The sequence below is a fragment of the Strix aluco genome, chromosome 15 (genome assembly GCF_031877795.1).
Source record: "Strix aluco isolate bStrAlu1 chromosome 15, bStrAlu1.hap1, whole genome shotgun sequence".
Classification (NCBI taxonomy): domain Eukaryota; kingdom Metazoa; phylum Chordata; class Aves; order Strigiformes; family Strigidae; genus Strix; species Strix aluco.
In genome coordinates, this window is record NC_133945.1 from 16,310,866 (window position 1) to 17,464,298 (window position 1,153,433).

Below are 1,153,433 nucleotides of genomic sequence, written 5' to 3' on the forward strand. Positions count from 1 at the left end.
ATGACACGGAGCACACAGGCTATGCCCAAAACAACATACAAACCTAAGGAAGGGAAGTATACACCGTATATTTAGTATTTTCTCATCCGTATGATATTTTGTGCCAGGTAATATAAAGAATTTTATATTTTATGATTTTATGGAATATTTACATGCGTGCTTGTCTACTTCAACTATCGCATGTTTCTAAGAGGTGAACTGTAAACCCTGAGCGAGTAAAATGGGGGCTAAAGGAAAAGATGTGCTTAATCTTTCAGAGGACCTAGGGACACATCTGTCAGTACGCATCCTTGGGGCAGGGGGAGCATGTATCTACCAAGGAATAGAAGACAAATAATCCGGACTGGAAACTGAAACCTGCTTCCAACTCTGATCAAACAAAGCTTAAAGGTATATGGGCTTAGAGAGCTGAAATGGAAACAAACCAGTCCAGTCCATTTCCAGCTGATGGGACATTATCAAGCCTGTGACAAGCCTGTGTTTCTTCTCACTATCACATGAGTTGAAAACTGCAGGTCAGTTGTCCAATTTTCACCTTTAATAAAAGTTAACATAGTTAATGATGATTTTAGGAAACACTCCATGCAGTCATACTTCCAAATGGCTCTTCACTACCTGAGTGCTGTTCATTAAATAACTTTAATAAAATTTGAGTTGCTATTTGTTTATGTTGCTATTCTTCCTATGTTCTTAGCCAAATACTAGAGGAAGATTTCCTGCCTGAGACAAGTAATTGTTCCTAATGAAAATGCATATTCTTCAATATATTGTAAAATTACACCCAAGCTACTAAACTGGAATTTTGAAACATTTGTAGATATACTAAAAATAAGACAAAAATAAGGACAACATTCAGAGCTGTTTTCTTAACCTGATATGTAACTAATTCTGTCCTTGACTTCTTTACTCAAGAATCATTTGACTGCAACTTTTCAGGATAATCATTTGCATTTTTAATATTTTCAACCCCTCTTCATCATTATGTATTTCTAATGTGTTCTTAGGACAAAAGTATGAGGATGCATTGTCACTGTCATCTTATTTTCTGGGTGGAGAACCACAAGCAGAAACTTTGGAAATCACACATTAGCACAATGTTCAAGTGAAACGGTGTCCAAATAGCTTTGACTGCCATGCACTTCAAAGCACTGGCAAGCCATCCCGCAGTATCCTTCCAAGCTTTGCTTGATTTCCATAGTGGTGAATCATGACCATAAAAGAAGCTGTGTGAATGTTGGTTGGTTTGTTTTTTTTTTTTCTCCACACAGGAAACAATAAAACATTAATAAAAAATAAGGTTAAGAGAGAACTATAGATCTCACTGAAGAACAGTTCTAAGTGGTATTTTTTCCATCTGGGACACCCAGTCAAAACATTTGTTCTTAGAGACCTCGCTGTGACTCACATGCTAAAATTCCAGGTACAGATTTAACTCACTACTAACTCTGACAAATTCTGACAAACAAGAGAAACCTTTTATTTCCCCAAATCTCATGAAATGCTCATTCCAGAGCATTTTATCTTCTGTTGGACTTATTACTTAGAAAACAGTATGGCAAAATCCTTGTCACTTAGTTCATAGAAAATTCAACATTTTGTAAAATTAGACATCAAAGCTAATGAAGGAAGTATTAGCATGTATAATGAATTTGCATGACCGCAAATTCTGATACAGAGATTATGAAATCTTTGTCTTTTCTTTTGAAAGGCATTTCAAGAACTGTCATCAGATTCATACTAAATGAGAAGATCTACATGTCCTCAAAAAAACTTACTCATCTGTCCAAACTTTTAAAAGCAAACCATTCTTTAAACTGTATGAAAAAAAAAGAAAACTGCTTGCAAAATCTTGTTCTGTACAACACTTCTCCAGAAATATTTCCTCTACAGCATTTCACTTCTTTGCTTACAGATATAAAACTGATTCTTTTTCAACTATATAAAGGAATGTACTTATTTCAGTGTAGGATAGGAGATGCTCTATCAAATCCCAACACCATATCCCTTTCTTAAATGAAAAAAAAGAATTATGTAAAGCATGTATCCATTTAGTTATAGTAAAATAGCCTTGTCCCGCTACTAGTGCTCAGAATAGTACAGGATGCATTTTAATTTTTTTTTCTTTATGAATATCTGAGAATACATTTGAATTGCAGACTTGACTCTCAAGGGAGAAAAATGAAGAAAAACAAAGCTGAGTAACATTCGGATATCTTTTGGAACTCCACATTCATTTAGAAAAAAGCCCTTCACTTCAGGATGGCAAAGTCATCTGAGATCTTTCACTGAATTAGCACTTTTGTATACCAGAAGTATATAGCAACAGCAGTTGCTGTGCACTAACTTTCAAAAAAATCTGTCTTAAAGGACAAATAGTCAAAGTCAGGTATGAAAATATTAGGAAATTTGAGATTTATGTGCAACATCAGATATCGCTTTCTTTGTCCAGCCTATTCAGTAATCCAACAAAAGGATGATTCATCTCAAGGCTGAATTGAAGTTTGTAACAAAAACCCCAAACCTTCCCTTTGGAATATTTCTATCTGTTTCTTAATATTTTAATTAGTACGAATTTGTGAAGGACATTACAGCTTCCCCATTCCAGCCACAAGCTCTATAATATCAAGTCTCACAATGCAATGGTAAAAATAACACCAGCAATTTAATGATATGCATAAAATCTGTTGGTATTTTGTCAGATAGCATAAAAGAACACCTGTAATTCCATACTGTGAAATGTCTGAAACCAACCAGAAAGCCCTGTAAGGTGAGTTTTTTCAATTAGTTATGAAAACTATTAAAAGCAAATCAAAACTAACAACTGCAAACAATTACTATGTAGGATCAAACAGCAATGAATTGCATGAAGTTTCATTTCACAGAGAGATGGCATACTGTCTAAAATGTTCACTTCAAAGTAGAGGTAAACACTGATTTTAACTGTTACAGACGTAAATAATGTTAGTGTATTGTGCTAATATTAAAAAGAAAAGTGATTTGCCCTATACTCACATGTGAAATGTTGTGAACAACTAATGACAAACTGGTTATCACAAAAGGCATTAAAATAAAAAAAACTAAATAATCCCCAAAATGAAAAAAAAATATAGGTTTTACTCCAGTTATAGTAATGATGAAAATGAATGCTGGTAGTCAACCTACCACAGACTGATCTTTTACGTATTTATGTTAAAAACATTGTAACATAAGGATGTAACTTGCAGAATTTCTACCACCTATAATCTTCTTGTGGACATAACAAACCGTATTTGTGATAGATTAAAAACTTCCACTTCTCTTTCAATTACTTCAGAAAGCAGCTCCCTGTTACAATACAAATCATAATAAAAATTATTTAAATTAATTGGATATAACAGATTATTTCATAAGATTGTATACTGCCGTATGTCCTGCATGTCACCTTTTAGCAGTAATAGTGTGTCCTTATTAAATTTTAGACAGTGCATTACAAAAAGAGGGTAAGATTAAAGTGTTGATCCTTCTTAGCAATGGAATCCTATAAAGATATGATTATGTTAAGTAGCCTGGTAACTAAACAAAATGCTGTATAACACACATTTGTTCTGGATAAATGTTTCTGAAAAAGAAACAAATTTATCTCTGTTCCAAAACAATTTACACAAATTACAGCAATGAATGAGTTGGTTTAAAAAAGTTATATAACCTAAGGTTGATTTGCAGGAATTAAATTTCTTAGATCAGTTTCTTTCTAATCTATTGACATAATTGTAAATTATCACTTATCTAAACTTAATGGTGAGACACAAGAATTATAATTCTTTCGAAATACTATTTAATAATCAGAAATAAGAATGCTAGGTAGATGAAAGCTGAACTGAGCTTACAACGGTAACAGTTTTCACATCTGGGGAAATGTCTGTTATAAACTGGCCTGGCAAAAGTAACAGTAGTGGTAGGAATACAAATGCAGGTACATTTAACTTTCTTTAGTCTCACTGCCCACATACCAGTAATTCCTTCTGAGAAACCTGTCTGCTTTCAGGCAGCCAATGCTGCGATCTGCAGTTGTGAGCCCACTACTGAGCAGACCACCATCTTTTCTACTCTTTCTGCACACTGGGACAAGGCTTAACTCAGTCATCCTTCCTGAACTGCTGTGGGCAGACTCACGCCACATCTGCAGTTAACTCAGCGTTTCAGAACCTCACATTTATTCTGAAATAACTGGGCAGCAATCTAGACTGTTCAATTATGTCTTCCAGTCACTCATGAACCACTGGTTTTGCATCTTGACTCATGAGAGTACATTGAATTCTGTCAGAACTGAAGAGTTTTGTTTATTTTTTAAGGATCAATATCATCGCTGACAAGCTCTGAAATAATTAAGGAAATTTAGCTAATGGAGGCATAAAAGAATGAGACAAGTTGTGAAAATGAAGTGAAAGAATAAACAAGAAGCTTTTCTGTTTGGAAAAGAATCCATTACGAAAATAATTAAACAGCAAAAAAGTAATGAGAGAGCATGTGTGTTGATGTGTTTCATAAACATGCTGCTGTCTCATTCTCCTGTGTTGCAAATCAAGTGTTGACTCACAATCATTTCAGAGATTGCTTTGTTTTGTTTTGTTTTAAAGTGAAAGCAATGGTTATGGCATTGCTTTTGCTTCTGAAGCATGTCTGTGCTGTTCTTTTAACCAACAGATGTTTTTCTATTCCAAGCCCAGAATTATTTCATTTAAATCAGTCCATCCATTTTAATATACATTAGGACTTGGACATCCTGTGGATGCCAGATCACCCACCCTCCTTATCTGAAATTATTTCAAATTTTTCCCCTTTAGTTATATCTTATTTTTTCAGAAATAGTTCTGGTTCTGATATCTGTAAACCATGAGTCAGTTATCAAATTTATCCAAAAGATAATACAGCAATAATGTGGGGTTAGACAAAATTGAAAAGCTTATTGTTTTTCAATTTCTTCAATTATAGAAAGTACTTCAGAACTGTACGTTACAGATAGGACAAGTGTCTGCTTTCAGTGGACAAAGCAAATAGGAATTTCTCTTTCATGCAGATCCACTAATCCCATTCTAATTTCTAGAAGAGCATTAAGTAAACCTTCAATTAGAACAGTCAATTTTGATAATTGTACAAATACAGATATTGAAGATTTTAGCATCTATATTACTTTATTTTCTTGTTATTCTTAATAGCTAATATGCTAAGCATCACTCATTAGCTGGTAAGACGTTTAGGCATCAAAAACTAGTTATAAGCCCCAGTAAAATAGCAAAGATACACTATTATTCACTCTCTTCTTGGGAAGGAATCTAAGTGACACAGTTCAAGAGACACTAGATTGTCCCAAATACTGCGTCTGAAAAGAAAGATCTGAAAAACATTAAGACATCCACAGCAGGCTATCAATTCCTGTTCCACCCAGCCAGCATGTACCATTTCACCGACAAGTGCTGCTGTACACCATCTACCTGTAACAACTCATGCTGCAGATGAACATGCATTTGGTTCCTTGGAGCTAATAATAATCTGATGACTTTTAAGTTATTATTCTGTAAAAATAGCTGGAAATACATTTTCTGAAATGCCAGTTACATGCATAAAAATACTGTAATTTGGTTTTAAGTACAGTCTTACAGCTTGTGCAAAAAGAATAAGGCCTGGACGGACAAAAAGATTTAGTGTAGGTGGAAGTCCAAAACTATGCTGATCCTTTTAATCACCTGACATCTGTAGGAACCTGAAGTTATCACCAGGACAAAGTTCCCTGTGCATCTAAACATTTTTCAAAAGAACTCAAGCTGAACACCTATGGATCAAAGGCAAACAAATAAATAAATATAATCCCAAGCTTTATTAAGCATACTCTTCCTAGGAGGGACAGAATGGTGTCTCCGAGACATAAGGTCAGCAACATGGATTAATTCTGGATTGATCTTTCCCCGCTCCTTCCCAATGTTCAACGTTTAGGTAGAGTCTGAGTCACAGAGAGATGAAAACAACCATGCTGATCAACCCTGACCAGTGCAGAAAGACTGCTGTCAGGGGTCTTATTTCATCTGGGAAATACTAAGCTTTAATTCTGAATTAGCTATAGCTAATGACAGTTTTCAAGATAGTTTTCATAGTGACTAATGTAATGACAATCTTTGCTTGATCTCTGTGGAACCATGAGTGATTACAAAATCACAATTTTTTTTGAGAAAGGCAGCAAGAAAAAGAAAGAAAAACAAATAACCTATATATATAATCTACCCATTCAACTGTCAGTTCTATTCAAAAACCTGTTTTTATTTAATAATATTCAAAGTAAGTATTAACCTAATAAACAACTTTCAGCAGACTGGAGTTTCAGAGCTTCAGCTCTTGCCTACATTAAGAATACTGAAATTTAAAGATCATAAAAATGTAAAAGTAAAGCTGTAACATTTCAAATAAAAGATTTCCTATTTCCAGTGGACATATATCTGTATGAAATGTGTTTGCTGTTGACAGGAGCTGATGAGAGCCAAATGGATTCAGCACTAATTTACAATTGTTTCAAACATACATAATACAGAATATTATGCCAAAACCAGATGAGAACAGAAAAGCTCCTTAGAAAATACAGCTATGCTCAACAATTTCCATTAAGTTGTTTTTTGGCACCAGAAAGATTCCTATGACCCAATTTCCACCTGCTTATTGGCTTTATATACCATCCAAAGTAAAGCCAAATGGGAAACTGCTAAGCAAAAGGTAACAAAACATGAGTTTTTTAACACTTTGCCATGTGTATGACATTATTTCTCCACTTAACTTAAAAGAAATAATTATGGGTTAGGAAAGTGATGGAGACTGTGTACATTACAGTTCTTTAGGGAACTGTGAGTTAGGAGACTGACTGATTCTTGTTTTGAAAATTTATAGCAGCAAACAAATAATCACAAAAATTTATTATAGTTAGTAAATAATTCCCAAGATTTATATATCCCTGCTTGTGGATTTCAAATAATTAGGAATACAAGAGTCAAAAATTCAGTAACAGGTAATATAGGACACAAATACTAAATTCAAAGTCCTAGATCATTTTCAAAAAGATGGCTTTCTAATGGTTTGGTTTACTGAAATAAAATTTTGCTTAAGATCGTTGGGGAAGATTGTTTAACTGAAACCCTATTTAATAATTTTTAATTATGTTATATTCTTCCCCTGCTACTAGTATAGAAGAGCATATACCATCCGGCTTCTCCCATACTTTACCAAGAATCAGTTGTTATTCAGGTTTTTAACAGTATTTCACAAGGTACCAAGCTTTCCAGACACCCATATTTCTCACTGACATACAATAAATGCAGAACTACTTCTGAGTCAAAAATTAATTAACTCTGAGACAGAATTAAAATCTTTGAATATGACATGTCACAGACTTGAGCTTTTTACCACACCTACCATTTCTGGTTTATTCCTGTTTGGACACTTTGGGTAAGATTCCTCTCAAATAAACTGTCATTTAAAGGTAAGAACAGTTTGCTCTGACCATTGCTTTTGCTCTGCAGCTGATGGGAAAAGAGCTGGGCAGCTCCAGAAGACTATTCATTCTCATTAGACAAAACCTGCTTTAGCATGAGATGAACCATCCTCCAGAAGGGCATGTTCCTACTGAAACTGATGTGTACCTTCAACGAGATAAAGCTTTGATTAGATGTTTCAGCAAAATTAATCCTATCTGGAATATGAATGATTCAGTCTTTTATTTAGGAGTGGATGTTTAAGTGTTTCTCATCCTTAGAAACAGCAGACAAATTAATGCAGAAAGAAAATGTTTGGCAACAACAAATGTTTCGCCAATTTAAAATTTTGAGAGAAATATAAACTTTGCCCATCACAAAACTTATCTGTGCCTAACACCTACTACAATGGCTCCTGGGAATCTGAGGGATGGATCACAAAATTTTTAACCTCTCTCTCACTTACATAAATAATTGATGTTACTTCTGCCTTCAGGACAAAGGAAATAATGTGAAAACTAACAATTGTCCACCTTTTGCATTGAGATCACAATGCACACAAAGATTCTACAAGCTTTCAAACAGAAGCTTTTATTATGTTATTTCTGTTTATAAAGGTGATATTCTGTTGCAGCAATTTAAGAGTGCAATTTGGAAAAAAAAGTCAGTTGAAAGTCAGGAAACTATAACTGCTAAAGTTAGTCTGCACAAAAATCCCTCTCTTACCATACACATGCAACATTTATATCACAGCAAAATATTTTTAAAGTTTAAACTGTAAATTTAAAAAAAAATATAAGTCACTTATGTATGTTCAATTTGGCTAAATTAATTATTTTGGACCAAATTAACTTTAAGTACTGACTTGCTCGAGGTGTTTCTATTATAGAGTTGAATACTGCACTTCGCAGGCAATGCATATAATACATGAAGAATTATATTCTGCACAAATTAAACATATTTTTTAGTTCGCTACCTTTCTTTCTGAGCCACAGAGACTTTTTCTCTAGACTCAAAGAACCAACTCTCTCTGCATAAATCATGATTTTATGAGTTTCTATACTGTGTGGTTTCTAAACCCCGGGCACTTTCAAGTCACCTTTATAAGCCTTCTCCTGGAGATATCTGGCTCACCAACAACATTCGTAGTTGGCACATGTGACCTTTAAAAAAAAAAATTGTTACTTTTTACTTAGAAGTCCTAGTAAGTCCAAAAAAAAGCACAAGAGAAAACATTGTATTGGAATAAAATAGAACAAAGACTTTGTTGAAACTTTAAAAAAAGAATAATCTTGAAAGTGAAATTAATGGTGCAATTTTCATTCAAAAAATAAAACTATACGAATACAAAGAGAGCCTAAATGGAAGCTAATAGAAAAAAAAAAAAGGAAAACTGAAGCATTGTTTCTTCTTTGTTATGCTCTCTGTTCCACACATAAAGTCAAAAGTGATAAAAGGAGGGCAAATTAGATCATGGCAAGGAGACAATTCTACTCAGGAGAGTTCAAAGAACAAACAAACAACCCCCCAAAAATCCCCAAACAAACAAAAACACCACCACAAATTCAAGTTACCCTTACTTTTCATGTAATCAGAGCAATACAAATAAGTGGACTGGACCTTAGAGCCTTGGTCTATCTGTTATGGAAGACTGAATGTACTAGATATGAACGGAAAGAAATTAGTATGTCCAGCGTCACTGACCACGTGAAACAGGATGAAGCCTTCTCTGTATGCTTACATGATGCTTTAAACTATATCAGGAAAGTATCTGAAGAGAACTGTAGCAGATACTAAATGTCACTGGAAAGTATTTTTGCGTATTTGTTCAAAGAATAAAAAAAGTAATGCCTTTTCCTACAAATACCAAGGTGAAAAGGGTATTGTCCCACAGAGCTCCATTCCTACACAAATACACACTTTGTATTAACCAAGAAAACCTCAACTAGGATTTTGAAGAATGGCTGTTCTAATTGTTCTTTTACTTCATTTACTGTCTCCTCCCAGCTGGATTATTCCTGTGTAGTATTCAGGCAGCACAGAAAAACAGCTTCTGTGTAGCAGCGTAACTACACGGGTTACGTTTACAGTGAATATGTATCTGCTTGAACTTAGACATGTTTTCATTGCTTACTGTAGTGAAGACATTTCAAAAAGTAAGAATTTGTCTTTTTTGCCTAAGGCAACTTCCCAGAATGAATTCCTATATCAAATCTCTTACACAATAATTAACTTCCACATGCACAAGGACTTAACACACATTGTTCAAACTAACATTCTCACTGAATGAACATACGTTTCTAACTTCATGCTCTCTGTTGGGAGTTTACAAAACCAGGAAAAGCTGCATTATAGGTCATTTCAGGACAAGAAAACGGGAGGAAGGAGAAATAATTCCATAAACTAAGACTCTACAACCTACCACCATCCCAATACATCTAATTAGAACTCAGAAGAATAGAGTTTAGTTATAACACTGGGGAGACAGAGGGGAGGGAAAGAACCAAGATGGTAAAGCATGGTATTTCACAGTGAAGACAGATCCTGGAATGACAAATGGAGCAGAATATCTTTAAGTGTGTATGGTTATGTCTGTCAAAATGAAATTGAAGAAAACTGTCATACCTGATTTTGTCAAACACTTATTAATAGATCAAAACCAGCTAATTCCCTTTGTATTGCTTTTATGGACAAAGTTCACAACATCCTGAGTAAATACTCATTAAATTCATATAACTAATTATTCTTTTCATATGTCATAATGCCTCACAAAAATACAATATACTCCTGGATTTTAACTGAATTCAGTCTCAGAGTACTAATATCAGACACATAACTATTACTTCAGTATTACGGATGGAAAAACGAGACACACAGATGGGTTAAAGTGAGTTGCCCAATGTTACACTAAACACTGGTGGCTAAGCTGACGGTGACAAAAATCAGATTATCCAGTGCTGTCCTACCAGGAAAAAAAAAATAAATGATCTTTCTCATAAATAACAGAGCAGCTTAGAAGTGTTTCTCCACTTTGCCAACATTGTGGATAAATGTTGGCAGTGTAAATGTGTGGAATTTGGCATAGAGCCTCTTTCCTTACAATGTGTCATTCATTCTCATTTTTAGCATTTCAGTGGCTGTTCCTTTTAGGTGGCTATTAAAGGGAAGGAAAACAGAACAAAACAAAACAATAGAATACACTTATATTACACTAATGAAACATAAAAGTTAAGCAGAGATCTTCTAGCTTTGCAGCAATAAAACGGCTCTTACAATAACAATCAGATGAAGTGCTGGAGTCGGTCCACCCCCAGGATCTATCAAAGTCTTAACATTTTTGTTTTTATTTTGTTGGGAAAATGTGAAGTTCTCTGTGATATGATTCTATGGTAAACTGAAAGAAAAGAAGTGCCAGTAAAACTGCCAGAGCAATTATTCTATATAAAACTAGCAAAAATAGGAAATACTGTACCGTTTCCCCTCATAATGCTGTAAATCTTCACAGGTTCACTAAAGAACTATCCTCAACGAGAAAATTTAGTTAAACATGATATTAAATTCACATCTGCAAAACACTTTAAACCTATGTAGGTTTGAGTGGCTGAGCTTTACTCCATGCACTGTCCAACCCTGCATAAATCAATGTCCTGAGATATACCCCTGAAGCTGTATAAAGAGTAAGTTAAAATCAGAAGAATTCTCTCTGTCAGGAAGAAAGAATGTCAGGACTCTGTCTGAAATTCACAAAAATTAAGTATAGACTAACAAAAATATTAGCTTAACTTAAATGAGGTTTGCTACAGCAGCATGAGCATAAAAATGCAAACTTTTCAGAAGGGAGGTTTTATCCAGCTCATGGATAAACACAGGTACCCCAGAAAAAATATTATTGAATCTCTGAGATTGACTGATTTTTTTAAAATGCAAAATAAATCTTCACAACATTTTGTCACCATTACAAAAAAAAAAAATAATCTGTGTTTAAAGCCACTGTTATCTGTACTGATTACACAATTTAGGTCTTAATAAATATTCTCTACAAGCTGTGTGCATTTTCAGAAGACAGTTAATTTATTAAAGTCTCCCAGACAGAGTTATTTACATATAGTTCCAGTAATCAAAGATTTCCATCTTTTGAGAATGAGATTGTGTTGCAAGAATTAAAAGCACTGTGAAGGCAAGTAGGGAATCTCTTAAATTGCACTTTATTCCACACTAAGTTTGAAAATACCTTTGTGAACTGTTCAGTGTAAGTTGTATGTTGCTGTATAATTCTCCACAGAACAGTGGAAATATGAATGAACTAAAGGAGAAGAAGTCATTATTTGTATTTGTTACAAAATCTGACGTAAGTGCATATAACAACACAGATCAAAACGTTTGCAGATTCCCAACAACCATGCATTTCAGTGTTAAAATTCAGATAAATATCCCAGGGTGGAATACAGACAACTCACTCTGTGAAGAATTACTATAGTTTCAAGCAATTTCTAGCTGCTTTTCAGTTTCCAATTTAGGATTCTGTAGAATATAATATTCAACAGCACGTATTGCACGAGAATTGGGCATTGAACAAGGGAACTTATGCAGCTGCTTAAACTCCAAGGCTTGCATTTGTAGCTCCCCGACAACTCAGCGCTAAAAAAAAAAAGTCTTTCAGAGCATGAAAGGTGCGAGACAGTTGCAGACACGTGAGAGTGAGCTGGATCCCAGAGAAGTGCATGAACTGGCATGTCTGAATATGATTAAGTGCCAAGCAGTTTTACAATGATTTAAACAGGGCTCAAACTTCAGGAAATGAAGGGGGAGGTGGGAGACTCTGCTTTTGAGTGTGGCATAATATTATTTAATCACTAAGTCATTACCTTCTTCTAATGAAATATAAGTAAAGCACTCAAGATTTTCAACTCAGCTATGTAAATTCTCCAGTTATTCTTCTGTTTGGATATTTGGAATTTTATAAGGGTTGTTAAATTCCTGCTTTGGTTTTATTATTAAGCAGATACTGTGTATCTACAATTATGGATGCTTTAACTTATTTATATTACCCATTTTTTCCATTCCAGTTTCCAGTACTAATTTCAGTTACCTAAAAGCCAGCCAGAGCATGCTAAAATGGATCCACCCGCCCAGAGGGATCAGTGGCATAGCTCAGATTTTCTCTTAGGATCATTCACTCCAATTTCTATTCCACAGAAATAAGTGTGAACATGGCAGTGCTCTGTCAGTCTGTTATCGACAATAGTAACTCTGTGCTGCTTGCACTATAAGCTTTGAAAATTCAGTGTGACCATTTTTTAAGTTTTGAATGTGGATAGATCTTAATAAGGCTCTTCTAATCTACGGAGTAAATATCTATGTCTGTTAAGTTCAGAATATACAGAGCAAGAGCAGCAATGGAAAAAATGTAAAAGCTAATGCAAGAGTCCTGCAAATCTTTTTCATCTACTAAAAGTCCCTGTATTTACATCTCACTACAGTAAACATTTTTACTTTTTGTTTTTCTAGGTTAGACCATATTAAACTTGGAAAGCGATTCACTTATCCTTAGATGAAACTTGAAAATCATCTGACCATTTTGCCAGACACAACTCTAAATCTATCTGAAATGCAAATACATTTTAGCATTAAAAAAAAAGAGACAAAACCCAAGTTTCCTGAACATGAGTTAGCTAGCACTTAAGTTACTGAGAATACTAGATGAGTGTCAGCTTTTTTTCCCCAGAAGTTTCTACAGTTGGACTGCTAGCAAATATAACTTCAGTCAGATTTATAGGCCAAAAAGATCATTTACTCTGTTCTGTTTCCCACAGTGTTGAGATGCCAATGCTTGGCCTTATTCTTCCTGTTCATATCATATACCCATTTGACTGCAGTCATCAAATACTTACATTTAGAGCTAGAAAACACAGTTTCATATTTTATTTTTAGAATGTGCCTTGAAATACAATCAAGCCCTCCCCCCAAACCCTAAAACCAGAATAGAAATAGGATATTCTCTTGCTAAGACAAACACGTCTTGTTGTAGTGATGCCTCTCTCCAAAATCTAGTAACACCCTCAGCAATTGTCTTTAAACTGAAAAATTAAGCAGAAAACCGAAAAACTTAAAGTATATATAAATCTTTCATCCGTCTCAAAGAAACATACAGATAGTAAACCTACCAGGAATGCTTGATAGGAAAATATTGCTCACTTTTACAAACTGAAATTAATTGAGGTGCCCAAGTTCTTATTAATAATGTACAAAGAAGCAAAGAAAGGAATTTGTTTAATGCAAACCATTTGGTTCTTTCATCTTCCAATGCCTATTTGACTAAACGTTTGCATATTGCTTGATAGCATAAAAAAAATGTAGATACTTTGTAAAGATTTGTAATATAAATACAGCACTACTGGCATTTAACAGAAGAGCTATGGGAAATAAACAGTAACCATAGAGCTTCTTAGACTTTTACATGCATATAAACAGTTACAGAACAAGTGAGTGGCTATGTATTAACTGGCCCAACAAGGACAAGACACCTAAACAGAGATCTATATCCTGTGGTCCAGCTGAGTACTCAACACTTACCAGAAGTCTCAATATAGTTACATGTTATACAACAAAATAATGAAAACACTTTTGTCCTTTCTCAATCTAGTGTCACATTTAAATCTCCACTAGTCATTTCCTTGTCAAAGGGCATCATTGAATACTGCCTACATGAGGTCTTATTTGCACAAGCCTTTCCAGTTCTATTTAAGAAATATTAAATGTGCAGACATCCTCAAAATTCTAAGTAATTAACTTCTTATCTTTACTGATACCCTTTGTCCATTTTCTTTTAGTCCGTTTCAGGATTTTTTAGTTTTGGGGTTAGCTCTTCAGCCTCCAAGGAAAAAACTCCAGCTTTTATAATGTTTGACAATGTACTGTTTCCAGGCTGTTATATGAGGTTTGCCAGTGCCTTCAGCTTTGGCTTGCAGGAATTCCTTTGCATGGGTGGTAGCATGGCTGAACACATTGGTTCCACAATCCTTTGCAGTATGTTAAATAGTCACCATGCCAGATTATTAATTTTATGTTCCATTTCATGTAAATATTCTGCAGGTGGAAATGGAGTGCTCTATCCGTTAATACACTGAGATTACACAGATTGCCTGAGTCATAAAACAGCCTGTGAGAGGTAAAGAGACTACAATTTCCAAACACAGCAATAATTTCAGTTCTTGTAGAGGGAAACAAGCTGAAATCTATTTGCCAAAATGAATAATGGAGATCTAAATACTGATTACAGTTCACAAATCTACCTTAGATTGTATGCCTACATTTGAAATTGCACTCTATGTTCAATTCACAGGATTATTTTTATCTCAATAATTTATTCCTAAATATACAGGAAATATACACACAAGTAAAACTACACATAGTGTAAACATTAAACATTTTTCAAAGCATTCTGAATGCAATAGTACAGCCATGTTTATGTGTGTGTTTCTCAGGAAAATATTCAAGGAACACGAAGGTGTTTGATTTATTTAACATGAGTGAGCATTTTAGTAAATAGAAATAGATGAGAACATGGTAGCCATAGTTAAATTTGATGTGCATTAACTTAAACTGAAGTATGCATGGGAAGGAAAGCAGGGAACTACCTTTATTTAAGAAACTGGAATTCAGAACGTATCACAACTCCTGTAGAAGCAAAACACAGAACTTTCCAAATTCCTTATTTAAACTGAGAAACACTAGATTGAAAATCTTCTGTTTCACTAAAATACATTGGCCTGAGCGCATGTTTTGCCAAGAGAGAGTAAGAAAGCCTGCTTTTTAAGATACTGGAACACGTGTATAAAAGCTTCTGGCTCTTGCTCATAACACACGTACCCTGAGATTATGTATCATATACACAAAAAGAAACCAGGCAAGTTCTCTTCTAAAAACACAGACCTGAAATTGTGTATTCATCAAGTCTTTGAAAACTGTCAGACTATAACTGAGAATCCTCTCGTAACACTGTATCCTTTTTTTGCCATGAAAAATAGGGCACTTTCCTCAGAAAAGTGCTACTTTCTACTGTTACTTATTAGACATTTTGTACGTTGGAGTAGTAATTTAAGAAGCATCTCTTTTACAGATTCCTTCCAAGGTGAAAAAAATAGCTCCACCTTGCTAACTTTAGAGTGGTACTAGTATGGAAATATATTAAATCAAGCATCATTCTATTCTTTAGTCTTCTCATAAACACAGTTTCTTAAAGCTTGTATAGCTGTTATTGTAAGGCTTTAAGATAAGCTACATTAAATTTAGATTTTAGTATGAGCTAGTACTCACATTCAATCAGCATATTCCTACTGTCATCACAAGTGTTTAAAAGTGTCTTTTGGAGTAGTTGTAAGGAAAATAAGTATTTGTTAAAACTGTCAGTTTAAAATAATGTTTCATATTTAGTTTACATTTAGTCCAATTCTTAGAGCTCTTTCCTCAAAAAAAAAGCAAGGCATAAAAAGACTAAAGGGTACTAAACAAGCGATTCTCCCACTGAATCTCCATTTTACTTTAGGCACATCCTTTACCAGACTAATTCAACTAACAATCTGTAAAGGCAGTGTTCCTTTCTCTACACTTAGCTTTGGTTTTGAACAACTGCACTGTGTACATGTACATATAGTTTATGGACTAACAGATTTCTAAGCTGAAGGCCTTTGAACGGGAGCATGATAATAACGTTTGGTGTTTTGTATCTAATGTACCACACATACACCATATTAACACAGGCTGCTGCTTAGTTGGGGAGGGGGCTGGGGGGGGGGGTGCTATTGCCCGCAGACAAGGGTCAGAAAACTCCAGGACAGGACTGTTTTGCTGACATGTGAGGAGATGATGCACAGAAAGAAAAGATTATTCTGTTCAAACCTACTGAGGATTTACCCCACATTTCATGTTAGACATGTATTAGATGATCAATGAGATGTTAAATCACTGTTCTGTGGCATTAACTCAAACCAAAGGTGTGAGTCTCAAACATTCTGCTGTGCATAATTGCAAATATATGTTACAAATTATTCATAAGTTATAAGCACTTTAGAACACCTTAGATTTGCACCATCTAAGAGACCAAAGAATTTACTTCAATTAAGAAACCTGATTGAAGTACTGAAAATACAGTGATCTGTTTTAGGAGAATGGATTATTAAACATTTCAAGCAACACTTCATTCACTTCCTAAAATTTACCAGTACAAACACTTCCCATTAACTTCTCCACAGACTAATCATTTAGTACCACCATAACCATTCCTCAATCTGTTTTAGTGACGATTACCTAAAACACCCAGGCTAGTATGGTACAATCCAGCAGAAAGGGTTATTAGTCTACATGCGAGGGACTCCAGCAAGATTGAAGTGAAATTCTCTGGTAAATCATCTCTTTGTAAAACTGCATTATTAGTTGAAAACAATATGGTCATCATAGAACCAGACAATCAATCAGCAGTTCTACACTACTGCAGTAAAAAGTTTCTATTGGTAACTGGCAGTTTCTCAACAGCACATAAAGAATACGGTAACTGAAATTAAAGCACATGAGAGCACATGAGAGAATTAAAAAGGAAGGTTGAAGTGCAGACTTTTTCCAAACAAAATGGAATTGTTTAAATTATTGTGGAATTGTTAACAAATATGTATCAGTTATTTATTACGAATGCAGCAAGCAACTTCCCCTAACACAAAAATATTAAATGGCAGACTTACAGCCATGCATACTGTATATGCTTGGAGCAGATTTATTTTTGAAGAGTAAAACCAGCCCACAATGAAGTCATCTAACTTCTAATTAAAAAAAAAAAAAAGATAACTGAGTATATACATGAACTAAGCATGTTCAGTCTTCCTTAAACATTCTAAGTTTAAAATCACATTTGAAAAAGACAAAGATATTCAAGGCAAAAATTAAAATATATAGATATGTACATATGTATGAACACTTACACTCATTACTGAGAGAAAATTATTCACAAAGTCTTTAGAATCAAACAAAATAGCCGTTCTTAGCACAGTAACAGTGCAAAGTTTTTTTGAGGCTTATATAAGGAATTGTTAAATTCACAGGCTGAATTTGAAGTAATCAGCTTCAACACAACTGTATTTTCAGTCATTTGATGGGTTGTAAACAGATCATAGATCAGGGTGCAACTGGCTTGGCACAACCACAACCTCCAGATTTTCACATTCAGCTGCACACCAATACCAATTGCATCGTATAGGCTCACCCTGGTCATAAACCAGAAAATTGTTTGCAAGAACTTGCAGACTATAGACTGCTCATGTACAAATACAACTATCAGCCATTTTTAAGAGATTCATATAAGGGCAGGGAAATCTAACTTTTCACGGTTTATGTGAATGTTTTCTATATTGCATTTATGTATAGATGTGTTTCATATGAGTTCGTCTTGAGCTGGGACTGACCCGTGATCTGTGCTCATGGAAGCACATGGCTGCCAATAATTATTCTGCTGGAAAAAAATATATTTTAAAGGAGCTTCAGGCATACCTATTAAAGCAAAAAGAACATCTTAATTATGAGTATATTGACCCTATAAATCCCAGCCTTACCAACCATCTATTGTTCCTCATCCAATGAAAGTGTGGCAGTATTTCTGTAAAGCACACGGGGATCGTTGGTTTAGAGTAAGTTTAAAGCTACAGCAGTACAATACAGACAAGTAAGTGTTTATTCATTTACTAAATGTACTGTGGAGTAACTTGAGGAATCTTCTTCAAGGTACACATTTGGTCAGCTGGCAATAGTCTAAACACCTCAGAAGCCAAGAACTTTTGATTATCAGGAGTCTTCTTGTATATGCTCTGAAGCTCATTGCAGAGGACACTTTTGTCTGCATTACGTTTACCATGATTTAAAGTAACACATCCAGGGTACTAGATATTTTCCGGGCACCATGACAGAACGCAAAAGTTTAAAGGAAGTAAGAGTTATAACTTTTTTTTTGTTTTTTCCCCAGAATCATCGAAAGTTTTAGCTTTCTACATCTCTCTTGATTTCTCCACTGGATGGATAGTTTAGTTTAATTTTGTCCTCCACCTAAATTATCTGAAGCATTTAGCTTTTTGTTCCAAACCATTAGCTCAAAACTGAGACCAAGAATAGACTGTTGCACTCCCAGCAATCTTAATTTTACATGGGATAATTAATTCTCCTTTAGTCTTCATTCTCTCTTACCTGTTGCCGTTCAAATCCACACTACAGGGATACTCATGCTCTTCCCTTTTACTCTATGCTACACAATTACCTTTTTCTCCATATTTCTTGTCTACCAACAACTTCCTATATCCTTTGCTGTCAATCCTGTGCATCCTGACACAAGTTGATACTTCTCACCCATAAATACTTGAGATGGATTTGAAAATTAGTACTTCAAATACAGTTTTAATTTGCTTTCTGATGCAAACAATGAAGTGCTCAATCACCGTTGATAAATGGTCATTGTCGAGTTTAAGTTTCAGGGAAATAAAGGCATTCCTCTGAAGAGGCAGGATTTCAATCCACCTACCTCATCTGCCTGCTGATACAGACTTCCCCCATGTTCTCCACACTGTTTCTTCAGATCATCTTATGTTCAGGTCTACGCTCCCAAGTTCTCATCTTCTCAACACTACTCACAAAATTCCCTCGTTTTCTCAAGGAAATTACTAATTTTTTTCAACCCCTACTTCCAGCACTTGTTTATTGTTGCCTGTTGCTTCTAACATCCTCCGCTCAACCCCGACCCTCACGCAGCTCCCAACTCCCCCCCCCCTCACAGCCAAAGGTGAGGAACAGGCCACTTCTAACTCACCACAAGGAAGGGAAGAGGTCACCTGGAAGGTCACTGTAAAGCCCCTGCCATTTGCTGAAGATCTTTCACAAAGTACTACTAACAGCAAGGTAATGTGGGCTGGTTTACACAGTTGGAAAGCAGAAACAACCCTGAGGCGGCTGCAAGGCGCTGCCCCACACGGCTCACCCTGCCCCGGCTCCTCGCGGCCTCCGCCTCAGCCCGGCCCTGCCCGGCCCGCCACCCCGCGGCGCGGAGGGCAGCTGCGCCGCCCCTTCCCGCCGGGCCCTGAGGGGAGCGGGGAGCCCGCGCCGCCCCGACCGCCCGCCAAACCCGAAGGGACAGAGGAGGGTCCTCCTGCCCGGGGCGGCTTTGGCCCTCAACAGGCGCAACTCTGCAGGACACCGCACTAGGTGTAGCCGTCGCTACTCCGCCAACTAGAAAGTAAAACACTCGCTCCAAAAGTGAACGGATCCGTGGATTCCTCCCCCACCCCGGGGAGAAAGAGGGGATGAAAGAAAAAAAGTAATTCAAAAAAGCAATCAAAGTATTACACAGATTACACTGACTTTTTACTGGGCCAAAACATAGCCTCTCAGCAACTCACCAGCTATCCCAGCTCCGTAATGAAACAGCCAGACCCACGCCAGACCCATGCCTCGCCACACCTCTGGAGCGAAGTACTCGTACATAAAACCCCCAGAGGTCAAGACCCAGGAAATTCTGTAGCCATGAAGACTAGTGATGACAGCTTTTGCAGAAACAAATGCTGTAAAGATCTAAATTCTACACACATATTTTAAACATACATTAGGAAACAAATGTGGATCTAAATGGAAGAAGCTACATTCTTTCTCTTCTAGAATTAATGATTCCATTTAAAAGGATGGGAAGTGTACCAAACCCCACAGAATAATGAGGTTTGATGTGGTAAGAATGAGGCCAGCTCCTTCTTCGGACACCACCTGTCACTGACCCCTACATTCTCCACCCAAACTTAGTATTAGAAATATTACAGTCCTGCATCCAGTCATATTTCAGAAGCTTACCTAGGTGTTAACTGGTAAAATCAAACACGTATAAGGACTAGAAAATTAAGAGCACTATTTTCTTAAGAGGTATTAATTACAGGTAGAGATAAATAACATCCTGCTTCTCAAAATGACCTTTTGGAAGGGGAGGAGGGTCGAAATATTGGGAAAGTGGAAATATCTATTAACCTTTGTAGTTTAGAGAAGGATATACATGTCCTACTCTGAAGAAACAAGTTTTTAAGGGATTGTATTGTAATGCAATTAAGACTTCTGTTTTCCCTGCAGGTATGTAAATGTTGCCCTTCAGGAGGAAGTCAGTACCATGGAGATCCTAATGGCCTTAGGGTAAAGACTCCACGTGGATTCTCTGTGACAGCACAGGCCTCTATAGCTCTTGAGCAGAGATTTCCTTGCCTCTTAACCTATAAACGCTTCTGTAGCCTTTTGACATGACTCTAAGCTCCCTTCCAAATCATGTATGCCAGTTCTTTAGGATATATAGTTAATAACACCCCCTCAACATTTGGAGAGAACACTGTATAAATTACCTGGATCACCTCCATAAGACATGAAAATTTTATATAACTTCTCTTTAAGTGTTACATATATTCTGAGAACTAAATTTGCAGTTTCTTTGTAGGTTTGGATACTCAAAAGTGATTTAAGTATTTACTCCTAAGGTCATGAGTCTCAGAGAAGAAAAGTCTTTGGATCCTTGAGAGCAGAAGAGTTCAGTTACTAATTTCCCTTTGCATCACTAACAACACTATCTTCTTTCCCACATTTTAGTGTGAGAATGTGATGATTTGGCTGCTATTAAAAAACCAACAACTTAATTATACTACTTCTGGTACTATTCCAAGGTTAGAAATAAAACATCTCACATTTAACATCTTTAAATTATTTTTCCCTTTGCAATGCAAGTTCAAGATAGTGCTCTCAATCATTAAAAACCCACAAATTTTGACATACCTTGAAACAGGTTATTGCATTGTTTAAATGACCGTGGTTCCCATTCTAACGTAAATAAAATCTGATGAAGCGTTCTTAATACTGCACTCCTCCACAGCAATGGTTTTGAACTTGCTGATTTGTAGAACTCTTTTCTTATTTGTCCCCCCTCCAAGGGAAATGCATAGCGATTTAAATCTTATGACAACAGCCTTGTTTTCTTGGTTACATATCACAGACATCTTGAAAGTAGTCCATGGAGCAAAAGGGTATGCTAATCACAGGCTGACAAAAAATTGTTTTATTTTTGAAGGGAAAAAAGAAAGTTCACTAAAAAATTTCAGAAGCTAATAAATAATAAAACCAACCAGTTCCTAAGAAAATGTCTTTAATTTTCATTTTATGGAAATACATATTTTGTTTTTATTTCCATGATACAAAAATGTTAAATATCAAACATTTTCTGAAGTCTACCAATGCAGATCCTTTTTTAAACAAATAAAGGGCTGGTGCAGTTAGCAGGTTTGTCACAGGTACCAAAAAACATTTTTACAAAACCCCCACAAGCTGGGGAAGAAGGGGGGAAGAAACAGATCAAGACTTAAGAGTAAAAACAGCAATAGATTGGAAAACAAAGAAAAACTACCTCCCACCAGGAAATTAATGTTTGAGAAACTTGTAAATTACAGTTTTTTGAAAGGGTAAGGTATGTATAAACTTGGTATTTAGATGAATACTGGCTGCACAGGGGGTGGGGGTAGAGAATGGAAAACTGAAAAAGATTTCCAGATAAATTAACTGGTAGAAACCAATATGTGAAACTGCAGTTCTACCTGTTTCAAGAATGCTGACAGCATACTGATATTGCGTGAAAAAATAGCTTAAGATTAGGAGATTTGTGGTAACTCCCTTCAAGCACAGGAAACAGCCTAGCACGAAATCATAGAGTGCCAGTTCTTTTTGTACATTTCATAGCTAGCATGCCAAAGTAGGTTACCAAAATACATTTAGTCTTGCTTCTTAAGTCTAACATCATTTACGACAGCAAGGATTTCACATGATCAACAACAAATCATATACTAGTTAATATACACACAAGTAAAATTGACAATGATTGTTCAGTAAACAGTTTAAAATAATTAAACTGATTTTCAGGACACATACTGCTTTGTTAACACCACTTTATTTAAATAAAGTATGGCTTCCAAGAGGTGTATTCTCGCAACTGCTTTCAATCAATTCCACTTGTTAAGGCAGTTGTTTCCTACCATGTTTCAGGGACTTCAAAAATTCCAGTGGAACTAGTTGTGAGGCTTCCTAAAAGACAGAGTCATGGAACAATATATTGAAGACTTCAATATACAAACGCTGAAAGGAATAAAAATTAAATCAAGAATCATTTTATTCTTTCAGAGCATACAAAGACGTATTTTCTCCTCTAGAGAGAGGCTCTAGATACATTACTGGCAAGTCAATATTTACAAAGGGAAACCAAGAAACCATTTATGAGTAGGCACTTAAAAAAAGGTTAATGTCAAATTTCTTACCCAAATGGTAAATATTATATTTTGCAATCAATTAATATTTTTGATCCAAGTAATTTGTTTTTGCAATAAGTGGCATGATAAAGTCACATAATACTATTTTTCCAAGCGTACTTGCAGCTAGTCTTGTTTAAGTCTTGCAGTTAAGACAGTGAAGAATATTTGCAGCCCAAATTCATTGGAGAAGAAAGGTGAATCACACTAATGCCAATAATGTATACTTCCATAATGCCAAATACAGAGCATGAATTTTATAGTTGGAATTACAGTAGACAGTCTTGTCATTTTGCAACTGTCCTACTGAACTACAAGAAGAAAGCCATTTCCAAGCACAGCTTCAGCTAAGAAAGATCTTCCTCTATCAAATGAGGAGAAAGGATGTTTGGTATACAATACCACTTTCCGGATAACAGTGACTAAATCAGATACCGAAGTGTTAACTATTAATATTAATATTTGAATATACTTCAATATAGGCAGTGCTCCAGATGACCAATAGTTATATGACTTAATTTTTTAATATAGTGTAATAAATATCTGTCAGAAATTACTAAGACAAGTTGAAATAGAATCAACAATAAATAGATCAATAAAAATCAAATCTCTTCAGGTTTAAATGTATGTGACCTATTTATTTAATCTTTTTTTATTTTTTGTACAGGCTGCAGTAATTCACACAACCTAGCAAAAATATCAGGTGAAAGAGGTGATTCTCACCTGCCTGTGTTTAGTCAGACATACAGTTCAAAGTACTTCGGCTAAAAATTATGTAAGTATTGAAGTCTGCAAAAAAACCCTTACATCAACCCTAGCTGAAAAGTCTTCAACCAGATAAAGAACAATAAAGGCTATGGTTACAAACACTACACAGAACATTGCATATACTAATGTATACTTCAAAACAGTTTTTAGAAGAAAAAGATTATTTGGATTTGTAATTTGTATTAGAAACACTATTGATTTTTCAAGCATTACATTGTGAGTTCTAAAGCAGATTAAAAAAAAAGAAAATATATAAAATACATAACAGAAGAAAGAAAAAAAATTTAGCACCTGAGCAAATCCACAATTCAATACTTTTACAACAAAAAACCTAGTATTTCTTTTACTGAAAGTGAGATTCCTCAGGCTTCACCAACTAGCAGTCCATGGAATGTGAATGATCTGCTCACAGTTCAGTAAGCCTTTCAAATAAGCAAAGGCTTACTCGGAGCGTGTGCTAGACTACAAGAACTGTTAAGGGTGAGTATGTTTGGAAGGGATTTTAAATACACTCACTTTTCATCACCATCTTGCCAAATGTTATCAGAAAAAAAACCCACAGCTAAGTGAATCATAAATACAAAGCACCCAGAAAGTTAAAGGGCCTGCATAAGTTTAAGGGCCCAGTCGATCAGCACCTGTCTGGCAGCTTACTCGTTTCATTGTCTCAGGAAGTCAACACATTCTCAGGAAATGTTCTAGAGAGGAACATTTTCAGTAGAGTTGCAGCCTAGTTATTCATACTGGGGGATATAAAACAGCAGTCTGACTGGGTCAAACTGCACTCAACCTAAAAGAGCATTATGGCAAGCAGTGTGCCAGAGGAGTGGTGAGGGGCACACAGGTAGACTGTCAAAGTTCTGGCTTAACTGTAGAGGTAAATAATATTCTGACCAGACTGAGAAATTCCATTGTTTTTTCAACTTACAGAAAAATCTTATCTCACAAATAACTGTAAATAAGGGATGTTACTGCAACATTATCAGGATATGCAGTCTTAAAGTGCTAATAATTAAAAGGGCACATATATTAGCTTTCAGGGCAACAGGTAGGTTTATTAAAACTGGATTCATTTGCAAGCAACAGAGGTTGTCTAATGACACGCATCTGGCAGGTCAAACTATGTGCATTCAAGTACGCTGTGACTCCATCCAATCAAGCTTAAGAGAAAACATCCACGTTAAGTTAACCTTACATTTCGTGATAAATTTTTGGATTAACAGGGAAATCTATTTAACATCCTACTTCCAGAATTCCTTCAACTTTGCTTACAATATGCAAAAGATATTGGGTAACCTTAACTAGAAAGTCACATTAAAAAAAAAGATTAAGAATAGCTAAAAATATTCAAAGATCTTTATTTTAAGGAAGAAAGCAAGTAAAAAATCTATTACATCTACATATGTCAGAGTAAGTCACTGTCATAAGTTATTTTGCAATAAGTTAAGACATTCAAGAAAACAACTTCAATCCTGTTCAGGCCTAGGGCAGTTCCAAACAGAACAGAAAACCCTGCGCATGAACATTGTGCTTACCTGCTGGAACTTGTTCTGTCTTGATCTTTTTGAACTTTTTGGCTCTCTTCTTACCATCTGGAAGTGGCTCTGCACAGGACTCAGTCTGATCATATTCTGGATCTTGGCCTTCTTCCTCTTCCATATCATCAGAACCAGTTTCTTCCTGAATAGGACTCATGCTTCTCTTTCCAACCATACTGGTACCTGTAAAACTGAAATGTAGAAGAAATATGACTATGAACAAGTCAAGAAGGTACTAGTCGTTGTACATCTATTAAATGCTTAGGAAGGTAGTAGAATAAACTGTATTAAGTGGTGTACCACAAAATTACATTATCTGGAAGACCTGAATTAACTATAAAGTTCATAAATTTGCTATCTAATCCAATCTTATGTAGATGAAGGTATTAATTCTTTGTGCTATAGGTGTCTCAGGCTTAGTTCTTATTCTGATGAGATCACTCAACTCAATGTAATTAAAGCCGTTCTCTACCCCTGCTTAATTTTAATTTTTATTCTCTTCTAGTTATGAAAGCTCTCATACAGAATTCTCAATAGACACTAAGTTATACACAACTGTTAAGCCTCAAACACACATCTTGACATTGAAGGATTCTGCATGCTAACTCTCCTGGGACTATATGCAGTTTTAAAAGCATTTGTTATATAAAGGTAGAGAAAACTATCAAGATCCATACAATAAACTTTATATCAGGCCTTAAACTGAAGAGTCCTACCATCCAACAGGCCAGTAAAATAAAAAGCACAAAAAATTGCACACTCATTTCATAGGTAGTATTTGAATGAAGCCTGACTAATACAGTATGAGGATGAACTTAGAGCTCCATTTCATTCAGCATACATCAAAACAACACTGCATAGATTTTTGTTCAACTGGCATGCTATTAAGTTTCCTTGAAAGACAAATGACAATATTAAAATCAAATTAGCATGAGTATAAGAAAGAATGCAGTAGCAAAGGGGCTAATTACAGAAAGAGTTCCCATAAACTTCTAGATATGTGAATGTCAGCTACTCAAATATTTATTTTAGCGCTCTTTTAGAACAACCAACTTTTAAAAAAAGGGTAGTTTTAGACTTACAAACCTTTAGTTTTGCATTAAGAACTACACAAAATAGCTGTATGCATCTAAGTCATGTTGTATTCTTTTATTTAAATACAAATTAATACTGAGTTATAGAACAAAACTTTACAAGCTACTTTATTTTTTCCTTTCTGATCAGTAATAGCAGGGAATTATGGTGTTTCAATAAGGTTTCAGCTAAAGGACTGTTAAATTTGGCTATATAGTTTTGGCTTTGAAGTAGAATTTTTTCAGCTGAACATTTTGCAATTTAAAACAGACTCTTTCTGGGATATCCAAAGGCAATAAACAAACATGAAACATATGATTACGCCTCATGCTCTTACTTCCACTTTAGAAGCACAAACACCATTTACTTTGATGAATAGATGGCTTTTCCTCCAAACATTCACACACAGAAGGCCTTCTTGCATGACTTCTTACAAATCATCATTTCGAGTCATACTGCACCTACCGATGTAAAAGATGCAAGCCAAAAAGCTGGATAGGACTGTTTATCCTACACACACATTTCAATATTGTAAGGCAAAAACTAGGTTTGGAAAGAGAAAAAGTCTAGCAAAAAAAAAAAGCATTTAGAAAATAAAAAACCACTATATATTTTTTTAAAACATTGTTTAGAAAAGTTTGTAAGAATTCTACTTTTGGAAAAGATATTCTGAAAAATACGTAAGGAATCAAAACTCACGAGCCCAGGATTTCTTAGACATATTATGAGCACTTGGCTCTTGGAAGGGAACTTACATTCACTGCAGGAAGAAGCTCCCTTTTTGAAAGATCTTATGGCTGCATGTAATTTTTTTCAACTCAAGACTCTTTAGAAGTTACTGCAAATAAGAAGCAACAAGTTCTTGACCTTCAGTGCACATCTAGCTGTGTACCAAAGTACAAAGTAAAAATTAATTTTAGGCCTTATGTTCCTCCTGCAGATACATTAAGGGGGAAAAAAACCCCAAAAAACAGCAGCACAAAATCAAAAATCTATATATTTTATAATCAAGAACTGTTGATGTCTTACTTTCTCACAAAATACTAATTTCATTCTACATTCGTTCATTGATGGCATGGATTCTAGATGGCTAACAGTTGATTTTTTTGTGTCTTCCTTCTTTGACCTAAAATAAGATTCAAGGACTACAGCAACATTATTTCTTCACTTGGTAATAGTAGCAAATCAGTATGGTTGTATATACCAGTCAGAGCACTACTCAGAGGAAAGTTCAGTTTTCTAATTATACCAGCTATTTTGGAATATTTCCTGTCTTAATTTCCTTACTCTGAGAAACAACTAAACCAAGTGGAAGAACCAAACAAACTAATAGCTATCAGTAATTATGTAATTCAGACATACCTGTTTAGCGTCCTCAACTGATTCAGGCAGTAATTATTTTTTTTTTTAAAGAATATATTTTAAAAGGTTCTGAAATTTCTTCTGTATATTGAAATTGAGATTGTTCTCATTTTTTAAATAAAATTACTAGCCAAGTTGTTTGGGTTTTTTTGTTTGCTTATTTTTGGGGGGGGGGGGGGGGGGGGGGGGGGGGCAGACCATGGGGGAAGGGGGACAGGGGGGACACCAAAACACCCCACCATAAGAAAAGCCTATCATACACTGCCAGTTGGCAAATCCACTCAGTGAACACAATATAACTTTCCCATCAGTCAGTGATGATGGTAGGTGGGGTTTCAAGCCTCTTCAATGACAGCAGTTTCCACTAGTCCTCCTTCCCCAACCTCTCCCTTCTGTTGACTTATTTTAATGCCAGTCCACTGGCAAATCCAATGAGGATGAATGCCACTGGAAGAAGGTGGTAGAAACAGAAAATCTGGATTTTATTCCTGATTTCTATTGCCATTAAGTACAATCCTAAGATTAACAACAAAAAATACAGTATTTTTGTTAAATTCCAGCAGTATGACCAGCAACATTAGTACTAAACAGAATTTGATGAATCAACAGGATGTGGAGGACTTACATATCACTCTACAGCCAGAAAGACCACGGACTCCATCTGATTAAACCGCCCATGAATTTTGTAATATCATTTCAGCTACTAAATAGCAGCAATCCAACTAGTACACCATGGTAATTATTTTGAAAGAATCAGCAAGTGGAAGGGGGGCAAAAGGTGGGAAAACAATTATGATGATGTAACATTATTTTCTGTTTTGGAAATGCATGTCCTGCTTTTAAAAGGACCACTGTCATCACAACAGAGCATCTTGAATCAGCCTGGATATATTCAGACCTCCAACTTCAAGCAAATTTCATTCAAAGAAAACATAAACCCTGTGTTCTCTTGCCACTTTGAACAACACTGGGGTGTATGGGGGAGTAGTTACTGACCCATCGTAAAAATCAGTCATGTCAGCTTAAGAGCAGGTGAAATCACCTGAAATAACACTAGAATACTGGAATACTATAATAATTTGCTTGCAATACTTATTACCCATTTCTGATGCTCAGCTTTTCCCAATTCTCATCCTTTAGTTAGTAATAAACCACTATAAACACACATTTCTATTAAAACCCCCCCCAAAAATCATCAGCAGAAATACATGGACATTTCAAAAATGAGATAAACTATTCTTAGCAAAATAAAGGCATTCAAGGAAGGGGTGCTACAAACAGCACCCCAACTTGACAGAAGATGCAGAACTCCTGGGTTTAGCTAGAAAATTTGTAAGGCAAAATGACATTATTGCTTTTCTGTACTTCATACTAGTGTAAGTCTTTTGCATTAGCCTTATTCTATTTTACTCATTCCTAGATGATGATCAGGAAAATTAGAGTAAGTCAAAACAAGTAGAGCACGATATCTAGTTTTACACAGAACGTACCCTATCTGATTTTTCATGCTATGGTTTAACACTATTTAGCTAAGGAAAAGATCTTAAATCCATGCAGGATTTAGCAGTCATGGCAGAGCTGGCAGGCAGTTATTTGCTAAGCACAGCGTAGTTGGTACTGTATAATACACAAGAGGCCATGACACATCCGTTACAAAAGTGTGTTCTGAATAGTGAACAGCCCTAGAGAAGGTGATCTTACTAACTACCTGAAGTTTTGTCAAATGCATCAGTTTTTCCTCTACTTCTCCACCTGACAATAATCAGGCATGTTTCTATTAAAATTAGCTTCGATATCTAGCAGTAGTAATAAGTTATATGCAAGCAGTATATATTAATTATAAGTGATTTTACCCTGTGACTGCTATTAACACTATTATACTATATTTTCTGAAGAGTAAATATGGGACTATAGGGGTTTTTTTTAGTGAGAAGGCATTAAAGAACTTCTCTTGCAAACTTCACAATCTGTCAATTTAAGACAAAAGTTCCTTTCAAGAAATACCCAATAACTTCACTACTGAATGAAAAAGTAGCCAGGATATACTGTCATCATGGAGAAGAACAGCTATTCTGCAGCTGTGCTCCCTGGCAGAAACTGATGCAGCAAGCTTATTAAATAATAAATAAATAAAGGATGTAGTAACATGAAGCTATTATAAGAGATCAGCTGCTAGATACATCACAGTATTGAGTGCTCAACTATATATGATTCAAATCAATCTGGACAAATAGACACACAAATACATGCACACATATATATTTGTCCCAATTGCTTTATATAAATATTTATGTTATATTTATTGTATCTTATATAAAAATGGTTATAGATAATATATAAAAATATAATAGCTTTGAGGTATCTTTGGAAACAAAAGAAAAATGTTCATCTTGACTGAACTGAAAGACCACTAGGTTTGCAGTTCCACATTATACCTAACCAGATTACACCTGAGAGGATACATTTACAAAAGACTAGTTGACAAGAGAACACAATCTAAGTAGTTACAAATAAAAATAAGAAAAACATGTCAAAAGATCTGCGTGAAAGGGAACTTAGGACAGAACCAAACCTCTTTATTAATGAAATAATAAGAGAACAAAAATTTAGGTAACATCAATGACAAAGAAGTTCTAGCAACAAAATAAAGGCTGCTCTCCAAGGCTATCAAAGTGTTGATCATCTAAAACCAAGGCTGCTCTTGTGGAATTTTAAAACACTAGAATATAGATTAAAAATTTTCAAGGAGATGAAGTGCTTACTGCGGTATATCTTAAGGAAAGAAGTCACAGAAAATTTTTTTCAGCATTTTTCCAAATTATACATTTGTAAGTAGTCCTCAAACTTCTCTGCAAGATAACAACAAATCAGCTTTTGCATTTACTGTTTTCTAAAGTATATGTTAAAAGATTAAGTTGTCTATGGTTCAAACCATAAGCTGCCACTCTTACCGTCTGTCTAGAATCTGTGAGATACCCAAAACGCAATGTTCATTGAGAAGAGATACTTCCCTCTAGTAGAAATAAAACTAGGACTTAGTATTTCTTTGCAGTAGATTCAAGATATGTTAAGTATTTTCAGACTATTTAATACAGACTTATAGACCTAAACCTTAGCCACATGTAAACCAGTGCCTGGACAATCTTTAGAGCTCCTCAACTCTTCACAGGATGCACCCCCAAGTTTTCCTAAGTACAACAGTTCAATTAAACTTCATTTGATACAGATTTTATCACCAGGTTCCTCCATATGGTTTTTAGGGATCAAACATGTCTCTAACACATTTAGAATTCCCACCATGACAAAAGCCATGAACATTTGACAGCTAGCCAAAATACACACCTGCATTTAATTTTGCAAAGTAGGCAAATCATAAGCTCATGTAAGTGAGAAGAACAGAACAAGTTTAGTATATTTGTTACATGACAGATAACATTTACAGGAAGATATAATGAGAGCTAGAACTTATCACAGCATTCCGAACAAAGATAAAGCAGAAAGAGCTCAGTGTTAGTTTTATGACCATCTCATTCGGTCTGTCTAACCAGGAGAAAAAAAACCCAACCCACCCACCCCCCAATAAAACCCACCAAACAACAAAAAAAAACGAAACACCACCTTACAGAAATGTAACTTATGCAGTCCACTGAAACTTCTTTTTGTATAGAATCAATAGAATGGCAGAGGGGAAGAGAAAGAATGGCAGTAACTTGATAGGTTACTTACACAATTACATTAACACTAAAAGACCCTCTCCATTCACAACTACACAGATGACTGAGAAAGAAGCCTCCTGTTACCATCATATCCAAAACCTGTCATTAATATGAGAGGGTAAAAATGGAACAAGAAATAGACACAGCAACATACTGTACTAGAATCAAAACCGGCATCTCCTGACTTAAATTGTCCTTAAATAATGAACAAAAACCCTTTTCAAGTTTTACTCCGAAATCTTAAAGCCATGCAAGAAGCATCATTTGCCTTCCTTTTTCTGAAGCATAAGGACAACTTCATCATGTCTGCTCAAGATGGCAATTTACACCCTTCTCTGTGGCAGTATTATCACCATGGAAAGTCATCCAAAAACCAAGATAGCCTTTACAAGGTTGTAAGATGACAGCTAAGTTTCCAGACGACACAAGCCATTCAGAGGTGTCAAATGAATAAAGAAAATACTTGTTTTATTTTGCTTATAAGAAATGGTACTGCTACATCAAGCTCAGAAGCTGTGATTCAACCTGCCCTCAAGATGACAATATTTTAAAAATTTGCTTAATCACATTTGTGACAAAACTCCCTCTGCTCCTTTACCTATATTCTTGTGACAGCTGATGTACCAGTGATTTATATGCAAAGAAATATGTAGAGAAAATGAGTCACCTATTGGTTAAGAACTACCTGAAAATTGCTAGACTTCTAATAAAAATGCAATAAAAATACAAGAGCTGGCAACGCAGGAAAAGTCTCACCTGTTAACACAGTAGTATCGACTCTGGGAAACGTAAGGCGTGCATTGAGTTTTTAACCGCTTTCTCTCCATCTCCTTCCAACTATCTTCCGTACATTTTCTCTTTGCCTGTTTTTCTTCATGTTTTTTCTCAACATATTCTGCGTATGTCTGGATCCTATAACTTTCAGCATACCTGCTGGTGTTTACAGCTATGGGGAAGAAGAGTGATGTTATATAAAAAACACTGTTAAATGACAGCATGCCCTCTCCTGAAATTTTATTTTGAAAAGCAGAAGGCAGTGAGCTATTTGTTCTGTTCATATAAACAACTTCTAGTTCCGTTGTTAGTGATTTTTTAAAAAAATGCCGTACTCTAAATTCACATGGTAGGTTTGAATTCAATATTTAAAACTACTCTCAGAGCCAGACTTCATACAAAAAGGGTTAAATCTGCTTAAGACTTTTCTTTTAAATTAGAAACCATCAATTCTTCAGTCACAACCCTCTTCCAGATTGCTTGTTGGCAAGAAAAGATTTCCTGGATTTTTTCCCTTTTAGTCTCATTACTTAACCCAGCAGGTTTATTTTGCAAGTCTGCCAGGAAAAGACGACATTTGCAAAGCCTTTGCCAAAACTCTGTTTGATTGCTGTGAAACATAAGCTTATTTGAGCTGCGTTTTTGGTTGCACAAGATATTCGTGGAAGCAGCACTTAACTAATATCCAGCTGTTCCATCCTTGTATCTTTCTAATGTTTGGTCTCCATTTGACTAAAAAAGACTGCAAGTTCAAGGCTGAAGGATTTCTGTCAATGCAAAATTAGAATCACTTCAAAAATAAAGAACAAACTTTCACTGCCTTCACTCAGCAACAATTTACCAACATTCCTTCAAGTCCCAGCATCTTCACAGCTCTCAGCCTTTAGTCTGCAAGCCAAGCTCTGGCCTGAAGCCATCACTATAATAGATGAATCAGCAAATTAAACTGTCAACTGATGTCCTCTGCTGTTTTCAGCCTAACTCACTGAAAGTATTGTAAACCAACAAGTAAACCAGTTTAAACATAAAACAAACAAACAAACGATTGTTTTTCATATACCTGGGCCGCACATTTTAAAATACCGTAATAGTGGAGACAAAAATCCTGATTTTATTATGTAATTCCAATCTTTTTGTAGAAATTTCAGATGTGTATTCAACTTTCTGATTCTAGTTGAAGTGTTGTCATCTTGAACACAGCTATTCCATATTACCTCTAGCCCAAGCACTAGAAATAGCAAGCTCCAACATCCCAATTCAGAAAAGGTGAGGAAGATAGGTGGATTTGGGTTTTTTTCCTCTTTCAGAATAGATGATCTATCCTGCATATTGGCCGGGCTACTGTGAAATGAATTACATATAATACCAGTCACAGTATATAGATGTTGCAAAGTCTTTCCAACGCACATAAAACTGGGCAACATTGTTGTATATTTAATCCCAAAAATAGATACCAGCAATTACGATTAATAGCCTCATGAGACTGTTGCACTAACCAAAGAGATGTTATGCATACCTCCTTTCACACTCCTTGTATTTGTTTTGAATTGTGAAGTTATAGGATCTGTTTGTAAGAATTAGGAGTATATTTATTGCCCATGAAGTTATGGTGCAGGCATCATGAATGAATTAATAATGCTCACTGGAGTTACTGCATGCCAGCTGACATTCCTCAGGGTAAAATTTGTTTAGTTAAACTCAAGCATGTTTTTACTTGCTAAAATCAAGCACACAGTTACCATGGATCATCTGATAAATAGTGATTTCTTAAAACACAATAACCATTTCACATTATTTGTTTTGCTATAAACCAAGAGCCAAAGTTATGGCTCTTCCATTTAATTCCCTGACAAACCCACCCTTTATGTAAGGGGGGAGGGGGGGGGAATACATCCTTATGCAGCCTAAAGACAATTTTAAAATAAACCTGTGTAAGAGTCAATATTTTTCAAAGACAACTCTGCTTTCTTGAAATAAGGCCTGTGTTTTATAGCAACCCATTCCTATTACACAGACACACAAATATATGCATGTACATATATATGTAACATAAAAAGTTATATACTGAATATATTTCTTCATGCATTGAACAAGTGAAATGAAAGCATATGGAGAAGTCTAAGGAGTCACGCAGATAAATCAGTCTTGCAGGGTCCTGAACTGAAGAGCAGCTCCCTATAAAAGTTTAAAATACATTTTCTCTGATGCTTTTTGATGAATGCTGTCCATATTGCCAAACAAAGCAAAAACAGTTACATCGCTCTGCATTGCCAATAGAAGAAATGCATTGCTAGAATGCTTTGTGAATTCTAACAAACTAAAGAGAACTTAGGGGGGTTATTCACTTATTTAAATCATAAGAGAGAAGACAAATCTTTCTGTGAGAAACCTGACCTAGTAACCAACACCACATAGCTGCATTTCATTACATTAGTTGCAGCTGTAAAGTTAAGTTTCTGCCTCATAATAGAATAACAGTAATTGCACATTATTTTAGGAAAAGCATTTCTAGAGGATGGCATCTTCCCTAGTTATTAGGCAAGCTATTAAAAAGGCTGTCGTTGAGTGATCCAAGAGGAATGTGGTACAAAGCTACTCTTTCACCAAGTCCTCACTCTTATGCAGAGCAAAATCCTGACAGATGGCCACTGACAATATTAAGCTTCTTAATAAACAGACAAATATGTAAGTGAACTATGTAGGTAAAAAACCCACAATATATAAACAAAATAAATACACAGAACTACACAGATTAAGGCTGCAATACTAAACACTCAATTTTATGAAATACTAAAGTAAAAATTCACCTGTGAAGCCTTAAAGTGACCTCTGTATAGATGCCACGTTAATCTTATCTGATCATGTTCTATTTAAAACATGGGACTGCTGCCTCAGTCGGATCAACAGTGTTCAATTAGTGAGTAGCTAATTCAGTATTTTGTTTTATTCTCATTACTCACTGTATGGTTCCACAAGCCTTATTCATTGACTTCCAGGCCTGTTCACACTGCATTTAAAAAACCAGAAGTTTGCATGTGTACTTTTTTCATGATGACATTGTCCAGTGTTTCAAAGTAAAGTTCATGAGCTGGAGCAGTGCTATGTGTGTGTTTTATAAACAGAAAGCAGAAGACTCAACATCCCAAATTAGAGGGTATCTTTTAAATTAATGGAAATGGAATTGTCTTCTACACAGAGCATTCCATCAGGGTTGGGTTCCTAGACAGCAAAATGTATTAATGTATTCCCAGAGAAGCCATAAATCCAAAAGAAACAGTATGTGATCACGCGACCATGGACTTTATCAATGCATAAGCATAATTCACCTATATTATGTTAAATATTAGTGAAATTGTCATAGCAATATTAATGTTCCTTTTTTTTTTTAGCCTATATGCAGTTTTCAGACCGTTAAGCATACCTGGACAGTTTCTGCTGCCAGGCATCACAGTTACACACACAACTAATTAGTTAGACCAGAAATTTTAAAGGCACTTCTCCAGCCACTTTCACTAGAATTACAAAGGTTACTGAGAGTTGCTAGTGTTGACTCTATATAAAAAGCACTGGGCACACGCTCTGTTGGTTTCTCTCAGAAAGAGATGCACAAACCTGTCAGAATTCTCACTAATTAGCCAACATTTCTGCTGATTTCTGCTCTTATCCTACCCCTCTCTAATTTGTCTTTTTCCCAGTTCAATCTTCTCAGGGTATGCCTTTATCTCATACTGGTCTTGCAATCTATCATAACCCTAAACGTTCTTCAATATTAAACTCACTGTTTCCTATTTTCTCTGGCAAGGCAGTACTTCTATCTTCCTTTTTAAATTGTTTGTCTCCACTACCATTAGGCACCAGTTTTCCCCATCTTAACCATTTCTGGTACTTTATCCCAGTGGTTTTTTTCCATGCAGGGTAGGCCTTGTCAAATGCATTTTTCTTTAGTGTCAAACCAGTTCATTTTCAAACCTGGTCCCTTCACAGCCTCTTTGCTCCATCTAAACATGTAAACTAGCCTGTTCCCAATCTCACCCCCATCCACTAGTTCCTTGGCTATCCCTTGCCTAAAACAAGGAAGCAAAGCTGGCAAGGGGGCTGGAACCACGTGCTATGTAGTACTACAAAAAACCTTGGTAGAAATGAAACCTTTGGTACACCTCCAAAAGGACCAGCACATGCCAAACAAGCAAATAAAAACGTATGATACAAATCACTCCATTACCATTAATTTTTTTTCTTAAAATGGTCTGATTTGCAAGCCAAAATAAAGAACACTGTAAAGAGCAAGGACAGCACTGGGACAGCTTTCCCTTCCTCACCAGACTAAATGAACAGTTCTTTAAGCAATTTTTAGGATTAGGAAGGAGGCAGGTTATACTGATTCCTACCAATAAATTACTGTATTTAGTTTTCTTTCTTAATGTTTCTTCAATTGAAGTAAGTCCATGTAGTACCCCAGAGCTAATTATGAATTATGGCACTTGTTCTAATACAGAAATGTAGTGCAGATTCAATCTTACAATCTTTGTGCTTTCTTCTCTCCCAGTACACAGAGAATGAAGTTCTAAACTAGCTGGGTACTTTACTGTATTATTCAGTGATTTTCAAAATTTCTGCAAAAGGCATGCAGAAGAATCGAGAAGACTACAAAACAAGTATGTTTCTTCAGCAGGAAAGAAGTGATCCTGGGAATAACTGCCTTATATAGTATGTTACTCTTAGCCCTAACAAAAGAATAATTTTAAAAAAACAACTATATGTAGTGGATTAGACCATTTTCTCAAATCTGGTTACAAATGTTTAGCTAAACTGTGTTACTTTTGACAGTTAGCAGGTCAGAAGGATTCAAATTCATTTGTATTTCAACAGAAAAACCTGAATAGTTCCTTAAATCCTGCAGTTTTGTTTGTGGTTTTGGTTTTTTGTGTTTTCTTTTGTGGTTTTGTTTTGGGGCTTGGTTTTTTGTTTGTTTTTAATTCTTTTCATGTGGAATGCTCACACCAATGCATCACCAATCAGCTCAACAGCACAGTGAAGTTTTAGGAAAGTACATCCATCTAACACTGTTACTGTCAAAACAGATCTAAGGCCTCATTAACTTACCAGTTTAAGACACCTACATATGACTGACAGGTTTCTTTAAATCCTTGGTCATCAACCCACACTAGCAAGGCAGCTATTTTGTTGAGTTGGATGTATTCAGCATACCCTTTGCTAAAGCTTTTATTGAGATGAAACCTTGTTCTGAAAATAGTTTTCTCCACTTTCAGCAGAAGTATCCTGCACAGTTCTACTTCAAATAGTCAAACAACTATTTCAGTTGTAACTGAAAGGAGTCAAAAATAACTGCTAATTCAGCTACAAAAAGCCTGACTGCCTGCTTTCCATTTTCCATAATAGCTGCGCTGCTGCATCAAAACCTTTCTGCACATGCCAAGGTAACTACAGCAGACTTGCCCAGCACTGCTGAATGAAGTGACACTTCATCAGTGTGCTTCTCAAGATCCTTGTCCTCAAGTAAGGTTAAAGAGAAGAAAAAAACCTCACTGCAAACAGTTTATTTAAAAAAATATATATTTCTGAGAATTAAATGAAATGAGGTATCAAGATCTCATGAAAGATCCTCTAGGATCATCCTGCACTGAAGCATCATGACAGGAAAGTCTTGGTTTGTTCTGAGGTCAGGAGATCATTAAAATTCACTTACTGGTAAAAACATTTTACTGGTAAAAACATTTAACCATGTGGAAGTCAGAGCCTAATTGTTTGAAACCTATAATGCGGTGTAATTTTGGATCCCAGCATCACTTAAAAAAAATTCAAAAGCCCTGAAGAAGTTAAAAAGTATTTACTTAGTCAATGTACTTCCAGAAATATAATTACAGTTGACTGTCTCAGAGGTCAGCAGAATGATTTATTCCATCTTTAATTCAGTGATAAGGAAAGTAGCCTCAATGTAACTATTAGGAAGTCTCAAGTCTCTTAGTACCAGTTGTAGCATTCAATCATAAAATGTGTGCTTCAACCAGTTTTCAATCACTTAACATGACTGTTTCCCCCCCCTTTCCTAAGGGAATTTAATTGAACTTTTGCTTATGCATTGCTCCTCAGTTGCCCAAACATTAAACAGGCTGGAAGGTACTGTATTTAAAAAATGCCAAGTCTCAACATTTTGTCAGAGAACTTAAGTTTTTATCTATTTCATCAACACAGAACACCTGTTCAAACTACTCTAAGAAAACATAGCTCTTTGAAATCATCTGTATTGCATTTACTAAAATAAAACAAACACTATTTAACTGATCATTTTCACATGCTTTGAAATTTAGATGACTAAAAATTTTTTTTTTAGGAAAAAAATCCCAAATCAACTAAGGTAAAATACTACATCAATCTTTGGCACCCATGAAGAAAATCTTAATTTTGTAAAAACCACTTTTATTCAGATACACAGATACAGAATTAAGTACAAAATGTTCAAGGACAAATCACTATGCTAGGACAACGTTTTTCCAAGTCACAAAATATATCCACTTTGTTAGTTAACTCTGTACCCAATTTCACAAGCTGCACGCTGATGGCACAGAAACAACAAATGAAGGTTGGTGAAGATGTATTTTCTTGCTCCAAGGAATCTGCATACTAGAGACCGATGGAGAAAAGTAATTTAACAATTTGAAGGATCCACAGTCTCTGAATTATATTTGATAATAGCAACTATCTGCAGGTTGTATCAAAACTCCAATTTGTACATGGTGCTGACCATCCCTTTCTGTTTTCTTCTCCTGTATTAGCCTAAGATTGCAGAAGGTGCCTATACAGATTCTAAAATACTTTAAAAAACCTGTTTTACAAAGACTGTAATCTCTTTCGACATCTGAATCCAGAGCAGGGACCAGTATCAATGTGGTGACAAAGCAGTTCTTCACTTTGCAAATGAGGATGGCAAGTTAGAGAGCAAACCAAGTATGTATTTCACTCTCCATTTTAGAGAAAATGGGAAGTGAACAGGTGATCTGAAAGAAAATGGTTTTACAGAAGAAAAAAAATGCCAAGTATGAAGCATGGCAGAGAAAGAGGACAGCATTTTAAACTCAAAATATTTCTCTTGACAAAGAACACAGATGATAGTACAGTCCACTGAGACATTTCACACTATGTACATGTATGCAGATTGTTACAAAGGATTTTAACTTTCTTAAAGATGAAGTTATTTAATTACTGAAAGAATTCAAGCTACTTAACCTTTGCACCCTGTTTAAATACCTCAGTAATTGAAACAAAAGCTGTGAAATATATTAACTCATTTCAAAAAATCCAAATCAAATGAAAAGGTAGTCAAAAGAGTTCCAACATTGTATTAAGAAAAAATCTACTCTATTCAAACTTAGAGGGTACAGAGTGTTGGGTTTTGTTGTTGTTTTGTTTTTTCCAACTGATGAGAAAAAAATAAGGCTGCAGGAACCAGAAGGCAAGTCTATAATCAGTCCTCTTAATTCTGCATCAGTAATGCTGAAAGTTGTAAAATAGCTATAGTACGATTTATACCACAGGTTCCACTGTAAAACCATGACTAGAATATAATCAGCCAGCAATTCATTTTCTTGCTATAGTCAAGATTCCTGAACAACACAAGTAGAAATTTGCCACATCTCATTCCTGCATTTACTAGTATAGAAATGTTTTTATATCAACACTGGAGAATTTTAATTTCCAGGAGTACTAGTAAAGTGGTCAGATCTGTTAATCTACAAATGAAAAGTGTAAAGTGTACAGAACGTTTCTTTCCTAGTCAGATAGAAGGTCTCAATGTCTGTTACTACTCAAAGCACAGAGAACTCAGATCTGAAATACTTTTCAGAAAGAAACGGAACCCACGCTCTGCCTAGACAGCTGATTTCATCTAACAGCTTTGTTAGATGAAATCCCATGCCTTGCTCCTCAGCCCCTGCTCCAAGCCACCTGGTCCTGGGCCCTCTTTTAGTGTTTTTGGTGTTTACTGACCTGCTGATGAGCCAGTTCCCCTCACTGAACCAGCAGGAATTTTCCTTTATTATTTTTTTCTGGACACAGAAGCAGCAAAAGAAAACCAGTGAGAGCTCACTGTTGGAGTGAGGAAAGAGTCATCCCCTTTATGTAACCATAAAGGATTAAGACTGGCACAAACCATTAGCTGTATTTTAATACCAGCAAATTAAACATTTCAGCTAAGGCTGAGCAGTTGCAGGAAGCACACTCCTGCAAAATTTGATTACACTTCTGACACTTGTTTAGACGTTCAGAACAAGAATTAGTGAACTGAGCTTAGAGACATCCTCATGGCAGTGCTGTCCAGAAAACTGTTCAAGTTTAACACAGGTATTTTCAGCAGAAGCGCCTATTAATGCTCCACATGTTGGGTGCTTCAAAAAGAACTATCCAGGTGATGAGTTCACCCATCAGATACAGTTTGCTACAGGGATGATTGCATCCAATTGCCAGTATTAACATATTCACCACTGCATCAAACAAGTGTGTTGATACTGTCCCATCTAAAAAGACATGCCAAATAAAACTAGATCTATTACCCATGATAAACCTACAGACTAACTGCTTAGGTCTTCCTAGTGAAACCATTTCATTCAAGTTCTTACACAGCATACAGGCACATATAACAAATCATTACAACCTTTTGAAAAACTATATGCAGTTTACAGGTAACGTATGTTTTTAAAAAATCCAACTTGCATGAAAATAATGTAAAAGCACACATCTACAAGGTGATTATATCTTACTACAATTATTACACAACTACTAGTTTCTCATCTTAAATGCCATTTTGATGCAGCACAAGAATTCAAGCCACTCAAAATTAACATGAGAAATACCAAAATTTTTTTATATATTTCTGCACACGTGTATACATACACATGTATTTATATGTAGCACATAAGACTCAACACTGCAAACTTAGCATCATAAGCAAAGTCAGTGATGCAAAATATAAACCAGACTTTCCTAAAACATCAAAACCTTGTGGATCTTAAGAATCCAAAATTTGATGCGGGGGAAGAGAGGGGAAATCACAAAAAGCTAGAGAAACTGTTTGAAACTACACATAATTTGAATAAAAAGTAAAATAACGGTAATGGCTGGGATTTGGCATACTGCAGTATGACTCCAGCTTCCTTGGTCTACATTAAGGAAGTTTCCTGTCCAGAGCATGTATCTGACATGAATTTCACATCATCTTATTAGTAAGAACACAGCCACGCAAAACAATTTTTTGAAGGATCTGGGTAATATATTAGATACTACCTGCCATTTCCCCAAATTCAGTGAGAAGAGACTGATGCACACAATCTCAAAATACCTGTGTATGTTTTTAAATCGAGGTGGTAAGCATTCATGCTAAATAGAAGGGTTCTATAGTAAATCTTATAAAACACTAACAAACCATGAAGTTCAGCCCTGTCCGAGAAACTCACAAGTTCAGAAAGATTAATGATTTAAACAAGAATCATTGAAAGACCATCACAATTTCAGCTGCTGCAGCTGCTTTAGTCCATTGCTCCCCCGCTGACTAAATACATTGGTCTACTCAATGCCTAGAGGAAGAAGATATCTTGCACACAGTAAATTCTATATGGGCTCATATATCAAGGCACTAACACATGGAACAACTTAACATTATTTCAATGCTTGCCATTTATGACAAGCTGTTGCTTTTCACATGTATTTAAAATTTCAGGTTAAGTGTATTTATTGCATTTTAAAACAGCAAGAAAAACACTCTCGGGAAGATCCTCAAGTTAAAATAACTCTTAAATTGAACCAGTGGTCTTAAAATATTGTAGAACTTGCTCATAATCAGAACATAGATGTTCTTAAACTGCACCTAAGCCTTAGGTAAAGAGAATTAAGAGTAAGCGTTAGCTGCTAAGGAAAAAAAAAAAAAAAAAATCAAACAGGTATATTCTGAAGTGCCACTGATAAACTTGTCCATTATTTCCATTAACATATAACTACATCAAATGTCTCAGAAGAGAAATCCAATTTTACTTTCAAGCACTTTACAAATCTAACATATTTATAAGACTTTTCCCATGTTTTAGAAATTAATCCACACTCAAGTAACATCATTTATTTTAAGAGTATATTTTAGATGGACTATAAAGACTCCACAAGTGCAAAAACATCTAAAGAAACCTCCCTTTAAGGGTGCATCTAAGTTCTTTTTAGACCAGCTACCTAAATAGTCACTGAGACTTAGCTGGCAACAAAATTCAAGGAAACCATGAATAACGAGTGCTTACAAATGATATAAAGCATTAACTGAGGACTCACAAACTGATTAACTGCCCAGAATGGTTGAACACTCAAATACTTAAGGTTACATCAATTTATTAACTAAAATAAAATACTGAGTTTAAATTTAAGGCAAGCTGAAGTCTCTCCCATCTTCCCCACCATTTCCAGACTAGAAGTCTACATCCCTGTAAGTCAAGAAGCATTGAAATAATACTTATTTCATACCAACCTTTCCAGATGAAAAGACAACTTTATAAATATACAAAGCTGAACAGCATCCAAAAGCACACTTATCTAGCAAGCTTAACGTCATAAGAGCCAGAAGTTTTACACCAAAAGTTAGTTCTGACTGTAAGAACACACACTGCTTTATCTTTCACCACACGCTTTAGAAGCATGTGCTCCATGTTTGACAGAAAGGCTGAGACCACCTGAAGTACAATATGGCAACACTAAGTTCTATCTCCCAGATGTCCAACTAAAGGGTTATGAAATTTTTATTAATTACCTACCTTGAACAGCAAACCGCAACAGAAAATAGACTGTTTATTGTGCATTATTGTTTTCAGGTGCTTGTAACTTGGAAATCCCTTTACAGCAAAGTGTATTGCAAAAAGTGACACATTAGAGCCATCTAAACCACCACTTACACAAACTCGTTACTGACTTTAACATGACAACGCAGCAGTTCAACAGTGATAACTGACACAGAGAACACAGCCCACTAGAACTCAAGAACAATCCTCCCTCACTAAATACACAGGTACAAGTTGCATATATAGACACAGCAGGCACCGAACTCTGCGGTGATTATGAAACAGTTAACTAACAATCTGTCTTCATGCAGCTTCCACTTCAAGCTGAAATTTATGTTCCAACTGTAAAGAGTAGTAAGATTTTATATAAGAGCAAGCCTTTTCTACTCATACTAAATTAGAGAGTCTGCCCATATTTGAGTCACATGAATAACCAAATAAAGTGAAGATTCTTGGACATTATTATAAGCAGCAAAATGAGAAGGTTAAGGGATTTGCTTCTTGTTTCCCAAGGTTTCTGTTTTATGTGTTTTAAGCATGCTATATTCAGTTTGAAACTTAGAAGCAGTTCCAAAATTGTCTATAAAAATACTGCCCTTTCCTCTACTTATTTTTTCAGAAAGAAATAAGTGGAAGATGGAACAAGTCTTTCTGTACTATGCAAAGTTGTTTTTAACACCAACAAAGCTGAAAAAAGTAAAAAAGGCTTTGGAGAAAAGTTTAAGAAACAAGCCAGATTCATCAACTGGTTATCCTGAGTATGTACTCAGTATGAGTATGTATGAAAGATCATCTAAGGGATGACTGCAGATCAGCCTTTAAATGATCTGCTGTTCAATTCTGTAACTTCACATTAGTTCAGCCAAATATTCAGATTTGAATCACTGCTGCAACTGAAAAATAAAGACACCTCCCAGATCTGAACTGAGTTTAAAAAAAAATCAGGTAGACTTAGAATCAGTTAACATTCCATGCAGATTATTACAAAACTGATTCTATTTTCATAGCTTTTCCCACACAGTTCCCCTATTAAAAGGATGCAAAATAAGTCTGGATATTTTTACAGTGTTTAGACTCACATATAATGCAAATCTGACCACTTTATCAATACAGGGAAGCTTCCACACACCCTTCCTGTTCAACCCATTTATTTTCCATAAATGTTTTTGTTGCACATGTGCTTTCTTAACTACACATATTAATACCAGCTCAAAGCCAGAAACATATTTAAGAGGTAAGAATAAACATATGTCTGCAGCAATATCTTGCATTGTATCATGTTGTTCGACAGTTCTCCAAGGCTTTTTATACAGTCCAGAAAACACAGACATATTTATCTAAACAGGTTAAAAAACAGGCCAAATGATTAGTTTTTCCTAGTTTCTTCACTTAAACACAGCTCACTAAATCACAAGTATAAATAGTGACTTTCATTGCCAAAGCAGTTTATTAAAGAATTAAGATCAGGAAACAGAATAACAGATTTGATTTTATGATGTATTTATTACAGGAAAAAAACCTCAAGATGTTTAAGTGATTTCACGTAAGGATCGCACAGCTTTTTGATAATTGAGGCTGCTATAGTTTATCAGCTTGGCTGGCTTTCAGTATATGAGATTTTACTAACCTGGTTTCATAAAAATCTATGAAAGACTATAATCACCTGAGCTTTCAAACAAATAACTTGTTTCCTAGCACACAGAACAAGCCTCCCTGCTTGTCAAAGTATAAAAAAAGACACACACACACACACAGAGCAGTGCTGGAAAGATTCAGTTTAAATATTCTGCAGACATTCAGTTCTTTCCACAATATGTAGTTGCCATAACAAAAAATAAAAATTTTTAAAAAAAAAAGAAATAGCAGTGGTGAACGTGTATGCCAAGCGTTCAGACATTAGGTAAGTAACTGAGGTGATAGCAGTGGGGAAGTTATCATAGCAGCACCTAGGAAGGCTTTCTGCTTATGAAGTGGCATAAAACACATGGTTTTTATTGAAAACAAATAGTTTTGCAAGTCCCACTCAGAGAAACAAACAATCAGCTTGAGAAGAGGAAGGAAAAAAGGCACAGATATATAAACTTACAATGACCTATATTCTGTACATCAGGGTATCTGAACAAAAAAGCAGTAAACACAACTTTGCTGTATTTCACCACAAAGATGTATCCTCTTGGAAAGACAAGAAGGTGTAACAACTCCAACCCTTTATTCAATTTTTTCTCAGCCTATACCTCATTGAGACCAAACTCCGAGTAAGAGTGATCAGGTCTGAAGTAAAAAGCTTCAGACACTTCAGATGAGTTGCTACTTCACAAACATATCATTTGTGATTGCACAACCCAGAGTACATTTTTACTTAAGATAGTTTAGATTAAGGTTTATTCTCTCCAATCCTGTAATGTACTTGCTGCTGCATGAACAGCATTTCCCTCAAGCCTTTGATGGTGTGCTGGTATCACCACTAACTGTAATACATAGTTTACAAACCATGAATGCTTCGGAGGTAAGAAGCTAAGATGACACATGCAAGAAGTGCTAGCAATGCTTTCCTGAGTTACAGAGCTAGTTAAAATAGAGCCACATTGATTTTGACATAATTCTTTATCTGGAACGTCTCACTAGAAGTTATATGGTCCTTATATCTATACATAGATGAAGAAACAATGGCTCTTGCTGCTATGGAGCATTTGCTGTAAGAAGGCTGCTGGTAAGCACTCAAAATCTTCCACAGAGATATGTATGTATAAGGAAGTATGATAAATGCTCAGAGGATATTAATAAGGAATTAGAGAGGTGCACTGATTATGCATACAGAACCTGAAAGCTGCTTCTTTTGAGCTTTGTAAGATAGATGATGGTAAACTCGGTGGGGTTTTCCAATTTGTTTTTTTCCTTTTAGAACTTAATCATGGGAATTGTGGCAGGATAGCTCTTAAGTGCCACAGAATTTCAGCCACTTAATCAAAAGTGCTATGTATACTGCTGTACTTACTGGCTCCACAGCATTTGATGCAAGCATTTTAGTAAATAGGGATGATACTACTGTATTTCAAATAATCATGTATAATGGTCCACTCCCAGTCATTGCTCCCAGCAGTAAATTTATGGGTCAGTCCTCAAATATACGCCCAAAAAACCTACAAAAAACACTAAAAGCTTGTGGATCCAACTACAATCAACTAAAAATCTTTAAAAATCCAATCCCCAAACAAACAAAACACCATCCCCCCAAAACACAAAACATCAACAAGAAAAAAAACTTAACCCAAAACCAGCCAAAAAAACCCACACCCCAAAAAGATTGCTTTTCCTCATAACTGGAAGCAGTATTTTCAGTAAATTCAGAGGTGTTGGTCTCTTCCTTTATTCTTTACTTAATTCTTGTTGGTTTTTCAAGAGTGTTACTTATTCTGTATTTTTCTTATGATATCTAAATGTTTTGCTCTATGCTATCAGCCAGCTTCTTATACTGGAAATGGTTCTTTCTAGAGTACTTTGCACAACTGTACATAGTAAAATATTGCTATCTGTCCTAATTATGTGAATTAGGGATGTGGGTTCACTAAGAGTATTTATGCAGTCATGCACAAATTTTTTTCTTTAAGTTAATCCCTCTCCTAAAATCCAAACTAAGAAGCAATATATAAACCCCCCCCCAAACTCAAAACCAATGAACTTTCAGGAAAAAAGTTAAACATGTATACTTCCTGTAGAAGTTATGTCCATGAACTTTTTTCAAAACTAAGCTCAAAAGTTCAAATAAAAATTAAAAAATTAAGGTCTGGAGAGATTGCAAATTATTAATACAGAAACTGTAGACACATTGGCAGTCCAAACTGTTAGGAGCATGTGTTCTACAATACACCAAAAGGCTTTCCACTGCATTTGTTACTTCCAAATGTAAACCAAACCAAAGAGGAGTATCAGTCCAAAGGATATTTGAAGGCAAAGACCATAGAAGTCTTTGATAGCTCTACTCTGTGCAAAGTAACAGCAAGTAACCTCAATAAATACCGCATGAAGTGAACAAACTAGCATTACTCTACCTACAGGTTCAGGTACTTAGAGGCTCATGGAATGAAACACAAAACTCTCAACCAAGCCCAGTTTAGGCTTCTCTTTGCTGCAACGCATGTGCTGGTACTATAAAAGTTTAGTTCCTCCTATGGCAAAACTACTGACTTGGTTCAAATACTATTAGAGTCATGGACCCTGCTGGCTGAGAGCATTTTGCAGGAGCCAGTTGAAGTCAAATCTTACTACTGAAGTAAATTCAGAAACACTTACCTATTTGTACTTGTTCTGGCTGGCTCAATGATACAAATGCTGATGTATCATCAATCCACGAAACCTGAATGTTACCTAGAAAAGGCAAAAGAAATTATTATGACTATATTTATCTTAGGCTTAGTCACAGATTTTATCTGATGTGCCATGACATAAAAGAAGATAGTCAACTAAGAGTAACTTCACCTGAGAATGCTTTTGTCCACTGTAAAGGTGCGTAGTGCATACACAGTTGTACATGAGCCTGGAACTGTTCAGAAAGCAGTGACTGTTAGGGCTGCATATGCATCCTGTATACCCTCAGACCCACTAGAGTAAGGACCAAAAGGAAAGGGGCACGTGTAATACCTTTTTCACTCCCAGAGTATTCTTCTGCTTCTTCATAGAGTTTGTCTGTTTTTTAATAAATCTTGTAACAGTTTAAGTAATCTTAGAGGTTTTTTTAGTCTTCCCGTCATGTATTCTATATAATTCTACAACAGAAATGGAAGCATTTTTTTTTCCGGGAAATTTTATCTCTGTGCTAAAATAAAGAACAGCTCTTTGTGTTTTAAAACCTACCCATCCTTCAGAACTGCATCATTTCCTACAGACACAGCATGGACAAGCTCCAGTTACCACTCACTGTTTCTCTACCAGTACAAGACACCCAAGATATGTAATGCCAGTGGAGCTGTGGTGGAGGGATTGATTGCAAAAGTGGAGAACTCCAGTTATTGCGACCCTCTAAATCTTCAAATTCTGGTTTGTTTGGATCCCACTATACACCATTTCCTGGATGCGCAATGACAACTTGAGTAAACATGAGGACAAATGTGTAAAATCGTGGACCTCATTTAGAAGCTGTTACAATGGAACAGTGACTGGAAGTAAGTCCCTCCATTCATCAGCAGTTAGTGCGTTTTCTATGTGAATGGCTTAAAATGTCACATTAGCACTAAAAGAGCTCATAATCAAGCAAAAGCAGATTCCCATTCCAGACACAAGGTCTTACTGTAGTCTGAAATCCATTTACATCTCCTGTCCTCATCTAAGTACTCTACTGTTAGTACAATTCAGATACTGAAAATTGGTGCAATTTTTTTCAGGTAGACTAGGAAATCAAGTTATACATAACGTTACACCACCATTTAACCTTCAGACATTACAAGGTTAAAAACATGATTCAAAATGCCTTAAAATGCATTTTATTTTCAGATGTTTATTCTATTTAAATCTAATTTAGCCTACAGGTTACAAGGTTATAAAAGTCTCTTCTGAAATTCAGCCAGATAATAAACAGATTTTCTAATTATAAAAAAATGAAAGCCTAGTTAGATTTAGTTTGCATGCTATACATTTGAGTAGCCACCTATTTAGGACTAAGCTATAATCATTTTGATCATTGCCAAAACCATAATTAATTCAGTATGGTTTCTGACATTTCCCTATACTAAAGGGCTAAGGCTGCTATTAAGAAGAGACTACACTGAGAAATCAAATGTTAGAATTTCTTTAAACACTTTGTAGGGCAAATAAATTCAATTTCTAGTAATTCAGTCTTTGAAGAACATAGATCTTTGCTGCGTATGGGTAAGGGTCTTTACCATAGGGACCACGTGCTTTTGGCAGGACACTTAAGATTTCACAACACAGGAAAAGCCCAAGCTGATTTATGATTGCAACTCAAAATTGTAGTGCATTTGGTAGGACCCTGACACTGAGCTCCCTTTAAATATTAGAAACCACTGCACGATTTAACATTGTTCCAAGTGCATTGACAAACTAATGCTCTGAATTTCTTTGTGTATCAAGTCCTCTTTTTTTGCATTACTAATTGCAAAATTTTCTAAGCAATCATTTGAAACACCTGAGAAAATACTCTTCTGTAATTCTTTAACACGGAAGTGCTATCCAGATTCTGTCCCTTTCCTATATATGTAGATAATTAATTCCATAATTACCCTGAACAGACCAAAAGAAAGATCAGAAAGAAAAATTCTCCTGAACATCTTGCAAGCGTGCCCTTAGCACAAAATATCAAAGAGGATTAGTGATGGGCTAAAATCTCCTGAAGGAGTTCAGCTACTAGTCAAATGGACTTTGGTGCCCATATTTTCACTAAGTCCCAATTAAAACAAACAAATAAAAGTCCATCCTACTGATAATACATCATTTCAGTATCAGATACTTATTCATTGCTGCAGAAAGGCTGCTGCACTCTAAAGGACTTTGATATTTTAGATAATTAAGGATTTTGATACCTGCCAACACATGCTGCCTTTATGCTCAGACTCATACGTTTTAAATATATAATTTTAAGAACAAGTCAAACATTAAATAGTGGACACTGAGCTGCAATCTGAAGAGAACTGCAGCAAATGCTCTTATGCAATTCTCCATGCTTAAAAGATACTTTTTAGACTATGTCACATTTCATTTTTATTAAGAAATGAGAATTTAAGAGAGGCAAGATTAATAAATTAGATTATTCAGCAATATTGCTAAGCATTCAGTAAATATTGTGCATTTCAAAAGTATGGTGAAAGGGCAATAAAGATATGAAAAGCAAATGCATCTGCTTTTGAAGTACAATATTTAGCAGTCAACACAGCCGCATGCCAGCTTACTGCAAGGCTAATGCAAATAAACCATATACAGCAGTGTAACAGAATACCAGCTCTAGAGAAATAAAACAGAAGATTTCTCTCTCTACACTTCTAGAGTAGATCAAATGTCTTCAGTACTTTGAAGAACACCGTTGTTAGCCTATATGACCCCTTGTCTATTTGCTACTACATGCAATGTCAATGTCCCTTGTTAAAAAAGTAAAAATTTATCAAGTGAAATAAAACATCTTCACCCAAAGAGGAGTGGATGAAAATTTGATCTGTTGCTTCTGAAATGAAGGCACAAAGTAACATTTTTTTTCTACAAATAAATTTGAAAATTCTCTCTATATAAAACACAAACATTCAAACAACATTAAAATCTACATAATAAAAATATACTAATGGATTATGTCATTCAAACAGATTTTCCTTCAAGTTTTTGTACCACAACGACCAAAGGTATGGAGAGGCTTCCATATAAAAGACTAAGTAAACTAGGATTCAGCATTCAAGAGAAAATTCTAAGATGCCTACACACGTCTGTGGAGAAGATATGAGAACAGAAAGACATACAGAGGGGATTCACTATTTCGCTATAAAACAACTAAGGGACATATAATATACACAGAAGTTTTAAAACCAAAACAATTCTTCACATAATGCTTAATTGCAGTTAGGGAAATGCTGCCAAGTGCTGTGGATGACAAGAATATATATGGGATGAAGGATGTTTTAGACTGACTTACAGAAAGCTGTGAAAGGCTTGAAATAAAAGATCCAAGTGTGACCTCTAGCTCATGAGTCCCTAAGTTATAGATTGCTAGAAGGCAGGGAAACTGTTTTACTTTGGCTCTGTTCTTATACATTTCCTACACAACTGTTAGTGACAATTAAACACTTAGGATGGGTATTAGGACTATATGGACTTCCATTTAACTGAAAAAGCTTATTAATATATTCCATTTTCTTAAAAAAAAAAAATTGACCACATTGACACCATGATAGAATTACTAACGCTTTCTGGACACTGACTGCATCAGACAATAGAAACAGTCGAAACTTTCATTCTATGAGCAAGGTTTGAAGCACATATTAAAGACAAACAACATTTTCCTGGTGAATAATTAATTGAGAAGGGTTAACAGAGCTTCCACCTTTCTCGCAGGAAGACAGGGTACAAAGAAAGCAAGAACAGCTGAAGGAAACATTGACACGAGAAGGAAGAAAGGTCAGAAACGCATAGAGAAAATTAGGATTAAAATTTTTAATACCCTACAAAACCAGAACCAGCAAAACGAAACAAAAGAAACACACACCACAAAATGCACCCACACTCAAAAAAACCCCCACAAACCAAAAACACAGTCAAAGCTCACGTCTATATGAACATGGAGAATATATGAACTCAGAAGAATACTTTATACATATATATAGTGTACTAGAAGTTTTCCTTAAACTAGATTGTTCACTTTCAAAAAGGATGTTTTTCAAGGTCCACTTTTTTTTTAAAAAAAAGTTAAACAGTGAGTTTGCAGTACAGTGGTTAACAGGAACAGATGTCATAGTTTGTAAAGGAGTCTCAAAAATGTATTTAAGAGTCACTTAAAACTCACCTATATAGTAGCTTAGACTACTAGAACAAGATTTAAACACACAAAGGACATTTTAAAAGTAACTTATGCATCTTCAAGATGACTGACTCCCATCAAATACGTCAGCATTCACCTCCCTCTTAAAGATGACTCTCATGTTCTCACAAAATACAACGCATAGGTTTGACTCCACTCACTTATAAAATTTTTAAGAGGCAGTTTTTATAATACTTTGATAGTATGTGTTTTAATTAAAGCCCAAATAGAAGTGAAGGCTATATACAAAAGCTGTATTCCAACAAATACTATTTCAATACCTTCGTATTTCACATCAGCATGACCAAATAAACTACACAAATTTAAGAATTTAAAGAAAGCAAGTGTTCTAAGAGACTGCATAGTACAGCAAGTACTTGTACAGTGAAACTACATTCACCCATGAGACTATAAAAACATCTTGCAGGAACAGGTGTCCACTTGGTATGCACGCAGCACTGAAAGACTTCAGAATCACGAACACCCCTTCTAGAGTAGCAAACGTAAAACAGTTCCAAGTCTGACGCTGCAGTCCCTTCAGCTGTTTCACTGCTTTCATTAGAAGCTTCATGGAAGATTACAACTCTGCTTCTACTCATACTAGGCTAAAACAACTTCAAAATAATTTTTCTATAAAAGATTAATGCTGCTGTTCAATTTAAGAACTGATTTTTAATCCAATTAAAAATTTTACTTAAACCCACTTTCATTTAACTGGTCTAATAGATTCATGTCTGTTACTGCCATATTTTTTTGGCTTTTGGCAAATCACTTAAACTCACATTGTGCCACTCTGTGTCCAGCTACAACTGAAAAAGCATGAGTGCTCCTAGAATTTTGGAAGGAATAATCTGCAGTTCGTTTTGAGATACTATGCCAACAAGACCTAAAACAAAATATAGATTAAGTACTACCCAAATACCAGGAGTTTGTAAATCCAGGTATGAAAACATTCAGGTCTGAAATCTGGAGAAGTGAGAGAAATGGGAATTTCAAAATTGAATAGTATTTTGTGATGTGTAAGTATGACCCCTGGTGGTAGTGACCTGTGCTTGCGTTTCACACCAAGACCAGAAGGGAGGAGTTGATAAAATATGAAAAATTATACGGCTGAATCTTTAAAAGCCTATAGAAACAGTGTCCAAACTGTGTTGTTTCTTACCCCTCTAATAGCAGCTCTAGAAGAATCTCAGTAACTTTCTAGATTCTCACATTCTAGAGTTCCCAATCAGGAATATTAAATCATAACCAGCATTATATTGGCATCATGCTGCAACACAGATCAAAAAGTCAGAAGGAATTAAGTGAATTTTAATACAGGTCCAGAGACTCTGCACAGACTAGCAAGTCAAAATTCCAGGTGAAGAAAAGAACGGTAACATTCTGGAAACTAGCACGGTGACCCACAGCAAGCACGGGAGTGCCAAGACTGAGTACACTGAGGGACTTCCATCTTTTTACTGGTGATTAAACGTCCTTATGGACACCACAGCAATTATTTCAATGAAGGTTAGGGTGAAGTTTGCCTTGAATCTGTTTGCCACACTACAAACCCTGACTTAAGTCATTGAGCATGGTACGTTACTTTGAAACAACTGCAGTACACTGATCAAGTACTAGCTAAACAGACACCTCTTCATTTGCTTGTCTCCAAAAGGAGAAAGGTCCGTTTAACAGAAAGCCAACTAGTCACTTATCTGCTTAAAACCATGTGGAAAAATATGCCTAGTTTCTACAGCAATTATACTCCAATGAAAAAAAAGGTACTGGGGCTTTAAGTAAGACTGGGGGCAGGAAAATGGGAAATTATAGTGCCAAGCAGAAAATTTTTAGGAATAGGGAAATTACAAATTCAGTCATACATGCTCTGCTTAGAGCTGCCAAGACTAACGTAACTAAAGCAAAGATTTTTTTTTTCTAAATGAGAAAGTGAACTCCCTCAATAAACACTTTCATAAATAGCTTCCTTTTTTTAAAAAAAAAAAAAGCAATTTCCCATTAAAATCCTTATTGTAAAATTTGAGGAAGACAAGATGCATAAATGTCTATTATATGTAACATTTAATAAGCTACTTTCAATAACATACTATAAATATTGCAAGCAAGTATTTCTGGAAAATCCTGCAAAAAAATATTTTAGTAAGAATGTAATTTTTGTTTTACATTAAATGTTTCAAGAAATGAAAAGAGTTACGTCTTCAGAAAAAAAATAAAAATTAAAGCCCCAGAAAAATAAGTTGAAATTATTTGCAATCCCAAAAGATCTCTTTTGAAGTATTACCTTACCAGGCAATAAAAAATTATAAACCAATTTGCAATAAAAATCTTAGAAACAACATCTAACACAGGGCTGTATGGAAGATCATTCTTGTTCTGATTTAGGGACGCAAAGCATAACCACTGCTTTCTGCTGCAAGAGTCAGGTATCAGGAGATCACTGTCAGTTAATTAGGATCTCCATATGCTTACATTATATACTAATACTTACTAAAGGAACAACAGGACTACTCCCCAGTTATTAAATAGTTTTTTTGTTGTTTCTTCTGACTTGGATGGTGTTCACAATCTTGAAATCAAATTGGTTATTTTCTAGCTTGGTGCTCACCTAGACTCACATAAATTAGCGTCTGGCTTTAGGCAGACTGCAGGATGAACCTTATTCCTAAAACCTTGATCTGCCTTTCACACTAATCCCCATTCCTTTTACCCACCTTATATATAAACTCTTACCTCCTACCAGGAGGGGCTGTAAATAAAAGGACCAAAGGTCCATGATATTCATGAAGCACCACATAAAAAGATTTCTAAAGAGCAGTTCATCAGGGCAGACATTTTCAACACATCATTACAAAGAAAGTCCACAGGACACCATTCAAAAATTACAAAAAGCGATTCATCATTACTTATACAAGGAGTAAATCTGCATCCACAGATAAAAATAACAAACAAAACCAGAGGTACTTGCTAATGACAAAGAGGGGGGGAAAAAAAAGTATAAGGAAGGGATACACTGTATCACTCACCAAAGGCACTGAAAAGCTGGTAAAGGTCACTAGTCTTCCACTCTTTAGGAAAAGTAACATGAAGAACATGATCTCGTTTTGGCTGCACTGCAAAACAAAAAAGCATCTGTTAAAATAAGAGTCACTAATAGTATCTTTAGAATATCCTAAAAATGTTATCCAATATGGTCATTTGGCATTTTGTGTTTGGGGGTTTTTTTGTGTTTGTTTTGGGGTTTGTTTTGTTTTGTTTTTTTAAATAAGACAGCAGGACAACATCTATGAAGCTACACCAGGCACCAACGAAAACGTGCCTGTAATTATGCATGAAATCACATGCTAAATGAAATAGCAATACTAAATCCTACTAGCTCATCTGTGTAAGAAACTGAAACAGCATTACATGCAGTGGGAAATGCCCACAAATCCAGTCTTTCATATCCTTTGCGCCAAGTTCAGGAACAAAAGAAAAAAAACAAAACAACTGCCTCTTCATGCTCCAGCTTTAAAAAATTCTTAGCAGTAATACAATGTTGCCATTTTTCTGTCAATAAAAAACTGTGAAACAACATTCAATTCAGTTTTCATATAACATTAGGTACAAGTTAGAATATAAACACTGACAGACTTTTTTATTTATTAAAAACTACACCAAGAAAAAAATAGCATATGAAAACCAACATCTAAAGAAGCAGCGCAAAAGAAGTCTTCGGTGTGTGCTGAAAGTTATTTGGAGCTTTGTGAATTTGAGAGAGAGAATCCAAGTCAAACTGCTAAACGGGGTAAGAGTACAGCACAAATTAACACTATATATTCGCCTTACTTTTACACACTTCCCCCTACACATCTGATTTTGGTCATAATCAGAGGCAGGCTACTGAACAAGATGGACCTTTGACATCACCCAGTAAAGATCATTTCATAAGAAATCACCACGATGTACATCCAACTGAAGTTCCTTTCACTAGACACTTGAGCTTTTAGAACCTGTGCACTCCTATCATATTTTAAGAAGCAGCAAGTGGAATACTATATTTTAAGGTGCAAAGATATTTCAGTATTTTCCATTTCCATATAAAACTATTTACAAATCATTAACTGAGCCTCTCCACAGGTATCTGCAGAGATCTACGTTTTTACGCATGACACATTGCTAGATCTTCCCTTGTCATTTTACACTTGATGTTAGACAGAGGCTGAACCACTGGAGTGTTCCACTTTATAATTTACTGCTCCAGTTTGTTAAAGGTAACTCAAGGATTAACTACACACAGCTTTCTATGATCAGATTTTAACTTGACCACATGGAAACACTCCCAGGGAGAGCATCTTTTTTGGGTATAGAGATATAAGGACTGACTTTCATCTTAGTGAATCACCCTCCTAAATTCTTTTGTGATACAAACTTTTCTAGTTTCTGATCTCCCTAGCTTTCAGCATTAAAATAGGAGGCTTTCAAGGCAGATCTCATTCATGGAGCACATGTGGCCAAATTCAGACCATCAACCACCGGTTATTGCTACCTCAGACTTTCATGTGCACTTGACCCCATTATACAAGGACAAACCTGCAAGGTTTTTTTGCCGCATTTCCTTAAGGGTGCAATTTCACACTGTTTTCTGATTAAAGCCTTGTGCATTGTTAATTTCATAAATACAGATAAGCATTGGCAATTACTACAGCTTAGTTATGACTAGTAATTACAGGAAGTGGTAGTGTCCTCAGCCTGGTATGTGCTCTATAGTAGAAAGCATGTACATTTCTAGGTATAACTCCATTCCACAAGTAAGGCTTTATTTTTGCATGAACTTGAGAACTGTAGCTTTCAACAGCTACAGTGTTTCCTTAATAGATAGAAGAGATTTTTTTATCAGCTTTGGTTTTAAAGCCTTCCCACCCAAAGGCTTAATGGAATTTTTATTCCCAAATAATTTTTTAACATCTTGCATAAACTCAAGAAAACACAACAGTTAGAGGCCTCTAAAACTCAAGTTCCTAACCAAAACACGTCATGAAATTAGGACAGAGATTTCCAAATGCATCTACCTTTGAAGGAAAAGCTTGCAGCATGAACTCAATTATAGTACTAAAATACAAAAAAAAAAAAATCATGAAAGCGCTGTTATGCATGTACCAACAGTAAAAATAATACAGTGGTAACTCAGCATCTTATAGCTGAAATGCTTCATGAAGTCAGTGGAAAATAAGTTTCGTAAGTTTTGTTTTGAGTAACTACTTGTTTTGCTCCATGTAAGTAAAGAGCCTAGTTTTTCAGTTGCAAAAAAATGGAAAACCAGAACACGACCCTGTCAAAGTTGTAACATGGTGTCTAAATAGTTGGTCATCAGAACCCAGGCAGTTTAGAAAAGGGTAAATTTTTCACCCATCTGATCATATCAGCTGAAATTAAATTGATACTAGACACAGGTATGCAGGAATATAGCCTTTTCCAGATGAAACAGTATTAAGTGAAGAAGCTGCCAGCCTCCAGCCACTTGTGATTTACTTCTAAGTGCTTTAATCTGTTTCACTCAAAACAAGCCAGGTTTGCATGAGTTTATCAGAAACTCCGTGCTAACAAATTACAGGTTTGCGTGAGTACTTGAGCATCAGATTGGATGGAGACACAAGTAGCTAAGAAAGCAATCCCTTTATGAGCACAGGTGAAGTCTTGTTCCTTAAATCTGCTACTTCAAAAAACCAGAAAGGACACAACATTTTTTAAGCACCAGAACTCGATTTTTTTGGCACTATACAAGCCAAACACCAAAACCCCACAAGCTGTCTTAACAAGCCAACGAAGATCAATTCATTGCAGTATAGCCTATGCAACAGCTAGCAATTCAAAGGTTTAAGTATACTCAACCCAGTAGTCAAGAAGTGTAACTGTAACAACTGCAGGTTCAGATGTTACAACACCCTTTTTCTATTGATTAGAGACCAGAAACTACTTCTAACCCACACTCCTGTATCTGTTTATTCTTAAATTCATTTTGAACCCTCTGTTAAACATCTGTACCTTCTACCTACTCAGGTGAGAAATATTTGATTCATATTCTGCTTTGAAGTCATTTTGTGCAACTTCATTATTTTCAAAGGAGTTTTTAATACACAGTAAGAAAAGATAATGATGAAAGTCACTTTCAACACTATTCAATACTATTTACCTAGCATATGTTACCAAACTGCATTATTTCTGGAAAAATTGCACAAAGTAGCTATAATACTACAGGACAAATAAACTGACAAACACAACAAAACTTACAACAGTCACCAGGTTTGCTGCACCTTACTTTTTTTTTCTCCAGAGTCTCCAAGTATATCTGCCACAGAAGTGTGGCCTTATTCTTTGCTCGGCTTTACTTCTCTGCAAAAAATGCCCCCTACAGACAACAGACATCCAGACAGCTTCCTCAACCTATAGTAGTGTTTGAAACTCCAAATAGAAATAAGTGTTCCTAAAGCAGCCTGCCAAACATGCCACCCTACATGTACTTTCTGTTTTGAAGCTTAGAAAGTCATCCTGGTTCAGATTTTGCTGTAACATCTGCATCAGTTTGTTCCACAGGAGTGGCTTTCAGATAAAAGAGACAGACTTTCAGAGGCAGACTCTTTTTTGGCAACTCTTCTTGGCAAAGTATCAAAACAATCCCGTAAGTTGGCTAGCAAGTGGAAGTAGCATCTTTACAGCTTAGTAGCTTTGGCATTCTCTCAATGACCCAAAGTATTTATCCATTCTTCCACTCAATATCAAACATTTGGGGAAAAGAGTATGCAACATAATTAGATAACCATTCCAACAGATCTGCAGAGCCAAAGCTCAGTTATCTGATTACCTAACTGCATTTAAAAATTAAATATATGCCCTTACAGCATATATTTTCCTCTCCAGGAGTTACTTCCATCTTTCTAGAACTGCATTCTGCTACTAGTAAACCAGCATCTAATAAAGGGTCATCCTGCAGTCTAAGCTTTCTGATACATGGAGTGGAAAATGTCTTCACATCAATATTGCTTCCAGATGGGTATCATTTTTAAGACATTCATGTACCTGACTTCACAGTATAAAATTAAGCTTTCATCTAGTTGAGGACTAGACTGACCTCCAGGGCTTCATATTTTCATAAATCAAGACATCAGTGGTAACATACAAAGTTTTCTTCCTCATAGTATAACATCCCATAACAGTAACGACCTTTAGATTAGTAAAATCTGTTTTCATTTAAATGTATTAACAACTTATTACAGCCTCAGGTCTGTAACCTGAAATAACTTGAAATGTAAAAATATTTCAAGTAATATTTTTCCATTTCTATAATCATAATCTCATGTGACAAAAGAATTCTGATGTTTTGATTGGAGTAAAGGTACTGCTGCATGCAAATTGTGAAGGAAAGCAGCCAGAAGATTTTCAGAACCATCTCCTATTCACTAGTTTGCATCCTGTATTTACTGCTAGAGTGAGGGAGGAGGGCAAAGTGTTAAGACCCCACTTTATATGTTGTATGGCATATAAGCATAGTGACCCAAAATAACCATAAAGCTGTTAGCTTCAAACTGTTAACATGTAGTTATGATAGTTTAATCTGATCTAGCCAATCCCCTTTATAATGCAGATTCTCTAGTCAAAGTTGAAAAACTTAAGATTTTACTATTTCGTTCAAAAAAAAAAGGGAACATTTAGATCATTTGATAAGCAGCTAATAACCTAAACACAGCTGATGTCCCATGTTTTAGATATACAATAATTAATCTTTACACTTCCTCCTCCAGAAAATTTGTCAGAATGGTAGTAAGCTTGCAATGAAATAAGCTACTTACAGTCTGGTCCTTCCAAATTGAGATATGGTATGTCCATTACTCTCATAAGAAATAGCCTGAAGCAAAACGGAAAAGCACCATTAGCAAATTTCTGCCTAAAGACCTTTTAATAAGCTTTCCTTTTCATAGTTTTTTAGATGTTGCTTCTGAAGAAGCAGAATTAATCATCCCAACCATATCTTAAGTGATATTAAAACAAACAGACCCTCTAGGTAAGTCCAATCCATTATCTAACAACCCAGATTCAAAAAGTTACTTGGCATCATGCTAGTGATTTTACTTATTGAACAAAACAAGAACAAAGAAGCCCCAAACTGTTACTGCTGAAAACAATTAAAACAAGTAGGGAAATGAACATTTAGAAAGCAGCGGCTCTGCACAGCAAGAGCCAGTTACACAGTGGATAGTGCAAAAGCTGTCATTCTAAATACACACGTATGTTCCAATTTTCTGAGCACTGTATCATGCTTTACACAGAATGCATCTTAAAACCCTAAAACTGCAAAAGCCATCATGACACTTCCGTGGAGATAACCAGGACGAGTCATTTGCCCTTTAACATGTAACTGAAGAGTTTCTCAAAACATTCAAGAAATGCCTTCAATAAAAGCTCATATTCATCTGTGAAAACTATTTCTCTCCAAAATAAGAAGCCTAAAATCCTGTCATAGGTATAGATGCCACATTGCTGTTACAAAACATTTGCTGTCTATTTGTTCACTGGAGAGCTAAAATAAGTAACTTTTCTATCTAACTTCAAAAAGCTTCTAAAATACTTATTAGACAACAGTTACAGTATTCAACTAAGTAATAACTGATATAAACAGCTGATAAAAACATTTTAAGGGTGCAAAGGGATCTATAATTCCCTAGAGATTCTTTGTATCATACCACACCCACCATTAGTTTTTAAGAGTTTGAATGTTATGTCCTCATGGTTACTTGTATCACTGAAAAGTCTACAGGAATGAGGTTGATAACTTGTCTTTACTATAAATACTCAGAAGAAAGAAAATAAAACTACTGGGAAGAAAATATACTATATGACAGGTTCACATGTGAGCCAGAGGGTCTTCAGAGAACTGGCACTACTTAGAATACACACCGTCCCATCTAATTTCTCTTCCTGAATCTCAGGGAAGATACGGTATAGTGTGCACTGTGTTCCCCTAAGCACTGCAGAACCTAAATGGAATTTTATCAATAAAAATTAGAAACATCAGTATCAATTAACTTTAGAAACTTTAACAATTCCAGCATAGCACTGAACATCGAAGATATTTTACTAAGGAGCCAGAGTTTCTTCTTATGTTTAGCCTTTTTAATATCAATGTCACTGTTAGTAGGAGTCACAGCTTTCTTCAGACTAAATACACAGTATTTCAGCTAGTCAGTAAAAGCAGTTTAGTCTTCACTGGATGAAGGATGTCCATCATCCATACAGGATAGCAAAAATTTGGAAAAAAAAAGATTTGGTTTAAGTTGAGCCATCTAAAGAAATAAGCTTTCACAGAATTCTTGGAACTAGTACTCAAATAACTAGTTTATTTTCCTAGCTAGCAGTTCTCATGAAAATAAAGATGAAGTTTACTAAAAATACAACAAAAACTTCTGGGGAGAATACTAGTTAAGCTGCCCTCCCTCAGGTTTTATCATGTTGAGGAAAGCAATACAGTGGCCAATAGCAAGAACAGACTTATGCCAAAAACACGCATATACCTGAGATTAATTAAGATGAGTTTTTTATCCTCTGAGACAAATCCTACATTTATTGTTTGGTCAAAGAACTGTGTCTCTAAAGAGCACATACATGCCCAAACACACATACTCCCTAAAGAGACAGTATAAATACTGATTTTAATATTAAGTGCACTTAAAGTACACTACAACAGCAACTGCATCTTGTAGCACTAACGTATCACATGGATTATAAACACTGAACTGCAGCGTAATCCATAATTAAGTATCCATAGTTATGGTTATAAGATTCCTCACCTATTTGTGGAAAATTCAAATAAGGTTGTTCTGTACGACAACATGAAGCCTACTCTATATGAAATTAGTTAGATCCGTGAAGTTGTAGCTATGACACTGCTTTTCAATATATTACTTCACAATTATTTAAAAGCTATACTGACCAAGCTAAAAAAATGTTATTTCCTTCACTGTTTAAAGAATACAGCCTGTCAGAGGACAGAGGTCTATTTCTCCATATACAACAACATCCTAGGAACTCAGGTATTTTGAGGCAGCCACTCGGAAGACAACTGTTTCTGTGGCAAGTCAAGTAAACAAGGAGAGCAAACTATGATCATGCCACTTCACAGCAAGTGAAGTAGTCTCAAGCAGTCAACAGTCTTCCTCTGCACTGAGCTAGGATGAAAGCTTTCAGAGCTGTGTAGAGAAACTGATCCAGCTGAAAAAAGAAAAGGCATCTTTTTAAACCCAGATCAGTTCACCGATCAAGCTCAGTCACTAGTACAGCCACATGTGGCTGAAAGCACAAGGACAGCAATTGTTTACTCCTACACTGTGATTGAAAAGTTACTGGTCAAACTGCAGAAGAGCACACCGATGTTCTTTTGAAAAAATTTTGCAAAGAAAATTAAATTAATATAGAAAAGCAGAGGGAGAAATTAACTGATTTGCAATACATGCCAGAGAACCTAGCTCCCTGGTGAGACATTTTCCACAAATACAGCACAAAACCAAGCTATTTGCACAAATTTTGGTTTCTGATAACCTTTTGTATGAAAAAAATATTTCGACGATAATTTGTATTTCTACAGACCATCATGTTATTCAGCTCAATAAACATGGTGTTTTCATTTCTCTACACCTCTTTCACCCCCTGCCTCCAGCTACATTAAAAAAACCAAACCCCAACATTCAAACAACCCAAAGAGATCCAAAATAAAGTCGACATTAAAAGTATGGGAGGGGCTTGTGGGTGGGGGCAGAAATGCATGGAAGATGTTGCTCTAAACAAAACAGGTCAAAAAGTTTCCAATCAACTCCAAAGTATATAACACAATATAGCATCCAAATTATACACATAAGAGTTTAGATATTATAATATAAAAAGTCCCATCATCTCAACTCGTAAGTGTTCATCAGGGATTACTCACAGCAGGTTGTTCACATGAACACGACTTTTCAAAGATGTTGTATATACAGTGAAGCATAAAGATTACAGAAATACATCTCTGGAATTCTTGGCTTATTGAGTTGTTTATCATATAACTTACTGCATTATGCCTAAAAGAGCCAAACAACCCTAAGGCAAAGTCTGTTTTTAATCAGTTCCACTCTTTCAAGAAGTTGAAAGTAAAGATTTTACCTATGTCCATCATGAGCCTATATGAACATTAACCTACGTGCTGGCCACCATCCTTGAATGGCAAGCCAAGAAGTTCTGTAACTTTGCTGACATAATGAAAGAGGTCAAAATAACTACTGAAAAAAGTATTACCTTCCTTTGAAGGCTAATTTTGTAAATTTCAAAGCTTGATTTTTCAATTTTAAATTTACTCCCACTGTTCACATTAGTGACAAGTCTATTCAAACAGAAAACATTTCCAAAAACCTATCAGGCACGTTAATCATGAAAAGTTCAATCTCAAAACTGTATTTAAATATTAACACCTAGTATTCAGATATCTTGAAATTAAGACTTTATAAGCAACCCAAAGAATGATAAAGTGTTCTGCTTTAAAGAACACTTTCAAGGCTATGTTGATAATAGTTCAAACTGAGAACATTGCTTCTAAATAATTGACTTATAATAAACTACTCTGTTCCGCTTCTTTCAGGAAAAACTTTTGTGACAGATAGTATAACTTTCATTTGTTTAGCTTACTGTTTGCATGTTGTAGTTTGTGTTTTGCTTGAAGAACATGACTACAGCACAAAGGAAAAGGTTTCCTTGTTCTGACTGCTGCCCACAGGATCAGGTAGAACTTCTGGAGGAAGGAGGAAGATAGTTTTTTTTCTCCCCAAGAGGAAGAGAGGATGCTCAGCTAGGGAAAGCTTCTAGACCACAAACTAGAGAAAACTAGTGTAGCAGGAAGCTAGCTGGCAGCCCAGAGCATACCTGAAAAAAAGCCCCAGAAGCAACGTACTCACTAGGGACCTTAAGATAACTATGTGAATTGCACAAGCCCTGGATGCTATTTACAGGTGCTAAACAGACCAAGTGCTGGAAATAGAGATCTGGTCTGCAATGACATACCAGAGTGAGAGACTTGTTCATTTAAATATCTAACAGCTCTGACTTCTGACATGTACTTAAATCTTTTTTCTTTTCTAAAAAAATAATAAATGGAGTTGTCTTACTCTGGTTTGTTGTTTTGCATTATAGTACAAAACCCAGCTTTAAAAATACAAGCCTTGACCTGCTCACTACAAGGAAAAGGTGAGACAGTCTCATCTCCAAGCTCTGACTGAGCTGAGGTCACGGATGTTATTTAGAATATGGCAAAGCTTCTAAGATCACGTGAAAGACACGGCATGTCTTCCAAGTTTCCATGATTTAAAAATAATACACAGCTTTTCTGAAACAAGAAGCTACAAGTTGTGAATAATGACAGAATGGATAAACTTTTTCTCTTGTAAACAGCAATTTTTAGTTCTTGCTTAAAAAAAGCCATTCTTCTCCCTACAATTTTTTGTTAACTTTCCCTTTTGTTACAGTTAGGCAGCGTTATCTCCGAAGCCAGAACAGACACAGCAGGCTTCTTCTCAAAACTTTGATATGTCACTGTTAGAGGAATATCACATTTGAAGTACACAACTTAACTTGAAAAGCTAATTTAATGTATTATTGTGACAGTTTCAGAAGTTTCAGTTTGTACTTGATGCAGATATGCATCTCTAGAAAGAACTGAAAGCATTTTGGTTGATGATTGAAAAAATAGCCCCCACAATTGGCATCTACTAGTTGGCATGTGTGTGTGCTGGTGTTTCTGAAAACAACCCTGTGATAAATCCTGTCTTAAAATGAAATTATGCTGATCAATTGTATCATCAACTTCACATGCAAATCAAGTGGTCACTGCGGGTCCATGTTCAATCTAAGAAACATACATACGAAATACAACATCTGCTAGAATATATGAAGTTACTGCCTCACATGTCTGAGCGTCAAGAGAATCAGCTAACTGCTGTCACTATAGTATTTTGGTTTCCAGATCACTGAAAGCTGAAAGCCATTGATCACAATTATTTCCTCATTTGTGTGGGCCATCTGAAGCTAAAAGAATGAATTTTGCCAACTCCTATATGATAGGGTTTGAAAGGATGGAATTTCTCCTGAATTTAAACAAACAGACTAAAGCACTAGCAGCTTTTTCATTTCAACTCCTTTCCCTTTATGTGACAGGTTATACTATCTTTAGAAGCTTCATAAGGTAAAATCTACAGATTAATTATGCAAAGAATCAAATATATGCATAAAGACTTCTAGATTTCTCAAGTCTTTCTTCAATTTGTTCAAGTAATTTGTACGAAGATCCAATTCAAAGCAAAACACTGATCATAGCATCATCCCATAAACGACTAATCACACGTTTATTATGCCTTCTTAAAAATGGGTTACCTGATAATGTTAATACAATAGCTTTGTGTAATTTGGATTAGTCTTACAGTAGGGATATTCTGTTTTTTCTAGACTGTTTAGCGTACTCAGTTTTAACTATCACCATTTTCTGACAGTGTCCTACAGCATAAAGAACACCTGACCAGTTTTCCTTCAGTTCCACTACTCCCAAAGCTTACTCCAGAAATAATTTTCTAAATTGTAAACATATTCTCAACACTGACAAGGACAAGGCCATCAAGGCAGTCCAGGTACTCTTTGAAGTGTCCTTTTACAGGTTACAGAAAGTAAGCCATTCTCTTTAGAAGGAAAGGTATTCACTTTAAGAATTATGGCCTCTCTGCAGCATTACTAGCATGAACCAGAAAGCCAGTCAAAACTGAAGTGTAAAGAAAAATGTAGTTAGCCATTGATTCTGAGGCTAGAAATATATATTCGAAGGCTAGTGTTTTATTTCCATGGTTTAGCAGGTAGTTTAATACAGCAGCTACTTACTTGTTAAAAAAAGGTTCAATGAGTTTGGATCTAGCAGACACGTGATTTTTCGGAGGACTGAGGAATGAACCTGATGAATGAAGAAGAAATTCAGTATGTAAAAAGCAGCTACAGACAGCACTAAGGATAAGATTTGACAAAACACTTAGTTACCTAGGAAATTAGCCATGGAGATGAAGCACAGTCCAGTAATGTAAGCATCATATCCTGCTTCATGAAGTTGTTCAGAAGCTGTATCATAACTTGGAAACCCTTCTGCACTTTCTGAGGAGAAAAAATAATTTGCAAACACGTTGTCATAGACATTAAAGGCAGCCTTGTATGCTTACCCACACACTTATTTTGTTGGAGTATAACGTCAGTTGGGTAAGTTCTTCAGAATTTTCAGAATTTCTCCTAGAACAGAAATTCCTTTCTCTTAAAAAGCTATTAATCCACAGACCTACTTAGCCAAAATGGAGTGTTAATTCTAACACAACGACAGCAAGATTCCCCACACAGCATATTTTTTCCCTCTCTTGCATTTAAAAGAACAGACACTCAGGCTAATTGAAAACTCTACTATTAACCTGTTTGCTAACCATCCAATTGACCTATGGTCAGATTTTTCAAGGTATTTAAATGGTGAAGATGGAACTAAGTGATTAAAGGATGTCTTTATTGACAACATTATTTACAATCATGCTTGGTGTTCACATGAAGACCTTGAGAAGTATCTGAAAGTGGAAATCTTAATAGGCACTTCTCTGAAGAAAAGTGTCCGAAAGTGCCCAAGTCTCAGAAACAGAGAAATATGTGCATTTCACACTTTTTTCTTTATCATTTAAATTTTCCCCACTTCCAGCATCAAAGTTATTTCACCTCTGTAGCTAGCTTCTCAACCTCTAGAAAACTGGCTCATTTTCCTCTAGAAGTCATACTGAGAATAGGACTGGAAGAACAAAATTAACTGTTTAAAAAGCCAGAATCATGACTCTTACATTAAGGTACAGACTGAAAAGTGAACTCTATAATTCCATTTAATTTATTGCATTCAACTTAGCAAAAGAAGCTAAAACAATAATGAAATATAGCCAGGATTTAAAACAGTGATACAGAAATACTAGCATAACTTATACAATGGAAATATGTAAGCATACATGTTATATTTTGTAAAAAGAAATTTTGTATTTTGTAAAAGGAAACCTGAATCCAAATTTTTATATCTGAAACTAGAGTAGCAAAACATCAGACCTTTTTTCAGATAAGCCCTTGTTATATTTATTTTAAAAATAAAGCTGAGATTCAGACAACGTTAAGCTATACTGGCTGAGTTGAAAAGGACATTTCTTAGCACTTAACGTTATTTTTTTTAACAGATACATATCCAAAAGAAAACAAATGAACAATTAACAAAAGGCTTCTAGTATTTTTAAACATGCTTTGCTTTGGATGTTCTCAACCACATTAATCATCTCTGATTGAATATTAACACTTCTGATTCTGTTAACCATTATGATCCTATTTTGCTCCAAAAAAAATACTGGTAAAATTATTATTTTATATTACATCAGCAAAAAATAGTACCTGACAGCTGCCAAATTACGTTACATCCCGAGAAGCTACAGAGGATACAACACTAAAAGGTCTGCATGCAATTACTGTGCACTTCATAAGTATAGTACTACTTAGATCTAGGCACCAACAGCTCCTGCGCATTGTCCAAGATGGTAGATTATCCATCTTATTATCTCTCTTGTTACTACAGCTTAAGTGCATCTGCTCTGCACAGTCAGCAATATAAAAAAGTATCACTTATCTTGTTTTTGATTAAGCATTGAGACTTTCCCTTCCAGCATACTCTACTGATCAGTATTGCCCTCCCTTTTCTACATCAGCAGCTTAAGAAAAATTCCAGAACCTTGAGATAAGCTTGCCCTTTGCTTAGATAGCCTTTCGTTCACCTCAAAGCAAAGAGAGCTCTAAAGGAACTTTAATTTCTAGAACACGCATGACTAATCACTACTGTGTAAGTTTTCTTGATTATGTTTGTCCAAGTGCTTGTTAGAGTGCCCCAGCTTTGATCCAAAGGACAACAATAACCAAACAAAACAGTTCTAAAACAATTTCAAGTTACTCACCAAAAATCAACCTAAAAAACAAAGAAGGTGATGAAACTGCTGTTCACTGAATACATCCATTCTTCTCTTATCTGGAATAAAGTGGAAGGATTTTTGCTCACTTCCACTAATAGTTCTAAATACAACTGCACTATATGTATACTATATGCACTATTTGTTTAAAGTCCCTTTCATCAAAACACTAAGTATTAATAGGGGAATTCACATTTCAGACCAAGAAAAAAAATAATCTAAACACTCTCCTTTCTCTGAAAGGGGAAAACATTTCAGAAATAAGACCATTTTGATATATATTTACCAACTTTAGGAGGGCTGAATGGAACCTCTTTTAAACGCTTTTCCAGTTCTGCAAGGGATGTATTATTAATGATCTCCTGCAAGAAAAGACACCATTAACTGACAAAGCAAAGCACATTTTCCCTGGAAACTAAAATCAAATACAATAAAATAAGTATTTACTGCTGCCATCTTCTGTTCTCTAAGGATATATACATAGCCTCATTTCACACTAATACACCAGAGAAGTCTGTCGAGACAAGTTTTAAAAACCAAACTTGCCTCACCTGCAACATGAGTCACAAGCATTTATTAATACTTTTCAGAATTCTTGATGATGAATTACGCCAAACTAATATTCCTATTTGAATCTGGTTCCATGCATGGTACACGTGGCATGGGAAAAGGCAGCACAAAGAGCAAGGCAAAAATATCCTAAATACTGATGCTAATGGTTGAAGGTATTCAACATGAGTATTGAAGTGTGCTTGCTGACTGGACATTCTTGTGAAGTTTTGTAAGTGTAAATACCGCTGATTTAAAGTAATAAAAGGACAGTGAAAGAAGCCTGACAATCAGAAAGCTGCTTCTACATTTCAGCTTAGCTGAGTTGCATTACTGAATCTATATATGCGTATGTAAAACGTATATACTCACAATACATAAAACTCAAAGATACACAGATTATTAATTTCTTCAAACCAAACTTCTTGAAATTCTTATCAAATATACCTTGACAATCAGTACAATAGAAAAAACATGCAGAATCAATAGTGAGGAAGTGAAAAGCCTTGCACAAAAGTTTCTTGAAGTTGTCTGAAATCTGAGGAACAAGTTTCCTTTGGTTCTAAATCAAGACATTTATCAAGTCTGTTACCTGAAAAGTTATCAAAAACTCGGTACAATGAGCAAGCTCAAATGATGCATTATATTGGTATACCAAGGCACTCTTGGTAATAATAGCCTAAAACCCAAGCATCTACTGTAAAAGTTACAAGTATCAACAGAACTGTACCAAACATAAAACTTCTTCAGGATGTTCAGCATTATTAGTTTTCAGAGTACAATACAGCAGTATGCAAGACAAACCTGAAAATATCTACTAAGTACATTTTAATGAGATTTTCTGTTATGCAATGCTCTAAAGTCAGAGGTATGCAGAAAGATAGATGCTGCTTCATCAGCATGGGTTTTTTAATTAATTCATTCCAAAGGCACACAAGAGAGTATGATCACTCATCTCATTACTGCTTGGAAGAATTAAAAAACCTCATGTTGCAAGAGGTTTTAAGAGACACCTGTAATTTCTTCCTCCTGCTGACTACACACTGAACAGCAGGTCACAACAGAACCTAATGATGATGTTCAAGCATCTTTTTCTAAACAAAACTAAGTCAGCATTCACAATATTCTAAAGCTTTGAGTATACAAGCAGCTTCCAGGTCCTATTTGTTCATGAATAACACTTTTTTTACTCCTGAGGAAAGATGCAGTCTTGTGCTAATTTACAAGACAAAAAATCTGCTATTCACATTTTAAGTCACATAAATGGTACCTATTTTGGAATTCAAAGCTAAGTTACCTCAAAACTGCAAACACAGAAGTCACTTGTACAAAAGTAAAAATTTATACTGTAAAAGTTAAAGTTTATCTAAAGAGTGAAGAAAAATCATTCTTTTACAAAGAAGGAACATCACAGAAAACAGACATTTTTCTCTAAGAAAAAAAATATTTGTTTCAACATACACTTAATACAAACTTGTATCTTCAAATCGTTCTATAATTATATTAACTTACCTTAAAAGGTTGTGTACTTGCCATCAGTTTAGTATCCAATAGCCTAGAAACAAAGTAAGAACTAAATAAGTTGAAATGGAAGAATGTCCATTTTGCCAAATCCTCAAAAATGTTTTGGTGTATTAGCCAAGAAACAACAGTTTCACCCTACTGAAAAATTACTCTCAGATCCTAGAGCAGCCAAAATACTCCTTGGCTTTGTTCAGCATGAAAAAAAGACAGCAACTAAGCAATAGCAAGAGATGCAAACAATAAGTAGCAAATAAATCTTGTTCCAAATGTAGTGCAGATTTGAAACACCAAACATCACGCCAAAAAAAAGGGTGTGGCAAAGCTGCGTCTTTTGCCAAGAAGTAGAACAACAGCAGTGTTGTTCTGAAAAAGAGATGCTACAGAATACCTTTAAAAGTTGTATTTATCTAACTTGTTCCCAATTTCATTTCCAGTAACTGCTAGGTTATGAGGCTAAGACAAACAGTATCAACTTGCTAAAGCAATACTAAAACAGTTGAAAGTTTGAACTAAGAACTTACCGGGGAAAGACACATGATGTTACTTCCTTGAACTCACTCAGGTCCTAATTTAACATTAAACCAGAAGATAAAATCCAAATAAGTTAAGTGTTCATCAGTCTCGGATGATAGATAGCAATAGCTACAATTATTCAATCACCTTCTAAAACTGAGATGCAGTGACTGAATTCTCACCCCCTAAGAGATGTATTTGTAGCATTACCATAAATACCACCTGCAATTACACAGAACTACAGACTAATTATTTCATTCGTAAGAGCAATGTTATATCACCTCCAATATCCTATCCTATTATATTATTATTATTATATTATAACCTAGACGACCTCTAATTCCAGCTGTGTTAACATTTCTACTTAAATGTTCCCAGCATTTATTGTGTCAATGGAATATAAGCAGTCACTCCAGGCGGATACTTGACTCCCTACAGGTTTAGATCTTCCAAGTGTCAAAAGTACAGGAACAACTGACAACTGCTTATGTTCCAACACCCTTCAAACAGGTCCCAAACTTCTTTCTTCCATTTCATAATCAAGTCTTTCCCGTAACACCCACAAGCCCTTGAGGATTGCAAGTAACATAACCATCATGCGGGCCATCCTTCCAATGAGACCTCTGACTTCTTCAGCCAATATCCTCAGTGTCAATACACTGCTTGGTTTAACCTAATAGTTAAGACTATTGCAGTCCTGATCTGCTAGACTGCCCTACTGCAGTCATGAAAGTATGCTCCCTCCAATTATTCAGATATTCCACCTCTTCACCCCAATGAACATCATCCTGCTACAAGATTTCTTATCATTCTATTAATTGTACTAGATTACATGGAAACATGTATTTCCACTTTGTACACTCGGGGAAAAAATGCCACTCAATAACGCTGAAGCTCCAAACCAGTATCTTCACAAGTCAGTTAAATTTACCTGCTGTTATCCAAGCAGTTTCTGAAGGACTAACATATATGAGCCGAAAACACAATTCAATTCCTATAATAATTGTGAAAATTTTAAAAATGTAAAGAATTCAATTGAACTAAGCTTTCTACATGAAGATTTAACAAAATAAGGCAGTAGCCCAGAAGTAACAAGCATTCTTTTTAAAATACATTTCTGTTCTTCTTAATAGACTGTCATATGCTTTAATTCACAAGAAAATTTGGAGATAAGACTAAAGGCAAATACATTAAGGCATTTATTTCATCATCTGAACACTCAGAAGATTACTTACATCAGGTAGGGGACAATAGAACTGGTGTATAGTATGCATAACATCCAGTAGCATATTGTGCCCAATAACAAGCTTGCCCTGGGAAAAGAACATTAAATGTCAGTTACATTTCCAATCATGGCCATGGCAAGGGCACTATGTGAAAAGCACCTATCCCAGATGCTAGCCAAGGGCAGCTGGGAGTAACTACAAAGCAAACCTCCCCATTTGCTCCCTGCCTGCCCCACAGACTCCTCCATTCTCTCAGAGCAGCCACTTCTTTTTCCTCTACTCTCAACCACTTAGCACAGCCTTCCGCAGCAGCTTCAAATGTTGAGAAGCTTGTTGTTCAGCTACTTACAACTTGGTTTCCAAATGTAATCTATTTAAGATTGGAGTCAAGTGATTTCTCAGTCCACTACCTTTTAATTTACAGCTTGTGCAACAACTCACAAGATATTCTTTACGGTTGTAATATACAATAGTTATTAGGGGCATGATCTGGCTTCTCGGAGCGCAGAACCTTTCATGCCAGATGTACAAGCAAGTTCCTTCCTGAAAAAAGTACAAGAAATTTTTTAAATGTTAACTTTGATTGACTTGATATGACAACCTTTCTGCTTCCCTGAATCCTCCATTTGCTAAAGAAAACAATATGCATACGTGTTTTCTTTCTACAAAGCAGGCTGTAACAACTGCGTGAAAATAATTGGGCTGAAGGGGACGATGTAAAACTATAGCCTATTTTAATTATGAAGAAGTATAGAAGAGAACCAGATGACCTTCTCTGATTAAGTCTTTAACTGCCAGGAAAAAAAAAAACAACAATCTTTTCGGGACAGAGAAAAAAAAGCCCTTGAAGCTTAGTTACTTAAGAGAATCTTGTTTAGAACCCTAAGAAATTGGTATTGTTGACTCTCATGGATAATGAGGTTGTTTGTGTCATTAGTTTAAGAGCTTACTTAAGCTACCACATTCAACCATTGTAAAACATGAAGCAACATCAACTTAAAACAAAAGGAGAAGCCACTTTAACTTCTATTTCATCTTATTCTCAAAAAATGTAACAGCAAAAGAATTCTTTCTTTGAATTAATTTTTTTTCTTACTACCAAAGGTGCATTAAAAAAATCACGTTAACTTACAGAATTAGCAATGGCATGAACAACTCTGGAAAATCCTACCGCATCATTCAATTCTTCCTGCAAGCAAAGATTCTGACATTAGTAAAACATAAATACAAATATTGTCAAAACTGTACCTGCGAACTGGCAGACACACCAGTTTGGCTCAAACATTTCTCAGACATAACCAAGAACAGACCACAGAGGAAATAGCAATATTTGGAAGATATACGAGGTCAAAGCAGGATGCTGCTGACAGAATTCCAGTTTTATATGTAGCTGTAGTCCACTGTAAAGTAAGAAAAGTCACAAGCTATCGTGGTGGGTTGACCCTGACCAGAAGTCAAACACCTACTCTGCCTTTTGCTCACTCCCCTTTCCCTGGCGATAGAGAGGACCAAAAACCAAAAAAAAAGAAAATAAAAGCTGCATGCACAAGCAAAACAAAAAGGGGAATTCATTCATCACTTCCCATCAGCAGGGACTCAGCATGCTTAAAGGTTTCTTGGGAATATAAACACCATAACCCAACCTCTTGCTCACCCGCCTCAGTCTACTTGGTTTTGGGGGAGGTTGGAAAAGAGAGAGAAAGCCTTGACACTGTGCAAACGCTGTTCAGCAGTAGCCAAAACACTTGTATGCTATCAACACTGTTCTAGCCACAAATGCAAAGCACAGCAACCCATGGGCTGCTACAAAGAAAGTTAACTTCATCCTGACCAGACCAATACAGCTGTAGTCAGTTCATTTTCAATACACTATCTTCAACAGTGCTCAACAGCTATCAGACTGCAAACAGCTCAAGAAGATATTAAAATTAAGCTACATATCTTCAACCCCTTTTTTTACCTACATTGTCATACAATGCAACAGGTTGAATTCTGATTGTTATTTCTATTAAATCAGATTGCATTTTTATGCTAACATTGACACTGGGGAAGAAACATTCTTCACTACTTATATAAACAAAAATAAGAAGTATTATATAAATTGTATTTGTGTAATATTGTAGTTGTATAATGTGAGTTACACATTTTAAACGGACTCAGATTGGTTTGGGGGGGATCTGACTAGAGCATCTATTTTAGTTTCACTGAATTTTTTGTAACATTTTTCTTTTTCAGGTCTAGGGAAGTAATTTCTGCCTTGCATTATCTGTCTTTGTTCAAACAGAAGTGAAATTCAATAAAAACATTCACTGTTGTTTTAATTCAGCTCAGAATGCCACAGTCAGAGTAACACACCTATAAAGACTGCTTCAGAAAAGTCTACTGTAGCAGCAAATTGTGCCTAACTTGCCTTTTGGAAAAAAGAGATGTCACGTTAGTCGAGTTCTCTGTTAGATAGTCCTTTCCCTCTTAATAGGCATTCTACATGCAAGTATTATTTACCCCACCCAAATTGACTTTATCTTGAAACACATAAGCACAAATCACAAGCGTGATCAAGAATTCCCCCAATTCAAGTCTCTGACTTCTTGAAACTTGTGTCAGACTCACTAAGCAAAAATATCAAGTCCCATAAACAATGATGAGGGTGCCTGAATATACCAGACACAACGTTCCAGTCAACTTGTTACTACAGAAGTCATATGCAGCATGTTTCCATCCAGAAAAGTCAGATGACATATTAATTGTACAGGACACTAACTCTGACAATCAAGAGCAAGCAAGTTCTGTAACAGAGTACTACTCCAAGGACAGATTGTGAATCCAGACAACGTGAAAACTTGCTTGAGAATTGCTGCAAGACTTTTTGCAATGACTATTGTTATACAGCACTAACAAATACAATCACTGATGTTTCCTATTACTAGACCATGCCTCTCTGATAAGAGCAGGTTCATATAAGGAGGAATTCACTGCTCCAGAATATTGGTTCAGTATGCTACAATTACTCCTTCTTTAAAATTTCGTAGGGTGTCTTGCAATTCTTCTTGTTCTACTTCAAAGCCTAAGTTACCTGATAGAATTTGGAGGATGAATTTCAGACAACAGCCACAGCCAAACAAAAGGGAAATGCTACCCAACCCTATCACACAATTCTGCGCAGCTGACTGAAACCATAGATTCTCCCCCTCCCTCTTTCACGTAAACTAATGAAATGGAACTTATTTACCTGTTCTTTTGCCTGTTTCTGCTGTTCTCTTCTTTTTCGTTCCTCTTCATTTACCTTACTAATAGCAATATATCTCTCCTTCTAAAATCAAAAATGAATAGTTTGAGGAATGACTCTGAGAAGTTCATATTTAAGACCACTACAAGTTTCTGTAAATTTACATTGAAAAGAAAATTAAGTCATACCTCAGCTGCAGTTACGTGGCAACATGACTGTCCCTACTGTAAGCACCACTATCACCCTACTACCAAAAGCCTACTTTAGAAAGCTGTATTGAAAACCTAACTTTTACTAAATCCACTTTCTACTTCTGAGGAAAGGTTATCAGCGTTTCCTTCTAAGTAGTGGATTTCAAATATCTTTCGAAGCAGAGATTTGTGCTGGGAATTGAGGATACAGCATGTGATGTCACTATTTTTCCTCTAAGATCAAGATCTACTTTTCACCAATAGACTTACTTTTCACCAATACTGAACGTCAGATCCACTACATCTTAAAATACCTTTTGTATCCTTTTAAAAAAATAATAATATGAAGGCACACAAATACATGCTTACACTTCATATGTTGGTCAGATTTAGTGTTTAGAAACTAGTTCACTGTATTCCATTTAAAATGTTTCACATTTTGCATAACAAAACTCAAGTTAGATGTAAAAGTTTGGGGATTTGGAAAGATTAAGTACAATTTCCTTTAAACAGAGCAAATTTTACAGGCAGTAACATGCCTAGTTACCTTATCTGACTCCAGAGTTTCAACATGGATACCTTTTGGATACCTACATCAAAACAAATGAAAAGTAAATATAATTAGTTATTAATTTGGCATTTAGCGTATTGAAACCACAACAGTGATTCAGTAATTTAATGTTTCATTATTACTATGTCTTAAGTGCAAAAGAACTATTAAAAGTTCCTTTTTAATTTAAACTAATGGAAAATTTGAAGCAATAGTCTAGTTAAATTGGCCTCCTTACTTACCTAACAGTAACTATCATTAAAATGTATTTTCTTATGCAATTCCCATCCTATTGCCGTGGAACTTATAACTTCTTATTTTAGCAATATCAAGCAAACATCATCTAGATGTTTCATCACAATCTAGCATCTCTTTCAAGAAATCCAAAACCAAAACACTGTTGAGGAAGTTCTCATTTACTTGCAGCCACAAGACAGCTTCTTTGGTGACTGCATGACTTTAATAGGTCACTCATTCTAGGATTTATAAACAACCCTGAACTTCCTGCTAACAGTAAGCTCTAATAGGAAATATTAATACAAATGTCATTACCTCTGCTACAGGGTTGCATCACACCACCACAATCACATTCAATTACCAAAGTACTACCATGCACAGAGCATCCAACCGATAGCGAGGTCAGAGAATATTGTCTTCCACTGCTTAACAAGTAGAGATTACTCTGATCTTCCCATTCTAATAAACTCACCACAATTATATAACCACCACAGAAGCAGTATGTTTCCTTCATCCTCTGGCTACTACTAAATCTAGTATGAGAGAACACATATAAGAGTACTATTGTGTCCTCTCCACCCTGATTTCTCACACAATTTTGAACTTAGACCTCACTTTCAAGCTGCTTCATGTCACAGACCTTGGATGCATCAAAACACTGTTGCACAACAGAACACCACTTCACTAGAGAAAATGACCTGTGAAGAGTTCAGGACACAAGGGCAATCAATATCCTTACTGTTTGCTGCTTTAATTATCTCCATGCTAACTTCACAACTTTGCGTTCTCTCGCCAATATACACACAGAGTGCACACAGCTGCACACACATAAAGCAACACAGCTGAATGTTAAAAAAAAATACAACTCATGAACACACTCTTCCATCCACTGAGAGAAAATGCACAAATAAGTGTCAAACATAATACTATGTGCTACTGTAATCTATAGATATTCTATCAATATATTAAAAAAATTCACACAGAAAAATTCTTGAAAACATCTTTTTTCAGATTAGTTCTCAAGCTCGCTTCTTGTGATTCCATTTTACAGAGAGCAGCTTTATTTTATCCACTTCCAGTCTGAGTGCCATACTATTGCAACACTGAATTAACTAAATGTGCATGAAAAAAAAATAAATGTATTTCCACTGTATTTTCCACATTTTACTAGTGCTGTCAGAACAATGAAAAAATCTCATCTCTACAGCCTTACAGTTTCTTCTAAGGCCTTAAGGGTTATATTTCAGCAAAGATAAGGGATAAAGTAATCCAAGAAAGGAGAGAATTAATACTAGAACTAGGATTTTTAAGTCATCAGAAATGCTTATACTTGGCATCTAACAGAAAACTATAAACATACCAGTACCTACTATAGAGCTAGTAATTTTCCAAGCCAAACCCACAATCTGTATGAGCACATGCACTTTCTATTCACTAAAAACCTGTCAAGTCGCATTTGTTAGTTAAATCTAGGCTATGATCTTCTATTCACAGATTTTAGATTAAGAATGATAGAATAAATACTAAGCTTTAAAATATTCAGATGAATCACCACAAACCATTTTAATGCAATTTATCTCCAGAACATTATGAAAGTCTTCTGTCAAAAGAGAAAAAAGAAGTCTAAATTCACCTCTGAGGTTAAGTAGATCAGATCTTACCCAGATTCCTTACCAGAAATACTAAAATTATGCAGTAAGGCAGTATTACCAGTAACTTACTTCCAACTCAAGGTCTGATAAATTAATTTCCTCTGAAATCTAAAAATCAAAAAGACAACTGTGTTACTAATACTCCTCTTACAAAAGCATTTCAAATTAATAATGTTCAGTTAAAGCTGGCTCCATGTTCATTTGGAGAAAGATTTTTAAAGCCTAAGTCACAGCTACCAGAACCTATAGGCTTGGAAGGGTTTTACTGAATTTTGATGTTCAGTTGCCAAGCTGTAAAGGCATTTACACCATTCTGTACATTTATCCACATATCTTGTCATAAGCAAATAATCTGTAGTCATGATTAATGAACATATATACAGTGATGTTACCTCACCCCCAGCAATACAATGTTCTAGAATTTCTAAATTCAATTTTTTAATTATTTTTAAAATAACTGTACTCTCCAAACATCTGGACTCCAAAGCTAAATAGACTTTGGGAAGGAGACCCACTAAAACCAGTTTCAATACACAGTGTCAACTATGGATAACTTATAGCTCAATAGATTTGAGAAATTTGTTTATAAAATGCGTATCCAATGCTTATGAAGCACTTCAGCAATAGTAAAAGGACATTCATATATGCAAGACACTTCTTGGCTACGCTGAAGTATGTTGTCACTACATCCAGAAGTTATGGCTCATAAAACAAAGCATGACATCAATATAAATTACCACGTTTTCTCAACCTTCGGAGATTAGTCAAATGTAGATTCTGCTACACTTATCCCAAGTAAAGATATTATTCTTCCTTGTCACTCCCCTAATTCTATATGGCCAAAAGAAATCATTTTTTTAGAAGATATGTAACTTCAGAAACTGACCCTGTACATGGCTCCAGTTCCAAACTTTCATTTTCTTCATTCTTTAATAAGTCTTCTATCTGCTCCCTGGAAGAAATAGATTATTTGCTTCTATAGTTACTGGTTTTTGTTTTGGGTTTTTTTTTTTTTTAAAACAATGTTTACAGCTGTCCCCAAAAGACAAGAAAACACTTCATAACAAAATGAGAATTATTTCACAACTAGTGAACTAATAAAAATAGCTTCAACATATGAACATGTCACTATCGCTTTATGTTTTAGTTTCAACAACATCAGAGGATATTGAACAATTTTACTTACACTACTTTCTCAATGAATTTTTTCTGATCTTCAGGAATTGTTACAGGACACTTTGTGGCATTAGGAGAAATGTATGACAGAGATCCCACACCATTGGCCTGAGAACGTTTTTCATCATACTGTTCCCTTAGCTGTCTTTCTTCTTCCTGATTTAAATACGGAATCCCTCGAAAATAAAATTAAAAAAAAAAATTTAAATTACATTTAAAAGCTTATCATAATTAGAGACAAATTAGGGATGTATGATTTACCAAAGTGTTATTACTAACCAAGCATCTGCCAGTGTTACACCCCTAAAGGCTCAAAAGATATCCTTCCCTTTCAGTCATCTGTTCTAGACCCCATTGTTCATCTGTGTCTATACAGGCTTCCTTCTAGCACATGCCAGATTAGCTGGTACCACTGGACTCTTAAGAGCTGTATGTCTTATCTGCACAAGGCAGGAGCCTAAGGACTGCAGAGCTGTAAATCACGATCACACAAATATTTAGCACTCCCCTTCCTTGCTATCTGCATCACTTTAATAATAGACTGCAGCAGCACCTATTACAATGCACTGATACCTTTTCTAAAATATTGCTATGATCCATTACACTGCTACATAACATGTTACTCTACCTATTTATGTTTAGCCACCAAACAAAAATAAACAAACAAGCACTTATCTAAATAGGAATTCTATTCTGTTGAATCTATACAATGAATTTTTGGAAAGGGAGAAACTATCAGCACAATTATAGATGGGATAAGAATAATACGAAGAACTTAATTATGTGTTAAAAGAGTATTATGAATGGCTGCCTTCTTTTTTCAGAAATTAAGAAAGATGTCATGATAAATTTTGCAGACATCGAAAGAAAAAACACACCAAAATAACTCACCATTGCGAAAAACTTTATTAAAATCAAATCCTTGGTTTGCTAAAAAATCTATACTTGAACTCTGTAACAAAAGAAAATAGCTTACAATTGGCAAGAGCATCTGTGGCATAAAAAGATCAATTCAGTTATTTTTCACTTCTAAAGAAATTATACTAAGTCCAAAGTCAAGAGCAACCAAGCTTGTGACCCTAAAGAAGCCACACAGAGTTTAGGCTATGCTACTTTAGTTATTTATTTTCAGCTTCCATAAAGTACAAGAACAATAAATACACTAAAGGTATAAAGATGAAAGAACAAGCTATGTGGAGAGAGGAAACTAAAGAAAGCAAAATGTGGTTCAGGAGAACAAATCTGAGACCAGAAAAATGCTGGCAATAGCCTGGGAAGCAGTGAAAGCAAGATAAGCAGATGGAAATAAAGGATCAAACAGAAAAAGCAAGGGAGCAGGAAGTCAGACAAGAAAGAAAAAGAAAAAAAAATAGAATCACCTTGCCAGGTTTGAAACATTATCTCCAATTCCAGAAACCACACAATGTAGTGTATAACAAGATTTAAAAACTGAAGTCAAAGATATTCCCTTAAAGCTCATTTTTAGGGATTGCTCTCAACTGATGCTTATTTCTTTTATAAGGGAAAAAAAAACCCCAAACCCCAGAAACTTATGTTCTTCTGCCTTTTAAGCTGTTAAAAGAACCAACCACCTCTCCCTCTACAATGATGTAGTTTCCTGGAAATATTTTTTAGAAGTTTGCTGCATGTATACCTTAACCAAACAAAATCAAACTTGTTTTTCTACTAACCTGACAGACAAACTTGACATCTGGTGAACTTCTGTTAAAGGGTTTTGGAAAAATATAGAAATTAAATGACTTCATTATATACCTGTGGAAAAGATGAATTGCCTGTCAATACAGCTTATCAATACTACTTCATAAATTCCTCAATTAAGAAAACAAGAAATAAGAGAGTAACATACTTTTCTTCTGTGTGATCATATTTAAAAGTGCAAAGGCCAAACTGAAAGAGCAAAAAATCCATGGAATGCTGGAAAGGAAAGGAAAACTTGGCATGAGAATAAAAATCGTACACATTTAAAGATAACCAGGATGTATCCACAATAAATATGATTTCTCTCCATTTCCAAATTAAGCAAATCTGAATCTTCTTTACCAATGTTTTCTCTGTTGGTAATTTTTAAAGAAATACACCAGAGTTTTTCAACTAGTTTTCATCCCCATTTAATCATCTTACTACTGCCCAAAGATGATTTGTAGGATGCACTTCCGTAAACAGACAAGAACTGAGGGAAGTCCCATCTCTCCACCTGTTGCTCACACACACGAGATGCTGCATCTAAAGCAGCTGTCAGTCTCCTTCTCAACATTCATTTACATTCCCCGTAGGCTGGGAGCAGGCTGTGATGGACACTAGCTGTATCTAGTTTTCAAATACAAGTAATAATACATTTAATATTCTTCTAAACCACGTAGCTAACAGTGGAAAATGTGACAGATGTACTAGCATAGTCACTAGGTGCTGTATCATCACGTCCTCTAGTATTTCACAATTGTTGGATCAATATTGGAAAGGTTTTTAACACCACTGCAAGTGTAGAAGAAAATAAACAAGCATTGTAGTCTCACTGAAAGACTCATTGCTCCTGAGGGCCAAACACCCATTTTAAACACAAAGAACACATAGGATTATTCATTTCTATCACAGGGAAAAAATAATAGGTGGCAAGAAGACATATAAAATTAGTCCTCTTATCTTTGACTACAAAGATCAAAAATATCAATAATCAAGTTAATTTATTAGCTGGTAAGAGTTAAGTTTTAAGAAGGTGACAACCAAGAATTTGGGGCTGGCTTCTGATACACCAGACCTCTTACAACGAGCAAGAGACTGACCGTGCCTGCAGAGCCTGAAGTGCCAGCTACCCTGAAGCACTCAAAGGCTCATATTCAGCCAGATGAACAGAATACAGCATCCTTTGGCTTCCTGGATGCTCTTCAAGAAACTGGTCTCTACTCCCATTGTCTCCTTTAGTGTTTGGGGTTTGGTTTTTCTGTTTTTTTGGGGGGTTTTATTTTTAGCTACAGCCTCCTCTCAAGTTTTTGCCATTTGTTGTCCTCGTTTCTCAGTAGGAGCACTAACCAGTACTTCCCTCATCCTACAGCATCTCTTAACAGAACACTAGTAAACAGCATTTATTGACTCCTCAGACATTTCAGAAAACAGCATGTGCTGAGATGCTTAGCATTTGTCTTTTCTGATTCCTTTCTCTTACGGAAAAAAAAAAACCCAACACAAAACCCACAATCCAAAACACCACAGTTTTGACCTTTTGACCCTCACACACCACATGTTGTTTCCTGTGGTCATCTGGCCAGTTTTCAAAATTCTTTCCACGCCCTCCAGGACTTTTTCTTTGTGTGTGTGCTACAGAGAGGCAGAGGTGGAGGTGGCAGCTGGCATTTAAGTTTTGTTTAGGGACAGTACATGCTGGCAGGGGGAGGTAGTTTGGGAAGGACCCTAGTCCCGACGCAGTTTCTCTATCACTGAATTTCTCTTGCCCAGTCCCCCTCTGAACTAATAAATTTTAACACTCTCAACAGCCTTTAACAAGTTCTACACATCTACTAACTCTTGTATGAGGAATAATGTCTGTCTGCTCTGATCATGACTTCTGCAAGTTTAAGGCAACACTCCTCAACTCTTGTGTTAGTAGAGACAATGAGAAAAGCAATCCCCATCTGCTCTACATAACTCAATTTTACAAATGTCTCTCATATTTCCCTACATTGTCTCTATTTTGAACTAAGGAGTTCTAACCTTTTTCCAGCATCTTTACCTTTTTAAGCTTCTGGTACCTTTCTTCTGGAGTGTCAAAGCCATTGGTTAATGCACTAACAGAAGGCCCATCGCTGATCCCTGAAAAAGTAGAACATATTTTGCACTGGGTAAGTTTTCAAAATTAGCCACAGCAATGAAATGCAACAACTGGTAATTTAAGAAAAATGTTTTCACTTAAAGTACATGTTAAGTTGAGAAAGATTTTCTACTGCATAAAAGTATGCATGTTATCGTAAAAGCCACCCGTTTTAATGGTAGCGTTCTATCAGTAAAGCTCTGCTGCTCTGGTTCCTGTTCTATGCGATAGTAACATGAAAAGATCTAGCAGTAACAACGTTGGTGGGTCTTTACAACACAATGCAGGACCAAAGTCAAACTAAAAGTGGGAAGAGTGCTGTCCACAGATTTATTGAATTAGTCACCTTAAGCAATACATAACACCACCATATTTCTATAAGCACCACATCTAACAAAACCTAACCTTGAGCACATTTATGTTTCATGGCTGACTGAACTCTGTATCCCAAAGCTAACGCACTTAAGGCATCTCTCCGATGCACAGACCCTCTGGGTTTTACAAATGCAGTTCTTACTGCTGTCTTTCCCTTTCCAAACACTTGCAGGGCCTCCCTTATTTATTCCAATCTCTTGCTTTGATGACACATAAAATCATCTCTTTTTTTTCCTAGGCTGCAGCTGAAAATCAATTAACATGTTAAAAGATTACTGTGGGCAGGGAGAAGCAGCATGAGTAAGATGTATCTTTATTTGATCAAAACCTTGCTTTCGCACATATAATAAGCGGTTTAATCATTCTGTGGTGGCCTTAGCTATAGCTTTTTCAAGCCAACACTGATACACATTACATGAGCAAACTCTGGGAGCCTGCACAGACATTGCTAACAGTCCACAATCACAAAACAGGTGCGACTGTACCTGAAAACTCCCCATCAATGGCCAGGAAGTCCGACTCCTCAATAGCTTCATATACTTTGTTTAGGTTATCCTTAAAATCTGCGGGTAAAGGGGTAAAACACGCCTGAGACTACTAACGACTCCCTAGAGCAGCTCGCCACCCCTCAGGCGGGCGGAGGCGGCCCGCACCTGCCAGCGAGCGCAGGGCCGGGGCCGGACCGGCGGGGCCTGCCGCCCCGGGGCCCGCCCGCCGCGCCCTCAGCCTCGGGGCGCGGGCGGAGGCCCGCCCGCCGCACCTCCCCCCTCAGCGCTGTCCCTCCCGGCGAGGGGAGGAGCGGGGACCCCCTTCGCCCCTGCAGGAGAGGCCGAGGCCGGACCCCGCCGCGCCCCAGGGAAGGGAAGCCGGGCCGTCCTCTGCGCCGCCGGCTCGGAGCCTCCCGCCGCAGCCGCGAGGTGCGACCCGAGCAGGGCGCGAAGGGGCGGCTGGTCACTCACTGCTTCTGATCACCTCCATCCCCGCCCGCACCAGCCCGGCCGGAGCTCGGCCCGGCCCGGCGCCACCCGCAGCCTCCGCCGAGCGCTTCCGGAAACCGCCCCGCCGCACGTGAGCGCCCACGTGAGCGCCGGAGGCGGCGGGCAGGGCGGCCGCCATTTTCTGCCGGGGCGGCGCCCGGCGGCCCCGCGTCTCTCCGCCTACCGGCTGCGTGTTCCCACGCTCGGCCCCGGGCCCGCCCGGGCGTGGCGGCTGGGGAAGCGCGCCCGGAGGGAAGGGCTGTCCGCCAGCGGGTGAACGGGCACAGCCCCGCCACTGCTGCAGCGGGCCGTTAGGCCTGACAGGTGCCCCTCAGCCGCCTGCCGCGCCCTGTGGCGGCGGCGGGGGAGGAGGAGGAGGAAGAAGAAGAAGAGGAGGAAGAGGAGGAGGAGGAGGGCCCTGCCAGCCGCTGCGGAGCGGAGAGCTGTAATAGGGCTGCCAGCAGGGAGTCCCAAAACAGGTGCTCTTCTGTGGGGTGTTTTGAAATGTCACGGATGTTGGAAAACGCGGCCTTTGCCTTTCGGACCAGAAAGGCAGAACTAGCACAAGCAAGAAAAAAGGGATGGGGATTTGCTGAGGAGATGCCGGGAGGATAGTGGGGAACTACTGGTGATCATGTCTTAACAATGAAAAGTCTGGAGGAACTGGTGGGCTTGAAGTATTATGGAAGCGTTTGTCCTCCTGTTAAAATGATACAACCAGCATTTTCACACATCATCGGAGAATAACTGTAAACAAAGCTCAGTGCCCAGCGGGATGTCCCCACCCCGGTGTGGTGGAAGGAAACAACTGCCCAGGACACAAGGTGTTCCACAAGCGCAGAAACTGAGCAAGGACAGTATGCAGAGTTTAGTGTATGTGCTGCAGGTTTAGAGTTCACACAGAAGATGAATATTGTACAGAATTCCAGCCGAATTAAATGAAAAATTCTCCATAAATTGGAAGGTAATTTCTGCATAGAGTAGAAGATCCAGAATTATGCAGGACTTTAAAGAGCTTTTAAAGATTCTTCAAGATGACGTTTTGCCTTTTCAGTATAAGCAATTTATTCTACATGCACTCCTTGCAAATTATCTGTAAGATTAAATGGTGCTCAGTAAGAGGTTTGTTAAAATAGTAGACATTTTTCAATTTTTCAGTAAGTTGGCTGAAGCCTACAATTTTCATCTTACTCTAATTTTTAAGAAATGCTCCTGCAGCTTCTAGTTAAAGCGCTTATGGCACTTTAAAGTGATTGATGGCTGTTTCAAAAACCTGACATTTTTCCCCAAGTAGCTGACAAAGCCAGAAACTCTTTGCTGCATTCACCTACAAAATAAAGCTAAACTCAAGTAGAAACGTAAGATGCTGTAATAAAGTGCCGTTACTTAATAGGAATTGAACTATTATGTGTTACAGATTAGACATTTTTACTTCAACATGTTACATATTTCGAAGGAAAATTTGAAACACTTAAGGGGGGTTTTGTTTTAGTTTTTAAAGTTATTTCGTTGTTTTTAAAAAAAAGTTATTTTTAACTTGGAGAAAAAATATAAAGAACTTAAATAGCAGGACTAAACCAGCTCAATTATAGTTAGCATTGACTCTGGGGATAGTAGCTTCAAAAATATTTATGTGGTGCAATAATCTACACTATGAGTTAATATAGTTTTATCTTGGATATAGTATTGTATGCTCCGTCTTTTTCTGGTGCCATCATCTTGGAAATGTGCCCTGCATGTAGGATACAAAGTAATTTTTTACAGTAACAGCAAAGTACTCTGCTGAATTAGGACAATTGTCTATCTCAACCAATTTCTGCCTAGTTAATAGTAGTCAGAACCACTATTTGATACTAGTCATCTTTTCTCTTTGAAGGTCTAACGTCCAGTTAATCCCCTCAGGTTTACTTTTGTGTTGGTTTATTTGGTTGGGGTTTTTTAACTGCTGGATTACTTCTGTTTGCATTGCTAGTGTCCCAAACTGCACAACTGGAGCTTGAATAGATGAGAGGGCTTTCCCTTCCTTTTCCTTGCTGAGAAGGTCTGGTTTGGAGAAAAATCTAATTTTTGATGGTGCAGCTGACAGCCCAGGTGCCTCATTCTCTGGCTTTGTTCCTCTTTAGGAATAGTCTGATATTTACTGTCTTCCTGTATATAATATATTGCAATTAAAATGAATTGCTATTATGTGTTAAGAATAATTTAGAACTCTCATGATACTTACTCAAGTTTTAATCCCCATTATTGCGTAGTTTTCCTTAATTAGTTTTCTGCTTGCAATCGTGTATGTCAAGAAATGTTTCATAGGGCATACATCTTCACTTTTGTATAGTTTCAGAAGATAGCATATTTGCCTAATTAAGTACCTGCTTAGTTCTTTGCCATGTATATATTAAAGCAACTGCAGTTATGAATATGTAGTTTGTAATCAGAGTTCTTCAAATCTCTGTTTTTAGATGACATCAGAAGAGGTTGGCTGCTTTACAAATTACTGGGTACTCTTGGGAGAGCGCAGTTCAAACAGCCAGTTACAGGACTACATTGCTTTTGTACACATCAAAGTTCTATAAACCAGGGCAAAAAGGCTACATTTCCACAACATGGTGTAAGTCTGCAGCAGACTGTATCAAACGCTTTTTGTATGTTCTGTTACTTTACTGAACATCAAATGTGAAGTTAAGTTAAAACACACCAAAAAGTAGTAAAAAACTAGTTTCTAGAACAAGGCCTAAATATTCTGGGCCAGGTTTTCACCTCACATGTACTAAGGTAGATCTAAATGAACTTTCTCTGATCTAAAAGAGGTTTAATACTTTTATGCTAGCGTAGTTTCAGAATTTGCTGATTGAGACTTCAAATATTTAGTTAAAACTACAAATAAACATCAGTTTGAGCTGGTTGGTAGATGTCATAAAATAAGCCTTGGAAGCTGGTTGGTATGGACTTACCTGCATGTCCGTGATTCTGTGCTGCTAGTGGAGTTTTAACTTGTATCTGACTAAAGCTGAAAACCGCTGTGGAATCCATAGTCATTCCTATGATCCCTGAACATAGCTAGAATTTTGTCTTAAAAAAACGTCTTGAAATGGCATGTATGCTTAAGCATAAATGCCTCTTTATTCCATGTCGACAGAAAATTTGTCTGGTGCCTTTAATATATTACTTTAAAGGTGGCCAGAATTGGATTGCGATTGTTTTGGCACAAATGGATCCGAGCAGTAATGCTGCAGTCTTGCTAAGGGAACTCCATGTGAGAATAAAGAAGCAGTAACTGTTAAGTAAAACAACTGAATATGAAAGTGTGATATACAAATACTGGATCATTGCTTAAACAGTTGACAGGCTTTTCAGCTACATGTTTTTCTGTCCCATAAGAAATCTGATCAGGATAGCTCTAAAGCAAACAAAACGAGACCTATGTATGTGTCAACATGGTAATAATTGTCCTCTGGAGTAATCTGGATAATATGAGAGAGGAAACAATGAGAGACTATTATTTTCTTTATTGAGATAGGCCAGAATAATTAAAAAGTTAATTATTTGGTTTTGGTAACTGAGATGTCATTTGAACTGGACTTGTGGCTTGTATCAAACTGGAACAAGATCTTTAAGAAAACGTCAGTGTTGCACAGTGAAAAAATACATCTCAACAGTACTTTAAAAAGTCACTCAATTTTCTTTGGACTCTAGTCAAAAAGAAATGCAGTAAGGGAACAGAGGCTGATATAAACAATTGTGAATGTGTGTATATATAGATACACCCTGACGTGATAAAAATAGTCCCTGTGTGACCCGACCTGGTGCAGTATGTGTTAGCACTGCAGTCAGACTGCCATCGAAGAGTCAAACTTACTTTCGAGATTAGACCTTTAGATCTTGTAAAATAAACCTTGACAAAGTCTCTGTGAAGGAAGATGAGCTGGGTTTGTAGACATACCTTCAGCAGACGTAGCTCAATTCTCATGAATACGGTGTATTAAACAAACCGTGAGCGCAGTAGTGCTCCTGCCCGGTGATTTTAGCAGTTTTCAAGTACAACGCTTGAAGATAAAAAGGCAACGGGCTGCGCTAACACAGACTGTACCGGTAGGCTGGCGGCTGCTGCGCGGCCGGAGGCTGCGGCGGCCCCCCCCTCGCCGCCCGCCCCTCTCGCTCTGGAGCCCGTCGCGGGGCCGCGGCGGGGAGGCCGCTGGCAGCCAGACCCCCCGGGCCGAGGCGCTGCTCACCGCGCTTCCCGGGAGGCGGCGGGACGAGCCGCGGGAGCTGCGCGACCCTGCCGGCCCCCGGCGGAGAGCGGCGCGGCGCCAGGGCCGGGCTGAGCCGGGCGGAAGCGGCGGGGGAGGCCGCTGAGCGCCGCGGGAGCGGGCGGGTGAGTCGGGCGCGGCCCGGGCCGGCTGCCTGCCCTCGGCCGGCGGGGCTGCCGCGGGGCCTTGGCCTGCGCTTGCTGCCCGGGGGCGGCCGAGCGGGGCCGTTCCGCCGGGCTGCCCGCCGCTGCGGGGAGCGGGGCCGGTAACGCCGCCGAGATGGGCCCTGCCTTGCCCGGGGGAGGAAGCGGCCGGCACGGCGCTGCAGGCCCGGACCGTGGGTGCCGCCGTTGCGGTAGCAGCGCTGGGGGGGAGGAGGCAGGGGGGATTCTGACCCTTCTCTTCTTTGGTGCAGAGCCCGAGTGGTGAAATATTTTTGCACCCACACAAACCGTTGTTCAAGGAAAACTAGAAGAATGTTCTGAGGTGCACAACCTTGTTTTTATTTCTCCTGTTGTAAGTGAAGTTTCGGGTTTGTCTTTTAGAAAACCAACAGTCTTTGCTTTGCTGGGAAAAGACATGTTCGTAAGTGGTCTGCGGATCCCAGTTGCACTGTTGGTTTGTATTTCTGTACTGCTTGTAATTTTTAAATTTTTATTCTTTACCAACTTGCGTGATCACCTCTTTGTGCTTGATCTGGATGGAAAGATGGTAACTTAGTAGTAAGCGGGAGCCACATGGTGGAGAGCATAAGCATATTTTGGTTTTGTAGTGCCTGAGGAGAAAATTGTGTAGTTTTTGATAGCTTCTAACATATCATGACTGGTAGGTAGGTGATTCTGTGTCAGTGTTTTTCTTAAGAAACTAGATACAGACATCCGAGAGAGTATAGTAGGAACATTGAGCAAATAGGTTTATAGTTTTGGGAAGCTTGGAACAATCTTAAACTCTTCTCATTTGTGCATTTTCTGAAATACTAGCAAAGAGTAATTACCAGTAAAGTTAATACGGAGTGCAGTCCTTCACTGAGATGGCAAGCAGATCAGTCCAGTCCTTTATAATTCTTAAACATATGATTTTGTGAATCTAATTTTTACTTCTTTTCTTTTAAATATTGGCCAGCAATGTCTATCATTGACCTTTTTTAGTAATGCTTTATTCCATATGCTTGGAAAGAATAGTAATACAGTAAATTAGATCATTACGTTATACTGGTGTTTTCTTTTTGTGTTCTCTGATGGTATTTTCTAATGATACTTCTTTTGGTTGGTGTGTTTTACTAAAATCTTGATTAAAGATACTGTCAAAATCATCTGAATTATAGTGAGGTTTTTTGTTTCACTTTCATGTGTTACGTAACATAGGAAAAGAAAATACAGGGAGATTGAGCTCACCGTTTACATACAGAATCTGGTTTTGATTGTAGTTTGCAATTAATGTGTTTTTGAAAAAGTAGAAGATCATGTTTCATTCTGCGAGAGCTGTTAGTTTAAAAGTTTAAAACCATAAGACCAACAAAAGAATTACAATGATAAATTATACTGCTTGCAATTCTAAAGTTCTGTAGTAACTTTTTTCTTAATGAGGTTTAACTTCTTGCTTTGCAGAAGTAATGCCTTACCTGGTTTGAAGATCTGAGAGAGCTTTCTGTTTGCATAAGGCATAAAAGAAAATGGAAGAAGATGAGACTCTACAAGGTGAAACGGAGAGGGCAAAAGTTGAAACACACGCTACTCCAGAGATCGGTCGGCAGATATCAGTTAGCGAGTTCCTTTGCCACTGCTGTTATGACATTCTGGTCAATCCCACCACCCTGAACTGTGGGCACAGTTTCTGTAGACATTGCCTAGCCTTGTGGTGGGTATCATCCAAGAAGAATGAATGCCCTGAATGCAGAGAAAAATGGGAAGGATTCCCCAAAGTCAACATCCTCCTCAGGTGAATATACTACACCATTTTTTGATTTTTAAAACCACCGAAATTAGTTGTCTGGTTTTTTGAGTTTGCTGTAGATTTTCGTAGTTTATTGGTAATCTGAACTGTTGCAAGGACGTTTAAATCCTGAAATCTTTCACGTTCTGCACTCGTACCGAACTTTCAAGCACACTTTTCTGCATGGAACTGAGGGGTGGGTAGGTTGGCTTTGGTTTTGGTTTTGGGTTTTTTTTCCCCTCTTCTGAATTTTTTGGGGGATGGAGAGGAGGAATTCTTTTTTAGTATTGAGACACTTGCATCTTTTATTACAGCTGGTTGTTTCCTAATACTTCTAAGTTAGAATGATCTTTGATAATTGTGTAATTACTCCTGTAATAGGAATTATTTGTAGGAAGAAATGTGATCTTATTGCAGAACAAAGCCAGAAATATCAATTTGCTGTCTTGAATTACCCACAAGTTCTTGTGTTAATCTTAGGCTAATAATATTTTAATAAATATTTAATAAATGGTAGGATTGATGGTAGGCTTTTGTTGTCTTTTGTTTAGCATTTTTGAATAATCAGGGCTTGCCAGTAGTGCACACAATTGTAGTTTTATATAAACCCAAGGATTTTTATGTTTTTGAATGTGATATTTTAACTTCCTATCTTTAAAAGCAAAGGAAAATGTTAGGAAGTAATTGATTTAAATTTAACTTTACTAAGTATTAATAACTAATGTTTTCTTGCTTTCAAAGATGACAGTCTTTACTAGAGGGTGGAAAACAAAAACCCCAAAATTAGTCCTTTTTCTGAATGTTAAGCCTCAATGGTTATAGTACAATGACAAATATTTTTCCCAATAGGGATGTTATTGAAAAGCTATTTTCTGATGCCATTGAACAAAGAAAAGAAGATATTCAACAAAACAGTGATGTAGCACGCAGCTTAGCAACCTTCCAAAAATATGGGAATGACCAGATCCCTACAGTTCCGAACACAGGAAGAATTAATCCTCGAGGAGGAGGGTTTTTCTCAGGCGTTCTGACAGCTTTAACTTGTGTAGCAGTAAGTTTCGTCTGGTTGGTTTTCCATATTTACTTCATTAAGTATGCAATCAAATATACTTAACTTACACATAAAAAAGATCGTCAGCACAGAAGAAACTTCAGCTGAGCAGAGTAAATAAGGTAGCATTCAGAGTTGTCTGTCGGGAACTACAATTGCAATATACAGCAAATGGAAGTTAGACAAATTGGGTAAAAACCTCAAGATCCTTTCTTATAACCTGAATATTCTAGGGCTTATAAAACAGAGGATTCTACATGTTAAGCCCTTTAATGTGTGTTTACTTGTATCATTAATGTATTTGCTTTGCAGGTAAAGGATCTCTTTTCTTTCCTTTCTTTTTTTTTCATCTACCTATAGGTAGTTCTACTTGGATATCACTGGAGTAGCAGAGAATTTGAAGAAGATCTTCTTGTCCACAAGCCTGTTGCTAAATGGACTGCTGAGGAAGTGATACTTTGGCTAGAGCAGCTGGGCCCATGGGCTTCACATTATAAAGAAAGATTTTTACTGGAGAAGGTGAATGGAAGGTGAGAGGCCTAATTGTCAAGAACAGCTGTCATTTGATTGGACTACTGGATAGCTTTCATTAGGAACGGGGTATTGTGAAATGACCGTATTTCTTTCCATAGATTGTGGGAATATTCTGTTGATGTATCAGAATAAAATTCAGGAGAAGTTTTAATACTTGTAGTTGAAAACTTTAGTACTAGATACTAAGCAAGCTAACGGAAAATTTTCTAAGAACTTTTTTAAATGCTGACAATGCAGACTGAAATGATACTGAAAGTAAAATTCTACTGTATATTATCCACCCCTCCCACCTTTTCTTTCTTGTGAAAATAATCATATGCTATATGCATTGTTGCATTCCACCCAAGAGCTCTAGGTTTGATTTCAGGAGACCAGACTAGATCTGTGAAGTACTGAAGAACTGTGTCCAGTAATAGCCAACAAGCTGATAAATTTGCATGCTGAAAGCAGGCAAGAGAAAACTTGAAAAGAAGGATATTTAAAACCCAGGCTCTGAGATGCAGTTGATTCAGAACACTTGATATGGAATGTAATCCAAAAGGTGATACCTTCTATCAGTAGCTTATTGTTTCAGTATGTAATTGCTAATTTGTTAGTCGTACCTTTTTGGTGAAGAGGCACTGTTTACCTTCTGCATTCTTCTGCTTTTGTAGACTCCTTCTAACACTGACAGAGGAGGATTTCACAAAAGAGCCTTACAGTATAGAGAACAGTAACCATAGAAAAGCTATTGTGGCAGAACTGGAATGTGTGAAAACTTTAGGTGTTAAACCACCACAGAACCTTTGGGAATATAAGGTAAATTTTATATAAAATCTGTCATGTATATTAAGTATTTTTAAAATAATATCTTTAAAAGAAAATTCTCTTAAAGCCAGGAGGAGCATTAAGGTAGTAGAATTACCTTTGTAAAAACTGCTCAGTTCAATGAACTGTTGTGTTTGAAAAATGATCCTTTGAAAAATGATTGTCAGAAAAATCTAAGAATTGGCATGTCCCTTTCATTTTATTTTTTCATTGTTTGAAACTTGATAATTTGATACCTTTCAGGCAGTAAATCCAGGAAAAGCACTCTTTCTTCTCTATGCACTGAAGAGTTCTCCAAGACTCAGTATGTTATACCTTTACTTGTTTGATTATGCAGAAGCTTTCCTACCTTTCATCCACACAATTTGCCCTACACAAGAAGATAAGTATGAAGATACTGTCACAAAACTACTAGTAAGTGTTCAAAACATTAAATGTGCTACTTGCTTTAGTTATAAGCATTTTAAGACTGGCAGCATAAGAATATGATGTAATTATTCACCATTTCATATTTTTACAACTTTTTTTTAAAAAAAATAGAAGTCCTACAAAATGAGTGATTCCTTGATTTTATTGTATGTGATCCCCAGAGCTGGACCATTACCTTATAATAAGATTGATTTAAGGCTTTTAATACGTTAAATCTCTGAAACTGACTTTTTTTGAAGTTCACATGACTACAGAAAGGCTGTTCACTCAAAACACCTGTATTTTAACAAATGGCATTATAAGGTCTGGCTGTCTGTGATGTTTTATTCTAATCTAATGGAAATTACTGGGTATAATGGAAATTATACTGGTATATGGAAATTACTGGTATTATCTACCAGAAAGTATAGTAAAGATAGATTGCTGCTTTCAATGTATGAAAAAACAGTTTTTCAATAAAAGAGTAGGGGAAATAAGCCAGTATTGTGTCTGATTAATAGGAAATTGATTCACAGGCTTTTTATCCTCATTTGCAGGACCTTAAAGATCCTTCTTGGAAACAGTGGAGAGAATTCATTGTGAAGTATTTATTTTTGCCATACCAGTTGATAGCTGAGTTTGCTTGGGATTGGCTGGATGTGCACTACTGGACATCAAGATTTATAATTGTAAATGCCATGTTGCTCTCTGTTCTGGAATTGTTCTCCTTTTGGAGGCTCTGGTCAAGAAGAGAATTGAAGTAAGTCTTACGGAGCTTCTTGAGGATAGGAAGTACGTGGCCTTATAAATAGAAAGTAACAGTCTTGCTATTTCACAGTAGATGACTGAAATGACAGTGTCTAACCACAACTCTGAGGTTAACAAGAATGTGTGAATCTGAACCTGCACATATACTGTACCCACTCTTTAATATCTTTATTTCTGATAGTACTTGAAAGGGTTTCTTACAGCTGGTTTTACTGATCAGATGTACCAAATGTAGTAACGGAAATAAGCATGTTCTTAACCATCGGATAAATGTTAACTTTTACCTTGAGAATTGCCTTTTATGATAACTGGTATTAGCTGTCAGCTGAGAACTCAATACATAAGAACTTTGTCATTATATGCTTACAATATAGTTATTAAAGGAGAGACCTCAGGATCATAAATAAGTTTAGTTACACTAATATTATTTCTGATAGGTGATCAGAATTGCTGTTTTCAGTTACTGTTTTAGCCTTAATTCAAGCATATTGATATTACTTCATAATTGCTGTGATCTTTTATTTATAGTTTTTAAAACTTGCATAGGAGAAATTCTTGTGTTGGTGTGTACTGGGTTTTCTCTGCCTCTGCAGCAGCTAGGGGGCAGAACCTCTTCAAGGGAGAGCAGGGGACCTGGAAATAATCTGTGACAAATCGGGAGTTTGACCACTTTAACTTGCTGTGCTTTGTGGTCTGAATAAATTGACTTAATGCCTCTTCATCTAAAATCTAGTATTACTGTATTTTAAGAAAGTTTTTCTGGAGTGCGAAATGACGTTTTACAGGTACCTGAGTAACTACTAAATAATTTGAGGCTGCAGCACGTACTAGCTTTTCGTAGAATGGGTAAAAACAAAATGGAAATTTCCTCTAAGCCTCTCCCTTTCCTTTTTCACAGGACTATTCCTCACAGAATGTGGAGACATTTCTGGAAAGTCTCAACCCAGGGTCTTTTTGTTGCCATTTTTTGGCCTTTTATTCCTCAGTTTGTTTGCAATTGTTTGTTTTACTGGGCCTTGTACTTTAACCCAATTATAAACATTGATCTTGTCGTTAAAGAAGTAAGACGTCTGGAAACACAAGTGCAGTGACTGGCATTGGAACTTTTGAGCTGTTTACCTTCTAAAAATGGACATTTTGAAATAAGCTTTGCTTCTTCATATATGTGGCAGTAAAAGTGGTGGATTACGTTAACTTAAACATACAAAAAAGCCTTAAGGTAAGTTACTCTTGAACCAGCTGATTCCAAATCTGAGGATGGGCTTTATTATATGAAAGGAATTTTCTATTAAAAAAAAAAAACAGTAAAAACATTCCTGATTTAGCGATGTAAAACTCAGACAGTCATATCACCCTATTTTTGAACAAATCAAACTTACTTATTCTGTCTTGAGCATTCTGGTTGTTTTCAAGCCTGCCTTAAAATCAGTGTCTTCTGAACATCTACAGTGATTTTTTTTTTTTTTAAATTTTTTTTTTTTTTAAAACTTAGTGGTGTGTTCCTCAACTGAAGTTTGCCAAAGGAAAGCTCTTCCTGGATAGGCTTGATACTGAAAGTACTTCAGTGTTTCCAGTCTACTTTACATGTAAAGATGTGATTGTCAAATACACAGTCTCACAGGAGAGTTTGTTCTAAAATTCCCACTGTTGAAGGCGCAAAGACTGCTTGAGTTTTCTTGTCTTTTGGAAAATGTGGTGATTGCCATTCAAATTTTTTTTATTCAGATCAGTTAGACTTCATCAATAGCTGCTTTAACATGCTCCTCTTGAAGTCTGTTGCTAATTCTTAAATTCAGGATTATCTCTTAAAAAGGATTATTTTGGAAAAGTGACCTGACACTGTAATTACATCTTGCTGCAATATAATGTGTGTATCTAGATCTGTAAGTGAATATTGACTGGAAAATTATTTTGTGTAAATGGGATTGCCAGTTGTTAATGTATGTTTTTTGACTGAAGCAAAAGTTAGATTTTTCAAGAGCTTTGTCCCCTTGCATTCGACATTGGTTTGTTTGGGTTTTTTTCATTTGTATCATTAATACAAACTTTACATTTGCCTAGGAATATTTTTAAAGATTAAAGATCTCTTTTGAAATCTTCATCCTTCTTAAAGAAGTGCTTTTTTTTTTTTATATATATATATTGAAGTACTTGTCATTAGCTTTGACTTGTGCAAACTTGTTCAGTAGCCCTGCATCTTTAAGTAAGTTGAGGTGGGTGAAAGTAGACATAAAATACTTCTGGATCTTAAACTGTTAAAAATGGAAGTTATGAAGAAGTGTATTATTCAGCAATTCATGTTACTGATTTCTCTTCCTAAAAGGTTTCAAGAAACTATGAAGTGACTCTAACTAAAACCATCTTTACATCCTTATGAGGTATATACACTTCTGGACTTTGCAAACTCATGGTGTCCAAGATCCAATGCTTATGGGAAGGGCAGTTGGTCCCAGTGACTGATACTTTTTTCATGTATCTATCTGTCTTGGTGATGGTTTGCATTTGCACTTTTAAATCTGGCTGTGAAGTTTTAAGGGTAGAACTTCTCCCTGTGCCCACAGGAAACACAAGGTGTACATACAGTAGGGAGCCTGAATCATATCAAATCAACAACTTTTTAGAAAACTGTATTTAAAAAGTAAATACTAGAAAAAAAGAATTATATTAGGCATTTTTTAATACAGGTAGGACTACTTAAGCTGAAAGATGCAAAAGTTAAATTAGGCTGCATAGTAAGTGTTTAATACAGATGAGAGGGCTCTTTGTGCTGACACTGTCACTTGCATTTCTTCCAGTCAGTTCAAAGTTAACAAATGTTAAGGTAAGCAGTGTAAAAGATTGATTTGTATCTTGGAGACAGTGGAGGGGGGATGAAAAGTTTAGTGAATGATACTGCAAATCTGAATATAAACCAAATTAATTTTAAGTCAGTTACTCCTTAAACTGATGAATTCCTGTTCAGTCAATAAAAGCTTACACAGAAATAATGAACTTGCTTTTAGTCTGTGCACTGCAGAAGTATTTAAGGGGATAAATGTTTACTTTGGCCATTCTGGGGTGGAGAGGCTGAGGCGGCAGGAAGGAGGATCAAGAAAGGGGAAAATAATTTGTTGTCACTACTGTGACAAAAAAAAAAGAGTCATTTTAGATTTAAATACATACGGAGTTTTCATAAAGACTGCTGCTGTATATCTAATACCTGCACAAAGGCTGAATCTCGCCACACATAAAGTCTGGCCACAAAAGGTATTTTGTATGATAGGGAGCTTTAGAAAAACATTTGGCAGCTTCACGGTCACATTCACATGCCATTTTTTGACACTTGTCCTCTAGTGATTCTGAAAGAAAACACAGTAAGTTTGATGTTAGTCTGAAGTAATTAAAAATACCAAATGGAATACCAAAAATTGCTACCTCATGTTCCATATTTGGCATATAAATGGCTCTTATATTTCAAGTGCAGTAGGAACTATACTGAGCTTTAGTTAAGACATTTCTTCCAAGTTTTTTAGACAGAGCTCCATGCTAGGACATCTTAGCAACAGAGAATATACAAGCATGGTCTGGTTTAGTGACCATTGATAATCAGTGGAACTATCTTGGCAGATGAAAGTATAATAATTGGATAAAGACTTAAATACTCCTCTTCATGTTCTTTAATAAAGGAACTCTGATAACTGATTCCCCTTTAGAAGACCCTTCCTGCCTCCCCTGTTGCTCTAGTGAAACTTGAGTTTGGGAAGATATTTTCCATTTCACATATGCTTTAATCTACTAAAGGATGTAGCATTAAATCATGTATGTGAAATAAGGGATGCAGAGATATTCCATGTTCATCTTAAATCACCCACTTTTATTTATTAAGGCATTCAGTAAGAAGTAAACTGTGTTTAAATAAAATAAAATCCATGTCTGGCTATATTTGTTTTAGAATCATAGAATGGTTTGGGTGGGAAGGGACCTTAAAGATCATCCAGTCCCAACCCCCTGCCATGGGCAGGGACACCTTCCACTAGCCCAGGTTGCTCAAAGCCCCATCCAACCTGGCCTTGAACACTGCCAGGGAGGAGGCAGCCACAGCTTCTCTGGGCAACCTGTGCCAGTGTCTCACCACCCTCACAGGGAAGAATTTCTTCCTTATATCTAATCTGAATCTATCCTCTTTCAGTTTAAACCCATTACCCCTGGTCCTATCCCTACACTCCCTGATCAAGAGTCCCTCCCCATCTTTCCTGTACACCCTTTAAGTACTGGGAGGCTGCTCTAAGGTCTCCCCGGAGCCTTCTCTTCTCCAGGCTGAACACCCCCAACTCTCTCAGCCTGTCCTCACAGGGAGGTGCTCCAGCCCCCTGATCATCTTTGTGGCCTCCTCTGGACTCACTTGAGCAGGTCCATGTCCTTCTTATACTGGGGGCCCCAGAGCTGGACACAGCACTGCAGGGGGGGTCTCACGAGAGCAGAGTAGTTTTATGATTGTAGTGTTGTAACTTAACAGGTTTCTTGGCGTGAATGTTTCTTCTTGGCATGAACATTTTTTTCTACAGCAATATATTTTGGTTTTATTGTGCCAACCCAGAAATGTATGTTTTTTCTCTCTGCAACTCTCTGTAAACTGAAGAATCCTTGATTATATTTTGTCTGAGTATTTAACATTTTGAAAGCTCAGCTGACTCTCTGCTTGAGATTTGTCTACAAGCAGAACAAGTGTTCAGTTTTGTGAATGAACCCAAATTCTGCTATGAAATGGAAGTGTTCTCAATGTATATATGTTGACACTGCAACTAGCTACCCTAAGAACTACTCAATAGCATAAGTAGCATAAAAAATATGATAGAATAAAAACCCTCAAACATTAACTGAGAATATTCCTTCTCTGTTTATTGCTCCAAGCTTAATCTTCTCCATGGTACACTGGGGACTTTGTTTCAACTTTGTTTGTTGATGACATGCCTACTATCTTGGCCAATATTTTAAAATATTGTCAGCTTCTGGATGGAACAGGAGCAGAACCTTTACAGCCAAATATAGGTGGACTGCAACTTGACAATTAATTAAATAGTTTGAGAGAGAAGACACTTAGTACTTCTGGACCCAAGAGGAAATTAGCAAGTAGAGATTCTGCATAAAGTAGACACTTGGGCAAAGTAAAGGCTGAATGGAAAGGAGGAAAGGAAATAGTGTCATTCATTTGATTTCGGGTCAGGCAAATTCTAAACTGAGTTATGAAATAAGAAGTTTTTGTGTTTTCTCTGAATGGCCTACTGTGTTGCCTTTATAAACTATGGTAGTCAGAAACTCAGACTCGTAAATAAGTTAATGTAAGGGTCTGCATTTTTGTGGTGCAGATAATAACCAATTCTCAAGCTGCTTTGCATGCTAGGTTGTAGCATAAAATTACATGCAACGTAACTGACCTAGCACCCAATTTAAAACAAATAAACAACACCCCCCCGCAAAAAACCCCAAACAAAAAAAGTCTAAAACCTGACAACAACAAGAAAAAACACTGCAAGTTTTAGGGGCTTGTGAGAAGTTAGAGTTTCGAAAAGTCTTTGAAGTATATCGGAAAATATTTGCTAAAACTTTGGGAGTTGTGAAGAAATCATGTAAAAGAAGTGCTGCTTTTTCCTGTTAAACATATTTTGTTTGTTTGTTTGAGATCTCTTTGTCTTTCTCTTTTATACTGCAACATGGCACATATATTACATTCATATTTTGGAGCAATCGAACAAAATTTAGCAGGATGTGGTCAGCCACCTATTGCAACGTGTAAATATTTTCAAATTAACGTTTTATGGCTGGTATACATGTTACTTCCATACATAAACATACTCATCAAATATTTTATTACCTCAGTGTTTGAAATCGTGAGTTGTAATTGTGAATTCATTCATAAATTGCAGCCACTAGTAGTGGGCTGTGCAACTGATCAGTGGTAAGTATGCCAGAAACTTGTCCATCATAAACTTATAAATGGTGTGAAATACTTCTGCTAAGTATAATATTTTTAAAAGTTGCAGTTTTCTTGCCTCCTGTTAGTTGTTATTTTCCAGTTGGAGACCTGCAGGGAGTAGCATAACATAGGTTCCTCAACATATGCAAATGCCGAGTAAAAAGAGGGGGGTTTTTGGCAGTGTTTTCTGCAAGGGTAATAGAAACATGTAGATCAGAATTTTGTTTGCTTATGTATGTCAGTAGGTGGGGATTAAAAGGAAACTGCATTCATTGGGTTGGCATGTGCTTCCTGGAAGCACAGCTTATCCTGGCAAAAAAAGTCACAAAAGGAAGGATGGTAAAGGAAGAATTTTACAGTTAATTAAGAAAATATCTTTCTATTAAGTCAATGAGACAGTCTGTAGAAGTTTTAAAATCAGAACAAAAACAAAACCTCACCAAAAAAACCCAACTAGAACTGTTGACTCACCACACACAGCAGCATTGTCGTCACATTCCCAGTAATAATTTTCTGTCTTTGGGTGACAACCTGCTTGTTCTGCCTTACCATAGCAGCAGTCATGGTTAAAGCAGCACCTGGGAGTAACAGAAAGGGGCTTGCCTTAATTCGTGCTGTGGTGATTTATGATCACATAATGTGGATGGGTTTTATCAGCATGTTTGTACAGGCTGTGAAATAATAAAACAGTCAACATACGTGAATGTAGAAACAGTTACCTGCTCAGGAATCAAAACAGGGTAATTGTTTAAGAGATCACCTGGAAAAAATTATTACTCTTTTCATGTAATCAATGATGAGGAAAATGTCCGGTACACATTGATCTAGTTGAACTTCCTATAGATGAAAATACAAGGAAACTTTAAAGCATTCTCTGTTTTAAATACAATAAAATTTTATGTGGATATGCTTCTCTCCTACCCCTTCCAAGAAAAAGATTAAATGCCAGAATAGTCTGTCAGATAATAAATGATGTGTTTTCCTGCCAGTTACTGATGCTGTTGTAACAGTTACTAACAGGGAAGAGACAAGAAGATTTGTTAGGCCATAGCGTACTATCAGAAATGTCATCTTTTAGCAAAGTCCTTAGATGGTGGCAGAAAGGCTGAGAGCAGGTGAAACGTTCAGTAATGAATAGGCATGGGTGCTGATTAATGCCATAATATAAGTAAAACAGTTTGCTCACTATCATGAGAAAAATTTGAAAATTGCCCAAAATGATGATTTCAGAATTGTTCTTGTCATAATTGGGGCAATGAATTCATAGAGTTTCTATTACATTGTGTAACTGAACTGTACAGGTAAGCATTCTTCCTGGTGTAGAGTCGTTGCAAGCCCAGAACAGCAAGTAGAGGAGGTAATAATGACCTGAAATTAGATAGCTTGTAAATTTTTGCATTTTTACTTCGGGGAAGAACAGGGTGTATCCGTGAGCTCTTTGCATTCAGACATTCAGTTTCCTCCTGGTAGCCTAAAACCATCATGTTACAGTAGGCACATGATGTTTAGATGGTGTTTAGATTGCCTGAGGAATTTGTATCTGCAATAGAAAAAGTTAATGCTGTGAGCTCTCACTTGCAATTACTTTTTTTTCCCCTATGCTTATTAAATAATTACTTGGTAATTCCACATGAATCGCCATTTAAAGATCATGTGGTACGTAATAGTTAAACAGCACATGCTCCTGAAGTAGCTTACTACATCCATTTCATGCATAGAAATAAAAAAAAGTAAAATTCTAATGTGTCTTTGTAGCAGTACTAAGGTAAATAAACAAGGAAATACAGCTTCTTTTGCCATAGTGCCATCTATCTTCACGTGTTTACAAAAATTTTTAGAATTACTTTAGTCCTCTCTTAAGCATTTTAAATAAAAATAGATGCTTAAGGATTTTGTTTTATCTTATGAAAGCAATATATGATTGTCTCCATGTGAAAGTTTATTTTTGTAAGTGGCAGGCAAAAATCTAAATTGCAATAACTATTATTTGAATAATTCCATTACAGATGATCTTACTTCAGATTAAGTATTTCTGTGTTTTCACTTAACTTGTTTGCGGCATAATTCTGAACGTAAACAGCTCACAATGTAGCTCAAAACTTTTAAGAAATCAAACTTGGTAAGAATGTTTGTGGCTATCAATTGGTGCAATTCTTGATTCTGTTCAAATGTGGTAGAGTAAGTGCACTCACTCTGGCTTGTTCTTAACGTTCTGTAGCTATTAAAACCCAGACCACAAATACTTAAGTGTGTTTTGTGAAGAAACAGCTTCTTGCTACTGTGCGACTTTTACAAATGAAGAAGTGGCCTCCAGTGAAAGACTGGCAAACTGCAGATTCTCCATCATTATCTTTTAAGTATACAGATGACCAGAACTAATCATAGTCCCTTCTTTTTGCCTGTGTTCCCAGTCATTAAAGTAGCAATTACATTCTACAAAGTTGTCTTTAAAATAACAGATTACACATCCAAAAACTTGAAATATGTAGTCAAAGATTCTACAAGTTTTAGGTCTAATCACGACTAGAATCTTTATACACAAAAAAAAAAAAAATCAGAGTTGAGATTTCCATGTATTCTACCCTAGATATGAGTATCAGACATTTGTTTTCCTTTTAATTTACAATATATCTGATAAGTCAGAATTTGAGATGTCCCATATGGTGGGGAAATGTATCATTATAATGATAAACTTGAAAATATAAAACCTTTATTTAACTACTGTGACCAGCAAATCATCTTTCTGTCAGCTAATGTTCAATTATAAATTAAATTGATGGTAGTCAATATGCTGAGATTTAGTACTAAATACAAAGGTCCGTTTTTAGAATTATTTTGGTAACAATTCATAATTACGTTTATTCAAGTTATTTTTCAACAGGTTGAATTTTGCATAATTTTCTATGTATTATTTTGAATACTAATGGGTTGGATGGTAGTAGAATCAAAAGATTTTTCAACTGTGATTATTTTTATTAAAAAAAAAATTACTTTTATGGATAGCTTGAATGTTTGAGCTTTAAAGCTTCTCCAGGAAGACTTTAGTTCTTCAGCTGTTGGCCAAACAGCAACAGCAAAGAAACTCAACTGTACTGTGAATCCAGTATTAATGCGATGAGAGTTTGAGCTAAAGGCAAGTAGGACTCGTATAGATCTATAGTAACACAATTTTAATGCTTCAGAGTTTCTTAGCAGTCTGAGGTGTGTTTAAATTCAGTTCCCTCACGGATGTTAAATAAGCCTAATTAATATTTTAGTCCTTTTACTCTGTCATCTGCGTACATTCAGCACTTAATTACTCAGATAAATAGTTACTCTTACCAGTCTACTCTGTCCTTGGGCCATCCTCTTCCTCCCAGACCACAGTAGCATCCGTAACGTAGGTAGGCAAAAGGAGATCGTCCTGTAGTACATCTAATGGCTCCGGCTAATTCAATAACTCCTCTTCGATTTCTGAAGTGGGCTTCCCCTTTATAAACTGTGGAAGAAAAACTCTTTATTTTTTATTGAATCAAACATGAAGATATACAATAGTTTGGGTTTTTTTAAAACTTTGACAATGAATGTCAGTACTTGAGAATAATACAGTTTTTCTTTTGACACTTGGAGGCCACGCTGCTTGGCCCAGTCCCTTTTCACCCTGATCTGCGGTGAGCAGAATACTGAACAACGTTCTGAATAGCTGCAGTGGTTTCCTCCCATCAAGGCAGCATACAGGGGCAGACTTGAGTCATTTCCAGTCTTAAAACTGGCAAGGGCTAGCATGTGTTCTGTGGGCTAGGTCCACTAATCTGCTAAAATGAGATGCCCTAAGCATTGCAGTATTTTCTCCTAACACACAATTTTGCCCATGTTGTTATTTTGTAGAATGAAATGCTTTACATTTGAACAAGTATGTCCTCTATGATGGGGTTCTGGTTTTCCTAATTTTTAGACAAAGAAGCTGAATAATTGGTGGGGGTGGTGGGGTGGGTGTAGAGCAGGGAAATGGGTGGGTGCTTGGAGTCATTTCCAGGGAAATTAGAAGAATTAATTTTTTTCTGTTTCATTTTGTTTGGGTTTTGTTGTTGTTTAAGGGATTGTCACCATTATTTCTCCAGAACAAGACTATATTTAGGAACTTTAACTGTCCTGTGTCAGTACTAGAGCAGTAGGTCCAGGGCAGCAGGCAAATGTTGAGACACCAAATGACTCTTTTTAGGGCTTCATGTCACCCTTCAGATTGAGCTAACGGATCGAAGACCCTTAATGCTAATGGGCAGCATTTCCTTACAGTGCAGGCTCCAAGCTATTTGCAGCAATTTTTAAGAAGCTGGATGAGTAGAAAACGAAATAGTGGAAGGCTGCTGATAAGAGCTGTCTTACTAATTAAGCTAATGATTTGTTTTAGTATGAGGAGAACAGTTTATAAACCTTAACTCCGAGTACTGGATACAGATTGGGAAAGACGTTAAGATTTAATAACTGGTAACAGTTGTGAGAGACAGAGCAGAAAAAATATTTAGACTTTGTCATTGAAGGTTTTGGTATGTATTTTCCTACAGAATAAGTATATGATTATACAGTTTGTATATAATCTTTATAATCATATAATCTATTATAATAGACTAACTAATAGACTAATCTATTATAATAGATCATATGATTAACTATAATCAGTTAATGGAAGATCTGCTAGAAAAATATTGTTCCCAGCACATTTGAGTAACTTGAAATGTGGGGATGCTGGTGACCTCCAGCACTTGTAATTTCATGAAACAAAGGGATTTAAACATCTTGTGAAATCACCTCATTAAGAAATAGATTTGATTTGTATGTGAGAATGGTAAAAAAAAGCTTTAGAAAGAATGTTTGTAGCTAATCCTTACTTATGAAAATAGCTAGGCTGCCTAAGAGAATATTTAGTTCTTTTTTGACTGGTGACTACTCCCAGATCTTGTTCCCTCCTGCTTTGTGGGCACGTGATCCCGGGAGAGGAGAGAATGTTGAAACAAGAGTGCTGAAACTTGCACATGCATCTTTGGCCATTGATTAAAAGCAGTCACATCTTGAGGAGTTAAAAAAGCTTCCTGGGCTATGTAGTCACTTGCAGTTTCATTTTAAAACTGTTCCATTGGCACTAAAACTTCCTTGCTAAGATAGTGAATAGTATCTATTGTGGCATGGCTCCTGTTCCAGGATATTATCTCCTGTTTAGTTATATAGGTTTTCTGGTAAAAAGATCCTCTCACATTTTCCCAAGGGGTCTGTAAGGTGCACTGAGTGGACTCCCTGGAACCTGTAGTTCTAGGTGTCAAAATAACCATCATGCTGTGGAACTGACACATGATCAACTCCCATTCAGTTGCAGCTCTGAATATATGTTTCAGCTCTGGGTAGCAGAAGCATCCGTTTGAGTATAACCAGATTCTTTTCTTTACGATAGCATCGAAAGTGTTATCTTCACTGTCAGTACAGGCTCAGTAAATTCCCAGCTGAAAAAATAAATGCAGCAAGGCTGCAGCATTACAAATGACAACTGTTTATACTCTTAAATGTCTAGTAAGATTTGGCTAGACTCTTGTAGCTAGCCAGTAATGTCTGAAGGAACCACGTTAGTGGTTAATGGCAAACCTGGGTTTGCTCTGCATGACGTTAGGATTCTGAAGAAATCCCTTAAGAAAGTGAAGAATTTTTACATTGTGTCTCAGCTTCTGGCAACTGGGGAAGGATGGTGTAGGGGAGCTACAAGACAGGAAGTGGAAACTAAGGATTTCCAAGTCATATTCCTGGTTTCATGGAAGAAATGTTTGCTAGCTTTGGACAAATCCCAGTCCCTTGATTTAAATCCATGTAAAGTGGAAGTGATGAACTGTCTGCTCCCTTGAGGAGCTCAAGTATAAATCTTCAAAACGTGCCATATAATTTAAAGAAAAGGACATGAACTTTTTATCCTTGCAATTTATTTGTGTTACAGCATCTGGACATCCAGGTGTAAACCAATACTGTACTGTAGATACTCTGAATATGACTGAAGGAAAAGTCTGTCCCCAACAGCTTTTTAACCTGACTTTAATAAAAGTGATGAAAGACCATCCTAGAATGCATAGAACTATGCAAACAATAAGAGTATCAGTATGCTGATGTAGTGTATTAGCAACGTAATAACATTTCCAAAGTATTATTTTATCAGAACTTCTGTGGAATACAGTCAGAGAGTGAAGTGACATTCTGCATATTTCCGAATGTTTCAAGCTTAAGGTATGTTTTTAAAATCTTCTGTGTGATTTTTTTTGGTTTTATGCAGACTTCACATTTATCTTTATGGACACGTGTATTCCTATAGGTTTGATTATGCATTCCTGAAAGAGTAGGGTCGTTGCTCTATGTCTAGTCTGTGTTTTGTTTTTGTCATGCAGACTGTGTGCAGCTCTATCAAACACAGTATCGTGGGTGGGGAAAAGGGAGGGAACAGACTGTGTTTATTTTAATTTCACTGCTTTATAATGTGTACGAAAAAATCAAAACCACATTGTTTTGATATCTAGAGGTCACAGGAAATAAGTGCAACTAAGTGTTCAAAAAAAATTTACAGTTAGACAATTGAGTCTAGTCTTATGGCTTTTAATATTTGTGTACTATTTAATTCCAGTGATTATTGCACAATAGGAGTTGGAACTTTGTTACAGTTTCAACTGTGCTCATTCTTGAAAGAAAACTTTAAAGACATATTTGGGAGAAGAAAAAAAAATAAAAGAGATTAGTCCCTCAGCAAACTCAGATTTAAAAAAAACATTTTAAAAAAACATTTTAGAAACGTGACGTTTTTGTGAAAGGTCCTATTTCCCATAACATTGTGCTCTTTGCAATGGGCATAACACAAACATAATAATTATTTTTGCAGGTATATAATTATATTTTTATTGAGATGCACAGCTTTGCATAATTATAATATATAACTACATTAATCATTAGCAACTAATACAGTCTATGATGTTTTGTGGGGTTTAAAAGAAATCTTAAGCCATTCTTTCAAAGACTGAGGCTACAGAAACATTTTTTGGTGTTAAGCATGTGTAAGATTTCCTGCAGTGATATTTGCTTTGTACAGTCATAGTGCTCCAGTAATTTAGAACTTGAAACTTGGGAATGCATCTCCAGGATCTTGCCAGAAGTGGAAATGTTTGAACTGTATGCATTATAGAACCTTTTTTAAAATTTTTGCTTGGATTTTTTCCTCTGGTTTCATAAGCCACCAGGAATAGCCTTTTTTGCCTCATCTTGTTGCCCTGACTACTGATATGCTATCACCTCACACTGTGGTCATGTGTAAATTTTTTTAAAGAATAAATTTGCCTGTTTTGATACTGTGGACCAAGCATTGAGAAACAGGTGAATTGCATTTCCCTTCCTCCTCACTGCGTAGGGAACGGGTGACTGTGATGCCTGACTCGGAGCTATCGGACCGGAGCCAGGCTCTCTGTAATGATCACTCTAGGCTGGCAGAAGCAGTGAAACAGTCTTTCATTGCTTTCCTTAATGTTCTTGCTGAGGTTTGTGCCGTGCAAAGGATGAAGTCTGGAGGAGGATCAAAATGCAGAAGGAATAATAGGGGCATGCTGAGGTCAGGAAGTAGAACTGGGGCAGTGAGCTTGGTGGGACCTTAACTCGGCCCCATTATGCAAGCACCCTACCTTATGGTCTTTTAACCCTGCCCCCGCCCCTGCTTCATTCTGTGCACAGAACAAAAGAATCAATTGAGGCTCCTGTCCTTAGGATCCCTCTATTTGCAGCATTTGATTTGACGAATTTGCAAGCTGTGTAGGAATGTATAAAAAAATGCAAGAACTACACAGAGAATCTCTTAAGGCAGCTGAATGCTACTCTGCAAAACTGGATTTTATCCTTGCAGCTGTCAGAAGGGTTCAGCATGAGGTTAATCATGTTAAAACAATACCTATTGATGTTTACTAATAGCACGCTCCCAGCCTGCTGACTATCCTTGGGTTGGAGTACCAAACTACTGCAATACTCTGTGGGAGCCAAGCTTTGAGTAGTTGGAAGTTCCACATAATTTTAAGTAGTTGTAGGTAAAATCGGGTATTAATGTGTCACCAGGGATAGTGGATGCTTTTCTGTGTCAGCCACCTACCTATCTGAAAAAGCGGGATGATAATGTAGTTTCACAGAAGTAAGTACATTCAGTACTATACTGATGAATACCTCAGAAAACCTACGAGGAAATGGACTGTGAATTATTACAACTGGTCTTTAGTACTGCTTAATGAATAGGACATAGGAGACCAAAAAAAATAATTAAATATTTGCCAAGTGAGTAGTTGGCTCTGCTCAGGTGCGAGGCAGGGGTCCTTTAATTACATTCTCGCATCATAACTTGTTCATAAAGACTGATTCATTCTTTCAGAACAACCCAGTTCGGGGTTTGTAGGCGATCTCAGTTCTGGCAGTTCCTGGCTTTTGAACTGCTTTGTAACTGAAGAGCTCCGAGACAGCGCTCTCACACCCACGGGAAGAGTGTGGGTAAACGGCCTGGCTTTGTAGAAAGATTATTATTACACATGCAATCTGCAGTCTGAGTTTAAATATCGAACTTTTAAACACACTGACACGTTGCCCCTGAACTTTAAACGTGAGAGCCCAGCGCGGCTCCGCCGTTGCGCGGGGAGGCGGCACCGGGAGGGGCTGCGGGCGCAGCTGCCGCCTGCACCCGCCAGCGGCGGCTCGGGGCGTTCGCGGGGTGCGGCAGTTCCGCCCGAGCGCGGTGGCCGGCCTTCGGCAGCGCCCGTTCCGCGGGGTGAAGGCAGCCCCCGGCGGGGATCACCTCTCCCGGCGCTCCCTCCTCTCCCCGCTCCTCCCGCCTCCCCCCAGACGCCCCCAGCAGCCTCAGCCCGGGGAGGCGCGGCGGGACGGGGCCGCTTCCCCGCCGGCGAGGAGCGGTGCCGCCGGCCGAGCCCCGGAGGGCCCGCGGCGGCTCTACTCACCGGCCGCCAGCAGCAGCAGCAGCAGCGGCGGCAGCAGCGGGGGCAGCGCCGGGCGGCGGGGTCCCATGGGCGGCTCTGCGCGGCTCCCGGCGGCGGGCGGGCGGCGGCGGGCTCCCTGCTGGAGCGCCTGGCTGCGGGAGCGGGGCGGGCGGGTGTGCGCGCGGGCAGCTGCGGGCCGGCTATAAACGGCTGCTCCGGGCCCCGCGCCGGGCCCCCCCAGCTGGGGCTCAGCCCGCGCCCCGCGGTTGCCCGGCCGGCCGAAGGGAGGAGCCGCCACCGGCTGGGGGAGCGCCGCCGCCTGTCACTCGGGCGCTGCGGGCGCGGGGCTCAGGCCGCCGGCCGCTCCCTGAGGAGGGGGCTCCGCTCGCGCCCCCAGGACCTTCCCGCGCCGGGAGCTGCCACTTCTCGTGGCGCCACAGCGCTTCCCGGATAGTTTAAGCTCGATCTGAAGAGCTGAGCCGGCAGCGAGCTGTGTGCTTCGAGCGGGTAATGCCAGCCGGAGCCCAACCCCGCGGTACCTCTGCTCGCCATCTGCCCAACTCCATCTCCCGAGCGCTGCTCTTCTTGGAGGACTGAAGACCAACCAGCCCCTCTGCTGGTTATGGATAGTTGTAGCTTGATCAAAAGAACTTTTTAACCTTCAGTCAACCAAAATAGAGTCTTATACTAAGTATTTTTTGTACATTGTGTAATCTTTGCATATTTTTTTCCATTCCCTTTCCAGCCCTTGTGTTTTGTAAAACCTACAACTAGACGCCATACTGCAACGGCAGTTTCACTGCCCCTCTCCACGCACAGACCGTACCGCTTGCTTTTATGGGATCTTTCTCCTTGTTCATACATTCTAAGTATTTCATCAGACCTTTTATTATTGCACTGAAACCAGTGCATCTCCTGTCAGTTGTTCAAGCAATCAGGACCCCTGAAATTTTGGGTATTGATTTTTTTGTGCATCTGTTTTGGTTTCTTCTTTTTTCTTTTTGGCATTATCATATTCCAGGATGTGACCCCCATTGGATCCCATTGCTACACTGCTAGGTTAAGGAAGGATAGATAAAACCAAAGATTTTTTACAGAATTTACCAAGAACTTGTTCTTGGTGATGTCATCTTACTATTGGAGAGCAGCTGGTAGGGTTTTTTTTGTAGCAAATGGTATCTTCATCAAAGAAATAAAATTTTTTAATATTCATACTGAAGAACAATTCTACTTCTGCATTAAACAGGTCCAATTTCTGTGTTACATCATTCCTCTTCAGTCAGAAGTGGAAAATCACATGTGGTCTTCCAAAATTAAAAAGCATGCACAGACAGATCAGATTTGTTTTTGTTATGCTCTCATTAATCCATGCTTTGTGAAATGTTTGTGTTGGCACTGGCGATAGGTAGCGTGGGGGAAGCACATCGGTTTAAGGTAGGATATTGATGTGCCTTTGTACACCTGGTGCGCCTTTGTGCAACGACACGCAGACCACCAGAATGGTACGTTAGCCCGGTCAAAACCGTGCCCAGTGCTTGTACAAGCAGAAGGGCTCATGGTATGAACTCAACAAACCAGAAGCAATCAGGGTTTCCAGCTCGAGAGCGTGTATTCTGCGAAGGGGTGAAAGCTGCTGAGGTTTGCTGTGTGACCGGGGCTTCCTGCTGATGGATGCCAAGGACCTTCTGATACACCGTGCTCAGAGACGCTGCCAGCGTCTTTCCATCCTGTCTTTTGGGGCTTACGAACATAGTGGACCACAGCTATCACCGTGTTTCCCAACAGAAATGGTCTAGAATACTAGTGAAATAGGACCTGTGGCAACCAGGAATGTTGTCAAGTGATCCTGAGAAGTCTTGATAATGTACAAGTCATAACAGAAAACCCATCTCTTTGGGATAGATTTTGAAATTTATTTTTTTTTAAAGATTTTGTTGCTACTGCCATCAACTGGGTCAAAGCAATTTTCCTATTACTCATGGAGTCACATTGCTAATTACTGTTACTCTATTTTCATACTGTCACTTATACTGCATTTGTTTACCGACTCTTCCGGTCAATAAGTCACACCTATTAGAGCGTTTTAATAGTGTTCAACAGCTGTTTGGTGAAACTTCCAGTTGAACAGTATCCCATCCAGCATACCATTGGATATGACAACGAAAACAGTATCCAGGGGAGCAACGTGAATTATATTTCATGTTTGTTCTTCAGGAGACCTGACTGATGCAACGTGTTAGCGCACTTGATGCTGGATTAGTGTGCTTGATATGTTTTTCTCTGAAGGAAGGAAAGTAATCTCAAAACCACTGAAAAAACAAATGAGACTTAAATGTTCAGACTACAGAAAGTAGACAAAGATGTGAAGTGACCAAAACTGTATGAAGTAAGGAATGCAAGTCAGGAGTTCTATTTCCTACGAGTTGTAGCAAAAGTTCAAAGGAGAACATCTAGTGAAATTGGGGCAGAGGGATATGTTAGATCTGATAGAAGATAATACTTTTATTGCGGGGAGTTAGGCTGTCCAGTTAATTGCCATGGCATATGGCTTAGAAAATATAACAGATTGGAAGTTAATAGAGATTACAATGATATTTATCTCTTTTTAAAATGAGATTTAAAATTCCCTTTACATTTTTAAAGAAAAACTTATGTGGCAGTGCAGACCTGTTGTATTTGCTTTTTGTACTGTTCCTTTTCTTTCACCTGAATCATTTGGTAACTGGTGTAAGTCATATGTGACCAATAGCATCTTCCTTCTTACTGATGAATTCTTTCTTTTTGTCAACTGGAGCTGTGCAGGGGCAGGAAGAAGCATTTGCTTTTCAAATATACTTTTTCAAACAAGGTTGCACGTGCTCAATTGTTGCTTTAATTGTTTTTACATCTGAGGAATAGATTAATAAAATTGAGACACATAGTTGTACTGAGGAGCATTCTCACAGCATAGCAATATTATGGGCAAACTTGCTAAGTTAGTTGTAGAAGCCGGGTTTCTCAGTGTCCGTCATTCTGTACATGCAAGAAATTGATAGAGTATGCTAATCCAAAATGTTAAAATATTGATGGAAAGTGCTAAAATGGCCTACAATATGGTTAATGTAAGTGCAAGTTATCCACTTCCTGTGAGCAGTTGAAGGTAGTGATTTTGAGAACAGTATATTTACTGCTGGCTAAACAGCTGCAAAGCTGTATTTGTGTAGTAATAGAAGCTGGTTCCATTAACACTTTTTATTTAGTAACAGCAGTTATTTTCACTGAGAAATGAAAAAGCATTGACCACCTACCTTGGTCAAATTTATATATACTCTGCATTCAGCTGTTCTGAAGATCTGTAGTAATGATGATGAGTATAGAAGTACTAGGGTCTGTAGGTGTCTAAGCGAAGTCCTACAAAATTAGGATCCTACTACATTAAGCTACATGACATATTTCCTGCCCCACTGAATTAATGAACTAATAAAGAATGGTGAAAGAAATTGTTTTCCCCTTGTTACAGATGTTTACGGGGGCCAGGTGATTTGCTCAAGGTGTTGTATGATGGCTGTAGCAGAGCTGGGAAACTGCACCTTGGTGTTTGGCATCCCAGCTTAAGTTCCAGATTGGGTTTTTCTGTGGCACTGACTCCTGGAGGAAGATAAGGAAAGAAAACACACGCCTCACTGTGGAGGTACCAGAATAGTTAGAACTGCAGAGCTGCTTCTCTGGAGTAAGTCAGCTGGCTGTATTTACTCGATTGCTATACTTGGTGAATGTCCCTAAGTTACCCCACATTTTCTTAAAACACTGGATTGGGACACAGGTGTATGTTCCTTCAGATACTGAATGTCCAAGTAGTAAACTACCAACTTTATCATCACTGCCTTCATAAAAAACCACCAGCCTTACTTATTCAAGTATTTGTTTGGAAACATTCAGTGTCTTTGTTCCCATTCTTAGAGGTTTGGCTGGCTTTCTTCTCTTTCAGGTCCTTCCATCTTCTCTTAGTTCCTTTTCACAAGTGATGCTTCCTGTTTACCAATGTTTTCTTCAGCTCATGTTGTTTGGGAAGTTGAGAGTTATAAAGCATAGTTTGGAGAGGCAAGCTCCATGTGGAAGATGAGAAAACATTCTGCTAAACTGTTTTATAGTACTTTCCAATGTACGTGGTATTATCTCACATCTATGTCCAGCATACAGAAGAAAATCCAACTTTATATCAGCCTATAGTGTAACTTGTAATGTCTTTGGTAATAGTAAGCCTATGAGTAGCATAATATGTTCTGAGAGACTTTTGGGGACCATGTTTGTAGCACTGTCCTTTATATGTCCTTTGGCAGCAGTGTTATTCTGTCCATTCTGCAAAAATACTGTGCTACTGTGTCATTGCCTGTAAGAGACAGTTGTGTGCTGGAAAGGTTGTTATTACATAAATGTTCTTGAAACTGGTTTACAGTTATAATGTATGCAGAGGAGCTAAATTACTCCTACAGTTTTCTTTTTTCATCTGTCTTTTTTTGGTTTTGTTCTGTTCCAGATTCTACCCTCTGCTCCTTAAGTATAACGGCTACTAGCACAGAGTCCATCCTGTGCGTACAATCACCCAGGCAAATAACAAGATTGCAAGTACATTCTTGGAGTACCATGTATATACTGATGCAATTCTGCCCATTTTTATGATATAGAAATATATCATCTGTCTCTGAGCAAAGCCACAGACTAGAAGACTCTGGGGAAGGACTCTATAAATAATTCCTGGCTTGCTTAGCTCTTAAATTTTGACAGTCATCTCTGCCTTCCAGAAGATCTCTTACACACTGTAAGTCAAGCTCTACATTTCAGCATTTGCACCCAAAAAAAAAAGCCAGGGCCTGCTTCTGGAACCTATGGCTACTCTTTATTTTTATATCTAGAGAAGAAGATACTTAGCAATGTAACTCCTGCATTTTTGTAAAACAAAATCTGAAATCTCTAGCATATCTCTGGAAGGATGTCTGACTTGCTTTCTTTTCTATAGGTTACATCAACGTGGATTCTTGAAATGGCTGATGTAATGACCAGGATGATGGGATAGAGTGACCTCTCAGCAAATTTGTGGGTGATACCAAATTGGGGGGAGTGGTTGATACATTGAAGGGCAGGGCTGCTACTCAGATGGACCTAGTCAGACTGGAAAAATGAGCTGTTGGGGATCTCATGAAGTTCAGCAAAGGCAAATGCAAAGCCCTGCATCTGGTTTGGCACAACCCCATGCACTAGGACAGGCTGGGAACTGACTGAATGGTGTACAAAAGGAGCTGGGGGTCGTGGTGCACAAGTTGAATGTAAGTCAACAGTGTGCTCTTGCAGCAAATGTGTCCAGTTGCATACTGGGCTGAGTATAACTGGTAGGTTTGGAGGGAAGTGATTGTTCCCCTCTATTTGACATTTGTGAGACTACATCTGGAGTTCTGTGTGTTGTTTGAAGAAAGGCATTGACATACTAAAGCAAGGCTAGTGAAGGCCACCAAACTGTTCAGGGTCTGCAGCTCATGACATACAAGAAGAAGGTGAGAGAGCTGGATTTGCTCAGGTTTAAAGATGATGATGAGGTGAGGTCAAACTGCTGTCTACCGCTTCCTAATGGAAGGGTGTAGAAAAGATGGAGCCAGATTCTTCCCAGAGGTGAGCAAGAGGCAACGAGCACAAGTGACAACATAGGAAATTCAATACAGAAAACTTATTTTTTTTTACAAAGGATTGTCAAATACTGAAAGAGCTTGCCCAGAGAGGCTATGGAAACTCCATCCTCAGAGACATTTGTAACTCAACTGCACATGGCTCAAAGCAAGCTGCTTTAATGGGACCTGCCTTGAAGGTCCTGCCTTGAAGAAGTCCTTTACCACCTATGTGATTCTATGATTTTGTGATGTGATAGCAGATAGCTTCAAACTAGCAGTTCCACCCTGCCAGGGAAAGAGACTCCACTACTACTTTTCCCTTTGCCTAAAGGTTTTCATGAAACTATGCCCTGCAGACAGGGAAGGCAATAGGCCTGTTCTGTAATAACAAATTCATTGATAAATATTTTTTCCATGTATCACCAACTAAGCTATGTATATGAACAGGGAAAATCATCTGTACTGAATTCAAAGACAGGTGAGACTTTGTTTGACTACTTTTATTATCTGGACAGCTTTGTCATAAACAGAGCAGTGCCCTTTTCATAAAGAACTACCTTCCTACCATTTTAACTCACTGTTCTGAAATTCCATTTCTATGCCTTTGTCTTTGTTGACCATTTCTTACAGTGGTATTTTTACTGAGATGGGGGAGAAGCTGCAGAACTGTAGGCAGTATTCAAGGTGAAGATAGAACATGGATTTACAGAGACTGTGCAGACTACATTCCACTAAAGAGGGAAGACACAGAAATGCACTTCTTATAACTTCGTGTAACATTTCCTTTTAGTATGTCTACTTGCTCTTTGTTGTCTCTAATTGTTTTAAATTGCTTTAAAATAAAATGCAGGTTTTTCTTACCTGTTTGTTTGTTCACCTCTTGTTGTTTTGTTCTTCACCCTGTCAATGGTGCAACACCCTACTGGTCTGGTCTGCTTGTACTACAGCTTGCTTTCGGGACCCTTCTGTTCATGATGTCTGCTTCCACAGCTGAGAAGAGTTTTATGGTGATTGGACACTTGGCAAAGGATAAAACCCCTAAGTTATGTGTCCTTCAAAGGAAAGGTGAGTAGAATGTAGCCCTTGGCTGTTCCAGGCTAATCAGCACAAGAGCTATCTATATTTAAACAGCTTAAATGCCATTCAGGCTGCTTTGGGAACTGGGAAGTTACTGAATGTATTGTTGTGAGACAAAAAAACCCTGGAAGTACTGAGGGATGGGGAACGTTGGGATTTGCTAGAGAACTTACGAGTAGGAAAGAAGTGAATACCAGAAATCCGGTATCTTAAGACATATGGGATCAAAAAGGGGTTCAATAGTGCTGAAGAACTGAGTATCACTTGTCAAGCAGGCTCTGGATATCTTTCTTTGCTGTTGGATTGTCTCCTATCTTTACTCTTTGCTTTTGGTTAGGATGAGGAGTAATTGAACCAGAGAACTGTCAGCACTAACATCATGACTTGCCCTACCTGAAATAAATCAGATACTTCCAAATTAGCCAAAAGATGTAATAGCCATTTGCTGAGGAGTATGCATAGAATGTAAGTGCACAACATGCAGGTCGATGTTCAGTAAAATGTCTGCTTAGCTGCTACTGCTTAGCCACTAGCTGCTGTTTTGATTTCCAGTGAGAAGTGAGGACTCTCATCTCAAGAGAAGGTGAGAGTTTAAATGCATTCTCAAATCTGGGCTGTCGTGACAAACATATTATTAAGTTTTCTATGTAGGCCTGTTTTCCACTGCATTTGGAAGGCAGCAAATGCATGGGTACTATATAATATAAACAATTTAGAACAATTTATATATCCTGTAATTATAAAGACTTAAGCTTATGCTTCTTTGCAGTATCAATTACTGGCTTAAGAATACTTTTTCCTAAAACTAAGAAAGAGTTTATGATTCTATGGGCTTTATATTTCCTTAGAAGTGATCAGTCATGGACATGGGAAGACATGTTCAGGATACTTATGAGCAGAAGACTTGTAGACTCATTGTCAGAAAAAACTAAGAAAACGGTTGAGTTTGAAGGTAGCTGCTGAAGTGAAGTCCCAGTACCTTGTAAATATGACAGTGCTCAGGGAAGATGATGATACTTAACTCTTACAGAGTTCACTGAATCTTCAAAGACATAGAGAAATGTTGCATAATTTCCATTGTACAAATTGAAAACTGGGACATCAATGGGCTTGGCAGTCTTAACCCTTGGTTGTTTTTTTGTTTGTTTTAATACAAGATGACCTGATCCAAATACATAAATTGCTTCCTTGCTTTAAAATAAAACAAATTCCTAATGGTGATACTGTATTTACTGAATTCCATAGAGAGCCATCAAGAAAAACTCTTCTCTACAGGTCCTGTAACTACTAAAGTTCATACCATCCTAACACATAGATGGGCTGCATGCTTTAAAATCAGATGTATGAAGAATCTTGTTCCTATGTATAAAGGAGAAAAAGTTTTAACTGCATATGATATGCCATCTTAAAATCAATATATCAAATGCCATGAACTACCTCTTTTGTACTAGTAGTGATGGAACCATCATTCTTTTTGCATTTAATATACAGAATAAGGGAGTTTGCCACCCTGTGTATAATCAGCCTTGCTAATTGGCATCAGGATGCACAAGATAGCAAGAAAAAAACAGGAGTAAGGAATCAGTCATAGTAAAGCTTTAAAAAGAATAGTTTTCTCTTCAACTGTTAGAGGTGTGAATCTTGCTCAATGGATTTAAATTCTTTAAAGCACTTATCCTAAAATATATATAGCATCAAGTCATAGATGATCTCAAGAACCAGCAGTCAAACGGTGCCTAGTAACAAAGTAGTTCATTCCTCTGAGGCCTTCTTTGGTAACTTCCTAGTTTCAAATTTAGGTTGTAGCTTTCACTGATTAGCCTTTTAAAGTTTGCAGAAATAACAGACATATTCCCAAATAGCCATTTTACAGTGATCATGAAAATCTTTCAGATGGCAAGTACTAAATATATTTTTACCTTCTTATGGTGTAAAACTTAGCGCATTCTAATTGTCTCAGTTACTTTACCATATTTTAATTTAAATTATGCTGAATGGTAGAAAATTTGCCTAGCTTTGTTTTGTGACTATGGCATCCCAAAAAATAGGAATAGTATGGTGCTGCATACAAAATTTTATGCTGATCATATTCAGATTATCTTTAAAAATAAACAGCTTATGCATTTTTACTTCACAGAGCAAAACAGTACTGCATAGATGGAGTATTCTGAATTTTATGTGTGGTCTGCACATAAGATCTTAAAGTTAATGAGATTTGATATTGCTGTGAGAATCCTAACCTTTTAACTTCTTATTTCTGTTTGGAATTCTTTCATGCCACATTAATGTTTTAATATTGCTCTAGTTATTTCCTTTCTCAGACAGAAGAAAAGATAAACCCTTATAAGTTTATGCGCCACGTAATCCCTAGGAAGGATTTGCCAGGAACAGATAATCTTTGCTTGTGTCCAAGTCTTATTTAGAATGGAGGGTCAACGGGAGGCATACCCAAACTTAATTACATAAGCAATTCTAATTAATCTTTATTCTGTAAAATACTATACTGAATTTTTGTTTAGATTTTGTTCTTTCTGATACCCATCAAAGTAAATATCTGTATAGTATTTATCTAAAAAAACAAAAGTCACTAACATCACTTTTTCAAATGCATGGATGTTCAAGGATAACTGTGTATTGAGATGCTGCTGAAGGTTCATCTTCTTCACCTCAAATCAAATAGTACTTTTCATTTATTATTTTTTGTTGGAGTAACAAATGGTTTGCCTATGGATGTGTGCAAATGTGTTTTGCATATGCATGCAACGAAGTAGAATTAAAATGTAAAGCAAAGTAGTTAATTCTCTGTAATGACTTCATCCCTGATCCTAGGAAAGGGAATGCATCTTCCTTTGCACAGAAAGCAAACACTAAATAATATAAGCACCAAACAATCACTTTTTTTCACATAAAGAAAGAAATATTTTGTACCGTAATACATATATTGCATCCCCCTTCAGTTTTTTGTAATCTGCATAATTAGCTGATTACCCCACAACTGGAAGGACTGGAATTAGGTGGCTCCTTTTATGACCATTGTGACTGCAAGTTGAAGGAAGAGGAGGAGCTGCAGCAGTCCTAATTTTACTTGAAATACTGGACTTAGGAACCTATGTGAGAACACTGAGCAGCACAATCCTTTAGAGAGGGTTCGCCATTGAAACAGGTGTAACTGCTTACTGGTAGGCTGCTTCTTTCAATTTTTTTTGGTCTTTGAATTTTGTTTTTCATCACTTTGTTTTCGCCTCTGCACATCATCTTTTCTTCTTCGGCTTCTTAAGACACTTGTCATTTATTCAAAGAGTTGAAGGTCACATCATCTCATCTGACTTGTATGGCGTAGGCCCTGAAATTTCTTGTACCAGCCCAAGTAATTTCTCTTTGAGCAAGGCATATTTTCTATCCACTTAAAGCATATAATTAAATTTGGAGTCACACAATTTTAGAAGATAAGGAACTTCCTGTTCTGTTAACAGAAGAACGTCTTGTAAGGGGCCTGTGGCTGGAAAAAAGTTGAATCAAGAGTAGGCACCAGAAGTAAACATCAGACAGCCTAGTTAGGGGAGGGTTTATTTAAAACTGATTGGCTTACAATAAGATGGGACTATACATATTTCAAGTGGGTCATATTTTTATAGTAAAAATAAAATTTAATAAAGACAACCTTTTTTTCTCAGCAAGAAAGAAGTGGGTTATTGATTAAAATATTTGTTAGAGGTAATAATTTGGGAGAGCCTTTGAGAAAAGGAAGAAATGGCAGTAAGTTCAATACTGAAATGTTTCAACTGACAGCCAGAGAAACTTCAGTCTTGAGAAAATATAAATAAAATGTAATCAATATTCACTACAGGTTAGGTTCTGTCCTCAGTTAAACCAGTACATTCCTAGAGTCTCTAAAAGGTAACAAAGAAAAATGTGTAAAACTATCTAATACCTGAGATTCAGCAGTTTACCGAAGAAAGTACATTTTTATGTAAACAAATAATCACTGCAATAGCTGCATAGGTTTAAAAACTGAAAGCTCAATTTTACAGATTTAAATAATGAGACCCAGGATAACTGAAGCTCTGTACAATGTCAGTGGTAAGGTGGAAATATAAACTTGGAAGAGCCTAGCTGCTTGTCTTATTTTCTGTACTTTGAAGTGTGCTAGTGCTGCTTATTCTACCAAGAATAATAACGCTGTAGTTTTAAAGAAAGGCTGACATGCCCAAGTGTACGTACGTAGAAAAACCTCAGAAGGCAGGCAACATTTCCTTTTAAAATAGCTTCTAACAATGACTTAGAATAATTATACATGCTCCAGACTGAGGTTTGGAAGAATGTTAACTCTCCTGTTAATTTAAAACCTTCTTTTGTATACAGCCAATGGGTGGGGTGCCACATTTTAGAGTACAGCATTCAAGTTAAAAACCCAACCATCTGAGGTTTGAGTCTTACAGCATACAAGCTCAAAACTCAAATTTTGTAGAAGCACAAGAGGCTAGAAATACAAAAATGGATTTATAAAACGGATTAAATGAGCATGAAAGAAATGAAAAGTTGATTAGCGCAAAGGTACAAGAAACTGGAGGACTCTGCCTGTTGTAGCAACTTCTATGTTAATGGCAGTGCAATGCTATTGCCAACTGTTTCCTAAAAACATTCCTCCATTACTTCATGTATCCTCTATCCTGCCTTGTAATACCCATATGGGCTAAGATTGTTGTGAAAGGTCTTGCTGCTCCATTAGTGCCATTATTTGTAATGGCCACTGTAAACTGCCTGCTCATCTGGATTCTCTTCCATACTTCAGAATTAGAACTCTGTGAAATTAAGTGTATTGTGTTAGTCCACTGTCATGGAACTCTTACCACTTCCGAAATTGCATCCGTTTAGAGGAGTAATTTGTATATACCTAGATGCTTACAATACAGCTCACAGCTGCAGTCATGTCAGCACTAAATGAGGCAGCAGTAGCACAAAGCAGTTTACACTTGCTTCCCAGAATTCTTGAGCAATATGTGTACTGGGGAATACCCGTTCTTTCAGATAAGAAGAAAATGTGTTAACCTTATTTTTCCAGATATTAATTTCTTAAGAATAATTCCCTGTGGAATCACTAACTTCCAATGACTGTGTTGCTTACATAGCAACTTTAGTGGTAAATCAATTAAATCCCTGAGATTTTATAATATTAGAGTCATACTGGCTTGAATACCAAGATGCTGGAGAGAGGGATGCAATGTATGATTCTTTAAAGGAAATACTTTCTGGGGGTGTCTATGGCAGCATTCATAGGATCATAGAATGGGTTGGGTTGGAAGGGACGTTAAAGATCATCTAGTTCCAACCCCCCTGCCACAGGCAGGGACCCTTTCCACTAGACCAGGCTGCTCAAAGCCCCGTCCAAAGTATTCTCATGCTTTTCTGTTCTACTTCTATGATTTCCTTAAAATGTTGATTCTTCTAGTCTGACAAACAACAGATAAAATACTGTTTAAAAATATTTCGCTTTTGGTAGAATCTCAGTTATGAAGTACTCTGTATTTTTTTTCTAATTTGAAGCAAACAACCTGCTTCTCCATAGAAGAGAAAAGTGAAGGGAAAATGTACAAGTTTCTAATATATAGTTTTCACACATTTTTAAAGTTTCAGTTGCTTAGTGAAATGACTGTTGATGATCACTGATCTATACATTGCCAAAATATTCCTATACCCATTTATAATTCTTAATACACAGCAGCATTACTTATCAGTAATTTCTGCATTAAAAAGAAATTGCTATATTTATTTATCCTTTTTGTATTTTAAAACAGTTTGTTGCTCAAGAAAAGTCAAGAATTGAAATGAAGATTGCCTGGAAGGAATAAAAGGTGAATTCCACAAGCAAATTTTATCTGGAAAAGTGTGCGTTTGTGTGTTTTGGGAAGGTGGGAAGACTCTTCTCTCCCCTGTCCTCTGAAAAAGTTGTATTTTGAATCCTGTATTTCAGTAATGATTGTAAAGAAAACAGAAAAACCTCTCATCGGTTTGATAGTCAGCAATATAAAACCAGAAATAAGCTAGATTGAATGCCAACTTCATTCTCCTCTGTTTTTCTGTCAAAAGCATTATCTGTGAAAGAACCTAGTCAAGTCTGGCCACTCCTTATTTAAACTTTTGTTTAAATTCAGTCAGTTTTTCAATGTATATGTAAAATTGTTAGTTTTGTAACGTGGCTTTTGTTTCACTATGTTTTAGTGAACAGATTATTAAAATGATTTTGTTTTTCAGTATGTTCTCCAACACGAAGTAGAATGATACAAAGCAAAAATTAAACGCTACTGTTAAGGACTTGAAACTCCAATTTCTTGGAATATGTCAGAGATAAACCTGAAGAATTTCTTATACTCAGTCTGCTTGAAAATACTTTGCCATTTTTACTAGTGCTTATAAACCTGAGTTTTGTGTGACTGCTTGACCTTTTGGAATAAGGATGACAGTTGAGATCAGCTGATGAATAACTGCTTGCAGGAAATACTGTTTGCAGGAAATAAGGTATTGGTCTGTGACTGAGCGCTCTGGTGGCTGGTTCTCTACATGAAGGGCCTGAGCTTCCTCCATAATATATGGAAAGAGTTAAGAATTCCTAAGAGCCAATATGATGACTGGGGACTTTATATTTTAGCCAAATGGATATGATTAAGCAAGGCAGAGAAGCATAACATTTAGCCATTTTGACCTAAGACTGCAGGGGAGCAGACACAGCGCCAATATGTTAATAGCTTTCAGCATATGAGAGATACAGTTTAGAGGCTTTGAAGATATTTAACCTACTTAGCTCAGCTATGAAAAGGAAAATCTGATTGTCAGCTTAAAGAGGCTTGTAAGCAACTACTGCCTCCACTCTTTCTGTTGAAATTGTGAAAAGAATCGAGAGTGTCTCTTATTTAGTGACAGAAAAAGAAACATACACCAGTGACACTCTAGCTTGTGATTAAGATACCTGACTGCAAAAAAGAGAAAATCTGGCTTGATCCCTGCTTGTTTATGCAAAGGTCTCCTGCAAAATTTTCTTTGGGGAGATCATTCCTGCTAAGAGTAATCTAACTGGCAAAGTGTGTGTCTGTGTTAGCATTTGGCTCAGAAGTGAGCCAAATTGATTGTCCCCATGTACTGTGTGCTTTGGTTCATTTTACAGAATCATCTCAGAGCATGTGACCTGGATTCCTCTGGGGTAAAATGAGACAGGAAGGGGTGCTCCAACCACTACATTCAATCCATGTGTTCAGACCAAAGCTATTCCAAAGTGAAACCCCTGAAATGTGCATTGGTGCTGGGCATTTGACATTCACACAACTTCTGCTCTGCAACTGGGCTTCTTTTGGACTAATCTACTTTCTAAAGCAGACACGAGTATGTGCAAAGACAGCTGAGTCAGCATACACCTTGCTCCTGGGCCTCTCTTGGACAACTCTTATTAACTGTACGCCCTAAAAGTCACACTAATTTGGCTTTTATGTTACTAACAGATTGAAACGTTCTAGATCTTGAGAAAGCTAATAAAAAAAAGTTGGATTTTTGCTATTCTGGTAAGGAACTCTCGCTGTGTAGAGAGGTATTCTCCAGTTCCAGCTGTGTTATTTGCTAAAGCACTGTTCTTTAACTGAGTTGGATTATAAACCACTGTTTTCCCCTCCCCCATCTTTATGGGCAGATTTAAATCTCATACATAACCTGTGATGGAAAAGACATCAATTCATCTTTTCAGTTACACTAGAATGCTCTAGCCCTGCATATCTGTAGTAGTTAACCTCTAAATATAAAGCCAAGCAAATAAGGACAGGACTACTGAGGGGAAAAATCAAGATATTGAATATAACAAGAGCACATAGCTCTAAAGTACAGCTACAACAAGCATTATACATTGATTAATACACTTCCTGAGATTCATGCTTACAGTGGATGCAGTGACATTCTCTGTCTTCCAAAGGAAGTAATCAGACACACCTTGCATTGTTAAATTAATCAGTGCAGCCATAGTTACAGACAAGAAAATGATAAAATTAAGACCTGATGTAAACAGCTGAAGCTCACGATAATGGGTTAGCTAGTAACAAGTGATGTAAATATTATATTAGCAAATAGGTCAGAAAATAGATGTAATTTTCCTCAGTTTAATCTCCAATGCCTGTTTATAACATACAAATGAGTTAAACAACAGTATAGAGAAAATGGAATAGAATAAAATAATCCAACACATTAAGTGGGTATAGATTGCTACATTTAAACCTTCTTAACCACGATAAATAATAAGAAAAATATTATTTCTAAAGGGTATTCTTTTGTTCAGGGAAACTGTAAAGACTAACATAATGTTAACAAAACTAAAATTAAAAGCTTCTCAGAAAAAAGGGAGTTGACAAATTAATACCTTCATGATGTGCTTTCCTTGAATCCCTAAAGTATCTTGGTATCTATAAGTCAGTATCTCATTTTTCAAGATATATTCTGCACTTTCAGAAAGTGTTCTTAGCTCACTGGACAGGAAGTGAGGTGCTGTGAGAACTGCCCACAGAACCATCTGAACAACTGACTGCTCATTACCCTGGCCAAAATTACCTATAATCAGCTGGAATAGATCATATATCATTAAATCAAGAATTGAGGCAATGTATGTATGATTCCTATTGAAATACAGCCTTTATGTCCAGGCAGATACATTTGTCCAATCATAAGAAATTCTGAAAATGTGTGACTCCCTTAAAAAATGGTAAAGCACCTTAAAAGATTTACAGATCTTAAGGGTATGCAGTGTCAAGGCTCAGTAAGCTGGAAAACTGAACTTAATCTACTGAGAGCTTACAGAGCAGAACTTTTATTTCCGTCAGCCTCTCAAATTTATTTACTCTTTAGTATTTCTAGTCTGATTAATATAAAATGCCCTACATCTTCCATTTCATTTTCCAGTCACATTTTCAAAGCTCTGTGTGGCTCTGCAAACAAATCTTGAATTTTCTAGTACAGCGACAAGTTTTATTTGCATATTTTTACATACTTTGGACAACTAACACTTAGGAAGGATATCTTAGCTAGGCACCTTGATTGTAATGATTAAAAAATTAGCTGCTGCATTTTTGGGGCAGTGTGATTGAAGAGTGGGTTTGGGTAGTTGCTCTAGAGGCACTGTCAGGTATAGCTTCATGTGGTTCCAGCTTTACCACTCTTCCCGTTTAAACGTGTGAGACATCAGGAGACAGTCTAAACTGTAATACCACTGACAGCCTAACAAGCATGTCTCTATTTTTTCCCTTTTTCTTCCCCCTGCCAAAGCAAGGTGGTGCATTTTGATTTGTTTCCAAACATACTGAGAGGTCTGAGTAACTCAGATACCTTACAGAGTAAAGCTAGCTGGAGAAAAAACCCCTAGATCCATCTCCCAACTGCCAATTACAACTCTTACTACTCTTAAGAGAAGGTTAAAAGCAGAGTCTGGCATTCACCCCCCGCCCTTTTTTTTTTTTTTTCTGGCTAACAGAAGATCTCTTAACAGGTCATCCATTTGAAAAATGGTTACTTTTCTGCTCACATCCCCATTAAATCAGTTATCCATAACTTCATCATACTGCAACGTATTTTACTCATGATTATCCTCTGAGGCTATTCAGAGGCCTGAAGCTAATGCTCATGATGGTGGCTGGCATGAATAAATTTCAACTAGCCTCGCTTAACACATGGCTAAAACATTGCACTGAAATTGCTTGACTTTTTCTAATTCAAGAAGTCCTGTCTAATTTTGAACCTTTCAACCTAAAAGAATTGTTATCTTCCTACTTTTTGTGGATTCAGGTCAGACAAACTTGTAGCTTCCCGCCAGGATTCAGCTCCTACAAAGGGTGGGCCTGGCCAGCACCCCAGGAAGCGCAGGAGGGGGACTTATGCCCTCTGCTGGTCTACTGGGTCGGGACTCCACTACTGCGGAAGGCAAAATTCATCTCAGATTTAGTAAAATAATCTAGAAGTTACGGTGAAGCATTACGGAATGACTGTTTACTAGCTTTCAACTTTTGCTACAGATTACAATTGAAACACTGAAACAAACCCAAGATGCTCTCTATTGTAAACTAATAATTTTTATGCAAAGTATCTGACTGATAGATTCCTACACTAACTCTGATGCAAAACCCCATAGGTGTCTATTTGGCTTAAATAATCTTCAACAATGTTTTAACAAGCAAGAAATCTTAAATTAATTTTAAAAATGCTGAGTAGTTTCCTAAGAGAAAAAAAAAACCTTCATAGCTAACATCAGGCTCCTATCTCAAAAGTTAGTTTAACTTGCCTTGTAGCTGTTCTCCAAATACTCTGCTGCCCCTCCATCACCATCAATTTCTTAGTGATAGCAGAAATCACTTCTCTGCTAGGGCATTACCACTGTATGCAAAAAGTAAATGAACTATAGCTGAGACATGGTTGTTAAGAGTACCAAGTCACAAACACAGCTTTGCAACATGCCATTTGTGTAGGAAGATACTGTTACACTGTTTAGCTCAAGTCTAAGGGTAACTGAATAATAATAATATATAGATGTTTAACAAAGAATAAACAAAAAAGTCAAAAAAACAACAACAAAAATTTTATTTCTACAGAGGTAAGTGTTGTCTAGTACAGGATATTCTGTTCTTGCATGGCTTTCAAAAAAAAGTATAGACTGATGTAGTTGCTGTTAAAAAAAAAAGTTAATCTTCTTTTCAAGGGTCAAGCCCATAATTTGACCAGTAACTACTGGAAATGACAATGTACCATTTAATCATCATTTAAAAAGGAAAAGCTTTTTCTGTTTCAGAAAGGTCTTCAGTTAAGGTTTTCAACAGCATGGTATCCACATGACAGAACAGACAAAATACCACAGAGACTATAACTTGCATACAATACTCAATGTTTTATCATGGAGATATTAAGAAACCATCACTACCAACAAAAAAGCTGAAACAAAACTTAATGTTGGCAATACCTTTCGTGGGAGTCCTCCTTCATACACTGGCCGGCTACAAAAATGTGCAATAGGTCTTCCTATTTTGGTCAGAGCACTGCTCACTCATCTCTGGGTATCCTAAGTGAAAGAGTGGTGTCAAGCAGTAGCAGAAAATAGAACAACAACAGTGTGGACACCCCGGAAAAACCCACCAACTGCAAACTGACTTTTAGAATGGATTACATTAAACTGTATTTAATCTATACATGATTATTTAGAGGGCATTATTTTGGTTAAGGGAATTGTTCATAACCTAATTTAGTTCACTTTAATTCTGCAGGTTTCTCAAAGATATAATATGGTTTAACTGTTTCAATTTGGTTAATTCAGGTCAATACTCCTGAGTGTGCCTTCAACAGAGTTCTAACAATTGTAATTTGGAATGGGATAAGGCTTCTTGCCATTTTTCAGGTCTATTTCATAGTTCATGATTCATGGGTATAACTGTTGTTCTATGCATGATTTTTTTTACTCTTTTTGTTTCTCTCACCTCCCTTTAGTTCCTGAAATAAGCAAAATCCCAATTTCACATTGAGTCCTATGGGACTTTTAAATTTCATTCTACACACTTAAGCATTAATGATTTAATATCTGACTACTTCCATTAAATTGTCACACTTAGTCTCAAGAATCAACACGACTGAGATCAACTGGAGGTAATGCGTCCCTTGGAGCTGGGAAAACCCTCAAGGCAGAGCTTCAACAATTTATTCTTACAGTGCCTCCACAGTAATTAGAGTGGAACAGTTTAATACAGGTGTGCTTCACCAGGTCAGGGAGCCTTCCATCAGCATAACTTCACCTGAGAAACTACTAATTGGCTCTATTCCTTTCAGTCTCAATTAATGGCAGTATAATTTGTATACTGTATTTGTTAAAACCTGTAAAGCTTTTCTTTATACAGTTCTACCATACAGGCCACATCAGTGTCTCAAATTATTTTTTATCACATTCTTTGGGGGGACATCTGTACAAGACTGGTCAGCTGCACTACTGACATTGCCATCACTAATGCTACTGGAAAAAAGGAAAGAGTATTATTAGAACACCAATTATGTCCACTGCAAGAGGGGAAAACCCCCAACCCCTGACGCTCGAGAGCATTCCAGGTCTGTAATTCAGCGATTCCCTGGCAGGGTATGTGCGCCAGCAGAAGTGGTACCTGTCCCCTGGCACAAAGGCCCGTGCTCCTGCCCTCACCTGCCACTGGTGCCATCAGCCCCTGAGAAAGTAATGACAAAACAGCGTTCCTTACACCTCCCGCTTACTCATGTTTTATTATTTGGCAAAAGAGCTTTCAAAAACGCATTTTATGAGTTCCAATATAAAGAGTCAAAAGATACAACAAGTTCCCGGCCTCATGAATACTCATCCCAGGCGAGTGACAAAGAATACCTCGGGTCGTGCCGGTGCACGGGAAGGGAAGAAGCGGCGCGCCGCAGGGCAGCGTCCAGGCTGCCGCTCCCGGAACCGAGCCCCGGCCCCGCCGGGCTCTCGCACCCGCCGCCTCGCTCCCCATCTAACACGGCAGACGGCGCAGCGCCCGACACCGATCCTCGGTGTAACGCCCGCTTGCTGCCGCCTCCCACGCCCAGACAAAGGCCGTTAGCGGATCCCAGAGGACACGACACCGCCTCGCCCGCACACCGGCGCCGCCGCCTCACACCCCCCGGCGGGCGGCGGCCGCTCAGGGCGCATGCGCACAGGAGCACGCGCAAGGCGGGAAGCGCGGCAGCGCGCCAGCCCGGAGCATGCGCAGTGGCCCCTGCGCCGGAGCGGAAGAGGCAGGGTGACGTCACTAAGCGCTAGGGCTCCCATGGGGCACGGCGTGCAGCTGCTCACGTCAGGCTGCTTCCGGGGGAGCCAAGGGAAGGGGGGCGCGACCTGAGCGGCGTCTCCCGGCGATGGCAGCGGACGGGCTCGCCCGTGGCGCGGGCGCTGTCTGCCCGGGCAGTCCCACGGCGCAGCCCGCACAGGGCGATGGAGAGGCCTAAGGGCGAGCGCTACGGCCCGCTGAAAGGAAAAAGGAGCGGGGGTGGAGCGCTAGGCAGCCAGCCAATCAGCAGCAAAGACTTTCCCACTCGCCACCAATCAGAAGTGCCGGTTTCCAAAACAAGGGTGGCGAGCCAATGGCAGCGCCCGCCCTGCTAGAGCTCCGGCCAATGGAGTCAGGCTGCCCCTAGGTTGTGCCCGCGGCCTCCTCCCAGCAGGGGGCGCCCTCGGGAGCGAGCGGCAGCGGCGGCGCTGTCGAGGGCGGAGCGGGGGAGGCGCCGCCGTTGTCGTCGTCGTTGTCGCCGCCGCTGTCGCGCGCCCGGCTCGCTGGCTCCGCCTTCCGCGGCGCTGCGCTCCCGCGGGCCTGAGCGGCAGGTAGGGGCTGCGCGGCGGGGGAGGGGAGGAATCGCGCTTCGCTTCCCCCGCCCGCGGCAGGGCCCCTCGGCCTGAGGAAGGGGCCCCTAGGCGCGGGCGGCGCCGCCTGCCCGGCCCGCTCTCTTTCCGCTCCGTTCGGCGGGGCGAGCGGGGGGAGCCGTTCCCGCCCTTCCCCGCGGGTGCCGGCCGCTCCCCGGTCGAGGGTGGGGCCGCGGGGGCCGCCGTCTCGCCTCTCCCGGGGGAGGGGAGCGGCCCTCCCCCCGCGTGTGCCTGCCCGGCGGAGGGGGCGGCGGGCGCGGTCGGCCGCGGCCGGTGTCGGTTTCGCTGGAGAAGTTGGGCGGGCCGGGCGGGGGGCGCCCCTGGAAAAGACTTTCCCTCGGCGTTCGGGAGCCGGTTGGAGCGAACAAAGGCGGCGGCGGGCGGGCCCTGCCCGGCGGGGTGCGGGCGGGGGCGCCGAGGGGCTCGGGTCCGCTCAGCCCCGGCCTGACCCGCGCCCGGCGCTCCCCGGGTGCGCTCCGCGGGGCCGGCGGGCTTGTTGCGGCCGCTCTCCGGGAAAAGGTGCTCTAAGAGCTCTCCTGTTGCGTCGTGGCTGGAACAAAACCGCGGCGCTTGACAGGGAAAGCGGAGGGCGAAGCGGTGACAGCGGCCGGGAGCGGGCCGGGCTCCGTCCTGTGCCCCGCGTCCTCCTGTGCCGCCGGGTTTCGCGTGTGACGAGTTTTTCGGGCGTTCTGTGGGCTGTAACTTGTGCTGGCGTTCATCCAACTAGAGGAGAACACAGTACCCGTTTTCCGTTTCTTTAATGTGTTGAGTCCGTATTCCCGGTTAGGCAGCACTGTTGCTATTTCGTTACAGAAAGTCATAACTGTATTACAGGAAGTAAAAACAAAAAAACCCACAAACCCCAAAGCCTGTCGATTGCAATCATAAAAATCGATTACTAAAGCTTTTCTTGGTGTCAATTCTGTTGATAACTCTGGATTTATTGATAAGATACTACTTCTTCAGCTTGAATTTTGGATCTGTTCTTTACTAAAATGTCTAAGGGAACTATAAACCAAAGCTATCCAGCCCCACTCCTTAATTTCCTAGGGAAATGAAGCGACTTTACAAAGAGTCTTTGTTCTCTCCTATTTCTTTCATGGATTTAAAAAAAAATGTAGAAAAGCTATGAAAGTAGCTAACAAGCCTTGAACAGTATCTTCTTATTTTGTGGGTAGGGAATGAGTGGGAGGAGATGCAACTAAATACTTAAGGCAAATAAAGAATGTGGAATGAATAGGTGTTAAACTGTTGATGTATAGTCTGTTTTATTTAGATACTTCATTTTGGCGTCAAGTTTGTTTCCCTTTACAGAAATAAAAGCTGAAACTGAGTTATGTCTATGTTAAGTGGCATTTTCAGCTGACATAACAGAATTGTGTGATTGTGACCAGAAGTATTAGATTAAGCAGAGGAATTAACTGAAAACTATTGAAATGTGTGTTGTGTACTGTTTTCTCTGTTCCCCCCCAGCATGTTACATGTTTGAAACGTCTTATGCAACGGCCCAGTGATGCATGAGCATGAATATTAAATCTTTTGTGCCTTTGCTGAAAGGAAGGTATTTCTAAAAAGGTTTTATATTAAGATTTCTATTTTCCCTTTCTCGTTTTGATGCCAGTACCAAGTCTGAGCAGATTACAATCTCTGTAAGGCATGCTTTAATTTGCACTGTAGTTTATTATCTGTAATTATTCATTTAAACTGTCAGACGGTTAGGATGGGCAATAAAATTGCTTTGAGAAGTCTGCTTTGAGTCAGGCTTATTCTGTGTTGGGCAGGTGCTTGATGTTGCGTTAGAATCTTGGCTGGGTTGGAACTGTGGGTAGTGGAGATGTGTTTGTCAGTGACATCTCTTTAGGAGGCAGTTAGGTATAGCTGCATGTGTGCCACTTCCTTTTCTCACTTGTCTCTGTTGAGGTAGGGGCCTGCTCTCTCGTGCCCCTGGGGTGGGAGTTACGTGTGTATCGCTTTTTGGATCCAGATGCTTGAACATGTTATGCTTGTTGCTGCTGTTAATGGTGCAGGAGGTAGCAGTAGAGATGGGCTTTCTCTTCTTATAGGTGAAAGGTATTTATATTGCCTGCTTTTTAGTCATACATTCACTCCTACTGTTCTCTTTCAGTCTTTCCCATCCTTTTTGCAGTATTCTCTTTATTCTAGCACCCAGGGTGTAACTTCTCTTTTCTGGAGTATGGTTTTCCTATATGGAAACACTGATGAACTGTTCATGTTTTCCTTTTATATACAGACTTCTGATTGCTGATCAAAGTTTTGACATATGATTGTGCAGTTGATAGATTAATTTTTGACTGAGTTGATATTTTGAGTTTGTTACCTTCTCTCCTGCCTGTGTCATAAAGAGGGGGAGAAGGCTGGTGCTACAATATGAAAGGGGGTCTCTTTGCTCAGTGTGATTTTTTTCACTAGACTTGCACCCCAGTCAAGGTTCGTAACTCAGCTGAGCCACTGAGGCTGGTAGAGATCTATCAGCAGCAATCATGATAAAATTTTCAGTGTGCTTTGTACTGTACAAAGATCTAATTTGAGATTCCTGTAACCCAGTAATTGCATTAATAGTGAAGTCAGTGATCCGTGGCAAGATGATATGCTGTATCTTAAAAGAACACATCTATACACTGCACTTAGTTTTTCTGTGGAGAAGGAAGTGTAGCAAGCACCACTGACTTCCAGTTGTTTTCAGCATTTAGGCCTGAAGGTGCAGAGAATGCTTATTTGAAGTATTTATAATAGCTGGAACCATTAATGTCAATAACGAACAATAACAGAATTATTTGGTCAGCTGAAGGTCATTAATTCCCAGTGGTGGTAGTTCTACTCCCCAAATAATGTTATGCATTTTTCCCCTATTCTCCATCTCTAAATAAGCTGTCTGCACAACTGTATGCAGCAGGAGAAAGGGTTAGTCCTGCCCAAAGTTCCTTATCCTTTGGGACTGAATTTTTAACTGGGGGAACTTGTGTATATGGCAAACGGTGGATATTTGCTCCCTGGATTTGCAATTTAGAAATGGAAAGGCTAGACTGTCCAAAGTTTTAAGCAGTGTGGCCTTCCTTTCCAGAATAACCAAGGCCTGTATTCCTTCTACAGAAAAGCTCAATTCTCTGCATTCTGTGTGACTTTACTGACTTGCATTCCAAAGATCAGTTTGTTTTGCAAGATAGTCTAGCAATTGTTGTGCCTGAAGAATTATCCCAGGCATCCTAAATATTGTGAATGCCCTTTAAAACTTATCTTGAATACCTTAGAAGTGCCAAAATCTAGAAAACAAGAAAACTGTCTTGCCCTGTTGCTGGAAGGAAAGCAGTAAGAGGCGTAAGTGGCTTTGTATAAGAGAAAAGTATAGGTATGCCTATCTGCCAGACCTGGCACAAATCTGTTTTCCTCCGTATCTCCTATTTGTATAACTGGATCAGCATCTGTCAGAAAAGGTGACATTGGCTACTGGCAGTGTAATTTCTGTCACTTGGCTTCTGCTTTTGTGAAACAAGATGAGTTGAAGCCTGTGATAAAGATAAAACAGTATAAATTGTTCTTTAACTTACTTGGGTTTAGGCAGCTTTTTTTTTGCTTTACTCAATAAATTAGACTTGTATTGGTCATGTAGCAGCAGTTGTAGAAATATTACATTTAATGTAACAATCGGTTCTGCCTATGACCTTAATTACCAATACATTAGTTTGCCTTTTTTTTTGATCACATACTATTTTTTTTTCCTTTCCATTAGCTTGTCTCTTTTCAGTGAATTGCACAGAGTAAAGCAATGGTGTAGGCTTTGCTTTTCTAGTAATAGTCACAAGAAACAAAGCAACATTTTAACTTTTTAAATGTATGTACATGTCTATCTGTTTTACATTCTGTCCCTGCAGATGGAGGAGAAAAGCTGTTGCTTAAATAGGTGGGGTTTTTTTCAACTTTGAAAGTAGATGAATGACGTTAAAAGTCAAGATATGGTTGTTATTTGCCTTGTATATAACTGAGTCTAACGTGTTTCTGGTTGCTCAAGAGGATCTAAGGGTAATTTGGATGTGAGAGATGCTGTTAGAAATGCTATCTGAAACAGTTTAAAATCCTCTGCAAAATCATCAAATATTGGGACAATGCAATGGTCAAATTATTTTAAGAAAAGATAATTTTTGCCTGAACATCTTATGGATGCAAATGAGTAAGTGGGAAAAACAGAAAACCGCTTTGAATAATCAATTACATCACTCACATATGTTCATCACTTGCTAGCTATTATTTTATCTGTGATGCCAGTTTGTAACATTTCCATTAACTTTATTATGGAGAAAATGGATCTGCACATCTTCAAGTTTCAATATATTATTTATTCTTTAGTATTTGTGCTAGAGGTGATAAATGAATGCAATTGTTACTGTGTTGTACTTTTTTCATCTCTTTGTAAGTTGTTTGTGTGGAGTATTGGGGTTGCTTAAAATTAGTAGAGTAAAGCGGATCTTCATACTTGCCCAGATCTTGACATATGCAAGACTCTTGTGATAGCAAGGTATTACTTTGTCAGCTGTTATTTCAGGACTAAAATATGTTTTAAATAGCTTATTTTTGTGGGAAAGCATATGCTGATATTGCTGCTGTCTTTGGTTAGTATGAGCGTTTCTTATTGTTACTAGCCCTCGTTTGAATTCTAAAACCTAAACCATGAGTGAGTCAATAAAAAACATTAAGATGCCCAATAAATTTCCTTTTGGCGTTTATATTTAGATTTCTTCATAGATATGCTGTTCCTATGCATTAAAATCTTATAATAAAAGTCTTTCATATATACGCCAGAAGCACAGTATGTATTACTAACTTGTGGAAGAAAAGATGATCCAGAAAATAACATGAAAAACAGTTACAAATGTGTTCATGGTTATTTCCTCTCTGAAGAGTAGATTACTGAGTGCTATTTATATACCTGAACAAGCAATATCTGAACAGTTCATGTCAGTGAACTATTGTAGGTGTCCATGATATTTATCTACAAACTGATTTTTATTTTTATTTTTTTTAAAGCTTGGTGATAGTAGAGGTCACAGTGGGAAGTGAGGTGAAATAGGGACCTTGGAGTGCTTCCATTAATTTACTTAGTGACCTTAAGAAAATTAGTCACTTTCTTATGCTCTTTTGAGGAATGTGTTACAATAGGACTAACTTAATGACTTGAAATGGTGTAGACTTAATACGTTTAACATGCTTTGGAAAGGTTTGTAAACATTATTAGAGCTGAAAGCTCTTCAGATTGTTTCATTATTCAAAATAATCTGGAGAAAGTAGGGTAGCTTCTCCAGCCGGTTTATGTTCTCAGTTGGGATTTTGTTGAGTTTGCTGGGGGTTGTTTTGGTTTTTGTATTACTTTGTTTGCATCCGTTGTTGATGTGAAGGAGTAACCTGGCACAAAATACTGGCTTTTTAGCTTAACTTCAAGACAAACAGAAATGTACTGTATGCAGTTCAATTATTTTTAACTATAAATTCCTACAAAAAGTAATTTTCTTCACCAAGAAAAAGTACTTCCTCAAGCTAGAAGCCTTTTTCTGAATTTCAGTATTTTCAGAATAAAACTGGCCTACTGATCTTTTGTGTGAAAAGAAATTGTGTTCTTATCTTGCAGTTAGTCACAGCTGTATGCAGCTGTGAAACCAAATAGCCTTCTCTTGAAGGTTATACAGATTGTTTTAGCCTGCCCAACCTGATTTGTAAATCGAGTAAATGAAAGACGTGAAAAAAAAATAATCGCTGAATCAGACTACTTAAATTGCATGGAAACGTCAGGCTGACAATGTGGAATTTACATTAAAGTAATTCAGTTTTTCAAATGAAGGAGGTAGTTTTGCTACTGGTAAAGTTTCCAAGGTTTTTGCCTAGGTCAGCTGGCAGATACTATTAAAGCAGTAGCATTTTGCTTCTAATTACACCTTAGTGCTTGGGCGATGATGCGCTACTCTAGAATTAGACCTAATGGTAGCTTTCTAATCAGTTTGGGTTTTATTAATAAGTATACCAGGGTCTTGAGTTTATTTCTACTTCAAACAAATAAAATAAGTATAAAGCTATTAAAAGGGGACAGTGTGGAAGCTTGGTTTAGCAGTAATGCATGCAAGCTGTGCTTGTAGTTGGGTTTAGTTTCACTAACGTGACTGCATCATCTAGAGTAAATAAGTGGAAAACCAAAGATAAAGTAGAAATTGGAAGAAAGGTTCTCTGTAGAAGTGTTGTGTACGTGGGTGTTGGTTCTGACCTGGGGCTTCTACCTATACTGCTGTGGGCACTTCAGTGTTTTTCTGAAGTTTTTTCAGAGCGTGTTCTCTGAAGCTATGGTGCAGTATTGTCTTTGTGTGATGGACTTAGTATTGATGTGAGACTGGATCCTTCTGGTCCAAATGCAAACTGCTAATTTATTAACAGCCATTTATCTTTCTTCCTTTTTGAGGAGTGGCATATCCGAAAAGTGAATGTTCAGGATAACATGTCCAATGTGTCGGAAGAGAGAAGCACTAGACAACAGGACATTAAGAAAGGACTCCAGTTTATAGAGTATGATTTTGTGGTTTTATTCTTGTATGCTTATACATGTATATATATGAAATGGCTAGCTCTGGGAAAGTCCTTTTGATATAGCACCAGCAGAGGAAGGAAGAAGACCTGTGTTTCTCCTCAGAATATTTGCTGACACTAACATGGAAATGGGGAGCAGTCTTAAGGAAAAGACAGTACCCATCTTTGTGCCCCAACAGAGCAGATTGAAGGTGGGAGGGTATTCCGTTTCTGCCTTTGAGAAAAATCAGCGTTGAATTTTTTTGGTGGGTGGAAAATGTTGATAGCCTGCAAATCCACCTTATCAATAGCTACACCTAAGGCTAGGCTAGGTTGCTACTGAAAAGGGGTGAGTTTGCTTGCCACTACCTAAATGTTTCAAATATCTGGAGGTAAAATTTAACCTATTGAAAAATAATCTTAGTAGTTAATTTTCATTTGGATCAGTGCCAAATTCTTCTCTAGAAGATCCTGGCTAGCTTAAAATCATTGTGAAATTTCACAATAGTTACTGCTCACATAAGGCATTCTTTTTTTAAAAACAAACGAACAAAAAAAACCTGCCCTTTAAAAAATTATTTAGAAACAGATTCTCAGGTAAGCTATGTAGGAAGGGAAAGGGGTTCTTATTTTTCTTCCTGGAAAGTTAGAAGCACATACCTCTGTTCTGTGCTAGAGAAGTGTTGTGTGTCATGCAAAAGGATTCTTAAAATTCCTGTAGTGTCACTGGTATGACTTAATTAAAATTGATGTGTTCTTTTGACAGATAATTTGTCATTTTATAATACTTACAAGAAGAAAGATTACAGTTCTCCTTATGTATAATCTGGTTTTGCACAGTGGAGGAGAGGAAGGAAATTGTTTTTAAACAAACAACATTGAGGTTTTAAACTCAAAGTATTCAGAACCTTAATACATTTTGAATAGCAGAGTTAAGACTGGCTGTGTAACTTTAAATGAAAATGAGTCATTAGTAATAAGAAAACACAGTTGTTGAATCAAAACTATTCTACAGCACTCCTGCCTTGTTCAGTGTGGGCAATAGACCATATTATAGAGATTTGCCTGTTGCAGCAAGTGAGACTGCTTTTAGTAAAAACCAGTGTTCTCCAATGTGATTGTCTTTTAAGCAGTATGTATAGTAAGTACATTTTGTAATTTCTTTTTCTAGATCTACTTTGCCCTATCCAGGGACGCAGGAACAATATGAGGTAATGAAATTACTTTTGCATTTCCAGAAGGGTTTTTAACATGGACCTATCGTATTATATTTATTCTTGGTTTTAATCATCATTTAAGTGATACAGTACGAATGGTAATTTACAATGTCTGAGTATTGGAACTGGAGGACTACTTACATTGTGATACTCAGATAATTGGATGCCTGGAATTCACTCATATATCAGTTCAGATTAACTCTTTCTCTACTGGTGTTAGGGATGAATTTGGGGCATTCATTGGATAAAACAGTGTGCTATTCTGAATAAAGTTTAGAGTAGCACAGTAAAATTGAGATAAAAGGATCTCAGTCACATAAGTCTTCATAACATATTTTGTTTCTGTACATGTTATTTTGCGTAATTTTTAACTTATCTTTTCAGACTCATCTTTTTTAGCATTTTTATCCAATAGTAGGTGTTTTCATTGGATTTGAGAACATACTAGACAAAAATGCAATCATTCACATTTTAGATTTAAAAAAAATCTTTTGTTCTGCAAAAGCAGCCTTCGTGAACTACTGGCTGGCCAGTTGCTATGACTGCTGCTTGCTAAAAGAATGTATGGAATACTTTTTTTTTTTTTTTTTAAGTTACTTTTTAAAGTCTTTTTAAAGTTACTTATACAAAGTAATTTGTTTATTGGTAGTTCATCCTCTTTTTTATTTACATGTATTGTGGTGTTGGATATTAGAGATTGTCTTGGAAAAATGTTGGAAGAAAAATACTAATATAGACAACAGTTTTGCATTTAATTTTGATTCTGTGAAGTTACAAGTATAAATTTTCTATTTGGAAATATGGAAGATAACAATTGCTATTGATGAGTTTCTTTTCTTTGTTTCAGTTATTTATACGAGAGCTTGTTAGAAATCTTTTTAATGAAGGGAATGATGTGTATCGAGAAGGCGATTGGAGAGGATCACTGAGTCACTATACAGAAGCTATAAACATAGCTGATTATGCTAATTCTGAAGAAATCCATGTTTCTGATGATATTTTAGAGAAGCTGCATGTGAACAGGATAGCATGTTTTTCAAATATGGTAAGTTTCTGTTTAAACTGTATGATTTCTCAAGAACAATGTGCTAACAGTACGAGACATGGAAAGTTTCCTAGTGAGTGAAAAGCTCTTGGTGTTGGTTTGAGAATTGTCATGTTTCAGATCATCATTTTGGTATATTCTTTAACAGCTTCTTTTTAAAAGTATAATCATCAAGATATTTTTAGTTACTAGAATATTAACATAAAAGTCATACAGCTTGGAAATTGATGGAACAGTATTTTTATTCATTTATACTGCTGATTGCACCTGAGTCTTCTGCTTTCTCTGTGGAATAAGATGGCTGTTGTGAAAGAGCTAAATTGTCTTTATAACTATTATTGGATTTTGCATGAATGATGACCCTGCTTGTTTTAAGTTGTGTAAGTTGGTGACTTGGCAAAACTCGTACATGCAGTGTGCAGTGGCCTTGGTGAATGTTTTCAATACCTTCATCTAATACAGTTTAAATTCACTATTTTGATGATAATAGTTCTGATTTTTTCTTTTTTCTTCTTGTAGGGATTGCATGAAAAAGTTCTAGAAGACTGTGAGATAGCATTAAGATTGAATGAAAACAATTTCAGAGCTCTCTATCGGAAAGCAAAAGCTTTGAATGAGCTAGGAAGGTATAAGAAGGCTTATGATGCTGTAGCAAAATGTTCTCTTGCTGTGCCGCAGGTAGGTAAATTATATTGATTATTTTAAAAGATTTAGTACAGAAAACATATACTTACATCAACATTGAAGGTTTTTTGGTTGGTTTTGTTTTTTTAATGCAGTAAAATATTTTTTTATTCCTCTAAGAGTTATTTTTTGTTGTGGAAGTGAAGACTGATAGCAGAGATTATAGTCCCCAAGCTTGGTTTGTTGTGTTAACTTTCAGCAAAAGAAATCGTCACTTTGCAGTGAAGGTCAAGTGCCATAAATGTTTGCAGTGAACACTAGAACCACTGAATTAGTTGTTTAAAATTCTCTACAGACAGAAGTATACTCATAATATAAAGAGAAAACCCACCTGTAATTATAATGTACAATATTGATTCTTTTGATAACTGTATTTTAGCTTTCCAAGCATTTAGTAACATTCTTATCTGTGCATTGTCCTTCATGTGAATCACTTACTGTGCACCTCTAATCTTAGGCTACACCTATACTAGTGAGCAGTGTGTGGTATAATGGGAGAGGACCTGTAGCCTGAAATGCTTGTCCTGAGGATCTGATTTCCATGGTTGTTTATGGCATTTTGGGTTGTTGGGGTTTTTTTTAAAGAGTCGGGACGCATCAAGTGCACTCCTGCAGAACTGTCGATTTACTTCATCCAACATGAATCTAATTTAGCTCTCTTGAGACCCTTCATAATGCAAACTACAATGCAGTGAGAGAGGGTGGTTAAGATTTCATTTCAGAAGTGCATTCCTGATTTGAACTAAAATGCTGCTGCTGAAACTTTACATGCTTTGCTCAAAATAGACTGATCACAGGGCAGAATACTGTCTTGCATTTTTTCCACCTTTCTACATCAAAGTTACAGTGAAATGGCTAGACAACTGTTGAGCATAGGTTTATTTATTGATATAGAGAAGGTTTTGGTTCTGTTTCCAAAGATACAAGCGGTTTGTCTGAATGTGTAACTTGTACTTTGGATCCTCACTTTGCACCTCCAGATCTCAGTGTTTTCGCTTAAGGTTTATATGCCTTTATATAAGTTTTATAAATAGCTTTTTCTAGCTGTAGGACACATTCTGAAAACTAAGTCTTTAATTTAAATGGATAGTTGTTAGAACTATAGGACAGAGTGAAATATGACCAGGTTTTTAACTCAACTTTTCTAGCTGCGTGATGCAATTATTGCCAAAATATGGAGTTCTCATTAAATATTCAGCAGCGTTATGTGGTAACTGACATTAAGGTAATCAGAAATGTGGCCCTCAATTTGTGTAAAAACAAAACGTCAGAAAAAACCCCATCCCCTCAAAGAACAAACACCCTCCTCAAAATAAACAAAAGTTACCCACCCACAAAACCCACTTCTCTGAACTTCTCTGGTTTTGGAAAAATCTGTACATTATTTAAAATTCAAATAAATAGAAGAATACTGTCTATTTTCTGGCTTTTTTTAAATTCAAAAAATTGGAGTAATTTTGCTTGAGGGTAGATGTATTTTTCAGCATTAGCTTGCAGTCCCATATGTTTGTGAAAGAATAAAAATGCATTATGAGACATCCTGCATATAGGGATCTTGCAGAATATAGACTGAGATGTAAACAGATGTCTTGACTAGATGACAGTACATGTAAATGATGAAATTTTATTTATGTCTTTTAGGATGAAAGTGTGATTAAGCTTACCCAAGAACTAGCTCAAAAACTAGGGTTAAAAATAAGGAAAGCATATGTAAGAGCAAAGGTAAGATTTTATTTTAACATTTTACATTGAGGTTTCCCTCTCTTTATATCAATTTTGTATTTAATGAAGGTATTCTTTCCATTGCAGCCACCCTCCTCCAATTCAGTTTGTAGTGATGTATCAACTCAGGTAAGGTTTTACATGTTCCAAGTGCAAGCTGATTTTAAACTGAGGGGAATAATTGTTTCATAATTTTGTGATGATGAAGTGAAAATGGTGTAATTGACATTTTATATAAGATGTTATTTTGGACTTTAGGGTTCTGTCGATCTTCAGATTTGCTCTATATTTATGGCAGACTAGTACATAAGATCATCATCCAAGTTACCTTTGTAGAATAAATGTTAGCTACAATATTAACTGCAGTGCAATGAATATATTTACTTTTACCATTTTGAGGCAAGGGCATAGTTAATGTGCTTTATTTATTTATTTTGTTGACAGTTATCAAAGTGAAGGGTGCTGGGATAAAATCCCTTTCAGTTTATGCATTTGTCCAAATTTGTCCTTCACTAGCAGCTGAACTTGTGTTTATCTTGCTATTTGTGATGTGTCTGATTAGCAGTAATGAAGAGGAGTTCATCTTTATCTTACAGACTTTTTTCATGGGGATGTAGACAATTTAGCTGTAAATGAATGAGGAAACGTAGGAACAGCTCATTTAAGATACTGTTTAGACTCTTTCATTCCCTGAAGTATCACTCTCACTTTTGTTGGTTGGTTGCAGATTTTTAGTGATACCGTGAGTGAATTTCAGTCTGCAAATGGATGCTTTATCTAAAAAATGATTTGACCTTTAAATTCCTTAAGATTTCATAAATTTCAAATTTTATAAAACCTAAATTTGAGAACTTACATTCTTGGTCTGTAGATATGTATTTGAAAATTTTTAATGGCTCTTGTGCAAAGTGCTGAGAGGTATTTTTTTCTCACTTACAGAATTCTTCTTCTGTAGAAGATATTGAGTTAGGTGAGTCTTGTTATGTTACAATATTAATGGTAGGAAGTAGATATGCCATGCATATCTTTTTATATTTGTTACAAAATTTTGTGAGACAATTCGTGTCCTTTGAAAGATCTGTAGTGTAAAGTCTGATCTGTTTACCTCTAAAACTACGTATTTAAGTGGCTGAGCAAATTTCCTTTTGGTCTCCTTAACCTCATGTGATTGTGATTGCTCCTATAGTGATAGTCTCATACTGTTCTCCTTACCTTGGAAAAATAGAAACGGGAGAATATAGCAAAGATTTAGTAAAGTATCAGGTCTGTAACTTTTCCTGTCTTGTATAGTTTGAGTAATACATAAACACTGATATATAGGGACACATGAATTGAAGGTTAGTGGAAGCTGAAAACATTTAATGTGGTTTTGCTTAAACATTCTCTGTGTTTCTCCACTCCCTCCCCACCCCCCATTGTCAGGGTAAAGGTTATGCAAGATACTTTTACATCTTTGAACAAAAGCTCCAGTCATTCCCATCTTACTTGTTTCAGATTTATCTGACCAGAAGCAAGAGAAGGTTTCTGCTGCTTCTTCATCAAACTTTGCTTCTGAAGTGTCTAAAGTGTCATCAGTACCTGTACCATCTCTATCTTCTGTTATGCCTCTGCAAGTGGAAAAGGTTTCTTTGCCTTCTGCAGTGTTGGCAAATGGAGGGAATGTTTCTTTCTCTATGCCAGAAGCATGTTTAGATTGTGGAGATGGAGATATAATTATTGGGGAAGAACTTGATGAATTACTTGATTCTGTGCCTGATCCAGATGAAAATGTAATGGTAAGACTTTTTTGTTTGTTTTCTTTCTCAAAAGACTGTCCTTACGAGTGAGATCTTGTATTTTTATCAAGTGGGCTGGTAGTGAAATGTGTTACCTTTCCTAGTTACACTGAGCTGTATTTGTGCTTAGTTGGGTTGATTTTCCCAGGTGCAGATTCTTGTAAATGTGACTGTAAAGCTACCAGGACCCAGGAGGGCTACAAGGACAATGACATTGGTTTTACATGTTGGAAAACCTGAGTGAGGTTGCTGGGGGAGAGATACTACTTCAGAAATACTGCTATGTTACTACCAATGCTGCCACAGTGGGAGGGATACTACTTCCAGGAAGTACTGTGAAAAGTGAAGTAGGCATTTGAAGTCTAGGCTAGTGTGTATTTGTTATTATTTTTTTGGTTCAAATAAACCCTCTCACAGCCTGAGAGCATGTTGGAGGGGCCCCCCTGTAGCTGTATAAACTATAGTTAAACATACACTAGTAGCTTTGCAGGACAGTAGTACTTGCACCATGGTCATTCAGTGCATTCACTAATATGTGTGTGATCAGAGCTTTGTCCAGATCCACCTCCTGGATAACTGGAAATAGTTAGACCGTCATGAATTTAACTTTTTACATTTTTAGAAGAGATTATTAGAGAAATTTAGACACGTGAAAAGTTGTTCTTAATTACACCATTATTCCAGAGCTAGAACAGACTGTGAAGCGTACACAGTTCCTCACCTCTTACTCAGAATGAGAGCTCTGATTGATGAGCAGAGATGTCTGAACTCATCAGCAAGGTTACTGACTCTCTGCTGTGGCCCTGCCAGTCATTTGAAGCCCTTAGTATTGCAGTTTTAAATGAGGCTGTGGCATATTTAATTCTTCAATTAGTTGTGATTTTAATTCATTCAGCTGTGGATGCAGTTGTAAATTTTTAAATTAAAAATGCTTGGGCATCTAACTTTCTGTTTTATGCACTTTGTTTTGTAGAAAGTATTTCAGAAATGTAGAAAATAATTATTTTTAAGAACTTCCTAGGAAGTCTGCCATAGTGAAAACAGGAGGAAATACCATCTTCCAAGATAGACTGCAGTTTCGTGTAGTGTAGAATCTTGAATGAGTTGTAGGCTAACAACTTGGGGAACAGAGGGAGTTTCATGTTGGCCAAACTCTGTGCAGACCTATTTGGTCACCCTCCAGACAAGGGGGGAGCTTCCTGGGATTACAGGGAGAATGGAGGGAAACTGCCCCACTTGGAATGTCCTTAGCAAAGGTGTGCAGAAGAATATGTTATTTTCCATGGAGGGGAAAAAAAATGTGATCTGGTCTTTGCAGAACATGGTATTATTTGATTATATCCGAAGATCTATTTCAAAGCTAACTCTTAATTCAAATTGCGGTACAGTAAAGAGTTATATTCTCCTTATTTAGAAAAAAAAAAAATGTCAATTTCTGACTCTTCCTACTCTTCCCTGTTGTCTTATGTTTTTAACATAATTTGGAAATTCAGCTCTGATCTGATTCATAAAAATATCCAAATCTGTTAATAAGTTAATGAACTTCAGCTAACTGAAATTTGAAGTGGTTGATTCCTGGATAACTTCTGGCAGTAGGGCATTGCATAGGGTTTGATTGCTGTAGTTCTGTGTGTACTGTAGCTCTGTAACAGTGCTGTAGTGTACCTTTTATTATTGTTTTTCAGTAGGTTTACACAAATGTTGCAGAAACTTTACTAAAAGAAACACTATTGCAGATTGTGTTCTTAAGAGTTTTTTTGCCCTGTGTGGACATTCTTTTTAAATTTTTTCCAGCAAACTACAGGTGCCAGAGGACCTATTCCTGCAGGAAGCGTAGCTCCTAGTGTACCTTTCTCTGCATCTTTGTTGGGGACACTGCCAGTTAGTGCAGGATTTGTTCCTTCACCTTCTCTTTCAGAAATCTTTTCACAGCCTTTGGCTTCTTCACTGGAAAATTTTTGTTCACCATTAAGCACCTTTTCAATCAGTGACCCAAAAAGAGGTAAGAAATGAGTCTTAATATTTAACCTTTTATGATGAGAGAGAGCTTTTTTTTTTAACAAATGAGTTTTCACAACTGTTCAGTAATATTTAACGCATAACATCTGATCTGTGCTCACAGTTTTTGAGAGTATTGATAATCAGTGTTGGTTGTACATAAGAATTTATAAATACAGCTTTTTTTGCTTGGATTCTGCATAAGCATGCTCCAAGCTCCTACTGGTCAGTTTTTCTGCATTTATTGTGTAAGTTATTTGTTTCAGGTGAATAAGAATAAAGAAGGAACTGTGTTCCTTCAAACTTTTTTTTTTCCCAAACAAAGCTGTTCTTACAGCTTAAACCATTTCTGATGATTTGGCAATGGAATTTTAAAAGGCTACTATAACTGTGTACTCTGAAAAGATACCAGTATTACATGTTTGGGTTCAGACTCTATGGACTATAATTATGTAGTGAAATCAGGTATGTGAAATAACAAGATATAAATAGTCAATGAACTAGAAAAGATGAAATAAAATTTTTATCTTTAATTACTAGTGTTACAGGAGCATGCTCTCTTTAGAATGAAGCCAAATTTACAAAATAAAATTAAAAATAGAAGAATTCTCTTAACCATCTTTCATTTTTGATAGCCAGGAATTGCTTATCTAGCTACCCTTTTTGTACTGCGCAAGTATCTTCATGTTGCCTCAGCATATATCTGTGAAGCTACTGCTGATGTTAATCAGATGGTTATATTGAAGATGATTACCTAGTAATTTTTCAGCCCAGATGTTTACACGGGGCTTTTGCATTACTGAAAAAAATAATCGGCAATAAAAAAACCTTTGGTGTTTGTCAAAAAAAGAAACCTTTGATAATTGTAGTTCTCAGGAATGATAAATGATTTTTTGCATAGGATGTTCTGGGGAACTGAAATAATTAAAACTTCTTTTTATTCCTTTAGACCTCTCAAGTTCAGCTTCTAGAGATGGAACACCAACACTCAGCAGCAATAATTCCCCGTTGTTTGTAAGTATTTTTCATGTTTTCTTTCACATCAGTTCAAATGTTGAAGGCTTAACATGGATCTCAATTTTTACAGTAGAAGTTTCTATTTTTTAAAAATGGCACTTTTACTGTTAAAATATGAATCTGGCTTGAAAAACAGTTGTACAGTAGTTCACAGCAACAGCAATTCAACACAAGAAAAGATTTACAAAGGTTGTTTTCTGTATGCAAACTTTGACTGCTGTCTTTCCCATTCTGAGGAACTTGCTGTAAAATACTGTGGAGGTGTAAAATAACCAACCTAAGAAACAGAAAATCTCTTACGGTCTAAGTGCCAAATATTAGGAATCTTGGAGAACTGTCCTAGCACAGGAGCAGAGCAGAGATCGTCTTTTGTCTGCGAATCTGTCTGGTCTCTGTATTCTAGTCACGCTGTATATTTTCAGTCATGCTGCTGGCCATTGATTATGTGGGCAAGTGTGGCATGAAGGGTTGCATCCTTGTGAACCAGGATGGAGTAATAATTAGCCTGGCAAGTGCTGCTGTTCTCACTGTACCTGATTGGGTCTTGTTACATGCTTAGTCTGTGCTGGGTATACAGCTTTTGTAAGATCTCGGTGTCCCCTTCTTAAGACATGTGATTAAGTTTGTATTATGATTTTTTTTGTGTGTAGTCTTTCTTATGCTTTGAAGAATAATATCAGTAGGTTAAATTTGAATTGTAGATAAATTATATGGATCAAGAAAAATACGCTTTCTTCCAACAGATAAATGGCCCCAGTAGTTTGTTTGGGTCCGAAAATTACATGGGAATTGCAGGCCAAACTAGAAATGACTTTTCAAATGTTTTTAGCAGTGTAACTGCTAATATACCTGTATCTTCAGCACTTGCGGGAAGAAACCCATTAGAAGGCACACATGACCTGAGACAGGCCTGCCAGTTATGTTTTGTCAAAAAAGGTAAGGGGCTTTTGGACTCACTTGGGTTGACCTTTTAAAAAAAATAAAAAGCATCATTTAAAATTTTAGTGTTCATAAGTTAAAATACTGTTGACTTCTAAACTGTTAATCCTGACTTGTTCTTTGCAGATGTAGTACAATCTTACAATTAAGGAACTGGTAAAATGTTTCAACAGCTATTTTATCTTCTTTCTTCTTATTTCTTGTCCTAATAGATTCTTGATTCCTAAAACCACCACAAATCACCACACGCTTTCCCCAACCTGTAGGTTTACTATGTAAGGTCGTTCACATTCTGTATTCGCTTTCCTCCCAACCCCCAGGGTACTGTGAAGAATGACACCTTTGCTCAAGACTAAAAAAAACTTGCAATACTCTCTCTGATTGGCCATGGGGAATTGAACCGCAGTTCAAAGTACCTGGTAACCTTCACATCCCATCTGTTTTATTGTTCTTTCAAACTAATTCTAAATCATAATCTTGAGGCTTCCAAACCTTAGTAATAATTAACTCCACTGTATTGACTCAAAGGATCTTAACCAGTATTAGGCTTTAATATAACTAATCTTTTAGGCCTGAGCTGTTGCTGTTAAACAGAGCCATATTCTAGAGGCAATAGCTTTTATTAAGACTAATCTTAAAAGTTTCAAGTTATAGGTGTCACTGATATTGATATACTAATAAAGAACTGTATTGGGATATTTAGGGGCTGACTATTGTAGTTTTGAGAACTTTTACATTAGTTTAAAATTATTTTTACAAGAACAATCCATGAAGTGATGTTTGAAAAACTATAGAACACGTTCTGTTAAAAGCAGGAGCTATAAAATATTGGTGGAAGTACTTAGGATATTCCTAGCTTCACTTTTTGTATCAAAGCATCTATTTCTTCTGTTTCTTTGCATCTCTATCAAAGCCTTTAAGTGCCCCCTGCTTTTATTACCTACTTTTGAAATTGTACTGTTTCATCAGCTTCTTATCCAGGGAAACTGGGTCACGCTCTTGTTTTTGTAGTCCCTTAAATAGCAAAATTCACTGAGCATTGCTTGTCTTCGGACTCTCTCCCTGATTTCTTCATCTTGGTGGTAATGTAATCTTAACTTGAGTATCATCCTAAAGACAGAGTTTAAAGCTAGGCATATTTTTGTTTCCAAAATCACAAAGGTCTGGGATTGGCATTTAGATTTTTGGCACGTGTGTACTCCTTACCTAGCGTGTTTTGTCTCTGAACATCGTAACTGATCTAATACAATAAAAGTTGAAGTTTAAGAGATCCATTTACTGGTCCTTGGAATTCATCTGCATTGACTTATTATAAATAAGCAATTTAAGTTTTAAATTAGTTATGGAAATGTATGCTTTGGAATTTGAAAAAAAGACAGCAATTTGTTGCTGTGCCAAAGTAATCTTAAGGTTTGTAACACAGCATCCCTCCCCAAATAACTTGTGGGTTTTTTTCTTGCTGAGACTGGTCCTTTTGTAAGTATTCAGTTTTTTTCTGTTCTGCTCAACATGACTGTTAATGACTTTCGGTTCTTCAGAGTTGCTGGTGCAAGTAGGAATTCTATACAGTGTGTTCGTATACTCTGTTTTTGGTCTTATGTGCCAGTCTGTGTATGGAAATGTTAAAAGTATGCTGCAATTTATGCAAATATAAGCAATTTTCTGTTGTTGTTTCAGGTCCTAAATTACTGGATTATGCTTACCATCCCAGTTTAGAACATAAATGTAAGAAGGATATTCTAATTGGCAGAATAAAAAACTCTGAAGATAAATCATGGAAGAAAATACGTCCAAGACCAACAAAGACACAGTATGTGGGACCATATTATATATGTAAAGGTATGTGTTACAGATAGTGAGATGTTCATGCCTACACTTGAAGTAATATAGTTTAGCTTTTCCACAGTGAAGTATAGAATGAGTTTTTATTCTTGCTCCTGGGAGGAGAAGGAAGTTCACTGCCTTGTTTATATTTTCAAAGGCTGTAAGCAGAGCCATATTTTGACCATTAATGTGATTATTTAGAGAACGTGCACTGTACTTTGTACTGTTCATCATGAATAACTTTTCTGCCAAGTGCTGGGCTACTATTCAAAACAACAACAAAAAAGCATTCTTGTTAGACTTTTGCAGTATGAACCTCTGCTTACAAAGTAAGCAAGATGACTTGTGGATTAATTAACAGCTGTATTTAAGCAAAGGGTATTCTGGTTCTCAGCATTGTTGCCTTAGACTAGAAAGGAGTAGTTGATGGAGGTGTGCATCAGCCTTTCTGAGAAGTCTTACATTTTTGGCAAGTCATTCAGCATAACGTTTTGCCTCTGAATGCTAGACTTAAGTGAGATGTTTACAACAAGAAGTAGCTTCTTTATTAAAAGTATTTGAAGTTGAGATAGTGAAAGTTTTAAGATGAATTTCCAGTGAAAATTGTGTAAACACAATGTCATACTCAATGTTATCATTTTAGATGTTGCTGCTGAAGAGGAATGCAGATACCCAGGTCATTGCACGTTTGCGTATTGCCAAGAGGAGATTGATGTGTGGACACTGGAGCGCAAAGGAGCCTTTAGTCGAGAAGCTCTTTTTGGAGGAAATGGAAGGATCAACTTGACTGTGTCCCGACTTCTTCAAGAACATCATGGATTATTTATGTTTCTTTGTGAGGTGCTGCTTTATTTCTAATGACACAATAAAAATGATAATAGATAATAAAAGTACCTGTAAAAAAAATGCTTTGGTTCATACATGACTATTTTGTAAATTTTGAAATGCATAATCAATAATAATGTGGCTAGTTTTGGATTAGAGACTAGTTGAAGTCTTTGTTAAAAGCTGTAAGGTAAGGTATATTTTTAAATTTATAAAATACATACTCTATAATTACTTGTTTTTGTATTCCAGAAATGTTTTGATCATAAACCCAGAATAATAAGCAAAAGGAACAAGGATAACTCATCTTCTTGTTCTCACCCTGCTATGCATGACTTTGAAGATAACAAGTATGTCTGAAGTACTATCTCTAAGTTTCAAATTAAAAGCAAAGGTTTCAGGGCATTTTTTTAATATTGACTTTCATTTCTCACCTGTTGATTAACTTCTCTTCCTTGCTAACTGACTGTTATGCTTTGGCAGTGTTGATAAGACAAACTTACTGAACAAGGATTGTCTCATGTAACTAAATTGAAAGTGAACTATTTTGTTATCAATGCATTCAGAATTAGTGGTATGCACCCTCGTGTTTGAATCTTACTGGTTTCAGTGTCAGTTTGTTAATAGTTTATCTATGTGGTGAGCTGCATTGATGTAAATAGAAGTGTGATGAGAAATTAATATAGGAATTCCTAAGTTTGCTCTTTCTTCAGTCTGTTTTACTTATTTTGCTGTAGTTTTCACTCAGTTAAGAACAGGTTTATTTTAATTACAGTGTCTGAAATAGATCATAGTCCTCATTAATTCAGTTGATAAAAAATAGTGTGAGGAAAGTGTCTTTAATTATCCTTTGAAAATTAACAAAGGCTTCATAGTGGTAATAGTGTTAAATAAGTTTTGGAGAATTAATAGACTTACATTTTTATATGATGGAAACATAAGTGGGAGCATTTTAATTGCTTTGTTTGTGCTCCACTTCCCTATACTGAGGAAATACTACAGCTGTAAGAGCTAGGCTGTTACTGTGATGCGTCAGCTCTTTAATGGTGCTGTACAGAAGAGTAAGTACTTGTGTTTGTAATTAGATCAGGATATATACTTGAAAGTGGACATGATATGTTTTTCCTCTTGGAAGCCAGTGATCCAGTTGGATTGAATTCAGTAATGCTTTGCAGAAGAGGAACCTGTGGATTTCACAAGAGTACTGTTTCGTGACGTTGGTTTACTCAGCCTAGAAATGATAATTAGATACTTGTTCCTTCTGGAAACTTTTTTGGCTTTCTAATTTCAACTAAAAAGTATTAAAAAGACATTTGAATAAGATACGATGAAGGGTGTTTATTTTCTGTGATTTTCCACAGATGAACAAAGTAATTCTAAGGAATATTTAAAATAGACTGTTTTCAAAACAGGTGCCTTGTCCACATTTTGCGAGAAACAATGGTGAAATATTCCAAAATCCGCCCTTTTCAAGTTCGATGTCAGCTTGACCTGTGCAGACATGAGGTGCATTATGGCTGCTTACGAGAGGATAAATGCTTTTATGCTCACAGTCTGGTAGAGCTTAAAGTCTGGATAATGCAAAAGGAAACAGGTATGTTTGCTAAAATGCTTGCTTTACTCTTCATTGTAATGCCACTTCTTCCTTGTTTTAGCTCCCTTCTGAAATTAGCAACTTGGGATCAGTGCATTAACTTAGAGTTTGGTGGAATCTTTCATACAGCATATTCAATAAACAGGAATGTAAATACGATGTAAAGTATTGAGTAGGCTACTAGCTGTTCAAAATCAGCAAGGTTTTGATGATAAAACCTGTCAAAACTGTTCATTATGATCATTTTTTTTTTCTTGAAATAAAACTAGAAGTCTTAAGCAGATACTAAATCCAAGTCAAACTAGATTTGTTTTTATTTTTAAACCTTCAAAGTTTGGAAGATCTTGATCAAATTTCTTTTTCACAGAGCACTGAAAGAAAAGTTTGAAATATTTTATGCCATCATTTCCCTCCATCCCCCAGAACAGGAATGAAATTTTTCCACGGTTAAACCTCTCATTTAGCTTAGTGCCATTCTATATATTCTTACATAATGAGTCAGAAAACAAATCTTTCCAGTTTGCTCCTCTGTGTCTCATTAGTGTATGCGTTGATAAAACTTAACTGTTTTTCTGTTCTTGCTTACACAGGACATTTAGGCTGCCTTTTGTTCATCTTGCTTGTTTTTGTTGACTTCTTTGAGGATAACAAATTTTACTGCTTCATTTCTAGCTGATAGCTTTTGAACAACATGTCTCTGTACTTACAGTCCATTCCTTGGTCATGAGCTCCAAACTCCATGATTTATTTTTTTTTAAAAAGCAATCAAACTGTTAGCAGTAAATAATTTGTACCACATAACAGTTGCTCATTCTTCCTACCTTGCTCTGTGTGACAGCAGTACTTTACATATTATAATCCCGTTGGATCATTGCGATGCATAGTGGAAAAAGAAAAATGTGGCAATCCCAATGTGTTACAGTGCTGCTGGCATTTTTGCCCTGTTATGTCTGTGATTTCTCCTCACCTGTCCCTTCTTTGAAGAGGCGGCTCCTTGTTGCTTCAGTTTTCTATCTAGATTTTTGTACAGGCATACTGACACAAGATGTCATACCGACCTGAAAATTTTGGGGTAAGAAAGTTAAATAGAGATAAGAGATGACTGTTTCTTTGCTGATTTTCCTGTTCTGTCTCTCCTGGGATGAGCCTTTAGAAGTTTTTATGTGAAAGTAAAACAGTTATTTTCTTAGCAGCTGTCCCTACAAAGTCAAGGATAGCAAATGCTTACACTGTAATTTCTATTTTGAAGTAAGGGTTGCGTTCTCCAAGAAACTTGATTCGCCACAGCAGGCATATTTTTTACTTTATGATGTGTTCATGCTGCCCTCATGCTTTGCCAAAGTCAGTTAAAGCTCAGTCTCCGCTCTTTGAATGAGGTTCCTCTTCTCAATGTAAGGTGTGGGAAGTAAAGGAATGCCGCCTCAGGAAAGAAACATTTTGCCAACCCTCAAATCCAAACACAGATGACAGTCTGTATTTGTGTGGAATTAGAGTAGTAAATGTTACAGTATGTGCGTTACAATATGGCTCCAATAGGAACCTTAGCCAGAGTATTTATAAGAATGGTTTTTTTTTCTGAAACCGAATTAACAGTGCTTGTTTAAAACCTTTGTAAAGAAGGCAGGGGCAATCTGGTGTCTGTCAGCTTGCATTTTGGGTAACACAGTGTAGCTTTTCTGATTAGATTTTCAGTAGATGTTTAGTACATTATGTTTAAATGAATACTCAAAGATGCACCTTAACTTACTTGAGCAATATGTAATTAAAAAACCCTATGTTTGCTTTTCAATGTGACATTTCTGGTTTGGAGGCCCTCATGAGATTCTTAAATGTGTGTGTGTGAGTGTATGGATGTAAATGTATATTCACATCTACACGAGTGTGTGTATATGTATGTATATGATACATAAAAAGAAAAATAGATAAAAGCTTTGGGGCTTCAGTAGCATTGCAGTTTGAGCATGTCTGTAATTCTGTAACAGTCATAGTGCTCAAGAACTTTTTCCCTTCTTTTACAGGTATTTCACATGATACTATTGTTCAAGAATCAAAGAAATACTGGCAGAACATGGAAGCTAGTGCACATGGATCACAGGTATTTTCATTTTTCCATTAAACTAATTCTACAGTGACTTTGATAATTCTTCTTCTATATCTGTGTATAATGTAGCTTATTTCAGAAACTAGTTTTTTTCAATGCTCTCTTCAAATAATCTGTTTCGCTGTAGGCTTTCTTCAGCTTGCTCCATGTACATTAAAATGCCTCCTTTGCTTCTATGCAATTCCTTTTTTGCTTTGCTTATTCTGTCATAGGCAGAACATAAAACCTAAATATAATTTCAAAGTCAGCTGCCATAGGGCAATTAATTATCTTTTCAATACGTAGGACGTTTATGTGTTTAGTTTGTATATATTATCACAACTTCTGGGTACGTACACCTAAATCAGAAATAAGTTAAATAACAATGCACTTGTTAAGAAATGTCTAGTTTGAAATTACAAGCTAAACTCTCACAAGGTATGCAGTGTAACATCTGCTTCCGGACATGTGTTGTAAACTTTTATTGTGGGGGTAATTCATAATTATGTATGGATTTCTTTACAGATACAAAATACCTTTTATTATTATTGTTATTTTTTTGGCTTAAGATCCTTGGGAACCAAATGAAATATGGATCACTTAATTTGAAGATGAAGTTTGTTTGTGGTCAGTGCTGGAGAAATGGTCAAGTTAATGAGCCAGACAGAAACAAAAAATACTGTAGTGCAAAGGCAAGACACCCGTAAGTAAGACCAAACAGTGAAAATTTTACTGTTTTGTTAGCCATTTAAAACCTCTTTCGGGAAACTTTGTTACTGCTTGGGAAAGAGTCATACAAGGAATTAAAAAAAAAAAACATTGAAGCAGAACACAGTCATCTCTTTGTCGTATGTTAATAATTGGTAATGAGAAACACTTCAGTGGCTGTTTTTGGAGGTTTTTTAAATTATTAGTTATGGTAAAGTTTCAGTAGAATTTAGTTAAATCTCAAATGTATGGTGAAAGCTTTATAAAGAACCTTTCTGAGCTTTCCTGGTTCTGCTTCTGTGTACACAGTGTGTCTTTATTTAATAGTATTTCCTTTCATTGAATGCATCTTTTAGATGGACCAAAGATCGCCGTGTGGTGCTAGTAATGTCTAATGAACGTAAGAAGTGGATGACCATTCGTCCTCTTCCCACGAAGAAACAAGTGCCTCTGCAATTTGATGTATGTTAACTTGAAAACTAACGTTTTAGTTAAGAAAATAGGGTACCTGGAAAGTACTAGTAACTGGGCTGGTTTTGTCAGTTCTGCAGAAATTCCTATGGGATTTGGTGAGATATGTTTATAGTGGTTTTTTTACAGAGTTCAGCCATAGAGAAGCACTGGTCTCGCATGTTATTACTGAAGCCCTTTCTCATCAGTGGAAGTTAGTGATTTAAATAACTTCTTACTGTTTCCAGTAAATATTTCAGAAACAGTTTAAACATATCTGTGGTCTGGTAATCTGGTAGGGGGCAAAAAGCAGTCATAGAACTTGCTTCCAGAAGTTTGCTTTTTCTAACTACAGTATATGAGTTTTTTATAAAATAAACATGATTCTATTTTTTCAAATGATGTAAGTGTCTGATTGGGAGGGGAAACACCAGCCAAGACTGGAAGAAAACCCTGTTTTCTACTATCATCTATTTTACTTTATATTCATAAGGATTTTTTTTTAATTCACATTCTAGTTGTGTAATCATATTGCTTCAGGCAAGAAATGTCAGTATGATGGAAACTGCTCATTTGCTCACAGTCCTGAGGAAAGAGAGATGTGGACCTATATGAAGGAGAACAGCAGTAAGTAGAAGAGTAAATCTAACATGTTATAAATCTAACTGTTCTGCTTTTCATTCTTCTTCCTCAATTACTTTTTAATCCACTTTCTTTCACTGTCTTTTGTAGTAAACCTTGCAGCTGCCTTTTTTAAAAAAATTTGAATAAGCCCAGACTGGGTATTCAAAACCAGTACTAAATAAAAATAACTGTATTATATATTTGTTGCCTGATGTGTTTTTTAACAGTAGTTTGTATCAATTTTTTTAGATGTCTTACAAATAGTATGATACATGCAGCAATATTGTTTGGTGTTTATACTTTGTATTGCCATGTGCACACACACTAGGATTCTGTTGATAACATGTGGAGGAAAGCTATTTGTGGAAGAGTTTCCCCCCCAGTGTATTTACTGGGAATTACTATTTATTTTCTGTTTGACTTGTTATCCCATTAGAGTGTTACTGGGGAGAAATAATCAAAAATTGGAAGTAATAAATGACATAACGATAATACCATGGTCTGCAAGAAAGCAGACTAAATTTACCAAAAACTGTAGCACACTTTATGTTAGTACTTCAAAATTTAGATACTGATACACAGTGGCACAGTTTTCATCTGTACTTTGGGTGCCTGTTCAGAAATGTGTAACACCTTACTTTCCCCTAGATAGGCAGAAATGGGTCTTGGTAAGTAGCCAGAGATTCATGTTGCCCTTGGCTTTTATCTCTAAACTGTGTAATTGTCTACATTGTGTCCTTCCTTTTTTCTTCTTACAATAGGTGGGGACTGAATTATGCTTGCTAACTCAGTCATTTATCTAGTATTCTCAAACTCTTGCCTTAATTGCTAATTACTTATTTTAGCTTCTGCTCTCATTAGTTCAAGACTTGGAGCAGTTGTATGACATATGGCTAAAAAGTCAAAAACCAGAAAAAGGAGATGATACAGCTGCTCAAGCAAACAAAGAAAATGGGAAGCAAATTCACATGCCAACTGACTATGCTGAAGTTACAGTAAGTAATCGTAGCTATAATTCTGAATACAAATGTGGTTTTTTAGGTTTGGGGTTTTTTTCCCCAGTCAGCAACATATATTGGTGTCCTTAGTTTCTTGGTGCTTCCTTAGATCTTAGCTGGCTACACTAAATGCAAACTTTGACTGATGCTGTAAAGCAGTAGTTCTGAATTCTCTAAAGCCAGTGGTGATCATAAACTTCAGTAACTGTGTCTGTTTAGGTAAACAACAGTTTACAGGTGAACATAAACATTCAAAATGTATTAGGAGCAGTTCTGTGCTTATAGTATTGCATTTTTAATGTTTTGTTTCAAATTCTCTGTAAAACAGGTGGATTTTCACTGTTGGATGTGTGGGAAGAACTGTAATAGTGAGAAGCAATGGCAGGGTCACATTTCTTCTGAAAAGCATAAAGAGAAGGTTTTCCACACTGAGGACGATCAAAACTGCTGGCAGTATCGCTTTCCAACTGGATATTTTAGCATTTGTGATAGGTATGTGGTTTTTAAGATGTCAAAAATGCTTAAAAATAACAGTTCATAGTGTAAATAATTAAGGCAGTTATTAGTTTTGACAATGTTTCTAGTATTTCTTGGTTTGCATAGATCTTTCATCAAGAAAGTAAGTAATTAACAGTATTTTAACACTGTTAATATACACTGTATTTTAACACTGTTAATAACTAATACTGTTAGAACTCCGGGAGTGACAAGGTACCTAATTGTGGAACCAAATTAATTGCTTCTGTGATGTTAATAAAGGGTTGCGAGTTTATTGCAGATGCATGAAATATTGTTGGTATGATTAGAAGTTTAGGCACCTGCATATTAATTGCTGGTGGAACACAAGAACAGCACCTAGCTGGACAGTGACATTGGAGCTTTAAGGCAAGTAGAAATGTTGTTAGCATCAAAACAAATTTGTTAGAATCGAGTATTTGTTATTGGAAATGTTAATGAATGTGTGGAAGAGAACTTCCAAGACCTGTTGGTATTCCTCAGCACCGGTTGTATGTTTTGCTGCACCCTTTAATTCTTAAATTCAGCCTGTTTATCTGACTGCAGTAGATTCTTTGTAAATCAGTTGAAAGTTCTTTCCACTGTTGGAATCTTTTTGGAAGGCTAAAAACTTTGGAATATGCATTCTGGAATTAAAGATTCAATTTGCTGGTAGGGATACCTTTGTTGCTTCATTTCAAGTTAAAGATTTTGAATCCTTAGAGATCTTGAGAAATAGCCCAGCATATATAAAGCAAGATCTTTTTTTTTTTTGCAGTCTTTGAATAGAAGCTTACATGCCCCTTTTACATGTTTTGAACACTAACAGACTTTGGAGATGCAGTATAAAGTGAATATAAACTGGCATGCTTATAACTTAATACAAAAATACTAGGATAAAACAGATTTTCAAGTCATACTGAGTACTTAATTACCCTTAGTTACTTAAATTTGGTTTTTAATTAGTTGGATTTTTTTAACAATAGTAGTTCTTTAGCTTAATGAGTTAAATGATAAGGTATTCATTTACCTGATAATTTGACCTGATGAAATTAGAAGTTTCAGGCATTAAATGACTTAGTAAAGTATGAGTAGAAGAACAGAAAGAAAAGAGCCATCTCCTGTCCTCTATAAATACTTGACAGCCGGGAAAGAAAAATAGAATCAAATGCTAAACAGAGTTAGTATCATCTTAAAAAGTAAATACTCTTACAATTCTTTTTTGTCCTTAATATTTTAGTGTATTTGAAACACATGTCTGGAAAAAGGAAAAAATACCTAGGTACAATAGTGATCATGATAATTCTATGAAAACACTATTTGAAATCTGTCTTAACAGATATATGGCTGGTACTTGCACTGAAGGAAACAACTGTAAATTTGCCCATGGAAATGCTGAACTCCATGAGTGGGAAGAGCGAAGACAAGTTTTAAGAATGAAGCTCAGCAAAGCAAGAAAAGACCACTTGATTGCTCCCAGCGATAATGACTTTGGAAAATATAGTTTTTTGTTTAAAGATTTAAACTAATACTGAGATGACACATACATGTTATCAGCTGGAAGCATAAACCAGAAAATTTGACAATAATCAAAAGCATGTGACAGAAAAGCTGCAGGTTTTCTGCTTTTATTGGCATATATTGTTCCTCCTGAACAGCAAAATATAGTAGATTTAGGGGGATTGAGCAGACCTGTCTATGCTCTCATGAAACAGAGTGGTGATTAAAAAAATCTGAAGTATTATGTGCTTACTCACCTTCTGTTGGACAGAAAGTTAGGAAATAGAAGGGGGGGAAGAGAGGTTATAATATCTAGGAAGCCCCCTAGTATCAGTCCTTCAGTTGAAAAACTTTAAGGTATCAAGGTATTACAAAACTGAGTGTTATGGGCTAAGAAGAAAATGATGGATGAAAATTCTTCAGATCTTTTAATGGAGAGGATTTGTTTAAAACAAAGTTTGCTACTTATCTATATGTAGGTTGCTAAAAAGGATTTTCTTATTAAAGATTTTAAACAAAATAACCATTTAACTGCAATATATGTTGAATGGGTATTTTTTCTCTATTTCTATGTTTCAATATAATTTACTGAAAAAGGATCTTGGGAGGAAAAAAAGTTAATTTTTGAAAATGAAGTAGTTAAAATTCTGTTTCTTGGTCTTTGCTGTTTAAATGATGATTTTGAAAGATTACACTTGTATGTCAGTATTGTGTATTACTGTATGGACTAATGTTGCCTGTAATAAAGAGAACTTTACACAAAGCTGTTTTCTGCATGTAGCCTCTCAGGATTGAGATTTTGTAAAAACAAACAAACAATGATTTGCTTATTAGCAAAAGCTTGAGCACCTGTAGCTAAAAACTTAGTAAGTTGGTATTTGTGTCTCCAGCTGCTTGTTTGTAGTTTTCTGTATTGTCATTAGCTCATCACATCACTAAAATAACAAAAATAGCCAACTAACTTGCAAAGTAGACAAGCATTTTGGAGCTACGTGGTGCTGGGATGTTTTCAGCCTTTTGATTTAGGCATGAACAGCCACCTCAGCTGCAAGGTCAATGGTACTTCCAACTGCATTTCCTGCAGACCCCAGGAAATGGAAAACCAGTCAGGGCCTGAGGTGACTTCTGACTGATGAGCCTTTTGGTTTTGCAGTCGCTGGAGCTTGTGTTGTGTTTTGGCTTCTCTGCAGATCATGTTTTCACCTTTCTCTGTGTGTTCATTTAATTATTTTTTTCCTTTTTTTTTAATAAAAAAACCTAAGCTTCTTTCACTCAAAATTGCTAAAGCTACGTTTTTTTTTTTCCCTGTGATTTCTCCATCCTTTCAAGAGTATCTTTCTCTCTTACTGGCTGACCTTATATAATTAGAAGAGCTTTAAGAATGACTTCTGTAGTTTGAATGTAGTCATTGGCCATATATTGTGTATGTAAAATGTGTTGAACCAAAGTTCAGTGATACCCATACACATGACAAGCCTGGATGATGTGTTCCTTTCACTTCACAAAATAAAAGCACAACGACTATTAAAACAACACCTTATGCTTCAGCCAGAGCTAGGGGAACTCGCAGAGCAACTGTTCCTCACATGCTAGGCAGAAGTACATTTGAGTATGATGTACAGTATGCATACAAAATTAGCTTGGTGCTTGAAATACCACCTGCTGCAATGCTAATTTTTTACATTGTTTGTAATAAACTGAGCTTAAAATCGAGTACTATGAACACTGTTATTTCTGTGACAAAACCTGATTGTATCGTGTGCCTTTCTGAATTGTTTTCTGAATTTTATGCTGTCATTGTTTAATGTAAGTGCTCTGTAAATTATTGGAAGTAATTCTAGACAAAACTAAACATGAAATTCTGTAAGGACGGTGTGAGAGCTTTAATGATGCAGTGTGCGGGCTGGTGGGGAAGAGCTGCCGGAGGGGGCTCGCTCCTCGCAGAAACGGGAGGAGTTCCTGGGCAATTATTTACTCACGGATCCCGGTGACGGAAATTTTGACGCTGTCCTGCACAGGTAGCAGGAGCCGAGCGAAATAATTCTCACCACGTTTTTCCTGAGGCCGCGGGTGGGACGGGGAGCGAGCGAGGGCCGCCCGCCGCTGCCCTCACGGCGCTGCCAGCCCTGCTACGGCCTCTCCCGCCGCCGGGCCCGCTCCCCGCGCCCTTCCCCGGCGGGCCCGGCTCTGCCCGCCCCTTCCCCGGGGGTCCCGTCTGCCGCCGCCGGGCCGCGCCCCGGCCCCCCTCCCCCTGCCCAGGCCGGGCCCGGCCGCCTCTGCGCCTGCTCGGTGCGGCGCGACGTGGCGGCGGCGGGTTCGCCGGCGGAGGGGCCGCCCCGCCCGGCCCGGCGCGGCTGGCAGGCGGGCGGTAGGGAGACGTGTGCGAGCGGGAGCGGCCCGGGGGCCCGAACCCCTCCCCGCTTCGGCCGGGGCGATGTCGTTATGCGACGGCTCCGGCCCCGTGGCTGCCCCTCGGCTGCGGCCCCGCGCCGCCCAGATGGCGCGACGGCCCGAGCTGCTGTGCGGCGCTGCCATCGTGCTGGGCTGCGCCTTCCTCGTCGCCCTCAAAGTCACCTGCAGGTAATGGAGGGGGGGGCGGCTGCGGGGCAGCGGGCCGGGCCGGGCCGGGCGGACCCGGGGCTCGCGGGGCCCGGCCGGGGGAAGCGCTCGCCCGCCCGCCCTCCCGCCGCTCTTCCTGGCGGCGGTGCGTGCCCTGGGGGCCTGGGGCAGAGCGGCCGGCGGGGGTCCCGCCCCGGGGCCTGCGGGCGGGGCGGGGCTGGCCGGGCCGGGCCGGGGCTCCTCCCGGGGCGCGACCCCTTGTGCCCGCTCTGGCCGCGCGTCGCCCTGCGCGCCATGGTCGGGCTCCGTGAGGCGCCGCGCGGGGCCGGGCCGGGCCGTGTCCGGAGCGGCCGTTCCCGGGGCGGGTGACAGGCGCCTTCCGCCGGCACGCGATCCCCATGGCAACGGCGGCCGTTCCCGCGTCGCGGGGGAGCGCGGCCGCCGGCTCGGCGGTGTGGCGGCGGGGGGACGCGGGGCCCAGGGACCCGCGCCGGGCAGCGGCTGGCGGGGCGGGGGGAGGCCCCCGCTCCCCGCGTTAATCCAGGGGTGGGGAAGAAGCGAGGGTGTTTCTAAGACAGACGTGCTTCGTCGGGGGACATCGGGGTGCGGCGGTAGCTGCACGGGTGCAGGGAAAGCTGTGTTTGCTCATCTCCAGAGAACGACTCGTACCTGGCGTCGCCACAGAAGGACTGAGGCGGCACCGGGCTGAAACCCTTTCCTCAGCACGCTCAGCCGGCCACGTTGGCATGGCGGGTACAGAGTGGGGGGAAGCAGGTTCTTTTCTGGCTCACGCGTTAGTGTCGACACCCCCATTACCTGCCCCTGGTTCAGACAGAAGGATGCTTCGTGGGTTTATTTCCCCCAGTCTAGTGGTGCTGCTTTTGGGAGCTGGAACTTTCTCCATTGCAAAAGTCTCTTTGGTTCCGTTTTGCTGAGGCCTGGTGTATTCGTGGGTACATGGAGCCAGAAGATGTTTGTCGCTGGAGGTGTGGGGGGAGCTGAGTGACGCGCCGTGGGCACGTAAACGCGCTGCAGATCGTGGCTGGAGCCTAAACTGGGATCTCGGTGATCTGTATGGGTTTTAGGTCAAGGTGACTGCTACGTCTTCAAGTTGTACTATATTAATTTAAGAACATCTTCTGCATTTGGAGCGTAATTTTGGGAGTGGGAGAAGGCTGCAAGGATCTGATTACTTCCCTATTCTCCAGAATCTGTCAAATTTTTATTCTAAGAAAACTTGATTCTGAGAAGTACTAAGACCTTCTTTTCTCACCTGTCCACAGAGGATGTATTATTTGGAGTGAATTTTAAGTCTATGAATGAGTTGTGCTGTGAGCAGCAGTGCCTCTGTTCCAGTAGTCTCACAGACCAGATAATTTAGATGAAAGTGTAAAGCTCTTGCGATGTTACAGAACATATGGTGAAGGATTGCAGAACTTAACTTCCTGTTTTACTGTCCATTACTAAAAAAATAACTATTTTTTTTACACTTACAATGATGCTTCTGTTTTCTACCTGCTTTCCTTTATTTAAAACTTGCATGTACCTCTCATTTTACTGCTAGCTGTGTTTTTGAAGACCCAGAAATGGAATGTGCTTCTCACCACCCTGTACTCTGTACGGGAAGTTTGGTTAAAGGGGTTTGGCTCTTCAGGTTGTAGTTAAATAGACAAACTAATATCAGAAAAGTATTCCCTATTCTGTTGCTGTCAGAAACATAGAAAATTCAAGTGTAAAAATTCCACATGTTATTTGGAGGATGTTAACTGCACATCTTAGCTATGACTACAGTACATAGTTTCTCACCACACATCAGCATCGGTTTGCAAGTAAGTCTCAGCACCAGAGTATAGTTGCTACCACTATGCTTGCAAGACATAACTTTTGAGGCCAATGGATAAAAAGTGTGGAAAGAGAAAATTCCTTTACTACAAGAGAGTCCATTTGTGGGGTTTGAGGTATTGCAGCAGGAGCCTCAAGGAGTAGCCAAATGAAGTCTGACCTAACATGTATTATTATGGAAAGTCTGTGGTTTAGAACCTGAATTATTTCTGGCACTATGCAAATGTCTTTGGGGACAACCCCACTCTAAGGACCTGTCAGTCAGAGGGACTGATCCTGCAGGCATGTGCTTTCCTTTATTACTGGGTTGTTCTCTTGAAATGAGTTTAAGTTTTATACGTTCTGTGTGGTAGGTAAATAATGCAGTGTTTTAGTAAGCGGTATGTGATTATTATGCTTGTATAATTATTTATTATGTAATCCTCAGTTTACACTTGTATAATTTTTCAGGGTTCAGAGCACTATTCTCTTTGTAAACCTGGGAATTACGTCGCAGTACTTTGTTATGCATTTGGTATTGCAGAGGATGACACTACTGAGCAAATCAGCTTAAGAAGCTGGTAGCTGTTGATGTATTGTGTTTGGTTTTTTAATAATTACTGGAGGTTTTTGTCATAGTTGAAGGTAGCCATGTAGTTCCCATCTCATTCATGTCATGGGACTTCTGTTGATCTGTTTTACACTTCCTTGCAATTTGGAGCCAATTTTTAAGGCTTACACTGTAACTCTTGAACCAATTGTCCACTTTCACTTTAATTCAGTAGAGGAAGCAGAGGTTTTAAACATATTTAGGTTGTCCATTTTCATTAAACTAGTTAGAGCAGAAATTCTAGTTAACGTCTCTGCAGAAGTACGTGGTAGTGTGATTGCAACGCTTAGCGGGTGTTGCTTTCAGCAGCTCATCAGCGTGCGTGTGCTGCTCTGTGAGTTAGAGCTGTAGCGCATCAGTGTTGCGTCCTGCCCAGCCGGCAGTTAGAAATCACGGGAAGAAGTTAGCGGTTTGGATAAGTGTAGGGTGCAGGAATGGGAGGGAACCAGAGGTGTTGGTTGTGAGGTGACATAAGAACCTAAGAGTTGGGGAAGGAGTTACTGGGTTACTGACTGGGGGAGAAGGAAAGGAACAAAGGTAGAAGTCCATAGAAGAAACTAGGCCAGCGTAATTTTGTGAGTAGTGGAATTAATGAATTGTAAACGTGAGGAACCAGTTAATAGTCTCAAAATTCTGTTTTTTGAAGCAAATATTGGCTCTTAACATATGATTTAAGAATTTCCATAACTTTTAGAAAATATACTGGAAATGATTCTTAAATGTTGAGCTTTAAGTGTATGCTCAGTCACCTGGAAATGAGAGAAGAGCTGTGACTTTTGTGGGCCTGTATTGTAAAAACAAAGGTGCTTCTTTACAGACCAGAATGATTGTAAAGTTTGAAAATGTGGCAGCATTATTAGGAGGTTGCTTAACGTGACTTTGATAGTGTTCAGGGCTCAATAATTTTATCACAATTACTAAAATTGTAACCTGAAAAGGATCAAATATCAGGTAAAAAGACTTTTGCATTAGCTTTTTATTGAGATACAAGGTAAAGGAATGCATAGTCTTTCCTAAAACTTCCTGTCACATAAGGAACAACAGCAAAATTGAGCATTACAGTGCTGCAGTCCCGTTTTTAATTCGACTTGCTGTAGTGTGTAGCTAGTGGAAAATTTTGGAATGAAGAGAATATAAAAAAGAAAATATGATCATTCAGTTACATTTAAGGCAGTTTATACCATAACAACTTCTGCACACCTTGGAAATGCCAAGTTGTGGATTGTTTGATTGCTGGTTTGATAGAAAATGGTTTCCTGAGTGTTTGGTTTATGTTCTTGGTACTATTGGTCAAACTAATTTCTCTCAAAAAACATAATCTGTCATAATCTCTTTAAATTGAGACTATTTGTTGATACTGTCCTTACATGGAAGAGGAAATGTGAACTGAACAGTTTGCAGTCCCTTGTCTGATTGATAAAATAAACTAACACATGTTCACATATTTTTTCCTAATACAGTATAAAAGAATAGAAGTGTAGAATACTTTAAAGCAAAGCGTAAGGCAGGGCAATAGTCTCTGTTTATATAAACATTACATCACAAAACTTTATGACCAGTGTCTCTTCTCTTATCAGGGTGCTGTTACCTAAAGTACAAGTGTTAAAAGAGGATGAGGCCAGGGAAGAAATCCAAAGAAATCACTCTTCCTGGTAATTTTATGCTCTGTAGCAACCAGCAATAAGAGTGTGAGCTAACATACCCATAAACATGGTGCATGGTATCACAGTGTAACTTTCTAAAGCTTGTTAAGGGTGATCTTCAGATTTTTATGGTACTTCATGAAACTAACTCAGATAATGTCAGTTGTAGTCATTTGTATCAATTTCTAGTTTTGTCATTGCATGACCTTTGCTAAGATTAAAAATTAGGGCTTTGGGCACACTTTTTAACTGCTGCTGTACTGTCTCAATAACCACTCTTAATTTCCTTTCTGCAGCCGAGCAAAAGATGTAACAATGCCAGCAAAGCTTCCAGTGAATTTTTTCTCCACAAGATCTCCAGTCATTGATCTTTTTCGGGGACAATTAGACTATGCAGATCACCTTCGTCAGGATTCTGAAATTGTGCTGTATTTCTTCTATGCGCCGTGGTGTGGCCAGTCCATTGCAGCAAGAGAAGAAATAGAACATGTGGCCAGCAGATTGTCAGACCAGGTAATTCCAGAGAAGATACGGATCTTAAACATGACCTGACAGCTTTTTAGTCTCCAAGCTGATGCTAATTTCTGTCATCTCATGGGAACCAGTAGGACTTGAATGCCCACATTCTAGGGTAACTCAGCCAGTTGTCTTGATTTTAATTTAACATGCAGAGTGTTAGACTAAATGGAGAAAACCTGGAATTCCTGCTCAGTTGTCTGTTATTTCTGTTCCTGAATGGGGAACTCTCCAAGTTTCTTGTTGTGAAGTGTTCTCAGATATACTCACCTGCCTTCAAACAGGAATTACAGGGAGCTTGCTTCCAGTTCCAGGATCCTTGGAGACACTGGTAATCATATAAGATTGCATCCGTAGCACTGCTTTCTTACAGTTGGTTACCTGTGAACACTTCACAGGTACAGCTGTCCTAAACCTCCACTCATTGAGCTCCACTCTGCAGAAAAAGTAATTAATATGGATTATGACTACGTTAGCAAATTTGAAGGATTTAGATTAAGAAGCTTAAAAACTAGAGAGAAAAGTGACTGAAAGGATTGCTGTTGCAAAATGACCAAAAAAATATTTTAAAACAATAATTATTTTTTTAAAAAGTGATAGAATTAAGAGGAGCAGAGATGGAATACTGAGTTGAAAAGGCACTGAAAATAGCAGATGGAATGGAATGGAAAAAATATATGTTAGATAAAGAAGGTTACGGTAAGGTACTCTGTTGGCTGTGAATTTTTACCTGCTTTGCAGGTGCTGTTTGTGGCTGTAAATTGCTGGTGGAACCAGGGGAAATGCAGGAAGCAGAAGCATTTTTTTTATTTTCCTGTGATACACTTATACCATCGGAGGTAAGATTTCATACATACAGTCTGGATTTTTTTATTGTTGTTTTGGGAACAGAGATACTGTATGAAATGTCCATTTTGAAAATGTTATATTTATGGCTATAGCACGTAGTTGTAGAGGAGGAGATTCTGGGTGAAGCTCATCCTGTATGCTACTTAGATGTCAAGAAGGGCTGTAAATGTCAGTTACATGACATGCTGCACAGTTCTTCATCCTTAAGGAAATTTTCTTTTGCCTGTGCATCTCCTGGAAGTTCTGCCTCCAATGAAAAGTAAAGAATTCAGATTTATATATTAATTTCAGTTGTCTGCTTGCTCTGTAGATGGATTATATCAACTGGCCCGAATTTGTGACAGCAATGAAGTATGTATTTAAGGGCTGTTGAAGTTAGTGGAATTTAAGTGCATACTGAAGTGACACTAGGTACTGAAGACCTTCTTCTAAATTGGAACTTTACACTCACATTTTTATGCTCCAAATGTTAAGATATCATTGTATAAAATTTTATATAATCTCAGTTCTATTTTTTACTATTTGTATGTATTATCCTTTCTTCTTGTTTTTTTTTCCTCTGTGTGTGGAGCAGAAGGTAAGGAAGTTTTCTAATGCTAGGTACAATGGAGCTGGATGTTGTGTAGTTTATCACTTGCATTTTACTTGTGTACTCTAGTCTTGAACTGCAGCTCTCTCTCATTACAGAGGCTGATTTTGTTTTTTGGGGGGATTTATGTATTGAGGAGGAAAAATCCTGATCTTTGTCAGCTGAACTTGGGAAAGACACATATGGTACTGACGTAATTCAAACTGTAATAAAAAACCCCAACAATCCCACTTGTATGTATATTGACTTAAATTTACTTAATCTTGAAATTAGAACACAATAGATGGGTACACTTAGGTATTGTCGGTAACCCTAAATAGAGTTCAACAAGATGAGAAGTACGTTCATACTGATATGTCATAAAAACCCCGAAGGGCAATGCACCCCTCATGCCTGAGATACTAAACCTCAAATGTTGTGTACTGGGCATGTGACATGTTGAAGCAGTGCGTGTTGCTGTTAAGGCAGAGGCTTGTAATGAACCAGTGTAGGATGTAGAATAGTCTAGTGGGCTCTAGAAAATCATTTCAAAGCATCTGAATATAAGTATCTCAGTGAGTGTCTGTATGTATAAACTATATTAAAAAATGCATCACGTTAAATTCTTCAGTGGGAATGGACTAATTACTCATGCTTTTTGTGTTTGATTTCATTTTGGACTGTGATGCTTTGTCCAACCTAATAATAATAAATCAGATGCAGGATTTCAAGGGGATGAAGGAGAAGCTCTGGAAATCGTAGCCACAAGGCCCAGCCCACCTTGTGTTTTAGCACTACCTACTGTGGTGTGGGCTGTTTTATCAGATGGCTGGGGGAGAAACTGTAGACTCGCTGAATCTGTTGTCCCTGCTTTACTGAGTGCTACTTGTAGAAGCCTATGTAAAAATATTGCACCTTTTCAGATTGATACTGTTTGAACTTTCTAAAGATTTTTAAAAAGCTACTGAAAATAGTGACAGTTTTCAGATCTGTATTTTTAAGTCACGTATTTACTTCGGACAAAGCAGGAAGATATGTATGTGATCATATAATTCATACCTGCATTTTACCAACTTCTTTAACGGGACTCAGAGGTGGTCTCCATCCCTTTGTCCCCACCAACACACTGCACCTGCTCATAGACACTGCATTAGAGTCACTGCAGTTTCTGTGCTGTACTTCAAGTCTGGTAACACAACTCCTCTATCAGTTACAGAAGCCACTGGTAATTAAGGCAGAGAGCAATTCCCTAGAGGCTGAGCATGCTGTCTATGTAACTCCTATCTCTGCCACCCCCAGGAGGGACTCTCTCTATTGTTAATTTAAGTCTTAATGTTTTATTATTTTTTTTGGTACTAGTTTTGGACCAATTGAATACAAAGGCCCTATGAGTGCTGTTTATATTGAAAAGTTTGTTCGACGGGTGATGACACCACTACTCTACATCTCGTCTCGATCAAAATTACTAGATTTCCTCTCAAATTATGAGGTACTTGTCTCTCTTCTCTAGCTTTACCACTGTGGTTCAGAAAGAGTTTGACTTGTTTCACGATTAAATTTGATCTGCTCCAAAATACTAGTTTATTTCCAGGATCCTGAAATCAGTGCCCTGTAAATTTGTTAAAATCATAAAAATATGATACGACAAATTCATAATGTTGGTTCCCTGTATAGTGACTCTTATGATTTAGTGATGCTTTAATTTACAGTACTTTAGTATGTAGAGACAGCAGTCAAAGTTGTTACCTCATCAAAAGGTTACATATGAACAAGAAAGAAGGGAGAAATCTTTTTGCAAAAATCTTGCACTCTAAGTTGGGAAAGCATTTGAGAAATACATATTTGTTGCTTTAATTTTTAAAGGAATATTAAACCTTTCTAATAAGATAAGTCTGTTAAGTAAAAACAAATGTGAAATCAGTTGAAATAACGGCTCCTAACTGCTTTGTATGATGTAACTTCATGATTTTAATCCACTGGTACATTGTGTTTTATTAATTTTTGGTCTGTTGTGTTCGGAGGTGCCAAGATTGGTAGCAATAGTAGTGGATTAATAACTTCCAATTAGACAAAATGCACTTACAACAGAACCATTTATAATCCCTTTATAACTGTTCATTTCTGTAGTGCACAATGGAGAATACCATAATCTTGCTAAACACCAAGCTGTTAGAGCAGAATGGGAAACCTGATTGACAAATTGATGCTGTAGTAGTGGCCAAAACATGCGAGGGGCTTTGCAGTCTCTCAGAGTGAAGCAGAGTTCCTCTTTGAATTAGCACATGTTCTAATGACTGGTTCTGCTGCAGGATGGAGCAGGACCCGTGCTGTTAAATGAAAGCTGCCGTAGTGTAAGGGGATGCACACTGGTAGTTACCATAGGTAGGTGCTGTGCTGTTCACACTTCAGTTGATCCCTCAGGAGCTATTCATGGGTTTAGTTTTCCAGTGTTTTAAGTGGGCACTGAGTCAGGAGTAGTGGGCTGTGTGTCTGTCTGTGCTGCTGATACTTTCTGTGATCACAAGCAATTGTCCTTTCACTGCTTCGGTTTTGCCGTTCTAAAACTCTGTTATTTTTTTACCTTCTATAGAGATTTGAAAACAGGCATGCTTGGGTTTTGGTCTGTGTTACATGAATTACTTCTTGGTAGTCTGCAAAAGGTAATTAGTAAGTATAGTGTCATTAAGCTTAACTTTGCTTTACAGTAGGAGTAAATTCCATTGGAAGAAGACTAAGATAAAAGAAAATTTATGGGGGAACCAGAAAATATTTTTTTTAAATACTGCTTAGTAATTGAACAGATATTTTTATTTCTATGTTCAAACTTTCCCCCTTCCGGTGCTTCAGAATCTGTGGCTCCAAATGTCCAGTCTCTGTTTATGTTCAGCATTCGTTGTTTTTTTTTTTCTGAAATGGCCCAAGAGTAGAGTCTGATCTGTCATGCTGCCCCACAGTCATCTAAGGCTGAGGTTATTTCCCAGACTGTGACACTAAGTGCTCAGTGTCTTGCCTCTGTAAAGTTAAGCAAGGGGGAGAAGGGGATACAAAAATAACAGCCAACTCATGCAGTAAGATCCATTCAGGGAGCAGGGCACCAGCTAGTTGAAGTGCAGGTGACTGCAACAGGAAAAGCAAATGCCAAGTGATGGGATAAAGAAAAGACCTAAGAAATAGAGAATCGTATATGAAGATGGATGGAGAGGGAAACATAGGCACAAAGGAAAAGTTAGTTATAAACCAGAAATAAACATGTTGTTTCATCATTTTAAACAGTTAGAAATGTGAACGTTTTCTGATGTTTTTCATGCAGGTCAAGGCACTTCATACTTTTTATAGAAGATACAATCCAGGACGTGACTCCTGTCTTTTAAGAAGGTTTGAGGAGTAGAGTAGGTTACAGGAAGTGCATATATGGCACAAACTAATTGCTGTTTTGGGAACCTTGGCTAGTGTCTTCCTTTGATTTTTGATCTTTTATATATAAAAAAATGTTAATTTTTAGCAGAAGGGAAAGGAGAGAAGATTGTAAGGGATAGATCATTGGGCATTTTGACCGCTGTCTGATGCTTGATCAGATTTTTGTGATTTCTTCATTGTAAAGCTAATTAATTTGAAGCTCAGAATATTTTCTGAAAGATTTTTCATCATCAGTATCTAGTTTTCAGTCCTGTGTTCTGCTAAGGAATGGGTTCTGCAAACTTATGTTAGGGGTATTTACTTTTGACTTGAAAATTTCAGTTGAAAAGAACCTTTTCATAGCTGATCCCCAGACTGCACTTAGACAGTGCCCATTCTGTTCCCTGGGTGTTTCATTCTACTTTTGTATTAAGGATTCCCATATTAAGGAGGCAGTAGGTCACAGCACAGTTGCCTGTTGCTCACTTTCAGTCCTCATTGTTTTGTTTCTCTGTCCAAGGGTAGCACTGGTAGTATAATCTGGAATATGCAATGGGTTGGTAAGTTATTGGTAGATGACTGATTCATTTGCAGGGCATAATGTTGAGCTGAAGTTCTGCTCAACATGTGTCCTCACACTTAAAAGAGCTACTGCACACTTCTTTTCAAGGACATTTTGTTGTTGCCTGTCAGTTTACTGATAGCCAGGACTTCAAGCCTGTAGATGTCCTTTTCCATCTAATCTGTGAAGCTTTTGGTGCTTTAATCTTGTGTTCAAATTCCAGTACCCAGTTTTGACAGAAAAAGCATCTAGCAAAGAACACCAGGAGCTTTACCCACACTCAATTGAATACTGAAATCCATTAAACACGTTAGCATGTAAAGGCAACAAGATAAGCATTTTTTCCGAAGTTGAACCACACCAAGAGATACTGAAACATAGCATTATTTCATCTTGTATTCAAATGTTAGTTAGCATGTTTTTATTTCTAAGAAATACCGATGAGCAGAATCCAACTAATTGTAAGAGCAAGTGGTGCTACGGTATTGTCCATTTCTCAACCAAATTATGAATATCGTGAGGTGCTGCATTGCTCTCACAAGAGGGCGCTCAAACACCGTGAAAATTTCAGTTGTAGACTCGAACGTTAAGATTCTGCATTTTCTGATACTATTTAAGGGGTTTTTTGTGATTGTGGAATGATACTAGTGCAAAACTATTTAGTTTTTTGAGAACAAGGAAAAAAATCCCATGTGGAAAGCAGTTAAAATCATGGATTGTATAGGAAGACCTAAATTACATTAGGAGAAGGGTACGGAGTTCCTACCATAACTCCAAGTACCTGTAAGTACCTATAATCAGACTTCTTTTGTTTTCTGAACTGCAGAGATGTAACAGTTTCATTTTAATCCAAACTGGCGTGTCTCATTCCTGATCTGACTCACCCAGCTGTTAGAAATGGCCTCATCCTTTTGAGACACAGAGGAGGAAAACATGCAGCTTCTGTAGTTAGACAGAAAGCTTCATTCACTTATGAAAATCAAATGTGCCCAGGGAGCTCATAATTTTCTGGCTTTGGGAGAGGTGGGGGAGGAGTTAGTCTCTCTGGGAGGTAGCTGGCATGGTGTCTTAACACGGTGTCAGCTTTCTTCTTTGTTCTTTTTGTGTAGAAATGCTTCTTAAACATTAACCAGCTGTGTAGGGTCTGACCCAGAAGTGGATTTGACTTAATAGCTTGCTCTTGTGTGGGGTACTGTGGTGCCTATGTTAAATGATGATGTGTGAATTTACTTTCAGTTCTGGATACATGATGTTTTTAACATTGTTAGAAAATGAACAGGCTTTTACTTGTAAATTTAATCTAATATCAGTCAACAGTTGCTTCTTTGCATTTCTACAGTGTAGAATTAGTGGTATGCCGTAATTGGTTCTTCTGTTCCCCGGAGATAATACATTTCTTTCCTCTTGCTGTTGTCTTTCCTGTGTTCACAGATAAAACGAGGCAGGAATTGCCTGCCTGCATAAGTCTTGAGATTCTGAAAAAAAAAAAAAATCATCTCCCTTACCTCTATACAATGTAAAAATAAACAAATGCAAATTGGGATAGAAATAACTTACTTGAGTAGTAAAAGCAGTTATCTAATTGTAAAAGCTAATCAGTAGCTGTGAGGTTTTTTTCTGTTCTCTGTTGCTTCGCATTTATTGGCCTTTGAATTTCAGAGCTCTTTCATCACAGTCATTTAATACTGTCTTTCTGCAACTCTTCTGAGTCAGCTGTAGTTTTGATGATTCCCATAACCTTTGCAAATTTTATTCCTTACCCTTCTCTCCCTTTTCTAAAGCGTTTCTAGAAACGTTGAACTGTATGAGCATCAGTACACATCCTGACTGGCTGGCTTTGACTGTGGAAAACCAGTAACTTCTATGTTCATGCTTGCTCAATCTTTCAAAGAATTGCAGTAGACTTGAGGCACGGTTCAGTAATAAAACCATGCTGGCTGTTCTCCAATAATAATTACTCACCTGAAGATCTCTGTTAATTCTTAAAGTGTCTATGAACTTGCTGTTCTGTAATTGTTGATATTCTTGTCAAGTCTGTTATTTGATTTAATTGGCATCACACATCACTTCCCATTCCTCTGGTGTAGAGACTAAGCAAGAAATAGGCTACACTACAATTAATGACTTTGTATTTCCATATATGAGTTTCATTAGGAGATGGTACTAAGGACTCTTCACTACTGACATCTTCAGATTTGTTCTAAAACCTTTTCTACAGACACTGGGTTCGAGACGGGTGCTGAAGATTGTTTTGTGGAACGAAAAGCTCCAGTAAGCTCCACTCTGGCAATGCCAACACTCTCAGTGCGGTATCTTTAAACTATCCCTACGTCACATTCCAATACTCTATCCTCCAACTTTATATAGCAGCAAGTCATATCCTGTTCAACTGATTGTTCCTAACTGCCTGCCTGAAGGTAGTTAACCATAACTCCACAGAGGTTGTTGCCTGGAACCAGCTGATCATCAATAACAGCTTGTGTGTAGATGCCCGCATAAACTGTATGCAGGTAGCTGTTTCTACACCAGTTTTGGATGTTCTTCCCTGAAAGGAAGTGGGAGCTGCTGCCATCAAGCTTCTCTTTGCATACTTGTATTCAAAACTGGGAACCTCTTATTTACACTATCTCTTCTGTAAGACTTGAATCTCGCTTGCATGGAGGAAGATTCCTTGTTAGTTGCTAGCACCTGCAAGTGTTCAGTTTTGTTAAAATGAACAAAGTAGTTGGTATTGGCAAGTGATTCTCTTTGTTCTGACAGAAGAACAGGGAAATGTGTGTGGTACTTGAAATATAGGATGTTAGACATTTTGCTCGTATTTATAATTGCAGCCTGTAACAGGGAGGAAATTTTAACTATTCTGGGATGATCATTAAAAGGACATTAATTAACCAGATTACTGATTAGACATAGAGCATTAGTATATATTCTCCAACTACAATTTTTTCATGTTGAAAAGGCACTTTCCATAAATGTCTCATAGAAACATCGTATTCTTCACAATCGGGAAGTCTTGAGCTGTTATTAGTGTACAACAGGACTGGCAGTCAGAATCAGAACATCACTTTTTTGAATAACTTTATAAACATTTCTAGATTTGACTTTTGGCTTCTTGTCACATTTTACTTTCACTTTTGACACTTCCTTCATTCACTATTTGGTGCCGTAAGTTCACTTGGTACAGTAATGGTATTCAAAAAAAAGTCCTAGGAAATGGGAAACTAAAGATTTGGTTATCTTATCTGTCCCCTTGTTTTGGTTCACTTGAATGCTTTAAAAGTTTTTTATAATGGATTGTTTCTTTTTACTGTCTTAATTTGCTACTAGGAGAAAAAGATGAACACTAATTACTAACTTACTGTTTAAAAAGAAGAATGAGTGCTATTATTTTGCTGTTGTTTTTCACTGCTATTTTGTTTATATTTTTATTTCCTTCTTGGCAATTGTTACTGCAGAAATTTAATAATTTCTTGTCTCTCATTTTGATTATTGATAATTTTCTTGGGGTACCTCATAAGGAATCTTTATGAACAAGGGTCTTGTGTTTAGCATTCATTCGTGAAAGATAATTCCTGCCTAAAAAGAGCAGGTCATTATTTGGAATGGCCAATGTTGTTATTGGTGAACATCCTGAGATCGCTAATTCATACTGAATTAGCTCAATTCTGTGGCTGGTATGAATAACTGAATTCATATCACTGATGATAGTAACAGGTAAAATATATGTTCATGTTTTAAAAATAAATTAAACATGTTGAGTAAAACTCAACAAAATAAAGCAGCCTCTGAAATACCAAATGAAAATACTTCTGTGGGAATATATTTGCCACACAAATGAGTGATCAGTGAGTCTGGAATGTTTTGTTCCACAGCAATCCCTAGAGTGCTCTTGCTTTGTATATCAAATGCTCTTTCTGTATGCACTAGTGGAACTGGGAAACAAATAACACAAAATAACGAAATTCCATCACGTATTCTGTCCTTAAAGTTTATTAAGCCAATTTGAGTGATGCATTAAACATAATTAATAATAATTTTTAATGGATTATATCTTGCAAAATTTAAAACAAAAACTTAATTGAAAGTTTGGAACAAGAGAAGTCTAAAGACTATGCACCTCTCCATTCCATGTCAGCTTCTCCCAGATTCTCTTCCTGAATTTAATATGAAACCATTCAGGCTTCATACCTGGCAAAGTCAATAGGCCTATTTAGGGATGTGTCTAAATTTTGAATTGTCTGTTTGGCAGTTTGAAGAACTTTATGGATATGCAGGTGGGATATGGGGCTCTTTCATTATTTTTGTGCAGCTGGTCTCTCACTGACTCTTGCAGGATATACTGCAACAATTTACAATGACTGGTAGCTTAATGATGGGAGATAAGTTGTCTTAGCAGTTCAAGTATTCACGCACAAAATGCGTGAATTCATATGTATTTGCTAATTTTGTGCAACATAGCAAAAAAGTGTTACTGTTTAAGTTGTTTATACTCTGAAAAATCACATTTGATATTCTAATTCTAAAGGAAGTCTTTATGATGTTTATAGTTCTTATGTTGATGGAACTGACTCATAAAATAGTTGCAAAGCAAATATTGTTTTTAGTGAGCTTTAATAGCTAACAGGGGAAATACACAGTTTGAAACTTATGCATCTATAGTCATAAAAACTGTGTCTCATACATAGCTCTGAATGACAACTTTAGGACTGATTACCATTCAGTCTTTTAATACTAAAATTTTTCTTGCAGCATAGAGTGACTGTTCTTCAGTAAACGTTGTTTTTTTAAAATCTGTTGTGTTTTACTGTAGGCAAATAATTGCTGTGCCCCATCTATTTATACTTGAAAATAGCTTAACTAATTCTAATTCTTACTATTTCAGCCTGGAGTTCTAGGATATTTTGAGTTCAATGCTTCACCTCAACCACCTGGTTATTTAACATTCTTCACGTCAGCATTACATTCATTAAAGAAAGGTAAAAGCTTCATTTTCATAATTTAAGGCATCTGTGAATGAGTTATGTATATGGGCTTCAGTGGTGTTTTGCAACATTTTGTAGCTTGGGAATTAATCCCCTTTGAGCGTTTCTTGATATTGATCAAGATATGAGACTGTCTTTTATTACAGTGCAAGGATTGCTTACATTAAAGGCTTACTATGTGATCAGTCATCATGCAATAAAGTATATGACAGGCTGCTATTCAAAGACACATTAAGATAGTTTCCTCAAAAACCTAAATGTGTAGCTGCAACCCTTATAGAGCCATAATCAGACTAGCACTTACTTAAATTGAATCCAAGAATGTTTGTCTTGTGTAACGTCTCAAATGTCAGGTTCAGAGGCATTAGGATGAACTTGACTTTGTCAATACTTAGTAACTGAATTCAACAAAGTTCTTTCCTGGATGGAGTTCCAGAGCTGGTATAGGGTAGCATGATGAGAAGGGCTTTCTGCCTCTGTTGTTTTGCATTAATAATCTAAAATACAAAAAATCTTGTGTTTGAATATGCAGACTTTATGATTAATACCTTTTTTGGGGGGTCATAAATTCTGGATAGAACTTTCTTAAACTTAAGACTAGCACATTTTATGGATATTTCTTCCTGTCAGCAAAGGAAGGAAATTGATACCATTATTTTGATTTTTACAGTGCCACTGACTTGGTATATGATATAGAGCCTGTTCTCCTATGTTTTGTTCTTTAATTTCCCCATTTATATGTTAGAATAGTTCTTTGCAACATAAAGATGAGGAGCATTCTATTCTTGTGTGTAAATATTTATAAATTTAGAAATACTCTAATACATATTTAAATAATATATATTTACTGTAAATGTACATAATCTAAACAGTCAATGTTCATACCTCTTCCTTATATGTCTATCTCACCTTGACTTTTGAGATGCTATAACACGTAGCAAGGTGGTACCAGATTCTATATTTAATAAGCATATTAAGAAATGGATGGTTCAGGTTAACATTCTCTATACCTTGGGTGCAGAAGAGGAACACATTTGTTCTTGTTGCCAGCTCTGGTCATCTTTCTTCTACCTCACTTAATCACCAGTATTGGCAGTTGCTATTCAGTAAGATTTCTGTGCTTTTACACAGCAAACTGCTGTGTTTTTGTTTGAAGGTGGTGTTCTAAGGCTTTCAGGAGAGAAATTTGGTGTGTATAGTTGTATTTAAAAATTGAAAATTTGCCCTTTCAGATTACCTTGGAACAATACGCTTTGGAGTGATCACGGATAAACATGTTGCAGAGGAGATCTCCTTGGTGCATTCAGGCAGCGTGTATTTGCACAGACATGTCAACACGTCTCTTGTGAGTAGTGTATTTATATCGTAGTGACTCTGAGACAGTATATGGAGATTGAAGCTCTGTCATAGTAGACCATGAATAAGTGTTTCTTGGAACTTTAGGATACAGGATGTTTAAGAATGATATTTTTGTAAAGTAATACACATTTTCATTCTACCAGTCAGCAGCAGTTCTAAACAGTAGCTAAGACCCAAGCTGATCATCTCTGTCAGAACAAAACCCAAACAACCCAAGCATCTCAGAAATGACTACACAAAGACTTTTTCCTAAAGTTTCTACCTCTTTCAATGGGTCAGAATTAGAAGGCTGCTTGAATGAGGATATGGACAAAGAATTTGTGGAGAGATAGCAGGAATAGTGAAAACTTGCATTTCAGTTTAAAGGAATGACATTACACTGATCAGAAAAATCATGCAAATTAATTTAATTGAAAATTTATAGTATCTCTTAATCCATGTGCCTGTTTTTGGAAGACAAAGACTGAAAATACTAACTTTCGTATTTGCTATTTGGCATAGAGACCTTCTCTATCCACACTGCTACCATGAGTGGAAACTGTGAAGATAAGTATTGTAACCTGTATTTTATTCACTTGAGACAAGGGAAAATGTGGCCTTTTCAGGTTAAATTACTGGTAAACATGTAAAACTACTTCTGTCTGTGCAAATGATTTAAGATAAACTTGCCTTAACTTATTAAAATGACCCTAGAAGCTGTGAGCGCTTTTTATTATGCATTTCTTTTCCCTGCATTCAGAAATAAGTTTTAAACGCAGTCTTGGTGTTGAGGTCTTAAAAGACTAATTTAAAATGAGTGAATATGGTGAATGAGTAATGGAAAAAAGTGTTCTAATATGCTGTAAATCAAGATATGTGATGATACCAACTTAGAGACTGAGCTCTTTCACTTAGAAAGAAAATCTATAGTAGTAAGAAAAGATTATAAGTATGTAGTAAAAGAAAGAGGAGCTTCTCTGGTAGAATACTTTTTTCCTGAAAGATTGTGTGTGTTACTGTGATCTGGTGAGCAGTTGGAAAGATTTCCCAAGAGGGAAGGGTATATGAAATGCTGAAGCTCACTGAATAGTGTCATTAAATTTAGAAAGAGAGTTTTAGGCATTACAATAACAAAGCATGTCATATTTGAGAACTGCGTTCATTACTAAACCAAGTGAGGAGAAATAATTTTTTTCCCCCCCCTTTAAGATCTATCCAAATGACATCATGAACTATACTGCTGAAAACATTTGCAAGTGGGCTCTAGAAAATCGAGAGATGCTCATACGCTGGCTGAGACCACATGGTGGAAAAAGCCTTCTTCTAAACAATGAGCTGAAGAAAGGACCAGCACTTCTCGTATTTATACCTTACAATCCCTTAGCAGAAATTCATCCTCTTTTAGATGAAGTAAGTAAAAAAAATTATTTTTTTACTTCATAAATACTAGAACTTGAGAACTATAGTCAGGGTTCTGAGCTTAATTATGACATACCTTATTTTATTTCACTGTTCCAAGTATTCAGTTTTGTTTAAAAACACTTTCTCAAGCCATATTGTCACAACTCCCTTATGCTGGTTTGTATCCCACACAACATGCCTTTGTCTCATGTCAACAGTTGTTTAGAACAAGCACCTGACTCTTTTCCTTGACTCCTCCTTGTGGTGGGTGCTGTGTGAGAAATGCAGATTGCGATGAGTCTTCTGTTCCAGCTGACACAGCTCAAACCTATGAGTGAGAATGTATTGAGTATTGCAGGACTTGTGTTTTGTCCACCCCATTCTATTTCTCCTCTCCTTCTGTCTTTCCAGAGGTGGTTACATACATAAGAATGGACCTTTTATTAAACCAGACAGTGTAGTTTGAAATATAGCCTAAGTGAAAAACTACTCGGAACTAATCTGATTTTTATATCCTGTGCGTTCCTTAGTTGCTTTCCAATTTTCTCTTTCTCTGCCATTATTTCCATTTCTGAACTGCCTAGGACAGGAGTTTGTGTAGCTGTGCAATAAATGAGATAGGGAAACTAGCTTGACTGAAATTTTTTTTTCCCCTGGGCTATTTTTCAGCTGGAACCCATTGTCCCATTTAGTATATCACGCAGCTGCACAACACAGTGGTGATCACAGAGTGCTAAGGCCAGTGTGGAACAAGGAACAAGCATCTGTGGAAGATGAAAAGCAGGGCTAAGTTTTGGTGGGAATGCTGACTTAACATACACGGCATCTATGTCCTGGAATGTGTGGTTTCCACAAGGAGGCCTAATTAATATTGCCATGTCTGAAGCGATGAGGAAAAAAATGAAAAGAACTTATGATACAATATTTAGCCAAACTAGAAATAGACACAATAAAAGCTAGACTGCTACAAGATAGGGTTGGGGAAATCTTTGCGGAAAGACCAGCAGAGAACTGTGATTACTCTTGTACTAACCTGTCTTATTTTTGGCAGACTTAATTCAGTGATGCTTGTCACAGATTAAGCATTGTAGCAACAGGTACCACTTATTTAGATCAAATCAGTGCAACATAAGATGTTCCGTTTCAGATTTCATTCTGCTAAATAACAGTATTTATATCAAAATGTAAAATGAGATACAAAATATTCCGGTTGATCTTGTATAGCTTCAGTTTGATACAGAGATATTATGCAACTTGTTTACCATAGGAAGAGATGCTTATTGAAGCTGTCCTGTGGGTTTCATCAAGCAATGAAACCACTTCACTGTAGGCAGTCGCAAAGAACAAGGCTGTCAAGTTGTATGCTCTCAGAGCAAACATTTTTTTCTGATAATAGCTCACTGAAATGAGATTTATCACAAATCTGGTTTTCTGTTCATGATTTCTTCTCATGTTTCTCTGTGTAGGTAGTCAAAATCTTCAGGCTAGATTATAGTATGAGGGGTCAAGTTTCTTTCAGGTCTTTAATTGAGCCTTTCCGGGATGAAAATATCCCACAATGAATTCTTGAAGGCTGTAACAAACTGTTGCTATAGACCACATCTTAATACTGATGGTCCTGTGACACAGCACCCCTCCTAAATGTGACGTTTCGACATCCCTTTGATGATTATAATGATTCCTATCAAAGTGTTCTTGTGTAAGCAATGTGGGAATGTTCTGTATTTTGATTACGTTTCATGTCATAGATGAGGATGAAGGGAAACTTCCTCTGTCATTTTCCTTTCTTGTGTGTTCTGTTATTTATCTCCTAGAAAGAGAATTACTGCTATGGTTCATACACGTGCCTTTTTCCCTGCTTGTTTCCCCTTGGTTATGAAAAACAAAATGGTGATGCAGCACAGGAATGTTTGCACTGAGAGGCAGGCTTGCTTTTTTTTTTTTAAGCGCTGTTAGTGATTGTTACAACATTTGTGCACCACCTGTAACAGGAAAAGTATTCCCTTTTCATATGGAAATGCTTTTATTTATTTTCTCCTTGTATTGGAAAATAAGGGAAATTCAGGAACCTGTACTGATTAACGCTTCACGTAGTGGGATTTAACCTTAAAATGTAGTGTTATTGCACTGTGATAAATGTGATGCAAAGAGGACCTTGAGATCAGTGTAGTGGGCTGAAAAAAATCTGAAGTGGCTTTTTGTTGTTCTGTATGTTTAATTCTCACATGCCAAAATATCTGAAAATTTAACTTTGTTATCAAGTCAGAGCCTCCTGTAATTTTTTTGTAAGAACAAAGGAGAAGAGCAGTCAACTTCATGTTTCTGAAATTCCATCTCTAATTGCACATATGTCGTTAAACCTGCAACAGATAACTGCGTTTGAGTGAACTACGTACAGTTAATCTTGCTTTTTGTATTTGTTTTTTTTTCCCCCCCTGTAGATTACCAAAGTGGCCTTGGAATACCACAACTGTAATAAAAGCCAGGCAGCTGAGCCAGATCTTCAACACTTAGGAGACACTGATTCACCAGCTTTTGATTCCTCTGTACCAGATGCACATATGAAATTATCAGAAACATTTTCTATAACCAAGTACCCATGCTGTAACACAGTGGTGCTTCCGCAGTGGCATTCAATATCTAGAACTCACAATGTCTGTGAGCTTTGCATTAACCAGACACTTGGTGTCAAACCAAATAAAGTCCATGTGCCACACTGCAACTTTTTAGAGATAGAAGCAGCTTTGGACTCTTTCTACCTCCAGGAACATACCTTTTTTCAAGTTATATCAAATACCATAGAATGCAGCAATTTCTTAAGTTTCTATAGTCCCTTTAGCTATTACACTGCATGTTGCAGGACAGTAAACAGGCATTTTTTAAGTTTCATCAGTTCTGAGAAGACCATCTTTCAGACCCCCAAAGTAGCATTTTCTTCCCATGGGAAGAAAGGTAACACCCAACATTCTATTCCTCACATTGAGGATAGGAATTGTTTTATTCCTGACCTTCATATTACTGGCACTAACATTACTGGTCTGAGCTGCAGGACCAACAAAACCTTGAATCTTTATCTACTGGATTCAAATCTTTTTTGGATATACGCAGAGAGACTAGGAGCATCAAGATCTACTCATCTTAAGGAATTTGCTGCCATTGTTGACCTGAAAGAAGAAGTGCACTATGTCCTGGATCAAAATCGGTCACTTGTTGGATCTGCCCTGGGTATGGTATCCACTATGCAATTGCTTGAAATAAGAAAATTAAGTTTGCAAGTAAGCTTATGAATGGAAAACTTAATGCTATTTTGAAAAGTGAGTCAACATTGTGAATCATAATTTATTCTATTCTAATTTTAGTAGTTAACTAAGTTAACTAAGAAGTGAACCTCAAAATTTTTGACTGCCTGATGCTTTGAAGGAATTGCTAAAATCTAAATTAATTTGCATTTAACACATTTGATATTACAGAAGACATTAGTATATTAGTGGTGGTGGTGTTGTTTGCTCAGCTGTTCTGTGTACTAAAATATCCCAGAAATTCATGAGATACTGCCCACTTATCAGCAGAGATTAGCACTTCCCCTTATTCTCTGAAACCAACTTAAAAATTTTTTTAAATTTTTTTTGAAAAGCATGTGTGTTTCAAGATAGAGCTCTGAAGTGGTCTTGGCCAAATCTGTCAATACTCTTTATTTCCTGGCTGAATTGGAGGAGGGAAAAAAAAAACCCAAACCAAAAAACCAACCAACCCAACGATAGCAGTTCTGATTTATTTGCAAGTTATTCAGTAAGACACCACATGCTCTCATGACAACCTGTCGTGATGATGTGCAAAACTTGAGTCCACCTACAGAAAATGCAGGGTTTTTTATGTTAGCAGTGTAAATAAGCATGGAAGTAAATTCAGGTGAACTTAGTATTAAAATAAATTGTTCAAGAAGGTATATCAATATAGCATTAATTACATTTCCATTTTGCCATAAATCTGTAAGTACAAAAGTATGCACAACACAGAACAAATAGCCATGTTCTTATTAAGGATCCCATCCAGCCCTGTATCCTGTGTCCATCCCAAACCCCAGAAAAACTCTGGAAAAACAAACAAAAAGTCCAGTGACCATAAAAGGATGCTTAGGAAGAATTAAGACCAGAGTGAGGAGATATAAATTTCCTTCCCCTTTCTGCTCCAAGTACTTTCTGTTTCAAACTTTTTTCAGGTCACAGGATTTCCTGAGCATGATGACGGTTTCTTTGCTGAGTAACACTCAGTATGTTTCTATTCCAAGTCATTTGAACTTCCGGAAAATTTTTGCTTCTACATTTTTTTGTCAAGGAGTCACTGTGATTTTTTTGTTTGGTTTTTTGTGGGTTTTTTTAAATTTTATTTTACTTCCTAAAGCCTCTTTAACTTTTGATATTTTAAAATAATGAAACAGATCTGTGTTTAATACCTGTAATAGATTTCAGTTTTTACAGATGGTTTCTAAAAATTCAGGAGTGTGTCTTTTAATTAGCCCCCTCCTTTCAGTTATTACTTAATCAGGCATAGATATTCCCAATCTGGAGATCTAGAAAGAAAAAAACTGGTTTGGTCTGGTGTGAGAATTGAATGAAATGCTGAATAGTAAATAAAAATTTCAATGTACTGCTGTTTGCTTTTCAGAGATAAACTTGATCTGGTATTTTGAATGTATGCACAAGAGCACCTGTTTTACTTGGGCCTAGTTTTTGGACTGGAAATACCAGCACAAGATGTTTCTGTTTGATCGGATAATTATTTTTAGTGTGTTTGATGTTATATCTTTTGTCTTGATTATGGAATACTGTTACTTTCTAATGCATAGAATAATATTTCTCTACCTAAATTGAAAAGAAGGATACAGTCAGTATCTTGCAGCAATTTAGAGAACATGGTCCAGGCTCAAAGTGGTGTAGCTGAAGGTAGTTGAGGGCTTTGGAGCTTGTTTTACATTTTTACCACTGGCCACCTACTTGTTAAATATCTTAAAACTAAGGAGAAAGTTGAATGAAGAGGAAGATAGTCACTGGTAAACAAAAGGTGGCTGGTCATACTGGCATGGGAATAGCAGAGTCTTTAAAGGTCTAAAGCAAAAGGAGAATTACAGAGAAAGTAATAAAAAATAATGAATGTAAATAGATGTGAAATTAAGTGGACCCTTCAAAATAAGAGCCAAATACTTCAATGCTATGTAGAAAGTGAAAAATGGTGAGAGGATACTAATTATGATCTACCAGGAGTATGGTTAGATTAGGAGGGTAGAGAAATTATTATAGTACGTTGAATAGGAGTAGAAGCAAGATTAGAGAGTAGTGTGGCAAGTGAAGACTGTAATGAGCAAAACAAAAAAACAGTGGAATTTTATCTTGTTTTCATATCAGTGGTGGTTACTCAAGAGTTGATACCAAACTGTCAAAATTTAATGACATGAAACCAGGTTTGAATTTGTATTTTCTCTTGTAAGTTCTTCTGAATTCCAAAGTAAAAACTGCCACAATCACATATTTGTGAAACTGAAATAACTTTGTTCTGTGTCAATTTCATTTCAGAGAACTTCATAAAAAATTTCAGTATTCTCTACAGTCCCTTGAAAAGGCATCTTGTTGATGACCCTTCAGTCCATTTTCATGAACAGCGTGTAATCACTGAAGTGACTACTAATACCTTTCATGATACTGTGTTTTTGAGTGAAAAGGTACACCTTGTTACTGAAAAGGTTTCTTGCAAATCATTGCTCAGGCTTTTGAGGAGGGGGTCTCATTCTTTTTTTACATTGATGTACTTTGCTTATTTGTACGATAAAATACGTTATTTTTTAACACTTCAGAAGTTGTGGAGTTTTTTTTTTAAAAAGGCAATTTGGAATAGTGTGATCTGAAAAGATCTTTTTCTGGCGTTAAAATAATCAAAAAGTCAGTGCAACTGATTCCCTGACAGGTTTGTGCCACAGTTCAAGGTTTGCTGGGTTTTTAGGGTTGGGTTTTTTTGGGGTGGGGGGGGGGTGGTGGTGTATGTTTTTTCCTGTGTACTTGAAAGATAGATTTTAATTTTAAAAAAAAAAAGTGCCCGTGACTTGATTTTTCCCTTTTCCTTTCTTCCACTGTAGCAGGAGCACATGCTAAATACATAGGGTTTGAGGTAACATTGAAGAATATTCTGATTTCTGTGTTTCATACCTTAAAGGAAATAAATATACCACAACATTTTTTCTATATATTACATTTTTTAAAGAGCTTACTTTAAAAAAAAGTTTAAAAATGTTGCAATGTAGACATAATGGGGGGAAAAAAAAAAGTTTTTAAACCCAAGGCATTATTTGAAACCACACAGCAAAACCCCCAAAACTCTCACAGGTAAAAGCTTTCCAACTGCATGCCATGAAATTGCTTTACATAAGATGCCATCCTGAAAAGAAGTTAAACTACTTTGATTTCTTAAGGATGTGATAGTAAGGATCAATACCCATTGTCTCTCAGGCCTGCAGTGAATGTATGCATCTCCAGTATTTGGTTTCCAGCAGCCCTAACTCCTGCTTTGCTAGTTAGAGGCAAAGCTCTAGACATCATCTCTTCCCCCCACCCCCCCAAAGTATACAGTCTCTGTTAGATACATAGGAATTTGAGATTGCAAAAGAATCTTGGGAAGTGTGGTAAAATTTGATGCATTTTTACTTAAAGGGAATGATCCTAAACTAAATAATCAAAATAATCCTCTTCATTTTGTCATCTTCTTTATGGGAGGAGAATTCCCCAAGAGTCTTTGTGTGTTAACTCAGTAGACAGAGGGCATCAGTAAATAGCTTATAATGAAGTTTATTAACATCTGGATATAGTTTCCTTTCACACTTTAAGGGTTCCAAGTTTTAGATGTTGTGAAGACTAGTTCTCCTTTACTACAGATTAACTACAATAGATAATCAAACTCTTCTCCATTTCATTTTTCAGAATGTCTTGCTGCTCTATTACGCACAGTGGTGTGGATTCTGTGCTTCTCTTAATCACATCTTTATTCAACTTGCTCGTCTTTTGCCTCCAGATAATTTCACTGTGGCAAGGTAAAAAAGAGTCTAATTTCATCTCTCTAGAATTATGTAAATTCATTGAGGTCATCAGCCTAGAAAATAATTACATTTTTTCTCTCTACAGTCTTGCAATAGTAGATGTGAATGTCATCGGCTTCATTTCTCTTTGAATAGATTATTTTGTTTACCTCTATAAATTTGGTGGTTTTCAATCTCACTGCAGTAGTTACACAGTTTAATGAAAATGATTTTTTTATACAGTGCAACTAACCTTCAAGCTTCCTAATTTCAGGAGGTGAATCAATAAAACAGCATCAGAAAATAATTTTTACCCCTTGGATAATTTCTGGCAAATAATTATATCCTGTAGTACTGTATTTGAGAAATTGTTTGAGATAGGCAAAACACACGTTGTTGTGGGTTAACCCAGGTGGGCAGCTAAGCACCACACAGCTCCTCGCCCACTTCCCCTCTCCATCCCCAGAGGGATGGGGGAAGAGGAAAGGAAGAATAAACCCAAGAAAACATGGAGGTCAAGATGAAACAAACCAAAATGGTTTAATAATTGAAGTGTAAGTGGAAGGAGAGAGAAGAAAGCAAAACAAGTGATGCAAAGGCAGTCCCTCAGCACCTCTTGTGGGTAGACTGATGCCCAGATGGTTCCCAAGTAAAAGATGGCTAAAACCCCCTCTTTTCCCTTTTATTGCCGAGCACGACATTATATAGTATGGAATAGCTCTTTGGTTAGTGCAGGTCATCTGCCTGGTTGTGTCTGCACTCCCCAATGTGGGGGCAGAGTGAGAATCAGAGCAGGCCTTGATGCTGTGGAAGTCCTGTGCAGCAATGACCAAAGCATTCCTAGGTTATCAACATTATTTTCGTCACAAATATAAAACAGCACCATACACACTACTGTGAAGAAAATTAACTCCATCCTAGCCAAAACCAGTTTATAGACATATATATCCATGTGTATAATATATATTTTTATTTATATAATATATATGTATAAAAGACATGTTTTTGTGTGGCGTTTCCAGGGTTTTTAATGTTTCAATGCAAACCAAACATTCTTGTTCAATACAGCATTACTTACAATTTCTGCTCTGATTGCATCCTTGTTTCATTCTGATTGAACTTACTCCAGGAGGCAGCATGAGAGGTATAGGAAAAAAAATTCAGTTAAAAATCTGGAGTTAGCACCCATTTATAACTGCGGCTTTATCTCCACGGTTGTAATGCTACTCTCAAATCTACACCCCTTCTCTTTCGTGACCTTGAAGTTCTCTCATTTGCTCCTTTACCTTTATTGCAGTATTACTGATGTGATGTTTTTTCTATAATAAAATTGTTGTAATTGAAGAAAACCTAAAAATGCAGAGAAAAACATAACAAGCAACTGAACAAGTGTTTCATTCACAAAATCTTGTATTCCTTTCTACCTAGAGCTTTAGAAAAAATTGTGCCTTTAAGAATGTGCTTGTTCTTGGAAGAAGCAAAGTAATTTACTGCCAAAACTACTCAAGGGGAAAATATTCAGAGTTGTACTTGAGGAACAAATTAATTAATAGAAAAAAGTTTCACATTGAAACTGTTAGGCAGGTCTGTTTGCTTCAGAGAAGGAAGGTGTGTACATAATGAAGATGTGTACATAATGAGCGATTTAATTGCTGAGTGAGAGAAGCTGGAATACTGTACCTATTTTTCTAGGAAAAAAAACCCAGATTTGTTAAACTGAGATTCATTGTCTTGAATATTGGTAATTAATTCTGCTGACTCATATGCACAACATATTTTTGACATAACACATTTAGACTTACTTTCATGGATACTTGCATTTCCTTCTTCCCAATCCTTAAAATGGCCTTTTACAAGAAAATACAGATTGTTCATCTGCCTGTTCTCTTCATCAGTGTGTCTTTTCTTAACAGAATTGATACCACTCGAAATGACCTTCCATGGGAATTTATGACAGACCGTCTCCCAACCATTTTATTTTTTCCTCATCAGAGGTAATGTAGTTCTTTTCCCTGTGTTTAACTTTCATTTTACTAAGTTATAATAATCATCTGGTTACATGTCTTAGTAGAGAAAAAAAGCCAAACAGTAATTAATTTCCATATATGCATTATTACTTTATGCATATTCTAATTTAAAAAAACCACCATCAACAAAAAAACCCCTTTTGGTGGTTAGTATTCTTGAAGAAATTTGGTACTTAGTGATCTTCAAGCAGCTTGGATTCTTGTCAGGTTAACAGTTTGTGCTGTTGCAGAAAGCAGTGGGCCTACCTCTTCATATCCTGGGCAGAGTATTCACAGCCATATAATGAACTTCAGAAAAAAACAAACTTGATCACCTCAGTGGCATAAAGACAAAGAAGTAAGAGGAATAAGTAAAAAGATTTGGATTTTTGACAGCAAAAAGGCCTTGCTTCTGCCTAAAGTGACTGCTGTTTAAAAGCAAACTGTACTTTTCTGCTTCTTGCAATACCCTTCTGATTTTGGAACACATGAAACTACATCTTTCAGGATAACATATAGGCTCAAAATAGTAATTTCTCATCAGATAGAAGTTAAGTCCAGATGTACACAGCTAACAGTGTATATAGAATTAAGAACACTTAAATGCTCTCCTTCCAGTTACTAACAAATGTTAGTATCAGTACACTGATCATACCTGCCCAACAGTGATGCTACTGTATGTACTTCAAGCTCATAACCCATAATTGGGATAAATTTTACTCTTAAAAAGTGTTTCCTGAAATTTGACAGAAATTTTGCTCTCAGACATATACCAATCCAGTGTAAGATGCTTACAGCACCCAGACTGGAACAGAGGTAAAAGGATTCATCAAAAGGAAATACTGTGTACTCTGTCTTTATTACATGAGTTCAGGTTTCTCTTAGTTGCTATATTAACCATTCTAATAAAAACCAAGATATCAAATTAGAGGTGAACAGCAGATGCTTACATAAAGTTATCATTGCTTACCTCTCTGAATGTTTTAATATTAACTTGTTATGTCTTTCTAGGAAGGAACAAAGTGTGAAGTTCCCTGAAGACTTTTCGGTTAACCTTCCTAATCTCCTTAAATTTATTTTACATCACTCAAGTCTTTCTTCATCAGAGCCCTGTACCAAAGAATGCCTACATAAAGAGACAGTTCTGCAGCAAGGCCACATCTCCCACTTAGAGAGAGAAATTCAGAAGTTAAGATCAGAAATCAGTGCCCTCCATCAGGCCCATGACCAGCTTGAAGCACAGCTTTCTGAAGCTAGGAGAGAGGAACACAGGCTACAGCAGCAAAAGCACGCCCTGGAAAAGCAGCACAAGACTCTGCAGCTCCACAGTGAGCAGTTACAGGCCACATATGACCAGAAGAATCAAGAATTATTAGAAATGGCTGAAAAGCTTCAAGAATTAGCAGATGCATCAGAAAACCTCCTCAAAGAAAATACTTTACTGAGAATCCTGGTGGCATCGAGGGAAGGAAGGCTGCAGAGCAAAGATGAAATTAAAGAATCCCTTCAGTCAGAGCAAACACTTTCTGAAGATAATGATATATCAGTTTCAACAGCTACTGCCACATTAGAGGAAAAAAGGATTGATAATATTGATACCATAGAGACAGAGCACAGTAGTGGAAACAGGACAGAATGATTGCTTACAAAGTCAAATGATGCAGTATTGGGTAGGTATTTATGCAAATTTTATTGAAATTCATTGTAAATAAAGACTTCTTCCCCCACATGATCTAGAAAAAGAAAATCAAATGGAATATTTTTGTATACTTGAACAACTTATTAGATACCCACATCTAAAGAGAAGAGGAGAATGGAAAACACTTTCTGCACTTTACTATTGCACTAACTTGCCAACACCTATCCATTTAAATTAAAGATGCTGATTTTTAGGGGCAGCAGTGTGAAGCACCTCTAAGGACCAGTTATTTTTCACTGGCTTTCTCTTACAGCTGCTAGAAGAGAAGTTAGACTTTTGATTTATACTTTTCCATAATTTCTGAAGTTTACCCTTCACACTGCATTCTTGCTGAATTAAAATAGAGATACTTCATCTGTGTAATCAGTAAACTTGAATGGACAAAAGTCATCTTGCTACAACTATTCTGTTCTAGAACTTCAGCACTTTGTATCACTTTTGTATACCAGTTATCTGACTGTCTTGAAACCTGCAAGAGCCATGTGTGAACTGTTCTCTACTGAAAACTAAAAGTCTTACTGAATTAATCCTTTTCTCCTTGATTTGTAAAAGGTTTAGAATACAGCAGTATAAGTGTATGGGTCTGGCTATACATGCAAGTCTCATGAGACTAGTATCTTAGAAAAAAGCCAGGGCAAGAACAGCCCTCTAATCAGCTGTATCCCATATTGTACTCAAGAGGCAACAGCAGGAGCCTTTTGTTACTGCCAGTGTTAATTTTGATTCAAATTATAGCCTTTAATTGAAAAAAAGCAAATGTAGCACTAAAAATGCAAGTCAACATCTTACTGTAGAAGAAAGGGACAAGACTTTTTCTCTAGGCCATTATTGTCTTGCATACAGTCACAGTTCTCAAGCAAGCTTGCTAGGCCTGTGTTACTTAGTTATTCCATATGTACAGGTACAAGAAGCAAGTCTAATGCTTCCTATAGAGCTGAAGAACTTGGACTTCATTATTTGTAATTTATCTCAGGGAGCAGATTTACAGTAGCTTTTTTTCTTCTAGGCAATTTGTTTAAAAATTTCAGTAGGCAAAGGAAGCTATGTACAAAGTCATAGAAAACAGGTCAGTGGCCTCAAACCATGTGTGCCTATCCTAAGAGAATAGGTAAGCTGCCACTGGTGGCTCAGTGTTGTTCCTTCTCCTCCCCTTTCTGCCCCCTCACCTCCCCCCAAACCTTTGAGGTCCAAAACTCCCAATTTAACACATTGTTTTACAGTTTCTATAGCTGAACTGTAGCACAGAGCAGGAAATGGAAGGGGTGTCCTTATCTGGAAGCTACAAACCTTTACAAACTGACCAGCAATCTCTTGCCCACATCAGCATTTGTTTTTGTAGGAAAGACTGAAACTTATCTTGTAGTAGTACAGTTAAATCAAGAGAGTTATCTACAAGATACATTAACTGAACTCTATAGTTGACTGTCTGTAGACTAAAATGCCTTTTTACAACAGGCTGTTAACATATACCCTAACTGCTATGGGGTTCTAGGAAAAATTCATACTAGCTGTACTTATGCCAGTTTTAATAAGTAACCACTTCTGCAGTATCAGCATGCAGACCTACAGAAGAGAAAAGCCTGCTCTGCTGCCATTTCAAACTCCCAGAAACCTTCTGGACCAACCCTGAGGGTTCAGTATCCATCATTAGTTCCCAGGTTGGAATCCATCAAAATGGCAGTTTCCTTGCAGTAGCTACATAGTTAGAGAACTCAGTTCTAGCAGCCAAAAGCTTAACCCACCAAGCTGCAACTAAAGGCAATCACTTCCTTTCTTGTAGCTCCTGTATTTTCTCCCTCAACATATTACTGAAGGCTTATACTTGGTTTTCAAAGAAAGTATTCTGCATCAGTCCAATAAACTGTTAAGAGCAGGAGTTGACTTTATGACTGTGCACTCAAGTTAGTAGCAGGAGCAAGCTTTAACTGCAGATTTGGTTTTGAAGGTCTGGAATCCCATCTACAGTTGTGGTTCAGGAGTCCCCTTGTGTGTTATGGATAGTTGCATCATATTCCCATATGATGTGGAACACAAAGCAAAGAGCTTCTGGCAGCCTATTTACAGTTCACAGTTGTAAAGTAGTTCACATTACAGTAGTAGATCCATCAAAATAGGCTCAGCTAAACATTCAAGTAACAAAACAGTAGTCTCTTCACACCTATATATCCTTGTGTCCATCGCCGGCAATGGACATTACACCAGGTGAGTCAGCTCCTGTCAGAGGAATTAGGATACACAGTTGATGCAAAGTGCAACTTCTCAGTGCATGCAGTTGCAAACAAAGCTTATTTAATCCTCATCAGGGTGTTTGCTGACAAGTAGCATGCATGTGACCAGGTTCTTCACAGTATAGAGATTCTGCTGCTGGTACACACATCGTAAGCATAGTCCATATACATGTGTTGCTCCAAGTTAGCTATGTACTTCTGTGCCATTTGGAGTTAGCTTAGCTTTCCTCTCTACACAAGGTCCTTTAGCAGAGTACTGCACCAGAAGAAAGGGCTCTTTGGTTTCTCCTTCTCCCACAATGCTTTCCTCATCTTCAGACTGGCTGATCCTCTGCAGACGCAGGTAACACCAGCAGCCCAGTATCAAGGCACCAAGAGCTGCAATAGCAATCAAAATAACAATAACGGTCACCACTCCAGTGGTGGGGCTATGATCCATAATAGACATGGTCAGTATTTCAGATTGTCTGATGTCAAGGAGATTCTTCTGTCCTCGCTATCAGGCTTGCTGCATCTTCAAACTCCTACAGTGGAAAAAAAATAAACGCACAATGAAGTTATGCAGTTTTACCATAGTCAGCAACATTATATCCATGGTTGGTGTCCTTCGCAATGGCACTCTTGCATTCAGTGCTTTGAGCTTCTCGCACTCCCACAGTTTGTACTCATTTTAAGCCATTTCTTCAACAAAGTGCCTTTGAAGGTGCAGGTTTCCACATCAAACTAAAGCAAATGAAAGCTAAACTTATTTCAACTCTTGATGTGCTTGCCAAAATAACACATGGTCAGCCTGCTAAGAGGTAGCAATTTTTACTAGGAGACAGAAGATGAGACAAGACAGACACGTAGTAGACTGTACAGAAGCTATTCAATTCAGTATAGAGATTTAAGACTATTTAATACAAATGCTAAATCATGGGTGGCCTCTTAAATCCATGACAAGGTAGCAGTTCAGCAACCTTTAGTTTTCCTGACAGAATCCTACAGAAACGGTACATTTGCAAGTCAGAAGTCTGGCCCATTTTTTAAATTTAATTTATAAACATCCTTCTGACATACTAACAGTTCTAGGATTGGTAAGCTAATTGCAAATGCAATTGCAATGCTAATGCATTACTATAAGCCTGTCTGTAACACTGGTTTGTTTAGAAGGGTTGACTACATGATAATTGGTTGTTCATTGAGCTGATAAAAACAGATGTTGCTTTATATGCATTTTTCCAAAGCAGGTAGAGCTAGATTTATTGAAGACTAACAAAACAAGGGGAAGATCATTATTTTAATCTTCTGCTCCTCTTAGTGGCTTTCAAACCACAAGAGCAAGGTAATGTGTTAGGACTGCAGCTGAAATTGGAACAGAGGCAGCAGGCAGGAAAATGGGAGAGAGGAGGAGCTCCAAGACTTCCTTAGTCTGCTGCAGAGTTTTGGCAGGACAAAAGTGTATAGGGAATGTCTTCTGCTACTTCCAAAGTCACAACATTATTTAAGGGGTCATGTGAGCCTTGCCTTAAATTTCAAAGTTAATTGTTTACAACATTGGTAGCTTTACATTCCTCCAGACAGGACATAAGACAGTCAGTCATTAATTACCTTTTCTTTCCTACTACCCTAGCTCTTTAACAAGAGAAACTCATGGAAGACTTTAGAAGACACCACCAGTCCTACCCAGGAACATATTTCTGGACTGCTGTAGGAATCAGGTTAGGACTCAGTATTACACTTTCAGGTACAATAGATATAGTCCCTAGTGGTTCTAACATCAGCTGCAAGAGCAGAACAACATCTGCATTCAGCTGACACATAGCCACTAGCTGGCAATGGAGTAACAGGAGTATCTTCTGGCTGCTCTAAGTGCCAGTCTATTAAGGGCCACATACCTTTCCAGGAAAGGCTCCTCATAGACTGGTTTGGGTTGGAAGGGACCTTGAAGATCATCCAGTTCCAAACCCCCTGCCATGGGCAGTGACACCTTCCACTAGACCAGGTTGCTCAAAGCCCCATCCAGCCTGGCCTTGAACACTGCCAGGGAGGGGACAGCCACAGCTTCTCTGGGCAACCTGTGCCAGTGTCTCACCACCCTCACAGGGAAGAATTTCTTCCTTATACATAATCTGAATCTACCCTCTTTCAGTTTAAAACTGCTACTCCTCATCCTATCCCTACACTTCCTGATCAAGAGTCCCTCCCCCCCCCCCCCCCCCCCCCCCCCCCTTTAAGTACTGGGAGGCTGCTCTAAGGTCTCCCTGGAGCCTTCTCTTCTCCAGGCTGAACACCCCCAACTCTCTCAGCCTGTCCTCACAGGGCAGGTGCTCCAGCCCCTGATCATCTTTGTGGCCTCCTCAACCCACTTGAGCAGGTCCACGTTCTTCTACCAGGGGCCCCAGAGCTGGACACAGCACTGCAGGGGCAGGGGGGGTCTCACGAGAGCAGAGCAGAGGGGGAGAATCCCCTCCCTCGCCCTGCTGGCCACAATTTCTCTTGATGCAGCCCAGGACATGGTTGGCATTCTGGGCTGCGAGCGCACGTTGCTGGCTCACAGTTTTCCATCCACTAACACTCACAAGTCCTTCTCCTTGGGGCTGCTCTCAATCCACTCCTCGCCCAGCCTGTGTCTGTGCTTGGGATTGTCCCAACCCATGGGCAGGACCTTGCACTTGGCCTTGTTGAACTCCATGAGGTTTGCACAGGCCACCTCTCCAGCCTGTCCAGGTCCCTCTGGATGGCACATCCCTTCCCTCCAGCGTGTCGGCCGCACCACACAGCTTGGTGTCATTGGTGAACTTGCTGAGGGTGCCTCGATCCCACTGTCCGTGTCACCGACAAAGATGTTAAACAGCGCCGGTGCCAACACTGACCCCTGAGGAATGGCACTTGTCATTGCTCTCCACTTGGACATGGAGCCATCCTTATTGCAGTCTCTCAGCTGCAACAGCAGCTTCTTCATACAAACCCCTCAGAAGTCAGTCTTAACCAACCTTGAGCCAGAAGGATTAGGTGATTGTGAGTGTCATCTACTGCACTTGAATTCTCACTGGCATTTCAACATGAAAGAGTCAAGGCAATTACAGTGCAGTATCTTTACCAACAGAACTCAAGCTAGAGACTAAGTTTATTCCCTACCATGTCATGGAACAGCAGACCCATGCACACTGCCACGTAGCCATTTCAGCAAGGACACATCCACTGAAGTTCAAGTTCCGCATGAGTGTCATTAGGGTCCAGTGTCACATACTAACCTGCACACACTCTGGCTACATTTCCAGCCCTGTAAAATACAGCAACCAATAGCCTGTAGCATACCTGATAGAACCAACCAAGCCTGCAGACCTGATTTTGCCCAAATAAGAAAACCAAAACAAAAACTAACCATACCACACATCCTCAGCAGAATGGTGTGCCCACCACAGCCAGAGAGGCTTATGACTTTTGTCATGATCATCTTGGTTCTGCAATGCTTATTCAACACAGGGTGATCAGCTGAGGGTGATTAAGAGTGACTTTCATGTAGTTCATTTTCCTCAGGGCATGTTTGAACTGCAGCACTGTTTGATCTAGCCACAACAGTACAGCATCAGCATGAAAGATGGTTTACCTTGCTTCTCATGCAGACACTGCATGTCCACATTAAGCCCTCTTCTGCAACTTGCACAACTGCTAGCAGCAATGACAACCTACTAGCACTGGTTCCCTACAGCAGTTTAGTGCAGCACATAACCTTACATTAGAACTAAACAGTTACTGTCACCTAGAAAATAGCTTTTAATACTGGAGACTAACATTGCAAGTGCTACCCCTCTGCCACACATCAAGTGAGTAGACAGCATCAGAGGTCTATCATCAAAGGTATGAAACTTCGCACATCACCGTCCTCCATATTGCCAGGATCTTTTGGCAAGCTGTTTTTAGACTTCAGCATAATAGCTAGCAAGGCACAGACCTTTGCAAGCAGTCTTGAGAAAGAAATTTGAAAGCAAGAGCTAGATGTTAGATTCAGGTAACAAAGGACCTACATCGATCTGGACTCTTAAGAGAATATATTTCTCCCTCCGCCTTTTTAACAGCCACAGACTGCAATGGTCTCAGTCTGACCTGGAAAACAGGTAGGTCTGCGAGTTCCTATGTGAGGGAAAAACAGGGCTCTTTAAGGGTGCAGACCTCCATCTTGAGACAAGGCTTTCTCTTATCAGGTTACACCCTGGGTTCTTATCATTCCCATTTCTTTTGGGATCCTGAGTACCGCTGGACCCAGAAGCCCACTGTTTGGAAAGGTGCTTTTTCTGAACAAAGCACGCACAGGAGCAGTTCAGAGGAGTTAGAGGTAGGAGTTTATTGCTGTCCTTGTGTGAACAGCTCCACAGTACTTTCTTAATTCTTATTTACTGTTCTTGGACACTTCTGTTTAATGCCACAATTACTGCTTAATAACACTGCTACAACTTGCTTGAAGTTGTGAGGCAATTTAACCCCTACTTCCACCTTTTGGAAAAATCTGGTGTTAAACTATACAAAGATTAGACCCAAGTCTCCATCAGTCTTATTTCTCAGCAGGCACTGGGAAGAACTTTCCAGGCCCACATGCTCTCCATGAGTGGGTGACTTCCCACACAGCTGATGCTTCTAGAATCTGTGAAGTTCTACAGCAGATGCCAGTCAGGAGCATAAGCAGAGAGTTTCAAGGTGCAGAGCTGGCCAGGAAGAACATGCTGATTATACTTTGGATATGACAGCTTTGTTTCTTCATCCTCTGCTCTAGCAAGTCAACTCAGCTTAGTCATAACAGCTCGTTCTAGAATAAATTCACATGAATCCTTTACAAAAGGACAGATTTAACAACTGGGAGATCATCTCGTAGAAGTCTTGCTCCTAACTTTACACACAATGAAGAATATTATCAGACTCATCCTTCCAGTCTAAGGAGTCATTTGTATTTATTATCACTAACTAGAAGAGCTCTTTAAGACAACTGAGATGTTAACAGTAGTAAATATAAACAGAACAGAAAGTTGCCAGACCTGTCCTTGAGGCAGGATGTGTAAACAGAGTGAGTGTTTATGTAAAACTAAAGTTACATCTAGCTGGGTTTGGCTCTCCTGTGTTTCAAATGATTTTGCTTCAATATGGCAAGGTAGAAGGTGTTGAGATGGAGAACTAAGACCTCCAGGATGCATGAGACTGATTCACCCTTTCTAAACATTTTCCAGTCCAGATTTGAATGCAACACAGCAACCTGCAGATTCCTCTTAAAGATCTCTCTCAGCCAAACCCATAGGTTTTTACCTTTAAAATTCTGAATGCTTTTAAAAAATTCAAAGGATTAAAAATTCAAAGGATCTGCATCAGTTGGGACTCTGGGACAGAAAAGAGCACAACTTCCTCTGTAGGTACTGTCCAGTAAATTCCCTTTCTCTAGGCACAGAAACAACTGTGATCTCACGTTAATATTGTCATGATAATCAGGTTGTACCAAGAAGCCCTTCCCAGCTTCTATTTGGAAAGCTCCTCACATCTTTGCACCATACCATAGTTAATGCTAAGAGATGTAGGAGAAAACAAGCCTACATATCTTTGGAAAGATTATTCCATGGACATTCACCTTCTAGGAAAAGGACACCGTGATGAAATTCAAGGTCGCTTCTCAAAGCACTTCAACTCCACTTCTCAATGAGATAAAGTGTAGGAGTCATTCCTTCTGCAGGCATGTCTTCTTATCCTTCCCACTCAAGGAGGCTGGAGTCAGCACCCTATATAAAGTCATGTATTAAGCATCCGTACAGATTTACAATGGCACAAACAGCTAGTTAATAGTGTATGATAGTAACTGGGATGGTAGCACTGGTTTTTTTATTAGTTTGGATAGTTTTGTTTCAAACACCTGCAGTGTTCTGGCGCTAAAAGCTACAGTGTAGTTGCTAGCTCTTGCTGTGATTTTTCTGGCTTTAGGTCACTGTATACCTAGAGCTAAAGCTCTCCTGCAGCCTTAATTCTATCCTTAGCACAGTACATTTGCATGTTGAAACTATACTAATAAGAACTACCAGAGAGGCCTTTGGTTTCTGTGTTGTTTTCTAGACACAGAACTCCAACCTCACTACTTTTTCCACCAGCAACTAACTGAAATCAAGATTAAGCTGTCTTCACAGTCCAATTCTTGATGGGAGAAATACTGCATTCTGTAGGGAGATTACAAGTAGCTTTCAGACTCACTTCTTCCTTAAAGCATACCTGAGCTAAAAAAGCCCACATGCATACCAGGAGCAGCACTGACTTAATTTATCACTTTTACTGTAAGATATTAAAAGCTGTAAATTCCTAATCTTCAGAGGGATTGCTAACACCAGCCATATATACTTGGTGGCACTTCTTAGTGCTACATGCCTTCCCACCACACTTGCTATCAAAGCAAGCATCTAAGCATATTTACTCATTAGCAAGATTAGTCAGATTCACTGGTGGGAACTGCAAATAACCTATCTCAGTTCTTAAAGCAATCAAGCAATGAAAACATCAGCTATTAACCATTTTTCCATAAATAATAGCTTCTTTTCTTTTTTGCCTAATACAAGCTTCTACTCAGAACTTCAATTGTGAAGGGTTTTTTATCCAATTCAGAAGCTTTAAGTAAAGGACAAACAGAAAGGCAGTTTAAATTGCAGAAGGCTGCTAGGGGACAAATTCAGTGCAAGGTTGGCATTAGTTTCTAAACTGTTTTTCATGATTCTAGGCATTCTGCTGCTAAGTTCACTATCATTAATGCCTGCAGGCACATTTCTGAAAAAATAACTGCCACCATAGAAGCCAAAGCTATAGGAAGAGGCTTCAATAGCAAATCTACTGTAGTTCACCCAAATATACCAAAGTCCTCAAGCAGTTGTGTTTAAAGTGCAAGTATTAATTCTTTGGGCTTTCATTTTTTGAGTTTGGGGCAGAAGGTGGTAGGTCTACTTTCTATTACAGTACTTCACCTAAAGTAGGTTGAACGGGGCAGGACAAAGGAAATGAGAATAAAACTACTAGAATGACCTTCAGCTTAAAAAATTTTAAAAATATTTAGTAATGACTGTTTAGTCAAAAAGCCTCCATGTTAAGACCTTTAAGAGACAAAGTAACAGCAGCTTGCATACATGGTACTAATTGTGAAAAATGCTTTTTCCTCTATGTGCCTCTAATTACTTTTGAGGAATGATGCATACTCATTGCCAATGGAAGATCAGGGGAAAACCCTCTGGGGAAATCAGAGCTGTAATCTACCAGGGGCACACAAGTGTGTGCAGCACCCACACTACCCAGCCACAGAGAGTTAGGGCCTTTACAAAACAGGAATGCTCAGGCTTCACCACTTCCAAAAAACAGAGGGATCACCATTAGTCTTAATTAACTCTAGTTAATGCCACCTCTTTCTGATAAAGCCAAATACCTTGCACAAACTGGGGCTTGGCCAGAGGCTATTTTAGAAGCAGAAAGCTGTTTAATAGAAGTCTTCAAAGCAAATCTTCTCCCAGCCTTTATTATACTTGTGATGAAGAATAAGAGATCAGGGAAAGCAGCTAAAAAAGGCTTTCCTGTGGCTTAGTTATGGACTGTCTTCCAGCAACTCAGCATTCAAGAGACTGTTAGAAACACTAGAATGAAAACCAATACCTAACAGTGTTGACTAGAATAGCAGTTAGTTTCCACATGAGGTGTAGTAGCACCTTACACTTAATCAAGAATCACTTTTAAAGCTTTACACCAAGCTAAACCACACAGAAGTTAATATTTTACAGAAGACAGTAAAATGAAGAGAGGGGAGAGCAGCAGGCTAGGAAGTTTCCCAGACACAGCAACAGTTTCACAAGTAGGCAGACCTTTGCAATAGCACAGCAAATGGAATAGGTTTATGCTGTAACTGCCTGTCAGGCAAGTCAGCCAGTTTATGCAGAACTAGAAGCAGATTCCTAGTCTTAAGACTATGTTTGTTTCAGAGGCAATTCCATGGCTGGTAGAGCATCTGTCACACTCTATATTTGTCAGTGTCACATCCACATGGAACTCTAATGCAAGGTCTGTCCTGATAAGATAACAGGGTCACTTCTGACACTCAGTTATCAGAAGTAACATGCTGTCTAAATCCTGTGGCATAGCTTAATTCTGAATACATTAAAAAACTGCTGAGATGGCAAATTTAAATTTGCTGATTAAAAAAATTCTATTTACACATTCAAGGTAGTTCTCCAAATGTTTGGGGTTTTTTAGTGGCTTTGTCTAACAGCAGCTAGATAGCACCCATACATTCCTGATATTCAAGCAGTTTTTATCAACAGCTCAAACCTTCAGACTGCAAACACCTCAAAAGTCTATCACATACCTGTACCAAGTAGCTCTAGAGCTCAGGCTAGGAGTCCTCTACTCAGAGTTTCAGAATCACCTTATTAGAAAAGTGAAGGTCACAGTGGTTTTGGATCTCATCTGGCAAGTGGCAAGTCTTCCTCCTCACACCTCCCCTGTGGAGAGGGATCACATTGGTCTCTAGATGCTCTGTGTCCTGAGTCCCTTTTACTCTTGGCTTTCCAGAGTTACATAACAACGCCTAACCATTAGCTTCTGGTACAGGCCATCGGAGAAGAAGATCCGGTACTGTTTCACCTATGTGCTAATCAAGGCAGGAGCCTTACAAGTTGTTCCAAGTTCTTTAGGTCTACTCAAAAGCAACATCTACTGACAGATGTCTACACCTGCAGTCACATCAGGAAAAGGAAGAGCGCAAGACAGCACGGTACACTGCGGATGCTCAGAGGAAGGAACAAGATTCGTTCTGAACAACTCACGTTACCGTGAGCTCCCAGGACTGTCACCATAACGGCCGGTGTGGACTCACTCCGGAGCACGTACCGAACTCCTCGCACTGAGCTCTGCGGCGCCGAACGAGCGGGGACGAGCCTCTCGGGCCGAGCGGAGCCCGGCTGGCGGCGGGCACGGCCCGCGCCCCCCCGACACCGCCGCCGCCGAGCCGTGAGGCACCACCGTGTGACCGCAGCGCGGCAGCGACAGCTGCGACCGCGCCGGGAGAAGGGGACCGGGACCGAGCCCGCGGGCGGGCGGGACAGAGCCGCCGCCCGGGAAGCCTCGAGCCACCCCCGGGGGCCTGCGCGAGGCCTGTGGGGCGCCCCGGCACCGCTCGGGAGCGCGGCAGAGCCGGCGCGGAACGCCCCCCCCCCCCGCCTCGCCGGGCCGCCGCAGACACAAAGAGCGGCTCCGCCGCGGCGGCGGCGGCCCGGGAAGGGGCGGTCCCGGCACGGCGGAGCCTGCGGGGGGAGCACGGGCGGCCCCTCCAGCTGCTCCCCAGGCTCCGGCCCTGCCCCAGCGCGGGACCCTCCCCGAGACACGGCCCGCGCCCGCCCCGCCGACCCCCGCCCCGGCTCACAGCATGGCGGGCCCGCCCCCACCCGAGCGCTCGGGCCCACACGGTGCCCGGCCGAGCCTGCCCCGCCCCTCGACCGGGAACGGGACCGCCGCACCCCCCCCAGGCTCTCACCGTCTGCCGCGGCCCCGCCGCGCACCGTCCCGCGGCGCACCCACCGACGCCACCGCGGGCGCGACGGCTCCTTCCCCGCCCGCGCCGCCTTATATCGGGGGCCGGGCGGCGCCGCGCGGCGGCCAATCGGCGCCCGGCGCGCAGGGCCCGGCCAGCAACAGCTGACGGGCGGGGCGGCGGCGGCTCGGCCCCCCCTTCCCTCTCCCCTCCCTTTTTTTTTTTTTCCTGACAGCGGCGGCCGCGCTGCCCTGCTGCGCACCGTGAGGGGTTGGCGGGTCTCGGGGAGGGGGGCTGGGGCCCCGAAGGAGGCGAAGCTGAGGTAAAGTGCTCCCCTGAGGGGGCGCGCCCCTTCCCGCCGCAGCGCTCGGCCGCCTCAGCCCTGCCCGGCGGTGCGACGGGGCCGTGAGGGAGCTGCGGCCGGGCGGGAAGACGCCGCCTGTGCTGGGCAGCCCCGCAGCCACCCCCGCCAAGAGACTGAGGGTGCCAGACGCCTCCGCCCCGGGCCCAGCGCTCCCCTCGCCAGCCTCCGCGGGGGTCAAACCCCTCAGCTACCGCCTTGACCCCGCAAGACGCCCTTTCTCGACTCTCCGCGCAGCAGTGTGGCGAGGGCGCCGGTACAGCCATGGCCAGCCCAGAGCTGCCGTGGTGCTTGGTGAGCGCTGGCAGCCGCCGGCCGGCCCAGGCCAGGCCTTCCCGCCGGGGGCTCGGCGCAGGCGGCGCGACAGGCCTCCCTGACTCTCAGTAAGGTCGTCTAACGGCTAGTATGATCTCATCCCCAGCATCTCCGTTGTATTTAGTAACTCCCACCGTGGTGGTGCAGTAACTATGCAAATGCATTAGGAAATTGGCCAACACAGGGTTTTGTCACCCTTCTGCTGAAGTTGGTCCTTACTGATGCCAGAGAGCACAAAGGTGATGGCGCATTGCAATTCCTCTGACGTGGTAGAGTTGCTGGCAAAACGGATCCCAACTTGTTTGAGGTTCACCTAAAGTCTTAAGAGGTTTCTGCAAAAGGAGTTCTGGAAATAGCCTCTGACAGAAGATCAAGTTCAGAAGTTACCATGACTCATACCCACACCTGTTTTACAACATAGATGCTGGTTTGTATCTTCGTCGTGGCTTAACCCCACCTGGCAACTGAGCCCCACACAGCCCACTCATCCCCAGTGGGATGGGGGAGTGAATTGGAAGAGTAAAAGTGAGAAAACTCTTGAGCTGAGATAAAGACAGTTTAACAGGTAAAGCAAAAGCAAAACAAGGAATTCATTCCCCACTTCCCATGGGCAGGCAGGGGCTCAGCCATCCCCAGGACAGCCGGGATCCGTCACACGTAACGGTGACTTGGGAAGACAAACGCCATCACTCCGAACATCCCCCCCTCCCTCCTTCTCCCCCAGCTTTATCTGCTGAGCATGACGCCACGTGGGCTGGGATGTCCCTTGGGTCAGTCAGGGTCAGCTGTCCCGGCTGTGTCCCCTCCCAGCTTCTTGTGCACCCCCAGCCTGCTCACTGGTGGGGTGGGGTGAGAGGCAGAAAAGGCCTTGGCTCTGTGTAAGTGCTGCTCAGCAGCAACAAAACATCCCTGTGTTATCAACACTGTTCCCAGCACAAATCCAAAACTATCTACTATGAAGAAAAATAACTCAATCCCAGCCAAAACCAGCACAATTGTGCCCCATTTTCTAGGGAGTAAAAGTAATTTTTCCTTGCATTAATGCAGCGTCCACCATGAGCATGTGACAATCCTAGGTGCACTGTCCCTTTCTGTTCTCGTTCAGTGGAAAGCTACAGCCCAGTACCCAGAGGGATGCCTCACCTCCCCTGCTCACTCTCAAAGCCATTCAGACATGAACCATCTTTTGCCTGGAAGCTGTACAGCGCCGCTCACGCAGTTTGGTGTCTCAGGAGGCCTTCCTAAGATGACAGGTAACTCTGGACTGCTCCTGCATCCTATCTAGCCAGTTTGCAGCATTAGCAGAGAAGCTGTCTGTAGTACAGACTGCCCTAAGCACACCATCTTGTAGTTTTGTTTAATCAAAAATGCATGGTGGCATGGAATACCTGACATACCATAGCCAATTAACAACATTTTAGAAAAGTCATTTTTTAATGTAAAATTGTTTTATTTAAGCTTTGGATCTAATGAGTATAACACAGCATCAGTTTCTATTGTCTTTATGCATCAGCCACCATAGAAGAGATGACAAAGTACTACTAAACACATCCTTAATTGTTCAGAACTTTTTTGAAAGGAAGGGGAAGACCAAGCACTGACACTGGGTTACTTTCACTGTTAGTAACTAATGGGCTGGCAAAGCAACATTGGCCAATGGCAGTAACTTACCTTTCTGTCAAGTGAGCAGATGCAGAGGTAGCCTTTGGGCCAGTATTTTAATAAGATGTCTAAATCCCATTTAGATATTTGAATCTCTATGGAGATGCCTGTTTTACTTACATAACTGTGGATGTAGACTCCACTGTATATGAGTGTCCTAACCCACTTCAGTGGGAAGGGTCATGCCCTTTTGTACAAAAAGCATGAATGCAATTACGACAGAGCTAACTGGTAAAAGCCATCCAGTAATAGCACAGCCTTAAGAGAAGACCAGCAATCTCTTTAGGCATAATTTGAAAACTTTTTGCCTTTGAGAAACTTTTAATAGTGGTTTTGTAACTCATATTTAGTAAATTGCACAGAGAACAAAGCCAGTTTGTTCACACCAGTTTCTTATCTTTGCAAATGGGCTGATTGATCTGTGCAGGCTTACAGCATGGGAAATTTCCAGTCTGCTGTGGAGAGAGTACAGGGCTGTTAATCCTTCAGAGTTACTTGAAAGCTTCTCCTACTTTGCCACCTTCACCTGTCCCCAATTAATGCTTAAGGCTTATAGCAGGGGCAAGGCTCTAGTGACCTCTGATCCCCACAATTGGGGAGCAGAAAGAACCCACTTTATATTTTACCAGGAGCTTGTGAAGCATAGTGGCAGATTCAGTTAGAGCAATCAAGTAACATTCTCTTCAGCTGGGCTAGGGATGAAAAATTGAGTTTCCTCTCATTGATTTGCTATTGCTCCTTAGCTGTGCATAAGTAATGTACAATAGTGAACATGCAACATGCTAGTATAGGAGATAGTTTTCTCTTCCTAGAAAAAAATTGCAAGTTTTTGATAAGATTTTTCCCCCCAGTGTTCATAACTTATATAAACAGATTTAACAATTTTCTGAATTTTATACCATCATTTAAAGCATACCCTCTTGCTTTGAAGTTTCATATCGCAGCACTCCACATTTTAAACCATTACATATGCTTATTGACTTCACTGGGAATTATCTGCTGAAGAATTCTGGGGTCAGTTGTAATCATTGTCACAGTCATCTGGATCTCTGCTGGAGCTACTCTGACCCCTAGCATAGTTTCCAGCAATGTTGATTTTAAGTGTTACTAATTATAGAGATTCTTTGGTTTCTCTTCAGGGACTATACCACTGTCAGAGAAATTCATGATCAGATTAATAATAGCCTGTATTTTATTTTGTTAGAGAGAAATTGTTTCCATTGTTGCAAATCGCAGAATCATCTATGTGGGAAAAGACCTTGCAGATCATCTAGTCCAACCATTAACCTAACAGTGACTGTTCTCAGCTACACCATATCCCTAATGTACCTCTTTTTGGAGTTTCCCTCTGTGAGTTGCACCCTGTGTCCTCTAAATATATCCATTAACTTTAAATTTTGAATGGTTGCTGTCAATATTTGTTCTTTAATTAGGGACATACATTGTGTTACTTCTGAAATGGTAACTAGGAGAACAAAACACTTGCTTCCTTCATTCCCACTTGGAAAGACAACAAATATGCAACAGATATATATTACATGTATAATACCTGTTCAGTCTTCTGTTGTTTTGTAGCACCCCTTGCTGCAAAATGTGTTTAGTAATCATCTTTGCACCCCAGAAAGTATATTGGGGAAACAGACTGGTCCACACAGAACACACAGAACATTTTCGTATGTGTGTTCCTTAGAAACAGCTGTTTTGCCAGTCTATAGAGGGATTCTTAAGAGGACAAAATGCCACTATCTCTATTCAAGGAGGTGTAAGTGACAACTTGCACCTTTATTTACCAGTCCACTGGAGAGCACATATCGCAAAGAAAATGGGACCAAGCTGAATCTCTCCAGCAGCTTGGACAGGTAAGCTTTATCTTTTCTTATTTCATGTGAAAGAAGGGAATGAGAAATTATTAATCCATCTCTGTGCATGAAGAGGAATGAAAGTATATGAAGAGTCTGTCCAGGTCAAAGTTTAGTTTTTAAAAGTTTTATAAAACCCACAGGATAATACTAAAGCAAGACTTGCTTCCTCTGCCAGGGTGTGCTGTACATGCCCCAGAAGCTTTTCTTGCATTCTTCCACTGTGGAACCCTACCAGTTTCCCATAGCCTCACACTTAAGAAAGCTTCTGTTGCTTTTTGTACTCAGTCATGGATGAAGCTGAGATCTCCACAGCCCCAACTGTTGGCTGAAAGTCTGAGGTTGTTTTTTACCTTTCAGCTGTTTGACACATCACATATTGGTTGACCTGACCTCTTTAGTATGTTAGAAAGTTGTCTGCTTATCATGTCCACTAAACTTGGGGCATTTTTTTCATGCCTGCAAAGCTATAGCTACGGAGTGACGTAATGTCATTGCAGCTTTAGTGTGTTAGATAGAAGTGGATAAACTCTGAGGCCCAAGGCTAGGTATTTGTCCATAGTGAAGGAAACGAATTTCCAGTTTTCTAGGAAAGAAGGAAGGATAATGAAAGTATCAGACAGCTTCCACTAATACCACTATTTTCATTTTCCATTGCATTCAGAAAATGTGATGTGTTTGCTCTACAGTGATGAGAGAATGAAGGCGATTGATACTCCTGAGAGTAGGGGAATGAGCATGTTTTATTTTAAAGTGTTCAGCAGTCATTACAAAGTAACATCACTGGTTATCCTGTGCAGGTCTGAATACCCATTTGTAATTATACATATATATTCCTGTGTCCATGCTGCACCATACTCTCATTTTGCTATGACTCACAAAGTGTAAAAGCACTTTTAAGATTAGCATGAGAATAGACTCACTGTATATCTGAGTAGTAGAACCAATTCATTTCAGCATTAATGCCACCTTCAGGAATACCCACCTTATCTATTTAAAAGAAAACCCTCAAAAGATAGTCCTTATGTGAAAGCATTAATAGCAATGGTGAATTCTCTTATTCTGATTAGTGCTGCAAGTGGTACTTCATGATGACAGACTGTGAATCCAGGCCAGGAAAAAAGGATTGTTTAAAACCCATTTGAGCATAAGCTTAGCTTCAGGCTTCCGAAGGCTGAAACCGTTTTTGGCATAGAACCTAACTTGGGACAAGAGGTGTTTCTGCTTGCATGCCTTGCCTTCTGTCTTGAAAGAGCAGATTTTGTACATAATTACCAAGATGATAATTAGAAAGGTGAAAACAGTGCTATATGTCATATTGACGTAGAAAAGCCTCATCTTTATTTTGCTTCAACACAGCTATCTCCTATTCACTTCTACTGCTTCAAAATATGCAAGAAGATAAATTTCTTGTCTTTTGCTCTGTTGAAACATCTTTGTCCCATGTTTTGAAGGCTGTTTTTTTATCTGAAGGCTGATGAGCAAGGTACAAGGCATTTCCTTTCTGCAGCAGTTATTTATAAAGCTTTATGCCAGAGTTATGAAGCCTACTAAGACAAAGAATCTGACAGTGCCACCATCTCAGGCTCACTCAGTGTATCTGGGTGTTTGCAGACAGTTTCCCATCCTTCCAGGTTACTACTTTGAATCCAACAGTTATTTTGAAACACGTTATTTTAAAGATACAGGTTTTAGTGAAGTCAAACGTTGCTTTGTAATTAGGTTGCAGGAGCTGTCTGTAGCAGACATGAGAGGTGACAGTTACTAGTAGAAAGATCTGGCAGTGTAATAAACTTCACTTTACAGGAACAGTGTATAGGTGACTGTGTTATGCTGAAAAATAGATTCCTTGATATACATTTGGAAATCACATTTGGTAGAGTTGTTAAGCATTTCCTTCAATTTAACTTTACCACAAAGACATATGCAACAAAGCTATTCCCTGTTCCAAGACTGGAGGCAGAGCCAAAAAGTTTTTTAGTTCTGTCTCTCATCCATGGGAAAAGGCTGCATATTTTATGTTCCTGTATGTAGCAGCCTTTTCCCCTTCTTGACAAACCTAGCACACTCCTATTTCCTTCTGTCATCAGTAGTGTGGCCCAGAATATGCTTTTACTTTGGCAAAGCGATCTCTTTTTTGTAGGACAAACAGTCTGCAATCAGCTCCTGACTAGTTTCTTAGTATGAAACTGAAGGACTGCAAAAATGGGTATGATTGGATCAGTAAGAGCTTAGCCTCCAGAGCCTGCAGAGACTCCAGAGGAACAGGGACCAAAATGAAAAAGCTGGCTTAAAAGATGACATTGTTAACTGTAAAGTGTGTGGTTGGGTTTCTTTTTTCCATTTTTATGAAGAAACATTTCCTGATAAACGGGGTAATTGAACTACTTTCTGGAAGAGATGACCACATGAACTACTATAGAATAGTATGGAAATATGTAAAGAGAAAGGACATTACCCTTCTTTTACTAGATAATATTAGCAACATGGTGGATTTATTAGGACTGTAAAATCAGTAAATGTGACACCCCACCCCCAAGAAATCAAAATACATTTTTTTCTGATTTTGCTTCTTAGTCGTTCGGGCCTAACCTTAGTCTATTAATTCCTTCCTCTTTGAAGCCTGCAGAGGCTTATAGTACTTCTGAACTGCAGGCTTTCTGATCTGCCTGTTCCCTATAGAGATTTTCACAGGAATCTTCTTGAAGGACTTCCTTGTTGTGTTCTTCCTATCCCCACCCTTTGCGGAAAAGAAGCAGGTGTATAGGTTTGAGAAAGTATTAATCTGTTCAGATCAAATAATTACAGTATTAACACAACCAAAATGGTTTGGCTGTAAATCTCTTCTATTTTCATTCTCTCTGCTTCATGTTCATTTATTGATTTATTTCTGATGTTACACCTCTTCCAGTTGTCCAGACCACCACAGACTCCCCTAGGAAAATTTTATAATACCAGGATGTCTTATACAAAAAAACCTAAAGAAAATTACCTGTATTTAAAAAAAAACCAATAACAAACCCAAGCTGCAGTCACATTTTTCCACATTTTCAATTACACATTGTAAAGAAGACTCCAAGTTTTCTTTTATTTTTATGAGTGAAAGGGAACAACAGATTCACATTCATAAGTGAATCCAGATGAAGGGGGCAGCACAGGGAGAGTAGTGCTGAGGAGATTTGTCCCTAAGAATCCAAGACCTTGAGACTATGGACCCCTAAATTTTACTGAGTACCTTCAAATCCAATTTTAAAGAAGTCCTAGTGTGTATGTATGGCTCTTGTTAATAATAAGTCCTCAAGCAGTTTTGGAGGTACAGACAAGTAAATAACCCATCCTGTATGCTGAAACTGAAGCTTTTCTCTCTCAAGTTTACCACTATAAGTGTATTTCATCAAATAAACAAAAGGTGTTTTTGAACATCTACCAGGTTTTTATCCCTTTCCTTGTTTACTGCTTCCCCTACTTGGGCTGTATTTCTTGTCTGGTCTTCAAGTCACATATTGAATGTGTTAGCCGGGGAAACCCGAAGAAAATCTGGTTAGATTGCTAATTTGCATGTTTAAAACTCATTTTTTACCTTTTCAGCATACAGAGAGAATAGCTATTTGATCCATATGCTTCACAGTGTACTTGAGCTCCATTCACATACGGCTAGAAATTCAGATTGGAGTGATAAAATTTTTTGAGACTGGGTAGTCAAATGTTTAGTAACTTCTTGACAGTCTTACTAGATTTTATCACCATAGTTCTGCTTTTTACTGCAAGCACTTCCTGAACCAGTATAAATGCACTAATGCAAATCATAGTATACACCGGTGTATTGCATTTATTGTGACAGATTGTCTTGCAGTGAAACTTCTCTCCAAATGAAGCCTAGTTTGAACCTTCCCTACTGAAGCCAAGAGAAAAAGAAATCTCTTGTTATCTCAACATTTGTGCCAACTTGCCTTATTTTGCTTTGAATTTTAGGAGCACTCCTGAAACCAAATCACAGTAAACACTTCAAACGGAAGTGTCAGCCATTAAAGAAAACCAGAAAACATTGTAAGGCTGATACCTACAAAGAAAAGGAATCTAATGAAAACATTTGCTACTGCACTTAATGATTACAACTGCCTGATGTTAGTAGAGAAGCTAGAGGTGATTTAGAGACAAAATGGGTTTTGAGTGATGTAAACAGGAAAGGTGGAAATAATCTGGAAACCTAAACACAAATTGACAAATCAATTCAGACGGCTCCACCTAGACACTTGATAACTCTGGTCACCAATTTTTTCTACAAGTTTCCTGGTAAATTTGTCTGGACGTTGTTGTTTACTCCTCTGGGATCCTGGAAGGCAACCCACAACCTATGAAACCCAGGACAAAATATTGCATCAGAACAATCAGAACGTTTAACATAGGCAATATTTAATACATGAAGTAGCTATTTTATCTATTAGTAGGAAAGACTATTACATATAGTAGTCTGATTATGAATAATTGTTTTAGTTGCAATTAAGATCTTCAGATTAATTTCCTGAATACCAGCAATTACTCACTATACTAGAAGCTGAGCCATAAGCTGTTCTGATGCTGTTTGTGCAAAGGCCTTCATTCTCCTTCGCATTCTTGCAACTTAATCTGTCTGTAACTCCCCTCTTCCTTTTACTTCCATTGTTTAAAGTCTCAGGTAAAGACATTTTTATTTCTTTTTTAGGATTAAGTGTACTCTCCCTCTGAAAATCTGCAGGTGGGCATAATTTGAACTGATTCTGCTCTGCAGTAACTGCATTATGCTATGTTAAATCCTAAATGTCAGAGTACGTGATTTTTGCTACATTATAATCATTGGTAGTATTCTGTGACCAGTTTAGACAGGAGTAGCAGGGCCTTAGAGGGTGTTAAATGGAAGTTAGCTGTGGCAGATGGTGCACTGGTCACTGTGTGGAGGACCACATCTCCTGAAGAAGGCCAGAAAGCTGCAAGGGTGCCGGAGTTCAACCTGATGAATCTAGGGAGAAAGAGGTGCTGTATTGTGGTTACCAACATATGCAAATCCTTAGGGGAGAGGGGGTTTGAAGATAAAGGAATTCAAGGTGTTAACCCTGCATGGTGAGCAGTGCACAAGAAGTGTACATTTGTTCTTGACTGTTTTGCAAGTAAAATTTTACATCCTTGTTTAATCAGTTAAGATGCTTATTTGAACAGTGCCAACTCCCTCCAAAGTTCAAGGAGGGCGGAGTTGTGAGTGCCTGTGATCCAGGCCTATAACCTCTGGGTAAGGAACAGAACAGCCTTTTCTCTAGTGACCTAGCTGTGTTGGTGACTCAGCTTTTAGATAATTCTGTTTTTATAAGTCTTTCTTTTGGGAAATTCGAGTTAAGTTGTATATGTCAAATGTTCAGTGTAAATTTGATTTTTATGATGTTTCTGTTTGGAATAGATCCAGTTTAGAAAATCCTTTATTGCAACAGAATTAATGCACTGGTAAAGCTGTTCCCTACAAAACAGTTTACAGTAGCTGTCAGCATCAAATGTTTTCTAGGCACTACATTCGCCGCCTAGCAACCATGCTAGGGTAATCTTGCTGCAAATCATCCATGTGTGCAGTCCTGTCAGATAAAGGGACTGTGCTGCAGGATTACCCACCAGTCATTAGTCATTAACGACAAGATATCTTTCTTACAGTGCAAAGTGCCCTACAGATTCCCCAGGGTGAATGCACAAGACTTCAAAACAGCATTGCACTTTTCTGTAAAAGAAAACCTATACAGTATTCTTCATGGTGAGGTCTCCAGTCAGCAGTTATTCCCTGGAAGGCAACTTTTGTAGGAAATATTTGAACCTCTTTGTATTTCAGAATTCCAAAACAGGAGGTGCATATTCTTTGAAGCTGATATTAACTGCTGTAAGAAATCACATCACTTTGCTACACTGAAAAGTCTGTTATCCTTTAAATACAATGAAGACATATCTCTTATTGCTGTCTATTCGCTAGGTGCTCTTATACCCTGACTGAATACCTGCTCTCCATTTTCTGTGTCTCTTGAAGAGTCTCATCTCTACTAGACTTTCCTGTGAAGTTTCTCTGCTATTATTCGTTATTGCAGCTATACTAATAACAGATAGTCTGGATAGCCTAGGCCTTTCCAGAGTTAGTTGTTCCCATGCTAGCAGCTGGCCTATGGCACTGGCTGAGTGCTAGCCAAGACAGCATGCTGTACTGGGGCTTGTAGGATATTGCAAACTGAATAACAGAACACACAGTGAATGGTGGTGCTGGAGAGAGCAGTTATTTATGAATACAGGACCATTCCCTTAATCCCTTGAGGCTTGTGAAGAGTCAAGAACTCTATGGTAAGATTGACTGGAAGAACAGCAAAGAGGCTATCTCAAGGACAAGAAAAATGCTTAAAAAACTAGAGGAGAATATAGAGCACTGGGAGACAGTGGCAGTACCACCCCAGCAACTTGTGCAGATTACCCCAAACATGATAGCCCCTTTCCATTTTACTTGTTGTTGGAGCATCATAACTATGGAAAGACTCTGAACGTAGCTTCAGGTGGGATATAGGATATCAGATATGAAGTGATTCTGGAATTAGGTACACATTTTTTAACAGAAAAATGAACAACATTTTTAAGTATTTAAACATGAAAGGTACTAAGGTGCAATTTACATCTGTGACCAGTTATAACTGCAAACAGCTTTGCTTTATATAGTGTATGGTTTCCCTTGGAGCTTATTTCTTACAGGGCTGTGACCAGTGTGATTATTTCTCTCTCATATTTCCATGTTAAGTAGTAACAGGTTACTTCTGTTTGCTGGACTGTCAATGGGTAGCCAGATAAGCTGCATGTCTACATAGATGGCTTAGATTGTAGTAATAGCCTAAATTGCTTTTCACTGTTTTATTCAGATTACTAGTTGTTACTCAAGTCTGGCTAGTATAGGCCTGTATAGCCTATATATAGCACAGAGCACCTTCAGCCCATTGGTGTTATGTATATGTTTCAAGGATGCATTTAACCCGCCTATGAATCCAGAATAATATAGAGGAAAAAATTAAATTAGCAGCTTCCATGGAGTTGGTATTCCAGCCTCTTACGATGCAGACAGGCCTGAAATGCTCTTTCTGTGGTTTCTCTGGTATATGACCAGGTCATGTATTTTCTGATTGTTTAAGGGGACTTTATTTACTAAATACAGATCAACAGCTGTAGCTGAGAGATCTACAATGTGTTCAGATGGCTGATAGGAATGAAATGTAGATAGTGGGTCAAAACACTAGAGAATATGAGTGTGATCTCCAGACTAGCAGATGGTACAGTTCAGAGGGTAGAAAAGCTTAAAAGAAACTGCTGGGGAAATCTATTATACAGCTCTTAAGCCATTCAAATGCTATTTAGGTTTATTAGAAACAAACAAAACCAAGAACTGTTTGGAATAGAAATCAATGTATTACCTAGAGAGACAAGGGAATCCAATGGTTTTACCATTAGCTTGTGGCAGTTTAGACTCCAACAGCCAGTTCTAAAAAGAATCAAATTGGAAGTGACATGAAAGATTATCACAGACCCAACACAGTATTTAGACCAGGTTTCCAGCTAATTTCAAGACACCTGGAAATCCTTCTAGACACAACTGATATCCTTCTTTTTGTGCTGGGCAGAAATGTAAATAGTTCATTCTAGAGAGACCTAGAGGTAAAGATTTGTGGTATCCCATTAAGAGTTTAAAAAAACAATGATGGCTTAGTTTATGAAAAGCTATAAACACCTTGGCAGCAATTTTTTTCTTCTCTTTTTGTTAAGTACCTTCTACAACAGCTTTATCTACCCACTTTCTCATTGAGGAAATGAGGGCCGAAATGCTCCCAATGAGGCTGTTCTCAATGGCTTTCAGTTCTTCCCATCATTTTGGAAACATTTTGAAACTTAGTCTCACACTTTGAATTAGTAAGCAATTTAGGTCTTGTAATAATGCAACCAGTCTTAGAAACTCTGGTACCTCTAGTATGAATAGTACTAAGCAGAACAAAGGTTACAGAATAAACTGCAGAGAGAACTATTTGAGTCTTAATTTTCTTGGTGGTGTCTGTCTGTCCTTTACATTTACTGTCTATCAGATTTTCTTGGCACCTGTGTTTGATAGACTGGAACCCATGGATAAAACAAAAACAAGCAACCAAACAAGAATGCCTTGCGGCTCGGTTGTTGTAAGACACAGCCTTCCTGCACTGCAGGCTCTGCTGAGAGGCCCGCAGTGACATTTGCAGGTTGGAAGAAGCTGGAATCACAGTCTAGATGAGTCAAGATTCTGTAAACTATTCTTTGATTCAAAGATGACAAAAAAGCCTGTATATAACTGTTTTGGCTGGTAACTTGCAGCCTATAACAGTTTAAGTAGTTTGTTCAGAACCTCTGACTTTTCCTCCCATTACAATTATGTGTGTCTAGGCCCTTCACTCTGATTTTTTCCTCTAGTTTCTTTTGTAGAAAGCTCATGATTTGCTTGACCAGTACTGTTCCAAATAACTTCAAAGGTTTCCAGGAACTAGACAATCCATCTGCAGCTTTCTTGTATGTATTCCCATAGGAGTGTATTTCAGTCCATACTGCTAGGCTCAGAAACCCACGAGTGTCCCAATTTTGGCTGGGATGGAGTTAATCTTCTTCCTAGTAGCTGGTACAGTGCTGTGTTTGGGATTCAGTGTGAGGATAATGTTGATAACACACTGATGTTTTAGTTGTTGCTAAGTAGTGCTTATCCTAAGTTAAGGATTTTTCAGTTCCCATGCTCTGCCAGCAGGCAGGGGCACAGGAAGCTGGGAGGGAGCATGGCCAGGAGAGCTGACCCGAACTAGCCAAAGGGCTATTCCATACCATAGGGCGTCGTGCTCAGTACAGAAACTGGTTGGGAGGCGGATCGCTGCTGGGGCGTCGGTCAGTGGGTGGTGAGCAATTGCATCGTGCATCACTTGTCTTTCTCAGGTTTTATTTCACTCTCCTTATGTTATATTACTTTTCGTTACTATTATTATTATATTTTTTATTTTTATTGTTATTATTATATTTTACTTTTAATTATTAAATTGTTCTTATATCAACCCACAAATTTTACTTTTTTTCTGATTCTCCTCCCCATCCCACTGCGCTTGGGAAGGAGTGAGCAAGTGGCTGCATGTTGCTGGCTGGGATTAAATCATGACAAAGAGTCAATATGTTCTTGCCAAATGCCCCTAGAGAGGGGATTAAAATGCCAGAAAAAAATAATATTGGGTTATTTCCTTCCATTTAAAGAGTTAGCTTGAATACATTTTCAAAATTTCCTTTGTAACCAGGAAGATTGGAAGAGTACATTGAAAATAATGAAAACTGAGATTCTTGTCTTTCCAAGGGCTTGGACTTAAAGAAATGACTATATATCAGAAAGCTTGAGACAGTAGCAAGAGACCACAATTCTAAATTGAGCTGCTAAATTAAATTTTCCCAAAGATCCTAGTCTTCAATCAAATGTGACTAAGTTCTTCTCAATTTCAGTATCAGGCATTGGTATCTAACTACTACAACGAATTTCAAGGCTCAGTGAATTTCTCTTCAGGATAATATTTTATTAAGTATACTCTTGCACAGGGAATTTGGAAAACCTTTTCTAGCAGTGTCTAAAAACCTTTGAGTTAAGCCTCAGTCAACTTTAAGATTTTTCTCCTTAGGGAACAAGCCTGTATTAGGAGTTATTGTACAAACTGTCAAAAACAGAGTTGAGGAAACAGCAGAACAGCAAATCGGACTCATACTTAAGCCTTCCTCTGAACTGGATCTGGCAGCGGTATTTACAGGCTGCACATTCTGTGAAATAAGGTTAATAGTTAACTTCAGGCAGATTTGGGCCTAGACCATAGTTGGAAGATAACCTTTCTGAAGAAAGAAAAGAATTGCAACAAATCAATAGATAGTGCTTCACCCTTTTTGTTGATAGGGACTCAATAGACTAGTCTGGTGATAGAGGCCTTGGTCTTTGAAGGTGTTTGACCCAAGAGTAGAGTGAATGACTGCAGATGAGGTAGCAGCTCTGTATCACTACTAGGCTAATAAGTGACAAAATTGGTTCCATTGCTGATTTGTTTCAGTAAAATTTCCATAGATTGTGACCAAAAATCTCACCCAAATCTATGTAGGCATCTCCTGGCATGGCCTGGTAACTTCTAGAAAAGGCAATTCATTTGTTCCTTAGCTGTTCCTTTTCTTTGCATCAGTCCCCATCTCTGCAGACCTGTATGTTCCTGGCAGAAACTCTTTTCTTCCGGTGCAGGCTGGTTGTGTTCCCTAGAATAAGCTGACCTTTTTCCTTGCAAACAATTTTGTGTGTGTCAGAAGGGTGAGAAAAGTGAAATCCTTGCCTGCACTGTTTTTAAATAAAACAGTGATTGTCACACTTTCAGAAGATTAACAGCAAGACGATGAAAGCTCTTCACATGTTTTGGTAGCTGTCAAGATTAAATTTGCGGGTCTTTTTTAAAATGTGTGAATACAGATGGATTTATAGTGGAAATAGCACCTCTTGCTTGACACTAGCTGTGTACAGCAGGGCTTGGTGCAGTTCCTGCATTTGTGCCTAGCAGCCATGCAGCGTTACGGTGCTGCCACAAAACATTAACAGTTCACACTCATGCTCAGTCTGTGTTAAAACCAAACACTTCAACTCACTTCTAAGCTAGTGGTGCAGTGGACTGTGTTGAGCCAGGCACATCCTGTGTTCACACTAAAAACTGTCAGAGCAGTGAGTTTTGGCACCAGCTAGACAATACTTGGACTTTGCATTCAAGGTCCCTTTTCCATGTGCCTCAGCATGCAGTTCTACCATAATTAGTCAACCCTAAAATTAGACAGAATCCTGGTTTTGCAGCCAAATTGATGACTTCAAACCCATGGATGGGATTCTTTTTAGAATCCCCTTTCCTATTGTAGCAGATGACTATTGATTATGTATGTAGTTTTAAGGACTCGAATTTTTTCTTCTCCTTGCCTCCAAACCTATCCTTTTGCTTCATCAAAACTGAATTTACATTTGTATTCTGATTACGTAATACATAGCCTAGTAAAAATAACCACCACCACCTGTCTCTGTCTACAGAGCAGCAGCCAGTGGCAGAGACTGTGGCCCACACTCTTATATTAGCTAATTTACTGTACTAAAAAGGCAAATCAGTAAGTGAAAGTCATGTGAGGGTCTTCCAGTGAAGACCACATTTATAGTTAGCTAGTATAAACCTGTTGGCTTGTTTGGGTTTTTTTTCCTTTTCCTTAGCCAGAACTTTTGCTATGACTTCATGAAGCTAAGGTGATGGTACCCATGCAAACAGTAGAAAAGATTCAAAGCTTGCTTAGGGGAAGAGTAGTGGGTTTTCTACTCACTCAGTTTTGCACCTTTCACTCTGGTGTACCTAGAAACTTTTGAACAATTCACCTGTTTAAGACTTTCATGACATGAGAAGTAAAGATGGCAGAAGACATATTTATGGTGTGAAGCAGAGAGAGTCATGTATTAGATTTACCTAGGTTCTGAGCTTGTGAAGTGTGACGGACTTCTGGTCCGGAAGCCACTTATGCACACTGGCTGTCAGGCCAGCACAGTCAGAACTGGCTGGGAGCCCTGGAGCCTGAGAAGAGCTGGTGTACCATTGACTGCTCACGTACTAAACTATTCAGAAGGAACATATCAACTGTTTCAGTGCAATTCATGTTGAGTGTGATCTTCTGAAGAAGAGAAATTTGTCAACTGAGACTAGTTTCACCTGCAGTTTCTGACAGGACAAACTGCACAGAGAATTTTTGTAGCAGACCAAATTACTCAATAAAACACACACACAAAAGTGTAAGCTTCCCAGAGCCTGTCCTTTTAGTGGTGTTTTCAAGGCAGACCAGAGAACGTGGGTCTGGAAATGGGACATATTTAGGAGGCTTTCTGAAAGTTAAATTACTAGTGATATTACTGAGGCTTCTAAATGGGATCTACTCCCTGCAGTAAGAAATAGCTGTGAGGAAGGTTAATATGACCAGAGAGACATTTTTGGACTGAACAGACACTGCAATAAACAGCAAGAAAACTTTTTTGGCAAAATAATGGAACTTTTTACACAGCGCTATTTTTTTAACTTGTCACTTTTATGCAAGCTAACGAGGCAATATTGCCTATATAGCTATAAATTTTTCTTCTGTTTCCTATGCTTAGTGTTCAGTGTTTGCAAACTGTCTGATCTGTACTGAAAAGACACAGGTGTTGCTTCATGCCTAATTATAGGGGTTTATTCTTCCGTATTCCTTCACTCCTCTCCATAGCACAACCCTTTACAGGACAAATAAATTTGCAATTATGGTAAACATCTCTTCATCTTGTTTGGATATTGTGTAAATGAAGATAAGTGAAACATTTTTCAATCTATGAAATTGAATAGTTATCTGTCCTTTATTAATTCTCTTCAGATTTTGTTCAGGGATGGGTTTTGTGCCATTGTTAGGAAAATTCTCATTTATATTAATTAACCTTTTTTCTATGAAGCATTCATAACGTTTAACAGATTAGATAACATGCTGTCTCTCTAATACACTGAAAAAATCCCTTCTTGAAGATACCTGTAGCTAAACAATACTTGACCAGATGTGTCTTCTGACTGTGGATATTTTTCCAGCCTTTGAGTTAGAATGAGATGTCTTTCTCTGCTACTGCATTTCTTTTTGTGTATAAAGTCATACTAAAATATACAGTTCTTCTGGGAGAGCTTAGATTTTAATGCCAGATGAATTATTTATGCATCAGCACTTACAGAAATGGAATTGCCATATGTTAATATACTGAAGAGGAATGAATATGGCTTTTAAACATACACACAGAAGGATGCAGAAAAACAACAAATAGTGCATTAGAAGCCTGTAAATGTTGTCTGAGGTTAGGCATTGAATGTATTTTTGTAGCTTCTGTTAAAACAGTTCTGCTGCTGTGTGATACACTTGAGTTCTTGAAGCAGAACCACAGAATTTACTATAAAATATAAGTTCATTAAATGTTTTAATTTGCCCAGCTGAAAGATTGATACAATTAATCAACTATATCTGTGTATCTGTAAAGATGCTTTTCCTTTAAGTGTGACCAGAGGCAAAACTTTGAGAAGGATTTTTGAAGAAAATGTTCCATTATGTCTGTAGAAATAAAATTAAATGCATACACAAGCCTTTGAAGTAGGCAGAGAACTGGTCATTGTATAATACAGTTATGTAATGTCACTGAAGTTGGAGTAAGAGTCCTGAAAAATATGAGCATGGCATAAGCAAGTATTAAGACAGATTGTGTTTAGGTACAGATATGGACAGAGTCTGCAGTTTCCTTATTGCAGTAAGGTCACAGTCCTTACTTGGATTTACTGAGTTAGAGCTTTTCATATATGAAAGTCCCATTTTATAAGTGGTTCCATTTGTAATTTGGAAAGGTTGAGGGGGGATAAATTATGGATATAAACAGAAGATCTGTATAAGTTATATGACAAAAGACATGTCCTGAAGTACCATTTCAAATGGTTGTAGTAATCTTTACTATCAATGAGTCTTTTGCAAAGAGGACTTCACCGGAACATGAACCTGTGGAAACACAGAGTGTGCCATTAACTTCAGTAACTGGGGTCAGGTCACAGACACTTATTTCCCCATTCTGCCTCAGTGTGGTCTTGCACGTAGTCGCTGAAATATTTCATTACCCCAAAGAGATTGAGGTGCCTAACTGCCACTAAGTCCCATGGGGACTTAGTTTCCGTGCCTTAATCTGAAAAATGAAACTAATAGTTTCTCCTCACAGCATGAAAGACTGTGTACGATGTGACCCATGCAAATATAGATGATGACTGGGTTTTTCACATAATACAGTTTGACACTAGATTCCCAACTACCACCTCCCACAACAGTGACCTTGCCTCTACTTTGTGCCAAGTGTTAGAGGTGTCCAGGCTTCTCTGTGGGAAACTTTAGCTCTGTGCTGCTACATGAACTTGAAACAGCTATTTCCAAATACCTTTGTGTTTCACCAGTGTTTGGAGTGGTGGCACATCCAGGAATGAAGAGGTTTGAGAGGAGAACCTATCATGCACAGGACTAAGTGTAGTGGAGTTCCCTTTGGGATCCACCAGTACCATGGTCTGGGAACTGTAAGAGTTACATCGCTTATCAGATGTGTGATACATCTGCTGGTTTTGTAAATCTGTTTTCAAAACAAACCAAGTCATGTCTGCAACAGTGACAAGCTCTTGGTCACAATCATTGTGTCGAATTAAGCTATGGGATATATGAGCACACTTTACGACCCTTCACGTACACTAGGCAACTAGCAATTTGTTGCTGTTCTTATCTATGGTTTAAATTCTTTTCTTACTTCCTTTCTAGCCCTCCACTCTGACTATTGCCCATACTTGCTTGGAGGTGGCCATTTGCTTGCATCCCTTTTCAGAAAACATGGGAAAAAGATGAGAATGTGAACGGCTTATAGGTAGCAGGAGATTTGAACTCCGGTGAAAAGGACAATTAAGTAAAGCCAGATTCACTCCACAGTTCATTTTGTTACTCATTTGACATGGCTGGATCTAGAGGGGAACCTTGCTTCCTTTTTTGCTATTTGGGTGCATTTAACAGTTGATTTTTGTGCATGTCACCAGAAAAATATCTGGATTTGTATGTATTGCATACATGGTTTAGGAATGTATTTGGATTTATAGCAAAATTAGTTAGACCCCATTTGAATGTGAAAAGAGACAGCCGTACCAATTCCATGCTGATTGTCGTCACTCTTACAACATTTAGCAGTGGGGAAGGAGGGGGAGGAGGTGCTCCAGGTGCCGGAGTAGAGATTACCCCACAGGCCATGGTGCAGCCCGTGGTGAGGCAGGGTGTCCCCTGCACCCATGGAGGGGAACGGTGGGGCAGATTTCACCTGCAGCCCGGGGAGGACCCCACGCTGGAGCAGGTGGGTGCCCGAAGGAGGCTGTGGGAAGCCTGTGCTGGAGCAGTCTCCTGGCAGGACCTGTGGCCCTGTGGAGAGAGGAGCCCATGCCAGAGCAGGTTTGCTGGCAGAACTTGTGAGCCCATGGGGGACCCACGCTGGAGCAGTCTGTTCCTGAGGGACTGCACCCTGTGAGGAAGGATCCATGCTGGAGCAGGGTAAGAGTGTGAGGAGACTTCCCCCTGAGGAGGAAGGAGCAGCAGAAACAGCGGGTGATGAACTGACCACAACCCCCACTCCCCATCCTGCTGTGCTGCTGGGGGGGAGGAGGTAGAGAAATTGGGAGCAAAGCTGAGCCCAGGAGGAAGGGAGGGGTGAGAAGAAGGTGTTTTAAGATTTGTTTTATTTCTCATTATCCTACTCTGATTTGATTGGCAATAAATTAAATTAATTTTCCCAAGATGAGTCTGTTTTGCCCATGACAGTAATTGGTGAATGATCTCTCCCTGCCCTTATCTTGATCCATGAGCCTTTCGTTATATTTTCTCTCCCTTGTCCAGCTGAGGAGCAGAGTGACAGAATGGCTTCAGTGGGCACCTGGTGTCCAGCCAGGGTCAAGCCACCACATACACATAGATTAATAAAAAAGTTAAATGGATTATAACTTTTTAAATTACATAATTTTGCATTTAAAAACTAATGATTTTTGAACTCTTGTGGTCAGTCAGCAATCCTGAGTCTCCTTCTATAATCTGGCTATAGTGACTGTAACAGCATTCACTTTGTTTTGACTTTAACGGGAGAAGTCTGCAGTTTCCATGTTGAAGGTTCTGGATTGATTCCCGCTGACCTCTTTATAGGCAGGCAAGGTTCATTATATGTGGAAATGATTCACAGTTTTTCTGCTTTATTGAGTGTTCTAGGTCTTAAATTTCTACCTAAAAATAGGCTGCAGCAACACAATCTGTGGGGGTACTTTTAATCACTTGTAGACAAGATTACCATAACGCTTTCCTTTTTTTTTTTAGTGCGCTAAACTTTAAGTAGTTTTAGCTAATTGGCAATTTGGCTTTTTAGCAAGAGTTTAAGAAAATTTTAATCAAACTGTCTTGTTCTAATGAATTGTTAATCTCTCTAGCCTGCACAGAAGAGATAATTACTACAGGATGTCTAAACTGATTTTTCTGGAAAATGGGGCTGTAATTCCATGACATTCTTTGCTATAGAAAGTATTTAAATGCATAATGAATATCTCTTTATATTTATATACCATGTGCTATTTTGTCCAGACTTTCATTTTGATAAATTAAGCAAATAAGCTAATGACTGCTATATGTGACTAAACATGGAGAGTTTCAAAAGCAGTAGCTTAAATCATGAGAAATATGTGCTTTTTTGGGTTTGGAATAAGAATGAATCTGATGCATCGTTGTCTGATGTATGAAGAGTGGATATATGTATGTGGGAAGGAAGTCAGACTTTTCTACAGTTATAAATTAGACTTGCCAAACATATAAATAATTCTTTGTATGCATGTTATTAATGAATAGAGAAACACTACTTTTTAGTGCTTCTATTAGATATGTCACATGCCAGCTAGGTTTCTGTTTACTGACTCCTTAAAAAAAATACCGTTCTAACAGAGACTTCAAACACAGATTTACTAACTCAAGACTCAGATTCAGGTGATAGTGTACAACACTCAGAGTTGTCATACAGGGTATTATCACACAGATTCATATGAATGAAATGGCTTGCTGATATGATCCTACAGAACCCAACCCTCTTGATTTTTGGAGTTGCTGAGCTCTCGCAGCTCCTCAGGGAGCCGCTGAGACCTCCAGGTGCTCAGATCCTCTACAAATCCACCCCACTGCAATATAACTCTAAACCACAACACATCCCTGTTCTGCATTACATCAGACACAGATTCCAGTTACTTGACCTCAATTAGAAGAATACATCCCAGCCATTGCAATTTTTTACCTCTTGAAAGCAAGTTATTTTTCTTCTCTGTTTCTAACACAGAGCATAAAAATAGCACTGAGCCCTCTTGCATGCTACTAAAAAGACTGAAAGATAACAATTAAATTTATGGAAAGTAATTGGCTCCATAGGAAATGTATGTCTTGATTTCTGCAACATGACAGGCCCGAATACTGCAGAATTAGGAAAGCAAATGCTAACATGAACAGGAATGAAATTCAAAATTAAGATCAGTATTTTGTGGAGGGGAGGGAAATACAACTTCTTATTTTATTTTTACCACAGTTGTTCAAACAAAATAGAAACACAAGCTGTGAAATGTATGTATTTCTAAAATGTGCGATAGGATACAAAATTAATAGTGTCAGATTACTATCATGGGGAATGAACTTCTGTGCTGCTGTGCCTAACAGATTTGGTAGACTGCTGACATCAAAAGAAGAAACACAGTAAAAACGTAGCACTTATGTGCTGGATGAAAAATGTTTAATTTACAACTCCACAGCTTTGAACTTCCTGACTCTCTTTGAACTGTCAGTTTTCAAAATGCTTTCCAGAGGGCTGCTTTTATTTAGGCTATCCTCTCTGCACTGAACACTGAGTGTAGAAGTGCTTTGACTTTTCCCTGAAGCATGCCTCTGATGGGAGGTGTGTGGGGGACAAAAGAGAAATAGAACTGTTCTAAAGGGTCAGTACCAGCTAGGGAAATGCCAAAAGGCCACTTCAGACAGTTCTGCAACCTCTTCATCCTGACAAACCCAAGAAGAAAAGCCAATTCAGGAACGATAAACACAAACTTTTCTGTCTCTCCTTCTCTTCATGTAAATAATTGTTTCTTTTCACTGCTACCCACTAGTCTGCAGTTGCCTGCACAGCCAGTCCAAATTAAGAGTTTATTTCTTAAGCACCTTCTTTTCTCTGATTTAGCCATTTCGTAGTATATAAATTCTTTGGAGCAGGGACTATATTTACAGCATAATTCATACAATGCTTAGCATGCCAGAGTACTGATCTGTTCAATGTCACTTCACATTAACTTTTTACACACACTATACCTAATATTTGAGATACCAGATTCAACTCCCTTATAATCCCAAATTTTGTGGTTTTTGGTTTTTTTTACTTAAATTGCTAAAATTACTTGTCGAAGTTGAAACTTCTAAAACATTTCACTTAAAACCTGAATATAACTTCTAAAAAAAAATAGGATTTTTCTGTATTTTGCATTTTCCTCCAGGTGTTTTTGTAAAATAAATGTTTATAGCTTACAAACCATTCATTTGTGATTGCCTTTACCACTTTTAATTTATATTATTTTTAATGGAGACCTGGGACTGTCTAAGTTTGGACTAATACTCTGTTTGGCTTCAGATACATATTCTGTATTACATACAATTAATTTCACTAGCTGTAACTCCCCTGGGTAGTTGTGATGAATTTCATAGTTAATATGACAAATCAAGGACATTCATATTCTTTAAATGTTATTTATGATGCATGGTGAAAGTAATCAGATTTTTTTTTTTTTTTTTAAATCAGTGCTTATATTTTTTTCGTCTACAACTTGTTTGGAAATTTCACAGAAAAGGTATAAAGTTCTCAGAATTTATGCTTCCTATAAGAAAGGTATCGTGTGATTTCTTCTTTGGATGCCTGATATGATATAAATGTTTAAAATATAAGTTACCAGGTCCCAGAATTTACATGCAGTTCCCCTGGAAAAGTCTTACTAAGACCATTGTATGTTTTGCATATGCAGTGAATTTGCTTTTCCTCACTGTTGAAGCACACTGAAAAGACTGCAGAGAGTCACATACTGATACCTCACATTTATTTACCAGACAGTATCATAAACAAATGGGGATCCGCTTTCAGTATGAAACCAACCACTTTGCCAATAAAATGCTGAATGTCTCACACTGTTCCTCTCTCTCTTCTACCTCAGGGAATAATGATCTGTTGCATGGGGATACTGGGAGACTGGTTAATGGTTGGAAAAAAGTGCTTTTGAAGATGTAGAGAACAACATTTCATTTACTAGCTTTTTCCTTTCCTCTTATTTTTTATATCTGTTCCATCCTAATTTGATATTACTTTCCTTTTCATTCCTCTTTTCCATGGCTTGTTTTTCCCTCTCTATACAACTGATGCTGTTTCAATGCCATCTTAAAGACTTCTGCTTTTGTAACTCGCCTGTGAACTAATGTGGAATTGGGTTAAAATAAAGTTTGTGCTACATTCATAAGTAATACCAAGAAAAGGATACTGTACTTCCTGAGTCTGAAGTACATTTTTATAGGTAGGTGAGTTATAAAACCTCTAAAATAGGAGGCTATTAGAATAGAAATGCTGACATAAATGTTACTGGAATGACCTGACTGGAAGGAACTGAAAGTTCTCTGAAAATAATGAGGCATTGAAGTATTGCTACAATAACACAATACTGGTATTTTGATCTTAAATGTTAGAAATTGAGCAGCTGGATTTACTTAATTTTCTCTAGACTGTTCTGTAATTAGCTCTGCTAAGTCTCTTGACCCTAGACTGCCTGCAGCGACCCATGGCTGCCCTGGATAACTGCGTACCTAAATGGGCACTGGGAAGACACTACATAGAGTTAAATTCAGCACACAAGCTGCTGCTTCCTAAATTAAAGGAAGCAGTTTTATTATCTATCAAGTGAAGAAATTCACATGCAAGTACAGAAAATTGCTATCTGCCAGCTTCTCTAAAGAGAGGAGGCACCCACCAACCTATCCCTGCATATTTCTGCAGCTGGTACCTTTTGAGGATGGCATAGCAGTCCTAAACGTTCATCTCTGTATTCTGACGCTAATCAAACTAACTGGTATCACTTTTTATCCCAAGGCTGTGCAGAAGCTGGTTGTATAGTTCCATAAATCCAAATTATACTTACATTTAAATGGGCTATTTATTTTAAGGAAATACCAAGGCCCTCATTTTATACTCTTATTACCTGCATTGGTAACTACGTAGAGTAGCGGATGTAGGTCAAAAATAGTAGTTGTCTTATGATGTTTCCAGAAACGTTTAAGGTTTCTGATCTGTGTTGGATCAACAGTGTGCAGTGAGCAAGACAATCTCGTGCCCCTGTGATTGTAGTCCAATGTCTGAGTCTGTGCTTGCAAGAAACTGCTCAAACAGGCATTCAGTTAATGTCAAAGAAATTGATAATAGCGTGAGGATTTTCATACTCAGAGCACCCTTTAGAAGAAGTACCTAAAATATTGCCACTGGCAGAGAGGGAGATAAACCGATAATTCTTAAGGAAGGATTAGCATTCCCTTTCCTGTATCCTTGGGTCAGCTTTAGCTTACTTGCCCTTTTATTCTTTAGTATTTGCTTTTGCATTTTGACTGATGTTGAGCCCTCAATGGGCAGAGACAGCGATTAAATTCTTCCCAAGGCTCTGAAGTGGGATATGGTAGTTGAAAGCTGATAATTCAGTGAATGGCTGAGCAATTCAACCAGACAAGGGGCTATGCAGATGTACTGTGGCAGCATTGTATGTTACCCTAGAATATCGGAGCCCTCCACAATGAACAGAGCTGTTTTTTTCAGTCCTTTATTGGTGATGCAGATATCCTGGTGGTTTTGATGGCTGTCAGATCTTATTTCTTATTCACAGAAAAATTAACTATGCCAAAATGATGAAGCTCATGAAGGTAATGTGAGCTGCAAGAGTTTCAAGTGACTAGGCTGACAATCAATGGAAGAGACTGTTCGAGGAGAGGCATTTTCATCCTTTATATGTTGCAATAAGTTGTCAAGGCTGAAACCTTTTTTCCTTTCTTTTAAAAAAAGCTAGATGTTATGAAAAATTAGTACTTCCTAGCACAGGATGTGAAAGCTAACCATTTTAAAAAGTGAAAAACAAACCTCTTCATTGTTAAATTCAACAGACAGACAGTGACTCTGCTTATTAGCTAGGATGATGACATGCATTTTTCACTGCAGGCTGCTACAAGCAATCCTGCTGACTCCCGTGGTCAGGTTATACTTGCTTTGCAGGATGCTAGCAGCAACCATTTCTCACCACACTGCTGCCTTCCTTTATGACCAATATGAGCTTTGGAGTCTCACCACTATTTCTAGCTATGGTTAAACGTCCTGTCTCACATGGAGCCGATTTCTAGTGCCCTCTGCCCTGCAGGAGCTTTCCACAGGCAGCAGTGTGCTGGGGTGCCAGCCTAAGGAGAGCTTTGTGAGAGGAAATCTTGGTGGTTTTGTGTTTTGTGATGGAATTCTGAATAGTGTGACAGCACTTTGTACAGATGGGCAGGAATGGGGCATTTCAGCTCTTGCTTCTTCAGTGCAAAGGTAACAGTTGAAAAATGTAACATATGTCTGAAAGGAAATAGTTGGGATAAAGCTGTGTAGTGTTCACTATTTTCAGGTAAATGGGGGCTAACAATGTCATCTCTGTAGATCAAGAAGGCGCTTTTCTCATTCTTTCTTCTCACTCCTGCTCTCCTTTGCCCAAACCCTTCTGACAGGCCAGCCTTCCACATCTTCCTGCTTTAATCTCTAATACCCCTCTAGTAACCTATTCATGAGAAGAATTCTTTTCATTCTTGTTTCCCTGCCCCATAAACATCTGCAGTTGCCACCTTCTAATCATTTTGTGGTACTAGAGCATTCTGTGTATAAAAGGCAAGAAAGATTTTCTTGAAAATCACTGGCTGATCTATATGATTGAGACATTCCTATGGTTACTGTGCTATGGCCCTACTTTAGCTACCATCTTCCACTGCCCAGGTGTAGCTGGTCACCCAGACCCATGCAATGCCAAGTGTTTAGTCTTGCAGAACAAAATGAAAAATAATGTAATAAAAAACTTGAGAAGGGAGAGAAACTTATTAGCAATAACTGCCTCCACTCTAAGCCAAGCAAGGGGAAAGTGGTGTCATTCATTTGTAGCACTGTGCGCATAGTGACATTTTCAGAACGATTATTGAGGGCACAAGGTGTGAGGAGTCTTCAGGCAGCTACATTCATAGTCCTACAGATAGTTTATTTTGAGCTGGTATGAAGGAAAATGCTGCAGGATTGGGTTCAAGATGAAACAATATGAGCAATGCAAATTAGTGCCTTCTAGCCAGGGATCTCAGCAGCTACAAAACTGGCTGCCCATACAGCATCCTGTTACTGTGAAGGATGCGATTCCTTCATTTAGGAGGATATTGAAATTACAGTCAGAAAAGAAGCACTGCATTATGGTGGGCATTAATTCCCAGACTTGTCAATGATGTCAGTGAAGAATATAGAGACTAAAGAGACAAAGAGACTAAATTATACTCCTGAAGCTGGTCTCACTGGAGACAGTTGAGACAGTCCTTGTGCAAATGCAACGTTGGAAATACTTGTGTCCTTGTTCAGTGTGTGGATAGCTCCTAGGACTGTCAATATATATTCACCTTTCTTGGGACAACCTTATCTCTGTTATTCCAGTAAAATGAATTCATGTTAGGTTCACTTGTGTAAATAGTAGAAATCAAGACATCTGTCACAGTAGTTTAAAAACTTTACTTATAAACAAATGCAAATGGGAAGCATATAAGAGGCAACAGAACTGCAGAAAAGGAAGATGGGTCTATAGTCTACCACTGACAGTTTGTCACTGGCTGAGTGAATAAGGCAGTAAGAAATCATTATAAAGACAAGTTTAATTCTAGAGCATATAAAAGAGTATCATAAATCAAACAGAGGAGGTGGTTCCTTTACTCAATAACAGGCATAAAATCAGAATCATTCAGGTTGTAAGGCAGCTTGGAAGGTTTCTAGTCCAACCCCCCTCTGAAAGCAGGGCTTAATTTCAAGATTAGAGCAGATTGCTCAAGGCCTTGTCCAGTTGAGTTTTGAATATCTTCCAGGCTGGAGATTGTACAGCCTCAATTAGCAATATGTTCCAGTGTTCCACCCTCACTGTGTAGAATTCTTTTTAATGATTTAACAGAAATTTTCCTTGCTGCAACTTGCAACTGTTTATTCTTTTGCATCTGTTGTTTTCAGCCACTCTCACAGCTGCATGAAGTGTTTTACCTCAGTGGCATCAGAGCTCCATACCTAGCTCTATACAAGCAAGAGGCCTATCTCCAGTTAGTATATCTTCTGCAAACTCTTAACCTTTGCTTAATCTTACTTACTATGATCCTTTAGAAGAATGCAGAACACCAAGGAGTAATAGACTCAAGAGGTTTCCAGAATTCATTTCAAAGACGTGGATATTGCAGTTATTATTTTGACAGATGTTTCCATGTTTTGTCCTAGACTAACCATTTGATTTCTGATTTTAAAAGATTCTGAAGTTAATAGTGTGCTGACAACCTCAGGGGAGGAAGCAAGAATCGTGCTTTCTTTTCCTTTGTACAGGAAATAAGTCAAGGTTGAAATACTGGCAGTTCAATGTGGCACATGTTCTGTCTTTAAATATTGCTGCTTGTTACTCTGCCTCCTTTGCATCCACATGTAAAAGGCCCCAGCAAGCCACATGTATACAAACACTAATGTTGTCAATAACTCTGCATTTATTACTAAGCATTTAACTGATTTGGCTCCCTCTTTGGAACTGATATATATATTTATGTGCATAATCTGCAGGTTTGAACAAGAGTTCAAACGTGATCAACTGTTTCTAGACTTAGCTGTAAAGGCAGGAGAATCTGTTTTGAGATTCTGTTCAAAATCAGGTCTGGTTTAATCTAATATTAATTTCTTCTGTACCAAGAGGTAATAACAGGGTTTATCTGTCCCACTAAATAGTATATCAAAAGTTGCACACACAGCTTTTTTCATTATACTCTTTCCCAATAGTCTGAGGTTCACTAATTTTCTTAGCTTAGAGAAAGATCTTATGAATGGGAAAAATAATGACAAAACAGTCATAGTGTTATGAAGGCTGCAAAAGCTTTAAGTGGCATGAAATGGATTTTATGCTTTTGTTTGCACTTGACAAGTACTTCAGCTGGTCTTATTACAACACAATCTTTTGTTTCATAATTATCTCTATATTATGTACTTAAGGCTTTAATTACATGCAGAATTACTGGAGCTGGTTGAATTGTTTCTGCAAAGATGTTGAGCAAAAATATGGGTTTTGAATTAAAAAGGCAGGTTTTGTTTAGATGGGAAAAAAAGATTATTTTTAAAAACAGATAATGTGCATCAGGAAACTGTTTCTGAAAATGAGCAAGTCTTTGTTTTGGCGAGAAAGAGAATATGACTGTCCCCAGCTGGTGCACACTCACCAACCAATAGTATCAGTGCTTGTGATTTACTGGTTTTCAGGTGGCTTCAGAAGGTTCCACCATGAACCCTGGGTGCTGTACAGACAAACTCATGGCTGCCCCTGACTTGAAGGCAGGAGACAGCAGAGGATGACCAGGAAAGAAACATCAACATAATAGACAGTGATCTGAATGCAATTATATAAATCAATTGACTGGTTTTTAAAGAGACACAGTAGAACTTTAAGTAAATGTTTGATGATATTCCACTGCAGAATTTTGTATGAGTCCTTCCTGTTCAAACAAAAGAAAGGAAAACATCAGGCTGCAGAGGTGAACAGTGAAGCTTACTGGACAACTGAATATGAACAATCAGTCAGAAATAGGAGCATATGAGTTGAAAATAAGGTAGGGGTAGATTAGGAAAGGTTTTGGAGAATGAAGATCCAATGCAGGTAGGAGAACCAGAAAAGGATATCTCAAGCAGTTTTTGACTGAATAGATTAAAAACTACCAGAGCAGAAGCGTTGTTGAAGGAAGTCAGTAGTATGAAGAGGCTGAAGTAGCAGTTTTAGTTATACCCCTAATGTATCAACAGAAAAACAGAAGTAAAGAAAGACTCAGTAAATAAACCAGGAAAAGTACAGAATGTAATAAGACCACTGTGCATGGGAGGTTTTTGTAGTGTTTGTGTGCAAGGGGCCCGGCAAAGAAAGTAGGAGAAATTAAAACATTTGGAATGAGGTGATTTCAATGTCATGGGCTTAACAGGAGAAGCTGAATAAATAATTAGATGAACTGCACATCAGTGTAGTTTGGAGAAACTGTGGAAGCTCCTATAGCAACCAACCAACTGCTAGAAGCAATTTAAAAATTAAATTGATTGCACAGAAAAAAAAATCAATGTGCATAAGTCAGTTCAGAGAAGGGGTGAGTTGTTAGGGGGAAAAATCTACACATTCCTCTAGACCTCTTTAATCAATTTCATTCTTTTGTGGATACACATAAAATATTATGCAGTTTCCTCTGGGGCTTCCTTCAGTGCTTGCTGAAGTGAATAAAGGCAGCAGTGGTGGTGTATAGGGAGTATTGAGGAAAACTTGTTTACCAGCATTTCATCTCCCTTTCCATTACCTTTTTTTCCCCAGGAGATAAGTCAATTTAAGCTTGACCTTTCTTCTCAGTAGTTAGTGCCAGCCAGTCCACCACAGGCGTGGGAGTGCCTTGATAATTTTCTGCTGAATAATAGCCAGCGATCTGATTGATTTAACATGTATCCAAATTAGTTATTTCTAACAAAAAAGAAATAATGACCAATACAAAAGCATACATTGCCAACAACTATAATATTCTCTTTAAAGCCAGGAGAATTTCCTCTGGATTATTCATTAAGGCCTTATTTCTTTTTGCTGAGCCAACTGAATTCAGTTTGTCATGATCAAAGCTCTCTGGTGTAAAAGAGAATGAAAAATGAATATAGAAAAGCAAATAAACACTTTTTCTTTCCACAAAACTGGTCTATGTATCTCTTTTGTTTAATGTATTCTTCAAAAATGCTTATATGCTTTTTTCATTCACCTATGTAGACATTTTATAGTGAAGGATTTTTCTGGCCTTATTAAAATAACAGCAAAAGTTATTAAAAAAAAAAAAAAGAAAAGTCTTCAGGTGGAGCTGACTCGCCCTAGGAAACACAGCTGCTTTGGAATGTGTACACCATCATCAGAGAGGCAGAAATTTATAGAAGTATGAAATTATGAGCAAAAAAATCTTGGCTAGAAAAATATACTAGATCTCAGAGTATCTGGGTGTTATTTCTGGTCTGAGTCTTCTAAGAACTTAGGATTTCTCTGGACACTTTTTCTACACCAAAGAGGTTTAATGCTGTATTACCTTAATTCTGATCACAAAATTCCACAAAGGCAAAATATTATCAAGATGTGAGGCTGGATTAACTAGATTAGATATTATTTAAATCCACTTGAAAAACTGTTGTTAAACACAAGTACTCTGGAAGTTCAAGTTTTAGTTAACACTAGGTAACTTTACTCCTCTATTTTTACAGTGCCATGTGTGTGACAGTTAAGTAAAAATAAAAGTGGCAAGACAGGTAATTTCCATGTTTATTTGGTGAAGAAAATACTATGACTCTTTAAAGTGTCTGTTTTTACAAAAGCAAACAGGAGATACAGAATTTCCTCATAATGAGAACCTTCATACCACATGTGTGTGAGTCGGTATTAATTACAGTTTTCTTCAACACTTGTTAGTAATATGCTTTTCAATTCAGATAAACTGTAACCCATGTTGTGGCTTTAGCAAAGCCAGTGAAATGATGCCAAGGATGAATCTGGCTTCGCATAAGAAGCCATCAAAGAAAAATGTGTCTCGGATCTGTCAAGGCAACCAGTCTTGAATCAGTTGATGGCTGAGTCTTTATGTCATACTTTAACTGACATAATCTATAGTAGGTATGAGTAAATAGGGGGAGACAGGACAGGAGATAAAAGAAGTAACGTTATTTATGTACAAGGAGCTGATGATTAGGCATTGCTCTTCTGAACTGCACAGGGAGTCTAAGTCTTAGCAGTACAGTAATGGCCAGTCAGTCCTCTAATATGCAGTTAGGACAAATAGTTAAGTATGCTGGTGAGAGAGAAGGGAGATGATTTGAAGAGTTGTAGATTTCCTCAGGAATTAAAAAGAGGCAACAAAGTTTGCTTCTGGGATCTAAGCCATGACCTTTAAAAGCCTTCAATTCAACTAAAAGATGCAGGACTGTATTAGCACGGGGGAAGGCTAGTTGTTCATAGCATATTGTTGCCAGAACATTGTAATCCTTCCTTGGGGCCTGAAATAAAAGTGAAAGTAGGTCACTTCTCTTCATTTGGATGGGTACTACTTTGCACGTTATCCAATCAAATTATTCTCTTATTAAATATTTCCAGAAAGTATGACCTAAATGGGGCTTGTTCACAAATAACTGTCAAAACAATTACTTTTGATACATCCATAAGATGTTTTAACTTGACTCTCTTATAGGTGTGGCAAATGGCAAAGAAACCCAGTTCTCTTCTGTCGGATGCATGGCTCTTGGCTAGCACTTAGGCAGAACAGATTTTCTGATTCTATTCCTAACACAATCTGTATGTGACCGTCCATGGGTTTAGTTTAAATCAGGCTGTCCATCAGTGTTCCTCCTTCCTGGTTGTTGTGAGGTGTTAATAAAACAGTATGTTTATTTACATAGCAATTAGAAATGTGCCAAGTGCTCTATTAAAAATATACTAGCATGTTTATTTTCAAACTTTCAGATGAAAAGTACAAAGTATAGGTTTACTGGTTTTGTCTTGTCAATCCACCAACATAACAGAAGCATGAAATATGAAAAGTGTATTCATACTGCTTTATCAGTAATTTCAATAAACATGTGCCTGATCTTCCTTCTGTATGTTAATTTCTTGAAACTGAAATGCTGACCTCATAGACATCGTAAGGAGACATGCTTTTATGACCACATAATGTAAGATGTGAACAATCTAAATTATTCTGAGCTCCAAAACACTCCTATTCCTTAATGACCAGCAGATCTGAATAAATGTATTTTATTGATCGGCTCTTTGTTATTATAATCCTGCCTGCAGGAATTAAAAGCCAGGGTGAATAGAAGAAAAATATAAGCCAAATAGTTGCGAAGATAGTAGTTTGGTCCTCAGTGGAGTGGATTTACATTTGTAAAATATTCTCCTTTAGAATGCATAATTTTATTTGCTTTTAAGCCAATCAAATTTCAGTTTTGTTAGACTACTTGGTTAAAGAAGAGAACTGGATTGGACTTGGAATCCAATATTTATTGAGCTGTGTTGTTCTAATGTGCTTTTTGGTTGTATTCCATCTGCCCTATACAGAGATGGCAGGTCAAACTATATTGGCTCTACTAATATAGATACTGTGTTACATAGAGCTTCATGCACTCAGTCAATGGAGAGGTTTTTAATTAAAACACTTTGTAATGATTCGCTGACTTCTGGAAGTTAGTACATAATCAGAGATAGATAAACTAGTAAAATTAAGTGCAAATTTCAAACATAGTTCTACAGTTCTGCTAGTTTTTTGTCAAGAATGTCTTTTCGTTCCATCTTTTAGATAATATAATGACTTTGCCTTTTTGAACAACAAAGCTCAATGACTAGCTATTTTTCCCTTTCCTCTCTTTTCCATATAATGTCTAATTCCAAATGTAGATATTGTATTGAGAAGTCCAGACCAATAAGAACTTGTATGAGATCTAAAATTCTGTACTTTCCAGAAAAGGAACTGTTTGGTTCCTAATGCATAGCTTTACCTCTGCTGTCATATTACCCTTCAGTTGTAAAGATTTATTTTGCCTGGTCCACTTCCAAACTAGACCTTAATTTTGCAGTCTCAACAGATGCTGATATTTTCAAATAAAAATGATTAATTTGATTTTTAGGGAGCATCTATACCTAGGTTTAATATCTAAGTTTATACATTTGGAGGGAAGACTCTTTCTCAATGATAAATAACTAAAATACTGTACTAGAGCTGACAAATTATGTGCAAATTATAGATCTCAATCATTCAGGTCAGATCAGAGCTGTAAATACAATCTGCTTTAATATGGGGAAAGAGCAGATCTGAAATGTTATTAATCAGTCTGTGACTGAAGAGAGTCATCACTACCTTTATTTTGATGGAGGGGAGAGGAAGGTGAGAGGAAGGAGGGGGAAGGAACAACATGAAGTCTACTGAAATGTTGTCTATGTGACACATGAAAAAGTCTGCCTTTTCCATGGGATTCCTGGAAAGGCCCCTGGACTGATGTGAATTTGGACTCTACCAGTGTAAAAGAATTAGCTTTCTTGTGAAATGCATTGCTTGCCAGACTAACCTTAAAATATGCAGTAAAAACCAAAAAAACCAAACCCACACCTAAAGTATAGGTGTGGAAGAGTAAAAGATTTAATTTTCTTAATTTATCTACAGAACATTTCTAAGCTTGCTGTATGTCACTTTAGCCTTTCAAGGGCTATAATAATAAAGCTATTTTTATTCTCTTCCCTCTCCTCATCTGCTGCTTAAAATATCCCAGCCAGCAGAATGGATTTGCATTTTCTGCTTCATAGATCTTGATAAGAAAGTGTTCAGTCTGCAGAAGGTGCCCAGAACTTGCCTGGCCCTGCTTTGTACAGGAATCAGAAGTTTAGTACCAGAGGGGATTAGGCAGTAGAATCAATATATTTGTTCTATTTTTGCCATGCTACAGAGAAGTCTAGAGTCTTTTAAACCAAGGAGAAAGTTTGAAATAGATTTTTGGTACTATCGCTGTGTAGTTTCCTTTTTGTGGAAAATAACATCAGGCCTGCCTGCACTTTGCTTTCCAGTCAGTGCCTAAAGGGACAATGTCTTCATCTGTTCCTTTCTATTTATGGCCTGACTGAGGATAATTAACGCTTTTAAACAACTTGCCAACTTGTTTCTAAAGGTCATGAAAGATCTGCTCAGCTTGTTGAAGCTTCATTTATGAGGTCTATTTTTTCCAGATGTGGAAGGAAAATTAAAAATTGAGTCCACTGTATTAAATCTACAGCAAAAGCACTTTTCTTGTAGATTTTCAACATTTTTCCATTAACAAAATTTTTAAAGTACACTTTCATTTAAACGAGGCCCTCAATTTTTAAATGGTGCACATAGATCCATCATACATATTGCTTTTAAAAAGTTAACTTTACAGAGCATGACACCTGTGATGGTGCTTCTAGTGCAAATGCTCCCCAAATGGACTTTGGGACTTGCCAAGGGAGATGCAGAATGGGCCCCCACTTTGAATGCCTGCGGAAAACTGTCTGAAATATCTGGAGGCTGTTTTGGGATATCAGTATGCCTGGAGCACAGATAAATGCACACTGGGTTTGAAGAGCCTTCATCTCTGACCTAACCGTCCAAGATCTGCATGAAGCCATGCTGAACTTCAGATTTCAGACAAAACTTTTATAAATGATTAGTAGATATCAAAATTTCTAGTATACTATGGTATCAACTTGTTTGACATTAGCAAGATTTTTGCATCCAAATCATCATAGCCAGGTTATTGTTCATAAGGTATAAATATGAACCATCTTGAAACATATACATTGATATAAACTTACTCCTCAGCTAATATGAAGAGCCATAGCTCATTTAACACAAAAGAGAAAAAGTAATTGATAGCTCTTTATGGCTCCCAAGTGGCAGCTAATTTCAGCTGATGCAAAGAAGATAGTGATACCTCACAAGGGTGGGCAAAGGATATGAAAGTATGCTTCCCGTTTTGAACAGGGTAACATTCACACTCACAGCTGAAAATAACCAACTTTTTGGCATTGCTTTACTTCAGTGAATAAACCTTTGTAGGAATGCAGCAGATCAAATCATGTTGAAAGACTCTATATTAGACATTTTCTACTACAACAGTGAATATGTAATTACTAGTAGTAGCTCTGCTGCTGAATGTTTGAATCTTCTTCATATAAAGTACATGTGCACACATTCTTGTGGGATAATTACATATACCATTGTAAATGCCCAGTTGCTCAAAGGATATTCTTCAGTTTTCCGGGTCTGTCCTTTTTCTCTACCAAAAGCTAAGCTAAACTTTGGTACAACCATGTTATGCAGCATCTGTATATAGCCAATGCCACTTTGGCCATCTTGTACAGTGGAGGAGAACATATTTCACTATTCCGTGTCAGTCCTCAGGCAAAACCAAATCTGATGTTGTGCCAGTGTTTGATTACTGAGAGATTTCTGTTACCAAATTAATGCCACCAGGATACTAATCAGATTTTCTCTCTGGTTTGAATTTACCCCAGCCCTCACTTATAACATGATTGCTGATGATCTGTGATTCCTGTGCACTTTGTATGCAACTGATATCATATGTTCCAGCAGCAGAAAAAAGTGGTTTGATTCAATTTCCAGTTGTGCCAATTAACACTAAATCCATGTGCAGATGCAGACTTCATAAGAATAAGTGGAGATACCAGTCACTCTCACATCCACAGTAATGAACAATAGGTGCTGCACAGACTGGTTGTGCTTCCACAGTGGATGTGCTGGGGAAGTCATTCTTTGTCCCCAACCAGAAGCTTTGGGAAACTTTTGGAGTAGAAAATACTCGTGTTCAAAAATTTCTAGTTGCTTGGGCACAAATTTCCAGAGTCTCATGTTAAAAGAAAGCCTCTTCTTTGAAACTTTGGCAGTAACTTTGAGATAATCTCTAAAAATATTACTCTCACTTCCAGCACTGCTGTGCTGTTTGCAGTTACTGATCCTCATTAAATCCTGATGGACCCTCATCTTCCCAAAGAATTATTGCTAGTACTTTGCCTAATGGCAGGATATTAGCAGTGAATAGAGTATGCAAACATGTCTTCATTTCTGCTGTTGCTTAATCTTTTGCAGTCTAAAGGCAGTCAGGATTCCTACAAATATCATTGTTCATTCTCTCACATGAAAGCAAACATCTCAGGCTGCCACCTAAGCAAAGTTAGTGCTTGCTGTGTTAGAATTATGTGCGAGGTAAATCTTACTGCAAGTTTAACAACGCATGTGCCTTACTCTAACATAGTAACATACCTGGAAATAAGTCCTGAACTATTATTATCCCCCAACTGGCAAGAAGCATCAAAAGGAAAACCAATTTCTGACCCAATAGCAGATAATAAAGGATTCATAAACCTATTTCCTTTGCGATATTTCAGGCAGCAATCATTTGCTATTATAACACCCACCCCCCCACACTTTATCAGAAAGAACAGTTGCGCAGCATGGTCATCTCACATGCAGAGATCAAAGATGTGATTTCCCTGAATAAAGCTATGACTAATACTTCAAGTCACAAGAATTCCTGTGATCTGTTTTGGCTTGGATGTCTTGACAGAATAAAAATGAAGTAACAGTAGTAATATTTAGTGCTGGAGCTCCACATTGTTTAAGGGACTTCTTGACTTGATATTGTACTGTTGACTACTAGATTCTGTATTTATCTTTAAAATGTGATACAAACACATTACATATTTACATATTTTAGCACTTGGGGTTTTTATATACAAATTTTAGTGTTGCCAATGTATTTGGAGATAGTGGAACCAGGGAGTCCAAACTAATATTTGCAATATGAGCAGACCAAGCCTCAATCAAATGTCATTTCTCTATTAAGTAGATAGTGGAAACTAAGCAGCTGTAGTGGAAGCTGTGAGTCCTTAATACTTATGCATTAACAAAGCCTATTTGCTGCTTTAACTACAGACCTAATCCCATTGGTGGGCCCATAATATTAGAACTTCTGTGGGATTTTTTATTTGTTTGTTTGTTTTTTTAACAAAGCAACTTCTTATGCTTGTGTCTATGGAGTTGACAGAGATTTTGCATTGTAGAGTGAACTACGGAATGTTTGGCCTGAGCTGTAGTTTGTACTGTGATATTGTGCTTTGAGGTCCATGTCCCGAGTAAGCCCTGACTGTTAGCCACTCAATGTCCTTGTATCTTTAGTGTCCACACATCAGAGCCAAGTAAAGAGAGAAATGTCTTTTATTCCACATCTGGTTTCTTATAGAGAGACCTAGGACTAGAAACAGGAGTGAACTAACATGTAACTGGGATATCTGCGCTCTGACAGTGTAACTACCCCATGGCTTTGATAGGTTAGCATATGTACATGCTATGTTAGCGTAACAAAACTGAGGGGCAGTCACAATGTCTATATGTATATACATATAAACATATACATATATAGAAACATGATAGGTTAGTGACTGGTGCTTCCTAGAATACTAGTGTCGATTATGTTTTGTTCATTTTTCCCTGGAAGAGGGCCTAATGAAGAATTTCTGGGATTGTCATGTACAGAGAGAATCCGTCCATTTTTGCTTTCCTTCCACCTGAGTTTTGATGGTTTTATGGTTTGACGGGAGGAGAGAGTTTAGACTGAGAGATATTTTCACATTCCACAGTGCATCTAAGCTTCTTAATTTGGACTCGATGATCTTAAGGGTCTTTTTCAACCTAAATGATTCTGTGATTCATGAATGTCTCTGGCATGTGTTCAGTAGTGTCTATGTGCATCTATGATGGCAAAGGGAGTGGTTAATAGTTGTTGTCATGTGGAATATTAGTGTAGAGAAACGTTTCGTTACAGTGATTTTGGGTCCATTTCAAAGGATTTTGTGACAATATAGCAATATCATATAAGCCATAGGGCCATACACAGAAAACGCCCACAAGATACTATTCACCTCCCAGGAAAGAAGTATTTGCTACAGACAGAGCAAGTATATGCCATTTATGTACAGTTATAGCTCATTTCTAAAGCACAGAATCCAAGTGGGAGACAGCGCGACAAACCTCCTTGGTCATGTTCCGGATTTTGAGTTCAGCCTCTTGGCTGCAGCCTTTGTGAAGGAAATGCACACAGCTCTTCTTCAGACTAGAGTGCATTAAACTTGCACTGGAAATGAGGCTTTTGTTATCCCAGAGGAAAGAAGCTTTTCTGAATACTCAGTGAATTTATCCATCTTTCATCCTCCAGCATTTTCCTGTCTGATATCAGTTTCTCTACACCACACATTAAAATGGAGTTCTTAAGCCTATGACTTGAGAGTTTTTCACAGTATACTTCTAATGAACCTAAAAAAGAATTAGTTTTGTTTCCTCTTCCTTTAGCTTTTTTAAAATAAATGGTGGTCATTCAAAAACGCAGTAAACTGTACCTCAGGAACAGCAGTAGCCCCCCACTTGGCTCCAGGCTATAATTTGCAGCCACTGTGGTGAAACCTGGGGAACACAATCAGGTGGCACTGTCACCTTGGCCCCATCTTGATGCACTACAAAGGTCTTCATTATTTCAGGGATGCAGAAGGAAGGACAGTGTGTTTAGCTGCATCTCTCTGTTGGTAGGTCTGATACTGGCTGTAACTGCAGATTTGGCTTGTTTCTCAAGAGAAGGAGTCCTGAGTAGTTCTGTGACAATGAAGTAACTTCTAAAGCATGAGAAGTTAGCAACTAGTGTAGTGAAATAATGTTTGTGCTCACAAGATTTTGTTTATTTAAGATTGCATTAGCATTCTGTTCTACATATTTTGGTGGCTTTCAGTGTGTGAGGACTTTTCTCCTGACAGGTACTGAAAGTACTTTGTCAGAATAAAACAGAATTAAAGGAGAGAGAGGAAGCTCTGTCAACTTCACTTATACTTAGTAAGAGGCTTCCAAAGCTTCTTGCATGGCAAGAAATTAAATAACCAAAAACCTCCACAAACGTAAGGGTAGGATGATATCTAAGTATGTCAAACAGCAAAGTGCAGAGAATATGAGCTCTTCAGTAATTATTTCAAAGCATTTTGAAGAAGTTCTGAGGCAGGCTGACTCTAATACCATCTGTTTGCTAGTACTCTTGACATTATAGCATCAAGCTGAAGACCTGAGCAGTCATGCAGGAGCTCATACAGGGATAGTTAGCTGGGAGCTGCAAGACCCCATTTCCTAGCCTCTCTCTTCAATAGGTAGCAAAGATTTTAGTGCACATTGTCACTGAGCTAAATTGCTGCTTTAGTATTGACTTCAGTGGAGCAAAACAAGGCCCTTGCAGTTCTAACTGCAGCAGGTATAGTACGTGGAAGCTGAATAGATACAGCTGAGGGCAAAATTAATTCCAGTATTTGGAAAGAGGGAGGGTGTGGTACATTTGCAATTATGAGGAACGAAAAATATTTTTAATTATTCACAGGACATTCAGTGTCTTAATAGCAAAATTTATGGCTCTAGCATAAATAAACTCTAATTTGTTCAGAAATTTGTATGCAAGACAGAAGTAAATAGGCTGAGCTAACAATCCTGTAGAAATCTTAGCATTGTCACTGATTCCAAAGGATTGGTCATGTACAATTACGTGTTTGTGATAAACCACTATTGAAGGCTGAACTGGAAAAATAAGTTAGAAGATTACATCATTGCTGACAGGGCTAATTTTATATCCAAAGTCTGAACATAGATTTTCTGTAAGCGCAGAACCAGGTTTACTAAGGAAGGCATAGATAAGTTTGGTATTTTGAGCAAAGCCTTAGCAGCATTCCATGACTAATTTCTGCTTTGGTCATACATTTTCAAGCACAAGGTGTAAGAAATACTTCTGAATTCAAATGTACCCTTATCAGAAGAGATTTTTTTTTTTAGATATTCATCATGCAATTCTTGTGTAAGGGGAAAACTCATGCCACAGTTTTGCAGTTACAAACACAAAGATTTGAGAAAACTATTACCAATTTAGTGACCTTTTGGACAGAATTAATGTTTATTTATTTACTTTTATGAATTTGTATATACTCAAAATTTCTGCAACCCTGAAGTAGCTCCAAGCTATTTCTCCAATTTTTCAATCACAATCTCTACATTTAGACACTAGTCCTAAATTGGGAATCGTGTGGTTGCACTTTAAATGATCACACACAGATTGTCAGCATGCTGCAATTGCTTTGAAATTCACTTTCCATGACTATTTTTGCTAGTAGAGATCTTGGTCTTGCATCAGTATTCAAAGGGCATCCAATCTCCCTATAGCCTATGATGTAGAACTGCAGCTGAATAGTCACAGAATGATTTAAAAATAATTATTTAAGTAGTCCATTGTATGATGTAGCACAAACTAGGATCAGATCAAGAACTGAATGTGCGGTTCCCCAGTGTCCTGAAAGCCCTTACTGCCAGCAATTAGAAACACTGTCAGCAGCAAACTGCAAATGTGATTAACACTAAATGGAAACAATTTTATTAAACTGAAGATCTGATTAGCAACTGAACTGCACAATGGAGATTTTCCAGCAGAGTTACAATACTACTACAGCCTATAATTTAATGCTGATATAAGTTAATTAATTTCTCTGTGTAAATGATGTGATATAGAAAGGTTTCTTTAAATGAGAGATGTCCATCTTCAGAATAATTCCTACAGGATTTGTTGTTGCTGGCCTGTAGTGTCTGTTGGAAATGACTCACAGAACATTAGGAAAGAAGGAAGATGGCATCTCATTCACACTGATGGGCATCTCCTGTTTTAGGATCTTCTAGGGTAGGTATAGCAATAAGTATTGCTGCCTGCCTTCCATTCTCTGTAGTGATATTACAAAACATCAACAGTTTGTTTCCAGTATATTTCCTTCCAAATTGCCTAGTAGAGTTAAAGAAGACACTCTGTGTTTGAAAGCTGTAAGAAATTGTGAGAACATGTGCAAAACTATTCCATAAATTCCTTGCTTGTTTGTTTTTAAGCTGTTTGTACATTCAGAACTATCCAGCTAAGGTGTGATAAACTGAGGGAGAAAGACTGTTTTAGCCGATGCCTAGTACAGTCATTACTTTTATCTGTTCAGTCTGTACATCAGGCTTCTCCAAAGAACATGACATACATACAACTCATGACACACCTGGAGTCAAGCTCTTATGTGAGAATCCCTGTGGTTCTAAAACCACCGTGCTTAGTTTTATGGAAGTAGTGAATGTAGGCATGGCTCATGGACATGGGAGGATCATGGTCTAGCTTATTGAAGAGTCCATGTATAAAAAACATAAGACAAGAGACCTCCTTCATTTGTAATTTCAAGGGATGTTACTCCTCAACTCTTCTTTCTAGGACTGTATGTTATACAATTGAAGGAGAGCTCTACAAAGAAGAGATTTAACCATAAATGTGACAGAACCTAATTTTCCTGTAGCATTTGGCCAGTTTTCTGTGGAGTTTAGGTATCACAGCATACCAGTCTCTACATATGTATGTGTGTGGAAACAAAGTCCTGTTTACCATTTTATATAGGAAGCAAAATGTTTCTGCAATCCATCAACAAAATAAAAGGTATGTCCCTTTTGATACTTCAAGGCTTGTTATCAGTGGTGCAGTGATGTAGGCTTTTACATTCACTAAACTTTTCATAGAGGGAATCCAGTTTTTCTTTTGTGTTTGGGTGAAAGTAATTCATTTCTTCAAGAGGAATGAACTGAGTATTGTGTATTTGGTGCAGGGATGTCTAATCCTCACTTGTGAGTCTCCTGTCATTATAACTGACTCTTTTGTGGGGAAAACAATGTTCCTTTCCCACTGCCTTCTGAATTCCCTGGCCAGTGCTGCAGTTCATGCAGTCCTTCTGCCACTGCTGTGTCATCTCTGCTGCCCCTCCACTCCCCAGCATTTCCTATGGGAAAGGAATCTCGTTCCTCATTCAGAAACCTGGGAACACAGCTCATTAGGATCTTGGCAGCATGAACGAAGCTTGTCATTTCACTTCAGATTTCATTACAGCCCAACAGAAGATGTAATTTGTCAGATAGGGAACAAAATTAGTACACTATATATTTAGACACCTTTTTTTTCCAATTTTAGTATGCTTTTTGGATATAAAGTAAAAGAGTTTAAAGCTCTCACTGACATGTTTTTGAAAATGAACCCATTTCTCCTAGGTCTCCAACTTTACTGTGCTGCCCTCTTTCTCCATGCCATCTTTCTGCCAGAGAATCTAAAGGCTCTTAAGAAAATTAAGTGCAACGGATATGATGCAAAAGTTGATGAATGGCAACTCCCTTAACAGGGAAAATAACTTGCATTTATGTATTTCCCTTCAATTCCTAAAGTATCTCCAGGTGCTTTGGAGACCACATAAAGGATTTCACCCTTCCTGCCAATTCTGGGATGAAGTTCTTTGAGGCTTAAGGAATGTGCACAATCCTGTCTAATACTGGCAAAAGACACAATTTGCACACTTCCCAATTTATGATCCTGTCTAGTATGTTACTGTTGAATTCCTTTGATCTTGAATTATTCCATGTTACAGTTTTAGGCCTGTTTCACACTCTGTGTGAGGTCAGACCTACTCTGTTATGCCTACTCCCTTAATCAGACCCGCTACTGTGCTGCTTCTCTCTTGCCATCTTTTGTAAAGCACAAATCCTCTGTATATATACTGCAGCTGGGGGAAATGCTCTTTTGGCTCCTATGTAGTACTTTTATGATGAATGCTGTCTAAGCAGACCGCAATTGGGTAAGTTATTTAACCCTTTGCTAGTGGCAGAAGATGCTTATGATACAAGCATGCATTTCCTCCCTTAATCAGTGCTGAGCTCCAGGATGCTCTGGCCCTCACTCTCTAACAATTCCTGTCCGTGGTGCAGGGCAGGCAGCTGCTGTCCTGCATGAGCCCTACAAGGCCAACTATACAAGGAAGGGAAACAGAGGAAGGTCTTTTTCAGTATTACTTTTGTCTTGGGCGCAACTTGGGTAGCCTCAAACATGGCTTTCTACTTCCAGAGAGAGACTCCCCTTTGTAAACAATTCAGTTGAACGCATGTATGAGCCCTACATAAGCATCAAAAGTAGATTCAGGCTGCACTTCTATAAAGCAAACATGCAGACAGAAACAATTTAAAAGACTAAGGCATTCTAAGTTTCTTACAATAGGCAATATACTATGTACCTAAAACTTTTTTATCTTATTAAAGTCTAGGTATGCCTTGTAATACTCTTGAGGGAAGATTGTGAATGATGCAGTTGCTGCCAATAAAAAAGAGGAGTTTGGGAAGTATATGAAAGAGTCTAAAGCCAAGTTCTTTGATGCTGATGTAAATCTGCAGTAATACCATTAGCACTAGCAGAGTGTGGTTTACACTGACGTGATCAGGCAGAATTTGTCTCTTCATTCCCAGAAGGAAGCAATGAGGAGAGAAAAGAATCCCAACCCAATATGCTATGACCAATGCAAAGGCACTGGTATAAGGAAGGAGATACCTGCTACTCCTTGTAGCCTCTGTTGGATCCAGTACATTGAGTCTGAAAATAATAAAAAGGAAAAAAATCAGAACCAAATAAGAACCAAGAAACATGGTGAAAACTAACAAGATGAAGTGATATTACTGAGAAAGGGGCAAGTGGTTGAGGAGAAAATTGCAGAAAAGGGAATCTACAGGATTGAAAAGGGGAGGTGGCTGGCTGGACAACACTGCTATTGCAGAGACTGGAGCCTGGGGGCGTTTGTAAGGTTTTCACACAGAAGCCTTTGGGGCATTTGCTTCTTCAGAAGAAAGAATTTGTGTGGGTTGGAGGTCTAATGCTTTGCATTCCTATGTGGCAGAAGCAGGATGCATACAAAGCTTTATCCCTACTCTTCAAGCTGCAGATACCTCTTTGTGATCTCTATGTAGATTTGAATTTCACATTAACTGTGTCCATTTCTGTGATACTTTTTATCACATTCTCCTATTTTAACAGGGATTCTTCTGTCAATTATGTTGTACATAGGTCTCTGTACTCATGTCATCCATACTTACAGGTGCGAAGTTCCACTTTCACAGTAAATGGAAATAATGAATGTCTGTAAATCAAGTGTATGTGTAAGTCAAGTAGATGTGTACAATCCAGTGTTGTCAGAAAGTCTGGAAGATCTTTTAATGAAAAAGCACCAGTAACAATTTTAGTTATTACCAGGAACAAGGTGTTTACACTTGTTCAGCTTGTAATTTTTTAGCATTAGAGTACAAGAAGGTATATGGATATCTATAGCTTAGAATAAATAGAATTTTCAAACAGCCCAAATCACACTGAAATTCATTTTTTAAAAGAGCCTGAAGCAGCTTTTAATGTTTAACCATGAGTATCAGTAATAGCTGAGCTGCAATAACACAATCTGTAGTAATGAAATTAGTACCCTTGAAGTGATTTGCACTAGATTAGATGACTCATTTTATTTTTATTTAAACTGTAGTTTAAACTCTGTAACTTTCTTGTGTGAGCAAGGCCTCAGAATTAAGTGTACACCAGAATGCAACCTAACTCAGCCCAGCACATTCAACTTCCCTTGTTTTCAAATTGCATCTTTTTCTAACAGGATGAGGAGGTGCTAGATAAGTGCCAAGTCACAACACAAGACCTGTGGTTAAGTCATCTCTACAGTCTGGCAGCAAGGAAACTGGTAGTATGATTCTAGTGGGTGAATCAATGCAACGTTCTTCTTCTGTTTCTTTGCAGACATACTTGGATTTTTCCCAGAAGTTTCTTAGAAGTGAGGAAGATTGTGGTCTAAGCTTAAGGTATGGGTGTGCTCTCTTTAGGGCACTTTGTGCCTGTATTTTGTTGGAGTACAAGACTTCAAGTACTTTCCAAACATGCCAGTTTCAGTGATGCAGTAAATTCTAACTGCAAATGATAGAACTGCTGTAGAAAAGAATAGCTCCCATCCTTTATTAAACAAACCATTTAAGTACAGAGAGAGTGTGTTAAATCATAAATTACAAAGCTTAGCACTTGCTAAAGAATGCTTGGGTTAAGCTTGTCTTTGGGCATCTATTTTGTGCAATGTGGGTGACTGTATTAACACTTCAGATGCCTTAGATGCCTGAAACTGGGTGGGATGAATAGAGGTCTAAAACAGTTTAAGCTAATTACATGATTTGCTATGGTTTCTGCAGCTAATAGTGCTTTAAAATGACTGTAGCAAAGATAAAGTCTGCAACCAAGTAAACACACAAATATACCAATGTTTAAGGTTTATGCCAGACAAAGAGTCACTACTATTTTCAGTGCATGCTGGATCATTGCCTGAGGTGCCAGTGCTGTGTGAGCACTGCAGCAAGTTCTGAACTGTCAGCGCTAATTTCTGTGGAAGGCGAATTGAATAGTTAGTTCTGACTGAACAGGTACTTGAACTGACTGAGAAGGGGAAGAAAAGACATGCTTGTTACCATTAGATTTTTGTTAGCAGATAAATAAGTACTAATGCTTGATACAAGTGCCTGTACTTATACCAGAACTTTATACAGTGCTTTTTGTTGTAATTTAACAATGGGGAACAACACCAGGAAGGCTTCAGTCTGGTTTATGAAAAACTTGAGCAATTTCCCTAATCTAAAAAATGCACTCAGCCCATGATGCGACTTTGTGATTTTATTGTATGCCATACTGCTTAGCTATTTTGGGTGGAACAAAAACCAGTTTCAGGCCATAACTAAGAAGTGTACTTATACAAATAACCTCTTTTTATATATATATATAATTCCTGTGAGGCTTAAATTGATTTCTCTCATCTATGGTCCAGGCTGTAGTGGTATCTTCAGTTTTTATTAGGGGCATCACTGAAAAATTCATGCTATTAATTTTGTACAGTCACCAGGCATTTAGAGTAGATAATAGGGAGTGGTTAATTTAGGTCTTTAGGCTTGTATATTGGCTTTGGAAGTGTAGCTCTTCCTTTTTTTGTCTTTTTTTGTCTTCAAATGTTTTTGTTGGACTGTTTCATGGAGTAGTATTATTCACTAACTCTTATATTCAGAAACTGCATATGAAAGCTTTCATTTTATAGTTAAAAATCTGGAAAGGGTAAAGTGTTTACCTATATACAGTCAGTCTAGTTGTATGGAACATAACAGAGAGGTTGATGAGGTTTATCTGTAGTGTTATCAGTGTCAGCTGAATGCTATGGATATGAGAAGAGACAATTCTTCAGGGCTTTGAATCTCTTTTAAATAATTTTGTCAAGTTTTCCAATACCAAGCAAACCTATGTACCAGATGTTGCTTTTCTAGTCTAATTTTTAGCCAGTGTATGTTTTTACTACTACTGATGACAACAGAGATTCCTCATGCTGTGTTGCTGTCAGTGAGGTAGGCAAAAAGGACAGGGTAGAATAGCTCTGCTGCAGGGTTGACTCAGCTGTGCACCTTCAGATCCTGAAGAGTTGCTGCCCTGGGACTTGCTAGCACAGCTCATTCAATCCAAATGTTTTCTCCTGTGGGAGGAAAGCAATGGAGGGCCAGAAATTTAATGTACCTACTATAAGGTATTCAGAGGAAGGATCTTTGCAATTGCTTTGTTGAATTTAAAAGAGACTGGGTCTCTGTAAGTTCTAAGTCTAAACAGGCTTTTAATACATAAAGCCTAGTTTTCACTTTATTGAAGGTTTTAAAATGTTATTTAAAACATTGCTAAGCAATTATGTCCTAGACACAAACTACCCTGTTCTCTGCCTATATGCACTACAAAGCACAGTATGTGTCTTGGTGCTACTGGCTTGCAAGGCATTATCTAAGCATGTTTGATGGGGAATTATATGCCCTAGAAAGAAAATCAATAAAGACATCTGCTTTCAACTCCCAAATTTTCTCGCTAGTTCTTCCTGTGATTAAAAATAAAATATTTTAATATATGCAATCCTAGCACCTAAAATTATGCAGTCCTTTTTTTTTTTTTTTCATGTCCAGGACTATAACTCAAGCAATTCATGGGAGAGTAGTGGGAACTTCTGCATTATCTCTTCTTTTCCAGATGAGCTGGACCAGAGTAAATAGGCTGTATACAGCTCTGAAAAAAACAGCTTGTTTCAAACGGATCCTTTCAGCTGCAAATCCTTACGTCATCCACTCTAAAGAGTTGCCCAGCCCAACAGCTCTGTGAGAGCTCAGGGTGTTTGTCCTGGTGGGTGGCTGAGCAGATGCCAGTATTCTGCTACAGCTTGGGATACAGGATGAGTGTTACATGCAACAGTAACTAGATGAGAACCTGAGGACGTGTATTGTATTTACAAAAGAATTATGATTGAGAAGACTTCTCAGTAACACTGGAAAGGTGACTGGGTGCTATGAAAAAAGTATTTCTATCCCATCCTTTAAGAACTTAAAAAGGTGTTTTTATGCTGCCATTCTTTGTGGAAGCACAATCAGATTCTCACAGAATGCTGTGTTCTCTTTTCATGACTTGAAATATGTCTCCTGCAGTCATTTGTTTGAGGACATATCACCGGAGTGTAAAGCTTGCCTATATTAAGATCTGTGATGAAATACTACTTCCATTACTTTTGATACATGGGCTTCATCCACTTTGTTTACTGTGGTGTGACTTTAGTAAACATCCATCTGTGCATGATAAGCAAATTCTTTCCTAAATTACAAAATAATCTGCGTTCTCTAGGGGCAAAGTTAAGTATTTTTGACCCTGAAGTTTTTTACCCCTTTCTTGTATCTCCTTGGATAAAACTTGCCTTTTTGATGCACATCTTTTATCACACTCTTAATTGGTTATCATCCACCTTAATTGGTGAATTCTCTTTCATCTACTATTGTTGCTTAGTATATCCTTAATAACTTTAAAGTTCAAAATAATAACAAACTGGATCTCTTTTCTTTTGGAAAAAAGAACTTAGTTTATGAGAACATACACTTGTAATATCCCTTTACTATAAAAGTAAAGAAAAGATTCTCCAAATTGCTGTATCTATGGATGCGTTGTCTAGATAACCCTGTGGATTTCTAAAGGGAAAAAAAGGAGGAAGATTTTTGTATGCAGTTTAGGGTGAATCTAAGTCAAAGCTTAATAAACTGAAATTGAACCTCATTGGTAAATGGCTGCATGCTACCATGCTTAAGCCCACTTCTGACTATGTTACATCTCCCTTCAAACTATTTTACTTTATTTCTACTTGAGATTTATCACTGAATTAATCTATGTTCAGTTATTCGTAACTCAGGAGGAAAGCAAGAGTACAAATTAACGCTGAGCTTAGATGTGGTCAAACAGCATTCTGAATTATTTAGAGGCAGCTGATGAGTTTCAGACACTTTCGTTGCCTAGGAGGGTAACATTCTGTATTATTGCTCTAGAATGCCTTCATGTGTTTACATTTTTGTTGCTGTCGTTACATATACTCTCTCATGGTCTTAAAACAGGTATTGAGCTTTGATTCATTTAGTGTCACTTTGAGAGAGATCATTGAGGAGCTGTCAGAGTAATTACTGTGCAGGAGCTGCACAGTAATTTTCTGCAAATAGGTTCTTTAGCTCTCAACCTGTGAAAGTCCTGATGTCAGCAGGGATCCTTGAAAGTATAAATTCACCTCTGAACATGCATTTAATGGTTTGAAGAAACAACAATACCTTGTGGAGTTTCAGGCAGGCCCCGCATAATGGGAATATGAGAGTGGTGCTGTGAGGCGAAGCAAGACAAGGGCCAGAGTCTGTCCCACTCTTGGCTCCCACATCTCTCCTGCTGCAGACCCCACGGCCAGCAGGCCCTGTGTGCTGCGGAACGCAGGTCAGGGAAGAGCTGCTGTGGTTCCAGAAGTGGGGTGGCATGGAAGCGCGAGGTGGAGGAGGAAGGATGACTGAAGGATCAGGAGTTGATGAAAGGCCTTGTCAGGAGTGGGAATAATATCTCATGAATGGTGGAAGCAAAGGATGAAGTGGAATTAAGTTCACTTTTTATTGTCATACTCTAATTACTAGTAGCTGTCATACACTTGTGTCTAGTTAATAAAGGAGCTAAAGGGAGAAAGGGTGATGGTAGTTCTGCCATCCTGATGGAGATAGAAGGAAGAAAAAGATAAGGAAGGAAGAAAAAGATAACTGAGCTCACATATAGGAAATAGCTTGTATCATCTGAAAAGAATCTATTTTTAAAAGTTTAAAAATTAAAAAAAAATTAAAAGGAGCATAGGTGATATGGAATACTGTTTTCTAGCAAGCCAGTAGATGTGAGTAGCTATAAAGAGCTCTTGCAGCTGGAGAAAAAATAGATGACATACAACTTGGAAAGGATGTAGAAATCCATTTAAAAATAATATATGCAGGAAGGAAATAGTTGTAGGAATCCATTGAACTGTGTCTGACCTAATAAATCTTTGCTGTCTATAGTTAGCATTTTGCTATATGTCTTTTCTTTGGGAAGTTACATTTCAGATGCAAAGATAACTCTGCAAGTTGATGTTATAAGATGGAGTTTTGCCTTGATGCTTTTTTTGTGAGCCTGAAAAACCTGTATCTTGGGTAAAGGAATTTCATTTTCCACCTAAGCGGAAGCATCTTTGCTAGAAAGCGGAGCTGAGTTTAAAACAGGGCAATAAGCTGTCAAGGAGCTCTGTGTACTGTGTGCAGCACTGCAGTTTTTTGGCAATTCATACAAAATAAAATAGGCAAGAGATTCTACAGCTGTGCATGTGCCCTTGGTCCTTAATCATTAATAGTGACTTCTCGTCAACAGAGGCAAGAAATCTGTTTTAAATTATATCACCTAATAAATACATTGAATTTAACAGATTGAAGGTGTTGGGGTTTGGGTTTTTTTCTTTTGGGGAAGAAGGTAAAAACGTTCAGTTAGCTCTCCAACTCAGGCTGCAGGTGCATCTGTCTGGTTTGCAATCTTGCACAGAGTTAAAAATATTTATTGCTGCGTGCACAAGGACCAGGCACACTGGCTCCTTTGTGCTGCATGACCTTGCAGCCACAGTAGCAAAACCTTACAGATCCTGTTTAACTGGTAGTTACGGACACAATAGGCTTGCTTAGGGCACACAGGTTATGATCTAATGAGAGGACAGGGGAGCAAGCAATCCAGCCTCTGGTGTTGAGCAGAGTTCACTTTTCATTGTGAAACAAGCAACCAGGCAACTTCGCAATTGTTGTGCTTTCTGGCAGTGATGCGGTCACTTGGCTTTTTTACAGACGCAGCTCCGTCTGTTACTTATCCCATAGTCTGGCACCACAGTAACTAAACCTTCAACAACAGCATGTTGCAGCAGAAACGTGCTCTGACATATGCTATAGAAGATAACAAATGGTGCACAGTCTGTATAATAGCAAAGAAGAAACGACCAGAAAGACAGCAGGCGTCTAGAAAGCTATTACTGGATCTCTCCTTAATAGACAGAGGCAGTCCTGTTTCATGAGAACTCAGAGGGAATATGCAGGGATAGGAAAGTAGCAGGGCGCTATTTTACTTGGTATAACCTTCAACCAGAATGTCTTAACATATATCTTAACTTCCTTTGTACAGCCTCTCTTTGGGATAGAAGCAAGTGACTTACTACCGCTCTATTTCCCTTATATAAAAAGTAGACATGTATTGTGAGAAAGGAGACCACAGGTATCTTGCTGATTTGAGTAATCAGAATTTTCAGAGGAGAAAAGTATGCCTTTACCATTTCTATTGCTGTCTCGGGCTTGTCAAATGCTACTACAGCACAAGTGTTTAAGCACCTCTTGTCTGCTTCTCCAACTGGGTGCAAGTTGCCTGTGGGCAATTCCTCTAAACTCAGAGGAAGCTCCTGCTGTGGATTGTGCTGCCACATTCTTGTGAAGTCTGCATCTACGTGGAGTACTCCCAAGAGGTATTCATACAGGGCATCGGCCTGAGTGAGGCACCAGGGAGATCTTGCCATGGGGAGCCTTGTGCACTTGCCAATTTTAGCAGCATACTGAGGGTCAGGAGGTATGTTGGTGCTCACAGAGACACACCTCTGAAGGATGAGAAAAGCAGAGAGATTCCCCCCTTCTGTCCTAAGCACTATTTTTTCTCAAGAATCTTTCACCCACTTCTTTTAGTGCTGATCTCTTACTTTTGTGTGAGCTTTAGTAATCGTCTGGGGGTTTAGTTGCTAGCAGCACTCTGGCCTTTCACTTAAAAGAACATCTAATGCTGTGTTGCAAATAAATGCCTGAAAGAAGACCTGAAAGCTGATGTTTGAGTCCTTTTGGTAGGATTCTGATACTCAGTGTCCTGATGAAGTGCTCTATCTTTTTGCAGTATCATATTTCTCAGATGCTAATTTTATCTAATTCAAGTGAAAAAAGATGGTGTGATAATTTCTAATTGTTACCTGTGAAGCCTATCTGCATTATCCTGGAAACCCGAATAGGGCAGCTTTAACTAACATATCCTGCAGTTTTCAATGAATCATCTGTATTTCCAAGTTTGCTTTCACATAGTTGCTGAAAGAGCAGAATTGCAACTAAAGTGTTGGCAGTTACAGTCCTGGCAGGGTTGTTATCACTCATCCAGCTTTTGCTGTATAATTGAGAATTCAGTGCAGCTCTTGCTGAAGAAAGAGAGAGTTTTTTGAGTTGCACTGAGATTTTGTAAATGCTTCAGATAACCACAGCTAAAAGCGTCTAGTGTGCTTGTACTGAGGGAAAGACAAGCGGTTTTTTTTCTTTCTTTTCAGGTCAGTGGCTCCCAGAATAATAATATATGGTTGAACACACAGGCTCATTTCCAGAAGGATGATATTGCAGCTTAAATTCTAGCCTCAGTGTAGGTCTGTTACTACCAAACTAAAATAGTCCAGCAGCAGCTTGTTAACACTGCATTGTGTTTATTAATAAGTAGATTTAGGTCCTCCTGCTCTAACACAACACTGGTTAATGCTTCTTAAAAAAAGCAAAAATCTTTGAATTGATGTAATATTTCATATCTGCATCCATTTTCTACCTATAGCATGGGGGGGAGTAAATAATGCCAGGTAAGTAGATTCTTCCTGATCCATGCCAGCTGTCTCCTACTCTACAACATCGTTCCCTTCTGACAGACTAATCTTGTAAAACCCTGTATGTGGTGGAACTCGGCTTGGTGGGTATCTCAAAATCTGCCTCAATCTCATTAGTCTGAATTTGGGAAATTAGTAAGAGTCTTTGGAGCAAATTCATGTCTGTTATTAAATCAGTGAAAGTGTATGCTTTTTCCCCTGTGATTTTTAAACTGAGATTTGCAGCATTGAAAGCTGACTGCTTCCTTTGAAAGTTTCAATATGCTGTTAGGACTACTAAGTTTAAATTCTGGTATGCAGAGGAAAGTAGTAATTTCATAATATCTATCCTGAATTTTCCTTTTTGTCCTCTATTCTTGACCCATAATGTAATAGCTGGCCATCACTACCAGCTGCAGTTGCAGGTTGTTTCCTGGTACACCGTAATCAGCCTGTCTCTTTGAGCATTTCTATAGAGTTGAGTCTGAAACCTCTGTAACTTTACCACTTTCAAAGATGTCTGTAATTGAGCTGTATGTGTTCAAAGTGTTTGGAGATTCTTGATAATAATCCCCAAAGAGTATATCTTGTACAATTTCTGAAATAATAATTCCAAATATATGGAGTTCTTTCATTCAGGCAATCGAATTGGAAACAAACCAAAAGCCTGAATCTTTCCGTGTTGTAGCAACAATAAGACCTGGCAGAAGCTGCAGGTAGAAACAAATTTCTGATCCCAATCTGCTGTACAGAGCCCTGTCTTCAGGGAAGGTACAAGGCATAGTGGTAAGAAAACACAATTCCCACTAATTTAGTTTAAAAGATGCTTCAATTTTTTTCATTTTTCTCCACCATAACTAACTCATTCACATTGAATGGGACCCATTCCATTACCCCCAAGAACAACTAACAATTGAATCTGTAATAAAGTCTGACCTAAGACCACACTTTATTATACAGTACTGCAAAAGATGTTTGTGGGAGTAGGCTTGAGAGAACTGGAATAAATACATCAATCTGCTCTATGATTTGCGTGCAGAATCTGTAAGTTGATTCATTACTGTAATAAAAAGATATGCTGTAGTTTCTTAGAAGGCTCATGGTAGGACACTGAGAATAGAAATTAAATGTATCTGCAGGAGTTTCACCAATTTGTCCATTTTAATTCCATTTTCTTAGGAATTTTTCATATTTTTAACTAATCTGAAAAATATCGACAGGCTGACACTTAATGGCAATGCTACATACTTTTAATTATTCCTTTATAGGGGGAAATTAGATGCTGATTTCACACTGATTTAACACTGCTCTTCCAGTCTGCTCTTGTAACTGACATTTCTGCCTTTCCTCTGGGTATCCAAATGCAGTGTCTGAACTAATCAAGAAAGGCTGAACATTGAGCGGTGTGGGCATTCTGGAATAAAGTAGGCATATTCCAACTCAGAAATATGTGAATACAGAATGTGTTAATATTATCATATACAGTTATAGGTCCATGCATACTGATTGTTAGAAGAGAGAATAAAATGCCTGGTTTCTTAGAGCAAATTTTAATCTAATTTTTCAAGTTCTCAGGATAGGCAGCATACTGATATTGTTGCCAAGTCACTAGTAACCTTATGGAGCGGTATAACTTCAAATAAGATGGAATACTGAAGAGAATTTTGTGTGCTTGAGTAAAAGATTTTTCTGATGGGTGTTTTCCATTGCACACTGTAAATCTGCCTACGTTTGAAACAGAGAGGAGACATTATTCAGACATGTAGCTCCCACTTTAGAGCTGGAATAATTCATCCAGATTATATTTTATATATATGTATATATGCATGATATAAGGTTGTTGGGAGGCTTGGGGGCATGGTGGGCTTGGGTTTTTTTATTTTTAAGGAACAATTAGTGTAACTTCCACCTCTATACCTGGGTTATTTTTAAATTGATCTTTTTCCCTTCTTCTTTGTCATGAAACACACTAATTAATAATGGACTGTCCATTACATTTGCTTGAAACACAGTTCCATAATAATCATCTGCAACAGAAGAACTTCCATGCTCTTACCTTATTGATTCACCTCATCTCGCAACTGTGGACTTGGCTTTCCCATGTAATGAGCTGGAGGTCAGCTTTGTGGGCTCTCTGAGTAAAGGCAATTAATCTTGTTTTGTCAGTGGTAGTACTGTGCAGTGGGATTACCTGCTCTGTTACAGACCGCTTCAGAAAAGGAAGTAGGAAGCTAAACTTGGATATTCTGACTCCCAATATTTTATTCTACCTATCAGCTGTCCCCTCACATAGCTTTCTTATTTCAAGTACTTCTTGTTGGGGGTTTTCAGTTGTTCCTGTTTCCCCAAGCCTGTAAGCAGACCTGATGTATGCTTAAGTGAACTTACTAGCTGGAATAAAGCACAGGGGTGCAAAGTAGGAGTTGGAGGAGTGAGTGATAGTTGTAAGCAATAATATTGCTTCAATCTCAGAGTCCTAACCTTGTGTAAGATGAAATTTAGCCCCAGGTTTCCACAGTCTCTTTAGCTTAAAGCAGTTGGGTAGGAGAACCTGTCCAATGGTCTTGGTTTAGGCTAATGACAACAATGTCAGTCTAGTGGGAAAAAAAATTGACATTGTATGACTTTTACTGAATTGGAATCACCAGGGTTAGAAGTCACATCTGCCATTTTGCTGAAAAAGCAGGACTGTACAGTGCTGTGCTTCACTGAAGGACTTGGATAGCTGCATTGGTTGTGGGTGGTGGAATCAGTTGTGGGAGGCAGAGTAAAGGATAGGCGCATGTTATTTTCACATAATATACGAGAGTTTTTCATATTGAATGTGTGGCTAGAAGGGTCATTATTTCTACCTTTAAAAATATCTTCAACAAAATTAGGGTTTGGATGAACTTGGACGTCAGCACTTTATCATCAAAAAATTAATCCCACTCTTTCGATTAGCATTTCATGTGTGTTAGGGTTTTATGGGCCTTAAGCTTAAGTGTGTTGCAGTGAAAACTGGTGCAGAAAATGCTAAATGAAGAGTTTATTCATAAACATATTCAAATAATGCCAGGTCATTTGGGATAGAACCAATATTCTAATCTGAATTCTTTTTTCAGAATAGCCCTGTGCTCCTGTTTTCAGGCTGTACTTTGGGTACAATTGCCTTTAGTTTAAAAGTACTTTACAAATATGCATGTAATTGAATGGGATATGTTCCTTACTTGTATGAAAACAAAAGGACTTTTAGCTGCTTTGCAGAAATAGAAGAATTGCATTACTAATTTCAGAATCCTGGATCTTTGGTTGCTTTTAATTTTGTTAAAGATGTGTATAAATATCAACAAACTGAGGAAGGCTGGAGGGTGGATGATAAGGGAGGTTTGATTATTATTTGATCACTGTAATAAAAAAGTGGAAAGTACTTACATTGTAACAGCAAAGCCCCAAGCCTTTGGCAACTTGTATCTGTCGGAATATTTATGCTTCAGCTGCTCAGTTCGTGTTTCTGAGCTTAGCTGGGAAACACTTGTACTAGAGTCCAGATAGCTCCGTGTCCTTTGGGTCTTCAGTCTGGTGTCAAAAGGACATGGTCATATGCCTGTGATCATTTCAGTCTTAGTTGTGGCTTGGAAACCATCCTAAACTGTAGTGGTTTCATTTAAAGAAGGAGGGAAAAAAAAAGTGGAATGCTGTCTCTACGGTAATGGTAATGCTAAAGTTATGACAGATGGAAATGAGGTCAAGTCTGCAGAGTAGTAAGTCCTTTTATTAGGGTAACTGATGTAAACAAAGGGACTTTAAGACACATAGGACCTCATCTGTAGTCGAGCATGTAGACTTTAAAATGAGCTTCATAGGTAAGTCTTAAAGAGGCGTATTACCTCTCTGTGCAAACTTTATCTCAAACAGTATAGTCCAATATAACTAAAAGATCCAAAGGGGACAGATGGGTCAGTTTGTATTCATTTAATATTTCTATTTCTGCCAGCATCTGTGGCAGGATGCAGAGTGGGGTGGGGGGCTGTGTTTTTTGTTTTATTTTTAGTCTGAACAGACCTACTGAGAGCTCTGAGAATTTGATGCCTTTTTGGTATGTAGGGATAAATTCTTCTAGACTGTTCTTAGTTTCATCTTCCTATGAAGCACTGTTCTCTTCATTCTGATTTTTTGGGGGTTTGGTCAATCCTTTCAGAACCCTAAGCTCTTTCTTTTCCAACTCTTGCCTGCTTATCCTGGGCAGTGAGATAGATGCTGGTAAAAACAGACATTTGGTAAGGTTATAATTCTTCTCTCTACAGTACCTTTGCCTCCTGTGTATGACTTAACTTGGTTACAGCCACCTGAAATCTCAAAGAGAAAAACTGGTTCCCCTGGATGACATTTTCTGTTTTCTGTGTGAAGTCTCTGCTTACCTCTGAGGCAATCAGATTTTTAGATTATATAAGCAAATCATGAAAATAATTACAGACAGATATTCTTCTGTGGTTGTCTAAAAGGATAACGAAATGAAGAAGGATAATTACATTGAAGATTTTTTTTTGTTCCATAGATGTTGCAAAGCATTTTGCTGTGTCAGTTCCTTCTGGACACAGGGTATGCCATCTTGTGGACAAGTCATATTATGTCTGAATCCTTGAGACTAATACTTGTCTCTGTGTGGTAAAATTGCTTAGTTGTGGAATATGTAAAATAGTACATATTTGTAGCTTAATGCAAACAATCCCTCTTCTGGGACACTGATTTTGTAATTGAAGTTACTTGAGTTTTCTTGGTTCCCTTTTGAGGAAGCTGAATTTCTTTTGCTAGGATATGAATCACTTGTTACCACTTGTAAAACTGTCAAACATAAAATTCTTTGCAGTTTTCTTCTTAATTAAGTTTAAATCAATGACCTAGAATTATGTTCTTCTGGGAACAAATCAGAAATAATTCTGAGAAACTCTGTCAAAGTAGCATAATTACTATGTGCCAATAATAATAAAAAGAAAATAATTTTAGACATTTTCTTGCTTCAATAATGAGAGCAAAAATATTCCTCTTATTAGAGACATAAGCAACTTGTACAAGTATTTTCTATTTGAAATTAAGATATCTATACTCTTTATTGACCCATACTAGTTTGATTCTTTCTCAGTAGAAAGCAAGTGACAACTCTTAAGACATTCTTTAGTGATCCTTTCCAAAAGCAATAAGGATTTGTTTTACAGGGAAAGCTCCAAAACCCTCAACATTTGTCAAAATGTTATGTTTGCTGAATGAGATCATTTCCCTTTTCATGCAGAGATCAGAGATCAACAGATTTTGTCTTGTAAAAGTCCTTTAGAGACAGCCCACTGCCTGTTTCTTCCAAATTTTAAAATAAGACAAGTTTATGGTAAATGGTTCCAAAAACAAGTATGTGAAAAGTGAAACAGATGGTTACAGAAGTGAAGTTTTTGCTGTTTGCTTGAAAATACGATTCTAATAGGAAAAAGCCTCAAATAAATTGATCTAACTTAAAATCTAACTTGAACTCAGTTAGAAGCAATTTTATGTTTAAAAAAAGACTGTAATTTAAATTTGATTTAATTAATAAAAATTGTTGGACAAATAGAGTAGTGTCAATCACATGCTGGTTAAAGAAACTTTAACATTCATTGTGCTGATAGCTCTGTCTGTCCTGCAGGTAGGCAGAGCCATTTCTTTATGGTAGATGTTAATTGGTCATGCAGAGGTATGGTAAAGGTGGCTGATTAATAACCTTTCCCACCATTCATGTGTAAGAGAATTAGTGCTACAGAGGTGTAAGCAGCTTCTGGTAATAGATTTGTCACCCAATATTGCCAGGTACCTCTGAAGTACTGCAAGCTCTCAAGCAAGTGGCAAAGCAGCTGGGGCAGATTGTTCTGCTGTTGAGATGCACAAATAAGGCTAATGTAAGCTGATAAGAGAACTCATGACTTACTAAACAAACATCTGGGACCAAAGCCAAGTAGATACTAAATTCGCCCACCCATATGACAATCAATGAGGTCATGCACATTGTGATAATCATAAGGATCTGTGTATGCTGACCAACACTGAAAAGTTATTTATGAACTGGAGTAAACTGAGCCATGAATTTGCGAGGAAGCAGTTTAGTTACTGTAGATTCTGTTCTGGTTTTGGCACAGATCACATGATTTTGCTGCAGGGCAACTTCGGGAGGAACTGCGTATACAATCAAGCAGAATCTATGCATACACCAGATCAGCCAGCTCTCAAAATCCCCAAGCGCTTTCAACCATCACATGAGGGTTTCTAGTTCACTTATTTTTATTGCTAGTGTTTGCCTGTAAGGATATTCAGTTGTTTTCTGATTGCCTTGCTTGTCACAAAGGATTAGTCTGAAAAGACAGAGGATTCAACTGAGGAGTGTCCCGAACATTTGGCATCCATATGTAACAAAGCTACTCAAGGCTGCCAGCAAATTTGGTGAAATGCTTTCTTAATGTGTAGTACTAGATGTTGAGATTGCATTTCACTATAATTAGTCATCGTTTTGGTAAATGGGTATTAATCCTCACACTGTTGTTGCTGTTTTAGCTCTGTAGCTATGACAGTTGTGCTGATTTTTGTCCCCAGATGGTAAGCTTCCTGGTTTGCTGCTTCCTGCAGATAAGCAATATCAAGTGACAAGATATGATATGTAATATCTGAATTTCTGGAACAGGAACTGACACCTTCCCAGCTGAGACTGTTGTCCATTTAATTTATATGTGCACTTGAGAGATCACTAAAGTACCTTTAATGAAGGCAGTCCTCCCAGAGGTGGGGAACTAAAATATTAAACATTGTCAAAGCTATTCTTAAATCATATAACATAAGTTATAACAACCAGAGATTATAAACCAAGACAGAATTCAATAGCAATAATTTCATAATTGCCAGAACTGCAGCAAGTATTACTACTGCTAAGTTCAAATGTTTGTAGCATGAAGTGAGAGGAGCATCAGAAAACAAATCCTTACTGGCATCTGGCTTTACATGTAATGTGTGTGAGTGATGCTGGGAACAGAGTTTAAGAAGTGAATATTTGAGGCCTTAAGGAGAGCCTCACTGGATAACTACGAATTTTTAGCAATAAGGTCTTAATCTCTCTACATATTTCTGTATTTCTTGCCTATATCCCAACTAGATTGTGATAATTCTGGTGTCCAGATGACAGCTGTGTGAAAGATTATTATGTCAGAACTAGGCACAAGAGACTACTGTATCATTCCTTACTTGCTCCAGATTCACAGAGTTGGATCAAAGCAGTTCATTAAGATAAGTCTGGTTGCTGCCTTAAGTAAAACAACAGAAAGCTTAAATGTAAGATTTAGATCAGTGGTTTCAGTGGTCAGATACAACATGAGCCAGCAAAACTGACTTACAGCCAAGACTATACCACAGCTTGGCCAATCAGTAGGTCAGGCATTATTCTGGAGGAAGGGTGAGAAGATGGGAGTTTTGCACCACTGTGTTCAGCAATGGCATCACAGCAGTTGAAATCATGCTTCAGTTCTGTCTATAGGAAAAATAATCAGGCAGCTTTATTTTTAAAATCACATCCTTCCTGTTCCCTGTCAAGTGAGTAGGAAGATGGATTTGAAGGGTAAATGGTTTGGGAATCATAATTTTCCTCTCTGTTTTCTGATGGCATTATTAGAGAATCCATCAAATAATGGATGACTTAATCAGGACAGATCTGCCATTTTTAAATGTGAAGCTTTTCTATCACAATAATTTCTTTTTGGTTTTTTTTTACACTAGGAGAACCATTACTGGCAGTGAATTGTTATTCTCCTTGTAATTCTTTGCATGAAGTGCCAAGTGTTCTGGGAAAAACAAATCCATCATTACCTGTTTTGACACTACACTGCTGTGTCGCTCTCTAGGGGAGATGATATGATTTACATACTTAAATGTTTTGCTGTAGTGTGAAATAGTGTTTTCCAATTTGGTGGCTGTTATTAACTGTTATGATGATCCAATAACACTATGGGAGTTGGTAATTAAGAAGGAAGCAATACTAAGAGAAGGACAGTAAAGCATTAATATTTAGGTTTGGATTAATTTAGCAGTTTTGTCAACCAATTGCCATCCTGGGGGATCATTTGCAGTTTCAGACTTGATATGCAACTTCTGTTTCATGTAATAAATCCATTAATATTCCAATCTTCCACAAGCATATTACCCCTCATATTACCAACTTGCAAATGAAAGAAATAGGTCTTTTTTTCCTTAATGGTCATGCTAAACAAGGTACGTACAGTGATGAGGGTGCATGCTTGGGAAAGAGGATGGCAAGAAGATGCCAGATGTTTAGTATTGGAAGGAGTTGTTGTGATACCTTAAATGAAGAGTCGGCCTCCCTGGGAAGGGGGACAGCCTCTGCCCTCGCTCTGTGCAGGCAAGGAAGCCCACCCCCATGCATCTGCCTGGCACACAGACAGGGTAAGGAGTTCTCTACATGCCAAGATGGGAGTAAATGGGCAGCTGCAGCCTCAGAAGAGAGAACAGCAGCAGCCAGGAAAAGCTCAGCCTCAAACTTGCCTCACTGGAGAGCACCAGGCAGAAGTGTCCAAGTGGCTGCTGTGAAGGGAGTGTGTGGGCTGAAGAGACCTGAGAGCAGTTTAAAAGCTCAAATTTTGGGAGAGTTCACCCTTTTTATCCCATCGGTTTCCAGTACCCAGGGTGAGGTGAAGGGGGTGGGATCACGAAGGAAAGTGTAGAAGACACTGAAAGAAAATGGGAACTGAGAAAGAAGATGGTTTTATGTAAGATAACATGTGTCTGAGAGATGACTTGAAGTCATTATTTATCATGAGGGTTTCCTTTGTTTTTTTCCCTCCCAGTTCCATACTGGTGTGGAGCAATAGTTTTCTTTTGATACATGAACCTAAGCAATGATGCTGTCAGTCACAGGGTATTTAACTTCACAAAGTAGTTTCTGAAAGGGAGGGTGTATTTGTGGGCTCTCTGTTCCCTTCCCCCCCCCCCCCCCCCCCCCCCTTCTGTCACACACAGAATATATTCAGGGGTAATTTAAGTTGAAGTTATTAACTCCCAAATCAACATTGCATTTCCCCTGCCCCCTGTCACAGCTTTTTTAAAAGCCAAGTGTTTGGAAACCAGCATTTAAGGTAACCCACTTCCTGGCCGCTTTGAAACCCAGGCTCTGCTCATGTTCACACAAGCAAACTGCACCATACTTTCAAATGAATTCGGCACCTATAATGCCAGACTCTTTGATAACTGCACGTGTCAGTATAGTTGTATATTGAACAGGACTAGTGCTCACTCAAGCAGAAACAATACAACAGTGTTATCTAGGCCTGTCTCTGCAAGCTGTTAATTATTGCATTGTTATCTCTGAAGTATTTTGTGATTAGTACTTCTGTAGTAGTAGAGGAGAGGAAGGATATTATGGCAGTACTTATTTTTAATTATTGCAGACATTTTTATGTGCGTTCAGGTTAAAATTAGCTTAGAGAATAAAACTGAAGCTGTCTTCACAGTACAGTCAGAAAGTGCTGAAGTTACTAGAGCGTGGGTCTGGAAGCTGATGAAACCCTGAGCTCAAAAGCTTGAGGCTCCAGTGGTTCCTTTAGCTATTGCTCTGCTGCCCAACAGGCTTGGAGAGGACCATGTAGAAGTCAAAATTATTTTCTCTTGCACTGAAGTTAATTGAGTTAACTTAGAGTAGACAGAATTATTACATGGCAACATTATTCTTTCAAAATGTAGCTCTTGTCTATCCTTCATTACCTTGACTCATGAAGCATTTGGCAGACTTTTAAATTTTTTTAATATTTGCCAAATCAACTAATACGCTGTCCCAGTCTTTGTTTTATCAGAGCTCGAAGCCCTATGTCCAGCCTACATGAGAACGTATTTAAAAACAAAAGTCAATGACACGATCTTTTTCCTTTCTGATCAAAAAACACCCAGAGTGCCAACCATTGAAAACATTGTATAAAACCCCATAGAATTAGTTAAGGGGACTCTATATTCTACCATGAGTGTTTTGCATTTGGAACCTCAGCCAGGATAGCTGTAATGACTCTACAGGGTGCTAATAGGGGTCCTGTTGGTACTTTAGTAGGGATATGCAAATCGAGTTTTGTGGCTACCAAATATATGTATGTATGCAAATACCACCTTTATAAAGCCATAGTGCCTCACAAAGCGTGAGTTTGCTGCTGGGGCTAATAGGTGGTTTTCCTGTTTGTCAGCAGGAGGTCTCAGAGAGGCTCATACCTTCCGTCCCCTTAGCGCTCCAGTCTCCAAGCGCAGCTAATACAACAGGGAGGCTTTTCTCAGACAGCCCAAATTCCTGTTTTCATGCTCCCATCTACTATGAAGGAGCTGCTTAGGTAACTGAATCTCATCTGGGCAAACTGTGTGCCCAGCTCATGACAGCTAAGTATTACCAGTGCTTCGAGGACATCTCAGCAATGTGAATGCGCACTTTACACTGAAATGTGGGATGTATATCTTGTTTTCAGCTTTGAGGTTTGAAGTGTGAACCTCAAAACTCATGTCACACGGTCGCTTGGCTAGTCAGAGAGAGAAAATCTCCCTTGAAGATTAGCTGCTGTTAGCTGGAGAGGCAGCGCAACGTCTTCGTTTGTACCTTGGACCTGTATTCATTTACATCCATGGCACTGATAGTATGTGTATTTTATTATTGGTTAAAATGCAGGTCAATTTTAAAGAAGCAAAAGTCACTAGAAATCAAATGACGTAATAGCAAGTTGTACTACTGTTTTGTGGTGTTGTGTATGGTTTTTGTTTTTTAACTGATGCATTATTTCTTAAACCAGATGGGATTATTAGCTCACCAGTTGGGTGCGTTATACCATGTGGGTGATACGTGATTTGTTATGATCTAGGCTTGTCTTAAATGTATTTTCCAGAAAGTCAGCCGAGTTTGTCTGGAAGTAATCAAAAGATGTAGAATTTCTTACTTCTTTAGTCAGTTTGTTCCACTTGCTTATCACCTAACTATTGAAATGGAAAAATAAGACATTAATCTTCATTTTCCCAGCTTTGTTCTGTGAACATAGGTTTTTACTATACTTTTCTCTCTTTGATTAAAATGCTCTTTACCATCTGATACTTTCCCCCTATAATCCAGTGAGTGATTTAGGACAATAATTTTCTGAACTTGAAGAAATTCTATTATTCCATAATTGAAGAGATTCAATACTCAGACTAAATATACTGATCTTCATATCAGTATTATTAATTAAGGAGAAACATAAGAAAAACCTGTGCATTCTATATACTGATTGTTTTGACAAATATGTACAAGTAAATTTGTTTAACTTATTTTACTTCCTAGAAAACTCTTTTTACAAATTCTTTATCACTAACAACCTAGCAGAACAGTATCTGATAATGGAGAGTAAAAGGAGTAGAGGGGAAGAGATTGACTCAAATAACTGCATATAAATCCTCTCCAGTTTTGTTAACTTTTTGTCAGTGTTATACACAAAATTACATGAGAAAAAATTTAGCTCATAGGTGAGCTAAATTTGCTATGAAGCTCAGAGAAGATTTAGAATTAGCAAAATTGGTACTAAGCTCTACCACTTTAACCAAAATTCAAGCTCTGCTTTCTCAGGCAGTCAACACTGCCATGATCAGAAGCTGAATTTTCATTGAGTACCCCCTGACATTGTAAGTGTAAATAATTCGTTCTTCATCAGTGTTGTTCCCATCTGGAAGTTCATGCCCTTGGGACTTTGAAGTAGGTTTTCTTCAACCAATTGATGCTTGCAGCAGCGAATTATGTAAATGATAATTCTGGGGTTTTGGTCTGGTTTGGCTTTGTTCATGACTTTCAAATGTTTTGGAAGATTTATATTTAAAGTGTTAATCTTCTAGATGACACTGCTGTTTGTGTCTTTTTTTAAAACCCATCAAGTTTAGCTTTTTCTCTTTTAAAAAATATTTATATTGTGAAAAGCAAACGTATGAGTGGCTTAAATTTTAACTGTTATTGTAGGTCAGGATATTGACTGGCAATTGCAATACCAAAATGACTGGCTGCATTTTGCTTGTACTAACTGTTCGAATTGTGTTGGAGTTCTTGTTCTGTTTGCTTTGCAACCTGAATCAGCCATCGCAACAGTGAGGAAAAAAACCATCATTCTTTCAGATTATTTGGTTTAATGTATCTACCTTGCTGTCTCTGTAAACCTATGCGTGTACATTGATTACTGGTCTGAAACTGCGTTCTGGCACAACTCTACATTAGTGTCTAGTATTATTGAAATTATCAAAACTCATAGAAATTCAACAAATTGGTATATGCAAAATTACATACACACACGCAAAGATTGGTTTGTATGTGTGCAAGTCCTATGATTTCCAGGCAGCAGAAAAGGTGACATTTACTTATTTTACACATTGAGGGCACATTATGGCTAACAGGCTTTTAAATGTACATTAACTTCTAAACTTTGTTCAGTTTCTTTGGTGGAAACTTACTGTTGTAAAAGCAAAAGCTAATAAATTTAGCATGCATTCATTTTTTGGACTAAACTGACATCTACTGGTGTTCTGTAATACAATACATGCAATTAGCACAATGACAAAATATACGCAATATTCTGTGTACATTTCCATTTCCCTGACGCTGTTAGCAGCCCTGTTGATGACAGTAGGGTGGAGAAAAGTGTAACAGCCAAACTAGCGGGTGGGGCTGCCTAGCACATTGTGTGCCCCTGGCGAGGTGGTGGAGTAGAGCTCTCGTAGTACAGCATGCTGCATTCGGACTTGCTTCAAGCTTCTGAAACTGCCATGTGGCCTTTTTTCTTATGATTTTTTTGAAATAAATTATGTTTATAGTCTTCAGAACAAAAATATTCTAATAGGTACACCGCTCATGGGGAGGGTGGGAGAGGTAATAATAAAGATTTATCTTAATTTCTAGCCATGTTTCCTCAAGCTGCCTGTGTCCCCACCCAGTCACTGGGTCTGTTGCAGGAAGATAGCTTCTGTGGGTCCCATGGCACAGGCGGCTGTGCCCAGGAAGCTGTGCTGGGTTGCCCTACAGGGCAGGCAAGCTCCCTGCCTGACCCGGGACTCCTGCCTGACCCAGGTGGGCCAGCGGGCCGCGTCTCACAGATGCTGCAGTGGCCTGGCCAGCTGCAGACCAACTAAAGCTGATGCTTCCAGTGCCAGCCAGCAAAGGACTGGAAAAGGAGGAACTGGTGAATGGTGAGATAGGTGGGAAGGAGGAGGGGTAGTGAGAGGAAATATGCTCATGCACTGGTAAATGGATGCTGACCACCTGCTGTATTTGGACGTTTGGTGGAAACAGTAGTAGGGCAAAAGGGACAATGTTACTGAGGTCCCCAAGGAGGAGTAAAAGCTGTAGCATGAGCCAGCCTCTGACTAGATGTAAGCAAAAAACATGGGAGAGCATGGCAGTCACAGTAAGAAGGCTTTCAGTTGAAGGCCGTGCCTTATTTCACCCTGGGAGATGTGTTCAGTCATGGTTTCTCTCTCATATGGCTTATAAGCTGCTCAGAGCCACCTGGGGAAGGGGATTTAGTTACAAAGAGAACAATTATTCCAATTTTAGTTAACCCAAAAGCAAAAATTACTTGTATTCTGCTCCTGAGAAAAATATAATATGTAATGTGGTTTCTTGATAATGATGAAAATATATTCAGCTCTAAGTCTCGTTCTACTCTCGGGTTCAAATGCTAACTCATAGGAAGGACTGAATGCTGCTGAATCACAGCCCCCACTTCCCCCCAAATCAGGGGACTGGGGGTATTCACACTGCCAGAGCTCTCATACTCCAACATCTGATGAAACCCCCAAGTACCCGTACCTGCAGGCGACTCAGTAGACTACTGTGACTGCAGAGCTCACTGTCGGGTTTATTCTTGCTCAGGGTGAGAGCCCCTTTTGTCCTTCGAAATCTGAATCCTGGCTCTGGGATGGGTTTGAATAGCAGCTTTAGACATGTTACTTAGGATGAGATCCAAGGAAGGATTTAAACACAAAAATAGGACTTTAACGGATTTTAGATGCTTCCAGCCAAAAAGCCTAATGCACAATCCCTGCTGAGCCCTCAGGGGTTACTGACTCCCTTCAGTCTAAAGTAGATTAAAGTACTTAAATACTAGGTCTTGCCAACGGTTCACCTCAACTGTAGCCGGTGAAGCACTCCTTACTGAATCCCTTTCAGGGATCTGGCCAGTAATTAATTTCTGTTTTACCTTTGAGTTGGTGGGTTGGATAGAGGAAGGGGGTGACACACCCCGTGTTTTCCAAAGACTGAATCAGATTTAATTGCCTGTGAAGGCACTAGTTAAAATTACTAAATCTGTTGAAGGTTTCGATAATTTTATGTTTTCTTGCACGTCGGGTTGTCAGAAATAACTAAACTTGGTAAGACAAGGGGTGTTGTAGAGTTAGGGGAGGTTTTTTTTCCTCCTGTGCTACAAAACGCGGAGCCTGGCTACGCCGGTTACGGGAAAGCTGAAGATCCCTTGTTTTAATTTGTCAGTCTCTGAGAGGGCTTCTCGGCGAGAGCTGCGAAGTTTCCCGGTACTCGGGTCTGGCCGTTCGCCTAGCAAAGCGGGGAAGTTACGGCCGTGTGCGTCAGTCATGTTTGTACTTCCACAGACTTTTTTTTCCCCTTTCCTTTTCCTCCGCCCGTGCTCAGACGCGCCGCTCCCAGGTGCGGGGACGCGCCGGCTCCGCTGGCGGCCCGGGCACGGCCAGGCGCGGCTCGGCGGGGAGCGGCCGCGGCGCTGCCGGTAGGTCCGGGGGAGCGGGGGGCTCCGGACAGGGCCCGGGGGGGGGCGGGGGGGGGGCTGTCCTCCCGTGGCAGTCCCCCACGGGCGCCCGCTCGCGGCCCTCGGGGGAAGGGGCGGGGGAAGACGAGGCTGGGGACGGGACCAGCGCTGCGGGACGGTGGCTTCACCCCAGCTGAGAGGAGGACGGGCGGGCAGCGGGTACGGAGCGGTAAGGGCTGCGGGGCCGCTGCGGGCGACGCTGGGCGCGCCGGGCTGTCGCCGGGCGGGCCGGGGCCGGGGCCGGGGCCGGGGCTGGGGCGGGGGGGGGCTCTGCTCCACTGCCGGGGCCGCTGTCGAGAGGGTGCAGCGCCGGCCGCCGCTCCCGGGCCCCAGCTCTGCCCTTCCCGGGGCCGCTCCCAGCCCTCCCGCAGCGCCCAGGCAGGGCCGGACCCCCCAGGCAGGGCCGGAACCCCCGGCCTGGCCGCGGAGCGGGGGAGCCGCCTCGGCTCGGCGGGCCGGTGCCGGGGCGCTGGGGGAAGCCTGGGCTTCGCGGGTGTCAGCCGTGCCCCGAGCGGCGCGGCCCCGGCCCCGGCCCAGCCCCGGCGGGAGGGTCCGGAGACGGCCCGGGACAGGCCGTGGGCGGCGGCTGCTGCCCGCGGGGCCGGCGAGGCCGGAGCCGCCGCCGGCAGCCGAGAGAGAAGGCGAAACCCAACTGTTGCGGGCGGCGAGTGTCCCGCTCCTCGGGACACGGGCTGGAGCGCGGCGTAGCGGCGGCTCGTTTCCAAACGGCCCTGTCCTGGGAGGGGGTTTACCGGCCCCACCAGGACCCGAGTTGAAGCCCCTCACAGGATTAGTCTGAGATTGTTGATCGCTTGGTAAAAGTAACGTGCTAACCGTCTGCAACCTCTGCTGCTGGGGAGAACACGCTGTGTGGTCCTATTTCTATTTTACCAGTATAAAATTCAGTGTGACCTGAATAGTTGTGTTACTAAAATAATAATATATCGAATTCTTTTTTTGTAATTATTACTGAATTTTATTCACTCATGAATGCCTGAGAAATTTACACAACTTTAAAATAACATTTCTCGGCAGGTTGGTAAACTGTTACGTTACCATCTGGAGTTCAGGTAACCAAGATGGTGCCCAAGCAAGTGCTGCATTACAGCTTGCTGCTGCGCATTGCAGAAATCCCGAGTGCTCTGATAAACCTGTATATCCTGCCTGATTGTTTAAAAAAAAGATTAGCCTTCAACCTGTGTTTCATTCCAGGTGGTGCTGATCAGCAGCTGTCTTAAACTCTGCTGTGCAGGGAGCCCCTGTAATTACCTGTGGTGTTGGAGAGCAACTTGGGGGTTTCTAATGAAGAGGACCAAGTAGGAATTGTTTAATTTAAGGGATTAAACTCTGTCAAATTTTAGCAAGAGATGAAGAATAAGGGAAGGGCAACAACATATTTGCCTGGCCAAGCTAGGTTAGGAAAGCTGTGTTTGTAAGGAATTCTTTTCTGTGGTGTGCTTTTATGTTTTGGGGTTTTTTTATACCAACCAGAGAGGTGGGTTATTACCTTCTTTTTTTCTTGTCCCCAGGCTAATCTTCAAGTAGTTCCCAGGACTGAGAGACACATGTTTGCACTGGCTGTATGAAGTAATAGTTCAAATATCTCTTCAAAGTTGACATTTAAAGCAGAAGGGACTTTAGCAAAATTAAGTTGAAAAGCTGAAGTTGTGGTTACCTCCACAATACTCAGTAATTTGAAGAGACTGTTTTGTAGTCCTGATGCTATCATGTTCTTTATTAGGAATGTCTGCTTTGGTAGATAACTTAGTGGGACTGATACTTGGTTTTAGTTTTATACCATTCACTGTAGTACTTGGTAAATGTTTTCTGTGCTGCAGATTTGAATCTTTAACTTTGAATAAAAGGCAGGCACAGGAGAGGTGGTTGCTATGACAGGGATGCTGCCAAGTGCGGCAAAGACCTGAGACCTGTTTGCATCTGTTGTCAGGAAGGGAAAGCGAAAAAGCATAGTAGTCATTTTTAAATTGAACCAGCTGTCCAAAACTAGTCAGTGGTAAGAAATGAAAAATGCAACATCATTTAAAAATAAGTATTGAATGTTAAATATCAAGACTAGAAGTGTCCATGCTGGAAGTTATGATCATGACCATTTTGAAATCCATGAAAGGGTGTTGACTTAGAATTCACTCTTCGTAAAGCAGAGGTGAGGATGGTCTTTGGTCAGGTGGTGTCTGCACAGCAGAAGGAGCTGTGTGTCATGGTTTAACCCCAGCCAGCAACTAAGCTCCACACAGCCACTCCCTAACTTCCCCCCCACCCCAACCCCCCACCCCGAGAGGTGAAGAGAATTGGAAGGGTAGAAGTGAGAAAACTCTTGGGTTGAGATAAGATCAGTTTAATAATTGAAATAACATAATAAACAGTGTCATAAAAAGGAAAGTAACAGAGAAATCTCAAGAAAGACATGTGATGCAAATAAAAACAATTGCTCACCACAAGCCAACCAATGTCCAGCCAGTCCCTGAGCAGCAGCCCCCCTGCCAACCTTCCCCTTATTTTTATTGCTAAACGTGATGTCATATGGTCTGGAATATTGCTTTGCTCAGTTGGGGTCAGATGTCCTGGCTGTGTGCACCCCCAGCCAAAACCAGCACGCTGTGACTGGGGGCAGTTTATCAGCATGCAGCTCTGCAGTTTAGTCACAAGGGGAAACTTCTCTTTTTCTAAAGAAAACAGGAGGTCAGTGGTTTTTAAATATATACCTGTGGAATATTTGATACTACAGATATTGTCACAAAAACTTACTGAGTTTAGTAATTTTTGACTGTTGTCTTGTTCCCTCAGTCTGCCAAAGCTGCAGTGTGAAAATGAGAATGGTGTGAAAGAGCAATGCCTGTCCTCAAGGAAGTGATAGGTTACCACAATTACTGTTCCTGTGTAGACACTGCGTCTGTAGCCACGTCTGTCCTTTTGTGCTAACTCTTGTGTTTGTCCTGGCTACGTGGCTACTGTAAAACCCACACTGGACTGAGTACACAATTTCCTTTCTAATAAACCCTTCCGCATTTCTGCTTAGTCTGCTGGGAAGACAGTGGAACTATGAAATGCGTAGACATTTGTGGTGTTTACCGATCTATTACCATGCCTCCAGTGCAGCATATTAGTGCTGTGTAACCTGGAAGAGCGAACAAACTTGTGACAAGTTCTTTACAGAAATGTTTATAGACTTCACTGAAATCCTGATGAAAGCTGTGTAGTGTGAGGAAGGCAATCAGCAGTATTCCAGAGACTTTTCTGTGCTACAGGGAAGCAAAGAGGCTCATGTCATTGTTGGGAAGCTTGTGCACTGGGTCTTGGCTGTACTTTGTGTGGATGGAGTGACTCCAGCCCTAATCAGATATTTAAGCCTAAAATTCTTTTTTCTCTGTGTGTTGTCTCTTCTACCTGCAAAGGTCTCTGTAGGCGTCTTGCAGGTGTTGAAAGGGTTTTTGACTTGAGAGATGTGATCAGAAAAAGTGTAAAATCAAGAGATGATACCTGAAGCCTATTTTAAAACTTTGAAGAACGACCATGGAAACATGTACAGGAATTGGGTTGGTTGGAGAAGAGCAGTCATGATTATAAATGAACTTGTTGCTTAGAAATAACGCTTACTTTGAGTTTTGCAGCCTGGAGATGTGTGTCCACAGAGCCTTATCCTTGTAGTTGAAGGTTTAAGGGAGAGATTTTTGGATGGTGAGCGAAAGGCTGAATAAATAGCATACCAGACCAGGAACCAACAACAGTTTCAGATTCCTTTTTTCCTTTTTGGTATGTGGACAGGTGTGTAGGTGGTATATATGAAGAGGAAAGGGAGTTCTGGCTATTGACTCAGCTGAGGAATTGGCCTGCACGGCTCCAGGGGCACTGAGGGTGACTGGCGGCGTGACTGAGCTCCGCACTCAGCTGGTGCATGGCGGTAGTTGGTTATGCCTACGTACAGTGTGGAAAGGAAAGGATGGGTGATCCTGGAGGGCAGCGATGTTGACAGGGACAGATACAGGCATGAGTGGTGAGGAGGCAACATGGACGTTGCAAGAACAGCAGAGGTTTACCAGACAGGAGGCAGTGGTTGACAACTCTAGTTGAGAAGTTACGGTAGTGGAAGTATGAGATGAACGTTAGGATATAGAACTGCTCAAAGAATGATGTAGGCACAAGAGAAGCTGGTTATGTTTAAGGCTAAAACTTATTAGAAAGTTTGGAACCATGATAGATTGGAGTTTCTAGAGCATCTCACAAAAAAAGCAGGAAAATCAAGTTTGTCTTAAACTGGTCTGAAATTCCTGTGTTATCAAATAGATATATTTATATTATGTCTTGTGAGGGGGAAAAAAATAGGTCTACTAGTAAAACCCACCTTCCTTTTGATATCAAGATACTGATCCAGAATCTGCATTCCACTAGGTGTACAACAGTACTTGGGGCAGAAGGAGTATTTAATAGCCATACAGTTCCTACTGTTGCTGCCAGTCTCTGTACTTGGGATGAATTAGTGCTTCTCTGGCCTGAACCAAGCTGACAGCAATGGAGACAGCCCAGCAACTAAGGCAGTTTTCTGGAGAATTGTCCTCAGTGAAGAAGTGATTAAAGCAAATGAGTTTGTTTTGTTTACGTCAGGACTGGTATCTTTTGCATGAGTTTTGTCATAACTTAGTATTTAGTCTTTAGTGTATGGATGAAACCAGAACTGGACCTTTGTAACCTTTTTCTAGTATAGTAACCTAACTTCTGTTTTCTGGGTTATTATAGAGTAATTTAGGATGGACAAGGGATTTCCAGAGGTCATTTGGATCAGCCACCTGCTTACGACCTACTTAGCTGAAGTTGTTCAAGGCCAAGGCCCTTGGACTTTGGAATAGAAAGCTGTAACAGAATACAAAGTGTGTTTCCTACTTCTGTTCTTGTTATGGAGTTATTTACAGCCAGCTACAGTCCCGATGGGGAAATTCTGCATTATTATCTGGCTCGTTTACTGTATGTTTTGTTCATTTCTAATAAAAACTGCCCAGTCGTAGCTTCTGTTTCCTTCCAACTAAACTGTTCTCTGCCCTTGTGTGTGTTGCCTACAGATTCTGCTGGTATTCCCAGTGGGTGTTTTCCTGGACTTAAAAGATCAGATACCACGGTTGTCTATAGCCACCAACTTTCTGCTGTGTCTTAACAAACGTACAACGACCCAAGTAAGTCAAACATTTTTTTATTTTTTTTTTAATTTTCTTAGGGCCTGAGACTTTTTTCTCCATGTTTCTCTCCCCGCCCAATGCAGGCTGTGCTGTACACCGTGAGGCCTGCTTAGGTAATGTCTTTCAAATTGAGGTGCATAGCTTCTTGGAATAAGGTGGGGCAGTGGGGATATGTGCAGGATGTTTATCCAGGAGAAGGTGGTTGGGCTGACAGTAGAGCAGCAGGAGTTCTGCGACAAGTTGCACACTTTCAGGGTTGGATGGCAATGGCAGGGAGACAGTGCCTTGGCTCTTGCACTCCTGGCAGCCATGTGCGTCTTCTGGTTTTGTTTTCAGTGGTGTCTGCTCCCTTGCTCAGCTGCAGCCCTTTACACACCCTGCTATTTGGCAGCTTCCCCCAGCCCCATTTCTGCTGCCAGCTCCTCTGCAGTGCTGCCAACAGGTGGTGCCCAGCGCTGTGCCCTCACCCTGGGTAGAAGTTACGATGTCCCTGCTTCAGATCTGCTGTCTTGCACCCAGATGTGAATGACTGAATTTACATATGTCGTTTCTTTTCATCCAAAATATATACCATTCAATAAAAGTCCCTGAAAAAAATTAAAACTGCTAAGAAATCTAAGAAAATAATCACTTCTTACACTCTTATAAAAAGTATGCTTTCTTGATGATATTGCCACCTTGTTCATCACTCGGATAGCCAGATACAGGCTTACTTTATTTTCTTGTCCTTGCCTTGTCTTGCATGGGATCTTTGCTAGTGTGTTATACCTCTTAGTAAAAATTCTCTAGAAAGCAATTTGATGTAATGTGTTCAGATAAGTTCACATTCAGCAACATTCCTTCCAGTGGAAGATAAACTATGTACTTCTCTTCAAAATCATCCCCAAAAATGTGTGTAACGGAAATGTCCCTCCTCTTGCTGAGCGTGTGTATGTATTAATTCTGAGTTTTGGAATGATGCTCTACGAAAGTAAAAACAGATGGTCTGAGATGTTGGGTCTGATTTCATGAGCTGCTTACGATCTCTTGCATGAATGTTGTTGCCATCTCCCCTTGTAACACTAGCATTTATGCTGTTGTGTGGCCAGTGAGACTAAGGAACTCATGCAGCTGAAAACACTCCATAGTGGTAGGCAGCTGAAGTGGCAAGTTGGATCTTTCTTTTGTAGAAATAGTCTTGGATTGATGTACAACATTTGGTATTGCACTGTTTTAAGGATATAGATTTCTTTTTATAAAAATGGGGAAGTTGTAAATCCATACCAAACAAAGAAAATGTTCTTAGTTGAAGCTTTCATAGAGCTAACTGTGCTTATCTTCTATAAAAATTTCTTATGATGGACATATACTCTGATTTAAGCTAAAAATTATATTTTCTTTATACTAAGCTTTGTTTTGGAATGGCTTCAAGCAAATACAGACGCAATTATTTAGCTTCAGGGGAGCCAATTTAAAAGCAGGCAGAGCATTTTTGGTCCATACCTGAGTGGCTAAGGAAGATTTCTGATAAGGAAAATTGTTCTGTAAGGTAGTAAGTGTATTTGCTCTTCTATTCTTAGAAGAGCGGTACTAGCTATTGCATTAAAAGCAGGTGCCAAGCTCAGGTTTGGCTGGACAGGGATAGAGGGATGACTCTACAGTTTCTGCCATCTTCTCCAGCCTCTCAGGAGCAACACTTCTGTGCATAAGTTTCTCCTTGCATGCTGTGTTAGTGTGGGGACTGTGCAGATCTTTTTTTCTCCCATCCTGATAAAGGGCAGAAAGATGATCTACTTACTACTGCTGCTGCTGTTATCCGTGTGCTGCTGTGGAATCCATTTCTGTTAGGCTCTTGTGTGGGTCAGGAAACCATCTAGGATTAAAAAAATTGTTGCCTAATGATTCATCTGTAATTGTTGGGTAAGGCATGCATGACTTGACTTACCTTTCCACTTTTGACTTGTTCCCCCTTCCATTTTTTTTTCCATTTGTCCCTGGGCAAAAAGTATTTTTCTGCATCCTTAGAATACGCATTTGCATCCTGTCTTCAGACAAAGGCCGCAGTTTTAAGCTATGTAACGTTAACATACCAATCTGGGCAACATAAAAAATTTTCATAAGATGAGGGATGCACCCCCATTTATGGTAATAAATATGTGTTCAGTTCTGGGTGTGGAGAGGACAATTTGTTGTTACAGTGATTATCTCTAGGTGAAGATGCACGAAAGGCACATGAGTCAGACTCTGACCCTGACTGGTCTGCATCAAGAATGGAGTGTGAGGGAGAGAAGAAGATGGCTATAGCCCTGTAGCGCTCTCTGTCTCTGTATTTGGGAGCATGACACAGATAATGGCACCCTAACATCCTTACAGTAAATCTGCCCCTTGGGAGGAAGGGAATCTTGAATACATTTCCCTTCCTAGAACAGACAATGGTGTAAGTTAATGTGTGAATATCTGGCAGATGTAGCAGGTGTAGGTTATCACAGGGCAACCTGTTGTTTTGGGCACGTTGAGTAAGACCTGTGTAACTTCTGGACTGTGATAAATGTACATTCTTTCTTGCTTTCCCTGTAATGCCTGTATGCATCTTGAAGAAGGTCAGAGTAAGAGTCTTCCTCATCTACACTAGGTTTTACAGTTTAATATTTCAATTAGCATTCTGAAGAAACTGCCCAACTTCTTACAAACCCATGTTGTGGGAGGGTATACTGAGGAACTCTATGCAGATATTTTAAAAAATTGTATAGGTCATAGCTTATATTTTAATTAATTACATAAACACTATTGGAAAGTTGTCTCGTCTAATGAGATAGAACCCTGCTGAATCCTTCTGCAATCTGTATCTGCCTCTGAGCATACTGCTAGTTTCAGGTCAGAGTTTTATCTTGAATTATTTTAGTCAGATACAAACCCAGAAGCCAATGATAGAAGGCTGTAAGAATCCTGGCTTTATAATGAATGCTTGGGTAATGAGTTCTTCAGATAAGTTACCTTAGAAGTTCTGATTCCCTTAATTCACTTTTTCCAATGGCAAGATAAAAGGAAAGTCTAGCCAGGTGTTGTGCTTTTTTTTCAGGTACAGCCTGCAAATCCTCTTGCTGTGTTACAAGAGCAGATGCAAACTCTGCTTCTGGTTTCAGATTGCTGCGTGGAGTTAGAGTTTAGGAATTAAAATGGGGAGGGGAGTGTTTGAATTAGCTGACATATGATTTTGCAAAATACAAAACCCTGCAAAAACTTCTGCACACCACTGAGTTTTACTAAATTTTCATCAGTTTCAAAAGGCTTCCATTCCCCCAAATTCATGTGGCTTTAGTGCAGTTGTAAAATTGACAGAGCTGTGCCGCACTCTCCATTGGAGAGAAGGGTATCCATGCATTGTTCTGTCAGTAGAATTTAACTTTCTTCCTGGTCTCTCCAGCTAGTTTAAGTAACTAATCTGATTTCATTAGAATAGAGTGGTTTGTGAATGCTGTGGCTTTTACCAGCCTTTTCCTTCCCTTTATGCTAACTTTCTTCTGTATGTAGAGCAATAGACCTCTGCAGAAAGGAATGAACTGGAAGGGTGCTTTGTCCCATGCCAGTGTTGTTCCAGTGTGTGCTTATGAAGGAAATTATTTGGGCTGAGAAAAGTGCTCACAGCTCTGTGTACTTGTGATTCTTTCTCTTGAGCAAATGAGCAAAAAAGAAAAATCTGGAGGAGGGAGCTGGTGCTTTTGCTGCTTTATTAATTCTCTGGAGTCTAGTGACTCATCTGCCCAAAGTTAGAGTGCAGCTGGGCCCAGTGAGTCAATGTCCACCTTAACCATTGTGTACCTGAAATGTGAGAGGTTTTTTATGAAGAGCAGAAGAATGATGTGGGATGGGTAGCTGAAACCATTGGTCTTTGTCTTACCACATGCATTTCTAAAGACTCAAAGCAAAAGAGTAGTGAGAGTCTGGGAACAGAAGCTCGAACTGCTCAGTTCTTCTCTGTGCTTAATGGCGTTTGGATCCGAAACTTCCAGATGTAAACGGAAACTTCTTGTGTATCAGTGTAAAAGGCCCACTCTTGCATTTAGTGCGCTTGTTGGTCTTTTGGTGTTTGCATATCCTGGCTTGAGATAGCTTTAATGTTGCCTAATGGTTTGCATATATGCTACCTGCAGATAACTTTTAGGTGTATTTGGCATCTCTGTTACTTGTCTTATCCTTTGTCTTTTATTGCAGTCGGGTGCCTGTCACCAAACAGTCTTCCTTTCTTGAATTATTTGGGAGCAGCATTTGAGAGTCTGCTTTGAGAAGACAAAGCTTGTGGGTTCAGTTTCTGATTCTGCCATCAGCTTGCTTTTGTGCCTGTTTATCTTTCAAGTAGCAAATTGCTGCTGTTCGGTAAGTAGCTGGGTACAGTTTGTTAGGGTGTTAGAAATTCAAGTCTTCCCTATCCTGTATGGATGCTTAAGATTCTGTATCACTTGGTTTGACATATTAATCTTTTGTCCTCTTTGTAACCAGGCATTATGTATTAGTTGCTCTTCCCAGACGTGTCTGTATCAGTGGTATTTTATATAAGAATGTATCTGTGAAACATATGAAAGTGATAAGCTGCTCTGTACCTGTTTGCAGGGAGCAAAGTGCAAATGGAAACTATGGGAAATCTATTAGTGCCTTAAGAGATTGCATAGGGAAGTATAATCTGCAGTTTACTTACTAACCCAGGATGTAAGTCTTGCCTAAGCTAAAATAAAATGTTGAAAATCCTTTTTAGAATGTCCCTCTCACCTTTGTTTTTATTACTGTCTAATCCTTGGGTTAATACTTATTGCCATATCAATTCACTGCAGTTACTGTCTTACCTGAAGCTTGAATAAGTTTGATACTCAGAAACTATAATCATGGTCAGTTTGGTTTTTTTGTTGGTTGGGGTTGTGTTTTGTTTTTTTGGGGGGTTTTTTTGGTTGTTTTTTGTTTGGTTGGGTTTTTTTAAGTAGAAGCTGCTGATTTTCAGGTAGTTCTAGACCCTGTCTTGCAATGAGCTCTAGGGGCAGGGGGTTTGCAAGCAGTTTTTTCAGGATTGGGCCTTGCTTTCTTCAGAAGACGTAGTATCTCACTTCTGAAAGTGTACGTAAAAGTAGGTGTTTAAAAGGTGTGGCATTTGTTTTCAAAAGCAAGTGTTGAAATAATGGAAAATGCAGTTGGAAGGAATGTGAAGAGGTTGTCTAATCTACTTAATGCTGAATGACATACAATTTCTGACGTGTAATCCTTCTTAAAACTTTCAGGAGGGAAGGCTCCACAACTCTCTTGCCAATTTATCTAGTGCTTAAATAGCCTTATTAATAGACATAGGGAAAAGCTTATTATTTAAAAGTTTTTCTGACAGTTTTTCTTAAAGTTTACTCTCAGAGTAAAAGTTTAAACTTCCTAAAGTTTACTCACAGAGAAGTTTTAGTTCCTCTTCTGCCTGTCTTCATTATTCTCTCTGGTCTTTTGAAACTAAGAAAACTCAGTTTCTTTGGCTTTTTCTCAGAAGTCCTCTTTTCTAGCCTTTATGACTGTTCTTGGTGCTTTTCTTTGGAATCTGTTCACTTATTTGTTTCTTAGATACTGTACTCCCATGGGGGTTTTCCCAGAGCAGCAGAACTTTTTCAGCTGTTGTACAGATACTGGTTTTGCTTACGCATCCCAGCATGGTGTTTGCCGTTTTCATGATACTGACGGCTTTTATTCAGCTTCTGGTCTAGTAGATCTGCTGGATCCTTCTCTGCAGTCTAGCTGCTGAAGTGATCAGCTGTACTGATGAGGAATGTGATATATTTATTGGGTGATAGGTGGAAAGAGGTGCATTTTAAACTGTACAAAAAGCCAGATTTTTAGGAGACCAAAGGAAAAAGGGGCTTCATTAGGCAGTTCTTCCATAGCTCACTAATAGTAGGACTCCATGGTCCAGGATGCTTTGATCCCAGGATGGCTGTTACACGGATGTCTTGAAATGGTGACGAGAAGACCCTTTTTCAGAATACACACTGGAAAAGTTCCAGATCTGTGCACAAAATAGCTACATTATTTCCTGGGATGAATCTTGTTGAGGCGATTGTTTGTTCAAGTGGTGCTTTTAAGCATTACAATATACTGAAAACAGCAAACATATTCTGGACTTCAGCTGCGCACGTAAACGGAATGGAATGAGGTAATCTGGGAGAAGGTGGTTGTAGATGCATAGTTTCACAACAGTTCTCTACTTTGGAGTAATAAATCCTCTGATAAAGTAATCATTCTATCTTAAAAGGATTATTCAGGCCACTGTGGGCAACTGTTGCGTACTAGGTCATTGCACAACAGTTCTAGGTTGGTTCTCCACTGACTTTTGTTCCTCCACTGCCTGCTGTGACTATGTATTGATTTCAGTGTAAAAGAAATTGTGATCTTCCATTTTCTCAGGAACTAAATTCCCCAAAGGCAGTTTAACAGTTTAAAGAGTAGACAGGTTTTATGCTGATAATTATTTTTTTCCCCCTGCTCTTGTCTTCTGGGCCAGAAAGCCAACGAGGTCTTCATGGACAGTGTTACTCTCTTTGATTCTTCCCTCTTCTTTTCCTTGTCCTTCTGTGTAGTGACTCTGCATATTGGAAAGCCAAGTTACAGCATACTTCCTGGATTGTAAAAATCCCCAGCGTAGCTTGTGAGGAAAGGATTGTTCACTGGTTGGCCTTGAGAGTTTAACCAGGTCTGAACTTTGATCTTTAATGCTCAGCTTTGAATCAGCTTGTGTCTGCACTTAGCCACGTTCCTGTTCAGTTTAGTTTTGGGAGGAGGTGTCACTTTTGTTTAAGCTAGAAAAAGAAAGTTGGACTGTGAACCTTGCAGATAGTTTTCTGAATTATGTGACTACATAGTTAGGTAAGTTGTGTATGTTTAGGTCCTGTTACTACCATGCAATGCAGTGGTGTCCCAAGATATGATATGAACAATGGGGAGAATGGTTGAGCTTATAATGCCTGATGTCTTGCACCACAAGACACTGCATATATCCAGCAAGCTGCCATTTTCAGTGCAACATGCTTTGGAAGTAATGCTATGTTGTTGTGGGTATTTTTATTTCTTAACATACTTTTTGTCTTTTTTTGCTCCCTCATCAGTGCAATTTCTCTTCTTTTATTCATACTAGTGCTATGGTTAGTTATAGCTTCTGCATTACTATAAGAGTATAGAATTAATATGCCAAATATGGATTGCCCTTCCTAGCTAGAACTGAGTGAAAAGACTTGCATGTATACAGAGGGATCGAATGTGCGACAACAAAGAATGGAGTGTGGTTCTCAGAGAGCTGTCTGATGGTCCTTACGAGGAAGAGAAAAAGGGAGATACTTAATCAGCATTGATGCCATGAGAGATTGTTCAACAAATGGGTGGGCAGAGTATAGGAATTGGGTAGGCAGGAAGAAAGAGAGGAAGTCTGTGTTGAAATCACAATAATTTCTTTCCTCTTTGGGGAAAGGCAATGGTTAACGTTCTTGTAATCTGTAATGAAATAACAGTTGGTGGAGGAAAATCACATTAACAAACTCATTGGAACTTTGGTAAGCAGCAAAAATGGCAATATTTGAGAGTTGTAAAAGCATTGAGTTGGATGCACTTAACTGTTCGGGGTTTCTTTTTTTCTTTCAATATATATTTTTTTTAAAGTCTGAAATCACATTAGAGATAAATAGTATTTTTTGAAATATTTGAGTTTATAAAAAATAAACCAGGCTCATGTTAGTTAGCAGCGACCATGTGACTTACACTGTTTGATTTTTCAGGAGAACAAGAGGGGTCTGAAGTACTGTTCTTGGAGAACTGGCAGAAACTGTCAGATAGCTTAGTATACTAATAAAGATGCCCCATGTCCCTGTTTTAGCATTTTTAATTTATAAAGGAAGAATTGGTGGTGTGAAATTGTGAAAAGGAAGAGGGAAGGAAGCAACAACAGCAATGAAATTAAGATTAACGTTTAATACTACCAGAAACAAATAGCAGTCAATAAATTTTATACTGGTAAAGGTGCATTTTAATCTAGTTATCTTCTTGCTTTCTGTCTGAATAGACCCTAACTAGTTGTTACTTGCTCTCAATAAATAATGTATTTTGTTATAATTTTCTCTCTATGTTTTAGATACAATGTCTGCTCCGAGTGGTGTCCCTGTACCATCTGCACCACCTTCTTATGAAGAAACAATAGGAATAAATGTGAGCTATCCTCACCCCTATCCTGTTCCAGAACCTGGCCAGAAACTGGATGGACCTGGCCAGAAACTGGATGGGAAGGGAATGAACCCTCCCCCATACATGGGGCAGCCCACACCAGTGAATAACCCGGGTAAGCCTCAAAAACTCCTCTGTACCTCATGTTAAGGAGGTGTCAAGTGGCTGTGTAACAGGTTCTGTCCAGAAGATGAAAGATCATGGATCACAGGTGTTCCCCACCTTCCAAACAATATTTTTGAAGGGAATAAGGTGAATCAATTCTTGTGAATCCTTCAGTGTGCACTATTGTCAATAACACCATTTGGCTTTCTGCAGTTTTTAATGCAGCCTTAAGACAGTGTGTTTCTGCATTAGGAAATGCCATGGTGATTTCTCTTTGTCATTGTGCATTTCATTGCTCTGAGGCTCAAATATTTCGGAGTAATAGCTGGTTCTAGCTCAGAGGAAGTTGATTAACTACCCTTTTTTTCTTATTTACCCATTGAGTAAACAGCGTATTTCTCCACTCAGTTACAGTTCAGACAGTGTATGTGCAGCAACCAGTAGTATTTTATGACCGCCCAGTTCAGATGTGCTGCCCTTCCTGTAACCAGATGATAGTGACACGTCTCTCGTATGACTCAGGAGCTTTGACTTGGCTGTCATGTGGTGGCCTTTGCCTGCTGGGGTAGGTTGATACCAATTTGCACTTTATTTTCTCTTCTTACATGACCTTTTATAGCTCTAAGGAGTAACAAAGCTCTCAGGTTTGTGCTTTCTCATTCTGTGTGGGACCTGACCCTTTGTGGTTTGAATAGCCTACATCTGTGTTTAAGTCCTATAGGACCTTAAAGCAGCTGTGGAACACTAAAGTGATGGACTCCATAGCCATGTGTGTTGTTCCTAAAGCTTCATGGCACCAGTTTTACTGATGGCTTTTGCAGGAAATATATTTTACTTTCTTGTGTATGTAACAAGAGATAAAACAGATTTTTTTTTTTTTTTTCCTTTGCAGGTGTATAGCTGGCTGCTGCTTAATTCCCTTCTGCATTGATGCCCTAAAGGATGTGGATCACACCTGCCCAAACTGCAGTGCTCTTGTTGGTTCTTACAAACGTCTATAGGCAGTGTTTAAACATTCATAATTGATGAAGTTGGTTAGCACCTCTACAAGCCCTTTCTGAAGCTTCATGGAGACTTCTGGTTGTTTCTGTGCATCCTGTCACTGGAAACCAATCAAAAGTAATGTTTATGCTAGATTGTTTGAATAAGACTTTGCTTGAGGGCAATCTGACTTAGGTCTGTAAAAAGTATACTTAATTTTTATGGGCCACTCAGTCCAGCACCAGTTGATACAACTAAATGTTTTCCCTTTCTGCTTTATGCAAAACATGTTGGTGATGTTCTTCAGTTAATCTTGTCTGAATCGTGTTGCACTCTGGTGTGCTTGCTTACAGGCTCAGCGCAGACCAAGAGGAGAACGTCTATGGAGATCTGTATAGTCTCATGCCTGGTGTTGATGCTTTTGCAACAGCACTGTTCACAAACTGGCAGGGAGTTGCTTGCCTCTGAGACAGGTGCCCCTCTTTGACAAAAGAAGTGATTTGTTGGCATCTTTTCATGAGCACTAAAACTCACTTTAAAACTTTCTTAGCTGAAAGAGAACCAAACCTAAAGGCTTCTTCCTTCTTGGAGGCTGCTTTACCAAATGGACAACTCAGGTTATTGTGCATCAGTGGTGATTCAATCTGGTATCTGAATTTCCTTGCCAGTTTCAAGTCTAGTCATATCTCTGCTCTGCAGTAAAGATGTTCATACAGGAATTTTTAACGGATACTTGTTCAGTGTTTTTTGATTGGTTGGGGTTTTTTACTGCTGATTTATAAGCCTATGAAGTGTTCTCTTCTCTCCACCCTAGTGGAAATGCCCATAGAGCTTTGGTTATAGCATTGGAAAACTTCCTTGTACATTTACGTAAATCAACTGATAGATCATAAACCTCAGCCTTATCTTAAGGCTTGAATTCCACCTGCAAAACACAGATACAGCACCTGAGCTTTTAATTGTTGATCTGTTTGTTAATTACTGTTTCTTCATTAAGAAGGTAATGCGTTTGTTAAGAAGTTTCTCTGATTATTTAGACTTGTACTCTGATTTTTCTAAATGAAAGAGAAGTTCTGTTTTCAGAAACTTAAGCTAGTTATGCTTATTGAAGATGATGATCACAAAAAAATGAGGGAATGAGGCTCTGAAATCTGAAGTATTTTACCATGTCATAAACAGCAGCCTTGGTCCAAATAACAGCTTGATGCATTTGAATGATACCTGTCTAGAAAAGGCAAGCGTTAAAACAAGGCTATGATGTTAACACTGTATTAATCTCTGTAAAAGTAAAAGGCTAAAATAAATACAAATAAAAAAATACTGCATTTACTGTTGTTGCCAAATGTGCCTTCTATAAATATTTGGTATAAGTTAACTTTTCAAGTCTTTCAACACTTCATGTTTGAAATCCAGCAGTTTTATGGATCACAAATACAACCTCTAGGCCTTGTGTTAATTAGTTTTTGTAAACTGCTGCTGCTTGTCAGTCTGCAAGTGGTTTAAGAGCTTCCTGGTGCATTTGGAAGAGGCTTCTGATCGTATGTCTCCCTGTACTATAAGAATTTACATCAGTAGCTACTAACTGGCAAGAGAATGATGGAGATAAAAAGCTGGTAGTTCTGTAGCTTTCCGCTTTGATGATGTGGTACTAGCTTGTGGTTTTTGCTGCTGCTGCACCACCCTAATGCTTTCCATGTTCTTTAAGGGCCTGGGTGATGATCCATTGAGTTTTCTGTTCTGATGACACAGGCACCGATTCTAACTTACGCAAGTCACGTGCGTTTCCTGATCCCTGGATTTCACAGAAAATGTACTTCTTGTCAGTTTATCACCAGAGCAAGACAGGAAGAAGCAATGAAGCATGCAGTGTTTCCAAACTTGATGTTTGCTTGTGTGGTGGAGAGGATTTTTAGTTCTTTTAGTTAGTACCCATGTCAGTCTGGTCTGGATAGTCCTGTCGTAGATTCATTTGGTGAGTACGTCTTCAAATTGTTATTCCCTTACCTCCCCTTTTCTCTACAAAATGATGGTTGGAAAATCTGAGGTGGTGGCACCAGAATGCAGAGGAACATTCACCAAAAAAAAAAAAAAAAAAAAAGTGGGGTTTTCTTTATTTTGTTTTATGGGCACAGTCCATTGCATCTCTTTAAATTCCTCATATGGATTGAGAATAGGACACATAATGTTGGCAGCTATTCTATCTAATTAAGCATTCTGCAAAACTTTCTGCTGCTCTTTCTATACTTAAATTTCCTTAAATACAAAGCCTGTGTTTGTTCTCTTGTGTATGGAATTGTCTACAGAATGTGCCAAAGTAACTTGCTTTGTTAAACTTATTTTAGACAAACAAATGCAGGATATAACTTGCTTTGTGTGAAAGTGCTTTGTGTTTGATTACGTTGAAGTTACTGTTTGTTTTTAAAACTGACTATATTTAAAATAAAAACTTTGTCTTTTGTATCTAGTGCTTGTAATGGGAAAATTATGACATTTGGAATGTTTCCAAATACATGAATAGCTGAAATGTTAAAATTGAGTCAAATGTAATTACAGGGTGACATTTTTCAGTCTCACTTGGGCCAAGTCTCTGGTAAATGGCATTCTCTGGCCTGCAGATCAACTGTTTACACACAGAGCCACATTTGAAAAATGTGGGTTTTTTCCTGCAACTCAGGCCCTTTAAATATATATATATATTTTTTTTAAGTTAAAACTCTTTTGGGTTAAACTTTCACTTGCAATACAACTAAACAAACACATACGGATATGGCTACACGTTTACATATCAGTGACTGGTAGGGAGAAAATAGATAGCAAATATCATTATGTTCAGGCAGAAAGAATCCCTATTAATCATGTGAGAATACCCTGCTTTTTTTAATGTCTGAAGCACTTAATTTTTATGGTTTTTTTCTTCTGAGGTGCAGAGAATACAGGAAGGCAAGATTGAGACTTCAATTTTGTTCTAATGCATTGATATTTTATTAAGCAACTTTTTGGTTAATTTGTTAATAAGTAAGTTGAGTTGTGAAGAAAGCTTTTCCACTGGTAGATACAGAAGTGACATGTTGTCTTTACATGCTCATGCTATTTCCTCAAATAAGTAAGGAAGGGGCACACACCACCTGAAATCCTCCAGCCTCACATGACAAATTTGGGTGAAGCCTTCCCCTACCCTCACTATCATTAGCTTTCCAGGATGACATTGTTTTCTGCTACACTTTGACAGTGTTATTTCCATTCAACTTCTATTTTTAATTGATGGAACTAGCACAATGTTCAAACGGAGTTCATTCTGATGAGGCTTGAGCCAGAAGGAAATAACATGTGTTTTGGCATGCAAAGAGGCTCTAAAATAAAAGGTGTTAAAACAAGTAAAAAGCAGCTGATAGCCTTACAAGAGGGAGTTGTTAAGCAAGAGCAGAGTGGTTTCAAAAAGGTGCTATTTATTGCAGTGTTTGTGAAAGCACTTCTGACAGTATAACCACAAGTTATTTTTTGAAGAAATGAGTTGATTTGTGTACTTAAACGCAGTTAATTGTTCTTCATAACTGAGCAGCACAAGGTGAGTAATACACTGTCATCCTAGGAATAAAAACTGAGAAGTGCAAGTACTGTGACAAAGGTGTGAAGTGTTTATAGTCCAAGTGAATTGTATTTTACAGCAAACTAACCTTTGTGTTCCTATTTTCTTTATAAGATCCTGCAATGTGATACAAATTCATTATCTTTAGGATGACTTTTAATGTATTTTTGTGAGGTGAATACCCTCATATATGATGTGCTGGACATGAATACAGTATAGAAGTAAATTCTCTGATGAGTGTCTTAATAGTTTTTCAAAACAGGACTCCAAAAAGTACATGGTGAAACCTGCTGATTTCAAAGGAAGTGCTTATTACCACATGTAATTGATTGTTAGGAATATTTTTTGTTTGTTTAAGAATCTGAAAATCTAGTGTCTGTTTGAACAGGTGCCTCTGTGGTCTGGAGATGCTAAACATAATTGTGCTCAACTGTAGAATAAACCCCAAGTGAGTGGGAGGCTTTTTGAAAGTCCTTTTGTGGTTGGCTGTTTTGCTTCATACAACATCTTGGTCTTTGTAACAAAACAAAACGAAAAAAAAACAGTTTCAGTGAGCTCCTGAGGATTATTGCATTAACAGGGTGTCTGACAGCTGCTGCTCTGGGACCTAAAGCTATGGCGCCTTTGAATGTGACATCAGGGCTTTCGCAAGAGCAGTGCGGGGCAGGGAAGAAGACGACAAACCCAAAGTAGTTTCCATCTCTTGCTCCAGGAAGGCTCTGAAGCCCTTTCTCCTGGCGTGCTACCCTGAGCTGGCCCCGCTCGCTCTGTGTCTTGGCAACTAGTGCTTCAGAAGGTGCCCTCGCTCTTCACAAAAGAGCGCTGAAGACTCTTTCACTCCGGGATAATAAACGTATATATGTATTTGATGGTGAAGAGCCAAACCCGGGCCCTGACGCGCAGCAGGCTCCGCGCCGGGGCCGACACCCCGCTCCGGGGCGCCGAGGCCGCCATTTACCCTGCTCGGCCCTTGCCGGGCCCGGCCGGCCCTCGCTGCGGCTCCGGGCGGCGCCAGGGGGCGCTCCCGCGCGGAGGGCGGCGGGGCCGCCGGGGGCTGCTGCCCCTCGCCCCGGGCCGGGCCGCGGCCGCCTCGCCTCACATTTCCCCCCTTCTCCAGGGCGCGTTCTCGCCTCCGCCGTGCGGCGGGTTCCTCGGCGTCGCCTCTGCCGGCGCCGGGTGAGGGGCGCGTCTGGGGTCGGTCTGTGGAGAGGGCGCGTGGGGGCAGCGACCGCCGCCGCGCGCTGCCACTGCTCTGGGGAAGGCGCTTGGCCCCTTCGTCGCTTGATCTCCTCTTAGTAAACGGCCTGAGAAACGCGCGTGTTTCAGAGTGTGTCTCGGTTTTGCGGCTTTTTCTTCCCAGGGAAATAATGTGCGTGCAACCCCTTCCCCTCAGCTCTGCCCGCGGAGGCGGCCCGCTGTGTGAGGGTCTGCCCGGCCGCGGCCCGCGGCGGCGGGCGTCTTTTCAGGTCTCGTTATGGGCTCCGGGACGAGTACAACCCGTCAGGACACCGCACGATTGTAAGGACGGGCCGGTGGGACCGGGCGCTCCTCGGCCCCGGCGCGGGGCGGGCGCTGAGGGCGCTGCCGCCATCACGGGAGGGCGACGGGCCCGCGGGCGTTGGCGCTTGGAGGCGCGAGGCGGGAGCCGGGGCCGACGGCACCTTCTTCCCGCTTTTGGCTGTTGGGGTTAAACGTGAGTTTTATGGTAATATTAGTGTAAAAGAACTTCTGGGGCCTTTATAGAACAGACTTTACCCTTTTTTTAAAGCTCAGATGTTCTTGCCAATACTGTGTAGCGTTTTCAGGTGTCCATGGATATCCTTACCCTGTTGTCTGTTAGATGGCATTTTTGATTAAATTTGCAAACTTGAGTACAATATCTATCAAAGTGGATTAATATTTTCTCAGACTTACTGCCATTGTTCGTCTCCTGTGTGTCATTAAAGTGTGTTTGCAGCACATGTGCCTGATATTCTTCCATATTTTATCTAGGACAGCATCATGGTGGAATTTTCTCTTTGGGAGATTGTCTGCCTGCTTTGGGGGTGGTGTTTTGATTTTTTTAGAAAAATCTCCTTTTGGGGGAGGTAGGAAAAAAATGCTTAAAAGGTGTTGAGGTTGTTTTTCAGTCTTGGACTGCATTCTGTGCTTACCAACCTACTCAAATGAGTGGAGATAGTCAGGTACCCAGGACACTAATGTTATGCTTTGTTTTATCTTAAAGATTTGGCTTCAGCATGCATTTAAGAATCTACTGCAAATCAGGCATTTAATTCCTAGATTAGAAGTTTCAACACAAAGGGCCCAAAATCTGTGATATACTGAAAAAAACTATTTGAAATATTTTTGACAAAAAAGCCCTGGAGTTTTGTTTGTGACTTTCTTTGTTCTGTAGTCTATGAAATTGTTAAGATTCAAGCAAGCTCAGATTTATAAATTCTTGAATGTGCTCATACACCTACAGTAAGATATTTTTCTTCTTTTTTATTAATATCGTTTCTTCTCTAAGAAATGGGAAGCTGCAAAGCTAAAGCTTGAAATTAAAATGCAAATTTGATTATTTTGGAAAGTGTGATTTACAGCTGTAACTGAAAAAGCAGAGCAAGACAATTTGAACAAAATAGAAAATTAGATGTAGTTACCAAGTAACACTGAATTCTGTTTTCTTTTTCCAAGCTAAAGCCCAGATCCTTGAGCCTCTTTGTTTCAGTAGTCCTTTCCATGTGTAACATACCTTGGGATTACAGCCTGAATCTGAGTTTGAGTGTGGGCCTGATTTGTGAATCTTTTAATGTATTGTCATGTAGCCCATTCTGTAATTAATGTTTTTACATAGAAATTCACCATATCTGTTTTTTTTGCGTGGATCTTCTATGTCAGTATTCAGTCTGTGTCTCACAGTGTTATTACCAGTTGTTGATCCTCAGTTTGGTATCAGAAAGGGAGAGACTCGGCCACGCTCACGTTGTGCTGATGTCTGAAGCTGGGCCTGTCCAGTTCTCAGACACCGGGATCACTGGTGAGTTCTGATGGAAACTTCTGAATAGCTGCTGCTCTGTTTTACAGACATTTGAATGTCTGTTAACTCTGCTCAAGCATGTGTTGTGTGTCTGTATTTGATCCTTTACATTTAACAAGATTGATTGTGCTTGAAATTAAGTGTGTATATAACTGCATTGATGTCCAGTGTTTACAAGTGAAAACTTGCTCCCTCTTGAATCTTTTGAGAAAGTTTGTTTGCTAATCCTTAAAGAGAACCCTTCTTCTATGACACATGACTATTTTTGCGTGAAAATGTTGTTACTCTAGAAATTGTGATTGAAATACTAATATCTGTAGCTAAGTATTTGTCTTAAAGCTATAAAATATGTCCTTACTAAACACTATGGCACCCTGTCAAAAATCTCATCAGAAGAGTCCAGTTTTCTTAGTGTGATGCCTGTTGTGTAACCTCTTAGATGCTCTCTTGGCACATGGTAAGACATACAAGCAGTGTTGGTGGTCTGCACATGTGCAGCAGTTCTGAGGCATCCCCAAATCTAGTGTGCCACAGCCTTGTGAAAAGGACTGACATTTTTGGTCCATCTGATTAGACCCTGTTCTGTTTCAGGGACTTTGGGCACAGACTGTCTCCCAGCATAGTTCATACAACCTTTCCTGGCCACCCTCTTTCCTAAGGCTGCTTGCTTGTGGGAAGAGTTGCCTGTGACCTGCATGAATTATTCTCGGTAAAAATTAAAAATGTAACTGAAAGAGAAAATTTGAGTAATTTTTTTTTTTTAAAATGAGAAATCCGCCCACAGTGGTATAAGGAAAGTATCTATTTAGAGACAAAAAGGTTTCTGAAAGAGCTTCTGGTGTTTGAGTAGGGGATAAAATGACTAATAGAACGGCCTTGTTCCAAGAAAGCATTTAGATTTGAGCACATGCTTAATTTTTGGGGTGTGCTTATGCTTAAAATTAAGCACCTATTTATGTACTCTGCTGACTCCAGAATTGGTGCCATACATGAGGCTGACATAAACTAAGTGGAAAACTTACTATAAAGTGTCAAATGCATTAGTATGAAGGTAGGGCTACAAATGCTCAGCACACAAACACTGCTTGTAACTTGTTGCTGTTGGGCTGTGTGGTTCTTAGGAGAGTCATGATAAGGCAGAAATTCCCTCTAATTCTGATTTTGATATTTCCCCTGACTTCAGTATAAGCTTTATGCTTTTAAGTTATTTTGCAATAGCTATGTGAAATATGTTGAAAAATCTTGCTATATAAAGAGTTAAAAGTCAGACTACTTGGAGAACTGGCAGCAGTAATGATTCAAGAAAAGAATTGTTGCAATATAGTAATTTTCCAGTAAATTCATCATGTTTTTATATTCATGCCCGGCTATTAACATACCTGTTTCTATCCATATTGCTGATAGTAGACCAAGAGCTGAATGACTGCAGGCTAATGTACTATTCCTGGATGAGCTGTAATCTTAAAATGAAAAATTAGAATGAATACAAGACTGAGTAATTCAGCAGTGTAAAAATGGCAAACCCAGCAAGTCGCAAGATTTTCACAATGAAATCTCTGAAGCAGTTTCAAAATGAGAATATTCTGAAAAATCACAGTGGAGACAGAAGAAGGCTTTCTCAGTTACCACTTTGGGTTGATCACAGGAAATCTGGGCTGCTGTATGAAATCTGTAAGATTTTTTAAATTCAGTTTCAGACCTGAGCTGTCCCAGAGTTTGGCATTTGGTAGAGCTGGGATTTTGATAAGAGTGGCCCAGCTTTCATCATGGAATATTTTATTAACTCTTTAGACTTGCTTTCTCTCATCTTTGGTCAATAATCTATGCAAAGCACATGTCAAAAGTTGCTTTCCCTTTAAGTAAAATTCGTAAGCATATTGAACTGAGCAAATGTTACTTGATGGAGAAAGTAAGTTCAGGCAAGAGGCTGTGACAACATGAACAGTGGGGGAGAGTAGTATCAGTGACTGGGATTGTTGTCTATGATTTCTACTTGTGAATCTGGTTTGAAGTAAACAGTAGCTCAGGGTAAACCAGAGCAGCAGGTTAAGACATGGCAGTAGGAGAAGATAAACCTTTGATGAGAACCCCAGTTCTAGAAGAATGAGTCAGTACAACAGGAGGTAGGTGGTGAATCTCCTTCAAGCAGGAGTGGAAGGTCTTTATCACAAGTTCAGTGAATCCTGGAAGCCCTATGTAAAAGCCTGATTGCGACCAGAAGGACTGTAGTTTAGTGGTTTTGTGTATTTACACACAATTTCATCCATCTTAGGTTTGGGTCTTTGGTTGAAGGCATGAGCTGCCTCCCATGAACTTGCTTGCACCCAACGGAAACACCTTGCCTTCAGCCCCAGAGCTTTTGCTTTCATCCTGTGCATTTTTTGAATCACAGAATGATTGCTAGGGTGATTTTAAAATTTATTTATCTATTTTAAACTTACTGTGTGGGATTGCTCAGAGCATTTGCTATATTGTGATGCCATATACTTGATTTCTTTTCCTTGCAGTTTTGTGGAATTTCTAATAGGTTAACTTCTCTCTCTTTTTTTGCAAAAAGGCTGAAATGCTGTTAGAGATTGGATAAATGTGTGTGTCTATCTCTCTCTCCCCCTTGCTACACGCGCGCCCCCTCCCCTCTGCCTGCTGCCTTGCCAAAGCCCCTCCTCTGTTTGGAAGAGGGGAGTTGAAATAGTGAGCTCCTGCTTTGTGAAGGAAATTTTCTTTCATTGCCTTGCTCAGAGGTGCCTTTGAGAGGAGAACTGATGTGGTTTTGTTAACTTCTGGGCTGAGGAGGTGATTTCGATGGCCATGGGACTGCATGCCATCATTTTACTCTGTGCTGTTGTGGCAGGAGCTTCAGGGAGTAAGTAGAAGAAACTTTTTCCTCTGCAAAGATTGATCTCTCTCAATGTGAAATACTTCTGCTAGGGAATGATCTCACTAGCAAAACTTCTGAGATGCTGTAAATTATGTTACAACTTGTAGGTTTGCAGTAATTCTTGTAGCAGTTTTGTCTTGATTTTCAGTGTAGTGTAGCAATACACTTTACTGAGCTCTCTGGGTGGTACTGGGCAGGTGGGAGGGCACCCTGCCCGAAGGAGTGCAGTTAAATAGTGCATCTTCCTTCAGCATTACTGGGGAAAGCAACAGGAACAGTGAGGTTGTGCCAGTCAATTCATTATGTCACCTGGAAATAACATGTTAGTGTCATGTTCTAAAATTGTGCTCGCTTTGGTATTTGGCAGATGAAGGACTCTGAAAAGTGTGAATAGATCATGAAATGTCAATGATGTGGTCCTTTGTCAGTCTTGGCTACTGAAAAGGGATAAGTGCATGCTGTTTCTAGATGAAAATAAACTATGGAAGAAAATGTAAATGGAAGAAAATTTAAGAACAAAGCAATAAGCAAAAATTCTAAATTTGGGCACCTTTGCAAAGTTAACAAAGTGTCTTGATTGTCCAGGGTGCTCAGCCTACCACGCTGTCTCTGGTAAGCATGTTTAAAAATTCTGCGCACAGCATTCAGGTATCCCCAGGGGAGCTGAGAGAGCTCTTACATCTGGTCCTGGAGAGATGTGCTCAACATCTTAAAAATCTGATGCTACAGGACAGAGATGACTTTTCCAAGTTTGTCTTACCATATATATTTTAAGGTTCTTGAGTAAGTTGTGCTGGTTTCTTTGTTAAAAGTCATTAACTTAACACTGCCTTTTTCCACTGTTAGAGGCTGAGCTAGATAGCACTTTTTTTACCTGATCCACTAGATACTCAGGGGTGATTTTTTTCCCCAGTGAAATTGAGAAGTGTATTTCTTTCTCTCCAAGTGCACTGTGTTTGAAATGTTAAAGTCAGTGCATATGTTTTATGTATAGATAGATATATTTATAAAAATTAATAGTCGAGTGATAATTCTCATATGTTACATGACCTGGTCTCTCTGTGCTAGAAAGTTTTCTAGTTTTGCAGATATCTGTAGCACTAGACCACGTTTGCTTGAAAATAATGTGTTATTCATACTTTTTAAAGGTAAAATCTGAAGTTCCATACAGAGAATTAGTTCTGCAAAATAAAAAGGAGCATTTGTTGGGAGGAAAATATAAATGTGGGGGTAAGACCTTTCCAAGAAAAATGTAATTCTACTCTGCAGAAACTTAAATTTTAACTTGGGAATAAAAATACATATAAGCTTGAGTGGGTGCTAAAGAAACAAACACTTTCTTATTTTTGTTCCAAAGCCAGTGAATTCCCTTCTTACCTCCTGCCAATAATTTTGACATTTCAAAAAAAGGGATTAAGAGAATGGAAAATACAGTTCCAATAAATAATATAAACATGGATTTTTAAATGTTGTAATTTGACAAGAGCATTTCCTTCAGGCGTGTGGCATATATAAAACATCCAAAAGCACAGAACTGGAATAAAGAGGCTTTTTAAACTTCTGTCTCCAGTGGGAGACAAAGCTGAGCAACACAGGGATGTTAGTTACCACTTAACAGGGAGGTTCATTAGCATATAGTGAAGCATAGAGGTTGGGGGCCATTATACTTACTATGGAACGTCTTGTGGGAGTTATTTTTAAGAAAGATTTATCAGTTATGGCCAGTTAGGGCTGAATGCTTTTAATACATGTATTACATGATATATTAATAAAGTAGCATTTTCTTTCACTATGCTACATACAAGTGCTCTGTGTTTAAGTGCATCTCACATGTGTCCATCATGGGGCTCCTCTCTCAGCATTCCTGTAATTCAGCTTAGGTTTATCACAGAAGTTCTCAAGAGATGGGGACCAGCAGGCCAGTCTTCAGCATAATATCTGTGTATTTGCTAGGGGTGAAAGCAATCTGCAATGATTTTGTTTCATGTGCTGAAGCATGATTTATATCAGTCTAGCCCTTGGAGTGCCCAGCCATCATGCTTGTAGAGGCAATCACAGCGATGCAAAGGAAATAGATACCCTAAAAATGTCACTGTTGCTTAACTTCTTTGTGAAAACAGACTTTTAACTCCAGTTCATCATGGACTTTCATGTTGTCTAGCAGTGCTTGCGGTAACTGGTGACTCTAATTCTGCCAGACTTATTTAAGGTTGTTCAGTGTCAGAGCAGTAGGGTGAGAGTCTTACTTGTTTACTGTGCAGATGTGTGTGCACAGAGTGAAGAGAAGGAATGGAGGAGGCTCTGTACGTGGCAGCCCCAACTGTTTCCCCTGTTGATGCCAATGTGAATCTGAAGCAATTCCATTTGTATGGAGTAGGTGTGTTCTGCATCCCCTTGAATTCGCTGCCCTCCCAGTCAAAGTCTGAATGAAAGTCATGTTGGAGAACAGGCTCTCCAGTGTTAAAGGATGTCTTAACCAACTGCCACCCTTGAGTTGTGATGTGTAAGTGTTCCTTAGTGTGCTGGTGCTGGAAAAGTTTTTCTTGGGCAGTAAAGCTTGCTCTTGTTCTGCTTTAAATGGTACTTATGATTTCTTGAATGCTGTGTGCAATAAAAATCTTAGCTAAGTATAAATTCTCCCTAACTGCAATAACATTAAAAACCTATGGATGTGAAGAAGTGTGGTGTATAAAATGTGTATTTGTTTCTTGGATTAAGAACCCCTTTTCTTTAATTTACTTGGTAATCCATAGTATTGTTGCATTTCCATACCTACCTCAATAAATACACTAAGGCATGTCATTCCTTTATGTATGTGCTTGTGTGGTATAGGTTTGTGGAAAGGGGCAAGAGCAATACTTGTCCCTGTACACTTGGTAGCAAAACTCATAGATTTTTTTTTTTTCTTTTTTTTAAGGGTCATGCTTTGGTTTCAGTTATTTCAAAATCAGCAGGTCTGTCCTGAGCTGTACACAAATTTTCAGTGCTCTTCTATTATCTTACTTGTCATTGCAGGATCCTTGGAGAGTTTACGTTATGGAGCTTCCTGTTTTGCTGAGTGTGTAGGTGAGTAAAACAAGACTGTTATATAGGCCTCATATGTGATAAGGAAGGAGGGATTTGAAAACTTTCTTCTCTGCAGCAGGGATGTTGTGTTAGAAGAATGATACTTATGTCAGAGTAATCAGCATACATGGAAGTAGCGGAGAAGTTCCACTAAGCTTTACCAGGCCCAGACCTGCCTAAAGTTTGCATTCTGTGAACTCAGAAAACTCATGGACGTTAGAGCTAAGCAAACTACTAAACCAGTGCAGGACAAAACCCAGCCATGTATGAGTGTCTTTTTTTCCAGTAACCAGTTTTAGCTCCTTTCATACTGAAACAGGCGTGATGAAGGACTTCTTCTTCTGTATAAGCAGGCACAAAACTTACATTCTGTAAAGGAGGGACAGATGGGAAGACAGGATATTGAACTGACCTGAAAAGGTTTGATTTAAAGGCTTGAGGTATAGTTTGTAACGTATGCGTCTCATTTACATTGCCAGCAGGTACTTGAATGTGCAAGTGTTTTTCATTGTAACAACAAGGGAGAGCACATGGATATTCTACTCCCGAGGAGATCTTGCCCTGGGCTCTTAGCTACCTACTCAGACAGTATGGCTCAGAGACCCTTCATTTATTCAACATTACTTCATCTCTGTGTGACTTTGTCATTGAAAGTGCTTGAGTGTTGCAGTGCCGCTGTGAGACAGAGAAAAAGAAGCTTGGTATTATGAGAGCCACAGTGTTGTCTTCTTCATCTAAAGGAAGGGAGAGTATTTTCATTGATTTTTCCCTCTTGTGCACTTCAGTGGTCCCAGTTAAGGTTGTACCATGATGTCTTATCTTTTAGGGACACCTTATTTGTTATAATCTCACACACCACAGCCACCAAAATGTGAGGTATTGAAGGTACTATGACTCTGATCTCATCCTGTCAGGGTTAATTCTTATCATCTGGTTTAGAAGAGAATCTCCTTTGATTAGAGGAGTACAGAGACCATGTAGCACGCATGAGGGTGTCTGACATTATGTTTACTAGAAGGCAGTGCTATCCATGGATGCTTGCCAGGTCCTTACAATGTCTTCATACAAATACAAATAATCCTTGTCTTCCCTTGTTTTCTTTTCCTCAGCCTGAATCTTTTTGGGCAGGCTTTCAGAACCAAAGTTCTTAAAAAACATGTAATTTAATTTGTCTGAATATGTGTAGCTCACAGCATGGCCATGAAGAGCACTGAATGCATCAGCAGATCTTTTTCATCTAGCTTTTCCAAAGGTCCTGCTTTGCTGCTCTCTGAAAGGGGTCAGAAAAGCATCATGCTGTAAATGCATTGCATTCCTTTTCTGCTCTTGGAAATTAGATTCCTGCCTCAATGGAAATTGTGAGGTTATGTGCGTAGGAGAGAGGGGAAATTCTTTTTACCTTCCATACAGGAGCTTGCAGGGTGTTTTCAGAAACCCCGTTCTTCCAATTGTAAGTCCAAGTGGGAAGGGAACATTCTGAATATCCATCCCTTTGTTTAGGTGATTTCAGTGGCCAAAATATTAAAAAGTAGAAAAAAAATAGGGGTAGGGGAAGCCTAACAGACTAAAAACCATATTTTTGTTTGTTTCCTAGGACACAGTGCATCGTACTTTCCCAAAAGCGCTAGATACAGCTACAGGTATTCAGCAGTCACCAACACATTCCTGCAGGGAAGTATTTACAAAAGCAGTGGCATCTCTCTGGAGAGCACAGTGATCATTGAGGTATTGGGGAACTGCCAGATGGTTTTGAAAGTGAGTATTGTCAAAATCATCTGAGTGATGGGGATGAGCTGACGTGGAACTGTATCTTTCTTAGGGATTACTGCTACATTTAAACCACTTGTTTTTCTTGTAATTAAAAGTGAGTTTATTTCTGGATCTCATAATGAGAGTTACAGAATTGCTTTGATGCGACGCAGCTTCAAATTCAGTATTTGCCAGTTTTACAGGGCAAATTAAACAAATCATTGTTTTCTTTCCTAAGTGACACGACTGTTGCACTGTTTTGTCACATGAATTGCAGAACTGGAAATGAAGCTAGTCCCTTTGAAAGGAGCTTGTCTTATTTTTAATCACTTTCATATCTGTGGCAGTAATTTAAAAATAGCAAGTGTTTTAAAGAGAACTTGACAAACTTGTGTGATATGCTGGATTGGTGCCATTCCTAACCCAGTGTAAAATTCAGTCTTGTAACAAACACTCCATTGATTTCGACAGGAGATCTCTCTCTCAGTGACAAGAGCAACAGAGCAGTTTCAAATTACAGACCTTTCCCTGGGGTGAGCCCTGCTGTAGGCCAGTTTGTGAACTACAGTGCTTTAGCAGGGGGAGCATGGAAAATAAACTCTCATCTGCCTTGGTTTTCCTTCAGGTTAACAGAGGGGATAATTCATGGGTTCTGCGGGGGGTTGACATGTGTGTACTATATACACATATACATGAGGCCAGTGAAGAATAGGATAGTTATCCCTGTCCTAACATGGCCATATGGATAAAATTAGCTGGTCAGTGGTCCCCTGACTTTAGGTGAAAAATGAGAATTTGAGTACTGTCTTCAGATTGAATCACTCTCTTCTGCCTTGTGATATCAGTGGCTAGATTCCACAACTTCTAGCTCTTTATCTTAATTTGAAGCCTCCTAAGATAGGCAAAACAATATGTAGTTGAATGCTTGTCTTTATAAAAAATAAATAGAAAATATTAAGAAAAAGTTGCACTCTATGCTGTACTTAAAATGGGATGGAGAGCCACTGTTTTTGATCTACCATTTGAGAACAGTTCTTCCTTACCATAACCAGCCAAATTGTAAGTACTTTAGGAAATTCCAAAATGAACTTAAGTATGCATTTTCTTCTCTGAATTCAGTAAGAGTAAGCTGTGAAATGGCTACTGAACACTGAGAACTTTACCTGGTATAGTCTCAAGAGTCAACTGAGATGGATAGTCATTTTGCTTCTCAACTGGAGTAGAAAAAACTTAGGTTTATCCAGGCTCCTACTTTACCCCAGAGTAGGTAATTGCTTCTGGCTTGAAAATGAAAGGGATATAATAGTGCCATATAAAATGTATTTAATAGTGACTGAAACTTTGTAGAAGAAATTTCTGGAAACCATCTCAGTTATGCAACCTGAAGATGTGACTATGCAGTTGTGTTGCTTGCAACACTGAGTCTTTTTTGAGCCTTTTTTCGTAGTCTGTGACATTCTGTGTAGATATTCTTATGTGACAAAGTCCACAAGTTCCTATTGACAATGATATTTGTTGCTCTATAACCTTTGCTCCTAGGTGCAAGATGTACAGATTAAGAAAAATCTTGCATCCAGAGAGGAACCTCTGAAGGAAATGGACAGTCTAAGGTAGAAAAACTTCTAATCTGGTCTAGTTCTTGTTTTTTTGAAGCTGTATGGCTTTGCAGCGGCTTGACTGGACGTTGTTCACTCTGTTTCATACTCCGTTTAGTTTTAGTTGGGTTTGGTTTTTGGTGTTTTTTTTTTAAAAAAAGCAAGGATGGAGATATGAGCACCATCAGCAAAATGAGAGGCATTTTGTTCAAAAAGGTTTCTTTGAACCTAATTTTCATCCCTTTGTACGTAAAAACACTTGGAGAGTAGACAATTAAAACTGTTCTGGGTACAAATTATCAGGCCTGTAGCTGTCTAGCAGCATGTAAGAATTGCTCACTAGTTTTGTGAGTTGCAGTTGTTACTTGTACAGACTCTTAAATTTTGAAATACATTTCAGAAGTTCTTGGTTTGGAGGATCCTCCTGATGCAAAATGTTGTTTTTTTTCTTCCAGGATATTTAAACTGTATTTATTCATCTAATGTCATTTTCTTCCTTTTATATTTTTGTTTTTAGTAGCTCATTCATAACATATGTTGGTGTGTTTCCCTCTGACTTGCAAAGGTATAGATCCTAGTGAAGATGCCTATACAAAAAGGTCTCTTCAAACTGTGGAGGTCTGGTGTTTTCCCAGAGAGCTGATGCTTCTTCAGAAAAAAAGCAGTTCTGTTGTCTGATTAAGCTCAGCCTTGTAATCTTCCTCTTTGTCCTGCCACTTGGATTCTCAGCCTTTAAACAACACTGAGAACTGAGGTAACTGACTCAATTCAAAGGGTCAAAAAGTTTACTCCAAGTTTGGAGTAAATGTGTTGCTTTAATCAGGAAGAGCTTTGTGTTTCACAGCACAGGTAGTGGTATCAGTTCAAATCAGAGGACAGGCACATCTGTGAAATTATTTGTAGGATTTTCATAGAGGTAAGAGCAGCTCTGTCTTGTTCTTGGCGGAGAAGACAAAAAATAGAGGTAGGAAAGAAAGCATTCAGTGAAGCTTGGCTGTTGAAAATAATTATTCAGATGAGTGAACCTTATTAGCATTTGCCTCAGCCTATTGTGAATATACAGTGGTCTAGCTTGTCCTCTGAACATGCATGTAATTTCCACAGATAGCAGCAAAAGCAGCCACTGTTGCCTAGGAGTTCAGAAACCCTTATCCCATGTGCACAGTCTTTTCTCCTGGAAACACTTTATCCAGGTGTTGGTGCATTAAAAATTTTTCTCCTACATTGTCTCTATGACCTGGTTGATTAGATGAACAGTTAGTTCCACAGTTAATGTGCAGATGAACTGTGCATCTCCCTGTATGGGACCTGACCATTGGGCTACTGTAGAATTTTTCATTTGGATGATTTATATTTCCCCATCTAGAGGGGAAACATATGATTAAAGTACATTATATTAGCAGTGAAAATCAATGTTGAAAAGGGATCTCTCTTAAACACTGTACTCCCAATCTGGGATACCAAAAGCAATCAGGGAGTTGACTGACAACAGAGACTGGGGGATGACTTTGAGATAGAGCCCAAGTATGTACACCTAGCAGAGCAGGAAGAGAGGGGTTGATTGGAAAGCAGTTGTTCTTGTGTGTATCACAGCTGAAGAGGAATGATAAAGAGTACATGCAGTTACTTTGCAACTGAGACATGCTTACCAATGCTGAAGGAACCCTGAATCATAAAATGGAATTTCTCTCTTACATTAAACAAGAATCGTTGCCCTTAAGTGTAATTACTTGTAAACAATTTACCAGACGTTGGCTTTTAAGTGTTACAGTTATGTCAAAGATGCTGTGATTATCTTGATAGGGTTGGTTTGGGGGGAGTGGTGTGTGTTTGAGGGTTCTTAGGGTCAGGGTGAATTCATGAAGAATAGAGGCTTGCTATAAAGAATAGTGATACAGAATAAGATAGATCCATTGTGGAGGTACAGCTCTGTTCAGAAAATCTGAGTTTAATGCCATAAACTGACTTGCAGCCGCTGTTTGAAGCAAGAAACTATAAACTATTTTATTGCAGGAAAATACTAGAACAGCATCCTCTTCATTTTTCTTTCCATGATGGGAAAGTTCTGAAGCTCTGTCCTGTGAGGAGTGAACAGACCTGGGCACTGAACATAAAGCGAGGCATTCTCAGTGTCCTGCAGACGTCACAAGCATCCATTGCTAGTGCAGTTGTTGAAGAGGTGAGCTGTTGGTAGAGTCATGCGCTAGGGAGGCTGTTAGCCCTTGTACACATTAAGTCTATTCCCTTTGTAAGTAACTAAAGATTTTTGCCGCTTGGTGACTGGTCAGCAGCCAGTGGTGGTTGTCTGATTACTTTTTGTAGTGAATGTTGTGAAATTATCTATAATTTGCATTCTTGTTGAGGGTTGGAATTCACTACTTAGTTACCTGAGGAAAAGCTGTGTATTGCAGAATTTTCTCTGAAGAGTTGTAACACCAGGACTTGTGCTTTACCTGTTTTCTGGGGAAAGTACAGTATTCATTATTTATGATTATTCATCATGACTTTTTTCATTAATTTCAGGAGGCCTTAAGATGAAGCTTCTCAGGGCTCTTTGCATTATTTTTTTTTTTGGATACTTAAACTCAAGTTCTGCTGTTACACTGAAATAATAGTCCAGGGTACCCCAGTGTTGCCCATGTGTTTGCATGAGTGCAACTGATATACCTCAATGGCTGCACTTCTGTTGTGTGGAGCAATCTCTAGGCTGACCTTCAGCATGGTGTACACTAACTCATTCTCATGCCATTGCTACATATCAGTGCTCAAGTAGATGTTCTGCAATAAGGCTTGGGACACCCATATGTAATACATTTCTTCTGAGTAGAAATGCTCTTCTGAGTTAATGCTTCCCTGCAAACCCACAAAATCTTATATGAAAAAGCATACATCTGTAAATGATCTGATTCAGAATAACACTGAAATTAAACAAATCAACAAACCCTGGCTATTATGAAGTGTGACCAAGGTTTTTAAAATTTGCCTGTCCGTGGCTTTTGTGGCAAAACCAGTGTCCTGCAAGGGAGAGTTTAGATCTCTGTTGTGTTGTTATTACAACAAAACAATTATTAAAATTAATTGTAACAGCCCATAATAGCTGCTCGTATTGTATGTGTGCATGTGTGATTCAACCGTGTATGTTTGTTATTAGGTGGATGTTCTGGGAATATGTCCAACCAGGTATCAGCGAAAAGGTCCTATTCTTATCAAGACAAGGGACTTAAACCTCTGTTCTCATCGGTATTCTGGTTTTACTTCTGTGCAGTCTGTTGTTCTTCCTCATATGTCGGTAGGTGTTGGGGAATGACACTGATCCTTCCACTCTGAAGAGTCATAATGCAAATGAAAACATTTTTGAATAGTTGTTTATGCTCAGTTATATTCGTGTGTGTCTGCCCAATCCTTAGCAAATTCTTAGCAAAGAAATGATGAATCCTTAGCAAAGAAATGATGATTATTGTCCCTGCAATGCCTGTCATTCACAGAATTTGTTTTCAGTGCAGGTTTGCATTGTAGTTGATGAACATTATCGTATAAATGCAAGAGGTTATTAGGCGCCTGGATTAAACTCTGTCATTAAAACATGGTGTAGTGGTAAACTGAAAGTAGAGCATGAAAGAGAGGAATAGAAAGATGTGGATAAGAGAAGTACATTATACAAAGAAGGATGTTATTTGCAGAAAACTTTGGAAAGATAGAAGCTTTTCTAAAATCTAAGCTTACAGCTTTCCACTGTTCACAGCAAATATAGTCAATGTTGGTATTTTGTGCTGTTTTTATTAGGAGAATATTACTTGTTTCTTGTATTGTACTAGCTAGTCATAATTTACCAGCCTTTTGCTTTTTTTTCAACTCTGCTGACCAAAAAGATGAGCTTAACACTGATGCTTTGTGAACTGAAATGAATTGAGACCATTTGGTGTTGAAAGTTAGTAGCAGTTGCATTTCAGTGATGGAAAAATTAGACTGCAAATAAAGAGTATTAACCTCCACAGGCTGGGCGCTGTCAAATGTCTAGACAAGAGACTCACCCTGTATCACAGAACTGGAATCCTCTGTGAAATTGGGAGTAAAAGGATTGGGTAGGCTGACATTGATCATCAAGACTTTACCTGAAGTGTGTGTTCTTCTCAGTCTGAGCAGCAGATCCTGTCCTCCAAACTGGAATGTGTTCAGAGCATTAAGGATGGAGTCCTGGCAGAGGCCAAATGTGCTGAGTCCAACCTTCTTGCACTGTTCTCTCGGAAGGGCAGCGGGGCAAAGACGCAGACACAGTCTTCGCTGAAACTCTTTCAGGTGGAAACAGAGACACTGTACAAAAAAGGTAACATGATGTTTCTGCTAAAATAAAGTAAATTTATTTGCTAGAAAAGTCTTGGGACTGCGTCTTGCCTGTGAGAACTCTGCACCTGATATTTCCTTTAATGTATTAAACTATGTGAAAGTGGATGTTTTTACAGGCTGGACTACTGAGAGCTGTCCCTTCTTTGGGAGTTGGGGCCTGCTATAATGAAGCTGAGCGGGTCTCCAGAAGTGATAGATTCCGTAATGGCCAACTTCTTTTTACCTACTTTACATACCTAGCCCCCTTGTATGCAGAGCATCAGCCTTTCTGTGTCTGTGGACAGTTCCTAGTTTGTGTACAAATGGAGTACAAGTGCAGTTATTTAAATGCAAGTCCTAATGGAACTAAGAACTGTTTTAATTTTTGCTCCTTCTTTGTTCTTGTGTGCTTCTCCTTAGGAGAATGATTTTACCGAAGTTAGTGGGAGGCTTGCCTGAGGAAAGATTTTAAAGTTGAGCTCTAAATGTTGAGAAACAATTTGTACTATTTTTTGTCTGCTTCTAGTTTTGTTTTTTTAAAAGGAAAATCCAAATTTCCAGGACCCTTTTTGTTTATAGTTATGCTGACATAAGATGACAAGGTTCTTCCTCAGGAAGAGGTTAAGAGCCGAGCCATTTATTTTTCTTGGCACCTAGATCTCCTGTTGAGTTTTTAGGAGACTGAAGTGTGGAACGGATCAAGTGATTAGATAAAATTGGAAAGGGCAATGAATGTAAAGTAGCAGGGCCATTGTAAGAGGCATATTGACTTTTTTCATGCGTATCTTCTTCGTCTTGTTTCTCTGGCTCTTTCTTTCAGGTCACACTTGTCTTTAGGCCTTTATTCTGTTGTGTTCTTAATTTCAACATGGCTGCAGGCATTCATATTCATCCATGGCTTTACTGAGACTAGAGAGATTCTAACATGTAGAAATAAAGGCTCAGAGAGAAACTTTCCCCTAGCATTCAGGGTTAAACATAGCAAATGGCCAGCAACCACCAGATACCTGATTTTTCCTTACGTCTTTCCAGTGGACTATGAGGATCTGTATGTGACCAGCATGCTCTATGAAAGGGAAGAAACTGAGAGGGAGGTCACTGGAGGGGAAGTAACTGAACTAGTGTGGAAGCTTTGCTTGGCACATAGTACAAGTTTTGAGGTAAGTTTTTACATATAATGTTCGTTTCCTTGTAAGACCATTTGTGGTCTGAGAGTTCTCCCACACAGATAGGAGGTGACTAGGAGAGCAGCAATTTTGAAATACTGAAGCCTACATTGTTTGGGGCATTTTTTAATGTGGAATTATAGAAAGATAAAATGCTTTGAAGTGTCATTTTCCTCTATAAGCAATAAATCAAACTGAGAAGAAGAGTCAAAACATCATATGGTCCCTGAATATTGGGCAAAACCAATTTTGAATCGTATTCTAAATTAACCTGGAAGAAAATGTTCTGAATTTTCATTTTGCTGTGGGGGGGGGGAAAAAAAAAAAAAGTGTCTGGTTTGGATTATCACTGATGGTTTTGATGCTTAATTGCAAAAACCCTTTTCTACAGCTTTAGTGTGGGATACTAGCTCTGGTAGTGCTGTTGTTTCCTTCTTTATTGGAGTTCTGTGGTCCTTCTCCTGGTGCCTCATCCCCTCAAAACAGTCTGCACGTGAAACCCTCGCCTCTAGATCTTGGCTGGTCAGTTCCACGTGCTTTTGATTAATTCTTGTAATAACCATCATGTTTTGTCGAGATGCTGCTTGGGTCCAGGGGGAATCTCTTCTCACCTAAACCATTTTCATTGCTGAATATTGCTAAGATAGAGTGTAATATTCTGGTCATATGGAACATACAGTGGCTTAATTTTTTTCTATAATGACCATCATTCTAGCTGAGGGTCTGCCTGTCTCCTTAGCTCACACAGGTCTTGTAATTTTTGTTGATACTGGCAACAGCTGGATCAGTTAGTATTTGTCACTGTCTTTGAAGTGAAGATCCCTATTTTCTGTGAAATTCAGAGATTATCAAGAACACCTGTTACATGCAATACAGAATGATCAACAGATGATGGTGCTTAATCACTGCTGACCTGAGATGAACTGAGGGCAATGGCCTAAAAGACAGGGCACTTCATATCCCATTATCCTTCAGATAGAGTCGTTCTTGCTAGTAATGATGTTCCTATATAGAACAACATGAAAAAAACATAAATTTGAAAATAGAAGAACACACTTCTTGTTTAAGTCATTCATGGTCAGGATATTACTAGAAAACAAGTATGGTCTAATGGGGAAAGCGCTGAACTGAGCCTTGGTGCCTCCATGAATTTGCCACTGATGGGTTTAGTCAGCTCATTCCTGATATATTCCCTATCCTCTGATGTTAATGTCTTGTTAGATTGCTTGTGCTTTGGAGAAAGGTTATTTCTTGTGCAGTGGGGCTGTGATCTCTCCTGTAAATGCACGTGGATACAAGTGATGTTAACACTGCTTCAGACCTAGCCTAGGAGAAAGCACTTCTTTGTCTAGGTTAAGTCCCATGTCAAAGAACAAAAACTCTGCCTGTCTATTCCCTGGGGGACACACAGATACTGGGAGATGGAGTACAGGCTTTATGGGGACTGGAAGAGTGCACTGCCAGATTACAACTCTGCAGGCCAGTGGTGCTTGTTTAGAAATTAATATACTATGTATATTCACCTTTCTTTTAGCTTTGCTGAGATTAATGAGCACAAGGAAGTGTTTGTTTAGTGTGGTGTGAGACTTAAGGCGAAGGCACAGGGTAGAGAAAGATCACAGTCACAACAACTTCAGTCAGCTAGGATAAATTACAACCCTAGCAGTTACTCCCAACTTATTAAATGGTGATCATACTCTGACCTGGTATCACAGCCTGACAAAGACCTCAGCGAGGGCTGAGGAGAAAGCAGCAGGTGGCCTTTCTGGGTGGTGGTATCTGGGATAGGTTTCTCTCTCTGAGTTATAAGCAAGTCTGCCATCTATTTTAGCTGCATGCTAGGGAGATTGGGACTACAGAGAGCTAAAAGAGCCCTAAACATAACGGTTCTTGCTAATGTAGATTAAAAGCAACCTCTTTGGGTATGATAATAACCTAATTCTATGTGACTGTCATTGTAACAGCAGTATGTAATGGCATTTAGGAACAGACTAGAGGGCTACTTACCACTTGGAAATTGTTGAAAAAAGAAACTACTGCAGTGGACCTGAGAAACTTTTTGCAAATCCTACCTTCTTTTGAACACCCATAATTGAGTGTCTTTGAAAGAATGGTAGACGATTTTTCCCAGTAACAGTGGGATGTCACTTCTGTCTCCAAAGAGGCCCACTGACTTCATGTGTGGGAAATTTGTTTTGTAAATTACTAAGATTAGCACAAGTGGCTGCTGTCTGTGCCGCTGCCTAAAAAAAGAGGTGAATTATTCATCATATGCCTGTCCCAGCACAGGGTTCGATTCGTTGTCAGCCATTTTCACTGTTTCAGGGTGTTCCTTCTGTGTGACAAGACATTTCAAAGGGGATCTTTATTATCCCTCATTCCAACCAATAAAATGTCCTTTGGGCCAGGAAAGAAGTTGTGGGAATGCCCACAGCGTTGCTTGGGAGACAGCTCCGCTGTTACGCATGTATAGCTTGTTTGTCCCTTTATTGTTTGACTCTGAATGAGGCAAGATTATGCATTTCTTTCAGGACACAAAACCAAGAATAAATGGAAGAAAAAATCCCTAACTCTAGGGAAAACAGTGAAGGGATGAGAAAATGGGGGTGGAAACTGTCATTTCCAAGGAAGCAAAGTTGTTTAATTTTTTAATGCTATTATGAAACAAGATTGAATTTCTATGTGAATGTAGAATGGCTAATGGACCATTAAGTGAACAAGCTGCATACTGACAAAGAATGGTCAAAGGGATGGGGAGAAGGGACCCTCACTTGAGAGAAGGAAGCCTGTCACACAGCTTCTGCTGGGGTCTGCATTTACATTTCGCCGTCTGGGTTTTGATGCTGGATTGGTAGCTCTGGTGAATGTGGCCGTGTATGCATTAAGCAGTGTGGGCAAGAGTATGTCAGAGTATGTCAGATTCACTCTGCCCAACTCCTGTACCCCAGTCAGACCCAAATGAGTTTACCTTTAGGGCATGGTCTCACCATTTGCTTTTCTCATAAGGCATTTCTAATTGCTAGTTACTACCTAGTTGGGTGTTCTCCTTGTAAGTTTGCAGCCTGAAGAGAAAAGCAAGGGAGGGAAGGAAGATAGGGGCACAGAGAAGGAGGAGGTTTTACACTCAGGTTACACTGTAAATCAGTGGCAATGCTGCTATAACCCAAAGTCTTTTGTTGTGCTCTGTTCTCTAAAGCTGGTTTCTGCACAGCTGTAATATTAACATTTGCTGTTGCGCTCTCTTACAGACTGCAGACCTTTTCATGACTCTCGTCTTTGAGCTTCGACATCTTTCACTTGAGGCCTTAAAAGTTCTATGGCAAAGATCTTCGTTTAAATGCAGAGACAACTGGTAAGGTCCTTTTAGTAATTGTGTTAAAAGTATATATATAGGAAAGAAATGTTTTGTAAATATTTAAAATATATTCATGTTCTAAATCCATGCCCAAATGTTGGATTTAAAATTGGAGCACTTTAAAGGAAGAATGTGTATTGCAGATCTTGTTTATGTGACAGAAGGATGATATTCTCTCCTTACTGAATGAACGTTGCATACAAAATAGACTTTCCTGTCCCGTGCCTATTCCCACAGACAGACTTCCTGTTTGAGGAACAATGTGAACAGGAAACTCGAAGTCATGGCTTAGATGGAAATCAATGCTGCTGGTTTTAAGCATCTACTGCCATTTGTTATGAAAAAGCTTACCTGGATCTGTACCTTCAGTGCTCTTAGTACTCATGGGGGAGAGGAGACAAATGTTAGGCTGGGAGTATGGACATGGTGGAGCTACATCTTTCAGTAGCAGCCTAATCTCAGGATGATTTATACCAACCACAGAATTGCAGCTTTAAAGATCAAGGCCCCCACACCTCTGCAGTCAGGAATAGTTCTGAGCCAGTGGTTTGAAACTTTCAGAACTACTAATCCAGTATTATTAAAATCAATATCATTTTTTCCTCCCTCCAAAATCAGTATTCTGAAAAGTATAGACAAAGATTTTTTTACTTGGTTTCAGTACAAAATGTCATCAGCCTGTTTGAAATTAATCTAATGCCAGGTTTTATGTTTATAACAGTATCTTAAACTTTACTTCATGCAAAAGGGGCAAACTTTGTTTCGGTTTAGGATTATTCTCACCTTTTGACAAATATTCATGCTAATATTTTCAATATTAGAAAGTAATTTAAACTACTTTGCCTCTTTCTATATTAACTTTAGACTCATTTTACTCAGGATGAGGTTATTAACTTTAGGAGCTAAAAAGAATCCCATGGAGACTACTCTTTTACTCTGATTCAAGTGCTTTTACCCAGTTTAGTTTAACTACTTCCTAGTTAATGCAAAAGTGTCCATCCACCAGTATAGGAGGTTGGTACAGAATATTTACAGAGGGACTCTTAAGAGCTGAAATGTGTGTTGTCTGTCATGCTGGTGAAACCTTTCCACTTAGATAAGACCTAAAAAAGCACATGAAGTAAAAGATAGTCAATTCCGTTTTATCATTTTCATTTTTTATTGGTGAAATGAAAAAAACCCACCTTAAATACAAATCAGTGCTTTAAGGTACCTCAGTCTTTAGAAGTCAAACTTGGGATATGTTTTGGCTTCATTTTCAGAGAAAGCAACAGAATATTTTCATAAAGGCTTTTACATACAGTTTTTGAAACACCAGTACACTTCATCACATCTTGGCTGAGGCATGTTTCTGTAAGGTCACTAAACCAAAGGATAGTCTTGATTTCTATGGAATCTGGCATTTGCTAAGCTGGTGGACTTTTAGTTATCTTGAAAGAAGCCCAACCTCAATGTGTTTGTTATTTGATTCTGGAGTATTCTGGTCATTTTAGATTTGCTGTACTTTGTTGTTGTGTTACAGGCAGCCACTAATAGATGCTCTCCCATCTTGTGCTACAGAGGCATGTGTTGTCCTAATGAAAGAAATTATAGCTTCTGGAGAAGTTGAGGAAGACAAAGTGGAGTATTTCTTCTGGTCATTTTCATTCATTCCTAAACCCACCTCAGGCATGATTGAATCTCTTGCTGTGAGTGGATATTGTTTTTTCTTTTTATCATCAATCTAGCTGCCTCATAATTTTTGTATTTTACAGTAATAGTCTTTTTCACAGATTTATACAAGACTCTGCATGTCCAGGTAATTTTGTTGATGAAACTAGTGGCTATTTTAATCTAGATTCCAAAAGAGAATGCAATCATGTTTGGTCAGCAGAGCTTGATTTGCATTTGTAGCCTAGAGACTTTAAAAAAAAAAAAAAAAGAAAAAAAAAAAAAGAAGTGTAAAGTACCCTGTGGATTCCAGAGACTGGTTTGGGCTAATTAGTTTTGAGGTTCAAGGTCAGGTCAGTGTGAGGAGAATTATGCTGTTGCAGCTACTCCCTGTGGTGTATAGAGAGTTTATTCTCCATTTTAGTCCCTTACAAGCTTTGTACTTAGCACCTGGAGACATTTCAGTCCTTTGTATATGCAGCGCTATTGCAGCTTCTGCCATTTTTCTTAACTAAATTAATTGTATGCAGATTAATACTGGCTCCATTTTATAGTATATTTTTCCTTTAAAGATCTGTTGTTCTGTTGAGTTTATACAGTGTAATCTGTCATGCTCTTGAAATGTGAAGTTGGACTTGCTACTTTTTTTGTGAAGCTGCAGTGTTTTGGGTGGTAAAATCATAGATAGTCTTGTAGCTTAAATAAGCCATTAAGAATATTTCACTAATTAAGTAAAATATGCCTGCTTAGCTCATGAGCCATTGATCAGCCATGGAGAATCTTGTGGAGTATATCACAACCTGCTGTTCCAAATCATACAGGTTCCAACCAGGACTACAAAAGACAGCTCTCAGTGTTAGCAGGCTTTCCACAGTATCTGCATGAAATAGTTCATCTTGAGTCCATTTGGGCTTCGCAAACATTGGTTGCAGTGGTGGGATTTTCAACAGTAACAGGCTTGCTTCAGAGGATACAGAAATTTGGAATTTGCAGGTTTATGGGACAGAAAAACTAATTTTCATTCTAAAAATGAGTAAACTGTCCGTGACTTACTGAGCTGTCAGTGCTTTTTGCTAAGTATTGAGGTGGGACTTAAAGAAACTGTGTAATGGTGAGGGTTTTACTATTTTGAGGGTCCTGGAAAGTAGTTTAGATTTGTTTTCACACTCCTTCCTAAGCAGGCAGGGCATGATTTCTTGTGAAAAGAACTGAGGTCTGTATCACGTTGACACTAATTTTAGCTTGTGTGTTTACATGTGAACATAGAAGAATTTTCCACTATATCCCTGCAGGGGTGTCCTTGTTTGTTTCTTTAAATCCTTTAAGGTCTGTTTGAAAATATGCATTGTTGAGGTTGAGTTTTCGTATGTAAATGTTTTGATACATTTATTTTCTATGGTGTGTTACAGTAATCATGAGAATGACTTTTCTGAAACACCCTGTTCTTTTTGTGCTTGTTTACAGCCTTTGCTGGAGTCACCGGGAGCAAGCCAGAGCTGCTTCTTAGGAGTAACTGCTCTCTTACATAGATTTTGTTCAGCTTACAATTCCTGTGGTGGTGTACCTGCTGTGCAGAGTGTGATGAGGACTCTTGGGAAATTTCTGGGAGGAAACTGTACTGTGCAAGATTCAGAACGACTCAGCAAAGTATCAGTCATACGGGAGCATATGATACAATGCTTTACTTTTCTATCCCCTTTATGATCTAGAACTTGTTTAATGAAAATGGCATTCAGTGGATTTCCAGAAAGCATCTGTTGACAAATTATTATTTTAAATTGGTTATTGTGTTCAGAACTCTGTGTTGAATCACTAAAAGGTCAAAAGATCAAAAGGGACAAAGTATCAAAGTACTTGAGAAACCTTTACTGTACATCAAATCCATGACTACTGCTTTTCCATTGCAGTGCAATTTTCTTTAAATGATTTTGTACTCCACCAGGTCTAAGCCAGATTTTACTTACAAGTGTTACATGGCGTAAGAACAGCCATGCATACTCATATGAGTCTTGTCCTCAGACTAAAGCCAGAATATAGATGGTACAATAGGGGCTGCAGTAAACCCCCCAATGATCAGTGATCATTTTAAACAGAGAATTTTGCACAAAAAATGTTAATGCAATAAAATTTCATGTACAGCTGACAACATGCGAAGAAGTTTTTATTCTACGTTGCTTTGTATTTACAGATGCAACTGGTGTTAAAAGCCATTGGAAATGCGGGAATGGCAGCAGCTTCACTAGCTCCTGTTTTGAGTTTGTGTGCTTCCCTGAAAAGTAATCCGATTGAAATTCGTCTAGCTGCTATCCAGGCCTTCAGGCGCATTCCCTGTTCTGTCAGGGTAAGTGATTTATTGCCAGCAGGTGACTGATGGCTTCCTGGCACTGTCCTAGAGTTTTGACTTTCTGCAATAGTTATGAAACATGCAAGAAATAAGGAACAAGTGGAAACGTGTCTTCCAGCAGAGCTCCTCTGCTAGTGGATACGTTGGTAGGACCACCCCGATGAACAGACCTATAATGTGCTTTGCTATAGTTGAGGTAACATATCCAGTGACTGAGGTAATGTTTATGACGACTTAAAAAGTTACTTCAGTTGGGTGGTTTATGTCTGTGTGGGTTATGGCTGAAAACCTGCAGTACTTGATTTTTCCTATAGTCTGTTCCTCTGTGTCATTCTCTGAAATGCAAAGTATTAATGTGAGAAGCTTGTTGTGATTGGCAATACACTGTCATAGAACGTTTTGTTGATGTTTTAACAGAAGAAAAGACAAAATTTATTTATCTCAAATAACTCGATACTAAAAAGAATGGCAAAGCCAGAAGTGCTAGTGTGGGCAAAGCTGGCACTCCTGCTCCAGAAGAATGAGAGGTTCCACGTGGACTTGCACTTGGAGAAGCATTTTCTATGGATTTTTAAAATTTAATCACAGCATGGATTGATGTAATCTGCTTGTTCTGTAGTTATGAAGCTTGGTGTTGCTCCTTAGACCTGTCGAAAGTATGAAGCCGGTATGTCGTCATACGCCCCATCGTTGTCTAGAAAATGAACTGCTAAACTGACACCCTGTGGGTGGACTGGGGGTATTAAATGCTACAGAAATGTTACTGGTATCAGTCACCAATGTCTTAATTCCTCACAGTTCACCAGACAACTCATATTTGGTGATACCAGGGAAGTATTGAACAGAATAAATTTGTTACAGGCCTACCCTTTGATTGAGACCAGAAGTAATGTTCAGTTTGTTCTGGAAAGTTGTGGGTAAGGTAGTATAGAGAATATATACATACATTTGTATACGTGTTGCGTGAAGTGACTTTGTCAGGTATAAAGCAGTCGTTATCCCTTTCAGAAAAGAAAACCCACCTGCAGCTGAAAGTGCATTTATGAGGTGTTTTAGGGGAGTAACTCATAATTATCTTTTTTGGTTATCTTGTTCTCTTAGAATGCTGTATTAGTTCAGCTGTATCAAGCAACCAGCGAAGATGTGGAAATAAGGATTGCTGCTTATTATATAGCAATGAAATGTCCACACGAAGAGTTATTTAAACAAGTACAAAAGACTTTGCTGAAAGAAACATCCAGTCAAGGTTAGCCAAGCAACTACTGAAGTCTTACACATTCCGAAAGGATACTTCAATGTAACATTTACTTTGCAGGTGTAATGGTATCAATCTATATCAATTTTTATTTAATCTTAATACTCTATAGGTTGTTTTTAAAGATTGTATGGTTGCCACATTTTGTAGTGGAATTGTGATACTGTTGCTTCAGTAATAGTCACTAAGGTGTGACTTCACAAAATTAGTTCCCTCTACTGGCAACATTTCATTAGTTGAGTGCTAATGAAATGCTAAGTAAGAAAGAGAAATATGGAACCATTTTGATGTTTAGTCTATTAGAAATACAAATGGATAACTGCAAATTACGTTTTGTTAAGTTGAGAAAGAAGCAAGTGGCAGAAAAAAATATTGCAAGCTGCAGGTGTAAACTATTTCTTAATTGCCTTTTTAATGCTTCTAAATTCCACATTTACTGTTCATTTACTTGATGTAATACAAATATTTGTTATAAGGATTTTCTACCATGTTCTGGCTTTAGTACTGTCCTCTTTTACGGTTATTTTACATTGGTTTTGATATGTTTTTAATATTCATCACAGTATTTTAAAGACAGTGTTAGACAGAAACTAAGCAGATCCGAAGACTGCAAAGAAAGGGCTGTTGATTTTCGTTTAGATGATTTAAGATACCTAGGAACTTTAAGGCTTCCTGCAGTTAGCATCAAGGCTAGGTGAAAAGCAAAATGTGGGAACTGGGATGTGTTGTGTTAGGAATGTTGTGAAAAGGACTTTGTGAAGGGTGTTAATCATATATCCAAATGTGTAATAGCTGGCTAACAGTGTAGCAGTCATTTGGGGAAAAGGTCAGCGTAGGTATAATGTCGTAATTATTGATAGTTTGTTCTGATTTATGCTTCCTGCTTCTGTGGTTCCATGATCAGTTGTCTGATCTGAGACAGATTACTGACATGAGAGACTGAATTGAGAATTGATGCCGAGTAGAAAATCTTCTATACTGTTTTTGAAAATAATCATTTTACTTAAGTAGCCTATCTGAAGGGAAGCTGTTTGGGCTAGTATGAAGTGAAACTGTAGGTTCTATAAAAGCACAGAATCCTATCAGCTTTTTATTAGCAAAGCACATGGATCTTTAAGCTGATCCCATATTTTGGGTGAAGGAGGGATTTTTTTCTAAATGATTTCACTACATTCAACAAAGAATACCTCTAGACTAATCCTTTGCTTTTAAATCTGTCAGGAAGGAGCAAAAATGAAAGGGGTATCTGTAAGATTGTTTGCAGGCAAATGAAAGCAGGCTCTGTCTGCACTCTGATGTGTCTGGATCCCAGCCAGCTCTGCACTTGAAGCTGTGTATCCATTTTATCAGGATGTTATGTCCAGACAAGTATATCCTGCAGTGATGATGAGTTCAAGCTCAGCATTGTGTTCACCTGGTGATGTGGCTTATGGTGGGGAAGGGACTTGTTCCCCTCTGTTTAGAGTTCAGAGAGAAATTGCATCAGCCTGCAAAATACTGTCAAGGTGTACCCTCAGTGAATCTCCTCCCTGTGGCTCCATGCAGAAAAAATAATTTGTCTGATTTATGAAGGAGCTCTACAAGTCCATCCAAAATGTTGTGTGTTTTAAACAATTTAATGCAGTACTCATGAATTTTGGTAATTTCCTTCCTTTGTCTTTGGTTGATGTAACACCTAAATACTTGATATAATAAGACTTTTGAGTAACAGGGGCTCTTGAAGGCATAGAGCACATACTAGTCTTTAGCTGCCACATTCAGAAAAAACAATATGAGAAAAAGAAGTTGTATTATGAAAACTGCAGTTATATCAGTATTCATTGGACTAGCACTGGAGCCTAATACTGTTTATCTTCAGGAGAAAAAAAAGCCTCTATTTAAGAACCAGACTTCAGGACACACAGAATATGTTTGACCCCCACAACGCAGTGCATACATGGCCAAACCGTGAATCAACACAATGTCATGCACAAATATTAATTCTGAATCACAACCGTTTAACTGTATGTGCTTTTTTTTGGGGAGTGGAAGTGCTTTTGGAAATGTACATTGCACAGTATAGAAAGATACTTTATATTGGGATGATTTGTTTGCTGTATGTAGAGAAAGTTTATTGCCAATTTTACAAGTCCACCAATGTTGTTGCCAGTGTTCATGTAGGGTATCTGACTACTGGACCTCCTTACATTTAAAGTTGCTTAATGCTTGCCTTTAAAAGACTTTGTTTATTCCTGCTTAAAAACTTTTTAACTGCTATTTTAAGACTTTTATGTCCTTGCTGTCTATCCCAGACTTTTTTATGTTTCAATACACTGGATCAGTGATATTTCAAGAACAAAATGAGTGATGCTGCCAAAGTTAAAAGTTTAAAACCTTCTTTTAAATAATTGTTGCATCTGTTCTTTGAAGAAGGAACAGAAACAGTCCAATATTATTTGAGCTGCACAGCCTGCCTCTGATGTCTGTGTTAGAGTTGTATCTTTTTTTTGCAGCATTCCTTTGAATTTAGTATAGAAGATCCTTTACAAACAGTAAATACGTAGGTTAACCTTACCTCCTTGCCTGCCCAGGTCAGCTGAGAGGCATAAATGAAACTAGGGAGTGAATGGCCCCTCACATGCCATATTCAAAAGAATAAGGCAGTATTAAATAAGTTGACCATGGTAAAGATAGGTGTATCAGACTGAGTTTAATAGCACTGAAAATGAATTAATTCTGTTATGGTCAGGGGAATGGTTTAGGATTAATTCTGGTATAAATAAATAAAAAGGTTCCCTGTATCAGTTTTTAAAACTGTTTTAATTTTTCTCTAACTTCCAAATGCTATCATTTAATTTAAGTGGGCTCCTTTGTTTGGAGTCATCTCTCTCAGCTCCTGGAGACGGATGATCCATTGAAGGAGCACCTTCGAAACTCTATTCCTGATGAAATCCTTAGCAGAGATTTTGACCGGGAGACATGGAAATATTCCTCATATTCTGATGTCACGTTCCACTCAGGTATGTGGAGTTTTAGAACTTAATGCTTTGTAGCATATGGGTTATTAAAATCCCATGTTTTTTCTGGTCCTTTACATCTTGCTTCAGAGAATTTTAGTTTTTATGACTTAATAGCACCCAGATATGCATATGTAGGCTTGATTCTGCTCTGACCTTATTTGGAGTATATCAGATGTAATTCCAGCAAGCCAGGTACCATGCAACTTTGCCTTTTTGTGAGAGAGGAGAATAAGAAGCAATGAACTTTTTAGATTATTTTTGTGAACATCAAGTTTTGATTCCTTCCTTAGGGAGCTTTCTTTGCAACAACAGGGAATTGGGATGTATTTTTTATTCTGATTCATGTGCTTTCCTTGGTATAAGAAAAGATTCCGACTGATTCCTTCCTGTTTTACTGTCTGTTCATCATTTGTTTTTAACAAAAATGCTAGATAATATTTTTCAGAGTAACATTGTGATTTTCTGTCCATCTCTTCCAATGCAATTGTGTATGATATGTATTGTAAATGCTTTTTTAGTGTTAGTCAGATAATAGGCTTTCAGTAATGTCCATTAAAGTCTTTGCTATAGTAAAAAGTTACATAATTTCACCTGTTGGCTTAATGTTTTATTCACCATCTTAATGAGCAGGGCTGCAGTTTTCCAAAGAATTATGAGACTTGCAAAATACCTGAGAATAGCTGATCTCCAAATGACAGACATCTGACGTTTTCTATTGCAGCTGGTGCAGGTGCAAATATGGAAGCATCGGTGGTCTTTTCTCCTGCATCTTTTCTACCACGATCAGTCATGACAAATGTGACTGTTCACCTTATGGGGCAGGCTGTAAATCTACTGGAGGCAAGTTTATGGATTTTTTTTTTTATACCCCTCCTCAAGGGACACTTGGTATATTGACGTAAAAAGAAATCATTTTTGTTTTTCCGTTACATTTCCTTTAGCAAGGTATGCTTTTCACTGCTACAGCAAAGTTGCCTCAGACTGATGACTCCTGTGTGTAATGGACTTATAACAAAACCACTTTCACTCTGATAGTACCATACACTAGCCAAGTGAGTTATATTCAGCTCTTGTTGTTGAATCAAATGAAAGATAGAAGTCAGTGCTTTCCGAGACACTGGTCTAGCTCCTGTTTAGGATAGTAAGATTCCTTCAGCTCATTACAGTGGAAAATGAGTTGGCTTGGGTACACCATTCCTTTAATGCAGGAGATAGAGTCATATATACCTAACTGAAGTCACTGTTTTAGTCCCACTGAGCATCCAATGCTTGGGATATTTAAATGGCCTGCCTGCAACCTTATCATCTTTAATTGTACCTCTACTGTGCCTCCAAGAGAAAGCAATTTTTGGCATATGGACTCTTTATCGCAGGTAAAAATGTGTCTGTGACAATTTAATGTGGCCTTCAGATCTCAAGTTTAAGCTTGCAAGGGAACAATTTTTTTTTTTTTCAGTATCATATAGCCTGGATTTATGTGTTAGTAATATTATTTTAATCAGACTTCCAAACAGAATCTTATTTCAGGAGTATTAAAAGGGTGAGTTACTGTTTTCTAACCAAAATACTGTTTGTAACTGCTAAAATAGCAGTAGCTCAAACTGTCCCATCATGGTGTAAATGAACCAATACCTGAATAAAAAAGGATTTTTATTTTGTACTGAGCTTCACATAGTCAACAAACTAAAGAGTTTTTACTGGTAAGATTTAATATTGAAATATCCAGTATTGGATGCTGCCTGAGGTAGGATACTAAACTTTGTAGACCACTGTGATCTTGTATGGCAAGTCTTTCTTTGTACAAATCCTAAAGGTTGAATCTGGATGTATGTTTTTAATTTCTGCCTATAGGACTGGATGTGGCTTATGCATCTCATTGTCAGGCTTTTTAGTGTGTATGCTTTCCTCTAGGTTGGTGTACGATTAGAGAATGCAGAAGCTCTTGTGCAGAAGATTTTTGGGCAGAAGTCTGCTACTTTCAGTGACTATTTTTTTGCAAACACTAACGAAAGAAACCACAAGTCAGAAAACCCAGTGGAAACAACAGAAAAAATCAAGCAGAGGAAGCTGACTTCAAAGCGATACAACCCCACTGATCATCTTGTGACCAAGTCTGGCAAGCCAAAGTTGCGAAAAGCTAACCAGAATTGTCCTGGTAGAAAGTACAGTAAGATGAGTGAGTTAGTCAAAAAGGTAACTGACTGTAGATCTTGGAAAAATTAATGACTTTCCCCAGTTAAACTTAGGGCCCCATCTAGCACTGGACAACTGCTCTGTATTCCTGTGACTCCTTTACGTAAGGAGTATGTAACTTGTTCCACTTACTTGCAGAGAACTTAATAGCTACATAAAATACAAAGCAACAGAAGAGCCAGATCTCCAGTTTTTCAGATTGTTTTATTGTCTTAAGACAATGACTCTCAGCCAGGGGAGTATGTTGCCTATGTTTTGGGCTTCCTCTCATTATTTTGAGCTCTGATCCTCTTTATACTGATGTCTTTTTGTCTGTTGACTTCTGCTGCACTATAAACAGCTGCTTGATGTTAGATTCCTGAGTCACGCTGTTTGTGATCTGACTTCCCAGTTTGATGTCAGATGTTACCCTGAGCCTTTGTGAATTTACCCATGTTTGGAGAGAGCTATGTTCTATGTATATAACAGGAAAGATTTGGGAATTGGCTTCAATTGTTGATGTATTATCTGGAAAACTTGGGGACTATGATTTATTTAGTGTCTTAGACCATCTCTCTTCTTGGGACTCAGAGTTTCTTCTTACAGTGTAAGCTCAAGTTTGTGTTGTGTTGCTGAAGTTTAGCTGAAAAGAACAGGTACTAATCCAGGGTCTTAAGTGGTCTTGAAATATTTATAAAATGGAGCCTAATGTCTGTTTACTAATATCATAGCCTGCACTGAGGAATTGTTTATTATGAGTTTGAAAGGAAATTAATATAAACACCATTCTCTTCCTGATTTATTTCTTTATTACATCTCAGTTCACTGAGACAACGGTGAGAAAGGAGGCGCTGAAATGTGAGCTAAGCATGAAAATCTTTGGAAATGAACTTAGTTTCTTGGATTGTGAAGATTTAAGAAAACAAATGAAACATTATTCTTTAAATCTGGCCGAATTGGCTGTCAAACTTCTGAAGGTAAAAGGAACCTTTTTACGTGTTTGAAAGTAAATGCCTTGAGAAATTCTGACAGATATGTAAAAGCTAAAAAAATACTACTTTTTATTTCTCTAAATTGAACTCTAAAAGACACCAGTATATGTTGGATTTAAATGGCATTCAGTACATTAGGCAAGGACTTGTTCTGTTGTCTGATGGTTCTTATCACTTGATTTTCTCATTCAAATCCATCCATGCTTAAATGAGAAATAATTCTTACTTTAACTGGGGTGGGACTAGTGCCTAACTCATGCCCTGGCCAGATGCAGGCTTTGGGCTCCTTTCTATCTTATTTCCCAAATCAGCTCAGTTGGAAACACTTTCACAGCAGACAAATGCAGTGAATAGCTATATCTGGGAAAAAATCTTGAATGCTGACTTTATTATGCAAAATAAAATTCTGGTTTTTGTTTGTTTGGGTTTTTTCACCATAGGGGCAGGAGGTCCAGTTTAATAAAAGACTGAGTTTGGCCACCGAAGAATTGCAATTTCCAGCAATTTCAGGCTTTCCTGTTCAGCTGGCAGTCAATGCCTCAGCAGCCATTAACATAAAAATCAAAGGGAATGCAGATTTCAAACAACAGTCAAATTTCTTTCTAAATGGTTATATCAAGCCAAGGTAATAAGCGCTGCAAATATGTCACTTTCACATATTCCTGATGTCAAGTAGCAATTCCTGATGTGAAAGTTTTGGTGTGAATGTCTGTTGTAATCAGTTAGGAGATTCCTGAAGAACTCAAGCAGTCATCAACCTTGTATTGCTGAATGGTTGCTAGGCTGTAAGGACACCAGCGGTTTCCTATCCTGCCTATTTGATTTTGAACTCTATTGCTGTGCTTTTCCCGTACTGTTTTAAGCTGACCATTCCTCCCTATCTCTAAATCAAATTCCTAAATGCTTACTTGCATTTTTGAATGCTTTACCTGTTACAGGGATGGCATTTGGGATTTTTCTCAGGATCAGACATGTAGTTACAGGTTATGAATCTACAAACCAATGGATGATTTAACCCTGTGTTTCCTTACCTGGCTATTGTAGCTTTTTATACATACTGAATACATTTACTAAAATTCATTAAGTGCTGTATAGACAGAGATAAACTTACACCCTGATACTCAGTCCTAATTGCTTTCTCTTTCCTGATACTTCATGCTGAAGTTGGGGTTCAAATCCCTTACTTAGGATATATAGAAAACTTTAAGTGCTTTAAAAAGAAAGTGCTTTTTATAGAAGAATATGTATCCGAATCTTTCAACAGTGCATTTGTCCAGCTTTCTGCCCGAATGGGAACTGTGGGGACTCTGGGACAAGCTGGCCTAAGCTGGTTAACAGGAATGAGGACATCTACTAGTCTTGATGGGGGAATCCAGGTTAAAAAAGGGCAAGAGCTCAAAGTTTTTTTGAACACTCCAGAAGAATCTATGGAGATAATTAATTTCAGGTAAGATTAAGCAAGGACATCTTTCTAAAATAGTAACTGTGACAACTTTCTTGAATCAGAACTTAACTGCCAGGCTCATTAATAGACCAGAAATGTATTTTGTCAGAAAACAAGTCTGACATACTCCAAATCTGCCATTCAGAAGAAAAGGAAGGGGAAATTATTCTGTGCTTCTTACATGTTTTACTGTAAAAACATACAGTGAAATCAAAGCCTTATGATAAAAGATGTAAGTGAACTTTTCATACTCCCCAGTTTTTTCCCACTGAATGTCAGTGCTGTTTCTGGAACTTTAGTGCCCAAAGAATCTAGTTCAGAGTATTGAAGTGGTGGAGGAAGAGCTTAGCATTACTTCTACAGATGGCATTTAGCAAAATCGGGTACAGAACAGTATTTAGCAAAACACTTGAGTAATTTGGAATATAGTACTAACAATGTGTGCTCATACTCTTCTTGTGAGTTTTTAGTCAGGTTGTTTAATGTTAGGTAAAGCTTACATTGTAAAATACCATCTCAACAACTGTCAGATGTTAAGGAAATTAATTAATTGTGTTAATGCAAGCTAGGCTTTTTAGCTCTTTTTTTTTCTGCTGACTTTCTCTTTTCTTTGGACTTTTACATTTGATAGAAATCCAGGTAGAAGGCACGTATTGTAAATGACATGTCAACTACATGCCTCTTAGACATGACAACAGATGAATGAAGTGTTTACAGTATGTGGATTGTCGTTCCTTTGTGTTTCTCTTTACTTGGGACATTGTGGTACTATAGGATATGCAGTTCAGAAAAGAGCTAAAAGTCTCTGGACTTTGCATTTAAACCATCCATTCCCTTAGGACTCTGGGAAACTTACTGATGTAATTTTATTTCTGTCAGCTAGGATGGATGACAGACCAGAGTGAAAGTCAAAATAATTACACACCTGTATTGTGCATTATTTGAACGAAAGACTTAACTATAGAGTCTATTAGATATTGAATTAACTCGCTTGCTCCCATCAAGTGCAGAGACCATGATTCTTGTACAAGCAGTTTAGTGAAGTTCTTGAAGAACTTCAAGACTGGAATGAAACTGATGTCACTACATACCCTAAGGGAAAAAAAATAAATGTCTAGAATCCAGAGAGTGGAGTTGCAATACACTGACCATACCAAATTGCTCAGAACAGAGAAATTTAATACTCACTATGAAGAACTTCAGAAGAATGTCAAGACAGTGACAGAATAAACATGGGAACTGTGGATAAAAATCAGTGCTAATTAGTAGAAATGTAGACTGATCTTAGCAGAACTTCATCTTTCTTGTTTTTCCCATCTGAGAGAAGATGTCATATAACTGAGCGTTTTGTTTAAATATTGCTGTAACTTTAGCATAATTGTTTTTAAGTGACTGTTTGAAATTCTTGGTTGTAGTTCTAAACTGTACTTCATAATGGTGGATGAGACAGAAGGTACAGATGTTTTCCAAGACCACAGAGAAACCAGATCTTGCACTAGGGAGGAAGGTGAGTCTAGCTATTATATTTTAGAAAGCTTGGTCATTCTGAAATATCCATGACAGATCATTTTATTCAGTAGAATTTATTTTTTACGTATTAGCTCTAAAAGGTCTTCAGTGCAATGTTCATTTACATGTTTTCTTTGTTTGTTCTAACTGAATGTTCAATTGTTGTCTTCCACCAGTGTCTGAGATTATTGGCTGGCAGCTGTGTTCTGAAATGTCGTATCCTGACCCAGCTAGCGGTTTGGTTTTCCCCCTTACTGGACCTTTGAGAGTGATTGTGACATTAACTAAGCAAGACAGAGGCCTGCAGCAGTACATTGTGGAAGCTGCATATAACTATATTCCTCAGGTACCATTATGGCATGCTTTACTTTGGCTTTAGTTTTAGATTATTATGCTAATGAAAGTATGGTATATCTCAGTACTGTATATTCAACTTAACTGGCTTTCAAGGTCTACATTATTATTATTTCCATTCCCATTATAGTGGGAAAATACGTTGAAAGCAAATCACTGATGCTGATAGTGGGTATACACCATTTCCAAATACAAAACAGCACATACAAATGTTAAGTTATTTGATTAGATAAGACTGATAGAGCTGGAAGTAGAGACCAGGATTTTTGAATTGGTGCCCAGGACTAGACAACCTACCTCACTTGGATGACTTGTTTTCCTTTGTGACACAAAACCTCAAAACCCGAATGGTTAATTTGCATTAAACACCTTGTTTGAAAGCAGAAGTTAGGCTCCAGTGAATCCACTCCAGAAGTTGGTCAGTTGTTTTAATATGTTTGTTTGGGCAAGCTGCAGGAAGGAATGGTTTTCAGCTTCTGCAGGGGACAGGAAGAATTTATGGCTTTTTCTAAAATTATAGTTATAGGTGTTTAACACAGGCAGTGGCTGGAGTCTTATCTTCTATCACAGCCGAAGTATGCTGCTGGGCTTGAGCTAATTCTTTTTATTGGGAGACAGTTTGGGCTTTGGCTGTATTCAAACACTGCTCAGTATCTCTAAGACAGTGAGATAAGTGCAATAAGCAGAGTAACTTCCCCTTCATGATTTTGTTTTTCTGACTTTCTTTAATAAAAGCAGGAAAGGGAACAGGCATTTTCCTCTGTCAGAGAATCTGATGTCTGTTGGCCGGCCAAAACTGTCAACTAAGGCACCCACTACTGGATTATGGTGCTGTGTACTGCATCCCATTGCTGACACCAGAGTGTAAGGGCCTAAGGCAGCCCTGCCAAATTCAAGTTACGTAGGCCTGAGCTGTAGAGCTTAAATTTATAACTGGAAGTGTGGTCTGATTTTGCATAAAGTTTGGCAGGATTCAGCATAATTTCAAGACACCAGGTGCACATCAAAGCCACTTTATCACTCCCCCCTCCTTTGCTGGACAGGGGAGAGAAAACATAGCAAAAAATTCGTGGGTTGAGATAAAGGGCAGGGAGAGATCATTCAGCAATTACTGTCATGGGCAAAACAGACTCAACTTGGGGAAATTAATTTATTACCAATCAATTCAGAGTAAGATAATGAGAAATAAAACAAAGAAATAAAACACCTTCCCCCCACCCCTCCCTTCTTTCCGGGCTCAGCTTTGCTCCCAATTTTTCTACCTCCTCCCCCCCAGCAGCACAGTGGGATGGGGAGTGGGGGTTGTGGTCAGTTCATCACCCGCTGTTTCTGCTGCTCCTTCCTCCTCAGGGCGAGGACTCCTCTCACTCTCCCCCTGCTCCAGCATGGGTTCCCCATGGGAGACAGTTCTCCACAAACTTCTCCGAAGTGAGTCCTTTCCACAGGCTGCAGCTCTTCCCAAACTGCTCCAGCGTGTGTCCCCTGCAGGGTCACAAGTCCTGCCAGCAAACCTGCTCCAGCGTGGGCTCCTCTCTCCATGGGGCCACAGGTCCTGCCAGGAGCCTGCTCCAGTGTGGGCTTCCCACAGGGTCACAGCCTCCTTCGGGCACCCACCTGCTCTGGCGTGGGGTCCCCCCCGGGCTGCAGGTGGAATCTGCCCACGTTCCCCTCCATGGGTGCAGGGGACACCCTGCTTCACCGTGGGCTGCACCACGGGCTGCGGGGGAATCTCTGCTCCAGCGCCTGGAGCACCTCCTCCCCCTCCTTCCTCACTGACCTGGGTGTCTGCAGAGCTGTTTCTGTCACAAATTCTCACTCCTCTCTTCAGATACTGTTGCCCATGCACAGTTTTTTTCCCCTTTCTTAAATATGTTATCCCAGAGGTGCTACCACTGTCACTGATGGGCTCGGCCTTGGCCAGTGGTGAGTCCATCTTGGAGCCGCTGGCATTGGCTCTGTCGGACATGGGGGAAGCTTCTATCAGCTTCTCACAGAAGCCACCCCTGTCGCCCCCCACTACCAAAGTCTTGCCCCACAAACCCAATGCTTAAGGTCAGTATGGTGTGAAATTCAAGGTGTTCAGACAGTGTTTCCCAAGACAGGCACTGCACAGGGAATGGAAAACAGAGCCTGGGAAAAGTAGAAATTTCTTACTGAAAATCTTGAAAAGCAGATAGGTGAAAAATTATTGTGGCAGTGAAGATGACTATGATCATGTGATGTAACTCAGTGTGATAGATTGTTTTGTAAATGCCAATTGCAAATATGGTTATCCTTTCTTTCTTTCTTTCAGGACAATTCATGGATCCCAAATGAAGCTGTCCTTCACTTCTTCATTGGGACTCCAAAGTCAGACTTGAAAAGGGATGTTGGTGTTGACCTAAATTTTAGTGTCCCACAGAAGAAATTCAGAATCCAGTTTATACAACCTAAAAAAAAAATCGAGATTGATGGTAGGCTTTTTGACTATGAACCAGATCATCAGTTAATGTCAGTTAGGAGAACTTCATTAGCATTGAGTAATATCATTATATTTCAGTGAATAATCTAATGCTAAAACTGTGTTATTGTGTGATAGCCATTCAGTTTACTGCTTTAGGTAATACCCATTCCTAGTGGTTTTTGCATCTTGATTAAGACTGTTTTGCAGTCAGAGGTTCAGTACCTGATTCACAAACTCATGTTAAAGAGGAAGGCTGTTACCAGTATAGATGAAGTTAAGGCTAAGGACCGCAGTGGATTGTTCTGTAATCTTTTACATATGGTGAACTGTTCCTGAATTTTCATTTACTGTATTCTGTTAGTTCTGATACAAAATTGCTTGTTGCCAAATCAATTAAGTATGATATTACTGTGCATTATAATAAAAAGTAATATTTCAATCACAGTGTAACATAGAAAACAAAAGCAACAAACACATTGATGAAATATAATCTGATAAATATATGGCAATAATATAAACATATTTCAGCTTCTTTGACACGCTGGTCAAGTTATGTTTGTTTTTGTTTTGATGTGTTCTACCATATCACAGATTTAGAATTTGTCCCTCCAGATTTTTAATTTTTTTTTAATGCTAGTTATTTTCAAATGGATTGCATGGAAGATTTACCTACACTGTACAAAGTTTTGCATGCAGAGTGTTCTGAGCTCATGAAATGTCTTCACAGCACAACACAGCTTACAAGTTTTAGCAGAGGCCTGAAGGAAGTGTATAAATCATTTCCAGAACTAAGCTGATTTGTTGGAGACAGCTTCGTTATCTCTTCTCAATTAGTGTTCTCAGAATGTCCTTTCAAAATGAGATGTGTATTCTGGGGACACTTCAGTGTCTTTGCAAACTCTGTTCCTAACTTTTCCTAACTGTTCCTTTACTCTGATATTTATTATGTTTTTACTCTCTAAACACAGTGTTCACAACAATAGCAATTATCATTTTGGTACAGTTTTATGAAGCATCACTGAACAGTATATGTCCAGAAAAAGTAAACAGGTTTTTTTTTTTCTCCAAGGGAGAATTGAGTTTTCTAAAAATTCACGAATTGGCCACCTGGAGCTGATAGTAGATGACCAAGATGTATATTACATTAAGGTATGTTTTCAGGTCATGAGTTCTCATACTAGGACGAATACTTAAATAAAAGCACAGAAAAGAAAGGCAATGAAAAACACGCATATTGAAAAATAGTTTTGTGAGCAATCCATCAGAGAAATTACCAGTTCTCTTTATTACATATTTTTGAGATAGACTCAGTACTAGATTGCTATGTTTTAAAAGCTTTTAAGCCATGGCTTCTGCAAGTAATCTAAAGCAATTTTTCCCCATTCAGATGTACTCAAAATCTTTGGGTTGCTTCCAGTGTTAAGTCAGTAAAAAAGATCACATTGACTCCTGTGAACTTTGGCTCATTATGTGCACGTGTAGTCACACAGTTTTTCAGACCTGTATTCTGACCATGCATAAAGACCCTTGAGTAAGCCCAGGCTAATTTCTTCACTTCTGTGGACTCTATAGATGTAAAAATGTCTAAGATACTGTTCTTTACATCACAGAAATTGTGGGTTTTTTAGAGCACTGGGGAAGAAGCAGGAGAATGCTAGTGTTTGAACCCTGAAATGAAAAAGCAAACAAAGATGCAGGTGGGAGTTTATCACTGAAACTCTACTGACATTTTTGTTTATATTCCAGGACTTGAACAATTTTTTCATTATGCAATTGATACCCATAGTAGGATGCCATGTCTTATGTGGGCCTCCAAAGCCAGTTGGTTTCAAACATTGCATTTTCCTACAGTGAGCACATTATTTAACAGATTACTTTTTTTCTACAGTAATATTTCAACAGACTTTTTGGATGTTTCTCATGAACCCAAACACTATTTAGTGTTGCAGATTGTTTCATTTGCATCTAGTCCAACCTAGATCTAGTTACCTCTGTGAGACTGCCAATATTTTCAGCAACATCGTATTATTTTTTGGCCCAGTACTGTAACATTATTAAAGAATTCAGTTACTACTGAAGCCAGCAGGAGGTGAAGGAAATAGCATCTCATGCCGCTGTGATTTTTGTATAAGTGGAAAAACAAATCCATCCTTCCTCCCCCTTATTTACTAACAGCGAGTTTTATGGTTTGGGGAGGTGGAAGGGGGGTTGTTGGGTGTATAGAAAAAAATCCCTTTTCTTTCTCCTCTCATCTAATTTCAGAAATGGCCAAGTCTATACTATTGCTTTCTCAAAACTTAATAAGTTTGTACTGTTGAGCAGCTTGGGTTTGATTTTTTGGGTTTTAATTTCTTTGTTTATTCTAGGGAATGACAGATTTGCAGACACTGAGTGGAGAGCAGAGATACATGACCCAACTGGAGGTGAAGCTGGTAAAGCAAAGCAGTCCTATCATTCTGTCAGGAAACATCACTAAACAACTTGGCAAGAAGATAGCTTTTTCAGTATCCCTGAATAATTTATTGAAGGATGCTGTGTTTCTTTCAGGTTAGAGGACAATAAGTATTTGCCATACAAATGTAAGTTCTTGAGCCCTTATACATTAGGGTTGCCTGGATTTGGAGACATATTTCTAAAGTTCCTTTCAAATCAGTAAGACTGCTTTATAAAATGATTATCCTTGGTAAATTAGTAATTCAGAATAATAGGAATTATATTATTTTTTTTTTAAAGTCTGCTTTTAATTACTGTTGAAGAGTGTGGAGGAAATAAGATGTAAGGAGTCACTTAACAAAAAAAATTGCCAAAACAATAACAGCTCTTAGAATATTCTGTTTCACTTTTCTTAGTACAAAACAGTGCAGAGACACATATGTGTAGCTAAATGTCTCTTAAGACCTGTTGTTCTAAAAATTGTTTTTTTCTTATTCATATAGCATCAATTCATTAAAAGGTAGATTAATACAGTGGAATAAACCAGTAATTTAAGTCTAAGGCTCTCATTTTTTCCTTAGTATTTCTTACTGTAGTCTCCATGTGGCAAAGACATTGAAATGTCATAGGATTGCACAGTATTTTCAAATAAAACTAACTTTTAAGGAATGGAGAATGCCAGTTAAGTTTGTGGGAGATCATCTTTTGGTGAAATCTTCATTCTTAGCTTTCACATGGATTGCATCTGAAAACGATTGTGGTCCAATTTCAAACTGTTATACCCTGAGAACTAGGCTGCACCAATTCTGTTGCAAAGCCACAACCTTGCTGTGACAATGTAGAAGTAAAACACATGTTCGCATGTTAGGTCTTAGTTAATTAAGAGATCAGTCTCTGTTGGAATTTATTTCCTTTTAGAAGCAGCTTTGACTGGATTAATTTCCCTAAACTTTAAGCAGTATCTGAGAAATATGATCTACAGGCTGTATATGTAGTTGGAGAAAGACAACTGAGCATCCAGCTCTGTCTTTTTGTTTACTACACAAGGAGTACATCATGAGATTCCTCGGTTAGATGGGATGAGACTGAACAGATTTGTGTTTTTCCCACTGTAGTATTCCTTTTACTAGCTGAAGTAACTTCATGTTCTACCACTGCATAATCACTTCTACTCTTTTTGTAGCATTTCTGGAGAAAAAGGTTGATGATAAGCTGAGACAATATTCATTGGAAGGGGAGACTTACCTTCCAGGTGTTCTTGGAGTTCACATCAGTGGTCTTCTCCAGCAACGTGAGGGATTGTGGTCTCATGGTTTGAGGATAAAATATGGACTCCTAGGTACAGTGAAGAAGAGTGAAAGTAAAAGCATTCTGTTTGTCATATTTTTCTGCAAGTTATTTCCCTGTATTATTAGGACACTCTTAACAAGAAGGATTTCAGCTGATTTTTAAACTATGATCTGAAACCTAGGACAGGTTTCTCTTTTCACTTGGATAAACTTTACTCTTCGAGTCTGCATATAAAAAACAATTTTTTAAATGTGCTTTCTACAAGCATGTCCAACATTTGATTAAAAAATCACGTTTTCAGTGGGAATGCTTCGAGTTAATTTGTGTTCTCAGATATTTATACAAAATGAATGGTTGCAAACTTAAAAATATGAGGGACTTTTCTAGGAAACAGTTAGCTGTGTTCTGGCTGCAGTGTGTGAACTGTGTGTTAATTTTATTGGACAAAGCAGGTGAACATTGGTACAACTATATCAAGGTATTGAATAACTAGTAACTATTGAGTAACTAGTCATGATAAGCATTATAGGATGATTGTTTATATAAAGTATGTTGTACATTCAGAAAGAGTATGTAGGAATATGAGTAGAAAAGTTTTCTTAAACCAACGCAGGTACGACCCCATAATTTTGCTAAAAATGGCATGCTGATCAGAGTATTTTATATGCACAAACAGAAACATACCTGAACACTTGTAACAGTATTAGATGATGTGTAGCTATAGCTATGTAACTATGAAGTTATATACTTACAGCTTAAGTCATATTTTGATATAAACCCAGTTTGGCAACTGTTCTACCTGAAGTGGTAGGGAAGTGAGTCCTTGTAGAAGTACTGGATTTCTTTTTTTAAAAAGGCAAAAAATTAATCCTACTTATTGTTTGAAACTTCAGATTCATTATTTTAAGCTTTATCTCATGACCACAAGGGCTAGAAGTTCATTATTTTTTTCTGTTTAAGATGCGATGTCATGTAATATCATGATGTCAGGAGCTGAGTGGTAACAGAAAATCATCAAATATTGTGAGACTCCCAAGAAGGCTGCAAAGAGTGATCATGATTAGTTTGTAGTGCTTTTACTTCACCCAAGTAAAATTCCATTTAAGTAATAAACTTAGTGCCTGCTTTTATTTATTTATTTACTTATTTCTCTATTGTTTCTGAAGAAAAAGTGAGTGAAAGAACATGGAAACATGGTAAACATCTAAGGAGAGCCTTTGCTTTTCTTAAAAAAAATTGGCCTAAGTCATGGGATCATTTTCATTCCATTCTTAGTACAAACCAGCTGTTTCCAATTGTCTGAACTTAGAAACATCTTAGATTTTAATAGAGTAAACAAAGGCCCAAACTCATATGTAAAGCCTGTAACATGGCTGTTCCTAGGTTTTTCCTTTGTAGTACAGCTTGTGGAAAAAAATAAAAATGTGCAATGCCTAACACATTTTTTTGAAAGTTTTACTAATTGTTTGCATATACAGCATGTCTGGAGTCAGAAAGTGCAAAGTTATTGATTGCTGTTAGGATGGCCATACGTGTAGCAGGAAAATAAGTTTAGGTGTCAGAAACAGTGCTTTGACAACAACGCTGTAGTCAGTAAAATGTGTCTAGATCTTGAGCAGATAGTGAAGATAATTCTTGAGCTGAACTTCATGGTAATGGAGTTATACCAGTATTGGTACCAATCTTCACAGACTTTGGTCATACCTTTAGACTGGAGAACATACTGCCAGGCCTTTTACATGAATAAAATATCTACTTGTCTTTTACTTTTTACTGTGGTAGTGTTTTCATTTTCATAGATGTAAATCACTTACCTAGCAAATGCAAACTCACTGTTCTTAAATGCAAGTTCTTTAAATGTGTGCTTTTCTTTGGATTCAAATATATATCTGTAAAAATTGACAAATCTCACTTTAATGTTTTTGAAAACTAGAAACCTTGAAAGCACAAGATTTATACTATTAATATTTTGAAAGTTTACTTTTGATTTCTTTGAGTAGGTAACTTTGTGATTTAACTTGAACAGGAGAGGCAAAAAATCTTCATCATGAATGCAGTATGCGACAAAAGATTAAAGTGGAGACAGGTGCACATGGCGTGTACAAACTTGATATTGGGCATGAATTTCACTGTGTGCAGACTCCGACCTATAATCACAAGGTAGAGATACTGACCAAAGCACTTACGTACTTGTGTGCTGAGTACCCTTGTGTAACTCAGGTACTGAGAGGCTTAAACTGAGCGGTGCCCAAGAGGTCATTTTTGGATCAGTCTTTTTCTTCTCATCTTGTTTCTCTTCACTTTCTGTGTAGACAAAGATATCTAGTCAACTTGCTAATTTGTGCAGTCCATTACAGCTGTAAGTGATGGAACTCTCCAGTGATGTAATTTTTAAGGTATTAATTCACACAACTTCTGCAGAATGTTTGTTGTTAAAATTTTTGTTAGATATAAAACAATAGTATTAGTAAGTTTATGATTTATCTTGTTCTATCTTTGTAACTAAAAGTCAGGAACTCTGCTTATTCATCAGAAGTTGTATGTCTGGAAAATAAGGCATTTTAAAATGTTTTATATTCTGGTTTAGATTTATATACTTTCTTAGAAATTTCAGTGTGTATGATCCTTTCATGCAGAAAAGCAGATCTGTTTTAAATTTCTTCCTTTACAGATGGCACAAAGACAAAGGTCTTCTTAAAGGCAAATCACCTTTAATACTAGGTATTTGCTGCAGAACAGAGAGCTGGCTGAAAAATAAGCTTCTGAATTAAAGGGAATTTTTGTATCCTTTCAGATTTGCTTTTAGTCCAAGTTGGATTGAAGCCAAGAAGTGTTAGTATTTCCCATGGAGCAAGATCTTTCCAGGCTCTGCAGCTGCACAGTGAATCCATGTGAAGCAGTCCATCAGGAGTACCTGAGTCCTATTACCTTAGCTTTTAAGCAAAGCAATTTGACTGGCAGTGCATAGACTAAAAGTTTTGGGCTTTGTACACTGAATTTATATCTTCTGACGGAATGTGATTTTTCTTTGGAAAATTTGCAGCCCTTTCTGCTTTAGTCTTGCTTGCTGCTTGGGAATATTTCTGCAGACTGTTAACAGCAATGAATAAAAGGGAAGGCATGGTTTACAGGAAAAAGGTGAATTTCTGTTCTTCAGGTTCACCTGAAACATGAAGCAAGTGCATCTTGGCTTTCCTCGCAGATGGAAGTGAACTATGGGAAACACTGGGATGAAATAAACAACAAGAAGAAACTGTTGATCAGCCAAGCATTTAAGAACAGTTCCAGTTCATCTCTAGTCAACTATTTCATGGAGGTAGTCATGATTGTTGAACAGTAAGACCTTCACTTCAAATATTTAACAGACAAACTAAGAAAAAATTTGAGATTAATTTATTTATTAAGACTTTTTTTTTCTGTGTTATGTATTAAAAATATAAGTCAGATATTGAGACCTAATAAGTTTGAGTTAGGTAAGGTCTTAACCCAGTCTCATAGAGATCACTGACATTTAAAATGAACAAGGGATAGCCAGTAGATGGATTTTTCAAATACTGAAAACATTTGGGTGTAATGTGGTATGAGTTTTTTGCAGAGTTTGCACATATAAAATGATCTCAGAGTTTTATGAAGGTTGCTTTGCTCACACAATGTGGAAGGAGAGTGCAGGTTATAACAACTCAGAATATTACAGCATTTAGGTGGAAGTTGGTATGGAATACAGTAGCTCAGCTAAGATCAGACATGTTCATTTTTTTGTTTGTTTGTTTGGTGTTTTCTGTTATAAATTGCTTTCTACCCTGAATCAGCAGAAAGTTTTTCCATATAGTAAAGTATAATTAAAAGCCTCAGAGGGGGGCTATGCCTTCTTTTGAAGCACCTTCTATGGGCTACAAAAAGAAATAAAATAATTATTTGTATTGGCATACCCTGTTATCTTTTGTAGAAAGTTCTTAGAGAAGCTACAGAAACTATTCCTATAAATTTTTGTGTTATTTCTTAGAAGTTGCAGGTCTTCTCTGTTACTGTCTTAGACTAAGTAATAGTTTTCTGAGATGGGCTGTCATTCCATTTCCATAAGGAGCACCTGTAAGCATAGAATTTATCTGTGATCCCAGCATAGACTGACCTAGAATTATGGTTGGTTTTTTTCCCCAGAAAGTAAATGGTCTAAAAAATAGTGGAAGTTTTCCTTTTTGAATCCCCAGTAGATGTAACAAATGCATATTAAAGAAATCCCATTCTGTAATTGGTCACCATGTGTGAAAAGCTATAAAGTGAATGGCAAATGTGCAGAGCAGAGGCACTAGCTTTGACCTTCTTGCTACTATGTGTGGGTGTGTGTGTTAGCTTAGACAGCCTGGAAGATGGGATCCTGTTTTTATTTAAATTTGCTTCATTTGTTTTCCAGTTTACCATGCAAGTCCCGGAAAAACAGGTGAATTATAGAACCCAGCTGCAGCACTCACACAACTCTCAGGTTTATTTGCAGAGCAACACCAACTTTGAGGTGCAGTATAATGACCACGTGCCGTTTGTGGTTGGGCTGCAGTGGAAAGACACATCCAGAAATGGCCTGAAGAACTGGGAAGGTGAAGAACCACAAAGTATTTCCAGTTTGGGATTAGAAAAGCAGGCACTGAAAGTTGCTGCTGAGATTTTGTGAGGTAGTTTTGTGGGGGTGTAACAGAATCATAGAAATGTTGGTTGGAAGAGACAGACCCTGGAGATTATTTAGACCAGCTTCCTGCTCAAATCAGGACTGTTCCTAACAGTAGATCACATCTGCTGTGTTTTGTCTAGCTGAGTTTTCAAAATCTCCAACTTTCCACAGCCTAGCTGGCTAGCCTCTTCCAGCAATTCCTTAGTCTCTCAAAGTGCAATTTGTGGCCATTGTCCCTTGTCTGCCTCTTTTGAAGGGTTTTTGTTCCTCATCTTTGCCATTTACTTTCAAGTTAGCTGTAGGCAGCTATTAGATTCCCCTGTTCCTTTGCCAGACTAAATAAGCCCAGCTCCTGCTCTTGTCACAGGTCTTGTTGTCTCGGCCCTTTATCATCATGGCAGCCCTCTGCTGTAGCCTTTCTGGTTTCTCACCATCCGTCTTGATCTGGGTGCTCCAAAACCAGATCCAGTGTTACAGATATAACCTGTCCTGTGCTGTGCAGAGGGGGATAACTTTGTCTGATAGCCATGCTCCTAATGTAGACTAGTATTGTCCTGTTAGCTTTTGACTGAGATAACTGGCCAAGAAGTGAAGCATGTTTTAAAAAAAAAAATCTTTAGAAAGTTTGTTTTAAGAACATTAGAAAATGGGACACTGAGCAGAATTCTAATGGTGTATTTTAAGCTATAAATTAAACACCTGTGTATATATATGGATATTTTTTAAAAATCACATTTATCTTAGACCTTTTGCTTCATAAAGTACAGCAGGGAGTAGGCATTTATAATAATAAGCTGTATTTTACATTTTTAGAATTCTTTCTCAAATAGGGGTTAAGTTACCAGTGGTGTGCCAAAAATCAGTTTTCTGACATTTAGTTCTTAAGATGGATTGAATGCCACTTACATTTATGCTTTAGTGGATGAAGCTGTATAAATCAGTGCAATGATTGGTTCAGTGTGTAGATTTGCTGTTGAGATACATTTTTTTCAAGTCTAGTATGCACCGTATGTGCAAAAACTTGGATCCTTATTAATGCAAAACAGCTGGCTTGATACAGTGGACTGAATTAACAGATGTTTTTCTGCTTGTTAAGGTGCAACAAACTAAGGTTAAATTAATTCTGAAGTTTTAAAAATTTGGAGACTACTTTGTGGGTGTCTGTCATAAAATAATCGTGAGTTACTGAACTGTATCACAATGAGTGAATGGTGTAATTTGATAAATAACCAGCAAAATTTCAGCAGTCCACTAGTGAAATTTCAGCAGCTTGTCAGATATAAACATTCTGAGCTGTCTATAAACTAGTTTCCAAAATAACCTACAAATCTTGTTCAAAATGTATTTATTGCAGTGTTGAATTTCTGTGTTGGCATATGTCAGAACAGCATTGATTAAGGTCATTATTGTAATTATGTGAATAATGGTTACAGACTTACAGTTCAGGTAAAGATTTCACATTTTGTTGCAGATCAGGCAGTAGAACCCTTTCCTGGTGTCATTTAGTACTGGACTTCTTAAATTTCCATTTATTAGCAAACCTCCGTATGTGTTACACTATGCAGTATGTTATGCTAGTGAAGGACATTCATTTCATTATGTACCATCCAGAGATTTTGGCAATTGGAAGAGAGTAGGTAGATAGTACCATTTTAGCTTCATTCCAGAACCCTGACATCTTATCAGCTTTGTTATGGAGTTAGAATCCAGGTAGCTTGAAATCTCACTTTTCTGCCAGCTTTAATATGTGTTTCTTCCAGGTGGATTAAATATAGACACCCCATGGCTATATCTACATGCAGCCCACAAACTACATCAGCCTCAGCATTTTACTTATTTATTGACTATGAAGCTGACAACTGGAAAAGCTCTCTCCATTAAGAATCTCGTAGCGGAACTGTTCTATAAAGATCAAGGCAATGAAAAGGAAGGGAAAGTTCACATTTACACGCCAGCTACTACATACCTGCAGGTTAGTAACATGATGTTCCTATAGCGTACAGCTTTGATGAGAGAGCTTAGTGGTAGATACCCAACAGAACTGTCATCATACTGAAATAACACTTGTTCAGCGTGCTATGTGAAGTAGCTTGTTCGAGCACTGTGTGGCTCATGAGATAAGATCTTGAAATGCCGATGTTCATCTGTTTTCTGTGCTTGAACGATGAGCTATTCTTCCTCTGGGGCAGCCAAATCATCACAGCAAGGGTCTCTTTATTAGCTTTAGAAAAATGTTAGGGTCACCACCGCTGCCCCTCTTGGGAATAGGAGTCTGTCGCTCCCTACACAAAGCCCAAATACGTGATGGCAGAGTTCTGCCTGGGAGTGTACAAATAGTAATTACTATTTTGAAGTTCTCTCCCCTGCCTGCCACCCCCCCACCCAACCCCATGAGCTAACAGTTTCAGGAAGTAGGAAAATTGGATCATCATGTAAGAAATGTTTAAAACTTGTCCCTTAGTTTTATGAAACAGCTGAGAGTGTCTTTCATTCTAAAAGTAGGAAGAACAATAGCCAAACTTCTAAACTAAGAGCCCAGTGATTACAGCATTCACCTAAATTTGAGGCACTAGATTTAAAGGCATCCTCTGCCTGAGAAGAACGTAACCTGCCTCTTCCTGGAGAGTATCCTGCTCAGTAGGCTGTCATGTAGTTCATAGCACTTGCTGCCTCTTGATATGGTTTGTAAAAATTCTCCATGAGTATTTGGACCTCCATTAATGTTAGAGTTCTGATCTTGCAAAACAACACCTTTTCCACTGAGGTGTTTTTGCTGCTACTCTTTATCCCACTGTATCTCTACAAAGTGGATAAGTGTTTGTACAGGTAACTCTGCAATAGGAACAGATTCAGTAGCAGAATGGTAATCCTGTGGCAGGCTAGAGTACTGGATAGCTCAGTGGTTCAGAGCAATCCTGAGAAATGAAAGGTGATTTCTTTTGTTGTGACTTAGAGAATGACTTCAGCCTCTCAGAAACCTGTGAAAGACCCTTCAATAGCAGGTTCTCAATGTGTAGTCTTCTGTCTTTTATACTGGAATTCTTTTACTTTCTGTAAAATTATTAAATATCCACTGGGTGGAATCAGTGTGCCCTGAGTCTATGGATTCTAAGCTTCCTCCTAATTTATTTTAGACTCTGCTATGCGATAGAGGTTTAAAACTGATTTCATCACAGTTGCTGGGTATTTAGCAATATGATAAACCTCTGCCACTATGCAAAGTGTGGAGTTGTCTTGAAAAAGCTTAACTTCTTACCTGCCTCTGTATAAATGAGATGAGAGCTTGGAATTTTTGCTTTTCTTTTAGAATCCACTGCGGATGTCTATATCTTTAACTTAGGTTTATGTTTAAGGTGTTCCTTTATTCTGAACTGCAGCTTTCCCTCGTTAGATCACTGCTGGTTCAGGCACAGTGTGGAGGATTGTGAGAAACGTTCTTGAATGAGAAAAAATGTTCATCGACTATTTTCTTTTCAACTATTTAGTTTTTTCTCTCTTTCTTGCTTAAAGGGGATAAAATAAACTTTGAGATCTTTATGGCAATTCAAAATATTTTGATAATGGAAAAGCTGGCACACTATTTCTAATAGTTCTTGTAACGATTGTCTCCAAGAAAATGTGTTCTTTTCCCCACTGTGTTGTGCTGCTGGCACAATAGGATCCTGTCTGTCCTAACTCAGCCAGACTAACGTGTTCATCTTTGGTTTTCAGGCATCCACATTTAATCATCTTGGGAGGAATGTTCTGCATAGCTACAGTGAAATGATATCTCTGTGGAATCACCTTGTGAAGAATGAGATTCTTTTGGAGAATAATGAACAAGCCAAGTTTCTCTGCTTTAAGATAAAGTGTACAAAACATGAATTTAACTTCACAGCCAGCTATCAGAATCTGCCAATGGTAAGAAAGAAATACAAATGCAATTTCTTTGACTCAGCACTGTGTTTTTCAGGTCTGCCACCTTTCTGAGAGATGTTATTGCTAGTGTTGAAACTTAAACACTTCTAGTTGCTGCTTCTATTTCTGTCCAAAGAGAAAACAAACAAAAACTTGTGTGGTGTAGTTTTGAGTACTTCTCACCTATTTGGGAGGCCAACTACAGACAGAAAGTCAGGGAGGAGAGGACAAAGAGAAACTACTTGGCTAGAAAGAGGGGGCTGTAGGTGTGATTACTTATGTTTTGATGCAGATGTAAGGCAGGTGTGGAAGATTCTGCTGTCTTGGAGAATCAAAATATCTTGCCTGCTAGTGAGCAGAGTAACAGCCTGGGTTTATATGCTATTTTAGCCTCTACATCATTTTCAAGCTTAAAATGATTTTTGCTTTGCTTGATGTCTGCAGCACAGGAAGGGTAAACAGCAGTTTGTCCTTCAAAGAGATACTTTGATCAGTTTCTTTGGTCAGTTCCTTGCAAGATGTCCTAAAACAAAAAGTGCTTTTCTAGTCATAGAATTCCATGCTTTGAAAATCCAATCCATTTTTGTATGTAGATGTACTGGTACCAGTGTTAAAAGTTTGCTCATATTGCAAATAGATTACACTCAGGTGATTCATTATAGGGCATTTGTCTTCTGCTGAAGTCAGTTATCTACTAATGACACTTTTAATCCTATATAAATGGAGATGGGGATTTAAACTGAAGCAGAATGGGGTTGATCTGTTCAATGACAGCCTTGCTGCAGCCTGTTGAACAATGTGGTTTCTATACTGACATTCCTGAATATGAATGCAGTAAATCTGATGCAGTTGTCTTTTCCCCTTCTGGTCTCATGGTTTGAGTACAGCCTAAGAAGACAAACTTTTCTGTGAAGACTGTATGGAGAGATTATAGAAGTCCACCTGTCATGCTGCAGTTTGAAGGTCAGATAGAAGAGCTGAAGAAGGAGAAGATGCTCTATCAAAAACGTGGAACCCTCCATTTCAGGTTCAGTAGTCATTTCTATCTCTGAAGAGTGTTTTGGCCTAAATTAAATGTACATCTTCATGCTCTCGGAAAACATTCTGGGCTTTACAAAGTGGAAGTGCTGCATGCACAAAGCCTGTGCTTCTTCCCATCTGGCTCTCCAAACCTGCTAAAGCACACCAGCTTTATGGGCTGGTTATTTGCATCTATTAGCTTTTGCCTTCTTTATTGAAATGGTAGTGAGCAAAGCTGTCAAAGGCAACAGGCCATGCGTACTGTGGCAACATGTTTGTTGGCAACTCTATTGGGCATATAGCCTCCTTTCATGAAAACAGCAGGATTGATGGTGTGTCCAAACGTTGAAATGCTGAGAAGTTCCAAAATCCAGATCTGATCCTCTGTGCCATCCAGATGCCTTTTTTCTAGTCCTCAGGAATAATATAGCCATCCTAAAGCCAAAAGCATCCCTCTTAAAACACATAACAAATGGTCTTGTTTAGATTTTGGAACATGTTTCCATTTCCTGATGAGAATGAGTGCACTGCTGCTAGATGTTGGCTGTCTGAAATTTCTTTCTTCATTACCCATTATTGAAGCACAGCTTGAAGGCCTTGGTAAAAATGTGTGCTCAGACTTGAGACATCTGTATCATCTCTGGGGACATCTCAGCTTTCTTAAGGCATAGTAGGTTCAAGAGGAGTGCACAGGCTTCCTTAGGAGCCACTCTGCAACCTGGAGATAGCTAAAAAACTACAGGATGCCTTTTCAGTAATGGAAAAAATATGTAAATGAAGAATGAAGAGCTGTACCAGATATCCTAACATGCATAAAGGGAGTCCAATGTCTGCTTATAAAAGTTAATGCGTTTTTCCAAGACATCCAACTAAGTAAATGTGCAGAAATATTTAATAAAGTCCATAAAACATTACTCTGAAGTAGTAAAGTGATCCAAACTATGTAGTGGCTGAACATCTGTTGCATAGGATTCTTGGCACGTAGATACCGTTTCTACAGAAAACATAAAATTTGGTTGATAGGTGAGATATTCAAAGCTGCCATAAGCTTTTGGACAGTGTCCCTATTTGAAATGAAGTCTTGGCTATGCAGATATATAAAGTGTATGTACTGGTTATGCATGTCAGAATTTTAGAGTATCACCCTGTCCCATGCTCTTTCAAGCCTTTCCTGAACCCAGGATGGAAAGGCTGTATCAGAAATTCTGGTAAATGTGTAGTTTGTATGAAGTTGTAATTATGCTCTAGTATTTTCTTAGAGGTCCTGGTCCTATGTGTCCCTTCTGTACCTGACACCCTGATGATATCTGCAACTGAACATTTTGGAGTTCAAGTTGAACCATGCATGATTTCTTTTTGTAGTTGTCTATTAAGATCTTTTACACTTTGCTTAATGCTTGTTTTGTTCCAGGCATCCTTTTAATGTGCCCATTCTGCAGAGCATCCTTCTGCAGGAGACATTTACTGTTGACAAAAAGCAAAAGCACTATTTCTTGGAAACAAAGGTTTTGATAAATGAGGTGAAGGAAACAGTTCAAACTCTTACACTTGGTTACCAACCTGAAAACCCGTATGTGAGTTGTACAAGAATTTTCTTAATCTGGCACTCCAAAAAAGCCAGCAAATGAGTGATTTACTGTATATATCTTATGTTCTTTGCATTTCCTCTCAACCTTTTTTTTAGATTTGTGCTGGGTTAACTCATCCTTATAACTACAGCCTCTTCCCCAGAGATGTTGAAATATGCATTTTAACTCAAAGTCACCAAAATGTGAGTAAATTTCCTGTTAAATTCAATTAGAAGGAGAGATGAATTACCTGTTTATTTAGAGTTTATTGTCTTTTCAGACCTGACTTGCTATAGGTCTTTAGTTCCTCACCTGTAAATGCTACAACCAGAAAGTTCAGAGAGCAATGATGTGGTTGGTGCCTCCCTAATACAGTGTTTTATATAATAATATGTTGTGTAGTAATATATGATAATAATACCTAATATATTATTTTAAAAATATTATTATGCATGAATATTATTAATAATAACAAGTACTGAGAAGGAATGGATTCAAGATTCTCATTCTTACCTAGGTGTATCTTACCAAATGCAGTTATTCTTCTGTGCTTTGCTCATTTTTCATTCTAAGCCACAATGTAACAGCTCACAACTCTTTTCATTTTTTGTAACATGTAGGGATGACTTCTCTCATCTTTCATAATATATGGGGTTAATGCTCAATGCAATTCACTTATTCATGTTCTTAACACATAGGCAGAGCATGAGCTTGAGACTACCTTGAAGGTCAGTAAGGAAGATGTTCTCAGCTTTCTAGGGAGATATCAGAACAAATCCAGTGAGGCAGATTTTAGACATCTTTTACACATGGATATGACACATTCATTCCAGGTATTGGTGGTTTTCATTTATGGTGTTTTATTTTTTATGTCTTGGTGGCTGTTTTAGTGCATTGTCTTTAGAATTATAATTGTTTCATGGTTGTAAACTTCCTAGTTCAATAAAGTCCTGGCCCTGACAAAGACCCTAGGTCCCTCAGCAGTTCAAATCATAGTCTGTATCAATAATGTCTTGTGAGAAACACACTGACCTTTCATTTTTATACTTTTTTTTACTGCGTTTAGTTTAATTTTCAGTGTCGTTGCATAAAATTGGTTAAATTTTATACACACATTTGCTTATACACATCCTCTACTTCATGCTAAAAGTTCAGGCATCAAAACACATGAGGCAATTGATGGGAATGCAGTGATTGTGTTTACATTTTACTTTGTCAAATAGCTTGAGTTTCCGCAAGCAGTGGGCCTAAGTGGGGAGCTGTTTTCCAGGCAGACTAAATTGGACCACTTTGACTATGGTGTGAGCGTAAAAGCCATCATCAACAAGAACATGTCTTCACAGGTCAGTTCCATGATTATTGCAATCTTGTTGCTTGAACTGCTGGCTTTTGCAGTTCATACACTCAGACCTGTGCTGAGTCTTTTGCTTGTCGCATGCATTAGGAATACATGTTAACCTGGGACCTGTTTAACTTTGTGCTGTAAATTGCTTTGCAACTACTTTCAAGCATGGGAACACAAATGTGTGCATATACTACAAAGTTGGTCAACTTAACACAGAATTCAGTGAGTGTAGTAGAGAGGTGTAAATTGTTAGGGAAACAGTTAACTTTTTATGATTAAAGTTTGTTCTGGCTAGATGGCTACATGCACTTGAATAGGTGGCTTATGTTTTGGCTGAAATTCAGAAAACTCTGAAAGTCAAGTTAAATTGTACTTAAAATTCAACGTAGTTAATTTTTTGTTGAAAGCTCTAGCATGGTGACAGTCCTATATGCAAAATGAGGTGTCATCTGTAGCTTTTATTACCAATTCAAAAGGTTCTTTCTCTTGGATTAATTTTATCCTGTGTGGTGGGTTGAGATAAAGATAGGGCAGTCACTTTCTCATTAATTTCGTGGACAAAATGGAGTCAACGTGGGCAAAATTAATTTAATTATTGCCAAATAAAAGTAGAGTTAGATGGTGAGAGACAAAGATGTAAACTAGAAACACCTTTCCCCCTCTGCTTCCCCCTTCTGCTTTTTCCCAAGCCCAACTTGTAGTCTGCAGTCTTACTCCTTAAACTGATGTTTCGGTATTCTGTTTTATGATTTAAGATCCTTAATGTCCTGTTCTTCATTTTCTCTATGTGTAGGCCCGGGCAGCCCTAAAGAGTTATGGTGAGAGCAATTTGAATGGCTCTCTTTACCTTCATTCCAATGGAAGGGACATGTTCCTGCTGGAGGTTGATATGAACAATGAAAACAGGAAGAATGCCAGAGCTGTTGAATTGAGGGCTTTCCTCCATCAGACAATCCTGACAAACCCAGAATCAATACAGTTACAGCTCATGGGCAAAGTATTTCCATCAAGGTAGAGAAATCAGAATCTTGGTCAATAGAGGAGCTGAAGAGTGTTCTGTGATACGTATTTAAATGTAACTGCATATAGATGCAGCAGAAGCCACTGTAGCAAATGCCATTTCATGTGTTATCCCCTGAAATACTTTTGCTCTTTATGTTTCATAAGTCGGTATAATAAGTTACGTTAATGTGTTCTAGTTGCTTTCCTAGGACTTTGTATGGAGATAACTTGAATGAACAGGTGGTAGTGTTCTATTGGGTTTTCGATCAGCAGTTGTTGTTTCCCCCCCCCCCCCCCGCCCCTTGTTTGTTCTCTCAGAAGTAAAGAACTAATATTTATAAGCTATGCCAGTGGAAGAGGGCACCTCCGAGTGTTTATTATAAAGTTTTATTAAGTATTGTGGAAAGCTCTGAGGTGGTAGGGATGGGAAATAGAAATTTGGCCCTCCTAAGTTTCAGCTGTCTTCCAGCTGATTTTTCAAATTTCACAAATACAGAAGTATGCAGTGAAGGAGTTGATGTTTTTGTAGAGGTCCTAGTGTTTAGCAGTTCAGGAGTTGGATAGGTTCAGGAGAATGAGGAGACAGAGTTAAATCAGAAGTTACTACAGTTTAGTTGAAGGTCATTAGATTCACTAGTAGAAGAAGAAATAATATAAAAGATTCAAGAAAGATATTTCATGTGTTTCTGCAGCTTACTTGCAGCTCTGGGCTTCCAATAGTACATTCGTTTATTTAAATACTGGGGTAGGCTGTAACAGAGCAATTTATTGCAGCTCACTTCACAGGAGATAAAATAGAACATTTAAAATTTCTGGAATGACAATTTATTTATTTCAGATTTATTTTACCAGGAGAAAGGAGAGAAAAATAAAAGATTGAATATTTCTGGGGAATTGCTAAAAAGATACAGTCTGTGCAGACTTCAGTGGCTGACTGATGAAAGGAATCTTACTTCCCTGAATTATGTAGTTCAGTTCTTCACATCAAGTGGATTTTCACTGAGGTTTTACTCATCATCAGTCTTTCAAGAGGGTTCCAATTTGTAGGAGAGATGCCTAACAATATGAAAAGATGATTGCCTCACTTTTAAGTATTTTGTGTAGTATACCTGGGTCTAGAAATTCAGACATTCCAATGGACAGTTTGTTGAAGACAATGTGAAAATTCTATCTCAGTCTTATACCTGAAACACTAAAAATTGAGTTTTTTGTTGCTCCAGCAGGTTTCTCAAAAAGCTGTGCTGTGTTTCTCCCACACTGTTCAACTCAGGGCCAAGATACAAAGAAATAATTGTTGGTTCATTTACTGAACTCAAATGGCGGTGGCATTTAAAATTATTGTTTAAACTGAATTCTCAATGCTGCTTTTAAATCAGCACTGAAGAGAGATTTCGTATTGTGACAGAGAAGAGTTAATTTCCAACTCGAACTCTGTCCAACTCTTTTTCTTTTATTAGGGATCATAACAAAAGCATCCAGTCAATTTGAAGAAAAATTAGTCTGCCAATCTGTGAAGCTTTACTGAGTAGTTTTACTGAGTAGTTTTATAAACATCTGGTGAATAGCATGTACTTAGTGCAAGGCATCAGATTCACTGAATCACAACACTGGAACAAGCGCCCACAAAGTCTGTGAAGTCTCCATACTTGGAGATACTCAGAAACTGACCACACGTGCTCCTGAGCACCCTGCTCTCATTGATCCTGCTTTTAGTGAGAGGGGGGTTGTCTTGACAGTCATGAGTTAAGCATAATAATAAGATCTTACTAGCAATTTTTATCTTTTTTTAGACTTTTGATATCTTCTGAGATGAAGCTTAATGAAAATAGTCTTCGCATGGATTTCATGGGAGCCAGGGAGCGGAAAGTTGGTTTTATTTTGTCCCTAAGTGGAAGAGTCCAACACACATTTGCTGGATTAAAGGCCATACCTCATCTTCTTTCTCTGAATGGATTACTGAAGTGCAAAAACAACATTCATGATGGTACTTTTCATTTTGTGTTTTACTGCTAAGTCTGCAGCTATCTAATATTAATGTATTCCTTACTGATCTGTGTATAATGCAGAAGAGAGTGTTTAGCATGCAAAATGAACTGTTGGTCATTGGGTTGAAACAACTTTTTAGCGAAATAACGGTGTTTTGTAATTTTCATATTTTCATTGGTTGAAGGAAATAGTCGGTGGCATCTTTCCTATGCAGGTCTTCTGAAATGAGGTGGGGCTGGCTTGAGGCCCTTACTCTTCTGAATGGCTCCATGGGTGGAGTAGGTCACTGCACAGCTCCAGAGGGATTGTTTAGCCTGGAGTTACACAAGTAATAGGTCATAGTCCCTCTGTAAATTTTCCTTCAGAAGGCAGTGCAGTGTAGTCCATGGCTTAAAGGCACAAGCAGCTTGGTGAATAAAAAGAAACAACTGCCAGAAATAGTATTATGTAGTTTGTTTTAAACACAGACTCTTCTACTAGTAGAGAAACTCTCTCAACAATACTGGATTTGCTCTCTAGATTAGGCTACATTATCTATAATAATAAACGGAAATTCTTTTATTTCCTCCTGGTATTAAATTAATGGTTAATTTATATGTTGCTTATAAAATTCTGGTTATTTCTGTCCCAAAGGACTCTCTCCACAGTAATCATTTCTGCCTGTTACAGGTAACATCAGTGTGATGGTGAACAAAACACTGTATGGACTCCATCTCAGGAACAGAAATGTGTTTGGGAATACCACCGTACGCAATATCACTTTTGCTGTGTTTCAGAATGGCAGTCAGGCAATCCCAATGGAGGCAAAACTGAAAGGACACCTGGAGCTGAGTAAAGAGATGAAAAGGGGGCTAGCTATCTTCCAGGTGGATGAGAAAGCCCTTTCTGTAGATTTTTCCAATATCATGAGTCATGGGCACAGCAGAGTCAGTGGGACTTTCACACATAATATCAGCTTTTTAAAAAATGCAGGTATGAAGAAAACTTCTACTTGATGGTGTGGTGTAACACAGTGTCAAGCTGAATTTATCTAAATGAGTGCAGACCAGTGAAAATAGATGAGTTGCTTTTGCTTAGACCAGAACAAAATGTGATCCAGTCTTAGCAACATTCTTTTTAATACTGTTGAGAAAATACAATAAAATGGATACAAAATTTTTTAAAAGCTCTTTGAACTACTTCAGAGTAAATTATTTCTCTTGTACATCTGTATTCCTGCATGCTGATCAGTTCCTCTGAACATAATTTTTATGCCTCTTTTGATTTGGGCCAGAATTGAAACATTGAAAGTCATTGAATAAATCATACTGAAGACTAAAATATGCCAAGTGTTGTTTCCTAAGCAAAACCAAGTGTTTTCATGAACTGAAGTTATCAATAATTTTGAATGGGTAAATTGCCTTTGTCCCTTTGGACTGAAGAAGTCTAGTTTGAAACTTTCTAACAGCTGACTACTGGGGTTGAACACAGTACCCACTGACAGATATCCTTTATTAAGAAAAGAAAAATCCTTGACTTTCAAAGCATCTGCCACAGTTTAATTTAACAATCCCTTTTCAATATGATTTTCATATGGTAGGTAATATCCTTTCTTACTATAAATATCAGTAAGTGCAGCTAACTGAATGATCACACTTTAAAAAAAGTCTGTCCTATGAAAAGCTATGGAAGGCTTCTCTTAATCTGTAATACATCTTTTCTGTATTTTACAGTGACAACCCAGAAGTATTGTGTTGATTTTGCTCTCTTCCCTGTCAGTAGGATTGCCCTTGGATGGCATTCTCACTGCCGTGTGTGACCATGGCACAAGAAATCACACCATCACTATAGTCCTGCAGAGTGGCAGTGAAAGGATTACTGCTGTGTTTGGAGGTCACAGACTGTCCACAGAGCCTCCTAAATCCCAGCTGTCTGTGAGTTTAAAGCACAACATCTCAAAGATAAAGAAACATGGGATCCCTTTTATTGTGGAAGCTGCTGGCTATTATGAGGTAAGAAGAGTGTGCCTGTGATTATTTAATTTCTGACAGAACCATTTCTAATAACTGTAGGTTATTCCTGTGCACTTTATTGCAAAAGCATCTGCATTTTTGGGATGTACTAAATTACTGTGTGAAAGAAAGGTGTTTTCTGGCTTCTTGTCATGCTGTGTACCTGTCATCTGAAGTCCTGGAGCTGAATCTAGACTAAATGAGATGCTAATTCAGTTCTCATTTAAGTGAGGTGTTTTGCTGCATAGGAACAGGAGTCTTGTCCAATTTTGGTTTTCCCCTATAAATGGGAAGTGGACAGGCTGGCCTAATATATGTAGCCATCAGGTAAGTGTGAGTGAGCCTAGGTACTGCATTGCATCTGGTACTGGGTTTAACTAGTTCTGATGTGATCCTTTGGATGTCTGCTAAAGAGCAAGAAGAGTGTTTAGCATGGTTTTCCATTTGGAAATTTCTACCCACAGAAGCATCACGGATCATGTTTCCTGGTACTGTGTTGCTTGGCCACTCTTCTCTCTATCTGCATTTCTGCTGTAGATCTCTGAATAACATATAGCGCTTTTGCATCTCAACTTACCCTTCCATAAAAGAAGTATTCAAATATTTTGCTTGTTCAAACACATGCGAGAAGGCTCAAGTTGCTAACATAGTAACATTTGTGGTGGGTTCAGCCACTGTGGTACAGTGAGACACAGAGGTGAGGGGAGGAAGAACTCTATGCAGTTTCCCTTGCCCTGCTTACTAGAAGTTTCAGTGCTTTAATCATGTATGCCTTAGGACCCAAATCCTCTAGGGTACTGAATGGTCTCAACATGTTTTGGAGCCAGAAGGAATTATTGGTACACAGCATTCAGAAGGTCTAGCATAATTGGAAAATCTCTTTTTGAAATGAAGCCTCTTTGATGAATTTGCACTTTTATTTCCAGTGCTGCTGCCCTCACACAGTCTGTGCTGTTTAAGCATGGTGAAACAGACTCTGCCTTTGTCAGTTGTTGATGAGAGGTTGTTGTTTGTTTCTTTCCATGATTTGGTTTCTTTTGTGCATAGAATTTCACTAAAAAGATTGCTGCAGGGATAACAACCACAGTGGAGATGGAACAGCTCAAAATTGAAATAGAGAAGAAAACCACTGGCAGTGCTATGGAAATTTCTCTTTCACTTCACCACGATGTGGGAGGACTGATGGACATTGTTCCACGTGTACTAGAGGTTAGCAGAAATCCTGCTATATAGTGTACTTGATAGCTTTCTGCCATTCTCAACTGTTCAGATTTACTACCTGAGAGCAAGCTAGCAGATCAGAATGGAGAGGGGTTTTTGTCAAACAAGGCCGGTACAGAAAGCCTAAAAATTGTTTGCTTAACAATAAAGAGCAGGTTTTCAAGATGTGGTGGATAACAAAACATTTATGTCATGAAACTGGAGTGGGTGTTGGCCCAGGCACAATAACATGCAGTCCTGAGTTTTTCATCTTGCTAAAGCAGAGTTTGCAGGTGGATCGCATAGCTGTTTGTGGGTGCAGTGGTATTGACAGCAGAGTGAAGAATAATGGCAGTAGCCTTCAGACAGCCAACAGCACTCCCCAAGGACTTCACTTTCTGCAGCAGGGGACACAGCTGATGGCATTTGAAACACTGAATGTCTGCTTGTGACAGTGGTATTTTCTGTTCCAAACATAAGAAATGCCCCTATCTCCTGTCAAAATCAAAAGCCAGAGTATCAAAAATAGTTCTGTCTAGCAAGTAATGGTTTCCTACTGTTTGAAGATATTCTTCTGTCTTTATGCTGATAATATTTTGGTATGATAATGCAAGACGAGACATGATTTAGCCTCAGATCACTAAACTGTTTATCTTTTTAAAACTGATCTCTAACCTTTAATCTTAAAGCTATGTTTTAGTGTCTTCATGCTTTTTATCCTGAAAGCAGCCTTTTAGCTTGCTCCTTTCTATTTTAGTCCTCTCTGCTTTTCTTCATGCTCTGAATGTGCTTTGTTGATAATGCCAACAGGTTGCTTGCAGTGGAGAATCTGCTAACAAACAACTTTCTGGCCTTTGCAATGGAGCAATTGCATTTCAACATTTTGAGGTACTGGCTTCATGACTCTGCAGTCAACAACATATTGTCTTCACTACCACTAAGGGAATCTTAAGTACTGAAAGGTGTCAGAGATGTAGAAATGGATTTGAGTTAGCTGGAAGTTTTGCACACACTTTCAGATATTTTCACTCCCTTAATATTCACAGATTCAAACAGGTCAGATTACTTCTCCATCAAAAACTGTACAAGGCTGTGGGGGAGGTTGCACTCAGTTTCACCATTATGCAGTGGATTGTTTATTCTGAATCAGAATTGTCAACAAACTTGCATTCAAGTGATACAGATTTACATCTTTAGTGCACAGCTGTGCACCAAGTGCAGAATACAAAGTAGACGTAAGGGATATTTATGGGCCCAACAGGTCCAATTTTAAAGGCGATATTCCTGTGTCCTACAGCAAACAATCAAGTTGTGCTGCTTTAGAGCTCAGTGCAAGAGCTTGCACCTAGCAGAAAACTAATATCAGGTGGTGAGAGGTGTGCACCAGGCAAAAGGCAAGAGTCACATTAATGTTTCTAACTGAAGTCTCCAAACTCTATCTTCTGCCAGTTAGAACTGAACTCAGTATAAATGGTCTTGTTCTGTTATTGAACAACCAACCTGATGTGAACTGGACAAGGGAGCATAGGAGGCACAAGCTGAGAATTTTGCAGTTTACTTTTTACTCTATTTTCTGCTCTTTCTGTCTAACCATTTGTTTGTGAAAGTCCCTGTGGCTCTTGAACTGTTTGAGAAAGAAACCTTATAATCTGACATATTCTTAAGAAAGTGTTAAAAATGTCTCCTGTGAGTGACAGTACAGAAGATTACGTTTGTCTCTGGAAAGACAGTAATCACGGAGACTCTGATTCCCATGTATGTTCTAATGACAAAAAAAGACAAATGCATTTCAGTGCTTCCCTCACGTAAGATGGGTACAATATGCATAACACTTGTCACTCCTGCTGAGGTCTGAGAGTGATTGAACACATTCTCACAGTGCTAGAGCTCTATTTACTTATAGTAAAAACAGAAGTGATGATAGTAAAAGCAATAACAGTTGATTTTTCTGGTATTAGTAATTGTTTTAACAGAGTTGTGGAGTTGGTTTTTTTCTGTTACTTTTATTATGAAACTGTAAAATAAAGATTTTAGGCCATCTCTCCATTTGTTTAGGCATTTCTAAATATGTAAGATGAATACAAAATGGTGTCAGGGTAATAGGGAAATAGTTCTCTTTCAGTAACGTGAGCATGTTTCCTGACAGAAAAACAAACCTGACAACAGTTCTTCCTGTAACTTTTCAGACTCCAGCAAGAGTTTCTCTGAATGGGTCAATGCTTACCAGCAACTTTACTGTCATCTTCTTTGGACATGTTTCTTTTCATGACATGTTTGCCTGCCTGCAACTCAATGCCACCACTAACATCCAGCCTCATTTAGAAATTGACTTCCAGCATTCTTTGCCTTTGCTTCAGTCTCTGGGAATTGCCAGAGAGAACCAAGTGAAGGTGTCAGCCATGAGAAGTGACAAGTATAAGGGCATGCTTGGTGTTGTCCTTGGGCCTTGCAGTTTAAACGCTGATGGAGAAGTGAGCCTGGCAAGCAATGAAACAGATACACAATGGGTACTTACTTTTAGAAACAAGTGCGTCAGTCTAGAGGTAAGCCTAGATTGTTTTCTGTATGGCATTATATCTGTGTATTTCAGATCATCTCCTGACACAATTATTTATGGAGAGGACAGTTTTGGTCATGAAAATTGTTCTGGCAGAGCAGTGAGTCAGAGCACTTGCAGAGGGAGTGTATTTGAAGATGAGAATTTTGAGTAATAAAATAGTAGATGTTACTGCTGTTGCCATGAAATAGTTGCTTAATAATAGCTTTTAAATGAAAATAAACTTCTGTCCTAGAGTCTAATGAAAAGCATGTCCTTTCTGTTTGAAATTTTGGAGGTTTTCTTTGGGGTTACAAACTTTTTCTTCTACAGTAATTAGAAAAAGGTTGTAGGATTTTTATTTTCTTCCCTTACCATTTTTTTTTGGTTTCTTTTTCTCTTGTTTCACAGATAAATTTCTGATTTCTCTGTGAAACAAGCTGTCTGGTATGGTCCTTTCCAAAAGCATATTGGTTCAGAAAGAAATGCTTTCTCATTAATTAGAAACAAATTAGGCAGACAGTTGCTTTACCTTGCGTGCTTTAAATAGTGTAATCTTTTTCTGTTGCAGAGGATGGGATTGCCTCATGCTGTAGCCTTTGGGGGCTCATTTCAACAGAACATCTGCAATGTTGGCTTCTTAATGAACCTCCAGTGTGATGGCAGAATGGTTGATGTGCAGATAGACACTTCCTGCGAACACGAATATACGCTCCAAGGGATGCTCAGGCATTCAGTTCACTGGCTGAGTCAGCTTGGGCTGCCTTTTGAAAACTCTGTCCAGTTATCTGCAGCCACAGACTCCACCACTGAGGGAATTTTGTTGCTGCAGGCTGGCAAATGCAAACTTAAGGCTAGAGGAGATCTCTGTATTCAGAAAAAAGCTGAATGGACATTGGAAACAGAAACAGAATGTCAGCTTCTGCAGGTAGCTCTTGGAGGCTTTTAAAGGGAGATTTGGCATAAATGCAGGCAATATAGGGTTTTAGCTAAAATAACAATGTTTGAATGTTGGAAAACCACTTTAAAGACATATACCCGTCTTACAGCATTAGGCAAAGAAAGTGTCTAATGTATCCTGTTCATAGGTGTTCTCTGTAGACTGAGATTAGTTCAGTGTTTGCTGCTTGTTGCCTTTGCAGACCAAGACTGCCCTCTAAGGCTGAACAGCAGTTTTAGTTTGAACTATTTGTCAAAAAATATATTCTCTGGTCTGTCTTTTTTATCAAAGTAGAAGTTGTGTAATTTCCTTGGTTTTTCCATCCAGCCTCATTTTCATTAGAAAGAATGACTATTGTGAATTTAGGGGTTATTTATAGATGTTCATAGTCATTTATGTTTTGCTTTTAACTCCTCGGTTTTAATTTCTTCAACTACAAAGTAGCAATATAAAACCAAAAATGACAGGAAAGTGTGTGTCATCCATAATGAAAAGGGAATGAAAACCACTTAAAATATTAAACATTTATAAAAATTTTCAGTGTTTTTACAAATACTTTGAAAGCATGAGAGGAAACATTTAATTTGGGATGTTGCACAAGACAAGCTTGAAGTTTTAGTGTTAAAAAACCTCCTTGTAACACCAGATGCAAGAATGTCTTGTTAGGCCTGTTATTTTTTGTGGCTTAGTTTGTTTGAAAATGGGGATTGGTCTTGTATGAATGAAGCGGAGGATGTTCACTCTGAAAAAAAAAGGCATTCTGTATTTTTGTAAATGTAAAACTTCAAATAGATACAGAAGTTGTAAATTGTGCAGAGCAGTCCTAAAATCTTCCCTCAGACCTTATTCAGACAGAATTGCCATCTTAGTGTTGGGAGAGAGAAAAATGTCAGTGCAGAGGCTATAGATTTTGTCTCTGATATTGTAACATAAAATCTCCTTTCTTGTATGCTAAAAGGAGAAGAAAAAAGACTCAATACTGACTTGTCTTAAAGTTTATGTATAATCCGAAGGATTTTTATTTTTCTTTTAATCTTGATAGGAGCTCAGAATTCCAACTCAGTCACGGCTCACAGGATCTATTCAGAAAGACGAGTGCCAGGCAGAACTTCTCTGTGTCCTTGAAACAGAAGGCAGGACTGCCCATCTTGAAGTGAGAGCAGAGTGCAAGCCAAAGATTACACTGGCAATTCAATTCAGGCATGATCTCCCTCAACTGAAGGAAATCTCAAGGGAAAATAAGCTGTCCATCACTGCACAAAACCACTTAAAATACCATATTGGAATAGGAATGAAATCAGGTGCTTGTGAGCTTCAAATGAATGGGGACTTCAATCCTGAAAAGAACCTTCAGTGGAAAATATTTATAGAAAACAAATGCCAAACAATTCAGGTATTGGAAGGAGTTTTTTTACTTTACTCTTGAATTTATACATCTAAACCAGGATCTTTGCACCTAGTAAAGTCACAAGAACATAGTCTAATGATTTCAATGGTAGAAGAGAAACAAGAAAAACATTCTCTTCTTTTAATGTTACATCTTACATTTGGAGCCAGTCATTCACTCTATGTTTGTATGGTATAAGCCAGATTTTCTGTGAATCAGTACCTACAGCTAATGGACTCGCTTGTACTAGCTCTGATGTATTTTTTCAAAAGCGTGGTTGAGAAAAACCTGCAGGGTTTTAATCTTCAGAAATAATGAGTATTCAAAGCTGTCTTTGGTTTTAACAGCAGTTACAGTTTCTCTGCATTTTGACAACCAAACTCTGAATAGTTTAAAAATATATAAAATAAATAGATAATCTTCAAGTCATAAAATTTCCACTCAGCTGTACAAAAAATTGAAATTGCTAACCAGCCAATACGTAATGTATGAAGACTGTTGCAGAGAACACACAGAGTGAAAAACCCAGCATTAAACAATAGTTACGATTTCCTGTAAGACCTCAGTTGAGAAATATTTCAGGGAATTTAGCTGAAAAACAAAGTGACATTTTGAACAAGCTGGTTTCGTCTGCCCTGGTGAGCCATTTCTCTATACTAATTCTTGCAAATGCTGGTCATAAAATTGTCCCTGAGCTGAATCTTACCATGTACAGTGCCTGACAGACCACCACCAAATCACACCTCCTGTTTCGTTAATGAGATTTAACTTCTGGGTTTGGTGCAAGTCTTGCTATAGACATTGAGTCTGAACAGCAACTAGCAGGACAAGAAAAACAGTAGTTTCTTTGTTGAAAAGATTCAGCCAGTAGAAAAATACAGTGAAAACTGGAGTTCTGTGGAAGAAGATCACTCCATATCACACAAATGCGCCATCGTTTGCAGTACAGTCTCATTTCTACACAGAGCAAAGGAAGTGAAGCCCTGTCTCTGGGAGACCTATCGAGAGCACTTATCTGTTGTCACCAGACATCCCCATCTCTGAAGGAGCCCACAGTGTTGCTGCCTGGGAGGAGCTGTGTGAGCTGGGGATCAAGGCAGCTTTCAGAGCTTCCCAAGTAAAGAAAGGCAGCGCACCGTGACCTCTCTCAGCTAGTTAGCATGACACGCTGAGCTCCTTTGGCCTTTTGATGGAGGAGTGAAAAATGGCACTTCTTCCCTCAATTCTTGCCTAGTAGTTTGTTTTCTCAGGGCAGAGTGTTGTAGGTAGGTAGAGGGGGAGAAATTCTGTAGCAGGATTTCCTGAAGTAGCAGTTCTGAATTTAGCTGGATTGTGCACTGACTTATTGTACTGAAAATTTGTGTTGCTATTGGAAATCCTGATATCATGATGCTTGGCCTCTCACAGATCCCACCAGTCAGTGCTATATAGGCAGGAGTGGAAAGGACAGGAGAAGTATATGGGAAGTTTAAGAGAGATGTTACCACAGAATGATCTGTGGATTCAGTATGCAAGTCAGGGTAAATCTGAATATACAAAGATGAGATTCACCTGCCCTCTTCCAAAAAAAGAGCTGCCATAATAAAAGAAACATATGTATACTGTCTGGTTTCACTGGATTTATGAATGCTTTGGGCCACTGGAGCAATGCCAAGCATAGAAAATTAATTGACTTTTCACTTAGGCAGGAAGAGCTGCCACGTTGTCCTGTGTTCTGTTTGTGTTGGCTCACTTATCAAAAATATGTCAGACATATTCAGAATAAAAAAGACAAAATGTATAAAATGTAATAAAAAGCTGTCAAGATTTCTGAAAAATCCTATGGATACGCTGCCTGATATACTAGATTTATAGCTGGGTGCTATTAGAGCTACTTATTAGGAATAAAAAATTTCAGGTGTATAGTGTATCTGTGGGTAAGTGTAAAAGTGGTAAATTTTTTAATTTACTTTTTTTGCTTTGACAGGATCTTGGAGCACCACTAAAAATTGATGGTTCAGGCTATGTTTTGATGGATAAGATGAACCTAGATTCACAGACTCTGATCACTGTTGATGAAAGTAAATTACAAGGACTCGTTATACTAAAAGTCACTGAGGTAAGTATCCTGCAGACTGTTAGACTGCATGTATGAAGTACTGAGTGACATACTTTAAACTATTTTATTGGGAACAAATAGTCTAGCTTTAGTAATAAATGTTGGAATAAAAATGAAGTCTTTGAAAATCTGGCACCTGTAATGTGCAGTAAAACAGATGTATAGGATAGTAGGATGCAGGCTGTGACACTTCCTGAATCATTTCCTTGTTATGCTCTTTGTGTGTATATGTATGTCTGTTTTTGTATCATACTGTTTGATGTTCATTATGATAAGACATGCAAACCCACAAATGCTCATCTCACTCTACATATACAACAGGTACTCCAATATAACCCTCTTCATTCATTATGAAAGTATACAGCAACGTACAAGAAGAAAAAAGATTGCAGTTTATGGAGTGATCACTGTGATTTACGTTGCAAAGTAATAGGCAGCAATTCATTGAGACACTGCTGTTTTGTTTCTTCAGTAAGACAACAGCACAAGAAAGGCTCTGAATCTCTTGCTTTCTTGTTGACAATTATAAGTTTGGCTTCTCTTGTCATCAGTGCAGGGGAGTAGAATACAGAGAGAAGTATCTTCTTCCTTGTGATCATTCACTTTCTTGCCATAACTGGTAATTTCTCCGTATTCCAGTGCTGTAGATAAACAGATACCTAGTGGAGTTTTTTGCCATCAGAGAGAAACATTTGTACTTTTTCCCCTCTTAGCTGGAATATATATTTTTTTATCCTATGTTAGGCTTGATTTTTTTTTTTTTCTCTTTCCCAGTGTAACTTCCATAAGTTCAACACAATTGGTTTTAATTAGTATTAAATGTAGGACAGAGAGATTTGCTAAATTTCTGGTTTGAGCTGTGTGTTGTGGCAGGCTTTAGTTTATACACATGCTTTGCTGTATATGCTGTGAAATATTAACAGGAAAGACAAGAGTTGGATGCAGTGCTGACTCATAACATTCAAGGAGCTGCTGACATTGGCATTCCTACGAGGATGTTAGTTGATGTGATATCAGAAAAAACCAGCAACTTCTATAGAAGACTTATTCACTTCTGTGTGAACAACAAGCAAGTAAGTGTCTCCTCCATATTAGTAAGATGTGAAATAGAGGTTGAAGTGAGCTAACTGATTTGATAAATACTGTTTCTCCATTTGAAATAGCTGTGCATGAGACTGTTATAGGAATACTCTGCAGAGGCTGGTTTGGTTTTAAAGACCTTAATTAAATGAAGGCAGTGTCTTTCAGCTACTCCTGTGCAATCACTTTCAGCAACAAATTTGACATCAGCAATGATCCACGACTCCCATTTGCAAACTGTATCAGACCTTTCTTACCAAGTATCTTCACTGGTGAAGCATATTCCCTATTACAGTACAAAGTTGTGACATAAAAAAATCAGACAGTTCTTCACCATAAATTTTTCATGGTTTTCATAATTTTACTCTAATGTGTAATTAGTACAATAATTACAATAATCAGAGCAGTCTCAATATCAGAGATGTGTCACAGTTAACTTCTGTCATGTTTTATTTGGACTAAACAGATTACAGAAGAACTGAGCTTTGTCCAGAAGTTGGATGTTGTGTCTCTTAACTACAAGCTTACTCATAACATAGAGGCACTGAAGACTTTGCAAATAAAAGACAGGATTGAGTTGCAGGTAAGTTAGCAGACAATGACAAGGGGGGACATGAATCCAGCCTGGAATCATGCCATGACAGAAACAGTAGCTGTAGAAGTCAGATGGCAAAGAACAGACGGTGTAGATGTGATTTTGTGCATTTGCTATTTAGGTAAAATTTTTGTCTCTCTGTCAAGGAGGGTAGAATTTTACTAATTCAGTTGTTAATTTTATCATCTGTTCTGTTATGCCATCTTGTGTAAGAACATAACACAGATTTCAAAGTTGCTTCATAATACTTCAGTTAAAAGCCAAGATTTATACAGGAGAAAAAGCTTATTGCTACAGAATATAGCCCTAGTGGAGCAAACCAGAACCATAAACAATCTACCTCATGTCACAGGTGCAAGTGGGAAAGATTGTTCTCAACATTTTAAAATACAATCTAACCTTCAGTAAAGTATCCTTCTGAATCAAGGTGTCTGTACTGTCACACCACCTCAGCTTTCATTCTCATTTATCATTACTTTTAGACCCAGTGCTCTTCTTTACCTATACTCTACTGAAGTTGGGCCTTCCTTACCTTTAATTCAGTTGCCAGAGAAAGCAGCAGTCTTCTGTCCTTCATGATGTAATTTGAAGTATGATGGTATTCCTCATGAAGGTGCATTGCAGGATGTGCGAACTGTAATTTTTTTTGTGCAGAATGAATGGTCTGGGACATTGGAAGTCTGTACCTGTGCATACAAGGACTATCTTGGAAAGAACTGCGATAAGATGAGGCAGAGAACTGTGGTGGTGGTAAAATGAAATGTCACTCTGCAATGGACAGATAACAGATCAGTCACTTCTTTGCTGTGCAGATTGTACTCCTGAGTTCTGTAACCCATCAGAAGTGAGAGGAAGTTGGGGAAGGTGCTGTCTGTCTAGGTGGAGCGTGGAGACAGAAAAGCACATTTCTCCTTATGCTCCTGATGGAATAAGATTTTTCTGAATATGCATCTTGTCTTATTATACATGGGTCGTACTGCCTCCTTCTGTTTTAAAAACGTTTATATTTTCTTTTTCTCCCTCCTCCCTCTCCTTCCTGCTCTATTTCTCTCTGTCTTGTTTTTCCCTAAAGTTCAGGGTGGAGGGGAGTCCAGATGCTTACTTTATTCTTGAGGGGAGTCCAGAAGCTCAGTTTGTTCTTGAAGGGTTGGGAGAATAGCTTGCTGGACCAGAACTTTCCATAGGAATAAGAGGTTGGAGATTGGTTCCCAGTGTGTGAACAGCCCAAGTCACAGCTGAGGTTGCAGCGTGTGCTGCATGAGGAGGACAATGCATTTTAGCTCATATGCCTAGTCTGATAGATCTGCAGTGTACCTTGTATAGACTAGGCAGAGGTGAGTATTGATACTGGCATATTTTTTATCTGAGATACAGAAGCCTGCAGAGCAACACTTACTCTTTGTTAGCCATGTAACTGCTTGAATAGGGTTAAGGCATGGCCATACTGGAGAATACATGTTAAAATATCAATTTAAAAATAAAAGGGACATCTGTAACTGTGTTGTGTTATGAAATTACATGAGATTAATTTTTTTGACACATCTTTGAGATGATACTGCCTGAATCAAAGATAGAACCCTGACTAACAGGAGCTTTACCTTTTACAAAGCTGTCTTTTCACAGTTTACCTTTGTTGCACGCAGGCTATCTTAAACCTGAAAGTGATCAAGAGCTTTAGTATGAAAGCGCATTATGGTGCTCACCTAACAGTTCTTGAAGGACAAATCCAGGAGTTTGAAACAAGTACCAACATAACTGGAAATTTCCATCATACTTGGCCATGGCTGTTACAAGCCAGAGTCCCATCATCTTTACAGGTAGCTTCTTTTTTTTTTTTTTTTTTTTCCCCTTTTCATTAAAATTACTGTCCTTTCTTATAATGTAATAGGCCATGGCTTGAGTGAAAACTACTGTTTTGTAAGGTACGGGATGAAAGCTGAGATTTTCTGATATTTAAAAACTATGGATGGCTGAAACCTGAACTACTGAAGTAGAAAATTTCTTTTTGACTGCTTTCTGGACCAGGTTATTCCATTCTGATCAGTGTTAGTACACTGTGTATTGTTGATACCGTAACTCTACAGGAGAATAGTTTCAGCATGTCGCATCAGGAATTGGAATATTGCTTCTATGTTCTTTAAAGGGAATTTTATACTTAAAGTACTTCTTTAAGTGCTATTTTCAGGAAAGTATTGGAGTACCTACTATCTGGTAAATATTGGCAGTGTGCATGGATCAAGGATCCTTTCTATAAAGGGAGTCATGTTTTTGTGGGATAAAAGAGAACCTAATGAGAATTGGACATAAATCAACGAGGCTGGCATGGTTTGAAGTTCATTCTGTTGAATGGATTTCATACTGGAAAGACGCAGGTGAATAATGAAAGGCTAGGATTTTTTTTGTTAATGGGTAGATTTTTGACATAAGTATAGACTAGAAAGAACTTTCACTTCCACTTGTCTTCTGTTTTAAAATTAAATAGTACTTAAATGTTTCAAGAACATATCTACATGTATTTTTTTAGGTAGATGTGGTTTTTCAAGGGAGAGACAACACTACTCAAGAAAGATATATACACATTGCAGCTGGAGAAACATCGATCACATACATAATAAACTCCTATTATGTTGGTCACCAAGTGGATATCTTTTGCCAAAGTGTACATAGTAGTGAGGCACTACAGGTGTTTGGCTACCCTAAGGCAATCAACTTGATTCTCAGTTTACAGAAATCAGGTAGGTACCTGCCATTCAGGTTTCTTGTTACATAATAGCTCTTTGAGGATGTTTCAGCTATTCCTTCAACAGCTACAGACTGACTAAAATTTGCAGGAAATACCTAAAAAGACGCTTTTTCTTGTATGTAAGTATAATTGTCATTCTTAAACTGTTACATTACATCTGGTAAGGGATCGTCCAGGGAAGATCTCGTGTGGTGCAACACCTGGTAAAACAGGTGATCTCCAAGATACTTAGCTGCATAAAATAAGATTCCTTGTTACAAAATAAAAACCTTGTTACAAAGTACAAAAAAATGTGAATTCCATTGTAGTTTAAAGTGGGCTTTGAAAATAATTCTAAATGGCTTTTGTTGTATGAACTGTGGAGAGGAGGCAGACCCATCCTGAACAAGCCAGTCTGTCCTCGAAACTTGCCCTGACGTAAATCCTATCTGCATGTCCCTCAACTGCTGAGGTACACTGTGGTCAAGTACCTTCAATGCCCACGTGGGAGTATATTCAAGTTGAAGAGAACCCCAACAGCTGTGAGAGCACCAAAGAGTAGGAATTATTCAGGTTAGCAGGCACTGAATCAATACTAATGTTAGTGGCACCATGTACTTTCACCCATTCTCAAGAAAGCAACAGGACAACAGGTGACTTTCAGGACAGCTGCCAGAGTGGTCACTGTATGGTTCCAGACATGTCTTCTCTGTAAAGAGTTTTGGGGTTTCACATCTCTCATCTTGTTTTTATGTCTTAGCAGTCTATATTTTCTTTTTCAAATACGAAAAGCTGGTAGGAAAGTGGGGGAAAGGTCTTCAAGTCATGTCTGAGCAGTGTTGGTCTGTTGTAGCTGGAACTGAAGGAGTCATCAGAGGTAAAACAGCTCAGAGCTCTTCTCTAGAAGAAGTGGCCAAGTCTGCCAAGTGCTACTGTTGGCTGTGTAAGCTAGTCAGCTCTAGCTGCAAAAACATGTTACTGTTGGGAACCGACTTGTCACTTAACACTTCTACATGGACACACAAGCTCTGTTAGCTCAAGACTTTGTATGTTCAAGGACATGCAAAACACTTTGCAGTCCTCCAAGCACAGGCCAAAGCCCTTGTCATCCTGAATGGATGACTGTCATAATGAATGTCTTAACCCAAAAGCTAGCTGGATTGATGTTATGCAGAGTGAAAATGATCCCCTCAAAATGGCATTACTTTGTTCTTGCTATCTAGAAGACAAAGCCAAGACTATCTGTGAAATCCAATACGATGACAAAGATATAACTGTGACTATGGATGTTGACACAGACTTTCAACTCTGTGGTATATTTGAATTCATGGCAGAGGTGAAGCATTCAATATCACTTCTCCATCATCTGGGACTTCCCTTCTTTCTTAAGGTAATAAACTATAGATCTTTTATTATGGTTTGATTAGAGCTGTCATCTGAATTACACTAGCATGAACCCAGAGCACTTCCAGTGGCCTCAGTGAAATTACTCCAGGTTTATACAAATACAGATGAGAGGTGATTTAGCCCAGATTATCTGAATCCTTGTTTAATTGAAGTTCAGAGCTAATGCTCTAATGGTCTGCTTCCAAGGAAACTCAGCAGGTACCTGAAATCCCAGATTTCAGGATTAATCGTTTCAGGAAGACACTCATTTATTGTCACTTCCTAGCTGATCTGGTTTACTAAAGTAGAAAGGACTTTTGGTAGAAAACAGCTGTCATTTGTACTCAGAGAATTCCTTGGCTTGGTTAAAGCATTTGTACCATTGATACCTAAAATGTTTCAGTGTTGAATAAACAAATAGATTTGTATTCCAGACTACTTGATAGGATCAACAAAGGCTGTACCTGTTCATCCCTTGAGAGAAAGAAGTAGTAGTTGAAATGTCTCCTTCCCTTTTGGAGGGTAGAACAGCACATCCAAGTAATCCATGACCTTCTCTTCAGACAAGAGGATATGTAGTTAGGATGCAAAATCAAAGGTAGACTTTGCTGAAAATAAACATTAAATCAATTTAAATCAATATTAAACCTGCATATTAAGTGTCAGTGTTTCAAGAGACTATTTAATGCCAACATTTTATTAAAACGTATTATATATATATATCCCCTGTTTCTTCCCTCCCTAATCTTTAGTGAAATGTCTTTTATCCTCTAAATGTTTGAGTGAAAAAAAGAAAAAACAGAGATGGTAATCTTTAGGTGCCTTATTCATGTATAAGGTTTGAGTATAATTATGGGACTTCAGAAATTACTGTTCCTACAGACTTTGGCAAACACAACATGTGTTGATGTTTCAGCGTGGAAGGTGGTGCTCATCTTCCCCACAGGGATTCTTTAGCAGTTTCAGGATAAAGCTGTAGATGAGCTAGCAGCTGTGGGAGGAAGAAAATACCCTGGAGTAAAAGATTTGTGGAGCTCCATCTGTTTCATCAAAAAAAGAAGGAAAGACAGTTTCTTTACAGTATATGAGTGGAGGAGACATAAACAAGAACTAATGGCTCTAGACTTAAACCAGATAAGGGTACATTGAAAGTAAGGCTAATATTTGTCAATAATGCATATGAGCAGCTATGGAAACATACAGGAAAAAAGGAAGACATCTCTTGATGCTTTTGATTTAGGTCTAGTAAGCATCTGTAAGGCCTGTCTAGAAGATAAACTTCAGTCAAGATGATGGTTTTAAGTCAGTCAAGAGATTGTGCTCAGTTTAGGTGAAATGCTGGGTAGAAGCTATGGTGTGTGATTTGTTTATTTTCCCCCCTGCACAGATGACAATTCAAGAAGTCCTGACTGAAAATGAAGTGGAAGGAGCTCTGAGGCTGACCTATGAACAAAACACGACCTTCTCCTTTACCGTCAGTAGGAAAAAAGACCAGCAAGGGTAAAAGGGTCATTCTGAGCACTGTAAAAATGTCATTAGGCCACTGTGATTCCATGGAAAATGTTACTGTTTTAGTCACCAAAGCACTGGTGAAATGGATAACAAATCTTTGATGAATAGTCACACCAAACAGTCTGTGTACCTCAGGAAGTTTATGAAGGGCTGCAGAGCGATTCCCTTCCTCACAGCTTGGGGTTTGCTTGTCTTTTTGCCTGCCTCCACAGCATCGAAGTAGCAGACAGTGAAATAATCCAGAAAACTCTAGGTCTGAGCCAGACAAGTACTTAAAAATATACCCTAACTTGACATAACTGTTTAAATGTTATTAAATCATTTTGGCACAGTTGAACCTTGTAAAAATATGGAGACTCACTCAGTTTTCTAAGTTGGTATCAGTATGACTGTACCTGCTGTGCTAATTTATTCTTTCTGTCTTCTAAAAATTTTCTAAGTTCTTTAAAGAAATGAAGAATGAATAGAATAATTTTTTACTTCAAAAGTGTCTGATAATCAGCGTCTAAACAAAAATATTTGGTATAGCATATAAACAAAACTGTGAGCTTTTGAGGGTGTTTAAGAGGTGTAGTATTTTCAGCCTTGGAGTATTTCAGGTATTTCTTAAGTTTCTAGCAAAGGACCTTTGCACTGAAAGGTCTTATAAGTTCTGTTAAACTCTAATAATTGTGAATTATGAGTCTGAAAACCATGACAGTGCCTGCAAAGTCAGATTCAAAAATACCCCTCATTTTAAAAAAGCTGATGCATTTACTGTGGCTAGCAAATTGCTAGCCAAAGTAATTTCTGATCCAGTGGGCCACATTCTGTCCTTGAGATCCATATGCAGATTTTTCACTGACATCAGAGATGACAGTGCTGTTCGGTCTCCTTTACCTCTGTATGAATACATCAAAAAATGTGGGCTGGGTAAGCATTCAGTGGACGGTACTGCAATTTGTAACTCTAAAAGCTGTGACAGACTCAGAGATTACTCAGATGAAATTGTGCTGTCAGTGAGAGTGGACTTACTGAAATACTGTTGAACAAAAGTACATTTCTTCCCTTTAGTGAAGAGTTGAATATAAAAGCACTCCAGACTCATCCCTTCTTTCTACAGTACTTCCCCAGTGCAGCAGAAGTGTCTTCTAAGGTAACTATCTGCAAGTTATCTGTCACATACATCACTACAAATTAGACTTGTCTAATATTTTAGGAGTCAAGTTGCATTATTTCCAGTACTAGTACTCTGTATTCTGGTACTCTGACCTTTCTGTTGTTGCTGAGGATGTTCGATTTCAAAGATGCTAACAATCCCAACCTACTAGAAAGGATTTATTCCATTTGATTCTGCTTCTGTGCTTCAACACTAATTATGACTTCTGATAGACTCCTCTCGGGAATGTCTTTAATTATTCCGGCTACTAAGAAAAGAGAGACAGGACAGAAAGCAGTTCTGGATGTTGGCTGTTTGCAGTGCAGAAATACACAACAGCAAGGATAAGCAAGGAAGATGAATGGGGTTATTTGTCAGTCAAATGCAGCACAGCTACTCCTACTCACATAAAAACTAATTTCTTATGCATGTTACTCAGTTTATGCTATTTTGTAGCTGTGCCTTCTGTAATATGAACATAGGGGAAAATCAGATCTCTCTTAGGTCCTGAGGACCATAATGTAACGTACTGTGCAAAGAATGCAAGCACAATATTTAAGTTTATTTTCTCTTTCTCTCTCTCTTTTTTTATTTTTTTTTTTAATTTAATGGGAACTTGAAAAGGTAAATTATGATATGAGTGAAGCAAAAGGCAAACTCTACCTCAGGATGGAAAAAAGGGATTTCAATGTTACAGCTAAGCTAACTTTCATTGGAACCAGCTACACTAATGTCATTGAAGTAATACAGACAATGTCCCAGGTTGGTATCATCAACTCAGATGGCAAAAGGCAAACTGTGACTACCCTATTTCTAGAGTATGGCTTTTGGGATGGCAAACAGTGAAGGTCAAATACAGCTCCAGCTGCTATGAGGTGTTTTGCCCTTGATTTCTCCAGTAGCATGAGCAAACAGTCAACTGCAGGTTGGGTGTCCAATGGTAAAAACTGTTGTTTCATTTTATATTTGCTTGCTCCTATAGATGAAGCACATATATAGGATATATAAGAAATAAGAAAAATAATATATTACAAACTGACCAATTGCAATTTTTATTGTGCAGGTACCACGCATATTTCTTTTTCTAAATAAGGAAGAAGAGATGTCACAAATAGATATTATTGTTTGTGCTATCTGCTGGATTTATTCTGTAATAGTGGGGCTCTTGATGTTGTAAGAATTATTCAGTGAGATAAAAAAGAGAAAATGAAAATATGTAATAAGCAAAGACTGTTGTAAAGGGGATAGTCAGCTGTTTATGTATGTTCTGTTATGTGAGAAGATGACTTACTATAGAAATGAAGTCAAGTAGAAATTAATAGCTGCTTATACGAAAGCAATGGGCTTTAGGATATCAATGTACTAGACCTTTTATAACAACATTTCTAAAGCTAGATTTCACAGAACTTTACAGTATCAAAATTACACACTTAGCTTTTTAATTTTTTGGAGAATTTAGGATTTAATATGTTTCCCCTCTTTTATTTTTAGTTAATTCTTCCAAGGCAGCTTGTGTTTATGACGGTTTACCAAAAAGGCAACAGAACACGTATGCTGAGGCACATTGCTCTGTGGGATGGCAAAGAGGTAAAGGTAACAGGCACTTACACTGGACTCTTTCCAAAGTTGCCTGGAGGTCATGATGTTCAGGGTAGGTTTCTCAAGTCTTTTGCTAGTGTTGATAGTAGAGTATAAAATAAACCAGACCACATAAATCTGATTTAAAAATGCATATTCAAATGGTTTCAATCCAGGCCTTCTAAGATCTTACTTGCTTTAAATTCATTGTAAGTCTGGCTGTTACAAATGTCCACTTCGGAACACTATTTCTACTTTGTGGATATGGAATGTAAAGCTTAAATAAACCTTAGTAGTGCCAGGGAAAAGTTTGGCCAGAGTGAGAAGTCATCAGCAAATTAAAATGTCCATTTCTATTTTACAACAAATTTCAGAAATGTTCTGGATTAAATGAAACATTTGGTTTTATTTTTATATTTGCTTTTGAATATTTTAAATATTTAACGAAAAGCACAGGAAACCTAGGAACTAGTTTTAGAGTAGACACCATTTGTAAACAGAGAAGAGAGCTAAAGTATTGCAGCTACTTTCATTCTAGCCAAGGTGCTAGGATACTTAGCTGGGAGGTGGCAGACTGGGGTTCACATATGCATTTGGTTTCATTCGGGGTGGTGATTTGAATGAGAAATCTCAATGTGTGGGGTTTTGCTTCTCTTCTTCCTGGTAGTTCCATTCTGAATAAACCAGTTCCATAGTTCTGTGCCAGTGAATGGTTCATTTTTTTTCACAAACACAAACAACTTTGATGGGAGAGGGGGGAGAATGTAGTATGAACAGTGGTACACTCTGCAGTGCAGATCAGGGTCCTGGTTCTGTGATTTTATGATTTAAGGATCCAGTTGGAAAGTACTGGAAAAGAAAGGTATATATTTCCTTCCAGAAGGACTCAAGGTGCTGAGGATGAGCTTTATAGGATCTGTAGTCTTACTATGCTGTGAGGTTGCCACATGTGTGAGGCGTACACCTGGACTTGCTAGCCAGAAATGTTCCCAGCTCCACAAGTGCATGTGTACCTTGAGGAAGATTCAGCCTTGAATAGCCAGTAATCCAGGGTCAGGGTCGTTCACTATGAAGTGGGTACCTAAGTGCAAATCTGTCTCAGTTGAGAGAAGGAAAGGGTTTTGAGCCGACCCTTTCAGTCACTGCACTAGAGGTACAGAGACACATCCCACAGATAACATTTTTTCTGAATGTTGCCCAAGTATCCCTTTGAATTTGGAGAGTAAAAATATTTCCTTTTAAGTTCATTTTTGTTTATTTTTCTGTTTTCTTCTTCCTTTTTATGTTTTTATCCCTCCTGGATATAATTTTATTTTTTATTTTATTGTCACCATTTCTGAGGCTTTTTTCAGAAACTGTAGTGAATTCTGTTGCTCTGCTGCACTGGATACTGCGGGGAGCGTTGGTCATGCAGGCCACTACCCTGAGTGGTAAAGGCTAAACCCTTATGTTGAGGCTATGTTGTCTGAAAATGGAGAAAATAACTGCACGCACTTGTTTGAGAGTTGTAAGCTGTTCCTCTTCCAGTGGAAGGTGATCTCAGCTTCTTGAAGATTACTTTCCTGGCTGTTCTTGCTTGGGTATAGGTATCAATCTTTCGATTACTGCAGGTAATTACTATTTTGCTGGTAAATAGAAGACTCCTGTTTTCCCTTACATTTGTTCATATTCAGCAGAAGTCAGCAGACTAAAGTCCTTGTGGCTGTTGGGTAGGTGCACGTGTGTGTGTGAGCAAAGACGATGTTTTCTCTGGGAACCAACTGTAGCCCTGCTACCTGTGGGACAGTATGTCCTATCCCTTTTTCTTTATCAGAAAGTGAACAGTCGTGATTTGTGGTGGGGGAAACTTACTTGCTTTTTTATCTTGTAGTGGAACTTTTCCATCCTCTCTCCATCCCTTTCCCATGGCATGCCAGAGTCAACCTATATGTGAAACATTCGGCACGCAATCACCGGGATGATCTTACTGTCATTTGGAATGAGAAGGACCAGGTACAGCATCCCCGAGCAAATAAATGTCAGGAGAATTAGAAGAATATCAAGTGGTTCTTTTTTTAAAAAAAAAAGGCATTAAGCAAGCCAGGGAATTCAAGTAGGAGACAAACTATCCTCCTTTTTGGATGTATAAAAGGCTATGACTATGAAAGATGAGCAACCAATATTCTTGTTGGAGGCATTTTCAAGCCATACTTTTTTTTTTTTTTCCTGCATAACCAAAGGCAATGAAATGCTGTTGTGGTTTAACCCCAGTCAGCAGCTCAGCACCACACAGCTGCTCACTCACTCCTCCCTGCTCCCAGTGGGATGGGGAGGAAAATAAAAAAAAAAAAAAAATCTGAAATGCAGCACCTTGGCTGAGTATTACATTATTTTTTGAATAAAGGAAAGATGAAAGGCAATGTTACCATACAGAAATAAATGTGCCTGCAGAAAGAATTAGAATTGAAAAATTGAAAAATCTACTTCAGAAGTTGTATAGAATGTATTTTTGTACTACTACTTAAATTACCAGAACTATTTAAATACCACCACTACTTAAATTGCCAGATAAATATTTTGTTCCCAGCAACTTACAGAATTTAATTCCTGATTCTGCAAATGTTTTTTCTTGTGCTTCAACTTTGCAAGCTGTGTCTAAGCACTCTGCAGCAGTGGAGCCTACAGTACCTAAACATGAGACCAAACTTAAGCTTCATCAAACTTAAGCATGGTTCATGATTTTACTAAAAAATACGGAGAATAGTTTTGCATTCAGCTGTGCCACGTAGGAAATTCAAGTAGCAAGAATGTCATCATTTGAACTTTAATTTGCCTCACTACTTCAAAAAAGACTTTATTATGCACATGATTCATCTGAGGAAAAGGTGTAGGGAAATCTTACTGGGTGTATGTTTGAGGTCAGTGTGTGAGAGGTGTTTTATTTCACAAGTTCCTTTTGCATCTGTTGATACGGATCAGATATCAGTGTCATCTTCTCTGAAGTTTGGAAGAGACCATACGAACTACAGAGCCACTGTTGCCCACCCATTTAATTACACTCTGAAGCAACTGGAGATCCATTGCCTGTCAGAAAGAAGAGGCAGAAAGTACAACCAGCAGGTGAGATCGTGAGAAAGGCCTGCAAAATACAGATCTCTAATACTATATTTACTGTTAGTGTACCTTTCATCTCAGAGTTGCAGAACCAGATATCATTCTGCAAAATGTAAATAGCACCAAGTGCTGTTATCTCCTTGTATCCAAACCACCAGCACTTACTCCTTTTCCAAGCATAACTGTTGCTAGCAGACGGTATCTGTCTTGCAATTTTAGCATTGACCCATGTTGGGTGGTAAGAAGCCAGAAGTGCACAGAAGCCAGCCTGACAATGAAAATGAGGCAAATTTTGTCCAAAATCTGATGACCAAACTCCTATTCCACAAAAAGAAAGTCAGAAACCCTTTGGTACCCATTTAGAGCAAACCTACGTTTTTGCACTGTATAGGAAATTGCAACACAAGTGTGAAAATATGCGAGACTAAAAAGGCTTTAAAATACGGTTGTGAGGTTCACTTGCAAATCATATATGGGGAAGAAGAACTCCATAAATCATCCTTCAAGATCAAAGACTAAATATTTTCTGCCTGAAAATGCACTGCATGGGCTAGGGACTCCAGTTGCTGAGGCTGAAGACTTTCTGCTCAGTAATAAGCTGTGCAAACTGTACAGTGTTCTGTTTGGTCACCTGGAGTCTTTCTGGTACTTGCAGTGGTGCCACAGAGTGCTCTCTGGTTGTTTTCACAAAGTAGTCAATACGTCTCAAACATATTCAGAGGAATAAATTCTCTTGTAGTGTCGTTATTCCATTGGTGTCATTAATTGTTATGTGTGATAGACCCAATGCAGCTTCCAGAGAAGATAACAGAAAGACTAATGTTACCTCAGCTGTAAAAGTGCAGTTTCCCTGTGGGTTTGTCTAAGGCCCTGAGCTTCCAGGCCTTGTGGAGTTCAGTGGAGTTTTAACGTTGTTCTGTCGCAGTTTTAATTGTGTTTCTTTTTTTCTCCACTGGGTGGAGATCGTTCTGCTAGATCACCTGCAGGGCCTTCTGCTAGTTCTAGTTTTTCTTCACTGGACAAATCCTTCTCTTCTGGTTTCAGCTGCAGCTCACAGGGAATGGTGGGCAGCCTGCTGACATCCGACTGACCCTGGAGGATAAATCAAAGATGAACATCACTGCCTGGAATGGCTGTATGACACTCTCCTCAGGTCAGGTATGAGTCTTTGAGTCTAAGAAGGGATGGGTTTTGCTAAATTTCTGGTTTTGTTTCTCACAGATTGAATTTTTTCTGCACTTGTTACCATATGTTACCTTTTACTTGAAGTCACCCTTTCCATATCTCAGAGGAAGAAAAATAAAACTTCTGAAGAATTCTGTTTCATGTTGTCAGATATGTTTGTATTTGGGATGCAGCTTCCCCTCAGGACAGAATCATCAACCCAGTAGGCTTCTTGGTAGAAGTCTTTTCTTGAAGCAGTCTTTTATGGATATAGACCATTCAGGGGTTCTCACAGGGGTGGTTTTTTGCCCAGAAAGTATACTCCTCTAGTACATACTGAACACGTTTTTTCAGAAAATTACTAATATGTATGTCATAATTTTTTTCCTCTTCCAGCTTCAGAGAGTATTAAGTATGGAACACCTGCATGCATGTGGGTCTCTAGAGCAAAGATCAGCTTTGTTTAATGAATATCTGGATCTGAACTGGGATGACAAAAAAATCAAACACAATTTAACGTATGAGGTAAGAGAAGGCAGTTGTATCTGTTAACTCACCATTTTTATGGAAGCTGTTCTTAATAGATGGGAATTTATTTATTTTTTATATGTAATTTTGAGTGGATTTTAAGAAAGGTTCTGTAGAGTACCACTTTCTGTGAAATACCATTATTTCATTTTACCTTTACATATTTCTCTGCATAGGAAGACAGCTACATGTGGCATAAATAAGAAAAACTGAGTTCTTACAAACTAGAGGCCTCACTTGTGCCCTAAATTTCAAAACTGTTGAGCTAATTCTGTAGGATGGGGATCAGTAACTGTGCTGATAAGCCAAAACATTGTCAGGTGGAAATGTTATGTTTTGGAAATGTTATGTTAAAACTGAAGCTACTAGAATAAAAAAAAGCCAGTACAGGGACAGGATGAAGTTGAGAGCTGGGATGAGTGGGCACAGAGAAGTGTCTAAGATTCTGCTATCATGTTTTAACTTTGTTTTCTTGGTGCATTGCAGAGAAATCAATTCTTGTATGCTGATAAATTTCAGTTAGAAGCTGTTCTGGAAAATATTTTCCTGACCTCATGCACCAAACAGAAGATTCTGGGTAAAATAGAAACAAACTACTCCTCTTGCCTGGACTATTATATGAGCTTTGAGTCCTGTGACCTTCCAAATGTAAGTCTCACATAAATGTATTGAACCTAGGTCACTTCAAATGTAATTACTGGTTTGGAAACTCAGTTTTCCTCAGCAGCAACTTTTCACAAGAATTGCCATACCTCTCTAACTTAACAAACCATAAAGTGTCTTTTGATGGGTTGAGGCAGAAAGGTTGTATTTGCCACTGTAGTATATTCTGTAGGTGCAGTACGGTTGCAAACATTCCCACTTCATCCATGTTCTTTCTTCCCTACCCCTCTCTCAAAGGTCTTTTAATTTCATGTTTCTGGAGAATATCAAAACAGGCCCATAAGTGATCAAAAAGGAAACTAGAGAGGAATAAAGTGCTTTCCTTCCACTGTAGGTAAAAGTTTACTGTTTTTTATGGCTGCTCTTCTCACGTCCCACTCAAACGAGGGAGGTGAGTGACTTAGATTTGTAAATCCCCAGCGGAGTGGACAATGGTGAGACAAGTCTCAACGTCCAGACATTTATTAATTTCCCACAATGTACCAATTGGATACACGATAATTGGCTAAGTGTATAACAAATTATGGCAAGCAATATAGTATGCCTTGCGTTACCTAATGATAATAAGGAAAAAGGGAAAAAAAAAAAAAAAAAGAGAGTGCGAGAGAGGTAGAAATAGAGATCACCGGCCTGGGTTCCTGTGTCAGTCCCACCAATGAGGGTTCACTTCACTTCTTCTCCTTCACTCCTTGCCCCCCCTCAATTTATACACTTTTCTTGGGTCCCTCCTTAGGTTGACCTACCTATCTACGTATCCCATGTATAGGGAGGGGTAAGGTGCTTCATGGGATGATGTAATTAGCAAGATCTTGTTAATCTTCATTAGCATCTGCAGGGATGTTAACTTTAATATGCATTTCATGGATAATGAAGCAAAGGTCATTCACCGGACAGACGGCCCCTCAAACTTGACAAGATGCACCAGAGTAGAACTGTCCTGCCTGCACAGGGCTCGCTCCTCCAGCTGCATCCTGTGCTATCCAGGCAGCCTGATCAGCTCTAAACTCCTCACTATCCACCCCATGACTGTAGTTTTGTTACTTTCGAGTGTTTGAGACATTCCTCAGCTCAGAGGGCCTCCGCTCCACCCCCATCCCTTATATCTTTCTCAGGCCCTGTTTCTGGGAGTTACAAGTCATCTCTCACAGCCCTGCTGGTAGTGATAGATTTTTGAACCTTAGTGTAACCTTATTGTTGTCATTTATTTTTATATTACACACATAGACCGAAGACCCATCCATGCTCTTCCTTAGGTGCCCATTGGACCCCAGAGTTGCCTGTAGGTATTCACAACAAGCACAAAACTTCAAACTCATAATAAATGTGGTCTGTTTCCAGTGGCTAAAATGCATCTCAGTTGGTTTCCTCATTTACTTCAGAGCAGGTCACCCTCTGTTAGCAATGGGAAATAGCAGGCAAATTTTGATGCCAGTGAAAACTTTTTCCAAGACTAAAGTGTGGTAGAGCCTGTTTATAATGCAAAAAATGTATATGCGTGTCACTTTGAAGTCAGGTGCCTCTGTATTCTTTTGGATCGTTTTCTTCAAAGGCATGCATCAAAATGCCTAGCTAGAGTAGTTGAGAAGCATAAAGAAACCAAAAAAGAAATGGACTTGTTTTAATACAATACAGTTATTCCAGCTGTTCATCTTGTCTTAGGCTGTAACCACTGAACATGGTTTGTTATACCACAGAAACTGAAGATGTAATGAAGTAAAACAGTGCTGTGAGACAGAGGATGTGCTGGTTTCTGACGCTTTGATGTGTAATTTCATGAGAATGCTAACATTGTACAACCTCGTACTACTCTATGCAGAGCCCATTTCTTTGGAAGAATTAAGCTTTAACACCTTTTTTGTTCATGCTTAGGTAATTGTTTTCTCTGGAAAACACCAGCTCAACAAAGACGACATCATTTTGCACTCAGAGGGCAGATTCCAGCTTGCTGATGGGAGAGATGAGGGATTGATTGGAGTAGCCTTAAAAAATAGGAGTACAGCTGATGTGAAGAACTATTCTTTGGAAATTGAAGTGAGTTTTTGTTCTATTTTAGTGGTTTTGGTTTTCGGTTTTTAAAGGCCTACTGCCATCTATCTTCCAAACTGATCAGGTGCAGCCAGTGACTAAAACAGCAGGCAAGTACAGGCAACATAAAATACTCCTGGTTTCTTTAGTTCTGTTTTTAAAGGAGCAGTTATGCCGTGTACATACAGTATGATAAGAGAGAAGGGAAAGCACCAAGATCAGTTATCTGCAGAGCTCAGTGACAAATATAGTAAGTGTATATCAACTGGAGTATATAAAAGTTTTAAGAGGCTGTGTGTTATTGTAGCTCACCTTCTTCAGCATGACTGGTCTGTTTGGTGAGGCATGATTTTTTGCACCATAGCAAAAAAAAAAAAAAGAGGGAAACAAAATGTGAGACTCAACTCATCAGTTGCCAGAAGAAAGAACTGGCCTTAAGAAAGGCACAGAACAGCTAATATGATGCTCATTCTGAGGCAAATCTCTTCTTTTCTCTCCCCCTCTATTTCACATTTGCTCTTGATTTTCTGTGAAATTAATAAGGTGGAGAAAGCTGATGGTGGCAACAGTGAGGCAGAACAGTAATGTGGGCAGCACCATCCACACTCTTTATTAGAAGGAATGTGGGTAGTGAGTTGTAATTAACTGAGACTATAGGCAACCCCTTAACAAAATGATGATGATTTAATCAGTAACAGGCTAAGACAAATACTAAATTATTTTTCCCTCTCTCTTTGGAAAGAAGTATCAGCTGCTCTACTTGGTCTTTCTCTATTCTGTTTTTAAATAAATGGCACAAATTAGCAGCCTCACAGGGAACTGACTGTTAGAGAATGTTTCTTTCATTGCTACCATTAAAATTTTGTCCACAAGCCTTGTGCTATCCAGTCCTTGAGCTCTCGAACCAATCATCCTAATGCTTGTGCCTCTCTTAAGAGTGTAACTCCTGTGTAGTGCACAAGCATTGGGAAACATTTCCCTCACCATTTACCCTTCTGTGGGAAGCACTGATATATGAGCATCGTCTCTGAATGTTCATTAATTCTGGGTGGTGACTTTGAATAAATGTTTTTTTTTTTATGGCTGCAGTTAAGAGCCTTTGAAGATATTTGGCTAGGCCTGACAGGAACTGCTACTTCCTCATCTGTTCAGAGCCAAATCCTGGTGGAGGGGATTATTGATCAGAAAGAAAAAGTAAAAGTAGCTGCTTCTAAAGGAAAGGAATGTTTTCAGTACTACATGGGGTATTTGAAAGGTACGTACCTTCACGAATGACACTCTTAATCATATGATTTAGTTTTAGGTAGTCCTGCAAGGAGCAGGGAGTTGGACTTTGTGATTCTTACAGGTCCCTTCCAACTAGAGATATTCCATGATTCTGTGATTCACAGCTGTCACTGGCGTGAAGGGGCAGGAATAAAGGCTATGTCTCTCTAGTGCCAAGCTAGCTGAAGCTTAAAACTTGTTCTACAAGGGTCAGTTTGGGAGGCATTTGTATGATTACTAGCCAGGGAAGGATTGTAATAGGTGGTGATCAAGATAGGATTCATTTCATCTTGATCTAGCCATCTTAAAGTTGTGTGCCTCGTTTAAGATACTCATTACATTCCAGTTTCAATGAAGGGACAGAGAAAAGCACCTCCAGAGCCTGACTCCACCCCATGCTGAAACAGGTGTATGAAAGAGGAGGCATGAAATGACCCTCCGCAGGTGATCCTCTCAGCAACAGTCAGTTCTGCCTGACAACAGAGAGGAAACAGGGCTGTTGGCTCAGACTGTGCCTAACTTTTAGATGACTAGAGTTAGGTGGAATGAGACTTGCTGCAAGTGCTTTCTGTTGTGACTCATCCACCTTTCAAGTACCTCAGATTTGTATGAAAACCAGGTGGATTTGGTGGTATGACAGTTGTCTCAAAGTCATGTTGCTGACAATACCAGTCCTAGTTTCAGTTAGGGATTTGCCATTCCACACTTCTGCAGTGGAATTTCTCTCAGGTTCATGGCCTCACTTGTAAGTGCTGTGATGTATTTGAGATTAGGACCATTAGTTTGTGAATTACTGAAGTCAGAAGTTTGTAGAAATTATGCAACTCAACTCTTTCAACCCAAATGCTATGTGCACTTTGCCAACCGTTTCTGCTTATGCTCATCAGTACTTGGGCAGAAACAACTTAACGTGTGTGATAGGTGGATGAGTGACTGGCACACTTTCGTTTGTGGTCTAAGCAGTTTTGAAACATCAGCGACAGGGGACAGTGGAAGACTAAAATACAAAAAAGCCTGTAAATCACTGTGACTGAGAGAATTATTTAGATTGTTATTAATCCAGTACTTGCTTTGCAGTAGCGAATCTGTATTTGTAAATCATTCACAAGTCACACAAAAGAGAACAATCAAACACTGACACTGATGTAATTTTCCCCTGTTTATCTCTCTTGGTTTTATTCCACAAACACCATTCAGACACTGATTGATCACCTAAGTAATTAAAAAGCTGGGTTTCAAACAATGCCTGTCAGTGTTGTTCCTGTAAATGAAGCGCTCTCTATTCATTCTCTAAGGGGCTGTGGAAGAAGGAATGGAAGTCGGTGCTTGTACTGATGGGCAGCAGATGGCTACCATTAATACCTATCTCAACATTAATGGTGAAAGGCAAGAAACCATGGGACAAGTGACTCTAGCAGCTGTTAATGGAAGCTTGAGCTTTCTGGCTCATGGATGCAGGGATCCAGTTCTTAAGGCTGAGGTGAGACCCTTCAGTGGCAGTTAATTGCAGAATATTGTTTAATCTTGTCAGTTTGATGGAACGTCTTCCAGTAGGCTTCAGGTGTGAGTTTTGGTGAGTAATGAGGCAAAAAAAGGGAATTATGCAATTTTTAAACTCATAATAACATTATTTTTCACTTTGGTGTGAAAAGATACTACAGTGAGAATTAAAAAGTTCAGCCATACCTAGAAAGCATAGAACATACGGGACCCTCTCCTAAAGGATGTATGCTCTGAAGATGAGAAGTAACTAAAGCAAGAGCAGCAGTGATGTGCCAGGGCTGCTCAGCATGTTGGTTACAAAACCAATATTAGAATTCCTGAACATGCTTTTACTTCTAATGGGGTTTCACATACACTTTGCTTGGAGGAGGCTTTTTGGGTTTTCATCCTTAGACTCTTCTGTTCCCATTTCTAACCACTGAATAACACAGAAGTCATTTCCCCTGAGAAATGGGATGCCACGGTGGATCTTTGCTGGCATTTAAACTAGTACAAACTTTGAGTCATTTGGACCCAGCACAAGCAATCCTAAATCATAAATTCAGGGGTTTTATTCATCTTCTCACAGTACAAACTTAATGAAATTGGGAGCCTTTTGAAAACCAAACTGCTGGAGAAGATAAAGAAGTTTGACGAATATATGTGGAGATTCAGGAGATCAGTAAGTATCTGTACATCATCTATGAAAGCACCATGAAATATTCATGCAGTGTTAATTAAAAATCATTATATTAAATGCAGTTGTTTTCCTCAAACATTCAAATGGTTAATCCTGTGCTAAGCTGCAGTTCATACATAGGCAAAACAGTGTTTCATGGTAGTATCCCTGCACCAACACTGAGGAGTTCACAATTGCTTTGGAAGGGAGTCAAAGCTCTGCTTGTGATCACTGCGTATTTTGATATTTTTTCTTTTTTGGGAACCCCTGTAGGTGCAGCAAATTGATTTTCTGTCTGAAGCAGCTGGCTGGCCTTCGATAGCCTTGCAAAAAATAGCAGGATTCCTCCACAGTGTGGGTAGAGCTGTTGCCCAGGTGTGGAAGCAAAGTGGAATCAGGCAGATACTGAGAAGCAAGCTCCCACTTTACCTGAATAAAATTCAAGACATTGTCCAGCAAATGCAGAATGAATTGCAAAGTAAGTAAAACCATGCAAAGCAAGGAGAATAAGGACAATGTCAGTGCAGCGCAAACCAAACAAGTATAAAAGTACTGAACAGCACAAATGTTTCTGTTTGATCTAGCAAAAAGTGCTGACCTTGGCTGTTAATTTACAGAGTGGGAGCCCTGATGCAGTAAGCTCTAAGTAAGCTCAGTGTCGCCGCCTTTCTGATGAAATCATTGAAGAGGCATTGTCTCGGACACAGGAGTCTGGGTTCCATTGGATGAGAAGGGCCCTAATTCCTAAACTGAAGCATTTCTGCTTACAGTCCCCTGGAAGGTGTTTCCTCCTGGAGGGCTGTTGGTATCCATCCCTGAGTTTTGAATGCTCCTGCTGATGGGAGTTGCTTGATTGTTTTTTCCCAAGTCTGTTCAGTAGCCGCTAATGACCTGTTCAGCAGGACTATGGCCCATATTGAAACCACTGAGAAGTGTGATCAGTGTAATTAACTGAGGGAACCTTCAGTTCTCACAAGACTGAAACCTGCTTTGGGCCACTTACCTCTAGACTCTTCCCACTCAAAAGTGGGATTTAGTTGATATACTGTGTTTGAAATTAGTTGTGACCAAACCATCCTGTTACTCCTTGAGCAGATGCAGGTTGAGCTATATACAGCTCTGATGGTGGCAAATTACAAAGCATTCCGTACATTCATTTTGGAAAGCAGCAATGTATTTATAATACAAGACATATGAGTGGATCAGGGTTATACAGCTAAATGCTTCTTTCAGTTTTTCATAACACTGTGTCCATGCAACAGCTGTGAAATGTGCCCATGTGCCATGAGAGCAAAGCTGCCTTTCCCCGTTTTGTGTGTCCCTCCTTCACCTAGGCTGAAGCTGCAGGTGAACAGACAAACAAACAGCCACTTTGTAACATACTAGCTGAGGTTTGTTTCCTGTAATGTGTTTACTTCAGGGCCATTAGCAACTTTGAAGGATGCCTACTATGATGTAACCTTGAAGCCACTGGATGAAGTTTGGCAAGAGAAGACAGAAGAGTACATGAAGAAAATCCAGGCTTTTTTACCAAAGATTGTAAAAGATGTGTGGCTAATGGAACCAATCCAGGTGGCATTAAAGGTTGTGAAAGCAGGCTTGGATATGGTTGGTATAACTCAGTTCTCCATTTTTAATGGTTTGAAAGGCAAGGTCTACAAATTCAAGTCTCAGCTTTGAACTATGGATACAAAAAATAGTTAAATATTTTTGTTTATGGAGATAGCGTGGTTATTTTTCCACATAACAAGCTTGTGCGCAGCTATTTCCTGTTCTTGAAATATTTGTCCTGCTTTGAAGGCAGTACTTTTCCAGCTAGAGGAGAGGTTGCTTTACTAGTTTTGGTTGAAATCACAGGAGCAGTAATCTGTCATTCATGTAGCTTTTGCTCTTCTTCCAGAGAGAGGGAGGGATTGTGATTCCAACAAATAATGTACAGAGGGGTTTGGGCTCTTCTAGTTGAAATGAAGAGCATAAAGGATATATCATGACACCAATATATATTGAAGATATCAGTCCTTTTCAAACTACTGAAGCACATTAGCTCAGTGAAGTATTGGTATACTTTAAGTAATGTCATTCCCGTCCATTATTTATTGCTGTAATGACTAGTGTCTGTCCTCTGGATATTAACCTCCAAATGACAAGATGCTGTCAGGCAAGTGACAAATGCAAGAGACTAAAGTGCTGTTTCACTGACTATGGATTAAAAACTTATTATCAAGTACTGACCCTGCCCTGAAGGCATACTCCAGTCAGGTGTGTAATCTCCTTTTCTGGCTCTCCAATAGAGTACACAGCAGATGCTCAGGTGGGCAGAGGCCATGTTTTCTAAAGCTGTGAGCAAGATCCGGAAGCCTTTACTCAACCTTTACAGTTTCTCAGCCAGGTAAGTGGTGTTTTTTGCAGGATCCCTGCTGCCAGTAGTGTTCTAAATGGGTCTGTGCATAGTTAGTGTTCCTATCAGCTGGTATGCTGAGGGGTGTGGACAACCGTCCTCTGCTTTGGGCACATGGCATCACACCCTAACGGTTGTGTTTGTTGGCTGCCAGGACAGGCTGCATTTCAAAGGAAGCTACTCAGTAGCAAAGAGACTAGCAATAACTGTGATAACTGGCCTTATATGGCACGGTGTATTGCAGGGCTTAGCCATCGTGTGTCTTTGTTTTGCCATTCTCACCAGGCTACAGTTCTTATGAATATTTCACTTCCACATTTCTAATAATAAAGCAACTGCATTTCATCAGTTTAGCAGATAAGGGCACATGCTGTTTTGTTTGTATTCTACAGGAACTGTTCGGTGGCAATAAAACTGCCAGTACTTCCTAAAGCAGACCGCTCCCTGGATCTGGCAAATATTACTAATTATCTCATTGAAGAAAAGCTAATGAGGCCTCTCCAAGACTTCTATAGTATCAACATAGTTGCAGAGTATTATAGATTCAAACGAAGGATGATGGAGAGTCCCTTTGAATGTAAGCCCTTTCAAAGTGATGCTTTGTTTTGTAACTGGATCCATTTTAAGAAATTATTAAATTGTTTCCTTTCTGGAGAAACTTTTCTTGCAGAGCAACTTGTAGCTAAAATGTAATAATAGCTTGAGAAGTTATTTTAAGAGTATGCCAGCCAGAAGCTGTTTGTGTTGCAGTATGCAAGTAGTAGCACAGCACTTACTGCTCTGTGGAAAACTCACTGATGTTTCTTCTGAAATATCGTTCTCTAGATCATGCTATGTTAATGGGCACCAAGCATATTATGACTTTTGATGGAAAATTTTATGATTTGGCATCAAAGTGCAGTGTACTTCTTGCCAAGGATTTTGTTCGCAATACTTTCACTGTAATACTAAACGAGGAAACTCGTAACTTAAGATCACTGTATGTGGAGATGAACCAGACCGTGATCAGTATCTACCCAAGACTGAAGGTAGGAGGAGAAAGTCAAACGTTCTTCCTTTCTAGGCCAGAAATTATCTTCAACCAACCAACCAACCAACCAACCAAAAAAAAAAAAAAGAGTCTTCAAAATATTAATGCTCAAAACAGGTCTCAGATCTAAGTGCTAGAAAATAACCACTTTTTGATTAGGAAGTAAGTCCCCAAAACAAAACCAGTTTTAACTCAGGGGCTGCCTCTTTGCTCTCTGGGTACTTAAAATAAGAGAGGCTCGATGAACTTTCCAGCTTTCCTCTTACATGGTCTAAGAGAATGGCAGTCAGGGAGGTCTGGAGAATAAGGCCCATAGCCTCAGTGCACCTGGGAGGCTTTGTGCTTTCCTGCTCTTGCAGAAGTTTAATACAACCCTGTTCTTACTTCGTAACTCTGGGCTCAGCAAAGTTGACCCCATCCCACCTGCAAACCCAGCCTGAGCTTGCCTGTCATTGAATTTTCATTGTGACATGTTTGAAATTGCATTTTCATTTTAAAACAGATAGCCAAGATGTATAACTTTTCCTTTATGGAAGAGAACTGCCAAGTACTGAATCAACACCTTGAAAAGAATACCACTAATTCAAGGAGAGAAACCAACAAAATAGAAGTGTCTAATCAGAAAGGAGTTTCTGTCTCTTGTGACTTTCAGTATGATCTCTGTACTGTCACTCTGGCTGGATGGCACCATGGTGAGTATCCATTATACAGCTTTTGTCAGCTGTTAGTCATTTTTTCTGTATCTTTAGCATGTGGGTTGTCTTTCACTTGCTCTTCCCCACTTGATTATACACACCCTGGAAATGGCCCTCGGCATCCCCAGTTATTGCCAAATAAAGCGCAGTATGCATCATTCCAGGAAGAACAGCAAGTGTCTGCCTGGGTTACTATTGTTTCGATGCAATAAAGCAGATAGAAATAGGGGGTGGATGCAATGCAGTCAGCCCAACCCCAAACCCCGTTTGAGAACGGCTGCTCTATAGCAGGCTTAGCTTGTCCAACCTGCAAGAGCATGGAAGAGGGAGGCCTAACAGCTTCCAGGGTTTTTAGTATACTAGGAATACATTCCTATCCATGTGCCCCACACTATTCTAAAACTCAGACCCCTGAGATTAGCAGAGAACAGATATGATGCCTTGATCTGGTCAGGAGAAGCAAATGAACCACTAACAAATGAGATGGCAATGCAGTCTGAGAAAAATCCATAAGGGATGCCTGGGCAGACTTTCCCTCTTGTGCATTACAGCTGAGCTCTGCTGTACAGAATAATCAGAGCCCAGAGACAGCTTTTAAAATCTTCCCATGTCAACTCCTGACAACTACTGTTTTACTCCATTTCAATTTAATTCCAGGTATTTCAGCTGGGCTTTTTGGTACCAATGATAATGAAGCTGGAAATGAATGGGTACTTCCTAATCGTTCCTTCACTGACAACGTGCAGGAGTTCACCCAGAGCTGGCAGGTAAGGAGCTGAAGGGCTGCTGCCCGTGCAGATACCAGTGGTCTGGAGCACAAAGGACAACTTCCAACACACTGTTCTGGCTTCAGTGAACTAGAGCTAGATAGTGAAAACAGCAACATACTGTATGTGATTTGTTTTCCTGTGTTTAACCAGGGAGAAGGTTGCACATATTTGCTAACAACCATACAAGAATTCCCTGTAGATAGGCATTGAGCATTTTTGGCCTAAGTGGTAAGATGAAGCATAGGGGCTGCTTCTGCTAGTAGAAGGAACTGATGTTGGAACCAAGTCTCTTTGATGTTTTCCTACTTAAAGCACCTCTCTGTGGAATGCAGAGCCAGGTGGTAGTTGGTCAGGGAGAAATCCACATGTCCATCAGTTGAGCCACAGCTTGTACCAGGAAGTTTTCCCTCTTGAAGTTTTCTTTAGAGCTGTTTTATTGTAGCTGGGTGTGTTGAAACTTTTTTTCTCCAACAAAAAGATCTAGTAAAAGCACAACTCTGATCTGTCATAGATAATAAAAGTTAAGACAACTAGCCAACTACCTACTGTGTCAGCAGCCACACACCAAAAATCCTTCAGTGAATAATAAAATCAACAGAAAAGGGAAACAATGTCTGTAATGTGTAATATTTATGAGACATACATTTTTAAGAAGAGTGCAAGCTAGTCTCAATATTAATAAATGCTAATCAGAGCTGTGTACTGAGCTGTCCATATCTTCCTTCAAACCATCTCATACTGGAAATCAAGAATTCGTGCTACACTGATGTTTAAAAAAAAGAAACAAAAAACCCCAACTTTGGTAATTCTGTTTTCCCAGGTGAACAAGTGCAGTCTGGTACAGAAGAAAGTGAAGCCATGTCCAATTACAGCTAGCCAAGGAGTCTGCAGAGTGTTTTTTAAAGAATCACATTCACTTCTTCGGAACTGCTTCAAAGTTGTAAGTATAACTTCAGCCACCAAAGGACTATCTGAATACCCAGATGTCATACTTCAAAGGAGTACATGTAATTGTTGCAAGGGTATAGAAGTTTAGTTGCAGGTAACTTTAGAAGTCATCAGAACAACCCAGACAGAAAAAATGGTGTTCTGTCACCATAAATATAAATCAAGGTCCTTGACATCCACAGAGTAGTGGCATGACTTTGCACCACTCTTCAGCATACAGGTCTAGAATTTGGAAATATAAAACAATCCCCTCAGTAACAGGAAGAGAACAGAGGTTTGTGAATGGTCCTAACAGGGGTGGGCAGGGGGAGACACAAATCCAACTTCCTTTTCAGTTTACGGGCAGGGGCCTCGCCAGATTGCTGTCTCCAGAAGAGCTGTGTGCTGGCAGGCTGCACACCACTCCTCTGAGCAATCCCCTTTGTGTTAAAGGTGGACCCTGCACCATTCTACAGCATGTGTGCCTACGACACCTGTCACTCACAGGACTTGAAGGCTGCCTGCAGTTTAGCAGCAGCTTTTGTCCATTTGTGCAACCGAAATTTTGTCCCTGTGGAAATTCCTCCTCAGTGGTAAGTTTTGTGTCTTTTCATCCTGAGTATTCTGTAAAGAAAAAAACCTGTATAAAAGTCCACAGCCCCAAAATACTTCTTAGTAATAAAGTTAGTCCCCTCTTGTTTATTTTCTTCAGAGTTACTATATTATTACTAGCGCAGAGTTACTGCACAGTTCAGCCGTGCAGTTGCCATTTCCAGTATGTGTTACCTTACTCCAGCCCAACTGAGCTATTGTGCAACAGAAGCACCTGAAGGGAAGCAGCTGGCTGGGCTGGAGCACTGCAGCAATCGGAAACTTTACCATTTAAGGATGATAGTGCCTGTATATTTCAGCATTTTCTACGTTATGTACATTCACTCATTTGCACTATATATCTTTTCTACAGGTTTTTTTTTAAACTGTCTCCACTGGATATTCTGTATACAGTACCTTCTTTGAACTGTGATATTTATTGGCTACAAATTATTAGCTAAATGATGATACATAAACAATGATAACTTGTACCACTTGAGTAATACTGGCTGTTCACATATCGTTGTCTTGAGAGATGACCAAGAACATCCCCAGAACTTAACTCTTCCATTCATCTGCATGATGTTATTCCTTAGACCAAAAAAAAGGACAAAACCTTCTCTGATATTTGCTACATTTGTATGTTTTCATTGAATGAGAACATTAAAGGAAACACACGTACAAGTTACTGTCATACTAATTACTGATACACTTGCCCAAGTAATAACTTAAGATGTAATTATATTTTTACAAGACTGCAATGGAAACATTTACTCTAAGTAAATGACAGGATCACACAGAAAAGCCAGTTCTGCTTTTGGTTAAAATTAAGCACTTGGGTTTACATTCCTAATTTAGGCTCCATGCTTTGCTAAGGCTTAGTAAGGAGAAAACGGGGGGGGTTTAATATATGCAATGAAATGTTACTCATTTGATTTGTAAACTCACTATGACCTCAAAAGAGTGATTTGGTGACTACAAACATATTTGTGGTATGCTTTAAAAAAGTCTTTACAATTATTTGCTGAATTCTCACCCACTAAGGAAGGGAATAGCTATCAGGAGTTTGTATACGATTATGTTAGCCATAAAATAAAAACCTAGAACACTTAGTATATATGTAAGTGCATGCATCACACTCCCATATGCAGTAATAATGGCATGTGTCATTATCTTCCTTACAGACTCAGTTCACCCAGTGTGTAAGCAGTAAGTGGCCCCGAAATTTCTGGGCAGTATCTCATAGGCAGTAAGTGGTTTTAGCTCCGATGGTTTATATAAACTCTTCAACAGAGGAGTATGAAACATAGAGACAAATTTTGTTAAATCTGAGCCTGAATATTCAGTTGAAAACAGAGTTTTAGAATGGCTCAGTAGCCAGAAGGTTGAAGTCAGCTAGTGCTGCTAGTTTACAGTGTCCCATTTCTGTGGAAAGGGATTGGAATTACAGTGGATCACAAGCTCAGTTAACAATAATAACATGCTATTAAGGTATCTGTTAAACAAGCAAAGTATACTGGGGATGTACACATGAATAAACATTTAAGACAAGAAATATTCGTCTCTATTCAACTTACTTTATATATCCAGTTTTGGGCACCATGTTTTACTTAAGTTGTGGATCAGTTGAGAAAAGTCTGGAGGTCTCTCTGTGGGGAAAAAACTGAAGGGTTGAGGAAAGATGCAAGTTAAATCTTTAAATATGTAAACACACTAAAGAGAAGGAAGTGTAACAGACTACACTGCAGTAAGGGAGGTTTGATATTGTGAAAGAGTTTGTAATGGCCAGGCTTGTCATGCATGGTGACCAATAGCCATCTAAGGTCATGAGAACAAAAGAGAAAACTGCAGTCAGTAATAGCTGACTCCACACTACTTTCTAGAAATTCATCTTGTCAAGGATCTTTCATTGGATAACTGAACTAGCCAGAGCCCATAAACTTTAGTAATAATGCTGTTCTTTTTCTCCTAAATGTGAATTTATCATCAAACATGAAGAACGAACCTTACATCTTTATTTCCTTTTAGTGTAGCTAAGATAGAACTGTATCTAAAATGCTAGAATACTTTTTCCCACAGCTTTTTGATGTCATAAATATATTTGATGTTATTTTTCCCTTCATAGATTTCTTGTAATTCAGCATAAGAACAGCTTGTATTACATGTCGCTTGTTACTTTCTGTCCCTTAAGTACTTACCACTTAACTGGATTTCATCTCTTCGTCATTTCAGCTTGAGCCAGTTCTGAATGGCAGACACCAGCCCTGAAGATGGAAGAACCCTTTCAGCACCCAGAACAGGCTGTTGTAGGTAGACAAGCTAGAAGCAATAGTAGGGACAGCAGTGAAAGTGTGAATGAATTAGTGTTAGGACTCCGAATATAATGAAGCATATATAGTATAAAAGGAAAGCTTTTCACACAGAAACACCTGAGGGTAAGAGGAATGATTTCAGTACAGTGCCAAGACACTATAATCAACCAGAAGAAATTGGACATAAGAGTATCAGTTACTTTAAAAAAATTCTCCCATTCAGTGGCAAAATTGCCTCTTCACAAGCCTTGAACCATAGCATGAATACATCTAAAAGATGACAAAAGGTCTTTTCCAGGTCAGATTAGTACAAGTGGGCTACTCGTGGCTTTGAACCTGTGCAGAGATGCTGACTTCTTTTTTCCTCTAGAACTGAAACTCAGCTGTTCAGTAAATTCTGGAGAAAGCGACTTTTTTTCCAGGGAAGTGCCCCAGCACACAAGAGGGCTAAGACGTAAGACGGTTAAATAATTGAAAGCATTTAATAATTTTCTCATTTTTATGCTGGTTGATTTCTCCCTTATTGATGTGTACCTTGTTAAATGAGAGACAGCCTTCTTGGCATCTGTTCATGTTTCACATTCTCCTTCTGTGTCTTTAGATGCCCCTTCTCAGATACCAGTTTACGTGTTGGGAAAAGGAGACTCAATACCTATCCTACAAGTAGTCTTAAAGTGTTATATTGTTGTGTGAAAGTGTCTCATCTGTTAAATTACTAAGTTGTATGTCTATTGATTAAAAAAATGCATTTCTCCATACAGTACCAGCAATGCAATTATTCCTTAGTAAAAAGTAACATTGCAAAATCTGCAGATGCCTTTGCATAATATGCAAAGATTGAAATAATGCTGTTCTGAATGATGAAATAACGTTAATAAACATTGGACTTCCTCATTTTTATGCTGGAGTACATTTTTTACTGCACGCGGTGGGGGGGGGGGGCGCCCGGACAGCGCCAGGGGGCGACAGCGCCCGGCTCCGGAGAACGCGCAGCCCCTCCCGCCCCCGCGGAGGGGGGGGGTGTGTGTCTGTCTGTGTCCGTCCGTCCGTCCCCTGCGCCCCCCGGTCTCGCGCTCCCAGCTGTCGTCCAGCTCCGCCTGACGACGCTCCCCAGTACAGACCCACCGCCGGCCTGTCAGAGGCCAAGCGGTTCCTCATTACCTCTGCAAAGCCTTTACCGAACCAAGGGCACCGGCCATCCCAATGATTTTTAAGGATGTCTTAATCGCTGCATGGTGCTGCCTCGTCTTGGGAACTAAGAAACAGGGCCACCACCCCCCCGCCCCGGCCATGCAGGGTGGCAGCCGCAGGCCGAGGGGAAGGCGGCAGAGGGGTGCGGGGGAGCACACCCAGCTCCCCGCAGGGAGCGTGCCGAGAGGCGGCGATGACCAGCACCAAAAGCATCCCTTAACCCAGCTAAAACCTGCCCCTGCTTCCTCACGGACGCGATCCTCCAGGAAGATCCCCTCGGCAGGATCTGACAGCATCATTTCTCAGCTCGATGCTTCAGCTTCGGTATTTCAAAACTGGCCTTTTCCTCTGCGCCACCCCCGGCTTTATCAGCACTAAACTTCTAGTATAACACGACTGGTAATACCGCCCGTTCCGGGACACCTTGACTGAAGTCATCTGAAATGGTTATGCCTCAGGTGAAGGTAACGCAGTACAACCTATGTTGTTCTATGGAAAATGTCTAAAACCCCCCAAACAGCAGATGGACCTACAGACCACACAACACAAACAGCTCTGAGCCCACGTCCCAGCCTGCTGTTGACCACAACGCCTGCACCTGTAACTCCTGCTGAGCAGAGCACCTTGAAGACACCCGCCCACACCCAGCTGTCCTTGCAGGAGCGCAGGGAGGGTAAGTCATTCTTCCAAGAGTATTTTTAAGTGCCTACAACTCACCTTCAACATGGCCTTTATATAGGCCCTATACAGACTCCAGCTCTACAAAGGTCACAGACATTTACATGTACCACACAAGCTCGTATGTCCCAGAACTCAGCAGCGAAGTTGACGTTTTGAGGCACTACCACAGACTAAGTGTGACATACAGAGAGCCTCACGCTTCCACCAGCTGGGTTCCCCAGGCCTGGCATGCACCCTGGGATAAATCCAGGTTGGTTCCAGTCAGAACAGAGCTAGCACCGAGTGCACAGAGGCCTTCCTGCCTCCTTCAAGGCCCAAACACCAAGCACTCTAGGTCCCAGCTGTGACCTCCCCCTCCCCAGGACCAGGCTAGAGCAGGCGCTCACCCTGTAACCTCTCAGTGTGGCTCTGCTGTACAACAGCTGCCAGTCACAAACCCACATGCTACTGTAGGACTTGAGACATGAGTTAAGATGTGGAAAAGGGAGAATTCCCACCACCCTGTAGAGCCCGAGGGTGCCAAACTGTGGAAACCCCGAGGCAAGGCACTTCAGCCTGACCCTTAAACCTAGGCAGTACAGAAGCCACCAGCAGCCATAAGCATCATCAGCTACTCATTAGGCAAAGCACAGCTAAACTCAAGTCAAAGCAATCACTAGACACCTTTTGTTTAGAAGCTCAACATTCAACTTTGCCAAGAGCATCTTTTGCTTTGAATTCCTAGGAAAGCACTTTTTAATGTAAACTGTCATAAAAGCATCCAGTCCTGGCTTTAAAACCCTTGAAAGTTACTGTTTTACTAATGTAATTGCCAGCCTTTCTGAAACACTACTTCAGTTCAGGAGCAGATCTCCTTCCACTCAACTGCCAAGCAACACTGATAGCTTTGTACTGATAAGCATGTGAAACCTGCTGGGGGCTGGAACCAGAGCCCATGCCTGGGTTTTTAGTGAGGTCGAGGGTACAGTATAGAGCCACCCAGACACGGAAGAGATCTACATCTTATTATGCTTGGAATTGCCTGTTAGCAAGGGAGCAAAGAAACGCCAGATGCTCTTTGACTCATGAGCCTCTGGATAGGAGAGGATGGTGAAAGATGCAAAGAAAGCCTCCACAAATCCAATGCAGCCCTATGTAAATCCAATCCAATCTGATATAAATACAACTTTTCAGATGCACTCAGTGACTGTGCATCACTGCCAGATGGATGAACAGCAGTTCCACCCCTGACAGCCACTACACTGTGCGCCCACCAGCTGTACAACAGGGGCTACAAGCCATACTCAGTTCTGCTGTAAACTGACTGACACTGGCCAGGATGCAGCAGACTTTTAGCTCTTTATTTCCAGGGTTTTGCTACCTAGTTAGAAGGCAAAGCGAACTTACTTGGAACAAGCTTCTCGTTCCTTACATAAGCATTCAGATGGAAAAGTATCCCATCACCAACAAAACCAGTTGCCAGCCAGTATGTCAACCACGTGGATCATTTCTGAAAGGCCACAGCATTCCACAAGTGGATTTTTTTCCCAACATTAAAAACAATAAATAAACCCAGACTGCCAAAATTTTATCTGTACATGTGTTTTGGCATTTCATCAGCAGGGTTTCAGAGCACAGTACTTCCATTATACAACAGCCTCTGGTGTGGTCTGGATTGGAATACTAAACTCAAGGCTGGAACTGCACTCCGAAATCCAGTCCTTAAACTGTAAAGATCTCATTTAAAGATCTACTTAAAAAGACAGTATTTAATTTCCATACACTTCGAAAACATAATCCCACAGTTTTCAAATTTAGCCACCACTTGATTCTTGTCTTAAATTGTACAATCAGAGAGGATCTTCCCTTCCTATATGCATTCCTCATTAACATAACTGGACAATATAGTCCCAAACTACAAAGCCATACCACATGGATAATACAAGGCTTTCTTCAGGACTCAAAACTCTTGTTAGACAATAGGAGAAATAAAAAGTAGTAATAGTTCTGCTTTTTAAAGGTTTTTTGATTTGATTTCATAGTCGTCAGGTTTTTTTTCCCCACAGGAAGAGGAAAGAAATATAAAAATAAAATATATTTAAGAATTATTTAAACAATTAAAAATAGCATACATTGGAACAAGAAAGGAAACCTTCAAAGAGAAAAATGCACTTTGGCACAGCAAGTTTGTTTCATGAGGTGGTAAAGGTATTTGCATCTTGAACGTGGATAACCTATTCCAAGGAATCCTGCATTGCAGCTTTTCAGTTCACTTCACTGGAACACAGGGGTTATTACTGTACCACTTTCAGTATTTCAGAAACACAGAAAACAGGGAGGTGTTTAAGTACAAGACTGCTTACAGTTAGACAGACACACCTATCTTACAAGTAGAGTTTACTGACATGGTTATTACTGAAACAGAAAACAAAGGCAAAGAGGTTCTTTCCAACCACAGTCTAAATGGACACGTTTTGCCTCCATTCCACGTATCGAGTTCACCCTGGTAACACGAGTTCTGTGCAGCCCTCGCTGCCAACAATGCGCCACTACAGGGATGACTAAACACGTGTTCCTAGAAACAGCAACTAACGTGTGTAGGAACATGTAGTATTCTGAACAGCACAGACATGTTACTCAAAGCATCAAGTAAGTGTTTCTCAAATCTGTTGGTATAAAAAGACTGTGAAAGAGATGAACATTGTGATTATTATCAGATATGCACTTAACTCTGAGCCTGACTTCTCACTTCAGTTTACTCCAAGAGTACCTGGTGGTTGTTTGAAAACACAAATACAGAGAATGCCCCAATGTTCTGCACCAAAAAAAACAAAGGGAAAAAAAAAGTACATTTCCAGTTATTTTAGGCAGAAGAAAAAGTATCTAGGGGATGACTCTGTGCAAATCCTCCACTTCAAGGCTCCACATATTCTTATGCACAGGGTTTTCAGAAAGATCTGTCATCTTTATCGCTCGAAGAACAGGCTCGGGACTGCAGGACCGCACCACACCCATCACCATTACATACTTCCCTAAAAAACCAAGCAAACATGAAATTTAATTAACCTTTGTTTTTTCATTTTAATTCAGAAAGCAAAATATTTAAAACCAAGTAGTTAATTTGAACTAAAGCTGCCAATACCTGCAAGAAAACTGAAGGAACTAAGATTGCTTAGAACGAAATATCAGAAAAAGGCTTCATTATCTTTACAGCCATTTTTATAGATTCTACTAGATATATACAGTAAGAGTTAAAACCAGCACAACTCCTCCTTCTGCTGTGCAAGTGGAGGGAGGACAATTCTGAAGACTGCAAATTAAGCAATGTGACTATTTTATACCACAGTTCCTGCAATGCTGGAGTCCAGCACCTCTCCAGCTGAATTAACAGTACTGGTGAAGGGAAGAAAAAAGAAAAATAAAAAAAAAATAAAAATCCTTATCCTTATTCCCAGACACACAGCTCTTCTCTGCAACACCCCAGTTTGATCAAACATTTCCTTTAACTGTGGAGAACTGAAAACAGGGCTGGACCCTTACTGGAACTCCTAGGGGAATACAGCATAAGCCTTCGTACTGACAGCCACAGAGACACTCCCGCGCCGCAGCACACGCTGCTCCCTCTGACTGCTACAGCAGCACAGCACGTTCCGGACGCCTTTTCCGTGAATGACGGTGTGTGTGAAAGCATGGCCTCAGTGCAGCTGCGCAGCTCAGCCTGCCCATCCAGAAACAGGCACGCAAGAACCAGTCTTAACAATTCATGTAGGCCCCGGGCACGAAGGCCGGCAAGTCTCCCGCCTTCAGCCAGCGGGAGCGCCCCCAGCCCCGTGCGGGAGGCTCCGTTCCGTCAGCGGGTGAGACCAATCTCGGCAGCCCGGCCCCGCCCGGCCCTCCGCGGGAGGCGGCCAGCGCCGCCACAGCGGCCCCGGGCACCGCACGCCCGTGTACCTGCCCCGCCCGGGGAGCGACACCGCCCACAGGCTCCTGCGGCGGGAGGGGAGGTACCCGGCGGCACCGGGAGGGGCTCTGCTGAATTACTTTAAAATAAAAACGGAGAGGGGAAGCGCTCCGCACCACCCGGGGGAGCCCCCACCCGCCGGGGGCCACTCAGCGCCCGCCCGCCCGCCCCGCCGTCGGCGGCCGGTACCTGCGCTGAGGCAGGGCCGCCCTTTGGGCACGTTCTCCACCCCCAGCACGGTGAAGGGGCCGCTGCCGTCCTGCAGCCGGGCCGAGCCGCCGTGGCCGCCGCCGCGCTCCACCTCCAGCACGGTCCCCTGCATCCACACGGCCCGCAGGCGCAGCGGCGCCCGGCCCGCCTCCGCCCGCCCCAGCTGCCACGTCCCGCCGGCGCCCCGCACCGCCCCCCGCAGCTGGGCGGCCAGCACCTTCACCGGCGGCCCCGGCGCGGGCCCGGCCATGCTGTCACGCCGGGAGGCCGCCGCCGCGGGCGGCCTGTGGCGGGTGAGGGGCGGCCGGTGCCCGCGGCGCGCAGCCGCTGAGGGGGGCGAAGGGCGGGAAGCGGCGCGCGGCGCGCTCCGCCTGCTGAGGGCAGCGCCAGCACCCGCCTCTCCAGAGCGGGACGCGCCGCCCCACGCAGCCCGCCCAGCCCAGCCGCTGCCGCCTCTTCTGCGCTGCCACAAGAATGGCTTACACGGACAGTCAAGGACTTGGCACAGGTGTGCTGTTTTCGATGCAAATTGCAAACAAGTTCCTCCCAGGCGGTTCACCTGATCCCAGCGCGCCGCGGCTGTAACCGGGCCCTGCTGAACCCCCGCCTCCACCCTCCATCCCTTAGTAAGAGCCTCACCAGAGTTCCAGACCCGCTGGTTCTCGTTTCACCTGAACTCAATCCAGGATCGACGTGCAAAAACCAGTGTAAAATCTGATTCAATCGTTAGGTTTGATCAGCAAATACTTTTCTGCTAACCGCCCTGCAGAGCGGTTTCTGCTCCTCGCCCCCCCGCCAGGGTTGCGCTGGGGTAAGGCTTCCCCACGCCTCCCCGGCTCTTGGAGCCACCCCAGATTTTCCCACAGTATTTCTTCACTAGTTAGCAAGAAATGATCGCTTAATGTTTATTGTTTAGCTGATGAAGATCCTCCCGTTTCGTGAGAAAAAAAGAAAATGCACATGCTAATTTTCTCAGGGATGCTGAGATATACTCCTGTGGAAATCTGGAGCATAATGCACTGAAAGTATAGGCAGCTTTAAACTGGGAGGCTTTAATCTCGAGGCCTGTAAGAGTTTGTTTTCTGTCTGTCTATATTACAGACGGGCTAATTCGTTTTGCCACAATCTGAAATCCTTGAAATGTTATGGTTTCCTCTAGGTGGGTGGGTTGACATTTCATTTAGAAAATAAGCCGAGAAATAAGCTAATGAAAAAACAAGAGGATGAACAAAGAAAAAGAAAAGAATCAGGAAAACCAAGGGGATGGAGTCCTCAATTTCACAAGTTCTGTTACCTACAAAAGTGCAAAATGGGTAAAAATACACAGAGAACTGACACCACTGCAATCATTCTTTAAAGCAGATTTTGTTCTCTATTAAAATAGCCAGTTACTTTGTTTAAAAAATCCAGTTTTGTTCTGAGTAGCAAAATACATCAAAAGACCTTTTTTCTACTCACGCGTCATGTTATGAATTATTTATTCAGCATATCTTTTTCCAGAGATATTTTCTGTTTAGAGACATTCTGTAAATGGGACTTTATTCCTTTTATAGTGTGAGGAAGCAGTTAACTTTTTGTTACCATTTACAGTAAGAATAAAAGATAATATTGGTCATAACAATAAAAACACTGACATCTAAGCACAATACCAAATCATGTAATCTGGCAATCAGATCATATGGCTTACAGGAATAGAAAGACATTAGATGGTTACTGTATATGAATGCAAAATCTGAGCGAGACTCACAGAAGAATATTTGTAATTTATGCCCCTAAGCTGCAGACACTTGACAGCATCAATATTTAGTTTCACATAAAAAAACCTAATTGTGCCAAATATTGATAGAAGTATTGTATTCCTATTTGTTACTGTATAATAGGAGGGTCTAATGCTTATTAAGCCATTAAATCTACAGATGAAGGCAAGACCCCTACAAGAGTGTAATCTCCAGGAGAGACTAAAAGGTCCCTTTTAAAAGATTTTCCTTGAAGAAACTGTGTTATGAGAAGAAGGGCATAAGTACTGGCGATAAGCACCAAGAAATTGATTTGTTTTCCTAAAGCAGAAAATCCTTATCTTTCAGTAAAATGCAAAATTATAGTGAATTATCTGCAAAGGCCTTATCAAAGAACTGGCTCAGCATGGAGACACATTCTGCAGCTGCAGGAAAAATGTCTGATGCCTCGACAGACTGTTTTGTGGAGCTGATCCCACAGCAATCATACTCTGATTTATGGGTAGCAGAGGAAGCCCAGCACACAGTTGGAAAAGGCAATGAGTTGGTGTCTGACAGGCTGTTAATTAGACTGGATTAAACTTGAGCACATTTTCTGAGAGCATGCTGGATGAGACAGTTTTGGTTTGCACGGATTAAAAAGAAGGAATCAAATCTTCTTCTACCTGCTACTGCAATATGCACCTTTTCTCAAGGCAGTCTTCAAGGACGTTATTCCTCACATTAACATGCATGTGAGATGCTATCACAGTATGGGTAAAAAAAAAGGTCAGACTACACATAGATAAGATAGTCCAGAGCGTATCAGGAGCCAGGTCTCCCTCAATTACTCTGGCACTGTTTTGTTGGTATGGTGTCAAAAGAACTTAGACTAAGAATTTGACCCTAGATCTCCATGAAAAGAGATTTCCCAAGAAGCAGCAACTTGAAATTTTCCATCCAGCTCAGACCTTTTCACACTCCCACCGACCGTACTACTTAAAATGGAAGCGATTCTCTGCTCCCCTCCCCTTTTGGTAAAAGGCTGATATTATGCAATCAGAAAAATCCTTCTTTCCCTTGGCCAGAGATTCTGATATTTTGCAGTCTTTAATCCTACCCAAAAGTTTTAAAAAAGGTCTCTGTCCCGGTCCCTTGGTTAGTATGTACAGAAAAGGTTCTTCAGTTTCATTTCTCAGTTTTTCTTTCATAGTACTGAGAAGACACTAACTAGACTTCAAAAGAAGTTTTGTTTTGTTTTAATTTTCTTTTTTTTTCTAAGATTTGCAATCCAAGCAATCAATTTTTGAAAAAATTTTATTTTTAGTATTTTCTAAATACTTGCTTTAGAAACAGGGCTACCTGGAAGCTCCACAGGTGAATGGAAGAAGTCATGAAGTGTGGAGCTAATAAATACATGGATCATAATGGTAATGTCTGAATGGCCCACAAACGTCCATGAAACAGATACTATAGAAAAACTTGTCCGTGGCAGCCCAAAAACACTGCGGATTCAAGTGTGATGGGGACAGGCCAGGCAGCTCTCCCCCTGCTCTGTTCTGCAGCCGGCTGGCGGGCGCTGCTCTGTGTCAGCATCTCTTGCAGACACTGGCTGCCCACAATCACAGAGTAAACTGCAAAGTGATATGACTGTATCTTTTATATCCTCCTCCAGTAAAAGGAAGCAGCGTACAGGAGCTAAGCATGACAGAAGCAAGATAAGAAAAGAGTACTTTGTAAAAATGCATTACTCCATAAGTGAGAAGAGGGATCTGAGACAAACTGTCTTCCTTTCCCTGGTATTCGTATGAAACTTCACTGAAGGACAACTTTTAGCACAGACAACTGTCAAGTTTCACCTTAAAGAGATTCACCCTAGTTTATGCTTATTTTCTTATACTGCATGCAGAACTATATGAAACCATCACAAGAATATAAAATTTAGTTGTTTCTTGGTGTTTGTTTTGTACTGCTTAAAAGATGCAACGTGGACATGCTGACATGCTAGATGAAGACTGGAAAACCATCCTCACCCTTCAGGGTTTTTTTTTTAGGCTATCTCATCATCACTGAATTTAATTAATGATTTGAAATTAATGGATCAATGGGTTGGAATTAATGGGTTGGAAGTCAGTCGTATTTGCATCTCTAACCTGAACTTCAGCTGCTTGTAATTTATGCCTTGGGACTGATCAGTCTGGAGTACGGATGCTAAATTATGTTTGACCAGCAATTTCAAAAGACCTGGAGCCAGGCAAGTCATCTGCTGGAACAGGAAAACTCTAGGTGCAACCTGCATTTAGTTAGCAGGTAGCTCTGAATAAGTGACTTTTTAGAAGTGACTTGGACAAGACAGGTAAACGTGAGCGACATACATCATAATACTACTACTAACAAGAAGAATCTGGCCTCTCCTATAGTGTTGTCCTGCCAAAACTGCATGGGAGTCACTCTAAGATAAGATGAACTAACTTTTGTGGCAAATGCTATCAAGTAAAGCATTAGCAAGGCACCCTCTCGTGCTCTTTTTTTCTTGAGAACCCAATACAGATGCTATACATTCCATATTAGCTTATGCTTAATGGGATCAGTAGAGGATTACGGCAAGAGTTTTCCTGCAGCTGCCAGGAGCTGTCAGCTGCACCCAGTGTGTGGCAGAGGGAAAACAGCATCTGGCTCAGACACCTCAGAGAGGGTGGAAACCTTAGCTTGTACAGCCAGCCTTAACATGAGAAATTCATTGCTCTCACCATCACGCAAACTTAACCAGTTCCTGTCACTACTCACCACACATTCCTACTGATGGTAGCCTACAGGCTATGAAAACAGTGCGATGCTCACCAGCTTAGCTGACTCATTTCATTTACAAAGAATACTTAGAGGAAATGCTTAGAGAGCTCCAGTCACATTCTGCAGAAGTGGGTGTCACCTGTTTATTTCTTTCCGTACTATAAATATGCTGGTATGTAACTGAAATACATCAGTGTTCTATGGAATAGGACTATGACATGATGAAAGCAAAAAAAAGGAATTATTCATAGTCTTTACTTTATCAGTATTGCTTGCTGCTCTGGAAATAGTCTGTAAAGCTGGCTTCCAGATGAGCTTAGTCAAACTCCTGCACTAAGAAAAAAAGACCTCTTTTTAAACAGGAAATATGAATAGTATCCAAAGCGTTAGATCTTTGTCCTGACTGAAGTGAAGCCAGTAGCTAGGAGACTTCAGTCATTCAGCTTTTCTGACTTCGTTTCACTTCATAAAAGAATTGGATGTTTAGGAGAAGTTTAACAGGACCAGAGAGCCCCTATAATCAGTGTAGGGAAATAAAGACCAGGGTGTCCTCCCTTGACAGCTGCTGGCTTTGCATAAATATACTCTGATTAGCATTGTCAGCATCCAGTTCATCCAGTGAAGTGAGAGCAGAATAATTTTCCCAAAGAAAAGTAGCCAGAAGAGTAGCATTTTATTTTTGAAAACTTAAAATATGAGATGTCAAACATTAGAAATATGCATAGAGGCCAGTAAGGCTGAGAAGTTACAGCTGTTCCAGAGCATACATTGGCAGGGTTCTGCAATATTCAGGGCCTGTTCAAAGATTCATTAAATAAATTTCTGGTGCTTAGTAGGGAGAGGCTTTTACTAAGAGTCAAATTTTCAAGCAGGCAAGATCTTTCTCGAGTCCAATCAAAGAGACCATTTCTCCCTATGAGCCTTATCTTGTTTGAACTGAGAACATCACAGCAACATTACCACCAGTCAAGGTAATTTGAAATTAATAAACTGTTAGAACAAGATTAAAAGGAGTTCAGAGTTTTAATATAATGCCTCAGGAATATTATACCAATCTCAAACTCAGCACACACCTGCACTCATTCAGGAAAAGACTTTAAGATGTTTAAGATTAACATCAAGCTACTTGAAGAGGAAAGTTTGGGGAGAGCCTCCAAGAGTTCATAGGGAGCCAGAGAGGAGAAAGGCCACATCTCTGTTGCTGTGTGAGGGAGCACTCTGCAGAGTCTTCAGGAGACAGACATTCGATAGCAGGTTTGGTGGCAGCTTCAGGTCACACAACCAAGAAGACCTGTCAGGTGTTTTCTAGTCACTGAAAATTTGTGTGGAAAGTGGATACTCCTCACTATTCCTTATGCTTTAGTCAGCGTTTTTTACTTGTATTCCCATGGAGTATCACCTAAGACACAGATGTGGTGACTGTCCTTAAACTAACCAAATTTTGCTCTGAGATCAGAGAATCTCCATGTAAAATGGCTGCATTTATTTTCTATGAAGCTGTGACTAAACCTTTGCCCATGTGAATGCCCGGGGATTCCAGACAACAAGGATCCTGCAGTGGACACGCAGGGCACTAGCAGCACTGGCATCCTCTTTAGAACCTGCTTGTGAGCAACTAGTGTCCTGACTCACCGGGTGCTGGTGGTAATACTGGGATGAAGAGCAGAGATGGCCCTGAATGGGAAGAACGCTGCTAACTGCTGAGCAGGAAGGCACTAGTATTGGTACTTCAGAAAGCAAAAGCTAAAATCATAGCTGAAGGAAGCCTTGTGCTTCTCTGCAGCAGGGAAGCAGAGCATGAATTTAGAACAAACAGCTGAATGACTGAAAAGGCAAAAATAATGTAAAGAGGAAATCAGCAGCAGTGAAACTTTTGTTTAAAGCTGCTCAATGATAGCACTTATATTTTTTTAGGTACTTAGATCGACTGGGGCCTAAATAAGCTTGATTTTTCAATTTCTCACATTATGGCATGCATTTTGTAAAGCAAGGTTCAAAAATGGAAGTAGTTACAAGCCTAGAATGTATTTACTGCCATACCGCCTACAAATAGCAGCTTGCTCCCCCAACTACTGGCATGAAGGAATGAGTGCTGGCATGTACAATAGCCTTAATTTTGGATGAAAGTCACATTAATGTATGGGCTATACAAGGTCTATTTATCTATTAAGAGATCTAAGAGAAGATATAAAATGGTAAGTAAAATCACAGAATTCCTTCTAAATCAGGACATTCAATGTATAATTGCTGAAATATATTGTTACATTACAGAATCACAGAATCATCTAGGTTGGAAAAGACCTTAAAGATCCTCTAGTCCAACCACTAATCTCACACTGACAGTTCCCAACTCCACCAGATCCCTCAGCGCTGGGTCAATCCTACTCTTAAACACCTCCAAGGATGGGGACTCCACCACTTCCCTGGGCAGCCCATTCCAATGCCTGACAACCCATTCTGGAAAGAAATGCTTCCTAATAGCCAGTCTAAACCTTCCCTGGCACAACTTGAGCCCATTACCTCCTGTCCTATCACTTGTTACTTGGTTCAAGAGACTCATCCCCAGCTCTCTGCACCCTTCTTTCAGGTAGTTGTAGAGGGCGATGAGGTCTCCCCTCAGCCTCCTCTTCTCCAGACTAAACAACCCCAGTTCCCTCACCCGCTCCTCATACAACATGTGCTCCAGACCCTTCACCAGCTTCGTTGCCCTTCTCTGGACACGCTCGAGTAATTCAATGTCCTTTTTGTAGTGAGGGGCCCAAAACTGAACACAGTAATCGAGGTGCGGCCTCACCAGTGCCGAGTACAGGGGTAAGATCCCTTCCCTGTCCCTGCTGGCCACACTATTTCTGATGCAGGCCAGGATACCATTGGCCTTCTTGGCCACCTGGGCACACTGCTGGCTCATGTTCAGCCGGCTGTCAATCAACACCCCCAGGTCCCTCTCTGACTGACAGCTCTCCAGCCACTCCTCCCCAAGCCTGTAGCGCTGCTGGGGGTTGTTGTGGCCCAAGTGCAGCACCCGGCATTTGGCCTTATTGAAACTCCTACAGTTGGCCTCAGCCCATTGCTCCAGCCTGTCCAGGTCTCTCTGCAGAGCCTCCCTACCCTCGAGCCGATCAACACTCCCACCCAACTTGGTGGCTTCTTTAATTTATTAAAAAATCAAAAGACAAAAGATTGCATGAGCCAACTGGGAGACATCTTATCAGTTCAGTCTAGAAAGACATCTATGACTCGTATGGAAATGTCACATTTTAAAATATAATTTGACATTAAAATGTCACAAACTGCCTCCACCTCTTGATTTAAGTGATTTTAATCACACGTTCTAGTTTGTAGTTTATACAGCACCTTATATTAAACACTATACTGAAACTCTCTAATTAAGACCCGTCTCTTTCCCCTAAGTCCAGAATGTGTGGGGTTAAATATGAATTTGATGGAAAGGTCAGACTTTTATTGCTGGTATTCAAAGTCTTGAATAACCATTAATGACAACTTATCCATGAGTACCTGTTAAGGTAAATATATGTACTGGTTCTAAAAGGTTTTCATCAGCTCATTCCAGTGAGACTCTAGACCTCACGTTATGAACTAAACAGGAAAACAAAATGAACCAGAGGAACATACAAAGAAATTGTGAAAAGAACCCACTTCAAGGGAAAATATTAAAATCACATCTTATGTACAGTAACCTGACCTTTCTACTGAACTAATGGTTGTGATGAAGACTGCAGTGAGGCAACTATACAAACATTTGTTTATCCGAATAAATTTAAACAATTATTGAGATATATTAAAAATATATATTTGACTTTTTGAGGATGGCCAAAACGTACATAGTTGTGCGTACATGATTGTTTCTAACTGTAGCTCTATATAGGACAGCCCTCCAAACTAAACAACAAAACTTGGACTTGAAATTCAAATACAACCAAAAAGCAACTCTTCAGGGATTAAAAAATATTGAACCCAGAAACTCAGCAAGCTTTCAGCTTGTCATGAAAAGCAGCAATAAATGATAAATGCAAAACCAGTACACCTTATTTTCAAAACCTGACGAGCCCACAAAACCAGGCTTGCAATAGTGCACTCTGTTGCAAAAGCCAACAGTGCTTTTTTATTCAAAATAGAAACTGTCAATACTTTAAGAGTCAACTAGGAGACATCAGTTCAGTGTAGATGGTGTCTAAGATTCATGCAAATGTCACGTAGCATAAAGTGGCTGTGCAGAGCAGGCATGACAATGTGTGCATGTTTTTGCTTGCACCTTTGGAGTTTTGACGTTCCAAACATCAAGCAGTTATATTCAAATAATTTCAAATTTTGTACAGGAGAGTTTGTAGAAGATCTGTAGCTCTGCTACAATTTGAACAGATATTAATTTCAGGCAATAGATACTTTAGAACGGAAAAGGACAGCACACAACCTCGGATTTGCAAGGCAAAGCTCTGTTGCCGGTTACAGCTTCATTTACGAGAAACTGTGCAGGCTGAAAGTGAAAGGCACAAAGCAGTTTCTTTTTCTTATCTACAGATCTCTCTAGTCTGACTATACACTATCTAGACTCTTTCAATAGATAATACTGTGATTACTAACAAAATCCTAACAGATGTGGGTTAGGTATTTTCATTTTCATTGTTTTCACAGATTTTAAGGCAGAGGGAGAACTGAATACTTGAACCTACTGTTTGACAGAGACCACCGATTTATTTGATTTCTGGTACCTTCGGCTCTTCCTTTGCTGGGAACTCAGTGGTGTTTTGGTCCACTCCAGACCCAGCCTGGAGCACTCCAGCACTCACTAGTGGAGCTAAGGAGGCTGAAGCACAGTCAGTATTGCACTCACACTGTTATTTGATGCAATCCCTTTTACGCTTATTTCTGCCAAATCAAATATTTGGGTGAACATCTGGGCAATGGCAAAAATATTCTCCAGGCCCCTTTTTTTTCCCTCCATCCAGATTGGTTAACAATGGTTAACCGTATTGATGAAGGAACTCGTAGCTTAGGGCAGACATTTTTCAAATACAATTGGTCAGGCCCCAATTACTCCCCCATTCCAGTGCTCCACCCTACCTGGTAAAATTAAGCATTCAGGTATATAGGGTAGATTCAGCATATATAATGTGGATAGAATTCATAAAATACTTTGGCTGGCCCAGTTAAATTACAGTGTATGTTACCTATAAACCCAGCACCGTTCAAGTATCAGTCTACTGATTCTTCTGACTTGGGCCCTGTCTGAAAGGTACACAGTGCCTTCTGAGACATGCTACATACTTTAAGACTGTTTTGGTATCAGCCTGAGTAATGGTCATAAGCGACTTGAAAAATCAAGGCTGGGAGGAACAGTCCTTATTAAAAAAACCTCTGAAGTTCACAGTCACAGGAGTGTTCATTTAAACAGTGCACATTTTACTCAAAGCTGGCAATATTCAGTGAATGTCCCTTTTGCTTGTGGCTACTTTCCCTTCTGTTTCTTATAAATGTCATTGTACTACCCTGGATTCTGGCTGGACACATGATTGGCTGCTGAAAACAGAAATTCCAGCCAAAGGAAACAGAACTGAAAGTAATTACAGAACCTTTTCATTCATCCTCTGATCTGTAAAATAGATAGATACGTTTCCTTCTAAAGGCTGCATTTCCCAGCTGTAAAACATTAGAGCTCCCTTCATCAGTACTTCTGCAATCTTCGTCACACAGCTGTGGAGTGTTGCAAACTGATAACATTTGTAAAGAGTACTTGCAGAGTCATAAAAGAAGCAGTGCATGAAGTTCTTATTCCTAAACTGTGGGGAAAGTTTCTGTTCTTGAGTTCAAAGCAGTTTGCATGTTTTGCAATGATCTCAAACTATGGTTTATGGTCTGCAATCTTGCATGAATCCCCATTAAATTCCTGGTATGTGAGCAGGAAAGGGTGTACTGTTAGTTTGTTGTTTCATAAGTAAAGTTACAGACAGATGCTTTAGGAGCAATGCTTTTATCTTTCCTGGTAGCCACTTCTCCTGCAGGCACATACTGAAGAACAAGTTTCCATTATGGCTTTCACTTCACACTTTTATATTATCTGTAAATGTCTGAATATACAGCCCCTCAACAGCTCTAAAGTGAAAAGGCCTCTGGAAAGTGGCAAGTCATATCCTGGGTCAGCCCTGGTCCTCCATCCCACTCAGGTAGGAGGGAGCTTCTGCCTCCTGTTCCCACCTTTTACCAAGTGCTACAGCTTGGCTGACCATTTGGCCTCTGTGGAAGCAGGTTAGCTCTGATCATAAAAGCACAAGATTCCTGTGAAGGTGGGATGAGACATCTAGATTGCAGACCTAGAAAACTCTGAGGTTTATCTAAGCTTGGCCAAATGCCTCAGGAGGAAGGAGTGCTCCCCGGGTTGCAAAGCTGTCTCTGATTACCCACTGCTTGGGACTGAAGTACTTCCTGCTTCCTTTTTTTTTTTTTTTCCTTCCTCTCTTCTTCCCTCAGCGTGCACTGACCCTGCAATAAAACCTTCTAATTCAGAAGGAAAGGGAACTCTTTGCTGAGCTGCAGTTATAAAGCAACAGATGACTTAAACCTGGGAGGCAATGCAGCTGCATTTCAGCAGACAGGAAATGTTGCATAGTTACAAAATGCTGCATGCACAAAAACTAAGACTACGTGTATTTAACCCTCTGCCTTGTGAGTGAAGAGGCTGGACATAAATTCCAAACACAGGCTCAGTTTTCTATCTTCCCTAGAAGTCAGGGCTATTTAGACTTCTTTCTGGTCCAAACCTGTTGTTAATTTCAGCATTTATTGGCTACTACAGCTAAGACTGAATACTCATTTAACCTCAGCAGGAAACGTGCTGTACTTAGGACATATTCTAGGAAACTTTAATTAATGCACACTTTCATCTGAAATACAATCACATAATTTTATTTTTAACATAAAACACCAATTCAGAATGTTTTTCCTTCCCTCAGTTTTGCTACAGTTTGATTTTTACAGGACAATTCTTGCTATTTTTTCCAACTGAATGAAATAATAGAGCTTTGAAATAGTTCTCATCTCTTCAGAGACTTCATTACACGCATTTTTTTCAAAGGCGTACCATCAGCTTTTCAACCTCATCAGTTTTATCTAACAGTTTACCAGTGAGATCATTTGTGGGAATGTAGGCGTTTCAGGCTTAAATGTGGGAAATTCAGGCTCAAATCCCTTCCTGACATAGAGGGACTCAAGGACATGCTTGTCAAGCTCATTTTGAAATGAAGACCTCACCACAAGCCTATAGAAGGCAACATTCTCTGGTCTTCCTGTGAACTTGCTTTAGTTCACAGAAAGGCATTCAAGAGCCATTGACCTGCAGGAAGAATGGTACTTGCCTTTAAGCCTTGCAGAATGGGGCATTGATTTGAGAGGTGAGCCACTGAATTCTGGTTCAGCTTCAAATACCACTTATGTAGCTTATCTAATAACTGCTTAATGTGCCATACCTAACAGCACTCAGAGGAGGCACCAGAATCCAGTGTTTCCCACTCATAGGTGAGTGCTCTAGCTGTTAAGCTCCAAGTCCCTCTTGGCTAACAAATACTCCTCCTTCCCTTTCAACGAAAAGAGACCTCTACTTAGTAGTTAGGACACCTTCCAAAAAAGGGAGGAACCAAAGTTTGACTGTCCTCTTGCCAAGCACGGACACAAATGTCACTTTTCCACATACTGAAGAGGTCTTCTAAGTATTAATCAGCTGCCCAAACAATGCTCTCTTGGCTTGCTCCATTTTTAAAAGACTGCCATTCTTCAAACACCAATTTTTGAACAAGCTCAAGAGGGGTAAAAGCTTCAGACACACCTCTGTAGGCAATAGCTCCTTACTGGCTCCTTGCATGGCATACTGGCTGCCTTGGATTTCCTTTCAAAGAAACTCAGCTCTCAGTGTGCACCACAGGGGACCATAAATGGGTCCAACACTTTATCTCAGAAACTTCAAAATTCTGTTGGGCAATGCTTGATGTTGTGGCACACTTCTTTTTGCTTTTAGCCTTATTAATTAGTGCAAGGTCACGAGGCAGTCTGTTCCAGAGCGGGGCTTATATCCATGTCCTAACTTAGTGCTGAAGCTCATGGACTGTCTTTCCTTGCTGGGCCTGTTTCCCGATCTATACATATAAAGCTGGTCCCTGCAAAACAGGCTCTGTCATACATAAATGACAAGCGTGATTTAAACAATACTTAGTATTGTCTTTCACCTAACGAACTTCCCTTATCACACTTTAAAGACAAGCAAAGCAGGTCTTTGCAGTGTGAATTGCCCTGGAAAAGCATGTGTACTTCTTGGATTCAGATTTTTATTCTTTTCTGTATAGACATATTATGCAAGTACACTGACTGTGTGCAATGAGATCACTGCCACAAGATGTAAATCATACATATGAGATATAGTGGGGGGGTGAAGAGGGTTGACACTACTGCAAATAACTTGGATGGTAAAATAATCAGACGACAAGATGAATTTTCAACAGACTGACTGAAAACTCATTCAAATGGAAGGATTTGAACACATTTGCAGCGATCATCCTGGCATCATTTGCAGCATGTCATCCTAAAGCTCATGACAGATAATGATAGATAATAACAGAAAGATAGTCATGATCTTGTGAACTCTGAGCCTGTGATTACTTGAACAGTAATAAACTGGAATGGTTTTACTAGATGTCTTCAGCATGGAGGGATGAAAACATGATTTTTCTGTCCAGCAGAGGGGGCTTGGCAGTAAGTTTTCTAAACACAAACCCAAGTTATTTCTTTGGAAATTGAGTAATACTAAAATTAAACTGACTTTCATAGGAACTTGCATAGTATTATAGATAAAAACAGAACTTCCTACAAACAAGAGATTTAAATATAAACAGACACAATTCAAGCTGAGTGTTGTTCTGGCTATCTTTGCTTCCCTTGCTTCTCAGTAAGACTTCTATTTCAGCAGAAAGCCCTTGCAGTTAATACCTGACAGGCACAGTGTGCAAGTAAAGAAGTTTTTGCTCCTAATTCCTTCGGAAAGCTAAGTCCAAGTTTCTGTTAAACCTGACCCTGTAAACTACTTCAATAAATGTACAAGAAAAAAACAGGAAAGATATTGAGGTAAGCTCCTAGTGGTAAATTTTCCAAGCCACCACAAAGCTGTGTATTTGAAAGCAGGACATGTAATCCAAGTGGTCCGGGAGTTTACAGCACAGTTATCTAATTATTTGAGGCCACTTTGTAGTTTTAAACAGAAAAAATAAATCTGGATGGCCACAAGAGCCACTGGCAACCTCACAATATGGGTGAGACCAAAACCATGAATGTAATCCAAGGTGGTCGTGTACAGAAGCACATTTAAAGCTAATGGTTAGTGTTAAGTTGCACAAAGCATTAAGACAAAAGAATTACACAGATTTCTCTTGAAATTAAAACAGGCTGGCCAGTCTTCTGATAGATTCCCCTTTTTCATAGTTAATTGGATTTGTCCCCGAAAATACTGTTTCCTTGCTCGATTTCCACTTGCATAGAAGAAAAGTGCAGGCAGGTACATTTGAATACCTGGGAAATACATTCACTTTATTACTTCTGATGAAGAGTTTTACCCCACGTGTGAGTACTTGAATGGCACTGTTCCGTCTGTTCAAAATCTGATTCTTTCATTTCTAGTGAGAAGTAGCTGCCAATTTTAATGACAGATTCTGGTAAATGTAATTATTCTCACCTCTGTGCGCTCCAGCTTCTGGTGAAGGAAATAGTGAAAATAACAATGCACTAGAGTAACTTAAAATGAAATTCATGCCAGATGTAGCAGAAGGTGCAAATGACTCACCATGACCAGTGAGGGTGCAACACTTTCCCTCGCCGACGTGGGCAGGGGCTGCCCTATTACATGCGCAGCAGCAGTCCCCTTGCAGGGACGCTGATAGGTGCAGCGCTCTGCAGCAGCCTGGGGCGCTGCCTACTCACTGGCCTCGACGGTCATTCTGGTGAGCTCTTCTCAGAAGGCAGGATCTCAGCAGCCGCTGTGTTTGTGGGGTACAAGAGTCGCCACCCACATAGCCCAGTAACTTTCCTTAAGTACACTTTAAAAAAGAGTATGCGGGGGAGGAGGAGGAGGAGGAGAAGGAGGAGAAGGAGAATTCTGGTCACCTGATTATCATTTAGTGTGGATATCAGATTGTCTGTTAAACCTTCTATTTGGAAGTGCATGTACTATGTACTGACATACTATATACCACCATATTTCTGATATACAAAAATGATGGGCTGTGAGGGTTACAGCAGTCCACTGGGAGGAAGGGGGATGCAGCAGGTCACTGTGTGTCCTCAGTCCCCAAACCAGGACCTTGGTTAATGGCACCAGCTCTGCTAGATGGTGATCCATGGCCCCTCCTGCCTTTGAGTCCCCTCATCTGCAACACTTCCACCCATTGCTTTCAGTTCCCCCAGACTTTGGATCTGGCATCCTCCATATCTTTTACCCCACTTCTCCAAACCCATTTCAAAACCTCTCCCTCCTCTAGAGAGCTGCCTTTCTTGTCACAAAATAAAAATATCCAGCCTTCCACACCAGAGCATCCCCTCCCTGACTCAACAACCCTGGGCTACATATCCTTCCTGGACCTTCCCTTTCTGCCTGCCTGGAATCACCCCAGAGCTGCTTTCTCGTGACCCTCAGGCACTGCCAGCGCTGCCCTCGCCTTTCAGCCCACTCCCCAGTGTCAGGTCCCCCCGTGCCAGCTACCCTGCAGTTGCCTTTGGCCTCTGCAACAATCTGAGCTCCTTCCTAGCACCAGTTCCTTGGGTATCTCCTCCTCAGGTGCACTTTGTGAAAACCATGACTCCTGTTTTTCAGATGGGAGGTTTCCAAAACATACCAAATCTGCCACCATTCACAGGTGTAAGAGCAGCAAAAGAGGACTTGTCTGAGGGAAAGCAACCCGGTGTCTGCCTTCATAAAGCAATGCACCGCATAGCACTGCTGTGTGTGGTACTGGAGAGGACTGAGGAAAAGAAAAGAGAAGAAAGGTGGGCAGTTATGGGAATTTGCAAGAAAAAAAGAATCTACTGTGATGTTAATGACCTGAGTCAAAATACAAGGAGGCTGAACTTCCCAGAAAGGAAGTTCACTAATAAGGAACCACAGATAACTTTCAGATGCTAAACTGAAAACTCTGGAGGAGAAGGTACACTTAATTCTCAGAAAAAAACCTGTACAAAGTATACTTAATATCAGAGAGAGAGAAAGAAAGCAAAAGACAGAGAGCATTTTGAAACTAAAAGAGGTATTAAACAGAAATTACAGGAAGCAATTAGAAAACAGGTTGGAAAGCAGCAAAAAAGCAGAGTGGAGTAAATTTTAAACCTGGAACACTGGGATTTGTTCACAGAGAGAAAGGTCAGATGGGGACAAACTTCCAGCAGTATTATGGAAGAAGCCAATAAGGAGTTAGCTGGGACTAGCACAGAGGGAGTACAATACATTTTTAAAAAAAAAAAAAAAAAAGGAAAAGGACTGTGAACTGGAGGAGAAGAGGCAGGCTAAAAATCAAAGAGGAAAGAAAGAAGCAACGATTGCATGGAATAAAGAGGGGAAAAAGAACAGAACAGCCCATTCTAGCTCAGCTCATGGGAACCTGCAGATCTCCCAAATCTGCTTTATTAATTGCCAATGCCAAGTTTAAAGCCATGTGGGTACAGAACTTTTCACCTGGAGAGGCAACTATCAGTGCAGGTTCAAAATGGACCGGGGAAAGCATCATCTTAATGACAAAGGATGTACCAAAACTATGAGCCTAGAGGAGTAAGGTGACATCTGACAGTTTCAAACATAAAATATTCTAGGGCAAGTGAGACTCTAGATGCTGCTGACCTAAAAGTTACTCGACATTGCTACTGCTGTTATTTTAACAAGGGCATAGCTTCTCCCAGCTCAGTTCATCTTTCCAAAGATGCTAATTCTTTGAAGGAACAGTAGATACATTAGAAAATGTATTATAAGCAAATACGTAATTGTCTCCCTTCCATTCAGTATATTTACACACATACTCTTAAAAAAAAAAATCCAGTCATTCCTGAGTCTCCTTGCACATGAAATGAAAGCAACAAAAAATTGATTTTTAGGCTGTTGAGAGATGCAAATAAGAGCCTAGTTAAAGTATGCTAGTGTAAGTCCCAAGAACTTTCACGTGCAGGTCTAACAAAGGTCCAAGCAGAGAGACTGTTTTGCAGGCATGGGTCATTGATAAATGACAAGCTTAACAAGAAGTCCAAACAGTCTCATTGGTCTACTGTAAGATCATTACCTTAAGACAACAAAAAATAATGGGTCATATTGTCAATTTGATTCCTCCAGGGATGAATGGAGCCCCTGTTGATATGGTGCAAAAAGAGAAGTAAGAATGCCCACTAGAAAAGGGTGTCTGCACTGAGTTCCCAGTGACTGCAATGGCTGAGTCACAGTGCATTCTTGGACATGCAGGGGAGTTTTAGCAGGAAACCGCCTACCACTTTATTTACAGCTCCACTTCAACTACGCCATTCGACTCAGCTCAGTAGATGATTTTTATCACTCTAGATGTTGTGGATGCATTTGCAGAGAGACACTTTCCAAAAGGCCACACATGTTTAGCGTTGGTTTTTCATGAGGTTTCTATATATTCACTTCAGATGGAAGAAATACTGCCCGTTCTACCCCCAGTAGAAGGGGCACTCCATCTCCATCCACTCTGATTTGTCTGAGCCGTACCTGGCCTGCATGCATGCTTTGCATTGCTGAACTGTATCTGTTTAGAAACTAGCATATGCTGTCATGCACAAAAGCACTTATCTTCAAAATTTGAACAATTCTGGTGTCTCATCATTAGTCTTAAGTAAGGCAGGAGCTCAAAGATCCAGAATCGGTTGGGGGAACCATAGTTCTGCCAGCCTATCCTGCCTCAATTCAGTGATCTCTACATTCAGCACCTGGAGATGGAGTTCTGCTCGCCCACATACAGCGCATTATCTTTCTGGCAATTAACATAACTAAAACAACAATAAGTTTGTATCAAAAAAACATTCTGGAATGCTAGCAAAGTTTCTTTCTATACCCTTCTTCTTTGTAAAATACAGAATTATCTATAGAAAACTGTGTTAAAAAAATGTAAGTGCACATTCCAGCCCTTAAAATTTAGACAGGGCCTTCCTTGTCTTTTCCTGCAAATTCTGTCCTAGTTTTGTGAAAGAGTTAAGATCACACATTTCACCAGCACCCCTGCATCGCTCAGTGTACAAATGTATGAGTGGGCAGATTTCAGGTTGCGTATGCAAATGTAAATCTGATATTGCCCAATTTTTCAGTTCTTGGCTTTGTAAACCACATAACATCAGTGCAGCGTGCGCGCCAGCGTGCAAGACGGGAGGAAGGCTGTGGTATGTGCTGTACTGAAGTGCAAGCTGCTAATTAGGAGAACAGAAGAGGAAATGGGGTAATGATTCTCTGGAACAGTGATGGGGTCTCTATAGAGCCTCATGATTGCACCAAAATCCCATTTTCAGAGGGAATGGCTGCTGAATCCCTGGTGATGAGGCCTTGTCTCCATTCATGGAGTGCTCCCTGTCATAGTAAACCCAGCAGAGTACAACACCACGACACAGACCCTCCCAAATCTGCTTCTTCCTGCACAAGCATGCCATCGTATTTCCCCAGCCCTGAAAAAGGAAGCTGGGAGGAGATAAGGGAAGAGACATAAAGACAAGAAAATACTTCAGTTGGACCCATTTCTCTCTGCGTATACCAGTACACAGAAAAGTTTATGCAAATCAGAATCAGCCACAGGACTTCTGGGAAGTTGCCAGTGACACTCTCAGTGTCTCAAAGTTAAGGTATGAGTGAAATTAAGAGAGGGAAGTCTCTTAAAGCTGTTTCTAAATAGCCAGTAGAAACATCCAGTTCCATCCAGCAGCAACTGCTTTGGCAACCTACATTGGAAGCTTTGGACACCACTTTTTCTTTTATATGCTGCACAAAACTCTGCTTGTGGCTCATCTTTTAAAACCGGATTCAGCTCTAGCCCTGCCCTTCAAGCACACATTTGAGAGATCATCATACGCAGAGCACAGAAAGAATGTTGAATGAATCACAGGAGATGATCTATTTGCCAAAGATGTGCAGGTGGTACCATTCTTGGTATTTTATGCAGTGGGTCTGTCACATGAAGAGGATTCATGTGTGATCTGAAACAACTCAATGAGCACAACACTGTAAAAACCAATAGGTTTACCTCCCCAGTCTCAAGTCTAGTGTTTCCCTCTCCCCCCCCAAATCACACCACTTCTACCCTTCTACCACCATTGCAACCACATGTTGGCACAAAATGAACAGAAAATAACCACACTCAGATCTGCCTGCCACCCGCTAGTGGAAACTGGGAATTCACTGGAATTCAGGGAACTGGAGACAGGTCACATGCATTACACCCTTGATACCACAATTTATCTGCACAGTTGATATTTCAGAGTTTCATGTATGTTGTTCAGTTTCCCTGAAATTAACCTTTAAAAAAAAAGAAAACCCCAGAGTCTTTCAGGGGGATCAGAAACCAATTTCAGGAAATACTACCAACTTTGATGGTAAATGCAGCCACTGAGAGTAAATGCATTCTTGTGTGTGTGTGTGTTTGTGTGTGCATATCAGACTAAGTTTTTTATTGAGTTTCGTACAGAAACAGAGAAAGAAAAGTGTAGAATGCTACGCAACTTACTGCTGGAATGCCACATTGCTATATATTTCAGACTTATCAATGGTGAACTATTTTTAGTATGGCCCATGAGCAACCAAGAAGTGAGGACTTTTTTTTTTTCCAATGCTTGATCCAGGCAAGCTGCTTTTTCCAGCCCTGACACCTGGAGCCCTCCAGTGCAGGGATCCCTTGGCATTGCTCCACCGGCACAGCACACAGCCTTGCCCTGGGCTTCCTCAGTCTGCGGCCCAACAGGACTGCGCGAGGGAAAACGGGACACTAAGAAAGTGAGAGTAAAATATGCGAGGAATATAAAGCGAGAATGAAGGGAGGAAAATGGATGGAGTTAGGTGGTATCCTTTCAGATAATTCAAAATTTGTAACACAAATGTATCTAGAAGTGAGCTTCGAATGTCTTTGGTTTTCATCTCTTCAAAAATAAGCTATTTTTAGCAGTAAAGCTAAGGTCTGGACCCCACTGCTCTATTCTGAGTGCAGATCTGCTTCTCCATTTTACTGAAAACATCTACTTGGAGATCTTTGCCCAACTGCCACTCACAGCATTTTGGATGCAGAAGTCAAGTCTAATGTAAAGTCACGTTTGCATCCTTCCATAGCCACAGCATATCCATCACATTCCTGTTAAAGAACCAGCACATACTACAGAACAGAATGTTTACCTTGCTCAACAAAGAAAAAAAATCCTGAGAAACATCCTGAGATCACAGACATTGTACCACTGTTACTGTGTTTATATACTACTATAACTGGAAATCTTCTGAAGGGCTCTGATGAAGCTCCTGCCAAGCCTTTAGCAAAGAAATCTAAACTCACAAAAGATTTCCTCCTGACCAAAGCATATACTGTAAGTATGGACTTGGGAAGATACCGGAGCATATTTAATGTACCCAGAAATTCTGGGTCTCTAGCAGGCCTCTGAAGCTAGGCAAAGCTCTCAGGATGTGCAGGACCTTGCCTGTAAGTGTGTGCTCCACCTTTGCCATGTGGAAGTCACAGCACTCCATGAGCATGAGAAAGGGACTGACTAACGGGAAAATCTATACTCCTTGTTAGCAATTTAACCTTTCCTTATAGACTCAGGGAGAGAGGATGTAAACCTATTTATATGGGAAATCATGGGAGAGAGCACAGTATTTAAATTCACATTCATAAGTTTATTGGTATTTCCTGGTAGTATTGTAGTAGCTGCTTAATTGCATCTGTTTGCCTATAAAAGTTCTTGAGGGAAAATGCCCCAACACGTGACATTTGAAGAAAAATATCTGCTTTCTCTTGACAAGTTATCACCCAGCTAATCTGAGTTTTTATACTGGTGATTAGAGAAATCTAATTACGGAACTTCAGCTTAGAGATATAGTAAAACAGCAATCCCCTGAGGGCTGCATTAATTTATGTTGGATGGGGCTGTAATATCAGGAATATACAGATCATTCTGTTTAGAAGTAAACCCAGAAAGTCATGGATGTAGTTTTGGTACTGCTGCAGTACCAGGTTACTCAGGCCATACTCCAAGTCATGGTATGAGACAGAGACAGAACAGGACAGCTGGAGCAAAGAACTAAAGAGAAGTACCAATTTAAAATGTTGTCATACAAGAATAGCTCCAGCCACCTTACCAAAAGGTTTTTTTGTGAGTAAAGTTGTATTAGAATGACTTGTGGTTTGAGGTCATCATATGTCACTACTCATACATTCAATAAGTTTTTGAAGGTCACCTTGGCAGGCTTAATTAAATTTGTGTATGTGACTAAGTCTAATGCTTCCTCTAGACTCATTATCAGACATTTTACCAGTATTTTGACGTTATTATGAACTGAAATAGATCTGCAATTGAAATACAGCATAGCATTTCTTTCCAGTTTAAGATTGCTGATAATAGAACTTCTCACAGTGTCAGAGGACAAAGCTGCCCTTAAAAAGTGAGTTACCACAGATGTCAAACCTCCCGACGAGCAATTCAGTGAGATGTCTCCAGAACTCCAGCAGGAAATCCTCCAGGCTGGGCACTCTTCCCACATTCATATTCTCAATTACCTGATTTACTGACAGGGGACATCAAGGCCTGCATGCTAAACTACACTAATTTTACATAATGTAGTATGTCTTCTTAATTAATCCAAAAGCATGTGTGGTGAGGTCTGTATCTAACTAATATAGATACTTCTAAAATTAGAGAATGCTTCATTAATATAGTTGGATGATGTTTCTAATTTACCACTTTAATGACAGATGCCAAAAATTCTACATTTAAAGGACTTTTATTTTGTGTCACAAACTGCCAGCTTATCCTCCTGATTCCTAGAAATTCTGCTGGAGTTGGCATATGGTGAAGGTAATCTATTCTGAACACAACTTGTTGACTTCACATGTAAAATTGGCTGAGGTTTGCAATAAATCTGGAGAGGGAGAATATCTGAGAAAAAAATCCTGTTCTTTTTCCACAAAAGCAATTATGGTGGGTTTTTTTTTTTTTTCCTCTCCTTTTCTTGGCAAATGAGGAATTAATATTTGTATTCTGAAGTAGGCTGTTGAGCCACCTGTCAGGACCTATCCTTTCTCCAGGGACAGAGGAGGAACAGAAATCTGGCTAATTTCGCAATACTTTGGAAACTGAGAAATTAAAATTCATATTAGCTATTTCTTGCCTAGATCTTTGCAGACATATGTTACATAACTAGCCAAGGCCATAAGACAATATTAAAATCTATATAGGATCTATCCATACAGTAGAATAAAAGATGCACATTCACCAGTTTCTATTTGTTGGGTATAGGAGTTCTTAGATACTGCAGGACCCTAATATATTCTATCATCATAAGAGTTTGGGTGGTTTATGATTTTGAGATTTAACTGCAAAAAAGATCTGACAATTAAGATAGATTACAATCACAGTAGGAATACGGAGGTCAGCATGCCATGCAGTAGGCAAGCCCACAAAAGATGTTTCTGAAGGCTGAGTATTAATGGTGATTTATTCAGATCCAGGCTCAATGACTTCAAGTATTAAAAATCCAACCAAGTATGACTGTCTACCTGGATCTGGATGAGAAGCTGTAACGTACTGCTATGCCATCACCTGATTTCTCAGCTTCCTATGGGCTACTTCTGTCTCCTATAATAGCACTCTATTGGTCTTTGTTCACTTTAAGAACAAGAGCACTTTTTTCCTTTTAATTTGGACTACTGAGTCTCTCTGTATTCAAGGAAATAGAATGGAGATTTGGGTCCATTTGACAGTATTAAGAATACATTTTAACCAGTTTCTGTGGACTGAAAACCAAAGGTGAGGGAACATTTGTCATGTGCTCCACCCCACCCCAACCATAAAAATCTCCTCATGTGGTGATTATGCCCATGAATGAAATGCATCAGAAACTGATTCCGCAACCTTTGAATTATTTCAGCAGAAGCTCAGCATTTGCATGTGGTTTGAATAGATGGAATCATGGGAGTACCAGAAAGGGCATCAACACCATTCACCTGCAGCAGCAAATGCAAATTTGTAGTCACATAAATCATGCAGAACACAATCTAAACAGGCATTGAAAACAAGGGGAAGTGGTAGAAAATGCCTGTAAGAATGGGAAACTGTAAGAGCAGAGGGTAAAGAGACCATTAAAATAGTAATAAAGAGACACTGGAGGCCTTTTTGGATTATGAATTGATGTTTTGCTTGATGTCATCAAGGTTCCCACTCAAAAATAATTTTTCCCCAAAGCTTATGACCTCTCCTGTGGTCTCTTTTACAGTCAGCTGCCCCTTCCCATATTACCTGGATATATAACCGCCTGAGGACTCTAACTGCATGTACACACAGTAACCTTGGCTCCAAAACCCACAGCACAGTTCAGTGCCATGGCTGATTTTCCTGTGCCATGTTACCAGTCTCAGGGGCTTGGGATCTGAAAAGACATGAGAACAGGGAACTGGAGAAACAGAGAATGTGGCTTCAACAGCAAGGGAGAGAGTTGCCAGGGCAGCGAGGGAGGCAGTAGAAAGGGAGCAGAGGTCTGTACTGGCTTACTTTGGAAAGGATCACTCAGGTATTGCAGTAGCCAGACTGAAGTATAATTAGCAACTGGCTCTGAAAATCAAGGTCTACGATGCTCCAGCCAGCACTGAAACCTCTGTAGTCTAGTAAGTGTATCTGGAAGCCAAACTACCTTCATATGGTTCTGCTTTAAAATATCCAGTTCAGTATTTATAGCAGCAGTTCCCCTGTCTGCATGGCAGCCTGCTACCTCTGCAATTAGCACCGACTTTCTTTTTAGGGATGCAGAGTTCCTCCATCAGTTGTGGAGTATTCCCATACATACACACACATACAACCAAGCCACACAAATCTCTCATTCATATGAAAAAAACACCAGAAAGCAGGCTGCCCTTTCACAACACTTTTACCAACAATTTGAGGCTTTCCTTTTTTTTTTTTCTTCACTCAACTAATTACCAAGAAGGATGTCTAAACTACTGAAATGTGGAAAACCCAAACCACATTTTTGTATGCTTAACTGTTCAGCATTTGAATTCATGAGACTAATGCGAATCTTGATTTGACTTAGTTAATAAAAGAACTTCCACTGAACATCAGAGAGGGTCCATTTAGTCTGGCCTCAAGGGAACAAGGAACCAACGTAATTTAAAATAAACAATTCCAGAATAGCCAGCTTAGAAAGAAACTTTCCTCATAGCCTCAGACAGTTAATTTATTATTTATATAACAGTTTATATCTCTTAGAGAAATACATTTCAGACAATTTGAACTATTCAAAGGAACTTATAGGAGGGAAAGGCTCAACTCTTACTCAGTTAAGTACACAGTTAAGCTTAATTTGCTCAACTTTCAAAAACCACAGGTTTTCATCCTAGCCAGTAGATGTGCACTTTCTCACAACTAATACCCACAGCAATCCTTTTTAGAAAACAAACCCAGCTAATTTCTGTCATCTATCCTAGCTGGATGGGATCTGGTTTGTATATTATCCGCAGAACAGCACAAATTCCTGTTCAGACAGAAAGTACTAATTCTGTACCGGATGGCTAGCCCTTTTTCTAGGTATTAGGCATGATGCTTATCAATGCTTCATAACAAATTGGTGACATCTCAAAATATATTTTGTTCTTGGCATAATGACTGGTGTATGCTGTGACAACTGTGCCATACATATGTTGTTCTTCAGTGATATCTAGCATGATAATTAACATCAGTGTAAAGCGAGTCATTTTTATAGCCATTTTACCTGGAAGTAAATGACTTAAAAGGGTAAGAGGATGAGCTGTATTCATTAGGCCCACTTTATTATCTCTTAACTTAGAAAATGATAGTATGGATAGTAGGGAAATAGAGATGTCTAGTCACAACAGTTAGATCTTTAGTGTATGTCCCATTTAAATACGTCAAACTCTGACCTTAATACCTAGTTAAAGTTGGTGACGGAGGTTCACACTTCTCTCAGTGATGGTGGTTTCAGTGCATCTGAAAGCAGACTCAGAAACAATGTGGTGTCTAATTTACTTGCAAAATCAAAGAATTCCGATTTCAGGGGTTTCATTTAAATGAAAATTCAGATTCTGGAGAAGAAAACAAAACCCACTAAAACAGGAAGGATGGTATTGTGGTTAAGTTTCTAGTATGGGGCTCTGAAGACCTGAATTATGTTCCATTCCTAGCCCTTCTGCAGACTATCTTGCTCTGTGACTTTAAGCAAATCACTGAATCTCTTGGTGCTTCAGTTCCCCTTTTCTAAAGATGATGTTGCTGATTTGGTCAGTTTAGAGCTACCATTTACAATAGGGGCACAAGAGAGGCTCTAATCTCAAAACACTAATAGTAAAATATGTAACCCTATTTACTTGAACCGCTCTTACAAGAAAATAGTAATTTATTAGACTTGGAAAACTATTTTGATTGCTCATTGACAAGTGTCTTCATAACAATAACACAATTGAGCTGATTTAATATTCCTATATTAATTCCCACACTGATCACCTACTTACTATACCAAATCCTAAACAACATGCTATTCCACAGACAACTGGCCTGCCAATTAATCCAGCTTCTATTCTCAAAATGCTTCTATTCTCAAAAATTAGGAGCAAGGCTGAAATTGGGAGTGTCTGCTGATTTTCTAAGCCTTTCAATTTTTTTGATTTTTTTTTTTCCCCTCAGAGGACTGTCCCTGCAGGGGCGATGAATTCAGCAGGGTGTGGAGTGCCCCATAAGGGAATTTGTATTGGGAAATACCATACACGGTATCACAACCTCCTCCCTCTTGGTGGTTTCACAGGGTGAGGAAAGGCTTGAAGCATAAATAAAGGAAGCTCTGCCTGCATTACACTGCTGCTAGTAGGGTGAAGAGTGTGGTTTTTGAAAATCAAACAGGCAAATGTCTCCTGTATCACCAACAGATACAGTACTCCCCTACCTTCAAAACCATCTCCAGAAGAATGTTTTTTTCCCTTGCTGCCTCCTGGCAGACCTCTCCTGGCATCCATATTCCCAGTGCTTTCTGAACAGATTCCCTCTAGCTTTTGCCCTGTTTCTAGCCAGTAAGCTGTGCTCCTGCTGCACAAATGCCTAGCGATTCCTCTGAATGTTCTGTCATTTTCCAAGCCAATGTTCACAAAACAGGGGTAAGGACTTTTTAACAAAAGCCGAGTTTGTTCTTTATCCGAGCCTTCAGAGATTTATTGATACAACCCTTCAGATCAAAAGCATTTACTTTCCTGCCCCAAGAAACAAGGGAGAAGGGGGTATGGGATAATGTCTCCCAATCATTTTCTTTCTCCCCAGACTTTGCCTTTCTTTTCTGAGACCATCAGCAGGGAAGAAAGGGAACACAGTTTGTTTCTCCACTTGAAATGGTACTTTGTGAAGAGGAGAAAAAAAGGCATTTCACAAGGAAGGCTTTACTTTACCAAACAGACTCTAATTCACCTTGCAATAAGCAATAAGTGCTCATTAAGCTGTGACAGAGCACATGTCAGAATCATCTGAACTGGCAGCAGCGCTTTCAACTTCAGTTGTTTCTAGAGACCTTCTTTCGATGTGTGCTCTGCCCAGCAGCTCTGCCCTGGCTCCAGATTTACACCTTGCCCTCTGCTGGGTAGTGTAACTCTGTTTTACCCACCCCTGCTGGGATGGAGCTCTGTTCAAGGCCTGGATTACGGGGGTTTTAAGTAGAGGGAGAGAAGGTGAGAAAGGAAACAGAAGGATGAGAAGGGAGGGTTGCAAAAGGAAACATGAGTGGATAAAACTGAAGATATCCCAAGAAAGCTCATCTTGTGGGACCCTCAAGTCTAAAACCCCAGGTCTTCTATCACAAAATCTTCACTCGCTGTACAAATCTCCTTCACACATTACGACTGATGCCCACCTCTCCTGGGCAAGTCTTTTTAAGGCACCTTATGGAGCACCCCAGACCACACTCATGGTGATCCACATACAGATGGTATTAAACTCCATAAGCAGCAGCCTGACGCACTTGACTTTTGATGTCCAAGCTGGCAAACTCACTCCATCACTCTCCTCAGCGTCTGGGAGCTCACCTACCCATTCGAGCCCTGCCAAGCTCTGAAGTTTTGCAACTATTATTACCACATTCCTGCTCAATGAAGAAGACTTTTTGGACAGACGCTTTGTCAGCTGCGCTACATGGCAGACAGACTGCACGTGCACCTGGAGGATCTTTCCTTCCCCTGTGATCTTACAAAATTAAAAATTACATGAGAGTGGAACAGCTTTCCTGGCACGCCTACAGCAACCTGCAGCCAACCTCCATCTCATCTGAAAAACACTTGTATCACTGTGCTGCATTACAGCCCTGCCGTGCTCCACTCCTTAAAGCCACAGTGATGGATGGCAGGAGCCAGTGGTGCAGTAGCAGGAAGGGAGCTTGCTGGGCGCCTCAGGGGCTAGGTGAGGACTTAAGAGGATCTGAGCTGTACTTTTGGCTGATTTACTTTATTGTGACACATTAAGCACTTCAAACCTCTTTTCTCTGGAGAGGTGTCAGGGAGGAAGAGGACTTTGTCTTGCCTAAGTAGACTTTAAGCTACTAAGGGGCAAAGCATGCTTGTACTACCTGTCTGAACATGCACAGTGCCTTACACAAAACAGCCACTGAATCTACTTGCTGCCTGGAGCGCGCTGCACCAGAGCAGACAGTGACAAAACATTTCTCGCTATTGCATGTTCAAATTCTAAAGTAAGTTTCAGTTCCACCATTCCTTCATGCTTTTGTTTTACACAGAAAAGCAGCTGAGCTTCCCTCCCCCAGCTGCTTATGCCAAATGTTAGCTTAAGCTCAGTTACTCAAAAAGATTTTGAAAGAGGATTCTGAGTGAATCTCTGTGCCAGGTCTTAAAATTAATGACGAGCTCTGTTTCTCCAAATTCACAACAACTATACTATCACATGACAGAACATATGCAGTAAATTTTGGTGTCTAAAGCATCATCAGAAATTTCTAGGTTCACCTACTGTAGACTGGCTGCAGATCACTGTAAGGCACTGTATGGCCATCAGGATAGTTCAGTCTATGATCACACTGGATTTTGAAAAGAATATTCAGTCTCAAAGCAGGAAATACGTTCCCTCAACTTCATCCCAAAGGACAACTCATAAGTCCTTCCCAAACCCCTGTCCCCTTAATAATTTGACAGAAACACTTCCCTTCCATTGTCACAAAGCATCGTGTTGACTGCAAGGGGAAAAACATCCTCTCTCTGCTCCTGATGTAAAGAAGCATTCTGGCTGCAAAACCCATATGTCATACTGCATGCCTCCAAATGCACGTGCTGTGGAAGCAATGCATTCAGGTCTTGATTCCAGATTCAAGTCAGTGGAATTCTTCACAAAGTTTCTGCATTTTTGCACTTGCCTACATAGATGAAGTACTGCACAAGGCATGTATTAGGGCACTTGGCTTCCAAAAAAGACAAGGAATAATCAGAAGAAAGGCTTCTTGGTCTTTTAAACAGATGTTGGTTACTACTTTAAGAAACATCCTCTTTGGAAGAAAGCACACTTTACTGGAGCCTGCTTAAGGAAGCACATAGACACTGGTTTGGTACTTGAGGTTTCAAATCTCCCTCTGGGAGAGCAGAACAGCATCCCAAGCCTCCTGCACTGGCTGCTGGTGAGGTTAAAAATACAGCTGGGGATTTGAACAGTTACTTTTAAAACTGATTACCCTGTAGAAAACCCCAGGGAAATTCTGTTTTGAGAACTCAAAACTCTGTGTAGCATCTGCACAGCCCTGTCAAAGGAAGGACCATAGAATCTCTGAATGTTTCTCTCACTTTAACGTTAATATTGGTCTAAATTTGCTCCCCTTCTTGGACATTTAAGTTATACATTAGGTCCTCTCACCTGTTCTGTCCATGCTGACCTGTTAGCTTTGAGGACAGCAGCTATCTTCACGTTAAAACTTCCCGCGTTGGTTGCTCGCTCACTTTCCTTGTCATTTTTTCCCCACGTTTTGAGCTAGCTGTCAGGTCAGAGCCTTGTTCATCACCTGCCTCTAGCGTCCCCTCGCCTGCCTTGGGGCTCAGAGCAGTCTTGTGCCCGGGCAGCACCTCCTGCCGGGCCGGGCCCCCTCTGCACCCGCGCCCGGCCGCTCCCCACGGGCGCTTCCTGCGCCGCCGCTCCGCTGGGGCTGCCCGGGGGAAAAAACAAAACCAAAACCAACCAAACAACAAAAAACCCAAGGAAAAAAGAGTAAAACCAGATTTAGTCAGTCAGAAGAAACGGGGCACCCGAGGCCAAAGACCAGCACCAGAGCGGGGCGGGGAGCCCGGGGGGGCACACGCCGCAGCCCCCCCGCCCGGGCCCCGCACCGGGGCAGCGCCTGCCCGCGCCCGGCGGCACCAGGGGCTGCCGCGCCGGCTCCGGGCGCGCTCCGCGGGATGCCCGGGCACTTAGGCTCGGCTTGACTCGGCTGGGCTCGGCTTGGCTGGGCCGTGACTCATTTGGAAAGTGAAAGTGAAGCGGCGGCCACGTGTTTTCGGAGAAGGCGGGGGAGGAGCCGGCAGAAAAGCGCCGCGGCGTTAAATAGAAAGCAGAGGCGATGCGGGGACCCAGAGCGCTGGAGGTGCCGCCCGCCCGCCCGCCCCGCGGGAGCCGCGGCTCGCTGCGGCGCCAGGCAGGGCCCCCGCGCGGAGGATGCTCAGCCGCCCGCCGGAGCCACCACTAGCACCGGCACCGGACCCGGCCGCCGGACCCGGCGCGCCCCTGTCCGCAGCCCGCGCGTATGCTGCGCGCCCCGGGGACGGTCCCCGTCCGCGGCGCCCCGCGCGAAGGTAAGGGGGGGTCCCGCCAGCCGCGCCGGAGCGCTGCCGCGCCGCGGGGAGGAGAGGTCAGCCTTGGGAGGCACGGCCGGGGAGCCCTGCCTGTTGTGCAAGAGCCTGGTGGCTTGGGGGGGTTTGCCTGGTTTTGTGTGTTTTGGTTTTTGGTTTTTTCTTTCCCCTCCCTTTTTGGCTCAGTGTCCGTGCTCAAGACGGAGCTCTCGCGTCTGGCATAAACCAGGGGGAACGCCAGTGAAGCGAACCCGCGGTGGGTTTTGCACGGCACCGCCTTCCTCCGAGGACCCCGCGCCCTCGCTCCGCGGGGGGAACCGGAGCAGCCCCGGGCCGGAGCGCGGCGGGCGGGCGCCGGGGCCGGGCCGGGCCGGCGGAGCCGAGGCACCTTGTACCGGCCGCCAGCTCTGGCTTTCGGGCTCTAAGACTGGCGTGCCCCGCGCTGTGCCCTTTGGAAACGCACCGCAAACTCTTTCTTGGCTATGGACGGCTCCTGCTAGGGAGCCCTGCGATTTTTACATCTCGGGCTTAGAGGTTATTTCTCACCAGCGTGCCCTGAAATTTAATTTTTTGTTAACTTTAAATACTGCGCGATAATCCTGGCTCAGTAATTGGAAAAACTGACATCAGTTTCCTTTTGGTTGTAAAGAAAGCCCAATGCTACTTTCAGCCTGTTATTTGCCAGCATAAGGATTTTACAACCCTCTGCTGTTTCAGGAGGTAATATGACCGAAATGAAACCAAACATCAAGTTGTTAAATTAGCACAGACAGGAATCCAGCTGCATACTTTCTTTGAAGTCCTCATTAGCATGTTACCCTGAACCGTAAGAGGGCTGAGGGATTCATTTCTGAGAACACTTCAAGGTTTCTCAACAAGCTGCTGCTGCAGATCTATATCTGACTATAGGGATAAATCCTAAAATCTATGCTTGCCAGTAAGGTCAAGGCAGCCAGCGGAGATGTATCGAACCACACTGTCAGAGGTAGACATTTCAGGCCAAACTCATTCCTGGTGCAGTACTGCTAATTCCTTTGAAGTAACACGAGGGATGAATTTAGTCCCTCATGCTGAAAGATATATCAATAGGAAGCAATTTAGATTGGGCCACTTAAAGTGCATGTAATACAAAAAAGAGAGAGAGACTGAGGAGTAATGCTTTAAGGGTTCACAGAGGTTGATTTGTGTATGCTAGTGAGGTTGTAGTGTTGTTGTCCCAAGGGAAAGGTGGGGGAATGGGAAATTGCCTATTATGGCTGAGCCTCAGGTTAACAGGAGAGAGAAAAGTAGTTTTAGGATTACCGTGTAAATTGGCAGTTACAGGCTGCCCTTCCAAGTTACACTTTAGTCACACAATGGCACCTATTCACCTCACCCTCTTCCCCAATTATCCTGAGACATACCCAGCTGCAGAGTTTACATTTCCTTCACCCACTTTCTGGTTTTCACACAATGTACCAAATAATAATGATGTCTGAGTTCTGACGTCTCAGTTGGGATTGGGGAAGGGAAGGAGGGATGTGCAGAGAAACTAGTAAGCCAGCTGTAAAACCTTGTTGCTTTGTTCTCTGAAAACTTGAGCATCTGATGGAGTGTATACAAGATAAGCTCTCACTGAGAGGGTCCTGTCAGCTGACTCACTCTCGGTCCTGATATGCCTCTGTGGGTTCATAGCAGGGAAGCTGCATTATCCTCTGTAGCCACTGATGTCCTTGCTAAATATTTTTGGAGCTTTGGACTTTGTCATAGTGACAGACTGCTAATCTTGTCAGAAAGGGAGCAGTTGTTTGCCCAGTGTAAATTGGCAAATAAATATTTTATTATTTTATAATGGGTGGGAGGCATGTGAATGGAAGACTTGGTCATTCAGAGACTGCAGCCGCTTTTCTCTGGGGATCTCACACTGTGTCTCTTTGGCATTTCAGAATAGCTGCTGGAAAGCTGCCCTGCCGTAGCCGCTGACGCTATGGAAGACCGCATCCGCTGGTCTAGGCTGTAGGATGGTAGCGCACAGCAAGGTGTCAGCAGATAATGCAGTTGCAGCAGACCCAAGATGTCTACTTGACCCTCCAGCACGGGATCGTTCACAGGCTCGAGGCTACCACGGCCCAGGCCGGCCCAGCACTGTGCAGGCACAGAGCAACACACACTTCCGAACCTTTCGCTCGCAAGCGGATTTTAGTAGCATCACTCGAGCAAGCAGCCTGCTGGATGCCTGTGGCTTCTACTGGGGACCTCTGACTGTCAATGCTGCCCACGAGAAGCTGAAATCTGAGCCTGAGGGCACCTTCCTCATCAGGGACAGCACACAAAAGAATTGCTTCTTTGCCATCAGTGTTAAGACTGCCACTGGGCCCACCAGCATCCGGATAAACTTTCAGACTGGGCGATTCAGCCTCGATGGCAGCAAAGAGACTTTTGACTGTCTTTTTAAGCTGCTGGAACATTACCTAAGCTCGCCGAGGAAGGTACTGGTTACCCCCCTGCGCAAAGTCCGTGTGCAGCCCTTGCAGGAGCTCTGCCGGAAGAGCATTGTGAAGACTTTTGGAAGAGAGAACTTAAACCAGATTCCTCTCAATCCTGTTTTAAAGGACTATCTGAAATCCTTCCCATTTCAGATATAAGTACAGCATTAACTGTATAGGGACACACGAGAGATGTGTAAAGAAATCCAGCTTCCTGGGTTTTTAAACATGTTTGACAGCGAGCAAACTTATTTTTGTAGCAATTTACTGTATTTTGGGATGGAACCTGAACACTTGACTTCTTATGTTTACAAAAACTGTTTGCACAAACCTGGGGTTTTAAAACCCTGGCATAATTTTTCTGCCAAGCAGAATATTTTATTATTTTATAATATTTTTAATGATATTAACATAATAAACTTTATTGTGAAAGTTTTTAAAAACAGCATCTCTGTTTTTAGTTTTAATGGCTCTGGTACCTATCTTGCTGACAAACTTCAATTGCTAATCGAGAGTGTAAGTGCAGGCAGGTCGTTATGTGGTCCTGCTCTTTATCCTATCAAACTAGTCTGTTTTAGTGCTAGGCCAGCAGACAGAGGATTCCTGCCCCAAAAAGCCTAAAGCAGAAAGATGCAAGTGAGCAGAAAATGTCCTCAGGGTGAATCTGCCCAGGAATCTAGCTCTCTTCTAAATCCATGAGAGCAGGAACAGTGTGTTAAAGACTACAGTGGTACATAGTTTTTGAAAGAGTGAATTGAACCCTTGGCTGGGCTAATTGCACCAACTCTGACTTGCCTTATTTCTATTAAAAGCTACAAGGCTCTAAGCAAGAAGAGGTTGCTGTCTGACATAACCAAACCACATGAACATCGGTGGGAAAAAGTAAAACTGTTCAGAAAAGCCATCCACACCCTTTAAAAGGCTGTGAGCACTGTATCATTATGATGCATAGGGGAAAGGATAGCTTAGTTCTCTCTTTAAATTGGCATACACAAAATGGTGAAGGTGCAGGCATCTTTAGACTTCAAAAAGGTGCTTCTGGTCTTAAATTCCTGGTGCTCTACAGAGCACAGACTTGGTGTTTTAAAAGACTCTATGACTTAGCTCCATGACAGGATCCAGAGAACATAACCCTATAGATTCCCAGTTGTAATTTCTAATGGCTAAGCTGCATTCAGAAAAAAAATTAAAACACATTAGACTGTTTTGTAATACCATTTGTAGGAAATGGGTGAAGGTACCACTGGGTTTCTATCTGCTTGTAAAATACAAAATCAGTGCCCCAGAGAGCTGTAACTATGAATGACTTGAGATGCCTAATTTGGCAAAATGTCACCTGCATTATGATAGAGTGATTCTCTCCTCCCCCAAGCATTTCCTGAGATCCATGAAAAGCTGACTTGGAAAACCAGCTGAACCGAATCACTGAATCACTTCAAAGAAGGCACCGAGTCTTTCACAGAAATGTAGTCTATCAGCACAGATCTATGGTGATTACAGTAACTGTAAGCAGTAAATGAAGTCATCTGTAGAGTTTGGAAGATAAAAGGTCTCTCCCTCTACTGTAATTGACATTCCTTTTAAAGCTAAAGCCACTTTTAGGAAACATTTGAGTATGTGTTATATACTGTTCCTTACTGAGTAATTTGTTTAATATCATTTACTCTACAAAATCAACTCTTACATCATTGATGTTTCTTTGGAATAAATAGGTTTTCTCCTCAAACATGACTAAGGATCACTCTCAGTGCACTGGACATTGTGAAAAAGGGAAAAAGAAAGAAAGAACATACAGGCAGTATCATGTGACCCTTTACTGTGCTGCTTCCCTAGAAATGTTCTTTGGATGGGTTCTGGATAAGAGTCTCCCAGTTTCCTTGTCAGCCATCCCTGGCTGAGATTAGCAGACAACATTTCTGCTTAATTCTAAAGCTGGAATTAGTTGACAAATGATGCACTTTTCCACAGCAGCTACAAGGATATAAACTGGGGAAGTAGTGAATGCTGTGCTATGCAGCACATACCAGAACCAGAGCAGAGCAAAGGGACTGCCTGAATATGAATAGCTTTAAGGAGTTAAATTGGGAAAAAAAAAGTCTTTGTAGGGTGAAGGCTGCCAAACTGGTTTGCTGTCAGCAGAGATTGTTATCCCTTTCCCTGTCCTCTTTTCCCAGCCCCACACAGTAGTATCTTTTAACCCTTCAGGCCCCAAACTAATGACTCTTGCCTTGCTATATAAATGAGTGTCCATCTGACAGCCTTAGTGGTAGAACAAGCACTATGTACCTTAGAAGGCTCTCCACTATCCCTGATAGAAATAAACAAAACTAGATATATGGTAAGGGGCTTCCCACTGAGAGGCATGGAATGAAAAGCATAAGGATTGAGTCCATTTAATTTTCTTCCTGGCAGAAACAAACCTACTCTCTCTTTCTCTCTTTTATTGCTTTAGAGTAAATTTTGCAGAAATGATCCATATCCTCCCACATGAAGTGTCTAAATCCCTTCATTTTGTCTTTAATATGAAATGCAAATGTAGGATAGCTCAGGAAAAAATAGAATCAAAACTATGAATAAGAACAAGAAGGTCAGAATTGTATAAAAGGTCTCTTAAGGATAGAGGAGACAAAGCTGGCTTGTATTTTAAAACTACATATCTTTTTACCTGCCTTATTATTCTTCCCCTTTCTTCCTCTCCTCTCTTTCTCTCTCTCTCCCCAGCAGTGGCCAGACAGATCCTCTTTCTAGCAGGTATATGTAGGTTGCTCCAAAGCAACTAAGAAATCCTAACCACAGTATGTGCGTTCACAATGCCGCTCGGACTTGCCCTCTGTAAGAGCTAATGAAGGGCACTCTAAAACGTATGCTTACCTGTGTGCACTGACTGAAGGACTCTGTCACATCTAAGGGGCATAGTAGGAGTCTCCTGAAGATTTCTGTAGTAATTCCAGCTGTCAAATCTCTCATCCTCCATTTAATAAAGTACCAGCAAGATCAAACAGGGAATTTTCTGTATTCTGCACCTAAAGCAATGGAAACACATAACAGTGAAGTGATTTTAATCCTCCCTGTTAAATAGTACATGAAGAGTAGTGTTTCCAGTCCCTCCCCCTGTTGCCCAGCTCTTTCCTCTGACCTTTTCACTCCTGGCTGTGGCTGGAAAGTGAAGCAAACAGTCCATCTGGTAAAGGGCTATGGAAGAATTTGAGCCATGCTCAGGAGTAGAGCAAAGCCACATTTTCTGAAGACACTACAATATTTACAGTTAGTGGGGAAGGGACAGCTTTAAAATAACACCATTTGCAGCACCCGCAAGGACCCTGGGGGTCTCTGTCCCACAGAGAGCAGCAGGGTGGGAACTGTTCAGCGGGGTCCTACTGGGACACGACCCAGCCCTGCTCCAGTGCAGTGCACCACTGCAATGCTCCTGTGAATGTACAGGCAGCAAGACTGAGGCTTCCTTACTTTTTAAAAGACTGAAACACACGTTCGCTTTCAGAGTAGGTTAATTTACATACCATGCTGCAGCTGTAAAACACTTGCTAGACCCAATTAATAGAACTGCAGGTGTTCAGAGAACCTTGTTAATTTAGCCATGAAGAGTTATTGAATGCTCTGTAGGAGCATCTTGAATGACAAGCACAACCTTACCCACTGTGAATGTGTGGTCAAACTAATTCTGTTATGATTGAAGTCATTTACAAGAAGTGAAGCTTCAGCTGCAGTCAGCACTGATGCTATTTTCAACAGTCAAGAAAAAAAGTGTCCCCTAGGGCAACACACTGACCGTATCTACCCATCAATACTCTGCACCCTGCGTGTACTTAATCCTCTATTGAACAATGTATCCACCTCCTGAGCCTTCTCCTTCAGAGCCAGTGTCAGCCCTTTCTGCTGTGCTGGGTTGTCATTCAGTCCCTGCCTCTCCTTCCACCCCTCCATTCACAGTGCTGACAGCTGTGTGAGCAATGCATTTATTCATTAATTCCAGCTTTGAGACAAAGGCCATGTAACAACAACTTAATTTGGACTCTGCATTGCTTTCTGTGCAAAGTGTAATCTAACAACTGCACGTGCAGTGTATTTCCAGGATATTTCTCCCAATTGCAAGGAAGTGCCGTTCAAGACTTTTCATTGCCACTGACTTGTCTGTTGTCATATTTCTGCACAGTACTCAGATCCTGTCACTGTATCTGACTTTCTCCTCCTGTGGTGGTTTTGGCTGGGATAAATTTTCTTCATAGTAGGTAGTATGGGGCCATGTTTTGGATTTGTGCTGGGAACAGTGTTGATAACACAGGGATGTTTTGTTGCTGCTGAGCAGCACTTACACAGAGCCAAGGCCTTTTCTGCCTCTCACCCCACCCCACCAGTGAGCAGGCTGGGGGTGCACAAGAAGCTGGGAGGGGACACAGCCGGGACAGCTGACCCTGACTGACCCAAGGGACATCCCAGCCCATGTGGCATCATGCTCAGCAGATAAAGCTGGGGGAGAAGGAGGAAGGGGGGGATGTTCGGAGTGATGGCGTTTGTCTTCCCAAGTCACCGTTACGTGTGATGGAGCCCGGCTGTCCTGGAAAACCAGGAAGAAGGAAAAAGCAGGAAGAATTATGGTTTTGTAGGAAGAGGAGAAATACTTGGCTGCCAGTTTTACACAGACACTCTGACAACAGAAGCTTTTCTCAGACAAGACAGTATAACAGTGCAGTAGTCTAGAGCACAAGCTACACTCTTGTAGTTCACAGATCTGCAACGTATCATGTAACTATCACCTATATGTATTTGGCATGTACCATATTTGTATAATTGTATGCAAAGTAGATGGTACCTTTCTTAAAGGTGATAATTTCAGTTCCAGTATTTTCAGTCCAGCACATTTGGTAATGTAATTTCCATTTTCATACAAGAGTTTCTGGCTGCTGTAAATTTTCTCATTACTGTTGCTGCACAGAAAAAGCCAGTGACTGGCTGAGCTGTGTTAACAGAGCATACAATCAACCTGCTCTTCCGCATATGCATGCTATAGTTTCCCTCTCTATTTACATTAATTACAAAGGTCCAGGTGTACAATGGCATTTACAGCCAATATTATTCTTATAATTTGTCAGTTATGCCAAATGATTACTCTAAGTTTCCATTCAGTAAAGAAAAAAAAAAAGAGGGCTGCAATGAGAGAAATCTTAGACCTTTCAGGGGCTTAATTACTGGCCCAGAGAGCAGAGCTGTCTAAACCATCTCAAGTCTTATGCACAAACAGGTTTATAGCATTCAGTATGCTGTTGTACGCTGGGCTTATATACACTTCCAACAACTAATATGTGTACATCTGCTGCTGCAATTCATCAGTTCACTGTAAAAAGCAGTTAACTTCTTTCTGGAGTGGATAGCTGAAGCAGCAGGAGTGTAGAAGGCGGCTCAGAGATGACAGGAGTGTTTGCACACAGGGAGAGTGATTCTTGGGTTTCTCTGTCTTTCGCTAAAGCCTGAGAAGCCAGACACTAAGCATCTCACTGGGTGGTGTGGATGACCTTCTCAGCTAGTATGTTTGTCTTTAGGGCCAGACTGACTGTCATGATGGGAGTCCAGGTCAGATGGGCAAATAAGGGATATTTTAATGGATGGCATTTTCAGCGGGCTGCAGTGTCATTTGTCCTTGGGAATTAAATAAGAATATCTCACTTAATTTGTGTGTTGCAGTTGTAAAGGTCTCACGCACTGGTGAGACTAAATGTCTTCAACTTTCTGCCAGGGACACACAGTTTTGAGGACTTTAAGCTTAGTACAGAACACACTGCAAACACCTCATATCTTCTAATACTTAAAGTCGTATAGTCCCTGGTCAGAGGGATTTTCTCTGGAGCCTAAACACAAATAAAGGAGGACAGCTTTTGTTTTAGAAGCAGAGAGTGAGAAGGAATGTGAAATCGCATGTTCTACTGAAGCTATAAGGCACAAAGGATGCTCCATTTAGCCACAGAAGTACTTGGGATAGGAAAAGGAAATAGCAAAGAATGGAAATTCAGCCTTTGGGTGAAGTACTGCTGAAATGAGACCTAGGACTGAACTCCAGACAAGGAAACTATCTCCTGCCCTATGATTCTGGAATCTTGCATTATATAGTTTGTACAAAACATCTATTCATAAATAGTTTGAGTGAAGCATTATAGCTCAGACTCATGGACAGAGCTCTTTCCAAGGCAGTAGGAACCCTTAATTTCATTCCGGACTTTGCCAACAAAGTATTCTATATGTCATACTACTTTACCTTGTAAACTCCTCCAGCTTTTAACTGTATGGATAATTTAGACTGATTTTCCACAGCACATAAACAGAATGTGTATCATCTTTTTTTTTGACCATTAGGTTACAATAACAGAGGACTCAGTAAAGAGAGGTTTGGCATTTTTTAGTTCATTATGGCCTATTCTCTTTCTAGTCCTTTTACAGCTGCTCTGCTGAAACCATGACAAATTTCACATCTTTCTGACAGTAGGATAAAAGTCTCTTGATTCTAACTCTGAGTCTATAAATCTCTTTATGTCTTCATTCCCTTATCTGTGCAATGGGTATCATGCTCTAGTCCTGGAAAGTTTACTGTAATACACATATGTATTTAGGGAGAGCCTTTAACTCTAGGGAATAAAAGTACAAAGGCTTAGGTATCAAGAAGTATTTGCTGACCATTTTCTCATATGTCTAAGTATTATTTTATATCTACTTTTAAAGCAAATATACCCAACAAGGAAGAAGTTATTCATATGAACTGTGCAACCTGTACTGTGTATCTTTTTATTATGCTTTGGAACTAATAAAACCTATGCAATCTCTCTTCCTGATAAGTGTAATTTATGCGCGGTATGCAAAACCATACACAAGCTCATTGCCAAGGTGAATACAACAACAGTTTCAATCACAGATACTGAAATAGCTTAGGACTTCCAAATCTGCATTAAAAGACACCAGTGAAGGGTACAGGTAAGGCTATATCTGTATACTAAGTATAAAATGAGGACTACACAGTCCAAGGCTGCCTTTCGCAGCCATCCATACTATTTTCTCCTTGCTCTGCTACATATCTCATTTCCTTTGTAATTTCAATACAGTTTAAGAAAAACACAGCACATTTCACATCAGTCCAAACTATGTTTTGGGACTGGAAGCCCAGATAGATAGGTTTCAGCAGTGACACTTCTACTGGGGAAGAATAATCTCTTCTGACTCCTTAAAAGTTTAAAATACTACAGTTCATCTGCCAGACCTGAACTTCTGATCCAGGTGAAAGGAAAGGCTGACTGCTGCATACAGTCTGCTGTAGCTGCACTGTATACAAACCATTATCTGTTAATATCGTATACAAGCCCAGCTGAAGCCCAAAGGCAATGCTAAACACAACCATAGGCATAGTCCAGGCTGGCATAAATAGGCTTTGAGTAAATTTACAAGTGCATGGGTAATTCCACTAGCTTGAATGCTGACTATTGGTGGAACAAAAAAATTACTGCAGGGCCATACTCAAGCAAATGACAGGTTTAACTAATGGCCAGCAGTCTTCAGGATTTCTTACAGAGCCTAATTCAATCTTTAGTGAAGTCAACAGAACTGAGCTCAAAACTAACCTTGAGAGAAAATGTTTTCTCTCTAAAGGAAAATCTGTGAAGACTGTAACATGTCAGAGGAAGGCATCCTGGAAGGCTGGGAAATTTCTGAAGGAGGTAATGCATTTGAGAGAGCCAGAGAAAACATGAGCTGGGTTTTGAAAGAATTGCACAGAGGGAATAACAGCTGCAAGGGCATACAGGTGGTTCTCCAAAGTTCTCTTGCCAGCTGTAATCTTTGTTATAAAAAAGGTGTTCCAAGTCCAGAACAGTTGTACAGCTAGTCTAGAGCTTTTTACTCCAAGATTCAGGCATGTTACATAATCCAGCATAGTCCTAAAACTGCTCAGTTTCCACTGACAATGGTGAAGGCCTGAGCCCTTATTGAGGACTTGGAGAAGCCATTTAATTAATCATTAGTTATGCTACTGTTGGTCCAAATTTTTAAAGCTTGAGCTTATTGCAGGTCAGTTTTAACAGCCTATAGTGCTTAAGCTGAAATGAATGCAATCATAGAATAGAATCATAGAATGATTTAGGTTAGAAGGGACCTTAAAGATCATCTAGTTCCAACCCCCCTGCCATGGGCAGGGACACCTTCCACTAGCCCAGGTTGCTCAAAGCCCCGTCCAACCTGGCCTTGAACACTGCCAGGGAGGGGGCAGCCACAGCTTCTCTGGGCAACCTGTGCCAGTGTCTCACCACCCTCACAGGGAGGAATTTCTTCCTTAGATCTAATCTAAATCTGCTCTCCTTCAGTTTAAAACTGCTACTCCTCACCCTATCCCTACACTCCCTGATCAAGAGTCCGTCCCCAGCTTTCCTGTAGCCCACTTTCAGTACTAGGAGGCTGCTCTAAGGTCTCCCTGGAGCCTTCTCTTCTCCAGGCTGAACACCCCCAACTCTCTCAGCCTGTTCTCACAGGGGAGGTGCTCCAGCCCTCCTGAACATCTTCATGGCCTTCTCTGGACCGGCTCAAGCAGGTCTGTGTCCTTCTTATGTTGATGCCCCCAGAGCTGGACACAGCACTGCAGGGGGGGTCTCACGAGAGCAGAGCAGAGGGGGAGAATCCCCTCCCTCGCCCTGCTGGCCACACTTCTCTTGATGCAGCTCAGGACACAGTTGGCTTTCTGAGCTGTAAGCGCACGTTGCTGGCTCGTAGTCAGTTTTCCATCCACTAACACCCCCAAGTCCTCCTTCTTGGGGCTGCTCTCAATCCACTCCTCGCCCAGCCTGTGTTTGTGCTTGGGATTGCCCTGACCCATGGGCAGGACCTTGCACTTGGCCTTGTTGAACTCCATGAGGTTTGCACAGGCCACCTCTCCAGCCTGTCCAGGTCCCTCTGGATGGCACATCCCTTCCCTCCAGCGTGTTGGCTGTACCACACAGCTTGGTGTCGTTGGTGAACTTGCTGAGGGTGCCTCGATCCCACTGTCTGTGTCACCGACAAAGATGTTAAACAGCGCCGGTCCCAACACTGACCCCTGAGGAATGGCACTTGTCACTGCTCTCCTCTTGGACATCGAGCCATTGACTGCAACTCTTTGAGTGCGACCATCCAGCCAATTCCTTACCCACTGAGTGGTCCATCCATCAAATCCGTGTCTCTCCAATTTAGAGACAATGATGACATGCGGGACAGTGTCAAAAGCTTTGCACAAGTCCAGGCAGATGATATCAGTTGCTCTTCCCTTACCCACTAGCACTGCAACCCTGTTGTAGAAGGCCACCAGATTTGTCAGTCACAATTTACCCCTAGTGAAGTCATGTTGGCTGTCACCAATCACCTCCTTATTTTCCACATGCCCTAGCATAGTTTCCCAGAGGATCTTTTTCATGATCACAGAGGTGAGACTGACCGGCCTGTAGTTCCCCAGGTCCTCTTTATTTCCCTTTTTAAAAATGAGGGTTATGTTTCCCCTTTTCCAGTCAGTGGGAACTTCACTGGACTGCCACGACTTCTCAAATATGACAGATACTCGCTTAGCCACTTCAGCCCCCAGTTCCCTCAGGACCCATGGATGCATCTCATCAGGTCCCATGGACTTGTGCACCTTCAGGTTCCTTAGATGTTCTTAAACCGGCTCTTCTCATGCAGTGGGTGGTTCTTCCTTCGCCCAGTCCCTGCCTTTACCTTCTGTGTCTTGGATGGTGTGGCTGGAGCCCTTACCCTTGCCTTGAATTCTCCTTTATTCAGGCTTAATCTACATAAAGGGCAGAATTAAGATAATGTGCTGTTTGTAGAGAAAAAAAGGAGGGGAAGAGACACTTATTAAACACCTTCATCAGACAGTGTCTTTTTTAATAACCATGAGCAAAGTATTTATGAAACTTCTCCAGTCTGAGTCATAAAGTCTTTATGTAGCAGGCAGATTATGAAAGTAGCTTGGCCTCACTAGTTCTAAAACATACAGAAGTGTCTGAATTTTAATACTGTCCATTGGGTTAGGTGGTCATATATAGGTTTAGATGAAGACAGCTTTGGCCAAATGCAGCTCAGGAAGTTCTGTAAAACAGCACCTTGCAAAATTGTTCCAGAATCTAGAGGTTTAACCTGTGAAGACCACGTGTCACCCCGTCAAAACAGATTAAGGAAAAAGAAACTAAACTCAAAATAAGAACAACTATAGTCTAACTCACTTTTACTTTAATCTCTTGCAGCTCTTCCTTTTGCTTAGTTGCATAATGAGAAGCACAGATTTTACAGTATGTCACTCTAGCTCAACAGGCATCCAAACACAAGAAAAACAAATCCCTTCCTTTTAATTCGAGTCCATCCTGCTTCCCATGATTTCCTGTACTCCAGCGCAGTTCAGTTCCTAGGAAGAGTTGCACAATACAAATATACTGTTGCCTGTGCTAACAAAATAATTGACCTGCCATGAAAAAGCTGGCATAAATATGATCTCCTCTTGGTAACTACTAAACAGCTAAATAGCATGTGGTAATGCTGTTTGCTATTAATGTCATTTTAAATGCTTACAAATCCAAACAGAACAGCCAGTGGCCTATTTCATGCACAGTGTAAAACAAACGGCACATTTTACTGTAAAACAACCACACCAGAAGCACTGCAGTTAAAGAACATATCTCACAGTCACAGTCCTCTAAATTTGCTGGTCAGATATGATCATCCAGGAAATTAAAGGCTGAGAAGGGGAAAAGAGCATCATCAAGCAGTATTTACTAACACTATTGATGGTAGAGGAGGGGAACAGCCAGATTTTCACTGAACTCAGTATTCAGAGGTTTGAGGGGGATGAGCTAGTCATATTCCAAATCTGGTCCAGTTTTAATAATCTTACTGTAAACTAAAATGAAATAAATATCCTCATATGATCAAGTTGGAGCTCAGACTTGCGAACACTAGTCCTGCTTTGCAAATACTCCAGTCTGTGACCTCTGCTTCAGCCACTTCAGGAAATGGAGCTGATAACCCAGGAGCAAGTCCAGGAGACTTAAGTGTCCATAGGAGAAGGAATAAGGATTTAACAGTGAATAACTGAAATCCAGAAATAATTCTGGAGCAATGGCTAAATCACAGGATTTCTCAGGTACAGGGAGCAAATGAAGCAGCAGGTTGCAGACCTCCCCTGCTCTCTTCTCCTCAGCCCAGAGAGATGCACTACTGTTTGTACAGCCTCCACAGACCAAAGTGCCTTCCCCTCCTCCACAGAAGCCTGTGTAGTGCAGGACCTTTGCCTCTGAGGGAGACAATAAGGACTTAAATCAAATCCTCTCCCAGCACTGAATCTGTTCAGAAGCAAGTGCTCTGGCTACTAGAGGGGGGGGGGGGGGGGGGGGGGGCGCGGAGGGGCAGCAGGGTGGTGGGAAGCATTTCTTGGCAAATACAACTACCACCTCAGGACTTTAATGTTTGATTGTGGAACACCATGACAGGGCAAGACCATCTATATACTCAAGACAACCATCTCCCAAGAGCAAAAGTATGAAAAGGAAAACTTTTCAAGAACTAAATACTTCCACAAATCTCTACTGACGTTGGGGGGATTTTGCTATTGATCATAGAGGCAGCAAAAGCAGGACTAGACTGTGTACATACAAGGCTGGCACAACAGGTATTCTCCCTCCTAGGACTAGTCAAGAGCCTTGATTTCAGTAGAAAGGCTTACTCACTGTATAATGACCCATCAAATAATGCCACCTGGCCTGCACTAATCAGATCTGACTGTAAAGTGGCTGCATAGCTCTGACAGTAACAGAAACAGGATGTTGGTAGTTGACAGGAAGTTCAGGTGTTAAGAGTACAAGAAAGTCAGAAGTGCTTCCTTGCCAACTCTTGGGTTTGCACACAGACAAAATGTATGACCTAATTTAGGAGAATCAGACTGCAGATCAGGATATTAGTCTTCTATCTGCCACTTCATCAATGATAAACTTGAATTTGGTTGCTCTTATACTTCAGCAGTTTGCCAGCGCTCAGACATTTAGAGGCTCTGTTCTGCTTTTTAGCACGTGATATGAGTAATAGTGAGATTTCATGTCAGGATTTTGCTCTTTCCTTTGTTTTATTTTGAAAATCCCAAAGGACATGGCTAAAAGCCATATATATCTGGTTCAGGATTTTCACATCTGATTATTAATTCTCTTGAAAATATGATTTGCCTGGGAATATTATTGTTTGAACATACTTTTTTTAGTCTTATGAAGGGTTTATCCTTCTCTTCTTCTGTTCCTCTGTTTCACAGAATGCTCTTACTCACATAATTGCAGTCCTTTAATTCTTCAATTCAAATATGCCTTCCCTAAAGCACAAGGAACTTCAGGCTTAGGTATGGTCATGTGGATGACTGCTTTGCTATATGACTTAAGAAACACCTGTTAAGCTTCCCATGCTGAGGATAAGGCCCCTTCTTTGAAGTTCTTCTTAGGCCCCTACAGAAATTCATCATACATTTTTGCTGTTCCATGTAGACTTATTTCTGCTCTGTGGCCCCATACTTTGCAACTGATGACCATGCAGTCAAATGACCTGATCTGCTGTGGGCTGTGGATCATGGAGACATACTCCCAACAGTGAAACAGCTTCTTCTCTCCAGCTAGCAGACAACAGCCTTATGTCGAGACCCTTCCTCAATGCCAGAATTTGGTATACGGGGAGGACACCTTGTCCCATGAAGGCCACTGCTCTCTCTCTTGATGCAGGAAGAGGAAATCAGAGAGAAATTTGTGTATTATATTCTATTAATGCCCTATAATTCTAACAGCTGGATTTTTGACCAATACCTAGCTATTAGTTCCTATGGAAAGGGGCTCAGTTGCTCTATGTGAACAGATAAGGCTTTGCAGAGAACTACACAGGGCAACACAGGGAAAGCATTACAAACCCATTCTCTCCTCTTCTCCACCCTTCACCTTCTCCCCATCCCAATGATAGCTCAAGAGTTTACCTGCACTCACACACAACCTGTGAGATGGGAATCCCATTTCAAAAAAACTCTGCTGGCTTCAGAAGTCTTGTAAAACTACTGCATTCCAACCAGGCTGGAAGTAAGCAAGGCAGACAAAGAACAGAGTGACAAGCGTAGCTGTCCTGGCTCCCTCACCCTTAAAAAGCTGGAAAATCTGGAGGTGAAGGGGGCCATGACCTCACCTGTAAGGAGTCGGGGATTCCCCCCCTCTTCCTGAGGAGAAACTATAAGGAAACTATCATGACATTTCCCTATCTGTGTGTCTCCCTCCTGTGGGATTTCCAGAATTGTTTTTAATAAGTTGTGAAATCTGCCCTGCCATTTCAGTGGGAGAGGGGGCAAGTACAGACTTGCTGGAGCTGGATGGCAGCAAAGGGCAGAGGTAGGTAGACTCCCTTGCCCTGTGTCTATACTGGCACCTGTAAGAAGTTATGTAGTCCAGGGGGAGCTGGCTCTGAGCCAGCCTACTCTGGCTTTCAGAAGGCATTAATCATTTTGACTTGATAATGGTCTAAATACAGCCACCCAGCTACTGATTGGCAAGCTTGAATCTATCTGCCATGGACATAACTTCTGATAGCAGGAGTCCCAGGCACCTGTATCAGCTGAAACATATGCTGCCAGCGACTGGGAAAAAGCAAAAGAGCAGAGGTGTGTGTGGTGTAGATAAGCACACATAGCCATGTGATGGGCTGATGACTCTTCCTATATCTGGTGAGGCAATAGGAATATACTCAGGTAAGCGAGAGCCAAAGCAGAGATTGCTGAAGCTGTTTGAAAGGAATGATGGAAACATTTAACACTGGGAAAGTGGTGCCCATTCACTCATTACGATGTTGCTATATGAAATTTCCACAATTTCCCTCAAAATGGTGATTTGATACACTTTGAAGTCCTTACTTGATAGGACAAATGCATTTACTCATGGGAAGTAAAAATAGGTCTCATTTCATCGAAGGAGCTATAAGGTAATTCCTTTAACCATTTGTATATGGCAGATCCTGCTCCTCTTTCTACCTATACAATTCTTCCCACTTCCCTCCTAGAGTTACATAAACACTACAGTGCCTTCAGTACATTCCTGTAACACATACATTGTGCTGAGTGGTTGACCCTCCAGACCGAAACTGATAAGCAGGTAGAAGACACCCTGAAAAAGCAGGCTTATCCATACTGTTTACGTAGCCCCCATGCTGAAGTGTTAAAGGTAACCTGAAGGACTTAGTCCAACTAGCTAGACCCTCAACAGCATGGCAAGTATAACCTTCCTTTGAATTGCTCTAAATCAAAATGTGTCCTCTCAGCACATTGGTCAAGCCTAGTAAGTAAAACCAGTCCCTATCTATATTTTGCATTTCTGAAAGTGAAATTTTTCTCAGTAATTTTAGCTCTTTCCTGTGAGACAGTAACTAGAAGGCTGCCGGCTGTGTATTTTCTGTGATAGAAACAATGTAGGCAGGGTGGTTTTTAAAAAACTCAAGAGTGTGATGTCACAGACAGCTGAGACAGTCCAGCAACTTCCCCCACAACTTGGCCTTTCTCTTCCATCATCCCTGCTCCTGGGCCATGGAATCCCACCTCATCCTTTATGGTGGGTCTTGAACCCTTCCAGAGCCAAGACAACTTGCTGTCTTATGGAAAAAAAAATAATCCAGTCACGTCACATTAAAGAGCTAAAATGGCTAAAAAGCATCCAAGAAATGTCAGAACTGGTGCAAAACAGCAGGAGGAGTACACAAACATGTAAAGTGATTCACTTTGCTGCTTCTGTCACAAAAAGGGAATAGCCTTACTGATATGAAAAGCCTGCTGAAGAAAGGGGTGAGTGCAAAACTTTCTCTCCATTAATTCTCCAGTGAGGATAAGATAAAAATTTAAATGCTAAATTTAGATTTCATTGGGGAAAAAAAAACCAACCCAAACCAAAACAAGTATAATTAATGCTGAGTATTTATGGGGTAAAATAAAAGACTGACCAAGAGAAAAACATGCCACTGACTAATCCAAGAACATTTCAGGTTTATGGTGAACTGCATTAGCAAGCAATACAGAATTAAGGCCTCAGTTTTCCTCAGAGTTTTTTTTAGGCAAAATTCCTGTTGAAGTTGCCGCAAAAAGTTGACAGTGATTGCAAAACTGAATTCAAAAGAGATCTCAAAAGGATTTGAGAAATCCCCTTTGCACAAAAAGTAATTCAGGGGTTGGAGGAAAACAGCTTATTTCATTTGCTTAGTTACATCTTCTGCATCAAGTCAGATTTAATTTGTGATTTCATGGATAGGGCCATCAGATGTTAGCTTTCCAGAATCTAAGTTCTCCTCAGGGGAAGGGCCGCAGCTGAATAAGAGCCTAAGCATCTGATCCAAAGGCCACTTGCAATGGAGAGAAAGTTTCCAATGATCTGTGGAGATTTAGACCTCAGAACAGGAAGAAATAGCAGTCTTTTCTGAGTGCATGAAGAATCAAAGCCAACAGCAGGCACATGCAGGGACTACCACAAGGCTTCGTCTGGATGTCTTGTACATACAGACCATCACTAGTTCAAATCAGACATACAAGACAATACTGAGTTCTTGGAAAAATGGGAAGGAGGAGGAAAAGAGGAGGGGGAAAAAGCAACAGTAACTTTTTTTACTTACTGGAATCCAAGATCATCTTCACAGAAAATGTGGTTGGTTACTATAATTGGGAAAATGATTGTTGTAATCTGCCTGTTGGTAATTCCCTGAAAAGAAAGAGTAGGCTTTAGGCCAGTATGCTCTTACTTTCTTGCACAGGAGCTGTTAAGTCCTTTCAACTTGCCGCAGGATACTTTTTAAAAACTTTAGCTTTCTCAGTGTTTGGAACATACCTGAGGTAAGAGAGTAGCATCTGTGAGAGAAACCCCTCAAGGTAGTTAGTATCTCATTGGAGGATGTTCTTTCCCACGTAGGGAAGCAGTGAGGAGGTGTGGGCTGATGCTGGGTGCCTGAGTCTGCTGTGCTTCGGTTATTCCTTCTGGCTGAAGAAGATAGCATAGATTTAATGAGGGCCAGAGGGGGAACAAAAGGAGCTATAACCCATTCCCCCTGTTAGAACTAACTTAGCAAAGCAACTGCTCTGTCACAATATGGTCCTACCTCATCTCAATGCAACTGAAACAGCCCTTGTAGGGCTGGGGCAGGGCAAATTAACTTTTTCGCTGACTAGTAGTGCACTTCCGTGACACAAAGATCCCTGCTAGGATCATAGATGTGTCTGTTTCTGCTTGTAGCAGAACTTGGTATATACCAGTGCTTTCTAAAGGTGCTCCAGGTGTAGCACACACAGTACCAAACAGCTCAGTCCTCCTAAGAAACACCAAAGGGATACAAGACAGGGATTTACTTGTGCCCATACATTTGCAAAAAATGACAGCTCAATCTGTACTAGAAGCAAGTGGTGACCTACAAATCTGAAATGAAATAGGATACTATGGTACAACATCAAAATGTTCCTAGCCACGGTTCTGGAGAAATGACTACTCAGCTAGTGAAAATATTTTAAATTATTTTGCACAGCTATTGTAAATATGCTCAAAAATGTTTGAAGAGAAACATGCAACACGGCACATGCATGTTGGTATCAGTTCCAGTGACATGCCCTCTGCATGCTTGAATTGTCCTGACAATAATGTAACAGCAAAGGCTGCTAAAATAGTTGTTTTTAAAAGAGGTACAGGAGGTCAGCTCAACATGAGAGATGACTGTAACTTTCAGTAAAGCACCTGTTTAGTGAACTGAGCCTGGGATATGTTGTGCTTTTGTAGTTCAAAGGGAGCACCTCTCTGTGCCGTTTGGCTTTTAACACCATCCCTCCATGTGATTAAAGAAAGCCACAAGAAAGAGGTTTCTACATTATTATCTCTTCCTGGAAAACAAACCTGACTGTTTCCCCGAAGTTTGCTGGTACAAAATTATGCAGCTTTAAAGACAGCCAGACGTTTTGGCTGCACATCCACTTGCCTTCCTTGCAGTTGTCATTATCTCTGTTTTACTTTACCTGGAACTTAACAATCCCTCACTCCCTTTCCTCCTAGGTTTCAGTAAGTCTTCAAAACGAAAATCAATAGTGTTCCTTTTACTCCAAGGTGCAGCCTTTCAGATAATCACGTAATATTGCACAGCAGCTGCTTGGAGCCTATGCAGCAGAAATAGCCCTTGGATGAAGTTTCCAGTAAAGTAGCTGCCTTTTTCTAGCATTTCACTGTTTACTTGTAATATTGGTTTAGATCAACATTGGGTTTCTATCAAGTGATTCAAGTGACATGTTAGTGGCATGGCTAAGAAAACTCAGAAAAGTGGGTTGTTTTGTTTTTTTAATTACTTCACCTTAGAGAATCTAAACAAACAAAGATCTTAGGAGTCAGTGGATTTCACTCCTGTCAAATGGCCATTGAATTAAAACAAAATAACCTCAAACCTCTCATAAGCATAACTGCATATGTAATTTCAGTTTCTGTTTTGTTATTAACAGGCTTGTAAATGGGTTATAGTAATCCTACTTCTTTTTTAAGAAGCTTGTCATCACGACAGATATATGAGAGGCCTCAGGAAACCCCCCTCCCTCTTCCCCCAGAAGTGTCAGGTTTGAGAGGAAGAGCTGGCATTGCAAAAGTCTGGACATAATTTAAGAAATTTTCTCAGTAGATAGGGCCAGAGCCTCACCCGCTGAAGATTCAGGGTAGTCACCCTGATGCAACTGGAGCTGTGCAGACGGGTGGCTTGATTCTTCCCTGGAAATACACAGCATGAACTCAAAGAACTGAGCACTGAAAGTGAATGTACTGCTGATAGTTCTCATAATCCAAATTAACTGAAACATCAACTGACTTCAGAGACAAGCCAGGTTTCTGTTAGTACTGTGGAGAAGATGATTTATGCATAAAACTTCTAAAGAGTTCACAGTATAAGTGACACATGGAAAAGCTGAGAGTGGCATATTCTTAGAAATATGGTGACAGGGTTGGGGGGAGTAAGTTGTGGGCAAAGAACTGCAGCAAGGCAAATTGTTGCATTTGGTTTGTCTTGCATCTTTTTTTAAAAGAAAATTTAACTCATCTGCTTTGTGAAATGTTACATATATATTTAGGCTACAAATAAGGTGATGGCTTTGTGGTGTATTGTGGTACCATAATATAAATGCCACTAGTTGCCCCTCTGCTCTGTCCAGGTAAGACATACATGGGCATAACTGCCCCTTGCCCTGTCCATAACACAAAATTCACCCAGCTAAATATTTCTTTTTCCTCACCACCAGCAAATGTGGACTGCTTCCTTAAGTTTTACTTGCCTCATCTGTCATAATCACAGAGTGAACTGTCAAGAGCAGAAATAGCAGCTGAAGATGGGAGTTTTAATCTGAAAAAGATCCAACCAAAGCTTTCCTTTAAGAGACTCATCTCTTTTAGTAAGAATAATTGAATTTTAACACTTCCACAACACAGTTTATGATTAAGCTATTTTGGTTAATCTCAAAAGATTTCTAACACGAAATTGTTGTAACTTTCCTTTTCTTTTCCCTCAGAGGCTTTTGCTGTTGTGTAGAGGAAATCTGGTTTATAAGCAGAGAGCTAAAAATATGAAGAGCAAAACCAGTCAAAATTTACAGTGATACAGTTTGGCCAAGAGGCCACCTTCCAATACTGACAGACACCCCAAAATCTTCACCATCATTCCCTGGCTAAAGAATGTTCTCATTCAAGAACCTGTACTGTAAAGAGTCATCCAGTTGTCCCGAAAACAACTTTGTGTACAATGAGGGTCCCAAACCCCAGTGAAACTTGTCCTTACTGGGACACTTCAGGACTGCACAGACGGATTCACATGTTGTCAACAAAACTGAGGCCTGGTGAGAGCTTGGTTGCAGATTTTAGACACAGCTCTCTGTCAGGCCTGTAGGGTTGATAAGTAAGGGAAAAATACATATTGATCTTGGTCAGAGAAGTGGTGCATTGGCTTTCTTTTTCCTTTAGAGCACAGCCATGTTCTACAGGAATGGTCCAACTGAAGATGAATGAAAGCTTTGCTGCAGCTGTGTTATGACCTCTTTATTGCCTCCATAAAGGATCAGACAGCAGCTGTGTCAGTCAGCTTGGATTTTAAGATTTCTTCCTCCACACACACCCAGGCTGGTCTTCCTCCATTCCAGAGACCTACAGCTGGCTTTGTCTCAACCCCCTCCTGCTCACAGTTCCTTCCTGTGCAAGCAGATACCCTCATCACGTTGGCACTGCTGCTGGGAGATACCAGCACTCTCAAACAACAGCAGCTATGACTACATTACCTGGACTACATTTTCTTCCTTCCCTCCCTCCATCCTTCCCTTTGGCAGCCACAAGCATCCTGGATCTCTGTTTATCTCCTATTATGGTGCTGCTTGGCTGCCTAGGTAATACCTGCTATTTATTGTGCTTTCAATGTCTTCTATGGGAAGAAATGACAGACCAGAAGCAAGTGTCCTGCAGGTTAAATCTGACTCACAAGTGCCTTTACTATTGTAGTAATATTTCTGTAAGTCTAGAGGAACAAGACTATCCCAGATATGGTGTCCAGGGAGAGTATAACCACTTCAAATCATCTTTGCCAAGCAGATGGGAGAGGGTTCAGGCAATAGCCTTGAGACAAGAGAAACAAACAGCAAACTTCTCTTTAGCCTACGTATAGGCTCACTGTATGATCCGATATCAGAAATACATAAAGCTAGAGATATATGTAGGAACAAGTCAGTTAGGTGTCTGTTCATTCAAAGCAGATTTACTCTACAATGCCCACAACCCATTAGACACAGAATAGCTTAATTGAAACAAATATGGTGAGAGAATGATTTAGCACAGAAGCATGTGGCTGATGAGCAGGAGTTCCAGGTCCTAAAATAGCTCCATTAAAACTCAGTAAACTAAGCAAGCATCTCTCTGTGTCGATTTCTGCAAAACACAGGACTCTAAAGCCACCTCAGCTGGCAGCTTTCAAGAACTCTCATGATCACTGAGAGCACTGATTGACACAAATACTGTTTTTCCTCAAAATCCAGGGGGATTTTGAAGCACATTGAGTCATATGGCACTTTCCTTTAAGCAGTAACCTCACTGCAAATTACTGACATGCCGAGAATCTCCCCCTCCAGGAAATAAGTGCAACACAGAAAGTAACAAAATGCATCCCAGTATTCTGCAGCCTAGTCTGACTGGGGCAGAGCTGAAAGGCTTTTTGATGGAAGCTTTTAACATACAGATTCTAAGCTGAAGTCTTTAACCAGGACTTGAGTTCAGCTTTCTCCAGACTCAGCTATTTTCAGCCCACAACCAAAATTCATACCTCACTGAATGATTCTATCCAGCGCACTTCAAAGTCTGAACATTTTGAATAAGTACCACCTTCACTAACGTTCAAAAGTAGTTTACATTTGACTTACATTTCACTTCCTTCCTATATTCAAATTCCCTGTTCTCATCATCATTTCTCGTTAACCCTTAGCCATTTCTGGAGATCTATATATTCACTAGTTGGAGAGAGGAAACTCTGGACTTAAACACCAGAACTAGTCAGTAATGGAACAAGGGTTTGTTTTATGACCAGAAAAAGCTAGACTGGAAAAAACATATCCTCTGTGGTACTGACTCAGTGTGATGAAAAGCGTCAGAAGATAGTATTGTTCTTCTCAGGTCATTGCCTGACAGGCTACTTCAATGCTTCAATAGAAATTACAGGAATTAGCAACAGTTGGAAACACGATCCACATCTTAGCAACAGATAACAAGGTTCAAAGGCGAATTACACGCTTAGATGTTGACTGAGTATAGGAAGAAGGAAATAATTTATTAATTTTTAGGGACAAAGCATTTCATTCAAGCCCTGTTACCAGGAATATTGAAAAATGTATTGCTGCAATGCCTTAGTGCTGAGCCCTTCAGAACTCATGCCACTCAACCTATTTTGGAACAGGAAGTTACCTAGTCAGATTATACCTCATGCACACACATCCTGTCTCCTATGCAAATTCTTCAACCAGGTGGATACCTAAACCACCCAGCAGCCATTTAGCCAAACCAGCTGGTTGATGAGATGCAGAGGGTATGCTAAGTGGTGCTAATTCTGGTTGTCTGCTCATTCAGATGTGCATCTACCAGCTGTGGGTTGAAACTCCTCTGGACTACAGAGGCCCTTTTCCAGAACAAATCCTCCTGATGTAGTAAATACTAACCAACAATTAGGACAAATAGTCTGGTGGAGAGATTAATGAGAAATAGAAGAGTAAGCAAAGAAAAATTCAACATCACCAAAGGAAAAAATAATTCAATACCACTGAGCTTAACTAGCTTGGGAAAATGTCCCAGAGGAATAACCCTTATCTGGTAGTTAAAATTATTAGAAAAAGCAGCAGGAAGCATACTAGAGAGAAGGGGAAATCCTGCTGCTATGCCAGAGTCAAGCTGAACATCATTTCTATTTTCACTCTAGGTTGCACACTGTGTCACTCTCTCCTACTGACACATACACCTTCAGTTAGTAACAAGATCACATTAAACAGAAAACGTGCACAAAGTCTAGCTCTAGTAAATCACAAACTGAAATAACTCACATGGTAAATACTCCTATTCACAGCTTCCTGAATATGTTTAATATAGCTGGATATTTATACTTATATCTGACAGATCTGAATTTCTTAGTTTGCTTATACTTCCTTTGGAAAAAGCTATATTTATAACAGCTTTTTATAGAACATAGTCAATGAAACTAATATACAGTACTTTTAGCTAACTTATATCTAAAAGGACACTGCTTTAATATTTTAAGAGCAGGGGAAATGCACATAGGTCCAGAGAAGTGAAAAATAAATGTTTGAAGAGACTGATAATACGAAAAAGGGAAGATCAGAGTTTGGAGTGTCTGCAGTGAACCCCAGAGCAAAAAGTTAGAGAGGACTGAAAGAGAGTATCATCCAGATATGATCAAAAATAGGGGTGAGAAGGAAATAAGAAAGAAGGTGCAGAGAAAACTGAACTACACAGGTAAGGAAGAAGCGGCTTCCAGGAACACAGCCATTGTAAAGCTATTATCCCTAGTTTACTCTGGCATTTTTACAAGATACAGTTTGGTCTGAGATGAGAAGGAATCTGATATTAATTTGAAAATAGTAAGATGTCCTATCTATGAAGCCTACAAGGACTACCATTCTTCTGCATTTCTTTTAGTACAAACAGTTTCTTATTATTCTAAAAATGGTCTTTATTTGTTTTAGTATAAAAGAAGAATGTATGCTGCAGAGTCCTGGAAGAAGGTTAACATAACAGAACTTTTCTGTCACTGGAGCTCAAACTTAAAAGGGCACAGGCACTCCAACAGCCCTAAACTTGGGCTGGGTATTAGCTAAGTGACATTTTAAAGATTCTGGTGGAGAAAATCGTATTGAATATCAGAGTGCAATTAAATGGATTTCTGGAATGCTATGTTGGGTTGCTCTGAACTGTATCAGCAGCCAATGTGTATGCATCTAGCAGGACTTTAAAGCACAATTTCACACAGTCACCTGCTGAGGTTAACTCAGTGACATCTGCTGAACATGCTCTGCAATTAAACAAGCAAGAGGTTGCCAAGAGTCGTATAGGTAGCAAAACATTTTCTTCTCCTTTTAGACATTTCCTTTTTCATCACAGTAGCCACTACTTAGGGTAGTCACCTGCCTGATCTGCATTTGTCTGGAACAGATTGACTCAGACCTGTTTGCTGTTTCTGATGTCAGCTTCAATTAACACACAGGCAGCAGCCATTTGTTTCAGGCACACATAACTCTGTGTGTTGATGAAGAGAAACCTATGCATGGCAGCAGCACCAGATCTTCAGAAGTACAGTGCTAAGGGGTAAGTACAGTTCTAGGCTAAAGCTAAAGACACTAGCAAACAATCCACTGTTTATAAAGCTTATACTCTTTCCCTGGTATTAAGTGTGGAGAGCAGGTATTAGCCCTCCCACAGCGAGATCAAACTTGTTATGAAAGGCTTAATCTATCCTAGGATCTTAAGTCTTATCCTCAAGCCAAACTGCTCCTTTAATCACAAGACAGCCAACTAGCAAAGGGCAAGTCAGAGATTTGGTTGTGGGTGAAAAGAGAAAGACTTCAGCACAAACACAAATTTGTCATTCAGCTGGGCTATTCCTTTTTCTTCAGCTTGCTGCTCTCAGCCTTGTCTCTTAACAGCTTCATACCTTGTTCCTTTCCTATGGCTTTAACCTGGGCCTAACACAGCAACAAACCAAAATCCACCCCGTGCCTTGAGGGGAAAAATAGCAAGCAAACTTTTAAACCATTTGAGTTGTCTCAAAGATAAGATTATATCAAAAGTCTGCCTACATTAAAAATACATTAAGTTCTTCCTGTCTTCTTAGTCTTTGATTCTCAGCCTTATGAACCTTACCAGGTGACAATTCAAAGACAACTGTGCAGGAACTGGGAGTTGAAGAACAAACTGTTCTACAAGCTCAGCCACTACTAATGAATTTCCATACTAATTTTTGGCCTAAGCAAGCCTGGTTTTATACTGCTACAATTACTTGGTCAAAATAATTACACCAGTATAAGCCCCAATATGGAGTCCACTCTCCACTCCAGTTGGAATTAACTGTTCTAGCCTGAGGCACCTCTAGCTCAGTGCATTTCTAACCATCCAATGCTGCTGGTCTCCCTTCATGATAACCCTATAATCATGAACAAGGATTTGTGCCTTTCGATGGACACTGGTCTCTATTCTAGAACAAGATGTAGAAACTAAAAGGGGTAACAGCTTCGTACTTATGAATACCTCCTCTTATGCAAGTATGCTTCTGCTTAAGAACAGCTTTTTCCTTCAAACTTTTGGTACCAATTTGTTTAAACTATAAAGAAAGGGCTTTATACATGAAAATTAAAGATGAGATATGATCTTTGGAAAAAAACCACATTTATTTTCCCACATCCTGGGCAGCTGCAAGATCCTTGTTATTAATATTATTAATGACCTTTCTATGTACTTCACTTTCAGACTCAACCACTCCTGGAGAACACCTTGTTTTAACCAGCTAGCATCAACCTGAACCCAACATTTTTCTCAATGCTTCTCACTCCTGTGTCCCACTCCTAACTGTGGCAGAGACTGTCATTCAAAGAACATTTTCTTCACTGCCTGCAGGGCTGCATATCTGCATCAGCGTGGAACTGATCTTCGTCTTAAAGGCTTATGGTACCAATTCAAAGCTGTTTGCACATCTGTTTACAACAGCTTTCCATATGTCCTCTTTCAAGGTGATCCAGAAAATCCCAGAAACTAAAAAGTATCGGGGAGCCACCAGCTGTCCTAGTGATCTTCCAGGAAACACAGATCGTTCCCAGGTACTAACAAGAACTTCAGCCAGAAGAGTATGCTCTGTGCAGGCAACAGCAGCTTACTAGATGTTACAGCACTCTCGAGAGGTAAGTTTACAGATATCATATGCACTGTGTGCTAAAGGATTTAGTCAAATGTCTTGCAGGGAACTGTTGATGTATTTTCTTACAGTAATGTTTCCTGGGAAAAACAGCTGGCAATTCAGAACAGAACACTCCAAGGCTGTCTCCATATGTCAGCTGAAGCTTTGCTAGTAGCATAGGGAGTAGGAGTTAACTTATATTCATATTTAGAGTGTGTTTCCACGTAATTAAAGAACTCTATAAAGGAAAGGCATCTGTGAGTATTAGCAGAGTAAATTCTGCAAGCAGGGCTAACTATTAGGAGTTAAAACTGAACCCACAAGCTCAAATGTAACTTAAGAAAGCACTCTAACAGTCCTGGTGCCCACTCCCAAATGATATAAGGAAAACTCAGTCACTTTGCAACCTCAAATTTAGGCAGTCCTTGCTGGTTTCAGACTATGTCCTCTTTGCTCATATGCATTTTTAGTGTGTGCAACTGCCAGAAATCTGAGGATATGGAAAATATATCTTCTGCATCATCTTCTCCTTTAGCTTGAAAGCACTTGAACTAGCCAGCTGAGCTAGAACTATAAACAGCTTCTCTGCACTACAATTGCTTTTGTGGTCCTTGCTGTTCTGTGTTTGCTTTTTGCTCAGGTGATGGGAAGGAAGTGAAAGGAGAGAGGATGTAACCAAAGGGGTTTGCACTAAGAAGCTGTTCTTTCTCATGCATTTTTTTTTCACACCATCACAGCATGAGATTTTTTCCAGCACCATACTTTGAAAGTTGTAAATCTTTGGACTAACAAGGATCAAAGTTCCTTAAGACCTAACTGACAAGGTTAGAAACACTATCCCACAGTACACTGCACAACATCAGAACCATCACACCTTATTTAAATGCTGATGCTCTGACAGGTACCATTTTCATACCTGTGGTCTAACATACATGAGCTAGACTGCAGATTGCTAGAACAGCAGAGCACCTGCTAACTATGGGCACTTTGAACTGTGCAGTATCTTGCCTTTCAGGGAAAGGTGAAAGAGCAGGGAATCCCTGCAAATGCCTCTACAGTAAGCAGATGTATGAAGTTGTCACCATAATAATGACTGAGCAAGATCTTTCCCTTGGGTACATCCTGTACCAAAAGCCAGAAGTGTATAGAAAACTAATAACTAGATATCCTGTTATTTCATCTGTCACGCATGGAACTGAACATGTGGTTGTTTTTTTTTTTTTTTTTTTTCCCCAAGGACATTACCAGCATCTCAATTTACAGAGGCTGTAAACCCAGCCAATCACTCAAACTGAGGATGAAGAGTCCTTCCCTTTATAAGTGAGGATGTTCCTGTGGGGAAATCACGTATGGTAGAATCCAACCTAGCAGAGAACTGCATGGAAAAAGAAGAGTTTGGTAAAGCTGTGGGATGAAAAAATGAAGAATATAAATGTTGTTGGGTAAAAGTCACCATGGATAAAAATAGCAGAATGGTTTCAATTGTGCTAATCTGCACTTCATTAATCGTGCAAAAGCAAGCACAGCTGCATCTGGTGACCTCAGATCTGAGATGCAATTAAAAAATGGGATAAAGCAAACAGCAAGAGAGAAAATAGCATGGGGTGACCTTGATGTGTCTTAACATTCAACAAAACAGAGGAGGCTCAGGAATGCTCAAAATCTCTGAATTGGACCCCACAAATTGATAGGACTGTGTAAAAATGTGAAACTTCACAGTTAACTTTGCATCCTGCTGGCAAACAATTTTTTTGGTCTGGAGTCTCAGACTTTATGGTTTGTATTTGCCAGCTTTTTCTCCTTGACAAAACCTTGTTTTTGTTTGGGGGATTTGTATGTTTGGTTTTGAGAACATACTGAGAATTTTATATGACTAAATATTATTAATCCATAATGAAACCGAGAGATCTGGTAAATTGCCAAAGCCACAGCATCAGGCAGGTCTTCTGCTGAGCATTCTGCTCAGTCCTTCACCCATGCTTGTGCTTTGTCTGAGTTCAGGTACTCTTGCCCAGCTGCAGTGCTCTGGACACTATGTGATCTGTTGATGCTTCCAGCTGACCTAAACCCTCACCTTTCCTCAAGGAGAGAAGAACCAAGGGACAAACCCTGGCCAATTTGCTGCCAGTTTGCTGCCACCTCTCCTACCTGCCACAGCTTGGAGGGCTGTTTTGATGCAGTGAACCTTTCTAACATTCTCCTGTAGTGAGGACAGAAAAGTGCTGCTAAGCGAAGAGAAAAGCACTCGACATCCTCTGTTGATCTCTTCCCCAGAACGGCAGCAGCCCTCTGGGAAGAAAGGGGTTAGCTGCTCTCTGGATGAAGGAAGCTATGGCCTGTAAAGAGAGGGGTCTTAAACTCCAGCTCTGATCCCTGTGGCTGCAGATGTTGGACCAGCCCTTGCCAATTAAAGAAATGACACAACTTCCTATTGCAAAAGAGTCCAAAGGTTAAAAAAGAAGGCAAAAGTAACATAGGATAACAGCACTACACAAAGCCAAATCCTGCTGTAGCCAAAGTAAAACTTAACCAAGTCATAGTCTTTAGTAAAATCACAACATTATTCCACTTTACAGATTAATAAGTGACTTGCTCAAGTCATCTATTAGGTCAATAGTAGAATAAAAGTGAGGTATTGATTAAATATAGTCACAAATCTGGACACTAAAGCATCTAGGTGTGTTTCATCTCAACCTAAAGCATAATCTAGGATAATCTAACACACTTTGGGGCATTTGTGTCCTCAAAATGCTTATTTCTCTCCACTAAGGAGATCTTAGGGTACAAACATCCATGCTGTAAGTAGCTACTGGCTGGGAAGAGGAATCCCACCTCTGCTCTCCTGCATCCCAGTGTCCAGTGGTCTCTCCTACCCCAGAAGCAGGCACTGTGTGCCAGCTCTTTCAGCTGCATGTTTTGAGAAGGAAAGGAGAAAGGGGGTAAAAAAAAAAAAATATGGGGGTAGGAAGAGGGAAGCCATTTCCAAGAAGAAAACAAAGAATCAATTTAACTGAAGGAAAAAGTAAAGAAAAAGTAGCCTGAGGAAAACTTGGCCTCTGGAAAACAATGGACCAAGATGAAGAAGAAAAACATGGGTAGGAGAGGCATATGGTTTACTTCAGTTTTTGTGTTAGAACATGTGATTTATAGGAATTTGAATTTCCTTTCAAGAGGAATTGCTATTCCTAACACTGCCCTCTCTTTTGAGAAGTTTTCTGAGCTCATGGCAAAGGTGTGCCAGCATCCTGATCCTTAGGTGGCCCCTCCAGATATTGAAGATCCCTTGTTTTCCTTGGAAAGCCATTAACAGGTATACACAGAGCCACCTGCTCTCTGCTGCAGCTGGTACACACAAACATCCCTTCAGGTGATCTGATCAGCTCCTGGCATGACATATTACCTGGCAGATCCTCAGCAGCTAGTCTTTGTATTTTGGGGAGGAGAGAAGAATATTTTGTTTCTACAGGGATTAAAACTGAAGTCTGGAATGAGAAATTCAGTTCCCTTTTTCTTAAACCTTGAGGTCTCAGTTGTGCATCAGTTATGACAACACTGGGCCCCAAGAAGAGGCCTAGAATAAGCCACAAATGAGCGGGGAGCACCACAACTAATACACCAGCACAGCTGTTAGTGCTCTGCAAGGAAGTCTTCCCTGAACACTGCTGGAACACAGTCAGCAAAACACGGCACGAGTGATTCAGGGGCCTTCCACTACTGGCACTCTGTCAGAGGACACCATTTTGATAATTAGCTGAAAGCAATTTTATTATTGCCCTGTAGCATACTGCTGTGGGTGTCTGCTTAGAGTCACAAGGTACCTTCACCGATCACATGTACAGGCAGGCTTAAGCAAGGCTAAGAGAGGATGTTGTAAACCTCCTGTTCCTTGACTCCTTCTCAAGCTTGTTTGCTCTGTTGTATCCTGCTCTCTACTCTGCTTCCCCAGCACTCCTGCTTTCACCATTATTGCTAATTTAGTTTGTAATGTCAGTTCTCTCTTAACTGCTGCTTTTAAAAAAAAAATATTTAATTGGAAAAGAAAATAAGTTTTTTAAAAAAAAAAAAAAGTGCTGCACAGACAGCCCTTGGAACTGCTATGCATGAACTCAGCTTATGCAGATTTGTAACTGTTCCAGCTCAGGTGACTGGGATGCAAAAAATGTACTGCAAATCAACACCCTTATGTATCACACCTCCCTGGTGTGACACAACACACACACTCAAACCCTGTCTCAGCCTCTTCCTCTCAAGAAAAGGGTAATATCTTAGCAACCTCCAACACATTCATATGACACATGTAAATACTTTTATGAATGTTATTTATAAAAAGGCTCATCAGAGTCTCTGTGTCCTTAAATTATGATTTAAGGGTGGGGATGTTATTTCATTAGAAGATAAATCACATGTTATAACTTGATGGCAGTTTTTAAAAAGAAACCACCCTACAGCAGTTGGACCAGCTGACTATTTTCCTCCTGAGCTTACAGGCTGGCCCCAGAAATGAAGCTGCTGAGCAGAAAACTGAGCCCATGCCAAGTCATTGTTATGCCAGGACAAACACCGACTTCTTCTCCCTGCTCTTGATATAATACATCCCTGCACAAACACGACTGCTTTGCAAGTCCCTTCCCACCCAACAGAAAGTCCTGAAACAGCTGGGATCTCTATCACCAGGGCATCAAGCCTATTTCATTCACGTGACAGGAGATCTGTGCTTGTGTTGGGGGGCAGGGAGTGTTGAACCCCCGCTTTCCCCTGCAAGAAAGGTTTATTTAGCTGACTGGTAAAGCATACTTAGAAATCTAAGCAAATTTTGTTTTTTCAGACAGTCATTCATGCTCACACCACCTGAATTTAAGATGATGCTGTTATCATTCCTGTGGATGAGGTTCTGAGCACATAAATATGCTTGTTAAAAATAAGGAAGAGGCCAGTCTTTTGGGACTGAGTATCACAGAGGACCACTAGTGTATTGTTCCTACTGTTATTTGTGGTCAGTGTGTAAAATCAGCATCCTGGCCAGAATTCTTCATTTGCTGGGCTTGGATTCAGAAAAAAAAACAAAAACAAAAACACAGAGCTGGATTTTTAATTTGAAATAGGAGGAGGGAGTTTTTAGCCTTTTCTGCATCTGCCACAAATGAACTGTTCCCTGCAGATTGCAGCCAATACACAGTGAAATCAGGACCATCCTCTGTGCCCTACTCCAGACACTGTACTTCGGCAGGAATTGCGACTGCTGTGTGCCTGGCAGTCAAGGTCAGTGCCTTCCTTGCTCAGAAGAGATGCCAACAGGGGTCAAAGCTTCGAGCCAGTGAGAAGAGTACATTGTCAGTATGGTAGATTCAGAAGTGCATAATAGTAATATGAGGAAAAATGACTCATAGTGTTATGTGTACTCCCTTCAAAATGAAAGCTTTAACTTGTGAAGCGTAGAGGAAGAAAAGCCTCATTAATCCTAGCAGTCCTTGATCCACTGTGTCTGAGGATGGGGTTGCTATCTGCCTGATAATATGGAGGAAAAAGGCTCCTTCCCAACTTTCCCTCCTTCTTCCCACACCTCTGTATTCCCCCATCCTCAAATTTGATGTTCTGCCAGGTATACTGCTGTCACACTTGTCCTTGAATAACTCCAGTAAACTCAAGCAGATCAGAGCAGGCATAAATCTAACTCACTGGCCTGGAAGACCCAGTAGAGCTCCAGCATTCATGCTCGGATGAGGTTCCCAGATGGGAGCAACCAGGCTAGGCGCTGGCTTGACACACTTCTTGCAAACAATCCCAGCTCCCAGGAGAGGGGCTGAGTCAGTGCCGGCCCCCTGTCACGCAACGGGAGGGGGCCCACAGCCCTCACACAGCTGATTCCTTCAGGAGCAAGTTGTCTTTTGCTCTGACCTCCATTTCCAGCTAGATTTTGAGAGAAGCAGCTCAAAAATCAAAGGACTTGCCATCTAATCTTTGTTTAACCCGTCACTCATGCTCTGCAGCTTCTCTTAACAAAACTGACACTGTTGGCTTTTTACTGCTGAAGGGAGGGCAGTAGGGAGGGGATTAATACAGTTTCTCACTACATCCCAAGTTACTGTTACATTGCAAGCCAAAGACACTCCAGGCAGCCAGTAATTTGATGAATCATCAGACTTTTGTTCCTCAAGACCCTTCACTCTACCAATCACAGAGGGAACTCGCAATTAAAGCCCCAGCTTTGTCCTTGATTCAGCCTTTTTATTCAGAGCCTCTGCTTGCGATTCCCAGGATTTCATCTCTACTAGAATGTTTAATTTCTCAATTAAGCTGTCACATATCCTTTGTTTCTGGGGGTGGAAGGCTCAGTCATAGGCCATCAGTAACTTTTGATACTGACATACAGACATCATGGCTCATCCTACACATACCACAATAAACCACTAGTCACTGCAGATTATCTAAATGTCTTGGAAAAGTGCTGTGTAAATACCAATAAAATCCAAATAATGTTTTGAACTAATATATCTCTTTTCAGCATTGGAGCTAAACTCCTTCGCACCTGCTAATCAAATCCTCTAATAAACCTATGAAACACTACACCTGATCATAGGCAAGGATCTGGCAGCACTTCAGAAAAACTCTCAGAGGCTCAGCCTTTCCCTGGAACCTGAGGGCACCATCGCAGAGCCAGTTTCCTGTCCCTGGAAAGGTCCCCCCTGCCTGTGTGCCCAGCCTCACCTGCATCTGCCCTTCCTCTTTCCAGTATCAACCATGTGCTTAGTGTAGCATTGTCAGACAGCTTGAGAGAAAGTGAGGCAAATGTCCTTCCTCTGACTCTCACCATTCTCCTCACTGCTGGGTCTGCCCACTGCCAGCATTGCTTCTCCCTCCAGAAGCCAGGGAAGGCCCCACTCTCTCTTGCACACAAAGACACAGTCTTGTTCATACATAATTTTGCTGTCCCATCAGTGCATTGCTTCAGGTATCTGTTGGTTTGCAACCAAAGAGGCCCCTGTGAAGGTCAACACTTCTGGCCAGGTATATAAAACACCAAGAAACAAAGTGATCCTTCCAAAAGCCAGTGTGGGTGCTTAGGGCTGTAACAGGAACCTAAAGGGCCCTTATATTCAGTTGTCTTTAACACTGCCTTTCTTCTGTTGTCAATAGCATTTGCTTGGCCCTCAGACTTCTCTTAAGCTGATCTCCCTCTGGTTACCCCCCCGTGTCTCTTTGAAACCATACGGCTTTAATTTTCCAGCTGCAAGGCAAGTTCTTTACAGGTGAAGCCCTTGCACAGAAGCATGGCATTGTAGAACAGTTTTCACTGCATAATCTACTGCTGTACTGAAAAACTTGCTTCTGAAGTTGCTTTCAAGCAAAATTGTCTAGCTTTGGAGAGCACTGTATCCCCATGCCTCATGTTTCTCTGTACATCTCTACACCTTGCTGTATAACCTAAGTTTAGATGCAGAGAACTTACTAGCTTTTGGGAGTAGGATGTTTAAAAAGTTCTCCGGTGAATTCTTGTCCTGTCCTTCAGAAAGTTTAATTCAGAAAATAAATGTTTCAAGTTACACATTTGAACTGCTATAAACTGCAGCAAGAACCCTTGTAAAACGCAACTGCTTGTTTTGTGTGGCACAACTCAATAAAACACGGTGTTCCCACCGCTATGCAATGCTCTGTCCTTACATCCCCTGCACAGCCAGAGTGGCTGCACTGATGCTGCTGTACACCAGGAAAAGATTCCACTGAAGGCATTTCTGCGATTCAGTCTCATTTCTGAGAAGTGATCAGAATTTTCTATGGTTCCTTCAAGCACTTCTTAAAAACCAACAATGGTTTTAATAGAAACGTGGTGGTCTTATTAATATTCAACTGAGGCAGAAGCTCTCTGACATGATGCAAAAAGCAATGGGGAAAGGGGAAGTGGAAGACGAAGACACCAGGGCACTGGAGTGTGCTGTGGCTGTGCAGGTGACACTGTGGCAGGCATTGAAGGGCAGCACTGATTGCTAATGCAGAAAAGCTATGGACACAAAATATCTCTCCTTTTGCTGCCTCCTGCAGGAAACCCAGTCAAGGGCACTCTGATTCCCATCAGTTTCTAAACAATTTGAGTCTTTGTTTCCTCAATTCAAGGGTACAACCATAAAAGCCCTTTTTTCTTGAGAACACAACCCTTTTTGGCACCAGTGATACCAGTATGGGAAGCTGCAGAAGTAATGGTTTTAGAGACCGGCTTGTAATTAGGACAGAAAATGGTGACAAAGGCATGGCATAAACTGAAACCATAATCTATTTTACTAATGTATATAGTGCATACCTCACACAGACACCTGAACTATCCCCTTTTAAAAAACCCGGCCTAGCAAAAATGTCTGGTTCCCTCATGGTAATGCCAGTCAGGATCAGAGGCTGGAAGCAATCTCTGTTCCTGCTGTCCTTCTCTCAACAGTAATATCACAATATATCTTATCAAGTTTTAACACTTGTTCGGAGAACTGCGGTTAAGAATGGCTACACCCTTGGATTCACTGAGGGGAAGACATGCTTGGCCAACTCTATAACCTTCTCTGATGAAACAACCGCCTTAGTAGATGAGAGGAAAGCAGTAGATATTGTCTACCTAGACTTCAGTAAGGCTTTCAACACCATCTCCAATAAGATCCTCCTAGAGAAGCTGTTGACGTATGGGCTGGATGAGCAGACCTTGAGGTGGATTGAAAACTGGCATGAAGCCTAGTTGGAGACCAGCAACTAGTGGTGCACTCCTAGCATCAATGCTGGGCCTAGTCCTGTTTAACAACTTCGTTAATGATCTGGATGATGGGGCAGAGTGCACCCTCAGCAAGTGTGCAGATGACACAAACTGAGAAGAGTGGCTGGTACGCCAGAGGGTTGTGCCACCAATCAGAGGGACCTTGACAGGCTGGAGAGCTAGGCTGACAGGAACCTCATGCAGTTCAACAGGGAGAGAAGTGCAAAGTCCTGCATCTGTGGAGGAACAACCCCACGCACCAATATATGCTGGGGACACCCAGCTGGAAAGCAGCTTTGCAGAAAAGGTCCTGGGGGTCTTGGTGGACACCAAGTTGAACATGAGCCAGCAATGTGCCCTTGTGGCAAAGGCAGTGCCTGGTATCCCAGGCTGCATTAGAGAAGGCATTGCCAGCAGGTCAAGGGAGGTGACCCTTCCCTTCTGCTCAGTACTGGTGAGGCCACAGCTGGAGTACTCTGTCCATTTCTGACCTCCCCAGTACAAGACAGACATGGACATACTGGAGAGAGACCAACAAAGGGCCACAAAGATGAATGAGGAAACAAAGCATCTCTCCTATGAGTAAAGACTGAGAGAGCTGAGACTGTTCAGCCTGGAGAAGAGAAGGCTCAGGGCCATCTTATTAATGTATATAAATACCTGAAGGAAGGGTGCAAAGATGAGAGAGCCAGGCTTTTTTCAGTGGTGCCCAGTGACAGAACCACAGGCAATGGGCACCAACCAAAACACAGGAGGTTCCCTCTGAACATTAGGAAACACTTTTTTTTTTTTTTTTACCAGAAGGGTGACTAAGTACTAGCACAGGTTGCCCAGAGAGGTTGTGGAGATATTTAATGTCTGGATGTGGTCTTGGGCAACTGGCTCTAAGTGGCCCTACCTGAGAAGGTGGCTTGGACCAGATGACCTTCAAAGATCCCTTCCAACCTCAACCAGTCCAATTCTGTGGTAACAATATCACCCAGCCAATAACACTAGCACAAATATTCCTATGCCTACTCTGCTATCAGCAGTTGTAAGCCTAAGAGCTACCTTTGAGCATATTCTAAGTAAAGAATTCCTTCAAATTCCATCAAGTCTGAACAAATTTCTGTCTTAGCTGGAATCAAGTAGATGAACTATATCTCCTTGAACTTAAAAATATAATTTTCAGGTACAAGTAGAAATCCATAAACAAGAGAATAGCAATTTGAGTTCTGTTTTCAACTCAGTATTTAAACACTTCATTCCTGGCAAGGACAGAATCCAAAAGCACAAAGTAGTAGCAACCAAAACTAATTTCCTATTTACCTGTAAACATCTTATTTATATGTGTATTTACTTTGTCAACAGTAACAACCACCTTTCTATATAGCATAGCATCAAACCATCCTAAAGACAAAGAAGAACAGAGAGTCTGTGACTAGTGGATTTTTTAATTCTCATTGCAGCAGACTGTTTTACAACCAGAAACTCTTATGTTGTGTGACTTCCATTAGAAGTACATGAAGGCAGAATTCAAAAAGGCTACTGATTTAACAAGATGGGAGCATCCAGCAGGCACTTACAGTGCAATATGTAACAAGAAACTCACTTACTGGTTGAGGTCTCTTGGGTTGATAGGACATGACACCTCTTAATCTGCTATACATTGTTATGTTATGAAGATGTCTGAATTGCAATGAAATTTCTTCTTCCAAGGGAAAGAGGACTCATTTCAGTGATATGATTAACTGTAAAAAAAAATAAGATGGATGTTAAGAATGAAAAAGGCTTGCCTAAGACAAAGTTTATTTGAGAAAGTCAGTAAAGGTGGATCTAATAGAAAGTACTGACAGTGCTATACACCTCCAGACTTGCTACAGGTAGAGTTCTCTCTTACTAGAGACAGAGATACTGTGAGGAACCAATTCATTGTGGACTGCTTTAATTTCCCAGGTAACTGCTACATAACAAATGTTTCCAGCAATGATAGAGCCGAAATATTTTTGTATGGTACAGTTAATATTTCTTTCAACTATTAGTCAATGAAGCTTTGGACTTGTTTTGGTAACTATGAATCTTCTGCCATTTTCAATCTGATATTGCTGGGCAACCTGCATCCTGGAGGTGGTTCCACATAGTCATTTTTTCAGCAACAGCTTATTGTCTGTCTTATTATGATTTCTTTTTTTTTAGCCCTCCAGCTTTCACATGCCTTTTCCTCTCCCTGATCTTGCTTGATGCAGAATTTTAGCTTTGGATCCTAAGAGCTGTATCACACCCACTCTGCTTCTCTATTCTATTCTATAGCGTTCATGACAGGCTGGCCGTTAGCATACCCTGATCTGTAACGTACCAAGATGAATATGACATAATACTGCTAATTCCAAGAAAAAGCACCTGTAAATAGCCTGATTTGGGCAGTATTTAAACAGCATGGTAATGCAATACAACACAATCCCAGCAGAGCAGATGCATGTAAGTGTTGACACACACCGTAATTAGACCACATACAAAGTGGTTTATATTCTGATTGTATATAAGTTGGTGCCAAACTTTCTACCAAGCTTCTCAGAAAACTATTCTACCTCAAAAAAAAGCTTAGAGAGCCAAAAAAAATGTAATCGCCTTTGGAATGAACTTAATTTAAAATACATATGGGTGCTGCCCAGGCTGAGAAGCCAAAAATATGTAAATAGATATATCTGAAAAATATCTAGAAATATTTGGATGACAAGCTTCTACTAGTTCAAGGGAATTTAATCCAGCTGTTAATATCTTTAACATGGAAACATCTCTACAACAAAAATAGGTCCTTGGGAATGGAGATACCTTACAGCATGCTGTGTGGCAGCAGGAAGATATGAGGCAGCAGCTGGCTACGGATGTAACATCTACTTGTCTCCTTGGGACACTTTCTGATCGAAGTGCTGCATGATCAGCACTTTATTAACAAAGGCTTTTTGCAATTGTCTGGACAGTCTTCTAGTTTTTTAATCAATGATTTAATAAAGGACTAATGCAGAAGGATGGCCACAGACTGACTGGTTTTGAGGCAAGTTAATAGACTAGCCATAGTATAAGAGACAGCAGTCAGAGGAGCATCAAGCTACTGTACGGTGAAGAAACAGCCTCATGAGCCTTAGCCCGCGCTAGTTTACTGTGCAGTGTGCTGAACGCAAACATCAGTGCAGGTCTACAGCGTTCAGCTGTGTGGTGATGCACTATGGTCAGCACAGATAATTTCAAACCACATAAACCTTAGCTTAGCATGAACTACACAGTTTGCACTGATTTCTCTAACAAGATACTGTAGCTCCCACTAAGTCAGGAGGAAGTAACTCCTGTTGATTTCACAGGACTTTGCTCAGATACCATAACAATGTTTAACATAATTGAAATTGAAGCTAGATGGGAAATTTTCTGTGGACTTTAACAGAAGCAGCTAGACCTCTGCTGCCACACTTGAAAGGCTCCTACCTGATAAACAATTCAATACAATATAGAATACCAAGTTTACAACAAGATACAGTCTGCAACAAGCTGCTCACTGACTTTGCTTCGTAGTTCATATCCACCAGTTTCTACTCAAAAAGTTATCGGAAGTAGGTTAATTTTTTTCAGTGAATCAACTAAGGAAAGAAAGTTGAGGAGAGTAAAACTGTCCTAGATGAGAATCAAATAATTTTTTAACAGTTTTGACTGATAACTTTCTACTCTGTGCTTGCCTGAACCAAAGCTAACCAGCTCTTAAGACACTATATAAACCTTACATGTTATATGAATGAGAAAAATTAGCTTACATAACAGACTGCACACATACAAAGAGTTTTATATGAACTTCTCTAAGGGATGTTGTCACGCCTCCCACAGACTCAAGCCTTATGCTTTATTTATCCCCAAAATACCTGTCTGGTTATGTACTTCAAATTTAAATTCACTGAGATAGTATTTGGTCACTGTTTCCTCATTGCTATTTCACTGCACAGTACAGAGCTCAGCTAGACTGCTGGTATGCTGGATGAGGCAGGTAAGCCTTCTTTGAGAAGTTATGGGAAATCCTCTCAAAGCCTCAGTAGCTTTCTGAGCTTCTTGGTCTCCTGATCATTCTGACCCATTCTACTGCCCTCTGACTTCTCTCTACCTTCTGTGTTCTTGTAGAAGTTTCCCTCTAGTCAGCTTTTGCTAAAATGTTTTGTTGAAAAGAGAGAGATGTGCACATACACATATCTCATATTTATATAGGCTGAACTGGCTCATCTGCTCTACTCTCCAGCAGTCTTTCTGGCACAGTTTCTCTCCCTCCTAAAAAGCAATTTGAGAAACATCCTTTGCATTACTCTATGATTTCTGTTGGCTTATTTTCAATATCCAAAATAAACAGAAAAAATAGAATAAAATTGGCCCATGCCTCAAAAGATCATCTCCCCTTTTCTCCCCACCTCCCAATTACATCTGGAGGTGCAATTACAGCTTCTGAGCACCTGTGTGGCCTCTAAAGGGCAGCCAGAGCCCAGGGAATGCTCACACACTGGGAGGAAGATTCACCCCCCAACAGACACAGAAGCGTATCAGAACCAGGAGGATCCTGAGGGACACTGTAACATACACAGAGCACTTTATTTTATTTTGTGAAGAACAGGAACATTTTTTCTCCCCCAGTCATAATGCTTACACTGAGCTCAGCCTCTAAAGTGAGCAGGTAAAGTCCCTCTCTGGACAGGGATTGTGGTGGCTTTGAATGGAATGCTCTTATCTTGGCATTGCTTTACACAAGGAAAATCTCTCTGTTACGGGCTTCATTCTACTCACTTACTGGGAAGTTGCAGAAAACGTGGCTTATTTTTGTTCCTTTCCTTATTATAATCAAGTGTTTGTCCTAGCTTACAATTTCCATTTAACAGCCAGGGCTTTGTATTCCTAAAATGTAACTGCATGTCTCAGCATTGTCTTTGCAGTGTCATGCACCATTACAAAACCCTAAGCTGTACCAGCTTTAACAAAGAAATCTATTTCCTTCTCATTCCAGAAGAAGATTGTCTAAAACGCCAACTTTTCCCTGGCCTTGCCATGTTTGCTTATCATGGACTGGGAATTTGGTTACAAAGCCTATACAGTCACATTTTATTACCTAACAGCAATTAAGAACAGCAAGTTTCACCTTCTGATGAATCAGATGCTACTTGTGCTTCCAAATGCTTCAGTTGAGCTAGCAGTTATCAGTTAATTTCATAGAATGAAAACAATTAGCAGAAACAGAAAGCAGAGAGTCCCTCTTCAGAAAATATTTCCTAGGGAATTTTGGTGACATTAACCAGAAAAGAGGAAACAGCAGCAATGATTTAATTTCAAAAATCACAAAAAACTCTGTATTTTTATGTTAACAAAGTCTCTGCTGAATATATCCCTTACTGTTAAGGCCAATCCACACATTCATCCACACCAGATATCCATCAACACTGTAAGTCTCCTTCAGTCATACTAGCACTGTAAAACTCGAGCTCAAACTCCAAGTGGCAGCCCAAACCATCCCCTCAAAATTTTTTACCTTCTGGATACGAGGATGAGTTTACCTTTCTCTAGACGCTTTTCACCCCAGTCTATTATTTCCTTCTTCCAGCGCACCTAAGTTCTGATTCTCCTCTCCCCATCCTGGTGCAAACCAGAAGCACCTTGGGAAAACACGGTATAAAAGAACCTGGGGTACATCTTACTGCTGTGTTCAGGATGTAGGTATCAGTGTATGAATGGCTTTGGTTGAGAGAATGGCTTGGATGAGAGAAAAGAGGTGGCAGCTCATATAGCTCTGTCTAGCCATGATCACCCTCTAGACAAGTCTAAATATCTAGGCCCTTTCAGGCCTCTAACTCATCTAGGCCCTTCTGTTGTATGGGTTATATGGCCTCCTTGTTTCCCAGTAGCAGCTTTTGTGTGTTGATTTTAGTTAGATGTAATCAGAAATCTATTGTAATCAGAAAACTTCCAACGGCACTTGGGTCCTTGACTGCACGGAAACACTGGCAGTTGGTGTAAGGCTGCCTTCATATTAAGGGCAAGATGTATGGGAGGGGGAACTGGAGATGAGCCTTACAGAACTCATTAAGGGTTTGAAGGTACTGGGCCAGAAATCATCATATGGATATACTGATTTAATTTTAATGCAAATACTTAATATTACCTTATTTGTGCTTCAGAGTTCTGAATTTTAATATGGGGCAGTGAACAAGGAGTTCATGTTCAAACAAGGATTACTATTTGACTATGACCAAATCTGATTACAGCCTAATGATCAATTTAATGTTTAGTGTTTGATTCCAACTTTGTTTCTTTTTTCAATTTTCTTTCCTGATATCTAAGTTTACAATGAGCTCTTGGCTATGTCCAAACTACAAAAATGAAGTTATTTTAAGGCTGGGATCCTGTCTAAATCTGAGAGTAGGTTTGTGCTATTTGGTCCCTCCATATTTTTCAAAATAATTTAAAAAAATAATCTTAGTATATCTATGGTAATATCTAATTGGAAATCCAAGGTAAGCGTCTATGTAATAAAGAAAGGTCAGAGAAGGTGTCAAACTCATTAACTTATATATAAACTATGGCTGTTTGAGTGCTAATACCATTGCATTACATCTAGGCAGAGAAGAGGAAAAAAAAGTAAAATGTAGCTGACTAAGTAATTAACTTTGGTACTTCATCTTTTCACATTTTAAGGTGGAAGGAGGCCATTTTCAAAGTCATTGTGACCATTTCACTCTAATTGGGAGTTTCTGAATTCAAGAATCTTTAAAAACGCTATTGTTACAATCCTAATATGCGATGAAATAATACTAACCAGAGGAGGCTGTTTTAGAAAAAATAGCATGAATACAGCTAAGAAAACAACAGGACAAGAGGTAGGAAAACTAGTTAGTGTTTTCTGGATTCCTGGTTGACCAGAACAGATTATTGCACAACTTCAGTTCCTAGGCATGGGCAAGTAAAAACACCTAGCAGCAGTAAGCTGACCTGCTGTGTTTTCAACCATTAAATCAGCACTCATTTACATTCTGTGGTCTGTACGTAGGCACACAAGTTTTCTGCTGTATTGGTTTTGAGCACAGAGGCAGTTACAATAGCATGGAAGACATAGCCTATTAGCTAAACATCACAAAGCTCTCTGGCCTACTGGGTTTCTCATTTTAACTGCAGTGTGGCAGCTGAAGCACAGAGTCAAGTGAGATGCAGGCTTAGACTCAAGCAGATGCACAGAGTACTGAGGAGTTTCTACTCCCAGCACTTGGAACTCACTGCACAAGCAAAAACCTAGAACTGCTCTTTGTGCTTGGCTCTCATCTATCTGCAATTAAGTACCATCCACAGATCTACATAATCTCCAGTGATAAAAGGGATTCAGAAGTGCTTTCAGCTGCAGCATTAAAGTCTGTCCATGCCCGCTTACACAGGAAGATAAAACATTCTCTGTTCCTTTCCCTTTAAACAGCAAACACAAGATCGAGGTTTTGGGTTTGTTTCTTGTTTGGTTTTGGTTTTTTTTGTTTTTTGGGGTTTTTTTTTGTAACCTAACATTAGACTTTCTCTTTTCTCAGGGGAGCTCAGCACCAACTTACAGCACATAAGGCCTTACTGGGTAGCTGCCAGATGACAATATTACCTCCCAAAAAAGGTTTCCTTTTCTAGCTATCTGTGTTATTTATAGGCAAAAAGCAGTGAATACAAAAAACTCAGGGAAAAAGGGAGGGACAGCACTAAACAACTTGGGACTTTATTCAATTACTGCCTGACAGAGAAATATTTGCCAAGGTCTCTTTGAATAGCTTTAAAAAAGTTTCTAGTACAGGGAAAAAAAGTCCATTATACACAGATCTGGCAGACTGGAGATAAGGAAGAGGCTTTAGTTTCTAAACAAAAGGACACAGTATTAAAACCACCTGCAACATACTCAGTTCTAGAAAATGATGAGGGAGGGTTTGTTTGTCTTTTTTTTTTTTTTGGGGGGGGGGGGGGGAAGTGGGGAAGGGGGAAGTGTTGGCTTACTTTAGAAAGAGTGCCTAGGATAGAAAAACAGCTGGAGGAGAAATATAGTGTAGGCAGAATTGCGGTCCCATGGGACAGCCAGGAAATTTCAGTGGAACTGCTCCCTTGCTTTAAATTAGGCAGCTGCTTATGCACATAGCAGAATTTTGCCAAAGTGCATTGTTTGTCATCTTGATTTTCTGTGAAAATGAAGTTCATGTTATTGTGCTGCCTCTTCTGCCTCCTATTCCTGCCATGAAGGCTTCAAATGGGTTGGTCAATCCCAATCCAGTTTGCTACAAAGCTTGAAATACCAGAGTTATTAGCTGACTCCAGCCCTTTGAAGACCTGCAGTTGTAAAGAGAAGGGAAACTATTCTTTTCTATACCCACCCAATCTCAGAGAAAAAAGTACAAACAGCTCAACTTAAATTTGTTTGGGATGGCTCATCTCATATTTGGAAGGCAACAGCCAGCATCTCCGTAGCTCTTAACCAGCCTGAGGACGTGCTGCTTCCTGCCCTGTGAGCAAGCTAATAGAGGTAGGTGAAGATGGTGGAGGGTTTGGGTGTCTTTTTTGGCAAATGTGTGTCTGTGCATGCACATGTGCATGACAACAGTAGTGGTCTTGCCTCCTACATACTGAGACAGGGAGGGAGCTAAAAGTATATCTATGTAGGAGTTTACACAAGACTTGAGGTGGAGCTCAGAAATGCAGGACAAATTCATAGGATGATACAGTTCTGTGAGGCCTGCTGTTAACGGCCTAGCTGCTCTCCCACCACATTCATCACCCAAGAGGCAGAAAGCCATGTCTCTTTCTTAATTAGCCCTGGAAAATGAATAATCTATCACTTTGCTGTATTACAACTTCTGCTGCTAAACAACAGATTAACCACTCAGGGAGAAGCACTAATAGCAACAGACTTACCTCAGCAATCATAAAAAGCCCCCACCAAAACTCAACAAGCTAGCACTCAAAGGAGGTTCAGTAAGCAACACCTGAACATGCATACCCATTTAAGGAGCCTGTGCGCTCCTAGTTTGCCATCACAGGCAATTAGTCTCAGAATCAGTAGAAACATTAAACTAACTACACTTGATGGAAAGCCTAGGATCTACTGACTTTCCCTATACTGCTAGATTTAAATTCCAATGCTTTTACAACATTATAAGATAATTTAAAAGCAAACGTCAGAAACAAGGCTAGGAGCAATCAATGAAATTTCTGATAAAGGCACTGAAGTCCAAGAGAAGAAAAATTTCAACATTTTGCCATTTGAATGTACTCAAGTCTTGATTTAGCCAGTTATCCAGAAAACAATTAAATATATTGTCATTGTATATGGCCTTTTCATAACAACCTGTAGCTCAGTTATCTTGCTCTGCAAATGCAGAGGAAAAGTGGCAAGGCAGATCTAAAATGGGGCAATTAACATTGGATTTGCAGGTTAAAAATTCCCAACCTCAGTAAACAAGGCCTGTTATAATTTATAATTTGAACACTAAAGCTATTGGCCCATTATACTTCTTTTAGTGTTAATTAAACCACTACATCATCAACTCTTGAATTAAAATAGGCAAATTCTGTATTTATACAAGTCTGGCATTCTTTCAGTTGAAAGCCTACCACCTGACTCTTTTGCTTAATCTCCTGGAGTAAGTAGGTAGAAGCAACTCTCTGCCCTCCCCAAATGTCCTACTGCAGCGATTTACTGATTGTTCAGCTATCCAGAGAGAGAAACTGTCCTCTCTCCAGAGCCTGTGATGGACAGTAAGGGTGATCAGGTCCACCCAGATTTTGCCAACAATTGAACTGAATAAAGCCTTTCCCCCGCCAGCTTTGGCCAGTCAGGCCTAGAACCCTGGTGATATCTTAAGTGTATTGAATTTAGATCTTGCTGAGAATTTTCTATATTATTTATGAGAATGGATTGATTTTTCTTTTCTGTAAGGGAATAATATAGCATGTATCCCTCCCTCCCCCATCTGTACTTCTGGTAAAATAATTCCTACATAAATACCAATACATCACAGCCAGAAGCACTGTACAGTTTTAAAAGACTGCCTCATTTTGTAGTTCCTCTCTTTACCAGGGGTTCACAAGGAATTTATGGAGAGGAAAAAAAACTGAATACAAAGGAAATTCACAATTGCCTTTCCTGCTTGCTGTTGCATTACAGTATAATGTTAAGCTCTCTAGATACTTGCCTGCTGTCCTTCAGTCACAACTACATGTTATTCAGATATTTCATTCTGTTCTAAAGCACATTAAAATTGAGAAGACCTGAAGCATGAAGATGGGTAGTAATAGTATCTTTCTTACTCTTACCATATATTATGCATATTTGCTCTTTCCTAGCTTACACTTGATAAATCAGACACACAATTTATGTTCATGTTTTTCTTTCACAGACTGACACTTCCATTTTCATAAGATGTTTTTAACAAACAGCATGCAGGGCAAGAAATATAGGTTTATGAAGTGAGATTATGGCAGAATTTGTGTTCCTAAATTCAAAACTATGATCATGAATGTGCACTTCTGCAGAACAATTGTTGGGCCCTGAAGATGCTCTTAACTCCAGAGATTACTTTTGGTTTTACTTCTACAGATTTTAAATACTGTGTGTTGAGTTGAGCACCTCTCCAGACAGTATGCTGGGTTTGAATCTGATTCTAAGTATGGGATTATAAAAGAGTTCCAAACTACAGCTAATGCTGTCAGTATAGCAGAGGTAGAATGTTTATAGTTAGGCATCTGTGGATTTATTTCTCTGGAGTTTGGTCTCCTATAATCCATTATTCATCAACCATTTTCCAGAACAAGGTTGTCTCTGTTCAAATAAGCCTTTGCCCCTTATCCTACCTGATAATTTTTGCTTAATTATTTACCCCAAAGCTTATCTATTGTTTTCTCTTAATGAAGTTGTGTCTGCTTCTACCCCTGTTTTATCTGCCTGCTTTCTCCCACAACTATGGAGACATTTGTATCTCCATTCACTCCCTCAAGGAGAATGAATCAGGCTATACCTATAAGCAGTGAGGAGGAAGACAATGAGATAGACCTTGTTCAGAAATTTCCTGTTGGGAAATAAAAGGCTACAAACGTTAACTTAAATTGTGAGCCAATTACAAAATGTCACAGCAGTAGATATTTCTAAACATTTTTTTTTTTTTAAACAAGAGACGTGCATGTTGAAATCAGAAGAGGTACCTCTATTTCATGAAGATAAGTTTTTATTTATTAAAACTGAATAGAAAGATTTAAGATTACTACTTCTGTTTCAAAACTTGAGAAGAAAAGTTATATTTAAAGAAGCGCCCTACCATTTACTGCATCAGGGAAATGCAGTAAATCCAAGAACCTGAAAGTGAAACTTACAGTCTTGCGAAAAAATTAACTGACTCCACTGAGCTGCAGCATCTCAAGAACTGATGAAAAGAAACTGAGGCATTTACTAGAACACTCATGCCTGTTTTCAACAGCCAAACACATACAAAACAGCTGCAAAAGAATTCACGTGGCTTCCTACCCCAAAGCTGCTGTAAGACAGTTCAGTGGCAATGCAACAGACATCTTAAATCAATCAGTGGGTAAGCAAGAAAACACTCAGAGGAAAAATAACTCTCAGTTTGGGGAAAAGCTTCTGTATAGAATCAGCCTTGCTTGGTGCTGAGGGAGAAGGGGACAAAAGTTTGGAGGAACAAGTCTCAACGTTGAGATCAGTTCAGCTGCACCAAAGTCACAGTCTTGCAAGTATACATTGGTATGGTTAATGCCCAGACTGCACAAAAGGAGGTTTATCACTAGAGCTGCAGTGCCACCCCCATGACGTGGCTGTTGGTTATATCAAAGTTAAAGTGATATAGCTACAAGCTTGGCAAGGAAAATGAGTAAGTCTAGTTTACTGCTGGCTTAATCAGATCCAGGCTACATTACTAGCCAGTACTGAAATTACCCTGCTAAAAACCCCCTGCAATTCTTTCTTGTCCAACACTGCCTTCCCACTGAGAGTGCTAATGCCAATCTTCCACAAGTCCTGAAAATAAAACATCACTACAACTCACAACTGGGCTTGCTCTGCAGGAAGTTACTCTAACATCTAGGACTGGGCCAAATACTCACCAGGGAGATAGAGCTTCACCCCATTTGTAACAAAAAAAGCACAAAGTGCTGTTTATGGGCACAATGGTAAGAGTCTGGCCTGTAATCATAGCACCTGCATTACTCTGATACAGTTGTACTTAGCCCATACTGCCACTCCTGCATTTAAAGTTTTGCAAAATATTCATATGACCTGCCAGACATCTCCTCCAGCACTCACTCCAACTTATTTGCTGTTGCTGTGGCAGCATAGCTTAGGGGTGCTCTGTACCTCACCATGCTCCAAAAGCACTGGGCCTGGATTCTGTGGGCAACACACAGATGGAGACACTGTCCAGACTTCAGAGGGAAAAGTCTAAAGGTAACCGCACAGCCCAGTCATGCCTCTTGTGTTAGTGCAGAAATGAACATTTGAGAAATTATAATTTTTGCACTCGGAACTGAGCCCCTGGACCACATACTCTGCATCTGCTCAGCCCATATCTTCCCTCACTAGACCATCCCTCATGCTCCAAAGAACAAACCAAACCAAAACAAAAGGCGTGAGTATAGACTTTGCTGGCTCTGATGCTGGATACAGCAGCTCAAAAATAAGGCATTCTACTTCTCTCCTTCTCCCCTCCCTTCCCATTCCCCCCTTCTAGCCATTTAGAAGAAATGAGTTTCATATGATCTGAGTCCTTGTTTTAAGTGGGAAGGATACTGTTGTCATGCCATTAAGGAGTACTTGCAAGTACAGTTTTCATCCCTAGACATGTAAATCCCACAGATCTGCTCAACACCTTTCACTCAATACTTCAGACTAAGAACAGAAGTAATCTTGTCCCTTTGTATGCAGATATCTGTACGATAGATAAAAACAAAAGGAGGCTACAGCCTACAGTACTGGTGCACATACCAAGTCCTGAGAAGGACTAAATCATAGCTCTCAAGGGCTTCCTTTAGACTACATACTGATGCAGTAGTCACAAAATGAATGATAGGTTTTATTATAGAGGTAAGGGGCAGCAGAAAGCAGCAGCAGTAGTAGTAAAAACTGTAGCTTAGGGAAAGCACATGCCTGGCACCCAGGGCCTCGGACATGCTGACAGTTTTGAGTAAGATCTCACAGAAGTTTAAGTGAACCTCAGTCAACATGCTGCCATCCTGTGCCTGTCCCTCCCTCCCCATCTCTCTCTCGTGCCAGCAGTAAAGTTCATGTGGCTCTATAACAAAAAGGTCTGGCAAAGTAAGAAGAAATAAGTTATTTTGGATTTTTTTTTCCCCTTCAGTTAGACTTCAGACAGATTAGCTCCCTCACCCCAGTCACAGGAGCAATATTATAAATGCAAAGGAGAGGACAGGCAGGGCTGTACAGTGGACACCAGGGAGAAAGAGCTGCCAGGACCCAAAGCAGACCAGCTGAAGCTGATGTGGAACCATGCTGCTGTCACTTGATTCTTTATTCACAGAATGCAGATATTGAACCTCTCTGCTAGTAAAGAAGTTCACAGACAAAGTCCTTTCCTCAGTTCTTTTCACTCTTCTAGAAAAAATATAAAATAAACCAAATCTCAAACACTGACAACCCACTTGGTTCAACAGGCGTAGCATTGCCTTAATGGACTGAACCACTGGAGTACTCTGTCTTTGGACTCTTCAAGTTGAGCGCAGAAGAGCTTTTCATCTGAGCCGTACAGGCTAGCTCTCAATACCAAATGAACAGTGATGTGAGGGGAGAGGAATTTCTGCTATGGGAAGATGACATCTAGCCAGAGAATGTCAAAAGCTTGGAAGCCAGTTCTTAGGAAACAGGCTGCGAGACATGGAAGATGCCAAAGCAAGCTTGTCAAAATGCATGCCAAAAGAGTGAAAAACAAAAACATGGTTGACAGAAAGCGGCCATGTCTTGTTATCTCATGCCTGAGAGCAGAAAGTGGCTGATGGCTGGCCAGAAAGGTCCTATATCATCAGCCAAAACAAATGAAGGAGATTCTCACTTTATAAACAGTGAGACCAAGTGGAAAACTGCACAGCCACACCTAGACAAAGCATACTTCAAGTCTCTGTCTGCCTCCCCTCCTGACAATGTGATCATGTCCTCAATATCAAACTATTTCAAGATTATGAAAATGTGCTCTCCAAGTGCACCTCTTGTCAAAACACAAAAAGCTTTTTGAACAGGACAGAAACAAATGGTACAGGCAAGATGGCACAGCAATGCCTGTAAAACACAGGCAAGGTAGTGGGGGAAATATCCTTCTCTGCAAGGTCTTCAGACACTGAGTATCAAACTCTGGAAAGAGTCTGGATTGCTGCAAAGTACTCTGCAGTAAATCCAAACACCGCATACTGCCCCCTTCAATTTGGTATTCTTCACTTTCCATTTTGTTGTCTCCCTGGGATTATCAGCTGGAAAAGGGCACACTTGATGGCTTCTGAGACCTCAGATTCCATTATTCTGCCACAACACTTAGTAATTATAAATGCTTTGCCAAATATCTGATGTTTTCACTGGCTGAAAGCCCATGCTTAATGGGCTGATAAAGAACAAGTGCTGTCAAAGAATGGCATGTGATTGGTTCCATGGGTCAGCTGAAACTGTGCCCTCAGGAGGTGCCTGCCTGACAGCATAAATGAACATTTCCTGGGTGAGAAGCTGAATGAATTCTACACCTAGAAGAGAATTTCATATGTTTAACTACTCCCAGTGCTACTGATGCTTCCCCTTCCATGCTGAAAGTTGAACATCCAATGCACATTACTCTCCCAAGAATGTCGCGACTTATCTTCAGTGACTAGAAGACAAGATATCAAACAATATGAGTGATCTGGGCTCAAAGATGTGTGGCATAAATACCTGATTCTCCCTATTCTGGGCACACTGAACATATAGGAGGATGCTTCCACCACTGATCTGCATATTCTGGCTGCTGTATCTAAATAAGACATTGTGCTTTTTCTCCTAGTGTTCTGTTTCCTCTCTTGTTTGCTCTGAAGTCCATAGTTCTCTTGCTGTGTCCTCTCCCTTTCCTGCATTACTGCTCCACACCATCAAACCTGCAACAAAACAGAGAAATGAAAGTTTCAATCTGCTCCTCCACTCCATCCTACCCCCTCCCACTTGATCAGTCGGAGCACTGTTTCCTAGAGAAGGTCCAAGAAAAACCAACACGGATCACTGCTAGGTGCTGTACAAGCAGTGTCCCATCTAAGCAGGCAGAACAGACACACGCTGGGGAAGGGACAAAAGACAAGCAGATCTATATCAATGTGATAGTGCCCATCTGCTTCAAGTACTTTTTGTTTCTAGGATTAAATTCTTTCTGGGAAACCATGTCAAAATACATTAGCTAAACAAAGGGCTGGAGTGAGAGAGCAGAAGACCAACCAGCTCAAGTAAGATTGTGATCAGCAAGAAAGCTTCTGAAAGCAACTCAAGGATGTCAGCAGTATCAAAGGGTTGTTTTCCGAAAAGCTTCAACAGCTCTTCTTCTGGCTTTAGACTTTAGTTGGTTCCCTTTGCTTTGCTGTTTCATTTTTCAAAAAGCCTTGTGCTGGTGAAAATGGGAAGACACTGAACGAATCTTAGTGTATCTGGCTCCCAGATTCCTCAGACCTTTGTCATCTAAGTGCTCTCAACAGCTAAAAATGCCCTTCTCAGCCTCCAGAGGTTACACACGATGACGTGTCTTTAATTTGACTTATCAGCTGAGTGGATGCCTATTCAGTAATCTGATGGCAGGCATCTGTAGGAAAATTTCCAGAAAAAAAAAGTGATCATTTTCCTTGAAATCAAACAGTCTAGCTCCTAATAAAAAAAAAAAAAAAAAAAAAAAAAATATCACTCATTTCTTAAACTTTCCTCCATGAAGTGTTTGCTTCCATTGCACCAAATTCAGGAAGTTAACACCGTGGAGATAGTGTGGGGGGAAAATGAAGCAAAAAGCTCCATACCCTGTCCTGTCACTCAAACTTGTCAGAGGCTTTGAGGAACTGTGTGAGGGAACAGCAGGGAACTACAGGAGCAGCAGTGGCACAGGAGCTCAGAATGCTCTGGAAATGAATAAACCCCAGGCTTTCTAGACACAGCCAATTCCTGACTTTTGCTTTATTGATTATGTCCCTTACACCTTTCCAGTTATTTATCATTCATTTTACTTGCCATCTCACTCATATTCTTTTGGTAGTGGTGTCTTCTTAGAACTATATGCAGTGGTTTATTCAGTTCTGCCAGGGGAGAGAAGGGGAACAGAAGCCACCACCACCTGGAGGCTGAGTGATTAATCTCTCTAAGACATTTGTAAGATTATAGAACTGGGGTTTTTACAGACACCTTTGTGGGGCTGTCTTTCTATTAGATGGAACATTATCAACTCAATTCTGTTTATGATGCTTAGGCTTAATTCCATAACCTGTATCAGGTGAACATTTTGGCATCACCACATCAGCATGCAGTGTCATATAAAGGTGAAAGTAACTTCTGTGAAGGCTGAAAGACAGGGGAAACCACATTAAAAAGGAATAAATATATATTTTAATAAATTTTCACAGGGAGTTAATAAAAAACCCAAATTTGAACTGAAATAACTTTGAAATGACATACCTAGTTCAGTGGTGGGCATGCGACAGCACAGTCTGCAGACAGGCTTTTCACCACCTGTTGACTCCTGTGTTTTGAGCCATTAGCTGCTGTAGCTGCATCAGCAGAAAGCAAGCAGGTGGATGAGCAGAGTAACAATTTGTAGGAGCTGCGCCAGCTCTGAGTTCAAACTCAGGTAAAACTTCAAATTGCTGTTTATCACCAACTTTGTTGAAATCCTTGAAGTGACAATGATAGTTTCGCTTTTCATTCTCCTGGTTCAGCTGTTGTGCCCATCACCGAGGGAGGAGCTCAGTTTCTGTTTCTCAGTAACAGCCTCTTCACCCTTAGGTTTCCTGCACTCAGATGAGGAATGTTTCCAAACTGAAGGATTCTTAAACATTTCCACAAACATTCCTAGGCTCCTCAGGAGAAGCAAGAACATTGACCACCTGCATCTATTCTTGTTTGCAATGGAGCAGCAGGTGCAAGGCCATTCCTTCACAGCAATTGTTCAGTGCAGTGGGTCAGTTTTAAATGTCTTTATACACATTCTGCACTTCGCTGAAACAGCCCAAAACATACTTTGTGATGGGAACCAGCAAACTTCCATGACATACGCACTGTGTTCAAAGGTCACTGGCAGGGAATGCATAAAACAGACTTCTCCCCCTGCCCCAGCTACTTCAAAATACAGAAGTTTTGATATTTTAGTTCTGGACACAGTTCCATTTATTTAAGCTAAATCTGTGTCTGGTGTTACATTTGTTTTCACTGATGGACAAGCATGACAAAAATACTCCTACCAATAATTTCACATGAGCTACTTCCACATTTTTTTCTCCCATCTAGTATATTTTATGTTCTTGTCCTTTCAAATCCATCCCATTTAATCAAAACTGGTTGCAACAAACACAACCCAAGAAGAGTTGCATCAATATATACAAGGACACAGAAAGTTGTAAGGAAAAAGGCAGGAACATATGACTTCTTAAATCATTTTATGCAAGAAAAAACATATTGAAACAACACACTCTTGAGTGTAATTTAAATTTAAGCTTCTTCATGACTAACTTGAAATTGAAAGTCCATCTCCGGAAAACAAATAGTGAAATAGTCCCCTGCAGGATGAACTTGCAGACATGGCTTGTTTCACCAATGGACAAAAAAGGATGATTAGATACTTTTTCCATTCAAAAAATGGTTTGGGGTTTCTTACCTAATTTATTTTGGCAGGACAAGGAGTCTGTAGTGGGTATTACTGTCTTGATACTTTGGAGAACACTTTTTTTTTTTTCATATTCCCACAGAAAAATCATTTGAAGGACAAAAAAACCCTTTTCCTTTTTATGTAACAAATGGCTATGGCCTAAACCAATAAGAGAGCTTAAAATTAGTGCTTCTAATGTGACCACTGAGACATTTCAGACTTAATTACATCTGAAGCAGACTTAACCACCCATTTCGCTCCAGTTTCACACAAACAATAATTGCCCCTGTAGCCGCACTGCAACATTGTAGAATTAACCACATCCTAGAGGAGCTGGAAAAGAAAAAATGGAAACAAAACAGACACAGAGTATCTGTTCAGTCAGGACAGGCTCACTGATCCAACTGGCTGGTCTCCCTTCTGCAGTGAGAATTAGAACCATTCCACTGAAGTCAGTCTTCTGTACCAAACGCCTTAAGCAGGTAACACTCTACTTCCTCACTGGGCTTTCTACTTTAGCTCTTGTTGACTTACATGAAGTCAAAGATACAAAGAGAACATTCCTGAGTGTGTATGCACTTATGTATGTACACATGTACTTATCATCATCCTTATTAATCTACTTCTTAAAAAAACCCCAGTATTGTTACTTTAAGAAGCTGCAGATTTTACTGCAAGCTGTAATCTTGTGTACCAAATGATACACTACCCCAAGGCACAAAAGTGTTATTAAAGTTAGTGCACTAATAGAAACACAAATAAATAGCCTCTATTAATAAAAATTTTGAAATTAATGTCCCCACATAAATCTTACACCTGAATCTTACATTAGAGGCCAGTGACCATACTGTGGAAGGTGGAATGTGGTTCTGCAGTTTCAGTATGGCTGGACTACTCCAGACATGCTCCTCTGTGACAGGCAACAAATCCTCAGAGAATGAAAGAGATAGAAAAATACTTCTTACACACCTAGGTCCTGTAATCAGCAAGGCTATAAACAAGCTTACCTGTTAGCCACAGAGCTAGGACACTCTGCAGATTCAAAGCCTAGGAGGTAGCAGAAAAGTTTAGGAGTTTCCTGGCATGGTAGGTAGTAATATTGCGGATGCCTCTGCCTTGCTGCAGTGCTGTTCAGCACTATGATACTCTTGCACAGGGAGATAATCCCCTCATTTTACAAGCCATCTCCACTGCATACTGTTCAGAGTGTACAGCTCCCAACCACCTTCCCACTACTACATGTTCCAGACTGACTCTGGAAGCAGCATGGAGCAACACACTGCTTTGTTTGCTCCAACACTGCAATATTCATTGAGGGCCACATACTTATTTTATGCCTTGTACATACAGGTTTTGTTTTTCTGTTTTGACTCAAGTTGAATTACAGATTTCCACTTTACTCTGCTTCTTCACTGCCTGCTTTAATATAAAGAACAGGATTTCACATTGCACATTGAGCTGAGGATCCATCTTCCCAAGTCGCTTGGAATGGAAGAGGAAAGCTAACAAAACAAGGTGCAGCTGCTCCTTGCCTGTCAGGTTAGAGTTGCTAGAGATCTGCTTGGTTCACTATACGGAAGTGATTATTTGATCTACCACCTAAAAATAAAACAAAACATCTTACAGAAACATGTTATTGTGCAGATAGATTTGGAATTGCTCCATAATGAACCCTCCATACTGTGAGCCAAACACACCTGGAAGGCTGGCTCGCTCTCACAGTCAAAGAAGCATCTGAGTGAAGACATACAAGTTTACTTCTCTGGGTGGAACTGCAGATCTAAATCTCAGTGCAAACACACAACTGTATCTTTACAGAGGCCCAGAGCAGAGCTTGTGGAAGTATGTCCCAGCTTTCTGGTTTCAGATGGGGTGCATTATGTTTATTTTGCTTTCTTACACTGAAACAAACAACAAAACCCCCAAACAAAGCAAAATTAAAATCACAACAATAAACTAATAACTGGCCTAGAACTCAAGCCTGAGCTGTATCTCAAACACTGACAAAACCAGTGCATTTTGTTCTTTGTACTGCAATGTCTGAAAATTGCCCATTTGTGGAACTAACTATACTTTAATTCTCAGAGTTGAGAAATATTGTGGTTTTCTTTCCTATTGTTTCCCTAATCTAGAAGCAATTCAGACATGAAAGCTCCATGTGTAAAACAGAATAACAAGAGCTAACACTGACATGTTCCCAGCCAGAACTAAATCTGTCTGTATGTCTGCCTGCCTTTCCCTGCTGACATGGCTCTCTTCAGAGGAAAAGTGCATCCTACTGAACTCTGAAAGACACCTTGTGTCTCCGGTCTGCTTGGACAGAAGAACTAACTTGCAAGATTTCCAGCAGAGTAATTCTGGCTAAGGAAGGCTTGCATGAAAGTTGCTTAATACACTTTCAATGAAATACTGTCTCATTAAAAAACATGAAATATCCATTTCTCCATTTCTGTTTTCTCCATCAAAAAGCTTGAAATTATAGATTTTGTTCATTTAGTGTTACCTAAAATTTGTTGGTTTAGATACTTCATATGTAACCAAGCCATGAGTCATGTTTGAAACTTACCTGTAGCCCCCTTTAGGCACAGCACTGTTCCCTGCATGTAAGACACCGCATGACATGAAATACATTATCTGCACAGGAAAGAAGAGACATAAATGATCATAAAGGTATGAAGACTTCTCAGCTACTATTCCCATGAGGCTCTGCAGAAGTGTAGTTGGACTGATTAGGGATCATCGCTGTGTCAACGTTAATATTTTTCTGAACTTTTCAGATTACAGAAGAGATGCAAACCTGCTCTTCAATCAGCTTGTTGGCAGCTGAGGCAATATTCCAGATGATCCTCATACAGACTGGATGAACAATCATTCTGGGTTTGTCCTATTACTTTTCTTAAAACATCTATTTACTCATCCTAACACACTATTCTAAGGGATAGCATTACATGGAAAAGTTTCCTCATACATACTAGAAAAAAATCCTGTCTAGAAGATTTATTTTAACACCAGATATTACATAGAATCTCTTACCACTGGAAATGCAAAGCAGTCATGAGTAAAGGCAGTTGTTTTGGGTTCAGTTCTTGAGTCATCCACAGACTTCATGTACAATTTTGAGTAATCAGCCTGTGCTATGCTTTTCTCATCTTTAATACAGAAATGATGCCACTACCTCACATACAAGTCACACAGCCTACCTTACACACAAGTCATCACTGCAGACTGTGAACTCTTTGTAACAGGGTTTGACTCTTAATTCACATCTGTACAGCACCTAGTACAACACAATTTCAGTTTCAGTGTGATCAGGGACATCTGTGCAATACAAGGGTGGAGAATGAGGTGTTCCTGAATCAACTTCTGGTCATCCAGCTCAGAGTCAGTAAGGAATTAAGAAAGAATACAGCATTAAGTGTTTCACATTAATAAGGTTAGTCATTGGCCTATCCAGAAATTTCAGCTTCCAGAATGAATGGTACATTATCAGCCAGGGAGCTAAGGAAATCCTGCCAACAGACAAGGGTACATTCTAACATCAGGCTACGGCAAATTCTGCGTTTGTTTTTGTGAAAATACTGAAAATCAAGAGACCAATTTCCCTCAGATGGATTCACTTCCTTCACTCAGGATAATGTTTAAATTATTGTTCTAGAAAATACATAATGAATGAGTCTTGGTTAAGTCTCACTGCTAATAGTACCTTATAGGATCTGGACTGCAGACCACTTCTGGTTCTTCATTCTGGAATATTTAAAAAAGCTTTACAAGGAAGTCTCTAGCCTTTCTGTATACAGACTTTCTATTCCCAATCCAGTTCTCAGCTGCTTCCTGAGAAATCTTTTTCTAAATGACAAGACTCCACATGAAAAACTACAGAAACGAAGCATTCCATGGTCTTTGACAGATACTCTGTGCAAGACTGATCAAGTGGGATTGTTCAGAGCCATTCTGATGAACAGTTATATATTGTATTTGACCTTTGTTGTGGGTTTCTATGCTCATGGATGCTTATTTTCAGTACTGGTACTGATCAAGCTCAAGCAGTTAAAGATTTCTTCATGCTTACCAACACTTAACACTTTCATCCTTGGCACTATTAGAGGGAAGTTTGTCACAGTTCCAACTCAGAGACAGCAAAAAGGAATATCTGAGAGCTACTCACCTACACCAACACTTCCACATTATTTCAAAATACATTTCTATCGGTTGCAGCTAAGGCATCTGACTGCCACTGAAGCAGATGAAAAGCATTCACATGTTCCCTTCTAGTGACTGTTTCTGTACTGTAATGTCTTAAACTGTGCCATTTTGCATTTTATTTTTCCCAAAATAATTGTACAACTAGTACCTGAGGCTTTTGCAGAGGTGGCCTGTACATCATACTGCTATGGCCAAATTTAAGGCATTTCACAGTACCTTGCTGTTCTTATGAAATTCTTTTTCTTTCTCAGGTTTCATGCTTCTTTTAGCCTATATTCAAACAGACTCTTAAAACAGTTTCAACATTCTAAGACTGACTCACACATTCAGTTTGACTTCTTAGAGGAGAAATCATTTCCTTATTACCATTAGTATGAAGCAGAAAGGATTGAAAAGATTCTAGAAATACTGATTTTTTTTTTCTTCCTTTTTTAAATTAAAAAGAAACCAGGCTTCTTTTCAAACATCAAAACTCTTGCCATGAACTAATCAGACTGGACAACAGCGAACCATTGCAAATTATGACCAGAACGTAAATCAATCAATCCTAGAAGCTAGGAGGAAGATCCTGAACATTTTTAAGTTGTTCAGGTGACTCAGAGCTATGGTGCAAATGAAAAAACAGAAGTTTTTTTGTGACGACTTTCAAAGTTACAGGTACTCACCAAGAACTACATTACCCGCTGCAAGCAGTAAGACTGGAATAGTAATTTTACAACATTCCTTTATGACAAGGAGTTATAAAGATTAATCACTTTACAAACATGAACTAAGCTTCACAAGCGCACCATTAATTGTCTGATATAAATATATTTGAAAATGAACTAAGGAACAGACAGGCTGATGACCTGTCCAAAGTCCTATTAAGCTAAAGCAAAGGTGAAGCCTGCTGATGCCAGGATAACACACACACTGTGCACTCAGTATGAACTAATCTAAATGCAGCTATAGAAAAGTCAGGTCTGATTTCCCATAACAGGTCTGATTTTCTTTTCAGATTCAAAGAAAAAACAGAGGAAGCTTAGCTCCAAAGACTGTGGTTCAAAGAGATCTGTGGTTTTGAAGAATTTGATAAGTTTCCCTCCCCCACAAAACATCTAATATGAAGATCCGTTCAGAAACTCGCAAGGAAGCTTGCAAGACCTATTTTAACAAAAATTCAGCCGAGCCAAGCAAGACTATTTCCCTCCAAAGCATTTTGGCAGCTATGTAAGAATTACAAGTTATCTAGCAGACAGTGGTTGCAAACAACACTTTCGCAGGAAAGCCTTGAAGCTGATAAACTGTGATAAGCAAATTCAAGTGAACTGCACGATGGAGAAGCAGTAAAGAAAAGCTGCTCACATCTTGTTCCCAAGAACTCTGGAGTTAAGTTACACCCTTCTCACATCAGCAACAGGGTTTGCATAGGGTAATATGCAAGTGGTGTAGAAAGAGCATGACTTAAAGGCAAGTGTGGCTGTGGAGAATTAAATCTGATATTCTTACAGATGACATGTTTTTTACAGTATCGGTTAAGTAACCCATATCCTGAATAGAGGTCAGAATTACATATAAAATGCTATATACTGATGTTTCTTTTCTCTTGGACTGTCCTGTCAAATGAGCTATTATTTTCATTCTTTGTATGACTTAGAAGTCTTCCCTCCAAAAGCTTCAAAACTTTAATAACTGAAACAAGATCTAGTTACACAAAAGTTAAAAAAGGGTTTCAAGTTTCTTATCAGAGACAAGTCAAAATGGAACACCAAAGTCTGTGACCAGTCAGACAAAGCAAAGGGACTTCATTTTGACCTTAAGGTATGACCTACTATGAAAAATGCACACCTACGCATACTGCAGAAAACAGCTCTGGTTTGAGAGATGCGGGCAGTCCTAAACATTCAAAAGGTTTTAAGCACATAAGCAACATTATATGTCTGTGTTGTTAAAGATTCTGGAAACTACTGTATTATTTTAAGACACTTGGAACTTTTCTTTTTAAATATAAGAAATCTTTTGAAATGTCATCCACTAGAAATGGATGTAAACCTCCCGAGTTGGTTATACAGAAAACAAGACTCCAAAATGTTAACTTCAAATTTTGTATCAGGCTTTCATTTTACCAAAATTATACACCAAATAGCCAAGATTTTTGGTCTAAATTCTTGAAATCACTCCAAAACATTTAAATAGCTCTTAACAGGTGTCACTAGCAACAGTGAATCAGTAGTCACAGAGCAGAACAAGAACCATTTAGGCCTTAGGTAAAGGTATCTCCACTCTGCCATCTTTAGGGAGGGTGCAGAAAGGAGATTGCCAGTACTACCAGGAGTCAGGAACAGAATAACCACACAGGGTGAACTTCAGAAATGTGCTCCTTTTGGTCCTTGTTTTGCAAGCACCAAGCAAGATGTGCTCATTTCTCAGGTTACTGTCTCTCCCATCTAACAATTCTCACTTTGCTTGTTGGGACCTTTTCAAGAAACAGGAATAATTTACAGAAAAAGGCAGAGTTAATTCCACTATTCGATTTCATATTTTCCATACAGCCTCTACCAAAAGAGGTAGAAGCAAGCCAGTTTTTCTGCCTTTAGCCAACTGTCTATCCTAAGGTGTTGTAATCCTTACCAACAGTTACTACTTCCAATGCCATTGGGAGGGATGTGTTAGCTAACAAGCAGCAGGTAAATCTCACATTCAGACAACCCCTCTGTAACACACTGATTTCATTTAACTTTAGAATATCAGACAGAAATCACAATACGTGCATAGGAAGTATTCCTAAACTGTAACATATCCCAACCTGTGTTCATATAGATTAAGAGACGTATCAAGTAAGGTAAAATATACTAGAAATACAAGGTTAGATGATTACTGGCCAGCTAGATTTTTTTTTTATGGTGCTTTGCTTTCAGTTATTTTTATTTAATTTGTTCCATCTGCACATGGATGTCAATAGACAAAAATAAATTAAATTCAAAGTAAAATCTAATTAATGTCTTACTTGAAAATCCTCCCCTGAATAGGGCATGAGAGTTTATTGTAAACTATGCATGATTGCTTTGATGCTTTGTAAACTCTTACAAGAACAAGATCAAGCTGCAGACAGCTTTGGCAGTGGGTCCTATTAGACCACTTATCACAGCAGAGCTGTACAGTAACCTAAAACTTTTCAAACTCAATTCAACCCGAGTGGCGAACACTGCTGACAGAAATGTCTAGTTTCTTTTTAGGAGAATAACTCCATTAGTTTTTTGAAGTAATTTACATCAAAAAATACTTCAAGGCTCTCCAGCATTGTTCTTTGTAAACACCCAGGCAGGTTTGAGAATGAACTGCTTCTTTATCTGATCCTAAGCCTCCCCTTAGGGCTAGAAAGCCAGCAGTCCCACCAAATTTGAAACATTCGGGTTGTAGACCAATTCTGAATCTACTTTGTAGTCTTTTTATTGATGTTTTTGTTCTTACTCACTGGCAACCTCCCCTCACCAGATGTGCTACAACAACCACTTATGCAACTTCTCCTGTCTCACAATGGATGCAGACCTAAAAGGCAATTAACCTGCTTCACTGAACACCAGCCAGTTAAGGTGCACCTGAACAATATAGTTACCCACATTTATGATGCTGCACTCATTCCCCAGAAAAAGAGGATAAAGATCTTAAGTAGACACCAATAACAACAGAAAAATGCCAAATCATTTCACACACTGAATCAACAGTGAGTCACAACACTCCTAGACTCTGACTAAGAGACCAGAGAATGAAGCAACATTGCAAAGAAAAAAAAAATCCTCTATTTTGTGTGGCCAATAAAAGATACACTAAGAAATAATAATGGGAAACAGTGGCTTTTTTGTTCAAAGATCAACTGCATTGGTGATTTCTCTATTCTTTTTTCTGTTCCCCAGAAAAAACCCTCTTGTACTTCATAGAAAGAGGGTAAATTTAACTCATCATCAGATATTTCCAAAAACTGTTGAAGTTCTCACCTTAACCATTATTTCCCAATTAGTACTTGTTAATAAGGGGCATCTACTATTAAGAGGTGCTTTCTTCCAAATGAGGATATTTTTCTTCCTACCTCCAGTTCGTGGTAGAACTATTAGTGTCTTCGTTCACTTTTAGTCACCCAAAACTGAATTTCCACCATCAGAATATTATCTTAAAACAAAACTATAAAAACCCAATGCATTTACTAGGGCCTGGAATTGGTAGGCAAATTCTGCAAAGCCATTTTCAGGTATGTAAAAAACCTCACTATCTCTTGCAGATGAGTGTTTATTAGCTTCTTATCATATTTTGTCCCTTTTTAGAATGTCCACTGTAGTTTAAACAAGCTGAGAAACTCCTAAAGTTTTCATCAAAATGAACTCACAGAATTAAGTGTTTTGGTAGAAAAAGAAAACGAAAAACCAGCTCTTCCTGAACGGCACGGTTTAAAATCATAACAGAAAGTCCCTAGTATAGTTTACATGAGAAAGATTTTAAGTATCAGAGGATCAAGATTCTGCTCTTCTCAATTTTACCAGCCTTTTTTCCACCTTGTGAATTTTCTAAAGCCTTAAACCAGAAAAAAAAAAAAAAAAAAAAATCAAGCTTCCTTTCCACTCCTAAAAAATTACATAAAAGCAGAGAGAATAAGGGCAATTACAAATTTAAGTAACCCCCTTTAAGAAACTAGAAGATTAAATAAGAGAGGCTGACAGAACTTTCTATTATTTCCACTTTGACCATTCTGATTGTAAAAAGTTTCTCTATTCTCCAGTAAAAAAAACCTATTGTACTTCATAAAAACAGAGGCTAAATTTACTCATCATCAGATATTTCCAAAAAACGTTCCACCTTCTGATTGTAAGAAATTTTAGGATGGACAGTTGCTGAAACCAAAACACTGAATGCTGGCCACCAAAAAAACCCCAGTGAAGATACTCATTGTCACATACTCAAAAAAGCAAGCCTTATCTCCATAATTCACCAGTCCTTCCTGCTACTCAAATAGCTTGTCCTAAGCATGCCATCTCCCTACTGAGGAATCCACCTCCAAAGCTCATTGTTTGGTACATCTTACTGAGTAGAATTTTCTGTGCATGCTATTACTCATCTCACCCCAATCTGTGACAAAAATTGCAAGAGGAACTCTGCTTTACCAAGTGCGTAAAATCTGTTGCAATGAAAAGTAATACACAGCTGCATCCTTCCTACACCTAACCTAAGACAAGATGCAAAACAGAGTCAAAGAAGCACTAACACAATATGTGGTCCTGCCAACTCTTGTAATTTTATTATGAGTCTTTTAATTATAGAAGGGTTCTCAGAATCCTAATATTGGAACATAATTACCTGAGAACCTCATCTCTTACTGAATAAAAACATTTCTAGCCTTTGTGACAGGTCAGAAAAACAAGGATCTGGAAATCTGCTCAAAAATGAAAATTGAAATCTTCACACAAAAGAGCATCAATACAAAGGACTCTAGAATCTCTGAGGGAATTCGTGCTGCTGTGAGGGATCTCCTCACTGATCAGACACTGTAGAATCATCCTTGACCTCCTGTCTCTCCACCTCCCTCAGCCTGAACTGAGACATCAAGAGGACTGGGCAGGAGGGGGCAGAAAAATGCTCCATTTGGTGGTAAGACATACTCACCTGCAAGCAACTTCTGCCTCTAAACTATCAAAATTTGAAAGAAGTACCTGTTATCATCCACTGAGATTACTTTGTTTTTTTTTTTCTTCCTCTTCTCAGCAGTATGTAATTTCAAAGACCTTATCTACTAGCCTTAATAGTATATTAACAATATTATAGTATTAATTAGTATTGGGATGCGTCAAGAGGAGTAAAGCACATGGGATAAATAAGAGTGCAGTTAGTTCACAAGTGACAGCCAGGAGTTAGTCTGATTGTTATTGCATAGTCTACTGGCTTCTTTACTGCTTTTGTGCAAGAGAGGACAGACGCAACTTCCCCTCAATGTCAGAAGTTGGACAGAGCGTGTACACATTATCACCATTCAGGGCAGAAGTGTGTGCACATGCCTATTATCATTACAACCAGGTTCTCTGAGGAAAGAGAGAGACTACTTTTGTCCTTTGTAGGCCCTGTCTCCCTCTACTGACTTGAAATTCTTTTCTGTAAGACATGATGGCAGTTCTGCCTCTCTCCTCCTTCAGAAACGTTGAGGGAGAGAACAAGCTCTGACTACTTCTGTAGTGGTGATATAGTCTGACTAGCTGCCTCCTTGACTCACTTGTCCATCAACATGCAATTTCAAACAGCAGCTGGAAATAAAGAGCAAGTTAGCATAACTGTGTAATCAACTTTTCCATAACTCCCAGTTTGGCAACTACCACCAGATCAACATGACAATTCCCAGCCCTTTAGAAATAGGGTGAAGTTGATATATTTCAAATATTACTGCAACATCTACAGCTTTCCAAAAAGAGCTTGTGGGGATGCTGATACTGGTACGTACACTGAGGTAGCTCAGATTTCAGTTAAATTCTTAGTTTTGTGCAGACTTTTATTTTATTCGTTCAACTTCATATAGAAGTCTCACAAAGTCTGTCATGTTTACAGCCCATTTAAATCACTGACAAGAGCAATGTTGAAGTAAAGAGCCAAATGTTTCCTGGGAATAAATGACCCATTTTGGAAGACTGGCAGAGGTAGGAAGCCTCAGGAAACACTCTACTATTAACAGTTGTACTAAAATAAACCTCATTTCCAAATTTTGTAACAATCGTTTTAATAAATTTTCTGGCAAGAGGCTAGAAAAAATTATCATTCTTTGCTCCTGCGCCAATCACGTTAACTCCTGCAATCAGCTTAGCTCAGACAATTGGGTCATCACAACTATTCACAGTACTCATTTAATCTATATAAGTTTTAAGTGTACCTTGTAGTTTCAGACATTTTTCTAAGCCTCTCAGCAACCTAAATCTGCTTCAAACAAATGATCCAAAAATGAGGACAAATTTACACAAAAATGCCTTGAGCCAATTAACTTAAAAGTCAAAATTTATTTCTGCAGTAAAACAGTTTGTTTTCTCATCCTGTGTCACAATGTTTATTGCATACTAAAGCCAAGAAAAATGATGTGTAACTAGGAAACAAGAGCCTGAGTATTCATCTGTCCTTACTGGTTATCCAAACAGGCCAAAACCAAAATGAAACTGTGGCCAATGTGAAATATAAACCTTTATTTGGGGGTAAGATAGTGAGGATGGAATGATAAGATCAGCAGTTTCCATTCAACAAGCACAACATTTCCCAACTTTGTAGAATGAGTCTCTGAGGACAGGCAAAAGCTTTCAATGTATTTCAAAAGATCTCATAATCTAAGCCTGAATAAGGCAATTGATAATCTAAAAATTTCACCTCCTAAAATCCATTTTAGAGAACTGGCATCCAAAAGTAATAATAATTTCAAGACCTAGACATATTTGCAGATAAGCTGTGGGTAGAATCCTAGAGCTAAAACCAGACACACAACTGAACACCATCCAACCAGACTGAGTTACTCCCCATCAGCTCAACTGCTTAACTGTGTGTGAGCACTTGCCTGAAACCCTCCTTCTAATTTTGCCAGTGGAGAGTTACAACTCCAGGTGTTGCAACTCTCATGACTTCCCCTTATTTGAGAAGATACAAGGTATCAGCTTAAATTCAACAGAATTTTCAGGGAATGTGCTCACAGCCAGCTTGCATTCCCAGTTTTATGCATCACACTCAAAAAGATCACCAGAAAGTGCCAATACACCTTTTGTCTTCACACAAGCTCTAACATGGCAGCATAAAAAAGCAGTTAGGGATGCAATTTATTCCTCCCTACCAAACAGCTGCATCCATGCAATCCCAGTGAACTCTTGCCTTGATATAGAAACAAACCAAGCAGTTTAGGTGTCAATGAATAAAGATGTCAATCTCCAAATGTTGCATCTTTACTTAGACAAGTTACTTTGATAAAGACATATACTGACACAATTTCACTTTCTTATTTATATAACTATGCTGGAATGAATTACCTTAAAGATGTGACTTCCATGTTTAATGGACTGTTCAAGTGGCTGCACTTAGCTATTCATGGGAACTAAGAAAAGAGTGGACTAATACACACTGTATTTCTGTCAAGTTCATTTTCATCCCAGTCAGAATGGGAAGAGGGCTTGAGGCTGTGCTTTCATTCCATCTCTGACCATTAGTAACACAGGGCAAGATGCCGAACCTGACTCAATGTCCAAGTCAAAAAAAAAAAAAAAAAAAATCTTGTACAGAAACAGGAAAAGTGACAAGACAAAAGGCTGCAAAAGTTCTGAGGTATCAGAAGAATAGGAACTGCAGAACAGTTTCAAACAGAAAGGAACTTCCTGGCCATGAATTATAGAAATTGTATCCTTAAACAGTATTATTGGCATGATGTAGAAAGTCCGACTGCCAGAAGCAGATTTAAGCTCATTTTCCCCAATATACTGTATTTTAATACTTGCATCTTATAGTAAATCACAGTGTTGTCTCCTACCTATGATACCTAGCTTGCTTATTTCACAGTACAATGTGATTTAGTTTCTTCCTAAGAAAGCTTCTGGAGCAATGCCTAATTTGAGAAATAACTTTTCACAAGAATGTACATTGACTAAAATTAATTCCTATAGATGGAGAGGCTAATTAACAAGAATCCAACTAATAACTCGGTTGGATTTAATCCATATACTGAACAGGCAATATGCACCAGAGAATGAGACAGAGGGTGCAAGGATATATTTGGGGAAGAAATCACACATGACAGGCGCTTTCAAAGTGTTCACAGACATTTTAAATGTTGCCCAGTCACTCTTAACCCTTGGTCTCATCTACTTTCCATCACCTCAACAGGATTCTTTTCTCCTCCCTCTCTCATACTATGTCTTTCCTGCATACACAATGCAAAAATCCCTTGCCTAAGTTTTCAGCTTAAATATTAAAATGCCTGACACTCACATGTGCACACTATTCTTCTTAAAAGCAAGCTTCTTGCAAATTTTGCATTTCACTGTTATTGAATGTCCTTGTGCATCAAATCCAGCAACAGAACATGAAAGGGAAGGAAGTTTTCTTAGTAACACCATTTTATTGCCAAGTTCCATTTACAAAGAAAGGTCTATTGTTCATGCTTGTCCAGGTTTTCCATAGCCATGACACATGATTAATGCCAGCAAATACAGAGTCAGCTATAGAAATCTGGATTTTGGAAACATATACCAATATATTCTAATTTGACTCCCTTCCCAGACACTTATTTACATTTTTCTTTAAATTAACATGAGACATTGTCATATTTACTCCAAATGTCTAACATAACTTACATTAAATAATTAATACTTATTGTCTGTAGAAAGCCATTTCAGAATTCAATTCACCCCATGTTTGGGCTTTTTTCCATGCAAATGTAAGTGCATGTTTAGGACTTCCCCCTGCCACATTTCAGACAAACTTTATGGAAATATATTTCACAGGAGGACAGTCCTTCATATTCCTTAAATGTTTTATGTAGAGTTTAAATCCCGGATACATCCATTCTTCTAGAAAAATACATTTCCCCCTCCTTGCAATTAAAACAATCAAATTTACAAACCAGCTCAAAATGAAGTAAGAAGTTTGCAACAAAAATATCCACACACCTATTCACAAGTGGAGATGTCTAGTTATCCCCTAAAGTTTAAAATGCTTCCAACAAGTCCCCTAGAGTTGTAACAATGTATATTATTCAGTGCTACCACTGGGTGAAACAAAGCTCCTAGAAATTGTAATAGTCTATAAATTCACACACTTGAATCTATTCTCAATCCTTTGCAAAATTATCATGTTCATTGTAAATATTTCTGCCACAATTAGTCCTTAAATACACTCAAACACAAAACCTCAGACCATCTCATCTCCTCAAATATACTTATCAGATTGCAATTACTGTTTTAAACTCACTTTAGTGTGACCCATAACCAAAAGTAATGGAGAAAAAGATGAAAAAAAAAATCTCACATATCTTAAGATTGTGATCTTAAAAGAATCCTGGGAACACTATATACTAATCTGAACCTTATTTAACTAACTTTTGTCATCAACAAGTATTTAGTCATGACCTGCTTCTTAAGCCCTTATAGTTATTTTTTAAATAAATGCGCTCCACACATTTTTTTTTATGCTAACAAGACAGTCACAACATTGACTCAAGTTTTTCCTTTTCATATTAAGAACCAATTAATTCAATTTATCAAAACAATAAAACAGATATGGCCATAGTGCACATTTATTAGACAAGCAAAATTTAGCTTTACACTTATAATACAATAATAAACATAAAATACATATTTTATAACACCTTGCAAAAGAAATAAAATCTGAGCAATGCACAAATCTAAAAATTTTGGGAGATCAAAATAGGGAAAATTCTGTACAAATGTAATATAAAAATATGTTTTCGTAAGAAAGAACCTTCTATTTGAGACTCAGTCTAGAACAGTATCTCCCATATCTTTGTTGCTGCTCAAAAAATCCTGAGCAGCAGGAAAATAGCCCAAGCACTTCCCCCCTCCCATTCCCTAAAAACATCTCACCCTAGCAAGCCCTGCTTTTCAGAAGCCAACAGGAGACAGTAAGAGTTATTATCAGGAGACAGTAAGAGTTATTATATTTGTTTCAAATTCATGCTGCAAACGTTGGGAAAGGTCAGAGCAACAGAGCAGGCAAGCACAGGAGAACCACTCCAAAGACTTCTAAATAACAAAAGTGCAATGCCCAGTTTAGTGATATCCTAAGGTAGGCCAGTGATGGTTAAACAGTGACATACCAAAAATTCTTTCAAGAAGAGTGACAGTAAGAGTTAGGAAGAGAATTTTCAACATATATTTAGATGCCTAACATTAGGTTGCCTGAAAAATAAGTAGGAGAGTCATCAAGGAGACTCATTATCTTTGAGGCAAAATGCCTACATCTCACTGATGCCCCCATCTGATGTCTCTTCACAAATCTTTGATTCAGCTGTAGGGCTAACACACTTAGCTCCCTAGATGACTGCTGCCTGTGCAATGTTCTTTTAGAAGCAACTCCTTATTTAACTTTAGCTGGTCAGTGAAGACAACATCAGAATGTTTAGCATGGTGGTTTTGTTCTCCCCCCCGCCCCCCCCCCCCCCCCCCAGAGTACTACATACAGGTTAGTGAAACTATTCATTAGGCTATTCTGCAGTTACTTACCTATAACGTGCAGCAAAAAGAGTGACTGATTACACTAGAGCACTGACAGCACTATGTGATTAAAGTGTTTACTTTTATGTGAAGTGGCTTCATATTTATATATACAGTTTGACTTGCTTGTCTGATAGCTTACCTATGTCTTCAAGCATACAGTTTTAAGTTTAATTTACTACAAGTAAAATGACACTCAATTGCCAGGCAATTATTGAATTCCTAGACTGCTTAATCATCTCAGGCCACTTGCAGTAAATGTGGAAATTATAGTCACCCATGTCTTGCTGCTTAATTAGGAAAAAAAAAAACCCAACACACAGTAATTTCAATCCTAAAGACTGCTGATTTTGCTATAAACAAACTATTTTAACCATCAGTTTTAAAATTCTACATACAAGAATACTTCAACTCCACAAAGGAACATTATTGTCCCCTGTATTCTGTCTCTATTGGGCAAAGGGTTCATATGAATCACTGGACATTGACTTACAACTCTGAATACTGATCTAGATTTGCGTCTTAAATTCTCAGTATGGAAGAACAGTTTTCAAATGTCACATACCTGTCATAGAGCAACAACACTGCAAAAGAATAAGTGAATTCTGGAAGGTACTCCCAATTTTTCCTCACCAAGTGACTTCAAGGAAAATTCCAACTGTATCTTAAGCGAAGAACGTTGAGGAGCTTCTTTAACAGGTGTAATTTTATATCTTTTATTTTTAAACTCAGCTTAATTTAAAGAAGAAAAGTCAGAATTTTAGTTTATCGTGAATTAGCAGTAGAGAATACAAATGAGTTCAGTCCTTATATTGTATATAATTCATGAATTCACATACAAAATACAGCTCTTAGTATTAATATATGTGACCACATTTCTAATTAATTTGGTTTAATCTGCACAGCTTGTAAAATAAAGTGCAGGAAGCTTAACCTTTGGTTTCTTTCTATATCAAAGAACTTCTGCAAAACAATTGATTTTTGCACACAAGTTTTACACTGCAAGCATTGCTTCCATGGTGAAGCAGACATTAGAATTGGGCATTAATGTTTTCTCCCTCCCCCTCTTTACCAAGTTACCAAGTGTATGCTGCCATTACTTTCTGCACAAATGGAAAGCTCGAGTCTTGTTCATTGTTGTACACTGGATGACAAAACCAAAAGGGGACTAGCCAGAGGCAGTGAGACCTAACAGTGAAGGCAACACATAATTCTTTTGTTAAGCAAGTAGTATCTTGGTAAAATGAGATGCATAGACCATAAAATAGCAAAGTAACATTCAGTATGCCTTGTCTTCTTTGGCTTCACTTTACAAAAGGACGAGAAAAATTTACCTGCTTATCTTATCAAAGTATGGTTGAAGATAGGCCTAGCCCCTACAAACAAACACCGAGAATTTAGCATCTCTCCAAAATTTTGACATTTTGCTCTGGAACATGCTATATTTATTTTAGAGTGATTCTACCTCCCTTTGCAGTATTACACTGAAATAGTGAGCCTTTTGAACGGTCAGTTGTTTAGCTGCTGCTCTCATTTGCAACTTAGTATTTGAATTTCATTAAAAAGAGCGATGTTATGCTGACTCATATAAACTTTTGTTTAGAAAAAAATTACATTTGTGGCTGATGTGCTAATACTTTCTTGGTGGCGTTTCCTTTTTACAGTGAAAGGGGGATAAGGAACAAGCCCTTGAGTTTTTCTGATAAGGGAGAGATAGATACGATACTCTTCAAGGAATTGTAGATGCATAACACCATACTTGCAGAGATAAGTTTGCTGATGACAGATTATTTCAGCATCTCCAGAGCTTTTACATTCTGAAGTGTCCTAATGCAGCATGAAGCATAGTCAAATTGTATGCACATATACCTTAATATTAGAAGCAAACAAGGCAAAAATCAATTGCTTCTGTGGCATAACCGTTCAGAGATTTGGGTTGATCTGTACCAGTTGTAGCATTTATATAACAGCACAACATTGGTAGAGCTGGTGTAGTCAGAGCTTTCCTAGTATAATTCCATCTTTGCAGAGATCTTTTGATAGAACTGCTAAAAAATATCCCACCTTACCACCACTTGACCATCAAGGCTCTGCCAGCAGTGGACTAGACAGTAGACCTAGTCTTCTGTTTTCCTAATAATAGTATCTATCTCAGTCATTTCCTGTGAAGCTCTCAGTAGGCAACTGGTCATGAGACTTAAAAGCCACTCAAAGGCAATGAAAAACACAAAGTCAGCTTTCTTTCCCTTTGTCCTATTTTTTGTGCAGTATGGCTCAAGGGTGAGATTATGCATACCCATTAAAAAGACTCCTTGTGCATGGTCCTAATCTTGCTAGAACTGAATTTGAAATTAGATAATAAAGATCAAGGTTTTCCTGTCTAAAATGAATTCTGTTTATGGGAACTCAGCCTGCACAGTGACATTTTGTGTAATCTAGGTCAAGAGTTAAGGTTAACAGCTAACATAAAATGCTTTCTAATTAAGTAAGGCATCAGGTTTTAGGTAGGCTCTTACTTCAGCAATGCCAAATTCTCACACCATATCCGCAACAGTGCTGAGGACATCTAATCTCAGAATTCATTTAGAGTTTGGGCCACTCTGAAATGGTCAGAATATTGGTTAATTCAATTTGAGAATGCAGAAGTCATAGAAAACTAGAAATCAACAAAACTTCATGCAAAAGCTAATAAGGGAAGAAAAAAATTGCTGGTGTTCAATAGCAGACACCTTTTATACATGTTTTACAAAGATTAAGTTATTACATGATGGAAAAGATGGAAAAAGTGAGCAAAGTTATACTTGTGGATTAGTCAATCTCATATATAACATTTAACATCACTTCAAGTATTCCACCTGACATCCAGGAAGAGGTACAATAAGAGACTGGGATGTAGGTAAAAACTTTTCAGATTCACCTACTTGATATGAAATCAACATTAGTAGAGACAGAATGAGGAAACAGATTGCACTGATGACTGAAATCACAATACCAACTAAAGTAAATAGCAGTCTTCAACCTTTGAGAGCCAGAAAGCACTCAATGTTATGAGCAGACCAATAATGACAATCTGCTCATTTTATTATTAATTTAACACACATGGAAATTGATGAGAAATCTTAAATTATATTCATGTTAAATTACATATCAAATCACCAAAGAACATTCCAAACTTTAATCAACACTTTTCCACTACTTTCTGTCAACTTGGTATCAGGATCTAGGAAGCAAAGTAAGGCAAGCATAAACTCAGAATTACTTTTATGTAGCAATGTTGTTTAACTGTGATACTATCCCAGATAGGAAGAAAACTACACAATACCTTTCCTTTTGAGTTTCAGACTTGCAAAGGAATTATCAGTTAGATGTGGTGACCTTCTTCCTACGTGAAAAATTTAAAAAAAACTCTTGAGAGTAAAACTGCTTCTGTCTGCTTCAAGAAGTTGTCCTTCAGTAGAAAGGATATCATCATTCCTCAGAGGTGTAGCAATTTGACTGCCAGAAGCAAACAAGCTATAGCAATCTTAAAATATTTCACATTCCTCTGTAGCTGGTTAAGCAAAGACTAGTCTCAAAAATCCCTTATGTTAATTTCAATAAGCATTTGTTATTAAATTTCAGGCTTTTAGCTTTTAAAAAATTTTTTGATATGTATTTTGCTTTGAATCAAACCTTGAAATAAATATTACACATGGAAAACACAATATTGAAGTCTGGAGTCCTATGAAGACAACACTGAAAGTGTGCAAGCCTGCTGTTATCATGCAGACCTCCAAAAGATGAATGACATCAGGATTTAAAAAAAACAAAACAAAAACCAAACCAAACCCCAAACCCAAACTGAAAACCACACCGTGTCTCAAATGGAAATGTTATCTCTGTACTACAATATATAATTTTTTCTAGTTAATAGTATGTCTCCAGTTTCAGAGAAGTAATGACACAATATCCTGAAGCCAGGTATCCAAAAATCTCTTCACTTTGCTATAATACTGTAGACCTTTTACAATTAATTTAATTCCTGCAGCTGGAACTCTATGATAGAAAGTAGGTGCTCCGAAATACTTTCGTGTTCTTGTATAACAGAAATTGGTAGGAAAACACCAGTCCAGATTCAAAAGTTTTGTTGGTTTTTTTCTTCTCCAGTTCAAATATGCTGAGCATCTGATGTTTACTCTAAAAGCTGCCCACATTCTCTTTCATCAGTGGGCCTCTACTTGTGGACCAGATGGCCTCTCCGGCTTCAGGAAGTATCTGCATTCCCAAAGGAAAAACAACGAAGAATCTGGTTGTATTTGCTTCATGGTTTATCACAGTCTTCAGGTTGGCTTTAGTCAGAACATTCTTCCTCTACCTCTTTTACCTTGCAAACTTCAGATTGCAAAGAGGACTGAGGAATGCAGCTGAATGTTCGAATGCTGTGTGGATCAACCGGTGGCACCAGTGTAAGCGACTCTACGCTTAGTGCATCTGTATTGTCATCTGTTATTAATGATATTGTGGGCTGCTGTGCAGGAATCAGGCTAGGAGACAGGTTTGCTGTTTCTATGTCACTGTTTTTTAGAGCATTCTTGCTAGACTTGGAAACAGCTGAAAGAGTTTCATCAGTCAACATCGTCTGACCAGAAATGATCATCTGACCAGAAATGGTCATCTGAGGCTGCTCTGGAGCTGAAGTGTCATCTAATAAAAGAAAACACCAAGAAACAATCAATATTCAACTTAGTATGTACGTTAAGCCTAACAGCATACTATCATTTATGCATTTTAAGAATAATTGGGTGGAAAATGCAGTTTTGTGAAGCACTGTGCTTACACATTCACTTTTTAGTAATTAGAAATAAAGCAAAATATGATGAAGGCATGACAAAATGCCAGTGGGAATCTGTTCAAATTACAAACCAGAAAATTTTACACATTTAGTATTAGAATATGCAGCAATATCTGAAACATTCCTAGAGAGAGGAAATTGAAGGGAAGAATAAGAAAGCCTCTCCAGTGTTTAGTATAGACTAAAACGAATAGTCACCCCGTACCAGGAAGCACTTTAGAAATAAAAAAAAAAGAACCCCTGTGTAACTAGTTTTGCCAAGAGGTAGCTTGCTTCTTACAAAAATTTGGAATTCATTCTCTCATTTCATTCTCCAGATTCACATTTTGGTGACACCTCAACCACAGAACGCAGAAATATGGAAGAACAGGAAGGAGAATAATGTGCTTACTGTAACTGAAATGTGCTGCAAAATAGGCCTGTTTTTATACAGGCTTGTGTTATACCCTCCTAAGCATGGAGCATGGAACTCATAAAACAGCATCACATACTGCAGGAAACTGATACGCTACTACACCTTTCCACACAATGGAGAAAACCCAACCATTAACAGCTATTTGTACTGTCCTCTTCCCCCTTAAAATCCTAGCTAGCTATCAAGTAAATTGCTCATTTGGCTCAGATGGACAGTGAATGGAGGGGATGAGGCAATACAGCCTTATATGAGCAAGTACCCAGAAAAATCAGGGTTTTTTTTCTTTTTCTTTTCAGACTAGAGGAATAGATGCCATTAAAGTAACAGGTATCCAGCTTCAAGACAGACCATTTTTAGAGCTGTTGTAAGAAACAGCATGTGTTCAAGTGTACAGGCATCTGCAGAAAAGTCTACAAGGCAATGTAGTGAATACAGAAGCTAAGAATTAGGTTCTGTTTTTAATAGACAGTGACCTTAAAAATGTCAGTTTCAGTATGATTCCAATTAATCCTGTAAAAGAACAGAAAGCATGAACATAAGGCAAAAAAAAAAAAAAAAAAGAAAAAGAAAGCTGAGAATGGAATGGATATCAGTAAGGTATCAGTGGGGTAACAGTAAGATCATTGGCTTTTACCTTTCTGGTAAATTAACCCCAAACAGCAGTGCATTCTCACTTCAGAAAACCACTCAATTTCACTTTTTGCTGAATTGGTGGCTAAAGCTTCTCGCTTCAATCAAAACAAAATTTATAGATTGTAAAAAAGTCTCCTTTTAAATAAAAGGGACATCACTGGTTATTTTTGAAAAATAAAGATTCAAAGTAACTGCAGATTCTTCTTTTTAGCTGTCAAGAAGCTTTAGCGAGAATGTAGCCATTGATAACAGAGGAAGTGATGCAAGACTTGCATGGAAAATGAACTGCCAAAACCACTGAAATAAAGTCTCATTTCTCTGAATTCCAAGATAGCTACTAACATCTAAGTACACACAAAATAGTGAGTCTTCGCAGTGATTTTACTTTTTGAATTTATAAAATCTTAAAAGAATATCAAACATTCTTTGCCAAGATTATTTATCTTAATTATAGTATGAATATTCACCAAAATTCAGGATTCAGAAACCTGGGACATTCTGGTAAATGAAGTATTATCAACGGCACTCTGCTCAGGAATGTTTTATACAGGACATTTCTATTGCAGTTCTGCTATTTCACTTCTGATTCTGCAGTTCATTTCTTGAATCACTCCTCCCTTTCTCCCAACAAAATACTAATAGATTTTCTCAATACTTTCGTTTACTGAAATCATGACAGACATATCCTTTTGTTATGCTGTATTGTTCCCAAATCCTTCCACATAGGAGCTAAATTAATGCTAAAGTGACTCCCTTCTTAATGCCACAAAGAAAAAGAAACTATTTGAAAAAAGTGTCCATAAAAAATCCAAAGTATCTGGAGTCAACAAGTTCCAATTTTCTATCCAAAAGTCTGAAAAAACATTCAGAAAAAAGATAAAAATATCAAAAAAAGTAAGCAGAACATACTTTGTCCAGTATTTTTGCTGCAGTATTTATAGAGAATACAAAACAAGAGCTCTTCTGTGCTTCCCTCCCAGTTTTATTTACTATTGATAGAAGTAAGTCTCTCTACTTTCAGTATTTAATTAGTTACTGTCAAGAGCTTCACTTCTGTTACTCTGTTACTGTATTTAAGGGTAGCAGTGACAGATTTATGTAACCCAGACTGCAACTATAAGCTTGTGCTAGGTAAGTTTTTAAGCATGATCATCTCCCGTATCTTTTGCATACAAGGACAGTGAAAACAATCCTAGACCACAGAAGAAGGAAACTAAGTAGAATACAGAATACAGAGATCCAGCATCTTGGAATGAAAATTTCGTATATAAGAGGCATTACAATGAAAAATCAGGCAACCCTCTTGATGTAAAAAGTTTTCACATGTAACATCTCCCAGCCAACTGAATACATGGCTTCAGACAGGAATTACTAATGAGAAAATCTTTGAGGCTCAAAGTTTCAAAGCCTTTTGAAGCCATACTCAATTCAGAGAAGGATCCAAGTAGATAAATATGTATTTATGTATGATCTGAATTCTTATAGTCTGGAATAAATAATTGGCAAAAAGATGCAACTTAGCTCAAAAAAAAAAGCTCAAGAAGAGATTATTATAAGAAAGTCTGTCTCTAAAATCCAGATAGGTACCAAGCTCTTAATTCAAAAAAGTTTCCAGGCACCCAGTATGTTTAGAGAGTATGTCCTCTACCCATTATCTGGAAATTCTGTCTATATTGCACATAAAAATACTAGCTGGCTTTCAAAAAAACCCCAAACTCCTAACACTTGTTTCCAGTTTGACTTTTGGATAGAAAGAGCAAAAAATAATTGTCATTTTTACCTGAATAAAATCACCAGTCACTATGATATGCTCTACTGTTAAATATCAAAAAGTTATCATCTAATATGGGAAAAGAGCATTTCTATTTACCACCTCCCCAACCTACCTGTATTTAAATAAAGAGTGTTCTGGCAAAAAATATAAACCCAATCTGCAACCAGGGAAACTGAAGTCAGTTTCTTAAAACAGTTTTAATGTTAACTTTTAGTTCTAACAAACACCCCTCACCTACCCCCAAATTTACATACCAAACAGGGTTATTAAACAGGGTGTCATTTTGCAAGTGTTTGAGTATTAGTAGCTCTCTCTGGTTGCAGTGGCTTCAGCAAATTTAAGATGTTTTTCAGCACTTCTACAGTGCTACCATGATTATTATTATAGCAAAAAAATTCAAACCAGATGACTCAACTTCTCTTATATTAACTTACATGAGGGATGATTATTAGTGAAAGACGACAGAAAAGAACAGGAAAAGGAAAGAATGAATATCACCTACAGAGAAATGTCCTAAGCTGTACAGCAACATACTATGAAAGAATAACAAAAATATAAGTAACAGGACATTAAGTGAAAAGATGCAAAGTATATCTATAAAGATGAAAAAGGGCATTTATATAATATTAACAGAGTAAAATATCTTCATGCCATGATAGTAAAAAAAAAAATTAATTAGATACAAGTTAAAACAGGTTATATAAATAAGGTAGCCTGAAGCATACTTCCATCTTTTTTGCTTCTGCTTCCCCTCCTCAGGCAGTTAACAGTCCATAAAGCCAGCTGCCTGAGTTCGATGATCACAGAAATACTACGTTTGTGCCATCACAGTCCAAGGACAGTCTTGTGCTGAGTGCTTGTCCATTTTACCCGAGTTATAAATAGGTTTCTTGCTGCTAGCCAAGTACCTGCACTACTGTCCATTCAGAAGCCTGTGCTTACTAAATTCCACTACAGCCATGGCTGCCCCTGTGCAAATGAAGACATAGCTGCTTTGAAGCTGGAGGCTTGATAGCAGAATTTTCATCTTTGGCAAGAGGACCAAGAAATATGGGAGAAACTGTAGATAAGGCTTTCAGAAACAGCTAATTATTGCTTTACGATTCTCCCCCAAAAAACAGTAGAGACAAATATTTATGATGCTTTCTTCAGTTTCCTACCTCACTGTCATTGATGTCAGCATGGAAACAACATATGTTCTATTAACTGTTACGGGCTTTTCAAAGCTTATGGAGGAACCTGCCTGAATTGATATTGCGCGAGTTTCTCTTGCAGCTGCTGCTCGAAGACCTAAACCCAGTGTCCACCGTGACTGTCAGCCTCCGACAGACTAAACACCCGCCGACGTCCTTTCCTGCCAGACCTTACTAGAGGAAAACACAGCGATATATCATACGGAGGCTTTAACAATGAAACAAGGAAGGGAAACTGGAATGAAGACAAAGGATAAATGTTAGAGTAGCAACAAGAATAAGTGACAAGGACACATCCATAACTGCTGGTATCTTGAATACAATTTTACACCACACCAAGAGTCTTTTAAGTTTGGAAATACTTCTGAAGCTGGAAGTATTCATTCTTTAGAAATAAACACGTTTAACTGAATTAAGTTTTTTGCTTACTTATCTGGAAATGGACTATGTCTGGCAATACCAACAGCACTTACACTGAGGAGGGACTGGCACACATTTATTTGCATTATAATCTACTCGCATGCTTTAGAAATCTTGAGAGAAGTTATTTATCACAAATTCTGGTGAGACAGAATTATTCTGATTTCCACTGGCCATAAATTATAAGAAGTGCACTGCTGTGCAGGTGACAATACTTCAGACCATTCAGCCCTACTATTCTATGATATGAAACTGAAGTATTAGATTTGGTTTATAACAAAGTCAGATAGACTGTCTTAAAAGATAGCAGCAGTTCAGATGATGATGCTTAGTGCACAGAAAGTTTCTTTTCTTGAAACTTTCTAGAAACAAAAGTACTTCCTCACCTAGTTCGAAAATTACTAGCATCATAGCACAGAAGAGATCAAACCACAATTACATTACTGGTTATAGAGGGAAGAGACAGGGATGGTTTCAGTAAGATGGCAGGCACTGCTCTTACAGGCTCTCCATGTTCAATTAATCACCTTCCCCTTGGAATACATAAATTTTATTTTACAGATTGGAATCCAATATATTCTCTGCAACAAGGGACAGCTCTTTGTACTTATTTTAGACCTTTACCATCAATACCTGCCAGAAGTGTGAAATACAGCATAAGTGGCATAGAAGATCAATGCCTTCTGAAGTCCTCAATATCCATTGCTCAGATGTAAACATTTTCTTAAGTATTGAAGCCAACTGCATTATAAAGCTTAAGACAACTTAAAAAGTGATAAAATACAGCATAGATTACATTACACATACATAATTCTGGAAGATTGCTAACTTACAGTAAGAGAGCTTCTTTATCTTAATCATTGGCCTATATAAAAATAAGCACTTTGTAGTAGTGCACGGTTCCAACAAATGTAGCCAAGAAGAGACTGTATTCTAAGCTCAGAAGCTTGGTGATTAAAATCTGCCTAGCAAGAGAACATTTTTATCTTATGCATAGCAACACTTTAGACAGACGTGTTAATTAAAAAAAACCCCAACATGTAAATACAAAGGAAAAAACTCAACCTGATAGCAGCATTTGCAGAACCTTTTTTTGTCTTGTTAGGGATTCTGCTTTCTCTAAGGGATGACTACTTTTTCAGTTTTAAGGAATGGAGATCTTGTAAAGGGCTAAACTTAATCCCCAAATACTGCAATTGGGGGAGCTGCTAGGCTTTAAATTATCTGTGCCATTAAGTATTGTGGCAGTTATTAGGTAGGATAGTTGTCAAACTCAGGAATAAGAGTTTATTTTACTCATGACAAAGCAGCTAATGCAACTATTGTTCTCCTACAATGACTGAAACATGCACAGCAGTCATGTGATTACATGTAAGTTCAGTTAACTTCTCACATTAAGATACTGTATGATTGTTTGATGCAGGCAGGAGTGATAGCAAGTAAAGTATTTTTACAAAACACCAAATTAATTTTTTTTCCTGTGATACATTTTTGAAAGCTCTTCTACCGTTTAACCATTATTGTAACATTGTTTTCTCTCAACTAACAATTATGCAATTTGTCTTTATTTTATTCTCATCTATCACTGTTTCATGTAAAAATCAGCATGAATGTTCCAAATCTTATTTCCTGACACAACTCTGGGACAATTACAAGTACCATCTCAAATACATCAAACTCTAAACAGTTTAAATCTGTCAACAGACAGTAGCTTAGGACACTATAATCACAAGTTTACAGTAGAAACTGCTGTCACAGTTTAAGATGTTGCACTTAAGGAAGGTAGTTTCCTTTAAGTCCACATACACCGTTTCCCCTTTATCTTGTCTGGCCTTCCTGACTGAAGTTCCTGAGCAACCTACTACATTCTTCATGGCCAACAACCTGAGCAGTTGCCAGAACAAACAAGGGAATGGGGGAGGGAGGGACAGAGAGCACATATGTGTGCTCACATGAGTGTGTTTAAAATGGAATGGGAAATGAGAAGGGAGATTCAAATGTGACAGATGGTGGCAGCATTCAAGTGCTACCTTGGGGCATAAAACAGATCTTGGTAACTTCTTGCTGTTCATCAGCTACTTGTTACTTCCTCCTTGAAGGAGCTACTTCACATCATGCAAGCCTCCCCTTCTGCTTCACAGCAGAGTAAGGCAGTTGAGTTTCAATTGTTCTCAATGGGTTAAGGGAAAAATCACATTGTTTTACACTGAAGTGGGTGAATACCAACACCTGTTTCTGTAACTCAGCTGAGTGGTCAGTAAGACCTGATATAACACAGACAGCGGTCAAGACACTATTGCTTATTTCAGCATTGTACTTCTGTTCATGCAGAAGCCTACAGAACAGCTATCTGGACATACCAAACAGATAATCTCTTTCACAGTCATATTCCTGGCAACGGTTTCCAGTACAGATCACAATTATGTACAAATACTATAAAAGGGAGAACATTCATGAGAACACTCCTTACAAACTTGCAGTAAACTGGTCAAATCAGTTAATGCAGAAACATTGTTCCCAGGAACAGACAATAGTATTGATCTGACACTGAAGATTAGCAAAAAGAGTCAAAGCAGGTCCCTGGGTTGGAGAAAATGCTCTCCACAACCCCACCCACCAAAGACCCAGCTCCAGGGATTTCGGAATCTTCTCTAGTCTATAATAAGGACCTTCAGACACACTCAGCTATAACTATTTAAAACATTACTTGTTCATTATTGTCTCCAACTACATTAGCAGTTTGGTTCAGACCAATAGAGCAGCTTCGAAGAATTATGCACACTTACTGCTTTAGTCTGATTTTAGGAACACTTTCTGTGCATTAATGAGATTCTTTCACAAGGAAGCCAAACTATAAGATATGCTGCAACTATGCACCAAATACACATCAAATATTAATAGCAACATATACCTGAACTAATAATTGGTCCTTCAAACAATCACATACATGGCAGGGATGCTTGGTCCTAAAAGTCAAACTAAATATGGTCCACAACAAAACCCCTAGGCCACATGCAGATTATATATAACCACCTCAGTACCAACTCATTGTCATTGTCCTGTTGCACTGAAGTACCTGCTCATGCACATACAGTCAGTGTCTTCCTCTTTGTTACAGCTTTCCAAGTAAAGAAAATCCAGGAGTTGAGCTCAAAAGTCATCCCTGCTGCAGGTTAATGCAAGCTGCTGACTTGGGACTGAAGTAGCTGATGCAGATTCTCACATTCATTTCCATGACTTTGCTGAAGGTTACTATGCTCATAGCAGTAGGGCACAGAATTGTATCCTCACAAATAGACTAGCTAAAGCATCTGCATCAGTGTGCCTAGATCCCATGACAAAACCAAAACCCACCCAAAGACTGTTTTCCTGCATGATACGTGGCATTTTGAACATACTTTATGATTAAACCACAGTAAAGGTCATACACTAAGCGTGGACAGTTCACACAACCTAACTGGTAAAGTCCAGACTGCAGACTGAAACCAGGCATCTAAAAAAAAAAAAAACAACCAAACTTTCTTCTGTTTTTTGTTTGTTTGAGGTTTTGTTTATTTGTTTTTGTGGGGTTTTTTGGGGGGGTGGGGGAGTTTGGGGTTTTTTTGGTTGTATTTCTTTTTTTTTTTAAATAATCAATGAGCAGCTTGTAATCAGGTTTTTTAAATTGCAGGAGAAATAAACAGAATTTTATATTATAAAAATGCCAACATACTGTGTAAGTACATTTTAATTTTGTTAACTACAGTCTATGATTATTCTTCAACAAAGCACTATTTCTGTCTGCTAGATGAGTAACTATGTGCTCTGGATCTACCCAGCTTTTCATAGAAGTCAGATTATATGTGCTTGAAGGACCTCATTTTGAAATATGTAGGACAGTCTTGCTTGATATTTCTGTGAATTAGCATGTTGCTTACAGCAACAAAAATAATTTAGATTTTTTTATTTTCATTACCAGTTTTCTCTTAGCCACTGTTGCCAAGAACTTGTAGTTGCATTTCACTTCCTGATCACAGAAGATTTAGATGCAGCAAAGGACATCACAGATAAGCTGTTTTACACTGCTCAGGAGAAACATGTAAACAAATAAATGTTTTCTTGTAGTGGCAATCCATATTGAGACTTATGACAAATGATACCACTTCTCTATGTAATCACCATATATTGTCTAGGCCATCAAGAGACTGGACAAGAGCAATCACTTACCAACAGAGAAAGTAAAATGAGGTCCTTCCAAAGTTTGCAACAGATTGCATATAGAAAAACATTCCAAATTTTATTCTGGAATTACACATATCGCAGGAATATTTTGACTATGTATTAGTCTCTCACAGTAACAGTTGCTTTTTAATCCAGTCTGGGTGCCAGAATGTGTTACATATAATTCATAAACTTACACTTTGCAGCATATTTCTTGCAAGGATAGTCACTTTGGACATATAATGTTCATTGATGTTCTGACACTGTTCAGTGAAACCTACAAAACACTGAATGCCTAACAAAGACTGCATCAATTCCTGTGGGACTGCAAAAAAGTTTAGATTTACATGAGGCTTCCAAATAAAGGCAAAATGATGTCTTCGAAGTGGGAACCATGACAACCATTTCAAGGAGTGATTGACATTTGAAGTGACTGTTAAAATGAGAGGGCTGTTTGAAAAGGTCTTGAGAATCAAGTTACTTCTATTGTTTTATAACCAAAATGAGATAGAGTAGGTCAGTTCTAGCATGAAAGCATTTAAGTATGCAGCCTTCAGGATTTACTTCTTGTTTAGTCTCCAGTTTGAGGCTTTACCTCACACATAATTTGCACTCAGAACAAAACACTATTACAGGATTCTCTACAAATCCTTACACAAAAGAAGGAGGAATAAAGGCATTCTAACAAGAAGTCCCAGTATAAACATACCCACTAAATAAACTGACCAAACACATGGTAGCTACATTTGTGAAAGTTATACTGTCAGTATAACTTCCAGTGGTGGTGTTCAGCTAGAAGAGTGTTATTGAAAAAAGTTTTACAATACTAGCATCCTGAATAACTATTTTCAAATATTTGGTATTTGGCCCATTGTTACAAATTAACATGAGTATCAGATAAACATACAAAAGCAAGTATCATCCAGTTCAAAAGAGATGCTTCATGTGGAGACAACTTATCCACTACGGTGAAATGCTAACAGTTTACATTACAAATTTATGCAAAGCAATACCTCAGTTTAAAAAACAAAACCCAAAACGAAAACAACAACATTTAAAATTGTATCTGCTAGGAAACAAGTCAGACAAATAGGACATTATTTCACCAGTACTTAATATTACTGCTGAAAGATGCCAAGTATTTATTAGAGTTTCAGAAAGCTGAATAGATTAAAATTTGCACCACAACTTTAACTGGTGTAGTTGAATGATCAAGTGATCTAAAAACATAAAGCCCTACTGTTTTAATCCAATAACATAGTAACTTAATTTTACAGTAAGCTACTCTACATCCCTCAGTGCCTAGGCTGAAAATCGTTATTTAATACCTGATGGGCTCTGTGCAGCAGAAGGAGTGGATGTTGAGCTTGCAGTCACTGAATCACAGCGCCCTGTACTCCCACTGCCACTGGAAGGTGATGGTGATGAGAGTGGTGATGGATTGTGCTGATTTATACACTGGGCTACAGCAAAGCCTGCAAAACAGGACAATGAAGTTTTATGAGTTCATAATAAGCTTGAAAGAGTTAACCTACATGAACAAATTGAGAAAGGGTAAGAGCAAATATTGCATCAAAGTGTCACTAATTTCATGTTGTGACCCAGATGATGCACTCTCTTCCACCTTCATCTCAGAAGCCTGAAAATCTGAATGCATCTTATTGAAAACATAATGCAAATGCTGATCAATGAACAAGAAAGTAGAGGTTAAGGGATTCAAAACCTTTTAAAACTTAAGAGCTTGTACCAACAATCAAAACATGTCAAAACCCTTCAATTTTTGATATATTCAATAAATTCATGGGTCACAGACCTTAACATGATAAAGAAAATGGTTAAGTCAAAAGTGAACAAAAAACTTCTTGGATAAGAGGGCTGCATTTTTATTGCAGAGATAACTTCAGAATATTTTAATCAATCAAATCTAATGTTGGCACTGGATTTCATCCACCTTCTCACAAGTCAAACTTTTTCCAGTCTGAAGACTGGAAAGGTCTATACAGTGTCTGACAGCACTTTTTAAGTAAGTCTTCTTCTGGCTTTCAGTCTAATATTTCCTCAAATTCTTTACATTCCAGCATCCTCCTCTTTCCTAAAAAGATTTTGCATTCATTCCTTTCTCATTCCCCTGCATCCCCCTGCTTCAGTCTTTGACATGCCTTAAAAAAAAAAAAAATAATTAAAAAAAAAATCTTCATTTTAGTTCCTTCCCTTCTCACATACAATCTCTCATGTGCTTTCTCTTTCAAGATACAATTTCAGAAAGTATTGAGGATCTGCAGCACAGGGAAATCCATTTGAAGTATGCAACTGGGGGAAGAAAGTGCAAGGAAGATATTAAAATCCCTGGTTTCTCAAACTCAACATCTCACAACCTGATAATGACGTACTTGGCAATATTTAATTTCACTGATTTAGTTGAGATGAGAAGCCATGAGTCCACAGAATCTGTATCATGCATTCACTGCATAAAACTACATGGAATCAGAAAGTAAACAATACTTATTCCATGTATGTTGTGCAAAATATTTTGTGCAGAAGTATGCTATGAGCCATAAGACAACTGAAATTTATTCTTCAGATTATTGTTGAATGTGATATCTTGTCCATCAAGTCATATCCTACTAAAATAAGTGTCCACAAAGGTCTCTCCAGTAAGGCCAGCAGCAATGCAAACATATGCTGAACATTTAGTAAAACAATTAATAAATTCTTCTTTTATGGGTGAGAATGATTATGTGGTAACTTTGTACAAAACAAATACTACATTAAAAATTTATTTGACATAACTAGCTTGGATTTATGAACACCCTTAATTTTTGTATTGCCTTAAGGCAATGTGTCTGGTTGACACGAGTCGCTTGTGGTAATTTCAAATTAAATACTAAATTTCAGACATTCACAGATTATAAATGCCGAAGGCATACACTTGACCATTACTTCACCTCAGCATAAACAAATACAAGAGTATCTTTGGAAGAGTCAGAACACTTTACAACATCAGTCTTGTAAGAACGTAGTTTGTATTTGAGAAGGAAAGCTGCAATATGGAGCAAAAGAAAGAAAACAAGAAAAGCCACTTGGGTGTTTCAAAAGCATGTTACTTTAACAAACATTTTAAAATTTTTCTTAAGTACTCAAATTCCATTATATGTGAAAAATACATTTTTGTTTGTTTGTTGTTTAAAACATCCTGTGTTTTCCAGTGATTGTTAAGACTTTCTTAAAGGTTGTATTTTCATTTAACAACAAAATGAGTTTATCACTGCTGGGACAAAAGCAAGTAAGCACTGCTCTGGCTTTCAGCAGGCTCTGGATCAAGAAAGTCAGAGCACTTACCTCTTGCATTAATCCTCTGCCAGATTATCAGAAAAAAGTTAAAGGGACACCAGGCTTGATAACAAGTTTGCTTCTGCACAAAACCCCTAGTGCGGAATACCAAGACTTACAGTGAAAATACTCCAGTTCTGAAAAACTTCAGAAATTATTTTCACGTTCACTGTTGTTCCCCATACGTTGAAGATCCCTGCTTTGGGATGACCTGCTAACTCACTTGTGATTAGACTGTTTGAACGAGTCAGGATATCACTCATGAGATTAAAACCAGTAACTTGCCCTTTACTGTATCTTTCAATTAGCAGTTGTTTCCCCCCTTTGCTCTGATTTTTCAGCTGAATTTCTAACATAGTTTTCCCAGTTTTGTTGTTAAAGTCAATGGTTCGATCTTGAACCACACTGGTATTACAAAAATGCAGATGAATCAAAACATTAAAACTCTAGCATCTACTAGCATAGTAGCACTCTACCATTAGAATGCTATGGAATTACCTGCTAGAATTCACAACATGCTCTGAAAGAAGAGTTCATGAACTGTCTTTCCCACACAAGTCCAGTGAAGACAACTACCACTGCACTGTTTATACTTCCTTGATCTCTTACTTTCTTTGGAAGATTACAACCCGGACGTTGTCCTCGGCAACTTTCCTCACAACAACATGCCTGTGACGATGTCTCGATTTCACTAGCAAGGCTTTCTTTTGGCAAACGTTCCTCCTAGCACTTAGAAGCTTTTAGTCATCTCTACAGCTTTTGATAGCAAGCAGCTTCTCAGAAGTTGAAGCACTTCTTAGAGCAAAACAAGTATCTTCGGTATGGGCTGTATGTCAGATGCCACACACAACTCAGCTGCTTTTGCAGCCCTCCTCACTCTCCCATGGTAAAGTATTAATGCAAAAAGTTTACTTTTTATTGGCAGTCCCCTGAATTATTGGAAGTAGCCATGATGTGCACTGTGAAACACCTAACAATATACTACTTGTTGCCTTCACTGCATAGCGGACACTGAAAAGCATCTGACAATTAGGTATGAGAGAAAGCAGACGCATCACACAATTCTTTATTCTTTTATATGGGGAATTTCCCATGGCGCTAGATGGATGATTCACTCATTACAGAGAATCTCCTATATGGGGAATTTGCTGGTGCCATGCAGCAGGCAGCCAGTCAAAACTCAATTTAAATGGGCTTGTTACAAGAAGCATATTAAGGCTTTAAACCACAGACATGACAAGTCAGGAAAATGCTGTTAGCAGCAACACATACTGACAGGTTGTGTTACAAGGAAAAAAAACCAGAATGGATGAATAAAGGAAGGCACAGAAAAAAGCTAAAAAACATCAGTCCTGTTAATAATCTGACTTAATCCGCAGTCGCACCTCTTACCCTCTACCTCCCATGCTTATACTTATACTAGACTCAAAACCACTTGCAGAAAACAATGCTACCTGAATTGCTGTAGTACTTGCATCATAGTTTTAGATGGGTGAATGCCACTTTTACCAAGCTTTTATCTTATTTTAAGTTACAATTCATTGTGTCCAAGATGAACACCACTTGAAAGAATTAAATGACCACCATGGCAGGAGACATCTATTTTAGTTAAAAACAAAAGTTTGGTAAGCAGCTAATTTTTCCATAAACGTAAATAAATCCATATATTTCATTTCAGAAACCAAACTGATTGATCTTCTACAATCATTTAAACTGAGGTTACACACAGTGACGCCTGATTGTCTGCAAAAAGTTAACCACAAACTAAACTACCTCAAATGTGAAAGATTTCTATAGCACTCAGGGCCACTGATATAGTTTTTAATACAGCAAATATGCATTAGGTTTCTCATACATACTTCATATTTTGAAATACCAGTTAGGATGGAAAACAAGGAATAATCAATGGACTTGTGACCACAGAAGTGAGGCAAAGCCATCTGTTAAAGTGAATGAAACTTAGTTTTGGAACAGTTACTAAAGACATTGGTATAGAAGTACTAACATCAATATATTGTTTCCCTTACAGTGCTGGAAAAAGTTGTACCCATCCAAGGCATTCTATATCCACAAAAGATTTGCACTTCAAGGGAGGAGATCTTCCACCCTTACCAAAATACTAGAAATAGTAGAAAAAGTAAACAAGGTCTACTGTGACCACCATAGGAATAGTTGGCCTGATTCAGCAAGATTGCCTGCCTAAATGTTCTGCAGAACAGCACTCATGGATTCATGTCCTTACACTGAAGGATGTACTTGCAAATGATCTTAACATATTTTCTCTCCCAATACAACTGCAGAGGAAGGATTTTGAGTGTGCTACAGGAAGGTAATTTAGATAGCAGGGAAAGCTGCCTAAATCATTCAAAATACTGAACTGGGGAACTACTGACCAAGAACAAATATTCTAACCAGGAAACTCCTTCAGGAAATATCTGCAAAGAAAAGGTGAGCGAAATTAATCACGGCTATGGGAAGTAAAATACACTCCAAAGGTTCTAGAGGTGCTACTACTTTATGACTCTCAAGTTGCAATGGAGGTTAGTTCCAAATATTTCCTTTCCAATAGTCATAATCCTGCTTCAACATAACTTTCCATTTAAGATGCAGTAAAGGTGTTACTATAAAAATGTACCTTCCCAGTTCCTTGGAGAATATCTTATTTCCATAATCACAACATTTCATAAGGCCGTGTTTCTTTCATAAAATATGTATTATTTATGCTTTTGCCATGTTTTACATAACAGCAGCAAAATTTCACACCAAAACCTGAAATAACTTCTTAGGTTTTCTTTAAAGGAACTTCCTTCTTAAGCAATTAATACAAATCTTTCTCCTAAATTGGAGAAAACCCTCCTACTGTCTTAGAAATGATTTCATGTGAAAGACAGACTGAACTGTAAGATCTCCTAAGAATAAAATTTGAAGGTGAGAAGAAAGGGAAGGGGGGCGGTGGTTGCAGAGAACAGGACAAGCAAGATAAAAAAAAAAGGCCTGAGAAGTAGAAATAAAACCTTGGTCAAGAAAGCAGAAACTGTTTTCTCATTGTAAACCATATCTTCATTACCCCAATGTCTTTTTTTGTTGTTAAAGTCAATGGTTTGATCTTGAACCACATTGGTATTACAAAAATGCAGATGAATCAAAACCTTAAAACTAGCATCTACTAGCATAGTAGCATTCTACCATTAGAATGCTATAGAATTACCTGCTAGAATTCACAACACGCTCTGAAAGAAGAGTTCATGAACTGTCTTTCCCAATTTCTTTCTATTCTGATCTTTTAAGTATAGTTATCTCATAAAAAAATTCCCATGTCTTTCCATGTGTTGGTCCCCAATCAAATCAAGGCAATGCTGAACTCAAGCTTTTTTCCAAGTATGAATGAAAAAATCCCTTACATGTCTTAAAATTATTTCTTTCACTACTTTGCATCTTTGCAAAGTGCTATTCTGCCTCAGAAAACCTGATGCACTTTTTAAAAATTTAAACTTGTAGAGACTATTTACATTTAAGAAACTCCATTACAACCTCATAAAACTGAAAAATAACTTTTAATGCAAAAAATGGTTTTGCTGCCAAGCAAAAATTTTTACAAAACAAATTGGTCACTTGCAGCAGCTACTGGCAGCAGAGCTTCAACTTCAACCAGCACTAAAAAATGGATTAAGTGACATTTTTAGTCTCCACAATTGCTGTGCAATGCCAATACATGATGGCCTTAGCTTTATTCACAGTTCTCACCAATTTAATATACTCAGCAGAGTAGTTTCAAGTCCAGTGACCAGAGGACTTAATCCTTTGCCATGGCTGATACTCTTTATGCCTTGCCAGCACATCCTCATTATGAGTGATACTTTGTTGAGACTGCATTTAATTTGACTGTCCTTTAATATTAGAGTCTTTGTGCATTAAAGTATGACACAATTTCTTCCATTAGCTAGAGAAGTCTTTTCTCCAAGTTGAAAGAAATTAGAATAGTTATTGTGGTTCAACTGGCACGGAGAGAGCTAAATTATATCAGCATTAAGACACAAGACTTGAGAATTCTCAGTCTTAGAATGTGCTAGTTTGAAGTGCTATTTTTTTTTTTTTTACCAAAAATAATCCTTGTAAATAGTAAACTCTGCAAATGGTAACAGTCAAAGATTGTTTTCAAATCTGTTTATCACTACATAAGAGTCTAACTAGCAGACCTGCATATTTAACTCAGTTTCAATGGTATCTTTCATTTCTGGCACACAAGCAGTAATTCATACTGCATAAGTCAAGTTAGTTGTATCTTGTGAATCTTAGTACTGTCAAGCTACCTTAATAGGGCACTTTTGCTTGAATACCTCTGCACAGAAATTATTTAGTTCTACATCACTCCAATGATGACAGGAAGATTAGTATCTAGTTCATAACCCAGAATTCTGATGATCAGGCAATATAAACATGTATAAAAAAAGGCAGCAGAGTTAGGTCTTTAAAAGCAGCAGTCATAACTAAACACCAAACTTGGAATGGATCAAAGGATATTAATTAGAAAAGACAAACTGAGGTGATAAGCTGAGTTCACAGTTATCCTCCAATATTCTTGCACAGAACAAAAGAATCAAAAAAACCTTTAAATATGCTTATAGGCTATAAAAGCAACTGTATCCTAGAATTACTGAGCATGGGACACTTCAACCATCTCACACTGGAAGTAATTTAGTACTACTTAAGTAAAGTATCCCAATCTGATGTTCCAACAGTAGCTATGTTTGATGATGAACATGAAAGGGTTGATCAGAGTCCCACAGTACAGTTCCAAAATAACATGTATATGACATTCAGATCTGCTGAGCAATCTAACATCATAGAATCAGTAACAAGTGCAGATGCCCATCAGCTGTGAATGTCAAGATCAGTTCTTTGATCAAAAGGGTCTGTTCTCTTACTGTGGATGGAGAAGGCAAATAACAAAAGGTTATACACATTTCAATAATGCAGTCTATTACTCATTTAAAAAATAATCTATGATTTTATGTCCTAAGAAGAGCACATCATTTTTTACAGTGTATAATATTCTTTTAGAGTGAATATTTGACAAAACTAAAATAAATTTTCTTCACATAAATCTGAACAATCTTAAACACTGCTTAAACAATTCTTAGGCTTTGTTTAATTTTCCTATCCCCAAGAAGTGATGCAAACTTTATACAGAAATCTCACCTACATTTTCATTTTCATTTAAAGGGTTACAAAGCTATAAAAGACCATTTTTTTTCCTTTGGATTTTAAAATTAAGATAGCTATGCAATGGCTAATATTAATAAAAAGTTTTTTTCCAACTTTCCCCCCCAAAATCTTATCATCATCATCATCATATACTAAGATACTAACAATGGAGAAAACAGTAAGAGAGATCTATTGATTAATTTTGCTTTCCAAAATACATTTTCTCAGTAGGAAAGCGACCACACTTGTTAAAATATTTAGATGTACGTTTTGCAGGAAACCGTTAAGATTTCCCTTAAGACACACTGAGCATATAAATCTCAGTATACAGCTGGGATTTGAAACTAATATTTGAGTTTGCTTGGGGAGGAAGTGATTATTTATTTACTTTCAATATAAGACCTATGTTCACAGGACACCTACCAAATCTGCTTGTTTCTTTGAAAACAATGTAATTATTTACATAAAGATGCTTCAAAAGCATCATACAAATACATAGCTAATATATACGATGGTGAACAGTACAGCCAACTAAACTATCCCTAAATGCTCTAACATGCTGGCAAAGGCCATTTACCTAAAATAGACCCTGAAGTATGTTGATGGTCATGACTTCATGATGATAAAATTGATCAAGTGAAGGACTTTGCTTCTGTTCTTTTCTGATAAGAATTGCCCTTTTTCCGGCCACCGGGGATGATTACCTCATCTGATTGCATTTGCATAACCTGTACTTTTTATAAAGAGTATTAACAGGGATGTTCTGAAGCATGGTCTGTACGTTCTTGTCAGCTTTCACCAGTCTTGCACAAAATTTGGTTTTAAGCTATAACAACCCTCATCCTCTTCCCCCCCAGATATCAAGCGGCGCTTTCAAAACAGATTTTAATGTTGGACCATGAAACAATAAAGCAAAGTGAAGCACAGTTTGAGTACCATAAGGTAACTGCATGCTCTCTTAGTGAAATATGTAGAGCTTTAGGTATGCACTACAATAGAAACTGAACCAGACCAGACTGAAGTAAGTGTTCGTGAAAATTCTAAATTCATTGAGAAGAGAAATTAGGGAACTGACTCAATAGTTGTACTAAAATTCTCCACAGAGTGAAATTTGCAGGATGGCAAAAAACATTTGTATCATTGTGAATTTCTTGAAAACCATGCTGGATGTACAGCACTGACAGCTAACATGGTCCTAATAAAAAAGTGATTAATCTTCTAAAATTATTGCCAGAAACATAGCTCTCCTTTAAATCAACAAAACACACCATCATCAAGGGAAAGCATAACTTGTTTCTTACAAGTACAATCAAATTAACAGACTTTGAGCTTTGCAGAACTCTTAACCACTTAAAAGTTGTAGCATTAAGAAATGAATACATGAAGCTAGTAATTTAACTGTACCTTGTTCAATAATTTTTTTTAAAAGGCACAAAATCTCCCTCTCAAAGTAAAATTCACTCCAAGCCTGATTAAGGGATAAACACAAATAGCTTCCCATGAAAACCACTCAGAACTAGGAAACCTCACTCATTCATTAGTGAAGATAAGGGGAGAAGCAAGAGGCATTTGATATTTATTTTGTAATCACATGTAAAACATTTATCCATTTTTGTTGTGTTACTGGCTACCATAAAATGTATTTTAAAAATGCAGCATTTGCAATACTTCATGTTCTGTGCCTGGTTTCTCATACTTGGTATCAAATAAAAGCTTCAGAATACTTTTCCTCTCGATTTGCATGTGCATACAATGGAAGTGTCCATTTCCTGGAATTCTAAGTAAGATGTGGTTGTCTGAACAAACTAACATGTTGTACCAGCCCCAGTATCTCCCCCCCTCAAAAAAAAAAAATAGAACCCTGGCATCTTTTCAAGCACACCTTTTCCATGGAACTCATGTCAAATAATGAAATATATTCTCATCATACAACATACTCTTGAAAAACCTGACCAGCAATATAAATGCTTTTATGATTCTTGTTCCCCAGGCTCAGGACTCAGGCAAGCTGAGCTCCAATTTAGTCCCTAAGGCAGTATACGATCTGCTTTCTAAGTGGGGCATTTGAAGTTTGAATCACATTTAAAGAGAAATGCTGAGTTTTGTGAAATGATTGGCAGCTAATGGTAACAAGATTGCATCCTTTTGTGTAATACAGCAAAATTAAGTACTTGCAAGCAGTATGAGATTCAACTTTAAAATGACTCAATCCAAAAGGAGAAAAGTTCACCATCTGGAAAAAAACTCTGCAGAGAAGTCAATTTGTGAAATAGATAATAAGGAGACAAAACAGCAAAAAGCTCATTGATTTAGAATCATTCCTTTGATTCCAATTCCAAGCTAATGTTTTAAGAGTAGCTGTGGCCCTTTTCTGTCTTGCTAGGTAAACGAAGCAGTGCACAGTATCCCAGCTATTTTTACAAACTGGCAAGAAAATTATCATAACCAAATTAAAGGAAGAACTATGCACAACTGACAGATGTGTTGCATAAATAGAGTATGCAAAACTTTAACTCAATTTCTAAAGCAAGTCAAAATATTAAGACATTTCCAGTGTATTTGGAGAAACTGCCACAGATGTATTGCTCACAGTGTACCTGGAATACACCCCCAGGTTTCTCTAGGAGTAAATTTTTCCATAAGCCTCATCCTGGAGTTGTGTGTTCAGAAACAGATCACAGTAAGATTTTTATTGCTTGTACAAGTTACAGTTCAGCTTTTGCAGATAAAAATCACAAAGCAAAAATGGCTTGATAAGGAATGCTAATCTTACCTGGAACTTTGTCAACAGATGCAAAAACAGAACGTTGTACTGTAGGATCACTGCTACCACGTCGTGACTGATCATAAAATCTAAATGGAAGGTGTTGGGCTGTAGCTGAAGAGCTGTGTCCAAAACCCATAACAACTTCAGTTGAAGGCTGAACAGGAAGATCCAGGAGTGCTATGTTTAATCACAATTGATAGTTTTTGTTACTCAAAAATACATAAAAGGAAGAGTAGGTGAAAATAAAATCGATAGTTTTCTCAGAATCTTAAGACTAAACCAGATTGTTTAACACAGCATGCCCACATTTACCTCTTAATGATGGTTACAATTGCATTGGAAAAGAAGAGAGACAACATTTCTGGCAACCTTTTCTACCACTGCTGTCCACACCACATTCACACTAAGGAAGCCTCAGAATACAGCGGAGTAGAAAAAGGGATCGCAGTAAGCTCCTTGTATTAAACAAGCCATAGGAGTCATTTAAAAAAAAAAAACCCCAAACCTTCTGTTTTTTCCTGTACAAATAAAGTCATTCATTAGTTACAACCGAACACTGCTGAAAGCCATTTAAAGAGACAATCTGCTTTAAACTGGCAAAAAAAATGCCTTTGCATTACCATTCAACCTAAAATTTTAATATCAAAATAGACCTGTATTAACCTCAAACTTGCTTTGAATTTTTTTAACATGAAGCAAGCCAATTTTGTCCTAAGGCAGTAGAACATCTGCTTTTTAAGTAGGGCATTTGAATTTTGAATCACTGAATCACATTTAAAGAGAAGTGCTGAGTTTGTGAAATGGTTGGCAACTAGGGGTAACATACAGAATTCCTTCCTTTTCATCCTTTCTTTGATGTGTCTATCATTAAATATGAGAACACATATTTTACTCCAATAAAATCTATTGCTTGGAAACTAAACGCTGGTTTACAGTTTTCTATGGCACACTACTACTCAGATTTTTCTAACACAACTTTATGTTACAGAGTGATTTGCTATGACATACAAGTCTTGTTTCTCAGAATCATTTCAAAATAACCATTCACCTGCTATTCTCTGCATTTTCATACGCCGAGCTTGGATACGGCCTTTTGCAAGACGTTGTTTTGCAATAATGCAGCGAATGTGATCAGAAAAAATAAATGTAGCTTGAAGGATAGGAAAGGGCTTAGAATGAGGACTTGAGGCAGGCTTATGAATTATTATGTTCAGAGCTCTGCTGTCATCCTCTACTCCCGTCACCTGCATATCCTAAAGAGAAACAGAAGGCAAGTAACGAGCGAAAAAGTTGACATTTTTAAACTACAGATTAAATATCAACATTAGAAGAACACATGCTTCACTAAAAGAAGTTTCCATGTTTAAAAAAAGGACTATGCAAGTTGTACAACGCTGGATTTAGTTGTTCAGAAATTGGTACTCATAGAGATTAAGTCAGTTTAGAAGTCAATTAAGTTGTCCTGAGCATAGCAAATTTTCAGGAAATAAACAGTGTTGGCTAAGGCAAGAAAGAAACATAAATGAGAGAAACTCCTTAAAGGTTTTGAAATCAATGGGATAAACACGGATCTTTTTAAAGTTACAGCCTGCCACCTTCCCTACCCGTGTAGGAATAGGAAAACTGTAGGTGAGTTCATTACTGTGTCACTTAAGGAAAGTGCTTGGGACTCAATCCTAATTGTATACAATTTCAGTGTTCAGATGAACAATATATATTGGGGAAGTTACCTCATTTTCAAGTGGGCCTCTAGTTAGCTATGAAATTTCTTCAGAAAACCAGGAATAGTTTAAAAGGCAGGAACTAGGAAAAACACTAGTAACAGAAGAAACAAGTAAGCATGGTACAGAGCTTAAATATGTAAGCTAATATTGGTATTACTATTTATCCAACGTAAATGTAGATGTTCAGCTGAGAAAAAGTAATCACCCAGATTAAAATTTCTCTTACCTGCAAAAGGCCTGCAAACTTGACTACTCCCCATCCAAGTCTGGCAACATCTGGCTCAACCAAACTCATCTGGTAAATATCCACAGCCAGGAATCTTTGAACTTGACCCCCATCCTTTGTTATGACCGTACAAGCAATGAGATCACTATTATCTGAGGGAAGAAAAAAGTTACATAGCTACTGAAGTTACAGATTGTGGGTTTTGGTTGTTTTATGTAACATAAAATGTTAACAGTGTAATCATCTTTACAACACATGTTTAAAGTTATTCAAGGTGGTTTGTTTGGTTTTTGGTTTTTGTTTTTGTTTTTTTTTTTAACATATGTATTTTTCATTTCCCCACCATATTTATATTTGCATAGAAAGGGCAGGAAATATTTTAACAACAGCGGTTCAGATATCTTACAAGTTACATGTAAGATGTATATTAAATGCACTCTGCTTTCTCTAACCACCTTCATTACCTTTTAGTATAAAAGGTCACTTCATTTCAGGGGTGAGATTGCAGCAGTGTTGATTTCTCTCACTAAGTGGAAGTCTCAAAAAGTCTTGTTGAAAGACCAGAGATACAGTCCTATGCCACTGCAGGCAACGACATCTACCTCGTGATAAACTTAGGCTCCATTCTGATATGAGCTACATTTCTACAGGTCTGAAACCTGACTATTCTGACTGTTGGAAGCCTTTCAACTTCAAGACTATATGGACTCTCCAGGTAAATTGTACCAGGTTTTTGGCAATATTTGTTAAGTTAGGTGACATTTTTCCCTTTATCCACCCATTTTATTAATTTATATTGAATAAACCTATCCTCTCTTAACCATTACTCTAGGACCCCCTCAAACAAGCCTGAAAAACACAGATCTCAAGAAGTAAATACACCATTGCCTTGATCCTCCTGCATCTCCTCACTGCACCTGTTCCAGTTCAAACCCATCATTTTTGAAAAGTGACTAAATCACCTTCTTTACACCAGCTGAAGTCTACTCAGCACCCCATAAACTGGCACTGACACCTCCTAGCAAACCTTTGCTAATCTTACTAGAGTTGTTTTTACCTTTGCTTCAAATTCATTCTTTCATTCACATACTTAATACACACAGGTCTCTCCTCTCTCTCATCTAGTACAATTTATTGCAAGTAAAAGATTCTGTGACCATGCATGCTGTCCTACCAAGTTCATGATTTTTGTAATTCTAGATGATACTCCACATAATTTGATGGATGTAGCCAGCTAAGTTGCAGCATTTTAACTATTTTCTGCAATAGTTTTGGCTGGGTTTTGGTTTTTTTGGGTTTTGGGTTGTTTTGTTTGTTTTGGTTTGGGGTTTTTTTAGAATAGAAACTATCCAACTTGAAAGCAATGAATTCCATATTTTGCTTCTTCTACCTTATCCATGGTTCTTCAACACATTCTCCTTAGCACTCTCATTCCTTAGTATCACTAAGGTATTGATAGACTCAGCAGTTTGGAGTTATTCATTCAAATAGCCTTTCCAAAAAATGAGGGTTCAATGTAGGCATCAGTTGCTATTAAGATGTACGAGGCTTTTTTCCCTCCTATTCCACATAGACATACTATTTTAAGGATGCCGTATTTTTAGACATGTGTCTATCAGTTTGATAAATGGTGTCATTTACAGTATGGGAAATATCTTTCAAAAAGGCTGCCTTCTTATTCAGATTTTTTATATTTATCTGAAGGGAGTTATTCTGACACACAGAATTCAATATATCTCTAATACTTATAGCTATATCTCCATACTGAACACTGATGTTAGGTGCTCTTGCACCTGAAACCCAGCTGTAGTATTTTTCACAGTATTTACACAATGCATTAAAAATAATCCTGCTAAAGTTCAACTCTATGTCCAGTATCCAAATTAAAACAATGGAAAAATATCTGACTACTACTTTTCTCCTCTTTACTTTCCCATGGAAGAAACTAACTCTAAAAATAAAAACTAGAAGAATTAGCTAAATGGATAGGAATGAGGCTGCAGGTTATGTAAAACAGTAAAACTTACTACTTATCCAAACACCTAAACAAGTAGTTAACACTATATTTCATACTAGAGACACCTGTGGGATAGATATAAGCTACAAGTGGAAGCATACACAGCTCTTTGGAGTGGTAGGTCATACAGCTAGGGACAACAGCCACAAATTATCATTTGGGAGGTGGAGGAAATTTTTTCGTGTGTAATACAGCACAGCGGGTTACCCAGAAAGGTTGCGGAATTTCTATCACCAAAGGTTTTCAAGTTTCAAAAAACCAAAACAAATAGTCCTTCTAAAACCAACCTCCTATCCCCCCACTCCAATGAAGAGGTCCCTTCCAACTAACATTTCTGTGATTCTGTCAATTACCCTTTACCAGCAGAATCCATTCAAAATTGATTGAGTGGTAGGAGAGAAAGGGAAGAAAAATGGAACCCTAATACAATTAAAAGAGGATAATTAATAATAATCCAGTGTGAATTTAGAGTAAGCTTTTGAAATTTGAGAAAACAAGTTTAATCAATAAATACAACACTGCTACTTTTCTGCAATACATACAGGACGTGATTCAGTTACATGAGGTTTGATTGCTATTACCTTCTCATATGCCCTAGAAGGCTCAAGAAATCCATACAGGATTGGCAAGTATTACTATAGGAGCCTATGGGAGATTTATTTCTTTTTAGAGAAACTGAGACACCAGGCAGAAAACCACAGGAGACCTAAAATGGCAATGTAGGTTATGTTTAGCCAAAAGAATCCTAGTCCAATATTATTGTATCAATGACATGCTAATAATATTCTAAAACAATAAAAGATTATATATACATATTAAATGCATCAAAAGCTCTATCTAAATTTTGGATCCAAAAGTGTATCTGTATTCATATATATTTTACACATACACATCTAGAAGTGGTAACAGAGGTACAGATGTAATACATCCCTCCAGAATTTACTTTCTAATACCTAAATTATTCCCCCTTTTTGTTTATAACTGGAAAGCTTGAAGTTATTATCAGTGTTTCTAAGTCACGGGAAAACAAGAATAATGCAAGTGTCCTTTATTCTGAACTGGCCTGTGAATTTAAGCATTAAACACGTGAACATATTTGATTGTTTTGAAATGTGCAATGTTATATACATCAGGGAATGAAAAACAGAGGCCTTCTAGTAGGAAAAACTGTAGCCAGGATTTAAATTCTTTCAAAGACGTGGAATTACAGTTGATAACAAAGTGAACGTATTTCTACAATAAAACGGCAGATATGATCTCTGAATGTAAACAATGGGGTAATACCTCTGCTTTACACTGGTGTATTACTGCAACACTGTGCCGGCTGAGGTACACACAGTTTTAAGGAAGCAGGCTGAAAGAAACTGCAAAGACCACCACAACAAAACCTGTCATGAAAATTAGAAATACGGGTTTTTTTAAAGCAAAAAGCATAATAATTCAACTAATTTAGCTTAAAGAATACCTGGGAGGCAGGAAGACTAATTCATACATAAATAGTACAAACAGCTAAGAAATTTAACATCAGGCCAAGGCTAATAGACAAAAGCTACAAATGGCAGCAGTACCATGGTGAAAATAATTGACTGATGAAACTACACAATTGGTAGTCTGTTCCTTCACAGGACAAAGTTTCTAATCAAGAATTAATGTTTTTCTAGGAATGCACTTTGGTTCAAACAGAAGTAGCTTCAGGAAAGTTGTACATAATGCACAGGATATATGCAATGTTTTTTTCCAAGCCATAGAAAAAGAATAAAACAAGAAAATCCCCATGAATATAGCTATTAACTGAGAAGGAATTAATTCTCAAAGAGTGGTTATGACTAAACAAGGATGGGCTTACTATATGGCCTATCCTCTATACTGCATAAGCTCTTATGGCTGATACCTTTTTGAAGCCGTTTCAATAAAAAGCATAAAGTGTTATCAGTGTTAATGAGCCCTTAAGGCTTTCAGCATTTACAGATATGTTCCAAAACAGGACTCTGGAACATGTCTAGTTACTTCTTAACTTGGGAGCCTTTATTTATTATTGCCTCTTTCATTCTTTAATCCAATTAGTCCATCAACATATTTATTTCAGTCGACCTGAATTCCTGGAATAGCCCTATTCTTCTCAGGACCTGAAGAAACAAGATTTGGACCCCTCCAAATACGCAAGGTGAGATTGTTGAATTTTGTGGATAATCTGTTGTGAGATTCTCAGCATATAGGCCACAGCACCAAATTGAGTTGTGAAATTCTTAAATACTTGGTTTTGTTCAGTATTTATACAGCTTTTAGTGCAACAGCAAGCAGATTAAAATACTTGGAATTACTGCTGTACAAATGCAACTGAATACAAAAATGCAGTACTTAAGCTAAAGAACTCAAAGGGCAGAAGCTGTTTCCCAGATCAGAAAGTTTTCATTTTAGATCTGACAAAAACTTGAAGTATTACTGTAAAAGTTTATCAAAGAACAGAAGGAAAAATTACTCATTTATTAGGCAACTGTTACAGGAATCTTTTGAGTTTATACAACTGAATGTACCCCATTTACATGACTGTTTCTAGTTCACAGCTGCTGAAGGGTCACAAGCTATAGTCACACTTTATGACAAAAACAGAAGAGAAAGTGTGGTTAAACACATTTCCAGTGAACTGATCTGAGAATACTTACAGCTATGCTATGAAAACAGTTACAGATACCCAACCACATTTAGATGAAAGAATTTCAAGCCCAGTAAACTTCAGTACTATTGAAATTTGATCTGGGGATTAAAGTGAACCACAGACTGATTGGCTCACTGATGTGACACTGCTGCAAAAAATGTCATTTTTGCGATTAAACAGGAATGCTTAATTTTTCCTCATGCAAAATGAAGCTTGTAACCAGTTTGGAGACTACACCTCCAAGACGTGGATTCAAGACTTCTCTGGACTTTCTCCAAGAAAAATACAACTTTTAAGAAACACAGCCTAGGAAGGAGAGTTCAAAGACTTCAGCTGCTTGAAGTGAAGAGGATTTAAATTAGGTGAAAATATTGCATGAACACAGGCAACTATTTGCCTGTAAAGACTGCATTATATGAAGTCTTTACAAAGATAACGGCTACTTTAGGAGATGGTCTAAATGTACCTGACCTGCCTCAGGACTTGATCTTTAGTGATTTTATAGTTTACAGTCATCACAATTCTAGAAATCATCTGCAGACATTAAAAGCTCTTAGAGAAAACTTTAAGAACTTTCTGTGCATAGCTGGCAGTCCAAGACAAACATTAGGCTGCAGATAGTTAATGCACCACCTCCCACTTTACATAAAGAACTTTTCCCAGCACCATGTAGCCCATTTGGTACGATATTCTGCTTTACTACTTACTATGACAGTCTTTAATTGCAAAGAACTTTAATTAAAGTTTTGCACTTTGATGAAACGAGTTTATAGGGGAATATACAATCCTTGACAGAACTACAACATATTCCCCTGATATACTCAGAGTTTACAAAGCCATTTCAAATTTTATGTAAATCCTGTGAAACAATTATCTGCACCATATTCTCTACCCAAAATGTTTTTGACAACTTATGTTTTGACCATGTTGTTGAATAGTTTAAAATTAATTACTCGGGTTACACCTCACAATAAAGAGCCCTCTTTCAGAGAGGCTCAGAATTACTTTCTCACTATGTCTTCCACCTCCCTTTAGTCCAACAGAAAGCTAGAATCTCAGTTCACATATTAGTCCCTCCTCTTGGTCAGGACAGGATGCCACCACCCTTCTTGTGCAGGGGAGCGCTGTTCCCATCAGGAACAGCAGAAAAGAGGGGAAATAACTGCTAAGAATGACTTGAAAGCTCTGTTCTTGTAAGAAATACTCAACAGTTTAAAAGAAAAAAAGAAATCAGTGAAATTCTCATTACCTGTTTCAGATAAATAGGTCTCAAGACAGTTTTAATGCTAAAGACTTTTTATAAAAGAAAAAGACTACGTCAAGATACACCGAACAAAAAGATTCAGGAAAAAGGCAAATAGGTATAAGATGATCTTAGAAAGAGGGGAAAAAATACAGAACCACATACACATGAATTGAAAAGGCAAAATAAATTGAGGAGAAACCCAGGGCACACATTTCAGAATGTAAACCGAAAGATAAGTCATGGTAAAGATGATATGGGTTTGGGGGTTTTTTCCCCCCCTCTTCTCCACCTCCCCCCCCATGCGAGATGAAAAATATGAAAAATCTGCCTTTTGAAAATGGCTTTAAAAACTCTTGTTGACAAAGTATGTACAACCACCACTAAGTATGTGGGGGTAAAAAAAAAATTAGACTGGGTCTACTCAAAAATCTAGTGGAAGAAAGTAGCTAACAAATACATTTACAAAAATAACATCTACTCTAGTAGCCATCACAGAATTTTGAGAGCACATTTTTTCCCCATTACTGTTTTTGGTGGTTTTTTTCCTCTGAATATGAAATTTATTTCTGTACACCTCCAAATAACTGAAAAAAAGGGGCAACATATTATAAGTGTTAATCACACACAGAGTACTGCAACCAAGCAGAAGCACACTTGCTCCTAAAACTTATTTTCCTGTAAACAAGACTACTCTGCCAGGCAGAGGGACTGTATTGTCTGTATTACCGCTGTATTACACCATCATTTGCTTGAATTGTCTCAAGATTGTCACAGGTACCAAGTTGTTAAATACAAATCTAGCATTTGCTCCTACCAGGCATGTGTATTTTAAAAATATTTCAAGCTAGTACTTAAGTCTAACAGAGACAAGATCACTATCACAAGTAAAACATTAAATAATTAACTATTAGAGACAAGCAAAACAGTCCAATTAAGCTCTTTCACATTACCACCAATACATATATGATTTGAGCACCACACACACTACAGATAAGTTATGCCACTAAGTCCAGAAAAAGTATTGCCTCCTGATGCTGTTCAGGAGCAAGTGGATGTTGGCATTTAGGAGGAATATCTGCTGGAATTTCTTATAAAAGATGGGATTTCCTCTGAGACGCTTATCAAGTTTCAAGCATACTGAACATACTCCACTTTCTTGTACCATGTGTGCTAGTACTCACCAACTTAACTAGTGTAGGCTAGTGAAAAAACTTAGTTGTATCAAGAAACCTTCACACTCATCTCAGTTTTGTGACCATCTGGAAAATCCTCAAGACTAGTGTTTACTAGCACCTACAGTGATGCAGGAAGACAAAACCAGATACGATATTCTCTTCTACAAATCATAAACCTAAAATGACTAGCTATTTCTGCTCAAATTGCATTTTTTTTTAACATAAGTGTATACGTAATTCTTCCATATATATGTGTGTGTGTATAAAAACCAGATGCCTTTAAAAAGGTATTTTTTTCTCTTAAATGCATTATAAAAATAGTAGAGAAGTATACAGGGAAATAAGCTGTCATTTCAATTTATCTAAACCCCACATGATTCTGCAGACAATGAGAACTGATAAAAGCTTCGTTTTCAGCTTGTAATGAGTATCTGGATTTTAACACTGGCATAAAGTTCAGAGGGATCAGTTTTCAAATCAATAAATCCAGTTCACTGATGTTTGCTTTGCCATTATGAAAACAATGTCAAAAGCTAAACATCTAGTTGTGACATTAGGGACAGAAAAAAATTCCACTGTGTTGTTTATTAAGCTGCATATGCTGTGAAATCTCTGTCCCTGACAATATGCAAAACCTCACTAGGGAGGGCTCTGGGCAACTTGCTCTAGCTGATCCTGTTTTGAGCAGGGGGTCAGACTAGATGATCTCCTGAGGTTCCTTCCAACCTTAATTATTTTATGACAAATTTTCCGCATATCTTATTAAAAAAAATGTTGACTGTGATGGCCTTTATAAAGCATGAGTATTTGGTAGAGACAAGAGTGAACAAGGAGACAGCTATAATGTTATTTTTTTCAGTTTTAGCAAAGAAATAACGGCTTTAAATGAATCATCACTTACATCTTGGCCACAGCATTTAAAACATAGTCACTAACAGATCAGCAGCCTGAAATCAAGCACCGAGGCTGTTAATTTGAGCTGCCAGTGAATTTCACACAAACAGTGAGCTGCTGAATAAGATTAAAGAAGCCACCTACATGAGACACAAACTCACGTGCAGTCTAAGGCAGGCAGTTACCACATAATACGTGAGTGCTTCAAAACTACTTACAGTAAAAGTAACAGTAGATATTATTCTGGTGGCAGCATACCCAGCAATATGGAATGAACCTTCTGTGGCATACCTGACTCATTTCTAAATGTACAGTCATATATAGTGCTGACAACCTTGCAACTACACTTAAAGGTTTACAATGAACATACGTGCATCAAAATATTAAAATGCTTCCTTACAAGAAACTTTAGCATTTCTCATCAAGCTCCCATAAAACACCAGCATTGCATTCAGGCAAAAAAAGCTCTTTTGATCAGGTGAGTTTTGCAGGATTTTTCAAAATCAAAACAGTAGTTGAAATAATTACTGGATCTTGTTAACCTCTACATCTTGACACTCTACGTATATGAATGAGCATAACCACTGGAGGCATCTCAATGTTCAGAAAAATGTATAAAGCATTGTAGTAACACAGATTGATGAAAATTTGTTAGATTGAAAATATCTCCAAAGTCATAATTAAAAAAAACGCACACAATTATAGTTTTTTGGGTCACATTTTGCCAACTGCTAAGTCTCTTCCCAAGATATGGCACCTATGCAATGGCATGTATCCCATATGCTTTATGTCAAAATGCTGATAATCTCTTGTCTCTCTTTCTTGGGCAAAAGACTTGAACTGGAAACTGTCTTTATGCTACCACACACACTAGAACTTCATCACTGTACTACCTCAATTCAGGTAGTTTAAGTAACAATAGGTGCAATAAGCAGTTTAGAAAGCGTTACCACTGAAATACGTAAACTGATGCACATGTAAATGGGGACCTTCACTCAAAAGCCAATGAATGCACAGTATTTGCTAGTAGCCTTAAAAATATTAAAATTAAAAGAAAAAAAAAAATCACAAAACAGTTTTGATGACTTTGAACAAAAAGTGTGGTGATAGATGGGAAGAAGTGATGGAGGAAAAAAGTAAATGTCCCAAGGAAAAGGTTAAAAAAAACCCCAAAACAACAGAGCAAAACAGGGAAAAAACAGCTAACACCAAACCTGTAATCATGGATACTCAGCAAGTGACTTGTTAAAACCAAATAGTATCTATTTGCTGTGAGGATCAGAACCAAATATCTGTGCTACACAGTATTATTTTAGTAATTTACTGACAAGAAAAGCTCCTCCCAAGGAAACACTTGAAACATGATCATATTTGTGTACACAGTGACACTTCTTTGGAACAAGTCTTACACCTGTCAACTTGATCTGAAGATGAAATAACTCTATGCCTTTCTAGCTAAACAGGAAAGAAAAGTCTTTTGAAGCCAACATATGAAACTCCACACCAGGCACTGATTGTTCAATAGAGATTCTGGCTCAAAGACAGGATATGAGAAAACTCAACAGGAAGGGGTTTTTTTACAGCCTTTTTCCAATTTATTTTAGTTTTTGGAAATAGGCTAGAACTCTATTCAAAATTTTTAGATCCCAGACTGACTCACTCCCTCTTCAGATACCCTACTATTGGTGAAAACTGTCTGTAAGCAATGTGTTGAACTCAACTTCTGTAACTCTGCCAGCTGTAGAGATCTTTGTTTCCTAATAAATGCTGGACTATATGGAAAGAGTCATAGAAAAAAAAATAATCTACGGCTGTAATTACATACTGTGGTCCCAAAATAAAGTCTAAAACTTTCTGTAAAAAGATCAAAAAGCAGTGACTACACTAAAGCACAGAACTACCATCATTATGTGGATACTCTGTATTTAACTTAAATAGGTAACAGCAGCACACAAGGAACAGATACAACTGTAATACTCTTCAATTCTGTAACAGTTCTTACTACAATTCATGCTGTTCATAAAGCCTGTTATTATCTGCACTAGACATTTACTAAACAGTATCTCAGGAGTGTACCTGGAGCTACCAAAACATCTCTGCAAAAGGTTCAGGTTTAACTCTGATGTAATCTAGAACAGCTTTCCGTCTGTCCACAGAATACAAACACATACATTTGTGCATTCAGCCACTTTGAAAGTCCTGTATCAATCCGTCTTCTGATTTATGTCACACTGAAAACTGATGTCCTAGTTAACACCTACTTGGTAAAGAAAAGCTGTGATCTTAATTCTTAATTAAAGTTTTTAATTTTTTAAAAAGAAATCAGCTTAAGTTAACCACTAGATTTCTTCTTATATAAGGGTCTCTAGAGCACCAGCACGTAGGTTCCATGTGTAGGGCAATGGAACCTATTTTTCTTCTCTACTTATATACACACGTGTGCAAACACATATGAATATATACACATATTAACAAATAATAGCTTCATGCACATGCGTACGAGTACCACATGACCAGCCATTCAGTACCACTGTTGCCTTAGTTCATACTGGTCAGTATAAATTCATATTTTAAGTTAATGACTATACAGTTAAGGACTATAATATTCTGTAAAGCAGCAAATGAGTTTAAATCTAAAAGGGTGATGTTCTAAATCAACAGTACAATTTTAATTTAAGTTCTTAAAAAAATTTTTCAGAAAATTTTAGAACATTTTATTCAAATTGAAGCAGATAATTTTCAGGCTAATAGGTTTTTGGGGTTTTTTTACATCCTTTCTATATATAGACTCTTTTAACCATTTATATCCAGCATCCCATGCTGGAAAAAGGAAACAACCTTGGACACCATTAAATATACAGAACATGGACCGCTACTTTAGCAATTACTCTGGCATTATGGACGTGTAATAAAAATTACAAACGATTATACATAACAGAGTGAAGTATTAATAATCTATGGTCTAAACTACATGTTCCAACAAAAGTATACCTTTTATGCTGTGTATGAAGAAAAAGACACCTGCAACGAACTGCACAACACCTGCGGTGCAGTTACCTACATTTTATAATGAGAGCGATCAGCATATCTCTGGACTAACAGATAAGCAAGGACAAAAAGTATTCATTTTTGGGGGGGGGTAGGGAGGAGGAATAAATAACATTTGGAAACAGTATTTCAATCATATCTACCTTTTGTTCAGTATGCTCTTAAAAACTAACAACTCCAGTTAATTTAAGAAAAATACTTTTTTTTTCAGTAGAAGCTGATTCATTATTTCATTTCACCCTCTGGAAAAAGAGACAACGTTACAATAAATACCAAATTCATTTGAAACAGGAAACTGAGTCAGTTCTATATTACTAATCCTTTAGCAAGGATTAGCAAGTAACTAAATTCTGGACATAATTTTTTACCTCATAACTAGTAATTGTGTATAACAACATCTTGTGCTGTTCATTCTCTTTGGGAAAGTTTTTTGGGAATGACCAGAAGTGATGAGTTTGCATTAAGCTCATTCATACATTTTCAGTATTGCAGACAAATATATTTTCTAAAAATTAAATGTAATGAATTTTTAATAATTTTGAAATAATTTAAGGTTTAATCTGGATTTCATCCATTAAGCTACTGCACAGCAGCTCTGATATCACTAAACTTTTGCTCAACTCACTTGTTTTCAGTGTTTTCCCTTCACTCAGACAATTAATATTCTTGACGGACTTGATGCACAAGGTCTCAGAGATAGCGGACATAATCCCATAACATCTAAGGCAACTTGGGCAACTGGTTTTTTCAGTTGGAGTAAGATCAACAAGTACATAAACACAGAGAATAAAAAAAATGAACATCTGAGGCATAAAGCTTTTTTTTTTCCTCCTTTTGTAAGAAAAAGAACCTTCAAAAATTAAAACCCTAGCAAATACATACTCTAAATCAGCAACCGCATGCCCTCTAAAGTTTATGAATGGTACCTGCAAGCTCTTAACAAGAACTGCCTGAAAAGTTAACTACGTATCAGCTAACACCAATATGTCAAATTCTCCTTGATTACAAGAAATGGAATTGATACAATTATCATGCACTTCCTTTTCAATTCTAGCCTTCTCTACATATTTTAAACCTTTAAACAAAAAGCAAGTGTCTTACACTATTATAAAATTAAGTTAAAACATGACAAGTTACTTTTTCTTAAACAATATCACTGCTGGAGACAGTAAAATTACAGCTTTATGATTTAGGCCAGAGTTACTCTAGCAGCTGTACTGTTTAGTAACACATAAGGTCATCTAGAGATGTATATTTTGATGTTAAATGAACATAGGTATATTGAATTTGCAGACAAATAGCATACTTCATGATTCTATTCCTTCCAATTTTTTGTTTCTTCATTATGGAGAGTGCAGTAGTTTTCTATGATATGGCAGAAAGAAGGCATTGTGCCTTTACTTCATAAGAAGTAGTACTGAATATCACAAGGTCATTCTGGACGTTACAGACTGATTCCCCTTGGGAACAGCTCAGGATCCTGTTCAGCTATGGGAGTAAAAGCTTCCATATGCCAACTTTAAAATGACAGAAGAGATGTGAAGAAAAATAACTCCAGGACAGGATGGGGACATAATGACAAGCAAACCGCAGTATCAGTAAAAGAGCACAGAGTAACAGTTGCAAGTAATTACCTCCAGTCTCTTAAAGTTCATGAATGGTTTAAGTACATTTTGAATAGATAAAAGTAGAACAGAAGAAAATCCTCCTGGGATCAGTTCATTTACAAAACTAACATACCAGGAAACCTGATGAAGGACTCTAAATCCTTTATGTGTTCATATTTAAGCCCTGGAATATTTACTAACAGTCTTTAAAAAAAATAAACCCACAAGAAGCGTTCCAAATCCAGTAGAAGACAAACTTAATACATTTTTGGTAGTCAATTACACAAACAAGATAACTATTTGGGGTTTTTACTTTAAAAGAATAAAGCTAGCGATTTTTCCATATCATAGACTATTTGGGAAATTGAGGGACTACTTACTCAAGTCAAGAACATCATCTGTCTTTATCAGACCTTCCTCTCTTGTGAGTGGTAACTGAGTTTCTGGCTCATCTCGCAAGTGCAGTGATAGTGAACGGAGCATAAAGAAAACTCTGATTGCCTTGAGAAATTAAAAAAAGAATATTAAAATATTGCTGCACTCAATACTACATATTTTAACAGAATCTTACAAATGTATACTCACTTTTACAACCCCTGAGTTTATTGTCATGCAATAAATCTACTTTTTAAATTGAGAAAGTAGAATGCAATTTCAGAGCTAGTTAAAGAAGGCTATGAAGGAAGTTGAAACATGCTATTTATTTTCAATGAAGTAGAAGCAGCAGAGCTTTTATCCCACTGGCACACTTACACAGCTTGTGACTGACAGGCAAATGATTACAGGAGCTGTTTAAGTAAAAACAACAATCTTGGATTTTCTTTCTTTTAATCATTACTTTAAGACTGATTGCATTTACAATACCCATACGTCACAGACAACTATACAACCAACCCTCAGAGACCCTCACATTCTGAACTTAGAGTAATAACTTTTCTGGCTGAGTCTAGCTAAGTTGTCTACAAGTTCAAGAGAAAACAGTGGGGATTTCTGAGTTTTAATTTGCTGTGTTCATCAAAACTAACCACGTGCCATACAGCATTCTTGAAGAACTTCATCTATATTCTCAAAAGGTCTACATCAGGGCAAAGCACTCTGAAAGCTGCACCAGGCCCAAGGAACTTTCAACAGCTGCTCTGTGAAATTAATATTCTTGTTTTGATTTAGAAATTAATGACATATGGTATGCAAAGACTAGATATAGGGCCAAAGAACAATCATAATTTTATTAGCCACATTTTGAAAGGCACCATTTATAAACCTCTTCCACTACAAGTACTGTATTTTCAGTACAGCAAATGAAAAATCATTTTTTATTACTTCCAGTGTTTTGTTTTTCAGAATAGTTTCCTACATAGTAATTCTGTGGCATACCGTAAGGCAGCAGTTAATTTACAGTAAAAGCACTGAATACATGGAACAGCTGCAGTGCCCAGGAACTCCCAGATTGCAGGAAGTTATTAGGAAAAACAAATCTACACTGCTTTAGGGCAAACCCCTTCACCCCTCTATTTTTAACATCAACAGAACTGTGGCTCCCATGAACCAGAAATGTGAGTGCTTGGCCAGCTATCATACTGGTGGTGCTTTCAGAAACTTCTGGCAGAACAGGGATGAAGAGAGGAAAGTCATGTATCTGACTCTTCCACGAACTGATGCCAGAGCAGATGAATTCAGTATGCTGTTGAAATTTAAGAGGGCAATATGATTACTCAGAGCAAAGAATGTCAAAAGTATCTACCAAAATAAGATACTAAAACTACCTTATGAATAAGAAGAGTGTCACTTTATAATGGGAGATGATCTCTCTCATTTAGGCAGATTGCATTCTAATGTATTGTGGATTTACTGAAATTAAACAGGATTACCACAAAGCAGTTCTAATACCATATGCTTCAAGAAGAATTCATGGTATTGGGTTTAAAAGTTTCCAAATTCAATCAAGAACAGCAATATCCTTGCATTTTTGGTAATCCAAAAGTCAAACCCAATAGTTGGGTGGTTTGCTGGTTTGTTTTTTTTTAAATTCAGAGGACAGCCATCACTCAGCCTACTTTCACTTATTTTCCCCTCAATCCTCTTTGCCTCTGAGACAGCATTAATTTTCCTCACATACATTCCCTATAAAACTAATGTCATTCATTCCAAACACGTAATCACATTTACTGCAGAATAATCTACAGGAGTAGGATAGAAAATTAGAACTTTAGCCTTTGCAAGAAAATAAAAAAAAACAATCAAGAACATCAGATGAAAAGGGAACTACACTCTGATTCCTTCAATACTGATAGCCCTCAGTTTGCTATATCAATATAATCCCAAAAGCATGTGATTTGTGACTTCCTGTAACATTTTATTAGATCTCAATAAAACAGCAGAGCGGTTCAGTGGCCTACAATTTTTTTCAGCTGACTTCTGTTTTCTTGGTTAAAGTAGGAACAAATATGAATTGCTATCTACACTGAAGAAACTACGCATTACAATGAGGTATACTTTACACCAATTCCTTCATTCACATACACACATACCATGTACAAAAAAAGCGCAACTTGCAGGGAAGCCTACCAGTACCTTATTACTTTCCCATGAAATAGCATTCTCACAGGTAGTTCAAAAACTTCTCTCAGTCTTTGTTGCTGTGTACTCCAAGGTGCAGAGTTCAAGACCCATACTGTTCACTACTTCCCAAATAAGCAGTAAATGAGTTTGCATTATTCTGGGTGACTGATAAGCGGTACCATCTTTAGGATTATAGAAATCAGAAGGAAGAGATGCAACCAACAAGCAGTAACTGGACTATCAACAATTCAAAAGAGCATCTGATTCTGGGCAGGCAGTAGTAGCTGATTTCAGAAAGCAGTTGAACAAATTCTGGTCATTTTAATGTTTTAACTTAGAGGGGTTGGATATCTGGATTTTGGAGATACTCCTTTGATAACTCGAGAGATACCCGATTTCTGAGAGTTCCTCCTTTCTTAAGATGAAAAGAATTACCACTTAGAGGGACTGCCTACAGCAAAAGCAGTGACAGCCTAAAAACATCTGATCTCTACCAGCTAAGAACTCATGATAATCAAAGTATGAAACTTCTTCACTTGTTAGTGAAATAAAATTTGAGTACTTTTTAAAAATCATGCCATGGGATGCTCATAATTGAATCACCATCCATTTGAAACCGTCAGCAAAAAGGAACTCCAGCAGGTTAAGTGACAGCAGCAATATCACAAGATACACCTGAAGTTCAGCATATTGTTCAGGCAAATCAGCCTAACAGAGGTAGCCTAGCTGAAAAAAAGTAGCTTAGTAATTCTAAGAAATTCTAAAACTTCTAGAGCAATGAGATCAGGGGACGGAGGACCAACAAGGAATCATTCTGGGAGTATTTGCTGATAAGAAAGACCCCTCCACCCCGAAGAATTTACAGGAATATCTGTATTGATTTTTGCATTTCCACCAATAGAAGTTAAACTATTCCTTATTTTGCAGATGAAAAACCATGGAGCGCTCAGTTTCCATTAATGTGCATTTCTAAGTATCATTCTGCTAAATGCCTCAGAGAGAATTCTAGGAAGCATTTTTGCTTTCTAAGAACAATACTTTTCAAGATAATACACTGTACTTTATCAAACAGCTTGCTGTGATAACAAAAGTTATGTGGCTTATAATAAGTAATGAAAACAAAAGTTTTCAGAAGATTCCTGGAAATACGTTTTTTCTTCAAGAGTACTTGAATATACTTACATACACACTTACATAAATGCAAAGCTACCCAAAGAACAGCACGTTCCAAATAATAATGTCGTGCAACAGCATATCTTTAAGACTTACTGGCACTGCAAGGCTCATAGGACACTGCTAGATAAAGGCCAAGAACGCTGACAATGATGTTATTCAGGTCAGTATCACCTTTACAGATTGTGTCAGTCACAGAAATAGATATTTTGCTATTTTTCTCCTCACTCTCAAGATATCTATCATGAATTACCTTTGGCTATGTCTAGAAACACAAGCAATATGAAGCCAGCCAGCCTTCCAGTGGCGACTCCCTCTACAGGAATATAATGAAAGGCAGACTGAGATATCACATCATGAAAGGAAACTGACAATATATTAATGAATGTCAGCAAAATGCCTTTTTATGTAGATGTCTCCATGGTCTAAAAAATGAAAACTTCAGTGCAAGAACATACTGAATTGACTAGACACAAGAAATCAAAGTTTCTCCATTGGGAGAGGTAAATATTAATATACTCTACACACAGGTCTGTCTTCATCAAGTCTTTATGATTTTGTGGATGAAACTTCCAATCAAGCAGCTTTCAAGGAAAAATGTTTGTACTTCTAGAATTGCTCAAAGCCTTTGAAATCATTCGGTCATGAACAAACGTAAGAAAAATAGTCTTACTCACTCTTCGAGTTCTTTCCACATCTCCACAGGGCAATCTTTTCACAAAATCAATACCAGTCAGTGGTGTCCCCGTTGGAGGCAACAAGATTGAGGCATCCATCATCAAGTACTCTACATTCATAGGTTTAATCTATAAAAATATTTTAACTTTGATTACAGAACAATAAGTATTTGCATCTTTACTTTCAAATACAACTCATGGTTGCATATTTTAAGAGGAAGGAATTCTTACAGAGGTCTGAGAATTTTTAATACCATCCATCTTATTTTAAGCTCCTGACATGCAGTCTCTATTTTATATTTGCTCATCGTTCCCTAACACACTGTTGAAGTTTCCATACTGAAAAAACACAGGAAAAAATTCTGAAAGATTACAGAAACGCTATTTTACAAGTACTAAAAAACAAAGTCTGTCAAGTTTGATTGTTTTGACTCAAATTTGTAATTAGTTCAGTCACAAGAAAAAAGTTTCTCATACCTTTTTCTCCCCCAAAAGAAATCTCTAGTCTCTAATACTGCAGTAACTTTCACACTAGACAATTCCCTTCAATCTTGCTGCTAAAAGAGTTTCTCCCTTACATGGTTGCTTTTTTTCATGAATAAATGATGTCTGAAATATCTATCCTTCTGTACCTTTGGGCAATTTCATCCAAGTTCTATTATACACACACACACACGAGACATATGCTTCTTTTTGCCACAAAGCCAGCTGGAATGTCTAAAATATAGAAAGCCCTTCCCATAGCTTGTACAATAATTCTGCACAGAACAAAAATGCAGTCACATGGCCATTCTAAAATAGCCAACTGTAACTGGAAGCATTCCTGGCTACTTTGCCATAGTCAGATACCATAAAAGCAGCAGACTGAAACAAGGTCAAGAATTTTCACAGTGCAGTCTTGAACTGCTGCCTTGCACATGTACAAACTCAAAAATAGTGTTTAGCCATTTTTTCTGATCTTGGAACAATTCATTTTCAGTGTCTAAAACACTGGATTAACGAATTTAATTACTGTATAGAAAGATACAGAAATCTACACAGCCAATAAGAAAAAATGAGAACACAGAACTAAGATTTCTAACAAGGAAATAACCACTTCAGATGTAATTCACATGAGTGTACACTGGTTTAAACAGCATTTTACATCATACAGGTGAAGAATGTTAAAAAAGGAAACTCGTTGCTGAAAGCTAAAATACTAAGGACTACAGTGTTCAATTTACTTGCTCCTCTGAACTTGTTCTCATCTATCATTAATGAAAATACAACTTTTCCCCTTCTTTTTCATTCAGAGCAAGTACACTTCTGTGATTGTAGCTGCTCTATACCATGTTATTTACAGAGCTCATCTAACAAGAAAACATCGGTGTTACTTAGCTCTTAAATCAGCCCACCCAGCAAGTCATTTGCTAGCTAGGCAAATAAATATGCTTTAAAGAAAACAAAGTTCAAGTTCCAGGGTGTAGCTCTGTCTCTTACAGTAAATAAAAAAGTAGTCTCAGAAATGGATATACAACAGAAAAACCTACACATATACTGAACCTGCAACATAAAAGTGACACTAGTATCAGCGTCACTTCTCAAACTATAAGTATAGCAATATTTAACTACTAAAAAAGTAAATGTTTCACTAAATACTTCTATTATTTAAGCTGGTAAGATACATGCAAGATGCTTCCTGTATTAAAAGACTTATTGCAACATGCCAATTGTAGATTGTGCTTTTTCAGAAAAGACAACCAGTGCCTGCTCATTAAATCCCTGTACCACTGGTGAGGCAAAAACCTATACTGACTACACAAAGTATTTTTGTCTGAAATATAACCTAATATGTGAAACAGATAATTGTTTTTAAAACATGTTTACGGGTTAAATATGAACTGTCTGAATTTAAGTTCAGTAATCTGTTAGAACTTTCACAGCCAGTACTGTGGCACAGGCAGTAACTCTCCCAGATTAGACAAATGCCCTGATAATTGCTTGCTAGAACCCAGTTCTCTTACTGGTAAGTAAAGAGGCACTACTCAAAACTGAAACCTTGCTGGGCTTCAGAAAGATATAGTAAGATTTTCACATTGTTTAATAACTAGAAAAACCTAATTAATCCAATGTCCCATTTTCCAGGATGAAGTAATTTTTGTGTACTAGCATTCATAAAATAATGGGCTTTTATTTAATAAAGGCTGTGAAATTCCACATAAACGATTTATTTAAGTGTAGACACAACTCCTCAGAGACAAAAAACCCACCCACATTTTGTTATTCTGCTCCCGGAAATAAAGATACCAGCACACTCTGTAGTCATCAGTAAATACTTGTTCTTGCTCCCGTGTTGTATCTGGGTTTGAGGATTTGGCAGGGTGGAAGGGGTGTCACTTACTGTCATACTCCGGTATTCATCTTCAAACATATCCAGAAAAATTTCTTCTCCCTTTCAAAAAAGGGATATGGACATATCATGAATCCTTACAGCTATGAAGCCATGATTGTTTGTTTTTGTTTAATTATGTACTGAGTGTTCCTGTCCAGGTGCTGGCAGTGGGGGCTGCAGGGCCTCTGAATAGAGGCCGGGGCTGCCCCATGCTGGACACAGACAGCTCCAGCTGGCTCAAACAGCCCCACTGCAGGACACAGCTGAGCCCTTCAGTGACACTGATGGCACCACTGGGAAAACACGTTTACAACAAGGAGAGAGGTTCCTCTGCAGCCCGCAGAGAGGACCATGGTGGAGCATATCCACACTGCAGCATCAGAGCAGGTGGTTATGCCCTGAAGGAACTGCAGCCTGTGGTGGACCCGCTAGGAAGCGATTTTTTTCCTGAAGGACTGCAGCCCATGGAGAAGAGGACCCACACTGGGGCAGGGGAAAAGTCTGAGGAGGAAGCAGCAGCAGAAATGAACTATTATGGACTGACCCCAAACCCCCATTTCCCAACCCCCCTGCACTACTCAGCAGGGGGAGAAGGTGGAAATGAAGCAGCAAAGTTAAACCTGGGTAAAAGGAGGTGTGGGGGAAAGGTGGTGTTTTAATTTGTCTTTGTTTCTCACTATCTAAATTTATTTTAATTGACAATAAATTAATTTTTGCAAAGTTCGGTCTGTTTTGCCCATTATAGTAACTGTAAGTGATCTCCCTGTCTTTATCTCAACCACAAGATTTTTTCATCTTCTGTTCTCCCTCCATCCTGTTGAGGAGGTGGAGTGAGAGAGCACCTGGGTGGATGTCTGGCAGCCAGCCAAGGTCAACCCACCACAAGTTACTTATTTTTTGTAAGCCACATTGAGAAAACATTCTTCAAGAGAATTCTAACACAAAATAGATTTTAGACACTTGAAGTCTTACTGGTCCTTATATAGAAGTTAACACCTAGGGCTAAAAATTTTATTTCTCTAGCTGTTTACAATACAAAAAAAAGCAGCTAAGCACTGCAGAGGTATCCAGTAAGAAAAAAAGATTAAAGTAAAATTTTAGATCATTTCAGATAAGACACAAATTAAAAGTAATGCCAAAAAGAAACACATTCTGTATTAGTGTCAATCATAAAATCCCAGAAATGTTCCAATAGTGTGGCTCCAGTCCATGAAATACATAGCAGTTGCAACAAAAGCACATGACTGCTAACTTGACCTCCAGTACAAACCACGTGAGAATTCTAACAGCCTTTTTTGACGTATGTCAGTGTGGTACAGTAAGGGCAGGAAAGGAGAGGAAACCTCCAACGAAACACTTCCTTCTCTATCACAAATACGGAGTTCCCATCTTAAAAAGAAAAGTACTGCTTTGGCCAGTGCATAGAGACTGGGCTGCAGACTTGCTTCTAATTCCACGTTATGTAAAGGATGTTTTCTTACATCATTTTGCATATATACCTTATAGAAACGACGAAGGAGATGAACACTTTCTTCCCTTGCACCCTAGAAAAGATAAAATAAATGTGTTTCAGGGAGTAAATACACCATTTACTCAAGTTACATTTAAAAAAACCACCCAAAAACTCATACAGAAGAGACTGTCTATTAATATCCCCATACTCATAGCCTTCAGCCCAGAATATGATAGAACATAGTTCTTGCACTTATGAAAATACTGCTTATGTGAGCTTGTTAGTCTCAAAAACACTTTCTTTACATTTTTGAGATGGATGACATACAAATTTCAGAGAGAAAAATCAAACATAACCTTGCTTGATATGTTAAGAGTTTAAATAGCAAGGTAACAGCAAAGCTGAGAACAGAACATGGGGTATTGATTCTCTGCATTCACTGCACAGAGCCACCAATAGAAGAAATATGTTCTAGAAGCTCAAATTTTGCATTTATGCTTATAATCAGAAACGAAACAAATTTATTCAACAAGACTCAAAGAAAAGTAGTGCTGTGACTGGTAATTTGAAAGAAAATATTTACCTCAAGGCAAGCAAGGTGAACATCTTTTATGATGCTGCCATTCTTAGAAAACACAAGCTGCTTCAGCAACAGGCAGCCAAGTTCTAAAGTTGCCAAACGGATTTTTCCATCTATGAAAAGAAAATTTCAATATACAAAACAGTAGCAGTTTAAGTATTGCTCTTCTCATTATTCAGTGTCCTTAAATGTTTCTACTCTTCTCTGCAATTGTCATACAACCCCTATCTGACAAGGATGAGTGCTGATGCTGGTTTACAATGCTGATGGCTATAAAAAAAAAAGCTGGAAGAATAATTTAAAGCAGAAGAAAATTTAAAGCAGAACCATGCAATAAGAAGGCAATAAAGATTAATACTATCAGAAAAGAAGCCAAGTACATGCCTAGATCAACCTGAAGCACAGGTTGAATTACACTAAAATTACAAAAGAATCACAGAATTTGGCATGGATAAAGTTACAAGATGAAAGGAAGTTTTGTATATAGCATACTAATAAGACACAGCTTTTCCTTAAAAAATGTCCAAAGGATTCAGACACAGCCTGGATGGGAGAACCCAGAGAAGTAAGAGTGAAAGAATGCATTTAAATTTTAAGCTTTTAAGGATTTAAAAAAACAGATATTAGAAATGTACAGCCTGAGCTCAGTGATCAATACTAAGACAATACACCCAAGGAGACAGACGTCTTAGTTTTTGACCCCAGCTCCCACCTACAATTTTCGAGTTAGCACTATGCTGCCAGAAACTAAAAGTACAGACTGAGGCTAGTACCCCCAGAAAAGGAGATGTTCTACACTACATTTAGCAAGATTAATAAAAACCCACTATTTCCACCCCTCCCAAGAAGTGCTTTTGTTTAAATAAATGCATTTCCTCATCTTGCACTCTTTCCTTCTGCAGTATGTACAAACTCTTTATACATAAACATGCTTTTAATCTGTGACTGGCACATCAGCATAACAAGTTAATATTCTGTAGATCAATCCTGCAAACAAACATTAGATTTTTATTCTGCAGACAATCCGGAATTTGATAGTGTGACAGTTTCAGGGGAAAACCAGTTCTACTTATTTGAAGCTTTAAGAGGGGAAGTGCAGGGAGAAGAGCTGTGGCTTGAACAAAAATCATGTTTCTGTGGAACAAGTCACTAAGCCTTGTATCTCTCATTTCACAAAAAAGTTGCAGTCAGGAAAAAACCCCACATTTTCTGCAAAACAGTTCAGAACTAAAAATACAATCTGCAATTAAAAAAAAATTTGGGAAAATTTGCTATCACCTCTAGAGACGAAGGACTGCTATAAGCAAAGGGTACCATCTAGTTTTCAAGACTACTTCTCCACTGGAATTACTTTTACAAGCAAAGGTGCCACAGATCATATTTTCAGGATTAAATTCTACTTTAAGCTGAAATCACTATATATCTCATCATTTTTGTTCATTCAAAAACACAGAAAGTAGGAATGAAAACAATAAATCCCTGTATAGTTCTGAGTATAAAAACAACTATTCAGCAGAAATACAGAGTTTCTGATTCTTCATCAACCAAGGAAAACCTGATAGTTGTCTTTCACAGACCATACCTTATTGTTCGCTGTTGGATTGAACTTATTGTTCATTGAAGAGCATGCTAAACAGATGCTTTCCCCTCAAAGACAAAAGGCTAGGTAGCATTCTTTTTTTCATCTTCAAAAATTCCACCTTGGCAAAAAATCAAATATTGGAAAAGTGATACCTGGTTGTGCAGCATAATTCATTATCCTGATAAGCCCTTCTGCAAGTACATGATTATATGAATTTCTCTCTTCAGCATGTTGAGCTGGAAGTTGAATTCTCTCCAGCTTGACTGGGTCAATTCCTTTTGTGGGGGATGAATGAAGAAAGGTGAATTAGAACACAGGAGTATGCTTCGAGGTAAGTATTCAATAGATCGTAGCGGTTTTCTCAGAAGAGTGTAATTAGAAATACAAAACTGGACAAGTTAGTTTTGAATTTCTGTTACAAGAGGAGGAACAACAGAAAGACTAAACACATTTATGTATCACTTAAAAATCTTGGCCTTAAATGGTGCCTACTGGGTGAAGACACTCAAATCCCAAAGTTTGGTGACATCCAAACCATTTTGCTGCATCTGGAATTCTGAGACTTTAGATTCTATCAATGACAATTTAGATTGTATCTAAATTAAAAAGTCAAGCCACACATCTGAAAAGCATAAAGCCTAAAGGGGAAAAGATGAAAGTCTGACTTTAAATTCCGCTTTGGTAGTAAGTGATCAGTTCATATATGTTTTAGAAAGATATTAATTTTATTTTGTACCTGGTAGCCTATTATTTAGAACCCACCCTCCCCAATGCAAATCACAGATTCTCACTGATGTGTTATATAAGGAAATTAAACCCATCTTTCTTCAACATAATCCTCCAAAATAGCAAAGTTATTTCTCAGAATAGACTGGTTACTGTAAAACCTGTTAGAACAAAACATAGTTATGGATTGCTGAGGATCTCCCTGTCCTTGTTCTAAAGCATGGTAATAAACAACCCCATAAACCAGAAGATGACTATACTGCAGTTTATAACTACAAGCTCAGGGTGGGAAGAAGTTAACTACATAACAACATCATTTGTGATATCAAATTTATTTCTTCACTAAGCATATGTATTTAGAACAATTAACAAAGGGTCTGTTCGAAGATTAATAACAGTGATACAAATGTTCTCTGTCATGAGGCTGAAGAAAAGGGGGGGGGGAAGGAAGCTTTTAAGGAACCAGGGCAATCGGAGTATTAGCGTTCACAACAATCTAACAGTTTACTAAACAGCTACAGTTTTACTTCTCAAAAGGAATGCTGCTTATCAGTAACATTTCTCAGAGAATATCTGTATGCAGATTAAGCTCTCAGAAGGTCATGGTCATTAAACAGCAGAAAACCATTCAGGAGACTAAGAAAACATGGAGGAGGAAATGAGGCAGGACCATGCAGGTGTCCAACAAAGTGGTCAAATTGAAATCACAGTGAAAGAATTCATATTCAGCCATCTTTCATTTGGTTGTCTGCTTGTCAACGATGCAGAGTTCTGCATTCTTCAGATACAGTATAGGCTCTAGCAACATATATGAAGGGCTTCTAGTATTAAATATATCTCGGATACAATTTGCAATAAATCTGTTTAGCTGCATATGTGTACCTCTTGGGATTCTTTCTTCCTATTCACAGAGATATTTCTTGCTGGTGAAAAACAAGCACATTGTCTTTAAACTCGTTCAAGAACATGGAGCAAAATGCAGACTCAGTATCCAAATGGAAGGAGTCACAATCAAAAGCCTCAACAGGGTGTCTATTTAGTGACAGAGACTGAGAAGGCTGCTACCTTAGAAGCAAGGCCTGAAACCAAAGTTCTTGGTTAAGCTAAGGCAATTCAGATTTTTATGAATGTGTTCTGTTCTAGCCTTCTCCATAGTGCCAGAATGAGTAAGGGGGGCGGGGAAGGTGAAATTCAAACTAACCAGCTAGAGAATCAGAAACATACCTTAAACAGCCAATATACCGAAATAGAAAACTGCAACTCATTTTCCTGTAGCGTAAAGAGGACAAGCTTGTGTTGCATCCAATCACAAGAAATCATCCCAAATTTTCAATTCATTAGCTGTTTGTTTGAACTGATTCAAGTGCTCACTACAGTATCTACCATCTATCAGATAGACAGTAAATAGATCCTAGACACACAACTCCTAGAGATTTATTACTTCCTGAAACTGGGAAAACAACCCGGCCTCTCCAACATGTTTGGAGAGAGACTTTCATGCCCTTTTGTAAAAGAAAAGGATCATTGACCCATACCTTGAGAAAGCCTGTAAGCATACCAATCTCTTGCATTATACTGAATTCAGATTTAAACATTGACTCCAGTTCTATCCTGACTGATACTGAATTTGGTGTAGAAACGAGCAGTTGTATAGCTCCTGAGCTTTTAAAGAACATTCTGCTTTTGCATCAAGCCGGGGCACTAAATCACCAGCTTGTAAAGCAACTCTCCTTCAAGACACAGAGGCAGTGATTCTGTGGCCCTCAAGGCTAAAAGCAGTCTATTACAGGGAACAAGAAGAGTGAGTTGGTGAAAGACAGTGAAGATCAAAACCGGATGTCATTATCCATCTAGCATCTAAGGTCAAGGATAGGGGTAGAAAGGAAAATAACTTCCAAAGAGAAACAGGCTAATGTAAATTGTTGACAAGGAAAGCCTATGAGTATAGCCTAAAGAGTTTTTCATTTAGAGAGGGCTGATGTGACCACCAAGGAATGAAGTGTAGATCTTGACCCCTTAAATGCATAAAAGGTATCACCAGTTTTAGGGCCAGGATACTTTTAGTCTTTTAAAAGGTAGATATTTCACTGCCCATTCTATTTCTCTTGGCAACCCTGGATATTGGGTGAAAAATAAACAGAACAGAAATAGATGAAACTAAGCAGCAAAAGGCTGCATTCCTCACTGTTTACAGCAATACTATAGATGTAAGCAAATCATCTTTGACACAAGAGAGGATATCAGACTTCTTTTCTGAGAACAGGATATTGAAGAATAACTAATTACACTGAAAGCAAATACAGTGTGATACAGCAAATACATGCAGGACTATGGTCTTAAATAGAAGAATTCTTAAGAAATACAACCCTAGGGTGCAGGCTTACTCCTTTACAATGACCACTGAAAGACTTCCAGGGACTCTCTGAAGCTGCAACAGTTACAACTAATGATTCTGGCTATTAACAGATTCAACTAATGAATTTTAAGAGAAGAGAATCTATCGCTGACATCACTGTTTTCTAGCACAGTGATGCTCTAAAGTCCCTTGGGGAAAGATGTTTTCTGGGAGAACTATAGTGGTTGCAGGGGGGCAGCAGGAAATCAGAGATGCAAGTCAGCGAGGGCTAGAGCATGGCAAGGCTGCGGTGCTATCTTTGGTGATATGAGTTGCACTATTATCTCTTGTCATAAGAGACTGTGAAAGCCCTGAAATTGTCAGCAAATTATAATCTGAGAAGCATTCCTTCAGTCCTGAAAAAAAGGTAAAGCCATCAAGAGGATTCAGAAGGACAAGAGGTGTTCAGCTTACCTAGTTCCCTCAAGACTCTCATTTCCACTCTACTTGCCCATTAGAGGTACCTTGAAGCTAGAACAGAATCCTTACTTTTAAGCATACCACCACACACCTGACACTCTTTGCTCAGTTTACTGCAGTAGTTGATCCATTTAAATTCTGGTACATTACAGAAACTATCCTCATAAGCAGAAAATAACTTAAATTCAGCTCTCAATTCCTGAAACACATGATTATTCACATGTATGAGATATTTACATTATTGCTCCATAAGGAATCTATTTAAAATGCACACAAAGATAAACAGCAACAAAACTAACCGTAGTTTTTCCCTTAGGAAAGGTTACATATTCTCATACTGTCTGAATTATAATGAATTACACCTTTAACATAGTTTTGATAGTTTATAAAAGAGTTCAGGCTTCTTGGGAGACTTGCAAGATGTATTATGACATAGAACGCTGACAGTTTAAATAAGTTTTCAAACAATTATGGCACAATGGATGAGAAGGCTGTTGAGTAATTGTATAGTATAAAAAGAATTACTGAAGGACTGTCAAAGGCGGAGAGAAATAGGCAATACATGATTTTCATAATCACATCTGATTCTCAGGTCTTGTGCATTATCTATATGTTTAAAGTATACAAAGATTTAGTTTTAACATAGGGGAACAAGTTTTACAACATTTTACACTTGGCTTACATGTAGCAATCACAGTATGGGTGAAGTGGGAAAGAACTGGATCCCATATATATGTAGATTAAATATAGTGGGCTTCAACTGATATTAAGAGATTAAAAATGAAACACAATAATCCTACTCCAATTCCAAGAAATCTATGGAAGAAAAGTTATCTGATGTTCACAAAACTTTCTACCAAATCATTCTTAAAAAGGTGATCTGTAGCAACCATTTTTACTTAGAGTATACTTATTTCTGTCTCCCCCATGTCAAGAATTTCTCACTGTTCAAGGCATACATACAGTTACAAACAGATCGTGCCTGTCTAAAACCATACGTGCCTCAGTTTTCTCTGGAAAAAGCAAAAATTGGTTACCTTTGTTATGTGACATTGCATATAGAAGACAGAGCACAAAGAGGGCATAATAATCATCTTCAGCACAGTCCAGTGCATTATAGACCATATCAAGAAAAGGCCTGTGGAAAGGAGCAATTTTTAAATGGATAAGAAGAAAAAGACAACATCTACAGAAAAAATGAGTAAACATTTTGTCCTACATGTAGCTAATGGAAGAGGCAAGTTTATAGTAATGTACATTTTCAGGCATTAAACAAAAATTAACCTGTTAAGATTAGCCAGATTATAGCCATGCTTTGTATTTACATTCTGACATTAATTCTCATGTTTTAATGGCATTTGTTACATAATACTTCCCAAGAATGGATTGTTCACACATTTATTGGGTTGTTTGTAGCACATTTAGTATGTATGCAGAAGCATTGTGCCGCTTGTTTTAAGTATATATGTAAGGAACTTCAAGGAGCTGATATCACAGTTGCATACAAAAAGACTACCTTAAAACTGTACTAAACAGAGTTGAAAAATTTTTACTAATACAAAAAAGCAGTTTGCACCAAAAGTTTGGAGGCAGCTAGGTTATTCTAAAACAATCAGTCAAAAATTTTACCGCAAGTTACAGGAAAGAAAAATAAACAAGGAGGGAACATTTGAATGGAAAAAAAGCAAGCTTTGCACTGCAGATGAGCTTTGTTTTCCTCTGTTTAAGCATGTGTGACCAACACCACCTATAGAGGAAGCTACAAACAGTGCCAAGTCCACCTTCACCTCTACCCTGAACAGATCAGAAAAGTCCATTTAATCCAGAAGCTGTTTGGACAGATCAGATATGGCTGAGATTCAGCTGATATTAGCACAAGCTTGATGGCAAGGCAACTTGGCCTCTTGTCTTAAACTGGCTTGAATCCAATCAGTTCAGAGCACAAGTAGAAATTAAATCCATTTTCACAGGTGACCCAAAAAAATAGTATCAGGGAAATGTCAGAGTCACCAGAAGAGAGTTTAGAATCTTGATTGAAAAGAGATAATTCCTACCTCTTAAGGATTGCTTTTTCCTTTTACTGTTTAAAAAAAAAATTACGATACCTAAGCTACATTCAAATACATACATCAAAGTAACACCTGAAGTCATAAAAACAAATACACTTTCCTATCTTCAGGCCTAGCAGACAGGCAGCATCCGCTACAGACTCATCATTGTGGTTAGCTAAGGGTCAGAAGACAACATATTTCTGTACCTATCCCAGACCCATGGCACCCTCGTGGTCACACTTATATATAATGGTCATAACAATATATTTACACTTTCCATCAGCTCCACACACATGTCAACAACATGCTCTTTTTTAAAACAAGGCTATGACAAGAATAACAGAACACACTGTTCCTCTGCTCATTTCATGACATTGCAGTCATACGTTTGTGCACTTCTGAAGATGGATTACAAGCATCCTCTATGACACACTTAAATGCCACTGAGTTATGATCCCTCTTTGCCCAAGTTCAGCACTGTTCTATGTACCTAAGCCAAATTTCCCATGATGTTCCTATTGTAGATCTCAGAAGAACATTTAACTATTCAAGCAAAACCAGCCTAAACAATTAGCAATGTTGAAAACAAGCTAAGAGTGCCTTCAGTCTTCCTAAGCATTGAACAAGCCCTACAAGCCTCATGACATCCTGAAACGGGGTGCTTTACACAGAGTGAAGGGAATTCAGCTTCAAGGCCTAAAGAAGAAAGACGACCAAAATACCCAGGTTCAAGTATTAAAATGCTTAAATGCTAGATAACACTAGGTCTGTTGTCAGACCACCACAGATGGTCATTACCCTAAAAACTGACCTACAACACAGAAGTAATATTCTTTTATTAAAACCAATGTTTTTAGGATCTAAGCTGCAGAAATATTGCTGTTAATGGAATAGCTACTGATATTACATGGTATTAAACAACTTCTGTAATCTCTAATGCATTTTTCATTGGTTTTCCCCCACATATTACTTAGATTTGTGAAATTACAGAACTTCAGGAAAAGATTACAGCAGTGAGATAGATAATTTTCATTTCAGGTGCTTCTTCACAGCATCTATCTATCTGCATTATCAAAGTCTCCATTGCAATAGTCTAAAACTGAAACAATTTCTAGGAATCCCACTCATCAACAGGTCCTCATATAGACTAAACATAGGATAGACCCAGAAAAACTTCAGCTGTTAAGAAAGTAGCAACAGAAGGCACAACGTAGCATGAAAGGTTTCTCATTCTGGAAAAAACTGCTGCGTAGCATATCATAGAAAGAAGTTAATTTAAAACAAGCTTTTAGGCTTAAACTTTCCAGCAGTAAAGCACATCAAAATAAAATAACACCAAAAATACTTAAACTTTCTCTTACGTCCTTCACAGCAGTAAAAGGACTAAGGGAAATTGAAAACTTGACTTACTTTTTACAGCTAAGTTTTTAACTGCAAACTGGGCTGTTTTCCATTTATTTTTCAACAATGATTGGACAATTTTTAAAAACCACTTAATATTAAAGGCTATATGACAAGTATTTTCAAATTTATTTCTTAACTCTGTAAGCATTTTCTTCCTTTATTAGCCTTTTACTAGTGACTTGATAGAAGAAACAGATCAAATGTCATACAAGTATTCTTCAAATCATTTATTCTTGTGGAGTGCGTCTGCAACTGAAGACTGCAACACATTAGGAATCACTATTATCACAGTCATTAACGATTATTCCAGTTATGGAAGTTTCTCCCACTTCAAGCATGGAATAAAAGAACACTGCATTTTGCACTACCACATGGTACCTTATCCACAAGGCTCAGTGATTCCAATCAGTGTAAGAAAGAAACTATACACACTTGATTAAATTTCTTGAGATTTAGCTACTGTTTCAAATATTAAATTTGGCATAGAGAATAACACAAAATCTTAAAATGTAGCAGATTATCCACCTATATTTCCAAAAATTCGTGTACAAAACTAAGGCCAGAAATGCCCTACACAAGGTCTATCCTTATTCTAAAAATATCTTTAGCTCTGCACATTCTTTGATGCTTGTTATTTTCATTAAAAGATGCAGGATGCTGCCAGATCATATCTACAGATCAAAAGAGTCCTGAAATGCAGACATTTGCCAAGAGCACTGGCATCTCACATGTAAGTATTTTGCACTCTTCAAGACCTGAGCATCCTAGTTGCTTTAGTATTCACTGCAGTCATTGCCAATTTCTAAAAGCCATTTAGCACATATTTTAGTCAAAATATCAATAATCTAGAACAATGTATTTTAAAACCAGTTCAAGTCAAGGTTTAATTTCACTTTTACAATGAAATTAAATGTTATCTTTATTAATGAATATAATCTAAACTACATCAAAGCTATAATAGAGACAGAATGAAATTCTGGGAATACCAGGCAGCATTTCCCAAGTTTAAAAATAAATCTGAAATCCTATTAAACATGTGCATTTCCCCAAGGGACACATTTGCAATTACTTTTGTGTCAGAGATGGCACTTTTGGTTTCTTTTCTTTAGCATTCTAATTACAAGAACACAAAATTCTTACTGATAAAGTGTCTTATGGGTATTTAATATATTCAAGTTTAAATTTTGAAGTCAGGGCAATTTCTGCTCCCTGAAACCCTTAAAAACTACATTTCCAAGAGAAGTTTTCAATAACCCTAATATATATACTAATGAACCTTGGCAACCGTACATAGGTTAGTAGGGTTTACTTGTAACTACTACTACAATTCTATAAAATTCAGCCCTGAACAGAGGAATTTTCCTTGGTTTTCCCCTATAGGTATATATAAAATGGACAGATGTGACCATAAATATCACTAAGAAAATGTCTTCTGCCTTGATTTAAGAGGTTTACAAAAATACTGGAATGAAAACATTTATATTCTGGTTTTATTGTGTTAATATTCTGTAATTTAACTTTACCAACTTAAGGCATCACGGTTACCATACAGGAAAGCACAAGCTTTACAAAAGAACAGGACCATTTCTGGAAGTGATCAGTAGAGGGGCCATATCCTGTTTTTCTGTTGCCCCACTTATTTGTGATCTGCAAGAACCCCTGTAATTTTAATTGGAGGCAGATTTGAAACATCCCTTATGAGAAGTGAGAGAGTTATCAGGAGGGCACGTAACGAAGCAATCCAGCAAAATATATTACAGTTCCTTTATACCTGTTCCAGTTTGTTATCTCACTCCCAGAGGCAGCTGCAGTCTTTTCTTCATCTGTTGTATTCTGTTCTGTCACAGTAGAGATAGACAATTCTGACAGTTTACACCTCTCCATGATTACCATCTCTATTTCTGAAAAAAAAACAAAACCAAAAAGTCCCCAGATTTTATATTTTTAACAAAGTTATTGGAAGCTCTTTTGTATTTTCTGTTTTGTATTAAAAGTGACTTATGCAACTATATATAAGAGCTATAACCATAACCTCAGAAAGGTTAGTGAATGGATATAGGCCAATTTTCCCCCTAATAAAATAATTTGCTTGTATTTAACGAATTTAACTGCTATAAGAAAATGATACATATGCATAGTATGTGTAAAGAAAATACACAGATTATTTTGGCAAATAGCAACAGTAATCCCCTCCCCTCCAAACCACAGGAAGAAAAAAACGTAGAACCTCTTTCTGGAAGAGAAATCTGTGACAATGCTGGTGACATTGGGGCATGGGTGGACATCAAGTTTCATAGAGGGTGTAATAGGTGTCTACAGTTATAGCAAACAGGATACCTGGTCCCGAGTGTTTCACATCTATTGGCTTTAAGTAGAAATATTAGGACTAAATCTAGCTTTTGCTTAAGAATTTGGACAAAGATGACTAGTAAATGCACCAGTTTAAACAGCAGATCGTGTCGTATTTTCTTCAAATCATGGTAGACAACACATCAGTTATTTGACACCATTTAAGAAAAGTCTTCTCAGACTGTTTAAATCAAAATGCAACTATGTTTGGAGAGGGCTGTCAAAGCATAAAGACCTTGTTTTCAACCTCTTGCATGCAATTCTGCCACATTTTTCTCAATTAATGTCTAAAGCAAAGACTATTTTCTGATGTACATCTTTCTAATAGTTACTAACTAGTAATAGTTACTAACTAGTAAAATAAACAGTTACGATATGCTGTAAGACCACTCATCCTATAAAACCAATTCTTCTTAAGGTTAGCATTACATCAAAAATCCTGAAAACGTGCAAATAAAAAAAATCTTAAAAGTTAGAGGTTTTTCTTCAGTTTTGAATTACTTAATATCATCTTCTACCATGTACTGTCACTTTTAGCACACTTGTTTAATTTTATCATTGAAACACGCACAAAATACTCTAGACCATCTTACAAAGACAAAGTGGCTACACCATTTCCCTTACCACAGGAGTTACAAAGTTGTGAAGTCTACTTATAAAGTGCCCATAATCATGTACACCTGGGTGCAAGGCATTTGTCATAAGGGCCAAAGGCCACAGGAAGATATGAAAACACTTTTATAGTTTTTAATCAGATTAGATGTACATGTTCTGACAGAATGATTTAACATGAGAAAAAAATACAGCCAAAGACTGGAACAAATTTAATAGTCCCAGGCTCACCTAATACAACAAGAGAATAAATCATGTAACACAACACAACTAGGTCCATACAGTAAATAACAGTATGCAAAGTGTAAGCATAATTTTTATTTGCTAGTATACTCACCTTCATTTTCACTGCTTGTTCTGATTCCCTTTGAACTTGCTTCTGTACCTTTAGTTTTATCTGCATCATCTTGATTATCTTCAGATCCTTTCTCCTCTTCATCTTCTTCACCAACATTTTTATAGTTGGGTCTTTTCTGCACCCTCTTCTTCCCCTTCTGTTTGTTAATTTCAAGAGACCTCTCAAGTGTTTCTGTTGGTTTTATGAAACATCTGATACTGGACTTTGCCTGTAAATTTGAAGAGTTTACACTGAATTAAGCAGGCCATTTTTAACTCTAATGAAAAAAAGAAATTTCAGTTCATATAAAAGATGGTAAATTAGCATACCACTTACAAATCTCAAATCCATTTTAAACTACAAGGAAGCAGAGCTCAAGCTGTATCAAATCATCAGTACAACAATTATCTCCAAAGTAACATATCCTAAAGATCTACAGTTAAAAACTATGCCATCTTGAGTCAAGAAGATATAGAACCACCTACTTCATCAATAGAAGTTTCTTAAATTTTTTTTCCCTTCTTTGAACTTTCTTAACGGGTGACACAGCTAGTACATACGAAATTAAGACACCTTTTGCAAAAAGGATAAAGGCAGCAAAATCCAAAGTGTGTGTTGACAACAATGTATTAATACGAAATACACTCTTTAAATGTCTTTGGCAGTAGCAAGGACAACAAACAACAACGCTCTATGTCACGAGCTTGTTTTGAATCTTAAGCTTCCCTCAACAGCCTACTAGTCCTTGTATCAACAAGGAACAAATGGCACTGACATCAACCTTTTTTGGGCCTCCAGACATTGACTTACCAAGTCCAGAAAACCAATACCACTTCATTTGTTAGACTTTAATATACTTGTGTTCTACCCAAAGATATCAGAAGTTTATCTTTCAAGTCAAAACACTGTTTCTGGACAAGGCAGCAAACAGTATTCAATTAATACCTGATTTTCCTGATTATTAATTTACAGAGCAAGAAAATAAATTTAGATGACAAATTTCTCCCAGAGGAAATAACTATTTCCAAAAGTCCATGACATCCTAACAGAGAAAAATGTGTTCATACAGAAAGACACAAGACAGTACAAGTTCTGCAACTAGCAGGACTAACAAAACTGTTTCCTACAAACTTGCAGATTGTTTCTGTGCTGTGATGCTTTGCGCTCCCTTCCCACTTGTCAGGCCTGCCAGGTGGATGACCAGAGTACATACTCTCCCTCATCCAGAGCTATAAACATTGATCAGCCAAACCTCTCTGATACTGAGAAGTTAAACACATGGTTTAGGGGCTTCCTGCCAGCACAGGTTTATGCTGATCAAGACTGCTACAGAAATGTCATTACCTTTCAGACCTCAATACTTTCAATCACATTTATCTAGCTAAAGGGTTAAAAATTTAAGGGCAAGCAAGAGAAAAGAAGTAAGATCAGAGTAAATATACAAAACTGATTCCATTCCTTGCCTTAGGTGACTCAAGTACAATAAGCATTGAAAATGAGTTCAGAGACCTCAGAAAAAGTTTGGAAAAATCCCTCCCTTTACCTATACATAAAAATTAAGAGATTAGGAGAATATCTGGGAAGACACCTTCTATAAGTCAAAAGGCCAAAAAGTTTCTCTGAATCTTCTGACTTTTTAGAAAGGTTTTATACAAATCTTGCATCAGTCACTTTAACTTGGCACTGAAACAAACCATATAGTAGGAGGAATCTTTCACAATACGGAAAAAACCCACAATGTGAAATTTACCACACTTATGTCCCCCAGTAACCTCTCTGATATATTTTTAGTCTGATCAAAATGCAACATAGGAAGGTTATAAAACAGAGTTACAACCAGATTACCTTTTATTGATGGCTTCTGGTCAGAAAAGTCATAAGAAAAGGGAAGAACACATTAAGTCTCATTCTTTAGGGAAAAAAAAGTAGCATGCAAGATGCATAATGCATTATCCCCTTTCTGCATTCACTTCTGACAACTGCTTCCTAGAATCCTGTAGCTACTTTCTTTATGAAGAATGCATGTACTTAACATTCTTGAAATTTCTAATATGCTGTTAACCATATGAGCAAAATAACAGAAGAGACCAGTACGCAGTGATGTGCTCATAAGCAGTGAATCATGGTCTGGTCCATCTCAAGAAAGAATGCTGAGGAAAAGTCAACATATATATTCTGTTCTGCCAAATATAACAAGGCTATATACTTAAAACATTCTAAAATCAGACTTAAAATTAATTTACATAGTATATGGTTTATCTAATATACAGTTTGAGATACTGCTATTTTATACTTTTAAAACGTCTTTCAACTGTATTTTCAATTATGGTTTGTCTTGTGCAATGTGTGCTGGTAAAATAAGGCAGTGCCAGTAACAAATTCTACAGGAAGGAGAAAGTAGGTTAAACAAGAAACCAAGAAACATGAAATAGGTAGAACTAGCCCACATCCGAATTACGCAGGAAAAATATCTCACAGGAAGTAAGGTAAACCTTAGTGTGATGACAGCTAACAAGTTTAAATACATTCTGTTGGCTACACATGTTCAACTCTCATCACGAGACAAGAGTTAGTATTTCTTCTGATGCCACCTAAAAACAGAAATACAGAGAAAAAATATGAAAAGAAAAGTGTATCTTAATTTGCTATACTTTGAGGTGGAGAACCTGTGCAATGGAGGTTGGGCAATCATTAATGCCCTGTGATGTTCAGCACATCTCTGTTGGTAGGTTATTGCCAATTCAAACACTATCAGTAGTTAAATCTGCTGATTTTTTCCAAAAATTGATTTCCAGTAAAGAGTACCATTTGTTCCTGTCATGACAACTACCATTGCACTTTTGTCCTAAATATCTCTGGATATGTTGCATTTATACACAGCAACTGCAACCCTTCTCAGCTTTTAATTAAGTATTCTTTACTCATTTAGTCTCCTAATGAGGACACGTGACCCTGCTTCTGGTAATCTCAGTCTGTAGTCTTCATACTTCATTCCACTTTAATTAAGATTAATTAATCATCAGGAAGATGAATATAGACATGAGGTTCTGCTTCAGGTTTTAGAAACTACATGTTAGTTAGAAACTGACAGTTACACTTCAATTTAAATATATCAAGACATCTCAGTTACAAGAGATGAGCAGTGTTAGCTACAGAGCAGGGGTTTAGAGATAACTGGGGCTCACCATAACATACAGAAATATCCCCAAAACAACAAGCTTAGGAGAGCATCGGAATAGGAAATTATTACAGAAAGGAAATAGTAAAAGATCAATTTGGGTCTGACTTGAGAACAAACACAATTCTAAACTCAGTCAAAAATTAAAAAACTTGCTCATCACTTGTCTCTACTAACCCCAGAACAAGCAATTCTAAAGTAGCTTCTGAAATAGCTTCCATTATTCAATAGAAGTTTGTCATTTCTTTGCAACATAATACACCACAGTAATAACTTTGCAATGATCCTCATACACCTTAATAGTCTAAAGAACAGCCCCTGAAATGGCTAAGAATGCTCAAAACCCTCCATATCTACAGCTGACTTTAGCCCCACTGCATTGAGCTGCATATTAGTAGAAAACAACATGCAATATATGCAGTAGTTGTTCATACTCAGTTGAGAGCAGTAGGCTTTCTGACAGTACATGTTCTTCCCTCCAAGACTTCACCGAGGAATATGGTTGAATTTACTAAAAACTAAGGTTGTTCCCATGGAAGTTTCTTCCTCATCCAGCAAAAGTGCCACCATTCTGCTGTTTCACTGTCTACCCTAGAAAGCCATTACCCCTCCTATTTACTACGTGTTCAGGTATGACAGAACTCCCAGTTTACGGGACCCATCTTTAAGACCAGTAAGAAGAAGCAACGTAAGTAGTATTACAAACATAAGAGAATAGATGAACAGAAGTTTATACAACACCCCTAATATTCCTAACATTAGTGCAAGCACACAGACATATGCTACAGGTATTTTGCAACTCTGTACAGCAACTACGAGAGAAAAAGAAAAATCTCAGTTCTGCAACAACTGGTGCCCCACCCTCCCACCACAAACTTCCTAATAACAAAGCCGCTTCTGCGCAAGTAACACACATGACATTCAGTATACAGCTAGCAGAAGGTCAGACATTTGCTAACACAAGTAAGAAATTGCTTTATCTTAAAGCATTTGGTCAGCTCTAACATTCCACTGTAGTTTTTTCTAAAAAAGATTAGATTCTAAATATCAAGGTCAACAGTACAAAATACAAGAACCCAAGAGCTACTGGCTAAGAACAGCCCACACAGCTTCCACTGCACAGCAGGAAAAAATTTGGAAAAGTTGACTTGTATTATGGAAGAGTTGAATTGTATCTCTCCCTTGAAACTCTAAGAGCTATAAGTCACTGCTAGGAAAGAATGTGCATAAGAACCAACCTACTGCTCATTATAAATTAAACATTCAGTCAGTAACTCTTTGCTGACCAGTCAGACATTAGGGGGACATGTTCAATCTTTAGACAGAACTACAGTCAGAAGCATCTTAAGCAAAGTAAGGTCATACCCCCTTCGTATTACCATCCCCAAACAGGACTTTAAAAAGTAACAAGCAAGCATTTCACAAACTGTGAAACCCACAACAAAAAGGAAAAAAAAAAAAATCATACACATGACACTTAGAAAAACACTTAACAACAGCATCTAGCAACACCTACACAGGATTAAATCTGAAGGTACAAGGACAATAACAAAGTGATAGCACTCCCATCTATTTGTGGCTGGTCTATATTCTCTTGTGCACACTGACGCACACTTTCAGAGAGGATCAGTTTTACTGCTAAACAGTGGGAATACTCAGACAAAAATATTTATTTCCTTCTGTATCCAAAGAATTTACCCCTCCAAGGGTTTTTTTTGCTATAATTTGATGTAGAGAACCAAGGCGAGGTTTTTTTTTTTTTTTTAAATCTCTCATTTCTACTAAAAGTTGCATAAGGAAATAACTGCACAGAAAAGTTGTGATGACTTATTTCTACTTCACCAAAGAGCTGATAACAAAAACTGAACACAAAAGACTGGATTACAAAAGCGTCCCATCAAAAAGATGGAAGCCTTTGCAGTGTCTGATCCCCACAGAAGCAACTAAGTATTCTACTTTGTGTCCTACATATTCTTATACCACTACCTGAAACATACATGCATGCACAAAAATATTGCAACTTTGACAAGAACATAATACTGTAACTTGCACAGAGCATTTTTTTGGAATCATATCCAACAACAAAAGCTGAAATCTCCTATTGCTGCTCTTCTCTCCTAAACACAATCACCTTACCTTACCAGTTTCCAGATACCTGATTTTGTTTTTCAAATATTTGCTTTGCCTCTAAAAAAAGTGTATTAAAGATTAGTTGGCCACTTACTGAGTTTTTCTGTATATCTTGCTCAACTTTAGAAGAAAACACCGAGAGGTCACCATTAAGTATAACCTCAGCCAATGAGTTCACCAAAGGGGCGTAATGTATAATTAGAAAAACCTATTAAAAGAAGGGTGGAAAGAAATATCAGACATATATTACAGAACACATTCAGCTTCACAGTTTCGGTCACTGAACATACTTCTATGACCTTGTTAAACTGGTATCTTAAGTTTACATATACAGTAAAGTACGATTGGTAACACTGATAGTTCATGAAACCTACTTCAAAACACAGGATACTATAATCCCCTCTATAAGTATTTGACCTTTCTCTACATTTTAAGCTACCTAGGTTTGATAATTCTTCATACTCTTCCTTTCTTCTGAGACATGTAAATTCTCTCTCCTCATCAGCTTTGAGATGAAAGTTGTGTGATTTTTCTAGCAAGGAACTCAAAACTGCTCTAGAATTTTTTTTGAGAAACTACACAAACTGATTATGGTACACAGCATCCACTGACCTTCTTGTATGCCAACGACCAGCAGGACTCCAGTAAGTTCTGTGTTGTGCACACAATTACTTCATAGTGATTCATGAGTGAATCATGCAACAGGCTGAATTGCATCAGAAGCAGTTTTTCTGGCTATGAAATTGCAATGAATTCTGGTCTAGTTACAGAGCAGCTACATAACACAAGCAATAAGGGCCATACTGCCTATGCCATTACAGCACTTTTCCAGAAGTGCTTTGGTGCTTTAACAGAGTTCTCTGTTTGTACTAACCAGTCTATTTGGAGGGAAAGCTTACAAGGTTGGGCCAGCAATTAGCTTCTGGATAGAACCAGCTCATGCCCAGCTGCAATAGCCTCATATCAGCTTATATCCATTCTCTTCACAGGAATACCAAACCTGGATCCCTAAACAATGGTTCTAGTTGAAAAATTCCCAAGCAATTTCTAACTCAGTAAACCTAATCATTGTTTTGACAATATTTAGCTAAATATGATCTCCACAGGTTTTCTGATTAGTCAGAACCATATCAGACCTTCAAATGTGAAGTGATTATTAGTATGCAGTGATGACTTATGTAAAACCTCTGAAGGTCACAACACAATTCAGAAATGCTTTAGACAACCTCTGAAACTACCCAAGCTTATTGTAATTCAGAAAGCACAGCTCAACTATACACAGGCATGTTTTGGCATAAGTACGTCACATGTTCACTTTGTGAACAGTAGCTAACACTGCTGTGTGTGCTGCTACTATGAGTCTCTCAAGACTTGTCTCCAATGTATGAGTAATGCCTAAAGTATATGCCTGGTGTCAATAACAGAAACAGCTAAGAAGGTTTTTCAGATACTCAGTGTACACTTTTTTAGATCCCACTTCACAGACAGACTTTAGGTTAAAAAGAGGTGGAACAACATGCATTTCTGCCAGTTACAGAAAAAGTAGCTTGACTTTCTACATCAAATCCCATTCTGATACACAAAAAATTTGTTCCCAATTTTTTATGGTTAGGAAAAAAGTTCCATTTTCTTTATTAAAAACAATAAAGAACATAGATGCAAATCTTGAAGTGATACCTAGCCATACTTCCACTAAAATCAAAGAGGTTTAATGGCTTTGCCAAAATAGATGAAAATACAGTAATTTATAAATCATAACACTACTGCAAAACATGTTCTGGAATAGGACAAAATACTTAATACTTACTTGAGAAAGAAGATAGAGAGAAACTTGGAGACTTATTTTTGGACGCTCTCCACCCTACGGAAAAAACATGAAAAATGCTGATTTATTTATACAAAGTTGAAGCATTTACACTGTTTAATATTTTATTTAAAGCAAAAATTCTAATATTGTATTGTTTCACATTTTGCTACAAAATTTTCAGAAAGTATCATGCTCTTTAACATAACACTTCTTGTAAACTATTTTAAATAACGATTCTCCGAATAAGCATATCCCTTACTATGCATGCTTAAAAAACAAATCGCTGTTGATTACTGTCTTTCATAGTCACTTCAACAATTTAAATTTAACAGATGAGTATCTGAGAAGTACGTTGGTTTTCGCTATGCTACTATTCCTTCAAAAAGTACTTCTCAGTTAACATTCATTAAAGTCTGCTCTAAAAATTAGCTGTTCAGAAACAATGAAATATTGCCCACATAATAAAAAACATACTCTTGACAGACACTTCTCTAAATCAGGTAAATAACACTGGACAAAAATATTCGAAGTATAACTTGAGCACAACAGTGCTAAATTTACATACCAGTAGCAATAAAAGTGTTTCTAAAAATAAACTACTGATACTTTAAAAACCATCACCAAATAAATTAATCAAGTATCTCAAGAGGTAAGAACAGCCCAATTTTATGTTCGCAAATATCTCTGACCTCATAATAGACATATCTGCCTGAAAACAGGACAAGCAGGTTTTTGTACATGCATGTATGGAAAGAGAATAGCTGAAATGAAAGTAAAAGTCAGGAAGTCTGCTTCACCCTATTTCAATGGCCTTATCAATGGCAAGACAAGAAGCTGATTGTTATTCAATCTTCAGTGCACACGCAATATACTGAATTCATGAACTTGCAAGAAACCTGACCTCTGGTTAATGAAAGCATGCTGAAATTCACACAGCACTGTGTACTTAAGAACAAACACCACTACAGAAGATTAAGAAGAGGGAACCAAGCCAAAAAAAAACCCAGAAATAAACTAAACCGTGAATGTATTTATTTTTTTTAAAAAACAAGTGAATACAGGAACCTGTACAGGTTTTAAAAGAACAGTTTCTATTTCATTAAAAATTAGCTTTCCACTAAATTTAAACGCTATGCTTTAAAAATACATTCAACTACATCACATTCAAACACAGCTTATCTGCAAATACAAGAGTCAAGTATCAAAACCAAAAGTTTATGTTTTCTACCTGGAGTGGACTTTTACACCATGAAAATTTGTGCGTATACTGGGAAAAGTTATTATAATATGCTTTTGCCAGGAGACAAGTTACCACATCAGAAAAGGAAATCACACATCTCCCAGCATCAGAGAAATTTAAATCCTGTTACAAATCTGCAGCTCTTCTTGCCTCCGCTATTGTTAGCATTTAACAATCATGTCATCCAAAATGGTATTTGTTCAGTGAATAAAATTTCATCTATTCTGCCCTTAAATTCAGTCTCAGGGTATCTCTCCCTACAGTTACCTTACTTAAACTGTTTCATGTAAAACACATAAACATAGATATCAATAGTGTTAACCCTACTACAGAATACATCTGCTGAACAAATCATTATGCATACTGAAAGCAAGTAATACTTTTAAGACTTAATTGTTTGCAGCTATTAGCTTACCTGATCTTGATTTACTAATGAATACACATAGAGAGGAAGAAAGAGCCTATTAAGTAGGTGGTCTGTGAGCACATCATTTAAAAATTCACAATTAATGATAAGGATATCATTAAGGTAATGTAAATGATCAAGATGTTCTGCTACCAGGTCACTCAGTTTGCCTCTATTTCTGTGCCTAAAGAAGAGAGCAGAAAGAAAGTCTCAGATATATTCAATTATCAAAGACTTAAAAACTTAAGGAAATAATTAATGTTCATCCCTCCCACACCGCACAGATCGACTGCCTAAAGAAGACATTTTCAGTAAAGTTAACTAATCCAGCTAGCAAACAGTATTCAGGTTTGTATGTGCTTTAGAACGCACCTATCAAGTTCCTCCCCAAGTATTCAGAAGCAATGGTTTTACAAAACTTCGCTTTCCACTGCCAGAGCCTTTTCACAAGCCAACCATAAAAAATTGTAAGATTTGTTTCCAAAAATAAAAGAAGAAATCTATGTTGTATTTAACATCTACCTCTTCACTTTGGGTGGCTGTTTCTTGCCTTCCTGTGCTAAGTTGGGGGCGGGAAGGCAAACCAAGAACAACCTGAATCAATGAAATATTTATGTAATTGATAGCGGAATATTACACAGGAATTTCAGGTCTGACAGTTCATATATTAAATAAAGTTTACCCTTACAGTTTAAATTTTTTTCCTAGAATCTTTTCAGAAAGCTGTTCTATTGAGACGATACACAGAAAAGGAACATTAAAAAGACAAAGTTAGTAAGACTGAGAAGGACAAAATACCTTTTGTGTCTGATGAATTTAGAAGCATTAAAACAAAGATGAAGAAAAAGCACGTTGCCAAACATTAATTTACTTGTACGGATATTAGCACAGATAGGGAACACAGCACTAACCACTATGAATTCAAAGAATCACTAAAAAAAAAAACTTTGCAAGAATGAAAAGCTTGAACTGTCTAAAAGGGAACATATTGAGAAAAGAACTTTACAGGACTACTACAGACAAAATAAGGAGTATCAACATCTGGGAAAAGCATTTCCACTAAATACTCAGCATTTGTAAAAGCTTACTCTTCATCAGTCTGCACACAGTTATCCAGTTCTATCACGTGGCTTCCAATAAACCAAACGAGGTTGGAGAAATACGGGACAGCAGTTTTATCTCTAATGTAATGCAGCATAGGTTGGTTGTCCACTGAAGAGAAATTGTTAAAAAGAAAAATCAGTTGACAGGTTGGGGTTTTTTTACTTAATTTGTTGTATTTCTTAAAAATTATCTTCTGAATTTTTATTACATGCTAGCTTTTCATACAAGTTTATACCTAACATGATCTTATGCATGAAATGGACATCTACAGAAGTGTCATATCACTTCTTAATTGGCTTGAATGAGCCTAATATTGATATATTTACATAGGCCTGAAGATAAACGAATCTAGTGGAATTCAGAAAGGTTTTTTTAGCACATTCTTTATTAAAAAAGAAGAGAAAAAAGCGTAAGAATAAAGCAGTAATGCTGAAAGTCAAGCTAATTAGACTTACATGACACTGCATTAAGGAACACAGGAATCATCAGTGAAGGAAGGGCAAAAGAAACAGACAACAGTTAACAGGATTAGGAACTGGGATAGTGACATCCTCCAAAAGGGTTTAAAAAGCTAAAGCACAAAGCATCTAAACTAAAACATACAGCGCAGGTGTTAGATCAGAATATATGCAAATGGATAGTCAGAAAATTGTGAAACCTGCACATCTGAGCTGTGTTTTTTCAACTCTAACCTTTATAGCACTGCAACATTCAATGAAAATTCTAGACAAGTATATTTTTTTACCGTAAAAATATTTAGTTACATAAATAACAAATAGGATATGAAGCCTGCACTCTACTCTTTTTGTGAGCTCATATTTGGGTTTACAGCTCCCTTGAAGTAAAAAACAAGTACCAAGTGCCTATTTCTCAACATACAAAAGACATTTGTCCCTTGTAGTGAGCATGATAAAGAACCTATCTGCTATGCAGACTATTCAGTTATTTGCAAAGCCAATTTTTCATTGTTTTAAAAAGGATCTTATGTTCTTCTATGATGAAGATTATCATCAAATCACTGCTTCTCTTAATTCATAAAGTTGTGTAAATACCAAATGTAATTTAATTTAAAATGGATTAAAGAATAAGCAGTCTTGCATGAACATATTCCCTAATACATACTACCTTACGGCATGCTGATTTCAGAGGTCGAAGTTCTGAATACATACCAATTCTTCTACAGAGACCACTGTGATATTTTCCATCTATTACAGACTTTATAGACCCCAAGAAAAATTTAGGGGGAAGTGAGTGACTTTTGGACATTGTCTAGCCCAAACCCATTCTCAAAGCAGCGTTAACTTCAAAGTTCAACCAGGTTGCTAAGGGCCTTGTTGAGTTTTGAAGATCTCACATTCCTCAGTTTCTCTGGAAAACCTGTTGCAGTGATTAACAATTCTCACAGTGAAGTTTGGGTTTTTTTCCCTTATATCCTACTGGAATGTCCAGTACAGGAATTTGCAAATGCAGCCTCCTGGCCTTCACTGGGCATCTCTGGAAATGATCTAGCTCTTCATTAGACAAGAGTGACTGCTGCACCTAGAAGCTCTACAATCATATTCTAAGGCACTTCAAATCCAAAAGGAAGTGATGTAGCCAGCAAGGTTATTGCTTCATACATTATAAAGCTCAAGTTCACAAGTAAAAGATATCTGATATTCTTAAAGCACTTTGGTTTTGGGATTGGGGTTTTTTTGGTTCATTGCTTTTTAAATAAAGTCACATTCTGATCTCTGTTGGAAGGGAAAGTAAAGTTCCTTATGTATTCTTGATACTGTTTTGGGTTTTTTTTAAACCAGGTTTCATCTGTGAGGAAACAATACTATTTACAAGTACAATTGGGGTTCTGTTTCATAAAAATCAAAACAGGTATCTGAAGCATGTCAACATGCTAATCTTTTCAATCTCATAAAACAGACAGAAAGCCCTTAAATGTAAATAACTGAAGATTAAACTTCAATGAAACAAGCGTTTTGTACACATGCCTTTTTTAATATGTAAAAAGCATACCTTTGTAGACATTTAAAGTTATAGTCCTAACAGCAATCCTGACCATGCTTTCTGGGTGGTTAAAAAATTTAATAGCTTCAGTGTACAAGGCGAAGTCATTAGTGTGCTGTAACAAGAGGAAAGTAATTATGAATTAATCAAAATATGTACAGAATATTTGTTGGGATTCTGTATGAAAAATTTTTTCCATGTATTACCCTGATTTTTTACCTTCTACTTAAATAATCGAAATGATTTTACAATGCACAGTCAGCTGCATTTGCAGCTCTACATTAAAATAAAATGTTTTAGGCGTCAAAGCTTTCCATGTTTACTCTGGACATACTCAGTGCTTTAACGCCCTCTTCTGGCAAAAAGTGGAATGGAGCGAGGAAAAATCCAATTGGCCTTTGATTACTCAGGCTTTTTTTAGACTTTGACTAAGTCTCTTAGAAACAAGTGGTGCAACAGAAAAGATCCTGTTTACAAAAGCACGAGAAAACAAGGCATAAACAAGTTGAATTCTCAGGGAAGAAAACTTCAGAACTACTGAAACAGTCCAATATTAACACTAACTTCCAGATTTTGATTTTATTATAGCTGTATGAGGACAAAGACCTTTTTTATCATGCTTTGCAGAGATCCCCACAAATGAATTCTCAATCACTGATATTACCATTATAAAACTAAATGCAGGACATACTGAGACAAGAGATTAAATAGAATATGTGCCAAATTGCTATCAATTTCTAATTAAAGTCCTCTTATTGTTATACTGCAACTCTTTCTTCACTTACCTCATTATAAAAGAAATGTACAGTATGATTGTTGAGTTTCAGGGAAAGAGTTTTCAAAAATGATATGTAATATGCCATGATCTCCTCATCAGAAAAGTCAAATTTGTGGACAATAATAGAATTTACATAGTTATTAGAGAGCAGGTAGTCTGAAAAATAAGAGACATAACATAGGTTAACAGAAAGCTAAATAGCTGTATTTTAAGTACCAGCTAGCAACAAATTACCCGATGCTTGAAGATTCTAATTTTTAAACCAAACAACTCAGGTGATGGCTTCAAGTGGTAACATAAGGAAATTGTTTCCTACAAAGGTCTTTGCTCCCAAGAACAAGAAAACTGAGGATATACTTCACCTTCCTTAATTTATGTAGGCTTTGCAGCTAACAACACTTGAAACAACTCTTTGCCTCCCCTCTTCATGATAGTTGTGGAGTACTTTAAACTATTAATTCTCTGTCCTCTTTGTATGTTTCTAAAAACACTGAGATAAGTGCAAGTGGCCGAATGCCAGCCCAAATGATGTCAGAACAGTTCCAGTACAAATTATGAGTGCCACATAATATGCAAGGCAAACATTTCAGACCACAACTAATTTGCTGACCTAAAGAATGACTTGAAACATGCCAAATAAGTGTTTCAGAAGCACCAAACAACTACTTTTGTACTACTGAAAATTTACATTAAAAGGTATTTTGGAGTCAAATTACACTGTATCTTCAGTAGTGTTCAATTAAAAAGATTGTTAGGAATTCATATAGTGCTTCTGTGAAGGGGTACTAAGAATTTCATTAAATGAAGGGGAATTCAATCAAATCCTGATCACTTAATCCTAAACAGTTTAAAAGCATGCCCTTACACAGTGAAGTTTCATGACTGATATTCTCAAAAAGGATGTTCAGAGTCTGCAGAAGCTGTACACACACGTAACGACCAGATTTCTGGCGCAAGATGTTCAAGAAGAAAACAAACATATTCTTCTCCAAGAAAAAGCTGAAATAAAATAGAGGTGTCATTAAGTCACTTGCTGTATTTAACAGGAACATAATTTTACTAGGATCAGGGATGATTCTAGGCAAGTTTGATGAACAGCATGTTTTACACTTATTTTGCAAAGTTTTATCTCTATAACAGAATATCTTCTAAAACCCTTAAATACTAACAAGGGCACTTAAACATTCAAATTATGCAGAAAAGGGATGTCAAGAAATCAGGGCCTTTTCTATTCTATTTTTAGTATATTAAATTTGTCAGGCAGCTTCCCTACCTTGTAATCATAATTTTGAAGGGGAGAGCCTCTAAATGAAGGTTGTGTTTTGTTCACTTGCCCCTTTTAAGCTGATACACTTTGTCTTCAACACTGTAGACCTTATTTTTGATCCACTTTATTTTTTTTTCCACACCAGAAGCAAGGATTTAATGGTTTATTGTATGATTCAAACAGAAGTGAATGCTTGCACTGTATTTAAACCAGAAATGCATGCTATTTGAAGGGAATAGTGTGAACTCTTTCCTACCAGGCCATCAAAAATACATATCCATGAAAATTTTCTTACATTAACTGTAGAAAAAAAAAATCATCATTCTTAAAATTGTCCCAAGCAGAGAAGACAGTGAAGAATGTGATGGAGTTACAGTATAGATATAAATAATCAAAATAAATTAATTTTCTTAGTTCACATCACAGCCCAATCATGTTGAAATAATCTTGTAAAATAAAACCAACCACTCCCTAAATAAGTAATTAAAAACACCAAACACCTTAGCTTTACTTATCTCAAGCACAAATTGCCTTTATAAGAAGTGTCTTAAAGCAAACAGTCAAGAAACAGGCATTAATAGTTAGATTTGCAGCTGTGATTATTTGCTTTGAAGTTTGTTTTTCTCTCATGCTATTTTATGAGGATTAAAATAACATCTGAACAAAAACTCTAAATATCATAGCTAGAATGAAGATATCTATTAATATCTTATATACATTGAAATGAACAAATTAAAGTCATATGATATTAATAGATGTACTGAGTAAATCTGGGCCCTAAAATAGGTTAGATTTTGTATTTATATTAAAGATTCAAGAGTCAAACAAAAGCACTACATGAAAGGGGCTCTGGACTTGGAACACTTTTTTGTTAACAGAAGCAAATTCTGTTTCTTTGTATGACAAGAACACGATCCTGCTTACCCATCTACTACAGAACATAGCTTTCTACCTACATTCATGAAATATAGTCTTGGTAGTGTTAACTTTTGAACTAGATCTCTATGCAACTCTAATCATTCTTCAAAACCAGAGTCAAAATTGCATACAAGTACTTACTCAAATACCGAGCTGTCATTCTGATCCCCCCATATCAGGATCTCTGTTATAGAACGAATAGTCTCTACCAGCAGGTTGCGGTTGTGATCTGTTACTGTTGTATTTTTAGTCAAAACATGATACATGTACCTAAAAGAAAAAATAATTACAAGTAATATTGCTATCCTGCCACTTTCACATGCACCATGTTTGCCTTTAGTCACTGTAACTTGGTGTAGACACACACGTATACACACACACTATGTCTAATCACTGTACTATTGTAAAATCCTAACATTTCCTTTTAATATTGATGCAGAGAGAAAAGTAATTGCTAAACAGAGTGTGTGACAAGTGAAACAAATCCATAACTAGCCAGGTGAGTTATGAATGCTTATTCATATGTCGGCATAAGACTACAAATTATGTAACACCTGTCCCATGGTGCTTCCTATGGCAACATAGTGAATTTCTCTGGAAGTATGTTAAAGTCAAAGGACTGATCAGCAAGAAAAAGGAGAAACAGAAGAAACAGGTAAGTATGCAGTAACTAACATGGGAAAGTAATTCTGGAAAGAAGCACAGACAGATTTAACTAGAAAAGTTAGATGCCTTCTCTTATCTGCAGAGACACTTTACAAGCTCACATCAATTTGATGGATAATAATCAGGACTGTCAAAGACTATTCATTCATCTTGGTAAAGCTTAATCATCAGGTCTCTGGCCCTTCAAGCATAGAACTACTGATCGGAAAAGTGTCAAATTCCATCCTTATCATCTCAAAGGGCAAGAGTTCAAGGCTGTCTAGTGAAGTTCAAAAAAACACAGGTGTTCAAAAAATTACACAGGTGACAGGAAGCTAAATGACATCTGAAAGGCTTATATTGTAAGTCTCAGAATTTTGCTCAGCCAAGCAAGCACTTTTTTTTTTTTCCCCCAAAATAATATGTTACATCAAAGATTACCTCCCTTTGTCCTAAAAATTAAAAGGGGGAGCGAAGAGGCAAATTCTAATAAAAGCACAAGGATCACCACTGCTTTTCTCTGGGTTTTTTTGCTTTTATATAGTAATAAAGAAAAAGGATGGATGTAAGAAAGGTGCACAACAATGGACATAATTAAATAAAAAATATAATCACAGAAATTTCCTGTCATTTTAAAACTGTAAGAGTTTAGATTACTAAACACATCATATATTGTTATACTGCAATCTGTTGAAAACTGGAAGCAACACCCAAGCATTCAGGATTATCTGGGCAATATACTCACAAGTGTTTGGGAAGGAAGACAGATTTTCCATACTGTCAACCTTCCTATGAAAAATGGAGTTAATCAAAACTCCCAGGAACTATTTTTGGGAAAACAGTCTGCGTGTCCTGACTCTGGGGCAGCCTATCCTTATTGTTTCAGATTCCTTGAAAGTTTGTTCAGTGATTCAGGTTGAAATTTTAGGAATCTTATTAGTATGATGAAGGAGTTTAAAACTTCAAGAAGCCAATTTTTAATCAACAGACCCAAAGACCTCAAGCAACTGTTATGTAAAAGATAAAAATACCAATTTTGCCAAGCTACTGTAGGGTTCCAGGAAATGCTGTGCATTTCTAAAATAAAATTTGGGGATATCTGGTTTAAAGTAAGTTTCAAAAGTTTAGGTCAAAAATAGACTCGAAATCACATTTCAAAAGAACCAGTATTCCCATCAGTTTCATCCACACTAAGAAACTGAATCACTGCACAGGGCAAACATGCACCTGGAGACTAAAATGCCACACACATATCAGGCTGTTCCAACTAGCTATTAGACTTACAAAGACAAAATAAGATATTACCTAGTTTCAGTTCTAAAAAGTTTGATCATATTTGCAGTTTATTTCAAATTTGCAAAATTTGGTTTGGGGAATCTTCTTCAACCACTGAGCTGCCACTCAATTGACCAGAGCTTCACAGGACTTGTTGCAAGACATAGTCCATCCTCGTAAGCCATGCAGGAAGCAGAAGCTATTTCAGAGAAGTTTATTATGCTGTTATAGTAAAATACTATATGCTTGCTAATCTTGATGTTGCTTAATCATCATACCATGTTGAGTACTGCTGCACTGAGGACACTGAGAAGTAAACAACTCTCAGATGTTCACAGTTTTAACAAACTTGATATACCACATGGTCCCTTCCCTCCCCCTGCCAAAATCAGCGATGTGATAAAGTCTACATCATATTAAGGTTAACCTACCAGAGAGCAGAGGAAAAGGGAAGAAAAAGGGAAGAGATGGCAGGAGGGGGTCAAAAGATTGGCTTTTCATACTCTTTTCTCTGCAGTAAAAAATTTTCTCTCCCTCTTCACCCCATTCTTTCCCCTCACCAATCAATACTCATTTTCCAAATCCAGAGCAGAAACTGCTCAGACTGAAACCATTCTAGGAAAAGGTGATTCATAGCTATCTCCTACAGCCATAACTGCCTGGTCACATGCCATACCATAACAGAAGTTGCTAAGTAGTAAGGTTAAAAGCACCTGCAAATCCTCTTCAACTAATCCGAGGATCATGGTTCACGATTACTTCCATGGACACTGACAGCACCATGGCTCACAGTGAAGATGCAAGAGTTTAGGTCTGACCACCTATGAGAATTCCTGAGGCTTTCTAAAGGAGTACATGGCACACAAGCCCTGCAAAAACTTCTCATTATAGCACTATATGTATTATCAGGACAGTGAAAAGACAGAGCAAAAACTAAGTCACCGCTCTGAGCATGCATCAGTTAATGGAACAGTGAACAGCTGAAGACAGAAGGCAATTAAATCAGAACAGTTCATTCCACAGCAATCTGTATGGTAAGTATTTTCCCTGAGAGAGCTAGTTTAAAGAGAGTAATTAATACTACACTACTTCACATATTTTAGCCTGTTTATTCAAAGTCATATATAAATTATTGTATCTGTGAAAATATATTTCTCATTAATAAGTTACATTATGCAAACGTGGGAATAAAGTTTACTCCAACAGCAGAACTCTGGGAATGGGAAGCAGTGGGAAGAATTACATGCTGTTACCTCTCCTGAGGAGTCTATGGGACATAGAGCATTACAGATGCAAAAAGTAAGAAACATTTAGTAGTCAGGACTACATTAACTTCAAATTAATTTACTTAATATCAACATTACTGCAAAGCTCCTTGATTTGCTAACACACTGATGCACTTAGAGAAAACCTGGGCTTCACTTTCAAGCTATTCCTTTATACACTGGAAAATGAACGAAAAAGCACACACATACTTGTTTCTCCTACCAGACACACAACATACCATATCATGAGAATATAAAGTATCACACAAACCCACTATTTTTATATTTACATATATCTTTAAAGCCTATATTTAAAAGCTGACTACAAAGGGGTCATTTGTGCTCCAAAATGCTAAACCCTCAAAGAGGACGTTTTTGTCATCTCTCTCTCTCTCTAGCTGATGATTGGGTTCAAACAAACACCTAACAAAACCCCACCGTGACAAAGCACCTGATACCATCAAAATCAGTGAGAGATTTTGCCAGCAACTTAAGACAAACAAAGTTCTGAACATTTTTCTGGTAAGAAACCATGCTCAACAGGATAACATAACTCAGGAATATAGAAAGTGTGTATTAATGACTTTCCTATTTATTAAAAAAAAACCCTAAAACAGGTCAGAGTTTAGAAAGTCAAGCACTCAAATTTAAAACCCCCAGACTTAATCATAACATGCTTGCTTCTTCATGCTGCCTGTAACTGTGTAATTACATATTGTTCTCATAGAGGAAATTTGATGTATAGGATGGACAGTACTTCAGGAAATGAATCAGCTGTGAAACAAGTCTTCAATCATACATGTTTATGGACACTGCATCTGACCAAGTCATGAGAAATGTTCAGCACCCAACTCTAATGGTATAAAATCTTTTGTGGAATCAGTATGCAATTAAAATACCAAGTGTAGAAGCAACAGTAGGAAACATACTTGAAGATAACAAGAGGGCAATGTAAAATACCTCTGAGAAAAGTAGGAAAAAATTTTGCATCTAGAAACAAAGATACTAAGCTTAAGTTCCAAAGCCTTTCACTTCAGCAAGAACACCAGAGATATTACCAGATGAACTCTTCAGAAATGGTTATGATATCACCAGTTAAATACTGGGAAAAATTACATAAATCCTCTTCCTCCATTCCAATGCAAAGTCAAAGTTTGTGGACAGATGGCGAAATAAGATACAGTTACACTCTCAAGGAGTTCTGCTAAGGTTAGACTACCCTCAACTGGGCAATATGAAAGACTTTTTGGTACTTTAACCAATAGGTCACAGCTCCTAAGGTGAGGAGCTGCAGAAGCAGAGTACAGTGACTATCACAGTCAGTGGCTGGAGAGAACGGCAAGAAACCCTGACCTACAACGGGAACACCTGGCGTACGTGCAAAAGCAGGCCATGAGAAAGAGAAGAACATGCAGCTCGTGAGAAAGCACTAACTTCAAGTTTGTGTAGCAGGAAAAACTGTTGCCTAAACCAGACGTGACGTATTTGCTTTTAGAACTGGAAGCATATAATAAACAGAGCAGAGGACTATATAAAGGGAGGGAAAAAAGGTCTCATTTTAAACGCCTGGATGCCACCTTTAAGAACTGGATTCTGGCCTTGTTTCAGACAATCTCCTGTAAAGATAAGTCCTTTGAGACCATTTTCACAAGCAGTCACTAACATTATTCCTGTTTCCAGAATATTTAGGCTTTCTCCACTTATTAAGTTATGGACATTCCCTCAATCACTAACCAAAATTAACAAAAATATCAAGTTCTCCAAAAAATAATAGTCAGATGCACTCAGGCAGTGCATTGTCCGTGCAGGCAGCACACAGAGGCTATTTCATAGCCTCTCTAGATCGCAATTCAGCAAGATATGAGAAAGCTGGATTAAATTTTAACTGTTTTCCTAGACCAAGAGACTGTATCAAAACACTTAATACAACCAGCCTCACAATTTTCCTTTAGCCAATCCATTTTACTGCATGTTTGCAAAAGACTGAATAGTAAAATTTCAAAACCAAGCCTCAAACAAACTGCATTAAAGCTGATGAGAAAGGAAGTCCTAGATCCAACATTTACTGACAAAAAGCAGTAAGTCTCTCGGTATTACTAAACAGGTGTATTAGTTACAATTTAGACTAAATTCTACATTATGCATGTTAAAAAATAAAACTATTCCCATAAGGATAGCCCAGGCTAATTTCACTCTTGCAGCATAGCATAATACATCTTTTATGAGCTAAGCTAACCTGTAATAGCAAGGACAGTGCATTCTACTCCACTCATTCACACGGAGCACAACATGGGGTTTCAATGAGTTGAAAAGATGAGAACGCAGGCAGCTCACACAATGGTGACCTTACCAAGACTGACTTTTGTGGGAGTGTCAGTCCTGCGCAGCTGTGGGAGATTCAATAATTTAAGAGCCAAGTCAACATGGGCCAGAGAGCTCTGCTCAGGTCAGCTCTGTCCTGAGCTGGCTCAGAGAAGTGCCAGCTCTGCTCTGTGCAGGCCCAGAGAAAGAGAAAGGCTTTGAGGAGAAACAGGCCTTGGAAGAGAGATAAGAAACTGTCAGGCTGTGCTAAGGTGGATAGAACTGTCTGATGGGAGAGAGGTTTGATAACTGTCTACTTGTTGATTTGCTTTTTATGAAGTAAGAGCTTGGATGAGAGCATAAGTATGTATTATTGTAAGAAGAAAAAGAGAGTTTAAAGAAAATAAATGACCCCTGCCCTGCAGAAAGAAAGAAGAACACTGTGACTCGTTTATTTTGGCCGCTACAACTTAGTACAACTTATTACAACTTACTATAACTGAAGACCCCAACATGTGAATCCCAACTTCATTTGGGACAGAGCAAGGACCGTGGAAGCTGAGCAGTGGTAGCAGAGCCCAGCTGAACTTTACAATCAGCAGAGGTGAGCCGACTAGTCCAGACAAGTAACTGAAGGCACCTGGATAGAAGGTGAGCAGCTGGGGACTAAAGATAGGGGCAAAAGTTTCTGCAGAGAAAAAGTATTTTATATATTTTGATAAGATGAGGAAAAGGTGATATATACTTTGCTTATTTGGTGCAAAAGGAATGGGGTCCCTGCTGCATCATCTTTAACTACATGGCAACTGGTAAATGATTCCCTGGAACAGTTAAAAAGTGATTGGACTGCTGCGGCAGCTGCAGCCAAGGCCAGGTCACCTAGCGGATCCAAATCTCGGACGGATCCTATAGTTGTGGTTGAGACACCCCCAGAAGTTGCTGCTGTAATGTATGAACTAGGATGTCAGCCACATTGGGAAGGACTTTATTTTTCTGTTAGAGAAGAACTACAGAGGAGCATTGATGAGGACGGACTTGGGGATTCATTCCCCCCTACCTGCAAGCATGGAGGCAGCGGCAGCCCCGGGCCTCCCTGAGCCACCCCGCCGCTGTGGAGTGACTGCCTGAAGCCAAGGCACGCGCTCATCCGTCCCGGCTTCCCCTGAACACCAAAAGCTACAGTTTTTACAGAAGGTGCTGACACTGTGATGTGGCGTCCCTTGTCTATTCTAAAATGACTAACTTGTATACTGAAGGTCTTGATTTAAAAACAAAGAAGATGGAATTCTCTGGATACACCACATGATCAACAAGCAATGGCTTTATATATTCTTAATGGTGTTTTGATGTTTAAAAGTCTTGAAGCTTAAGGAAGTTTGTCTCTAATGCAGTTTGTAGTATTTGTCATTTTATGTTGTGTGGGTAATAAGTGTAAGGGGTCTCTTTGTGTGGTTGTGTGATTGTTTTGCATGTGTGAGACAGCCCAGCTGCGGAGTGTGGAGTTGTGGATCTGTGGTAAATGAGACTGCCCGTGTGGTGAAGAAAATGGCGGCGCCCAATGAGAGACTGCCCGTGTGGTGAAGAAAATGGCGGCGCCCAATGAGAGACTGCCCGTGTGGTGAAGAAAATGGCGGCGCCCAATGAGAGACTGCCCGTGTGGTGAAGAAAATGGCGGCGCCCAATGAGAGACTGCCCGTGTGGTGAAGAAAATGGCGGCGCCCAATGAGAGACTGCCCGTGTGGTGAAGAAAATGGCGGCGCCCAATGAGAGACTGCCCGTGTGGTGAAGAAAATGGCGGCGCCCAATGAGAGACTGCCCGTGTGGTGAAGAAAATGGCGGCGCCCAATGAGAGACTGCCCGTGTGGTGAAGAAAATGGCGGCGCCCAATGAGAGACTGCCCGTGTGGTGAAGAAAATGGCGGCGCCCAATGAGAGACTGCCCGTGTGGTGAAGAAAATGGCGGCGCCCAATGAGAGACTGCCCGTGTGGTGAAGAAAATGGCGGCGCCCAATGAGAGACTGCCCGTGTGGTGAATACGTGCGCTGAATCTGATAGATGGCAGTGTGATGAAGGTGTAATGCAGCTCAGGTGAATGTAGCCACTAAAAGTGGTGCTGGCAGTGATGGTGGTGTGAGAGACTGTCCGGATGGCTCTGATGAAGCAAGTCGTAACAGCGTTATTCAGTGCTTTGGACCTGGCAAATTCAAGTGCAGAAGTGGAGAACCCATAGATGTTAATAAAGTGTGTAACCAGCAGAGAGACTGCTTGTGTGACTGGAGTGATAAGCCCCTCAAGGAGTTATCTTCCTTATTTTGTAATTATTTTATGTTTATTGTGTTTTCTGAACATTGTCTAAACCTTAATTGCTAAAGCCTTTGCAGGTGCAGTTGTAAAACAAAGAAGGGGGAGATGTGGGAGTGTCAGTCCTGCGCAGCTGTGGGAGATTCAATAATTTAAGAGCCAAGTCAACATGGGCCAGAGAGCTCTGCTCAGGTCAGCTCTGTCCTGAGCTGGCTCAGAGAAGTGCCAGCTCTGCTCTGTGCAGGCCTGGAGAAGGAGAAAGGCTTTGAGGAGAAACAGGCCTTGGAAGAGAGATAAGAGACTGTGAGGCTGCGCTAAGGTGGATGGAACTGTCTGATGGGACAGAGGTTTAATAACTGTCTAGTTGATGATTTGCTTATTATAAAGAGCTTGGATGAGAGCATAAGTATGTATTATTGTATAAGTATGTATTATTGTAAGAAGAAAAAGAGAGTTTAAAGAAAATAAATGACCCCTGCCCTGCAGAAAGAAAGAAGAACACTGTGACTCGTTTATTTTGGCTGCTACAACTTATTACAACTTACTATAGACTTTCTTTCAGGACCCTGAAAATGAAGGTTCTTCACCCTTTTCCCTTCTGTTGCTTTTCCTACTTCAACTGCTACCTTAGAAAAGCCCTAAATCTCACTCTACCACTAGGTAGCTACCTTTGCTGTTGACATCTAGCTAGAAACTGAAATTCATACAGCCTAGCTAAACAAACACTTAAAATGTACATAGTCTAAACAGGACAAAGGTCTTGGCTGTTCCTTACATACTACCATTTTAGATTTCATAATTAAAGAAATCACATTAAAAAAAGCAAACAAACCAAAGCTAGTACTGTGGCAGACAACTATATAATTCAATTCTCAGATAAGAAGTCAAGCCCAAGCCACAACACTTAGAACCAAATTTCCTTTTCCTGCAGATCAAACAGGGTTATCACTTTTTCTACCGTCTGTGGCCCCAAGAAAACATTTTTCTTGCCTGAAAGATTCCAACATCCTAAAGTCTCTCTCTCACCAGCCTACTTTTTCTAAACTTAAACTGAATTTCCTCAAATTTCACCATGCATCAGCATTCTTGCTCTATCTTCCAATGTAATATCAAAAGCAGACAGATCTAAAGCTCCACTAGTGCTGAGTAGTACCCAATGACAACCCCTTGTACGTTAAATAGAACAGTCCTCTGTTTGTATCTGAGCATGACTTCTCTTTCCTGCGATGCTAGATCATGTTGATTTACTTGTCTGACCTACCATGCTTTCAAAATTACTTTCTGCAGTGCTACTGCCTCATCAGTTTTGTATTTATGGACTGGATTTCCCTGTCTTGGGTAAAAAGTAATGTATTTCAATTAGTCTTGCTGGTTTTGAACATTTTTCCAGTTTAGAGACAAGGACCAGAATCCATAAATCATCTTGACAAAGTAATTGCAAGAACCAAATCTTGTATAAGTGCATCTTGCTCATTAATGTCAGACGCCATTTGTGTCCTCCTTGTAATTTGACTAATTGTTAAAAACTACCAACCACTTATTTCTCAATAAACTATGTATTCACAGTGATTTCATTTAGAAAATGCTTCTCCTCTTAATGACCTCCTTTTCTCATTCAGTAGAAAAAGAAGTTATAACAGTGGATCTTTCTTGCAATAGCAGAACCCCTAAAATGGAACAGAGAATTTTAAATTGCTTTATCCCTTGCCATCATTCCAACTCTCCAGTGGCAGAGCTTGAAAAAACTATTCCACCTTCTGCAGTCAGCAGTAATGCAAGGATATCAGATTCTGAAGACTAAGATTCTCAAGCTCAGCGGCTTTACACTTGGGCCTGCTGCTGAGCCCTCTAAATAGGGTACATCCCTTGGACCTGCAAAACCACGATCCTGACTGCCATGAGTCACTGCTGACTGATCCACACACACACACCTCAAAAGGTCTATATTGTTTACAGGCTGGGACCAGACTCCTCACTTCCACATCTTAGCCACTACCAGGAAACAAAGTTCTCCCTCAAGAGGAATATATTTCTTGTATTTATCACCTCTTACACTCCACTCAATGAGTCTGTGGCATTATTAAAAAATCAAACAAACACGTACCGCAGCCATGAGTGTGACATGACACCGCGGAACTGCGTCTGCCCTAAAGCCGTTTTGGGACAAGAGGCAGATTACCGTGAGAAAGACACCAACCCACACCGCCCGGAGAGCCTCCTTCGACGCTGGCGAATTGCTCCGGGAACTTTCGGCTCGGGAGAGCTGCGCCAAAACGCACAGGCGAGGAGAGAGCGAGCGACTGGGGAGCGGCACCTGCCGAGCCGCCTCCCTCCTCGCCCGCTCTCCTCCGGGACGCCTCCGAGTCGCCCCGGCCCCGCTCGGCAGCCCTCTCCGCGGGAAAACCCTGCCCCAAGCAGCTCCGCAGACGGAGCCCGCCCGCCTGCCGTCCCCCGCGCCGGCTCGTACCCTCGAGTCCCCTCACGACCCGGCAGAGTCGACCGCAGCGCGGCTCCCCGCGGCAGCCCCCAGCCCCACCGCCCCCCGCTCTCCTTCCCCTCACAGCTGCCCCCGGTTCTCCTTCCCCTCACAGCTGCCCCGCGCCCGCGGCCGGCCCCGCGCTTACTTGAGGTGGTCCAAGGAGTGGATGCTGCGGGCGGCCTTCCCATGCCCGCCGCCCACCCAGCTGCGGGAGCGGCCGAACATGCTGGCGGCGGACGGCTGCGACGGCCCACGGGGCTCTAGGACTCCATAGCCCCGCGGGGAAGAGCGGGCGAGGGGCGCCCGGACGGGCACGGATCAGGAAAGAGCCCCAACGGCGGCGGCACCGGCGCACAGAAGCGCCAAGGCGCATGCGCGGGCGGGGCACGCTGGGAAGCGCCGTCCTGCGCCCCGCCCCGGCGGCGCCGCGCGGACTGCAAGTCCCAGCAGGCAGCAGGCAGCGGGGCGGGGCGGGGCCGCTGCCCGTCACGTGGGCGGGCGGGGCCCCGCCAGGCTCCCGCCTTCGCGCGTCAGGCTGGAGCCGGGCGCGTGCTGCGCGCGCCCGAGAGGGGAAGGCGGCCGCCGCGAGAGGCCCGGGGCAGCCCGGGGTTTCCTCCTTTCCTGTCAGGATCTCTGCAGAACCGTGGGAATGCGCGCCCTGGGCTGAGCTCTCCCGAGTTTGCCTCAGACTAAACCGAGTGGCGCTGCCGGGCAGGTGCTCAGCCCTCGGTGAGGCCATGGCTGAGCGGGAGCGCAGCGCTGGGCCTCGAGGGCTGAGGGCTGCCCGCACCTCCTCGAGCCGCAGGAATTGGCTCAGTTTTTTATTTAATTGATTCCTTCCCTCTCTGGCAGTTATGAGTTAGATCTTGTCATGAGAGGAGTGTTAATATAAAAGATTAAATTCAGCCTAAACCAAACACAGCCTTTTAACGTGGGGATCTGCCTCTCCAATACACTGTAATTTGAGATTCCGAGGGGCATTCCTTTCACCTCCCATAACTCAAAATCAAGCAGTTCTGGTGGGGTCAGCTCTGAGCAGAGAACAGGATCCTGCAGGACGCAGCAATGGGAGTTCCACTGCTGACATTCCTCTGGCTAAGGTTTTGCCAATCAGGGCTGCATATTTAGTTTTGAATCGGCTTAAAAACTAAATTAAAGCAGAACAAAGAGAATAGGACCATTAATGACTGTCTTGCCCTGGTTTTAGATTTTTTTTCTTTAACCGGATAAGCTAAATCTAAGCAAAAGCTGAAGAGTTTATCAGCCAGTGCCAACGCCTCCCCCTCAAGTTTAAAATCTTGCCTTTGATTGTATTCTGATATAAGTAAAACCTTGGTCAGCAAAGAAATGTCTCCACCGAAGCCAAAGGGCCCAGGCCCCCACAGCTGCCCCAGGAGGGTCTCGTTCAACAACAGGGGGACAGAAAACAGCTTCCAGGGGCAAAGAATAGGACAAAACCTGCCCCCGCTGCCCCCCCGCCCCGGGCTGCTGCGGGTGCTGAAGTGCCCGGGGGAGGCGCGGGCCGGGCACCGCAAGGCGCCTCCTGCCCCCGCCAGCCCGCCGCGGCCGGCCCTCGGGCAGGCGGAGCGGGACGCGGCTGCCGCTGAACGCGGCGGAGGCGCCGGCGCCCCTCACGGCCGCTCGGTCCAGGCCAGCCCACGGGCAGGCGGCGCGGCGAGGGGACGCGGCGTGCGGCGGGGGCAGGCGGCGGGGCGGGGAGGCGAGGGGGCGGGCGGGGGAGGGGGGTGTCCTGCCGCGCAGGCCGGGGCTGGCGGGCTCGGTGACGGCGGCAGGTGCTCCGCGCCGACCGCCACAACGCGCCTGCGGGCTCCTTCCGCGAAGTTTGCGGGCGGGAGGAGGAGGGGAGCCGCGGCGGGACTGCAGCAGCCGGGCTGGAAATGCCCCTGAGGAGCCTCCTGCGAACCGCGGGGCTGCGGCAGCGCCGCTGAAGCCCGCGCTGGCCGCCCGCCGGGGCGCCGCTTCCTCCGGGGAAGGAAGGGACCGAGCCGGCCGCTCTGCGGCTGTGCCGCCCCCGCGGGGCTCGCCTCTTCCAGGGGTCCCGCTCCGGCTCCGGGCGTTTGCCCTTTCCTGCCACCGGCGCCGCGGAGTGCGGTCCTGCGTGCCCCGCTCCCGGCCACGCCGCCCCCCCGCGCCGGCCGGGCAGGTCGGTGCCCGCTGCCGCCGCCGGAGCCCGCCGCAGCCCCGCACGGCTGCATGCCCGCCGCGGTCTCGGCACGTCTGGATTCGCTGGAGTCCTGGGCCTTCCATGCGCTGCTGGTGCTGCCCTATATGTTTTACGTGGGCTTGTTCTTTGTCAACGTGCTGATCCTGTACTATGCCTTCCTGATGGAGTACATCGTTCTCAATGTAGGCATCGTCTTCCTGCCGGAGGATATGGACCAGGCTCTGGTGGATCTGGGGGTGCTCTCCGACCCTGGCTCCGTGCTCTACGAGACGGACAGCGAGCTGGATGTCTTTGATGGCTACTTGGAGTGACGCCCCGGGGCGCTCCGAAGCGGCTGCGGGGTGACGCCGCCCGGCCCGGGGCTGGGGCCGGGTGTCCCGGCATGGCCGTGGCCCGGGGACCGCCGCGGCCCCGGGATGCCCTCGCTGCGGCTCGGCTCCTTCTGCGCAGCATCTTCCCTCCCGAGTGCCCCCGCCCCCGGTGCAGCGGCGAGGCGGGGGGCCGGCACCCGCCGCCGCCGCCGGGCAGGGCCGCGGACACGCACTGGGCTCGCAAGGGAAGTAAGTCACCTCCTCGGGCTCCTCCCGGGCAGCGGCTCCCGGCGCCGCTCCGCCCGCCCTTCCCCGCGCGGGCCCGCCGTGCCCCGGCGCGGCCGCCCGCCCGTCCCGCCACCCGTCCCGCGGGGGTGGCGGCAGGGCGGGGCACGGCCCTCCCGGGGCAGCGCGGCGGCAGGGGCAGGCAGCGGGGACACACACACCGCCCCAGCTCCCAGCACGGGCGAGCTCTGCGGGCAGAGGGCGGGGGCGCTGCTCCCCGCCGGGCAGAGCCCGGGGCCGGGGGGGCCGCGCCGTGACCTCCGCTGCGCAGCGAGGAGCGTGGCTTTCCCCGAGGACTAATGTCACCGCTCGGAGCCCCTGCCGCGGTTGCGCTAGGTGTTACGCTTACGGCTGGGCAACAACTTTGCAAATCCGGTCTTGAAAGCAGCTCCGATTCTGAATGAACACCCAGGCTAATACTTACTAAAATTCAGAGACCATACTCGAGCCGGAAACACATCTCGATCAGGTGCCCTTTAAAACCTCTGTCTTGGATAATAAGAAACCGACCCAGCTCACCGTTCTTCTCATGTTATTCGCAGCACGAGGGTTTGCTTGATCAATTTATTATTGTAGTTTTGAGTGATACTAAAACTCTGGAAATATTGTAGGGATTTAGCATTTTAAAACACTGAAATGCAACTGGGAAGAAAATCACTATTTCTAGCTAGGACTTTCTGTGCCAAATGTATGTTAATGAAAACATTCACAGTTTAAATTAAAATGTGTTAGCAAATCTGCCAGTAGAATTTTTAGCAAAATATTGTCTGTAAATTTGAAAATCAGTTCAGGATACCTTTTTATTTTCTATTTGAAATTATGGAAATAGCAAATTCTGTTGTAAGGTTACAAACATAACCTTGGTGAACATACTATACAAATAGCATTTAATATCAAGCTATTTTAGTCAGTCTTCCAGTTTAAAAAAAACCCCAAGCCTTTCCTGTAGTGCTGTCTTTCATACAGGTTGAAACTATCTCCTAAATATTTCTATTCAGTTTCCATATAAAGCAATAGTAGGTGATTTTGGTCAATAGTTTAGAAGGAAAAATTAGAAATTTTTGCTGTTGGAGTAACACTGATGGCACAAACACAGTTGAACAAGGCTTGGTCAAAGGCAGATGGGAGCATAACAAGCGGTGGGAAACGTTGTTGCTACTGAAGAAATCCCACTGCATATAGTTACTGCAAATGAAAGTGTCCATGCCAACATTTGGTGGTCCATCCCAAGCAGCTGGATTAGAATCACTTCTGCTAGAACAGAAGGTCTGGAGCAGAACTAAGCATCCCACAAAGCACTATTGGCTGCTTTTGTGGCTGTCTCCTCCTCTCCCTTTTCAGCTGGGCAGATAACACACATGCTCTGTATCCCAGGAAAGAAATTCATAAAAACTAATGGAAATTTAAGCAAAGTCTTTGGTGAAAGAGACTTTGGCAAAATCTCATCTCTCACAAAGCCCTAGCCATTTTTTGCCCCCAAATACCTTTCCCCAAACCCCAAATCTTATTACTCCAACACCATCTAATACCGGGATTAAAAAGATTTTTTTAATCGCTTTTTTGCTGACTAGGATTTGTCACGATGGGTCACATCTAGTTTTCAGGAAGACCTAGGAGAACAACAGACGTAATTTTCCTCAGTGGATTTTCCCTACTACACAAACACATAGTTTGATAGGGCACAATTCTGTTCAGTGTAGATAAATGGGCTTCTTAAAATTTTCCTTTATATTAATAGGATAAGCAGCTCTGCAAACTTTTTGATATTCTAACTGTAAAACCATGTCACCTCCATATGTAGAAATTAAAATGCAGAGGTCTCCACAAAGCTCAGAAGTAAGTCTTAGTCTATATCCACCTTGAGCTAATGGAGCTCTGCACAGGTACCAGCTCGCCTTGACCCTTTAATTTGGAAGTTGTCATGTTAGGTGGTGGACTCCACTGAGAGTCAAATCACAAATCCCTGAAATTAGATTATTAGAGAGAAAAAAATATACTATTACTGTGCTTCATCTATTTATATATTTAATTATATGTATATATGCAGCAACAAGGCCACAAATTGCATAATTATTTAGCTATCAGGCAAAGACTCAGCATGTCACCATGAAAAGGAGTTTGTTAATATCCTGGTTACAGGTTTCTTCACTGTTCTGTGCCATTCCTCCTCACCAGTTCCCTAGCAAGGCAGGCAGAGGAGGGCCCTAATTTGGAGCTGTGTTTTCTGCTTCAGGAGCAGAAGTAAGGCACTGAATGGGAAGATTCAAATCCCTTCGGTGCCTAGCCTGCAGTGACCTGAGTTCTGTGCGAGCGTTACCTGTGCTCTCCAGAGGCCTAGGAAGGCTACTCACCTGCCCTGTTCCCTTAGACCTAGAAGTGCTCAGGATTCACAAGGCACTGCAGGAAGAATGGGGCTCAGTTTTACCAGCAGAGATGAAAAATACATAGGCATGCTCTTTGCATTAAATATAAGTGTTCTTCATGTGACTCACCAATGATTACTGAGAACAACTAAAAAGCTATGATTAGCCTTAGCTGAAACCTTGCATGTGCTCCTTGCATTTAGAAAGCGATGCCTTGCACCCAAGAGGTGAGTGGCATGCATGACAGGAAAACAAAGGGGGGAAATCCCAAGAGGCGATTCTGCAAAATGTGGAAAGGCTAATTTAGATGTAAAAATAAAAGGGCGTGTGAATCAGAAAAGCTCTGTTCTCTTTTGCAGCAAAACTCTCACTTGAATAAACTCAATAGGAACAAAATTATGTCCAGGTTTCTGAGCATAGTTGGTGGCAGAGATTGAAGGTAGACAGCTAAGCAGCTCAAAGCTTCCCCTCCCATTCAAATGGAGAAATCCATCTGTGTAAACTGAGCAGAATTGAGCTCGCTCATGTTATCTACTGTTTTAGTGTGAGTGTGCCAGGTTCTTTATCATATTTGAAGTCCCCTGGAATAAGGTGATATGACTGTTCTCCTTGTACTTTCTTAAAATCAGATGTGACTCATCATGAAGTACTCTAATCAGAAAGAAAATGAGCAGAAGTAATAAATAATGAAAACTGAATAGGAAATGCTGGATTTGTTTAATCTTACAGTACAAGCATTACCTGTATTTTTTCATCAGGGTGAATTATGATGAACGTCTTCAGTGAGCAGAATCCAGCACTCAAAAACTTGTGACTCAGCACTTCTACTGAACGCCAGCATCTAAACCTGAATCAAAGAAATAGCTTCACTCACTAACTCATCAATATAGTGCCAATTAGAAATTCAGGCTCAGTGTCTGTGAGAGACAGCATGGCCCAGTGGAGAGGGAAATAAGCATGCTGGACTCCTTCCTCTGTCTGCCACTGATGTCTTCTGTGAGCTTAACTCACTCATGCCTCCGTTCCATAAAGGAACACATCAGAAGAATGTTATCACTAGCAGAGTCAGGATAAATGCATCAGAATCCGCCTCCTGACTTCTTCCTTTTCAGACTCTGAATCTTGAAAATAATGAGTACAGTGATCTGTTACTTATTTTACCCTGCCATTTTTCACTATGCTCTTCCCTTATTTGTAGAAATCTCCCTGTAAAAAAAAAAAAAGGTGGCTTGTTGACTCCATGATACAGATGAGTCAGCTATTTTATATGAGTTATAGTAACAACAGGATTAAGGGCAATAGCTGTGATTTTTAGAACTGTGTTTTGAATTCTTAGATGTTATTAAAATTAATAGAAGTTGAGTTCTCAAGCTCACCTGATAGCTCTGCTTTAAAGATATTTCTGTACTCTGACTTTTAAGAGGATTTCCATCCTAGATGGAATGAAGACAAAATCGTGGTTAACTGATGAACGGTCCATACAGGCTCATAAACCACAGCCACAGACTGTCCAGTCCTAAGTGATTTTCTACCAAATGCATTCATTTATATAATGCAAAGAGAGGAGGCAAATTTTAAAAAAAAAGTTTTCCAAAAGCTGCTGTTAATAACGTGAATTAAAATGAGGCATAGAAAATAAAGAGGTGTTCAATTTAGGATAGAAAAAGTTCAGGCCTGAGTATTTCATATGTTAAAAGCACCAGCCACAAGTGATTTAAAAGAATAATTTAAAAACATTAAATTTTGTGGTTCTTCCCTACAAAAATGAAGCTTACTGAAATCAACTTGCTTCAGTAGGTGGCAATAGCAAATTAAACTGTCAAAGGAATTAAGAAATTAATCCAATTTAATTCTTCATGTTTGTTTCCTCTGGAGAAGGGGCAAAGTGACACTATAGTTCATCCAGCAACTAGCAATCCTAAAATAGAAGAAAAGAATAATTTAGAGACATTGAGTTTGTATGTCTGTCCAGTCCAACTCTGCATTTGTCCCTTTGTAATGATTCTAGTTTATAGGGAGTACGACCATCTCAAAGAATTAAATAGTGCACAGAAGTGGCTAAATCTTTCCATTTCTTCAGGGAAATTGTCAAGCTGTCTTTCTTTTCCCAGCTGAGTTTTAGTACTTTGGCCACAAACTTGGGACAAAAATAGCTGAATAGTTTGAATGACACTCTCTGAGGACACAAACATGTTTCTAATATATGTGATAAGAAGGGTAAAGCAGCCATATATGGAAAATAACAGTATAATGGAAAATGATGACGTGCACTAAATGATCTATTACTGGGTAAAGCTCTAGTTCAGTTAATAGACTTAAGGCTATATGCTCTTTGAAGGCTTTCTCTTTATCCAGAAAAAAAGACCCGAGGCTTGCTCAGACAGTAGAGCCCAAATAGGCCATGAGATCTGAAACACACTCTTGCAGAAAGTCAGGAAACAGAAAGCAGGCAATGTCAGGATACGAAACAGAGTCACCGTGTTTCCTTTGGTCCAGCCTGAATTGTGAAGAACAATAACTTCACAGACAGAATTAACAGAAATACCATGACTGAGTTTCTTCTTCTAATGCTAGAGTTACGCTATAATAGCCATACTCTTAAATGCTTACAGGTGTCTTTTAGGCTATTAGAAGACTATAGTTCTGATTTTAAAAATATTTGCCACCTTTTCATTTTCCATTTTTTTTAAATTTTTAAGTTTTCTGTTAATAATTAGGTTCACATGAAATTTGAAGGACAGACTTTTAATCAGCTGAATAAAAAGGCAAGATTGAATATCCTGGTCAATTGTATCATTCACACCCCATTTAATATCTGCCACTACAAATTACAGTCTTGGACTAGCAGCCCTACAGCAGTATTTGAAACTTCCATTAGACAGCTTTATACTTTGCTTTGGAGGCCCAATACATTTTGCTGTGCTATTTATAAGTCAGCCTAGAATTTGATCTACAGTGCAGAACACTAACAATCTCCCTGAGCTGTCTGCTGTAGATCAAAGTTTTTAGTTCAACTTGGAAAGCAAACAGATAAACGTCACACGAATAACCTGTTAGAGCTGCTGTTTCCCCTTTTCTTATTCTCAGTTTAAGAGACAGGGTTTTGAGCATATGATTATTGTTAGCAGGACATTGTAGCTGATAGACATTTGACAGAAATACCTCACTGGACACAAAAATGCTTCTTGTTTCTGACCTAGCATCTACAGTAAATGGCACACAAGAACATATGAAATGTCAGGATGAGTCGGACCATGATCACCCAGCCAAAGGCAGAAGTTCTGCCTCTGACAGGGGCAGGGGATGCTTTCTGGGAGAGCACATGACCCTGACCAAAATCTACAGTCTGGTCTCTTTGTACTTTCCAGAATCCACAATGGTAGAATAAGGGATGTTGGAGGGTGCATTGCTGCCCAGCCCTTTAGCAAATGTCTTTCAAACCCACCACCTTTTGCCCACTCAGTGTTATGAAATCCTTCTGGAGTTCCTTGCAATCAGTACGGCATCTGAATACCTGAAAGAGCTTATTTTCTGTAGTCTTGAAGATTTCTCTATTCACTCTCTTCTCTGGGTCACTAATGGTGACGTTGAATAAAAATTGGTCCCTGGTATACCCTGCTACTGACTTGTTTCCTACCAAGTCTTATTCTTTGCTTCCAACCTTTTAATTTGCTTTCAATCCATAGAAGAACCTTCCCCCCAGTACTGTGTCATTCAGGTTCCCGTAACACCTTTGCTAATACCATATTCCTCCATCTGTCCATGCTCATGCAGAACATGTGACCATCGCATTTCATTCTTCATTCAGACTCCTCAGAGATTCTGTTACACCTTCTGCACCTGAAATGGTGGCAGCCCTCTTGCCTCAGGACCCCTTGTGCCAGACAACCTGACATACGATCTGCTGAGCATCTGCTCCAGGCATGGAAAGCAAAGAACAGGGAGAGGCTGTGTTTTGCCCTGCAGTGCAGCAAGTGCCTTTTCGTAGAGCTCCGTGCTTAAAGCAGATCTGTTAGCAGGGCTGTTGTGGCTTTGTACCACAAACTCCCTTCCCGTTATACAACAGGATTAGCACTTTTACTGTAGGGTCCCCTGCCTCTCCACGCTGCGCTGGAGGGCTGTGACACCTATAAAGGGGAAGGAGGGAAGAGCTGTCTGTCCTTCCAGATACTTGCTCCACACAGCACAGATGATCTCCTGAGCTGTGGCAGCCAGGGGACCTGCTCTTGGTCTTCTGTACCTCAACTCTTCTTCAACACAGATTCATCCCCTCTCAGAGCTGCACTATTCTACACTATATTAATTAGTCATCTGTAAGATCACAAGACCAAATGGTCACTAGTGACTAAATAGTCACTAGTGCCCGGTAACTTCATAATCCACAGCTCTGGTTCTGCTTAAAGAAGGCTTCTCAGCCTTGTGTTTACTTCTGATGATAGTAAAAAATCACCTTTTAACAGCTGTTAGATATTTTGACCCAGTGAAGGCAAATTAGATAAACTGGGATAAAGCAATATAACAGTAATTTAGTCTGCTCAGTAAGACCAAGAAGTTACCCCAACATGTTATTTAATTCCATAACTACTTACCAGTGGATCCAAAATGCTTTGAACAAAGTGACTCTAAAGAAGAAAAAGTGACAAAAATCAGAGGCTATGTCAAACATAGGCAATACATAATTAACACAGTTATACTAAAAATAGCAACAGTCTAATGAATGGTATCTGGTTAAGAAAATATAGCCAGTTCAAAAACCAGTTTTAATAGGTAGGTCTAATGATATCAAACTTCACATGAAATAGGCTATCCTGCTGTATTTCACAGCTGGTTGTACTCAATCTTAAGAGCAACCCTTACTAATTGATGTGATAGACTGTGGTTGACAGCTTATTCTCATACCCCTCACACTAATATCCTCCATGCCTCTGTTAAAATTACACTAAGGACTAATGTGCTCTGACAATTACAGGAACTGTTACGTTGATTTCTCTGAAAAGTTGTTCAGGCCTTTACTTCTCAAATTATTATCCATAGTCACAAAACATTCTGATTTTTTTTTGTTTTTTATTTTTAAAAGACGTCAATGGCATGGTGCTATATTTAATATACACAGTGACTTCTCTGTTCGTTTTAAGTATAGAGGATTACTCTGTGTTTATGTTTTTTCTTTTAAACAGATTCATTAAATACCTGAAATGGACTATGACCACAGTAATGGATCAAGTCATGCAAAGAAACTATACTCTGAAATATAGAGATGAAAAGGAGGACAAGGGGACAACAAGAAGAATTGTCATCAGACCTTCTCAGTTGTGACTTTTCTCCACGGTCATTGCCTCTTGAGTGTGCACTAACTGCAGTGATTCATGCACCATACTGGGCTTCCATAGGTAATTCTGAGATGGACTGTATGAACAAATAATATAAGCTATGTTCTATTATAACAGAAAATCAAGATGTTACTCAGATTTGGTAAACTTTTGAATAAATATCATGTCACCCGAATGGACATGCTCTACATACTGCTTAAGCAAGTTTTACAATCATACATTGAAAACTCTACCAGCCAGTAGTTCAAAGACAGTGCTCTCTCAGGGGAAAACATGCAGGAGTGACTGCAAGGGTGTTCTGTTCAGGGCAGTATTACGGCAAGAACTGTGCTAGTAAGATATTTTATTTAAATTGTGAGTTTTGAAATAGATCAGAGAGTGAATTTTATATGTCAGGTGGATTCATTATCTAACACAAGATACTTTGCAGATTGTTTAAGCTTATGTTCCTATGTACAAATGTGAAAGCAATACAATAAAGACTGACCTTTTCCATGAAAAAGTTAAGCAGTCATGTGTTGGACTTGTTCTTTTTCAGTTTGAATGGAAAATAATTTAAATATGCTTTCCAGGAAATTCCAGTTTTCCTACAGGTACCTACAAGTAGTTCCAGATTGTTGAGATGGCCAGCACGTAGGAAATTCTTCTCAGGAACAGCTGCTTAAAAAATCAGACCTGAACTGAAACACCAGGAACTGTGCACTGTGGCGGGGGGGGCAGGGAGCCCACCTGTTATTCAGGGCAGGTAGTGTACTGGTTTTGTCTTATTATATTTTTTAGAAAAGTCTAATTTTTGTAACTGTGCGGTTGTTAAGCCGAGGTGGCGTATCAAGAACATTTCATATAAAGCAGAACTGGAAACACTTCTCCTGAACACTCTCTGTGCATTATGTCTGTCCTCTGCAATGTGTGTCTCTACCATTTGCTCCCAGCTCGGGCAAAAGAGTCACAGCAGACAGTGTCGGGAGTCTTCTGACAGCTGGTATGAGGGAACAAGAGGGTGACGGTTTAGGTCCCCCTTGAAACAATGACAAAGAAACTTGCATGTCAAAATCTCTTTTCATGGTGCTCTCAATGGGTTGCACTTAAACGGCATTTTGTAACTCCTGGTGCAGTAGAAATTAGCTCCCCGTCCCCAAAATTCTGTGCCCCAAATGCAATTTTCAGCTGCTCCTGCAAGACCTGAAGCACTGTCATTGAACTAAGTAGCTTTTCTTCAAGAGAGGTTCCATCAGATACAGTTTGGGACCTTAAAACACTGACAAGTGCTCTGTTCCATACATTCCCTGGCCTGCCATTCAGGGATGGAGTCACTTAGGGCGTAATATTCTAACATGTAAAGATACATTTAGGGAACTAAATCCCCATGTAGGCACCTATATAAAGACTAGCCAATTTGAAAAACTTGTTAAGTTTGTGTTCACATGCCCAACACAAGAAAGGCTGATTTTTAGGCTGATTTTTGCTACTGAAGGCAGCATTCCTGCTGCCTGTATAATTAGAAATTCATACTGTTCACAGAGACTGCTTACACTAATTTTTCAGGGTCACATGTAAGCCATTTTAAGAACATGGTTCAGATTGTCATTATAGGTACTTACTGCAGTATCTACCAGTTTGTAATCATTTCCCTGCAGTGGGTTTATGCCACACGATGCACAGATCAAGCAATACAAATTCCACCAAGTAATTCACCTTGGAGATTTTGAATCTTAGATCAAGATTTCTGACTTCTCAGAACAGCTCAGCTTCATACATTTAAACCATGGGGAGAGCACTCAGATTACAAGATCTGACTACCATCATAACACAAACTTTAGCCTTTTAACAAGGCTTCTTTGACAACAAAAAGAGCATGGGCATAAAGAGAGTAGCATTTTTCTCATCCTGAAAGATGTTTCAAACACAGATTTGATCAGAACAGCTTTTTTAGGGTAGCCAGTGAATTCAGTCCTCCCTACATAAGGCACTCATTTGACAAAAGCATTTTGGATGAGCTTTGTGCCACAGAATATCCAGACTTTGAACCCTGATTAATTTTAGAACTTTTTAACTGCAAAAAGTCTGAAAGGATGAAAAAAACCCTTTTTGTTGTTATTAGAAGGTGTCTTCAGTCAGCACTTTCATATTTTCTAATTCTGGATTTACAGTCTGTAGTTGGCATTTCAAGATCCCATTGCCTGTTAAGAAAGAATTATTTCTCCATTTCCAGACCAGTGAACTGGTAAGTGCCAGCAGGACCAACCTGTCTCGCTCACATACAGTGCTTTCTGTTACCCTACAGTGCGAAGCCCTGAGCACATCATTATGTTCAGAAGACAGCAGTGGTTTCATAGTGCTTCTGAGAGAAAAATCAAAATAATTTTCAACAGGTACTACAAGCTTCTGTAAAAAGGAATACTCACTTTTATTAATACTTTAAAAAAGATGCATAAACACAACCAGAACACTGTATAACAATTTACAATCTGTACATTATAAACATACATCTCCCACTAACTCATAGAAAGAGAACAGCAGTATACCAAACATGATTTTATCAGTCCAGACAGGGTCCTGTAACATTCAGCTGCCTGTGTAATATTCAGCACATTCTCAGATTTAGTCACAGGGAAGTGTAGCTGCAGAATATGTCCCTAAAGGGCATTTGTCATCCAAAGCTTAGTTAAAGGAAGCCAAAACAAGGGCTCACCATGGATCTGCGTGGCTGGAGTGCCGCAGGCTGATGGGAATATCACACAAGATTTGGCTCAAACTACCTCCCATTCAAGCAGCTGGAAGAGGGGACTGTAAATGAGATTTTTTTTTCCATGACTCTGGCTAGAGTTTGGCTGGAGAGAAGAACCATGCAGATAGTTAAGAAAAATATCACCTTCTAGTTATATTCTCCGTAGAGTTTTTCCACCTTGCTCTCTTGTACCATTTCGTTCACATACTATGTCCAGTTCCCTGCTTTCCTTTGATTAACAGAAACAACAAACCAGACCTTCCTTCCATCCTTCCTTCCTTCTTTAACTTGTCTACTCTCCATTCCTGCTGTCAAGATTCAGCAGGCACTGAAGTTTTAGCAGAGAAGTATAATTTGCTGGAAAGAACATAAAGATTGTCGTTTTGAAATGTTTGAATTGGGGACTTTTTTAAAACCAAGTAACAGAGTATTTGAGAGGTTAGTTAGATTCTAGTTTGCATAGATCCTTGGGTCAGTATTGTCAGTGCTTCCTAGCAGAAGAGATTTCAAAGAGGTTGTTGAGCTGACCCTGAGCTAACCGTGAAGTAGAGATCTCCCTTCCCAATTTGTGGCATATCGAATATTCCTAACTTTGTCCATCCCTTCTTCTGTCTACAGACTGTATCTGGACAGGGAGCCAGAATGATAGTCCTGACAGCTGTCTCTGTAGGATTATAAGTTCTCTCCATATTCACAGAGCTGAAATAAAAGAAAAAAGAAGACAATTGTTTTGCTCTATCAGTCAGCAGGATCAGTATTTGGCCCACATATCACTGAGACCAGCAGCACAGACCCATGATAATGCTTTGAAATATGTTATAGTCTGCCATTGCCTAGTTATTCATAACTCTGTAAAAGAAGGCCACATAAACCACACACTGTGATTTCACTGTGAAGTAGAAAATCGATGCTTGTACATTTATGCTGCCACGTGCAAGTGAAAACTAAATCCCAATCCAGGTATATGAATTTAAAGTTCTCATCTGAGACAGTAAAAACCTTTGAAGACTGTCACTTCAAAGATTTTTGTGCAATAAACTGAAGCTATTTGTATGCATTTGAATTTCTGTGATAATGTCACAAAAATTCTTAATAGTTTTCCAGTTTTAGTTCCTTTCTTCTTTCTTCTTTTTTTTTCCAATCTTTTTGAAGGATAAGAGAGTGATAGAAAGTATCTTTCTACCCCTTAAGACAGCATTGGTGATTAGCATCAAGAGCCACTTCTAGATTATCACAGATAATCTTACAGAATCAGACTGTTTTCTAAGACTGGTAATTCTTACTTATGCTCCCGACCCTAATGCTTCAGATCAGTCCAGACAGACAGGTGAAATCTGTAACACTGAGCTTTAGAAGTCCAGAAATAATCAAACCAAATTTGATCGCAGTTACCACTTGCACCATGAAACAATTAGATTTGATCTGCCACTACTTCAGATGTTGCAGGTCCAGCAGCTTGCAGTCTACTCTTTGATGAACTGATGACGGAATTTTGTACTATCAATATCCTGGTGATTCCTGGTCACCTTTAGTGGTGATCACAATATCCAGATGCTCTTTTCATCTTTGAAACTTGATGTTGCTTAACTCTTTATCACTTCAGTAGAAACACAACTGGGTCTTTGAATAGCATTTTAAATGACCCTTAAAAAATTTGAACTCCATCATCCACCCACTTCAAGCATCACTCAGAAGCTTAAATGTGGCTTTTTTTTTTCATTTTGCCACTATCATGAAAATCAGCCACCAATTCATAAAGCAGTAAGAAGATAAGAAAATACAGAGGACACCTTCCTCTCTTCTTTATGTTACCTGTGAAATGATGAAAACAGAATATTAGATGTAGGCCCATCAGCTTAATCACCATTAACATCACCAAAACTATATATTTGATGTGCTCTGAAAACAGACAACAGTGACTGGTAGATGCTGGATATTTCAAGTCTGAGAGACAGGATCCAGACTTCCTGCTGCTACTTATCCTCAGTGCTAATGAAGAAGAAGGTTTCCTCACATACTCAGATACTACACTGCTGTGGTAGCCGGTGCCAAAGGCACGTGCCTCAGACGTGAGAGAACAGCAGTGGAGGGAGATGCAAAGGGTTGTTTATGCAGAGCTACATTAAACACATCTTTTGCTTGGTGTGAAAGCTGGCCAGTCTCCAAGAATCACTGACTTTGACAGAGCAGAGCTCTCTACCACTGCCTGCCATTACTCTGTGTCCAGAGGAAAACCAAGGTCATCTGGGAGCTGACCTATATGTTCAGAGACTCTTACAGGTGCTCCCCTTGGATGACAGATACAGGAGGTTAGAGAAAGCTTTGCTTTTCTAAGGTTTCCTGGCAGTGTTCATACCCCTAATGTCTTCTTTCAAAGAGTTAGTTGTACTGTAGGCTAATAAGAATCACTACAATTTTTCACTGCCGCTATATAAAGCTAGTCTGTGAAGCTGGAACAGCACCTGAGTCTTCCACAACCTGTAGCCTGATTAGTGCCATATATATATAGCTCTGTCTACATCGGGTGATTAGTGCACTGACAGCAAGAGTCATGCAAAAGCTTGGCTCACTGCATGGTTTAGGGAGCCACTGGCAACTGCAGCCATTGCCAGGATGATTCAAACCGCAGCTCAAGCAGCTGGCGATCACTGCGATGTGTTTTTGCTATCCGAAAGAAAACTGGAGGGCATCTGGTGTCTGGCTTGACTCTGGCTTCTCATTCTTCACTGGGATCATTTCACTGATGCATCCTGCGTAATTTTTTTTAAGAGCAAGAGGAAGCACATGGCAGAAAATTGGGAGCAGAAATCCTACACAAACCCCTAACTTCCCATGTCTGCTGCAGCTCCTTCAGTCCAAGAGCACGAGGGCAGTCAGATCCCAGTGACCATCAGCAAACTGTTAGCAAATTGCTAACAATGCAATTATTTCAAGGATCCTTGAAACTCTGCATGCAGAATCAATGAAGTAAAAGTGGCTGCCAGTGGCTAAACTGTGCAAACCAGACTGAGAACAAGGACTGTAGGAACCAATGGTTTGCTCTGAGTACAGTATAGGCACAGCTTCACAGTGAGACAAGCAGCTGCTAAGGATTTGTATGAAACAAAGGGAAAATGAAAGGACTTACTAAATATGAACACAATGCAATCTCTAAGGGGTACAGAACTCATCTTTAAACACGAGAAGTACATAGAGCTATTTAGCTTTCTGCAACAAAAAAGAGAAGGTAAGCAGGCCAGCTGCCAGTCACTGCACTGGGCTGAGCTAGGAGTCCTGGAAGTCCATTCTTGTTGATGCAGCTCTTGCAGTCTGCTAGCACTGGTGCCAGGGAGATGGGGATTGCAAGGTGAGTGGGGGGAAAGGGGCCCCGATGTGATATTATCTGTGCCACTCCAGGGAAACATCTCTTTACTTAGCCATGTACACATTGATGCTGTTACTGTGCCTGCTGCCAGTGAGACCAGAATCAACAGCCGCTACAGAAACAAATCTTGCTGTCTCAGGGAGCCAGGGTTTATGTTACCTTCATGGGAACATCTGAATCTACACACTGATCCTAGAGTCCAGCTGCTGAAGGTGTTCAAGAACTCCATAGGGAATGGTGGGATTCCACATCCTGTAAGGGCAAATTCAGAAAGGAACGAGATTTTAAGAAGCGTAATTTGCTTCACAGGTTTTTTTGGGTGTGTTTGGTATGTTTGTGTTTTGGGGGATTTTTTCTGGTTTTGTTTTGTTTTTTAAAAAAGTTGTCTTTCCCTTTTGAATATCATCCTATAAAAGTATTTAAGCTATGGAACAAATGAAAATGCATTTTCATTTAGAAGAAAGCAGTTCACTCCTCCACAACCTGGCTGACTCTGGTTGCAGGACACACTACAGTCCCGTCTCTATAACTGTTCTTTAGTTTTCTATCAAACTCCTTTCCCCTGAATGTGTACTGGCAGCTTCAGTCTATTTAACTTCTAATGATGGCTGCTCATTGTTTATCCTTCAGATGCAAGTCCTGCATCACAGAGTAGGTCAGGTACTCTGGGAGGGTAAAAGATTAACAAAGGGGGGGCTCAGTGTAAACTATGCTTAAGGCAGGACAAGCTGGCTCACCTGGGATGATTGGGAATTAATGCAGCTGAAAACAGAGTCAACATTTTTAACATTTTTTTACTTTTTTTACTACCTTTGTATTTTGGTGATGTCCTTTTTTGTGCCTCTTATAAATCTGGCAAATACAGAAGACAGTTTTAGCATGAATTCTAACCCAATTTACAGAATGAAGATACAGTGAACATCATATCAAGAGACTTACACCAAGTTCTTTATATGGGGACATTTTCGTAGGCTGTCAGTCAGCTGCTGGGCTCCCACACCAGTGATTTTGTTATACTGAACACTGAGGAAAAAAACCTTTGTTAATTCAGATCACATCACCTAGCTGTGTAATCAAACATTTCATGCAAAATCAAAAATATTATACAGGCTTATTTCCAGATCGGGCAAGAACGAAAAAGAAACAGAACAAAATAAATCCTTGATTCAAAACACCTGTAATAAAATACTCAAAAGGTCAAATGTGAACTTTATTAAGTTAGTTCATATGAGGGATTCCTTATTCTATGTACCTGAGGTCCTTCTCCAACTCCCCATGACCCTTTTCTCCCATCTTAAAAATGATTTTTCATTTTTTTATGGTGAACTGCTCCTTAATCCTTTCTAGCCACTGACTATCTGGACTCTGCATAAGCACATTTTCCCTGTGAAATTTTCCTGAAATTTTCTTCCTCCATTTCTCTCTCCTCTACCCCAAGCACAGAAGATTTGAATTTTCAGTATCTGAGGAAGTAAGCTTTCCTGGGCCATCTCAAAAGTTCGCATACTCACTCCAGCACTCTTAAAGATGCCATCGCAGGAAGAACTTTCGCAAGATTTTCTGCTCCAAAATCACAAATGCTATTATTGTATAAGCTGCGGAAAACCAAACCGGTATAGTCACAACTAAATAATGGATAATGTAAGCAGACTATATATTAGATCAAGGAATTTCTGATACGGTTGATGTATCTTAACTTTCAATTTATCCTTATCTATTTGCAGTTAATATTTAAAACAGTTTCTTATTTTCTGTATCAAGTAAGGCAAATGGCCACGTCCCTTCTTTAGCTAGCACAGCTACAGCAAAAATAGGTCTAGATTCTTAATGAATAATGAGAACATTTCTGTCTACATTAGATCAAATTAAAAATCTGCAAGAAAATAAAGTTCTAAGATTTGGGGCACAGCATTCAAAAGATTTCCACATGAGCAAATTATTCCAGAATTGCACACCACGGTTTCTTGCATTCCCTACTGAGACATGTCACTCAGGCCTATGCCAGACATTTTAATAAAGTGGGATGGACCACTGGTCCCATATCAGCAAACACACACCACCTCATTGCTGGCTGAGGACTTAGCACTGCGCTTAGCAAGCTCCGCATAAGCTTGCAGTAGATCATGCCCCTGGGTGCATGTTTGTACAGGGTATTATTCATAAGTGAGTATTATGGATTAGATTTAAAAATCAGTACAGTCCTCATTATATTCTGAGATATTGTTATGTATGTCTACACTGGGTCATACATTTCTCTCCTCTCTAAAGGCTTTATGCAAGAATGAAGTCAAAAGTTTGGCTGCTGCACATTGTACGTATTTGTTCGATGTTCAGTAATTTCTGACAGAGATAGCAAAGTATGTTGTATGAAACAACTGAACAGGATACAACTACTTACCTTAGTGTCTTTAATGAAGACAAGAAAGGAAGAGCTGTAGCTAGTTTCTCTGCACCCACATCTGTTATCTTATTCTGTGATAAGCTACAGTGAGATTGCTTTGTTAGTTGAGCACATATATTCTAATTTATTACAATGTGAGGAAAATTAATTTTTGATGTCTTTTATTATATAATTTGGACAGTCTGTTTGGACCAAATGCAATGAAAAAGACAAGTTATGGGCCCTGAAGGAAAATGAGGAAATGCCATAGGATTAACCTATTTCTCTAATGAATGTACAGATTAAGTATGTCCACAGACTCATAGGTCTTCCATGCCCATAGGTTAGTTGTGCCCATAATTGTTCACACACAGTCCCTGAAGGCTCTAGGTTTAATCTATTTCTTTTCAAAATTTCCCAGAACTGTTAACCTTGCACTTACTTTAATGTTTCCAGTGATGTCAGGGTTGGAAAGACTTCAGATAGACTCTCTGCTCCTTCATCTCCTATGCCATTTTCACTCAGAGCATCAAGGCTGGGTGACGACAAAAAGAGAATTAACTTCCTTTTAATCTAAATTTTTGTGGTTTATTCACCTCAGAGACCACTCTATCTTGAGAAGCTCCTTCTCTGCAGTAGCCTCAATCAGCAAGAAGCATCACACAAATTACAGCTTGTCTAATAAGCAGTTTTCTGCTTCCCAAATTTATAGCCTAAGAATTTTTTTACTAGTTGGATGGCTTGACCCATTTCCTTTGATATGCAAGATTATTAAAATAGTTATGAAATAGCTGTGTTCCAGCTATGCTGAAATGAGATTTCCTGTGCACACAGAAATACAGAACTGACAAAATCCAGCAGATGTTCTAAATTCCTGCCTAAGCAGCTCCTTCTCCAGATAGGGAGTACTAGAAATGAAGTTTTTCCTCATTCAGGCATCCAGATGGAAGGCGTTTTAGATAGTCATAATTTTAGATACTGGATCCCCTTCTAATCTGACAGACAACACTGGGATTCGTTGGACTCATTCCAATTTTGGAGCATTATTGTTTTCTCCAAATATCATGAAAAGGCCAGATACAATACAGACAAACAGGCAGTGGGCTGAGCCAGTAATGCCAATGGCCCTCTCAAACCCTAGTAATCTTTCCACAGAGATGACAGCAAAATATTGACTATTGTTACTACAATTGTTTCTAGCTTAAAGAAAATTAAAATTCAGAAACAGCTGGTTTGTCATGGATACAAGAGAACAAACAGTAACTGGAGTTCTAATAACCCTATTTCTAATACTGTTCCTGGTAAAGGAAGGGACAAAGACTTTGTCAAAATACATGGGCAGAACAAAACCAGGTACTAGCTGAGTATGGCTTTTTTATATCTTTTATATGAATCAAATCCACAAAACTCAATCTCTTACAAGTTCTACCGGAAGTTCAGGATGTTTGTTGACATCAGAAGGTGCACAACACCGGCACAAAGACTGAAGCTAAAGCTCAAATTTAGCACTGCTTCTGGTTCAGGAGGGAGACTGTTCTCTCCTGGGGCAGACATGACTGTAAGTCCCTCAAAAACCTCATCATGAGGGAGCCTGGTGTTTGGGCACGTTATGGAGCTTGAATGAAGGAATAAGTAATCCACAGGCAGTCTTGATCAGTGTCGTGGCAAGAAGGGGCACCCAGTGGGGCTCTGTAGTAAACCCTTCCCACAAGCTTTTAACCACTGTGGAACATACAGGAAAGTGGCTGAAGGGGTATTGAACAAACCACTATCAAGTGTCTTAAGGGAGGATGAAGAGCGCTAGCTTTTAGTCTGCTGTTATTTTCTCTGAATGTTTTTGTTGTTCAGTCTGTTCAAAGCAAGTAGTCTTGTTGGAAAATAAAATGTTTCTTGGATACATGAGCTCCCCTATCATCAAGGGCTGCTGAGGAGCAGCATTAGCAAAGTTAATCTTTGCACTACTCACTCTAAATGCTGAAGTGATGGAAATGCTGCAAGAATTTCCACGAGTTTTAGGAATCCCTGAAGGCCACACACTGGACCCAGTCTGGAAGAAAATAAATATAGACATGCAGCAGTTTTTTCACATGCTCAGAAACAGCAAAAGTTAGGAATTTTTAAGTTGTCCCCCTGCAACCCTAAAGGCAGGCTAGTTTACACTCCTCAGAAGCAGACATCCCCAACAATCTGCAGCAAGGATTTCTGCTTTGAAGCTTCCAGATGAGGACCCCACAGGGCTAAGGTAAGACAGAGCAGAGCTGCTTGCACAGAGCAGCTGTACAGGCATTTGCCCCTTTTTTTTGCTCTTTGCAAGACTCATCTCATTTGTTTTAGATTCCTGTATTTCTCTTATTTTTCTATTTTTTCAGATTTTTCATTCTAAGTATTATAATCTTGATAACTGAGATGAAAAAAATATTATCTTCCCCCCCCCCCAACTATTAGCAATTCAGAATAACTTAAGATCAATATGTTACTGCAGCTTAAAGCATAAATTGAACTTTAATATTCCAGCTCCAAGCATTTGTCCCTCAGATGCTAACCTCTTATTTGGAGTTTTCTTGGTACCAGAACAAGTTCAGCCTAATTAAAAGAATCAGAATTTTAACCAAAAATGTAAAATAAAGGGAAAGTTGGAGTGGAAACAAGAAGAGAAAGTGGCATAAAATCAGAAGTGATGTCAAGCATAGCAGTTCCAGACCGGGTCAGATGTGAAGAGCAGGAAAGAGATGAAGACCTGATGAAAGTTCTCCACTGCACTGGTGCAATTTCTGACCAAATTCATTCACACACTATGGCAGGATATTTTAAGCAATACAATATCCTTGGAGGCTGCTTACAGTTTTTGGGAAAAAAGAAACATTATTACACCTCATTTTTTAAAGTCAGTGTTTCCAGGTTGATCTTCCTTCCCACAGCCTCCTCCTCGAGAAGCTGATGTGTTATGGTCTAGACAAGTGGTCTGTGGGTGGGTGGGGAACTGGCTGCCAGGCCCCACCTGGAGGGTGGAGGTAAATAGCTCCTTTTCAAACTGGCAACCTGTCACAAGTGGGGTCCCCCAGGGATCCATATTGGGCCCAATGCTGTTAAATATCTTCATAAGTGATCTGGGTGATGGGATCAGGTGTACCCTGATGAAGTTTGCTGACAATACCAAACTGGGTGGGGAAGGGGACACTTCAGAAGAGAGACCCACCCTGCAGGAAGACCTGGCTGGTCTGAAAGAGGGGGCTAATAAGAACCTTATGAAGTTCAACAAGGACAAGTGTGATCTGGTAATAGGAGCTAAGCTGTAGTAAAATCAAGCAAAATTTATAAAACCCTGTTGATGTGTGTCACTGCAGTAGCCAGAAATGATGTTTTTTAAGTTTTGGCCATGACTTATTAAATCTAGTTGAGAAAAGCAAAATAGCAATAAATGCAATTTACTTTCTAGTTTACCATATACATCAGTTCAATGACTGTAGCTAATATCACTGACTCTTCCTAGTCTTAAATGTAATCATATATCAATCAACAGAGAGATACATCACTTACGCAAATTCTAGTTTTCTGAGGTTTTTGATGGCTGGAATTTCATAGCTTCTGCAACCAGATGAATCTTGCACGCTGAATAAATCACAGTAGAACCAGAGTATGATAAATATTTTAGCAACCAAAACAGTGATTTAAAAATAATTTCTTAGTAAACTTTTACAGGAGATAAACCACTGCTGCATTAACTGAGGAACCAGGAAACTTCAGAATAACTTCTGCTCCAACCCTTCTTCATCTGATTAATCTCAATCTGATAACTGCCTTTCATAGTGCAGACGTTTGCTCTTTTTCCAATAAAACTCAAAAATATATTATTCTAAATTAAGTATTTTCTGACAAATACAAAACTTATTTTGTGTATATTTTAATCAAAATACCCTGCTCGTGTTAAAATGGAAGTCACTATTTTTATTTAAAAAAACCCCAACCAAAATACTTTATTTATGCATGCTTTGAATTGCAACCCATCCCCTAGCCACATCACGAGCAGGGATGAGACACAGGGTTTATAGATCACATAACACAAGCTTTTACCTCCTGAGCTAAAGGACTGACTCAGGTCATTTGTGACCAGTGCAAAACAAGCCTTCATTTATGGCCCAGGTGCTACAGGGGGGAAAAATCGGTTAGCCCAAGTTATGTAAATGAAAGCAATTTGAAGATAGTATACTCAGAGATTAAAAAGAAATCTGAAGAAAAAAATGACAGCTAGCTTTTCTATTGGCAGTTTTGATAAACAATCCACATGGTGCTATCATTGCTCCTCCCTGCCATGACAACCACCACACATCGGGGTAGGAGAACACTCTGAGATAATAAAACAGCTTGCACTGCCTTAGTTACTTCTCCTTTGGACAAGCAGGACTCCATTCTCCAGCAGTGCCAGCGAGCCCCCATTTTCTTAAATTGCTAGTATAATAAAAGGACTTTTGATCATAAAGGAGCCTACCAATTAACCATCTTCTCCTGCATCTCTACAATGTCTGAAAGGTCACTGATGTCTTTCATTGTCTTTGCCTTAAAGGGATCAAGAACAAATTTCTCTGTTGATGCTCTCAGCAGTTCGTAGTCTTTTGTCTGTTCTAAAGATTTCCAGAGCCTGACTGTATCACTGAGAGAGGCCCTGTGAAGTGACAAAACACATGAAACCAACAGATATGACTGCTGTTGTTGCATAGAAGTGTCATCTACATACAGTCCTATGAATGACACTACTATCTACAAAGAATGACCAACCTGAATGATGCCACATTCTTTAGGCCAACCAAGTCTTTTAGCCCTTGCATGTCAATGCTGCTGTTTCGCAAATCCAAGGAAAACTCTTTTCTTGACCTTTTTAAAATAGAGTGCAGTACATGGACATCAGGTGGTGCAAGAGCTACGCCCAGAAAAGACAGGTCTGGCTTGAGCCTTAAGGCCACATGCTGCAAAAGAGAATCGCTTTGTGTTTCATAAATACAATGCAAAATCTCGAGCAACCTCTCCGGACAGAGCTCATCTATTTGCAGCTTTCTAATATATTTCAAGAGTGTTTTCTGCTTCTTGGTTGATTGTTTCACATCCTTATTTGAAAGGGAGTAGAAGCAGGGGTCATCCTGGAGGAACAACAATCCAGCCAAAAATCGAGGCACTAAATCTAACCAGTTATAACGTTTCTTCTTCTTGAATGGAAAAGACAGGTACTTTGTTAGACTTTTATCCTTGATGTCTTCTGCTAACGTAAGGTGAAGCGCACCCAAGAAATTCTGAATGACAAAATCAGAGAACGTGCTCCCAAACTCCTCTTTGCCACTATCTGAATGTCTGGGGAATGCAAATGGCAGGAAAAATCCGTATTTCAGAGCAAACTCTTTAATGTCCTTAGAAGGAAGAAGATCACTTTTCATGGCACTTTGGTGTTTTTCTCCAAGATACCAGGCTATATGGGCTAGCGTAGCAAGACTCTCTTGATTTTGCATGGCTGTAACATCTGTTTGCATAGGTATTATCTTTTGCTGAACAAATTTCAGGAAGATTGTAGTAAGAGTTGAAGGAAGGCTTTTGTCTCCCATTTCAAGTACTGTCTCACAGAGAAAACAAACAAGTCTACACATAACAGGGCTGTAACAATGACTGAACAAGTACTCACACTCTTTGATTAATTTCAGTGCATTATCACAGTAGGGTAATCCTTCGAAGTATTTGGTTATGTACAAGTCTCTCTGCTGAGGGGAAAATCCTACTATTTCAATAGTCTTATCCACTTTGGACACATACTGGTACACCTTGTCTTTTGGTCTTGCTGTAAATAATAAAGTACAACCATTAAGTATCTTTTTTTGGATGAGTCCTGAAAGCAGCTCCTTTATACTGCACAAGTCGTTCTCAGGCTGACTGGCTGAGCAACGAGGAAAAGTCTCATGATCATGCAACCCTTCAAAACCATCAAAAATCAGAAGGACTTTAGCAGGATTTTGCAATATATACTCAAAGATCTCTTTGCTTCCCTCTTGAGGTTTTACAAAAAATTCAAGAAGCAGATCCTTCAGGCTATATCGCTTCTCAGGCAAGCTTAATTGTTTGCAGTCAAACCAAAATACAAATTCAAATTGAGAAAACTCTCCATTGGACCAGTCCTGGCAGATCTTCTGAACAAGAATGCTTTTGCCCATTCCTGCTTTTCCCAGCAGCACAATCACTTTAGTCTCTAAGTCTTTACCTCCTGGGATTTGAAATATTTGGCTTCTTTTAAGAGCTGCCTTTTCTTTCCCTTGCAGACTGCAAGTTATCAACTCCTTTTCCATTGCTTTTATGCTATTCTTCCCAGGCTTAGTTTCAGTTTGGCTTTGAACAAGTGTCCCATCAATAAACAGGTGATCAAGAGTTACTTCACGCTCCATGGCCACAGATTTGCACACATCTCGGAAATAATCCATAAGTGATATACAGAAAGCTTCCACTGGCTCTAGAGAAATAAAAAGCACACACAAACTGAAGAAACCAATCCACAAACTACAACATTGCTTCATGGTGGTTTAGGTACATAATTGTAATACGGTCAAAATGCATCAGTTCCCATAAAGCATGTAGGTCTGGATTTATCCCATGTGACTGCATGTACTTAAATTAGGAGTACAGGTACAATAGACACTTTCAGAATGAACTGAATAATTTTGGAGGTATCTACACATATGATAAAACCAGCTAAGTACACTGACCTTCTAAGTAGGTACTACAGCTAGATATCTAAAGGTAAACAAGTCTAACATCTTAAAAACAGGAATTGTGCTCAGACACTTGGAACAGCTTCAAAAATTCTTGAATGACAATTCCTACAAGTAGCTTTTCTGTACGGAAAGAAACACAGAAAAATTAGCAAAAAAATACTGGAAGTTTTAAGTTCAAGAGATCTAAACTCACTTGGTCTTTTGAAAGGTTCTTCAGAAGGAAATATGGGAACTCGGACTTCTTTGAACATTTCTAAACCTGGAGAAACAAAACAATATACTTGAGGAAGACACCTAGATAGTCATCAATTCAGCTTTACTAATTTAAACAATAAGAGTAATGCAAATTTGCAAGTTCATTGTAACATATATTATAGATCATCCAGAGAAAGAGATATTTCATTTTACAAAGGAAAGAAAAAAAAAATCCTCACACAAGTACAATTCAGCTGACATGAACTGCTGCAGGCATTATGACATCAAGCAAGATGACAGCTGTCCTTACAGTTGTATGAAGCAGAAGACCTATCATAACAAGGTGACATCCACTGTTCTTTTCTTTGCATAAATTCACATTCACACATAGGACTTCTTTATGTCATCAAAAGCAATAGCTTCCTTTTATTATTCTAAAAGCATTAGGGATGAAAGACAGAGTAGTGGCTATTGGTAACAGAATTTATCCATTACTCTTCCTGACAAAGTACTGTCACTGTCCTGTTTTCGTTCTTTTTGCCTTTTTTCAAACTACTGCAGACTTTTGCACTTGGTCAGATGAGCAGTGTCTGCCATACACAAAGAGTATCAGTTTTGACAAAACTTTTGGTAGGAAAAGCTTTGCAGACACAGGACAGAATTTAAATTGACAGAGACTGTAACAAACCCAACCTCATCAATAGTCTTGTGGTAACCACACTTAGCAGAGATGTGGAAAAAACCCCAAACCAAAACAGGTTAACCTCCCTAGTTTTCTACAAATGTATTTATTACCATAATATTTGGTTCATCTTGATGTAGAATGTGGTATATAAAAAAAAAAAATCTTAAAGTTCAGAGATCTGGGAATCAATTCCTACCCTGCATGCCAGCAACAGATGGAATGGTTAGAGTTCAGAGCTGCTTCTAGCAGGGAAGCACCCACAGACTTCTAATAAGTAAGTCCTTTTTCCAGTGAAAGAATACCTTTGATATAGAAATAGTTCTCCTCCTTGTAGAAGAAAAAATGACTTAAGATATTAAAATAAAGAGGGAACATGCCTGCTTTCAGGGAAGTGTCTGGTTTTGGTTTAGTATTTGTTATATTAAATAAAAACAAAGAATGGAAAACCAAGAAAAGCTGTAATAAGACATTTAGATGGGAAGCAGCACTGGTCAAATCAATCATGTGTTAATAGTTTTTTAAAAAGGAAAAGAGACTGGCTTGGTAGCTTATGCGCTAATTTTTCTGCTGCATTTGGAATTCTGAGATTTGCAACATACTCACATATGTTGTGCTGCTGTAAATCAGTTAGAATTATTAGTATTGTGTATTCACATAAACAGGATGTATAATTTACAAATACTTCCCCAAATTTAGGTGTATTTGCTTATTAATCCCCACCTCAAAATTTTGCTATTTTGGGTGGTGGCAGCCACCAGAGGGCAACAAACCACTTGTGCTAAGCTGCAGGCAGCTGGAATCAGCAGGGCACACAGAGATCAAACTGAATAACCACTGAAATCAAGCTCCCTGTTCTAACAGCTCTCTGAGGGCTGGAAGAAAAGTGTCTGAGGAAAGTTTGCTACCACAGGTGGGACTGTTATACCCTGACCAAAGGTCTGATTTCTTTATAAGCCTTTTTGTATATTAGGCTTCTGTATTGTTTAGTTAAATAAGTCATCATTTTGGTTTTGGGACTTCCATGTGAGCTGACTGCAGTCTGGCTTCCAGCACCAAGCATTTAAGATGTTTAAGCCGTGCCAGTACCAGCAAAACTTGGACTTCTGATGGTGCTCAAGCACACAGGACTTTTTTACTGTTTTAACTAGACAAGAAGAGTTCTTCCAGAAACTGGACTTCATAGCAAACACAGTGGACTGGCTGCTAATACATAGCTGAACCTGTAGCTCTACAACCCCTTATCTGCTCTGTATTTTGAACTAGACTAAGCAGCCAGTGATCAATACAAAGAAGGAAATGCCATTAATTTTTATTTTCCTCTGTAAGTTCAGTATAAATAAAGCCTGGAGGGGAGAATTGGCTTTGGGTAGAAGAAAAATGCTCCCTCCCCCAATCCAAAGTACTGTATATTTAAAAATTCATTTTCTACTTACCACATAAACTAACTGGAAAACTTGGGGATATCAATGTTGCCGTGGAAGAACTCAGCACTGGCAAGAAACAAACGATAGTTTTCAGTCTATCATAGCTCTCAGTAACTGAAATGAGGGAACTTAGTACTTTGTTGACAGCATTGATTTTCCAGTAATTTCTGCCTATTTATGTGCATAAAAGGTTATTGCTCTTACCCGGATATATTATAACATCAGATGCGCCATTTCCAAGAACAAAGTTAAATATCTGCTGAGGAGGATCTGCAAAGCCTGTGTTCTCTTGGTTCCCTTTCATGCTGACAGGTAGACACTCTGGAATCAAAGGTGATGAAGATCCTGAAATGAGTGCAGAATAACTACTCTTCTGTTTTTAAAGGCTCCTGGTTTCTAAAGTTTTCTAAGAAAGAAAAAGCTTTCTAAAAGCTACTTATCCTTTCTGGCAGCTTCTGGACAAATATTCCCACAGTGGAGAGTTTATGAACCTGAATTCATAGGATCAGGAGGTCCATAGAATCCATTAAACAAAAACTCTTAAAAGGTACAATGAATGTCAAATACAAGGGATTACCCAGCTTTTAGGGACCACTGGTTTTTGGCAGTCTAAAGAGAAATCCTGTTAACATAAGGAAAAGTGCTTAAGGCAAAGTCTGTAAATGTGTGGATCAGAGATCCAGAATAGAGAAAATGTGTAAATATTATGTATCTGAATTAATTTTACCATCCTTTGCACTACATCTTTCCCACATAATTGCACATCATGCAGCTTGTACAAGCAGCTAGCAAGCATCCTCCCTCTGAACCCACACTGGGAAGTTTTTTGATGATGCAGTGCTTGCAATTTGATCTGCCATAGCTCTGAGTTTCTGCAGGTGTGACAGAATTTCTTCTGCTACTTTGTGCTGTTTCAGCTAGCATCAGATACTTCAAGACTTCTAACTTACCCACTGCTTTTTGGTTCCTTTCCAGCATAAATTTAACAGTGAAAGGTGCTGAACTGTGTCTTTATTATTAGCACTTACCAGTGTACCATGAGAACCCTCTGCTACACAACATGATGAAGGCAAGATGGCTACACAGCCCATCACTTGGGTTAGTACTCAGTTTTTGTGAACAAAATTTCAACCTAGATTTTACTCTGCTATTGCAAATAGTGGATGTGGCTGATGTGGGGTGAGCAATGGATGGACACCGTCTACCCGGATTTCTCCAAGGCTTTCAATACAGTTCCCCACAGCCTCCTCCTAGAGAAGCTGATGTGTTATGGTCTAGACAAATGGTCTGTGGGTGGGTGGGGAACTGGCTGCCAGGCCCCACCTGGAGGGTGGAGGTAAATAGCTCCTTTTCAAACTGGCAACCTGTCACAAGTGGGGTCCCCCAGGGATCCATATTGGGCCCAATGCTGTTAAATATCTTCATAAGTGATCTGGGTGATGGGATCAGGTGTACCCTGATGAAGTTTGCTGACAATACCAAACTGGGTGGGGAAGCGGACACCTCCAAAGGAAGAGCCACCCTGCAGGAAGACCGGGCTGACAAGAACTTTATAAAGTTCAACAAGGACAAGTGTAAGGTATTGCACCTGGGAAAACATCATCCAGGAGTGCAGCACAGGCTGGGATCTGTGGAAAGGGACCTGGGGTCCTGGTGGACAACAAGCCTCACATGAGCAAAGAAAGCCAACAGGATGCTGGGTTGCATCAACAAGGGCATCACCAGCAGAGATAAAGAAGTCATCATCCCACTCTGCTCAGCACTTGTCAGGCCACACCTGGAACACTGTGTTCAGTTTTGGTCCCTGCTATGCAAAAAAGCTGTGGCCAGGCTGGAGAGGGTCCAGAGGAGGGCCACAAAGATGATCAAGGGACTGGGAAGCCTGCCATGTGAGGAAAGGCTGAGAGAACTGGGTCTGTTCAGCCTTGAGAAGAGAAGGCTTAGGGGAGACCTTGTCACCATGTTCCAGTATTTATGGGTGACTACAAAGAAGATGGAGACTCCCTTTTTACTAGGAGTCACATGGAAAAGATGAGGGGTAATGGGTACGAGTTACTCCTGGGGAGATTCCAGATGGACACAAGAGGAAAATTTTTCACAATGCGAACAATCAGCCACTGCAATAATCTCCCCAGAGAAGTGTTGGATTCCCCAGTGTTGGACACTGTTAAAGATTCAGCTGGACAGGGTGCTGGGCCATCTTGTCTAGACCGTGTTTTTGCCAAGAAAGGTTGGACCAGATGACCGTTGAGCTCCCTTCCAACCTGGGATTCTATGATGCTTTATAATTATCCTGCAGCTCTTTACAAACCTCTGGATGAAAAAGAAATTGAAACTAAACCAAAGTTCACTGATGAAAATTTTGTGATTTCCTATTTTTAAGACAAGTAATTATTTAGATTAGCATATAGTAAATAACTCTGTCCTGTTATTTACTAACATATACTTCACCAATTAAATGAAAAAATAATTCATTTTCAGTAGGGGCAATGCACTTTTAATTTCCTCTGATTATTTTCATTCTTTTAGTGAGTGCCACACTTTTAAGTGCTTGATTGAAACAGCTGCCATACTTGTTTTCCCTGCCACTGTTCATGGTCAATGACCAGATTTATATAGGAGTTTTCCCCTTGTATAAATCAACCTGTGTAGTGGTGCACACCTGTAGCTGTACTGTACATACCAGGAATTATGAAACTTCTTTCCAACACATTGGTAGCAGGAACAGAAAAGGACACGTGCTGGGTAGTTAGTGAAGTGCAGCTACCTGGATGGCTGTTGAGAGGCATAGCTAAAAAACTGCCATTCTCTGAAGACACTGCAGGGACTCCCACTTGAAAAAAAAGAAAAAAGCAAAATGAAAGGAGAAAGTTATTTCATTGCTAGAAGTTAAGGGGGCCAAAGAAGAGGTCTCAATAGGTATCATAAACTTGATTCTGATCGGTTGTATTTTGATTTCAAAAGCAAGAACAATTCACAGTAGTTTTCTGACATTTACTCAGGTCTCAAAATCCAAAATGTATTTATGAAATTCTGTAGTAGATCACTTTTTTTCTTCTGCAGTTCACTCTTTTCATTTTGTTTCTCTTCATCTTTCTTGGCCTGTCTTCTTTCTAGACACCTTCAGGCGTGTTTAGATATAAATGATCTTACAGATGGATGATTGACACATAAGACATAACAAGGTCTTACACTGCTGTAGTGTTTCCCAGGCATGGTGTGTTACCTTAATATCGCACAATATTAGGGAGGCCCAAGTACAATACACTGAGGACCTTGACTCTACTTAGACACTACAGTGCTTGTAAGGATAACTAATCTGTGTTAAGAGGGTTTCCCAAAGAACAGTCACAAACACCTGAGTTTTAAAAGACACAACTTGCCTGCAGCACTTGTTTTTTCAAGAAGAGGACAAATGGGGAGGGAGACTCATGTGCATTATATGATTATGGAAAGTTTTTTACAAATCAAGTAAGATACACTTACTTACTTTGATTTAGTCTGCTAGTTTTCTCAGTTTTACCACACCCTTACTCTCAGAGTTGGTTTTGCTTTTCTTTCCCTCTCCTCTATAGCAGCAACAATTAAGTCTCTATTTCACCACTTTCTGCAGTCTAATGTTTTATCAGGAGCTACAAACCTGTGTGGGTTTTGTGCCACTATAGTGTACACCATCGTCTGGAATGCAGGCTCTTTAGGTTGGGATGTATTTACATTGTTTATCAGGAACGGATGGATTATTTTGTTATAGGAATCTTTCATTTTTACTGTGGTATAAAAACAGACTTTAAAGAGTGTTTTTCAGCTTGTGTGTAAAACATTCCTAAATTTCCTGTTAATTTCCTATCCAAGGATTGTTGCGTTGCAATGGTCAGATAAGATTAGGTACTGTTACAGCTAGCCACAAGCAGTTGGGCAAATATAAAGTTTAATTTCATTCAATTCCTTTGAAAGATTCTCATCTTTGGCTTACCACTCTGAACTTTAGTACACATTATCCTCTTTACTGTAGATAGTCTTACACTTTTGAAGAGTTAATGCATTTGCCTTTGCAGGATCATACTGTGACACTCGTTTTATGACAGGGTAAATAAATTCCTGATTTTGTCATGTAGCTAATCTTTCTGTTAATTAGATTTTTGTACCCAGTACTTATACTGCCTTATGTGTGTATATATATATCTCTTCCCTCAGTACCTTCATTGGGTGAAGTAAGGTAGAGAGAATGATAATATTCTGAGCACTTCCTGGAAAAGGGTAGGTGCAGCTTTACAAAGCACTTGTTAGCTCTGTGATGATACTGCAGACTGGAATGCAAGTTCTGTAGGGTGAGAAATTTTTACGGTTTTGTTTTGGGTGTTTTTTTTTTTTAATCAGGAATTGATGTGCCATTTTCCTTATTGAAAACTCTCACTGTTAGTGTGGCATAAACATAAGCTTTAGAAGTGCCAAATCTATAAAGGCATTTAAACAGGTAGAAGATAATCCACCTTTAATGGTTACTAACTGCCAGGAACTTTACCTGTGTATGAATAACTATAACCAGCAGGTATCAGTTCAGTAGGAATTCTGATTATCTTTCCAGATCCAGCAAATGTATTTTTTTCACAGCTAATTCTGCTCAAGCACCCCCCAGAAGTCCGCATGAACATTGGAAAACCATCTCGGGTCACAGTCACAGTGCACGTGTGTGCTCTCTCTGACTTTCATCAAATTCATGCCAGTTCCTTAGCAATTGCTGACCTGAATTTTGCTGAGGTGCAGTGCCATGATCCAAGCACTCTGGATGGCTCCCTATGTTACACCCTGGTTTTGGCTGCCCGCCCTGACCTGTACACAGCCCATAGGGTTTGGTACAGTTTCCCTTAGGAGGCTTGGGAAGTGTGCTAGCATACAGTAATGCATGTATCACTTCAAAACACAGTATAATATATTAATCCAAAGGTGATTGTTCTCACATGGATTTTGGAAGAGTATTCTGCTGGTTTAGCTATGCCTGAGACACCCATTTATGCTACAGCTGGGTAAGAACTTTAGCACCAGTTTACACCTAGGGAACAAGTTACAGCCTGCCTGCTGGCCACAGGTGCTGTGTTGTAGATGGTTACAGCATACAACACCTAGAAATTTCCCTTTCTCCCATTCTTACTTTGATTTAAAGGACTGTATGGCATGGGCTGGGCCAAGAAGCTGTCTCTTCACTGTTACTATTTTCATTAGGATGTTTCAGGTGTCACACTTGAAACAAAGATGATCAAACCCAGGAAATGCCAAACTATGGCCTGAGTCATGTTACCCATCATAAACAAAAGGTGTACATGATAAAAATTTCAAAATTTGGCACTGACTCAATTCTTCAGTTTTGTTTTCTTCTCTCAGATGGATTTAGAAAAGCCCAACTGTGCCTCTGCTGATACTAGGTAAGTAATTTTCTATCACCTGGCAGGAACATGTGCTTTTGAAGCAGAAGGATCCAACTGTTCCCAGGCTACCATGTAGTTGGTCCTAAGATGTACAGTTTAATAGCTACTGATACGAGGACATGGATTTGTTGCATCATGAATTAGTCAGAGGTGTATAAGAATGTGATTCTACAGTGATTTCTGCTCTGCTGGAAGTAGAAACATGAAAATGCATGATGATGCTGTATCACCAAATCTATGAAAGCAAACTTTCCTTAAAAGGTAAAGTTACAATACCTAACAGAGGATGAGACTTTGGAACATGACACAATATATGTTGAATACTCTTTTCCTATTCAGCCAATAACTCACCAATTTTCTTGTATTTGGGTTCTGAAGCACCAGAGCAACTCTCTGCAGAGCTTAATAAGGCTAAAAGAAAGAAAGGTGATTGTAAGTGACAAAAATTGAACCAGTTTGGTAATTTTAAGTTTCCATCATGGAGATTTATTTTAACTTTTTGAAGTAGAAGGGGGTATTATCCATTTCAATTCAGCTGTTTCAGAACTGTACAGGTCCAATGTATAAAACATGAATGTGAAAAGCCTCATATTATTTCACCTTGACTGTGAAATTTTTTTTCCAGTAACCAAAGATTTTTGCTGTTGTTCTTGCTATTAAAGAGGGGATCATTCAGCTAATGCTTGCTAAGCTATAGATACACTGAAAACAAAGTTAACACTGTCAGACAGATGATAAAAAGAGGGAAGAAATGTAACATGCTTAACGTCATGTTACAGAACAACAAATTCTGTGAATTGTAAACAATGTGTTTGGGGAAGCTGTTTTCAATTCCAGCCCACACAGAATGAGCCAAGTCAGAGGAAGCATGTCAGGCTGTATCAGTGAAGAACTACATGAGAGATGCATTGAGGCTGTGTTAAAACCAAAGTACCGTAATAGAAACTTAGAATTCATAGAATCATAGAATGGTTTGGGTTGGAAGGGACCTTAAAGATCATCTGGTTCCATCCCCCCTGCCATGTGCCTCGAACACTTCCAGGGAGGGGGCAGCCACAACTTCTCTGGGCAACCTGTTCCAGTGCCTCACCACCCTCACTGTAAAGAATGTCTTCCTTACTAAATCTAACCTAAATCTACCCTCTTTCCGTTTAAAACCGTTACCCTTCATCCTATCACTACACTCCCTGATAAAGAGTCCCTCCCCAGCTTTCCTGTAGCCCCCTTCAATTCAAACACTACAGCCTTTCAGATTCTCACTGTTTTTCACTTACTTCGTTTGTGACATTTCTGCATCTTTATGTCAGTAAATTTCTCAGTGTTTTCAGCAGCTATTTCATCCAAAATAAGGCTCCCTGCTAAAAACATGAAATATTGCCAAATGTCAACCTTTGTTCACCTAGAAAAATTATAGAAAGAGGTAAAAGCAAGAGAAACACACCAACAGGCAGCAAAGATGAAATATACTCCAAAGAAAAGAGAAAAAACAAATCACACAATAAAACACATATCCAGATTGATATGATTTAGAAAGTCCACAGAGCTCTGAGTGCAGATTCTGTCACCCAGTACTAATATTGTATCTTGTTTCCTCTAAAACCAATATAAGTTTTCCCATTAGATGCAAAAAACCCCAAATTCTAAACACACCAGGAAGCAGTAAAAAGCATTTAAAAAGTCATGTGAGCTTCCTGTAGCCAGAATTGTCCTAGGAAAGGAGTGACCTTTGGTAAGCTATTTCAAATTACTTTGCTCAAACATAAAACAGGATATACAGATATTCTGTGAATCTTTCTGATTCTATGGATTTCCCAACAGCCACATATTGAGATATATATATTCTGAAATAGTAAACAGCTATGTTTGTGCCACTACCAAAACAATTATTTAGTACCAAAAGCCAAGCAATTATCTCTGGTCAAGCACTGAAAGAAGGAAATGAAATAATAATTTATTACATGTATATTATGCCGTTGCTGCATTGAGCAGGGTGAGAAGTAAAATTTGACATGCTTCCTCAGGCAGTTCTGTGTATCCTTGACAGAAATAAACGTGAGTGAACTGTGTTTATACGCATGCTAAGTCCTCTGGGTGGGTCAGCTTTAATAAACTTATCATCCATGCTGTGCTCAGAAGTCTGATGCTAATTGAGGGCATATACTGCACTGGACAGTTAAGCTGTGCATACACTATGGCCATGGTGATGTGATCAGCAACTGGGTCAGAAATAAAACTGCCATCTTTGAGAAAGGCCTGCAAAAATACAGAAAATCCTCAAAGTTCGCCAAGAAAATCCTGGGACACAGTTCCCAGGGGAGAAGAGGATACCAGATGTATAGAAACCTTACTAGTGTTCAAATTGTGGGGATGAAGTACAGTGCAGATGTTAGCCAGAACACTGTCATGGAGAAAATTAATCTTTGCCCCATAAATCTTACCAAAAGTGTCTTCCACCTGCTTCTCCTGCTGATCTTTGAGCACATATTCTGCTAATTCAGCTAGCAAGAAGGAAAAAAAAAAAAAAAAAAAAAGGGACACAGTAACAATGCAGTAAATTTCACAGTAAAACTTGTAAGCTTACCCTCATTAACAGAATTCTGCAGTACAAGTGAAATTGAAGAGTTAAATTAAGTTTTTCTTGTAAATTGTTGTTCAGGAAATAAAGAACATGAGAAAGGAGAAGCTGAGGCAGGAAGTATTAAGCAGAAGGAGCCATTAATAGAGAGATTTTCCCCCAACAACCACAAGCTACTGTTCATCTGTTTCCCCACAATGCACAGGTTTAGGTACCCTGGCTAGATCTACCATCTATGATGGACAGGCCACTTGAGTATATGCCACTGCTTTAGACTGAAAATAGAATTTGAAAGAAATAGCTATAGCAAGTGATTGGAAAATAATGATTTAAAAAACAAAAATTGCTTTCATACCTATTCTAGCATAAGCTTCTATCGTGTTGGAACAGAGATACAATTCATCCCCATTTTCACCATTTTCCATTGTACACAGGAAATCCATATTATTGAGCTGATCATAGTTACTGGCATCAACTTCGGGATCTAGAATTAAAAAGGAGTAGGCATTAGCTAAATGAATACCATAACCAAGGAGTAAAAAAAACCAGATAGCAGGACATGCAGAAAAGGCAGATTTGTTATTTCAGCAGAAGGCTTTGGGTCTTCATTGTATGTTGTCTAAGTAGGAACAGAACTGAACTCTCAGTAATTTATAGTTAGCCAGAAATCAACACTTTTCTCTTGCTAAACTCGGAGAATTCATCTCTCCTAGAAAACAAAACAGTTCCAGAATCCGTTCTATGACACTAAGGCCTACATGCATGGCCTGGACTCATCCATACTATTAAACCTTCTTGTTCTTCATGATATGGTGGTACCATCCAAATTCCCTGTTCAGAATGATGCTCGGTCCAAGCTAACCCCTGAGCTGCAACTAAAATTGTCTGTGAAACTGCTAGTTGGCCAAGGACAAAAGCATGCCAGGGACCATACTAACATCTTCCCAGCAGAGATGTCCAGCTTCCAATAACTGGCACCGTGTCCTGACAATATTCAGTTTATCTACATCATCTCAGACATTGCTAAGCCCCAAAAGTATTCAAATCAGTGAAACATCTCTGATATAACAAGAGTCAGTCCTTGATCCCTAATTCATCCTACTTTCAGTCACGGAGCAAGTGAGGCCATGGAAGTGAAGAAAGAGTCCTGCAGGTGTTATTAGCTGTCAGAAGTTGAGAGAGCAATGCTCAACCTGGGAAATAATTCATCACAAAGATGATTCCAGATTCTGGTGCTCCGTTCTCCACTGATTTGCCCACGTACGTGCTGACACTGGTCACTCATAAAAGCAACAAGGATGTGAAGTGGTATCCTCCAATCCGGTAATGTGTTATACCTATCGGGCACAGAGCTATAGGACTTCGTATGTGGCATACATTCATTCTTCTTTCATTGCCACTCTCTACCCACAATCCAGATCATTTGTTTAAAATAAGCTCAGCTATTGTTCCACAACACAGTCGTCAGCACAGATACGCTTTTGTACTTTCATGCCAGGAAACTCAGGGAGAGCAGACTGTTTCACAACCTCCACACAAATTCAGGAGCAGAAAGTTTGAGAGACAGGGCAACCTCCTAATCTGATTACCTGTAGGAATTTATGTGCAAGAAATTATCATCTTTATGCCCTGGCCCTTCTGCATTCTCCTCTATCACAGAATCTAAAATCATTGGTCTGTACCCCCAAAAGCTGTAAGATGGCATCTGGTAATGAAAGTCCATTGTGTCAGTGCCTTAGGATCTCAGAAGGAAACAAAATGCCAGTTTGTTTGCAGACTGGCTTCGTCACAAGTCTCTGTTTTGCAAAGCTTTTGGCTTGAAACTACAAAAAGTGTTGACAATTACACATGGCCAGCTTACAATAGGAACATTTGCAAATGAACTACTTACAGGAATGATATCCAAAGCACAGACATTAGCCTCACACCTTGATGAGTGACATGTACAGTATGTTTTGTTAGACTCACTGAGCAGGAAGCTGTAAACATGTATGGTTTTAAAAATGTTTCTGGAAGCAGTCACTATTTTATATACAGATACAGACAAAGTTATCATATTGTAAAACTAATTGTCTGTTGAATTTAGTCCAGCCACCATGATAAACTGCCATTAGATGGCTACGTAGTTGAGAGGAGATGGTAATAACTTATAGCATGGTGACTAAACTAATCAAGCATCTTTTAGTGTTTTACTAACCTACAGAGAAGGCACCTTCTTCATTTCCAGATGACTTAGGATCAAGGAGAGTATACAGATGCAATGGATCAATATCACTGTGCAGCAAATCGAGATAGCCATTTTCAGACACAAATGCTGAATCCATGATTTGCCTCTTGCTGTCTGAAATCAAATTACAAAACAGTTAGCTATGACAAAACCACAGCTTTTGTCAACCAAAACTACAAGTCCTGCACTGTGGCCTTCTGTTGACAAGACATTGAGATCTTAAGGCTGTGGAACTGGCATTGATTACCATGCCTTGCGTTGAGTCATAACCCAGAGTTACTTAAACTTACAGATCCTGACACAGCTTGCAATGAGACTTGTCTATTTTTTACTCCAGTCAGGGGAGTGGAATACTGCAGTCTGACCACCTGGACCAAAAGTGCTAAGTATTGAGTAAGTCACAACTCAACTGCTGTATCTTTATCAGGATATAAATGATGCAGCACATATCCAACAGGTATCAGGGAAATGAGAAGACTGCAGTGAAGAGGATGAAAGGAGAATACCATTCTTTAGTGTCAGGACAATTTCTTCTCAGGGAAAGCAGCTTCTGGCTGGGATGCTACACCCAGCTGCTAAGTCCTGGAGGTGGCACTAGGAGACATCCCCTCAGCACAAGAAGGAACAGTGAAAGGTAGAACATTTATATAATTCTTTCCCAAACCATACGGTCGATTGCATACAGAATGACACGGTCACCTTGGGAATTAGTCTCTGGTAACAGGGCACTCACTGACATTTTGGAACCTCTCACAAATATTTTCAAATCAATTTTCTTTCCCCCTCAGAACTCACGTGCATACCTACTCATGAGTCGGGAATTGCTATAGCCTTTCAAGCAGAGCGTCATACAGTATCCAGACAAATTGGCTGGTCTAGGGTGCTCCCTGTTCCAGCCACCAATGTTTATACGAGAGCTGCTTAGACTGCTGCAGCCACATTTCTTGATACAGTTTGTCTCTTCCTCCACCTCATTTTAAATCCCTTCTACTTCCTTCCAGTTAGTGCAGCAGGCACTAGAATAAACCCAAACATTCCTCCTGTATATTCCACAGGTAGTGGAATATTGGTTGGTTATTCACCACCTTTATCAAACTATTTCAAAACCTCTTCAGCGTTTACAAATCACTGACATGAATTCCACCTGGGCTCATGATCCAAGTTATTTTCTCCACCATAATACTGACATGCCAGCATGAAATGAACAACCATCAATATTTCCAGACCATATCCTTTTAAAATAGGTGTCCACACACCACAACCATGAAAAGTTTCAGCTTGGCATCAAGCACCATATTTTGCAATGAAGGATATCTATAATACAGCTCTCAAATATTCTGCCTTTAGCAGAACACCACCTGTGTTCCTGGCTGCACGTGCCAACTTTTCTGAAGTGTGCAAATGTGGAGCAACATGCTGTACCATTAAAAAAGAAATACAGCTAACACTGCAGCTCTGATGAAAGAAGGCAGAGCAGACCTAGCCACACACTACTACATGCTGCCTTGTTATAAACTAATCATCATTCCTCTCCCCCCTCTAGATGGTTGTCCCTCTGAACAGCTTGGAAACGGGCACCTCTGTGTTCTGCTGCAGAAGATACCAGAATCTAGAGCCAGAACTTAGAAGAGCAGGTGGGCTCGAGATGTCCCACGAGTAGGAAACACCTACAGTCAGGTGGTTCTCTTTTTCATGTTGTGTGGCCTCATTATGTTACCAAGATGACAAAACTTTGATATTATTGCCTGCTGTGATATAAATGGAAAGCAGAAGTTGACAAACCTGCGTAAGAACCAAGAACTGGGTTATAAACATATCAGATTGAATTTTCAGTTTGTTGTAACATTTTGCTTTGCCCCTTCCTTTGTTGAATTAATGTAAAATCTAAACAGAGTTGGGCCTTCTGAATGCCAGGTTGCCAGACTTTGTCAATAACGCTGTTGAATCATCACCTGAGTCAATATAATTTTGGGGATAGAGACAGAGAAGTAATTGGGCAGAAGCCATAAAGGGAATGCAAGACAGACAAATGGATCACTCCAAGTTCAGTGATTAGTAAATTCTGCTAGTAAATCTGCTTGATTACAGCAGACAAAGAAAAGGGCAAGTCCTATGGAATGAGACTAAGTAGGCCTACTTAATCTTCATGGCAATACTAAGTTTTGATTAAGTCATAGTCATAAGAGCTTTTGTTATTTTAAACCTTTCTTTCAATAGCATTTCCCTGTGGATAAATATATAAGTAATACAAAATGTTTTCAGCTACAACGATCAAGAAGTCAGGAAGCAACCAAGAGAAAGTCTTGCTGGTGCCAAATCCAGCTAGAGAGCTGAAAATTAGAACATAAAAGGTGTTATAACCCAGGAACACAGGAGTGAGAGAAACATGGCTTTCTTCCTTGGGAAGAGTGAAGATTGATGCTCTTTCAAGAATGAAAAACTTAATTACTTATCTTTTTTGTTTCACAGGTCTGAACAGCCCTCAGCTTACCCTTTTTTTTTTTTTTTTTTTTTTTCATTATTTTGGTTTTGACATGAATCTCTATATAGCTGTCTTTCTACCAAATACACTGGACTTGGGATGCCGTGATTTCTTTCTGTAGCTGAACCAACAATTTCTTAATAGCAGCTCTGCTTTGCTGCATTAAAGTCCTGGTGCCACCATGGAAAGCACACTGTCCAAGGGTGCGGGAAAAAGAAAGTGAGGTTTTGAAAGATTAAAATTTCTACACCGAGAGAGCCAGAGGCAAGGAGAATTACACCTCAGGGATAGTGAGTGTTTTGCTGCTTGCTGTAACTGAAGCACGCAAAATGAAACCAGACGTTACCAAGCTTGTTTACAACAGCAATTCCTTTCCCAGAGCTTCCCCTTTTTTCTCACAGAATCCCAGCAGTCCTCTGTCTGACACCAAAGATGAATAAGCTCTATATTGCTCAGCACTTTCTCTGTTGTTTCATACATGATTTTAACTTAGTTTACTGATAATACATTCCCTTTGGGGTCCCATACTGTGCTGCCAAAATGGGCATTTGGCACATTTTCACATCAGAGGACTAAAACATTTCTGTGTTAGGGCTGTGAACACTAGAGCCAGCTCCCAGCAGGAGGAAGACAGACCTCACACAGACATGCAGGACAAAGGGCTGAAGACCCCAGGGAATGCCTTCACTCTTGCTTTGTGGCACGCCTCCATGCACAGAGTGCAGGTGCAGGGCGGGGGGAAGGCAGGACGTACTTCCGAATGTATTTCCATGCCATTCAGAAAGTTCAGTCTCTGTTGTCTGGACACTGGTTAAGACAGATTTTTTTCTTTAAATTTTGAAATAACACCTCCTTTCTGCAGCAGCCTATACACTCCAGCTGCATCGCTATATTCGGTAGACCTGTGTTCCCTTCATATTACCTCTGCAATGATTCAGTTCATGCCTGCTACAGCAAGGTTTCTACTTGGGATGCATTTGTTTTAGTGCTGTATTCTGCATATACAGCACAACAATATGATTCACTTCTAAGACTCTCAATGTTTTTTTCAGTGCTCTTTTAGAGTCCAAGTGATACCATATGAATTAAAAATGTGGGAAAAGTAGTAAAACAAATAGTGAACATCACCATACCAGGACAAAGAATCCAGTTAAAGAAGGAGGAGGTGTTCACTTAAATCACATACAAGCCTTAAGGGTTAGATGGGGCATTTTAGATTCCTAAAGGTAAGGGAGGTGATTTGTCATTTTGCCCCAATAATTTGATTTAACCATGCCTTATATTTTAAAGGATCAACATGTCAAAGACTCCCAGCAATGGATTCTGCTATAAACTAAAATCAAACAGTATCTAAGAGAACGGAGGAAAATTATACAGACAATAATGTAACATTTACTTCAGAAGTAAGATGGATGCTTCTGAGGACATTTGTTAGGGGGTTTCCTTCCCAAAACTCTGTCGACATCTGAACTGACAGGTAATAAAATCTCCCACATGAGTACAGAGGTTAAGAAAACGAATATATGTAAAGTCATTTCAGGAACAGAGGAAACCCCCACTCCACAATTTAATTTTTGTACTAGTTTAGGAAGCTGAGGATAATTCATAGAAAATAGTAGTAGTCCCATGCAAATCACACACTTCTTAACCAGAGGATGACTTAACATTACAGCTCCAAGTCTTAGATTACAGAAAAATAAAAGAGCAGGACTGCTGTGGACACAGGAGGTTGAAAAATTAAAGATTGCTGAAGAAATGCTATTTTCTTACCAGACCCCTTAAGTGCTACACATGAATCTGAGAGAAGCAAGCTGACAAAACCCAGGTTATATCAAACTAAGTAAGGAGTCCAGTGAAACACTGATATCTTGAGCTAAAAGCTCAGTATCATCAGCCACAATTTTAAAGACTTTTTTTTTTTTTAAAAAAAACCCCAAAACTTCAGGAAGTCTTCTCTCTTCTTCTGTGCCCCCAAAGGATATGTCATGGTGCACAATACACACACCAGAAGGCAGGGATGTGTTTCCTGTCTTTTGCCGCAGGCAGTGTTTTGGGGCAATGTTCTCTGGGAGGTGGGCAAGCCAGCAGCAAGGAAGGATGAAGAACCCTCCATGCTACAGTGACCTGCCTCCCTTTCCTCTCTCCAAATCTATCACTAACAATTCCTCTGCTCCACAGGTACCAACCAGATCTTCCTTTCAGAGATGCCCCGATTATTCGTAAACTGAAAGTAATGGTGCTCAGTTTATATTTAGCTTTGAAGGTTTCAGTTTCTAGTTCAGATCTATGAAAGGATTATACATCTGAAAGACAGTTTAACTTTTCCTGTTGTATTATCTAATTTAACAAAAGATACTACTTTTGCCAATGGTCTTCATCTTGCCGATGGAGTGGTGTGTTACTTTCCATGGGCTTTAAAGTCTAAAAATGAAGAAGAACAGAGATGATGCTGGAAACAGACGTGCTCTATAACCTGCCACATTCTCCTTTGTTTCTCTTAGAGATGAGTTTAAAGAAGTTAGAAAAAGTATAAATCTCAGGTAAAAGAAGCTTCTGCCTTTCAGTTAACTTAGCTGTATAGTGACCAACACAACAGATAAAAGAAATGTTACTAGCCTTGCGCTGGAGACAGCTCAGTTCAGGCAGACTAATAATGTACTGTCCTGCAGGTGTCAGAGTTGTGTTTTGAGAGCAGAATTTGACTTTTCATATCCAGTATCGCCTCTGCATGTCACAGCTACGCCCAGCTCTCCCATCCCAGCAGTAAGATGAAATAACGCGGCACAGCAGACACCTTGCCTATAAGCTTTTTTGGCAGAAAAAGTACATTTGCACTCAGAGACTTTCTTCAAGACGGAACCTCAGTCCTCCTAAATGTGAAAGTAAAGAGCTCCGGGTTGTCTTGCCAGACCTGTGAATAATAAGCCAGTTTCTTCCAACAATCCTGTTTCACTTTCTGTAGGAGCAACATTTATACAAAAAACAAGTACTTACTTAACAAGTCTGAAACTTTAACTTTTGACTAGAGCAACCTTTTGAGCAAGTAACAGGGCTAGCCACAAAATAAAATTGCTAAAAATTCTTCAAAATTTCAGCCACATTCAGACTTCATTGTACCAATATTTCAAGCAATACAAGTCCAGATACGGACACACTGTAGTTACCAATATCTACAAAAGGTAAGATAAGATGAATTTACCATGACAAAAGCACTGCATTCAAGAGTTGAGTTAAAACTGACCTTAGGAGACTGGACAGTTCCTGTTCTTCCACTCTGGATTCAGTATGAAAAATGAGGAGAGCTGCTATCACTGTCCAGGGCTTATAGAAAGTGACATCAGAAAGGAGGAAATGAGCCAGAACAGTCACTGCAGAAAAGCTAAAGGCTCAGGGGGAATTCCAAAGAGGAAAATTAAGAAGAACTTGCCTTCTAACAACCCTGGTATAATAAGCACTGTTACCTTACTGGTCACTTGTCACCGCTAAGAAGAACTTGCACTTGTCACTAGTTAGGAACAGATCCATTTATTCGGCTGGAAGCCAAAATTGGATGAGACCCAGTGGCAGCAATTTCTGGTGCTCCCCAGAATTCTTCCTCTCCTTTTTTATTCCAGTTCAAATCCGTCTTGAAGTCATGCTGTTAAACAGTCCATCAGTAAGCATAAAGCAAGCAGCATGCAGACACTCTTACCTTGCAGCTCCATTTGGTGTAACAGAAGTGAAAGTATTTCCTTCACATGCTCACAGACTCTACCAATATAAAATTAGATTGGTATCTTGTGTAAGCGTCTCTTGCCATTGGCCCAAAATGACAAGTAAGATGTTCTACAAAACAGGAGCTCATAAATCTTGTCTGGCTTACAGATGGTGTTCAGGGTCTGCTTGTAGCAGCATCACTTACCCTGCCAGTGCCTACCTGGTGTAAGACAGACCTTTTGAAAACCAACTTAATTCATGAGTGTCCCTGTCATGATGCCTATAGCTGTTTCTGTGTGGCTCTGCAAATTTATTTGCCTGTTTTTATATTTTTTATCATGCATAGACCTATACAAATTAGAAATTATTTATGAAAGAAAATATATTCTCAAGTGAGAAAATACTTTTTCTACTATTATTCCATTGGCTATAACTTATAACAAAAGTTCCACCAGAGTCTGAAGAGGAAAGGAAGTGGGATTTGATGAAGTCAATGACATCCAGGACTTGCTGCTTCAGTACGGCAAGTTTTTAATCAGCTGCTCAGTAACAAATGGCTTCTGCACAAGGCAGCAGGTCCCATAAGCAAAGCTGCTGCTGACCTGTGTAAGCCTTTTCCCTTTGCAGAGGAGATCCACTTCCACCAGGTTCCATGGGAACATGCTCACTGAAAAGAGATAAAGTTGTTTCCTTCCTGGGAGTGGCTGATCTGTTCCCAGTATTTAGAGACACAGGGCCCACCCTGCAATGAAGAGCACTAGCCTCTTCAGCCTCTTGAACCCAAAACCAGGCAGCTGTGTTCTTGGAATTCCTCTGAGCACTTTAGAAGAAAAGCAACATCTCGGTATAACAGCATTCAGAGCAGAAAATAACGAAAGGCTTCACAAATACAGATTCTGTATTTTAGTGCTCTGTTTTGATATGAGACAGTAATACAATCACTGCATGAGAAATCCCAACAGAATTTAAGAGGGTTATTTGTTAGCCCTATTCTAATGCACAGCACAACCCACAAGTTCTAAACTCTTACCAGCCCTGCAGGCAGATTTCTTTACCAGCTTCTGAGGCTGTAATCCCATGAGGCAATCTATACACTTCAAGAATGAAAGTTTGGGGAACAAAAGAGTTCAGCTGTTTACTGTGATTCCAGTTCACAACTGCAGCAAATACTGGTTGTCCACTTTTTGTACAAGACCCATAGCTGCTTAGAAACAACTGAAAGGAATTGCTGAAGCAAATCAGAGTATGGGTAGATCTAGTGGACTAGTCTATAAAGATGGTCTTAGAGGGGAAAAGCAGACTGGAAAACAAGACAGCTGAGAACTGCCTAAGCCTCTCAGCTTCTTTGCTTCAATGTTTGCTGATACGCTGCCCTACTGCAAAAGGAGAGAACAGAACATATTGATTAGTATTGGAAGCACTGCAAAACGGATGTCAATAGTGCACTTTGCAAGAGGGGGAAAGCTGGGATTATTTGTCCAGAAATTGTAAAGATCTGTTTTGTGGTAGAAGAAATAGTTGCAAAGCTATTAAGTAGTGAGAAACCTGCTGATATCAATCTGTTCCTGATCCAAGTTCTCTTTGCAAGGCTTTTTTAGAGTGAAACAATGATTGAACATGAGGCTGAAAAATTAACAAATTTCAAAACGAAAGTCAGAAAAGAATTTGCTTTGAAGGAAGCTGGAGTCTCTCATACAATGTGAGTCATTTCCTGGTGAATTAATGTCTTTGAAACAACTTTTTTTAAGTCTATCTCTGCTATCTAGAGAACAGTGACAATGGTTGAACAGGTGATAGATGAAGACTAATGCTTCTTCTGATGCACTTCAGTTTCCCTCTGTCACATCTCAAATAAACACTGGCTTTGTGACAGAGATACAGAGCCAGGCATGTCAGGATCAAGATTTTTGAATGGAGATTTTAGGTGCTACCATTACAAAAATGAGAAGGAGCAGATGTTTTTTCAAGCACTTCAGGGATTTCATTAAAAGTAGAAACCAGACTATAAATACTCCCAGCATAAGTGACACTAGGCCACTTGCTATGATATTCTACATTTAAAATATGAATTCTTGGCATTAATTTGAATGTGTGTAATAATAGAGCTAAAATCTTCCAGGTCAGTATTTTGCCCTCTTAGAAACTATCTTAATTTTTTTTCTCCAGCATTTTCTCTGATACTTTCATCCATGCCTTGAGAAGGGATGTCCAATACCGTGTTTTAGGAGAGGAAAAAATTTATACCCCTCACTATGTTGCAGCCCAAGGTCCTTCCATCAGTTCTACAGGACTACCCCAATATTCTATCTACTAGGCATTATTTTACTCTCCTTTTACAATTGGTTTTGTAAAAGTAATTCTGAATGCTATAATTTAAACTGGGGTTCCGTCATTTTATATAGGATGGACAATGTTAGGATTGTCCCAGAGCTGTCCCTGTTCTTCAACATATACATTAATCCTATGGTGGGTCAGACTAAAAAGTGAGTTAACTACCTCAGAATTATAAGGTGTCTGCATTTTTAGCTCTCCTGCTGCCCACCAAAAAACTCAAAACTCTTGAATCCAGCCTCATAAGTTATTAAGTACTTCCCCTCCTTAAATCTGCAGCAGTCTTTTGTAGGCAGTGCAATTTTGTTGCTTATAGACATCTGGAATTTAAAGTGAAGAGCATTCCTCTCATATATGATTGAAAAAGATAAGAGATTTCCCTACATGAATTGCCAGCATGTGCCACGAACAAATGCTACCCAGACTATCAACAGTTGGAATGTCAGTTGAGAAAAACTGACCTTATCACGGTCTCTTTAATCTACTTTGCATTTCTGGTTTTGCAAAAGGTGGCAAAGAACAAGTTTTATTATGGCCTGGCTATGAAAATGCGTATCCGGTAGCTACCCTGAATGGGTGGATCCTTTTTTAGCTGCTCTTGCATTACATTCTGCATTACATTCTTCCCCACCTGCTCTCCACTGATGTACTTTGCACTATGCCACAATGCAATCTCAAAATATAATAAACAAAAGTAAATCTTTAACAAAGCAACAAAGAAAAAAAGGCTGATTTACCAGAAATGTACTTGCTTCCTGTTGGCTCATTATCTGTCATGTTTTGAGGCTTACTGCCACAGAGGTTTAAACAACAGAGAGGAACCAAAGTGTTCAAGTACAGGTCCCATTTTTCCACAAATATCAGAGATATCTTCCTTGCGAGGTCCTCTCTGTCTTTTTCATGGAGCAAGGCTTGATGGTACTCCTTGGATATCACATCTTCTTTCAGCATGAGGTTAAGCAACGCGTGGTCATCAGAAGCTGTAGCGGCTGAAAGAATCTTCCTTACTCTAGGCAGGATCTCCTTAAAGAGATTCATACCTGCATCTGAAGATGTTTAAAGAAGGTCTGAGCAAAATCTGAACTGTTTCAATAAATAAAAAAAATCCACTCAGCATCAAAAAGATGAAGTGAAAAAAAAAAGTTAAGAGACTGGCCTACAACAGCAGAGGTATTTCCTCATTTGATGAAGCCTTTAAATAACATTTCCAACAACAAATAACTTGGTGATGAAATGACACAGCAACACAATTTTTCCAAGCATTCATAAAACACAATTTTCCGGTCAGCAACGTGGTCACCTGAAAAAATAATTTAAAAAAATATTTACCCCATTAAAGAAGGATTGCTATAGGTAGATCTTTGTCTCCTGGCCAAGGTGGAGTGTGGGCTCATTTGCAGCAAGGTCATTGCTGAATCAGAACAGCACCAAAAGTTTCAGCACAAAACACATCCTCTGCAGGAGGGACAGGTGTAAAACTTGGAGACTCCAATGCAAGAGTAGAAATTAGGCTGTGAATAAATTCTGCTTTCATGAAAGTCAAATGGATTAGAACCAGGGTAAAAACTCTGGGGTAAAAAAATATCCCAAATCTGGCTCTGGTTTCTGTCATATATGACGTTATTAGGAAGAAAAATAACTAGGAAACAAGTTGGGTGTGATTTCTACATATTCTTATTCAAAGCTAACGTATTCCCGGGGCAGACTGTGGCGGTGCAACGCTCCCCCCTCTCTTGAGCTGCTTGGTACTTAGTGCAATTTTCCCCCCTGGGCAACATGCCAACCCAAGATGAATAGGAAAGATAGTGGAGGAGACGAGTTCAGGCACTCCCTTAGTGCGCAGGATTCCTATCTCCCCTATCACCTGGAAACAGACTGCATGCCAACTCAGAACAGATTGGGAAAGGCAATAGACCAGAGTGTTGAGGTGCGCACTTGGTTTCTGCCCCCCTCCCTATCGTTTAAGAACAATAGGAATGATCACAGCCTAGTACAGCTGTGTTGGGGTTGTGGCCCAAAGCGGGTGATACCAGAACTCCAAGATTTAGCAAGTTCTGGATTTGCACAATTGATAGAAAATACCAGAATATTCTGCCATCTGAGTTGGACTGAAATGGAAAAGTACCTGACAAAAGTCAATTATCTTGGTCCCTATCAATAGCGGTTCTAAGCGAGACACTTTTTGCTCTCCTGGATCGCAGCCGCTGTGACCAGCATCTCTCCCGAGCTGGGACGCTTCCCAGGCACAGACTCCTCGAAGATTGTCTGCCCACAAATCTGATGGAAAGTCAGGGTGAAGTCAGACTTCTTCTCGAATCTCAATTATCACCTGTTGAGAAATACTGATGCATTGTGAGTATTTGCTCCAAACTCGAGAAGAGGGAAATTTTAATTATAGGCTAACCTCTTCCATTCACCTCTTTACTTATCTATGTGCTTAAATACACAGATTTGCCTTCACAAGTGTGGATGTGGAAGTACATATAACCTATATACTTCACTGGATATCCGAATATTTCCATGCTCTCTCTGTGTGTATAAGTTTTGTGTTTATATATATACACTTTGATTTATAATACCTTGTAGTAAGTTAGCATGAATCTTGTCATTCTTGAATCTGTAATTACAGAAACTTGAAGTTAAATTCCTTAAGCAGAAGAGTTTTCAAGCCCCCAGTTTAAATAAGTAGCAAATCTTCCATACCATCAAACACAACGTTAAAATACAGCTCCAAGCCTACTACAACCTGAGCCCTCAATTCAGCTCAAAACTATTCAGAAGTCTTTTTTAATATTGCCTTCTTGAGTCATTTCTTGCTCTTCTGTTGTAGAGCTCAAGACTAGGCAATGTCTAATAAGGGCACTTCAAAGACTTCTAAATGCAATCAATAGTGTCTTACCTTTGTCATAAGAACATTTTCTAACAGGGAGTAAAATAAAAAATGGGTGCCTTCAGATTGGATAATTTTAAGAAGTTTTACCCAAGTTTTCAGTAAGAGCAGAGTAAAAGGAATGCAGCAAATTATCTTGATCAAATCAGTAAAATATATAGCTACAAGTGGAGTATTTTTTTTTCTTGTTAAGAGTGCAAAGATTATTAACCAGTCTTGTATACTGTGACTGTCTGCACAACACAGAATAAATCTGCAAAGCCAACATCAAAAGGGAGAAAGAATATCATTAGTTACTAGAACATTAATGTGTTTAACATAAGCACTTCTGAGCCGAATATGAACATCAGTCATGTTGTAAACAAAAATAAAGTACGTAATTTATGAGCTGGGTTAACTAGAACCTATTAACTTGGTTCTTATTCGTAGTAACTACATCTGCTAACAATTTGTTACAGATGCAAAGTAAACTACCAATTTTGCTGAGATACAAAAAATACTGTAAATGAAACTCATTTTCTCATCTCTAAAACTTCTAAAGGCAATATGTTTCCAGATCTTTGATCATGAAGATGTGTTTTATGAGGCTCAAATGTAAAAAAGTGAATATCTAAAATTAAACAGATTCTGTCCGGTGCTTCCTAATGTTGATTTATTTTCCTTATGCCTATATAAAACTTTCTACTTAATAATCTGTACAACGTTTTGCAGTGGCTTGTGTTTAGGCATTATTACTGTTCAGTGTTTTAGAATAGGAGCAACAGTGTTATAAAGATGGCAGTGGCCAAATAAACCGTTACCAACTAGTAACAATTCAGTTTACACTATAGTATTTTTCTACTTTGTTCTTAGATACTTGATTTTTATAGAAGAACCTACAGCCTTGAAATAAATACTGGAGCAAAAGTTCTAGGGCTGTCTGGGGGCTTCCAGATGGGATCTTTAAAATCCAGTCTGCTACATGGCTGCCTAAACAGGCCTGTAGGCTGAGTATGGGATAAGTATTCAAATATAATCTAAATATTTTTCTCTTTATTTGCTACTAGGTTTTACTACCTTGAATATTGCCATGATTTCTTTTCACCATCAGACACATTTGAAAGAGGAACAATAATTCCACCTAGTAAGAAGCAATGCACTGAGAGGAACTTGCTAAATCTTTATAACACTTCGAAGTACACTACTACAAATTCTGGTTAAGATCCAAAATATCTTTGTAGAATAACAAGAATTTGCTGCTTTTTCCAAACATTCATGTTATGTTCAATATCAGGAAATGCATGCAAAACACTGGAAAAATAACCTATCTCATTATCCAATAATATGATTTTGACTTGCAGTGCAGGTAGGTACGAAGTTTTACTCTAACTATAAAAATGGCAACTAAGAGAAGCAGATTATTTTATGGAAAAGAAAATCCCTTGGGTTTTTGTTGCATATTCTTATCTCACTCAGAACTTGTCTTTTAAACATATTTTCCTTTAAAGTTGTTGCCTACATTGATTCACAGAATCATCTAGGTTGGAAAAGACCTTGAAGATCACCTAGTCCAACCATTAACCTCGCACTGACCATTCTCAACTCCACCAGATCCCTAAGCACTATGTCAACCCAAAAAATTCAAAACAGAAAAATTCAAAACAGAAGAGACAACATTAGTTTTGCTGATGTATAAGTAGGAATAAGCTCCAATTCATTCAGAGTAGCATTTCTCCTGGGGTATTACATGGGAAGGACTGTTTCCCATAGTTTTATCAACATAAAACTGCACTGAATAAGATGCCTCCAGTTGCACTTCACCATCCTGTGGACCAGAAGACGTGCTGAAGGCAGGTAGGGGTTTGCCTTGGAGAAAGTTGAGAACTGCTTGCTATCATGGCAAATCTGAATGAGTTTACCACAGCTTGGGGAAGAGAAACAGTCTCAGTTTCAGCTTCTCCTGCAGTCAGTGTGCTCTTGAATGGGTGCCACAGATTAAAACAAACAAAAAAAAGTATTGTCCCCGTTATTTGGCCAGGGAGGTTTTCAGAAACTTTTCTCAGCATCATCAGTCACATTCAAGGCCCCTCTGGGCAGCAGTTCTCCTGACTAAGATGTCTCCTTCTTGACGGGAGAGCCACATGAGAAGCTGTGTATTAAAAGAAGAAACTCAGTTTAAACTGTCATCCTCAGCCAGTCTCTGCAACTCATTGACCTGCTGCACCTTAGCTCTGCAAAAGCCAGATACAGAAAGCCTTGGTCAGTGCTCCAGGGCATACGTGTGTTTGACTGTGAGGGGATATAATAATATGGGAATGGTAGATTTCTTTTTGTGGGCAAAGAACTCCCCTCCATAAAATAGTTCCCTCCAGAAGCAGACAAGCAAGTGAGCAAACACCTTGTGATACATACTCATGATTGCCACCTTAAGCATGAGAAAAGCGGATCTTCTGCAAGTGTTTCACACCTTAGGCAATTCCCACCTGCAAATGTGCCCAGGCAAAGTTTTCTGAGAATAGGAGATTATAGGCTTTTCAACCCAAATACAATTTTTTTGTATTCTGTTATGTCTAGATTTGAGAAATATCAAAAGTTGGATTGCCTTTGCATGGGTGTTAAGATGCAAAGATTTCAAGTTGATTCCCATTTTACTCTTCCCACGTTTTAAGGATTCCTGAGGAGTTTTCCAAAAAGTTCTGCAAGATCATCATCTGTGAGGAAGCATGGTTTCTATACAGCTGTCCCTGGCTTTTCCTGGGCTATAGACAAACATACCAAGCAATAATGTGCTAGAAGCACTCTGCCTTTGACCTCAAAACTGATTATCTTGTAGCTAAGGCCAAAATAAGGGAAAGGCAACTACACTGGTTGAAGCTTTGAAAATTTAATTTAAGTTCTAGTGCTCCTGCAGTCCTAATTTGCAATTTTGCTAAAATAATCCAATGTAATTTCTATTTCTGCTTTTGTTTTTCACTTGCATAAATAAAAAACCCCACCTTAATATCTTGACACTAGATAAAATCTACTAAAGCTCATGACATACCCAGATGCCAAGTACTGAAGGATACAACCTGGCCTACATTGGTACATTTTCAGCTGCTTCACTGTCCCCAGGAAAAATAGTGAAATTAACTGCAAAGATTTTACTAAGACTATTTGGAATTCAAAATTAGCTGTAGACTTTGGGCAGCATCATATTTACTTAGAAGTGATACTTCCCCTCAATGCAGAGAAATCAAAAGTACAAGTTCTCCTTTTCAACTAACTTTCCTCTTTAAAATGTATCGTAGCACAAACAATGTGTGTGAAAAAGAGAACTAAGTCAGGCTACACATTTTTACTATTTGTTGCTTCTTATATTGCTATTGTTTAGCACTTTCTATAGCTAAGACATGTCTTTTCTTTGGACTTTGAGAGGAAGACTACCTTGACAATCCTTAAAAAGAGATACAACTGCTGTGAAACATCATGCTTATCTACATAAGCTGTGTGTCAGTTAAAGAGAATCCTTAGAACAGGAAGGGAAGTTGTGCAGTTAAATACGTACATTCATCTGTGAAGCAAAATAGTGAAATGCTAATGCCTACATATTATACTGGCTTGAGTCATTACAACTGGAAAGTAGGGAAATTTGTTAAATAGACTTCCAGTCTATGAAAAATTGCTCAATCAGCAGTACATCAAAGCTATTCAGCCTGGACAGAAGGAATCTCAAACGAAAATTCTGGTATTGGATCAAATTCCAATTTGGCCAGAGAGGCCAAAGACACTAGCTGACTGGAAAACCAGAGCTCAAAGAGAGTCAACAGCTTAGATAACATGAAAGAAATTTTCAAGGAAGTACAGTTCATTCATAATACAGTATCTACTGAAATCAATAGGGACTTTGCAGCAATGTCCCTGAGCATTAGAGAATGCTGCCCTCGGGGAATAACTAATTACCAGCCTATCCCCTAACTTTGCTACATTTTGCAAAGCTGGACTGCAGGAACTTACTTTGAGTAAATCTTAGAATGGAGACTTTGGTTACCACAGGATTTCCTAAGTAATTCTGCCAAGGTTTACAGCACTTAATGTAAAATCTTTGATGTCTATTATGAAAATGACTTCCTGTAGGAAAGTAAAGGTGTGATATTATGGAAGGTGGTTTGAATTTGAACATAAGAGGCCTGTCTTCTAGATTGCCGAGTTGTTTTTTCCCCCCCAGAGCTTGTTTTTAAAACTGTCTGATCAAATCTTATCCCTGCTTTCTCACCTCAGAAACTAGCTGTTCTTCTCCTGATGCGTAAAATTCCTTCAGCATCCTTCCACACCTACACTTCTTGTATCACCTACCCTGTTGCTTCCCAAACACTGTGATGATCCTCAGTAGTGCAGCATGAACACTGCAGGTGAGACACAGCATAGAGCCCAAGGTAATGCACTTCAATTCATACCAGCAGCTTCCCCAGAGCATAATTTTCTCAAGTGAGGATAAGAACTCAAAAGGTTGGCAATTTCCAATCTGGTAGGTGCAAAGAAAGATTAGGGCCTCAAATATTTGTGGTCATTCAGAATCTCACAGAACTTTGGACAAGCATTATCAGGAGGTTGATGGAGCAAGGCAGGCTGAACAAAAGACCTGTTGTGATGGCTGCTTTGCAAAATCCTGATAGACTAACTTCAAAAGGCATTCCTCAGAAATGACCTTGGTTTCTACTTATATTCTACTTTTATTTTATACTCCAAATTTGTTTCCAGTCCACCATAAACATTCAATGGAATTCTTCTGTTTCTCTAAAATATTAGACGTTAAAACCTCATAGCCCTCGCATTTTAGCTTAGTGATATAAATAATAGTAACAACATAACAACATCAATTTGCCAGCCTAGCTTGAGTGGTCCAGATTCATTGCTGTGCCAAGAGGACACAGCTACCACAAAGCTCTCCGTGGAGAATTAGGCAGGTATATGAAGACAAAGACATGAAGCTGTTTTCAGTAGCAAGCCCACTTTGAACTATCAATTCCACCACTTTCTTCCTCACCTGAATACCAGTGATTCATTACTTTCACTGGGACTAGAATGATTGTGCTATGGTACATGCTGGAACTTCCCAGTGGAAAAAAAATGCCTGAAACAACTAAAAATTTAAAAAAATATTGCTGTTTTAGAAATATTTTGCTGAAGTACTGCTGATTTATAAGCATGCTGTTCTCTTATTACAGTAGTTTTATTAGAACGAGGTATTTCATCAGGAAGCCAAGATGGAGTGTGAAGTGTTTTCACTAGCAGTTGGCTGCAGCTGCATGCTCTGCAAGCACACCACGAGCACCAGGACCTGCAGCAACATCTGGCTGCTGCCTGGCCTACAGACAGAGGAAAAGACACTGAGAAAAGCTCTTATTCCTTCCCTTTGTTTTCAAGAAGTCTGTGAGCATCACAAATGCACAGATCTCTTAGCAGTAGTTTTGGGACAGAAAGTGAACAACAGTATTCATCTTGTTAATGGGAGAACTTGTCATTTATCTATAGCTGAGAGGAATTAAAAAAAAAAAAAAGAAAAAAGAAAAGCAATTAATATCCTTTCTGTCACCACCAACGGACTTCATGTAACTAGACCGGTACACTGGAGCCTGTGACAAAAAACCCCTGTGTATACTGGTACATTGGAGCATGTGACAAAAAAACCTGTAATTCCCCTTACACTGAAATAAAATAAAGCAAGAATGGGAAACAGAACACAAATGCAAACCCAAACCAACAAGGAAAAGGACGTGTGCAAAACCACAGCCTGTGTCAAGTTTCAGAATGATGGAAGCAAGAAAATTGGGCAAAAATACTACACTGACAGTTGAAGAAACCATGTATTTTAGGGGCTTCCCTAGAACATTTCTGATTTTTGTCAACTAAAACACACACCAGACACAAAAGACACTAAAATCCACATCAGACGCAGTAACTCTACCTTTAGTCACTTGAATGAACCAGCACTTACCATGACTTTCATTCCAGTAGCTGTGCTGTTATCCTTGTAACTGCAAACAGTGAATGTGGTATCATAGACACCCCCTTCTTTTTCAGGAGCTTCAGGTCTGTGTTTCAGCAGTCCTGCAGTATGGTCTCTGGGCTGCTCAGCCACAGGTAAGGGGAACTCTCAAACCCTTCTGCTGAAGCTGCTGTACTCTGCGTGAAGGATGAAAGCTAGACGGTGCATTCTCTCAGAAACAAACAGGCTTGGGTCCTTGCCCTTCTTCCAAGGTTTATTTCAGTATTTTTAATTGGTGATTTTAAAGATGTGTGGATCATGAATTCAGGCCCATTCACAGAAGAAACAAATGCTTCACCCTCCGGTTGGGGAGCCAGGCAGAACAGCTTTCACAAGGACAGCTGTGGAGACCTCCAGTATACGCCAGAGCTTCCCCTCCTCTTCTAAGCTGGGAGGATGAGGCTTGTCACCTTTCAGGCAGCAGAGGGAATTGTGGTCTCTTCCTGAGCCATTGTAAAAGGGGCTCATAGGCCACAGATATGAACCTTGCTTTCAGTTTTGCCAAAAGAGGTTGGGCCCCTACCTTGAGGGGAGATTCAGAGCTGTGTACTGCATATAGAATGAGTTATCTCCAGGAGCACCTGGCACATCTTGAGAAGAACACACGGTCAACGTGCCAGACCCCATTCCAGGGCACTTAATGTTCCTGTGGCTTTTACGGGGGATCCAGCTACCTAAAGACCAATCCTCAGCACCTCTACCTCTTTGTATGATTCAGGCCTACAGAAACAGTATGGATTTTGTCAATTTTATTTCCTGAGACACCCCTTCAAGTTCTCTGTGATGGAGTACAAGGAATTTTAGGGAGCTGAAGCTATTCAGTGAACTAAAAAAAATGTATTCACAGATTAAGGGAAGATACTATTAAACAATAATGCTGTAGAAGCAGGGACCACAGTCTGCTTCACAAAAATCTGCAGATCAAAGGAACTAAGAACTGTAGGTACAGGTTTCTCACTTCATTGCATCACCAGATTAGGAACTCCTTTTTTGTTTTGTCTGTATTCTGCTTTTTTTCCAGAGAAAGTTACTGCCCTTACCACCCCCCTGACACCAATTTAGAATAAATTAGAACAACAAATGCAAGCAAATATATCAAAAGCTGCTTAACCACAGCCTCCACAACAAAAGATGATATGGACATTGCCAGTGAAAGCAGTGGTGGAAGAATTGTCCCACAAGAACCTCAGGAATCTGAACAAGATTATGTAGATATTACTAGCAGCAAGAAAATTTTTTTTTTTTTAAAAAAAAAGCTAATGAATAAGCAGCTTACAGATTTTATCAGCAACTTCAACTTTTCTTTTTGCAGAGAAAACAGTAGGAGCAACAGTACTAAATTTTTCATATTAACCTCCTGTTGTACTGTTTCTCAACTGTTTGATAACCTTTAGGGTCTTTTATTTAATAGGTTTAGATTCCTTTTATATTAATTTTTTCTCAGCAAGCCTATAGAGGACTGGCATAAGTCAGTAAAGGCACTGGATACTTGTGCATGTACAGACCTTTTAAATTGATGTAGTAAAGGAGGGAAGGGACCCCAAGCACCTCTTCTGGTGAAATTAGAAGACTGTCACTCTGGGAAACGGATTCTATCCCTGCTTACCACAGTGGATCTATGAAGCCACTTAAACCAAACTTTTGACAGGTGTCCAGACAGCTCAAGTTCCTTATTTTTGGAGTTCCCAAATTGCAAAATAAGAGATGATTTGGAGAAGTAACAAGTACCAAGAACTGCAGCTGAGAATGACTGAAGCTGTGAACATATCAAGGTATACACAAAGCCAAACACACTAACAAGTCTGCATCCAAACGCTGGGAAGCAATGCACCTCAAGCTGCAAGAGAGATGATGACTTTGTCTTGGCTGTTTCTAAGTGACCACTGCAAGTCTCAACATGAGAAAACTCATTAATAAAGCATTTTGTCTCCCAGGTAACCACACTAGAGATTCCTACAGCATGAGTTAAATAAGGCCTAAAGCCATGCAGTGAATACAGGACATAAAATAATCAATTTAATAAAAATAAGTAATGTTTTCTTGATTTTTTCCTAACTGAAAGGAATACAGACACCACTGCACTTTTTTAGAATCAAAACCAGTTACTGTGCAATAATGGGTATTTATACTCCTCTCTTGAGACACACACACAAAAAATTTTTCATCTCTTTAGACATAACTGAATGAAGGACCAATACCACTTTTTTTTTTTTTTTTCCACCTCCATTTATACTTAGGGTCCAAACCTCTTCAGCTTTGACGTATCTTTCAATTATCCATTTCTTACTGATGACAGGACTTGATCTCTCCTGAGAATATATTGCTACTTATCACCCAGCTAAAAGACACCGTTCTGATCTGTCAGGTAAATGGTGTGGCTTCTTCCCTGTTAATACAGAGCTACCGAGTACAACAATTCAGGTACGTACAGCCAAGAAATTCCACGGAAACTGGTTCTGGGCAAAAGCAGGAAATAGTCTTTTAGAAATTAATTAGAAGGTGACACTATTAGAAAGTTATCTATGTAATACCTTCTGTAATTTGGCCTATCTCCTCAAAACTTAAACATTTTATCGAACCTCCAACAAACCCTGTAAAGTGTATCTTATGTGATAAGAGTTATTTTTGGATTAACAGTATTTTCCAATATTCAGAGGAACAGGATACTTAACTGTAAACACCACTGAGATCCTTAAACCACAGCAAGAACTGCCAAGATACTCAAAATATCCTTGTGCAGTTTACAGGGCAGGTTTCTGATACCATGCCAGTGCAAGATTCTGGGCAATGCTCCAAAGAAAAAGAGAAATCAGCTGACTTCATGTTAATCATGTGAATAAAACACCATATTCATCTTGGAGGAGGTTCTCTTTATTGCTGAAACAGAGAGCCAGAGAGATTTCTCCGTTATTCATATCAAGCCTTTGGCATGAATAGTGCTGTACAATAGAAAGGTTATTATTTGTTCTGGGGAGAGGATAGTCTGTAAGGTATTGGCAAGTGCACAGCAGCAAATGATACAGTTTTGAACTGTTTTATGCTATATGTTTCAGTCAGAAGTTAAATGAAATCTCAATATATTTCATAAATGGTCAAGTTTTTCCTGTGTACAAACCTGAAAACCAAACCACAATGCATAAATTCAGTGTAACTATCTTTAAATTTTGTGCTGTTGAAGCAGTATTTGAGGATTTACATCACATTTAGGGTGTTGCTAATCTTTCCAATGTTCAAATAATTTGTAGTTTAATCAGAACACTGAAAAAAAAATGTTGAAAATAGAACAGTTTGTTCTGCAAAATCCTAGAAAACACTGAAAACTTCTAATGAGGTTTTGCTTGGATGTATTTACTTTAAAACAAGAAAGATGCGTTTCTAATAATCCCAAAATAAAGAAATTCTTAGTTCGACCAATGATTCCTCTAGTGACCAAGGATTCTTTGTAGCTCTTAACTTGCTCTAAAAGAAAATGATAACCCATACAATACCTTAAATAATCACACAACATAATTTGACATAGTTTTTTAGAGAATGTTACTAAAACCACTTGCATGGTGTAGGGATAGTCTTCTGTGGGATTACCTAACAGAGTTTATTAGGAAAACAGATAATCCTTATAGTAAATCAGTAGAGACAAGCCCTAGAAGGAGGGAATATTAAAGAAACATTTATCTGTTTTAAAATTAAAAAACAAAACACAGGTTCTGTTTCTTTTTGAGTTATATTATTTCACCTGTAATGAAATCAGGTAGCAACACCAGCGTAGTAAATCAGATACCTAACGTTGTGACAGTATAATTGTCACCTCTCCCATAAAAGCAAGTACTGTTTTATCTGATAAGGCACCAGAAACTAACTGTGTCCTTAGAACAAAAATGCGATGGCTCAGACAATACAGCAACATTACAGAATTACTAAATTCAAACCGTCAGACTTGCTGGCAGAACTGTGCTGAGAGGTGAAAGAGCTGAAACAGTAGCTGAAATGAATAATCTGCAGTCGGGAAGATGCGAGACCTCCCTCCACTGCTTAATGTTTCTATCAGTGAACTTCTGGGAGCTGCTTCTGAGTCAGAAACCGGTTCTATCTGAGTTATTGTTAATACACTGCTCGTAAGCAGAAGTGCATGTTGATACAGTAAATGAAGTAGAGGTCAGCTTCAGGTATGCACGTAATTATTAAATAAGTTGTGTCTCATGATAGCTCTCAGTTTCTATGTTCTTTGGGAGTGAAAGCCTACTTAAATATTTGAATATTGTAGGCTATCATGAGCCATCCCATGAAATTACAGACTGCCTATTCAGTTTTTCAGTGCAAGTCTGCTGTAGTTACTGACATGCTATATTGTTTTAACACTACCAAGGCCAAAATATGACTGCCACAATATTAACATTATTAATCATAAAATACACATTTCCCCACCTACAATTACAAATCCTACTAAGAACAGCCCTACCAGTTTTTCTGATGCATTAGGTATTGTCTTGCTCTAATAACAGGTCTTGCACAAAGCTACTTTCCAATTAATGTTTTTGAAATGTTCACCTTAGTAACTTGTGTACTTACTCAGATACCTTCTGGTTTAGATAGATGTTTTAGAAAAGACTAGGAAGTTATTATTTTGCAGGCTAATTTAATGCTAGTAGCTAGTCAGATCTACAGATGACTGTGATTTATCAGATCTTCCTTGACCCTCCAACTTTATGCTTAGCTGACTGGACTATCTCTCCCCATTATTGTGAAACCCTTACCCATATCCTGAAGCTCAGTTGTCTCATTTCACTTTCCCACTTCCTTTAACTCTGCTGCATAATCCATCTGCAATTTAAATATAAGCAGGAGAAATCTTCAGTTAAAGGGCTGAGTTACCTATGTTACACTAGCCGCACGCCCGCAGTGTTGCGGTCACAGGAGTGTCCCCAAAGCTGTATCGCAAGAGGGGGAGACGGCCCACGCGAGGCAGGGGGCAGCGCTCGGGCCTTGGCCCAGCACTGACAGCGCAGACGCTGGTATCAGCTGAAGCCCTCAAAGGAGACGTTCGGGCGTGCATCACCTTCGCAGTTGTGCCTTTCTCCCCACTACTTTTTCCTTTTGGGGTTTGTCTTCCCCACTAAGAGCCCGCTGCCCTGGCCAGGCGGGTGTGTCTGGGAGCAGCGCCCAGCGGAGCGAGGGGGTCTGGCTGCCCCGGGGGCTCCGGCCCCTCAGGCCCGCGGCTCGGCCCGCTGACGGAGCCTGAGCGGGACGGGGAGCGGGGGGCAGCTAAGGGCAACCCCAGCGACTCGGGCGCGAGGGAGGGGGCAGCTGCCCCCGCCGGGCCCGGCACTGCCACCAGTTCGACCGGGGACGTGCGGCCCCGCGGCGCTGCCGAGCCCCGCGCACGGCCCGGCGTGTCCCGCGCCTCGGCCCCCCGGCTAGGGGCTGGCAGGGCCGGCCCCGGCGCGGGCTCGCCCCCGGGCGGGTGGCAGCCCGGACCCTTTTCCCTGAAACACCTCCCGGGCCCTGGCGACCGCCGCGCCTTGGCAACCGGGCTGGGGGCCGGGCCGGCCGGCCGAGGCGGAGGATGAAGCAGGTAGAGGCGCCGGCGGGCGGTGCGGGGCGGGGGGTGGCGGGCGGCTCCCCGGTCCCTCCCCGCTGACGGGCTCCTCGCCGCAGGCGCTGGTGGACGACACCGAGGATGTGTCCCTCGACTTCGGGAGCGAGGAGGAGCTGGCGCTGCGGAAAGCAAAGATCAGGTAACGGCGCGGGCCCGGCCCCGGCGCGGCGGCCTCAGCGGCGCGGCGCCCGCCTGAGGTAACCGGGCCCGGGCAGCCCCTGCTGCTCCAGCTGGGCTGACGCACCGACATGCAAGAAACTCCATTTAAACACTGAATTACCGTTTTTTGCAGGGGGTGGTGGTGTGTCAAGCGCTGGAACAGGCTGCCCGGGGAGGCTGTGGAGCCCCCGCCGGGGAGATGCCCGGTGCCGAGCAGCCCAGGCTGGAGCAGCGAGGCCCGCGGCCCTGCCAGCCCGCCCGCTCGGTGGGCCCAGCCTCGTCCTGCCGGTGGAAACGGAAATTTTACATACCCAAAGCCCGCATATCGCACACCACCCTCACCCCCCAAAAAACCCCAACCAAACAGTATTTTCGTCAGAGCTGGGGAAATGAAGAGAGCTCCCACCTTTAGCAAAACAAGTTGTGCAGCCAGGTGCTCTGGCGTTGCACTGCACACCCAGCTGAAGGGAAACAGCAAGTTATTTGCAATAAAATTGTCATGTTTTCCTACCATGGGATGCGATGTTACGTGGAATACAGTATATCTTATTCTTGTAGCTGTTACCTAAGGAAACCCAACCCATTGGTCCGTCTTATCTGTCAGGTTAAGCAGTCTGCTGTTACCAGCGGTGTCACTCTGCAGCTCTGTCCACACCCAGGTCCCAAGTGACAGAGCTGTTGTGCCATCAGTGGCTTTTGAAGAAACTAATCAAAAACTGTCAAGGGAAGAGTTTTATGTCAAAAGGAATTATACATATGTATGCACTCATCAATACCACATATAATCAGCTTTGATTTACATTGCTTTCTTTCCTTCCACCTTACCCCAGTTTATTCTGATCCATTACAATGTTAATATTGTAGGCATAAAAAAAGAAAAATAACATTTGTGTCAGACTTAACACCTCTTATCCAAGATACATAAACAAGCAATCACGTAGCTTTACAATACAATTACTGTTTTACAAGTGTCTGGTGAAGCATTTCTGCCCTTCCGGTGCGTTAGACTTTGTAACTACATGATGAATCAGCCATGACACAAGATTAACATTCCCAGAGTTGCTTTGTTTCTGTGCTTTAGCAGCACACATTTTAAATGAAGGTTTATATTTTGGTGCAGTCTGGGAAATACAGTTTAGGAGTGTGTCTTGAGCATGTGAGCCATAGATTTGGTCTATGGGACCAGACTAGAATTAGCGTGAAGTGAAACCACCCTGAAATGTTTGTAGGAGGTCCACAGCACCAGTTACTCTAGAGATCTGTTCCTACTGGTTCATACTACCTGACAATATAGACATGCAAAGTATCAGTAAACCATACTATTAATTGATCCACTTTGTGTAAATACTTACTTCATTTGAGAGTGCTCTTTCTTGCCCTCATTGTGACAATACTAAAAGATCATCTCATACCGAAAAATCTTCTGCTATAGAATACAGAAATGAAACTCCTTACATTGTTCACACAGAAGTTTGTTTTTATACTTCTGAAGAATCTTGTGCAGACAAGCCTGGAACACACCCACATGCTGCAAAATTTTGTGTCTTATTAGAGGGCATAACAACGTGTTCCAAGGATTTGTTTTTAACTTTATTCCAATTTCATATATGTTGAACTTGGTTAGAATTTGCATAAACTATGGTAAGTTGTGCTTTTGTGATTCTCCAAGGTATATGCAAGTGCTCCTTAAAAGCAAAAAGTACGTGAATAGTGGTTTAGTTAGTGGCTTTCATAAGAAAATTAGGAAAAAGATAACATACACCATCTTTGCAGTTCATTGCAGTACCAGAACACTTGATCTGGAACAGTTAGGAGTATATGATCGCTTCTTTTTCAAATCAGCCAGGTAACACCTGATGATCAAGCCAGCAAGCCTGTTTGTTAAAAATTTGCCTAGATACATTTGAAGTTCCAGACAGAGGTATAAAAAGCAGCATGTAAAGTGCTGTGGTGGCACTTCGGAGCAGGTACTGGGAGTGATTCTCCTGTGGTTCAGTGGTATAGCTTAGGGTTGACCCAACCTGATTCCTTAACACGGAATGCAACTACATTCCTAACAGCTCATTCCTATCCTAATAGGCATTGTGCTTGCAAACTGAACAGAAGTGATTGTAACAAGATAAATGGTATCATTTAGCCTCAAGGCTCCAGTTCTACACTATATGAACGTTTAGCTGCAACAGGATAACTAAAAGTCCAAGCAAGTGGGTTGCTATGCTTTCAGGAGCAAATGCATGCCAAGCAGAGCCAGTGCAGAGTTTTAGTTACCTCCATCCTTTATTGGATTTGAATGCAAAGAAGAAAAAAAAGAAGAAAAATTATGTTTTAAAACCTCTACTGTCTTTCATTAGTACAAGAAATCATGTTAGTTTATACAATTATTTCTTAATGCCATCATATTTCTGGAAATTAGCTTTTAAGAAAGTTTCTAAAATACAACTGAATTCAGTATAAATGCATTCACTTAAGAAAAGCTGTAAAGTTTTTTTTGTTTCAAAAATGATGCAGATAGATAAAATTGTCTTTAAAGCCTGAAGCTAAACTATCTGGGATTATCTCCACATTTAAAATTCTGTTTGTATATGATAGGAGCTATAAATTTCTTCTCATGGTTGTAAATTCAGAAAACACATTTCTTCTGTTAAGTGAGGATGTGAACAGTTTATTTACTGGATTCTGTTAGTTTCAGGATTTTTTTTTTTTTAAACCTAAATAGGTGGACATTTTCTGAGATTGAGGGAGTTATCCAACTTGCACCAATGAGGTGCAAGTTTTGATATGTCTCCATATTCCTCCCCTACGCCAAGAACCTGCAAGTCTGTGTCTTTGGCTTGGCTAGCCAGACTCTTGTGAGAGGACTGATATTCTGGACTCTCAGTAAAGTGTTTAGTGCTGTAATAAATGTGAACCTCTTGCTTATGTACTTTTTTTTTTTTTTTTATAAACACCCTTCAGAGTTTGATATTGGAACAGATTCAGCATCCAAACAGTAATTCATCATCTGACTTCCAAAATGAAACACCACTACTGCAAAGTTACTTTCACATTTGAAGCGTGATACAGTTATAAAACTTCAGCCCACCCTGCTGGGCTTCAGGGTTGTGATCTATGATTAACTTGTATCCACTTCTGTAATGAACTTTTACATCTTACTGAATGAGATCCAGACTTGAAGTAGCAAGTCACTATCTATTTTTGACAGTTCACAATATTCTCTCCATCCACCCACCTGTCTGGTTACTGCAGAAAAAGCTCCTCTCACTTAAAATGTCACATGTTTAGTTTTAAGTCAGAAGAAGCTTTTGGAAACTTTGAGGTTAACATGGGCATGATCAGGAGTAAATATAAACTACAGCTGTGTGTCATTCTTGCTTCTCCAGTCATGTGTATGTAGTACTACAAGCACAATATTGCCATTATAGAATAGATAATTACTAGAACAGTTAAACAGCTATAGACTAATAATATTACAATAAAGATAAAAATATAATGATTATATTTAAAATCCAACTATAATTTAAGTTTATAATAAACATGATGGTGTATCATATGCATCATTTTATTGTACACAACAATAGAATAACACATTTAATAGTTGAATAGTTAATTATGATCTAGGCTATACTACTGTTAATCGTTTACAGGGGTAGAGGAGCTTAATGAGACAATGGCTGACTTTAAAAAAATCTTATTCAGAAAACAAGTTTTATTCACTCAGCTTCAAGGGAAGAAATTACTTTAGTGCAATAGCCTCTAGTTAATTTTAACTTTAAACTAATTAACACAAACACAACTGTACCAAATAAGTTTTTGTACTTGGCATATTACTCTGAAAATTGTACTGTGCTCATTATAGCATTCTGCAAAGCCCCTGTCTTACTGTACAGCCCAATATTCCATGCCATACAGTTACTTCTTCCACTGAAATTCCCCTTTATTTTGTTACAGACAAAATTTAGTTTGATGAGCAAAGCACAAATATCTAGTGAAATTAATGGACGTTCATTCATAAGAACTGTTATATTCCTAAGTCATACTCCCTCTGTAAAAGGAAGGTGTTTGGTTTCAGATATTACATATGAAGGTTCATTTTGTCTTATACCAAACAGCTATATTTTTTAAATTTATTTTTTTATTTTCAGAGTTCCTGTCCTTATTTTCAAAACAGTTCTGAAAGACATAAGATCTGTCTCAATTCTTTTGTGGCTTGCAATGCTGATTTATTTCATGAAACGATGAGGATTTTAGGGTACAGTGTTGAACAGCACCACTAAATTCTTTCATGCAGTACCAAAGAAACTGGTGGAAGTCTCTAGATTTTGTTCTATCTTTGAGAAGGTTTTGACATGAACAACATGTTCCATCTTTTAGCTTTAGATTGAAGGTTGGCTATTGGAAATACTATTGCTTTGACAATGAAGATATACATCAACATAGGAGATAATAGCAGCTACAAACCAAAATACCCTTATAGACTGGAAATAGCTGCATTGTTAACAAATACTGTAACATTCCTTCTTGTCCTATAACTTCCTAAGCACTCTGTGTTGTTTTTTTTTTTTTCTAGGCACCCACTGGCCACCTTTTTCCACCTGTTTTTCCGAGTGAGTGCTATTATTACCTACTTGTTCTGTGACTGGTTCAGCAACAGCTTTGTTGCCTGTTTTGTCACTATTCTCCTCCTTCTATCCTTTGACTTTTGGTCAGTTAAGGTAAGATGACCCTGAATAGTAATTACCTTTGAAACTATTTTGTGTGCCATTAAATAAAACAAAAAAGGAAACATGTATACTGGCAAAAGTGACAAAAACATTGTGATCTGTTGAATTTATTAAATGTCTAGCCCATTTTAGTTAAGACATTTATATATCTTAGTTACTGTTATTGCTTATCACCATGTTCTCTATGGCTGATGTGAGCTACTAATATGGTGAGAAAATTGCCCTGCCATAGGTAGATTTGTTCGTATGATCTCCTCCTTAAAAAAAAAGAAATAAAGTAATACTGGCTTTCACTGATGGATACCAAAGGATGCCCAGACCCAGCACGCAGGAGCTGCAGAAGGCTCCTGGGAGCCCAGCTATGGCACTGGTGCCCCAGTCATGTGCAGGCAGGGGCATCAGGCCAGCCTAAATCCCCAGGGCTCCGCATGTGGAACAAGGCTTTTGTTTTGTAGAAGCAAAGCACTGATGTATCTCCAGTATGCTGAAAACTTCTAGTATTCACCCAGGCGCAGAAGGAATCAAGCAAATAAATTAAGAAAGTACATGCAGCTTATTTGCTTGTAATCAATTTTCCATTTTTTTTTTCCAGTGTGTTTTTGTTCGGTTCTCCTCTCTTACTGAGAGAATTTGTTTATTGGGGGCTTCTCCTACTAACTGACTTGGAAAAAATACATCCTATACTTTCTTACCTAAATTAATGTTATTGTGCTAACTATCATATCAGAAGAGGAGAACAGGCCTCTAAATTTGTGGTAACTCATCCACCCTTAATGACTGTTGTGCTCAATCTAGCACAGCTTCTAGAACTAATTTTAGTATTTGATAAAATATATGATTTTCAGACATGCTTGCCTTTTTTTTTTTAATGTTAGTCTGACAAGTGAATTATGCTACTGATTAATGCAAATAACTGTTTCTGTCACTAGAATGTGACAGGAAGACTCTTGGTTGGTTTGCGTTGGTGGAACCAGATTGATGAAGATGGAAAAAGCCACTGGGTGTTTGAAGCAAAAAGGGTAAGTATGTTAATAAAAGTAGGCACAGGACAAACAGAATCCATAGGAAAGCTTGTAAAGCTGATACTAAGTCAAATAAAGCAACAAATAGAGTGCCTTTGTAACAGTTACTTTTAATCCAGCTTCTATAGAAGATAATGTAAGTATTCAGTTGCAAACACACTGGATTGTCACATCCTGGAAGCATTCAGGACAAAACTGGTCCTGCAACATTGTCATCATGTGCATCAGCAGAATAAGAATTCCCAGCATGGTACTATCAGTATGAAACAGTTCTGGTAGTTCCATTTTATTTTCTAGTGAGAACACCTTGTAATAAACACATCTTCCCATAGTTAATCCCAACGCAGAATCCTATTCAGGGAAGAACTCTGTTGAAAGCAATGCTGAATAGTTCAAATTCAGTATTTTAAAACGAGTATTTTATTCATGCTCCTGGAATACAGTGGGGAATAAAACCCGTATCACAGAGCACTCTGACACTGCTAGTGCTCCCCCAAACACACTGAGCAAAAGAGCTATAAACCGGCACTTGGCATCACTGCCAGAGGCAAGACTGCAGGCTTTTGTTTTCCCTTGCTGACACCCTCCACAGCCCCGTTCAGGCCAGAGCCTGGCAGAGCAACACTTCAAGCACACACCCCTGGGTGCAGAGCCCAGCGTGAGATGCCCCGAGGGGGCAGGTCTGGGGTGGGTGCCCTCTGCAGCCCTGTGGCCGGTCCTGGCCACACATGAACACAACTGTCAGAGTGGGCCTGCGCACGGTGCGAGGGTAACGGATGTTAATGATCTCCCTGTGAGGCAAGTGGAACCCAAAGAGAGAACATTGGCAAGGCTGCAGGAAAGCAAAGAACCTAGAAGACCTTCAGAGTTTCTGAGTTCTGTCGAGTTGAGACAGTAAGCAAGAGCTAAAGCCTCCCAAAAAATCTGGCAAATGGTAGTTTGATTAATGTGAAAATCATAGTACCACAAGAAGAAACATATAATTAAAGTGGATTGCATTTTTGTCATGGCTTATCCATGAGAAATACTTTGTCACGGCAAGGTTCTGGAACATGATTCTTTTACTTTCCAGAGTCAGGCATTCCCCACCTTTGCCAGTCCTCTGGCAACTTTTTAAGATCTCTTGCTTTACAGGTAAATTTGCTTAGAAATATTCCAAGTCACTCACCAACAATAAAGAGCAAATTCTTGGCGTGCTGCTGACGCGACAGAGGTTTGCCCTTGAAATCCTCTCTTCTGCTGAGGTTTGCTGGAAGAAAAGTAGCTTTTACACTTACATTCTAAACATCACAACTCCCCTCTCCTTTCTTTAGGATGACTGCAGCCTTTTGTAATCTTGCTCATCAAGTTAACTAGTTTTTTTAGGTGCAGAGTTCTCAGGTTATTGACTTGACTTCTCAGTATTGACTTTTTTTTTTCCTCCTGAATAGTGCTAATGCAATGTCACTGTTGGGTAATTTGTCAGTAATTTGGGATACAGGTGATTAAATTCAGAACATCTGTCTTTTTCTGTAACTGTGAAAGCACAGAACATTATTCTCTGGACCTCTGCAACATCACTGGTTTAGAGGGTACATGAAAAAATTAAAGACATCTTGTAATTATTGCATCTTTCAGGGTTTTGTTAGGCAAGATAGAGTAACTTAACTGTATTTACAAGTTGGATGCCATTGTCTGTCTCTGGATGGATGGATGGATGAATGGATGTGTCTTATTTTTACATGGAGAATTCAAGATACTGAAAATGAACTAAAAGGCTTTTCAGTTTTCGGAGTGGGAATGTCCACAGGGCTTTCCTTTCCAGCTGTGAAGCTTGTATTTCAGAAACGAGCACTAGTGGCGGTTGAGTGGTCTGCGGTTTGGAGTGAGATTTTGAATTCTGGTCTCCTAGGAAAGATCAGAACTTTCTGAACTATTCTCTTTTTCTAGTTTCTTTTAAAAGTTAGGAGTTAACAGTGAGCCTTTCAGTGTAGATAGAGACACGTGAGTTGTGCTGACCTGGCGAAATCTATAACCAGGGCTTTTTGCAGGGCTTTTGCTTTGAGGTTTTTTGCTCTCCCTGAAAAACACAAATAGAGTGCCGTGAGAAATGATGCCTCGTTCAGAGATGCCAGCAGTTACTATGGTGTCCAACACCAGTATTACAGAAGAGGCATTTTCAAAGCCACAGTTCTTAATTTCTGGAATATCAGTGGACTTCATAAGCAAAATTGAAGTATTGGTTTACATAATAGAAAACTGAGCTTCACGCAAGATTTAAATTAAGCTAAGATACTGCATATTTTTAGGAAAATGTATGGAAATGGGCACTGTTATGAGGATTCCATTGTCTGAACTGGAACTGATAAATCCTGTGGGGGATCTTTAAAGTTTGCTTGTTAGCACTTGCAACAGCTCATTGCAATTTCCACATTAGATACAATAGCTTTTCCAATACTGGACTGAATTTTCCCCCATACTCTTGATTTGTGAACAGGGCACACGTCACAAACCTACACTACAGACAGTGAAGTACTCACACGCATGTTCTGCTTGTAACAGTGTCTTCTGTTTCACACTTCTCTAAGGCCTTGGTAAAGTTTGAATCTAATGTCAAAGTTAACTTAGTATTTCTGAATTTTAGAAGCCGTTGTCAGTGTAACAGGACTTTGACTTTAAAATACTACTAATCTGTAGTGTTCATGAGAGCTATCATTGATGAAAGGAATATTTCTCATTTAAATGTGAACGGACACCAGAACATTTTGAAATTAAAATGCTGTCATGTACAGTAGGGCAGCAGGCAGAAAACTTGACATTAGCTACTTCTCTTCTTATTCAATTGTCCTTCTAGGCATATAAGAAGTGAAATTTAGGTAAAAAAGTAATTTTGTCCATTCTGCTGATTTTTTTGTCTATTGTGGATTTTGTCTTTGTGACCAGTAGTTTCAATAATTTTCCTTCTAGGTGCCTACAATAGCTGCCTCAACTGAAGCTGAAGCTCGAATCTTTTGGCTTGGTCTCATTATCTGCCCAGTTATTTGGACAGTGTTTTTCTTTAGCACCTTGTTCTCCCTGAAGCTGAAATGGCTGGTGAGTCTGGGGGTACTGAAAGACCTGACAGGTTGTTAGAGGGAAAACCCAGATCTGTTAAGTTTTGCAACAGCCTTTGGAGCCAAATCTTCCACCAATACAAAAATTCCACTAACAGCTGCAAGAAATCACAAGGACTTTTCTGCAGTCAAGCCCTGCCCTCTTAGTAATTTTTAGCCCCACTTCTGCTGATATCAGACGTCAACTCCTTCATCTAACTTGAGAACCTTAAGGGGTTGGCAAAATTATGGACTTCTTTTTAACTGTAGCAACTTACTTTTCTCCAACCTATTTCATTCAAAGGAAACTAATAGGAGAGGACAAAAAATGGATCAGTGATGCTGGTTCTCAGGTTTTCACATCTCCTTGGGACTTGAACGTTACTTGCTCTTAAAAGTAAGGATTTTAGATCTCTGGTATCATTCCCTTTTGAAAGAACCAGTATCATAGTGCTTAAAACCTTGGTAAAATGAGCTCTAAGTATGTATTTTATAGTTATTGTATTTATAAGCCATCTACTTACAAAAAACCCCCCACATTTTTCTAAATACAAGAGGAAATTTACCCCATATATTACATTATGTGAAGACATTTTTGCTTATGAAATCTTTGTTTTCGCCTATAAACATTAAGCACCAAAGAATTAATTTTGTCAAGTTCCGAGCCATACTAAGTAGAATTTCTTAATTCAGTTTGAAAAGATAAAAGCATCTTGGACATGTGCAGATGCATAACCAGTAACAGTCAAGATTACATTTTATTATTAAATGAAACAGGGAATTCAGCTATAGGTATGAATCAATTGCAAATCATTAACTGCTTTCTAGTGCCCAAAAATGGCATTGCTAAACAAGCAGTAGTTAACATTAAACCAGCAATCTTTCTCCATGGCTCCACCTTTATTTTTGAAAACCAGAGATTGTTTGCTTACCAAAGAGCTGGTTGGAGAAGGAACCCTAACTAGTACTGGAGGCAGGTTGCTCGGGTGCTTGTAAAAGGCAAGTTACACAAATGAAAACACAGGAACTTCCAGGAGACTGTTTCTGGGGGTAAGAAAAACATTTTTTGTAAGTTGTTTCATTAGTCGATCAGACAGGTTCTGCTTGCTGCTAAGCCTGTAGTACCACAAAAGGATCCAATTATTTTCACTGCCTGCTAATGCTAGGTATCAATTCATATCTATTGATGCTCTTTGTAAATCCTCTAAGTTACAGAATCTTATTTGTATGTAATAAGGCATTTGTCAGCTAAACAAGCCTGCAGGTTTGCTATGTATCTAGATGAGAAACTTTTAGGTACAAATCAGGCTTAAAAAAAGTGAAATGATTATGGAATTGGTTGAATAGGTCCTTTTTAGAATAAGTGCTTTTAGGAAAGTAATGAAATCTTTTCAAGATACAGAATGACCAAAAAAATATGTATCAGTGTTTTGATAAAAAGAGTGGCATTTTGTACAAAGTAATTATTGTGTGTGTTGGACATAATTGGATCTCTTTGAAGGTCATTTATTAATGGAAGGAATATCCCCCTCTCATAGCACGTATGTCTATCTAAATAGTACGTATACATGTGTACATGCACGTGTGTAGAGATATTCTGCCCATAGTCTATATATAAGTGTCTTTGTCCCCGCTGAATTTCTGTTTATCCACAGGCTCTTGTGATAGCTGGGATCTCCCTTCAGACTGCTAATTTATATGGCTACATCCACTGCAAATTAGGGGGACAAAAAAGCACCAGCAGAGTAACTTCAAGGTTTTTTGTCACAGCAGACGTTCCCAAGAGTAAGTACGGAGTTGTTCTGTGCAGCCCCTGGAGTAGGACATGCCGACCTGCCCACGCCGCTGGGCTCGGCTCTGCCCAGGTCTTCGCTGCCCAGCTCAGTCCTGGCAGGGCCACCTTGCCCCCAGAAGCCTCTCCTGGGGAAGGCGCTCAGAGGGGCCGTGCCCCCTCCCTTGGCTCGTGTTCGGAAGCTGCTAAAGCTTCACAACTGGGCTGCTCCCGAGCCCCACGACAAACAGCCTCCGAGTTCAGGCCTGGGAGGAAAACCTTCCGAGGCATCGCAACGCCTCTGCGTAGGCACAGCTGGGAGAGCCACCTGCAACCCGCCGGCTTCCAGCAGGCTCTTCCCTGCTTTTTAGGAAAGATCCTGACATACCAGGTTGTGCTAACAGCCACGCTTCCTGTGTTCGTTCCACAGGGCAGGCAAGGAGAATTGCCGATGACCGCACTGAAGAACACGGGAAGACAGGCACTAGATAACCAAATAAGGAAGAACGAAAATACTTATTTATGAAAGCTGTTCTCCATACGAAGATACTTGAGCAAAGCTCTTCTAGAGTTATGCCTGCATGAATAAGGATTTTATGTCATTTGTGTTTGAGTCTTTAGATTCTGAAATGTTTAGAGCCTTTACTTAAAAGTTTCATCACAAGGTAGTTAAAACAATGCTTATAGTCTATACAGGGCACACTAAGAAAAAAATCTGTCAACTAACCTGAAACTGTTAGATTATCTTGACCGAGAATTAGAATGTAATCAAAAGACAATGCTCATTGGCTTAATTTTGGAACTACAATAAACAAAAATCAAACTGCCTCTCCCTCTTGTACACAATAGTGATTTCTCAAAGCTTTGATTGCTCAATAAAAAGCAGAATTGCAATCACAAAGGGCCTCTTAAGTTACTAAAGATAACGAAGGTTTATTTTTTAGTGTTCAGCTTTAGGGCTGACTAGAAGAAAGAACAAGAGTCATGTAGCACGTTCACACAGTACTTGTGTGAAGCAACCAGTCACATATAAATAGTTAAAATATGTTATTCTTATTCTGATACATGTAATAAATAAAATACAGTGCTTGTACTATAATTGTCTAGACTCTAGTAGGTGTGGGTTTTTTTTTTAAACTGATGCCAGTTATAAAACAAGGAGACAATACTACACTGAATTTCACTCTAAATATAAATCTTTTCCACTGAGAGACACTGAAATGGTGTTATTGAGAAAGAGAGAGCAGGCATTACAATTCAACCCAGCGCAGAAGGCAGGACAAGGCCTACTGCATGCGCACAGTAGATACATCCAATACGACGCCCCACAGCCAGGGGAGCACATTTTATATTCAACTTTCTAAACAAAGTCTTGTACCTGCATGTCTTCAAACACCAACTTCATATTCAGGCTTTTAGTACCATGACACCGGCTGTGGACTGCACCTATGTAACACAGATGAAGACTCAGTTTTTCAGCCTTCTAGCAAACTTTGAGACCTCCTGTGACCTACAAGAATCTTGAACTACAGAAAAAACCTAAGGCAAGAATATTTATATTAAGAATTTATTTGCAATATACAAAAAGAATACATTCCTTCTATTAAATCAAGGCATAAGTTACTTTTCTGTAATTAAACATGAACTACATTTTTATTCCATTCATAGATTAGATAATCTTTTCTTCTTGAAAATGGTGTTGATCACAGTATTCCTGAATCCCTGCAAAGACATGGAAAAAATAATATAAATAATATTTGTGCATCAGGAGTTAGTTACTGCTGCATCACTCTGTCCCCCGTTGGTACAATATCACAAGTTGGGCCTTTACCGCAGTGAAAACGGCTTTAGGAATTTCCCAGCTGTTTCTATTTTTAAACGGTATGTCACCAGCTCTTTAGGCAGTTCTCGTATGGGTTTTTGTGCAGTTACAGGTAGAAGTGGAGGCAGTAATTCACCAGCTGTATCATGCTGGGCTACGGTGAGCGCCCCTCTGCAGGCCTGCTTGAGAATCGCAGAACTTTGCTGTGAGAGCAAGTACACCCACATCTCTGAAAACTGATGACTGAAGCCAGACAGCGAAACCAGCTACAAAATACCATTTCATTACTGCTTTAAAAGCTTGTCATAACTGATGCCCAGAAGTGAACATAGGATTTGCACCTGTTACTTTCATAACTGCTATGCACATCTACTGTTTTTATTATTTATGGCAGAATAACATACTTCTGTTTAGAACCTTTATATATTGCAGAAGTGCTGAGAGCTGAGAGGATGCTTTTGCAGCGTGATTGTCAGACTTACTTTGAATGATATTCCTGTAAGACAATGTAGCTGGAGACTCAGGTGCTTCAGACAAGAAAGACTGACCTTTGTCACAACTTTTTCCTTGAAGGAAAGGGAAAAACATGAAAGCAAAGCAATGGGAAAAGATGAACTTTTCTTTGTTTAACCCTTTATTCTGTTACCAGTCACACCCTTCCAAAGAGCCACGTGTGTCTTTTAAGAAGACTTTTAAAAGGTCCTTACGTCAGTAACATAACTAGAGCTACACCTTACAGTTTTACAAAGGAATGCTATTAGCACAAACCTTCAATCATTATTTTGGAAGTACTGACCTGTTCCTTGATGTCATTAAATCAAGTATTAATTGGTAATAGCTAGCGGGTAAGGAAGCAAGCTGCCTCACTAGCCACAACAGAATCTGGGTGGTGCCAGTAACAGTGAAGTTAAAGCACCAGTTTTAATGCTTGACATTTGCAAGATACTATTCTTCGTAGTGGTTATGATTTTATTCAGTCTGCACTTCCAGGTGATGACACCAAACAGAAAGACGTGTTGTACTTCAAATATAATTATAAAGCTGAAAAGATGCATGATCTAATCTTAATAAAGATTAAGTTTCAGGCTAAGGACATTACCCTAACACTCTCCTCTTTTCACACCACACTATATCACAGTTCCAGTATTGATTCAAAAAAATGTTCTATCTAAAAGTGGATCTTTGCTTAAGAGACAAAATATTTAATATTCTAATTTATCAGTGTCTGAGTCAGGGTTTTCCAGTAATAACATCAGTATAGGAGGAAGAACTTGTTTTAAACCTAGTGCAATGCAGTAACTTTACCTATTTGAGGATCTAGAGGCACTTTACCCAGGAGGGAAACATTTAAGTTCTGGCACATCTTCTCTGCACCTCCAGTAGTTGGGGGAAAGATCTGAGATTCATTCTGGGACAACAGGAAAATGAGAGTTAAAATTCTGCAATTCTGAGAACAAGGCATTTTTTGAGCAATGTTTTATATACAAGCAATGTCAACATAAAAAAAGCTGTAATATACCGCCAGCCTTACCTTACACTTTGGACATATAAAGCCACTCATATTTTCCACAACCCCTATGACTGGCAGTTTCACTTTATGGCAGAAGTTGATCTCCTTCCGAACATCCTGAAGGGACACTTCCTACAAACATTAGGAAATGCTGCTATTTGACTGTAACGTTTTGATGCTGAACCCATTAAGTTACATTCTTTGAGCTATTTTAAAGAAAGTTCATAATGGATTATTATTGCTCTCTTTGTATTTTGAGGAACATAAACATGTGTTTTGTGCTCTAGCAACAACTCTGTGAGTAGCAACAGAACTGCTACAACAGTGCTAGCCTACTGACTGTGGTTCTGTTTTGAACTCTTGACTTGACTCTAGTAAAGATTCAGCCATGTTTATGTTTTATCTCTTATATTAATCTGTCTTTAGTTCTTTAAATGTAACTTTTTCACATTTTCAGTTTACAGAAAGACCCTTAGTATTCGCAACAGAGCAGGGAAGGACAAGAACCGCCAGGCTTACGCTTGCTCTCTCTTTTCAAATTAAAAGTGAAAAGCTTATCATCCCCTCAGACTTTTCGCATATATGCCTGACCTCATTCAGTTCTCCTGTTCCCTTCTCCTTCCCTCACCACCCATCTGGTATTGCCCTCACTCCTTCACTTCCTGTACATTTTATTTTTTCAGCTGTTGTAGAAATACGATGTGTCTTTCACTAGTTTGTTCTCCTGTTCCTTTCCAAACCAGGCATTAAAACCTACATTTGAATTTGATGTATTTTGAGTTTCAGCTCTCCAGGGGCTGATTTTTCTTTTAAAAACGCACATCACAAAGCTGCCTACTGGAGGCAACAGGCTACTCCACATGGCGTCAAACAGCGCACATCTTAGCACTTAAAAACTAAACTTCTTATTGACTTCTGAACATTAAGCTGCTGGTGAGTAAATTACAGATTCACAATGATGTGAACTCTAGTCTTGAAGAAGTGAAATACTGCATTTCCCTTCACCACAGAGATCATGACAGCTTTTGGCTGTGAACTGCTGAGTGGTTCATAGTGACCCGCTGAGATCCCCTACTCCACAGACACCCCCCTAACTCACAAACCAGCCCGCTGTAGGCACAAACCGAGGAAGTCAACTCCCTTAGATTCCGCTACCATCACTTCTCTGAGGTTAAATAGGGACTCTAAGCCAAGGATTGGCTTTAACTGCCACGATGCTTCTATCAATGGAAATTAACTTCTCGTACCTGAGGGGTGGTGATTATAACAGCACCGTCGATGTGTGCGGCACTGAGATACTGCACTATAGATAAGTGTTCATCTGATGTTCCTGGAGGGGTATCTACAATCAGGTAGTCGATTTCACCCCAGTCCACGTCTCGGAGAAACTGTTTGATCAACCCTAAAAGAAAGGATAAGAATGCAGAAGAAAGGTAAAAATAAATCCGTATCTTTCAAATTTTAGGGTCTATTTCAACTTTTATAGTCTAGGTATGCAGATTCTTCTGACTTGCCAACTTCAGTACGGAAATGCTTATTTTGCCAAGGCTTAAAAAAAAACCAACCCCAAACAAAAAGTGCAGTATTTGACCTTTTAACTTCATCAAATGAATATGTTCAACTAAATAAGTAAGTAACCATTCACTCATTTTTTCCTATAACTTCTATACTATATTTGTGCTATTAAGCAAGCTCATGGTATTAAATCTTTAAAGTGCATAAATTACTGTTGAAAACACTTGATACATACCATTTTTTTTTGGTCCTCTCCAGATAACAGCATCATCAGGACTACTGAGCAAGAACCCCACTGACATGACACCTAAGTTTTCTTCAACATACTAAAAGAGAAGTAGAGAAACTCAGTAGAGCTTACAGAACAGTAAAGAAAGAGAAACCAACCCTAAAACCAAATTTTATAGAAAAAGCAGGTTGGGAGGTAAAGACATTAAGAAAATAAAGGCAGAAAACCTTATGCATCTCTCTTACCAAAGGGCATTAAAAACTAGTTTTTATCCAATGCTCACCAATTATATTTAGAGACTGAAAAAAAATCCAGTTGTAGTAAGATTTACAGGGGTTTATGAAATCACCGCAGACAGCGTAAGGATAAAGGCAGCTTTCCCTCTCAGCATCAAGCTCTCTTTTTAACAGCATACACACTAAAGGTGATCTTTAGACAACCACAATCCTGCAAAACTTTCCCTGCATTTTCTAAAGATTAATGAGGTTTTTCTTGTGTGTAAGATACTTTTTGTCTGTTACTGAAAAGGTGACATACTACACAGCTGCATAACAAAAAATTAAATCCAGTAACTTCTATTTATTGCCCATAGTATCGTAGGAAAGCCAACAAACAGGAGATACTTCAAATAATCAAACTATTTTAGAAATATAGTAGTATTATGATTAACAGAAGAAATTTAACACACTGATCTATATAGCCTATATGTAGATTCTACAGAATCTACAGATTCTGCAGAATCTGGATATTTGCATCATTAGAAAAAGATTAATAGAAGCACCCTCTGCTCCTCCCTCCCTCATTTTTCACCTTAGAAGACGGTGCCCAACCCAAACAAACCCAACAAACTTTCTGAAACAGTTCCACCAACTTACCACTGGAGACCATCCAGATCCACTCTGGTGAACCTGAAAATTGAAGTGATACATAAAGTTACGTTAGAAATAAATACAGATGTTACATGAAACACAACTGTAAGTTGAAACTGGGTAAATAGATACCCTGCCCACAGGTACAATACTGCTGTATTGGGGCAGCTGTGTTACAAACCACAGAACAGCCACATCTCCATTAATAAGGGACTAACAACTGTTCAACCCTTTTGCAAGAAATGTACCCATGACTTTATATGGTTATATAAATGTTCTAGGGCTGATAAAGAGCATCGTGCTACATGACTTAAGTTTCAAGTAGTCATGAATATGTGGCTGATATGCAGCAAAGGCTGGTTTGCAGAACTGGTCAGCCTGAAAGCAGACAACTCATATGAACTAAATTATACTGAACTTCTCCATTTCACCTTTATTTCCCTACCCATTACCACACATTTCCCAAGAAGCTGTCCTTATAGAAGCTTTAATTCTACAAAACCCTGAAGTGTTAATGAAAAATTGAACAGAAATCCTTTAAACATCACATTCGAGTATTCACTTACCTGTTCTCCTTCTAGACCCATCATTTTAGGGATTGATGGCCCACAGATATCTATGTCCAGCAGAGCAACCTGGAAAACAAACCAACCAGCCCACCCCACTGGAAACGAGCTCGCACAGGACTGTCTCCGAAGCCTAAGTCACGCGCACTTATCACACAAAGTAAGTTCAAACCCTTAACGAAAGGGCAACAGGACCAGCACAGCCACAGCCCTGCCCGGTGAGCCCAGTGTGCCGGGGCACTGCCCGCGGGTGCTCGCCCCTGCCAGCTTCTCCCACCCGCGGCTCCGGTGCCCTCCGCCCCCCGGCTCCACACCGCAGCGGCCGGCCGCCCCGCCCCGCGCAGCCCACCTGCTTGGCCTCGTCCGCCGCCAGCCCGTGGGCCAGGATGGCGCTGAAGGTGCTCTTCCCCACGCCGCCCTTCCCGGAGAGCACCAGCACCGTGTGCTTCACGGCGCGCAGCCGCTCCCGCAGCTCCGCCGCCTCCCCTGCGGGGCCACACGGCCGCCGTCAGCTGCTGCCCGAGCACGCCCCGCCCCGCCCCGCCCCAGCCCCGCCCCCGGCCCCCTCAGGGCCTCCCTCACCCGGGTCCGGCGCAGCGGCGGCGCCGCTAGCGCAGAGCCTCTGGTTGGGGCATCCCTGGCAGGCGGCGGCCCTGCCCGCTTGGGCGCTGCTGGTCCCCGGGCACTCTGCAACGGACAACGACAGCTGGAGCGCGGCGGCCGGCCGGACAGCCGGCCGGCCTGCCCGCCCGCCGCGCCGCGCCCCTCACCCTCCGGCCGCGGCCCGCCCGCCGCCTCCGCCATGGCGCCCGCCGTCGCGTCCCAGGCGCGAGAGGCGGGGCTGGGAGAGGCCGCCTCGTGCCCAGCGCGCATGCGCCGGCGCTACCCGCGGCCCCCAGGGGGCGCCCCGCGGCAGCGCGCGGCCGCAGGGGGCACGCGCGCGGGGCGGCCTCCGCAGGCGGGACGGACCCCCGGGCAGCCCCTCGCGAGGGCGCGCGCCCGCCCGGACCCCCCCCCCGCCCCACCCACCCGGGACCCGCGGGGGCTGCCGGGGGGCGAGCGGAGGGCGAGCGGCTAGTGAGGACGGCACGGCCCTACAGCTGCCCTGGAATGTCAGCGCTAGACCCGCGTCCGCACGGGCGGCAGCGCCACAAAGCCATCCCCTACCCAGCCCCGGCCGTGTCCGAGCCCTGGCACCGCCGAGGGGCGAAGCCCCGCGGGGCTCGTGGCGCTCGCCCGGGCCAGCCACTAGAAGGAGCCGGACTCCCTCGGCTGAGGTGCGTTCTTGGGAGCGCAGGGTCCTACAACGGTCAGGGAAGGCAGTGAAGATTAATGCCCTTCGCTGTTGTGTTTCACAAGTTTTATACCTAGGAGATGATGTATCATTTCAGTAAAATCATGACATTGCTATATTTTATAGCAATTTTGAATATATTAATTTCTGTACCCTGCTGGTAGACAATGTCTATTAATTTAATGGGTACGTTCATTTGGAAGATTATTCTACCTTCACTTGGCCAGTCAATTTCTGAGCAATCAGATAGCCACTGTACTTGGTATATAAAATTTAATGAAATAAATTATTAGTCAATTAATTTTCCAGACCAGTGCAAGTAAGTGTGCACCAGCTAGTCACATAATCAGGACCTTATCGCTGGTCACCTTAGCCCAATCGCTGCTCCCTTTCTGTCTCTCCCACGGCTGCCTGAGGATGGCCTTGTCCTCTTTTCCATCCGTAACATCCCAGCCTAAGAACTGAATTACAGATTGCAAACATCAGTGACAATTCCTTGTACTGCTCATCACTCCAGCACAAACTGACAGTACGCCTGACTAACAGCTCTGTCTGTAAACTGCAACTGTAAAACTGAATCACCTAGAGACCAGCTGAGAATCCCCACCAGGGAATACCTTTCCAACATTCAGCAAAAGACAATTCCTGCCTCAAAGATGCTTCCAGTCTGTATAGAAATGAGCGGAAAATCACGGAACCATATTTAGTCTTATGAGGAGAAAAATGTTTTTCCAATCTTTTCACCTTCCCTTCATTTTCCCGTTTCCGATGTATAAAGTTCCCACAATACTGTTATGATTAAAACAGGGCAGGGTCCCAACCATTGTAGATGCAGCAACAGCCATCTGAACAGCTGTTACATGAGTAAAGCTTTGATGTTCAGAGTAAAGCGTTCAATAGTGTAACCACTTTGCTTTGGAAAATGCACACAGTGCATTCCCATCCTTTAAAGAATTTTTCAGTTTTTCTCCTGGAGATGCATATACAGGTACGAGCCTCGAAACAAGAGTCCCTCTTGTCGTGGTTACTGCCCGTGAGACAGACTGACTTATTCCTGAGGCAGGACCGTGAACTCCAGTTTAAAAACACTGGTGATAACACAAGCTTGAGAGAAAGGCAGGTCAGGGCGGTGCTTTTGGAGGAACTGTGAGTGAACCAGCACGTTTCCTCCGCACAAAGCCTCCCTCTATTGCTTTGGTTGGGGGTGCTGTGAAAAGAGTGTTTTTCTGATCTGAGCACAGTTAGGAGTCTCAAGTATTCCCATTTTGAACTGATTAGTCCCAAATCTTGATCATTTTAACATACAAGTGTTTGAGTTACTATCTAAGGCAGTCTCATAATGGAAAAACAACATCTATAAAAGAGTATCTGGTAATATTTGGAAAGGTACCAGCACATCCTGGTGTTAAGTCTGTCTTTTTGACAGAAAAATAATGCAAAGTTATCTTTTTATTAACTTTTTATGAACTCTCCACTTCAACAACCACAAGATTTTTAGAAAAAACACTCTGGAGGGAAAAAAAAAAATTCCAAACATAAAAACCTCTGAATAACTGTCCAGCTACAAAAAAAACCCTAGAAAAAAAAATCTTAAAATATATTTAGTTAAGGTATTTAAGGAGTTTGGCCTCTGTTTTTCATCATTAATAAATAGGCTATTGCCCATTTTTCATTTCAAGTATATTTACCTCAGGTAAATCCTCATCACTGCTTGATACTTGTACAACTTCTGTACTTACTGCTCTGTAATTATCTTCTATGGGAAACTGATGAAAAAACTGTTATGTGGAAGTGGATCCAAATGTTTAAGCAAATTTGAATGTCGGGGGTGAGAGGAACTGGTCAGTAAAACGTATCTGAGAAATTTATACTGTACCTTCCCTATGAAAAATTTGGCGCTGTTTTAGACCACAGCTCAGTACAGCACTTTAAGTCTGTGCTCCCTTTCAAACATACGGGTTAGATTCACTGATGTCAGCAGGTACGCGTTCAAATATTTTTCTTTTGGGGCCAACAGATCATTTCCTGTTCCTGAGGTTGTACAGAACATTCCCCACAAAAAGCACCAAAAAGGAAAAGTAAATCTCTTCCTCAGAACCCCTCTTCCTCCGAGCCAGCAAGGGCTCTTTGTGCAGGGGTATCTGGGAAAAAAATAGGCTTTATAGTGTTTGAGTTAGGCTGAACTCAACGGTGAACTCTGCCAGCACTCTTGCAATCTCTCATGCTCAGGAATAACTTTACCCTCCTGGGCAGCTGCTGAGAATTAGTTGTTGCAAGAGGAAAGTTTTTTGTGTGCGTGAGCATTTGCAGTATCGATCTTATCCTGTCCACTGTGTGTGGCTGCACCTCACCTCCCTACAGTTAGCACTTACATTTGTATATATTTTAAACATCATGGGAAGATAAATTTAACTTACAATGACCATTTATTTAAGATTACCTCTACTTTTTTTAGCTGGGGTGTAATATCATGCTAGCTTTCCGAGACAAGATAATGTAATGCATATATATACACATATATGTTTTATTTCCCCAGGTTGAAAAAAAAGGTTAAAAAGCTGTTTCATAGTTACATGTCTGGAGAAGAGGAAACTATTGCAATTGTATTGCATTCAACCTAGAAGAAATCTGTGCTGATTTAAGGACTCTTAGGATAGTGAAATACAGTGCCTAATTACAAATAATTATTTATGTTCAAAATTCTTGGCACAGAAGATGGGTCACGATGCAATTTTAGAGCACTGGATTTCAGAAACAGTTTTTTGCCAGATAGGCCAGAAGGCTGAAAAGAAAAATTAGAGAAGTTATCTGAGAAATTACTCATAATTCTAAACTAGAGAAAAATCATCATCAGACAAAGGTCTCTCCCATCTTTTATACTTTTTATGGAAGGTGAATACAGTTGAGGGGAAGAGCAAAGCCCAAGATGGTTATACTTTCTTTTTTGTCCATTTGGACCAAACCATCTGCAGAGATCACAGACAATTGTAAGAGATGACTCCCAGAGTCTGTGTTTTGGTTCGAAAGGCTTGTCTCCACTGCTGCATTTCCCTGCAGCCACTAACTGATACATGAGAACCACTCTGAAGTAAAACTTTTATTTTGTTTTGCTCAAGGTAAGCTCACTGAAGGTAAACCTACAGACCCAACTAGAGTGAGCCTTCAGCAAATTCCTCTGCACTATAACCAAGTAGTCTCACATCGTGTGTAGACCTCTGGGTCCCAACACACACAGCGCTGCTCTGCGGGGGAAAGCACTGCTTCATTGCAGGAAACGCAACGTGCCCTAGGACAGGAGGTATGAATGGAGGCCCCCAGAGTGCTGGGACCCAGGGGGCTTCAGCCTGCTGGCCAGATGGAACAGCCCTCAGAACTCTGTGACACGGCCGCAGTGTCTCAAGGCCCTGCGCAGCCCCAGACAGGTGGCAGAGGCCCTGGGGTTGCTCTGAGCGGCTGTGGATGCTGGACACAGCCCGAGGGCGGCTGCCTGAGCCCAGTGCAGGATGGAGTTTCTGGGGACCAAGCAGCTAGCCAGTTACTGTGTTCCCAGATCTAGCTCCCACCAGCACCACCAAGGACGCCTATCAGCCCTACTACCTACCAGGTTACCGCTACCTCAGCTCCTGGGGGCCCAGTCTGCTTTACAAAGTGGCTTCGGTCCCTCCCAGCTCTGACAAGCAATTTAATCCCATCGGGCAGCCGCCCACTGTTGTGCCTTCATTATGCTCTGCCCTGCACGCCCGCTGCAGCACTCGTGACTGGCACCATGCAAACATGGTTCAATGAAAAAGCTCTGAAGACTCCAGGGAATGTGCTGGTAGACTGAATGCTGATTCAGTGAGACTGACGCAAGATAAGGATCAACTGATTTATCAGATGCAAAAAGACAGTAGAAGGAACCTGGGAGAGAGGATCTCCACCACTGATTTCTGGAGATCTGAGCTCATCTATGAGCTAGAGAGTCTGCTGAAAGAGACCCAAGACTTGGAAACAACAAAGAAGCGGCTTGACTGTGCTGCAGATGAAATGAAAGAGCCACTGAAGGCAGGTTTCACATAGCTAGTTATTTCATGACTGTACTGCAGAATGGCTTTATTCTCTGTTGAATACTAGTATGACTTTTAATGTTATCATCAAGACAGATCTTGGTGAAACATTACCCTCAGTAAGACGGAAACCTGGCCACCATGGGCGCTATATATAAAAATCAACCAAGGAACCTATCCAGACATTTCTATGCTCTCTTTTCCTTCCTTTCTGCTTGAGGCTCCAGGAGACTGAGTCTTCCTCAGGCACTGGCCGGTCAGCTCAGTACTTTACAGGAGAGCCGAAGATGGCCTTGTAACTGCAATATCCTGATATTCTTACCTAGCTCTGAATTTTCTGCTATTGCTTGGTGAAAAGAATGTTTTCACTTAGGATAGCATATAATTTGTGTTATATTTTGAAGTTCTCCAGAATCTTAAAGGCAAATTAATTGCAACAGAAGAAGCCACAGTAATGTGAGAATCAATGAATGATGCTAGCAAAAACTCAAAACATGCAAAAACTAGAGTCAAAGTTCTGTCATAAACACCTGCAATACTGCTGATAGAAGCTATGTCTATCATGTTTCTAGGCAAGTACAAATAGAAAACCAAATTGGATTATGCTAAGTGAATTTGTCCCCCAAATCAGGAGAGATGGGAAACCACAACTCTGGTCTGCCCTCTTCTTTCTCACTTACAGCTGTGCTGGCATGAAGGTTATCACTGAAAACCTCCTCCCTTTGCTCTGAGGCTTTTCTTCACACTACACAAAAATCACCTCTTGCTTTTCACCCTTTTGGTTTTCTGTCATCAAAATGACAAACATTATTAAATGCAGTCAGTTAAATACAATTCTTTGGGGAATACTCACTAGAGGCTAGAAGAGATGAGTAGTACAGCAGCTTCCTCTAGCTAAATTACAGCACCAAGTGTTTTCAAGCCACTGTAAATGCCAACAAACTATAAGATGAAGCATTGGAGGAAGGTAACAAAAGCAATTAACTATTTAGCACAACAGCACTAACGGTGGTTCGGAGTAAGGTCTTTCCCTTTCACAGCATCAACAGAGATACACAGCATGTCTGGGAGCAGGATCTTTGTGACAAAAACTCAGCTCATCTTATTGATGAGAAGTGCTTTAAACTGAGGAACACATCGGACAGCATCAACTTTTACCATGGAGTGAAAAAAGCAGATGGGACATGAGTATGAGTGGCCATTGTAGCCTTCTCTTTCTGTGCTCCCTGCTGTAAGTAGGAGCCTGATTACAGCACAAGTCCTAGCCTTATCTTTGAGAAGTGATATAGAAAGAAGTGGCTTCTCTCTCTGTATGGCCCTGTTTTCCCTTGGTGTGAAACTCTCCATCATCCTTAATTATTCCTTGCCTCCTAACAGCTGTCATTGGAGGCCAGGCAGAAGCTGACAGTCTGCAGCACCAACAGCACTGATGCGCAGTGAGCTGTGTTTTTCAGCATGGACGATCATTTACAACTGTATTGTAGCTGACTTCTTGCTCTCAAACTCCTTTGTGCAGATGTCTTCCTATGGTTTTGATTTACACTGTTCTGTGGCCTTCAGGTTTCAAAACCACATCCAATCAAATCAAAATTCAGCTAAGGTGTGCAGTTAAGTGCAATGTGGTAAACAGCATGCAAGTGTACAGCACAGACTATATATATTTTCTGTAAAAACAGTTTGGGTTATTTGGAAATTAGTCCATCAAGCTATACAGACATATGTGTTAAACAGAATGATCAAAAAGGTATGGCACAGCTTTAGCATTACAGGCTGAACTAAAATGTCCCAGTTGTATACGGTTTTGAAACTCTTTATTAGTAGTGGCCTCACCAAGAACTGCATCCAATCCAAAAGCGATAGCAGAAGAAAAGCAGCTTGCAATAGAGGGCAGTATTTTTGTGCTAATGACTTGTTAGTTCCCTTATCACTCTTCAACATAGCAGTATGTGAGTGGTGAATGTACTTCACAATCTCAAATGATAACGACTTTGTCTTGTTGGAAGGAGGAAAAAAAAAAATCAGTATTATTTGTTTACTTATGTTCTGCTTTTCATTAAAAGATCACCTCATTCACTACCGAAATGAGGGCATATCCGAAGGAAACTTGGCAGGCATTCTGCTGACTCTAGTAACACTACCTACTTTTAGGATTAGCAATGAATAAAATTATTCTTGTCAGCTCTAGTAAAAAGCAGATTCATGTGGATAAGTTTTACAGCTTTTTTCCTTTCTCACCAACCATTATCCAAAGAAATGCCATTTTTCATTAACATTTTCCTGAAACCATTTGGCAGACTGAGACATACCTGCAGCACTCAGGAGCAGAGCAGGTGTTTTCTGCCTCAACAGAACCAGCTGGATAAATTACAGTCTGAAAAAGCTATGTTAAAGAACAGATTAAGTACTAAGTATTTCAGATAGTCAAGATGGAAACCTACTTAGAAATTTAATATTCTGATGAGGAAATTAATATAATTCATCAGAGCATAGAGGGGAAAAAAAACCCCAAGCCAAATACCCTTCAGAAAGTACACTGAGATTGTCTGGATCTGCAGGTGTAAGCAATGTCAGCTCGGGTTTAGTACACTGATTTATGCACTTTACTATGGTATCAGGTTGGTTACCTGAAACTTTTCAGGGCAACAGCCTAAATAAATGTGTAGCACTAAGGAATTCCAAATTATTTAGGAAGATCAGTACTTCAGTTTGGAGAGAGAGGAATACCCTATGAAAAACTGAAAAAAAGGCCACTGAGAAAACAGTAAATGACAAAATTAGCTTTTTCTTTTTGCATCCCTTAATATTTACTCTCAGTGTTCAATTAAAATCTAGAGTAAATGTGAAACTCAAAAAATAGTGACCTATCCCTGCAGAGTTTAACATACAGGCATAACTCTTAGAAGAAAGTTTTGTGTGGAGAAAGAAGTCAAACACCGAAGTTTGTCTCAGCCTTTCAATTTGGCAAGTAAAATATCTGTACCTTTTCATAAAATACGCTAAATATTTCTGGGCGAAGAGAGAAGTGATCTAGTAGGCTAAGCCATGCATTAAAGAAAGTGGTGAATTTAACTCCAGAGAGAGTAGCTTATACTGCACCAGCAGCTTTCAAGCCAGAGGCTCAGGCTGCAAGTTTAGAGCCTCACAGACTTCTGGTTTAGAAAGATCTGAGTACGAGATTTATGTTCAACTAATTATGATAATGATGGCCATCTTTGAAGCTTGGACATGAAGCCAAGCATCCCAAAGTTTGTTTATGTACAGGACATTGCAGCAGAAACATTAATGAGTGGCATTTTGCAGCATAGGAGCCCTATATTCAGTCTTTCTCTGTATGTTCATAGGCTTTATCATAGTAAAGCTATTTCTGCTTGTCTCATAGATATTACTGTATTTACCTGTAATAGCCCTGTAAGTTAAAGCAAAGGTGTTCATTTTAATACATGGAGAAATAAGAGGATGGAGATACTTATCCAAATGACACAGCAGGACAGTGTTGGGGCTGGGAGAAAATTCCAGTTCTCCTCACTCCTAAGTCCATGCCTTATCCGTTGTCCTGCTATCATTCTTTCTGATGATGAGGCTACTAGGCTAGAGTCACATGTTTTATTATGTAAGTCCTACATATCTCTTAGGGTAGGGCTGCTCTGATAGCAGACCAGAGCTGTCTGAAGAGCTGTGTAACAATCCTCCTTTGCTTTCTTGCTCATTTTTCCTAAACTAGGTTGGGCTCTCGTTCTCTGGTGGTTGGTGACACACAACTGAGTTTCCCCTGGATAAATGGTAAGGGTTCACAAAAGTAGATGGTATTTGAATCTATTCTGATGGTGTCTAAAACAGTCCAAATAAGACCAAATGCCTTCAATTTGTAGTAATCAGACTACACACATGATGAAAACATGCATACACCATCATTTTATAATATATATCACCTGTCCCATCACATTTTTTACTATAAACCTACAAAAATTTGCATTTAGTTAGAGGGATGGCTTAGCAATTTACAGATACCTTGTCTTGGGGCAGATCAGATATATTTTTACCCTTTATTCTACTTGGAGTTTTGTCTGAACCCCAATACGGAATGGGCTCCAAAAACAGATTAAGTAACCAAGTCAGCACAAGGGAAGTCTCCAAAGAGGATTGGTTGCAGTGATTCCCATTTGCTTTTCTGCATTCTCAGTCCAGCTGCTGTCTGCTCTCACTGTTACTTCACTGATGTATTCAGGAAATTGTCTTGAGTTGACTTCAGATTTTCATTGTCTGTTATTTGGCTTTTCCTGCCTGCCACTTCTTCTGGGGAAGCTGGCTGGTGAGGCTGACAACCTCAAGTCTATCAGAAGACTGGGAAGTGATTTGCATGGGAGAACAGTAAAAAAGGATTAAATTGCTTTTGTATAATTTTGAACAGGAAACTATCAAATGCAGAAGGGAAATACTGTCCTGGAAAACCTGTTTTATATCTGTCCCTGTCTAGTTCACTGTAGAGCTTCTATGTAAAATTATTCCCTGCCCACTTTTGCTTGATTTTCTTCTAGAGGACTAAGACAATTTGCCACCTTTACAGTGGCAATCAAACTGAGTCTGTGGGAGCAAGGGTGTGGTATAAAGCCTGGAAGTCATCACAGCTGCAAGAATGATTAAAGGACTGGAAAGCAATCAATTGACAGAATAAGTTCCTCAACTTTCTCTTTAGCAGGCTGAAAAAGGTGATGTTAGTAGCACTTGACGACACTGCTTTATTTAGCTTATCCAAGTAACAGTTGGGGTAGGGGCAGAGAACATGCTAAATCCACAAGTATCTATACAGAAGAAAAAAGAATCACAATAGAAGACTTTTTACTCGAGCAGACAAAACCAAAAGAAGCAGCGGTGGCCAGACAAAAGCCAGACAAATCTAGATGGATAACATAAAGCACTTATGTTTCAGAACAAAGGAATTCATCACTGCAACAGCTTACCACAGGTAGATGGCTTCATTAGCACCAGGAACTCAAGATCGCTGTTCTCCCTGAAAGCTCTGATCTCTGCAGGCACTAGCTTACAAAGAGGAATTTCTACAGGGCAGTGTAGTGATCTGCAGGCAGTGCAGACTTAGTGCATAATTAAGACTTATTTCTGACCCCAAGACTGAAAATGTCCCATTTCCATTTCTGTCCCAACTGCACAAGTCGATTAATTTACTTACTTTGTTCTGGGATTAATCTTGGTCAGAACAATCCAAGGTTCATCCAGAATTTGGATAGCAGAACCCTGGAAAAATGAGGTGCTGGAGGCAGAAGCCCAGAAGCCCTAGCTAGGTATTTGGCAAGAGTTAGATCACAACCCAGAGAAGGTATTACAGCCCCACTGTGTTTCATCATCACTGGGCTCACAGAGCATGTGGTTGTTTGGGGATGCAAATATTCTTCAAGAGTCTACTCACGCTGTATGACTCTGGTCAGGCTCCGGGCTCCTCTAGGACCAGATTTTTAGGCTGGTGAACAGAAAACATAGTGTACACAATTCAGTGTAGAAGAGGGTGGTATGTGTTCTTCAGCATGGCTCAAGAAACACTCAATTTATGCCAAGAGACATTATGATAAATATATTTTACATCTGGTGTAAAAGTACACAAATCTTTAGGAAAAGAAGGAAAACCTTTAATCATTGTGCCAGGCCCTCATTAATATGTTTGCATCTCTTTTCCATAAAGTTAATATTAACATAAATAGTTACCTTGGCATCAGTCTCCTGGAAATAACCAATGGGGCAGGATGTTTATGTACATTAGCTCTGGGAATCAGTCAGACCAGACAGCAAGTGACATGTTTGCATAGTCCAGTGTTTATACCATGCCTAAATGGCAGATTATCCCTGCCAGCTCCAACACCTGTACTGTGCTCAGAAGTGTTTCTGTGCCCAGTGGCAGAGCGCCCAGCACCACCCTTCCGGCAAGCCTTGCTATTGCACTACCCAGGAGCACAGGGATCAGAAAGAAGCTAGAAAAGCAGGTACATGTTTAGTAAAACCATGAAAAAATAACCACCCACTCCAATAAACAAGTAGCCTCTGAAAGAGTTTTCAAACTTACCTGAGAAGTTCTGAAAGGAGCACTCCTATGGCTGTTGAAAAGGAAACAGCCTGTTCCTCTGAACAGGAACATAAAGAAATACTAAACTACAACAGGAGATGCCCATGCAAGAAGTGTGTAGGAGAGGTGCAGCAGTGTTGGGAGCTGTGGGAAGGAGTATGTATCTAGCAGAGGGAGTACTTTCCCCGTGGCACTTGCCCCACAAAGGCTTTCATCTCAGCCCCCAGTGTATCCTCACATAACTTTTAAAATATATTTTTGGTGATCATTTTCCCCCCTTCCTCTTCTTATGCCTTAAAATGTTATTTACAGTTTTTCATGCCCATTCATGGAGGCTGGGTATACAGTTAATCTTATAATTTAATATTGGAACTTGTTTGAGAGTAAAGTTTTCAGAAGATAATAAAAAGTGACTCAGAAGTGGGTGGGAAGATGCATGCTGGTTGGTGTAGGCAGCTCAAACTTGCCTGGAAAAACCTGTTCAAAGGAAGAAATAGTTATTTAAGATAGGAATAGACTTTTGCCTAGAAACTAAGAGAAATTACAGATGAAAGCTAGGGCACTCACTTGAAGACAAAAGATTTCGCTCTCCTAAAATTGTTGCTTAATCTCATGAAATCATGAAGACTTACATAGACTACATTGGAGTACAAACTATGGGCAAGTGGAGAAACCACGTAGGAGAGGCCTGGCTCCTCAGCATGCCATGCAGCAATGGTCCACTTCATGGGTTAGGGTAAGGGGAACATGAAATGGGGAAGGCTAGAGTTATCATAACCAAGTGACAGCCACTGCACATCAGGATGTATTCAGGTTGTCATGAATCCAAGTGTCTTTATTTGCAAAATAACAGAAATCTCTTCTCACACTGAGGGACACACAGCTGCTAAGTAAAGGGAGCCTGGATTGAATGGATGTGAGACTTTGCTGGCATTGATATAGAAGATAACTTCTTTCTGCCACAACATTTATGTGTGAGAAACTGAGGTGGTTGCTACTATCTCTGCTCCCTCCCCTGCAACCGATCTGCACTCAGGGAATTCATATGGGCTTGGCAGAGCAAACAGGGTTTAGTTCAAGGCAGCAGTAGTCATATATATCTATAAAACTGTTGCTTATTTTCAGAAAGGGCTGTCTTGCAGATGGACATACGTAGTAGCTTTTCTAGAAAAGCAGCATTTTCAGGCTCGAAAGGGTCATGAGACAAAAGCATTGCATTGACTCTAAAGTCAGGACAAATTTAGCCTACTGTGACTGGGTTGAGATTTCATTAATGACTAAAAGAATATAATTCCTGACAGGAATCAGTATTCTGGAGCAGCTGCGTGAGCCACAGCTGTTTCTCTCTGGCACCATCTAGAGACATCTCTCTGTTAAAGGGATGTATATCCTTTCAGATGAGGTAACTTGATTCGAAACAGAGCATGCACAAGGCCCCAATTACCTGTTTTGTTGTTATTTTGAACAGGTTTAATGTTATTAAAAATACATTAATAACGTAGCATTTTATTTTGTTCTCCTAAATGATAATGCACTCTAAAATTGCTGGTCCTATAGCATCTGAAAGCACAATACAGTTTAAGATGGACAAATACAACAGAACTCTGAGACTTACTCTTGTTCTTCAAGAGTAAAAAGTGTAGCAAGAAAGTATGAAAGAGTTAAGCCTTTTCTTATGTATAGTTATGGCTTCCTCTGTTGTTTTGAAAATATATTAGAAAATCCAGGCCAAGTTAAATGATCCCATGTTTTTTCCTCCTTTAATTTTAATAAAACTATTTTAAAATAAAAAATCTTGTATATTTTTAGAAAAAATTAAATAGAAACTGATTGCATATAACTGTGAAATCGATTGGATTATTTTCAGAGATTAAAGTAAGAAAATACATATTGGAATTCAATGGAAGGAGGATTTTTATAAGACTGTAAATTGTTATACTGACCAAATGAAACGCCCGGGGTCCCTGGGTCCTCTGTTTCAATCTCTGCTGAATAGACCAATCTGTGTAAGGACACAGATTAAATGTCCAGATATATATTTAAAGCTGCCTTTGTTTCAAAAGTATACTATTTACATTCTGATAGTTTCCTCTTTTCTGTGAAAATGTCATATTTAAGACTGTTATAAAGAAAATGTTGGGAATTCTACAGGTATCCTTTAGCACATGTAGAACTTATAATATAATATGCTTTAGCTTTCAGATCTGTTGGCTGTATTTATGCCAGCTGTATTCCCATTGTTATGAAGCTTTATACATAAAAGCTTGCAATATTTCCAGATCCAGACCACTCTCCCGACTCCTGATATGTCTGATGAATTGTGCAATGCATTGGTCTGAAGATATTTTCTCTGGGCACAAACTAAACTGGTACTTCACTACAAAACTCTGTCATCCCATGTGAGTATAGACACAAACACACAGAAGTTACTGCTCAGAATGATTCTAACTCTGCTTCAATACAGTTAAACTATCTGAATGCATTACCTGCTGATGTCACATTCTGTTGAGGAATGTGGGGTTTTTTCTTTTAAATGTGTTATTCTTCTTAAGATTCCTGGGCTATTCCCCACAACCATCTAATTAAAAAACCCCAAAACTAAGCTTGATAAGTCATAGAACAATGACCTGTAATTAAGCGTCAAAAAACAAACCCTAAAAATACCAAAAGCAAGGGACATGGTAATCTCTATCAAGAATTTGTCTGCAACATGATAGTAAAAACTGTCAGGTCCAAATTAATTTCAGATTTGAGATCCGGGTTATACTTATAATCCAAAGATTGCAAGATATCATTGTTTTACTTTCAAATAATGTGGTCATATATCCTAAATGTAATTGTGAAATTGGTCACAATTACACTATGCATTCAATTAAGTATGATAACCTCAACAAATGTAACTTAATCCAAATTAAGTTGGATTAAGTATGGAAACACAGATAAAAAAAAAGTTTAAAAAACTCACTGAGAGGCAAAATATTAAAGAAATTTACAAGATGAGGAGACACAAGAATGTTCCTCCCACCATATTACCTGACTGCTGCTTTTTGTGTTGGATTACTAAACACTGAGCAAACCTTGGAAACAACAAAGAAACAAGGATAGCTGTCAGACTGTAGCATTTTAAAAACGCTTATGTTGTACATAAGACTACCCCGATTACATGATGAAACACGTGTGACTTCAGCTGCTCTTTCTCTTGCTCTAACTGTATCCAGCCTATAAAAATCATGGCCTTGGTGAAGTGAGAGAACAGTGGGAGCGCAGTTTTCTACAAGCCCTCAAGAATGCTGCAGCACAAAACTTTACTCATGTCCTGGAAGGGAAAGTTTCCGGAGGGGCAGCTGCCTGAGCCAGTGCCTCACCAGGCTCTTTTAGGAACACGCTGCTCAGCATTTGTTGTTTTTGCTTCCTGGCTTTGGAGGTCATCCAGAAATGACGCAGACTGGTGCAACACTATCTGGTGATCCTCCCCACCAATCCGTTTATGTACAGCAGATTATCTAAATCATTTTATCCAATGTGTGGCCAGAATGAGTAATCAAAAACTGTTTGTACAAAGCTTCTGCGATGCGTTGGAGGTGGTTCCCCCGGGGCCATTTTTCTTTGTATGTCTTACATGACAGTGCTTTTAAAAAAAAAGTAAGAAATAATCTGAGAACACACAATGAACCTAAAACCACATCCACTGACATGCAGCCAGGCACAGCTTAAAGATGGATGCATAGTTTCATGTTTGAATTTTGAGTTCACAGGCAGGTTTAAACAATATTTTTCTTTAGTGAATGAGGGGTTTGCTCAGTAGCACTACTCAATTGCCTTGGCTGTGCACAATGTGCTTGCAGACTGCTCCTACCTTTATGAGCAGGACACCAGAGCACCTAGTGAAGTCGTGTGGCACAGGAGCGTAGTTACTACACATTTTGCCAACACAGAGCGCTATAAGTGTTGGACATAAAACTGAGTTTTCAGTGACCTTTAGATGAAAGCTCTCTTTTCATGACTAATGAACTACTGGATTCTCAATAAAAAGAAACATTTTCTATTTAGACTTCAGAGCTTGCCCTTTTCAAACATTAACATTGTGTGAATTTGCAGGCTGTGCAATCTCTAAATTCTTTGAGTCACTTCTAGATACAAAACTACTATTGTCCTATGTCAGTTATATGCCATTATTTATGGGGGAAGTGCATACATGACCATATTCTAAAAAAGAGAGAACACTACAGTCTCCTGCTCCTGTGTCACTAAGGGAACACCTGTTTGCTACATGTACAGTGGTCAGTGAGGCCCAGCCAGGTGCTATCTGACAACACAGCACAAAGAAGTGCTGTAAAGGAACAGAAACAAACCTCAGGTTTGATGATTATCAGCATTCCTGCACTTGAAATGTTACTACTGAATTTGTGTTTGTGGTCTGGCGGTTGTACTTGCACTGTTGCCACATTGAGAATGCATCAGAAAACGACTTGAGAAAAGTGGGGGGTTCAGAAAACCACTCTTCTAAAGTTCTCTCTGCTAGCTGAGCTTAATGAAAATGGCCTTTCCAAGAGACTGAGGACAGTTTATACATGGGCAATCTGCTCAGTGCTGTCTGTACTTGAATCAGCTTTTTCCTTCTGCATGTTAAGAAACCACTCGATATGTAATTTATTTTTTCACACAAGCAGAATGAAAGAGTAAAGGGCACCCAACCATTACAGCAGCATTGTCACATAGTACTGGAATGACCATGGTTTGCAATAGGCAACCCTTATATAATAAGGATTTGTGGCAGAGGAGTGGCACTGTTATTGGAAATACTGAAGACTACTAAATTTCTTCCCATGTCCTCTTATAAATTTGTGTAATGCTTCCACAGTTTGCTGCAGTATGTTTCTGTGTACATGCTGCTTCCCCTTTGATGGCTTTCTGCTTTCCTTCCATGTGTGGAATAAACATGAGATACCTATACTGCTTTCAAAGAAAAAGAGGGCAGGAAAAAATTTCTTGTACAAAATATTAATTTTATCCTCTTCTCTAACCTGTTTAGAACAATTAGCACTAATTAAGTGTAAGAGAGCTTGCAACCTAACTTCACTCACTGAATAAATTAAATAGTTTTGATTCGTATTAGCACAGGACAGAAGGTATCAGCACAGCGACTACACTACATGCTTACCATAATGAGCACATTTATGAACTGCAGCATCACTTTGGGGATCTGCTTTCACAGTCATGGTTCATTTCTAACAAAGTGCTCTGGGCTGCTTTAATTGTGTGGTTTCATTGACAGATTTGCTCCACAAAGGTGAGTCACACCATTTCCAACTGCTGCCCAAGAGAGAAAGTGTTACTACCAATGAAGCTCAAAGTCTGAACCACAAAGGTCCTACCCAGAATCTGACCTGAGTGGAAGTCCTCTTCCACCAGAAGTAGAAAACAAATAACCCACTCAGTCCTTTCTGAAATTGAGACAGAACTTTGCTCAGTTCTTACTGGACTGAGATATGTGCTGCTTCGTTTCATTGTTTTTACTTTGAATTACACTTTTTATTAAAAAGAACTAAATCTGCTTACAGCTTGCTCCAAATTGTAAGTAGAATTAATCTAAGAGGCCAACATCCTCACAACATCCCACTGCAGGTAACAGAACTATGTCACAGTGAATTTGGCTCACTTGCATGCTGTAAGGCGTAGCATGGGAAACACCACTGTAGTGACAGAAGCTATAACATAAACACAGGAAAGGAGGACCCTGCTAAGCAGCGGGTGACCTCTAAAAGCACTGTGTATTTTCTTTGCCTCACAGCCTTGTATGTCCCCACAGGTTGATGTTTTTGTTTAGCAATGAAAGTGAACAGTGGGAGCAAAGGATAGGACTGACAGGCTTGTAAAACTCTCCCTGACATACATCCTCTTAATCACCAGTAGCCTACCTAGGAGCTGGATCTCACCTTTATCATGTACAGATGAACACACGCCTCTTAGGGAGGTAATAGCAAAGTTCTGAAAACAGCATAAATTCAGCTTCTGAGCAGCAGAAGACCCAAAAGTATTTTCAGGGAAAAGGAAGGATGTGGGCTTGATGCATAATGAAGACATTTAACTTCATTAAGTCTCTTTCCCTTGTTTTTATCTTTAGAAATAAGTACATCTAACTGGTAAAATTGTAAAGATGTAAAATGATGTATCTAACAGTACACTCTTATCATAAGTAGTTACTCTGCAAAACAAATAGCTACAAAGTGCACTGGATTACCTGCATAAATATTTCCTCTAAAATACAGCTAGCTTACAGTGATTATCTAATTAAGAAGGAACCACTGCAGAATAAAATTATAGGGAGAAATTTACTACTGTTAGCTTCATGTTCTTCCATACTGTGTTCCCTTCATAATAAACCAGATTTTTTCCCCTGCAGTCTATAAGCCATAAAGGCTGCTTTTTGGGTGAAGATGCTCTCAAGCTAGCTCTGTGAGGACCAACCTTGGACCCAAAGGGCTCAGTACAGTGTGAGGACCTGGCTTCAGATCAGTACAGTCATGTTCATACGCTGCTGCTTCAGGGCCCAAGATGATTCATCTGTTGGAAAATTGCATTGCTGTAAGGGTTGAACTGGTTTGGACAGTGCTAGCCAGGAGACCTTTCATATTGCTCTACTATGCAGTGTCAACAAGCCCTTAAGGATTTGGACTGGGGAGCAGGTTTCTGGCATCTTTAACTCTTTGGGATTTGTCTATAAATAACCTTTCAGGAGCAGGAACTAATTCAATTTTCAAACCACACACATCATTAGCAAACCTGGTAACAACTTAGTGTGTGGGCAAGATCTAAATAGCAGCATAATTTAAATCACATTACGCCATTTTTAGTGGTTGTTGAAATTCATGTTGCTTTGATTTTAGTAGACTGGCTGAGAAACTACATTAGTTGAATTTGTTCTCGTCCATTTTAAAGCTGTCTACAGGAAAAGCTTGAACAGGTTCACCACATTGGCTGCAATAAATCCTGATAAATGAAAGTAACATAATAATCAACTGGCTGGGAAGTGTTACCTGAATATAAACATTTTCTTCCTTCTTTCTTTTTTAAGACCTAGCAAAACTTTTCCCTTGCAATTTGTCTCATTTTTTCATACATATTAAAACATATAGGAAGCACTTACAGGATTCTCAGGGGTGATATGATTATATGATAAAATGCACTGCAACTACAAACTATGCTAAACTAATTCCATGGGCCTCTCCTTTTTAGTGATCTTTCAATCTATCTTCTCCATTTACAGAAAAAAAAGCCTTTAAAGGAAGTTGGTCTTCCCTCTACAGCTCCCCATGGAGTTTTCAAAACTTTGAGAATCTAGTTTCAGTATGAAAATGACTTGTGTTCATATGTTCTTGTAGCACATGTCCCCAATACCTGGAGTATGAAGCAATTGTAGAGGGGACATATTTGATTGCTAATGAATTTTTATGAGGCAAAAGGAAATAAGAATTGAATGAAGGTTTAAATGAAAATGACAGTTTATTGGATTTTTACCTTTGCAAAATATTCATAGATCAAGCAGCAGATTTTTTTATTTAGGAAAAAAATTAGATAGTGCTGCAAAATGGAAATAAGTCCCTGTAGAGGTATAAACACTGCCTCTATGAAAACGGCTTTATCACAAAAACACAGTTGGAATTTCCCCCATCACAATAATTCAGTGGTTCTCTTCTGCTTGTAATAAATTTATATTCCAATTTGCCTACAAATTTCTTAATTTTATAACAGGAAAGAGAAAGTGCATTTCTTAGTGGAAGTTGTTTACCTGTTTTCCAGGAACAACTTCATTAAATGCTTTCATGTGATGTACGAGTGTATGGCCCACTCCTCCTGGCTCTCCTATGAGATTTAATTACCGTATGTCCTTTTAAAGAAATGGCAAGATCAAGGCAACATTATACAAATCCATCTGATTGATGTGAGTTTATAGTAATCTCCTCCTCTAAATTAAGCAAAATGACATGTCAGAATGGAAGCAGTTCCAACAGGAGTGTTTAAAAGCTGAGGTGAGTTCTGATTTCATATGCACATGAGGCTTGCAAACATGTTCTGCTTTGTTCAGATACTTCAAGAAATCTTCCAGACAGAAGATACAGTCATGTTACTGGAGAGATCTATAAAGGCAAAGGAGTACCCACTGAAAGTGGCTCAGACCCGCCTGGAGGAAAGAACTAAACGACCCAATGTAGAACTTTGCCGTGATGCACCTCAGCTTCAGTAAGTAAAGGCCAGACTACTCTGTCCCTTCCTTCATCAGCCACTCAAGAACAGGAAATTTAATGACAGTGTGAATCAGTCTGATGAAATTAGAATTGCATTAATTACATTGCAATACAAATTCTGGGAGAAAGAAGTCAAATCCAGGGAGTTATGTTGAAATAATGGGACAAAACATCTAATGTTCAATGTGTGTAGCTGCCTTTAGAGTCCCTCTCCCAGGACAGTTAATAGCTCAGTTGGTTTTTGGTGGCTGGTATCTTCTGGCATTCAGTCTCATGTCCGAGTTGGGACTTAGGAATTGATTTAAATTCCATTCTTTATGAAACACAAGATTTCACTTTAGGAAATACCTAATTTTAGAAACATGTTATCCCAGAAAAAATTCTTTCTTTTGATGCAAAAAACCTCTATCCAATGGTCAAACTCCTTAAAAAGTTAATTGCAAATAAGAATGAGGCAGCATCTCTTACTGCCTCAACTAATTTTCAGCTCTTTTGGTATACACTTTGGTTATATAGCTGCGGGGGCTTCCCAGCACATGTTGGCATCAGCTTGGTCATCCCTGTACTATGATCCATCGGACAGTGTGTAGTGTGTCTTTTGGGATATACAAGAGGATGTCTGAGATACCAGCCTTCCTTCCCTCATAACTGAAGAAGGGTCTTCCAAATTGTAATCCCATTTATCTCCCTCCAATCCAGTTGGAACACATCAGTGTTCCAGAAGAACCCTATCGAGTATATCTTTTTAAAAATACTGTCTTCAAAGTGCTCTGTGGGGGTTTTCTCAAGAAATACTGCATCAGGGTTCCTCCCGTAGCTGGAGTGAATTTCACAGTCCAGTAAAAGAATTTTGCATATTTTTATGACAAGTAGAAAACTATTCCCTTTTTGTCTCTAGCAAATCCCACTGTACACAACAGCTTCACATACAATGAAATTAATGAAGTACATAATTCTTAAACTGAGTATTTATATTATTTTTCCTAAGCAGTGTTTTATCAGCTCAGAAAGCTCCTATTCAAACAAGGAAGTGGCAATAAATCATAGTTTATTGTACTGGCATCTTTTCACTTTTTCTAACTCTTTAAAACATAAATAGTACAATGCAATATATCTTTTTTCAGCCTCATACCTCCTTAATTGGATCTTGACGTTTCCTTTGACATATCCATATATTTGATTTCTTCAAGTTCATGCTCTGCTCTCCACATCCATTCCGTCACAATGGATCTGAATTCTTTTATATCCATTTGGATAGTTTTATTCATGTGGCCTTTCATATCACATAAATAATGCCTGTTCTAGATGCAGGAGTTCAGCTGTAAGAAACCAGAAAAACTTCCAATTACACTGTAGCATTCAGTTACATTTACTATAGGAGCAGATCATTTGCCACTTCAGTTACCACCACACCATCAATTAGGTATGCAAGTAAGCTAGTATGAGCATTTTATTAAAAAAAACAGACCAAGATGGCCTTAAATATCAATACACAGCTCCAGTTTTATACTCAATCTGAGTCTTATTCTCTACTTCCTCCCTGAAGATCTCTTCCACAAAAATATCTGCAGCATTATGATTGATATCAGGCTGGTCAGCAGGACTGCATGTATCCAAGATGTAAAACTTACTTGATTTAGGATCAAAAATGCAGTGTCACATTATATCTTCTTCTTCCCACAACTGACAGTGATGCTGTTCATGTTCCAAAGGGTCCCGTCTAAAAAAGTTTGGAAGCTTCATTTGAAGTCACTGGAATGTCAGAATGTCTTTGAATATCTTCTTCAATTAGAGTGAAAGGACATTAACATGGCATACTTAAAACCAAGAAGTACACAGGGGTTCTGAATCAATCTAACTCCTACTAGCTTCTAGGTTTATCTAGAGCTTCACAAGCTGTTGCACAGCTATTCAGAAGTATTTTGGGCTTAACATACATGCAAGTTTTCTGTCAGTCTAATATGATTTCTAATATTTTAATCAAAGTGTTTATACAAGTCCACTGTTTACTAGATGTAGTTATATTGACAGGTAATTAACATATCTCATTCTCCTTCCTCTAATGCATATGAATTTTGCTCTACCACAGCTCCCTAATCCAGACCAGGTTATGTTGGATGCTTTAGCTGATCCAAATAACTGAAAGTTATGTTCATCATAACTGCAATTAGAAATAGAAATTCTGACAGGGTATTTGAAATTTGGACACTTTTTTCTATCACAATATTTGGTTGAGCTCACATCTCAAATAAAAAGTGTTTTCTTAGAGACAAAATCCTATCTGAGAAAGTAAAGCTATTTGCTAATTCACTTTCAAATAACTTAAGTGTAGTTCTCTCATGTGGTTTAAAGCAAGAAGGAATTCAGCCCAACAGCTCAACTGTAACAGGGAAAGAAAATATCAAATGAACCATTTCTTTGTAACACGAAAATGTTATCTGAGTTTGCTGTTTATTTAAAAGGAAGTGCTGATGTTGGCACTTGTTCTCTGTGTGTGCTGCCAACTTTGTAGTTGAAGGGATTAGACAGAAAACAAATTAATAGAGTCTAGTTTTTCTGTACTGAAACAACGGGGGCTATCCCAAAACAAGTTACAGTGGATTCTGGAAAAAATCAATCTTTCTTATAGTCTGTAGCAGGCTGAACAACTAATAGACAAAACACAAAGTTGACAGTCGCAAAGAATTTACCAGCTCAGTGACTATACAAGATTTGCCACATCTCCACTGATAAGTCATTGGAAGAAATGTGGCTAGTATCAGCTCACAGAAAATCTTGATTTCAGAGCTCTACGTTCAGCGGTTATTCTGGTAAGTGATTCTTGTTCTGATTAACATGCTTCTGTGCCAAATGCAGACCTTTTAGCTTAAACTTGTGCAGCAGGATGTGCTATCATGAACTACACCAACACTCTCCAGTAACACCCATCCCAAACACATTCTACAGGACCACATGCAAGTGCTCAGCACAGCCATGCTAGCCCTAGAGAGGCTACACAAATGAGAGGCTGCAAGTGAAGAAGATGGCAATTAGATATAGCAAAGCAGAGTGGCTTAATCTGCTATTGAAGGTCAACACAAGCAAGAAATCATCACTTCTTACAGGTGCTATGCAAGCTAGCTTGGCAAATACGTTTCATATTGATTCAGTCCAAGACAGCTGTTCAAATCCTGCCTGAAAGCATGACCTGTCCACTGTCAAAAAAGGAACGTGGTGAGGGACTGCTGAAGTTATGTGAGCAACCTATCCCCTTCTCTTTTTCCGGACTTGTCACTGAGGTTTACACTATAGATGACACCTTACAGATCTTAAAGCGACGTCTGCAAGAAGCCCATGATACTCTCCAGATGCTGAACCTCTACAGATCAAAGCTGGAACATGAAATTTCTGTGAAGGCAAACTCCTCCTTTATTGACAAGAAGTGTATGGACATGTGCAAAGTCTTCCCCAGCATCCCACAGCTCATTGTCTACACTTGAATAGTAACCTTTAATATCTTAGCACATGATATAAAAGTTGCAAATATTTCCTGAAGGAAATCATTATTATTCTGTTTTCTCAAATAATAAAGTCTAGAAATAATAGAAATAAACTCATGAAAATTAATATCTTGCCTCTTCCCTTTGAACAACCTCATATTCTCAGCTGTAGCTGCTACTAATTCAAATAGAATTAGTAGACTTACTCTAACAGAATCAGACCACATTAAAATAGCCAGACAAATATTGCAAGGCATATGTGAGTTACTAGGCTAGAGAAAATGTTGGACTGAAACACCATGCTTCAACAGAATTAGTACAATACAGGATTTAACTGTTCAGGATAATGTGCCGTCTGTGTTTCAGTCCCTGTCTGGAAAAGTCCAGTTTAAATGCTTACCCAATCCTTACACCCTCCTCCTGTCTAGCAATGCTAGTTTGGGTGTTTGGAATTAGAGGGGATTGAACAAACTTGATTCACAGAAGCTGAAGGGCAATTTCAGTGCAACCACTTCAGGTACACATGTAGCCTGTGTTCACTGAGAGGGAATCTTTCCATCTCTACCTTTTGTTTTCAATTTGATTTTTCATACAATTAAGTATGAAGAAAATTTGTCTATTTATATAAACTATTTGTGACTGATGTGATATTTGTCTAAGTCTGAAAGTTCCTACCTATTTAGAAATATGTACTATCTATCATTAGATCTCAGAAGAACTTCATGAACAAAGACAGTACCATTGCTCTATTGTGACTAATGAGAAAATTAAGACAAAGTAGGAATGGAATCAGTGTACAGGAACATGATGTACTTAAAGCACGCTAAAACTGTCCTTCAGTCTGTAAGTCAAGATTGCTCAGCTTTCTAGTTCTCAGTGGAGCACTACTATGTGTGGTGGCAAGGAGAAGGGTGCAGTGGGCTGTGAGATCTGACTTTTCTGGATGACAGTTGAAACCCATTAACAGTAATCTTAGTAAAGGATTTGCAGAAGAACTAGTTTTAACTAATGATAAAGCAGTCTGTTTTGGACTAAGTGGAGTAATATTTTACTGTTATTTGTGTTTCTTCCTGCATTTACTCACACTCATTTACAGAGTAACTGGCAAACTACGATTCTAATAACTGAGCTGTTTGCTGCTACCTCAGGGTCCTCTCTACAGGGCAGCTCTAGGAACACACAAAATGCATTTTACACTGGACCAAAGCCAAATCCAAAACAATGCTAGATTTGAAAGTCTCCTGAATAAACTGGCTCTGATCCTTACCCTTTGTTTTGTGTGGGTGGTGGCTTAATCTAGCTACCAACAAAAGTAACATTGCTGAGGCACGCCGGGCTGAGCGGGGCTGATACTTCCTTGTGAGTTAACCTCCGTTTGCACTGAACATGACTGTGGCCGAGCCATCTTACACTCTCTTTCTCTCCTTCAGTTAAAAAAGTATTATCTCCTGGCTATTGTGTCAAACCATTTGCACAGTGTTATGTTTCTAAAGATTTAAAATCATGGGAAACCATTCTGGAACACAGGATTGGGAAGTGACATCCAGGTCTACTTCTGATGCTCATTAAATCCATCTCACATTGACTACACTGCATCTTGATTTTGTAAATGAGGGTACTGCTGTAGTCATGGTGTACATGACCATGGAGAGGGCAGGCTGCTCCATCCAACAAGCCAATGCCAAACGGTGGTTTTAGGGGAGGAATTCCTCTGAATATAGGGAAAGTTCCAGAACTAATTTGATTTTATATTGCAATATGTGACTGCAGAGCAGTTCAAGGGGTCCTGGTGACCTCCACTGGAGATAGGAAGGACTCTGTTACTGAAGACTTCATTGGTAATCTGGTTTGAATTAATAGTCACACCTTGCTGTTTCTTACTCAAACACTTCACAACAAACACAACCCATCTTGGGACATGACTGTAGGTGGGAGGAGTGAGGAATCTTGCTGTTTTGTTTCCCAGCAGGGAAGACTGTTACCAATGGTAACATTTTCCTCCCTCTCTATGCCTTTGTATGGAGGCATGGGAGATTTTATCACTTGGTTCTGTTACTACCAAATCTTAGAATAAAGCACTTGATTTGCATTTCATATACTATCTTTACAATGTACAAAGAATAATATTTGTGTTGAGCTGTTAAAAATTGACAATAGTCCCACCCTATTTATCAAATACTGACAGCTGACCAAACAAAGGAGTAAAAATTATTTGGAAATTTGGATCTTCTTGAAGCCTTTAAACATATTTCTGGAAGTTGGAGGCTTTCCCAATTCACCCAGCTACTCTAATAGCTAGAAATAGTTTCTCCCTTACGCCAAGAACTCAATTAAGAAATACATAGCAGGAGGGAGGCACTTCTAAGAGAGCTGAATTCTTTTAACAGTTCTTGACAGAAGAAAAGAGGAAAAAAATATAAATCTTTGTCTGAAAACAGCATCAGTTAACAGTCAGCCTGAATCAAAGCGCTGAATTTGAAACTCTGGGGGCTCTGGGATGAAGATGGTGGGACTGAACAATAGTTCTGAACATCACAAATTCCAGCTCCTTCCTGACTGTGTCTTTGTTCAACAATGTTCTCTCTAAGAACTCAGCTCTGCTTTTGGGTGGAGTACTCACTTGGTACATTGTCAGTGCAAACAACACTGAACTTGTCTGAACACAGTGTGAACTCCTACTAAGAGTGACTGCCCAAAACCATGGATCTATGACAGTTAATACTGTTCTTTGAGAGCATCATTTTGCATGGGAACAGTAATTCCCTGAGATTCAGCTACGAACAGCAACAATAAATTTTTACCAAGTACTACAAAAATAACAACACTGTATAAAAATCATCTTCCTGAACTATAACTGACCAGAAGATACTAAGTATATTACCCCAGTAGAAAAAAAAATATAATTCAGTGAAGAAAGTGCACTTGTCTTTCGTTAGTGGTGTCCATACATACAGCACATTTCAGTTTGCAGATAGTGTACATCCTCTTTTAAAAAGTAAACAGTTTTCTTTAGGCTATTGAAAAGGAGGACACTTGCACGGACTTGGGCTATAAACCTGTATAAATCCAAAAAGGCTACAAATAAGTCACCATTTGCTTCTTAGAAGTCAAGGTAGATGGATAATGCAGAAAACCTGGACTGTAGTCTTGTTCTGCCACTGATTTACCTCATAAATGAATTTACACTCAGCCTCCAGATCTCAGTTGTGATGGGAATATGTCAAAGGAAATAAGTTTCTAACAAAGTCACTCACCCAGATAAACTTAAGAATCTCTTAAAAATCCCAACAGAATATAAACATTCTTTCAACTTTTTTGCCATAGATCTCTCTTCTTATGAACTAGATCATTAATTATTGTACTCACATGCAGCCACAGACATCAAGAAGCCAGATCTACTGTATTTCCATGTATAAAACCAGAAATTTAACAGTCAGTTCCATCATACTTCAAAGATAAGATCTGTTTTATAGCAAATAGACTAGTGCAGAAAAGACCTGTCCCTGCCTGTTTCAAACAATGAGATAATTTTAGTTCCAGACGAGCTATTTCCTAACATTATCTAAACTATAGCTCATAAAAGTTTATGGACTCAACCTCTAAATAGAGTAAGAAAACAATGGATCTAAGTATCTTCACTAACAATAATCCCAGTTCAGTGCCACACAGTTATTGATTATAGTGAAGGTAGCTTATTTTACCTAATTCTACTAGTAGTTTATTCTTCCTTTTTTTTTTAAAAAAAGTTAAAATCAACAGCAAAGAAGCAGAATTTGTCATGTACAGATTAAATTCCTTGCCACACAAAATTTACAGATGGTGTCCACAGACAATGTATGTAATGGTGCTCATATGATGAGTCTTTTCAGCATAGCTAGTCACCTGGGTAAGATCTGGCATGTGTTTTCAGCACAGGATATTAAGGTGCAAATAACAGGAGTCAAGGAATATTAACTATGGAGACAAAAGAGTGTTGAGTTTGGCAATTTGCATTTAAATACCATTACAGTTTGGTAATACAGTTGCAACAATTGCATTTTTTTCATAACATTACTGTATTTTAATTTTATTAAGGGGGATAGCATGGGAGGTGCCTCTCAACACCTGCGTTTTTTCCCCGCCCTCTTCCTAGTGGTGCGTTTTGGCATTTCCATCTTTACCAAAAGTTGAGGAATGTCCAGTTCTGTATTTAATTACAGCACATGCAGGCCCACTGATATAAGAAGAAATCCCAAATCAAATGATTTAAATCAAGAATATATGCCAACAGGTTGGTAAGTAGCTACTGTCTTGGGTAATTTTATGTGCTTAGACCTCTGCAATATTCAATCTGAAGATAAGAAGTTGGAGTCAACCTTCAGGCCTTCACTCTGCAGCTGCTTCAGCAACACTGATTTCACAGAATCACAGAACAGTTGATGTTGTAAGGGACCTCTGGAGATCATCTAGTCCAGCCATCCCCTTGCTCAGAGCAGAGTCAACCTGCACTTCTTCCCCCCAAATTCTTTTAAGAAGGAAACCCATCTCAAGCAGATTACAGGCTTCTTTTTTAAACCAAAGGATTAAATTCTTACAAGTAAAGGCACGACCAATTCAAACAATGAAAAATAAATAATCAATAACAAATAAATAAATAATGCTTTACTGTGCAACAAAGAATTTAAATTTGTAGAGGATGTAAACCAGCAAATCTTCCTTCCAATGCAAATTTCTTTGAAGTATTAACGAATGGTAGAAATTTCAGTATTACTGAATTATGATCTCACATCGTGTAAGAACATGCTTGCTCTTTTCAAGTCGTAAAATAACTGCTGCCTCCTTATTACATTCATTACCAGTTCAGATCTGTTCTCTGGCCTCAGGCCTGCTGAAAACCATGCTATAAAACAAACCTTCTATTAAAACTTCGGAGAATAAGATACAGGTCAGGCTGGTCTAAGTATTATTTGGTGAAGGAAAGCCCTTCCTAAATATTTGGAATTTATAGCTCTAGTTATTTTTCAACTGGAATCCATAAATGTTTATCCAGTCTTCCTATGATGTCCTTTGATCTCTTACATTTTGATTTTTAAGAACACAGATAACATTCCTGTATCTGTATTAGACAAATAAGTAGAGGAGACAACACAGTGGTTTGAACTTTTGTTTGGATTTTCTCTCAGTATTTATAAACACCAAGGCGGTCCTTCATTGGTTGCCAATGCAAAGAAATTCAAGCTTAGATAAAATACCCATGCTGATCTGATGTATTTACTATAAGGCAGACCTATGCTATACAAATTAGACTCCTGATCAGTTGTTCGTTGGGGCTTTTTTGTTGTGGGTTTTTTTCTTTGTTTTTGTTTGAGTTGCCTTTTTTTTTTTTTTTAAAGGCATTTACTGTTGTATGACTATCACCAAAGCCTCCACTATTGAATGGAACTTTTAGTGTCAAGAAAATTGAAGGGAAGTATGTCTAAATAAACAAGGCAGAGGTTGTCTTCTAGTGAGAAATTTCTTAATGTTGTGAAACAAACATTCATAAGAAAATTCAGCACAAGAAAACCGGGCCTTAAACAAACAAAAGATGGTGGTGAAAATAATCTTCAGGTCAGAGGGCAACAAGCAAAGTGTGATCAGGGAGGTGATGGGACAGTGAGTGTCAATGGGTCCCTACTCTCCAGAGTCTAAAAGCTCATCAGAGTTGTTTCACAACCAGAGCTGGCACAGCAAGAGCAGGGAGCTACAGCGACGCTGTGGGGTACTGAGCAGCACAGGCTGACACACTAAGCAGTTACGGTCAGGAGAGCCATCCCGCACGCTGCTGCTTGCCTAGATCACAGGCATCCTGCAACAACCCCTGCACAATGCTCCTTGTGGCCTTTGCATCCTCATTTGGCCCTTTGCTTTAGCATGCAAGAAGGAAAAGCGTTTATTGAACAAGCATCTGATACAGCAGGGCTCAGGCTAAGCATCTGTGCACTTCATATGCTCCGGTGTAGTTAAACCACTGCAGGAGGAACAGCAACATTGTTTTAAAAACTCAGCTCCAGAAACAAAAACAGTCATGTCATTACAAACATGCAACAAAGAGAGAAGTGTATTCATCCCCTCATATCACATCTGTGCCCTGCAGGCAATGTTCTGAGAGAAGTCTGTGAAACTTGTACTTGCAGCTATCTCAGACAGCTCCACCTATAACTGTCTCAGCTCTGGCTCTCCCAGTGCCTGACAGGGTGCCAGAAAATGTGTACGTGATCCCCTAATGTTCCTACGCAGTACTAGCTGTGTTTAACTAGCAAGCATTTGCAAACACGCCATACAGGAAAATAAGGTAAACATGAAAATGGACTTGGGAGTTTTATTTGCATCTGTTGTGTTCCTTTGCGTACAATGCAGAGGAGCACTGTGATCTAAACATGCTGATGCTCCAGAAGCTCTCAGGGAAGGGCTGTGCTGCTGCTCAGTCCTGAGAGAGCTCTAAGCCAGCCCTGTGTCCAGGCAGCTTGTGATACTTCTGCACTGCAGATGCTGCTGTGACTTCAGCCCATGGACTGAGCTGATTAAGTGTTAATCAAGGATTTTGTACATGTTTTACAGCCAAGACTGAGCTCCATGCTACTATGGTTGCTGCATTACATCCATCAGCTGCAGTAGTGCTGGATGCTTTTGTTGCAGCCTATCTGTTCTGTTGGCCACTCTCTCCTCCAGCATCGGCATCTTCTAGACCTCAAAGATCCTAACCCATAACTGGCAGTGGCAGTCCTGCTGTTTTCCTCCAGCCCCAGGTTCCTTGTTCCAGGGTCCATTCCTAATCCCACTCCTTTGAGGAACAGAAAGGGTCAGCTGCAGGGCTCAGCCAGACACCCTTTAAGGGAGCACAAGAGGCAGCAACCACAAAGCTGGTCTATCAATGGCTGAACAACAACTGGGTGGCCAAACCCAGCAGGTGGAATTCAAACTGAACTACCCACAAGCATCCTTTATGCGTTACACACATTTTACTAGATTGAAGGATATGTTGGCTAACTGGCTAAAAGACATATTTGCATACACAAATAATTTTTTTACCATGTGCTTTTTGCTGCTTTTGGAGCTTGCCTGTCTTATAAGCAATCTATACATATTGTTAACTTGAGCTACAGGTCCCTAGTTTTCAGTAGCCTGTCAATACTAACATTGCGTAGCATCATCACACAGCACTATGCAGAGTACTTCAGGGATCTGCAGTGGCTGACAGTTCCCCCATTGGTTATCACAGTTTTTACAGTTCAGCTATGCCAAGGTCTACTGTAACCACTGGTCCAGAATTTTCCAAAGGTACAAGAAGTGTCTGGTGAAGAGACACCAGAAAAACCTCATTTGGAAGAACATAGCCATTTGTGTTTCACTGCTGCTGGTGGCTTCACCAGGAACAGTGGTATTACCAGTGCCTGGAGACATGCACTCACGAACTTTTCCATAATGCATCAGATCTGCAGGGACTTCAATAAGAAACCTCTCTTCATTCTCCTGTAGCAGAGTATGTATTTGAGTGAATCACGACAGTACTGAAAGGGACAACTGTTGTTATCAGGGAACCAGCTATCTTGGCTAGCTACCTCAGATACCATGACAACCGCTTGGCAGTATTGGCGGGTCAACAGTTCTAGCTGTGGTGGAGACTTGTTATGAATGTTGTTTACCTTTAAGTTGTCAGCACTAGCGATGTACCTGAAACAAACACCCCCCTCTCAGGTAATGGCTTTTCAAACAAGAATGGATTTAGGATGACTGCTACATGCCCTACCTCTGACCCTTTGAAGGAAGGAACAAGAAACTGCTTTCCCTGCCAGGCTGGGGCAGGGGGGCGTCCATGGAGATCCCTGGGCACACTCTCTTGTTAGAGTTTCACAGAGCCATGCCTGAGCAGTGAGCTCAGTTATGTATGTAGCCATTGCAGAACTGAGGTTGTGCTCTCGCTGGTTCAGTTTAGCTTGGTTGAACTGGTTGCTGAAATTGCAGTTGCTTGTTCTAACCTGCCTCTAGCAAGCTCTAGCCGCTATCCACGCACCCTACCCTGCCCCCTCTTCTCAGGAGCTACAACACACAGTGCTTCTCTTCCTGCTGTTACTCCTTTTGCTTGCTCAGGCTCAGTGTCCCCACTTCACCTTTCTCATATATAGGAGAGTACAACCCTTGCCAGGCCCCTCCCTCCCGCCATCCCATACACAAAAGAAAGGGCACAACCAAGCCTCCATTTCATGCAGGAAAATATGTATCAAATAGACTCGGGGAAAAAGCTGTTAGATGCCAGCATCACAAGTTCTGGCTGCACAGTACAGCCTCCTCAGTGTCTGCAGAGACATACATACTCCTATGAAGAGGGCAAGTGCAAAGGGTGATTAGCTTTCCAGCTGAAATTTGTAACTAGAAGGTGTCACCCCAAGCTACGTGGGTTCAGGGGTGCTATGGAAATTAAGTGACATATAACCCATGTTCAAAATGGAGAGAGTTTTATGACTAACTACTAATAGATGCCCTGTACCACACATCACAAAATATTTCTCCCTTTTCCAGAACCTTAAAGCTGAGCTTTTTCCTTAAGTCTACTGGAAGAAAGGAAGAGTTCATCTGTACAACATAGTGCAGAATTAGTTTCGTGCACTGAACTTCACATGAATGGATTGATTTGCCCAATAAAAATACCAGTTCATGTATTTCTCCTCATGTTTGTTAGTCTGAGCAGAGAGAGTACGTGTTTACAGCTAGATGGAGGAATACCTTTTAAAAATGTACTCCAAGTACTTCATTAAAGATTTTTGGCATAGCTGAGGTTTCCTGTGTCCTGAACACAGAACAGGCAAGTGCCTGAGCAAACAATGGCACTTTCCTTAAGTCATAACTCTATACAAAGGAAAAACTTGGGAATAATATGGCTTAGCAAAGAAGCATCAGGGGGAGACTGCTGAGCAAGTTTGGCTTGTTTATTAACCTGCAAGTGATGTACAAGGCTTTGCTGCTAAACAGGTCACCCAAGGGTGGGTGGAAAAATATTAGTTTTTCCTCATCTGCAGTTTGTGCAGTAAAGTTGATAGACTTGCCAAACAGACAGCCCTAAATGATCCATTATTTTTTGTACTCCAACTGAAAGACTTATGCAAAAGAACTGCTACCTGATACTCACCACGGCAGTTAAATTATACCTATGCATTGCAGAGCTCCACAAGTTCTGTACGTAAACACGTAAGCACTGTGATTTATTACTAATAGATAGCTCCAGCATGTTAATGTTCATTTACCTTTCACATTCCAAGAGCATCAGCAGAACTATTCTTGGTATGACAACATTTACAACTGAGTTTATGCAGCCAGATTCACCTGCTTAAGGCTATCACTATGTATTTAGACCTGTCATAGTTTTGGAGAGTCCCCTGGCACACAGCACTGAGCCTGGTGGCAAGGATGTTTAATACCTTGAGCAAAGCAGAGGCAGGGCACTCTGACTGGGGAATATTCAAGGCACAGATGAGGGGAAGGAGGAACAACTGATGAGACAGTGACAGACTTGTTTTGCTGAGCTGAGCAATGCGCAGGGCTTTAGAACAAGCTTCCAAAAAAAGAACAGCTAGAGATATGGGGGCAACTGAAAAGAGGACAAAATGATACAGATTTACCAGGCACAATGCATCCAGCAACCCGGTCTCTTCCCCTGAGAGGACAGCATTTTTTTCTTTCTTTTAAACTAGGGATATGTAGTAGATCTAGCCTATCTGGATTTTTGGTGTAAGACTTCATAACTCATAGGGAATTAACTCTGTTGAAGGCAATACTAAATAATACAAGAATTGTTAGGTAAGGATCTGGCCAACAGGAAGAGAATTTTACAGTCAGGTGCCACACTTTCCCCCTCTCATCTCTGCTGGTTTCCTGCTTCTGCTAGTTCCTTGGTTGGGCTGCTGGGCAAGGACTGATCTGGCTTCTCCCCCAACCCACAAGAAATGCATATGATCAACCAAGCACAGCACAGTGGCAACAGCTGGTCAAGTAACTGAGTGCCAAGTTGCCTGAATGCATCCTCTGGAACAAATTATTTCCTTCAGGTTTGGGTATCTGCCTAGAAGTCACTTAATCAGAATCATGCTATGTATCCTCTTCCCCATACCACCAGCACACTCCCCAGTACATGCTGGAACTTTGTTAGAACTGCTCTACATTTTATCCTTACAGCTTGTTTCTGAGCTAAGACTGTTTGATTTAGAAGAATTCCAGAAAAAAATATGGAAGGACTGCAGTGAACAGTCATCTTCCTGGTAATTTTCCATCAACTAAGAAGCATGAAGGCTGGAGTAGCCCAGGTGAGGTCCAAGCCTGCCTTTGTATCTGCTTTTATCAGTTTTGACGGGTTAGGCTCTCTTTGCTTTTCTGCATTCCTGCTCTATATTGTAGGCATAAAAAAGCCTGAAATGGAGCTTGTGGTGTTTCTCCTTTTATATCAGGTGGTTCGTGGTTTGGTACTTCTCATCAGAGTAAGACTCTGCTAGCTGTTACTGTGAGGGAGAAGGCTTTATCCCACAATGTGATTCCTGACCCAGCTGCAGATACTCTAGAGAAGCCAAAAAGAGACTAATTCTAGCATGAGCTAACAAGCATGCCGCGATCCTATCAGGCATCAGGAAGCATCTATTCTCACCATTACTCTTGGGGTGTGTTTGGGAAAACTACTTTACAACACTCTCAGCTTTTTAAGTAACCACAAAAAGACCCTCCAAAATAATTTATAATGAAAAAAATCTAACCCAGCAAGTAAAATATGCAGTAAACTGAAGCAAATTAAATCCTGCATCAGTAGCACTGTGTTTATATAAAATTGTTTTCCAAGAATGAGCCAGAAATTAGAGCTCTGCAACAAGTGGGGGTTTTTTCTTTTCATTCCAAATTCAGATTACTTTCATTTTTCAATGCTAATCTTAGAATGGAAATCTTAAGATTTCATTTGAAAAACATGAACATGCTGGAGTTTCCGAAACCAAACTCTATCCAGAACACATTCACGGAGCTAGATGAGGTAGCTGTGGTGAGTACTGAAAGGACAGGCACTAAACCACAAATAATTTTCAACAGACCAGATACTGACTGACTTCTGCCCAATGCTAGAACAACTGCTTATAGCAGGACTGAAGACTATTCCCAAACAGGTGAAACTGATTTCCCAAAATAGCTCAGAATCCAGGTTACAGTGCCCTTACAAGAGGTTGAGTAACCAGTCTCCCTTGTTTGCTGATTAAGTTTTCATGCTTTAGATACTTCTAAAATTGTCAAGTTATCTCATTATTATTCAACAGCAGCAGATATGTACAAGTCTTAAAAAACCAATGCAGATAGACTACTAGTATTGACCAAAGACAGTTTCTACTTTAACCTCTAGGATGCCTTTCACTGGAATCAGTATCTCCTTCCAGCTCAAAAGTAGTAATCAACAAATCCAGACTACAAGAGTAGCACTAACTTACTGTTTTCTTTTACAGAGCATTGAAAAATTCAAAAGGCACAGAAGAATGACCACTGAATTTAGTACTGACACAGCTATGGACTTTAGATATCTGAAATGTGTTTAGCACCACATTACCTGGTCTTTTCCTGAAGGAAGATTGACATGACTGGGAAAAATAATCAAAGGTAAAATTATTTGGCTCTGCAGATGTCTTTATGACTTACAGGAGTTACACATACGAAGTGCCATGATTTTTTCTTCCCTAGGCTCCAATCATTTTACTACTCCAAAGAACAGTAGTTGCAATTTTCTTACTACATTGAAGTGGACTCAAAATCTGAAATGCCCATCCACAGTTTTTCACAAGCATCTTCCCGCAAGCTCACTTTATCTCAGACGCTGAGACTGAGACATACTCATTTAACAGTGGGCTAATATATTTGGAGTCACCAAACAAACTGTTTCGCTACCCAAGGAAAATACTTTTTTTCTCTGTCACTAACTTGCAGCCATGCACTAACTTTGCTGCTCCCTGGCATACGGTCCTGGCAAAACAAGCATGACCACCCAGAGCATAGAAAGTGTTGAGAAGGCTTTTAAGAGAGAAGGCAATGGGTATACTGCTATCTTTGAAGGACAAGTGGTGGGGAAGGAAGAGATCTCACCAAGTGGGAAGGGTAATTTGGAACAAGTTGTATAGGACGGGGAAAAAAGCATACTGGCAATACAGGGACAGGGGAAGAGGAGGAGTTACAGGAATCAGCATAGTTTTATCATATCCACAAGTGAAGTAGAGAACATAATAGTTACCATCCAAATTCTTTCTTGCAGAAGACATTTCCTTCCTGCCTGTTGAATTCATCAATGGCAGCTTAAGCAAATTGTGACCTTTGCTTTTCAGCTTGTCTCAGTAATGAAGTGAAAGAATTACAATTAATAGCATTAGCTACAGTGTAAAGATACTGATTTTTCAGTCTTGGGTGCTGACAATGAGATATTCCAGACCTGGAATTCTGTCTGTGGTATATAGTTGTGCTAAGCATTCTCACTGCAAAAGCATATGTGCTTTATTATGTCCACCCTGTTCCCTCACTCGCCTGCTTCTGTACAGTAAACAGCAGATCATGATCTTAGCCCATGATTCTTCATGTTGAGGTGTTTTACAATTCTTTCCCAGGCCACTATAGAAGAACAGCAAAACAGGCTGCACCAAACTTAAAAGCTTACAGTTCCAGCTGAATGCCAATTTTAAAGCACTTCCATAGGCACACTGAAGATCTGGATAATATACTCGGCCAATCATACAAAGGTCAATTTGTAAAGAGAAACACGTATCCTTCCCTTGTGAGCAGAAAGAAATTACACTGATAGCTCATCAATGAGAATCACTCACAAATAAGTTTTGTTGATGTTAGTTATCAACCAACCAGCCATTGCTTATAGAATTCTATCTTCCTGACTGCTGAATAGGGATTCTGGGTGCAATAGGCTCTAGTACCATAGCTATGGGTGCACATTTTTTGTGATAGAAAGTCCTATTCTATTATTGTTAAAGGCCTTCAGCACCCAACCTGTGAACAACCTCTGAACAAGCTTATACAGGAATAAAGTGGATTTTTTGCCTGTTTGGTTTGTTTAAGTGTGCTCCACTTTCAGTAATGAATAGTCAATTTCTTCTTTAATTGCTCCTTTACCCACTGGACCCTTCAATCTTTATCATTTATGTGCTATCATTCATCAATAGTCCAAATGCTGAAGTAGTTTGTCACACACAAAGTATGAGTGACGTTTCTTTCTTCAGAAAAAAACACAGTCTGGGATTTATATTGGGTAGAGAGGTTTACAATGTCTGACTCTCTAGGCATTTCTAACTGTTCTGAATATTTCTCATAAGCCGTATCATTACCAAATCAAAATCACCGTAGTCAAACTTCTCATTTGTTATTTCTTGCAAAACTAGGAGAAAATAGTCTCTTCTACAAGTGTTCTGCATTCTTCTCTTGTTTAGAAATGTCAGGGTGTAACCCGAAAACAAAGTAGTAGCTTGTTTCCATTTTTGCTTCCCAGAGTGCACTGAACAAGCGGCCTCTTACATACTGGACACAGGAGAAGAGTGATGCAAGTAATTAAAATGCCAATTTTGTTATTTTCAGACTTCTCACATACAGAACATTCTTCAACATTAGCAAAGCTAACTCCCATTTATTTTAAAAATCAAATCCTTCTGAGATTATAAAAAAGCCTTGAGGAATTTCCTCCATCTCTCTAGGACTAAAGATGCCCAATGTTTCTATACAATACTACTCAAACTAATCTTCCCCCTAAAAAGCCTTCTACTTGCCAAGATTTTTTTTCCCTGTTCCTTAAAAAACAAACAAAAGCCTGTTTTGAAAGAAATATGAAAGGAATCAAAGGAGTTGTGTTGAGCCAGAAGTCCTCCTTTCTCCACCCTCACTATACTCATCTGGAAAGCATCTGGCAAACAACTCCATTGATAGTTTAGAAAAGCCTTTTATCTATCCTCACAGGCTTAAGAAGGAAAGTGGATCACATACACATTCCACAGACTAATTGTATGTTCTCTTTATATTATTGCCATTATAAGAGTACAGCATAATATCTACCACACTCACAAAAAGACCAAACCCCCTTCCCTGGTAAGGCTGCACGAAACCCAGGTTAATAAAAGTCGCAGGATAGAGCGCCAGCTATGTTGATTCAATACCACCTTTCCAATGGAAGTGCTGTAAGGAGACACCAAAATATGGAGCCTACTTGAGTCCAGCTGGACTTATTGCTCATTTTTTGGTTATGCTGGATCAACTACACCCACTGCCTCAACCTCATTTTACTGCCTTATTCTTTAATTTACACCACGCTTCCCAGATCTTTGAGATATGCAAGTGGCTGGATTGATGCTAAACCTAGAGAAAAGGAGCAGAAATGGGTCCAGACTATTTCTGTATGTATCTGCTGGGCTCTCCCTTGTTCCACACTCCCCAGCTCCCACATACTTGATGCTAATTATCCAAATAATGAACAGTGGATTGCAGTTCCCTTTAAAATGTTGTCACATTCAAATGTAAAGCAGGGCTTTGTACCAAAGACAGAGAAAAAGGTTAACTCCCTTAAATCATTTTGAATGTTCACTATAAAATATGACCATTGCCTGGACAAAGCCAGTAGACAGATTACTTCCAGAAATACTGTCACTCAGACAGTAGATGAGTACCAACTGAGATCAATCTATAGCCTTCCTAAGGAAAACCAAACTATAGAAAGTAGTCAATGTACAATTAGTCTTTTTTCTCTTCCAGAATTATCAGAAGTAAAGGCAGGTAAAGTAGGAGCTATGTAGTTGCTTATTTATCTATAAAGCCTTTTTTGGGGGGGTGGAACAGAAGCCAAGTTTCTGGGAGTCAGACTGACCTGCCTCTCTTCCTCCCCTCTCCAAGGCCAGCATGTATGTTTGTGCACGTGCATGCACACTTTTTCAAGGAAGCAGCATAGAAAGGAACAAGTCCACATCTCCCTCTTCACACAGACTAAAGCAGGGAGATCAAAGGCATGGTATCTCTTCATAAGTATGAAATGTAGTATTTTGCTATTAAAACTATACAAACAAAGTAGCTTGACATTAAACTGGCAGGTTGGGAGTCACCTGCAAGTCCTCCCAGATCTGATTCATCCCATATGATATTAAGCCGCATCCTTGTTCTCCCACTTTCCCCTATCTTCAGTCAAAACTGAAGTTTATGTAGCTATTTACGGTATGGCAGCACTTCTAATGGCCCCTCAGTCCATTAGACCACTGTACAAACTGTCTCAGTTGCCTCAGGAGGTTAATTACAGTTCTTGTCTTAAAGATACCATAGTCAAAGCAGAGTTTTCTGCTGTTACTGTCAATGAGAACAAGCTGCAAGTTCAGAGATGGACCAAAAACTCTAGGTGTTGAAATTCAACATTCACAATTTAACCCCTTATTGTACCACTGGCATAGCTATCAACATAGACCCCATTCCCCAGTTCAACAGATTCCTGAAATATCTTCCAAGTTGCAATTTAGATACTTCAAGTTTTCAATAAAGCTTCGGTCATTACATCCTATGGGAATAATTTTCTTTGGGTAACTATATTAACATCAGGTTATCCCATCCTTTATAACCCAGTTGCCATAGTAATATGAGAAAGTACAATTCTTCCCTAATACAAAGTATAACAAGTTCCAGTCTCTCAGAGGACCACTTTCCATTTCAGTTTTTGGCTTTTTTGAAAAAAGTGGTTTTATGCTCTTTAATTTGGATGAGATTATAATACTGGAAAACCAAAAATCATAGATCAGTACGTTGCACTCTACACAAAGAGTTGGTTAACAACAAGTAACCCAAATAAACACAGATGAAGAGTAGCCTATAAATCCTGCCTCCATACTGCAAGTCATGTAAGACCAGCAACACACCCTCCCTAACTGGAATTACAAAGTATACATCCCTCTCCTGGTACATTAAACTTAAAGCATATAAGACACAGTGAGAGGAGGAAAATATGAGCTGCACTGCCTTTCATGCACATTTATGTAAATTCCATGATTACATTAAGTAATCAAAACAGCACGATGTAAATTTGAACATGCATCAAAGAAATGCAAATATTTATATAACTGTTTAAGTGGTAAACACTTAGGATGGTACTTTGCTAGGAAAAGATTAATTTTCAAATAGCTGATCATCGTAAAGTTAGCTGTTTAGTAGAATTCAAGCATTCAGCAGACCTTTGGAGACCCAATTCCTTTCTGTGCTGACAGGTACCCTCAGGAATCAATTTCTTCTCATAGTGAAAACTTAATCCTAAACCAGCATAAAATGCCTAATTACTATCCTATATATAATAAAATCCCAATTTTCTGCAATGATAAATACAAGTACACCAATGCAGTTTCCCATATAAAGCGGCCACAGTATTGCTTTCTCACTCCTTACTCATATATGTAAGACGTACATGCAAGATAAAAAATAAGAGGTCAACTTTTTTTTAAAAAAAAACATTATATGAACCATTGCAATATAATCTTTGGCAGATGCAGAGCCTCAAAAGTTATTTTAAATCTGTTGAATAAGTTAAAACAGGTTTGCGAATGACTCAGACTGAGGAGAGCTCTTGGGAATGCTTTCTTGGCTGTCCTGCAATCCAGAACTGAGAAGGGGAAGGAGGAATTAGTATATTTTTGAAGGTAGTTTCATGTTTTTAGCACTATCAAACTGGATTTCACAGGCCATCACTGATGTCTTTAAGACTTCACACGTCTTGGAAACTTACGTAGCTCAGCTGTACAGCATGCGGTATACTTCATTAAGAGGAAGGAATGTTCACATTACTAAAAAGTACTAAGAAGTTCCTTAAATATTATGAGCCACTGAATTTCTGGGATGATACTTTCAGCTGGAAAGCAAAATAAAAGCTCCCATTTGTCCAAATTTTACCTCTGATCTATAGTGAGGGCTAAAATTTATTTTGAAGGGTCGGTTTTAGAATGCAGTACAGATCCGTGGAAGCTGCCGTGCTAATGCTGTTACACAATGTTTGGCAGTCCTCGCTGTCTTGCCACATGCTCCTCCCAGCTGCAATTCCATTTTAGCCATTCCACTGAGCTCTCTTTAATGGACTGTCAGAGCCTGAGGACACTGATGTTAACAGCTAAAAACAAAAGCAATTATGAATAAAAATCAAGTTTCCTTTTCCTGAGTGAATGACTATTCTTCCTTCCTGGTGACAGCCATTACTGGAGACTGAGCGAGTTACCATTCTAATACCACGCTATTACTTATGAATCTCTAATTGACGGTTATACACCAGGGAGAAGTCTCACCAATGATCTGTTTTACATGCAGAAGGGTGCAACAGGTTCTCTGCCCTGTTCTTTTGCTTGCTTTGTTTGATTTCCTTCTGCTCACTACATATTTTATCTCCCCATCTTTGCATTCATTTATTATTAGAGCCTAACTTCAAATGGACAACAGTTATGCTACTAGATCACTTTTACACAGCGAGATTTGGGTTCTTTTTCAGGTTAAGTAAACTAGACAAAAATTTAGTGACAGAAAAATATCTAGCACTGCACAGAGAAATTCCAAGAGCTGCTTGTCATCTGTTGGCTGGGGAAAGAGACAACCCCCAGGCACATTTTTAAAAATTCTCTTTCAGTAGAATAAAAACAGGATTTATAGGATTTAAACTGAGCTAACATACAGTGGAATATTACACCTGCCAGTCCTCACTCATTCTTTATTAGTCTTATCTACTTTTTTCATAATTATTATAGTGTCCCACTTCTCTCATGAAACATTGTATAATGTGTGTTTCATTGAGGATTTTAAAGTTCTTATTATTTCAGTCACTTAATTCTGTCTCAGACTGGGGGGGGACAGAAGATATTCCACTATATATACACACCAGTAAAATGTCAAACCTTTTGATTTCTGTAGCACTCTTCCAGAATTTTAAGCCACAAAGGTGATCTGACTGTATGCTTTAATTTTCATTCAAAAGAAGAGTATAAAGAAAATATGAATGCACTGTTTAAAAAAAATACACCTCTCCTATGCTGTGAACGTCTATATGTGTACACATACCTATCTCCTCCTTATTTCTGTAGTCAGGCTGTCCTCCCAAACCCAGTGGCACTGTCATGAATTAATGCAGACAGGCACAAAGAATAAGCATGGGCTTAATGCAAGCTTCATTTAATGCAAAACAGTGAATGTCACAGGGTTAGAAAGGAGGTGACTATGTGCTTAAAAGTTGTTTCACACTGCCATGAACACAGGAGAAAAGAAACATATCTGCTCAGGTAGTGAAAAGCACAGCCATAAGGCTAAGTCTGCTAACAAAGCAGCAGGTGCATTTATGTTAATTATATCCTGCCTTCAACAACATAAAAGGAGAGCTAAGCCTCAGTTCTAAGATCCTGAATGTCCTGAAATGACATGCCCTGATTGCATGCTGACCATTTAGCACCTATATACATGCTTGACACCCCCAGAGGCTTCTGCTCTGCCTTTCCCTTTGCAGCACTGGCTAAGGTTCTATTATAAAGTGTATTAAAATCTTCTGAAGAAAGATATTACACATTATTAATTTAGAAGACAAGCAATCAAGCACTAGCATATGAGTCAGTCTAGGGCACAGGTAACAGCCTCCCGAGACAAAACTTCTCCAGTCTTTTACTTTCACCAAAGAAAAATTAAACCTAAATTTTGCTTTTTAACACCTTTTTTTTTTTTTCCTTTTAAATTAGCATTCCTCTGAAGAAACACAAGCCAAAACTTCCATTTTACTTAGGTTTGCTGTATGTGCATTCCTCTGAGGAGCTCCATATCTAATGGATCACTACTTGTGTTAGTTTTACTAGAGATCATGGAGCCTTACCTTGAGACAGTTCCTACAGCTCAGCATTTCATACAGAATGAAGCCTTTCCTCCCCCTTCCTGGGTCATGCTGTCCAAATTCTGTTTATTTCAGAATGTCTTTGTAGGTCCTAAGCCTGCTTTAACTCTGTTGATATTAACCCACAAACTGAGAGTATTAATGGCTAAGGTTACAAAAAACATTCTCATAATTTTCACACAGCATCTTGAGGTTAGACTCAAGTTTATGACTATTATACCATGTATACTATTATAATTTTGTCAAATATTATTTCCTGTTAACATCTGGTTATTTTTAAGAAAGACACTCACAACTAAAATGGGTTAAACCAAATGTTGTTCTTTTCACACCTTCCACTAACTAGAATCTTGTTCTACACCCAAAAAATGCACCAAAACCCAAAACTCCTGAAGTTTTACTCATTTTAGAAAGAAGAGTGCTCTTCCTGTTAATTGTTATCCAAGCATCATCTTAATTTATAACTGGATATTAATTTTGTTACAAAAGATGATGCTTAATTCATGAGATGGAAAGCAGGAAGAGGAGAAATATTTTACTTACACTAAGAAAACTAGAACTGAAAATAAAAAGGAAACCCCAAATACACAGAGCATTAAATGCTTACAAAAAGAAAAAAAAAACCAAATATCAGTAGTCATTGCCCTTAAAGTAATTCTCTGCTTGGGGTTGCCCTCAGACCAAACTGGAACAGCACACAGCCTTGCCAGCCTGAGGACAACATCCAGCCATGACTCACCGGTGAGCAAGCAGCAGCGAGAACCTGGCAGCTTTCCACATCTCCGGAGGCCTGGGCTTGTGATCACCTTTGCCTCCCCACCTGCTCTGCCCACAGGACTGCTACTAGGTCATGCTTACAGGTGAAATGCAGAGTCCTGGCTAATAACACTTTGTGCTTCAGTAGGGAGCCTGGTTAGGAACCTGTCAGGTCTGCACTCCCACAGCAGCAGCCAGGTCAAGCAAGCCAGTTGCTGAGCTGTCTGCATTTGCTTGTAGCATTGCCCCCTCTCCCAGATGTCAGTCAGACGTTCTGCCAAGTGGCAGTGGATATCTGTGCCCCATGGATGTCATCAGCCTGGAGATGCAGCACTGAGACTGAATCTAGATATATTTTAAGTGGAATTGCTTTTGCCAACACATACAGCCCTAAAATAAGGTGTCCAGTTTGTCAAAGCAGTATTATAGATGGTCCCTAGATCGTGCTTAAAAGTCAGTTCTTACAGACCAATCATATCATGAATCCATCCCCTTGTACTGTTGCCTTGTGTCCTCCAGATCTGAAGCCTCACAGATCCTGGTATGCCTGAAGTTATCCTTTCTTAACCAAGGGTTTTCTCCCTCTTCCTGTTTACCCACCCACTGTAAGTAAACTTACTCATACCTGTATTCCCCCTTTGATAAAAGCTGCTTGCAAGCTGACCCTTGCTAGATATGCAAAAGTGAGAAACATGGCATACCCTTAAAATTCCTGCACACTTGCTAACAGCGTGATGAGACAGTAAGTACATACCACTTGAAAGTTTCAGGCAAAGCAATCTCCATCAGCATATTACCTATATACTCCTATGCAAATCCTAACAGCACATCACTTAACCATACTCTGTCAAGCAAACCAAACTCTTAGATCTTTTATTTTTCCACTGGAAGAACCTTAAATTGAAATCAGCCTCTAGATAGCACTGTCAGTGGTACGATTATGCACACACACATTGAATAACCAAATAAAGCCTCTTTGGTAGTCTAGGCTATAACTGGTCTACTTCTTTTATTGACAAATCCCATAGCCTAATGCTTCTGCAACCTTAACTTCTCCCTTTGGATCCCCTAAATTATTGACTGCTGCTCCCCTCACACATCAGGACTTGTGTTGGTAGAGAAAGTGCAGGGACAATTGGTTTTAACAGAAAAGGACAAACACATAAGCATTGACTTGGGATCTCCACAGACATCTAAAGAGGAACCTAGAAGACCAGGACCCAACTCCAGGCTGCCTACTGTATCTTTCTGATCATAAAGCAGCTCTACCCACATAAGACAAAAGCACTTAACAGATCATAAATGCAATACTTACAGGAAAACTTAGGAAATGACAGACACATCACCCAATGCACCTAGTGAAAATAGCAAGCTTAAAATACATTTCTTTTTATTTCCAGAGTGACACTGCTGTCTTTGTAAACTCAAAGGAGCATCACAAGCTTAGACAATAATCAAACCGAACTCTAAGATCAGGATTCAGCTGCCTACACGTGATATTCCTAGTGTCATTTACCTGCTGTGCCTCTTACTACTGTGCTGGAAGGGTGTTGGTCTCAAGTCCTGCATCACAACCTTCGTCCACAGGTCTCAGGCACCTAAGGACACTCAGACAGAACCACAACTCATTAACCCAAATCATAATCCCTTTCTTCACATCACCCCTCTCCCCAAAGACGAGCACCCTCTTCTCTAAAAGCTAGAGAGGCTCTGGCAAATCAAGGAGGGGGGAAAAATTAGCTCATAATTGCACTAATTGAAATGTTCTGAAATAAAGCATAACTATTTATAGACATAAGGAAATCATGGGTATTAAGGTGCTTCTCAGGTAAGAAATGAGCTCAGGACCATACTAGAACTCCAGAGTCTAGAAGCAATACTTGTTCGTGAGCTTGGCTCTGTGCCTAAACTCAGATTTCAGTCACTTTCATGTACATAGCGCTTAAATCTACAAGTTTGTTAAATCCACGCCCAGTCCACACGCTTTTCTATATAAGTATCCTCTACTCTAACTAGTTTTCAGTATACAGCAAATGTAAGTTGTTTCTTGACTTAGAAAAACATTAAATAACTAAAAGAAGCAGCAAGACCAGCATTCCTAATAGTCTGAAAAACTCATACTTCAAACAACAGAAGTATTGTTACTGATTGCCATGATATTATAGCTGCATGACCTGGCAGGAATAATATGCAGTTTCTAGGACTCACACTGAGGTGCTGTGAGAGAAGTAGTACAGACTGCAATTCTTTCTTTTGCAGCTGGAAATTGAAAAAGCAGTCAAAATAGATACAGGCTCCCAACATACAGCAGGTCACATGCAAGTCAAGAATTTATCTGTTTAATGATTTTTAAAAAAATTTAAAAAAAAAATAAAAGAAGTTACAACAAAATCCTGATGTTCCCCTGTGATTACAAATCTGGAAAAATTAAGGCTGGGATTTGAGACACACATATAGATGTCCTCTCCAGCACAGGAAATGTCCTTTCTTGGGAAGATTCTGAATTTTTATTTAGCAAGTTTCCTAATTACTGCAGTGGCCCAAAAACTTGTGGTAAACTTCATCCTCTTGTGCTGTCTGTGGCTTTGGGATCTTCTTTATTGATCCAGAATTTGTTATATGGTTTTGGAAAACAATTTTGCAGTCCAGGGGCCTGTACAGTTAACTCCTTTATACCCTTTTGACCTGGCTACTTCTGCACTGTTACCTGTGATTGCAAGGCTGACTTAATCCAGGTGCTCCTTTTCAATCCAGTGGGTTAAAATTTTCTTCTTAAAAGAGAAGAGCAGGACCTTAATTTGCATTACCAACAGTAATACACACAAAATGCTACAGCTAACAATATTACAATAGTATACCACAAATGTGAGTTCTTTTCCTATTGTAAATATGCCCACAGAAGTGCAACACAGAAGAAAGCATGTTGTTTGCTTATTTTCCGCAACAGGTTTTATCCACTGAGACTGCCTTGAAATTAGAGGCTAAGCAAATACTTAAGAAGGGGAGAGAAGGCAAACAACCCTCTTTAACCATCCTCTTTGCCAATCCTGCCTTGACGTATCATTAATAGACATTACATGGAAGTACACCACATAGGGGTATAAACATTTGCCCACATACATACAGTTCTGATAGAAGAACAGGATTATTTCCTGGGCTAGTTCACTCAGTGATGGGATCATCCAGTACCTCTTACTCTTCCAGACCTTCCAACAAGGCTTTTCCCAACAATTCTCTTTTATTTAGTCTTAAATGGGTGAAATTCACCTGACTACAGTGTTCTAGAACATCAGGCAAAGGTATCGCATCATCTCCAGAAAAGTCTTTGGAAATAAGAACTAGAAACAACTACTCCCCTTCTGCACATCTTTGTCAGTTCTGGGGGTTTACACAATGTAGCAGAAATTGGACTGTATGAAATATAGGAAGTAGTGGTCAAAGGAATTGTATTCTGACTGGTCCTTGTCAAAGAATGTTTACTGACTGGTATTTCTCTCTCCTACTCAATGCTTGGTTATATTAGTGACCAAAGCAACCTCTGCAGCTTGGTGGGAAAGTCACCCTGAACTAGCTTCCTGAACATTTTCTGGATTTCAAGTTCTCTATTACACTATAATAAATACAGCTATTTTGGGAAAAAGACATGATGCTTTATACTTGGCACAATTGTAGGAGGCAATCATTAATGCTAGACAAATCCAAAAAGGCAAATAAGTTTAGTCTAGCAAAGCAGAGGGTTACATTCTTGATTACAAAATAGGAAATAGAAAGTTATCAAAAACAAAACAACAAGACACAGAACATACTTGAAACAGCTCAATTCTCCCAGCTGTCTCAAGACTTTTCTGAGTCACGTCCCAGGAGCAGATGTGGGAGAAGATGTAATGTAGTTGTACCAAATCCCAAGCTTTGACTTTCAGAAATAGTCTCACATTGTTATGGAACTAGAGAGTTAGCTCTGTGGAGGTCGCTCAGACTGAAGCTACCACTCTCTTCATGCAATATCCATTTCTTCCCCCTCATTTTTATTCCTAGCTTGGATGATATTAACATTTTTCACTGTCTGGGTGACTTTTTGACTTTACAATCTGTCTTTGTACATTCTTTTAGCTGAAGTGATCTTCAAGAGGGATAACATTCTTCAAGGCTCATACAGCACTAACTCACATCTCAAGCAACCCTACTATACCTACTCTTTAACTGAACACATTTTAGTAGGTCATTATATCTTCAGAGAGGTCACTATACAACATGAATCACACAGATGATACACTTGGTTGTGAACATGTGTTCCCTCCCTAACTTTTAAGGGAAGGGGTCTCCAGTTAAGGTGTGTTCCACTTTCCCCTACCACAGAACAGCTGAGGTTGGAAGGGACCTCTAGAGGTCGTCTGGTTCAACCTCTTCACAAGCAGGGCCATCTTTTCTCCTTTGGAGGGAGAGGAGAAACATCTCCATCTTTGAAGATTTCAAGACTCTGCTACAGCTGACCTGACCTAATGACAGCAATAGCCCCGCTTCATGTAAAAAGTTGGGCCAGAGGCACTTTCCATCCATATCTCTTATCCCATAAATATGAGTGTGCTTCATTCAATTGAAAGATTTTTCCTCTTTTCTTGGTCAAAAAGTACCCCCATCCAGCAAGTCAAAGATCACTTCAGTCAGTGTGCCTTATTCCACCCAATTTCATTCACACATTGCAGTTCTACATCCACTACTGGCAAGCAGACAACTCCCTACAAACTGAACACTTCAGGTTCTGTCTTATTAGAACATATGCAGCTATGTATTTTTAATGTTATGATGGCTTCGTTCCGTAACAACTCTAGTTGAACCTTGTCTACCTTACATGAAATATTTATAGCGTTTTGGTAATATTTTGTATGCCTATTCTTTAATTAACCTAAAAGCCATTACTAATGTCTGCATAATAAGGGATTGTTTTAGTGAACAAAGATAACAGTAGCTAGGTCAAGAATGTGAACAAATTAAAATTAAAAAAGGAAATGAAGCCACTTAGAATTCAACAATACAATGTACACAGCCACAATATTTAAGTGTATTATTCCCTGCTAATACTAATATTTAAGTGTATTATTCCCTACTATACTACTCTTCACGGTACATCTTCTATTAGATGAATTGAAGTTAAGACAGGATATTCCAGTCATCTAAAGTAGCACTATCAACTTTTATTAGATGTTGTGGACAATTCTGCTGTGTTCAATTAGCATCTGCAAAAGAGCTTCTATTTGAAAGCGCTAAAAATAAATTTTGATCTGTCATTGAAAGCTACACAACGAGTTGCTTATCCCTTATTCACAGGTTAAGTCTGTTCTTGGAAAAGTCACTTCCCTCCTTACCTTAGCATTTCCCACCGTGGCTGGCAGTTCCTTAGTTCCAGCAGAGTGCAGCCATCACTGGAGCTTTGATCATTTAGGCACTCAGACTAACCCTGTGGAAAGTCACAGGTCTTTGGCCTGGTATGTATTTGTATTCAAGGGGAGCCAACACAGAATAGTACACAGAAGCCAAATGTTCCTTGAAGTCATCTATTCATGGAAGACAAACTTTAACTAAGATTTCATACTGCTTCCATTTGATGATAAAAATTTATTTTTGTATGCATACAGATGTAGATTGCAGAAGAACCTCTGTCTTTGGTATGAGTCACATCACTTGGTAGAAGAGTACATCTAAAGCTATTTACTAGTTTATTAATGAAGGAGAACATAAACCTGAAGTTTTGAAATATTCATCATTTCTATTCCCTTAACTAAGTATCTGGGTGAACATGTTCAATACAGTAGTTAGTTATATAATGAATGAACCTGGCAAGAGACAAGAAGAAAAAGCAATAGTTTGATCTATTGATCTTATAATCGTTAAAAAAAAATCTTTAGTTACATACTAAAAAATTAACTGGATTCTTGTTGGTACATAGCAGCTTCTACCTTTGATAGTCCAAAAGCACTGGATGCACACTAGTGGATGGATTTTAAGCTTATATTGGAAAAATGTGATCTAGCTATTGGCTGTGATATGAGAACTATTTGCTACAACTACATGCTAAAAGAGAGACAGGAAAGAGACTCATCATTTCCTTAGTGGAAATGGAACAGGACTGATGGAATAAACTGCTTAAGATTCCATGGAGAGAGATCATGTAAAGAAAGGGGTGGATCACCGTTCTGATAAAGAAGAGAACATTCTTTCTAGCTCAGTGAAAATTATTACACTTAATATATGCCACTAATCTTCCCACGTGCCCTGGAGACCTACATGAGCCTATACATATTGTTCTCCCATGTTTTTGATGGCAACTAATTAATCTTAATGAGAGGGAGTGACGAGTTTAGGGGTTTTATCTCACTGCACTGCAGTTTGTTTTCACTGGCAACTGGTTGACTTTTCCTTTGCAACATGCAGGTTATGAATGTCTCATTTTGACAGTGCAATCAAAGATTGATACATCTATGTTTAAAGCATTATGTTTTTAAAAATGGCAGTTCAGAGTCCCACTTAGGTACCAAGCCAACAGTAATTTATTTAAGGGTTTATTTTGTTCTTAATTACTAGTTCAGTTGCTTTTGGAGCTTTTTCTCTGGCCTCTACCCTCAGTTCCTACTTGGATACTCTTGCACATCCTCCATTTGCTATTCTCTGAAGACTTTGGTATCCAAACCACTGCCTGATTTTTTTTCTTGCTCAACAACAGCAAGAGAGCCAGTGGCAAAGGAATCTGGCAGAGGAACAAGTCACCACTAACTAGTTCATTAAAGCATGTATCAACTGGAAGAAGTTACTGTATACTAAGCACGCTGCCTTGATTCCATTAATCAATAATGAAATTCTGCTTGAACTATAAAATCTGAAAGATAAGTAAAGAAATACAGAAATGAAAAAGTAATTTCCTATTCCAATGAAAGCAAAACCACCCATTCCTTTCAGCTCCTGAATTTAAGCGTTGTGTTAAAAACGCATTTTTACATTTGAGTGTTTAAAGCTAAAAATAAGATAGGGAAGCAGTTTGTCAAAGTTAGAATTCATTTTTTATAGGAGAAGAGAGCATGGGGGCTGACAGAAGTAATACATTCTAAGATGTTGCCACAAGCCCTGGACCATGCATTTGCACAGAGAATATACTGTCTGCGTAATTACTGTGAGCAACTGGACATAATTTAAACTATTAGTTCCATCACAGCTTCTTTCTGCTGAAGAATATAGCATTATTTATATTTAAATTTCCTCTTTAAATCAGATAAAACATTGAAATGATTTGGTAGCAGTTGTGGCCACTCCCATGGGGAGTATTATAAACTTGCATCTTCCTACTTACGCAGGAAAATTGGGGATGTCTAAACATGAGATATTTGTTAAAAGACCAACTTCTTTCATTAGGCTGTAAAGCAGGCAGGACTTGTCAGAAACTCTCTAGTAGTGGGTATGTCTGGTAACAAGAGTGCTGGACAGGAGGCACATATACAGTAGGCTCCCTGGTTCCATTTCAGACAGTCTTTCATGTCATTAGTTGGCACATTTCCAACTGCATGTGTCTTTAAGCAAAGTCTTTCTGAGGGTCTGCAAGGCAATAGGGACAGTTTCTGATTTTTCATGAAGTCCAGTCAAACCCTTCTAGCCTAAATCAGAAGGCTCAGGCAATGACTTGATTGCAAAACTATCTTGAGTGCATGAAATCTAATTGGCACCATCTCTGTTCTACCAGTGATCCCCTGTAAACCACCATTACCAAGTCCTAGATGCTTTCATTGGCAGTCAAGGTCCTTCCACACACACACAGAAGTAGAACACAACCTTCTGGCTTAAGGCTTTAGTACTCAGCCCCATCACACAGAACTGTAATAATGCAAAAGTGGAACTAAGACTGTAAAGATGTAGTTGTACTGCAGTTCCTACATTTTCTATTTTCCAGCACATGCAAATCTCAAGTATAGTCCTTAATAACGAATTGCAAAAAAGACCTAATACTGTAACACCAGCCATCTGCTTGTTTTGATTAGCTATAGATTTAATTCTTCCAAGATTTAAGCAAAGTAAAATAAGCCACCCTGCTTCCCCCCAGCAAGAACAAAAATAAATCAATTCCCTCAGTCAAAAACTAGTTTGCTTTTCAAGGCTGCTGTATAATGGAGGCTAGTTACTGTTTATCTTTTATTTCCCTCCATCTCCTAGATCATTTGAACACTGCAAATTGGTTTCATGTTAACTTACTAAAATCTGTTAATGATCTCAACTGGCCCAGACTGGGCGCTCTCAGAATAACCAGCACAGGTCACAGCATTGCCATAGAACAGAAATATGGACTGAGAACCAGCAGTATGAGTGCTGTTGGAACTTGAATGCATTCGGGTTGAACAATAGGCTACCAGTAATTTTCTGTATAACTCTTTGCCACTTCTGTCTCTTGGAAAGTGATGATGAAATTTGAGAAGTACTCGGGCCCTAGTTTCAAAACAACATCAAGAGTTTCTCAACTCATCCCATACATCAGCATAACAAACTTAAACTATTCACTGGCTGGTCAACTTACAACAATAAACAAGAATCCAAGTTCAAAACCTCAGAGTTACTTTGCTATTACTTCCTCAAGCACACATGAAGACAGAAGCATTTTATTATTATATTACATATGTGTTCTTAAAAGCCATGAACTACTTGCATTTTTAAACTGCAGAGCTTGAAGAGAATCATATTAGAGGAACTTTACTACTAAAAAATTTAGAACAGAAGAGTTGTGAAAATTCCCAGACTTACCTAGACACATTGCCCAGAAGTATTGCAAGGCAAAAGAATAAAAACCCCCTTAAGTTATTTTTTCTGCTCTAGTCCATTGTAGAGTTATCTAACATTCAGAAGCTTTCCTGCTGCTTCTCCACAAGTTACTCCAAAAGGCAAATGAGGGCATTCACTACCTTTGGAAAGCGCTCTACTAGATAGTCACCTTTACTGGATTAGTTTTCATCATCAACAAACATATGCGTCCTATTTGGGATTTAGGGAAATCTCGTTTACAACATTCATTTCCATGTAGGTTTGTTTGCTTTTTTAAAATGCAGATAACTTCACCCATAGGAAGATTTCTGATATGTTATACACATAAAGACAACTCCTCCCAACATATCTTGCCAGTGTTTTTAATGGTGTAAGATAAAAAAAAGGTGTGAAAATCTGACTTCATCAATGCTTGAGCATACTTATCATAGAATCATAGAATCATTGAGGTTGGAAAAGACCCTTGGGATCATCGAGTCCAACCATCAGCCCGACTCTACAAAGTTCTCCCCTACACCACATCCCTCAGCATCTCATCTAAATGACCCTTAAACACATCCAGGGATGGTGACTCCACCACCTCCCTGGGCAGCCTATTCCACTGTCTGACCACTCTTTCTGTGAAATTTTTTTTCCTAATGTCCAGTCTAAACCTCCCCTGTTGGAGTTTAAAGCCATTCCCCCTTGTTCTGTCACCAATCACCTGTGAGAAGAGACCAGCACCAACCTCTCTACAATGTCCTTTCAGGGAGCTGTAGAGAGTGATGAGGTCTCCCCTCAGCCTTCTCCTCCTCACACTGAACAGTCCCAGCTCCTTCAATCGCTCCTCACAGGATTTATTCTCCAGGCCCTTCACCAGCTTCGTTGCCCTCCTCTGCACTTGCTCCAGCACCTTGATGTCTCTCTTGTATTGAGGTGCCCAAAACTGGACACAATACTCAAGGTGTGGCCTCACCAGTGCAGAGTACCGGGGGACTATCACCTCCCTACTTCTACTTCTATCTACGCTGCACTTGCTCACGTTTCCTGTAAGTGCTAATGAAATTGATTTCATGGCTCTCTGGCACTGTGGCAGAATGCTTGAGTCAAAATCCCATTATTTTTTCCATAAAAATTAAAATTAACATCCCACAGAAATGCTCCATGTCTCCTGTAAGAGGAGAGGCAAATAAGTGACCAAGTGAAGATCTAAGGAGAACTGCCATAACTTTGGACCAACCATGGATGTTCACATAAGACTCAACTACATTCACCCACCTCTAGTAGCATAAATATGCTGTCAAGACAGCTGAAACATGCTAAATACTTGTGCATGATTATGTACTTTTCCCATTATTTTCCATTTCTTGTCTCATTTTACTCTACATCTTATGCACATTTTGACAAAATCGCACTTTTTCAGAAAAATTTCTACTGACAGGAGACTGCACTTGTGGTTAAAATATCAGAATAAACAGTGGGAGTTATTTTCCATCCCTGCTGTACTATTCAGTGACTGGACTCTGTGTATCTATTTTCCAGTAGGTAAGGTAACATTCCTTCACAGAGGGACTGTGCATCAACATTTCTTAATGATTAAGACTCTGCATTGAACTCTGTTTTATTCACAGATGTTTCTCATTGGTATCATGTGACATAATCCTGCATATGCATTTCTGTTGCTTAAATTTCTCCCTCTTTTTCCCTCACAGTAACACACTGGTTTGGCTTCCACTGCTCTGGACTGTTGGCTGTAGAGGGAACTGGGATAGGCTGCCTTTAACAAGCAGCGGTTTTCATTTTAAACCCTTTTGCACAGAATACAAATCCTTGAACGTTTTCCAGAAATCTGAAGTGTGTTGACTTCTGTACTCAGAACAACAAACACAACTGTGCTTGTCTAACTAAAAGAAAGTGGAAATCCAGTTCTCTTACCCATTACATGATAGGGAAGTCAAAATACTTTCACCCTGTCTACTCTATCAATATCATAACTGGGTTTCTCTGTGCGGGAGTGGTAGGTTGGGGGGGTGGGGCACATGTTTGATTTTGAAAAAAAAAAAAATTTTAAAGTAGTTCTTTGGATTACCAGCCAAGATTTCAAATAGTTCCTGTTACATAGATGACTAATAATCAAGGTGCTTCTCAGTCTCTGCCACTGAATTGTGCAATTCCTTCAGTAGGGCATTACTCTATGCTATGTGCAAACCAAGTGTGCCACTTTTCAACAGCAAACAGCCTGGGAAAATACTGCTTGACTGGAATTGTAATTCTTTAATTTAAAAAAAAAAAAAAAGTCTTCAAACTCTAAAGCCTCTAGGGATGTTAACTTTAGCTAAAAATCTAAATGTTAAATTACACCCAATTGGAATGCATAGCAGCATCTCCAAGTAAGATGCTGTGACTAAGGATATGGTAATGCCAAAAAAAAAAAAAAAAAAAAAAAAAAAAATCAAAGCACAGCCATGCCCAAGTTAGGCAGTTTAAAGCTGACGCTGGTATCATAGAAAGTAATGCCAACTCAGAGGGAGGAACTATCCAGCTTCACCTCATTCTGCTCTCATTTTCATGTCTAGTCAATACTGATGCTCAAGCCAACACACTGCTAAGTCCATCTACAGTCCTAGTATCAATGCCACAGCTAGGCTCACTCCGAAAAAAAGAAACAGTCAAATTGTTCGGGTCACAGCCCGGCTGGGGCAGCAGATCAGCCAAGGACATGGATTGTGGCAGCTCCCTCTGAAGTCACCATGAGGTCTTATTGTAACTATTCCTTATCAGCCAGAGGAAAAAACCAAATGTGGCCAGAGGAAAGAGGTGCATTCTAGGTACTGGCACTGTCTCCTTTTGTTTATGCCCATTTCTGCTGTAGATAGGGAGAGAATGTTTATCTTTTGCTGTACATGTTAATCTAGTTTTCTAATTGCATTTGTGCTGCTTACAAGTGTGAGAACAAAACCTGGTCTTCAGCTTAAAACATTTTTCAGCCTTATTTTGTATGAAACCTTAACTTCTTTATAAAGTACAAGGGATAATGTATCTATGCTTTTATTAACAATCTAGAGAAGCTTTGGGATTTTATACTACAGTCGAATAAAATATGTCATGGACTGAACGACATTGTCACCTACTCTACCATCATCAAAATGTAGCAGAGCTCACAGCATCTTTAAGACAAAGAAAACTGCTATTTGCAGAATGCCTTTTTGAATAGGAAGCAATTTTCTTCCAGAAAATCCCCCTTCTCAGTTTCATATAAGCAACTGCAAGGATTTCAAATAGGGAATTTACTGAGACTATGTGTTGGAGTCGCCTTCCTACTCAGTGTGATCTACGTTTTCTCACTGCTTCCTTTAATATCTGAACTAAAACAAAGAGAAGTCTGTCAAAACCTTTGATTCCTTAATCTGAAATTCTGAGCTAATGAATGAGATTTTCAAAAGGCAAAAAATTGGTTCAGACAAGAAAAGAACAAAGTTGTTTCCCTTTCCCAAAAGCATATAAGGATATATAATATTTTTATGTACATTTAGAATTTTATAAAAATATAAAATCAGTAAATGGGTGTAGCCTTAAAGGACTATTCACTTTGCTTTTTGGTCATTAACAGCTGTGCTAAGTATTGAACTTCAGAGAACCATGACTGGAAGTTTCTTACAAGTGACCAGATTTCTGATCTGCTTGTGAAATATGTTGTTAAGTAGACATAAGCAATTCATTTTCCTACAGCTTTGCTCCACTTGTAGTCAGAATTTAAGCGTTCACTCCTTTGGTAAGGATGGCCTGTTTTAAAACACTGCCACTCATACTGCGTGTGGCGAAGTTCCAGCTCCACACAGGTTCAAAGTACTGTCACTGCCTCAAAGATTCAGCTCTGCTCCAATTGAGCTCTACCACAGCCACACTCCACCTTCATGTCTACACATTATCTGAACTTTCCCTTTAAAATCCTTAAGAATAATCAAGCCCTGTTGATAAGATCACATCAGTATTTTGCTTTCACTTAAAACAGCAGAACAAAAGGAAAAAAGCCACAAAGCCCAACCCACCAGCAGGAGTTAAATGAACAAAGAATGTTCATCTGGAAGGAAGCAAATGAAAAACTTCTTTTCCAGCTTTCAGGAATAACTGACAACTTTTCAAATCACAAGATTTCTGCTAGGTTCCCATGGAGGCCTTTTAATATTGCCAAATATTAAAATAAACATTTTGGTTATACTCTACCAGGTGAAATCTTCACTGGAGCCCTCAGCACAATGCCACCTCACAGCATTTTGCACATTGTCTTGCCATTGGTGATGCAAGGCCAGTGAGGTACAGTAAGCACCAGTCATGATTTGGGACTCCTGGAAGGCTGCCTAACTTGTGCTTGCTGTTTAGTTTTGTTTTAATTCTCCCTAGGCCAAAACACATACTTCTTACTGTATACGTCAGTCTGGCATCCACAAATCTACCCTGGATCTAAAAGAACCATGTAAGTACATTTACCATTTGATGTGGTTGCCTCTCGAGAATAAAAGCAAAGCTGTGAGATGGGATTTCAAGGAATAACCTTCCAAAGCTAACTGGCTGTGCTGACGGTGGCAGAAGACTGCCCTGAAGGGGTCTCAGAAGGACCTAATGCAGACTGCAGCACCAAAACAAACCAGGTTGGCTACTATAGTGTTGGGAAGACATTGCCATTAGGATCGCCACCTCTGCTGCACTTTCAAAACTTTTTATTGCATAACCCAGGGGAGCAAAAAAGCATGCCTATGATGCAATGCCAACATTTTTACAAGGAGTCCCCTGAAATGTTCCTCTATTAGTTGGTGATAAAACGCACACACCACAGAAGCATGTTAACAGAGAACAATGGAAGGAATGAGGTCACCTTCTTTTCTGTATAAGCCATTGCTTCCCACTAGATTAGTAAGTAAAATCAGAGTATGATAATTCACATTTAACAACAGCAAAGGTCTCCCTTCTTCCTGTATGTGTCAGATTCTACCTGAAGACCTTGGTCTTCAAAGCCATCAGTTGTCTATCAGTGCTAGGATGCACTCTGAAATACTCCTGCCATTGATAACATTTGCTCAGAATCACCAGCTCCAGGGCCATTGATGCCTTAATACATGTTATGTACTTTTTTAAAAAAATAAGTAATTTCAGCTACACAAACTTGAGGCTACCTGGATATCCTTCCACTCCAGGGCTTCCGAAACTGCTACATTAATGGACTGTATTAAAACTCATAATAAAATAAACCCTTATATAGATGCTAGTGAAATACCAAACTCAGCCCAGTCAGAAACTGTCCATTCTCTCCACTGATAACAGCCAAAATAGTAATACTCTTTGGACAGGGACGCAGCTCAAAGTTCTGGAGATAGGACCCTCTTGATCAAAGTGCTGTAGAAACAAAGCTCCAAATTAGATCAAACTAACAAAAGTCATACTGAGGCACATGCAAGACCAGGTTATAGCAGGACTACTTTTTGAAAGAATGGAAAGTAGATGATGGGGAGTGACATGCATATTTCAAACACTGTCTTATGTAACCGGGAAAGAGGAAGATAAGATGCTGTGGGAACAGGGAACATCTGGGGAGTCCCAAAGAAACCTGATTTACATAAGCAGGATTTAGTACTCTCTGCAAGGCTCAGTGACTATGTTATTTAAGAAATGTGAAATGGCATACAAATATTTAAGGAACCTTTCAGTAAAAAAAACAAGACAAAGAGACACAGCGCAGTCTTGTGCATTCTTGAGGCAACATTTCAAGATGGTTCTGGGACGGGTAGTTCTGCAGTCTCCAGCACACAGCGGGGTCTTCACCAGCAGTGAAACAATCCCAGTAGTTGCTGCTGAAGAAGCATGCTCAGATAGTAGTAATACCTACTTTGAGTAGTCATATTTTGAGCTGAAGCAACCTTTTGATCCTTTTGTTGTGAGGCAAAGAGCAATATGTACCACTCTGCTGTCGATGGCGAATTCATTGTACCTCATCTGTAAAGGACTGGACTCAGCAAAATGTGTTGTATCAGAACAGGTAAGAGAAATACTGTGTTATCTATGAGATGACTGTTTCCAATTTACTTGGTTAATTACTATTTTTTTGGCTCATAATACTAGAAAACACTTGTGGGTAGAGAAGTATTGTTAACATATTTGTCTCATAAATCTATTAAGAACAAAAGCAGGCTAGGGGGTGCCCAAATTTTCAAGTCCACAGTTTGATTTTCTCCAGAAACAGGTGAGATCTCCATGTACAAGAGAGTGTTGGTTATACCCACTTAGTTTTCACCACGCCTGTATCAGTGATGTTGGGCCTTTGCACTGGGAGTACTCACAATCTCATTTTTCCTTCAAAGAAAGGACTCAAAGGCAGTATTATCTGGAGATATCTTTGAGCAGTTTGCTGTTTGTACAGCATAACATCGCAAGATTCTGAGGATCAATATGCTATAAATTCTCCACTCAGTAGTATCCTTCCATATGTAATTTTTCCTTCAAAGAGCCTGTTGGCAGAGTTCTCCCCATCTCATGTCTGGAATCAGCAGACAAAGAGGGCATATCTGCGCACATGAACTAAGACAGGAATCTTCATGTTCCATGGATGGCCTCAGAAGTGTCTCTGTGTATTGAACCAGACAGCACCAGATAAACAATTCTTAACTGGAAAAGAGCTTCCGCAGCTAAGTCAGAAGACGAAACAGCACAAATCCTATGTAAGTATAAATCCAGCAAGTTGCGCCTTTTGCTTTCTGTCCTTCTGCCATTTCTAACTTTGGCTGACAGTGTTTCCTTTGGGAATCTAGAGAAAACATGCAATTCCCAGCAGCTCCAGCTGCAGTAATGAATTTCCACTTGGTTAGAGGTACACAGAACTAAATCTGTTTCCTTAAAACTAGTGAAAATCCAGATAAACTTCTTTAGATTTCATTAGGCAATCCTTAGAGGTATTTTAGTGAAAATAAAAATTCACTCCATGTTTGTTTTTTTTTTTTTTGTCATAACAACAAGATTCAGACTTGTGGGGGCTATTCTTTGCCAGTTAGGAGACAAAACTTAACAGCAATAACAGCTGTTAGGCTAAAAGTTATAAATTACAACAATTTGCTAAGAGCCACAGCAAGTTTAAACACACTTCTTTTCAGAATTCTCACACAGGATAAACCATTTACTGTTTGAAACCTGTAATCTAATCCTTATTTCTACTCTTCCACTGCCCAAATCAAGTTTTATGTAGATTGGCAGTCAAAAATTCTACCAATTTTGGTAATAATAATTGCTACTTTATTCCACGAATAACTTTACAAAAATATTATTGATCCTCAATGAATATGCACAATATCAAGCTGCCATTTCTTGAGCAAGAGCAGTATCCAATCACTGCTCCATCCTACCTGTCTATTTCATTTCAAAACCTAAACATGATAAAACGGAAATAACCTGTTGTGCATGAATTACTTAAAAATATTTTATCATTAATTCTGCAAGGAAGAGTGAAACAAGCCATTGGGTAAGAGCTTGTTTCATGTAAGAAGATACCCTGGCCCAGATTTCAAGAGAATCACCTTTAAAATACTTTCTACAACAAAGAGGTAATGTTTGTTTTTCCAAACCATTAGACTCAAGATACAACAGGAATAAAATTCTGTTAACCCTGAAAACCAAGGACTAACAGACTACACTAGGTGGCACTGCCACACATGGCTTAAGTTTCTTTACTGTGGTTTCAAATTAAGCTTAATTTTTTAACACATATCTGTATTAAGTTTTGAGGGAGCTTTGGCAAGCAGCAAGGAAGAGCTCTCTTTGTTCTCCTGTAATTACAGACAGTGTTTGCTATGAAGTTATTATCCATAAACCAGCCAGTAGGAGTCTTGATAATGCTGTTCCCTCCTTCAAGAATTGCATGCCTGCTGTTTAAACCAGTCCTTCAACAGTCCCACACACAATCAAAACCAAACATTGCCTTTGCAACACAGACAGGAGCCCAGTCACTGACTTCGGCAAGGTGGAGAACCTGATCTGAAAGAGGTGGACACTACCAAAGGCTACAAATGGCAGAAGGATGACAGTACTTTAGAAACCAACTGGGTTAAAGAGATAGACAATTAAAAAGTTGTCTTTATATGACACTGTCTAAATAATGAATTAATTTAGATGTCTTCTTTTAACATTATTCAAAGGTTATTGCTGCATTAATGGCGCTCTACAGTTTGTATTTAGACATGCATTACCCTTTTTTTTTTTTTTTTTTTTTACTGTTTTTACTTTTTGTTTACTGTTACCACTTTACAGGACACTTAGTTACCAACAAATAGGAAAAAATAGCTGGTAAAATGGATAGTTGCAGGCATCCAAGTGTTATTCATATTATTTCATAGCCCTGTGCATTGCACAGCAGGATACTTACAGTTAAATGTCTGTAATTTCCCTTGCCTTTTAAATCTGATTCCTTCATATTTCAACTGGAATCAACTGAAAGCCTCTTGGCATTGCAACCCCAGGGGTGAGTGTGGGCCACATGGCCAGTGGGCCACCCATTGAACTGAAACTCAACCTTCACTTTTCTTCTTTACAGTAGTTAAATAGAAGCAGGAATTCCAACAACCTCTTGTTCTTAGAAAACTGGAAGGCTGCACCACCTGCAGCCACCTGCCCGACAGAAAAACTTACAGGTCCAGAACTCAAACACTGTCTTTCATCATTTCATCTTCCCCAGTTCTTCTTGGGTAAAAAGGAAGACAGTGATACTAAAATTATCATAGCTGAAGCTGGCAAGGCTTTCTTTTCAAACACATGAAATCTTGACACTAGAGATTGTTTAAATTAGTGCCATGTCATAACTTTCCACCAGAGTGAGTGTTCAACACTGAAAATCAGTTTCAGCCAAAGATAAAAATACATGAAGCAGTTTCCTCAGTAGAAGGAAGAGAAAAAAAGTTATTGTGTCCTTTAATCAACAGCTCAGTGTCCTCACACTGGATGGAAGAAAACATATTCACATTCTCTTCTGCTTTATAATACTGGAAGGCAGCAGTGACAAATCTTCTACCACATATTTAAGCAAAAACTGAGGTTCTGGAAATTATGAAGTCTCTAACTGTTATTGCAAAATAACTACCAAGGCACATATGCCATTACAGAAAATTCAAACAAATGGCTAGAACCACAAAAAACATACATGTAAAAAGGAGAAGCAGGAGTCCTGCTCTACATAATTTTATTTTTGTGCTGCATCTGGCAAGAGCACTACTTATTCCTCTGCTTCCATACTTGAATGGTTGAGGATGCTCACTCTTCAAAGTTCTATTAAATCTCATGGAGACCAGGGTTAAAAAGCTCATGCTGCTCAGAAAACACCCTGTAATATCATATTCAGTGCTAACTGAGAATGTACCATGAACTATGCTCAAGCCTCACTGGAAATCACTGTGTGAAAAGAAAAGAAAGGCATCACCACTTTGCCACACCCACTCACATTTCAGCCCAAATATGAGGATGTACCATCTAAGAAAGCCACTTGGAATTTACGCAGAAAGGACTTCCAGCAATCCTGCAACCTAATAGCCTAACATTTATGAATGTGCTTCAGAAGCTGAAAGTCAGAAGGCTTTAGCCTGGATGACTTTTAAACATAGATCCACTTAGGAATATTTACTCTCTATTGTCATTCAATGAAGAGGAGCTGAGTTCTGTTCTCCCCTTCCACTTAAAAAAAAGCACTTTGGTGCATAAAGGCTTGATAAAGTTGGTTGTGGTTATACTACAAAACTCTTGATTTGCAGCCAGCAGGTGTTCAATGCAACAGTTCAAGAGTGCAAATTAGACTCTTCTAGTCATAAGTGATCGGGGAGGGGCAGAGCTGAAAGGATTTCTCCAAAAGCAGCATGGCAGACTGATTTTTAGATAGAAGCATGAGCTTACCCTGCAGAAGTATAAAGTTTCTGAAAGTACAATTTGTTATGGCCAAATTCATCTTTTATTCCAAGTTTCAAAATTTTTAAATCCATTGTCGAGGAAAATACTGAAACAAAAGAATTTTTGAGTCAAGTGTCTTGTCATACACCTAGAGAGGACTGTATGTTGGGTTTAATCCTGTTCACATGCCTTTAGAAAGTTATACTGCTATCTTGCTGAGCATCACAGTACTCAAAGTCACTTTTATTTAAATGATCCTACAAGAAAGATTCCCATGTTTTACAGGAAAAAAACCCAAAACACCATTCTGTAGGATTCTCACTCTTCTGTGATAAATATCACCATTTCTTTAAAATCTCCTCCTAAGTCTTCTCTGATTACAAACATTTTACAGTGCAGTAGAAGATTCTTGCTAAGCAAATTAATGGAGTTTTTAGTATCAGATAATCATAAAATAGGTCTTTTTACTTAAAACTATTTTTTCAGCATAATCAAAAGGGTCAGTCTCAGTATAGGAGGAAACAATTTTTTTCTTTCAGACTAATATCTTCACCATCTGCTCAGAAAAAGAAAATGTGTAGTCTATGAATTTTAGTGAGAATTGCGTAGAACTTTTTCATTCTTTGCTTGACTCAAAACAGGAAAAATGAAAAAGTAGAATAAGAACTATGATCTTGGCAACCACAATGTCTTCACTGTACTAAAAAGCCCTAAAAGACAGTTTATAGTGGTCCCTTCTTCAGAGGAAGCATTAGCAGAAGTAGCTACACCAAACACTGATTTGTGGGATTGCTGTTATCTTTAAACCAAGTTTGATTCAAATTTCATGATCAGAACAGGAAACAACAAACTAAAAGCAGACATTCCTGCTCCAGTCAGCATTTAATATTCCTCAGCTTTGGTTTCATTTCAAGTGTGTGACTTACATTTAATCCAAGAAAGGAGAAAAAAAAAATATTCATCGTCTTATGGAAAACTGCAAAATGGAAATGTTGAAACATATAAAACAGCTCACTGGCAGGTCCTCCTGACAGCAAGTCAAACTATTCCAATTGCATCGTTCTTGGTAGGCCAGAAAGTATCTGGTGGTCCTAAATTATTGAACATATTCTACCACATGACTTCAATTAAGAGAAAAACAGTACTAGCTATTACCTTTATGAACTTGAGAACTAGCACTACAAGAAAATGTTTGCATATTCAGGCCTCTGATCCTGTGACGGAGTCCAAAAGGACAGAATTAAACTCTGATAGCATTTGAACTGAATTTGGTAAGACTGAGGTGGTGGTGGGAATCATGCTCATTTCAGAGAAGGAAACAGTTTTACTGTCATGGTGCCACATGATTTGATACCCTGTTCTCTATGCAGATGAAACAGGTGTCACTAAGCGCTTTTTTTTTTTTTTTTAATGGAAGACAGGAGAGAAAAGAAACATGTGTATGCTGATCCAGCCTAGAAGGGTAACAGCCTCAGAGATAGGCTGCTCAGAGGTAAGGATAAAACATGAATTGGATTGATCGGTTCAGAACAGGAGCTTTATCCTCAGCCTGTCCCTATTCACCCACCAGGTGATTGGCCAACACTTCCCAAGGCAGATACCTGGCATGTGCTAGGAATGGCAGCACAGGAATTTGAACCTGGGGAGTTGCCTAAGCAGACTACATGCAGTCAGTCTCTGTTCTGAAGGATGTTTATCACAGATAAGAAATGAAAACAGCTTCAGTAGGAGAGAATAAAAATCTGATACAAGTTACCAGGCAAGGCTGCCAGCAGAACTGTGAGCAGAGACTCAAGGACAGACCAATTCAATGGAGGGGGGACACGCAGTGGAAGATCTCTCATTCAACTGAGAAGAAACCTTCCCTGTCAAAAACCCCAAGAAAATTTTTTGTTCCCACAAAATGATTTGAATTTTGACAAGTCAGTATTTTCCCTTATGTATTTATGTAAAACAGTCATTTTAGGTAGAGCCATTAGGAAAATTCCCCAGAAGAGCTCATATTAGTATTCCACTAGAAGTTCAAGATCTGAAAGGCAATACTGCATTCTGCAAGATTTCAAAAGAAACAGGCTCCTGCAGTTCTTCACATTATATGAAGTAATTTATAAATAAGTGTTTTATATGTTGTTACTTACTGGATAAACCTATAAGGCTGGTTTCTTCATGTTTCTGAAAAGCCAGACAAGATTGCTTTTCTTTCTGTTTTCTTAAATGAAAACTTTGATTCTCGTGTAATCCTGTCTTTCCGTAGGAGAAGAAAGAAGAGACTGGGGGGAGACAGGACACAACCCAGAGATGACAGAAAAGAAAAACAAATTAAAATGTTTGCTGTCCTCAAGCCCATTAACACAACAAAACATAGAAACCTGTTTATATAAAAACTGAATTTGTTTATTAAGTAAGAGTTTGTATTCCAGTATCAACTGACACATGCAAATATCCCATTCAACAGTAAAGCTACTGCAGTATTTTAGTACAGGGTTTAATACAATGGAATTGCTTTTCAGCTGGCTGTATTACTGGTCATGGGCCTGTGAAGTGAGGCCTTCAAGGCAGACTATCACTGGGGATTTTTTTTTTTTTTTTTTAAAAACCACCACCACATCACTGCTTATTCTGAATATGCAGAAAACAGTGAGATTATAGGAAGTTCACAAAGTAACAATTCTGCTTTTGGAAAGGTGGAGAGCATTGTTCCCTCAGATTCTAATGGAGCCTCTAATCTTTACATTTAGCCATTAGGAGAAAACAAAAAAGTGATATTCCAAAGGGATGAATTCTTATTTTTCCATTATAGGTTTAATTATTCAGTATTAACTGATGTATCTCCACTACAGCAGACGGGGCTGCTTTCACCACAGGTGGTCTTCTTTGAGCACAATGTCTAAGCTCAAAGATCTCTACCACAGGTTGGTAAACGCAGGTTTCCCAGCAAAGATAAACAACTCAGCACAAGGCAGTTCAGCTCCCATGCAGCCACACCTTGCACCTGGCAGAGCTGCAGGCACTATCAAAGCAGGCAAAAAAAAACCACACCAGAAAGCCTGTTCCTCACCTGTCAGGCTGGTTTTAGGTGCATATGAGGGAGGAGGATGAGGGAATGACTCTCCAGCCCTGGCTCTTCAACGAGTTCAATCAGTCCTCAATGTTTTCAACACAAGTGATTCAACATTTTAAGAGTCACTTCATTATGCTATGCCTTAATTTATGGCATATATTTGTGAATTCCGTTTGGATGAAGCTACAAGAAGTTTCAAATGCTTAATTTGTCACAAACATAAGCCAAAGGAAGGAGATTGCAACAGCTAGTCACACAGAAAATTTGAAAAATGGGCTTAATCTGAAAGCTGATGCTGCTATCACTTAGAATACAGACCAAAAAAATCCAAAAACTGTAACACCCAAAGGTTTGAATAAAAAAAAATGAGAGCTTGCTGTAGTTCTGGGTTAGATGTCAGGAAAAGTGTGAAGATGCACATCCAGGCAGCCCCCTCGTTCCTAGCAACACACCCACCAGGTCTTGGTTCCAATTCCACCCTCCTGAGGAATTCAGTGAACACTGCCAATCAGCCATAGCAATCTATAAACTGTTGTGAATATTTTGGAACAACTGCCAATAGGTTTATTGACAGCTGATTACTTTAAACTTTTGTTTTGATGCAAGTAAAAGCTTTAATCCCATTTGCCAAACACTGAAAGGTTAAAGGCAGATGAGAAGGCCTTGCAGCACAGGAAGAAGCTTTTATCTTCTCCAAATGTGACTGTCAAAACTTGCAGGGGATTAAAAAGCTCAAATATGATCTTGTTATGACTTAAAAACCCACCAGAACCTACAATGTCAAAAGTGAACACAACTTTAGGATCACAAGCTAAGCACTCTAAAGTCAAACTGTCTAAGTTAACACAGTATCAAGTAATCTTCTGTGTCCTTGTAGTAGCTATTACAATCAAGTTTAATATATTATTAGAACCCCTATTGAGATTGCAAAATAAATTATCAAAAAGCCTTGCCTTCTCTCTCCTGAGAGGAACACTGCAGAAGTAAGGATATTACAGGAATGGTTGAAAGACTCAGCATGGTTTATATACACAAGTGGATGAAACATAGTGCAGTACTGGCTGACAATATACAACAGATTCCATATGTGCAACATTGAAGTGGTTGGAAAAAGTGAATCATCTTGTACAGAATGTGATGAGAGTTTATGGCATTTAAAATGCACATGAATCTGGATTCAGAACTTCACAACAGCCCTCACTCATAGCTGGTCTCTTATTTATGGGAAAAAATGTTTTATTTAAAGTTTCTTTTTTTTTAGAAGTATTGTACTTTTGTCTTATTAGGGTAACTGAAGTAATTTTTGTTCTCAGGTGTAAGTAATTATTTGCATGTGCACCTTGCTAACATACAACGGCATGCTTTGGGCTGAAGAAGTTAAACTGACACTGTACAATATCTTGTGGTTTACAAAAAAGAGATAAGAGCTCTTGCTGTGCATGTTTTGATTAAGTTAGTGCCTGAAGCAAGCAGTAAGTGCAGCTAACTCCAAAGATGAAGCTGATTTTTAAAATGCTGATAACAGTCCTAGCAAGAAGCAGCTCCTTGTTTATAGTAAAGCCTCACTGGAGAAAATGACTAGTGTTGTGTACCTCAGTGGACTCTCTGTCTCCTGTTCTTTCATATCTACCTCAGGACTGCAGGTTGCTTTTCACCCCTTGTTTACCCCGAGGCTGCTGCCAGTGTCAACTCAGCCCCTGGTTGAGCAAGCAAGGCAGGGAGATGGAGAGCCAGTCTCGGGGCACTCAGCTGGGCTGTCTCAGCAGCTGTGATCAGCTCTTTGCTCCTGGGCTGTAACTAGTGGGACAAGCAGTCAGCAATGTATGCAAACCTGAGAGGAAGGGGAGTTAGACAAATGTTCTGGTTAAACGCAATATATATATTCTTGCAATTAAATGAGGATGGCTATATATTATTATTAGGAATGTACTGATATAAATTGGGGCAGTAAGTCACTATGGTGGCAGCAAGTTTGTGCATAATTAATAAAGGAATAATAAGATACAGAAACATTTTTTTTCAATTATAGTTTAAGAGACTATGAAATAGGCTCCCAATGAAAGGAAAATAAACTGCTTGATATGGTTCATTCAGAAGACTTCAGTAACATAAAAGGCTCAAAGTTCTCAAAGACTCCAGATCTTTTTGAACTTTAGTACTATCTTCCTAACACATTGACTAGAATGAATTCTGCTCTTCTCAAGTAACAGACACAGCCTGTCTCAAAAGACAGCTAGAACGTGCAAGAAAAGAGAATATATGAAAAGAAACTTAATGCTGCTCTAGGATCTTTCATATTTGTGCCCTTCCAGGGCTTAAACAGAAAGCTGCTCTTACTGGGTTCAGTCAAGCCTGGCATAGTGAAGGCAGGATACCAGCTACATTTAATTCTAAATAGATCATTGAAAAGAAAATCAACAGAGCTTCTTTATTGAATGGGCAACATTAGCTTCCTCCTAACCACAGAACAGAGCTTGAACAGAAGTTGGTCATGTGGCTAAGAAAAGAGGACATGTGGGTGAAGAGGGAGAGAAACTGATCCCCTTTGGGGTGATGACTGGAGGTACCTCTCGGTGACAGCAGCCTCTCAGGCAGAGCAGGTATTGCAGTGTTCGACACACAGCCCAAGAACAGATGTAAGCAACTCTGACCATGGGCCCACTGGGAGGAACTGACACATGAAAATCCAGTCTCCATTCAGTTCATACTGTGTTCAAACCAGACAAAGCTTGTTAAAACAGAACTGAGAAATGCACCTAGAAACAGTTTGCAAACTGAGAGCCAATGCAACATTTTCTTAAGATGTGGTAAAAAACTCCCCAGGAGCTTCTGCAACACCATCCTGAACTGAATGAAGAAACCTAAGACAAAAAACATCAGTGGATGAGACTAATGGGGAAACTCGGATGAGAACACACTGGATAAATGACTCATCCCAACAGACTTCACATACTCTTTCAGGAACAGTTCAGAAATCCCATACAGCTTTTGAACTCAAGCAATTTCAATGCTGCTGACAGAATGTTGCTACATCCCACCAAACCCACAACCATTTGTACCTACAAAGCATTGTTAGATCCATATTTTCACAACATCCAAAGTCTGTTTTGATCTGCTAACTACAATAGCTTCCACATACATAAAAGGCTGCTAAGGACAAGACCTTTACCTTCCAACTCCTTCTGCAAAGCAGCACTGCACTGAGCAGTCCTATAAGACTGTGGGACAGCAAGGGAACAAGCTGATTTGTCCTGTTTGTGAGGAGGAAAAAAACAGAGGGATTGAGAAGATACAGAAAGAGCTTCTACCTTTTGACTAAATAGAAGAATAAGAAAGCAAAGAATATTCCCTCCTTTCCTTTCAACTAGAGAATCAACCAACACCCAATCCTGGAAAAAGCAGAATTTCAGGGACCACAGCCTTACAGAAGTTACAGATAGAATATCTGCAGATAGAAATATTCTATTCTCCTCCTTTAAGGGGAAGTTTCCCCAAAAATAATATTTTTGGGGATTGCCTGTCACAATCCTTCCAAATACCTGGTGCTTCTTAATGATGCCATGGACTCTGGACATGTTTAGACACTGTCCTCTACTGCCTCAAGCCAAACAACAAAGCTCTCCAGAAGTTAATAGTACATGACATGCATTTGTCCAAGGTGTAGCTTTCTCCACCCTCTCATTCCTGTGCAAGTGTGAATTTATATACGCTTATAACTGTTCTAGGAAAAACATTATATTTTAAATATCCTAATTGTGTTGTAAAGTGGGTTCTTTCAGGGGGAAGTTGTGGTACTTCCCCCAACAGTTAAAAACCCACTGTTTTTTCATACTGCATCACCAATGTTGAGGGAAGATGATAGATGCCAAACTTCCAACTTAAGTGAATTACATTATGAATAGAACATTAACACAACAAATGGCCATGCTATCACTAAACTGAAGATGACTGGCCTCACAATGGAAAAGCTTCTGAACATGGCTCTTTCATCACTTGTTTGGGAAGTATCCATCATGTTTAGGATGACCTTTTTCCTAATCCAATGAAAAGAAATATCTACTTCTGAATCTACAAGCATGCACACTCCACACATGCTTCATATCTAATAGAATATTGCCATCACATCCCTGCCTTCCCAGCATTCACCATATAAGACAGAGAGAAGAAAAAAAAACCAACCGAACATTTACTTACTTTACCAAAATTCCTCTGATCAATTCAGGCTATAGAAATTAATATTCTCTTCCTCCCACCACCCCCTCCAGCCTGCAGCTCACCTAACTGTGCCCAGATAGATTTACACTATACAGCTGGGGTGCCCTGATAGCATAGGAACAGCACGTGCTCAGATTTCAATATCCCAGGTCCAGAGCTAACTTCAATAGCTCATCTGGTATGTTATGATTATCCTTCTCTGTACTCCAGATAACTGGTTCAGTTAGCCTAGACACAGCTATACAAGTTACAGCATCTCTAGTTTACAGATTTACCTTTTCAGACACCACTGATGAATGATCTAGAAAGTCCTACCTTTATTGCAGAGTCACTTGTTGACATTAATGTTACTTACTGAGCAAAAAAGAATCAGAAAGATTCAGCCCAACAGAACTAATACTACAAAAGACCCAAAATAGCTAACTAGTACTCTAGATTGGACCAAGGTGTTTCAACACGCCCCTTATCTTTTGAAACTGTTACAATTAGCACTTGTAGCTCTTTCACAAAACACCACTTGAAAAGCCTTCACCCAGATCCAAGGAGATGATAAAAGGAGGCTTATCCAGACCTTGATTGGTAAGATTAAATTTAAATTCACAAAGAAAGGGAAATACATTATGATACTCCTGAATAGCCAGTGGAGACTTGCAAATGTGTGAATTTCAGGTTACATTCACCCACAGTTTGTACATCGACACTACTGAAAAGTGTGCTTATAAACTAGAAAAAGAAGACATTAGGAAAAAATGGAGAATAAGATTTGGAGAAAATCCAAGGATCTGCTATGGACATGGAGATGGTCTACAAGTGACAGAAATTCCAGAATCAAAGGATGACCCAATACTGATTACCTACACCGTGTCTGCTCAAAGGACCCAAAGATTTTTGACAAAGATTAGTAATTTGTAGGTTCATTGTGAAGATGCAGATTCACAGACAACACTAACAGGTAGAGGTATGTATAAAGTGGTCATTACTACGTAGAGTTTCCAGGCAAAACATTTTTGTTTGTCTTAGGGAGGAAACTAGAAAGAAGAGAATGGTTAAGTAACAGGTAGAAGATTTAAAAAGAAAAAAACGTATTTGAATTAAGTGCCTGTCTCTCAATCAGATATACATTTATCAGCATGAAAATCAGCTGCTAGTTCAGGAGAGAGGGGAGAAAACCCAGCTCATCCCTTTTTAAGGCTATTGGGTTTTTTGAAACTGGAAGACTCCAGACAATCACTTGACTCCAGATTTTGTTACTTACTAAACGTAGGTAATTTTTGTTACTCTTAGGAAGACGAAACGTTGAGATTGGTAACAAAAATCAAGGCACGGGAAACATCTTGAATGAGGACACTTGGAAAAGAATGAGTCTCTAGATCAACAAAAGATGAGTAGCACAGTACAGAATAAAAGTAAACAAACTAGTGAATTACATAGTTAATGTGCTTCAGAAACATTTCTTGCATTACTAGTACTGAATATTCACTTTAGAAGAGGTGACAAATTCATAGCTGGAAAAAGTAACACCTTACAGCAGTGCATAGCTGACTCACTGTCACAAAACATCACTGATGTTTATTGCTTTGCTGGACTCAGAAATGGGTGAGATGATTCTATTTATAGCAATATCTACAGCTCTAAAATAAGTATTACAAAATAGCTAGAGCTTTGAAAGTGATATAACCTCTTCAGCTTTGGAATGGGAAGAACTTTGGCCTTTCGAAGGTTAAATGAACTGTCACAGTAGTAACAGTAGCATAACTGGTAGTACATTAATAGCATTGCTAAAATCAGACATTTTACCATATGATACCTAAATATTTTAAATTTTTATATTTATTGCACTATTAATGACTAGAGTGAATGCCAGTACAGTCTGATTTTCCAGCAGTACTCTTCCTTTCACTCTGTGTATGCAGACCAGCCTTAACTCCTTGAGTGGAGTAAAGGAGGAGGTGAATAATGTGAGATGTCTAAGACATTCTCTGTGTTCACTTCTCTAGTACAAGAGCAGAAAGTGGAAATTACTGGGGGAAAAAAAAAAACCTATTGCATGTCCCACTTTATTATTTATTCCCTGTATTGTCTAATCTCTTCCAACTCTGCTCAACAATGCAGTCTGTCTGACAGCAGTTGGCAGGCACAACAGCAGACTAGGCATTACGCACTCCTGCTATGTAGAGAGAAATTCTGCTTTGTGATGTGATCTTGGTGCACTTATTTCCTCGCACCCCTCCAGCACGAAGAAGGGAAAAGTCTATGAATATAGTAGATGCACCAGATAAATAATTAAAGAGCTTCTTGAACAGATCTGTTGGTGGACAAAGGTTACCATGGAAGCGCACTGCAAGCAATTAAAAACTCAACATAGATTTGTACACGTTTCTTTACAAAAGGTTTTCTTACTTTTATACTGATCTGAAAGTTCAATTCTTACAAGCCCTACTGTGAGTGGCTAGAGATCTTGTCTATGCATTTAGTGACTTCATACTTTGTAGATCGTTAATGTACTGAAATGTGTTTGTTAAGCAGTAAATCTCCTTTAGGAGGGATTACTGTTATCAACCAAAGGTTGAATATGAGAGACCCTAAAGAAGTTCAACACCCCTCCCGTGAATTTAAACTAAACACATACTACATTACAGACTGCTCCACTGTTTGCTCTTTAAACAAAATGTTTGGTTCTCAGTCAAAAATGATGGAGGTATGGCAAGCAAAACTACTGAATGATATTTAGGACTATGCTCTTGGTAGATGAAAAGTTTATTAGAGCATAAAGGAAAATATCTGTCAGTGTTTTCCAACTAAAACAGCTGGTACTTAGGAGCTCTCCTTATCCCATTGCACTTCATCACACTGAATGTTGCAAGAGTCAAGGAGTAAAGACAGTTCCTTGCCAAATCATTATTTCAAATAAATAAACGCCAAGGTATTTCTTTTTCTGTAAACTTATCACTAGAACATACTGGAAAAATAACATACAGTTTATGTTAGTTTAGTTTATATTATTATACAGTTCATATTATTCATATATTCCTTGACATCAGGTCAATTCCAGTATACTATCTCACCTATATTCTTAGCTCCCCCTTGCTTTGTGCTGCATGTAAACAAATCATTTTGCTCCACTCTTAAAACCCTCTTAGATTAGGGGCTTCATTTACTGAACTGGATGTACTGCCAACCATACTGGCATAGGGCCAAAATAAGAGCAATTAAAACCTGTAAACTTTACTAAAACCGAAATACTCTCTCACTCTGATGCAGTGACAGCTTCAGCTAAAAAAAAGACCATGCCAAACAGCTCATGTGTAACTTGCTTGTAGCATGTTCATGCTAACATATGGCCCTGTGCCACAGGGAATAATTTTCAAATGCATACTATTACATACATAAAGAAACACTGAGCTTTAAATGATGAACTTATACATAACTGGGAACAAGATAATCTTGTTGCTTTTGTGCTATTGAGGGCCACAGTTTCTTCATTCCTAAGAAACTGTAGGTTATACAAAAATGTAAATTATCCTATGTCTTGACTGATAGATTTTATATTCGATATTATTCTCTTCACATAGAGGTATCCAGACCATGGGCCCTGCAGGCTCACAGATCTTTATTCCTAGAGTAATCTGTGCACACGTGAACACGCTCAACTAGAAATAGTAGGGAATGGTTAGACACATACTATTCACATTTGATGAACAGCTGTCATTTTTAGAGTTTTCAGCTTCCCGATATGCATATAATGATTCATTCTTCTGTGTATAAAACCTGAATAAATAGGGAACTAATGACATAAATATATCCTTAGACCATTAAAAACCGGTCATTGCTAAGAAACTTCTTGGCAAGCTCAATACCTGATACCCTCTGGTGAACTGTGTGTGGCAAAGAGTCAGGCACTTTTCCTTGCAGGTGGTGCAGAGCTACTCACCAGAGGCAGCTGCTGTGGCACCACACTCTCATCTGGCTTTCCTGCTTATTCTCTCCCTGCTGGTTTCATTCTGTACTGTGCAGGAAATTTTGCACATGTCCTACAAAGAGAGTATTTGTTTAGGCTGGCGAAAAGAAGGCTAACAGGAATTCTAATAATTGCCTACAACTATTTGAAAGGGATTTGTGAAGACACAAGAGCCAAACTCTCCTATGTAGTGCTAAACAATATAGCAAGGACAATGACCACAAACTGCAGCTCTGAGGGTGCGGATTCAACGTTAGAAAAACCTGTTTTACCAGGAGGGTAGAGCACCACTGAGACAGGCTGACAGATGGTGGGATTTCTGTCCTTGGAGGATTTAAATACTTAGCTAGGCAAGTCTCTCTCAGCCTTCCTATCAACGTTTTTCTGACTACCATTCTTCAGATGCAAGTGAATCTCAGATCACCATGAAAGTAATGGAAAAGTACTACAATAAGAACCGTATCAGGTATATGGAAATAATCACAACCATGGTCTTGAAACGTTCATCGAATTCTTCACACATGGGCTGATTAAGCTCTGTAACAAGTCTGGATGGCAGGTAAGTATTGAGTCCATTTCACAGGTAAGAAGTGAAGTCACCAGCTAAACATTATGAGAACAGTAAAGCCAGCAATGGTTCTGTAGTCTTCATCTTGCGATCTAGCCAACAGAATAATTTACCACAGAAGAGAAGCAATCTCTAAACCCCTTTGTTCAAGGAGCTCCCCAAGAGGGGGAGTTGGTTACCTGCCCAATCTCAAAATATAATCATCATCATCTGATTTTGAGGCTTCTAATCATTGCTGCAAGTGGCCTTTTAGCAAGCTTTTTACCTTCAGGACAGGTTCAAGAGATGCACTTGGCCCCTTTGGTTAGTCTATAGGCTAAACAGACCAAGTAATTTACATAATTCATGTGGAAATAAATTGCAAAACCTCATGTGAACTCCTGTTATTCCTTTCCTTCTGAAATATTTTGGATTTTATTTGCTATTAAATCTTTATGAATACACACCTACAAAACAGTTTTATACAGGAACAAAAATGAGATACAGATTCTCTCAGTAGTTAGTGCCCCTCCTTGAATCTTAGTAGTTATTAGCCACTCAGTTTAAGTGCAAGAGGAAGAACTGCAAGGCTACATATTATATGAAAATATGCTTTTCCACATATAACATTATAAACAGCGTCCTACATGACGTTTTAACCACAAAGAAAAGAACACAAGACAGTTTAGATGGAATTCTTCACAGGAAGAGAGATGAAGCTGCTGTGGTTTTCCGAAAACAGGCCAGCCTGGGCACTCCAGCCACAGCTTGTTCAATCCAAGCAGCCCACATGCAGCCAGCAAGACATATGTTTCCTTAACATTGCCAGGAATGCAAAGCAATGCTAGACAAGTCTAGACTGATCGCAGGATAAATGCAAGAAGCAAAGAAGTGGATCCAACTGTGTGGTGGATGACATTTGCCTGGCAAGGGAACAGTTACAAGTCTTGGAATGAGGCGGGAGGGAGAAAGAAACAATTTTCCCAGAAGTGCACTTGGTTCCAGAGGAGAATTCACCTCTCATCAGTGGGGAAATTCAGCTTAGCTAAGTTTGCTCTCCTCTTTGTTAGACAAATACATCTCCCACTTTCTTAACACAAGTGTGTGCAGATCATGTTGAAAAGCCAAGTCCTGAACACAGCTACTGCACAAGTCTTCCCATCTTTTGTAGGTATATACCTGATGCCCCTTCAGTTATCTAAAACTTATTTGCATAGATCCCATACTCTGACTCATCTCAATTCCTGAACATCTTAATGATACTCTCTCTTATAAATTAAAAATAAAAATACAGCTTTAATAATTCCTACTTAAAATTGATAATGCTACTCCTGCCTTCAACAAAGTCCTGCTCCTTGATCTAAATCCTATCACTGTTCAGATTACTCCTAATGATGCTGTTCAAATTGCTCAACTAATTCATTACCTGTAAGGAAGGACAGATGTCAGTCTCAGACAACTGGTCAGCGTGGTGGAGCATGCTTAGATTTCCTTTTGACTTACATGTATGTATTTCCTTCCTATGGAAACAGGAAGGTCAGAGGGAAAAGGGAGGAGGGCTGTACACACCCAGGTCTGCAAGCCCCATACAGACAGACCTAACTCTCTGATTAGCACTTTCCTTCTCAGCTTCAAATCTTCTTCCAGTCATTAACAGTCTTTTTGTCTGAACTAATCAGTATCTCTTGTCCATTCCCTTTAGATTGACCTGATTTTTAAACAGTCTGCTGCAATGCCGTATCATTTACTTCCTTCCCAAAGTTCACATAAAATCAGAATACATATACAGATCCCAGCTATTACAAATACAGCTTCACCTGTTTTGTGGAATTATTAAATTTTTTTTATATGGATGAAGATCCGTATGATAACATCTTAGTATTGGCAAGTACCTACATTCAAAAACCATGAGTCAGGTCATGGCTTAAAAAATGATAGGTTTCAAAAAATGAATTTTGGGCTTCCTTTAGATGACAAATATATTTTCTTCCTTTTTCTTAATATGAGGGTAAAAGGCTTCCTCATATTCCTATGACAGCCTTTGAGAAAACACTAAATGCTTTGAGAGTCCTAATAATGTTGCAAGAGTTACAACACATTGCTGTTTCCTGATACCCTTATGCACTGCTTACGTAGGAGTTAAACTGTAAAATTTGTAAGAATCATAAATACTTCAGTTTCACGGTTTTTATTAAAATTGTCTGTATTCACTAAAAACTTAGCTCTTATTAATGATAGGGCTCATGCTGTGCCCATTTAGTATTAATACTTGCAATCACTATGAAAACAATTTTCACTTTAAGAGTACACAAGTCCAAATCCTGCCTGTGGCAACATCCACTTAAGTCAATGAGATTAAAAAATGCATATCTGCAGGCAGAATCTGGCTCATTGCCACTTCTGTGTCTCATGCAGCACCCCAGTGCTCCCATGAAGAGTTAAATGCATATTCCACTGACTTCAGCAAGTGTCAAAATCTGTAGAGGCTCAGTTTTCACCCTGTTCTCTACTGCTTTTCCTGTGAGATTTAGATAAATGGTCATTAAAATACTTAAATTTATGTAAGAATTCAGTAGAAATAACAATATTGTGTTCTTCTAATAGAAAGCCTTAGAAGGAGCTAACGCATGCATGGAGACATATCATAATAATAAACAAAGATGATGAATTTCCAAATGGTGTACAGAATAAGAGCCTTTGTAGTGTGTGCTGACCCTCAGAAAATATGCTAATCCAAAAATTCTTTTCAGATGACCCCGTTCCTGGATTTGAGTTTTTATGTGTACGTATTTGCAAGTGTACATGTGTACGTGTGCACAGATTTACATGAAGAGAAGTGTATCTTCACAGCAGGCTCACTATTTAAGTGAGAAAGCTGCAAGAATGCTGCAGTTTGCTCCATGGGGAGGGCAGCAGAACCATCTTATAGATGGGTCAGAGTCTAGAGCTGTTTATTTACATGTGTGTTTTGCAGAACAGATTCATACACAAAGATAGCGTCCTCACTGGTGGAGCTGTTTGTCACCCACCTTTCGCTGCAAATGGGTAAGTCTCCTTGTGTGTTTGGACACTAATAAGAAATAAAAATGCTAAGTTACAGATCAGATGAAAATGTAATTTATTCATTCCTTACATTCTAAATATTTGATGTTATTTGGAATGTGCTGAGAGTGGCCAGTTCTCTTGGGGGAGCAAACAGGCATATTTTCTAATTAATTCTTAATGATTTGTGAGTGATTAAAGACTTGTGCTTTTTTGGATTACAAGGTCAGTAACCAAAGTGACAAAATATATTCTTCCTCTAAGCAGTACAAGTGGCTACTTTTCAAAATAGTGTCTTCTTGTAGGGTACTTTGACCTTGTTTTGGATTTTGTTTGTACAATGAAATCCTAGTCCTGCCATTTTAACCACACACTCCTGCAGATTTCAAACAATGGTAAGTTCTCTGTGGCCAAGCCCTTGTTACTGCTTTTTAATAATAAGATTTAGTCTCCTGTATTCATATCTCTAACAGAGAGACTAGTTAGAAGTTGTTTTCTTATATATTTGACTTGTAAAGCTATGTGTTTAGAGGGTTGGGTTGCTATTGCAATTGTTTTGGCAGGATGGTAAGCAACGTACAGGTTTATTTGTAATGTATTAAGTCCTTGACATACTGTACTGTACTTCAGAGGCTCCACAATTTATTTTTTGTTGCGGCTTGCCTTTAGTCCTTGCCAATTTATTTCCTTTCCTTTTCAAAACAAAGCTAGGGTTGTTAAATCCTAATGTTAAAGAATTTTAATAGCTAGATCCAGTTATGGAGCTAATTTTTAATTTACTGTTGTGCGTACAACTTTTGACTAAATAGAAAAACTGTAAATGGACTAAAGAGACATCACTCACTAGCAAAGAGCATCAAAATACCCTCTTGACTTAAAGGCCCCTGGACTGTAGGCTTTTGCTGCCATCATCCATAACCATTTTCTGAAATAACTGCTTTTAAAAAGTTCTCATAATGAGATCACTGCACTGGCAAAAAGCTTTGTCTGATCCAGTAATAACATTTCCAGGGACAGCACTACAGTTTGTCTTGGCTAGTTTTTGCCAGAAGGTTTTATTGGTTTTCTTAAAGTAATTACAACATTAATATAAAAAGAGCATTTTCCAAGAGAACACAGAGTGGGGAAGACACAAGAGTGGGGAAAAAAGGAAGGTTAAGCACTTTCTTTTCATTTAATGTCATCTCCACAGATTTGCAGGTCCTGCAGATCAGCATGGTAAACAAAACTTTGAATTAATATATCCTATATTTGTTTGCTGTATAAACCATGGAATATAGCTCCCTCACATGTTGTGCTGTTTATGCCCAAGTCTTTCACTTGTTTCAGCAAAGACTTACTGCAGCTAACTAAAGGTATTCATTATCAGGAATATTTTTGGACTCGTGTAGCTTTTGGTTTGGAGGATGACAGTGGGATAAGAGGCAGTGGAGAAGAACACTAACTGAGATGGGAGCAGAGAATGAGAAGAAGGAAGTATCTTCAGATCCCTCAAGATTTCATAAGCTTGTCAGAACTCCCTCCAAGCTCCTTGTTCTAGGCTCAGCAAGCCTAAACAAGGACTTCAGTTCTCAAGGAGTTAAGGATTGTTGGGAAGCTGCTGCTCTTACTTAATCTCATCATGTTTCTTCATGGGGGAGGAGGAAATGTTCCCAAGGCTGGAGTGGGAAGGCGTATGTCTGTAAGGTTGTCTGCCAAGGACACACTAAGGTTTGTAAAGATCTGAGACACTTTTTATGAGTATACCAGGGCTCTCAGGGATGAAAGCAAAGTACCCTCTGACACCTGCAGAGGGGAAGGAGAAGGGGAACAACGCTGCGAGAACCTTGATGTGCCTCAGTGGTTTTTAAGGTGACTAATGAAATTATTTTCTACATTGGGCATGGCACCTCCCTTTGTATGGACTTTTAAAGAACCATGAGAGAGGAAAAGTCCATTTCACTCTTTACTTTCTCATTGTTTTCCCATTCCTCCCGTCACAGAACTGTCCAACGGTGGAATCATTCTACAGCATACTTCCTATGGTCATATTAGTCTGGATTTTTAGTAGAGTGTGATTTTGCTCCGAAAGATATATAACACGTATTTATGGTAAATTGAATGGTATTCCTGTCTCTCTATCCCTAACACTATGTCATCACATGATAAGGCATGGATGCTTCCCAAGCAAGCAGTTTAGGAATCTCAGGTCCAGATTTTCAAAATTACCAATGCATTTACTGTTATGTTTCACATGAGCTCTGAACTCTCCAGGCCCTATTTTATAGAATTTCCTGTAAGAATCTTTAAATCTAAATAAACAAAATATGAGTCTCACTTTAGTATTTCTGCAAAGTTTTTTTGCTTGTCAGACCTTATGTCAAGAAAAGGTGAAAAACAATGGAAGGATAAAAGCTGAAGCATGGAAAGCTCTGTGCATGACAGCTCTGTGAATTGTGGGCAACATTCTACTGTTCACAGGAGCTGCTAGGCAAAGTATTACAAATGACTGTAACAGACACATTTATAAGTTGACCTTTCAATTCCCTAAAGCTGCATGCTAATTTTCCCCATGCTACTGTACCTGGTAGGTACTGATGGAAGAAACACATGAGGTTTATTCCATCAGTGCTCTTTTAAGAATGCTTTGAAGTGAATTCTACTCCTCCCTAAGTATCTGGCAACTACTGCCTCTTCATGCAAACAACTAATATGGAAAAATCATGGCTCAAACAGGAATATGTTCATTCTCAAACAGTGGGGTTTTTTTGCAGCCAGAGGAAGCAATGGCTGGTGTAATTCTGCCAGAAGACGAAACTAAGAGAAATCTAACAACATACAATCTACTTTTTAGCTAGCCACTTTCAAAAAATGTAATGGGCAAATTGCAATGAAAGGGGTATTCTCTCATTCATCTATACACAACAATCACCAAGAAAAATATCCAAAAAAAAATTAATAAGGTGTTTCAAACAGGTCTGATTTTTGGCATTAGAGAAGACTAGATGAGTGAGAGTTCACTGTCCTGTTGGACTTTAACTGACCTCACATCCTGAGGAATATATAAGGTATCTGCTGGTACTGAAAAAAACAGATCTAAGCTTGCTAAATAAAGCCATTACAGTCAGACTTTCATTCTTCTAATTCAGATGTAAAACTAGAAGTGTCTTATTAAAAACTTTGTAACATAAAATCAGTCTGAAAAGGAACCGAGTTTGTTAGGTCATCTTATACAAACTTCTTATAAAAACCCATGTGCTACTGTTTACAGGTATAGTGCATAAATCAGCAGCTCTAATAGTGGTAACCATCCTATATTCCAACACAAGAAATGGAGTAAATACTAAGTAAAATAAAACTAACCAGGAATGAAAGAAACACCTATTGGAAGAGAAATGCTCCTTCATCACCAGAGCCCCCAAATGCCTTGTCCAAATGGTTTAATATTGTTAATGATATTATCACCACAGTGGTGAGATATAGACTGGAGAAGTGGGCAATACAGTGGCTGGAAAATGGATGAGTTGCCAGGCTCAAAAGTTTGTGACCTGTGCTGCAATGTCCAGCTGGCAGCTGGTGACCTGCAGCATCTTTCAGGGGACAATATTGAGACCAATGCTGTTTAATGTCTTTATTAATGACCTGGTTGATAGCATGGACTGCACACTCAAGAAGTCCACAGACTACAGCAAATTGGGAAGCATGGTTGATAAGCGGGGTGGCAGGGCTGCTAATCAGGACCTTGACAGAATGCAAAAATGGTCTTACAGCTACTGCATAAAGTTCAGCAAAGTTCAAAAAGTGCAAAATCCTGTGATGTGGACTGAATAAGCACAAGAAACAATATAGGCTGCGCACCAACTGGCTAGGGAGCAGCTTTGCAGGACAGGACCTGGGGGTTGTGATGGGCAGGTTGAACACGAGCCAGAAGCAACAGAAGTTTACCACATGATGGCCTGTGTTAGCAAGAGTTCCCAGTAGACTAAAGGATATGGTTATTCCGCTCTACTTGGCACTTTTTAGCCCACCTAGGGAATGCTGTGTCCAGTTTTGGGTCTCCCAGTTCAAGAGAAACATTGAAAAATTGGTGAGGGTCAAGGAGATGGCCACTAAGATCATTAGAGGGTCAGAGAACTTGACTTCTGAAGAAAGCTTGGAAGAATTGGGTTTGTTCAGCCTAGGGAAGAGAAGTTTCAGGGGAGTATCTAATCATGGTCTTCCAATACCTAAAAGAGTTACAGAGAAGACAGGTACTCCCTTCACAAGAATGCATGGTGAAGGGACAAGAAGCCACAGACAAAAGTTGCTTCATGGGAAATTCTGTCTGGATATAAACAAAAATCTTCACTGTGAGAAACAACTGTGAGGTTGCCCAAAGAAGTGGTGGAATCTACCTTACTGGTAATACTCAAGACTCAGCTAGACAGGCTCTTGGATACCCTAATCTAAGGCCCTGCTTTCCACAGAAGGTTGGCCCAGGTGATCTCCAGAGGTATCTTCCAGCCTAGACTTTTTTATCATTCTGTATGTGCAAACACTTAAAAAAACCCTAATGGGTGAAAATGAAAAAGATTCATAATACTGTTCATACATGTCATGGAAAGTATATTATTTGTCTCTTCACACTGCCCTTAAATCATTAAGGAAAGTTTTCCATAAACTGATGAAAAAGACAAGCTATTTTTAAAGCAAAATAACACTGGTATTTTATTACAATGGAAAATTGAGTGATTTAAAGTTCTAGTCCCATTTATTTTACTAATGATACCTCATGTCTGAAGGACCTTATGGAAGTTAAGAGTCTTCAACTTCCTTTCTGAATGATAAATTAAGGCTTCTATACCCTTGTTCAGATCCCTAGATTCAAATCAGTTGTGCCTGCAAATAGTCCTGTTTTTTTTTTTTCATAAATACATAGTTTTGGGACTTTCAGCCTGTGAGCCTCTTTCCTATCAGCGGCAATGAACAAAATCAAGGCTCCAGCTTTCAGTCTTGCTTACAGAATACATACATCCATATCTCTCTTCCTAGCAGATTAAGAACAGTTTATTCAATAATAAAAATGGCAGCACAGCTGTACAAGCCTACATTTGAACTGTTTCACTGACGAAATGTCTTACCGTTCAGCACTAGTTCATCAGTATTACTTATGTCCACATGGCTGAATACTGGCAGTAAATGTAACTTCTTTTTGGAAAGTAAGCATGAAAATGGTCTGGTAGTGTTGTATACTCTGAATCAATAATCTGGAGGATTTTTACACAGATTCTTGAAGAAAAATACAGTGTCAGTTTTGTTATTGTGCTATAAGTCTTTCATTGGTACATTGCAACTAACATGCTGGTATCACAAGGACGCCTATAGAGGATGTTGCCTTATATTCCTCTTATGATGAGTTTTGGCAGAGTATTTCCACTTTAAGAGAGGTCAGATTACAGCCTATCTAGGCAGGGATATTTTTATCAGAAGCTGTTTAAGATTTGGACACTCAATTACCTGACTGATCAGCAGCTCCCTCAGTCTGAAGGCTTCTCTTTCTTGGAGTCGCTGGCAATCATGAGGTTCCTTTCTTGCAGGTTCACTCCTATTCCTGTTCAGATAAACCCAAAGATCTTGTTAGCCTGTGTTTTTACTTACAACTTCTTATTGCACAGCAGAAAGCATGTCCTGATCTCTTCTAGCTATGTAAATACTGAACTTGTTTGGTAATTTTGACAGATACATGATAAGGCAAAAACTGTAGCTATGTAATCACTAAATGTGAAAAAAAGAGAACTTATCATTTCAGTCCTTATATTACAAATTAATGAGACCAACACTCATACCACTGTCCCATTCTACATACCTCCAAATTGTCTGTAAGCTGTTTCACATCGAAATTTCGACATTCAATGCATAAGCCAGTAAGATCAGCATTTGAGCCTGTATTTCCATCATATGGTCTCTCTTTGTCATGATGGCTACTCAGCCTGCACTTTCAGTCCTTGCTCTGAAAGCTCCTCATGTATAAAAGGGAATTATAACTACTGGAATAAAGGCTTATCTCAGATATACAAGCAAACTGTGTCCACTGTATAACAGCTGGTGGTGGGAAGAGGGAGAGATACATCTGTTCATTTATAAATTCCATCTGGTTTCAAAGATACAGTCTAGGATATGGCAAGACAAGCAGGAAGAACTGGCATGGAACAGTTGTCTTGTTGGCCCACTCTGAATTCTGTTGTCAGTAACTTTGCTTTCAAATAGTTCATCTCTCAAGATAAGCTTACCAAGGTAGAAGGAGGTACTTGGAGATGCCACCTTTTCCTTCACACCATCATCCTTCACACAAATAGGAGAAGCCAGGAAAACCACTTTCAGATACTCAGCACTGCATTAAAAAAAATAACTTCACTCAAACCACATCAGTCCAACACAAGTCTGAAAAGCAGAACCTGGATAATTTGTTTCCAGGAAAAGCCTGAAGTCATCTGGCAGTGTGTTGATATTGCTTTAAAAATATTTATTCTTAGCTTCTGACAACTATACAACAATAAAAAACACAAGTAAGATAAATTGAGTGAGGAGAAGGGAGACTATTTTTACCAGTAAATGTTTTCATATAGGGACAATATTATACACTTACTAGCAAGCAGTGCCCTTAATGCAGTACATGATGAAGTAGAACAGTCAATTTTCCTCTTTCTAGTCACTTAAGTTGTAAGCAACAACATCTTTTGTTTAAAAATCAAGTGTTCTGCTTCATACCACAATTGCACTGGCAAATGTAGCAAACATGGCAAACCTGAGGGGAATGTTTTAAGTGACTTCAGCTCTAATGCTTCAGCCCAGTGGAAGTCAGGCTGCTTATGCTTATAGTGGTTGGCTCAGCTTGAGGTAGCACTTTCTTTCCTGAAATGCCTGGGAATCAACAAGCAGGGCTGCCTCCTCCACCGATACTCCCAAGCTTCTCACTTCAGCCCCAAAGCTACGAGCATCTCCCCTGAGAGCCACTTTGAACTCCTATTCCAGTCTAACCACAAGGCAATTACCAGAAAATAGGTGATGTAGGTGATGTACAAAGGAAGCAGCCACTAGCGGTCTTTGCCAGTCCCTCCTACCCAGAAACCTGGAATGTAGCATATAGAAACCTAAAGTTTTAGTGAACAGTGGGGACTGTTTATGGCACTGGATATTCTTATGTATGATTCCAAAATGATTTATGAACACAAGATTTTTTTGACGTTTGGTAGTTGTAACAGAGCTAAAGCTAACACAGTGAAAATGACACTGTAAGGGGGATTACCATGCCACCAAATGCCATTTACTCTGCTTGAATTGCTTGTAGTGTTTGGTGGAGCTGGTGGCGCTTAGATTGCTGAAGCAACTCTTTCATGGTGTTTCTATAATTTTGCTTTTTAGCAACACGAGATTCCTAATGGCTGTACATGGTCACTAATGCTGCACTTCAGAAGGGGTGAAGGTGTAATGAAGTAAGGTCGTGCTACTATTTTTTGAGTAGCAACCAACACGGTGTTTTGTTCAACATAAAAGTTGTCTTGTGTGAAACCTTATGAATAAGGAACGTGTTGCTGGAATTCACTACAGTTCTTACAGAACAAGTATCTCTGGGATTGGGAAACACTGCCCATAAAGTTGCACATACGGTCTGAATCCAAAGTCATGGTCTACTTGATTTTTAGGTAATGTCCAAGACAAACGTTAACAGCAACTTGTGCAAAACTGTAACAGAAGACACAAAAGAACCAAACATGAAGCAGACAGCCTGACAGACACAGCGGAGTAGCGAGATCTCCTCACCACCTTCCCGCGGTGGTACAAGCTAACCCTGAACAGCAGGTGAGACCTTTTGGCCCTCTGAGCGAGCGAAGGGGCTGTACCAACACTAAACCCTGCAAGGCAGCCAGAAAGCTGAATTACAGTTTTCATTCTGCTTGCGAGTAGGAGTAAATAGCATCACCCAGTTGGCGATGGTCATAATTTCCTCTACTTTGCCATGTATTTTGTGAAAACTAAGCTGAAAACGGACACAGCCTATTTGCTAGCAGTGCTGATGGTTAGCGAACCTCTTCAGGAGAGGAGATTCGTGAGGTGCGAGCAGTTGCCCCTGGGGCTCACCTGAACTGCCCGCAGATGGCTTTATAAACAGATTTCCTCAGCTCTCCGCACACAAGTTTCTCTCCTTGACGAAGAAGACGAGACTCCTACGAGCCGGGTCCCGGCGGCGCTACGCCCCCCGCCAGGGCTGCTCTGCCCTAACGCGGCCCTCGGCGGCGCCGCCGGGGCCCGGAGCCCTTCCCGCCGTCCCCCCGCCGGAGCCACCGGCCGCTCCCTGCCGACCCCCGGCGCTGCAGGGCGGGAGGCGGCGCGGAGAGGCGCGTTACGGCTGGCGGCGGGCGGGGTTCCGCAAGGCCCCGGCGGGGCCGGCGGCAGGAGCTCGGCGGGACGGCACGACCGGCTCCAAATGGCGCCTTCCCGCCGCCCAGGCGGCCTCTCCGGGCCTGCGGGGCCGGGACAGGGTCCCCGCGCGGGGCTCGGCCGCGCTGGGAGCCGCGGCTCCCTTCCCCACAGGCGGTTCCGGGAGAATGGGGGGGACATTTGCCCTGTCCGTCCTGGGGACAGCCCTCGCCCTGCCGCCCCTTGCCTCGCCCTCGGTGAAGGAGGCTGGCGGGCGGCAACGCGCCTCGCCGTGCGCGGCGCTCCGGGACGAGCCCCCCCCGGCTGCTCGGTGGGGAGAGGTCACGGCGCTGAGAGAGCCGGTGCCCGGCCCGCTGCCGCCTCAGCCAACGCCGCCGAGACGGAGGGCGGGGGCCGCCCGGGGGCATCCCGTGCGGCCGGGGCTCGGCCCGCCCTGCCCAGGCGCCGCGACCCGGGGGCGCCGCCGGGGCAGCGCTCGCTCCCGGGACCGGCCCCGGCCGCAGGGCGCGGCGGGCCGAGCGCCCCCGGGGAGGGCCGGGCGGCGGCGCGCCTGGATGCCCGCCCGCCGCCGAGGGGGAACGGGCGGGGAAAAGTTTCTCCCGTGCTCGGCCCATCCCTCTCCCCCTCCCTCCCCGCGCACTCTCGCTCGCTCACACACACACACTCACCCGCGCACACCTCTGCCTTCGCAGGCGGCTGAGGGGCACTTTTGAACATTATTTTCTTTCCACACCCCGTTCGCTTCTGACATCATTTCTGCAGGAGGGCGGGCGGGAGGCAGCCGCCGCCGCCAGACGGTCGCAGCCCGCGCGGAGCGCTGCCTGCCGGCCCCGCGCCCGTGAGTAGCCTCGGCCGGGCGGGGGGCGCGGGGCCGGGCCGCCGCGGGGAGGGGTGGCTTTGCCAGCGAGGGGAGGAGGAAACCGCCAAAAAAATGCGGGGGGGGGGGGGGGGGGGTAAAATCAAGTTTACTACGAAACAAACTTTATTCCGGCACGTTGGCGGCCGCTGTGCCGAGCCGTCTCTCGGGGCTGGCGGGCCGGCTCTAACGCCGGCCGGGGAGTGCTGCCGCCCCCCCCGGGCCAGCCCCGGCCCCGCTCCCCCGGCCCGGGGCGCTCCGTCGGTGGGGCCCGCGCAGTCGGCTGGGCAGTGGGGGAGCGGGACGGGGCGGGAAAACCGGGCTCGTCGCAAGTGACTCAGAGGCTGGGCCAAACCAGCAGAAAGTTCGCTGTCTCCACAGGATAGTGCCTTTTTTTTTTTAATGTACTCTAAGTGGAGTTTGCGTATAGTACAATAACGTTTCGTTGCTTTTGGCAGCTGACCCCCCCCAGTGGAAGGAAAACACACTTGTATGTAATTCAGTGCAGATTTCGGTTTATGAGTTCTTGCCAGCGTTAAACGTTTTTCCACTTGAGTCGAACTACAGTATTAATAAGCCAGTCTGTCTTTCTCACTGGTGGGTTTTTTCTGTTTGTTATATCCAACTTAAACGCGGGAGGTTACGTGCCAGATACCAGACAGGCAGCTTTCAGTAACACGGGTTGCTTGTAATATTGAGTATTGAATTTTAGAGGTCAGCTCCTTGTTTGGACATCTCTAGGGAGATTAGTGTGCTGCTGTCCTCTCCTCAGCAGACATACCCAGGGCTTGCTCTACTCACAGAATGCTGCCTCCAAGAAACCTGCAGTTTGGCCTCTCTGTTAATTTGTTCACATGGTGCAGGAAGGTCTTTTTTTTCCCCAGCACCTGGGAATAATATGTAAATGATTGGTAATTATTGCAATTGAGCATCTTAGAAGTATCTTCTGAGAAGAAACCCACCGAATAGCTGTAAAATGCCTTAGAGTTTTCTTTAGGAACTTTGGAAGTAAACAGCTGTGGTTGGCTAATCTCCATCAAAAAAGAAAAAGTACCACTTTCTCTTCACTTTCAGACTCTGTACATACAGTGCTGGTATGTTAACTATGTAAAATAAGCTTTCTTGCCTGCCTGAGCAGATGTTTTTTCAGTCAAATAAAATATTCTGTAATGACTCTTCCATCCAGACTTGCTCTCTGATGTCGATTTTGACGGCTTTGCTGACCAGGCAGGGTCGGGTAGTTGAGGAAAAGAGCTGCAAGGCTGGGCTGCCAGGACTGAGATGGCAGGTGGCTGCAGACACGGACAGGCAGGAACCCACACGAGTGGTGGGGAAATAGTGGGCCTGAGCTCAGTGAGGGAGGAAACCTGAATTGCAGTTTACTGGAGAGTCCAGCTACTTTTAAGTAAGAGAGCATGTGACAAATTAAATGCCATGCTAAGGAATGCAGCTGGGGTATAGGTACCTACCACAGCTAGTAAAATCAAAGTGGGAGTGGAAACAAAAGTATGTGGAAGATGTTCACCAGAAGCTGATGGGAGTTTATTCAGTGTGAGATGTAAGGACTTCACCTTTTTTTCAAAAACACAGAAAGCAAGAACTCTTGCTGTCCTCTGCATCCCTTTGTGAACTTGGAGAGTAGACTGTTGGGATACCCGGGGGAGGATTCATCCTCCGTGCTGAATAAAGATGTGTACAGATTTTATCGTGTCAGGTGCATGGCTGAGTTACCAGGTCAGCTCTCTGCCCAGCCAGGAAACCAGGAATGATTCTGGTGATAGCCATCAACATTATCTCAAGGTGAAATGCAGTAATACCATGAAAACTCTTAGGAGATGATCAGTTTCTTGTTAGTATGCTTATTTGGGAAGGAAAATGCTCTGTTAATATAATTTAAAATAAAAACAACATAGTATCAGTAGACAAGACACTACTGGTGTTGTATCCTTTATTTGTGGTCTCTGGAAAGACTTCTGTCATAAGCACCCAAACAGTGTTGATTATGCTGTGGATCTGCCAGTGAGGGAAAACAGTGTGTTCTATTTGCTTACACAGATTTAAAATCTTGTTAATAAAGGAAGTTGTTTGACAGACTGAGCAGGTCAAGACTGAAGGCTGCTGCAACGTCATTCGCTTAGACAAGGGTTCTGGGTCAGTTCTTAGATGCTGTAGTTATTGTTTCTGGCCAACATTGCTTAAAAGAAATGAACATCTCTACCTTCATCTTATACCCACTTTCAGTTACTGCACTCCTCACTCTTTGATTTATTAGCATCTCTCGCTCCACAGTTGCCTTGTATCTTTCTCTTACTTCCATTGCCATGGTTTTTCTTTTGTTGCCTTGTTTGTCTCAAGGTTGTTTCCCATGTTGGCATTCCTACAATGATTAGAAGAATGTTTTACTGATGAGTGCCATATGGATATTTAGAGCAAGACTTTCCCCTGCTTCTGCTAAGTGTATTAGTCGTAGTCCGTCTGCTTTCATAATGCTGTTTCCCTGTCCATTTAAAAATGAGATGGATGGCAGCACAAGGAGACTCTTCCCTTTTCACCTTAGTGGTTTGGGTATATTTTGGTTTTTCACTTACATTTCATGTTCTATTTGTGTCTTGAGCATCATGTAAGACATGACACCACCACATAAATCAGTACAAGAATGTGTTTAATTAAAGAGATAAGTAGGTCTCTGGGGACAAGATCTTTTATATTTCTTGCTGGCAGAAGATGTACTTTCCACATCCTACTGCCATGTTCCTGTTGGAAGAAGACCCAGCAGAATGAGGCACTATGTTATACAGGAACTAATAAGAAAGAGATTTACTCTGAAGTGCACCAAACACTTTTATAAAATCCATGCGATGCTTCAGCACAGCCAAATTTGAAAGTAGAAAGGAATGCACAGCTTTTATTGAAATCAGGTTGGTCTCAGAGGGAAAGCAGGGGAAGCATAAGCACAGCACTAAGGAATTCCATTCATGGAGCTGTTCAGCTTTTGTTAGGGTTTGTTTTTTGGATGCTCAAAGCAAACCAGTGATCCTTGTGGTGGGTTCTCAGTCTTTGCTATTTTTGTTGAAAGCTTTACTATTTTAGAGAGAAGGTAATTTTTTAAACCACATCTCAATATGTCAGGTGATGCTTAGGAAGATAAGCATCTTAATTTTTAGATTTTAGAAAATAAATCTTGCTGGGTGGGATTCAAGAGAAAGCCTGATGGCCTGAATTCATCCATCAAAGGAGTTATTATTTCTTCACTGAATGGGGAAAATGTAATTACGCCTTTTTATTTTGCCTATGAAGTTTCATGGGCAGGTTTAGTGATGGTATGTGCATGCCAGGTGAAGCCTCATAATTTGGGTGTGACCTTAAAATACAACCCTCTGGCTGTGTAGAGATGTTCACAGGAGTCTGTAGGTGGGGCAGAAAGTGGACTGACTCAAACACCCCTTAGAGATGGCTATAGGATATATATTTATGGTTTACTTCACTGATTCTTAAACACCACACTGTGTGTGGAATGGCACAGGCCGCAAACATCCAAGGTAGGCAGCATGAATACTCCCTCAGGTTTTTAATGCAGGTGTTAAGTGTCCTGAAATACATGAAAATTAGGGCCTTCTTCCAGGCAGAAAGACCTTCCAGAGTCCCCAGATCTCCGTGTGGAGATGCATGTGCTGATGGTGTTCTCTGCAGTCAGTCTGCAGACTCTTCTGGTCTCTAAGGCTGACAGTTCTCAATCCGCAGAAGCAACAAACCCGCCACTTAATTCAAACACAGAAACAAACCAAAGTCTAGGGACTGCAAGAAGAGTCTAATACAGAGCTGAAGAGAGCTGGCTGAGCCTGTCCATTTATCACGTGCCGGCAGGTCTGACGGGGCCTTTACCTGGCACTGTGGCAGCGACGAAGAGCTGTGGCTCTGCAGGGACCAAGCACTGTTTGGGCAGCCAGCCTGGGCGAGGTGGAGCCGCAGGGTAGTTTCCATAGAGTGTCCGGAGTGTGGAAGAGCAGCGCAACTGGTGTGCTCAACTGTGCAGTGAAACAAGTGTTAGAAATCCTACCTGAACTGGTAAAGTTCACGTGGCAACCTTTAAGTTTTACATTGCACTAATTACAGGTTAGCGTGTAAAAATGACATTCTGAAGGTAGGCTGAGTATTAAATCCAATCATATGCTACAGTATTGCTATGAAACAAAACAGTAGTAGTTGTGGAAAAGTCTGCTCTTCTTATTTTATAGCCAACTGTTGTACTGTCAGTAGAGAGGTTTTTTTCACATTTGATAGATGATGTTTAAAGTCTGAAATAACTAAAACCAAAATTTCTCAATACAGAGCTAGTCAAAGCCAAATCAAAACAAGCAGTTTGAAAATTTTACAACAGTGAATGTAACAGATTTAATTGCTAGCAATTTCTATAGAGCATCTGCCAAAGTTAATATCAGCTTTCATTTCTACTGAATTAAACGCATTGCTTTCAATCTGGAAAGACAGACCTCTTCTGCCTTTGTTTGTTGGTTAATTAGGTGGAACAACATAAATTACTCAAGCTGTTCTGTTATATTTGAAATAAACTCTGGTTAAGCAGCAGTCTGTAGTCAGTAGAGCTCGGGGTCTGAGATTTGCTCTCAGAATTATAATAATATGTAGAGTTAATGCTGCAGGTGTGCTTTTTATTTTGCTTTCTTTGGATCAACCTGATGAAAAGGTCTGGTATTATACTTGGCCTGTCCCTCCCTGCCCTGCCGAGGTATTGAACAGGGACAACCTTGACACCAAAATGTGGCCACACAGTGACTGAGCAGGGGTGAGGCCAGGCCACACCTCAGTTCAGTTATTTGCTTCAGAAGCAGGTTCCCAGGAGGCTTCTCATAGCTTGAATAGCTTATTGGTACACCCCCACGTCATTGTCCCAGCTCCATGAAACAGCTCTCTCATTCCCTGAGGCAGAGGCAGGGCTGTGCCAGCGGGCTGCAGAGAGCTCTGTGGTTCCTGACCACTGCGTTGGGAGGCAACGGTGGCCCTTCAGTCACCCTCAGAAAAGGGGACAGGCCTCGCTCACTCTTTGTAGCTTTACCGCCCACCTGAGAAATGAATCCTCCCTTAAAGCTGATTGTGTGTCGTCAGTCCCATGATCACTACTTGCATTTCTCAACTGTACAGATCAGCAGTCGGCACTGCTCCCTGTGTTACCTGAAGTCTTTGAAAGACAGGAGAGAATTCAGCAGAGTGCCAAGGGCATGCGTGTCACGCAAAAGCATGTTGCAAAACATACAGAGACCTCAAAGAAACTGTTGGGACAGCCTTCACAGGAGGGCAGAACTGGAGGGACCTCTTGGGTCACCAGGTCTGTTGCCCTGCTAGCACACTCACGGGATCACATAATCCCTTTTTGTGGAAGTGGGGCTTTTTTCCCGTGCTGTGGTGGTTGTAAAGTTGTTCCAGAACCTGACAGCTCTGAGAGTTATAATTTCCATCCTAAATGTGCTCACACCTGATTTATAGCCATTTATCTTCATCTTTAGGTTAAACAATTCTTTTTCCTTCCATGTGTTTGCCTTGACCTGCAAGCAAGTATATCCCCAGTCTGTCTTCATCTTTGAAAACAAACAAGTCAGAACGAGAAGTTCTTGTCTTGTTTGGCTTAGGAAAACAAGCTTTTAGTACCTTCAGACCATCTTGACTGTTAAGAAGGTTTTAATATATACCACAACTTTGTTTATACTGAAGTGGTATCTGGTGTGCAACTTAAAGCAGACTGGCTGAACAGAGAGGATGCATTGAACACCTGAAATGATGTTTGCTTTTTTTCAATTTCTAAGCATACAGTTAAACTCTACCCATACATAAGTCAAGTTACAAACATTTTGTCACATGTTTTGCAGATGCTTCTGTGAAAGCTGAGAGAATACATTTATGTTTTGTAAGAAACCAGAAACTACAGTATACAAGCAGTTCCTTCTTTCAAATTACTGCTGGGTTTTCTCAAACAGTATGTGCCCTTTGAGAACTGATCTCTTGAACAGATTGACTCCACGAGGTATCGTTCATTGAAGACCAGTTTTCATTAGCATTTTTGCAAAGCCATGTGACTCTCAGCATAAACTGAAGGTGGATGAGCAGACGGTGGAGGGCATAAGCAATGACTGTGATGAGAATTAGAGATGAATTGTAACCACTTCAGGTGTTATTTAGTAATAAAGCAGCCTACCTTACACTGCTGTGGGTTGTGTTGGGATTTAGAAGCAGACATACAACAGGTTAAATGTGAGTTTATGATTATCTAGTGTAAGAGTGCAGTTACAAGAAAAAAGTGCTTTAGGGAAAAAGAAGACTATATAATTACTTCTGAGGAAGATGCTGGTTTGTGCTGCTAGAGGAGGACAAACATTGCCTTTCTGCTGAACACACCAAAACCTCTAAAGAGCAGTTTTGAAAAGATGAAGGCTTAAAGACTATTATTCAAATATGCCTGTAATCAAGGGTCTGTCAACCTGTTGTACCTGCTAAATTGTCTTCTCAGCATATAGTGGCAGTTAGATTTCTGTTTGTTTTGCTGGAGTATTTGGATACATATGTCTTGAATCTTTTAAGCTTGAAGCTGTTTTTTTAGGATTTTCAGGTGAGATGTCACAAGGCTCTCTTTCCCCATAAGTGCCATTTCCCTACCCTGCGACAGGGCATTGTGTTTTCCCATAGGTCCTGCCTGTTTTCTTCTGCTCAGGCTGCCCACAAAGGCTTCACGGCAGAGTGACTTCCCTCTGCAATGCACACAGTAGGGCCATAGTGAAAGGAGTGCTAGGGCAAGTCTAAACCCAGTCCAAACTTGTTCGCAAATCAATGACTGACAGTTACAGAAGTGGCAGCAATGCTGGCATCCCTAGGTCAAAACGTTATTAAAAGCATTCCTAAGTAACTAGAAACATCAGCTTCTTTGGGTCTCAGAACTCAAAGTTAGTCCTTCGCATTTTTGCTGCAGTTTTTTTCTTGTTTTTCTTTGGAAGTGTATGGGATAGGAGGGTTATAATTTCCCAAAATTTGGAGTTCTGGCTTAATAGCATAGATCTAATGAGGAGGACAGGGTGAGGAGGAATGGAGGAAGTCCAGGGAAGATCTGCCAGGCCTAACTGTAAGCATGATCTGTTCTACTTCTGGTAACTAGGTAGGGTTTCTGTTCATAAACACTAACATTTAGTGTTTATGAAATGGATTCAGAAAGAGCTGAAAGGGTGCTTCAGTATCCCCTCACACATAGCTGATAGGTAGGCCAAGAACATGAGCTTATTCACTGTAAGTTTACTGTTGTTCTGGCAGTCCCACACAGTGCCAATAGGATGGACAAAACCCAACTGCCATAATAACAAAAGGCTTTATTAAGCTATAGGTGCACATCTATATTAGTCTTGGTACACATAAAAAGCAGACCTCATGGCTTTGATTGCAAGGCAAGATTTTCTGAAAGAAGCTGGATAAAAACTAGGTCATATCATATCTTGCCAGTTTGTCTCCAAGCCCCTGTACTTCATTATCAAAATACAACAGGCCGACTGCTTTAATTGTGCTGGGTCTTAACACAGCCTGCTGCAAGGGCACCAGCAAATCTAGATCTGGCAGAATGACCCTGCTTTCATTTTCTGCCATTGACTTAAGAAAGCATAAATGTTGTAATTCAAGTAGAGCTCTAGAAAATACTGTGAATTAATTTTTGCTGTATTGATTTTTTTTGCTTACATACAGTGATTGTGTGCAAGGAACATTGTTTCATTTCCTTCTGATTTCCTTATTTTGTGATGAAGGACTTTGAAAAGCAGCTGGAAGTGTAAGTGAGAAGCTCTCTTCCTTCCACATAAAATAGGTAGCACAAAGAGCTACAGGCTTGAGTGTGTTCTCAATTAACCAGTTGCTCGTAAGCAAAAAGAGCTGATGGTGTTTGTGTTGTCTAGGGGCTGACAGGAGACTTAGCCCTCTTGATTCCAAGTCCAGTGTGAAGCAGGGGCCTGACATTTTATTTCTTGAAGAGCGTACATTGTTCTTCATGCTTTGCTTCATACCAGGAAAATACCTGGTGGGAGCCCGTCTGCTGTGTAGACTTACTCGTATTTTGCACTTCCCTCCCAGGTTCCCATTCAATATTGTAGAGGTCTAGTCAGAGCCAACCAGCACTTCTTAGAGGTTTGCTACCTGGCTGAAGAGCTCCCTGGTTGAAAGACAACATGCTGTTTCTGTATTGACTGTTAGATTTGTAATACCTGAGCATGAAAACACGTCAGAATTTGAATCTACACCTGAACATGAAGTCAGCTAGGGTCCAGTTCTACAATATATTTGATTCCCTAAGAACAGAATATGTGAGCACAGAGACTTCCACATCTGTTGGTAGACCGATATTTTTAATTACTGAATTACACTTATTTATAAGACTTTAATAAAAGAGAAAAACAATTTTCTGTGTAGTTTGTACACCTGTGAGCTCTAACAGTAGCAGCTCACTTCATGCACCAGAGAACTATCAATACGTTTCTCAGGGATTACTGGCAGCAAAACCTTTGCATGCTGTTTATAAATCTACATGCAATGTTAGCTTCAAGATTAGCACTCCTGCCCTATGAAATGTTTAAAGGCTGGTTCCTTAAAGTAAGGCTCCCGAGTCATCATCTAAAATAAAACTAGATTGCTTTAGTTGTATTTTCTTTTCTTTTCCAATAGGCATTGATGACACAGGAAAAAATAAGAAAGGTGCAGGGATGTGCTTATCCTTTCCAGACGTCTCCTTGTATGATGGAAGGATTCTTCTGTAGCTGACATGGAAAGGGTCCAGGTGTGTCACAGCTGGGCCGTGTGCACGGCAGCACCCAGGGGTGCGCAGGAGTGCTGAGGACAGTGAGGAGGGGCTGCTGCGCTGGGCACCTGTGTCAGGCCAGCCGTGCAGCTCGGGCGTGTGGCCAGGGTAACCCTGCGGCAACAAAAAATGACAGACAGGTGATCCGGTGGAAATTACTCCAGTAATGGGTTAATGTACAGATACCACAGACCGTGAATAGGGTCGGAGCAATAGTCAGCTTGGAGAAAATCGAAAGGGCAAAGTGTAGAAAGAAAGTATGAGTTTGGATATTACCTGCCTTGTTTTAAGGAATATCACTCAGTAAATTGTATCTTGTAATGCTGGTGTTCCCAACTGTTAAATTAACTCAGGCAGAAGGAATAATGAAATCGGAGTAATTTGTTTCAACTAGTATAACAATTCCCTTGGTGTTAAATTTCCTGATTTTCTTGTCCTTTATGTTGTTTGATAGCTAGGCGTTAGAGGATTGTTGTAATCCTCAAAGCTTTTGCTAGTTTGTGAGGAACTCTGTTGTCTGAACTTTTTTGGTCTGAACCAAAAGGGTTCTGGTTCTGAGAATCACACAAGAAAAACAGAACGCTTCATATTTGGTAAAAGAAAGAAAAATGTTAACAGTATCACTCTGTTCCTTATAAACCAGGGAGATTTATGCAAGTTTAGAGACAGTCGTACAGGCAAAACATGAGCCAACTCCCGAGTTCTCTATCACGAGACACCATGAGATGTGGCACAGGAACACTGAGCAAAACGAAGTGATTATCATGTAAATCCAAACATCTTTATGATGCATCACAAGATGATAGACTTCTCATGCCACCAGTATACAAGCTTTTTCTTCTAATTTCACATATACAGACTTAATTATAGTACTGAGGGGCAGAAGAATTGATAATTAAGAAGGCTTGCTTTGTTTTAGTTTTACACCAGTGACCTCAAGAAAGTTCAGCTGAATCGAGTGCTTATGGATGGCCCAAAGACCTGCTGTTCTAGTTGCAATGAAAAATCTGTGCAGAAAGCTGCAGGTATGGTAACTTGTTCAGCAGGATCCTCTACCTCTTCTTTTGGGTGTGTCTTTTCAGCACACTGTATGTGGGTGACAAGCAGTCTGCACACCTCCAGCCTTGGTCTGTGCGGAGCAAGAGCTGTTCTGCAGTGTTTTGACCATGTTTCTAGGAGTATAAACCCAGATTGTCTTGTGTTGAGATCTTGTTCATACATGGACTCAGATGAAGATGAATCAAAAAACTGACTCGATCTTAGGAAGTGAGGGCAGCAAACAATGTTATAGGATAAGCTTAAGCCTTCTCAGTGCAAATGAGCACAGGATAAACATACTGTACTATGTACATGTTTCTCTAGTTGCAAAAATCAAGTATGCACAAACATGAGAAATAGCCTGGCAGCAGAATTTAACTGCATGGGAAGAAATGAAAGCATGGGTTGATGGCATCTGGACTGGAAAGTGATGATAAACCTTCTGCTAAGAGCTGTCAAAGACAGACTTTTCCTTTTTGCTTGCTTGCTGTACTAAACAGCAGAAAAAAATCAAATAGGCATGTTTCTTTGTACTGCTGGACATTAAAGATAAACTTTATCGTAAAGATAAACTGAGGCTTTTTTTGCAAGGGGTGTGAAGTCTGACATAGGGAGGCAATCCAGTTTTGTACTGTGTTTGCTTACTACAGTAGAGAAATGTTGGGAACCCTGGGCTGGATACCTTTTTTTACTTTGCAGTTCTGTGATTGTTGTACTGTTTTATCTTGTAGAAAGGTACTTGCCTCTGCATGTCTAGAAGATTATAGCAGAGGCTCTTCTTAGCCACCTCTGAGAGGTAGCCACCTCTCTCACCTATGAGAGCACATCAGGCTTTCATAACGGAAGTGCAAATTACTGCTTCCAATAGTCTGCATTACTGAAAAGATCAGTGTGACTGCTGTATTTATCCTCCCTGTGCAAAATAAGGTAGCACTGGAGCATCACACAGAAACACTTTTTCTGCACTAATTGAAAAAATCTTTGTTGTTAATGTAACTGGCCTTCTGTTTTCAATGTGTTTTGTGTAAGTATCCTGCAGCTTAACAGCATTTGTGGGAAACCTTATTACCACAGCAAATCTGGATGTGTTCAGTAGGATTCTCATAACTTACTCTTTCTTGATTCAGTGGCAGTCTGCACTTCTAACTTAGCTGTACCTGTACATTCCTGCCTTACAACATACTTTGTAAATTGGTATTAAATGCTGAGTCTTGCAATTGAAGAAGTCATGTTGACATCCAATATCATTCTTACTATAACCCCAAAATCTGTTTTTAATGTCACATGTGATGAGCTGAGTAAAATTTTTTCTCTTTTTGTCAGAGCTTTGCTGGAGATTAGTACAGGGAGGTTCCTGAAGTAGCTACGGATTGAGAGGAGGAGGAGAACAGAGCTGGAAGGGGCCTCTGGAGGTGTCATGTCCAGACTCCTGCTCCAAGCAGGGAGTTAGGTCAGGATGCTCTGGGCCTTGCTTCAGTCAAGTTGTGAAGATGTCCACAGTTATGGAGATCCCACAGCCTCTTGGGCCATGTTCCAGACCTTAATCATATCCACTGAATGCAATTAATACGTTTTATTCCTTGTTGCAACTTGTTACTGTTGCCTCTAGTCTTTTCATCATTTACTTCTGAGAAGAGTGGCTCCATCATTTCTATGAAAAGACAACTATAATGTGTCCAAAAAACTTCTCTTCTGTGTGTGTGTGTATGTGTAAAAACTATTACAGAATTCAAACCATTTTGGGGAATCGTGAACAATATTAGTTGCATCATCCCAGTATTCATCCATGTCTAAAGGCAGTGTACTTAAAAATCATAAACACCTTGACTTGGGAGCATAGCGCATATTACTTCAAATGATCGAAAGTAAAAAATTACTCTGCCCAGGAAACTTTTTTTGATCAATAAAAAAAAAAAATTCTTACCTATAATCAAGAGACTAAAACAGAAGAGTTGAGAAATGGTTCATTTAAGAGCAACATTCCTGTAAGAGCAAGAAACCTTTTCCTGGCGGCATGTGTTAGCCCTGATAATAGCGCAGTGCTTCCAAAGCTGCAAAACAGCAATGGAAGAAGAGACTCCAGAATCCCTGTCACATCGCACAATGATACCAAAGTTTTACTTGAAGAGCCTGGTCATTTCTGTGCATCTTCTTAATATAATTGTTTGCAGATTTGTGTTCAGTGCAATAGTACAAAGTACTAGATTCCCAAATTTATGTGATTTTAAAATTTATTTTCTGTTCTTATTGACAAACCCTTTTAAGCAATATTTTCTTGTGGCTGCATAAATTAAATGTAAGAGATGATAGGATTTTCATCTAACCCGGATTGCTGGTTGTTCTGTTGAGCAGAATAGCTCAGCCAGGTTAAACAGTAGTGCTAGCTTATTTGTTCTTGCAGGTACCCTCCATTTTGAAAGAGCGAGGCCAAAGCCACTGCCAGGTGGCATGCTGTTGGTTTGGCAAGCTTCCACAGGGGTTTCAGCTGCTGCTAAAAGAACTGGGAACAATTGTAAACCTGAAGAGAGCCCTTGAGAAATGGTGAATAAGAAACCAAGAGGACTACAGCTAGTATGCAGTATAGGATGTTACCAAAGTGCTTGGTTAGTAATAAATTATTAAAGTAAGAATTCTGAATGTTAATGCAAACAGCCTTCTCAGAAATTCTCCACGTGAAACCATAACTGTGTCCTTCCCTTCCTCACAGAGAGAGGAAAGGAGCTGCGTGCTGCTAGGAGAGCTACCCAGGCAGGCTGTCCTCAGAGGATTGGGGAAGGAAGAACTTCTTGCTGAGGGAGTGGAAGGATCTTGAGTCTCCAAAACAAACTTTTAAATTCCAGCATTGTCTGGAGTGGGGGAGGACTGATTGCTAATAGTCCCCCCTGAGAGATGAAGTCCAGAATTTATGCCTTGAGAGGGACGCAGATACTGTAGGAGCTTCTGCGTCATTGCTAGCTGCATCTTAGAAGGGAGCTGCTCTTTGCTTCCTGCGCACAGACTATGTAGAGTTTAGCTGGAAGACCCTCATCCCCTCATTACTCCTTGGGCAGGCTGTGATGAACCAGAGACAATCCTTCGTCTCCATGGGAAGAGAAAGTTGCTAGGAGTGATTGAAGTCCACAGATCTTTCTGTGCACTTCTGGGATCCCTGCTCAGGCATGACAGATTGGGTAGCAAGTTCCTGTTGTCTTTTCCTGGTATTAATTACGAGGAATTGGTCTGTCTTCCTCCTTTCCCCCAGTGTATTTGATTCCCATATCTGTGTATAGTTGTTGTAGCACAGTGTGCACAGAAGTTGTAGCTGCTCATGAAGGGAGCCATTGCCAGCAAGACAGGAGGAGGTATCTAAAAATGGCTGTTAGGAAGGTTCTTCACAACAGAAACATCAAACTACTCTTACTGTCCTTTATTTTTTTGTAAAGACAAAACAAAAAGCTCTTTCATTCAACCGTGGCTTTATTTGGGTAAAACATAAAATATCTTCTCCTCATCACCCATACATGTTTATCCATCCTGTTTGAAACACTTCTGTTTATGGCTGAAAGCAGTAGAACAAAAACATTCACTTGATTGAAGATTAAGTGGATTTTTCTGTGCTGGCAAGTCTTGATTTTGCAAGATTGGTTTTAATTAGGTTACATTTTTCTGTCTCTCTTACTTTATGATGCTTCATGTAATAAGATGAAATTGTATTGTTATTCTTAAAATAATACTGAGTACAATTTGATTCTCTCTCCTTATATGGCAGATGACTGTTGCATTATTGTCTGCTTAGATACCATCTGTGCAGCAAATGAAACTCAGAAAAAAACCCAACCACAAAACAGGAGAGTGCTGTGTGAAGACTGATACGTTTCACAATGAAAATATTTTGATGTGGCATTATACAAAACCACAAAATATATTTATTTTCCTTCTTCCTCCCTTTCATTCAAGAAAGGCTCAATAGAGAGCCATCAATGACATTTCTAGAAGCAGGTCTAGATTCAGGGGATCTTGAGTCATACAGCAGAATCGGCTCTTTGGAGGAAATTACCACTTCTGTTCTTTGTTGTGGCTGAAAAGGCAAAGTTTAACAATGAGAAAATGGGAAGGAATAAGAACTTGAGTAGCTGCTTTCCTTATTTTAGGATTTGACTTAGCTTTCCCATACAGTCATTCCAATTAGATATGGATATAAGGTTATCCAACCAATTTTCCTTTTCTCAAAAGCACTTTAATACTGTTTGGCTTTGTGCTTGTTACAACGCTGTACTGCAGTGAAACACTATACTACAGTGTAGATGTAAAGGATTAGTCTGGAACTTCTAGTCTCTATTCAGTGTGTTTATATGCTGTCACCTTTTTGCTAAAGTTTTGCAGAGTAGTTGTATTTTGGCCCGATGAGAATGCCAGTGGAGCTGCTTTAAAAATGCTGTTGAAGTAGTCCTTTTATTTGGTTCAATTCTCCGTGTGGTTCATGATTCCAATAAATGGCAGTAGGAGAGAGAGGGTTAGACCTGAAAAAAAATCATAGAAGTTTTAAAAAAAAATCATAACTGCCTTTTCTTCTGGATATTGGCTGTGTTACATGAATGGGATCATTTGGCATAAGAGAATGTGTCTGTCGTGGTTTAACTCCAGCCGGCAACTAAGCCCCACACAGTTGCTCGCTCACTCCCCCCTGGTGGGATGGGGCAGAGAATCAGAAGAGTAAAAGTGAGAAAACTCATGGGTTGAGATAAAGACAGTTTAACAGGTAAAGCAAAAGCCCCGCATGGAGGGAAAGCAAAAGCAAAACAAGGAATTCATTCCCCACTTCCCATGGGCAGGCAGGGGCTCAGCCATCCCCAGGACAGCCGGGCTCCATCACACGTAACGGTGACTTGGGAAGACAAATGCCATCACTCCAAACGTCCCCCCCTTCCTCCTTCTCCCCCAGCTTTATCTGCTGAGCATGATGCCACATGGACATTTCTGTGTATCAGCAACAGTAGTTTTCCCTAACCTATTTGTTATGTGCCCACAGATTTCCTGGGAATTCCAGTTCAAATAGAATTTGTGGTTCATTTGTACATAAGAATTTTTTTTTTTTTTCATTTGAGATGTGAAATGGTAATAAATGGGTTAGATAGAGTATGAAGATAATGGGTAGATTAGAAGGAGTATTAAGTGACTGAATGTAAAATAACTAACTGGATTATTACATGACTGATGGGTTTATTAAACCCTACCACTCAGAGCAATATATTGGAGAAAATTGTAGCCCTAAGTCATTCATCAATGGATAAAACTTGTAAGCATATGAACAAAGGACAACCTATATGAGACCTAAGGTACAACATAGCTATTACTAAATCTAGGAGGTAGTTCTTGATGCACTTAATTTTGTTCTACAAGCATCCTTTTGAAACCTGCGTTTCTTCCTACTTTGAAAGCACTGTTGAAAAGACCTTACTTACTATAGCCAGTGGACATTCTAGCATCACATGCAAATGAGGCTGTAATTTGAAAAGTATTTCTCTAAAACTTCTCTAAAAGCCAGCATGGAGGAGTTGTATATCCTTGCTGGAGAAGCACACAAAAAGAAACTTCTCTGTGTGTTTACTCACTGCAGCCATCCCCACTGGCAGGTTGCAAAATGCACCTCTTGGCTTCCTTTCAAGTTGTGATTCATTTTGACAGCAGTGATGCTAGTTATGTATCACATATAACAAACAGAAAGCTGTTAATGCTGATGTAAAGTCTGATTAAGTGAAATTTTTTGTCTCTGGAGAAAGAACACATGCTGTAAACTCAAGCTGCATACGATGTTCCTGACTCTAACAGCACCTCACTCTGAAATACGCTCACACTGACCTTGAGTACTCACAGCCACAGTGAAGTAGCGTAATGACAGGTTGATCCACTGACAGCTTTTAAAGACTGTTCATATACGCTCTTATTTTTAACAGATTTATCTCTGACTAAAGCCTCTGCAGATCAAGGATGTTGATTCTTCTGGCTTTCATTATTGTGTTTCACATAACCTCAGCAGCACTGCTGTTCATCTCAACTATTGACAATGTAAGTGTCATTTCTTCTCTTTTTCTCTCAAACACACAGGTGTTTCTTTGCTTCATAAAAATGAAGTTACTCTTCTCTAGTTGTCTTCAACTTGCTTATTGAAAGCACATAACTTTGTTAGGCACACTGGTCTCCTTATACCTTTTTGTAACAAAAATGCCTTGAATACGCATGTTTCTGGTACACATGGATTCCAAGACTATACAAGCCATATATTTGTATGGCATCATGTTACAAGCCCATGTTATGCAGCTAGTCTTCTCCCCTATGAGATGCTTGGCCAGGGAGTATTTACAGATACTACCGTGCTTGCAGGGTGGAGCTATGGGACTTGGTTCAGCTTATTCAGGCACTGTAGTACCATTCTGCATTAAATGTTAACACATCAAAATAGAAATACCACAGGAGGATCTTAATTTGTCACTGGCCACTTCCAGTCCAATGCCATAGGTACATACTGCATCTGCACATTGACACACAGCTACATTAAATTGGGATTAATTCAATTCAGTGTCAGGAACCAGAAGATTTATAAAGGGCTTCTGTTTCATAGATGTGTACCCTGCTAGTTCCTGTGAATTAAAAAATGCTGTGTCTTTAAAGAGCTTTACATACTAAACAGGGTCTGGATGAACAAAGCAGGTGTCTTAAGGAGTGAGCAATCACTGACTATCCAAAATCTCTGCCCGAACAGTTGAAAATCCCTTGTCCTTTGGGATGTTTAAGATTGCTATCTATTCCCTTTTCTACTTCGGACTGGTCTAAAATGAAAATTACATCTGAATAATAATATACCCCTTATTTCAAAATGACGTTAGATCTCAAATTTAGTTTGAGTGGTTAAGTATCAATAAGGAACAGAAGTTTGTTCTAGCTGATGTATCTGATCAGGAGATACTTGGACAACTAAGGAGTTTTGTGGGGTTTTTTTGGTTTCTTTTCCTGTAAGAGCCCTTTTATTTTGCAGGCCTGGTGGGTAGGAGATAATTTTTCTACAGATGTCTGGAGAGTGTGTTCCACAAATACTAGCACCTGTATGGCTATTACTGATCAGTTCAGAGGTGAGTGTCTGTGTCCATTTCTCAGATCCTTTATCAGGAGATCTGGGGAAATCGCTATGAAATTTGCAGGAGTAATATCTTTATTCAAAAATCTGCATGCTCTAACTACTCAGGTCTTCTAAAAACTTTAATATTGGCTTCTTACTTCAGAAAAGCAAACTGTTCTAACAATTTATGTAAGAGGAAAACAGAAGGAACTGTCAGGTGCACTTGAAAGCCCAGTGCAAGAGAGTAAATACAAACTAACGAGTGCTGAAGAGTTCTTTAAAAATTAAATCAGGTAAAAACAGTGAAGTAGTCTGAAAGCGTGGCTGAAGTGAGAATTTGCCTCAGAATTGAACTTTAACTTTCAAAGAAGAACCAAAAAATACTGGCTGAGTACAGGAATGGGAGGAAAAGTAGAAGAAAGTCAGAACACAAGCTGGAGTTTTACAAAGAGGACTTAATATACAGCACAGCCTAATATGGCGCTTTACAAAAAATAAATCTCAACTGTTACATTTACTTTATTTCTACACTTTCAGTCTTTGTGTATATTAAAGAGGTAGATGATTTGAAGAGCCATGTACCCATAAAGTAGCTTTGCTTTCCAAGCATCGAGCTGGTTTAGGGCATATCTATGCTGCAGTGAGATGATCCATTACGCACAGGCATAGCTAAGCTAACACAAATTTAACGAATTTGCATTTGATGTCTGTATTACTGTACATTCATTGACATTAGGTACCTGAACTAGCGAGACTGTAAGTAGCTCAGGTACATCTGCTGTTCACAGACCCACTAACCGCCGTGTAGCTATGCTAGAGGAGAGGTGCCATAAGGGGCTCATCTGTGTAGCTTCGCTTGTCTGAATGTTGCAGCAAAGTTACACAAAGCAGCTACACGTCGTTACAAATTCATTGGTTACTTCAGCTCCTAGTTACAGGGAAGTAACTGTTGACAGGTTGAACATTGACAGGATGAAAAACCTGAATCAAAGGAATCTTTAGTGCCCAGTGTGGGTATCCTGTCTGGTTACATGGGATTGGATAGAGCTGTCTCCAGGTCTGGCGAGAGGCTCGGGTTTGCACTTGTCAGCCATTTGGGACACCTGGCAGTTTCACTGTGCTCTTAGTATTTTGACGGTAGCAAAGGATGTGGTGTAGGAGGAATAGTCTCTTCGGTATTTTTATTGTTTTATGAAAAGCTTTTGAAAGTCCTTAAACCACTGGCTGTATTAATACCAAGGAAGCAGAGAAGAACCAGCGTAGGCAATGCATGCACAACTGGTGTGCTGTATCTGCTGAACTCCTGCTTATAGAACATGGCTCTGCCCCTCTACTCATTGCAGGAGTAGGCAAAGAGAGAAACTGTACTTTTAATCAAGGCTGCTTTTGTTTTTGCAGAATATCAATCAATTCAGGCTGTTCAGGCCACCATGATCCTATCTACTATTTTCTGTTGTGTGGGATTTCTGGTTTTCATTCTTCAACTCTTCCGCCTAAAGCAAGGAGAAAGATTTGTGTTAACCTCTATTATCCAGCTCCTGTCATGTGAGTGATTTTTCAACACTTGTGACTTTAATGATGTTTACATGAAAGTAGGAAGGCGAAGGGGGAAAATGGTTCAAAAACAATAAGCTGCATGAGAAATTTGTAGGGCTCTTGAGGCCATAGCTTATTCTTCATATTTGTTTAAACTGTGAACTGCTCCATTCGGTACTATTTAGGCAGTTAAAACATGGATGACATCACTGCTCAGAATAAAGTCATTTAAACTTTGAAGGGAAAGAATCTGAGATTCTGAACTTCTTGAACAAGTTAAATAACTCTGTAATTGTTGCAGGCAGGTACTCCCTTAATTTTTTGTTAGTCTTTAAAACTATCCAGATGTTTAGAATCATTTTGTGTTCACTGCAAATGACATAAGTACATAACAGCACTTGAAATTTAATCCATGCCAAAGAAACTGAAAATGTGTCCTGAAATGCTCCCAGTTTAGTTTGAGGATGGAAAATGCGTGTCTGTAAAAAAAAGGATGTTGGTGGAAGCAGCTGATGAAAGAGAGGTGGTGAATAGTTGTTATACATATTGATAATATTTTAAGATGCTAAACTTTACTGTTTTCTTCCTCCTCCAGGTCTGTGTGTTATGATTGCAGCTTCCATTTATACAGATAGGCATGAAGAACTACACAAGAGCCATGAATATAGCATTGAAGTTTCTGAAGGCCAATATGGCTATTCCTTCGTCTTAGCCTGGATTGCATTTGCCTTTACTCTGATCAGCGGTGTTATGTACCTAGTATTAAGGAAGCGTAAATAAATGTCAGCAGCTAGTTATTTCTGTCACTACAGTACAAAACCAAATTCCAGTAACCATTTTGTATATAATCATTTACATGGTTTTGTAGTAAAGGTATTGTTTCTCTAAAAATGTACTGTGTTCTTGATATGAAACAGAATTAAAAAAATGGCAGGTTTAATGGAAATGCCTGGCACCTACAGGTCAGGGGTCTGAGCAGGACAGAGCCAAGTTGTTTCTTTTACATATTTCATCATCATAAATGGTTTTCCCTTTACTAGACATTAACAGTTTGTTCCTGGCCTTTAGTAGATTACAAATAAAGCCCGTGAAAATTAATTTGTAAGCAATATGCTAACTATATTCCTGGACCAGATGTATTCCTGTGGGATGGGTTAAATACAGGGGGAGTAAAAGATGAGGCCCAGATCACAGTGGAAAGGCAAACAATTATAAAAGCCCAAAGCTGCACTCGGTGCGTCTGTTCTGGCAGAGGACTAGTGTTCTGCTATTTATAATGTGCAGTAAGTGTCATCAAGCTTTTATTAAAACCACTTGCTTTGCAAAAGTAAACAACTCCTTTTTGTACTCCAGAAAATCATTCTCTTTCACATTTAATTTAAGCATACAGAGCTTTTGGCGGGAGAATTTACCGGCAAATTCACTGCACAACTTGGGACTGGAATAGTCTGAGCAGTAACAAATACCCCACTCAAGTGCTCTATCCCTTTATTTTTGCATTGTACATAGTCTTTCTATAAGGAAGAAAAGGGGAAAATAAAGCATTACCTTGCCTACATCTGCAGATTTCTAAGGAAATTAGTGATCAAGCAATGCCAAATTTATGATTTTATGGCCAAACTCAACATGTTTATTACACCAGGCTTTTATTATATAGTGATTTCATGGTTAATATATAATTTACAAAAGCATTCCCCATTAGGAAATTGGCCTTTAAAATAAATTCCTTTGTGGATTTTACTTCAAATAAACACTCCTACTAAATAAATCAGAGTGCAATTACTATGCTTATGAATTTCAGGATAGTTTTTCAAGATAAAATGACTTGGTTATTTTTATTTTTCAACAATTTTGTGAGATGAATCTGTACTGTAATACCAGGCTTAACTGCTCAGCAGTGTAATACTGGCTTTGGCTGATGGTGATTCTGGAGTGGGGAGATCAGTATGGACAATGAATGAAGTGGCTTTTTCTGGTTAGTCACGGCTTTGATGCTTAAATATAGATTTGACTTTGTAAAAGCACTAACCATTTATTTATTTCAGTATATTCACCACAGCTGGCCCAATATACAGACAATAAAAAAGTAAATAGGTTTTGAATGAGGTCTTACACTTAATATAGAACAAATTCATTATTACAAAGTAGTGTAGCTCTATTGAAGTTGATAGTTACTGCATTATACATCAGCTGGTGGTCTGACCCATTCCTTCAGATAATTCATCCTTGATTTCTCACAAAGTAAAACTTCAGGTGAATAAACAGTATAGGAACTGTCTCCAACATGAGTAATAGTTTGTATAGCTCCATATCCATTCCTTGAACGTCCTAAAATGCTTTGGCATGTACTGCTTGTCTTTTGGGAGCAAAGAAAGCCCAACAAGACTGTTGAGAAATTAGACAAGTAAGCAGGACAACACATTAATAATAATAGTAAAAAACTCAAATCAGTCTGAGCAAAATGCATTCTCACCAAGTCTAGCATGATGCTAGTATTTTGTCAGGGTTTTTTTTTCTTAGTGGGAATGCTCTGAACGTCAAGAATTATTATCCTACTTTTTAAAAAAGTGTTTCTACAGTTTGCTGAATACGTTTCAGATTCAAAACCTGAATTTTGCTAGCAAGCATAATTTGTCTTAAATAAGCAGATGCAGGTGTAAGGTTGAAAGTAGACAGACTATTAGCTAGGCATTGTGCTAGTTTTATTCAAACATGAAATGGTAAGGGAAATTCTTAAGCAAATATGGATTAAAGCTAGAAGACAGTCCTGTAAAATTGTAAATTCAGCTGTTATGCCACTGACTTGAAGAGATGCTTCTTCAGTTTCTTGCCTTGATAATGCTCAGGTCATTTATAGAGCAAATATTTAAAGTAAAGATGTATATATACATGAACACACAGCTTAATTCCACAGTAAAACCTTTAATTAAAAGTGAAAAGCACATACACCATGCTGTACAAACAGCAGCATACGCATGATGCCACATAGAACAGATGGGAATGTTCTGCATACCAAGAAAACAAATGCCAAACCAGTTTGAACTAGAGTTTTAACAGGACAAACATATTTTAGGATATTCTTTCTACCTGATATGCCTTTAAAATATACCATTTTCTATGCTCTATATATTCTGAAACTGTACATGAAAATAAAGTTAAAACAAATTCTTGTACTGTAATAGCAAGCTTGATACATTTAGCAATCTGACCTTTCTTTAAGCTTGGGATATATTTACACAATGTTTGATGAGAAATAGTTGAGTATTTGTGTGAACAGGTAAAATTAAATTCTTCCTGCCTGTACTAGAACCACAAGCTGGTTATTTTTGTCCTTTGTTGAAGACCTTCCAGGGTAAGGAGGAAAAATACTAGTGTATTGAACATGTAAGTGTATGATGTCAAAAGAATAGCTACTGAGTAATGCAAGATTCACAGATACTCTGCTAAGTAGTTTACTTGTAAAATTTGTTTTTCATCATTTGCAGAAACGGCTGTGTATTTAAGATTAGGTTGTGTGCCTTGACCATGTGAGAAAATAATGTTAGAAATTAACATTAGTTACTTCTATATGTGCTCTGGTCCAAGCTTCAGGTTTGCACTGAGATGAAAACAACACAGATGGGTTTGTGCAGACTGATCCAAAACAACCCCTCCAACTCCCCAGAAACAGTTTCCCAAACCCCATAAAACTTCTGCATCTAATCACAGTGAACAAAAGAAAAAAGTCCAAATTATTAAAATATTCACTAGCAGCTGTGAATCTACCTTGACATTTTTTACCCAGCAAGTAAGCATCTGAAAGGAAGTACAGGAAACAATCTTGGAAAATAGGTCAATATACTTTGTATTTTTTTAATCTATTCCATCCAAGACAAGAGAAATTGAAGTACTTTGCTACTTTTGTGCTACTTTGCTATGAGATGTCTTTCAAAAAAAAATGCACTGCAGGTGATAGGAACTGTGCTGCTTAGGCATTAACTGTTTTATTACCCCAGCTACATCAACACTTCATTTTACAAGGTTCTTAATGGCTTCAAAATAATGGAGGGATTACAGCAGTGTTGTCCTGTCTTCAGCATTGTGGAAGCTTGTGCCATTTAGCTAAACAGACAAAACAAAAGAATCCTTCCTATAATTCCTAAAAATAGGAGTAAGATGAGCCACTACCTTTCCAAACACTAAAGAGAGCTAAGATCCCTAAAATCATGGTTCATCAATGCCACTGAAATAAAACGAAGCTGAAAAATGTATTCTATTTTTCATTTCTTTATATGTGCAATAATCCTCTCAGAAATAATAACGTGAAAGAAAGCGAAATGTGGAAGTAAATTAGTTTTAAAAGCAAGGCTTCGTTTTCAAAGCTGTAGAAACAAGCTTACAGAATTAACGGAATAAAGTTCGTAAGAGACTGTAACAAGTAGGAAACGGAAATTAATACCATCTGTAGTACAAATAATGCTTTGACTCAGAACTCAAAGCAACTAACCATATAGTACTTAATAGTGGAACAATAGTAGACCACTTGTTAAGGTAGTCTGGGTTTTCTAAAGTGTTTTTTAAGGAGTTACAGACTGTATATGACAAAGTGGTCCGTAACATCCACATACATCTTTTCACTGAACGACAAAGTAGTACTTCTTTGGGATGATAACCTGTGATAAACAGCAAGGCACTGAACGTGGCAAAGCCCTTGTTTTGCTTATTTTCTCCTAATGTGATGCAGAATTGTTACGAAGGTTTTCATGGAAGAGATACAAGCAATCACTGTGTAGGGAAGCACGCTTCAGATCCCTTTCTGTAAGAGTTCATGATTTTGCACATAAGCCTCTTTTAGTTTCAGGATTCTGAGGAGAGTCTCTGCATTCTTCAGCAAGCTCTGGACAAAGAGGGATCCTTACCAGTGGAGGAAGATGTGGAAATTGCCTGAAAGTCTAGGCAGCAAGACAAAACCAGTTGTTATTTAAACAACAATAACAAGCCAGTTACACTACTTTTTATTCACATTAACTTGCTTTACGTAAATATATAAACTTCTGGATTGTTACTGTCTGTACAGTTTCCATACTAACAGGAGTGTCACAGATTACCTGATGTTCATGTATTAATATTCAGCATGTTGCTGACGTTTGGTTTCTATCTGACCAGTAAGACTTTCCCTGAGTAGAAAATACTCCTTACACACTAGTAATAACTTTAAAAACTTGTGTGCTGTCAGAAGGAGCGCTGAAGAGGTTACCATTACATCGAGAGGGATATTTGTTTACTTTGGATCATTATTGCACTAACTGAAGTTCTAGATGGGGGAGGGGGTGTTCTTTTTTCTTTTTTTTTCCCTTAATAAATTTAGCCAAAAAGCCGGAAACCTGTGCATGTACTTAGTTTTAAAACAGGTGTACATTGCACAGATGAGTAAAATTGCAGATGCCTTTATGAAATTCAACTGTTATAATAAGATATGAAACAAACCTGATAACCAAACTATATCATGTCATGCAGATTTTGGTCTATTTTACTGCTGCTGCTTGGAGAAGAAAGCTCATGTTCTAGTTATCTTCCAAAAAAAACAGAAAAGTGAAATGATATTTCTAAAAAAAGTCAGTTGTGTTACTGTCATAAATGCTAACGTTCAAAAAACTTCAGTTAAACCAAATATGCACACATTGCTACAAAGGAAAGGGTAGGAATAGAACATCTCTGCACTGCTTTGCAGACTCAACCTTATTAATATATATCAAGAAGTAAAAAAGGTGCCATATTTTCTTGAGAGGAATTTTTTTATATTACGTCAGATATTTTTATTTACTTTTTAGTATTTTCAGCAGAAACATCTCACTTATACTTAAAGTATCTGTATTGAAGAATTAAAACTGTTCTGGAACCTAAAAGCTCATAGGGTAAAAGCTTAAATCCTGTTAGCAAATGATGCCTTCACACATTTTTAGTCATGACAAATTTGGAGGGGGAGGGAGGGAAAGGAAAAAAAGTAGAGGATAAAACGAGATAAATGGGGAAGGACGACTAGAACAGGTTTCGGGGTTATGAGGTTTAGTGTGTTTATTTCTAATGATGGTATCTCCTGGCATTACTTATTTGTTTACTTCTATAGAAAAATGTTTTACTGTTCCAGTATTGTTACAATAGAGCCTCCTCGTGGCCAAAAAGAAACCTACTCCTTCAGTGCCCAACTGTTTAAACACTGTTCCTTTCCCATTTAAAAAGGTCTTTAAAAAGTCTAACTTTCCATCAAGTTCTAAACCATCCTGCAATATGCAAATCCACAATTTAAAAATTAATATCGTGCAAAAGTTCAATAAAAGTACCTCATGTGATCTTTCTTCTCTCAGCTCTAGGAACCCTCAATTGAGGCACACTGGCTTTGAATTCTGTTTGCTCAATCAGTATTTCTGATCTTTTTCTGTTTTGCCTGCAAACAAGATGTAAGCTTTAAATATTATTTTTCTACCTTTCAAAAGACAGCTTTGTTAAAATCCTTACTTCATATATGAATTATTTTTCTCTACATGCTGTGGGTTTCTCCCTATTGTGAGACGTGTTAATTTCAGGCTAAGACTCTTATCTTTACAAAACAATCCACCACGTGAAAATTTATTGAAACTGGAAGATTGCTTCAGTGTAGTCCAGCTTGATTATTATTAAGTGAAACTTGAAGAGAATGAGTCCATCTTAAATTCATGTAGCCACTGATTTTCATCGTTCACTCATGCAGACACGAGAAGGATACTAACGCATCCCGCACGGCTCTTACCGCCGCGCTGCCGGGCGCCTCCCGCAGGGCCGGAGGAGGGCGGAGGCGGCCAGCGGGGCCTGTCCCGGGCGCTCCCCGGGGGTCCCCGGGGTCGGGAGTGCTGCCGCCGGCCGCCGCGCGAAGCGCTGAGGCGCCGAACCCGCGCGAGGGGCGCCCGCGGCCCGGGGCCCCGCGCTCGCGCCCGCCGCCGCTCCCGCCCGCGCGCGGCCCTTCGCTCCTGCGCGCGCCGCCTGCCGCGGCCCCGGCGCTTCGTCGCCAGCGGCGCCCAGGCCATGTCGCGACTCTGTCGACGTCCCCAGGCGGCCTCGGGAGCGGTTGGGTACAAGTTCGAGCGTTACTGGAGCCATAGACATTACCTGGTACCTGCAGGCATGAAGTGCTGAAATGGCGGTGCAGCCAAGGCGGTGACTGAGCGCGAGCTGGCTTAATCACTGAAAGGCGAACGCCTGCTCCACCGTGTCACAAACTGGAAGCGAAATGGAGTCTTCTTGCACCTATTTTCTCTCACTTCTGGTCAGCAACACGTGTGTGGTGGAGGCTCATCCCGAGCCCGGCCAGCCCTTGCTTTGCTTGCCTGTGAGGGAGCTGTGGCCATGGACTGGCCTTCACCAGCGTTCTGGGCCAAGCTCAGCCCAATTCCATGGTGTCTGCCCCAGCTGTGTGATCTGAGAGAAGGGACCCAGCAGGTGGAAGTTATCCAAGATACGCACTAGAGGAGGAATTAGGGGAACATAATGACAGATCCCAGTGGTGGGAATGATTTCTTTCCTCAGTAATTGTCCTACTAGAAATGAGCATTACTAAAAGGCTGAACTGGATACAAAAGATAGTGTTTTTCTTGCTGCACGTGACAAGTCAGCATACATTTGTTTATATACTTTCTATGTTTTCTTTCTAAAATAATGTTTATTGCTTCTTGGAAATAAATACATGCAATTGTTATATACTGATTTTCAGTTCAAGTTGGGATTTCTTTAGTGCAGAAAATTGGCAAATCTGATCCCATGAACAAACTCGTATAACAAATACAGGTCTAACGTTTGTCCTCTGCAGCTCACTATAGTAAGGATAGCTCTCTCCTTGTATGCAGGAGAGTCTCGTTTTTAAGACACTCCCCCTTACCTAAAAACTCAAGACTCTCTGATCTCATTGCTTCAGCCTTACTCTCGATATTCAGAGTAATTTCATGTTAGTTTTCGTTTATCTGCTGTTACTTTAAGTGGCAGTATATTAACTTTCAAGGTCTGGACTGGAAGTAGTATTTCATACATTTATCACAGTGAGGAAGAGTCCAGAGTCATACAAAGATGTGATAACTTCCCAGGCTGCGAAACCTGGCAGAAAAGGACGTTGGGGTCGCAGTGGGCAGGTTGAACACGAGTCAGCAGTGTGCCCTTGCAGCAAAGAAGGTTTATCACATGTTGCGCTGTGTTAGCAAGAACGTAGCCAGCAGATCAAGGGAAGTGATTCTTGTCTTCTGTTTGACACTTCTGTACTGCATCTGGACTACTATGTGCAGTCTCAGCTTGCCAGTGAAAGAAAGAGATTGACATAATGGAGACCTACAAAGGTCTTCCAAGATGATTATGGTGCTGGAGCACACGATGTACAAGAAGAGGCTGAGGAAAATGGGTTTGTTTGACACAGCCCTGAGCAATCTGACCTAGCTGGACCCACTTTGCAGATTCCCACTTGAACTGGGGTTCCTCCCAACCCAAGTAATTTCATGCCTCTCTGATTCTGTGCTTCCACCTCTTGACAAATTGCAAGCCAGACCATGTTAAAAGTGGTGCAGAGGAGGGAATTTTGTGGAGGATTTGTTCAGAGAGTTGGAAGATACTTGGAAGTCCCCATGGGTACAGAGCGAGTGGATTCGCTGTTTGGCTTCAGGAAAGAGAAAGGCCTGGAAGTTTTCACAGACTGTAGCTTCTTGCTGTCTGCTTGAGTGAGTACAAGCTTTGGGATCTTGGACCCAGAATGCCTCTCTCAGGAGAAGATGAACAGCAGTGGCAAAGCTCCAGCTGTCCTAAGCTGGTTCCAGGCGTGGAAAATTCCTCTGTGTGAAATTCTAAGGTAAGACAGCCTGTCTCTGTAATGTACTGCTACCTCCATTACATGAAGATGGATTCAACAAGCAGAAAATACTATGAAATATAGTTAAAAATATGAAAAGACAACACTCATTTTTTTCATAAAACCTGAATTTAAAAGTCTGAATGTTGCTTTGTCAATGTTTACAAATATAAACCCATTTGGTTCCTCCTAGTATTGGCATTTGTTTGTTTCCATGGATGACAGGACATACAGAACTATTTCTTTTAGCATCAGTGCCAGTGAATGCCAGTTAGGTGTTTAGTATAGCCTCAAGCTTTTCCCATTTGGAACACAGGAAAAATCAAGAGACCTCCTGGTACAGGACAGAAAGACCATCTGTGAAAGGAATCTAGAACTCTGGGTTTTTTTCTTACTTTTTTCCTGAGGTAAAATTTAGTGACTGACAGAAGTATGATTAATATTGTAGGCTAGCTTTGAAGAAATAGAAAAGTAGGGGTCTCTTTCCTATATTAGTCTTTGTCCATACAATATAAAACCCATCAGTTTGTTTTTCTTGTAACAGCGAAGTTCAATTTTAGAAGAGTTTTCTTGTGTCAAGGACAACAAATGTTTCAGATTGACCAAAGGCTGCTTCTTCAGCTTTTCCTTTGGGCTCTCTTTTCTAAAAGTAATCAGTCTCATCTGCTTCAAATCTGATTAGGCTATCATATATCATCCTCTGCCACTTTTTTCTGTAACAATAATTTTAGCTTTTTCACTCTTAAAGTTAGATTTTAACATTATCAATACATGAAATGCTGGTTAAATGTTACTGTATCACTGATCACTGAAATATAGTAGGTATTTAATTTAATAAATTAGTGTAATAATGGTGACTAATAGCTAAAGGATATCTGGTACTTATTATGAGAATTTTGTTGCTCTGTTAAACCTAGTGAACATTTTATGATTTATTGCTTATATTGAAGCATTTGGTATTGCAGTAAGAAAACAGGCTCCTGAGATGCCTAGTTTTAGTAGATTTTTACTTGCATAACAGGGTAGTCTAAAACTGTGAACACTGACATGTTTTATTGATGGTGTCGTAGTGCATTACAGCTTGTACTGCACTAATGCATTAGTCCAATAACTGATTTGGAAATAAGAATATTCTGAGTGTATTTGTTATGTCTATGGCAATTTTTCAGATGGTCCACTGTGCAGTCTGAGTCTTCATAATAAACAAGGATGATGGTTCTGTTTCAAATCTGCATTAAGAAATAGGGCTATTGTTTTTATCCATGTATGAGGAAAGATTCTGCCCTGATTTTGTTGAGGCTTCAGAGGATGCCCCTTTGCATAACTGTGTGAGGAGCTGAGAGGAAGTACAGCACTAGCACTAACCTCTCTAAAATGCTGCTTAAAGACAAGAGGCCCACCCAGTAACAGAAAAGATCTGGAAGATCAGCATTTTAACTCCAATTGATAGTTAGTCTTTCTATGGCTGACAGTAGATTTCTTTTTTCTCATAATAATGTTTAGCAGTGCAGACAAACAAGAACTGAACACACTGGAATTCACATTGCGAATCTAAGCATTGATTTAAGTCGTTCATCCTGATCGTTCTGGTTCCAAAGATGAGGAAAAGCATGACTAAATTTAGAGGAGTTTCTGCTAGCATCAAGCTGTTTTGAAGTTAGTGTACTGTCACTTTTAATTGGAATGTTTTTGTGTTGATGGTATTGTAGAGGAATTGGGAGATCCAAGCTCAGGAGGTCTGGCTCATTTTCCTTAGAACTCCATGAGAAGCAGGACTTTGAGAAACTTACTTTTTTTACAAGTCAAGCTTTGCTGTTATGTTTTTTTTTCAGGGAGGAGGAGGAGGGATGAGGGTCAAGTTTCAGAAGAACGTAACGTCACTTGCTGCCTTTTGAATGTCAAGAGTTAAGAATTTGTTGCTGGTTTAAAATTTAAGAATGTTTCATTGTCTAAAATGATGCCATTCATTTTCAATAGCAACATTAATTTTATACATCTTTTCATACATATATAAAGCTATTAATGAAGATTAGAACAGTAATTTAGAGACTATGTAAGTCTGAGGACATACTTGTCTTCCATTCATAACTATGCATAGTATTTTATTAGTTCACAAGCAGCGTGTGAAGCTTTTTTGGAAGGAAAATTATTTGAGATTCTCAAATGCAGTCTGCTGTGAGTAGCGTTGATGAATACAGCTGGGGTGAAAGGCTGTTTGGACACTTAAAAATACAATACTTTGCATTCAGAGGTTTTTTTTTGTTGGTTTATCCTTAGGTGAAAAGTAGCAGCACAGAGGAATGATGGATAAGCTTTGTTAAATTATAATCTTTTGTCTTGCTGGGTTTAGTTACAAACTCACAGTTAGAAATACAGAGGAGGGATTTATTTTTATTTTTCTCTGAAAGGTCTATAACATACATGATTTTCATTAATCTAAATGATTTATTGTTTCCAGTTTCTCTAGCTGCTCCATCATTGCTCAGACTCTAATCTTACACAGTAATTCTCATTTCCCAAGGAAGTGTATTTAGAGCATAAAATGTCGTGTATTTTTCCTCAGTGACTATTAAACAAATCCCCCACATACAGAGAAACTCATGTGACTTTAGCTTGGCTATTTCTTACTAGGATTATGTAGCAAACAGTTAACATCAGCATTGTTACATACAGTCTTGAGCCTTATCAGTCTCATATACTAAAGTGTGTTTCTGTGGACCAAGGCCATCTAGGTCTACTTGATTTTTTTCCAGCATGTAGCTTTTGTTAGAAGCAAATATTTTTATAGAAAAGTTGCTCAGAAGCTATATAGCTATTTGATTAACATTGCTGGAACCTACAAATGAAAAAAAAAGAGTCGTATCAGTGAAGCCTAAACCAATTCAGCCTAATAATTTGTGCCAGTGATTTACAGCTTTTCTCTAGGAATGGAAGCTCACAGGTTGGCGTTTTTTAGCAAACAGGGAATGAACACTGGAATAGACCAGATAGAGGTGTTTTAACTCTACCTAGGAAGAAAATGTCTTTAGAAAGGGTTTGTAAGCAGAAGAACAGTAACTCTGCTTGCTAAGCTGACAAGCCAGTATTTGGACTTGTTCAATTTAGGTATAGGAGAGACTGACTAGGGAAACAACGTCGCTAGGAAACAGGCTAAGCTTTGAACATCTGCCAGATTTCAGTATTACTACTAGCCTTGCAAAATAAACTTTGTCTTGCTAAAATTTGTTTTGCAAGGCACAGTATATGCTGGGGTTTTTTTCCCTCCTGGATTAAACTACAATACCCTTTTACTTTCTGTTTCGATTTTAAAATTAAAATAGAACAGGGAAGAATTTGAGTTTCTGCTTTCAGAACTTGTTTCTTTTTAAGTATACAAGCTTATATACTAGCAACGTCATATGCAATATTATATTTGCGTTGTGCCCAATGCATGATAAACTTGTGTAATTCACTGTATTACATTGAATATGTTATTTGAGTGGCTGTTTTCAAGCTTTTTAAAAAATCAAATAGAAGTTTTATAAGCATAGATCAGTTGAAGTTGGTTTGGCTTTTCATTTTAAACTGTTATGCAGCCATTTCCTCTTCTCTGTCCTCTGGAGGGAGGTAAAAGCACTTGTCTCTCCTCAGTGTACTTCAGTTCAGACTTTGGCTTCTATCTGCATTAGCAATTAAGTTCAGAGCAGTAGTGCAGTTTTGAAGGGAATGCCCTGATTATTTCAATTTAGTTTGTGTCGGTTCAGTTCTTAAAGCAATGTTTGCATGTATAAATTAGATTCCTTGCAAAGGAAAGGAAACCAGAAACTCTGCTCCAAATGAATTTTGAAGCCTGATGAGCCCATTAGGTTCTGAATCTGCCCACAGAAGCTCTGGAGAGGCAGTAGTAGTTGGAGCTCTCACTGGAGATGCTTCATTACACTCTAGAGTGATCATATCCCCGTGTCTAGGCAGCATTTGCTGGGGCAGCTGTAGGAAGAATCAGAAAAGAAGGAAGTTTGCCCCACAACTCTGCCCACTCCACAGTGCTAGAGGTTGGCTGGAAGGACAAGGTGGGACAGCAGGCTCGGACCAGCTTGAACACTGCCAGGCCCTCTTCTTTTCTCCCCGCACAGGAGGCATTGTGTTTGCCCCCTAGTCCATATTCACTTCAGCAGTAGTGAAACAGGCAAAGATCTATGGGATAATGTTGTACTTTCTGAAGTTCACTTATGCTTTATGGTTTGTAATATTTTAGCATGATGCTCCATCTTCTGGAGAAGAGGTGACATTTAACAGGCTTAGAGTGTCTCATTGGCTTCTCCTCTCTATTTATCTAAAAATGATAAGTCCTATTGAACATGTTCTTAGAGGGTTTCTGTTGAGAAATGTTTACCAGTCATCCATATTGTCTTGCCTCCTTTCCTACTATATGTGGTTTTTTGATCCTCATTAGCCAAACAAATTATTTTTTGTTTGTTTGTTTCTTTTTTTAGAGAGGTCTTTAAAAATAGCAATGGAATTTTTTTCCGTTATATGATCTTTCTTGCCAAGTGTATTCATGATTGCAAGGTTTTAAAAAAGTGCCAGAGTTTTGAAATTGCATTAATAAGAAAGCAGGCATTTATCAGTTTCTAGTCAGTTTGACTAGTCACAAAATGTGAAAAAGGATGAAAGAAAAAATAAGCATGACTAAAAATGTAGGCATAGACTATCAATTAATGAATCAGTGTTAGCACTCTCTCCAGCTTTAGGGACCAAATCCCAAATTTTTTAACATTTATGTACTGAAATTTCAGCTCTGACCACATTTCAAACCTAGGTCCTGAAATTAGGGTTTAAAGTCATTTTTATGAAGTTAAGCTGATCCTCAGAGGCCCCAACACCAGCAGTTCATTCCAGAATTCTGACACATTTATAATGGTCTGCCCTGCTCTATAGGGAAGAGTAGAAACAATAACAAGGTCAAAGTACATGAATTTGATGGAAAGAACATTTTAAGTAAAATTGAATGCAGTTCCTGAATTCACCTACACTGAAAAAAAAAAATCCTGAAGCAAAGAAAATTAATTTTGCAACAGTAGTCACAGGTAGGTCTTAACATTTTCCAAATCAGTATTAAAAATATGAAGTACTACTCAAGGTCATATTCGGTTACTTTTCACCCAGAAAGGCACTTGCAGGTTGCCTGCAGAACAAACAGATTTAGGTAAAAGGAAAGAATTGGATTTTGGCTCCCAATCTTAGACAGCTGTGGTGTCTGACGGTGGGTGAATCTGAATGGCCACTGATAACAGTAAGTTACAAAAGGTTTCTAAATGACTTAGGCAAAATAACTAAAGTTTCTGACGTAAATAAATTTTCTTTTGATTGAATCTTGCAAATTTGGCTGTCCTGTCATGTGCTGACTAATGCTGGCTGTGGTGTCTGTGCTTTTGGAGTTAGTTCTTTGCTTTTGTCAGAAAATGGGAATTTTTATCTTCCCCCCTCCTTGCTCTTGGATTTTGATATAAGTTTCTTCAGATTCAGGAGGTTGCTTGCAATATTTCTGACATTGGATAGTTGATTTAATCCTTAGTTTGTAGTGAGGTTACTGTCCAAGGGCCTCATTTAATTTTTCTTAATTTACTGGGGAAATAGATAAGCAAGATATGTCTGATATGCTTGGGTCCATAGTACTTCAAAATGTTAATGCTTTTTGAATAGAACAAAACATCTAGCCAGGGGTGGTTGGCTGCTGTGGCTTCAGTTATATGGCTTTTTGTTCTTTGTCTTTGATAGCAGAAACAGACTTGGTTTGCACCAGTGAAGAGCAGATGGACACTGTATGGATATATGGAGTAATGCTGTGATGTGGTATTTACACACAGATCTGGAAAAATTGGCTTAAAATCACATGAACCTTATATTCATAAATCAGGATATAGAATGTGTGTTCTTGATTTTTGATTTTTCATGGTATTGTCTTGTCTTGTGCATGCCTTAATACACAGAGCTTCCATACTGCAGCTTTTCATGTGGCAGAACATACGTGCTGTGCTCCAGATGCATGTTAGTTGATTACCAACTGTAATGACAAGCAGGACATCAAGAACATAAGCAATATCTACTACATGCTATTCTGTACATACACTTCTATTCTTAAATTGATTTTAGCTCAAAAATTTTCTGAAGCCATGTTTAACCAGGCTAATAATTGAAGGTAAGTTCTGACCTGCTGTTGGGAAAAATCTGCAGGATAATTGGGATTCCACTAATAGCTCCATCAGGTGGTGCAATTGCTGCATGGGCTGGATACAAGATTTTTCTTCAAAGGCTGGGAGCAGGGAGTAAATGTAGTCATCCTCTTATTTTACTAAAAAGCAGCTAAAAAGGAATGCCACCCTGCAACAAATAAATTTAATCTCTTAAATAGGGAGCACTAGTTCTGAAACAATATTTACAGCAAAAGATTATCTTAACAGTCAAGAATGAACTAGCAGAATTGCCCAAATATTGAATGTACTAGTAAGTACTCTCTATATCAGGACTGAAGACAGCGTTCAGCATCGTGAAAGAAATACAATCACTCAGATGAACCTTTACATCTTACTTTTCCCAATTCTTGTGCTGAAATTAAAAGTACTGAGCTATTTTCTTGTGTGGGAGGAAAGGGATAAAATGATAATGGAATAGTTTTGTATAGAAGTTATAATTTTGTGTAGCTTTTATTTTAAAAAGACACTCAAAAGAATATATGAAATAGCCTAATATTATGTGAGACTTTTTCAAAATTATCCTTAAGAGGTTCTCAGAGGTACATTATGCTAAAGTTTGTCATTGTCCAAAAGATTTAAATAACCCACAGAGCTAAGTAAAATATTCCTAAGAGCTAGAGAAAAACGTGTTTCCCTACGGCATAAGGCAATAAACACCCAGGAAAATAAAAGCCTTTCATGCAGGAAATCTGAGAACCCATCTTCCCTTCAACTCCACATCTCTAAGAGAGGGTACGACATGTACTTCTGTTTTTAACTGTCATGGAGACTTTGGTATAGTAGCAGAGAGGGTGATCAGCCATTGATTATAAATGCTACCGTATGAGCTGCACAAGTGTGAATGAGACAGAAATCAGATTGACCACATGCGCTTATGGCTGGTATTTTTTAGCAGTTTACTACATAGTGTCTGTAGGAAGAGTCAATATGGCTGCCAGCATCTATACGTCAGAGCAAAAGTGGATGCTTAAATATGACTAATAATTGTGAATCTACCCAAACTGTAAAAATATACTTTCCAGATAAAGAGCTGGCAGATACAAGAGAAATATATGAAGATTTATTGGGGAATATAAACTTGTTCTAAAATTAGGAGACATTTGAAGTATTACTAAAAAGAAGATATCCAGCTGTTCTCCTTAACCGTAACAAATTTCACCAACTGCAGAAGTCCAGTTCAGTGTAGTGTGAATCTTTTATAAGAAAATGTATTTGATTCTTCCTCCTTACCTATTGGCAGGAGGAAGATGGAGAAAGGAAGTAAACTTTATATGTTAAGTAGAAAAGTAGAACTTGAATTGTACAGTAGCCTGGTACAGATCTTTACATAATGCTTTTGCCTATCAAGCATCTCAGTTAGAATTAGTGTGGTTTTAACAAGCAATGTCATACAGTAAGATGAGAGATGGGAAATGAAAGGAAAATAAGTCAAGAGGTGGTGGCAGAGTGCTGATAAATAATTTAACGGTTATCTACCAACTCAACTTTTTTGTCTAAATTCTTAATACAGGTCTGGAATAGTACAAAGAGATCTAAGGGAGAACTAATTGAAAAGTCTATATTGATTAGTAAGATTAAAAAATGAAAATAATTCTTTTTAATAATTCAATGTCCTACATAAATTTGTAGGGTATGGATATTTCTTTCAAAACTTTGGGAAACTTATTGCATCAGAATGTTAGTCGTTGTATTAAGTAACCTTCCTTGAAATTGTGCCAAGTAGCATAATTTTTAAAAATTGTTCTATTTTTTATTGATTACCTTCTATAATTTCATTACTTGCTTTTTAACAGCACTTCCAGGCCAAATGACATGATTTCGTAGAAAGTCCCATTTATTGCCTTTCATAAAAATACAACAGTAAGCTTCCCTCCACTTTCCTTCTGGAAATAATCTGGAGTTTCCCCATTTTTTTCAAGAATGATTTAAAAATAATTATAAATAGTTCATGGAGCTCCCCAGCATATTCTTCAGATGTTCTGTGGTGCATATTATCTGGTTTGGCACATTAAAGTCTTTAACGGCTTGGTATTTGTTATCTTCCCTGTCATGAATGTTAAGTTTGACATTACTTGCTAAAATATGAACTTCTTACATGAAATGTACTTCAAGAAATATCAGTTCTCATGTGTAAACTATGATATAATCTGTAACTGCTGTATTAAGATGCTTCTTTTCCCCCATGCTAGCTGCAGACAGCAGTCAGACCTAACTAAATAAACATTAGTAGTTATTGTAAATGCAATGTGACTCTTGGATCCCATTGCTATTTAAAAAAAAAAAAAAAAAAAAACAGTTCATTGATTAAGCATAGTATTTGACAATTACCTTTATCTTCAGGGGAAAAAAATCCCCAAACTTACTTCATTCAGGGACTCCCAAATTTGAAAAAGTTACAGTTCAAGTATATATACAAGGAAGGAAACAAGTTCAGCAAAATTTAATACAAATTGTAACTATTCATCCTAGTTTATGCTTAAATGCGCAGAGGATGGCACACAGAAAATTCCTGTCATCTTTCTTGTAAAGTCAGTAACATCATTGTGACATCTACAATCAGATTAATTGGCCACATTTTCTTCAACAGAAGGCTGTTGTTCCTGCATTACAACATACTGCGGATGCACTTTCATTCTTTTGTACTTATGAGAGACAAACAAAAATACCTTTTCTGACCTGTTCCAGTAAAAGTGTGTGTTTGTTTGGTTTTAATGCCAGGAGTCAAAATATTGTGGAAGGTGAAATTTCAAGCTTCAGTATTGCATAGCCAGAATTAACTGTGCCTTATAATCGGCGCTGTCTGGATCACAAACTTGGGATCTCAGTATAAAAATAACTGAGAGTTCATTGTGCTGTTTTTGTTGACCGCGTGCCCTTCCTTGAACTGCAGTAATGAACTGCACTGTGCTCAGAGTGAATGACTGCTGAGAATACTAATGAAAAATGCTACGAGTACCTCATGATGCTACTATGTCAACTTAAAAAAAAAAAAGTTATGTTCTCTCTGTATAATTCTGACTCCTTTGCATTCTATTTGAGCACTTCTAGCCTATAATATGAAAAGTCATTTTCCTCATCTGTATAAGTGCACTTAAAACACTTTTCTTACATCTTCCCAAGTGGAAGCCCTGAGAGCTGTTGTTACACCAGTAGTGGATGCTGGCATGCTCTAAGGTATACTTTTCTCTACAGATCTGTCATTCTTCTAGGGACCAGCTTCCAAGCTTTTCCATATGTTTTGTTCATTTGTTTTGTCTTCTTGCAACATCTGTTAGTGTTGTGATAGAAGCAAATGAGAGTATGTTTGCCTTCATTTTGCAAGTACCAGTAAGCTGTGACAAAGACACATGCTACTCAGGTGCATAAATTTCAAAATAACTATACCTTTTCCATCTACATCAGAGTATAATCAGTAAAAGTCTTTTAAATTATGAAGTTTGGGGGTTTTTGACCACCTTCAGTTGGAGGCTAGGTATGCTATCTTTATGCAGTAGAGGTGGGAAGTAACCACTGGGATATGGCAGCATTATTAAGAAGACTTGACACTGTTCCTCAAAACCACCTGCCCAGTGTCTTGCTTAAAGGTGGCATGAGGATGTTGGCAGACTGGGGAGAAGGCACTAGCTTTTGAGGTCCTAGCAAGTCTTCAAGTTGTTTTGGCTTACATGGTCACAGTGAGAATTTGAATCTCGTGGTCTCTGTCTTAGGTTTTCATGGCTGGCTTCCTTGGGGAAGCCTAGCACTATCCAATGTACTCCAGGCTGAGGAACTTCTTCTCCTGACCCTCTCATCATTTTCTCAAGTTTTCATATCTTTGATTTATTGCTGTAGCTCTTTCCTCTGGGTTGTCTAATCTTTCAGTCATTAACTTGCTTCCTCTGGCAATAATACAATAGCCATGTAAAACTTCTGGCTTGGGAAATGGCAGTGGATGACACACTTTTCTTTAAGATAAAGGCCTGAACTGAAAGACTTGTATCTCATCTAGAAAGCACAGTGTAGCTTGTCCTTAATACCATCAGTTAGGTAATATTAAACATCAAGGCCAAGGGTAGCCTAAGTGCATATTGAGACCATCTATGCAATTTTTGAGTATGCATCCAGTCTGACAGAATCCAATTCATTCAAGTCTTTGTTTTCTAATCACTTTAAGTTACTAAATAAATGATTATACATGCTGTTACACAACTGCTTAAACTAATTCAAGTCAACACTGCTGCAGTTTCCCCTTCCCTCCACATGACACAGTCTCATAGTCTTCTTTACAGGGCACCTGTATAATCCATGCAGAGCTAGTAGGGAGCTGACTAACAGAGTGTGCATTGTGCTTTTTTTTTACAGGTCGGCTTTGTTGGGTCAGTGTAGAGCTAGCACCCATGTGATGGACTGACTGATAATTTAGGTGGTGGTAGTGCTGATTTACATTATGATAGCTGTTTTGGAAACGCATGAATGGCTAAGCTAATCCAATAGCTTGCTGCTGCTGGGAGGAAGGAAAAAGTAGTAGTTCTCCTCCCCTGTTCCCGAAGTAGACAAACACTTGGCTATGTTCCCTTCCTGCTTTCATTGTCAGTTCTGGAGTCAGTCTGATGGTGTGATGTGCTGATGAATTTGCTAACAAGACAGAAAAATAACCGAAGACGTTAAGTAGTTTGCTCTGTGTTGACAGGGTGATGTGGTTTACCATAAATTCAGATTGACTCCAGAGGCAGTGCAGAAAGGGAGTAAGAAAAGGAGGTGACAGGATGGTACCTCTGAATGAGAGTGAACTAATAGGTAGAGTGTAGTTAAGAAATGTGTCTGAGCTTGAGTATGGCTGGTCAGATCAGTGACATTTGGCCTGTGGTTTTACAGAGCAGTTCAGAGTAAGTCTCAAAGCAAGTGAAAAGATCAATCAAGCAACATGAGCAAAACCCATGAGTTACTGTGAAGTCAAATCTCACGGCAATAGTGTCATGCAACATTATTAGATGGGCCTACTTACTGCTCAGAAAAAGTCACTCTGGCCTTTAAAGGATAAATGTGATTTAGGCACCTACTTTTTTCTGTTTACCTTATTTGCTTTGAACTTGTGCAGTTTGGTGGGTAATGAATTTCTAGCATCTGAAGGTTGGGCCTTGCATGTCGGAGAAAAGACAATGTATGATGCTAGAATGATTAACTTGGCACTTTATACTTGTGTGTTCACATAGGTCGAGAATTGTATTCTGCCTGTTTATTATGTTTAGAATTTCCCATTGCTCATATCTTCGATCCTGCATGTCTTCCTCTCAACTAGACATTCATGCCAGAAGTTGCAGGGTGTGGAGATGCCAGTCCATCTTGCCTTGCATAGGCTTCATTTGGAAAGTGGAATTGCTTTGTGTGTGACCTGTCTTAAGGTAAATGTTAGTAAGGATACTGTTGTACTGTTGCAGTTGAGACATGCTTTCTGGCTCTGGGAAAGCAGGGAAGACATGGGCATGACCCCCGGCTCTTATGCTGATTTGCATATTATTTTGTATGGTGGAACAATGATCTTGGTTGCTTTTTGATTTATATATATTTCCTAATCTCTTCTAAGGACACTAAGCAGTACATGTATTTTAACTGCTTTTTTTTAATGTTTTACCTTCAAAAATATTAAAGTAAAAAAAAAAGGGACGATTTTGTCTAAATTGGTGATCAAAAGGTAGTATTCTACTCAAAACTTTGATAGAAGGACTTATGTGTCTTTTAATGATTGAGAAAGTACCATGACTGATGAAAATTCTCATCTCCCACTAACACCTACTTTGATCTTCTACTAGAAAAAAAAAACAGGCAAGAGAAAGATATCCTTGAATCAGCTTGGCATGATTGGCCTGTTCACGCAGGGAACCCTGGGATCAGGGCTGCTTTCTTTTGAGAGTGTATGTCCTCCTTTGACTGCAGAAGTCAAAGGGTCTGTGCTGTAATCCTTCCTACAAGGGACTCAGTGTCTCCCAGTCATGTGGTCATTGAAGTATGTGTTACTGTTTTGTACAGGGGGCTAAATAAGGTGAGCACTTACATATAGTGTCTAATACAAAGCTTTCTTGGGAGGTACTGTGGAACAATAAAGAAAACGGATATGTGAGTGGGATCATATATGTCTTTAGTTTCAAGCCACTGTTTTGAGTTCAGGGAACTGTATGGGTTTGGGTGTTATGTTGCACTGTATATTCTTTCACTGGATATTGTCAAAATGAAGACATGGAAGTACACTGGCTAATGGGCTGAGCAGGAGTCTGGGAGTAGAGATCTTGACTTCTAATCCCTGAGCTATTTCTACGGCTCAGGGGAAAAAGCCTTTTTGATTGCCTTAGATAAATTACCACTGCACAGTACAATTCGTTTTAATGATAGTGCTTTCTGCATTCAGCGATTGAAATTTGATCACTCAGAAGAGGAAGAAAATACAAATGCTAGTATGTGTGACTGTCCATATTTGTAAAGAAAATTCATGTTCTTAGGAAAAAACTTGCTGTTGGTAGGAAAGCTGCTCTGGAGTCTGCCTCAGGTATCATTTCAGCCCATTCAAACTAGGATGCTATTATATGAGATAGGTGCCAAATTATGTCTGTTGAATTATATAGACTGAAATAGCACCAGGGCTTTCAAAATTGCTTGAACAGCAAGTTTCAGAAAAGGTGAAATGTGAATTCACTCAGTTACATTATACTATATTTCAAGAAATTAAACACGTTGCTAAATAGTATCTCAGACTTGGAAGTAGGAGAAACTAACTTGTGTTAACAATGGTTATTTTAAATAGTGAGAAAAAAAATCCACCTACTGCATCATTTAGCATCTGAATTGGTATTCAGAACTAAGAATCAGTGGTTCGGGCTGCTCTTAGGGGTATTACTAAGAGTGTCCCTGAAAAAGACTATTTTTAAGAAGAGGCAAAACCAAAGTGTATTTCACCTATTAAGAAGCTGATATTCCTATTCAGCATATATATTATCAGAGGGGATGGGGTACAAAGAGAGAGATAGACCATGGCAGGAAACATTTAGGGCAGAAAGTGGTTGAGTGTAGCTGTAGGCAATAACAGCAATGGACAAAAACGTATGTGTAGGGGAAATTGGAAGTGGAAGATCAGAAAAGGTTAACAGATTTTGTTAGATGAAGAGTGAGTAAATCATAGGCAAATAAAGTGCAAAGTGGAGCAAGCAAACAGTATCCAGGACAAACTTAAATGCAGATGAGTCAGAACAAGCTGACGCACCAGAGTATGCCATAGCTGCAATATCAAAGGCAAAATGAGATTCCTTGTCTTTGCTTTATTTTAGAAGGCAGTCTTTGAAGAGAAACAAGTAAAACCAGTAAAGATGAAAATGCAGGTTTTAGAATTGTTGCTTTGACTGTTGTTGTCAGGGCCCCCAGGGCACTAATAGGCCTTGATGGCCTTGACCAGCCTCACCTGTGGCCTCCACCCACTCCCATGGGCCCAGACCCTATTTGAACTCAGCTTTCAGCCCATGCCCTAGTTGTGCTAGTCTCTAGTTTAGCTATGGCTGTGTCCTGCCTGGCTGTGGGTCCTACAAAGCTGGGCCCTGACTCTTTGGCTGATATCCTGGCCTTGGACTGATCCTGCTGTGTGGACTGACTTCTTGGTTTGACCTTAGACCTGTGTTGTCATCCTGGATTTGCCTGATGATCTGGGCTCTTGACTGAAACTGCCCTACTCCCTTGCTTGGGTGCAGGTTTGGCTGGCAAGGCCCTTGCCTTGTTGACTGTGCTGCTGAGCTTGGCTCCCTGTCCTGTGGGGAGTAACCAGCCTTTGCTGTGCCTTAACAATTGCTGTATTGACTGGAATATAGTAGACTCAAGGAAAATCATCAATTTCCATTTTATTTATTCTTTTGAAGTATTAGGTTGGCGGAAGAGAATCTGTCCATTTCTAGAAGTGAACTGTTTTCATGGATTTTTATCTTTCCAATAATTCCTTGCATAATGAAAGACGTTAAAAATCATATTAGTACATGGCAATTTTCCCAAATACTGGTATTCATTTTCAATAATCACCCTTTCTAGGTCTACAGTTCTGCTAAAATGAGCTGTTTTTTAATGACAAGATGTGTGACTTGGTATGTTGTTGTAATAGCTGGAGGAGTCTAATTGTGGATGTCTGTAGAGTAGTAGTGGTACTGTAGCTCATGATGTCAGATCAGAGTTTGCAAGTACTGACATTTATGACAGCTTACCTGTATTTGAAACTGTATTCTTAATACCCTTAGAGATTTCAGCTGAAACTGTATAGCAGATATTATTAACATGTTAAGTCGTTAAGCACAAGTTATGCTACTTTGCAAAAACTTTAGATCTTGAGACCTAGTTCATTCACCAGTTAAGTTATACAGAGCTCTTCTTGCCAGTGAGTCACTTCTATAGTCTGTTCCATTCTTCTAGTAACGTATGACTTTTCAGCAAGAAAGACTTCAGCCTTTGTAAATACTATTACCTTGCAAAAGGCTTATTGTATTCATTTGTTCTTTGTTAGAAGAGCTAGCCTTGATATTACATCGTTTCCTTCCTGCATTTACAGTATATCTACTTTCTAGAGGAAGTGTGCCTGACTTTAAGTTAAATGCTTAATGAAATACGTCTTCAATTGATTAAGATATGTTTGGTGCCTTTTCTATTGCTTCTAATTACACAATGCAAAAAACCACTTCTATTCCCCAGAATAGATTTTTCTGCTCAGCTTCTTCTGTCCAAAAGATACATCAAACTGTCCTATTAACTAGCCTGCATTAAAGTGAAGATAAATGGTAAAGCAATAGCAGAGGCATCAACCATGACCCTAGTCTTTTGCTGGGTATGCAGGCTCTGCCTTGCAAGTCTTCTGTTTAGGAGACTGAGATAGGGCATGGGATTACAAATACAATAGCTAATACATGGTCTTAAGCATTTGTTTTATGTGGGTATTGGTTAAATTGCTTTCATTAATTGCTACTGTTTCTGACATTGCAAGTACCAGTACTTCAGAATATCACTTCTAGACTTCAATTTGCTTTCTAGCTCAGTAGCTATTGTTTAGATCCAGTGGTAGCTTTATCTGTAGACTGACCTTGGCAGTTAATCCTGCCCATCCTCCAGTTTCAGAGGTGCAGTGCATACTTCAGCTATGTTATGAACACACTGCCAAGATGAGCAATTACTTAAATTATTTCTCAGCTTTAGATATGTGCTTACTCACGAAACTAGGTGCTTTACTCATCTCCCTGTGAGATATGGGAGGGTGGTTCTAGGGGTTATATGGAACTTCAGATCTCTGATAGTGTTAGAAAGTGAACCAATGCTATAAACAGCTCAGTCTTGTGCTGGTTTGATAGGCCCTTTAAAAAAAAAAAGTCGGTACAAGGGATCATTTTCTTTAAGTTGTGTAAATGCAACATGTATTCCACTTTTCAAACTTCTTTGCTTAGTTTGTGTCTGAATAAAAAGTCGTATATACTCATATTTACCAACAAGTCTTACAGTGGATGGGGAAGAAGGGTGGAGCAAGTAACAAGGTCATCAGCAGTGGTAGAAGAAAGAGTTTGCCTTATGCAAATTAGAATTAGCTGGAAGCGATGAATAAAGTACTTTATCAAAACCACAGCTCAAAGAGTCAAAATAGAAACAAACTACCTGGGAACTGTGCTATCTGGGGACTTTGCCCTAATGTATTAGGGATTCTACAGGAAGCAATAGTGAAGATAGTCTAGTTAATTGGCTTTTGGGCTGTGAACCTACAAGAAGAAAACCAGAGCCAGACTAAAATACCATATTATGTTGCCAACAGGTTTTAGTATTCTTCTGGGATTGCTGTCCTAGTACAGGACCTTGAGCTCAGATTGGCTTTCCTTATCTGTGATTTAGGGGATTGAAGTAACTTGCAAACTTGTTCTTATGCTTCCTGTTCTTCTTCTTTTTATTCACTGCCCTTAGAGAAGTACAGTTGTTTCTTAAACCCTTAGATTAATAGTAGAGAGTTTGAGTAAGTTTGCAAGCTTGGTTTTTTGTGCTGCTGAGGAACAGTGAGCCTTTTGTGTTACTCTCTACCCTTCTAGATTTTCAAGTAGTACTGTGTCATGGTCTTTTGTAGGAAGTTACCACCTTAAAGTCTTTTTACAATATACTACTTCCATACTGCAGAAAATGGAAAGTCATAAGCAGAGTTACATTAAATACAAAAATTTCAGTCACTCTAGAATAAACAGATCCTAAGGAAGATCCATGTGGAGTGAAGGATTGAAAATGTTTTCAAAACTGGTTGGTGAGTTGCAATGGAGACATAAGCACACTGAGATTACTGTACAAAATTTACCACGTGTCTCCCCATGAGATGCAGCATAGGAAAGACTGAAAATGAGGTCCCAGTTTTACTGAAATGTCATAACATTGATAAAGCAACTTAAAAACTTGAAGTGTCTGTTCATTACATATTTGCTGATAAATAAAAGCTACTGAAGATGTGATTGCAGAGATGTAGTGACTTGCCACTGAATAGTTGACTGATTATAACATCTCTAAAATACTTAAATTAACTTGTTCATGAATTATTGAAAGTATATGATAGTGAAACATATCTGAGTAATACTTTCAATGTTCTTTCCTCCCCTCATTTAATCATGTCACCTTTTTACTGTGACTGTTCTCCACAGAGCAAGGGAATAATGCAATTTTGTCATTTTCTTCTAGATCTCAAAGGGTGAAGTATTCCATTACCACAACAGCTGATCTAAAAGCCTGATGTCCCTGACAAAAGGATGTTCCCCCCCCACCTCTTCCAGGTATGCAGTTCCTCCTCTTGTCCAGTGTTGTGCTGTCAGACCCCTTGCTGAGCCAATTCAGCTGAGCTGCAGACTCAAGAGAAGTTAAATATTTTTGCTGGGGGTAGGGAGTTATATGAATTCAGCAAAGAGTCTTGGGAACAGAAACAGGAGCTGTGACCATTTGCTTTTGGCTGTGATGAGGTTAGTTTCATCCTCAGTCACCAGTCTCCAGAGTCTTTATATGCTCTGCTGTTGCAGAGAACATCTGGCTGGCTTGCTTTTGTTGACTGTTACAGTTTTTCTGATTTTTAAAAAAAGTCTTAATGAAGGTTGGAGTGAGAGTCTGAAAGTAGGGAGGCTGGCAGCTTCAAAGGCAGTGAGCAAATCTATATTTTTATCTTCAAAGTAGGGCTTTAATTGTTTCTTCTTATTCCTGAAATCGATGTGAGCCAAGAGCTGTTGCCTTGGCCAGCTGTAAGATGCTACATTGCTGACAAACTAGTGGGCAGCATTTTCTTTGTATGGGATGGTGGCTCCCAGTTCCTCTATATTGTGGAATTCAGGGGGAACAAGAAGCAAGAAGCAGCTGCCTCTCTCGAAAAGGTGTGGTTTCCAACTTCTGACACTGTTACATGTGTTGGCCTCTAATTCTGTCCTTTTCCCCCAAGATTTAGCAGCCATGTTTGGTTTTTTTTTTGTCTATACCTTCCTGTGCTTATTAATCATGCTTCAGTACTGTCCTTCCTGATCTTTTTTCCTATTAACAGTGTTTTCTTTTATTGCTTTCCCTTTTTTACTTATCATTCCTGTTCCCAGAGCTTTGGTTGCAGAAGAACATTGTGTATAAGTTGTCATGTTACTAAAAATACAGTTTGCCTCTCTTGCTTAATGGCTGTAGCTTTTGGAGAATGTGCAGTGATTTTCATAGGTTCAAGTGAAACTTAGCAGTTACTCTGTTAACTGCAAATTAGAAGGAAGTTTAACAGACTCTTTACTACTGCATTTTATGTGGTTTAGTTGATGAAATGTTTTTGCAGACAGTGAAGATGATTTTGTCTGTGCTAGTCAGGTACACTTCCTTTATGATGACAGTTAAAATAAAAAGGGTTAATAAAATTCCCTTAGTGTGGATTTGTCACAGCCCTCCTTTCCATGAATGTAAGACACAGCACAGTAATCTAGTTCTTTATATAAATTATGCAGTTGTCTCAAGCAAAGTTTTATGAATTCTTCTGTACTATACAACACGTAGGATTGGCATGGCACTTTTTCTGTCAAAATAATTCAGCCTGTCCTAAACTTGGATTTAATGGCAGGGGGGAAGGGAGCAGAACACTCCTTCCTTTATCAATACCTCAGGCTGTGTGGCAGCTCCTGTATCATAAGACAGCACTGTGCAGTCTGTCATTCATCTAGGGTTGTATGTGCACTTGTCTGCTGTGTTTTTCAGCAGGTTAAACTTGAATATTAATCTATGTCAGGAGAAATTAAAGGTGATTGCCTTCTCACCCTACTTTCGAATGGTTACAGTTACATATACTTATTGTTCTAGGCAAAAAAATGCTTTTTTATATAGAACAGTTAGAACTATGGGATGTGTCATAATGTTCTTAAGGCTTCAGGCGGATTTTTTTTTCTGCTTCTAGTCAAATTATTTCGTAGCATCACGATAGTGAATACTTTTTAAGTGTTCAAGTGTATTAATGGTGCTAACTTGCTTGCAGTTGCTGTGCCTCAGGTGTTTATGATCTATGCTGCAGAATCTGTATTTAATCTTTATTTCAGAATTATATGATGATTATATATATTCTGAATTATCATTCAGAATATCTGTAATTTAATCTTTATTTCAGAATCTGTACTTAATCTCAGAATCTGAACTTAATCAAGTATTATAAGGGACAGGATTTTCTGAAGTATAATTGGTCTCAGTACATTGCTTGGACAGTGTCCTACTTGCAGGCACTGAAGTTGTGAACCAGGATTGTGGCAGGTGAGAAAAAAATTCAGTAAACAGAAATAAATATAAGGATTCATTTGTGAGATAAAGGAAACATCTTGGACACTGAGTAGTAGAATCTCTACTTAGGGTATTTATTAAGTGATATTTAAATTTAAAATTTAGTACAATTCAGAGTTGGAAAAAAAAAAAAACCACAACAAACCAGATTAATATAATTTGAACTTTCTTTATATATCTTTTCTACCATCCTGTTTTCCTCCTCTTCCTTACCTCTTTTTGATCAAATCTTGGATGGTAAGGTAAAGTTTCTGGAAAAAGAATCACTGAAGTGCAGAACACTTGCATCTTAATTAGAGAGTAGGTAGGTTAAGGGATCTTTACTGTCTCTGATCAGGAATCCTTAACTGCAGGATTCCCACTGTAGACTATCCAACCATGTTCTGTTCTGTGGATTGGAGTGTCTGGGGAGGTTCAGGATGTCTTCAGATCTTGCAGAATCCCAATATACTCTTGATATCTCTGATCAAAAGGTAATACGGTGATTTCTCAACTGCAGCTGGGCTGGGAGTGTGGTGCAGAGGATATCTTTGTGCTGCTTTTCACTGCTTCGGATGGTGACAATTGAATTAAGGAAATCTGTTCTTTAGGATTTTGTACATTTTCAGCCCTACCTCTCCCTTTCAGTTCATGGCTAAGAATGGACTGACCAGTAGATGCAATTGAATTAGTCTGAAATCAGGCTTTAATGCTGCTACCAGAGGGCAGGTACAGCAGGAGTTCAGTTGTTACTGACTATTTGATGACTTTATGAAGGAAAGAGAACTTGAATTAGTTATATATAAATAGCCAATTCTTTAGCATCATAGATAGGTCTTTTTAAACATTTTATTGCTCTTTTTGGTAAGGGCAAATTCAGTGAAATTTTTGTTTTAAATAATTTTCCTAATGCTATTTAAACCAGAGTGCTGAATATTAGAGGCCTGCTATGGCCATCCAGTTCTTCTATCTGAATTTTTAAATCTCCATGATTTTGGAGAGGGGAGTATCTTGACTCTGTCAGCAGCTTCCAAGGTCTAAATCCTTCTTGCATTTGACAGTGGTTATTGTTTTAGTTAAATCTGTATAGTTTTTTTGCCTGTTTTTCTCTGATATGCTCTTCTGAGTCTCTAAAATGAGATTAGAGCTTATTTTTCTGGAGAATTTGAAAGGCTGCATTGCACATAGGGTGCCCCTCTGCTGCATAAGATGCACTGAAGCTTCAACTTTGGGCACACTAGGAGTACATAGGAAGAAAAATACCAGGTAATTGAGGGTTCATGTCTGTAATAGTGAAACCACTGGAATTGTGCCTTCGTTCTACTTCCATCCAAAGTGATAACAAACATAATTTTTTGGTGAAAGTTGTACTTTAAAAACACCTTAATTTCAGAAGTGATTCCTGAAATTCAATGAAACTGAATACTTCACAAGATTGTGGTTGTAAGGGGCTCCCAACTTTTTGGTAGCCAGACCTTACAGACCCAGTGTTCTAGGGGTAACTAAGTCTTGCTCTGAATGGGGAATACTCAAAGAGGGAGAGCACAACACAACTCTACCACAGGTGTATATGCATATAAAAAGGCATATATCAGCAAATACAATTTTCAGGATTACTAGTCTAAATTTTCTGAACATAATTGCCTTTTCTAAGTTGGTCTCCTTATACACATGACTATCTTATTTTTGGTTTTGATTCCATTACTGAAATATATGGAAAAACTATGTAGTGCCCATGTATGCTGCTTTAAAGCCATGTCTGCATTGCTGTGGAGCTAATGGAAGCATTGGTCTTACAGTGTATATGTTATACTGTCCTACTGCCCATAGTTTCTGCACATCTTAAAGTATTTTAACCTCTGGCAATCATGTTGAAGCTACTTTCTGTGTGTGGTGTTATTTGACCTGAAAGGATCTCTAAGTAGCTGAGTAACTGGATAAACAGAAACTCTGAGATGCTTGAACAAAACTTACTTGCAGAGAAAATGGATGTGCCTGTGAAAACAGAAGCCCATTAGCTCTGCCACTGTGCATAGAAAAAAAATCCGCCAACCTGAAAACTATTTTGACTAATCCCTCTGTTATTCAGGTAGTGTTTGCTACTGATATTTGAATAGAATAAAGTAAGTATAAAATTGTTGCTTATCATTCTTGTATTTCATTTTTGTATTTGGTAGTATAAATGCTTCTGCCAGCACAAAGTCATATGTATGCTAATCACTTAACTGTTATATCTCAAACAGTAGGAACCCTTACTCAAAAACAGAAGACAGAACAATTTTGCTGGGTATTTCTGCAAAAGCCCCATGTATTGTTTCAAGGATAGTGTTTCTAGTCATCACCCACTTTTCAGCTATCAGTGAGTCACTGGTTTTTCTGAGAACTTTTTGGGAGGGTAAGAATATCAAGAGATACTGAGCTGTATCTCCAAAATGAGTACTTTATAGACACATGGCTACAGAAGTAAATTAACTTCAGTTTTTTAATGTGTCTTCAGTTCTTCACTGCACAGCTAGTATCAGATTTTCTTTCTCATTTAGAGATAAATAAGTGTTAAGTCAGATTAATTTTTGTCCTAATAAGCAGTTTGTGTACTTGTTTTTAAGTAATAAAAATACAACTTTTTATATGTGATTTTAACCACTTCTAGATACTTCATTCACACGCAGAAAAACCTTGAAATTAAAACAATTATTATCAGTGGCACAACTGTTTACAAAGTTACCTCTTTTTTAATTTTTGACTGCTTAACTTAAAATTTGAGCAGGCTTTGAAATAGGCACTGTCACTCAGAATTACCTCTTTTGAAATTGTTCCTTCTGGTCCACTCTCCCTCTGGCTGCATGAATTGTTGCACTGCACCTTGTGCAGCTTGTGGGCTGAAGAAACACTTCATATGCAAAGGCAAAGCCAGGAGTTTATTGTTAGCCTAATTAAAGTCTTAACAGTCTAATCAAAGAGTTATTAGTCTAGGAATAATTATTTCAGAGGAAGAAACAGTACTGTTGTAGAAAAGGTCTCAGTCATAATACAGTTAAACTTGTTATTCACATGCACCCTATATCTACCCCTCTTTTTTCCCCTGGTGTTCTGTTCATCTGTTTGCTACCCTTCTGTGCCCTAAGGTCAACAGTCGAAGCCTTCCTCAGCAAGCAATGGGGAGGGAGTTACAGCCTGGCAATTTTTCACAAGGAGGGCACTGATGTTGATGGTGGTGTTTTTTTGTTCTAGAGCCCTCTTGGGGCTATTCTTGTTTTCTTATGCATGCTTACACCTTACTCTTTCTTCGTGTGGCTGGAATTCCACATTACAGCTGAATTTCCCAAATGTAAAATATACTGTATACATATGTATATTGGATGCTTATTCTTTGTTCTCTGTTATATCTGGTTTTACCCAGCTCCCAAATTAGCATGCATTTAATGACCAGTAATCAAGTATTCATGAGTTGAATATAGCTGAGATCTTTCTTACTTTCTTGTTCTTGTACTTTCAAGCCCTTTCCTGTCATCCTGGGCCTGAACAGTATTGTTATTCTAGGGTCATAAATAGTTTATTCTACACAGAACAACTACTTGTTGTTATGCTGCATTAATCGCAGAAATGTCTCACAATTACTGTAACAATAGGTCTTACATCACACAGTTGCACAAAGCTAAGCTAAAACTAAAACAAAGTGAGCAATAGCCACCTCCTGTTTGATGTCCAGATAGACCCAGGACCAGTCCAGACAAAGACTGACAGTTCAGAGGTTTGCAAGGATGAGTTAATACACAGCCTGTGACCCATGACTAGCAATGGCAATAGTGTGGTGCTTTTGCTTCAGGCCTGCAGAACCTTGCTGAACACTGTTTTGAGTTCAGACCAGCCTACAGCCTCGTAGAGAGGTGCTCCGGTGGCAGGTAGGAGATGTGGGCTTCATCCTCACAGCTCCTGTTTGCTGGCTGACTGCTCTGGTGGGATGCTTTTCTCTACTTGTCTGGGGGTGGTTGAAGAGAAGGCACCTAGATTTAAAGAGAGGTTGATTTCAGTTTTGGTGCACATGACAATAACAAGAAAAAAACCAAACCTAAACTGAGACTTAATGTGGAGTGTGCAAGGACAGTTACATTCTCTAATAGGAGATACAGGAGACAGTAAAAGTACCTTTTCCCTCAAATTCTGCAGGGAAGAGGCAGTCCATAAATAGTTTTTGCATCTTCTTGTTCATGCTTTTGGCTTTCATGACATCTCTGTTCTGATCGCTCTGTTCATTTAACCTGGACATGGTAGGAGCTTTTTGAAAAACAATTGTGATTCTCCAGTGTTTTCTTTTCTTTAGAGCCTGTTTAAGAGATGCACTAAAAGGGATCTTAACTTTAGGAAAAATCCTGAATATTTTATTTTTCATAGCTCATAAAAACGCTAACCACTTTTGAAGATCTTGGCTGTGCTTTTGATACAGAGTTAATTATGTGCCTTCTTAATATGCTGTGAGAGGCGAACAATGCTTTCATGTTCATGGAAGAAATGCAGATACTGTCCAAAAAACTAGTAGTGAAGCAGTTTTCCAAAAATGTTCAATACTACAGCTTGGTGTTTGTAATAGGCTATTATAATAGAAGATAAACTTCTTTATAGGATTTAAAGCTGTAATTAGTAAGTGTGCTGTTGAGGATTGGGTCAGCTAAATGAGTAAAGTAGGTATTAAAATTCCTGTTGTGCTTATGGGCCAGTGAGAAACTGACTGCCTGCCAACCTCCTTGACTCATCTTAATGTCTCAGAATTAACATAAAGCAGTTCATTTATAGATTAACTTGATGCTCAAAGATTGAAGCTAAGGATGAGGTGACTGGTGGAAGATTAGGCTGGCGTTTTGTGGTGTAAATAGAGAATTGCCATGTATCAGGAATAACAAGTTCATGTTTCCATAGTTCTAGAAGGAAACAGTGGTTGTTCGGACTTGAGCGTACTTCAGATGGGGTTGGTTGCTATAATGTACTTCAGACTATGGGACAATAGAGATCTGATTTATTGATGAAATTTCCTTAGCAGTATTCTCCCATCCATTTTCTTTTCTGAGCAGAGGGGTTCAAAGCATTCAGACATCAATCTCCAGCATTTTGTTTTTTACACTTGTAAATTGTTCAAAGCACTGAGGGTTCAGCTTACGGCCACTTTTTTTTCTATTGCTCTGTCCTTTGCCCGAGTTCTGATTTTGCTATAAAGATGTAAATGTTATTGGCAGTGGTTCTGGAGTTAACCATTTTAATAGAAGTGCTTCTGAGATTAAATAAGCATTGAGACTTTACTGTTGCACAACTTGTGATGGTTTTGTTGAGGATTCTGTATACCAGGTTCCTGAAGTTGCTGTAGCACATCACATGGATGCCACTTTCTAACTCTGACTACACTATGCAGCATCAGCTTTTGGAAGCTCATTAGAAGCATCTGGGGTTTTTAGGCACTTTTCCACTTTTTTTTAAAAAAACCCCACAGAGTGCCAAGGAAATTTAGCCTATCCAAGTAAAGGAAATCTAATCTCCAAAATCTGTGTGGTGCACCTTTTTCCCCAGGTGAGAGATGCTTTTATGGTGTTTACAGATGACTCCAGAGTTCCTTGAAACTGTGGGTTTGTGGGCACAGGGACAAGAGGAGGAGGTTTGTGAAAGATGTCAATTTTGACTGTTTAATAAAGACAACTGAATTTCAGAGTAATTAATTAAATATCTATTTTAATGTATACTAAATTATGTCCCCTTTCATACTAATATAGCGGATCTGATTAACTCTGGTATACAGAAATCCGTTGCTTTCACATCTTGTGTAAATCTCGTCTCATGAATGCTTTAGATGAGCCAGTCATTTCTGACATGCTTCTTAAAGGTCTTGATACAACATTTGGAAGAATGTCAATTTATAATTAATACTTAAATGTTGAAAATCACTAAGCTGTAACTTGCAACAGAATGAAGCATGTGGAAAAAAGTAATACACAGTAGAATGAAGCAAAATACTAAATTGAGGTCAGCCCTCAAATATGAAGGCCTAGCCATAAATATGAATTATTACTTAATTTCTTTGACTTTGCATGGGTATATAATCAGGGTCTCTTGAATACCAGAGCTCTTAACTGATCATAGGTCCAGGCTTCGTTAATTCTTGAATATGCAGAGGTAGAAATCTTCACTATTCCCTTTATTGGAATAGGTGAAGGTCAAAACTCCAAATCCAAACCACATCCAAGCCCCACCCCAGGCCAAAAAATTAAAAAAAAAAAAAAAAAAAAAACCAGAAATCTAATCATGAGTCAAATAAGTATGGGCTGAAAAATACACAAAATCTGATCTAGTGAAAACAAATTGTTTCCTAGAAAGAATGTACAGAAATGTCAAGGTGTCACATTTCAATTTTTACTACTTTTGGTGAAATTTATATTGACTTTGAGAAGAAGCTCTGACTTGAAATGTTGAGTTCTACTGCCTCAAATTGTACATAGCAAAAATATAAAAACTCTAAGTGAGGTTCCTAATATATTTTTGAATGGATGGGTATGGGGCTGAGATGCATACTCAGGTGTGTCTTGCTTTATCAGCTACCGCAGAGCAGCCTGACTGTGGAACCTGTAAAATTCAGTAACCTTTTTCCGTGAGCTTGCTTTATGTGTACCTCTCCATATAGGTAACCGTATCTAAGTGAGAGGGAGAGTTAGCTAGGGAGTAAAATCCTTGGGCAATGCAAATTAATTCCCTTTGCTTTATTACTTGGCTTGCAAATAAAAATAGAGAAACTGCCCATTAGTCAGTGGCAGTTTACTACATGTGTCCCTAGCATCCCAAGGAAGTAACATAAATTCAACTGGAGCATGGTCTGTGGTGTGAATCATGCACAATTGCAATGCTCAGCACCATCATTCATTGAAGGGAATTATCCATCTTTTACTTTAAAACATTCTTTCAGTCGTAAGGACAGGATATTGAATGTAGGTTGGAAATTACCTTTTCAATTAATTTTAGAAAAGCTAAAGAAACCACTAAAAAGGAACTCATACAGAGCTGGAAGATAAACATTTGAAAATGCTTTATCTACCTTGTAGTGCTGAATAAATGTTAAGATGGTTCACTATACTTGTTTCAGAACTACTTTAGTGGTAAATAAGTGCTTTCTAGTGCTGTGGAATCAGTACCTGATCAGAAATGTTTAAAGCAATCATGGTTATTGAACTGACTTCTAACCATGACATTCATGCTATGCAGTTCTGAAAATCTGAACTTTTAAATTTTCAGTATAATAGTTAAACAATGTGGAGAGACAAGAGGGTTTTTTTGGTAACGGAACAGTAACTTTTTTATTTCTTACATGAAACTGTTGAAGGTAAAATACTCTTTGCTCAAACAATTAAGCAGAAAAATCAAGCTCAAGTTTTGCAATAGAGGGTATTACCATTGATCTCAGATCCAGATTTGGCCAGAATTCCTTGCTTGTTGAAGGCCATTAGTCTGTGAATCTGAGTTTATTGGTCTAATGCCATTGTCAGTGGTGTGATTGAATGTATGCTGGCTATTTTTAAACTTGGTTAGTCTTAAGGGGTTTAGTCGCATGTCATTTAATTTTGCATGGAATTGGGCTGACAGCCCAAATGATGACAGTAACAACTTCGGTTATAAGTGTGTGACACATTTGTCTGAGGGCAGCCTCTGATGCAAAATGCTAGAGTTGGGAAGCAAACATGGAAATTGTGGTCTGCAGTTTGTTTAATATATTATAATTGTTGGTATGTTAACTTCATAGATGTGTGCTAGAAAATAAGTTTCAACTTAGGAAAATTCATAAAATACATAAAACAAATAAAGTGCATAGACCAATAGGAGAACAGAGTAGGCAAGAGTGGTATTACAGGGAGACTCACATGGGTCATTAGTGAAGACCAAATTCTTTGTGGTTGTATTGGTTGTGAAGAATGTGGATTTTTATTATTTCTTCCCCAGGTCGTCCTTTTATCTTTCCTTTTTGAATGACAGTTAACTGTATTTTTCAGTATTTTTTTACATTTTCCATAATTTGGTTTCTGACTTTGATACTTACTTTTTTTTTTCCTGTTCTGCATAGAGGTAAATCAACTTCTTCCAAAGCTCTTAAATTGGAAGCCAGTCTCTTTGGCGTTATGTAAATTGAGACTTTGAGTCGGGGGGGGGTTGTATTCCAGGTTAGTGTCAGTAAACTGTTTTCTGGTCCAGTTTCTGGTTCTGACTGGAAATTCAGCAGTGTTTTTTTTGTTAGAGCTGGTACTCCCTATGGAAACATTTGTTTACTGGAAGAGCACCCTGTTGAGAAATTTCTGATATGTTTTCTCTGTTATGAAGTGAGAGGGGTAGGTAGATACTGAGAATACCTAGGAGGGGAAAACAAACCAGAAGGGAAATGAAATTATGATTAGCTCATAATGAAAACAAATAGACCAAAGTGGCATTGGGGAGTTTGAAAGAAATGCATCTGAGGTAAACATAGCAATAAGATTATGTTCAAGTGGCAGATGTGAAGAAGCTGGACTGATGGATTATGAGGTTGCAAATCTTGAGGGGGAGGAACTGTTTCATCCAGATCTGCAAAGAAGGTGCATATGGTTGGAATAAAAGAAATACAACAACCATAGAAAGGGCCCTTGGCAGATGGCGCTGGCTGGTTTTCTGCACTGCGAAAGAATTTTGCCTCTTGGCTTTTGTTTTTGGACAATGCAGCTGTGGGACCTGCATAGCTGAAACAGTCTCTTCTTTAATCGCATCTGTGTTCAGTGGCAGAAATCTCTTCCTCTCCTCCAGTTGCTTGTGCTCAGTGGATTTCAGGTGCTCTTTTACTTCATAAATTTCACAAAGATGTGAGTTGGTTGGAGCTGAATAAATGATGAAATCCTAATGACTCCAGAGAGAGCAGGTTGCATTACCAGCTTGCTTGTGTCCACAACAGAAGGCCACAGTCACCTTTGGCAGGTCCATCAGAAATTATCCATCCTCTTACCCTGGAGGATGGCTCCTATGGGTTTTTGCTGAGAAGGAATGGATGAATTGGCCAGAGTCACTCTCCAAATTTTTGCAGCATGACATTTTCTGACTTAAACAGATTTAAAAAGCAGAACAAGTAATATTTAATAGAATAAGTGTACATAGTTGAAGGATAGGTAGCTGTTTAGTAGTGATTTCAGTGCAATTACCAGAAAGCAAATCTGTAAAATAAAAATAAAATAACCCCCCCAACAAAACCCAACATGAAATCCCTGAGAGTATGTTTAATTTTGGAGATGGTGAGTAGTTTTCAGTCAAGTGAATGGATGGCACCTGCTGTTTGCCAGTTGTGCTGAGGCTGCAGTGGCAGAATATGCGTTGTCTTGGCAAGGGAAAAGTTTTATTGTTTAATTCTGTTTTATCCCTTTTTATCCTTATCCATAATGAACAAGATAAAAGTAGAAGAGAATAGAGGCATTTCTACTGCATTGCCAAGAAGCAGGTGTCCCTGCTCTGTTATTTATAGACCACAAGAATGCATATCATGGAAATGGGCTGTGAATGGCCAGTTACCCATCTGTTTTATCTGCTGGGTATCGTAACTGATTGTGTGGAAACTGGCTTATTTAGCTGATGAAAACTGGGGTTCTGAACAAACCATTATATGTCTGACTTTTTGTTTCTGCTGTCCTGTTAGCCCTGGAAATTAGCCATGTGTGATTTAAGTTTTGAAAACAAAACCAAGCTCTTATTGTAGACCTTTTCTCATTCCTGCTGAGCAAAGAGATTTATTCTATCTGGCCTTGAATGCAACATTCTGGATTGTAGCTATTTAGTACAATTGGGTCTACTAGCTGATTTCACCCACTTCTTCACTATGGTTGCAGTGTTTTTGTGTTTGCTTATTGTCCCTTTCAGTTCCAGACACCTAGCTGAAAGAAATGTCAATACCCACTTTCCAATACTTCCTCACACCCCTTCCCTGTGCAGCCCCCCCACCCCCTTAATCTAAGCTTGTGTCCTAGAATTGTGGCTGTCAGTGAGAATATGTAAGGTCTGAATTCTAGCTTGGAAATATTCTGTTTCTTAAGATCTAGGTCAGAAAATGATTCAAATATAATAATTTATAATAACAAAACTAGGGCAAAACAAAAAAATAAATGCAGCTTTTCAAGTATGGAGAGAGAGGAATAATCCATTACAAACAAAATAGCCAGCACCTCATGAGTTGGGAGAACAAATTACTGCTGTTTACCAAATGAAGCTGTACAGACACACTCAAGCAGTTTTCTTTAGTAACTATTGTTAGCTCCGTATTGCTTAGTCTTGCCCTTTCAGTATGGGCTCTAGAATGGTGACATCTACAAATATTGCTGTAGCTTTCAAAGAGCAGAAATGAACTTGGCAAAGAGAAACTGTCTGGCTTCCTTTAACGCACAGCGGTCTACACTATAAACAGTGAAAATTTGCTCATCAGTAGATTAATTTCTTGTGATTATGCGTTAAAACAGTTAAATATTTTTAAATGTGTTGCTAGTATCCATGATAATGTTATAAATAAACCAATCCTGTTCCCTTTCTGTAATGAGATTATTACATCTTGGAGTTGCTAATATTACTGGGTCTGTATTTAAAGTATAGCTATTCTGGGTAAAATAAAATGTTGAAGAATTTCTTTTCATTTTGCACAGTTGTTTAAAAATTTGAACTTGCAACAATGATGATGCTTCTGTTGCTCTGAGGTTATAATGTAGAGCTTGTCTTTTATTGAAATTTCATACAAATTATACATTCCCTCCATGGAGGCTCTGTCATATTAATTTGAACTGAATTTATTGGGGAATATTTTTATAATTTAAAGTGTAAGTTCCTTCTACAACTAATACATTTCTATATGGAATTTTGTTTATTTATCATCTCTGATATCAGAGGCAGTGTTCATAGACTGTATTATGGGTTAACATTCCCAAAAATGCCCTGATGGAGAAAGATATTTAATAGTCAGTACATATAAAAGTTGCCCTCCCACAGAGTAAGGCTATGAGGTAGATACTATTGTATACTTCTAGTGGTTAACAGCAATTATTCCTCTCTGGTCTGCTCAAAATACTTCATGAAGAAGGCAGAAGAGTCTTCACTGGGGTCCTACAGGACCGGCAGTTCTTTTGAGGAACCAGGACAGATAAAGGGGCACACAAAGTGAAAAGTTAGTAATGTGTGCTACTTACTGGGCCATATTTTTCTGGCCACTTAGTTATTCAGTAGAAAATACAGATTTGGGTCAGCCAAAGGTATCGGATTGCCATGTAACCCTATTGAATTTGTCCAGTTGCAGAAATAATTGTGGCCTGATGTTTCTGAAACAATGTTATCTTGCTTAGATATCCATTTAAAAGGTTAATATCCCAGCATTTCTTTCAAAGTAAAGTTTTGATTTAAAATGAACAAAATTATTTTCCTATCTTGGATTAACCAATGAACTGAAAATATCCTTCATTTGCACAGCAATATTTGTGATGCTTCTGTTGGGGGAAGCGACAAACAATTCAAAGCTTCAAAGTAAATCAGCTTTAATGTGTTTAAAAAACATGTGAGATATTCCTTGATGGGAAACAGAACACTTCTATATTATTATGTAATGTTCTGTAAAGATAAAGAAGCTGAGGAAGAAAGACTAAATGACTCATCACCAAAAAAACATTTGCCCCTTTTCTCTATCACAAGAGTCTGTGGATAACCATATTAAGAGACTGTGAGATGCTGAAATACAAGTGGGGGACATATCTCTGGTTAGAGAAAATCCCACATATTACATTTTCTCTTCCATCCTGACTTTTGCGCAGAGATCACTTAGCTTCTTTCAGTCATAAATTTTTAAAGTTTTTGCAAAGGCAATATAGTTCTGGTTCACAGTGATTACACATACAGAAATGCTAGTATGCTGGGAAGAGAAGGATGTGATGTGAAAGAGTTAGGATCTATAGGCAGGTTAGTTCCTGGCTGGGCTGCAGCGCCTCTTTCCCTTCCACTTAGTGCCTTTTCACCTATTTAAAGTGATGGGAATAGTCAGGACTGAGATACAAACTGAGACCCATGGAAGTGAATCCATGGCCCCAGTGCTGAAGCAGTGGGAAGAATGTTGGGGTAAAAGTGGTTGGTAAAACCATTCTTCTGTCTGTCCTGGTATACAAAGCAGAGTTGGTTCTTCACAAGTGCCGGTACTAATGCTTCACAAGAAGTTGTGCAATAGTTGAAACCTGTGCTTCAGTGAGACCCAGCTTGCTTTGGCTATACGTTAGGTTCCCCTTCAAGTCCTCCTCAAAACCTTATAAAGGAAAAAACACCTGAATGTAAAACTTAGATAGTGGAATGAAAGTGCAAACTCAGTTATGAGTTGGGAACAGCAGCCAAAACCTGAGTAATTTGATCTGAGCTCTTTGTGTGTGTAGAGGAGGGAAGAGGGATACAAAGAGAGTGGTATCTACTTCTTGTTCTTTGTTTTCCCCCCCCATACATTTCCAGGCAGGCTATGGCAGTGATGTAGCTGTAAACTTTTAGAGGGAAAGAAGCTATGATTCCACTTATAAACTTGGCAGGCTCTTAAATAGATGACCAGTATTGGAGTATATGTCCACAGCCTTCACAAACTGATTAGAAGAGCATCAGGAGAAATAAAGCAATCCCAGTGCTGCATCTGACAAAGCAAAAAACCTCAAATCTCCAGGCAGTGAACTGAAATGTTGGTCTCTATTCAGAAAGGTTTTGAGACTTACTTTTTACCAGGGTCAGGGAAGAAGGGAAGCATCATCTGTAATTTGTTTTGCTTGTGTATATACTCCAGAGTACTTGAAGGCAGTTCATGTGCACACATGCTGTGACTGCATGTTTGTTATGTTCTATAAATGTTCCCATGCCACAAGCAGACTAGTCTGGTGAAGACCTAAACAAGAGGTTTTCTTCAATGCTAGCTATGCTCTGGCTAATTTATGTTTGTTTTTCCTATTTGTTGGGACCATCTCTGAAGAATTAAATGTGCTATTCTTAGCTCTATCTGTTTCTTTGCCTGCTTGTTTCACCTCTGATGCAATGCAGTGCTGGAACTGCAGTGCATTGTCAGTTTACATCACATTACACCAGTAACAATTTTTAAATCAGCACGAAGTTACATGATTTGTTTTCCTTTCCTGTGGTTAGATGCCTACTAAGTAATCAGGACTGCATGCTAACGACTCAAGAGTAGTTACAGATCATACCTTGACAAAGTAATTTGATGTGGACAGTATGTGGATAGCTTCTCAAACAGTTTTTGTGTAAACAACATAAATATAGCTGTGCACTGGAAGTCTTCAACCCAGTTTTGAATGTAGTTTCCATGCAGAAACAAACTAAAATAACTTACTTAGGCTGAACATTAGCTTTGGGCTGTTTCATACAGGGTAGACTTCATTTTGCAAAACAAGGCAGTTGACTAGAATCAACTGTTTTACTTGGTGTTCTGTCCAACTGATACTCTGCAACTATTAGTACAGTTGGAGGGAATTCTTCTACATAGTGCTAGAATTTTGCTCTGAGAGCAAATATGCTCCCATCATATGGTTGGTATCATTCTGGACTTGACTTTTTGGACAGTTAGACAGAACCACAGAGAAATTTTTCCTTAGCTCGTGCAACAGGAATTACAATGAAGTGTCCAACCAGGAAGCTCTTTGCACTAGAGTCTTCTAGATCCAACTGAGAAAACTGCAGTACTGTTGCAGGGCTGGATTTTAAACCTAGTCTGAGACAATTTTAAGCATTTGGTTTGATCACAATTCAAGCTTTCAATACATTATTTCACTGCTGCCTGCAAAAGTGTAAGAAACTTGAAGACTGGCATTCACACCACATGGGAACAGAGGAGTTCTCACTGGGTTGAACTAGTACCAATGACTCTACAAGCAGTCTGTACAGTACACAGTTTTAACAAGCTTAGTCACTCTTCTGCTGCAGTTGGAAGGCATGGTAACTGCTGAAATAGCTGTTTTCATGTTCTAAGTTTACCTTTCCTATAGAAAAACATGCAGCATGCAGTTGCTTTGTGCTTATGCAAGACTGTTGTACCCTGGTGACATGCAACATTTGTTAGGTAATTGCCATTCTGGACAATGTATGGAGTTGCCTTTTGTCCCCTTGAGTAGTTCTTATGTCCTTTGACTTTTAGACCATCTTTCCATCCATTTTAGGGAGTGGATTATATCCTGCTGTTCCCTTTCCTTTTCTCAGAGGGATGTCGAACAGTGGGATGCTGTTCAGCTTGATAAGAGTAGTCATAGTGGAATTTTGGGATTTAGCCAGAGCTTTAACTATTCAGAAGCCCTTGTGAATGAAGTAAATTATTTTGAGCATATGACACTTCAAGAGGAGCATTTTTATACAGTGACATACTTGATACTAAAAATAGATATGATTTCATGTACTTAGATTAACAATCGCATGCTCCAAAGGCAATACATGTACAATCTGTTTCAGTCTGCATGTGCTTCTGAAAGATGAGATGTGGTGGACTCTGTGTTCTCTGGAGACATTAGAACACATCTTTGTGTGACACTGGTCAGTGTGTTTATTTAGCTACAGCAGGGCATGGTTTGGTTGCAGCTGCAGCAGGGCATGGTTGAGATATGGCTATATAGATTGAGTCTGCATCTTGGGATAAGTGAACAACTGTCAGGTAGGACCTTATTTTAAATGACAAATCAGGTTATTATGGCCCATAGCCGCTTTCTACAGGAACACACAAAAAATAATTTGAATATAAGAAATATAAGGGAAACAATTTATTTCTGCAGCAATCCCACTTGGTGCCGTTTCAGTAAAATATCAGCTGGGTTTATAGAGGATTAATCACTCGCCCTTTAGAGAAGAATTTATTGATTACCTTTTAGTCTTTCTTTTAGAAACTGAGTACTTCATGCTATAAAGTTTATAAGTTCAGTTAGAATTTTAACTTACTAGCTTATGATAGGAGGGAGCATTGTCTTTTGTGGATCTATATATTAAATCAAAGGTTCTGAATCTGTGCTGATTTCTCAGATCAAGTGCGTGTTTATTCTTCATACTTACAAAATTAACTTACTTGGAAAACAGTCTGAATGATAAAATACTATTCACTTATCCCTAGAAACTGAGCCTTATTCATGCCCATGCTCTTCTCTTTCAGCAGTCTAAGTGCCTTAATTGATCATCTTGAGATGAGGTTTAACTCAGCAGTTAATTGAACTTCAGGGAGCAAAATACACTTTTGTTTACAAAAGTGCTGTTGTACTTGTGAAGGCATTGGACCTGCCACTGCTCCACTGCATTGAGTTAACAATTCACAGACAAAACATGTGATTAAATCAAGGTAAAAAGCAGATTATCTCAAAGCTTATAAGGAAGAAATATAAAAGCTTAATGTGTGTTGAAAGTACCAAACCTTCATGGACCTATTATGATCAGTTAAAGAAAAGAAAAATTGTCGAAATTATTCAGCAATCTTGCCTGATGTGATATATTTACAATATATACATTATACTGTGTGCACGAAAAGACGTATTTTGAAATAGTAAATGTATAGCAGCTTTGTATATAAGTGTCCTGGTGCTTAGTTGCTGGCTGGGGTTAAACCACAACAATGGATTATTTAGGTGATCTCTTAAAGAACCAAAAGCCTCTGTCATTAAGAGGATAGCTGAGTGGGTTTTTTTCTTCAGAATATGCCCCACTAAGATTCTTGGAGGATGTCTCTTTTGGATCAACCTTGTACTTGAAGGGGGGGAAAAAAAACCTTACCTTGACTACTTATTCAATTGTACTGTAATTATTGGTGTTCTGTATTGTCAGATGCATTGCTCTGTTTTATGATTTTCAAACTGACCCCAGAGATGTCAAAGGAGATGTAATAGAAGGCAAATCTATCTCTTACCTTGCTGTGGGAAGGTGACTTATTGCACAAAGATAGTCAGATGGTCTTCAGGTTTTCACTGCTTCTCTTAACTAATGTATTTGCTAATAAGGTGTGTGGAGGAATGAGTGGAAAGTTGTAATTTTTTTAATCTGAGGCTAAATTTGGTTATCCTTCTGCAGATACACAGATGACAACATTCACTGTGTTGTAGAGTAGTTAAGATTATAAGAGCTAGTAATCCTCTGAAGAACAAGAAACCAGAAAGAAAGTGCAGGCTTGAGGCATGACTTCAGTGTGGCAAGAAATGACAGTGGTTTGAAGTTGCAGTGCAAGATGTTAGTGAGGATGTTGATAATGTTTCTGTATTTGTTTGGCATAATCTAAATACATTGAAATTGAATGATGGGGGAAGGGTGGAAGTGTATCACTTGGAATAGTAGTAGGTAAAAACCAAGATGCTTGGTTTAAATTAGAAAGCATACTGAAACAATCTCTTCCCTATTACCTTTGAATTTGTTTTTGTCACTTTTATTCTGGAAAGTCTTTCTCTCCATCTTCCTGTACTTTTTTTAATAACACTGCTCTCGTAAGTACTGTCTTTAACTTTGAGTGCCTGTGTAATTGATGATGGTGACGTTTTAATGACACTAAATCTAGAGGAACTGGCTATGCCAAACATCAAAGCTCTCAGGATTGTCAACATGAGGGAATTATGTTAACTGTGAGCATGTTTCAAATGCCATAATGTTAGCAAGGGCAAAGCAACTTGAGTAATTGAAACTGATGTTCTAGATGAGCTAAAATGAACATCTGTAAATCTGTCCTTAATGCATGTATACATGCTGATGGCTAGTGGAGCTGATAAAGGTTTGAAGGAGGTAAAAGACACCAAACAAACCCTTGTAAATGGTAGGAAGACATTTTCAAAATAATGAAGAGTTAAAATGAATTGCTTAAACCCCACCCCATGCCTCCTATTTAGAAACTGAGCCAGCTCCTACTTCAGAGCATTATGATGTCCCTGTCCCATCCCCCAAATGGAGTTACTGAGGAAAAATTCCTCCCCCCCCATCAACTCTATGATTCACTTCTGGAAAAAAATGGCCCATCTAGGAATTAGTGTTATTAAAATAACAATTTTGTTGAACTGGGGTGAAAATGGCTGGGAAATCTGCAAAGACTAAACATGGAGTCTATTTTTCATTTTGGTTTTGAACCTTGAAGTGTTTGTCTAGGATGAACAGCTCTCTTACACCTGCATTCAAGGATGAATGTTGATAACCAGCAAAGATGAAAAGTCAATTGTTAAAAAATATGATGTTTAAAGTTTTTCAGAATTGCGTCAAGGAGAACTTGGAACCATGAAATAAATCTGTGATGGGCTACGGCAACAGTGAGATCAGTGAGGTCAAGCAGTTATTACTTTAATACTTGCATAGGAGTGAATATAAATCCAGTGTGTTTTGAAATTTCTTAAAGAATATAGCTCTTTTATAGTCAGTATCTTTAACTTGGGATTACCGCAGAAGCACATGCTGTTTCTCCTGCACATACTCGGATATTCTGTGGATTTTGATATGGGAGTCAATCAGCTATGTAAAGATGAACGCAATACAGGGTAAATACAGATGGAGTGGCTCATGAACCCTTGCCCAGTGTTCTGTACCTTGGAAGAGAGCATTGTTCCCCACTTAGCAAGAAGGTCTAAGAAGTCTTATCTTTTTGATTATCATCTTCCAGCATTTTAGCTTTCTGGCTAAAATCAAGAAAGCAAGAAATCTGACTGATTTTTGCAGATGAAAGATAAGATCTGGCAAGCTTAAACAAGAAAAATATTCGTGTTCCTACATATATCACAGTTATTTTTGAATCTGTGTTATAGAAAGGACTGGTGGGAACAGAAATGGTTGTGTGAGAATAGATAGCATACAACTGTCTGCCAAGCAAGATTCCAGTTAATTGGCTTCTAAAAACTAAGCAATTGTATATTAATTCCAGAAAGTGGGTCTGGGACCAATTTTTTCAATAGCTTGGTAAAATACCTTCAGATGTTTATATTTGTCTAGATGATTCTGCATATGTAATTGTTGCCTAAAAAACCCTCTAACCCTGTATGTGTGTTAATGTCATTGAATGTGTGCACAGTATATAGAAGGTCAGGTAAAACAAAACCGAGGATATTTATAGTTCAGAATATATACTTGAGCATATAGTTGAGTCTATCTTATGAGTGTGAAAAGAAGTTTAATACTTGTGTTGATATATCAGTGCTATTGTTTAGCTGTATTTCAAAGAGTAGTTGAACTCAATTTAGTGAATGACAGTAATGTAAGCATAGATTTCATTCATATCCATATAAGTTGCTATAATGAGGTGATGATCATGAAGTCATTCCAGTAAATCATAGAAGGCTCCTTATTTGGAAATTACTTTTGTTTTGCTTTCAGTTTCTGTATTTCTTAATGGCTATCATAATAAAGTTTATCAGAGAGGATGCACCTATGTGTATTTTAAATATAAAACGCATTTGGGTGTCTGTGTTCAAATATGAAAACAGCACAAATCTTTGTGCAAGTGATTTACATCATTGGATATGAACAGAACTGTCTTGAACACTGAACCAGCTTGGAAAGATCAGATCATAGCAATATTGCAAGCAAAGTCTGCGGTCAGCAGTATCCTCCCCAGTGTAACTGAGGCTCCCAAGTGTAGGACTAGCATAAATCTCAACCTCTGAACTTGACTTCCTTTGCAAAGCAACTTAGAACTGTATTGTGTGACACCTGGAGAACTAGGAGCTTCCCATCTCCAGTCAAGTGTTTAAAGCAATGGTGTGACCTTTGAGGTTTAGAAGTAATGATGTATAAAAGCTAAAAATGAGCCTGTACAGTCCTTGACCTCTCTTTGCAGGATTCATACACGAATGAATTATTTTTTTTATTCCCTTAGGGCAGGAGAGGAAGAAAGAACAGGATTGTCAACAGTAACTTTTCTGGGAAAAGGCCTACTTAAACCTGTAACTGTTGACAGTACAGAAACAACCACAAGCAAAAGCCATGTCTCCTCCTAAGGGTTAATTCCATATGAGTTACCTTGCAGGTAGGCAAGAGAGCAGACAATTCCTGTATTTCTAGCAACCTGAAAAAATTCCTTGAATCCTTCCTTCTGCCATCAGACTTGATCTCCCCTGCCATAAGAAGCAGAAGCCAGTTCTTTCAGGCTTAAGAGCTACTGTCAGTCAGACAAAAGTTTGGAGGTAGGTGAAATAGCATTTGCATTTCTTGGAGGGAGATTCCAGAACTATAGTAATAATTGTTTTGGATATCAGCTCCTAGAAATGTGGTCATCTGGGTAAGCTAAGCCTGCATTTTAGGTAGGAGACAAATATGTTTTAATATGTTAGTTTATTTAAAGCCCCTTTGTCTTATTTGTTGTTCCCACCAGTGAGATTAAGCCATGCAAGGTTTGAAAATGCAATAGAATGAAACTAATTAGATCTACTAATAATCACAGTTGGTATAGAGAGAACTGCAGCCTAGAATTCCCCTTGGGCAGGAAAAAGCAAGAGGCTTTGTTTCTATAGGAAGCAAGGAATGGGTTTACTTAGACTGGAGCAAGAGCAGACTAAATGCAGAACCTAGAAGAATGGTGACAATTGCAGTTTAAAGGAAACTAACACTCAAGTGGCTTAATAGCATTCCTGTATATGAACCAAAGCCATGTAACATGTATGGTAGAAATAGGTGACAGAAGGCTCTGACTCATCATGTGGAACTGTAATTTAAGTTCAAGGGGGATTTTTCTATCTTGGATCTATTCCTACTGGCTCAGATGTCTCATAAACCTCTAGCATCTAGTTTTAATATACCTAGTGCCTACAACAGAATTGGGTTGGATACAAGGAGCAAAATACTACTCATCTTAAATATATCTTCCAGCTAGAGCTGAGGTAACTTTGTGTTGATAAGAAGCTTCCATTGACCTTTACTAAATTTGATTTTTCTGGATTTAGATAAGTCTCAACTCCCTAAGCAAAAATTTGCTTAGTGAAGCCCTGAGAAGCAGATGCAGTGTAGGCATCTTGGTGCTTCCCACTCAGTACAGTTTTCTTTTAGCAAACAAGTACCACCAATGAACAATGTGTGAGAGGTCACTGCTGTCTTATCAGTCATAAGTAGTAATTTTCCTTGTGTTCAATCAAACTTTAAGTGAAATACCATCAGGATATTCCATGAAAGTTTGTTTTATGGTAATACTAATATCGGTAAGACTAGTAGTTCACCTATCTTCAGGATTCATAAGGTATTTCTCTGATTAATGTTTTCAAACCTAACAAGTCTCTCTAGCCCTTTGAATACCTAATACCTGTGTACTTACTCAAGGGGCTAGGCTTTAGAACTATGTATTGTTTCCTCAAAAGATCAGAATGATAGTAAACTCCAACTTAAAACAAATTTTTGGTAAAACTTTTGAAAAGATTTGTCAGCTATATACATAGGGGCTTTTTAAGGTATGTAAAATCTGTATAAATGTAGTCCATCTCAACTGTGGAGACACAGAGAATGTTCCATGTGAGGCAAGACTAAAACTACTCCTGTCATTATACACTTCAAGAATCTGAGCATCCATTAGATGGACTAATACAAGCTAGTAACAGCTTGGCTAGGAGGCCCGTCTCGCTGTCCGGGAATAGGTACAGAAGAGATGGATTTATATGGTTCGGGGGTAAGTGAAGAGAAGACTTAAAATAGTATTCTAAAAAATTCTGATTCATAAAGGCTTGTCACTTTTACTGAATTCAGTGAGGGTTAGGAGATCATATTTTGACCCTAAATAAATAATGGCAATTTTTGACTGTTCCTCTACTGTTCTAGTTATTAATGAACAAGCTGTACTGACTATGCAGTATAGTCAGTGATCAGGTGTTTTCTTGGGTATTCCTAGAAAGTTTTATTAGAAAGATACTGATATTTCACAATTCCTGATCGGGGAGAGAACAGGAAGGGCAGAAGAGAAGCAGTCTTAAACTAGGTATTTACACCTGATTCAATTCCCTGAAGTCCAGATCTTGTGCAGAGAGTTGAATGTGTAGTGGGATTGTTACTGACACAGTCTTCACAGGGCTGCATTGCTGTGACAAAGATTTCTTTGTTAATAGAGCAGCTTTAATTAAAAAGTACAGAGTTCATGACGAAATTCTGGCTTGACCCTCAGAGTTAATTTGACTAATTCAGTGATTACCCAGAGATAATTTCTCTTGGGAACTGCATAGCAGAGTTTGGAAGTAAAGATTAATTTGATATGGGAAATTGATTACAAAAGAGGCAAAGACACAATCCTGGTGAATCTCAAAGAAGTCTGATAATCAGAGGTGAGGTGGGAAGGAGGAACTCTGGCTGAACTGCCCCTGGGTGTTCCTTCCCTGCTGGGGGTTGTTTGCAGAGAAGCTGAAGTGCTGTAACAGCCTCAAGCTCCAGTCAGTGATGTTGCCTCCTTTTTTTTTTGTGGCAGCCAGCTCATGTCCTTTGCAAAACTGAGAGTAGCTTAAGGCCATCATTTCATGCATGACTTGGTAAATTGTGCAAGAAAGGACACTGCCAAATGAGGAGCTAAGCCAGTTTTCAGTAAGAGGGCCATCTGTGACCAAATGTTTTAGTTTGAAAACAATTGAGTTCTTTCCCATTTTTACTTTGAGTTCATTTAGCACGTATGTAACTTTGCTGCCCCCCAAGAGTAAGTTTATGTTACTGTATCCTTGTTTGCTATGCATTAAGTTTTCATTGGGTCAAGTGGTTTCATTCAGAATTGATTCTGTGTGATACTGAAAAATGACTTTGCATCAATGTTGCTTTTGACTCTTGCTGGAGAGTTTTCTCAGGGTAGCTGAAATAAGATGCATGTAAACATATCGTTACTGGTTACAGCAATATTCCCTACATGTAAGAGGAGTTTATTGATGGAACTAGAAACATTTTTAAAGTTGAAATGAATTCTAAGTAAGCCTTTCTCCCTTAACCTAGCCAGTTACCTTTAATCTTGTTACCATTTTGTGTCACAAAACATAGGAAGTATTGTGTAATGGTGTTTCCAGGTAGTTAGGGCTACTGAGTAGAGCTGCAATTTGTTTTAGAGATCTCTTCAATCATGGCTTAAACTTTTGCAACAAAGACTACCTCTATTGAAAACAGTGGCAATAATTTGATATCTAACGTGTTGAAGTATTTTTCTTGGCTAACGTTGGTGTCATTGCATAAGAACAAATTCTTTCTAAAAAGGGTGATTGTACTTACTTTACTTAACACTGCTTTTTCTAAGAGCAAGAGGAAAATGGAGTCTTCTGAAATCTGGCTTTGACCTTAGCTGTCTGTCATGTCTGAGGTAAGCATTTTACAGCTGGTAAAGTAAAGCAAATGGAGAGAAAGTAATAGATGCAATGTCACTAATGAGTCAGCGACAGAGACAGAAATCTGCCTTGTGCCAGACCATTAGACCCCACTGCCTCTCCTGCCTCCTTTGGAAGCATTTCTTGTACCTGATAATTTGGCTGCTTGTTTCTGTTGACAACTGTACTCTGCAACAGGTAATTTTCAGAAAAGGGAAACCTTCTTGTGATTTAGTGTTGCTTTGGAAGGGACTGAGTAAGAAGAAAGTTTCTGACCTTTAAATATGGGTTTATGTAGCAGGCAGGAGGTAGGGAAACCCCAGATAGAAAATATCCTCAGAAGTGCAGGATTCCAAACTTCTTGAAGTTATGTTGTAGCTTCTTTTAGATAAGTATGCAGCTGTTTGTGTGGAGAAGGAAATCACTTATGTATCAATCCATCTGCCTTTCGGAATAAATGTTCTCCATGAAAATACTAAATCTGTAACTTAATCTCCCAAGTGCAGGGATGTTAGTGTTTGTTACACTGCTTTTGAAGTAAGTGTTCCCTTTTTACACACAAATTATGAGGGTAAATTAGACACTTAAATGCAAATTTTGTTTTCTTGTTTCTGCTGAGTGAAGTTGATTTCTTACCATGTTTGCAGCTCTTCTCTTTAATCTTAAATTAAACTGTGCAAATATATCTAGAAAAGGACTACGGATGTCTATTAAAATAGCAGTCTAATTTTGCAGCATTTACTCAACTCTGTAGGCAGTAATCTGCTTGAATTTGGTGAGGCTTTTGGGAAGACTGCATATGTACTGCCAAGATTGATCTCAATGTGTTTGGGCAAACTTATGTTTTATTTTAATTCTAATTTGTAAATTAATTTGGACTAAATTTTAATGTGATATTTCACTAACTTTTATAAGAGTAATTGAGGAAAAATATTTGAACTAATGCTAAATTTGTCTAAAATATGTCTACATTTAGATTAATGAAAATCATATAGCTCTGAAGTTGGAAAACTTGGATATTTCTTGTGTTGGTCTTTCAAACTATTAAATTCAGTCACTGTTTTCTACACAGCATACTTCATACTAAGTATTTTCCAAAGACATCATGTCATTTTTAATATTTTAAATATATGCTGATGTCAGCCACATTTTTTTTTGTTATTGTAAATTTCACTTGCATTTGAGGATGTTGAATACCTGGTTTTGCGGCTGTTTCAGTAAAATCTACTGAATGATAACACTGAAATAACCCTTACACAAGGATGGAGATGCAACCTCACCTCCAGTAATGACTACAAGCATCACTGAAATATTTGCAGGAGAAAAGTGTGCATCAAAGGTGAAATGCAAAGATGCATTAAAACATCAAACTTTTTTTTAAAAATGGCACAGTTGTAGCTGCTTAATTGCTTTGCTTAGAAAGACTAATGCAATGTCTAAGGAAGAAATCTCCAAGTTAGGAGATGAGATCTTTCAAAGGAGAAAAAAACCCCAAACACAGACCTATTGGGGAATTTTATGAAGAGACTGTTGAGAGCAGTAAAACTGATGCGTTGTTAAATGTCTTTGGGAGCGAGTTCTCAGTATTCTGTGTCTTAATGTGGTGAAAAGCAAACTTCAGTGAGTGGACACTTGGCATTATCCGGTTTGAGCCCAAAGGTTTCCTCTGGTGTAGGTGCCTTGTTGAGTGGGTCTGTCAAAGCATGTGAATTGGCCTTGACTCTGAAGGGTTCGGTGTGGAAATAGGTGTGGTTGTACAGGCTGGAGCACGGGAGAGGACGTCACCTGTGTGGTGGTTGGTTATCCTGTGGCAGCTGGAGCAGGATTGTGGAAAGGGGAAAGCAGAAGAGCAGGGGAGGAGGTGGAGGGGGTGCGGTGGGGGCTGGGTAAGGAGGAAGGAGCTGCTCGGCAGCGCGGTGGGCCCGGCACCAGGGCTGTGCTGGGCGGCAGCGGGGGTGCAGGAACGGGGAAATGCTCGGGTGTCGGGGGGTGTCGAAGGGGAGATGGAGCAGCGGGGATGCCCAGATGGAGCCAACTCCTACAGAGCATTTTTGTGATATTTGGCTGCGGCTTGGAGCTTTTAGGGCTGCTTTTAGTGCGGAAGCTGCTGCTCCACATTCATTCCCCGGAGCCCCACGGCAGGGCTTTCTGGTTGACAGCCCCTGCATCAAGGGAAGGAACACTCTGGGGTTTCCCGGGCTACCAGCCTTTCGCTGGGGCTGTTAACGTGGGAAGAGTGCTCAAGTTTGCCACTCTTCTGCCCCAAACCTGGCGTTTTCACTGTTCCCCCAGATCTGACACCCCCTCCCCCGGCTGCCTGGGTCTGACTCATTCGCTGGTGCTTGTGGAAGCAGAACGGGAAAGGGAGGGGAGGGAGGGGGGAAGCCTTCAAAGTAGCCGCGGTTCGTCTCGGTTTGACAAGGCGCCCGTGAGCTTCGCCCCTGCAAGGGCGGCGGGGCCGGGGGCGGCGAAGCGGCGGGGCGCAGCGCGGAGGGGCGCGGAGCAACGCGCATCCCGCAGCGGCGCGCAGGCGGCCCCCGCCGGGTGGATCCCGCCGCACCTTCAGGAACCGGCGGTGCCAGTCCCCGCCGCTTTCAAGAAGCTGAGAGGAGCGCGGGGGCTCTGAGGCTGCCGTCCTGGGGAACTGCTGCAGCAACATTGCAATTGCCCTTTAAACAGCGGGAAAAAAAGGGGGGGGAGGAAAAAAAAAAGATGAAGACGCTTAAATGCCTCCTGCCAAAAGTAAAGAGCAAATCTCAGTTGCAATGGCTCTGCTAAAACTTGATCATGCGGGATTTCAAGCGATAAAGGGCTGCCGGGCTTGTATTTACTGCGGTGGGAACAAGTTGCAGGATGATATCCAGGCGTTAAGGGACCTATTTTCCACTTCGTTGTTTGCAGAGGAATCTACTGAAATGACTTTGAGGATCTTTAAACTGGAACTATGTGGAGGGAGAATGCAGTAAGTATTGCCTTGCTGGCGGGCACTGATCGGCGCCCGGCAGTTGGGAACGGGCTGGGGGCACCGGCCGCCGCGCAGGGATCCGGGCTCCCCCGGGCTCCCCCGGGCTCCCCCGGGCTCTCCGGGCTCTCCGGGCTCCCCCGGGCTCTCCGGGCTCGGTGCTCGGCTCAGTTTCTGGCCAGCACCGAGGACCGGTTGGGGAACGCCGGCTCCCTTCGCCTGGCTCGCCAGCGTCCTACGTTTGACTGGGGTTGCTTGGAAAAGTATCTTTATGCGTATTTAATGGAAATAGTGAATGAAAAATCAAAGCAATCCGAGCTTTTCGTGGAGGGATCTGCTTGAGTGTGTCTCCCTGGGTTTATGATCAATTGAGAATGAATCTGTTCCGTTCCAAGATCAAAAAGAGCTTTACCCCACACCGGTTTAGCTGTTTTCCAGATTATGCTTGTTTTGAACCTGTCAAGAAAACTGCCCTTGATCATGTGAATTAGTTCGCTTCTAGCTCCAGGCTGGATGTCTCTCAAGCCCGTGCGATCCTCTCGGGAGCAAGCGGGCAGTTGGGAGCCCAGGATTTTCCTGACCTGGATAGGATGAGGGACGTTTCCCGGACGGCTGCGGGCTCACGGGCGCTGCTGTTGGGAAAGAGCTTGAATTTATTCCGAAGCGAGGCGGGGGCGGGGGGAACTTTTGAGTCTAGTCACTTTATTTCGGTTCACATGCCGCATGAGATTGCGATATATATTGATTGATTTATTCCCCTGTGCAATCTGCAGCCCGACTAACGGCTTTCCATCGTCTCCTCTTCTCCCCGCCGTTGTCCCGTCCCGTCCCCCCCGTGTCCAGCCCCCCTTTGCCTGTCTCCGTGTCCGCGTAGCTGCTCTCCCGGGACGCGATGTCGCTCGCAGGCTGCGGCGGGGATCACGCGTGCGGCCAGCGGCGCGGCGGCCGCCCCTGAGCCCGGGCACCGAGGGGCGCGACATGCCCGCGGCCGCGGCATGCCCTGCACCTCCACCGGCATCACCGGCTCCACCGGCAGCACCGGCCTCTCCGGCCGCACCGGCCCCTCCGGCACCCGCCGCCGCTCCGACTCCTGAGGCGCTGGGTACGTGGGACGGCGCCCCGCGGCCGCCAGGGGGCGCCATGGCGCCGCCACCCGCCCCGGCCCGGGGAGCCGCGGGCGCTGCCCGGTGCGGCGCAGCCGGTTCCGGGAAGGGGGGCGGGCCCGGGGCGGGAGTGGGTGGGTGTGTGTGTGTAGGGTTACAGTTACTGATTCTTGGGGTCCGCGGGCGTGGAGGGGTGTGTATTTCTACCGCTTCCTTGCTACCTCCGGTGCTGCAGCGGTGGGAATCTGGCCCGCGGTGCAATGACTTGGGAAGCACAGTGGCAGGGATTTGCGGTTAAATGGGCTCTCGAAGTGCTCATCTCCTTGTCTGCCTCGAAAGGAGGTGATGATACAGCAAGCCCTTGCCTTGGTGTGTGCTTCAGCAGCAGATGATTGTGATTGATGGAGATAGGGCTGGCAGGATGAGAGGGGAGATCTGAAAAGTGCCACCACTGATTGGACAGCCCCGCTGCTACTGTTTTCTCCGTGACGCTTTGCAACAAGCTTGGCTTTATGTGGCACAGGGACTCCCTTCTTGCAGCTAGCAGAGAGCCAGTTATGGGGGTGGAAATCCCCCGGGGCACGAAAACAGAGTGATCTTGCAGAGTCAGACCTGCTCTCCCTCTTCTCCCTCCTTCAGATAGTTCAGATCACTCCTGTGGCTCATCTTTCTCCCCGTCCTACTCTGTCTATATTCAGCCCCCTACAGAGATTCAGTGAAGACATGAAGTAAACCAATGCAGTGATGCTCATTTATGGAACACCCTCCCCTTCAACACCAGTGACAACTTTGTGTCTGAGATCAGCAGTTCTGAGATGCTCAAGTGAATGCTGCGTAAGAGGAGGGAGAAGAATTAAGATAGAATATTGTGCTTCTGAATCATTTCCAGAAATGCAGTAGACTGTGCTTGAGCAGCAGCTGTCTAGCAGAGATCTTCGGAAGTAAAACAGCATGGTTCTGGGATGCTGTGAGATGTATGGAGTATATGGACTGGGGTTTCCAGCAGACCTCTGGCTTGCTTCTCTGGTTTTGAGCTAAAGCACCTCTTCCTGTTAGACTGTGACTAAATTTTAAACAGACATTCAGGACAAAGGAAAATAGATTTCTGTGTTTTACCCGTTTTAGAACAGCAAGGTTAGAGAGAAGGATGATAATGTCTTTTTTTAACGATCTCAGTCATTTTAATTTTGTTGGCCATCCAGGAAGAATTTGAATGGGTCTTTCCTCTGAACTTGTGCTACATTTTCTGCCTTGTTTGCGGGAGACCAGTTGTAATAGTGTCATTGGCAAGACAACTTTTTGAGGACATATGAGACTTGAATTGAAACTAAGGTGAAGAATGTGTTATAAAAAGCTGCTAAAGTTTGCATTGTGTCCAGAAGCTTTCTGTTTAAAACCTTCATTAGATATATAGAGTGTATGTGTTTTTCCTCTCTGTTTTTCTCATACAATGTGATCGCTTTTACAGGGGATAAAGCTGGCAAAGATGAGGAAAATTGGCTGTGCGCTCCTGGTACTCCAAGCTCTTCTGGCGCCTTTGGATCTTGTTCGTGGAGCGGAGAAAAGTTATCCCATCCTGAACATTGCAGTGATTCTGGGAAGGACCAAGTCTATCACAGAGAGAGATATCAGAGCTCTCTGGACCAGAGAAATGTCAGCAGACCTGACTGTTGATGTCAATGTAGTGACCCTTCTGGTGAACCAGACTGACCCTAAGAGCATCATAACACATGTTTGCGACCTGATGTCAGGCACCAAGATCCATGGAGTGGTTTTTGGAGATGATACTGATCAGGAGGCAGTGGCTCAGATTTTGGATTTTATTTCATCTCAGACTTCTATTCCAATTCTTGGAATTCATGGCGGGGCCTCCATGATAATGGCAGATAAGGTAGGAAAATCTACCAAAAGCTTTTGCTAGTGTAATGTTTTTCACTGTGTTGGTCTCTATTGTGAATAATCACTACAAGCAGTTCAAAAAGGATGCTTCCAGTTGTGGCTCTGTACTTTAAAAAAGAAAAAATATATGGAACAGTGTCCTCATTGATCACTCATCAAATATTCTGAAACATTTTGGGGTTCATGCCTGAAACTCAACTTTCTGTCCATTGTAAAAGCAGTCCTAATGAAATTTTACTCTCCAGTACACTGAATGCTGGTCAGTTTAGAAATCTTACTAGCAAATATGACCTATGGCTGTAAAAACAACCTCAAAATAGTAGGTCCATAAAATGATTTTAGGCATAAGATGTAAAATTATAAGCAGATATTCTGTGGTTCTTATAAGAAATAGCAAACAATAGACCTGAATGTATTTGAGGACAATAGTAGTGATAGGACAATCATATTAAGATGGGCTACAGGTTATAAATTAAGTAGTCTTGCAAACTTGAACCAGCTCTTGTATTCACTGTATTTATTACACTGGATTTTTGCTAACCAGATACTTCTAATTTCCTACTATAGTTCATGAAAATCCACAATGGGCTTCTCTGAAGTCTGGAGAGAATGACAAATTGTTTTGTTGGAAAACATCTCTTTATGTAATCTGTTGTGAGACTGGAATGACAAAAGTGACTCATGTACCCAGCTCATGTTCCTTAACATTGTAAGAATTTTAAAAAAATCCTTGCTGGCACTGCAGCACTGATCTAGTGAAGTGATCGCTGCTGTTTCTGAAACAGGTGCTTAGCACCGTGCAGGACAGCTCTCTGTCATGGGCTGCTGCTTGGCCTGAAAGTCTGAGAGGAGCTCCCACCGGGCTGTAAAAGAGGATAGCTGAAGAGGGAGTTCAAGTGTGGGAAGTCATTTACTGGTTTTCCAGCACACAAGGCATTTCAATGTTAATTGTAAGTTATTTCCTGGTATGTGTACCCTTTAGTGTTTCTTATTCATTAGATATTTTTATTCCTTATAAGTGGCTTTTGAATAGTAAAGTGCTGTCTGAATCCATCTAAAAATGAAGTGGTCCAGATATGTTGTTTCATAACTTGAGGGGGGGAAAAAGAAGCAGGAAAGATGCAATGATGAGTTACAATTGAGGAATCGGCTTTGAACTTTTGAAAGTTTTCACCACTGGGATAAGAGACCTGTCCCTCTTGGTATTTTGAATGGCCTTCCTTTAAAATTATGTCATACAAGGGGAGGACAGTAAGTGCTGAATTATAGCAGAGAATCTATAACAATGGCTTTGACATCTTGATTTATATGGAAAGATCATTACAGTCAGTGCTACTATCTTAACTTGGTCACTGCAATTACATTTATGGAGGCAGTTATTTCATGTACTTTTAAATTACTGTACAGATTTACCCATCTTTATAAAGCTGGCTTTATATATATTTAGGAATTTTATTTGATACATATTTCACTCGACTTTCTATGCCAGTATAAGAACATTTGAAGATCCCAGCCAGTGCTGACTGATGAAACACTGGCAGAAATCCTTATGGAATCGACTTCACACTCAGTAGCAGATGCAGGATGTCACTGATACAGATCTATTTTTTACTTTTATGTAGGAGCCTCTAGAAAATTAAATAGATTGTATTTTTCTTGTCTCAGTAAGTTAATACTATTTTCATTGTATGCTAATATTGTCATTATTGTGTCACTGTCTTTGATTTTAGGGGTTATCACAGTTTGCTAATAAAACATTTTTGTGCTGAAACTTGGCTTCTAAGATTTCCACTTGGGAAATCAAAATTGTTCTTTTTTGTGTTAAGACAATCTAACAAAGCTGTCTTCAGTAGCTTGAATTGGCTGAAGGAATTGTTTGTTCATGTAACTAAAATTGCCTTTATTTTGAACTTGGCTTTTGCAATGTGTGATGTCTTCCAACTGGGTTTGGAACATCACAGTAATGAGACTTGCATATGACACTCGATTAACCATTTGTTTAGGAAATAACTCCTGGGAGCTGAAGGTGAAATTCACAGTGCTGTCATAAAGGCAGAGGAGATGAAGTCTGAGGGAGAAGGACTGCAAATGTAAAATCTGCCTTCCAAGTCAGTGTCAGGATTTTAGCTGAAACACATGGATGTTGGCTAAATTGTGAAGTTGATCAGTGTTTAAAGTCTTCTGTTTTGTCTCATACATTGAGATGGCTGGGTATGCAGAAAGATGCTTGGTCCCACTTCCGCTTGTGGATGTAGTGCTCTGGCACTCTAATAAGGCCATTTCATTTATGTCCTTATCATGTGGCTCTAACAGATATTTGCCTCCCTTGGGGCATTCTGCTGGTACTGTGTTTTAGATGACTTTTACTTCAAAGTGTGTGTGTGTGTAGTACCTGCTTCTTTGTAGTCTACCAAGCACGGCTGACACAAAGGTGGCAAACAGTTCAGTGAATTCTGTGCCAGGTGGTTGTGGTATGATGCTTAACTGTCCTAAACATGAACTAAACTGAAGGCACAGAAATGAGAAGTCGTCTATAATGCTCTATACAGCTAAAGACTTTACTGGAATGACTTGGAGTAGATAAGCTCACCATATTCTCTATGGCTAATAAATACTATGTCAATGTGAATCTGAAACGATGAGCCATCTCTTTAAAAAAGAAAAAGTTTTTCTGGGTTTCTTAATATGAGAGATGCCCACATTTGGAGCATGCAGTGATTAATGCAGGACATACAGCTTTTGAAGTACTGAGTCCCCATGCGAACATCTGCTGTGAAGGGGGTGTTGTGTAGACTGCCTCCTCTGCTGGCGCAGCTGGCCGTGCTCTGCTTCAGGCTGGTTAAAGTTTGCCTGCACCACCTCAGGAGATGCGTTGCTTGATATAGACTATGAAAATTGACAAGTCATGTAAAGCCAACAAAAGTGGAATGTTTTCTGAACCTAGCTGATCTGCCTTCACTTGAACTGCTCCTTGGCTTTGGTCCCCAATTCTGCCACAGACTTAAAACATATTCAGATGTGGGATAGTCTACTGAAACAAGATGAGAATTGTCTGGGGCATCTGTGCCAACCTGCTGTGCATCAGCATCCCTTGGAGGATGCTGAAAACAGACTGGCTGTTCATTCATCCTGTATCTGTTGACATTTGAGGGATCTCTAACTAAACATTACTTAGGAACCGTTTCCTGACTTGAGCATTTGGTTTTAAACTTAGTTATGTTTGTTTCACCACATGCTATCATTATAGGGATAGTATTTGTGATACTTTTCTAAAACAGAACAATGTGGTTAGTTCTGTTGCAAAAATAAAGGATTTGTTTCCTTCACAAGTGGGGAAAAAGCCCCTATGTATTATAAATACATCCAGGAATCCTTAGCGTCTTTGAACCATACTGCTTTTGCATATTGCAAAATTAAGTCTTTCTAACCTCTCATTATCAATCTTTCTGAAATACATAACTTGAAGCATTTTATTGTTGTGGAAGTACTGACAGTTATACTGCGTAGCCAAACAGCATTAAAGGTGAAGGGAGTTTTCCAGAAGGGCTATTACAACGTGATGCTTCTTGAAACAGCTCTGGAAATGTTATTCAAAAGATTTCTTTTGCGTTTCCAAAAAATAAGTACTATATATGGTTAAATTATCATTCTTTATTATTCTTTCTGCTGATAATATTGGCAATGAATACTTGTAATTGTTTAGTATAAAATCCCTTTTGGATCTACCACCACCTTTGGCTTTTCTTTTTTTAATCCCATCCTTCTCCTAAATAGTAAACATAGAATCATAGAGCAGTTGAGGTTCGAAGGGATCACTGGAGGCTGTCTAGCCCAACCCTAGCTCAATGACGAGCTAACATCAAAGTCAGATCAGATCATCCAGTCACATTTTTAATAGCTCCATGGATGTAGATACCATAGCCTCTCTGGGCAATCTGTTCCGGTATTTAACCTTTCTCACCATGCAGCTATTTTTGTTATGCTGCATTAGAATTTCCCTCAGTGCTGTGATCACAGGCTCTTGTTCTTTTGCTGTGAGCCTGAGTCCAACTCTCTCTCTGCATAGTTGTAGGCTGCAATTGTACCGGTCTCTTTTCTGGGGAAGAGTTCCCACAGCCTTTGCTTGCACCTCCTACGCTCCAATCCTTTGGACTCACTCAGGTATATTGATGGGGGAACCCATAACTGGGCCGAGGACTGCAGATGTGGCCTCACGAGTACCGAAGGGGAATAATCCCTCCCCTCAAGCAGCTGGCTGTGCTCTCGTTCCTGCAGCCTGGTTCGGCTTTATCACCGGAAGGGTGCACTGCTGACTCATGTTCAACTCCTCTGCCAGCCCCCCACTCCGTGTCCTATAGTGCTGCCGGGGTATTTGTTACGATATCTAACTGAATAAGCAGTGAGTGAAACTGTACTTTAAAATCTTGTTCATTCTTTTGAGGGATATTTTTCAGGTATTTTGCTGAAATACTTGCGGATGTTTGCATTACCTGTCATTTTCAGCTCACTATAGACATAGCTGCAATTGCTCTTTTTTTTCTCATTCCTGAAAAACAAAAACCATACTGCACCTGTGCAAACCAGAACTCTAGGCCCAGCCTTGTAACTATGATCAGAGCACACCCAGACTCCTGGCTCAGGTACTAAGGATTTACACTCCCTTATCCATACATGACTTTGTACAAGGCTCTTAAGGTCCATTTACACATTTTACAACTACTTTGCCATGTGTCCTCACAGCGCAGTGATCTTATTAAAAAAGAGTAAAAAAAAAAAAAAGCCACACTTCACACTTGCACTATGCATAACTGTGCTTCAATTCTTATGCTTTAAAAATTATTGAGATGAATGGGGGATGTTGGGTTTGTTTTTTTTATTGTAGAATCTTTTCTGGAGATCATACTTCATGGAGTTTGATCATCAATTTGCATGTCTTCCCTACGCATTATGTAGACTTCTGTCCAGCACATCTAGATGGCTCGTAAAAGCAGTCCTGTATTTTTACAAAAAATTTTAAATTTAAATTTTGTAACTTTTCATTCCTGCCCTTACTGAAACTGATATTAGCATGTGTGTGGCACTATACTCCTGAGCATATTAACTTTAGCTTTGGATGGTACTGTAAAAGACTGGAAGATTAAACTGCATGCTTTGGTGCAAAAGTATCTGTATTCATGTAACTGCTGTTTCAGGTCTAGGTACAGCAGCTTGCACTATTCATTGCATACAATACTTTCAGCTTCTGCCTCTTAAAAAAAGCATCTGAATTTGACTTTCCTTCTAGCTCTACTAATGCTGCTACGGGAAGCATAACTTTTAGATATTCTCATTTTTATTTTGAACTGCAATAAAAATGTACAGTTGACCTCCTCTTGCAAATCTGTGTTCACTTGACTATCTCCATAAAAGTCAATCTATATGTATTTTTGAAAAATAGTCTTGCACATCTGTAAAGATTTTTAGAACTAGGCTCGTAATCTGCAGTTGTACCTTTAAGCATACGTGCCATAATCACTGTTATTAAATGGTTAAAAACATGCTTGAAATCTGTCTTACTGAGGTGAATGGGGTGAGCGGAAACAATATCTTGTGCTTTTCTTCAACAAGAGCCAGTGTTCTGGGAGCGTGAGGTGGTTATGATACAGCATGCTGGTTTACATTACTATTCTTGTACTGTCATTGGTATGAGAAAGTAAAGCTTTAAGAGCGAGAGCTGCAGTGTTCGCTGCTTTGAGCTGTGTCTCAGAACTTGGAGGAGCATATATTAATGACGTGAGCCTTGCCCTCTTGCTCTCTCGCTCTCTCTCCCACTCTTTTCTAAAGGATTTCCTAGCTATTTCTGAGATGATTATATTCCTCACTGTTGTCCACACAAAAGTTTCCCTCTTTATTTAGCAAAGAAAAACATGGAGGATTTTCTGGAATACTGTGAGAGTAGATTTGAACTGTCACTCTTGTGCAGTTGAAGGGAAGGATATTTGGTTTAATTTTCCTAAGAAGATACTTTTGAAGAGATTGGGAATTTCTGTAGCTATTAAGCAGATTGTGGGAAATGGAAGTCTTCTCGAGTTTACTTGATTTTTGATGTAGTGTGAGTAAGGTGTGAGTAACTTCCTATTTTTTTTAGCTTGCTTGCTTGAGTTGACATAGTTGCAGCTGAGCCCAGGGTGCAGGGTGGGATCCTATAAACCAGTCTTACTTAGGAGAGATGAGTGGCTTCACTTGGATCTAGTCATTTGCAGTAAAAGCAATATACTTTCATCTCAAAGGTACTGTTTGCTTTCTTTTCAAACTGTCCTTACAGTTCTTGAAAATAGAAATCCTTAAGTGTCTTTGTTTTGATCAGCCACATATTAAAACTGCTATTAAGTCAGTGCTGTAGATCATCCATGCAGTATCTCCAGACTATTGCCTGCCTATAGGTAATTATAACACAGCAGTCTCCTGAGTGGTAAAAGTAGGACACCAGACTTTCAGCATAATTTTCTACTTGCAGACTTTCCTGGTAACATCTTTGGAATTTTTTTCCCAAGGACATTCTCAAATATAAAATCCAAAATTATTCCCTTTAAGCCACAAAATAATAATAGGCTAGTATAAAGCATATAAGTTATGTCTGGCAATCAGAATATATCCAGAGAACATACCTGAAAATATTCATCCTAATAAAATTATGCAGTGAACAGAACAGGAGGGCCTTGATATCATGTCAGACATATTTTTCATGTTTCATCTATTAATTAATTTTGAGAGGATGCTTAGATTATTTGAATAGACAGTTTAATAATGTGTTTTAGTTATCACTTTGAACTAACAATTTAATTTCAACAATTTCTTTATACTGTTTTTGGACTTGCTTGGAAGATATCTGGGGTAGATCAGCTTACATCAGTGATGGTACAAAGAGCTTTATATAGATGAACAGAGAAACTTTGCAGTCTGCAACTGGTTTTATTTGTTAGAAATCTGTGGTCATCTGGACCAGCTTTGCATGTACTCTTTTTTTTCTCCGTCTTTCCTCCTCCCCCTTCCTCTTACTCCCCTGCCTCCCCTCTTTCCTGGAGCTATGAGGTTGTGTGGATTTTACTGAGGGAGGCCAGTCTGGATTGTCTCCATACCATCTGTCACCATATTGTTTGTTTAAATCCTTGAGATATTTTCTTCTGTACTTCACTGAAATAAATAAATAAAACTGTAGCAGCATCCTTGGCTATTTATATTAGATTTAGACTTAATGTCCTTGAGAGAAAAAACGTGTGCTTGCAATTGAGGTGCATAAGCTAGATGCGTGGTTTGTAAAAATGGACATGGTTTTATTCTCTTAGTGCAGAACTCCAGTTGTGCTGCATGTTCACCCTCCAATCAAGGGCCCCTCTGGCTTCTCAAGACCTGGCTGGGGGTCTCGTGGCCCCAGAGAGGCAGTGCTGCTCACAGATTATGCTTGGGTCTCCCCACTGTGTCTAGGAAAAGGTTTTGTGTTCTTGTGTAAATGCATAGGAGCTAGCAAGCATTTCTTTTTGAGTATTTGCACTCAAAGAAGCTGTGCTGGAAGGCCCACAGTGATGTATCTTCCTCTATCCTGAGACTTGATATACTGGGTCAGGGAGGAGTTGGGACTCATAGGCTCAGTGTGAAACCAGAACTGGAAATAAGGTTGATTAAAAGGGGGAATATTTCAAAGAGAAATTGAAGCATGTAGAAGAAATGTAGTATAAAAGCTGAACAACTGACAGGAAAATGATCTTTTTTCCTGATATGCAGATGTGATACTCGAAGCTGCACATGGACATTACTTGATGTCCAGCAGCTGTAAGTTTGTGTTATGCAAACTTACAAAGGTTGTCTCACCTTTCCCAACAGCAATTTCCCCTGTACTTTCCATACACATGAAGCTTAAGTGATCAAAGTGTTTGGAAGGAGAAGAGTCCCAGGTGTACAAATTACCTCTTATTTAGGGAAGAGCAAAATTCCTCTGGAGAAAGGTCTGTGCCTTCTGGGCCTCGAGCATGAGGGGTCCGTTGGTGTTGACTGGGGTGGGCTGAGGAATACACAGGGCTGAAGGTTCCCTAATCAACCTTTGTGATTGATTTAAACTTCTTAAAAAATCAACAGTTTCTAGTCCAAATTTGTGACTAAGGTTTTGTTTGAATACTGACTCTTTAAGCTTCATGTGCAAATTAAAGTAATAATTCATAAATGTATATATCTATATAGCTCATGTAATCCATCCCTACTCCCTTCATCTCCTCAACAGCCACAGAGACAACTAAAACTGACCTAGAAAATCCAGGAACACATCTGAGGTTATAGACTGGTCCTAAACTTCTAGAGCATGGGCAACAGTGAAACATCTCCATTTGATTATGCATTTATAGAACAGGGAATGCTTAGGAAGATTAACCTGTATTTGGACAGGGGCAAATTCAAAGCAAAAGTGCAGTCCCTGTTGGCTGTAATACACTAAGAAGCACACCAGAAGGCTGTGGATGAGATTTGATTAAAACACTAATATTCTGCATACAGCTTCAAAATTACTTCCATTTCTTTTGGAAGTCATCTTTGATTTCGTATTTAGGCATGATCAGGTCTGAGAAAGCTAGGTCTGGTTTTTTTTTTTTGGTATACATGCAGGCTCTTCTCCCTGCTTTCTTCCAGATTCCCTTGCTGAAGGTGGAGAGGAATGGTGAGAGAAGAAAAGGTTGTCATCCTCATGCTTTTAATATTTTTCAAGTACATCGATTTATCTGCTCCTCATGATGGAGCCTACAAGTAATTGTGGTTTGGTGTGTTGAATTGACTGTCGGTAGTGTAATTTCCCAGTAGGATCACATACATCCATCTCTGAGTAGCCTGGATAAAGTAGATTTTTTTCAGATTGAGACCGTACACCTTTCAACTTTAGAATTATGTATCCTTTAATCTAGGTTTTGAGTAAGCTCTCATGGGGAGGTGTTTTATTACCAGATAACTCTTCAGTCAGTGTTTTAGGCTTTCTATCTCTATCACATAGGTTTGGGAAAGTAATTTCCTTTTAGGCTTTTAATGAAGATAGGCTGGACTGTTTCCTTGTCACAAGTTACCTGCTGCAGCATGACTGAGAACACCAACGCTGGTCTCGCTCTATGGCCTCCGCTCAGGGCGTGTAACTGTTTATAGCCTGCCTTTTGTGCATCTCAGAGCAAGATATTTCTATGAACATGTTTCATTCCAGGGATTGCTGGGTGGGATTTCATTCAAGGGATTGCTGCTTCCTTTTGTTTCCTTATCTTGGCACTGGTGTGGGGTTTTTTCAGTGTCCTAACTTTTGGTTCAAGATTTCTGCCTGTAATTTTGTTAATACAAAGTTTTGTCTATTTGTGCTGACCAGCTTGTCTCTCCACGTGACTAGAATTAACAGTAGGACTGCTTTGTTTTCACTACATTGATTTTGTGTCTAGTGGAAACACACTGCATATGTAGAACCACTATGAAAGAGAACAGAGCTGGGATTTTGTAGCCACCTTCCAGCTCAACACAATTTACAATACAATTAGCAGTGACAGTTATAATTGAATAAACAGAAAATAGAATTAAGGTAATCTGTTCTAAGTGCGTGACATTCCTGTAATGAGTTACTTTCAGGAGTTACAGAAACATATAATTACCAGACAAATTACATGTTATTTTTTGTGTGTGAGGCTAATTAAGAGTTCTGGGTAAATTGTGTTGGCAGAGGCACCAGAGCTATATGAAGTACCTAACTGGGAAGAGATAAGGCTTGCGAATTCATCGTAAGAAAACAGATGCAAAAACTCTGGAAAGTGTCTGTATTCTAGTCAAGAACCATTTAGGATGGTCTGGTTTATTTTCAATAGTCACATTACCTTTGTAGTAAATAAGCCAACCCTGTCCTTTGTTTCATTTTGCTCTGTTTATCATCGCCTCCTCTCTCCTCTCTCCATCTGCATTTTAATGATTGTTGTCTTCAAAAAGGCTGAAATTTCCTGTTATGGAATCTGGTTTCTAGTGAAAGATGTGGATGACTCCAATGCTTAGCATGCGAAATATTAAGCTCTATCACTTAACTATGTAACAGCAAAGCGGTACAAAAGTTGTAAGAAGAAACATTGGTTTCCTTTGCTTGTTCTTAAACTGTGTTTTTCTTATCCAGTCCATTCTGTATGCAAATCTTCCACCAAAGAGCTGCTTCAAAACACCCTCCCGTTTAATGCTGCCTTCATCTGTGTCCTATCTATTTGCTATTCTCCTTTATACTTGACTGTCACCCTGGTGTTAGAGTTAGGGTGGGGGTTTGGTTTAGTTCCATTTGTTGCCTTAGTTGACATCTAGCATAAGCAAGGTTGGCTAGAAGAGAATATAACTCTCAGCTCAAAATGATGTATCCCTTAATGTTAGGAGTACTGGGAGTCTTTCAGTGTACGGAGAGCACAGATGATAGTTGTGCTAAAATAAGATTAATTGGAGCAAATAAAAATTCTCTGGAATCCCAAGAAGGTAAAAACTTTTATGAGTTTAAAGCAAGCCTGTTTATATTTAATAAACAGAAAACAGAGAAAGGATGAGAAACTAAACCAGGTGAGCTAGGGTAGCATTGGTGGAGAGCTGAGGTGGTGATAAACAAGCAATAGAAATCGCTGCTGATGAAAGTGATCTATTTGTGAAGGAAGAAGTATGAGAAAACCAAAAGTATTCAAGACTGAACAGTTTCCATCTTGGTATCTCTTCAGGGTTCCTGGCCTTGGGCAATTCTTCTCCTGTCCTGTGTGATTCCTTCTGCATTCATTGACCAGCTTTACATATTCATATAGGGGGACATTTGCTTTTCCTGGTGCAATGTAGGGAGTCCAAGCTGTATTTAAGTATCTGGAAATTGATGTATTGGAGTCTGCATGTTTCTCTTCTAATGTAATTTAAAATTGCCCTACTGCTTTTATTTTTTCCTTTAGTATAACCTCTGGGATAGGGTCAGTCTATAGGCTTTCCTGTATACAACCCTCCCTTTATTTTACTATGCACTTGGCTGGCTACTGTGTCCAGTGCTGATGTCCTTCTATGTAAACATCCATTTCTGTAGAAAATATAAAGATTTTTAAATAATTCTGTGATTTGTAGTAATAGATGTACTTTTTTCTATGTATGTATGTTCACTCTGTTCGGGTGCTTTGCAGGGGTGCATACTACCTTGGATTTTTAGAAACTAGCATTTGAAAATATATTCATGATTCCCTTTTATAATTGATTTTCAATTCAATCAATCTGAATTTCAGATCTCATTAGGGGCCTCAGAATACTTGGGGACAGGACAGACTGACAGGTAAAATATATGAAAATAAATTGCTTTCCACAGTGTTAGGTAGCTCGCTGATTCTGCAGTCTCCCCTGTATGTGAATGTGTTTTGCTGTTGCTTTAAAATATTATTCTGAGACTCATGCTTACTGGCCATTACTTTACTTACTTAATTGTAGTTATGTGCACAGAACAAAGTTATGGATTGTGAATTACATAAGCGCTGATGTCGTCTAAATGACTGGTTGTATCATGAGGTTGAAAATGAGCAATGTCTTCAGAGAACAGAGCATAAGAAAGTGTCAGACAAGGTTAGTTTTGGCTCTTTGCAGGGTAAGCTCACTGGTGGAAGGAAAAATACAAGTTTATATGATTTTGCCCCCAGGTTGGCTAAAGTCAACAAATGATCTTCAATAGCCATTTCCAGATATACTCCTCCTGTCACTTTTCCAGTCTTAACAATTTTAAAAGTTATGTCGCACACTTTCTTTTCTAACCTTTTCCAGGATACAGTCTTCTGGCTACAATCTCTTTTGCTTTCCTGTTGTTGTTTTTTACTATCCATCACCATCTTCTAGCATATTATTTCCAGTGGTCAGTGAATAAGTGAAATGACACTAAATAGCTGACTTAGGACAGGTGTACATAATAAAAAATCTTCACATTTAAAATATCCTGAACAGTTACTCAGTAGCTTCTCACTATATAAAAATATTTTCAGATTCTCAATTTCTTGTAAAAACATGTCCCATGGTCTCCAAATTAAAACTTAAATGAACATGTGGGAAGTTTATATGGGAGCCAGCTGTCACCTGCAACATGTATGCCTTTAATGGTCATTGAAAGCCTTACCAATCTTTTTTGTGTGCTTAAGTTGTTTTATTTCTGTTTAAGTGTGTTTCCTTGTATGAGATGACTGTTGGCTGGAGAGGAACTGTTTTCTGGTTTACCTTTTTCACAGTACAAGGTGGAGATCTTAAAATAGTGAGTTATTTCATCCAATAATAAAATGTAACGGTCCAGCTCAGTAATCCTTATTCCAATGTAAGTCCTTTTGATTTGTTAAGCTGCAGTGGACACTTCAGTGAACACTGCCTGAAAGCAGTGGAAAACTTAAGCCAAAATAAGAATATACTTTGCTCATTTCCCACCCTCTACTGCTTTTTTTACTGTCTGATAAGTAAGTTATAGGCACGCAAAACCTTGGTTTTAAATAACTTATGCGGAAAACAATTCTCTAGGTCAGCAAAGGCATTTGTTAGTGCCAAGGAGCATACTTCTACTAGGAAAAGAGAGCATCCAGGTCATGTACGAGTCCCACATGGAAAGCAAAAATCCTGCTTGTGGGATCCTGGCTGTGGCATGATTGATTTCATTGTGAAGTAGAGGACTACGAGCAAGTGCAAATTAAGCAAATACTTTAAATATTTAGTCCTTTAATGCCTACTTAAATGCTTTTCCTGAAGATTTGAATGCTGCAATGTAACAAGAAGATGGAGGGGGTTTTGCCTTTCTAGTAAGGGGCTTAATATGTTCTTTCTGTAGAAGGCATAAAGATGCAGACATAGCCTCTTAATATCTCAGGTGGAAAGTCCAAGCAACACATTAGACTTAAGGCATATTCTGCTTAGAAGACCAATCTCTAGTTAAAGGAGTGATTTAGTACATTAAGGGCTGTAAGGGTACTGGGGGTGCTCTCCTTCAAATGACTTAACTGGACTGCTGGTGAAATATCTTGTTGACATGTTACTTGGTTTTACTTAAGTTAAACCTGATACTCTATTTAAACTTCATTTTGGTAATTAGATTTTTGTCTTACGAGGTCACTTTAAGATTTAATTTGCATGTTTGACCCAGTTAAAAACTCTGTTATTAAAACAGCTTTTCTGATTCAGCTCAGATGGTGGTATATTTTTCTTCTTAACAAGCATTCTAGTGTTGTATTAAAAAAACCCACATTCTCCTTCCCTTAGCTTCTTTTTAAATCAAGTATGTACAGTAAGTCTGACTCCCTATTGAGCTGGTTTAATCATTTGTTTTTCCATCTGCAGAGAGCCAGTTCCCAAAGTAACTTCAAAGAGCCTTGCCCAAGTAAAAGCTTCCAGCTTTGGAGCAACAAAGATTACAGAAATATGCTTATGCAATAGCTTGAAACCTCTGGCTGTCTCGGCATGGGGGCCACAGCTGAATATTTGCCTCTGTTGTTCTGTTGCTATAGACCTTAAATGTTTGTAACTGAAAGTTTTACTGCCACTTTGCTTTTGCCTCCCATGGTAACTGTGCAGTGTGATGTGCTACGTAAGTGCACAGACATGGCATTTGTAGGCTCAAGGGGAGCTCTGCCTTTCTGGGTCTTGAGGTGATCTCATATGTAACTTCATCAAGAAAACAACCATAAGCTTCAGGCTTGACATAAATTGTCTATAGACAAGTCTGAAGACTTGCAACAGCACAGACTATTTGTTATATTTTAGATTTAATCCAGCCTGATTTGTGCAGGCTTTAATCAAATGATGAAGAAGCTTCAAGAGAAATTGCTCCTGGGAGAGTGGTGTCTTCCCTTCTTCATTTTTAAAATTTTCTATGTTGACATGTGTAATCTCTCAGCTTGCTAAAAATAAAAACTATCCCCTGCCCAATACAGATAAATAGATATGAGATAAATATTTTACATCTAATGGGTATGTCGTGTTTTTGAGTACAGTAACAAATATAGTTAAAATTGCCACTAGGGTGTTTGTGAGAATCTGCTTCATAAAATTGCAATGTAAGTAATTGTCTTCATTTCTGTGGTTTTCTTAACTGGAGGCTGTGCCTTATTCACGGCATTCCAGTCCAGCAGCTGTCATTATCGTTTTGGAGAAATGCTGATTTATTTTTTTCTTTTTTGACAAAACTCCTATCTGAAAATCAGTGTCTGGGATTTGTCCCAAATTAATTTCCTGTGGAGAGAAGGGCTATGAGTTTGGTTTCAGTACAATGACTCTTCTGGATTATAATATCTGTCAGTAGAAATGCACTACTTTGATTTTAACTGAAGCTATTTCAGATCTTAATTTTTCACTTAATCGAATCCTTACCACAAGCAAATCTAATTCTGCCATACCATTTCAATTGCACAGACTTTAATTTCTGACTAAGGATTGGAAGGATTAACCCAGATTTTAGCAGTTCTCTCCATGGCTGGTTGGATAGGATTAAAATCTCTATGCTGCTCGTTGTGGCTGTTTATTTCAGTTTTTGAATATTAATTATGTCTGTTGACCAGGACTGGAAATTTTCTGAGAATAAGAGTACAGCTAAAGGACAGTATGTTGAAGTCACTGGGTTGCGTTGTATTTCAGTTAAAAAAACCCCCGTGCTTTGCCTGTTTATAGAACCACAATATATAGTTTAGCATATTGTAGATTAAATTTGCAGTTTGCAGTATTAATAAATTTATCAGCTTTGAGACACTGTAAAAATAGATATTTTAGAAAAAATGAAAAGGTAAAACAAGAATGCATTATGTTTACTAGGACCAAATTGTAACATCTCGCTAAGACCTGGTTGCATGCAACAAACTTTTCTGGGCCAGAAACTGGCAGGGTGTTCCTGTATTTTTTCTGTTAGTGTTGCTATTGGAAATAGAGACAATTTCACTCCACTGCAGGAAATAGAGGAACTCCTGGAACACTGTCTGCAATTAGTCTCTCACATTCTAAAAAACCCTGGCTAATTTTGTAACGGGTTTAGCAATTAGTTGCTTCAGTGACTGGGGAATGGAAAGTCTCACCTGCAGGAGATGAGGTGAGTTCGTTTTGTCTAATCTAGTAAAAATGAGCCTGGGAGGCAAATATGGTAGCTGGATACAGGATGAAGAAAAGCTGATGAAACAATATAAAATGAGTTGATAGGAGGACTGAAACTAAGGTGAGCATCATTTGGGTGGGAAATTGATAGTAGTGAATAGTATTTAGAAGAAAAATTAAAAAGTTGAGGAATGGCAAGAAGCCAGCTAGTGTTATGATGGAAACTGGTCAATGAATGAAGAAGGATGAGGACTTGCAGGATAAAGTTCTTTCTAATCCTACATTCTTCTTTACATTTATTAAAAGCTTGAGATAACCATCCAATACCATAATAAGGTTGTCTCCAAATCTAGCCAGGCTTATATAAATGCTGGATTTGGTGAAGAAGTGGGATGAGTAGAATCCTGATGTACAGCTGATTAGAAAGTCAAGGACTGTGCTTATCAGCCTTGGAAAGACAGACTGGCCTTGGGATCCTTGTAAGAATATAGTAAACTGTGTTCTAAGAATTTATAAAGCCTCAGCTCCTAGAAAAGGATATACTTTTTATTTCTTGGGAAAATGTTAATTTTATGTTTTCATTCTAAGTAGGAGAATTTATGACTATTCTTTGGGTATTTCTGCCTTTTTGTATTTTATTCTTTTGTGCCTCAGGCAGCAGCAGAATTATGGAGAGATGTGATGAAGACATATTCACGACTTGGAAAAACAGTGCTGTTTGCCACATGTCATCCTGTTTTATTAGTGAAAAAAAGAGAACCTGTTAACAGCCATGGAGCTGCATGGTTGGAAGGTTACAGTATTCATAACAGTGAAAGCCTTGTGAGCTCTGTGTTCGAGTCTCACCATAATCTGCCTGCACGTCAGACATGCTATGCAGTGGTGTACACTACGTAAATTTGTGGGCAGTCTGGGTTACAGTTACAGCTGGACACACAAAATGCTACAGTTTTTAATGGCTGTGCTGGACATTCATTCCCATTCTGTGTATTGAAGACAGAAGTGGGACAAGCATGGGAATATCTGATGTTTTGCTTGATGGCGATGTGTACATAATTATGTAAAAATCAGATTCCCATTGTGCTTTTTTCTAGTAACTGACCGGCCTTGTTTTCCTTTGGAAAACCAAGCCACTAGTGCTGCACTTGCATGACTGTGTTCCACAGGATGCTTTTAATTTTGTTCTATTTGGTTTCTGTGTTACATAGGCATGTAGAAGCAAATCATAAAGTGTTCATGTTTTTCATGTTCTTGCAGATTATCAGGTTTAACAAGTTTCTTACTCCTACCCAATTGCTTCTGCCTATTATCAGTTACTGTGATAATTTCTTCCAAGGATCTTAATGCTATGACCTCCAAATACCAGAAAGATTTAAAACCTCTTAATGATTAAATAAGCCTTTGCAGGTTCAAGCCTGTGGTGATATTTCTGTCTCTCTAAATAATCAGGAGTTCTAGACCCACCAACTGCCTTTGGCACTGAGAACTGACTTGCTGAATATGCTGACTTGTATTCATAGAGCAAAATCCATTAGTTCTTTCTTGTGCTCTGGAGAAAGGGTTTCTAGTGAGGTCCATGACACGCGGGGGATATGTCATATGGCATGAGCTGATGTGTACGTAGGGAATAGAGAGGTAATGACAGTGTGATTATTGTAAGTAACCAGGTCAAGGAAGTAGAAATTGCTGTATAAGTACAATGATTTTTTTTTTTAGTGAGGGAGCAAAGCTGATGGAATGGTATCCGTGAAGAGATGTAGAAGAACTATGTTTCTTCATATCTGGGGATATATTTTAAAAGAAATTACCTAGATTTAAAGAAAAAATAATCTAGATAAGCATACAGATAAGCATTTTTCTGGATTTTAGGCACTTTGTAATTTCATTTCAGGGTCCTGGTCCCAGTCCTTTGCCCACACTTTGGTGCTACTTCACTCCTGAGATTGTACCTGGAGCAAACTATTTCCTTCCAGGTGGAAACCTGAGCATGAGAGGTATGATAGGTTGCTCTTGGGTGTGCTCCTTGAGGGTGATGTGTGTGTAGCAGATGTGCTCTCACAGGCATGCTGGGGAGCACAGCCCTGGGCCTGGAAGCCAGCAGTTGCCCTGTGGCTCAAGAGCAGCAGTAATGGAGATGGTGCCGCTTCCATCTGTGGCTGACTTAAGCTGTGAGAAAGAGTTTCAAAAACTCAGTGAGACAGAGAATGAGACCTAGAGATATTGATAAATATCCTTTTAAACTTTGAAAATCTCTCCTGGCTGCTTCCCCTGGGCTACTGTGGTTTTTCTACACAGCTGTCCTGAGGAACTGATGATTTCAGGTGTCTGCTCACAGAGCTTGCGCAGTCTTCAGTTGTGAAGGGTTCCTCAGAGACAATGTACTTCATCTGGCATTGCTGAACAGTTGGAAATGAGTGTTACTAACACTGAGAATTTGATTTTATTATTGAATAGCTCTTAAAAAAGGCTACAGAAGGTAATGCATTTCAGAATCCATAATTTTTTGTGCAGATTCAAGCTGGGTAAGGATGTATTCTCAGTTCCAAAGAGAGGTTCTGCTCCAAGTGCAGGACATGATATACATATACAGCAGAACATTAGAGAAGGAAGACTATAAAAACATTAGTTATGCTGCATTATTTTTTTGCCATTCTGTGTGGCTGGGTTTAAAGAACTGAAATGGTGTCCTTGCAGGAATGGAATATTCTTCCTTAAATACTTTAATGAAACGGCCAAAGTCTTTACTGATAATTTACTGTGTCTGCAGAGGAAGGTTAAAGTGATGTGCTAATGAATGCTACATATGGTCTATAACACATGGGTAGTACTGTTTATAAATAATTTTTTCCACCAAAAAAGGCTGAACAGCAAGTTGAATAAAATTCTGTTTCAAAGTGACCAAGCCTGTTTCTTCCCTGAAGCAATACAGACTTCTTCCAGACTTCATTAATACTGGAATTATCATAATCTGTTTACCTCTTACAGCTGTTTCATTTTCAAGGACCTGCAGAAGCCAATTATTTTGTGATAAAGTGCTTACTAATGAGAATATGTGGCCATGTGGAAAGAAAAGGCCAGTGCAGGTGTGAAAAGTGCTTCAGAAAGTTTAAGGCACTCCTAGATGTGCTTTTGGGAGAGAAGAAAAAAGTCAGAGCGACATCCTTGGTTTTAGTGTTGTTTTGCTGTTTCTGTGATGACCCTTGCTTTCTTGCAGTGGGAGTGAGGTAAAAAGAAGGATAAATCCTCAGTTTGATAAAGAAAATAGGTGTGTGCTCTGTTTCTACTCATGTCATTAAATAAGGCAGTATGAAGTGCTGGAAAAAGTTAGTGTAGTTTTGTGTCCAAGTACAAGTTCATGGATTTCTTTTTGAAGTACATGGCTTAATCTCTGTGTTAGCGAACCCATTATCACTTAGGATTTCCATTTTTACCGACTTACCTAACAGAAGAGAGAGAGCGTGTGCAGAGTCATGAAACAAAGTTGTGTTACTAGCACAGCCAAAACTCCTGGAGCTGCCTCCAGGTACACCAACAAAGCCAGTTCCTCTGAACACCCAGGGCTTCATTCCCTGACTCTGCAGGGCAGTTGGTATCTTTCTGCTTGGGGCATTTTTGTTATAATAGTTCTACCTCCCCACAAAAGAATCTGCTTCATGAACTTGACCCCACTTGTGATTTTCCTCATAAATGTAGTTCTTACAGCATGGCAATAATTATTTGTGTAATGTTATAGTTCCCCTGATTCTTATAAATATGCTATAGGGAATGCTTTTACCATTTTGGATTTTTTTTCTCCCCTTGTTTCCTTTATCAGTTGAGGTTTAGGTTTTTGATTTTGAGAGGACCACCATCTGCTTTCAGCTGTATGTTCTTCATATCAGTTGTGCCTTAATTCCCCTCTTCCTCCCCCATGCTGGCACTGTCTTTGTGTCCTAGACCTGACTCTGCAGATACACAGAGAGCATTGGAAAGGTATTTTGAGTTTAAGTTGTCTTTTACATTCCTTTGCTCCTTTGCTGCATCTGATCTAGTCTGACTGGCACACGGAAGCCCTCAGGGCCTCAGCTGAGTTGCCTGTGGTCTGCCTCTGCTAAAAGTGAGAGTTGGCCTCTTGCCTCAGTTTCGTTGGAAATGCCTTGGAATGGCAGTTGTGCTTTGTGTGCTATTTTGGACAGCAAATTTGCAGAATTCACCATGTGCGTTTTCCAAAGTGAAGATCAACATGCTGCAAAGAGACCAAAACAGTAAGAAACATCTAGCAAGTCAGCAAATGAAGTCTAGTCTGTCTAGTCTCTTCTGTTCAATGGCACTTTGGAAAAAAACCCACCATGTATTCATAGTTTCTAATTTTAGTCAAAGTAAAACATGCACTTAAAATCAGACCCTGGGACTTGCCTGTTCCCAGAGTGAGCATTTAAGTTTGTAAGTACCCAAGTGCCTGAATAGACATGCAGGAAAATTTGTAATCCTCAAAGGGCTTAAGTACAATACAAAGGCAGATACGAGGGTGTAAATAATTGTTGCTCGCATATGAACAACAGATACATGGGTTGTCTTCTGTGATGTCTTCCTCTATTGATGTATTTATTTTCTGCTGCTTTTCTCTAAGAGGTGATTAACTAGTCCTGATAAGTGATAAATTTGCTCAGAAAGTGATGCTGCTAATGAAGAGGTATTTCTGTGACATGGGAGGAATTTGAAAGGTTGCAGGCATGACTCCTAGAGAAGGGTATGTGGGTCAGGTTTCTCTGCTCATGTAGGTATCAAGAGCTCGGTGCTTTGTCTGAGGGACAGGAAATCTGCTTTCCCAAACTTCATCTGTGGTTTGGGAATAGCAGGAATTTTTACTTCATTGTTGTTTCAGATTTGGACTGTTGAACTGTGCTGCAGTGTTAGCTTATACCCTGTACTCTCTGCTCATAGATAATTTTTGTGTATATTTGTAATATTTAGGGTTGAAGCAGTTAGACACTAACAGACACACAGATTTGAAGAAGTGACTAACAAAAGCATTATGACAGAATGAAGCAGAGGATACTATTATTCATGCTGTCAGAAAAGTAGTTTCTGCCAGCTGTATGATCTTAGTCTTAGGGGTGGCAGGGGGGGAAATCAATAACCCAACATACTTTCCCACTCTGGTGCTTACTGTTCTAACTTTTCCCATTTTTTCCAAGTTAGTCCAGTGAGCACAATCTCTTACTGACCACACCAGGTATATGAAAATCCATATTTTCCTCTGGCATTTAGAATACCTGCCATGTTGATTAAAATCCTGATGATCTGTTTCTCTTGGGGAACTGCCTTGACGAAGTTGAAGCAAAACAAGGAATTCATTCCCCACTTCCCATGGGCAGGCAGGGGCTCAGCCATCCCCAGGACAGCCGGGCTCCATCACACGTAACGGTGACTTGGGAAGACAAACGCCATCACTCCGAACATCCCCCCCTTCCTCCTTCTCCCCCAGCTTTATCTGCTGAGCATGATGCCACGTGGGCTGGGATGTCCCTTGGGTCAGTCGGGGTCAGCTGTCCCGGCTGTGTCCCCTCCCAGCTTCTTGTGCACCCCCAGCCTGCTCACTGGTGGGGTGGGGTGAGAGGCAGAAAAGGCCTTGGCTCTGTGAAAGTGCTGCTCAGCAGCAACAAAACATCCCTGTGTTATCAACACTGTTCCCAGCACAAATCCAAAACATGGCCCCATACTACCTACTATGAAGAAAATTAACTCTATCCCAGTCAAAACCAGCACACGCTGCAAAAAGAGCATCAGGTAAATAAGCTGGAAATCCCAACTAAGATCAATAGGGTACTGAGTCTGAGTATTAATTTTGCATTATCAAATATTCCCAATAGACATGTAATCCACTAGCTGTTCAAGTAACTTGATTTTCATGTCTGAATAATCAATATGGCAACAAGTACCTATGAAATAATGTATAGGTTATGAAACGCTCCCCTTCTGTGTTTGATTGGGCCTCTCATTGTGGACAACATAGCTTTTCATTACTGTAAAAGACAAACAAAACAAACTATTGTTTATTTCTCTTTAGCTTAATTTAGCATTTACATGGTTGCATGTGCGCTGAGAACCAACTTAGGAAACATGTTTTTTCTGCTGAGGCACACCTTACTAGAGTAGATCAGTTGAGTTAGAGATATATGCTGGAACCTACTGAAATATTATACCAATATTGATACTGTGAGCTATTAAGCAAGTGTTAGCATGTTCTTGTGTGAAAATACTCTTGATGTGAGGCTGCATTAATCCACTGTGAGTTAAACTGTGGATATGCATATCATATAGTAAAAGCAGAATAGTACCTGAAGTCTTGAATGATGCTTTTCTGTTTAAAGTATTTATTCCTTTCATATTTGTAAGAGAATTTACCTCTGTGTCACTGGCCTATGAAAGATGAGAAATAAATCTCATCCCTGATCTTCAATTATTGTTCTTGCATAATACCAATAATTTACTGAATTGTTTAGGGCAAGTTCATAACATTATGTGTGACACTATCTAACATTAATCAGAAAACTTTACATGTTAGTACCATACAGACTCCAACACAGTACCACAACAATCAGGTTTTGCATTATATCATTGCAACTTTTTCTATTCTTTACTTTTTGAGAAGGGTAAGCACAGCACAGGAGAACCACTGGGCAAAACACAGTATGAGAAAAGATCATTGTGCTTTGAAATCTGAAATGAAGCAAACAGCCCTGAAAGAAGGCTTCACAAACTGAAGTTAGCTGATGAAACAGTGGGTGCGTGTAAAATTAAAAAGCAAATGGAGCTCATTGTGTGGTGGCCATGTCTCTCAAGGAGAGACAATTTGTGTCCCATCTGTGAATAATACCAGTGTGTCTGTAGATGATTGACAAAACTGAGAATTTTTGCAATGTGACAGTGTGCAAAATAAGTCCTGCAAGTAGTATGCTATTGGATGAAATGGTTTTAGTCCAGAAAAAGGTCTCTTGTTGCCTCTTTTTATTGTCTGTTATACTTTTCCCTTAAACTTGCTCATCATTATTAATGATAATTAATACTAGTTCACCCTATCAAAGTTAAAATGAGACTATGGGAAGTGAGGTTTAGGAAGTGAGACCATGGGAAGATACTTGGTTATGGGGGAAAAAACTGGGATGTGACATACTGTTGCAGAGGGAGAAAACTGACATTGTCATATACATAAATGTATTTTTCTGCCGATCACATGAATAGGTATTATAATTACTAAATGTGTTTTATATAGTTCATGCTATGAAATCCATTAGTTAATGTAGCTGCACATTGTATGCAAATGCATTATAACATAAGCAGTACTTCCCATTCTAAAGGTGTTTTCCTCTGTGTCATATTAAAAGAAGGTGAAAATGAAGTGCATTTACATAAAAGAGCAATCAGCAGCTACTTACCAAAGGAGTTTCTAAAGAGGGATCTCAACTGATCCTTCCTGTTTGTATGCTTTTGGCAGGTAGTTTAGGGATTTACAAATGATTGTTCTTGTCTGGAATACCCTTGAAGTGGTAGGTACAATTAACTGTCCCTCTCTTGGAATATGGATTATTTTTTCTCAAAAGAAAGAGGAACAGTGCTCTGTTTAAAGATAACTGATAGCTTGCCTCCTTCAAATTATGAATAATGTCAGGATCCCCATCTTGGCATGAACTACTGAGCTATTTTGAGGAAAGTGCAAATAAAAGCTATAATTCCCCCTGGCACATCAGGGGTGTAATGGAGCTGTCTGGCAGCATTTTGGTAAAACAATTAGTTTTAGTGAAAAGGATTCCCTCTTGGCATGACTGTCAGTCAAAGTATAAATAGAGGGTGAGAACCTATTACCCAGCCTTGGTAGCTGCTGGACAGTAAGTTTCAAGACTTTGCCAGCTAACACAAGTGATATATAACTCTTATCCCAACGTTTTTGGATTTATAGCTTATGTATTGACAAGCAAGATTGAACATGCCTGAAAATTAGACAACAGGTACAGTCTCTGAGATGGGGCAGAACCTCAGACCTATCATTGTTCACAATTTGTAACAAGGTCTGTGTCAAGGGGAGGCAGCTGAGATGTGGCTAAATCTTTGGAGAGACTTCCAGAATGATGATTAAAAATAAGTTTTAGAGAGAGATCTGAAGCAATAAACTCTATTTGGCTTTGGCTTTCATGTGCATGATAGTGTGATGATTCATATGCTTTGTATAAGTTGAAAAAAGTGGAAGCGTTTGACATTAGTCATTTGTACATCCATGGCTCATTGTAGGGAATGTAACAAGTGTTAAAATGACACATAAACAGGTACTTGGATGTTTCCTTGAATAGATATGACTGGGAACAAAATAACTGGCCAGTGGTTATTTTGTTTCAAAGGTTTTTAAATAAAGTGTTCATCTGTAAGCATAGTGAAATTTGCTTTCTTTAACTCTCACTCCTGGTGATTCAAATTGGTGACACATCAAAAGTGCATGTTACAGTGACATTAATGGTGACAGTTCCTTCAGAGCAATTGCCGCCTTTCTAGAGGGAACACAGGTGGAACGTGCCTTGAGGGCACAGCTGGGCACAAGCTGCGGCTTTATACTGGGAGTGGGTATCTTGATGTCTAGTAGCTTCCATTGCTTAATTATTTAAAATATGTAACAAAAAAAGTGAGGATTATTACATTCCTAATTTAACTTGTAAAATTTAATATGTGAGACCATCCTCCTCTTACTTTGTGCGTGGGAGATAGCTTTTCAGAGAGGATGTATAGAACAGGGCATGGAAATGTGGGATGACTACTTCTTCTTTTCATGTTAGAGTGACTTTCCTTAAAATACTTCTTTTGCACTTCTTGTTGCAGCATTTTCCCTGCAACATGGAGAGCCTCAGGGCTCTGCACTTCACTAGATTCCTCTGCCAAAGCACTTCAAAGTGGTGAAAACTCATATATTGTTTCCTTGCAGTTAGGTTCCACCTTTTTCTTTGACTCCAGTATTTTTATTTGCAGTTAGTCGTGGTTGTGCCCTACCTCCTAGTTACACCATAAGGCTGCACCTGGGGAGGTTATTTGGGCAATGGGTTTCACTTCACCATCTCCTCATAGTCTCCTGCAATTGACTCTCACAACATTGGGTTTCTACCCTCCCGAGGAGCTCCTCCCAGGAGTTTGCAATGACTGCTCTCTCGGGTGTAGATCTTCTGCAGCATCTCTGAAATTCAAGCTGATCGTCATGAATATGTAAACAATTGCTTAAAGCTTCAGGGTCACAAAGCTAGAATACGGCATGCTGTTTTATTCCAGACTGTTACCCATGGATTGTAGAATATTTAGTTGATGACTTGAAGACAGGTTTTGTAAAAAAGCTCTTGCATCCTTTAGATCCCTGCTAGAGGTTACTGAATGAGATGACTTTAAGTATGTTGTATTCAAGTGTTTTACGTAATGGTGAGGAGAGGGAAGACACACAAGCATCAGGAAAGTAAAACTTTTGGTTGTAGCTTTTTCTGGTTCCTATTTCTTGGAAATTTTAACTTTTTTCTTATGCCAAGAGCCCATTTTGGAATAACTTGTCCGTGGTATATGGGACAACTTCTCTGGGTTCACTGTTTCTCTGTTAAGCTATGTAAATGAATCTTGCTTTTTTCATATGCAGCTACCCTGAAGATTAGCCAGACTTATTCTGTGGCAGGTGTAGTGTTTCACTTTTAATTTTAATGTGAATTAAGGGCTCAGATAGGTAAATAGAGCTCTTCTTTTCCTAGTCCACCCTATAAATTTTCATAGCTACACAGTGTGGTAACAAGCCTGTTTTTCCCACTAGTACCTGTTTCCAAATTTTAGTTAGGTGCTGGTATAAAGTAAGCACATTATCACGTGCAGTCAAGGCTGGCAGATCAGAAGGAGGTTTCTTATAAAACATGCAAGTTCCTTTACAGATAATCTATCAAGGTGTGCTGAGGTTTGCATTCAAGGGGAGAGCGTGGATTTCTGCTTTAGTTCAGAGGAAGTACTTTTGATTTAATAAGCATCTTTCTTTTGTCACATTTAACATACATCCTGTGCGTTTAAACAATTGAAATGGAAATTGAGGCTGTAGGCAACTAACATTAAGAATAACTGAACATTATGGATCAATTTTAGGTTTATTTTAAAACTGGGGTTTTAAATTGAAAATGGATATGACTTTATACTTAATGTGATAACTTTATGCCTTACCTCATATAAACTATTTTGGTATGAATAAATCCCATTTATTTGATGTTTTTCATAACTTTGGGTTTCTTTGTGCCATAATTATTAGTTCATGCATAACTGCACCACTGAAGAAATAACAAGTGAAACTGGAAGCTGCAGCAGTCATTGGGGAGATGACTTAAGCTGTGGGATAAGCATAACAGTTGGGTATATTTGCTAGAATGATCAGTAGTGATTGGAAGTTACAATTTAGAAATGAGAACTGTGCTTCCTAATGATTCCTCTGAGATGGAGCAGTTTTGATTAACTGATCTTCTGAATATTCAGGAAGATATTACTATATCGTTTTACATCTGCTTGATGCATTTAAGGATGGCTGCGTCAGTATGCTAGCCATAAAACTCCTTACAAAAACTGAAAGCTGGGACTTGGGTTCAATATTTTGCAAAAGATGATGAATTTTTCATGCAGAAGAGTTCCCTTTGCACTGTCTGTTTTGCATCCTTTTGTACACTGAAGGTGAACAAAAGGAATCCCCTGGTTTATTACAGCAAGGACCTATCTTACACATCTTACAGTTAATTCTTTTGCAAATTGCTTGAGAGCTTGCAGGTGTCTGAATGTGACATCACAGGAGCGCTACATCTGTGATTCCTGCTTCTGAAGATGATGACTTAGCAGCCATCATTTCTCTGCTGTAGCTTCATTTGTTGCCTATATGAGGCTTTCAGCTGCAAACTTCAGGGACTGTCAGAACTGCTTATTTAATAGAAAAATTAAAGTACCATCCAGTAGGAACATCTGAATCAGTCTGTCTATATGAAGTTGTTCCTACTGCAACCCTAGCTGCTCTGTACACTTAGGAGCCACTGTGTACCATTTCTGTGCAGTTGATCTGGTATGTGGGTCTCCTGTCCGTGTGTATGAATAACACCAGAACGGTTGTCTTCAGGTGTGGGACTGGTTCCACCATTGGAGTCTTAATGATAACAGAAAACAGCCGAAGAGTTTGTGTTGGGATAGCAACTCTGTCACTGGCAGCAGAGTTAAAAGGGAAACTGTTGTTGATTGGTGTCTATACCAACTGCGTGTACCAACTCTTGACAGTCTACTGGTTGTTTCTAAAATTGTGTGATTCATAACTTCATTGATCCCTACCTACAGGATTAGGAATTCTCTTGCGTGGGAGTGTGCAGAATAACCTTAGGAGGAATTGCAGAAGTTTTTTTCCTCTGCTATGAGGAATGCAGTAAGAGAAAAAGGAGTTGTAATTATGACAGTGATTGACTGCTGGTTTTCTTTGCAATTTATGGCCAGTAAAGTGCTCCTCTGTTATATAGGGCAAACTATGGGTTGTGAAATGACAATGTGCTTGCTCCCTTGTAACATTGGTTGTTCTAGGTCAGCATTGATGTGCATTAGATTTCAGCATCTATGAATGTCAGTCTGCCACATCATTAATGTTTGGGTTTATTTTTAGTTTTTCTAGTTGAGTAAACTTAGAGTTTGTGGAGGTGCTATAGACTTTGAATGCCTAGGAGACAGAATTCCAGCAGTTGCAATCTTGTGCCTCACTAAAGAAGTAAATCTTCCTTGGCAGAGTTTTATGACTGTATCAAATGTTTCTGCTCAAAATTTATTGCTGACTAATATCCTTTTGTCCTAAGATCATGAACACAATTCCTGCAAGCTATTACAGCATGATGTTTGGTGCAGAGTATATGTGGACATCCCACTGAATAATAGTTACTGAATAATAATGTTACTGAATGATGCCTGAAGGTACAGGGGTTTTGTTGAGAAGGGGTTAATTAACCGGGTATGCATCCCTTACTTGTTCAGTTGCTGGGATGCTTGCCAGCTGAGGTCAATGGATCTAAAAAAAGAAAAGGTCAGCTGTGTCCATCCCTGTGTAAATCACCAGTACCATGAATCTAAGCTGGAGTCTCTTTCTGTAAGCCTACTAAACCTGGCATCTACGTGATTCTTCAGTATTATTTCAATGTTTCCTACCACACATGCATGGCTGCTCAGTCCCTTCTTAAAAGTTCTCTGGCAACCATGCAAGGGGCGTAACATTATACTTTGTGAAGGTGGGAGACAAGACAACCTGAAGAGATCTGCAGGGATTGGATTGGGATTATTCTGCAAACTGTTTTGGTATGGACTGACAGCCTGCCTGGGGACAGCCCCGCATCCTTGGTTTTCCTCTGCCCTGGGTAGCAGTGAGCTCAGGTAGGGAATGCACTGTGGGACCTGCAGTGGACGCTGGGACTGGGGTAGGGAGGAGAAAGCCTCAGTGCAAGGCTTTCGGGAAGGCTGCAGGGGACTAGACAATGAAGAGGATGAAGGAAGTGTCTGCTGATAGTTGGGACTGAGACTTTTCTGGGGTGGGGGAGAGAAAGAGGAGATGATTAGAGTTGCTGTGTATGACGAGAGGAGAGCTCTTTGAGACAGGCCACATAGTGGAGTTATATGTACATATATGATGAAGGGAATGAGATGGCTAAAGGAGAAGAGGAATGAAATTATTTTAAAAAAAAGTTCCCGGACTACTGAACAAATGCTTTTCTTCTGTCCTCTTCCTTCTTTCTTCATTCAGATCCATTGCAGCTCATGCCTGGAGTCTTTTTTTTCCCCAGCTCCATCAATAGTGCTTCTCCTCGGTGCCCCTTTTCCCGTGAGAGGAGGGAGAGCAGCTTGCTGCTGCGGGAGGAGAGCATCTGTGAATAACTTCTAGTCATGTTCCATTCTGAAAAATCAATACAGCTGGGAGATTTCAATCTGAGGCAGTATGCTTGTTTTCATCTACAGTTCACATGAAACCTAAAATTTATGTGCATATTTCCCACAGAAGCTCCCATCTGTTACCTTAGAGTGAGTTTTCATATATATAAATAAAGTTAATTTGCAGTTGAGAGAACATAAACAATTACCTAGAGCCTCTGTAGGTATCTCAAGCGTTGCCTTCTGCCTTAATGTAATGAAATTAAGACTGTCCAAGAATTAGTATGAATGTTAGAGTAAGTATTGTGATCAAGGATCAACTTAAATTGAGCATTTCCCTTTAGAGGTATGTTTTCATTTTTCATAGAAAAGTTTGATTTTAATTTACCCTGTTAAAATGGCTGGAAAAAAACACTTGAAAAGAAAAACTTTTTAAAATTACTTTTTTGATACTTTAATACAATATATAACTACCCGAAGTTTCCAGAGAGGAAAAATTGCAGCTTTATAGTCATCTATATAAAAAATAGGTTACATCTTTTTTCAAGTGTAAATTATTGGTGTTTCCTAAGTACCTCATTGAAAGCTTCATTGATGTCATATTTCTGGACCAGAAGGCAAACAGAGCAAGTCTGAATCAATTCAAATGAGCTGTTTATGAAATGGATCACTAGAGAGGTTTTATTTTGCAGCTTAAATTAAGAATGATACTTTTAAGAACAACCTAGTAACTGTTGCTTTTGCTGAGAGATGGGAACCTGTGCAAACTCATCTTCCTTGTCTAGGACCCTAGTTCTTAAACTTGCTATCTGGCCACACAAATGTAGAGTTACCTATTTCATTACTGCAGTTGTGGTTTTCGTGTGTAATTTAGATTGCAGGTGAAGAGGGTCCATAACTTTAAAGGACTGGTTACGCAATTGCTCATGAAATTTTCAGGTTTTACAAACACCAAACCAGTACTGCATGTCATGCATGAGAAGTCACCTCCCTTCAGTTATCCTCTTCTTACAAAGTTTTCCTGCAGTTTCCTAAAAAATTCTCACAGTATTCTACTGTTAAATATGAGTGACTTTTGACCAACAACCAGAGGCCTGTGTTAATCACCTGGCATGCGGGAAAGTGAATTGGCAACGAACTCTACTTGTGTTTCAGAATGGGCATAAACTCCAGGCTGGGGGCAGGGGTGGGTGGATTTACAGAGATCTCTCTAGTGCTATTCTGTTTTGTGTAAGTAAATACTCATTGACTAGAAAGTTGGAGCCTTTCCTGGAGAGAAGTAGGAGCTGAATCCTGGTAGAGCAGAGAAAGCATGTCTAATTCCAGGAATTCCACCTGAGTTGAAGAAACAGCAAAAGAAAGGCTTCAGTAAATCACCTTTTCTGATAAGCTGTTTCACTGGGCTATTTCTACAATCAGATATGTTTTCCCTATCACAGAAGGGTTATGTGGTAATGGTCCTCAAAACTACTCCTGTTCCATTTGGATGGCTCAAAAACATGTCTGTGAAAAAAAACCTGGTCTTCTCTGTTACTTTTAACAACAGTAGGTAGTATTTTCTCAAGTAATGTCATGGTAAAGAACACCCTATTTTGCTTACTACTCTGACTTCAGTTGTGCTTGACAAACTTGTAACTGTATCAGCTATAATCAGGTAATATCCCAAATGCTATGCTGCAAACACCCGCACCCATCTGTACTAGAAACTGGTTCATTTTGAAAACTTACTGTGGTTGAGAAATAATGGCCCATTTTGCATGAGAGAACAAGTAATGAAAATTGTTGTGCAGTGAATTTGTCAAAAAGCATTAATAGGAAAGAGTGTGTGTGTTGAGAAACAATTAAACCAGAGATGATGAAGGAAGTTCACTGTCCTGTGAGTGAGATTACCTGCCAAATACGCTTCTGCAAAGGAAATGTACATTGTAGAGAAACATTTCATGTCATAGCCATGACCTTGAGTGATATTTTAAAATGGTGTTTAATGATAAAACTCATTAATTTGTGCAAGTTACTTCTGAGTTTTATAAAGATGGTTGGCTTTGCAAGCTATGTTGAGAACTAACAGAGAAGCAACACATCCATGTTGAAAAGGTGCCTTTCCAATAATATCACTGAACATGTAGGGTCCTGTTGTATAATGAGTGATCTAGATTAAAGTTGCTGACATTCAAATAAATGCACCCAGTGAGAAAATCCCAACAGTTCTCTTACTGATTCCAATCACACTTCTATAATGTATTTTACACCTTCTTGAACAGATGAGTTTGAGCTTTCTCATAGTGTTTTCTTTACTCTATAAAGAAGTGTGAAGCAGCCTTCTGTAGAGAAATAGGCCAGAGTCACTAGAGGTTCTTTGACATGTTCTCACAGTCTTCTAAATTTTCATGACTCTACAACAAGAACTCCCATCTGATGTCTATTTTAATAAATACAAGATATGCATTTTAATTTTAAGTAATGGTTGCTTGTAGACTAAATACACAAGCAACTTCATAAATATAGCAAAGTGTTATTTAAACGTCCATCAAAATTGCCACCTGGTCCTGCCTAGTTTCTTAATATAGATAAGAAAAAAGATATGAAGACTGCTAGCCTTGAGGCTCCTACAATAGGTATTGAACCCATGGCTATTCTGATTATTTGTTATTTAAGCCTCTACAGTTTTTTGTAGGATTTGCCGTATAAACTGGATACTAGTCCATGGCGAAATGGCCAGGGAGAAAAAGCTCTATCCATTAACTCAAGGAATATTTTAAATTAATATTATTTCAAACTTTTTGAGACAATTAGCTGGATAGGTAATAGCTGTAAATATGTCATTATAATTTTTTATAGAGTTCCTTGAATAGCCTTTTTGCTGAACTGCTGTCTAAAAATAGGAAAGTAAGCCACATAATTTTTATCTGAACCCAAATTCCCCATGTTTTGGTTTTCAGTGCAAAATTTCAGCATGATCCTTTGAAGTGAGTGTTGGGCTACTATACTTATGCAATGACCAAGGAAAAAGAATTGCTGACAAAGAAAAGCTCATACCTTTGTAGCAAAGGAGCTTATGAAAGTCTATCTAGGAAATTACTTTAGATCTTGCCTGTAAATAGAAACTGGATTTTTCCAATGAAGTCTTGTTTGTTCCTGCCCTCTAGTCTCTACTTTTGAATGAGACATGAGTCAACCATTAATCCACTTCTGCTTCTGAGTTCAGAAGATAAAGAATGTGGGGATAATTTGAGTGGTGCAAGGAAAACAATTTATCTTCCTATTAGATCTGCTGCAAAGGGGAGTTTATTTTATTAGATCACCTCAACTGGTGCACGTAAAGATCTCATTCCTATCTACAAACCTCATCAGTGATACTTATCTGCATCTATAGAACATGATTTAGTCAGCTAAGTAGAGATGCTACATTCAGACTGAAGTCTGCTGGATCCTCTGTGTGTGGTTGCAAATATATTTGGGAATGTGATGAATAAGTCTCACTTGTCCTATGTTACTCTAAGGAACCTGGCTATATGCAGAGAAACAGAATTGCCCAGCATTTTGATGTTTGCAATACCAGCCACATTTCTGATAAATCCTGTATGAAGAAAGAATCTTTTCAGGCTTCTCAGAAGCCTTTTTTTTTCCTTCTGTCTTGCAGTGCATGCTTATAATCTCTTCCAGTCTTTATCCCCTAGACTGGCTTTGTACTCACCAATTCAGATATTTGCACAGTGAAGGAAAGAGATCTTGAAATCAAGTGAGCCTTCAGCATTATGGGATGCGGATCTAATTACTACATAGTATTTGCAGCTCCCTTAGTTATTTTGCTTGTGCTGAAGTTAATGTCCCCAAACAGATAGTGAAGAGTAGTAGGTCATTCAGTGGACCTAAGTCAGACTTTGTGCAGTGTCCATGTAGGAAATGTAGCTACTTAACTAGATGTATAAAATGGTGATGTAAATACCCTTCTGTCCTGACCCATTTTACTAGAAAATGTGCATATCATTGCTACTCTGTATTATGAGTTTAGCTTTTAATTCTGTAACTGCATTTAAATGCAAACCATTTCCTTTCAAATTTGAGACCTTAAATGATGTTTTCCAATTCAAATATCATGGTAAAATATATTCCCCCAGAGGCTTGGTACAGTGTGAAAATGTGCGAATAATGGATGCATGTGCATTGTACATCTTCCTACCAGATGGTACTGCTCAAATTTATAGTGTGTTGCATAATCACTTTAGAAGAGGCTGAACGAATTTGGTTAATTTTAAAATTTCTTTTGTAAATGTTAAAGGATTTTTCCTGCAATGTCTAATGTTAGTTTCATCTCCAGTTTTGCCACAGCGCTGATCTAGGCCACGGAAACCTGAGTTAAAAGAAAAGTCAGTACTGTATCTGCTACCAGTTGGAGGGCAGACAGCTTTTGATTGTTGAAGAACTAGTTTAGCTATTGATTTTGGCATATCAATAAAATAAGACTTTTTGCCTATAAAGCTACAATTCACATGAGACAATGCGTTAGTATAAGGAATGATTTTGGCTGATTATTATGAGAAAGCTCGGTAAGCTTCTTTTGATTACTTCTTCCCTTCTGTTAGGACATGTACTGAGTGTCCAAGCTGTGGCCTTGCATACCAGTAGTTGTTAGAGTACAGTACTTAGCTACTTGTAGTGCATATATTTCCTAGTGTGTCAGAAATCACTGTGGAAACCGAGTTACTGTTGGCTTAAGATGCTGTCTTAATGAAATATATACTCCTTCAAATGTGCTTAACAAATTTAGAAAAATTCTTATGTTTCTTAACATTATGTTAAATGTAAAGAAAACCAATAAAGCTGTCTTCTCATGAGAAAAGATGCTTGCAGAAGTGTGCTGGTTGAGTAATTTTGTACAAACAGATGTCTTTACTGCTTAAAATGAAGGCCATTTGTAAAATATGCATTTTTAGAGATGTCAAGCTTCTGCCAAACTTGACCTTGGACAGAATTCTGTATACAACTAACAATCTATTTGTGAATATATCTGTGCGTGATTTCAGCTTAAGGGAAGTTTACTTTGGAGGAGGAAGGAAGCAAACCTGAAAGGCTTAAGGTGCAACAAAAGGTTTGTGTCTTGATTTTTCTCTGCAGCTCTACCTGCTGTTTTCTAGTGGAGTAGAACATAATAAGATCTTATTTCATCATCTGTTTCTGTTCATCTTATAACTCAATTTTGGTTTTGACATAGTGAAATACTGTATTTGGATGAAAGCCCTCTGCCTTTTACTTGTGTTTCAGGTTATTGTACAAAGTTTTTAAATTTTCAGCCTTATGTCTAGTTTGCCTTCCTCTCACTGAATTTGTAATCCATTGTGGTTTTCTTTTCTGTAAATTCTAGTGTTACTGCCACCGCTTGTCTGAGACTGAGTCAGAACTGAGATGATCTATTTAAAATTCAAGTAGAAAATTCTAATATTTAAGTATTAGATAGTGTCCATCTGGTTTGAAATCTAAATATAATAGCATAGTATAGTGCTAGACTAGCTGTCCTCTAATTCTGCCTGGTGCTGAATGTTCAGAGAAGCTGACAGCATCTTTTTAGTTTTCCTCTTCAGATGAGAAAGGAATGTTTTGGTTGGTCTGGAAAACCTTTGCACTATGACCACGCACTCATGGTCTACTATGAGCTTGTCTCCAAGCTGGCTGTGACTGACAGTCAAAGAATCTCTTTGCAAAGTTAGCTCTTTACATTTCAACTCTACTAGTTTTTATCAGGAAATTTCCTCTCCTGTTCAAAAACTTCACTCTGCTTCCATCTCAAGAACTGCGTGACAAAATCCCTCTCATGAACTGTGCAAATATGACATTAAAGTTTGCTTGGTGCACACAATATTTCTTTGAAAAGGATGATGTTTGATAGTCTCTTTATTTTCATGGTTAGACACCTTTATTTTTGAACCTAAATTTATTCAGGGTTACCTCATATACACTGTGACTATATAAGCAGCATTCTTAAATTTAGACAGCCCTTACACTTCTCTAATGCTCCTCTTTCATCCCATTCACACAGCAGACAAGAGTGTCTCTGTCAGCCCTCACTTTGCTAGGCTAAACCAGCCTGTGTGATGGGTTCTTGATTTACCCTGTTATTCCTATTACCTTTCTCTATACTTGTACAGTTTCAAGTATCTTTCCTGAATGTGGGTAACAAGAATTGTACAAAATAGTATTTCAGATGATTGTTCATCAGTGCTTTGTCAACTAGCACTAATATTTCTGTAGCTGTGCTGCAGACACTGACCAATGCATCCTGAGATGAACTTTTCTTTCTCAAGGACCACATTACATCATGATCACTGATTAATATAATTCATGCCAGGTTATATATTTTGGAGATAAAATAGCACACTATTTCAGTGATATGAATGTGAGGTATCTTAATATTGTTTACCTTGTCTACAAAGACAAATATACACTATTTATTTCTGCAGTAAATGTTATTTACCAAGAGTAGGTTTTTTTTACCACTTACAAAGCAAGATTTTTCAATGTTAGATAGTGTTGAATGTACAGCTCTTCTCTGAATTCAACATATTCTACAGGAAAATGCTCATTGTAAGAGGCTGTGATTTCTTTTATTTGCAGGGAACAAAGTGGGAGCCTGGTTCTGCTTCAGATTGTCCTCCTTTTTCTTTACGTTTACAACACAGTTCCCATCCTTAATTTGAAAATCCCACCATAACGCTTTTCAGTGCATTCAGAGTGGTATCCAGAGACTTACTGTTTGAAGGCAGCCTGTTTTCCCTAATTAAAATACTGTAACTTCATGGCACCTTCATGCTTCTAGCTGAACAGCTAGAATAAGATGATGATTTAAAAGCACTAAATGGTTTAAGATCAATGCAAGTTTTTTATCTGTTTCTCATTATAACTTTTGAGAAATTTCTGGGACGTACTCTCTTCCATAAGATCTGTGGGCTTGCGCAGGGAGGATTGGTCAGGGCTACAAAATTAGCAGTATTGTTTCTGTCCTCCCTTTTCTAGATGATGAGAGGTAATTATTATTACCTCATTATATAAATATTATTAAAAAACCAGATAAGATGTATCAAAAAGAATAGACTGTTTTGTTCATTAGAGAAATAGTGAACTGTTTTTAAACTGATTTTAAAATAATTTAACCTTTATCAGTTTTAGCTTGTCTTATGCTTAACAGTGTGCAGTGAGACAAAATGTAATTATTAAAAGGGAATCATACTGACCATTTTGGCTCTAAACTATTGACACAAAACCAGTAACTATCACTGAAAAGGGCAAAATATGTACTACATTAAAAGCAGTGGTGACAGCACTGATTCCAACCATCATCTTGCTGCAACTAAGTTTATGACTTTTTGATATAACAAATTCTGCAAGATTTCCTAGCGAAATCATGAGATTTCAAAAAAAAAAAAAACTCTAGAACACTGTAAAGGTTACAAAGAAGAAATAATAAAAAATGGATATAGCTGCTTTAATAAGCTAGCCTTGGTATTCTGGTACAGGCAAGATCTGTGAAATTAAACAGTCATTAACACCAAATTAACCCTTATGTTAATAAGTATCTCTTTTGGTCAACCTATCAAAATGCTTCTAATGACTGTTTACCGAGAATGGGACTGTCTATCTTACAACAGTTCTGCAAGTGCCAAGAGCAGCTTTCCTTGGTCTTTCCTGCACTCTTCCAGTTGCCTAACAACTGAAATTACACCTGTCATTCAATTTGTCTGTATTTTGGTAATTGCACAGCTTGCTGAACTTGGTTCTGAATCTGTAATTAGCTATTTCTAGCAGAAAAATGAGTTACTATTCTAGTCTACTCATGGTTTGTAATGGACTAAATTTGGATCTTCCAGGAGTCAGTATGTCTGTCTGTATTTTAGCCTCATCTATAACTTCATGGAATACTGATCTTTGCTTTGTACTTCATGGCCCACTGTGCTTCCATAAGGTTAAATGTAGCCAACTTTGTATAACTGTTTTATAGATCTAAAATAATACATTTGTTTTACTAAAGATTAACTTTTAAAAGTTTCAGACATACTTGTTCCTGTACTTAGAGCATATGGGTTTCATACTAAAAGGTTCACACTTAATTGTATTGAATTTAATAAATCTAGCAATCAAACCATGCAAAGTATAATTGATGTGTTGGCAATGTAGCCAGACTGTCTAGATTACAAAGTGATTTAGAGAGAATAGCAGGACCTTGGTGAGGAGGACTGGACTATAACTTTTAAGCTTTCAGATGCAAGATTTATATTTTTGCTTTTTTTTCCCCCCCTTTTCAGTAGAGGGATAAAAGAATGTTGTTTTCTTAGTAGACTAAGACATAATGGGTTTAGAGGAAGTATTTTCCAGCTGCACAAGAAGTGTTGGTTACATGCATTAGTTCTAGGAGTAACAATACCATGCTGGATTTATATATGGCCCTGGATATTTGTGATAATTTATAACTAAATTTCCTATCTGTAAAACAGATATTGAGAAGGATAACTGTTTTAATGGATTTCCTCTTGTGACAGTGTATGATACTGTTGATTTTGCATCTTTTCTGCTCAAGATTTTACATGGGGATGGTTCTTATGTATAACAGAACCTTCACTGAGTTTTATCCTTTAGAATATTGGAAACAAAATCCCCTTGTTAGTACAGAGGTACTGTAGTCTAATATAGCAGCAATGAGAACTGAAGTCACAAGGAAAATCATGTCCTGAGAATGTGACAGTTTCCTGGAGAAATAATTCACCAATTCAGTAACTTGAAGTTGTGCACTGTTTTGATGAGCTCTTGTTCACAAGTCAAAGAATGTCTTGAAGTAGTAGAAAAAAGGGCTTGGCACCATTTGTTCTTTCTTCCAGACAGTACTGGTGACAATATAGGTTGCATCTGTTTATATGGACATGCGATACTAACTAGTGATGACTTTTTGAAGTCTGGCATATGTGTCAAAGCAAAGTGGTGAAGTACTGAACAAGGCCAAACCATTTAAGGACTTTGGTGTAACCTGGAACAAGTCCAGGAATATTTTGCTTCTTGGCCTGTGATAGATCTGTTGTTCAGGTCTGCACCTCACTCAGCGTTACCAAAGCGTGAGAGGGATCCAAGAATAAGAGAGTGAAAACTTGGTCTCTGTAAAAGGCTATTTTGATGGAGAAGCAACTAGAGCAGCTGTGATGAATGGGACAGTGCGGGGTGGGAGTGCAAGTCATGCTGCGTACAGTATGGGGAGGCAGGTGGTTGTGAGGAGCTTTTCTCCTTCCTCTGCTGCAGGCTGATGTACGTGTTTGTTGGCTCTGAAATGGCTACTGAATGCTAGGCATGCTGCAGTCCCCAGCCCGATGCTGAACCTCCTTTTGGGGAAACTGGAATGAAGGCAGAATGAAGTGCTGTTGAAGAGTGTGTTTGTGTAAAAATATATACACATATACACACACAGAGACATGTAAAAAAAACCCCCACCATGACTTTATGACATGACATGAAGAAATGTTACTGTTTCCTTTGGAACTTCCCATTATGACTCTACCAGCTTTACAGAGGGAATATCCAAGTCAAGTCAACCTGAGGCAGAAGAATCAAGAGCAGTGAGTTTCTGGCTCAGTGGAGCATATTTCACCTCTTCTCCAAGGGGAAATAGAGAACATTTCCTCATAATTCAGGTGTGTAAATGAGAAGCACGCCAGGTGCATTACATCAGTCTTCTCTCATGGCTGAAGCTTACTTACAGAATCATTTTTTTCAACAGTGGTATTTATTCTGTGGTCACCCTTACTATAAAAATAATGTGGTTGTTCTGATTCATTTGGAGCTGTCTTAGATGTTAAATAAGAAATTTAGGTTATAGCATGCTCATTTGCATAGTTTCACACATTGCAGGAGCATGACCATCAGCATATAAAAGATATTTTTGGAAAAGAATATCCCATCTATGAATGTACTAGCTTCTTCTTTAGACCTCTGCACTGTTCAGGTAAATCAGTGAAGATACCTAATTTATTAGATAACAAAATACTGTTGTTGCTTACATTTATAAAGAGTCCTGTAAGGTATATAAAATGCAAGATTTGATCCAAGTTGAAATGACAGCACTGTCCTACCCTTTTATTCATTAGATACTTTGAGGAAATAGCCTCTGACATATACACCTCAGAACAAATGTATTTTACCATATCATTGACAGACTAACAGCCCTGTGTAAATCAGTCTTTTCTGCAGTTCAGCTGTTAGCCTAATTTGCCCTAATAAGTTGCCCACGGGCTGAGACTGCTGTACCAGAGGACTGATGATTCCTCATTCTGTTCTCTTAACATGGCTTTCATCAGTTGTAGTTTCATTATTTCAATATTGCCGCACCATTAACCACAGAGCATTCATGGAGATGTGCACGGCTATTTGAAGGATTTGCTGGATCAGTGAAACAAAACCACCGAATGGTTGAGGTTGGAAGGAACCTCTGGAGGTTGTCTGGTCCATCCCTGCTCCAGCAGGACCACCTACAGCAGGCTGCCCGGGACGGCGTCCAGACAGCTTCTGAATATCCCAAGGATGGAGACTTCACAACCTCCTTGGGTAACCTGTGCCAGTGCTCAGTCACGCTCACAGTGAAAAAGTATTTCCTGATGTTCAGAGGGAACCTCCCGTGTTTCAGTTTGTGCCCCTCACCTCTGGTCCTGGCACTGGACACCACTGAAAGGGGCCTGGTTCCATCATCTTTGCACCCTCCCTTCAAGTATTTATATGCATTAATAAGAAACAATTAGAAACATTAATAAGAAATGATTGGAAACAAAAGTGGAAGGACAGCGGAAGCTGGATATTGCTGTTGTACCCCTTGCAGCTAATTCAGAATTGGTGTGGGAAAGTTTTCAGCATTTCAAGTGATATAAACATTGCCTACCTTGATGTCTTTATCTGGTTTTATCTTAGTATTTGGTATTTGATACATACAGATGGCAACACCTTCCTTAGATTTCAACAGAAATGTATTTCAGCTGAATGTATTTTTATCTTTTCACTGTTGTGTTTATATTGAGATTATGATACAGGAATGATCAAGTGTTACAGTTGTCCTAGTTTTCTTGTCTGAGCATTTTCAAGGATGATGTGCTTTCAGTGAGAGACAGCAAAACAAAGCGAGGATTGAAATATGGTGAGTTCTGCAAATCTATGTACATAAAGGAAAAATCACGTAACTGAATGCAATATTAAGCAAGGAATGAATCCCCCATGCCTGGAATATGGTATCTGCATTCACTTGCTACTGTTGTCTGAACCAAGTCTTTCCTTCCTTTGTCTTTCAAGCAGAAGTGTTCTTTGAAAATGGTTTTATGTAGAGCAGGAATGTAAATACAGTGGACTGCAGGTGACTTTGAATAAGAATTGCATGAGTCCTGGGATTATTTGCTTGTTTATTTATTTACTTTTGAGAGGTTTTTATGCACTTTTTCCATTTGAATTCTGGAGAACCTTAAATTGGCTTGAAAACTTTTCTTAAACTCAGTATCCAAGACAGAAAATTAGATGTGACTGGTTTATACAATGGTATGGACTGGGTCTCATTTGCATATCTTGTGCCAAAAAGTGGAGAACTGCAAAATGCCACAGGGGATAAGCTCATAGTTTAAAAGTTTAGGCTCTAGAGCATGAAATTAAAAAGACTTAAAAAAAAAAAGTGTAAGACTATCCCCCAAATCTGATATTTTACTAATAACTCAGTCTAAGTATATTTTTTAATGGTAGTCTTACAAGTGCTAGAAAATAAAAGTTCTGGGAGAAGTCGATATAATCTCTGAGAAATAAATAATATAATAACAGCTTTTTTAAAAGTAGCTTGGATCATCAAATTCCACTTGGGTCTACTCAACTACTCCATCAGGCTCTGCAGGGTATTTCAAGTAGAGATAGTCTGCATATATGTGAGTACCTGTTAACAGAAACATTAAATAAAATACCACTTCCTTTATTTGACTCCATAATGACCTTAAAACCCTTTTTTAGTATGGTAAACAATTGCTCCAATATAGCTTCTAAACTTTCCTCTTTTCTCTCTGACCTTATGTGCAAGAAGTTTCCTAAACTGTAAAAATCCATGGGTTCTGGATATACCAAATATGTTTTTAATAATTTGGAATGTGTGAAGAGGTAAATGTATAAATAATCCAAATCCAGAACTGCAGATTTTTTGAAAGAAGTGCACAGCATAATAGGAACTCAGTAGCTGAAGTGAGTATTGGTGTACCTGATTACAGAAACACAAAATCTAATAATCTACTAGAGTCTAATTCAGTGTTGTAAAGTTTTATTATCTGCTAGTTTTAATATGATTTCAATTAAATCAAGAGTGGAGGATTATATTATCTTCCTTTCTCTGTTTATTATAGAAATGCTTTTTCTTTTTTTCATTGGTGAATATACTGCTTGAAATATTTTTTCTCTGGCTAGCCAGGATTGTTTTTCTTGACACAATGTGTTTTTGCAGCACTGATAACAATCAGAACATGTTCAGAGACGCTCCATTCAGTTCTGTAACGTAGTACGTCAAGCACATTGAGATCTGAAAAGCAGTTAATCAAATTTTAGTTCCCCCTTATCCTTTTTATTAACTACAGAAGTATAAATGTGTTTCTTTAATATATTCCTCATAATTCTATTTCTTTATCCATTTAAGTAATTTTCTGTTCTTTAAGTGTCCTTCTTTTGTCTGACACTTCTACCACTGAGTTTTGAAATGGCAGACAGTTTTATAGGTGAAATCTTAGCAGTGCCTCACTGAGATTGTCTTGATTTGTGCCGTGTCTATAAAAGTGGCACAAAATGATAATGGCTTTCTCCTACCTTTTGGTACATTCTTTTACAGCTGGTTGAAAATAGAAAGATGTTTAAGTGAGAACTCTCTGACTACCATCAATATTCAGAGAATTCATTTTTTGACACGTTCAGTTATAGTTTTCGGATGGGCCACCATTCAAAATGGCTTACAGCTTCTTGTTATGACAATCTAAGTTCGGTATCTTGTTTTCTATTACCTATTGAATTACTCCAAGTTTTATGTTTTAATCTCACTGTTGACATTGGCCTTTGGCTGGATTGCTCTGTAGCCGTTGTCTAGCCTCTCCTGTTCTATTACCGTCTTTTAGATCTACAAGGTGCCCCGATTCATGCAAAGGCAATGCTTCAGACTATACTGTTGACTCTGGGTCTAATGTTAAATGGCTACTGAAAAATTCCCATGTTCAAAAAGCCGAAGGTGTTTAATCTTTACTTAGTGCTGAGAAAGCAAGTGGCTGAATGCACAGCTGTTGGAATATAATCGATATGAACATTTGAGTCCTAGACCTTGAACAAAAGGCACAATGATTCTCTCTATGGAACTTTTTTACCTATCTCATTGTCCATTCTGTAGATTTGTCTCTGTCTTGTTGGCCAAAAAATATAATGAAGTCCATAGAAAAGTTTCAGTGGCATATCACTGAACAACCCTTTGCTTAAAACAGGCCACCTTCTAGCCCAAGAGCTGTGTTGAAGCTTTTGTGACTGGAAACGTATCAGAAGGTCTTTGGTCTGAGGTGAAGCTTGAAAAAAAGCTCCATTCTTAAAAAGACATCTTATAGTCCCAAAAATATATAAACAATTGCTGATACTCTTGACTACTCAACCACTGTAAAAATTGGACTTTTTTTTTTTAAGGCTAGTGTAAACAGCTTTTTCTAGCATTGGTGAAATATATTTGAATGATCATTTTGGATGTAGTATAGGATTTGCTTTTGTCACCAACTGTGGAAATACTGACTGATGTAAAGCCAAAGCTGGCAGAAGCCAGATCTCTAGATGGTCTTCCAAGTCATTGTCCAACATGAGAACTCAATAATCAGCTGTCAAAACCCTTCCCAGTTCTAGTAATTCAAAAAGTTTGCAATTCGTTTTAGAGAATTTATATAATTCTGTTTCCCAGTGCTGGTATTCCCATGATTCTGCAGTGTTCTCATTTAACTTACAAGTTTGCAACTTGCCAAAGACTAATCTCTCTGCAACAAAGGTAAAAACATCTGCCAATATTAAGAATTGGGAGAAGATTCTAAATGTAGAGATGTAATCATTTTCTGTTACAGAAAGGAGAGCTGTCATGTATACACAAGCAGACGTGTATGTGCACATGCAGGCAGTTATGCAGAAGTATAGGCTCCGTTTATGAAGATGTCATTACCAAAGCACTTCACAATGCAATTTTGCTTAATCTTTAAGCCTTCTCTTGGAATTAAAACATTTAACCTCTGAAGCTGCTTTCATGTGGAGCAATCTCAGTAGAGATTTACTTGATCACAAATATTAGTCACTATGTTTAGCAGTGCCCTTTAAAGATATGGAAAAGGATATGATTTATTCTGAAGGAGGTGCATTTTTTTCACCTGATAGCTTCTGACTTTTTCTTCATTTTCTCTGTTGAGAGCTTTGTCCTCCCCAGGGAGAATTCTGGTAGGAGATATTTCCCTGTTCCAAATGTAAATTTTTTAAGTGTTGTCCATTTTTGTGGTACCTGGGCAAGCCATGCCAATTTACATGTTAAATATGAGTACAATACCTGCTGTGTGCCTAGAGCATCTGTCACAGATGGAGGCATACTGAGCGTACCTAGTGAGAGGCTGAAGAAAACATCATACATTTCATCATCGATTTTAGAGAAATCTCTGACCCTTCTATAGAAGGATATTGCTGCAGTGTCTCCCGACAAGGGAAGAGCCTGGTTCAAGATATTTGCAGCTCCAGGAAAATGCAGTAATAATTTAAGTAATGATAAATGAAATATGACATATGGAATGGAATAATTTCCAATTTAAGTTGAAAGATCTATGGGCTGTAGCTTGTGGTTTGTTTATAGCACACAGGAAACATGGTGAGATGGGTGTGGTCCATGGTAAGACAGGCATGGGAAACATCCAGTGATCCTTTCTGCTTGGATGTGATTGGCTTTCTATTGGAGAATGCATCTTTTCAAACATGTTGGTGGGTCTTAATAACCTTGTTTATAAACCCTAGATGATGGGATATATACTGTGTGGTAATCCACATAAAAACTTTTAGGGCAGAAGGGCATTTGCACAACCCTTGACTGCTGATGGAGAAAAAGAAACAGCAGTGAAAGGCTTCTCTCTGCTTCTGTCACATGACAACCTTATGACCTGTGTGCCGGACAGCTGCAAGGTTGTGGGGCTTGAAAGGAGTCTGGGGGAAATGTTCAATGTCACAGGCTGTTGTAGCAATATCTGCTGCACCATTCCTCTCTGAAAAACAAATGAAACCTCTATGGAGTGAAAAGGAGGGAGCAGGATTTTTTTCTTCAGTAAGACAGCAGGCAGCCGTCACTGCATATAGATAAGCCTTCTTTGGAAGACCTTTGCTGCTTTCTGGTTTGGCTTTTCTTCTGTATTGACACTGCTCCCTCCACACTTGTCCCTCTTGCTTTTGAGTGTCCAGCATAGAGTGATTTCTGAGTAATCATGAATCCCAGGCTTAGAATTTGACAAGCAGAGAAATAACGGAGGTGTTTAAGACTGAGAGTTTTGCAGATCTTTAACCTGGTTCAGGAATTCAGTGATATAATTTTCGTATTTTAAGACTGAACAGTAGGAACAGACATATCCTCATATTATTTTGAACTTGTTGCCTGCCTGGACAGTAGAGGTGAATGATTAAGCCTCATCCACAGTGCTAACTTGTGGAGCTCTGCCACTGTGTTAATACACAGTGCACGCTCTCAGTGATGAAATATGAAAACATTTTGATGGTACTTAGGAACAGGACATAGCAATAAAATTTGCTTTCCACTGTGGTTTACTGCTGTCTTTTGAGCAGCATATGCTAGTGCTTTGCTTGTTTGCTTCATCACTGCCTGTGTTGTTGGGCAAACAGGTTGTCACAGGTAAATCTGCAGATGGTTTTCTTAGCTTTGATCCAATTTATCTAATTTGTAGGTTCCCTGTGACTTCCTGCTTCTTCCCTAACTGTGAGATATAGCAATATTAGAGCCACATGAAAACACTGTGCAGCTCATTTTCAACTAAATTACCCTGAGCATGTAATTATAGCTATTAGTAAAACTCCCTCTGTCTTTCAGCATTCTCCAAAAAACACCCTTCTCATGCAAGTTGGGTACAAAGCCCACAGAGGTTAGTGGCTAGACAGTTAGACAAGTCAGTCATTTAAGAAATCTCTTGATGTGACCAGGATGGAGTTTATTGCATGCAATAAAGTAATATCTTTGTTGGGCAAAAGATATGTTTAATAATACTGTTGTTTGGAATTCACACCTGGAGAAAAATGAAAACCCTGTTTTGCAGTTTTTATAGTTACCTCTTTATAGTGTAGTTATCCATTTCATTAGTGGGGGAATTCATAAACACCATTGGAGACCACTGATGTTACATAAAGTATCTTTCCAGAAGATAGTGTCATTCCAGGGATGTGGTTATTTCCCTGCTTCATGGTCTGGAATCTAAAGGTTGTTTTTTGTTTGTGTTTTTGTTTGGTTTAAATTTCAGGTTTAATTTAGTTTCATTTAACTGCCAAAAGCAGAACACTTTAAGAAAGAATTAAATATACAAAGCACTGGAGTTTAAATTCTGTAAGGAAACAAGGCTTTTAAAGCAAAATTTATGGCTGATTCCATACTGTGGGAGGATCCTTCTCACTGTTGCCTTAGCTGACAGTCCACGTGGCTGTGTCAGAGTTCAGCACTATTGAGAACCGGCTTGATCAAACATTCTTGAGGAAAAGACCATTCTGTGCCTCAGGAAAAATCTGTCTAGCACTGTGGAGAAAGCTGAGAACAGCAAAAAATGCAGCCATGTAAATGACTTCAGCTCCAGACATTTGTGTTATTTTCAACATTGCCTCCATGCTGGCTTGGTTTAACTGGCTTACTGCTCTTAACTCTTTCGAACCAAATCTGTTAGCTGTGAATATTGTGGTGTGCTTGTGAAGTGGGCACTCTGCAGCATACTTCTTGGGTAATTCAAATGTTGAAAGTGTTGCAGAGGTTACTGGATGGAGAACTGGTGACTTTCTCTCATACTTGTACTTCTGCCCTCCAACCTACTTCAAAAGGATTTCGAGCAGAATTTTGTACTGAAGCAGATTTCTTGCAAACTCCTAGATTTCCTTGTGTGTCTTTGCATGAAATGATAGGGAGTGGGCAGTTATCTTCTGAGGGATATTTATATAGATACTAGCTCTTGCTGCATGTACGCTAGTATATATTCTTTCTTTTTATAGACTGGTGATCTGAAATAGAAGTGACTGGCCAAGAGGAATGTCTTAAGGGACTTGAACATCTTAGCAGAATATAAAATATTCCATGATATATATATATTTACCTACCTAACCAACAAGCATTCTACATGATTCCTCTCTTAGGTTTAAGTGGAATTATTAATGAGCCACACTGGTCTTGTCTCTCCTGATTTTACTTTTCTATTCATGTTTTCTTATAAGTGTTCTCAAGACAATCATCACGTAGCACAGTTTCCTTAGTATATCCAGTATTTCAAGAGGTGTTTATGCAATCCACCAAGCAGTGTATCATCATGTGCACTTGGCCTGGTATTTGTTTATGAATCTCACCTTTGTTGCTCAAGCCTGTAATAGAAAATGTGTTAGTGTCTGAGGTGCAGAGGTTCACTTTCCTCAGTGGTAGCAGAGGGATGGTCATTGTAGCACACTTGCTACTCTGGAATATGGTATAGAATATGAACATGTGGCTTTTCTAGAGGGGGTTCTTTGTGTAGTTTAAAGAACTAGACAAGAATATTAAGCATAAAATAGAAGTGTTGCAAAACCCTGATAGAAGAGGTTGCAAAACCCTGATGTTGCATATGGAAGTCTGACAGATAGAGGATAAATACCAACGATTGAATCAATACCAATGGTTGACTTATATTATAAATTTGAAACATTCGTGTTCAATTTCTGCTTCTGACAAATGAACCTATTTCTACAATAATAACTTTCTTCATCTCCTTCTCCTCTTTGCCCCTTCCCCATGGTTTGCCATACTTTCTCTTTTCTCCAAAGTGAAAGATGTCCCAGATTTTAATAGTTTTCTCCTGACCTTTCCATCTCAGCTCTTGAGAAACTCCATATTTTGATGTGCTTATTCAACCACGTCTCTAAACAGCCTTATGCCTTAGAAGAAATATAGTGTGTAATTACATCTATGTGCCATAGGCAATTGAGGATATTTATTTGGGTGCATAATTGGCCAAAATATTTTTACAAGCATCCCTTATCTCTTGTACTACTCTTCACTACAAGAAGCAAAAGAAGAAATCTAAATGTCATCAGTGAATAAGTCATTAAAACAATAAAGTCCCTTAGGTTTATAAAATAGATAAGTCAGGCGTCTGCTTTTATAGCAAAGCATGCCCTGGCGAACTGCTCGTCTCACATGTACAAGCCATATACAGTTTTCATGCTGCAAAAAGTATGAACAAAGTCTTTCCAAACTATCTTTTGTTGTCGTTGTTTGCCTCTGAAGTATCTGAATTCAACACAAAATTGAAGTATGTACACCCAAGTAATCCTAATATACTAGAATGCAGGGGTTATATAAAAATTTTTAAAATGTTAAAATAAGACCATGTTTGGGCTGGAGTTAACTAAATTAGTACCATGAATGAATGAGGGATAGCAGGAGAGCAGTGAACTACCCTGAACAAACTTTCACAGCATCTAGAATGCCAAGTAACATTTATCAGTAACCAGATCTGTTTCCTACCAGGTGCACTGTAAATCTTGCTTGTTGCAGCAAGTTCCCTTGTGAATCCTGCAGCTGGAAAGGCAGAGTTAATATGAAAATCTTGCAATTATTTAAGAGATCTGATTGTAGTAAAATTACATGATAAATAAAAGTCTGCTTCCATGCAGACTACATAGTCCCCTCTTTTGCATAGGGAACACATAGGAAATACTGCATTTTTGCATTTCTCGAAAGTACTGTTAAGCCTTCTGTGAGTGGATCTTTTTAATTTTTTAAAACATTTGATTCTGGTACAAAGAAAAGGGACTTGATTCTGGGGAAAGGTGAGTGTGGAACTAATTTTTGAGTCATTACTTTGAATCCTGCCAAGAACAGTCTTCACCTGCACTTTGACTGCCATTGTGGGGTGGTTTGAGGTTTCCATCACAGTTCCTTTCCAGGGGAAAGACTATTTTCCCGCAGTTCAGATGGAGGTGGATTACTGTTTATTTTGTAACTCTAAGAATGGTTTCCACACTCGGATATAGGACAAGAAATGGCATAAATATAAGTCCAGAAACTAGACTTCTGGTTTTTTTTCTGCTGTATATGTGTGCATAGCAGAAAACCCTGGAGTGTTACGCTGGTCAGGCTGTGCCAATTTTAGAATAGAACAGACTAGACTATTTCAGTTGGAAGTGACTTACAATGATAATCTATTCCAACTGCCTGACCAAGTCAGGGCTGACCAAGTTAAGGCATGTTATTAAGGGCATTGTACAAATGCCTCTTAAACACTGACAGGCTTGGGGCATTGACCACATCTCTAGGAAGCCTGTTCCAGTGTTTGACCACTCTCTAGGTAAAGAAATGCTCCCTGATGTCCAGTCTAAACTTCCCCTGGCGCAGCTTTGAACCATTCCAACGTGTCCTGTCACTGGATACCAGGGAGGAGAGCTCAGCACCTCCCTCTCCACTTCTCCTCAGGAAGCTGCAGAGAGCAATGAGGTCACCCTTCAGCCTCCTTTTCTTCAAACTAGACAAGTCCAAAGTCCTTAGCTGTTCTTCACAGGACATGCCTTCCACCCCTTTCACCAGCTTTAGTGCCCTCCTCTGGATGCGTTCAAGGGCCTTCACATCCTTAAATTGTAGGGCCCAGCACTGCACACAGTATTCAAGGTGAGGCTGCACCAACGCTGAATCCAGCGGGGTAATCGCCTCTTTTGACCGTGTGGTTATGCTGTGTTTGAGGCACCCCAGGATGTGGTTTGCCCTCCTGGCTGCCAGGGCACACAGCTGACTCACACTGAGCCTGCGGCTGACCAGCACCCCCAGACCCCTTTCACCAGGTTGCTTTTGGTTGTCTAACTTCCGTGAAACCATATGGTTAATGCTTGACTGATCTGTAAGAACTGGCTTTTCTCATTTGTCTGGGCATGGCTGCTCACCCTGTATGTTAGTTGCAGCTTTGTTTGCTTGTGGATTGTTTGCCCCGTTTCTTGACCTTGAATGAGAATTGTGCTTCTGCTGTCATCATGAATAGTTTTGAGGGGGTACACGCAACCTTTTCATCAGTGTACTTGACCACAGGCAGATGCTTCTTTGGTATAAACCTTAGTGACCTCACCAGGTCTTTGTCTTTTTGAATTCCATTTGTGGTTGATTGTTTCGGTCTGTATTAGTGTTCTCTCTACCAAAATAATAGTAGGACCGAATTATTCAATAGCTGTACTTGTCTGATAAAAATAGAGGAGAATTGTACAGAGGGCCTTACAAAGTGTTGCACAAATAATACAAAAGAGGTGGAACAAGAATGAATCCTCTGGGTGCTTCTTCCTCAGGATAAACCTGTAAGTACTTGACTAAAATACTGGTACTTAATGTGCTGGTCAAACACATAGAATCTATTATAAGAGTAATTATCAAGAGATTCCTGGTCCAAAATCACTGTAGTTATTATTTTACATCTTACTATCAGGAGTTAAGCTGTATGTATTTTAAAAGACTTGAATAGAGCTGAGCAGATGGAATCTTGAAAAAAAAAATAGAAATTTAATAACAACATGAGTTAGTTTTTAATGTCACCACCTACTGTGCCAAGTCCTATGGCTTTGTTACATACATATCAGCTGTTGCAAAAAATCATTTTCTTTAAATACAGAGTTATCCAGGGCCATTTGTAGTCTGGCCAGAATCCACCTGTGGCAAAATATAACTGAAAGATTTGATTCAGTAAAGAATTCTTTAAGTAACTGATCATTTATATTGTTGCTTTTCTCTTGGAAAGAGTTTCCGTTCTGAAATGTAGGTTTCCATGTAGGGCTGCAGCAAAGTTTTTCCTGCTCAGGGTAATGAGATGACATACCACTAGTGGAAAGGATGCTGCTGTTTTTTTAATGTGATTTGCTGGTGTGAGCTCTGTTAGAAGATCAAAACTAGTCAGTGTGTTTGATTTGCTGCAAATGTAGTGACAGAGTTGTAACTATATGATTTCTTTACAAAAAATGGATTGCTATTACATATATAGTTATGACTGTGTTTTGTGTTGTGATCTTTAAAATTATGTCTTGAGAGAAGACATCAAAGTTTGTGCTCAATTTTGTCACCTGACAGAGGTTAGAGAGACCTTTCTATTGATTTATCAGTTTGTCTAGGGGAAAATGAAGGCGTTGAGATCAAGGCAGGCAGGGAGGGAAGAGGACAGAGCATTCGTTGACTCTAAAACCAGAGCTCTGCTGATTGCTGATTCCTATGTGAACCTGAGCAAGTCATTTAGCTGTAGTGTATAACCACAGTTGTAGGAGTCCAAGTTATTCCCAGCTTCTGCAGCAGATCGCTGTTTACTGGATCTGTTGTTCAGTAATCATTCTGAGCCAAGGAGGCCGGAAGAAGTCTGCTTCATTTAGTGTCTGCTTCTCACAGATCAGTGTTGTGCATCATGAGCTTCTGTACCACCTATTAGCCAGGTCCAGCTGGTTCAGGAGAGCTGCTTCTATCAGGAAGCACCTGTTGGCTTTAAAAATGGTTTATAAAGCTGCAAATGCTGGACATATGTTTGTGGGTTATTAGCTTGAAATTGGAAATATGAATCTGGTATAAAACAAAAATACTGTTGTCAAAAATCAAAATGCGTTGAAATAATTGAAGTAGTAGAACAGTAGTAAGAAGAATTTGTAGAGCTTCTCCCCCCAAAATCCACGGCACATTTGTAAAACAAACTTTTATGTTTGTAACAGGAATAATTTAACGATTAAACATTTAACATTAGAAAAATTTCTGCTTTAATAGAGACTATTTTAAGAATACCAATAATTAGGGCTACTGTACATACAGGTTTTCAATGTCTTCTTTTAATCCATAAATCTTACCTTGCTAGAATTGGAGCATCTGGGATCTTTGCCCAAGCCACCTGGAAATCCTTGGTATATCCACTGAATTGTGCAGATGACCTGTTGCTATACAGTAAATGAATCATAATCTGATGTGTTAGATTTCCTGTCCAGATGGGTAACCTGTATAATGCATGTACAAGTTTGTCTGGAAAATTCTAGAAAAGAATATGATCTCTATGTTGAAAAAACACTGTAAAAAGGTCAGTGGATATTATTATCCCTTTTTGCTGAACTAGGAGATAAGTGTCTTTCATTTCAAAGCTAGGGTTGTATAAGAGTTGTTTTTCTGCCTGCTCTCAGTTAATTCTCACATTTTCTGAGATACATTAAAGATCTGTTCAAACAACTGTGCAGATAAAAATGCAGAAGAGCTATTATACAAACTAAATGAGCTATATAACTGTATGGTGTATTACCATTATGTAAAGAAAGATAGCATTAAATTTTTTATTTTCAACAAATTCACACAAAGGTGAAATGTTGGAAGTTTCTTAAAAGTCAACACGAAAAATGAGGGCAAATTTTTATTAAGCAAGCAAATGTTGGGGAGAATACCCATAGTTATTAATTATAAAGCACTTCTAATAACCTTGAAAGTTATTCTTTTTGTTTGGTTGGCTGTTTTTTTTCTCCTTATGACAGAAAGATAGAGAACATGGTTATCTCAGAAAAAAGAAATTATTAGGCAGGCACGATCAGAGATGAGGGAGCACCCAAGGGACAACTTCACAAGCCTTTGCTCAGTCAACCCTGCAATGAAGTGCAACCTTGTGGAAGTAAAGACACCCGAGAGGCAGAGGCAAGGCATGTCCCAGACTTGAAAGTCTCTAAGTCTTCTGTAGGTGCAGCTTCATGCTAAAATACTTAAACATTGCTCTAGATGCAAACTGTGATTTGTTGCTGAGCTTGCCAAAGTGTACAAATTCTGCATGAAATCAAATGCATTTTTATTATAGCACAAAGATGCAAATAGATACAAGTAAGATAATTGAGTTTCATTGCTCTGGAGGCAAGGACTGGTCACTGAGCTTATGTTAGCTCTAACAGCATACAGGGATCACTTTATGAGGTTAAAAATTAGAAGGTTGCTTATAGATGTCACATACTTGATTTGGCTATTTCCTTTATCTATTAAAATGAATTCTCACTAATATTTAAGGAGTTGCAGACTAGATCAAATAGTAATTTTTTTGTTAATGTTTCACATAAAACCCCTCAAACTATTTTCTGGTCAGAAAACCTATTAATACTGCATCTATTTAAATAAATAAAGGGCTAGTGCATTGATACCATCTAACATATGAAAAAGATTTGTTGAAATATGACTGGATACTGGCAAGTGTGTTTTTATATTATTTGAGGAAGTGGGCAAAATGAATGTGACAATGACTTGGAGAAGTGATGGTTCAGTGATTGCTAGTGGGATCAGACTGTGACGCAAGTGTAAGTTTGATAGATCTCGAAGATGCAAAGACTGTTTACTCACTGCAGTGGAACAAACCGGTCGTCTTCTTAGTCAGTGATCCTAAAGTAAGTCTTTGCTTAAGTGCTTTATGTGTGGAGACCTTGAAGGTGTTTACAAAAAAGTGAGGAGGATTCAGTCTTACTGAGCTGGTGGTCAGTGATCTCACAGTCAGGAGAACTGAGATACCTCCAGCTCCAAGGAAGGGTTTCAGTGAGTCTCAGAAGTCATAATGTAGCGATGTTGTTACAGATATTTGGTTATGACTGAGCAATTATAGAAGTTTTACGCTGGATGTCACACTGAATTCAGCAGTCAGCTTCAAATGGCGGTAAGTAGCCAGCTTCCCACTGAAATAGCCATGACGTTACCCGGGGAGCTACAGAGGCTGTTCTGCACCTGGCATCCCACGTGTGCCGAGGGCATGGAGTGCCTCGTGTTGTTAGATGCTCACCTCATTGTGCTTTGGTGCATTAGCCATTTCTGTGTAGACGTTCTCTCTGCAGGCAGATGGCAATTCAGCAGTGTCAGAGAATTCACTCATTACTTGGTGCTGATGCATAGTTTCTTGAAAAAATGAGCATTTAAATTTATTTTCAAAAAGAATTACATGCAGGTGTTTGCTACCTCCTTGAGATGTAGCAGGCTGTTTGATGTTATGTATATTCCATATATGTTTGGGATTTTGAGAGGTTTAATAATACATTTTCATTACCTCTTATGTCTTCTGTTCCTGGATCCTGCATTGACTAGTGCACCCAAAATGTGCACTAGTCAATGGATTGGAAATAAAACTAATGCTCAGTAAGTGGATCAGAAGTAACTTTCAGCCTGCACATAACTATTGGGTGGTTATTCTGTCCCAGACCTTCAGCAAAAAGATCCACTTTTGCAGCTTCCTTCACAGTTATAGTCTGGCATACAGATGGAGCAAAATGATTTGACTTTGTGTTGTAATGCTGTTAGTAACTATCTAAATTCCTGTGCTTAAAGCTTTTGAAAGGTTAAGAAAGATTGCACATATACATGCACAGAGCAGTTAGTGTTTGCTCTGAGGGGTGAACTGCCAAAGGGCATCCTTTGCAGTAAAATTGAACAAATGGATGTGATATGGGCTGGCATACTTCTACCAGTGGTTTGTATAGTTTGTTTTATAATTTTGTTCTGTTGTAGTTGGAGAATATAAGAAAAGGGAAAAGTTGCTTCTCATTGGGCTGAATATATAAAATAGTGCCTGAATGGCTTTTATTAGATGTTTTTAACGTTTGTGCAGGGAGGCAAGTATGTAAAAACACAAGGAAAAGTTGAATGAAGGCAAATAAAAAGGTGGAGTGAATTTTTACGTAGAGGTTTCTTCTACCAATGTCTGTTCCATATGTAACCATGTTTGGTTACAGGATTAGCATCAAACTTGATTATTTACCATGACCTTTTAAAAACATTTTCACCTTTCATCCATGTGAGGTCTGCATGTCTGTTGAAAAGTTTTGGCAACTTCTTACATCTTTTTTTTTTTTAGGCAGGTACTTGTTGTCCTCAAGAACCTTCTAATTAAAGCATATCCTCTGTGCTGGTAATTTCAGAGCTGGCCTAGTCAGTTTTGCTTGCAACAGATTTCGTATTTTCAGGCTTAAGATAGGCTGCCTAAATCTTTGGCTTCTAGATAACTGTCGTCTTAAAAATAAAACTAAGTATTTGAAATTCATATGAAGTTAGACTAGAAGCAACTTCTATCCAATCTATAATTTGTACAAAACTTTATATATAAAATTAAAGCAAATGTGTTGTTTGGTTGTTTGAGCTTATTGACATGTTTTCCTCATGGTGCCTGATACGTGCTCAAGGGAGAACATTTTCTGTGCTTCACTGTTGCTTGTGTTGTTATACCCTTCTGTCGTGTGGTATATCACGCATGCAGGGGAATGAGCTAAAAATAGAGGTCAAAAGGGCCTTTAGTATCTTGGATTTCTTCCTTCAAGTTTTCTGTAAAATGGGCAAGTTGTTAAAATCTGTTCAGAGCCTGTTCAGTGTTGTGGTAAAGTGGAAATACATCCCTGCATGTCAGCCTGATAGGTGTTTATTTGTACCTGCACCATGCTCTGCAGAAGCATCTTTTGCACAGCCTCAGGTATGTGGTGCTACAGCCAAATGGTAGAAAAATTCACCTGGTAGTCATAGTAAGTTTTATTTTTGCTAAAACCAGTGGAAAGATATAGATGTCCAGTGGCTCAGCGTGTGTGACACACCATTATATTTTCATGTGTGTGTACAGCTCGGGTCTCTGATCTACCCTAACATCTCATAGCTGTACAAAAGTGACTGGAATGTTACTGTCCAGTGGCTGAATTTTGCAAGTTAGTGAGCATAAACTTTAAAAGTATACAGCTGTTAATGCCACCCTTTTTATTGACAAGTTCTACTTTTGAATGTCCTTTACTGGAATTGATGGCCACTGGAATGAGAGGGCATATGTGTGCCTGTAAAACCCACTGTGGAGATCAGGTACCCACATGCTGGGTTCAACTAAATCATGTAACGTAGATGCTTTGCTAACATTTTCATAAACTTTTTCAGTTTCTAAGATACGTGTGCTTACTGCAGCACCCTGCTGAGTCCCCTCTCAGAACAGACTGGTGCTCTGTGTGGAAAATCAGGGGCTTCACCATGTATGCGATGAATCCTGTCGGTACACTTACCTTACCTTACAGTGGTCACTATTAGCTGTCAGATCATTGTCTGCTTAAGATGCTGGTCAGCAGGAGAACATGAACTTGCTGGAATTAAAAAAATACAGTATGGGTGACTAGCAGACATGGCGTTGAAGGATTCAGCTGGAATTTTTGGCAGATCCTGTATGATGCTGTGAACAGGCATCAGGGTGATCATGTTAGATCTTGAATATGAGTGTCCCTCATGGTGGAAGTGCAGGAAGTGGTTGGTCTGGGCAGGGCTGTGAACAGGGTGAAGGCTTGGAAAAGGCAGGGCCATTTTTCTGAAGGGCTCCCCTGGGCAGGAGGAGTTGGGGGAGGGAGAGGACAGTCAGCTGTGCCGTAGGGGAAGCAGCAGCTGTGGAAACAGCACCAAGCTCTTGTGGTTGCGCTCTCCCAGCAGCATTCAGAAATGCTTTATGGCAAAGGTTTAATTTTCTTTCCTGGTTTTCAACCTGTCCCGGCAACGTGTGCAGCTTGAATAGCCAAATACACTTTATGAGGAATCTCACACACAGAAGAAAATGAGTCCTTTCTGCATTCAGTTACCATGTCTGTAACGGACTGGTGAGGTGTTGGAGCAGGGCCCGCACTCTCTGCCAGAACAAACAATATTTCTGGGGCTGTGGAGCTAACCTGGCACTGTATATTTAGTTAAAGGTCTAGCACTGGAAATGCATGAACAATTATGACTTAATTTCCTAACTGGAGTGCATTTTGTGATTACAGAAGAGAACACACCAAATGGGATTTAGTGTATTTGGTGCTGAAACATGGTTTTACACAGTGAAACCTGCTGTTTACAGAAGACCTGACTGAAGACAACACAAAGCAAAGTTTTCACCATAATTGTACCTTCTACAGTGAGATTTGTCTATATTAAAGAAAGCTGCCTGAATTTGTAGTAAATATAATTCAAAACACTTTTTCAAACTATATAGGTTATTGTCTCTACTGTAAAACAAGAAAAAAAAGTTGCCGTAGAGATCACTTTATCTACTTTTGTTTGTATTTATATATTAATTTTTATCATATTTTTCACTTAACTTTGTCTATGTAGAGATTTGCTTATACCTTCTGAAAGTTAGAAATTGTGACATGAAGCAGTTGTAGTGGTAGATGAAATAGAAAATGTTATATTTTGAGATAGAATGCATTTATCAAAATGAGTTATTTATCTTACTCATATATTTATTTACTTTTTATATGTGGAGAAGCAAAAGAAAGGTGAAAATGTTCCTGGATACACTGAAGGCTTTTTTAGTTTTAGTTCAGCTATTTATGTGCCAATCTTTCTCTGTTCTTACTTGATTTTTATATTCCCTGTAAACTGCTGAAGTGCGTGGTGCATTACTACTGCAGGTGACATTAGCCACAGCAGTGTGAGTGGATGTGACTGTCTCTGAAATTGTTTGGAAATCATGGCTATCTCGTGGCTCTTCCTCCTTTTCCCCCCAGGAAAAAAATGAATAGAATATAACTCTATTTGGGACTGCTGCAAGTAGAAACTGAGGTGGTGTATATTTGGTTTCCAAGCTGTTTATTATCAGGCAATGAACATCTCAAAGCCTTAATTGAAATAAAAAATATCTTTTGATATGGAGAGGCGCTCTGTAGATGGCAGCATTGATGAGGCCTTACTTGCTTTCACTCTCAAATGAAAAGTGGCAAAAGAGCAGTTAACTGAAGGCATATTTTCTTAGTGGCTTTTTTATACAAATATAGAAGTAGCACTTGGCATTTTGCTTACATAATAAATTGAAGTTGCTTCATAGTCCAGTGACTTAAGGTTCATTTCAATGCTATAGCTAGTGTAGGTAGAAGTTTTTTAATAATTTACAACTTCCACTTTTATTGGGACACATTTTTTTCAAAGTGGACGTGATAAATTTTATTTGTGAGACTGGAAGCAGGCATTAACGAGATCAGTTATTGGTCCTCTTGTTAGATATATTATGAAAGATTTTTTGGCTTAAACTCCTTAAATAACTCTGCATACTATATGATCACAGGCATCATAATTGTTCTGTGTACTCCTGCTGAATTCTTTTATACCTAGTGTTTTCAGACATTCACACATCCTATTTTTTGGTGAGCAATAGTGAAAGTCATTGTAAAATCCTAGACCTTCAAGATGCTGTTCCCCTACCTTAAGATGTTTTTCTTGCTAAGGATCAAATGAGCTTTATTAGGAAAAGAGAGAGTACTTATTTATTAACATAGCATACTAACTCAGGAGCCACAGATCATGTCCACTGAAATTATAGATCCTTGCAGTGATTCTAGTTTCCTCACTCCTTTTTTGTCTGCACTGAACCTTAGCTTCTATCTTGTGCTGGTCTTTCATGAAGCAGCTGCAGGATTTTGTAAGGGCACAAGGAAAGAGATTTTATAGGAAGTGATAGCTGTTGCTTAAAATAAGTTGACTAATTAGATATTTACTTAAAAGCTGCATGACACTTTAAGTTGTATGATACTGTGAGATGTCTTCTTTATATCACTCATATTAGCCTTTTCATTCGTCTTGAAATGTATACTCAGGACTCTGCTTGGCATCCGGCATTTAGTGGTGGCAATGATGAACAGCAGAATGCATTTAGTCAATTTTCCTGTCATCTGTTTGTAAGAAACACTTATATTCTTCTTGCTTGGTGTCATCTGTTTCTGTCTAGAGGGTAGGGAACCATGGTTTGATGCTTTTTGGGTCATCTGAACACCACTGTGTTCTTAATATTATTTCTAAACTTAGTGGGGTTATCAAACACTATAGTGTCTTTTGGAAGCATCTTTTGGATGCTTATAACTCCATAAAGTTGCACCCCTAAGTGTGTGTTGGAAAAAATACAAATGCTGAAAAGATGAAGCTGTTTTTTTTTCTGTTTTCAGGCTTCAAAGTTTGCAACCGCTTATATTCACACAATTTTATTTTCAAGGGAGAATCTTAATCATTGTGCCTTGGCAGTTACACTTCCTCTGAAGTATCAGAGTTGAGAATGCAAATGAAATAATGCTTAATGGATTTGGAGATAGGAAAGTGGTCAGAGTTTTATGATTAAAAAATTGATGCTTGGCTGTAAAATCCAATATGCCTTTGTAATTCATTTGATTGATTCCCTCAGTAATTTCTGATTTTCAGTGTATGAATTGAGAAATATAGGTCTTGATCCTCAGAAGTATGGACTGTATGCAAAGCCTAAACCATAGCTGGAAGTTAAATATTCTGTCAGTTCTCCAGGTCTGCAGTCTGGACTTTAGGCCAGTTCCAAACATGACTGCATTTTGCTCAGTACATTGCTTTTGCCCCTTGAAAAACAAAGATACTTCTTACCTTGCAGGGTATTGAGAATTAATTTATTTGTATCAGTAAATTGCTTTGAAACCCTAGACAGAAGAGTCAGAAGACTGACAAAAACCTGAAAAGTATTATTTGTTGCAATATAAGCTTTAATACTTTAATCACTGATGAAAATGCTTAGAGCATGAGACTCCCTGAGAATGAAGTAGGAATGTTCTTGGCTTGCTAGCATATTAACATGCTAAACAGTCTGCTTATACCTTTGTTTACAAGGGAGGCAGCCTACATATTAGCTTCAAATAAGCATAAACTTGTTTTGGTGACTTTTCAATCAATGAGACAAAATATAGATATGAAGGTAAAATCAATATAATAGCAGCTGCTCTGCCACAGCACCACAGAACGGACTGAGTAGCAGTGAAGTACAGAGATTAAAAATGAAAACCCTCTTCTTCAGATATGTAGAAATCACTACTACAAAAGGTGTTAATGAAGTTGTATTAATAATAAAACAGGATTTAGGATTTCATCGTAGTACTGCTTTGATGCCTACATGGACTTTCCGACAGTAATTTTGAGGGAAGATTTAACTTATAGTGACTTTTTTTTTGCCAAATTAGATCCAACATAATTTGGTAAGTCATAATGTCTTTCATTTCAGAGCAGATATTGGATGGATGCTTCATTCACTGTTCCATTTCTATCAACTGCAATGAAGTCATATTATAGACTCTGCTTAGTTTTTGCTGTTAGTTTCTGCATTATGCAAACTACTAAAAAGCCGTATGAATTAAGGAAGAACCTTTTATATACAGTTGAAGTGACACAAATGCACAATCCAAAAAGAAATGAACTTCAGTTGCCTCTTGTCATGTTAACTTTTTAATACTTACATGCTAAAATCTGAAATGTTTTATTCGTTATAATAAGCCCTATTTTTTTTGTTAGTCTGTTGTGTTCTTTTTAGTTTGCATAAGACTTCCTGGCTTGGAGAGCAAAGATTTTTTTTTAGGTGATTGCAGGTATGTTGGTGCAGAACATTTGCATTCCTGGCCTTTTCTGAGACTACGTTACCCTGAGTAAGTTTTAGAGCATAAGTTGGGAGCTGGATTTGTCAGTTTAAAAATGAGCCAGCATCATGCACTCTGCATACTGAAGCCCTTTTGGTATACTGTACAGATAGAGAAGCAGCATTAACAGGCCATATTTTCTCATCCAACCGTGGGTATTCTCCTGAAGTCTGACCTGCAGGGCCCTCTTCTAAAATTTCTGAGATAATAGTACCTCTGGGGTCATTCAGTTTTGGACCTTTTATCTCCTAACAAGAGGTGTTCAGCCCAAGGGATTAGGTGCTTGGAAGTGCATTGAGACCTTCAGATTTTTCCAGTGGAAAGTTCTGGTTTAACTGGTAAGCATCAAAAATGTTTTATTTTTTGTCCAATGGGCTAGCGATTGCCTTTTTCTAAGACAGTTTTTATAGCATGGCTGAAGTATTTTAAGTAAGGTCATAGGAGAGAAACAACAGGGAAGAGGATTTCAGAATGAAGCTAGAGAGAGCACTGGCCCTGTTAAAGTACGTGATGCTCCCTCTACATATCTTGCATGATTTTAAGGCAAAAGAAGAACCCTCTAATATTAGCAGAGCTAATTACTTAAATCAATTAGGGTGGGATTTCCTAAAATGGCAAATGATTTCAGCAGGATTAGTACTAAGTTATTTAGGCATTAAGAGCTTTCTGCCATTGTTTCCTCAGTGCTGTATCAGTCTTATGCATGAAAACGGAAAGCTTTTCACTGCGGTGATGCTTGCCTTCTGCGGTACGAGGAAGGTGCAGCGGCTGTGAATCACCCGTGTTCTGTGGGGCAGTCTGGCTTTCACAGTTTCACAGTTTGTCTCTCCTGAGATGGACTTACATTATTTCTTTTTTCATATTTCCTTTCTAATCTTTCTACTCTGACCATGTTTTACATCATATGCTTCCTCGTTACTTTAGATATTTTACCATCACAGTGATTTAATGGACTGCAGTAGAGACCAGGACCAAGAGGCATTACTCTAAGTGACAGAGCATTAGAATTTAGATCTAGATTTTTAGTGCAATACTCAGTCTTTTGAGTCACTGCTTCATCTTGAAATACAGCTTAAAATAGCTATCAAATAGGGAACAAGACAGTTAATGTAGATATTTAAGGGCCCTGTGGAATGATGGAGATGGAAGAAAAAGGAAATTGGGGCTCTGTGATGGCATGTCACTCAGTGTGACACATTTCCCTCGGGTAAGTGTGACAGTGAAGGGCTGCTGATGCCCCAGTGGAGGACTAGGCTGTCACAGGGCATGTGAATACCATGACAGAATCCAAGGTTTTGTCCATCTGTTTGTTACTGTCTCTGAAATAAATTGGAAAATTATGGACTTTTACACTTGATAGGGAAATAGGTCTAAAAGAGAAGCTAAATTTTCATCTGTGGCTCGTATCACTGTCACAGCACAGAAGACTTTTATGCCAGCAAGAGCTAGACACTGCCATTTCTCAGACTACACAGCTTCTCTCAATATAAAATGATGCATGAAAATGTTATATCTTGATAATGGACTCTACTTAAATGTGAAATGTGTCCTTGGAGCTCATTTTTATAGTGGTGTACTCCTTCTGTGCAAGAAATCCTTTTGTAAAATAGCTCAGACTTCCATTAGTGCTTCTGGACCTTCTCTTCTGGAACAATTTTTTTATATATTAAGCACTACTTCTGTGGGGTGAAAGAGGTGTGGGATACCTTCACTTTTAAGTACATGCCTTAACACACTGACTCGAGTTTAGAAGCTGGTTTGGGTTTAAGTTGTTTTGCATCCTGCTTAATAGTTTTCCTGAGCACTACCTATTGGCATTCTATGGGGAAGAAAAACCCTGAAATACTCTTCTAACTGAACAGCTAATTTAGGAAGGTAGGCATTGCCATGTTTATACCACAGCACAGTAAGTTAAAGGGTTTTGTATGGGTTTGTGCAAAGGTCTCAGTCCTTCATGTGTCTTTAGAACAAATCCTCTAAAAGTTGTATCTGATAGCAAGGAAGGGATAATTTAATATGATTTAATAAATCGATGATGGTGAGCATTTTATATTGCTAGTCTTCATCATCCCTTTCTATTTAGCTGGACAGCAGTAACATGTAGAAAATAGACAGTAAGAGGCTGCTGAAGTTCCTTCGATTTTAAAGGTGTCTCATTTTTCTTTGCTTATTTTGGCAACCTCCTTGATGCACACACGCAAGACAAAGACTCTTATCAGAACTTACCTTTAATTAGTTTGTCAAATTGATAAGTTTCTCACTACTCACAGTAGTGCAAAGAAGCAGGTCACGGTTTGCATGACCTGACAAATGCAAGCATTAATTACGTCTTCATTAAAAGAATTAAAATGTTGATTGGTATTACTCTGTAAGAAATGGACAGTTGAGTTGATATGTGTCTTAGATTGCAGATTGCGTGAAGTAACTTGGAAAGAACAGAGGACCTCCAAGCACTGAAGGAGCCGAGGTTCTGATCTTGTTCCTGTTCTGGACCCCCCGAGTGACACAGAGATGGCTTAGCCAGCCCATGTAGTTCTGTGTGCTTGCAACAGGGTGTTTGAATAAAGTAACATGAAAAAAATAGCAACACAGTTGCTCGATTCTCTCTTGCTGGTGACTCCAGACCACTCTCCAGTGAACAATTACTGTACAGCTTTCTTCTAGGATTTGAGAGCTAGATAACTATACACTCCCTGGTGTCAGTATTAGCCTTTCACATCAGTGAGTCCTGAAAAGACTTCTGCTACAAAGCTAAGACTGCTGAATCGCTTCCAATTAGAGCTGATATGATGTTAATTACCCTGATGCTGCTTGGTAAGCTGTTTAGCACTTTTGTCTCACGTATAATATGTGCTAGGGAACTATGACTTTTTCCTTTGAGTGAGCCAGTGAGTTTCTGGAAGTAGTAGAACTGCCTTGAGGTTTAGTCTGATTACATGAGGACTGATTTCAGACAGGCAAAATTTCTCCTCGTTGGGTATCTTGCTTGCGAAGCCTTGTGCTCCATAGCAAAATGGTCCATTGTTTATAATCTTAGTGAAAATTCTCAGTGAAATTGTCACTGAAGAAAAGAAACTAACTTGAATTCTAGCTGTGTCTATTAAAAAAATGAGTTTCCCCATCCTCATCTATAAATAATAAATATCTATTTTTATTTTCTCCATCTGTAATGGCCAACAGCTATTCCATACCTTTAATATGCAAGATGTGTTTTTTAGGCTTTTATATAGGTACTATTAACAAGGCAGTTTCAGTAGTTCACCTGTTCAATTCATCTTCCTGGGAAAGCGTTTGACAGTAGTGTCCTCTCAACCTTCTGAAATGATGCTGGGGTTTTGCTCAGAATTTCAGATAAACGTACACACAGAGCAGGAACCTCATATGACATGTCAGCCCTGGAATGGCATTTTTATATCTATTTTTAGAAAGCTGTGCATGTCAGAGGAAATGTGGTTTAAATATTGGAAAGCATTTTCTGGTCATCACCTAAATCAGTACTATTATATTTTTAATGGGTAGATGTATAAAAATTAAGGAGTACCTGCTGATTTGTTAATTGGTTTGTATATTTGTGTCGTTTGAGAAAGTTTGGTAGAATGTTAATGGAAAAGGCTCAGTAACTAGGAATGGAAGCAGTATCCTCAGCTGAGCACCGAGTACAGTGAATGTGGCGGTTTCTATTTAATTAGCTTTAAAATGTCCTTGCCTTCAGGGAGCTATTTAAGATCCAATAAAAATACATACTTGATAGATTAATAGAGCTCATGAATTTTGAATGAAAAGACATTGGTCCTAGGGTGCCTTTTTTCTTAAAAAGCTTTATTAAATAGCCAGAAATGGTTTTGTAGCACTGACAAAGTAATTTTGTCTGTTTATGCTCAGTAGGTGTTTCTGTTTGGACTGGCATGTCTCTTAGTTTAGGCCTGTCACAGAACTGCCTTGTGAAAATGAGAACTGACGTTACACATGACCGTAGTGATAACTGTGGCTATAATAAAACAAAGATCTTGACATTGCCTTCTTTTGAGGAAAAAATATAATAATAATTAAAAACCCCACTCTGAAAGTCTAGAAGAATATGCCCTACTGTTCAGCAGTCTAAGATAATTTACACAAGGAAACCCTTAAAATGCAGGAATCCTGGAGAAAAAGCAGATGTGATCATTGTCTGTTGTAGTGCCATTCTTAATTTTGAAGCTTTTTCCTCATGCTTCTGAAAATGCCTGACCAGGATGTCTGTTTCTGTTTTGCAAGAGCTACATTGTACAAAATTTCATGAAATCCCTGGTTTAGAGAAAGCAGCACATTCCAGTTGACAATGGTGCAGTGAAATCTTTCCCCCTGAGCCCTAGCCCTGGTCCCTGTCGGCCTGGCAGCTGCCACGAGTGCTGGCTGTTCTTGGTACCAGGTAATCACTTGCATCCAGTGCATTTCTAGGTGGAGATCTCAGCAGGAAAGAATCAGGTAATCTGGCTCTTAGAAGTAATTTATGTAGAAGCTGTTAATTCGCAGTTACTAATGTGATGGGATGGGAAACTGGGAGAAGAAACAGATCTGCTGGGTCCCAGGCCCACTCAGCAGTCATTACAGTGGTTTTCTTTTTTAGTCGTAAGTCTCTTTTTTGATCATCTTATTTTCTTAGCATCTTGCTCCATTTGTTTGAAATCCTCTCTCTAAAATATATTTATCCTGAGGAGCTGGGATATGAGCAGAAAACTCACAAGTTTAGGAAAAGGAAACCCCGAGTTATTACAAATAATGTAAATATTGCAAAGCGGATGCTTTCTCAAGGGGTCAGATCAGTATGTGGAAGATGAGCAGTGCTGGGCTCCTGGTACTGTTATAAGTATGAAGTTTTGTAAGGTCACATTTGTCAGTTATTTAAACCCTCTGTTCTTCAGATTAATGCTGACTTTTTCTTCCTTGCTCTTACATGAGTTGTCTTTATTTCATTGGTGTTTTTAAGTACAATGCTGAAAGAAATTCTCTTAAGTTCACCACTTTCCTTCCTTTATTTCATTCTCTGCTAAAAAAAGCAATAGTATCATTTTATTAAAACAGTCTAAAGGGCATTACTTTCTGTAAAACTCTTGCATCTTTGGAAGTCTGCAGATAAAACATATAAACTTAGTGGTGTGGCACCAGCTAAATGTTCTGCACACCTGGTATAGCAGTGTTGAGGATGGGCTCTCAAACTCTGAGCTTTATTAAAGGGGAAGCCTGTGTAACAGGCGGATGCTGACTGCTGCTGTTGTCAGATCCGATGGCGACTGCTGTGAAGAGCCATGCAGTGTGGAGCACAGAATGGTGAAAAAATGTGGCTCTTCAGGGAACTACCGTCTTCAAGCAGTCTTTGTTGTTGTCTGGGCAATTCTCTAACTGGCATGGCAGTTTTTAGTAGCAGAGTAGAAAGTGAGTTTTGTATAATATCAAGTCACATCAGACTCTTCTGCTCAGAAAAAGTTGGGGAAGACTCCAGCGTGACAGGTGTTGCACAGATTTTGTCAGGGTCTCAGTATAAATAAGCTGGCATTTGCTGGTGGGGAAAGACAAGCAATAAGTAAGGATAGTGAATGCCCAGAAATATTCTTTTCAAATTTAAACGAGGTGCACAGTCTTTGCTAACTGAAGATGCTGAGTGGCAAGGAAGGAAATCTGTTTTAATCGCCTGTTTTCACCCAGGTGTGCTTCTGTACGTTTCCTGCTGTTGTGTATCAAACATCTGGGTGGAGCCTGAAGACCGTCAGCTGATGTGTCCTGTCTGGACCTCACTCTCGCAGTGCTGTGAAAACACTCATCTCTTCATCAACTGCAATCATGAGAGGATTGGTGGCTGAGAGCGGGGCATGACTTGGTGCAAAAAGGGCACAGCAGAAAAGAGGATGATATGAGATGAACATAAAAGGCTCATTCTGATAGTTTCCCTAAGAAATAATGTCTGGTCTTCATCTGTATTTATAATCAGAGCAGCTGTCTTTTCAGAGCATTGGGATGTTGGGGATTTTTTGTGAGAACTTTAGTTTACAAGTCGAGTAAAAGGCTGGGGTTTTATTTTGTTGTTTTGTTGTCTGGTTGGGTTTTTTTGGGGGTGTATGTATTTTGGTTTTGGTTTGTGGCTTTTTTAATTTTAGGCTTGATTGAGTTTGGATGTAATTTATCTCTCAGTCCCATTATTCTTTTATATATTAAGGAGTTTCAGAGTTGGCGTCTGGTTGTTGTATACTGGATGCTTGCCACAACATGATCTTTTCAGTGTCTCCAAGACTTTTTAATTACAGTAACACTTTCAGATATCTTTTATTACAGTATGCAGCCAACTTTTTTTGTGAAGAAATTCCTATCAGTCTTTCTGGGGACAATTAAACGTGTAATTAGCAGAACTTGGTTTACAGGCTGTCGTACAAGAACTGTGCAGTACTCTGCACCAAAATGACTTGTTAAGATTAGGGGTTTTGACATTTTCTTTATTAGGGAAAAAAAAAAAGTGCTGTGTTTTCTTTGGGGGAATTCAGCTGTAAGTGAGTAGCAGTATCTGACAATGGAAAACCCAAACACCACAATAATGGGTTTATATTCTTGGTGCACTGCACAGTACAAGCAAGAACCCTCAGGTCTGAATGAATCACTCCTAACTCCTGAAATCATGAAAGATTAAACACTGTATTAAGGCTTTATTAATGGACAAAGGTGCTGAATGGATAGGAGGAAGAGAAACACAGGATTGAAATTCAATCATTTTCTGAAGTGAGAGACTTCTTGCTCCTAGTTAGATGAGTGTTTAGGCAAAATAAAGAAGTTATCTGTGCTTCAGAGGAAACTGTCTTAAAGATAATAAAGCAGTAGCAAAAGAAGTATGGCAGGTGTAGGTAGAGACTATGAAAAACCATGTAAAGAAGGGAAGTGATAGCAGTTTCTCTCCACCTTCCATCCTCCAAAAATTGCACGGAAAATGGCAAAGTCGGTCTCTGTGCTGTAAACTTGAATAGTGGACAGTGCGTTGATTCCACAGATTTCCTGAGGCAATTATGAAAGTTTCAGAAATACCCAGACAGACCATTTATGCACTTTCTACACAAGTATTCAGTTTAAATAACTTTTATGAATATTAGTTATATGAAAATGTAAAAATGGAATGTGTGACAATTATTAAAATAGAGCACTTCTGTTTAAATATGCTAATTTTTCAGTTGGGGTGCTCTAGAATTTTGAGATTATTTTTTCATACCAATTCTGGGATTTTTCTTCCCCTCAAGTTTTTGATGCAATGGGAAAAGGGTTTCCCACTCATCCGTATGTTTTCAGTATCTATTTTGTTAGTTTAGGACCAGCTACTTTCTGGGCATGTCTGCACAGTGCAATGCCATACCATGAAGAGAGATCCTAACTAGTGTGAGTATCAGGTGAGTAAAACTACTTCAAAAACTTTCCTGCCCCTCCTTAATAAGGTCTTCCAGGCAGGGACTCTACTGTGTTTATTCCTTCTGCCTTCTGAAGCTGATTTTGATTTACAGTTGCTGTGGTAATTACAGTTAAGAAGGTATGGAATATTTTTAGTCTTCTATCATTAGTAATCAAACACACAGTTTTCAAGAGATGTTTGTTCTCTTAGTGGATACTTATAATTTACATCTATTTTGCAGAAAATAGACAAGTTAAAAACAAGGTTTCATGGTGTAAAGCTGTAGTCAGTGAGTACAATCAGGAAATTATCAATAGAGAATAAAAAACACTTTGTGTAAATAATGCATTTTATGCTTGAGGGTGCAGAATAATTAAATAAGGGCATGAAGTTTGATATCTGAACAATGCTTTCACTGTCTCAATGTATCAAAGGTCCAATTATATATAACTAGCACCTGAAGCAAAGCAGAGCAGTGTTTCCTGCAATTTGACAGTCCAAAAATCCTGTGCCATATTCACCTAAATACAGGATTATTTTTATGCAGTGAAATAGTTTACATAGGAGGTAGGATTCTAGTCATGAGGATGTTGTTAATGTATATAAAGTACATCTAAGTCAAAATCTTGTTTTTCATATAACCAGTGCATGTATTGGGTACAATCAGTTGCTTCTGGCTAAAGGAGATCACTTGGTGGACTTTGCTTCCAAGAGATTAATCTGTGTTTAATTTCTGTATTTCACGTTTGGGCATTTAAGCATTCCAGAAATGAAAATAAAAGTACAACCCTTTATATTTTAGGTTAAGGAGCAAGTAATTTGTACTGAACCTTCTGCTTGAGCTGATGCCTCTGTAGATATTTTTTTTACTTAGCTTGTCATTGTAGGCAGGCTGGGTAAGTAGGTTGTGTTTCTTTGTTCCCCTCCAGAATATTTTTCTTCTCTCCTAGTCAGCAGTCTGTGTATCAGTAATAAGCAGTTTTAAGCCATAGCTTATTAACAGTATATTTACTGTTATATGTATATACTTTTGAGGGAATGGACTATGTCAGCAATGTGTTTTGATGCTGGGAAAATCCACAGCAGCTAAACCATTCCCTGAGGTGCTCCTGCACCCTGTGAACTGTGGCATGTTGACAGCAAGAAGGATAGATGCTTTTCTATAGCTGTTATCCTCAGAAATCATATTTGAGATGATTATATGTTGTGGGTAGCCCTACATTTTGAGTAATTGCACAGAAGACTGGTAAAAATGCATCTCCTATATAAATTGATCTCAGTATAATCAACATAATTAGGTTATGAGTGCAATTGTAGTATTTTAGAGGCACTCCTCTGTCTGAAACTTGGGACATGCAAACTTAATGAGAAATGGCAGAAGAATTCATATAATGATAGTGAAATACAGTTATTCACAAGCTACATAACAGTTACTAAAAAGACATTTAAAAATCAGTAGTTCCACATATCTAACACCCAAGAAGTGGGCAAGGAGTTGTTCTCTGTAGTGTTACAGCTGAGATATTTTTTTTTTGTTTGTTGTTGGGTTTTTTTTATAATATAAATTGTGGAGCACTAAATATGTACCAGAGGGGGCAAAGAGAGCGACCTGTGGTTTTCTTGGCTCAGCTTTACATCAGTTCCAGGTAAAATAGCGGAACACCTGATATGTGACTTATTAATAGAAAATTAAGAGAGTAACATAATTAGTGTCAATTAAAGTGAAAAATAAGCTACTTTTAATTTGTAATGAAATTAATAGTATTGATGAAATATATTTCTGTAAGACCTTTAATTTGGTTATGCTTGATGAGTTCTTGACAAAAGTTACACAGCATCCAGCAGTCATACTTTCAGTTGACTAACACCACCGATATCTTACAGTCATCTATGACAAAATATAATTCCAAATGGAAATCCATGTTAAATAGATGTAATTCTAGCAGGCCTGGGACCAAATATTAAGCTGGGCATCTAGAACAAAATTATGGGCACATGTTCAGAACAGAGACTCTTAAGAAAATTTACATTTGCTGATTATCCACCAGAAACTCCAAGGTTATGGGTGAAAGAGCAAAGACAGTCTTTTACAGTGAGGGAGTTCTGAGTAGGAAATAGTGAAGCTGTTCCTGGCCAAGGGTAGCTGCTTTAAGAGCTGCCTGTCCAGTTCTGGTGATTTTAGTAAGGCAATCTGTTGGGGTGGGGGGAAAAGCTACCAGTCCACACCGTTCTTTCCCACAAGAACCATAAGACTTACAAAAATTGGAAACATTGCTTCAGCAATAAATTAAAAGATAATATTTTATTTGCCAAGATAAAGTGAGCTGGTGTCTTGACCACAGTACATAATTAAATGGACAACAGAGCCTTCTCTTCAGTTGAGTAACAAACATTTGCAATAAAAGATATTTGAGTTTAAATTTACAGAAGACAGGCAAGTTTTTAACTCAGAGTGATTAATTATTGGAAGATTTTACTAATGTGATGAATGGACTGAGATGGATACTCCTTCACTGAAAATGTGAGAATCTAGGTTCGTCTCCTTCCAAAGTATGTAATGTAGTCCAAGTAGGAATAAATTGAAGGAAGGACTATGTCTGCCAGAGAAAGCCTGCTAGGTATCAGTGGCCTTTTCTGGGCTTCAGATAGACATGTCTTTTACAAAACAAAAATAGCACATTCCATGGTCTGATCTTAGGCTAGAAGGAACCCTGCTTAATATCAGTGTTATATAATAGATTTGTATTCCAATCACTTCTTATGTGCAGTGTTGTCAGATTTTTTGGTATCGTGCCTTCATGCCTAGTGCTTTTCCTCTTGACTGTAATGACAGGATAGCATTTGGATTCCCTTGGTTTTTTTTGTAGTGTAGCTTCTTTTCATTTAAGCTAATATTTGGAATCTTCTTAATTGTTGTCAGTTGACTATCTTTGAACAATAGACTTTACAGAAAATGGAAGGTATTAGAAAACTTTTGCTTCTTTGTGTCTGTAGGGTGTTGTAAATTTTTCAAATGACTTCATCTTGGATTTATTTGTATATTGTCTGTATACAGAGGCTATGACTTCATGGTAAGTTGTTTTTGATAGCAATACAACATGAAGCATGCCTGTTTCCTCACCTTCCCCCAGACATCTGTTGTGCCAGCACAATGTTTGTACGGCTGTGCCGTGAACCAGATCAAGGAACTGATCTAGCTTATAAAACAACCTTGTAAAGAGTATATGATATTTGGCCTCTTTCCAAAATATGAATGAATTTCAAAAGGCAATGACTGTGGAAAAATGTACCCACATAGGTATTTCCTGTGTATGGCATGAACTTGTAACATGATCAAAATGAAAGCCCAAGTTCTTCTGTTCCAGAAGCATTTGAGACCTCTGTCTTGGTGGGAGAATTGGTTAATGTTGGATGAGGATGCATCTGTCAATGAATTCATTCACTTGTTTTACAAGAAGAGGCTAGAAAATTTTAAGATGGGAACAGTGAGGATGACCCCATCATTTTGAGAAAATTTCTTGGAACATTTTATGCTCACAAAAATAGATGTTCACAAAACCCTGCAATGCCAAAACCCACTGATGTCACAAGTTACTGCCAGTTTCTAAATCGCCTGTGGAGGAAATAGTTTAATTTTAGATCTTTGACTATATTGGTGGATTTTGACCCTCCCTCCCAACTCTTCAACCAATCTAAGCTTCATAGTTGAAGAAATTACATACAGAATAATTGTTGGTGGTTCTTGGTTTGGGTACCTTTGTATGGGGTATGTCACAGGCATGGAGTTGGGTTTTTGTTTGTTTGTTTTTTAATCTATAGCTAATATGGGAATTGATCACAGACACAGTGTAATACTCTTGTGAATGTAACCTTTAATTTATCAGAATATGCTGGAGACTTTCCCTCACTCTCATCTATTTGATTAAGTTTTCATTCTATTTTCCACTATAATGGATATTTTCTTTGTAAGAAACATATTAAAGTCCTTAGGTGTCCTCCCACACACCTAAAAACTCATTTGGCAGACTGAAAACACTTTGACAGCTGGCTTTTTGGGTCAATTAAAAATAATGCTACATTGCTAATGGTAATTTTCTCTTTACCATGCCTGGTAGGATCCAGCAATCCTAAAAGCGCTGATGTCTGAATGCTATGTTTGGCTTTTCGTAGTGGGTTGATACATACCATCACAAGTCAAATATACTGTGCATTTGATCCAGTCCACATTTTACTTGGTTTAAAAATACTGTTTTCCTACCACTTTGTTCTCTACCACTGACCCTCCTCATTAAAGCATTGCTCCCTTGTAGCTCTTTCCTAGAGACAGTCTCCTTCTGTACTCCAAAAAGACCTGCTTAGACTTTTAAAATTAGTCGGGCAGTGCTTGCTTCTTGGTGTCCACAACTGTTCTGCTTCTCACTAAAAAGAGTATAAAAGCAGCAGTTGGAGATTTCTGTTTTCAGATGCTTGTGTTCAGTTGACACCGATCCAAGGAGCAGCCTGTGGCCAGCCTCTCGACTGCCCAGGTTCACTGGACTGGAACGGTTTAATATTCTGAGCTGGAAGGGGTGAGGCTGAGTTCACCTGTCACTGAAACGTTGTTCACTCGTGTGCAGCTCATGTGTGTGAAATCCTGTGACAGGATACCAAATGCATCAAATTTCTCGGTGCTTTGATCTGTATCTGTGTTTCTGTGCCTCTGTGTCTGTATGAATATTCTAAGAAAAAGTAATTATTTTTGAGCATGATTGTTTGATACTGATACAATATATTCAACAATTACGGGCTATCCTTGAAGGTCTAAGACCAGTATTTTGAACCATTTTGCATTCTCAGCTAAGATATTTTTTCTGTTTTGTCTTATGACACCCAACTCAGGTACAGTTGTATTTTTCCTTCCAGTGGTTTTTGGATGGGTGTTAAGCCATTTATACCGTCTGCTGATGGGTGGAATATCACTCAATAATTAGGAAGGATCTATGCATTTCGTTGCTGTCCTGGGGAGTTCAGTAACTATTTTTTGTGATAATTGCTAGAGTTTTTGAGTAATTCTCCTGATCATGCCTCAAAACTGGGCACCAAGGCTGGAAGAATGAAGAGCTTTGGAAGCTGTGGAGGCACATAGCTGTAAAAACTGCATGAGGAAATCTAGCATTTTTCAGCCAAATACAATAGCTTTAGTCTATAGGGACTAATCATCTTTGGGGCTTCATTCTGTGTTGGCATTGCAGATGATTGCTGTATCACTGTGAAATGAGACAGGAGCACCAACCTTCTGAGTTGTGGAGGCTCGTGTGTCACCTCAGTGACAGCAACTTTCTGCAGAGAGCTTGCATGCTGCTATAATCATAATTTAAATTCCCATGCGCTGAAAAGGCTTCCACAAATTTAAGTTGACAAATTAGCTCAACTCATAGGAGTTATGGATGCTGCACCACTTCTTGTTGGTATATGCTCCCTTTGTTAAAATGATTTGAAATTCTGATGTAATAGAATGACTGCTTAGGAAGTATTTCTGAAGCTGATTAAGAACTGATTTTTCTTGTGCTGTCCTCTGAATGGTTCTGTGTAAGCACACTGCAATTAGCTACCCCTCTTCAATGATGTGAATGTAAAACTGCAGCGGGTGTCAAAATAGGGCAGTATTGTAAGATTTTGAAACAGAGTACTGTGATAGCTCAACACATTTGTATATAAGTCTCCAAGTTTAACAAAATTCTGTTGATCACAAAGGGTTCCTTTGTCATTGAGGAGTTGATATGTAGATTGAACAATCAAAGAAAATTCAGCTTCAAGAGGGCCTCTGGATGTCGTCGGTCCAATCACCTGCTCAAAGCAATGCTGACTTTGGAGATCAGGTGGCTTGCACACTTACATGGCTTTACTGTTTTATCAGGTTCTCTTTGATCTTCTCCATCTAGATACCAAGGCTGTACTTCCCTTTAAAGATCTGATTCCCTGCAATCTATCTGTAGCTCTGACTGCAGTGATCTCAGTATTATGACACTTTTCTTTCTTGCATAAACTAGAACACCAGAGGCTAAATTGTTTGCAGAAGGTTTAGCAGAAAAAGCAGAATAAACACTTCTGCTCTAAGCATCCAGCTGTTAGAAAGATAGACATTGGACAAGTGAGACTGATTTTGTGAAACTCGTAATAGCAACCTTTTATTTCATTGCAAAATGGTCTATTTCAGACTTTATAATCACAAATGCTCTGTTTATGCACAGTTTATCTTACTGAGGATAATTCAGTTTAACACCTTGAAATATATATGAAGAACAGAGGGAAAATTTATACCTTATGCAGTCAGCAAACATTTATACCCTGCATGACAGTAAATCAGATGCCTCATACTGTTTCTCCTTTTCTGGCAAGTTATGAAGAAGCAGGTCAAGAAGAGCTGGCAACCAGCATAGCCTTTTAGACCCGGGTAGCTGGTAATGTACTGCCTGGATTCTTCAGTTCTTGCCAGGATAAGAAATAAGATTTGGTACTGTATTTGATTTGTGCTGTTTTGATTTGAGTTCTCTAGTTTCTGCTGAGGGAGCAGAATCTCCTCTTTGTTGTACATGTTGTAGCCTGGTAACAGCTGCAGCCCCAAGGACCTAGAAGCTTGAGATTTTAACATTTGGTCCTCCCATAAGTAGCATGAAATATTAACCTCCTTGTGTGCCCTCTTGTGAAAATACAAATTATCTAGATTAATGTAACCATATAACCTCAGAACCTGTTGAATTTCAGCACCAATAAAAGTTAAGCAGAGATGAGGTGACTGAAGTTTGTTCAGGTTAATATTCTTCTATCATGCTGCTCTCAAGCACTCCTGCATCTGACTATTTTCAGGCATATATTATCCCCTGCTTAGGGCAGTAGTCCTTAAGTGGCAGGTTCAAAGTCATTTCCCCTTTGACCATATGCTACTTTAATGGTGACAAGTGGGAGCAAGGAAATATGCCTCTATTGCAGTGTTAGAAAACGCGTTTTGTGTGTTATGGACTCTTGTTTCAAAGTGTGCTTAGCAAAACGATCAGAAAATCCAAGAAACAGGACACACAGATGATACACTCCTTGGTATCTCTTTTCTCTTTAAGGCCCCAAGGAATTGGAATGAGGTAATAAAAGCTTCAGGTTGTTCATATTGCTTCCAGAGGAATTGTTCTGCCTGGCTGGAAAGCGTGTAATTTAACAGTGTACTTTGTGGTCCTGGCTATTTAGTCAGTAATGTATATTTTCTCTGTCTTCCAATGAGTCTTTGTACATGCTCAGACACGTACGTATCCATGTCTTGATTCGCCTTTAAACTGAAAGGTAACCTTTCCATTTTAACGTTTAGCTTTTATTTGATGTTTCAAGCATTTCCTTTCTTTGAATAGGAAAAGCTTTTTTTTTTTTAATTTTATTGCAAGAGAAATTACTGGTTTTTATTGGGAATGATTTTTAGTAAGATTCTTAATGAGAAATCAGTTTGTAACATTTTTGAAGCCCATTGTCCTTTGCCTTGTCTTATGAGATGGTGTCTTTCATTCTAAAACCATTTTAGCATACCAGTGAACAGATTGTGCATTACAATGTACTTAAATTTGTCCTTTTAGTGGCAGTAATGCTGAGGCCATAGGGCAGTAACAGTTGTGGATTTAGCTGAGGATGAGAAATGCCTATATATGTAATTCAAACTTGAGTAACCTCCAAGAAGAGTGTAGAAATCTCTAAAAAAGGTGTTGTAGTTATTGAGTTAGCCATTTCTGAACTTCCTTTAGGTTTATTCCAGGTCTTCCCTAGGGAAGTCGGCTTAGAGGGTGGGGGAAGGAGGATGAGGCTATAAATGCAGGTGTTAAGGACTGATTGATGGGATGGACTGAGAGAGAGATATCTCAATATGTGTTTAAGATACAGATCTGTGACAGTAGTAGCTGAGAAGGCTAAGCAGCTGTTTTCCAAAAGCATGAACTCCAGTTAAGGTTCAGAAGCTTGCTATTCCTGTTTGTTGGCAAAATTTCCAAATATTTAGATGGGTATGGAGCTGTGGTTTGTTTACAGAACTGCATTTAGTGACAGTAGATGCTTAAGTCAAGCTTGAAAATTTAGTGTTGCTGGTGTCCTTCCTCTCTCTGCCTTGTTTTCTTCTACTCCTCCAGTGCTTTTTGTATGCATTAGTGATTATTTTTCTATACAATTTTTATGGTAATCTTTTCAAAGTTGCTTGGCAACTACTAATTCTAATTTGTGAGGAGTTTGCATACAACAGTCCTGGGCTTTAAAGTGTTTTTAACAATCTCAGAGGAGAGTCATGTCCAGGAAAGAATCCCAACTTTCATACCGGGAGGCTTATGTGCTGGTGAGAAAGGCTCTTCTCTCACTTTAGCACAACGTCTGCTGACCAAGATAGTTCTTGCAAAGACGAAGATGCATTGTCAGTGTTTAAACCAATGATTACAATGCAATCAAAGGAGCTGGTGAGACTCCTTGCATAACATGGGGAATGCTGGATTTCTACTCTCTTGCTCTTCAGTCCTGTAGCACAAGGAAGTGATAGGGATTTGGCCAGTACAGCCATGACTCAATCTTTTATTCAGTAGGAGCTTTGCTGACTGCTGGGAAGAGACTATGCCCTGCCTCTGGCTTCGTTCCAACCTTCTGCTGAAACATTTCTCCCTGTGAATGGCTCTTATGCTTACTGTATTCCCATAAGAGCAAGAAATGCTATTTTCAACTTGTTTTAATAGTGAAGGATTTAATATGAATTCAATTTTGACATCAAAAGACCATACTATCAGTTTCCTTGGTGGAGGTAGGAGGTCTTGGTACCTCAGTTGTGTGTTCTTATTTCCAGCCATCCCTCTCTGCAAGTGGTCTGACTTTCACACAAGTTGAGTGGTGAACTAAGATGATCTGCTTTTTGGTGGTCTTTGGAGATACCTGCACAACAGATGAATGTTGTTTGCTCTCTATACGCACTGATTAATTGTGTCAGCTTATGATTTCTGTAATTCTGAGGCTTGTGCTTCCTTATCTTCTAGCCCCACTCTGTCATATTTAAAACTGGTTTGAAAACTCCTTGTGGCAGTACAAAGCCACCTGTAATTAATCATGTCGTGCTTCTAGCGTATGTCCAGTACAAGATAAATAGCAGTATGTGATATCAGTTGGCTCTCATAGGGATGTCATTATCTGTAAAGCTACACTTAACAGTAAAGAATAGGGGAGGATTTCCAAAGTAAAGTCTACAGCTTTGTTTATACCAGTCCCTCTTCAGAAGTTTCTAAGGACCTTAAGGCTCTGCAGTTGCCATTTGCCAACTTTCAAAAACTCTATCTCCACTACAAAAGCAGCCAGCTGTGGGATTCACCTAAGATCTGTATTCTTTATACACTTACTTCCCTGGATGCTACAATGTAATCCATAGGATACACGAGCTTTCACAGTTACTGTATCTTGTTGGCTCTATTGAAATTATACACGTAGATGGTGTTAGATAACTGTGATATTTCTCTCAGAGGAATACTGACAATTATTAAACATAGAACACTTTTGAAAATACTGTATGTGTTAGGAATATACCAAGGCCTGCATCCCAAAGGAATTTGGGCTCCAATATCCCTTTGAACTTAACCAAACCAGGCACCTACCTAAATGTCTTCAAGGATTTGAGCCTTGAGCCCATAGGACCTTTTACTCCTGCAGTGCATGTAGCCTTGAGAACAGCACTTAGCTTTCAGAGGAATTTCTCTCCAGTAGAGTGAATTAAACCAAATAATGTTTTATTCTTGTAAAACACTCTTTTTTTTTTTTTTTTTTTCCTAAAGGGAAAAGAATTTAAAGCCTTTAGCAGTGCAAAGCACAGAGTTACAAGTATCAAAGGAAAAAGATAAGGATAGATGGTTTCTTTGACAGTTTTGTCTCCCTGCTGTGCCAAGTGACAGACAACATCTTACTTTAGAGGAAAGCTTTCCATGCTGAAAATGGTGGCACAGAAATTCTTTCGTTTGCCCTGATTCAAACCACAGCTGATCTTGTGATGCTTCATGCTGATGGCAATTTAAAGTATTGTGGATCCTAAGATAATGGGGTTCATTCAAGGGCCATCATAGCCAAGTGGGGCCAATGTGACATTTTCCTTAACACTAAGTAAATAATGCTTTGAGTTATTTATTTAAATGTTTATTATTTTGAATGTTATTTTGTGAAACAAAAAGTGAATATGATCTCTTTGCTGTTAACCTGATTCTGATGGACAGTTTGGCTCTAACACTGCTCTCTAAAATTACAAAGCAGTTTTAATGGCTGCATTTATTCATGGAAAAGTTAGATTTAGTTTTAGAAGAGCACAGCAAAAAGCACTCCTAATGAAATTAAATCTCTGGTCTCATCTGGCTGTGTATTTGGAAAAACTGCTAAATTCAGCATTTAGTCATGGGAGAGTAAATTATTCTAATTCTATTTATTGATTGGAGCAATGCTATGTTAAACTAATATCATGTTAAATTCTTGCACTGTTCAGCACTGATGTAGCGTTTTGCAAAAGCACAAATAAATATGTAGGTGTCTTCTGAAATTCTAAGAGATCGATTTTTAGGCTGCTTTACAGACCTTGCCAAATTAATTTATGCAGTCGTAAAAAGGTTTTAGAGTTATAAAAGGACGCTTAATACCTGTTTTTAGAATCTATTCTGTTATTAGAATTTTTTTTCACAAAAAATGCAATGTATATAGGGAAGGTTTATGTATGTAAATATATGGAATGTGTGCTTTGAAGAAGGCGATTTTTGCTGGTGGACTATTAGAAAAGTCCATGATTGAGGACCCTGAGAGAGAAATTGAGAGTATTATGGAATAGCTTTTTCCCACATGTGAAAATGTGGCAAATCAGTAACTTTCCAACTGGTTTGAATAAAGGTGCATCTATATATGTTCTCATAATGAAAGTTTGATGCAACCTAATTAATTTTGTGTGCCTGTTTCCTCTTCATTTTCCAAGCTGATGTAAAGAATCTTGAATGTTAAATGGAGAGAGCAGTTTGGTCACAGTTTTGAAGAGACAGGTACATTCTTAAAATCATGTTTTCTTTGTTGAGTGTGCTTTGCTAAGTGGCTATATTTGCCTCTTTACTTGGATAACCGTATATGAAAGCATAGAAAATCGGGGGAAAAAATGCAAACACAAAACCAACCAGCAAACCCTGAAACCTTACTTTTTTTTCCCCTACTTATATCTTTTCCACTATAGTGGAAAGCAGCAGGGAACTAAAGAGGGCAATGACCAAAGAGTAGGATGCCAGCAAGAGAACAGAACTGCAAGTGTTTCTTAGCAAGAGATCCCTTCTATTCTGCCTGCAGACCTGGTGACAGCTTAAGCATTGAGTGTGTGTGTTTCTTTTGGCTTGACTTGTCAGCTTGAACTGTTGTTATATTGAATTGGGCAGCCAAATCAAAGGTGTGATGATACAGTAACGCTATAGTTAAAACTCAGTGCATAGCAGAGGTATTAAATCACACTAACTGCTTCTGTTAATAGTAGTAATTCTATAATAAATAATACGTTATTGTTACTTTTTATTTAGTACTATACTAAAGTACTAAATAATGTCATATAAAATAAATAGTAATAAATAAATTTTAAAAGTGCACGTTTATGGAAAGAGTATATATTTTCCTTGGTACACTAGAGGCAAAGATGACAGATGCTGAAGTTGCTGAGAACTTTTTCTTTAAGTAGAACGTGGAGTTGAAACCTAGCTACCTGCTATTTAGTTCCTGTAAAAATTGAGTCAAGTTTTTCGGTATATGATTTAGATCTGCCAACATGTTTATTTTTAAATAAAAAATAAACCCCAAAAATTTTAAATAAAAAACTGTGCTGCAGTTCTCTGAATTATCTTCACTGGAGGTATACTAAGGCTGATGCTGCCCAGAGCACTGTGGTAGTGAGCACGATTGGGTTGTCTCTGAACGTGAGAGATAATGTGCCACATTGGTAAGTTGTGCTCGCAAGGGGAGGAGGCTGAGCGGCAGCTGCTGGAGTCCTGGTGTGCTTCATACCCCCCTAGTACCTGCCCTTCAGCCGAAGCACTGCCTTGTGCAGCTTAGACATATGCCCTCTGAATTTAAATACCTGGTTAGTGAGGAGTAGGATGGGAGTGATACAGGACGTTCTCATCTTTACTTGTGAACTTGCTTTGTCTTTTTCTGGATCCATTAGACAGCCTGGCAAGGCTGGGAGCAGGCTGATCCAGACAGCCTAGTATAATAAATTCTGGTGAGAGACTTTTCCATGTATCTGCAACAAACACTGCATCTCTGGCTGAGCCACTTTATAATCACTGCCATCTAATCAGCACTGCTTTTCCAATCTAAAAATGAAGGTTTCCTGTTTGCTAAAAAATTAGCAATTCCAGTCAGACATTTTATCTTAACCTACAAGAAACAGATAACTTAGCGTGTGCCAGTTTTTGGTCAAGCAAAAGTGATGGCAGAAATTATTGTGCGATGTGGGTTCTGATTCAAACTGATCGTTAAGGTGGATGTGCTTAGTGAGACCTTTCCCTATACAATGAGCTTCCCCCCCAAAACTCAAGTGGTTTTAAACTTAAGACAAGGATTTATTGTAATAAGTGGAAATTTTTAAATATGTTTTAAGTAACAAAAAATTTGAAATGGCTTTGGAAGAGAGGACAGAAATAGGAAAGGTTTATATGGCATTTTCCCAGGAATCACTTTTCTAATATGTGATTACTCTGTCTGCTTTGCTTTCCTTCAACATGATAATTACAGACAGACGTGTTGGGATAAACTCCTCTATGTTTAGGAATCATTCAAACACTATAATGCTATGTTTATGGTAAGCCTGGAAATTAGCTGTGAGCACTCCAGAAATCATCGTTATGGCTCAGCACACGTGGGGTTCAACACCCACAAACAGGCTTTTCTTGCTGCAGATGATATTTTTGTTTGTCTCAAACGAGGATCCATGCACTATGGGTCATTTGGGAGCTATGTCTCTCTTTCACTTCTAATTAAAACAACTCATTTAAAAGAGGAGGAATTTAATTTTCTCTTCATTATTTGCAAAAAGCCCAAAAGTGATTTCTATCATAGCCTTTTAATGGCAGAAGAAAATGCCTTCCACAAAACAGCAAGGTTCCTCACCCAAGAAAACATCATGCCAGCAGATTTTAAAGGGTCCCTCACAGATCTGGAAATTAAGATTCACATTTTTAAAGTCTTATGGAAGAGGTTTGCACCCTTTTTGTTACAGAGAGACAGATACTTGCTTTTCTTTAGCAAAAGTGAATGCTTTCTTATTCCTCAATGTCAACCAGCTAAGCACTCAGGTATTGCAAGGCTTTAAATTTAAGTTTGGAATGTCAGATTTTTCTAATCTGAGGTTTGTCATGTATGGAAAACAGGGCATGCCAGATCTGCACAGATGAAGAAAAAATGTGGTTTTTTTTCCACTTATTGTTTATATATACCATTTTGCAAGCTTTCATGTGCATTTGAATAATCTGGAAAAAAAAGGGTTGTCTGAAGTTTAATTCAATAAATGAACCATAATATGGCATTTCCTGGTCAAGAAACTTTAGTATGTGTTTGGGTTATGTTTGGAAGCTGTTATGAACATATGCCAGTTCTGGGATAATTCTGCCATTAAACTCCAGTAGTCCCCACTGTCACCCCTGCAACCTTCTGATGACCCTATCTGGTCTTTTGGATCATATTTTCCTGAGACAAATTTGAACAGTTGAACACCTCTGAGATTGTTATTGGTGATGAATGTGGTATATTGATCGTAAGAAAAAGGCCTCTGTATTTTGGAGAAATATACTCCTAACATAACGACTCTACCGGGATCCCTCATAGATCTAGAAATTAAAAATTCATTTAGGTTAAAATATCATGGAAAAGGCTTGCATAATTTGTAACAGATAGTAAGACGGGTATTCGCTTTCCATTTACTACTAGAAGTGCAGGTTTTATGGCCAGGGATGTTGACCAGCTGTAGAACTGTTTGAGATCTTGGATCAGGCCTTGACTGTTTTAGGATTTTGCTTCTGAAAAACTGCTAGAAATATTATTCTGGAAATTGATGAAGTCTTTAATTTCTTACCAGTGTTAAAGGAAAGAACATCCCTGCAATCTTAGGTGTGTATTCGTATGCTTGATCTGCATGATATGTTATGAAACTTGCTACTCCCCTCTGTAGTATTTCATCAATCTGCCTATGTGCAAGTGTAGTAAAGTTAAGGTAAATTTCTCTCAGTAGATAGAGTATTACTGACATGAGAGACAGGGATGAAAGCACTGTGGAAGAATCGTAGCCTGAAGAAAATTTCAGCCAGTCCACCTTCATTAACTTTAAATGGCTTTGGCAAGTCTGAAATGTAATCTGGAAAGAAACTTGGAAGGCAGCAGGATCGTGGAAGGGGAATTGGGATATGGAGAGGATTTGTGGCCTGCATTGGAGAGGGAATACATGCAGAGCTCAGAACATGATCTGGATTCTGAAAAAAACAAACAAGCAAGCAACAAAATGCTTTATCACTGCTTACCTTCACCACAAGTCTTCAAAATATCCATTTAGATTAGTATTGCTATTCTAGTGCTTAATTTGACTGATGGTAAATTATAGGTAATGTTCTTCTGGTAGTAAGTGAACTAGAAATCACAGGTTTTGCCCTCTACTGGAAAATAACCCCAGTAGTTTTGGCATTATAAAGCTTGCTTGATTACAATAAAGTCTGATACTTAAACTTTTAATGACTAAAGTAGTAAACTTCTTTGGTTATGCAGTGGTTTCATAGTTTCTTCAAATTACTTATCAACTACTAAGACACCACTTAGTATGATGGAGTCAGTATGACAGGAGGAATATGTTGTTGCTCTGTGTATATAAGTGTGTGTATAAACATACAAGTATTTTGGGGTATATGTAGGGATTCTGTCTGTGCATTGTATATTATGTGTTATTGTTCATATTTTTTATATGCAGTAATTATATTATGTAACAAATAGAGTCCACAAATTTGTTCTGAAACAGACTTTTATTACATGGCCTCCAAATGCTGGATGGAATAGTAGTAGTAGTACCTAGTTATATATGATGACATGACTTGGAAAAGACTGAGAGTATCCTGCAGGGAATTGGACAGCTTTGTGACCATTCAGAAGGTAGAACTTGGTTGAGGAACAGATTATTCCAGAGGTTCTTGTAGCTGTAGTCTTTACTTTCAGCCCTATAACTCCAGTTAGCTGGTGTCACTCATAACCCTCAAATTAATTGGATACTGGTGAGCATTCAGTTATGCAAGAGGGAGGTATGTTAATCATGCCTAATGTCATGACTTTACGTCACAGCCATCACCAGTACTTGTTTGGAAGGTGTATGGATTTTGTGATATTTTGATGGAAATTACATTTGTTTCTCTTTTGGCTTATTCTTTTCATGTAGTTCACGCAGCATGTTCAGTTGGTTACATTGATTAATTGGTTGCATCATTAGTATTTGTTCTTAAATGTTGGTTTTCATATCTCTCTGCAGAGATATTAAAAAAAAAAAAAAAAAAACCAAACAAAAAACCCCAAACAAAAAAGGCACTTCTTAGGCTGGTCTGTATAGCCAAATTAGAAATACCAAGGGATGGTCAGAGACCTGTGCTGTCTTCTAGTGTAACAGCATTACTTGGACTGTCTGTTCAGAATATGAAAAGAGGATGTCATTTCTATATGCTGGGCAGGAAAACCAAAAATGAAATCATTATTTGTTGATTTCAAGGTCTTAATAAGAGTGCAAAGCAGAATGAAGCTGAACAGCTGATGTGTAATACATTACCTGCAAATACTGCATTAAATAAATGCAAAGCTTGTTTAAATTTAAAGTGTTAGCATATGTTTAATATTTCCAAATAGTCCCTTTGTGCTACAGCTCAGAGATAGAAGATATAAATCCTGAATATGAGTTTAAATAGTCAGACATGATTTTGAGATAGTCTGCCTGATCTGATTTTTTTGAACTGAAATGTGATATAATTTTTGCTTTGCTTTGCAGTTAGTAATTTAGAATCTGACATTTGTAATGGTATAATCACTAGCAAATTTTTTTAATGTCAGTACAATCTCTGAATCTAACCTAAACTTTAGAGGTGTAATTAGTTTAATAAATTTCAATAATAGGAGACTAAGTCTATGATCAGATAATAATTGCAGAAAGAAGTTCTTTCACTCTAGTCTGCATCCCTTGCTCCAGTCCCTGCAGTGCGCAGTATCATCCCTCTCCTTCGAGGTTACTGCTCTAGCAGCACTGAAAATCACTGCACACCCCTCATCATCTTCAGAGCAGGGTTGCCCATTTTTAAGATGAATGAGACACAAGAGCCTGTTTAAGACAACCTGACTGATTTTTCACCAAAGCAAACAAGGAGTATTCAGATGAATCTTTCAGCTGCACTACAAGGGTGACTACTGCCAATGGGATGTTACATATTAGAAGTCAGTAAAAAGGGAGGGATGGGACACATCGGATAAATAATTTTAAACACGACAGGCTTTAATATTGATTATCATTCATTGGCCTGAGAAATCTGAGCAAAGTCTGCCAAGCTCTCTGTTCTCATGATTTACAAGATATATCGTGGAGTACAGAACTTGTGCAATGGCAAAACATGTTACTGAGAAGGTCTTGGGGCAGTGTGCTCTCCCAAACTTTGATTAGAAGCCAGAAGACTTGTTTTGAAGGTCTAGTGGTTGAATCCCATACCTTGCCAAGAAAGTAATGGTAGTCCAAATAATAATACAAAGACTAACATAATTTGTAGAAAGTTCCATTCAGCCAAGATGTCCTACAGTTAGTTATAAATTGGTAATGGTGTGACTGCTATGCCTTCCCACAGCAGTTATTTAAAGATCATGGCTTACCTGTAATGATTTAGATTTGACATCTATCTGTCGCAATCCCTACCCTCCCCTTCCCAGTTTTTTATAGTACTCAAGTACATAGAAGTTGGTCAACATACCCTTTCAAAAAAACGTACATTAAGCTCTTGGTGAGTATGGGACCACATACTAGTCTCTGTGTAAAGACAGGGCTCCGAAAACCAGGGGATGAGCATAAGAGGTTGACTTCTCTGATTTGTGTGGTGAAGGGAATAAATGAAACTGGTTTAAGAGTATATAGCCAACTGAATCACATTCACTAACTAAACTGTTGCTCCTCTCAGTCATCAAATACCCTGAGTCTGTCTGACATCCTGAAGAGTTTAAGTGCATGGGCACCATCTTTCTGAATTGGGCAGTAATTTGTCCTAAGCTTTGCAGTAAATAAAGATGCTTCTGTTTTCATATAAACACATTCTTCAGCTGCTTCTTGGTGGGGGTAGGAAGAGGTCTGTGTTAAACATCTTAAGAAACTGTGAAAATGTTTAATTAGTCTGGGAAATTACCTCATATTTATGAGTCGGAATGTGCACCTAGCTGGGCTTCATAATGCACCTGTGTGCATTTAACTGATTCTCTGAAAGAAGCTGAAGAGATGACAAAGTCTTCCCAGATAGTGGTGTTAGCAATCACACCCCATTTTGTATCTCATTTGTATCTCTTCTGCTTGTTTGATGAAGAAACTACAATCAGTTCTAGCACTGTCTTCTCAAATTCTTCTGCACATTGTATACCAATTTATATGAATGAGTTGATGAGAATATCCCTTATGCATCCATTTCTAATGCACCAATGTAGGTACAAATATCACTGCTGAGTTGAGCTTTTGTTTCGATGTAGTAGTCTCATTTTCAAGTAATAATTTGAGTCCTTTCTTATGAGCAGACAATACTTTTCTATATATGCTTATTTCTGCCATAGCACCAAGCATCTGTATATTACTTTAATGATGTTACTTTTATTTCTACTTAATTCTGTGCTTTGTGTTGAATTTTGCTCATGAATACTTCATAAAATCTGTTCTTTCTTGTGGGTTTAGGTGAGGTTGTAAGAAAAACAATTTTTTTATAGAAAAACCAAATGGAGTATTTTAACTGATCATCACAAGCTGCTTGATATTTTCATAGTAAGCAAGAAATAGTTAGTGTGTCTTGTTTCTATGAAGTGACTGTATAATAATAAATATAACTCCTTTATGAGATTGGTTGGGCAAAAAAAATCAAAGGAAAATGTGCTGCTTAACCTTCTGGAGAGGCATGAAACACTCAGTGTGCAGAAGCCTTTCAGTGTACATAATTCTATACGTAGTATATTTTACAGGTTTGAATTTTTTATCAGACTACCGTGGAAGTTACAGTTTTTTCAGCTTTAATTTTTATTCTGCAGTCAGATAATGTGTTATCATTTGATACACTGAGATAAAATGAGTGATGTTGTATTGTAAAGTTATATCCTGTATTATGAGTATGTATAGCAACACATGATCATCCATATGTAGTAGTAAAACCACATTTGGACCAGACTTATGGTCACTTGAAAGAGGAGACTAGAAACTATTACTGTGTGGATGGTTTAAAGACATTTCATGAGGTGTGACGTTGTAACATGACTTGTACTACGTATCACTGGGGATAAGTAAGTCTTCCGGGGAGCAGATTTACAAGGAAATGCATTATACTGCCTTATTCTAAGGCTGTACTCCTTATTACAAAGGAAACCTGTTATATCTCTGAAAATTGATAGCTGTTGAATTGCAGCTTTTGTGAAAATGCCTTTTCATGATATGGTCATTGTGCAAATAAGAGTCTGAAGATAGATTATTGCTGGTTAAACTGCATTGCTAAGAGTAATGGATAATTACTGCTGTAATTTAGTGAGTTAAACTTTTACTGGCCCTCACTGATTTTCTTTAAAGTCATGTTGTTCTTAGTATTTGTTTAATAATAAGGATGATTAACTTTAAGAAAATGGGCTTTTGTGAATGGTATTCCTTAACTGTTTGTGATTTGTGTCCAGTCGCCTGTCACATTGTATTACTTCTGCTCTATGCTTTTTTTTATATTTTCTGAGAGTACGAATTCAAGTGACAGAGGATTTCAAGTTTATGTTTTCAAATGAAAGTGTTTTGTTTAAAATTGGGTAAAACTTTTATACTTAATATTTTTATCAAGAACCAGTGGTTGTCCAAATATTTATTAATAATACATAATCCACAAATAGTGAAAAAAAAATCTGCTGATCCCCATGAGGGAGTTAATAATTTGTTATGCACTATTCATCTATTTCTAATGGTGTTTCCAACATGCTGGATGTTTGTCTCTGGCTCTGTGTCAGCTCTCGACAGCAGAACTGCTATAAGTTGTGATGGAAATAGCTGATCTGTCACCAGAAATGGCTTTCAGAGGCAGTGTTGTAGATGAAATTTTTACTTGTGGGATACCTAGCAAGGTGTCTGTTAGGAGCAGGAAGCTCAGCCCATGGGTCAGTAGGTACTTGCATACCCAACTCCTTGTCTCTTGTGGGGCTTTCTAACAGCTCCCCTTCTTGTCCAGGCTTATGCTGAGGCACTACTCACTTTTCAATGGATGGAATTTTGCTCCCCTCCTCCACTCCTGTTATCCAAGGTCCTTTGTGGTAGCTCAGTGATTCTGAATTCCTTGCAAGTGATTTTGAGGTCTGTGACAGGCTGCCCTGTGCAAGGAAAGCTGAGTAGAGAAAAAAAGATGCACACTGTGGGATGTTGACCCAGTCCCTGCAGCATGTGTTTGGTGATGTAAACATGGTCATTTGTTCTCTCCATGTTTTGTGGTGACACTCTTGTTCTTAGTACCTGCTCCTGTCCTGATCTTCAGCAACTGCATTTACTCCCATAGAAATCAGGGAGGATCAGAACAGAGCTTTTCTCTACATGTGCTTGTTTCTGCTTATTTCTCTGAGATTTCTAATGAACTGACAGACTGTTGCAATTGTAGCAACAAACATCTGTCCAATGAGAAGAATCACAAAACTCATGTGAACTTCCAGCCAGCCAGGTATCCATCTCCTGAAGATCTTCATGTGTGGGAGAAATTCTACTTTCTGTGGAATGGAGCATGTCAAGCGATATGGCATAGTTTTTGCATCTCGTTGTTCTTTTCTTTCCCAATTTTTAATGCACACTGTGCAGGAAGACTGCCTAATTTAGTAGGGATTTGAAAAATCAACACCTTTCTCCCTAAAATAAGCTGTATCTGCTCCTGAACGTAGGACAATCCTTGCTTACTCCACTGATCCATCTTCCTTGCACAAAAGGGGGAGATTCAGTTCAGCTTCATTATTCATCTTCTTGGCCATGAAATATCATCTGGCAAACTCGAGGTCACATTGCTTTTATATAGAGAATTATGATTCGTGGAAGGGAGTGCCAGAACTGCCTAGTGAGAGCTGTGCAGTGAAGTCTTCCTCTGTTCTTCCACATTTCACCCATCTTCCAGGAGTTTTGGTGGAGTCTATTTATATTGCAAAGAATCAGGTCACAGCTTTTTCTTTTTCCTTTTTGGTAGTACATCGTGTCATGGTAAACCATGGCAAGTTTGAGGATCAATCCTAAAATACTTATTTTAATAAGAAGTTTAATCATAGTGAAATATTATCCCTTCTGTGAATAGCAAGTGTCAGATTGAAATGGCTAGGATGCTGCTTTCAAGTCTCAGTATTTTTTCATACTGGATTGTGGACATCAGAAGGTCCATGGGTTATTTCTAAAGGACCTGCAAAAGAAGAGCAATCTTGTAGTCTCTAAATTTAAAATTGCTGTTCTAGGGTATAGCACTAGGGAACACAAATGGAGACAATTCAAGATACACTAGTTTAAGGCAAAGCACGATCCCTTGTGCCTATTACACTGAAATCTAACCTGCAATTGCAACTTTCTTAACAAGCTATGTTACATAAGGTCCCTGAAATGTAATGAGTACACATCTTTTATGTGTGGAACTGAAGGCACTTAACAACTTGTAAGAACAGGTGTTTTGTTTGTTAGCCTTCCTACACAAAAGGCTTTTTTTTTTTTTTAAAGAAAAAAAGGAACCCAAAGGATTGGCATCTAAATCCTTTTGGTGCACAGTTCCATTAATGAAAATGAGCAAGTACCCCCACTTCATATTGGTAGACAATCTATTTCAGTTAGCTGAGTACTTAAACACTTTTCTGAGGACACATGTATTAGCGTAAATAAAATGGGCATGGCTGAACTCCCATCTGGGCAGATGCTCCTTTCTGCCCGAGCATACTCGCCTTTGGAATCTGTTGAACTCCTGTTGAATTTAGATGTGAGGCTACTTACAATTAAGTTGCATTATGGATACTTGAAAGCTATTAACTGTTGTAGTTTATACTGAGAATAGTTAAAATCTTGTGTGTTTCCTACCTAGGTTAGAAAAACTCTGAAGTTTCTTTTTATATTTTCATAGGAATCTATAGAAGTCATTGATTTGTGTGGTGTTGCACCTATCTAGGAAATAGCTGTATGCATAGTGTTGCCAAATGCAATGAATAAAGCATTAAAAACATCAAGCCAAATAATATGCTTTGTTACTTATTTGTATTCAGTACAAGGGTTATTATGTGTGTCTCTTCAAAGTATAAATATACTCTGCATGTTAAGGAAGATGGCTTCAGTCTTCTTCACACTGTACTGCACATTGTACAAACATGGTTTTTTATAGCTGGAAATGAGATACTCAGTTTGCTATAGCAGTGCAGTACTTACTGTATCTAGTATGACTGTCAAATCTGTAATAATTTCTAGAAAGAATTACTATGCCTTGTAAGGACCTAAACTTAGCATTTTGAACATTTCCTTTCCTGAAGTTATGTTTTCCCTCTGATATTTACTGTAAATCAGAAGCATGCTTAAAGATATTTTGCCTCTATTTAAATAAGGAAAAGTAACTTGAGCTAAGCTATTTCATAGAAGAAATAGTTTTACTGCCCATATAAAAACATCAGTAATTTGAATATATGTTGGTAAAACTTTTCTGCCCAGAATATTATTTGCTCATGGGAGTAATGCTTGGCAAATCTCTTGATGTGTGATATTCTTGTGACTAAATAAGTTGATGCATCCTTAAACAGAATGCCAAAAAGAAAATGTAGATTTAAGTCAAAGGTGTGGAACAGTGTGGGTAGAGTCAGAAAAAGTAGGTGCAACAGAGTTTTTTTTGTCTGTAGATCTGTTATATTACCTTACTTACCATCCGTCACAGAATGCAATGTTAAATGCTTATGTCCTTCTCTGGTTAGCACATTGATACTGCAAAACTGTTATATCTTCCTACAGCTGAATTCCACATTCTTCCTCATTCCACATTCTTCCTGTTTCCTTCTCATATGGATGCAGTAGCTCTGAGTACTGGAGACTTTGCAACTCCTTTAACACAAATGTGGTTTGTTTTGTGATTTCAGCTATGATTATTCAAAGACTCTGCAATGAATACCAGTGAAATATCATCCATTGTTGGTGTACTCTGGGCTATGTTCTTATCAGTAGCATTCATTCTAAGATGGGTCCCTGCCCAGGGCAGGGGGCTTGAAACTAGATGATCTTTAAGGTCCCTTCCCACCGAAACCATTCTATGATTCTGTGATAAGATATACAGTTATCCACCCTCTCATCTTGAGCTAGGGTGATATGTAAATACTGATATAGATCATACATATCAGAAATTTTGTAACTGAATTTGCTTCTGACCTGCTGCTATTAAATGTACAATGGAAAAGGATATTCGTTGCTAGACTGGTGGGCAGATCACTCTGAGGAAGCATGTGATTTCTATTAGCATAACAGAAGAGCAGCTGTAGCTTTGCCCACAGGCCAAAGATGATGCCTAAAGAGGATAATATAAAGGATAAGCATAAATGGTATTTCCCTTGAGTACCCTCTGTTCTTCAGATCAGCTGATTGTACATAAGAGCAGAGGAGCATACCAAGTATTCTGAAACGCTTCCTTCTAGAAGAATTTCAAAGCAGCATGCAGGCTTTGCATAAGTTACAGTGTTTTTGTGACTTTACCTTCCAAAGGCAGGTGAGTCAGGTTTGCACCTCATCTTGTTTAGCACCCAAACTACCTGGGAAACCAAAATACATGTGTGTTCTTGAAAAGGTCAGGAATCTTGAATCTCTCATTTTATCATCAACTTCCTCTGCTACTTGAATATATCCCATAGATCTCTGTTGCCGTGGAAAGCTGCTCTGAATGGCTCCTTGAACTCTGTTCAGCCTTCTTCCTAAAAAATTGCCTTCCCATCTGTCTATCTCTTTGTCCTCCCCAGCTAGTCTCTTGCTGTTGGATTTCTCTCTTCAATCCAGTGTTGCTGAAGCAGTCTGGGTACACAGAGGTGACTAGTCCAAGAGTCCTGGCTCATAAAGGAAAAGCACACAGTTACAAGCACACAGTAAAAATTAAATTTGCTTTATATTTCTTTTATTTGCTTAATATTTTATACTTACCATTTGGTGAAAGGGGGTGGAGGGGGAGGTTGTTTGTTGCCTTCATTTTTACTTGTTAAGTGTAGATGTATGGAAATGACTTAGTTAATGGTTTTCTGGCTTCTCATCATCAATACAAGTGAGAAGTATTTTAGCATTCAATTGAGACCAAATGTTTTCAGATAAGGAGATGATGTCTTAAGGCATTTTTATTGATATTTAATTATGCATATCTTTCTATATAGTTTATGGCATTTAGGCACACATGCAATAGACACTATAAGTAATCAGTCTATTTGGCTTGATTCAGCTGCCATTAAATGATAAATTGCTACTGATTCTGGATTTAATGCTGGATTCTTGGCCATAGCATATTTAAATATTATTGTGGGTAAATAGGGTTTTGATTCTGTTTACAGGATTCATAAGTTTGGATGGTGTTGGTTTTAAAGCTCCTAATGGCAAAAACCGTATGAAAATTCTTTCACAAATTTCGTTGATGCATGAGCTGTAACCAGTTTGTTACTGCAGGGTCTTCTTGTGCAATACTTGTACTAGATAAGATAGAAAATTTCAACAGAGAATCATACTTGTCCTCAGCCACTCTAAATCCTTGCTCTGAACAACTTTTCCTATAGGTCGGGGTATACAATATATACCTAAATTACTCTCTAATGTCATCTTACAGTTAAGTGAAATGGTTAGTGTGTTAGACACTAAATAGCTGAAATGAAAATTTGTCTCAGGGATGAGTTATTGCATAGCATTGATTCTGGAAAATTTCTGTAAGCTATTCAAAAAACATAATTTTTTGATTCCACAGCAATAATAATGTAAACACATGAAATTTTGCTTAGCTAAACCATTACCATTAAACTGAAAAAATACTACCAGATCTACATATTTTAATTTAGCAGATACCCAAAAAGATGTCAAGTAGATTGGATTCCAGCATATTCTGTGGATGGCTCAAGGTAATTTGTGTGCATGTTTAAACCTATAGCTGGGATAGAGCAAAATTGATTTAGGTGACTGATTTTGAAAAAATAATTAGTTAGGCTGGTGCTGTAAAAAGCTGTTAATCAGACAAAATATGGCCATTGCACTTTTTAAAGACTAATGATATAATCCTTTGGGGCAGTAAAATATGTATGCCTAAACTATTAGCATGAAATTTTATTTACTGAAAATTTAAAAAATACAGATTAGCAAGGTTCACTTTTTATTGAAAGAGGAATATAAACCACTGCTTTTTCATTTGCTTCTCTTTTTGGAGTTCCTTGGAAATTTTAGAATCTTCCTTTGTGTCAGAGATCCATCTGCCTGTACCGAAACCTGGCTATCAGGGACTCCTTCTGAAACTGGACAGTTAAACCCCATATACAAGGTTGTTTTCAGTAAGCATTTCAGTAATCCCACCGTTAACAGCAGGATTGTTTTCAAGATTTATGATGAGAACTAGCTGTCTGCTCCAAGAGATAACTCACTGTAACCTAAATGCTTTGATTTTATATCCATTAAAGTTCCCAGTGAAATTCCAGTGAATCAAGAGAAGCTCATCTCTGATGGCCTTACAGGAGCAGATGTGGTTCAAAGTAAATTAACTATTTGATTTCATAGATAATTCTTTATAGCCACAGACTGAAACTTGAGAAAGGTGAGAAATTCCACATAGCCCAGCATGTTGTTTTGTTAGTAAAATATGTAGTATCTCAATACTGATATGAAACTGTGAACATTGGTAAATAAAGCCCCAGTGTGAATATAAGAGAGCAGGATAGTGGGGATGGATACTCTATATACCAAGATTTTTATTTATTTTCCAGAAACCCAGCTGGCTCATTTGGCTGCTATTCTTCATCCATCTGATGTCTTTGTGGTATTTTATCTCTAGAGGTAAATTATGTGAGTTACAATGAAATACCAGTACTAGGAGAGGAAAGTTATCCAGACTTTTCCTTTCCTTGGACATCTGTGTCTATCCCTGCTGGATTTCCTTAGTTTCGGCCTTTCACTGAGCTAATTTACAAGCTCACTGTTGTTCTCTTAATGCTTTTTATTTGTTACCTCGTGAAAAGCTTTCTATGATTCTGAAAAATGGTGTGGGTTTGGTTTTTTTGTGTTGTTTTTTTTTTTTTTTCTGAAAATAAGTCTAAGCTTTCCTTCTTCCAACAAGTACATTTTGAAAGTTTTGTGGTAAAATCATGGTTTGGGTTTCTTTCTACCTCATTTTATTGCATTGTTTCATTGTTAATTTTTCTCATCCAGGTAGGTAACCTGTACAGAAGATATCATCATCAGTTTGTTCTAAACTTTTTCACGTTGCTGTGGGGAGAACAAGAACAGGATCCCCTTTTCTTCTAATGCTGTCACCACAACTTTGTTGTGATATATCGAATGTGAATTGTTGGCAGATGAATGTTTCCATACAGCAGAAAGCCAGTTACTTTCACCAGCATTGTTGGAGTATCTTCACAGCAATTGCCTTCTCTGTCTTTGAAAAGTCATTAACTTTCCCAATTGCTGCCCCATCATTCATGACAACTATTTGGAGAGTTTTCACTGAAAGGACAGTGAAAGGGGAGACCTCATCACTCTACAACTACCTGAAAGGACGTTGTAGAGAGGTTGGTGCTGGTCTCTTCTCACAGGTGATTAGTGACAGAACAAGAGGGAACGGCTTTAAACTGCAACAGGGGAGGTTTAGACTGGACATTAGGAAAAAATATTTCACAGAAAGAGTGGTCAGACAGTGGAATAGGCTGCTCAGGGAGGGGGTGGAGTCACCATCCCTGGATGTGTTTAAGGGTCGTTTGGATGAGATGCTGGGGGATGTGGTGTAGGGGAGAACTTTGTAGAGTAGGGCTGATGGTTGGACTCGATGATCCCGAGGGGCTTTTCCAACCTGAATGATTCTGTGACAAACTCAGGAGCTCTCCACATGAACTCAGGTGTTCCTTGAGGTGAAAGATGTGCTGCATGGCTAATTTAAAGTCATTTTCCCATGGAAAAAGAGGTCTTTTTCTGCTCTTCAAGACACTATTTACTTGCATCAGTTTAGTGCTAATTACATGAATAAGGCAGAAGGATGCTGCTTGTACAAACCATGAGGAAATCAGAGGCCTAAATTTAGAAAAATGTCAAAACATTTATCTGCAGTCATGACAAGGGGCATAAGAGGAATTATACTCAGCTATAGTCTATGGCATAAAATCTGTCCTCCTGGCTAATTGATATATTAGGTCACATACATTTTTCAATATTTATTTTCATGGTGAAATACTTAAAGGAAATGAGAAACTTTTGTACATATCTCATGTTCTTCATAAAGGAAAAATATTTTAGGATGATGCTAACACTTTACACTGATGTGCAGCACCACATGATCCTGTATGTGTTAAAGAGTGACTGATTTATATTCAAGTAATATTTGAACATATAAAGCAAATATAATTTGTCTGAAAATACTTCTTATTCTCCCTTATCTTTCTTGCAGGCTTCAGTACTCTACTTCTTACATGTTGCGATTCTCTTTCACACAAAAGCTGTACAATAGCTGTTATTCATCCAAATAGCTATGGTACAGCCAGCTCCACACTGCCTTTTTGTAGAACCACAATTTTGCCCTTGCTCATTGAAATATTCACAGTGTAAGATATTTCTGAAACTGTGGACGGTGAAATTTATCTAGAAAGGAGGCATCTTATGTATAAACCTTCCACCAAATGACCACACAAAAATCCCTGCTGGTTCACATGAATCTTTTCAGGATATTACCAAATTCGGTCACGGGCTTGTTGACGTCATTTCAGCCTCTGAAAGCATTTTTTACTTGCCTGTCCTGGTTGAATAGGAGTTCTGACTGAGACACCACAATTTCCAATGTTTGAACAATCTGTGAAAGAAAACCCAGGTGTGTTGAAAACCCAGACAGCGCGCTGCAGCCTAGGGAATGGTTCATGAGCTCTGTGCAAAGCTAGTCGTCTTCCATAATTAAGTTATGTTGTTTCACTGTAATGGCATGTTGGGTTACTTTAATTCATTAGACATGACACTGTGTTATTCAAAGAATGTAAGGGATCAAAAACCAGTGGACTCTGCAATGATCTGTAGAAACCCTGTTCATAATCCTTTGTATTTGTTTAATTGCTATTCTGGTATAGAAAAAAATAGTGACCAACTTCAACTCTTGTAGCAGGCCCTGATAAGCCAAGCAGGTAGTGTAAAATTAAATGGATATATTAAAGAAAAAAAAACAACCACAAAGCCTATCTAGCAAATTTCTTAGGATAAAACCATGAACTGAAAATACAGAAGCCTCTGCAAAATGAATCCCTGCAGGCTCCTTCTAGAAATGGGAAAGAACATGCTTGATTAAGCTGGTGCTAACCTTTCAAAATCATGTTTCTCTGATATTTATTCCTTGAAATAATAAAAGGGGACATGTCAGGTGTTGGAAAGCCATAATGTACTCCCTTGCTTGCTACTGCCCTTTTCTAACTTGAATGTTCTTCTCCAAGAGCAAACTTTTGAAATAAAAAGTAAGGCCTAGGTTCATCCTTTTTGTTGACCTTTATACATTTTGTGGTTCTGCATTTGCACCAGTTAAATTACAAAGTAAGAAAATTTCTATCCCTTTTCTAGCTTTGCTAGACCTTAGTCTTCTCAGTGACAAATGGTGTAACACATTCACAGGTCTATGTGGACAAATTTGGAGAACTTAAAACCTGTTGGGTGAGGTCTGCAGAAGCCCACGCACCCTCCTCCGCAGAGCCCCTGCCCTGCTGCCCCCTCCTTCCGTCCCAGCCAGCTCAGCCCATGCCTCAGGGGGCTGGCATTGCGGGGTTCAGGCGATGCTGGACAAGGATGGGGAGACGAGTCAGGCTCCAGGTTGAGTACAAGGAACACATCAGTGTCCACTGGGGCTGGGCATGGGCCTCACTGCAGCTGGGCTTGTCTCGGGTGATGGCAGCTGGGGAGTCCCATGCAGGGCGCTGTTGGGGGGTGCCTGGGGTCCAGGCAGCTTGTAGCCCATGTGGGAGGGCAGGGGGGCAGCTCCTAAAACAGAGGTTGGTAGCAGCAGAGAAACCTGCCAGTGGGGATCGTGCGTGTTTTTGCCATGTGTGAGGCCAGGGAGTTGCCAGGTCCTTGGGAAGCGAGTCACTTCTGCTGTTTGTAATAACTAGTAAATTATTTCCACCCTCACATGTTGCTGTGCTTTGCCTGAAAGTACATAATTTTGTTTAATTTCCACCAAATTGCTCCCATGGTGATAATGGGGGAGTTTTCTCCCTGGGTGCCTCGGTGAGATATTTGTGTTGGGAATTGCATGTTGTATACTGTTAATGAATAGAGGCAGGAATCTAATAACTTAAGAGTTTAGAAATGTGCAGGGTATCTTGGGAGGAAAGGTTTTCCTTTCAGCTCCTCCACCTCAGTGTTTGTGCTTACTGCAAGTTTTGCATGGGTCTGTACAGTACCACAAAGGAAGATTGTATGGCTGAAACCTGGATATTGCTGATAGATAATGGTTCACTTCATGTTTACCAGGGGATCAACACATCATTTAAAGTAATCCAAGAGAAATGGTACCAAGTTAACACACTGCAAGTTACATTATTTACCTACATTTGAGATTGGTACAAATAATTTCCTTCTCTGTATTTCTGATGTGATGCTAAATTATTCAGTTTAAATTCATGACTAATTTCTGGCTTTCAGTTTTTTGAGTCTTCTTAAAAATGCCAGATAACTACTATAATTCATTAAACAGGAAACAGCTTGCACTGTATATGTAGACCTAGCACGACATGCCTTAAATCTCTTATAAAAATGGAATATCTAAGTTACAGTGGTTTAAAATAAGAGAAAAATAATTTTTGCTGGATCTCTGTGGAAGATACAGAGTGAGTAAGAATGAGGTAATTAAGATAACTTTAAAGTCCTGCTTGTAGTCCTGTCATAATAAGCTTGTTTCTAGCTGAATAAAATCATCCTCTGGATTGCTTTTTGTTTCCTGTCATAATATTGTTTTACCAGCAAAACAACTGTCCTCAACAAGTCTGCCAAGTGAAAAATCAATTTGGTCTTCTGTTGACCCCTATTTTGTTCTGGTTTAGAATTTAATTTTCATTTAACAAAAGGTATACTATTTTAGATAACAAATGTTTCTTTCCTTAACTAACCAGCTACTGCAGCTTTTTCCCTAGTAGGCATAAACTGCTGTCAGGACTTACCTCAGCTGTTAGAGCAGCTGTGAATATGCCCTGCTGGTCTCATGGAAACGCTAGAGCTAGGAAACAAAGATATCATGAAAATAGCTGAGGTTGAGGTTTCGAAAGAAATACTCCTGTAATTTGTTGGAATTGGGGAAGTCAAATGTGCAATTCTGACAAGTGACAGATTATAGACTTGGTACACTAGTTAAAAACCAATTTACTCTGTTATATTAATCTGTGAAATGACAGCACCAGAAAGAGCTGCTCTGTTTTGTGCACAAGCATGGGAACGTTGAAGTGCTCTTCTCCTGAAATGACAGAATTTTATATTGTATACAAAATTCACGAATAATGTTAAGCAAGAAGCAATTGAAGGATTACTTCCTTCTGGTGTGAAACATACGGGGAGATGTTTTGCTATAAACTGTGTGTTCATGTACAAGACAGAAAGAAACAAAAAGTTTTCATTTGTTCTTTTCCTTCTCTTTTCTTTGCTGTTTTTTGTTTACATGGCTGTGGTAGAATCCAGCTAAGAAACTAGAACAGAAAAATCAAATAAAGCATTACTTAATAATTTCTGCAACTACAACTAAATTTTTGTTCATATCAGTGTAACACCTCAGGATTTTCATGCTTTGAGATTTATTTGTGGAATTCCTTTGTATAAAAGTTTCTTGTATTGGATATGTGGTACAACTTCCTTCCATCCTCCACCGATAATCTCAGTAGATGGGGCCACTGAGGGAAGCAAAACAACATATTTCTGATGTGCATTTAAAGCACATCTGATATTACATCTGTGTTCTTATTTCAGCAATGACTTAGACGGATGTCTTGATAGATGACAAGATGGCAGTTAAATGAAAATAACTGAATAATTTTGCTTTTTTACAAACATCAATTTAGTTTGCTTTTGAATATAGAAAAGTAGAATTTAAATTCTATATGTGTCACAAAATACTAAGTCTGTATAAAGCAGAGGAATGATAATGCTTTTCAGGAAGAATGTGAAGCTTTAAAAACCCCAAAATGAACAGTTCTGTAGATGTTTAAGGATACAATATATAGTTGAATCCCTTATACTTTTATTTATTTATTTGCTAGATCTTCACTAAACTCCTCTTATTTTGTTTCCCCTAAACTTAATGGATAATATGTCCTTGAATATTCTCCTTATAGGAATTTAAATATCTGCTGAAGTTCCTAAGGCTGCAACTTGCTTGTAATCTTCCATCTGTTTCAAATTCATTGTAAACACATATAGTCAGATCTTCAGCTCTACAAAAGCATCGCATGAAGTCAGTGGAGCTATATGGAATTTCTTCAGATGAGAATCTTGCTTGTGATATTTGTATTTCCACTTTTCCTGAATGCAAGCTTGTTTTCACCATATAATTACAATTTTTTCACCATTCTGATCACAAATTGATATTAATTGCCTGATTTTGACTAAAGTTCACATTCACAATTATGTGAAAAGGATTCATGTAATATTGGTGTGAACTTTACAAAAATGTTCAAATAAAATTCCTTTTGTAAACGATTTTTCTAACAAAATGTTTACAAAAGGAAAGGATTTATTTTTAGTACTCTTCTTTTGTTCTCAGACTCCTGTAATGGTAACAGAGGCTGTTGTGCATGAGACCGTTGTTCTTTGCCAGGAAAGACGACGACTTCTCTAGGTTAAAAATCTGTATTTACTAGTTAGAATGGTCATACTTGGCAATGTCCACGTGCATTGTTTTTTGCGCTAAAAGACTTCATTTCAGTTGCCTTATTGGAGAAGTTCCTTGTGATGCATGAAGGACCAAAGGTGTATGTATTGTTGGAAAGAATTTTTCCACTACATTAGTAGCTGTAAGCCACATATAGAAATGAGGTAGAGTGAAAGGATGTGATGGAAATAATCTATTTAACTTACTGTAAGGTATTTTACTTACTTTTACTGTTATTTAGCATAATATCAAGTAAAAATCAGGATAAGAGCTAGAGAAGAAAACTGAAGTGATTGACTTTACAATTTTTTTTTTATGTTCAGTTAGGAAGCTACAGCCAACTTGGTTTCATGGCATTGTCTCTAGATATCTAATTTACTTTGTAATAGTAAATCAGTAATTAAACCATTAAATGCTGACTCTGAGCATATTTTCTGTGTGCTGGGTTTCTTTAGCTGTATGCATCCCCAGAGAAAAAGCTTGTTTGTTTCTTTAAGTATACAGTGCAGGCCACCAGGAAATAGCTCCTAGAAGGATTCAGCTATCAAATCTTCCTAATTCAATTCATCTCCCAAATATGTTTTATAACATCTGTAATTAACTAAAACCTACTTCAAATCTGGCACTGGCATTCAAAATGACATCTTTGAGGTACCAAAGAAGCCATGGCAAATGATTTCATTACCACAGGTAGTGTGTATTTTGTACCTTTGATATCAGTCTTCATGGTCTGACACAAGTCATAAGACTTTTATTGCTGTCAAGCTATGTAAAATCCTGGTGTCAGGTTCTTAACACTTGGAAAGTAATAACACTCCTCATCTTCTATTAAAAAAAAAAAAAATAGGCACTCAGTTTGCTCTGAATAGGTTTCCATAGATAAGATATAGAACTTGTAGAGCTGAGTTACTGTTCTCACTAATAATTGTATGTTTAACACCATCTTGCCAGGTCAATTAATCTGTTTCTATTCCCAAGTGTAAAATAGGATAGCAGTTTGCAACCATGTTCATAAAACTCTTTAAGTTAAAAGCACCATGTGTGTCTTTCCTGTAAATGCTGTGTAAGAAATCTTGAATGGTTAATATCTTAGTTTTTAAATCGTAAGCTTTTATTTCAGCAGGAGTTCATGCTCTCTGTTCTGAAAATGATGCACATAAGTTGCCCCTACTGGTCAGGAATAAATACTGAAATAAAGTAAAAATAAAGAATTATATAGTTTCCTGTGTATAGTTTTGGTACTCTAATAATTGTGATGTATATAAATCTAGAATGTAAAATTCAAAAATAAATTTAGATCTTACAGCAATTTTGTAAAAATAGACCAATGAAAATGCTCATAAATTTAGTGCCAACAGAATATATTATTGTGTTGCCTATTTCTGATAGATGTTGTTAAAAATAAAAGGCACCTGCTGTATAAAATGTTATGAATACTGTAAAAGCCTAAGACAAATATTAGAAACAAGTCTCCTAGCAAACTGACAGCACAGCTGTGTCAGGCAGTGCAGCTACCAGTCACAGACTCTGAGGCCATCGTTTGGATTTCTTTCCATTTAAGTCCTTTAACAAGGACACCGGCAGCTTGCTGGTTGTCCCTGGAGTCCTATCCTGTTAATTCTACATCAGGCATCAATGGGCCATGTACTCTGAATGGGGCATGATCGGTAGCGAGCCCAGGAATAGTAGTGAACTTAGTACCTGGGGATGATAAATCTACTGCAGGGTTTGACAGCTTCCACCAAGTCCAATGAACCTGTGGAAATGAAGTATCCCGCAGAAATTAGACCCTGAAGTACAGAGCTTCTTCATATATATGCAGCATGTGCATTGCAATTTATTTCCATTGTAACTAAAAATTGGTGTGAATTTATTGGGTCGCAATCCTAATAAGTGTGATGAATCTAAAGCTGCCTGCTGGAGATGGGTTGTTTAACAGTGGGTGGCTGTCTTTAGGGAGCTTCCTCAGTAAGTACTGATTTGAGTTGTCTTCAAGTGATCAGGCACTCAAAAATTTCCTACGTAAATATCTGTTTGTCACTTTTTGGCAAGTATCTCAATTAGCTGTGGTACTTATGATCAGTGTTGTTTATTAATGATATGAATATGATATGGCACATAAAGTTATTGGAATGCAACATAAGTTTGGTGGCAATGGTGGACCAAAGAGAGCAGAAGAATTAGAGATTCTGTTCCCTTCAGACTTGTACAAAATCTTTCATTGTGTTTGGTATTCTAGGATGTGATGTCCACGTTCTTCCAGTTTGGGGCTTCCATCCAGCAAGAAGCCATCATCATGCTGAAGATCATGCAAGATTATGACTGGCATGTGTTCTCTCTGGTGACCACCACATTCCCTGGATATCGAGACTTCATCAATGTCATTAAGACCACAGTGGAAAATAGTTTTGTGGGCTGGGACATGCAGAACGTCATCGTACTCGATACTGCCTTTGGAGATGCCAAGACCCAAATTCAGCTGAAGAAAATCCATTCATCCGTCATCCTGCTGTATTGTTCCAAGGATGAAGCTGTCTATATACTGGATGAGGCTCGTTCCCTGGGCCTTACTGGCTATGATTTCTTTTGGATAGTTCCCAGCCTTGTTAGTGGTAACACAGAAATCACTCCCAAGGAGTTTCCTTCAGGACTCATTTCAGCATCTTATGATGAATGGGACTACAGTTTAGAAGCTCGGGTACGCGATGGCCTTGGGATTATTGCCACTGCTGCATCAGCCATGCTGGAAAAATACTCCTTCATTCCAGAAGCAAAAACTAGCTGCTATGGACAACTGGAGAAAAATGACCGGCCATCTCACACCTTGCACAAGTAAGGCTTAGTGATTTGGGTTTTTTTCCATATGTAACCTTGGTAATTTTCCATTCTATTGCCATTATATGTTTCTTGGAGGAGAATATTGGTTTTTGTTAATCCCATCATGCCCTTTTTAAGCAATGATTTTCAGGTGTTCCAAGGGAACATGCAAGAGGACTTGCTGCACTAGTAACTCTGCACATGTAAATGATGTCATGTGCTGTGGAGAAGAAATACTGGTCTGGATCTGATGTAGAAGATTACAGAAACTGGTCTTAGAGAATATGATGCTGAGTTAATAAAATTGTGCCATTGTTTACTTTAACTGAGGTAGAATTGCCAAAATGCTCTGGAGTCGATGCCTGAATCGCATCAGCAGGAACCTGGTAGTATTTTAGAAGACAAGATATGTGCAACATTAAAGAGGTGTCCCTGGAAATTACGGAAGTATTAGATGAGTTAGGCAGCTTTTGTCACCTAATGACTGAAATCTGTCACTTCTGCTTGTGAGGACTTTATTTTTGTCACCTGTACTAGAATAACTGCAAAAATTAATCTGCATTAGTCCAAGCTGATGTGGATGTTTTCTCAAAACAGTTTGTCATATAGGAACTGCCAAGGTTTGTATCAGGATTCTTTGCTGCTTTTTTTTTTTTTTCCTTTTTAATTATCCCTTTTAGACGTGGTACTCTTGATTACTACTACACAGTAATATATTTCTTTATCTGGTTTGTGAGAGGAAGTGAAGGGAATCTTGCATATTTTTTAATAACTCCTCACAATATCTCATATGGAAGCTACCGAGCAGTATTTATGAAATTTATTCTGATCAAATATTGCAGATGAAGTGCTTTCTACAGAAAAGCAGGATGACATTGGCACAAGAAGGAAAGTCAGTGCTGACTTCATATAGGAGATTGTGGAACATTTCTAATCTTCTGAGATGTACGTGCATATTTAGATTAGGAGTTGATTGCCATATGATGTCCTGGAGCAGTTGTTTTCCATGAAAATGGCTTCTTTGTGCACAGCATTCTTCAGAAGCTTTCTTAAAAGCCAAATATTGCCAAGTAAATAGATGTTAACATTTCATACATGCATTTTATAAACAGTGTGACCAAAGTTCAGAAACTTGCACAGTTCTCCTTAGAGAGGACTTGCCTTTGGTATGACATTTCCACTTCTATTTGGACTCCCCTTTACTCTTTCTAAGCCTCTGCCTCTAAAACTGTACAAATTCACGGGAGGCATTGCAGAAAATCTGCAGTTCTTTTCCCGCTGCCCCAGTTGCCCCTGGGGAGTGCCGGGAGGCAGCACTGGGGTGGCTCTCTGGTCCAGCATGGCTCTGGGAAAGCCTTCACACGGTCACTCGTGTCAGGACAGAGCAGCTGGGAGGCACTGCTAGGATGACTGTCCTACCCACACCTAGTGTGTGATCCTCCTGTAGTGCTTCTTAATGCATGTGCTGGCAATGCCAGATAAAAGTGAAAGCTAATAGCATCCCATTAACCAAATTCTGTGCCTTAACAGTGGCAAAGAAGTCCACTATTAATATTTGAACACTAGTTTCTCTGAAAGTTAAATTCTGTTTAGTATTCTGTTGTCAGAGGTGTTGTTGTTTGAGATACTGTGATTCAGTTGGAAGGGCCACAAAAACTTGAACCTGTTTTCAAAAGGACTCCTACCCCATTGTTTGGGTAATATACTAGTGTAGACTTGAATTAGGTATTCAGGATTCAGCATAAATTGTCTTCCTTCAAACAATCATTTTTTTCTCATTAAATCCGTACGACTACGAGAATATGACTTGTGAGTGTTAGGGCAGTGAAATTAGACTTCACCAGGAGATTCTGCAGTGTGCAGTGCATGATGCACGTAGAAATTATTAATAGGAGAAGTTGTAATATAGTGCACTGTGGTTAATAAAGTCACTTCCCAAAGTGAAACACTGAGCTACGAAGTGAGAATATACTTTCCGTACTGGAGATTCTTTGAGCTTCTCTGACACCACAAGAACAAGAAGCAGGCTGGTTTTAATTTAGAAATGTCAGAATTACACTAAAATTAATAAACTTTAAGTAGTCCTTCTTATGTAATAACTCTCCAAGACTATTCTTGTCACATAATCTGCAAGAAAAGCAAGTATATACAAGCATTTAGCAGTGCTAAGTAATCTCTGGGAGATGACCAGTCTCTCCATGCCAAGGTGGATTACGTAAATTCATTGTACTTTTTTTTATCCTCATCACTAAATTGTAGGTTTCTTCCTTAAATGTCAAATTAATGCCTAAATTGGAGGTTTATCCTGAAATGTAATCTTCAAAGTTTCAGGTCACAGGTAGTGCAGCTTTGTATTTTAAACTACAGGATAAATGTATATGATGCTGTGTTACGGAGTTAAGTTGAACAAAGGATTTTGGAACATCCTCACAGTGAAAAGGGCTAAAGTAATTATAAACAGCTTATGGACTAGGGATCTGCTGTACTGTGCCTCCCTGTTCATGCTGGAAATCGGTGCCATAGAAGTAGGGTTGCACAAAGGGACACTTCTTGCAAGCTCAGGAGGAGACAGCTCAGTGGAAATCAGGGAAAAGGCTCTGTAAGGTGATGCTTGACCAAAACCAAGCTCAAGAATGGAACAAAACCCAGAATTTTTAGACTCCATTATAATGACAGTCTAATTCATCTTTAAACCCGGTATAGTATTCTAAGGCTATGCCATAATAACTAATTTGCTTGTAAATGGAAGATGGTAATGCTTTATGTGTGACTTCCCACATCTAGATAGTGATTTTCATCTCCATTTATGAAGAAATTCTATGTAAAGCAAGCCATGAAGTGAAAGCTCCTCCTTCCTCTTTCTCAAATCCATTGAGTATTAAATTGGTTTGAAGATATGTATGCTTTGAAGCACACAATTTATCCTTCCCCTGTTGCTACAATTCTAAGATGCTTTTATTGGCTTTCTAGATCCAGAAAAAAATCAGGTTTGCTTTAGTTTTTGAAATGATTTGATCAATGTTCATTTCTGATACACATGGGAAAACTAGTTTTTCCCTGTGAATAAAGGATTTAAAATAAAATACAGGGATCATTTTCAATTCATTAAGAAAACATACATACATATATATATATATATAGATTCAGATCATCTTCTCCCATCTGTGTAAGACCCAGATTCTCCCAGGGCAGAAAAATATTACTGTGTGAAATACTGGCACTAGCGCAGCAGGATACATAGAATTAGCAGCTCATTAATGTAATGTCAGTTGAACAAATGCTTGCTCTCTCTCAGAAAAGGAAAACAAGTAAGCAAACAAACAGCAAAACAAAATAACCCTGCCAGTCGCCATGGAAAATGCTGCTGCTTTGTGAATAGAAATGCTTCTACTTTGTCTAGAAGAGTACTCATGTTGCGTATAGAAGTCATAACCCTGGGAGATACATTTCACAACATTTCCAACCGCTCTGATCTGAACAAGGATGGATGGGGATGACAAAGCTGCTGCTCTATTGTCATTATCCCGAAAAGCAAAAAGATGTGTCTATCCATAGGTAGTCAGGCGTTTACCACGTCGTGTTTATATTTGGTTACGTTCAGTTAACCAAATGCAACCAAATAATATGCACAATTTAGAGACTCATTTTGCTTTCAGTAGTGAAGGTGTAGGGCTAGAAAGCTGTCTAAACTGCTCTGAGCAGGCTGTCATTTCATACCCTTCCCAAGCATGGTTTCCTTTATTCGTCATCACCCAACCAGGGAGCAGGAGCAATGTGAAGTGCAAAAGGCCAGGTGCAAATGCATTAGTTGATCCTGCCCTGAGTCACCCGCCTTTAAAAACCTGGGGACTTGGTGGGAACAGTGTTTTGAAATGTGCTCCCCAATGTTCCTGTCTTTCCATGGACAGCCGCACAGTTCATTTTCTTGTCCTTGCTGATGTGCTGCTGTTAGTTTACAGCATGGCTACGAAACAGCGTCTTCTTCAGAGGGCAAGGGTGTGCTGTCTCTCTAGTCCTGATATTCATTCATCAAGTTCAGTCTTTTGATTCCAGCTTTTAGCAGTGACAGATAAATTTTCCTCTTTTTCTTTTGAGCAAAATCAGGGATTAAATGGACACAATAGTTTGATGAATAATCCAGCAAATCTGTTTAATCTTTTCCTGCATACAGATCAACAGCCAATTTACAGAGGATTTGTTCATTTAAGTTCTGTCAAAAGACTTGAGAAAAATAAGTATGATCTGCTTTATTGTATGATTGAAGATGTATCATTATTTAACTAATTATATATGAGGCAAAATGCTTTTTCACTAGTAGCATACTTGCTGTGCAGAAAAACAATGTTATTTACTTTCAGACTCTCCAGGATATTTTGTTTGTCTTTCCCATTTTGTGATCCCACTGCGGTTTTACTGGAACCAGTGTGTGCTTACAGGAGTGCATTGCATGCAGGGTGACGATCTGAGACTGTAACCCAAGCTTCAGTAGTCACTTACATTGCTTACTCAAACAGCTAATTTGAGTATATTTTCAATTTAGTACTTCATTTTTGGTAACTTAAAGCTTGAGGAAGTTTCAGGTTTTGCATGCTGCTAGATTTGCTTATTCTCCTTCGCTACTGCAAATGCTGCTCTGTGGAAACAGATGAGGATGATGCACCTAAATGCTGCAAGCCTTCATGGAGCACCGAGGCCACAGGGATGCAGGGACCAGCAGATTTCCAGGGAGGACGATATATTTAGGGAAGCATCTCCAGATGAGGACCAAGCTGCCAGTCCTAGGTTTAATGTTAACAACTAATTTCAGGTGTCCTGAATTACAAGAAATTATTATTGTCAACATGAAAAAATGAATGACAGAAGATACTCAAGACAAGAAAAAATTTTATCAGTGGCAGGATCCCACTTAGCCTCATTAATTTGTGTGGGAATGTTTTCTGATTAGGACACCCAGTAGTAGAGTATTGTAGCAGCTGGATTGGTTCATAGGGATACACGAATTCTAACTTACTGCTGATGAGCAGATTTTAAACAGTAACAACTAGATATTTGCAGTTCATGTGCTGTAATTGCCCTTCTGTATTATGAGGGCATTTTCCATATAGTTACATTAAACCTCAGGAACTGAATTATGAAACTGTTGTCATGTTCCTTCAAAAGTAAAACTAAACTTCACCAGCAACAAAAGAGGGGTTGTGGAAGAAAACACTCCACCCAAGAGATCCCAATGTGGTGCTGGTTTACTGATGAAGTGATTCAAGAAATTATGGAAAGTCTGTATCAGAATTTTCTCCCAGGTTAGGTCAGTTTAGGAAGCAGAAGGTACCAAACAATTACCAGACTAGGGGCTTTTAGAACATTTTCCACCTTTTTGTGATAAAAAAAATTTAAAACAAGAGAACAAGCATGGCCTCTGTTCTGGAGTTGAGCAGGGCTGAACGCAGGCCTTGAAATTCAAGATGTAAAATTCAAAATATAAGTGAAGGTTCTGGGAGACAGAGCTGCTGCAGACACCATCCCCTTGCATGAAGCCAAGCAGGCTTCACGGGGGAGAGTTTGGGATGCTTCTGAGGTGGTGTAGCAAAATGTAACCATATTAGTGCTTTTTATGAAATGTTATTGCTAATAATAACGTTAACTCACTAACCCTTCTGGTGTTTAGTTACACTGGTCTGTGGCACCCTGCCAGGGGGCTGGGCCCTTTCTAATTTTGCTTCCTGCCCTTGCCTCCCTTTCAGAAGGACTCCCCAAGAGTTTTGTCACTTGTCTGGCAGAATTGGGGCAAAATGACTTTTCCAGACCTAGTGGCAACTAATGCTTTAAGGAGCAGCTGGCAGGAGATGCAAGTAGTTGGCATGCCATTCCCTTTTCACAGTCACTGAGCATATTGTTCCCAAAATTTAATTCATCCATGCTGGCTCAAGGCCTAGGGAGATACAGCTCCAAAGCAGGGTATCGTTGTGGAGTTATATTCAGGAGAGCAAGGCCTGGGGGAAGTGGAGTAGGAGGAGGAGTACGCACAAAGAGAAAGAGGATTCTCTTTGCATCACTGCAAAGGATTTGAATTTAGAAAAAAAAGTCCTACATAGCCTAAGGTTTAAAACTGTCTTTAAAAAAAGCTTCACTATTTGAAAAATGTATTGCTACCTTGTTTAAAAGTGATCAGTTTCAGACCTATCTCTATTTCTGTATGGACTTCAGACCACACATTGTATAGTCTACATTCAGGGTTTCTTGATTTAATTTTATAGACCTTTTTAGGAAATCTATTTCTTAATGATAAATAATTTGTCTTGGGGTTTCCATTGATAAGTATCTTTCAAATTTCACAGTAGAATGATAGTAAGGAAGTTCAGTAGTTCAGAGCCTCAACAAGATGAAGAAAAGACAAAATTTGGATTCACTCCTGCTTTTTTAGGTATGATGCTGGGTGAATGCCAAACCCAGACAGGCTGGCTGTCTAGATTATTAAAATAGTTGGTTCATACTATTTGGAGGAAAGAGAAATATCACCAGATGACACGTTGCTTGTGAGGCATTTTATCTGCTTTAAATCTCAGTTTGGAAATTCCTTCTTTGGGAGAGAAGGGGGAGTTTCTTTTATGAAACCTGTATTTCCCTAAGTCTCTGCTGTTCATTGCCTGTGATTGTCACAGATTTGAAACACTGCTCCATGGTGAAGAAGGGACTGAATAAAAAATGATAGTCCCCAGTGATGGCACCTGAGGAATTTGTCAAGTTTGATTATCTGATCTGGGCTGCAGGATGAGGGAAGGAAATGTGGGTCTCAACTCAAGGCCACGGGGAGTCCCCCAGGCTTTCTGCTCCCTGCAGCTCAGCCTGCATGCTTTAGTTTACAGGTCTAGTAACTAAGTTCTCTTCTTTGGAGGTAGCTTAGGAGTGATATGTTTTCATTAATGCCTGTGCCTCACCCATTATATTTTTCCCAGGCAGTGGTCTGTTTGGGAGCTGGATACTAGGTGGATTTCACACTAATTATAAACCAGCCTGTTATCAGAGAGCTGGCTCTGTTCCTGAGCCCAGTGAGTCTGAATTTCTACTTTTAAAGTCTGAATCTGTATAAAACTATAATTATAAAGCAGAAAAGGAAGGAGCAAATAGCAGAGTAACCAAAAGAAAGGGCATCTGAGCCAGTTCGCGCTTCCTGTCTCTGAACTTGCTTTAAAACCACGGGACGTTTGCTGAGGGTGTTTGCGTGACCCTTTTGGTTTCTAAAGGTGTAATTCCTGTATGGGGTGCAGTCACTCCATTCTGCAGCCCCCCTGGCCAGCTCTCCCCCTGCACCCTGGCGTGCCCCTGCTGCTTCCACGGTTTCTCTCATGATCACACTTGCACCCGCCACAGTTAAAGTTTTAAAGGTAACCCTGGGAATTCAACGTGTTCCCCCCCTGCCTAGTCTGGCGATTTATTTATTGCTAGATACTGTAATGTTATGAAAAGAGGCTAGTGAAGAAGGCGGCTTAAACCTTGGCAGGGGAGAAACCAAAGGATCCTTTCTGTAGGAAAAACAGCTGCTGTTACTAATTGTGTTCAGTTGCACAACTTGATCCTAGCACAGGCAGTTTCATATTTGTGTTTCAGTGGATAGATGGAAAGAAAATAAACATGAAATAGAGAAAAGTGGAGAAAACATGAAAATGAACAGTTTGGATGGGAGAAGAGGGAATTTTTTTTACTGTATTAGTTTTGGTGAGAGCATTTTTTTGTCATATGTATAATAATTATCACAACTACATTGTGTGTATTTATTTTTAAGGGATCAATTAATTAAAAAGCTTTAATTTATTGCACTGCTCCAAGGACTTCCTGGGTCAGTGTATGTACATGCACACAATTGCTAGCTTTTAAAATCCGGGTCTTTTCTAGATGCCCTGAAATTTTACACATTTGTTAAAGTATTTTCTTACATATGACATCTTTTTAATGTTATGATCCTTGCATCTTTTTAGAAGAGTATTTCAGTTTTATTTTAAGCATAAGTAGACCTGTTTGGCCTCAGCAAGCACAGAGTTCCACTGATTCAGTGTGTAGACTAGTTTTATCCTGTCTCTACAGCAGCACTTCCTCCTGGCTGTGCAATGCTTCTGAGGGATGGTTCCAGATTGTATTCCATATTTTTTACTTATTTCTAGCCCCACGAATCTCAAAAATCTGCATTCCCCTTGTCTTCTGGCCAGGGTTTTCCCTCAGCTTGGCTCACCCCTGGACAAGCCAGTAGGTTCAGGGACTGGTTCATATGCTGCTGCCCATGGCAAAAGTTACCCTGAAAGGGAGAAACAAGGGGATAAGTCTCTTGGCTCACTAGTCTTAATGGGTCATCAGGAGTAAGCTTGGCTTGCTCTGAGGGAGAAATAAATTGTGAAGTAGTGCTGCAGGGTCTTCTGGGACACAGGTGGGTGGGCGTGAGAGTGCCCATCCTGAGGACATGAATATTTGGGAGGATGCTCCCTGCCTTGCATCCTAGAGATACAGCAAGTGGAGGGTGCTGCCAGGTGGGAACTTCCCTGAGCACCATCGCTGGTGACGTTCTAGAGGTGACATCGCATCTGCTTCAGCTCTGCAGGATTGCTCTCCTGTGCAGTGTTGTGTTTTTGTTCTGTCTCTGTTTTCTCACATCCCCCACAGAACTTTATGAAGCCAGGACTAGGACTGATCTTCGTTTGAAACAAAGTGATCTTTATAATTTACATGGTTGGGTTTTTTCCTTAAAAAAATGCCCACCACAGAACCACTAAACCTTCTTGCTTTTGCTCTCAAATCCTTGCATCTATTAGAGGAACACTTGTGTGTCTTGCGTATAAGTATATAAAAATATATGGTAAACATCAACAGATATCCCATAGCTTGCAAACTTGTTTGCTGTTGTATAACATAGAAGCAGAAAGTCTGCTCCAGTGCTGGTCACGGTTTTGCTGGGGTGTCAACTGTTTTCACACATTATGGGAAATCCTCACCAAACACCTTATGGGCAAAGAAAGTCCATGTCTTCTGTAAGGAGACTGCCCAGAAAGGTGCTTCTGTTTCAGTGATATTGTACCCTAGCAAATGGTCTTCTAAAAACTGAGGTCTGATCCTTTTGGCGAAGTCTTCCCCCATTTGTTAATGGAAATTAGAGTCAATTAAGTTGTAATATAATATTTACAGGGTAGGAAAACCCACCTTATTCAAACATGCTCTGTCTTTATGGATAGTCATACTTTTGACATGGATAAATATTGCACAGTTTTGGCCTTAATCTGAGGCTTTATCTGAATTACTTACTCTTTCTGAGTCTATAAAAATTAAGTTGGAAACCTTGAGAGCGATTTGTAACCTTGGTGCTTCAAAGGCTTGCTGTAAATACAATGGAAATGTTCTGCTGTGGTGTTTCAACACTTATCTTTTCAGTTTTGTTGGGGAAGGTGACAAGCAAAAAAGAATTGTATAAATGTTTAAAAGTGTTTTGAAATATATAGTACAGGTTTGGTTCTTTGCATGATAAAAAACTGTTTTGGATTCAGTGTGAGAGTAGCTTAATTTCTGCCCCCAAAAATCTCATTTTTCATACGTGTATCACCTGAGGAATATTACTCACAAACTTTGCAAAAGTTAATTAAGACTTCAGTGTCAATACTATCACAAGGCCTTCTGCTATCATGTCTTTGCAAAGGTTACAGCATTAATGAGGTATGAAAACAGATTAACTACTAATCCAAGGTGTATTCTGAATTGCCCCCTTAAAGTAACAAGCCTAAATAATCAAGCACCTCATTTAGTTAAGAACAGGAATATGCAATTTGAAAACTTCTTCAGAAATACCTTTTGACCAATTCAGAAGCCAAAGACATCTTGCACAGAATTAATCTTGGGCAAACTTAAAACTCTAGAAGCATAACGTGTAATATAAATACTTTCTTTTCCTCACTCTTCCTAAAATCAGAAACAGAAAAGCACATGGTTGTTTTTCGTAGAGACAAGCAGTTTAGGATCTTGGCCAGTAAAAACAGAGCAGGTCTTCTGTCCTTTGTGGAAGAAATATGACAATTTAAAAGGGAATGTAGATTGTAGGCATTGGTTTCTGAAGAACTCAGGCAGCTGATGGATTTCATACAGAAGTGTGCTTGGGAAAACAAGTCCTATTTTATTGCTGCAGCATTGAGAAACTGGGGTACCTCAGACTGCATCACTCACTGGTACTCACTGGTACCTTTGTATATGACTCAGACAATACAATTTGAAGAGACTTTTACAGATTAGAGACTTTTCTTTAACTTGCAAGTTTTAGTAGTTTCACTACTAGATGGCTGGTAAATTCACATAGTTTAAAAAATATACTGAGTTCAGTTTTTCAGTTTAGATTTGTGGTTCATCTTTCTTTTTGCAGCATTTGAGCATCACTGCAACTACAGCACTGCATCTTGTGATGGCCCTTGACTAGCTTCTAGCCTAGAGCATTTGGAAATTAATCCCAAAGTATGATGAGTGTTTGAAATCTGGGGTAGTGATCCTACCAAACTACATGAAAGACGGGTTCAACTGAAGTCCAAGCACCAATGTAATTAAAAACCCAGCTGGACACAAAAGCCTGATGTAGTAGAGCATGTGTGTTTGTGGTCCAGCCCTTAGGAGGACTCAAAACGCTCAGCTTTCAGTTTTATTGAAATTAGGTGATTTCTGCCTGGCCCCACAAGAGGATGTGTTCATTGTGGGGGATGTTATTCCACATGTATGAATTAGGAGGGAACCTGTGAGGGAGGGTGCAAAAGTACAAATACAAGTAGTACACGTTTTCACAGTATGTCCTTGTTTTCCCCTTGCAGTGACTTCCTGGGCATTTTATTCCTTGGGACACAATGCATTTGATTTTCAGAAGTGAGCAAACGCTATGCTGGTTTCTTACATGTGTGCACAAGCAAATTCTGTTCGGTGGTTCACCACTTCCTTTCAAGGTGGCAAACAAGCTTTTTATTCCTAAGCAAGCTCTTTCAGTGCTGGATGAAAAATGTAATATATGAGAAATTAGTTCAACTGAAAAGCAAAGTTCTGCCAAGGGGAAAATTTTCACGCCGAAAGTCTGCCACAAAATATGAGTTATTACGATGGGTGAATTTACAAATTGCTGTCAAACCAGTGCTGAATGATGTTAATATGGCTGTTTAGGGCAGTGCACATTTAATTATTAACTGATATGATACAATGCCATTATTTCTTCTGGGTCTATATAATTTTATTTAGTGTGCTGCTTCTATTGGGATTTTTGGGCAGCCGTGTCAATTCAAAGCCTTCTCCTTTGAGTGTGGAGCTGAAGAATTTTGCCTATGTCAGATTCACCAGGAGACCATGCTACTACTACTGCTACAAAAACAATGAAACAAAGAAACATGTAAAGCAGTATCAGTTTCTTGTGGATAAAATATTACAGAGAGATGTACGAAGAACAGTTAAAGTACTTTTAACACCCTTCAAAACATATCAGTCTACAGGATTGAATAATATTGGTGTTGAGTTGAATTCCAGAAGGAGAGCACCTAGGTGAAAACTTGGACTGAATTTCTTTCAATGAAATATGCTGAGAATTCAGTGCAGTTCAGTGCAATTAACTTCAGACCATGGATGTGAGGTGGAGGGCACATTATCTTCTGGTTGTGTCGTGGGATCTCCGAGATTCTGAATTGCAGTTTTACCTCTCACCCGCAGGAGAGCCCTGTCAGGCTCACATTGACAGTCAAGACAGAGTTTTGATGTTTTTCAACATGACCAAAGAACACCAATGCCAATACCAGCCTTTTACTCTCTTCCCTTTCATGCCTGATTTTCATAGGTGACAGAATTTCAGATAATGTATAAAATGATAGATTTTTTTCAATATCACAGTCCGGGGAGCTTGACCTGTGTGCTGTGGTAGTTCAGATTCTTGGCAGTAAGTTCCCTGTATTTGTGCTTTAAATAAAAACTGCAATTTCTCATCACTCTTTCTGACCCTGGAGCGGTGGAAACAATCTGTTCTCACTGAGAAACACTGAAGCTATGTGGAACTGGAGCAAACGTAAACATGGATTTATGCTATAAGTCTGTGGAAAATTTTGAGAGAAAATTATTTTTGAGGAAAGTAAATTTTGTTAGATGGCCAGAATGCTGGCATTTCTGAATCAATGAAAGGACAGTGCTTTGGAGAGGAGGGTACATGGTTCAATGATGAATGGAAAGCAATAATTAGAAATTAAAAACTATGCATATTAATCAGGAAATGGAAGAACTAAGTAGACTATATTATAATTTGTATAAACTCAGTAAGGAATTTAAGACCTTTAGGGGCAAATCTATGGCTAGAAAAGCTGTAGGAATCTACAGAGTTGAAGGATGTCTTTAAGGTGATGAGTAGAGTAATGAGATCCTTACCCCAGGGTAGATCAGGTCCTCGGCAGTGTCTGGCTGTGGAGCACTTCTGGCCCGTGGCTGGTGTTCATGAAGCCACCTGTGGTGTTATTCACCGAGTTCACAAGTGTCCCTTGAGGGCACAGCCCAGGTCAGAGCAATGACTCAGTAGAGGTGATGTAATCATTGCTAATGACAGGATTACTTAGAAGCAGTATTCTGTCCTTAGAACATGCATGTTAGCGTGGCAATACAGGAGAACAGAGAAAGCAAGAAAGAGTACTGTAGCACATCTTAGGAGAGGTACCTCTTGTTGTAGCACTGAGTAATTTCCTTCTGTTGTCATAAATTTGTACAAAATTTTTGGTTAAGTAAGTCTTTTCTTTTGTAGCTGAACAAAGAGCCTGTGGTAAATAAACAGTTTTATTGATTCAATGCTCAAACTGCTAAGTCTAAAGGCAGGAAATTTGGGATTGAACTGACATTTTCAACAAAAATTTAAAAATCCTCCTGTACATTTTATTCTGAGTCCCTTTAATATTTTTTTTCTCTTCAAAGTGCTAATTAGTTTATGTATCTTTTGAAAACCATTGAAAATTAACCTAAATACAAGAAAAGTTTATGTATCTTTTTTCTTTTTGAAATTACTGAACTGAAATGTTATCAACTTCCTCAAAGTTTTCATGTCTGGTTTTGGCTGAGGGCATTAGTGGAATTTATCCAAGTGTCACAAAGACACCGTGTATAGCTACAGTGTCGGAAAGGGCTGACAGGACTCCTGGAGGTATAGGCAGGTGAAGCCAGAGGAGATGCACTTACTCTATGTATTAGTCTAGTGAGATAATAGTATAATGTTACATACAGAGCTGATGTAGACATGTTTAAAATGATCCTGAAAAACTGGAGAGCTTGTGCAATGTGCCAGAAAGATTATTCATGGAGTGTACAGGTCATACATAATGTGGAAGGTGCTTTAAAAGTTATGTCTGCATTAAAAATCATATGTAAACAGTATTTTCCTTTGTCTTCTGCTATGGACTGCCTTGAAATGCTGAGTCCCCATGCTGCAAACCTAGGCTTTTCACAGCAATAGCAGGATTCGGTGCATGTATTTCATCAGTGGTTCTGATGACTGAACTAGCTTGCTCATTAACTGCTGGACAGCTCATTAATTTTTCAATGAACTTTTTTTCCTTGCCTTCTAGGTTTATGATGAATGTGACTTGGGAAGGTAAAGATTTGTCCTTCACAGCAGATGGTTATCAGGCACACCCCAGGCTGGTGGTGATAGTACTGAACAACGATCGTGAATGGGAAAAGGTGAGCATGACCTCTGGGTAAGAGATGTGAGAGGAGATAGGAGAGACTTGGTAGAACCCTATTAATGTCAAGTAGACAGATTAATGTCATGAATGTCGATGATGATATTCTACTGTAGCAGGTTTGTCACAACAGTTCAGAAAAGATAATTTTACCTTATTCTGAGTCGGTCTAAGGGAAAGCAACGTATCAGTGAAGATAAGCCATGTGCATTTCAGAAGATTTCTGTGAAACACACTTGCATTTATTATTACAATTTAGTAAAATAAAATGGATGACTGAAAAATGTCCAGAAACTTGGGCCTAACTACCTAAATTTGGATAGATTTGTATATCTTGACAACTCATAGAATCATAGAATGGTTTGGGTTGGAAGGGACCTTAAAGCTCATCTAGTCCCACCCCCCTGCCATGGGCAGGGACACCTTCCACTAGCCCAGGTTGCCCAAAGCCCCGTCCAACCTGGCCTTGAACCTTTGCAGGGAGAGGGCAGCCACAGCTTCTCTGGGCAACCTGTGCCAGTGTCTCACCACCCTCACAGGGAAGAATTTCTTCCCTATATCTAATCTAAATTTACCCTCTTTCAGTTTAAAACCATTACCCCTGGTCCTATCCCTACACTCCCTGATCAAGAGTCCCTCCCCACCTTTCCTGTAGCCCCTTCAAGTACTGGGAGGCCACTCTAAGGTCTCCCCGGAGCCTTCTCTTCTCCAGGCTGAAGACCCCCAACTCTCTCAGCCTGTCCTCACAGGGAGGTGCTCCAGCCCCCTGATAGTCTTCGTGGCCTCCTCTGGACCTGCTCAAGCAGATCTGTGTCCTTTTTATGTTGGGGGCCTCAGAGCTGGACACAGCATTGCAGGGGGGGGTCTCTCGAGAGCAGAGTAGAGGGGGAGAATCCCCTCCCTCGCCCTGTTGGCCACACTTCTCTTGATGCAGCCCAGGACACGGTTGGCTTTCTGGGCTGCGAGTGCACGTTGCTGGCTCACAGTCAGTTTTCCATCCACTAACACCCCCAAGTCCTCCTTCTTGGGGCTGCTCTCAATCCACTCATCACCCAGCCTGTATCTGTGCTTGGGATTGCCTCCAGTCCTTTTATTTGCTTGGATTTGTATTCTTTGGCAGATTTTACAGTAAAAGTACACTTTTTTTTTTTTTTTAATGTGAAATTCCTGTTGAATTGGCAGATAGTCCCTATAACATTTGCCTAAAAATTTCAGAATCTTGACTTGTGTTCTCCTGGTAGGCAAGTGATCTCCATAAATCTCTATATAGGCTAGAAGGAAAAGTGTCTTAATATCAGAGATAATCACAGATACGAGTAATAAAAGAAAAGACTTTATCATGAGCATTTTTTTCTTTAAAACTCACACCTCAGCTTGTTATTGTTTCGGCTCTGAGTTTTTCAGGCTATCTGTGGTCCCATGTTTTAAAAACAGGGGACCTTAGAAAATGTTTATAATATGAGACTGTAGGAAAAAATACATCTTTATCATCCACCAGTTTTATTTTAAATTCATAAAGCATGATCCTGCATTATCTAAATTGCTGCTGAAATCTATAAACTTTTTCTTATAGTTTTAGGATCCCATAAAATCAACTTAAAACTCCAGTTTATAAAACCACAAGACTCTTCATGATGTTGAATAATAATGACAAAATAAGAATTACTGAAGGACATCTCAGTAAATATGCTAGTCATGCAAAAACACAGAGAGTAGTCCTAGATTATGCTATGTAATTCTTTATGTTCATTTGATGCAAATTTAATTCTCTGGATAAATTTAATCCTAACCAAATGTGTCAGTCAGAATCTTTGAAGGAATCTTTTGCTCAGTAACCATTATGAAAATTTCTTACCCTATTTTAAAATTCTTCAGCAGTCTGCATATCATATATAATGTTCTGGAAAAGAATATTATACTACTTGGGGAATATTAGTATGAGGCACCAAAGGGAGAAAATGGTTAAGAGAGGCAGCCAACAATGCTTATGGTATAATGATTTAATACATTTTGTACCTTGAAACTTCTTTGAAGAGACCATTCAAAGGACAAGGGGAGATAGGTTTGATGTTTTTGAAAAATGAGCTAACAGCAGCTAAGAAATGCCCGATATATGAACTGGCATTATTTCCAAGAAATAACTTGAGCCTGTTTTAACCTTCAAGCATCTGCCCTATCAGAGAATGGAAGATTTAGTGCAGGGTTTGCTGTATCTAACTGTGCATGTTGTACAGCAGCAGCGCACGCCCCACCTGCTGCACTGGGCTACAAGACTCTCAGTAGGCCGATGCTTACGTTGTCTGAGCACAATTTTCCATCTGATAAATCCCTTCCTGCTTATTGTCATGTTTGAGGGACTCCTAGGAGGAATAAAAGAGTGACTGAAGGAAGGCTCCCGCCCAGAAAAAAAATTATACATCTGCTCCTAGCTGCCCCTTTGCTTTAGAGCCCTTTTGGTAGCAGGTCAGGGGAGTTACTTGGGCAGAGACAGCCTGCCCCTAGCTGCGGCTTCCATGTCTGCTGCTCTGGCGTAGGACTGTGGGAAGGGGGCCAGGTTTAATTATGTCAGAGGGGAGAAGTGAACTGCGGCCAAGAACGGGCTGTCACCACCAGAATTATTCTTCTGACCACAAGCTGATCCCTGCCTCTGTGGATGAAGACAAGTAAACTGACTAATCAATTTTCCTGGCAAGCTGGATGTAGCTCTCGGCTATCTCGGAGCACCCCGCATTTATATCAGCAGAGCGTCACTGTGCTCTTCAGAAATAATAGGACAGTTCCTCTGACTTAGAGACATGAGAAGTCCCTTGCCCACCCCCTGGTTTATTTGAACATCTCTCCAGTGTCGTCTTGACATTCTTTCCAAGTTGCATTTCTCACCCCGTATCTCTTAGCCAATTTCTGTCTCCTTGTTCCTTTCTTCCTGCGCTGTTTTGCTCAATTTCAAAACTGTCAAAGTTACTCATCTGAGAACTAACATTTCCTGCTCTCAGTTTCCAGCCAGGCGCATGCTTTTACTTCCAATTACAGTATTGCAATGAGTATCACAGAATTGTTTTATTGAAGTCTTCTTAAACATCCTCAATCTTATATGTAAAACATCAAGTCCTAGAATCTAATTAAATGATTTACTCATGAAAAACTCACAATGCATCAGCCTGCTAATCCTTGTAATGTAACTAATGTACATAGAGATTGTGAGTAGCTACTTTATGTAAGAAAGAGAAATTGTGGTTTATATGAAGATTTTTTTACCTAACATTCTCCTGAAAATACAAGATTTAATATTAAAACTCAATTCTCTTTAGTTTTAGTGTAATAATCGGCTTTTTCTTAAATACAATTTTTCCTTGGTCTCCAAATTGATATACTTGACTTGAGGCTTGAGATTATAGAAAATCCATTCAACCATAGTTGAAGAGCGTACATCTTACCTCTAGGAAAATAAGTTCCTTTTCCTTTTCAAATTATTCAGTATCAAAACTTTGAAGTGGTAACTTCACATGTAAATGGGGTTGATTGAGGGATTTGTCCCATATCAGATTCTGAAAAAAGCTGGTTGGATGATAATGGTTTGAAGACTGAAAATCACTTCTGGGCATGTTCATCAGGCATCCAGCAAGATATTTTGACAGATCCTATAGCAGCTGCTCAAACTTCTGACATCAACATTCATATTCTTGGTGCTAATGCTGACAGACAAAGGGGCTGCTGTTCTCAGGCAAGAGATTTTTAAGAAGACAAGCTTAATGTACTTGTTTCAGTGAAACTTGATAAATTTGCAGGAGTTAACAATGTTGCCCAAATATCATCAAAGCACTGCAGGAACACTGTGCTAGGGCTAAAAAATCCTCGGAGGTCCAGCAGTACCAGCTGCAACTCCCCCATTAAGCTTATCTCAGTGAGGTGTGACCTGGGTGTCTCACCCGGCCCATTAACTTCACTGAATTGTGAACGTCACAGTCTGTTAGTCTTTCTTATTTTTAGGTTTTTTAATGTGGAAATAAAACCAATCAATCCAATATTAAAATAGTATGTAATTAGCAGTGGCAAAATTAGGTGGTTTAATTAGCTGTGCATATCATATACATTAAGTAAGGTAGGGAGGACTGTATAGCATTTAAAGATGAGTGTATTCCATGTGTAAAGATGAATTCCAGGGTAAAAACAATTTTTACTGCTGCTCCCAGAGAGATACAGCTAAAATTATCATGGTGGACTATATTCTGGGTGAATTTGTGAGATATAAGTGTCCTGCATTTTTGTAGCCAATGAATTTTTACAAGAAGCAAGAGTAGCAGGTACTGTGTACCACAATTGCTAGTTAAATGCCACTGCGAGAACCATTACTTATATCCAGGTTTATTCTAAATGTAATGAATCATCTTTAACTTTCTATTAATGCAGGATTTAATGTAGAACTTGATTTTGCTCTGATTATGTAGCATATGCCAGATTTACAAGCTCTGTGTGAGGCTGTACACATTTGTATCTAAGTAGGAATGAGTGGGCAGAGGGTGTGTGATTCCTGCCTGGAATAAATGAACCAAGGTCTTCACAGAGAGCTCCATCTGGCTACTAACTCCGCCATCATGTAGCCAAGAAAAGACAGCTATCATATCTAATGGTGTAGCTGAAACTTCACTGGACAAAAACCTAACACTTGATCAGATTTCTGACAGAACTTTTTGTCAGAATACTGTGATAATAAAAAGTCACTGAGATGGTACAGGGTAGTTTCTTACAAAATCTCTGTTGATTTCAGAGCAAGGGTTATGACAGTGGAAGGATCCTTATGCCTCATGATAGACATTCCCTAAAAGTTATGAAGAAATGCATATATTTTAACTAGAACAGATGAAATTGCACGATCTAATCATCCATTTGCTGGTATATCTTTTGTCAGTAGCTCTGTGGCCTAGCATGATATATTATCTTTGCCCATAGCAGAAACAGCATGCTCTTTAACATCTGTTGGGTTGTCATTTTCTTTGTTCTATCCTTGTTGCTTAGTGTATTTAGTCTTCCTGTAAATATGCCTATCCTGACACTTACTGTCGAGTGAAAATTGTGTATTGTTTCTGTACCAGTGAGCTTTTACTTAGCCTAAATGCGTTTCCTTTACTTAGCCTAAAGGCCTTTACTATACTGAATTGTTTGAATTACACCAATTATTATACAGCATTTCTTAAATCCTGTATTCCCAGGAATTGCGGCTACCATGGAAAGCAGTGGTAGAGTGTGCTTTGCTCCTGTTCTTTACAGCTAATATTAGAGAGGAGATTAAAGAGTAGGAAGACTTTCTGGGCAGCTCTTCCTCTCTGGAGGTAAAGGTATGGATATCTGGATGTTTCTGGAGAGCTGTAAGATCTTCACTGAGTGCAGAGGTGACAAAAAGTCTTCTGTAGCTGGGAGGTGGAGGAAGGGGCTGTCAATTTTTTTAGCTCTTTTTCTTTCTAATGACATAATCAACATTTAAATGGCTTCCCTGGCATGGGTTTGAACTCCTGCGCTACATGGAGTTACTTGGGACATTTCCCAGTACCAAAACTATACCAGTCACTGAGGATTTGGTGAGTGCTAATTACTAATTCTGTATTGAAAAATGAGGCTACAGGAGGTGGTAGCTTTTCTTTCTCATTCTGTTTGTTTATAATCTCTCTGGATACTGTGTTTGCCTTTGAGCCCTGCTGGTCACAGCATTGGTGCCTTCCTGTCAGCATAAGGAGCAGCCGCGAGGGAAGAGCGATACATTTGCATACCCCGTATGGGATTCTGCAGCAAATTTTGAAAACTTCAGAGTCTTTAAATGGACGTCTTCAAAGCACACAGGACTGTAAAACACTCCCTATTAATAAGACATGAAAGTGCTCGCATCATATTTTGTCATTTAAATTTAGAGTGTCATTGTGAAATATGGACCTTCAGAAGCACGAAGCGACACGAAGGTTTACAGCAGAAGGTATACAACAGATGCTGCTTCTGGAGGAAGAATTTTGCTCTGGTGTTTTATTCTGCAGCTGCCTGGTTTTGCTAGCCCAACAAACTCAATTTATGCTTTCTAGTTATTGACTTAAAACTTGCCAGAGTAGCTCTTCCTTGTAAGTGGAAAAGTGTGATGAAATAAAATTGATAGTTTGTCTTTAAATCAAGGTGAATTAGATTTTGCATTGGCTCAGCTTTATTTTCTTCACAAAAGTGAGACAACTCAAAAAGTAAGTTTGCAATATGTGTTTAATGTAGAAAGAATATCCCTGCAAATTTTTCTCTTTTCAAAGGTTTGGTCGAGTAGTCCTGGGAGTGCATTTAGTATCCATGTTGTCATGTAACATTTTTCCTTACAAAAGGATGATGACTGTGTATTGCGTACATTTCCCATCTGCTGGGAAGAGGGTGATAGGACCGAGTTATTTGTTTGTTTTCTGTGAGATATGCTGGTGTGACAGACTTTCTTTTCATGCCAGCATTGGCACGCAAGGGAGAACATGCTCTGTTCTTTTCCTTCTCTGCTCAGGATCTGGCCTTGCTCTTTTTCTTGGATTTGATGGTCTCTGTGAGGCTGTGTGGTTAGGATTATGTCAGTCATCCTTGTATTATTTAGAGACTGCTTTAGAGTGCAGTGGGAGAGGGGTCTCTGTGAGGTACAGAAATGTGTAACTTTGCAAGTTGACTGTCTTAGGCTAGCTATATTTATCTAGCTGTTACACAGAAACACACCAAATACTTCATTATCACCCTCCTCAGCCGCAATCTTCAAAAAATAAATAGGCGGTCAAATAAATGAGGTGGTCAAACGATGTATGTAATACAGTGAGTTTGTAAGGTGCTTCAGACAATGGTGGATGAGATGAGGATCCTATGATTGCTAATTCGGTCTGACATCAAACAAGCTCTTCTGTGCTCTCAGCTATTTTCTGTTTTCCTTCCTGTATCCTGTAGAGATTAAACCAAAGGGAATACTCCAGACTGCATATGAAGATGGAGAAAATAGGGAAGAATGTACACGTTCAAAAGAAATATGGTGGTACACGTACCACCGCAAGTCTGTACTTGAAGCTGAGTTTGCACATACAATAGTGAATCAAAGGTTTGATTTGCTATTGAGACTGTATTTTTTATGTGAGTCCTGTTTTTTTGGCCATAAATAAGGATTTTTTATAATTGGGCGAAGATCTTTCCCAAAAATTGTACTATTGCCCTCTTTTCAAGTGAGGGCCATCTTCTGTATTTCTCTGGGATTGAGCCCACATTGTTATCAGTCTGACTAGGAATGACAGAATTTTATCATATATCTCTGGATATTTTGTGTCATTTCTAGAGTAAATGTATTTGCATGCGATTTTTGACAGTTCTGTAATAGAGCATGTCTGCATTTTTTGAGCATTATCCTCAGCTAGAATTTTCTTTTTAAAAAATGTTTGGTTTACAAATACACACTACTGTGTTTATTACTTTAAAATCTTTCTTAATGCCATTTTACCTTCCCCCTCCATTTTTGAATCTAGCAACACAGATATTCCATTGTATCTGCTGAGAGTAAGCTCATTTTCACTTTTAATTTCTCTACTAGTAGGAGATTCTTACTTTCTCTACTAATTGGATTCTTAGGAAGTCTAAGCAGGAGAGCTCTCTTTCTAGACACACTTTTGTGCTCTTTGCACTCTAAGCATGCTATTCTCTTCTCCATTGCTTGACTTGCTATAGACCGTAACTAAATGTAGTTAATTGGGTTTAAGGTTGGAGCATAAATCAAATTTTCAGACCTGTCTTTGAACTATTCAGTAGTTTCATCTTTTAGGTTGCATAATCCAGAAGTCCAAATGTTCTTCCTGTACATTTTTTAATGCTCTATTAAATGGCTGTCATTCTAAAAAAGTCATGTTGCCTAAATGAAAAAGAGACTTTACAGAACACATTTTATAAAAATAGCTATAGTTTTCCCATGTGCTACGTGTGCCTAAAGGTGCTAAGGAAATAATTCCTCACCACATGTGGTTTTGAAACAGCAAATGGTTGAACGTGAAGATGACTTTGTGTTACACCAAAATTGGGATTGATGGGGATCTTAAATATTTTTAATCTTCCAGGAAAGAGGAAAAGAATAGGTGAGGAAAGGGGTGCAGGTAGGACTGAGCAAACTGCCCTGATTCATCTACAGCTAAATTTCCTGTCATTAGGAAGTGGCTACACCAAGTATAAATGTTTTATCTTATATTGGCTTAATTTTAAATTCAGGATGGCTGGGCCTGCCACACCAACTCAAATACGTGAGATTCTTCTTAATGCAGTAGGAACTTGTCTCTGGCTGTGTACTGTTAATGAGCTGTGCTTTCAGCTGAGCTCTCTGGGGCAGTAGTCTTGTTTCCAGGAGCTAGGGGAATTGGTTATCCTGACTGACACAAAGTTTTGAAATCTTAAAAATGTTTCCATTCTGTTTCAGAGAAAAGAAAGTTAAAAATTCAATTTCTATGAATCAGTAATCAAAACAAAACAAAATAATAGAATGGAGTAGTTGAAATTCTTTCACTTCAAATTTATCTCTACCTATTCTGATAAATTAGCATGTATTTCTAGATAGCAAGTCCAGAGCTATAAGTGCAATGTCTCTATTAAAACATCTTTATTTCTGTTTACAAGCTCTTTCAAATGGTGGTTTTATGTTTCGAATAGTAAAAAGCCCAATTTCTAAACTGTTTTCTTTCAAGAAATTAGGACAATGGAAACGATTCTCTTCTACTCGTCTCCCACCCTGTCAAAATATAATTTTGGAAACCTGGCAGACCCATGCAGTATTTCAACTCCCTGTTGTCTTCTGGCTACCCTTTTCCAAGCAGTGATGGCTTGGAGTCTGAGGAGATAAGAAAAAGCTTCTGAATGGCAAAGAGTTCCCTTGAGATTGATTGAGTACAAGTAGGAAGTTTTAGGCTGCAGATGGAAAGAATAAGATAGTAATTTTTCACTGTAGTGATAATATTTTCACAGTAGAGGCAGTGTGTTTCCATCCTACATGCGAATTTACCACTATTTTATTTTTGTGGACCTGTTAGTCTTTGGTAGACTGACTATGAAAATTGTTTCTGGTCTCTGCTAAGAGTATGTAGAGTTACTGTTCACTGCTGTTCCATATTGGAGGTTTGTGGGTTCACCTGCAAGTTAATGTGTTTTAGTGTTCAAATATTTTGTCATTAAATTTAGAAGATGCTGCATAAAGAATTTCTGTATCAGGGATACCAATACTAGGTAGGTAAGTATGCTAATTCAAACACAGACCCCTTCTACTTCAAATCTAGATGCTTGGATTTGGTCAGAGGATGCCACGTTTAGTTGATTTCATCAGTAGCTATAATGATCATGAAGTAGCACACTGAAAATGAGTGCTGCAAAACACTGGAGGTAATTGAATTTTGAAGCTATCCCGGTTGGTAAACTATTTCACTGTGAAATGGTTTATTTGTATATCACCATTGTCTCCTACTGAGAGCAGAAACTGAACTTTTCATATTCTATTTTTCATATTTTACATATAAACTTTTTCATATTCTACAGCATTTATAATGACCTTCACAGGTGAAACCAGGACTTGGCATGCTTTTCTCAACTCACATATTTCACTTTCTTGTCATAGATAAGCCACTTTAACAGTCAGTGTTGAATAAGGACTTAACATTTGGGTTTGCACATAAGCAGACCTCTTTATAATGTTCTGAAATACAGTGAGCATGTGTAGTTGTTATAACCTGCTGTTTTTTCCCTAAGCATTTGAAGTTTAAAAGGTATTCAAAACAGATATGGACTGGATCTAATACTAGATCTGACTTCCATAAGTGACATAAATGCTGATCCTGCAGGACACCTACATATGGATGCAATTTCATAAATTCTCTTTATTGCGACGTGAACGTGCTCATATTTTAGTTTTGCTTATTCTACAACTTTTCCATGTCATTCCAACCCTTCACCCTGTAAAAAAGGGATACTAGATATTGCATAAGGATGTTGAAAGAACTAAATAATATATGAAGATACAAAACATTGTGTAAATAATTAATACCATTCATATTCTTAATAACAATGCTATAATTAGTTCTGCACAATCTAAAAGGCTTCTAATACAAATACAAAAATCCTCCCATATTTTGACTACTCGCTTTAATTGTGTAGAACTAAATTCTTTCCCTCCACTTAAAATAAATGAAAAAGTGTTTTGATAATTCAAAACTGTAGCAGAATGATAGAAGTATAACATGTAATCTTCAACTGTATAACTATTTTAAAATCAAAATACCAAATAAACATGGGAACTTGTGAGTTCACTTGTGAGTTCAGCATCAGCAGCAGAGCAAATCCAACAGCTATGCTAACCATTTATTAATTAGAACAGACAAATACAACACAAACATTTCCCAAACAAAAGGAGTGACCTACAGATTCTTTCTAATTACTGCTCTTCCTCATGTGCCATTCTCAGCCCACCAGTGAGGATTTTCAGAGCTTTTCTTCCTTTTGCTATTCTACCACTCTTCATGACATTGGTATCATTCTCTTGTACTTTTTTTTTTTTCATTGTGCTTTCTGACACTGTGGGTTACTCATTGTACTGGTGGTAGCAGGGTTGACCAGCAACAGACATGTGATTTGTGCACCATATAAAGCCCAGATGAAGTCACTGTGACGGCCTGGGACTGCAGCAGTAGACCTCTTTGGACAGAGAAGTAGGTATGCCCCTAAGACCCAAGGCAAGGTTTTAATTTTTAATAATTTTTTTAAAAATAAGGATACAAGAAGTGAATATTAAGATAATTCCATGGAAGGCAACAGATAGAAGATTTTGGACCTAACTTCAGAGATTTGCTCAACACGTAACACTTCCATACAGATACAAATGTCAAAAGAAATTAGCATTTCTCTGAATTCAGCTGTTTTAAAAATATGACCGGTTATATTCCCCTCAGAACAATAAAATGGCAGTTACTCCAGTTGAAGTATGAAAGAGTACCACAATTTCTCTTTAAACAGCATCAAAACAGTTGTTGTATTTTTGGTAGGATCAGATGAACTCACATTGTGGTGGCAACCCGTGTTCCTGTTGGTCTGTGTGACAGTGATGCAAACACAGGGGGTGGCTTGCAGAGGGAAGTGCTTCAGGACCCAGCAGACCTGCCTCCTCCCGGAATCCTGTAGCGAGGGATTTTGAAGGGCAGGTGTGCCCCTGGTATAGTCCTGAACACCCAAAAGCAATGGGGCCTCAGTCACATTTAATTTCTTCTTGCGGGTTGGAATAGGCAGACGGTCGGATGCATTTTCCACTTCTGAAATTCATTGTGTTACTTGGCACATTTGCTGTTTGACTGAAGTACTGAGCTGGCTGGAAATGTCCCCATTCCAGATGGCCAACTTCATGGTGCACTTAGGGCATAGATATGAACGACACTGTGTGAGCTAACGTAAACCAGCACAGACTCTGCTGTGAATGCGATTATATACCATAATTTGACAATTAAACTATTTTTGCAATGCAACTGCCTCATAGAGAGTTAAGTAGATTTATTTCCCTGTGATGAAATAGTTTTTCTCACAAAGACTTCATCCATTGTGTTTTGGTTAAATTTCATACTGGAACTGTACGTATAAATCCTGTGCCTCGTTCCCATTGATTTAGGTGTGAATTCCTAATTCCCTTGAGATATTTTGAATTTCCTAATTTTAAGGGTATAGAGATTTGACATTTCTGCCTCCTACATTAAAGTTCAGCAAAACGTCTTGACTTATAAACAGGATGGAAAGGAAACCGCAAAGGGCATGTACTTATATGCTTCCCTAAATAGAAATGGATATAAATCATGTTCTTTGGGAATTTTTGTGATTCATTTTTGAGTCTTTAGAAGACAGAAGGTAGGTGACAATTTTTTTATGTGTTGTTTTTTTTTTTTTTAGGACCTGAGTGTCTCATTGTACTGTTAATTCCCACCATTTTCCTTGCAAAACAAATATTTTAGCAGTCTCATGATTGTTATAATTTGTTTAGCTTAAGCGACTGAAGAATTATTAAAATGCATTAGGTTATAAATTTTGTGGATTGCTAGCTCATTTATATTATCTGTCATCGCTACTGGGATAAAACATGCAATTAGTGTTATGGATACAAAGTAGTTAAACATAATCTGAGGAAGAAAATGCTAGAGTTTTCAAAATATTTAAATTGTATGTCCTCTCTGGTGTTCTGGAAGTGGAAAGAAAAGGACATTAATTTAGAAGGGATAATTTGTAATAATAAATAGACAATTTTAATTTAAAGTGAGCTGTGCTTTCTTAAAGTTCCCAAACAGTTGGCATTAACTAAAGCAAAATAAAATACATTATTTCCAATAAAAACAAAATCATGCACAGTTGAATTGTGTTTACTAAAAACGTGGTTTGGCCTGACTCAGGTACGATGGAACCCTAGGTAAAGGCTTTCACAATGGCTTTCAAAACATAATAGAAGGGTCTTCTCTTTTGAGAAGGTATAGAAATGATATGATACTTTGGTTATCAGTCTGATGTGTATGTGGATGTGGGGTTAGGGGTTTTTTGTTTGGTTGGTTTGGTTTGATTTTTTTGAGAACTGTTTTCTTATTACTGCAAATTGGTCCTGATTACAAATGGAGTATCTGATTGGGGTTCTGGCTCAGATGGAAATGACGCATATCAAATTTCAGTGCAACTATAGCCAGGTGGTAGATAGTGTTACCTGATGTTATCCAGTCTTTATAAAGCTGTTATCTTTTAAAATAATGGCACCTTATTTGTCTGCACCACAGTGCATTTTCTCACTTCATGCAATTACTTAAAAAGTTCTAAGATAATTTTGATAAGAAAACCCCAAGACAACCGTCTCTGCAATGTAATTTCCTGTACCCATATCCCAGCACATTTAATATTAGATCTCATTTGTTGAAAACAAGCAAGCAGATACCAGCAGCCTGTGTGTCTTGGCATTTCAGGTGGGGAAATGGGAGAACAACTCACTGAGCCTGAAGTACTCTGTCTGGCCAAGGTACAGCTCTTTCGCAGACAGCGACCCAGATGATAACCATTTGAGTATTGTCACCCTGGAGGAGGCTCCCTTTGTCATTGTTGAGGATGTGGATCCTTTGATGGAAAGTTGCCAAAAAAACACTGTGCCATGTCGTAAATTTGTCAAAATTAAGTAAGTAAATATACAGCATTCGTTTTTTTTTTTCTTAGTGCAAAATATATTCCCCTATTTTCACACTAATTCTTTCCTTTGCTTCTTTCATTGTATAATTGTTTTCTGACACTTTGCTGTTCCTTTTCTCTTGCTTCCTATCTTTGCTCTTCCTTCTATATTTCATTTCTTCCTTCTTTTTCCCATTACCACATGGTATGCTCTTGTTTGCACATCTTCCTTTTTAGTAAGTTGAAAGGTTCTGGTTATATACATGTAAGTCACATTGAATTAAGGACAACACAGTAAGTTTATAGTGAATTCAAAGTCAACTAGAATTAGCCCTTTTCAGTCACATGAAAGAAGATTTGTTCTAAAATAGGATTCCTTTAATGAGTCCTCTTTGAATTGTTTCCAGTTATGTTGAAATATGCCTGTTTTAATTAGTCTTGAACAATTTGAGAATGTCTCCTGTTGAAAATGTATGTTTATGCTGAAATTTTGTACAGGATAAACTATTCCAGCATCAAATATCACTGTGACGTACCATCTAGAGAAAAGTCCCCTGCTTTGATTGCTCTATAACTTTGGAGCAGTCGTTAGAAATCAGTGGAAAATTTCTCTTTGTGCATTTATCAGTGTTGTTTCACCCATTCTGTGCTTCAGTCTATGTATTTATGAACTGACTATAATAACATTTTTTTACTGAGCAGGTGTTAGGGAATATAATGCCTGTTTCTGCTAAATGGTTGTGCATATGCTTCCTGAAGTCCAGAGAAACTTTTTTTTTTACATAACTGTACTTAGTCAAGTTCTAAACTAGTTTTATTTTAATTTTGAATTCTTTCAAAGGCCATAAAATATTGCCTTGGCTTCTGAAGTCTCTTATTCTAAAAGGTTCTAGAGGTCATGAAACGAACATTTCAGAAAAAAATAAAGGGAAAGCCCTCATCTTTGCACTCAAGGACAGCCTGAAATTCGCTTTCTCAAAGTGCAGAAAAAGGTCCAGCATATATTTTCATTACAGTGAACTGCTGTGTCTTTATATAGCTTACATGTTGGGAAGTTCTGCAATTGCTAAATGACATGTAGTCTTATGTCTTGAGAGTAGAAATAATAAATGTTTAATCTGAGCCTAAAAGAGACATTAGTAAGAGAAGACTATGTCTTGGTGGAGAAGTGAAGTGCAGTAGGCTGGATACTGCAGCAGAAAGCATGTCACAGAATCATAGAATCATTCAGGTTGGAAAAGACCCTTGGGATCATTGAGTCCAACCATCAGCCCGACTCTACAAAGTTCTACCCTACACCACATCCCCCAGCATCTCATCCAAATGACCCTTAAACACATCCAGGGATGGTGACTCCACCACCTCCCTGAGCAGCCTATTCCACTGTCTGACCACTCTTTCTGTGAAATATTTTTTCCTAATGTCCAGTCTAAACCTCCCCTGTTGCAGTTTAAAGCCGTTCCCTCTTGTTCTGTCACTGATCACCTGTGAGAAGAGACCAGCACCAACCTCTCTACAATGTCCTTTCAGGTAGCTGTAGAGAGTGATGACGTCTCCCCTCAGCCTTCTCCTCCTCAAACTGAACAGTCCCATCTCCTTCAATCGCTCCTCACAGGATTTATTCTCCAGGCCCTTCACCAGCTTCGTTGCCCTCCTCTGCACTCACTCCAGCACCTCTATATCTCTCTCGTATTGAGGTGCCCAAAACTGGACACAATACTCAAGGTCATACAATGTTATACAAGGTCTACCATTTTCTTCATATTAAGCAACTGCATTATGATTAGTAAGAGCTACAAACACCATATAAATCATCCTGTGGATAATTTCTCCATCAATTCAGAAAAACATGGTCACTCACAAGTATGACAAAACGTTGTTCTGCAGTATGCTGAATCTTGCTGTTGTGGTTCTTCTGTTTTCCCAGTAGAATTGTTTATGTCTTTCTTCTCTCTTGACAGCAACTCAACTAATGAGGGAACTAATGTAAAGAAGTGCTGCAAAGGATTCTGCATTGATATCTTGAAGAAGTTGTCTAAAACTGTCAAGTTCACATATGACCTGTATTTGGTGACTAATGGGAAACATGGCAAAAAAGTCAATAATGTGTGGAATGGAATGATTGGTGAAGTAAGTTCTGTTAGGTAAAAGAGCTCTTAAGTAAGAACCTAGCAATGTTTATTTTTAATTCTTTTGGAGAAATGAGGTATTCTCTACTGAGTAATATTGGTGATGTCTTCTCTTTGTGGATCAGGTGGTATATCATCGTGCAGTTATGGCTGTGGGGTCTCTCACTATTAATGAAGAACGCTCTGAAGTGGTTGACTTTTCAGTACCCTTTGTTGAGACTGGGATTAGTGTCATGGTGTCACGGAGCAATGGCACAGTTTCACCATCTGCTTTTCTAGGTATGATTCTCCAACCCATCCAGATCATTTAATTGCATTTCTATAGAGTTGGGTAGGTTTTGTTATTCTTTAAGCTATATAGTGCACTGACATGTTTCTGTCAAGTTTTGAATTTTACATTAGGAAGTTTGTACCGTGTTGATGTGCTGATTAACATGATTATTAGCACAAGAAGATAGTGCTGTTGGTTTCAGATGCAGTAAGTGAAAACCAATGATAGCGATTTCAATATGCAAAGAAATTCCCCCAAAATCTTCAGCTGGAAAAATTACTTCCTCAAAAACTCCTTCTTTACAAACTAATTTATGCTTGTTTGTAAATGGTTTCATATCTTTTTAACATTCACATTTACAAAATAATTTAAAAAACTCTTGTAGAATAGCTAAGCAAAAGAGACTTCCTTATGGTTAGAAGAGATCTGACAGCTAATTTGACAACAGTTACCTCTGGCTTCTGAACACCATTATACTTCACTGGAGAACTTTCTCCATTGATGCAATTGAGCAGCGGAGTTGTGATGATGCAGTTAAACAGTGCAGATATAGCAGAAAGGAGGTGGGATATAAAGAAACAAGGACTTTGGTCTTCTTTCCTTGTTTGCTTCTTGTTTCAATTGTTCACTTCTCCTTCCATTATTTCCCTCTCCTTCTCTTCTAGTGCTTATTGTTTACTTCTGTATTTGGTGGTTAGCCTGAATTTACCTGAAGCTGAAAACAGAATGAGCCATGAGATGGATCAAAAGTGCCCACAATGCTGTTATGTTCCTCATGGTGTATTTGGGCCCAGTATTTTTAAAGATATTTTGCACAGGAAAATAGTGCTAGTGACACTAAAATAATTTAAGTGAAATTGAAAAAAAACCCCAAACCAAAAACCAGAACACCCAGTATTTTCCAGATATCTTATAGAATGGTTTAGTACGTTCAAGTCCATTGGGTCAGCAGTGATGCCGTTTTTGCATTGCCAATTATGTGGTTTCTTTTTAAGAAACACTCTTGCTAAGTGTACATTCCTCAGTTCCACTGAAATCACTTGTAGCCATTGAGGAACAGATTGTTGGTGTAGTGTCAGCTACAAGTGAGCAAATAATTGGGTTTTCTTGCACAAGAATCATCAATTAGCCACAGAGCTTATTTCTCATACCTATTCCATAAAGGCACATTACAGAGATGATGCAAATAAATATAACACAGTGAGTAATCAAGTAACTTCCCAAACATGGTGATACCTAAACAGATTTTGTTGGTGGCTAATGTTTTTGTTTACTGAATGAAGGACTTTTAAATGAAATTATAAGAGGCTATACTTCTAATGAAAATATTCAGATAGTGTCTTTCCATTTTGATAAGTCATCGACTTGTAAAGTGAATTCATTTTTTAAATTGCGGTCGCAGCATGCTGAAATGATAATTTGAAATATAAGTACTGGGGTGTTTTCTAAATATGCTGCAAATGCAGTTGATTTTTATCACGGGCTCAGCTTACCTCTTAAAAATCTGCTTACAGCTACCATCTAAAGAGAGGCTGCTTTTGCATTTTTCACAACAACATAGTTACTAGATTTCTAAAATGCATTTAATGTTATTGGTTTAGCTGGGTGTACATATAATTCAAAAAGTAAAAATAACCCCTTCTTATAAAGCTCTATAGAATAGCATTACTTTGAAGAAATCTGATTTAGTGCACCAATAAATCAACTCTGTGCTCTCCGAAGTATGTTCTGGTTTTTTAGATGTTGATGAAACTGCCACTTTACCGGAATTGACTGTGTGTTTCGATGAGGTGTGCATAGTAGTAAAATGCTTTGTTATGCAAAATACTATCAGGCAGATAACTGAATTTATTCACAGACTGATTTTTGTTTCAATTAAGTGAATGTCTAAGAACAGAGTCATCTTACATAATCCTGTTAGAAGATTTTTTAAAAATCTGTCAAATACAATATTTTTTTCTTAAATAGCACTTGATTAGAGTTCATGAAATATCTGGTTTTGTTATTTGTTACTATGAATGTAGACAAATACAGGATTTTATTTGAACTAGATTTTCCATTTGGTGGTTGTATCCAATAGATCTAAGTAACTGATGGGCTGACAGCCTCTTCCTCATCTGCTGTGTTCTGATTCTGATGTGGGTGTCTCCTTCAAATGAGAATTTTATCCACATTAAGTCATTTTCATATCATACTAACATTCATATAGACTAGATCCACAAATACATTTTTTTATTCTGTGGAGATTTGATTCAACCTTATTTAAACAAACAAAATAAGGGAAACCTCAAATACAAATGTCTATATATTAAGAGGGAGAAAGCTCATAGGTGAGGTCAGTTTTCTTTTTTGAAGGCAATGGTGGAATAGGAAATCTATGCCCCCATTTATTTGATGTATTGTTTAAGCATTACTTTTGGTGGTGGGAGGTAAAACTTGAAGTTAGTGGAGTAAGACATCTTTCTGAATTGCTCAATATTCTCCATTGCCAATCATTTGAAATGTACACTGGCAAGTCATATATTAGTATTTTTCTGCCGAATCATAGCTTTATTGAAAATTCTTATAAAACCTGCTGCTTGCCTGAGGGAGGTTCTCTTTCTGTCCTTTGAGAATCAAAGAACAGTGCTGAATATGTAATTTGATCTCTAATATGACAGGAGGATCGACTTTGTTATTCAATTTATTTTGTACTTGTTCAATCTTACTGCTTGCTATTCTAAATAGCTTTTTATTCTCCTGTTGCTCCTTTTAATCCTCCACCTCATTACCAGACTGCTTAAATTATTAAAGAGCATTCTGCTTAAACTGTTGTTTATAGCTCACTTTTTCACATCAGCTTGTTTTGGCCTTTGCCTTATTTAGATTTTGACAAATTACTGCTGCTGTTTCTACACTGTTGCTTTTGATAAATTTTATCAGCCTTGCTTTCTTCTATGAGAATGCTGTCAAAATTGTATGATAGTTTTATGTGAATTCCAACTGAATAGAATTAATATGTGAATTCATAGAATATTTTTTATTAATTAACTCTATTTGGCTACATAATGTCCTTTACCTGTTCTTTGCCTTTTAAGAGTTCTGTTATTTTGCAAACTTACTATTCTCTTCCAAACAAATAATTATAGTAATTGAAAGAACTTCATAACCTCTCTTAAAAATAAAATAAAATAAATATGCTGTTCCATAAAAAGTGGCTTAAAATTTCCCTGCCCTTTTAGTTCCAGTTTAGTTTAGCATCCAAAATCACCTGGGGCTGTTTGGAATTTGGTCTTTTCTTGGTTCCAAATTTCTTAAGAAATTTTTGGTAAAGGCAAATGATCTCATGAGATTTCCATGCTTGGGCTCAAATTATTACACTTCATTCTAGTTCTGGGTGAATCATTCGTGCTAACTTGGGCAAGGTTCATATGGGTTTAGCACACCTCAACTCTCACTCATAGTCGTTTCCTGCAATGATGGAAGAATTTTCAGTAGCTCAAATCTTAATTTAAATTCAAAGACAAAGAAGTCAGGATGGAGGGCTTTCAAAAACAGACAAAGCATTGGTACACACTAATTCCTTGTAATTTCAAGTGCTTCTTGGTTTTGTCCTAATTTGAAATAGTATACTAAGATTTTTTTCTCAAACTTCAAACCACACTCACACTTGCATTATCTACCAAAATTAGGATATAAAATGCCCCCAAATAATCCGCCTTGATAAAGAGATATTACTTTACCATACAAAACCTTTCTTACATATACACTTACACCATGATAGCTACCACAGGGACTCTTGAAAAGACAGAGAATTTGTGATTGGGCAAGATGACATTTAAGAACTTTGTGTTATCCCATACAGTTACCATATCCAATCCTTTCAAAAAGTTGGTGCTTAGTCTGATACTTGAAACTGCTTTTAATTTTCTGTTCCAACCTACTTCTTTTACTTAATCATGGTTTTTCATGTCATTCAAACTGACATTCAGTTTTCCATGAAAATCTTTTGATTTCAGAAACGTGCTCCTAGATGAGAATGAGACTTTCAAAAGAATGTGTTTGCAATTGGTAAAAACAACATTTTCATTGCAGATAGAAAGTGAACACAGAAAAAAAAAAATTAGCTTGAATGCAATTATTTAGCTTTTTTCCCTAACACATTTTGTTGGATAGAAAGCAAGAGAGAAGTCTACTTCACTGAATTACCAAATGTATTAAACATATGCTTAATTGCTTTTGCTGTGCAGAAACACAGTCATAATGGTTGGACCATTCTGTTGATAACATACAGGATGAATAGAAATGGGCTACCTGATTGTAGACTGAATAAGCAGCGAGTCAAACCAATTATTTGCCACTCAGTGTCAGTGAAGTCTTTGTCAAAGAAAAGTGTGCAGCCTTTGTTTTTGAATTGCAACTTACATTTAAGATTTTGACTTTATGAATTTTGCATGTATATACTAACAGCAGTTCTTTATATATTGCTATTTAGTTATTTGCTAGCATTTTGGTTGGTAAAAGCTAATTTAAAGAAAGCTGCTGGGCTTGCCTAGCCAAAGACATTAGAATTCTTGTGCTGCGACTGGTTTAATGAACTGTGTTTCTGTCTCTCTTGTCTGTTTTGCTGCAGAGCCTTTTAGTGCTTCTGTCTGGGTGATGATGTTTGTGATGCTTCTCATTGTGTCCGCCATGGCTGTCTTTATATTTGAGTACTTCAGTCCTGTAGGATATAACAGGAACTTAGCACAAGGGAGAGGTAAGCTTTCCATTTTACACAACCCTAAAGCTATAAAAAATCATGTATTTCCCATCCCTTGCCCTCGATCTTTTTAAAATAACAGGCATAAAGCAGTAAAAGCAGCTATGAAACTATGCTTGCTCTTCATTTAAAATATCATTTCTTGAGGGCTTATATGCTCATGTTTGTATTCTAATTCATTGAAATAAAGACATGTAGAAGGGTAAGTGATATCAGAGTCGCATTCAGGCAGTGTTTGGTTAGTACACTGTATCAGTTGTAGAGTGTCAGCTCAAAAAAGGATTGGAATAAGTTCTACAGACTCCTGACTCATGAATTCATGGTTAGTTCAGAGAAAATGAGCTAAAGTGGTGTGGTTTGGTGGATAATCTGAAAAATAGCAGTTACGTTGTATAAAATTTTATGTAGTTCCTATAAAAAAATCTTATGAACTCAGCCTTGAAATGAGGGCAGTGGCAGAAAGGCATCACTTTTTTCTGTGTAGCATCCATGGTTATAGAAACTTCATTTTCAAAATATACCAGCACAAAAAATTTAATACAGAGCTTGCCTTTCTCAGTGAAAGCTTCAGTTGTATATTATCAGTACTTTGACCTGAGAATGAGGATTCCATGTATTGTGGTGCCATCATCCTTCCCTTTCTTTACTTACAGTTGAGAGTACAGCCTGGTTTTAACTTCTAAATCATACTTTCCCCATTTTATAAGAAGAGATCTTCCAACTTAGTGAACACAGTTCTGGAGACTTTTACAAGTTAATGGTTTCTTCTAGATTATGATTGACTTGTTCTCTGAAAAAGGGGGTTATTGTAATATTCAGGTGATGTCATCCTTTCCATAAGGTGGTAAACGTGTAATCTCTGTCCAAAATAAACACTGTGTTTAGGAATGGGAAATCAAAGGTGAATATAGACACTGGGGATCTAGGGGCTAGGCTGTTCTTTTCTGTACCACCTCATGTTCCAGAATTGATTATTTAGTGTACGTACAGCTATAAAGGCATATTACGGCACTAGCCCATCCTAACCTAGCTCTAGAGACTTGCCATGAATCCAGCTGCTGTTCATTTGAAATGTGGGAAGTTTAAAATGAACAGGAATCGTTATGTAGATTACTTCTTTCCTTACGCATTGGCAGGATGAAGCTCAATGCTAATACAATCTCGAGTAGCATAAACAGAACTTTGGACTGCATTCATGGCATATACTTTCCTTATCATTGTTGCTCAGAAAATACATGTTATCCCTTTATCAGCTCAATCTTAAATGGCTTTAGAAGGTAGTTTCATAAACCAAAAGTCAGCACCATTGTGTTTATTTTACTGCACTCTATCTTCTTAGCACTGCTGTAGAATAGGAAGAGGATAATCTAAGATGTGCTTGATTGTATCATGAAAGATTTGCACTGTATTAGAGAGCATTTCTACTGAAATGAGAACATGCACTGAGTATACCCACTTTGGGTTTTATTCTTTTAACAATAATGGAATTATTATTGAAATAAAATATAATTAAATTAATAACTAAATCTGAGTTTGTAATGTGCATCCCCTTGGATAAAGGCAGAGGGTGGGGAAGGAGGTGATAGTACAGGTGTCTTCATTAGAGTTTATTGTCTGAACTGCCATTTAATTGAAAAATAGATACTTATCAAAAGGTCAAATGAATCACAGTCAGGGGAGGCCTGTTTCTCTCCACTGAGGATAAAGGGAGTCCAGATGACGAGCAATATGTGATGACTGCACTGTACTTACCTAGAGCTGGGTAAGAACAAAATTCCCTTTATTCTCATAGAGCCTTACAAATAAGGCCTTTTACGTGGATAATAGCATTGCTAATCCACTTCTGCCACTATGCAGGCGTGAGGGCATTGTGCTGACCACTTCTTGATTTGGGAAGAAATGAAAGCGGACTGAAAACAGGAATAACAAAAATTATGGAATGGACTAGCTGGGATAGGTTCTTACCTGTAATGCTAACACATTTGAAGCTACAGAACTGACTCTGAACATGTGAGGTAACCAGAGTCTGGTTTGCTCTAAGTTATGTGTCTATACAGGTAGCTCCTTTGTGTTGACTTACTGCTTTACCCTCTGAGTGCAAAGTTGCTTAAAAGTAGGTGATGTATTCACACATTTTGATCTTAAATACGTTTACATAATGGAAGACTGGAGATGATAAAAAATAATTTGGGCAAGAAAAGTACTAGAATTGAAGCATAAAGACTTAAACCCACAGTTTTCCATTTTCCATGTCCACTGGCACAGAAGACTGAAAGGGGCAATACCATGGCACACACCTTACTGCAAGAGACATACCAGTTTGCTTCTCCTCCAAACCTATGCTTTCCATTTTCATTTTAAAACTTTTGAACTAAATACCACATAGAAAAATGTTGAATTATTTTTTTACAAATATGGAAATTAATTCATTACAATAGAGAGTCCCTATGGTAAATCCTGTGTTTCCATTGGGAGTACAGTGAATATGTATTTGAAATATCTTTTAATCGTGTCTTTGTGAGTAATTTGTTGTTATTATGTAGGGTAACTTGCCAAGTTTTGATTTAACTGTAACTAAAATAACTGTTCTTTGCCATTACAGATCCCCATGGACCATCCTTTACCATTGGAAAGGCAGTGTGGTTACTCTGGGGCTTGGTATTCAACAACTCTGTGCCTGTGCAAAACCCCAAAGGGACAACAAGTAAAATCATGGTGTCAGTTTGGGCTTTCTTTGCTGTTATTTTCCTGGCCAGTTATACTGCCAACTTAGCTGCATTTATGATTCAAGAGGAATTTGTTGATCAAGTGACTGGACTGAGTGATAAAAAGGTAAGTTTCCAGCTCAAAGAGGCCAGAGTCCATTCTTCATAATCCTTCTACAAATTTGTACTTTGTCCTAAAAAAACTGTGACCAAGACAATAAGCTAAAACTGGATGATTTCATTCTGAGTGTAACCCCTTACTAACAAACCTGAGACCCAAAGCATGAAAATATCAGACTGTTTTCAAAGTCTTTGAGTTGCCTTTTCAAAAGTAACTCCATTAATTGAAAAGTGCCTTTATTTTGTGTGACGGCAATCAATTCCTGTTTGATTAAAAGGAATGCCTCACCAATATACAAAAGCTTGAAAAATGAAAAAGTCAGTTTGATTGCAGGGAAGGCATATTTAAAATTACTTGAACATCTCTGTGTGGAATATTAATAATATATTAATTGACAAAATATTCATAAAACCAGCAACCATCCAGTAATTATTGGAAGCCAGTTAATCTCCTGAAAATATGTCTTTTTGCTTTCTATGTAGTGTGCAAGGAAGTAATAGAAAGAATTCAGATTTAAAGTGGTGCCAGCACAAATAAAAAAAGAGAGAAATGATCAAAAGTGGTACATACTGTGTGTAGATGTTTTCCTTCTGTAAAATGGCAAGAGTGAATAGGAAAAATAAACACATACAAAAAGTTCAGGTTTTGTGTTATCACATTGAAGTGAGATGTAAATTACATAGGATAGGGACAGAATTTTGATGTGTTTGTGGAAGATGCTTTCCTAATTCAAGAACTTTTGTGAGAATTTCACTTTGAGCAGTAGATGCTGATAGTTCACTTAAACCCTACTTGAGTTTCACACAAAATAACAAATAATAAATATGCTTATTTTTCATAGTGTTCTAGCTTGACTGAACTTTCTTTTGCTGAAGGTATACTTCCGAGATCTTTGTACTTGTGGATTTTAATCAATAGCCTTGTAAGTCAGAAACACAGCAATCACTTCTTTTTTTATTTCATTTGTATGGCTGCTTTGCAATAGTGGTATTGCATGCAGGGATTGAAGTCCATTTGGAAAATTATTGATGTGATGGATATGCACAAAATACATGAAGGGCATGCTGTTTTCAAGTTTGTACCCAGTTGTTTTAAAATGAAACTAAATATTGACATTAAGAAGTAATATTTAAATTGAGTATAGCGCAAGGGAAAACTTCAAAAGGGATTTTTCTCAAAAGACAGAAAATAAAGGAAATTGTTATTCAAAAGAAGGCAACAGCTCAGATGGCCTTGAGTCTGTTTTTTGTTTTAACTGCTTTTTATGACCAGCCTTTGATTGATTGCCTGAAGTATCAAAGCATGAATTGCAAGCATGGCTAGAGGAAAGACAGATAAAAAGAAAAAAAAAATAATAGTAGTTTTGTTTTCATTAAGTTGTGTTGTCGCAAAACCTTTGAAAGATTATGAAGACTGTTAAATATACCTCTATTTCACGATAACATTCTTCGTAAGAGACAGATAAAAGGTATTCTCTTGAGGATAAAAAGAAAGAATTTGAGAAATGTCTTTCTCATGTTTGTGAGAAAGTACAGAGCGTTTCCTGGGAAGTCTAGGTTTTGGCAGGATTTGGCCTGCACCTGGCACAGCACTAGCCTTCAGGTCTGCCAGTGCACCCTTATCTTCCTCTCTCTGCTGGCTGTTTGCCACTCTCACCTATGGGCTGGGAAAATGGCAGTATTTGTTCTATAGCTTTTGGCTAATAACTTCCTTATTTTTGTCATTTTTCTGTTCTCTCTCCTAAGTAGGATGTTATTTACACAAAAAACAAAACAAAAATAGAAAAATACTTGAATCAGAAAATACCATCTGTTTTTGTGTGGTCTGCTGATCATTTATTTGATCTGCTACCTTTGTTTTTATTTTACAGTTCTTCAAATTTTGCCTGAAGCATATAGAGATAAATCAGGGGAGCCATGCCTTTTCTGATTAAATTTAACAAGCCAGAAGTCCAGAAAAGCAAGGGTCTATTTCAAAACATTCTTCTTGTCATACACAGGTTTTGCGTGGTTTCTCGGATTTTAGAAATTCAAATAATTTAGGATAATTTATGGGAATATAATCTGATTCATGTTATATTGTTTTTCTTCCCTCTTTGCCTTGTTGCTGCAGTGTTGCTAGTAGGAGAACAGTTCAGGAATTTGCAACAATTTTACTTTTTTTCAGTAGAGAGCTCTGACCCTTGCTTCAAGCAAAGCGGTAGTAGGCAAAGACCAATGAGAAGGGCCAGAAGTATGGATAAGATTAATTTCAAATAAATAATATCTAGGAGTTCAATAAATTTTTGAAAAAAACTTCTGGGCTGGTAAATCAGTTTACTGATACCTGATTTTCTTCTGCTCTCCCCTTTTTCCTACTGCCATGACTGAAGAGTCAAGCTCTTTTGTCAGTGCTGTATTGCGAATGCAATAAAGTATTCCAAATTAGAGATACTGGGGTTTCTCAGTCCAGCTCCATATGTGATAGACTACAGAGAAGAGGAGCCAGGAAAAAACCCTTCTCTCTCTGAGCAGTCATCCCTGACCCTCAGCAGTCAATATCATCCCATTCAGGAAATGTGTTATGCTCTAGCATGTGGTTCACCAGATTTGCTGAACACATGATAACGTGCTATTTACCCCTCTTCACTTTAAGACTTCTTGATAGTTTCCTCAACATTCATAATGTTGCTAATGAATTTCTGAACGCCATGTCATCTATGTGTCACCCAGAAGTACATGGCACAGCATGTACTGGAGTTACTAGGGGTGGGTGTTCCTAAACTCAAATGATTCAGAAAATGAGAAGAAAATTATAGTTTGACATTCTTGTGTATGTAAAAGATTTTTAAGAGCTTTGTGCTCACAAAACGGTACAGAAAATGAGTCCAAAAGCATCCAGCAAAGCTGGCATTCATAGCACTTGTTACTTCTGAGATCACTTACGCCTCCTTCATGCAATGAACTAGAGACAAGATTACTAAGGGAGAGTAGATAGCAGTGGACAGAATTTTCTTGCAGAGTGTTTATCTGATGTGATTCCTCCGCACAGTAACATTTTAAGACCATGCATGTGGTCTAGGGGATTCTCTTCAACCTTATTAGGAAGCCTTAATTATGCCATTTACAGGTTCCTTATTTTTGCAAGATTCACAGTATTCTTGCAGTCTGGCTTTATATTTTTGTGCAATAAGATGTCACAAGTTCTATAGTTACTTAGAAATACATCTGTGTGAAAACAGAGCAGGCTGAGGTCAACGGGCAGCATGGATGATGGGGTAGTTAGGGTGACCCTCTTGCCCCAGTCCATCTCTCCACTTCAACATTAGACCTTTACAGGGCTTTTTGAGGGTTGTCAGGCATAAATATCAACTGCATTTCAGTAAATGATGATTATAATAATAGTCTTGGAATTACTAATAGCTATATTTTTCAAGGATCACAAAGATCAGATTGTCAGTGTTTTCCATCTGGTAAAAGAAGAAAGGAAAGAGTTCAAATATGGGTGTTTTTCTATCACTCCAAACCAGCCATAATTCCTGTTAAAATCTGTGTTAGCAGAGGGTTAATATTTACTATTTTTGTAATGTTTTCCACAGTTCCTTAAAATACTCCAGAAAGATAACAATTGCTCTGAATACCAACCTTTTCAGGCAAGCATGCAAAACTTCAGATTAAGTCAGTATTTCATGTTTGTGAAAGATCACTTTACTGATTTAATGAAATTGTCAGTTTTGTTAAGGCATATAGGTAAAACAAAATAAATGCAAAATATCAGAGTTTTGTTGCCATGTGCCAAGGTCTAGCAGCTGGCAGAGCATGGGGATACAAGAACAAATTGGTTAGTCTTCTCAATAACAGTAGATATCTCCACAATTATGATTCAAGCAGGGGTTGTGCATTCAATTTAAGGATTTTATTAATGATTTTTAAAAAAATAAAAGTTTCAGAAAATGTCTAGGAAGAAAATTGCTTCCTAGCAGTGATGATATATTTTATTTCCCATCATGGGGCTTCAGGGAAAGTGAGTGCATGTAGAGACTTGATCCTTTTTTCTTTCTTGTCTCATGCCTGCCATGTAGACCTTTGCTACAATCACAGAGCCTATATGCTTCTCCAGGACATGTCAGTTCACAGAATATAAGTTCAAAATTATTGATGAGAACTTTGTACGCCTTAGATATGAGTGCACTGTTACTAAAAAGCTTTTAAACCCTTTCTTCTTTACAAATAATCTGTGGGCAGGCAGTAGTAACAGACAATCTCCTTGTGACTGTGAAAATTTTTTGGTTGGGTGTCTTGTGTCAAGAAACTCCAGTCTGTGTATGGTGTTTGGAACTATTCATCTGCTTGTGATCCCTGTGATCTTTGAATGAACTAGTACTTTTTATTAATCTTTGCTCTCCTGCAAAAATATTTTTGTGTTCCACAAATGTTCAGTTTGAGTCAGATACCTCAGCTCCTTCAACTATTCCTATGGGAGGAAACTGCTCCCAGCATCTTAAACTCATATGAATGTCCTTGAAAAGTGAGAATATTCAGAACCAAACTCCATTTCTGAATTACCAGGGTACTCCACCATAATATCCCTGTTCCCCCAGTTCCACTGATATACCCCAGGATTAGGAATTGAGCTTGCAGAATCCTCACCACAGCTGAATTTCAAAAAAATGTCAGCTGTATGAGCAGCAGCAATTTTTACAGCTCTTCAAATAGACGTAGTTTCTTTAATTATTTTTTTTCCAGTTCTATTGACTGGCAAATTTGATACAGATATTGGGAGATATTGGAAGCCATCTCACTACTTCAGGGATTAATTATCTGTAGGTTTAAATAAAGTTAATAGCAAGCTACATCTGTATCAGTAGAATCTCTGGACGTATATTTAAGAGCAGGGTTTATTTCAGTGCTGCATAATAAACTTAAAAAAGGAGATAGCAGATACAGACTAAGAACCATGACTAGTATACAGTGTAATTTTAGTGCATGGGTCAATTAGTATGTGTAAAGTAGAAGCAAAGTAATAATTTAAACAGTAAAGCTGTGAAAAGGGAAAATGAGAAAAGCAAGACATCTGTTAGCTAAACGAATAGAGAAAAGTAGAGTTCATTCCTTTATGCTTTGTCAAAATATGCTTAATTGAAATGAAGCATTTAATTGTAGTTCTGTAACATGAAAATATTGTTGCAGCAATAATTTCACAGTCAAGGTTTGATGGAATTGAAATACTCCCAGTTTTTGTATAAGCCTATTTGTATTCTCTTTGCAAACTGGCACTGAGTCCTGGGAATTCTTGATGCCCTTAGACCAAACTTTAAAAAGAGAAGTGTTACTTATGTAGCCCAAAGGAAGCAGCAGCTATATAAATATTAGCTGTCTCTTGCAGCACAGGGTATATAGATTGCTCTTCTAACCAACAGTAAAGACAGAGTGCATTTTACTGTGGAATTCATGGGTGACTATTAGCCAATAGTTTCTCTGATTTGAGTGGCCTTTTTCATTTACTTCTTAAAGAGACATTTTAACTTAATCCTAAAGTGTCACTTGGTATTTAAAGGGAGTTATTGAAAAGGCACATATAAAATTTTCAGGTCTGTTAGCAAAATTTTATGTGAGATTGTCTGAATGGTTTCCAAATCTGAAATCTGAGTATGCCTTGCTATTCCTTTGCAGATATTCCCTGGCTTGTTTGTCTGGGCTGATACAATAGTAATATAGAGAGTAAGATTGTAGAATAAACCTGTGTGCCCTCAAGTAAATAATTTGTAGTTTTAAATTGTAGGAATAAATAGGGACTAGGATTATAAGTGTGAGGGTCTCAGAAACCCTTTTCTTGTCAAGTGATGTAGCTGCTGAGCCCCTCAGAAGATGCAGGAACTTTTATTCCCATTGAATCAGGGCGGTGGAAGGAAAGGCAGCCCTCACCCTGTGCCCCCTCTGGGAGCAGTGGGTTAGGGTCCCTTTCAAGTAGTGCAGATGATCCTTTTGCCTTCTTTGTGTGGGGACCCACAATGTCTCAACTGAGAAGGTAGCGCGAAATGATTATCAACAAAATAGTTTTCTTTTGATTGCTGTTTACCAGTGTGTCTGCTTGTAGTCTGAGTTCTCTAGGGAGATGCTGGCGGATGAGGAACATCTTCCAGTATCTGCTCCAGTTTCTGCTGTCCTGCCATATTACAATGCGTGGGAGAAAGTCACGTTAGAGTGGCAAAATTGAGCTGGTTTTACTTTGGATGTAGATGTTTCTGTAAGTTCAGTCAGTGTGAAGACACACTTTCTGGTATAATATTGCTGAATTAACCCACAGCATTTGCCTAGAAGAAATTTGAGGCAGCTTATACAACTCTGGGTTTTTTCAACCTGAAATTGCCCTTCTTCACGTTTTGAATGCCTTAAACACTTTGCTTTTACCTTTTCTCTCTAGTTTCAAAGGCCGCATGATTATTCACCTCCTTTTCGATTTGGAACGGTCCCAAATGGAAGCACAGAGAGGAATATCAGAAACAACTACCCTGATATGCACCTTTACATGACGAAGTATAACCAGAAAGGAGTTGAAGATGCTTTGGTCAGCTTGAAAACTGGGTAAGCTTTTTTCCATGGATTTTAAAGAATACAGTAGACTTTGCAGAAACTGAGAAATATTGATCTGTACTTAAAGTGATACAGAACAGACTGATGTCAGGCATGCTGTGTAGTACATGACCGGGTTGTTTTTTTTTTTTTTCAACTGCACTGTGTGGATATCAGAAAGGAAAATGATTGCCTGTGATTCGTATGACTTTTAAAATTTCATGGGAGCTTTGATGTCCTATGTAAAATAGATTCAAAGGACAGAATTAGTATTTCTCAAATTTACAGAGAGATGATACAGGTGGACCTGGATTTGGGTGGGAGCTCAACAGTACAGTCCCTCATTACCTTTGCAGAACTCTCTCAGAAATTTGCTTTCACAGGGTGAATTTCTGACAAAGCTTGTTTGTCTAGCCAGTGTTCAACTACTTGTTATTTCTTTTCAACCTCCTGTCCCTTCAGTATGTTTTTAGGTCCACTCTTACATTTTCTTACCTCCTCTAATTAGCAGGCCCTGTACATTTACTGTCACATGTGAAGTATTGACTTTGATCTTCAGGAAAATCTGTTGAGATCTAATCCTGCTTGTGGCAATCTTGGTAAATATTCTGGCAAATATTTTTGTCCTTCTTCCTTAAGATCTGAGATTTAGGCTTGAGTGCCATCCATCCCTCTGGAATAGCCCATTCTGCCTGGTTGGACAAAGAGTCTGAATTTTCATTCTTAATCATCAAAAAGTATGAGAGTGACTCACTACTTGTATCAGTATTCATCTGGGTGACAGGAATGTGTTAGCTCTAGTAATCTTTTCTAAACATATAGGCTTGATAATAGACTGTATTTTTGTTAATAATACTGCATTACAATAATAATAATAATTTATCAATATAGTTTGTTTAGGTTTTTTGAAGTGGGAAGCCTAAATTACCCATAGTGGATTTAAGTACATCTACTCTAGTGACTGTTTCAAGGCAGGGACATCTCACCTGCTATTATTTACAGTGAACACAGGACACATTTTTTCCTATACTAAATTAAGCTGTCACTTTTGGTCCTTTTTTGGTAACTGCTTGTCCTTTTAATTTTTACTCTCCTTCTCCCAAACATGTAGGGAATTATAACATATTTCTTATGAAAAAACCCCTGAAGTCCCCAAATCTTTCCTTAGAGTGCAGTTCCCTTCTTTAAAAAGTTATCCTTCCTACTGTTTCCTTCTCTGCTGTCTCCATATTGCTGTCTGGACTTCCTCTGTCGTCACTGCTCACGGCATGCTCAACTGGCATTTCTCAGTCACAGTTTGTCCTATCCTAACATAGACATGTAACATAACATGAGATGAACCTTGGCCAAGGTCCTTCAAGCTGGAGGCAGAGCTCCTGCTCTGCCCCAGCCTGTGCAAGTTATATTTCCTGGGTGACAGCTGGATTAGGCATTATAGATAGTCAGCTGAATGCTACCATTCCAGCTGTGAATTTTTAAAGAAGAAGATATCCTTAATTTCAGCCATTGCTAGGGCTTCTTCAGTTGGATGGATAGTTTGTTTAGGGCATTTATATTCCTTGTACTTTTCACCAACCATTTGTGCCACTGAAAGCCCTGGAAAACTGCTGTTAGGTTTAAAATCAGGCCACCTGTCAGACACTTAAGCATGAAAAGGGGCTGGGGGGGGAGGTTGCTACCTGACTGCAGGGGAGTTCATGACATTCACTAAAACTCAGGCTGGCTGCTCTTGTGCCAGTTGCTCTTCCTCAGAAGCTTTAGTCCGTTTGACAGCAGAAGCTATTAATTTTTTATAGATTTTTTTTCCCCTGCTGGAGTTTCTTTCCTCTTCTAAGTGATTTCTCAGTGTGGACACCCTCAGGTGTCTGCCTTGCTCCCCGTGACTGACATTTCTGCAGCAGATGGTGCAAATAAGCTGCCATGTGCGGTGTTTTCCAGATCAATATAAGTAACTGCTACATACAGCTGCACTCCTTAGTATTTTGTCTGATGGCACCTACAGAAGGATTAAACAGCATGCCATCAGCTGCTGAAGTTTCCCACAATAGAAGTGTCACTTTGTGTTTGCTTATATCGCAGGTTTGGACATTCCAGCAGGAGAGTAGTGTCAAGTGGGCTTACATATTTTCTGCCTTCAGTTTCTGCAGAGCAAGAACTGTGCAAAGACCCAATCAATGTGGTAATTGTGGGCAGTAAACTCGGTTACGGATCGTGCAGCAGGATTGTACCTTCTTTTTGCCTCAGAGTTGTTTCTCTCTGGAAAGATGATTTCATTTAGGTGTCCAAACCGATCAGGCTCTGTCATTCTCACCTGTCATTTGCACCTTGAGCCCACCCACATTTTCCTTTTGGCTAAGATGTTTAGTGAGGATGTGATGCAGTTCACGTGACTGACACCTCAGGGATCTCTGGAGCTAAAAGTGTCATGAGCAAAAGAGGTGAGACTGTGTAATGTGGGACTGTAATAACTTGCATTCTCTGTAGAGAGGAGAATATAAAAGCATGAATAGGTATTTGGTAGTCCCTACCTCTTCTTCTCTAGACTCATATTCTTCAAAAACATAATTTTTCACTTTTTCTACCAAATTTTCTGCTCTGTTCCTCAGTATACTCCTCATTTTTTATATACCCATGCTGTATCTTCTTCCTTTCTCCCTCATGACTTATTTGATCAGATTGTGTCTCTTCCATGTGGAGTTTGCCCTTTCATCCTTATCTAGACTTGAGCAAGCTTTCACCTTTCCTACTTTGCTTGATCCCATGATTTTTAATACATCTTGCCCCATGGAGCTGATGTTGCCACTTCTGTTTTGAGGATGACCTGTCTGTCCTTCCTCAAACTGCTTCTAAGCAAATATGTAATTTCTGTTTTCCTCTTCAGTATGGATGTGTTCTGTTTACCTTATTACAGCTATTTTGACTGTTTTCATCTTTATCTGTTGTTAAAGTTATTCCTGTACTTTTGTCTTTTTTCATCCTCATCATTGGTAGCATACAAGAAGCAATTTTTCTTACATATGAACTACCTGGTAGTTGTACAGTCATAGACCATAGACCTGGGAAGGACTTGCAGAGATTGTCCGGTTGATAACGGCTGCTGCGAGTCAAAACAAGTAGTACCTGTGTTATTCTTGAAGAATGTTTGTATAACCTGTATGTATTTCCAATCTCACTTTTAAAACTATTTTTGCTTAATTGGAGACATAAGATTTAGTCCCCTTTAATTAGTTATATATAGTGTTTGATTCTAATTTTAAAGTGGAGCAAAAAATACTAGCAATCAGGCAATACTTAATGACTGAATAATGCTACACGTGGCATCTGATCTAAATAGAATCAAACTACTGAGTAGTCTCTTGTCACAGTTCAGTCTGGTTTTGCTGTATCTCAAACTCTTAAGTCTTTTGATCAGCTTTAATTGGTGTTAGCCTCTTGAGATGTATGGGAATATCTTGATCCTTGAGACCATTGTGTTTAATACATAATATTATTGAGTTGAACTGAAAGGGGAAAGTGGGAAGGAGACAAACATAAACCTTCAGATGCACAGATTTCTCTCAGATTTCTTTTTTGTTGGAGACATGCTTATGTCTCTTTCCTCATTCTGAAAACAAATTGAAAAACAATCTGGGTTTTTTATCTTGCTTTCTCACAAGAAGTCAAAAGTCAGCTGCTTCAGTCCAGTCACTAATGTGGCCAGGAAAAACCTCAAGGGCAGAAATACAGATAGAAATGTTCATAAAATAAATTATGTTCCTGCCTTTATTTCCTGGTCTGGTGTAGGGGTTAGATAGGTCTTGTGTTGGAGCATTGCTGTACATGCAGAGATGTGTGCATACATCCGTGTCTGGGAAGCCTTGAAAAAAATCCCCAGCCCCTTTGTTTTCATCTTTGAGAGGTGAAGCTAATAGTGTTTCAAAAATTTACTTACCAGGAAAGCATCTGCATTTGTGGTTTTTTTTTTTTTAAATTAGAACAAACAGCTTCACTACATGGGCAATAGGCTTTGACCTATCTTGTTCAATTAGCATTGAAAATGTTTAAGATCATTCTAGAAAGGAATCAACTAGGAAATACTGCAAATCAAAATGGAAATGAGATTTTTGCTTTAGACTGGCATTGACATTATACCTACTCCTTCAGGTGAATCCCTGTGGGGGGGTTCATTGCAGCTTACTCATGAAGGCTTGTTGCTATCAATGGTGAAGGCAAATTTATCATCTATATTGGCTTTTCCCCTTTGATAAGAAATCAACCTTTTTTTTCTGAAAATAATAAAAAAGAATTATCTGTAAAGTCTCAGTAATATCTACCTCTTGTCAATAGTGTCTTATTTCTGACATTGGCACATACAGTTCTCAGAAAGCTGCTGAAATACCATTTGAACAACAGCAGAACTTTCTGTATTTATTAAAGGTGTCAGTTTGCAACCAGGCCTGTTAAAAGGGAGCAAAATTCATGCATCTTCTTACTCAAGTAACACTTAATATTTTTCAAAAAGACAAAATATTGTCCCCCCTTCAATGCAATTTAGTACTGAAAGTAATCACAATTTTACAAGCTTGTCAAAAAATGTACTGGTGTTTTTCCCTAAATTTCATGCATATAAGGGATCAGCTGAACCACATGTGCTGTGCTACCTGCAGAGCTTCAGATTGCTCTTTAGGCAGGACTGAAGAGCTCAGGAATGCTCCAGAGTTTCTTTTCCTTTTCTTTAATGAAAACAGAAATGGCAGTTATTTTCCTGAGCATTATTCAGAAGAGTAAAGTCTGTAAGACATTAGCTAATGTATCCTTGGTGAGTGAAGTCCAGCTCTGTTAGAGCTGCAGGGGCTCCTCTGTGTTCTTCAGATGTTTATTGATCAAATAAAGTTCTAAAAATGCATTGCAAGCATTTCTGTCTCTGCTGCGTTTAATTAATCTACATTTCTAGAACCCTGTGTACCAGAGAGACAGATCCTATTGATTTTGCTTTTTGAAGATAGAATAAGTCTTTGAATAGGAAGTAGTTAATTATCATGTTATGTTTACAGTGGCTGTTTGGGTTTGTGTGCTTCTGTTTGCCTTGCTATATTTTTCCAGAAGAGGTTGTAGTTGAAGAATGCTATCTTTTTGCAAGCGGAACAACCTTACCTGTTGTAATTCTTTGGTGTGGGCTGTATGAGCTCATAGCAGTTGAGTTTGCATGTAGTGTTTCTCTGTGTATGGGTGTTTGCTGCTTTAAAACTGTCAAGAGGAGAAAATGCAATGGCAGTAAACTGGAAATGCATTTCGTGTTCCTGCCTTTGCCCCAGCACACCTACACTGGAATATTGTCTGGGATTTAACTGCTAATGGCTGAATTTAGAAAATTTAATTGGGAAAGTCTCTTCTTACTATAGAATTAAAATGGGAAACTTTCACTTGTCTCTAGCCTGTCACTGATGAATCCATCTAATTTTTTCTTCACTTCCTTAATTTTCCTGGATATGAGGACTGCAGCTGAGTATCACACAGTGTATATCTTGTTTCAAGAAAAGAGATGGTCTAACTGATGCTGTGTTATAGCAGCATATTGATGTGAGGACTTTATTTCAGTTTCATTGCAAAAAGCTAAGAATATAACTTGCTTCATGGAAACTGCAGTAATGAATCCCTTGTGTTCCACAGGCAAGCAGCCCCTTGTACAGCTGCAGACCCCCTTGCTGTCGTGAGTTGTTTTCAGTTTTTATTTACAGCCACAGCTGTCACTATATATTCAGGGATTTGATGCTAAAGTTTACTTGGGACTCCATCTGCCTTCCTGTTAAAGATTGCTGTGCTTGGTAGTTTATACACATCAAGTTTAATACCTTATTCCCTAGTCGTCTGTGACAGCCTGGTGGAAGTACGAAGCTGCTCGGAAGGAATGCTGTGGTGATGGCATTTCTCCCCTGCCGGAGCCTCGGCAGCGATGGCCTCAGATGCAGGGGATTATCAGATTTGAGCTGTCCTTTGAGAAGATGCTATCGGCCTGCAAACGTGTCCTGAGCTGCTAGTTGCTTTGATAGGAACATGTAATAGTTCTAATGCTCAGCATTTTTAAATGATAAATAATAATGCTGGAAGAAACACCTGAAAGTATCTAACTGAACACTGTGAATGGTGTGAGAAGTTATTTCCTCCCTGGAAGCACACTCTACCATGTGAGAACAACAATATGATTATGAATTATTTTTTTTAATAGCACTAAGCAGAGAAACATGTTGAGGTTTTTTAATGGTACTAAGCAGAGAAAGTGCAAGAGAAGACCCTAGAAGGCTCTGATGCCCTTTTAACCCTCAGTCTTTATGTTTATCGGCCTGAATTAGCTTTTTGTTGTGCTTACGGTGCTTAAAATTGTATCCAGTTCACAGCTTTGCACACTCTGTTGTTTGCTGAGCAGATACAAACTGGTCAGCGGCTGTGCTGGCAGCTTCCGCAGCGTGGCACAGGCATAACCAGGAGGCAAACATCTCCATTTCTGTCAGCTGGAACACATTTCAGATTGTGCCCAGCAGGTCCTTCTGTTAATTAGGTCTGTCAATTAAAGTGGTGGTGTGCCTAAAGTAAAACACAAAACAAACTCATCTTTTAAGCAACCAGCTGACATCTCCACTTGGATGCAAAAACAATTTCAATTTTTTTTGCAGTATTTTCAGTTTATTTTTACAGAAAAATTGTCATAAAAATTTTCATCAAAGGAAAAGCTTTCTGGTTTTTATTCTTTCTGTGGTTCATACCTTTTCACCTAAAAACAGGAGGGAAAGCTATGAGAGAAATTACCTGTTTGCGAGAAAAATTATGTATTTTAATTTTTCATAAAAAGCACAAGTTCTTCATCATTCCTGTGGGCAGATAATAACAGCCTGCAACCAGAACTCAAAGAAATGTTCAGCAGACATAAATTTTTAAACTTTTAATCTAGTGGCTCAATATTTTTTGGCTGTTTCTGATTGACAACACCTTACAGTATTTGTAATGGAGAATATTCACTCTTTTCTTAGACTTTTAATTGCAGTACATATAGCAATTCTTTTACCAAATTTTTAAGAAATTGCCAGAGATGGTTGACTCTGAAGTATGTTTGAGGGAGAAAGGGAAAGGTTGGTGGGCAGCGTGAGATGTCTGTAGTCTGTAATAATTTATTGCTTGCAACCCTGTTGGATGCCTGTTATGATACATGAATACGGAAGCTATGCTGGAGACAGCTTTAGCACAAGCACTACTTTATGCAACTGAATTTTAAAATGATGTATCAAATCCTTAATATCCAGCTGTCCTTCTAAGAATTGGATGTTTTTCTGCTTTCTCATGGCCTACTCATCAAAGTTCTCTATTCTGAGCCTGCTTGGGTTTCCTGTTTCTCATAAGCTTCAAAAACAAGATTTAAAAAATCAAATACAGCAACTGAAATAATCAGTTTTTAGATGGGTGATCCTTGGTCCAGTCACATTTTTAAGATGTCACTGAAACAGCAGCCTGTAATGGAACTATGTACTGATCTTAATGAAGAGGGAATGATGTTCTCCTCTTTCAAGGTGTCTCTCAAAGTATGAAAACCTTAGAGATCTTTTGGGATACTCAAAATTCACCAGTTTAAACTATTGAATTGGAAACTTGTTTATTCACATGTGATAGGAAAAATAATTTTCTGAGTCTGCATCAGCTGTTATTACAACAAAACAAAATCTAAGATAGGAATTAGCCTTTTTTTTAAAGGAAAGTACTGAGTGATGAATCCAATTTGTATCTCTAAATGTTATTTCATTAAGAAGAAAGGTTTAAGAAAATTATTGTCCATATTTTCATCAAATCTGTAGGGTATTAATTTAAAAGATTTTTGCCAGACCCTGAAAGGGCAAATTATTGTGCCAGGTGATCATTCCTTCAAGCAGGTGATAAATCCAAAATGTGAATGTGTGACATAAGATGAGAAATTAATATTTCAGATAATTCACTGTCAATGGTACTTATAACTAATAGTCAGGAATATAAAATAACTTAGAGGAGTGTTTTAACTAGCTCCTGGATTGCTCTACTTCTGTACAAAGGCACCCATTAGACCATTTTTCTGGATATAACTTTTGGACATTTTTGGATGCTGACACTTAGAAGCATCCATTTCTGCAGCTGGTCTGAAAGACAAAATAAAAAAATCAATAGAGCTATGAGACAGGGCCATGGGAACTCCTTAGAAAAAAGCTGAACCAAACTTTAATTTTCTCAGTCAAATGAAAATTGAAACCGAGCTAGACCGCATCTGAAGCACTAAGTTCAGGCAACTTTTGCCATAAATCGTATATGGAGTATCATATTTTATGCCTGAATACTTTATGCCTCATAGCTGTAGTGGAAACAGAAATGTAAAATACTTTCAGAAATTGTTGTTCTGTAGTACTCTTTAGTTCTGACAAGTTGAAATAATCACAACTGTAGAATACTTGAAGACTTTTTTGAAGTAAAAGTGAACATCAGTCGGTCTCTCATCTTTACTCTCTCCTCTCTCTCTTCATGTCTGTCTGTGTCTTTTCCTTGGTTGCCACCAGACCTTTGTGAAGTTCAGTAGTGGTTGATAGAATATTGCGTTTGTGGAGTTAAATTTGCATAGTTACATTCTAGAGATCAGGTGTTGTGAATACCAAAATTAAAACAAGCTCAGAAAGAAACTGAAGGAATTGGTGGAAGGTGAATCATTTGGCAGCTCTTAAACTTGATGGGGCTTAATACAGCCTGTAGCTCATGAAATACCCATTCATCTGAAGACAAGAAGATATATTCAGTGACAATAGCATCCATATTATGCCTTGTTTCTTTTATTCCTCCTTAAGCATCTATTTATTGCTAGTGTCATAGATTATTGGGACCTAAGTCTATGCCAGTGAGGATCTACTGCCCATGTATGGGTGTTCCTAACCATATACACCTCTGGGGAAACAGCAGTCAAACAGCACTGAACAAAGATCCAACACTACCTGGGAGAGCAAGATGTTTGCTGTGCTCCAGAATGTCTATTTATCCCTACCAATGTTAACAATAAGTACTAAATTATTGTACAAATACACTTTCCTTAAAACCATCTGAAGGAGCTAATAATGTGAGTAATGATTTTCTTTCTGACATTCTGTAAAAAAACTAGTTTGGCCCATTCAGTATTTTCTCTCCTGGTTGACTGTGTTCAGGCAACTTCTGCAATCAATAGCTTCATCCAGTCTGGCATCAGATGGCTGGGGTAGCTTAATTTCTACTTACCTTATGATGTTTCTTTTGGACTTCAATCTAATATTTGTTTCCGTGTTCATTCTTAGATTCATTTTGGTATTGCACTCTGAGGGGAATGATTTTCAATTGATGTTATAACTGTAGTCACCCAAGCTAGGAATTGGAAAGCTGGTTTGCAACTAGGCAACTACTATTTGTGCCGAAAGACTGCAGAGATATGAAACCATTGAAATTTGCTCTTCCATCTAGGTGCATTTTTCAGATGATCTGCTCGCTAAAGTATCAATTCTGGAAGCTAATAACTTAAAATAAATGTGTGCCTGAGTCAGCATAGCTTTCCTGCTTTTACTGCAAGTGAACAAGCTGGCAGCACAGAGATAAGACTTCCTATGGCATTTCCATTTGTGGCAGGATTTTCTGGCATCAGTTTTTCTGATGGCTGATCCCTGTTTCCCCGTCACTTACTGTCCTTTCAGGAAATGCAGTTATTCTCACATTCTTATATTTCATCCACGTGTATTTAGTCTAAATAAATAATGGACTGGGTAGAACTTAATGTGCTGTTCCAGGGGAATTTCTGGGGGAGGTTGGTTCTTCCAGGCTTTCAAGAACAGGCGAACACTAATATTGGCATTTAGAGGGTTACTGAGATCTAAGAAGGCACTCACTGAAATGTCTGGGGAAGCTCATACCTCAATAGTTTCATGTTATCTATAAACAGAACCAGACATCATCACGTCCTTTTAAGCTGGGTCACAATTCTCAGGAATTTCATCATGGCCATAATATAAACGTGCTGCTTTTTTTTCCCGCCTTTTTTTAAAAAGAAAAAAAAAATCTGTCTTTCCTGTTCAGCTGATCCATAGCAACTTGCCTCTAGGGAAAAAAAAAATGGTTTATATAATTTATTTCTGATTCCTTTACTCAGTACCTGAGTGCTCTTCTAATTTATTTTTTTTTAAAAAGGTTATCTCCTATGTCTATACTGCCGTTTTTTAGGTAATGCAGTTATCTATCTAATGTTTTTAAATATTACAACATACCTGGAAATAAAACGAGCAGGTGAAAGTAGCTATATCCCATTTAACCCCTCTTCTTTCGAGAAGCTATTCTAAGTTTTAATATTTGTTTGATTTGGGGATGAGATCAGGTGCTTGATGAAATGTGCTGAATTTATCCTTCATTATGCTATTGTAACTGGGACAAAACCTTTAATCTAGAAATATATTCCCCCTATTTGACTTTTCAAATTTTATATATTGATTAACTGATGCTTTGCAAGTACTTCATTGCTTGGCTTCTGAGACCTGAAGTGGGACACTATTCCATAGTATAAATTAATCACAAAGGCATACTAAATTTTCCATTATTTTGTTGTAAGGGAAATGTTATAGAGACTGGGAAGGTGGCTGTTCAGAGGGGTGGTGAATGGGAGCTCCTGTGAGTGAAGAGGGTTGTCCATTCAGGCAACCACATCCAAGCGGTGCAGGAGGGTTCACAGTGGCTTTTCTGGCAGCCTGAGATTGCCCTGAGAGGTGAGGTGAAGCCTCCACAATCTTTCATGATGGTGTTGATGTCTGTCAGAGCTTGCTCTTTCGAATTTTGTGTCTACGTTTTCTGTGTGAAGATTGAAGTGAGGGCAGTTTGAGCTGGGAGAAAAGTTGAAAGCTCATTCTTGCTAATGAGTTCATCATTTAACTGGGTTAAACTTTGCTAACCTGTGTTGTTGCAGGGGGGTGGTTGTTAAATTTTCCCCTAATGAATTGGCAATGTCAAGAAATCCATCCACTGCATGTGAACTTAAGATCTGCATGGAGCTATTTGAATATGTGCTAAAAGATAAAGTCACTGCTGGTGATGAAGTGCCATCAGATAACCTGAAATGCATTTTAGTCAAAACTGGATAAAAGAAATACTCAGTCCTTCACGCTAAATGTTAAATATCTGCTTCTCTTGCTCCAGAAATATCAAAGTGTCACTTTAGAGCATTTTCATTGAAGCCTCATCTTCAGAACAGCCTTCTTTCCCTTTGATTGCTGCGTCATCCCATCTAATGTTGGCATTAGATCCCCTGGACATAGTTTTAGGGATGCGCAAATGATGTTGTGTCTCTCATTGTGCACTCTTGACATATTTTCATTTATCCCTTCTCTGGATAAAGAAGGGATAAAATGTAAATTATTAAATTTGTAATACATCTGACAATCTGTAATGTAAATCCATCATATTTTAAAACCAATATTTTTGCGCTTCCTGCCTTCCAACAATGGTATAGATGGTCTCTAAAATACATGCTTATGTTTAATTCAGCCTTAAGTGGTTACCAGCTTTTTGCCTAATATCAAATTATAAATACTACTTTAAGGGTCATGTAAGGCATCTATTCTGCAGACTATGCAATTCATTTTTAAAAGCAAAAAAGCTGAAAAGTAGTGGTTTTTTTCCAGAATGTTTTGAAAATGAGCTTTGTCTCTCCAAAATTACATTCAGGAGACAAAGCTTTAATGGGTAAAAGTGTTCTTGATGATGCAGGTGGGGCTAAAGAGGTGAGGGCAAAGGTGGTGTTAAAATTATTGTTTGAGGAGTCACTGACTTGCTGTCTGATATTTTTAATGAAACAGTAATTTCAAATATTGTTCTTTCAAAAGACATGACTGGAGCCTTGGTAAGCAGGTATGACACTTGATACGTAACAATCTTTGTAGTCTCTTTTGCATTTATTTGCAACCAAATTTGAGGAATAACATGTCTTAGTTTTTTAAGTTACCAAGGCAAATATAAAAAATAGATCAGATTTCATTAACTATCTTTCCTCAGAATAAAATTTATATAATTTATAATGAATACTTATTCTTAAATATGTTATTGACCTTTGATTTTTCAGAACAAGCCCCAGAAGGTGCATATTTGAGTTAAAAGGTACTCTTCATCAAAAATGATGCAGAAAAGTCATTGCGATACACCTGTTTACAGCAAAATGCAGTGCAAGCAAATTGCTGTGATGGTCCACTTCATGTATTACATGTATTCTGGTTTTGTGTAAGTCAAATCTGTGTTAGCAATAATCCACAGCTTTTGTCTGGCCATGAAAAGAACATATTTAGGGTGTTAGAAAACATAAAGAAATGAGGGTGGGAAAAATTGATTCTGAAGTTAATGTCCTGGATCTGACAGATGAACACTGCACTGAATGGTACCCACTTTAGAAAGAAATTAATTCTGCTGTAGATATTGTATGTTTGGATTTACTGCGGTAGTTGAAAACTGGAAGGTGACTTCAGTCATGCTGCAGTTTCTCTTATCCTCAATGGAAACACATCATTTGTTCCGTAGACTCCAGTGCTTGACAGTAAAATAGAAGAATGTGAATAAACGGGACTGTATTAAAGCATCTCTCTCATTTTCTGAGTACCAAGACACAGGTCGTAGCAGGACACAAAGGAACTGAAAGAGTTTGATTTCTAGTGTGCTGGATTACTGTTTGTGTCCCCAGAACCACCAAGCAGATTGCCATTTTAGATTTTTCCCTCTTGTTCCATCAAGAAAACAAAATTGCTGAAGGATCATATAGTTAAGGAAGCAAAGTACCGTTTTTCCAAGCGAACTATGCTTCTGTTGCTGAGGAATAAGCTATGACTAATAAAGGAGCATTTTCCTAATCCTGCTTTTCAATTTTCATTATAGGAATTTGATGAAAAGTATGTGCCAATAATAAAGATGGGGAAAATTATAGGGAAGTGTTTTTGGCTTTTCTGAAATTGCTTTTCTGTACCTTTTCCTCTACCTTTAATTTTCTTTACACAGGCATTTTTGAATGTGTACAGCTACACTTCAGAGAATGGGGTTTTGCAATAGCTATTCTGATTTTCCAGATCTCATACTTCTTGGTGACTCATAAATGTTTAGGTACAAGACTGTCCACATTTGTTTTTCACAGATCTCCAGCTTCAAATCATTACATTCAGTAGTACTCTTTTGGGTTTTTTTAGAACTATTCCAATTCATAATTTTATAACACCTGATGTTCTCCTATGCTGTGTGAGCTAAAATTCTCCCCACCCCCTTTCCTCTTTGTGCTTGCTAGGTAATGAAGGACATTTGCCTTTGTAGTCTCTCTTATATAAATATTCCAAATGTTTATTTTCTCTCCTAGCTAGGATTATTGCAGTAGTTCCAAGGAAGTTTACAAACCTGCCAGTTGCTCAGATGAGTCATAACACTGTAGTCCTGTTCCTCTGCATTCATTGAAGATGCCTGGCGCGTTTGGCTCGTTCATGGCAGTTATAAATCTTGTTTCTTGCTGCATTCCAGTTTCTATAGTTCTCTTTCATCTTCTTAATAATTCTTAGCAGTTTATTTAAACCTACACAATATGACAAAGCTTTTCACCCACTGAAGTGACTGCACAGAAATGACAAGTTAATTGATTCATTTTTACATGACTAAGGTTTGCAAGAGGCTTTGAGCTTTTCTTGATGTGGGGAGCTGTACTCAGTGTGTGTAAGCTGTTTTACAGTGAATATGTAACTTAAATAGCAGAGTGGTCAGCACTCAGACCAATACAAAGCTTCTCAGCTGTGTAGCACAGTTGAATTTTGCTGCCACAAGAACAAAGATCCTGGGGCCTGCCAGCCCATCTGTAGAGAAAGAAGAGAAAGAAGAAAGGAGTGAGCTGGAGCACAGATCCAGGCTTGCCAGTCCTGCCTTGAGAATGACAAGACAAGGATGTGCTACTGCGTCCAGCAATCCCTGCCATGCATGCAGCCTGGCTCTTCCCTCAGTGCCAAGCAAAACAGCAGATGTGGCTTTCACCACGCAGACATAGCAGGAAGGAAAGTCCTCTGTGGCCCCAGCAGCCTGCTGGCCTGTGCAAATGCCCGCTTTGTCTTCAGAGCTTATGCTCACTGCCAGCTTTGCAAACAACTCAGAAGGGGTCAAATTTTCAGACTTGCCCAGATTTTGCTGTCTCAGTTTTTGGAAACTCTTATCGAGGAATGTTTAAAGTTGCCTGAAATTTCTTAAAAATTCAGAGTGTTGGGAAGTTCACCTCTTAGTGGTGGAAGAGTTGGATGCCCTAACATCTGAGAGCTTCAGTCGTGGCTTGTTACTCCCTGCCCACACTGCAGGGGTACATCATGTTCTGAAGCTTTGCTTTGCAAGGAAGAGTACTTGTGTAATCAGCACATGATGAAGAGATAATTAAGCCTTGAGAGCTTATAAGATTTATGTTGGAAATGGAGAAAATGTATTCTGAATATGAGTTTGTACTTGTAGACAGCCAGACTTTTTCAGGGCAATCAACTTTTTGATTTACAGTTCAGACATTGGGCAGCACCTGATAACAGAACCTTTCAGCACTCAACATCTGTCAAGAAAGTACCTCATGTTTTTAAATCGATTTGTGTATTGAGATTTATTGTGACCTTATAGAAGTAGTATAGAGAAAACCCTCAGAAGTAAAGCCTTGTGCATCTTCAGAACCTGCTTTCCTTGTGTGTACCCACTGCAGCTGACACCTGACTCTCTGGGAAGCTGGGGATGTGGGTCCACAGTGAGTGAGTGAAACTGCAATTGTGCCTCGTCTTTCTGTCACAAGGTTTTATTACACTGGCCAATACCTAAGCAGGCAAGCTGCATACGAAGAGCATGATTTCTGAGGGAGCACAAGGCTTTTGCCCTGGAGTCTTTAGCAAAGATATCTTTTTCCTCTGTATTTCTAACTGGAGTCTGTTTTGACAGAAGAATAGCTGACTCTTTATATTTTCTCTGTGTTTACCAGCATGTGTTTTATATGCTTACATTGCAAAACTATAAATCCCAGAATAAACAGATGACAAATTCCAGAGTGTTGTCTGGTTGCAGCAGTGTCTGTACCCACAGAGAGGAGTATTACCTTCCAATCCCTTGCCTGAGCCAAAGGCAGCCACTGAGAGGGGAAGTATCCTTCCTTCCCCACAGATAACTGTGGAGGTCTAAAAGCATGAGATTGGATTGTATTGATTATGGTAAATGTCTGCTGTAGATCAGAAATGTTATAAGAAGCTTTGAGGGTATGGCAAGCAGGTTTTTTTTCTTCCCTTCTGTGCCTACCCAAAGGATGTGGATTTTTGTTCTTTCTACACAAACCAAAGATTGTCTCCAAAGTGCTGAATCAAAGCACATCATTTAGAAAACGGTCTGATCTTGTGTTGAAGACTGCGGGCTTGGGCAGTACCCCAGCACCCTCTTGCCTAGTTCCAGTTTAGTTACCCTCAGTGCTAGGTAGCCATCCATATTTTATTTCCAGATTGAATTTGTGACACATCACCTACCGATGTTTAGCAATTGTTTTCTCTATGTTAGATTACCCGTTTAAAGGAATGAGCGAGTCAGATTTTTAGCACTGATGGAGCTAAACTGACTTTTAGGCTGAGGATTGCACTGGGTTTTAGGGAAGAGTGGAAAAACAAAGGAAATGATGGCCCAGATATTTCTTTTAATGGTTGCATGAGCCACCTGTACTTTCTCTAAATTAACTACTTCACTGAATTCCAATTTGATGACTTGAGTGGTGACTGTCAGGGTAAGTAGGGAAGCAATAAACTACAGTACTTTTTCATGACAGCAGACAAAGTCCAACAACCTCACTCTCTCCTGGTGTTTCTCTTGGTTTAACGTGAGATGGATAGGAGTTGAAAGATGGGCTGAAAGGCTTCAACCTTTTCCACAAGTTCCTTTATTCCTGCCGTGCTCCAAGTACAAAAATAATATGTTTAGAACTGCGAATCATAAAGAAATAGTTTCTATAATTTTTAAGCAGGATTTAGATAGCTGTATCAGATATGCTCCAATACCTTCATCTGTCTTAGCAAGGACTTAACCTCCACCTTCATTGTTTATTTTTGGAAAGAGACATAAAATAAGAGTGTGTGTAAAACTGGTGAAGTCATATTTTCAGTCTCATTCAGTATTTTAAATAAGCTAATTGTTTATTGTTGTTTCAATTCTAAATTCTCTGTTGTCATTTCTGTTGTTTTTGGAGATCATTTTGCACCTCAAGATATTTATTATCCATTTTGAGAGCAAAGATACAAAGATAACAGGGCAAGACTTTTTGTAGCTTGGTTTCTCCTGCTCAGTATTTTTTAACAGCATCCCTTAAAATAGAAATGCAAAACTGTGTGTCCTACTTTCCCCTCACTAAAATAGATGCCTTTTGTTAATTTTAGATACAGTGGAGCAGTAGATGTATTAATGATATCAAAGAATCCATGTGATATTCAACAAGGTCCTAACATCAAGGAGAAAAGAAGTCTGACAACAGCTGTCCCTGATGATTTGGTTTGTAAAATGTTTTCTTTTATTTCAGGAAGTTGGATGCTTTCATCTATGATGCAGCGGTGCTGAATTACAAGGCTGGAAGAGATGAAGGCTGCAAACTTGTGACAATAGGGAGTGGATACATCTTTGCCACTACGGGCTACGGAATAGCACTTCAGAAAGGATCACCTTGGAAGAGACAAATTGATCTAGCCCTCCTTCAGTTTGTTGGAGATGGTAGGGACCAATCTTTTTTCCTTTCTTTTTGTTCTCTATGTATGCACAGTTAATTCAATTTTAGTAGCTATGCGCCTTTTACTACTGTTCTCTTACAGTCTTTAAAAAAACCAGAAACAAATGAGTAAAATTATTTCTCGATGCTGAGACAGGAATTCTCTTCCACTCTGTTCTAACTCACCTCACCACCAAGGACGGTGGACATCTATTTTCAGAAAGTGTTTTCATATACATCACAAAGTAACACTGGCCTCAATGTTAGAGAGCATTTCTAAATTTATTTATTTTATTTTTTTATTTTTGCCTTTGAGCAATTCTGGAGGAGTTTTCATTTGGTAGATGAGCTGATCTTTCAGCATGACTGTTTTGCTATTTAAAAGTGTTTAGCTCAGTTCTGAACTGGTGTGAGTGATCCCTAATCCAGGATGGATTAATTTAAACTTCTGGTAAAAGAATGTTTACGGAATTGAAGTAGGATGACTGGTTTTATTGGATTTCAAACACCTATTTTTCATTCTAACACAAAAATAGAAGAATTGTATGTCCTCTTGGCACTTCTGCCCTGCAGGAGAGGAAAACTTACTGCACATCTTTGATATATTTGTAGACAGTAATAATGACTCATTCTCCACGTAGTGTTTCAACTACATTTTGATTGTAGAAATGTGTCTTTGCCACAGTGAAACTTCATGCCTTTCATATGTGCATGCAAATAAAAATACGGTGGTTTAAAAATTTTCTGTTATGACTGACTAAAATTCTCCATCAGATTGGAATTATGGTCTGTGTTACATGATAATTTTGATATTTTTTTTTTACATAGATATATGTGTTAACTTTGCATTTCTCTGTCAGTGAAAAAGAGGGCTTTATTGAAAAATAAATATGCACTTAAGGTCACCAATACCATGTCACTGAGACTAAGTGGTAAATTTCTGTATAATAGGACAGTTTAAATGGCAAAGTGCAGACCTTAGCATAGTGGCCTCCTGTTCCATAAAAACCAAGACATTAGTTTTCAGACTGGAGACAGTGAGTGTGTTAGTCTTCCAGCACATGGATTTATTCCTAGTATAATAGTAAACAACTGGCAGAGATGTAATCATCATGACTGATGCATTTTGTCTGGTGTACATATAGAGATACTAGTGTCATCATTATTGAACTGTTGGATTTAGAGAGGCTTATTAAAGAAACATTGCTTACTTCTGCTAAGGAATGAATCTATGACCTATAACAGCCAGGTTTCAATCAATTGCATATTCTTGTTTTAAAAAGTTGCAATTGGCTAAAATATTTGCTTTATTTTCCAATTTGCAAATATTTTGTGAATAGAATATTTTTCTATTTGTGTAATACTATTAAGAAGTGTTAAATGTTGTAAATCTGACCCATATTTAGATGGGGAACTTAAATCAGAGAAGCTGAATTATTTGTCCCATACTAAAGAAAAAAAGGCTTCTGTAGCCTGAAGGAGGATCTGAGGTGTCTTTCTCAGTTTTGGGCTAGCCCCTCTAGATGTTGCCAGAGCATCCCTGAAGTTTTTCATTCTTTTCACCTTGCTTTTTCTTCATGCTTACTCTTTCATCATTTTTGATACTTCTCATCCAACAAAAAGGAATGAAATCACAGGGAAAGAAAATAAATTAAATAGAAGGGAAAGTATGCGAAGCTATTCAAGAAAAAGCTCATCAAAATACCAAAGGTAGTGCATTTTTATGCATCACTTCGAGTATCAGGGAAAAAACAAAATGGATAGGAGGAAAGAGGGAAAAATCTTATCATCTGTTTACACTTTCACCTGTGGATTTACATAGCATATGAATGCTTATATCTTTAACCCATTTATAGTTGCTGAAAATAATACAAATGAATTGTGTACAAAACTCAGTATTAAAATTCCATATGAATAATTTACAGAATTGCAGTAGATACAGATGGCACCCAAGTGAATGAAACCTTGTCAGGAAATGTCTTCTCCCATGTTCATCTTGCTCAGATATTACCTCAGAAGATAAGCAAAAATTTTGAATGCACAAACCATGGGGATTGTGAATGTCTTTATGGCATTTTTTCAGTGGCATTTTTCAGTACCTTTAGAAGGTACCCTGAACAACCCATGAATGCTAAAATGTTCATTTTCTCTTGTAAAGGATCCATAAGTTCATTCAGAAAATGGTGTGGGCACTATTAAAGAGAATAACAGTTGGAGATATACGATGTGTAGGAATCATTGTAGATATGCTTCCTTTAGTCCCAGAAATGTTTGCTACCTTGTCTCACTTCATTTTGTCACAGATCTAGGTGATAATTTAAAAAACAAAAAACCAAACCAACCAACCAAATGGGGGAGAAAAAAGAAAAAAAAAAAAACACACCAAAAAACCCCCTAAGAATAATACTGAAGTTGAAGTTTCTTCTACTGATTTATAAAGTACATTGCAGGTGAACTGGAACAAAACACCAACAAATTAAGTGTAAAGAGTGATTGCTTGGAACTAGCAATACCTGATTTTGTAATCTATGTCCAACCAGTAGTTTGAGGAGTAATCTTTTTAGCTGTGAACTTACATAACTCTGTTTTGGTGAATTAGAAGGGATGAACCTAGAGTGCAGACCAACATCACTTTGCTGTGTCACTAAAAATCTCTTTGATGTTATCTAGACTAAAAGCAAGTGTGGTTGGGGGGAAAGTTTCATCCTAAGATGATACTCCTGGGAAAACCTCAGTGTGGTCTGGATGAGGTTGTTTAAGTAAATAGACAAACACAAATGAAGGCAGAAATACTTCTTTCACATGTATAGCCAATTGCAACCTCTACAACCTTCATTACTCTCTAAGACTAAGCCTATAAACCAGAAAGTGTCTAATAGTATTGAATTATTAAGCATATGTTATAGAACATTCATCACAGTATTGAATAATTTCAATGAATGATTATAAATCTAATGAGTTTCATAAACATGAGAAAAAAAGTACTGATGAGTTGAACAAACACAATTTCTTCAGATGAGTGTTATGTTAATAAGAGGAGAGAACCTTTTGGATGATACTAGATATTTGGATAAGGCCAAGTAATTTGTTTAAAAGTATACTTGATTGCACCTACAAAAAGCCATGATCTCATCTCTCTTTCACATTTACACAGTACTAAGATAGCCTTTTGAAATGTGTTTTAGAGCTTTCGATTTCCTCTGCATGTGTCTTTCTCCTGTGATTTTTCTCATTTGATTTTTCCCATTTGATTTTTCCCTGCTTCCTCTATATCATTTGCCTATCAAAGCCAGTTCACTTACACATTGAAATGAAACTTTTGTACAGTGGATAGGAACCTTTTCCCTCTTCCTTGCTAATGTAAAACATCCAGTTGAAGTATTAATGACTTGTTCATGCAGGAGCATGATGCTTTTTCTGCATTAAAGACAAAGGCTTTGAACCCTCTTTTTTATCTTGTTGGCACTGGAAAAAAAATAAGGTAAATACAGAGGGATGTAGGTTTGTGGTAGGGATAGCTTTAAGCTTAGGCTGGGTGACTTATATATCTACATGAGTAGTGTTCTGATCCTGAGGATAGTTCTACTGGGTGGACAAATTATACTGACAATTAACAATTACACTATGAAAGTGACTCTGAAGTGTCAGTGGAAGGAAGCAGGCTACAAGACACCAAATTTGTTACTCTAACAAAGAGGGAAAGAGACAGAGAGAAGGAGGATGGGAAGGAGTTGCTGAGGAATTTAAAGGATAGCTACTCAGTTGTCTCAGAAATAGAATTATCCCCAAAATGTTTCATCACTGCTTCTCTGCAGGTTCATATACATAACCCAGTTCATAGGAAGTTGAGATTAATATGCATTTCTTAGTATAAGATTAATTGCTTTGGAACACTGAATCATTTTAATGTAAAGTTAGGAGTTGCTTTTTTTTTGTATAAAGGATATAAGTGTATTACTAGTGAATTTCTTTCTTTTTACATCTTGTTATCTGTACATCGCATCTCATTATCTGCAAAAACTTCCAGTTGATGTTTTGTTTAAAATAGTTGATGATCCGGCTAATTCTCTGAAGCGCAGTGGTGGTTGTCCTTTTTTTTTTGGCTTCCTGTGGTCACAAGACAAAACTTTAATTGTTTTTTAGCGGAGAAATAAAAATATTTCTACTGAGACACAGAAGACTATTTCTCAATCTTCTGTTGAGAAATAGAAGCACTCAGGAGTTCAAAAGCAACTGAAATGATACGGCTGCTAAGAAGCAACAGCATCATTTTGTTTGGATCTTCCGCCCACAGCCACAGGAATGTGTCAGAACAGAAATGCTGTGCACTGAAGAGTCGCATGATACGTGCTTTGATTTCTTTTATAAACCTCTGTAAAGTGCAGCTGGGCAGGCTGACATACCCAGAATCCAGCATGTTACCCTAGCAGCTGTCAACTGCTTTTTTGTGTTAGCTTGCCGTTTGATAAGTGCAGTGAACGCACAGGCACACCACCTGTGTAATTTAGCCAGTCTATAGCTGCTGGACTGCAATACTGTGAAGGCACCCATGCTCCTCCAGCCTTCAATAGTAGGAACTTTTGGCCAGCTGTCTGAAGGCCCAAGTATTGCTAATAGTCCCCTGGCTTGGGCTGCATGGTGCCATTTAAAGCAGAGTGGTACTTTTCTAAAAATATTCTGCAAAGTAGTTCAAAAGACATTGCTGAAACTATAGCATCGTGTCTTTGGGATTTGGAGCAGAATCACTGGTGCCTAGTAGGTGAGAAGAATTTCTCCCTCCCTCCCTCCCCACCCTCTCCCTTTTTTCCCTTTCCCTTTCCTGTCTCTGTCTTTCTCCCTGTCTTTCTTTCTCTTTTTTTTTTTTTTTTTTTTTTGTTTCATTTGTGAGCAAATGAGATTATTGAACTGCAAATGACAAAACTGCTTTGGGATTAAGAGGGTAAGCAGGTTTCAGGGTGTGCATGGGATGGAGAGAAAGACAATAAGGAGCCTTTAGCTATGGGGGAGGCAGCAGAAATAGAGGGGTGAAAGATGCATAACAGCAGAAATGGATGGAAATGAGGAACAGAAAAATGCTGGGTAAAGAGAGCAAGTTTGGGGAGGAGTGGGAGAATATCAGCCAGCTGGCCAAGTTAAGCATCTACTCATGTGAGGTATTTGTAACGTATTGCACTGCTTGCAGGTTCTGAGCTTAGAAGGTCTTGGAAGAGATCTCCAGGAAAAGAGGGGCACCTGTATTAAGCCCTTAACCCTTAAAGCTGCATCCTTTAAAGCAATTAGAGACACGGAGATGTAAAGAAGAAAACTGGTTTTGGTTTGAGTTTCCACAGAGAGTCTGTTATCCCCTTCCTAATAACTTTCAGCTCTGGTTAAACTTTATATGCTTTTAGAATAGCTTAGTACACTAAGAATTATTTTCCTGGGTGGATAATTGCTTCCCACTCCTTATGGGTAATAGGTAACTGTGGAAATGAGATTTGCCCCCTTACATCTGTAAGAGGAAAGCTCATTGCTATTTTTTTCATATTTTAACATAAGCCTTCCAAATCACTGTCTAGATTATAAGGAAGTGTAGCAGTGTGACTCACGCTGGCTGTTAAAGACCAAGAAGGAAATACATATGCGATTATAAGGACATATTTTCAGTGCGTGCTGCTCAGGCAGAATACACCCACAATCCCAGTGATTTCTGTTTATATATTTAGTGTCCTCCTTAAGCAGTGGGTGGAACAAATGTGACTGGAGAGTGTGAGTGTATAAGTGGAGGGTGTTTGTACAAGAGTTAGAGGGACTGTAATATTGAAAGTTGTGCTTAGCAGTTCTGTTAATTCATCCTTAACTAATGGGGGCATTAGAGTGCAGTCATTAGCTCACAATAAGTTTATTGCTGTCAGTCATCTGTGTTCCTCTTGCTATTTTTACGGGGGTAAATAACTCAGAAAACAAGAGTAAGAGAGATTGTTGGGGGGATCCAGACTGAATTCAAAAAGTTGCTGTGCTTTTATATAATCTTTTCTATGAAACATGCTGCATGTTTAACTAGGTCAAATTGAAATTGATGAGCTTATTGAGCCAAATGCACAGTAACCCATTTGGCTTCCGACTCCTATATTCAGCGGAAAGACCCTCTTATTTTAGGGTCTCCAAGTGATGGGGTGCTGCCTTCCTCCTCCATTGCTTAGTGGGAGTTCTCACCAAAGTAAGTAGGAAACTGTTCCTAAATTTGAAGACTGCCGTTTGTCCAGTCTGAGTAAGCAGATGATTCTGCTAGTGCAGCCACAGTCTTTTTAAGATCATGCCCTACATCTGACCAATCTGAAAGTATATATTTAACTCTTTTATTCAAGATCTATAATTTGCATATGTCAGTTTTCTTTACTTGCATGGTGGCTCCTCAGGCTGAACCTCAGGTTAGCGCTTTGTGCAAGAGTCACCACCCCTTATGCCGTCAATACCAGCCTGTTTCTTTTTGCACCTTCTGCTCTGTCACATGCACTGTGATCTCTTGCAGGGTGGCCTCCCCCTGCCCTGCACCTTATACAAGTCTAGGGGATGGGCTGACACAAGAGGGCTGTTGTACTTGACCAGTAAAACAACAAAGACGTCAAGCTGCAGCTCAGCTTGGACAAAGCATCGTTTCCTTGCTTGTCCTAGGCACGCTCCTGCGAAATACGCAGACTACACTTAGATAGGGATGGTTGCAGTGTGTAAAGCAACACAATATAGGGGAGAATTAGTTTTTGCAGACAGCTCTCACTCATGCGAGGCAATGTGTCTTGGAGTCAGAGGAGGATGACTTTCCGTGCAGCGGCGGTTGCCCGCTGCGCCTGCTGCAGGGCCTGGCACTGGTGCAGGCGTGTCCGGCACTGGGGCTTTCACAGCTCAGGCGGTTCCACGGGCTTTGTGCAGTGGATCTCGCTGTGTAAACCCAATCTCTCACCCATGCTCAAGGGAGCAGTAGCCCATTTTAGAAATGCCGCTGCCAGAGAAACCCCCATTAGATTGCTTTTTCCTCAGTTTGTTTTACATTTGCTGTTTCTCTTCTGTTGTGTTGGCACCTCAGTGCCAGGTTTTGGTTTGCGATAAGGGGAAGGTACAGGCTGGTACTCTGAACCACCCTGAAATTGTCATTTGCGAACAGCACATGAATTGTTAAACGCCTTTTTCTTGGATCCAGAAGGGACATATAAAATAGATTTCTTCTCCCTTTATGTATGAGAATAATTAAAAAGGTTAAAATTAAGGTAAGAACTTGATGAAAATACCCCTCCAGAGTACCTAAGGAAGTAGTTGAGGCAGCCTGTGAACCATCAGTGATTATCTCCAGGAACCTATGGCTTTAACCTACATGGTTAAAGTAGAGCAGAAAACCACCTGTCTTTTAAAGAAGGAAAATAAGAACTCTGAATTATAGACTTTAGTGCTTACAAAAATATTAAACCAAATTATTTAGCAATTTAATTTGGAAGATAATAAGAGAATCAAAATTAAAAAGTTGATTTTCCAATTACAGATCTGATAAAATTAATGTAATTACTCATCTGATAGGATAACTGTTCTTGCAGAGAATGTAGATAAGTGAAACACAAGTAAATAGTAAATTCTTCACTAGGACCATTTCTGTTTCCTTTTTCACTTAGTCAATCCTTTGACTGTAATCCCTATTTATATTTTGCTGCTTATTCTTCCCTCATGTAACTTTTATTCAATGGCTTCTTGACAGGCATTTTTCATGTGTAGAGGTAGGTCCAAAGTCATATTTCTGTTATTATTTCTTCAAGTTCCCTCCATCAAACCCTGTTCAAACTTCTGCTGGTGTTGTTTCCCCTGGAGCTGGCTGAATGCAGCACACCTTTTAAAACCAAGCGGTGTCTCAGGCTTCTGACTGCTATTTTGGACTGTCATGAGTCTGGCTTAATCTGGCTGTATTCCCAAATCACACTGAAAGCCAGCCCAGGCTTGGCTTCCCAAGAGTGAAGATCAAAGGAAGTAAATCATGGGCTTTGTTTGATTTTGGGGGAGTTTTTCTACCAGGATGAAGCTCAACCCATGACTGTACTGGCTGGGACTGTGCCCTTTGGTGCGTGTCAGCAGCTGTGGGAAGGAGAAGGATAAAAGCCTTGTGGCTTGGAGTAGGGGGCTGGAGGCACTACCAGGCATGCAGCACTTCTGATGCTTGTTACTTACCAACTATCGATGCACACTCTTGGTTTTGCCGTCAGGAGGATACAGGGTTAGATTCCCCATCTCTCTCACTTTTCCCCACATTTGTATCTTCAGGGAGAGGGGAAGATGCTCAGGTGCCACTCAAGCTTCAGAGGTGTTGTTTTCTTTCCTGGAATAGAGCAGCAAGTTGATTTTATTATTTGCTTTTTAAATAAGCAGCAAAGAAGGTTATCCTAGTCTGTTTGTTCTCTTTTTGGATGTAATTATAAAACTTTCTGGCAAGTTTGTAATTAGGGACATACTTGGGTGATAATGAAAAATCTTATTTTTTTTTACTAATCATGGGGAAGTATTGAAAAACTGTTATTCCGTCTCAAAAAAAAAAAAAAAAAATCTTACCCCAAACTGCTTTTCTGTAAGTACATGTGGAGAATGATGCATTATGTGGGTTTGAGATTTCTCTTTTTTTATAAATAACATGTAATTTTCAGTATGTGTGCATCTTCCTGGATGCACGTGTAGACATAGAGGAAAAAAGCACTCAGAAAACAAAATTGCATCAGTGAAATGACCCATAAGTTAGACAGCTTTAACTGTCATTACCTCAAGGCTGGCCCATCGCTTGGGAAGACACTGCCTCTTTCAGGAAGGTGGTTTAATGAAAAAGCTGAGAACTAAGGGAGGATCCCAGACCCTTACAAGATGCTGAGCCTAGGAACTGAATGGAATCTGGGGACACCAGATTAAAAGAATCGCTGAGAATGGACACATCTCTAGAGACAATGACAGAGACTGCAAAAGGGCAGCATGTTTTTCACCTCTGAGAGGATGGTGACAGGGACAGATGACACTTGACCACAGCCTGCAAAAACTGCTAAGAACTATGATGAGGAAAAGCATGTAATTCTACCCTTTGATCCGTATCTTTTCTGTGTCTGGATAATGATGTTTTTATTGTGAAGAAATTGTTCAGGGGATACACTGGACAGTTTATCACTTCTTCCCAGAATGATAAAGTGTGAAATATGCTAGAAATGTTGCACTAGAATGTAGAAGGAAAGGCACTTCTGAGATATTCAGTCAGAATGGCTAACTGGCACGTTTCTGTGCAAATAGCAGTCAGAGCAGAGAGCACCATAGCCATAGGAACAAACCCAAGAGAAATACAAAGGGATCCAAGTACTGCTTGCACTGTAACCTAAAAACATTGTAAATAGTCTTGAATTGCCATTGAGAACGCTAGAATTTTGCATTTTATTAGAGAAGACCATACTGTGTTTTGAGTGAATAATGCAGAGGCTCAACACTGCTTGAAATATGGATCTTTAAAATACTTGCTTATACTGATTCTTACACTGTCAATGAGGCAGACTTTTTATGGTACAGCGCTACAGAAATTTTAAAAATATCTTCATGTAGGCATCATGCAGTTATTTGTGAATTTTGTAGGTTAAATATACTATGAACATATTAAACAGAAAATAAACACTATTTTTTTGTCAAATATATTGGAACTTTTCATTTTCTAATCTTGTGCTGGTGTCATGATGTACTTTGTTGCTGAAATCTGCAACTATTCATTTAATCGTTAATCTAGTCCACACATGGATGAAGGCAGAAAATGACTGTGGCGTTACATTCCTTTTAGTAAGTGCCTGAAGTGAAAACAATAAATAAATCTGATTAATATTTATAAGTAACTTGAGACCCCCTCTATTAGATGCAGACTTGAACTCCATTAACACTTGGTTCATTGAGGCCTGGCATTTATATATATTGAGGTTGCTGACTCAGATTTCCAAGGTCTTTCTTGTGGAATGTTTGGAGCTCTTACTTGCCAATTAGAATAACGCACACATGGAGACAACTGAACTCTTCAGTGCTTGGTGATCAGAAATTATTGGCCTTTCAGTTGCCAAGACTAGTATATTGCTATAGGTATCATGACCTTACACATTCACCTCACAGGTTAGACCACCCAAAAGGATTTGAAAGAACAGCATTCTTCCAGAAGGACTTGATTCTTTTAAATATTTTTTTCTGAACCGAAGTTTAACTGGTCTCAAAGTTCAATGTTTTGAATTCCAACTCAAGGCCGTGTTTGAAAGTGACTGATTTTTATAAGGAATGAATCAACACCCCAGTTAAAAATTCCTCATACCTGAGGATTTTGTAATAAAAATGTTATGCCTTCTGTAAATACCTTGGGTAAAACATAATGGGCAGGAAGAGCAATAAATAGATTGGGTATTTTTGCTGGTTTTATAGGGTCAGCTATGTTGAAGTGGTATTACAGTTAAATTAGTAACCGTTTTGTCTGTGTGTCCCTGTTTCTGTGTGTATACACACACATGTATATAAATATATACTGTAAATGGTAACTGATTTATATATATAGACCAGAATTACCAGCCTAATCTGTCCATTCCCAGATAATATCATTTCATAAATATGACAATGCAACACAGTGCTTTGCGGTCTATAACATTGTGAATTGCTTTGGGGTATTAATTAACAGTGATTTCTGTCATTGTCAGATATAATGGAAGGGATATTGCAGCAGCAGGATCTGCGAGACTCTAGGATGTTTTGTTCTTTGTAGTTTGTCAGGGCACTGTCATTTATCTTGTCTCAAAACAAGCTTGCTTGGTTTCTGTAGTGATGTTTTTGGAAAGGTTAGTGGATTATCAATAGTTACTTTAGATGTACATGCCAAAGGGAAAGAAATGCAGAGGAAACAGTAATAAAAAAGAGGTTTAAATTCCTTTGTGAATTTTGTTATGAATTGTAAAAGGGCACAGCAGTCAAATTAAGTTGATGTTTGACAATCTTGGGAGATGTGAATTTTCCTGTGGGAAGTAATGAGGGCTGATTGTCAGAGCTTCAGCTACTAATGCACAAACCAGAAATACTGCTCTCTCTTTGGACTTGGGTTCTTTTCTATAGCCTCTGTGAGTTTTATTTGCAGACCCTAGGGAGGACTTGAAAGAGAATCAAGGGGAACAGTCCACTGAGGTTTAGCAGAAGAAAAGAAATCCAAATGTTCTAAGACATGGAAATGCAATAATGAACCCCAATTATCTATGTAGCAACAATGTGCCATATCTATACCATTACAATTAATAATTCATTGTCCCTATGTCCTGGATTAAAAGACTTTTAAAGATTCATTAGGATTTACTTACTTCTTTGGGGATGCTCTTAGGTGTTTTGAAGATTGAGTGCTGGGAGCACTTGGGAGAAGATACACTGTCTTTTTCAGATTTAGAGGTTCAATTCATGCTTCAAGGCAAAACTAAACTTAGAATTAACGAGGAACCAAATAATCTCTTACAAATTTGTTGAAATGAAATGAATGCCTTTGCTAAAGTGCTTCAGTACTTTACGTTTTACTTCAATTTTTCCTTCACATTCCATGAGAAGCAATTTCTCTATCACAGTCTTGTGTTCCACTTTCAACTTGCACATCCAAATTATCTGTGGGCTGCAGCTTTCCTAGTGCCCTGGCACTCTATCCTGCAAAATGCTCTTGCACAGCAGGTCAATGATCTTCTAGTCTAGCTTGAAGGTAGCTGAAATGTCAGTATAGCTCCTAGCCATTTTTTTCTGATCTTTACTTCAATGATGTAGGGATTATAATACTGAAAATGTATTCCCTAATCACTGGGTAAGGATTCGGGATCTGTGGCATGGGAATTCTTCCCCCAAATTGAAGCCATGTCCTAAACTGGGAAACACACCAAGCCAGTTAATAGTGTACTTTCTGGCCCTCTGTGTTGCCTGCTGTATTTTCTAGAAACAGTGAAGTTTATGTAATTAAAAATAATAATAGAATTACTCAGCTGACTATATCCCAAAGAGAGTAAAAAGGCATGTATGCACATGCAATGTTTCAGTAAGAACAACACTAAACATTTGAAAATTAATATATCATGCAATATAAAAAGCAATCTTGGCAGGAACAGTTACAATTTCTTGCACACCTCTGTCCATGTTGGCAGTAACAACCACTGTTAAGTGATAGTGTCCTTCATCTGAAGCCAGATCTCGTCGGTGAAATACAGATTCTAAGTCTAACAATGTGCAACAGAGGGAGAGAGTGGATCTGCTTCCATAGCTTTAAGTAGATGAAATGTTTTAATGGCAGTAAGGATGTGGCATGACCAGAGCCAGAAGCCAGGGATGCTTTGCTTCAGGCATGTGATGATACTACTTATTTTTCTGCCGCTGCCCAAGAAGCAGGCAGTGGCAGCAGCAGCAGGCCGTGGCAGCAGCAGCAGGCCAGAGGAGACCATAAGAAGAAAGGCCGGGTGATCCAGAGGGCCAGGAAGGAGCAGAGGGAGGTGTCCAGGGCACCATGAGAGAGAGGCAGTATGTGGCATCAGAAGGGTTTGCAGTTACTGCATCACCCAGGTCTCTTGGGGAAAACAAAAAATGAAGAGGGGCCGAAAGCCAGGAGAAGAACTGTATTTGAAAGATAGTGCTAGTTAGAATTACATTTTTAAAAAAGAAACTTAAACAGGAAAGGGGGCATACTGTATTCCTGGAAGTATTCAGGCATTAAGTGACAGTTATTTTCTATAGAAAAGCAGGTGGCCTATGAAACACAGTAAATTTTGTTAATACTGTATCATATACAAGTATTTTTCCTCACTTGCTGCGTGTGTTGTACGGGTAAAGCTAGTCAAGCTTTCCATTTCCAAAGTAACATTACTGTAACCTTCAGACATAATGCTTTGGGTGATTTTATATCCAGTGTTGGTGATCGTCATTGCTTTGCCATAATTAAAATTATTATGGGGAAGAAAACCTGAAAGTTTTGATTAAATAATGTCTTTTCTTTTTAAAGTGCTTGCAGATCAGAAAGTGGTTTAAAACTGCACCTCCAAATCAGTTCACCTATTACTGAAATGCAGCCAACTATGAGAGAAAATGTGACTAATGACTGCTGCAGTGATGGCCCAGTGCAGCATCTAGGGGCAGCCAACTGCTGGACCTGGTTGCTACTGCTTGTGCTGAGTTTTTAAACTTGCCATTTAATCTTTGTTTTTTTGGATGGTCTGTCTTTTAACATTCAGAAACATCTTGGACTGGGAGGCTGAAGTCAAAATATGGAAGGGGTATGTGGATGTAAAGGATATGTAGATACCTGGATTGTAAGGTTATCTGCTTAGTGGCTCTTCAACATAAAAAATAAAACAAGAGACCAGAACACTAATAAATCAAATCCCCAGGTACCCAAACGCTAGGCAACAAAATATGCCAGAGACAATAGCAGAGACCAGACATGTCAGGAGAGGTTCAGCCAGAACGTTGCAACTTACACAAAAAGAGGAAATAAGGTTATCATGGGTCTCACGAGAAAGAACAAACTTCTTATGGCATGTTTTAAAGGGATTGTGAGAACATGTGGAATTTATTTTGTGATGTATAAGGGAAGGACCAAAGGGAGAGGTTAGAGTGGATCAGGGAGAAACAAGTGTAGGAAAATGGAGAGGAGGGGGCATAAAAGGGTCTGTTTGTGTGTCAGGATGTTTGTCTGACTGAGCCCTGTGTCTAATTGCTGCAGCCTGTCCCTTTACTAAACTCAGTTCCTAGCTGGTTTTGATGTAATCTTGTTTTCTGTTTGGTGTTTATGAGTATGGGGGCAGATGTGATTTGTCAGGGGGGCTCTGTAAAGACCTGAGTTCCAAGCTGGTGCCTGGGTAAGGGGTGTATAGGGTCTGGGCACAGATATTGCAGACTTAGCCCATGCTGGTGTTTGAGGGGTCTGTAAATACTGATGTTTGTGAATCACATGAGTGATGGTGTGTGCATGTTTCACTAGCAAACTTCAGTCCTCATCAGCTGGGCAGGAGGAGGAGGATCAGGCCCTCTGTATTCGTTTCTGAGTGCCATGTAGGTGCTCTAACACACTGCTGTCCGTGAGGGTCTGTGTGTGCCTCGGCACCTCTGGACTGCACACGCAGGCTTACTGCCGGCTGGACCTGCAGACAGGAGCAGCACTGGTGGCACCTCTTGGACTGGGATGGGAGGAGCCTCCTGGGTCTGAGTGTGCACCAACTGCAGCTCTCGTGGATGGGGTGGAGGAATCCCCTGGGATGGGAACCCTCCAGTTCCACTCTTTGGAACAAGTGATACTAGTTATAGCAAGCAGAAGAAAGTTTTACCCAAATCACAGATCCTGCTTTCTAGAGCAGCCAGCTTCCCACGTAATTTATGAAATCTGAGGACATCTGAAACTAGGGTGCTGCGACATGAAATCTGCTATATTTGCAAATCCTTAGTAGGTAAGACTAAAGTGCTCCACAAATGAAGCATTAAATGGTGCTGTATTTTTAAACTGATTTTCGAATACTGTGAGCAGTAATTTTTTGCATTCTAACTGGTTTGACTCCTTGCTCTCCCTAGGGGAAATGGAAGAGTTAGAAACCCTGTGGCTGACTGGTATTTGCCACAATGAGAAGAATGAAGTCATGAGCAGCCAGCTGGACATTGACAACATGGCAGGAGTGTTTTACATGCTTGCAGCAGCCATGGCACTCAGTTTAATAACCTTTGTCTGGGAGCACTTATTTTACTGGAAACTTAGATTCTGCTTCACTGGAGTCTGCTCAGATAGGCCGGGATTGTTGTTCTCAATCAGCAGGGTCAGTATTACTTTCATTTTCCCCCTTCAGGCAACAGACAGAATAAGCGCTACCTCCCTAAAACATTATCTTTCCTTTTAATCCCACTTGGACATTTGAAATACATGTTAGAGCATCAGTGTGATGTTCTAGTCGATGGGCTTAGGATGTACTTGCACTCCATGGGAAGTCTTTTCTCCATTGGATTATTCTAGGTTATGAATTATCATCTGCCAGGATAATCAGTAACCAAATGCTGAAAACAAATACATTTAGGGGAATTTTGAAGAAATGGTAGAGCTGCTCACATGCAGGAAATGGACTATTTTCCACAAAAAAAAATCCAAACAAAATAAATACTAAATTGATGACAAACATAGCTCTCAGTTTTGTGTATTTATTAAACAAGTGGATTTTAAGTGTTAAAAATATACTGGAATATTTTTATAAACTTTCTTGATAGCAAACTTGAATAAATTATATGAGAAAAGGTCAAACACAAGTATCATTTATATTTGGTTAGACACTACGACAGGCTTTAATGACATCTTTACCTAACCCAAAGTGGATTTACATATCCAAATGACTGATACTTGTCGTAAATTAAGGGAAGTATGTGCTTGTTGTTGTATTTTTGACAAATTCGTTGGTTTTTGTCTTTTTATTTTTGAACGCATACTACTTTCATTAGTTAGTAGGTTTTGCTAGATTTTTTTTATATAGCTGAGGAGAATTGAAAATTATACTAAAATGCCTAATCTTTAAAATGTGCTGAAATTACCCTGTTGAGTAAATTGAACCGTATTGGAACTGCATTAAAAATACTCTGCCCTACCCTGTTGGGGGTTGTCTAGAAAAGCATATACACTTTACCCTCCACATTTTACATTTGAACTTTTGGCCTTTTACATGTGAAATACTCCTAACCAATGCAGGGGGAGAAAAGTTACTTATTTCAAAGGCAAATTTCTGAGAATTACAAGTTCACAGGGTCGGAAGTATCAATTTTGCTCACAGGAGTGACCGAAGAGGTTGAAGTTAAAAGATGGGCTCAAGATGAACTCAAATTCAGGCTTTAGAAAGAGCTGGGATTATTTCATATGTACTAGGATAATAAACAGAAAAGCTAAAATATGATGGCTAGAAGCCTTTTTATTTCAGTGGAAGTGAAGAGTACCTTGACTTCCAAGAAAATAGCCTGACTGCAGACTTGTTTAGAGGGGTAACTTAATCACTGGTTTAAGTTAATAGAATTTTTGTTACTGAAGGTTAGCTAAATTTTGTGATGAGACTAGGGAACCTTCTGGGGTCCCTTCTAATCTTGTTTTCTGGAATAAGCAAGGGAAGCCAACATGAACCACTGGTTTGTTAAATACTGACAATTTTTCTCCTCTACAGTTCCAACACTATGGCAGAAATTATTCTTCCATATTGATGAAAGGAAATGCTAAAAGGATAGATATGTACTTTTAATCTTGCCAGTCATTAGATAAGCAATGGTTAATTGTTTTTTATTGCTACTTAAAAATAGAATGGAAGTATTTAAAATTTACAACTAGTGATTTAATTTGTTTTATATTACTCTCATTACAGGGTATTTACAGCTGCATTCATGGAGTACACATTGAAGAAAAAAAGAAGTCTCCTGACTTTACTTTGACCAATTCCCAAACCAACATGTTGAAACTACTGCGAACAGCAAAAAATATGACCAATATCAATCCTTCAAGAATTAACTCCCCCAAAAGAACAGCTGATTTTATTCAGAGGGGTTCCTTGATTATGGACATGGTCATGGATAAGGGAAACTTGATATTTTCTGATAACAGATCCTTTCAGACAAAGGACAACTTTTTTGGTGACAACATGAGTGAACTGCAGACACTTCCTGGCAATCGACACAAGGACAATCTTAACAACTATGTTTTCCAAGGCCAGCATCCTCTCACACTGAATGAGTCCAATCCAAATACAGTAGAGGTTGCAGTAACAACAGAAGCAAAAGTGAACTCCAGACCCAGGCAGCTTTGGAGGAAATCTGTTGAATCTTTACGTCAAGAATCTGTACGTCAGAGCCAAGGTTCCCAGAGAGAAAATGAGTCAGATGAAAACAGGCAGCTTTCAGTGAAAAGCCAAAGATACCTTCCTGAAGAGGTTGTCCATTCAGATGTATCAGAGACTTCAAGCCGAGCTACTTGCCATATGGAACCTGAAAACAACAACAAGCACCACAAAACCAAGGACAATTTTAAAAAAAGGACAGTAGCATCAAAATACCCAAAAGACTGTAGTGAAGTGGAACTGACATATCTGAAAACCAAACAGAGCTCTCCACGGGATAAAATCTACACAATTGAAGCTGACAAGGAGCCAGGATTCCACTTGGACACACCTCAGTACATTGAAAACATTGTCCTTCCAGAAACTATAGAGTTCCCTGATGTTTATCAAGATCACAATGACAACTACAGGAAAGCAGAACATGCTAACAGGACTCCCTTGCATAATGAAGACAGTCTTCCAAATAATGACCAGTATAAACTTTATGGAAAACACTACACTTTAAAAGAAAAAAATACTTCCCTAGTTGACATGAATGATAGATACAGACAGAATTCTACCCACTGCAGGAGCTGTCTTTCCAATTTGCCCACTTATGCGGGACACTATACGACCAGATCTCCCTATAAATGCGACGCATGCTTGCGGATGGGGAACCTCTATGATATTGAAGAAGATCAGATGCTGCAGGATACAACGAACTTATCACTTCCTGAAGAAATATACCAGCATAGTTGGTCACAAAATAATGCTCTGCAATATCATAAAAAAAATAAGTTGAGGATTAGCAGGCAACATTCTTTTGATAATATCGCTGATAAGTCCAGGGAAATGGATAGTGGAAGGCCTTCTCGTAGTATAAGCTTGAAAGAAAGAGAGAAATTTCTACAAAGTAGTCCATATGCAAGCATGTTTAGTGTTCCCTCAAGCAAACTGTTGAGCAACAAGGCCTCACTTTTAACTCACACTCTAGAGGACAGTAAGCGGAGCAAGTCCCTGTATACTGTTCACTCGGATGATAATCCCTTTCTGCACTCGTATCGTGATGAGCAGCACTTATCTCTTAGGCGAAGTCCAGCTGATCTTTATAAACATTCATTACCAACAAGAGGAAGAAATGATAATTATTTAAGGTCATCCATAAAGTCTACAGCATCATACTGTTCCAGGGATGGTCGGATCCATAATGACATGTACATTTCAGAGCATGTTTTGCCTTATGTTGCAAATAGGAATAGCTTGTACTCAACTCCAAGGGTTTTAAATTCCTGTAGCAATAGACGTGTGTATAAGAAAATGCTTAGCATTGAATCAGATGTTTAAATTTTCCATGATCACTTTATCTATAGGGAAAAAATAGTTGCCACCATCTTAGAGGGAGAATTTATCCTTTAACTGTATCCTGCTATGGTAAATGATAAGTAAACCTCTCCCTTTCCCAATGTACTTTTGTACATGAATAGGTAAACTAGTATGCTCTTAACTATCCTTTTAAAATATGTGTTGTTGAAAAGGATAAAAACCAGCCATTTATGTATGCTTTATATATAAATGGCAAGCTGTGCTGAAATAGCCCCAATATATGTTGGCAACTATGCTGTTTTGTATCTAATGATTTTACTATTTTGGTTATTCTAATTTATGTTGCTATCATTCAATGTACTTTTGTCCTTAGAAATGTTTAATGATTTTCTAGTACTGGATAAGCAATACGGTATGCATGTAGTATGACACAGACAAAAAGAATTAGGAATGTATTTGCACAGTTTCAAAAGCAAGACTCTCAAAGAGAACAGAAAGCTAGACTTCCGAAATATATTTTAGCTTCATAATCATTTTCAAAGCCAAATAATAATTAAAAGAACCCCAAACCCCAGGACCTTAATAAATAAGATACAGTGTGTTAGCACAAAATTAGTCTGTTCACTCTAGACTAACAGAAAATAAAAGGGAAGGCTGTAGGGCCAAACATGTGAACTGCTGTGTACCAAAAGGAAGCCCCATGGATATTGGTTAATGTTAATGTACAAATGCTTTTCTTATATTTCACATGCACTTACCATTGCAAACTAATTCATTGAAAAGTCTGCAGTCATCTTCTCAGAAATTTCACAGCTGCCTAATCCAGAGTATATATTTTTAGATATCACTATATGGCACTTACTATAGAGCTGTGGACTTTATTAGTAACCTTGAGGCCTAATGTGTACGTAAGTTTGCATTTGCCCCTTACTGGTGATTACTCAGGGCTGTATAGTATTTCTTTTATTCCTTCACTTCCCAAACCAAATCCCAACCAACTGTAGTTCTTTGTTCATAGTATATTAGTGACATCTAATTATTTGTATGTTAATAGTATTAAAGCTGTTAATACAGTATTGAACACCGACAGCCATACGTTCAGTGTAATCAGTGAGGAGTGCAATACCATTTATTTGCATATACAGTGAAGGATTAACACCTTTTGAGGGACTTCTTCCTTCAAGAATATTGTGCATATTTGTCAAACATCAGACCGTTTTTTTTAAACTCTCTGATCAAGTCTGTTATATAAATTGAATATATGCACACATAACTAGGGAACAGTATCTTTATTATCACTTACTGGTATACAAAGATATTCACATAACAGGGATGCATTGTTATATGACTTTTACTTCTAGTAAAGTTCAGTCAGATTATTTCACAAATAAAATATCTGCTACACACCCTTCCTCACCCTCACTGGAAAAAAAAAAAAAAAATTGCTAGATTTTAACCATGAGGGAGTGTGGAAGAGAAGAGAGGAAGCCTTTCATGAGTAGAGTGTACAGCTGTAAATTTAATTTAAACTAAAGAAGTAAATATAATTGCTAATATATTTAAATACTGAAAGCATTCAACAGGTGGTGCTCTCCCATTCTGCTACTCTGAGAATTGCTTTAGGGTTTTTTGTGTAGAGGAAGTTTAGATTATTCAAGCATTATTCCCTACAATTTCACTGAAGAACACTGAGCAGGGAAACCATTACCACTGTGAACTGGAAAATGGGAATATTACCCCAACTTTTCTCTAAACTGAAACTCTTTTCAACAGAATCATGCCTGTCAGCTGTAATTGTAGTATCTGCATGCCAGAGGTACAGTATGCAAGTTGTTTAATTTGGAATAGCATACCGAAGATGGGAGATAACAGAAAAGATGTATAGGGATAGACAAAATATAGCTTCTTGAATTTGGCTTACATTTTTTTTATTAAACAGATTTAAGCTGACTTAACCACCAAACAGTCCAGAATGAGTTCTTGGTATTTACAAATGTATTTATACATTTACCATGATGGTGAAGGACGATATTTTTGAAGGGATGAAAAGTAATGAGATTTGGGCTTCTGAGTCCCTTACCAGATTTCAAAAATCTCAGTATACTTTATTATAAGTATGTTCAGAAAGCATATCTATGGGTAGCTATACACTGTCCAAAACAAATATGGTTTGAGTATTCTTTATTCAACATTTGGTCACAATTATTGGCCCCGATTCACATGGTATGCTTTCTGGTTCCTCACTGGATGTGGTTTTTCTAAACAGAAGATCCTTACCTGCCCTTAGAGAGATTCACATTTCTTAGGAATAGATGTATGACCTATGCAGGGCTAGGGTGTTTATGGGATGAACACCACTTTTTATGAGCCAAAACCTTTTCCCAAAGACATAGGTATACTGTTTGTCTTAGGTCTACAGGAAGGCAAATGCACTGAAGGCATGAATATTGTTGTAATGAGTTTAATAAAAATATTTCAGGCAAATTCTAATTTCCAAATCATAGTGTATTAAAATATTAAGTAGTTTGCACTATCTGTTGTGTTTCAGCAGATATGGTATTTGCTTATATTATAGTGCTATGATAGCATACTGACAGTTTTGATATCAAAAATACCATGCAAGTCACTGAGAATTTTACCAAGTGAATCATAAAACTCAGCAGTGGCTCTTGCCTTTTGCATCATCTTAAAGCTCTCAAAATATTTGCTGATCACTTCAAGTCTTTTGTATCATCTCTATCTAACTAGACACACATAATTCAATATATATTTAAGTACTGTATGTGAAGTTGTGGGAAAGAAAAATTCCCATTTACATTTTCTAAGTAAACTGTTGAGATCCAAATGTAAACATCCTAAACCCAGGTGGATTTATCCTTCGGTGAAATGTACAAGCAAATTAGCTACAAAGAAATATATTGCAATGTTTGCTTTTTCTGATTTGAGCAGATTTCTGGTGACTGTAGAGATTTATTATTATTAACCGCAAATATGCAACGCAACCACCTCCCCTAAACCAAAACAAATTAAAGAGACAGAGGGAGGACTTGATAATGTTGCACAGCAGTTGTTCACATGGAAATAAAAGATGCTGCCTTAAAGGAAGGAAAAAACCCCCAGATACTGAAAGTAGAGGGAATAAGAATCTGCATGCATTTGTTGTTTTGATCTTGGAATATAATGAGTGAATAAAGGGGGAAGAAGAGGCTAAAGTGTAGGGTTGTAGGCGAGTAGCTGGTGTGGTTGCAGATGTATATGTGTAAAGAAGAAGAAGCTGAGAAGTTGAAGAAAAATCTTCAACAGTACAGCCACAAGCCACAGCTTGTGAGGCTCAGCCATAGAGCGCGTGGAGTTCGGATTATTGCCTGAGCTTTGTTGATATATTTGCACTGACTTTCAATTAAACTGAGATCAAGACTTTCTGTATTTCCCTCTCTCTCACTCCAGCTGCTGCTATTCTTGAAGAGGAGAAAAGAATCTTCCTGCATAAGTGGCCATCCTTTCTGTACCTTTCTGGATGGTGCTGGTGACTTGTTACATTTTCCTGATTACAGCTCTAGCAGTTTGTTGGTCATTCCTATCACCAAGATTTCCTGTGACTCCAGCTGGAACTGAATCAGGCTGTAAATGATATGGGCCATTCTTGGTAGCATGTCCTGTAGTGTTACACTGCTCCTGGACGACAACTTTTATGGAGGCAGGATATTGAATTGCTGAGGAATGGAGTAGGTACATGGAGGTAAAAACAGCTACATAGACATACCTGCCTCTTGCTTTTTTCCTCTTTTAAAGACATTGTAGAATTTCTTCATGTTTTTGTCTTTCCCTTTTCACCACAGTAAATTTTCCTTTTTCCTTTGAAATGAATTTTGTGTTCTGCTTGTGTTTCTTAGAGCAGTGTAGTCACCCACTGACTTAAACGCATGGAAATAAGATATTTTAATATATAAGATAAAACTAAGGAAAATTAAGAGTTTTTGTATTTCTGGAAAATTTCATTTAATGTTTTGCAGCTTTTGCTCAGAATTCATTATTCTGCTATCTAAGAAGCTTGGTTAGGAGAAAAAGTGCTGTGGACAAACAGAAATGAAATCACCGCCAGCTCACCGTGTTTTGGCAGCATCTCATAAATACGTGTCTCTTTCTCTGTGATCTTTCAGGAACACTTAGGAGGTGAAGTAAGGCTCACAAGGGAAGTCAGGAGTGGTTTTTTTTTCCTGGTGAAAAGAAATCTTTTAACATAGTTTTGAAGGAAGCAAAAGCTAAAGCTGTGTGTGTAGCTTCGGGTTTCTGTGCTGGAAGGCTAAGCTCCTTATGTTGCCAGTGGGGAGAGAGAGAGAGAAAGCTCCCTCTGGAAGGTAATTCAGAGCACCAGAGGCTTGGGAGCAGTTGTGTGTGTGATGTGTCCTGAAAGATTTTACCTCTGTTGACTTTTTAGAAAGTATAGGCTCCTAACTTAGAAACCTCAGTTAGGTGGGCTTAAAAAAGTAATGGTCCATTTATCCCCAGCCTCAAAAATCTGCTAGTTAAATCTGCAAGTGAGTACCAAGTTAAACCTTGCAGGTGCACATAAGTTCCTGTGCTTATGCAAGTAGTTACTAAAGTAGCACCTGGGTTTGTGGGTTCTGCAGTACTCGCAGCCTAGTTGGTATCGTTTTCTTTATTCCACATGACTCTCCAGCATGAAATAAAAGTGTCAGAATCTATTCCTTGTAGAATAACTTGCTATTTTCCTATTTCTGCAGTGTAGCATATGCATCTTAGTGATGGGGAAGATTTTGGTATTATTCCTTCCCTTGCTGAATTCATCAATATAGAATTTTGGTACGAATCTAAGGGTCTAAGAGTCAGCTTGGATTTAGGAAGAATTCAAAAGGTGAATCTTTTTGTTGTTTTACATTGCATTAAAGATGTTTGATATATAAAACCTAGTGAAAACAGACCTTTTATGGCAAAATCCTCTCAGTTTATATAGAACAGTAACTCCTGTGGCTTGGCTAGATTGTGTTAAGTGTTGATCATCACATCATGTGCTTCTTTCAAAATGGAGTGTCATACATCCCTTGCTAAACTCTTCCTTTCCCAGCTCTAGTCCTATCTTAGCTCAAAAGTCCTTTTAAAGTAGCAATCTTTTCTGTGTAGGGCAATCTGGTTTGCAACATAAAAGCAGTTTTCCAGTGATAAATTGTTTGTTTTACCAATGTTATTTTTTTAATCTAAACTTCCTTTCTGTTGAGAGCTGAGCCTTCAAAATATAACAGTGCTGAAGGCACTTCTGAAAGAGCATAAAGGCTTTTTAAAGTATGATCTGTGATATGAATCATTGCCCTGCCCAAACTCACCTGTACTGTCTTATTTAAATGTATTAGCAACGTGTTAATATTTACTATCACTAGGAGGGAGTGCAGTTTAATCACAGCCGTATATGTATTTGTGGACATGAATGCAAGTACAGACAGGTATATGGTATGATAAAGGAAAGGCTCAACCTGCTCTGGCTGGAGTCACCTGTGAAGCTGTGGTTAAATGGGAGTATCCTCAAGACTGTCACCTCTCTTACATCCCTCTGATCATGCAGACTTTTCTGTCTGATGTGCGCATACTGTACATAGTGTAAAATTCTTGTTGATGCTCAGCTTTCATTGTAGAATTAATCCCATGTTCACCTTCATTACAGTGTTGCAGTGATGTCTGTGGGATGGAGAGGTGGTTGTTTGTGCTCTCTGGTGTCTATTGCCCTGTTAAATGGGAGCAGAAATCCTGCCTTGCTTCTCTCTTCTCTGCTGGGGAGGGTTACTGCACTCTTTGTAAATAAGCTCCTCATTTATTTCACCTGTCAAGCTTTTAACTTTTCTTTGCCCTGCTTCTCTTGACCTGTGTACAGAGTATGCTCTCTAAAAATATGTGCTCTTCCAATGTCCTGCAACTTTGGAAGTCAGGATTACAAGTGTGCATCGCCCTGCAATGCAGTGAAAATGCACTTCGTTCTTCTTGCAGGTTCCTGAGCTTTTTTGTTACATACTGCAGAATATATCTGCTGTGGTTGAAACTGGGTTTTTTAAATGAATGCCAGTCTAACAACTGTAAGAATCCACTGCTGATTTTGTGATGATTTTGTCATATCTATAATTTAAGAACCAGAAATAATAGAAGTAAAATTAAGTTACCTCACTATTTACCAGGTTTTTGTTGTTTAGCACTTAAATGACACTTTTTACTCCTTTTGCTTAATTCTTTACCTGTATTGAAAACAATGCTAAGTTAGTAGAGAATATAAACATGCTGTAACATTGTCATGCAATACCTTTATTAGTAGATAACCACACTAAATATAGTATTACATATTTAAAAGAGATATGGTTTTGACTCTCCAACTCTTAAAAAGTAGTGGTGATAAGCAGTTATACTCCTAGATGTTTTGTCCTTTCCCTTTTGTATTAGTATTTGTTTTTACTAATATATTTCAAAAATTATATTTCTATGTGCACGTTAGAAAACTGTGAAAATAAATACCAATAAATATTGTGATACTTATTCAGTGCACTGTAAAGTTCCAAGTGAGATGATACTTTGCTTGGGAATTGATGAAGGTTTCCTCACTTCTCATAAATGGTACTAAGCTTTAATGTGGCAAATGGTAATATTTACAGTGACATGAAATTTTAATGGAGAATGTCTTGTTTTGCACTTCTAGTACTATTAGAAGAAATGATATGTTTTTCTCAGCAAATGCATTATGAGAATACATTTTAAAATTTGTTTTGTGCATTGCAGTACATAAGAGTAGCTGTTTTGAAGGGATTTGTGTTACATCATTACTACAGGATTGTTTAGTCTGATAATTTTTTATTGAGCCCATTTTATAATGGCATTTAATGGCAAAAACCTTTTGGGAATATATTTTGGCTTCTGTTTCACTTTGCAAACCCTGTATTTGGACTCAGTGATGCAGTCAAAGGCCCTCACGATGTGGCCGTGCCTTCCCGTGCTGTTGGGGAAGGAGACCTTTCTTGTTCACTGTTGGGACGAGATTAGAGGAGTCGAGAAAAATTTTGGAGGATGTGTTGTGCAACATTTGAAGTGTAGATGATCTTCAAAAGTGAAAAAAAAAATTAAATTGGAGGTTCACAGTTATCTACACTAGTGGGTGGTCTGTGACAGGCTGCGGGGTGTGTGGTTTCTGGAGGAAATGATAATTTTTAACTAAAGTGATTTGAATTCTACTTAAGTTTCTGAAAGTCACTGAAAAAATGGGAGCTTTCTTTTTTTTAAAGCCAAAGTCTTTACGTTGTCATACGAGGTTTCACCGGAAAATGGGCCAAAGAATACAATTAAATATGCAAAAGGTTAATCCTATGGAAAAGGGTATCCTGTCATCTTGATATGCACAAGCATATTAATGGTAATAGGAAAAAATGTGTGTAATTTTCCTGTATATTGCTATGTAGGTTGCACTATTTTGAATGATACAAGCCTGATATTTTAATTACCAAATACTATAAGAAGCTCTTTATTAATAGTTTAAACTTGTTAACCTAAATATATATACAGTATACACACATGTGCGTGCATACACTTTCCAACCTAGTCATGTGTGAGCAATCTCCCAAAGCCGTGGGACACATTTCAGCAGTGCTTTATTTTAAATGATTCTCTTCTCTCTTTTCCAAACCTCCTAGATCCACAAAGCCTCTGGCAGAAATTGTTGTAGTGTTTGATACCTATTACAGAGACTAAAGGACTTGCTGGGATCAGGACTGCATTGTGCTAGGACACATGAAAACATGTCAGAGGAGAGTTCCTGTCTGAAAGAGCTGGAAATGATACTCACTATAAATAACATAGCCATAGGAAAATGATGTCTTCTCATACTGTTTTGAAGATTCATGGCCAGAGAGGGTCTGTTGGCCTGGTGACTGACTTTAAAATTCTGTGTCAGCTTATGAGATCATCTGGTCGTTAAACGTGTTACTTAAGGTAGCTGAGGAAGGATACCCAAAACCCAAAACTTTCCAGGAAAGATCAGCTGGTGTGTGCACCAGTGGCCACCCATATATGCTTCCATGCAGACTGTGCCGTTTTCAAAATCAGTTTTGCACACAGAGGCAGTATTTAGCAGTGGTGTTTAAGTCACAATCACTTTTCTCAGTGCACAGGCTTTCGAGCTTGCTGTAACTGGTGATGTGGAGATTTTGACCAAGAGATGATTGTGGTATTCGGCTTCTTTTCTAAATTTACAGTGCTCTAAACCAAAACTTATGACAAAAAATACATTGAAATCATTTGTTTTGAAGTAATTCCTGAGTTTTTGTTCAAAGGGAGAGTTGGATAGTTATTAATTTTTCCACCTTAACCCAGAAACAGAAAATTCTGTAGGGTCAAATTTCGTCTACAGTTCGTTACAAGTGTGTCTTGGAGAAGAACTTGGTTCCAAGTCCTTCATCTGCAAGAAGAAAATTTTTGGTTAGCTCATTTTTACCTGGCCTAGGTCTGGATTCCAAACTTGGGCGAAATACCTTTTGACTTAAATAGGGAGGTCTAAGTGATGAGAGAGCAGATCCTTAGTATAGCTCATGCTCAGAATTAAAAAAACCAAAACCAAACCTCATGTTGCAAAGGTATGAAAGTTGCATCATGTAAAATTGTGTGCAGATAGGAAGGTAACTAGTGCAATTTTTAATAAGAACTGTTTACAGTTTATACTTCATATCAGCTATAATATTTTGATATAGTCTTATTCATTTCAGAACGTCCATTTTGCACTGATGAAGAACAGCTTGATCTCTCTGTCTTCACACCTCACACCCACGTGCACATGCACAGTATATCTTGTGTCTTCCCTGTTGAAACCAGAAGGTTCAAACAGAATTCATTAATGTGTTAGGCAAACTCCTACCTGATTCTTAACTAAGTATACTATTTTTATGCAAAATTTGCATCCATACATATCAGGTTCTCTCAGAAGCGCTTCACCTGTGAGTTAATAATGTTAATTTTAATTCATCAGATTCAAATTTACACAAAGCCTAAAGGGCATTTTGTGCTTCCTTTCATCCTGTTTAATGATTTTTGCTGGCTTAGATGAAACACGAATATTTCTGTGCTGCTAAACAAAAACCACCAGAAATATTTTAGAATCTCAAATTACACTTTTAAAAACATTTTTACCTGTTTACTTGAATAATGTAAATTTAATGTGTTGTACTGATTAGTCTTTGTATACATACATGTACATATATAAGCTATAGATAAGCTTTATATATATGTATATGTATAAAGTTTTGGGGGAGAATGAGGGGCAAGGCAAAAATTCAGCATTGTGACAAAGATTTTACAACCATTTATTAGCAGTTTCAAGTAATGTATTGCTATTTTGAGTTTGGTTAGAAGTTATTTGCAGTTGAACTCTGAAAAATGAGATGTAACTCAAAATTAGTATTGGATCTTCTGTCATCATCCTGAGACTAATTTAGTTTCATTTGTATCTTGAGAAAGTAATAATTCACAATATTAATTTAGGATTTTGCTCAGAAAGAAAATTAGTTATTAGTACAGTTGCAAAAGTATTCTTGTTCTGATGGGGGGAAAAAACTCCAAGTGTACTAATTTGTACTGGTTACACGGAGCACTAATCTACATTGCAGTAGAAGAAATTTGCATTCCATAAATAGCATCTTACCAGAAATCTTAGAATCATTTGATTCCATACACGGTAAATTAAAAAGCCTATCACTTCTGTTATTTACTAGTGCAATTTACTGTAACACTCTCAAGAGTGTCATATTTCAAACCAAAGGGTAAGTAATAAATTTCCAATTGATAGCAAAGAATAGTAGAGGTTTGAAGACCTCTCAACACCTGGGGAAATAAATCAGGATGTTAGAGTAGAAATAAAAGAATATTGGTGAATTGGAATCAAGCATGAAATAAATTAATGTTTAAGGGAATCCAGAATTTCATTATACGATTCATAGTCTAATGCATTCTTCAAAAGAAAAGGTTTGGGGAAAAAAGAGAATAATTAAAAACCAGTTTTGACATTCCAATTACTGCCTGTTTTATTAGATAGGTTTAGCGAACTGAAATGAGTTTTAACACCCAAGTGTCTGTACACACACAGTTTTAACTGTTGTGTTGCAGAGACACGCGTACACCCGGCTGCCCCTGCACCCCCTTGTCCCTGCTTTTGAAATCCTGGTGGTGGTGGGATCTACCCAACAGCACACGTTGCAGCTTGAAGGAGCTGGGAGTCACACGCTTCTCTCCCGCATTACGCATACCGTCTCACAGCAGTTCACCCCGACCATATTTTAACCCAGTGCATGACTGAGTGCTAATACTGTATAAATATTTTGAAACATATCTAAAAAAAAATGTTTGCTTCAAACTTTTTACGATAGAGAAATATATAATTATTATGGTTGTCTTACAAATTGTATTGTGTTCTTCATTTTTGTTAAATATGTAGAAAAACATTAAGGGAATGGGGGACTCGAATGTCTGTGTGTACCGAAATGTATATAACTATTTGGGGAAAACACATGTGCCAAGTATAACATGATGTAAAAATTGTAAATATATGAAAAATTCATTTTTCTAATAAAGATAATTTCTGCCAATTGATATGAAAATGAACAATGGTATCATTCTTGTCCGTCTTCCTTGTTAAATGGTACAAGATGAAGCGTTCTGTATGAATAAGGATTACCTTTGTTTTTTCATTATTTGTTGATTTGATTTGAAAGGTGTTAACAGCCACATGTTTTGAGCCATCCTTTGCTGTTAGAAATTATCTAAAGGTGAAGATGCCTGAAGCTAAAGCTGACAGTATATGCTTGATGTTCCCAGTTTAATTTAATTCATGAAAAGGATGGAGACAATTAACTTATGAAAAATTCATTCAGTGTGAGAAGTCTACTTTGAATGGTGGTCCCTCAGCAGAGGGAGCCGTGGGAGCTAAGTGAAGGATGGCTCGTTAACCTGTGGCACCATTTTCCCCTATTCTGAAATACATCAGATGCACAAAACACGGTGGGCCTGCAGGAAGAGGTGATCTTGGCTGCAGAAATGCAGGAGCTCTTTGGGCGACTGTGGAGACAGTGTCCAGCCCGGGGAGGAGGAGAAGGCGGCGGTGTCCTGCCAGGCATGATGCCATCCCTGAGAAGAGCTGGAGAGCTGGGGGTGCGGGGTGCTGCTGGCGTGGCAGCGCTCTCGGAGGTCAATCAGGTGAGGATGGGGGAGAGCAAAGCAGGGGGTGGAAAAGTGTCAGCGATGTCTCACATCTTCTGTGACTTTGATATCTGCAAGCTTGTTTAACATCTGTTAATCAAGACTTAAATAAAAATAGAGGTTTCAGTGGAGCAAATAAAATCTTTTCTAAGATTTGGCCATTTGTCTGGCCAGGGGAGCTAGAGGAGCAAGGTTCACATGACCACCAAAGTGGTTCTGTAGTACCCCATTTTCCAGGTTGTCTCATCAGCTAATGAAAATCTTCCTTTATTCCACAAAATGGGCATAAACAACCCTTGGCAAGTAGAATAATGTTCTTTGAGGCAGTGGGATGAAAGTCATTATATAAATCCAAAGCATCATTTTGATAAATGTGTTTTGTGTTGAACATAAAAATGACAGGAGGTGAAAGGTTACTCACAGATGTCTCACAGCAGAACAGTCCCGTCTATTTGTTCCCAAGATAAACATGACTGCACAAATATTATGAGATATAAAATTGGAATTCTGTCCTTAATGGGGTTTTTAATGAGTAAAGACTGCTGGGCTTAGTCCTCTGCTAGACAGCTGCTTTAAAGGGACCCCACTCTATTTTTATCTAAACATCCCCATTTAATGAAATAAAATTAAGTGTGCCCAGGTTATAGAATATTTATCTGATCTTGAATCTTTAGTTTTATGCAAGGGTTCTGCACAATAACACATGGTAATCTGAATGGCTTTGGTTCACTTGCAGTGATGTCCACCAAAGGCCCAATTCAAGTCCTTCAGTTACATAAAAGAAACAGGAGTCTCTGTAGGACATGAATGATGCAGGACACAGCCCTTGTGACTCAATCTGGAAACACCGTTGTGACTCCTGTCTTCCGGCTGGCTCTACCTGCCAGGGTAGCCGATTTCTCTGTCTGTGTCTATGAGTCATCTCAGCTTCAGCTTTGATTCCCTTCGGGATCTAGTTCACAGATAGTCATATTCTCCCAGATCATTCTTTTGAGTCTTTGCTGATGTGTCTATGGCAACTATCAGTCCTCTAAGACTTTACTTACTAAAAAAAAATAAAATTTAAGTGACGACTGGGAAACAGAAGCTTTTTAAGTCTGACATATTGTGCATAGCACTGCCAGCAGCATTCATAGCAAACTGAGCAATTCACCCGGTATGAATGCAAGTGTCTTCCTGTAATTTGGACGCAAAACCACCTGTTTTAAGGCCAACAGATGAAGTCTGCTCGTCTCTATGTACAGAAACACCATCCACCCTACTTATCATGGTGAGTTTTCCCATTGATCACATTAGCCTCTTGTCTCTCTGCTTCTTCCAACAGTTTACAGTCAGCATTAGTTTCCTCTTGCAGATTTGTTGCAGTACAAAACCCAAACCATGGCTTCCACAAATTGCATTATTGATCTAATGTGCGATCCTCTGTCACTGCTATTCTTCTCCCACTTAGCAGTCTGCTTCAGCAGGCGTTTCCCAATGTACTGCACAGGTTGTAACTGGGTCCTTCTTTCCACTGAAGAAAGGAAGTACCACACACTGAAGGTCTCTGCATTGATTTCCATATTTTCTTTCTAGAAGTTCCCCAAAAGTCTTTCTGTGGGGGTAATTTATTGTCTATTTATTTATTTATTTGCAACTAGTTAGCTTACACAGAACGATCATTACAGAGGTGGACTGCATTCTGTTTAAATCAGTATGCTCAAATCTTGCTTATTAAAAATATTCTATGTTTATAAACTAAGCGATGATCATTCCTTAGTGATGCAATAACTATTTTAATGCACTGAAGTTTCTTAGCCTTGGAGTAGGCAACAGGGGACAGTAACATAGAAAACCAGTCATGATTAACATTGTTTACACAAGGTTACTGCAAGGTCAAAGACATTTTCCACTGGTCTCCATGCAGCTCCAGGTGTAATTTCACAGCAATAATCCTTAAAAACACCTTTGTACTGCAAAAGCACAAGGTCTGGTGGTTTCTTTCTCCCTTTTTAGAGTGGACCTTAGCCTGCTAGTTAGATGTGACAGTCAGTGAGATCACTGAACATTTTCAGAGACCACATACGCAGCATACTGGCAGTCCGGCTGGTAACATTTTACACTGTATGTAAAGAGCTATGAAACATACAAAGAACAGAAAATCTGAGCCCAGGACTCTAGAGAGTAAAACCACAGTTAACTAGGTTTGAAAGTCTAAGACCCTCTCATTATAGAAGCGTTATTAACTTTGGGGACTGATGATGTTTGGCATTTCAGAGGCTTGGTTGTGAGCAGCACAGGGAAAAGCAAAACAAGTAGGAACCATAACAGGCATTTCTCTGTGCTCAAGGGAAAACAGAGACCTTGGACGTTTCTTGGACAATTTCTGAGATGGGATAGTTTTGTCAGTTGAGCGGTTTGCCAAATGAAGAAACAGCTTCTATGTGGTATCACAGTATCACGATGCTGATTTTACCCTCCTCTTTCCCAGCAAGAGAAATATGGCAAATTGTGTAAATCTCCTGCAGCTGAAATGCCTCCGAGCTCTTTTACTGTAGTTATAAAAGAAGAACCATTTGTGTACCTTGGAGAGGATAAAAGTAGTAGGAATGAGGATGACTAGAATAACTTTGATTTTCCTCTAAGAACAAAACTGCTGTTGCATTGATTTGGCCACAGTGAGTGTTTCCTAATATGGGCTTTGAAAACTGAAGTGCATGTTAATTCCTTTTACCCTTTTTATTTTATATGTAAATGTGTGTGAAGAGCTTATATTTAAAAATAGGGGTGGGGAGGATGCTGAGGGTTTTTGCTGTGGGAGAAACTTTCAAACAGGGCTAGACAACTCTAGACAACTCTAAACATCCTGCAAAAAAATGGCATAAATCTCTTCGAATATGCCCCTCACCTGCAAGAACAGTTCATAGTAGGTCCTAACCAACCAAGAAAATAATTTATTTTTAATGAAAAATCAAATTTCAAATTGTTACTCCATTTAGATTTTTACCCTAAATAGAAATGCTGGAATGATAATCAGGTCCTGTTCTGCTCAGCTTTAAATCCACTGCTGTTCCTTTCCAGGGATGCACTATTATCTTAGCAAATGGGAGCACCCAATGTGACCTTAACTATATTTGTACTTCTGTTTGCTTTCACATATCTCTTCTCTGAACTAAACAGCTCTGATATTATCACCTTCCTTCTTATTTCCCATTCCCTCTGTCTACTCCTAACAGTTTTCTCCATTTCTGTCCCTGATAGAACATCATGGAAGTGTGAGCTGCACCTTGAACCGACCTGCATGGTCAGCACATTTCCATGTGTTAGTTAAAAGCATTGTAATCACCATGTTCTTTTCTATTTCTGTCTCTATAAAAACTAACATTTTGATTATTTCTGCACTGCTACTCTGCAATGAGAAGATGATTTCAGTATTCAGAGCATAATGACATCCATAACCTTTTTTTTCCAGATGTTATTTTTGCACTCAAAACATTTGGATAGCTTAAATTATTTCTCCTTGTTTGTATTTATTTTCTGGCATTTCTAAACACTAACATATTTTTTTCCTTAATATTTGAGTCTGATAGGTCATTTTAGATCTCCTTCAAATCAGTATGGCTTGGAATAGCAAAGAAATGGCAGGTCATCTACAGACCAGGGCTTGGGCTAGGAGTTGTGTGTTTTAAGGGACGTCGGATAGGTTTACATACTTCAGTGACCTGAATGCCTACGTGTTGTGGTATTTCGTTCCATGTGCTGAGGACTTTCTGAGTTAATGTTCAGCATTAAAAAAAAAAAGTCTTGATTATGTAATGTGATGTACTGGGTTAGACCATTAAATGCTTTGAAGTCAGAGAATGAGTTTAGGTTATCAAGAAAGGTATTAAATATTGATGCCTTGAGAAAATGGCACACGTTTTCAGTTCTTTCACACTGCACTCTAAAAAAATCATAGGTTTACTTCTTTAGGGAGCTGTATGCAGGTAGCAGAACCAGTCTTATAGGGTGAAATTGAGTCAATGGTGAAAGTAGCCCTATTTGATCGTGGTATTTTTACATATTTCTCAGAGGAGTGGGTGGGTAGATTGGAGTGTATATGAACCAGAGATGCCAGCTCATTGCTCACATCAGTGTATTCCCCAGCTGGTTCTGCATACTTCTGCGGAAACATTTCTTTTTCCTGAGGCTGAGAGGGAAAGTAGGATGTGAGGTTATCTGCAGCATGATGCTTGTACCCTCTTGCTGCCTGTGGTCTACTGCTACCATATTTGCCTCAGTGCTGTAACAACAAAATCCCATGGTTTTAAATAGGAAGTTGAGATGTAGTTATTTACACATGGGCAACCCATAATGAATTAAATACAGATTAACTCAGAGTCAACTGCAGTCTATTACCCCAGTGAGCATGCAGAGTAACTCTGGCTCGGCAGCCCGTGCACGAACGGCTGCGCTGATGTGCACAAAGACCAATTACGACCTGGGAACCCTTCGATCCTCCTAATTGCAAAGTGTTCCCACTGGCTTCATCATACTGGTGTAACCTGGGGAAAACATGGTCCCGGATTCTTAGTCTTTACCAGGCACTGCAGGGCTTGAGCAGTCTAGAAATGTGATTGTTATTGAAACTAAGTCAGGACTGCCCATATTTTAGTGACTGTGTGTGTGTGCGCCCATGCTTGTGCGTGTGTGTGCATATTTTAAAGAAACAGCTTCTCAAATCCTCTCTAATGTAAATGCAATGCTTCCAGTACAGACCCTTATTTGCTGATTTTAGCAGCAATTATATGAATGATTTTTAGGGGGACAGATGGCTCAGTGGTCAGTAAGGCCAGAGGAACTTTGCCTATGTGTGCTGAACAGACCCTGAGAATGCCAGGTGCCAGGGACAGCTGTCTGGTCTGTATGCTGCTAGTAGGTCTGGGATGAAGATATAGAATCTTGTGCCTTCTTGACTGTAGGATTTTATGAAAGTCCTGCTTCATTTATGGTTGGGAGCAAAACAGATTGCCAGACTGGGAATCACAAAGATTGGTTTCTAATGCCTGTCCTGTCATTGCCATGTCATGGGATCTTGTGAGTCACTTCACCTCTTTGGTTTTCCTCCATCTCTTCAGTTTGCAAGCAAGATCTTTGCTGGAGTTACTGTCTCTTTCCATTTTATTATATGAAGTAGACACTAAAGTCTTAGCAGAGGCCAAATGCCTTTCCAGCTATAAAATAGTTAAAAATACCCAATTACTAATTTTTCTCCTACCTTGAAGGCTATTGGCATAACTTCACTGTATCTGACCATTGGTCAGCAGAAGCCCAATGTACAGAGAGTTGTGACAAAGCAGAGCACATATCTGGAGCCATATAACAACAAAGATAAGCCTCCAAATTGGTGTCATTCCACAACTACCTGCAAGACAAACTGCAAATCCTCGACAGGACCGACACCATGTTGCTCTTCATACCGAGGAGACATGTTTGCAGTGTGAGCAGATGGAGGAAGTACCGTTTTTAAAGCTGCAGACCTGAAATTAACAGCAACACATGGAGAACACTAGTCTTTTTGAACTTTGTTGGACTGTTTGTCCTGATCTTACACAGAAACTTCATTTTCCTTTAACCTTGTATAAGTTATGTTGTTAGATCATTTTTGTTTAAAGACTTTTCCACATGATATTTTCAGTGGACCATGCTTGCGACATTTGGTGTTTATTAGAGCCCTGTGAACTCATTGAAGTGTCCTCAGGGACCCATGAATATGAAAATGTTTCCTTTTTTGGCTTCATTTTTCACTGTTTTTGCTGGCTGGTTGGCTGTGTACAGTGCAGAGCAGCTGTCCTGAACATTATTGCTCTGTCCTCCTTACAAGGGCACAAAGGAAAAGCCCTTTGGAGGAAACAACTTTGTTTCTTCTTAATAGCTTCAGCATGAGAAAAATGAGCATAAAAGAGGACTTAATGAGAGAATTTGAGCTAACTATAACAAGAGGGATCCAAATTTTTTTTTATGAGAGAGGTTATAAAAAGTCCTGTAATAGTGGTTTCAGAGATTTAATCAGAACAGTTGATTCATATTCCAAAAACCATCTTTGTGCCAGAGTTACATCTTCATTAAGGGCCTGCGTTTTAATGGTCCACCAATCAAACTGAAAACCTCTCTGTGGATGTAAGATGGTGACAGTCCTATTTTAATATTGTGATGTCTTTTAATTGCCTTCCCTGCACCACCTGTGCCAAAACCCACAATGCATCTTTTCATGGAGCCCATCGTTGAACAGACAGGTGAGAGGAGGAACAGACAGGAGGAACGAGTGTCACTGGGTAGCTCAACAGGTTGACGCAAACCGTCCATCCACTGACAGAAAATAAAGTATTAAATGGCTGTTTCAAAGAAAAAAAAAGAATCCCCAGCAGAAACCCTGATTCAGGAGTACTGAAATTGTGAGTAAGAAGTTGTATTTGCTACTGAAACTTGTTTCCCAGTGCAGAAAGAGAAGTGGTCAGAGCATGACAGTGTTGGAGACAGGATGGAGCAGCTACACAGCAGCTGCTCATAGTATAGCATCTAACCCGATAGTGGCCCTCTCAACTTTCTCTGTTAAATAAGGAAAATAGCATTCAGCCCATACAGCTAGCAGAAGAAAGCCCTCCTTACACTGATCAATGCTTCCAACTGCTGAATAAAATTTTTGTATTTTGAATAAGAGGTGCTGCAGAACATGTTATACAACAGCAGTACTGATTTAGGGTCTGAATAGTGGGAGGTGTAGTGCCATCCTGCTACGTACCGTCTAATTCAATAGTGCTGCCGTCTGATTCAGATGAATTTCCAGAGTGTGAATGAGCCAGTTTTCCATTCCCTGATGTGCCGGTGTGTTACAGCTCCCAAAAGTGATATAATGCCCCCAAATATTTGTATTATTTATTTGAATTATTGTATTTATTTACATTTTGATTGCTACAGGTAGAATAAATTCTCTACTTTGAAGTTTTATTACATTAATGAAGCTGGTTTAGTGCAGTCTAACTACTTGTGGAAATTCTCTTCAAACTTCCCAGCTCTGTGAAAAATAATTTCAAGTAAAATATAATCAGGCCTAAGTTGTTTCAATACATGGCACCTTGCTGTCCTCAGATGTATAGAGGGGAAGAAAAAGACACGTGGCAAATTTCTTAGTCATCAAGAAGTTTAGCTCTCAATGAAATTAAGTGTTTTTCTTTTGAAGAACCAAGTTTTTTAGAATTAATAACACTTAATTTTTCTTTCTTTTTTTTTTTTTTTTTTTTTCATTTTCCCCATTAACCTTTCTCCTGTGATACTTTACCTCCTCCTGGGAATACAGACTGATGTATCCTGACAGACAGAGACAGCATGGTAAGTTTTTAGGAGCCATATGTATGCAGTGGACTCTGGCAACATTGTCTTCAGGTAGGTCATGGACCTTTAAATAATTTGAAAACATTGGCACCCACCTTCAAATATGTATTTCTTCTATGTTAAATCTCCAACAATAACTAATGAAATGAGGCCCTGGTGAAAAACAGCAGGTGGGGTTGGCAGGACCACCTCAGGGTTTGTGCATAGGTGATGTGATACTAAATTTCAGCCTCGTGCAATGGGACTCATGCTCTCACCTGTGGTTTTCTTGTTGGCATCAGGTTTGTCCTAGTTGTGGTGGAGCATCATAGGGATGGGTTTTTATTCAGCCATCCTTGATGTTATGTCCTTTCATACTTCTGAGAGAAACTGTCTACGCAGGTACCGATGCAGAAATACTTCAGTTAAGCTGTGAGCAATGAACTACTTTCTTTCTTCTAACACTAAATTCAGATCCTGAAAAAAAAATAGGACAAGTTGCACAGAGAACAAAATCTTCCAGTTCAGACAGTGCCAGGGTAGGTTGTAAGTGGTGGGTATGAAAGGCCTTGTCAGATTTTGTGTTCAGCTGGGGTGTGCAGTGTAAGAAAAAAGCTAAAGTGCGTGTATTGCTCAGGCAGGTACCAAGGATGCCGTTGACTCCATTGACTTCTGTGTCAGGTTGAAAAACTTTGAAAATGTGTTTTCCCCAGTGTGGATGTCTTATCTGTTGAGTGTACCATGTAGCAGATGTTTTAAAGTCCTGTATTTTCCCACATGGTTACTTTTGGAAAAAAGTGCAGCTGCAAATGGATTTACGCTTTCTAATTTTTTTCCTTTGCAACGTGACAATGGAAAGACTGGCAAACACAGTTTTTATAACCTATAAAAAATGTGCTCATAACCTTGTATTTTTGTATTTTAACATGAGCTGCTCGCTATTCTTGACTTAATCTGAAAAAACTGAATAAACATGCAGACAGGGAAAACCATTGAGACCATTGACTGGTTGTTATAGTAACTCTGATTGAGTACCTTGAATGACTAAAATGAAATTGAACCTGATAACATCAGTTTTGCACAGCCTGTATTTTCTACCAGCTTTTAATAATTTTTCATAGCAACTCTTCATTAACACCCCATCCTGGAAACATTCCTCCATTGTTCTCTGGCATTACGGACTCTTTTTTTGCTTTTCTAAATAATGTTTCTTACTCTCCATTCATCTGTGCTCCCTGCAAATCACCAGGTAGATTTCATAGATTTCTCATATTGAAAACCATCTGCTCCATTATTTTAGATAACATAAACCCATCCACTAAAACGCAAGTTGATAGAAATTCCTGCTTAACCAAAGCACTCATTTTGATCCTTCTTTCCAACACTTGCCCTATGGTCCGGCCTGCTCAGCTGAAACCTTCCAGAAAGTGCAGGGACTCAAACCACATTTTTCAAGTTGTCCAGTTGGCGATGACAAGAACTGATGGGACCAGCTTGGGGAGGCTGGCCTGAGTGCATGGGAAGAGATGGATGAAGTATCTGAAGAGAGAAGGAGTCATATACCCCTGTAGTAGGTCATCATGTCCAAAACAGAAGATATGGGAGAAACTGAGAGGATAGCATTTAGAGAAATTGAAAAAACTAGGGTAGACAATGTATGGTTAGACCCTGGGGAACTGCAGCATGAGTTCAGGAGACCCTGATGAGGAGCAGCAGCATGAGAAGAGGCTCCCCTGTGATCTGGGAAAGTTCAGCTCCTGGTCTTCTGGCACAAACACTTGTGCAGGCCATCAGAGAACTGGGTGTACAGGTGATGGTCTTCACAAAGGAAAAAAAAAACTATATAAAACTGCTTATTTCTTTTAGCCAGGCTTTTTCCTTTCCTGGTTCACCCTGAACTTGCAAGGTGGAGAGCTGTTTGTGCAAAGGGCCATGTCTGGGACTGTGGCTGTCAGATGGAAAATGTGTCTGCCATCAAGACCTCAAGTTGTGGGAAAAGCAAGACATTCAACCAAGTTTGTAAGAGCAACATGGCAGGTTTGTCACATTCATGACTGAACAGTTGTATTTCTGCCATATTTTGACTGAGGAGATTTTCTGTTTGACCTGCCCATGTGCAGAAGCACTCTGGCATGAACCAGGTGGACTGTACTCAGGATAAAAAAGAAGTATTTCTCTACATTAACTTCTTCCTCAGCTATTTCTCAGCCCAGTCAGTTACAGTTGCTCAGGTGCCTGCTCAGCAGCACACACGTGTGTGCCAGAGGAGCCCAAGCAGTAGGTCAGGCAAGAGAGTTTCTTTGCCGCAGTGAGGGGTGTCCCCATCAGGTGGCCTTGGGGGAGGCACAGCCAGAAGCACTAGGTCCTCATTTTTTCTCAGCCTGAAAGACACTGTGGTATTACACAGAGCCCAAATGCTGGTAACTGCATCCAGCTGCATGAAAGTGTCTCCAGAGTTTGTGGCTTCTAAAACATGTAAGTTGCGGTATGTGTAATTTTCACCACCTCCCACAATGGGAGAGGTGGATTTCTCACTCAGAGGGATGCATGTTGTACTGACTCTGTAGAGTGAATATGTGCCTCCAAGAGGAATTTCACAGCCTGGCCCTCCTCCTCAGAGCTCATGGGGCTGCTGGTTTCCTTTGGCAGGAGGTACACCACAAAAAAAATCGCTCCCGGAGGCAGCAAGTGTTACTTGGGCTAATTACCTTGCATTGTTTACAACCCTAGAAGTGTCTAACTTGATCTGCTGAGTGCAAGAAGGGGAAAGTGTCTACAACATGTAATGTAACTTAATGTGAACTAATGAAAACTTAAATAAAAGAAGCAACCAAGTCCCTAATGAGCTACCTGAGCCATAGTTCCACAAAATTTAATTAATCTTTCCTTGGTATTAAACATTATGATGCAGGGAAGAATCTGTGTCAAGGGCAGCAGTGACTAATTTCATAGCAAGGAGTAAACTTTTGTGTATGGTTGTATCTCACCATGTGCCTGGAAGAAGGTAGAGAGGAACAACAACTGAGGACCTCAGGTACAGAGATGGCAGAAACCAGCTGCTGTATGGGGCAGGTCACAAGCTGACATCATCAGGTAAATAGAGACAGGAGGTGTTAGGGTTTTTTCAGTCAAGAAGTAAAGGAAAATATATTTAGTGCATGTTTGAAACACATCTGCATGCTGCCAAGGGTTTGTCATTGTTTTAGGATGTGATCTAAGTCACTGGTAAAGCTTGGTTCTACATAGCACTGGCCACAAGCTTGCAACCCTTTGAAAATACCTGGCCAAATGCCACAGGAACACCAGGTATGTAAAGTTTCATGTCTCACACTTTACCAAAATAAACCCTTCCAGAGGGTTAACAAAACCATTTGGAGGGCAAGAATACCTATTACATGCTCACAAGAGTCAGAAGTTCCTCCTGAAGTAGCCCCTACCCACAGTTGCTGGTTTATATAGAACTGCAACATGGAATCAATTACTGTAGAGGTAAATATTTGTTTGCTCAGTAGATTCATGCTCATGTCTGGGAACTGGCTGAAGGTCTGCATTTCCCTCAGCCACTCTCAGATATCCTGCCCTGGTGTTAGAGTTAGAAAAGATGCCTGGGATTCACTGAATTGCTGCTTTATGTACCTCTGCCTCTGGAATCGGCTTGCTGTGCTGGCAGAAGCACTCTTCACAAGAGGAGGCAGATCCTCAGTCCTGAAGAGAGACTTTGGTCCAAGTGGTGAGCAGACGGGGAATGCTGGCAGCTGCACCAGCTGCTGCTGTGGGTTTTCTCCATATGATTTCCTTCTGGCAGCAGCCGATGCTCTCTGCATCTTGTCTACAAAAATAAATCCCCTTTCCATTGCTGAATGAATGGGTTCCCTGTCCTGGAAAAAAAAAGCACATCAAGAAAACAACAGTCCTACTTATAGTGCAGGCATTTTATGGGGGTTTGGAGGGCTGGAGGGTGATGCCTCAGCCTTGGCCATAGCCCCACTGTGGTCAGGTCACTGCCTGGTGCAAGGCAGCCCCAGCGAGCGGGGAGGGAGGTCTCCTGCCTCTCAGGGTTTCCTGGTTTGAAGGGCATCATCTCATGCACTTTGACAGTGCTCAGAGAAAAGCAGTTTACCAAACCTAGATTCTCTCCACTGGCTTTCCCTCTGATACCTAATTTAATGTGCCATTTATACCCTTAACCTCTTTTGGTTATACCAGCAGTGTCTCTCCTCCTGAACATGTGCCACCAATCACAAACTATTCAGCCAGTGGTGGAGGCCATGTCTCCAAAACCTGGTGGTCAGCCAGGAGAGCTGGATTTGCACTCCTGCTCCAGGGAGTCATTTATAGAGCTAAAGACCCAAAATGAGAATTAAGAAATTATGTGGCACACCTCATGATGAAAACATTGTCTGAACTTCTCTGACCAGTTTACTTTGCCACTCTCTGCTGAGGTACTAACTTGACAAAAAGCAGGTGGCTGATTAAGTGACAATTTGTGAGCAGAGTCTGGGAGAGATCATTCATCTCACGGCTGCAAGGGATGCAATGGCCGACTGTCAGCTCCGTGGTGCTGCATGACAGCGACCCCAGGCCACCGCAGGGGAGGACACTTTGACAGGGAGAAGGAGCCGTGTTTCATCCTGTGCATGTCTTGCACGTAATTTGTTGCACTTGCTGACAGCACTGTGAGAGATGAGCGGTTCATCACTCCTCAAGTCTCTCCCTTGCCTTTGCCCTTAGACATTTAATTTAATGTGTGTATTCCTGACCACTTCAATGCCAGGAAATCTCTTGCTGTAGTATTTTGATTGAGTTTAGTTTTTTCACATTTTGTTGAGAATATGGTTTCACAAGAAATATAGCATTTCTGCAAATCTTTTGTCACCTGTTGGTGCATGAGAAGAAGTAAGAATATTTACAGAGAAATCTAAAAATATTAACATAGGGAAATAAACAAATGGATTTGTGAATTAGTCCAGAGAAAAATACCTCTTTTTTTTTTTTTTAAAAAAAAAAAAAAAACAAAGTGGGGATGGAGGAGCAGAAGAACTGTCAATATTATTTTATGCTATCTAAGTAGTGATAACAGGGTCAGTCTTTTGTTAACACCCTGTTTCTTCTGTTTGACTTGAACTTGACTTACTGAAGCCAAAGACTTGCATTATTTCATAAATGCATTGGTCACAAATGCGCTGAAAATGCACTGATGTGGGAGAAGCTAATTAGGATGAAGAGGGAAGCTGCGTTCCAGGTGCAGGAGCCATTAGTATTCTTCTGCTCTAGTTCCCTGAACCACTGCATTTATTAACCTTTAGCCAGATCAGAGCCAATTTCTCCTGTTTCTTACATGATGTTGGAATTATAAGTGACAGTACTGATGAAAGGGAAAAGTCTCCCTATAACTCAAGTTTTTCTTGCTTTCATGTAAAGGGTTTTAGAACAAGAGTCTTATCAGCTGTGAATAACTGCATCTCATTAACTGCATAGTCAAGATATATGTATATTAGTTGGAGGATCGTATATATTTGACTGGAAAATGTTATGACGTGCTTCAAGCAGCACCAGTGATGTGAAATTCAGTGTGCCTAGCATGTTTATGTAACCTGAATGACATCATTGCTAAAGAGGTAGAAGGTGATACATCCATACATTTGATGATACATTGTACGTTTGTGTGTAGTTATGGAGGGCTTCTTGCTAGCAGGCTTCAGAACAAAAGCTTTCATCCTCATAGTTAATTGGACAGTTTATCAACTTTTGGTACTCTCTTAGTGAAAACAGAAGTGTTTTTTTAAGGCTTCTACTGCCCCCCTCACTATGCCTGCTGCTTTGAGGGTACAATGTTTCCTGCAGGACTTGGAGTTTCCTGCCTCATCACTGAGAGCGTTTGCAATGGTTTCCACTAGTACTTCAATAGGTTTTGACCTTCTAGGAAAAGTTAGTTTTGTGCCTGTCTTGTAAATCCCAATTCACAGCAGATTTTGGAGTCTCTAATAGACAGAAAAAGCTGCCAAAAAGTCATTTGTATGAGAGTGGCAAGTCGCCTTAGCGCTTAAATCCTTTTGAACATTAGGAAAATCCATTTATAGTCTTCTGGTTGCACCTTTTATTTCTATGTTTTCTCCATATGGTTAGAAAGATGGTTCTTTTTAATAAAATTAGGTGGTGTATTTCCAGAGGGCAGTTCTCTACTTCTTAAAGTGACTAAGCAATTACCCTAGAGTCCACTTTAGTGCTGAAGATGCGGCTACCACGTGTCTGTGGGATAGGGGCTTCCACCTGCAAGATTAACCTTGCTGCAGTGCAGTAAGTAATTGCTTTCTGGCACAAGGACTATCTTGTTATTGCTTGCAATTGAGACAATTCAACTCACATGCATATGCTGGCATGAAGAAAATGCCAACTGCTCTTATTTCCAGCAAAACAGTGATACAATTCTCAAGATGATGAAAAACAAAAGCTTCCTCATAATTTATTTGTTATTAAATGAAGAAACAAAAAAATCTGCTGTTTAACTAAGGAACACTTTCCACACTTTGCTGCAAAAACAGCTAACATTTAACACTTGGACAATTCATGATGAAGTTGTTGAAATCTCACTGTCAGATGAATGCTCATGCTTTCTTTCCCAAATGCAATCTGCTGGTTTCTTCTTGCTCCTATTGGATTAGAGCCATTTAACCTAAGCGGAGCTTTCTTACATGGTTCATTTTATCTTATTGTTCTGCCAAAACTACAGTCACTTTATGTAAATCCTAACATCAAATTACAGGAATATTTCCTACTTTAGGCTACTTTATACTTTCCTTCAAAGACGAAAATAAAATACCCCCATTTTTTTCTTAAGATGACTTATGTTTGCCACCTTCACCTTTGATTTGACCTGAGGATTTTAGCACCTGACCAGAAAGTGCTGGGATTCAAACTCACGGTGAGTGGAATGGCAAGTGCTACACAGTGTAGTGCACGGCAAGGAGAGAAAGAGAGCAGAAAGTACATTTCCACTGGTTGTGTTGAGATGAACACTTGAAGGATAGTGCTGCTACTGACTGCAAATAGTGGAGCCTGCAATACTGTTTCCAGAAACAAATTGAAAAATATTCAGCAATATATTAATTACCAGTTAGGAAAGAATATTTGTAGGGTTGTCGTAGTGATTAATTGTTTAGCGTATTAAATCATTTTCCTAGCATATGATTTTTTTCACAGAAATAAATTACTTCGAGTATTATAGCTTGTGCTTATGTGAGAAAAAGTAAGGTATTTTCTAAGATAACAGAATTATTTTCTCCTGTATTTCTATGGGAAGTAATAGTAAGGATTCATCAACACTTGTGAACTGCCTGGAAGAAATAGATAATCACAGACTTTATTATGCTTTCAAACAGGCATGCAAAATTTTGAACCAGACCCTTACAAACACAGAAGAGTGCAAACATAGGGAGAAATTTTGTGAGGAGCACCAGTTTTCTGATCAGTCAACAAAATGTAATAAAAAACCCAGAATTATGTTGTCTTTGAGGAAGGATCGAAGGGGCTTAGTGAATTAATTTTCCATCAAACTCGGCATTTTATTAAAGCAGAGATGAAAGTCCATATATGAAACCTTCCAAACCATCAGTCATGACCAGACTCATCATACCAAGAGGTCATATAAAACTGAGGCACGAAGATGAATGAAGAAGTGAAACAAAACTGCATAAACCTGCAGTTAACCCAAAGATTGGTTTCTGAACAATGTAAACCCCTTCTCCCTCATTTTGTAAGGCTGTTGCTAGTGTGGGGCAACCTATCCAAACTGGTTAGTTGGTCATGCAAGTGGATATTCTGTTGCTTCTTAGAGTTTTCTTCTAATATTTGTTAGACATTTCATTAAATATTAAAGGTTTATCTTACCTCTGAAAACCAATGAGAGTAATGCTTTCTCATTAATCAGGACATAAGACTCTCCTGGTGAAGCAGGTCATATTAGGAGCAGTTAGCTTTTCATTAAGGAAATTTCAATGTAGTCCGTCCTTTCAACTTTATAATATAATTTAGCAGGAGGAATATATTAAATCCAACAACTTGCCAACTCCAAATGCTATCACTTTCAAACTTATACATACAGTCCTACCACAGGGGGACATACTGCATCTTTGCAAAGCCCAGATTATTGATCATTGTTATATTACTGAGCTAGGTGATGTGACCCATGCTGTTCCCAGACCATAGTGACTTGGAGACATGCCTATCCTTGCCCCAGGTGCAAGGATGGGTCCTGGCCATGTACATTGACTCCTTAATCCACTGTAGCTGTGTTTTCCCTTCACTCTGTGTTGAGGAAGAGTCATCCCCTTTTCAAGATGTGCTAAGAAATGGCCATAATTTGGCTGAGGAGAGCTATAAAACATAATAATATTTGGGCTCACTGAGCTGGTCAACAAGAGCTCACCATTACTGCAGCTTCATTTCTCTGGCCAAGGCACCCAAATGGATTCAGAAGGATGAGTTGCTGCCCATGGTGGATGTTAGAGCATTAAAGAGTGCTGCTTAAGCAACTCCTACCTATCTGGAGGACACAAGAAATAAAACTGTGATGATTCAGTGCTAGATTCAGTACACAACAGCTCTGTGGCAGGACACATTTTTTGAATAGCTTTTACCTGTTTTATTATCCTGCTGAAGTGCAGTACTGGAAACATTAGTCCATGCTTGCACTGTTTTCCTGTCACTGTACTGAAAGGTAGAATATTACTTTTGTATCCCAAAAGGGATAGCAAATTAGATGAACTCTTTTACTGGGATCCCTCCATCTGCTCACCTGTCCATGGGGAGAAACACTACAGGAGCCCGTTTTTCATCCAATTATATCATGTACCAATTGGTGCAAGACAAGCCAAACAAAAAGCATCTAAAATAAGTGTTCACACAGGTGGTGATTCTGGTATACCTATACCAGTTAATTTGATGGTAGATTTGCCCATGTAAGCAAGCTTAGAGGAACAGGCCCTGTTCAACGATGACTTTAGATGACAGCTTAAGTGATGAGATTTATGTCTTTTCTAAACACGTCTGAAACAGGTACATTGTATCTGTTTCAGTCCTCTTTAGTGCTGCCTATAATCATGCCCCTGTTAAAATGACACTTTTAGGGACTATTTATTTGATAGACTCTTAAGCATTCATTACCTTAATTACCCACTATAAATTACCTAGGATACTCTATCCTTGTTTGGCTCAAAAAATAATTACTTGTTATTATTTAGGTGCTAATCACTAAATCTTAATCCTTTGCTAGTTTATTATGGATTTTCAGAGGAAAAATTAGAGAAGAGTCTTAAATATGTCTCTTCCCTAATTTGTTTAATAACAACAGTGTGTCCATTCTGCCTCTGGAGAACTTCCACAGATTGTGTCAGACTGCAGAGACAGGTAATTTTCTGCACATGGTGCTGGGAGGTGACAGGATGGGTGTCCCGTCCCCCTTTCTGTGGGATGCGATGTGCTCCAGCTCTTTGAGAACTGCGCATGACATTGCTTGATCTGTTCTGATGGGATATCTTGTTGGCACTTTTTATACAATCGCTTGGATTGTTCTCTAGTGGTGCCAAATGCTTGCCACAGCAAAGGAAGTCAGCTCCTGATTCAGAGCAAGACCTCATGGTGGACCATCTGCCAGCTGTTTGCCTTTCCTTGATGCACTGTAACTGGTGAAGCTGCTGGGTGTTACTGGTGCTTTTAATGTGGGCATACTAAAGTGGATCTGTGATTGTATTTGCCTATATGCTTTCTATTGAGGTAAGACTTGAAATCTGTGAGTTTGAGTTGTATTGCAGAGGTTTGGTTCATTAGGATTTTACACTGGTGTGAATACCCTGCAGTAACCTTGGTTTTGCTTCACACAGAACATGGTGGCTTTGGTGGGTGCCCTTTGAGATGCCAGCTGGCTGTGGCATTGTGAGAGAGGTGTTGTCCATCTCTGACAGTGAATGAGGGTTAGCCTGTTGACAGACAATCTTTTACAGGCCTAGCTGGGGTCAGTGGCATCCACAGCCAGCACTGACTGAGGGCCAGGTCTGCAGAGTGAGTGTCCAGAACCTGAGCCTTCTAAGTCCATGAATCTCGGAAGTCTGCATGCAGGAATGTGAACACTCAGAAACCAAAAGCTTTTCTTCAGGCCATTTTCCCTGTGCTCCTAGAATATGAGAACATGTGTGTGCAGAGTAGGAAAATGGTACAGTTGTAGATTGGAAGAGCACCTTATTCTTGCTTAATTTTCTGTGGAGACCCTACAAGCATAGTTACAGCATCCTGTGAACCAGATGGGACAACAGAGGCTCTCTATTCCCACTCTGCCTCCAGCCAGAAGGTCACACTTGGTCATGATGTACCTTGACAGTGTGCCATCCTGGCACTACAAAATCTGCCCATTGCTGGTGCCACGTCTCTCACAATTGTAATTTTTGAGCACTTCTCAGTCAGTTGATCTCAAAGTCATTTATAACAGAGGTAATATCACTGTCCCCAGGGTGCAAAGTGATTGTAAAGACTTTTTGTAAGGTCGCTTATCAAATGCATCAAAGAACAGAAATGAAACCATAACTTAAGTCCTGGTCCTATGCTGCGTTCACTAGGTTGCAGTGCTTCACCTGCACACAAAACATATGATGAACCATATCCTAAAGATATGTTGACTAATATCCTAAAAAATATGGTGAAGCTCTAGTTTGTAAGAATAGTGTTTTAGGACGTTGTAGTGTCTGTAGGCCATTTGCTGTAATCTAACAGCTTGGCACATGCCAGGAGAAATCCATAGCATTTTATGTCATTAGTGTCATAATTGGAATTATTTATGAATGTATATCTACTTTCAGCCTTACTCTATAGGAACACTGATTTTTTTTTTAAATCAGATTTAAGATATTTTTACCAGTGCTATTTCCAGCTGATGTGATTTTCATGGCAATTAGGTGAGCAAACAATTACACAGTATGATGTTGAGAGTGTGAAAAATTTAATATAAACCATCTTGTCTTTAATAATCAAAGTAATCCTGATCAAAAGATGGTGTGAATTGTGTGTGAATTAATATTATCATACAAATGTCTTTAAGTGTTGATATTCTTTGATGTGGCCATGTAGAAAGCCTTAGGAATCAGTGAAGATTAGGGGAAAAGTGACTATTTCTGATAACAAATTCTATGCACTCATAGTAACACAGGCAGATTGGCTGTGCTAAATCACTTTACCAGGCTTTTCAGCTTATTTTTTTAAAAAAAACCTTTATTTTTTTATGTATGGCTACGGAGATATTGGGTGGAAAGCAGAAGAGAAAGAGTGTTGTCTTCAAAGGACATATATATTTTATTATTACTTATGTTGCACTCAGGTTTGAATTTCCTTCTTCCAGAAATGCTAAAGCATTTTCTAATCACTGGGTGAAATGAAGAAAAGCTTTATATTACAGTTCATTTGGACTTTACCCCTGTAAGAGTCTGAAGCTATTGACTTCTACATGCTGGTCATCTCCAAGGAGCCTCTGCCTGTGTAGGTCTGTGCATTTTTCTCTCCAGAACATACTGCATCCTCTCACAGCCTCTGGCTTCCCTGGGATACTAATTGTACAAGCATGCAGTTTTCCAAGTGCACCATACCACTAGTCTGCTTTTTCTCCCTGCAACTAATTCCAGTTTTCTCTTTGTTTCTATCTTCTAACAGCCTTCTGGCCAAAAAGAGACAACCATCCTTATCATACCTGTCAGGAAGGCTTGGCACTAAGCCTGCTGTAAATTGAATATTGTTTGGTTATATGCCATGTTTATATGCTTTAAAAGAAATTAGTTAGAAGTGCTTCCTTTTAAAAAAATATTCCAAGTTTGCCACTGAAAAATGGAACTGATTTCAAGTTAAAAATGAAATACATGATGATAAAATGCTGATCATTCTAAATGTTCAGGTGCATAACTGGTTAAGCTTGTAACCTGATTTTTATGGCACCCTGGCCAAACGTGAATGTAAATGAATATGGTATGTGAAGACAGAACTTTGTTTGAATTTCATTGTTTGCCAAATGTAGCAGGACAAATCTGAAGAATTAGTGGAAAAGCAAATAATTTTTTGCTCTGTTGGATACATTTGCAAATGCCTTTTAATGATATGTGAGAATATACTCTGACAAATCCACTGATGAACTCTATTGATTCAATGAGCTGTATCCATTCATTTGATTCCCTTATGAACCTCACATGCAATAGTGTTCTGCATTTCAAAACATGCCTTTTCTTTTTAGTTGAAGCTTTTGCTTTCTATGCTATGAGAACCCTTTAGAACCAACACACCTGTTCTTAATGCTGCATTATTAACTTCTCTGCAATAGTGAGTTATTTGCTGATATTTGTCAATATGTGCATTCAAAATTAGTAGTGCTGGTGTTTAAATATGAATACTACTTAAATTACATTTTAACTAGCAAGCTGTTGGAGTCTCTGTTACCAATAACTGCCAGGAAAACTAATTTCAAACTATAAACTTTCTTTGAATAAGTTTCCTGACTGATATCTTCTTTGCTGTCTGAAAAGAAGTAAAACCTTTTATCAATTCATGTATAAAATCCTGCAAGATGGAAATACTACTGATTACTCCATGGTACATTGAACCATGATGGAAGATCTGCATAGCAAGGTCTTATTGGATTTGGCCTCCATTCCTATAATAAATTTCCTTTATTCTAGGAAGAGAAACTTCTCATAAATAGCACTTGTTTCTGGGAAATTAAATTAAATGGAGTGGGTTTCCTTGGCACCAGCACTTGTGACTGCTGAGGCCTGCAGTAAGAGCAGAAGTGTCCTACACCACACCTGAGCTGCATGTAAGATATTTGTGTCGAGGCTCTTGTATGGCCACCAAGGCCTAGGAGAGATTGTATATGACTGAAGTTGATGGATGCTGCACATTTGTGTTTTATAAAGCATCTCCCATGTTGTGGTCAGACCCAGAAAATAGACTGAATTCTTATAAACTGTCTAATATGTCGTGGCTTTGTTAAAATAAATACCAGACAGTGAATGAAGCACCTGAAGCTGTAAGTACATCAAGGCCTGTTTGTGACCGCTGCTGAAGGCAGGAGTCTGAGATAAATGGACCCTTGATCTGAACAAGTGCAACATCCTTACATGCCTCTTGGTTTTCAACTGTGTATCCTGCTTAAACAATTTGGTGTTCATCAGTTAGTTGGTCTTCTCAGGTGGAGGTATTTGATAGGTTTCCGTAAACCTGAAAAAGGCTTTAATGTGTGTGGAGCACAGGAGTGTTCTGTTACTGATGGTGTTGCCTAGTGGTTATATGAATGATCACAGAAGATAGAAGAAAAAGTGGAAAGCTCATTGATTTTGGTTATAGTCATTATGCAAGAACATGGCAGTGGATCACTGTGAGCAGACACAACAGGAGAAAAAAAAACAGGTCTTGTTCACATTTGCAGTCATTCCAACAGTGGTTTTGTGCGTGCCCACTTGTATGCTCTATATTGTGTGGGGGTAGTGTGAGCAGAGTCTTAGCTGAATCCTTTACTAGTAACTAATGATAAGATATTATTTTACTAGGGAAAAAGAGGTTTTGCTTCCTCATTTTCTAAGTAGTTTTTCAAAATAAAAAGGAAAAACACTGAAACTGTATGGGTTGTGCTCTGGAAGGAGGGGAAAAAAAATGGTAAAAAAATACGTGTGAATGTATATCATTCTTCCCATATTATCTAAGCAACATTCAATTTAGCACTTAATTGTTTTGCAAATGTTATGTAGTTTAGAACTTAAAAGCTTCTAAAAGGAGTCTGCTAGCCCTAGGTTCAAGGCGAGTGAGATAAGGGTACATTTGAGGCCACACAGCTGAGAATGCAAAGTTAACTTGCTAAAGAAAGAGTGTTAGAAAATGAGAAGGTGCATCCTGAGGCTTCTTAGTCCCATCTTCTGGCCCTTGTTCCCAGGCCTGTCTGAGTATTTTGTGTAAACACATCATTGGATAATGTGCATAGTCACTACTGCTTTGCAGCTGTCAACATTTCTCTAGTTTCAAACACGAAGAAATTCCCTTAGATGACCTATTCATGTCTTCTAAATTTCATTTCTTCAGGGCATACTTCCATGTAGTTATTAAAGATTTTTATTATCCTTTCATGAGTGCATAATATTTGAGCCTTAAAGCGTGGTCTGGAATTCAGTTCTGCTGGAAAGAATCGTTTTTCCTCTGTCCTTTAATTTTGTTGTTGTAGCAAGGCAGAAAATACTGCAGACAGTGCCATAAAATTTAAACAGTTAATGTAAAAATCTTTTCCCAACTGTGACAGGGTAATATCAAAATGTTCTGAATTGTTTATCTGTTTCTTAATGAGAAATAAGGATTATTATGAATATTAAGAGATTCCCTAGGGCTAATGTGTTTGAGGTCAGTGTACTGAAAGTTTCTAATGTTCAATAAATTATAAACTAACAATGTAGCAAGATTTTAAAGACTTTTGAAAATATTTCTATTTGTGAGTTTTGTTTTTTATTTTCCCAAATTTTCTTTGGGTAATGAATACAAATACATTGTACCTTTGCAATTCATGTCTGTTCCCATATGAAATTCATGTTCACATAGAGAGGCCAGTGGACGTTTGGGAAATGTACTTGCACACAGGCAGCCAGTTTCATTGTCCTCTTGTGTCTGCAGAAAGCAATCAAGAAAACATCTGTGCTTAGCTAGAGCTGGTTTTAATGGATTGTGTTCAAACGTTGGCAAAGGCACATGTTCCAAGAGCCGCCAAAAGACGGTTAATTGTCTGTCAGCTTTGGAGTCTGACCATTAGCTGGGAGACAGAATACTTATTTACAGAGCATCACAGGCCTTAGTTACAAGGCAAGCGGAAAGCAGTAGGAGTCTGTATGGCTGGGAGGAATGGGAATGAAAAGCGACAGGGTAAGTGGCACTGAAATGCTAGTGTCTTCTTTGCCAAAGCGGATAAAGAGAATAATGCCATCAGCTACAGCACCTACTCCTTCTCCAGTTAAAAGTAAACAAAAACAGATTAAAAAAAAAAAAAAGAGAAAAAATCCCTGCAGTTATTTGGTGAGGGAGCTTTCTTCTGAAGTTCATAGCACTAGTCATTGTACTTCAGGAGTAGGGATTGTGCCAGGTTTACTGAAATTGTGCTGCTAAGCGGCTAAATTATCAACTTTTCTTATTACAAGTATGTGGCTGCCTTAAAGGGAGTTCAACTTCACATTAAAATTAATTTAAAAAAATTTTGGCAGCATCAGGGTTTGCTCCTCCTTTAGAGTCCTGCCACACCCCTTCCTAAGGTAGAAGATAATGCTCCCTTCTGTTTCTCATGTCCTTGACATGAAACTGACTTGAACATGGAACCAAAAGCTTGATGGGGTGAGTTATGAGTGCAAGTTTGTCTTCTCAATATGCTAGGACTTGATTGTTTGGCAGCTCATCCTCTCTTTATGTGGTAATCTTGAGATTCTCTAAAATATTTCTAATAAAAAGAAGCTAGGAAAGTGATGGATTTCCGTGTCTGTCTGTTCCCCCCCCGTCCCCCCCCTCCTCCGTGTTTCAGGAGGATAAGTATGCTCAAACTGCTTGTAGATTTTTGAGGTGATGTATGAAAATGGAAGTAGGGTATTTTGTAGCTGAAGACAACAGGTGGGTTTCAACTTTCTGGAGAAGCTGACTCCTCTGTTTTGAAAAGAGTAGGGCTGCTGCGTGGACGGATTGGTCTGGGAATTGATTATGGGAAAACAGTCCCGTGCTGTGCCTTTGAATGAAAGAAAGCCTCATAACAACTGTTGCTGCGGCACCTTCCAACTCCTGTAGCCACATGGTTGTAGAGTCATCCGTTTTTTGACCACCTTCCCCACTGTCAAGTTGTAGCTCAATTCCTTGAGGGAAGGAGGGTTATGGGCTTTTGTTCTGTCTGCCCAGTGGCCCCGTGTCTCGCTGCACATTCAAACTGCTGGCCAGTTTGAACCACAGTTAGCAAAGAATGTTAAGTTTTGTTGAAATGTGGCTGGATGGAGGAGGAAAACCCTACGGTTGCCTACAGAGTGCATTTGACTCTTGGTTCAATGCCTATTAGACATAATAAAATCCACTCAGATGCTCACCTATAAGGGTAAGTCTAATACTTCCAGTAAATCTTAATTTGTTTACCACAGTTGCTTTAAAGAAAAAATAAAACAACCACTGCATCAGAATACACACACAAAAGCCCCACTAATCAGTTTTAAAGCATAATAGCCAATGACTTTAAAACACATTGAGATGACTTATTTTGGACAGACATGCAGGTGTTTTATTGTGCCTGTTTTTGGCCAACGTGTTTTAATGTGTGGAGTCTTAATAGGCTGCGGTTCTTAGGCTTTTGTTTCTATACTGTTAGTGGCAACAGGAGGTGGAAATGCTCAAATGAAGTATGTTTTTTTCACAGGCAACTCCTGGGACCTGAAAAAAACAGTTCTCCTTTCAGTTTGACAGAACAATATCTGCACTAAACTGATACGTTAATTGAGTCTGGCAACCTCCATTTAATTGTGACTCATTGCAAATGATAGAGTTAGTCAGCTCCTCAGCTGCAGTTCTGTTTTTGTAGTGAGAATAAAAGAAAAGAGGTAGCACATATAGTTTTACTTTTCTATTCCTAAAAAGCTCTGCAAAATTTGTGATTTTCTTGATTTTTTTTGTCAATCTATTTCACACATTTTTGACTGTAATAATTTTAGAATTTACCTATAAAATTCAGTCTCACAATTTATTAGCTGTTATCACAACCATTGCAGATTTAAATGCATATGGGAATCAATTAAGCACAACTAAACTTACTTGGCATAGTTATGCTACAACAGTAATGTCAGTAAATTTCAGTACTGGCTAGTAAAAAGAACAATCCCTGTCACAATGAATAGCCCCAGCATCTGGAACCAAATTCATACTGCTGTAACTCACTTGATGATGTTGTTGAGTTAGAACAAAAACAAGTGGCATGACTTCCTTCAACAAAGTAAGGCAGATACCACTGTGAATCAACCTCATGAGAAATATCGATCCTCTAAATCTTTTTAGTTTAAAGAATGGTTGTGGAAAATAGGGAAATACTGCAGGAGATTAAACTCGCCTTACCTGCATATAGAAAGTAATCAGTCATTTTTATGTTCTGATTTGTATTATATTTACTATAAGAAAACTTAAGTTAGGCTGAAGTCTTATTTTGCTAGGAGTGAAACACTTAGTTTAATTGTACCCAGATCAAAAAGACTTTTAGTTCAAGCTAACTGTCTATACTGAGAAAAGAGAGTGAAAAGGAAAAGAAGGACAAATGAATAATGATGCCTGCAAGGTCTTTGCAGAACTAGAATAGACTATTGGGACCAGTGCGAAATCCATTTGGTTACTACCAATTACTTGCAGACCTAAATAAATATTCTCCATCCAATTTGCCAATGTAGTCCAGTTGATAAATGCTAAGATATACAATGGCTTGATTAAATCCTCCAAAAGTATTCAAGCTTTAGAAGCTTCTTCCTCACTACTATTGTAAACCAGTCTTAATGCACCTGTGAAATTCTGACCATTGTGTAGCAACTCGTCTAATAACTACATAATAATACCCTGTGTTTTTAAGATGCTTTCCAAGCAGAGGATAGAGTCATTTTTTTTTTTTTTAACTAAAATTTGCAAAAACTAGAGGAAAGAGCTTTAACTTATAAAGGAACTGGTGTCTCAAATAACAGTTCACAGAAATCTGCATTGGTGCAATTCTAAACTCTTGAAAGGAAGGACCTGCTAGGGTTTCTGCTATAACAGTCAGTGTTTGCATTATTCCCAGAGCTCTTGCCAGTGACCAGAATGTTTGGAATTGCTATTTTGTGTGTGTTCATATATTAACATATTATAAAAATATATAAATAAAAAATAATCCAGGATTTAGAAAAAAACCCTCAATCTCAGGACATCTTTAAAACATTACAATAATAATTGGTATTGATGTGCAATACTGGTTAATTAAAGGCCTACTACTTCCACATAAATAAGAGAAAAAAATTGTGAATTATCTTCATCTACGTAACGTCTCGTCTCAGAAATATTAGGTTAGTAGGACTGGTCCCTGATTCCTTATCTGAGATAATTATTAAATTCTGACATCATATGGAGAAGCTGAATCTTCCCTTTTTTCTGGGGTAAGATCATTACAATAGTTATGCCTTTATATAAAAAGGAGCTGTATATAACTTACTTCCAATGATTAATGTTGTAGTTATTTCTATTGTGCTAATGCATAATGTTTCTTGCATTTGCTTTTGTAGGACAAACCTACATCCATCAGTGGAGCGTTATCTTGCCAGCTTCTCCACTATTTTTATTTAGCTAATTCAACCATTGCATTACCTAAAAGGATCTAATTAATCATTATGTTCCTAATCTTGGCTTTTATTGAGACCACAGTTAATTAAGTTTACAAATTGACATGGCAAAGTTTGATCCAGACAAATTACCTTGGAGGAGGATTTGTATCAATAAAAATCTCTGGACCAATATATTGTTGGCTTATGCAGCTGGTGATAAAGATCTGTCTGGGTAGCCCTGAGTTGGGGGTGGCTCGTAAATGCAGTCATGCGATGCACGCCAACTTGCTGAAACTACCTCAGCAAATTAGAAGTTGGAGAATGTCATGAGCTCTTCTAAACAGTTTTGCGGTGAAAGAGGCTGATCTTGCAAGGCGTTCAATACCCCAGCTCCTGCCTAAATCAATGGCTTCTCTAAGTCTAGTATGGCACCGCTGAAATCAATGAGAACAAGAAGGGGCCTTCCGCACATTCCACTGGGAATTGTTGAGCACCGGCCAGGATGGCCACCTCGGCACATCAGAGGCCTTGGCCCACGGGTGCCGATGGCCTGAGGCTGGAGGGGGCCACATGGGCTGGGGCAGGCCTGGGCGACCTGCTCTGGGTGAGGAGCCAGGAGCGGAGGGAGCAGGCAGTCAGGCTGGGTGGCAGCGGCGGGGGATAGAGACTGACAGGATCTTTGTGGGAACCCTGGGCAGACAGTGCCTGAACCCCCATCACTGCGCAGGAAGGTCCACGGCCATGCTTGGTATGGACAATCCCAAAATGGGGGCGGCTTGGCCCTTGTGAAAGGCAGCTCCTTCTGCAGATCTGCAGCTGCAGAAGACGCTCAGTGTCCTGGTAGTCACTGAGGGGTGAAATCTGCCACACCCCAACACCATCACTGCAGAGAGGGGTGGTAGCAGCAGAGTCCCCCCTGCGGGGCACAAGGCCCCGGACCTGCTCCCTTGGGGGTGTGTGGGGGCTTGTTGGGCTCCCAGGCCACTGTGGAGAGGCTGCTAGGGCTTGCCCAGCGCTGGGGTATTACACCTCCTGTTTATCCCCCTGAGGTCAATGGCAGGGCAGGACACCCAGGTGGGGCCTCCTCCTGATGGGATCCACCTGGAAAAGGCTGGGGCAAGGACACCTTTGATAGCTGGCTGCCAGCCTGCTGAGGAGAGCTAGAAACTAGGAGTGGTGGGAGGGAGGTTACAGGCCTCAGTTAAGTGAGGCAGAAGTGGACAGGGTTGAAAACAAGTGGTGCAGGGTGATGGGAGCAGGGAAAACCTCAGGAGTGATAAAACAGGGTGCAGGGAGGCTCATCTTACTTGTAGGTGCACAACTGCACAAAGCATCAGAGTAACTGAGACCTGGCAGGCCAGCTGATGTGGCTGGAGTGCTGCTACAGAAAAACAGGCAGGGAAGGTGGGGAGGAGGAGAAGGAGGAGGAGGAGATGTGAAGGAGCAGCTTGGATATACAGGGAGCCGAGAAGTGTGCGGCAGGGCCAGAGGAGAGGCCTGGTGGGTTAGGATTTGTTAGTCCAGTCCCCAGACAACTCAGTACTTGTGTTTCCAGAGTCACAGGTAAAAGAAATACTTCACGGGAGCGTGTGGAGTGTATGTGTGCAAGGTAATTAGTAATACAGCATTAGAAACACATTAAGAACACTGGTCATTTTTTCTGGAAAAATAAACCCACATATGAATGTTTTGCTTTACCGAATCTCTTATTTTTTTCCCAATATGATCAATGGTGGATATATTTAGAAGTGTTTTTCTCTGCAGTATCTGCAGGCTGTGCCAATTAGATACAGCAATTCATTTAAAGAATCTACTGTCCTTTGCAGAGGCTAGATGAAGCACTGCAGGGTTTTTGTGTATTTACTATGATACTATTTGTTTCATTCGCTTTTTCTGTCTTAATTTGAAGGATTTATTCATGTTCATTTTCCACCTTGCTGTCTGCTGTTGCAGTCTGAGCTCAGCAGATGACTCTAACTTTAAGGATACTAAGAATCCTGAGCTAACTTTAAACCACGCTGGTGTTCCTGTGGATGCAATAGAAATGGATGTGGGATTGACAGATATCTCTGTTCCTGTTCAACGCAGTGCTAAATAGTCTTGGATACTATTAGACAAAACCCGTAAAAGGCAAAATGCTTGGGTCATGCTGAGCCAGAACTACATTCTTCAGGCACATTTGAACATTTTAGTACAGAATGGCTGAAGTTAGGCCTAAGTAACTTGCTGAATGACAGAATAACGGTTCCGAAGCAATTATGAGGCGGTTCCTTTGAGAGGGAGACCCAATAGATGAATGAGAGAGAAATTTGTGCAATGGCCACTGAAATGTCATACTATTTTGCTGATCTTTGGCAATATTCATGAAAGCGTGGTTGGAAGAATAAGCAAACTGAAGTGTGTTGTTTAGAGAATCGTAAGAGACAGATTGTACCCCTTGCAGTATTGATTTTCCTTTTAATGATAAAAATCTCCTAAGCAGTTTGATTCTTAGTTTTTATGTATTTTGTTCTCCTTCTTTAATTAAATGTTAATGGAAATTGATGAGAAGCAACTTACTGTTTTATTCTGGGTCAAGTGCTCTTTGAATGAGGTTGATCCAAACAAAATTGGCTTTGTGTTTTATTGTTTTCCAGCTGTCCCGCAAACTGGAATATTGCTGATTTGCCCAGATTTTCTTTTCACCTCTGTGCCAGAGATATTTGCATATGTAAGTTTTTTTTAAAAAAGAAAATCATTGAAGCTTAGGTATTTTTGCCCTTACTATGAAAATATTTTTGAAAAAAAAATTAATGTAAATTTACATATATTGTTATCTTCTGCTAGTTCTGAAAATATTAACAGGTGAAAATAAGCTTGCTTTTGTAACATTAGTTATTGTGATACTTAAGTACAGACAGACATCCCTGCAGTTATATTTCTCAGAGTAATGTGCTATTACTGGAACTAAATTATTCATATAAAAAGGATGATTGATCAAACACAAGCTACTATAATGTGAGGGCTAGAACAAGGTCAAACTTATTTTACAGGTATATGGAAACTAATAAAATCAGTAAATTGCACATGCAGACAGGTATTTCCACTCATGAATATCATTGTTTTATTTTATAGCCTGTTTTCCACATCTGACTTTTTCATAGGCTGCAACGTGTATTTATTCATCCTGGCCTGTAAGCACTTTACAAAATATTTATTAATGGCAATATTAAACACGGGTCCTCAGTTAGATATACACTCCTATATCATAGAAGAATTGGTACAAACTTCTTGCAATATCTTGACATGTCAAGTAAAGATTATACTGGTTCAGTGATCTCTCTCCCAAGTACAAACAATCTGTTCTCAGAGGTACATAATTCAGAAAAAATTTAGAACCAGCAGAATAATAATCACGAGTAGTTTATCTGGTGAATTTCCCAATCAGTTGTGGTATAAATAATTTATGTATGAATTTCAACATTGCATGCATTACCATTCCTAAACAGTGATTACATATTGTCTGAGAATCTGGGGACTCCAACTGTGCAATAAAGCAAGTGTAATTTAGGACAGGTCAGACAGAAGTTTTATTAACTAAGATCATTGTGAGAGAACAGTCGGACAGCATCTCGCCCCCGCTGCCCTGTTCTCTGCCAAGTGATTGCAGACCCAACCTATATGCTGTCAGAGTAAGAAGAAAGAGGAGAGGAAAAACAATAATTTAAATGTTAACAAAGCCAGGTATCCATCCCTGGTGGGATGGACTACTTAAATACCTTGCTAACTGCCACTATTTTAATAACATGACAATATGGAGAGATGGCTCTTGGTGGAGCCTGGGCTGGCACACCCAGTATTCACTTAGTTTAGAACAGGGCTGTTGGATACAATCACAGACTGTTAGCTTTTAGGCAAAGGGAATCTTCCTTTAGTAAAGATAACTTCTTAGCCAGACCTCTTGATAGTAAATATTAGTAATTTTACCACCACAGTCTGAATCCCTATCACACATGCAGCAGGAAAAAAAAAAAAAGTGCTGCAGTAAGTGGATTGAAATGATGCCATGCAACTTCCCTGACTAATCATGCAGACAACACTGCTTGAGGAATTAAGAATTTAATCATTTACAATATAATCCACAGCAAAGAACAGCAAATACGAAAATGAGTGTCGTGAGTTTTGTATCAGGTTAGATGGCAATGCAGACTGCTTCCTGATGCTCTGTTCAGGAGAGACACTGTTCTGGCTACATTATGCTCTCAGATCCTGCTTTGCATGCGCTAGGAAAATACAATTATACTCAGGTATATAGAGAATACATGCACTTAGAGGGGATATTTGCTAATGTGTCAAAGAAACCCATGACAATTTGTTAATTAGAGCAGGGACATTACAGGTCCCAAAAGTGGAGCAAAAACGTTTTGTGACAGGGGTGGGTGGGGGCATGTGGAGTGGAGTAACATTCCTGTCCTTCATTATCTGCTTGTATCTGACCCCTCCTGTGAGTTCATCCTTGAAACAGGGGCCCAACACAATGTATCATTACTCCTTATCTCAGCTTATTGATGTGACCTTTGCAACAAATCGTTAATCAATTGCTTGCAATTGCAAATCAATAGCACTTTTCAGACATGTGGAAGTTCTTCCCCATATGTCTGGCATTTCTTCCTATTGTCTAGACTCTGAGAAAAATGGGGAAAGAGTAATGTGAGAGAGATCAGGGCAGATCAGTTGTGGACTGTGTTTACCAACCACTGAGAAGCCACCTAGAAGCAACCAAGAAGTGATTTATTTAGTTTTACTGCAATAATGTTCTATGATTTTTCCCCAACTGTTTCTATGCCCGGAGTTCATATCTATTGTCTTTATGCTGTTGACTCTTCCTAGTTCTCCTTGGTTCTGGGCAATCTTCTAGAGACAGGAGATGTGTTTCCTGGGTTGGCTTCAATTGGACACACAGATTAGTTTTGAATGTGCATTGATTTGATATCTAACGAAGTTTAGCAGTTTGCATACAGAGAGAAACAGGTGCACTGAAGCTTGTTATTCAATATTAATTTAAGAGGGTTGTGTCTTCTGTACTTGGATATTTATTCCTCGATTTTAGCCTGTTATCATACTGCTGTGGCTACAGTATAGGGGTTGAGTTTTTCTGTTGATTGCCTTTTGCTTTAATCTTCAAAAATCTTAAGAAAATGTTTATTGCCAGTCTCAAACTGCTGCAAACTGGTCTCTAGTCAGCTGCTGCTACAGCTTAGATTTTACCAGAACTTTCTTTAGAATTGATTGCTGTAACGACTGTGGTGAAGGCTGCTATTGTCTATTACCTGAGACATGATTGAGAATCTTAGTTACCTGATTTACATTTTTTTCCAATATTTTTATCAATCTCCCATTGGTTTAGTCACATAATAGGTCACCTACATTATTAAGAATTTAAATTAATGTTTTAATTTTACATTTTAAGCATTGTATTCCTTGTCGCCTCCTTGTTTTACTTATTTTTAGATCTTTTCATCAATATAGAGGCCTATTACAATTTTTTAATCATATTATTTGACAATAAGCAAAAAAAAAAAGTAAATTTGTAAAACGAATTAATAACATGATTATTAAACTAAATGAAGGGTAGCAAATTATGAAGATCTACAAAACTGAATTATGTTCTCTATTATGCATTTCTGAAAAAAAAATAGGAATGCTTGAGAATTAAAATTTCAGCCTATTCAGTGTTCATTGATTAGCCTCATGAAGCCTCATGGATATGATTAGCTTATGGCAGTCACCAGTATTGGATGTTGGAGAAATAATTCACATCCAAAAAATTAAGGTACAATAACCAGTGCTATGCTAATTGTGAATGTTATTTTGTGCAACATGTAATAAGATCTAAATTAGCTGTAGAAATTGAGTATAATTATTTATATTGTCCCAGCTCTGTGTAAGTAACCCCATCCTAAATTGGCTGTGTTTGGGCAGCAGTGAGCTTCACACTATCAAGTTTAAAAACACACTATTTTACCCCCATTTTACTTGAAATAGCAGTCAGATATTCTGAACACCTTTGTGAGAGAAGTAATGACATGAAAATGCTTTTGTTTGCAACACAGGTACTTTCTCTAAGCGATCTCGCAACTCCAGAAACCAATTTGGTCTGGTTTGTTTCGTTGGAGCTGTTATTGAATAAGGTTCCTGTAGCCATGTTCAATATTTCATGATTTGAGCCCCAGATAAAATATACTTCATCACATAGTTTCACTGCTCACATTTTTTATGTATTTAAATAGAACTGAACAGGATGTTTTAGAAGAACATACTTCATCTAGAAATGCCAATTTGTCAAAACCGGAATTGTGTGGGAAAGGGCTGATTTGATCCATTTTTTCTGTGGAAAAAGCTTTAAGAAACAGATTTCAACTGCTGAGAGCATCTCATTTCAACATTTTCAACATGCAAGTGGCAGTTTTCTTGGCCTGGAAAAATATTTAAATGATAATTAAATGCAATAAGAATAAAAGAAATGCAGAGAATTTTAAGAGAATGAAATATTTCTAGTACAGTAAATCAGACTTTAAGTACTTAAGACTTTAATTAGACTTTATGGCTCTGCATCCACACTGTCTTCAGCACTCCTGTGCTCAGATGCAGCTAACTTATATTTCTTAATTTTGCCTGACATACCCTTGGCCTGATGTTACTTCCATTCAAACTGGTAGTAAAATAATGCTACTTCCATTCAAACTGATAATAAAACTGCTTTGGGGTTAGGTCAGTGCTGAGCACTCGAAAAGCCTATCTTTGCTCCTATGGCAGTATGCACGATCCAGGAGATGGCTACTGATCCAAGAGCTGCACTGCAATGTGCTATCAATCCTACTTTATAAGAAAACCAAAAATAAAACTACTGCTTAAAAGGCAATTGCACTGAGAAGATTTGAATGCATTACAATATCATTTTCTATGATCTCCTGGTGATGTTTGAGAATGTGTGAATTACTGTCTGATAAATGCAATTTTTTGTGCATCCTTACTTATGAGAAGAGTTGGTGTAAAAAATGTTACCATCCCATGTTGGAAAGTCCCTTGGAATCACATTACGAGGGATAAACCCAACAGGATTCAGTAGAAATTACCCTAAAATCTCTAAATTATTAGGAATTTGATTTTAACTTGGCAGAGAATGTTCTTTCTGCACATTTAAAAAAAAAAAACCTCAAACAACCAACTGTCCTACATAATTATTTGGTGGAGTTATATTCCCTCTTTTTATGTGTTATTAGAAACAATTAGATCAGCTTACTGAAAAGTCACTGGTTTTTGTTAAATTGTGCAGCACTTAAAGGCTTGAGAATATTCATTAAATATTATTGGTATAATTTGGTTAAAAGAGCTCAGGAAATATAGTATTGTATTTTTCTAAGCTGTGATTGACTGAAATTATTTTCTTTTTGGCCAGTTAAGTATTGAGAGAATTGATGTTGTCATGTAAAACACTGCTTTACCGGACTTTAAAGGTTATTCTATGGACCTGTAAAGAAGATGGCTATGGAAGGTTATTTCTTCTTGTATGCTGTGATCAACCCTTTCCTTATTCCAGAGTAACTGCAAGAAGGGAATGATTACTGAAGACAATCAGTGGCCCTTTGTCATTAATTGAATTACAAGCTTTCTAATTATAATGTATATCTCACAATACTGAGTTATAAAACCTTGGGCTAAATGCAGACTTAATGCATGGTAGAAAAATAACAATACATCAATGCCTCGATAATGATGGGGTGTACACACAGGGAGATAGATCTTGAATTATTGGTATTTCTCTGAAAACATCAGTCCTGAGCTTCTTGGTAGTCAGAACCTAAATACAGTCTTAGAAACCATTACGTGAAGTTGAACAACACAAAAAGTTGCATTCTGTCTCTTTATGGGAGAATGCATTCACACATTCACATGCAGAATACAGCACATTATTCTGACTTCATCACCTCACAAAACAAGAAGAAAAGAGGGGAGGGATATCTGGGATGAAAGAGATGGAGTGGCTTCCATATGTGGGTAAAGTAAAGGTATTCTGAATAGAAAAACTGGGCTTTGAAGAGACTGCGTATGTGGGTAAACTGTAGTTGCCTCTAAAACCAAGAATGGTGACTTGCACTGGAAAACAAGACGGCACAAAGTTCAAAGCAAAGAAAGTATTTCTTCATGTAAAACAAGGTATAAATTATGGAACCACTTGTAAAGAGCTGTAGAGACAAATATATAGGGATTCACAGTGGATTAGAGAAATTCATGGGGGGTGATTGTATTGGGGGCTGTTGAATAAGAAGTTTAGAAGCAAGTTCTGGGTAAAAAGCCCTAAGGCAATAGAAAACAGGAAAGTCTGTCCTCTGGCTTGTGAGAGGACAGGAACAATTTGAATTATGGGGAAAACCCATCATTGGTTATAGAATTCATACACGTGCATGCACACATACACACAATGTTAGACTGCATGATAGGATTTTGTAGTCTTTGTGTGCATGTGAACAGAAAGAGAGCTTTGTCTTTAGATGAGTATAGCTGGGGGCATACACACATATTTAGTATCTTTGTTTTGCTAGTCACATATTTCTGGGTATTATTTTCGAGTCTCCAGACTGGTTTATACTTGTCACTTATCATCACTGTGAAACTATGGGGTCTCTTTCTGCTGTGTATTCAGTGGAAGATTTTCTTTCATCTCATTTGGGCTGTCATCTGTTAGAACTTGGCTTTGAAACTTATTTGCTTTGGAGGATACGATCATACTGTTTAACTACTTGCTCGGATGGGAAGTACAATTTGGAAATAACATCTGTGCAGCTGTTGGGACATTCACAGGCACTGCCAGGCCTTCTCTGTGATTACAAGCATGTGAGGATTGCATTCTTTCTGCTGGGATCTGGGATCCTCCCTTTATTAAAGATCCTTTCTTACTTGATTTGAGCTTGATTTGAGCCTTTCAGGGATTAAAAGGGCTGAGCATGCCCATGGGGAAAAGATTGTCTTCAACTGCTGTCTGTTAGTAATCCCTGTGTGATGCAAATCAAGGATGTGCAGGTCACAGTAATGCCAGGCTTTTGGTTGGAGTTTGATCCCCGGCCCAGGGAGCAGGAGTGATTCCACTGCCCCAGAGCAAGATGAGAAATACCTATTTAGCTCGTAACACAGGTTGTCTTTTCAGAATGTGGGATTCCTGGTGCTTTCCAGCATGTCTTGTGTTTGGTTTTATATGGTCTGCTGTAATTTATGTCATAAAAGTGTTGCAAGCTTAGAAAAGTTTTCATATATGTGTAATGTAACAAAATGAAGGAGGATGAGCTTGGAACTGTACGGATTTATCTCTTCATAAAAAAAGAAAAAAAGCTGTTTCACACAAGGTGTGATTTTTAAGATGTTTAGGATGTTCTCTCTGATCTGCACTGGGACAGATACCTAATTGAACACAAAACAAAACTGACATTTTTGATATTTCAACAAAATATACCCCTAAATTCTTAGAAAGGGGAAGTCTTGCAATTAGGTAAGTTAAAACCATGTTTGAACTTGAAGGGCTTTTAGCAAGGAAAGGGTCTTTCTAAGGCCAGACCTAGAGAAAACTTTAAGGCTTGCAGAGCTGTTGGCCTAGGCTCTGTTTATGAAGCCATGTGCCCAAAGGTGTACAAAACAAGAGGTACATCTGTACTGCAGTTGCAGGTTATTGACTCCTAGAGACTCTCCCCTCCTTAACTTGGGAAGGGGCACATGGTGCAAAGGGCTTATTATTAAGAGCATAGAATGACACCAACACTGGTATCCTATATGACAGCCTGTGCTGGGAGGCTCATACGGCACCACACTGCTTAGCCTTGTTGCTTGGGTCTCTGCAATCACACTTGCACCACAGATATACTCATGACTCAGAAAACTCATGTTTAGGTTTGAATGCAAAGAGTCAGTCTTCAGTCTGATCACAAATAAAAAGAAAGTGCATGCTGGAAAAACAAACTCTTAATCTGGTCTTGAATAGCAATTATGATGCATTTAGCATAAAATAGTAGTTACGGGAAAAATACGTTTTCTTTTCCATTTGCAGCAATGTGGTTCCCTGTGAGATTTAATTAATGGCTCTCATTTATTCTTATTTCTCCCTATTCTGTGAGTGCTGATATAAAAGAACACATTTAATTTGGCTTCTGGGCAGCAAACAAATTCACTTAATGTTGATATAGAAGCATCTCACTGGATTTTAGAGGGAAAAGAGAGGGAGGGACATGGATGGGAAATGTGATTAGTAGCATTGATACCATAGACAGTTTAAATGGCTTTAGCAATCAGAGTGAATTTTTATGAAACCTGAGTTTATACTCCTGCACAACAATTCAGAAAATGGGGAATTATCTCCAATAGCACATTAGGTAAATGGAGCCCGGAAGCTATAACTCACTTAATCTGGATGTAACATTTTGGTTTTTGGGGGATATAGGTGACGTTAGAAACACACCTGTGCCCTCTTTTATCTTTTTCAATTAAGATGATAAGCTTTTCTTTTGATAATGTTGCCTTGAGGAATAAATTTCAGGTTAAACAAGTCTTCCTGTTGGATAAGACAGGCTATTCTGCACACTTCAGTATGATATTGAAAGGGACAGAGTAGCCAATATTCAAAGTTCTTCCTACAAGCATAGAAAGCAGGGAGTAAGGTGGGTATTGGTGGATGGATTGAGCAAGTCAGCTAGAGGGCTGTGTTTATTAATAGAAGTTTTGCTACCAACTTTCAGTTAATTCAAGATCAAGCCTTCAGGCTTTCATTTCTACCAAGCTTGGTTGCAGACCCACTGGCATCAAGAACTGAAATCCAGTGCTATAAATTCACACCTGCCTCTTTTACATGAAAAAGGCTGCTCTTTAGAGGCAGATTAACTTCTTTTGAGGAGTGTGTTTGCAGGGAGAGGCTGGAACTGAAAGCAGCAGCCTATCCTTTCCTATAGCAATTCTTTAGTTCCTGTGTCTGGTCCTTAGGGTCTAGAAAGAAGATCAATGTGAAAAAGTTTTGCTCCTGTCTTGTGATACTCAAGCTAGCAAAAGAGAGAATGAAAAGATAAAAGGGAAATGGAAGCATAATTTAGGGATAAAAATTGCTCAGGACCCTTTGCAAAAGGTGTGAGTAGGCAACAGTAAATTCTGAGGATTTCACAGCACCAAAAGCAGAAAGAGCAGAAACACTTCAGTTTCCTGATGACTCTACACAACACGATGTTTTGAATTCTGCTTAGTCCTGTCTAACATCATCTGCTCTCATCTCTGTAGGGCAGCCAGTATGGAAGCACAGATACGTCTGCCTTTGATGACATGACTAAATTATTTGTTAAAAAAAATTTCAAATGGGGAATAGGGATTTATATTTTGACTGCTGTACTTGCATCATTCATGAACTCTTTCTTTGCCTTTGCCAATGGGCATATTCTCTTCTGGCACAGTACTAATGTTAGTTCATTTAGGCTCTCTTAGTTTAATTTTTTTTCATATTTGTTGCACCTTAAAGACATCGGACTCTGGCAATTTAAGTATGCCATGAGCTTGACCTGGTTATTCGCTTCCCTCCCTGCTCTCTTTTTAAAAATCTTTTGAGTATTTTTTTTTTATAGAGTTTTGAAACCAAATGGTATTAGCAGGAGTGTCTGGCGGAGCTGAGTAGCTGAAGGCCATTTGGCCTTTGTGCAGATCTCTGCCCTGTAATGCCATGCAGTTTCTACCACTGATTCTTCTCACCAAGCGTCCTCCATGGTCTGTCTGTCAGCTCTGGGGAAATGCACAATAGCAGCATACTCCCTCACCAGGTGTTCCTCTTTCTGGTCTGTCCTGGTTTTGGCTGGGATGGAGTTAATCTTCTTCCTAGTAGCTGGTACAGTGCTGTGTTTTGGATTCAGTGTGAGGATAATGTTGATAACACACTGATGTTTTAGTTGTTGCTAAGTAGCACTTACCCTGAGTTAGGGATTTTTCAGTTCCCATGCTCTGCCAGCAGGCAGGGGCACAAGAAGCTGGGAGGGAGCATGGCCAGGAGAGCTGACCCGAAGTAGCCAAAGGGCTATTCCATACCATAGGGCGTCGTGCTCAGTACAGAAATGGGGGAGTTGGCTGGGGGGCGGATCGCTGCTGGGGCGTCGGTCAGTGGGTGGTGAGCAACTGCACTGTGCATCACTTGTCTTTCTTGGGTTTTATTTTTCTCTCTTTTTGTATATATTCCTTTTCCTATTATTAATATATTTTATTATATTTTATTTTAGTTATTAAACTGTTCTTTTCTCAACTTCTGAGTTTTACTTTATTCCGATTCTTGTCCCTGTTCCACTGAGAGCTGGGAGGAGTGAGCGAGCGGCTGCGTGGTGCTTAGTTGCTGGCTAGGGTTAAATCACAACGTGGTCTTATGAACAGCTTATAATATTTGACTCTTATATCACCAGTATGTGATTTTTCCAGTGTCTTGGGTTTTGGGTGCTCTTTTGTGCTCGTAGGGGTGATGCTGAGTATGAAAGAAATTGGAGGTTTTTTCAGGCACAATTTTTGAATGAGTCTGAGCCATGACACAGGAGAGGATTTGACCTGTACCCTGTGAGGTGAAAGACAATGACTGCTACTTTTGACTCCTGAGTGGATATGTAGCTTTTCAAATAAAAGGTTTAAAGAAAGCAACATTCTGCGTCCCCTAGTGTAACAGTGTACTCATTTCTATTACATGAAAAAAGCAATGAAAAAAAAATTAGAGTGAGAATAAACAGCTCTTCACACACATTTATCTGTTGGATTCATGAGACACCTTGCCTTGGGAAGCAGTTTGGATAGACTGCAGATGTGCTTTATTCACTGTGCTTTATGAACTGCATTTGAGGAGAGGATTATTCAGGATCACAGAAGTTCTTTTTTTATTCACTGACGTAGTTCTCAATTTTATTCTCAATTGGTTGAGATATTTGACCTGGTACAAATTTTTTTTCCAAGAGAAAAAACATAGAGTTGATATGATTTGGGTTGGCTTTCAGATTCATTTGGCTTATTACTAGAAATGCCTAATACAAAATCAAAGAAGCAGATGCTACTTGCTGAATTTCTCTACTGCTCACATACCTTCAAGCTCTTACCATAAACTTGCTATAGGGACTGCTGTTAGCTATCTTCCTGGTTTTTAATGTCACTGTCCTGTGGCAATACATAGATCTTACTGAAACAAGATGTTGTTTTTCTCTGCAAGCTGTATGCATTTTTTCTTCCACAGTCTGCCACGCATTTTAGGCAGGCTGTGAGCTAATAGTAAGATTGCTAAGGTGAATTCCCAGATCACCATGTTTTCTGCCAGAAATGAAAGGCCACGTAAATACACTTTTCTGTCTCTTTCTCAGATGCAATTTCCCTGTTTTGTCTTTTTTCTCCACACCCTTCTGGAAATATGGAATCATAAAATCTCTGTTTACCTACACGGCCTTCTTGACAGTGTTACCAGAGTGCAATTATTAATTAATCATGACAGATTTTTCCCAAATTACTGATTTATAGTTAAAAATTTGCTTTAATTTGCACTTCTGTTTAAATTTGTGCAAAGTACAAATGTTATAATAAAATTACCTTCCAGAAGTGTTAAGTAATCCCTCTTCCAGCAGAAAAACATCTGTTTTAGAGGTACTAAGTCAGATGTTTTGGAATGTGCTATATCCTGTATCCAGAAAGGGCATCCAAAATAACTTTAAAAGGTACTGAGAGCTCTATTTAAGATGGATCTTCCAAGACTGCTAAGGCTCCTGTTCTACAGCTGGAAACCTAGAAGCTTAGGACAGAAACAATTTTATGCTGAATGTCTGCAGTCTCATGCTAGAGCTGCTCTGTGGGATTTAGTGTCATCAGGAAGTTTCTGATCAACAGCCCATAATCTGTCCCATAAACCTGAGTGGGTGTCAGGTTCATCCTTAGGAATTTTACCACTGTGGAGATTATAAGTACCTAGCAAGTAAAGTATAATTTAAGACTTCTATTGCCATCAAAGTGTGCTGAATTTAAACAATTTCCTTGTTGAATGGGAATATTTAATTTGGGTTCATGTATGCAGAAGGAAAGAAAATATTTGTCCATACACTAATTTCAAGGAACAATAAGATTTTTTGACATTCAATTGTAAACGCAATTTTATGCAAGATCTGCAACACACATTCAAAGGCAAAACTGAGGTCCATTTGGAAATTTGAATCTAACTAAAGTTGTTCTCTAAACTTTTATGTTGGGGTCAAGTTGTATAAAGAGCCTTGTCAAGTTGTATAAAGAGCCTTTTAACCCTTCTTGATCCATATGCAGTCAATCAAGTTAATGATGTTCCTATTATTTTGGTAACTAGTCAGAATATGTGACATATATAGAACTATGGCATTCCCTCATGGTAGGTCCTCAGGCACTGAAAGAGCTGATGACATTTTATAAAATGCAGTTATGTAAAGCATTGCTGGAGGCAAGACTGTGAAGCTAAATCTTTACTGTTTCCAAGGCAGAGAAAAGTTTTAATGTGTTTATCTAGTCTCAATTGTCATCGAAACTAGCCTAGGCTTATTACTTACAGTTAACAGCACTCTTCAGTTCAGCTACAACTAAAGGTATTTCTTAATTAGTGGAGCAGGGATGCAAAATTATTCTTAGTATTTAAAGTTGGTTATACTCATTCATAGCTTATTGAACTAATTAGAATCCCCAGACAACCACTTATTTTTATCTAAAAGAATATTGTTCCACATCCCATCACTGATTTAATATTTCTTTTAAAGTGTGCTGCTGTGGAATCTAAATTTAGAAAGGAACTCTGAACAGGGACAGTTTTTGCATAGCTTACAAATGAATTGCTCATGAATCATTCCACGACAGATATAGATGAGTAATGTATTTTTGTAATGAGAAGTACATACATCTTTGTCAATCTTCAGGTTTAATTGGGAATACACTGAATGCACTCTCTAGTGCCACATGTAATACAGTTTTGGGGTCCAGCGTGATTAAAATGGGAATTATAGATGTCAGTGACATTACACTGATAACACTATGAGTTGGAAAAGTGGCATGTGTAAGCAAGGAAGGAAAGTATCTACTTGCAATGATGCCTCTCTAAAGGTGTACTAAATTTCTGCAACTTAAATCACTCCTGTTTAAACTTGGAAGTTCATTGAACTTGATTAATGAAGGATAGCAAGTAGTTGGTTTTTTTTTTTATTGGTCTTGTTTATAACTTTTAAAAAGTTTTCTGTTCCTAATGTTTCTGTTGATAACTCTATTAGCTGTGGTCAGGCAATTCCCATGAGTATAGTAAGGCTGACAGCATATTTACTTGCTCAAGAGTTAGGACTTGGAACATGCTGTTTGAGGATAGATTATCCAAAGCTGAACAAATAGCTTTAGACAACCAGTCTTTTCTCCATCTCACTCCGTAATACATCAAAAAACCCCCCTGATTTCATCTACTCTTGTGAAATCATGTTTTTCTCAAATTAAATTTTGCGGTTCTGCACTCATTATCCCCCTCTGAGGTTTGTTTACACGGGATCACACATGTTGTGACTCAATCTGTAGCTGTTGAAGACCTCCATTTTTTTGTTTAAGCCTACTGACCCATGGCCTGACAGGGAAGGATACCTGCTCCAGAGAGCCCTAGAAGCCGGCACCTTGGAGGTAAATGCTGCTCTACCAGTGTCTGGGGGGGGGAGGGAAGGGGCTTGTGTGAAACAATCCAATGGAAAGGCCTGGAGCAGTTTTGCTAGGAATTGAACAGTCCCCATACAAATTCATGCTCTGACACTTGTGGCTAACAAGGTGGTCAGTTCCCAAATGGCAAAGAGTGGTGGGCCAGGGGCTTGGTTAACTGGATCATTGTTAAGAAGGCAAGGCTACCGCAAGCTTGCTGCAGGTTTGTTTGGAATGAGGAGACAGAAAACTCATACAGTTACAGGAGTCATAGGTCAGTTCTGTAATACTAAAATCCCCACATTGACTAAGAGATCAGTTTAGCAGAGGGAAACAGTTGCATGCAATGCAGAATTCTCACTTTGTATGACTGTTTGTAAGCTGCTGTGTATTTTGTGTAAATGTGTCAAAGGAATGCTTTGATTATGTTGTTTTGACCTGTGCTTTAGAAAACAGCATTTGGATCACCCATTCTGTCCTCTCTTCTCTAGAGGATTCAGAATTAGGCAATCCCAAACGTAAACCATCTGCAGCAAAGTAATTCTTTAAAAGGCTAAAGGAGGCAGTACAGCAAAGCATTGTGCAAACCACAAGAGTATTCTTCCAGTAAAGAGCAGGCCATTATCGATAGGCTCAGTTGTGCTTTAAAATATGGTTTAGATTAGACCTGTGTCAAAAAAGGTCTGAAAACTACATATTCATTGAAATTTTTGTTCACTGAAAGTATCTGAAATTAGTTCCGAATTCTGCTAAAGAATGCCTACAGCTTTGCATATAGCCAGAAACATTCTAACATAAGAGGTATCATATGCCTCACCAGTGGCAGTTGCTAGAGGAGGAAGCTGTATTTCTTTACAGCTTGAGCTAAATATCCCTGGTCCCTAGGTGTGGTTGGTCATACTCATCCTCTTTGGGTGGGACAAGCACTGGAAGATGGATGTGTGTGTAATGCATGTTTTACTGATGGTTCTAGCTTGCAGATACATGAGCATGACCAGGAATAGAGTTCATGGCTCTTCAGAGACACAAATATGCTAATTTGGTTGATGAGTCTAGCATGTTTCTTCCCCTTATGGGGATTAAAAAATAAAACACAAAAGAGCACTGGCAGAGTTAGCTCTAGGAAGGAGATTCCAATAAACGCTTTTGACATTTGATGATGGAAATTGTCCTATCTCCTTTTAATGGCTGGCCTGCTTTTTTCTGTTTATTTTTTAGGGAGAGATTCTCAATGGCAGGCTTCAGAAAGCCTGGGATTAAGTTTTATTCCTTTGCATTGACATACAATAAAGCTGATTTGTATTGACCATACAGTTTGCAGTGTCTGAATACCTCGAGGTGTGCAAATAGTGTTTGAAAGCTACAGTAGATTCATGCTTGGAAATTATTATAACAGTTAATGGGTGAATAAGACAGAGCAGAGAAGAAAATTATGAGCCAAACAAATGGAGTATGACAGGCAGTCTTTGTGTAAATTACTGTACATAACTGCACAGTATTTTCTGCAAATTGTGCTCTGCAAGTTGAAGATCTAATTAATGAAGTACTGTAACAGATTAACATTTGAGTCATTTTTCTTATTAGTAATCCCCAATGCCAGCTGTGATAATTTTATTACCTTGCCTGGTTTTGGAGGTTTATTTATGGTAGCTGTGGTCACAGACTAGTAGAGTTTTTGGGGTTTTTTTGATGCTTCAGTCCAAAGTCATGTGTGATTACTGGTTAGGCTTGCTGTGAAGTAACAACTTTTCTTCTCTAGGTCATTCTAGTACTTGGAGATTTCTAGACTTGAAATAGCATTTGCACATACACATATATGTATGACATTTTATTTCCAACAGAAGCACTCTGGAAAACCAAACTGGGAAATGGTAGCTTATGAAGTGTTACACAAGCACAAGTATGTTTCAAATGAGCACGGCAATGTTGTATTGACTGGAAGAAGACGTCGGAGATACAGATTAATGACATGGTGTATGGGAAGCTTTCTTCATATGTCTGTCTGCTTGCAGCCATGAACTGGTTCATGCAGGAGAAGAATATGATTTTCTAAACCAGGGGAGTTGTATTTGGATACATGAATGTATGTAAATATAATCTTTGGCTAAGTTTAGCTTTAGGTCAAACCTACTATAGATTTCATAAACATGAGAGTCAATGAGGGTCCCAAAGTTGCCCATTCCACCTAAGTACTACCTACTTTTCCTAGAGTAATCAAGGACCTTAGTCTCAGGAATTCTTCATCCTCAAAATACAAACAAAGTGAAGTCTGGATCACCTGAATCCATGCCCCTTAAATCAAAACCAATTCCAACACTCGTGAAATGGAGCACTCTGCCACAATGTGAGTTTGCTGCTGGATCTTTTAAACACAACACAAACCAGCGGGGTATGATAGCAGTACTGCAGCTGAGCATAGATTGATTCTAACAGGATTTAGTGATTTATTGCATCAGGTGTAACAGCATGGTACAAGGTAGCATGCTATGATTAGATTTAAGCAACATAACTCAATGTGATGGCTGAAATGTCAAGAGGGGAAGGCATCCCTTTTTCTGGTCAGCCAATATTAATCTCCCTATCTGATGTCCAGCATAATTTTTTCAAAGAATCAGAACAGTGGGGGAAAGTTTACAAGGAGAGATATATGTAGTTTTTCTGAACAAGCAACATCATGAACAGAATGATTTATAATAGATGGATAATGATCTAAGTTTATATCTAGCTGTTTTAGCTGTAACTAGCACTTAGATGGAATCATTCAAGACCAAATCATCCTTAATCCCAGTTCAGAGCTTCTGTTCTTACAGCCCATCTGTTGACATGACAAATTCATCAAATTTCAGAAGACTGTTGCTCTATAATTTTACCATACTCCAAAGTGGTGATGCATAAATAAATCAAAGTGAAAACTGGTGAACTTTGGCCTTGGGATAAAATATTTTGCCCATTATATCTTCAGAACATTTTTTTTATTCTCAGCTATTTCATGTTGCCTCTGATATATTTATTTTTGTCTCTGGAAAGGAAGACTCATTAATTTACTAAATTTTTTCTCACTAAATCTTTTTGTTCCAAACCATTTACATGAGATTTCACCAGCCTGTACCTCCAACCCTAAAAGGTGAGAGACCTGATTCAACTTTGAAAAAATCAAGGGATTCCTCAGGTAAGAGATTATGCACACTGAGGCAGTTAAACAGGACAGCATTGTATTTAATTTGTTTGGTTTTATTGAAGTTTTTGACATGCCAGAATTTCTGGTACCAGAACAAATGCCAGCAGAAATGCAATGTTTTTTTGTGTAGTAGACAAGTGTGTGATAGGTATTGGGTTAGGTTGGTCTCTGTGCCCATACCCCTCTGTGCAAGCCAGTATCAACATGGGTTTTGCAGAACCAGGTTGAAGTTGTATGTATTTCATGGCTCCTGCACCTTGTGGAGCTCTTCTCTGCAGTGCTGCTGGTGGAAACATTAAGATATAGCTGTAGATGTATCTGCATCTTAATAGCATTTCTGCATTGCATCCTTCTATAGCCCTTGGAACATCTTCAAAGCCACCAATGGCTAAATATTTAAGCAACTTCATGATGAAATCTCCAAATAAGGGCTAAGAGGAGTATCAAAGAAAGTTGTTTATGGTTTTTGGCTGAATAAAATACTGCATTATCCTGAAACTTGTGAGCTATGAATACCCTAGAAGGTTTTTTAGGAATTATCATTTTAAACTCTTCTAAGATTTCTCCAGGAAGGGGTGTCAGTCACGAAGAGGACAAGTTAGCTGGGGAAGTTGGAGTGATGTGGCTGCAAATCTCCAAAGGGTTATTCTGATGGGTCTCATGAGATCCATCTCAATATTTTTCTTTGCCATTGTAGTTGTTCTGCCATCCTGTGGGTGTGTGCAAAGTCTTTAATGAGGAAAACAGCCTAATGACTGGGTTAACAGTCATGTTTTTGTCTCCCTTTCTAAGACCACTAGAATTTAATATGCAAGTAAGGCATAATTAATAATGAGTAGTCAGTTGTTCAGAACAGGATTTTCTCAGCTAGCCACTGCAGCTTACTTGTTCTACTGAGGAAATATTTCTTCATGGAAAGAAGACTGCTTCTGAAAAGAAGTAATGAGATGGTACATGGCCATTAATGCATGGAAATGTATTCATAAGGTGTCCATCATGCCCACTGACACCTGCATGCATTTTCTGGGATCTGCCTTGAAAAATTGAGCTTGTGAAAATTCCCTGCACCATTTCAAAAGTAAATGACTATATGCGGGTTATTTGTCCATGCCACTGAAATTGTATTACCAGTAAATGGATTACTGTGTCAGGGTGCATCATACATAAATGATTTTTAGAGTGAGAAACCTTCATCTAGAGTGTGTCGAGTACTGGAGTATGTGTGGAATATCTGAACGAGTTCTTCTATGGTCATAGAAGATCTAGTGTCTGGGTACAGAGTTCAGGGAAAGCAGTTCCACAGGTGTTACTGGGTATCTGCTGCTTTGCATGTAAGAGATGAGAATGTGCTCTCTGTTTTGAAGATCTTGCCTAGACACTTCCCTATCACCCAGCTCTAGATCTGTGGCTCAGATTTAGCACTGATTCCTTGAAATACACAGTTCTACTCAAGAGCAAGATTATTGTCTTGTACATTGGTTTGTAATCTGAATCGACTTTTCCTTTGTATGCTAAAAATGCCCATAGCCTCAAGGTGTGCAGGTGTTCCAGGAACTGTTTTCATTGTCCCTACCTGCTGGCTGGTAGGAGGCTGAAACAGCAGGTGACTTATGCATAACCCACATCTCTTGGATTACAGCTGTCCTGAGGGTCGAGGTGTCTCTTTAGCATTGCCAGCAGGCAGCTGGTCTTTCTTCTAGCAAAGCTTGATCTTTACATGTTAATGCAACAGCATGACCTTATAACTCCTTCACCATAATTAAATTTGTAGAAAATCTTTAGTCTGTTATTCTTATGCCACTTTCTCCCCCTCCTGATGATATGTACTTCTGAGCTATACAGTTTCTATTTCCCTGTTCCCTTAAAAAAAGTTCTAATTCATATTAACAAGAAGGAAACATCCAAGAGCTATTTCTCTGTCAAGGAGTGAAAAGTAGAAGCAGTATATGTTAACTGGTTATTGTTTGTTGGAAAAAACCTCCAATTAGCTGCTAAAAGTTTTGCTCCAAGGGAGATTTGACCTTTGTGTTTTAAGATGACTACAACAGCTAAACCTAGTGACAAAATCTCAGTAGCAGTATAATTTCTACTATTACCATGATGAGATATAATTTCTAGAGAGGAGAATGGGGCACAGTATTTGCCACAGACAATTTTTCTGTCTCTGCACCTGAACTGTCTGCTGATAAACTTTGGCATATTCATTAATCACACTGATTTCGTGGCAGAACAATTATTGCTTCTTCATTTAATGTTTAAATAAAACAAAGGTTTGAATAAGGCCACACATATGCAGCAGCTTTTAGTTGGCAAAGTGATATTATTCAGAGGTGACATGTGTCATTCTGTCAACAGAAGTCCTTAAAAAGGACACGATTACAGTGGCAGAAATGTATTCTTACAACTAAATTCTTCCATTTGTGTGTGGTTCACTGGTATACTGGTATGAAACTGATAACACGAATACCTATCAGTATTGTCATAGGAAATAGGTGGTTTTTAATTTTTTTCTAGAAACAGTGGCTAAATAATTTTGAATGGATTTATGACTCTCATTTTTCTTCTGTGAGCATTCTTGTGACAGCAATATGATCTCAGCACACTGTTAAAATGCCCTGTCATGGTTTAACTCCAGCCAGCAATTTAGCACCGCGCAACCACTCGCTCACTCCTCCCCCCACCTTGGTGGGACAGGAGGAGAATAGGGAAAAAAAGTAAAACTCATGGGTTGAGATAGTAACAGTTTAATAATTAAACTAAAATATAGCAACAATATTACAATAACTGTAACAAAAAATAATATAACAAAAAAAGAGAGAAATAAAACCCAAGAAAAACAAGTGATGCACAATGCAATTGCTCACCACCCACTGAACGATGCCCAGCCAGTCTCCGAGCAGTGATCATCCCCTCCAGCCAACTCCCCCATTTCTGTACTGAGCACGACGCCCTATGGTATGGAATAGCCCTTTGGCTACTTCGGGTCAGCTCTCCTGGCCATGCTCCCTCCCAGCTTCTTGTGCCCCTGCCTGCTGGCAGAACACAGGCACTAAAATCCTTAACTCAGGGTAAGTGCTACTTAGCAACAACTAAAACATCAGTGTGTTATCAACATTATCCTCACACTGAATCGAAAACACAGCACTTACCAGCTACTAGGAAGAAGATTAACTCTATTCCAGCCAAAACCAGGACATGCCCTTATTGAAAAAAGGAGAAATAAAAATAAACACTTGCAAAAGCAGACTCATGGAAAAGAAGTGAAGAATAATCCTGACTTCCGGGGGGGCAAACCCTAAAGAACTTTATAACAAATGCTTCTTTTTTAAAAAAAAAAAAGAAAGAAACACAAAGCCCTCACTCTTTTCCCTACTTCTCATTTCCATATTCTTGAGCTTCTTTTTCAAGAGCAAATCTAGACCAAGGAAGAAAGAGAAAGGTATTAAGAGAATAAGCCACATGCTTCTAAAATACATATATTTTTGTTTTGATAATCATCTTTTTAATTATGATGATTGTTTGTATATTTTAGATGAAAACGGCAACTAATTTGTCTTTTTCATCACACTGGATGATATTGAATGTACATGTAGTAGCTTGGAGAAGTTTATGGCAAAAGATAATCAACTTGTCAATGAGGAATGGCCTAGATGTGTAAACTCAACACACTTTTTGGCTCCAGTTTCAAATGCTTCATTGGAATAACATCTCAAAAACTAACAAAACTGTTTGGGCATACATAAATTCTGATGTATGGATCTTCTATCAATCTGTCTGTGCCTTGCTGAAATGAAGCAGTTATTAAAAAAATGGTATCATGTGCACAGATTCTTTTATTTAGGAATTTCTTATTGATTTTACTAAGACTTTCTGTCATCTGGAAGAAACTTGGGCTCTTCATTTGACAAATATGAACACAGTATTAAAGGAAAAGAAACCACTCCACTAATGTGGGTATGTTTCCAGTCATCTGCCAACACTGAGAAATTGAGCCAATATTATCACAACAGCACTTTTTTTTCTTTATTTTTTTCCCCAGATGCTCTGAAGCAATTACTGTGAAAAAACTTCTTGGTAATGTGTATCAACCTTGTTTCAGAGACAAAATTACAGCAAAATCTAACCATGGGCAGAAAACAAATGTCAAAAATGAGGGGACAAAAATGTGGTTATTGAAGTCTTTGGTTCCCTAAGCAGAACAGTGCTTGTTCCTTGATCACATAGTTTGACCTCAGTAGCCAAGGACCCTGTTGAATAAAGTTAAATAAGTCTTGAATGAATTATGTAGTAGTGCCAACCTCCGCTCTTACTTCACTTGCTTAAAAATTAAACCAGTCTCCTACTGTAAATAGTCTAGGGACACAAGAAAGACCTGTGTCCTCTTTGCCAGTCCTAAACTAGGGCTTGATTTGAAGAAATGCACAGCATTTCACAGGCAATAATGCACGTTTCCAAGTTCCACAGAATTTAGTAAAAGCTGTTAGTGTCTTGATACTCACCTTTATCTTCTGCCTTAAATACTTTGATAGGGATGTGAAGGTCAGAATTTTCAATGTGAGCATCTTGGGAGGAGTTCTTCAGGGATGTGGTTTGATGTTTGGACCACTCCTCTTCACCAGGCTGATGTTAATTTTCAGGCAGAAGCCCATCCAGGTATTACTTCTGCAAAGCAGAAAGAAACCAATCATGATAGACAGTGAATCAACATGGGGAATGTGATAACTTAATTCAAAACATGAGATAACACCATGTTGGTTTCTCCATCTCTTGAAAGTGTTGCTTTAGCTGTGCTACCTGCAATTGTTAGGTAGTCCATGTTTTAGGATTTTCTCCTTATATTTAAGCATGTCTCATATCTCCACATACAGAGAAATCTGGCATTGATCTAGGACACTGAATTGGAAATGTACCTAGTGCGGGCTAATTGCTCGTTATTTTTATTTCAGCAAAGTTTCTTAGTACACTTGTGCTGTACTTCACAGAAGAGATTAGATACCCTGTTATGCTGTGTCCAAACGCAGAACAAAAAGACAGGCTATGCCCCCAGAAGATTGTAATCTCTGTAGAAATCAAGAGAAACAGGTAGGGAAGGGAGCACAGGGAAGCAAAGAATTGGTCAGACTGATAGGGAGTGGTCTTGGCATGGGTTGAACTGTTGTTGCCTTTGTTTTCATGGTGAGCTGCATGATGTTTATAACTAACAAATGTTTTGGAAAAGAAAGAGGGATTATTAAAGCTATCTGGCCTTTGTTTTTCTTTATATCTGTGGAAATGTTTTCAAAAATATTTTTAATAAACAGAAGAACCCATTGGAGCCGATTGCTGCAGATGGTTTTTCTTAACAAGCTGCATCTGTCTGAAGATTATGAGTGCTATTAGGTTTCCCTTTATTCAGCTGATCTTTTGAGGTGGAAGCCAACGTATGGTAATACTGAGATATGCTGATATTAATATAAATAGTAAGAATTGTATTAATGTATTAGAAAAGAAGAACCATATTTTATTAGCTTACAGAAGGCAATGATATTAGCCAAGGCCCACTGAAGTCAGTGCATTAGGACAAATCTTGGTGTCTTGCCCCAGGATCTGTCTGTCTAAACATACCAAGTGGCCTCAGAGCAAAGGTAGGTCCAGCACTGTGGATCATTCTCAAGAACAGCCAACAGCCAGTGCTTGTTTTTTAGAACAGGGCATGTCCAGAGTGTTCCCTCCCCTGCTTCCAGCAGAGACCTGTGGAGGAAATTCCTGAGCTACTTTGCACTGTGCCTGCTACTCCCTGTGTTTAACGGTGGTCTACTCTGTGGAGGTATTTAGTCTCTTTTATGCCTCAATTTACTTCTGTTCTCTACATTACTCTGAGTTTCACAACGTAGTTATGTTATATAGTTGTAATAGATTTATTATTTCTGTCAATATAGTACAGTGTTTTTATAACAGTTTTTGGTGACCAAGACACCAAAAATCAGAAGGTATAAAGGAAAAGTTATTCTTTTTCCCTCAATAAATTTCTTTCTAGAGTTTAGTAAATCTCTAAGAAGGACTCCAGAATTGAAATGTAAATTACAGTGGTTTGTTCTTAGGTCAACGTCATTATTTTTAATGTTGCTTGCCTATTCAAGATTGTGTTTCATACATAGTCAAATACAGGGTAAAGTTTTAGTGATAGCCACTAAAGGCTGAACATTATAGAAAATCTTTTAATATTTAACAGGGAGGAAAATTCACCATTGAACCGATTCATTTAAGGATAGGAGTGGATTTTGGCACATGTTTCATGTAAATTAGGACTATAAGGTGACAAAAAAGAAAGTTCTAAGGTTGATGCAGAAATTACTGGTTGAAGTTTTACAGCCTGTTCCTTATAAGAGGTCAAAGTACATTCTGATATGAGTCACATCTGGCTTCAAAATTAGTGATTTTAAGTATGCATCAGAGTGGTAAACTTTTAAAAATTTAGACTCAAAGGTGGATTCTAGGTGAGGGATTTTGAAAATCTATATGCCCTCTAGCATTACTCCCTTGGACAGATCTATATTAAAAAGTATCTTTAGCCTGTTGACTTAAAGCAGAGAGGCATAGAAAGGGTCAAGAGAAATAGAAGAAACAGTCCCTTATTTAGGTTAAGCATATTTATGTAATAAAGGTGAGACTGAAAGACCTCTTTGGGCAAGTCGAGCTGATAGGCAGACTCCTAAAGGGTCTCAAATACTTGCAGGTTGCTGGTCTACTGGAAAAGTCTGGTACTGAGGCAATTCCTGTCACCATAAGCACAAACTAAACAATCACACTTTTGTGAAGATAGTCTTGAGGCCCAATATTTCTGATGTTGCAACAACTTTTCACTGTAGGAGAAAAAAAAATATGGGATGACTCTGAGGATTTGAGTAATCTGTGTTTTTATTCCACTCACAAACTAATGGGCATTATCAGATGTAAAAACCAGTTATCTTTTAGCGAATTAGAATCCTACATTAAAAGAAACGACTAGTAAATGCTAAGATGTGCTTGGTTATGGACACATGCATTAAGTGATATAATCACAGCTGTTGGCTGATATTGCTGTGTGCAGTAACAGCCTGTTAAGAAAGACAAAAGACTATTTGAGCAATACATTTCCTTGAGTCATCCTCCCCTTCAGAAATGTTCAGAAGTCTCCTGAACAGAGTTGTCTGTAGGTGTTCAGCAGAGATGGTGTATGACTGTGTTTGCATTCTCTGCTGCTTTCTAGAAAGACCTGAAGTTTCATTTGAATGCCAAAGGCTTATTTAATGGTGTTTCAGAAACTTAAGCAGCTGGATAGCAGGAGTTCTTTCCATGATCCCTGGTTTTACCCATTTTCCAAGAATTGTAGCTCCACTGGAATCATACAATTGGGCTTCACCTGCTAACCTTTGCATTGGTTTGTTCCCAGCTTCATTAAGGTCAGAGTTTTGATGAGGGAGGAGCAATTCAAAGGGCCATTAAAAAGTCCACCCAGTCTCTGGATGTGTTGAATCTCTTCTTAGTATTAGACATATACAATTTTCCACCAGTGAATGATCACTCACCCTTCACATGAAATATGGGGAGTCCAGAATGTAGTAGATAGAATACGTCCATATGGCAGCAGCCAGCACACGAGAAGCAGGGGGAATCAAATGGTGAGTCCTCCATTTTGGCTCTCTGTTTTTATAGTTGTATTTTTGATTGTTTGGTTTTACTGGATTTTTTTTCGTGGTGGTGTTTTTAGTTTTTCAGGATCTTCATACTTTTTAATGTATGTTTCATGTTTGCATACCTTTTACATATATAATTATGTGACAATGATCACAACCAGGATGAAGGATTATTAATAATATTTATCTTCTATTTGATAATAATAGTGATTAAAATGTCCTGTATCTTCAAAGGGAAAACATATATTTTTTTGTGTGTCTAGCTAGTTTATTAACTTTACTCCTGCAGAATCCTGTTAGACAATCCTGGATCTGAAAGCAGAAAGGTGCAAGCAGTAGAACTGCAATGTCACAGCTCTGTCATGGATTATTATGGGACCCTGGGCTTTGCCCTGAGGTGCTCTCCATCTCAGTCTCCCCCTCTGCAAAGTACTATTCATTCTCCATTGTAAACTTCTATGTGATCATCATATAAAAGAAAAATTAGAAAAGCTAAGTATTCCTTTCTGTCTTTCTCATCTCACTCTGAGTTCGTGTAAGAAGGTGTGTATTCTGTCAAGATAGCTGTACCTGGAATTGTAGAAGATTATTTGGTGATATTGGAGAGGATTAGTTAATTCCAGCCAGTTACTTGGCTTTAATTTTTCCAATACTAGGCTCAGCTTTGCAGAATGATTCTTCACATGTATATTTTAAGCCAGTGGAAAAAAAGAATTTTATATATTGCTATTGTTTGAGTATATATTCCAAAAAGGATGTGTATCTTAGCTGATGAGCTCAAAGTAGCAGAGTGTTCGTCTGTAGCGAGCAAACTGCTGTTTGATAGCAAAACAATTCTCTCACAGAAAAGTGGTATGGTACCTTCAGACTTCCATGAAGAGAGTGTATGACACAGGGTAGTAACAGATATATGTGATGCTCAGTCTTGCCTGTTTTGTGGAGATAATATTTCCAGGATAAAGACCTTTAATTCGTGGAGTTTTAGGGGAAAATCCTGACCGTATCAAAATTGATGTCTTTCAAATTAAAGACTGTTTTTAAATTTTGAAACGAACAAACAAAGCCCACCAAACAGTTTTTCAAATTAAATTATTCACATTTAGGACAGCTGGTGCTGAGGTTTCTTTTCATCATCTGTCTTCAGATTCTAACCGATTTGTCATGCAAGGAATGTGTAACATTTTGAAAAGGGTGAGTGCCTCTGCAGATTATATCACCATAGATATTTTGTGATGTGCTGCGTATCCTGTATAATCCTTGGGTAGATTTCAGCAGAGGATGGTGCAGACATAGCTCCTTTTTATGGCATATGAATGTTGCTATTCCTTTGTATTCAGGAAATAGGTAGCTGAGAGAGAATCCTTGTCCACTGTATAATTGGTTCTAATCATTTGTTCTCATTCTGAACATTGCAACATCAATCAAATGAAAAGTAAAAATCACTTTTCCCCTGAGCAGTGAAAAAGTGCCATTAAGATGGATGGCTAGATATAGATTTGAATGCATGACTGACATGGGAATTTCAGGTGGAAACATCATGGGTCACAGGATTGGCAATGCCAGTGGCAGCCTCAATTCAGAAATGACGAAGACGTATATTCCGTTTTTAAAAAGTAAAAAATCCATAGTGAGAACAAATAATGGCTGAATCGTGGAAACCTTCTCCGTGGCTGCAGGGTGAACAGCAGCTAAAATCTGTATTTGACTACATGATAGCTACTTTATAAAGGGTGCTGTTGAGACAATGACTGGAAGAGGTTGTTGAGTTGTGTTAGGCTGAGCTGGCTGATTGATTGGCAACTATGGATTTCTATTGATGAGGAGACGGGAAAAATAAATCCTTGGCTTTGTTGCACTAGCAACCTGCATGTAAGATGGTACCTTGATCTTTCTGCTCTATCAGCAGAATGCCAACAGTAGGCATTAATGTGCCAAAGTAATTGGTGAGATAGGTCAGTGTAGCAGAGGCAGAGTAATTATTGCATCTCAGGATTCCCAGAATACTGGGGATTATGGTTTGTTGCTGTCCAGAAACCTCCAAGATCAAACGATTTAGGTGACCATGTGGAGCAAGAAATGCTCAAGTGGGCAGAGAGCCAGACTGTTCATAAGCAAGAAGGGATTAAGGCATTATGCTAATCAGCATGTGATACCAGGCAATGCTACCAGATTTATTCTTTTTTGTTTTTTCTCTTCAGCCCCAAACCTGCTGTTCCTCTTTGTAATGGTGATGTGCAAAACCTCAAAACAGTGCTGAGAACAGCTGATGACATTATTTTTTGTGCCTAGTGAGTAGGTTTATTAGTTTATTAGTTTATGTAAGAGAAACATGTTTGGCATAAAACAGAGGTGTGTAAGAAGACCTTAAACTTGACTTCATAATAAGCAAAGAGCTCATAGCTCATATGGATTTGTGTAAGTGAATGGTGTCATATTGTATGCAAAAATGTACCTCTTCTAACTGACACAGTATGAAAAATGTGTAACTAAAGAGACATCTATGATGTCAGATACTCTTTGGATATTAAAGCATGCTATGATTTATAATTGATACTAAAAATGGCAATTTTTTTCACTCCTAGTACACAAATATTTACACTGTATCCAGTACTATGGAAATAACATATTTTTAGGTGAACTTTTTCTGATTTATCCTAGTTCATACATCATTTTGTAAGACTAAGAGAACAGACAAGGCCTATTGAAAGATGTGTTTGTGCCTGAATGGAACAAGAATATATCACCTTCATGTAGTTCTAGCTTGACTATTCACTATCTGACTCACTGGAAAGATTTGTATCAACTTTGATGGGTTAAAACCATAGAGTATATCCCTTGAATAGTTCTGAGCTTTTTCATTGCAATTTGATACCAGTAATTATCAAGTGTATTGACAAAAATGGACTTTTAGTTTTAATAACTCTGTAATGAAAGTGGGGAAAATATTAATGTATCATAATAATTAATATTTGGCAGTGTTTATCTGAAGAGAAGAGTGAAATAGTTTATCTGTTGAAATAGTTTTAATCTACCCTTTTCTAGTGTCATCACTTACCCTTTGCTGACAGATTCCTGTGGTTTCAGTACAGTAAATGCGCATGCTTCAAATTGCACCCAAGACTCTTTGACAAGGAGTATGGACTGCTAGTCCATGTGGTCAAGTGCTTTCTTAGTGCTTAGAGAAAATATTGCCGCAACAATCTCAGGATTGTCAATGGTGGAATTTTTCGTTCAAGAGTTTGAATGCAAAGCAGATGAGACAATTCTCACAAGTGAATTTTAGAACTTATGTTTGTTGGAGAAGTTATCTTTAAATAGGGATTGTTTGGCTTATCTTCATCAGATTTTTCTTATTATGAACTCTATAAAAGAAAACCTGGTGTAGCTTATATAGATTCCAGCATCTAATGTTAGATTTATAATTTTAGAGTTAAAGTTTCTGAAAGACTCTCTAAAACTTAGCTTGGCTTCAGATTTGGAATCTTTTCATGTTTCATATCCTAAAAATTTAGGGTTTTTTCCTTTAGCAACTATAGGCACTCTGCTGTCCTCTTGAATATAGTCATCTGTACTTGGTATAAGAACAAGATTTCAGGAACTAAATGATGATTTCTAGGATTATTCCATATTCACCTTGAAGCAACTGAGAAAGAATTTGGTTTGTGAACCTTAAAATTAAGTGAAGAAAAAGGGCTGAGTGTCCAATCAGAAGCTGCAGATTCTATTCAGAAGCCTATTCACAACTAATCTATACCTAGTAATTATCATCACAACATTTTAGCTAATCACAGTTTTAAGAAATTTATCTGCAAAATGACCCTGTAATTAAGGAAGTTTTTTTCACATAAACCTAAACTTAAATTGCGTCTCAGAGCAGCCAGGGCACTGTTCTTTGGAGACACCAAAATCTGTAATTCCTACTGAATTCAAAAGGCTCTGATCAAGACCATGCACTGAGTCTGTACAGTTCCAGTTACAACTCCTGAAGTGTCCATATCCATGTGCATCTAGTGAATGGAATATTTCTGAATACTATTTCAATTGCATATACAAATCTATGTGAAATAGTATCAGCTGCCCCCACTTTAAGATTCTGAAATTCTTGAATGGTTGGAAAAACCTATGTAAACACATATATTAATCTAGATCTTAGAAACTGCTTGTGAAATTATCATTGAATAATCTTATATTATCTTGTACCTTCAATGATAACCGAGGTTGTGGCAATTCTTAACCATCTCAGGAGTCCATCTGCATTTGCATTTGTCCTAAATCTTTTCAGCTCATGGCACCTTTCTTTGGAACAAGCTCACCTAAAAGATTTCTTTTCAAGATGACTGATACAAACTTTGCAGTACAGTATTTTGGTCAGCTCATCTCTGTTGTTTGCTTGTATTTCTTTTCCCTACTTTTCTCTTGTGATTTTTGAGCTCCCTACTTATATTGCCATTTTCAGTACAACCACTTTTTGTTTTCTGGGCATTTTTGTTTAGCATTGCATGGAGTGCTCTCCTGTGTCTGTAAATTGATACATCATAAATAAATCAGGCTGTGATGCAAGTATGAATAAGGTTTAACTTGAATATAGAGTCAATGTCCTTGCAGATGATAAAGAAAGCAATTAACCTATAATCACATTCTGAATATGGATTCTTAAAACATTGGTAAATGTTAATCAATAAACCAAAGACAACTTCTATCATATACCTATGTTATTGATATATACACCCGTATTACTAAGATATTTATGACATAAAAAGGGAAAATATATTTACTACTCATCTTTCATCATGAAGAAACTATAAATAAATAAAAAAAACCCACATAATGAAATGAAGAAAACACATAAAAATAAAATAGCTTGGAGAAATTTTTTCTCTGCTAGATAATTTACCAGGCAGGCTGAGCAGAGTTTTCTTCCAAGTTTGAATCATTCAAAATTTGCCCATTTAGTGGGAGGGAATTTCTCAATGTGTGTTCGATATACTCATGTTCATATATAAGAGGATCAGAGCAGAAAGGAGAGGCTTAAAAAGCTTTGTACTATGGTATGTGTGTAACTGAACTGCTGTCATGCAGGAGCTGTAGAAAACAACCCAAAGGCAATCCCAGAGTTGGTGTCATTCCTATGCCATCCCCAGGAGCTGTGTGTACCTGGAGAGGCACGGTGTGACCCAGGGCTCTGTCCCAGAGCTGCACAAGCCAGGCACACACTCCAGCACTGCCTCACTGCCCTCCTGCCCTAGGCTGGGCGGTCAGAGCTGGCTCAGGAGGACTTATTCATAAAGTCAACTTTTTTCCCCTTCCCCATGTCTGGATTTAACCGACTTCTTCTATTGTATGATGCAGAGAAACCTTGTTACTCATTTTTTGATTTAAACTGCATGATTTAGCACTGTGGCATTTCACTATGGGATATCTCTTGAACTTAAAGGGTTGTGATGTTTCAGAGCTGAGCTCTTGCTGCATGCCAAAGCTGACACACATCATTGAAAACCTCCTGTGCTCATGGAAAGAATGAAATAGGCTGGAAGCAGGGAGGTTGCTTGGTGTTTTGTAAGGGGACGTGGGCAAGGGGAATATTGTAGGGAGTGGATGGCAAAAGGATGATGTTTCTGTGTGAGATCAGTGACTGCACCACAGTTACAACACAAGGAAACGGTGTTCCCGTAGTTTGAAGATCATGTATTGCTGCTTAAGTCTTTGAAATAGGTTAAGTGATGCAGCCAACAAGCAGGTTGGTGTCTTTTTCATGGCAAAGTCTATGAGAAGGGAGTCTGTGTCTTACCAGACCTAAATCAAAGCTGTAAAAAGAATTACACTGGAAAGTAGCATACATATTACGGGATTGGGTTGTTTCTAATCCGCAGAAACAGATTTTTCAGCAGTTCCATAATTCCTACTAAGAATTTATTGCTGTAAAGAAAGCGCAATAAAAGAAATAAGTCATTCTGGAATATGGGTATTTTGGGTTAAATTTAATGGTATGTCTTGAAACAACTAACAAAACAAGTTGTTTAGGAATGAAGTAACTGAATTCTAGAAAATTTCAGGTCATGCAGTACAAACCTAGTAAATCCACTGTTATTGTCACAATGCTCCTAATTAAAGCCAACTTTGATGAAAGCTATGACTATCTTTAGCCTAAGATCTTACTGCTCCTTGAAGAAAGATTGTACTGAGAAACAAATAACTAGGCTTTTCAACTACTGACATTTTCTTTCCTCCTCTATTCTGCAGATTGGAAGATACAGAAGGATAACACAAATGGAGGCAGACAGGACTAAGTGAGAGACCTATAAACAGGTGTGAATCAGTGTCTGTAGCTTAGGAAGCCAAGTGGAGTTGGTAGTGCAGGGAGAGAAATATTTTTCTGATTTTTCAGTTTATAATTACCACTAGAAAGCATAACTATCAAAAAGCATAATTGGCAACAGCCACTATGTCATAAATTAGAATCAAGAAGGAAGCCTTTTCCTACCCTGGAGTTTTGCATTTAGAAACAATTAGAGAATTGTAGGATAACTGGTTGGAAGGGACCTTAGGAGGTCATATTTAAGTCCATGAGTGTTGATCCATGTTTTCTCCCTTACTCAGATTTCCCCTCTGTCTAGAATGGAAATGTAGTTCCAAGTTTTCTTTGAGACATTGCACTCATTGACTCTGTCAATTGAGGGGAAAAAAAATTCCCCTGAAAGATGAAGAAGGTGCACACAGTATGTGCTGCATATTCACATCCCAGAGTCCAGGGACTCCTAGCCAGGTGTGCAAGGCAGTGTGCAAAATGTCACACACAGACACTTTCCAGATAGGAGTTTCAATCCTGAAATAAGAAGTCCGTGAGTCTGGGGAGATTCCTCTAAGCAGAAATCACCAGCTGAACCGTGTGTATTATCTAAGCAGATTGTCTGTGATAAGACATCACAGAGCAACACAGCAAGCTCTGGGTTTGTGTCTTTCACTGATAAAAAGAGCTAAAATTTTTCATCTGGTCCTTGTTGGTGACTGTCTCTCAATAGACCTTTGTGGAGCTGTTTGATTTTTAGTAATTTGTTCCTTCCCCAGAAGTCATCGGATGTAGCTAGAGACTGAGTTTCTAATAGTATCGGCCACATTATTGCCATGGTAATGAGACATCTTGTCTGAACTTGGGAGTTTTTGTTTATCACTATGAATTTCATTGCTATACAGGGAACAGCAGGTGAATTTGCCTGTATAGCTAAAGAGAAAACGATGGCTGCTTTTTATATAATCTACTACAAATGTTATTTGCAATGTGCTTCAGAATACACTAATATGGCATTTCTAAGCAGTCTTATAATTGGCAATACATTTCAAATGCCTTATATGTTTAACTTGGGCAGGATGGGAAAAACTATAACACCATTTGCAGAAGTCATGTCTGAAACTCAGACTGCACTCAAACTTCACATGTCCTTAACTTTCAGGCAAAATAAATAAATAAAAAAATGCGGTCTATCACTTTTCTGTGAAAGGCCAAATGAGAAGAACTGAAAAAGAGGAGGAAGAATAATAGGATGTGATAGCAATTCAGGCAGCAAGGTTTGATATCAAGAGAGAAGGATAGAGGGAGGGAGGGAGAGATAAGTGGCTTTGGTGCTTCAGAGAAATCCTCATCTCTGCCAAGCCCTTTTGAATAAACGGATATGTGCAGGAGCTGACAGGTGACTTTGAGTGTGATGAGTCAAGTTGTCTTCAAGATGGAGGCAGCTTATTGCAAAGGGGAGAGACTGATAAAGCCATGATGAGTCAGAGATATGAATGACAGAAGGCACCACTGTGATCACCCCTGACACCCTGTACTGTACACACTGTGGAATCCCACCTGGTCATTCATACCAAAATTAGTGTCTCTTCTGGAAAGATACCCAATCTTGAGTGAAAAACTTCAAGAAATGGGCCATTTGTATCAGTCAGTATGTCTCTCTCCTCAAGACTTTTTTCCAGTTTTGATTTCCAACCATAGAACTGTGTTTTATATTGGTTAGCTAGAATATCCTCCGTGGTCAGAAATATTGATTTTGTGTCTCTCTTGGTGCTTGTCGATTGTGGTCACATCAGATCCTGCTCCTTACCTGTTTGATTGCTGGAACTAATGATGCAAAGTGCTTTAACAGGTATGGTAAGAGTAGCACAGCATTATAATGGTTTGTTTCAAGAAACAGCAATTAATGAAGTGCAGTTTGGGTAGAATTGACCTAAATTGAAATATTGTGTTTAACAATCAAAATACTTCCAGACAGGAAAACTGGGGGAAAAAAAATTTAGTAATGAAAAAATATCTTTCTTTTGAAACTGTTTTCTATCAGAATCCTGTTTGTATGAATTTGATGTATTAAGTCCTAAAAGATGCAATTCTGAGACAGTCATTGTCAGCAGTGAGGTATGGTCAGCAGAACTAAGCTCTGCTCCTGGGAGAATTTGCAATTTAAAGAAGGAACTACCACAAATGGTGTTAGAAGGAAGTAATGGTCATCTTTGTGAGGGATAATCTTTCAAAAAACATCCAAGAAATTATAAAATTCATCATTAACTCTACAATGACAGCTGATCATAGCATTACTTTCATTGGATGGATTATGAAGATGGAAGATCTGAAAAAAGGAGATTTAATATGTATTATATAATTTCTAGTAGGTTAAAGGCTGCATGAAAATCTTTTAATTATTAGAAATAGTCTAGGCAAGCAACACCTCCTCCTCCCCATTCCTAGCACTGTACAAGTGCCTACACAGTCCTATTCTTTTCTAGCCATTATGGACGTATTAGGTAAAGGTACACTTCAGAAATAGGAAGCTCTATTTAAGGAATCATGTCTCATTTCCTAGCTCTCTGTAGGTTTTCAAAGACAGCATTGCTTATATTTAGTAGCAGTTTTACCAAGAGAAGAGAAATACTTCTTTGAAGAAAGGTTGCCTTTTCAAAATATTTTTAAAATAATTTTTAGTCTTCAGATAATATAAAACTATGCTAAGAAACCATAGCAGTAAGTGCCCTTGCAAAGGAGTAAGTGATGGTTGGAAGGGGCTGAAGGCAGTTCAGGGAATTAATTTGTTATTAAGTGCTTCTGTATTTAAAGTGGATTGAAGTGATTGCACCAATTCCTTTGCTAGTATGAATTTGCATTGTTGTACTGAACATGAAGAGGCTATTGGTATCTGTGTACATACTGGCAGTTTTTCTCTAGGGACACCCTCTAGGGAGGCAGCCCAAATGTTATATAAGATGTCTGTGTATGTCTGACAGTGAGAAATGCAGGCAGAAGCAGGAAAGGGTTTAATTACTGGCCTCTGAGTTGAATCATGTGTGACATCAGCATGAACTTGACAAGAGGTTCCATCTGGTTCATGTGAAACCCTGGCTGATGGTTGTGCACGCCTTTGAGTGAAGCCCCAGGAAGGTGGGAGAAGGATGACAGAGGTACTCGGGGACTGGAGGACTTGGATATGCAATAGGCTGAGAGCCAGAATATGGAGTGGAAAGAAAACCAAGTGAAAATGATAACGGCTCTGTGCAGCTGGTGGAGACACACACACAAGCTCATTGCTCCTTGGTTTTTGAAGTTACATACAAACAGCCCAGTGATGTATAACTTTGTGTAGATCTGCATTTAAGAAAGACATAGAAATAATTTTTCTAGCCCGTATCTGGGTTTTTATTTCATGTTGCTGAATTTACTTGTCTTCTAACCTCAGCAATCCACCAAAGGCCATTTTACAAATGCTATTTTAAGAAGCTCTTTCAGAGAAGTGCCTATTACAACATTTTGCTTTTCACTTGTAAAAAATGAGGAAGGAAAGGACTTGGGGCACTTAGAACGCTTTCAGTATCATCAGTAGGGAGTCTGTGGATTGCAATAGATACACACACCACCATGCACTAAACACCCCCCCTGCAAAACATTAGAATTTGAAGCCTGCACATAAGATCTACTTAAGATTTAATTGCCTTATTATTATGAAATGAAATAATGAAAGCCCCTGATATGTATCTATTTGGTCAGAAATTCACATTTTTGAACAAATATAACTATAGTTTTCCAAAGCTGGATGTTAGGTGAGTTTGTCCCATTAGTCCAAGCAAGAAGAAAGCTGTTAACAAATACATTATGTGTATTCAGGATTCAGTGATGCAGACTTAATATAGCAGAGTAGTGGCATTTCAGATTCTCTATAATAGCTAAGACACCCTGATGGGGCTGGGACACATGCAAGAACTAGTGACACCCATGTCCCATTAGTGAAGCCAGGGGTATGTTGTGAGTACTACAGTGCGCTAACCACAGTAGCTATAGTTGTCATAAAATATCTGAAAGATCCCAGCTTCAATTCTAGCTTTGTTGATGAATTTTGATAAAAGAAACACTTGTTAGTATTTTTATCAGTTGTATTGGTTTTGTCAGTGTTAGAGATGGCTGATGGGTTTTGTGTCCCAGGGGACTTCTTTCTGGCTGGCCAGAACTGAACTTGGTGAACTCTAAGAAATGGGATTTTTCCCATTCCAATCACATAGATGTTTTCTGCAGGAGGGTGGGTTGGAGACCTCTAAAGATTCCTTCAAACTTATTTTTTTCTGTGATTCTAAAGTGATGTTATGTGTATTTGTATTGTAACTGTTGAAGTTTTGTTATGGGAAGTTACTGAATTATGTCTACTTGAACTCATACAGTAAATCCAGTCATGTAAATCACTGTTTGATGCCTGCTACTTGAGCTTTCTAATGGTATGTTAAAGTTAAGTAAAATGATTCTCTGTTAGAGGCCAAGAGAATTATGTAGGCCAAGACAAGGACAGAAAAGACCTAGTATAAAGAACTGTATTCTAACACAGATAAGGATTTCATAAAAAGTGATTTGTGACATTTATCTTTTCATCACAATTGAGTTAAGGATGTTAGAATTATTTTGGCGACGTTAGAGGTTTATGTTATTTGATAGCTGGAACTGAACTGATTTTTTTCCCACCAACAGTAAGAATAAAGCCTTTAAACAACTCTTCACCTGTTATTTTTATGGGAAAACAGTCCAGGCTTTGACACAAAGCAAATGGTATTAATTATAAAATAATGTTGTTATATTCCAACCATGAAAGTCATGAAATTAACTTGCAACATCATAACTTGGGAATGTAGTTCCTTCCTGAGGCTTCTTGTTATTGCTGCAAGATAGAAACATTATCAGCTTTAGTTAGAATAGTTAACACCTAATGTGGAGGGATGCACAAATCCTGAATTCTGATCATGTGAGAAAGTGATGATATTGGTATTCAGGTATTTTCTCTGGAGTGGGTTTTTATTACAGGCTGATTTTCATGTTGCAGTGTTTAATCATTTATAATATGTGATTTCTTACACCACTGGGTTTTTTTAAGCTATGAAAGATAATTGTATCCCAAAGAAGGGACTTAATTCTATTTAGTCCTCTTATTCTTCAAGAAAAATTATAATGTGGATTTCTGATGCCTGGTTTCAGGAAATAGATTATTTTAAATCCTAAAGAGAGAAAGAGATTTTAATTTCATTGCAAAAGCAGTCAGGATAAATTAATTGGGAGGGGAAAACCTCAATAAATGACCTCTTTTTCAAGGATAATTATCTCTGAGAATATCCAGGATAAGCAAAGAATTATTGACTGAGCAGACTGTTACTGCTTTGTTTTTTTTTGATTTTTGTATAAAAATATTTCTAACATTAGATGTCTTTGAACATCTTTAAGACAGACACCTATTCCTGTTAACACAGAGTGATAAATTCACCTGTCTTTCACTTTGCCCTAAAATTGCCCCTGAAGTAGCTCCAACTTTCATGGGACAAAATCCCAGGCAACCCTCTTCATCCTCCCTAGCTGGGGGAAGCTGTGTAAGCTGACAGCAAGTAGCCGTCATTAACAGATCAACTTCTTGGAGCTCTTACTGCTCAGAAGGGCAAACCTCATGAGGCATCAAACAGCTCCTGCCAGAGGCTTTGTATCCTGCAACTCCTCATCACTCCACAAAATCTCAATATAACAAAAAAGTGGCAGAGAATTCATAAAATAACAGTATGGACAATTGTCTGGGTACCATAGAAACTACCACTGAAAGGAAAAGCTTTCCTTTCTTTGGCTTTGCTGTTTAAATACTGAGAATACAGAGACTTTGTAAAGGAAAAAAGAGTGTGTGTTATATTCGTGTCATGTGATTGTCCATTTGCTGCAGCTTTCATTTTTTTTCCTGTGTGGGATCAGCTCTGTACAGTTAACTCTAATGTCCAAAACTTGTGTCTCTCTTATGCTGCTATGTGATGAAATTTCATATCAGAACCTTTTATAGTGTGTTCCTTCCCATTGTTGGTCTTTAGGCAGTCTGATGACTCGAACTTCATGGCTTTTCTAGTCATGTGAGGCAATGCAAGCTGTCTTCTTGCCCGCCTGCAGTGGCCATGAGCTCTGTACCTTCCTCTTCTCTGCTGAGTTGCGGTGGTTTTTACATTAGATAGCAGGTGTGAGAAAGTCTCAAAGGATGTGATAGCAACCCTTGGTTCCTGGCACAGGGAGTGCCTTTAATAGAAATGTCTTATTCTGTATGCAACGGGATGACTAGCAAAGTCCCTCAACAGCCTGGTAGCTGTATACCTTAGTAAAAATCTGTTAATAGGGGTGCAGGGAAAAATGCCATCCAGACAGATGGGAATGACTCTAAGCTGTTGAAATGCTGTTTGTGTGCAGTAAGTGCATTTATTAAGGGAAGGATTCCCAGGCCAGACAGCTGCCCACAGTGTGCTCCCACACCTACGCTGAGAGGGACATGTTAGAGAGAATCCAGGGCATATTTCAACATGACAAATAGCTTCCCAAAAAGAAACGATGGGGTTTTGCTTCAGGTCAGCAAACTCATGATCGGGTGGGCAAATCTGTTAGATGAGCCTTGAACTTGCTGGAAGAAAGAAGTCCCATATAAATGACAGCCTTGTTATACTTCGCATTGCCTGTTGTCTGATTTCCTCAGGCTATTTGAATTAGCCTAAGTGAGTGTTGGATGAGGGGTCACCAAGGAATGCTTTTGAGCTGCAGTTGGTGGCTTTCTAGCTAAAACCCTTCAGCAGTGGAGTTAATATGCAGTTTCTATATCAGGATGGTGGGGGGAGATGGACTGATCAACTCGTGAAACATCTCAGATCTTGTTCTTTCAACGGCTTGTTGTAATTTTCACAACGTGCAGATTTTTTTTAAACGCAATATCCTGAGCTAATTTTGAAAGGAAAGTTCTGCCTTTCTAGATTTCCTCCCACATTTCATTTAAATAAGTTATTCTTCACCTTTTGTTCCAGGCTGCCGTGCTCTGTTAAATGCTACTTCAGAAATGACTGCCTTTTACTGATGGGTGAAATAATCTCTGTGCAAAGTCTGGAAATTATTTTCAGTCAGGGAGGTATTTTAAGCTTCTTTGAAGTGAGAAGTGCAGGATAAGGGGGATAGGCAGTGCGTGGGACTATGAAGTAGGTATTATGCATTCTGTATTGGCTTCTGATATTTGGTGCTTTATGGGGTTTTGAGCATATAACTTAATTTTTTATTATTGCCATTTTTTTCAGAAAAGGTGTCACATTATTTTGCCACAACACCTGGAAGAGGTTGAATGGAACAAATATGGTCATGGAATCACAGACCTATTTTTTATTAGCTCAGTGGAATAGGCATGGGTTGGTTCCCTGAGTGATCTTCCTTTGAATACAAGTCTTCTCAGATAAATCTAGCAGGTTCAATTGGAGTAATGGGCATGCTATATTAACATCCCTCCCAGACACCAAGATGTCTTGCTGTTGTGCTGAATGCTGCTTTTTTGCTTTGGGTCCTTCACCAGACAGACATGTAGATGTGAAAAACATGTTGTGTTCATGATGGTCAGACAGTTACAGGTCTTTGAAAAGGACCTGCTGATGCAAACATCTAATTCACCAAATTATGGGTGTATGTGCTTCCTTTTCCATATTAATCGGCTGGACTTGGTGCCTTACTTTAATGAATGATTAATTTTTATTTGCTCACCTGTGTATCTCTCCTTTGGTTGTGAAGGGATGTAGGTGCCTATGCCCAGAAGAGTGTTTGCTGCCCCACAGGTCAGAGTAGATCAGAACAGGTCAGAACATCTCTGTTCAGGCTGGGAATGAGGGCTGCCGTCTGTTTTTCTCTGCCATTTAAAAGACCGTGTAGTTTCAGGACTTACATTAAGAGTGACAGAAATACTGATTTCCTAGCACTGCCCATTTCTGCTACGTCTGTTTTGTGAAAATCCCAACTTGAGGACTGCTCACAGGGGAAGGAGGAAAGGGAAGGCCACAATCTGTGTGAAATCACTGGGATCTCAGTGGGTCTCACAAAGTAATGGCACAGATCTGTATGTAGCTGTGCTCAGTAACTGCTAGCTGAGATATTGTGGCTGTATCAGACTGGTCATGGTTTTCAGAGATGGCAATCATAGCCCAGGGATTTATACAGCTATGCTCAAGAAAAGTAATTTTGCAGTGTGTTTTATTTGCAGCTCTTATATTCTTAACTTGTAATGCTGAGTGAAACACAATGGCTTTGAAACAATACGATTCACATGTCCCTGTAAAATCTACAGTCTATTTGCTCTGATCATGGTGTTTGTCTCATCCAGACATATGCTGGTCTAGGCATATGCTAAAAGAAATGCACAAAATTGGTCCCCTTGATAAAGCTGGTGTTCACAAAAATCTTAATAAAATTAAAATGTAATCTTGGTATATCCTTAATGTTTCTGTAACCTTTATGCCTTTAATCATCTGTGCTGTTTACTGCCAGTTCAGTTATCAGCTATCATAAATGAGCCTAATGCTTTAATGTTTGTTACTGGCCTACTTCCAAAATCCCTTATAGATACAAGTTGTATATAATTTAAATAAGAAATGCTGCATTTAGTCCTCACCACTGTTATCTAGAGGAAGGGAATGCCATTTCCTTATTTAACCTACCAGCCTGTGTCTGCCTGGGTACATTTCTTAGAGTTAATACCAATAGTTTCCCAGTTTGTAGGTTGCTATTGCTCATAAGCTTTGCAAGTACATCATACTGCTGCGCTCTCCAGTCTGGCTCAAAGTAGTCTTACTACTAGTGTCAGTCTTAGCCAGAATGCATATCAGAAAAGTCTGGAGATTTGAATTGTATGCTGGTGGCACTTTTGCAGTAAAATGGGACAGAAGAAAAGCCAGGCCTTTCTTTTTTGTATTCCTTGGAGTATTGTTACATATTTTGTCTTGAAACAGAGGCTCCTTCTAACACAGTGCAACTTCTTCTGTTTGATCCTGCTGCAAATGTCTTGTATCTTCTCTTATTCTTCACTCCTATCATCTCTGCGTCTGTTTTGTTTTGGGGCCTTGATTCTGTGTTTTAAGGCTTGACAACTTATAACCACACTGCTTGCTGTAATAGCCTATAGAAAGAGCCTTCTTGATTCATGTGTATCAAAGTGCATGACTAAACCCTCACTGTATATTTTGCTGGTGTCTGGTATTAAACTTCTTTATGCTTTAGTCACACATTTAAAAGTGATGCATTTATTTTCATAAGTGAATTCAGTGTCCTATCACTACACTTTGTAGAAGGCAAGATAATGGAGGAAAGCAAACATTTCTATTGACTTGCTGTGGTGTGTGATCTGACAGTCAAAATAATTTAGTTTTTTGTTTAGAAGAGGAATGTTTAGAGGGAGGGAAGAGGATTGTTAAAAGCAAAAAATGCTTGCTAATTGCTACTCATTTCAAATCTTTGTTCAGCCTGGTATGAAGCTTAGAGAGAAAGATCTCTTGCTCTCCATGTATTAAGTTAACTTCACATGAGGATACATTATATTCCTACACTAGTTGCAAGCATCTTAATGTAATTTTAGGGTTTTGTAATTTATTTTGGCAGAATTCTTAGATGGGTACCTATTTCCCTGGTTTTTATTATTTCTTGGCATTTATAATTTTAATTTCTTACTGTATCACCAAACTTTCAGTTTAGTTTCTAGCAGTGAAAATACAGTAACAGTTAAAAATATTCTAGCTTTTTTTATCTTGATCTAAGGCTCTTGGAAATATCCTTTAGAAGTGCGGAGCACAGCACTTTTTCTGATTTGAAGTCAGTGATTCAACATTAGCTGACATGTTGATTAATATCCACTTGTAAAACTTCCAAATACAGTTTTGGGTACAAGGTGTAATTTGTCTGAAAGGGGCTCTGGGAAGTTCTGAATCAACATGCAAAGCTGAAGGGATGGACGGTGCTCTTTGCTCAATTCTGGACACTTTCTAACACATCTTCACTGCATTTGAAAGCCTTTTAGCCTTGACATATTTGCTTTGCCTAGCTCCTGGAGCTGCTAACTAGTGTTTAGTCAGTCCTGAATACCAGTAGAAGTTGTGTGGAAGAGAGGGCTCTGTATGACAGTTGAACTTGACCCTTTTACAGAGGTACACGGGTGTGTGGTGGGCAGATAGACTGTGTTTGGTGCAGCTTTGAAGTTTAGTTTACACATCCCTGTCTAATGGGATGTGGAAAAGGGTAAATAGGAAGGACACGGAGAAAAACAGGGTTGTCACTACCTTGGGAAAGCAGCTGGGTCAGCCGAGGTGGAATTTAGTTGCCTTCTCTTGCAGTAGTTTGTTTTGTGATCTTTTTGCCACTCTTGCTCGGACCTTATCCTTTCCTTTCTATGTGATAACTGTGCAGAGAGTGTCATTATCCTTCCTAATTTCTGACAGCTCTTTTCTGTTTGAACTTAGGTAACAGGCTTGGGTGGTGTCTTCAGCTGCTGTTTGCTCACTGTGGAACAGCAAGCAGCATGCTGCTTCTGCAGTATAACTTCTGTCTGAGCCCTTGGAGCAGATGGAAAACTGGACAGTCTTGACTATTATTATTTCCCATGCCGTGATTCATAGTTCAGCCTACTTGGTGCACTCACTGGTGCTTGACAGAGCCCAGCAGGAAAGCATGTCCCAACATCAGACTCAGAAAGGGTGATAGATCACACGCCTCCAGCTTTAGCTAAACCTTCTCAGACTCCTGCTACAGAAGAGCTCTGATTTTTGAAGCACAAATGGTAACTCAGGAGCATCACAACTTTGGGATCAGATGGAATTATTTCTGTAGCAGCAGGTACTAGTGATGGATGCACAAAAAAATGCCAGCATGGAAACCAGAAACATGTGAATTACCATGGAGATGAATACAAACCTGGTAAGGGCATTTTCAGCAGAACTGTCTCCTTGGCAAATTCATCAAAATGAAAACTTTTTGTGGAAACATATCAACTGACAGGAGGAAGATCTCAGAACAGACGTTAGCTTACAGCCCAGGATATTCAAACTAAGCTATGGGGGAAACAGATTCAGATCCCTGCCCTGAATATAATCTCCAGATCCTACTCTTTTTATCTCTGGTTTCCTTTCATTTTAAGTAAAAAATGTTGAAAGCTTTTGAAATCTTGACATTTAGGGTGGAGTTCATGTTTCCTGATGCAGCCCATCTTCTTTGGAATATTGATAGAAAAACCTCATTTTGTCAGTCATTAGCCCTGCTGTTAAATCAAGGGTCTTATCCCCTCATGTAAATGCGTAGCAGTCAGGAGGGGGAAAGGAAGATTCTGCTAAACCACATATATGGGAAATAAAATACAAACCTTTCTAGTTTAACCTGGATCATGCCTAATCATCCTTCTTTTTAAAAGTATAATAATGATCTGTAGCATGGCAAATTCCATACTGTCCTGTGCAGTGTTCAGCCCCTCTGAGATCAGTGAAGTGAGGCAGAAACCCAGGTGGATAGTAGCTCCTTTATATTTAGGCAATTTTCTCCATGTTCCGCTTCTTGTTTTCACCTGAATATGTGTACTGTATGTGGCTGTCCTGTATCTGACATCCCACAATGTCAAGACTAATGCCCAAATCACAGGTAGTCTAATGCATTGATTCTCTTATAAAAAGGGACATAACAGCCATCATTCCTGATTAAAGACATATAACAGGACATGCTGAGCAGCACGAGCTTCTGGCAGGGTGACAAGGTATTTTCTTTACCAGCTCTTCGAGGCCTCTACATGGAATGTCAGCTAAAAGAAATTGACAATTTAATTAGGCCTCCAACTATTTGGATTGTAAGAAGATAATAATTTTTCATAATGGGTTTAAGGGGTTAGTAATGCATGCTTATCCCTAATTCTCTGCATAAAAAAAAAAAATCAATAGTTATTCAACAGTTTTGCCCATCAGTGGGCATTTTCTTAGGTAAAGGAAGCAAGCAATGTTTTGCCATGTAACAGTCTTTCCCAGCAGATAAACAATTTAATTCAGCTTCTTTGATTTGCATTATTGCTGCTGATAATTGTTTTGGTTGGACTTTTGTGGGGGTGGCTGAAAAATCAAATTCTGCCCACTTTGAGGTTTTACCAGTATTGCTTCCCTTCAAGGCAGAGCACATGAAGCTTTGTTAAACACAAACACCAGAGTACCTGGGTTCCTTCTGGAAATGAATATGGCACATAGGAATGGAGGAAGCTGTAGGCTTGTCTTTGCTGCAGAGCTCAGATGAAAGAAAACAGATGAGGTGGAAGGGGAAAGAGTTGTTTAGGAGAAAAAAGTCTCAAATACTGAGGAGAAAAAGCTAAACCCTGTGGTCTGGGATAATCCTCAAAAAGTTTCCAATCTTTTGAGTGATTAGTTGAAATGAACCAATTTTTCAGAGGCTTTCCAGATTCAACTCAAGCTATTGAAATGTCAGAGGAGGACAAGGGAATCTGCTTTCACTCAGGAGGAAAACTTTGAAAAGTAGTAGAAAGCTCTTGCATTCACCTATCCCCAGACAGCAACAAACTGAGCAATACTGACAGGAAAGAACATGACAAGGAGCTGCTGAGGAAATCTGAGGGTAAAAACATTTACAGCTTTATGGAGCTAAAGAAGCCTCTAACCATAAAGCATCCCAACGTCGAGTCCTTTTACAGCTCCTGGGAGTGAAGGGCTGCAGGAGTCCTGTCCTCTCACCGTGCTCCAGGAAGACACAGGCTGTGAAGGAAAAAAAAACCATTTGTGTTAGCTGATAACTTGCACTTAATCTGGGATCTAATAGTAGTGAGAGAACAGTGCTAGATACCAGATACAGGCCCCTCTGGGATGACAAATGGCTTTTCTGTGTCCTTTCTGAAAGGGGATGTCTTCATGATAGAAGCAGGCAGATGTACTTGCAAGGGAGCAAGTGAAGTGAAGCTTAAGACAAAGGCAAAAGATGCTAAACACAGCCATTATAGTCTTTGGCCTCAACTGCTTATTGAGCATATGCAGGGTAGAGAGAAGAGATATTAACTGAAAATTGAATCTCCTAAGAAAATGTCTTCAATTTGTTCAGCTACATTACTGCTTTGTTGGCTTGTTCTGTAGACTGATAAAGAGAGGAGATGGTTTTGTTCCAAACTGAGTTAGATAAAACTTTTTTTTTTTTTTTGGTGGAAGACAAAATTTAGCAGTTTGTAAGGTTTTGAACTGAATGTTGTTAATTCACCTGGCCAGGGTCGGTTTTCTAATTTTTTTTAAGACGAACTGCCATATAAAATAAATCACAACTTAACAAGCTCTCATTCCAAGTTTTAAGGTTAGCTGGGAGACATTTTATTGTCAAGTAAACCTATATTCACTAAGATTGAAGTTCTTTGGAAATAGGCATTGAAGTTCTTATTGGACTGTGTTACTTCAGATAGGCAGTACTGTTTGAAAGAAATAATCCCAGATAACTGAAAGGCAAAATTAATGATAAGGAAAAGAAAGAAGCTATAAGATAAAGCAAGACAGAGTCTTCAGGTTTAATTTGAGGTTTGATTTGTATTTCCTCTCCTTGTGGAGGAAAAGTCCAGCTCTGTTGGTTGCACTGGGTTTATTAACAGCAAAAAACAAACCCTGGATTCTTATGAGTTTGCTTTGGAGGTGGAGTTTGTGCATGGATCCCTTAATGCCTAAGAAAGTTGGTGCTCGTGCCACAGCATGTAGTGTAGTAGGGGCACTCTCTTTTACCTAGACATGTGCTTTGACAGTATTTGTAGAAATTCAGTGCTTTGAGACCTCTGCCGAATTTGTCAACATGAACAACTTGTTTCATATCAAAGGGTGCACACAACTTCCTTAGGAAACCAGGCAGTTACCTCCAAGTTGAGGAATATTGATTTTGGAAAGTGGTGAATAAGTGAATGTTGAACGATGTGGGAGGTGAAACCCTTGCAGTTAAAAGGAAAAGCACTCCCAGGCTCACCACCTGCAGGTAAGAATCTGTCAGCATATCACTTTTAATCATTCTTTGGAGAGTCTGCTTTCTTCCTTCTGCAAGAACCCCAGGAAGGCTAGTTCCCTAGCTTTAACAGTTGTTGTTAGGTGCATTAAATTAAGCAGTGTAAACCCACCTCTGAAAATTTACCATTTATCTAACTTTGTTCAGAAGGTGGAATTTCACTGGGCAGAATTGACAGCTTTTCTTCTAGGAGCATTTAAAAATGTGTGTCTTTTCTGTCACCAGTTTGCCTGTTTTCCCCCTAATGAAGCATATATCTCAATAAATAGCCTGTTTATATGGTGGTTGTTGATTTAGACAGTTCTCTACTTTTTGGGTTTTTTTATACTTACCTGTCCTCTTTCAAAAAGCCAATGAAATTCCGGGCTAAATGCTATGCTTTACTTCCCTGGCATCCCTATCTAAGAGGAGACGAGCCTTTCTGAGAGGTGAGCATTGCAGAAGATTTGAACTAACCACTGTCAGGATTGCAGTGTATTTCTCTGACTGGTCTTTGCTTAGATATACCTACAGCAGTGTCTCTGTATTTGTGTCCATGTGCACATATGTTTGAGTGAGTGGTAAGAAAAAGAACTCTAAAAGACAATTCACATTTCTTCCCCTGGAAAGGGCTGATGGCAGATGTTAGTTATTTTTCCTACTGGAAGTGATGAGGTAACTGTGGGTACAGAATCTTCTCATTTCCATGGTAATGAACATGTTCTAGAAAATTTGATTTATATCATATAGTTGGAGAGTACCTTTTATTTTAGATTTCCTGGAAAAGGTTTTATTAAGCAGATTATTTTGACACTTGCTTTTGTTGCTGTCTATATTACCATATCAAAGAACCACTCACCACACTGTGCACAAGAAAACACCAGTACCGTACATGGTCACACAGAGTTTATATTAATTGTTTGCAACGGTTAGTGTTCTACCTTAATTTCAGGGCCATTTTCTCTTTGGATAACGTATTTCTGAAAAAACGCTGAATAATTTACAAGATTCACATCTAATTAATGTGAAAAACCACCAGGAATCTAAACCCATAGTACTTGCTATTCTTTTGTGTTGCATATTAAGTCTGACAACCACTTGCAGAGATTTCTCTGCAAACCTCTCTGCTATTTAATGTTAAAAAAAAAATTCTAAGCAACATTGTTCAACTTCAAGTGTATTTTTCTGTTAAAAAAGACTTTGGTTCATATCATGAAATGCGCAAGCTAAAATTAAGTGAAGATACTTTTTTATTCTTGGGGTATTTTGCACAGCTCAGATTATGAATGATATTGCTGGTTGCATTAGTGTCAGCTTGGAAATATCTCTAGCTATACACTTAATGTTCATATAAAGTGATTTCATGGGCCAATGCTAGCTCTTACAGTACACGAAGTAATTCCTGCTTTTCCATTCCCGATCCTGCTTGTTTGTGTTAATGCTGCCTGGGCCCAAGGTGTGAGAATGGCCTTTTGGAATCAGGTTGAGATCAAAAATCACTTCTATCTTCTGCCAAAGTCTCCTTTATGTGACCTTGGGTGAATCATTTAATCTCAGTGGGTTAGCTCCCCATTTGCAGATAACATTGTATAAAATATCTTTTATGTTTTTTTCAGCTAAAAAGAATAAACCAGTGACTGTTTCATAAGTATTTTTAAAAAGCTGAGCCCATGGAAATGCAGACTTTGCTTTTCTTTTGTCACTGTCATTGACATCAAAGCTTCTTTTCTTTCACATGTGTACATTAAATATTACTGAAATATAATATGTGCTGAAATGTAAAATGTACTGGAAGATATACCTGAAATATGGGTACATGGAGTGCATTGGATCAGGCTTCAATGCAAGTTGTCTTGGTCGCAGTGGAAGTGCTCTTCCCTTGCACCCTTCTCATTGCACATCCAAAGATGCTAGTTTTTTGTCCTGTCCTGTCTCATAATTTAAGCATTAACGCTTATACACTGGTTCAAAGACACTGATCTGACTTAAAAGTAACCAGGAAATAACCAAGAAATAAATGTTTTGAAGTAGTTAAAAATTAGAGCAGGAAATGTTGATTTCTTTTTAAAAAAAATCTGTTTATAGTGAAAATAAATTTCAAATTAATGTAATTTGCTGCACTTTGGTGGATCCTAGAGGTCAAGTACACTTCTGTAAAATGGAAACATGTAGCATGAAGGTGCTACCTTGGAGAGAATGGGAAGCACTGCAGGATATTTAGCAGATGGTATTTAAGACAGATTTAAAGACCAACGTTTGGCTTCAACTCTGTCAGTTTGGGTGAACAACTTTGCTTTCTCCATACTTTGGTATCCTCTCATAGCTCCTTAGGAAATGGTTTATTTTTTCCATGAAAATGGAGGCGGATAATAAAGGAACAACAAATTGAAACGACACATGGCACTGTTATTGGTGTCATTCACAGAGTACTGGAGAGAATTCAAAAATAATATTGGTGCTGTATACATAATTGATGTTGTAATCTTCAGACCAGTTGTCCTTTCATGAAGTAGTAGTTCAGGGAGCAATCTCACTTCTTGTCTTTGTGAACAATGTTTTTACCACATGTAGCAAGAGAAACAGAATTACTCTGCATGTTTGAATGTGGAGTTTTGAAGTACCACTGAAGGCACTGCTGGCACAAAGATACTTCATGGTAGGTGACAAAGAATTTCTGTAGTATTGTTCAGTTTACAGAGATGATAATGTCTCTGAGATATTGCCTAAGAGGAATAAGAGCAGAAATCTCTTCAACACTGCTATGATCTTCATGCACATCATCTGTCTCAAATTCTAGTGAAGAGGCACAATGATCAATGGGATGGTACAAGATATATTGCCTTTCCACAGCTGTACTCCTGAGGATGCCTTGGCTAAGTAACTTCTGCTTTGAATGGTGCCTTTAAAAGCCTGAAAACATATTCTGCTTTAATGATACATCATTTAGAGATGGAAAATGTAGTGGTAGTAGCTATGGGTCTAACTGTGCTCTGCTAAACTGGAGAATCCTCCATTGCCCTTGATTCCAGAGAGCTCTTGAAATTCTCAGTTTTAAACTGTGCTGCACCCATGACACAAAACAACCAAAGCCAGACAATGCAAATAAAATGTTCTGTGAAAAAGTGAATGCTGAATTTTCTGAGATAAACAAGTAACATAAAACCAAGCTGTAGGAATGCAAACAAATGGCAGCTTTAATATTGAAATTACCCAAATTTTGCCAATTTCAAGTGCAGCTGTGCTATTTAGGTTCAATTAGTTTAAAAGAAAAGAATTTCCTTTAACACATAGTTCTGCAAACATTAGAATGCTGTAATAAATAAATAAATAAACAAGCCCAGCCAGGGAGCACAGATGCCACTTAATGTGGTAGTGTATTAAAGTTTACAGTTACTTCTTTTAGACTCTTCCCTGGGGTGCTATGTGTCAGCCTCCTGGAGAAGGAACTGCAAAGTCTGATTCACTGACGTATTAGACGACATCTGTGCTCGCTGACTTAGATTAGAGATACTGAATCAAAAACGGTTTGATCTGCCTTACCAGCACTAAGTTGACACGAGGTTATACAGCTTTAGCTTGTTCGCTTTTTCATTTGTTTGTGATGAATGTTATGAGTCAGCACTGGTTGGTTTTTTTTTTTTTGGTTTGGGATTGCCGTTTTCCTAGGCAGGGTATGCAGTGTGAAATGGGTTTGGCTGTATCTGTAACCTGCAGAGGAAGAGATCTGCATTTCACATATTTGGTTGAAGGAGAAATACAGGGATAACTCATAGGTGGAAAAAGCTGGCAGCTTGTCAGGACACCAGCTGCTTCATGTGAGGTTAGGTTGGGTACAAGGGTAAGAAAGCTAATGCTTAAGAGATCCTGCTAATGTAAGTTCCTCTGGGTCATTTTCTTTTCCAGCAGAGGTGATATGTTAAGCAGGAGCCACTGTGTCAGTTCAGCCCTGCTGCCAGTCCACCATCACGCGCTGTAGCCCTGGCATAGGAGCTGCCCAGGAGCTGCTAATGGGCACAAGCAGTTCAAAATTACTGTGTTCAGTTTTGGGCCCCTCACTACAAAAAGGACATTGAATTACTCGAGCGTGTCCAAAGAAGGGCAACAAAACTGGTGAAGGGTCTGGAGGATAGGTCTGATGAGTAGCGGCTGAGGGAACTGGGGGTGTTTAGTCTGGAGAAGAGGAGGCTGAGGGGAGACCTCATCGCCCTCTACAACTACCTGAAAGGAGGTTGCAGAGAGGAGGTGACGAGTCTCTTGAATCAAGTAACAAGCGATAGGACAAGTTGCGCCAGGGAAGGTTTAGACTGGATATTAGGAAGCATTTCTTTCTAGAACGGGTTGTCAGGCGTTGGAATGGGCTGCCCAGGGCAGTGGTGGAGTCCCCGTCCCTGGAGGGGTTTAAGAGTCAGGCTGACCCAGCGCTGAGGGATCTGGTGGAGTTGAGAACTGTCAATGTTAGGTTAATGGTTGGGCTAGATGATCTTCCAAGTCTTTTCCAACCTAGATGGTTCTGTGATTCTGTGAAAAGGCATAGGTTGGTATCCTCTGATGCAGGGAAAATGGATTTGTTATAGTAATTAATATTGCAAAAATACTGGGGACATGTGCTTGCTTTGAGTTAGTGCCATACTATTGCTCCATACTCCATTCTTGTACGTAACTAAACCCCAATTTATGTGTATGTTTTTTTCAAGAATTCTATGAAATATGCACTGAGATTCCTAAATATGTGGATGTATATTCCTGGATCCCTGATGGCTTTGGCCTCTGCTTGAACTTTCAGACAGGAACAGGGGTACTTGGGGAAAATTTTAAATTATTTCAGTTTTTCCATTTCAATTTATTTTAGTGTAAATAACTGCAGGATTTCTCATGCTAGGAAAGATATTAAAAGGAAGAGTGTGATTTTTGCTATTTTTAAAAATTGGCTTCCAACTGACATTGCCTTCTTCTCACCCAGAAACTGTAAATAAATTTTCTGGCCATCATAAATAATGAAAGGATATCCACTTCAACTGAGCACTTTGTTTTTCTTTATTTTTATCCTTAATTTTTTTTTTCTTTTGGTACCTTGATATAATACTTCTTCTAATCAAGACACTGGGAACAGATAGTGGCCTTACTCTGGAGGATACCATATGCTCTTATACTGAGAGTGAATGAAGGCAAAATGAAAATGTAAACCAAAGGGTTTTTGTGGTTTGTTTTTTTTTTTTTATTGATCACTTTCATAATTAATGGCTGATGGTAAACATTTGGCATATATTTATAATAAGAAGCAGGAGGCTACCACTGTCATATATTAACATGGTGACAAATTATGAGAAGAATCACTGTTCTTCCATCACCAGAAGACTTTAATGGGTAAAACAGCATCATCTCAAGGCTTCAGTGTGACATTTTTGCTTTGCTCTAACTAGAAACTTCCCAGTCCTTGTGATAGGTAGTACTCTGAAAAGTTTTAAGATCCATTTATAACAAAAAGCTGTGTTTCCTTTTGCCTAATTTTGCTTTTGGAAAATTTGACAGTAATCATAGCCCATTCACATGTACTTTTGGACTCCATTTACTGGATTAATGTCTTAAATTAAACACATTAGATTAAGAAAATACCTTAAATTCATCTGCATCCAATTCAACACACAGAAATAGCCAACCCAACAGACCCTCATCAGATAAACCAGTCCCAGTCCTGCCTGGTCATTCTAGTTTAATGGCTTTCTCTCTGTGCCTGCTATATAGTCCAGAAAACTGCTTATGTGCTAGTTCAATTACTCAAAATCTAGTTCTGCTTTTGAAATACATTATCAAAGTTTGAGATTTATGGGTAAATGCTGACAATTTTGTGAACTGGACACAGGAGAAACAAGCTGCCAGACACCCATATTTTTGGCTGAGAGTATTCCACCGACGCGGTAGCTATCAAAATACAATCTGGTGCCCATCTTGACAGATAGATAGCATTTGTGTGACATAGGCAAATGTCAGCTTGGGGTTCACAGCCAAAACACATTTAGCTCACAAGAGCAGAAAGCCTAGTAGTCTAACTCTATGTTCTTCGACTACAAATACACTTTAAAAACTGGGCTGAATGTAGAATGAATTACAGGAAAAGACAAATACACATATATTAGTGCTCAAGCTATGACTAGAAACCATATAGCAATGTGTGTGCTGTGCTTTGCAGAGCCCCTCCAAAGGGCTGTGCAGGCATCAGGTAAACAAAGTGGAGAATCAGCTCCTGGTGGTTTTGAAGACAGGATACAGTATCGCAGGCTTAATGTTCAACTCTGATGAAAATGAAAACTGATTATCTGAAAAGAGAATTTTGCTGTAGCCTGAGTGTTGGTGGGGACTGGGGTGATGTATTTACTGACAGAAGACAAGACAGAAAAAGCAGAATGTACCTCACGCTTATTTACATAAGAATATAAACCAAGGGATTTAAGGGACTTTCAGTGCATTCAAGTCCTCCCTATTGCAATTGCATTCTTCCAGGTTTGTGGGTTTTGTTTTCTCCTTCAGAAGATTAGGAAGCATAAGGAAAAGCAGAAAGCTCCAAATCAGAAATTTTGGGATACTACCACCTGTCCTTGGAACACAGTTCTGCCCTTGATGCTCACTGGAAGCTGAGTGTGTGAAAAAAGGGTTCTAATCATTACAAATTCTATGCTAGTATAGGCAGGCATAGCTGTTGCTATATTTTTAAAAAGAAAATAAAATTACACCACTGTCTCCTATTAAATAGACTATTATTTTAGAAGAATGATAGCCCTTCATTTTTTTAACAAACAAATCAGATGCAAAGAACAGCAAATGGGTATTTAACTCCATGACAGCATCAACAAATCAAGCATGATACATCTCAGTGCAGTTTTCTCCTGCATGTAACTGTGTCTGGTTTTCTGCCTACAAAAGTTGAAAAGCAGAAAAGCAAAAGCAATAGGAGGCTTCCCTAAAGGAAATGTTTCCGAGGAGGAAGGGTAATGCAGTAATGCACTAGTTTGCTCTCCCCAAATTACTGTGTACTTCCTATCTTCATAATTACCTGTGTGGAGGGCTCGTGTTTGTCTTGGCCAATTCTAGAGCCCTAGACTCACCTGTCAGTAGAAATCCTTGCAAAATGAGCAAAAAGCAGCTGCTCCTCTGGCTAGGAGCAGTGAGTAAGACACATATTAGCTATGTATCAGGTACTTGTGACACATTTTTAAGGCTCCTAAATTATAAACAATCGAAATCTTGAAAGGTAAATCTAGAACTAATACAAATATTTCTTTAAACTGCTTGAATATGATATTTCAGGGCTTTGTATTTTGTCAAACTTTTTCGTATTTGGCATCACGGACAGAAACATTTGTTCCTCTTAGCAACAGAGCCTGCGACTAAAATCCCTGCCTTTCTCTTCACAGCCAAGGCCTGTCTCATTTCCTCTTTGCTTCTCAGGAAGCTCTTGTTCAAAACATCTAGAGCAGCTGCTGTCTCTTACCACAGAGGACTTGCTTACTTGACTGTAGATGACAGAGGCATAATCATCTTTTTGTTTTCCTCATTTTTCTTCTACAGAAAACAAAAGCATGATTTAGAGAACTTTCCGCTGAACCGGGAAATGTAGACTCTTGTAGTATGCCATATGTCTTTAAAAAAAAAAAAGGGGAAAAAAAAAAAAAGCAGATTTGTTTTTTCTGTGATAACCCCCTGTGGTCACAGAAGCTGTGATAGGAGGTCTGTTTGGTACTTCTGTTTCTACCTTTGATTCAGTCCTATAACTGACAATGCATGTGTTTGAAGGAGGTCTCCACTGACCTGGAAAGGCAGAAACAATTTATCATAGTCCACAGTGAGCTTTGAGTCCTGCAAGGACAAGGAGCACAAAAGAGCATTTTGCAAAGCTGTATGTCAGTCCCTTAGCGTGTAATTTACTTCTGCACAAAAATATATAAAAATATATGTAATATATCTTGTATCTGTTAGAGCATTTCTGTCTCAGCATTCAGTTGCTGTTCTTGAAATTCAAAAGCTTGAAGTTTTAAGTCTTGAATCTTAAACTTGAAATATGAGTCAATCATATTGAAGTCATCAAGGTTACTAATAGACTACTCAGTGTGAGCCGTAATAGTAGAGTGTCACCCAGTCAGGAAATTTGTCTTGTAAGAATAATGGACCCAAATTCTCACTCACTCTCATCAATATAAATCAGGAGTGACTTCAATTAAGTAAGGAGAATTACGTCTCTGAAAATTGCCATGAGAGGAGAATGAGATCTGCTTTATTTACTTTTGGAACAATTAAATGTTTGAAATGGGTATTTTTGGCTATATATGCTCTAATAGGATTTTAAATTGTCAGAATGTGTTAAAATCACTGCTTTTACTATGCATAGGATGTTTTTAATGGTGCACTTATTTTCTTAGTGCCGTATGTTCCTCCTTATAGAAAAACAAAACGTTAAGATCATCAAACCAGTTACTACAAAATGTGGCTGCTTGTTATATTTGTTTGCATATAAACATATATTGTTCAAGCCAGATAAGAATAACAAACACTGGTAATAAGCCTAATATGAAAGTGGTTATTAATATACCATGAAAATTAATGTCTGTCTCTCAAAATGGAAATTGAAATTGCAAAATCTCTAGGGAATAAAGACTTATTAGTGAAAAATTCAGATGGAGCTTTACCAGGTCCTCTGCTCTTGTTGATAAAGGTTTTGTTTCTTCCCCACCCAGTCAACTTCTGTTTTGTCTCCATTAGGCATCCTGCATGCTGCAGGAGGTGAAGGTAGAAATGTTTTTGTCAGAACCAACTTATTTCTCAAATGACATCACTGACATCCTGGGCTGCATTTTGGGTAAATGGCAGAAGGATGTAGTTTCTAGAGGATTTAAATAAGTATTCCCTGTATTTTTCCAGATGAGAGAACAGATCAGAGAACTACACATCTTTGTGAAGATGGTGTTAGAAAGAAGGGGTAATTTGGGCTGAATTATACCATATTTCCTTTGGAAACATTAACCTACACTACCTCAGCTGTGTAAATAAATTGCTGTTCAAGCTGAGGCCAATATGTTGGTATGAATTCTCCCTGCCATGTTTTAAATTTTCTATATTTTGTACTTGTGAACTAGAATACCCCGAAGTGGCTGACAGTTTCAGCAATGTGGCTGTTTGAACACCTGTGGGAGGGTTGGTAGTGCCAAAGCCAGGGAAGGTTGATAGTGCCATGGCCCCACTGCCCCTCCATGGGGCACACTTGGAGTGCACCACCTCATGAGCAGGACCAGCCATGTGAGACACCTGGAAGATGCTCTCCAGAGAAGTGTTGATGTAAAGAGTAAGGAAAAAGTAGGGCTGTACTCACTGAGAGTCTCTACTCACTGTCGGGCAGTTCTTGATGAAGGCAGCAAAAGTTATGAAGTGCCTTTTCAGGACAGTATCAAATCAGTTATTGCTGCCTTTTGGGGTCCACAGCTACCAAAATGATTTTATTTGGATCCAGTCAACTTTTTTTATCAAGGTGCATTCAGAAAAATGTAGAGTGCTAGCTTTGGCTCTGCTAGACCGAGTGGTGCTTTAAGTACTGGGACACTAGTAAGAAATATAAATCTCCCTGGGAATGAGGAATATATTACCTCTCTGAAACAGTGATAAACCTTTGACAGGATTCATGTAAGGTCTGTTTCTGAACTCTGCCCATGTTTTTAGTGACCCTGGTCTATCATGTACCATCATGTGTCATGTCTCCAGAGGTGGATGTGCTGTTACGGGCATGGTGAACTGAGGAAGTTGTTGTGGAGACACTAATTTTTGTAACATTTTTATGAACAATATGCCTCTCTCAGTATCCCTATGTCCTGTCCTAAATCTTTTAGGACTATAGTAGGTGCCTAATAGGGATATAGTCCAGGGTTGATATAAGATGTACTTTTTTTCGCCCTATTCCCCCATTAATAGTAATAATAACCTGTCAGCACAAGACATTTCACAGGTTCTGTTTTATTTCATATAGATTTTCCAAGTCTGTGATTTCATTTTTGAAGCCTTTTTTCAACTAGGAACTACCCAAATTTACATGATTAGCAGTATCTGTGCTGGAAAGTAAAAAGAAAGACTGAATAGGAGGGGATGAATATACATTTTGTCAGTGATTCTAGCACTGATCCTTTAAAATTGTGGTGTACCACCTGGATAAGGATATAATGGGTCTAAGGTGCTTAATGATAATTATATATAAAAATCTATATGGCCAGATGGTGTTCACAGTGAATCCATGAACAAAGACTGGTTTTATTCATCTCTAGTTGTAAAAAAGCCCCAAACAACAACAACAAAAAATTAAAAAAAAATGCAGTCTGAAGGGAAGACCAGCTTTCTGCCCATCACTTTGTCCAGTTGTTCCACTTTTGTTTCTCATGCTTCACCAAAGATTGGCTCTTGTCTCACTCAGTAGTAATTCTTTTGGCTGATTTGGCTTCTGCTGGTCCATGCCAGTAGTTATTTTAATACAGTGTTTTGAGCAGGGGGAAGGGAGGCCCAACAATCCCTATATATACATATACACACACACAGAGACTTGAAATCTGTTTTTCAGCTGTTTGGGGTCTTGAATTAATTTTCTTTATACACAAGTTGTGATCTATTTTGTTTTCTTAGGTCAACATAATTTTCCTTTTTCTGTTTGCTGTGTGGTGGGTTCCTCTAACAACCACTTCATGCCAACTCAGGAAAATAAATTACTTCCTTGAAGGCAGGGTGTTCAGATACCTGTATGATGCTGATGAAACAGAGACTGCAAACTCTACAGTACAGACTAATTTCAAAAGAGGTGTATGTCAGAGAAAAAAAAAGTTATACTTGCACTAATTTGTATTTTTTCATTATTAAACACTTCCCTGGCTTTGTCAGTGCTGCAACAGAAAGCCAAAACAACAACAAAAAAGGACAGTTTCTATAGTTATGTCTGGTGAGCCCAAAGGTGCTGGTTTAGTGAGAAAAAAATAAATTGGTTTTGTTTCCAACAGTTTAAAATCCAGAGCTGTACAGGTGATGACATAATACGTTTTCCTTATTTCATTTGGCTGGTTTCATACAATATTGTTTTTAAAATTAATATTGACCTTTAGTGGCTATGGAACAGCTATCAGTATGAAGACGATTAAATAAAGCAATAGAAAGAGTGCACAGTAAATAAGTATAGCAAGATGTAACTGATAGAGTAACTACGATGTCCCAGTAAATAAAACTCAGAGCAGTATTTTCTGCTGTGGGCTAGTTCCTCAGCACTCTGACCTTGACACTGGATGCAGTAGGTGTAGGTTATCCATCATTCTCATGTGCACTTAGGAAAGCTTGTCTCAGAAAAGAGACACTTTTAAATATTTTTCTTATTTTTCTCCTGAGCCTTAAATTACCCAGTGTTATACCAAGAGTTATAACAGGTATACAGGACCTGGCTTATGAGGGTACAGCAAATAAAACTGATTGACTGTGCAATAAAATAGCAGATGAAATTCAGTGTGAGCAAATGTGAAAATGGGAAGCATCTTCACATGGGAAAGAAACATTACCTTTGCTTTATCTCTGTGTGTGTTAACTAAAAACCTCCTACTCCTCAGTCTCCTTCCTGTGTCTGTGCAGATGGCTCTGAAGGGGAAGGCAAGCAGGAAGGTGGTTTCTCCTGAAGACATGTCAGGCACCTGCCATTCGAACTGGGCTCCTTGCCTGGGAAGGGACTGTCTAGTGGGATGAGCAGAACTTGGGAGTGAAAGCCTGGTTTCAGGGTGGAATGAGTCTGAGAGAGTTTGGAGCTTCAGGGGCATACACTGAGCTCTCTCCACGTGCGATCATGTTATAGGAGCATGCAAACCTTGCAGATTGCAGTCCTACACCCTGCAGCCGTCTTCTTCCTTATTGCTTGTAAAGGGAATGATCTACCATTGCTCTAAGTCATTGACTGTTCTTCTCTTGCCTTCAGGATGTATCTGCTGAGGTCTGTACTGTCTGATCCAAAACTGACTGACCTGGGTGGGAATATTTGCCATCAATGAAAAGGGATTTGCATATACACAAAAATATGAAAGTACAGGCTTCTAGGCTGATTTTGAAGAATAATTCCAATGGTTAGAAGAAAAAATGTCTTAATGGACAGCTGAGGAGACACAAACAGTACTTTTATGTCTGCCATGTCTTCTGTCTACAGGTATTGTGCAGTAGTTGAACCACAACTCAATGATTCATAAAGCTGAACTTCAAAAAGGAAATTGCATTTGTTCTTACTAGTTTAATACAAGAACTTTCAGATCTCATGCATTTATGGATAAAAATCCTGGACACTGGGGAAAAAGCCATTGACATTACATGCACTTAAATTTAGACTCTGCTAAGTCTTCATGAAACTTACTACAACACTAACTTTGTTTTCTCCTTCAGACACCTTAGTGGTGGCTTTCAATTTCACTGTCAGATTAGAGGGCAATATCCTTAACAATATCAATCTTGGCTCTTAAATGAAATGTAGAGGGATATATATAGAGAGATCTTCAGCATCTGGAGTGTGAACTGAAGGAGGACTGAACAAAGAAAACTGTAGACAAGCTCCTTCAGGAGAATGTGTTTTCAGACTTTCAAAGAACAGAAACTGAGTCTTAGAATTTCCTAAATGCCCATGTTCAGTGCTGGATTTTTGACTTACTTTTTTGTACTCACTGCATCAAAATGGCAGATGTAAAATGTAAGTTCTGAACTGCTGTGTTGAATAAATGAGCATTTCACACCTTCCCATGAGTTGAGGAACCAAGCAGCTCTGTGATGAGGGTTCAGCCTGTCTGCAGCATCTTGTAGAGACCCGGCACAGCTTGGCCAGCTCCAAGGTGGAGTCCATGAGGATGCAGTCATGTGTCAGCGCTGCACTTGAACAAGCTTACAAAGCTGCCTTAAAGCACAATGTCTTTGGATGAAACCTGGCAAGTGTTCAGATAACTTGAGTGCCGGTAGGACAAATACAGAATTGCGAAAAAATTACACAGATACGTTTTAGATTAATGTTCAAGTCCAGGTAGATTTTACTTCACTTGCTTAAAAATCTTTTATCTGGGTGATAGAGGTTGGATGCAACTATTATTCAAGAAAGGCCTTTTTTTAATGCTAACACATCAAGGCAGGTTAGGAATAAGGATAAGATAAGATAAGATAATTCTCAGATAAGGAACTCTGTATCCATGATCTGTATTGTTTGGTGGCTCTGCTTGTGATTTGAACTATACCCTGAAATCTGTACTTGTTTTTTGCTTCATATTGGGTCACAATCTATTATAAATAAGTACGTTCCCACTGCTACTTTTCAAGCTCTTGATGGCAGTTACAAGAATAGTTCAGAGCTGCTCTGAGCAAGGGATGGTTTTCTGAAGGAGTCTCTTTCTGTGGGAAGTTTCAGCAGGGACTGAAGGCAGAATGTCCTTGTGTAGTTGCCCAGCATAAAGGGAGGGGTGTTGCTCTGCCAAACTTGTACAGTAATTCATGCAAAGAAACCACCGCACAGATATTTCTGAAAACATATGAAAAATATATGTGCAATATGTCACCTTTCCAGGCGTGGTGCCAGTGTACTGAGTTCTTCTGGGCTTTTGTCTTCTGCAGAACACCATAAATTAGAACAGCAAAGGCAAAACAAGAAAAAAAGGAAAGAGGAAACAAGGGAAAAGAAGGGGGAGAAGGCTATTTTTTTTTTTACATCTTAATCTTATGCATACTCCTGTTCATAAAACTAAAGGTCTGACTTCTCTTTTCTCAAGGCTGCACTGTGCTCTTCCTTGGTGTGCAGTATGTGATCAGGCACTTTGCTTTGTGCAGCTGAACTCAGTTTTCCTTCACGTTGATTTTAATCTAGTTGCAGTCATGGTACATGTTAATCTCAACTTGACTACTGTGCCAGGTCTTGGCATGCTCCGCATGTGGGGGGGAATTCAGCTAGAGATGGTTTTCATGCAGTTGATCTTCACAGTCTGGGCTTTTTTTGTTCTTCTGCAAGAGCATGGAACAGTTGGTGTGGAATGCGGAAACTTGCTCAGAATTTTTTGAAGTGAAGTTAATACCTGCAGAAAACATCTTGCTGACAGGGGTTGCCCAGCCCTTTTCCAGTGGAGAAGACTTTTTAAAATTTTTATAAACTATGTCTAATGTCATTGACTTTCATAGGAATTGTTTGATATTTAACTGGAAGCCCCTGGGTTTACAAAAAAGTCATAGTTCCTTCTCCCGTGTATTCCAGTTAACTGGGTTATGATCTATTACAAGTTGCTGTTTCTCTTCCACATTCTTGTATTCCCCAAGAAAATTATGGTATCTAGCCTAATTAATATATGAATATGAAACACTCTGAAGAGCTAAAACTTAATTTAGCCAAAGTAGCAGCAGTAACACTGCATGCTACATAAAGCACATAACACAGAACCAGAGTAGCAATCCCAGTTTGAGGGGAAGCTGCTGGGCTCTTGTCCCATACGCACGCTTCCTGCCCGGTGCACATGCCCCACCAGTCTGACACCTGTGAGGTCCTCCAGTGGCAGTGGGGACAGTTGAAGTGAAGGAAGTAGCTAAGGAAAAGGAATTGTCACAGTATGATCTGATTGTTTATTAATTTCTCACTTAAAAAAACCACAGTATTGTAAATTGAGAACCAATGGATTTGTCATTGTACCCTCAAAAGTTAGAAATTTCTAGATTTATGGTTTCCCACTGAACATTAATTCTTCCCCCAGCATTTCTGATCCAATCTCTAACTCCATAATGGTATCCTGTGTTTGTGGTGCTATTTGCAGTAGAGACGTTGCACATAGAAACAGATAGAGGGAAGATTTCTTGGGCTTCTCTAATTCTGGCATGTGCTAACTTTCAATTGGGTGACTTTGCTGCGTCCTTTAATGTAGCTATTTTTGTGTGTGTGTGTGTATAAATTAAAAATAGCTCTATAGAAATAACTTTAAAACCCTGGAGTATTTAATAGCAAGCAATTCCTTTCTATAAAAAATTTATAGCAATTTATAAAATGTAATCAACAGAGAATTGTGCCCCCTCTTCTGAATTCTTTAGGTGGTTTTAAAAATAATACTTTAAGGATGTTGGAAATGGCAGCATGAAGTGTTTCTTTCCTGTTGAATAGCTACTAAAATTAATGATTCCAACTGTATTAAAAATATGAAAAGCTTACCAGTGTTACTTATACTTGAGCTGTATGAAAGCACCTTCATTTGATGGGATAATTGCTTTGGCATATATAAACATAATTTATTTTACTGAAATTCAAAGATTAAACAATGAAGTTCTTCAAAATGAGGTCCTAATGATGTACTGTTCTACTATGCCTACAGAGGTATGTTCATCTCAAGTCAGTTTATGAGAAATTTTAAATATTAGGGTTTTATCTCACCTTTATTTGCTGTTACTTTTTACTTTCAGCAAGCAGTAAACACTATAGTACAGGCCCAATTAAAGAAGCTATGAAGAAATACTTTTAAAAAATAGCATTTAAAAATCTATAAATTGTAAAAGGATGATAGATTGTGGAATACAGGTTAAAATGCTGTTTAGATAGTAGACAGACTACCAAATCCGTTACAACCAGATAAAACTTGATTTAAAGAACTTTACATAATCACTGGAGATGGTAAAAATGTCAACAGTTTTTTTTCAGGAAACTAGAATATATTTCCCTAACCAATATTTTTCTAATAAAATTACGGATGTGGGGCTTTTTGAGATATCAGAAGGTAAAAGACACTATCTAGTTTTAATTTCTTCATAATGAAACCTGGAAGTGGTGACCAGAATGAAAATAATCGTTAAAAATATTTGGGATCCAAAGCAATGTTTCAATCCAAGGCTAAATAAATAAACAAATAAACAAACAATCTTTTTGCTAAAATCTCTTTATTAGGCTCACATGTCACAAGAGTATCATCTTTGTCAAACAGAGCAGTTGGGTAGAACAAATCCTGGCATTACACTCCCAAGTCTTTGTAGAGAGCCACAGGGTAAATCTGTAGCAATGAAGCAGATTCCCACAGCTGTGATGCCTGATTATATGGTGTGCTGCAAACACTATGCTTAAACAAGATAACAGAATAAAGTTGTAATATAAAGTCAAACGCAGACAACAAATACAAATATTCTTCCATATTGAAATATTTTATTTCCTTTTACGTGCAGTACTTTCTTGCTTTCATAACATGCGTATTTGTAAATAATGAATTTTAATGAATGAATGCTAATTACTGTTGATCAAACCAAGCCTCTGAAAGTTTAGAACTAGATTTTAAGTAGAGCTTGTTGACGTTAATATGAGGCATATTTTGGATAATATTCCTTGAGCGGCTAAACTTTGCAGTGTTGCTGGCATTCTTGTCCTGCCATTTATTGTCTTCTTAATTCTATGAGCTCTAGGGATGATTTGCATGTTGTATGTATCTGAGATGGGTTAGAAAAATATGTTCAGCAGCCTTGACCTATGTAGGGTTCTGAGGAAGTGCCTTATTTGGGGAATAAAGGAATGGTTGAACACCAAGATTTGACAAACTGGTACCTGTTCCTCTTACACTTCTTTCTGGGAAGGGAAACTATGCTTCAAACTGCAGCCTTTTCAAAGCCTCAAAGTTTGCTTGCTATTCATTAAAAAAAAAAAAATAATCACAAATCCCCACCAAAGGTTAAAGAATAAACACATTTGTCTAGCATCGCTCTCACCTCATCTTTGCAGAGCCCTTTGCAGAGCCCTTACAAACAGATTCACATTCCTATTTACAGGATATTTCAACCTGAACATATGGTGAACAGGGTCCTACTAACCCTTTGCTGGCCACAGCACTTTACAGTGTATCAGTGTGAACATGCTGCTGACTAGTCCTTCTTCCAGGAGCATGAATGGGAGTCTGCCATAACTCTTATAAGGAAATTCTTACAAATTTTGTATTTTGATTAAAATGTTACACTGTAATATTCATATCTGATTACACTGGTCCAGCCAAGACCCCCAAAATATATGATAGGATGGGCTTTTCCGTTCTTTTTCATTTTCTGCTGTTTGCTTGTGGGTAGCAAAGGCTTCTTCCATCTCGCATTCCAACAGATTGGGGTCCTGTCACCAATATCAGCAAGATCAGGAGTGTGCTACAGCTGTCCTTGGCCCTCATTATCAGGCCAAAAATAATATCAGCAAAATCTAGTGGTGCCAAGATTGTAGCAGTCTATAATGACATGTTTTGTTGGGAAATTGATGCTGTGACTCTGAATAAGAATGACAATAATAGTTGTTTGGATGGTGCTGGTGGTGGTTGCACAGTAGAGAAGTGTTGTTCTGTGTCCTTCAGAACTCCCTGAGTATGTAACTAGCTTGTCACTTTTGAGATGTTGGTTTGCATTTAGAAATCTCCTTACCAAATGCAAAACTTGTTGGGGTGTTTGTAAATACAATTTAGGACAGTTCCTAATAGGCATCATCACAAAACCAAATCACAGTGGCAGAGCTGGTACAGGTAAGAGCCTTTGTTAAGAGTAAGGCTTCCATGTGTGATGGTGGAGACTAAAAAAACCTGTGTGTTGCTTAAAAATATGTAAATATAAAGAAAAAAATCATTGCAAGACTTCTGCTGCCCTGAAAGGACATAAGTAGAGAGAATACATTCAACAGCCTGCGTTGACTTAACCATCAGTGTGGACTGGCTGTTAATTTGTTGTGTGTCTCAAAGAATGTTACATGTCTGGGTTGCTCTTCCAATGTAGTCCCAAGTTCATTCTATGCAGCTGTTCAGTGTGGATGAGCAGGGTTTCTATTCTGACCTGAGATAAATCTTTTTGAGCACTAGTTTCTACTCTATAGTGCTTGTAAAACCAGGAAAGTACTGGACTTTCTACTTGCCAGGCATGTTTACTGCATGCCTCCTTACTGCACAGATCAGAGACTGTTGTAATTGCTCTTCAAACCCCTGTTATTTATACCAGCTAACACCTCTCCAACAGCGTGTGGAAGCTTGTAATTTGCTCATAAGCCACTTGCCATCCTGCAGGTCAAAAGCTAAGAGAGAAAGGAAAGAAACGTAAGAATTTTGCATCAGAGAGTATTTAAAGAATAGTATGTCACAGAGCTAGTATGTCTTGGCTACCATCCCTCTCCTGGATTATTTTAGTGGCTGTGTCTAGCCCTCTACTAGCTGTGCCACATTTTAATGGTTTATCATAATCATAAAAATATGTCTGTTACCTCTATCCAGAGTTTGGAGGGTATATTTAGGGATGATGCATAAAAACAGAAGCAAGTGAGTTCATGTTAGAAATAATGTAAAAGCCATCCTTATTGTGTTGTGACAAGTATTTGTCATGCAACAGGGCCTCCTGGGAGCTGTGGCTTGCCATTTATGCAGTCCCAAAGCTAAGCCAGACACCTCTGAGCTTCCCCAGGGAAGAGCAATCTCTGGGTTGGGTAAGGCAGCAGGCTATTTACAGATTGAGTGTAGCAAAAAGTCCTAGTCATTTCTGATAGGAACACTCAATGACCTGGTATCTAAATAATCTTTAAATTTGTATTTTTTCTTCACTTTCCTGCATTCTGTAGTTCTTGTTAGTTTCAGAATCTATTATAAAGTCATTGAGAAGAAGATGGAACAATTTTCTTTCTGGCCAAGTATTAAAAATACCAGCACAATCACTTGTATTTCACAATTAGCATCCTTCCTGTGGAGTTTTAAAAACTAAGTTTAAAAAAAAAAATCTTGTCCGTTGCTTCTCTTCAAGTGGTGATTAGCTGAAATGGGCTCTTCATACACTGAGTTGTAGGAGGAATATTAGAAGGAGGGGAAAGAAGCTGGATAAAGCAGGTCAACTAGATTAGAAAGAATCTTCTTCGGTTTCATTTATTACTTCTGTGTAACTCTTGCAAGAACTGTATTAATGAAAACCAGGAACCTTCTGACCTAGCAGAGATGTGTAAGAGAGAAATAAATAACAAGGAGACCCTCTAGGACCCTATCCTCAGCTGTGGTAAATTGGTATAACTCTATCAAAGTTGTACTGAATTATAACACCTGAGGATCTGGTTTTTATACTTTGCCTACCTGGTACAGCTAAGTTTTGTCTTTTTTAAGTAACAAGGAAGCCACTTATTAGTCAAATGAAGCATATTTTTGATATGTATATTTTTTCCCTCTGTAAGCAATGGACTAAAAAAAACCCCCACATCTACAGTCACCAAATAGAACATGCAAGGAATGAGTAAACTCAGAGGGAAGAAAAATGTCTCATTAGCAGTTGTTCTCCTTTTCCTTTACTGTACAAAAGGAAATGTTACAGATGTGATGCAGATGGGGGCCATAAAATCCCCAAACCAGGATGCTGACCTGAGATCCATCAGACTTAGTGCTGCATAAATCCTCAAAGAATGTGGGAAATAGTTCTTCTAGGCATAATGTTTTAATTTCAGCTAAATTATTGATACAGGATGACATGTAAATTGAGGATATTACACCAGGATCACAACATCCTCAGTCTATTTCTAAAGCTGCCAGAATTTTAATAGGAGCACATCTGAAACACAAGTTACAGGGTTACTATGCACAAATTCATGGCTTGCTTCCAAGGCAGATTACTTCTCCCAACATTTGTATCTTTTTCTCGTATAATGTAACAGCAAAGCATTAATCATGCAAATATCAGTATTAATGATTATGTGGTTAATGTCTGCAAAGCACTTTAGAGATAAGAAGTGCTCTATAAATCTAAATGTAGGATATTTACTCCTTGCTTTATCTTAGTTGGATACAGGAGGGCTGAGAACCAGTTCACGTTATCTGGAAAGGCAGGTACCTGATGCTTCTGATATGAGGTGTAAAATATCCAAACTTACTGAGCTCTGTGACAGTCTTTTCATTCACTTCAACCTGTGTTGGAAGTTTGCGCTATAGAAACATTTGTATGGTAATGAGTATACAGCTCAAACCGCAACATATACTAATTAGGTTAGAACCAGGATTGGGAACATTTGGCCAGCTAATTAACATGTCATAATTGGTGCTGCAGATGCCATTGTTACCTCACGCAGTTATATAAATGAACATTTGCTGTCTAATGAGGGACTGAGGAAAGAGGATGGTTATAGAAAAAAAGTCAAGCGCACGTTTTTCCTGCATGTTAGCATTGCTAAAAAAAGATCAATATGGCCCTTTTTAAGCGATGGGTGAGCTGCAGTCACCTTCCATTAACTACCTCCTTTTTATTGAAGAGTTTCTTTTGGACAGGTTAGCAAGAGTTAAATGGCAACTTATGAAACCGTTACTGAATGATTATGAAGCTTGTGTACATGAGTACTCCACTGAGTCTAGACGTAAGTAATCACTGGGTGAGATGAACTCCGCAGAAGAAAAATGTTTGTTTCTCTCGTGTCTCACTTGCTCCTTTTACTTTCTGTACCTGTGTGCTATGGGAACTGTTCAGGTTTAACTAAGAGATGAAACATAGCAAAAGTTGTTTCCTTAGGTGTCGTTCTTGTCAATAGAATTCTCAGTTGTTGGCTGGCACATAGCACTTTCCTCAGCCATTAGAAAATTTGGGGTCAAAATATACAATTCATACATTCTGGGAGAAGGTTTATTTGGTAAGATCCTAGATTTTGCCATCTAGAAGAGGTCATGTTCTCCCTAAAACTCTCTGCTTGAAAACCTTTCTCTTCTTGCAAACAAGTATCAAAACATATTACGCAAAATAACTTAAACATGTGTTTACCTTTGAGTTTATTCATAAATCTCCCCAGTTCTGAAACTTTTGCTAAAAAGGTATGGATGTGTTTTAAAACAGGCCTATCAAAGTGATGAAGCCTGTATCAAATTGTATGTGCAATGGACCTCTTCCACATGGTGAAGTTGCTTAATGAGAGTACAGTGTCCATTTGTGTAGGGTTTTCAGACCCAAATTTCCCTGGATTGGTGAATGTCTAGAAGACTAACAAAGCGCAGTCCAGAGTGATAGGAAGGAAGATTACAGACAAAAATAGGAGCTGGTAGCCCAAAGTCAGAACTAGTAGGGTGGGAATATCTAAACATTGCAGAATACAGAAATGGAAAAAAAAAATTGTAACATAGTTCAGCAAGAGACCAGGGTTGCCTTGGAAGGCTGGAGATCAGGTTGAATCTCATGGAGTTGCTGATAGTGTGCTTGAACTGTGGCTATGCAGAGAAGAGAGCTGCTGTCTTTGGTGGAGACTGGCGCAAACCACTGCCACCTTTAGAGCAAGACTGTGCACGTTAGCTAACAGAAATGAGACAGCACACAACTGTGTTGTGGCAAGGGGATAAAGGAGGGTATTCAGTCAAGTCTGCCATGAGTAAAAGCACAGATTTTATTTTTTTTGGTCTCCTAAGTGTGATTGGAAAAAAATCATAATTTGATGACAGCCACATTGAGGTTCATTTCAACCTAACAAGTAGGGGAGCATGAGTAGAGAAGGCCGGTAAGGGATTTTTAGTTTATTTAAACTGGATTAAAAATAGGATCTGAAATTTGCTGGGTGACATAATTTCCTTATGGTTTGCAGACACATATAACAGCTAAATTCTCTCTTTGTCTGGAGAGCAGCTACAATAGCAGAGAAAACCTGTCAGGCACCTCAGTGCAGGCAGCTAACAGTCCTGCTGAAGGCAATGGGGAAGAATAACACCCCAAATCAAACAGTGCTCTCTCCATGTTGAATACCCATAGTATTTTGAATGTAGGTTGCTGATTAGTGTCTACTTGGACCAAGGGCTGATGTCGATTGGTTATAATTAGCTTCAGGCTCTTCTCCATGATCAGAACTCAGTGCTCTGGGTGTAGGAGGCAAAACAATTACCAAGAATGCAGGAGGCTGCTATTTAAATCTATTTACATAATTTTGCTATGTTTTTCTTAAAATATTTCTGTGTGATTGAAGAACTCGTTCCTGGGTTATCCTTCACTAGAGCTATCTTGGCAATTTTACTGAAAAGTTAGCTTTCAAGGAAATAGAAAAGGACCTCCTGTGTGACACTGGGCTGGTGGGGGTCAGAGCCATTCCCTGGAGGCAAGTGAGAGGACGTGACATGGCCCTTCCCTGGGCGCCAGCCTGAGCAGGAGCAACGCCAGCCCATGTCTCCCCCATCCAACCTGAGTATTCCTTGTGCCATAAAACCATTTCCTTCTTGTCTAGGACAACTTTGAAAAATGTCTTTGATTTTTGAAAAGTTAGGGCCCTGTGGGAATGAAGGTCTGTCATTTAGTTACAACGAAAAAGAGAAGAAAGGAATGCAGCATCGCTTACAAGGTGTGTGGCACAATGAAGCAGTTAGCAATTAAAAAAACCCAATGACTTTCACTTGGATTTCTACTCAAACTTATGAATAATTTGTCACATCTTTTAAACAGTAAGCTGCATTAGCATGATCAAAACAGTGTATCCCCTTGTCTTCTCTGATGCCTGTTAGAGTAAAACAGCAATGTACTATGCAATGCTTGTGTTTTGAGACTTCAGATTTGATGACTTTGGTTCATTCAGAGACATTATTTTAAAAAAGGTCTTTGCTATGTTTTTTAGTAGACAGTACTTCTGAACCAGCACTCAGAAAAAAGTGCATTATATAAGGGAAATTGTTCCGTTATAAGCTGACATTGGCCAAAAAGTAAAATGAGGAGAGTTTGGGTGAGAGACAAGAGAAAAAAATTCTACCTTTTGTTCATTGGAGGATGTGCAGTTATGGGACAAAGGAGGACACATTTGGGATTCAATTCAGGCTCAGGGTTAGAAATGCTCTTTTCTAATCACAAGCCCACAGGTGAGAGACATGCTTTGTGTCTTTTATGCCTACTATCAGAACAGATTCAGGTGCATGCATAATGCATGAGGCAAGTACCAGAACTGATGCAGAATAATCCATAAAGTATGAAGCTGATGTTGTGAATAATTAAAGCACAAACACACGCAGAAACACCTGCATGCAGCTAATAGGATGGGTTGGCCTATAAGAGTGATAGAAATGTAGAATTGTAGCTGTCCCTCCTCCCACTTGGGTGTACCCCAGACTGTGTGCTGAGCATGCTGCAAGACACAGCTGCTGGGACACCCCTCTGGATTTCCAGACCTCTGTTTGGGAAGGGAGTGAATGCTGTGACTTTCCTCTGTTATAGCTGTAGAGAGGCCATGGCATCTGTTTTCTTGAGAGGGGAAATTACCAGCATGTTTCCTTGTTATAATATTGGAAAGGCTGAACTTTCAGCCTCCTGGTAAGTAAATGCCAGTTTTGTTTAGAGACAGTGCAGAAAGATGAAATATTTAGCTTTTATCAATAATGTACCCTCTAAGTAACAGTGCCTACCTCAACACATAATCTGTGACAAACTTTCACAGATCCCCTGATGAATTTGAGTGAAGCTCAAGGTTTTTTTAACTTGTTGGGGATGAATAACTTCTGAAGTTCCCTGCAGAGAAGAGAGAGGAAAGGGCGAGAACTGAGCTAACAGTATCAGCAGAAAAGAAGGTCATATAAATTATTACTGCTTGTATGGCTTGTACGCTAACCCACTCATGTGGTGTTAGTATTCTTACCTAATGCTTTATGATCTCAGTGGAGATCTTGGGTCTGTTATGCTAGACATTGATCACAGACCAGAGGAAAACATCCTTATCCTAAAGCATTTATTTTAAATAGGGGGGACAAATGGTGGGATCTTTTCTGAAGTTAAATGACCATCTTTTTTAAATTGAGTAAAGCTAGAGAAAATATAAAGATTCATAGCAGAGATTGATTGCACTTATAACCTGAAACAGGGATAAAAAGGTTCTATTATTTTAGGGAGCTTCCAAAATGTGTTTTAATTTGTATCTCTGTTAGAGTGATTTGAATGTAATGGAAAATAGTCTCTGGTCTGTGGTTTATTTTTTGTGACTGCACACATATCAAACTACAATATACTGTTTTGTATACTTCTGCTCTTATGAAGGAGTTCCAGCTGTGTGCACAGCAATCTTAGATCTTTGTTATTTAAAATATCTTCTTTGATTTGATGTGTTGGATCTTAAGGAATGTCTGCCCATACTCTTATTTCATGGAGAGAGACTATGTATTACTGAAACCACAGAGCTTTAAGGCTTATAAAATGACAATGCTCTTGCTGGATCACACAGAGAGTGTGGGCTGAGTGCTCGAGGGATTAGGTGGATATAGTATAGATGAAACAAGAGAAGCTGGACCCATGGGTCTCTGAGTCTGAATCAGCTAAAGAGACAAAGCTCCAAGAGTCCAACAAAAGCAGTCCTTACAATGACAGTATGGATGGCGTATCTGTTTACCCATGCTTTCAAAATTATGAATCAATTTATAGTTTTACCATAGACCCACTGTCTACTACTGTTGCATCTTCATATGTTCTCTGTTCTCAACGGTAGACCTGAAGCGCATTCCTATTTGAATTAAACTATAGGCATTATTCAAAAAGAAGTAATTTTTCAGTTAATTCTAGAACTAGGACAACAGCCCCTTTGGAAAATGGGCTTTCATATGCCATTATGAAAATACTACTCAAATGAGCCTGACAAAGCACAAAATTATTACGTGTGATTCTCTAGATTATTTTAGCTGCTTATTTTGCAGAACCAGAAGTTCCGAAATACATTCTATGGCTTGTGTCTTGGGTCAAGCATCAACAAATCACCATTTTTGCTTATCTCTTGAGGTTAGACTAAATGCTGAAATATTTTAGCATGATTTATTGCTAGAAAATACCCAATGATTCTTTCTTCCCTTGCATCTAGAAGCCATTAGATTCTGTGGTGCAATGTGTTCTTCACAGACTTCAGTCTTTAATAAGGCTTCAGAGCTGTAGAAAGCCTTCAGATTCCATCCACTATGCTGTTTAAACTAAAACCAAACCCAACAGCAACCCTAAAACCAAACAATTCTGCATATTACTATGGAGGAAGTTGAACTATCTCTAAGTTCCTACCTTGATTTTTCAGTTCAGAGTCACTGTTCTCAGTAGTAAATAAATGTTCCTCATAACCATGGCACTCTTCCTTCCTTACACCAGAAATGAGGGAGCTGCAGTGGCGCTGGGGCATGGACAATACTAACTATGCATCCAGCATTTTCCTACTGGCAGATTATGATATGGTTTTGATTGTCAAACTCTTCACTTTTTTTCAAATTAGTTTGTTAGGGAGCAAATTTCCTGTTAGTTCTGGCCTCGTGAGGGAGAGCAACAAATTTTAAAGTGTAGGTTCAGGCTTCCTTTGCCATAACATCTTTTGACTTTGGGCTGCTAGAAAAGTGTTTCTCCATCACAGACCACCACAGAACTTTACAGGCTTCCTGTGAGCTGAACTGACAGATAAGACGTTCTTCACATAAAGCTTACGTTTTTTTTTAATAATTGCTGAGTACTTCTTATAATAGGCAGTAAATGAATGTAGACAAAATTACAAAATATAATCACATTCATGCAGTCACAGCAAATGACTATAAGCAAGTACACATCCTGGCAAGAATAAGGTTGTTAAAAATTATTTTTCTAAAACTACTTTAGTCTTTAAGTTTGTTTTTAATTATGGCTTTACATCAATTTCAAGAACTTTTTATCTTCAAACCTGCTTTAAAAAGGACCAGTGTGTACTGATGAATACTGCTGTAAGCACTTTAATATTGCAAAGTAATTGCTGTACACATACAGCAGCTGCTGGAGGGACAGATAAAATAAGCATGTTTGTGAATTATTTTGTCCTCTTTCAGTAAAGAATTGAAAAATGACATGTTGCAGTCCTGTGACCTCTGAGAATGTATCTGATTGCAAAGAAAAGCCATGCTTATTTTAGATTTCACAACCATATTTCTCGCAACATCCACACTGTCAGGCTGATTGTACAGTTGATGGATATTCTAATGATCTTGTTCACATTATGTCATTTATACGGAGTGACCTGCTGGACGTACCTCTTGTTAACATCTGGGATCTAATAGATAGGTCTCTTGGTGAGTCATTTTGCTTGAGGGACCCACAAACCTGATGCAGTAGGAATCTTGTATAATGTATATAGGCTCCTGTACAATGTTCTGATACTGTGCACATGGTTCCAAAAGAGACCTTGCCAAATCATTAAATGGATCTTACAGAGTACTGAATTTTAATTGCTCTGGGAATACTGAGAGAGAATAGCATTGATTGACTAACTTTATGCAAGTTTATTAAGAGTTGTTAATCTAATATCTAATTAAAGGACTTCATTTTACTTTTTATATGTATCTCTGTGATTTCATTAATGATATTTTAAATGTCCCTTTTCTAATGATTTTCATGCACCAAAGGGAAATTAAAAACATTACCTTGAACTGAAATGTTTTCTCTCTATAGCCAATTTTTCAGACATGGTAGTTTCAGACAGCTAAATTCAGTGGGCCACAAAGCAAGTGGTGGTAAGATACAGAAGACCGGAAAGGAGGGAGTCTGACTCTTCGTGGCAAAGGTGAGGTTAGGTTGTGTGAGAAGAGGTAGGATTAGGTAGCTTTGTGCAGTATGGGTTCTTTTTGTCTGTTGTAAGCCTTTCCTCATAAAAATCCCTTTGCAGATGAAGGTAATTTAGTGAGACATAGAGTAGCCTAAAGAAAGGAGGTTAAAATAGAACAGGCATGGAGTCAAGTCAAGGTGGTGGGATGATCTCCTGAGAGTGAGATGGCAAATGAGAAAGATGCAGAATTACTCTGAAAAAAACAACATCCTATCAAAATCACTTTCTGTCCTGCAGAACGTCCACATTATAGATTGTAACCCTGTGAAAAAGTGAATTTTAACATTAGTGTCATTGGATCAGGATTTGTCATTTCCAGCTGTGTGTATCCCTCTGTCTTTAAGACTGGGACTCAGGATGGGGACAGAGCAGCCTAGAGAGACCTGTGAGAATTTCCTTTCTCCTCCTGTGCCCCGAATCAGGAAAGGATCAGTTAGCTTTGAATTTCATTCACAAGGAGACTCTGCAGACTAAGGCAACATGACTTTTTATCTAAGAAGAGAAAGAGCTGATCAGGTAGTTTAACAGAGTATGTCTTCTAGCCTTGGAATTTTTCTACTGAAAAACGTAATATTACCAGATATTTTTGGAATACAAATTACTACTGTGGTGCATATGTCATAGTTGGGTACCACATTACGCTAGATCTACAATCAGTTGTTAATGAAAAGGTATAAAATAATATAAATTTCAGACCATGTTCCAGGGAGGATATTTTCCTGAGACAACTGTAGTAAAGGACACTGAAATGTCAGGGAGAGTGAATTTAAAGAGGGGATATAAAGCTACAGAACCACTTCTGGCTGGACTGACTGGGGAAAAGGACATATTTTGCATTGCCTATGGCATGAATAAACTGTGACGCTAAATCCCACGTGACAAAATGCTGGAGAGCCATTAAGAATTGAGTATTACCATATAAACACATAACTGGTATAAGGTGAGTAACAAATAATGAGAAGATTGGCATATCCAACTTATTTATTAATTATTATAATAGAGCTAGCTAAGGGTAGAGATATTTTGTGCTACATATATAGCAATAACCTTTGGTATGAAGGATCTAGTCCGTAAATAACCAAACAAGTAATTTAACATTTTTAAGTGCTGCATTTCAAGTAGAGAATGGTGATCAACACATGCAAACTCAAAATCTGGTTAGCTGTGTCAGTTTTCTCATTGTGTCAGTTAAGACTTTTGTAAATGTACAGAAAAGACCCTGATGAGACATTTTGGTAATGAGGACATTGATTTATGATACATGAAAGAAGTGATTGAGAAATAATTTATTATTTAGAGACCAATTATTTAAAATCTATTTGAATTTACTGTGTCAGTGAATACAGCTTACTTTTAAACCTGCTTGAAACAGTAAGTTCAAGGATCAGTATCAAGGCTATCATCCTATGCAAGCCTGATCAATTAAATATTTGTAAGGAAAAACCCAAGCTGTGAGTGCTGTTAGTATCTAGGAAGGCTTGTCTCGTATGAAGGTTTATTGAAATTCATCTGGGCACTGGCTACCATCCTCAGCATGCTTCCAACGTGTGGCATTCAATTCCAAAACCTTTCTAGTTTATCTCCACTAAGATATGTCCCTGACGATGAGACATGCTGAGATTTAAAAATCAACCTTGGACTGGAATAAAACAAATGCAGAAACCTGAGCAACAGTAAACTGAGTCTTGTGGTTCCTATCATGAGAGGCTTCCTATGGAAATTTTAAATTGTATTTGTATGCAGAAGTGTTAGTTATTAGCTTTTTCTCTGATCTTTTAAGTCATCACGGTTTTTTTGATCATAGACTTCGAAGCAATGTTACTAGGCAGAAAATTTGGTCCCTTGCTTAATTAATAAAAGTTGATTAAAGCTTGTGCTGCAACGATAGTGATAGTGTCATAAGAAAAAAGATGTTATTTACTTCGTATCAGCATCCTGGGTAAATAGGCAAGATGTAAAAAATACAAGGATAGTTTCCACCATCTGCAAATTTGTGGAAAAAAGCTGATAATTAGCAGAGTGCAGTTTGAGCTGGGTACATCTGTGTGCATTTGTATTAAATGTTCTAAAAGACTATTTCAATAAAATGCTTGGAATTACTGTCTATTTTTATGGTCCACAAGTCTCAACAAACATGCAGGAGAGTAAAAGTGTTTTTCAGAACAAAGGTGCCATACTCACTTAGCATGGATTTCATTTTTGTAGGAAGAGATGAGCTTAGTAGCTCTAATTTTAATATACTGAATTGATAGCATTTAGGAAGTTTTAATTGTAGACCGTAAAATTCCCCTTAGCTCCTGGCTCTGTTACTCTTGGATACAGCATTACAGGGTACAGGGTCTGCTCCAACCAGTCCTGCAAACTGTAATGAGGCAAACTGCATGAAGATGATTCTGTTAGTTTAGCATATATCATGTTTTTTCTGGAGAGAAAAAGAAAAAAAAAAAAAAGGAAAAAAACCCAACACCCTGGGCTCTAAAACCATCATGGCATGAAATCAATTTTGTAAATGTCAAGACACTGGACTGGAATTTTCCAGGGAATCTAAGAGCATTAGCAGCTCAAATCCCATTGAAAACCTACCCTATATACTCTGGGCATATTACAGAAACAGCAGCTCTGTAAAGCCAGCTGCCTTGGTAATGTGCAATATCCCTTGGAGAGAAGCCTCCGAACTGGGGTCAGCCTCAGTATGGGGTTGCAGGGAGGGGAACTCACACCTCTCCAAAGTGACCGGAGAGTTTTTACTTACCCTTCTGGATCATGCTGGATGTATGCAGGGGGTATGCAGGGATATTGCCCTCCCTGTAAATCTAGGTGTAGCTGCAGCCAGTCTACCCTTCAGGCAGTTAGGTAGAAGTATATGTAGTGATAAAGATGTAATTTACCCCTTTAAAGCATCCTGGGCAAACAGGTATGATAAATATGAAAATATTTCACCAAAAAGAGCAGCTTTCATCCTTCAGCTGACACTCACCAGTGTTTCTTCAAAGCAGTTAAGCGGAAAGAGGACATACATTCACACAGTCTGTCTTTCACTATTTTATCAGGCAGAAATTTCTTATCTGGGATACCATCTATCTTCCTTCTGTAGTATTTAAAATGTGATCTGAACAAAACTCCAAGATCCTCCTTTCCTCAAAAATGTATAATTGTATATACAAAAATATGTATATAAATACACATATATGTAAAACCAACTTTTATTTTTCCTCCTGAAATTAGCCATAAAATGATGATGATGCTTTGTGTTTTACTGCAGGGTGTTGTAGCTCAAGTGTTTCCAACTGCAGTTCTTCCTTTAGACAAGGTTCCCACTTATAGCTGCATCTCCCATGTTTCACTGCATTCATTGGTACATGATGTGGGAGAGAGCAGGGACACACCTGAATAGTGTGCTTTCTTTAATTAATATATTAAATAGTGGTATTTCTTTTTCATCTCCCAGGCACCTGGGGATTTCAGAAATGAGCTGATATACTTTGTAGGGGCATCTCTATATACTAATTGGCAATATAGTCTTGTTCAAATCCTTCAAGCCTTTAAGTTGCCCTAAACCAAAAACTTATCAGCACCTTTATTTTATTTAAAACATACCAAAATCTAGAGCAATGTTTGGTAGTCTTTAATTATACTTCATTGATTACTGCTGAGACAGAATAATTGCAAATGGTTAGAAAAGAGTTTTAGACTTGCACTGCTGTTAATTTTAAGCATCAGTCTGATAAGTGCAATGCTAGCTCTTTACATGGAGAATACTGCTGAAAGAAATGTTGTTTTCTCTAATTTTATTATTTTCATAAAATTTTTCTTATTTCTCAGGAAAAGAAGCTAGAATTCTGATTTCAGTGAAATACAGCTGCAGATGTTGATTGTATGTCTCTGAGAGCTATGGTTGACTCATGTTCCTATTTATTAGCAAATCAGATGCTTGGATGTGTCCCAAAGAAACATTTTATGCAATTTGTTTAGTGATTTCGTGAAGGAATTCTGTTTATGCAGGTTCTTAGCTCATCTCCTCTCTGTAGCATCTGAGAGCTGGACCTATATTCCAGTTACGATTTGTATCACAAAGAAAAGTATATACAAGAACGTTACATATTCTGCCTCCCATTCACAAAGTGAAAAGTTATGTTTTGCTGGAGTTAAAAGTGTTATTTAAAAGTATGGTAGGATTAATGTTCCTAATATTGCTGTTGTAACAAGCAAATGGATGAGAAAAGTATGTCTGTGATGTCTTTGCGAAGGTGATGTACAATGCATGTGTGCACATGTGCACTTAAAGGTAAGAACTTTGTCACATATTTTTGCATCTAAACCTGTAACCAATTTATCTGATCTCCATTAATATTTAAAAAAATATTTAAGAAACAAATGCTCCTGAAACAGTTGACATGAAGAATGAGCTTGTTCTTGAAGTTTGCATTACCGTGGCTTCCTCTTCATTACTTAATCTGCTCTGAAGCAATTTTTTTTATTTCTGCTATATGGTAAGGTTCTATGTGTGCTGAGTAATTAAGAGGTAAAGTTGCTGTTTGTGTGTAGTGAATGTTTTATAGAAGATGTTAAACGTAATGAGCAAAGGCAGAGTACAGTGGTAACTGTAGTGTAAAAATATTAGCAAATTATATAACTGTCAAATTGATTAAATTTGGTATGATATAAATTAAGGTGTAGTTGTATGCAGAATAGGAGTTCAGGCATTTAGCTTGTTGGTTGTAACTAGTATATCCAAATTATGTCAAGAAACTATTTCAGCATAAAGAGCATCATTTGCATTTGTTGTAAACTCAGTGAGGTTAACAGAACTGAAACTCTGTTCGTGGGAATTTGGCCTCAGTTGTCAACATAAATAAAAAATACCACCTTTCCTTCATAACAAACATTTTTGTTCTGGATCTTAAGCTTGTGTAAATTACTGTAAATCCATGGAGGCCAAGTATATATCCTAAGAAAAGAGAGTTGGATGAGAGGAATGTGGACACAGAGTGTTTCTGTTACCATCTTTAGCCCCTGCTTTTACAGGCATGCTTGGCACATCTCACTGGTAACAGATTTCTCAAGCTCCATCCTAAGCTGTTTCTTCTTTTCACTGTCACTATTTCTAAAGCCGTACCATCCTGCTGTTTGGAAACCTATTTCAGGTGTCCAATCTAAATGACTAGATTATAGTCCTTTGTTCCCCTGTCTGCTATCACTTTCTTAGCCTTGACTTTGCCAGCTTTGCTGTTCATGTAAGTTAGAATCTCCTTTCTTCTGGTTGCCACTGATGCTCTCCTCTGTAACTGTAACAATTGGATCTAATCTTTCTTGATGTCAAAAACATCGATATTGGTATGATGCTGTATTATCTAATTGGCCTGAATATTGTGATTTGTAATACCAAACCTGTGGCATTTTGAATGATTGATTTTGTTAATATTCTAGGGATACCTGTGAATGACATAATCCTGCTCTTGTGAAGAACACCAGCCCAGTGAAATATGCATTACCACAGGCAATCATAAAACTTTTCTTTCTTTTCTTTTGGATAGCAAACTCATAGTGGTTTACTATGGTAAGAATTATATTAACAGAGCTAGCTACAACCTGGTTTTAGAAGCTGACATTTATTTGATTATAACAAAACAAAGTCTTTTGTGGTTTTCCTGTTCTTCACTGGTAAGGAAATTGTTAATATTCTAAGGGAGGCCAAGATGCTTACTCTGTGAAAATATGAGAGGTATGAATGGGGAGAATTAACAGCAATGGCAAGGAGATTCATTATTGACAACATTGCACTGGAAATTCGAAGAATTTAAGCTATCTCTGACTGGAGGAGATGGCTGTCAGACTGCACTGGAAAGCTTTTCTTTTTGAGGTCTGGTATTTCATGACGTTGGAGTGCATGTCTGTTGTGTGTTCTAATACACAGGATAAAAATTGAAGTGATTCTGTACATAGATCTGTAGTGTTCCCAGATGCTTACAAAATATTTTATTTGAACAGGGAAACAGATTAACTATTCGCAAAGTGCATGAAAGTCAATAAGAACTTGAGTAAAAGTCAACATAGATATTCACAGAGCAATGGGTCTTCAAACCTCTTTAACTTTCTACTATAACAAGATGCTAGGAGATGTCACATATCTTGACAAGATTTTGATACTGTCTCCTGTGACTTCTTGTAAGCAAGATAGAGAAACACAGTTTGATAACAGTAAAGTTAGATGGGATCAAAACTTACTGTGAAACAAGTCTCAGGGAACAATTATAAATGATTGACTGTCAGAATGGAAAGGCTGTAACATGTGAGTTCTGCCGTGGGCTGCTCAGGTACTACTCAATGTAGTAGGGCTTGTATGAAGAAGGTTTAACATTTAGAAAAAACTTGATGAGTGGGAGAACTAGTTTGCAATTCTGTAAGGACAAATAAAAAGTGCTAGACTTGGGGATGAATGATTATCTGTGCAACAGGTTGGGGAACAGCAGGTTAGGCAAGTGCTCTGGGGAAGGGGACATGAAGGTCCCTGAGTGAATTGCAGTTGAGAGGGGACCACTGGAGTCTTACTAGTAAAGCTCATACTGGGAATTGCAAGTAGAAAATTACATATATGATATCACCCTTCCTTCCCCAGCCAGTAGTAAGGTCTCCCGCCAGTACATCACCTCAGTCATGAAAAAATGGCATTGGTTAAAGGGATAGTATGTGCACGCCCAGATTTGTGGCAAATACTGCCTTAAATTCCTAGTTGTCAACAGTTTTGTAAAATATTTTTGCTAAGACCTGACCTGTCAGGAAAGAGAAGCTAAGAGTTTTAAACCAAGTTGCATCAAGTATTTAAAATTATAAAGCCGAGGGAAAGGTTTCACAAAGATATAAGGAGTGTCACATCTCAGTATGACTAAATTTTCTAAATCAAAAAGACTTAAGATTTCTGTGTTGTCTACCCAGGACAAACATTAAATGGTAAACATTGCTTGGGCACAGCCACATGTAGCTGAAAATCAGCCATGCTCTTTAACTTACAGTCACCATTTTAATTTCTGATCCTTGCTTGTTTTAAGCTGATGACCTGGTTGTTATTTTTAGTTTATTACTTCTTATCGCTGATTTTTCCCTTGAACTGTGGATTTTATTATTCAGTTTATTTGTAGTATAAATTGTAAGTCTTTACCTAGGGCTTAAATCAATATTTTAACAGATTTTCTTGCACAGAAATAGCTTGTTTTCCAAGACAAGTTTTTTAGACTCACTGATGATGAGGGAGTCAAAAGTATGCTCGAGCCATATGGTTGTTTTCAAACTTGTACCAAAGTCCTTGCCATGCTCCGCCAAAGAGTGGGCACAACAGTGTTCCTCAAAGGTAACATCAGAACAGAATTATTCCCCTGATCACAGTAGACTTGCGGGGGGTTTTTTTGCTTCTCTGTGCTGTAAAACACATGCTTGGTCCCTGCATCCCTTTCTCAGCTGAGTGGTCTATCTCACAGAGAAGCACCTGCAGCAACTGTGTGAATTAAATCCATCATCTTTAGAGGGTCAGCCATTGTTTAACAAAGAATATATTTTAAATATAATTAAGCTCATTGTGACTTTAGTTATGGATCTGTAACCTGCATCTCAAAAGCACAACCTCCCTTGCAATCGCTATGCATACTGAATGATACTTGTTTCTGAGAGTTACCAGGTAAACAGTCAGTTAAACATGCCTAGCTAGTAGGAACAGTTAAACATATCTAACTAGTAGGAACATGACCATAAAAGATGACATGCTTTAACAGCCAGTGCTTGTCCCCTGGGAGTACAATGGCTGAGGGCAGCTGGAGGAATTGTGGTCAGTGCTTAACTGCAACGGTTGTAGCATTTGCCAAGAATGTATTTATTGGTGTTATCTGTAGTGGGATTTGGATTGGGCATTTTGGGCTAGAACCACAAATGGGTTAGTGATAGTAATGCTGATTGCTGTCATTTCTTTTTGTGTAGATAAGGTTAGTTAGGTTATAGGCCAAAATAAGTTTTCCAAGGAACTTCTGTAAGCATAAGGACTTGGATCTAATTTAATACTATGATTTTATTCATGTTCTGTGTGATATTTGTTGCCTGCCATTGACAATTTTGAAAAGTGACAAAGTAGTTTAAGTGCGAAGGGAACAGGAGGCTCCTCCAATATTTGCAGAAGCTGAGTTCTTTGCAGGAGGTAGCAGGAGGCCATGGTAGGATGATTATGGATTGCAAAGTTTAACCTGTCTGTTTTCACACATCATGCACCAACTACAGACCCTGCCTACTGACCTTTTCTTGTTTATATAGCAGAATTAAAAAAAAAAAAAAAATATCCAGGAATGTTGTCTAGCATAAAGAATATAGCAGTAGAAAAGGCGGTCCTTTTTCTGTCTCTGCCACAGGCTTGCTGTGCAGCCCTGGATAAATGAGATTTTCTCCCTGTTCTCAGTATTCCTTCCTGATAGTTGGCTTTCTAAACGGGCAGAATCCTGGGAGCAGGGGCTGTATGTGCTTCTATAACATGGACCCGGTGAAACCTGCATTTGAATTTTGCACTGAAACAGCACACATGAGAATAATGCACTCCCCTACACGTGTTTGCAAACTGAAATGTAAGTCAGTAAAGCTACAGTAGTCATTAAACTGGGATATAAATACAGAAGTAAACGTTTCTGTTTCTCAGAAATTCACCAGGCAAAATATATTGTTCTATTTGAAGTTTATGGTTTGCAGTGTATATTGTCACATGAGAGTGAAGTTATGGTTGACAAAAATGTAGGCTTTTAAATATAGTTAAATATTTCAATAAAACCTCTAAATTGGGGCTGTATAAATTTAAATGGAACTTGCTTATCTTCTCTTTCATGGTCTGGTGAACTTCATAGACTGACATTTCTTTCAAAACAGTAGAACTACGGCAGGCAAAAGCATAGTGCTGCCATGAATAAAAACTAATGTTGTTCCCCAATGAAGTTTTGTTGTCAAGAAGCTCTGAAAGAGAAAGCTTAGGAAAGGACAGAGAGAGGAAATTATTACAGAAGCAAAAAAAATAGAAATAAGGGAACTAGGGTTGTTACCAGAAATAATTTCAGCCATTATGAGTAGCAGAAACAACATCTTCAACATTATTGAAAAATTCCCTGCTTAATAGTTAATTATTTAACTGTTTTCTTTGATTATTATTGCTGCAAGGCTTATGGGTGTTACGGATCCACCAGGTGTTACTGAAGCAGCTCACCTATATTCCTGAAGCAGCAGCTGTCCCCTTGTGTTGTGTAATTCAAAACTAAGCCCTGCCAGCTGACGCTTTGAACAATTTCTCTTTTTGACTAGTCTGTAAAACACCATTTACCCCGGGGAAAATTTACTCACATGCAGCCAGATGTGAATCTGCCAGAGTTGCTAGAAAGGAAAAAAATCCCTTTGCCATTTGGATTCAGGGCAAAATTACTTTAGGAATATTATTATTTAAAAGACTTAAGAGTAGTTAGATGATCAGGATTCTGACTTTGATGAGCAAATATTCCCTTGACTTGTGCTTCTTTCAGCCTCCTGAAATTTAAACTATGGCCATAACCCCAGGGGCTCCCCAAGGGCCGTGATTCAGCCTGAAGCCTTGGGTTTGACCCTTTGGGAGTTCAGCCCTGGGGCTCACTGGGGCTCTGTGCTTAACTAAAGCTATAATTCAGGTCTCTCTCCTGCACATTTGGATTTTCATGACTAGACAGTAACTGATTGGAACATCTTGATGTGGACAAACAGATTTTATCAATATAATGCCCATCAGAAACTGCTTTAGGAGATGAGTGGTGGTAAATGCCAGCTGCAAGTTTATAAAGGAAATAGAAATATCTGCTTTTCTGTTGAGATGTCAAATACCTTTCTTGCATCATGTGTAAGCTTTCAAGAGGAGAGGCACTGGTTTTGAATCTGGACTTAGTATCTGGTGAGAGAAGAGAGATAGAGAGATGTTTTAAAAACATCTGAGAGATGCTAGGTGGGTTCTGCTGTCAGTTGTGCTCCACTGCAATCAGAGCTCTGGGCTACTGATTTTATATATCTGAAGTGCCTGAGGGAGGAAATCCAAAAAAGTTTTGTATAAACTATCTGTTACCTACAAGTTACAAATGCAGAAAAAGTCCTCCAAAGTAAAATATTGCTTCCATGCTGTAATTTGCTTTGAGTAGTCTAAAGGCAAAAGAGATTTCAAAGAGAAGACACTGGAAAAACCAGCTACACACCTTCAAACTGTACCTGTTGGAACAGCAAAAAGGAGCAGAAAGGCACTAAAACCCCAGCAAAAGACTACCAGTGTTCAGAAAAGCCAGCCTGGTAGATTGGAAATACCAGCCTTACACTGGACGCTATGTGTGAATGGGCACATAGATGCCACTCATCCTTGCAGCAATGTCCAATGGTGGATGGATAATGTCACCAAAGGACAATCAGTTTAGGAACAACACGTTTTTCAGTTGACAGAAAGAAATTTGCTCCTCTTCTACACAATCATACATCTCATCTAAAGGTACGTACCTAAAGTGTATATAGAATTATTCACCAGATGCACAGATTTTTCTCCAATGACCTAAAGCTAGGCAGGATGCTGACATTGCAGGGCGGAGGGTGGTGAACCCCATCTCCCAGTGTGAATGGGTAGTGGGACATCAGCTACAAATCCCCCCCAGTGAGCGGTATGGATGCATGGAATGAGTCTGGCTCTGCTTCCAGGAGCAGTGAGTTGTAGCAGGAGACAGAGATCATGGCAGTAATACAGTTGCGATGCCAAAATGAACGGGAAGCATCTAACTGAAAACTGGATTTAGGGCTAGAGTTGATTATGCTGTATTCACTTTTATGTTACATTATTTTATTTTTTGAGCTATGGAGGAGGTTTTAGAGCAAAGGAACTTATTGCATAGTGAATGTAATGCATTAGTAGTGCCAAACTGCCATCTCTGAAAAGGACTCTTTTCCTACACCTTTACTTGTGGTAGCATGTTGGAGACTAGTTGGAATTTCCTGAGATATTTTTTGATCTCTTTTTTTTTTCTATTTTTACCATTGGACATGAGAGTGATTCATAGATTTGGCAGGCAGAAGTCAATCAGGGCCATTGCTATTTTAGACCCTTAAAAAATTATCTTTCAAAATCAAGAACATAAATTAAATACACATCTTCTCATTTGGAAAGTGTACAAGGTTCAAAGACATACAAATGCACATCACTTCTCCATGTGGATTGTGTAAGGCTTGAGCATAATTTGCTAGCAAAATGAAAATTTAGGAAAGAAACTGAATGTTTAAGTGATGAATCTGTCTGGGAACTCCATGGGAAGTTGTTTGCATTTAACAACTTCTATTCATGGGAATTCTAAAAAAAACCTCTTAAACTTTTAGGTTGGAGATATGCACTAAATTTTTTATCTGATGGATTTTGATCCTTTTCTTTCTGCTGGCTGAATAGGCATAAGCATGTCACAGTTTCAAGAAAATTAGGTTTTTTAATCAAATGTATTCAAGTAATATTGTTCCAGCATAAATTTTTGTGTGGAAATAATAAAAATTCAAACAATTTTGTCTGTTTTAAAAAGGTTGCCATTGATTAGAAAAGGAGTTATTCTGAAATCCAAATTTAAACCTGAATGGCTGCTATTGTTTAAAAATAGGGCAGTCATTTTCATTTCTTTATCGGTGTAATAGCACTTTTAGGGTAAAATATTGCGTGTGGAAATGTGAAATCTAGTCTATGTAATTTTCCACTGATACAAGAGCTGCATTTCCTTTCTGCAAAACTGCTGTCAATGAAATATTATACCTGAATATTGAGATGAAGAATGCAAACAGGCCAAACTTATGTAATAACAGAAGTTGTTTAACAACCAAATAGTCATACACTGCCTGATGTCTTTCCAACAAAATATCTGTGATTTTTCTTGTTCTCACTATTTGTTTCAGTTCTACTGAAGAGCAATGGAAGAAGGAGTATTGACAATATTGTCCTCAAGCTGCCTGATGGCTTTATCTCTGTAATGCTTCTTAAAATGGACTCAAGAACAGTTTTCTGAGATACGCAAGTACTGTATAGTGCTTCAACTGCATTGACTCTTTCTTCTGTGGGATATAAAATTTTCTGAGACCTGTCAATCACCTATATTCATCAAATAACTCCGATCCCTGTACATGAGAGGAGATACATGCTAAAATTAACATGACTCTCCTAAAGTCAGGGAAGAGAGACAACATTGCACCATGCATTAGCTCGGCTCTCATGGGAGCTGTTGTGATGATCAGTTGTTCAGATGACTTAAAGCCATCTGCCATGGGTACCCAAGGATGCTCTCCATGCTGGTAGTTTCCTACAGGAAAACAGAAAGTAAAAATAGCTTTTCACCAACAGCTGCTTTCACTTCCATGATAATGATGCATGACGGACCTCAGGAAAGGTGATAACATGTGGCAATAAGGTGGGACCCTTTTATTAAGATGTCTGATATTCAGATATGGAGTGATCACCTTAGGACCCTTCTATCTAGAGAACTGCATGTTTTGAATCTTATCAAGAGCCATTTTACCTTATAGGAGTGCCAAAACAAATATACATGTGAATGTGCAGCTAAGGCAAGATCTAGCTCATACTGTTATCTTGGTATATTTTGGAAATAGTACAGTGGTGAGCCAGGCCTCTTAGTTTTTATTTGTAATGTTTCCAGCTTGAGCTGGCATTTTGCTACAAAAATAAAATCTAGCTGAGCCAGTCAAAAAACCCTTGGCTTGCTGGTAACTGTAAATAGATACCACTTAATGTAGAACACTACAATTGAATGCTTGCAGGCATTTGTATGTAACTCATGCTTAATTAATGACATAACAAAAGCAACTAAGAATTCAAAGTATCTATTGTAAATATATTCTGATAAATAAGAGTGTATGAGTGTTGAATAACAGCTATTTGTGGACTGCTCAACAGGCTTTCCTTTTAAATCTGCTAAGGGTTATTGTTCATTACTTCTGTTTCTTCTATCCACTGGCATTTCCTCATTCTTGGCTATAAACAGGTAACATATGCTCAAAGGGCTGACGGGCTTCGTTGTGCTTGTCTCTGAAGTTATTTGTTCACAGAATTGTAAACCAGCAATGTTTGAAGTACCACACTGCACAAACTTTGTGGATTTGAATTTTAGACTCTGGTAGTTCTAATACATTCATTAATTTATTAAAAAATCCAAAACAATAAAGACAAGAATACTCAGTGCTAAAATTCTTTTTAATACTGAAAAGTTTCAGTCAGTAAGAACAAAAAAAAGAAATGGAATAAACCAGCCATATTATCATTGATTCACTTCATGCTACTCAAATTACACAATACAATTAACGAGGCTGTAAATGTCATTTTTCTATATTTCAATACATTGCTGCAAGTCTGACTGAAGTCTAAAATCCCTGCTTGTTTTCCCCTGGATGATTCTCTTCCTCTGTCCCTTGTCTATCTGTCTCCTCTCCAGTAGGCAAACGTAGCACAGACAGAGAAAATATCTTTCCGAGCAGGATGGGTGTGGGGTTCGGTGCAGGCTGAGGGCAGTGGTACCTGCTCTACATGCAGGCAGGTCATCCAAGCCATGACTGCTGGGGCAGAGAGGTATGGACGAGCTCCTGCCTGCACTGCCTGTGTAAAAGCCCAGAAAACAAGGTTCAAGCCTGGCAGCGGTAGGAGTCATAAGCATCAGCTGAAGTCTCTGCTTCTGGCCTTTTCCCACCCCATTTCCGCGGGAAGAAGAGTCCTAATTGGGGCCTGATGTTGCCAGCATCAGGTATCTACAATGTCGAGTGGTTACCCTAGTCCTAAGCTAACTTCTCTCTAGTGGCCACCAACATCTCTGGGGCAGAGGGAGCTACAGCAGGAAACTCAAGGGGCTCAGCCTTCCCACCATGCCTCTTGTCAGCTCTGGGCAGCCAACTACAACGCAGTGGAGCCAGTGCTGGGCTGGCAGTGGTGCTGGCATGGGCACCCGCCTGGCCCCAAACCCGTCCCCTGCTCTAGCTGCTGCGTCTGCCAGGACAGCCATTTGCAGGGCCACATGGTGAATGAAGCTGGGGAACGGATCCAGGATAAAAATAAGCCTGATCTGCCTCATCAAATTGTACTTGTGTGGGCTGGGACAGGAATTGGAGGCTAGAGGCAACAGGAGCAGCTTGTGACAGCACTGCCATTGACGGAAACGTCTGTGTCCGGGGTTCTGGTTATCAGCTGCATGGGACAGCGTGTCGGAACCTGGGAAGCCAGTGCCCTACAGCACACAAGCTCTTTGGGAGACCACTCATCACAACACAGGGATTCAGTATTCAGTCTCCTTCAGCAGCAGGAATTAATGATTCTTAACATGGTCACTTAGACTATGCACTGAAAATGGCCCACTTCGAATTTGCAATTTGTTCCTTCTGGAGACATGCAGAGGATTAAACTGCAACCACCTCAGAAGCTAAAGGGTGTGGGTGTTGGCTTTGAAAGATATTGGGGAACTTCAGTAACTTTAACATCCTTCAACTGAGTTATATTGCATAATCCTGCACATTGGATACAAGAGCTTTGCTCCCTACAAGGGACCAAATGTTGTTAGCATGCATAACAGGTCTACTAGTAGTTGGAGAAAGTAGCTAAAAAAATGAACCCCATGAGAATTGCATTTTCTGATAGTTGAGGCTGCCCTAACTGAATTAGCATTTAAGAAGTTACACTGGGATAATCCATGTGGTAGTTAATTTCAATGTTTTACTGCTCTGGCAGTGTAAATCCTAGTAAATTAATTTCTATAATGCTTGAGAAGTTTTTTACAGACATTTCCTTTCTCATTCATATTTAATGAACTCTTTACATTAGTATATCTATCCAACTTTCTCAGTTTTATACTTGTGGGCAAAGGCAACCCTGGCTATTGATGTTTAAACAGAAGGCTATAAAGACATTAATGATACTTAGTTAACTATATTCTGTATTTAACTGGCAGACCCCTATTCCTTAGGTGGATTCTCTCCAATTCTGTTTTTAAAATATCTACTTTCCCACTTGAGACTGATGTTCATGGCCAAATAGTCTAAGTCTTGAGGGGGCACGTTTTAAGAAATATTTTGATGTGGTAGGAGCTCTGTTTTTTCCTTTTGATTTAAAAAATCAGGATTTTTTAGAGACACAGGTTAGAGGACACTCTTTTGCTGAGTTCTGTTTATACCATCTTGCTTAATGCAGTGTCTTGGAGAAGCTGTGGTCTCAGGTGGGACTGTGAGAGGAAAAGAGGGAATTCAAAGATGTGTAGCTGATTGTGAATCATATGGATGGCTGCACACTCAGCACCATAAGAGAAACATCCTACTGACACCCTATTTTTCTTATAAATTTGCCCATGAAGTGCCTGAAAAAGGGAACAATAATTTAAAATAATTACCCAGTGTAGTTACAACCAATATCTTTCTACAGAGATTTTTGATCCTTACATTTCAGTATCCTAGTCAGGCAAAGGGCAGAGTTGTAATTATGCATCACACTCACCTTATTTGTACTCAGACAAAACCAACACAGTATCAGTGAATTATTTTGGAGGCAGAATATAAAACTACATGGATGTGAATTACTTGGAAGGAAAATGAAGCAAATGAAAGTGGAGGGCCTTAGGATGAATGTTTACAAGTTAAAAAATATCTTTCTTCTGCAAAGTCATAAACTCTGCATTTCCCTTTCATAACTCCATTTATGCAATTATTCTAGCTGGAACTGCTAAAATCTGCAGAGAACCATTAAAACTTCATCTCAGATTCATTTCTGTGCAGTGTTATTAAACACTGACATATTCTGAATGTGAGAACTGCAGAGCATTTTTCTGCAGAGAATGACCAAACCTCTTGGGATAAAAATAATTTCTACTGATAAACAAAGCTGTATGCTCTATCTTCACAAGATTTTAGTCTTTATTTTTAGTCTTTCTAATGGAGAAAAATACAGTTAACAACCATTCTACATGCATACTGCCATAGATTTCCCCCTGGGAAGGATGTCAGAGGAAGCTGATGTCTCTCCAGGGATGCAGTAGAATACATGAGTGAGAGAAAGCAAAGTGAGAGGGAAGGCAGGGGATATGGGGGTGAGGCAGGGGAGCTTTGTGAAAGATTGGCTAGGAAAGTATCACTTTGGGGAAAGAATGTGAAAATCATGGGAGAGAAGTTTGCAGTTGGTGGGAACAGGCTAAAAGACAAGGAGCATGGAGTTATTGAGCAGGACTGGACTAAGTTAATTTACAAAGAAGGAAAAAGAAACAGTTAAAGGCATTTCAGGGGGACAAATGGGAAAAAAGGGAGGACGCTCCTCTACATGTTAATGAATATGCCCACAAGCAGAAAAGAAGATGAGTAACAACAAGGAGTAAGGCTTGAGAAATACTCAAGTATTTTTTTCCCCTTGTAGTGGATTCACAGGGATTTTTTTGATGAAAAGTTAATTGTAATATTAACTTTTATGTTCTAAAAATGGAGATATTATTTAATACTTTTCCAAAAAGGATGATAGACTAGATAGTTCATCTAATTTAATAGCAACTGTCCAGAGCTATACAGACTAACACACTGAAGCCGACAAGATCTCAGAGATGTAAAAAGTGCTCTACCCAACATTCTAGCTAGGGAGGCTGGCATCTCTGGCTCTTCTCAAACAGTTGCCCTAATAAAAGCCTATGCAAGAAAAAAAATAAGCATGGACAGGCATTTTTGTAGGCTGAATGCTCATGTAGTCTATATACTTTGCAATTTACATACTCTCAGTCAGAAGGCTCACGAGAGGGGACTACTTATATTCTCTTCAAAGAGTGGTATAATAAAGCACTGTCATTTTTGTAATGCACCTTTTGAAATGTGTTGTCAAAAAGAATAATTGTTTGGCAAACCTTCTGAAAAGATAATACTCTCAAAAATGTCACTTTTTGCAGTGAGTTTAATGAAACTCTTGATGTTTGCCTTTATTGACCCAATTTAATAAAACTTTGTACTTCCCCCTTTTATTGATTAAATTTTCAATAGAAAACATTACAGCTGGTGATCAATGGCTGTAATTTAGAAGTGAATTCTTCCCAAGCTGCATAACTCAGAGGTGTCACTGCCATGCATACTGTCACTGTGCTGTGGGCATGGTACTTGATCATATATAATGTTGCCACAGACAACTTGAAAAAAACTTTGGTTGCTTTGTAAATGGGAAGGAGATTGTCAGGGGCCTGAGGGCACTAATGGGCTTTAATTGCCCTGAGCAGCCTCACCTGGATCCCCCACTCCCTACTCACCATCCAGGTGCTCCAGCTGAGCTTAGGGCTTGTTTAGTGTTCTGTTGTGGGGTTGCTGTCTCCAGCCTGGTCTCCTGAGTTGCTGTTTGGGTTTCCTGCATTAACTTGAGATCTGGCTCATTCCCTTGTTGTATCTGCTGAGGGTGGGTCTGTTGCTGGCTCTGCTGTGTGAGCTCTACTCAGGTACTGTGGGGACTGTACCTGGCAACACGGGGTCATCCTTGGGGTAGCCCTGCTCCTGCTGCTCTGCAACAGAGATGACCTGCCAGAAAAGGGGTCTTCTATGGTGGTTTGGAGGGTTTATATATGGAAATGAGATGGAAGAGTCTTGTTCCTACCTGGCTAGGTAGGATAACCAAAGACACTAAAAGGAAAGGGAAAGAGCTAGGGATACTCAGCTGCCTGGGAAAAAGAAAATAGGGAGAAGCAGCAACTGATAACCCAAGGGAGGAGCTTTCTAAGGACTGGGACAGGGCCCTCAGTGGCTAAGGCTTATCAAACTGGAGATAGAAAGAGGACTGAAACAATAGTAACTTTGTATTTCTGCCCTGCGAAAGACTGTATGGGAACAGACCAGAGCATGATGTGTGTAAAACCTAGAGAACAATAAAATAATTCCCAGTGGGCTTACAGGGGACAAAATACAAGTCCTGGGGTGAAGGAGAATTATGGAGTAAGTACTGAGTTCAAACAAATCTTATCAACTTGACTTAGAGAGCACAGTGAGTGTGTTATGCATGGCTAGAAGCTGATCTGTACGAAGGCATTGAGCACTGATAATTACAAATATAAAAATTTAAAAAAAGAAAGAAGAGAAGAATGGAAGAAAAAATCAAGCATAGGGAAGCAGAGATCTAAAGTAAGAGAATAAAACCAATTTTATTCAAGAATAAAAAAGGAAACAGGCAGACGTATAGTTAGCACAGAGAGAAAGTAGTAACATAAATGCCTTCGCTTGCATGACTCATTTGGCTGGTAGGTTATGCTTTAATCTTGTCTTTGTGAATCAAATAATGGTGAGCTGTGTATATATAAAAGATGCCAGGTACCAGATAGAAGTACATGATTACCAAAGAGGTGCCACTGTCCTACAGTCACACCTTTGAGTCTGCTTTCCACCACGGTATCTAGTGTAACTAGAATGATTCCTGGGCTTTGTTTTGGATGCTGGTGACCAAGTGATGAATTTTCCCTGCCAAAGCTCAGGTACTGCATTGGCAGCTCTGCTAAGCCACATGTCTATGGCTGATTTCTCAACGTGTGTATTTGATACTACTGAATGTAAGGAGAAAGCTATTCTATTTCCTGAAACATTGCGTTGAATGATTTATGGCAGACAAATAAAGATCTATATGTGAGGGTTTCAAAGTAGGGTTGGTGTCAAAGGAAAATATTGAGGGGAAAAAAAGACTGCAAGCTTCTAATTAATTTGGTTTATTTATGCACACAAACCTTGAAATATTAATAGAGAATGCATAAGTAATTGATGGGCTACATATAATTTTTCATTATCTTAGTGTTGAGATAGGCAGAAAAGTCCTTTGTCAAAAGGCACAAGCATATAACCTCAAAAAGTTTGTAAGTTAGGCCTGAAGCTGCCTAGCTACTAGGAGTGACTGAGCACCCCTTACACCAAGCAACCATCACAGCCCACTGCTATGACTTTTATTGAGGCTTATGAGTCCTTTCCTGGTCTGGTCAACCTTGGTATCAAATGGTGGGTCAGATTTCCATCTTCTGTTTAAGGCAATGAAATCGAAGGTATGTTTTCTAAGCAGTTTAACAACTGAAATAAATCCATATCTAAATGACAAATAGAAATCCATTAATATATCTATCAAAAATCTGATAGATTTTAATGCTTGACTCATGATTTTTTTGGGTGCTGGGATTGTCAGCAGACACTTGTCTGAACTGTGAAACAGACTCTCAGGAGGGTGCAGGAGATGGCATGTGTTAGTAGAGTGGGTAGCAGTGTGTTGAACATTGAACAAGGGCTTCTTTTTTTTTTTCTAAGTTAAGAATTTTTCCTTTTTAGAAAAGGAAAAATAGGCAAAAGGGGAAGAGTGAGAAGATTGAACTGCTAGGAATACCGTCTTAATTCTGCTTCTGTTTAATTTGGTTGGGTTCTGGAAGGGCAGTCAAGCTCAAGCCCACTATGCTGCATGTCCCCCCTTTGTTTTTCTTGGGTTTTCTGAGCTCACTGGTGCTGAAGGTATCAAGACCCTCTGAACCATAAGCTTCCCATGTGTCCCAATCTGCAAAAAAGTACCTGTGTTCCCATACTTACTGTGTTGGGTAAGAGACAGACAACTGCAAAAACCTAAGTTTCCCGGAATATATCTCTATGGACAGTAACAAACCAGTTCATGCTCTTCTGCCTTCTTTTTAGCTGTTTTTCATTGCTGGCAGTGCCCATTCCTGCATAGATCAATCCATATGCCTATTCTCTTTAGCCCAGATGTCCTCCCTGTTGGATGGGGTCCCAGCGTCTGTATTTCCAGCTGAAGGAGAACAAGAAATCCCTTTAATTTTCCTGCAAGCTGCTGTCCCTGTTGACCTTTTCAGCTTCTGAATGTTTAGCTCTGTCTCTTCTCTGATGTTGGGTATGAATAATTAAAAGACCAGGGAGAAGGGAACACAGGAAATCCTGTGGGTTTTATTTTAAATGCCACTGCTGATTTGATGATAATTTTAAGATTTGCATATCTTTGGGTTTGGTTTGGTTTATTTTCTGTTTCTTAAGCTATCCTATAAAAGGGAAAACTAGGACAGTGGACTGGTGGTCAGGAGGCTCATTTCTCTACCAGCACCACATCAACCTTCCTGTACTCAATACCTCATTTCCCCTATTGATAAAACTGGCTGATAGTTCTGTACTGAATCTTGCCATGAGTGGCCTTGAGGAACCATAATATCAGAAGCTGTTTTCTCTTGACACTCTTGGTGGTGGCTTATCTGAGACCACAGATCTGCTGATGTTTGTCCTGATAATGCTGACAGTGGCTGCTGGTTTCCTTTCCCAACAGGTTGTGCCAGTATAACTCTGACGACAATTTGTTTAAATCATAGGGATTTATTACAGAATATTCCTCCAGTCAGTGGAGTCAGACAAGCATTTCCTGAAGGCAATTCATCCCAATTAATCCCTGACAGTGATTAGTTTGTTTTGGCTAAATGTATGATGATTTTTAAGCATTTAGAATTGGTTGAGATTTGTGTCTGTTTGGAGCACTGGCTTGAAATTAAAATACCATGTTATAATACTGACTCTATACTTCTTTCCTCTATTTCATCCTGAATGCCCATGCCATCATGGGTTTCTGCATGGAGACTACAGCAGAACATGCAGCCAAAAATCAGAGTAAAATTTTGCAAGTTGTCTCTGTTGTAGGAGGCTTATTCGGCTACTTCCGAACAGGGTGTCTCTTCTTTTTCTTCCTACTTGGCTTTTGTCAGAAATGAATTGATTGCAGTGGCTTCTCTCCTATTCCCTCACCTACAGCCTCACCTCATATATTTAAGATAACATCTCAGCAAGCATATGGCATGTATCCGTGTCCACTGTTTTGGGGTGTGCTTTGTTTTGACTTAGGTATCTGCAGAAAAATTACTATTAATTAATGAGAATTTTCCTTTGCTTAGTTGTTTAGTGTCATTGCCCATCCAAAATGTCATTTTAAGTCATTAAGATTTTTATATGTCTCTCTTGTCTATAAACTGTATCAAGAACCCTTCCAAATTCAAAGTTCCCCTCTGGGCTTTTACAGTCTAGGGATGTTGTCAAATTAGCCCTAAATTGGCATTATTTAATTTGACTGCTTAAAAGCTGTTTTGTATCATGGTTTGCTTTTTCCTTGCTTAGGGGTTAGGATTATCTGCACTGCATGTTGCACTGTGGAGCTGAGAGAGCGCTGGGCTTATTCCTATTGTATCTCTGGAGTACTCTGTATCCAACAGGAGTATTTGTTTACCAGTGTCTAAAAACAGATGAAAAGCCTGGCCCAGCATGGCTAATACTATTACTGCCCACTTCAGTGGGCTCAGGATTGTACCCTTTATTTTGAAAGATGTTAGATTAGGTGCAAAGCTTTTTTTTGACAGCCTGGACTAGTCAGAAGATTTTAACCTGTTTTCCAGGTGAGGCTGACCTGAGAAGGCACCTTTGCAATGCTGGGTAAATACAATGAACTGTTTGATTGGAAAACTATTTTAATAAGCAGTATTTTAGTAAAACCTATGCTTTGCTCTCTGAATCCTGATTAATAAAAATAAATCTCCATTACCCTCTCACTTGGCCTTACCTTTCTGTTTGGTAGAAAAATATTTTTTTTTTCAGTAGCAGTATTAAAGATTCAACCATTATTTGGAGTAATTCTTGTGCAATGCAAATCTAATAGACTTGATGCACAGCATTTTCTCTAGAATAAAAGCCCACTGCCTTTATTCAGTTTACACAATCCTTTCTTGAAAGAGCCCTTTATATGGCTCATGTCATGTCAGCAGTAATCATGGACTGAGTGGTGGTGCATGCAAATCAGTCAGCCGCTGCTGTTTAATTGAGCTGTAGGAGTTATATAATGAATTTGCCAGTAAGTGCAAGAGTAGATCATACTTAACGCTTATGGTCTTTCACAGTATTGTGTTGCTCATACCTTTGGGTGCTGGCAGCTGAAGGCAGACCTAGCCAGATCAGTCCCTTTCCTATCTTAGCTCTGGCCAGCTAGCACCCAGACTGCCACCATCTGCAGTGCTCCTGGCCCTTCCAAACCCATGGGGCAGTTGTCAGTAGCCAGTGAAACTTCACACAGGTATTTTATGGTGGGAAATAGGGCAGTTTTCCTATTCCCTTGGTATTCAGACTTTCCCCATAGTTACAGCATGGGATAGAAGCAAGCCAATTTATCACTGTAGCTATGTCTCTGGCTGATGTACCTTCTCTTAACCCCAGTGTTTTGTATTGCATCATTAAGGCAGCTGGGATGGTAATGCTGCTCTAGGTAGTTCTGGTTGTTTGCTTTGTTTTTTTTTCTCCCTCCCCCCCGCCCCGTTTTCATAGAAGTTATGAGCACCAAGCATTTGGATATGATAGGAAGTGGGTTAGAAATGCAGACTAAGGCAGTCAACTTGATCCAGGAGTCTGACCCATTCCCTAAAGCAGATATTTGGGAAGGGTGGGGAGATGGAATAAGTGACAGCTTTAATATGACAAACTTCTATTGTGATTGTAGATATAAATCTGGTTCCGTGAGTGGATAAAAATTACCATTCCTGCTGCATAATATGCAGGCTCATGCCAATGAGAAACCTGTGGATTTCATTTTGCTTAAAGAAGCAAAGGATGCTAAAAAATGTTTTATACCTGTATTTTTCTAGCAATAATTTCTAAGCTGCTTGTGTGTGCTTCACATTGTACTGGAAGTTTCTGTCATGTCCTCACAGAACAAGTATCCAGAAGAGAGAGAAGCTATAGTGATTCTCACAGAAAGTAAAAAAAGGGAAAAGAGAAGTTATGCATGGGAATGTTATACACTGCAAACTGAAAACTACCCCATTGCCTTCCTTCTCTTCTACCAGCCTCTTCTCATACCAAACATTTGCCTATTACTTTTCATGATGATCAAAACTGTTCCAATATATTTTTGTTATTGAATTCCAACTATATTTTTTCTCTTGTTATATAGTTATACAAGGTTGTAATGAAATAACCCCCGGACTGGTAGTTCCCAATGCCACAGTACAATAGCAGTGAATAACTGCCAATAAATAAGGCTTTTAGGATCGCAGCTGGTTCTGGTTTGTTCCAGAAGAAAGGGATGGTGAGAAGAAGAGTGTGGGTGCCTTTTGTGGTTCAACCTTACCATCATTCTAACCTTGTTTAGCTGAGTTCTTAGTTTGTGTTAGGTGACGTAATTTCTTTGGCCATACCAGATTGCACAACAAGCAAAGCAGTGCTCTGGGCTGGTGCATCACATTTGATTTTTGAGCCTTTTTTTTTTTATGTCTGGAGCCACTAAACACCTTCAGTAAGAGGAAGGTGTCCTGCTGTTTTGCAAGACAAATGAGCAGGAAGCAGAAACTGTTTCAGAGGAGATAAGTTATTGTGGTTTGGCTTTTTTTTTTTTTTTTTTAACATATATATTTAGAAAAAAATTATCTGGAAGTATATGTGAATCTCTTGCTCTGCTTCTCCTTTGGATCCTGTTCTCTTTCTTCTTGTGGAAGATTTCCTCAGTGACTGTTAGAGTGAAAATAATTCTTCAAACTTCAAAGAACAGTAATGAATCACAAAGAAGAGATTTTACTACTGAAAAATAAACTAAGAACAGTGCAAATGCCACCTGGGTATTTTAGGTGGTGGCTGCTGCTTTATGTTGCTGTCAGTGCTCACCCAACAGTTGCTTTTTCGTCTCCATTGCAAGATGTTGTGAAGAAACGAAGCACTGTTCATTCTCACAGACTGCTTTGGGTTTGCAGATTCTTCTCTTTACCCCTTATTTCACCCTTCCTGCCCCCTCTCTCCTCCCCCGCAGCCTTCGCGCAGCCTGCCAATCTTTTGCTTAATCCCAGAGAACATATTTTGGGTACTGGCACAATGAAGAAAAAGAGACAAATTGATTTGCATTTCTTATCTGGGAGATTCACTTGCAAAATGTAGTACAGTTTCACTGACGCAGAGGCAGGAGAGATGATCCTGTAAATCTGACATCTCTTTATTAAGGCTGAGATGAAAGGGAGTGGGAAGATGGTCTGAGCTCACTACAGGAAATAATACTGTAGATAGTTTTGTTTGTTGTCTCCATCCATGTTTCACTGAAGATCTCCTGGTTAGTTTGGAGACACACTCAACAGTGTCATTGTATGGTCACCCAGTCCCAGTTTATCCAGTTACATCCTGCTCTGATTTCCCTGTAGCTTGTCTGGAACTGAGCAGGGGGAACAGCCACATGGCAGATGGGGTGTATGCATGTCCTGCCATTCTAGTTACATCATCTTTATTTTTACATGTATACACATGCCAAGTCTGGCAATTCAGTTAGTTTCAGTGAGGTTAAAAGCTGATTTCGGCAAGTTGTGTGAGATGGATCCTCTTTGCCCTTCCCCTGTTTGCCTCCCTGTGTGTGTAAGGGGCTTGGGAAGCAGAAGTAGCCAGAGTAGATAAATCTCCTTATGAAAAATCTCAGGTCTCCCCCCCTCCTACAGCTGCCAGAGCAACCCTGCTATTGCCTCTCTCTGGAAGTTGTCCCATTCAGCTTTCTACTACATCAGGCTGCAAGCTCTGAGGAGTGACTTTCTTGCCTGTCTTATGGCAACCTGTGCTATACTGCTGTTGCTAACACAGCAGTGCCTCTCTGACATGAGAGAAGTGGAGGGGTGAAAAGCCAGTCCAGATTGTTGGTTGGCAAAATTCCCTCCTGACTTTAAAATAGGTACTTTGGTCAAAGCCCAGCAGCAGCAAGGGTGCACTTCCAAACGGGACACAGAGGGGTTCTTTAAGCATAATTTTGAGCAAGAATAAATGAGAACCTGAGAGGTGGAAAAAGAAAAGTGATAGTTGGCTGGATGAGACTGTAACCTCGTTGGTGCCTCTGCACTCAATGCTTAATGCAGCCTCTCGTAGCTGAGCTGTGCATGCAGTAGGCAGGAGGGTTGCCCACGCCTTGGATCACTGTGTTCTCTGTTCAGGTGCCTCCACCGCCTCTCCAGCCACATCTAGAAACAGAGAGTCTAAGGAAATGTGGGTCTTTGGGTACCTTGTCCTTGAAACAAGCAGGAATTGCAGATCAGTCAGTGTAGATATTAATGTGCTGTTCCGGGAGCTGGTTAATCTCTTAGGGCTTGCATCTGTTCTGCTTGCTGCAGCAGTACAGCTGCAGCTGAGGTTGTCCTGTTTTACATCAGTGTAAAGGAAGACATGGACTCTTAACTGCTTTTTATTTTCATTGTCTGATGCTCCTTTTACCCCTCTCCTTCCATTCTGCTTGCCTCAGCATCTTCAGTGCTGCTTGCTTGACCTGTGAAATCACAGGATAACAAAATCTTTGAGGCTGGAAGGGACTTGGAAAATTGTCTAGGGATGGCTAGGGCAGGCTGCTCAGGGCAAGGTCCAGTCAGGTATTGAGTATCTCCAAGGATGAAGACTCTACAACCTTCCTGGGCAACCTGTTCCAGTGTTTGATAACCTTCACATTGAAAAGGGTTTTTTCTCATGTTTGAACAGAACCTCCTGTGTTTCAGTTTGTGTCTGTTACTTCTTGTCCTCTCATGGGGCACCATCAAGCAGAGTTTGGTTCAGTCATCTTTACACTCCCACATCAGCTATTCAGGCACATTAAAGTGACCCTCCCAATCCTTCGCTTCTCCAGGCTGAGCAGTACCAGCTCTCTCAGACTTTCCTCATATGAGGGGTGATGCACACCCTTAACTACCTTGGTGGCCCTTTGCTGGGCTCACTCCGGTATGTCCATGTCTGTCTTGTATTGGGAAGCCCAGAAATGGGCCCAGCACTCCAGATGTGCCTCACCAGTGCTAAGCAGAGAGGAAGGATCACTGAATGCCAGAGCACTCACACCAAAGTCATAAGTTGCAATAGTTCTGTAGCCAGGCCATGAAGCAGTTGAACTTCAATGAATTTTCTAATTTAACTTTATATCTGCAGGGTAGTTTGGCCCTGCATCTGAGTAATCTTTCCTGAACGGCAAAGCCATCCATGCAAGTCAAGTCCCACTGATGAGTCTGTGATGAGATGATTTGTGGTGCTGGCCTGATACTTGGGAAACTGGTTTTTTTCTGTTTTTTCATCTTGGCATTTTTCCACCAACGTAAGTCATAATGCCAAATGTAGACAAAAGACATTTTAAAGTTGCATTTTAAGGATTTCTAATTTGTTTTTTGTGATAGACCTATCTTTAAATTCTTACTAAGGCCAATGATTTGAAAAGAAGTTTTCAGTTTATTTTAAAATGCTCACATCATTCAAGAAATACATGACGAATATTTTATAGTCTTTTTGTGAGTGAGCTGCTAGCCTATGTTAGAGACATTTGTGAATTGATACTCTCAAGAAAGAGATTTCTTCATCAATTCTTCAATGTTCAGGTTTTTTCATTGGATTAATCATTTCGTGAAACCCATCAAGTAGCCATCACCCTGGTGGTGCTATCTTTGTCACTTCTGTCATTATGTAGAACTAAATTTTTATTATGATGTCAGACTAAAATATTCCAATATGATTTCTGTGAGTAAGGTATTAATAGCTGTGGAAAGGAGTTTTTGTTAAATATATCTCCACTGATTTTCTATGGATAGAAGGTGCTTTTTCTGCTTACAGATCACAGGACAGAAAGGTCACGTTCCTGTCCACTGCTGCTTCTAAGCCTCAGACCAGTTCAGGAAGGGATTCTCTGTAGTAACTCTGTGTTTTAAATTTTATCATCCAGTATTTTATTTCCTTGTACCAAATGGTATAAATATATATATTTTAAATACTTCTGCAAAGGAGATGAATGCAGTGTGCAAAATCTAACCATGGCTCCAAAGACAAATCTGTGAGGTATAAGAATTCAGCAACGTGGAGACAACCACAGGATTTGACCTCATTTGTGCCAGTCATACTTGCAATTTCTGCTCTGACAAATTGCTGGTGCATAACATGCTCCAGGCTTTGGGAAAAGCCATTGAGGTGCTGATCCCAGAGATGCTTCCTGAGTCATAAATCTCCTTTACATTCTACTCTTGTTCCAGGCATAGCAATGGCAAAGTCAGGCAACTTTTGCTTTTGTATTTAGCATGCAGACTGGTATCTGCAGACCCACGTTTGACACCTGTGTGTCTAACCAGTTACAAAGTTTCTATTGGCTAATATGGATTAGGTGCTCCATCAGCTACATCAGCTACCTAAGGTGCGAGTGAGATGCAAAGTGTCTTTCCACCCCAACGAGTCCTTTCTTTGAATGTATGGACTCTAAGATTATCAACAAAGCAGTTTTAAACAAGTCCAGTAGCTGCTCCATGAGTTTTCCAAACTCCCTGAGAAGTACAATCTGTAAACACAGCACCTTGACATCCTCATGAAAAAATTTACCCTGGAGCAACTGAGTGAAAGGTTAGAACTGTTGAGTGTTTTAATCAATAATATATGAGCTGGATGAGCAGGCTACTGTACTTTGCAGTGTGCAATCAATAATACATTTTTATGCTCAACTCTTTAATCCTCAAAAAAACCGCACCAAAAATTTCATGCTAGGCTGCCCGTGAGAATCAATAATAGAGAAACGTTCCCTCTTCCCCTTAGTACAGTTTAATGAAAAGCATAATGAATTTATTTACAAAATGATACTACAAATCTATTATACATCTTCTGGAAATACCAAATGGAAAATAGTGTTTAATATAGTCGTGAATTTTCCAAAACTGGAAATGCAAAGATTAAGGTTGTTATTGTAACACTTCAGTTAGTTATTGAAGAATAAAATCTAGAAAAACAGTTTACTTAAATCAAGATGGGTCTATAATTATTATTAACTATTTGTATTATTGTAGTATGTAAAAGCATCAACAAAGGGGCCATGTTCCAATATACAGGACAAATAGTTGTCTCTGGTTTCCATTGGCTTTACAGCCATGGTCTCTTACAAATGTCTTGAGCTAGACTAGACAGCTGCTGTGAATGGAAGCCTGGCACTAGCTAGGAATCTATTTGCAAAATAATGTGTAAAATTTTCAGTAAAGTTTACAAAAGTTTTAAACTTTGTTTCTCTACTGAATTGCATAGCAAAGTTTTATACTATTGAAGTTTTTGTGCATTTATAGAGCATTTGCCGTTAGATAAAAAGGAGGAGCAAACTTTTCTTAATGCCAGCTGACCACATTTCTATTTCAGGCTTGAAGTCATTAATTCCTTTTTACTGAATCACAAAGTCTATTGCTTTGTTAGCAGCACTTCAGATTCCCCCTGGACTTCTGCTACTGTTTTACTACATCACCAATTATTTGTGATGTATTATTAATTATATGTGATCTATACTTGCACCACTTTCATGACTGTGTAGTGGTAACTCATTTAAACAAGAAGCAGGAGCTTCTGTAAAAAGTGGCTTTTCTTCTGTGGCAAGTTGCCAGCTGTGTAGTAGAAGAGGATTTTAATGCAAACTGTTATGAAAACAGCCGTGTGCAAATCCATACCTGGCAGGAGCAGGCTACTGGTCATGCTCACACACCTCTGGACAATGACTGGGGAGAAGGTGGGAAATGTGCAAGAGAGACACCAAACTCAGTATTATCTGATTTTTGCCTCTAGAAAAGAAAATACAGCCTTTGGTACTGAACAAAGATAGTTAGGAAGAGATCCAATTATATTCTCCTAGGACAGTTATTCTTTTGAGCTAAGGTCTGTGAAAGTAAGAAAAATGAGTCCTAGAAGAGCTGGGATAGGGGGCTATAGCAGGATCAGTGTGCTTGCTTTTGCAGTCTGGTAGTTACCTCTTTTTTTTTTTTTTTTTTTTTTTTGGTGCTATTGTAAGGATAGCATTCAGTGGGGACCTTCTGACTCTGTAAAAATCGGTAGCATATCACCAACAAAACTTGCAGTCACAAAATTTCCCCTTGTGTGTGATATCTATGTGTGATCAGATGAATGTGCTACTACTCTGCTGTAGTAGCATAAAAAGATGTGTTTTGTATTAAACAAGAACAATAGCAAAAAAAAGTAAATTGGACAAGTAAATACTGTCACTTTACCATTATCAAAACCCACAGAAACCATGATGCAAGGATTCCTCAGCAATGTGTCCAATGCAAATATGAGTAGATATTTTTGAGGTTTTGGTTGGGACTTGGCCAGCTCTGGTGGAAACCTCCCTGTGGAGAACTGTAAAGCAGAATTCAACTTTTTCTTCACAAACAAACAGAACACTAAAAGCCAGTTTCTACCATGTTGGGATCAGTACCTTAATATAAAGCTATATTTCCTCATTGTTGCTCACAGCTACCTTGTTTCCCATGTACAATAACTTGCAAAACCTTATAAAACAGGCAACTAAAATACTCAAATGTGAGTGTTGCTGAAGGTAGGAAATAAAAACAATTCTCACAAAGTAATTTGCCTGTTTCGCAGTCGTCTTAATCTTCTCTGAAACTCCATTACAGGGTTGTAATGAAAATGTCTCTTTTTATGCTGTTTGTGTCTTTGAGAAAGCATTCCCCAGTTGGGACAGACCATCCAGGACAGGCTTGTGCTGATATCTTGGATACCAACAGCAGTTAAATCCTGGGAACAGAGTTCAGCCATCCCAGCTGCGGGGTGAGTTCATCTTGACCCTCTGCATCACAACCTACGCCTGTCCTGCCTTATCGATCAGGCAGTCACTGCTGTGCCAGTTAGGAGTGAAAGCCTTGGTTTCCTTTATGTCACTGGAGAGACAAACACCCCCGGAGTATGACTCAGTCTCCAATCTGCTAATTTTCTGGAGGTGTTTGCCTATCTGCATTTACTATTGAGGGAGCACAAAATGACTGTTCTCCTAAATTAGGTTTTCTGCTCAGATGTTTCAAGCTGGAAGAATGAATCTGCATTTGTCCTGAACATCCTTATAAAGGCTAGGCTGAACTTCTTGCCATCATTATCCAACTTAGTTAAAGTCAGCCTTAGTGTGCCTGCACATCAGGTCTGATTCAAGGGTGGAAAACGCAGGCACTAACAACTGCATGTCCATGTGGATGTGGCTGGACACAGGTAGTGGTGAGCCATGAAAGAGTGCAAAGTTGAGAACAGGTGTGTCTTCTGTCAAAGTTGGGGCAGGGAGGCAAAAATCTGACACCCTTGCATAGATAAATCTGGTAATTCCCAAGAATGAGGTTGTCTCGCATGATTACTTTAAGCAGCATGTTACATATGTGTTATTTCTGTTTGGTAATTAAAATTCTGAACTTTCGTGGCGCTGAGTGAAAACTTGTACTCCCTGAGGTCAATGGAAGTTCATGTCAGCTGGCACCTTGCAAGACCAAGACCTTTACAAGGTGCAAGGAATTAGCAGTGACTATTTCCAAAAATTATAAACTTTGTGATGTGGGTGCTTGCTCACAGTGCATGCAAGACTTTCTCCTCCTCTCAAAAAGGAGGAGGTGTTTAATTACCAATATTGTCCTCTTTAAAAAAAAAAAAAATCACAAAAATCCTTGATGCATGTAATTCTATAGCCAGAGGGAAGTAAAATATGTCTTTAAATATTGTAATACAAACACTCCTAATCCTGAAGGTTAACCAAATAAATTGCATGTTTTTGTACCTATTGTAAAGTCTGTAAAAAGAGTAACTCAGTTTATCAGGCTGGATGGAAACTTGTGAGATCCCTTGCTGTTTTGCATAGCTGATATCTAAAAAATTAACTACTTGTAAGTAATGGCAAATATCTCCCTTTTGTCCCTCTGCTTTCTTTTTTCCCCGTCACAGTTGTTTTCCTGACCACACTCATTATTTTTATTCCTTTTTTATCTTCTTAAGAATGCTGACCAAGGAGATTTCTCTTGATATATCTCTCAAGTGACTCCCCATAGTGATTATCGTGAAATTAATCATTTGACTCCATTAGCAGAAAGACCCCTGTGTTGACTTTCAGCAGATGCATGTCATCATTATTATTACATGCCAACAAATTTATTTGGGGCTGAATAATAGCAGTAGATGTCATCTGGAAGAGCTAGTTTGCAGTGGAGTTGCTTTTGTTTGACTGCTATAGTGTTGGTTAAAATTCCTTTCAGCAGCACTATTGCTTGATTGCTGGGTACTGCAAATTCAGGAGAATTAGAGCTGTTTGAGTGTAGTGGATAGACTGTGGTGATTCAGCAGATATTCTGCCTTTGTTCTTTTTGCAGCACCCCCACATGAAAACCTACTTTTCCTACTTTGCCCGTGGAGAGACAACCTATTTTATTTCTTTTAACCACCTCCAAATGACGTCTCCTGAGACCTCCAAAAAAAAAAAAAAAAAGACCTATTGTTAGTTATAACCCACTCTCTGACATATTTTATGAAATCAAGGGCTGATAGTGTCAGATGACTTCACTTACTTCTGCCTTACTTTTCAATCCTAGCTTTGCATCCTCTAAATGAGAGTGGAGAGAAAACGTTGAATAATGTTGCGTAAGTACTTGGGGAAGTAGAAGTATGGCATTGCTAGATACAGAAATGTTCTGCTGTGTTTCAGATGTGCATGCTGAACCTCAAGCTCCAGTGAGAGTGATGGTTTTGAGTTCTGCTTCCGTCAACACTGTGTTACCTTAGGGAGGGAAAGGTGCATGATCCCATGTCAGCTTCTAACTTGGTGTAGGATTTGCCAGTCAGCTTAAGCCAGTCTAAATGGTACTGTGGAAGGGGACAGTCTGGTACAGCTCTGCACTGGCCGTTACTCCTATCCCATCATCCATGTTGCTTTAGCGACCGGATTATTCTGAAGTGGGTCAGGGCAGCTCAACGATCTGGCTGAAAATAAACCTGTGCTTTGGGTTTGTTTTCAGTGGTCACTCACCGCCAGGCAAGGGAAGAGGTGGTGCTCTGCAGGTTCCTCCTGTGCAGTACAGGGAGGGCAGGCCTGCCTGTTCAGCAGCACCGAGGTCTTAGATCTGCTGAGACCGTGTGAGAAATCACGAATTTAGGTGTCTGAAGTTAGAATGCTGACTCTTTAAATAGCTGGTAGGCACAAGGATTCCTTTCAAAGCTTTTCCAGTGTAACTATCTTCAGCAGCAATCTATTAATAGTCCGCTAATTTAGAGAAGTACCAGTGGCAATTAACATTGTGTAGTGACACCCATTCAAGGGTGGAAATGCTTATTCCTGCAGTGATTATGTTGTTGCATAGCACAGCTTCTGCTGGTGTGTATTTGTTCATGCAGCACTGGACTTAATCAGGGCTGTGAAATCTGTATCAGGTGAGGAGTTTTGTTAAAGCACTGGAGGTTGGGTTTTTTTTTAATGGTTTGCTTGTCAGTTGTTCCACAGTGAAGCTGTGTGGGGAAGGAGACTGGGCTGCTATATAGCACAGGAAAGCTGCTTCCCAGTCCTCCCCAGGGAATCAGGAATGTTGAGCAGTAGGACTCCAGGAAGCCCTTTGGGACACCCCTTGTGTTTCCCGGGTCCTGGACTGCACAGAGATGATGTCATGCTGCTCTGTGTGCTGCCCTCACAGGTACTCGCCATTTCAAATGCACCTGGATCCTTGCCCCGCTCTGACTTGCCTCTGTTACTCTCAGTGAAGTTGTGCAAGTACAGACACCTCGGAGCTGACTGGCAGGCCAGATCCAGATTACAATGCTCTGTGGACTTTGCAGGCTGGATTAAAGTACTTGGAAGGATCAGTCTGGCTCATGGGCTGTATTTTTGACATTCTTGTTGTAAAGAAGTATTAGGAGTTGTAAGGACGACTAGTATGAGCTTATATTTTACAACTTGGTGTTGTAGTTGCTTTGTTAGGGGAAAAAATAATTTGAAATAGTTGTATTTGTCTGTTGCTTTTTTTTGTTGCAACAAATGCCTTTTATATCTCCTGTGTTGAAAAGCAAACCCCATTCCCCCCATTATAACCATTCAATTAGTCTCATCTCTTCTGCTCCCATTTTCCAAGCAACTTAAAAAGATGAGACAAATCCTTCAAATTGCGCTTATATTATAAACACTGCCGATGAGTCTTGAGCAGGCAGGAAAGCTAACGGGACAATCTCAATTTAAAGAAAGCTGATTAACAGCAAATGCATTTCACTTTATAAATGAACAATGGCAGGTAAATGTGTGTGTCTGCATAGCATAGTTCTCACCTATAAAATGTTTTCTATCTAGATATCTCAATGTACCTTGCAAAGAAATGTGAGTAATGTTCTACTTCTGCAGCACAAGGAAAGTGAAGGGCAAGCCTGAAGTAACTTCTGAAGGACATGCTGCCATCAGTGGCTAGGTGTCAGATATGTTTGTGTTGGACATCCTCCATCTTAACCACCACTGATGAATCAGTCCTGAACAGATTTATGAAATATTGTGTCCCCTTTGCAGTAAGGAGGTGTTATTGGCCTCACTGTGCACATGAGGTACAATGAGAGACTTTTCAGCAGAGTGTAGGTATCAAAGAAAGCCCCATGGAAAGCTTATTCTCCAGTGTCATGTGAAATTTGACTTCTTTCTCAGGCTGGAAATGTGAGATGTGCTTAGGAAAGGTGCCTGCCCTGGGACAGAGGTGCATCCCTCCCACCTGAGTACCACTGCAGTCCGGGTAATGTCTCCTTCCCCATGCATGCATGGTCTGAGCAGATTTAACACGTGCTGCCCAGGAGACCTGATTTAAGCTCATAAGAATGGGAGTCATGGCAGAGCTACGAAACCCAGTGTGACCTAAATACCCCTGTTTTGGCCCATTTGCAGAAACTCTACTTGTTCACTGCCTGATCTCAGGACTGACTGCATCAAGTATGGTCAGTTCCTTGAGAGTTCCCAATGTTTTGGAATTTTATTATTACTCTTGTAGAAATAGATCTCTAGATTATTTATCCGAGGTAGATTACTGATGACAAATCCCATGCAGGCTCTGAGAGCTTTCACATTTTATAGAGTGTAGTATAGAAACATAACAGGCACAACTGTACCCTCATGTTCTCTATCAAAATAGTTTTTGAGGGTACAGCAGATGAAGAAGCAGTTTGCTGGTCTGCACACCTATTGAAATCTTAGTGCTTCAGCAAGTAACACACGTGGATGGACACACATACTCCCTTCAATTCAGTTTCAGGCAACTTGCTAGAAAGTGGGAGATAAAGAGAACTTCATGTGTCAGACTTGTTGGGTCTAAGATTTTTCCCTGCTGAATATCTCACTTGCTTCTGTTCATTTTAGTGAGAAGTTTGATGGAGGATGTGAAAGAAAGTGGCAGACTTCAGTCTGTTGTCTGAGGAAAAGATAGGGATAAACACCACCCATGCCAACATCAGGCACCTGATGACTCTCTCTATTACCTCCCTTATTTGAGGCATCCTTCTTTACTTCCTCACTCTCTATTTTCTATTTGAAGATTACAGCTTCTTGGGGAAAGATCTTTTTTAATTTTCTTTTTCTTTTTAATGCCTTGCAATATTTAAATGGCCTGGAGCACTCTCCACTGGTTAATAAGCAAGCATGTGCATCCAACTGGTCAGTGTATATATGTAGCTTCGAATGATCTATAGGTTTTGCAGCACTTGCCTGACTGATAGTTAGGGGATGTGCTAAGCAGATGACAATATTGTTGCTAGGGGAAGAACATGAGTCAACTAGAAATATTAGCGGACATCATAATCAGAAAGAATTGGGATAACAGTGGTGCAAAAATGGCAAAATAAATTGATAGAGGGCAAAACCTATAGGAAAAGTAAGTTTATTAACTCTGCTGTTCTTTCATACAGCAATGGAAAAAGTTTAGAACTGACTTCACTGTCTTTGCTAGAAGAAAAGAAAGACCCCAGCAAAAAACAAACCAAAAAACCCTAGGCTGCAGTTTGAGAATTTGGTATACCACCTCCAGGTCACTTTAATTTTCTTGTATTAGCTCTTCCTTAACTTTTTGTATGTAAAAGTACACAGATATTTTGGGCAGATTTTGTAGGTTGGGTCAAGCAGGCTGAATAGCATAGGCAATGAGGATAAAATAGTATAAAAAGGATGCTATCTTGATATTTGCAGCGTCATCTTATATGAAACTTGGCATTCTGCTGGATTTCATCTTTGTGTTCATTGCTTCAGTCATCAAATTGCTGCATTTTTAAAAAAACCTTTGGGGAGAATGTGGACATTTAAATTTAGCATTAGAGGTCATTTAACAATATTTCTGAGTCTTCAGCTATTTACTTTTCTACTCTTAACCTTTCTGAGTTTACACTTCTTGCCCTACACTTTGTGGATGCTAAAATTTTACATGGGTTTCAAAATGGATTGGACACCTCTCTGCTAAATTTTCTTCCTTTAAACGCATCATTTCTGGTTCAAGAAAGTTTAGCTGCAGACTGCTGGACTATGGATGGGTATCCAGGGATTGTATTACCACATGTTTTCTCTGTTGTACCCTTCCCTGACCATCAGTGTTGGTTGCTGGCCCTGGTCACTACCAGTTTTATCTGTACTAGTTTCTGATGAAACCCTTCCAGATCACGTTTAAATCCACTCATCAAAAACAAAAGGGAAAACCTCAAACTGATCAAGAAATTCCTAGCCTTCTCCCCCAGACCTTTCTGCCTCTCCCTGCTCTGTGTTTGGAGGTATTTTCCATCCTTCAAGATGGTCCCAAATCCCAGAGCTCTTCTGGGAGACAGAGAAGAGGGGCTATCTGGTCTGATAGTGCCTCCATTAAAGTCAGTGGGAAGTCTCTGATTTCATTGTAGTTTGGACCAGGCTATAGGGATCAGTCACTTTAAATTTGCAAAATTTGTTTGCTTTTGTGTTTTAAACCAAATACTTGCTTTGCTGGAAGGAGAATGAGCTTTGAAAAAGTAGATGGAGTGGTCCATAGAAAAATGTTTACTGAAGAGTGATGTTCCTGACTGGTTCAGAAATTATTTTCCAAGTTTTAATTTGATAGAGCTGGGGTTAAAACTGCTCAAATTGCTAAAAGCTTAAAGAAGAATTGTAGCCCTTCAGCAGGGATATGCTAGTCTGATCATTTTCTTTTCAGCATCAACCTTCTTTGATATGTTTGCCATTGCAGAGTTAAGTCTTTGCATTTGGTATCCTCTTGTGAATTAGTGGCCATGGATACTTTTTTTCCCTGTTTTACAACTGAACACTAAAAACTTGTCAAGCTCTTAATCTCTTTGCACCAAAAATAGCTTTGATCATTTCAGGATACAATTCCCACTAAATGCATGTGATATTAATATCTTCTTTGTATGTCAATCTTAGCTAGAATTTCCTTGAGCAAAGTGATTGGAACACCGTTTTTCTGTGCAATTTTCATGGCTTATAGGAGACAGTTAGGAAAGGCACAATTTCTATAGATCAGATTACATACTTAAAATACCTCTTTAAGAAACTTTTAAGATTTTAAACTGGAATCCTGGTGATTTGCTTTTTCAGAGTGTAGTACAGGCATTACTGGAGTCATCGCAGCAAGCCTTGTCAAAGGGCAGTGTTAGATCTTTTATTTACAGAGTGCAATTGGGCCACTTACATCCTGTAAATATTATAGACCAAATGTTCATTGTCATGATTTTTAGAGTAATATCAGGAATTACACCCAACTCAGGCTGTGTTAGGCCTCTATCTGCTGTGAAATCAAGGCTGCAATATTTGCCAGGCCAATTTCAAAGGAGGATAAAGAAAATCCATGAGATGTGATTTTCCTGAAATAAGATCCAGGTGGGGGTTAATGACAACCTTTAGGTTGCTGCCTCAGGACATATCTAAAATGTGTGCAGCCACTTGGCAGCTGTAAGCCTTATTGAGGGTTATTCCTTCTGATAATAAAAGCCAGTTTGTGTCATCAGAGTGATAAACAATAACCCCCTTAGTAAGCAAAGAGATTAACAATACATGACATTAAACGTGAGATCTGCAAAAAGGAACAGAGTGTTCAGTTAACTCCTCTGAGCTTCATTTTATCTCAAAATATAAATTTTGTTGCCAGTGGAACTCTATATAAGAATTAATTAGGGAACTTCACAAGCAGTCAAAAAGTCTTGTATGCCATTATAAATTTATCATTGCTGAAAGGGTCTATTTCTGCTGTCAGACATCATGCTTATCTGGCAGACTGCACAAAGAATATGAAATAAATAACTTTCTTCCTATATAAAGAACGCTGGAAAAATGTTTGGAAAACTTGTTTTTAAAAAGCCAAACATTGTGTTTATTGTCTGTAAGGCATTTCTGAAGAAACAACCCACTTGGTATTCTGCCATTCAAATATTCAAACTATTGCAACAGATCCCTCAGATTTCCCACTCGGAGAGAACTTGCGCAATGTCGTACTGAATACTGCAGTGCGTGTGCCTGTCCATAGATGTTCCCCACCTGAGAGAGGTAGGAGGTGAGCTGGGAGTAAACCATTACCATGTAAATGTTTAGACAAGGTTCTTGGACTGCAGGACCAATTTACTATTCCATTAATTTTTTTCTGGAACGTATTAACCATAAAAAATGACTCTCTTCTGTCATTTTTCCAATCTTATCTCCCTCTTTCCAGCATCACAGATGAACTGTATAATTATACATCTAATACTATCAAGATAATTGGGAAAGCCAGTGCTTTGTATTTCCTGGTTATTACGTATAGTTAAACATTCTATGCTTCTACTTATTTCAGTAGCTCAACAACTCCACTCCCAACAAGTATCAGAATAATTGATACAGAGAAGGCGATTAGGTATGTTTTTCCTGTAGTGCTGGCATTCAAGGGCCAGACAATATAAAATGTGAATGCCTCAAATATTTTTCCCACAGTATGTGTTTTGTTAGTGGAGTGACTTCACTTGCTACCAAGGAAAATTGTTTTTCCCGTTCTCTATGCACTATTAGGTACCTTCTGTAGCTCAAACACCATCACAGATAAGAAGGCAGTTAAATTATTGGAGACTACATAGCATTACTGACACAAGCTCCTGTGTGAGTTTGCACTTGCTGTACCCCAAAAGAACATTGGCTCCTCTAAAATGCTGAGCAATACATCATGAAGGGAAGGTGCTGTATTATATATTTCCTGCTGCAAAGTATTTACATAGTCATGCCCTTATACAAATGAATTAATTAATCAAGTCAAACAAGCAACTGAGTGGTTTGAAGGTAACAAAGGTTCCTGCACTCTGTGGAGCAATGCTCCTCGGCAGCCAGCTCTCCACAGGTTGCAATGGCCACACTGGCTCCTCTGTTGGCCACGCTTGCTGACGTGCCTAGCACCCTGATGATGTTCTCTAGGAAATTCTGAGGTGTCAGGGGCCCTGTTTCTGCCTGGCTTTGTGCTGTCCCTGTAAAAGCTGTCAGATGACAAATGAGAGCTGATGGATGCTCCAGCAATCAGGACAGGCAGTGGCAGATGACGTATTTGGACTGTCTGGGCTTTGGTGCTCTGAGGACTGCATGGCTCATCCTGTTTTCAGTGGGCTAAAATGAGGATAATCTGTTGCAGGAAGAGGAGAGATGGGAAGGGACAACACCAAGGCATGTGTGTGAGGCTCGGGATTGTGGAGCCAGGGCTGCTGGACAGTGGTGAAAGTGGGAGCACAAAAAAACAGTGAAAGAACTGCTGAAGAGCTCAAGTTTAACCATCTGAGAGTGAGCTGGCAGGGCTGGGGCCTTACGTGGTACTGCAGAGAATTGCTGAATGTGTATGGCTGGGTGGTGGAATGAGAGCGTGCGCAGAGGTAGGGCTGGGAGCCGTGAGTCGTGGGAGCACAAGCTGCCTGCCCTGGGCCAGAGCCCTGTGTAGTCTATGCAAGCATTATTTCCAGCACCAGCAAGGAAAGGGCTGTACCTGGATATTGACAGTTTTGTTGATTATTTAACTGAAAACAGAAGCACCCACAACCCACATGCTTCTGAGAAAGTGATGTTCTAATTTTTCTTTGGCTTTTAGAGTGGACGCCATGTTATCCTCTTGTCTCAGCAAATTAAGCTTTGGGAAACCTCAGACAGGTAAGGGCTTAACGCTGTCAGGCCCACAGTGTGAGTCTTTGTTAACTCTTGGATCATTTTGCAACCAGATATCTTCATGTCTATGTTGCAGGATTTTACTGACAAGACAGATTTGCCAGAAAATCACACTTTCAGTGCATATCTTTCACGTACATGTAAAGTACTATGGTTGTGATCTTCATGCTGCTTTGTCTGCTGTTGTTATCCATGCTATATATCGCGTGAAACAAATGATATTAGACAAATATCCTCAGGAGCAAGATTTTTTTAGGTAGCAAGTCTGCATGGTTTAATGTTATAATTTCTAACTGTATGTGATACATTGAACTGTATGAAGCTATCACCTCACAGATATCTGAGTCCCCAAGATGTGCTCATTTGTGTCTTCAGCTTCCTTTCTGGTGACCAGATATTTTCTCACATTCTTCTTCTTGTTATTCTCTCATGTTTCATTTTCTCATGATCCCATTGTTGAAGGGTTGGTTGTTTCTTAACGCCATGAAGTCCTTCTTGTGATAAAAAGACTTAGAAGCATTATCAAAGTGTGACTCTGCTGAAGATAATACCTGTCATATCACTCTTACTTGTTTGAAATGTTCTTCATTTATTGTACTGAGTCCTTAATGTGGGTGTGGATGTCTATGGACCAAATCCCTTAGAGGAACATCCTACAGCCTCTTCATTAGTGCTCATGTTCCCATGGTCACTGCTACCAAGACATAGTGTATAGCCATGCTTGGAAGAAATCAAATGCTAACACTTGTGAGTGCATTTGTACTACTCAGGGTTTACCCCTAAAAGAAATTAGGTTAGAAATTCAGGTTGGATTCAGGATCAGAAAGAAACAAGACTGTCTTTCTTGCAGTGATGATATCAAAACAGTGGAGTGTGTTACTGTGGAAGAGATTACAGATCTTTTGCTAGAGGAAAGACCGGACAAATTTCTGTTGGGAATGGTTAGGTAGGGTTGCTTTGGATTTGGGAAAGGCCTAGGCATTTTTTTGGAGGTCCCTTCTATCCCGTGATTCTGTATTCTGTGCTTCATCATTTCACACACAGTCTATCAAAACCTGTAAATCCTAACATAGGCTGTTAAAATATAAATCTGACAGTTTACTGTGAATTGCATGCCAAACGGGTCGTCTCTAGAAGGGGAAAAGACTCTGAAAATCTTGTACTGAAAGATGGATTTACACCTGAGCACGCTAACGTAATATGAAAGCCTGAAAACATCTGCCATCTAGTAAGATCCAGGAGATCTACATGAAATTCTAACTACAACCTGTTCTGAATGTGCAGGAGCACTTTGAAAACATGAAGATGTTGAAGAAACTTGAAACAGAGGGGCAGTGAGCAGTAGAAAAAGGATTTCCTTACTCTGACCTTTTTTTTTAAATATCTGAGAATTGAGATCTTCCATGCCTTTGTAAACTCAACAATATTTATGGAATTGGTTAATTGAATTCAAGTTCCTGAACATAAAGAAATATTTGTTTTTAAATTTTGATCATGTTATGGGTAAAAATTTGTCCTGGCATGAAATGACATTTAGGGGAAGAAGAAGAGTGTGAAGGAAATCACATTCTGGTGTTATACTTTAAACATGGTAACGTGAAACATTTTCACAATTTCTAGCTTTTATTAGTTTGGGGCTTCAGTTGTAATGAAAAACTTAATAACAAACCATGACCAGCTCTGTAGAGAAAACACAGAGGCTGTAAAAGTTACAGAAATGCTGTTAATACATCAAATTAGAAAATTAATGCTTTGTAGGGAACAGGAATAGTATGCATACCCTGCTGCCTGTTCATTGAATTGAGGTAACAACTTGGTCTCTCAGTCCAGCCTCAGTAAGTTTATCTGTTTTAGAATTTAAGTGTGGAGGGCATAGGTTATTGCATGCTATAGAGAGAAAATACATCTTTTTTGATGCTAGATGAAATACATGGTGGGCAAATCCATAGCAATGCGTATTGGGAGAAAGAGGTTTTAAAATGTTTGTACATAAGGTTGTGTTCAAAATTGTTGCAAACCTTAAAAAAAAGGTGTGATATTGTTGTGGACCACTTAGTTATCTTTGCTGAATAAGCAGAGGTAAAAGAACAATTAAAATGGAATGAGGGAGCAGGCTATACTGAGGAGACAATAATGTAGAAAGTTGCTAAAATGAGGAAGTAAATGAACAATGCTATAGGCCTATTTCTCTGACTCTATGATGGCAACAGAATCAATTAAATGAAAAACAAAACACAGTTAAATTGAATGAAAATTAATATAGCCTTTTGTCCAAGAAACAGCTCTCCAATTTTGCTCCCATAATGCTCACTTATTGTATAGATTAGAGATTATTTCTTTATAGTATTCCATGCTGGCTATGACCTGAGACACTATATTGGGCTGGAAGAAATCTTGATTTCTTTGGGAATAGTAAATTAAATACTTCCATTGATGTATTTGTACTTGAAGGGAAAATGTGCTTGACAGGGTTTTCATGCTACAGGCCAGTTTGGGATTGAGATACACAATTCCTTTTGTCACTGTTCAGCATCTCATTTGTACCATTAATGAGACCTCCAGAATTTTAAGTCTAGTGAAGGTCTCTAAAGAAAGATGTCTTGCATATTTACAGAAGGTGTTAGTCGTCTACTTGATCTTTTTGTTCCAGATTCCCTTTGTCTCAAATATATTTTATTCTACTGCTTAATCTATTTTTTTTTTTCATCTGAGTTGGAACATTTGTTTAAAAAAGTTGTCTTTGGCTGTGAGCAGAACCAGATCTGTGTCTAATGTATTGGCTCAGACTGAGGTTTGACCAACGTTATTCTGGATGGTCCCTAATGATGGCCAGAAGTGATTGCTATGAGTATAAAAAGGCGAGGATTTTGTAGTGTGATTCTTTTTTCTGGTTTTTAATATGATATTCTGTTGATTGATTGAGATTTTTCAGGGAAATCATGCCAAGTAGAGCTTTTGGGCTACAGACTGTCTCAACTTTTAGGAAGTAGTTATAGACCTAGCAAATCTGTTTAATCACTCTTAAAATAATTTCTACTTTGGCTCTCTACATTTTCCTGTGGAATTGGGTTCTATATAGCTGTTTTTAAATATTCCTGGGGTCAGAGTAGGATATTCGTTAGTCTTATACCAAATACACAAATATAGTATGGTTTAACAACAACAGGAACCCTAGTCCATAGAGTCTGCACAAGAAGCATGTTCGGTGTAGCAGCCTGTATGTGCTGAGGGAGCTGCCCTTCCATGTGAAGCTGGTGGCAAACCAAACCTTCGGTGCTGCTCACTTGTCCCAAACAATTAATTTATCTGTGCAGCCGCACTGATGCTCCAGCTAAACTTGCTGCATTAATTATATCTGCCCTGAGCTTACAAGCTTTTAGAGCGATTTTGAACATAAATTTTGCAAGCTTGCAAGTCAGCAAGGGGTTTTTATTTTTCCAAGGTACCCAACTTGCAATTAAATAAACTGCCAGATCCTGGTCTTTATCAAAACTCTCCATCAATCTGTGGATTTAGGATAAAGGAATGAATGATATTTCTAGGTTATTGAGTTAGTACCAGGTAGTGGTAAAACTTGTGTTGGAGAGTTTTTATCTATTCCTCTCAAAATGGGATTTCATTCATGTACATTCTTGACAAGGAGTGCGAGAAACATGTTTTCTCCAACATGCCCTCACTGTATTCCTTTACAAATTAAAAGCATGGACTGAGATGCATTATACATCTTTAAATCCACCATTTGGTCTAATGTGCATTGTCTTGGTATTGTGAATAGCCAATGATGGAATATTTGGGGCTCTGACAGAGCTGTATGACTAAATAAAAGGTCTACTAATCACATATCACAAATTATATTTTAGAATATAATGGTTCGTGTAGTGGTGTCTTAGTGTGCTTAAGGAATGCATAAGGTCTCTGCTTCCTCAAGACAAGGTAAAATGTGGAATCTAAGAAATCTGAATGTAGAATTTGTGGAGATATGACACAGAGACATGCATATGCTCAAGTCCATGTTAGCAAGTACTTCCCTAGAAGTTGAGTATAATTCTGTGAGCCTCTGGATGCTTCTTCCTGTGTTTCCTTAAGCCTCAATATGTTTGTGGAGAGCTTTCAACACTTAGAAATCACTGAATTTTTGTATTAGTAACCAGTTGAAGGCACGCTTATCCAGGCAGCAATCTTTAACTGGAAGTTTAATTATTATGTGTCTTTTTGCTACGTATTACGAAAGTAGTAGGAATTATAGTTTTTAACCACCAAGCATTGTTTCGAGTCAATAATTAACTTATGGTCCACCGATATAAAAACCTAATGAACGTCTATTTGGTATGTTTTTCTGTTGAAAGACTTCATTGCTGATTTAATCACTGACTGGTTTCTGTTTAATCTCTTCCCTGGTTCAGCTGATATCGGAGAAGAATATAAGACATGTTATATGGCTCATTATCTAAACACAAATACTCGGATATTTTGATGTTGTAATCTTATCTGTCATAGGGGCTTTGTTTTAAAAAGTATCTTCTTAAATCAAGCCACAGCAGACTTCCTGGTTGCTCAGAACATGAGTTCTTAGCAAAATAAATTATAATAGATCTTTAAACTGAACTGAAGAGAGTTGCTTTTAATAGAAACCTCCTATCTAGTTTTCCTTAGAGCAGTCTTGGAAGACAAAATGTGGAAAATGAACCAGGCTGGAATAGCATCAGAAAACAACTGCCCAGGGACCTGTAACTTGAATATCATTAATGTCTTGTACAAAACACCTAACCAAAAAGGGAGCCCCAGCCAAGCCCTCGCATATACAGTACCTCTCTTTGTGTGTCCCAGTGTACAGAATGAGATCTTCCTTCACATGCGGTAAGCGTTCATCTCTTCTTAGGAAGGTAATATTGTGAATAGGCACTTTCAGACAACATTGTTTTCAGAAAGGCCAGCCTTTGCAAACTAGGGCATGGAGGCATGCTGCAAGGGGTTACTGCAAAAGCAAACCTGAGCAATGTCTCCTTTTATCTCTGCTCGTTTCTCTCCCTCTCTCACCCCTCACTCCAACATAGATCAAATTCCTTAAAGCAGCTGCTTGACTTCCAAAAATGCTCAGCCCTCCCATCTCCTACTGAGAGAAGGAAATGGTTACTATGGATTCACTGCACAAGAACAGATGTATTTCAATATGCTGGGTACTAACCACACTATCTGTGTGCTTCAGTTTTTTTAAAGTCCAGAATAGGGTTGGCTTATAGATAGCCCACGTAGGGCTGCCCTGCCTCTGAATTCCTTTCACTCCTCTTCTGCCTGCTAGTATAGAGGGCATCAGTAAAATATAACAGGAGAAGTCTGAGTTGTCCTTATACATTTAGGCATAAAAATCTCTTCCTCTCCTAGTGTTTCACCAGGTGTCAGACTGATTAATGGCCCCAAGAGAGGGTAATGCATTCAGATGATGCAAAAGCTACATTTGGGGCTGATTCTACACTCAGTATATAAAGAAATCACCAATGGATATATGTGAATTAAGAAAGCGTAGGCTGGCAGTCTAAGGCAATATGTAGCAAGAGGGAAGGGGCTTTCAGTGGTTGTGTTATATACTTGTTAGTATATTGTAGTCTATTACAGGGAAGCGAATGCACATTGTGAGTTGCAGTTGACAGAAACTAATTTTCAAACTTTGGGGAAATTTGAGTGTGGATCTGAGTGGTGTAGCTTGAGTCTTTTTCTATATGCAACGTTAGCCACTGAATCATTAAAAACATTTTGACATTCTGCCCATGCAATCCTATTCACTTCAGCTCATTTCTAACACTTGATTCTGTGCTCTGGTATATTAAACCTGAAGAGAATGGTGGGGGAGTGGGAATAGTTTCTGGATCATTTCCTCCATCACTAACTTCTATAAGGGCTCTAAATAGAAATGTAGCATACATTGCAGAAGCACATGAAATGTCAGTCCTATAGTGCTGTCATTCATGAGAAACTCAGCAATGTTATGGTAGTCATGTTTCTAAAATCATACTCATTTTGGCATTTCTCTATTTTTTCATCTTTACAGAGAACAGTGGCTCTCTGAGGATCAACTGGCCCAACTTAAGCGAGACCTTCTATTAAATACACAAATGAATTCTCTGCTTGTGACTGAGTCTCAGATCTTGAAAGGTTTTAAAAAGTACTTTTTTATAATGTGTATATTGTGTGTAGTAGATATACCCTGTGTGTGCTAACATCACAATGTCTTACTGGATAGAAAGCCTAGAACTCAAAGTTTAACCTATATTTTTAATCTACAGAAGCAAATCTTTTGCACATCTGAGCTGTCTGGTAAATGGGCCTCTTGTTTTATTCTCCATTATTTCTTTTGATTGGAGTTTCACTGCTGTGTTTTCTAAAGTATCACAATTCATTTCTTTGATATATGAAAATACATTTAAAAAAAAAAGTCTGTCTGCAAGGATATTTATTTTGTAGGTATCTTTATAAATCAACTCAAGTATTCTAAACACAATGCTGGGTTAATTTATAAGTGCCCTCAGTCAGGATGCAAAAGATTTAGAATAAATCATTGAATTGCTTGAGACTGGAGGTCAGGCAGAGAGTAGGTTATTGAAGTGATATCTCTAAGGGAAGAATTAACAGAACTATTTCAAAATAATACAAAAAATCCACTGTTAGTGTATAGAACAGGTGTGCTCCAAGCAGTGTTGCCTGCTCATGAAGCACAATGAAGATAATTCCTCACCAATCAGCATGTTCACAGGTTTGGCACTTGATCACTCATATTGGCAAAGACTTTCAGGCTAACCACGGAGGAGATGTGCTTCTCGTTCACACTGTGACTGCAAAGGCAAATGGAAATACTGTTCCTGGCTGTTACTGGCAGTTACTAAAGAGCCTATCCTGAGATGCTATAAGAACTACTGTGAGATTTCCAGTGAAGAAACAGTGTCTAAATACAGTATTTCACTGCGTTGTCTCTAAGACCAAGGCTCGTGGGCCCAGGAGGACCAGCTCTCCGGTCTGCGTGGGTGGCATGGCCGGTGCAGCATATGCCCTGTGCAGGGTGTCTGTGCAGTCTCCCTGTGTGATTCTGGTCCTATGCCACCTGTAATATGTTGTCATCCTATGCTTGAAGTGCATGTTTTGTCTTGGCTAAATTCCTCCTTCTACTGAAGTGATATGCCCACTGGAAGGTTGTGGTAAAGCAAGAGTTTGAATCTAAATCTCTGAAGTTTTAAACTAATCTTAATTAGATACTATTTAATTGACTAGGAATCACTTTTTATACAGTATCATTTTCATGTGTGATTTTTTTTTTTTTTCTTTTCATTCTTGCTCTGACATGAACAGGAAGTGATATGCTCAGAATAGCATCTGAGGCTATTGAAACACAAAGGATAATGTCTGAAAAATATTAAGGAAAAGGAAAAAAGGTTTAAAAGATTTAGTTGCAATGAAAAGGAATCTCATCTTCCTACATGATTCTTGGCCTCCAAAGCTTACCTACAGGTGAGAGTAACCATGATCAAAAGTAGCCCTTTCTTTGATAGTCAAGATTTATTTCTGTGTCTGCTAAAACTCTTTCCACATTAATGCCCTGGCACTTTGTTGGCCTTCCACTTTTCTGTGGCTTGGACATGACAGCTGTAGCAACTTCACTGAAATGTTCAGGAGAATAAAATCAGTCTTAGAAAGAAATGTTAGTTTCTTTATCCTTCTGGGATTGTGTATATATAATAAAAGGGAGTCTGATGTTTCTTACTGGCTACTCAGAAGATTATCCTTCCAGAAGGCCCAGTTCATCGAAGCACTTAAGCATGTATTTAACTTTAAACACAGAATGAATTGAGAGCCAGTTGTCAGCTCCGTGCTTTTCATCTCCCCCAGCTCAAATTATCTTCCTTGCTGCTCTGATTATATCTTCCACATACGTATTCTTAGTACTCTACAGCTTCCTAGCTTGTCACCTGTTTCACAGGCCTTGCTCTTGCCTTAAAAATGCCAGCGTTTCCCCTCTACAGGGTTTTGCCTCACACACAGGCAGATACTTATTCCCACTTGACGCTGGCAAATTTCCTTGACCTGCAGCACCTTCCTCCATCCCTTTTCTTTGTCTGACCACAGGGCTGCTACTCTTCTTCCCTTGTCTGGTGCAGTCCCTGTCCCTCAAAGGACCTCTTTGGTTATCCATTGCCACCTTTACTAACACTTTCCCAAATAATTGTCTGTCCTTATTCCTGTTGCTCGCCTCATTGTGCTTTCTCATAACTTATTTTGAAAGTATGGTACAGTTTAAAACCTCCAGAACAGCTGGTTTCACAAATAATTCTTCAGTGATAGGGTCAATATTCTTTGGGGCTGGTGAGCTACTTGTCCTGTCTAAGAGGCAGTGGAGGCTTAAGAGTTCTGCATGTCAAATTCAGCTGCAAAGATCAAGTATGGATCTGAACTTCAGCTGAATCAGGGTGCTTCATTCCCAGCTATTGCACGAAAGACAAGCATATGATGTCTCGCAAAAAGAGTCCTCACTGGAGAGGTACTTGGTACAGATGTCAAACAGTTTCTCTCATATGCATTTTACTTGCATGTCAATGCCCATGGATGCTTTGTATTAGAGTTGGTTGGAAAGACTGATTGCTTCAGTCTCTTAATGAAAGAAAATATTTGCAGAGTACATGGATAATAAAAGGTGTTAAACCTTCAATACATCAAACACTTCAAAATTGCAAAATATTTCACTCTTTCAGCCTTTTTTGGTCTTCACCTTTCTGGTTCTTCCAATTTTAGCATAGTAAAAATAGTGAAAATTCCAGTAAATGGCCATTCAAAAATTTTTTTTTACAGCTTTGATGCTAAAGGACAGAATTTGGTCCCTCATGAAGTTGTACTGTTATTCACCAGCAGTAATATAGTAAATCCCTCTTTTGTGATAGGCTGCACTTTAAGTCTTACAAAGCACTGCAATTTCACTATACCAAACCACTTTTTCTTTCCACCAAAGTTAATTTCCAATTGTCTTTACTTACCTGACTAGCCTTGTCTTTGCTTGTTGCATCATTTGTTTTTTAGTAAGTGCTGCTGGGATTTACTGTGACCTGTTACTTCCACCAATTACCTGTTTAAGCAGTATTATTCAGATTGTGACATGACTGAAGTGACAGGACTCAAAAATAGATCTCTTTCTCTAGGGTTCAAGACCTGAAAACCATAAATAAAATGCCTCAAACGCTTGTTAAAAGCCTGGATTAAAATTAATTCTAAAATTCATAAATAAAGCAGTTGTAGCAATTAACTTCATCTCTCTTAAGAGACACTAACTATACAAATAAATCTCTGAAGGCTCTTTGAAAGTATTGCTCACAGTCATTTCCAGGCACAAGGTCTTAACAGAGTCCTGTCCTACTTAAGAGAGAGGTCCAGGCTCAGTAAGGCAGGATGATTTTCAATTTATGCTCAGAGGAGTCTACATTTGATTTTGCAGGAAATATGCTATGGGAACAAGAGCCAAAACCAGTTGTGGCATATAATCGTTAGTAAAGACTTTTATAACCCTTTCATAAGTCAGTTCTGACTACATTTCCTTGTGTCACTGCCACAAGCAACTAACTTTGTTTGTGAGAGTGATTTCAAAGCCAGAACAAAGTACTTGGACAGTTTTAGCTGAGATTCAGCCTTATAAATTTTACCAAGTGACCAGTTTTACTTAAATATTTATCAAACACAGCCCTGGAGAATTTGGAAGACTGGGAGGGGGAAAAGAGTTGCGTTTCTGCTTAAAACATGAGTGAGAGATTTTTAATGATCTCTCTGTAGCTCCCATAGGGTATCTCTGTATTGCAGCAATGTGCTATAAATTAGCTAGGTTGGATAATTGAAGTGATGGAATTCAATATGGGTGACAAAAGCTGCTCAAAAGGCAAAATAAAATGTACTTGCTATTAAGATGCTGAGGTCTCTGTGCTACGTTAGCCTCTAATAGGTACTAGAGCTGGCTGTTTTAAAACCAGCTCATGCTTGTCTACAGTCTATTGTGGCACTATTGCACTCCCCAGGAAATACCTGAAAGCTACTGGTCATATTCTTCACTCTAGAGAAACAGAGTGAACAAATAAACTCTCAAAGAGCTGCAAAACTCAATATTATAACTGAAGTAGTTAAATGGTTATGTGGCACAGGAAAAGAAAAAAAAAATCACTGTGTTGCTTGCTATTGTATCTATTACTCTCACACTAAAAAGACTCAGATATTTCAGTGGTAGGAATATGACCAAGCATCTTGTTTACCCTTGCAGAGGCAGTAGGCAGATGCACACCTTCACATTTGCTCCTATTGCTTACTGAGCTGGCTGGTCCCAAGGCAGCTCTCATCCAGGAGCCATGGAGCTGCAATGCAGAGATGAGTATCACTATCTTCAGTTTTACAGAGCAGGAAATTGAAACACAAAGAGGTAAAATGAATTACCCCAGATCTCTTTTTCCCATGGTACTGTCATTTATAATGCTTAGGACTGGTCCACACTAGTTCTTTATCCAGTTGGCTTTGATGCTTTTCTGTCCCTTTTCTGGAGCACATCTTTAATCACAGTCAAGGTGATTAAAGATTATTCAGTGACAGAGCCTTGTTATATTTACATAGCTGGTAGATGAAACAATAAAGTGACTGTATAAGTACTGAAGTGCAGCTTCTGATCACAATTATTTTTTGGTAGTGCCCTGAGTTCAGTTCACCATGGAAGATGGTCTAATTCTTACTAGATTTATTCACTGGTAAAGATGTGATTGCTTATCCCACTGCAGATTTCTTCTGTTTTAAAATGATTACTTTGCTTAAAGGCACAAAGTGTCCCAGTACTTTCTATTAGAGTTGTAAACACTATTTTTCCCCCCTAAGACTCAGTGAAATTTCAGCATCATGCTATTAGGTTCTGAGAGGCCATTCTGGCTCAGGGTATCTATAACGGTCTCGAAAACTTGATCTTAGTCACATTGCAAAGACAGTTTCTCTATTTCTTGTACAATTGCAAATGTCCTTAAAGAACTTTTAATTCTCTGCAGTTTTCCAGCTTGGATTTTATCAAAATGAATAGCAACCCAAAGTCAGGTTCCTCTTACAGATAAAACTGTAGAAAATATGGCTTTAAAAAAGGGCGTATTTATACAAATGTACATATTTATACAAATATGTTCTGATCAGCTCAGATTTTCCCTTTCTGTCTCTTGTGATCAAAATGTGATAAGATACAGAGGATAGTGTAGTTCCTACACAGACAGACCTGAACCTTGAAAAAGACATTAGAAAGATTTCACTGAGCCTTGGATCAGGTCTCTGTTGTTGGGTACACATCAGTGAACAATTTGGACTAGCTTTAACTATGTGTAAACCCCTGGTATGTAGTTAAAGATACAAAATATTTTTCATGTGACTTCATTTTCATTTTGAACGTGTACTTCTATTAAATGACTAAATAAATAAAACTATGCAAAATAAGCTTAACAAAATAGAAGAAAAGTGCAACCAGGACAGTGAATTCATAGAGAGATGATGATATGGACAGAGTGTTTTGCCAGTTGTTTCTGATTCAGTTCCCAGGGAAATTAGTAGGAGTTTCACTCGGTTTTAATGTGAACAGCACTAGTTATCTTATACCAGATTCTGAGATCTTCAGATAATATATAAGTAAATAATTCAGCTAGTAAATAAGTACGTTTAGAGACTGTAAATGTAGAGTTACACCAGCTACATGAGGATCTACTCCTACAGCATCTGCTGTAACATCAAATATTCAGACAGCGCAACAGTTTAGCCATTTGAATTTCAAAATCTTATAAAGATGAATCTCATAAATTGCTCTGCTATCAGGTTGTAAACATGGTTTGTGTTTTTCTTGCACTGCTTGTATTTTCTGAGAGATGCTCATTTTCATAGTTTAATAAAGAACATCCAGCTCCATGACACACCTCTTAACAATGCTACGAGTGTATTGAAATATCTAGTTAATGGTGGCTTTGTATTGAAAATGGGCTTTTGTGGATCATGGGGATCATTAAAAAGAAGACATTTTCTTATCTGCATGTTCAGCATCTTTCTAATTGCTCATGTGTATTTCAAATAGCATTGCAATTCCCTGTGTTGGTAGAGCACTTTACAAACCACCAGGATTTAGATTTTCTTCCTAGACTCTTAAAGAAAAAAAAAAAGAAACGCAGCCAAAAAAAAATTTGTAAGATTTGTGCCCTGTTACAGGCAATAAGGAATATTTCATTATTGCACAATTTCCATCTTGTTAATAAAGGGTAAGAGTGTGCTTTTGTATATTGTATGCCTCTCATTTTATTTACTCTTTCTACCTTTAAATGTTGCTATTTTTCATATGTAATAGGACATAAATATAGCCACTTCTCAGTAACAGTGAGGAGAATAATAACAAGTATTAAAACTACCAGAAAAAATGTTGAGTATTTGCTGGTGAAGCAGGATGTGTTGCAAACTCCCATGCAAATTCCTTGGGAGCTGAGGGCTTTCCAGTTCTCGTGTATTCTCAGTAAAACCTGTAGGGCTTGGTGGCTCCTTTACTGCACGGTCCTGGAGATGTGCTGTGGTTGCTGAGAGTTATATATGGAGTGCTGGAAAATGTCAAGGAAAATAGCTTCATAAGGAATCTAAACTACTAACTACAACACTTTGCATAAAGGTAGTCTAAGGTAGTGTACTCACGGTCACATAAAACAGCTTAATATTTAAGACAAAATATCCATTGCTTTCTTTTGTAGGAAGAGTATGAATGGAAAGGAAAGAGCATATGATAGATGCCATGTATTCTTTCTCTCTCTTTTTTTACATCGAAATTTGTATCTGTAATCCCCTGCCAGGCCCCTTTCAGGAGACAGGGTGGGATGGGAAGGTTGTATGACCTGGGGGCTGGCTGGCTGCTGAAGGTGCTAGAGATTAAATCTCACTTCTGCTCTATATGATGACAAATCTTCCTTATCTGTTCAGTTTTGAGATAGCACCAGCTTCCAAGGGTCAGCAGTGGATTTATGGTAAAGCAAAAGGGAGGAAAGATAAGGAGTTTCCTGCAGGAGGATGTTTCCAGTACGAGCTTCTTCCTCCAGTGTCAGCACAGGGTGAACTGCTGCTAGAAAGGATAAAATCATAAAATTCCAGGCTCAAGAGGTGATCCAGAGCTCCTCGTCCAAATGGGAAAACTGCACCTGTCCTGACAGCTGTCTGTCTAACCTGTCTTCGGAGATCTCTAGTGATGGAGACCACTTTGCCTTCAGGTAATCTTTCTTCCATATCCCTTTCCATGAGAGGTTTTTCTTGATATGTATCTTGAATATTCTGTGTACTACTACTCTATTTGACATACAAAAGAAAAAGATTATTCCTTCCTTCCTTCCACAAAGAGCTCACAATTTAGCACACCTGATCTTTTTCTGTTTGATCTTTATTTTGCAATGCATTGTGTCTACCAGTAAGGATATGAAAACAGTCTGATCTACCAGTCAGCTGAAAAAGTGTCAGCCAAGGATGCTAAAAGGCCTGAAAGTTTGGAGAATTTTGGACTTGAATTTCGATGATAAGTTTTGGCCCAGGACCAGCTGTTGCTAAAATCCGTTTTGGTGTGCAGACAGTAGCTTTAACAAGCTGGATTGACGGGCTGCCAGCCAAGCTTTACTGGGCATAGGCAGAAACCTGTTTCACATGCTGAATAGAAAGTGCATGATGTAGCTAAAGACAAAATGCATTCAAACATCTATGTTCAGGGTCCCTGGACATACAAGCAGGTCATTTTGGGGCTGGGCACCTCTCAAGAGGCCAAGAAATGTTTAATAGCTGGCATGTGCATGGACACTCCTTGAGGCCCAGAGATACTGCGTCAGGGCCAACCACAGTTCAAAACACCAGAAAATGCTACAAATTACTCCTAAAAGCAAGAAACACTCTTCAGAGTGATCTTGGCCTCCTGGGACAGCACTGTGATGCTGGACAGTCAGTCCCAGTCCCAGCTCATGCCACCAAAGTATGAATACAAAATATGGAAACATATTGTCTGCTGTCACAACTCATCTGCAAAACAGATGTTTCTTTAGGGGAATTATTCATGCTGAAATCACACTTCAAAGTAAACAATAATTGTCATTTGTTCCCTTTAAAAAAATGAAAGCTGTAAATCAAATTAATAAGTACATTTCCTCAAGGGAACAGGCAGGACAGGGAATATGATCCTTTTGGCATATTTGCAGTAAATATTTTCAGGTAAACATATTAGTTCCATGCTATTTTCATGTGGATTTAGATAAGGGGGACACAAATGACAATAAGTAAAATAAGAGTAATTGAAGAGGGGGACAGGACAGGAAAAACAGTACAGAGGGGCTGAAATGAGAAGACTGTAAGGTCTAGGGAGGAAATAAATACATGTGGGCAACAGAGACAGCACACTGAAGAGAAAATTAGTCCATAAATTTGTAAAAACTGAAAAATTATGCATGACTAGACAAAACCAGGCAGATATTTTTAAAATTAATATGGTAAACACGATGCTGAGGGACTTGACTCTATGGCCTGCATTAGCTTTGGAAACCTGGTTCTGCATCCCCCACGTTCAGGCAGCCTGGGAACTCTGCAAGGAGAGAGACTGAATCGCATTAGGAGCTCTGATGGGTCACTGCTTTGCAGCCTCCTGGTTAAGACTTCATTTCAGTGAGCTCATATGACTTCACAGAAGCCAAAAGCAGTTGCATTTCAAATTACTACATGATTTATCCCCTAGACCAATTTCAACTACCTCGGGTCAAATACAGGATGAATGGCAGCCTCTAAGTGTTTATAAATAACCTGGGAAATCGAAGTCCTGTGCGATACGGTTCTTGGACTCAAAAGCTTTTTTCTTACTAATAAATTAAATGGTGCCAAGGTACGTTCCCAGGCACCAGACCTGAGCTGTCTGTGTGGCTGCATTGCCAGGATGGTCTTTTCGGCTGGTCTGCCATGGAGATGCAGATCCTCCTTTTGGCTGGTGTGGATCTCACAACAGTGTGCCTATCTAGAAACCTTCACATGGAATATTTTGGACTCACTGACCATGACTTTCAACAAGATTTTCATCAAGTAAATTTCTGACTGTTCCAAACTGACCATATGCAATATTTCAGAACGTGAAAAATACCCATCTTGCATTTACATCAGTCACATAAGACTGCTGTATAGACCTATTTTGCCATTTACTCTCACTGAAATTTAAGAAAATATTTTGAAAAATGATAAAAATATTATGATTCTTAATAATTATCTCTTCTTGGAAATTCCTCAGATCATTAATCAATGATAGTTTCTTCCTTGTACCAAACACTATTTAAAAACCTATGAGGGCATTCTGGAGTCAGACTTCATCAAGCCTTTTCATCATCAGTTCAGAAACTTGAACTCAGAGCTAGTGCAATTACTGTTATGAACTTTGCAAAGGGTACTTTAATGCTATAGCCTTCATTATGTTGTGATAAATGCATTCACTGCAAGTTTGTTTCCCAAAGATGTTGTTGCTTTGGTTTGACTAGCTTGAGTGAAAATGCCATGTGTTGGATTTTTCAGGATGAGTATCTTACTTGGAAGGTAGGAAGGAAATGCAGGTGTTATTTAGATTTATTTATTTATTAACGTTAAAGTTGACAATTCAAGACATGTCTGTGCTAGTTTTATTTCTTAGTTCCTAAAAGCAACTCTTCTTCCTGAGCAAATTTGGGATTTATGAGTATGGTGTATAAATCATTACATGACACAGTGCCAGATAATTAAACAGCTGCTCTGCGCAGAGCTCCTTCATTCTTCGATAAAGCAGATGTTGTTTCATCTTTTTGCTGATTTCAAGTATTCCATGATAACGTATCACATACATTAACATTACTCACATTTTTAATATGTTGGTGCCTTCCTAACTGAGGATCAAAGCTCTGTGCTCCATTGTACGAGGCTCTGCACAGGTAATTAGCACAGCGGAGGGTGCCTCTTGGAGACTAACCCCAGATCCTAAATGAGTGTCAGTCAGTGTGTCTCCACTGGGCCCAGAGGAGCAACAGCAGTTCATGCTGGCTGACATTTCAGCTGCAGATGTCAGACACGATGCCATGATTTACATACCAATAGCTGCGAGTGGGAGGATAAAGTTACAGAAGGAGCAGAAATGAACAGGAATGCAGAAGTCAGAACTTGCCTTTTACGTTTCTACTGCAGCTGACAATGGCAATCTGAGTTGTTCATCTCCATCCTGACCTCTTAACAACAGCATTCACCCCAGCGCACTGGTGATGATATGGTGTTTTGAGTATGTTAGCAGGGAAACTAGAATCTCTTCTGTATTTATTTTCTGTGTTATCAAAAACACCAAGCAAATCCCAAATGGTAGATGAGCTGAATAAAACAAAGTACCAGGTTAAATGATGTATATTCCTTGTCAATTTAGAAAGATGTTCACGCATCATGTTTTCATGCTC

General features: G+C 39.0%; 18 protein-coding genes and 1 long non-coding RNA gene across 62 annotated transcripts; 11 read left to right on the plus strand and 8 right to left on the minus strand.

The window, feature by feature from the left end:
* Window positions 1-21,664: 21,664 nt before the first annotated feature.
* On the minus strand, window positions 21,665-83,811 carry PARN (poly(A)-specific ribonuclease). Of its 9 annotated transcripts, none has more exons than XM_074840284.1 (24): window positions 83,648-83,811; window positions 82,972-83,049; window positions 82,034-82,113; window positions 80,156-80,223; window positions 79,980-80,061; window positions 79,180-79,240; window positions 78,299-78,464; window positions 77,999-78,064; window positions 77,182-77,220; window positions 75,221-75,263; window positions 74,486-74,566; window positions 72,389-72,445; window positions 71,266-71,343; window positions 70,039-70,082; window positions 69,506-69,548; window positions 67,731-67,806; window positions 65,466-65,576; window positions 65,313-65,382; window positions 59,222-59,277; window positions 54,422-54,508; window positions 47,180-47,254; window positions 32,046-32,235; window positions 25,135-25,328; window positions 21,665-22,610 (listed from the first exon to the last, which is right to left on the minus strand). In XM_074840284.1, the coding sequence occupies exons 4-24, from the start codon at window positions 80,215-80,217 to the stop codon at window positions 22,558-22,560; spliced, it is 1,734 nt and encodes a 577-aa protein (XP_074696385.1). In that variant the 5' UTR covers window positions 80,218-80,223; window positions 82,034-82,113; window positions 82,972-83,049; window positions 83,648-83,811; the 3' UTR covers window positions 21,665-22,557. The 9 variants fall into 9 exon arrangements, with proteins under 9 accessions (XP_074696385.1, XP_074696383.1, XP_074696391.1 ...); XM_074840282.1 differs by lacking the exon at window positions 83,648-83,811 and adding an exon at window positions 83,446-83,538; XM_074840290.1 differs by lacking the exon at window positions 83,648-83,811 and adding an exon at window positions 83,459-83,477.
* BFAR (bifunctional apoptosis regulator) lies at window positions 83,775-95,658 on the plus strand. 11 transcript variants are annotated; one of them, XM_074840298.1, is made up of 10 exons: window positions 84,343-84,427; window positions 85,436-85,554; window positions 85,920-86,068; window positions 89,315-89,645; window positions 90,489-90,690; window positions 91,051-91,220; window positions 91,878-92,022; window positions 92,275-92,445; window positions 92,997-93,199; window positions 94,106-94,618. In XM_074840298.1, the coding sequence occupies exons 4-10, from the start codon at window positions 89,380-89,382 to the stop codon at window positions 94,296-94,298; spliced, it is 1,350 nt and encodes a 449-aa protein (XP_074696399.1). In that variant the 5' UTR covers window positions 84,343-84,427; window positions 85,436-85,554; window positions 85,920-86,068; window positions 89,315-89,379; the 3' UTR covers window positions 94,299-94,618. The 11 variants fall into 11 exon arrangements, 10 of the variants coding, with proteins under 10 accessions (XP_074696392.1, XP_074696397.1, XP_074696399.1 ...); XR_012625177.1 differs by lacking the exons at window positions 84,343-84,427; window positions 85,436-85,554; window positions 85,920-86,068 and adding exons at window positions 83,775-83,942; window positions 95,531-95,658 and having other exon boundaries at window positions 94,106-94,426; XM_074840299.1 differs by lacking the exon at window positions 85,920-86,068.
* Window positions 95,659-95,819: 161 nt separating this feature from the next.
* PLA2G10 (phospholipase A2 group X) lies at window positions 95,820-127,974 on the minus strand. 3 transcript variants are annotated; one of them, XM_074840303.1, is made up of 6 exons: window positions 127,225-127,974; window positions 125,809-125,907; window positions 111,408-111,747; window positions 102,482-102,638; window positions 99,632-99,738; window positions 95,820-96,545 (listed from the first exon to the last, which is right to left on the minus strand). In XM_074840303.1, exons 3-6 carry the CDS (start codon window positions 111,433-111,435, stop codon window positions 96,400-96,402), a joined length of 438 nt encoding a protein of 145 aa, XP_074696404.1. In that variant the 5' UTR covers window positions 111,436-111,747; window positions 125,809-125,907; window positions 127,225-127,974; the 3' UTR covers window positions 95,820-96,399. The 3 variants fall into 3 exon arrangements, with proteins under 3 accessions (XP_074696404.1, XP_074696405.1, XP_074696403.1); XM_074840304.1 differs by lacking the exons at window positions 125,809-125,907; window positions 127,225-127,974 and adding an exon at window positions 114,621-114,857; XM_074840302.1 differs by lacking the exons at window positions 111,408-111,747; window positions 125,809-125,907; window positions 127,225-127,974 and adding an exon at window positions 108,142-108,547.
* A 40-nt stretch (window positions 127,975-128,014) lies between these two features.
* On the plus strand, window positions 128,015-158,158 carry ZC3H7A (zinc finger CCCH-type containing 7A). Of its 2 annotated transcripts, XM_074840281.1 has the most exons (23): window positions 128,015-128,196; window positions 134,693-134,796; window positions 135,968-136,007; window positions 136,861-137,058; window positions 137,578-137,736; window positions 139,384-139,464; window positions 139,552-139,593; window positions 140,404-140,434; window positions 140,959-141,239; window positions 143,034-143,241; window positions 144,187-144,251; window positions 144,998-145,190; window positions 146,871-147,032; window positions 147,661-147,857; window positions 148,095-148,192; window positions 149,255-149,436; window positions 151,455-151,531; window positions 152,086-152,219; window positions 152,581-152,686; window positions 153,193-153,301; window positions 154,160-154,293; window positions 154,625-154,788; window positions 156,131-158,158. In XM_074840281.1, the coding sequence occupies exons 2-23, from the start codon at window positions 134,729-134,731 to the stop codon at window positions 156,318-156,320; spliced, it is 2,919 nt and encodes a 972-aa protein (XP_074696382.1). In that variant the 5' UTR covers window positions 128,015-128,196; window positions 134,693-134,728; the 3' UTR covers window positions 156,321-158,158. The 2 variants fall into 2 exon arrangements, 1 of the variants encoding a protein (XP_074696382.1); XR_012625176.1 differs by lacking the exon at window positions 156,131-158,158 and having other exon boundaries at window positions 154,144-154,293; window positions 154,625-154,763.
* Window positions 158,159-158,643: 485 nt separating this feature from the next.
* Window positions 158,644-187,828, plus strand: TXNDC11 (thioredoxin domain containing 11). 5 transcript variants are annotated; one of them, XM_074840867.1, is made up of 13 exons: window positions 158,644-158,871; window positions 162,859-162,933; window positions 163,221-163,437; window positions 164,182-164,279; window positions 166,217-166,346; window positions 173,698-173,791; window positions 175,030-175,142; window positions 176,345-176,545; window positions 178,978-179,761; window positions 182,107-182,252; window positions 183,502-183,611; window positions 185,510-185,590; window positions 186,614-187,828. In XM_074840867.1, the coding sequence occupies exons 1-13, from the start codon at window positions 158,726-158,728 to the stop codon at window positions 187,239-187,241; spliced, it is 2,823 nt and encodes a 940-aa protein (XP_074696968.1). In that variant the 5' UTR covers window positions 158,644-158,725; the 3' UTR covers window positions 187,242-187,828. The 5 variants fall into 5 exon arrangements, with proteins under 5 accessions (XP_074696968.1, XP_074696969.1, XP_074696970.1 ...); XM_074840868.1 differs by lacking the exon at window positions 162,859-162,933; XM_074840869.1 differs by lacking the exons at window positions 164,182-164,279; window positions 166,217-166,346.
* SNN (stannin) lies at window positions 187,269-189,977 on the minus strand. The gene has a single exon (XM_074840872.1). It carries the CDS (start codon window positions 189,975-189,977, stop codon window positions 189,714-189,716), a length of 264 nt encoding a protein of 87 aa, XP_074696973.1. The 3' UTR covers window positions 187,269-189,713.
* Window positions 189,978-195,183: 5,206 nt separating this feature from the next.
* Window positions 195,184-570,970, minus strand: CLEC16A (C-type lectin domain containing 16A). 4 transcript variants are annotated; one of them, XM_074840865.1, is made up of 26 exons: window positions 570,760-570,970; window positions 560,491-560,619; window positions 559,030-559,163; window positions 558,172-558,320; window positions 557,396-557,501; window positions 555,370-555,493; window positions 554,291-554,465; window positions 552,636-552,689; window positions 550,923-551,036; window positions 545,521-545,749; window positions 543,994-544,123; window positions 539,805-539,905; window positions 535,379-535,501; window positions 533,648-533,757; window positions 533,111-533,155; window positions 531,621-531,671; window positions 529,241-529,369; window positions 525,212-525,332; window positions 512,189-512,340; window positions 511,287-511,491; window positions 510,245-510,415; window positions 500,265-500,411; window positions 494,367-494,486; window positions 489,989-490,153; window positions 197,874-197,887; window positions 195,184-195,270 (listed from the first exon to the last, which is right to left on the minus strand). In XM_074840865.1, exons 1-26 carry the CDS (start codon window positions 570,837-570,839, stop codon window positions 195,235-195,237), a joined length of 3,114 nt encoding a protein of 1,037 aa, XP_074696966.1. In that variant the 5' UTR covers window positions 570,840-570,970; the 3' UTR covers window positions 195,184-195,234. The 4 variants fall into 4 exon arrangements, with proteins under 4 accessions (XP_074696966.1, XP_074696963.1, XP_074696964.1 ...); XM_074840862.1 differs by lacking the exons at window positions 195,184-195,270; window positions 197,874-197,887 and having other exon boundaries at window positions 483,338-490,153; XM_074840866.1 differs by lacking the exons at window positions 195,184-195,270; window positions 197,874-197,887 and having other exon boundaries at window positions 490,018-490,153; window positions 494,367-494,490.
* LITAF (lipopolysaccharide induced TNF factor) lies at window positions 265,375-281,376 on the plus strand. Of its 7 annotated transcripts, XR_012625211.1 has the most exons (7): window positions 265,376-265,530; window positions 270,642-270,752; window positions 274,947-275,108; window positions 278,872-279,075; window positions 279,474-279,630; window positions 279,958-280,184; window positions 280,400-281,376. XR_012625211.1 is itself a non-coding variant. In XM_074840510.1 (6 exons), the coding sequence occupies exons 4-6, from the start codon at window positions 278,877-278,879 to the stop codon at window positions 280,064-280,066; spliced, it is 465 nt and encodes a 154-aa protein (XP_074696611.1). In that variant the 5' UTR covers window positions 265,377-265,530; window positions 270,642-270,752; window positions 274,947-275,108; window positions 278,872-278,876; the 3' UTR covers window positions 280,067-281,376. The 7 variants fall into 7 exon arrangements, 6 of the variants coding, with proteins under 6 accessions (XP_074696615.1, XP_074696611.1, XP_074696612.1 ...); XM_074840510.1 differs by having other exon boundaries at window positions 265,377-265,530; window positions 279,958-281,376; XM_074840511.1 differs by lacking the exon at window positions 265,376-265,530 and adding an exon at window positions 265,630-265,738 and having other exon boundaries at window positions 279,958-281,376.
* Window positions 292,559-381,835, plus strand: LOC141930452 (uncharacterized). Its single transcript, XM_074841296.1, has 73 exons — window positions 292,559-292,595; window positions 294,190-294,350; window positions 295,884-295,954; window positions 297,953-298,118; window positions 299,091-299,228; window positions 300,074-300,263; window positions 301,295-301,422; window positions 304,677-304,780; window positions 306,306-306,471; window positions 307,898-308,080; window positions 308,622-308,774; window positions 309,879-310,023; window positions 312,873-313,031; window positions 313,753-313,871; window positions 314,943-315,224; window positions 316,025-316,180; window positions 316,636-316,820; window positions 317,460-317,642; window positions 319,055-319,146; window positions 319,325-319,494; window positions 321,796-321,955; window positions 323,015-323,094; window positions 324,312-324,492; window positions 325,562-325,717; window positions 327,695-327,828; window positions 328,826-328,984; window positions 330,080-330,260; window positions 332,092-332,303; window positions 334,043-334,231; window positions 335,116-335,255; window positions 336,660-336,822; window positions 336,933-337,019; window positions 337,515-337,649; window positions 338,040-338,159; window positions 338,955-339,172; window positions 340,954-341,147; window positions 341,819-342,121; window positions 342,911-343,140; window positions 344,188-344,349; window positions 345,151-345,228; window positions 346,527-346,883; window positions 347,448-347,804; window positions 348,859-349,209; window positions 351,170-351,301; window positions 352,225-352,374; window positions 352,848-352,964; window positions 353,631-353,726; window positions 354,566-354,793; window positions 355,501-355,711; window positions 356,922-357,088; window positions 358,472-358,584; window positions 359,650-359,731; window positions 360,359-360,496; window positions 361,226-361,385; window positions 363,183-363,331; window positions 364,094-364,411; window positions 365,450-365,563; window positions 365,966-366,094; window positions 366,584-366,745; window positions 368,630-368,791; window positions 369,875-370,040; window positions 371,347-371,531; window positions 372,123-372,215; window positions 372,486-372,690; window positions 373,633-373,820; window positions 374,504-374,601; window positions 375,003-375,187; window positions 375,436-375,638; window positions 376,143-376,332; window positions 376,993-377,102; window positions 377,926-378,045; window positions 378,486-378,625; window positions 380,856-381,835. The coding sequence occupies exons 2-73, from the start codon at window positions 294,339-294,341 to the stop codon at window positions 380,869-380,871; spliced, it is 11,676 nt and encodes a 3,891-aa protein (XP_074697397.1). The 5' UTR covers window positions 292,559-292,595; window positions 294,190-294,338; the 3' UTR covers window positions 380,872-381,835.
* Window positions 384,127-387,222, minus strand: RMI2 (RecQ mediated genome instability 2). The gene is made up of 2 exons (XM_074841484.1): window positions 386,937-387,222; window positions 384,127-385,818 (listed from the first exon to the last, which is right to left on the minus strand). Exons 1-2 carry the CDS (start codon window positions 387,205-387,207, stop codon window positions 385,670-385,672), a joined length of 420 nt encoding a protein of 139 aa, XP_074697585.1. The 5' UTR covers window positions 387,208-387,222; the 3' UTR covers window positions 384,127-385,669.
* Window positions 416,277-419,427, plus strand: SOCS1 (suppressor of cytokine signaling 1). Its single transcript, XM_074840724.1, has 2 exons — window positions 416,277-416,517; window positions 418,440-419,427. Exon 2 carries the CDS (start codon window positions 418,515-418,517, stop codon window positions 419,136-419,138), a length of 624 nt encoding a protein of 207 aa, XP_074696825.1. The 5' UTR covers window positions 416,277-416,517; window positions 418,440-418,514; the 3' UTR covers window positions 419,139-419,427.
* A 1,400-nt stretch (window positions 570,971-572,370) lies between the features above and the next one.
* DEXI (Dexi homolog) lies at window positions 572,371-581,595 on the plus strand. Its single transcript, XM_074840860.1, has 2 exons — window positions 572,371-573,359; window positions 580,936-581,595. Exon 1 carries the CDS (start codon window positions 572,829-572,831, stop codon window positions 573,108-573,110), a length of 282 nt encoding a protein of 93 aa, XP_074696961.1. The 5' UTR covers window positions 572,371-572,828; the 3' UTR covers window positions 573,111-573,359; window positions 580,936-581,595.
* A 1,876-nt stretch (window positions 581,596-583,471) lies between these two features.
* On the minus strand, window positions 583,472-633,122 carry CIITA (class II major histocompatibility complex transactivator). Of its 3 annotated transcripts, XM_074841261.1 has the most exons (26): window positions 632,556-633,122; window positions 632,112-632,272; window positions 628,911-631,056; window positions 619,467-619,670; window positions 618,671-618,796; window positions 618,079-618,387; window positions 608,803-608,946; window positions 606,961-607,089; window positions 606,469-606,528; window positions 605,305-605,388; window positions 604,382-604,441; window positions 601,291-601,440; window positions 598,812-598,952; window positions 598,617-598,673; window positions 596,497-596,562; window positions 594,334-596,041; window positions 594,047-594,220; window positions 593,098-593,169; window positions 591,527-591,607; window positions 590,003-590,095; window positions 589,579-589,662; window positions 588,692-588,775; window positions 588,120-588,203; window positions 587,991-588,032; window positions 587,340-587,432; window positions 583,472-585,628 (listed from the first exon to the last, which is right to left on the minus strand). In XM_074841261.1, exons 6-25 carry the CDS (start codon window positions 618,377-618,379, stop codon window positions 587,360-587,362), a joined length of 3,687 nt encoding a protein of 1,228 aa, XP_074697362.1. In that variant the 5' UTR covers window positions 618,380-618,387; window positions 618,671-618,796; window positions 619,467-619,670; window positions 628,911-631,056; window positions 632,112-632,272; window positions 632,556-633,122; the 3' UTR covers window positions 583,472-585,628; window positions 587,340-587,359. The 3 variants fall into 3 exon arrangements, with proteins under 3 accessions (XP_074697362.1, XP_074697363.1, XP_074697364.1); XM_074841262.1 differs by lacking the exons at window positions 587,991-588,032; window positions 632,556-633,122 and having other exon boundaries at window positions 632,112-632,540; XM_074841263.1 differs by lacking the exons at window positions 587,991-588,032; window positions 618,671-618,796; window positions 619,467-619,670; ... (1 more) ...; window positions 632,112-632,272; window positions 632,556-633,122 and having other exon boundaries at window positions 618,079-618,412.
* TVP23A (trans-golgi network vesicle protein 23 homolog A) lies at window positions 631,487-643,674 on the plus strand. Of its 2 annotated transcripts, none has more exons than XM_074841268.1 (7): window positions 631,487-631,807; window positions 631,891-631,970; window positions 636,558-636,702; window positions 637,641-637,730; window positions 640,680-640,805; window positions 642,460-642,589; window positions 643,006-643,674. In XM_074841268.1, the coding sequence occupies exons 1-7, from the start codon at window positions 631,799-631,801 to the stop codon at window positions 643,065-643,067; spliced, it is 642 nt and encodes a 213-aa protein (XP_074697369.1). In that variant the 5' UTR covers window positions 631,487-631,798; the 3' UTR covers window positions 643,068-643,674. The 2 variants fall into 2 exon arrangements, with proteins under 2 accessions (XP_074697369.1, XP_074697370.1); XM_074841269.1 differs by having other exon boundaries at window positions 631,488-631,807; window positions 636,558-636,594.
* On the minus strand, window positions 639,213-643,046 carry LOC141930442 (uncharacterized). Its single transcript, XR_012625298.1, has 3 exons — window positions 642,964-643,046; window positions 641,737-641,848; window positions 639,213-639,792 (listed from the first exon to the last, which is right to left on the minus strand). It is a non-coding gene; the product is annotated as an uncharacterized LOC141930442 (long non-coding RNA).
* A 454-nt stretch (window positions 643,675-644,128) lies between the features above and the next one.
* NUBP1 (NUBP iron-sulfur cluster assembly factor 1, cytosolic) lies at window positions 644,129-649,913 on the minus strand. 3 transcript variants are annotated; one of them, XM_074841264.1, is made up of 11 exons: window positions 649,857-649,913; window positions 649,669-649,773; window positions 649,436-649,572; window positions 649,087-649,155; window positions 648,527-648,559; window positions 647,658-647,748; window positions 647,155-647,309; window positions 645,929-646,039; window positions 645,703-645,805; window positions 644,880-644,963; window positions 644,129-644,297 (listed from the first exon to the last, which is right to left on the minus strand). In XM_074841264.1, exons 1-11 carry the CDS (start codon window positions 649,888-649,890, stop codon window positions 644,245-644,247), a joined length of 975 nt encoding a protein of 324 aa, XP_074697365.1. In that variant the 5' UTR covers window positions 649,891-649,913; the 3' UTR covers window positions 644,129-644,244. The 3 variants fall into 3 exon arrangements, with proteins under 3 accessions (XP_074697365.1, XP_074697366.1, XP_074697367.1); XM_074841265.1 differs by lacking the exon at window positions 649,087-649,155; XM_074841266.1 differs by lacking the exon at window positions 645,929-646,039.
* Window positions 649,914-653,698: 3,785 nt separating this feature from the next.
* Window positions 653,699-672,221, plus strand: TEKT5 (tektin 5). Its single transcript, XM_074840384.1, is given in 7 exon segments — window positions 653,699-653,819; window positions 653,853-653,921; window positions 653,923-654,428; window positions 654,831-654,882; window positions 655,467-655,611; window positions 668,583-668,737; window positions 672,008-672,221. Coding segments are annotated over 6 exon segments (1,110 nt in total). The 5' UTR covers window positions 653,699-653,819; window positions 653,853-653,883.
* Window positions 672,222-734,394: 62,173 nt separating this feature from the next.
* Window positions 734,395-756,311, plus strand: EMP2 (epithelial membrane protein 2). Of its 3 annotated transcripts, none has more exons than XM_074841270.1 (5): window positions 734,395-734,614; window positions 750,437-750,548; window positions 751,516-751,609; window positions 752,995-753,141; window positions 753,728-756,311. In XM_074841270.1, the coding sequence occupies exons 2-5, from the start codon at window positions 750,471-750,473 to the stop codon at window positions 753,910-753,912; spliced, it is 504 nt and encodes a 167-aa protein (XP_074697371.1). In that variant the 5' UTR covers window positions 734,395-734,614; window positions 750,437-750,470; the 3' UTR covers window positions 753,913-756,311. The 3 variants fall into 3 exon arrangements, with proteins under 3 accessions (XP_074697371.1, XP_074697373.1, XP_074697372.1); XM_074841272.1 differs by lacking the exon at window positions 734,395-734,614 and adding an exon at window positions 742,427-742,445; XM_074841271.1 differs by lacking the exon at window positions 734,395-734,614 and adding an exon at window positions 747,088-747,106.
* Window positions 756,312-805,899: 49,588 nt separating this feature from the next.
* Window positions 805,900-998,346, plus strand: GRIN2A (glutamate ionotropic receptor NMDA type subunit 2A). 3 transcript variants are annotated; one of them, XM_074840803.1, is made up of 15 exons: window positions 805,900-806,214; window positions 807,058-807,316; window positions 808,786-809,208; window positions 908,836-909,428; window positions 922,994-923,108; window positions 936,094-936,299; window positions 938,251-938,419; window positions 938,544-938,697; window positions 943,302-943,427; window positions 946,033-946,262; window positions 952,659-952,819; window positions 969,375-969,562; window positions 984,135-984,373; window positions 985,946-987,606; window positions 991,163-998,346. In XM_074840803.1, the coding sequence occupies exons 3-15, from the start codon at window positions 808,804-808,806 to the stop codon at window positions 991,176-991,178; spliced, it is 4,263 nt and encodes a 1,420-aa protein (XP_074696904.1). In that variant the 5' UTR covers window positions 805,900-806,214; window positions 807,058-807,316; window positions 808,786-808,803; the 3' UTR covers window positions 991,179-998,346. The 3 variants fall into 3 exon arrangements, with proteins under 3 accessions (XP_074696904.1, XP_074696902.1, XP_074696903.1); XM_074840801.1 differs by having other exon boundaries at window positions 985,946-998,346; XM_074840802.1 differs by lacking the exons at window positions 805,900-806,214; window positions 807,058-807,316 and having other exon boundaries at window positions 808,696-809,208; window positions 985,946-998,346.
* Window positions 998,347-1,153,433: the final 155,087 nt, after the last annotated feature.

Excerpts from the sequence above, each read along its gene's own strand:
- LITAF (XM_074840514.1), top strand. The coding sequence starts at position 278,877 with ATGTCTGCTCCGAGTGGTGTCCCTGTACCATCTGCACCACCTTCTTAT. Across the intron at positions 279,076-279,473 it reads CACACCAGTGAATAACCCGG|TTACAGTTCAGACAGTGTAT; the intron begins GTAAGCCTCAAA and ends TTCTCCACTCAG. Across the intron at positions 279,631-279,957 it reads GGTGGCCTTTGCCTGCTGGG|GTGTATAGCTGGCTGCTGCT; the intron begins GTAGGTTGATAC and ends TTTCCTTTGCAG.
- GRIN2A (XM_074840801.1), top strand. The coding sequence starts at position 808,804 with ATGAGGAAAATTGGCTGTGCGCTCCTGGTACTCCAAGCTCTTCTGGCG. Across the intron at positions 938,698-943,301 it reads TTCACCATCTGCTTTTCTAG|AGCCTTTTAGTGCTTCTGTC; the intron begins GTATGATTCTCC and ends GTTTTGCTGCAG. Across the intron at positions 946,263-952,658 it reads CTGGACTGAGTGATAAAAAG|TTTCAAAGGCCGCATGATTA; the intron begins GTAAGTTTCCAG and ends TTTTCTCTCTAG.
- TVP23A (XM_074841268.1), top strand. Across the intron at positions 631,971-636,557 it reads CTGCGGAAAGCAAAGATCAG|GCACCCACTGGCCACCTTTT; the intron begins GTAACGGCGCGG and ends TTTTTTTTCTAG. Across the intron at positions 642,590-643,005 it reads CACAGCAGACGTTCCCAAGA|GGCAGGCAAGGAGAATTGCC; the intron begins GTAAGTACGGAG and ends TTCGTTCCACAG.
- PARN (XM_074840282.1), bottom strand. Across the intron at positions 71,344-72,388 it reads TTCATGCCATTGCTAATTCT|GGCAAGCTTGTTATTGGGCA; the intron begins GTAAGTTAACGT and ends TTCTTTTCCCAG. Across the intron at positions 67,807-69,505 it reads CAAGTACACAACCTTTTAAG|GAGATCATTAATAATACATC; the intron begins GTAAGTTAATAT and ends CTTTTCTTGCAG.
- NUBP1 (XM_074841264.1), bottom strand. The coding sequence starts at position 649,890 with ATGGCGGAGGCGGCGGGCGGGCCGCGGCCGGAGG. Across the intron at positions 649,156-649,435 it reads CGGCGGACGAGGCCAAGCAG|GTTGCTCTGCTGGACATAGA; the intron begins GTGGGCTGCGCG and ends TTTGTTTTCCAG. Across the intron at positions 647,749-648,526 it reads GATCTGGATGGTCTCCAGTG|TATGTTGAAGAAAACTTAGG; the intron begins GTAAGTTGGTGG and ends CTTCTCTTTTAG.
- SOCS1 (XM_074840724.1), top strand. The coding sequence starts at position 418,515 with ATGGTAGCGCACAGCAAGGTGTCAGCAGATAATGCAGTTGCAGCAGAC.
- LOC141930452 (XM_074841296.1), top strand. Across the intron at positions 308,775-309,878 it reads GCATTCCCTGTTCTGTCAGG|AATGCTGTATTAGTTCAGCT; the intron begins GTAAGTGATTTA and ends TTGTTCTCTTAG. Across the intron at positions 371,532-372,122 it reads ATCCAGTTCTTAAGGCTGAG|TACAAACTTAATGAAATTGG; the intron begins GTGAGACCCTTC and ends ATCTTCTCACAG.
- RMI2 (XM_074841484.1), bottom strand. The coding sequence starts at position 387,207 with ATGGCCGGGCCCGCGCCGGGGCCGCCGGTGAAGGTGCTGGCCGCCCAG. Across the intron at positions 385,819-386,936 it reads GCGGCCCTGCCTCAGCGCAG|GGAAGTATGTAATGGTGATG; the intron begins GTACCGGCCGCC and ends TTGGTTTTTTAG.
- TXNDC11 (XM_074840867.1), top strand. The coding sequence starts at position 158,726 with ATGTCGTTATGCGACGGCTCCGGCCCCGTGGCTGCCCCTCGGCTGCGG. Across the intron at positions 162,934-163,220 it reads CAAAGAAATCACTCTTCCTG|CCGAGCAAAAGATGTAACAA; the intron begins GTAATTTTATGC and ends TCCTTTCTGCAG. Across the intron at positions 166,347-173,697 it reads ATTTCCTCTCAAATTATGAG|CCTGGAGTTCTAGGATATTT; the intron begins GTACTTGTCTCT and ends TTACTATTTCAG.
- BFAR (XM_074840291.1), top strand. The coding sequence starts at position 89,380 with ATGGAAGAAGATGAGACTCTACAAGGTGAAACGGAGAGGGCAAAAGTT. Across the intron at positions 90,691-91,050 it reads CAGCTTTAACTTGTGTAGCA|GTAGTTCTACTTGGATATCA; the intron begins GTAAGTTTCGTC and ends ATCTACCTATAG. Across the intron at positions 91,221-91,877 it reads CTGGAGAAGGTGAATGGAAG|ACTCCTTCTAACACTGACAG; the intron begins GTGAGAGGCCTA and ends CTGCTTTTGTAG.
- PLA2G10 (XM_074840302.1), bottom strand. The coding sequence starts at position 108,208 with ATGGGACCCCGCCGCCCGGCGCTGCCCCCGCTGCTGCCGCCGCTGCTG. Across the intron at positions 102,639-108,141 it reads GCTGCTGCTGCTGGCGGCCG|TTTATAAAGGGGAAGCCCAC; the intron begins GTGAGTAGAGCC and ends TTTCTTCCACAG. Across the intron at positions 99,739-102,481 it reads CCCAAGGACAGAGTAGACTG|GTGCTGCTTTAACCATGACT; the intron begins GTAAGAGTAACT and ends TGTTACTCCCAG.
- EMP2 (XM_074841270.1), top strand. The coding sequence starts at position 750,471 with ATGTTGATTCTTCTGGCTTTCATTATTGTGTTTCACATAACCTCAGCA. Across the intron at positions 751,610-752,994 it reads TATTACTGATCAGTTCAGAG|AATATCAATCAATTCAGGCT; the intron begins GTGAGTGTCTGT and ends TTGTTTTTGCAG. Across the intron at positions 753,142-753,727 it reads TATTATCCAGCTCCTGTCAT|GTCTGTGTGTTATGATTGCA; the intron begins GTGAGTGATTTT and ends TTCCTCCTCCAG.
- CIITA (XM_074841261.1), bottom strand. The coding sequence starts at position 618,379 with ATGAATCTCTTTAAGGAGATCCTGCCTAGAGTAAGGAAGATTCTTTCA. Across the intron at positions 591,608-593,097 it reads CTCAGAAAACTAGAATTTGC|ACTGGGTCCAGTGTGTGGCC; the intron begins GTAAGTGATGTA and ends ATTTTCTTCCAG. Across the intron at positions 588,204-588,691 it reads GCATCTTTAAGAGTGCTGGA|TGTTCAGTATAACAAAATCA; the intron begins GTGAGTATGCGA and ends TTTTTTCCTCAG.
- DEXI (XM_074840860.1), top strand. The coding sequence starts at position 572,829 with ATGCCCGCCGCGGTCTCGGCACGTCTGGATTCGCTGGAGTCCTGGGCC.
- SNN (XM_074840872.1), bottom strand. The coding sequence starts at position 189,977 with ATGTCTATTATGGATCATAGCCCCACCACTGGAGTGGTGACCGTTATT.
- CLEC16A (XM_074840862.1), bottom strand. The coding sequence starts at position 570,839 with ATGTTCGGCCGCTCCCGCAGCTGGGTGGGCGGCGGGCATGGGAAGGCC. Across the intron at positions 529,370-531,620 it reads ATGAATACCGGAGTATGACA|ATTAAACCTATGAATGTAGA; the intron begins GTAAGTGACACC and ends ATATTTTTATAG. Across the intron at positions 494,487-500,264 it reads TGCTGCACAGAGCCCATCAG|GTCTGGCAGGAAAGGACGTC; the intron begins GTATTAAATAAC and ends TCCTCTAGTAAG.
- ZC3H7A (XM_074840281.1), top strand. The coding sequence starts at position 134,729 with ATGTCCAATGTGTCGGAAGAGAGAAGCACTAGACAACAGGACATTAAG. Across the intron at positions 141,240-143,033 it reads ATCCAGATGAAAATGTAATG|CAAACTACAGGTGCCAGAGG; the intron begins GTAAGACTTTTT and ends AATTTTTTCCAG. Across the intron at positions 143,242-144,186 it reads AATCAGTGACCCAAAAAGAG|ACCTCTCAAGTTCAGCTTCT; the intron begins GTAAGAAATGAG and ends TTATTCCTTTAG.